This window comes from Scyliorhinus torazame, chromosome 3 (assembly GCF_047496885.1).
Source record: "Scyliorhinus torazame isolate Kashiwa2021f chromosome 3, sScyTor2.1, whole genome shotgun sequence".
Lineage (NCBI taxonomy): Eukaryota > Metazoa > Chordata > Chondrichthyes > Carcharhiniformes > Scyliorhinidae > Scyliorhinus > Scyliorhinus torazame.
The window spans coordinates 28,034,943-29,164,092 of NC_092709.1; the positions used below are offsets into that span (position 1 = coordinate 28,034,943).

The window sequence follows — 1,129,150 nt, forward strand, 5'->3', positions numbered from 1 at the left end:
GGTGCCGATTTTGGCATCGTAAAATGCCTGCAAATTCTCCATTTCAGCCGACACATAGCCACTGAAACGGAGAATCCAGCCCTGGATTTCACAATTTCTATTCATGTTTTGGAGTCATATTCTCCAATTCAGTTGTTTTACTGCAAAGAGTGGAAACCCAGTGGACGGGATTCTCCGCCGGCGGGATTCTCCGTTTTGCCAGCACCCGGGGGTTTCCTGACGGCGTGGGGCTGCCCACAATGGGAAACCCCATTGACCTGTTGACGTAATGGAGAATCCCGCCGGCGGGTCAAGACAGAAATGTGTCGCGGCGGAGCAGAGAATCCAGCCCAGTGGTTTCTCCTCTGGCCTATGACAACTGGTCCCAATGGGAGTGCAGGGGACACAAACCTGTGGGACACGAACCTGCAATTACATCCAACGAGTTGCAATACGTTCGGGGGAAAATGGACGAAGCACAAGTAGAATTTGTTTCATCATAGTTGATATAAATCCTTTTGAAGCGGATTTGAATTCTGATATTTCAAATTTTATTTCCTGTTGGACCTGGCAGCACATTTCACTAGAAAGTCTGGCTTTGGGCACTTTTTTGGTATTTTCTCCACCCTTTGGCAGTGTAGCTTGGGCAGTGAGCTACATGATAACACAAGGAATATAATCATGTCCCTTAAACATGCTGACATAAAGCTGAGATGATGTGGAGATGCCGGCGTTGGACTGGGGTGAGCACAGTACGAAGTCTTACGACGTGTCGTAAGACTTAATAAAGCTGAGAGAAAGGGAAAGGGGAACTTCTTCTCCTTTGGCACCACCACTCAAACTAGTTAAGGGCTTTGGTCCGTTCACACCTGTAAAATCAAGCAAGGCCTGTGCAGTGTAGGTGTGGCTCAGTAGTAGCCCACTTATCACAAAGTCAAAAAGCCATAGGTTTAAGCCTGAATCCAGAGTTTTGAGCACGTGATCTAGGTTGTCACAGCAGGACTAATGGAGCACTGCAGTGTTAGCAGCACCGTTTTTGGAATGAAAGGTTAAACCAAGGCCCTATCTGCCATCTCACAAGCATAAACAGATCCTGTGGTACTATTTCACAAAGTGCTTGGGAGTTCTTCCATATGCCTTGGTGAATATTTGTCCCTCAGCCAACTACTCTCAAAACAGGCTATCTGGTTATTATCACGTTACTGTTTGATCTTTTCGAGTGGAAGGGCGCCTTAATGTAGAGTGGAGGGATGGAAGCTCGGAATTTAAAAGCCTGGTCAAAATGAGGAAGAACCAGGAATCACTGCATATTCCGGCTTGCCCCAGTTACAAATGTGACAGATCTTTGTCAACCCAAGCACCTTCCATGTCATAAGCTGGACAATTCCTTGGAGCTGCTCCCACTCCGCTGGTGTTACCTTGCCAGGAATGTGGTGGAATCCCCACAGGCACGTTGAAATTGGATTTCTGCTGGACTTTCGGCAAAGTAATGCAAGTGGAACGGGAGCTGTTCTGACAAATTCCCTGGCTGTCGTGTTTTAATCGCAGACTTGCATCGTCTCCAGCAACAGGAACTGTTGTGTCATTGGGCTGTATTTCATGGCCCCGTCACGGAGTGTGTAGAGCTCGAAAATGCACCGAGCCATTCAAAAAGCCACCGAATTTGGCAGGAGCAGAAAATTGCACCGGTGGAAAATTCCACCCGTTGTGTTTCGAGTGTGCACAGCCAAGAGTTAGATCTTAGTTTTTTGTCGTGTAAATGTCTGGAATTTTTAATTTAGCTGTTCAGAGATTATCCTTGCTCTTGCTGTTTTGAGTGGCATCTTCTTGCAAGCCAATCTCGAAATTGCTCCAAACATCTCAGTGTGGAATGTCTCTGTTTACTTCAGAGAGTGTTACTGCACTGTTCGTTAGGGGTTGTGCCTTTTTAGATCCAAGCCTGGAACAGTTTGTTCTATTTCAAACAACTGTGACTAGAAATTCTGACTACTGTTCTGGAGATTATTGATTCATTTCTGAGTACGAGTTTATCCTCTTAGAACTGAAACATGGGGATAATTTTGGATTCCTGTACTGGTGACATTAGCTGCGATTTTCTGCACCTCCACGGCGGATTTTCTGATGCCAGATGTGGCCTGCCATTGTCCGACAGTGCGGTCGGCGAGCCATGGAAAACAGCATTGCCTTCAACATGACTGAAAGATCCCGGCAGCGGCCATTTTTGCTGACCCTGCCTTTTATTTTCATGTTTTGTGAACTGATTTCAAGTTATTGTTGAAAAGAGTGACATGTTGTCAAAGCGTTTCAATTTGGGCTCAGGACAAATGGAAAAATACCAAATTCCTGTGTGTTTGATCTGATGAGCACATGTTGAGAAGCTTCAATAACTGGTCTCTTCAGCAATATTCAAATTCTGTACAATGGTTTGAATTCAAATTCTCAAACTGCCATCCCCGGAACAATGTTTTTCAAACCTTGTTTGCTCGGGACCCATTTTTAGCAACTGGCCATTCTTTGGGACACACGCCGGCCGACCTTCACGACCCACACTGGCCGACCTTTGCAACTCATGCTGCTCAAACCTGAGATCCATCAATTTTGATTACCTTTAATGTGACAGGTGAACCTGCTTGGTCCTCACGATCTCACTTGCTTTGTCATTCAATGTTACATTTCTGCTAAGGACTTCAGTTGATGATTTAAGTTCTCACTGCATCCATTGAAAAACATCAAGAGGTTGCCAAGCTTAGTCTTCAAATGCCTTTGAGGTTTTGAGGGTTTCAATCTTTCATTTGCCAGTACTTCCCCACATACAACACACATGGGCTTTGCATCCGGATTTTCTCTGGCGCAATTAATAAACCCACACCTCAAGAAATTATCTTTATACTGCTTTGTTCCTGATTTTAGCTTCTTTTTAATCGTTTGTTCACCAGAGACCCTGGAGCTGATACCAGTACTGCTGGCTACTACACAATCGAGTAATCTCTCTCACGCCCAGAGCACATGACGTCAGTGTAAGGGGTGCTTGACCTGCTCTCTGCCGCCACATCTGGAGAGAAGACTCCATCGATTAAACAAAAAAGAATCTGCTCCTGGGTCAGCATGCTGACATCAGGGGGAGGCGGTCTGCCTCGCTGGGCTCCGGGCCAGCCCACTGCTGAGGGGGCATGCATGCGCGGGACGGCCTGCATCCTGAAAGCCGATTGCGGCCGGCATTTTTAAAAGGCCCGCGGCCCTCCCGACACCTGCCCGTAACCCATCCGTGGGGTGAAAATAACTGCTCTGGATGAGAAATCCGGGCCCCGAGAACAATAATTCAGTACGGTTTTTGCATTGCATCCTTCTATATAGTTTCTGATGCACATTGCCTGAGCATCCTTCAATGTACGTGGGAATCTTCCAACTATAACAAGTCAGAGAAATTAAGTTCCATCATGATGGCACAGTAATGATGCCTGACCTCATTCATGTCATACTTGTAAACTGTTAAGAGTAGGTGTAGAACTTCAAAAGGACATAGACAAGATGGTGGAATGGGCAGATAGGTGACAGATGAAGTTCAATGCGGAGAAGTGTGAGGTGATGCATTTTGGTAGGAAGAACATGGAGAGAAAACATAAAATAAGGGGTAAAATTCTTAAAGGAGTGCAGGAGCAGATGGACCAGTGCGCATAGATCCTTGATGGTGGCAAGACAGCTGGAGAGAGCAGTTAATATAACGTATCGTATTCTGGCCTTTATTAATAGCAATGTAGATAGATAAAAGAGCCGGGATGTTATGTTAAAGGCACTACTTAGACCTCAGCTGGAATATTGTGTACAGTCCTGGGTGCCACACTATAAATGAAAAAAAAAGAAATGAAAATCGCTTATTGTCACAAGTAGACTTCAAATGAAGTTACTGTGAAAAGCCCCTAGTTGCCACATTCCGGCGCCTGTTAGGGGAGGCTGTTACGGGAATTGAACCCGCGCTGCTTGGCCTGCTTTAAAAGCCAGCTATTTAGCCCTGTGCTAAACCCGCCCCTTATAGGAAGGATGTGAATACATTGGAGAAATTGCAGAAGAGGTTCACAAGATTGGTTTCAGGAATGAGAAACCTTGGTTATCAGGCTAGACTGGAGAGGTTGGGACTGTTCTTGAAGAAGGTCAAGAAGAGATTTGATAGAGATACTCAAAATCATGAGGGGGCTGGACAGAGTAGATAGGGAGAAACTGTTCCTGCTCGTAAAAGGATCAAAAACAAGAGGGCAAATAAATAATTAGTCACCATCAGCTGTTAGAAGGGAGGCGGTGGTTATTATTATTGTTGGGGATAGGTAATTTTGGTTGGGCTGGTGAATTATCAGAACGGCTGGGGTTTTATTTGTTGGTTTCTAAATATATATATATTATTACTGTAACGCTGTACTATGTCGGAGCTTTTTTCGGGGCTGTTTGATGTTGATGTTGTGCTTGTTATTGGTGAAAAATCTTTAATAAAAATGTTTTAAAAAAACGAGAGGCCACAGATTTGAAGTGATTTACCAAAGAAGAAAATGTGAGAAAATTCTTATTCACACAATGAATAGTTGGGGTCTGGAATGCACTGCCTGGAAGTGTGGTGAAGGTAGGTTCAATCGAGGCATTCAAGAGGGCATTAGATGGTTATTGAATGGAAACAAGGTGCAGGGGTACGTGGGAAAGGCAGGGGAATGGCACGGAGTCCCATTTGGAGTGCCAGTGCAAACATGATGGGTCAAATGGCCTCCTTCTGAACTTTAACAATTCTGTGATATATATGTAGGTCCCAGCCTGGCCTAGGAGGAGGATTATCAGAGAAAGTAGGCATTACAAGTTTGTTGTCAACCCAGAAACATCCTTGTGCTTTCAGAAAGGTCGATTAGAATTTGCAAAGGTGTATAAAGAGAAGTATAATGCTGCATGTATTACTACATATATCATGGGCGTGATTCTCTGGGAAAATTTCTAAGTGTGGTAGCGAGCGGGAATTGCTGCAAGCTTCCCGGCGCTCGGCGCCGCGAGGCCAGCAACGCAATTCAACGTTAATTGGTCCACTTAACAGGGCCTCACGGGCTTCTCGCCGCAAATAACAGCTCGCCAGCTGATTCGCTGGGACCGCGCTCGCCAGCCCCCCGTTAACAAGGTCGAGCAGCACTTAAACTGCACTTGCTCAGCCAACCCCTGCCAGCTCGCAACAATGGTGCCGAGGAGGCCAGTCCCAAGATTTGGAGTCACTGACCTTGTGAGGCTCCTGGACGCGGTGGAGACCAGGAAGGATGTCCTATTCCCCCGAGTGTCCCGGAGGGTGAGCCACAAGGCAGCCAGTGCTGCCTGTGGTGAGGTGGCGACAGCCGTAAGTTAATGCAGGAAGGTCAATGACCTACACTGGGCAGCACGAGTGAGTAGACACCAACGCCCCCCCTGTTTAGTGATTGCTAAACAGACTGACCCATCTTCCCACTGACCACATGTCCATTCTCCCATCGGTAGTGGTGTATTGTACAGCACATTAAACTCTTTTTTGCACAACCATTATGATGCCTCTATCACTTCCTTCCACAATGCGAGCTGACCCTTTGCCCATCTCTCCAGGTGCCCCTCCCCTCCCCGTGGCGCTCACCCACCCTCCGGCCATGGACATGTCCTCGGAGCTGTGTCCCTTCCCCTGAGTGTTTGAATGTTGCATGTGTGGTGTTGCCACCCACAGTGTTTAGGCACAGTGTTCATGCATCAAGGTGTGATTAGGATGCTAGATGCTACATGGCCCGCCCACCCACAGGAATCCACATGGCATGTGTCAAGTGCTCACTGCACCATGATTGCCAATTCCCTATCAGCGATAGCCTTCAGCCACGTAGCCAGAGTCCTCAGCAGTCAGTGGGGGTTATGGGTTGTCTGTGGGGTTGACGGGCAGGGTTGCCCCCGGAACGGGTGCACACGATCCAGGGGTTGGCATGGTGGTGTCGCGAGCGATTGTCCCCCTCCCCCGTGCCTCCCCCCCACCACCCCTTGGCGAACCACACCTGCGGAGGGTCCCCCACCCCCAGCTGAACTTCCCCCCCCTCCCTCGCCAAGCACTGGGGTGGCAATCCCAGCACGCCCGGGCTCTTTGCCCATGAGCAAAGGTGGTTACTGACCTCCTCGGTTCCCCACAGAAGCCCATCCGCCAGGTTTACGTTTTTATAAAGGAGTACTAATCGGTGCCAGTGTGAGCACTTGTTGGGGAGGCCACTGAATGATGGGAGGGCGTTGGATATGGGATCGCTCTCGTTGATTGTATGGAAATGGGGCTGAAGTGATGATAATTGGTTTCTCGCCACGCTACGGCGAGATCCCAATTTCGCCTACGGGAGAGGGCCGGTTGTAACACAAACGCTTCCGCTATTCACTGGCCTCGTTACGCTTGAACGAGAGCACAACGAGGCCGGAGAATTGTGACCATGTGTATTTCGCTCCGTGAATTCCTGCGCATAATTGTCAATCAGTGCATTCTGGTGTGTACTGGGTGTATATAATTGCTGTATTCCATGTACTGTGTGCATATCATTGTTTGCATTCCTGTGTGCATGGATATCATTAAATATATTCCTGTGATGTTGAAACCTGAAATAATCAACAAAGCATGGAAACAAAAGATATGAACACATGAACACATTTTATTCCAGTTCTCTATTTTTACTTCCAGAAAACAATGTACACTGGAGCACCATGAGGACATTGTGACAATAGAGAGATGGTGAAAAACAAGATATTGGATATAAATAAAATTAACAAAACATTTCAGAGATTTCCGTGGTGTGAGAACTGTAATAGTGTAGGAATAGCACGACACTTCTGAGTTATTGCGAATGGGCGTGTATTATTTGGATCATTGCTCTAGGCCCTCCAGTTCTAGGAGTAGCCACTAACCTAATTATTTTCTGAACCTTAATGTACTTTGCACACACTGTGCCGCTTTGGAGAATGTTGGGCTGCATGGTATGTGAGTATGGAGTGAGTATACATTGCACCCATATCCTTCCGCCCTCCACAACATTATTGGTTGTGATAAACCTTAAATTCCTCCTAGCACAGCTGGGGAAAGCTCAGTTCCCAAGAGCAAAGGGAAGAAGAGATCCATGCAGCCAGGTTTCTACCCCCTTTGCTTTGCTGGGGGATTTTCCAGGACTTTCCCGAGGGTGGGCCTGTAGCTCCCCCAGATGGAGTAAAACCATGTTAAAGCAGGAGGAAAAGGGCAATCCCAAGTCTCCTGCCACATTATCTTCATTGAACATGTGTAGACCATCGGTCCAATGCCCAATCCTCGTCAGGCTGGGTGATCACGGACAAGAAGGCGCCAAGAAAGCAAAATTCCTTTTTTTGGGGAGCTGAAGAAACATCTTCAAGCCTAGAGGCCTTCTGGCTTTCTGCTTTTGGATAGAAGCCAGAACACCATATTGCAACAGTGGCTAGATTGTCACCTTTCTTTCGCTTCCTGGTACTGAGTGTTGCCATATCCCTTCCAGTTGTAATTAATATAATCTTAACGTTGCAAGTGGACTGAGGTAGGACAAACATTTTCAATGTGAAGCACGAATACACAAACGTTCACAAATCTATTGTACTGGACAATTAAACGTTTCCATTCAGAGGACTGAAATGAAGCAGCTGGTTACAGCTTTACGAAAATGACCGTCTCTATGGCGATCCCAAAGGAGATCCAAGAATGGCTTCACTGCCCTTGCAACTCCAGATCACTGGCAAGGATTCTAATGTTTACTTTTAGATACAAATGGAACCATTGCAAGTTATCTCAATTATTGATGTATCCTTTCATTTGCTCAGAATATTCTACATCCATGTTGCAACTTATAACCGCTGGTTGGCCCCCTGCTGGCTCTTTATATTCTGACTATTTTACTTCATTCTCAGGATATTGCTGTCACTAATAATAATAATCTGTATTGTCACACTGCAATGAAGTTACTGTGAAAATCCCCTAGTCGCCACACTCCGGCGCCAGTTCTGGTACATGGAGTGGGATTTCAGAATGTTCAATTCACCTAACAAGCATGTCTTTCGGGACTTGTGGGAGGAAACCGGAGCACCCAGAAGAAACCCACGCAGACACGGGGAGAACGTGTAAACTCCTCACAGACAGTGACCCAAGCGGGTATCGAACCTGAGTCCCTAACGCTGTGAAGCAACACTGCTAACCACTGTGCTACTGTGCCGCCCAACTGGTAAGGCCAGCATTTATTGCTCATCCCTATTAGCGGTCGGGTCATTGAATTTACTCGAGCGTGAGTGAGAATATTTTCTGTAACATAAGGGAGTTAAAGGTTATGGGTGACTGGGTGGCGGGGGGCAGACAGGAAAGTGGCGTTGAGACCACAATCGGATCAGCCGTGATCTTATCAAACGGCGGAGCATACTCGAAGGGCCGATTGGCCAAGTTCTGTTCCTAAGTCCAGTGTTCCTAAACAACTTTACCCAGTAATGTTGGATGGTACAGTGGCACAGTGGCACTGCTGCCTCACAGCGTCGGGGACCCGGGTTTGATTCTAACCTTGGGTGACTTTGTGGAGTTTGCATGTTCTCCCCGTGTCTGCGTGGGTTTCCCCTTGGAGCTCCAGTTTCCTCCCAGTCCAAAGATGTGCGGGTTAGGTGGATTGGCCATGCTAAATTGTCAATTAGTGTCCAAACATTAGATAGGGTTACGGGGATAGCGCAGGGGAGTGGGCCTAGGTGGGGTGCTCTTTCGGAGTGTCGGTGCAGACTCGATGTTCTGAATGGCCTCCTTCTGCACTGTCGGGATTTCTATGAAATAACGTTGTCATATTGATTGGGAAGGTTCCAGTTTCCAATCCCAGCCTGGGCGATGTTCGTTCATTTCGGCTGGGGTATGTGGTACACAGTTCATCTAATTGACCTCCCTGACCCTGGGTTAGGAAACAAGTCAGGATAGCTAGAACCACAGAGTTTAAAGGGCCAGAATTATACTACTTGATCCATAGACGTCTGCAATGGTTGTTTTCCATAGCAATCCAAAACCATTCCTATGCATTATTGTCTTCCTGGACTTTGTATCTTACTCTGCAATCAAACATTCAACCAATTTCCCCTCAAAACCAGCAAAGTGGAGTATGCCTCAACTATTCACTGTCATCAAACATTCTGGGTTTAAAATGATTTCTGTGTAAAGAACCTTCTTTAATTCTCTCTCCTCTAAGTTCCAATTTTAATTTGATAATCCCTTGCCCTTCGCTCACCATCCAGAGGAGAGAGCCTTTCACTATTCGCTGTAGTAATTCACTGTATCAAGGCTGAATCAGACTGTTTGGAATCTTGGGGTCATCTTTCACGCTGAGATGGGCTTCTGGCCATATAGCTGCACCATCACAAAGGCTACCTATTTCCATCTCATCTCACTCTGCCTCAACTCATGTGCTGCTGAAACTGTCGTCCATGCTTTTACTATTTCTAAACTTAATTATTACAAAGCACATCTGGCTGGTCTCTCATGACTATCCTCCATAAACCTGGGTCACTCAAAGCACTGCTAGCCATACTACTAACTCGCACCAAATTCCATCCACCCCAACCCCCCCTCCTGTAACTGGGAGTGCCCTGCATAAATGTCTGACTTCTTTTACACTTGTTCTGTATGTCCATGTCTACTGCCTGAATAAGGACAGGGTTACGGGGAAAAAGCAGGATAATGGCACTGAGTCACCATGCTCATTTGGAGAGACGGTGCAGACATGATGGGCCGAATGGTCTCCATCTGCGGTGTAACAATTCTGTGATACCCTGGAGATAAAAACTGCGAGGAACGTAATGGAAAACCACCTTGGACACCCTTCCCCTCACGATTAGATCATTCATCTCATGTGTCAGAGTTGGGATTGTTCTGTCTTCTGACAGATCCCAGGCATAGGAAGCGAGTTCCCATTAGATTCTGTCAAAGAATTATCCTGGTTTTGAAATTTAGGGCAGGTCAGATGAACTTTAACATTTTTTTTCCAGTCCTAGCAGCAGAAGCACAAAACAATACAGTGCAGAAGAGGCCCTTCGGCCTTCGAGTCTGGCCATGAAAAAAACCTGACTTTCCGAACAAATTTGCCAGCCCTTGACCCATAGCCTTGAATGTTATGACGTGCCAAGTGCTCATCCAGGTATGTTTTAAAGGATGTGGGGCCACCCGCCTCTACCACCCTCCCAGGCATTGCATTCAAGACCGTCACCACCGTCTGGGTAAAATGTTTTTCCTCAATTCCCCCCTAAACCTCCCGCCCCTCACCTTGAACTTGAGTCCCCTTGTGACTGACCCTTCAATTGAGGGGAACAGCTGCTCACTATCCACCCTGTCCATACCACTCATAATCTTGCACACCTCGATCAGCTCCCTCATCAGTCTTCTCTGATTCAGCGAAAACACCCAACCCTAACCAACCTCTCTTCTTAACTTAAATGTTCCCTCCCAGGCAACATCCTGGTGAATCTTCTCTGCACCCCCTCCAGTGCAATCACATCCTTCCCTTAATGTGCAACCAGAATTGCACACAGTCCTCCAGCGGTGGCCTCACCAAAGTTCTATTCAATTCCATCATGACCTCCCTGCTTTTGTAATCTATGCCTCGATTGATAAAGGAAAGTGTCTCATATGCCTTTTTCACCACCCTAATAACCTGCCTTTCCGTGTTCAGAGATCTATGGATATACACGCAGAGATCCCTTTATTCCTCAGAACTTCCTAGTCTTGTGTCATTAATGAATATTTCCTTGTCAAATTACTCCTTCCAAAGTGGATCAGGGTTAATTTCCATCTGCCACTTATCTGCTCATTTGACCATCCCATCTATATCTTCCTGTAACCCAAGACACTCAACCTCACTATTAACCACCCGGCCAATCTTTGTGTCATTCTCAAACTTACTGATCCTATCCCCCACAGTCACCTATGTTATTTATATAAATGACAAATAATAGGGGACCCAGTACAGAAGCCACTGGACACTGGCTCTCAGTTACTAAAGCCGTCTGTCATCACCCTCTGTCTCCGACATCAAAGCCAATTTTGAATCCACCTTGTCAAATTACCCTGTACCACAGAATCACAAAATTGTTGCACTTCAGCAGGAGGCCATTCAGCCCATCACAATTGCGCCAACCCTCTGAAAGAGCAACTTAGGTAGTGCCACTCCTTTGACCTCCCTCCATAACCCTGCACATACTTCATTTTCAGAAAATAATCCAATTCCTTCTTGAATGCCTTGGCCGAACCTACCTCCACCACACTCTCTATGATAACGTATTCCAGGTCCAAACCGATCTTGGAAACAATGGCTTGATGATTGGTCATGGGGTTATGGTCCAGCACTGGTGAATCTGTCTTTTTAAATTCATTTACGGGATGTGGGCGAAGCTGGTGAGGCCAACATTTATTGGCCCTCCCAAACTGGCCTTGAGCAGTTGGTGGTGAGCTGCCGTCTTGAACCTCTGCAGTACTGAGGAACTCTTGCAGTGATGCCCCGGGACTGAGATCTAACAACCATCACCAACATCCTTTGTGCTAGATATGATTGCAACCATGAGAGTGTTCCCAAGATTCCCAATGACTCATTTGGTGAGAATACTCGTGATCAAGATTAAATGAATTTGGCATCAAATATTCGCAAATCAGTTATAATTCAGAGCAAATGCTGAGTAAACGTCCCTCAGCTTGTCCTAAACAACAGGTCCTAAACCTTACCTTGGAAGAGTTGACCTATTTGTCCCATTTCCACAGTCTTATCTGACTATGATTACTCAATGTGAGCAGAGTTCCTTTAGTTTGGTGCTTTTAGTTTAGTTTGTTTATCAACTCGGATGTAAATTAAGAATCCCTAAACTCATGTAATTCCTTTAAAGTCACCAGAGTGTGGAAACTTTAGTCCCATCTGTCTGGATTGAAACCCAAGTCTCAGAAGATAAATAGCAGTGTACTGACACACTCCTTAGTGTTATGATATAATGTTGAATTGGAAAAATGTATAGACCCTGCATAATAATTCTAAGAGATAGTAAGTATTGGCAAAGTTGCATCTGAAGGACAGCTTACTAAACGTCTCCAATTGTCATTTTCTCCGCACCAATGAGTAAGGCCTTTTCAGGTTCACTTCAGCTTCTGCGGCGCTTGTTCCCATTTTCCTTGTAAAGTTGCCCGTTTTCTCACAATCGAGGAATCTTCCCATTTCTTTGGGGTGCAAACCCAAGGCTGCCTTACCTATACATAACAACATGTTGATAGCATTATGAAGTTCACAACCAGGAATTCAAATGATTCTCAAATGAACACAGACCAGGAATGGAAACCAATGATGAGATTGAATTATCCCGAACCTGTGAGAAGGATTTTGTGTTGGTTCTGGTGCAGCCTTGCCCGTACACCCAAAGCTGTTAACTAACATTGAAACAAGCTGTTAGAACTCACAAAAAAGAAGAGACAAGATTCTCAGAGCAAACAGGACACCTGAACTACTGGCATTCCTGCTTCCAGCTACATTTATCTTCATATACTTGAGCACTGACAATTCAGCAGCATACAATCAGACATTTGGTTGTTGGGTGAATTTTTGATATTCAAAACTTTAACAAGCTTAATCTACCAAACCAAAGTAACAGAGGAGGAGAATTACAATTAAATATTATGATGGGAGAGGTAATGTACTGAAGGTTCTAGATTTAATTGGAAAGTTAATGTACTGGAAGGCAAATATTCATGCTGAGCTCCCAGTATTTATGAATACCTCTGCTTGAACGATCAGCATTTTGGGGGCAATGCAATCTGGCATGCTGCTGTAGTATTTAAATTAAGACCAGAAGACCTAGGAACAGAATTAGGCCATTCAGTCCATCAAGTCTGCCCTGCTATTGAATCATAGCTGATGTGTTTCTCAACCCCAAATGTTGTGGCAACTTAAAGAAAACACCAATATTAAACTAATACAGGCATCAGATTAAAAACAAATGGAGTAGAATTTGATGCCTTCCCCTGAGTATGGGAATGAGGGGGGTGGAGTGCTTTTAATCAGGCGGGAAGGTGCAGGCGGGGCACCCTGCCGCCTTCACCCCTCTGTCCCTCGGAGACCTCGGGCGAGCGCTGTACAGCATTGGTCCCCACGGGGACCAGACTGAACGTCACTCGTGGGGGTCTCCCACGGAGCTGAGGCCCCCAGGTGCATGCCCTTTGGGAAGTTGGTACCCCGGTACTGCTGGTGCCACATGGGCACCCTGGCAGTGCCACCTGGGGCCAGCCTGGCACTGCCAATGTGCACAGGTGGCAATGCTAGCTGGCATTTTTGTGTGTGCTGGTGATCAAGCCAGGGGTGCCTTGCGCGCGTATTGGAGGAATGCGGGGAGGGACAAGCGGGGACCCTCCCATGATGCGCTAGGGCTTGGGGGAGGAAATAAAAAGTGGGTGGCACAGTAGCACAGTGGTTAGAACAGTTGCTTCACAGCTCCAGGGGTCCCAGGATCGATTCCCAGCTTGGGTCACTGTCTATGCGGAGTCTGCACGTTCTCCCCGTGTCTGCGCGGGTTTCCTCCGGGTGCTCCGGTTTCCTCCCGAAGTCGAAAGATGTGCAGGTTAGGTGGATTGGCCATGCTAAATTGCCCTTACTGTCCAGAAATGTTAGGTTGGGTTACTGAGTTATGGGGATAGGGTGGAGGTGATGGCTTGGATGGGGTGCTCTTTCCAAGGGCCGGAGCAGACCCTTTGGGCCGAATGGCCTCCTTCTGCATTATAAATTCTATGTCCCATTTATGTCTGGGGCAGGAAGGCTCGTGGACAGTCTTTCTGCCGCACTGCCAACTGATGCCCTTAAATGGGCAACTAATACCCACGTAAGTGCTTCATCCTGCCCTGTGACGTGCATTTGTTAACCTGGCCCCATGGTACTCGTTACAGTTCCATAAAGTTTTGATGCAGTTAAACCATTGAGAAATGCAAGCACACAGTCTGATCACTGTACCTTATCAATTGCTTGGCCCATGCTCTCTAACCAGTATGATGTACAGGCCCCTGTAGAGCTGGCAACTGCTGGTCAAAGGCGGTTGTATTTTTACTAATTTATGGTTTGCTAATGTTTATTATGAATGTGAAGACATGCTAAATTAATCAAAGCTTCCATTTCTAGACGTTATTTTGTCCCTGGCTGTTTGTTACTGGTCAGTCTTGACACCATAACTGTGACAAACTCGAGTTTAAAAACAGTTTGTTAGCTATTCCCAAGACCCGTACATGTTGAGGGCACTGATTGTTGTTTTGTGTTGAAGTCTGTCTCTGGACTGACGAGCTGTATCTGCATATTCTGTCATTCACCTGGCTCTCAGACTGTTTCAAACAGGCAGCCTGACACTTACCCAGTAAGCCATCCACTAGCTCGGTGGATTCATGTGTTCCAGAGTGTCTTTGCCTGGTCACCTTGGAGGTTGCTGCATAAAAAGGGTGCACTGACATCAAGTCGACAGCATGAGAAAGACCATTCAGCCCAATAGATCCATGCTAGTGCTCATCCTCCAACCCCAGGTCATCTCTCCCTATTTCCTTCACTTGTTTATCCAGCTTTCCCTTAAATGTATCTATTCACCTCGACCGCTCCATCTGTTAGTGAGTTCCGGATTCTCACCACTAAAGTAGTTTCTCTCAAATTCCCAATTGGATTTGTAAATGACTATCTTGTATTGATGGCACAATCTTTCCAACATGAGTCACTGTATCCAGTTCACCCAACCATGTCCACCTTGTCACAACATTTAGATTTAAGTCAGGCCGATGCAAATCAGCTCGAACACTCTTCCGAATGACAGTCACAGCGTTGTACTCAGCAACATTGTTTTTTGCCAATGTCGCACAATGATGCCTTTGAAAAGGTTTTAACAAGAAAGCATTGCATCAGCACAATGGCAGTGAATGAGTATTTCCAGTGTATTAGATTCAAACTATAGTTATACTGATAGGACTGTTTTATCTGTTGTATAACATCATTGAAACATTGCTAATTTTTGCATATATGGCCAGTCATCCCATATGTTAATAGTATAGAAATGTGTTGTTTGTATACTTTAATTCTTACCTCTGCAGCTGAAGGTGGTCAGACTTAGACTGGAATTCTCTGTGCATTCGCTGGTGGTGGGATTCTCTGGTGCCGCTGGCAGTGCCCCTGGGGGTTTCTCGGCGGTGTGGGGTAGCATCAATGGGAATTCCCATTGACAGCAGCGGGAGCAGAGAATCCCACTGCCAGTGAACGTAGCGCCACCTCCCGCTGCCATGAAACATGCGGCTGGGAGGCCAGAGAACCTCGCCCGTAATTCTTTCAATCCTGTTCGTCTGAGAACAATACATCTCAAAAACTAATAGACAGGTTTCAATCGAACTTGGTGCACAAATAGGGAATGACCCAAATTTTTGGCAGAATCATCGATCTGGATTCTTATTCTGGAATTTTTAATGATCCATCCGTTAACATTGGGACATAGGGTGAATGGACATTTTTTGAGAATAATGTGCATTGTTTCAGTTAGGCTGTTGGTGCTTGATTTAGAATGTAGTGGTTTGTTTTAACTGCTGTTGTGCAACTTACCACAGCTGTCAAAACACGAGCAGACTTTTCAGAGCAGGTTTTTGGATGTGGAGTGGCCTGAAGCCTCCTCAGTGTGAAGGCAGCTCTTAAAAAGATTTCTCTTTTCAGCTTTGTAGTTACAGAGCATCAACCAGGCAGTGAAAACCTCAATGAAGTGCGACAAAATTGTAATGACATTGCGTCAACACAACTTGGTGGATGTGCCCATTCTAAAGAGTGCCCTCTTTACTTGTTTGTATTATTCCACACGGATGCCATCAGCTTCTAGAACTAAGATCACCATCAAGTGAAAATAGTTCTACCTTAATCCTAAATGGAATATTCAAGGTAGATTTCAGAGAATTTGCAAAGAATTCTTGGGGATTGCCCAAAATGGACGAAACTAAAAGCAACCTCCAACAACCCAGACTGCACACACAGGGTGGCATGTAATGCAGGAGGTCAGAAGTCTCTCCTGCCGGCTGCAGAGCCGATGAGAGCCCCACATCACCTACTTTCAGGAAATTAAGAGACAATCAGGCACTTAACTGGGCAGTGGCAGGCCTTACCAAGGTTAGAGGACCCCAAGAGCAGAGATCCCACCCCCTTAGAGCTGCTGGCCAATCACAGGCCAGCAACTGTCATTGCATCAGTGGGGATGCTGCCAGCAATGCATCAATTCAAGGTGCAGGATCACTGAGGGCCCAGTTCATGGATTAGTGCTGGTGGGATGGGTCTCCTGGGGAAGGGGGTCAGCAGCAAGGCTGGCTCCCAAAGGCCCCATCCCTTCCTGATTCTGGGTCCCTCAATCAGGCACCGAGTGCCTTTGGACAAGGGTCCACCCCCGCAACACCCTCACAAGAAGTCACAAGAAAACCTGACAGTGTTTGCTTCTAGGGCTTCCCGTGTGGGCCACTAAAGGGCCTCAATTAGCTGTGGGATGGTAAGGCATGAAAGCTGCCCATGAGTTTTCCTGCACTGTACTTAACTGGGCCAGTCAGGAAATGAAGTGGTTGCCAACACCACCCTGCCACACGATTAAATGCCATCCCCCGCTATCCAGCTCCAAACACCAAACCTGCCTTGGCAGTTTTGAGTTACTGGTTTCCAACATAAACTTACCAATCACATATTGATGAATGGTAACAGTATTGTGGAATAACAGACTATGTCCACAGTTATGGGAGAGCTCTGTCTACACATGCAATCAGGGACCAACACTGCTGCAGCCCGTTGTTTTCATTTTCTTTGGTAATGATGTATTCTAACTGGAGACATATTAAGTGGTTTGCTAATCATAACACTGCACTAACTACATATATTAAAGCAACATCACAATAGGGCAAGGCAATAAATTCTGCCTATAGGATCATGAATCTAGCATGGACTGATGGGCTAAAAGGCTTTTTCTGATGATATGACTTTCCAACATGCCATGATTTTTTATATAACTTAAGGCGGGAAGTACTTTTAGTTACTTTATGAGGATAACATTTGATTTTTTTCCCCCCCAACAGTGTTGTTGCAAACACCTGTTTTTTTAATTTCATTCTATCATCGGGTGTGGGTACTGCTAGGATTTATTGCCCATCCCTAATTGCCCTTGAGATTCATGTATGGGATGTTGGCATCGCTGGTTAGGCCAGCATTTATTCCAGGATTTGATCCACCGACAGTGAAGGAACAGCAATATATTTCCAAGTCCCTCCGTAACAGCACTGTGGATGTATCCACACTCCAGGGGCTGCAGCAGTTCAAGAAGGTAACTTACCACCACCTTCTGAAGGGCAACTAGGGATGGGCAATAAATGCTGGCCTAACCAGCGCACTCACATCCCCTAAATTAATTTTATTTAAAGTCAAGATGATAAGTGGCTTGGAGGGTAAGCTGAGAGGGTGGTATTCCCATCTATCTGCTACCCTTGCCTTCGAGATGGCAGAGTTTACGGGTTTGGATGATGCCGTCAAAAGAGCCTTGGTGAGTTGCTGCAGTGCATTTTGTAGATGGTACACACTGCTGCCACTATTTGTCAGTGGTGGAGCGATTGAATGTTTACGGTGTGCCAATTAAGGAGGTTGCTTTTTCCTGGTTGGCATTAGGCATCTTGAGTACATTGGAATGGCATTCATCCAGGCAAAGGGAGAGCATTCCATCACACTGCTGAGTTGTGCCTTGTAACTGGTGCACTGGCTTTGGGGAGTCAGGACGCACGATACTAGCTGCCCAGTCATTGACCTGCTCTTGTATTTATATGCTGGTGCAGTTCAGTTTCTGGTTAATGGTAACCTCCCAGGATGTTGATAGTGATGGATTCAGTGGTGGTAATGCCATTGAATGTCAAGGGGAGGTGGTTAGATTCTCTTATGTTTGAAATGGTCATTGGCTGGCACTTGTATAGTGCAAATGTTACTGGTCACTTATCAGCCAAAATGTTGTCCAGGTCTTGCTGCCACGGACATGGACTGCTTCAGTATCTGAGGAGTCCCAAGTGGTGCTGAACATTGCACAATCATCAATGAACACCCTCATTCTGACCTTATGGTGGAAGGAAGATCATTGATGAAGCATCTGAAGGTGATTCGGCCCAGGACACTACCGTGTGGAACGCCGCAGTGATATCCTGGGACTGAGATGACTGAACTCCAACTATCTTCCTTTGTGCCAAGTATGACTCCAAGCAGTGGAGACTTTTCTTCTTGATTCCCATGGATTCCAGTTTTGCTAGGGCTCCTTAATGACACACTCTCACCGAAGTGCAAACTGGAATATTACATAAAGAAGAATGGCAACTGAAGTTAAAAGAGAATATTATGGGGAAAATAATATAGGGAAAAGATAGATGAAATTCCAACTGGTCTCCAACTAAAAGATTAACCTCTCTTTTATTTTTCCAATGCTGATGTAGTCACAATTATTTTGTTTCTATCTTTCCTTTCTATTTTTCCTTCTGGTTAACATAAGCGTTTTACTGTAGTTCTTCAGACATGATGAGATGAATCAAATCACTGCCTGGTTAATGAACAGTTGTTTTTACCATCTCATCAAACGTTCCCACATTTCAGTCCCTGGTTTAAAATCTTCACATACCCTTTGTGTTTTCGCTTGAACATTCTCCTTCAACTCAAGTACTTTTGCTTCCATATTTCGCAGTGATTCACACCTTGACTGTTGAACTAACTGTTTGTTTTCCTCTTCCAAGAGCTTTAACTTCACCTGCTGGGTTTTAATCTTGTCAATGGTTTTCTGTTAACAAAACAAAACAGTTTGTATAAAAGCAAATTACTGCGGATGCTGGAATCTGAAACAAACGAGAAAATGCTGGAAAATCTCAGCAGGTCTGGCAGCATCTGTAGGGAGAGAAAAGAGCTAACGTTTCGAGTCCGATGACTCTTTGTCAAAGAAAAAAGACAAAGGGTCATCGGACTCGAAACGTAAGCTCTTTTCTCTCCCTACAGATGCTGCCAGACCTGCTGAGATTTTCCAGCATTTTCTCTTTTGTTTCACAATACAGTTTGTGCTACGTATCCATTTTCCCCAAGGCAATTTTGAAATGGGAACCCGCCATCAAGTCAGTACCATAATCATGCACATTTACTGCTTGTAAGAGACAGTCCATGTGCTAAACTGAAAGCTCTGAGACCTCAAACTAAAATCAATGCAGCAGTCAGCACGGTCAAAAAAAGCACCAACTTGATTGGATTGTCCGTATGGCATTTTCTTTCCTTCCCAACGTTCCAAGACTTGCCCGCAATTTTAAGGTGATCAAAGGCCTGGGGCCTTGCCTGCCAGTGAATTTCAATAAAATATATAAAACAACATAAGAGCTCTACAATTGAAAATGAATGAATGAAATGAAAATCGCTTATTGTCACAAGTAGGCTTCAAATGAAGTTACTGTGAAAAGCCCCTAGTCGCCACATTCCGGCGCCTGTTCGGGGAGGCTGGTACGGGAATTGAACCGTGCTGCCGGCCTGCCTTGGTCTGCTTTCAAAGCCAGCGATTTAGCCCTGTGCTAAATCAGAGTCGATCAGGCAGGACGTCTCGTGGCCGTTGATGAAGACCATCGTCGTTGCTGTTGAGAGTGTTCGATGTCGAGTTTAGTCCAGAGTCACCGAGGCCAGACGCAGTGAATTTTGATCGGGCAGTGTATAGTCGGCTGGGCTGAGGTCCCATCCAAGCTGGCGTCTCCCATGGGTCGCACATGGTGGAGGGAGATGGATAAAATGGCGGCGCCCATCCGTCCTGCGCGGTGTCGGGGGAATAAGATGGCGGCGCCCGTGGGCCGCACGTGGCCCGAGGATACGGGGGTGGCGGTGACTGCTGGCTGCCTGAGGCCCGAGGGGAAGTTCGCTGTGGCAGCCCGGAGTCGCCGCTGGAGAAAACGGCCACCGCTCGTGCCTGGCATACCCCCACAAAATGGCCCTTCTTGCCGCACACTTTGCAGGTGGATGTGCGGGCCGGGCAGCGCTGGCGGGGATGCTTTCTTGCCCGCAGAAGAAACAGCGGGGCCCATCGGAGTTGGCGGGCTGCCTTACAGCGCAGGCCTGCGGGGACAGGGGAAGGTCTGTGGGGCTGCCGCTGCAGGATTCCACGCTACCCAGGGGGCCGCCGCGCGGTCGGGCACGTAGGATTGTGCATTCCTGGAGGCAACGTCCATGGACCCTGCCAGGGCCCATGCCTCCATAAGTCCCAGGGTGTCTTTCTCTAAAAGACGCTGGCGGATCTCTGAGGAGCTCATACCTGCTATGAAGGCATCCCGGATTAGGAGTTCCGTGTGGTCGCTCGCTGAAGCTTGCGGGCAGCCACAGCTTCTGCCCAGCACCAGTAGCGCGTGGTAGAACTTCTCCAACGATTCCCCAGGGCTTTGTCGTCTCGTGGCAAGCAGGTGACATGCGTAGACCTGATTTACTGGGCGGATATAATGTCCTTTTAAAAGTTCTATTGCTGCATCAAAGTCTTCAGCCTCCTCGATGAGGGTGTACATCCCAGGACATCCTTGAGTGCAGGAGATGCAGTTTCTGCTCCCCCGTGGGTGTGCTTCCAGCCGTCTCAAGGTAGTCTTTTTTTTTCAAACAATTTTTATCAAAGGTTTTCATAAAATATCAATAACAAAATGAGAAAGAAAAAAGAACCCAATAGGGTTAAGTACAAAACACAATCTAAAAAAGCAACCCCCCAAACCCCTCCCCCACTGTACCTAAATAATAAATTAACATTAACACCCCGACTTAAGACAACAGGTGTATACACCCCCTCAGACCCTCCAGTGTAAATAACACAAACCAAAATAAAGTAAACCCCCCCCCCCCCGAGCTGCTGCTGCCATTGACCAATGTCTATCGTTCTGCCAGAAAATCTAAGAACGGTTGCCACCGCCTAAAGAACCCTTGTACCGACCCTCTCAAGGCGAATTTCACCCTCTCCAATTTAATGAACCCTACCATATCGCTGATCCAGGATTCCACGCTTGGGGGCCTCGCATCTTTCCACTGAAGGAGAATCCTTCGCCGGGCTACCAGGGACGCAAAGACCAGAATTCCGGCCTCTTTCGCCTCCTGCATTCCCGGCTCCTCTGCCACCCCAAATATTGCGAGCCCCCAGCCCGGTTTGACCCTGGATCCTACCACCCTCGACACCGTCCTCGTTACGCACTTCCAAAATTCCTCCAGCGCTGGGCATGCCCAGAGCATATGGGTGTGATTTGCTGGGCTCCCTGAGCACCTAACACACCTGTCCTCACCCCCAAAGAACCTGCTCATCCTTGTCCCAGTCATGTGTGCCCTGTGCAGCAGCACCTTAAACTGGATGAGGCTGAGCCTCGTGCATGAAGAGGAAGAGTTCACCCTCCCTAGGGCATCTGCCCACGTCCCCTCTTCGATCTCCTCTCCCAACTCCTCCTCCCACTTACCTTTCAACTCCACCACCGAGGCCTCCTCCTCCTCCTGCATCACCTGGTAAGTTTCCGAGATCTTCCCCATTCCCACCCACCCCCCCGAGAGCACCCTGTTCTGTACTGTGTGTGGCAGTAGCCGCGGGAATTCCACCACCTGCCGTCTGGCAAACGCCCTTACCTGTAAGTACCTGAAGGTGTTCCCCGGGGGGAGCCCGTAGTTCTCCTCCAGCTCACCCAAGCTCGCGAACTTCCCGTCCACAAACAGGTCCCCCAACTTTCGTAGCCTTGCCCTGTGCCACCCCGAAAACCCTCCCCCTGTTCTTCCTGGGGCGAACCGGTGGTTCCTCCGTAATGGGGTCCACGCCGAGGCCCTAACTTCCCCCCTATGCCGCCTCCACTGCCCCCAACTTTTGAGGGCCGCCACCACCACCGGGCTCGTGGTATATCTCCTTGGAGGGAGCGGCAGTAGTGCCATTGCCAGCGCCCCCAGACCTGTACCCACACAGGACGCCGTCTCCAGCCTCTTCCATGCAGCCCCCTCCCCCTCCATCGCCCACTTGCGCACCATTGTCGCATTGGCGGCCCAGTAGTACCCACAGAGGTTGGGCAGCGCCAGCCCCTCCCTATCTCTACTCCGCTCCAGGAACACCCTTCTCACCCTCGGAGTCCCTCGCGCCCACACAAACCCCATTATACTCCTGTTAACCCGCCTGAAAAAAGCCTTCGGGATAAACACAGGGAGGCACTGGAACAGTAACAAAAACCTTGGGAGCACCGTCATTTTGATTGACTGCACCCTACCCGCCAGGGACAGCGGCAACGCGTCCCACCTCTTGAACTCCTCCTCCATTTGCTCCACCAGCCTTGTAAAGTTAAGCCTATGCAGGGCCCCCCAGCTCCTGGCCACCTGGACCCCCAAATATCTGCAGCTCCTCTCCGCCCTTTTTAGTGGGAGCTCGCCAATCCCCCTCTCCTGGTCCCCTAGCTGAACTACGAACAGCTCGCTCTTCCCCATAGAGGTTGTACCCCGAAAAGTCCCTGAATTCCCTAAGGATCCTCATTACCTCTGGCATTCCTCCCACCGGGTCCGCCACATACAGCAGCAGGTCGTCCGCATAAAGCGACACCCTATGCTCCTCCCCACCCCGCACCAACCCCCTCCAGTTCCTCGACTCTCTCAGTGCCATAGCAGGGGTTCAATCGCCAGTGCGAAGAGCAGGGGGGACAGGGGGGGCCCCTGTCTCGTCCCTCGGTGCAACCGAAAGTAATCGGACCTCCTCCTATTTGTGGCCACACTCGCCATCGGGACCTCATACAACAGCCTAACCCACCTGACAAACCCCTCCCCAAACCCGAACCTCTTCAGCACCTCCCACAGGTACCCCCACTCTACCCTATCGAAGGCTTTCTCAGCGTCCATCGCCACCACTATCTCCGCCTCCCCCTCCCTCACCGGCATCATGATAACGTTCAAAAGCCTCCGCACATTCGCGTTCAACTGTCTCCCCTTCACAAACCCCGTCTGGTCTTCATGGATGATCTGCGGCATACAATCCGCATAGCCGCAACCGGAAGTATCGAGTGGGAATCCTTTTGGCAGTGTTCGCTTCACCAATCTGCCCCAAAATGTCTGTGGAAACTCCTGAAAACGGTCTAAGAGTCCGCTCCAGACGGGAGCTGCCGAATGAGCAACCTACTCCTCCATGGCCGCCACCGGAAGCCTCGTCCCCGCTTCTTCAGTGGCCTTGGTGAGATCTTTTCACAGTTGTTCCCTCTGCTGCTAGAATTCACCTTTGATAAAGGCCCTCAGGTCAGCTTGCAGCTTTAAGCTTGCCCTTCCCCCGCCTGCATGCTGGAAGAGGCCCTGTTTATCCTGCAGTTGCAGGCAAATCTTTTACTGTTTCTGCCGGGTCTGGTAACCAAATGACATCCCATTCCTGGGGGACACTGTCAGGGGAATGTTGCAGTCTTCTTCCCACACCGGGAAATGTCAAACAAATGTCGTGGGGGCCCTGTAAAAGAGCCCAAAAGTCCGTTCCAAGCGGGAGCTATCGAATATGCGAACTAGCTCTGCATAGCCGCACCCGGAAGTCGTCTCAAGGTAGTCTTTGAAACACGCCAGCCAGTGTTTGAAAATCGCCGCTGACTTCGCTGCGTGGGGACTGAGTTGCAGACACTCCGGCTTGATTGGGAGATCCATCTTCTCTGCTTAAGTGTAGTCTATTAAATTGATGCACGATCAATTACTGCAAAAACAAAGTTAAAGTATAACTGAAGGCTTTAATGGACTAGAACTGTTCCCCAGCAGCTCAGGTACAGAATGAGGGCTGCTGGGACGGCACCGACTCTTATACCCCGCCTATCTGGGCGGAGCTACATACTATACAGCCAATGGTAAACCCCCAGGTTTGACCAATGGAACTCCAGCCTCTCGGGTGCTGCAATACCTGATAATACCACAATGGTTAAAGTGGCTTAAAGACGAAAATGAAGTCAAGAGGCTGAGGTGTTGTGGGGATGGGAGGATTTTCTGAGCTTAGGGACCGAGCAATTGAAGGCATGGTCACCAATGGGGGAACGATTACAATCGGGTACACTCAAGTAGTTTGGTTTATTTAGTATAGAACAGTGCAGATTAGAGTTGACTTGATAGAGGTCAATACAATAATTAATGAGCTGAAGAGAGTCCCTCTTGATTGTTTCAGTTTAACAGACTGGGAAGAACCAGGGGAGGCGAGTTTAAACTATGTAAGAGTAAGAATATACTGGGTGGGAAGTGAATGCTCCTTTTCGGGTGAGCCGTGAGTCTCTGGAATATATTGCCAACTCTGTCGTCAAATTAATCTTCCTCGGCCTCTCCATGCCAGTGCGCCATTTCTTTCATTGCTGCAACCATCCCTGATTTGGGACACTGAAGAATTAAGGCCCTTGTGTTGCACACTGTTCATTTTGCTACATTCTCTTTCTCGACAGAGGCATTTAAGTGAAGAGGCTTACCCGATAACCATGCCGGAAATACCTGGAATTAAAAATCGAGGGTCTGAACCCAGATACCGGGTGGGTGGAGCTCTATGGTTAAGGATGGGCACTGTCTTCTCACACTTTCACGGCTAGCCCACGACTTTGGTATCTCCCACTTTTTAAGAGGTGGCTGCAGCCAGTCTCTCTTCCTGGAGCAATACGGTGTCTTACACACTCTGTGTGACTTCTTTTGTCACCAGGAGGCCTGAAGGTTCCTGCGAAGCTTTAATATGCCCGGATGGCATTACTTTGTGATTTTTACAGGGGCACCAACTTAATTTAACATTTCAATTAAAATAGTGGACTAAAGAATGTTGTAGGAATATGCTAAGTGTCCACACACTGATGCCACACTGTAATTTCTGAACTAATGTATTTCTGGATGAATTACTTCATCTTGCTGGCGGTACAAAAGTATTCAATTTCTGATAGATTTACGGAGAGATTTACTAACCTTAATTAACTGTAGCCTGTTTATCCAATCGGCTGCTAAGCTGCCTTCAGGACAGTCCACACTTTGGGAAAGTGCCTGATAGGCCTTCTTCAGCTGGTGCAGTTCAATGATCAGGACAGTGAGCTGTCAAAAAGTGCAGAGAATATCAAACTGAGCCATGCTCTACCCTTCAGTCCTGTCCTATTGTTATTGACAGAGCAGGCTCGATGGGCTGAATGGCCTACTCCTCTTCCCATGTTCCTATGTTTATTAAATCATTGAATTTAAATTCCTCCCAGCTGCTGTTGTGGGACTTGTTGTGAGACCCAGTGTGTTGGGGAGAAATCTTGACGGAAAGGCCTATGGGGGAGGGCCCCCGCAGAGATTGTCCAATGCGGAAAGGGCGCCCTTGAAGAAGGAGCCTCTCATCCCACCTTAATACCTCTGTGCCCCCCCGCCGCCCAAGTCCCAAGCAAATTGACCTGCCGGGCCTCCCCTACTCCGGTAGTCTGAAAGTTGAGGCCAGGCAGAAGGAGGGAGGCTAGGGTAGGGAAGGCTAGAAGGAATAGGAGTGGTCTCAGCCATTAACACCCCTGGCCCTCATCTTGATTTTTTGGGTGTATCTCCCATGTAAAGACAGTGGGAATGATTACAAGACCAATGGACAGGAGTGGGAAATGGGGCAGGAGCTGAACAGCACTGGAGAGCTTCGAGATCGGTCCTCAGCATGAGGTGTCGGGAGAGTTGCGGAGCCAATGCTGATTGAGAGGAGGGGGAGGCAGAATTGTGAGAGGGTTCCTCGCAATCATTTAAAAAAATTGAGTTACCTTGGCCTACTCGGGCCACATTGCAGTCTCACGCCAATTCTCCCTGGCAGCTTTAACACATAGAAAATGCCCGATCAAGCGGTTCCTATAATGGAACTATAATTTGTGGCACCAATTTTCTACCAGTCTCTGTCAGATTGAGCATTCAGCCTGCCCATTTAAGGTGAGGAGAGGCAGATGGTGGCATATGGGATAATTCAGCAAACTGGCATATAGGGGGAAGGGTTCTCTGTTTGACCGCTGGGTCACACTATCATTTATGGAAATATTCGGCAGCCAAAAGCCCTCTTTAGACCACAGGGGATTCGAGCGCCACCTTTAGACCACAGGGGATTCAAGCGCCACTTACTGGCCCTCAGTCACTGGCTGGTGACTCTGAACCTGAGGAGAACATTCAACATAAAGCCAGGGAAATACAACAGTTGTTTGCATTACATTTTGATGGGGCAGTGTTGGCCCAAACACCGACTAACAAATGTGTCTCAAACCTGGTTGACCTTTAACTGGTTGTCATGCCTGAGATGAATGTTCTTGCTCAGAAGGTGTAGAAGTAATTTTCTGTTGCATTCACTCGATACCTCAAGGTTCTAATCGCAATAAAGAAATAGCGATGAGAACAATCCTTGGAAAGTAGTTTTTTTGTTCCTGACACTTTGTAGATCGGGTAACCTAAGCACTTCCAAAACTGGAAGAGTGGGCTAAGTTGTGTAAGAATTAGTAAGCGAGCCCATACAATTCTTCCTCCATTCAGGACACACACTCTTAGCAGTTATAATTTTCAGGAAAATCTGCACTTTCATCCCCTGAATAAAATGATGGAAAAAGCACACACCAACTACAATGACAAGGGGCTCTATTCAACCAAATGGGAACAAAGTGCCGGGAAACACATGGCTATTCAACAGAACTCGTGCAGTATAAGGGGCCTCAACAACGTGCAGCCTAGGCCACACATAGCCCCATTTTAAACAGTGGGGAGCTTGGGACGCCAAAGCGATTCCTGCCCTCCACCCCAGCCCAAACACACTATGAGAGGGTCCCTGTCCCCCCAAGGCGCCCCACCCTGATCACACATGTGAAAAAAAATGCCAGCTTGGCAGTGCCAACCTAGCAACACCAAGTTGCCAGGCTGGCACAAGCCAGGGTGCCCAGGTGGCACCAGCAATGCGAGACCACCACCTTGCCCAAAGGGCATGCAGTTGGGGGCCTCCAATCCCCTGGGAGACCCCCAGAGGTGCCGTTCAATCTGTTTCCCTTTGTGGGGGACCAGTGCTGAACAGCATTGGCCCAAGGCCACTAAGGCAAAGGGGATGAATCCCAAACCCTCAGGTACCTCGGGAATCTGCACATTAAAGTGACACTAGCTGTCTTGCTCTAATATGCAGATTTGCCAAAAGTGATCCCGCCCATCGCAACGTCTTACGAGATCCAGCGTTACGAGCCGGGTAGATCCCGGGAGCAGGGTCTCCTGGCTTTTATTGGCCACGCTGCGCCGCGGCGAGCTGTTTTTCTGGTGTAGCGTGGCCATTGGATTGCGCCCCCATGTTTATTAAATAACAGGAAGAATGGATCCACCAATGAGACCTGTTTAATTCAGTAAGTGACCGAGCCTTACACACCTGGGTTTGATTCCCAGCCCACGCCATGTTCGTTGATTTGAATTGGGGTATCGCAACTTGGGGTAACGGAGGCAAAAACTAACCAGGGAGGCTAATCTTGAAACTGTCCAGCAATCCTTGCTGCAAGTGCGCCTGCGTAGGAAGCTCACAACCCTACCAATTTTCAAGCAGTTGATCTTAATGTCCGAAAAATGGGGATAAGTGCTAATTATATGAATTGATATGTCACAGAACGGTTAACCCGCAGAAGGAGGGCATTCAGGCCACCATGTCTGCCAACTGCCATGGTGCAAGTCCAGACACACGCTTCTGTTACACAAAGCTCTGCACCAGTGTTGCGCGATCGTCAGATTTTGCCCACGTGTGTTTGAAATTTAAAAGAATAGCAGCGAACTTGTAAAAAATAAAGTGAAAACCAAAACAGCTCCCATACCCTCATCCCAACCTCCAATGGACCCTCATAATTTCCATACCAACCAATGGCTCTTCATACCCTATATGTCAACATATGCCCTCGACCCACCCCATGGCCCCTCATACTTTCCATGTCAATCTATGTCCCTCTGTCCAACACCACGCTCCCTTGTACTCTCCATGCCAACCTCCTCCCTGACACACATCTTTATGGCCTCTATGCCAACTTAGTGCCAACTTATGTCAACTCATGACCCACACCGATACCCACCCATGCTTACTCACCCAGTATGGGCAGACCTCAGAAGCCATAATGGGATGAAATAAAATAAAGTTCGAAGTAACCAATACAGATTTCATTACATTAAATAATACTCTGATTGATACAAGTCCATTCAATTAAATCCCTTTAAATCACCTTTAAATATGGATTCCGCACGACAGCGTCATTTTGGCTAATGTGCAAAGCCCTTCCAACTTTATGAAAATTCAGGCCTGAAAGTCTCCAGCTGAATATATAAGGGCTTCTGTCCCAAGAACTTTACAAATACTTTCTCTAACTTAACAGCAAGACAGAATCCACGTCCCAAAAGTAAAATTCTGTAGATGCTGGAAATCTGACCTAAAAAAAAGTGATGGAAATACTCAGCAGCTCTGGCAGCATTCATGGAGGGAGAAACAAAGTTAACATTTCAGTTCGACGACCTATCACTAGAACAGCAAAGAAAGGAGATGGACCAGGTTCATAGAATTTACAGAGCAGAAGGAGGCCATTCAGCCCATCGAGTCTGCACCGGTTCTTGGAAAGAGCACCCTACCCAAGGTCAACACCGCCACCCTATCCCCATAACCCAGTAACCCCACGGGCAATTTTGGACACTAAGGGCAATTTATCATGGCCAATCCACCTAACCTAACGTGTTCTCAAACAAGTATAGAGGCAGGGAAAGGGGCAAGGGGCAATGAACAACAGTTACAGTCTGTGCTAGGGTGGAAAGCAGGAGAGATTAAAAGGCAAGCGGGATGATGGTGCGAGGCAAAAGGAGATGTTAATGGGAAAAGCCAGAAGAGGTGTGAATGGCGATTGCTGTCTAATGACATGGATGTGAAATTATTGAACTCCACGTTGAGTCTGACAAGCCTTTGAATCAAGGTGCCAAATTAGATTTGGATTTGGATTTATTGTCACGTGTACCGAGGTACAGTGAAAAGTATTGTTCTGTGTACAGTCCAGTCAGATCATACCACACATGAAATACATAAGACATATGATAAATACATAAAGAAAATACAGAAACACAGACATCGAGTGAAGCATACGGAGTGTAGTGCTACTCAGTAGAGAAGGTATGTGGAGAGATCAGTTCAGTCCATAAGAGGATCATTCAGGAGTCTCGTGACAGCAGGGCAGAAGCTGTTTTTGAATCTGTTAGTGCGTGTTCTCAGACTTTTGTATCTCTTGCCTGATGGAAGAGGTTGGAAAAGTGAATAACGCAGGTGGGAGGGGTCTTATAATAATAATAATCTTTATTAGTGTCACAAGTAGGCTTACATTAACACTGTAATGAAGTTACTGTGAAAAGCTCCTGGTCGGCACATTCCGGCGCCTGTTCGGGTTCACAGAGGTAGAATTCAGAATGTCCAAATTACCTAACAAGCACGTCTTTCGAGATTTGTGGGAGGAAACCGGACCACGCGGAGGAAGCCCACACAGACAAGGGGAGAATGGGCAGACTCCGTACAAGACAGTGACACAAGCCGGGAATCGAACCTGGGACCCTGGTGCTGTGAAGCAACAGTGCTAACCTGATTATGCTTCCCGCTTCCCAAGGTAACAGCCTCCCCGAACAGGCGCTGGAATGTGGCGACTAGGGGCTTTTCACAGTAACTTCATTGAAGCCTACTTGTGACAATAAGCGATTTTCATCTCATTTCAGGTAGACAGAGTCAATGGATGGAGAAATATGTGATTTCTCTTCCTTGAGCCTCCATTGAGCTTCATTGGAACAATGTACAAGGTCGAGGTCAGGAAGAACAGAGGGTGGGTAGGGACAGCAAATTAAAACAACACAATGTGTTTATTGCATTGTAGATGGCCAAAATACCAGACCTAATCTGTTAAAGGTTGAGTTGGTGTAGTGGAAGGTGAAGACAAGGAAAACACTACCTTAGCTCTGAGGGTGTCGGGGAAGGGGTGAGAGCAGCAGTGTGGAAAATGTGTTGGACATGGCCAAGGACCCTATCACCCAGAGGAAGGGAATCCTCAGCTGAGGAAAAATACATACCAGAATCACTGGTAAAAAGATGCTATCATCAAGACAGCGGTGATGGAGACTGAGATGTTGGGAGAAAAGAATAGATTGATCAGAGCAGGTGGAGTGGGAGCAAGTTTAGCTGTAGGAGTTGGTGGATTTATAGTGCACATTATTCAACAGCCTATCCCCAGAAATGGGGACAGCGAAGTCAAGGATTGGAAGAGTCAGAGTTGGAATCCATGTTATGTAGCAGCAGCTAGAATCTCTTATAGAGACAAATAAAATAGGAGCAGAAAGAGGCCATTCGTCCCTTTGAGCCTGCTTTGCTATTCATTCTGATCATGGCTGATCATCCAACTCAATAACCTAATCCCATTTTCCCCCTATATCCTTTGATCCCCTTCGTCCTAAGTGCTATTTCTAACTGCTTCTTGAAAACATGCAATGTTTTGGATTCAACTACTTCCTGTGGTAACAAATCCCACAGTCCGACCACTCTCTGGGTGAAGACATTTTCCCCCATCTCTGTCCTAAATGGTCGACCCCATATCCTCAGACTGCAGTCCCTGGTTCTGGACACATCCACCATCGGGAACATCCTTCCTGCATCTACCCTGTCTAGCCCTGTTAGAATTTTATAGGTTTCTATGAGAACCTCCCTCATTCTTCTGAACTCCAGCGAATATATTCTTGACTTTAGTTTTCACCTCCACCCTCTATCAACATCTGGCTTTGGTTGTATTTAACCAGCATCGACCTTGATGTCCAGTTTGTCTCTGAGCTCTCAGAGTGTCTACTTCCAGCATTGCGCCGTTCGTCATTTCCAACTCCGCCTCATCCTCACTGCTGCTGAAACTTGCTCATTTGCCTTTGGCATCTCCAATGCTCTCACGTTGGTCTCACATGCTCCATCCTACATAAAATTCAAACTTGCATTCTACTCAACATTATACCCTTCTCCTTGTTGGCCCCTCATTAAACTTCCCTACGCCAACACATTGGCTTTAAAACCCTCATCATTCTGTTTCACTCGCTTACCTGTTCTACCACTGCACCTTCCTCCAACAACATGTGTGTGCTTCCCACTCATGTCTCCGGCCTTCTTTCTGTCACCACTCTCGTGCTATATGAAACCAAGATACCACACTGTCTGTGCCTTTTCTTTTCAACTCACCACCCATCATATTCTCCTGTTCCTCTTAAGTTTCACTGACTTTCTAGCCCCGATTTTCTTTTTCAGTCTTCATTTCTGGAATCTGGGCGAGACAGGAAAGGACATACTTTCTGCCCATCCCAAGTGACCTTGAAACTGACTGATTTACTAGCCACTCCAGAGGTGAATGGAGCCATGTGGAGGCTCAACCAGGAAATGGTTCACAGAGTTTGAGAACCATTTTGTCTCGGCACCTTTCCAGCATTGAGGCATGGAAATGGGACAATGGGTAATTGGTTCCTCCCACATCATTTATCTAGGTGTCTGATACTTGTACCTGCTCCAACCTCCTTCTCGGAGAGCATTCTATAAATCCCAGGAGAAAACTCTGGAAATCCCAGGACAATGCTAAATGGGTGGAAAGACCGGGAGTTCTGAGTTTCTGCTATTTTGTTTGCTATATGCTCTGGAACTGATGAATTTTTCCCAGATGCAAAGCAAAGGAAAATCTCCCTCAGCCAAAGGCTTGGAGAAATTTCGAGTCATTTGATGTGAAAAGTTTATTCTTTTCAGTTCCGATGTGTAGCTCCGATTCTGTCTTTTGCCATTATCATACAAAGGACAGAGAAAGGTCCATACTTGCAAATTTAAGCCTGCATTTCCACTTCTTAGACTGTATCCAATTGTTTATTGAACTCATGAATAATATATTTTTAAAAAAATTTTTTAGAGTACCCAATTCATTTTTTCCAATTAAGGGGAAATTTAGCGTGGCCAATCCACCTATCCTGCACATCTTTGGGTTATGAGGGCGAAACCCATGCTAACACAGGGAGAATGTGCAAACTCCACACGGACAGTGACCCAGAGCCGGGATCGAACCTGGGACCTCGGCGCCGTGAGGCAGCAATGCTAACCACTGCGCCACCGTGCTGCCCTACTCATGAATAATATTTGCTTCTTTGGCCTTCTAAAGTAACTTACTTCATGTGCCTACTACCTTTATCACAGTGACTCGAACTTCCATTTCCATTGTGTATCGAGAGATGTCTCAGACACTTTTACAGGGCATTGGAAACTATGTGAATATTGAATGGGTTAGCAAAGATAGCAAGAGTTGGCAAACGCATAGTTAATGAACAGTCATTTTTTTGAAGGCAAGTTAAAGTTGCTGAAAGTTGGTGTTCCAGAGTTTGGGGGAAAACGTGGCTGAAGGTTTGCCCACTACCAATGGTCCCAGAGTTTTTTTATTTCCAGATTAAGTCAATATTCTCACCTTTATTTCCGTAGTCTGCATTTTCAAGTTGCATACTGCCTGATTTCTTTCATTCTTCAGCTTTAGATTTAGCTTCACAAAACCTAAAAATGTGAAATTCACTCAGGATTTGTTTTCAAATGACCAGAATGTTGACGGAGTGGAGCATCTCAAGCAATCATGACATGCCAAACGCACTCCAGTTATATAAATTACTGATCTTAGGTGTCAGGAATATGTTAGTATTTTGTTGGAGGCTGCGATTTGTAAGGCAAGTCTTTAACTGAAATAGTTTACAGCAGCTAGTTCCAATATTGCAAATAGGATCACTTAAAACCTCACCATTCGTTGAACAAATGAAAAAATATATCCATAGCTTAATGGATAGTACCACGCATCTCTTAAAATAACCCATAGAGTGGATTGATGCAATGGCAGGTACCCAAAGAACTGAAGTGTACTTCTTATTCATTAAAATAAACACTTAAAATGGAAAGAAAGAGCAAACTAAATTGTTTCTAATTATTATTGTACCTTCTATTTTCTCCAACAATTTTTCAAATTGCAGGTTTATGAGGTTCTGGGTTTTGCTCAGATCTTCACTTTGTTGTAACCTATTATTTTTTAGAAAAAAGTACAGTTCATTAATTTGACAAGAAAATATTTACTTTAAGAAAGCAAATCACTAGTTTGCAAACAGCAAACAAGTAAGGTAGGTGCAAGCCCAGACAATGTGCAATGAGATAATGTTGCATCAGGCTGACTGACTGTTCCATCTTCAAAGAGATTGTCCCTTATTTTGAGTGTTCTTCTTGCAGTCTAGACAGCCTGTGGGAGACTGAGCCTTTGCCTCTTTACTTTTTTGTGACCATGCGTGCTGCAATCATTGGCCACTAGGGTGGGAGATACTTATGGTCATCAGCACAGCCACACATTCACTCTTATAACCACATGCAACAGCCCATGGTCACCATCCAAGTGTCCCTTATTTTGTTTCATCTGGTTGATCACCCTAGTTACTGGATGGACTAACAGTCCTACATGGCCACACAGAGAAGCAAACACTGTCTAACCTTCATGGAAATATATCTTCAGTTTGTTATATTACTCTTTTGGTAATATATCTCGTTACTCTTTGCTTCTTATCCAGAATGGTCTGATGGTGTGATTCTGAAGAAACCACACGTCTTTAACTTAAAGCAAACCAGTTTATTGAGTAGCGATTGATTAATATTGAGTTTGCACAATCCACAGAACTATAACTAGTAATCAAGTAATTTATATTAAAGTATTAACTAATTCAGACTACACGTGGTAAACTATGCCGTGATCTATCTATCTTACACTCTACTGCCTAGTCACTCCTGGTTGGAAGAGAGAGAGTCCAAGATCCTCTAGGTGTTCTTATTTATAGTGGGATCCAGTTGTGCCCTCTAGTGGTTGTGTTACACTGAGATGTAATAATTAACCCTTTAATTATCTACATATATACATATCATTATACAGTTAATTTGCTGAGAGCAGGATTGCTGGAACACAGCAATCTGTGATATTCCCCTCCGACCAAACGATGCTCATGCCTGTAATGATTCCAGGGGGCGCAGAAAGAAAGGCCAAACTGGTTTATTTTAAAATTAAAATAAAGCCACTACTGCGGCTCACAAAACAAATGTTCCAGGTTCAGGACCATCAGGAACTCCTGGTCCAGGTCTGGGGGCTACATTTGAAGGTACCACCATCGAGCCCCATCAGGGCGGGCCTCTGCCTACTCACCATGGGAACTCGTATTCTACTAAGCTCGTGGGGAGATCAATCAGCGATCGCTGGTGGTCCTCATGAGAGTTATCACATCCCTCCTGATCGAGTCCGAATCATCCTCCTCACTCCAGTGGCGATGAGGCCTCTTTGGTCGCTTGGCACCAGGCCTCAAGTCATCAGTAGGTGGAGCTGGATCGGGCCGCGAAGCAGGCTGGGGATTGTTGCTTTTCTGTTGAGTGCCAGAGGACCACAGAAGGAGGCTCGTCTTCGATACTGACCTTTCCTCAGACTCCATTGCAGATTCCAAATCTTTATCGTCAAGAGGAACGACTCTCAGGTTTCTTATAGTCGGAGTCCCCTTGCTGGAAGTAGTCACAACAGGCATCAAGGACATTGTCTCTATGGCACATCAGTAGAAGATTGTGAGAGTTGATGCAGACATGCTGAATTTCTTTAGCTTCCGTAGGAAGTAGAGACGTTGTTGGGCTTTCTTGACTGTTGCATCAACGCGAGTGGACCAGGACAGACTGTTGGTGACGGTGACCCCCAGGAACTTTATCTATCGACCATCTCCACTTGGTAGCCATTGATGTAGAAGGTGGGGGGGGGGGGGGGGGGCGAGAGTGTCGTGCAACGCTTCTTGAAGTCGTTGATCAGTTCCTTGGTCTTTCCGACATTTAGAGAGAGGTTGTTTTTGGTACACCATGCAACCAAGTGATCTATCTCTCTTCTGCAGTGTGACAATAAATCAAATCATTAAATCATTATAATCATCATTAAATCATTAACCATTTTGATTGGGCGTTGACCATAATAAGGAACATCGATCTCAAGAACGAGCCGGCGAAGTCCACATGCACCCGTACCTATGGTCTTCCTGGCCATTCCCATGGTTGCAAAGAAGCCGAAGGGTGAGAGCTTCTGGTTCTCCTGGCACAACGAGCACTGCTTCACCAGGTTCTCAGTGTAGTTATCAAGTCCAGGCCAGAAGGCATAACTCCTTGGGGGCATTTTCATCTTGGATACCCCGGAGTGTCCATTGTGTAATTCCATCAGCATTGGGAGCTGAGCTGGGTGAGGATGACTACTTGCCCTCCCCACAGGATGCTGCCATCTTCTACATCTGCTCTTGTCTTTAGTGAGGAAGGGCTTCTTGTCATCCATGGGATGTCCTTGGATTCCAGATCATATGGCGCATTTTTGCCAGTGTGGGATCCTTCTGGGTGCATGGGTGAATCTGTTTAGCGGATACTGGCAAGGTATCTAGTACGTTAATGGTCTTGATGACTTCTTCCAATGTTGGCAGAGGGGCCAAGCTTGTGAGCAGCAGGAGGCGACTCAGGGCATCCGAGTTGGCAATGTGTATCCCAAGGCAGTGCTCGAGAGGGTTTCGTAGGCCACTAACAATACTGCCCAACAGTGGCTCAGGGTCAAGGTGATGGGGGGAATCACTTTATCCTCTTTGAAAAGGCCCACCAGGGGTTTATGGTCTGTTACGCCTGTGGAATGTCGGCCGTATGGGTGGAAGTTCTTCACCCCAAAAATAACAGCCAATCCTTCCTTTTCGTTCTGAGAATAACATCTTTCCGCGTCCGCCAAGGTTCTGGACGTGTATGCTACAGCTCTTTCTGTGACATCGTCCCATCAATGGGAAAGGACTGACCCTATTCCATATCGAGAGGCATCACATGTTAATGCCAGTTCCCTCTTGAGGCAGGATGTTTGATGATAGGAACTGCTGCTTCACCTTTGCGAAGGCTTCATCCTGTAGTGCCTGCCACAACCACTTCTGGTGTAACAGTGTGTGCAGGGGTGAAAATAAGGTGGCCAAGTTTGGGATAAATTTCACATAGAGGTTTACGATCCTAGGAAGAATTTTAATTCTGCCATATTCCACGGGTTGGTGCCTCTTTGATGGCCTTAACTTTATCCTCCACAGGGTGTAGGCCTTTTATGTCAACTTGGTACCCCAGGGAGATCACTTTGTCTGCCTGGAATACACATATTTCTCGTTTGAGACGGACACCTGTGTCAGAAAATTGTCTCAAAACCTCCTCCAGGTTTGCTGGGTGCTCTTTTTCCAATGTTTCTGTGATTAGTACGTCATCGAAGCATAGTGCCACCATAGGAGCGCTTGGAGAATGTTCTCAATCACACGTTGAAAAATGGCGCATGTCAACTCTTGAAGAGTGGGCATTTATATTTGAATAATCCCTTATGGGTGTTAATTGTCATGTTCTTCCTGGAGGACTTATCTAGTTCTAGCTGGAGGTAGACATGGCTTATACCTAGTTTGGTGAAGGTTTGAGCCCCTGCCAGTTTGGCGTATAGATCTTCTATGCGTGGAATGAGGTAATGATCTAAACTTGAGGCTTCATTAACCATTAGTTTATAGACCCTACAAAGGCGGGCCAACTTGTCGGGCTTGAGGACGGGGACTTCTGGTGCAGTCCACTCTGTGAACTGAACTGATCGTATTATCCCCAGGCTCTTGAATTTATTAGAGTTTTTTGCGGAAGTCTCAACCAGAGTGGATAGAGGGGAACCCGTGGATGTGTTGCATTTGGGCTTCCAGAGGCATTTCACAAGGTACCTCACAAAAGGTTAAAAGAGCCCATGATGTTGTAGGTAGCATACTGGCATCGATAGTTAATTAGCTAATGGGCAGGAAACAGCGAGTGGGGAAACGGGGTTCTTTTTCAGGTTGGTGAAATGTAACCAGTGAGGTTCCACCAGGGATCAGTGCTGGGTTCGCAACTGTTTACAATATAGACTAATGACTTGGCGGGTTGGGGGGAGCGAGGCGGTACCAGTCTCACTTGTTCTTTTCCACATTGGGTCTCCCCCTTTCCCTTAGCGTTTCCTTCAACACTCCTCCCAACCTCCACTTTCCTTCCCTCCAGGACTTCCATCTGCAAGATCCCAACACTTGCCTCCCGCCCGGCTCTGGGACTTAGAATCTGGGGGCTGTTTGTTGTCCTAGAAGTGGCCACTGCTTCCAGTGGCGCTATTGACACTGCAGAGTTGGCTCGAACTCTCATGTGAGGGGTAATCTCACCTCTAGCCAATCAATGTTCTTCAGTGTATTAAATGGCTCCAGGACAGCTGACATCTGCTGTAAAATCCTGCCCATGAACTTGTAACAGTGACAGATTTCCCGTTTTACTCTGTGACTATATTCCTTAATCACTTTATAAGAAAAAGGTGGTTTATTCCGATTACCCTTCAGCTGAATCCCTTGTCTCGTTCCACATTCTTGCATTTTCTTGTGTGTCTTGACTGATCGTTGGGATGATCTTCTACAGCAAGTATAGTAAGTGAAGGCAAACAATTAGTGCATTAAGTGGGCACAATAGGTTTCTCCAGCACTAGAATTCGACCCAAAGCACCAAATAGGCCCAGTAATTATCTGTTGAGAACAGGCATACTCTCTGATTTAAACCTTAACAAGGCTCCAACTGCACAGTTAATAGTGCTAATCAATCCCAGACAGAATGATTTTCATTAATTAGCTGCGCTGCATTTTTGGGATGAAAATTTAAAAGATATTTTCCGTCTGTTCTTTTTGACCTAATGTGGTTATTGTGCTTCCCAAACCCAGTCCATGGCTCACCAGTCTCATTTCTTTCTCTTGCGTCATTAAAGATATGGGATAACTATCGCCTGCAATATTGAATGACTTGTACTCGGGATTTGAGATCTGGGCTGCAATTAGCCACAGTGATGGGCAGAAGTCCTGCTTTGCCCACCTCTGCCACTCAAATGGGTATGTGTGAAATGTTTTAATTTCAGTTATCTGCCAAGATAGGAAGAAGGTCTTGGGTGCAGTGGACATCACTACCTCTGGGCCAGAAGCTCTGGGTTCAAGTCCCACTTCAGAATTTCATGGTCAGATCTCCCCAACAACATTTATCCCCCCCAGCAATGTGTTCACCCCCCTAACAGTATTCACCACCCCGTATCAAGGATCACCCCTGCAATAATATTCTTTGCCCCCCCCACCCCCAGCAATCTGCAGCCCCCAGCAATGTTCACAACATCTAGCAATGTTCACCTCCAGCAATGTTCACCCCCCCTCCACAACGATGTTCACCCACTACCCCAACCTCCTACCCCCCCCCCCCCCCCCCAGCAATGCACACCATCCCAACTTCCCAGCACTGTTCACCCCCCTCCCCACTCCACCCTGGCAGCACTGGGCACCCCCACCAGCAATGTTCACCCCCCCCCCCCCCCGGGGCAATGTTCACCCACTCCCCACACACAGCACTGGTCATCCTCACGCAGCATTGGTTACTCCCACCAGCAATGTCCACCCCCAACAATGTTCACCATTCCACCAGAAATGTTCGCCAGCTCCTCAGCAATGTTCACCCCCCCCCTCCCTCCCCCCTCACAGCAATGGTCACTTCCACCAACAATGTTCATCCCCCAACAGGGCGGCAGGGTAGCACAAGTGTCTAGCACTGTGGCTTCACAGCGCCAGGGTCCCAGGTTCGATTCCCTGCTGGGTCACTGTCTGTGCGGAGAACGCATGTTCTCCCCGTGTCTGCGTTCGTCTCCGGTGCTCCCGGGTTTCCTCCCACAGTCCCAAAGACATGGATTGGCCATGCTAAATTGCCCTTAGTGTCCAAAAAGGTTAGGAAGGGTTATTGAGTTACAGGGATAGGGTGGAAGTGAGGCTTAAGTGGGTCGGTGCAGACTCGATGGGCCGAATGGCCTCCTTCTGCACTGTATGTTCGATGTTCCATGTTCTATGTAATATACACCCCCAACAATGTTCACTATTATGGACGACATGGTAGCACAGTTGCTTCACAGCTCCAGGGTCCCAGGTTGATTCCTGGCTTGGGTCACTGTCTGTGTGGAGTCTGCACGTTCTCCCCGTGTGTGCCTGGGTTTACTCCGGGTGCTCCGGTTTCCTCCCGCACTCCAAAGATGTGCAGGTTAGGTGGATTGGCCATGCTAAATTGCCCTTAGTATCCAAAAAGGTTAGGTGGGTTACGGGGATAGGGTGGAGGTGTGGGCTTAAGTCGGGCACTCTTTCCAAGGCCGGTACAGACTCAATGGGCCGAGTGGCCTCCTTCTGCACTGTAAATTCTATGATTCCCCAGGCAATGTTCCTCAGCTCCTTCGCAATGTACCTCCCCCCCCACCTCCCACAGCATTGGTCACCTCCACCAGCAATGCTCACCCCCAACCGCCCAATAATATTTAACCCCAAACCCCCGCCCCCCCTCCAGCAATATTTATCCAATTCCCCCCAGCAAAGTTCACTGCTCCCCAAAAATGTCACCCTACCTGCGGTAAAGTTTACTCTCTCCACATGCCCCCACAACACCGCATGGTCCCCATTCTGCACACACACACAGCCAGGGATCTTCAATTCACTCCATGTTCCCCTGGACAGTGCTTGTCTACTCCTGTACCCTCTCTCCCGACTCACATTCCAGAATTCCTGGGAGTGAACACTGCCGAGTGAGGGGCTTTGGGAAATTCTAGGGATGTTGGGTTGTGTGAACATTGTCGGGGGTGAGGGGCATAATGGAGGGGATGGCCACTATCGGGTGAGGGAGTGGGGTGAACATTGTTGGTGCATACAAATTATTCAAAGATTCACAACCTCTTCTAAGTGAATGAATTTCTACTCATCTCACTCCTAAATGATCAGCCCCTTATCCTGAGACTGCGCCCCTGGGTTCAAGATTCCCCAGCCAGGGGAAAACAGACTCTCAGTGTAGGGTCTCAGGCTGTAGACAAGATAGCAGGTTTGAGAACTGAAGATACTCTTTAGTTTATGATTCAGTTTTGAGTTCTGATAAAGGGTTAAAGTTGCAATGATAACCTACATTTCTTTATCAGTGCAGTCTTTTTACCTCCAGAAAGAATTTTCCACTTACTTTGATTGCTGATCTGCTTCTATGCATGTCCTTGGTAGCTCCGTTCCTGAGGCCTTCCCAGAGGTGCTGTCAGCAGTCAGGTACTCCCTGTCACGTACCGCTTGCTCCTGGTAAACAACTAGCTCGTCCTCCTTGGCTGTCTCTAGCCCCTCTGGAAGATATTTACACTGTGCATATAGTTTCGAGGGACATTCCTGAAGATTTATTGATGGCATCCTACAGATTAAAATGCTAAATGTTATCACGAGAGGCACATTTAGAGGCTGAGCAAGGACTATGAGCAGGAAGCGTCACATGTCCCACATATTGGGAATTTCATGGCAGTTTCATCATGTGTGTGAGCAGTAGTCACTTCCTTCGGACAATAGTTATTTGGAACAAAGAACAAAGTAACAAAGAAAAGTACAGCACAGGAACAGGCCCTTCGGCCCTCCAAGCCCGTGCCGACCATGCTGCCCGACTAAACTACAATCTAGTTGGGGCAGCACGGTAGCATTGTGGATAGCACAATTGCTTCACAGCTCCAGGGTCCCAGGTTCGATTCCGGCTTGGGTCACTGTCTGTGTGGAGTCTGCACATCCTCCCCGTGTGTGCGTGGGTTTCCTCCGGGTGCTCCGGTTTCCTCCCACAGTCCAAAGATGTGCAGGTTAGGTGGATTGGCCATGATAAAATTGCCCTTAGTGTCCAAAATTGTCCTTAGTGTTGTGTGGGGTTACTGGGTTATGGGGATAGGGTGGAGGTGTTGACCTTGGGTAGGGTGCTTTTTCTCCAAGAGCCGGTGCAGACTTGATGGGCCGAATGGCCTCCTTCTGCACTGTAAATTCTATGATATCTATGAATCTTCTACACTTCCTGGGTCCGTATCCCTCTATTCCCATCCTATTCATGTATTTGTCAAGATGCCCCTCAAATGTCACTATCGTCCCTGCTTCCACCACCTCCTCCGGCAGCGGGTTCCAGGCACCCACTACCCTCTGTGTAAAAAAACTTGCCTCATACATCTACCCTAAACCTTGCCCCTCACACCTTAAACCTATGCCCCCTAGTAATTGACCCCTGGACTTCCGGTTGTGGCTATGCGGAGCTAAGTCGCACGTTCGGTAGCTCCCGCTTGGAATGGACTTTTGGGCTCTTTTCAGGGCACCCAATGGCATTTTTTTGACATTTCCCGGTGTGGGAAGAAGACTGCAGCATTCCCCCGACAGTGTATGGCTTGGACCAGGAGCGGGGCGACTAAATGAAAAATGATAATCGCTTATTGTCACAAGTAGGCTTCAAATGAAGTTACTGTGAAAAGCGGTGGTGGTGAAAAAAGTGGTGGTGAAGCAAAAGAAAGTGCGAGGGAAGAAGAGCAAGATGGCGGCGGGCGGGGACCAGGCAGCGTGGATGCAGTGGGCGCAGGAGCAGCAGCGGGTTATCCAGCAACTGCTTCAGGGAGCTCAAAGCGGACCTGCTGGAGCCGATGAAGGCTTCTATTGATAAGCTGCTGGAGACCAGACGGCCCAGGGGGTGGCGATCCCCAAGGTCCGACAAAAGATCTCAGATAAGGACTTCCGGGTGTGGCTATGCAGAGCTCGGTCGCATATTTGGTAGCTCCCGCTTGGAACGGACTTTTGGGCTCTTTTACAGGGCCCACACGGCATTTGTTTGACATTTCCCGGTGTGGGAAGAAGACTGCAACATTCCCCTGAAAGTGTCCCCCAGGAATGTTATGTCTTTTGGCTACCTGACCCGGCAGAAACAGTAAAAGATTTGTCTGCAAAAGGATAAACAGGGCCTCTTCCAGCATGCAGGCGGGGGAAGGGCAAGCTTAAAGCTGCAAACTGACCTGAGGGCCTTTATCAAAAGTGAATTCTAACAGCAGAGGGAACAACTGTGAAAAGATCTCACCAAGGCCACTGAAGAAGCGAGGACGAGGCTTCCGGTGGCGGCCATGGAGGAGTATGTCGCGCATTCGGCAGCTCTCGTCTGGAACGGACTCTTAGACCTTTTTCAGGAGTTTCCACAGACATTTTGGGCAGATTGGTGAAGCGAACACTGCCAAAAGGATTCCCTCTCGAGACTTCCGGTTGCGGCTATGCGGAGCTAAGTTGCACATTCGGCAGCTCCCGCAAAAATGGAATTTTGGGCTCATTTCAGGGCCCCCAAGGGCACTTTTTCGACGTTCCCCGGTGTGGGAAGGGAGTTAATAATAGCTCCCCGTCAGTATATGGCTTTAACTAGGAGCGGGGTGACAAAAAAGGTGGTGGTGGACCAGAAGAAGGGAGGGAAGAAGGACAAAATGGCGGCGGGCATAGACCAGGCAGCGTGGAGGCAGTGGGCGGAGGAGCAACAGGAGGGTATCCAGCGCTGGCCTCAGAGAGATTATAACGGACCTGCTAGAGCCAATGAAGGTTTCTATTGATAAGCTGCTGGAGACATAGAGGAGGGTGTGCCACACAATGGGAGGAGTCGAAGGGGAGGCGGGAGTGGCCGGGGTCAGCAGGAGTCAGCTGACTTGCGGAAGTGCAATGGGGGGGAGTAAACCAGCTAGGATGGGTCCTAGCCGGGGAGGGGGGGAGGGGGGGGGGGGGGGGGTGGCGGTGGAATCGAGTTTGCTGCTGCTAAGATCAAGGAGGAGCTGGAGCGAGTGGGGTGGGTCGAGACGGGGGAAACGGGCCGGGTGTCGGGTGCGGGCGAGTGGCTGCCCGAGGAGGGGACATGGCTAGTCGGCGGGGGGAGGGGGGCAGGTAGCCCCCTGATCCGGCTGATAACCTGAAATGTAAGGGGACTGAATGGGCTGGTTAAGCGGGCCCGCGTGTTCGCGCACCTGAAGGGGCTCAAGGCGGATGTGGTTATGCTCCAGGAGACACACCTGATGGTGGCAGGCCAGATAAGACTGAGGAAAGTGTGGGTAGGTCAGGTGTTTCACTCGGGGCTAGATGCCAAAAATCGAGGGGTGCCGATCTTGGTGGGAAAGAAGGTGTTATTCGAGGCGTCGAGCAATGTGGCAAATAATGGCGGTAGGTACATATGGTAAGTGGTAAGTTGCAGGGAGAGAGGGTGGTACTGGTCAATGTGTATGCTCCGAACTGGGACGATGCGGGTTTTATGCGGCGTATGTTGGGTCGGATCCCAGACTTGGAAGTTGGGGGCCTGATAATGGGGGGAGACTTTAACACGGTGTTGTATCCTGCACTGGATCGCTCCAGGTCTAGGACGGGTAGGAAGCTGATGGCGGCTAGAGTGTTGAGGGGATTTATGGACCAAATGGGAGGGGTGGACCCTTGGAGATTTGCAAGGCCGGGGGCTAGGGAATTTTCATTCTTCTCACATGTCCATAAGGCTTATTCTCGAATCGACTTTTTCGTTTTGAGTAGGGCGCTGATAGCGAGAGTAGAGGATACCGAGTATTCGGCAATAGCCATTTCGGACCACGCCCCGCATTGGGTGGACTTGGAGATGGGGGAGGAGAGGGACCAGCGCCCACTGTGGCGCTTGGAGGTGGGGCTGTTGGCGGACGAGGAGGTGAGCGATCGGGTCCGAGGAAGTATAGAGAGATACTTGGAGACCAACGACAACGGGGAGGTCCGAGTGGGGATGGTATGGGAGGCACTGAAGGCGGTGGTGAGGAGAGAGCTGATCTCCATCAGGGCCCACAAGGAGCGGAGGGAACGGGGGGGAGAGGGACAGGCTGGTGGGGGAGATGGTGAGGGTGGACAGGAGGTATGCGGAAGAACCTGAGGAAGGATTGTTGAGGAAGAGGCGCAGCCTCCAGGCCGAATTCGACCTGGTGACCACCAGGAAGGCGGAGGTGCAGTGGAGGAAGGCCCAGGGGGGCGGTCTACGAATATGGGGAAAAGGCAAGCCGGATGCTGGCGCATCAGCTTCGGAAGCGGGCCGCAGCTAGGGAGATCGGGGGAGTTAAGGACAGGGGAGGGAGTGTGGTGCGGAGTGGGGTTGGCATCAATGGGGTCTTCAGGGACTTCTACGAGGAATTGTACCGATCCGAGCCCCCACGGGAGGAGGGAGGGATGGGCCAAGGGGACAAGGATCCCCTGCAATGTGGGTCTTACAGATCGATTTCCTTGCTAAATGTAGATGCCAAGGTGCCGGCGAAGGTCTTAGCCACGAGGATTGAGGATTGTGTGCCGCAGATCATCCATGAAGACCAGACGGGGTTTGTGAAGGGGAGACAGTTGAACGCGAATGTGCGGAGGCTTTTGAACGTTATCATGATGCCGGCGAGGGAGGGGGAGGCGGAGATAGTGGTGGCGATGGACGCTGAGAAAGCCTTCGATAGGGTAGAGTGGGGGTACCTGTGGGTGGTGCTGAAGAGGTTCGGGTTTGGGGAGGGGTTTGTCAGGTGGGTTAGGCTGTTGTATGAGGTCCCGATGGCGAGTGTGGCCACAAATAGGAGGAGGTCCGATTACTTTCGGTTGTACCGAGGGACGAGACAGGGGTGTCCCCTGTCCCCACTGCTCTTCGCACTGGCGATTGAACCCCTGGCTATGGCACTGAGAGAGTCGAGGAACTGGTGGGGGTTGGTGCGGGTTGGGGAGGAGCATAGGGTGTCGCTTTATGCGGACGACCTGCTGCTGTATGTGGCGGACCCGGTGGGAGGAATGCCAGAGGTAATGAGGATCCTTAGGGAATTCGGGGACTTTTCGGGGTACAAGCTCAATATGGGGAAGAGCGAGCTGTTCGTAGTTCAGCTAGGGGTCCAGGAGAGGGGGATTGGCGAGCTCCCACTAAAAAGGGCGGAGAGGAGTTTCAGATATTTGGGTGTCCAGGTGGCCAGGAGCTGGGGGGCCCTGCATAGGCTTAACTTTACAAGGCTGGTGGAGCAAATGGAGGAGGAGTTCAAGCGGTGGGACGCATTGCCGCTGTCCCTGGCGGGTAGGGTGCAGTCAATCAAAATGACGGTGCTCCCAAGGTTTTTGTTCCTGTTCCAGTGCCTCCCCGTGTTTATCCCGAAGGCTTTTTTCAGGCGGGTTAACCGGAGTATAATGGGGTTTGTGTGGGCGCGAGGGACTCCGAGGGTGAGAAGGGTGTTCCTGGAGTGGAGTAGAGATAGGGGGGGGCTGGCGCTGCCCAACCTCTGTGGGTACTACTGGGTCGCCAATGCGACAATGGTGCGCAAGTGGGTGATGGAGGGGGCTGCATGGAAGAGGCTGGAGACGGCGTCCTGTGTGGGTACGAGTCTGGGGGCGCTGGCAACGGCGCCGCTGCCGCTCCCTCCAAGGAGGTATACCACGAGCCCGGTGGTGGTGGCGGCCCTCAAAATTTGGGGGCAGTGGAGGTGGCATAGGGGGGAAGTTAGGGCCTCGGCGTGGACCCCATTACGGGGGAACCACCGGTTTGCCCCAGGAAGAACAGGTGGAGGGTTTTTGGGGTGGCACAGGGTAGGGATACGAAAGTTGGGGGACCTGTTTGTGGACGGGAAGTTCGCGAGCTTGTGTGAGCTGGAGGAGAAGTACAGGCTCCCCCCGGGGAACACCTTCAGGTACTTACAGGTAAGGGCGTTTGCCAGACGGCAGGTGGTGGAATTCCCACGGCTGCTGTCACACACAGTACAGGACAGGGTGCTCTCGGGGGGGTGGGTGGGAGTGGGGAAGATCTCGGAAACTTACCAGGTGATGCAGGAGGAGGAGGAGGCCTCGGTGGAGGAGCTGAAAGGTAAGTGGGAGGAGGAGTTGGGGGAGGAGATCGAGGAGGGGACTTGGGCAGATGCCCTAGGGAGGGTGAACTCTTCCTCTTCGTGCACGAGGCTCAGCCTCATACAGTTTAAGGTGCTGCACAGGGCACACATGACCGGGACAAGGATGAGCCGGTTTTTTGGGGGTGAGGACAGGTGTGTTATGTGCTCAGGGAGCCCAGCAAACGACACCCATATGTTCTGGGTATGCCCAGCGCTGGAGGAATTTTGGAAGGGCGTAGCGAGGACGGTGTCGAGGGTGGTAGGATCCAGGGTCAAACCGGGCTGGGGGCTCGCAATATTTGGGGTGGCAGAGGAGCCGGGAATGCAGGAGACGAAAGAGGCCGGAATTCTGGCCTTTGCGTCCCTGGTAGCCCGGCGAAGGATTCTCCTTCAGTGGAAAGATACGAGGCCCCCAAGCGTGGAATCCTGGATCAGCGATATGGCAGGGTTCATTAAATTGGAGAGGGTGAAATTCGCCTTGAGAGGATCGGTACAAGGGTTCTTTAGGCGGTGGCAACTGATCTTAGACTTTCTGGCAGAACGATAGACATTGGTCAATGGCAGCTGCAGCTCGGGGGGGGGGGGGGGGGTGGGGGGGGGGGGGTGGAGGTGGGTTACTTTATTTTTGTTTATGTTATTTACACTGGAAGGGCCTGAGGGGGTGTATACACCTGTTGTCTTAAGTCGGGGTGTTAATGTTAATTTATTATTTAGGTACAGGGGGGGAGGGGTTTGGGGGGTTGCTTTTTTAGATTGTGTTTTGTATTTAACCCTGTTGGGTTCTTTTTTCTTTCTCATTTTGTTATTGATATTTTATGAAAACCTTTAATAAAAATTATTTTTTCAAAAAGATCTCAGATAACGAGGACGAGATCTTAGGCCTAGCGGTAAAGGTGGAGGCGTACGAGGCGCTCCACAAGAAATGGCAGGAACGGTTCGAGGAGATGGAGAATTGGTCGAGGTGGAAGAATCTATGGATCCTGGGCCTCCCGGAGGGGCTGGAGGGGTCGGACGTGGGGGCCTATGTGGTCACCATGTTAAACTCGCTGTTGGGAGCGGGGTCCTTCCAGGGGCCCCTGGAGCTGGAAGGGGCCCATAGAGTGCTGGCGAGGAGGCCCAAGGCTAATGAGCCGCCGCAGGTGGTGTTGGTGCGGTTTCATCGGTTCGCTGATCGGGAGTGCGTACTCAGGTGGGCCAAGAAAGAGAGGAGCAGCAGGTGGGAGAATGCGGAGGTTCGAGTATATCAGGACTGGAGCGCGGAGGTGGCGAAGAAGAGGGCCGGGTACAACCGGGCGAAGGCGGTGCTGCACAGGAAGGGGGTGAAGTTTGGCATGCTGCAGCCGACGCGTCTGTGGGTCAGCTACAGGGACCGGCACCATTATTTTGAGTCCCCGGAGGAGGCGTGTGTCTTTGTTCAGGTCGAGAAGCTGGGCACGAACTGAGGGTCGGGATGGGGGGTCGGGCGTGGGGATGGTCGGGGATTGCTGTTGTTGTGTTACATTTTGAGGGGGGGGGTTCTTTGTTCGTGTTCAGTTTTGGTTCGGTGTGGGTGGTTAGGGTGGGTTGGGCATTGTTTTGTTTGGGTCTGTCGGGTGGGCTCTTGGAGGGGGACAAGTAAACGGAGTTGTGGGTGGATGGCGGTATGGGGGGATGGGGCCCCGCGGGGGAGGGGGAGGCCCGAGTCAGGGGTGAGGGGACTGGGCCTGTAAAGGGAGCTGCGACAGAGGAGGAGGGGCCGGGTAGGTGGAAAGCGCGGGCTTTTTCCCGCGCTGAAGGCTGGAGGGGGCGGAGCCGGGGCGGGGAAGCGTGGGTTTTTTCCCACGCTTGGGATGGAAGGGGGAGGCGGAGAGCCTGCTGTTGGGTAATGAAGGGGGAGGGGAAGTCCCACAATGGGAGGAGTCGAAGGAGAGGCGGGAGCAGCCGGGGTCAGCAGGAGTCAGCTGACTTGTGGGAGTGCAATGGGGGGAGCAGCAGCTAGGAGGGGTCTGCCGCCGTGGGGAACGGGCCAGGTGTGGGGTGCGGGCGCATGGCTGGCCAAGGATGGGTTATGGCTAGTCGGTGGGGGAGGGGGGCGGGTAGCCCCCCGATCCGGCTCATAACCTGGAACGTAAGTCGGCTGAACGGGCCGGTTAAGCGGGCCTGGGTGTTCGCACACCTGAAGGGGCTGAAGGCGGATGTGGTCATGCTCCAGGAGACACACCTGAAGACCAGGTAAGATTGAGGAAGGGGTGGGTAGGTCAGGTGTTTCATTCGGGGCTGGATGCCAAAAATCGGGGGGTGGCGATCTTGGTGGGAAAGAGGGTGTCGTTCGAGGCGTCGAGCATTGTGACAGATAATGGCGGCAGGTACGTATTGGTAAGTGGTAAGCTGCAAGGGGAAAGGGTCAACGTGTACGCCCCGAACTGGGACGATGCGGGTTTTATGCGGCGCATGTTGGGTCGGATCCCGGACTTGGAAGTGGGGGGCCTGATAATGGGGGGGACTTTAACATGGTGTTGGATCCGGCACTGGATTGCTCCAGGTCTAGGACGTGCAGGAGGCCGGCGGCGGCTAGAGTACTGAGGGGGTTTATGGACCAGATGGGAGGGGTGGATCCTTGGAGATTTGCAAGGCCGGGGGCTAGAGAATTTTCATTCTTTTCGCACGTTCATAAGGCCTAATCCCGGATCGACTTTTTTGTTATGAGCAGGGCGCTGATAGCGAGAGTAGAGGATATCGAGTACTCGGCGATAGCCATTTCGGATCACGCCCCGCATTGGGTAGACCTAGAACTGGGGAAGGAGAGGGACCAGCGCCCATTGTGGCGCTTGGAGTTGGGGCTGTTGGTGGACGAGGAGCTGAGCGAGCGGGTCCGAAGAAGCATAGAGAGATACCTGGAGGCCAACGATAACGGGGCGGTCCGAGTGGGGATGGTCTGGGAGGCGCTGAAGGCGGTGGTTAGGGGAGAGCTGATCTCCATTAGGGCCCACAAGGAGAGCAGAGAGCAGAGGGAGAAGGAGAGGCTGGTGGGGGAGGTGGTGAGGGTAGACAGGAGGTATGTGGAGGTGCCGGAGGAGGGACTGTTGAGGGAGAGGCGTAGCCTCCAGGCCGAATTCAACCTGTTGACCACCAGGAAGGCGGAGGCGCAGTGGAGAAAGGCCCAGGGGGCGATTTATGAATATGGGGAAAAGGCAAGTCGGATGCTGGTGCATCAGCTTCGGAAGCGGGATGCAGCTCGGGAGATTGGGGGAATCAAGGATGGGTGGGGGTGGGTGGGGTGGGGGAGTGTGGTGTGGAGTGGGGTTGGCATCAATGCGGTCTTCAGTGACTTTTATGAGGAAATGTATCGGTCCGAGCCCCCACTGGAGGAGGGAGGGATTGGCCGCTTTCTGGACCAATTGAAGTTCCCGAAGGTGGAGGAGGGACTGGTGGCGGGATTAGGGGCCCCAATTGGGTTGGAGGAGCTGGCCAAAGGGATAGGGAGCATGAAGGCTGGGAAGGCACCGGGGCCGGACGGTTTCCTGGTCGAATTTTACAAAAAATATGTGGACCTGTTGGGCCCGTTGCTGGTTAGGATCTTCAGGCAGGGAGGTGGGGGGGGGGGGGGGGGGGGGGGGGGGGGGGGGGGGGGGGGGGGTGGGGGGGGGCATTGCCCCCGACGATGTCCCGGGCACTGATCTCCTTGATCCTGAAGCGGGACAAGGATCCCCTGCAGTGTGGGTCTTACAGGCCGATTTCATTGTTAAATGTAGATGCCAAGTTGCTGGCGAAGGTCTTAGCCACGTGAATGGAGGATTGTGTGCTGCAGGTCATCCACGAAGACCAGACAGGGTTTGTGAAGGGGAGGCAGTTGAACGCGAATGTGCAGAGGCTCCTGAACGTTATTATGATGCCAGCGAGGGAGGGGGAGGCGGAGATAGTGGCGGCGATGGACGCTGAGAAGGCCTTCGATAGAGTGGGGTACTTGTGGGAGGTGCTGAAGAGGTTCGGGTTTGGGGAGGGGTTTATCAGGTGGGTTCGGCTGTTGTACAAGGTCCCGATGGCGAGTGTGGCCACGAACAAGACGAGGTCTGAGTACTTTCGGTTGCATCGAGGGACGAGGCAGGGGTGTCCCTTGTCCCCCCTGCTCTTCGCGCTGGCAATTGAACCCCTGGCTATGGCACTGAGGGAGTCGAGGACCTGGAGGGGGCTGGTGCGGGGTGGGGAGGAGCATACGGTGTTGTTCTATGCAGACGACTTGCTGCTATATGTGGTGGACCCGGTTTGGGGAATGCCGGAGGTAATGAGGATCCTCAGGGAGTTCGGGGATTTCTCAGGGTACAAGCTCAACATGGGGAAGAGCGAGTTGTTTGTGGTTCACCCAGGGGACCAGGAGAGGGGGATTGGCGAGCTCCCACTAAAAAGGGCGAAGAGGAGCTTCAGGTATTTGGGGGTCCAGGTGGCTAAGAGCTGGGGGGCCCTGCATAGACTTAATTTCACGAGGCTGGTGGAGCAAATGGAGGAGAAGTTTAAGAGGTGGGACGCGTTGCTGGCGGGTAGGGTGCAGTAAGTCAAGGTGACGGTGCTCCCAAGGTTTTTGTTCCTGTTCCAGTGCCTCCCCATTCTTATCCCGAAGGCCTTCTTTAGGCGGGTCAACAGGAGCATAACGGGGTTTGTGTGGGGGCGAGGGACTCCCGAGGGTGAGAAGGGTGTTCCTGGAGCGGAATAGGGATGGGGATGGGGCTGGCGCTGCCCAACCTCTGTTGGTACTACTGGGCCGCCAATGCGGCGATGGTGCGCAAGTGGGTGATGGAGGGGGAGGAGGCGGCATGGAAGAGGCTGGAGACGGCGTCTTGTGAGGGTACGAGTCTGGAGGCGCTGGCAAAGGCGCCGCTGCCTCTCCCTCCAATGAGGTATGCCACGAGCCCGGTGGTGGCGGCTGCCCTCAAAATTTGGGGGTAATGGATGCGGCACAGGGGGGAAGTGGGGGCCTCGGTGTGGACCCCGATATGGGCAGCATACCAGGTGATGCAGGAGGAGGAGGAGGCCTCGGTGGAGGAGCTGAAAGGTAAGTGGGAAGAGGAGTTGGGGGAGGAGATCAAGGAGGGGACTTGGGCAGATGCCCTAGGGAGGGTGAACTCTTCCTCTTCGTGCACGAGGCTCAGCCTCATACAGTTTAAGGTGCTGCACAGGGCACACATGACCGGGACAAGGATGAGCCGGTTTTTTGGGGGTGAGGACAGGTGTGTTATGTGCTCAGGGAGCCCAGCAAACGACACCCATATGTTCTGGGTATGCCCAGCGCTGGAGGAATTTTGGAAGGGCGTAGCGAGGACGGTGTCGAGGGTGGTAGGATCCAGGGTCAAACCGGGCTGGGGGCTCGCAATATTTGGGGTGGCAGAGGAGCCGGGAGTGCAGGAGGCGAAAGAGGCCGGAATTCTGGCCTTTGCGTCCCTGGTAGCCCAGCGAAGGATTCTCCTTCAGTGGAAAGATACGAGGCCCCCAAGCGTGGAATCCTGGATCAGCGATATGGCAGGGTTCATTAAATTGGAGAGGGTGAAATTCGCCTTGAGAGGGTCGGTACAAGGGTTCTTTAGGCGGTGGCAACCGTTCTTAGACTTTCTGGCAGAACGACAGACATTGGTCAATGGCAGCAGCAACAACCCGGGGGGGAGTGAGGGTGTTCTATTTTATTTTTTGTTTGTCTATACTGGGGGATCTGATGGGGTGTATATATTTGCTATGTTTGCTATGTGTTTCGGCGGATGTTAATATATTATTTATGTATAGGGGGGAGGGGGCACTGGGTTGTTTTGTTTTGTTTGGTATTTAATTCTATTGGGTTCCTTTTACATTTTGTTGATATTTTGTGAAAACTTTAATAAAAATTATTTTTTTTAAAAAGTAATTGACCCCTCTACGCTGGGGAAAAGCCTCTGACTATCCACTCTGTCTGTGCCCCTCATAATTTTGTAGACTTATATCAGGTCGCCCCTCAACCTCCGTCGTTCCAGTGAGAACAAACCGAGTTTATTCAACTGCTCCTCATAGCTAATGCCCTCCATACCAGGCAACATTCTGGTAAATCTCTTATGCACCCTCTCTAAAGCCTCCACATCCTTCTGGTAGTGTGGCGACCAGAATTGAACACTATACTCCAAGTGTGGCCTAACTAAGGTTCTATACAGCTGCAACATGACTTGCCAATTCTTATACTCAATGCCCCGGCCAATGAAGGCAAGCATGCCGTATGCCTTCTTGACTCCCTTCTCCACCTGTGTTGCCCCTTTCAGTGACCTGTGGACCTGTACACCTAGATCTCTCTGACTTTCAATACTCTTGAGGGTTCTACCATTCACTGTATATTCCCTACCTGCATTAGACCTTCCAAAATGCATTACCTCACATTTGTCCGGATTAAACTCCATCTGCCATCTCTCCGCCCAAGTCTCCAAACAATCTAAATCCTGCTGTATCCTCTGACAGTCCTCATCGCTATCCGCAATTCCACCAACCTTTGTGTCGTTTGCAAACTTACTAATCAGACCAGTTACATTTTCCTCCAAATCATTTCTATATACTACAACGGTCCCAGCACTGATCCCTGCGGAACACCACTAGTCACAGCCCTCCAATTAGAAAAGCATCCTTCCATTGCTACTCTCTGCCTTCTATGACCTAGCCAGTTCTGTATCCACCTTGCCAGCTCACCCCTGATCCCGTGTGACGTCACCTTTTGTACTACTCTACCATGAGGGACCTTGTCAAAGGCCTTACTGAAGTCATATAGACAACATCCACTGCCCTACCTGCATCAATCATCTTTGTGACTTCTTCGAAAAACTCTATCAAGTTAGTGAGACATGACCTCCCCTTCACAAAACCATGCTGCCTCTCACTAATACGTCCATTTGCTTCCAAATGGAAGTAGATCCTGTCTCGAAGAATTCTCTCCAGTAATTTCCCTACCACTGACGGAAGGCTCACCTGGATTATCCTTGCTCCCCTTCTAAAACAGAGGAACAACATTGGCTATTCTCCAGTCCTCCGGGACATCACCTGAAGACAGTGAGGATCCAAAGATTTCTGTCAAGGCCTCAGCAATTTCCTCTTTAGCCTCCTTCAGTATTCTGGGGTAGATCCCATCAGGCCCTGGGACTTATCTACCTTAATATTTTTCAAGACTCCCAACACCTCGTCTTTTTGGATCTCAATGTGACCCAGGCTATCTACACACCCTTCTCCAGGCTCAACATCCACCAATTTCTTCTCTTTGGTGAATACTGATGCAAAGTATTCATTTAGTCCTCTCCCATTTCCTCTGGCTCCACACATAGATTCCCTTGCCTATCCTTCAGTGGGCCAACCCTTTCCCTGGCTACCCTCTTGCTTTTTATGTACGTGTAAAAAGCCTTGGGATTTTCCTTAACCCTATTTGCCAATGACTTTTCGTGACCCCTTCTAGCCCTCCTGACTCCTTGCTTAAGTTCCTTCCTACTTTCCTTATATTCCACACAGGCTTCGTCTGTTCCCAGCCTTTTAGCCCTGACAAATGCCTCCTTTTTCTTTTTGACGAGGCCTACAATATCTCTCGTTATCCAAGGTTCCCGAAAATTGCCGTATTTATCCTTCTTCCTCACAGGAACTTGCCGGTCCTGAATTCCTTTCAACTGACACTTGAAAGCCTCCCACGTGTCAGATGTTGATTTACCCTCAAAAGTTTGCCCTTTCGAGATTATTGCAAACAAAATGTGAAATATATGTTTTACATATTGCTCAAACAGAAGCGGATTATTGTCAATTGATAACAATCATTACACTGGCCCGGATGGGGTACCCGGACGGGCACTCAGGTCTTGCGCGGATCAGCTGGCGGGGGTATTCGCAGACATCTTCAACCTCTCTTTACAACAATCTGAGGTCCCTATCTGCTTCAAGAAGACGACCATCATCCCTGTACCAAAAAAAAGCCAAGCAGCGTGCCTTAATGACTATCGCCCAGTGGCTCTGACATCCATCATCATGAAGTGCTTCGAAAGGTTAGTCATGGCACGAATCAACTCCAGCCTCCCGGATTGCCTTGATCCACTACAGTTCGCGTACCGCTGCAACAGGTCCACAGCAGACGCCATCTCCATGGCCCTGCACTCTACCCTGGAACACCGAGATAACAAAGACACCTATGTCAGACTCCTATTTATCGACTATAGCTCAGCCTTCAACACCATCATTCCTACGAAACACATCTCCAAACTCCGTGGCCTTGGCCTTGGCTCCTCCCTCTGCGACGGGATCCTGAACTTTCTAACTCACAGGCCACAATCAGTAAGGATAGGCAACAACACCTCCTCCACGATCATCCTCAACACCGGTGCCCCACAAGGCTGTGTCCTCAGCTCCCTACTGTACTCCATGTACACCTATGACTGTGTGGCTAAATTCCCCTCCAACTCGATTTTCAAATTTGCTGATGATACCACCGTAGTGGGTCGGATCGCAAACAATGACGAGACAGAGTACAGGAATGAGATAGAGAATCTGGTGAACTGGTGCGACGACAATAATCTCTCCCTCAATGTCAACAAAACAAAGGAGATTGTCATCGACTTCAGGGAGCGTAGTGGAGAACATGCCCCTGTCTACATCAATGGGAACGAAGTAGAAAGGGTCGAGAGCTTCAAGTTCTTAGGTGTCCAGATCGCCAACAACCTGTCGTGGTCCCCCCACTTTAGTTAAGAAAGCCCACCAACGACTCTACTTTCTCAGAAGACTAAGGAAATTTGGCATGTCACCTACGACTCTCACCAACTTCTACAGATGCACCACAGAAAGCATTCTTTCTGGTTGTATCACAGCTTGGTATGGTTCCTGCTCTGCCCAAAACCGCAGGAAATTACAAAAAGTCGTGAATGTAGCCCAATCCATCATGCAAACCAGCCTCCCATCCATCGACACTGTCTACAATTCCCGCTGCCTCAGGAAGGCAGCCAGCATAATTAAGGACCCCACGCACCCCGGACATACTCTCTTCCACCTTCTTCCATCAGGAAAAAGATATCAAAGTTTGAGGTCACGCACCAACCGACTCAAGAACAGCTTCTTCCTTACTGCCATCAGACTTTTGAATGGACCTACCTCGTATTAAGTTGATCTTTTCTCTACACCTTGCTATAACTGTAACATTATATTCTGCAGTCTCTCCTTCCTTCCCTATGTACGGTATGCATTGTTTGTACAGCATGCAAGAAACAATACTTTTCACTGTATACTAATACATGTGACAATAATAAATCAAACCAAATAAATCAAATCAAATATATTGCTGAAAGGAAAGGCATGGGGCTGGATTCTCAGACCCTCCGCCGGGTCGGAGAATCGCCGGGGCGCAGCGTGAATCCCGCCCCCGCCAGCTCAATTCTCCGGCACCGGGGTTTTGGCGGGGGCGGGAATTGCTCCGCACTGGTATGCGGCCGCTGGCAGCGGCCCCCCCGGCGATTCTCCAGCCCACGATGGGCCGCGTGGCCACCCGTTTTTTGCCGGTCCCGCCGGCGTAAATTAGAATAGGTCCTTACTGGCGGGACCTGGCGACGCGGACGGCCTCCGGGGTTCTCGGGGGGGCAAGGGGGGATCTGGCCCCGGGAGGTGCCCCCACGGTGGCCTGGCCCACGATTGGGGCCCACCGAACCGCGGGTGGGCCTGTGCCGTGGGGCACTCTATTCTTCCGCACCGGCGGCTGTAGCGGTCAGCCATGGCTGGTGCGGTGACAAAGCCTTCTGCGCATGTGCTGGGATCACACCAGCACACGCTGTCGCTCCCGTGCATGCGCCAATTCCCGCCGGCCGGCAGAGGCCCTTCGGCACTGGTTATCATGCCGCCAAGCCCCTTCCCCCCTGGCCGGCGCGGCGCAGACCACTCCAGGGCCCGCCTAGCCCCTGAAGGTGCAGAGGATTCAGCACCTTTGGGGCGGCCCGACGCCGGAGTGGTTCATGCCACTCCTTCCTGCCGGAGTTGCCCGCCCCGCCGATTATGGCAGAATCCTGCCCATGTTGCCAAAGCTTTCATCTTGCTCTTATCAGGACACACACAAGAATGCCAAATTTCAAACAACCGCAACAATTTGTGTTTGAAGAAAAAAGGGTGCTGAGTGATTGGCGAAGGCGTTGCCATGGAAAAAGTAAGGGGGACCTCCCAGGTAGTTTAAAAGAGGTGCATGGCTTGAACATAGTGGGTCCCTGCATACGGAGCTGTGTCACTTGGAGCCACATTACGAGCTCAACTGATTATCTTAAATTGGTTGTTAGTGTAGCTATTAGTTCACTCAGGATTGTTCAGAAATTGCTGCCCAATCAGGGAATCATATCTGACAGTAGCTGTTTTGTTTTGGGTTTTGCAGGGGCTGGTTGAATATGGTGTGTGCACTGCCTATTATGGACAACTGAAGGAACCTGCTGTTTAATTTGATCAGTCAATCTCTGGGACATGTACCTGCATCACACTAGCACAGAAATTCAGACCTGATGTGGCTCACTTGTGTGGTAGTTTGAATATCTTTTTGGACTGGTGCAGCATCCTGTTTGTGGAAAATGCCACTCGCGTAGTGACTGCATTAGCACTAGTGTGAAATGGCATGCTTAATCTGTTTTTCAAATTTCTGAGATACCTTGGGCTCGATTCTCCGATTTTGCAGCTAAGTGCCGATGACAGCATGGAAACTATGGCGTTTTACGGCACCAAAATCGGCTCCGAACCCTCACCGATCCTGGGACTGGTGAGGGGCTGGCAGCAGCGACGGGTGAAACACCCAACTCCCACCCCAAAAATGGCCGGACAATGGCCGGGTCCGTGGCCACGCATGGTGACCGTACAACATGGCATGGCTGTGAGTGGACTCGAACTGCCAAATACTGCCTCCCTTGCCACCCCCCCCACCAGTCTCCCCAGCCCTCACAGACGCACCCCCGGCCAGCAACATGGCTCCCAGCCGACTGTGGCAGCATGGACACAGTCCCCGGCTGCCACGCCGGGTTCCCGACCGCTCAGACCACGCATCCCCGCTAGCCGGGAACTCGGCCCATTGGGGGTGGAGCATCGGGGAGGGCTTTCCAAAGACGCGCCAAAGCCGTTCCAAGGGCGTGCGACGCACAACGCGATGACACCATTTTGGAGGGAGCGGTGAATAGAAAACGGGTGTCAAAATGCCGCTGCCCCCAATTTGGAAGGGATTCTCCGCCTGATCGCCGATTATGATATTGGAGTTGAGCAACGGAGAATCCCACCCCTTGTCTCTCCAGGATAATTATAGAGGTTTAACTCAGCTGGCTGGACAGCTGGTTTGTGATGCTGAGCAAGGCCAACAGTGTAGGTTCAATTCCCGTACTGACTGACGTTATTCATGAAAGCCCCGCTTTCTCAAACTTGCCCCTCGCCTGAGGTGTGGTGATCCTCAGATTAAATCACCACCAGTCAGCTCTCATCCTCAAAGGGGAGAGAAGCCTATGATCATCTGGGACGACGGCAACTTTTATTTACAAGATCGCTGATAAAGCCAATCTTATGTCATGTGGAGCTATACGAATCCCAATGTGAATGTTGACCAATGAAGGTAGGTTTGTGGGAGACAATAGTGGAGAACCCATTAGCTGATGCCTGAAATAGTTCGTCAAGGAAATGTCACATGTTAGACTGCACCATCCCAAAAGTGAATTGGAGTGTGGTATGTAAGGAAATCTTTATACATAGATGCAGATTCAAAGATTGTGAGCATATCATCTACACTTCAGAGATACACATGGGGTAGGAGGTTAGAGTTCATTTCATCAAAACATGTTTCTCATGGTAACTCATAGAAATGTTAGTGAGCACTGAACAGAAGTCTGATGTCCCGCACATCCAGACATAGGAACAGCTTCTTCCCCACAGCTACTAGACTCCTCAACGACTCCCCCTCAGACTGATCTGTTCCCTGTAAGAACACTATTCATGATGCCCTATGCTGCTCTTGCTTCAGAAGCTTTGGGACGTCCCGAGGTCAATGCACGACATAATCACATATCTTTATTGCTTGTTTGGCCCTGTTCTGCACTGTAACCAATCACTATATGTTGATGTACCATTGTCAATGTTCTCTGTCGATTATTCTTTTGTCTACTATGTACGTACTGTGTACGCTCCCTTGGCCGCAGAAAAATACTTTTCACTGTACTTCGGTACATGTGATAATAAATATTAATCAATCAATCAAACCGAGAGGTGTATGCCCAAATTTCACTCGAGGTGAAATATTGAGGGCAGAGCAGCCCAAGAAGTCCTTAAAAGTGTATTTTCCTACTCCCTTATAGTAACTACTCCGCTCCTCAAGAAGGTGGATCCCCATCACCAGTTGAGCACTAGTAAGAAATGAGGCCTTGCCAGTGTCACCTACCCGACCCCCCCGACCCCCCCTCTCCCCCACCCCCCCCTCTCTCCCCCCCCCCCCCCTCTCCTCCCCCCCCACCCCATCACAAGAGCAAATAAACAGTCAGTGTTGGTCAATCAGAACCTTGGTTGAGAATCAGAACCTTGCACACAAGGGGGTTAAGATCAGCAGCCTGTGGACCTTTCCAATGAAGGGGATTATTGTCCAACGTTTAGAGATTGCTCCCAGCACACTCGTCGCCTCCTGATTTTGGATTTGTTCCTTATGTGACAGTGCAGCACGAAGCATAGTAAATTGTGCGACAAAAACACTGAGAACCGTGACCTTTAAATCCCTGTTTGCTTAAATGATGTGAGTTTTAATTTCAATTGCACCATCACTCAATCATTTTCAGGGTCGAAATCAGGAGGTCCAAAATATAAATAGGGGCTGGTTTAGCACAGGGCTAAATCGCTGGCTTTGAAAGCAGACCAAGGCAGGCCAGCAGCACAGTTCAATTCCCGTACCAGGTGCCGGAATGTGGTGACTAGGGGCTTTTCACAGTAACTTCATTTGAAGCCTACTTGTGACAATAAGTGGTTTTCATTTCATATTTATTTTTATCAGGAAAAATCAAATAAGTGTCTCATAGAAATGGCAGAACAGAAAGAGGCCATTTGCCTTATTGTACCTGCGCCAGTGTTACCTACTCAACTTCCATTTTCCTGTATCCTCATATATTCTTCCGCTTCAACCAATTACCTTCTTAGTGACGTTATAGACTGCATCAGTAGCCATTTGTGCTAAAATATTCCTTTTTCTAAATAGCCTTTGCGTGAAATCTTTTGGGATATTCCTAAATATTGCTGAAGAAAGACACTTTTTTCATCAAAGCTTTTCATCTTGCACTCATCAGGACAGTTCGCAAGAATGCCAATGTCAGGGGAAACAACAAATTCATACTGTGTGAGAAGAGATTGCTGATTGGTTGGCAAGTGAACTTCGATTGGTAGAGGCATTGCCATGGGGAATGCATGAGTTGATGGTGACTGTTAGTTAATTGCCAAGCATCGTTTGAAATTTAAACTAGGCAGCTTGAATCTGACTGGCCAAGGCATTGCCCTGAGGAATGAACCAGTGAATGGTTGTCACTTATTATGTTTAGCTGAATCAGGCACAATAGCCATTCGCTGGTTAATTCCTCAGGACAGTGCCTTGACCAGAGTCAAGCTGCCTGGTTTAAATTTCAAACAGTGCTTGGTCATTAACTGTCAGTCACCATCAACTGATGCACTCTCCATGGCAATGCATCTTCCATGGCAATGCCTCTACCAATCAGATTTTACTTGCTAACCAATCAGCACTCTCTTCTCATATAGTATAAAGTTATTGTTTCCCCTGAAATTGACACTCTTGTGAACTGTCATGATGAGGGCAAGATGAAAACCTTTGACAACCCCCCCCCCCTAATTTTTCAGGACTACTTCCACGTTCTGGACTATCAAACGACTAACTGCTGGAGTCTATGCCTCCTTGTTGCCCCCCTCCCGCTCAGAAATCAATGAAAGCAAAATTACCTGTCATCAGGATTCATTTGTAACAAAGAACCATCGTTTTTGCGACATTTCAGTCTTTTCAATGTTTTGAGCAAAAGTTCTTTCTGATTGAATATCTGCTGCCTTTCACATTCTAGGGTCTTCATTCGAGAGGTTAAAATTGTCTTTTCACTCTGCAGATTCAGGATTTGCTGTTCCGAAGCCTGCAAGCTTTGTTTCAGTCTGGTGATTTCCAACAAAAGGCTTTCATTTATCTGCCATGGAAAGAAATGCATGTTTGCGTCTGCTTTTTGGAAATGACATTAAATTAGCGGCAACTCCTTCTGATCACTGTTGGTGTGTAATGGAATTACCATGAAGAGATATGGTTTAGATAATGCTAAAATAAGGTAAGGTAAGCTAAAGTCACCATAGTCCCAGATGACCATAAGCTGCTTTCCCCTTTACGGGGAGAGCTGACTGCTGGTGATTTAACCTGAGGATCACCACACTTGAGGTGAGGGTCAAGGCTGAGAAGGTGGGGCCTTCATGAATAACCTAAAATACCAATTTGCTTTCCATCGGATGAGAGGTTTGAAATTTGACCGAACTTCAGTGTCACCACTGTATTGGACTTTGTTGCATTTCTCTCCAATTTAATGGATTCGAACATAAGAACGAGGAGCAGGAATAGGCCATCTGGCCCTTCGAGCCTGCGCTGACTTTCAGTGAGATCATGGCTGATTTTTTGTGGACTCAGATCCACTTTCCCGCCTGAGTACCATAACCCTTTATTCCTTTATTCTTCAAAAAACTAGCTATCTTTATCTTGAAAACATTCAATGAAGGAGCCTCAACTGCTTCACTGGGCAGGTAATTCCATAGATTCACAACCCTTTGGGTGAAGAAGTTCCTCCTAAACTCAGTCCTAAATCTACTTCCTCTTATTTTGAGGCTATGCCCCTTAAATCTGCTTTCACCCGCCAGTGGAATAACCTCCCCGCATCTATCCTATCTATTCCCTTCATAATTTTATATGTTTCTATAAGATCCTTCTAAATTCTAACGAGTACAGTCTTGGTCTACTCAACCTCTCCTTGTAATCCAACCCCCTCTACTCTGGGATTAACCTAGTGAGTCTCCTCTGCACACCCTCCAGCGCTAGTACGTCATTTCTCAGGTAAGGAGACCAAAACTGAACACAATACACCAGGTGTGGCCTTACTAAACACATTATACAATTGCAGTATAATCTCCCTAGTCTTAAGCTCCATCCCTCTAGCAATGAAGGACAAAACTCCATTTGCCTTCTTAATCACCTGTTGCACCTGTAAACCAACTTTCTGCGCTCAGGCATTAGAACACCCAGGTCCCTCTGCACAGCAGCATGTTTTAATATTTTATCATTTAAATAATAATCCCTTTTGCTGTTATTCCTACCAAAATGGATAACCTCACATTTATCAACATTGTATTCCATCTGCCAGACCCTAGCCCATTCACTTAAACTATCCAAATCCCTCTGCAGACTTCCAGTATCCTCTTCACCTTTTGCTTTACCACTCAATTTAGTGTCGGATTAGTAGGGAATAAGTCAATAGGGAATCAATTGGATAACCTACTCATTAAAACCTTCTCACTGGAGAGATGATGGCACAGTGATAATATCACTGGACTAGTAATCCAGAGGCCCAGAGTACTGCTATGGGAACATTGGGCCTGTTTAGCACAGGGCTAAATCGCTGGCTTTGAAAGCAGACCAAGGTAGGCCAGCAGCACGGTTCAATTCCCGTACCAGCCTCTTCGAACAGGCGCCGGAATGTGGTGACTAGGGGCTTTTCACAGTAACTTCATTTGAAGCCTACTTGTGGCAATAAGTGATTTTAATTTCATTTTCATATCCCACCATAGCAGCTGGTGAAATTTGAATTCAATAAAGTCTGGTGGGGGGGGGGGGCCTGGAAAATTCAGGCCTTTGTCTCTTCGGATCAGTCTGTTGCTTGGGCCATGGATGGGGCATGGGGAGTGTGGAGCTAGACTGGTTTTAACCGTATTCCCTGTGTTGAAATGCTAACGCAGATGACCTCTATATATTCTTACATTTCTATTGGCAGTGAGCTGCGATTCGGACTCGAGACATTGCCTTTTCAGTCCATAGGTCTCACACTTGGTTTGGAATAGTTCAGAATGGAGGTCTGATATCTGAGTCTCTACAGATGCTTTTCCTGCTTCATCACCGACAAGGCAAGATGCCATCTCTTCCTGCAATAATCAAAATAAAAGTGAGTTATAATGATGGATTGTTTTAAGTTCTGCTGAAGTCTTGTAAATTCTTCAGTTCTTCTTGGCCGAGTAAGCTGATAGTATTTGTCATGTCATGCACATTCACTACTGCCAAGCCTTATAAGAAAACAAGAATTTCACAAAAATACACAAAATATAACGAACGGTTAGGAGAAATTAATTACAAAATGTAATCTTCCCCTATTAAAACTCTATTGCATGCAAAGCTTTCCTCAGACCAAACCCGAGGAGTAAGTGGAACATATAAAATAATTCCATCTGAGCAGATGGGAAACTTAGCTGTTCCATATTTAAATCTACAATTTTAAAATATCATGGGCAGGATTCTCCATTCTCCGACACCAAACTCATGTTCGGCGTTCGGCCGGAGAATCCACGTTGGCGCCAAAATCGGGGGGGGGGGGGGGGCGGGGGCGATTCCGCTTTTGTGATGCTCCACCCCCTCAAAAACGGAGTACGCCGCACGCCGTGGGACGGCCTCAGGATGTTCCTGAGGCCCTGTCCCCGATGCTTCACCCCAATGGGCTGAGTTCCCGGCGGCATCGCTCGCCTCCTGCCTTTATTGTGGCCCTGCCCTAATTGTGGCCCTGCCCTAATTGTGGTCCTGTCCTAAATGTGGCCATGTCCTAACTGTGGCCAGTTCCTTACTGTGGACCTGTCCTAACTAATGGCCTGTCCTAACTGTGGGCCTGTCCTAACTGTGGGCCTGTCCTATCTGTGGGCCTGTCCTATCTGTGGCCCTGCCCTAACTGTGGGCCTATCCTAACGGTGGGCCTGTCCTAACTGTGGGCCTGTCCTAACTGTGGGCCTGTCCTATCTGTGGGCCTGTCCTATCTGTGGGCCTGTCCTATCTGTGGGCCTGTCCTAACGGTGGGCCTGTCCTAACTGAGGCCCTGCCCTAACTGTGGCCCTGTCCTAACTGTGGCCCTGACCTAACTGTGGCCTGTCCTAACTGTGGCCTGTCCTAACTGTGGCCCTGCTGTAACTATGGCCCTGCCCTAACTGTGGCCCTGTCTTAACTGTGGCCCTGCCCTAACTGTGGCCCTGCCCTAACTGTGGCCCTGCCCTAACTGTGGCCCTGCCCTAACTGTGGGCCTGTCCTAACTGTGGGCCTGTCCTAACTGTGGGCCTGTCCTAACTGTGGCCCTGCTGTAACTATGGTCCTGCCATAACTGTGCCCCTACCGCCACAGCACGGGCAGCACAGTAGCACAAGTGGCTAGCACTGTGGCTTCACAGCGCCAGGGTCCCATGTTCGATACCCCGCTGGGTCACTGTCTGTGCGGAGTCTGCATGCTCTCCCCATGTCTGCGTGGGTTTCCTCCGGGTGCTCCGGTTTCCTGCCACAATCCAAAGACATGCAGGTTAGGTAGATTGGCCATGATAAATTGCCCTTAGTGACCAAAAAGGTTAGGAGGGGTTACTGGATTACGGGGATAGGATGGAAGTGAGGGCTTAAGTGGGTCGGTGCAGATTTGATGGGCTGAATGGCCTCCTTCTGCAATGTATGTTCTATGTTCTATGTACCCTAACTGTGGCTCTGCCCTAACTGTGGCCCTGTCCTAACTGTGGCCCTGTCCTAACTGTGGTAATGCTGTAACTATGGGACTGTATTAAATGTGGCTGTGCTGTATCTGTGGCCCTGTTGTGGCCTTCAGGAATGAGAAACATCATACACAACGGAAGCTATGAAGATATCAGGGGCACTCCTGCACATATCCAGAGAAGTTGTCTTTTCTCTTAGAATAAAAATAGCCCGAAAGCACACGTACACCTTGGGGCTTATCTCTCTATCTAACCTGTTTGCCAGTGAGTTTGTTTGAAGATTATACTCCATTGTACTGAACAAAGGGTTCAATGAACAAGATTGTGCTTTAATACTTACATTGATGACATCGTCCAGGTCTCCTCCGCCACCGTCTTCCTCAAGATCCCAGCCTATCTCTTGACAGGGCTCCACTGAGCCATTTAGGGTGCGCAAAGAGTTTTGCAGCCGTTCTTCAGCCTAACATTCATGAAAAATATGTTACGACTGAAGGAAAATAGCGACTCTCGATTTCCTAGAGTGTAGAATTATGAGTTCTTGTTCCCAGTGCTGACAGACGTCTCCACATGCAGCACAGGTTGGGAATTCAAACACCAGGGGCGGGATTCTCCGAACCCGCGCCGGGTCGGAAAATTGCCGGGGTGGTGGCGTGAATCCCGCCCCCGCCGGCCGCCGAATTCTCCGGCACCGGAGATTCGGCGGGGGCGGGAATCGCGCCGCGCCGGCCACGGGCAACATAATCCACAGCCTGACAGGCCACATGCACGCAATTGAGCTCAGTGGAAACTTGGATTATGGGAGGGGCCAAAAATGTTGAGGAAACTGTGGGAACGTGGTTCAGTGGTGCACAAGTGACACAGAGAGCTTAAACCCATCAAACATTCACACACCATCCCAAAACTAATAACGTGCAGAACATGTGAGGGAACTTCACTCTCCAGACTGCCCCAAGTCTAGGAGCACATGCATTTCTTGAGTATCGCACAGATAAAGAGACAGTAATTTTCAGAAGAAGTAAAGTTGATAATTAACATGACATGAGGGAAAAAAGTAAGAAGCTTTATCATAGATCTGTCTGAAATATGTGCATTCTTTGTATTATCCACGAAATGCTGCTGCCGTTGTAGGGGCAATCTCTTGTTCCTAATTGGATAATCTAGACAACATATTATAGTCCTAAAGCCTGTTTGCATTCCAGGTGAGCAGGGTTTGCCTCAATTACTAACACCTCCCAGTCGCCCATCCCCTGAACTATCTTTCCACAGATTATAATTATCTGATCCACTTTGTTCAACATTAATACATCAAGTTCAAACTTGTTGCGATAACTGTTTGTCGAACAACACAACAGAGCATTCCATGGCCAACCGCATGTTGAGTTTTTCCTTTTGAAACAAACACTAATTGCATATCCACGAGATAAAGACATGCCACATCCTTGCATTGCAGAGTCCTTTTGTAGTCTTTCAGACGACATTGGGAATTTTGATGCAATCGTTCCAAACTGATTGGAGTGAGCGCAGTTCGTCAAGTACTTCACAAGGATTATTTATTTTAGTTACCGCACTGAAAACACAAATAATTGCCAAATGATTAAACTGCAAATGTTAGAAGTGTATGACACACAAATCAGCAGTGCCTCAGAGGGCAGGATTTACAAGTCCAGGCTTGCTATGTTTATATAGATCCTGTGTGATAAAGACCATTATATTACGGTGTTCTTCTCTGAACAAGATGGAGGTCATCTTCTCCCCTAACCACCCCCCCCCCCCCACACCCCTCCCATCCCCCTAAACCTCTCCCCTCCCCCATCCCCAACCTCTCTCCCCAGCAGTAACTATTGTCATAATATACACACAAGTATATGATGGTGCAGAGACAGACACTGACTGACACACTGAAAGACCAATCAACAGCAGCTAATCACCAGACAGGACACGGCCACTATATAGTCAGAGGGCACTAGTTTTCCCGCTCATTCGGGATGCAGCCTCTGAGACAGCCAGAGCCCGTGATCAGTAACACGAACATCTACCATGTGCTAGCAGTATATAGTCTGGTCAGGTTAAACTCAGGGCTCCAGTCAACCTCACATAGTGTCAACCCACAGTGCAAGTATGTTTAACAGCTCATAGCTAAATAAAATAGAGTTGTACTTCTACAAGTGTTGGTAGCCTGTCTCTCTCACTGCTCTGGTAAACGCAGTCCTCGCAGACACAGCATACCCAACACATCAACTATAACATTGGCAGAAAGAGGAAATGCTGGAAAACTCAACAGGTCTGGCAGCATCTGTGGGAGAAAAATCAGAGCGAATGTTTTGAGTCCGTTTGACACTTCTTCAGAGCTTCCACAGACACTGCCAGACCTGCGGAGGTTTCCCAGCATTTTCTGTCCTCGATTCAATTCCAGAATTTTGCTTTTATATTAATTATATGATTGGCTTTTGCCAAGCAGACAATGTCCATAGTGTGTGCAAGTCATTTATTTGCAAAGCCAAACATGGGTTGAAAATGGTGTTAAGCTAAGAGGGGAGCAAACGTAGCCACTAAGTAACGTGTTACTGGCTGAATCTAATTAATTCAGCTATTGGGGAAATTCCAAGTCGTTTGCAATATACTGCTCAGGGGTTATAAATAACACCCTGAGTAGATCTGAATCTGTGTCCATGAATAAAGCCAGTATGCAATTCAAGTAAAAATAAATCGTGCTAGGTAGCCAGATAACACTATTGTGATGCATGTGGAAGAATTTTGCGTTGAACTTGATTTAATGGGCACTGCTACATGTGGATCAAACACACTCCATGACACAGCGCATATTACTGAATTCACATTATTAGACATGGATAAAATTACACACTGCGTATATAAATACACACGCACACATGCGTACACACACACACACACAAAGTTCAGGAGGTCTTGTGACGTAGCGGATATTGTCCCCTACCTCTGCTCCGGATTCGAGACCCACCCCAGAACATGATTGCCAAAGAGGTTGGGTATTAACCCAAAATTCCTTTCAATGGCTGATGGTAAGAGCTGGAGAGACTTCTGGTCAGCCACGCTTGATGTAGAGTGGCACCCCTCAAGCTATAAGCCCCTGGTGATAGATTAGCGATCTGTCCTGGGAATTATTGGCCATGAAAATGGACAAAGTTCTGTCTTAGATAGATAGATAGAATTTACAGTGCAGAAGGAGGCCATTCAGCCCATCGAGACTGCACCGGCCCTTGGAAAGAGTACCCTACCTAAGCTCCACACCTCCATCCCATCTCCCTTTATCCCCGTAACCCAGTAACCCCACCTAACCTTTTTGGACACCAAGGACAATTTAGAATAGTCAATCCACCTAACCTGCACATCTTTGGACTGTGGGATGAAACCGGAGCACCCGGAGAAAACCCACGCAGACACGGGGAGAACCTGCAGACTCCACACAGACAGTGTCCCAAGCCAGGAATCGAACCTGGGACCCTGGAGCTGTGAAGCAACTGTGCTAACCACTAGGTTATCATGCTACCCATACCGTCTTACTGCACCACTAGGTGTGGGAAGAGAATTTGATCGGAATACAGAGGAAGTTATCCTTGCGATTAATCCATTAATATCCATAGAACACAGATGACAAGATGGTGCGACATGTGAATGAACATTTCAGAAACGGTCAAGGGTCACAATGAGGGCCTTGGGGACGTCAAATCTGCAAATTGGAACTGATAGGCCAGCAATAGAGGAGGGAGAAACACAAAGAGTGTGAAAATTAAACTCTGTAACTTGTCTCAACAACTGGAAAAATATGCAAGGAAATTAAGTGCCGATTTTTCCATTTCATTATTTTTGGCACAAACAGAGCTCTGATTGAAAATTTTTGGTTGTGGGATTGGGATGTGGAATTTAGTGATGTGCAATCCCAGCAGTTGGCAAGCACCCAAGCAGAAAATCCTATCCAAAGTGTTAATACAGTATTTATTTAAAAAAATAATAGGGCTGCATATTAAAATAAATCTACCTCTTTTACAATCTCAGGAAATAAGTGACCCATAATAATTCTGTGCATAGCTTGTGCAGTGATACCTTAACAGTTGCCCACACATTGGGCTGCTGGGGACATTCCATAAAAACTAGATCCTAACCCTGTGTCTCCTTAGAAAGGTATTTACATGGCTCAGTGAAACCCTCAATGGCATCCAAGAAAAAACTACTTGTAGCATTATAGAAATGTACAGCATGTGAAGAGTTAATGTCATGTTACAATTAGCCACTAGATGGAGCTTGGGGCAGTACTATAAAAGGCACTGACTCTTAGGCTTCTGGGAGTGAGTGGAGTAGAGTAGAGGAGACTGGAGTGAAGTGCATAGTAGAGCTAGAGAAGATAGAATATGGTTAGTTAGAGTCTAGAGATAGTGTCAGTGAGTGTATTTAATATAATCCGTTTGTTTACCATAGGAATAAGTGTTGAATGTTAATTTAAGTAGTGTAAATAAATTTAACATTGTTGATGAACATCACTTCAAATGTTTTTGTGAACACTACGCTTTCCAGCCTGAAGTCAACCTCACAAAGATCACCACACAACTCTTTTTGTTTTAGAATGTCAAGTACCTCAACTAAGAGTGTCCAATCCAAGTGCATATCATTATTTCGTCAGTCCCGGTCAGGGTGAACGAGCAGTCACACAGTGGCATGGATATCCCTGGTAACCTCTTTAAAGGTCCTGATTTTGGTAGTGCTGCGTGGGGGGAGAAGTGGACAAAGAACCAGCATCGGCCTTGTACCCATGTATCCTGGAGCCTGCAATGGAGTTCTTCCTGCAGCAGCGATCCACTGTCACTTGATATCAAATGTTCCATCGGTGTAGGTGATTCTAGCTTGCAAGTGGATTCTTTGCCCCCTGTTTTGATCATGGCCTTGTTGAGGAATGCAGCAGACCTACAAGGCCATCAACCCTTCAATGGATCCAAGAACTTGATGAAATTTGCAACATAGAACATACAGTGCAGAAGGAGGCCATTCAGCCCATCGAGTCAGCATCGACCCACTTAAGCCCTCACTCCCACCCGATCCACGTAACCCAATAACCCCTCCTAAACTTTTTTTTTGCCACTATGGGCAATTTAGCATGGCCAATCGACCTAACCTGCATGTCTTTGGACTGTGGAAGGAAACCAGGGCACCCGGAGGAAACCCACGTAGACACGGGGAGAACATGCAGACTCTGCACAGACAGTGACCCAGCGGGGAATCAAGCCTGGGACCCTGGCGCTGTGAAGCCACAGTGCTATCCACTTGTGCTACCGTGCTGCCCATCATGTGAGCTCATGAGCTCAAAATGGCAACTGACTGCAGCAGGCACGAAAATGTTTTAAGTAAACGTGTTTCACAATACCCATTAAACACCTGCCTCTATGACTAAAGAAAAGGCAGCAATATAACCAAGCCAAACCCTTCATGATGGGTTTTCTGAATATGACTTTGCTGGACTCGAAACATTAGCTCCCTTCTCTCTCCACAGATGCTGTGAGATCTGTTGAGATTGCCCAGCATTTTCTGTTTTTCTTTCAGATTCCAGCATCTGTAGTAATTTGCTTTTATTTCATTTGTTGTTTTTCTGGAAAGATAGGCATTCTTTCCTGTACGGGGGCGCTATTGATGGTAGCACAGTGGTTAGCACTGTTGCTTCACAGCGCCAGGGTGTCAGGTCGATTCCCGGCTTGGGTCACTGTCTGTGCGGAGTCTGCACGTTCTCCCTGTGTCTGCGTGAGTTTCCTCCGGGTGCTCCGGTTTCCTCCCACAAGTCCCAAAAGATGTGCTGTTAGGTAATTTGGACATTCTGAATTCTCCCTCTGTGTACCCAACAGGCGCTGGAATGTGGCGACTAGGGGCTTTTCACAGTAACTTCATTGCAATGTTAACGTAAGCCTACTTGTGACAATAAAGATTATAAAAATTAATAATTAATTATTATTGGGAAGTTACAACAGAAATTTTGCCCAATCGTGTATCCATCTTGCCAATGTCCATTTACACCCAAATTTCCATCATCATACATTTGCAATTGTACCATTTTACTCCTTTAACAAAGCGTTGTTAGTTTGCTCTACAGGTATGAAAATGCTTCACAATATATTTTTAATGCATGCCTCTGTGAATGAAGAATTGGCCTGATGGAACACCGTGAGATGTGCCTGCGAGACAAATTATTAGAAAGCCGATTTGGAGAGAATAGTTGAAATTTCAAATTTTAAAATTGCAGCAAAGTACTTCATGTGGCGTGTAATAGCATCAGAAAATTTATTTTATAAGAATGCCCGTTAAACTCGAGAATGGTTTCTAAATTCATGAGGGTAAATTAAAAAAATGCTAGGCGCTTGTTTCAATGTCTGGCCATTGGGAGTATGAATCACCGAATCAGTTCTGCAATGTAAAGGAATCCAACTAGAATCTGTCCTTCATTGAATGAGACTCACCCTCTGAGAGCTCTGAGCTCCCTCTGTTGTAGTGTCAGTCATTGCTCAGTGGGTGGCACTCTCGCCTCTGAGCCAGAAGGTTGTGGATCCGTGTCCGGTCCAGAGACTCAAAATCATAAACAAGGCCAACACTCCTCTGGGTATTGAAGGAGTCGTCGTCACTTTTTAGGTGAGCTATTAAACTGAGGCCCTGTCTGTCCTCTCAGGTGAAAATTAAAGGTGGCATTGCTTTGACGAAGAGCAGGGAAGAGCAGGGGAATTATCTTTGGTGCCCCGGCCATCCCTCTGCAAATATCTAATCCGGTTACCATCACACTGTGCAAATTGGCTGCTGTTTCTGCTACACTACATTGGTTACAAAGATATTTCATTAGCTCCAAGAACGTTAAGACATCCTGAGATTGTGAAAGGGGCTACAGAAATGCAAGCCTATCTTTCACTTCTTAAGCCTTGTAGTGGAATGAAATATTTTAATAGTTTATTCAAGTAGTTTAAAAACAGACGCCACCTGATTGCTTTCATCCCCCAGGTAACAGGGCGCTGTAGACAAAGGTTCTCTTCTCTTCAGAGCCATTTGTTCCAGTCTATGATTTGCATTTTCAATTTCCACTTCTAAGCACCAGATCCTGTCAATAATTAACATGTCAATTATTAATGCGTTACTCAATAACATTAGATAACATTTCTCAGTTTCAGTCGCAGAATTGAAGATGTAAGTCGCGAAGGGGTTATTGTTCAAGCACACACTCTTGGTGAGGAGTCAGGTGTGTTGGGGAGTTCAATGGAAATTCGGGTGCCCGTTGCCCTGGATTTTCTGACCAGATACCTGATGCACGTGTCTGTATTTAGCACAGACAATTTTCAGCTGGAAAGAGTCCCCTGTTCTCTGTGTGTCTGTGGCGGGGAGGGGGCTACATCACCTGATAAATACTATTTTAAGAGAAAGGTAAATGGGAAAAGAAGCAAAAGAAAACAAAACTCTGCGATGTGGGACTGACACGAGTGGGTAAACACCTCAGTACTCCAACTATTACTAGCTAACTTTGAATTTAAAATGAAATGGAGGCTGCCAGAATCTGGTTAAATTCCATTCCGGTGAAATCAATGAGTTAGGAATCAGGTGAATCCGAACAGGCCAGTGATTCCACTGCACTATTATAAATCGCCATGTGGGGGAAGATGAAAATTTACCCCCACCTCTCCTTTGACACAGTTGCTTGGAAATGCTCCCTGAAAAATGATTCAGGAAATGCTCCCATCTTCTCTCTCCCTCTCACCATTTAGCATCCATATTGTCCAAGGGTTGCTAATCAGGGCTCATGTCATGATATCACTGTGAGGGAAGGTAAGGAGGCAGGCCCCGAGTACTGGACAAGGCGATTGAACCCACATTGTTGACATTATTCAACACCCCCCCCCCCCCGCCCCCATCTAGGGAACTGAGCTAACCGACCCTCACTCCCACTTTGCTGGTACCAATTTCCACATTGATGACCCCCACTGAATCACATGGAAATTACAAGACGGAAACAGGCCACTTGGTCCAACCAGTCTGTGTTGGTATTTCCCCTCAAACCGAATACCATATGAACACTCAGTTTACCAGATACCTTTCTTTCCCTCTTTCCTTCCAACCTATTCCAGTCCTGATTTTAATTTGGAATGGCAGCTGTGTGGGCATAGGCTGGCCAGACGGTGGTGCAGTGGGTTAGCACTGCGGCCTCACGGCGCCGAGGTCCCAGGTTCGATGCCGGCTCTGGGTCACTGTCCGTGTGGAGTTTGCACATTCTCCCCATGTTTGCGTGGGTTTCGCAACCACAACCCAAAAGATTGCAGGCTAGGTGGATTGGCCACGCTAAATTGCCCCTTCATTGGAAAAACATTAATTGGGTACTCTAAATTAAACAAAAAATTCAGCCATGACATTCAGGCCCAGGAAGGAACATATGGCGGAACTATGGCAGCTTCTGAATGTGCAGGATTTATTAAATGTTTATTTTAAGACTGCACCTTGATTCCTTCTTCAACCATAAGAAAAAACTCCCAAAAAGGAGCTACAGTGCTGAGGCACAATTTTAAGCTGGCTTACCTATCCTGAAATTCTCTCTCTTTTTCAGCCTCATCCATTTTGATTCCCTGTAGGGTCACCTCCTCCTTGTGAAGCAGATTCATCTTAGTTTCCAGTAGCTGGTGATAAATGAGAGGAATATTCAACATTCTGTACAGAATCCCTCACCCATACCATTTCATCACATTTATTAAGCAGGATTTTCTTTAAGTCAATTGATATTTTTACCCTGCCACAAATACAAATTAAAGATAATACAGAATAACGTGAACATCAATAGCTACATGGTAAAACATCAATGCCTCTAACCAACCCCCAAAAGCAGTGTATATGCCAATATTGGAGAAGACGTTAATTGAGCCTGTAGGATGTCTTTTGGCCCTCCTTAGAATTCATCCAGACATATTATTGATCATTCTAAAGTAAGTCTTTTTTTTTTAATTTAGAGTACCCAATTCATTTTTTCCAATTAAGGGGCAATTTTAGCATGGCCAATCCACCTAGCCTGCACATCTTTGGGTTGTGGGAACGAAACCCACGCAAACACGGGGAGAATGTGCAAACTCCACACGGACAGTGACCCAGAGCCAGGATTGAACCTGGGACCACGGCGCCGTGAGACTGCAGTGCTACCACCGCGCCACCGTGCTGCCCTATTCTAAAGTAATTCTAACTAAAAACATCACCTGGAGCTTATCTGCTCAAATAAGGACATGCAGACAGCTGAGAGGTAGATCATAAGAACATAAGAAATGAGGGCAGAAGTAGTCTATTTGGCTCCTGGCAACAACTCCACCATTCATTAAGATCACGGCTGATTGTGGTCTCAAATCCACTTTTCTGCCTGATCCCCCGGTGACCCTTGACTTCCTTGTTTACCAGAAATCTGCCAACTCAGCGTTGAATACATGCAAGGCCCGGCCTCCACTGATGGCTGGCGTACACGATTTCAAAGATTAACAACCCTCTCAGAGAATAAATTCTTTCTCAACTCCCTTTTAAACGTAACACCCATTATTCCACAATCGTGCCCCCTAGTTCGAGATGCACTGAGGGGAAACATCCTCTTGTAAGATTCTGACAGGGGACATTCCAAGTTTTAATAATATCTCTGACCCTTCTGAACTCAATTGGATATAGGCCAAACCTACTCAATCTTTCCTCATAAGGCGACCCCTTCATCCCAAAAATCAACCTACTGAATCTCCTGTGAACTGTCTCCAAAACTGTGCATGGTACTCGAGGGCAACCTGTGAAGTTGGAACAAGACTTCCCTAATGTTATACTCTATCCCCTTTGCAATAAAGCTGGAAGTATGAGCAATCTCAGGGGCTATCTTCAAACTAATTATGCAATAGCATGAGACACTTAATTGTGTAATGCTCCTTTACCCCCTATTTTATAGGATGCGTGAGCCACTTTAAAATAAGTGGACAAAATTGTGTAATAAAATGGAACAAAGAGAAATGTCTCATGAAAATTCTGTCCTCCAACATTGCTCACAGTCTTTCCTGTGCTGCTGTCTTGACATTGAGAAATCGGAGAATAATTTCCTTCACTCCGGAAAACTGTGTTCTCTGCACGCTCAAGTTTCTTAACAGCACTCCTACCTGGCAAGACTTCATGTTGGAAAATGGACTGGGAACAGTTGTGATACAGAAAGAAACAAACGTTCTGTCCAAGGTGGGTATGACTGGCAGAATAACATTATCCAAAAGCAAAACCAGGGAAAACAAGATTAAGACTGCCACATTTTAAAACAAAAGAACTAAATGGGCGGACAGAAGGCTGTAAAGTGTCCGACTGGAAGGTGACTGTTCCTCAAATCTGCATTGAGCTTCATTGATCTTCACTGCAACAGGCCGAGGATGGAGCGTGAGACCAAGGTGGAGAATTAAAATTTCGATATACAGCCTTCTGGACTCCCCCATTGTGATTAACAATTTCAAGATGTAAACTTTTGACGACCCTTTTTGCATGTGAAGGAATATCCTTGACCTGAAACGTTGAACTCTGTTTCTCTCTCCACAGATGCTGCCAGACCTGCTGAGTTTTTCCAGCATTTTTTGTTTTTATTTCAGCTTTTACCTTCTGCCTTTTTGCCCCCCTGCTCACTCTATTCTACAAGTGCATTCTGTTCTCACAGCCGTTTGCTGGGACTGCCAACCTCCCTCCTTCCAAGAACTCTTCCTTCAGTGATGTCTCAGATGTCCTCTCCTGTATTGAATTCAATCCTATTTTGCGCAGTATGATTTTCTAAGATATTTACCTATGTAAGGAGTATTTTGGATTTTAGAATAAGCTCTGTCCGGCCCAACAAAGTCATTTATCAAACTTCGGGCTTCCCTGTGGAAAAGGTGCTTTCTTTCTTCACTTCGCAAGGGCCCAACTCTAATGTTGAGACTTTCCCCTTCATTCTGGATCTGCAACCACCTCACAAAACATTTTAAACATCTCAACTGGATTATCGTTCAACTTTAGAAAGTCAAGGCAGTACAAACACAAGTTTTGTGAGGTATCCTCATAACTTAATCTTTTAAGTCCTGGTATTATCCTGTTGAATCAGCGCTGTATCCGTCTAAGGCGATAAATTCTTCCTGCAAATGGTTACCAAAACCGAATGCTGTACTCGCAATGGGGAATTGATTACAGTTGCCAACCCTCCAGGATTGGCCTGGAGTCTCAAGAGTTGAAGAACAATCTCCAGGATAGTGCTGTGTGTATCCCTGGAGGAAAATCATCACGACATTAAACAAATTGCTTTTTTGTTACTTTCTTTGAACATTTTTCTTTACCACATTATATGTGCGGCACGGTAGCACAATGGGTAGCACTGTTGCTTCACAGCGCCAGGGTCCCTGGTTCGATTCCCGGCTTGGCTCACTGTCCGTGCGGAATCTGCACGTTCTCCCCGTGTCTGCGTAGGTTTCCTCCGGGTGCTTCGGTTCCCCCCCCCCCCACCCCAAGTCCCGAAAGACATGCTTGTTAGGTGAATTGGACATTCTGAATTCTCCCTCTGTGTACCTGAATAGGCGTCGGAGTGTGACGACAAGGGGATTTTCACAGTAACTTCATTGCAGTGTTAATGTAAGCCTACTTGTGACACTAACAAAGATTATTATAAAAAATATTGAAAATCAGCGGAAAAAAGCTGTTTGGCTGACAGTCAATAATCAGCCAGTTTGGCAATGTGTCGTTTTTCTTTCCAATTGGTGTAGAAAGGTAGTTTGTCACAAGGACAAACTGAGGGGAGCAACTAATAGCTGGAGCATGGGGGCAAGTCATTCGATGAAACCTCCAGGTTTCATCTCAGTTGGCAACTCAAGATCTGACCAAGGCTCTGTATAACTGAAGCATCACTTCCTGCCTCTTCAAATAACGGTCATTATTCCAACAGCTTTTTTGATATCTTTTTTGTATCTGTCCGCTGCCTTTTATTGTGAGGCCTTGTGGTGAGGTGGGTAATGTCCCTGCCTCTGAGTCAGAGGTTTTGGTTTCAAGTCCCATCCCAAGACTTGATGGCCAAGGAAGATGTCTTTGTAACGTGGCCAATGGGTTGAGTATCAACCTGCAAACTCCTGCCAACATGGCAGGCAGTAAGAGTGGTAGCCACGCTGGATGTAGAGTGGTGCCTCTCAAGCTACCAGCGACCTGTTCTGGGAAAAACATCCTCGTGGGAACAGATGAAAACATGCCTCGTGAACCACTAGGTGCGTGAAGAAAAGCAACAACAACTGCCTTTTTTTGATTTGTATACATGGACATCCAAATCCCACTGTCCTCCACATTTCTTTGTCCCTCACCTTCAATAAAAAAGAATCTCAAGTTGATGTGGCAATGTGACAGCTAACTTTATTTCACACCATCGCTCAAACATTCCTTTTGACTACAACAATCAATATGAAGGAGAGATCCAGGAGTGTAGTTGCTGAAGCATGCTTGCTTCCATCGTGCTGGCACCCTCTAATGTTCAATCATCAATCTGCAAGTGCGATACATTCAGACTGTCCCCTTGCACCCCTCAGAATTTCAACACGATAACAGCTGTCCCCCCCGCAGAATTTCAACACAATAACAGCCGACCCCCCCCTCAGAATTTCAACACAATAACAGCCGACCCCCCCCTCAGAATTTCAACACAATACCAGCGCCCCCTCCCCTCAGAATTTTGACACGATAACAGCTGTACCCCCGCAGACTTTCAACACAATACCAGCCGACCCCCCCCCCCCCTCAGAATTTCAACACAATACCAGCGCCCCCTCCCCTCAGAATTTCAACACAATACCAGCCGACCCCCCCCTCAGAATTTCAACACAATACCAGCCGACCCCCCCCCCTCAGAATTTCTACACAATACCAGCGCCCCCTCTCCTCAGAATTTCAAGACAGTAACAGCCGTCGTCTCCCTGCGGCCCTGGATACAGCAACGGCCTGAGGCCCTCCGAGAGTATGCTGCTTTTCAGGGGGCGGAGCATCGCAAAAGTGGCACTGGCCCCGATTTTGGCATCATCGGGGATTCTCCGCCCCCTCGCCGAACCTGATTACAGGGTCAGGGATCAGAGAATCCTGATTTGCAGTGGAACAATTAATAAACCCATACCTCAAGTAATCATCTATATGCTGCTTCGTGCCTGTTTTTAGCTTCTTCTTCATGGGTTGTTCACCAGGCACCCAGAGTTCTCATCAGCTCTGCTGACATCTGCAAAATGGAGGAAACTCTCTCGCATCCAGTACACATGACGTCAGCGTACGGGGCGCGTGACCTCCACTCTGCCGCCGCTTCCAGTGGGAGGACTCTGTCATTTTGATGAAAAAGGCTGGCCCTGGACAACGCGCTGACGTCAGCAGGAGGCCGTACACCCCGCTGGGCTCCAGGCCTGTGCACTGCGGGTACGGCACGCACGTGCGGGATAGCTGGCAATCTCAAAAGTCCGTCACTGCCGGCAATTTTTAAAGCCGGTCGCGGCCATTTGGTGTTCCTCCCACGATGGGGAACGCCGCAACCGAGCACCGCAACCAACCCGTGACCCGCAGCTTGCCCGCGGCCCACCCATGGGTGACGACCCTGAGTTTGAAAACCCCTGGCTAAGGATATGCAGGGAGAGTGCGAATGGGAAACGAGCAGGCAGGCAGAATTTAGGGAGCTCGGTCGCAAATTAGCAAACAGGACCTCAAAAGTAGCCATCTCTGGATTATTCCCAGTTGCCACGTGCATGCTAGTATAGAAATCGGAGGAAAGAGCAGAATGTGTGGCTGCACAAATAATGCAGGAAGGGAGGGCTTAACAGTTCTGGGACATTAGGATCAGTTCTGGAGGTGATGGAAAATGCATAGGTCAGACAGGCTGCACCTAAACAGAGCTGGAACCAATTTCCTTACGGAATGATTTGCTAATGCACTGTAGAAGGACAGCAAAATGCAACTAATATTAGGAAAGACAGTACCAGAGTGGGAAATAGTAAGGTGGGGGGTAAGGAGAAAGTTAAAAATCTAAATTAGGATTATATAATGGCCACCATTCAAATGCTGTCACCATTCAAAGATTCTATGTATTGTGTTTCCTCACGATTTACAGTTAGGCTGATCTAATAGCTGTTGGCATGCACAAACCTGTTGCTAAGTGAAAATCATCAAATGTGCATGCTAGCTAATCCCTTTCCTTTTATTCTTACATATGCCTTGCATGTAGTTCCTGGATCAAATAGTTTTGAAATTATATAAGATAACAATGCAAAATTCATGAAGCAAACACCCATCTTTGATTGACAATTCATGTTGTATCCAATGTATAAAATAGAAGTTCTAATGAGAGAATAGGTATTCTGCGGGATTCTCTGTTGGTGGGGATCCTCCGCCCCGCCAGCATGCCAGCACATATCCCGAGGGTGTGGGGTGGCCCACAACGGGAAACCCCATTGGCCGGCTGCGGGAACGGAGAGTCACGCTGCTGGTGGAGGCGTGCCGTGCCAGAAAACCGGGCTGGCGGGATGGAGAATCCCACCCGTTAACTTTTTATAATATTTTGGGGTAATATTGTGTTACTCTGGGAAGAAGGTTGCCTGTATCATTGAATTAAGTTAAGGAAAGGGTACTAGAGACAGGTTGCCTTGATGGTTTAAGACATGCAAGGATAGCGGTGTTAGGTTTGTCCATTTGTAATGAGATATTATAGTGGGTTTGAGATGCAAGTAAATATGTTGGATCCAACATTTGCACTTTTAGATAATTTGAGAGTTTGTTTGAACATCGAACGGAAGTTAGACGTGACAAGAAACATTTTTGCATCTTACAGGAGTTCCGTGGGTAAACAGGAGAGGTTTTATTACATTTTACTGATCCAAAAGCAGAGACAAAATATAAACGCGGAAGATTTTATATTTGCTCGGATTTGAGCTTCAAAGAGATGTGTGAACATGGAATGTGAGATGAAAGGGAAAAGGGGTATTTTAAAGTTGCTGTGCAAAGCTTAGGTGTTGGCTGCGTGAGGAAATTTCCCTGAAAACAGATCTGTGATGAGAGCAGGGAAGTTTGATTCAGCCATTCAGTCAAGTCAGAAAAGTCTTGGGCTGTGAAAAGGAGTCTTGCTCTTGTTTCTTGGGTTTCCACGGCAGAGTGGAAGGAGGTTTAAGGGGTTTTGTAGTATGGCTTTTTCAAAGAAAAAGCAGTTATGCCTTGGGTAATAATACTAGGTTTTTATAGTTAAAAAAAATATGAGGGAGTGTTACCTAGAAGGTGCTTACTTGTGGGTCTGACCAAGTACGAGGTCTTTTGGGGGGGGGGGAAATTTATTAAGAATAATGTTGTGACTTCCGGGTGCGGCGATGACCAGCTAAGTTGCACGTTTCGGCAGCTCGGTGGAACGGACTTTTGGGCTCTTGATAGGAGCCCCAACGGCAATTTTAACGGCTAAAAACACTGTGCGGTAAACCAGAAGGGAATCCCCCCTGGACACGGATGGAAAAAGGAGAGGAAAGTGGCCGGATTGCGGTGGATCCTCTAGAGCAGCGGCCAGGAAGGCAAGCACAAAGCAAGATGGCGTCGGAAGGTGGCAGTTTAATATGGGGCCCTGACCAACAAGAGTTCCTGCGGCGCTGCGTGGAAGAACTTAAAAAGGAGATGAAGAAGGAGCTGTTGGCCCCGATATTACAGGCAATTGAAGGGCTAAAGGAGGAGCAAAAGACCCAGGAGCAGGAGCTTCGGGTCGTGAAGGCAAAGGCTGCTGAGAATGAGGACGAAATACAGGGCCTGGTGGTGAAGACAGAGATGCACGAGGCACAACACAAAAGGTGTGTGGAAAGGCTGGAGGTGCTGGAGAATAATGCGAGGAGGAAGAATTTAAGGATTCTTGGTCTTCCCGAAGGTGCAGAAGGGGTGGACGCCAGGGCATATGTGAGCACGATGCTTCACTCGTTAATGGGATTGGAGGCCCCGACGGGCCCGTTGGAGGTGGAGGGAGCTTATCGAGTTATGGTGCGAAGACCGAGGGCTGGAGAAATTCCTCGAGCCATAGTGGTGAGATTTCTCCGCTATAAGGACAGAGAGTTGGTCCTCAGATGGGCAAAGAAAACCCGGAGCAGTAGGTGGGAGAACGCGGTGATCCGCGTATATCAAGATTGGAGTGCGGAGGTGGCGAGAAGGAGGGCAAGCTTTAATCGGGCCAAGGCGGTGCTGCACAAAAGGAAGGTTAAATTTGGAATGCTGCAGCCGGCAAGACTGTGGGTCACACACCAAGGGAAACACCACTATTTTGAAACGGCAGAAGAGGCATGGACATTTATTGTCGAGGAGAAACTGGAATAAGCGGGCTAGAAAAAGAACGTTTGGGACAAAGTGGTGGGGTGATTACGTGGGGTGAAGGGTGGGGAAATGGGGGAAGAGATGATTTCCCAAGTTGTTAATCCTGCGACCCTGTAACTTTTCTCTCTTCCCCATGTCGTGGGGGAGAGGGGGAGGGAGGATGAGGAGCTGGGGGCGCCGGCCATTGGGGGCGGGGCCAAATGGGAAGCACGGGCTTTGTTCCCGCGCTATGGTAATCATGGCGGGAACAGGGAAGCAGGAAGGAGGGGGCCTCGCACAGTGGGGGCCGAGGTCACGGGGGGAAGCCGAGGTCGGCCAGAGTTTGCTGACTTCTGGGAGCAACATGGGGGGTGCAATTACGCTAGAAAGGGATCTAACGGGGGGGGGGGGGGGGGGGGGGGGGGGGGTTAACTGGGTTGCTGCTGCTGGGGAGAAGGGGGAGCTGGTATGGGGTGAGGTGGTCGGGGCAGGAGGGCGCCGTTGGGGGGAGATACAGCTACGTGGGAACCGGGTGAGGAGCTGGAGTGAAAAAGGAGATGGCTAGTCGACAAGGGGGGGGGGGTAAAGAGCCCCCCAACCCGGCTGATCACGTGGAATGTGAGAGGGCTGAACGGGCTGATTAAGAGGGCACGGGTACACGCACACCTAAAAAAACTTAAGGCAGATGTGGTTATGCTGCAGGAGACGCATCTGAAGCTGATAGACCAGGTCAGACTTCGCAAAGGATGGGTGGGGCAGGTGTTTCATTCGGGGCTAGACGCAAAAAACAGGGGGTTGGCTATATTAGTGGGGAAGCGGGTAATGTTTGAGGCAAAGACCATAGTGGCGGATAGTGGGGGCAGATACGTGATGGTGAGTGGCAGATTGCAAGGGGAGGCGGTGGTTTTAGTGAACGTATATGCCCCGAACTGGGATGATGCCAATTTTATGAGGCGTATGTTGGGACGTATCCCGGACCTAGATGCGGGAAAGTTGGTAATGGGGGGAGATTTTAATACGGTGCTGGACCCAGGGCTGGACAGACAGAGGTCCAGGACCGGAAGGAGGCCGGCTGCAGCTAGGGTGCTCAAGGACTTTATGGAGCAGATGGGAGGAGTAGACCCCTGGAGATTTAGCAGACCTAGGAGTAAGGAGTTTTCGTTTTTCTCCTATGTCCACAAAGTCTATTCATGGATAGACTTTTTTGTTTTGGGAAGGGCACTGTTCCCGAAGGTGACGGGGACGGAGTACACGGCTATAGTTATTTCGGACCACGCTCCACATTGGGTGGACCTGGAGATAGGGGAGGAAAAAGAACAGCACCCACCCTGGAGAATGGACATGGGATTATTGGCAGATGAGGGGGTGTGTTTAAGGGTGAGGGGGTGTATTGAAAGGTACTTGGAACTCAATGACAATGGGGAGGTTCAGGTGGGAGTGGTCTGTGAGGCGTTGAAGACTGTGGTTAGAGGGGAGCTGATATCTATCAGGGCACATAAAATAAAGCAGGAGGGTAGGGAAAGGGAGTGGTTATTGAAAGAACTTTTGAGGGTGGACAGACAATATGCGGAGGCACCGGAGGAGGGACTGTACAGGGAAAGGCAAAGGCTACATGTAGAATTTGACTTGTTGACTACGGGTAATGCAGAGGCACAATGGAGGAAGGCACAGGGTGTACAGTACGAATATGGGGAGAAGGCGCGCAGGTTGCTGGCCCACCAACTGAGGAAAAGGGGAGCAGCGAGGGAGATAGGGGGGGGTGAGAGATGAGGAGGGAGAGATGGAGCGGGGAGCGGAGAGAGTGAATGGAGTGTTCAAGGCATTTTATGAAAGATTATATGAAGCTCAGCCCCCGGAAGGGAACGAGAGAATGATGTGCTTTCTGGATCAGCTGGAATTTCCTAAGGTAGAGGAGCAGGAGAGGGCGGGACTGGGAGCACAGATTGAGACGGAGAAAGTAGTGAAAGGGATTGGAAGCATGCAGGCGGGGAAGGCCCCGGGACCAGACGGATTCCCAGTTGAAATCTATAGGAAATATATGGACTTGCTGGCCCCGCTACTGATGAGAACGTTTAATGAGGCTAGGGAAAGGGGGTAGCTGCCCCCGACTATGTCAGAGGCAACGATATCGCTCCTCCTAAAGAAGGAAAAAAACCCGCTGCAATGTGGGTCCTATAGGCCCATTTCCCTCCTGAATGTGGATGCTAAGATTCTGGCCAAGGTAATGGCAACGAGGATAGAGGATTGTGTCCCGGGGTGGTTCATGAGGACCAAACTGGATTTGTGAAGGGGAGACAGCTGAACACAAATATACGGAGGCTGCTAGGGGTAATGATGATGCCCCCACCAGAGGGGGAAGCGGAGATAGTGGTGGCGATGGATGCCGAGAAAGCATTTGATAGAGTGGAGTGGGATTATTTGTGGGAGGTGCTGAGGAGATTTGGCTTTGGAGATGGGTATATCAGATGGGTACAGTTGCTGTATAGGGCCCCGATGGCGAGCTTGGTCACGAATGGACGGGGGTCTGATTATTTTCGGCTCCAATGAGGGACGAGGCAGGGATGTCCTCTGTCCCCGTTATTGTTTGCACTGGCGATTGAGCCCCTGACCATAGCATTGAGGGGTTCCAGGAAGTGGAGGGGAGTACTCAGGGGAGGAGAAGAACACCGGGTATTTCTGTATGCGGATGATTTGTTGTTGTATGTGGCGGACCCGGCGGAGGGGATGCCAGAGATAATGCGGATACTTGGGGAGTTTGGGGATTTTTCAGGGTACAAACTGAACATGGGGAAAAGTGAGGTGTTTGTGGTGCATCCAGGGGAGCAGAGCAGGGAAATAGAGGATTTACCGTTGAGGAAGGTAACAAGGGACTTCCGGTACTTGGGGATCCAGATAGCCAAGAATTGGGGTACATTACACAGGCTTAATTTAACGCGGTTGGTGGAACAGATGGAGGAGGACTTTAAGAGATGGGACATGGTGTCCCTGTCACTGGCAGGTAGGGTGCAGGTGGTTAAAATGGTGGTCCTCCCGAGATTCCTTTTTGTGTTTCAGTGCCTCCCGGTGGTGGTCACGAAGGCTTTTTTCAAGAGAATCGAGAAGAGTATTATGAGTTTTGTGTGGGCCGGGAAGACCCCGAGAGTGAGGAGGGGATTTTTGCAGCGTAGTAGGGACAGGGGGGGCTTGGCACTACCGAGCCTAAACGACTATTACTGGGCCGCCAATGTTTCAATGGTGTGTAAGTGGATGGGAGAAGAGGAGGGAGCGGATTGGAAGAGATTGGAGAGGGCGTCCTGTAGGGGGACTAGCCTACAAGCAATGGTGACGGCACCGTTGCCGTTCTCACCGAAGAAATACACCACAAGCCCGGTGGTGGTGGCTACATTGAAAATTTGGGGGCAGTGGAGACGACATAGGGGAAAGACGGGAGCCTCGGTGCGGTCCCCGATAAGAAATAACCATAGGTTTGTTCCGGGGAGAATGGATGGGGGATTTGGAGCATGGCAAAGAGCTGGGGTAGTACAATTGAGAGATCTGTTCGTAGATGGGACGTTTGCGAGTCTGGGTGCGCTGACGGAAAAATATGGGTTGCCCCAAGGGAATGCATTTCGGTATATGCAACTGAGGGCTTTTGCGAGGCAACAGGTGAGGGAATTCCCGCAGCTCCCGACGCAGGAGGTGCAGGATAGAGTGATCTCAGAGACATGGGTGGGGGATGGTAAGGTGTCGGACATATATAGGGAAATGAGGGACGAGGGGGAGATCATGGTAGATGAGCTGAAAGGGAAATGGGAAGAAGAGCTGGGGGAGGAGATTGAGGAGGGGCTGTGGGCTGACGCCCTACGTAGGGTAAACTCATCGTCCTCGTGTGCCAGGCTAAGCCTGATACAATTCAAGGTTCTACACAGGGCGCATATGACTGGAGCACGGCTCAGTAGATTTTTTGGGGTAGAGGATAGGTGTGGGAGGTGCTCGAGAGGCCCAGCGAATCACACCCACATGTTCTGGTCATGCCCGGCACTACAGGGGTTCTGGGCGGGGGTGGCAAAGGTGCTTTCGAAGGTGGTGGGGGTCCGGGTCGAACCAAGCTGGGGGTTGGCTGTATTCGGGGTTGCAGAAGAGTCGGGAGTGCAGGAGGCGAGAGAGGCTGATGTTTTGGCCTTTGCGTCCCTAGTAGCCCGGGGCAGGATATTGTTAATGTGGAAGGAAGCCAAACCCCCGGGTGTGGAGACCTGGATAAACGACATGGCAGTGTTTATAAAGTTAGAACGGATCAAGTTCGCATTAAGAGGTTCGGCTCAAGGGTTCACCAGGCGGTGACAACCGTTCGTCGACTACCTCACAGAAAGATACAGGGAATGGAAAAGAAGAAGACAACAGCAGCAACCCAGGGGGGAGGGGGGTGGGAGGAACCGGACGGACTCTCAGGCATGTCATTGTATATGTATAGACACTTGTTATAGGTCATGTATATTGGATTGTTGGATTGTATATTTGGAGAGTAACTATTTTTGACAAGGCAGTTGCCACTTAGTTTTGTTTTTGTATTTGTTTATATATTATTTATTTATTTGTTTAAAATTGGCCACGGTTATTTATATTGCTTTGTTGTTGTTCAAAAGAAAAACTATGTACTGTTATGTTTGGCCACAAAATTTTGAATAAAATATATATTTTTTTAAAAAGAATAATGTTGTATGGGCTGGTTTAGCTCAGTGGACTAAGACAGCTGGTTTGTAATGCAGAACAAGGCCAGCAGTGCAGGTTCAATTCCCGTACCAGCTTACCCGAATGTGGCGACTAGGAACTTTTCACAGTAACTTCATAATTGTGATAATAAAAGATTATTATTATTAATAATTGTGTAACTGTAATCTTATGTGCTTAAGTTTTCTTTTCTTCTTGTTAATAAACCTTTTTTACTTATATTTTTTTAATTCCAAAGATGTTACTGGACTTCTTTCTGTTAAGATAAGTATATTTTCTTTTAATTTTCAAAATACAAACACAAAGGGGGATAGTCTGTAAGATAGGTGCCCACTGGGATTTGGTTTGCTTGGCAATTAATATCTGCTGTGGTTTTAACATTAATTAAACTGCATTTTCTGGATGCAGGATTGTTGACTATCCATCAACCCACATTAGACCATCAACAGGGTTCCCTCTAGTGTTCAGTTAGCAATATGCAGTCTGATATATAGCAGCTAGAAGTCTTGTGCTGAATTTTTCTGGTCCAGTACTGGCAGCAGTGGAGGCAGAGGAGCCGGGTAAATGGGGAAGAGCCACAACAGCACAGCTCCCTGGTGCATTTCTGCTACCAGGGAATTTTCCCAGAGGTGAGCTGTGAATCTGATTGGCTGCCTGTTACAATAGGGGAACATTTATGGCCTCGCTGGTATCTTGCCGTTGCTTGTTGCCATGTGTAGAGATGGCCAGCCCAGTGGAGGTCAACTCTATGCAGCAGGATGAGGGGGAGGGGGTGTAGGAGATGGTCATCAGAGCCGGACGCTCCATGCCCCATTGGCAGGGTCACAAGCATTAAAGCCGCAATTTTGACTGAGCTCAATTCAGCAGAAGGGTTTCCCTCCATCCCTTTTTACTTGTTGATTTCTGCTCTCCTGGGCTGCCCAGTGAGGGTACTTCCGTGCAGGCCTGCTGATGCTCCAGAACTGCTGATTGGGCCTATGGCATCAGGAGTCCACCCACTGTCCTCAATAGGACAGAGAGCAAGGAGGTGGTTATCTTGGAGGCCATCTCCCTGGAGATTGTGCTGTTAATCTCACTACCAGCAAATGCTTGTTGATGACCCCTCCCCATTTGGTTTAGAGGCCTGCGGAACAATCCACCCCCTTGTTTCTGTTTACAGAGACACTAACATGGATAACAGAGCCGATATATACTTGGACAGATATATATCTACATTGGTGAATAGATAAACATTTACATGCAGAGGTCGACAATGCACATTGGTAGATACATACATTACAAGGCAGATCCAACAGACAGGCAGGCAGATAGAACTAGCTGCCTTCTCCAGTAATGAATATTTGAATATTGCTGAAAAAAGCAACATGGTTCCAAAGATTTTCATCTTACACTTATTCGGACAAATGTAAGAATGCCAAATTTCAAATAATCACAATGATCTTAGTCATGGAGAAAGCAACAGGGAGCTAATAGTCCAACAACCAATTTAAGATCAAAAAGAAAATGCTGGATAATTTCAGCAGGTCTAGCAGCAGCTGTAGGGAGAGAAAAGAGCTAACGTTTTGAGTCCAGATGACCCTTTGTCAAAGCTAAAAGACAGTGAAAGTGTCTTTTAGCTTTAACAAAGGGTCATCGGCACTCGAAATGTTCGCTCTTTTCTCTCCCTACAGATGCTGCCAGACCTGTTGAGATTTTCCAGCATTTTCTCTTTTGGTTTCAAATTCCAGCATTCGCAGTAATTTTCTTTTAACCAATTTAAGATAATTAGTTGACCCAGAGTTCCCTGCTGATTTCCTCATTGTGACGCCTCGGCATCCTTTTCTCCTGCAGTATAAATTATTGTGTCCTTTTGAAATTTGGTATTCTTGTGTTTGTCCTGTTGAGTGTAAGATGAAAAGCTTTGACAACATGTCTCACTTTTCAGCAATATTCAAGCTCTGTACTAAAAAACGACTGTGAATTAACATTTCAAATGACACTCAGCTTTATATCTTCCCCTCTTAGCTTCTTCCTGTATGCTGCCCAAAGGTCCGACGCAACAGATGAGCTCCTACATGACTGCTTGGAGTCAGTGGACTGGTCCATATTTAAGAACTCAGTGACCAACCTAAACGGGTATGCCACCACCGTCACAGACTTCATCAGCAAATGTGTAGAAGACTGAGTGCCAAAGAAAGTAATACGTACGTTCCCCAAACGGAAACCATGGCTTAATCGGGAGATTGATTCCCTACTGAAGGACAGGTCTGAGGCGTTTAAGTCAGGCGACCCTGACCTATACAACAAATCCAGGTACGACCTCCGCAAAGTCATCGGGGATGCCAAGAGACAATACCAGACCAAGCTAGAGTCACAGACTAGCGTTACAGACTCTTGTCGGTTGTGGTAAGGCTTAAACAGCATAACAGGCTACAAAGCAAAGCTGAGCAGAATCTCCAGCAGCAGCGCACATCTCCCCGATGAACTCATTGCATTCTATGCTCGGTTCAAGCAGGAAACCATCAAACCGCTGACGACTGCCCCAGCAGCCCCGGACACACCCATACCCGCCATCACTGCTTCAGAAATCAGATTGGCCTTCCTGAAAGTGAACTCTCGGAAGGCAACGGGTCCGAACGTGCACTCAGATTCTGCGTGGACCAGCTGGCAGATGTGTTCGCGGACATCTTCAACCTCTCCCTACTCTGTTCCAAGGTCCCCATCTGCTTCAAGAAGACCACCATCATCCCAGTGCCAAAGAAGAACCTCAATGATTACCATCCAGTGGTCTTGACATCGATCGTAATGAAGTGCTTCAAGAGGTTGGTCATGAGGCACATCAACTCCATACTCCCAGAATGCCTAGATCCACTGCAATTCGCATACCGCCGCAACCGGTCCACAGCAGATGCCATTTCCCTGGCCCTACACTCATCCCTGGAGCATGTCGACAACAAGGACTCCTACATCAGACTCCTATTTATTGACTACAGCTCTGCCTTCAACACCATAATTCCAGCCAAGCTCATATCAAAGCTCCAAAACCTGGGACTTGGCTCCTCACTCTGGATCCTTGACTTTCTGATCCATAGACCACAATCAGTAAGGATAAACAACAACACCTCCTCAACGATAGTCCTCAATACCAGGGCCCCGCAAGGCTGCGCACTTAGCCCCAACAATACTCCATATACGCACACGACTGTGTGGTAAAATTTGGCTCCAACTCCATCTACAAGTTTGCTGACGACACGACCGTAGTGGGTCGGATCTCGAATAACGATGAGTCAGAATACAGGAGGGAGATAGAGAACCTAGTGGTGTGGTGTAATGACAACAATCTCTCCCTCAATGTCAGCAAAACTAAAGAGCTGCTCATTGACTTCAGGAAGCAAAGTATTGTACACACCCTTGTCTGCATCAACGGGGCCGAGGTGGAAATTGTTGACAGCTTCAAATTCCTAGGTGTGCACAACACCAACAATCTGCCCTGGTCCATCCAAGTCATGTACGCAGAACAATACTTTTCACTGTACCTCAGTACACATGACAATAAACAAATCCAATCCAATCCAAAAAATTAATATATGTTTTGACAGTAAATAATTGAGTGCAGAGTTATGTGAATGTGATTTTACTGTACCTTTTGCTTTAAGATCATCTTGTCAATTATAGCACTGTGATTGACCACTTCCATATTCTTCTTGTTCATTCGTTCTCGCTGCTCTTTTAAGGCATAGCAAGCTGTTTTCAGACTGTCAGTCAGGGCCCATCTTCTGCTTTCAGACTCCAATAAATTTAACTGCACGTTCCTCTCAGACTGTCTTCCATATCGAGTTGTTGCACAGACATTCGCACCATTGGGAGATATCGGTTTGCCCATGTTGTAAATTTCAGAACCTGATCTACTACTGCAGGAACTGAAATAAGAAAGATATTTAACAACTTCCTTGTCAAACTATGTCAAGGACTGTATTATGTTCACAAGGAAAAATATAACCTACGACCTATCTGTAGATAGTAGTTAGAGTGCGAATTAGAACATGTTTTTTATACGACAGTAAAAACATACCAACTTTGGCTTATGCATCTTTCTTGTAACATAGAAACTGAGTTTCTCTGAGTATCAGCTTTTTCACCTGGAGAGGTTTCATGTAAAATGTGTTTCATTTTTATCATGGGTTTGTTTCAGATTGCACTCAACTTTGCCAGCTGGAAAGCAATCTTGGTCAATATTGAGAGCAGGTCATAAAATAGCATTTCATTGCGTAACTGTTGCCAAACTAAACAGGTCAGGTATTTTGACATATATGTTCACTACATACTAGTTGAGAAATACTTTCCACTTACTGTAACTCACTCTGCACCATAATGTCTCTGTAATGTGGGTATAGGATATATTAAATGGAAGGTAGGGTCTTCCAGAGAGCACGGCCATAATGGGAAAGATGCTACTTGTGATAATGGGGCTGGTTTAGCACAGGGCTAAATCGCTGGCTTTGAAAGCAGACCAAGGCAGACCAGCAGCACGGTTCAATTCCCATTCCAGCCTCCCCGAACAGGCGCCAGAATGTGGCTTTTCACAGTAACTTCATTTGAAGCCTACTTGTGACAATAAGAAATTTTCATTTTTTTTCTTCCAATTAGTGGATAATTAACGTATATTAAAAATACAACTTGTATTTTCCGTAAATAAAAGTAGGAGCCTACATTTGTCTTTTTGAGTATTTTCCGTCAGTAAGCAACTTTATCTGTGTGCATTGGCTGCTATTATTTCAGACTCTCTCTGGCATGTACAAGCACTGGGTAAGGTTTCTTGCCACCCATGTGAACTCAGAGCTGTTTCTATGGGAAAGAATTTGCATTTTACAGAACTGTTACATGCTTCAGAAGGAGGCTGTTTGGCCCATCGTGTCGACACCGGATCCCCAAAGGAGCATCATGACATAGTGCCATTCCTCTGACCCTTTCCACATACAGGAGGGCCCAGGGATCAGCAACCTCAGAGTCCCTGTGGCCTCACCGGAGTACAATCTCCCCAAATAAGAGGGGCAAGTCTACCCCCTTAAAACAGAGACTGCTGGGACATAAATACCCCGGTCCAAGTGTGGGCCAGGTGCTGGAGACCCATCGGGGAGTCGGAAGTGTAAATATATAAGGAAATAAATCTAACTTTTTCTTCAGTCGTTGCTTCCGAGTGGTCGCTTGCCTGAGACTTTACACTCTCCATACTGTTTCTATTTGAATAATCATTTAATGTCCTCTTGAATGGCCCGATTAAACCTGCCTCCACCACACGTGCAGGCAGTGCATTCCGTGTACCCGAACAGGTGCCGGAATGTGGCGACCAGGGGCTTTTCACAGTAACTTCATGGCAATGTTAATGTAAGCCTACTTGTGACAATAAAGATTATTATTATTTTTAGAACAGTCCCAACCTCTCCTCATAACTGAAGTTTCTCATCCCTGGAACCATTCTTTTAAACCTCTTCTGCACTCTCTCCAATGCCTCCACATCCTTCCGATAGTGTGATGCCCCAGAATTTTACACAATATTCCACCTGAGGTCTAACTAGTGTCTTGCACAAGTTCAGCATAACTTCCTTGCTCTTGTACTCTATCCACACCCCCACACCCCTATTAATAAAGGCCAGAATACTATATGCTTCATTAACTGCTCTCTCCACCTGTCCCGCCACCTTTAATGACTTATGCACATTTACAGCCAAGTCCCTCTGCTCCTGCATCCCTTTTAGAATTTTTATCCCTTATTTTCTATTGTCTCTCCATGTTCTTCCTACCAAAATGCATCACCTCACACCTCTCCACATTGAACTTCATCTGTCACCTATCTGCCCACTCTACAAACTGGTCTATATTCTTTTGAAGTTCTACACTGCCCTCGTCACAGTTTACAATAATTCAAAGTTTTGTATCATCTGCAAACTTTGAAACTGTCCCCTGCACACCAAGATATAGATCATTTATATAGATCAGGAAAAGCAAGGATCCCAATGCCGACCCCTAGAGAACACCACTGCAAACCTTCCTCCCGCCTGAAAAATATCCATTAACCATTTATCTCTGCTTCCTATTATTCAGCCAATTTTGTATCCACCTTTCTACTGTCCCTTTTATTCCATGAGCTCTAACTTTTCTCACAAGTGTGGCACTGTATCGAATGCTGCCTGAACGTCCCAGTACACCAGATCAACAGCATTACCCTGATCGATCCTCTCTGGTCCTTCCTCAAGAAGCTCCAGCAAGTTAGCTAAACATGATTATCCCTTAAGAAATCCATGCTGAGTTTTCCTAATCAACCCACATTTTCCATGTGACCACTAATTCTATCCCGAATAATTGTTACTGGAAGCTTGCCCACTGCTGATGTTGAACTGACTGGCCTGTAATTTCCGGGGTTATCCTTACAACCTTTCCTGAATAAGGGTGTAATATTTGCAATCCTCTGGCACCTCCCCTGAGTCTAGAGAAGACTGGAAGATTATGGTCAGTGCCCCTGCAATTTCCATTCTCACTTCCTTCAATATCCTTGGATGCATCTCAACCCGTTCACACTTCCTCCTGATCAATTTTGAACCCTTCTAGGGACAGAAGTTCCTTGACTGTCACCATGTCTTGGGTAGCATCTACCACCTTAGTAAAGACGGTAGCAAAGTATTAACTTAATACCTCTGCCATGCCCCCTGCCACCCTATTCGATCCGATGCCTCCTTTTATCACCCTTTTACTATTTATATGCCAAGAGAATACTTCAGGACTCTCCTTTATGTTGTCTACCAGGCTTTTCTCATAATCCCTCCTCGCTTCTCTAATGTGTTTTGCGCCTCCCTTCTGAACCTTTTGTTGTCAACTGTGTTTTCTACCTGACACCTGTCATAAGCAAATTCTTTCTTCCTTATCTTTAATTTCTATCTCCTTTTTCATCCAGGGAGCTTTGGAATGTTTACCCTACCGTACCCTTTTAAGGAAATACACCTTGACTGTGTCCGGATCCTTTCTGTTTTGAAGGAAGCCTATTGTTCAGCTACAGTTTTTCCCGTCAACCTTCCATTCCAGTCTAACTTTTCCCACTTAAATCACCTCTCCACTGGTTAGTTACTCTTACTCTGGTTTGCCTATTTTCCATTTCTATTATCATCCTAAATCTTTCAATGCAATGGTCCCTGTCTCTCAAATGTTTCCCCAACTGACACTTGATCTACTTGACCTACCTCATTTCCAAGAACACTGCATCCTTTCTCTTGGACTGTACACATTCTGCTGTGGAACATTTTTCTGAACACAATCTAAGAACTTCTCCCCCTCTCTGCCCTTTACACTACCACTGTCCCGGCCTACATTCAAGTAATTAAAGTCCTCCATCAAAACTACTCTATACTGTTTGCATTTCTCTGCAATTTCCCTGCAGGTTTTGTTCTACTCCATCCTTCTCACTAGTTGGTAGGCTATAGACTATATCGAGCAAATTAACTGCAAACTTTTTCTTCCTTAACTCTGGCCAAATTGATCATATCCTTGAATCCTCTGTGACGTCCTCTCTCCAGCACTGCAATTGCTCTCCCTAACTATACCCCCACCCCTCCTCCTTTTCTGCCTTTCCTATCTTTTCTCAACACCTAGTACCCAGGAATATTTAACACCCAGTCCTGCCCTTCCTTCAGACAGGTCTCTGCTATCACCACAACATCACATTTCCACAACACAATCTGCATTGGTAACATCCCATTTCATCAGCATCCACCACCTTGAACATCCACTGCAGCTACCATGGGTGCAAAGTGGCAGCAGTATGTACCAAGTAGAAAATACATCTCTCCAAGGCTCCTCAGACAACACCTTTTAACTTATAACCCCTATCACCAAGAAGAAGGGCAGCAGATATATGGGAACACCATCACCTGCAAATTCCTTTCCAAGCCATACACCATCTTGACTTGGAACTATATCACTGTTCCTTCACTTTCATTGGGTCAAAATCCAGGAACTCTATTCTTAACAGCACTGTGGGTGTACCAGTGCCACATGTACTACAGTGAACAAAGAACAAAGAAAGGTACAGCACAGGAACAGGCCCTTCGGCCCTCCAAGCCTGCGCCGACCATGCTGCCCGTCTAAACTAAAATCTTCTACACTTCCTGGGTCCATATCCCTCTATTCCCATCCTATTCATGTATTTGTCAAGATGCCCCTTAAATGTCACTATCGTCCCTGCTTCCACCACCTCGTCCGGCAGCGTGTTCCAGGCACCCACTACCCACTGTGTAAAAAACTTGCCTTGTACATCTCCTCTAAACCTTGCCCCTCACACCTTAAACCTATGCCCCTAGTAATTGACCCCTCTATCCACTCTGTCTATGCTCCTCATAATTTTGTAGACCTCTATCAGGTCGCCCCTCAACCTCCGTCATTCCAGTGAGAACAAACCGAGTTTATTCAACCGCTCCTCATAGCTAATGCCTTGCATACCAGGCAACATCCTGGTAAATCTCTTCTGCACCCTCTCTAAAGCCTCCACATCCTTCTGGTAGTGTGGCGACCAGAATAGAACACTATACTCTAAGTATGGTCCAACTAAGGTTCTGTACAGCTGCAAAATGACTTGCCAATTCTTATACTCAATGCCCCGGCCAATGAAGGCAAGCATGCCGTATGCCTTCTTGACTACCTTCTCCACCTGTGTTGCCCCTTGCGGTGACCTGTGGGCCTGTACACCTAGATCTCTCTGACTGTCAATACTCTTGAGGGTTCTACCATTCACTGTATATTCCCAACCTGCATTAGACCTTCCAAAATGCATTACCTCATATTTGTCCGGATTAAACTTCATCTGCCATCTCTCCGCCCAAGTCTCCAAACGATCTAAATCCTGCTGTATCTCTGACAGTCCTCATCGCTATCCGCAATTCCACTAACCTTTGTGTCGTCTGCAAACTTACTAATCAGACCAGTTACATTTTCCTCCAAATCATTTATATGTACTACGAACAGCAAAGGTCCCAGGACTGATCCCTGCGGAACACCACTGGTCACAGCCCTCCAATTAGAAAAGCACCCTTCCATTGCTACTCTCTGCCTTCTATGACCTAGCCAGTTCCGTATCCACCTTGCCAGCTCACGTCTGATCCCGTGTGACTTCACCTTTTGTACCAGTCTACCATGAGGGACCTTGTCAAAGGCCTTACTGAAGCCCATATAGACAACATCCACTGCCCTAACTGCATCAATCATCTTTGTGACCTCTTCAAAAAACACTATCAAGTTAGTGAGACACGAGCTCCCCTTCACAAAACCATGCTGCCTCGACTAATACATCCATTTGCTTCCAAATGGGAGTAGATCCTGTCTCGAAGAATTCTCTCCAGTAATTTCCCTACCACTGACATAAGGCTCACCAGCCTGATAGTTTCCTGGATTATCCTTGCTACCCTTCTTAAACAAAGGAACAACATTGGCTATTCTCCAGTCCTCCGGGACATCACCTGAAGACAGTGAGGATCCAAAGATTTCTGTCAAGGCCTCAGCAATTTCCTCTCTAGCCTCCTTCAGTATTCTGGGGTAGATCCCATCCGGCCCTGGGTGGTTGAGGATGGCGGCTCACTCGACCTTTTCAAGGACAATTAGGGATGGGCAATAAACACCCACTGATACCCACATCCCAGGAATGAGTAAATAAAAAGTTACCTTTACTTGGACATGTGGTAACCAATTTTACCCAGAACAAGGTCCAACATGCAATAAATGAGTTCTATAGAACATAAACAAAGAACAAAACAAAGTACAGCACAGGACTTGTTTGTGCTGTAAACAAGTCCCTTGTCGCTGGCAGGTTGCTGCCCTTCGGGCAGGCCCTTCGGTCCTCCAAGCCTGTGCCAACCATGCTGCCTGTCTAAACTAAAATCTTCTACACTTCCGGGGTCTGTATCCCTCTATTCCATCCTATTCATGTATTTGTCAAGATGCCCCTTAAATGTAACTATTGACCCTGCTTCCACCACCTCCTCCGGCAGCGAGTTCCAGGCACCAACTACCCTCTGTGTAAAAAATGTTCCTCGTCCATCTCTAAACCTTGCCCCTCACACCTTGAACCTATGCCCCCTAGTGATTGACCCATCTACCCTGGGAGAAAGCCTCTGACTATCCACTCTGTCTATGTCCCTCATAATTTTGTAGACCTCTATCAGGTCGCCCCTCAACCTCCGTCGTTGCAGTGAGAACAAACCGAGTTCATTCAACCTCTCCTCAGAGCTAATTCTGTTGTCAGTGATTTTGGTGGGGGAAACACTACTCAGGACACCAAGTAAATTCCCTGCTCTCCTTCAAATTCTTTCAAGGGATCTATTACACCAGCTGATTGCACATTAGTGGTTTCAACCGGGACTTGGAATCTCCTGTAATGGCAGAACTGGCAAGTTACTCGAAAAACTATGGTGAGTTTCTCTCAGAGAATTATGCCAAAATTTCCAGAGAAATTTATTAGTATTAGAGGAAAACAGTTGGCTTGATCTGGGCGAGATCCCCTACTGGGCAATATTAATAATGTCCCTGCTTAAGAGTCATTGCACTTAAACAGTTTATTCTGAAGGCAACGCATTGTGCTCTTCATCCTAATTTGTGGAGTGCTTGCAGCCGAGATGCTGTGAGTTGATAACTTCTTTGTTGGCAAATGTACCATGTGATCTGGGGTGGAGGTGTGGATGTGGTGATTATGTTAACCCTTTGCTAACTGTGTGAAGCAAAACAAAATGCAAGTTAAAGATTCTACACAGACAAAAAAGTACATGTTTTATCATTGTAGTGTTATGCCACATTTAAAACTATTTGCTTGCATCATAACTTCTCTTGATCTGAGTAACTTATATTTTACTTCAGTTAAAACAGTTTAATAATTAGTTAGTCCTACTGTATAGTACCTCAGAATCCCACTGTCTGTGTCCAGTGTTTTATTCAGCTGGGTTTGAGAATATCTTGGAGAACTGCAGGAAGTTGGGCTTGAGGTCTGTGAGGGTTTAAAAGAAATATTCATTTCAGTACAATTATAAAAACCAAATTCACTTCATAGTTAATACATTTTAAATGTATCAAGATGGTACCTATCTTAAATCTATCTAAACAGAATATAAATCGCAGATAAAACATAATGGTGCTGATGGCGTTGAAAACAAGCAGAGGAATTGCAATAAAAAGCAGAAAATGCTGGATAAACTCAGCAGATCTGGCAGCATTTGTGGAGAGAAAAACAGAGGTACTGTTTCGAGTCCATACAGCCCTTCTACAGAACTGAAGAGGGCTAGAAATGTAATGAATTATATATAGTTGGAGTGTGGGGTGGGGCAGAATGGAAGGTCAGGGATAGGTCAGAGCTAAGGATAGATTGACAATGATGTTGTGGACATAAAACAAAGGGGGTGTTAATGCTGGCATTAATGACTGAAGAAGTGCTAATAGTGGCATAAAGATAAGATAGCAGGATGCATTAACAGGAGACCAAAGGGTGGTGGCATGGTAGCACGAAAGAGAAAATGCTGGAAAATCTCAGCAGGTCTGGCAGCATCTGTAGGGAGAGAAAAGAGCTACCACTCGAGTCCAATGACTCTTTGTCAAAGTCATTGGACTCGAAACGTTAAGCTCTTTTTTCTTCCTGCAGATGCTGCCAGACCTGCTGAGATTTTCCAGCATTTTCTCTTTCGTTTCAGATTCCAGCTTCCGCAGTAATTTGCTTTTATATGTGGCAGGGTAGCACAGTGGTTAGCACCGTTGCTTCACAGCTCCAGGGTCCAAGGTTCAATTTCCGGCTTGGGTCACTGTCTGTGCGGAGTCTTCACGGTCTCCACGTGTCTGCGTGGGTTTCCTCCGGGTGCTCCAGTTTGCAATGCGTGATTAACCCACTGCCTGTAGTGCAAGCAGATTACAAACTTTATGCTGCCAGCTCATTTCAATGATTACAGCAACCTGCCAGCGATAAACATGCTCTTGGTTGACTGAGCACCTGAGCTGAAGCCCATTTTTTAATGGTATATCAATTGTGTTTAATTATTATTCAGCTGGAGGACATTAATTGGAGTTTTAAAGAGACACTCACTGAGACTGGGGTGAAGTTGAGTTTGTAGGTGTTTACATGTAATATTTTAATCTGTAAATAAATGCGAGATTGAGTAAAAATTGGCTGTGGTCCTCTCCTTTACCAATTGGATTCCTGGAGTACAATTCCAATATTGTAAATGGTTAGCACCACTTAAAGTTAGCCAGAACTGATTATAAGAATTTTTATTAATGTCACAAGTAGGCTTACATTAACACTGCAATGAAGTTACTGTGAAAATCCCCTAGTTGCCACACTGCGGTGCCTGTTCGGGTACACTGAGGGAGAATTCAGAATGTCCAATTCACCTAACAAGCATGTCTTTAGGGACTTGTGGAAGGAAACCGGAGCACCTGGAGGAAACCCACACAGACACGGGGAGAACGTGCAGACTCCGCACAGACAGTGACCCAAGCCGGGAATCGAACCTGGGCCCTGGCGCTGTGAAGCAACAGTGCTAACCACTGTGCTACCGTACCACCCCCTCAACCTAGTATGCGCCCCTTAAAGAGGAAATGCATCGTGATTCAAACAGTTCAGGTGTCATGTAGGTTGTGACTCTAGCCATGCAGGCAGGAGTGAAATGTTTGAGTAATGTCCTTTATCCATACGGGGGCATGAGCATTCTAGACACATGCGCAGAACTTCATGAGATCAGATAGCCATGGAAGTCAATAGCACGAGTTAAGCCCTGCGGATGCAGTGATACAAGAGTTAAGCCCTGCTGATGCAGTGGTATAAGAAGTTCAATGACTCCACATGAATTGTCAAGGTCAGTGAATGCATCTTCAAATGTCATCTTCTACACTGTACTAGACTCAGCAGGTGCACAAATCACAACACTCCCTTTACACACCTACCAATAATCTCTATCAATCAGGTCTTATTCCCCAACATTCATATGCTTCACCTCAGCCTTACACACTTAGCACTGCTGCAAGCCTCACACCCACATTCCACAGCTTGCAGACACTGACAGCTTTTCAACCATGACAGCAACATCAAACGGATTGGCGTACACTTCCGTCTCTTTTTCAAGATAAGGTGAAGCACAAGGGGGCTTCTGCTGGTGCAACTATGATTACTGTCCATTACTGCGATTTCCATTGCTGAGTCTATGGCCAGTGGCAGGGCTAAATTCATCAAATTCTTTGGTATCGTCCAACAGAGATCTCCACCTGCACCCTAATTCCCCCTCATCCCAAACTCTCTGATATACAAGGTGCAGTGGTATAAGACTTGCCCCACCCTGCCTCCACACAAAAAACCTTACCCATGTGCCTTTCTCCTTCAAGATACCCAAAAAATGGAACCTGGTTCAGCAATGGTGGAACTGCAAGAAAAAGGTCTTGAAGACACCTGTCTCTCGGTCGCTGTCACCAGCTCAGATGCTGATACTACATGTAATTTAAAGGATAGTACAGAGGCAGAATCTGCATGTGGTGAGGTACTAAGCAAGAGTGACCTGCAACTATTGTTGTGACAAGGAGAATTCAGGCTCACAGGAGGCGGTGGGGTTGCACATGGGTTCTGACTGCAGAAGATACAGATGAGCACTTCAGTGGGACAGCCTATAGAATAAGGCTGACAGGTATTCGAAAATAAACGTTGGCGCATTAAGAGACCTCTTGCAGCAGCCCAGAAAGCTGCCCTCCAGCAGATTACCAGGATTGCCGAGGTGCCTCCCCTTGTCAGTGACAATAGCCCCCTGTAGCTCAAACTCTCTGTCCTTTTGCAGTACGACCGCACTTGTTCTGCCACCTGTGCCACTATGCCAGTGCTCTCACCGTTGCCAGTCTGCCCAGATTGCTTTCCCTAAGCCAAGGTGGTACAGTCAGTGTGCAGGCCCTCCAGGCTCTAAGCTACTCTAATACCATCTGCAGTCTCCTCCACTGAAGGTCAGCAGCCTTCCACAAGCCCAGGGCTACAACCACTGAGATAAAGAGGAGCATTAGGTCAGGAAGAGATACTCTTAGGGCAAGCACTAAAGGATTGCACAATGTTGTTTACTTGTCTTTTATATACAATATGGCATGATTTAACTTGTAAATGTAGTTTTGAATGCTTATTTTGTGGTGGCTTTTAATTTTTAATAACAAGTATAGATTATCTCACTTACATGTGTTTTTGGTTTCTACATGTGCACCGTAGGGGCTGGCTTAGCACACTGGGCTAAATTGCTGGCTTTTAAAGCAGACCAAGGCAGGCCAGCAGCACGATTCAATTCCCGTACCAGGCGCCGGAATGTGGCGACTAGGGGCTTTTCACAGTAACTTCATTTGAACCTTACTTGTGACAATAAGTGATTTTCATTTCATAGAACTTTTGGGCCAAATATCAGGTATAAATACATGATGTAAATCATTTCTGCCAGCAAAATGCTTTGGCACAATTGTTCTGTAGTAGCTTCCATTTGTTTCAAATAAATTATGAAAGAATTGCTGAAAGCACTAATCAGTTTTACTTTATCGTTATGGTGTAACTAAAATTATAAGTGAAATACGTTAGCTCATCTCTAATGGTGCTGCTTACTCTGAATTATTGACTTCAGTTTTGCATGAATGTTAGCACTTTTTTGAATGGATAAAGTACTCCAATGCATCTCAACACTTACAAAATGCTGATTAATGTAAAGGCCAACTGACCTTCACAGGACAAAGTCTTATAATCGATCACTGCATCGAAACACATCTAATTTAGAAAACAGTACCTAACTATTGAAGCTAAAAGAACAGATTTTGTTCTGTACTGCAGGACTGATTTTTTTTCTTGGTTCCCCACTTGGGACTAGGGTTCTCCCATGATTCAAGGCCCTTCTGATGTGCCGTGAACTACACATTCCTAAAGAAGTGACCCGACTCCACAATTATTGTGATGGGGAGTTGGAAGGCGGGGCAGGGCAGCGGTGGACGGCCTGCCTACCCCTGCAATGGAGCCGGCAAAGACAGGAGTGCTGGGTGCGAGCGTGCTACCTACACCTTTATCCCACATTGGTAAAAATTGCCAGCGATGGGAATGGGGAATGGAATCCCTGAATCGGGTTCTCTCTTCCATTTTTAAAGGGCTCTTGTGTCACCCAACTCAATGAAAATCTGGCCTGTAGTATGGAACGTGGATGCATACCTACAAAACCTTAATGTTCCCAGAAAGTTCTTGATATTTTGAATATTTGATGCACCCATATTTTTGGTCCAGTCAACTTTGGTAAAATGCATTTACTCTACCTTTATTTATTACAGGAGACCCTTTTGATTTGCCTGTGTGAGAACGGGAGCAGAAAGGAAAGAGATGGTCAATAGCAGCAGTGCAAAACTCTCCATTGGGTCACAAAAAATGAAAATGCTGCCTGATATGATGTTTGAAGGTATTGCCTGGGCTTCACAGTCAGCAGTGACGCAACACCATTTGCCATTGACTTCTGAGGACACTGTCCACAAAGATCGAGCAACCTCTGGTGTGGACTTCCTCTTTTCCAATACCAATTTCCACCTGGAACCCAGTGAAGAGGATATGAGGCCACCCATCAACCATGCTAAGTAGCCAATCACACTGAAGTATTCTCATAGACAGCAAACTGGGAAGTAAAATGCACTAAATCTATAAACTTTTACAGAGAATGAAATAAATAATAATAATAATCTTTTATTGTCACAAGTATGAAGTTACTGTGAAAAGCCCACTAGTCGCCACATTCCAGTGCTTATTTGGGTAAGCGGTACAGGAATTGAACCCGCGCTGCTGGCCTTGTTCTGCATTACAAACCAGATGTCTAGCCCACTGAGCTAAACCGGCCCATTTCGATTGGGATACACAACTGGGATCAAGGTAGGAGCTGAAATATAATTAACAAATGTTAAGAATGCGATGTTTTAAAATCATAATGGAGCAAATTGACATTCTACAAATATGAAATAAATTTTTTCGGTCTGGTCAATTTGTTCAGCAGCAATTGTGACATTTGTTCAGCAGGATGTAACTTTTTACAACAGGGCCCACAGCATCGAATGACAAGTTCTCATCAGTTCAGTGATTTCTACTTTACTGCACTTGCGAGGTGGGTGGGTTGCTGACATTTCAACAGGGCACACTGCAGCAACGTGTAAAATTACTGACAGCAACGTCTGCATTTCCACATTTAACTATTCCTAGGCGGACTCCAGAAGTTGCTCTCAATTTCGAGGAATAAAGCGTGGTACATTGGCGAGACCATGCAGACGCTGCGACAACGAATGAAAGGACATTGTGCGACAATCACCAGGCAAGAATGTTCCCTTCCAGTCGAGGAACACTTCAGCAGTCAAGGGCATTCAGCCTCTGATCTACGGGTTAGCGTTCTCCAAGGCGGCCTTCAGGACGCGCAACAACGCAGAATCGCCGAGCAGAAGCTTATAGCCAAGTTCCGCACACATGAGTGCGGCCTCAACCGGGACCTGGGATTCATGTTGCATTACATTCATCCCCCACCATCTGGCCCGCAAAATCCTACCAACTGTCCTGGCTTGACACAATTCACACCTCTTTAACCTGGGGTTACCCCATCTCTGGATCTGTAAAGATTTAATCACCTGCTAATGCTCGTATTCCAAGCATTGTCTGGCATCTTTGAATCTGTCTATATATATGTTTCTGGAACAGACCTCTGCATTCACCTGAGGAAGGAGCAGCGCTCCGAAAGCTAGTGACATCGAAACAAACCTGTTGGACTTTAACCTGGTGTTGTAAGACTTCTTACTGTGCTCACCCCAGTCCAACGTGGGCATCTCCACATCAAGGAATAATGGTGGTGGCAGTTTCACCAACATTATTACCACAGAATCCAGGTCAACATTCCTCCTACTAAACGAGAGTTGACTGGTATGATCCAAAATTCTACTCTATGTGAACCAATTAAAATAGCTAAATGCTTTAAATATAGCCTTTACAAAGGTTACATATTGGCTATAATGCAAGCAGAGACAATCTAGTAATGCATTTTGCTCAGTAGAAAGGCTACATTCTTAATTGCAAAGCATGGAAGTTGATGTTAGAATAAGCAAAAGCCTTTTTTATCTCAGCAACAAATCCTGGTTTTCCCCTTTATAATATTGGGTCTGCTTTTTAGTGCCCAACCCGATATGATTCTCACAAAACATTGCACACTCTGGTATTGGAGCCTGATTTGGGAGTATATCATTGCCAATAGCAGCAGTGGCACAAGCCTGTGTATAAATCTAAACTTCCTTCCCACTCCTCAATCGCGGGATTCTTCTCAAATTATGTAACTTCCTCCAACTTCACTCTCCTTGTTCTAGCAGCTCCAGCCCTTTGGCTCTTGCTGTTATGGGAACGGTATAACAACAGTTCCAGTTCTGAGCCGTGTCCCCAGGCACTCAGTGCATTGGAAGGAACCGAAATCCCCAAAAGGGACCACACTCACCGGCCGATAATGTTCACTCCCCCTGAACAAACCTCGATCCAAAGCGTCTGGCTCCATGTTTTCTTTGGGTTAGGCGCATATGTTAATGGAGTTAGTTGCAAACAAACAGTATTTGCTGGCTAACGCTGCGATCCTCTCCTGCAGACTACAGGTGGTACTGTGGACTGAAACCCTGCCATTCCCGTCAGATGAGATATCTCAACTCCTCCCATTCTGAGATCTGTAAAAGCCCCCCCCCCCCCCCCCCCCCCCCCGCCACACACACACACACACACACACACCAAGCTGGCAGTCCCTAGGTATTAATGGGGCACGTCTGGTTCACAATCCAAAGGCATGTTACTATTGTGCTCGTTTCTAAAGCACCAACAGGGACGTCACAGACAATATAGGAAGAACTTCTTTCATATTTCACCTTTTATAACCTCTGTCGTCTTTACAGACTATGAAGTACTTTTGAAAGCAGAGAAAATATTGGAAATATTTCTCTCCCCAAAGATCTGCGGTGTCTTAAGAACTTCCTGCTTTTAGTCCAGATTTCCAGCATCGACAGCAGAATCATAGAATGATTGTCGCACAGGAGGCCATTCTGCCTACCGTGTCCGTGCTAGCCCTCTGCAAGAACAAATGACCTAATGCCACTCCCCTGCTCTTCCCACTAAGCGTTTGATTTCTTCCATTTCCTCTTCAAATAATGATTCATGTCCCTTTCGAATGCCATTATTGAATCTGCCTCTACTTCAGGTGTTCTTTATTGTGGTGTGGCCACAATAATGCCACCAAAACAAAAACATACAGCTTCATGCCCACAATAAGAACATCAATAGGAGCAGGGGTAAAGCATTAGATTGCTCTGCAGTTTAATATCACAGCTGATATTTGACCATCTCAACCTCGTATCTCTTCATTCCTGTAGAATCAAGTCTTTCAACCTCAGCCTTGAACAGGCTGAACATCTAGTCCTCAGAACTGGAGAATTCCAAGTATTCACAACAGTGCAGAGGTTTATAGTTTTAAGGAGAAATGGCTAACCATGCAGACATGATTAGGTGCTGACGTGTTTATAATGCCCCTTTCCTTCCAAGCTAAGATTCAGTGATCAGCAGTAACCAATGGTCCAGTAATGAGCTGTCCAACACCCTGCCCAGAGATGGTTTAAGACATTGGTATTGTCATCAAATTGCGTTTTAGATAGATCTGGATTGTCGAGGTTACCTTGTGAGACTTCCTGTCTCTCCCATCCATGGCAGAGATATCTTTGGGCTTAGGCCTGAATCACTGGATCGTAGGAGGGGAATCAAGGGTTGGAATCCAGTCAGGTTGGGGGTCAGGGGGTAATCAGGTCTGAGGGCAGACTGTGTCAGGGGTAGTTGGGGGAAAGGGGTAGTTGGCAGCATGAGTGATTGGGGGGGGGGGGGGAGGGGGGGGGGCAGTGTCAGTTGTATTATTATCCAGGAGTTAGACTTGGGTGTTTTCTAACATTTGCTGGGTAACTATCAGGTACGGCAGAGGTATCTGACTCCAAGACAGAACCTTTTGCAGAGGGTCCCGGTCGGTCCATTGCCCATTGGAAGTTCAAACTTCCCAGACAATTCCCAGTCAGACATTTGAAAGATTCCGTAGCACATCTTCTGGGCTCTGACTATCTGGAGATTGGACGATCTGGGCAAATTATAAACAAAAGGCGACCCCCGCCAGGTCAGAGAATCCCTGGGGGGGGGGGGGGGGGGGGGGGGGGAAGCGCGAATCCCGCCCCGTCGCCAGCTGCCCTATTCTCCAGTGGCGTTTTTTCGGGGGCCAGTGGGCCTCCCCCCCCCCCCCCCCCCCCCCGCGATTCTCCGGGTCCCGATGGGCCAAGTGGCCATCCAGTTTTGGCCTGTTACGCCGGCGTGAATTACTTACCTCACGCACGGCAGGACCTGACAGGTGTGGGGGTGGTCCGGGGGGGGGGGGGGGGGGAGATCCGACCCCAGGGCCTGGCCCGCGATCGGGGCTTACCGATTCTGCGAGCCAGGTGTTTCCATGGGGGCCTTCTTTCCTCCGCGCCGGGCCCCTGTAGGGCTCCGCCACATTGCCGGGGGCCAGCGCAAAGAGAACCCCCACGGTTGCGCGGAAATACGACGGACAGTCTGCGCATGCGCGAGCTCGCCAGACCTAGCCCCCGAAAGTTTGTTGAATTCCTCACTTTCAGAGGACGCTGACGCTGGTTGTCCCGCCGGCGTGGGGACCCAGAAGGTAGAATCCCTCCCAAGGTACTACAATAGGCTCTGAGATTCACCTCCCAGTTATTTCAGCTTTGATGCCAGGGACGCAAAAAAGGCACAATCCAATCACCTCAGTGGACATCAGAGGAACACATATTTTCATAGAATTTACAGTGCAGAAGGAGGCCAATCAGCCCATCGAGTCTACACTGGCTCTTGGAAAGAGCACCCCACCCAATCCCACACCTCCACCCTATCCCCAGTAACCCCACCCAACACCAAGGGCAATTTGTGGACACTAAGGGCCATTTAGCATAGCCAATCCACCTAACCTGCACATCTTTGGACTGTGGGAGGAAACCGGAGCACTCGGAGGAAACCCACGCTGAACACGGGGAGAATGGGCAGACTCCACACAGACAGTGACCCAAGCCAGGAATCAAACCTGGGACCGTGGAGCTGTGAAGCAATTGTGCTAACCACTATGCTACCGTACATATGCTGAGAAGGGGTGGAAACGTTGTCCAGGCATTGCCATAAACCCAAACCGGTGTGTTCTGGGCAATCCGAGACATTGCTAGACATTCTTGAAATCCACAAGCACATTCCTTGCTCCCTAACCAAATTGGGAAATACCGCAAAAGAGATGCCCCAGAATGAAATGAAATAGAGCTTGGGGCTTAAAAAAGGTTCAGCAGCCCTGTTCCGTGAGCATTTTAGCAACAATGACTGAGCGAGCTGATGAATCAGTTTTACAGGACAGAAAGAGGCTCTGTGTCTGCACCGGCCATCACGCTGCAGTCTATTCTAATCCCATTTTCGAGCACTTGGTCTGTAGCCTTGTTTGCTATGTGAGCTAACTGACAGACATTGATAAATGCTACAAGATTCTAACTGCTCAAAGTGTACCTGCAGCATGAAACTGGCAAATATGCAACCCTTCTAGTAATTTTAGTCATAGAATCATAGAGGTTTACAGCATGGAAACAGGCCCTTTGGCCGAGCTTGTCCCTGCCGCCCAGTTCCTATCACTTAGTTCCACTTGTCCGCATTTGGCCCATACCCCTCTATACCCACCCTGCCCATGTAACTGTCTAACTTTTTAAAAAGGAAACAATTGCACCCGCCTCTACCACTGCCTCTTGGCAGCTCATTCCAGATGCTCACCACTCTGAAAAAATTGCCCCTCTGGTCTCTTTTGTATCTGTCCCCTTTCACCTTAAACCTATGCCCTCTAGTTCTAGACTAAAGGTGTTGACTATCTACCTTATCTATGCCCCTCATTATTTTATAAATCTCTATAAGATCACCCCTAAGCCTCCTATGCTCCAGGGAAAAAAGTCCCAGCCTATCCAGCCTCTCCTTATAACTCAGACCATCAAGTCCTGGTAGCATCCTCAAATCTTTTCTGCACTCTTTCTAGTTTAACAATATCCTTCCGATAATAGGGTGATCGGGGCATATTGAAAACATTAGAGCATTAATCAATCATAATCTCATATTGCTAAACTAGAAAATGATTCTTTGAAAGAAGTGAATCATTTCTGAACTGTATTTTATTTCTGCAAAATTGACCACTGGCATTAACAAAAACAGACTAAGTTGAATTCAAAATTACCAATCTTCATTAAAAAAGAAACCTTTACTGGTTTCTGAATTTGAAAATAACTTTGGAAAAGTGTTTTAAAAATTATGGTAAGGCAGTAACTAAAACCTCACTGGTTAAAGCCCAAAGGGAGAGTTTCTTATTTGGTTTATTATGTTGTGGTCTCATCAGTTATTGCACAAATAGGACCATCCATTCAGCCACTCTATAGGAACAAGTTAGTCGCAACCATCAGATTTGTGTATTTGAAATATTTTGATAAGTTCAAGTTGGCATTACTTCAATATTTTTTTAAAATTCACAATTACATGAGAAATGTAACAGCCGATATGTTTATTTCTTTCAGAAAGTCCAGGCAAAGTGTTTGTTTTATAATCCAGACCATTTTTTGTGCAGCAATGCTCTCTTCAATGAGCAGGTTGGGACCATTTGTTCAACTTTCAAATGCTCTTGCTGAATCAGCAGTGTCTTGGATTCATGGCACATTTTCAGACAGTTTTTTGAAGACTACTTTCCTTTGCTCTGTGGTCATGTTCCCACAACTCTCCAACACATTAGCGACTAGCAAGGTATGCTTAATTGTTCTGGCCTTTACCCATATCCGTCCATTCATCCCGACCACTATCTCAAAAGGGTACAATTCTCCGAGATTCTTCATGACATCACAGTTTGGAGAAAGCAGCCTGAAAAACAGAATTAACAATTGAACCAGGACAATTGACTGGTAGTAAAGTGCCAGAATTTTGACAGATTAATAACTTACTTGCGTGCAGTACTCAGTGAAACTTTAAATAACAATCCATCCGGTCCGATCACTCCCATTCCATTGCACCGACCACAGCTATCAATGCAAACTAGTTCTGGTTCCATGTCTTTATTGGCCACAACAAACTGTGCAAAAACAAGATCTCCAACCTGTAATGAAACAAAGGAGAAAAAACTGATATTGAATTTGAAAATTGCATTGGAGTATGGCAGTCCATTAATTCCAGTCAACGCCTTAAATTATCATTCTAACACTGTTGGCAATTTCTTTGTTAATGCACGTAATTTCCAGAATTAAATGAACTCCCGATCCATATAAACAAAGTCAGCTTCTCCCAGCTTGGCTTTTCCACAGTCCATGCCAGCTTTTCATATTTCCAGTGCTCAGGCTGCTGGGTTCTTGGTATCAATTCTCAGGGAATTCCTTACAACTCAATATGTGTTGTCAAGTAACAATCATCGCTGGCTACCTCAGCCTTGCTTCTCATCCCCACCTTTATGAAGGAAAGGTATTAAATTTGCAAAATTGCACTTGACATTAACGATTCACAAGCTTTTACAAGTCCAGAATTCTTATCTTTGACTTATTAACCTTCTCTATTCTTAGACAGAACCCAAATTTGTTCTACTCGTGTCACTTAACTGCCCCCACTTCATTTCATGGGTCTGTAAGCAACATCCTTTCCTTGTTGGAATGAGAAACATACTGCCCTCGGAATATGTGCATTCTTGAACATTCTCACTGCGCCCTTCATTCCATTGTATTTTCCGATATTTGGAATCATGCCATATCATTTATTAAATTACTTAAAAGCAAACTATAAACCATTCTTCATATGCAATCCATTTTTTCTGACTAAATGCTAAAAGAAACCAGGAGATGGCATTAATTATTGGGTGCCACGGAGGTAAAATTAAACAGTTCACAAGTAAAAGCGATTCTTTCTATTTTAATGTGAAATCTGCCTCAAACAAAGCTACATGTTTGTTATCAAGTCTTCTGGCAAAAGCAAAGAAACTCTCAGGTAAAAGTAGCAAGCATAATTTATTTCAACTCAAAAGCTAGTAATGCACACTGGGAAATACTGCAAAACTGAAATACTCAGAAGGCACGGATATGGCCAACTGAAGCCTTCATTTTGGAAATGTTCTACGTATTAAAAGAAAGGAAAACAATTCAATGCCATTTAATTATTTTACTGTAACGTTTAATTTTTTTTTCAAATTTGGTTTAAAGTCTTATTTTCACATTGACATTTTACAGGGAATTGTGACTGGACCAACCCCTATTGCAGAGAAAAGTCTGGCGTGGATGAAACAGATGTGAATCAGCATTCAAACGCTAAAGATTTTAGCCATTCTGCTACTGGGCTATTTGACAAGATTACTGGAAATCTGAGAATTCCTTTTAGAACTGCATTGTTCACCCCAAATTAGCAATATCCAAGACTCTGGCCATCATGTTGCAGCCTGCCTAAGTAGTCGAGACTAAAATTATTGAGAGTGTTACCTTGCGTAAAACTCAACTACTTTTATATTCATGATTATGTCGAGAATACGGAGTTATCAGTACCTTAAAAATGATTGTCTTTATTTTATCCGATCTACCTTATTAAAACTGGGAAACAATTCTCACTTGGACATTTGGTCGGTTTCGCTTTGTAGCTCCTTCAAATGCTAAATATGACAATGAGGCCTGCTCACTTCCTCCAACATCAACCTTGAAGATATCACCAGACTTTGTAGTCACAATTCCGATCACATATTCTCCTTTAGCTGGTACATACTGAAAACAAAATACAAGGCAACAACTATTTTAGATTTTTTCCCAATGGTAAACTGTTCTACATTTCAGAAGCAAATTATAAATAAGTTAAAAATGACACACAGGATCAATCATTATACCTGCTTATTCTGGAATAGTGCAGTTGAATTCTAATGTGCTGTAGATAGCAAACTAGCAATAATGGAAATCTCTGTCAAGAACCACAGGCTTGCCCATGTGGTATTCTTGAAACATCAGGTACGGAATTCTGTTTGTGGCTTAACATTCCTATGTTGCTTCAGGGAGCTTGTGCTTTAGACCCATAGAGACATCACAAGCAAAATAATCTTGCTAAACACTGGCACTTCACAGTGTTCTTCGGTGCTGAAAACCTGGCTAAACTTTAGTAGCGTCCATACTTGGGGTCCCCAAGTGTGGAACATTGTGCTCTATTTTATGAATTTCTCAGTTTTTAATCCATAGAATCTCTACTGTGTAGGAGGCCATTCGGCCCATCATGTCCGCACCGGCCCTCCAAGAGTACCCCACCTAGGCCCACTCCCCGCCCTATCCCCTTAACCCCACCTAACCTGCACGTCTTTTGACCGTGGGAGGAAGCCGGAGCAATTGGAGGAAACCCACGTAGACACGGGAAAAATGTGCAAACTCCACACAGACGCTTGGACACTCTTATGTATCATGATGTGTTTTCATGCCCCAACTAACCAAAAGACAAAATTGGACAAGGAGGGGGGTTTGGGAGGAAAGGGAAGTTAAGATAGCAGAATCCAATCGTTTTTGCCTAATATTTGTGTAGTTGTACTTCCAGCAACACACAATGGATAGACAGCAGCTGATTTTCTCTTCCCATACATAGGAACACTGAAGCCAATTGTTATACCTTAAGCACAGTGATGTGCAATCAGTTTATCGAAGTGTCACAACTCATGAAGGAACAACTCAGACCCACTGATGTATTTATGATGTTGCACAAGTGCCATATTAATATAATGGGGTGAAGCTGGCGCCTGGTGAAAACCATGCTTGCAGCTTTGCAGAAAAAAAAGGGTGAAGAAACAGACTAATGTAAAATTAAGGCAGAATGGGCAAGTGTCTGGAATGGTGCAACTAGTCTGATTTGGCTTTCACAGGCAGAGGTGGGAAGGATGCTCAAGTGTTGGGTTCCTGTCAACGACTACACTCCCTGGAAGGAGGTTGTTGAATCATAGAGGATGCAAGTTGATATAAAATTAGTCTGACCTGTGCTTTGGATTAGTTCAAATATTCAGTGCGATTAAGTCCCTGAACCATCATCAACTATAGAATCATATAAGGGTTAGAGTGCAGGAAGCGGCCATTCAGCCCATCGTATTGGCACTGGCCAAAAAAGGGAGAAAAAAGACAAAACTAGCCTCTCATTTCAATTCCATTTACCAGCACCTGGTTCATAGCCTTGTAGGTTACGGCACTTCGGATTCACAGAATATCTACAGTACAGGAGGGCATTCGGCCCATCAAGTCTGCACTGACCTTCCAAAGGAGCACCCAACCAGGCCCACTCCCCACCCCAACCTAACCTAACCTCTGGACACTAAGAGGCAATTCATTGCGGCCAAGCCACCTAACCCACACAGAACTCAAAAAGATGGTGCCGGAGCGAGACAACTGCTTGCAAGCTGTGCCCAGCATACCCTCTAATTCTATCTTTTACTCTCATTCATAGAATTTACAGTGCAGAAGGAAGCCATTCAGCCCATCGAGTCTACACTGGCTCTTGGAAAGAGCACCCCACCCAAGCCCACACCTCCACCCTATCCCCAGTAACCCCACCCAACACTAAGGGCAATTCTGTACACTAAGGGCAATTTAACATGGCCAATCCACCTAACCTGCACATCTTTGGACTGGGAGGAAACCGGAGCACCTGGAGGAAACCCACGCACACACGGGGAGAATGAGCAGACTCCGCACAGTGACCCAAGCCAGGAATCGAACTTGGGACCCTGGAGCCGTGAAGCAATTGTGCTAACCACTACACTACCGTGCTGTCCTCGTTCTATGCTTCTAAAACATCATTCTAACTCTTTTAAACTCTCTAACAGCTTCTTCCCTACTGCCATCAGACATTTGAATGGACCTACCTCGTATTAAGTTGTTCTTTTCTCTGCAGCTTGCTATGACTGTAACATTGTGAAATGAAAATCGCTTATTGTCACGAGTAGGCTTCAATGAAGTTACTGTTAAAAGCCCCTAGTAGCCACATTCCGGCGCCTGTTCGGGGAGGCAGTCTCTCCTTCCTTCCCTCCCTATGTACAGTATGCATTGTTTGTACAGCATGCAAGAAACAATACTTTTCACTGTATACCAATACATGTGACAATAATAAATCAAATCAAAATCTTTGGACTGTGGGAAGAAACCCAGGCAGCTTCCACACACTCCCACCCGGCCTCCTCCTCCGCCGAGCCTCCAGGTGGCGCCATCTTACCCGCTTCTGTTGCGAATCCACCCAGTAGACGGAGGGCTCCTTGTGCCTGACCACCCCGGACTTGCAGACAGCCAGAGCCTGGCCGGAGAGCTGCCCGTGGCCCTGCCGCCGCAAGCCGGGCCCGCACAGCACTTTCTCCCCCGAGCTGGACGGGAAGGTCAGGATGTCGCCGGCCAGAACCACCTGAGTCACGGCCTGGGCCGCGGGCAGCGCCATTGCCGCAGTCACGTGAGAGCGCTCGTTCCGCGTCACAATGGCGGTGACGTCGCGGACCAGGCCCCGCCCTCCGTGACATCAGGCGGCAACAACGCGCCTGCATGAGTGTCTCTCTCTTGCGTCTGCGCGGGGCGGGCACATGGTTGATAACAAGAACAAGGTGCATTTATGTAGCCACAGGTGAAGAACAAATGGTGAGACTTTGCTGTCGGGGCCGAACCCTGGAGCTCACCGGTGAGGTCACATTTTAAGGAGTTTCTTAAAGAAGGAATGCAAGGTAATGAGGCAGAGGGATGTAGGGAGGAAATCCTAGAACTTAAGACCTAGGAAACTGAAATCATGAACACCAATGATGGAGCAATTAAAATTGGAGGTGCTCAAGATGCCAGAAGTAGAGAAGCATAGACATCTCGGAGGTTTGTGGGGCTGGAGGAGATCACAGATATGGAGGAGCCAAGCCATGGAGGGATTTTGAGACCAGGGTGGGGATTATATCAAATTACTGACCAGGAGCCGATGTAGGTCAGCAAGCACCAGGATGATAGGTGAACAGGACTTGGTACGTGGTAAGACAGGGGCAGCAGAAGTTTGGATGTCCTCAAGTGTACAGAATGTAGAATGTGGGAGGCCAACCAGGACTGCATTGGAATCACTGAGACTCAAGATAACAAAGACATGAATGAGGGTTTCAGCAGCAGGAGGCTGGGTTAAGTCAGAAATGGAAGTAGCTGGTCTTACTGCCGGTATAAGGTTGGAAGATCAACTTGGTGGTCTTTGCGGGGGGGGGGGGGGGGGGGGGCGTGGAATGAGGGCATAGTGGTCCAATGTGATTGGACTAGTAATCCAGAGGTTCAAGCTCATGTTCTGGGTACATGAGTCCAAATCCCACCACGCAAGCTGGTGGAATTTAACTTAAATTAATGAACCTGGAGTTGCGCTAGTCTCAATAATGGTGTCCATGAAACTAGCTCCAATTAATGTAAAAGCCCATCTGGCTCACAAATGTCCTTCAAGGGAGGAAATCTGCCATCCATACCTGGTCTTGCCTCCATGTCACATAGCTCCACAGTGACGTGGTTGACTCCTAACTACCCTCTGAAATGACCTGCAAGCTACTCTGTTCAAGGGCAATTAGAGACAGGCAACAAATGCTGACCTTGTCATCGACACCCACATCCCATCAAGGAATAAACAAATATGTGACATGATGGTTGTGAACAGAATGTCTTAATCTCACAGTGTTGCCAGGGAGAGGAATATGGTCTGTAGCACTTGAATAGAGGACGAGATCCAATAGCAATGCTGCACCCGAAAAGCATCTGCCGTGGTGCAGCATGGGCGATAAAAGCCGGGAGACCCCGCTCCCAGGATCTACTCGGATCGCAACTGCCCGCGAGGTCCAACACGATCTCGAGAGACATTCCGATGTAACTCCTTCCCATTGTGGGCAGGAATCACTTTTTGGCAAATCTGCATATTAGAGCGAGACATCTAGTCTCACTTTAATGTTCAGATTCCAGAGGAACCTGAGGCTTTGGCATTCATCCCTTTCTCCTTGGAGACCTCGGGCGAGCGCCATTCAACACCGGTCTCCACAAATAGCGACCAGACAGAACGGCACTCGTGGGGGTCTCCCAGAGGTTCAGAGGAGCCCAGATGAATGCCCTTTGGGAAGGGTGGTGCTGCTGGTGCCACCTGGGCACCGTTGCAGTGCCAACCTGGCCCCTTGGCAGTGGCACCTGGGTGCCAGCCTGGCACTGCCAAGGTGCCCAGGTGGCACTGCCAGCTGGCAGTGTGGCCTCGGCCGCGCGTTCCCCACTCTCTCTGGGCATGACAGAGTGAAATAAAGAGATTGGAATGACAGAGAGAAAGATCAGGGAACCGAGAGAAATTGAGCAAGGAGAATCGAGTGGGGAGATAGCAAGTTTCTGGAAATCAGATAGTTGAGGGAAAAGAGGAAAGAAGTTGAGCGTGGAAAAGAGCCAGTGAGAATGACAAAAACGCTAAGTTCTGCTGAATGATGAACTCACAGTGAACTACTTCATGGAAGCTCTACTGGTATATTATTAAAAACCTTGCATTTGATGTGCATTTCTGTGCAACATTTTTGAGTCCTGTTTTTTTAAGTCTAGAATTAACATCAAATTTTTTTATGTAAACTCATGAAATGTGAAAAAGCCCAAATGAGCAACATTCATAATGGAAAAATGCCTGGAATTAATATTTGTTTATTGATTAATTAATTCCCGCAGAATGTTTTTGAAAGGAAACATTTACCAATTTTTCTCAGTCACTGCGATTACAAATCCCCAAACTAAGCTTTTAAACAAAATTAAAAGTTCATATCTTACAATGGCGTTATTACGTTTATTTATCGAATCATCTTTTCTATCTTCTGGGACCTTCATTAAAATTTTTACTTCAAGCCCTCTGGCCCTTATTGAAGTTTAAGCTTCAACTTGATATTTTTTGCCCAGAGAGGTGGCGCTGTTAGCTATGTCCTGTCATCCGACCAAGAGCAAGTGTGCGCTATTCCTTAATTTATCAGCGTTTAGGACAGCTACAAGTAATAATAACTGAATTATTTTCCGTACTTAACAAAATTTATTTGGTTGATTTTCAAAATTTTTTTGAAGCATAGCCAACGGGCAAATTTCAAAACTTAATTTAGGCAACAAATTTTATTTGTGATTTTTTTTAAAAAGAGAAAGCTGGTTTTCAAAAGAACGACCAAGTTAAATAAATACATTACCAATCGCACATCTTTTACTCAGGTACAATTAAAAATATCCAACAAACTTCAGAAAGCATTTTAACTGAGAGAGTCGTGAGGAGGAAACGTGGTCCTTGTTGCCCTTGTCTTGACCCACTTTAGCTTTACATCTACTTTTTCCCTGATCCTCCTTCTAATTTCCTTTTTAGAACCTTCCCTTGGCAGCAGGTCGCTGCTTGTTCTTTGTCAACCAAGATTTGGGAGTCGTACCCTCGACTCTGAGTCAGGGGGCTGTAGGAGCTTCAAGTCCCACTCCAGAGACCTGAACATGTAATCTAGGCTGACACACCAGTGCACTACTGAGGGGGTGCTGCATTGTCGGAGGTGCCGTCTCTGTTGAAATCATAGAATCAGTGCAGAAGGAGGCCACCCGGCCCATCGAGTCTGCATCGAACCTTACAAAGAGAACCCCACTCAAACCCACGTATCCACCCCATCCCCGCAACCCAGCAACCCCCACTTAACCTTTTTGGACACTAAGGGCAATTTAGCATGGCCAATCCACCTGACCCGCACATCTTTGGACTGTGGGAGGAAACCTGAACACCCGGAGGAAATGCACACAGACACGGGGAGAACGTGAAGACTCCAATATTAAATGTTAAACAACTGACCCATCTGCTCGCTCAGGTAGGCATAAATGACCTAGTCACGCTATTTTGAAGAGGGACAGGATTCCTACTGGTGTCTGGGCCCATTTTTACCCCTGGTCGGGTGACAATTGTGGGATTTTGCTGTGTACATATTTGCTACCACATTTGCTACTTTACAGCATTGACTACACTGCAGTACTCATAGAATCATAGAATTTACAATGCAGAAGGAGGCCATTTGGCCCATCGAGTCTGCATCGGCCCTTGGAAAGAGCACCCTACTTAAGCTTAAACCCATGTCTCTACCCTGTCCCTGTAACCCAGTCACCCTACTTAACCTTTTGGACACTCGGGGGCAATTTATCATGGTCAATCCACCTAACCGGCACATCTTTGGACTGTGGGAGGAAACCGGAGCATCCGGCGGAAACCTACGCAGAGACGGGGAGAAAATGCAAACTCCACACACAGTCACCCGAGGCTGATTCTGTATACACCTCTCGCTGCCTCAGGAAGGCAGACAGCATTATCAGAGACCCCTCCCACCCAGGCATTGCCTTCTTTCAGACCCTTCCATCAGGCAGAAGGTACAGAAGTCTGAAGACCCGCACATCCAGACATAGGAACAGCTTCTTCCCCACAGCAACAACATTCTTCAGCGACTCCCCCTCAGACTGATCTGTTCCTTGTAAGAACACTATTCACAACGCCCTATGCTGCTATTGCTCATATATTTGCTTTGTTTGGCCCCTTGTTCCGCACTGTAACCAATCACTGTCGATGTACGATTTGTCAATGTTCTCTGTTGATTATTCTTTTGCCTACTATGTACGTGCTGTGTGTCACGATATGCAGACACACACACAATGATATACAGGCAGGCACAGACAAGCAGCTAATGGACACAGAGAACAGGACATGACCAATAAGCATGCAGGAACTCAGGGGTGGGATCTGACTATAAAAGACACAAGGCACTTGTGGTAGTACCAGGTATTGCGGTACCTGAGAGGCTGATGACCATTGGTTGGACCCAGGAGTCTACCATTGGCTGTATTACGTAGCTCCGCCCTGAAGGTGGGGTATAAGAGATGGTGCCGTCCCAGCAGCCTTCACTTTCTGTATCGAAGCTGCTGGGGAACAGGTTCTAGCAGATTAAAGCCTTCAGTTATGGAATCACTTTGTCTTGAGTGTAATTGATTGCGCATCAATTTAATCTGCTACAACTTAAGTTGGAAGGATGGATCTCCGAATCAAACCGGAGTGCCTCCAGCTCAGCCCCCACGCGGATAACTCTGCTGCTATTTTTAAACACTGGCTGGCGTGCTTCAAGGGCTACCTTGACACGGCCGTAGGCACCCCCACGGAAGGACAGAAGATGCATCTCCTGCGCTCCCGCGTCAGCCCTGGGATCTACCCCCTTATCGAGGAGGAGGAGAACTATGCTGCCGCTATCGAACTGCTAGAAGGACATTACATCCGCCCTGTAAACCAGGTCTACGCTCATCACCTGCTTGCGACTAGGCGGCAAAGCCCCGAGGAAACGCTGGAAGATTTCTACCGATCGCTACTGGTGCTGGGCCGAAACTGTAAGTTTCGGGGAGCGAGCACACGGAACTTTTAATCAGGGATTCTTTCATTGCAGGTATGAGCTCCCCCGATATCCGCCGAAGACTCCTGGAAAGGGACACTCTGGGACTTACAGAGGCACGGGCCCTGGCAGGGTCCATGGACATTGCCTACAAAAATGCGCCGTCTTTTGCACCCGATCACGCGGCGGCCCCTTGGGCTGCGTGGCACCCCGCAGCGGCAGCCCCTCAGACCTTCCCCCTGACCCCGCAAGCCTGCGCGGCGAGACGGCCCGCTAACTCCACCCGGCCCCGCTGTTTCTTCTGCGGGCAGGCGAACCATCCACGTCCGCGCTGCCTGGCCCGCACCGCCGCCTGCAAAGGGTGCGTCAAGAAGGGCCACTTTGTGGGGGTCTGCCAGGCCCGCGCCGTGGCCGTGGTCTCCAGCGACTATGGACCACCGCGGCAACCCCCCCTTCAGGCCCCGACCGGCCAGCGCTCACTGCCACCCCCCTATCCTAGCGCCACATGCGCCCCATGGGCGCGGCCATCTTGCCCCCCGGACTCCACGCTGGATGGGTGGGCGCCGACATTTTGTCCATCGCCGCCGCCATCTTCCTCATCCCCGGACTCCATGTGCGACCCATGGGTGACGCCATCTTGGATGGGGCCCCAGGCCCCCAGCACGGCCGGCTACACGCTGCCCGATCAGAACTCGCAATTGCTTCATCTGGCCTCAGTGACACTGGACCAAAGTCGACCCCGGGCACTCGCAACGGCTACAACGACGGTCCTCATCAACGACCATGAGACATCGTGCCTGATTGACTCTGGGAGCACGGAAAGCTTTGTTCACCCCGACACGGTAAGGCGCTGTTCACTTGTAACCCACCCTGTAAATCAAAGGATCTCCCTGGCCTCCGGGTCACACTCGGTGGAGATACAGAGGTTCTGCCTAGCGAACCTCACTGTCCAAGGCAGGAAATTCAACAATTTCCGCCTGCACGTCCTGCAGCACCTCTGCACGGCTACCCTCCTGGGGCTGGACTTCCAATGCCATTTGCAAAGCCTGGCTTTTAAATTCGGCGGCCCCGTATAGCCGACCTGGTAAACAGGATCGCACAATACAAGGTCTTCTCAGTCTGCCTACCACCAGCTACCCCTCCGTACTAATGACCGCAAGTACACTGCCTTTGAAGCAGATGGGCGGCTCTATCAATTTTTAAGAGTTCCCTTTGGTGTCACTAACGGGGTCACGGTCTCCCAGCGAGAGCTGGACCGAATGGTTGACTGGTACGGCTTACGCGCAACGTTCCCGTATCTGGATAACATCACCATCTGCGACCATGACCAGCAGGACCACGACACCAACCTCCGCAAATTCCTCCAGACCGCAAAAATCCTTAATCTGACATACAATAAGGATAAATGCGTGTTTAGCACCGACCGTCTAGCCATTCTAGACTACGTAGTGCGAAGTGGAGTCACCCTGAGCGCATGCGCCCCCTTATGGAGTTCCCCCTCCCTCACTGCCCCAAGGCCCTGAAGCGCTGCCTCGGGTTCTTCAGCTGTTATGCACAGTGGGTCCCCAATTACGCAGACAAAGCCCGACCCCTAATCCAGTCCTCAACCTTCCCCCTGTCGACGGAGGCCCGCCAGGCCTTCAGCCGCATCAAAGCAGACATTGCAAAGGCCACGACGAGTCCCTCCCCTTCCAGGTCGAGAGCGATGAGTCCGACGTAGCTCTGGCCGCCACCCTCAACCAAGCGGGCAGGCCCGTGGCCTTCTCCCGTACCCTCCATGGTTCCGAAATTCGCCACTCCTCAGTCGAAAAAGAAGCACAAGCCATAGTTGAAGCTGTGAGACATTGGAGGCATTACCTGGCCGGCAGGAGATTCACTCTCCTCATGGACCAATGGTCGGTTGCCTTCATGTTCGATAATGCACAGCAGGGCAAGATTAAAAACGACAAGATCTTGCGGTGGAGGATAGAATTCTCCACCTTCAACTACGACGAATACTTGGATATATCCCTACGACGGGATATATCCAAGGATTCTATGGGAAGCAAGAGATGAAATTGCAGAGCCGTTGGCAATGATCTTTTCGTCCTCACTGTCAACAGGGGTGGTACCAGGGGATTGGAGAGTGGCGAATGTCGTGCCCCTGTTCAAAAAAGGGACTTGGGATAACCCTGGGAATTACAGGCCAGTTAGTCTTACTTCGGTGGTAGGCAAAGTAATGGAAAGGGTACTTAAGGATAGGATTTCTGAGCATCTGGAAAGACACTGCTTGATTAGGGATAGTCAGCACGGATTTGTGAGGGGTAGGTCTTGCCTTACAAGTCTTATTGAATTCTTTGAGGAGGTGACCAAGCATGTGGATGAAGGTAAAGCAGTGGATGTAGTGTACATGGATTTTAGTAAGGCATTTGATAAGGTTCCCCATGGTAGGCTTATGCAGAAAGTAAGGAGGCATGGGATAGTGGGAAATTTGGCCAGTTGGATAACGAACTGGCTAACCGATAGAAGTCAGAGAGTGGTGGTGGATGGTAAATATTCAGCCTGGATCCCAGTTACCAGTGGCGTACCGCAGGGATCAGTTCTGGGTCCTCTGCTGTTTGTGATTTTCATTAATGACTTGGATGAGGGAGTTGAAGGGTGGGTCAGTAAATTTGCAGACGATACAAAGATTGGTGGAGTTGTGGATAGTGAGGAGGGCTGTTGTCGGCTGCAAAGAGACATAGATAGGATGCAGAGCTGGGCTGAGAAGTGGCAGATGGAGTTTAACCCTGAAAAGTGTGAGGTTGTCCATTTTGGAAGGACAAATATGAATGCGGAATACAGGGTTAACGGTAGAGTTCTTGGCAATGTGGAGGAGCAGAGAGATCTTGGGGTCTATGTTCATACATCTTTGAAAGTTGCCACTCAAGTTGATAGAGCTGTGAAGAAGGCCTATGGTGTGCTCGCGTTCATTAACAGAGGGATTGAATTTAAGAGCCGTGAGGTGATGATGCAGCTGTACAAAACTTTGGTAAGGCCACATTTGGAGTACTGTGTACAGTTCTGGTCGCCTCATTTTAGGAAGGATGTGGAAGCTTTGGAAAAGGTGCAAAGAAGATTTACCAGGATGTTGCCTGGAATGGAGAGTAGGTCTTACGAGGAAAGGTTGAGGGTGCTAGGCCTTTACTCATTAGAATGGAGAAGCATGAGGGGCGACTTGATAGAGGTTTATAAGATGATCAGGGGAATAGATAGAGTAGACAGTCAGAGACTTTTTCCCCGGGTGGAACACACCATTACAAGGGGACATAAATTTAAGGTGAAAGGTGGAAGATATAGGAGGGATATCAGAGGTAGGTTCTTTACCCAGAGAGTAGTGGGGGCATAGAATGCACTGCCTGTGGAAGTAGTTGAGTCGGAAACATTAGGGACCTTCAAGCAGCTATTGGATAGGTACATGGCTTACGGTAAAATGATATAGTGTAGATTTATTTGTTCTTAAGGGCAGCACGGTAGCATTGTGGATAGCACAATGCTTCACAGCTCCAGGGTCCCAGGTTCGATTCCGGCTTGGGTCACTGTCTGTGCGGAGTCTGCACGTCCTCCCCGTGTCTGCGTGGGTTTCCTCCGGGTGCTCTGGTTTCCTCCCACAGTCCAAAGATGTGCAGGTTAGGTGAATTGGCCAATGATAAATTGCCCTTAATGTCCAAAATTGCCCTTGGTTTTGGGTGGAGGTGTTGAGTTTGGGTAGGGTGCTCTTTCCAGGAGCCGGTGCAGACTCAAAGGGCCGAATGGCCTCCTTCTGCACTGTAAATTCAATGATAATCTATGATTAATCTAGGACAAAGGTTCGACACAACATCGTGGGCCGAAGGGCCTGTTCTGTGCTGTATTTTCTATGTTCTATGTTCTATGTACGAGATCTTGTACCGTCCGGGGAAGCTGAACGAGCCTCCTGATGCCCTGACCTGCGGCACTTGTGCCACCGCACAAGTGGACCGCCTCCGAGCCCTCCACGAGGACCTCTGCCACCCGGGGGTCACTCGTACTTTCCATTTCATCAAGACCCGCAACCTGCCCTACTCAATCAAGGAGGTCAGGACAGTCACCAGGAACTGCCAAATCTGCCCGGAGTGCAAACCGCACTTCTACCGGCCAGAGAGGGTGCAGCTGATAAAGGCTTCCCGTCCTTTTGAACGCCTCAGCATGGACTTCAAAGGCCCCCTCCCCTCCACCGACCGCAACACGTACTTCCTGAACGTGATTGACGAGTACTCCCGGTTCCCATTCGCCATCCCCTGCCCAGACATGACCACAACCACCGTCATCAAGGCCCTCCAGGGTATCTTTACACTGTTCGGTTTCCCCGCATACATTCACAGTGATAGGGGGTCCTCCTTTATGAGCGACGAACTGCGTCAATTCCTGCTCAGCAAGGGCGTTGCCTCAAGCAGGACGACCAGTTACAACCCCCGGGGTAACGGACAGGTAGAGAGGGAGAACGGAACGGTCTGGAAGACCGTCCTGCTGGCCCTACGGTCCAGGAATCTCCCAGTCTCCAGCTGGCAGGAAGTCCTCCCGATGGCCCTCCACGCCATCCGGTCACTGCTCTGTACAACCACAAATCAGACGCCTCATGAACGTCTCCTTGTTTTCCCCAGGAAGTCCTCCTCCGGGACCTCGCACCCAGCCTGGCTAGCGACACCCGGACCCATCCTGCTTCGGAAGCACGTGCGGGCGCACAAGTCGGACCCGTTGGTCGAGAGGGTCCACCTGCTGCACGCTAACCCCCAGTACGCCTACGTGGCGTTCCCTGACGGCCGGCAAGACACAGTCTCCCTTCGGGACCTGCTGCCCGCCGGAACCCCACGTGCACCCGAACCATTGCCCCCACCCCCACCTCCCCCACAGCACCTCACTGGAGGGTCAGGACTCCCGCCGCTTCTGCCTAGGCCCGACCACCCACCGACACCCCCTACAGGCGCCCCCCATCCCTGTCAATCTTTTGCCCCTACAGCGCCGCCTAGTGTGACGAAGCTGCCAGGGAGGACGACACCACGCTCCCGGAGTCGCAACCGCCGGGACCCTCGTCAGAATCATCGCCAAAGCCCAGACGCTCCAGAAGGATGACCAGGCCGCCCGATCGACTGATTGCTGCACTATGAACACTTTGTACATATCCTCGACATCACGGTACCTCCATACCTGGTCATACCATGCTAAAGGCGACTATTAACGCTGGCCACCACCCCCGCCGGGCTCTTTTTTAACAGGGGGTGAATGTGGTAGTACCAAGTATTGCGGTACCTGAGAGGCTGATGACCATTGGTTAGACCCAGGAGTCTACCATTGGCTGTATTACGTAGCTCCGCCCTGAAGGCGGGGTATAAGAGATGGTGCCGTCCCAGCAGCCTTCACTTTCTGTATCGAAGCTGCTGGGGAAAAGGTTCTAGCAGATTAAAGCCTTCAGTTATGGAATCACTTCGTCTTGAGTGTAATTGATTGCGTATCAGCACTCACACTCTGTCCCTTTCCACTGATGAACATCTAGAGAGTCAGTCAAGGGTGTTGTTACAATCTCACACCTCCACCACGTGGCTAAGAGCTAGTCTGGTTCAGTCAGACAGAGTAACCACACTTAAGTTAGCAGAGAGTCGAACTCACAGAGAACTGTGCTAACTGTGCTATTAGTTCATTAAACCTGATTGAACTAACTTCAAGGTCTGGACTATCTTTTTGATCTAAGCTGCATCCAGTTGCAGCCAAGTGTTATACCAGTGTACATAACACGACATGATACCAGGAGACTACTAATTTAAGGTGGCTTACCTCAGTCCGTTCCGTGACGACCAGCAAATATATCCCGGCACCATGGAGAAGATTCAGGCTCCTCACCAGCTCAGGACCTCTGGAAATCTCAGTGCCAACTGGCGGACATTCAAGCAAAAGTTTCTGCTGTACATCGCAGCCTCAGAACGCGAGGGTGCGTCTGATGCAAGAAAGATCGCGCTTCTCCTCTCAACAGCGGTGATCAAGCCATCGAACTCTTCAACTCGTTTAACTTCACTGAAGGCCAGGACAAGACAAAGTTTCAGACCATCCTGGACATCTTCAATAGTCACTGTGAAGTGGACACCAATGAAATCTTCGAGCGCTACATATTCAAACAACGTCTTCAAGGTAAAGATGAATCTTTCAATGCCTTCTTTACTAGTCTCCTACTGCTAGCGCTGTCCTGCAACTTTGGTGATATTGCTGTCTCCATGATCAGAGACCAAATCGTGTTTGGAGTTCACTCTGATCCTCTGAGAGAGCAGCTCTTAAAAATCAAGCATATGACCCTGCCAGTCGCGATTGAAACATGTACGATGCATGAGCATGCAAAAAAATCGGTATTTCCAATACAAATCGGCTGAAAATTAGAAACTTGCCTCCCACGAGGCAGAGAGTGTGCAGGCCATCTCTCGGATGCAGCGCCTCAGCATTTAAGATAGTGGCCATCTCGCGCACTTTTCCCGGAGCCCCACACATGGGCGATGCGAACGGGATAACGGAGCAGCCGACACCCACACTGCGCAGGTGCAGATATCTGCCGACCACTTTGTGTATGTGCGACGACGTACACCGCGTCACAACGCCAATGTCATGACGTGCCCGAACTGCGGCAACGCCCACTTAAAGGGACACTATGCAGCCTTGTGCAAGTCTGCACTACCAGTCAGAGGCCAGTGCTCCCAATTCCGATGACGGTGCGTCCAAAACGTGCAACGACGATTACAAGTTTCTGATCCTGGCAGTACAACGGGTCCAGAGGACGAGTGCCTGGCGTCCGTCAACCAAGTGGGCATCATAACCACACATGAACATGCCACACCTAACTCATCTCGCATTCAGTCCATCCTCACTGTGGATTCGGAGGACGAATGGCGTGCGGTGATGCAGGTCAACCGCTCCTTCATTCAGTTCAAGCTGGACACAGGTGTTTCTGCCAACCTCCTCTCACAGGCAGACTTCAAACGCATCAAGAAGCCCCCCCAAGGTCCTTCCAGCAGCCTGCCAGCTCCTGGACTATAACGGTAATGCCATCACAGCACTGGGGCCCTGCCATCTACTCGTCTCTAACTGGAGCACCCATGCACGGCTAAGGTTTGCAATTGCCAAGCCGGACAGGGCATTCCTACTGGGCGCGCATGCCTGCAAAAAGCTAAACCTGGTGCAGGAGGTTTATTCAACGACATCCTCCAACGTGGATCTTCACGCTGGCATTGATGACATCCTCGCTCAGTATCCAGATGTGTTTGGCGGGATGGGCACTTTGCCGTATCCCTACAAAATCCTATTGCGACCTGATGCCAAGCCAGTGGTCCATGCACCACGCCGGGTCCCGGCTCTGCTGAAGGAGCGCCTGAAGGAACAGCTCAAGGAGCTGTAGCAGCAGGGGATCATTTCCAGGGTAACCAAACCGACTGACTGGGTCAGCTCAATGGTGGTGGTTAAAAAACCCTCTGGAGACCTGCGCATCTGCATTGATCCCAAGGATCTCAACCAGAATATAATGCGTGAACACTACCCCATCCCGAAGCGGGAGGAACTCACCAGTGAGATGGCACATGCAAGATTTTCCACGAAGTTAGATGCGTCACATGGATCCTGGCAAATCCAGCTGGATGAGTCCAGCAGAAGGCTCTGCACCTTCAACACACCATTTGGCAGATACTGCTATAACCGTATGCCGTTCGGCATCGTCTCGGCTTCGGAGATATTTCATCGCATCTGGAGCAGATGATAGGGAGCATTGAAGGGGTTCGTGTGTACGTGGATGATGTCATCATATGGTCCACGACCCCTGAGGAGCATGTTTCCCGTCTCCAGCAGGTATTCCGCCGTGGTCCATGCCAATGGCCTGAAGCTGAACAGGGCCAAATGTTGCTTTGGCATGTCGACGCTGAAGTTCCGAGGAGACCAGATCTCTCAGCCATGAAGGTCCCGGAAGACAAGAAGGCGGTATTGCGCTTCCTGGGCATGGTCAATTTTCTGGGCAAGTTCATCCCAAACATGGCCTCACGCACCACGGCCCTATGAAACCTAGTGAAGAAGTCCACTGCCTTTGAGTGGAAGGCGGCCTATCAGGCAGAGTGGTTGCAGCTGAAAGCCAAGCTCACCACTGCACCCGTATTGGCATTTTCCGACCCAGACAGGGAAATAAAAATCTCGACAGGTGCGAGCCAGGATGGCATCGGTGCGGTCCTGCTGCAATGCGATGACACCTCATCCTGGGCATCAGTTGCCTACGCATCAAGGGCAATGATGCCCACCAAACAAAGGTATGCACAAATAGAGAAGGATTGCCTCGGCCTCCTCACTAGCATTCTCAAGATTCACGACTATGTCTACGGCCTGCCGACATTCACAGTCAAGACGGGTCACAGGCCCCTGGTCCACATTATCCACAAGGACCTTAATGACATGACGCCTCGGTTGCAGCGCATCCTCCTCAAACTCAGAAGGTATAACTTTAACCTGGTCTACACGCCTGGCAGGAACTCATCATTGCCGATGCACTGTCCCGCTCCATCACCGTGCCTAGTGAACCACTGAAAGTCATCCGGCAAATTGAGTCACAGTTTGAATCACAGGTGCAGCTGTGTGCTAGCACCCCCCCGGCATCTGATGCGAAGGTGATTCGTACCCGTGAGGAGACAGCCAAAGACCTCCTCTTGCAGCATGTTATGCAACACCTAGCCAATGGCTGACAAAAAGGGCAGTGCCCTCACATTTTCAATGTAAAGGACGACCTGACGGTGGTTGATGGTATCCTCCTCAAACTGGACCGGATTGTAATTCCACACTGTCTCCAGAGCTTGGTTCTCCTTTAAATCCATGAGGGCCACCTGGGTGTGGAAAAGTGCAGACGCAGAGCCAGGCAGGCTGTCTACTGGCCCGGGATTAGCCAGGACATCGCGAACATGGTCCTTAACTGTGCGACCTGTCAACGCTTCCAGCCAGCGCAGAGTAAGGAGACACTTCAGCAGCATGAAATTAAAACCTCTCCGTGGTCCAAGCTTGGCATCGACCTCTTTCATGCAAATGGTCGTGATTACGTGTTAATCAGTGATTATTTTTCCAATTACTCTGAAGCCGTGAAGATCTCAGACCTCACATCTCGGACCGTCATCAAGGCCTGTAAGGAGACGTTCTCCAGGCATGGTATTCCACTCACTGTCATGAGTGACAATGGCCCGTGCTTCAGCTGCCATGAATGGTCTCTGTTTGCCCAGTCGTATCAGTTCAAACACGTCACTTCCAGCCCACAATATCCGCAGTCATACGGAAAAGTTGAGAAAGGGGTGCACATAGTGAAGCGGCTCATCTGCAAGGCCGCGTATTCTGCTTCTGACATTCACTTTGTGCTGCTTGAATACAGGGCGACCCCACTGTCCACTGGCATGTTGCCGGCTCAACTCCTGATGAACAGGGACCTGCGAATGACACTTCCAGCCTACACTTGCCCAACCTGGATCACCTCCCGGTGCTGCAGAAGGTGCAGCAACTCCGAGACCGGCAAAAACAGGGCTGTGATGCTCATGCCACCGATTTGCCCGTGTTATCCCCGTCAGACACTGTTCGGGTCAAGATCCCTGATGGAGGCTGGTCAGCTCCAGCTGCCATTGTTCGACAGGCTGCCCCCACTCGTATGTTCTGCGTCTGGCTGATGGTTCTGTTGTGCGACGAAACAGACGGGCACTGCGCAAAGTTGCCTGCCCGCAACCACATTCTTCTCCATTTCCTTCTGTTGTTTTGCCACCTCCTGATACCTCGACTCACGTGGACACCAGTCAGGCTTCAATCTCGGCCATCAAGGCGCTGTCGTCCTTGCCACCACCTCTCCGGCGGTCAACCAGGATCAGACGCAAGCCACAGAGAATGGACTTATGAACATTTGTTCTGTTTGCTATGTTCTGTATTCTCACATTAGACAGCTGTTTTCACATGTACATATGTTCACATCCACTGCATGTATATATGTTAATATTGGCCTATTCTTGTAAATACATTCACATATGTCATCCAAACATAAAAAAAGGGGAGATGTCATGATATGGAGACACACACATAATGATATACAGGCAGGCACAGAAAAGCAGCTAATGGACACAGAGAACAGGACATGACCAATAAGCAGGCAGGACACTCAGGGGTGGGATCTGACTACAAAAGACACGAGGCACTCACATTCCGCCTCTTTCCACTGATGAACATCTAGAAAGTCAGACAAGGGTGTTGTTACAATCTCACACCTCCAGCACGTGGCTAAGAGCTAGTCTGGTTCAGTCAGACAAAGTAACCACACTTAAGTTAGCAGAGAGTCGAACTCACAGAGAACTGTGCTAACTGTGCTATTAGTTCAATAAACCTGATTGAACTAACTTCAAGGTCTGGAGTATCTTTTTGATCTAAGCTGCATCCAGTTGCAGCCAGTGTTATACCAGTGTACCTAACACAACGTTGTGTACTTTCCCTCGGCCACAGAAAAATACTTTTCACTGTACTTCGGTACGTGTAACAATAAATCAAATCAAAGCGAAAGGCCGGAATTGAACCCGGGAGCCTGGAGCAGTGAGGCAGCAGAGCTAACGGCTGTGCCACCGTGCCGCCCCTCAATTGGCTGTAGAAGTCTTTGGGATATCCTGACGTGGTGAAATTCACATTCTGCGTGCGTGTTTCTTTGTAGATAGCATGCTTCCAACCTCAATGTAATATTAAAGAAAACTTTCCCAATGTCTGTTGGGCCCCCCCGACCATTGCATTAACTGTTAAATTTTAATAGAAATTTGGCTCTGTGTTTTCCCCAAGCTGGCCTCAACTCCTCTTGGCTTCACTCCCACGGTAAATTTTAAATTAAAAAATCCCCTTGTCATGCAGGCCACACTGGTTACAGAGGCTCTGTTCCATTGTTCAATTTAAAAAGGCCCTACAGATCCTGTAGAATCCAGAGATAACAAAAGCATGGACTGGGATTGAGTGGTGTGTATGCGGGGTGGGGGGGGGGGTTTCTTCTATGGTGACAATGGGGTAAAAGCAGAGTTGGATGACCTTGAGGATTAAGCCGTCCTTGTGATGAAGTAAGTAATCTTGGTGACGGGCTATGTGTGGAGTTGAAGCCTAACAGAGCCTAGGCTGCACACCATGTGGTTCGACCTGAGCGAGCAAGTGAGGGATGGAGATGGAATCACAGTGAAGGTAGAGAGATTTTGGAAGGAGCCAAATAAGATGGCTTAATTTTTCTCAGTGCTGGTTTGGCGAAATGCTTGCCTCTTGGACAGTCTTGATACTGGACAAACAGCCTGATATCTGGTTGCGATTTTTTACCACACAACATCCTGCAACTGGCAGGGTTATGGATTATTTCCATGGATACCCTAAGCAAAAGCAAGGCTGGCCTTCAGGGGTGAGTGATCCATTAATCCTGGTGATGTTAACTGGGTTTAAAGGCAGGAAAGCCCATGTTAACTTTCAGCAGGATCCCAAATTTCACGAATGGCAGGCTGAGCAGGAATATATAGCTTCACTGCCCCCAAAGACAAATAGTCCAGGAGTGCACCTCTGTCATAGTTCAGTTTGTGACAGCTGCAAATTACTCAAAATCATGAAAATCCTTTGAATTCTGTGAGAATCGTGGGAAAAATGTGAAACTTAACATTGCCTCAATGTGATTCTGGTCTCTTGGTGGAATGCAAAGATTTCTGAGGCATTAAGATTTGAAAATATCTGATGTGACCAATGAATTTTACGATGTATATTCAGGAAGGAATTGTGAAGGCAATGTGTTGTTTATGTGAAAAGAAACTTGACAGGAATGATACAATAAGAGAAAATGCTGCAAATACATTAACAGGAGAGGTATGGTGGCATAGCGATTAGGTTACTGGGATAGTAATTCAAAAGCCCTGACTAATAATTTGGAGTAGCTGTAGAGTGTAAATTCAATGAACCAAAAAAACCTGTAATAGTTTTGGCAAGTGTTGGCAAGGCTGCCCTTGAAACGACTGGGTTTTGTGGTTTTCAACCACACAACATCCTGCAACTGTTATCTTTATTAATGTCATTTTTAGGAAGGAAATCTGTGACCCTTCCCCAATCAGGTCGATATGAGACTCCAGGGGCGGGATTCTCCGACCCCCCCGCCGGGTCGACGCCCGCTGCCAAATTCTCTGGCGCCGGTTTTCAGGTGGGGGGGGGGGTCCCGCCACGCTGGTCGGGGGCCATTGGCAGCGCCCCCCTCGGCAATTCTACGGGCCCCGATGGGCCGAGCGGCAGCCCATTTTCGACCAGTCCCGCCGGCATGAAATGGACATGGTCCATCACGGCGGGAGCTGGCTGGTAGGCCGTCTACCAGAGTCCTCGGAGGGGCGCGGATGGATCCGGCCCTGGGGGGGGGCGGGCACGGTGGCCTGGCCTGTGATCGGGGCCCACCGATCTGCAGGCGGGCCTGTGCCGTGGGGGGCACTCTTTCTGGGCCATCTGGCCAGTTGCGGGAGAATCCCGCCCCAGATCTGCTGCAGTGTTGTTGACTCCGAACTCAATTGTATTCACGAAGGGCGGCATGGTGCCACAGTGGTTAGAACTGCTGCCTAATTCCACTAGGGACCCTGGTTCGATTCTGGCATTGAGTGACTGTCTGTGCAGAGTTTGCACGTTCTCCCCGGTGTATGCGTCGATTTGCTCCGGGTGTTCCGGTTTCCTCCCACAGTCCCAAGAAGTGCACATTGCGTGGATTGGCCATGCTAAATTGCCCCTAGTGTCCAAAAATGTGCTGGTTAGGTTACGGGGATAGGGCGGGGGAGTGGGCATAGGTAGAGTTCTCTTTTGGAGAGCTGGTGCAGATGTGATGGGCTGAATGGCTTCCTTCTTCATTGTAGGGATTCTATGGATTCTAAGGTGGCACCTTCTCCAGGCAGTTCAAAATAAATATATGAGGAATGGACAATAAACACCAACCTTGCCAGCAGTACTCACATGCCAGGAATACATTTTTCAAAAAGGCCCATCAGCATTATTGAAGAGAGAACAGAGAAAATAGAAGCAGGAGGAGGCCATTCGTCCCTTTGAGCCTGTTCCGCCATTCATTATGATCATAGCTGATCATTAAGTTCAATACCCTGATCCGGCTTCCCCACATATGCCTTGCTCCCTTTAGCCCCGAGAGCTGTACCTAATTCCTTCTTCAAATTACACAATGCTTTGGCCTCAACTACTTTCTATGGTAGTAAATTCCACAAATTCACCACTCTCTGGGTGAAGAAATTTCTCCTCACCTCAGTCCTAAAGGGTTCACCCCTTATCCCCAAACTATGACCCCTAGTTTTGAATTCCCCCATCAACCGGAACATTCTTTCTGAATCTACCCTGTCTAATCCTGTTCGAATTTTTATGAGACCCCCTCTCACTCTTCTAAATTCCAATGAATATAATCCGAACCGACTTAGTCTATCCTCATATGACAGTCCCGCCATCCCAGGAATCAGCCTGGTAAATCTCTGCTGCACTCCCTCCATAGCAAGAACATCCTTCCTCGGATAATGACACCAAAACTGCACACAATACTCCAGGTGTGGCCTCACCAATGCCCTATCCAATTGCAGTAAAACACCTCTATTCCTGTACTCAAATCTTCTTGTTATGAATACCAACATATCATTTGCCTTCTTTACTGCCAGCTGTACCTGCGTGCTTACTTTCAGTGTTACTTCCCGTAAAAGCCTCCCCGAACAGGCGCCGGAATGTGGCGACTAGGGGCTTTTCACAGTAACTTCATTTGAAGCCTACTTGTGACAATAAGCGATTTTCATTTCATTTCATTTTTTCATTTCATTTCATTGATGCACGAGGACACCAAGGTCTCGCTGAGTATCCACCTCTCTCAATTTACACCCATTGAAATAATAATCTGCCTTCCTATTTTTGCTAACGAAGCTGATAACCTCACATTTATCCACATTACACTGCACCTGCCATGCATGTGCCCCCTCACTCAGCCTATCCATATCCTGCTGAAGCATCTCTGAATCGTCCTCACAGCTCACCTCCCACCCAACTTTGCATCTGCAAATTTGGGAACAATACATTTAGTTCTCTCGTCCAAATCATTAAGGTATATTGTGAATATTAGGGTCCTAGCACAGATCCCTGTGTAACCCCACTAGTCACTGCCTACCAATCAGAAAAATACCCATTTATTCCAATGTTTTGCTTCCTGACTACTAACCAGCTTTCTATCCAACTCAAAACACTACCCGCAATCCCATGCACTTTAACTTTACATATTAATCTGCTATGTGAGACCTTGTAGAAAGCCTTCTGAAAGTCTAAATAAACCACATCCACTGGTTCTCCCTGGTCACTCTACGAGTTACATCTTCAAATAATTCGAGCAGAATTGTCAAGCATGATTTTTTTCGTAAATCCATGCTGACATTGTCTGATTATACCACTGCTTTCCAAATGCTGTGCTAGGAAATCCTTGATAATGGACTCCAGCAACTTCTCTACCACTGATGTTAGGCTCACTGGTCTATTGTTCCCAATTTCTCTCTACCTCCCTTTTTGAATAGCAGGGTTACATTCGCTACCCTTCAATCTGTCGGAACCAATCCAGAGTCCAAAGAAATTTGGAAAATTGGAAACTATTTCTAGGACCTCTTCCTTAATTAATCTGGGATGAAGATTATCAGGCCCTAAGAGATTTGTCCACCTTCAATCTCATTAATTTTCCCAAAGCCATTTCTAATACCAATTTCCATCAGTTCCTCACTAAAACTTGTGTTTCTCAGAATTCCCGATAAATTACTCATGTCTTCCTTGTGAAGACAGGAGCAAAGTACAAATTTAGATCCTTAGTCATTTCTTAATTCCCTGTTATGAGATCCCATGTTTCTGACTGTACGGTGCCTACATTAGTTTTTATTAATCTTTTTCTCTTTACATATCTAAAGAAACTTTTACAGTCAGTTTTTATGTTCCCCACCAGCAGGGGATGGGCACAATGGAAATGTGGAGCTTGTTCAAGGAACAGCTACTACGTGTCCTTGATAAGTATGTACCTGCCAGGCAGAGAGGAAGTGGTCGAGCAAGGGAACCGTGGTTTACTAAAACAGTCGAAACACTTGTCAAGAGGAAGAAGGAGGCTTATGTAAAGATGAGACATGAAGGTTCAGTTAGGGCGCTCAAGAGTTACAAGTTAGCTAGGGACGACCTAAAGAGAGAGCTAGGAAGAGCCAGGAGGGGACATGAGAAGTCTTTGGCAGGTAGGATCAAGGATAACCCTAAAGTTTTCTATAGATATGTCAGGAATAAAAGAATGACTAGGGTAAGAGTAGGGCCAGTCAAGGACAGTAGTGGGAAGTTGTGCGTGGAGTCCGAGGAGATAGGAGAGGTGCTAAATGAATATTTTTCGTCTGTATTCACACAGGAAAAAGACAATGTTGTCGAGGAGAATACTGAGATTCAGGCTACTAGACTAGAAGGGCTTGAGGTTCATAAGGAGGAGGTGTTAGCAATTCTGGAAAGTGTGAAAATAGATAAGTCCCCTGGGCCGGATGGGATTTATCCTAGGATTCTCTGGGAAGCTAGGGAGGAGATTGCTGACCATTGGTTTTGATCTTTAAGTCATCTTTGTCTACAGGAATAGTGCCAGAAGACTGGAGGATAGCAAATGTTGTCCCCTTGTTCAAGAAGGGGAGTAGAGACAACCCCAGTAACTATAGACCAGTGAGCCTTACTTCTGTTGTGGGCAAAATCTTGGAAAGGTTTATAAGAGATAGTGTCGTGGGAAAAATCAACCACTTCAAGAGTCAGACTTGCTGTGTTCAAATCAGTGCAGTTTTATTGTTACATGAAGCTTCGGGAGAAAGCATACATACCCCGCGGTACAGTAGCCAGCCTTTCTCCCGGTTTGAATGGCAGTCATTCATTTTATACGTTGGGTTCACAATGAGCCCAGATACAAAACAATTATCACCTTGTTATCTTTGAACATTTTATAGATTGTACATCGCTATTTGTAAGCGTTTTTCCATTTACACATGGCCACAGTCAAAGAGGTTTTACAGGTTACAGGCAGCAGCAGGAAAGTAGTATCGATTGTCCCTTTGTTTTAGGAAATGGCCTAAGACATTCGTATTAGCATATCATTGTGTACACCTTGGCTGAAGTCAGCTCTATTCAAGTGGTGTCCCGCATTTATGTATTTCTTAATCTTCCTGTCTGGCTCCCTTTGTCCTGGATCTGTTCCTATCTGTCCCACTGGCACCCCGCTGGACTCCAGATATCAGTTATGTCTGCTTTATTCCCTGTGTCTCCATCTTGTGTGTCAGGCAGCCATCTTCTGTGCCAAGTGCCCTTCTGAACAATTTCCCACTTCAACAGGATGTATAATCATCTGGAAAGGAATAATTTTATTAGAGATCGTCAACACGGTTTTGTGCAGGGTAGGTCGTGCCTCACAAACCTAATTGAGTTCTTTGAGAAGGTGACCAAACAGGTGGATGAGGGTAAAGCAGTTGATGTGGTGTATATGGATTTCAGAAAAGCATTTTATAAAGTTCCCCACAGAACCTGCAGAAAATACGGAGGCATGGGATTCAGGGTGATTTAGCAGTTTGGATCAGAAATTGGCTAGCTGGAAGAAGACAAAGGTGGTGCTTGATGGGAAATGTTCAGACTGGAGTCCAGTTACTAGTGGTGTACCACAAGGATCTGTTTTGGGGCCACTGCTGTTTGTCATTTTTATAAATGACCTGGAGGAGGGGGTAGAAGGATGGGTGAGTAAATTTGCATATGACACTAAAGTCGGTGGAGTTGTGGACAGTGCGGAAGGATGTTACAAGTTACAGAGGGACATAGATAAGCTGCAGCGCTGGGCTGAGAGGTGGCAAATGGAGTTTAATGCAGAAATGTGTGAGGTGATTCATTTTGGAAGGAATAACAGGAAGACAGAATATTGGGCTAATGGTAAGATTCTTGGTAGTGTTGCCACCCAGGTTGAGAGAGTTGTTAAGAAGGTGTACGGTGTGTTAGCTTTTATTGGTAGAGGGATTGAGTTTCGGAGCCATGAGGTCATGTTGCAGCTGTACAAAACTCTGGTGCGGCCGCATTTGGAGTATTTTGTGCAATTCTGGTCGCTGCATTATAGGAAGGATGTGGAAGCATTGGAAAGGGTGCAGAGGAGATTTACCAGAATGTTGCCTGGTATGGAGGGAAGCTCTTATGAGGAAAGGGACTTGAGGCTGAGGGACTTGAGGCTGTTTTCGTCAGAGAGAAGAAGGTTAAGAGGTGACTTAATTGAGGCATACAAGATGATCAGTGGGTTGGATAGGGTGGACAATGAGAGCCTTTTTCCTCGGATGGTGATGTCTAGCACAAGGGGACATAGCTTTAAATTGAGGGGAGATAGATATAGGACAGATGTCAGAGGTAGGTTCTTTACTCAGAGAGTATTAAGGGCGTGGAATGCCCTGCCTGCAACAGTAGTGGACTTGCCAACACTAAGGGCATTCAAATGGTCATTGGATCGACATATGGACGATAAGGGAACAGTGTAGATGGGCTTGAGAGTGGTTTCACAGGTCGGCGCAACATCAAGGGCCGAAGGGCCTGTACTGCGCTGTAATGTTCTATGTTCTATGTTCTACTTTCAAATTGTATTTTCGTCTTCTTAATCAATCCCTTGGTCTGTCTTTGCTGAATTTTAAACTGTTCTCAATCTTCAGGTCTATTGCTTTTTCTTGCTAATTTGTATGCCTCTTCTTTGAATATAATATTATCTCTCATAGATTAAAGAGATAGATTGATGTTTCCAATTGGAAAATTGTTTTAGAAACACCAATCAGAGCACTTTGATGGCTTTTAGAAAATACCCAAGCATCTCAGATTTCAGTTTCAAAGAGGTTTACACCTGAAAACATGAACCTTTTTTTTCTCTCTTTACAGATATTGCCAGAGCTTCCACCATTTTCTGTTTTTGTTTCAGATTTTGTTTATTTTAATGTTTGTGCGCAAGGTGAGGGATGTTATTGCTGGCCCTGTCCCATCAGTGACCTGCACCCGGCCCTTGAAGTGCAAAGCCTCTACCTCACCACCAATCTCTGCCAAATGGTGGCTGCAATACCAGGTGCTAACAATGGGCTCTATGGCCCCTGTTCAGGTTCGCTGTGGGTGTCCTCATTGAGTGAGTCATGTGCCTTCCTGCCAGAACAGTAGCAGCTGGTTGTGGGTGGAGATTTTGATCTGTGCAGACATGCGGCTCTATGCTAAGAGACTGGTGTGTGGTCATGTCCTACAGATGGGGGCTGTGTGCCTTTGCTGGGAGCTTGGCTGCAGTGTGATGAGGAGCCTGTGTTTAACACAGAGGTTGTAACAGGGAGCTGTTCAGGTTACCTGGGTGGGTCCGGGATCCATATACTCGTACCATGTGACACCAATGGGCCGCGGTTGACCTGCAGGGCCTGGAAAACTCGCCTGATCTTTAGGAATGAGCTGGCTGATAGTCTCACTGGTGAGGCTGGTACTCTGAGAGGGGTTGTGTGAAAGTGAGGGTGCTGCTACTTCAAGACTTCAGGCACATTGTTCAGGCTTCAAAGTTTCATTGAAATGCAATGCAATAATCATTGTATGAGACATGGCACTTGTACCCACGAGAGGCCACTTGAGTAATATTTTATTGGCAAAAAACGGTCAACCGTAACAAAGATTAAAAAATGTAACATTCCACATGTCACACTAACCATTAAACAACAAGGAAACATTACCGTTCCATATTGGTACCAATACAAAGCTATATCAGCTCATTTTCACGCAAAGAAACAAACACACCGTATCACCCCTCGCAGGTTCTTCAACAGAAACGGAGGATAAGCCTGAGAATGTGTCATCATGTCCAGGACTTTGTCATAGAAATGATCTGTTCATCAATGTGTGACTGGTTCCACGTATCAGTGCCATTCCCCATCCATGAGCTGCAACTGTGCAGGCCCCTCCCACATGGCCCAATCTCACCAGGACCAAATCCTGGCATCCACTGATGTTCAAGGTGCAGTTGAACGTCCTTGACTTCCAGCGTCTTTAACCTGCGGGGACGTGCCAGTTACATGCAGCACTCACCACACCAGCAACAAAAGCATCAGCAATCTGCTTATTTGAATTAATGTCACATACCAGGTCCCAGAGCGTCTTCTTGCTTCCAACCTGAGTGCCTTCTGGACTCATACGTCCCCCTGAGCCCACTGGTCCAGGTTCCAGGTATCTTGGAAAAAATTGTCCTTCTTTCAAGTCACAGAAAAGAAGGAAACAGCTGCAGCAGCCTCCAGGCATTTGCAGCTGCAAGCAGGAGCAGGCAGCAAACACAACCTACAGCACCACTTCAGAGCTGTGAAGTTCTCTCACAACTGACAAGGCCAGATCCTCATTAGTAATATCTTTCAACTGTGAAGCTAGAGGCTGTTCACAGTGAAAGGGAGTTAAAGTGACATTCAGCAGAGAACCAAGAGCAGGGCTCTGGTCTGGAAGTGTGTGGCAGGACAGACAGGCAGCAGCTGTAGTTACCCCTGTTCTGGGTCGCCACAACATTTAAAGATGGCTTGAAGGCTTCACAGACCCCCAAGGGCCAACCGCAACCCCAGGCCCAGGAGTGACCCCGGATCTGGAACACTTCAGCCCCGACCAAGCCCAAACCCCCTCGCACGCTAACCACTGGGGCAGTAGCTCCAGTGTCCTTCAGTTAAATGCTGGAAAATGGAAATGGCTACTCACCTCCTCACGTCCCGTCAGAAGCCATCACGCTAGTTACGTGTTTTTAAAAAGGAGCACTAAATGGCACCCATGTGACTTCTTGCTGGGGAGCTGGTTACTTTGCTATTTAGATGGAAATGAATGTAAGTGTTAATGATATGCTTGCCATATTTGGGAGAGATCCAGAACTCACCATCAGAAGCAGGTTGGTTAGATTGCAAACTGATTCGCGTCCGGAAACAAATGGACGTATTAGCAAGAGGCAGCTAACAGAGGTTTTGTGAAGGGGCAGTCGTGTCTCACTAACTTGATCGAGTTTTTCAAGGAAGTGACGAAGATGATTGATGAAGGTAGGGCAGTTGATGTTGTCTACATGGATTTCAGTAAGGCCTTTGACAAGGCCCCTCATGGCAGACTTGTACAAAAGGCGTTCCAGATCCGGGGTCACTCCTGGGCCTGGGGTTGCGATCTGCACATCATTGGACTGTGGGAGGAAACCAGAGTACCCGGAGGAAAACCTCGCAGACGCGGGGACAACGTGCAGACTCCGCACAGACAGTGACCCAAGCCGGAATCGAACCTGGGACCCTGGAGCTGTGAAGCAACAGTGCTAAACACTGTGCTATCGTGCTGTCCTATAGATCAGTTAGAAACTTGGGCAGAGCGTTGGCAGATGGAGTTAATCCAGCCAAATGTGAGGTAATGCATTTTGGAAGGCCTAATACAGGTGGGAAATATACAGAACTCGCTACCGGAGGAGGTGGTGGAAGCAGGTACAATAGTGACGTTTAAGGGGTGTGTTGAAAATACATGAATAGGATGTGAATAGAGAGATACAGAACCCGGAAGTGTAGAAGGTTTAAGGTCAGACGGCCAGCATGGTCAGTACAGGCTTGGAGGGCCGAAGGGCCTGTTCCTGTGCTGTACTTTTCTTTTTTCTTTATCTTTGACGCTCCAGGTGCCGGGAAATACCCAGCTAAAGGCACTCGCTAAGGGACTCTGTTCCCTTCGGGTAGATCACGCTCAATATCGCCTTTTGTGGCTTGGTGGCGTTGTTTGTTTAAGATGCTCCTGCAAAGTGCCTTGTGGTGTTTTATTACATTCAGTATACTATTTCCAGAAATGATTGTTGTCTTTTTCCTCAGTGAATTGCTTTTCAATACCCCTATCTCAAACAAGACTGATCAAACTTCTTAAACCCCATCTATCCTGAATATAGCTAGTATAACAAATAACTGAGAGAGAGAGAGAGAATCAAAGGCGAGATTAGCTTATTCCAACCCTTGATTTTCTGTCTATTTGAAATGAAACTTCCTGACTCTTGAAGTTTTTCAGTCTGAAGCATCATAGCCTCTTAGTGACAGTAAGTGAAACCTGATTTTACCTTATCTCTTGATCGTTCTCAGCGGTAATAGGTTCTAAAACGCCACACTTAAAATGGGCATTGTGTATTTACTGAAAAGCAAGCATGTTGTCAGTGAGAGATGAAAGTACTTTGAAGAGAATGGATTTTCAATTTGTGAATATTTCTACTGCAGATCACGTTAAAAGTGAATGTAGCATTGAAAATGATGGCTGTAGTTCAATCAGAGAGACTACACATTTCCCAATCTGAAGAGGGTCAATTTGAGTTAAAGAACTAAGTGCTACGGGATGTGTGAAGCAGTCCAAACAGCGACAGGTATCATCATGCCTTTCTGCCTGTAGATTGTGAAGGCCATTGAAACTGTTCAATTACTTCTGTCCCACAGGCTGATCTCCAAAGACGGGCCCATTTATCAAAGGGCTTATGCATATAAAAATCCAGCACATTTTACGTATTAGTCTGCCCATTAAGCACATGGATGGAATGTGACTGTGTAAGCGTATGCAAAGACTGCCTTGTTTGTTCTCTGAGGAATAAGCCTGGTATTTCTTTCTGAAAATTACTTTATATCTCCAGGTTTGCAAGCACGTTTGTCTGCTTAACACTTTGCGATTTTGTTCCAGGTTGCTGTTTATTGTGGTGATTTTCTTACGTTTCCTTTACTTCAACTATTTATGAACAAACGTGTTCAATTGTTCAGCTGATTACGGGTTGATTTTATTTGTCTTCTGAAGTAACGCAGGATGCAGCGGAGTCCCCACGTGATAATCCAGAAACAATCTGAAGTTTTGACCTTTGCCTGGATACATATTGCCACATTCATTCATTCATAACGTCACTTTTTGGTTCATGGCACGTAAGGTTTGCCTACCGAAGGGCAGATTTTACTTTGGGAATAAGTGATCCAAAATAATAACTCCTTAATTGTCAGCTCTCCTGGCTTGCTCTGGCTATCCATCACAGGCTTGAAGGAATAAACATCCCTGTGATGTTTTATTTGTGTTATTTCTCATACTGCACGTAGAATGGGTTTCATTTGAAGAGGAACTACTGCTGAATACGAGTCAATTGTTTTAACTTAACTGTGAACATAGATATTCATGACATTTATATTTTCAACTCTCGAAATTGGCATCGGTTTTCTGCACTACATACCATTGTAGCAATTGTTTGCCAGATTTAAACAGTTTAGTTTTTTTTTATACTGGACCCCGGGGAATTCCCTTGAATCCAATAGTGCACTTATATATACATGGCCCCTGGGAAGATTGGCCTGTCAAAGGCCACCTTTAGAAATGTGAGAAGTATGGATTTAGGAATCGTGCCTTTTTTATATTTGCTCTCCTAAGCTCTCAATCCTCGTTTCGTTCTGGTTTAAGGAGAGAAAAGTGACAGAAATCAGTTACGAGTGGGCTTGTGGATATCTACCGGAGAGGTTGGGGATCATCATGCACTCTTGCTTGTGTTTAAAGATGGTGTGCTATACCACATAAGGGCTCAGGAGTCGACTCGGACTGTATTCCTTATTCGCTTCACAGACTGCCAAATCCTCTTCATAGGATTTGCAAATCTTGCTTAGTCTCTCTCGAAAAGACAGCGGGAGTCATTCCAGCAATCGCTGTGGTTGTAAAATCCCTGATTAAGGTTGCGAATCAGCGGATCCAAGTAAAGTTCGCCGAAATCGCATTTATAGCTCAACGTCGACGAACACCCAATACAACGTTGCCATTTTTCTGGCCTTGGGGAGATTCTCTCTGCCGAGGCTGTACTTCGAGGCATTTCTTGCTGGCGAGGTGATGCTCACCAACACGAACGACTCCTTGCAGATCAGGGCCCCATTTTGTACAGCAGCCCCGATCTGCCCCTCACATTCCTTTAACCACCAAAACTTGGGGAGGCCACCAGGAGCCTCCCCTCACCCCGGGAAGGGCCACCGCACCCCCGGGCCTGGCCCCCGGAAGTGCCAATCTGACACCTGGGCACCCTGGCACTCCAAGCCTTGCACCCTGGCATTGGATGTGCCACTGGGGCACCCTAACGGTACTGGGGCGGCAATGTCAAGGTGCCCAGGTGCCAGCAGGACTGCCAGGATGCCATCCTGCACTGTCCCTGACCACCTAGGGATCTCTAATGGCCTGGGCTCCCCCCCCCACCCACCCAACCTCCAGGTGCCGTTACAACTGGTCCATGTTTGTGTGGATCAGAATTAAACAGAGCCCAGGCGAGGTCTCCCAGGCGCGGCCAGTGAGTCCCAGGTGCTGGGTGCCATAAGGCTCATTTAAATATGCAAATCTGGATCTCTCCCAGCGAGGGTGAGATCCAGATCTCGCCAGGCGGAATGAGTCGTGTGACTCGCGCAAGGCTTCGCACCCAGCGCGTAGCCCGATTTGGGGTTCGCGCATGATTTATCCCATCCGCCCAGACCCGTGACGGGCCCAACAGGGTCGTTGAATCACGCCCTAAGACATTAGTTTTAATTAAGGCTTTCATTCAGCCCTCCTGGAGAGCAAATGAAAGCAACATAAACAAATCACAGGAAAAGTGCACACAGGGGAGATGTTCTATAGGCCGGCTGGCAAATACAGGACAACTTGTGCTATGGAACCATAAGCTACTAACCTTTCTGCCAGCTAAGATAAGACTGGAATAGTAGTTAATGCATTGAGTAGTATCTTCTTTGTTTTTAGCCATTAAACCTATAAACCTAATGACTAAATTTTATAGACAGAAGAGGTGAGGTGGAATGTAGAAAATCCTTAAATGTGACCATTTCTGCTTGTCCACTCCATCTTTCCTATAATGGAGGTCAGGGTAGTATCCCTGTTATTTATAACTTCTTCAGCCCATTATTTTTGATTTGAGTTCCTGACTATTTACAATATCTTACAGTAACAAACATTACAATATTTGCCAAAATATCCAGGCTTCTTTTGTGAAATAGAGGGTATTACTTCTTAATATTTATGGGTCTACTGTGGTCTTCTGTGAAGCAACCTTATGGGGACTGTGTGTGTGTGTGTGTGTGCCCATGTTTGTGACTAATTTGTTAAGCTGGGGACAGAGTGTCTAGAAAGTTGAGGACATCAAAGGGGCCACGTGTGAAAGGCAAGCACTTGAAGTGAATATGGCCAAGTTGGATGTTCTATAGGTATATAAGACATGGGTAGAAATTTGCATTAGGAGATAACAAAAGTTTGTCTTCTTCAGTTTTAAACTTCAAGGGGAAGTATAAAGATTTTGTACCCGAGGAAAAGGACATAAATTAGATGGGATTATTACATTTTTCCCAAAAGAGGTGGCCATAAGGAAGACATAATAGACGTTTAGACTCTGGGAAAGGTAAATTTCAAAGAAAGATAATGACAATGGGAAAAGTTGAAAGAGGGAAAAAAAATTATTTATAGAGAGGTTGAGAGCTGTTAAAGCCATGTGAGATCTCCTGGAGTGTGCTCTCTGCTGGGAGAGAGCTGCGAAAAGAAGCAAAATGAAGCAGCTTTTCAGACAGCCCAGAAGAGTATCCGTGTTTTTCAGAAAGCAGGGTTTTATGTTAAAGTTTCTTGGAATTTACACAGGCAAGTGGGAGAGAGAGAGAAGCTCTGTGATATATCTACAGCTGCAGTGGGGTTTATCTGTAAGGGACTGTAGCCTAAATACATGTTTATTTGTGAGTTTAACTAAGTAGGAGACTTTTTGGAGCAGAATGTTCTGGAAGATTAATTTTAAGTACGCAAATTAAATCTTGTGTGTTTAAGTTTTCTTTTATTTTGTTAATAAATGATTTAATTTAATATTTAAAATCTCCAAAAGTGCTGGAAAGGCCAGAATTTATTGCCCATCCCTAATTGCCTTTGAACCGAGTGGCTTGTTAGGCTATTTCAGAGGGCATTTAAGAGTCAACCACATTGCTGTGTATCCGGTGGTACATGGAGGTCAGACTGGGCAGAGGTGGTAGATTTCCTTCCCGAAAGGACCTTAGTGAGCTAGATGGGATTTTGTGACAATCAATGATAGTTTCATGGGCTGGGGTCTCCCCTGCAACCCCCTGCAGCATGCTTTCCAATGGCAGAGATGGCTTACCATTGACCGCTAAAGTCTACAGCAGTTTGTATGTCAATGGGGAACCCACCTCAGGGGGGTTGCCTTGGGTGGGACGGGAAGATCCCGCTGGCAAGAAGGGCCCGAAAATCCCGCCCATGGTCCACTGAAACATGTTTTCAATTCCAAAATTAGTAATGAATTGAATTTAAATTCCATCAGCTGCCATGGTGGGATTTTAACCCATGTTCCCCAGAGCATTAGCCTCAGCCTTTGCATTAGTAGTTAGTGACATTCCAACCATACCACCACCGCCCCACCAAATATAGGAATCTCTCCCTCTCTCTCTCAGAAAACATTACTTGTTCTGAAAGGAAAAAGGCAATACTCAACACCATGTGTTTGATGGACACGTTAGGCTTTGTATCTTGTGAAGAGGAACTCCACCCAAACTCAGGTATTTATTTTAAACCAGTTTATTTTCACGAAGTATAATATATATAGGGTGGGTTATTTTGAGTAAGGTAAAGTCGCCATAGTCCCGATAACCATAAGCTGCTTTCCCCTTTGAGGGGGAGAGAGCAGACTGGTGGCGATTTAACCTGAGGATCACCACACCTCAGACAAGGGGCAAGGTTGAGAAGTTGGGGCCTTCTACGGGAATTGCACCCACACTGCTGGCCTTGCTCTGCATCACGAACCATCTGTTTAGCTGAGTGAGGTAAACCAGCCCTGGGTTACTGAGTAGGCACATCTCCTGTAGGTGCTGTCTGTCTGCGATACAGATTCTCTAACACACCTGCTGATGCCACAGATACATCATTGTCTACGTTACTTATTAGCATACCTATTCTATCAGCTCATTACACTACACCATGGACAGAAAATACAATGAGATACACTCGTCTCTAATGGCTAAGTTAACCTAGTGGACAAACATTTGTGCATATTTGCTACATACGGTTTAGGGTTAGAGACATTCCTGGAAATTTGACACTTAATATTCTGAACATTTGAACTTGCCCTTGTGATGGCATTTCATGATCAGCCTTCTATAAATTTTATTAAATTTACCTCATAGAAGTTGGATCCATTACAGTTGAATGTTTTTTCTTGATGTTTCACACCAGCGCCTAGTATATGACAAGTTTAGAGAACTGGGAGACCACCTGGGAACAGGGGAAATCCAGGGCAGGATGAGCTAGGGAGGAGGGGAAACCAGAGGTGGAAGGAACTTTGATCCCAATGAATTACTGATAATAAAGTGATAGCACTCAGGTTCCCTTCATAACCAACAGCAATTCAAGGACTCACTATTTGTAATAAGAAGAAAAACAACGTATATGTATGTAGTGCCTTTAACATAATAAAATATTTGGGTAGGAACATTATTAAACAAAGTATGACACTGAGCCTCATAAGATGTTATTGGGCCAGGTGACCAAAACCTTGGTCAAAGGAGTAGGTTTTGCAGGGTATTTTAGAGAAGGAAAGCAAGGAAGAGAGGTGGAGAGGTGTAGAGAAGGAATTCCAGAGCCCGGGGCCTGGGCAAATGAAGGTGTGGTCAACAATTAAAGAGACTGCATATATGTCAGAGGACTGTGGGGCTAAGAATGTGGAAACATCATAAATAGGAGCAGGAGGAGGTAACTTGGCCCCTTGAGCCTGCTCTGCCTTTCAACTAGATCATGGCCGTTCTTCTACAACAACACAATTTTCCCACACCATCCCCATATCCCTTGGTATCTTTAATGTCTAGAAATCTATCCATCTCTGTCTTGAACATATTCAGTGACTGAACTTCCACAACCCTCTAGGGAAGGGAATTCCAAAGATCTAACACCCTCCGAGTGAAGAGATTTCTCCTCATTTCTGTCCTCTATGACCCACCCCTTATTGTGTCCCTTGGTTAAAGAGATCACAAACAGGGGAGATACCTTCCTGCATTTAACCTGTTGACCCCTGTGAAGAATGTTTCAATGAGATCACCTCTCATTCCTCTAAACTCTAAAGGATACAGGCCCTGTCTCCTCACAGGACAATTCCACCATCCCAGGAATCCGTCTGGTGAACCTTTGTTGCACTCCCTCTATGGCAAGTATATCCTTCCTTAGATAAGGAGCCCAAAGCTGTACATAATACTCCAGGTGTGATCTCACCAGGGCTCTATACAATTGCAGTAAGACCTCTTTACTCCGATACTCAACTCCTCCAACAATAAATACCATTTGCCTTCCCATTGCTTGCTGCATCTCCATGTTAGCTTTCTGTGGCTCGTGAACAAGGACACCGAGGTCTCTTTGGACACCAACACTTCCCAATCTCTCCCCATTTAAAAAATACTCTGCATTTCTGTTTTTCCGACCAAAGGAGATAATTTTGTAATTTTCCTCATGATATTCCATTTACCATGTGCCTGTCCACTCACTTAACCTGTCTAACTCCCCATGAAGCTCTTTGCATTCAACAAACCCCTTCACAACTCAAGTTCCACCTAGTTTTGGAACAGCAGCAAACTTATTGGGCGCGATCTAACCAAATGAAAAAACAGGAGCAGCATGGTGGCGCAGTGGTTAGCATTGCTGCCTCGTGGCGCCAAGGTCCCAAGTTCGATCCTGGCTCTGGGCCACTGTCTGTGTGGAGTTTGCACATTCTCCCCGTGACTGCGTGGGTTTCACCCCCAAAACCCAAAGATGTGTAGGGTAGGTGGATTGGCCACGCTAAATTGCCCCTTAATTGGAAAAAATGAATTGAGTACTCTAAATTTATTTTTAAAAAGAGTCCATTCTGGGTGGGATTAGAGGGTTATTCCCAGCATCCTAACTGCACTCTGGTTTTATTTGGGCCCCAGCGGGGAACGTCCCGCCGATGCTCCACTCAGCCGTATTTCCTGCACTGCGGAGTTCTGCTCGCCGGTACATGAAGAGACCAGGGCACCACTTTTAAGTGGCATCCCAATCTCTTTTTAAAATAAAATTTAGAGTACGGAATTCTTTTTTTCCAATTAAGGGCCAATTTAGCATGGTCAATTCACCTACCCTGCACATCTTTTTGGATTGTGAGGGTGAGACCACACAGACACAGACAGTGACCTAGGGCATGGATCAAATCTGCCGTGAGGCAGCAGTGCTGACCACGCGTCCCGATCTCTTAACCCCCCGATGCGACCCCCGGACACCACTACTGCCCCAACTCACCTGTTGGGGGGGGGGGGGTCCTTGAGCCCCTGTACCCCACCTGATATGGCGGGAGAACCATCGGGCCCGATTCCCAGCACAAGGAGTATGCCACCTGGGCACCTAGTAGTGCCAGTCTGGAACCCAGGCAGCACTGCCATGGTGCCCAGGTAGCACTGCCAGGGTGCAAAGCTGGCAGTACCATGGTGCCCAGGTGGTATCAGCAGTGCCAGGGTGAAACCCTGCCCAGATACCAACCATCCAGGGGTCTAAGAACACCTGGGAGATCCCCCCAAGTTCCTTTCCGCCTGGTCCCCGCTTTTGGGGACCAGTGCTAAACGACGCCCGACTGGGGTAACTCGGCGAGGCTGCTAGATCCCGGGAGCCAGTTAGATCTGGGTCCCACCCATTAGAACTCACAAGATGTCACGACTGTCGGGAATCCCTGTAGCAGCCTCTCGTTGATCTACCGGTCGCGTCACTTCCCGATTCGGGTGGGACACGGCCGGTAAATCGCACCCAATATATTTGGTCTCCACATCCACATCATTGATATAGATTGTGAATAACTGGGGCCCAAGGACTGATTCATGTGGCACCTGACTAGTCACAGCCTGCCAACTTGAGAATGAGGTGTTAAATTCCTACTCTCTCTTTTCTGCGGATTAACCAATTCTCAATCCATGCCAGTATATTACACCCAATCCCTAATTTTTTTAATTTGTTCTTAGGATGTGGGAGTCGCTGACTGGGCCAGCATTTGTTGCCCGTCCCTAATTTCCCTTGAACTGTGTGGCATGCTAGGCCATTTCAATGGGGGCAGTTAAGAGTCAACTGCATCACTGTGTGGGTCGGGAGTCACATGTAGGCCAAACCGGGTTAGGACAGCAGAATTCCTTCCACATTAGTGAACCAGATGGATTTTTACGACAATCGGCAATGGTTTCATGGTCATCATTAGAGTCATCATTTGTTTACTAACCTCTAGTGTGGGATCTAATAGACATAGAATATACAGTGCAGAAGGAGGCCACTCGGCCCATCGAGTCTGCACCGACCCACTTAAGCCCTCACTTCCACCCTATCCCCGTAACCCAATAATCCCTCCTAACCTTTTTGGTCACTAAGGACAATTTATTATGGTCAATCCACCTAACAGCACGTCTTTCGGGACTTGTGGGATGAAACCGAAGCACCCGGAGGAAACCCACGCAGACACGGGGAGAACGTGCAGACTCCGCACAGACAGTGACCCAGTGGGGAATCGAACCTGGGACATTGGCGCTGTGAAGCCACAGTGCTATGCACTTGTCCTACCGTGCTGCCCTTTTTATCAAAAGCCTTCTGAAAATCTAAATCCATCAGCTGCACTGGGGGGCACAGTAGCACAGTGGGCAGCACTGTTGCTTCACAGCTCCAGGGTCCCAGGTTCAATTCCCGGCTTGGGTCACTGTCTGTGCGGAGTCTGCACGTTCTCTCCGTGTCTGCGTGGGGTTCCTCCAGGTGCTCCGGTTTTCTCCCACAGTCCAAAGATGTGCAGGTTAGGTGGATTGGCCCTTGGTGTCCAAAAAAAGATAGATGGGGTTACTGGGTTACGGGGATAGGGGGGAGGTGTGGGTTTAGGTAGGGTGCTCTTTCCAGAGGCTGGTGCAGGCACGATGGGCCGAATGGCCTCATTCTGCACTGTAAATTCTATGGTTCTATGATTCTCCCTTATTCTGCTGTACTGGTATTAATTTATTCCAGTAACTATTCTGTTAGCTACTTTCTGGGGCTGAAAGATTACAGATGTGGGGAGGGGAAAGGACATGAAAGGATTTGAAAATAAGAATGAGAATTTTAAAATCAAGTCTTTGCTTGAGAGGAGCCAATGTAAGTCAGGGAGTCCAGGGGTAATGGGTGAATTGGTGCAAGTTAAGGCATTGGTTATGAGCGGAGTATTGGATGAGCTCAAGCTTACGAAGGTGGACTAGCTCAAATTTGAATAGTGAATTCTAATTGTGGAAGATAACAGGGTGACAGGTGTTAAGTAAATGCTTTGGATCTGTTTTTGTCAATGATGATAGAAGTGAGAATGTAGAACAATAGTTTTCAATTGTTGCAAGGCCTTCATTCCAGTGATAAAAGAGCAGAACCCAAGAAAGATGCTCCAGCCAGTCCCAACTGAATACTTCCAACGCTGTTGAAAGAAGGAGATAGCAGAGGTCCGAGTGCAATTTTTTCAGTTTTTCATGGATATATCAATTACAGCAGGACATTGCTTAAGGTCTTATGAACCAGCCTAACATTTTCAGGATGCGAGGGAGAGGACTAAATGTCGATTAACATGTCAGCCAAATGCCAATTGTGGGCAAATTCATCGCATCCTCTCCATTATTCAAGACCAAGCGAGTGAGCATTCATAAATGCATTGGTTAATCAAGGACATTCATCTTTGCAACTGAGGGCTTTTGCGAGGCAACAGGTGAGGGAATTCCCGCAGCTCCCGACACAAGAGGTGCAGGACAGAGTGATCTCAAAGACATGGGTGGGGGATGGTAAGGTGTCAGATATATATAGGGAAATGAGGGACGAAGGGGAGACTATGGTAGATGAACTAAAAGGGAAATGGGAAGAAGAGCTGGGGGAGGAGATCGAGGAGGGGCTGTGGGCAGATGCCCTAAGCAGGGTAAACTCGTCGTCCTCGTGTGCCAGGCTAAGCCTGATTCAGTTTAAGGTATTACACAGGGCGCATATGACTGGAGCACGGGTCAGTAAATTTTTTGGGGTGGAGGATAGGTGTGCGAGGTGCTCGAGAAGCCCAGCGAATCATACCCATATGTTTTGGTCATGCCCGGCACTACAGGGGTTTTGGATGGGGGTGACAAAGGTGCTTTCAAAAGTAGTGGGGGTCCGGGTCGAACGAAGCTGGGGGTTGGCTATATTTGGGGTTGCACAAGAGCCGGGAGTGCAGGAGGCGAGAGAGGCCGATGTTTTGGCCTTTGCGTCCCTAGTAGCCCGGCGTCGGATATTGCTAATGTGGAAAGAAGCCAAGCCCCCGGGGGTGGAGACCTGGATAAATGACATGGCAGGGTTTATAAAGCTAGAGCGGATTAAGTTCATCCTAAGGGGGTCGGCTCAAGGGTTCACCAGGCCGTGGCAACCGTTCGTCGAATACCTCGCAGAAAGATAGATGGAATGGAAAAAAGAAGGCAGCAGCAGCAGCCCAGGATCCGGGGGTGGGTGGGGGAGGGGGGGGGGGGGGGTGGGGGGGGTGGGGGGAGGAGGAACCAGAAGGACTCTCAGGGTTGTTAATATATACTGTATAATATGTATAGGTCGTTGCTACAGATAATTATATATTGGACTGTTAAATTATATTTTTGGAGAGTGTTACTTGTGATAAAGCAGTTGCCAATTAGGGTTAGTTTTCATTTTTGTTATTTATTATTTATTCATTTTCTGTTTATAAAATAGGTCATTGTTATTTGTGCTGTTATAATATTATGTAAAGGATGCACAATGTACTGTGTTGGTTGACCAAAAATTTTCAATAAAATATTTTTTTTAAAAAGGACATTCATCTTGGTTTTCTTAGAGCGGGGATATGTTTGACATTAAATACAGTCTTTTAAAGAAATAACTGGATAGATATGCACTTGCGATCCCAAGGCATGCAAAGCTATGGTGCTGGGAAATGGGATCAGAATAGTTTGGTGGTTGTTTGTGACCGGCGCAGATTCAATGGGCCGAAGGGTCTTTTCTGTGCTTTATGATATGAGAAATGTCACAAACATAATCAACGTAGAGTTCAGAAGGTGCTTAATAATATGTTTCCTAAGAGGATTGGTGGCACGGTAGCACAGTGGTTAGTACTGTTGCTTCACAGCGCCAGGGTCCCAGGTGCGATTCCCGGCTTAGGTCACTGTCTATGCTGAGTCTGCACGTTCTCCCCGTGTCTGAGTGGGTTTCTTCTGGGTGCTCCGGTTTCCTTCTACAAGTCCCGAAAGACGTGTTTTTAGGTGAATTGGATATTCTGAATTCTCCCTCTGTGTACCCGAACAGGCGCCGGAATGTGGCGACTAGGGGATTTTCACAGTTACTTCATTTCAGTGTTAATGTAAGCCTACTTGTGACAATAAAGATTATTAATTAAATAAGAATTTAGGAGTAGGATACAAGAGGAAGTGTAACAAGATAGATAGAAAGTTGATGGATGGGCAGGAAGCAAAGAGTTATTTGCTCAGATTTGTGAAGGGTTTTATGTAGCGTAGCCCAGAGTTCAGAGTATAGTCCACTTTCGTTTTCGGTAGATATAGATGACTTGGAACTGGGCACAATGAGCACAAGCTGGAATATAATGACTGTCCAAAAGTAGGTTTGACAAACAGCAAGGAGAAGGCCAAAAGTCTTAACAAAGGCTTAGACAGGTTAGTAGAATGTGCAGACAGGCAGCAGATGCAGTTTAATACAAATACATTTATAGAGATATCTAAGAATTAAATAATATAATCCTCTAAAAGTACAAGTGTCAATGTAACTAGTCATAGTTTTATAATTAGCAGCTCGAGCCACAGAATAAACAAAGTCAAGGCAAATTTATGCTAAACCAAGGAGAAAATGCTGGAAAATCTCAGCAGGTCTGGCCGCATCTGAAGGGAGAACTATAGGGAGATCCCCCTATAGATGCTGCCAGACCTGCTGAGATTTTGCATAATTTTCTCTTTGGTTTCAGATTCCAGCATCTGCAGTATTTTGCTTTTATTAAATTGATGCTAAAGATTGGTTAGGCCAGTTAGAGTTCTGACAGCCCATTTGGGTACCTCATTAAAGCCATAGAAGGTCACAGCATAAATTTAACTGAAGTATGTTAGGAATTATATAGTTATAAGATACTAGTATTACCATCATAGACCAGGCCTCAACAGTGGCTAGGATACTGTACAGAAAACCAAATTATTTAAATTTTGTTAGAACGTGAGGAATGAATATCTCGCTCCAGGTGTGATTTCACTCAAAATGGGAATATTGTATATTAAAACAAACTTTTATGCAGTATTAAAATCTCAATAGCATTACATAAGAAAATAGCTTACAACTACCCCTTAAACAACGCTAATCAATACAGTGACACAAAAACCCTTAACTGCTATCTTTATTTCCCACTCAAACAACAAAACCATCTCGGATCTCAGTCCACTTTCAAATACAGTTAGCGCTCAGGAATACTTGCTGTATAGAAATGTATTTTGAGACTGTTTGAAAAGATAGACCTGAACCCTGTCAGAACCATGCAGAATCTCTGGCTGTATTTCTTCAGAAACGTCCCAGCTCGCCTTGCGGCCACAAACTAAAACTGAACCTCAACACCCGACTGCTTCAACCCCTGGCTCCTCCCATTAACTACATCACCTTGCTACGCCAAATACATCTCTAATCAACTATTCCGCAGGGAACACTCTTAATAGGAACAAAAATCCATTTGCCCAAAGTTTTATGTTGCTTTAATTGCATCTCTGGCTCCAAGCTGTCTTGCAAACCAGGTGTTTTTAAAGACACTACTGCAGCAGTCATCCACACACTACTCCAGGCTTTTAACCCTTACTACAGCAAATAAACATAATCAAATATATCTAATTCCTACATTCATCACACTAGGACTATTTTCACTGGAGTAGCGAAGATTAAAAGAAGGATTAATAGATATGTTTGAAATCATGAAAGGTTTTGCAAAAGTGAATTGGAAATACAATTCTTTAGTGGGTGATTCAGTCTGTGATGAGAGTCATCAATTTAAAACCGTTAATAAGAGTGACAAATGTCAGAACATTTTTCTTTGCACTATTGATGGAGCATAGGATATTTTACCATATCTAAGGGTTGAGAGAGAGAGAGAGAGAGATCCCTATCTTTTAAGGGAAATTTGAATAAATAATTCTATCAAAAGCAGGTGCAAGGTGTGGTGAGAGTAGAAGTGTAGGATTAGTTTTGTTTATGAGCTGGCACAGACATGATGGATTGAATGGCCTCATTCAACGCTGAAACCCGGGGTGGTTCCATGTTATATTAAAAGCTCATTGGAACGGGATTGCAGACAATAAGAGCTTTGAGTGGTCGCATTTATTGAGGATGAGGTGAAGGGTCTGTTCACGCAAAGTGGCATGGGTAATAATGAAAAGGGGCGGGATTCTCCGACCCCCCGCTGGGTTGGAGAATCGCCGGGGGCTGGTGTGAATCCCGCCCCCGCCGGTTGCCGAATTCTCCGGCACCGGATATTCGGCAAGGGTGGGAATCGCGCCGCGCCGGTTGGCGCCCCCCCCCGACGATTCTCCAGCCCGCGATGGGCCGAAGTCCCGCTGCTGGAATGCCTGTCCCGCCGGCGAGAATCAAACCACCTCTCTTACCGGCGGGACAAGGCGGCGCGGGCGGGCTCCGGGGTCCAGGGGGGGCGCGGGGCGATCTGGTCCCGGGGGGTTCCCCCACGGTGGCCTGGCCCGTGATCGGGGCCCACCGATCCGCGGGCGGGCCTGTGCCGTGGGGGCACTCTTTTCCTTCCGCCTTCGCCATGGTCTCCACTATGGCGGAGGCGGAAGAGACCCCCTCATTTAATTTCATTTCATTTCACTGCGCATGCGCGGGGTTGCAGTGAGCGGCCGCTGACGCTCCCGCGCATGCGCCGCATGGCAAAGTCAGTTTCGCACCTGCTTGCGGGGCACCAAAGGCCTTTCCCGCCAGCTGGCGGGGCGGAAATCAGTCCGGCGCGGGCCTGGCCCATCAAGGTGAGGGCTCGGCCCCTCAAGATGCGGAGGATTCCGCACCTTTGGGGCGGCGCGATGCCAGACTGATTCACGCCGTTTTTCGCGCCAGTCGGCGGACATCGCGCCGATTGCGGAGAATCCCGCCCCTGGTCTCAATGGTAATGTGGTGAATGGCTACAACAGATGGAAAATGTGGTTCCAGAACTGGATCTTCAACCTTCTCTATCCCCGTGACACCATCGTCTTACTGATATCCATTGCCTTTTTCCTACAGGTGTTCCATGTTGATGCCATAATATACCACAAGGTATGCAATGGACCAGTGATGTGGGAGATTTTGGTGAGGAAGTTTTGTTTCTAAGCATTTGAATCGGTTTTAGCTTAGCAATATTGTGTTTTCATGATGAGTCTGTAAAACGCACAGCCCAATAATCTCTGTGTTGAGCAGAGGTATGTGGCAAGTTTCGAGCTATTATCAGCCACAGGGTGTCCTTGCTCTCTTAGTAGGCAGGCTTGTACCTTGAAATGGAGATGGTGCCATGGTGAATTAATTACCTTCAAATGAAGGCATTCTGACTGCTGTGAAGTAGCTACTCTCCTGCATGATTGCCCTACAGCTGATCACCAGGAGCTGCATGTAGATGCAGTGTAACTTGTAAATGTACAATTACTGTGAGTTGGATCATGAGGCACGACATGGGTTCCATTGACGGTACTCCAAATTTTAGGAATATGGCGCAGTGCCCTGACTTTATTTTCCATTGGCCACAGGTAGAGTGGTGCATTTTCTGGATGATACATAAAGCATAGATCTGTACGCTGCAGATTGACGGCAGCAGATTAATGAATTAAAGCTTCCAGACGCATTGCTCCTCAGCCAAATCCAGGTCTTTTGCTTATATATGTACTTAGGGGGGCAATGGTGAGTCAGCTGGTTCAGTCTGCCATGGCTAGCATCTCAACATTCCTCCTTTTCTTCTTCAAGTAGGATTAATTCGAATGATTTCAAATGGGGCAGCCATTTTTCTAATTAGCAGATTACTAAACAAAAAATAAATGGCCTAAAAGCACACACACAGTTTGAGGTGGTCAGAAGTAAAGAACAAGCGCATCAAAAAAAAACAAGTAAAAATTACACCCCAAACTGGGCAGTACCAACAGCTTCCTGTGCTATTTAAAATGGCTACAAAATACAATGTGCTCGACGACCAAAAATTATATTCAACTGCATTTCTCCACAACTGTTTCTATTGCATTCAGCTATGAGGCGCAGTAGAGTTTAAAATAAGGTGAGTTGCATCTCTATTTTCAAGCTTTGTTCTCAGGGAACATCCTTTGTACTCTTTGCCTAGCCCGAACAGGATCATTGATTGTCCCTGACTCATACAGAGGATGCAATCAACAGAGCACAACAGCCAGCAAAGGAATCTAAACCAGCATGAATACCAGAATCAAGGCCAACCTTAATATCGGAAATTTGCCACCAGCACAGTTGAACATGCAACAGTGTGAATGCAGTTTGCTGTCAGCACCACCACAAACAAAAGTTAGAAGTGCCAGATGATTATGGCATTGTGCAGATGAGAATTTGCTTCCTTAATTCAAAGGGATTGGAGGCCATAATAATAGAATTCTGACCCTGCCAAACCCAGGCAAATGTGCTGCAAGCACGGGTGTGAAAGTAGACCATAATGTTCGATGCAGAATTACACATAGCAGCTATATTCTTCCTTGTACAATGACATGCTCAGTATGCATGAAATAGTGTAGACAGGCAGGCAAAGTCTTGATAAGTTCCTTTACTGGATTGCATGGTCTAGTCAAGTCCAACTTGAGAGAAATGTAGGTACCAGAAAGCCTGATTCAACAATTTAATGGCTCTTTGTTTAACTGGCCTAGATACCAAATTACAATCTGCTCAGCTTCTTGGTATAAAGCACATTGAGCTCTGTGTTGGTTTAAACTGACAAGGGCGAGATTGTCGTTTATGGTTCTAGAAGGATTAATGGAAACGTTTGGGATATCATTCACTGTGCCATTGGATTGGCAACAGGATTAGCTACAGGATTAAGGAAATCAGTTGTTCCTTTTAGTCAATGCTCCAGAATAGGAGGCCTACAGACACACAGCACAACGCACTGTCTATTAAATGTAATGTTTCTGCTCCGACTGTCGTGTACCATTCAAGAGTCGGTCACTTCTTGTGTGAAAATGATCCAGCATTTGTCCTAATTTTCTTTTTGCCAGTTTGATGTGGTCCTTTGTTCTAGAATCCCTGTTACAATGCTCTGGATTAACTTTATCTATACTGCTTGATATAGGGCGCAATTTACAGTCCACATCCAATCCCGATTCCAGTGGGAAGTGGCTGGTAGATCCCGCAAGAGGCCTTTTCTGGGATTCCCAATGGTCGTTATGCCGCACAGGATCTAACGGGATCTCGTGATCTGGATCCCGGCCGCAACAGCTCACCCAACTATGCCGACATTGGATCTAACCGGCACCCGGGAATCTACAAATGGGGACCAGGGGAACAGCACTCCCAGATAATCAAAGACCCCCAGGTGTTTGGCCTCTGGGGAGAGTGACACCCTGGCACTGCTGATGCCATCTGGGCACCATGGCATTGTCAGCCTGGCTCCCTGATAGTGCCAACCTGGCACTTCCAGGGCACCTACATGGCACTGCCAGGCTGGAAGGGGCATCGCCATGCTGGCAGGGGCACTGCCAGTGTGCCAAGCTGGCAGTGCCAATGTACCCATGTGGCATTTTGCCCACGCCAGGGATAGGGTCCGGAGTGCCTGCCCATATGAGGTGGGGTGTTGGTGAGGCACGAGGACCAACAGGTGCGTTGGGGCATTGGGTTGATCCGGGGGTCACGTCGGGGGGGTCAAGAGATTGGGATGCCATTCAAAAATGGCACCCCGATCTCTTTCTCCGCTAAGGAGTAGAGCTCCTCAATGCAGGAAATGTGACTGAGTGAGGCCTCGACGGGCCGCTCCCCGCTGAGATCCAAAAGAAAAACAGAGTGCCGTTTGATAGTGGGATCACTCCCACAGCTACATGTGCTGGAACGACCCTACTAATCCCACCCAGAACGGGACTCTGTTATTTCTTTCATTAGACCGGGCCCATAAATATTTATAAGGACCCACTCTATGGCGATTGTCCCTTTAAAGGCAACACAGCAGAGTAAAGGTGAGCTGGCGTGGGTGACCAATAGGGAATCAGAATGGGGAATCACCCCAGGGGGAGGAGTTCTCCTAGGCAGAGATGTTTTAGAGTTAGCTACAAACATGCTGTTGCTCTTGAAGATCACTAAATAAATCCCTTTTCATTCGCTAATGAAGTCTCTGAAAGTTCATCATTACACCCTCCTATATCTTCTTTCAAAGTTAAAGAGGCTCTTTTTCTTTTCTGGCTGTTGCCCTTTTGTCTTGGTGACCAAAACTGAATATAGTGCAGTCCCGTCATGACAAACCTACTTAACTTGGTGTCATTACATTTTTATTCATTTCCCTAAAATAAAAATTTGAATTTTGTTCATATTTTTGTTTCTCCACAGTGAATTCATATTTTGGGGTAGAATGTCTGGTCCCGCCCACCACAGGTATCGTCACACATGGGACAGAAGATTTGATGGACCATTTAAAGGTTCACTGACCTCGGGCGGGAATTTCCGGCCTCTGGTCGGGCGCAACTGGAAATCAACTTTCAATTTCGCCTTTAGCTCTCTCTACAACGTCCAATGTATACTTATGGCACTCGTTCTTTTTTTTCCACGTATAGTATCTTGCATTTCTATATTTTATCGTGAGGTGCTTTGCAAAGTCCTCCAGAATGAGTTAGGCCTCATATTTATACTTGGAGAAGACCTTTATAACCTGAATTGCAATCAAATGTGGGGAACTTTCCGTTGCCGCATTTTTTCCATTTGTTTTGATCAGTTGAGAATCTGGTCGAGCACAACTGCACCACAAAATTTTGAGTCCAGTTCATTTGACTGAGAAATATACTTATTGCTTATTGCTCAGTATGACAGACCCACATCTAATTACCTAAGATCAGAATGCTTTGAAGCAGGTTGGAAAAGCCAAGGCTTGAGAACCTGACAGCATGTGCAAGAGTGATACCGGGGATGTAACCAGTTTACCAGTTCTGAGAACTGGGCTAAAATTGACTACAAAGAGTCAAGAAAGGGCACATATTCCCTGCTACTGCTTCAGCGATCCTATTCCAGGCACTGAATAAGAGGGGGGGCATCTCTTTCCTGTTTTCCATGCCCATCTGTTGGGCAGCTAGCTCTCCAGGTAGCTTATGCACTGCCAGTGAGAAGAGATTGCAGAAGTGATCACCGGCAGGAATTTCACTCCCAGGACATGACTGCAATGCTGGAGGAAAGGCAGTGAGTTCCACTGTGTCCTTTCCCTGGCTCCCTTCACTCTCCTATAGCTACTGTCATATATACTTCACTACATCTTCATCTCCTCATCCTCTCCGACACTGCAAACCTCACTTACACACACCTCGTATCTTATACATTGCCCAACAACGATACTACCATGACATGCAAGTTCACTAAGTGTTCTCACAGGATGACCACTAGCTTGAGATGGTCAGCGCAAACTGTGCCAAGAGGTTGCCAAACGTCTACAGATGTGCGATAGAGAGCATCCTAACCGGCTGCATCACAGCTTGGTATGGCAACTGCTCGGTCCAAGATTGCAAGAAACTGTAGACTGTGGTGAACTCAGCCCAACGCATCACACAAGCTTGCCACCCCCACATTGATTCTGTATACACCTCTCGCTGCCTCAGGAAGTCATACAGCATTATCAGAGACCCCTCCCATCCAGGCATTGCCTTCTTCCAGACCCTTCCATCAGGCAGAAGGTACAGACGTCTGAAGACCCGCACATCCAGACATAGGAACAGCTTCTTCCTCACAGCTACAAGACTCCTCAACGACTCCCCCTCAGACTGATCTGTTCACTGTAAGAACATTATTCACGAAGCCTTTTGCTGCTCTTGCTCATGTATTTGCTTTGTTTGGCCCCTTGTTCCGCACTGTAACCAATCACTGTTTTGTTGATGTACCATTTGTCAATGTACTCTGATGATTATTCTTGTGTCTACTATGTACGTACTGTGTACGTTCCTCAGCCGCAGAAAAATACTTTTCACTGTACTTCGGTACATGTGACAATAAATCAAATCAAATCAAATCAAATGAAGGGAGCCAATACCGCCTGCACACACCTTCCCTTTGTGGGGTAAAATGTGATGGCCATCATGGGAATTGGCAAATTATGGCCATGGTGAATAATAAAACTGGCAGAGAGAGTGAAATACTTCTGACTCGTATTATTACTCACCTGCACCTCTGCCTCAGCTCATGAGACAGAAACCCTCGTCCATGCCGAGACGCAAATATTCCAATGTGCTCCTGGTCAGCATAACCCTGATGCACACGAAGGAAACTTGAGCACATCCAAAGCTCTGCTGCTCATAGCCTAATTCACACTAAGTTCCCTTCACCTTTTTTAAAAAAAAATATATTTTATTGAAATTTTTTTCCCTGAGCAACATTTATCCCGCTTACAAAACAAGCGAAACGATAACAGTAACAAAACAGAAATTTTTAAACTTTTTAACAATAATAATAATAATATACAAGTAACAAAACCTCGTACTCTATTGACCTATACTCAACTGAGCCTCCCCCCCCCCCCCCCCCCTCCCCCCTGGGTTGCTGCTGCTGGTCATCCGTCTTCCCTCTAACGTTCCCCTAGGTAGTTGAGAAATGGCTGCCACCGCCTGGTGAACCCTTGAGCCGATCCTCTCAGGGCAAACTTTATCTGCTCCAGTTTAATAAACCCCGCCATATCGTTTACCCAGGCCTCCAGTCCGGGGGTTTCACCTCCTTCCACATGAGTAGGATCCTGCGCCGGGCTACGAGGGACGCAAAGGCCACGACATCGGCCTCTTTCGCCTCCTGCACTCCCGGCTCTTCCGCAACTCCAAATAGAGCTAACCCCCAGCCTGGTTTGACCCGGGCCTTCACCACCTGCGAAATCACTCCCGTCACTCCCTTCCAATACCCTTCCAGTGCCGGGCACGCCCAAAACATATGTGCGTGGTTTGCCGGGCTCCCGCCACACCTCCCACATTTGTCCTCCACTCCAAAGAACCTGCTCAATCTTGCCCCCGTTATGTGTGCTCTATGTAGCACCTTAAATTGAATCAGGCTAAGCCTGGCGCATGAGGAAGAGGAATTTACCCTGCTTAGGGCATCAGCCCACATACCCTCCTCTATCTCCTCCCCTAATTCTTCTTCCCACTTTCTTTTTAGTTCGCCCACCGACTCCTCCCCCTCTTCCCTCATCTCACTATAAATCTCTGACACCTTGCCCTCTCCGACCCACACACCTGAAAGCACCCTGTCCTGTATCCCCTGTGTCAGGAGCCGCGGAAATTCCCTCACCTGTTGTCTAGTAAACGCCCTCACCTGCATATATCTCAAGAAATTCCCCCGGGGTAACTTATACTTTTCCTCCAGTGCTCCCAAGCTCGCAAAAGTCCCATCTATGAATAAATCTCCCAGCTTCCTAATTCCCAACTGGTACCAGCTTTGAAATCCTCCATCCATTCTTCCTGGGGCGAACCTATGGTTGTTCCTGATAGGGGACCCCACCAGGGCTCCCCGCACCCCTCTCTGTCGCCTCCACTGTCCCCATATGTTCAGTGTTGCCGCCACCACCGTGTTCGTGGTGTACTTTTTCGGTGAGAATGGTAGCGGCTCCGTCACCAGCGCCTCTAGACTCGTCCCTTTACAGGACCTTCTCTCCAGCCTTTTCCACGCCGCTCCCTCACCCTCCATCATCCATCTACGTATCATTGACACATTGGCGGCCCAATAATAATCTCCCAAGTTCGGTAGTGCCAGTCCTCCTCTGTCCCTACTGCGCTGAAGGAACCCCCTCCTTACTCTCGGAACTTTCCCTGCCCACACAAAGCTCGTAATGCTCCTATCTATTTTATTAAAAAAGGTCCTGGTGATTAAAATAGGGAGACATTGAAATACAAATAAGAACCTCGGGAGGACCATCATCTTAATTGCTTGCACCCTGCCCGCCAGCGATAAAGGCTGCATGTCCCACCTCTTAAAGTCCTCCTCCATTTGTTCTACCAGCCGCGTCAGATTAAGTCTGTGCAAGGTTCCCCAGCTCCTAGCGATCTGAATCTCCAAGTATCGGAAGTTTCTTTCCACTTTCCTTAGCGGTAAGCCTTCTATCTCTCTACTCTGGTCCCCTGGATGTATCACATATAATTCACTCTTCCCCATGTTTAACCTATACCCCGAAAATTCCCCGAACCTCCTCAAGATTTGCATAACCTCTATCATCCCCCCCGCTGGGTCCGACACGTATAGCAATAGGTCATCCGCATATAACGAGACTCGGTGTTCTTCTCCCCCTCTAGTCACCCCTCTCCATTTCCTGGAGTCTCTCAGCGCCATGGCCAGAGGTTCAATTGCCAGCGCAAACAACAATGGAGACAGCGGGCATCCCTGTCTTGTTCCCCTATATAATCGGAAATACTCCGATCTATGTCGACCTGTAACTACGCTTTCCGTCGGTGCCCCATAAAGTAGTCTAACCCAGCGAATAAATCCGTTCCCAAACCCAAACCTCCTTAACACTTCCCATAAATACTCCCACTCCACCCTATCAAATGCCTTCTCTGCGTCCATTGCCGCCACTATCTCTGCCTCCCCCTCCACTGAGGGCATCATTATCACCCCTAATAGCCGTCGCACGTTAACATTCAATTGTCTCCCTTTTACGAACCCTGTCTGGTCTTCGTGCACCACCCCTGGGACACAGTCCTCTATCCTCGATGCCAGCACCTTTGCTAGCAGTTTGGCGTCCACGTTCAATAGTGAAATAGGTCTATAGGACCCACACTGCATCGGATCTTTGTCCCTCTTCAAAATTAGCGATATCGTCGCCTCCGACATTGTCGGGGGTAGTGTCCCCCCTTCCCTGGCCTCATTGAACGTCCTCGCCAACAACGGGGCCAACAAGTCCACATATTTTCTGTAAAATTCCACCGGGAACCCGTCCGGCCCCGGGGCCTTCCCTGCTTGCATGCTTCCCAGTCCCTTAATAACCTCGTCCACCTCAATCGGCGCCCCCAGGCCTGCCACCGCCTGCTCCTCCACTTTCGGGAACCTCAACTGGTCCAGGAACTGCCGCATCCCCTCTTCTCCCTCTGGGGGCTGAGACCTATACAGTTCTTCATAAAAGGTCTTAAACACCTCATTTATCTTCCCTGCCCTTCGCACAGTGTCTCCCCTTTCATCCCTAATTCCTCCTATCTCCCTCGCTGCTGCCCTCTTTCGCAGTTGGTGCGCCAACAGGCGACTAGCCTTTTCCCCATATTCATACCTCCTCCCCTGTGCCTTCCTCCACAGTACCTCCGCCTTTCTGGTGGTCAGAAGGTCAAACTCGGTCTGGAGTCGTCTCCTCTCCCTGTACAGCTCCTCCTCCGGGGTCTCTGCAAATTCCCTGTCCACCCTTAAAATCTCCCCCAGTAATCTATCCCTTTCCTTGGCCTCTGTTTTCCTTTTGTGGGCCCCAATAGAAATCAGCTCTCCTCTGACCACCGCTTTTAGTGCTTCCCAGACCACTCCCACAGGGACCTCGCCGTCGTCATTGACCTCCAGGTATCTCTCGATACACCCCCTCACTCTTGCACACACTCCCTCATCCGCCATCAGTCCCACATCTAATCGCCAGAGTGTTCTTTGCTCCCTGTCCTCTCCTACTTCCAGGTCCACCCAATGTGGGGCATGATCCGAAACCGCTATGGCTGAGTATTCAGCTTCTTCCACCCTAGAGATCAACGACCTACCTAAAACAAAAAAATCTATCCGGGAGTACACTTTATGGACGTGGGAGAAGAAGGAATACTCCCTAGCCCTGGGTCTAAGAAATCGCCATGGATCCACTCCCCCCATTTGGTCCATAAACCCCTTAAGTACCTTGGCCGCTGCCGGCCTTCTTCCAGTCCTTGAGCTGGATCTATCTAGCCCCGGGTCCAGCACCGTATTGAAGTCCCCTCCTAAAATCAAATTTCCTGCCTCCAGGTCCGGAATACGCCCCAGCATCCGTCTCATGAACCCCGCATCGTCCCAATTTGGGGCATACACATTAACCAGCATGACCTCCATTCCCTCCAGCCTACCACTCACCATTACATATCTACCTCCACTATCTGCTACGATGTTCTTTGCTTCAAATGCTACCCGTTTCCCCACCAAAATGGCCACCCCTCTGTTCTTTGCGTCCAGTCCTGAGTGGAACAACTGTCCCACCCATCCTTTCCTTAGCCTAACTTGGTCCGCCACCTTTAGGTGCGTCTCTTGGAGGATAACCACGTCTGCCCTTAGTCCTTTCAAATGCGCGAGCGCTCGGGCCCTTTTTATCGGTCCATTCAGGCCTCTCACGTTCCACGTGATCAGCCTCACTGGAGGGCTACCTGCCCCCCTCCCGTGTCGACTAGCCATTACCTTCTCTAGGCCAGTCCCATATCCCGCCTCCGCGCTCCCGCTCGCTCCCCCAGCGTCGCATTCCGCCCCCGACCACCCTCTCTTTAGCCATTTCCTTTTGGATTTCCACAGCAGCAACCCAGTTGTCGTCCCCCCCCCCCCCCCCCCCCCCCCCCCCCCAGCTAGATCCCTATCTAGCTTGATTGCTCCCCCCATATCACTTCCGTAAGTCAGCTGACTTCAACTGACCCCGGCCACTCCTGCTCGCTCCTCGGCCCCCCCGGTGTGAGGGAACTCCCATCCGCCTTGCGCCTGTTTTCCCGCCTTATTCTTTCTGGCGCGGGAACATCCCTTTACCTGACCCGCCTCTTATGGCGCAGCTCCCTTTCCCCTCCCCCTCTCCTTCCCCATTCTCCGACTATGTCCCGCCTCTCCCCCCTCACCGGCGCCCACATTTCCCCAGTGTCCCCCCCCCTTCCCTGTTTCCTTCTTGATTAACTTTCACCATCCCATTATCAAAAACAATAATAACAACAATAACAGTTCCCTGCAGCATCAGTCCCTCAGTTCCGGTCCAGTTTCTCTTCATTGATGAAGGACCATGCTTCCTCCGCCGTCTCGAAATAATAGTGTCTCTCCTGATGCGTGACCCATAGTCTTGCCGGCTGCAGCATCCCAAACTTCACCTTCCTTTTGTGCAAAACCTCTTTGGCTCGGTTGAAGCTCGCCCTCCTTCTCGCCACCTCCGCACTCCAATCCTGGTAGATCCTTACCACCGCATTCTCCCATCTGCTACTCCGCACCTTTTTAGCCCATCTCAGGACCTCTTCTCTGTCCTTAAGGCGGTAGAATCGCACGATTATCGCCCTCGGTGGTTCTCCCGCTTTTGGTCTTCTCGCCGGGATCCGATTTGCCCACTCCACCTCCATGGGGCCCGCAGGGGCCTCAGCACCCATCAGTGAGCTCAGCATCTTACTTGCGTATGCTCCACAGTCCACTCCTTCCACACCCTCTGGGAGACCTAGTATCCTAAGGTTCTTCCTTCGCGCTCCATTTTCAAGGGCCTCAATCCTATCAGCACACTTTTTATGAAGTGCCTCGTGCGTCTGAGTCTTGACCGCCAGGCCCAGGACCTCGTCCTCAATACCTGATACCTTCTGCTCCACCACGCGAAGTTCAGTCTCCTGGGTCTTTAAAGTCTTCTTAAGCCCCTCAGTTGCCTGTAACAACGGGGTCATTACCTCCTTCTTCAGCAGGTCCATGCACCGTCTCACCACCTCGTCCTGCTCAGGCCCCCATGTCACCTGTGGTTTCTCCGCCGCCATTTTGTTCCACTCCCTCTGACCTTCTGGCTGCAGATTCTTCGGGCTGCAGCCTCCGCCGCCGGTTTTTCCCTCCGTCGTTCGGGGGGGACTCCCTTCCCTCGCGCCTCGCACCGGGTTTTACGGCCGTCCAAGTCCCCGTTGGGGCTCTTAAAAGAGCCCGAAGTTCCGTCGGAGCTGGAGCCGCCGAAACGTGCGGCTAGCTCATCCCTGCCGCAACCGGAAGCCAGTTTCACCTTTCACCTCTGTGCTTGCTAACCGATATTGGATCTCAGTCTGGCAATGGGGAATGCTTCAGAAGTAAAATTCACATTTTTGTTTTCAAGTTACTCCAAGGCCTTGCCCCTCCTCATCTCTTTAATCTCCTCCAGCACTAAAATCCTCTGAGATCTCTGCCTCTGCCTCCGATTCTGACCACTTGTGCATCCCAAATTTTCTCATCTTTCCACCATTTGTGGCCGTGCCATCAGCTGCCCAGGTCCCGAGCATGGGAATTCTCTCCTGAAACTTCGGTAACTCTCTGCCTCCCTCTCCTCTTTAAACGATGCTCATTAAAAAAAATCTACCTCTTTGACCAAATCTTTGGTCACCTGTCCTAATATCTATGGCACTGGCAAAATGCATCTAAATAGGCTTGAAGCACAGTGAAGACTTTTACTACATTAATGGCCCTATGTGAATTGTTGTTGTTGAGTGGTTTGTGGTTTGGTTTCTACTTCGAATACTATTGGATCTCTCTTCAGGTAACTTCTGGCCTGTTCTGATTTGGAAGGTTGTCCATGACTTCTGAGTGACTTAGGTCTAACTCTGGTATGTTTCTTCAAAAATTCCTTTATTTACACTGCTGTACATTCTAAGCTTCTAGGTGTAAGTCCATCTCTCTCCCCTGTACAGACCATCCCAAATTCACTTCTCAGTCCCTTGCACACGACCTCTGATGGTGCATCATGGTATGCATCACCATATCATTACCATAACTATTAACCCATTACTCTACATTGAGCACAATCTCCATCTGTCTTCGCATGGTGAATCACGAGGCATAAGTACACAGGATGTATATGTTGAGATTGAACAGTTCACACCAATGTGCTTTGAGTAAGCATGAGACACTGATGGAGTATATAAGAATAGATATTGTTGGTGCCTGGTTTGTGTGGTGAACTTCTAGTCCTATATCCCGAGCCCTCTGATAGACTATTGAAAACCCTACTCCATTATACATCTTACATCAAAGATACAAATCAAATATCATGACAAATCCTTTGAAGACCCTCTATTTATATAAATAGTTGTAGTTTTCTCCAAAGCTACTTTCCTCAAAAAGGACTTCCTAATTAGCTGTTCTAAAACTCTTTGAAGAACGGGCTTTATTAACCACTATCTTTCCATACTATAACTAATGGATCCCTCTACCTATATTTATGACCCTATCCCCTAAAGATGAGACTACAATCATTCATGGCTGACTTAATTACTGTCACTTATTCCCTTGCGGAGCATTTCTCATATATAATATTGGACAGCAAGAGTTTAATACAGGCCAATCTTTCCTTTCATAACACTTCAAAGGCATCCTGTTTATATTGGAAAGTCTAGTTCTCTAAAACACAAAGACATTTGATTATTAACCCTTGACTCCCTAACATGCCCAATATGTAACTCTCCAGAATGTTAACTTATCCAGTCAAATCCCAGACTTTTACAGCAGTCTTTGTTTATAAAGTAAAATCATTAAAAGAAAAACACTAAGATTCATATAACAACACATGGGCCTGAAATTTGTTGAGGCAGTGGGAGTGTGAAACAGGATGGACGGGATTGCTTCCTGGATGCTGCCCATCCTAAACTGGAAGCAACTTGACAGTAGCCACATGTAGGGCCTTGGGGTGGAAGTTCACCCTTGCCTCAATAAGGCCCATAAGTGGCCACTCAATGGCCAATTGAGGGCCTTTTCCACCCAAGGTAATAGAAACAAATTAAAAACCGACATCTCAGGAGGGCAGGTGCCCTCCTGTGAAGGCCTAGAGACCTCTGGACCTTTCCCACCAACCTCCCACCCCCACCCTCAGCCTATCCCGGTGATCCCAATTGCCTCCCTGGCAACCCCCAGGTGTCTACTCCCCTCCCCTCACCGGGACCGCTTCCACTTATCTAGCCTCCATGACCCAATCCACTTAGCTCCTGGCATGTTTTCATAGAATTTACAGTGCAGAAAGAGGCCATTCGGCCCATCGAGGCTGCACCGGCTCTTCGAAAGAGCACCCTACCCAAGCCCACACCTATCCCCAAAAGCCCAGTAACCCCACCCAACACTAAGGGCAATTTTGGACACTAAGGGCAATTTAGCATGACCAATCCACCTAACCTGCACACCTTTGGACTGTGGGAGAAAACCGGAGCACCCGGAGGAAACCCACGCACACACGGGGAGAACGTGCAGACTCCGCACAGACAGTGACCCAAGCCGGGAATCGAACCTGAGACCCTGGAGCTGTGAAGCAATTGTGCTAACCACTATGCTACCGTGCTGCCTATGTTGTAGCAGTGCCTCTTCTGGGAAGTGCGGGGCTGTGTCTGGAGGTCCTGGAGATCTCCTGGCCAATCTGACTGGTTAGCAGTTCTCCAAGGCAGTCTTCCCCCCCATGTCACCAGCAGTCCCACCTGCTGCCAATCAACACTTGTTAGAGGGTATGGGTTGGCGGGGATGTGTTCCCGGCCAAGTCTCCTCCCACCATCTGAGAAATTCAGGGCATGAACTCAACCACACTACTGTGAAATTGTATTTTTAACATTTTATCTTTCATGAACTTCTGTTTTTGATCCTGAAACATTTTAATTCGTGAGAAAAATGGTGCATGAAAATAAGTTGGTGCTTTTTCCCGAAGCTGTGCTGAAGTTATCTGATTTTGGATTATGTACAATTCCTCAGCAAACACGTTAGCTATAGTGCTGTCGGAACAGTAGCACAGTGGTTAGCACTGTTGTTTCACAGCTCCAAGGACCCAGGTTCAATTCCCGCTTGGGTCACTGTCTGTGAGGAGTCTGCATGTTCTCCCCGTGTCTGTGTGGGTTTCCTCCAGGTGCTCCGGTTTCCTCCCACAAGTCCCGAAAGACGTGCTTGTTAGGTGAATTGGACATTCTGAAATCTCCTCCTGTGTACCCGAACAGGCGCTGGAATGTGGCGACTAGGGGCTTTTCACAGTAACTTCATTGCAGTGTTAATGTAAGCCTACTTGTGACAATACTAAAGATTATTAAAAGACGAGAAGAACAGAGCAGTGCAGAAGAGAGAGGAACAAAAAAGGGATTGTTCAGAAAAAAGGAGAGAGATACATGCACACACAACTAGTGAACGATGGTAAGAAAATAATGATGAAGAGCATATAAGAGGGAAACCTCTAACTCATTGTGTTCAGTGTAACAAGAGATCAATTAGTATATTAAGTAAATAAATACATACAGATGTTAGTCACAGCTGAAATACTAAAGACCAGATACAGGTGACCTGAGCAAAATCATGACAGAGAACCAGGAAATCATGGTTATGAAATTATTTTCTTGCAGTCACTTTGCATGAATGAAGAATGGACAGTTTCCAGATCTCGATAATTATTGGACCAATAATGCATAACATATGTAGAGGTCAGCAAAGTAAGTGTTATGAAGATATTGAGAGAACTATGGGACTTATTTTTGGATGTGGAAACAGAAAATAGGAGCAGGCGGAGGCCATTCGGCCCACTGATCCTGTTCCACCATTTATTATGATCATGGCTGATCATCCAACTCACTAACCTGTTCCCATTTTTCCCCATATCCTTTGATCCCTTTAGCCCCATATGCTATATCTAATGCCTCCTTGAAAATATTGAGGGCGTGATTCTCTACTTCTGTGGCTAAGTGTTGACGCCGACGCAGAATTTGGGGACTTTCACGACAGCAAAACTGGCGCCGAACCTGGATTTATTCAGCGACTGTGGAGGGACTAGCACTGACGCCACGTGGAGCACAATTGATTCCAATAAAAAACCGTGTGGGATTCGCCGAATCCATAATTGACACTCAGGAGGCCGACAAGCTGCAGCCGCCCATACACATTACAATCCCCACACACACTCATCCCAGCCAACATGATGGCACTGGTCGTGTTGGAGTATGCCCATCCTGCTGATGGGTCGGCTGGCGTCAGAGGGAACCTAGGGAGGTGGTCTGGGAGAACACCTCTATATGACCTGTGGCCCTAAGTTCACAGATGCGCGTGCAGCTGCATGGCTGCCTTGCAGGCTGTGGCAATGGTGTTCAATGCCCCTCAACCCCGACACCACAGCCCACCTCCTGGCCACGCCCCCCCCCCCCCCCCCCACCCCCAGCTACTCCCCCGGCCCTGGCAGAAGCCCCCCAGCCAGCCGGGCAACTGTCAGCAAACCATGGCGACGTGATCACTTTCTGTTATCCCTCTCTCTCCCTCATCAGCCACGATGCCGGTTTCACGATTTTTTAAAATCACAAGTGAACCGCACCATCGGGAACTCAGCCCATCGGGGGCGGAGAATCAGGGAGGTCGTGGAAAATACTGGAGTGGGCCCGTTAATGACATGCAAACGGCGTTTACTGTTCGTGCGTTCCGGACCGCATTGACGCCGTTGTCGAAGTGACAGAGAATTGTGATTTGGCGACAGATTGGCGCCCGCTGCGATTTTAACATCGTAATCTATTCTCCGCCTAATCGAGTTTCACGATTTTGGCGTCAGCCAATGCAGAATCCCGCCACAATATTTTGGTCTCAACTATTTTCTGTGGTAGAAAATTTCACAGGGTCACCCCTCTCTGGGTGAAGAATAGCTACTGAGGGGAAGTGAGGAGGTGAGTAGCCATTTCCATTTACCGGCATGCAGCTCAAGGGCACCGCCGCTATGCCCTGGTGACCCAGGTGACCCCTCAGGGGAGTTAGGCTTGGTCAGGGGCTGCGGCATTCCGGGTCGGGTGTCACCCCTTGACCGGGGGGGTGGGGGGGGGGGGGGATTGGGGGGGGGGGGTTGCAAAGGTCTTTGCATCTGTAAGTCCTTCAAGCTATCTTTAAATACTATAACCTATAACAGGGGCAAACACAGCTGCAGCCTGTCTGTCCGACCAAACCTTTCCAGGACAGAGCCAAGCTGCGACTTCTCTCCTGAAATTCAATTTCACTCCCTCTGACGGTGAGCAGCCTCCAGCTTCACAGCTGAAGACTCTTTGAAATGAGGAATTGGCCTTGCTAGTTGTGAGAGCGCCACATGCTCCTCAGCTCTCGTGCCTCCTCTAGAGCACACATGCCATACCTCAAGAGTGAGAGGAGATCTCATGGAAATTTACAAAATTCTAACAGGATTAGACTGGGTAGATTAAGAAAGAGTGTTTCCAATGGTGGGGGATTTGTTATGGGCCAGGGCTTAGAAACTGCAATGTGTATTATGAAGTTCACCTGACCTATAACTTTTATGTAGGCCAGGATGAGCACAAGAGCCTTCACTTCAGGTGTGATTCATCAGCACTTTTATTAAACAAAGTTTATTATAAGAATGTAGTTAACATATATAAAAGGTTTAGCAAGAATTTGATATCAATTACAAAGAACACACCAAAAAGAAAATACTGGCAAATCTCAGCAGGTCTGGCAGCATCTGTAGGGAGATAAAAGAGCTAACGTTTCGAGTCCAGATGACCCTTTGTCAAAGCTATTCCCTAATCAGCAATACAACTCCCCCACCTCTTTTGTTTCCCCTTCTGTCCCGTCTAAAACAATATCCCGGAATGTTAAGCTGCCAGTCCTGTTCGTCCTTTAGTCATATCTCAGTAATTGCAATGACATCATAGTTCCATGCAGTAATCCAGGCTCTCAGTTCATCTGTTTTACCTGTTATACTTCTTGCATTGAAGCAAACGTACTGCAGACCTACAGTCCCGCTGAGCCCTGCTGCTTCCCTCTGCCTACTCTTACTCTGCGCTATGTTTATCTCAGTCTCACTTTTATCACCAGCCTCTACACTTACTGGCCTGCTGTTCCGGTCCACCCCCCCCCCCCCCCCCCTAGTTTAAACCCTCCCGAACAGCACTAGCAAACCTCCTGCCCAGGATATTGGTGCCCCTCCATTTCAGGTGCAACCCATCCTTCTCCAGAAGACATCCCAGTGATCCAAATATCTAATGCCCTCCTTCCTACGCCATCTCTTTAGCCATGTATTCAACTGTGCTATCTCCCTAGAGGTCCTGCTCCTTGACATCTGTTCTTCGGCTACCCACAGTACAGTCGAGGTGACTGAGATTACTTCTCCCAGAATCCTCTTCTGCCACTCCTGCTGGATGATCGTATTGAATGGCGGAGCACGCCTGATGGGCTGAATGACCCCCTCTTGCTCCTATGTTCCTATACAACCCCTGCTTGCTTCTGCATGTGTAAAAGGTCACCATTTGAAGCCAAAACCTCACACAGAAAGCCAATTTTAGTACTTATCATCTAACATGAACAGGAGGCTGATGACTGTCATATTTATTCCCGATGAAGCAAGCATTCACTGCTCAATTCTGCAATCTTCCTTGCATCCTGCGCAGTTATCTTTTAACCACTAATTATCCAATGTTTTTTTAAAGCCCTGTTGCTAATTGAAATTCCGCAACCTTACAAGTTGGCGCTCGCGCTGAAGAACCTTGCTCGATGACAAGGGGTTTGATTGTAAGTCGCCTGCCGAGATTATAGTGAGCGAACAGCAGCTGTTCATATTTTCCAGTTATTAATCTTACTGAGTGAAAAATTGGGAAAGACAGGAGTGAGATTAGCTGAGCTCCATGGCAAATTGCCTGACCTGATCTCCTGTCGAGCAAGGCTTTGCAATGGAAGCATAAAGTCATAAGATGTAGGGCGGAATTCTCCTATTTTGAGACTAAGGGCACAATTCAGTGGCCTCATTGCGCTCGAGCGAGAGCGCGACGAGGCCGGTCAATAGCGGGACAGGCCAAAAACGAGAACCCCGCCGGGCGCCAAACATGCGGGGAAACCTAAGTCCCTGCCTGTCTGCCCACACTTAAACCCCCTGACTGTGGTAGTCACCACTAGTTGTATTACATGTATTACGGCACTGCCCGTATAGTAGAGGTACATGGGTAAATCCCTGCCTGCTGGCTCCGCCCAGTAGGCGGGGTATAAATGTGTGTGCTCGCCGGTGCTGCAGCCATTCTGGTTCCAGCTACAGGAGGCACCACATCTTTGCTCAATAAAACCTTGATTATTCCACTACTCTCGTCTTTGTGGTAATTGATAGTGCTTCACTGACCGCGGAGGCCTCTGGTGGTGCGGCTGAAGGCTATTGTGAATAGGGAATTGGCAATCGGAGTTAAGTGAGCACCTCACACAACCCAAGTGGATCCCCCTGGGTGGGCGTGCCATATAGCATGTGGGAGTTGTTGCCTAGCATCCCAATCAGACTGTGATGCCTGGTCACTCTGCCTGAACATTGTGGGAAGCAACACCATGGATGCAGCAGCCAAAATCCAAACACCCAGGGGATTGGCACCAGCCCCGGGACACGTACACGGCTGGAGGGTGGGTGAGTGCGACGGGGAGGAGACCAGCGCGGTCCAGGTAATGTTATATGTGGGTGTCAGGTGTACGAGGTCTGGGGTCCGGTCAGCGGGGGCCCCCGGCAGGTGTGTGTGAGCAGGGCATTCCGGGTGTTGTGGGGGGGGGTCGATTGGAGGCTGGAGTATCACAGGGTGGAAGACGCCCATGTTTCTCAGTCTCTCACCGTCTCCAATTGCTTAGCGATATTGAACGGTATGGACGGTAATTTGGCTCCCACTGAACTTGCCCTCATGGTGCTGCTGGCAGGCGGGACGTCCAGGCGTCCGAGACGGTAGCAGCAGCAGCATCGACAGAGACTCGAGGCGGCGGCCCATATGCCCGACCACGCCTCAGACAGGTGTGACACCTGTGCCATGTCTTTGTGGCCTTGGCAGCACATGGAGGAGGTGGACAACCGCTCTCCATTGTGAAGGTGGACACCCGCTGACCTGCAGGTCACTGCAGCCCTGAACTTTAATGCCTCGGGATCATTCTGGGGCATAAACGGGGACCTGTGTGTTATCTCTTCAGGCTACAGCTGCCAGGCGCACCTGACAGGTCACGGATGCGGGTCACTGTCGAGGTCAGGGGACTGATGAGCACTGATGTTCCTCGATCTATGCCATAGTCTGACCCCTGCCTGCCTGTTAAGTGCCCGCTCACACCCATCACCTGCAGGTGGTGTGCCGGGGATGGGGGGGGGGCGGGTGCAGTGGTGGAGGCAGCCTACTGCTTAGCATGGCCTTCGATCCTCCTGGCAGGTATCCTATGGGGACTCTGGGGCCGGAGAGGCCCGGCGCACTTGACAGCGAAACATGCACAGCCGTGCATGGCTGCAAGACGCAGTGTCATCAGAGGGGTAGAACGCGTGGGAGCTGGTGCCCACAAATGCAACTCCATGGGACGGGTCTGAGTTGGCACCCAGCACCCCCCTCCTCCCAGTCGGTGCCACTGGGCTCTGGGGTTCATCTCGGCATGGCGGGGCAGCGGGACCGAGCCCTGTCTGCCCCAGCGTTATCTGGCCCTGCCAGCTCTGGCAATGTCTGCACCATTGGCGATGCTGCTCAGTCATTGGGACATGCTCTGCAGCGCCTCATGCGGGACATGTCCGGCAGCGCCGCATCACGGCCCACCTGGTACTGGGTCATGTTCCTCAGCGACTCGGACATTCTGCCGAGACCCTCAGCCATGGCCGTCACTGACTGAGCCACGCCTTGGACACCTCCATTCATGCTGCTAACATTGTGCACCTGGCTCTCCACTCCGGTCGCCACCCTAGCAGTGTTGGCCTTGGTGCCACGCATTGCTGACATCTTCTCCTGCACCAGTAACCTCTAGGACTCCTCCAATTGGCTATGCACCTACTGGAGGCTCGCTGACATCCTCCTCTGAATATCACAGTAGCACAGTGGTTAGCACTGCTGCCTCACAGCTCCAGGGACCCAGGTTCAATTCCGGCCTTGGGTCACTGTCTGTGCGGAGTCTGCACTTTCTCCCCGAGTCTGCGTGGGTTTCCTCCGGGTGCTTCGGTTTCTTCCCACAGTCCAAAAATGTGCAGGTTAGGTGGATTGGCCATGCTAAAAATCCCCTCGTGTCCAAAAAGATTAGGTGGGGTTACTGCGTTACGGGATAGGGTGGAGGTGTCAGCTTAAGTAGGATGCTCTTGGGCAGCACGGTGGTGCAGTGGTTAACACTGCTGCCCCACAGCACCGAGGTCCCAGGTTTGATCCCAGCTCTGGGTCACTGTCCGTCTGGTTTTTGTACATTACACGCTAAATTGCCTCTTAATTGGAAAAAATTATTTGGGTACGCTAAAAAAAATTTTTAATAAGTAGGAAGCTCTTTCTAAGGGTCGGTGCAGACTCGATGGGCAGAATGGCCTCCTTCTGCACTGTAAGTTCTATGATTCTATGATCATGGCCGAACCCTAACATCTGCATCAGCTCTGGGTAAATATGTTCCAGAGGCTCAGCATCTGACTGGGACCCAGCTGGGATCCAGCAGCCCTCGCTGTCTCGCTTGGGCGTTCCTGCCTCCACCTGATGTGCATCAGCAACTGTGTGGGGCTCGCCAGAATGTGCCCCAGAAGCCTGTCCACTACCGTTGCCCAGCGAGGTGTGTGTCTCTGCCCTGGTGGAGGGTGAGGTAGACAGCTGTGACGTATTGATGGTGGCATCCTCAGAGCTCTCCTCCGACGTGTACTCCTGGGAGGTGGGGGAAGGGCAACACCAGATAGGCCAGACATGTGGTCAGTGGGAGGGGTGGGTCATTCTGTAAGGCATTAACAACTCACATATGACAGTCCATTTAGGTGGGGCCCGGTGGATCCTCACCTCTGCGGCGTGCGCCGACCTCCACGTTGGTGTCCACTCTGTCCTAGGCCACCCCCCCCCCCAAACTCTAGGGCCTGTTCCTCGAAGGTAGTGAGCATTCTTTTTTAAAAAATATTTTTATTAAAGTTTTTTACCAACACAATTTTTTCCCCTTACAAACAATAACCCCCCCACCGTAACAAAATAACACAAAATCGCACTGAGCAAGATATATACATGGCAAAATGGTATATTTAGATAGCTTTATACACTGGCTCTCTTCCGCACGTGCCAGTTTCCCCCACCCTTCATGTTATCTACTGCTCATCCATCCCCCCAAGCAGTCCCCCGTTCCCCCCCTCCCTCCCCACCCCCCTTCCCAAGACGTCCCCCCCCAGGGTTGCTGCTGCTGCTGACCGACCTTCCTCTAACGCTCCGCGAGATAGTCTAGGGACGGTTGCCACCGCCTGTAGAACCCCTGCGCAGACCCTCTCAAGGCAAACTTAATCCTCTCCAGCTTTATGAACCCAGCCATGTCGTTTATCCAGGCCTCCACGCTGAGGGGCTTCGCCTCCTTCCACATCAGCAAGATCCTTCGCCGGGCTACTAGGGACGCAAAGGCCAGAATGCCGGCCTCTTTTGCCTCCTGCACTTCTTGGCCCATTTTAGGACCCTCTCTCTGTCCGTAAACCGGTGAAATCTCACCACCATCGCCCTTGGCGGCTCATTTGCCTTGGGCTTCCTCGCCAGCACCTGGTGCGCCCCGTCCAGCTCCAGCGACCTCGAAGGGGCCTCCGCGCCCATCATCGCCCCGATCATCGTGCCCGCGTATGCCGCGGCATCGGCCCCCTCCACTCCTTCTGGGAGACCCAGGATCCTCAGATTATTTCTCCTCGACCTGTTCTCCAGGTCTTCGAGTCTTCCCGCCCACTTCTTGTGTAGCGCCTCGTGCTGCTCCACTCTCACCGCCAGGCCCAAGAGCTCGTCCTCATTCTCACTCACTCTTTTCTGGACCTCCTGGATCTTCACCTCGTGGGCCTTCTGGGTTATCCCTAGTCCTTCAATTACCACCAGCATAGGCGCCAGCATCTCCTTCCGCAGCTCCTCGAAGCAGCGCTTGATCAATTCCTGCATCTCCTCTTTGTCCCCGGCCGCCGCCATTTTGCTTTTTTCCCCTCGCTACTCCCGCTGCTCCAATGCCGCTTTTATGGCCGTTGCACTTCGGGTCGGGTCCATAAATGTTGGTAGGGGACCTCTCTCTTCTTTTCCCCACGGGTTGTCGGTGAAAGAAATTCCGTTGGGGCTCCTGTAGCAAGCCCGAACGTCCGTGATCGCTGGAGCTGCCGAATCGTGCGGCTTAGCTCCGCATAGCCGCAACCGGAAGTCCCCGGTAGTGAGCATTCTGATGTCCGGCACCACGCTGCCAGCCTGGGCCCTCTCCCGAAGGTTGTGTGGCAATTTCTCCTGTGGGGACACTGCGAGGGCATCCTTAGCAACACGCGTGGTTCGGCGTGAGGTGGGGGGGGGGGGAGTATTCTGTGGGGGCATGATTGGGGAGGGGGCTTGGGATGGGGGAGAAATCTTCGGGGGGAGAGGTTTGGGGAGGGAGCAGGCCATGGCACGGCACAATGCTGGGCAGGGGCAGTGGCAGGTGCAGGGTTATGGTGCGGGTGGGGTGGGGTCCGGTGCTAACTCACCCGTGTGGCCCGGTGTAGGTCGTTGACCTTCTTGCAGCACTGGGTGCTAGTTCTCCTGGTCACACTGCCCGAGCTGACGGCCATTGCCACTTCATCCCAGGTGGCACTGGCTGCCCTATGGTTCACTCTCTGTGACCCTTGGGGAAATGGGACATCTCCCTGGCCTCGACCGCCTCTATGAACCTCCCAGTTCTGCATCCGTGAATTGTGGAGCCGGCCATCTTAGCGCCATGGCTGCCAGCTGAGTGGGGTTGGCTGTGCAAAAGCGCATTAAGTGCTGCTCTACCGTGGTAGCTGGGGGTTGGCAAGCGCGGTCCCGGCGAATCGGCTGGCGAGCCTTCATTTGGGGCGTGAAGTCCGTGGGACCTCCTTAAGTGGATCAATTAATGTTGTATTGCGTTGCCGGCTCGTCGGGCCGATTGCCGGGAAGCTCGCGGCAGTTCCCGCTCGCCACTACATTTAGAAACTTCTTGGAAGGATCGAGCCCTAACTGTGGTGGGGGGCAGCTCCGGTGTCTCCTGGCCCGCCGACCAGAATATCGGGATCCTGTGCCAGGTTCTGCACTTCGAAGCTCATTAATGATGCACAAGCAAGTCCCCTCTCAGTCACCCGGGGGGCGGGGCGGCAGCTGATTCACCCACCCGCCCTCAACTGACAGGTCCAAAGACTCCAGTGCCATATTTAAATACCAGTCCAGCAAACTCATGTCACTCTTTCCACCTCACCTGTCTTCAGCAGTCTGTGCAGGATGTCAGCAGCCCAGAGGAAAAAGGTGAGCAACCTAAAGAAGAAGTCTGTTCCCCGACCCAACTACCTTCCCCCCCCCCCCCCCCTCGAGGTCATAATCTGTGAGGCACCCATGACCCACTTGTACCTCTACCCACCGTACCTGGAATTTTCCTACATCCCCTTCGTGAATTATGTGACATCCCTTTCTCCCCCTTGTTTGTGATCTTTTCCTGCAGCCTTTTTGGGATCCAGGATGGAAGGTGTAGTGATCACAAAGATACACAAAGCTCTTTTGAAGAGCTAAACTAATTTTATTAACACTACTAAATTTGAGTTTGACACTTATTCTGAATAGCAAACATACATGTAAGAATTAAACTACACTCACTAACACTATCTCTATCTACTAATTATAACTATTATATCTTAACTAACTCTGCAATACACTATGAATCTTATCGTTGACAGCTCCAGTCTAATCTCCTCCACTTAGCTTAAGAGCCAGTGCAATTTATAGTACTGTTCCTTAGCTCCCTCTAGTGGCTAGGCTTAACATGACATTAACTCTTCACATGCTGTACATTTGCGTAATGTCACACATTGTTCATCTTCTTCATTCACCTCCTTGCCGCTCTGCATGCAATCGTGTGCCCTCGCCCTTCCCTCCTCTTGCACAACCCTCCTTACACTTTGCCCCTTGTCTTCATTCCGCCACATTCCCATCACCCCCGGATCTCACCTCACACTCCATCCCCTGCTCGAACTTCAGCCCTTTTGTTGCGTTGGCTACATAAGTCCCACAGCACAGTGCCGTCCAGATAAACACTGCTGTGGAGCACCAAGGACAAGGAGACCCCTGTACTCCCCAACCCCAGGCACAGTACTGCTCTAACTCTGTGACACAGGAGGGTCCATGGGTCCAGCAGCACGGTGCTGTACATGGCAACCAGATCAGAGATGGAGGGCATGAATTGTTCTGCCCCGGCAGAGGAGTGAACAGCGCATCTGGAGTAGCGTAGCAACAAGGTAGAAAGTGGTTGCACTCACCCCGAAGTCTCTGGTCAACTGAGGACCATATTATGCACATCATTCATTGGTAATCGGACTTGACGCCCACATGAGACAGGAAGGCCTGACAGCGTGCCAGCGGGCAGCTGTTTTAATAAGTATTCATGAAATGCCAGTGAATGCAAATGGCATTTACATCACCTGCCAACGGGAAGAGCGACGCGACATTAACCCGCCAATGGGAGAATTCCAGCAGGATTATATGCCAGCAGGCTTCCAACTTTTTGGCTCCCACCAGATTCACTGTGCCTGCCAGTCACCAACCCCCGCGTACTCTGCCTATGGTCTTAGGTAAATTCCTGTTTTCTTCAGGAAACAGTGGCACGGCGGCACAGTGGTTAGCACTGCTGCCTCACACAGCCAGGGATCCGGGTTCAATTCGGTCTGTGCGGAGTTTGCACTTTCTCCCCGTGTCTGTGTGGGTTTTATCCGGGTGTTCCGGTTTCCTCCCACAGTCCAAAAATATGCAGGCTGGGTGGATTGGCCAAGCCAATTTGCCCCTTGGTGTCCAAAAAGGTTAGGTGGGATTACTAGGTTACGGGGATAGGGTGGGGGCATGGGTCTAGGTTGGGTGCAGCTTTGGTGCAAACGCAATGGGCGAAATGGCCTCTCTCTGCATAGTAGTGATTCTATATGAGTAAGAAGCTGGTTTCCGAGTTCATACTGCTAATAGGGAGTATCACCCGTGAAGGTGCGCATCAGGAAACCAAGGAAAGCATACCTGTAAATTTCCAATCTTTTTGGACAACAAATGAGACGCTGTAACTTGGAAAATTGATGCCAAAATCTTGTCTTAACCTCAAATAAACAGGAACACAAATTAAGAGTGAGGAGACAGGAGGCAGGCAAGGGGGGAGGATTCTCAATTTATTCATGGTGGAAGTAATACTTTGCATTCATTTTTACTGAAGAGAAGGGTAATTACTGGGCAACTGAATGCCGAAATGGTTGAGATAAGATATGCAATATTGTGTTTGATAAAATATAATGTTAGATGTTGGGTTAAAGGAAGTCAAAGCACCAGAGGCCAACAAGGTACATCCTGGGATCCTATAAGGGAGGCGATTGTTGAGGTCCTGTAAGTTATGACCTAGGAGTTTCAAGAATGCAAAATAGGTGCGCAAACATCCAATATGTGGGTGGTGAATGCATGGTCATTATGTATAAAATATACATATTGGTGATGGCTGAAAAAGAAGTGTCCAAGTCACATGCCTGAACAGTCAAATACAACATTTCATGATGTTCTGTGTGAATGTCGCTGCCCAGGCCAGCATTTATTGACCAGCCCGAAACTGCCCATGAGCTGCCTTCTTGAATTGCTGCAGTTCATGTGGAGTAGGTACGCCTACAGTGCTGTTAGAGAGGCAGTTCTAGGATTTTGACCCAGTGACACTGGGGGAACGGCAATATAGTTCCAGTGTGTGATCTAGAGGGAAACTAACAGATGCTTGTTTTCCTATCCATCTGCTGCCTTTGCCCTTCTAGGTGGTAGACGTTATGGGTTAGGAAGATGATGTTGAACGAACATTGGCGAGTTGCTGGGGTGCATCTTGAGATGGTACACACTGCTGTCACTGTCCATCTGTGGTGGAAGAAGCGAATGTGTAAGGTGGTAGATGGAATGCTGATCAAGTGGGCTGTTTTGTCTTGGATGTTGTCTAACTTCCTGAGTACTGATGAAGATCACTCATCCAGGCAAGTGGGACATATTCCATCACACTCCCAAGTTGTGCCTTGTAGATGGTGAACAATCTTTGGGGTGCCAGGAGATATATTAGTCACTACAGAATTCGCAGCCTTTGACCTGCTCATTGCCGTAGTGTTTATATGGCTGGTCCAGTTCATTCCATATTTGGATGAAGGGGAACAGAAATACAGGAGAGAGCACAGGTTTTAAAAGGACTAGGCAGGTCTGGCAACACCTGTGTAGAGAGAAACTGAGTTAATACTTTAAGATGAATCATTCAACTTGAAATATAGCTCTGTTTCTCTCTTCACAGATGCAACCCGACCTACTGAGTAGTTCTAGGACTTCTGCTTTTATATCCACATTTCCAGTATCTGCGGTGATTTACATTCATTTCAAAAGCTATTGTAACATTTGACAAGCCTCATAGAATTCTTTTGTGACAACAGCTAGATAGATGGAGCCGACATGTATTATGTTATGTTATTTGAGTAACATAGGTTGCTACTAACTGTAAACAATGTTGATGAATACTCCAGTTCTCGAAGTAAGTTGAAAGTATTTATTTAATAATGACAGAACTAATAAATGAGTTCGCCACTCTGCTGATCTGACTCTAGCAACACAGTAAACTTGACTAGCTTACAAACTGTATCTAAGCCACATGTGGTGGCTTGACTGAAATCTCTGCTGCACTGGTATTCTTCCTCCAGTCTCTGCTGGGAGTGAGGGGGAGAGCTTATGTGAGCTGTAGTTTTATAGTGGCCGTGTAATGCCCTCTAGTGGTTATGCCACAGCTGGGTGTTCTGATTAACCCCTTAGTTACATGTCTGTCTACATATCATTACAACATCCTTTGACAAGGTGCCTCAAAAGATGTTATTAAATTAAAGGGTCAGCCAGAAAACTAGATTGAAAATTGATCAGGAGGCAGAAAATAAGGATTTAAAGGCATTTTTGTCAGTTTTTAAAAAGTGGCTAGTGTTTCTTAGAGTTCAGATTGTGGTCACTTGTTCAATATATTCCTGTTATTTGGATAGGAGCTTCGTGCTGTGTTGTTTTCAATTGTTAGAAGCAACAGGTGATCATAAAGGATATTTGCAAATTCTCCTGGGAACAATATGGGATGGATACAGGTTATATGTTGACCCTGAGTATGCTGAACTATAAAGGTGCAAGAAGCACAGTGGTTAGCACTGTTGCTTCACAGCACCAGGGTCCCAGCTTTGATTGCGGCTTGGGTTATTGACTGTGCGGAGTCTGCCCGTTCTTCCTGTGTCTGCGTGGGTTTCCTCCAGATGCTCCGGTTTCCTCCCACAAGTCCTGAAAGATATGCTTGTTCAGTGATTTGGACATTCTGAATTCTCCCTCAGTCTACCCGAACAGGCGCCATAGTGTGGAGACGAGGGGATTTTCACAGTAACTTCATTGCAGTTTTAATGTAAGCCTACTTGTGACAATAAGAAAGATTATTATTATTATTAATAATGTTCACAAGAGGCTTGACCTGCAAACTGGCTTCTAGCCATGAGGACCAGTTTTGTGAAAAACGATAAGCCTTATTGGATGAGAACAATGAAAATGGATGATATGAATCATTTCTAAACAAGATAAAAGTCAGAATTAAATGTTCCATCCCCAATCTGGCATTGGGAGGTGAGACTGGGTGGGGCTGTTTAATCAGCCTGGAAGGTGCAGGGTTTTGTCACCTTCCTGACCACCAACAAATCAGGAGCAGGGAAAGCCAAGGTCGGCCTTCCTGTCCCTAGGCCAATTAAGGCCCTTAAGTGAACATTTGAGGGCCACAGGTCCTCATCCCATCACCACAAGTAGAATACCAGCAACGGGGAAGGGAGCCACACCACATGCATTGGCCATTAGGTATGCCCTGGCAGCCGAGCTATGGCTTTGGAGTGGCTTCCTCCTGATTGGGCACCATCTGTTCCACAAGCTGCCAGTGTCAGGAGCAGCTCCGATTTAAACACCTGCCTGCCCCCCCTCCAAGCTCCCCCCTCCCCCACCTCCCAGCCCAACCCCCCAACGACCAGACCTGCATTCCACATTGATCCCCCTCGCCCACCCACCCTTGCCTGCCTGGTTGGCCTTGCAGAGGGCGCCCCACTTACCGCTCCTCTGGGCCAGCATATGGCGAGGGCTCCTTGTACTGGACCTAATGCAATACCAGCAGTGACCACCAGTCCAAAGGCCCACAAACCCCAAGAGAAGCCAGGCATGTATTTGGTTGGGATTTAATCTAGTTGGGGCTCCTGTTCGTGGCCACGGTGAAGTTGCCACGGCCATCGGTTCTCTGACCAATGGATGGGGCCACCGCCACAGCGATTAAACTCAGCACAAGAGATTTGCTAGGCCCATCAGTTTTCTCTTGCTCCTAAAGGCGTATATTTTGTTAGGAAACGCTAAATGCTCTGTGAAATGCTAGATCTTCATAAATATGTGCCACATTGTTCTTTGTTGTGGTTTGATACCAGCATCAAGCTACAAAGCTCCAGTTAATGAGCAGGCACGTTGTTGCTTTAACCACTAAAAACTCTAATGTTGCAAGTTCACATCTTTTGTGTGCCATTCAGGATGTGTATTGTCAGTGTACTGAACAAAGGTCTCACTCAAGCCCAGCACACCATAAATGAACTGAAATGACAGATGCACATCAGTGAAGAATGGACTTTATATAGAAAAATGAATCAACTTCTGTTGTAGTGCAGAAAGGGATATGTCACGTTAAACAACCTGCCTATTATGGCAGGATTTGAAAGACTACAATCTGCAGCATAGAGCTCATTTTACCTGTAAATTATACTGCCAATGAATAGCTAATAGCAGATTAAACTGGGTTGTCATTATAAAGAAAGTTAATTGAGTCCAAATTTATCATTCAATTATGAAAATTATTTCTATTGAAAATATGAGAGAGATGGTCGGAGAGATTCCACGCTCAGATCTGCTGAGATGGATATTTCCCAGCTCCGCAAACCAACCTAGGAAAAACAGGCACAGACAGTTGGATTTTTGCCCTGGATTGTGTAGGGGGACTGCTGGAATGAGTGCAGAGGTGGGCTGGGAGGAACACCTGCCTCTGTGCTCTCGCACTTTGTTGAAGTTATTGAAAAGCTGATTAAAACAAAAGAAAGAACCATCCAACCCTTCCCGCCTCACCTTCCCTCTCAAGCCACTCATGTTCCCCATGGCCCCTCATAGCCCATGCATTTGTATGCCTCTCTCCCAACTCCTTATTGTCCTTCTTGCCTCTTATGCCCTACGAGCCACCCCATGAGCCACCCTCATACTGCCTATGCCAACACATGCCTCCCCCACTTAGCCCCATGGCCCTTTACTGCCCCTCTGAAAACTTAGTACCAACTGATACCAACACATGCCCCCACCACCATGCCGTTCCCATACCCCGCCAATGTCAACTCACCTAGTATCTACTGTAGGAGCCCTGTTGATATCAAATGAATATATTTGTCTTTTGATTATGTCACTATTTAAAAAGAAACCCTCATTGATAAAATAAACCATTTTGTACATTGAAATTCCTTCAACCAATCTCTTATGACAGCAGACATTTCTACTCTATAGCCATTTGGAGCTGTCAATCAAACTGTGCACTTAACAGACACCCTACTGTCATAATGTTAGGTTGCAAAATCAGTCATGCAGCATAAACCCTTTACTGATAACCCTCTGGCTTATGTTAACAAACAGAGTGAAATATCAAGCACTGATATGTTTTAAACTTCACATGTGTTTTTGTTTAATTTAAAGCCCAGCAGAGTTAAATCCCTTGATGGCTTCAACAGTTCCAATGAGTTTTGACAGTTCTTTGACAGCTTGAGAGTACTTTGAAATCTTTGATAGCTTGACAGTTCTTTGACTGCTTTTAGAGTTCTTTGACAGTTTGTCAATTCTTTGACAGTTTGGACAGTTCCAATTAGTTTACGCACTTTTTATGCTGCATGAAAATTGTCTGCCACGGTTGCTACCTTACAATAATGATTACTCTTCTGCTGTGCAGCCGTTTGGAATATCCATAGGATGCCAGAGAATCTGTAAGCTCTTAATTGCGGGTAGCGTCTTTCCATTATACATTCCATGTGACTGAAGCACAATGCCTGGGATGCAGGCTGATAAAATGACCTCACCGCAAAGCAACCCTTCCCCATTAATCGACACTCACAGAATACCTAGTAGGTAGGTGGGTAATTACCCATAATGCACAAGGAGGTGTAGACATCTCTCTCTATTACAGAGAGACAATTTGTTATATATAGTTTGAGGGGCTCCACTCCACATCAAGGATGGGGCATGGGGCTGGGTGAGGAGGCAGGTTCCACATTAACCTCAGCCAGAACAGGAACTGAACCCACACTGTTGGTGTACTTATAAGCCAACTGAGTGTCTTTAAATAAAGGACCCCCACCCTGGGAGCCCGCATGTAATCTTACATGGGTTTGCTTGCCATGCACTGGCCCTGATAAGCCCCCTGCCCACTGTTGGGTTAATAACCATTGTCATTGTGATGAGGCCCTTAAGTGGCATAATTGCTCACTTAAAGACCTCAGTTGGAAATGGGGTGGGTAGCCCATCCTCCTTCTGCCATTGTTCACTCAGGCCTGGAATCTAGCGATGGCCCGAGGCTTGGACGGCGGTCTTGCAGCCATTGCCGCCCTGTGGTGATGTGTTTCAATAGAGCTGCTAGCCTATGACTGGCCACCAGCTCTCGGTGGGTGGGACTTCTGCCACTGGGGCCCTTTGTCCCAGGTGAGGAGGCAAGTTCCACGTTCACCTCGGCCAGAACAGGAACTGAACCCACACTGTTAGTGTACACTGGCCTGTCAAGTGCCTAAGTGGAACTAGATGTGGTGGGCCTCCCCTAACAGAAACACTGTGGGGATTTTGCCAGCTCTCCAGGTGGTGGCTGTGATTCCCTCCACAATATTCCACTCTGTGAATGTCCCTCTGTTTTGTCAAGTAGCTGCTGGAGTTAACTTGTGCAAAAACCTGCCTTCTACATCAGGGTTTTTCAAAGTGCAGGTTGTGACCCGCAAAATCCCATGACACTATCAGTATTCTGGTGAAGTACCTCCTAGGAGAATCCAGTACTGAGTAAAACAAGCATTTTGTTGCCAATGCCCTTCACGACGACCTACATGTGCGAGGTTGGATTTTCCGTTCTCACAAAGACAAAGATGGCACAAAAAAGATGCACCTGATATGAGCATTGCCCTCTCCTCCTGTGAACATGATTGGAGTGAGTCGTGAGGACCAAGCAGGCTTCCCTTTCGAATGAAAGGTAAGGGACCATGACGTGTGTCGCGAAGGTCGGCCGGCGTGGGTCGCGATGGTCGGCTGACATAGCTCCCAAAGATCATCCGGTTGGCAAAAGTTGTTCTGGGGTGAAAAAAATGCTCTGCATTAGCTAGTGCACCTTTCTCAACAGCTGGGATCTTGTCAGGTGAACAAGTAAGTTATCCTGCATCAATGTGAATTAGTTGATGCTCCTGCACACAATAATCAAAAGCATTTGGGCAAAAGGAACATTGACCTGGAAAGTCCATTATGTGCAATGGCTAACAGCTGAGAGCTGTGCAAAGAATAATGCCATTGTTCGGGGTCACTAACGTGCGAGCTGTGCTATCATCTGTGGAATTTGTTTTGCAAAATAAATTCTGACAGTCCTTGCACAAAGCAGAAATGCTGAAAGATAATGTGTAAAACTAGGACACGAAAGTGAACACAGCGATTGTGATAACTGTCCAATAAGCAAAGAGGGTAGTGTTTATTTCATTTTCTGCCACATAGTTTTGTGACGACAAAATGTTTTGTGAATCATTATGTGAATAAAAGGATTAATGGAGCTCGGAGTCCATATGCTGAGTGACACGATGAGTGATTTCAGTAATAGGGGAACTGAGATGTCTATCATTATAATGATTACTTATTTTGTCCTTAAATGTTTTTACGTTTTTTTCAATTAAATGCGCTGGTCACCATGATCCAAACAAGAGAGAAAAAAAATAAGTAAACTATTGAGGAAATCACAAACTTAGATCAGTAAGTAATCAAAGAGAAATGAAATTCAATATTGACCTTTTTCAGAAACAGAAGCACCTACCAAATGGATTTGTGTTTATACAATGATAATGGAAACAAAACACACTTTCTTATCAAGAGCTGCTTTCAATGACAGGAAGTGCTTGCTCAGACAGCACTGAATAAGCATTCTATTCAGAATCCAGGGGATAAGGTTCCATGTATGTTCTCTCACTGATACTGAAGATAACATTTCCTTTAATCAGTTTTGTGCTACTGTTAATATATGATATACCACAGAATTAAGTTCTATGTGAATTGGTCAAGCTTCCTTTTATGTAAACCTGCTGCACTGTAGGGATTCTATGATTTAATTAGAATTACCATTAATTAAATCATAGAATCCCTACAGAGCAGAAGGAGGCCTTTCAGCCCATCGAGTCTGCACTGACACTCTGAAAGAGCACCCTGCCTAAGCCCACTCCCCTGCTAATCCCTAATCCCACCTAACCTTGGACACGAAGGGGGCCACTCCACCTAACTCATGCATCTTTTGACTGTGGGAGGAAACCAGAGCACCTGGAGGAAACCCACGCAGACACGCGGAGAATGTGCAAACTCCACTTAATAATAATAATAATAATAATAATAATAATATTTATTTGTGCCACAAGTAGGCTTACATTAACACTGCAATGAAGTTACTGTGAAAAGCTCCTAGTCGCCACACTCGGGCGCTTGTTCGGATACACTGAAGGAGAATTCAGAATGTCCAATTCACCTAACAAGCATGTCCTTCAGGACTTGTGGGAGGAAACCACAGCACCTGGAGGAAACCCGTGCAGACACGGGGAGAAAATGCAGACCCCGCACAGACAGCGTCCCAAGCCGGGAACCGAACCTGGGTCCACGGCGCCGCAAAGCAATACCGCCAACCACCGTGCCACCGTACCGCCCATCCTGGAGTCAGGGGCCAAGTAGCAACACAAATAGGAAACCAGTATTGAGAGGAGAGGGGTTAAAGGTAGTTACTCAAAATGTCACTCAAGGTCCGAATCAAACCTGGGTTCTTGGCACAGCGAGGCAGCAGTGCTAACCACTGTGCCACTGTGGACAAGTGAAATCTCAGCTTTCAGAAAATAACTATTTTCGACTTTTAAAAGTGACCAGTGTTTCTCTACAAAACAAAACAGGTTGGAATTTGACGATTAATGAATGGTCATTGCAGCTTTTCATTTCCAAAATTATTAAACTGAATTCAAATTTTTAGGCTGCAATTTGAACTCAGGTTTGCTGGAATTTACCTCCCAAACATAGAATTACTCGCCTAGGCTTACGGAGATTAGTCCAGTGAATACCATAGGTATGATTCAATATGGCTGGAAGAATTGCAGGTTCCTGCTACACTCCCTCTATGCTGGCATTAGTAAAAATGACCACAAAACTGCTGGATTGTCATAAAAGTCCCACTGGTTATCTAATACCTTTAGAGGTAGAAACCTGTCATCCTTTCCCTATTATGATCGCAAACCTGCCTATATTTAAAATCACCTACATTATTCACCTGTTCTTATTACTGTACACTATTTGCATATATCCTCCTCCATCTCTTCTCCATTGCTTGATGTAATGCCGTTTCTCTATCCACTTATTAATTCTTTTTTTCATAAATTTAGAGTACTCAATTATTTTTTTTTCCAATTAAGGGGCAATTTAGCGTGGCCAATCCACCTACCCTGCACATCTTTGGGTTGTGGGGTGAGACCTATGCAGACACGCGGAGAATGTGCAAACTTCTCACGGACAATGACCCGGGTCCGCGATCGAACCCAGATCCCCGGCGTCGTGAGGCAGCAATGCTAACCACTGCACCACCGTGCTGCCCCCAATTATTAATTCTATCTGTAGGGATTTTGTCTTAATGCAACCTCAGGACATTTCAACATTCCAGTACTGTGACAAAATCCTTTATCAACGCTAGTTTAGTCATCTTCTAGAGTATATCCACTAGATTGGCGAGGCGTGACCTATTGCTTCCAACCCCCTCTTGCATCCCCTCTGCTCCCTCGTAAGACTGACAAATAATTTTCACACTGCAAAAATTGCATTAGCAGGTTTATGATTCCTGGGTTGACACCTCACCCCCATGTCAGATATTGGAATATATGTTTATTATATGTAGCCCTCGGTTGCATCTATGTTGTGGATGGAACTCCGGATAATCTGACTTACAGTCTCAGCTCTTTGGAATCTTTCTCTTGAGAATGAGAATGTGGTACCAGCTGGCCCCGTTTCCTTGCAGACTCTGAAAGACATGAAGCTGTGTTTGTCCTGTGCAGGATCTTGCCTTTCAAAACATTCCTGGTTATTTTGAAAGTAAGTTATGTCTGTTCAGTCAACTTGTGACAGTGCTTGATTCTTCTGACGTCGCTGTCCCCCTTTTCCTACAGGCCTCTGTTGCTGATTTGCTGTCACCTTTAATTTGGAATATTGATTCCATAAACCCTTGTTGCTCCACGCAGCTAATTCAATGACTAAAGTGGTGCATTTAAAAAAAAAGTTTTTATTAATGTTTTCGATTTTGAAAAATCTTACAAGACACATACATTTTTATAAAACACTTGAAACATCAAACAAGAAAAATAATACAAAAGAGAACACATTCCTACACCCCCCCCCCTCCTCCCCCCCTCCCACCCCCTCCATTAGCAACTGACGGAGATTAGTTCCTTGAATTCAGTAATTTAAGGCCGCCACATCTGGTAGAACCCTTCGACCAATCCCCTCACAGTGTATTTAACTTTCTCTTGATATCAAAATGCCAATTAGATCCCCTAACCATGCCGGGCATTTGGTGGGGCTGGAGACTTCCACCCCAGCAGGCCCCACCTCCGGGCAATCAATGAGGCGAAGGCAAGGACATCTGCCTCCGCCCCCGTCTGCAACCGTAGGCGAGACCGACACCCAAAATATGGCAAGCAAAGTTCAGGACTCCAGTTTGATTAAAGTGGTGCATTTTAATCATCTCAGCAAATCCAACAAATTTAAGTTACAAAACCAACTATTTGCGTTCATGTTGCATCTTTAACTTGGTAAAACCTCCCAAGACAGTTCAAAGGAGCATGTTTGAGCAACAAAAATCACTGTCAACAATGGTGGAAGAAGGAAATTGGGGTGCAGAAGGGGCCAGAACTGGAGGAACATGAAGTTCTCAAAGAGTTGTCAGGGTGAATGGGGAGCTGGGGGTTATACAGTCCATGGCTGGGCAAAAAAGGCAAATAAGTCGAGTTCTGTCCCCCTGCCCTTTAGTGGGGGGGCAAATTTTAGACAGGAAAAGTTGTATTTCTGCCTGCCCGATGGAAGTATTGGATATAATTGCCATTGTATTGCAGAAAGTAATATAAATATTCAGTGAAGAGTCACCTGTGACTGATGGTTTATTTCTCCGACTGTTTGCAGTCCAGAACAAGGATATCTGACTCCAGAATATTCCCTTACCAAATTGTGTTTTTCCACTGTTGATGTCTATATTTGCTCATGTGTAACAGTCTAGTCTTGCTCTGGGTTGTCTGCCGAACGAAAGACATTTATAGGTGAGCAGGCCGTTAGAATGATTCATAATCCCCAAGAGGGAATGCCTCTCATCTTGTTCCTATCTTTCAACCAGTCTGCACTTGTGTCGTCCATCCAGGAGTTGTGCTCCAGCTTGGCTCTTGGAATCATTGGAACATGCATACCATCCCAGTCTGTCAACTTGAACTCTGTAGAGAAGAAAAGAGAAAATAGAAGGATAAAATAACAATGACTTTAACCCGTGTGTGCATGGGTTTCCTCCGGGTGCTCCGGTTTCCTCCCACAGTCCAAAGATGTGCAGGTTAGGTGGATTGGCCACGCTAAATTGCCCCTGAGTGTCCAACAGTTTAGATGGGGTTACTGGGTTACGGGGATAGGGTGGAGCTGTGGGTTTAAGTGGGTTGCTCTCTCCAAGGGCAGGTGCAGACTTGATGGGCCGAATGGCCTCCTTCTGCACTGTAGGGCTTCTATGGATTCTATGCGGTTGATTACATAGTGGAACAAATCGGTTTTAATGCATCAGATGAACTGTGTCCTGCTCCATACTTAATCCTCAAGCAACATCCTTAAAATTAGATTATCTGGTGATTATCACAGTTCTATTTATGGGGCCATGGCTGCCATATTTCCCACATTAAGACAATGACTACTTCATTGACTATGCAGCATTTTGGGAAATCCAGAAGGTGCAATATAAATGCCAGATCTCGCCTTTAATTTTAACATATTTTCTTTTTCACCGTGATGCGTATACTATGATACGTTTCATGGCAACCAATTGTTCGGCTATAAGAGTTTGTTCTCAATACATTGGGAGAGAAGTTTCAAAAGGTCTGGAAGACACTCTTTTCTGAGAGCAGTGCCCTTTTAACGACAATTTTTTCCATTTTTCTGGAATTGAGTTAATATAAAACACATAATGAAAGCTATAGCCAAGTGTTAAGAAAAACCTGGAATGAGAAAAGGGCATTTAACGCACGAAAACCTAAAACTGCTGGGCCTGCCTTCTATTACAATCAAACAAACCAATAAACTGTGGTCTAGCTGTAAGTGTAGTCAGGGTTACAGCATTTAAAAAAAAAATTTAAGCCTGTAAAACAAAGCATTGTTATTTAGTCTCCACGTTCCTATGGATTTAAAGAAACATGAGAATATTTGGTGTTTTGCACCAAATACTGATTATTTAAGTGCATTGATTTTCACAAGTGCAATGATTGAGTACAGATGCTTTCGTTGCAATGGAAAGCTAATTAAAATTAACCACAGTGAGTCTGTGTCCAGTTCCGTGGTACTGTACTTCTTTACCAAGCAGATTGAGTCACTCATCAGTGTTCGTTAGTGCAGGGAATTGCACCTATTAAGGTGAGCATGGGCTATGCCCAATGAACAATATCAAATGATCATTAAAAAAGATTATATGCAGAACGTTAACAGGCTCATCTTTAACTGCAATGAGTGAATCAGAAAAATGCCGGGTGTTTACCAGGTCCTTGGAGCTAGGGTGAGGAAAATTAGAAAAAGTAATTGTTGGTAGGAAGCGATGTTTCTGAGCACTGCTGGCAATCCGCCCAGTGGTGGCGGAAAGCCAATTAATGCTGTTAATGAAGCAATTAGCAGCCATTTTCCAAGGGTTAATGGAATTTTACCGGCGGCGTACAGTAACCCTGCAGTGTCTGTAGCTCATCAGTCCACAGGAACCAAGTGAACAGTGGGGGGGTCGGAGCACCATGAAAATAATGTACAGTCTGTTCGCTAAATTGGCAGATCTGGCATGGTCCACAGGCAGGGGCTTGCCATTCAATGATTATCTCCCAGAGACTGATGTCGCAGTTATTGTTATGGCTTCTGATTTTCACAGGTTAGAAATAATCGCACTGTAGTCTCAAAATGCTGGAGCTTCATTGTCCATGGCCGCGCATGCTCACGGCGACGACCCTGCAGCAATCACGCCGTACAACATGGCACCTGCCATGTACGGACCCGACCTGCCAGATAGTGCTCCCCTGGGCCCCCCTCGCCATCCCTCACCAGCCCCCCCCCCCTCCAGTCCTCACCGAAGACCCGCGACCAACCCCCCCCCCCAACTTGTGGCGGCGCTGGACACATTCCGCAGCCACCACGCGAGGTTGACGAAAGCTCAGAGCACAAGTGGTCCGCGCCGCCGTGAATTCGGCCCATGGGGGGTGGAGCATTGGGGGAGGGCCTTCAGATGTCGTCCTCACGCCATCCCAACGGCGTGCAGCGTATTCCCCGATGATGCCGTTTTGGAAGGGGCGGAGCATCTGAAAACAGGCTCCACCCCCGATTTAGGCGTATAAAGGGATTCTCCGCCCAATCGCCGATTATGATACCGGCATCAGGCAACGGAGAACCCCACCCCATATTTTCAATGTCTTTGTTGATACCTATCCTGTACACATCTGATCTGACTCTGAGTTTACACTTCTCCATTCCCATGTGCCATTCACGTATCTTGTGGAGAAGTTATTTCTGCATCGTTTTGGGTATGATTATTCTGGATCCGGCAGAACACTATCTGCCAGTAAGATGATATCTCTGATCAATAAATATTGCTGTATTACGGGCTGTGTTTGCTGAATCTTATCGCGCCATCCCCAGGTTGATTACTAAGAGAACATCTGTAAATCTTCGTCTTTGCTGCTCTTCACTAATTTGATGAGTTTTGGTGATGGATCCTTATACTAGATCTTTTATTTGATGTTGCTCTTGTGTTGACGTTCCTCTTCCTGGCTCGTATTTCAGAGTGAAATTGTGATGCTGACGCCTCAAGTGTAATCTCTGCAGTCTAGCTGTTGCTTGACACAGATTTATTTTTTAAAAATTTAGAATACCCAATTCATTTTTTTCCAATTAAGGGGCAATTTAGAGTGGATAGTCAGGTGTTCTTTCCTAGGGGAGGAGAGTCAAGTACTCGGGGACATAGGTTTAAAGAGCGTGGGGAAAAGTTTAGAACAGATGTGCGAGGCAAGTGTTTTTACACAAATGGTGGTAAATATATGGAACGTGCTGCCTGGGGAGGTGGTGGGAGCAGGTACGATAGTGGCATTTAAGGGACATCTGGACAAATATACGAATAGATCATAGATCATAGAATTTACAATGCAGAAGGAGGCCCCACGGCCCATCGAGTCTGCACCGGCCCTTACAAAGAGCACCCTTCTCAAGCCCACGTACTCTACCCAATTCCCATAACCCCTACTTAACCTTTATGGATACTAAGGGCAATTTAGCATGGCCAATCCACCTAACCCACACATCTTTGGACTGTGGGAGGAAACCGGAGCACCCAGAGGAAACCCACGCAGATACAGGGAGAACGTGCAGACTCCGCACAGACAGTGACCCAGCAAGGAATCGAACCTGGGGCCCCGGAGCTGTGAAGCAACTGTGCTAACCACTGTGCCACTGTGCTGCCCTAACTAGGGTGGGAATGGAAGGATACGGACTCCGTAAGTGCAGGCGGTTTTAGTTTAGGCAGGTACCATGGTCGGCGCAGGGTTGGAGGGCTTGTTTAAAAGGTTCTGAAAGGTGAAGAAAGAAAAGAAGGCAGATGTTAATATCTTGTCAATTACTTTGTTAAAGGTCTGTTAATGTCATGTCAATTACATTGTTAAGGTTAAGAGAAACATATGAGTGTTAGTTTGAACACATATAAATAGGGGATAGCTGGGACATTGGATAGGGTGGGAGAGAGCTGTGAGATGGAACAAGTCAATAAATTAGCAGTAAACATCTTTGTACCAGACGGTAAGGTGGTTATCAACTCCTTTGTCAAGAGATTTTCATGGATTGATCGATATATTGCGGAAGATGGGAGATCCACATCTTCTGATTCAGCCATGACAATGGTATCACTCAGTTAAATGATTACATAGGTTTTTACCACTGATGTAGTGAATTGTTAATCTTAAATTGTGCTATTTTCATGTTCGTAGTCCCTTCAGTTTAATATACATCTGAATAGTTTCAAAGGCAAGCAGTGCCATGAATATAATACAAACGCTCCATGACAATTATTTGCTGAAGCAATTTTTGATTAAGTAATATCTAATTTACGAAAGCAAAGCAAGAGTTTTGTCATGGAGGGGATCAAATCTACATATCCATGTTTTAAACCAGTATCTGGTTTGGCTGCAGGAAAATCGTTATTGCATCCTACAGTTCTTATAGATCTGGGGCGGGATTCTACAACCCCCTACCGGGTCGGAGAATCGCAGGGGGCGGCGTGAATCCCGCCCCCGCCGGCCGTCAAATTCTCCGGCACTGAAAATTCGGTGGGGGCGGGAATCACTCCGTGCCGGTCGGCGGGCCCCCCACCGACGATTCTCTGGCCCGCGATGGGCCGAATTCCCGCTGCTGTCATGCCAGTCCCGCCGGTGTGAATCAAACCACCTACCTTACCAGCGGGACTGGCGGCGCGGGCGGGCTCCGGTGTCCTGGGGGGGGGGCTCGGGGCGATCTGGCCCCGGGGTGGGCCCCCACGGTGGCCTGGCCCGCGATCAGGGCCCACCGATCCGCGGGTGGGCCTGTGCCGTGGGGGCACTCTTTTCCTTCCGCCTCGGCCATAGCCTCCGTGATGGCCGATGCGGAAGTGACCCCCCTGCGCATGCGCGGGGATGATGTCAGCAGCCGCTGACGCTCCCGCGCATGTGCGGACTTCGGCCCCGGCTGGCGTTAAAAACTAGTTGCCAGTGACCAGCCAATCCCTTACCTGCAGGACGTGACGTCACGGTTCAACTTCTTTCTACTTCTACCTGCCCTCGAGCCTTCCTCTTGATCGTTACAGCGGTTGGTTGTTTTTTTGGTTAGAGGAGGGGGTAGGGAGGGAAACACTGAAGAAATGTTTCAGGTTTAAGTGTCACTTGACAACAGCTCCTCCACAAACCACCTTCAAGTTAGGGTGAGCAAAACGGCGTATGCAAATTTCCCCCACAACAGCCAATCAGCAGCTCCGCTCTTCTGCCCTCTGCTGGATGCGTGTCTTCACTTCAAAGCTAGGGTCTCTTGCTCAGGTACACTTTCAAGTGAGGGTGGGCACAATGGCGTATGCAAATTTCCCCCGCAACAGCCAATCAGATGCTCTGCTCTACTGCCCTCTGCTGGATAGGGGGAAGCTTTAGGTACCTAGGCATTCGGGTGGCGCGGGACTGGGACCGGCTGCATAAATTAATTCTGGCCCGGCTAGTAGACCAAATGAAGGGTGATTTTTGGATATGGGACGCACTCCCGTTGTCATTAGCTGGGAGGGTACGGACGGTGAAGATGACGGTCTTCCCAAGATTCCTGTTCATGTTTCAATGTCTCCCCATCTTTACTCCGCGGTCCTTTTTTAAACGGGTCAACAAAGTGATCTCTGGCTTTGTTTGGACGGGCAGGACCCCATGGGTAAGGAAGGTAATGCTTGAGCAGAGTCGGGGAGAGGGCGGAAATTCGCTGCCGAATTTTAGTAACTATTACTGGGCGGCGAATATAGCCATGATCAGGAAGTGGGTGATGGGGGAGGGGTCGGCATGGGAGCGTATGGCTTCATGCAAGGGCACCAGTCTGGGGGCGTTGGTAACTGCGCCTCTGCCAGCATGGTACTCCACCAGCCCCGTGGTGGTGGCGGCCCTGGGAGTCTGGGGGCAATGGAGGAGACATGTGGGAGCAGAGGGAGCATCGGTCTGGTCCCCAATCTGTAATAATCACCGGTTTGCCCCGGGAAGTATGGATGAGGGGTTCCGGATATGGCGGAGGGCAGGGATTGAGAGAATGGGGGATATGTTTATAGAAGGGAGCTTTCCGAGTATGATGGTGCTGGAGGAGAAGTTTGGGTTGGCATGGGGCAACAAATTCAGGTATCTGCAGGTGCAGGACTTCTTATGTAAACCTTCCCGCTCCTACCGCTAAGGGAAATTCAGGACAGGGTAGTTTCCAGAGGGTGGGTAGGAGAAGCGAGCGTCTCGCACATTTACAAGGAACTTATGGGGTCAGTGGAGACGCAAACCGAGGAGCTGAAGCGCAAGTGGGAGGAGGAGCTGGGAGGAGCGATAGAGGATGGTCTATGGGCAGACGAGTTGAGTAGAGTCAACACGTCCGCAACATGTGCCAGGCTCAGCCTGATACAATTTAAGGTCGTTCACTGGGCTCACATGACAGTGGCTTGGATGAGCAGATTCTTTGGGGTGGAAGACAGGTGTGCAAAATGTGCGAGAGGACCAGCGAACCATGTCCACATGTCCGAAGCTTAGGGGATTTTGGCAGGGGTTTGCAGATGTCATGTCCACGGTGTTAAAAACAAGGGTGGCGCTGAGTCCAGAGGTGGCGATTTCGGGGTGTCGGAAGACCCGGGAATCCAGGAGGAGAAAGAGGCAGACGTTCTGGCCTTTGCTTCCCTGGTAGCCCGGAGACCGATACTATTAACTTGGAGGGACTCAAAGCCCCCAAAGTCGGAGACTTGGCTATCGGACATGGCTAGCTTTCTCTGTTTGGAGGAAATCAAGTTCGCCTTGAGAGGGTCACTGTTAGGGTTCGCCCGGAGGTGGCAACCGTTCGTCGACTTCTTCGTGGAAAAGTAATCGTCAGCAGAAGGGGGGGAGGGGGAATATGTTTAGCTTAGAGTAGCGGGTTAATAATAGATGGGACCTGTAAGGGAGGGAGATGGATTTTGCACTATGTTTATAGTTTCATGTACATCGTTTACTGTGTTGTTGTTATCATACCCAAAAAATACCTCTATAAAATGTTTATTAAAAAAAAAGGTTACTCACCCATGACCTCTTCCACCAAATCAGTAAAATGTCCCTGGCCTGGTGCTGTTGATGACCATTCTAAACGTGCCGTGGAGAGTATTGTTTGAGATGAGGCTTATCTGGCTGTTCCCGGCATTGTGGTATATCTGTAACAAGGAGTAAATGATCAGATTTAAGTACATGCAGCAAGCCAGGCATGTTGCAACACAGACAAGTGCCCAGGACATTTCATGATACATTAGTCCTTGTCTATCCAGATGTCAGTTCTCTCTCCAGCTTATGGATCATCAATGCTGTGTTTGCCTCCCAGCCAATAATCTTTTATTATTGTCTCTTTGAAGAACTGAAGGTTTATGCTGATAGTGTCATAGAGGTTTACAGCATGAAAACAGGCCCTTCGGCCCAACCTGTCCACGCCGCCCAGTTTTTACCACTGATGAGCCCATCCATCAGGTTACTGCCTCTTACAGTCCAGTGCTTCCCAACCACTGTGCCATGGACTGTGAAAAAAGATTCAAAATTCGGGCAGCACGGTCGCACAAGCGGATAACACTGTGGCTTCACAGCGCCAGAGTCCCAGGTTCGATTCCCCGCTGGGTCACTGTCTGTGCAGAGTCTGCACATTCTCCCCGTGTCTGCGTGGGTTTCCTCCGGGTGCCCCGGTTTCCTTCCACAGCCCAAAGACATGCAGGTTAGGTGGATTGGCCATGCTAAATTGCCCTTAGTGTCCATAAAGGTTAGGAGGGGTTATTGGGTTACGGGATAGGGTGGAAGTGAGGGCTTAAGTGGTTCGGTGCAAACTCGATGGGCCGAATGGCCTCCTTCTGCACTGTGTGTTCTATGTTAAAAAGATTCACAATTCATGTAATTAAACTAAAATTATCCTTTATCTTCAGCTCAGTGATGCCATCGCCGAGACCCAATGAATCTTGGACCTCCCGTGTATGCGCCGAATGGGAAACAGCCACACATGCGTGGCTTTGAATTATGTTGGTCAGCCCCATGTGCATGAGCAACGTGACTTGGCGCTGAAGACAAAAAGTCCCACCCGCCTGCACAAAAAGCGAAACCTCAAAAAGGTTGGGAGAAGCGAGAGACAGGGAGAGGTAAAAAGAAAATCAGGAGAAATGACAGTGAGCAATTAGAAACAAAGTTCCCAATAAGGGAATAAGGCAGAGAAAATAGGAGGCGTGTCTCAAAATTATTTTCTCGTTTAAGTCACTGTAGCCCCAGAGACCATAGGTTGCTTTTCCTTGTGAGGGGAAGAGTTGACCGGCAATGATTTAAGAGGGTCACTCCACCTCCGGTGAAGCGAACCGTTGAGAAGACAGGGCCTTCATGAATAACCTCAGGCAATCTGGGAATTGAGCCCACACTGTTGGCTTCACTGAGTGTCACAAATTGCTGCCTAGCCAACTGAGCTAAACCAGCTTTTATAGTATGGAGGTGTGCCATGGCATATGAAAGGTTGAGAACCACTGCAATAGTCAGCTAGTTTTCTCAGAGAGTTGGAAATCAAATAATGGGAACAGGCTTTGAAGAGAGTTAATTCATCCTTGTCTTGTGCCAGACTTAGCCTGATCCGGTTCAAGGTGGTTCATAGGGCCCACATGACGGTAGCCCGGATGAGCAGGTTTTTTTGAGGAAGTGGAGGATAGATGCGGTTGCTGTGGGGGAAGCCCGGCGAATCATGTACATATGTTCTGGGCGTGTCCGAAGTTGAGGGGATTCTGGCAGGGATTTGCGGACGTTATGTCAGAGGTCCCGGAAGGGAGGGTGACTCTCAGTCCAGAATTGGCAATATTTGGGGTATCGGAAGATCCGGGGGCCAAGCGGGGGGGGGGGGGGGGGGGAGGCCCGATGTTCTAGCCTTCTCCTCCCTGGTGCCCCGGAGACAGATTTTGCTGGGATGGAGAGACTCGGAACCCCCAAAGTCAGGAGTGTGGGTCAGCGACATGGCGGGGTTTCTCAGGCTGGAAAAGATTAAGTTTGCCTCGAGAGGATCAATTCAGGGGTTCGCCCGGAGATGGCAGCCGTTCATCGTCTTCTTCGAGGAAAATTGAACGTCAGCAGTAAAGGGGGAGTGGAAAAGTGGGGGGAGGAAAATGGGAGGCATTGTAGCGTAAGACAAGGACAGGGAACTTCGTACACGGGTAATTAGGAAATAGGGCGGGGGTAGTAGGGGACGTTGTTTTTCTTTTTTTTTGCGTGTGTCGGCCCACGCGGTTGTTTAAGAAATGTTAAAGTGTTAAACTGTAAACTGCGAAAATTACAAATGCTTCAGTAAAATATTTTCCAAAAAAAAAGAGTGACCTTCAGGTTGCCAAGGGCTGGAAGGGGCAGTCCTAACACAGGACCCCCCATCCCGGGGAGGATTTTGGGGACAGCCCCTTACCCACAGCCTACGCCCACTCAACCCCCTCCTCTCTCTGACAGTGGCAGAGGGGCAAATGAGTAATGGGCTAACCCCCTTGACTCTCCTCTGGAACTATCGCGCCAGGATAACACTTGTCAAAACTTGCACCAAAGCCTGGCAGGTGGAGATCCCGCTATGTTGTTGGAGCATAATGAAGGGGTGGGGGGGGGGGGGGGGGGGGGGGGGGGGGATATTCTGGCTTCCGCCGTTAATCACACTCTAATGAATGCATATCAGCTGTTTGCATGTTCCTGCCTGCATGGAGCAGGAAGCCCGCTATGATTGGAGAGTGGAGACGCCACCCGGCGGCAATCTTGTTTTTGGACCGATGCGTGATTTTCCGCTTGATCGGGATTCGCAATCTTAGTGGCCTGGAGCAGTCAATCCCGACCATAGTCTCCTGAAAGAAACAATAATTTTTCCATCTTCACTGAACCGGAAGACTGGGCTGGATTCTCCCGGACCCCCGGCGAGTGTTTCTCGGTGGCGCGCCGTTCACTGGCAGCGGGATCCTCTACTCTTGTCGCTTGTCAATGGGGTTTCCACCCCACTGCGCCGGAAAACCCACGGGCGGAGGTGTGCCATCAGCGGGAACAGAGAATCCCGACGGTTGGAGAATTCCTGCCAAAGCGTGGCCATCTTAACCAGGTTATGTTAATTATTTGCTGGATTTAGCGCATCAAGTTACTTTAAATTCGATGTTGTTTGGAAAAAGGGGCGTTTCAGAGTTCAGGTAAAAATTGGTAATTGGTGACCAAAGGATGCAGATTTCTGAGTGTATAGTCATCAATATACTTCTTTTAAAAAATATATATATTTCTTAAGAATTTTAACACAGTTTTTCACCCTTACAAACAAACTCCCCCGCCCCCCCCACCCCCCCCCCCACCTGCCCTGCCGACTTGCCATCCCCTTTTCTAGGCCAGTCCCGTGCCCGCGCCGCCCTCACCCTCCAGTCCCCCAGACGGGGGACCCCCGCCCCGACCACCTCTTCTGTGTCCAATTCCCCCTCGGCCAGTGCAGCAGCAACCCTATTTCCCTCCCCTCCCACCCCCCCCACCCCGCCCGCTAGACCCATGTCTAGCTCTTTTGCTCCCCCCATATCACTCCCGTAAGTCAGCTGACTCCTGCTGTCCCCGGCTTCCCCCGCCATCCCATTGACCCCCCCGTGTGGGAATCTCCCAATCAGTGTGCGCTTCTCCATCCACCCCCCCCACCCCGTCCTTCCCTAGCGCGTGAAAAAACCCGCGCTTTCCTAAGGCTGCCCCTCCCCCTCTGGCGCGGCCTTGTGTCATTTCCCCCATCCCCGAGCCTCCCCTCCCTCCAGCACCGGCGCCCACCGTCTCGTACGGTCTTCTCACCCGGTCCCTTTCCCCATCCCCATCCCTCCCCCAGCCCGTGGAACATTTTCTGCGAGTGATTAACACCCTGTGTACAACAAACATCAAACATCCCCCCCCACCCTCACAAACCCTCAGTTTGAGTCCAACTTTTCAGTTTGAATAAAGGTCCAAGCCTCCTCAGGCGTTTCAAAATCGTGATGTTGATCCTTGAATGTGGCCCACAATTGCGCTGGCTGCAGCATTCCGAATCTCACTCCCTTCCGATGCAACACCGCCTTGGCCCGGTTGAAACCCGCTCTCCTCTTTGCAACCTCCGTGCTCCAGTCCGGGTAGATTCGGATCTCCGCATTCTCCCAGCTGCTGCTCCACTCTTTCTTGGCCCATTTCAAGACCTTCTCTCTGTCCGTGAAACGGTGAAACCTCACCACAATCGCCCTTGGCGGCTCATTAGCCTTGGGCCTCCTCGCCAGCACACGATGTACCCCATCCAGCTCCAGAGTCCTCCGCACCCATCAGCGACTCGAGCATCGTGCTCGCATATGCCCCGGCATCGGCCCCCTCCACTCCTTCAGGGAGACCCAGGATCCGAAGATTCTTTCTCCTCGACCTGTTCTCCAGGTCTTCGAATCTTTCCGCCCACTTTTGTGCAGCGCCTCCTGCGCCTCCACCTTCATGCCAGGCCCAAGATCTCATCCTCATTCTCATTAACTTTTTTCTGCACCTCCTGGATCTTTACCTCGGGGGCCTTCTGGGTCATCCCTAATGCTTCAATCGCCTACAGCATAGGCGCCAGCATCTCTTTCCGCAGCTCCTCAAAACAGCGCTTAATGAACTCTTGCAGCTTCGGCCTGGCTTCCACTTTATCTCAGGCCGCCGCCATCTTGTTTTTCTTCCCTCGCTTCTCTCTCTGCTCCAACGCCGCTTTTTTTGCCGTTTCGCTTCTTGTCCGTTCCAGATACAGTGAAGGGGGACCTCACTCTCACCTTCCCACACGGAACGTCTTCAAAAAATTCCCGTTGTGGCTCCTCTGGAGAGCCCGAAAGTCCGTGATCGCAGGAGCTGCCAAATCGTGCGGCTTAGCTCCGCATCGCCGCAACCGGAAGTGACTCCGGGTTTTCTGACACGTGTTTTGCGCCGTCTTTCTGGCAGAGCAGAGCATGATAGAGCAGGCAAGCCCAACTGTACAGAGACCAGGGTGGCCTTTTTAAAGGCTGCCCCGATCGCAAACCCGAAGTAAAGCTCCCCCACCGCCACGGAAATCGGGGACCCTCAGCAGACAAGGGGAACACTCCCGTAGGCATCAGGATGACCCAACAATCACCCTCTAATCATCGCTGGCATTGGGCATCTCCCCCCACCCCCACTCCCCGACCCCATCAACACCAGCATCAGGGCTTCATTCTAAACCCCACCCCCACCATCACTGCTGCCCCGCCCCCCCCACACATAATGGGAACCCCCCCCCCCCCCCCCACCCCCCGTCAAAAAGGAGGTCCTTAGAGCCCATATTCATGGCACTTCCATCCGCACTGTTCCCTGGTACTACCAGATTGGCACCGCCAGGGTAACAGGGGCTGTGGCGGGCACTGCCTGGCCATGAACCTCACCACCTCGGGGGTACACTCACCTCCGAGCTTCCGGCATGGTCAACATGACGGGTTTCCGTTTTTGGAAACCAGTATTATGTCATACCAGCGGGTGAGGAGCACCTGATGACCCCAGAAGCAACGTCGTTAAGCCATTTAAGACATTTAAATTTAGTCAAATTCATGATAATCAGGTTCAAGCCATCACAGTGGGGACGGGGAAGATTTCAAATTGAGATCACACCACTGCAAATCCCGTGACGGCCCTCTCACGAGGGACCAACAAGGGAACAGGCTATCTTAGACTGGGTGTTGTGCAATGAGAAAGGATTAGTTGGTAATCTAGTTGTGAGAGAGCCCTTAGGGATGAGTGACCATAGTATGATAAAAATTCTTTATCATGGTGGGTAGTGAGGTCGTTTATTCTGAAACTAGGGTCCTGAATCTCAATAACGTTAACTATGATGTGTGAGGCATGAGTTGGCTATGCTGGACTGGGAAACATTACTGAAAGGAAGGACAGTGGGTAGGAAATGACAGGCATACAAGGACAACAAGGTGAGCAGCAAAGTTGTTTCTTCCTATTTGGCACAAGAGTAGTGATGTTCCTTCAATCCACAGAGAGGCAGCGAGAGCGAGTGAACATAAGGCTTTATTAGTCATGAACTTGCCTAGCCAGAGTCAGTAGTACAGGTGAATGCCGCCCACAAGAGGCCGGCCTATATATGCCCTGGTGTGAGCGGAGCCATACCGGGGTTGCAGTACAGTACCTGGAAGCAGTTCATATCACCACTTCCAGGTCATAGGTCACAGGTTATGGTATCATGTGTGCATTATGGTGAATACATTCACCACAAGTAGAAAGGGAACCATGGTCAAATCATGGCTTACAAGGAAAATTAGAGGTAATATTAGATTCAAAGAATACGCATCGAAATTAGCAAGAAAAATAAATCGATCTGAGGATTGGAAACAGTTTAAAATTCAGCAAAAGGTGGACCAAGGGATTGGTTAACAAAGAACAAGGAAAAGTACAGCTCAGGAACAGGCCCTTCGGCCGTCAAAGCCTACGCCGGCCATGCTGCCCGTCTAACCTAAAGCCTTCTACAATTCCCATTCCATATCGCTCTATTCCCATCCTATTCATGTATTTGTCAAGATGCCTCTGAAACATCACTATCGGACCTGCTTCCACCTCCTCCTCCAGCAACGAGTTCCAGGCACCCACTACCCTCTGTGTATAAAAAGCTTCCCTCGCACATCTCCTTTAAACTTTGCCCCTCGCACCTTAAACTTCTGCCCCCTAGTAATTGACTCCTCCACTCTGGGAAAAAGCTTCTGACTATCCACTCTGTCCATGCCCCTCATAAGTTTACAGACTTCTATCAGGATGCCCCTCACCCTCAGCTTGAAGGGCCGTATGGCCACCTCGTGCTTTTATTTTCGATGTATGTTTCTATGTATAATGGCATTTGCTCATGGGCCCAGAAACTCACGGCCGATGTGTCTAGAGGAGGTGTGAATGGCAAGATGGCTGCCGTTCAAATGCAAAGCGAAGGAAATAATTGAGAAATGAGAGAGAGAAAAACCCAGTAAAGAAGCAGAAAACAAACTTGCTGATGTACATTGATCAGTGGGGAACATGCAATACACCTGTCTGCGGTTTTACAAACATTCCCTCTGGACTGATGAACAATAAATCTAACAATGTTGTTTGACTGTAAGAGCTGGTTCCAAGCAGTCACCAGGAAATTGTCAAAGCTACCTTTACATTGGCTTCACTGATCGATTGTATACTGCAGCTGGTAGTGGGTGTGGTAGTCGATATTAGGGGTATTACGGTACCCTGAATAATGCTGTAAGACCATTGGTGTGGGAGGTACCTGAGACAGCAATATCATTGGTGAAGCCTGCCTGCTGGTTCCGCCCAGTAAGGCGGAGTATAAGAGCCTGTGTCTCCCCAGCAGCTGCATTCTGTACCTGCGCTGCTGGGGGAAACATCTAGTACAATAAAGCCTTCAATTGTCTCCAATCTCGTCTCAGGAGTTATTGATCGAGCATCAGTGGGTTGAAGTGGTGCAAAGCAATATCTTTGCTGAGCAAAGTTTGATGAACCGTCAGTTCAGTCACTTAACCTTCTAGTCACCCGAGGAATTCCTGTTAGGGATGAGTGGTTTATTCTTACCTTCATTTTAGTCAAAGGTTTGGACTGAGTCCTGTAATTACCTCTACCTGTCTGCATGCATTTGTAAACTTTATCTGGTTCAGAAGAAATGTTCAAATCCTGCTCCCCTGCATAGTAATTGCTCATGTCACTTACATTTACCCTGGGTTCCAGTTTACCCTGAATCCCAACAGTTTGAAGTTGAACTAATTGCCTTTCTGTGAAACTTTGTGAAAAGCCTTCTGGAAAAACTGGGTACAAAACATCACCAAGCTTTCAAAAGGCCACTTGGGTGGTTATTCCCTCAATGAATTTGAGGGGCTTAGTTAGTCAGCATCATCTTCTTTTAAATCCATGCCCACAGCTGTTTACCAAGTTATTATTCGACAGACGGTTTCTACTATTAATTGATTCCATCATTTTACACAGAATTGAACACAATTGAATGTGGTTGCCGTCGGTGTTTATTTTCTCACCCTTTTTTGGCCACAACCTATTGGATTCTTCAGTTTATACAGTGTGAAGTGTTTAATATGTAATGCTCTGCATATTTGTATGCACAAAACAATGTGGGAACTAGGGGACTTTCACAGTAACTTCATTGCAGTGTTAATGTAAGCCTATTTGTGACAATAATAAAGATTAAGATTATTATTATTAAAATGGCAAAAACTACTGTTTTAAACTCACAAAAGCAGCATCAAAATGCAGAGTCATTTTTGTAAGACAAATAACTCCCCCGTCCCAGAGCATCAATTCTTAAAATTATCATTCACTGACAAGAATGTTAAATTTACCTGTGCACTGTGAGCTAATGTAACAGTGGAGTGTGCAATGTCATATAGAAATGGAGTTACAAGCAAAATGTGCCAGTTTAGAGATTTGCAGTTCTGACTGTTGATGTTCCAGCAACAACCAGAGGGCTAATTAGATCTCCAAAGTATCAGCCTGGCCTCGGGATGTGGGGAGGAGAGCTCCAAGAATGTTTTTGATGTGACGGATCACGGTAAGCAATTAGGGTGACCCCAATCAGCTTTAGTTTTCAGATTGTTACGAACTACGTGGATGTTAAATACGAGAATATCCCAAATCCTAGAAGGGGATGAACACTGGTTCATAGTGGAGTATATATTTTTCTGATGTACTGTGAGGAACGGTGTACAACCCAGTGAGGACCACCCCTGTCATTGTGCGAACAATTGATAAAGAATATTTGTTAATTAACTTAGAAGAAAGACAAAACATACACATGACAAGGGTAAGAATACACTATCACACTGAAGTATATCGATGGACCACTTCCGGTTGCGGCGATGCAGAGCTAAGCCGCACGATTCGGCAGCTCCCGCTATTACGGACTTTCGGGCTCTGCAGAGGAGCCCCAACAGGAAATTTTTGAAGACGTTCTGTGTGGGAAGGTGAGAGTGAGGTCCCCCTTCACTGTATATGGAACGGACAAGAAGTGAAACGGCTAAAAAAGCGGCGTTGGAGCAGCGAGGGAAGCGAGGGAAGAAAAACAAGATGGCGGCGGCCGGAGATAAAGTGGAATGCGGGCCGGAGCTGCAAGAGTTCATTAAGCGCTATTTTGAGGAATGCGAGGGGCCTGAATGGGCCGGTAAAGAGGGCCCGAGTGTTCGCGCACTTAAAGGGACTGAAGGCAGACGTGGTCATGCTCCAGGAGACACATTTGAAGGTGGCGCATCAGGTCAGGTTAAGAAAGGGATGGGTAGGACAGGTATTCCATTCGGGGCTGGATGCGAAGAACAGAGGGGTGGCAATATTGGTGGGGAAGCGGGTGTCGTTTGAGGCCAAGAATATTGTAGTGGACAATGGAGGTCGATACGTGATGGTGAGCGGTAAGTTGCAGGGGACGTGGGTGGTATTGGTAAATGTATACGCCCCGAACTGGGATGATGCTGGATTCATGAAGCGTATGTTAGGGCGCATTCCGGACCTGGAGGTAGGAAGCTTGATAATGGGTGGGGATTTTAATACGGTGTTGGACCCAGCACTGGATTGCTCCAGATCTAGGACTGGAAAGAGGCCGGCTGCAGCCAAGGTGCTTAGGGGGTTTATGGACCAAATGGGGGGAGTGGATCCGTGGAGGTTTGCCAGGCCGCAGGCCAGGGAATTTTCTTTTTTCTCCCACGTGCACAAAGCCTACTCCCAGATAGATTTTTTTGTTCTGGGCAGGGCGCTGATCCCGAAAGTGGAGGGAACGGAGTATTCGGCCATAGCCATTTTAGATCACGCCCCGCACTGGGTGGAACTGGAGTTGGGAGAGGAGAGGGACCAACGCCCGTTGTGGCGGTTGGATGTGGGACTGCTGACAGATGATGCGGTGTGTGGAAGGGTGAGGGGGTGCATTGAAAGGTACTTGGAGGCCAACGACAATGGGGAGTTGCAGGTGGGGGTGGTATGGGAGGAGCTGAAGGCGGTGATCAGGGGAGAGCTAATCTCCATCAGGGCTCATAGGGAGAAGATAGAGGGCATGGAAAGGGAGAGGTTAGTGGGGGAGATTTTAAGAGTGGACAGGAGATACGCAGAGGCCCCTGAAGAGGGACTACTTAGGGAAAGGCGACATCTCCAGACGGAGTTCGACCTGTTGACCACAGGGAAGGCAGAGGCACAGTGGAGGAAAGCGCAGGGGGCGACGTATGAGTATAGGGAGAAGGCGAGCCGGATGCTGGCACACCAGCTCCGTAAGAGGATGGCAGCGAGGGAGATAGGTGGAGTCAAGGCTGGAAGGGGAGCTACAGTGCAGAGTGCGATGAAAATAAATGAGGCATTCAAGGCCTTCTATGAGGAGCTGTACAGATCCCAGTCCCCAGCGGGGGAAGAGGAGATGCGACGATTCTTGGACCAACTGAGGTTCCCGAGGGTGGAGGAACAGGAGGTGGCTGGTGTGGGGGCACCGATTGGGTTGGAGGAGCTGACCAAAGGTCTGGGGAGTATGCAGGCAGGGAAGGCCCCGGGACCTGACGGGTTCCCGGTCGAGTTTAATAGGAAGTACGTAGACCTGTTAGCCCCGTTGCTAGTGAGGACTTTTAATGAGGCAAGGGAGGGAGGGACCCTGCCCCCGACAATGTCTGAGGCGACGATCTCTTTGATCCTGAAGCGGGACAAGGACCCACTGCAATGTGGATCATACAGGCCGATCTCACTCCTCAACATGGATGCTAAGTTGCTGGCAAAAGTTCTGGCTACGAGGATCGAGGACTGTGTACCGGGGGTGATCCACGAGGATCAGACGTGATTTGTAAAGGGCAGGCAGCTAAACACCAATGTGCGGCGGCTCCTAAACGTGATAATGGTGCCATCGGTGGAGGGAGAGGCGGAGATAGTGGCGGCTATGGTCGCGGAGAAGGCCTTTGACCGAGTAGAGTGGGAGTACCTCTGGGAAGTGCTGCATAGGTTTGGGTTCGGGGGAGGGTTTATTAGTTGGGTTAACTCCTATACAGAGCCCCAGTGGCGAGTGTGGTCACGAATCGGCGGAGGTCGGAGTATTTTCGGCTGTATCGTGGGATGAGGCAGGGGTGCCCCCTGTCCCCCCTGTTGTTTGCATTAGCAATTGAACCCTTGGCCATGTCATTAAGGGAGTCTAGGAAATGGAGGGGAGTGGTCCGAGGGGGAGAGGAGCATTGAGTGTCGCTTTATGCAGACGACCTGTTGCTGTATGTGGCGGATCGAGTGGAGGGGATGGTGGAGGTCATGCAGACTCTCAGGGAGTTTGGGGATTTTTCGGGCTATAAGCTTAATGTAGGGAAGAGTGAGCTTTTTGTAGTACAGTCAGGAGACCAGGAAAGGGGGATAGACGATCTACCGCTGAGGAGGGCGGAAAGGAGCTTTCGGTACTTGGGGATCCAAATAGCTAGGAGTTGGGGGGCCCTACATAAACTTAATCTGACGAGGCTGGTGGAGCAGATGGAGGAGGACTTCAAACGATGGGACATGTTGCCGCTCTCGCTAGCGGGTAGAGTGCAGTCGGTCAAAATGGTGGTCCTCCCGAGGTTTCTTTTTGTGTTCCAGTGCCTTCCAATTATAATCACCAAGGCCTTTTTTAAGAGGGTAGGCAGGAGTATTATGGGTTTTGTGTGGGCGAATAAGACCCCGAGGGTAAGGAGAGGGTTTCTGGAGTGCAGTAGGGACAGAGGAGGGTTGGCGTTGCCGAATCTGGGTGGCTACTACTGGGGAGCAAATGTGGCGATGATCCGTAAGTGGGTGATGGAGGGAGAAGGGGCAGCATGGAAGAGGTTGGAGATGGCGTCCTGCAAGGAAACGAGCCTGGGGGCGCTGGTGACGACACCGCTGCCGCTCTCGCCGACAAGGTACACCACCAGTCCGGTGGTGGCGGCACGCTAAAGATCTGGGGCCAGTGAGACGGCATAGGGGTGCAATGGGAGCCTCGGTGTGGTCCCCGATCAGAGATAACCATCGGTTTGTCCCAGGGAGGATGGATGGGGGGTTTCAGAGCTGGCATCGAGCAGGGATTAGAAGAATGGGGGACCTGTTCATCGATGGGATGTTTGCAATCCTAGGGGCACTGGAGGAGAAGTTTGGGCTACCCCCGGGAAATGCTTTCAGATACATGCAGGTGAGGGCGTTTGTGAGGCGACAGGTGAGGGAATTCCCGTTGCTCCCGGCACAGCAGATTCAAGGCAGGGTGGTCTCGGGCGTATGGGTCGGAGAGGGCAAGGTGTCCGCGATATACCAGGAGATGAAAGAAGAGGGGGAGGTGCTGGTAGAGGAGCTGCAGGGTAAATGGGAGGAGGAGCTGGGGGAGGAGATTGAGGAGGGGCTATGGGCTGATGCTCTAAGTAGGGTTGATTCCTCTTCTTCGTGTGCCAGGCTTAGCCTGATACAATTTAAGGTGGTTCACAGAGCGCACATGACGGGGGCGAGGCTGAGTAGGTTCTTTGGGGTAGAGGACAGGCTGAGTAGGTTCTTTGGGGTAGAGGACAGATGTGGGAGGTGCTCAGGAAGTCCGGCGAACCATGTCCATATGTTTTGGTCATGCCCGGCACTGGAGGGGTTCTGGAGAGGAGTGGCGGGAGCAATATCTCAGGTGGTGAAAGTCCGGGTCAAGCCAAGCTGGGGGCTAGCACTATTTGGAGGAGTGGACGAGCCGGGAGTGCAGGAGGCGAAAGAGGCCGGCATTCTGGCCTTTGCGTCCCTAGTAGCCCGGCGAAGGATCTTGTTAATGTGGAAAGAGGAGAAGCCCCCCAGCGTGGAGGCCTGGATAATTGATATGGCAGGGTTTATCAAATTGGAGCGGATAAAGTTTGCCTTGAGAGGGTCTGCGCAGGGGTTCTACAGGCGGTGGCAACCGTTCCGAGACTATCTCGTGGAGCGTTAGATGAAGGTCGGTCAGCAGCAGCAACTCGGGGGGGGGGGGGGGGGGGGATGTCTTGCGTGGGGGAGGGGGAGGAGGGAGGGAGGGGGAAGGGGGGCTTGTTTGGGGGGTATTCGAGCAAGAAAATACATGAAGGATCTGGAAAACTGACATGTACGGGAGGAATCCATTGTACAAAGCTCTGTATCATATCGATTTACCATGTTCATGTCTTGCTATGTGCGCTTTCTTTCTTTTTGTTACGGGGGAGGGGGGTTTTGTTTGTAAGGGTGAAAAACGGTGTTGAAATTCTTAATAAATATATTTTTAAAAAAAAGAAAACCCGGAGTTAAAACCTGGCTGTATTTCTGGGGAGAAACACATGGGTTTTCAGACAGAACCTGACACTTTACCATTTTATAGGAAAATTCTGCCTATCTTTTGTTTCTGTGTTAGCTCCATTATCAACCCCTTTGGTCTCCCACCATGAAACCTTTTGTGATTTAATCTCTCCGGCCCTCCACCACATCACAGTCTTTCCTTTCTGATCCTCTTCCCACCCCCCTTTCCTGCCCTTTCCCTTTGTTCAAAACATTTCTAACTTCCCTGAGCTCTGATGAAGGGCTACCATCCTGAAACGTTGGCTGGGATTTAGTTCCTGCAATGCACACAGCCCCCAGCCCCCGCCCCCACTCCCGACCCCCACACTGCCCCACCTGTTGGAAAACCAGTGGGAGTCCTGCGTTGCTTCTGTGTGAGAGGTCCAGCTTGATTTCAATGGGCTCAGGCCCGTTACTGGCCAGTGATCTTTGTTATAATTGGGTGGCCATTCACTGCAAGTAAAGGATGAATCTGGAGTCAGCCTTTCCTTAGCATACTTTTATTCACAAATCCCAGTGACTCTCTTTTCCTTCCTCCTCACAAGTGAGTGGCAGATAATGAGGGCACACTCGCACCACCCCCACCCCCTACAACAAGGTTGCTGGCAGACTCTTAAGGCTTGCCAGGTGGCTTCTGGAGCCACAGGAGACTCGGGGAAGCCAAGATGGATGCTGATGCGACCATCAATTCACTCGAAGACACGTGGAGAAGTAAACCGTGGTTTTAATCAGCTGAGAACTGTGCCTGCCTGCGACCGGTACAATACTGAAGGCGGCCCCGCAGGTCAGCTGCTGTGATACTTCCTCTCCAGGGGTGGTGCCATGGGCAGAGCCCGTACATGCCCCAACATATCCCCCTGTGGGTAAAGCCACACAATGGCCCATAGGTGGAGCCCACAGGGTTAATAACAGAACACAACATAATACAGTGCACTGGTGAATTATCAGTAATTATACATTCACCACAGATGCCAAAGCCAACACTGAATTCTGCTGTGCTCCGATATAATTGGTGTCAAGTGGCTCACTAATTGACATTCCTCTGCCAGGGGGCAGGATACCCACTTCGGGCCCTTCTTGCCTCCAACTTAGTTGGGACAGTTTTTCCAATGCCAGGATCAGAAGTGGACACTCCAGTCCAATTCTCACACACCCCTTGCCCCTCTGGCGGACTCAATTAAATTCTGCCTGTCAACTCCGCTGCTCTCTCACAGCTGCTGCCAGGTCTGTTGACAACTTGCAGCAATTTCTGGTTTTATTTCAGAAGATTTCCAGTAGTTTGCCAATTTGCGACTTTAGGCTGCTTCTGGCACACTCATGTGACTTCTTGCAGTGGAATGGTTCTGAAGGGACAAGACAAGTCCTCTGCCTGCAATTCTAGAGTAAGAACATAAGATTATGGAGCAGAGAAGTGGCTATGACTTTCCCAAAGTTCCCTAGATTCTGGAATGATGCCAGCACATTCTGTAAACTGGCTTTTCAAGAAAGGAGAAAATGGGAAAACAGGGAACTACAGGCCAGTTAGCTGACTATCAGTCATCGGGAAAGTGACAGAAACTATTAGCAAAGAAGACTTCTTAATTAACTTAGAAACCCTTAGTATGATGAGACAAAGTCACATGGTTTTACGAAAGGGAAATTGTGTTTGACAAATTTATTCGAGCCTTTTGAGGATGTCACTGGACAGCTAGATAAAGGGAAACCAGTAGCTGTAGTGTATCTGGATTTCCAAAAGGCATTTGATAAGGTGCCACAAAAAAGGTTAATGGACAAATTAAAAGCATGGATGGAAGATTGGTTAAGGAACACAAAAAAAAAAAGAATGGGGATAAACAGTGCATTTTCAACTTGGTAGACTGCGACTAATGGAGTGCTGTAAGGATCAGTGCTGGACCCTCACCTGCTTACAATTTATATTAATCCTAGGATTCTCTCAGAAGCTAGGGAGGAGATTGCTGAGCCTTTGGCTTTGATCTTTAAGTCATCTTTGTCTACAGGAATAGTGCCAGAAGACTGGAGGATAGCAAATGTTGTCCCCTTGTTCAAGAAGGGGAGTAGAGACAACCCCGGTAACGAGTGTGGCAAGAAGGGGCACTACACTAAGGTATGCCGAGCTAAGCCTAAAAATCAAAATCAAAAACCAAAGGCCTGGCAAGCCCAGTCTGAGACTCACAGACCCCACAGCGTGACATCGTGCCTGCCTGGAGCGCCCTCTGCTGACGTGTCACTCGCCGTGTGCGATCCATGGGGGCCGCCATTTTGTCCGACACCGTCGACGCCGCCATTTTGCGACCAGCACGACACTCATCGCCATCAACTCAGCTCCATTCAACTTGACCAGTCCCGGCCTTGCCATCTTCAAAGCTCGATGATGGCCATCAGCCTCAACGGGCAGGAGACGTCCTGCCTCTTCTCCTCCGGGAGCATGGATAGCTTCGTCCACCCGGACATGGTAAGGCGCTGTTTCCTCCAGGTCCTCCCCGTCTCACAAGTCATATCCCTAGCTTCCGGATCACACTCCGTGCAGATCCAGGGGTATTGCACGGCCAACCTGTAATACAGGGCGTCGAATACGCCAATTTCAAACTCTACGTCCTCCCCCATGTCTGCGCCCCTCTCCTACTGGGTTTAGACTTTCAGTGCAATCTCCGTAGTCTAACCCTGAAGTTCAGGGGACCCCTGCCCCCTCTCACCGTCTGTAGCCTCGCGACCCTGAAGGCCAATCCTCCCTCGCTCTTCGCGAAACTCACCCCAGACTGTAAACCCATTGCCACCCGGAGCAGACGGTACAGTGCTCATGACAAGGCCTTCATCAGGTCAGAGGTCCAGCGACTCCTGAGGGAAAGGATCATTGAGGCCAATAATAGCCCCTGAAGAGCACAAGTGTTGGTCGTCAGGACCGGGGAGAAACACCGGATGGTCATCGACTACAGTCAGATGATCAACCGGTGCATGCAGCTCGATGCGTACCCCCTCCCGCACATATCTGACATGGTCAATCAGATTGCGCAGTATTGAGTCTTCTCTTGAAGTCCGCGTACCACAAGCTCCCTATCCGGTGGGAGGACCGCCAATACACTGCCTTTGACGCAGATGGCCGTCTCTTCCATTTGCTCAGGGTCCCCTTCGGCGCCACCAACGGGGTTTCGATCTTCCAACGAACGATGGACCGAATGGTCGACCAGTACGGGCTGCGGGCCACGTTCCCGTACTTGGATAATGTTACCATCTGCAGCCATGACCTGCCGGATCACGACGCCAACCTTCAAGAATTCCTCCGCACCACCCGGCTCCTTAATTTGACATATAATAAGGAGAAATGCGTTTTCCGCATAACCCAGCTAGCCATCCTCGGCTATGTCGTGGAAAACAGAGTCCTAGGGTCTGACCCCGAACGCATGTGCCCCTTCCTGCAACTCCCCCTCCCCCACTGCCCCAAGGCCCTGAATAAGTGCTTGAGGTTCTACTCCTACAATGCCCAGTGGGTTCCCAACTACGTGGACAAAGCCTACCCACCCATTAAGTCCACCACTTTTCCCCTGACGGCTGAGGCCCAGCTGGCCTTAAACCGCATCAGATCCGAAATTGCCAAGGCCACGATGCACGCCGTGGACGTATTCATCCCGTTCCAGGTGGAAAGCGATGCGTCTGACTTTGCCCTGGCAGCCACTCTTAACCAGGCAGGGAGGCCTACCGCCTTTTTTTCCCGTACCCTCCATGCCTCTGAAATTCGACACACTTCTGTTGAAAAGGAGGCGCAAGCCATTGTGGAAGCTGTGCGGCTCTGGAGGCATTACCTGGCCTGCTGGAGATTCACTCTCCTCACAGACCAACGGTCGGTTGCCTTCATGTTCAACAACATGCAGCGGGGCAAAATTAAGAACGATAAGATTTTGCAGTGGAGGATCGAGCTCTCCACCTATAACTACGGCATCTTGTATCGTCCTGGGAAGCTCAATGAGCCCCCAGATGCCCTGTCCCGTGGAACCTGCGCCAACGCACAGGCTGACCGGTTATGGGCTATCCACACCGACCTCTGTCACCCGGGGGTAACCTGGCTTCTCCACTTTGTCAAGGCCCGCAACCTGTCCTACTCCACAGAGGAGATCAAGGCCATGACCAGGGACTGCCAAGTCTGTGCGGAGTGCAAGCCGCACTTCTATCGGCCAGACAAGGCCCACCTGGTGAAGGCCTCCCGCCCTTTTGAACGCCTCAGTATGGATTTCAAAGGGCCACTCCCCTCCACTGATCGTAACGTGTACATTCTCAACGTTGTTGATGAGAACTCACGTTTTCCTTTCGCCATCCCATGCCCTGACATGACCTCTGTCACAGTCACAAGGCCCTGCGCAGCATCTTCACCCTGTTCGGTTTCCCCACTTATATTCACAGCGATCGGGGATCCTCATTCATGAGCGATGAGCTGCGTCAGTACCTGCTCAGTAAGGGCATCACCTCAAGCAGCTACAACCCCAGGGGAAATGGGCAGGTGGAGAGGGAGAATGCTATGGTCTGGAAGGCAGTACTTCTGGCCCTACGGTCTAGAAGTCTTCCAGTTGCCCGCTGGCAGGAGGCCCTCCCTGACGCGCTCCACTCCATCCGGTCACTGTTGTGTACTGAAACTAACGAGACCCCTCACGACCGTCTATTTGTCTTTCCCAGGACGTCGATCTCTGGGGTCTCGCTTCTTACCTGGCTCACGACGCCTGGGCCGGTACTCCTCCGGAAGCATATCAGGAGCCATAAGGCCGACCCCTTGGTCGAGAGGGTTCACTTCCTCCATGCAAACCCTCAGTACGCATACGTGACACACCGCGACGGGCGGCAGGACACAGTCTCCCTCAGGGACCTGGCCCCCGCGGGTATCCCTGCACCCACCATCACCTCACCGCTTCCTTCTACCTCCCCATCTACCCCATCAACTCAACCGGGGTCCATTAGCACTGCCCCTGCGCCGTCACCCTGTCCGGGACCCTGTTGTGAGGATGACGTGCTCCCGGAGTCGAAGGTCTCAACGCCAGCGCCTACACTGCGATGTTCACACCGGACAATGCACCCTCCTGTGAGACTGAACCTGTGAGTCCACTTCACCCCCGCCGGACTTTTTTTTAACAGGGGGTGAATGTGATGAGCCACGTATGGCTGTTGTATATATTATTGTATTTATTCACTGTTACTGTTGTTGTGTTGATCTTGTTGTTGGCTCTGATGTGTTAAGTAAATTGGTTCAACGTTGACTGCAATGATGCAGTGAAACTAGAAACAGGCTTCTGACACAGGAGATGGTCCAACACTGTTTTATTGAACTTCCTGATTGCTGTACATAGTCTGCTGTGAGTTGACACTCTATCAATCTAACTGACAACCTCCTACTGGCTTGAACAGACTAAGTCTCTACCTCATGGTGATAGTGCTCACTGGCGTGTGCACTCTTACTATCTCAGTAGCTGTGTCCTGTTGAGAGAGGGAGAGTCTTAATGCCCTGTGTGCTTTATAGTGGTGGTGTCCTGTCTGGTGATTGGTTGTTATGCGTCGTGTGTGTTCATTGGTTATCCTGTGTGTCAATCACTGCCTGTGTGCATCTCATTATATACATGAGTGGATATTCTGACAAGCTCCGCCTCTGGCTCCCCCCCTCTGAGAAAGTATATAACCCATCGATCCAGGACAGCCTCTCAGTGTGGGAGGAGCTACTGGTGGGCACATTCTAGCTGATTAAAACAACAGTTCTTGTTAACTACCGTTTCGACTGGATTGATTGGTATCACCGACCTGACTACCGACCCAAAGTGACTACTCCCCCAACCTGACTGCCCTGCCAAAAACGTATTTCCAAGCACAGGAATGTTTTAAAGATTAAATGGAACAACAAGTTAATGATGAATCAGTTTCAACAAAACTTTTTTTCTAACTAGCGGGCAAAAAACATTACTTACAAGGTGAACAGTTTGAGGACATTAAGTAGGAAATATTAGCACTAGTGCAGTTACTAAAACATAGATTTAAAAGCAATTCATCAGGCTTCATAACTACAATTTGTCCACCTTAAAGCACAAATCCTGCAAAGCCACACATTGAAAGAATCTGGACACAAATCCTTTCAATTATTTACATGTGACAACCAGAGCGATTTGTTTTTGCTGAATAGGTTACAGCTGTTAAAATCAGTATGCCCTGTCAGGTAAACAATTCCTCTGAGGTTTTGAATGCTAAGTGTATCCACGCCTAATTACATTTGCAACTGCCTCCTGTGACACATGTAGGTGATGTTGTAAGTGAACTGAATGCATCTCTGCCACATATCCCTGTCACTAAATCTCCATCAATAAATCCCAGGGCGTGGTTCAATGGCCATGCTGCGCTACCTGGCAAGCAATGCTTCGTGAGACCTAACGTGATCTCACGAGACGTTGTGATGTAAATCCTGCCCATTGTGGGAGGGATCACGTTTTAGCAAATCGGCATATTACAGCCGTATCATTTTAATGTGCAGTTTCCTCAGTGACCCGAGGCATGGGATCTATCTCCTTCACCTTTGGGACCTCGGGCGAGTGCAGTTCAGTGCTGGTCTGCACAAAAGGGAACCAGATGGAACGGCACTCGTGGGGGTCTCCCAGGGGATCGGAAGCCCCTAGGTGCATGCCCTTTGGGCAGCATGGTACCCTGGCATTGTTGGATCCACCTGGGCATCCTGGCACTGCCAGCTTGGCACTGCCAATGTGCCCAGATGGTGTTGCCAGCTGGCAGGGGCACTGCCAGGGTTCCAGGTTGGCACTAGCAGGAGCACTTCCAGGTTGATATTACCAAGCTGCCATTGTTTGTGTTCTGCTGATTTGGCTGGGGGAGCCCCACGTGGGACTTGGGGGACCCTCTGCAGGGACCCTCCTATAGTGCCTTGGTGCTTGGGGGGGGGGCGGTTGGGGTCGCGGCAGGGGGCCTCGGAGATTGGGACACCATTTAAAAAGTGCGTACCTGATCTCTCTGGCGAGCAGAGCTCCTCAGTGTACGAAATGGGGCTATGTGCGACCACGGCCGTGCATTCCCCGCTCAGGCCCCTTATTTAACATGAGTGATGTTTTATAGCCATGTGTTTCTTGGCGCTGCGAGCATCAGGAAACACATGGCTAAACGCGCTCACTATGGGACTTTGTTCCCATTTAGTTGAATCAATTCTCCCATTAAAACATTTGAATCTGTATGTAATTTCAGGGTCTGGCCACCAGAGGTCAATGTGGAGCAGTTACACTAACCTTGATATGAAAATTATTTTGTTAAATGCATCCAGCCGTTTTTATTCTTTCAATGTCTTTATTAAGGTTGTTACGTGAAGCCCTCAGCTTCTCCCAAATGCTTGGGCTTAGAATTGATGGCTGAGAAAACCTGTGGGTACACAATCCCAAAGGGTGTGTCCGTCACTGGCCCAGTAATCCAGAGGACCAGGCTAATGTTCTGGAAACATGGGTCCAAATCCCACTATGCCAGCTGGTAGAGTTTGAATTTAATGAATAAGCCTGGAATATCAAGCTAGTCTCAGTTGTGGTGACTATGACAGCTATCATTGATTGTTGTAGAATAAAAATCATCTGAAAGGAAGAAAATCTGCCGTCCTGACCTGGCCTGACCGACATGGAACTCCAGACCCACAGCAATGTGGTTGGCTCTTAACTACACTCTAAAATGGCCGAACTCAGTTCAAGGGCAATTAGGTATGGGCAACAAATGATGGCCTTGCCAGCGACACCCACATCCCAAATAAAAAGAGGTGTTGCTGTTATGTTGCAATTGCGCTCAGCACAAAACGCTACAGCTGACACTTGATTATCATGGGGTAGTCTGAAGGGCTCTCCAATTGCCAGCACATCTGCAGGACTCTCCTGATGAAGATGCTGAGATGAGAGCAGCGGACGGTCAGATTTCTTCAATTCTCCCCTCCAAACAATCTGGCTGCCTCAGCGACCCCTTGCAAAAAAGGACTACTTTGAAACAGGAAAAGGAAATGCCTCTTCTGACCTTCAGGGTGAATGCTGGATCTCGGCTTCTGACCCTGCACTTGACCCTCAACTGGTTTCCAATCTTGTTGGTTTTGGTTAGATCACATAATGGGACCAAGCGTCCAAGTGCTATCGAATGCTAGGTCTTGACTGAGGCCAGAGCTGTAGAAACTGCTGAAATAGAAAGTACACCACACTATGCCCTGTCTATTCTTACATCGATGTCCATGGATGGATGGCTGGATGGATGGATGGCTGGATGGATGGCTGGATGACTGGATGGATGGATGGCTGGATGACTGGATGGATGGATGGCTGGATGACTGGATGGATGGATGGATAGATGGACGGACAGACGGTCACTCTGTCTGCTCAAGGCCATACAGGAAACCTGGCCTGATGGTGGGGATCCATTGAATCCGGGTCCTGGCCAATTTTTCCATTGTCAGAGGAAAATCAACAAAATAGCTGAGCAATGTATAGGCTGATATTTTCTCCCCGTATTAGAATGCTGGGACCTGAATTTAGATTGTGAGATCTGAGCGCATAGAATCCCTACAGAGCAGAAGGAGGCCATTAGCCATCGAGTCTGCACCGACCCTCCGAAAGTGCACCCTACCTTGGCCATGCCCCCCGCCCTATCCCCGTAACCCCACCTAAACGGGAAATCTTTAGCATGGCCAGTCCACCTAACCTGCACATCTTTGGACAGTGGGAGGAAACCGGAGCACCCGGAGGAAACCCATGCAGACATGGGGTGAACATGCAAACTCCTACACAGTCACCCAAGGTTGGAATTGAACTCGGGTCCCTGGCGCTGTGAGGCAGCAGTGCCGCCATGTTGTTTCCTTAGCTTCCCGCGATGCATCTGCATGGTTAAACCTGCTGTATTGATTGAATAGTCATCCTTAGCTTCGAGAATTCCTGTTCAGTCATTTTTCAAAGTTACCTGGAGAAATGCTGGAGGTTAAAATCTTTGTAGAGGTAACATTTATATTAAATATTTAGATTACAAAGGAGCTGAGATACGTTTGATGATTTGCTGTTTGTGAGACCAAGGGAGGGGGAATGTGTATAAGCTTTTGTTTAAATTAACATTTTAAAGCCTGTATATTTTCAGACAGTCCCGAACTGAAGTGGGGTGGTGGGTAACTTTGAATTCCTAGCTGCGATATCAGACTTCTGGGAAATCAAATTGTGTCCTCACATTGCTAAGGAAATGGCAGCTGATTGGGGAAAAATCCACAGAGCTCTGAGATCAGATGTCAGCAGAAGGCCGTGTGGAGCTGTGTGAAATAAAGTTATTGCTGCTACTTCTGTTATTTTATCAGCGATGGCCATGCTGCGTCCCGGAGCGTTATTGAGTGGTCGGATTAAGGTGGGAAATCTACCCAGTCAGGATTGTTTTTGGCCACACTGATGCACGATCAATGACCACTAAAGCGAGATTGTAGTCCAACTGAAGGCTTTAATAAGCTAGATGTTTCCCCCAGCAGCTCAGGTACAGAAAGAAGGCTGCTGGGGCGGCATGGGCTCTTATACCCTGCCTAGCAGGGTGGAGCTACCATACAGCTTGACCAATAGGAAGAATACAATTTCTACCAATGATGTTCCAGCATTACCAGGCACCGTAATACCTCTACTACCACATTCACCCCCTGTTAAAAAAGAATCCGGCGGGGTGGTGGCCTGATACTACAAACATGGCAACGTGGTAGAATTAGTTATGGAGGTACCGTAATACCTCCGTACAGTGTTTTGTAACTATTTACAATTCTGGCAACTATTTACAATTTATGATTTAAATTTACAATTTAAAATGAAGCAATCAGTCGATCGGGGGCCCTGGTCGTCCTCTGTGATCGTCGGAGCTTTGGTGGTGACTCCACTGGAGGCTCGGGCGTCTGTGACCCCCGGGTGGCAGAGGTCCTCGTGGAAGGCTCGGAGGCGGTCCACTTGTGCGGTGGCACATGTGCCGCGGGACAGGGTGTCAGGAGGCTCGTTTAGCTTCCCGGAACGATACAAGATCTCGTAGTTGTAGGTGGAGAGTTTGATCCTCCACCGCAAGATCATATCGTTTTTTATCTTGCCCCGCTGTGCATTATCGAACATGAAAGCAACCGACCGTTGGTCAGTGAGGAGAGTGAATCTCCTGCCGGCCAGGTAATGTCTCCAATGTCACACAGCTTCTACTATGGCCTGGGCCTCCTTTTCGACTGAGGAGTGGCGGATTTCGGAAGCATGGAGGGTACTTGAGAAGAAGGCCACGGGCCTGCCCGCTTGGTTGAGGGTGGCTGCCAGAGCTACATCAGACGCGTCGCTCTCAACCTGGAAGGGGAGGGACTCGCGATGGCGCGCATCGTGGCCTTTGCAATGTCCGTTTTGATGCGGCTGAAGGCCTGGCGGGCTTTATCGACAGGGGAAAAACTGTGGATTGGATCAGGGGACGGACCCACTGGGCGTAGTAGCAGCTGAAAAACCCTCGGCAGCGCTTTAGGGCCTTAGAGCAGTGAGGGAGGGAGAACTCCATAAGGGGGCGCATGAGTTCAGGGTTGGGGCCTATAACTCCATTTCGCACTACGTAGCCGAGGATGGCTAGGCGGTCGGTGCTAAACACGCATTTATCCCTGTTGCATGTAAGGTTAAGGATCTTTGCGGTCTGGAGGAATTTTCGGAGGTTGGTGTCGTGGTCCTGCTGGTCGTGGCCGCAGATGGTGACATTATCGAGATACGGGAATGTTGCCCGTAAACCGCACCAGTCAACCATTCGGTCCATCTCGCACTGGAAGACCGAGACCCCGTTGGTGACACCGAAGGGAACCCTTAAGAAGTGATAGAGCCACCCATCTGCCTCGAAGGCAGTGTGTTTGCGGTCACTAGTGCGGATGGGGAGCTGGTGGTAGGCGGACTTGAGATCCACCGTGGAGAAGACCTTGTAATGCGCGATCCTGTTTACCAGGTCGGATATGCGGGGGAGAGGGTACGCGCCCAGCTGCGTAAACCTGTTGATGGTCTGACTATAGTCGATGACCATCCTATGCTTCTCCCCGGTCTTTACCACCACTACTTGAGCTCTCCAGGGACTGCTGCTAGCTTCAATGACTCCTTCCCTCAGTAGCCTTCGGACCTCTGACCTGATGAAGGTCCGGTCCTGGGCACTGTAGCGTCTGCTCCTGGTGGCGACGGGTTTGCAATCCAGGGTGAGATTCGCAAACAGGGAAGGCGGATCGGTCTTGAGGGTCGTGAGGCTGCAGACAGTGAGGGGGGGTCTAAGGCCGCCGAATTTGAACATTAGACTTTGGAGATTACACTGGAGGTCTAAACCTAGGAGTGTGGCTGCGCAGAGGTGGGGAAGGATCAAGAGCTGGTCATTTTTAAACTCCCTTCCCTGGACTGTGAGGCGTTTCTGGAGGCCACATCCAGGGAGCCTGCAAGGGCCCGTGCCTCCTTGAGGCCTAGGGTGTCTTTTTCCAGCAATCGCTGGCGGATTTGGGAGGACAGCATACCTGCCACAAAAGCGTCCCGGACCAGGAGTGCACGGTAGAATTCTTCCAGCGATCCCCCAGGGATTTGTTGCCTCGTCGCTAGCAGATGTCGGGCGTAGACCTGTTTTACCGGGCGAATATAATGTCCTTTATCTCTACTGAGTGGGAACCGGAGGCCAGGGAGATTTTTTGATTAACGGGGTGGACGAGGAGAGAACACGCCTTACCGTATCGGGGTGTATGAAGCTCTCCGTGCTCTCAGAGTTGATTAGGCAGGACGTCTCGTGCCCGTTGATAAATACAGTCGTTGTAGCAGTGGAGAGTGTTCGAGGCCGGGACTGATCCAGAGTCACCGAGGCTAATCGCAGCCATTGAGTGTTCTCTTCGGGCAGTGTGTGGTCAACCGAGCTGGGGTCCTGGGGGACCATCCAAGATGGCGGCTCCTATTTGTCGCACATGTCTGGGGGTGCACAAAATGGCGGCATCCATCCATCTAACGTGGCGTCCGCGGGACAAGATGGCGGCGCCCGGGGGCCGCACGTGGCCCTGGAGTAGGAAGATGGTGGTGCCCGCTGGCTGCTCGGGGACCGTGGAGAGGCTTGTGGTGGCGGTCCGCATTCGCCGCCGGAGACCGCGGCGACCGCACGGGCCTAGCATACCACCACGAAATGGCCCTTTTTACCGCATCCCTTGGCGGTGGATGCTCGGGCAGGGCAGCGCTGGCGGGGTGCTTTGCCTGCCCACAAAAGTAGCAGCGGGGCCCCCCGGTGTTGCCAGGCCGCCTTGCAGCGCAAGCTTGTGGGGGAATGGGGGATGTCTCGGGGTTGGCTGTGGAGGGTTCCACGCTGCCCAGGGGGCTGCCGCGCGGTCGGGAACATAAGCGCGGGCGTTTCTGGAGGCCACATCCAGGGAGCCTGCAAGGGCCCGTGCCTCCTTGAGGCCTAGGGTGTCTTTTTCCAGCAATCGCTGGCGGATTTGGGAGGACAGCATACCTGCCACGAAAGAGTCCCGGACCAAGAGTTCAGTGTGTTCGCTTGCCGAAACTTGCGGGCAGCTGCTGTTTCTCCCCAACACCAGGGGCGTCATTCTCCGACCCCCCGCCGGGTCGGAGAATGGCCGTAGGCCGCCGTGAATCCCGCCCCCGCCGAAGTCTCCGGTACCGGAGATTGGGCGGGGGCGGGAATCGGGCCGCGCCGGTTGGCGGGACCCCCCGCTGGATTCTCCGGCCCGGACGGGCCGGACTCCCGCCCAGAAATTGCCTGTCCCGCCGGCGTAAATCAAACCTGGTATTTACCGGCGGGACCAGGTGGCGTGGGCGGGCTCCGGGGTCCTGGGGGGGGCGGGGGCGATCTGACCCCGGGGGTTGCCCCCACGGTGGCCTGGCCCGCGATCGGGGCCCACCGATCCGCGGGCGGGCCTGTGCCGTGGGGGCACTCTTTCCCTTCCGCCTCCGCTACGGCCTCCACCATGGCGGAGGCGGAAGAGACTCTCCCCACTGCGCATGTGCGGGAAACTGACAGCGGCCGCTGACGCTCCCGCGCATGCGCCGCATTTCCGCGCCAGCTGACGGGGCAACAAACGCCATTTCCGCCAGCTGGCGCACCTTTGGGCCGGCGCGATGCCCGTCTGATTGGCGCCGTGTTTGGCGCCAGTCGGCGGACATCGCGCCGTTGGGGGAGAATTTCGCCCCAGGAGTGCATGGTAGAATTCTTCCAGCGATTCCCCAGGGATTTGTCACCTCGTCGCTAGCAGATGTCGGCATTGACCTGTTTTACCGGGCGAATATAATGTCCTTTTAGCAGCTCTATTGCTGCATCAAAGTCTTCCGCTTCCTCGATGAGGGTGTAAATCTCCGGGCTCACCCTCGAGTACAGGACTTGCATTTTCTGTTCTCCCGTGGGTGTGTTTTCGGCCGTCCCGAGATACCCTTTAAAACATGCCAGCCAGTGCTTGAAGATTGCCGCTGAGTTCGCCGCATGGGGGCTGAGTTGCAGACACTCCGGCTTGATTCGGAGCTCCATCTTTTTAAATCTAGCTTATTAAACATCTAGCTTATTAAAGCCTTCAGTTGGACTACAACTTTGCTTTAGTGGTCATTGATCGTGCATCAATTTAATAAGCTAGATGTTTCCCCCAGCAGCTCAGGTACAGAATGAAGGCTGCTGGGGCGACACGGGCTCTTATACCCCGCCTAGCAGGGCGGAGCTACCACACAGGCTGACAAATAGGAAGCATACAATTTCTACCAATGGTGTTCCAGCATTGCCAGGTACCGTAATACCTCTACTACCACACACACAAAGGAGGTCCTGTAGAAGTGGGCACTTTTGAATGATGACCATATCTGTGGAACTTCGATGAAGTGAAGCTGCTGCTCAGAGGAAACTCAACGATCAATTTCTGTGTGAAGAAACGGACCTGTGCTCAACCTGAAGAAGAAGGAGTTATGAAGGACTTTGGGCTCCATTTAGTGATCACATTTACTAAGGGGACAATGAGATCTATCTTTGTTTTATTGGCTATGTAATGTGTAATTTATAGTTTCTATTCATTAATGTTTAATTAATGTTGATTTGGGTGAAATCTTGTCTGTCAATTTCTTCTTTTTATTCGTTTAAGGGACATGGGCGTCAAGTCTGTGCCGGTATTTATTGTCCTTGAGTTCGGAATCAACCACGTTGCTGTGGGTCTGGAGTCACATGTAGGCCAGACCAGGTAAGGACAGCAGATTTCCTTCCCTAAAGGACATTAGTGAACATTTATGACAATTGGCAATGGTTTCATGGTCATTATTAGATTTTTAATTCCAGATATTTTATTGAGTTTAAATTCCATCACCTGGCATGGTGGGATTCGAACCGGGTCCCCAGATCATTATCATGGATTTCTGGACTACTAGTCCAGCGACAATACCACTATGCCACTGCCTCCCCACGAGGAGTCATAGAATCGTAGAATTTACAATGCAGACGGAGGCCATTCGGCCCATTGACTCTGCACCGGCCCTTGGAAAGAGCACCCTACATAAGCCCACACCTCCAACATATCCCAGTAACCCCACCTAACCTTTTGGACACTAAGGGGCAATTTAGCATGGTCAATCCACCTAAGCTGCACATCTATGGAGTCATTCTGTTCGGTGTCATTCGGTAAGTTCAGTTCTTTTAGGTCATTGGGCTCCACGGAGACCATAACAGAGCAACAAAAGAAACAGTGCACTAAACTACAAATGCCCTGTTGTAGGATTTTGCTCTGTAGAAACTTCAAAAATGTAGGTTAGGGGGGAAGTGAGGACAAGAGAAACAGAATGAGAATGAAAGAGCCGGCAGCTTCTTATCGCCCAGCTTTGAGAGTGGGTGGGGGGGCAAAGGGTCGGGGTTGGGGAACGCAGGGAGTTGAGGATACATGCAGGACATGAGAAAGAAGGGAAAGATCAGAGGGGAAGTGGGAGAGATGGGAAGGACTTCTAGCGACTGTTGTAATGTAGGAAATGCAGCAGCCAGTTTGCGCACAAACCATATTGTAATAATGCTCAGATAAGTGTTTTTAGTGAAGCTCGGATGGGATTCAGGAGGTGGTTGAAAGGGGAGTAGATAATGTGAAGGTAATGGAGGTGGGGATGCAGTGAGGACAAGAGCTTAAAGTGAAGCATAAGTAATAGGAACAGAAATAGGAAGAGACCCACTAGGAGTCACTCAAACTCTAGCCTGGGACAGTCTGCAGCCATTGGTGGCTCCTTCCCTGACAGCCTACGCCTTACCAGGCTAATGTCTCCCACCCAAAAGAAATGAAGGCGAAAGCAGAGAGAGAGGAACAAAAAGAGGCCTTGGCAGGGGAGAGAGGCCAAAGCAGCACGGGAGATGTCGAGGACGGAAGAGCAAGATACAACGAGGAGAAAGGTGAGAGATTAGTCATACTGTTTGAATGATTGGCCTGGATTTTTGCACCCTCTAGGGATGGACTGGGAGGCGGAGGGGGCAGCACAAGGTGGCAAGGGGAGGCGTGCCCGTCATCTTCCCAATGCCAGGCCATTTAGCCAGCGACAGAGAGGGTGGAGGACAGTCCTACCACACAAAGGCCAATTGCGATATCTAAGTGGCCAACTCTCCATGCAGCCTCCCTGGGGGTCAGAGGGGCCCCACTTATTCAGGTGCTGTGAATCACAGACTGTCCCCATGGCTGCAATGATGCTACCAACCATCATCACCGCTCCCCACCCTGCTAGGGGCTGAATGACTGGTCTGTGCCCCCCAGAGCCCACTTACCCTGATTCGGAGCGCACTTGCATAGCATCCTCTTCCACCAGGTGCAGTCCCAGCAGCAGCCATCACTCCAAGTGGAGCTGCTGAGACTACTGCGCTGCTGGTCCTCCGATTGTTCAGCAGCTCCTGACGGTGGGCTCCTGTCTTTTTGAAGGGACTGGAACCTTAGTGGCAACTAATTGGTTGCTGGATGGCTAAAGAATGTCATGGGATGAGGTGGAGCACAAATGTCTGAGGCAGGGTTGCTGTTGAATTTGAGGCTTGATGTTGGTGCCCCCATCTCACTGATAAAAATCTGGCATTGTGGGTAATTAAGTAAATGTCATGGGACAAATCCAGTAAAGATAGACATGTCACTATGTTTCTGCTGGCTTTGACTCGCATCCAAAATGATTTTCAATATAAAAGATTAAAAGCATGAAAATTATAGTGCCCTGTGACAGATTTATTATCTGTTGTGATCAGGATTTATGTCAGGAGCAAACATTGTTCCGTTCCTACATTTACCGCCGGTGACTGCTTTTCTGTCACAGTGGACAGAATTCCTCCTGAGTGTGAATTCATTTCAAGTGAGGTAGCACTCCAGTTGCCACATTCTTCTTCTCTCACGAGCAACCCATTTTATTCCATTGCTCTTACCTCCAGCAGACTGTGCTTTAGATTGTTTCCCTTTTTATTTGGATAGGCCGTCCGCCCAACACTACAATTTCCCAGCAGGGGAATCGACTGGATGAGATGGGGGTCGACACTCCACTCCCATCGGACACGAATCCCCACCTGGATGTCGAGCCGGGACTGAGAGAGTGAAACTTTGTCTGCACTCGTCAGGACCATCTGAATGATCAGAGGCATGGACACCACTACTGAGTCAGGGCTCACTAGTCACGTAGCCTGACAGGGTGCAATGTAATGAGATGAAGCAGCTGAGGAAGTGTCCAACACATTCAGTGCACATGCATCACATAGTCAATTAGATCCAAATGCCAGCCAGCACCAAGTCACTGAGCTTTCAAAAATAGAATTCCTTTTTGCAAGCTGCATTTTAATTTGCATTCTTTGACCTGTCATATTTGCTTCCTAGATTCTAACAGTTTATTTTTCTTATTATTCAAGTCGAGGCAGAACAAAATTGGTGACGTTCAGTTCTATTTGATTTCACTCACTCAGAACGTGCCCCCCTTCCAACCTCCCCCCCACCCACCCCACTTCCCCCATGCTCCGAATGATTTGTGTGGCACTAACTTTGATTTAGTTCTGGCCGCTGTGTTTGATTATTAAAAGTTACTCGGACGCAGCTGGGAATGAAATGTGGCACAAAGAGGTTGGGGGGATGAGGAGATGGTGGGCCAAGTGAAATGAGGAGAGACTGGGGAAAAAAATAAGGAAGCCCTTTAGGATCTGGACAAGAGAACATGAAGAATGGGATGAAAATTAGGAAGTGTGTATAAAGGCTGGGTGATCTGCTCTGCCAGATTACCACCGAGGGAGCGAAGTTGAAAATTATGATGTGTGTGTGGAAGGTTTTGGTGCTATGAAGAACATTCAAGAGAGGTGGTCAAATTTGGATCTTGAACCGCAAATGTTACTTGAACTGCTTTTCGTGCCAGGTGCCATGTTGGTACTGGAGTTGAAGTTCACACCATGAATAATGCCCGGGTGTTTGTTAGAGGTCTCATGGACAATTACATTGTCTGCTGGTGTTCATTAAAGGAATAGAATGGTATTTTAATGAGCCGCTTAGCTCAGTTGGCTAGTTGACTAATATGCGGTTCAGAAAGATACCAAGAGCATGCGTTCAATTCCTGTTCCAGCTGACAGAGCGGCTGGTTTAGCACATGGCTAAATCGCTGGCTTTTAAAGCAGACCAAGACAGGCCAGCAGCACGGTTCAATTCCCGTACCAGCCTCCCCGAACAGGAGCCGGAATGTGGCGACTAGGGGCTTTTCACAGTAACTTCATTTGAAGCCTACTTGTGACAATAAACGATTTTCATTTCATTTCATTTCACGTAGACTTGGGATCTATCTCCTCATCTACCCCATGCTTGATTTGGATTGGTACCCGTCAAACTACATAACCAATATTCTCTCTCTATGGAGAGAGATGCCAACGATCCTTCAGTGGACTATGGCTAATGACCTACTTGCCCGCCAAAATTAATAATCTCTCCAGTCTGCTGACCAGGAGTTAAAGAAGTCATTTCTGAAGATTTGAGCTGACACATATAGCTATACTCAGCTTTCGCTGTGCAGTTGCTGTCAGAGGGGCCATTTCAGACACATGAAGGGACTTTCTGGAACACTTTGTCAAAGTTTGCTTCCTGAAAGTTTTCCGAGACTTCAACTAAATAGAATGACCACTGTGTTTATTACCAAAGAGAAAATGCTGGAAAATCTCAGAAGGTCTGGCAGCATCTGTAGGGAGAGAAAAGAGCTAACGTTTCGAGTCCAGATGACCCTTTGTCACAGCTGTGTTTATTACGCTGTGTAACTTATTGGAGAACTTATAAGAGTCACCAGGAGAAAGGGAATGTTTTTTCATCGGATTGTTTGATCTTGCTTTAATACGGATCAACATACTACTGAATATGCAAATAGTTTAATATACATCATCACAGAGAGTGATGCACGTTAACAAGTGATACATTAGTTGGAGTAGTGTTAGTCAGCCAATAGTACATGTAGAGAAGAGCTCTCCTGATTCTTGTTATTCTTCAATAAGGAGCTCATCTCTTTGTTTGCCAATCGCTGTGTCGGCACTTGGTATGTTTGTGTTACGAGTCATAACAGGGATGAAGGAACTGCTTGATCTTGAGGAGGAATGGGAGAAGGACATGATGCCAGTGCTAGGCTGAGCATTACCAGGTGGAGGACTGAGGGACAGGAGGGCGAGGTGGGTGTCTTTACCCCCGCCCCCCCCCCCCCCCTTACTGATACAGGACATCCTTCCAGTAGGACCTCCAGAGCTGCGACGGAGAAACTATATGCCCTCTCCCTCAGCCCTCTGAGTTGTCTATATTTCAGCTAACTACCGGGTGGCAGAGTGGCACAGTGGTTAGCATTGTTGCTTCACAGCGCCAGGGTCCTGAGTTCAATTCCCAGCTTGGATCATTGTCTGTGCGGAGTTTGCATGTTCTCTCCGTGTCTGCGTGGGTTTCCTCTGAGTGCTCCGGTTTCCTCCCACAATGTCCCGGAAGACCTGCTTGTTAGGTGAATTGGACATTCCGAATTCTCCCTCTGTGCACCCGAACAGGTGCCGGAATTTGGCGACTAGGGGCTTTTCACAGTAATTTCATTGCAGTGTTAATGTAAGCCTACTTGTGACAATAATAAAGATTATTAATATTATATACGCCCAATACTCCACCCCTTCAATGCCTGGAAACTACATATATCGCTCCAGGAAAATTACTTCTAATCAGCACTTGAATACCAAATGCGCAAGTGCTCTTTTAGCACCTCCAGACACAGTTAAATCATGGGAATTTTTAGCCCTGGCTTAACTAATTGAGAGGGTAGAGTGTTGGCCAGACCAGTGTGACCCAGGTGAAATCCAATTCCGGGGCTTAAACTGTACAGGGTAAGTCAGTTCCCCCCCGCCCCCCACCAGCCCACCCCAAGCCACCCCCGACACCCCACCCAAAAATTGAACAGGAAATAGCAGGTGGAGTCACAGGAGGCATCCGCTGGTTCAAAAGGAAAGGAACTGTCTCTAAAACTCATGATGTGACGATGCCGTCGTTGGACTGGGGTGAGCATAGTAAGAAGTTGTACAACACCAGGTTAAAGTCCAACAGGTTTGTTTTGGTGTCACTAGCTTTCGGAGCGCTGCTCCTTCCTCAGGTGAATGAAGAGGTATGTTCCAGAAACATATATATAGACAGATTTAAAGATGCCAGACAATGCTTTGAATACGAGCATTAGCAAGTGATTAAATCTTTACAGATCCAGAGATGGGGTAACCCCAGGTTAAAGAGGTGTGAATTGTGTCAAGCCAGGACAGTTGGTAGGATTTCGCAGGCCTGATGGTGGGGGATGAATGTAATGCGACAAGAATCCCAGGTCCCGGTTGAGGCCGCACTCATGTGTGCGGAACTTGGCTATAAGTTTCTGCTCGGCGATTCTGCGTTGTTGCGCGTCCTGAAGGCCGCCTTGGAGAACGCTTACCCGGAGATCAGAGGCTGAATGCCCTTGACTGCTGAAGTGTTCCCCGACTGGAAGGGAACATTCCTGCCTGGTGATTGTCGCGCGATGTCCGTTCATTCGTTGTCGCAGCATCTGCATGGTCTCGCCAATGTACCACGCTTCGGGACATCCTTTCCTGCAGCGTATGAGGTAGACAACGTTGGCCGAGTCGCATGAGTATGTACCGCGTACCTGGTGGGTAGTGTTCTCACGTGTAATGGTGGTATCCATGTCGATGATCTGGCACGTCTTGCAGAGATTGCCATGGCAGGGTTGTGTGGTGAGCGTTCTCCAAGGCGGCCTTCAGGACGCGCGACAACGCAGAATCGCCTAGCAGAAACTTATAGCCAAGTTCCGCACACGTGAGTGCGGCCTCAACCGGGACCTGGGATTCATGTCGCATTACATTCATCCCCCACCATCTGGCCTGCAAAATCCTACCAACTGTCCTGGCTTGACACAATTCATACCTCTTTAACCTGGGGTCACTCCACCTCTGGATCTGTAAAGATTTAATCACCTGCTAATGCTCGTATTCCAAGCATTGTCTGGCATCTTTGAATCTGTCTATATATATGTTTCTGGAACATACCTCTTCATTCACCTGAGGAAGGAGCTGCGCTCCGAAAGCTAGTGACATCGAAACAAACCTGTTGGACTTTAACCTGGTGTTCTAAAACTCATGTGAGTGGGCTCAGGCGGTGCACTGAATCGAGGAAGCCCAAACAGGGAAGGACCTTAACTTGCCCTTTCGGGCTTTGAGGAGCTGACCTGCTGCTTTGGCCGTGACAAGGAAGTTCAAAAGAATTGAAAGAATTAACCTTTACAGGCCTCTTCTGACCTTGATGTGTCTCTGCAGAAAAGCCGCAACAGTTTCCTTGTCTAGGAGTCTGGTTAAGATAGCAGTCAGGTCACGAAGACACCATCAGAGCTCAAACCGCATATTTAAAGAAAAGATTCTGCTTGTTTTTGATGGATATACTGTATCTCCACCATCTGCTCTGGTTAAAGGGTGAACAGGTGGTGAATCATAGGCGGGCGGGTTCTACAGGTGATTGGAGCTGCAGTGCCACCTGCTTTACATTGAATGGGCGAGGGTTAAAATTGCCCTTTCAGAATGTTAGGATTTCCTGGGACTGAAATGCTGACTGGTGCTGAATTTTGGGGTTGCGCTGGAGTGTCACAATTAGAATCTAGTTGTGTCAGATGATGGCCATCCCTGCTCATCTTAATGCCAGTTGGCCAGAGACAAAGTCATCAGATATGTGATCCAAGAGGCATTTTCTAGCCAGAGGCTCGCCCTGGCAGGCCTCCATCAAACCTCACAACGACAAACTAGACTAAGATCTGGAATCACTGGGGTTGAAACTCAATGGCAAAGACATGCGGACGGTTTGTGAAACAAGATACTCTTTTGCCGCCGCCCATTTTGCATTCCGGCCAAGGTGAATTGAACTGCCCAGCCCCTCCCCCTCTGACCACGATTGGGCGAAGTAAGCAGTCTTTCTAAATCTCTCAGAGAAGAAACATTTTTGCTTTACTCTTTCTGGGGGGTAAACAATTACAGCATCAAAGCGTACTCCAGTTTATGTGTAATGGGCCAAAGTTTTATTTAGAAGAATTTTATTATAATCACAGAGACTTGCAGTAAATGCTTGAACATAAGAACTAGGAACAGAGTCAGCCATCTGGCCCCTCGAGCCTGCTCCGCCATTTAATGAGATCATGGCTGATCTTGGTGGACTCAGCTCCACTCTCCGGCCCGTACACCATATCCCCGAATCCCTTTATTCTTTAGGAAGGCATCTATCTTTTTCTTAAAAATGTTTAAAGAAGGAGCCTCAACTGCTTCACCGGGCAAGGAATTCCAGAGATTCACAACCCTTTGGGTGAAGAAGTTCCTGCTACACTCCATCCTAAATCTACCTCCCCTTATTTTGAGGCTATGCCCCCTAGTTCTGCTTTCCCCGACCAGTGGAAACAACCTGCCCGCATCTATCCTATCTATTCCCTTCATAATTTTATATGTCTCAATAAGATCCCCCCGCATCCTTCTAAACTCCAATGAGTACAGTCCCAGTCTACTCAACCTCTCGTCATAATCTAATCCCCTCAACTCTGGGATCAACCTAGTGAATCTCCTCTGCACTCCCTCCAGTGCCAATATGTCCTTTCTCAGGTAAGGAGACCAAAGCTGAACACAATACTCCAGATGCAGCCTCACCAACACCCTATACAATTGCAGCATAACCCCACTAGTCTTGAACTCCATCCCTCTAGCAATGAAAGACAAAACTCGATTAGCCTTCTTAATCACCTGTTGCACCTGCACACCAACTTTTTGCGACTCGTGCACCAGCACACCCAGGTCCTTCTGCACAGCAGCATGTTTTAACATCTTACCGTTTAAATAATAATCCATTCTGCTGTTATTCCTCCCAAAATGGATAGCCTCACACTTGGCAACATTGAATTCCATCTGCCAAACCCTAGCCCATTCACCTAACCTATCCAAATCCTTCTGCAGACTTCCGGTATCCTCTGCACTTTTTGCTTTACCACTCATCTTAGTGTCGTCTGCAAACTTTGACACATTGCACTTGGTCCCCAACTCTAAATCGTCTATGTAAATTGTGAACAACTGCGGGCCCAACACTGATCCTTGAGGGACCCCACTAGTTACAGGTTGCCAACCAGAGAAACACCCATTTATCCCCACTCTCTGCTTTCTGTTAGTTAACCAATCCTCTACCCATGCTACCACTTTACCCTCAATGCCATGCATCTTTAGTTTATGCAGCAACCTTTTGTGTGGCACCTTGTCAAAAGCTTTCTGGAAATCCAGATATACCACATCTATTGGCTCCCCGTTATCTACTGCACTGGTAACGTCCTCAAAAAATTCTACCAAATTAGTCAGACACGACCTACCCTTTGTGAACCCATGCTGCGTCTGCCCAATGGGACAATTTCCCTCCAGGTGCCCCGCTATTTCCTCCTTAATGATAGATTCAAATTGCACTTTGTGCTGATCCATTAAACTGGTTTACAACAGCTCTTTACTAACTGGCTTAGTTAACATTAACAGGTCACCGCAGGTGTCCGTGTTGCATTTTGCATTTAATTTGTTCTTTACAAATTAAGCCACATTGTTCCTCCCCTTAATGTGGAGATGACGGCGTTGGACTGGGTTGGGCACAGTAAGAAGTCTTACAACACCAGGTTAAAGTCCAACAGGTTTGTTTCGAATCACTAGCTTTCGGAGCACTGCTCCGGATTCCCCAGGGGAAAGAGCTGCGCTCCGAAAGCTAGTGATTCGAAACAAACCTGTTGGACTTTAACCTGATGTTGTAAGACTTCTTACTGTTCCTCCCCTTAGATCATCCTTGGTATCTCATACAGTATCTCAAAGCTCTCAGTATCCCCCTTGGGCCGATGCCATATCTGTGCAGTGACATCCATGATGTGTGCCGGTGCGCACACCAGTTCAATGAAGTATCGGAAACTAGGTGCGCAGTCTTTGGGCCACACTGCTCCGGAAAAGCAACTCCCCACGGTGCAGCATGGGCAGTGAAAGCCGGGAGACCCCGGGATCCACTCGGTTTGCAACGCCTCACGAGATTCAATGCAACCTTGCGAGACGTTGCAAGGAGAATCCCGTCCACAATGGGCGGGATCACTTTTTAGCAAATCTGCATATTAGAGCGAGGCAGTAAACCATACTCTAATGTGCAGATTCCCGAGGTACCTGAGGCTTTGGGATTAAATCCCTTTTCCTTGGGGACCTCGGGAGAGTGCCTTGTGGTACTGATCCCTACAAACGGGGAACAGACAGAATCCCACTTGTGGGGGTCTCCAAGGGGATTGGAGACCCCCAGCTGCATGCCCTTTGGGCAGGGTGGTATCCTGGCACTGCTGTTGTACCCTGGCACTGCCAAGGTTCCCAGATGGCTCTGCCAGCTGACAGGGGCACTGCCATGGTGCAGGTTGGCACTGCCAAGGTGCCAAGCTGTGATCTTTTTGCGTGCGCGCGATTGGGCTTGAGTTGCCCACTGGATGTGTGGTGGGGGGAGGGCCCTCCCCCCTCCCATGTTGTGATTGGGCTGGAGGGAGGTTCGGGATTTTGCGGGGGATTTTTTAAAATTTGAAATGGCGTCCCAGTCTCTCGCTACAATGGGAAGTTCCGGCGAGGCTAATGTGCGGCCTTGGCCACGCGTTCCCCATTTCGGCCCCTTATTCAACGTGGGTAGCGTTGATTAGCCACGTGTTTCTCAGCAGTGCCTAGTGCTGGGAAACACGTGGATAAACACCCTCGCTCGGGGAGTTGGTTCCCTTTTGGGAAGGTCGCACTCTATGGCCTGAACTTTACGTTGCTCGGCTCATCCAACCCGGACGCGTGTAAAATTGTGCAAGATAGCATCAGGTGCGTGTCCCAATGTCAGCGCGCCCACCTGAGCTGTTTTGCTTGGCAGGCATGGGCGCGGTGCTGAAGCCTGCCCACCGACATTCAAGAACCTAATTTAAACGACTTAAACAGCAATTCCCTGGGATTTTACATTGCATTTGCGGTTGGTGGACAGGCCAATTGGCATGGCGACCGTTACCTTCTAGCTGAACCCTCAACCCAGGGCAGGAGGAAAGTCAGAGCACAAATAAAAATTAACAAATGTTTCTGTGGACTGATTTGACATCATTTGAACCCTCCATTTATGGTTCATCTGTAACCTCTGATTTATGTCCGAGCATCTAAACATTTCTCTTTAAATGATTCAGACAATATTTTGAAACTTCACCTTAGCCAAGGCATAGGGCAGTATCTTCTGGTCCTGTCAATGATGGGCATCGTCACGGGCAGCATGGGAACATTTGGAGAGCAACCAAAGTCAACAGAAAATTGTGCATGATTGTGCTCACCTTAGCCAAGGCAGAGGGCAGGATTTTCTGGCCCTGTCAATGATGGGCATCGTCACGGGCAGCATGGGAACATTTGGAGAGCGACCAAAAGAAGTGAACAGAAAATTGTGCATGATTGTGCTGCCCAGACACTTGCGGCACTCTTTTTTCACTGATATTTAGTTTTTTACAGGTCAGCAGCTCCCCCAGACAGCTTTGCAGCAACGGCCACCCTGAGGGAGCACATAGTGAGCACCTGCCCACAGCTTCCCTTTTCACAGTGCCCGCCCTCTCCGCCCCCCACCTCGTCATCGCTCAACCTTTCACAGAGCGCATTTCGCGCTGGATGGCTGTTAATTGACCAGCCAGCGTAATGTCGTGTTAACTAACAACGCAATCTCTGGCGGGGACGGGTTTCACATCCGCTCCCGCCCCCGACAACTTCAGGCACGGCTGGGGTTTTCCGGGCCCTCTGGGGTTCTTTCCATCTCCTGTCAGTGAAATTTGTAGGGTGGGATTTCCGGCCCTTTCCACTTATGGGGTCGTCTGGTCCCGCCAAAGGTGATTTATGCCCCGCCTTATATCTATTTTGGGTTGTACGCTCTGACAAGTGCATTGCAAAACCATTGTGTAGCCTCTTTTGGACGGAACTACTGAAGGGGTTCCTCTGTCTCCCACTGTAACCATGGTGGACAATCAGTGAAGGGGTCTTGGAGAAGGGTAAATGGTTAAACCTGGAGATAAAAGCAAATTAATGCGGTTGCTGGAATCTGAAGGTTAAAACTGAACTCCCTCAGAAATTCCAGCCATTACATGCTGCTATTCTGATTATACCTCCCTGTATTTGCACTGGTTGACTAATTGGTAACAAATGGCAAAGACTCAGAACTAATATTTGGAAAATAAAAGCGAAAGATAGGACATGTTTTTCACGCATTTAGAGAAAAGGCACATTCATGTGATTAGAATAGAATGCACTTGTTGAATGCACTAGTACGGGATAAATTTTGGACATTTCTCCTGTTATATTATTCATTGAACAAACTTTCTGAAGTGCATTGTCTGGACATTGACATTTTAAGGAAACTCCATTCAATGTTCAATACATCCATAATCCAAGTATTCTCCTAATAACTCAGTACTCAGTATGTTGTTTAGGAAAGTTTTGTGTTCTTGCCTTTTCCCCATTTCTTTGTTTTGGCCCATGGTAGCCTTTCCATTGTCCCTTGGGGTCTGCCTTCATTTAAGTATGAGTGTAGTGTGCTCTGTGGATTGTAGAAATGTATTCTAGCAACCACAGAGTTTCAAATTGTGTTGTGTACAGTCCAGTATTGTGCCAAAATGCTGCAGTACATAATTCAAATTAGTTCAGGTATATTGTTATCCAAGTCCAAATTTCTGATATGCGTTTAGGATGCATGAAGCTCAGCGCTAATGTTAATTCATGAAATTTAATCAGCATTCTTCTCCTTCAGCAGTATTAACAAGGTTTACACCATTTTCTCACCCTCCACATCGTCTGAATGTGACAGGTGCTGAAGTATGGTTCCGTGGGTAACATGTCATGGTCGACTACCTCCCAATACTGATTCTACTTCATCCTAGATTGTGACAGAACATTCCAAATGGTTGATCAGGGCTGGATTTTGCACTGAGCATGTTGTTAGACTCAAACCTACCCACAGGCATTCTTTGGGGTTTTGTAATTATTCATCAACAGTGTAGAGAGCCTGACTCAGAATTTTCAATTAGAATAGTGAATCTAATGCCAAAGACATGTGCAGAAATCAAAATAAAGAGAGGGGGAAAAAGATAGATATGAGAGAGATAAAATGGATGTGAGGGAACGGTAACAAAAGCTTGTCATTTAAAATTATTTTGAATTTTTAACAATTAACGAAAAGTGGAGGAATGAGACTCCCAGGTTTGTAAATTTAATTTTCAGTGCCAGAGAGGCTGTGTGACAGTAGGTAAAAATTACCATGCTGGTGAAAGGGCACTTAGAGTGAAATTGTCAAACCCTAATTATTTTTGGCAATTTTAGTCTGCACTTAAGTATGGAGGACTGGAATACTGCTCAGGACATTTAAATGGTGAGTCAAACAATGAGATGACATTCTCGGGAAGCTTATGGAGGAGGGTGCATCATAGGCAGCAACCTCTGGATTTCTGCATTTAGCTGCATATGAGTGGTCACTGGCGATTGTGCGTGAGTGCTGTTAGGATCACCATGTATGCACCTGTAATCTTATGTTGTCAGATGTGAGTGACATTGGGCGATACAAATATAGAGAGGGATCTCATTTAAACCCAATTTTGCCGTCAGCCCCAATCCACGATTGTCTACTATGTCCCTAACCTAGGGGCATTGGGGACAATTGTGAAGTTTACTACCCCCAACTGAGAACAATGAGTTCCCCACAGATCCTCCTGGTCTTTAATGGCTCAGATTTACTAAAAGTTGAACAAGAACGGGAGGGTCCTGATTGAAAATTAGAACATGAGGATAAAATTATCAACAAAAATAAAATGAGCCCAATCATACTCATCCCTCTATCATCATTTCATTTTGCTCATCCCTAATTTTAACAACTCCTTGGAAGCCTCAAAACAATTCACAAACACGCATTTGTTCACCTGGATCCCTTACAACAATCATATGGTGTAAACACATAAGGGAAACTTCTCATCCATTATTGGGTAAGTGGTGTCAGACCACAAGGCTTGAATCATACAAGTGCAGATGCGATATCCTGGGCGGGGGGTGGTAGGGTGCTCTTTCAGAGGGTTGGTACAGACTGGGTGGGCTGAATGACCTCCTTCTGCACTGCAGCAATTCTATGCTTCTAGGTGCCGTACTGCAGTGGCTGGAAGGGGCAACGCACGGAGCTCCCTAGCACTAAATCCTGGGAACCGGAGAATCCTGGCAGGATTCCCAATGCGGGGAGGGTAGGAAATGCTTGAAGGAATCACAAGGGGGTGATCGGGATCCTGGGGGAGAGGCTGGGGCGGGGGGGGGGGGGGGGGGGCGGCGGAGTCGGAGGTCCGGATATCACTGGGCCTTAAGGGGAGTGTGCCCCCAGCCTAAATTGTGCTTCTGATGGTGGTGATCCCTCCTCTCCACTCCCAAGATCCAACTATTTTTATTTACATCTTTCCCTCTCCAAACTGTCATCCACCCGGAAGCCTAAAAATTGAGGTGATGTGGGAAATTTAGTGGTCACGAAAGGGCCTTAGCTGGGGCAAGGTTGCAAGGATGGACCTCCCACCTGAGTCCCTGCCTACCCTGGCAAGGTCGGGCGATCAGGAATCCGGACGTAATCCCATCCATGCAATTTCACATTTCCCCCTCCTGCCTCGGAATCCACCGGGGGAGTGTAACACTCTTGCCCTGATATCTGCTCGAGTGGGAATGAATGGGCATTGGTTTACTAGAGTTCCTATAGCTCTTCACAATTTCCTAATCTTCACTTGGGCAGCAGTGTGACATACACAGGAATATAAAAACATCAAAGCAGCATCATGCCATTGAGATGCTGGAACCTGTTCTGCCATTAAATTAGATCATAGTTGATCTGGATCTCAATCTCATCAATTTATCATTGTTCCATGTCACTCAGTACTGTTATCCAAAAGAGTATAAGACATAGAATCGAAGTTAGGCCACTCGGCCCATCGGCTCTGCTCCGCCATTCAATCATGGCTGATATTTTTCTCATCCCCATTCCCCTGCTTTCGCCCCATAACTCTGATCCACTTATTAATCAAGAACCTATCTATTTCTGTCTTAAGACACTCAGTGATTTGGCCTCCACAGCTTTCTGCGGCAAAGAGTTCCACAGATCACCACCCTCTGGCTGAATTGTTCCTCGTCTCTGTTTTAAAGTATCGTCTCTTTAGTCTGAAGTTATAGAATTTACAGTGCAGAAGGAGGCCATTCGGCCCATCGAGTCTGCACCGGCTCTTGGAAAGAGCACCCTACCCAAGGTCCATACTTCCACCATATCCCCATAACCCAGTAACCCCACCCAACACTAAGGGCAATTTTGGACACTAAGGGCAATTTTAGCTTGGCCAATCCACCTAACCTGCACGTCTTTGGACTGTGGGAGGAAACTGGAGCACCCGGGGGAAACCCACGCACACACGGGGAGAACGTGCAGACTCCGCACAGACAGTGACCCAAGCCGGGAATCGAACCTGGGACCCTGGAGCTGTGAAGCAATTGTGCTAACCACAATGCTACCGTGCTGCCCTCTGCTTCTAGTTTTTCCTATAAGTGGAAACATCCTATCCACATCCACTCTATCCAGGCCATGCAGTATCCTGTAATTTTCAATAAGATCCCCCCTCATCCTTCCAAACTCCAATGAGTACAGACCCAGAGTCCTCAAGCGTTCCTCATACGACAAGCCGATATATGATTTCAGCCACGTAATTTTAAATTAGCCCAATTTTAATTTGGGTAGATATTTCAAGATTTCCACTACTGTTGCTATGAAATAAATGTCTCCTGATTTCAGGCCTAAATAGGCTTATTTCAAATTATTCTGGATTCCCCCATTGGGAGTAAAGGTTTCCCTGTATCTATCCCATCAAATCCTTCTAAACACCTCAATTAGATCACCCCTCACAACCTCTTGAATTTAAGGGAATACAATGCAAGTCCTTGCAACCTGCCATCAGAGTTGAAACCTTTAAACTCTTGTCTAATTTCCACTGAATCAGCAGGGTAGCTCCCCAAGGCTGGGATATATTTCCTGAGGTTTGGAGCCCAGAATTCTGCTTTGTACTCTAGATGGGGTCTGAGTTTCAACTCTCTTGAGGAAAGACCATCATGTAATTAGTCTCTTTCGACTGCTTTTTCTGTCTGTCCGCTGGTGACTAGTGGAGGAGATGACCTCTGGACTCACAATCCAGAGGCATGGCTAATGCTCTGAGGACATGGGTTCAAATCCCATCAAGGCAAGCTGGTAGAATTTAACTACAATTATTAAATGTGGAGTATGAAGCTAGTATCAGTGATGCTGACTATGACAGCTATTGCTGGGTAAATAACTTGGTTCACTGGTGTCCATGAGGGAAGGAAATCTGCCACCCTTACCCAGTCTGGCCGATATTTGACTCTAGACCCGCAGCAATAGTGGTTGACTCTTAACTGACCTCTGAAATAGGATAGCACAATAGGATAGCACAACCTCTGGATAGCACAATTGCTTCACAGCTCCAGGGTCCCAGGTTCGATTCCGGCTTAGGTCACTGTCTGGTCTTATGGTATTATGTGCGGAGTCTGCACATCCTCCACGTGTGTGCGTGGGTTTCCTCCGGGTGCTCCAGTTTCCTCTCACAGTCCAAAGATGTGCAGGTTAGGTGGATTGGCCATGATAGATTGCCCTTAGTGTCCAAAATTGCCCTTAATGTTGGGTGGGGTTACTGGGTTATGGAGATAGGGTGGAGGTGTTGACCTTGAGTAGGGTGCTCTTCCCAAGAGCTGGCACAGACTTGATGGGCCGAATGGCCTCCTTCTGCACTGTAAATTCTATGATAGAAATGGCAGAGCAAGTCACTCAGTTTATCCGCAATTAGGCATGGGCAACAAATGCTGGCCTTGCCAGGAATTCCGACATTCCATGAAATAATAAAGGAAAGGAAAAGTTGGATGGCAATGGAAGAATTTTTAGGCTGATTAGGAATGTGACAGGTTATGACGACAGTGCCCCTTCCATGGCTGTAACCATCTTTATACCAGCCGAGAATGCGGACAACAGCAAGGGTTTACAGGCTTCCATAACTCATACCAAGAGAGTGAGAGCCACCTACATGCACCATAAGCAACTATCCAGCTGGGTGCCAGCCTGGAGCTCAGAGCTGTGATCTGCACTCAGCTGGGACTGGCTGGAATGGAGTTCAAACCCAACGCTCTCCATCTCAGAGGCAGATGTTGTCACTGAGCCCAAGGCTCTCTCATACTCCAGTAGTATTTTAGGGAAATACAGTACATCACATTCTATGTGATTTATACAGTCTCATGTTTCAGTAGAGAGTATCAGACTTAGTTTTGCATTCAATTGCTGAATTTAAATCATCCTTTCTGTGGGTTTGCAATGAATAGACTGTACAGGGAACTATTGAGTGCATCTTCACACATTAGTGTATTTATGCTGCATATTGAGAATTCCAAAAGTTTGGGATGTAGAAATCTGGCTACAAGGATGTTCAGAAGGCAATATTACAGATCAGCAACTGTGCATACATCAAAGATCGTTTCATTCTGAATATAAAGGGATTAGTATCACCAGCTCACTCTGGCTGCAGTAAGTCACAATATGACATTATAAGAACGTAAAACGTAGGTTGCAGACCATTCAGCAGCAGCCCCCTCCCCCTTCACACGTCTACTCCACCAGTCAATATAGATCATGAGACCCCTCCCCCGTAGCGTGTTTTGTGCCGGCGGAATTGGCCCACCATTGGATGACGGCGGAAGGTTCCAGTCCTGCTGCTGTCAATGGGTTTTCCCTTTGTTCCCTTCACATCCTCAGGGAACCCGTGATGGGAAGCCACCATCGATGGAACGGGAAGATCCCACTGGTGGAAATGGACGGACGATTTCAGGCCAGAGCTGATTGGATGTCGCCTTCACTTCACTTTCCTGCCTGTCCCGCGTAACCCTTGACTCCTTTGTCAATCAACAATATGTCTAACTCAGCCCTGGATATACTCAATGGCCCAGCCTCGACGGTTCTGTGAGAAAGGAAATTCCAAAGTTTCCTGACCCTCTTGGAAAAGAAATTCGTCCTCATCCCAATCGAAATGAGAAACCCCTTGGGCAGGATTCTCCATTGGTTGACGCCGAAATTAGGAAAGACAACTGGGCGGAGAATTGGTTTTGACGCCCAAATTGCGACAGGTGCCAATTTGACACCAAATCGCAATTCTCCATCACCTCGCCAGCGCCCTCAATGCATTCCGGAACACATGTACAGCAGACACCGTTTGCATATCATTAGCGGGCCTGACCCGGTATTCTCCGGGGCCTCCGCGATTCTCCGCCTCCGATAGGCCGAGTTCCCGATGGCGCGGTTCACTTGTGCTTTTAGAAATCATGAAACCGGCGTGGCGGCTGCCGAGGGAGGGAGAGGGGGTATGGAAAGTGTCCAACATCGCCATAGTTTGCTGACAGTTGTGCCGCTGGCCCGGAGGCTTCTGCCAGGCCTTGCGGGAATGGTGGGGGGTGGCCAGGAGGTGGGCTGTGGGGTCGGGCTGGACGGACATGGAACACCATTGCCGCAGCAACAAGGCAGCCATGCAGCTGCACACACCGCTAACAGCCCACTTTGAACGTATACCCCTACACGGGTCGTATAGGTCCCCCCCCCGGGCAGCCCCCTGGGTGCCCTCTGGCCCCAGTCGACCCATCAGCTATGTGGGCGCGCTCCAGCACAACCAGTGCCATCTTGTTGGCTGGGGTGAGTGTGCGTGGGGAATGTAATGTGTATGTGCGGCTGCAGCTTGTCAGCCTCCCGAGTGTCAATCATGGACCCGGCAAATCTCACACCGTTTTTCATTGGAATCGATTGTGTTCCATGTGGCATCGGTGCTAGCCCCTCAATAGTAGCGGAATCGATCCAGCTGCGGCGCCAGTTTTTCTGTTGTGAAAGTCCACAGATTCTGTGTTGGCATCAACACTTAGACTCAGAAATGGAGATTCCCGCCCCTGATTTTTTACAGTGTCCCCTACCACATTCTCCAAAAGGGGGAACATCCTCCCAGCATCCACTAAGTGAAACCTCCTCAGGATCTTTTATGTTTCAATTAGGTCATGTTGCAGCTGTACAAAACTCTAGTGCGGCCGCATTTGGAGTATTGCGTGCACTTCTGGTCGCCGCATTATAGGAAGGATGTGGAGGCATTGGAAAGGGTGCAGAGGAGATTTACCAGAATGTTGCCTGGTATGGAGGGAAGATCTTATGAGGGAAGGCTGAGGGACTTGAGGCTGTTTTCGTTAGAGAGAAGAAGGTTAAGAGGTGACTTAATTGAGGCATACAAGATGATCAGAGGAATAGATAGGGTGGACAGTGAGAGCCTTTTTCCTCGGATGGTGATGTCTAGCACGAGGGGACATAGCTTTAAATTGAGGGGAGATAGATATAAGACAGATGTCAGAGGTAGGTTCTTTACTCAGAGAGTAGTAAGGGCGTAGAATGCCCTGCCTGCAACAGTAGTGGACTCGCCAACACTAAGGGCATTCAAATGATCATTGGATAGACATATGGACGATAAGGGAATAGTGTAGATGGGCTTTAGAGTGGTTTCACAGGTCAGCGCAATATCGAGAGCTGAAGGGCCTGTACTGCGCTGTAATGTTCTATGTTCTAACTCTCATTCGTCTAAACTACAATGAGTATAGGCCCAACCTATCCTCATAAAACAACCCCATCATCCCATGCATCAGCCTAATGAATCTTCCCCGAACTGCCTCAATTATAAAGGAGGACCTGAGGATTCTGCAAAGGAAAGTCAGGCATCATTTAAGGAGGATTCAGCTCACCAAATATTGAACTTCCTCATTGAATATACAGATATCGGGCAAAATCGAAACAGAATTTGGCAAAGTATCAGGCATAGACTGAAAACTGGCTTGCAGCTTTCCAGTTGCACAGGCCAGTTTTCTCTCTAGCTTTTAAGCCTCTTTAAAGAAAGAAAATGAGAGGGCATGGTTTACGGCATCACTCTGGGGTGGGGGGTGGGGTGGTGGAGGGAGGGGGGGCTGACTGAGCCGGCAGCCAGCTCCATAGATATCAGGATGGCATCTTTAAAGGCCTCCCCAATCTGCTCTGAAAGGTAACGGCCTCCAGCCCCCACCACAGGAGGGACCGGGGCTCTCCCCCAACAACAATCATCATGGCATTCCCCTCCCCCCACGACAATCATTGTTGGTATTCCCCTCCCCTCCTCGACCGTCATTGCCAGAATTTCCCTGCCCCTCCAATCTCCACCACCTGTGCCAGGGGACTAGCCCAGGGCACTATCCGGGCATGTCTCTCTCCCCTCCCCCCTCATCACCCCCTGTAGTGATCTCTGCATATGTTAATACATGATTAGCTAATGTGCAGTCAGTACAGTCAGATGATCACTAGATGGCAACACCAACAGGAACTATATAAGGAGTTTCCCGCTTTTTCTTAGTGTTTGTGTGTGTGTATTGCAGCTAGAGGATAGACGTGACCAGCTCAGAGTGTAGTGTATTATATTTATTGTTAATTTAATCTAATCTTAGTTAATTCTCTTACTAGTCAAAGTATTAAAGTAAAAGAACACATAAGTATACTGGGGGGGGATTCTGCGATATGGAGGCCAAGTGTTCGCGCCGTTGTTAACGCCGTCGTGTTTCACGACGCGCGAACAGGGTCCGGGCACGACCTATTCTGGCCCCCACAGGGAGCCAGCATGGCACTGGAGCGATTCACGCCACTCCACCGTCCGCGCCGCGCCTACCCGCGCATGCGCAGTCGCGGCAGCCCAATCCTGCGCATGCGCAGTTGGGTCGCGCCATCCTGCACATGCGCGAGGAATGTCTTACGTACGCCGGCCCCTCACCAACATGGTGGCGGTGTTCTGGGGCCGCGCACGGAAGGAGGTAGGCCCAGGGGGGGGAGATGCCGGCCCACCGATCGGTGGGCCCTGATCGCGGACCAGACCCCATCAGAGGCCACCCCGGTGAAGGAGCCCCCCTCCCTCACCCACAGGCCACCCCCCCCAACGTTCCCGCAGAGTTCCCGCCCGCAGCGACCAGGGGTGGATGGCGCCGTCGGAAACCTGGGGCGAAATTCTCCGGAAACGGCGCGATGTCCGCCGACTGGCGCCCAAAATGGCGCCAATCAGACGGGCATCGCGCCGTCCCAAAGGTGCGGAATGCTCCGCATCTTTGGGGGTCGAGCCCCAACATTGAGGGGCTAGGTCAGCGCCGGAGGAATTTCCGCCCCGCCAGCTGGCGGAAACGGCCTTTGTTGCCCAGCCAGCTGGCGCAGAAATGACATCTACGGGCGGCGCATGCGCGGGAGCGTCAGCGGCCGCTGACAGTTTCCCACTCATGCGCAGTGGAGAGAGTCTCTTCCACCTCCGCCATGGTGGAGACCGTGGCGGAGGCGGAAGGGAAAGAGTGCCCCCACGGCACAGGCCCGCCTGTGGATCGGTGTGCCCCGATCGCAGGCCAGGCCACCGTGGGGGCACCCCCCGGGGTCAGATCGCCCCGCGCCCCCCCCAGGACCCCGGAGCCCGCCCACGCCGCCTTGTCCCGCCGGTAAGGTAGGTGATTTCATTTACGCCGGCGGGACAGGCAATTTATTGGCGGGACTTCGGCTCATCCGGGCCGGAGAATCGAGCGGGGGGGGCCCGCCAACCGGCGCGGCGCGATTCCCGCCCCCGCCGAATATCCGGTGCCGGAGACTTCGGCAACCGGTGGGGGCGGGATTCACGCCAGCCCCCGCCAATTCTCCGACCCGGCGGGGGGTCGGAGAATGTCGCCCCTGTTGTGTCATAGCGGCCGCTCGGCCCATCCGGGCCGGAGAATCGCCACTCGCCGGTTCTCCGAGCGGCCCGGTGCGAATCGCGCGCCGCTGGTTTCCGAGGGATGGGAGAATCGCGTGCGGGGGTCGGGGTGGCGTGGCACGATTCGTGCGGTGCCCCAGCGATTCTCCCCCCCGGCGTGGAGGGGGAGAATAGCGCCCATAATTTTGATACTCAATAAATAATTTGCCATCAACTGGAAGACTTTGACTGTTTATCATCAAGTTCAATACAACTCAGCAAGACAAATGAGTAATATATATATTACATCTCTGTAATATAACACCCCCACCCGGGGGGGCTATAATTACCTATGCACCCTCGAGGTGATCTCGCGCGACTGTTTCTCATTTTGCCAAACCCGTTGTAAACCTCGCCGATGTGGCATCATAATGGCGAGGTCAGAATATTTAGTGGGGGGATTATGTGGCAGGGAGCCTGTAAGTGATGTTTAAATGCATTAAAATCTACTCAATTGAGCCTTTAGGGGCGTGAACCTTGTGATGTCACCGGCGAGGGATGGGGAAAATCGGGAAATGCGATTTCTCTGGAAGGTCACCTTTCCTGATTTTCTCCGGGGTTTTCGCACACATCGCCGATCCTGTGCATGGCTAGTGCGGCCTCCAAATCGCCCGCATCATAATTATAATAATAAACTTCATTGTCACATGTAGGTTTACATTAACACCACAATGAAGTTACTGTAAAAATCCCCGCGACGCCACATTCCGGCGCCTGTTCGGGCACACTGGGGGAGAATTCAGAATGCCCAAATTACCTAACGGCACGTCTTTCAGAACTTGTGGGAGGAAACCGGAGCATCCGGAGGAAACCCACGCAGACACAGGGAGAACGTGCAGACTCCGCACAGACAGTGACCCAAGTCAGGAATCAAACCTTGGACCCTGGCGCTGTGAAGCAACAGTGCTAACCACTGTGCAGCGCAAACTGGGAAGAAGATGTAGACAAAGGGAAACTAAAGAGAGGGAATGGGATTACGGACACTGGATGACCAGTGCGGGAGAAATGGATGAAGGAAGCTCAGTCAGAAATTACTACTGTAAGGAGAGAGAGAACAAAAGCAAGAGAGAGGAGAAAGAAAGCAGTTTATAGAGACTCTGCGGAAGAGGGCGATATGGAGGAGGGAACCTCAGTCTGAACGGACCAGGCCCAGTCATTTTTGAAAGAACTCCCCAAACTATCCAGCCTCCAATTCCATTTAATAACCAGTACAGTAATCTAGAAAGGATTGCTTAATTTGGGAACAGTCAATCAACTACCTAGCACAATAAATAAATGTGACAAAAATGAAGCATCATTAAAATGTGATGTGAGTTATAGAAAATACTTCAGTATTAAACCAACGAATTTAAAGGCAGCTTTAACTAATGGGGTTAACTCTCTATATTAATTCATTCTATCATACGGCGGGGGTGGGGGGGGGGCTTACTCCTGGTCTAAATTTTATTAAAAAAATATAAAAGACTGTGAGATTTAATTGTTCTTTTTTCTCCTCATACAATCATGTAGTTCATCATTCAAGAACAGCTGTGTACTTTAGAGAATTCAGCTAGTGTTGAAATGAAGGGAGGATTATCGGATTTCCAGTGTTTGAAGATGGATTTTTGGCTGGAATTAATATAAAAAGGACTAGTCCTGGGACAATTTCCAGAGGGGTCAAATCTCCCAATAAATTGAGTTCAGGGATTTGTGTTAACAGTTAACCAGCATCTAGTTGCTCTGGAAACTGTGATTTAGAGACCCAGCTTTCATTAGTGGTGTGTCCCCGATCTATGTATACGTAACACCACTGGTGCCCAGCTCCAGTGCTGTTACCTTCATGCTGATGTAGTGTCATGTTTCAGTCTTTCTCTGTTAATGGCTAAAGAAGGAAGAGGGACAGGTAAATCGCTGCTTTCTGCAACTTAATCGGGAACACTTTCATCTGCCACGTGGCCGTTTGCTGATCTCACATAGTTTGTACACCATTCGCCATTGACAATTTGTGAAGCTCATCGTTTGTTTCCATTTATGAATTTTTGTGCTCATCGAGATGAGGGCTCTTGATGTTAGAAATGGGTTATGTTCCTTTTTCCTGCATCTTTAGCGCCAACATCAGGCACCCCTGGGCCAGGTATTATTGCCAGCTCCTTCTATTCTGCTTCAGTGATGTATCCCAACCAATACAATGTTAAAAATGATCAATTTTAGAAGGGAGGAAAATGGGAATTCCGCCTGCCCGTTGCAAAAATGGTGAACCTTGGTTATACCGCTTAGCTCGAAGGGTGAATCACTGAAAATACAGTGCGGAAGAGGCCCTTCTGCCCATCGAGTCTGCATGAAAAACACCTAACCTACCTACCTAATCCCATTTGTCAGCACTTGACACAAAGCCTTGAATGTTGTGACGTGCCAAGTGCTCGTCCAGGTACTTTTTAAAGGATGGGAGACTTTACTAAAATTTTACTTGGGACACCCTGGGAACGGGTGGAGCAGCAGCTTTTTTGGAAAATCCCAGTTTGGGGTTTTCCACCTGTAGACAAGTGGAAGGACAAATAAATACTTTCTTGCATTGGCAGTCAAAAGCTGCCTTGCATCTAAGGAAAGAATTTGCATTTAAACTCCGAGCATGCAAAAATACTTTGCAATCGATGATTCACTTTGAAATACAGTCTTGTTGTAATGTCGGCAAATGTGGCAGCCGGTGTGTCCATGGAGGAAACGGGTTGTGCATGGAGCATGTGCCCAACCGGGAGGCCTGGGAGCTTCATTATAATTTCTTGGGCAAGCTACTGGCACCCATACTTTGACCATTTTTTAAAGATCAATGTGGTCACTTGCCACATAAGACCTCAGCGGGAGTATTACGTCCAGTTCTGGATACCGCACTTTAGGAAAGATGTAAAGTATTGGAGAGAGTGCGGAGAAGATTCACGACAATGGTTTTCCTTGGGGGAAAAGAAGGCCGAGAGAAGATTCGATAGAGGTATTCCAAATCATGAGGGGTCTGGGCAGAGTAGATAGGGAAATACGGTTCCAACTCATGAAAGGATGGAGGTCAAGAGGGCACAGATTTCAAGTAATTTGCAAAAGAAGCAAAAGCGACACGAGAAAAAGCTTTTTCACACAGCGAGTGGGTAAGGTCTGGAATGCGCGTCCTGAGATTATGGTGGAGGCCGGTTCAATCCGAAGCATTCAAAGAAGATTTAGACTGTTATCTGAGAAAGAGGAATGTGCAAGTTTATAGGTCGAAGGTGGGGGAATGGCACGAGGTGAATTGTTTATTTGGAGATCTGGTACAGTTACCACAGGCTAAATGGCCTCCATTTGGTCTATAACAATTCTGTGATTCTGTAATAAAATTACCTTGTTGGTGGCAGCCACTTGCTATAGGCTGCATCCACTCTTGGGAAATCCTGAGTAGAGCAACCCTGGACATTTAAAAATGACCCATCCCAACATTGGGTCAGTTGTCTTTCAGGGCTCCCTGGGCTGTGGGACTGTCGGTCCCTGAGGTTGGTTCTCTCTACTCCCTCAACTATCTCCTCAAAGTCAACATCACTGACAACGTATCTCTGTTCTGCACTGAAGGGCTGGAAACAGCCTGAGGTTCACTGACCCTATGGACTAACCTATGGAAATCAAGTACCAGCAAGTGTGACAAAATGTGGCCAGACAGGAGTCACCCGGGAGAAAAATGTTCCCTTCATAAAAGGGCATCCACTGAGCTTCCCGAGTCCTTCTCATCGTGCTTGAGCCTTGCATCTTTCCGTTTGTGAGAATACTTTGCATGATATGGTTTCCAGTAGAAGAAAGGCTCGGGTAATGTGGAAAATTTATATGACTTGTACAAATCTAAGACACTTCTTCAAATTCTTGCCAGAATTTTCCACAATACCCATCAAACGTTAAACATGCTCAGAAGGATTGCTCTTAGCTGGTTTCCTCTGTGCCTAATGTATGTAAATCTGGAAATATGGAGAAAATGAATTTTCAGTCAGTGCCAATAACAAAGTGTTTGGGTATTAAGTAGGCTGACAAGGGCATTTATTACCTCTGAATGGAGAAATTAAAATGCACTCACCGCGATGTGATAGATTTCCAATAATATCATACAGTGCACAAGTAGAAAAGGCGAATCTTTGTCAGGATACATTCCAAATCATTAGTTAATGGAAACACTTGGTACTGGCTTCCCTTGAAAAGAGAAAAGACTCGGTCGGATCTCAATCAAAAAATCACAGAATGGTTACAGCACAGAATGAGGCCATTCGGCCTGACGAGTCCATGCTGGCCCTCAGCCAGAGTAATTCAGCTGGTCCCATACTCCAAACGTTCCCCAGAAATTTGCAAAAAATGTGTCTTCAGGTGACTACCCAATTTCAGTGTGAAAGTACCAACTGAATCTGCCTCCTCTACCCTCGAAGGCAGTGCATTCCAGATCGTAACCACTCACTCGCCGAAACTTTACGGACCAGACACAATACGTTATCCCGTGGCGAGCCATTCAAATCCCGGTTAACTTTGGCGAGACTGGGGGATCCTGCCAGTAGGAGGCGCTGTAAAATCCCACCCACTGTGTACAAGAATGGTTTGTCATGTCGCTTTTGGTTGTTTTCCTAATTAAATCTGTACGCTCTGATTTCTGACCCATTCACCAATGGGAACAGTTTCTCCCTCTCTACTCTATTCAGACCTCTCGTGATTTTGAACATCTCTTTCAAATCTCCTCTCCACCTTCTATTCTTTAAGGAGAATAACCCCCAACTTCCCCAATCGATTTTCATAACTGAAGTTCTTCACCCCCGAAACTATTCTCATGAATCTTTTTTCTGCCCTTTCCAGTGCCTTCACAACTTTCCTAAAATACCCAGAATTAGACACTCCAGTTGATGCTGAACCTGGTGTTTTCCAAAGCTTTACCATGGACCATAACCTCCTTGCTTTTGTCGTCTATGGGTTGGATTTTAGCAGCTCTCTGAAGGTGAGTGGGGGAGATGGAAAAATGGCGACAGAAGGTGGGGTGCCCAACATCTTCCCACTGCCAGGGGATATTCTCAATGACAGGAATGGCAGCAGGCAGCTGCCCGTCGATTGGAGGCAGTTGCCAATTAAACCAATTCATTGGCTAGATCTTGCCCCCATCGGTATTTTACCTGTGCTGGGGACATGCCCCAGCTGCATGGGGAAAACCATGATGGCCTCAAAACAGGTTGGGGTGGGGTCACTCTTAATGAGTCCTCCATGGCACACACCCTCGCCCAGTGAAAATAGCTACCCTGGATGGTTCGCTCCACTCATCGCCAAGGCCTACCTGCCTGCCCACGCATGAATAAAAATGCCTTCCTGGCTGTTGAGGACAGTGAAACATGGAGGCTCTCTCTTTTTCCTCCTGCAGCTTCAGCAACAGCCACGTGTAGTGATGGTGCTGCCCAAGGCTGCTGTTGCCAGCCTTCTGATTGGCCAACAGCTCTGCCATCCTTAATTGGACAGCAGTACCGGCAACTACCTTTTAATTGACCACCACCGGTAATATCCCTCCTGTGGTCCTGTCATTCATCCAGCCAGGCTCAAAACCTGCTTTTGTGCCTCAGGCAGGGTAACCTAGGATTTGGAAAAATACAGCTGTACGTATCTGCTCAGGGTCCCATTTGCATTGTGGGGAGGTGGTGGCATAGTGGTATTGTCACTGGACTTGTAATCCAGAGACACAGGGTCATGATTTGGGGACCCGGGTTTCTTGAATGGGGGGCTTTGGTTTTACATGGGTTTTGGTTTTTCCTTTTTCCTTTTGGGTGCGGTTCTGTATTGTTCCTTGGTTTAAGGGAGGTGGGCTTTTGGGCATGTTGGGCCGGGTTACAGAGGAGGCGGCAAGGAGGAGTGGGGGCTCTGGCAGGGGTCATCGCAGTAGCAAATTAAGGTTGGCTAGTGAATGGGAGTGTGGTGGGGGGAGGGGCCGCGGTCTTGGAGCCTGGTCAAGCAGGTTTCGATGGACCTTGGTGGGGGAGAGGGGGTGGGGGGCAGCTGGGATCGATATTGGGGGGGGGGGGGGGGGGGGTTGCCACCTGCTCCCCCAAATCCTTAAAATGAGACACCGCATTTTCGGGAGGTGGTTACCATTGACTGTTGGGGGGTCGTGGGCGTTTGGGTGGGCTGGAGGGTTTTGTGGGGTTTATTTGTTTGTGAAACTGTTGAAAATTTGTTGAATAAAAATACTTTAAAAACCTATCTTTGTGACTCAGGTTTTTGGCCATCTACCCAAGAAATCCTTACGCGTCCTCATTTTCCAGTCTCGCTCCTTGGGACATTAGTACAAGGAAAGGTGCAACGATTACAAGTTGATGTTGTTATTATTGATTGAGAATTAAAAAAGAACCTCGACAAGAGAGGAAAGACGTTGTTAATGCCATGTGCAGTAAGAGTAAGAAATGCAAGTGTTGCTGGCTTTGCATCAGTTGAAACAGCTTTCCATCCGTTTGTGTCATGTTCAACATCAGGCATCGGGAATGAGTAACTGGCTTGTTTACACTGGCAGGCACTTGTGGAAAAGCTCATTGGGGAGAAAAGGAAGCGAAAGAAGTGGAGTGCAAACAAAAAGGAAAGGATGAACAGATTGAGTGGTAAGAGGTAGAGGGGCCAAGGAAAACAGACCTAAAGAGAGTGACTGAAAGTGACGGCACAGTTGAGAGGTTGAAAGTGTTATGGGACAGGAATAGGGGCAGAAAAATGAAATGAGTTCATTGAAGGAACGTAGGACCTTCCCGCCTGTGGGTGATTTTGACCATTTTTTAAATACCCTCTCACGTTGTTAATATCTCTCCTCTTACTTGACCTGTTTTCACGTCGATCACAATTGCTTATACCTTACATCACCCGTAACCACATGAACACAGAAATCCACAAATCTGAAGTCACAGAAATGGAGACCAGCTCCAAAAGATAAAGATACTGAGCAAGAGACCAGACATGGATGAGGAATAGTGGGACAAAACTGAGCAAGGTGGTGTAGTCCAATTCTAGGGTAGGTCTGGTTCAATTTGGCCAGAGCTTTAATCTGTTGGCTTTCACTCGCACCCCCATTGAGAAAAACAAAGAAAGAATCAGGCCTTGGGGAAGAGATAGCTGCTGCTTCCATGTCTCCTCCCACGTTACATTACTCCAGTAACTTGAGGGATTACTGAGGGTCATAGTAGGCTTCCCTGGAAATTCTCTTGGACCCTTGAGTCTCATGTGCGCTGAGGTTAGGTGTAGGTTCCATTCTTGGGCTTAACCTGTAGCTCGAATCTGCAAACCAGCAATCAATTCCTGCAATATCCCCAAAGGGTTAGTTACCATTGCCACAGGGTAATCCAGTGCCCTTCACATTTAAATGTCTATTAATCACCCGCTTGTCTTCAACCCCATATGGGTCTTAGGCTTCCCATCTTTGAATGGGTGGCTCCACAAATTTCAGAAAGGGCCAACAGGGGGTCAAAGTGATGGAGCGAAATTCCACCTTTCTAAAAGAAGAACAGGTCCCAAATTTAAGTATTCTGAACTTTAAATGCCACCAACGTACTTTCCTGGTGCGAGTGTATCTACTTTAACCGATATGGCAGTTAGTGCACATCCAGACCCCAGGCACGTTCCCAGGCACTGACAACACAACTGAATTTCTAGGATAATTGAATGCAATTCTGGCCTATATATTGTTCATAGAGGCAAGTGAAAAGTGGTTTGCAATCATGGTTTCTGTTTTGAGAAATGTCCTTAAACCTTTTCCTCATGGTGTCCTGTATGTTTTTGCTGTGAGGCACATTAGTGGCTTGGGTGACTTGCATCCCCGGCGGACCCTGTGATGGCAGAATTTCCCCAAACACAAGGAAAGGAACGGTGCTTCAATAAAGCTCATCTTCTCAGGCAGTCCCTGAGGATGCCTCACTTCCACTCCGGTTCGATGGGTTCTCAGATAGCTGGTACGCCCAATGTGCGATCTGCAGACTTTGCCACATGTGGGGCAGATGGTGCTTGGAGAGTTGGGTGGATGAGTTACTTGGAGCTAGGTTTATAGGCTTGCTCCGCCATCTTGACTTTGCCCCTGCGTGTTCTCGACAAGGTGCACCTTCCCCATTATGGCCGGCCACAAACCAGAGTTTGCCCTCTTCAGGGATTCTTTGAGGACATCCCTAAAGTGTTCCGACTATCCTCCTGGGAGTCTAAATAAACCTCAATGCAAGTTCGAGGACTAGCACCTTACCTTTCGAATGGCCACCTTCTGGATTGAACATTGAGCCCAACATTTCCTGACCATGATCTCTTCCCATTATTTTTTTGGACAACAGCTGTTGGTGAAGGTTCTGCTTTTCACATATATAACTCCTCTAGATACGTCTTTTGTTTCTTAATGAGCCCCGTTACCACCCATTTTGCCTTAGATTATCATTCCGTTTGTCGTTTAGTATGTCCTGCCTTCCATTAAATCACATAGCTTCCCATTTGATGTTTCCTCTCCGGGCCCCATTCCCTGCCTTGTTTATGAACTATTACACATCTAAGTACTCTCAGTTTTGACAAAGTGCCGCCTGAAATGTTAAACCTGAGCTTAATTTTTGCACAGTTGGCTGAGACCCGAGGGTGGGACCAGCCCTGCTTTGGTGGGAGGCTGGGGCAGCATATCGCCAGTGGCAACCAATTAAGTGGCTACTATGGGAGTTGTCATCCGTGTGCCAACTCCCAAGATCACCCCGCCCAATCATAGGGCCCGAAGTTCAGCAGCTCCAGCAGTGCCATTAGAGGGCAGCGGACTCTGCTGGGGCTGCACTTGGGGGCAGAGGAGAGTTCATTGAAAGCCACCCACCTACACAGCCTCATAGTCAGGTACGTCGGATCGGTAAGTGGTGGGGCTAGCCAGGCCAGCCTGGGTGGGGAGGCGGGAAGGGGGGGGGGGGGGGAGAGGAGAGGGGATGTGGGGGAAGGGGGGGGAGGGAAAAAAGGGGGGTGGATGGGGAAGGGGGGAGGGTACGCCGTTGAGGGTAAGTGTTGTCATTACCGGGCGACACCTCTGTGGGCCAAAAAAATGCTCAGAAAGGAGGCACCATCCCCAACTCCCACCCCACCCCCACCTCACGACTCAAAACCCACCCCGGAACCTGTTGGGAGGTTTCCAGGTTTCACTTGTGGAGGGCACTCCACTCCACCCCCCCCCCCCCCCCCCCCCCCCCCCCCCACCTCACCCCCACCCCGCCTTCCTACAGCAAATCGTAATATAGTCACTGGAGGTCAGAAAAGGACCTTAATTAGTGACTGAAACGGCTTAATTGGGCTCTAGGCAAGGAGGGTTATCTGCCACCTTCCTTCCCTGTTGTTGGCAAGGTATCAATGGTGGCAAGAAGATGGGTACTCCACACCCCGACCTACCTGTTGCGACATTTTACTGAACCCCCTGCTTCTCAGCCAGCCTTTTCCCAGAGAACTGGTAAAAATCTGGCCCTCCCGTTTCTCTCTCCACAGACGCTGTTGAAACGTCTGGCTCTTCCAACATTTTCTCTTTTCACTATATGCGAAAGGTGTTTTTTTGTTATTTTTCCTCTGGCACGTTCCTTTACGACCGACATGGCATCATAGCCAAAGATGGTTTATTAAAGTCGAACCCCTCCAAATTTCTCACTCTGTGGCAGTATTAGCTATCAGATTTTCAAACCTATAAATGCCAAGTATGGCAGTTACAGAGTGCAAAAGCAGATTTACTGCAGCTGTGATTACATGGCACGTTGCGTTCTGGATTAATACAAACCCACAGCATTAAAATTACTTCATGGAATAAAGTTGTACAATTGGGATGGTGGGCAATAAAATGGAATTGAAATGAACTCTCATTTAATATGCTCTCATGAGCTTTAAGTAAATTAGATTTGGTATGGTTGGCAAATAAATGTAGCGATGACAATAAAAAGCTTTGAGATTGAAGTATTTCAGAGTAAAACCTGTTTAATATTATTTTGATCCCGAGGAGTGAAACCTGAGCTTAATTGAAAACCCTGGTTGGGTGAATTGCTATTTCTTCATAAAATACACGCACGGCCCAGTTCTTTCCTGCCGATCTTGGCATTCTTGAGGGGTGCAAACTTCCCTAGTCGCTCCAAATGCTCCAGAACTGCAATCCGGCACTATGGGTCATCTGGTCTGTGCGACGGACCCCTGACGGGCTCCCCGTTTGGAGAGAGAGCCCGTCATTAGACGACCGTGAAAATTCAGACAATGTTGGTTTAGCACAATCATCCCAATGGTGAGAAGACCAGCTGCAACATAGGACTTGGAAAAGCCTGAGGCCTACACAAGATGGTGGTGGTGGGGAGGAGAGTGTTGGGGGCGGGGGGGGGGGAATGCTGTGGAGACGGAACACAAGATGAGATGGACAGTACACTGTCCTCACCCTTTCCTGGAGAATGTAGACTTCTCTGTGACTGCACTAGTAATCAATTCGGCTGCACTTATGAGAGGGAATGTGAGCTCAAATCCGGCCAAGTTCTTTGAGGATTTGAGTTCAATTTGAACCATCTGGAAGTAAAAAGCTGGCACCAGTGAAAGTGACCAGGAAGCTAATGTCCTTTTAAGAGGGAAATATGGTCCATTTTGGCGGCTTTGTAGACCAAAGTGTGTGAAGATTCAGATCAAAGTGAAATGGGCTGGCTCCTTGACATGTTCCCGCCTCAGTGTGCACGGTCCCCATCATAGCTGGTAGCCAATTCAGGTACCTTGAAAGGTATTTTGCCCTTACTTTTGTATTTCAATTAAATTTGAGGAACAGTGTACAAGCAACCCATGGGAAGAAAACTCAGCCTTGCCCGCATCCTGTGAATGAGAAAAGGGAATACTTGGGAGTTCCAGTAATTGAGGTGGATGGAGAGAAATTCTTCTTGGAACCTAGGCTTTGTGCTGCCTCCACTCATGAAGAAGACATCCCTTGAGCTGTCACTAGTGGTCGCAACAAGGATCAAGGTGGGCAGGCGAAGAAAATTCTAATCTTGGCAACAGTAGTCATCCCCAACAAAATCTTCCATCATTTTTCACTCACTACCTCAAAAGACAATCTTGGCCATTTGGTCTACTTCAAATCATTTTGTGATCAGCAGAGTCCTGTCACCAAGAGGGAGCCTATCATTGGCCAACTGTGAAAACTCAAACGGTGCTGGTTTAGCAGAAGTGCCCCAAAGGTAAGCGACACGGTGGCACAGTGGTAAGCCCTGCAGCCTCACAGGACTAGGGACCGGTGGTGGAGGTTCAATTCTGGCCTTGTGTGACTGTCTGTGTGGAGTATGCACATTCGCCCTGTTGGGTCTGATGGGTTTCTTCCGGGTGCTCCGGTTTGCTCCCACAGTCCAAAGATGTGCAGGTTAGATGGATTGACCATACTAAAATTGCCCCTTAGTGTTCAAAGATCTGCAGGTTAGGTGGGGTTATGCGGGTAGGGCGGTGAGTGAACCTAGGTCGGGTGCTCTTTCAGAGAGTCGGTGCAGATTTGATGGGCAGAATGTCCTCCTTCTGCACTGTAGGGATTTTATGGATCAGCTACAAGTTTGAACTTGGCAGAGCCTGAGTCCTACATGAGAAAAGATGGGAGCTAGGACAGAGATAGGGGAGACTACAAGGGCCTCACACTTCCCTGGAGAATGTAGGACCTTCACCACTTCTTCCTAGGTCATGGAGTCATTCATGCATGCAACCCTTGAGAGGATATTTGCTTGCATTGTTGCTGAGAGTGTATAATCAGCTGAAAATGTCAAAACTGAGATTGGTCGATTTTCATTTGGCAAGCATATTAAGGGTCACGGAAACATGGCATTTACATATAACATAGAATGTAGAACATACAGTGCAAAAGTAGGCCATTCGGCCCATCGAGTCTGCACCGACCCACTTAGGCCCTCACTTCCACCCTATCCCCTTAACCCAATAACCCCTTTGGTCACGAAGGGCAATTTAGCATGGCCAATCCGCCTAACCTGCACATCTTTGGACTGTGGGAGGAAACCGGAGCACCCGGAGGAAACCCATGCACACACGGGGAGAACGTGCCGACTCCGCACAGACAGTGACCCAGCGGGGAATCGAACCTGGGAGCAACGCCTTACCATATTGGGATGGATGAAGCTTTCGGTGCTCCCAGAGTCCAGCAGACAGGATATCTCGTGCTCATCAATCTTCACGCTTGTCGAGGCGGTGGCTAGATTGTGCGGGTGAGACTGGTCAATCGTGACCGAGACGAGCCGCGGCTGGTCGTCACTGGTGTCGGATGATGGGGTGCCCGGGGGGCACGGGTCCTGGTATGATGGTGGCACCCATGTGCCGTGGGGGAGACACGATGACGGCGCCTGAGGATCCTGAGGTGTACAAGATAGCGGGCCCACGGGCCGCACGTGGCGGTGGTTGAAAAAGATGGCGGCGCCCATAGGCCGCACTTGGTCCGAGGAGGGGAAGATGGCGGCGCCCACTGTCCGTACGTGGAGGGGGGGGTCGGGACGATCGCGGCAACTGAGCAGGCCTGGCACACCGCGGCGAAGTGCCCCTTCTTGCCGCAGGCCTTGCAAAGGGTGCTGCGGGCCGGGCAGCGTTGGCGGTGGTGTTTTTGCTGCCCACAGAAGTAACATCTGGGGCCCCCGGGGTTGGCTGGCACAGGCGTAGGATTGGCTGAGTGGGGTCCCTGGTGGGGCGGCCGTCTGTGGAGTCCACGATGAGTAGGACGAGTGGGCCGCACGGCCGGGGGTGTAGGCCTGAATATTGCGCGAGGCGATTGTCATCGATAGCGCCAGCTTTTTGGTTTCCGCGAGGTCGAGCGTGGCCCCCTCTAAAAGTCATTGGCAGATGTGGTCTGACCCTATCCCCATGACGAAAGCGTCCCGCATGAGGAGGTTCGAATGTTCTGTGGCTGTGACGGCCTGCCAGTCACAGTCTCTGACCAGGGGAATTAAAGCACGCCAGAAATCTTCTCCGGACTCACCAGGGAGCTGACTACGAGTAGAGAGTATGTGTCTGGCGAAGAGCGTGTTCGTCCGCTGGGTGTAGTTCTCTTTCAGTAGCGCCATGGCTTCATCATAGGTCGCGCGTCCTGGATAAGCGGAAAAACGTTGGAGCTCAGCCGCGAGTACAGGATCTGGATCTTCTGAGCTTCCAGAATTCCGGAATTGGGTCTGGTGCAGACCTGAAGTAAGCTTCGAAACAAGCTAGCCAATGTTCAAAGACCTTTTTGGCGTTGCTTGATTGCGGATCCTGCTGCGGATCCTCTGAAAACTTTAGTGTAATAAATTGATGCACGATCAATTGCACAAAGACGAGAGTTCAATACAACTGAGGCTTTATTACCCTAAGATATGTGGCCTCCTACAGCAGCTGGCGAAATGGCTGCTGTATGGGGAGCACACATATTTATACTCTGCCTACTGGGCGGAGCCAGCAGGCAGGGTCTACCCCCGTACCTGTAGTACAGGGCCTTACCACACATCTCCTAATATATACAACAGTGGTGATTACCACACACCTTCATGTCAACTATCATTTTGGGGATTTGGGGGGTGGTTTTACATCCAGATGCCCTTCCCGCTGCTAACCTTGCCCATTTATCTGGGCATGAGACCGGCACTGATACACACTGGCCTGTCTGCACCAATGGCTGGGCTGGACCTTTTTAATAATATTAAAATGAAATGAATGGATCTCCGTTGATGAAAACTCATGGAATCCTCACCATAGCAGGGGCTGGTTTAGCACACTGGGCTAAATCGCTGGCTTTTAAAGCAGACCAAGGCAGGCCAGCAGCACAGTTCAGTTCCTGTACCAGCCTCCCCGAACAAGCACCGGAATGTGGTGACTAGGGGCTTTCCACAGTAACTTTATTTGAAGCGTGCTTCTGACAATAAGCGATTTTCATTTCATTTCATTTCATATTTGTTCTGTGCAGTAATTTTGCTTGTACAGTTTAAAGTGAGCACATCAGAGGGATTCTGTTCAACAGCAACAGGATGATACGTTTTGGATGGTGACAGGAATTTCAATGGTTGTAAACTGAAACCACGGTTTAAGTGGCGTGTTGTGGAACAGGGCATTTTCACTGTTATTTTTTTTGTCAGATTAGCGTTGCAGGTTTGGGTCAACAGTTTTGACTGAGATTATTTTTGTTGCATCACATGGACATGAAGCGGTATTTTTGTGTTATTTGGGGGACATGTTCTCAATTGTTGAGATCATACCTGAGATGTGTTGCCCACATCTGTATTGTAGTTACCAATGTAACTATATCAACAGATAGAAACATACCCACCTTATGATGTAGGAGGAACCTTTCCAGGCTGCACTTCATGCCTGAAACTGTGACAGAGTTCTGCCATCTTTTGGAAAAACCTAATGCTCTACGACCAAGCAAACGTATGCTTTGGTTAGAGATGTTGCACTTCAGATATGTTAAACCAGCGGTGGCAATTTTGATAACAGGAAGTGTCATTTTAAAAAATATATTGAAAAATACAATGCTGTTAATCAAATACCAATAATCATGAAAACCAAGACTGAGGCACATTTCAACAACATTTTACAAAAAGTTGTTAATTGAATGATACTTTCTCACAAGTACAATGCTAATAAAAGTTTTAAAAACTCCATCTAATTACCATTGAAATGGGCTTGACTGATCAAGTTCAGGAGTCACTCATGAGTCCATATTTTTAAAAAGTGTATCTTCACACACACACAAACACGGCGTTTCAATGGGTTAGCACTGCTGCCTCACAGCACCAGGGACCCAGGTTCAATTCCAATCTTGGGTGACTGTCTTTATGGAGTCTGTACATTCTCTCCATGGGTCTATGTGGGTTTCCTCCGGGTGTGCCGGTTTCCTCCCACAGTCTCCACAGATGTGCATGTAAGGTGGATTGGCCATGTTAACTTGCCCAAAGGTTTGGTGGGGTTATAGGGATAGGGTGGGGGAGTGGGCCTAGGTAGGGTGGTCTTTCAGAGGGTTGGTATAGACTCGATGGGCCAAATGGCCTCCTTCTGCACTGTAGACATCTATGATTCCCTCCCTTTGGGGAGGCATAAGGAAAGAGTACTCCTTCTGTGGTCAACAAGTTCCAGTGCTGGACTTGAACTTCTGGTCCAGAGGTCACCACAAGGCCTTATTGAGCTGCATGCGACTCCAGAGTTGCAAGTTGCAGACCCTTTTGTTAAATAGAAGCTGCACCTGCCTGTTCGCATGGGTGAAAATGGTCCCGTGCCCAAAGATGTGCAGGTAGGTGGATTGGTTATGCTAAATTGCCCTTAGTGTCCGAAAAAGGTTAGGAGGGGTTATGGGGATAGGGTGGAAGTGTGGGGATAGGTGGAGGTATGGGCTTAGGTAGGGTGCTCTTTCCAAGGGCTAGTGCAGACTCAATGGGCCGAATGGTCTTCTGCTGCACTATAGATTCTATGATTCTGTGATTAGCTGCGAAGAACTTTGCATCATTCTGGGGATGAATGCTTTTATCCAAATCTTTATTTCAATGAGAAATTGTGCTGGCATAAATCTGGCATCAATGTCCAAAGATAAACAAACTGCCCCCCCAAAAAAAACAAATCCTGAAAAATGTGGCTCTGATGAACTCAAGGATAAAGTCCACTTTGCAAAACATTCTAAATAAAAATAGCCAATGTGAAACAGTCTCCTGACTTTCGATCCCCATTAACATGGGTGCGCACATTCCCAGTGACCAGACAGGGACACGTTAACACTGTACCCAGACATACTGACAGATAACTCTTAAATCTTATGTATGTGCACTTCAGGCCAATGTGGAGGACTGGGTGGAAGATGCGGACATCCAACAAGAGCGATTTTGTCTGATCACTCAGGTTGTTAATAATACTTGTGTGCTGTAGTGACTGAAAGGTTTGCCCATCAGCATAGAGTCCTTCAGGAGAAGAGGTAAGGTACCAGTAATATTTCATTTCCATATTGGCAACACTCGCTGTTGGCTGATGTTACTAAGAGCATCATTAGGGAATTCAGGAATAAAGACACAGAATGCTGAAAGTATTCAGCAGCACCTGTGGACAGAAAGGGAGGTAACAGGTCGATGATGATAGGAATGAGCTTCCTCTGCTGTGGTCCAGTGGTGGTAGGGGGATCTGGTGCAATAGGAACTTGCCTGTTGCTATGTTTGCCTCCCGTATGGTGGAACTGGTCCATGTTGGATACTAATGATTTTGCTATTTAACAACACGTGTAAGTGTCCAAGTTTGCGGCTAGGACGGGGGGGGGGGGGGGGGGGTGCGGGGGGTGTTTGGGGAGAACCGAGGTACAGTTAGGCAGCTGGCCAGGTACAGGAAGTGGACTGTTGCTGATACGGTGAATGAGAATCGCTTTGATTCAGGGAGTGGGTTACTTTTCCGGCGTGGTGCTGCTCAGGTACAGAGCTACAGACCTCGCGTGTGTGTGTGTGTCGGTTCAGTTGTTTCTGCAGCTGGATGTGGGCTCCCTGCGGTGCGGGAAGTTGTCTATCTGCAGCCGTGAGGACAAGATAGATCTACTGGAGGAGCCCTTTCTCTCGTTTGACCGAGAGCCCCACTAGAAGGTTGGGCAGTGTGAGCACTCCTTCGGACCAGCAACAGCAAGCCAGCCGCTTGAATTGGCCATGATCAGGTAAACCTGCAGTTTGGCGTTTTATGCGAGGGGAGGGGGGAATGATAAACAGACGATTTTAAAAAGAAAGCGGATTAGTTTACCGAGAAGTTAATGCTGTTTCTTTTTTCAGTCTGTAAAAATTATTCTGAGCAAATACTTCTTTCTGGCGCTCCCACACATTGTAGAGTTAATTTGGTGCAGTGTGTGTCACTTGGGGGCTGCCATCTACTGGCTGCTGGATGGTGGGGAAAGGCAGTGAAGCAGAATGGAATTTTGTAGCTGTCTTTGGGGTGAATGAGTGCGTGAGGTCCAAACCGAATTCAGATTTTTTTTGCAGGGATGAGAAAGTGAATGAGGTAATTTCTAAATTGGCATGTTCAGCAGATTTGTGCTATTTCAAAATAGATCCGGGGTTATTTATTACTGTGGCGGGCATGTGCAAATGTCCACACTTTATTACACATTAAGTAGGTACTGCCTGAAGCTGAGCACTGTATCTACCAATCTGCAGAGTTTTGTTTTCTGACTTAACAACAAAAAAGCTCTGACTTATCACAGGCTGTGTGTTATACTTCGAGCAATGGGACATGTGGCCTTAAAGGGACAGGCCATCTAAAATGCCACCCAAGCCAGCTATAAATGCTTCAGTCTTGTAAAAAGGCACATCATCTGATTTACCGAGAGTACCATTTTTACATGAATCGCCTATGAACAGCCCAGTTGACTTTGCAGGCAACAGCTTGACCTATAAAGGATTCTTGGAAAAGTAAGATAGATTTAGATTTATTGTCACGTGTACCGAGGTACAGTGAAAAGTATTGTTCTGCATACAGTCCAGGCAGATCGCACATACATGAAAAACATAGGACATACGATAAATATATAATGTAAATACATAGACATCGGGTGAAACATACGGAGTGTAGTGCTAACAACAGTAGAGAAGATGCATGAAGAGATCAGCAGTTCATAAGAGGGCCATTCAGGAGTCTGGTAACAGCAAGGAAAAAACTGATTTTGAACCTGTTAGTGCGTGTTCTCAGACTTTTGTATCTTCTGCCCGATGGAAGAAGTTGGAAGAGAGAATAACCTGGGTGGGAGGGGTCTTTGATTATGTTGCCTGTTTTCCCGAGATGTATCTTTCTGGCAAGAGATATAGACAGAGTCAATGGATGGGAGACGGTTTCACGTGATGGACTGGGCTATAGTGGACCTTGCATTTGTGTAATGCTTTACACGCTTTCTGAGGTGTCCCAACACACCTCACTGCTAATTAAACATTTTTACTGTTGTGATGTAAGGAATTTGAGAATGAACCCCTCTTGTTCATGGACTTTTTAAGAACTCTTCATCATTATGGTTTCTTCTTGGGAAATACCATGCAGAAATTTAGCATTCAGGAACAGTCCCTATTGGAATTGGCATCGTCTAGTATTACAAATGGTTCTAAGTTTTCATAAATTCAAAGTTTCGTTTCGAGTGTATTTTAAGTGTCCCTGGACACATGTGAATACTTGGTGAGTTTTGGGTGTTTATCAAGAATGTTATTTGAAAATGTTTTCATTAAAGATGTTTATTTGCTTTGGAGAGTTTTACAGAGGGATGGGGGAAGTATACCCAGAAACGAGGAGGGAAATATTTGGAATGCTGATGCCTTTTTGAAGCATCCATCATCTTGCCATTGGTTAATGGAGCAGATGAGTGCAGTGTGAGTTTAAGTGTCAGGTAACCTACTGTAGTCAAACTATGAGAGGTTTCTTGGACGTATTGTTTGCGTGAAAACCGCATAAGGTAGATAGTTTCATTTGTTTTAAGGCGACAGTTAAAGGAACAAGAGGCAAGTAACTAGTACAGTTAATGAAGAACATAAAATGAGTAACTAGACAAAACAACAGAGAAAGGAATCAATCTTCTTCACTTCAAACTTGTCCACGCCGAAAAACTGTTTTGGATTCTTGGTCAGCCAGCTGTAAAATACGGAGACAGATTTGAAAAGAAGAGTTGATCCTGTTTCCTGGGTGAACCTAACTGTGCAGGATTTCAAGATGGCAAGCAATTGCTTGGGATCAGTGGAATGTCAAATTTTAAAAAAAAACTGGAACTACTCAGCAACTCTGTCAGCATCTGTAGGGAGATGCTCCACTGACCTGTGAATCAGTGGAATGTATCTGCTTCTCACTTGGTGACAAGTTGGGCATTCAGGGTTTATCCCTAGGCAGCTATTCAGTCAGGCTGAGTATAAAAATGTTATTCACTGAAACTTTATTTTCTATAACTCCCTTATTATCTTACAAATCTACAAGAAGTCTCTCTGATAAGCAAAATATAAATTTTTATTACAATTACTATACGTTAAATAGTGCTTAAAGGAACCTGACATCAACCTACCTAAAACACAAAGTCACTGATGTTTTTAGCCACTTGTCACTTGTATTCTTTAATAAGAGGGTAATCTGAGCTTTTAACTCGCGAGTCTGTGAGGCTATTCAGATATGCTCAGAATATTCGTTTTTTACAAGTTCACCACCTTGTTTGAGGAAGCAAATCAGCTCAAAAGATCTTGGGCTGGATTCTCCGTTGCCCGACGGCGATATCGTAATCGGCGTTCAGGCGGAGGATCGACGCCGACTCCCAAATCGGGGCCGGCGCCGGTTTGACCCCAGTCAGCCATGCTCCACCCCCTCGGAAATGGTGGAATCGCGTTGCGCGCCGTTGCAACGGCGTTGGCGCGTCGCAGCAGGCCCGCCCGCGATGCTCTGCCCCCGATGGGCCGAGTTCCGATGGCACGGGACACGTGTGGTCTCAGCGGTCGGGAACTCGGCATGGTAGCGGACTATGTCCAGCGCCGCCACACTCGACTGGGATCTGTGCTGTTGGCCAGGGGCTTCCACGAGGGCTGGGGGGACTGGTGGCGGGTGGCCAGGGGTGGGCTGTGGGGTCACGGATGGCGTGTGAGTCCGTGCATAGCGGCCGTCATGTTGTTCCCGGCCATTCTCCGCCCATTTCCGGCGCGGGAGCCGTGAGTTTCACCTGTCCCCCCTGCTAGCCCCTCACCGGTACCGGAATCGGTAAGGGTTTCACGCAGAATGTTTGGTCGTAAAAGACCACATATCCTCCTTTGATGTCAACACTTAGATTCAGAAATGGAGAATCCAGCCCCTTATGTGAAAGAGATTGCAATATGAATGTGATAACGCACTGCTGTATTGTAACATTATTTTGAAAATTCTGTTTTACAAGTGTATTTTGTACTGAGTAAAGAGGCTGAGCATGCGTTCTTTATCAAAAAATGTTAACTATTTTAGGAAAGACTGTTAAAGCTTGGAATATTACCAACTGGTGCATTCACATTCCAGTCAGGGAAAATTGTCTTCTGAGTCAGGGATTCAGACAACACGAGCATGATTGTTGCTTGGTTATTGTTTGCAACACAATTTAATATTCTCTTGCTGTGTGCTGCAAGATGGCCTTCTCGAGCAGCTGTCATCAGTTGGTTTTGACCCAAGGTTCCTTTGTTTAATTGGTTCTGAAACCTTAAGCTCTATTTCCCTTGTCCAAGAATCACAGCCCTGTTGAAATGTACAGATAGCTTTTCATATCTGTCAGGTGCTAAGCCATGTGTTGTGTTGTATGTTTTCCTACCTAGGGTCAGTTTGTTGATGGTTTAAGTCATCAGGGTAGAGTCGGTTCAAAGCGGGGATTAATTTTCCTTCAGTGAAAGTGCTGAAATTATTCGAAACGCTGGCTGAGGTTCAATCAGTTCATGTGCGCAGTTCTTTAGAATGGGGAGTTAATGACACAGGATCATCAATTTAAACATGTCACTATGAGCGAGGAGAGAGGTCAAGTGAAATCTCTGTTCACAGAGTTCTGTTGAAACATGGAATGCTTTGCCACAGGGAGTGGTTGAGACAGAGCACTTTGCATTGTTTTTAAAAGGGAAAATTGGACAAGTATTTGAAACAGGGAAAGACGCAGGGCTTGGGGGAGAAAGAAGAGTGAGTTTAATTTAGAATTGCTCTGGCACGAGTACATAGGGTGAATAGCCTTTTCCAGTTCCATAAACCGCCAGTGCTCCAAGTGTTCTTGACCCATTTATTGCCCAGAAAAGCAAGCGGCCAGATAAGGTGGAATTGATTGTGAGAGTTAGGGATAGAGATAGTGGTTATTAAAATGGTGCTGTCTACCACTTACAAGCTACTGTTGTGGCCAGATTTATTGGTTTCTAAGTGGCATATCAGTTATAGAGATATATCGTCTTCCTTTATGTCTAAAGAAAACAGGAGATATGTCTGTTTTCATAATTAATGAATCATTGGTGACACTGTGACAGAAAATGGTTGTAAAGCTGAATCTTTTCTAAGCTTTCCCCATCATTCATTTATTTGACACTTGGTACCTGCTGGCTCTTTTCGATATCCTTTCAAATGGAGATTAAAATGTAGATTTTAATCTTTAAAATTTTAGCTCTTTACTGCTGAAACAGCATAGAAGGCGGAATCATTTCGGGTGACACACGGTACTTCCCAGAGTTAAAGCCTTGAGCTCAGGCACCAGTGAGAGCTCGTTGGGGCTCATAAGCAATGCAGATGGTTAGGAGAGCACAGTCTAATGGACTAATTGGGTTAAATGTCTGTATATTTCACACTGTATGGCAAGCAACAGATTCTGTGATGAGTATCTGAGGCACTCGCTTTTCAGTCAGTAGAGATGTCATGTTAAAGTTAGTGGGACCAGCAGAGAAGCTGGATCAGCCTGGGATTGCAGCATGCTTCACAGTGTAAGAATTGAGCTTCTGTATAATGTAGGAAGGGCAGCCAGTTAGTTCAATTAACTAGCCGACTAGTGCGTGGACCCAAATAATGCCGACAGCATAGAGTTCAACCCCTGTTCTGGCTGAGATAGACTTGGGCCTGCCTCCTCGCCCTACCTGTGTCAAAGTGTGGTTTGACGAATAACCACCAAGTACTGTTTTTGGGCAGAGGATTTGGTGAAGAATCCAGTGGAAAGTGAATTGTGTATTTAATCATAGAATCATAGAATTTACAGTGCAGAAGGAGGCCATTCGGCCCATCGAGTCTGCACCGGCTCTTGGAAAGAGCACCCTACCCAAGGTCCACACCTCCACCCTATCCCCATAACCCAGTAACCCCACCCAACACTAAGGGCAATTTTGACACTAAGGGCAATTTATCATGGCCAATCCACCTAACCTGCACATCTTTGAACTGTGGGAGGAAACCGGAGCACCCGGAGGAAACCCACGCACACACGGGGAGAATGTGCAGACTCCGCACAGCCAGTGAACCAAGCCGGGAATCGAACCTGGGACCCTGGAGCTGTGAAGCAATTGTGCTAACCACAATGCTACCGTGCTGCTCTTAATATCTTGAGAATAATAGTGAAATGAATGATTCACTGCTTTCTACTTTAAATTGCGCATCGACATGCTGAATTGAATTGAATCATTCATTGGCTAAGAGCCTGAGTCTTGTTTTGACAGAACATATATCAAATTCACTTTCAGGAAGAGCAAGGTCATGTGGTGCCACGCGAGGTATTCCAGCTGCGGCTGTATACGGTAAAGTTTATCGGTTATGATCCGTGAGTCTCACTATCATTTACCTAGTGGAAAAAGCTAGATTATTGGAAGTGAAAGTCTGTTTACTGGAGTGGTCAAGTGACATGGGTCTCAAGTGAATACCTAACATGATATCCCAAAAGTCTGGGGAGGTGATGGAATAGTGGTATTCCGGAGAATGCTAGGGTTTGAATCTCACCATGGCAGATGGTGAAATTTGAATCCAATTTAAAAAAAAATCTGGAATGAAAAGTCTAATCGCGACCATGGAACCATTGTCGATTGTCATTAAAAATCCATCTGGTTCATCAATGTCCTTTAGGGAGGGAGATCTGACACCCTTACCTGGTCTGGTCTATATGTGATTCCAGACCCACATCAATGTGGTTGACTCTTAAATGCCGAGCAAGCTATTTAGTTCAAGGGCAATTAGGGATGGGTAAATAATGCAGGCCCAGCCAACGACGCCCACAATCCCGTGAATGAAGAAAAAACAGTGTGACGATGCGCATCGCTGTTTGTTGCATGATGAATGTAGAAATCTCAGACATTGTCTTCTATGTATTTGGTACAGTAAGGGTAAAGCCTGCGTTAGTGTGTGTATGACTGCTGCAGTCATATGTTTTGAAAAATCCTGGTTTGGAAGGTAGCTAGATTTTTTGTAGACAGAGGTGCAATTAAAGCATTGTAATTCATTCCAGCCAGCGTTATTGTTTGCTGAAGTTGGGCTCGTGAAACTTTGTTGATATTAAGAGGATTCCCTGGGGAGTAGATAATTAGAGACATTGGGCGGGATTCTCTGAGCCCCCGCCGGTTCGGACAATCGCCGGGGGGGGCACACAAATCCCGCCACGCTGCTTTGAAGCCGGGCTGCCGATTCTCCGGCCGCCACGGTGATTCTCCGCGCTCGATGGTTCTAGTGCCTGCCGAGTTCCGCCGAGTCCCGCCAGTGTAGTTCACATGTGGTCCTACCCAGCGGGACCTCTGCATTCTGGCTGCGGGGGCCGTCCTGGTGGGGGGGGCAGGAGGAGCCGACTCCGGGGGGCGGGGGGGGGGGGGGCTCCACGGTGGCCAGGCCCGCGATCAGGGGCAACCGATCGGCGGGCGCGCACATTCCGGGGGGGGGCCTATGTTCCTCCGCGCCGGGCCCCTGTAGGGCTCCACCATGTTGCCCGGGGGCTGGCGCAGAGACGGCCGTGGCGCGCATGCGCGGATCCACGACGGCCGTGGTGTGCACCCGCGCCCGCCGTGTAGGGCCGGCTTTCGCCGCTGAAGAAGCGCACAGCAGTCCGGCTCTGTGCTAGCCCCTGAGGAAGGGGAGAATGATTGGGCCTGGAGGCCCGTTGACGCTGGCGTCGCTCGTGCCAGTTTTGACGACAGCGTCAGTCAACACTTGGCTGGGATTTCGGAGAATCCCAGTCATTGTGTTCAGCTTAGTAAGGTGGATTTAGTTAATGGGAGGAGCCAGGGGTTGAAACAGTTTCTAGGGTTTCAGTTCAATTTGGATCTGGCTGTGAACAGACTAGCTCCTTCTCAAAGCAGTTCAGTTAGATATTTGACTGGGGACAGGCAAGGGCCAATCTCTTAGGCTGGCAGTTTAAACAATAATTTAAGGCAGGCAAGCACCTGCAAGCTGGGTCCTGAAGGATATTGTTTTCTCAAAGTGGGGTATCTAAGGTATTAAGCAAGTATGCCTGGGTCTGATAACTGTATTCAAAAGTGGATTTTGACCTGAGATGGGTTTTGCTTGAGTGGAGATAAAAGATAGTTGTTAAGGGTTATTGTTTAGTTGTATTGTTAATCATTGTTTAATGGGTAATTGTAAGCTATTTTTCTTTGTGATGCTAAAATTAGTAATACTGAGAAAGTAATAAAATTTGTTTTGATATACCATGTCCTCATTTGTGCGTGGAATCACTCCTGGAGTGAAGTATCCTTTCCTCACAGCCTTACAAATTAAATTAAATATTGTCCAGTATCCTAGTCACTATTGGGGTCTGGTCATGGAGTGCAATAGCTGATATGGTGACCAAGCTGAACTTAGTGCCGGAGTGAGATCAGCATTGGAAAACTTCACCATAGCCTCACTAGACACCTCCCCACTCTACGTAACCCAAGCATTCTATTAGCTTATTATTTAATGATGGAATGCAAGTATTGATTAGCAAATCACCAATTTATTGATGATAAATGAAATAGACAACAAATAATGTTGAACAATGCAATGGCATTCAGAAGATCCTCTAAGTCTTAAGTTGCAAATACATTTTAGTAAATTATTTTGTAAAATAATTCATGCACGGCAAGAAGCCTAAAGAGGGAACATGTACTAAGTGAAAAGATTGAACAAAAGGTGAACAACTGAGCAACATAGTGTTATAGAGTATTTATTACTTGGAATATTAGGACAGGGTACTTATCAGTAAACAGGGGCGAAATTCTCCAGAAACGGCGCGATGTCCGCCGACTGGGCCCCAAAACGGCGCAAATCAGTCGGGCATCGCTCCGCCCCAAAGGCGCGGAATGCTCTGCATCTTGGGGGGCCGAGCCCCAACCTTAAGGGGCTAGGCCCGCGCCGGACGAATTTCCGCCCCGCTAGCTGGCGGAAAAGGACTTTGGTGCCCCGCCAGCTGGCGCGGAAATGACATCTCCGGGCGGCGCATGCGCGGGAGCGTCAGTGGCCGCTGACTGCATTCCCGTGCATGCGCAGTAGAGGGAGTCTCTTCCGCCTCCGCCATGGTGGAGACCGTGGCGAAGGCGGAAGGGAAAGAGTGCCCCCACGGCACAGGCCCGCCCGCGGATCGGTGGGCCCTGATCGTGGGCCAGGCCACCGTGGGGGCACGCCCCCCGGCCAGATCGCCCCGCACCCCCCCCCCCCCCCCCAGGACCCCGGAGCCCGCCCGCGCCGCCTTGTCCCGCCGGTAAGGTAGGTGGTTTAATCTACGCCGGCGAGACAGGCATTTTAGCAGCGGGACTTCAGCCCATCCGGGCCGGAGAATCGCGCGGAAAGGCCCGCCAACCGGCGCGCCGCGATTCCCGCCCCCGCCGAATATCCAGTGGTGGAGAATTCGGCAACCGGCGGGGGCGGGATTCACGCCAGCCCCCGGCGATTCTCCGACCCCGCGGGGGGTCGGAGAATCTCGCCCCAGGTCTAAGATAAGAATGTGTGTCAAATGAAAGAGTGACAGCAGTGTGTTTATCAGCAGAGAAATCGAAAGATCATAGAACGACCTTCTGTGTAACTAGTACATTTGACTTGAATAAGCAATAACATTGAGAAAATGTAAAGGAGGTAAAGCGATGATGAACTAACACCTTAACAGCCACTGCAGCACTGGCAATGATGTCCCAAGCACTGATCATGACACTTTTAGTGGCTCTCAGGGCAAAGCACCTCCAGTGGACACCATCGGAGTTGCTGCAATGCATTTCACTTCTCTTTTCCATTTCTGGCACATCTTTGGAGTTCTCCTGGTACCTGACCTGTAACTGTTTCTTCCACCAAAGAAATTGAGACAAACAGTTACTTGGGTAATAACGGGCGGCATATTAGCACAGTGATTAGCACTGTTGCTTCACAGCACCAGGGTGCCGGGTTCGATTCCCGCTTGGGTCCTGTGTGGAGTCTGCACGGTCTCCCCATGTCTGTGTGGGTTTCCTCCGGGTGATCCGGTTTCCTCCTACAGGTCCCGAAAGACGTGCTTGTTAGGTGAATTGGACATTGTTAATTCTCCCTCAGTGTACCCGAACAGGCGCCAGAGTGTGGCGCCTAGGGGATTGTCACAGTAACTTCATTGTAGTGTCAGCCTACTTGTGACAATAATAAAGATTATTATTACCATTATTATTCCTGTAATTCAGACAATCTACAATGCCAGTCTTATATTTGTATGGCACCTACGAACATGTGACATTTTCATGGACATCAGGGGCACGATTCTCCGCTCCCGCGACTAAGTGCCCACGCCGTCGTGAGCACCGTCGAGGTTCACGATGGCGCAAAACGGACCCGATCTCAACCGATTCAGGGCCCGAAAATGGGCTAAGATCGGGGCCGCGAGAAACTCAGGGGGCGTGTCGCGAAAGCAGCGTCATCAGGGCGCACCGGGCATTGGCGCCGCATAAATGACGCGGCTGACGCCGCTTAACTGACTGGCACCAACCCGCGCATGCGCGGTTGCCGTCCTCCCCGAGGCCACCCCGCAAGAAGATGTCGGATGGACTGTGCAGGGCACGGAGGAAAGGAGGTCCTCCTTCAGAGAGTCCGGCCCGCCGATCGGTGGGCACCGATCGCGGGCCAGACCCCATTTGAGTCCTAACCTGGTGAAAGAACACCCCTCGCCCCCCCACAGGCCGCCCCCCGAGCGTTCCCGCGCTGTTCCCACCGGCAGCAACCAGGTGTGGATGGCGCTGGCGGGAAACCGTCATTTTGGGCAGGCCGCTCTGCCCACCGGGCCGGAGAATAGCGGGTGTAGCGGAGAATCACCATTTTGGGTGTTCCAGGCGATTCTCCGGCCTGCGCCACGCAGAACTCGACGGGGCCATTCTCGCCGCTTAGGTGAATCGCGGGAGGGCGTCGGACCGGTGTCGCGGGGAAAAATGGCGTTCCAGGGGATTCTCCCAACCGGCGCGGGAGCGGAGAATCGCGCCCCAGATTGTTGTTGAGTAAAGAACTTAACGGTAATATTAGTTAGAAAATGCAGATAGTTTAACAAAATAATTTCACAATTTTGAGATCAGACTTGGGGCGAAATGTAAAGTGTTAATGATTATGTTAATTAGACATTGATATAAATTATGATCATGTAAGCATTACATCAAGATCAGGGGCGTCATTCTCCGCCGGCGGGAGTCTCCATTTTGCCGGCGCCCGGGGGTTTCCCGACGGCGTGGGGCTGCCCCACAATGGGAAACCCCATTGACCGGCCGGCGTAACGGAGCATCCCGCCGGCGGGTCGGGGCAGAAATGTGGTGTGGCGGGATGGAGAATTTCGCTCCAGATGACCAAGAGACCCCAAGGGAGCAAGACACAGAATAGTCCGTGTCCATAGAATAATGAACTTACCAAGATGTCTTGGATGTAAATAGCTATAAATAAATAGTTTCAGGAAAGCCTTAACACTGACTATCTCCAAGTCACTCAGAGTAATTGAAACCTCATCAAGCCAGAAGACAACGCAAGTAAAAGGCAACAAGCTAACATGGTTGCAGTGCTGGAGGGCGCAGTTTAAGAAAACTGAGGCCACAGATTGGTAACCACAGCTGCATTCCTAGGAACAGTTCAAATTCGCAAAGAACAACAAAAATAATTCATACCTTGACAGGAACAGCAAGCAAACCACTTTCAAGATCCACAGCCAATGAACAGACACAGCCCTTACTACACATCAAGGGTCCACAGAAATGGGGACTCTGGAGTTGATAGTTTAAAAGATACTGAACAGCTTCAGGCTTACAAGCGAAGGCACAAACACACCAGGTCAGTAATCTTTTCTGTCGGCAATTGGGAGCTTAGCTGTCTTGGTGGGTAGGTGTTGAGGAGATCTTCACATTCTACCTTGCTGGCCTTCGATAATTACTTCAGCCCTAAAAAACAACTGATCATTGAACGGGAGAGATTCAACCAAAGGAACTAAAGGTTGAATTAATCCCTCAATTCATTTATTAACGATTTGTATAGACTGACCATTGAGTTAATTCGCAACCACATTGTAGTCTGCATGTTCGATGAGGCGCTATTGGACGTCTTGCAAAGCGAGGAGAATTTAACGCGGGAGAACGCCAAACAGTTTGCAATGCAGGTGAAGCCACCAAAGCAGAATCATGGTGCACTTCAGGGAGATGCCATGGCTCGGGGGAGGCGGATCCAATAGGTAGGCCCAAAGTCTGGAGCCCTGCCCACCAACAAGCCTGCCAAAAAAGCACGCCAAAACAACCAAAGGAGTGGGAATAACCCTTCCAACTATTTTCCCATGTTCCAGTTGAGGCATCAAAATAACAGCATTGCCGCAAAACATTCCCAGTAGGGCAAGCCAGGTGATTTTTCTGTGGCCAGACCAGGCATTTTAAACAATTCCGCCGATCTAAAAGACATTTGAAAGGAAGAAAGTTGGAATAAGCTTCCAAGCATTGTACAGTACAGGAAATTTGGAATAAAGACACGAAAGCTGAAGATTTTCTGGGAGAAATAAATTATCCCAATAAGCAGTCTGGTCTGTAGAGCTGGATGTCAAACGGTACAGAATAGAATTTAAACTGGATACTGGAGCTGGAGTCAAAGTCTTTTCAGACAAATTGGACTGGCTTAATGATGCCGAGATCTAGCCAACAAAAATAAAGCTACAGAGTACAAGATGCACAGACCTCAAAGTGAGGGATCTGGGGCGAAATTCTCCTACCCGCCCCGCCACATTTCTGCGCTGACCGGCCGGCGGGAGTCTCCGTAACACCGGCCGGTCAATGGGGTTTCCCATTGTGGGGCAGCCCCACGCCGTCGGGAAACCCCCCGGTGCCGGCAAAACGGAGACTCCTGCCGGCGGAGAATGACGCCCCATCACGACAACCAGTAGACATAGAGATAAAGGAATTAATGAAACTCTTTCGATCATTCAGAAGCAGCAAAGTCTCTGCTCAGCGGGACAGCGTGCTCAGGACTTGGTCTTCTATATAGGGTCGGTGAGGTAACACAGGATGACAGTGGAGCCATATTTAGGAAATAATTTTGGATGTTGTCCTGGAGGCTGGGAAAGCTCAAAAGGGAGTATCTCATCATTCTGTTCTCACTTGCTCCGAGAAGGGGATCACGCCCACTGATCTGAAATGTCACAGAGCAAATTGACAGGCAGCACGGTAGCATTGTGGATAGCACAATTGCTTCACAGCTCCAGGGTCCCAGGTTCGATTCCGGCTTGGGCCACTGTCTGTGCGGAGTCTGCACATCCTCCCCGTGTGTTCGTGGGTTTCCTCCGGGTGCTCCGGTTTCCTCCCACAGTCCAAAGTTGTGCAGGTTAGGTGGATTGGCCATGATAAATTGCCCTTAGTGTCCAAAATTGCCCTTAGTGTTGGGTGGGGTTACTGGGTTAGGGGGATAGGGTGGAGGTGTTGACCTTGGGTAGGGTGCTCTTTCCAAGAGCTAGTGCAGACTCGATGGGCCAAATGGCCTCCTTCTGCACTGTAAATTCTATGACAGGATGCTGCAGCAAGGAGTGATGATTCCTGTTACAGTGCCTACAAAATGGTTCTCAAGGCTAGTGACAATCCCTAAACCTAATGGCGATACCAGTTAAATGAAGCTGTTCAAAGAGAGATACAGCCGATATCTTCTGTTGATGACAGTCTAGAAAAGTTGTCCAAAAGTGATCCAACGGGGGTTTTGGACAAATCCCCCTTGACCAAGAATCAAGGTTGTCGATGATGTTAATCACTCCCTTTGGACACTTTTGTTTCAAACAACTTCCCTTTGGCATATCTTCTGTGCCGTAAATCAATCTATCCACGCACTATGTCCAATATATTTGAAGGGAGAGAAGGAATTATTTGCCGCACGGATGACCTGCTCATGCACGGTGCTAACAAAGAAGAGCATCAGTGTGGGAGGTTTTAGAAGTGCTTGAGCCAGCAGGTTTCACTCTGAATAAAAAGTGCAAGTTTGGCAAAACCACTATCATTCGGTCGTGTTATAGACCAAATAGGGATAAGGGTAGAACATCCCCCCCCCCCCCCTCCCCCCCCCCCCCCCCCCCCGCCCCCCCGCCACCCAAAAAAAAGACCATGGTGATTAAAGAATTTCTACAGCCCAAGTGTGTTGCTGACATACAAATATTTTTAGGCATGACCAACCAAGTGGGGAAATTCATCCCAAATCTGACCGCCATCAACCCGAGAAAAGGTCAACAGTGGTATTGGGGAGTGGACCAGAAGAATGCTGTCGACAAGATCAAAGAGCTTGCTTTTCTCTTTGCTTTTGCACTATAACCCCAAACTCTCGACAATAGTGACAGCTGATGCATCATTTGACAGGGCTTGGAGACTTTCTTCCACAGATTCTTCGACAGGAAGGTGACAGGAACAAAAAGCAGTTTATTATGCGTCTAGATCATTAGTAGAGGCTGAAACACGTTATGCAATGACTGAAAAGGAAGCACTAGCAGTGACATGGGACTGCGAAAAAATTTCAGATATCTTAATAGGCTTACAATTCCGGATTGAGACAGATCATAAACCTCTGGTCACCCTCTTGGACTTCCAAGGAAATTGTAAAGTGTGGTAGTATGTATTGGGGGTCATGTGGGACTGGAAGCCCTAATGTCATTGGCTGACAGATCCCGGGTCCTGGTTGGCTGTTGACCTCTAGCTCTGCCCTGAAGGCGGAGTATAAGAAGCCGGAGTCTTCCCCCGCAGGCCAGTTTACTATCGAGCTGCGGGGGAACAGACACGCTTAATAAAGCCTCATCGACTTCACTCTATTCGTCTCACGGAGTCTTTGTGCGCTACATAAAGATGCCACCAGGTATACAGCATCCCTAGTTCAGATTCATGTGGTATTACTGCACAACACAGTACGTGCTGGGGAAAAGGTGGCACGGTGGCACAGTGGTTAACACTGCTGCTTCATAGCCAGGGACCCAAGATCAATTCTGGCCTTGGGTGACTGTCTGTGTGGAGTTTGCATGTTCTCTCCGTGTCTGCGTGGGTTTCTTCCGGGTGCTCCGGTTTCCTCCCATTGTCCAAAGGTGTGCAGGTTAGGTGGACTGGCCATGCTAAATTGACCTTTAGTGTCCAAAGATGTGCAGGTTAGGTGGATTGGCCTTGCTAAATTGCCCCTTAGTGTCCAAAGATGTGCAGGTTAGGCAGTGTCACAAGGATAGGGTGGGGGAGTGGGCCTAAGTAAAGTGCTTTCTCGGAGGGTCGGTGCAGACTCAATGGGGTGAATGGCCTCCTTTTGCACTGTAGGGGTTCTACGGAACTGCCAACACACTGACGAGGGCTATGGTCAACCAGGCTACAGAACATCATTTGACACTCATCTCTGAGGTGGAAGCATATTCTTCATCAATAACTAGTGCAGTACACTACCAGCCTCTACAAACAAACTCCGAGAGAGTAGAGAAGCCCAGTTGAAGGACACAGAATGTAGTCAGGTCAGAACATATTGCCTCGACGGTTTGTCAGAATATGCCCCAAGCAATCAGGTGTTAAGACCAATACCACAAACAACAAAAATATCTGTTGATTGTTGTTGACAGGCTTGTAGTCCTGAGAGCATTGGGAAAAGATATTCCCCCAAAACTCCATGGTGGTCATTTGGGAAGACCATTGGACAAAACGTATGATGGCTGCTCATTTCAAAAGCCATGAAAGAACTTGGGCTGGATTCTCCGTTCTGGAGACTAAGTCCCCACGCCGGCGTGAAAGTGGTGGCGTTTCACAACGGAAAAATCATCGTGAAAGAGCCATCAATTCCCCGTTTTGCTGGGGGCCAGCAGCCAGGCAGCGTAGAGCACCTGGCTCCAGCTGCTGATATGGCCTGGAGAATTGCCGGGTCCGTGGCCGTGCATGGCGGTGGCAGCCTGCAGCGGCCGCGCCGTGCTTCATGGCGGATGCTGCTCGCGGACCCGGCCCGCGAAATAGTCCCCCCCCTTCGACCGGCTCGTGGGCCCCGGACCGTGCCACCACAGAGCCCCCAGCCCGAATATGTCCACCCTTGCCCGTGAATTGGAACTCCCCCCGACTGTGACAGCGCTGGACTGAGTCCGCAGCCGCCACGCTGAGTTCCCGACGGGTGAGACCACATGTGTCCCGCGCCATCGGGAACTCGGTTGGTTGGGGGCGGAGCATCGGGGGCGGGCCTTAGGCAATGGCCTGAGGCCGTGGCTACGTGGCGCGGCGTACCCCGAGAGTACGCAGCTCTGGAGGGGGCGGAGCATTGCGGAAGCGGAGCCGCCCCCGATTCTGTCAGGAATTTGGATTCTCCGGCCCGTCGTCGAACGCGATTTCGGCGTCGGCAACCGGAGAAACCAGCCCCTTACTTTGGCACGCCATACATGTACCATCAACAATAAAGAACCAACAGAACCATTACTGCCATCAACTTTTCCGACCAGACCTTGACAAAGATGAGGATCGGATCTGTTTGACCTCAGAGAAAAAATCTACTTCATTGCCATTGACTATTACTCTCACCGGTTGGAAATCAGCCGACTCCATACCACAACCACAGAAGCTGTGGCAAAAGCTGTCAAAAGCACACTTACTCCATACATGGTATTTCAGACGTGGTAGTCTCGGACAACGATCCACAGTTTATTACTGAACATTTTTGACAATTGGTGGTAGAATATGGAATTCACCATGTGATCAGTTTGCTATACAATCCCAGAATAATGGAGAAGCAGAGAGAGGTGCAAAAACGATCAAAATGTTGATGAAAAAGAACAATGACCTTGAGTTAGTCTTACTCAATTACAAGGCGATGCCATGAAGTACTGGCTTTTAGGCGGCAGAACTACTGATGGGGAGAAGGCGAAAGACCCAAATTCCTTCATGGCAACATAAACTCAAAGCCAACATCACTTTACAAGACCATGACCAAGTAAGGTATCATAACCAAAGCCTGTCAACAACAAAGAGAAACAGTTAGTATAATTGCCAACATAGAGCGAACACACTATCCAGATTAGTACATGGGTGAAAGGTGTGGGCAAGAGACCATCAGGCAGAAGATACGGTCAAAAACAAACTCAACAGCTGCGATTATATCTTCTACAAACACCACTTGAGGTTCCCCGAAGAAACAAAGGTGCTGATACTCTGTCTCCTTGCATCTTCTAAATCATTCCAGTTTTACCGTGATGGAGATGCCGAGCCAGAATCTACAGCAAGAACCTTAAAAAGTGAGTCCAGGAACCCAGCACAGGCTAGCATGCTCAGCCAAGAGCAGCACGGTAGCATGGTAGCATAGGGCAGCACGGTAGCATGATGGTTAGCACAATTGCTTCACAGCTCCAGGGTCCCAGGTTCGATTCCTGGCTTGGATCACTGTCTGTGCGGAGTCTGCACGTTCTCCCCGTGTCTGCGTGGCTTTCCTCCGGGTGCTTCGGTTTCCTCCCACAGTCCAAAGATGTGCAGGTTAGGTGGATTGGCCATGCTAAAACTGCCCCTTTGTGTCCAAAGATGTGTAGATTAGGTGGATTGGCCATGATAAATTGCCCTTAGTGTTCAAAATTGCCCTTCGTGTTGGGTGGGGTCACTGGGTTATGGGAATAGGGTGGAGATGTGGGCTTGGGTAGGGTGCTCTTTCAAAGAGCTGGCGCAGACTTGATGGGCCGAATGGCCTCCTTCAGCACTGTAAATTCTATGAAGTCTATGAAGAATACTCGGGATGAGATCAGGGAGAGTCGGAAAACTATCAGACAGGTTCAACCTGCGATGTGAAGACTTTGGGTTAGGTGGTGGGAATGTATATAATTTAACAAAATAATTTTATAGTTTTGATATTCTACTTGTGGTGAGATGTAGATTAAATGGTTAATTATTATGTTAATTTGATAATGATGCTCATGACGATGTAATCATGACATCAGGGTCTAATTTAATAATAATTTTTAAAAAAAAATCTTTATGTCACAAGTAGGCTGACATTAACTCCGCAATGAAGTTACTGTGAAAAGCCGCTCGTCGCCATGTTCCGGCGCCTGTTCGGATACACAGAGAATTCAGAATGTCCAATTCACCTAACAAGCACGTCTTTCAGGACTTGTGGGAGGCAACCGGAGCACCCGGAGGAAACCCACGCAGACACGGGGAGAACGTGTAGACTCTGCACAGACAGCGACCCAAGCTGGGAATCGAATCTGGGACCCCAGTGCTGTGAGGCAACAGTGCTAACCGCTGTGCTGATGACCAAGAGACTCTTAAGAGAGCAAGACACAGAACACTCTGTCCAGATAATAATGTACTCAGCGTGAGGTCTTGGGTGTAAATAGCTCTAAATAAATAGTTTCAAGTCACTCATGGAGAAAATGAAACCTCATCAAGCCAGAAGACAACAAAAGGGCAACAAGCCAAAGCAGCTGGCATGAGGCATTGATGTCTGCTCCTCCCTCGCACTGTTTGTCCTCAAGTTGCCTCTGGTGGTAATGAATGAAGAACCGCGATTGTGGAAAAACAAACTAAAAAACCTGAAACCCATTGTAATAAAAAGGAGTTCAATTTATTTAGTTGCCTTAGAGATGTGGCCTCTGGCAGTGCTGTTTTTCAGTTGTGTACTGGCTTTGGGTTGTCAGCTTCCTGGGAGCAGCGTCAGTGCTTATGAAGTTTTTAATCAGCCAGGATGAATTTGTGGTTGTACCTCATATATTCTCTGAGGGACAGTGGCACCAATCACTCTTGTAACATTCTGAGCATTTTAAATTTAAGGATGTTCCCACACTGTCCAATATCTAACTACGCAACAACATAACTTTGAAGCGTAACAGCAGAAAACAACTTATAAAAATCTTGCTACTGTGGGGACTTCCGGTGGCGGCCATAGAGTAAGCAGTCGCACATTTGGTGGCTCCCGCTAAAGGTGGTATTTTTCAGCCCTTTCCCTATCTGAAGGGCGAAGGTGTTGGATGGAAAGAGGTGTAGGAATACCTGGAGAAGGTGTAATTCCTCTGGTACAGCTGGTGGATGGATCCATAAACTAGGAGTGGGGTGAGAAGAAGGGAGCTGTTGAGCAGGAGTCTTCGTGGTGCGCCAAAGGCTAAGATGACTTTGTTCGCATTTAGTTAAATTGTGCCCTTAGTCACTTTTTCTGGCACTGGGGTGTTTCTCCCCGGGCTAGCCCACACTTAGACTTATTTCCATTACTGGGGGAGCTGAACTCGCTGGCCAGACCGGCACCTCCTTAATCGGGCCACCATTTTGAGAGGGTGCCCCAACCTCTCAGTGAGCTTGAAGAACTCCCACGCCCCACCCATGGGCAATGTCATCCCCAATACACATGGGAACTATCCACCCCCCCTCCAAATGAGGACACTCCTCAATGGGTTGCTGAGGGTCCCCCCTTTTCAGGCCTTCCCATACCCCCTTTTGGGCACCCCTTTTTCAGGAACCCCACTTTCACTCCCCCCAACCTTCCAAAGACTACTTCATACCTGCCCTTCATATATCCCCCCTCATCCCTCCTTTCATGGGCATGGCCCTCTCAGGTCCTGATCATTGGCAGTGGCACCCTGGTACCCCGGCAATGTTCCTGCCAGCCTAGCACTGCCGCCCTGGAACCATGGCAGTGCCTATGTGGCAGTGCTAAGATGCCAACCTAGCAGTGTCAAGGTCCCCGGGTGCCAGGGGTGTAGTGATCTCTGTATGTGCATGCACATACGTGATTATGAAGAGATAACAAATAGGTTAGACCAAGGAGAGCCAATGGATGTTATCTATCTTGACTTCCAAAAGGCCTTTGATAAGGTGCCTCACGGGAGACTGCTGAGTAAAATAAGGGCCCATGGTATTCGAGGCAAGGTACTAACATGGATTGATGATTGGCTGTCAGGAAGAAGGTAGAGAGTTGGGATAAAAGGTTCTTTTTCGGAATGGCAACCGGTGACGAGTGGTGTCCCGCAGGGTTCAGTGTTGGGGCCACAGCTGTTCTCTTTATATATTAATGATCTAGATGACGGGACTGGGGGCATTCTGGCTAAGTTTGCCGATGATACAAAGATAGGTGGAGGGGCAGGTAGTATGGAGGAGGTGGGGAGGCTGCAGAAAGATTTACAGTTTAGGAGAGTGGTCCAAGAAATGGCTGATGAAATTCAACGTGGGCAAGTGCGAGGTCTTGCACTTTGGAAAAAAGAATAGAGGCATGGACTATTTTCTAAACGGTGACAAAATTCATAATGCTGAAGTGCAAAGGGACTTGGGAGTCCTAGTCCAGGATTCTCTAAAGGTAAACTTGCAGGTTGAGTCCGTAATTAAGAAAGCAAATGCAGTGTTGTCATTTATCTCAAGAGGCTTGGAATATACAAGCAGGGATGTACTTCTGAAGCTTTATAAAGCATTAGTTAGGCCCCATTTAGAATACTGTGAGCAATTTTGGGCCCCACACCTCAGGAAGGACATACTGGCACTGGAGCGGGTCCAGCGGAGATTCACACGGATGATCCCAGGAATGGTAGGCCTAACATACGATGAATGTCTGAGGATCCTGGGATTATATTCATTGGAGTTTAGGAGGTTGAGGGGAGATCTAATAGAAACTTACAAGATAATGAATGGCTTAGATAGGGTGGACGCAGGGAAGTTGTTTCCATTAGCAGGGGAGACTAGGACCCGGGGGCACAGCCTTAGAATAAAAGGGAGTCACTTTAGAACAGAGATGAGGAGAAATTTCTTCAGCCAGAGAGTGGTGGGTCTGTGGAATTCATTGCCACAGAGGGCGGTGGAGGCCGGAACGTTGAGTGTCTTTAAGACAGAAGTTGATAAATTCTTGATTTCTCGAGGAATTAAGGGCTATGGAGAGAGAACGGGTAAATGGAGTTGAAATCAGCCATGATTGAATGGTGGAGTGGACTCGATGGGCCGAATGGCCTTACTTCCGCTCCTGTGTCTTATGGTCTTATTAATGTGTCATCAGTAGTACCAGATGATCACTAGAGGGCCGGACCAACAGGGGTATAAAAGCAACCACATTGTGCCTCTCTCGCTCTCTTTTGGATGTATTGTGACCAGGACAGGAGTATCAGATTAGCTCAGATGGTTAGTGTAGTTACGCATAGTTACTGTAGTTAGATCTTGTTAACCTTATCACTAGTATCAATGTTAAAGTAAAGAACTCACGCAATTATTATTATAGTTACTCAATAAACCTTTTGTTACTACTGGACAGGTTTGAGTCTTCTTCATCGAGATTCAGAAAACCTCATCAGCAACGAAGGTAACACAAATTGCACTCCGTAGTATATCAAAACACACAAAGAAGTGTCATAAAAGATGATACAGGAATGTAATAAAAGAAGGGGGAGAGCCAGGGGGCCACTTACCCTTTTCCTGACCACCCAGGGGCCTCCAATAGCCTGGGAGACCCCAAATCTGGTTAGATCGCACGAAGAGCTACGGCTTTCGCTTGGAGGAGGCCTCTCCTGGCATCTACCGGACACGTCATGCCCCCATTCGAGTGCAATGTGGCTGGTAGATCACGCCCTTTTGTTCGGACATCTACAGTCTCCTCTCCTACTTCCTTTAACACTCTCGGATGGAAACCATCAGGTCCAGCTCTTATAAACTGCTTTATGACTCTTTGCAGGTCTTTGTATCGATTCAGTTCACCTGGATCTGCTACGTTTTGCATTTTCCTAAGCCTTTTCTTTTCGTTTTATGCTGTCCCTAACCTCTTTAGTTGTCCATGACCTGAAGAGGCAACATTCGGAATACTATGGGAACAAACCCGGGAGAGTGGGACTAGCTATAGTGTTTTGCAAAGAGCTGGCATTGAGGCTGAATAACCTCCACCTATACTATAACCAGTCTGTGATTCGAGTAGAGGAGACTTCATTTTGAACTGAGCATGACCTCCAAACCTGTGGAACATCAGATGCCCAGAGTGTAAAGTACCAATCCAGGTACTGGCATCCTTTGCCTCAATGATTCTCTGATTTTTCTCTACATTTCTCTTTGTCGTTCAAAAGAAATTTCCGTTTCGTCGACTTCTTTGGGGAAAATTAACCTTCAGCAGAAAGGGAGGGGCGGGGTGGCTTAGAAAAGGTGAGACCTGCGAGGGAGGAAGACGGCTTTTGCACTATGTTCATATTTGCATGTACATTGTTTCTTCTGTTGTTATAAAACCATAAATACCTCAATAAAATGTTTATAAAAAAAAAGAAATTTCCGTGAGGAATTTCTGTTTCCTAGAAATTTTAATTCAAACGTTTTGTGTCGCACAAGTTGTTACCAATGTGAGGAGTGTGGTTATAAACGTTATTGATTGGAGAATAGTTACTGTATTTAGCCGCAAGGCTAGTTCCATCATTGTCCTTTTAGAAGCTTTCTGAAGGGCATGTTTTTAATGTGTAATGGGTCTTGTGGTTCTTTTTGGAAAAGTGAAGAGATAAAAGAGCATAAGGAGGTTTGACAATGTAGATTTCAGTGCATTTTCCAATCTCTGCCATTTCCCAGGAGATCCAATAAATGAGTTACAGCCTCTGTTGCTTGGTAAACAATTCCAATCCATTTAGACACTTTGTGTGGTGAGGCCTGTGCTCTCAAAGGTAATGTGTTTTCCACAGAAGCATTTTGGTACACTCACCAACCTCATCCTCTACTCCAAACTGGTAATTTGCTCTACCTATTTCCCATTTCAGAGTCTCAAATCTTGGCACTTTAATCTGGATGTTAAGTCCTGGCAGGAGTCATGTGGGCAGTGGCCTCAAGGGGTTGGGGGACCATCTGTCTCTCCCCACTAAAACCTGCGTGATCTTAACTCTGTAAGGCACCCTGTCAGTCTCCTGTCCACAGCTGATGGGTAGCATGTGCTGGCAGGCTGGCTGACAAGAGCAGATGATATGAGGCTGCCACTCACCAAATGGTCCCTGATAGTCAGGCATGTGGTTCGGAGGGAATCGAGAGGACACCATGATTGGGGAAGGAAGGGCAGCCTGTTTCCTATGGGACTCCTCCCAGTTCTATAGGAAACCAAATTTCTTTAAAAAAATATTTATCTGTCTAGGCCTCTTACAGATGGGGGGTGGTTTCCCACCAGCCTCTGCAGCGGGAAACACTCCATGATGTGTTTGCCCACCGGGTTGTTGAGGAACAGAAGCCACGACGAGTTCCTTGTGCTGACCAGGGGTTAGAATTGCCTGATGGGCCTGAATAACATCATTGTTGCTTAGTTTGCATACCTAAATCAAGACCCTTATGGCTATCCCACAGGACAACCGAGAAATTTGAGAGGGTAAGCTATGGTCACAATATTAACTGTCCGCCCCTCTGTTTCACCCTGAACAGGCAGGATTAAAGACCAGTGTTTTTGCCCTGTCGAGCAATTTTTCACTTGACCTTCCTTCATTCTAAATAAATGCAACATTATTTTGCGGCACTATGCTCCCAGGGATGTTCTGGAAGCTGCTTCAATGATTTAAACAAGAGAATACATTTTGCCAGGGCCCACATCCCAAAACAGACTTTCCTGGTCAGAAACCCAGGACAGATTGGGCCTTTGGGTATTCACAAACCATTGTAAAATAGCTTGGAGGAGAGCACTGGTTATTAATGTAGATTGAGAGCAATGCGGTCGCTGTGCATCCGGAAGAAATGAATGGCCTCCTTGAACTGCCGAACTAATTAACCAGGCGTTCTAAAGAATAGCAGATGGATTTTAGAGATAAATGATGGTAATGCAAATGGTAAACAGGTGTACATGGTAAAAAGGCCCTGATCTGAGAGGCAGAGGGGGCAAATTATTTAAATGTAATTATTGATCATCACTGAAAGTTATCAGCCAAAGTAAAGCTATCAGAATTAATTAGAGGCTGCGATTCATCGTTAGAGTCTTGCATTAATGCAGGTCGCTGGTGAGGCCACAATCAGAGTAATTTGGGGACCCTGCTTTTAAAATTACACCACTGCAGAGGAGCTCTCCAAAATGGCAGAGATGATTGGGCATCTGATGAGAGGCAGGCAGAACTGAGTCTGATTTCATTTGAAATAAAGATTGTGAGCCAGATCTTTAAAGGTTGAGAACCAGTGATGTTATCGTGCAGACGTGAGCAAGCCTGTCTTGGACTGAGAGTACAGAATTGGGGGTCGCAGACGTAACTCTTACACCACCACGTTCCTATCCTGTCGCTTTTGTTTTCATCCCGTAAGACGTGATGTGTATACTAATATTCCAACAGCAAAATCATTCCACGAATGGGGAGCGTTAGCACTACATTGAAGGGGCTGGTTTAGCACAGGAGGCTAAATCGCTGGCTTTTAAAGCAGACCAAGGCAGGCCAGCAGCACGGTTCAATTCCCGTACCAGCCTCCCCGAACAGGCGCCGGAATGTGGCGACTCGGGGCTTTTCACAGTAACTTCATTGAAGCCTACTCGTGACAACAAGTGATTTTCATTCATTCATTTTTCAAAAGTAGGGCAGAATTCTCTGACAGCTCCGCCAGTGGTTTCATGGGTGGGGGAAAATCTGGTAGGAGTCAAAATTTTGGCTTTATGCCGGTGTGAATTTCCCGCAGGAACTTCCGCTGTTGCCTGCCATGCCGAATTGGCAAACATGCTGGATGCTGGTGCGAACATCCACATCCTATTTGCATCCCATTAATAGGATGTGGATGAAGGTCTGACCGGAATCTTCCACCACACCCAATTCTGCACAACGGCAGCAGGAAAACACACCGGTCCGGGACACGTCTGGAATAACGCGACATCCAGAACTTGGGAATCACCTGATCAATGCTTGAGGGCTGCCTCCAGAGTTTGCGGTGGAGGCTGCCAGCAACCCTAGACCTCGGAACGCCACAGCAGCGAGTATGGGGAGCATCTATCAGGTGGATCTTTCATCATGCTCGCCCCGCCATGGACTATGGCGAACAAACCCACTAGGTGCATAAATAATGAGGATAATGCGTGGTTTCACGCTGAGCTCTGCGGCGGGAAACCACACCCTGTTCTCACCCTCACCTCAGGACTTAGTCCGAGATGGGAGAATTTTGCCCACAGTCTTTTCACTCGGTGAAACACTCGAGGCTAACATTTCTCATGTTCACGGTTTGGCAACATTTGTTTCAAAAGGTTTAGATGCGGGGGGCATGTGAATTTGATGTTTTAGATGCACACGTCTCAAAATTACATTACCTCAGAGTAAAACAAAGCTTGTTATTTTTCTAGGAAAAGAATTGAGGATTTATTTTGTCTGTCATGTTCCTAAGCTGTTACTTTAATCAAGGGGAAAAATAGTTTGGTTTTTTATCCATATTGCCCAGACTGAATTTTGGTCATTTTATATTATTTCAGTAACATTAAGACGTTCTGGCTCAGTAACATACAAGAATGAAAGCATGACTTTCTTTGGAATATTAAGCAAAGGGAATTGGGAGCATGGTAGCTATCTGAGATGGCATCTATTGTTTCTTTAGAGGTACTAAACACCAAACAGCCTTTTTCAGTGGTGCAATTCCATGTAAAGGGAAAAATGTTGTGTACATTCTCAAGCATTTTGGACCATATCATTAAATGGTACCTTGATAACACCAAATGGCAAAATATTGGCTTATCTCATTCAGTAGTCTGACTGATGTGCTGAATATCTAGTTTGTGGTTCATGTTTATATTTTGGAGGTAATGTTTTGTTCTGAGAAGATTATTGCTGTGAAAGTAATCTAACTAAAATTCTGGGCTTTAGAGACTTCTAGGACAGCTAAAAGAAAATTGCAGCTCAGAAGGTTACCCGCGTTTGTTTAATAGAATCAGAATAGAAGAGATGGAGCCATAAAGCAGTAGCTGGGATTACTTAGCAGAAGATGTAGTCCACTAGGAGAAGTGCAGTCCAGAAAAATGTTTTGTTTTAGGCCTTAGAGCTAAATTAGTTGAATCCTGAACAGCTACCATCTTGGAGATCTGTGGAATTTAAGAACGTTATCTATTTTCAATTCATCTGTCTGTTTGCTTGGGGGAGGGGGGAAGGGGGAGGAAAGGGTTTGGCTGTAATTTGTACTTCGTATGGTATGTACCTTGGAGTTGTTCTATACATTTAGGGCTCAGTGAAGCCCTGAGAGCCACTTCTAGCTCAGTGCAGCATGCAGACTGGAGTTTGAAGAAACCCTGAGGCAATGCCAGTGTAGTGAAGCTGGCAGTCTGCTGAAACCAAAAGAGAAAATGCTGGAAAATCTCAGCAGGTCTGGCAGCTCTGTAATGATATCTACAATGTCAGTATGGTAAAGGGATAATATCTGAATCTATGTGTAAATCAAACACTAGATGGGGCCACTAATTCACTGTATATAAGACAGCATCTCGAGGAATTCTGGGAGAAGCTGAAGAGAACATAATGAGAGCAGAGTGCGAATTGAATGAGAAATATAGCACGAGGTCAAGCCATAGTGTAGTTTAATAGTTAGATAGAATATTGAATATGGTACTATAGATTCAGTATCGTTAGTTTATTATCTGTAACTCAATAGAGTGTGCGAACTTCATTTAATTTAGTAGTGTAAAATACATTTGTTTTGATTCAATCTTCTTATTTGTACATTCTTTGTCAACACTACATACCTGGCTATCTTGGAGGAAAAGGCCAGGAATATAACAGTTTCGAGTCCAGATGACCCTTTGTCAGGAATGTAGGGTCATTCTGGGCTGGGAGAAAAGCCAGCGGAAGAACTTGGTCAGAGTTGACAAGTGCTGGGTGTGTCAGCATGTGACACAGGATGAGAGACAGCAGCATCAGCGGACCCCCGTGAGTCTTGCAGGTAACTCTCCCTGATTGCTGAAGCAAGTCACGTCAACAAAGCCACGACTGAAAAGGAAATAGAGCAGCTGCTCAGCTAAACTGCAGAATACCGGAAACTGACTATTCAACTGCTGAAGTCGGCGCAACTGGAATCACAAAATGCAGCGACCACAACGTTCCACTGTCTACTCTTGACGGACAGTTCAAAGCCTGATTGATATTCTTTTTGGACTCCATTCTCATTTCTCACCTGCGTAAATGGATATTTATGTGCTTCATCAGTTTTATCGCAGGACGTGGCTAATAGATTCAATCTTTCCTTAACTCAGTAAAGCCTGGTAAAATTGACACCATTTAAAACATAAGTATTGGGCTGGGAAAAGGTAACCACAAGGGAAGGGATTCTTTCTAAATTACTCTTGTTGCGACTAACTGAGGAGGTTGAATAAAGAAAGGGAGCCAGTTCATCCCTCCTTACCCGGGGTAACAAATTTAGGGAGCCTCACCTGGGGACCAGGCGTAGCAATCATCATGAAGCATCTGCAGGATTGTGATACAATTTCTTGGATGTCCAAACCTCTGGAGCACAATCCACAGAGCCTCACTATTTATTGAGCCAGGTCGATGAATGCAATGAAGAGTTTCTGGTGTCATTCTCAACATTTTGATTGGATTTGTTTGGCACAATCGACCATGCCGTGGGTTCCTCTGTTTAATGACTCAAGAGGAGGCTGGCGGTAAATGAACATAGATATATTTGCACTATTTACAAAGGTCTGCATAGCGCAGCATATCGCTCCCATTACAATCCTAGTTGGGAGGACTAATCTGTTTTGGGTCTGCTTTATTGTTAGCTCATAACGAGCCCCACGTGGTTGACCTCCGCCCCCTACCTGGGAAGCTGATACTCCACGTGTCCCTCGGGCAGATCAATGATGCTTTCCCACTGGTCCTTGTGGGGGTTACGACACTCTGGAAGGTCTCTATGTCTCTGGAAGGATTTCCTCAGTCACAGGAAGTAGGCGATTCAGGAGAATCTATGTCAAGATCTTTCCTGCGATGGACAAGAGGGAAACACCTTAATAGTCTCCCATTTAAACTGTCAGAGGGGTCCAAATGCAGGGTAATTGCCTATCGGAAGTTTAAACTTCCTGTGAAATTCCCATGCAGTCCTTGTATGGGGATTTCTGGAGGAGCCCCCTAGCGCAGTGTTCTTCAAACTTTTTTTTCCGGGGACCCATTTTTACCAACCGGCCAACCTTCGGGACCCAACCTGGTCGACCTTCGCGACCCACGCCGACCGACCTTCGCGACCCACGCTGGCCGACCTGCGCAACCCACCATTTTCTCTTACCTTGTTTGCTGCTGACAAAAATGGAGGAAGTGGTTTTGGGTCCCTTTGGCCCTCGTACACGCTCCTCCAATGGAACCTGTTGGATGAAGGTGAAACCTTCCAGTGTCGGAAAGTATAGAGTCTCCATCTGTCCAAAGTTCTGCATTTTTTTCCTGCAAAATGTTATCAAATAAAACCTCTCCGAAATTGTAAAAAATAAAATAAAATGAATGAAATAAGTGAATAAAACCGCCCCGAACTTGTAAAACAAAAAGCTGCGGCCGTTGAAAAAAAAGCGGCCGCACTGCGCATGCGCGCCGATGATCGGGCACGCATGCGAAGTGCGGCCACATTTTTTTTACATGTTCGCGGCCATTTTGAAGGCCCCATTGCAGCCGGCGTTATTAACAGCCGGCTGCTGCACGCAGATTTGCGCGATCGGGAGCGCCGCGGCGGACAGCTCCACGACCCTCCCGACACCCGCCCACGACCCATCCACGGGTCGCGCCCCCGGGTTTGACAATGACTGCCCTAGCGCATCTTGTGTATCCCATCCCGCTCCCCAGGTACGACCTTCCTCACCCTGCTCCCGGAGAAAGGAGTTTCTGGGTCATAAAGCTATAAGGAAGCCAATGGGTCTGCTGTGAAGCTCATTGATGTGACTGCATTATGTATTTATAGACACTGCTTAGGCTATCAAAAACTTGGTGCTGTAATGTATTCAGTTGCTGCTTGCGTTTGAAGCATTTTTCTTTTCTTACACTGCAGTTATGTGTTTCAGTTGTGACCAGTGACTGGTGAGTTAAACAACTGTTTGCATGCGGGGTGGGGTATGAAGAAATCATTAATGATTCCAATTGAATCAAACAACTTGCAATGAAATTCAGATGGGAAGGAAGTGTAATAAATCAAACAGTCAGAGTCTTTGGTGCTCTAATGAGTGGAGTCTCCTACTCTTTGTGGGATTTTGCGTTTAACAGCTAATTACACTGCAGCCAGATAGATCCTGCCTTTGTAAAGCTCTGCACTTTTACATCACTCTAAATGTTCTCCAGAATGTACTCTTTGTCAATCCCACCAAATCCCTGCTTGTCAGGAGCTACTTCAGTTTAAGCGTACAGTGCCTGCTGCTATTGCGGCAAAAAATTTCCTACAAAGTGATTGGGTGTGATATCCTGCACCAATTTAGCTGCATGTGATAAAAGTGGCAGTCTATGTATTTAATCAGCGTTTCAGCTGTGTTAGCAATGGTCCATAAATTCTGACAGTTTTATTGAGGTGACAAATTAGTTCTGCTGGTAGACCAAAAATAATGTTAAGCCAGTTACTGGGGAGAGTGAGATAAAAGGGAGGGTTGGGATTTAAGACGGGAAATTTGGACAAAATGTGTACTGTACTTGAGCTGAGTGCATCATCTGACAAGTATAGCATTGGTCAGAAGTGACTTCACTCTGCACTGATGCTGCAGTTACTGTGTAGATGGAACCCATGTAGAGCTGAATTTTTTGGACTCCTGGGGTGGGATAGCAGACAGGTGAGATGATGGGGAAGGGGGGGGGCGGGGGCAAGGGAGACATAGCAGTGGCATGGTGCCTGTTGTCTGCTTGTCCCCACTCCCCCTGCGGTGGGAGAGGCATCAGGTAGCTCACACACCTGTGGGCCAATGAGGCACTTCAGTGGCCAATTAAGGGGCAATGTCATTGGAACTATTCGTGTTGTGAGTGGCCAAAGGCAAAAGTCCAGACTGTCCAGCAAATGGTGGCCAGCTGGCAGCCGGGCAAGGTGTTGCCTCCTCTTTGGGCATCCCACAGTCCATTGGAAGCCTTCTCCAAGATTCCCTCACCCTCACATTTCTCCCCAATGCCCCCTTCATTTCCACCCTGTGGCCCCCACTCCCATTCCTTGGGGTCTGTCAGTCTGGTCCAGGCAAAACCACAGATCATCTTGTTCTGGACTCCTGGCTCCTGGTGTTCAGGGGATTCGTTGTAGTCCCAGTGGTGGCCACTGGCTCCCAGTGGTGCTGCTGAGACAAGAGATCTGGCAGTCATTTGGCTGCCAGCTCGCGAAGGCAGGATTTCCTCTCAGATGGCGGCAGATGTGCCACCTCAAGCCAGTTAAAGGCTGGATGGTCGTTAAGAGGCTGCAGGGTGAGGTAGCCAAGCGCAGGCAGACCGAAAGGAGGGGACCCTCCCTCCGTGTAAAATTCAGCCCATAGAGCGTTGTCAGCAGAATGAAGTGGATTGAGATTTCCTGGAGCGGAAAATCTTGCTTTAATTTTGGAGTAGGGACGAACATTCTTTTGTGATGTCCATTATGAACATTTAGGGTGAATTGAGAGCAGAAAATGCTGTCAACGCATTGATAAACGTGTACAGTAAATGCACCCTACTCTTAATCTGACCAAATGTTCTGTCAGCAGAATAGAGCCATAGGCATGCCAGGCTCTGCTGTTGGACCTACCCTCACTTTCCAACACTGGCACCAATACCGACATATCTTTACCCACCTGCCCCATGGCAGGTTGGATGGGTGCCGACTGACCATAACCACCCCATCCCCCCTCGTTAAGGGTGCCAACGCTGGGCTGGTTGGATGGATCCCCGAACGTTGCATGGGATGGTGTAAAGTCATTAACGACTGAGTTATTGCGAAACACATTCCACTGTGGAACAGAGGGGTGTGGTGTTCTTTGTGTTGCTAAATTCAGGATGGTTGGCATAGTGTTCACAAAGACCACAAATAGCTTTTAAATTGAACAAAGCTATAAATTTATTAACACTACTTAATTGGATTCAACACTTACTCCTATATAATGCATAGTTGATAATAAACATATAATCTACTACTAATCTCTACACTATTACATTAACCAGAATCTGCTCTCACTCACACTATCTTTCCTTCAGTCTATCCTCTAGCTTTCTCCTCAACCTCTCACCCACAAGGCTTAGCATCGATGCCTTATATAGTTGTACATCTAGCTCCCGCTAGTGGTTGATTTAGACATTACATCAACGCTTGCAGTCCTTTACATTTCTGATAATGTCATAAGGGGGGAAAAAAAATCAGCCAGTTTTCTTCGACTGTGAGGGATTTAGAGAGGCTGCAAAGGGAAAGTTCTGTATTTCCTATGATCGTTCTCTCCAGTCTCTTGCAGTGCTGTCCAGGAGATTCACTTTTAATTCCTGCAGACTTTAGGACAATCCTGGAGGCTTGACAGCCTGACCCCCTCCTCCAGCCTTGTCACTGCTTGCATCAGCAGTGGGAAACTGACTTTTTTATACCTTAAGCTACAGGTATACTCAACATTCCATCACTGTGGTGGCATGAAAAAACCTATACAGAAGCTCAGATTTCAGCAGTTATCTTTGAAGGGGAAATGTGAGCCAAGGTCACACAATTCAATTTCTAGACAGTTTTGTCTACTGCTATACCTTCACCCTGTAAATTTTAATTTTTTACACTTTATTACATTTTTAGACATGCTGGAGCCTAATGCCCGTTTGCCTTTCAAACCCGAACTAATTTTGCCCTGGACGGGTGACAGATCTTTTAAAATAAAAGTATTTGCTGCCACTTTAACTGTGCACGGTGCAGTTCTTGACATTTGGCAATCTAACCCCCAGACACAGCATGTTAATTTGCGAACTGGAACTTTTTACACAGAACTTGCCTTTAACATTCCGAGTGGACGACACGTTATCCATTTACAAGGCAAAGCTGGCTCACAGTGATGGACAGCCCTGCTCAGGACCCCATGGCAGCCCAGAGGCTGCTGGATATTACCTGCATTGAAGCTGAGCTTGGTTAACTACCTTAAACGGCTCTAACTTCAGAGTAGCTTCAGGAAAGATAAAAAGCAAACCTTTGAACAAGAGTACTGACGAAGGATCACAAACCATCCATTTACCTGTCACTTCCTAATCGACTTTCCATGCATTTCAAATGTTTTATTCAAAAACCTTAAAGACCCCCAAGAGCAAAATTATTGTTGATGATGATAGGGGACAGGCACTTCAGTATGACACTCTGTCTTTGAATTTAATAGATGTTTGAACTCATGAATATTAATGTGGTAGAATATTGTATGGATGTGAGAAATGCTTGCACACTATAATCTCATGCAGTAACTCCGAATTTATTTATTATACTTCTTGAAGAGCATGGAAACTCGAGTTAGGTCTTTCCATCATTTACAAGGCAGAAGTCAGGAGTGCGATGGAATGCACGCCACTTCCCTGCATAAGTGTAGCTGATAATACTGTGAAATACATAATTTATATTTGTATACTGCTGTTAACATTTCACAACATACTTCAGAAGAGCACAATCACACAAAAATGACACCATGTCAAAGGCTGATGGTCAAAATGGTCGACTTTAAGAAGTGTCTTAAAGGGTGAGAGGGACAGAGAAATTGAAGGAATTAATTCCAGATAGTCGGAGGCACGGCGGACAATGGTGGGTGAAAGAAGTGAGGATGCACAAGAAGTCAGATTGGAGGAATGCAAAGTGGGGCAGTAGGTCTGGGGGAAGTTATAGACATGGGGACATGTGTGCCATGAAGTGATTTGAACACCAGGATGAAATTATTAAAATCAAGATCTTGCCTGGACCAGAGCCAATGTCAATTCATGACCAAAGAGCTGACAGCTAAATGGGATATAATGTGAGTCGGGATAAGAAGAGCAGAGTTTTGAAAGAATGTGAAACTATGGAAAATGGAAGATGGGAGGCTAACCATACAGCATTGGAATAATCTGCCGGTTGCGACCAGTTTCAACCTAAAATAGCCATCAGGTTCTATTTACATCATTGGAATCTGGTTTCCATATTAAAGGGTTTATTGCTTGAAATGTCCACAAGCCTGAGGCCACTATTAATGGCAGATGAAGGCAGTTAAAATCAACCCCACTGAAATAATTAACTAACACAAAGAGGGAGTAATATCATTAAGGTTATGAACAAACTTTTTCCAAATTAAAAACTATTTTAAGTGCAATGAGCAGATTTTAAGTTCTAAAATTTCATTTGGAAGCCAATGAATTATCTCACCTGTGTTTCGTTAATTATTAGAAAAGTTTAATGCTCTTTCTTAATGATGAAAGCTATGAGACAAATTCTAGTTGCTATCATCCAAGGGTTTAGTGGAAACAAGCAGGCAGATCAAAATGTCCATCTTCATTCTAGTTTGAATTTTCTTATTTTTCCCTCAAAAATTGAATTTTGAAAGAAATTATCCCTCACTCAGTGAGCCATATAGGAATGAGAGGGGTTCAGCGAGATTAGGAATACAGAGTGTATGTGAGGGGGCCCCTGGCCATTTGGTACCTGCCAAAGAAGGGAAGTGAGTGGATAAATGGTTAAAAGTGAGGGGAATGACAGCAGGACAAGAGGGAGAAGAGGATTCAATTGTTGAATGGAGTTTACAAGTGGGAAATGATGCGATAGGGAGGCTAAAGGCAAAGGAAGGTTCCAGAAGTGAGAGCTGGGTGGAAGCACAAGTGATGGGGAGAAAGCTCATCCCACAACTCCCACAAATGCAGCTTACCACAGCTAATGGCACCTTTACCCCTTGCTTTGTGACCTACCATTTCCCAACAGGGATGGAGAGAAAAAGAGAGAGGCACAAAGATAATTGGGGAGGGAGAAGGGAGGACAAGATGGGACAGGCAGTGGAAAAAGTGAGACTATTGAGGCAGGTAGAAGACAGGCTATATTCTCTGACTTACTGGATGGAACACCACGGGAGGTAGACAAGTAATAAGAAGAACAAGAAGTGTGTATTGGTCAGCTGAAGGCATCACTTTCACCATTTGGAATGTTAGCAAAACCACTGAAGGGAATAACTAGTTTCGAAGGGCCCATGAGCTGTCTCTACCCCTTCAAGTACCCGAACCATAACGTAAGCTGTTGAAAGAGTTACTGGGCTCTGAATGTAAGCGTTTGAGTACTGGGAGCTCTGTAACTCATCAGTACCGTGGTGGAGTGGAGGTATGTCGGATTATTGTAAGACGTTACTATTTCCTGACCCGTGCCCTCTGCTTGTTTTTCTAATTCAGCTAACACAATATCCTGGTTTTTCAGGTTTGTTATCCACTTGACTGCTATAATAGCATTCCTCAAAAGACAGGATTTCAGCACCTCATATCTGTGTGTCATTTGAGTAATGGCTTGGCAAGCTCACTCTTTTTTTTCAACAATCTGTAGTATTTTTATGGAATACACTGAACCAGGTTTTAGCAGCAGGGAGGTTCTTCAATATTCTGCCTTGTCCCGGCCTAATTCTGTAAATGCGCAAAGGTGGATTTGTGGCATAAAGCTGTGCTTCTTGGAAGTCTGCCGCTCAGGTTAGGAACAGCGCCCTGGTGAGATTCTCTCCTTTTCCATGCAAATTCATGCATGGAGGGGAGCTTGCGGGATTCTGTCGAAATCCTCGGTATCGGACCCCCATTTTGACCGGGCGACCCAACATGGAGATCTAGCCTCTGGCCCCCTCTCCCCAATAACGCAAATCCTGCGCCCTCCCCACCGCTGACAAGTAGGGGCATCCTCCCCCACCCCCCCCTCCCATTACCACCATGGGAATAACGGGTCACCACACCCCCCATCCACCCCACAGCACGCATGCATGAGTGTGACCAGGCCCCCATCAGTTCCCCTCCCCACCCCCCATCAGCTCCCTAGAGACCCCCATCAGAGACCCCTGCCTGATACCTCAATATCACTCCAGGCAGTAGGGTGTAATATCTCTGCATTTCCCTTTACCCTTCCCTAACACCTGCTGCCTCAGACAAAAGTGTTTAAAGCAGGAACTGTTCTAAGTATCTGAGGCTTCCTGGAAAGCCAAGAACACTTCAAAGGGGTTCAAAACCCTTAACAGCCTTTGAAATGCAAGTCTGCCATTCAATTTCATGCAGCAATAAATTGCATTACCCAGTGATTGGCAGTTTTATAACTCCAGAAGCAGCTGCTTGGTGGATTGTTGATCTATCTTTCCTTCAAGCTTGAATGCATCTCCCTTACCCTGCTTTGATGCTAAGCACCATGTTTATAAATACTCTTGCTATAATTGACAGCTCCTCACCATATCAAAAGCAGCTAAGTGCTTTGACTTTCTGCCTGGCAGGAGGTGGCAGAGGTGGTCAGTGCCATGGGCCTCACCAGGCGGATTGGCATGCAGTGCCGAAAAATAGGTGAACAACCTCCTTAGGTCAGCTTGGATGAGTCATCACCTCTGTTGCCTTGGCATCACGCCTGTCCCTCACACCTCATCCCATCGCCCCCCGCCCCCCCCCCCCACCCCTGCCGGATGTCCCTAGAGGCCAATCAAAAGCCATCTGCTTGCATGCCCCTTACATCCCACCCTACACCAAATCCCAACGTCTGTATTGTCCCCTTGGCCAGGTGCCTTCCACACACAGGCTATCAGCTGCAGACCCCCTATGTGATTCAGCTCCAAGTGTCTCTCCATGTTCCCTATCTGTCCCCTGGAAAAAGATGGCCCATAATCGCCGGAAGTGGGAGACGACCGGAGGCGGACTGTCGGACCTAAGGGTTCTCACCGCCCACCGAGCAGGGTGAGGTGGAAGAGAGGGCTATCTCCTAGGTAGTGGTCGGCATGGGAAAACCAAGTAAGCCCCTAGTGCATAGTGATGTCCCATAACAAGTGAGACACCCCTCTCCCCAGACGACTCCTCCCGAGATCTCACCATGTATCTTGTCTTTAGTCTTGCAGGCAGAATCACCAGCAGACAAAACTCCCGCGCCTACAGGTGATGTTGGTGGAGTGCAACTGCATTCGGGTGCAGGAGATGGTGCTGACAATGCGTAGTCTGGGCCAAAATGGAGTGTCCAAGGCTTGGGCACTCTGTGCAGTCAATGACTGAGGCTCAGGACAGGGGAGCCCAGTCACAGGCAGCCATGTACCAGGCCCACATGGACATTGCTGCGACACTCCAAGGCTTGGCCCAGTCACAAAGGGTCATGGCTGAGGGCATCGAAAGCACTGGCCGGGCGCTGTCTGACTTGGGCCAGGCACAGAGGGACCTGGCACAGTCCCAGAGGGCATTGCAGAGTGCCAGAGGGATGTAATGTGCGGAGGGACATGTTTCACTCGCTGAGGGACGTGGCCAAGTATCTGTGCTCTATGGTTTAGGGCATCAAGACCCTGGCTGAGGCAAGACCATGGGCGGGATTCTCCGACCCCCCCCACCTGGTCGGAGAATCGCCGGGGGTTGGCGTGAATCCCGCCCCTGCCGGTTGCCGAATTCTCCAGCACCGAATACTCGGCGGGGGTGGGAATCGCGCCGCGCCAGTTGGCGGGCCACCCCCCCGGCAATTCTCCGGCCCGGAAGGGCCGAAGTCCCGCTGCTGGAATGCCTGTCCCGCCGGCGTGGATTAAACCACCTCTCTTACCGGCGGGACAAGGCGTCGCGGGCGGGCTCCGGGGTCCTGGGGGGGGGGGCGCGGGGCGATCTGGCCCCGGGAGGGGGGGGGGCCGCGGTGGCCTGGCCCGCAATCGGGGCCCACCGATCCGCGGGCGGGCCTGTGCCGTGGGGGCACTCTTTTCCTTCCGCCTTCGCCACGGTCTCCACCATGGCGGAGGCGGAAGAGACCCCCTCCACTGCGCATGCACGGGGTTGCCGTGAGCGGCCGCTGACGCTCCCGCGCATGCGCCACCCGGCAAAGTCATTTCCGCGGCAGCTGGTGGGGCACCAAAGGCCTTTCCCGTCAGCTGGCGGGGCGGAAATCAGTACAGCGCGGGCCTAGCCCCTCAAGGTTAGGGCTCGGCCGCTCAAGATGCGGAGGATTCCGCACCTTTGAGGCGGCGCGATGCTGGACTGATTCGCGCCATTTTTGGCGCCGGTCGGCGGACATCGCGCCGATTGCGGAGAATTCCACCCCATATGTGGGCCCATGAGATGGAACGGCCATCATACATGCAGTTGTGACAGCGGAATGTGATCCGAAAGGCAGGAGTCAGACTTTGTCAAACAATGAGGAGCACCAGAGCTCATCTCACAGCGGGTTGTCATCATCCTCCATCCCGCGGACAAGGCCCGCTGATACTGCCTACCCAGGGCCAACACCCAGTGGTGATGCAGGCAGGTCTTTCGGAGGGGGAGCTGGGAGGGGTAGGATGGAGTGAAGGAAGGAGGAACAGGGGAGAATGTGAGTGGCTTTGGCAAGGGGGCACCACTTGGAAATCGGTGGGGTGGGGAGAGCATGGAGAGGTAGGACAGGGTGCGGAACAGCCGGTGGCCAGACCTCTTAGCTGGAAAATCGGGAGGTGATGAGGTGGTCACTTGTACGGTGGCCCTGGAGCACACGTTGGGCGGCCGGCCGTGCCAGCCAGGGCCCCACGCCCTGTCCTGGCCATCCTCCTCGCCAGATGAGGCCTGGCATTCTTTCTCCTCTTCTAGAATATCACCCCTCTGCTGTGTGATGTCACCAAGGATGCCGCAGGACACCACAATGTGTGAGACCCACCTAAGGCTATATTGGCGAGCCCCACCAGAGCGGTCCAGGCATCGGAAGAGCATCGTTAGCACGCCGGGGCACCGCTCAATAACTCTCCAGGTTGCTGCATGGGTGTCATTATAACGGTTCTCTGCGTCACTCTGGGGTCTCCAGACAGGCATCATTAGCCAAGACCTCAGCGGATAACCCTTTTAGCCCAAGAGACAACCCCTTACCCAAGGGAGTGTCTCAAATGTGCCAGGAACGAACGAGTGCACCAGGATGCACTCCTTCTGGCTTTAGGATCAATGCGCACTGCCAGGGTATCGGGCGCACTGTAGCTGGAGGGTGGAGTGGGGGTGGGGGGTGGGGGGGGGGGGGGTGAGAGAGAGTGAGAGAGTGAGTGAGAGAGAGTGAGAGAGTGAGTGAGAGAGAGTGAGAGTGAGAGAGTGAGTGAGAGAGAGAGAGAGAGAGAGAGTGAGAGAGAGTGAGAGTGAGAGAGTGAGTGAGAGAGAGAGAGTGAGTGAGTGAGAGTGAGTGAGAGTGAGTGAGTGAGAGAGAGTGAGAGAGTGAGTGAGAGTGAGAGAATGAGAGTGAGAGAGAGTGAGAGAGAGAGAGAGTGAGAGAGTGAGAGAGAGAGAGAGTGAGAGAGTGAGAGAGAGTGAGTGAGAGAGAGAGAAAGTGAGAGAGTGAGAGAGTGAGAGTGAGAGAGTGAGAGAGAGAGATATTCCTTTGACCATCCAGATCCATCAAACTACACAGTGACCCTGAGTTGCACTTTAACCGCACCCTCCAATTGTTCCCTCTGCTGTTCTCCCTGAATGTTGTCAACCACCCCATCAGTGAGTGGCACCGGTGAGCATCTATCCTCACCCCTCTTTCTTGTCCACAGGGGTACCAGTGCCGGGGAGGAGGATGGGGGGGTCCGTGCCGGGGAGGGGGGGTCCGTGCCGGAGAGGGGGGATGGGGGGGTCCGTGCTGGGGAGGGGGGATGGGGGGGGTCCGTGCCGGGGAGGAGGATAAGGGGGGTCCGTGCCGGGGAGGAGGATGGGGGGGTCCGTGCCGGGGAGGGGGAATGAGGGGGTCCGTGCCGGGGAGGGGGGATGGGGAGGGGGGGGGTCCGTGCCGGGGAGGGGGGGTGCGAGGGCAAGTGAGTTGGTCCACCTGGCCAGGTGCCAGCCTCCAACAGTTGGACCCATGCGGTCCATGCCACCTGGCTGGGGGGAGGAGGGGGTATGGGCAATGATGACATGTCGTCGTTACCCCCCCCCCCCCAACCAGGCCGTCATGTTTTCCGATCATCCAGCGATGTTGGCCGCCATTGCGGCAGCCGCTAATATCGAGGTTGCCCTGGATGAGGAGGAGGAGGAACGTGAAAGGGAGGCGCGCAGGCTGCCGCAGAGGGGCTGGCGGCATCCGCCCAGGCTGGAGGGACACCTGACCGACAGGACGAGGAGGGGGAGGAGGACGTCGCGGCCCCACGGCAACGGAGGCACCCGAGGGCGCCCCGTGTGTACCGGCCCCGGCAGTCATACCAGGACCTCACAGACCGGGAATGCAGGAGGAGACTCCGGATAAGGCGGGAAACCGTGGCACACATCTGCCACCTGCTGGCACACCTGTCACCGCGTGGCACTGGCGGGGGGCGCCCTCTCCCCGTGTCCGTCAAGGTTACGGTGGCCCTGAACTTTTATGCAACGGGGTCATTCCAGGCACCGAGTGGGGACCTGTCCGGCATATCGCAGACATCGGTGCACCGGTGCATCCGGGCAGTGACAGATGCCCTATATGCCATGGCGCACCGCTACATCCGCTTCCCTGTGAACCGGGCCAGCCAAGATGCCCGGGCCGTGGGCTTCTCTGCCGTGGCCGGGTTCCCCATGGCCCAGGGCGCGATTGATGGGATGCACGTCGCCGTGCGGCCACCTGCAGATAACAGGGCCATGTTCACCAATAGGAAGGGGACCTATTCGATGAACGTACAGGTGGTCTGCGACCACCGCATGATGATCCTGCACGTCTGCGCCCGGTACCCGGGCAGTGTACACGACTCATACGTGTTGTCACGGTCATGCATCCCCGGCATGTACGAGGGACGCCATCCCCGGCTGAGGGGCTGGTTGCTGGGCGACAGGGGCTACCCATTGCGATCGTGGCTGATGACGCCTATACGGAGGCCACGCAATGAGGCGGAGAACCGCTACAATGATGCCCATATAGCGACAAGGGGAGTGATAGAGAGGTGCTTTGGCGTGCTGAAGATGCGTTTCAGGTGCCTGGACCTCTCTGGGGGCGCCCTCCAGTATCGGTCAGATAGGGTCGGCCGCATCATTGTGGTGTGCTGCGTCCTGCACAATATAGCCCAGCAGAGGGGCGATGTGCCGCAGGCAGAGGTGGGTGGAGTGGAGGAGCAGCAGGAAGAGGCGCAGTCCTCCCCAGATGAGGGGGATGGGGGCAATGGTCAGGGCAGACGGGGTAGACACAGGCGGGTGGCGGTCCACCGTTACCGGCTGGGCCAGCGGGCACGGGACAGGCTGATAGCCGCCCGCTTCACTGACTAGATGGGCGTGGGAATCGGGTAGTATGGCCGCAGACTGCACACCATGGCAACAGCCGACCACCCACACCCCCCCACCCATCCACCCACCCAGCACCCTCACCCCCCTCCCCAACCCAACCCACCCCACCCGCATGCACACCACCCCCCCCCTTGCCGATCCACCTGCGGCACAACGGACGGGCTCACACAGTTGCCGGTGGACGCGTGTCTATTGCAGGCCATGGAGGATGATGACAACCCGCCCTGCGATGTGCTCCTGGCTCCACATCGTTGGACTATGTCTGACCCATGGCCACAGTACCACCATCCACCCGGACAATCCCTGCATGCGGCTGTGACACTGCAGCGCACGGTCCCGTCATCTGCCCGGGGGGATGTTGATGGCGGCCCAGGGGGAAGGGGGCAGACTCACCTGGGGCTGAGGTAAGACCACCCCTCACACTTGCGCTCAACGTACATGACACCCCCGCACGCTTTGGACAGAGCACAAAGGCAGCTTCTGTAGGTGTAACATTGACTTTAATAACGAAAGGAGTTCATGCACGTGCCATAGCCCCCTAAAACTCATCTGTGCCCTGCACCCGTGCCAACTTACTCAGTGTCTAATTGTTTGGCCTTACAGACCCTATGACTACATCTAGGTGGTTCCCCAGACGGTACAGCAGAACTGGAGGTGGACTCCTGTGATTCCTGCCCTCTGACACGGGATCCCTTTGGCGGCCGTTTCCTGGGGCGTCCTGGCCTAGATGGGCCAGGCTGCGGCCCGGGCGACTGGGATGGCGAGCTGCCAGCATGTCCTGCCTGTTGCCCACCCGATGCACCTGGGACCTCCCCTACAATGGGACCCGGAACAGGCCCCAGCACCTCCTCCTCCATCGGGGTGCCCGATGGCCCCCAGGCCTCTACATGGGTGGGGGATGTGAACGGACAGGCCATCCGACGCCCCCCCGACATCTGGCGCTGCCAGTCCTGGAGGCCCGTGCTGGTATCGACAAGGATCTGCAGATTTGCAGCCATGGAGCTCAGGGAGTTGGCAATCCCTGTCTGTGACTGTGCGACGCCGGCTAGCACATGGGCAATGGCACCGATGCCCTCAGCGATGGCCTGCTGAGACTGGGCCATGGCCTGCAGGGGTTGGGTCATTGCCTGCTGAGACTGGGCCATGGCCTGCTGAGACTGGGCCATGGCGTTGAGCGCCTCTGCCATCTGCCGCTGGCGCTGGCTCATGGCCTCATGTGAGAGGGCAGCCATGTCCTGGGCCACAGACGCCGCCTGCACGGAAAGCCCCAGGCCTCGCAAACCGCTCCCCATGTCTGACACCGTCGCACCCATTGCCTCCACCGCGGACGCCACCCGTGCGGTGTCGGCCTGGGTGGCACGCATGACCGGCACCACTGCCAGCTCCTGGACGCGGGTGGACTCCTCTGCCTGCGACTGCAGCTGCCGCAAGCTGGCCGTCACCCTCTTCGCTCGTCTCAGGTTCGGTGGTTGCATCGGACCTATGGGTGGGTGTGGTAACTCCAGGAACCCGGGATCCATCTGGGCGGCAGATGTTCGCTTGTGCTGGGCTGCCCTCCGACCGCCCGGCCCCTCTGCTGCTCCTATCTCCACCTGCTGTACCGGGACGGCTGTGTTGTGCGCACCAGTGAGTGTACCAAACGCCTCATCACTAAAGTGCCCAACCGAGGTGAGTGTTTCTGCAATGGTGGAGGTTGTTCGTGACAACAGTGGCGTTGTGTCGTGCTCTTCGTCCCACTCTGAGTCCATGGCACTTTGGGGTGGGGGTTCGTCTCCACCCATCCACTCTGTGTCACTGTCCGGTATTTTGTTTTCCTGGGTAGTGCTGTCCCGGGTAGGGGTGTCCTGGGTAGTGGTGTCCTGGGTAGTGGTGTCCTGGGTAGTGGTGTCCTGGGGAGTGGTGTCCTGGCTCGGCTGTGACGGGGGCCTGTGGCTGCCCCTCTCGTTGCTGGGTGGCACACGCCTGCGTCGTCGCACCCGCACGAGACGGGGGCGTCGTCTCTCTGTTGCTCCAGGTCTCTCCGTCTCCAGTGGTCTCCAAGGGACATCCTGCGGGCGTCGCATGCCGGAGGCTCCTGGTCTCTCCGTCTCCCGTGGTGTGCGAGGGGCATCCTGCGGGCGTCGCATGCCGGAGGGACCGGATCTCTCCGTCTCCCGTGGCCTCCGAGGGGCATCATGCGGGCGGTCTGCATCTGCGGGGATGGGTGCCTCGACGTTTGCTCCTGCGATACACAATGAAGCATGCATGGTTAGACACGCAGGCAGTGATCAGGTGATATGGGGGAGGGGGATAGAGGGGAGGGGGATATGGGGACGGGCTGTCGGTGGCTCACTTGCTAGTACGCCCCCGACCTCTGCATCAGCAACCTCCCGGTCCTCAGGTCCGCCAGCCAGTTCCAGGGCCCTTTCCTCGTGTACGGTCAGTGGCCTCTCATCAGCGGGCCCTCCTCCAGTCCTCACATGCTCCCTATTGTTGTGTGCGTGTTTCTCCTGTGGGGGGGTGGGGGGCGGGGTGATGGCAGGGGTAAAAGGCAACAGTGTTAGACAGGTATATGAATGCATGCCATCGGTTTCGCGTGTATTGCAGAGGTTAAGGTTAGGGCTGGATTCACTTGGCGAAATGGGGGAAGGGGGATTTGGGGGAGGGGTGATCTGGGGAGGGGGGATATGGGGGATATGGGGGAGGGGGGATATGGGGGAGGGGGGATATGGGGGATATGGGGGATGGAGGAATATGGGGGAGGGGGATATGGGGGAGGGGGATATGGGGAGGGGGGATATGGGGGAGGGGAGGATATGGGGGATATGGGGGAGGGGGATATGGGGGAGGGGGGATATGGGGGAGGGGATATGGGGGGGTTACGGGGGATATGGGGAGGGGGAATATGGGGGAGGGGGTATATGGGGGATATGGGGGAGGGGGGATATGGGGGATATGGATAACGGTCAGGGGGGAGGCTCACCCTGGCTGCGCTGACGAGGTCATTCACCTTCTTGTGGCACTGGGTGCCTGTCCGTGGTGTCAGGGCCACAGCGGTGACGGCCTCTGCCACCTCCCTCCACAGACGCCGGCTGTGGCGTGGGGCAACTCTGCGGCCATGTCCGGGATACAGGGCCTCCCTCCTCTGCTCCACTGCGTGCAGGAGCGCCTCCACACCCCGTGACTGGAACCTCGGGGCTGAGCGGCGGGCAGCCATCCGGTCGGGTGTTCCGGTCGGGTGTTCCGGTCGGGTGGGGGGAGCAGCGCGTCCTGATGAACCGCACGGCGTGAACCACGTGAGCAAGCGTGGATCCCGTCACGTCGCTGCTAGCCCATTCCGGGCCGGAGACTTTGCGACGTTTGGGGCGGCGTGATGAAGGTCGGATTTGTGCCGTTTGTGGCGCCGATCGGCGGACTTTGCGCCGATAATGGAGAATTTTGCCCCATGTTTCCGGCATCGTGGGGCAGAGAATCACGTCCATCATCTCCCAAATGGAGAATCTCGTACAGCAGATTTCCTTCCCTAAATGAAATGAGTGAACCTTGTTATTACTGAGACTAGTTTTCAATTTCAGATTCTTTTATTGATTGAATTTAAATGCCACCAGCTGGCGTGGTGGGTTTTAAACTCACTCCCCCAGAACATTAGGCTGGGCTGCTGGATTGCGAGCCCAGTGATATTATTACTGTGCCATCATCACCCTGCATACCTCCTGACAGCAGTCCTAAATTTACCTTTAACTGGTTTTAAATTCTTGTATAAAATCACTCCTTGGACATTGTCTTTTAAATATGAAAGTGCTTTTACTCCAGTTGTTTCTCATTAGTGTCCGCCATGGTTCGCACCAACACGTGTTTTGCACCAGTTGTGGAATCAAGCTCCACTCTAAAGATGTGACCACAGAATCTAGGCTGAAACTTTACTGTCTGAGTTATTGGGGTAAAATTGCAGCTCCCAAGGTTTTGGAGACCGAACTGGGCTTTGCAAAGTCCAGTTAAGCAACAGGATCGGAAGTCTACCAGGGTGCACATGACACGGTATTGGTCAAGGTGCTCAATAGGTGTACACTGCAGATTCCCGAAATAATGATTTAGGGGTCCATGTACATCTTAAACATCAGTACATTAACTAGCCCAGCAAACCACAGTCCAACAACTGATAAGTTGCCATGGCAAACGTTACATCCTCGCTTCATCAAGGTAAATCTATATTAATCCTTTTAGCCTAGGGTGTTTTTTGGATCAGGTGTTTGGATGATTTAGCAAGTGCTTCTCTGTTTAATAATTATGTAGAGTGAGTGAGCTTGTGGAGGGCAAGACTGTTTCATAGGATTTGCTGGTTCTCAACTATTGAACGTGGGCCTGCGGGGCCTGCCCACTGTGTGACATTATAGAAAATGTACAGATAACAAAGGGTTGATGTGATGATGTAGATAACCACTAGCTGGAGCTAGTTACAGAACTATATAAAGCAGTGACTCACAGATCTCTGGGAGAGAGCGGGAGAGGAGAGCTATAGAGAGCAGGGTTAGATAGAGTGTTGAGACTCCTGTAGTTGAGTGTAGATTGTAGATTAGATTATTGTTTACTCTAGGAGTAAGTGGTCGAGCTTCATTTAAGTAGTGTAAATAAATGTTAGTTTTGTTTATGAACATAGCTATTGGGGTCTTTGTGAACACTACAGCATCCATCCTGATAACAAGAATCACCACACAGCTCTCAAATCAGGAGGAGGGACAGCTGGGAAGACAACAAAAACTCATACACTTGATAAGGAGACGGTGAAGGAGCCAAGAATGCAGGAGACATTGGAGCATGCTGGTATTCAGAAAATGAACATCATGGTTGAACCACAAAAGCAGTGTGTCGAGGCAGTCACAGTCAGGTTGTTATCATGTCTTTTGTTCACAAGTCTTCAGTTCCATTTTCATGTTAATGTAAATCAACTTCATGATCCGATTAGGTTCAGAGTGAGAATGGTGTTGCCCTGTGGTTTCAATATTTGTGCGCCCATTTTTGTGTGATTTGAAGCCCAACCCCACAGTGTGCACTGCCCTGCATGGGACAGTGAGGATCGCCATTCTGTAATTATTGATTGCTCTGGCTCCTTCCAACCCATTTCAGATGACATTAGCAATATCAGTCAGTTTTCTGTTCTTGGCAGGTCACTGTTTACAAAAGTGCGAATAGTTCATTAACTTTCCCCATAGAGGCTGACATGCAAAAGAAAAAAACCTGACATTCCCTACTGCTGGATTGCTGAAGGGGTAAGCTACGATACATTATCTGCACATTATAGCCCCGTGTGGTCCCCGTCACGAGCCCGATTTGTTTATCGGCATAATCATTGAAACTCTCTTCCTTAAAAGGATTCTGATTCAGCAAACCCTTGATGTCCTGAAACACACCTGCCTGGACAGCCCGAGGGCTCGGGTCAGGCCCCAGAATGAGTGTGGAGAATTGTGGCTGCTGCTGCATGATTCACGCTTTTGCTAACAAGCCCTTGAAAAAATTGTGGAGGTTCCTGGAGGAATGTGACCCTGGTGTCCGATAGGATGAATTTCATCTACTTTCTCTCTGATGTCTAACTGTAAGCATGCATTCCTGCTTCATCGGGAAATATTTTGTTTGCAAAAGGTAGAGGGCGGGATTCTCCACTCCCACGCCGAAGTGGCCGCGCCGTCGTGAACGCCGTCAAGGTTCACGACGGTGCGGAACGGCCCCGGTAACGACCGATTCAGGCCTTGACAATGGGCCAGGATCGGGGCCGCGTCATCTACACGCGCCAGGCCTTGTCGCCCGCGTAAAAGCGGTGCCGCATAGATGACGGGGCCGGCGCCGCATAACGGGCGCCATCCGCGCATGCGCGGGTTGGCCGGCGCCAACCCGCGCATGCGTGGTTGTCGTCCTCTCTAAATCCGCCCCGCAAGAAGATGGGGGACGGATCTTGCGGGGCCGCGGAAGAAGGAGGTCCCCCTTCAGAGAGGACGGCCCGACGATCGGTGGGCACCGATCGCGGGACACCCCACATTCCAGGTGAAGCCCGGTGCTGGATCCCCCCTCGCCCCCCCCACCCCCCCCCACAGGCCGCCCCCTCAGCGTTCACGCACCGCCCACGACTGCAGCGACCAGGTGTGGACGGCGCCGGGGGGAACCCGCCGTTTTGGCCTGGCCGCTCGGCCCATCCGGGCCTCAGAATAGCAGGGGTGCCGGAGAATCGCCATTTTGGGTGTCTCCGGCGATTCTCCGGCCTGCGGCCCGCGAAACTCGACCGGGCCGTTCCCGCTGCTTGGGAGAATCGTGGGAGGGCGTCGGACCGGCGGCCCCGGAAATTTTGACGGCCCAGGCGATTCTCCAAACCGGCGTGGGAGTGGAGAATCGCGCTCAGAGTCTCTGTGATCTGTCGTCACCTGTGGCATAGTTTGGAACTTTACATCGGGAGGCTGAACAGAAATTGCGTGCAGCCATGCAAGCTGTTCAGTCTGGCCTGACACCCCTGCACCCATGTCAAGTTTGAACTATATTGGGAACCCTCTCACCTATAAATTTACAAACTAGAGGTCTTGGGAATGTTGATGAATGTGGCCTAGGAAGTGTGAGTTTGGTGTTATCTTCTCATGGCGCTGTTGTTTGCTTTGTTTGTTGGAGACTCCTAATTGAGCAGAAGTGCTGGAAATATCCCATCCTGCCGATTATCCTGAACCGAAAAATAAAAGTGCAAATAAAAAGGTGTAAAATCTGAACAAACATCGGGGCAAGTGGTCCAAGTTAGCGCTGTGCCTGAATTTTGCATTGAACTGTTTCAGTACAGCGCATGATTTCAAGCAGAGTGAGAAAAAAAAATTGGTCGGGAGTTTGAAAGCTTCCAGCGCGCATGCCCAGACGCCCGCACTTCCGGGACGTCACACTGCACAGGTGCGGCGGGCCAGCGACTGAAGTTGCTAACCTGAGAGGAAGTTACGGACCATTATGTACCTCATAGATTTTGTTTGTCCCTTTATACTGCACAATCGCTATACCAGAAGAAGCATTTTTACCACCAACCCACTCCCTTTTTAATTTGACAAACTATTACACATGTTCACAAAAACTCTAGTGTCTGTCGTATGTTTTTCTTTTACTAACTGATTCTATAAGGTGTTTCCCAGTAACTACAGCTTTGGAGCTAGTTGGCTGCTGATCTGATCCTCCGTTAAATGGACTTGAAATGATCACAGTGGGTGACCTCAACGAACTCTAGCCTTTGTCAACTCGACTACAGATGACTGGGCTTGGCTTTGGCCGAGCTAGTCTTGCTCAGTCGCACCGTTGAGGGCACTGGTTGAGAGGCAGGCAGGAGAGCATCCTGAAAAGAGTGCATCAGCTGCCACTCCCATGGAGCTCATGTCACTGGTAGTAGCTGAGCCTCATTTTTTTCCTACTCTGTGCATGAGCAGAGAGCAGGCCTGAAGACCAGGTGGTTGTCAAGTTGGATTGGAAATGTGCCTGCATCTCCTGAAAACAAGTTTTTTTTAAAAAACCTCCCAGGCTTTAGTTAAAAGTGAAAGTCTAAATACAACACGTCATTGGGTTTTCCACAGATCCCTAAAGTTGTCATTTCCTCAATGAACTCAAGGAAATTAAAAAAAAGTCAACTTTACTTCAAAAATTGCAAATATAGTTTTTTGCTAGCTGCCAGGACACACAAACACTGTGAACCTTTAAGTGTAATCCCAGCTGGATATGAGTAAGCAAAGGCCCGGTGCAACATATTTGAACACTCAGAACATGAAATTTAAATACAACAAGCAAAAAAAAACTGTTTTAACCCAGTCTTGTATGACCTTGGATGCATATTGAGGGGGACTGAATCCTAATGCCTTAGTTCTCCAGTTTCTCAGGCAGTCGATTCTGAAGATTGTGCGGGCGTGAGTAACCTTTTGCTCCTGGGATGTTTTGCTTTTGTAAAATTGGTGGGGGCAGACAGTAGGGGAATGACATGAAAGTTTGCCGAATGCACCAAATTAGGGGGGAATAAATACTGTGGAAGACTGCGAAAGGTTGAAGGATAACGTTTACAATGGGAAAGGATATAGGTCAATGTAGAGAAGCTTAATCAGCCCGGCGGGGAAGTGATAGGATCACATTGCCCCGATTTACAACGTATCTGATTTTACTTTCCACAGACATCAATGGGCAGGCTGTAAAACTAGACTAATTCCATCCTCCAGCTCACTCCTCTTACCATTTATGTTTTTGTTTGATGCAGCTGTGTAATTCCCACTGAAAAGAATTTATGGATGCTGCTTAACCGAAGCTTGTGGTGGAGAATTGCACATCTCCTCCTTTTACTTTTACTTGATATTTAAGCACTTTCTGTCATGCAGATAACTGAATAATTCACGGGCCCACTCTGGAGGAGGAAGGATGTTCCACTGCACTGAACAGGCTTTATTTATTTATTTTTTTTGACCAGGAATTTCCTTGGAGCCACATTCACTCTGCTGTCAGAACTTTGCCAGATGTGCTGTGAAATCCCACTTGCACACGCAAATGGTATTTCTGTTACACGTACAGCAGAAGCTCCAAGGAAATTCCTGGACAGATGCGATCTATATCCCTCTTGCCTTTGTGTGAGATGATCATCCTGTCATGTTGATACCCCTTTCCAGAGATTCTTACTCTGTCGACCACCTTCTGCACTTTGCCTACAACCAATCGAATTCAACCTGCGAATAAATATTGGTTGCGCGACCAGGCTTGTTAATGTAACTTTGACATGCATGTAGCCATTATCCTGTTGTCTGAACAGTTGCTCCCGATAAATATAATTCGATCTCTAGGCACAAAGTCCCTAAAGTTTTAATCTAGTTCCAGTTGGCAACCTATATTGGTTTTATGAACTGTTTTTAGAAGATTTGTTGCATAGTGGGAGGTACAAGCAATGGTACAGTCTGACTTTGAGACTTCGAAACAGATTCAGTAAGTAAGTCCAAAAACAACAGTGAATGATATAATTGCTGATCAGTGTGATTGTTTTTACTAGTCTTGGAATCCTTGGAGTAAGAAGAGATGATGCAGCTGCCAGGATATGGACAACTGGTCACTTATCACTGGGTGACTATTAAATAAGACCTTAAGTGCATTACTTAAAATTGCATCAGTATTTTTACTTAGGGTATTCGGAACTGTGGATTTGCTACTTCATAGCACGTGGGTTGAGTGATAAAAAAGATGACTTAAATAAAGACTTAACGTGTGTGATCGAAACAGGAAGGGGAAATAGTTTTTAATGTCAGTTATCTTGTTGGTTCATCAGAATTAACTGCTGTGAATTTCCACGATTGTTGTTTCAGTCTCCTGTTAGGAGATGGATGTAACGCCCAGAGAATTGCTGTGAAGAAGTATTTCTCCGTTGGGGTCTGCTGATCTGTCAATGTTGCAGCAGGTGATCAGGACAACCCTGGTGGAAATTCAGAGCCAACCTTTAATGGCTTTTACAGGTATGCTTTCCTTTATTCCCCGTGCGCTCACAAATAGACATGTAGTATGTTTTAATTGTCTTACAGGGTTTGCGATAGGCTGCTGGGAAGGTGACGGTGTACAGGCAGGGACGCCAACCGGACAATGTTACACACACCGCAATGGTTGATCAGGTGAGTGGTTACGTTCGTTAGTGTGATCCTAAATTGCCGTTGGGTCCACCTCCTGTTTTCTTTTTTGTTCTGACCTTGGCAGGAGATTCTCTGAAGCCCGAGAGGAATAGAAGCCCGAGAGGAATAGTTTTTGTGGCCGGTTACAGCCATTTATGTATTTTCTTCACTTTCCACCTTAATCACCCAGGAGAGCCCTGCAGAAAGCAAAGGAGTATGTGTCAAAGTGCTTCTTTTATCTATAATTTCTATCTTCACAACAGGCACTCACATAGCCACAGGAACCATGGAAACTGTCTTGGCAAACTCCAAAAATGACTCATTAATTCAAATCCAATATTCCACACCCACCACCTCTTCCCCACCCAGTTCTACCAAACCCCACATTACTGCCACAATACAGGATATATACAATAAATATTGCTAAAGTAGACCAACTCCAAAAATTTCCACTAAACCCTAAGACTGCAATCTCGCGATTGCTAAACCATGAAATTCCTGTGTGTCTTACTCTTTGAAAAGGTGAAAAATAAATAAGAATTAAAAATTAAATATATAGGTGAAGGAACATATAATAGTAAAGGTTGATTTTTTTATAGGCTTCACAGAAAAACAGAGACACATGTTGAATGTAATCCGCAAAACATCTGTTAAGATCCCTGAATAACATGCAGTAAATTTGACTTATTCAGCACTCCGAATTCTCCACCGTAGCGAGATGTAGATGCCCGGTTGCTGAGGAGATTCGAGTCAGAGTTTGACAGATCATTGGATACTAGAGGAGTAATTAATATGGGGATGGTGTGAAACGTAGAGCTGAGGTAAAAGATCAGTCACGGGGCTGAATAATACGTGCCGCATGGCACGTGAACCGTGGGCCTGGAAATGGCCAGCATTCAGGCTTCCGAACCCGTTAACCAAAGATGCCAAATAAATCATCAAGAGGGTCAATGAAGAGTGATTGGTGGATTCCGGCTGCAGACTGAGAGTATCCCACCCAATCGGAGAGGTAGGGCGGCATATCTGGCATCGGCTGTGACTGGGATCGAGGTGACCTGGATCTGGCCTCTTTTGCAACACAATGTAGAAATGGACCGCCTTGCTTGTGGTCCCAGGTTCTTAGATCATGAATTTAAGTCAGTATACATTTACTGCTTCCATGAAGCAATTCCAGCGACCAAACAACACTGAAGAGCCAAGATTTAACTCGGCCCTCAGAGAACCCACCTTTGCAGCCTGCTCGATGGGAAGACGGGAAATACAGCTGACGTAAATCCCACTCTGAAAGCATTTTATTCCATTCTGCACATATTATAGCAGTCAATTGTCTTTTTAATGAGCACAATAGCCTATTAACTTCAATTTGCATAGGCCGTGTGGGTTCCATAGCTGCCCGCTAGACCCCCATGACGACGCCAGAAATACGATCAGTTATCTTTGCGCCCGATAATACGTTGACACGTGTATATTTTGCTCCCTTGTTCGGAGCATATTATTCAGGTCTTGATTTTACTGAATGGTGACAGAATAGGCTCAGGGGGCCAAATGGCCTTCTTATGCTCCTGTTGCTCACGTTCTTAATCTCTCCAGTCTTCCCTTCTAGCTCCATCTTTTAGCACCAACAATAAGGTTTGGTGGCTTTTCACTGCACCACCTCCATCTTTCCATAGTCTCCTGGTGGGTAACATTGGAACAGGGGCTGGTTTAGCACAGGGCTAAATCGCTGGCTTTGAAAGCAAACCAAGGCATGCCAGCAGCATGGTTCAATTCCCGTGCCAGCCTCCTCGAACAGGCGCCAGAATGTGGCGACTAGGGACTTTTCACAGTAACTTCATTTGAAGCCTACTTGTGACAATAAGCGATTTTCATTTTCATTTCATTTTCGAACAGCAGGGCGACACAATTACTAACTTACAATTATTATTTCTTTTGAAGGTTGGTTCTAACTGGTACCGTTTTCAGCTTACAGATGGAAGCTGGGTTGGTTACTGTAAATGCAGGCGGATCGGTGAGTTTCTCCAAAGTGCTTTATTTGTGATAGATCGTAGAGTAACAACAATGTTTATACAGCATCCTACTTACAATGGACCATTTGAAGATACTTAAGACACTAAACAAGGAAGGTGGTGGACACAGAGCTGAAAGCTAAGGGGGGGGCGGGTGGCGGCAGTTATTGGAAGCACAGTCGCGAAGCTACATTCTGAGCAAGATTTGAAGGTGGGAGGTTGTAGGACTTGAAATTTGGGGAGAAAAGTCCAGAGTGCCAGAGTGTGATAGCTGAAGACTATGATAACACTTTGGAGAGCAGTATAGGCCTATCAGATTAACTAGGACAAAGTTGGAGGAACAATGCAGTGCTCGCATGGAGCAAGAGCCACCTTTTAAAAATACGGAGTTGCTCATTCAAGGCTGAGATGAGGAGAATATTTTTCTCTGAGGGTTGGGAGTCATTGATACTCTCTTCCTTAAAAGGAAGTATAGTTTTAAGGCTGAGCTAGACAGATTCTAGTTTAACATGGGGGTGAAAGGCTATCGGGGGCAATATGAGGTTGACATTACAAGCAGCTCAACCATGATCTTGTTGCATAGCGGAGCATGCTTGAGGGATCAAGTGGCCTGTTCTGACTCTTAATTCATATGCCTGTCTGTACATTTGTCACAGGGAGAGTTTAAAGTTGGTGGAATGAAGGATGAGGAGTTTGAGGTCTGTGAGGACAGGATGGGTGATTGAATGTGATTCAATGTGGGAGCGAACACAGGGATGAGTAGGAGTTTGAGTAAAATAAAGGTCGGGAGGCTAACAACGAAAATGTTGGGCTGCATGGGGCGGCACGGTGGCACAGTGGTTAGCATTGCTGCCTCACAGCTCCAGGGACTCAGATTCAATTCCGACCTCAGGGACTGTCTGTGTGGAGTTTGCACTTTCTCCCGATGTCTGTGTGGGTTTCCTTCGGGAGCTCCTCCCACAATCCAAAGATGTGCTGTTTAGGCAGTTTGGCCATGAAACATTGCCCCTCAGTGTCCAAAAGGTTTGGTGGGGTTCCAGGGATAGGGTGGAGGTGTGGACTTAAGTACAGCGCTCTTTCGGCACTGTAAATTCGATAATTCTGTGATATTCTCTTCATTGTGGTAGATGCTGGCCGCATATTTTGTGACTCTGTTGAGTAAATCAGGCCCAACCATTAATTTCTATTTCTTCTCAGCGAAATGTTCAAGATGGAACGAGTCCAGTGATATTGACTGATTTCTTTGAACAGATTACAAACATCTGCACAGCCCATAAACTATGGTTAGGTGGATTCCCAACCTGCTGGCGAATTTTGTTAGCTGGGTGTCGTGCCGGCCATGTGTAATCCATGCTCGGTAGTCGTTGAAGGAGTTGATTAGGTTTGCCTGACTATGTAGAAACCTAAATCTAAGAAAATCTATTGCTGTTTCAAAGGTGATTAAATGAATAAATGAACAGGGATCTAGGGTGTGCATGATTTAAACTCATGGCGCATCTCCAACAGTAGTTGAATGGTACAGTCTCGCGAGCTGAGGCAGATGGAGGTGGCTATATTTGGAGAATAGTCTAGTTCATAGTTATTTATAAAGGAAGATTTAATCTGTTGTTCATTAATTCAGCCCCATCACCAAATGCTCTCAGGTTTGGAAGCTATTACATATTAAACTCGGAGAAAGAGGGAGAAGGGAAGGGGAAATGGGAGGATGGTGGAAGAGAAAGAGGAAAGGGAGGAACGGTTTGTCGAAAAAGGGGAGGTGGGGGAAAGAGGGGAGGAAATCCGCAAGGGTGGGACGAAAAGGAGGGAAGAATTGAGGAGGAAGGGGAAGGAGAGGAGGTGAAAAGATGGATAAGGAGGGGGTCCATTAAAAAGGGGAAGGAGGGTATCTCGGGGGAAAGTGGTTACAGAGAAAGGTGAGAGGGAGAGAGGTGCAGGTGAGGGTTATGAGTGGGGGAAGGGGGGGGATAGGACAATAGGCGGAGGGAGACTAATTCTGGCTGGACATATTTGTGTGTATGTGCATTCAGAAATTCATCCCAAACTCCAAACAAATGTTTCATTGAAGATTTTACAGCCTTAAAGCAGCAAGTATACCATTTAAATGTACTGGTGCACTCTGTAAAAAGGTTGTCAACATGAGAGAAAATTAAACTGACATTGTGGAGGGATTAAGCAGCTGTGGTAGTCACCACTGATGTATTATACTGTATATATATGGGGTTTACGGTAAGGCCCCTGTACTACAGGTATGGGGGTAGATCCCTGCCTGCTGGCTCTGCCCAGTAGGCGGAGTATAAATATAAGTGCTCTCCGAACAGCAGCCATCTCGTCTCTTCGTAATTGATAGTGCATCGGCAGCCATAAACCTTAGGCAACTGTTGTGAAATCTCTTCGCAAGCCAGGAACAGGATAGTGATTGGGACCAGGTGGTAGAGGAGGCAGGAGGTGTTTGGAGGAAATGAAGGCTTAAATGGGTGGGATTAAGTCTTGATGGTGATAACCCCAAGCAAAGTATGAAAACATGCTGAAGTAGATAAAAGAAAAATTCCATGGCTATCCTCCGAGGTATAACCTCAAACCTCAGGAGATGATAATCATAGGGTCAGAAATGGGAGAGGCCTAACATGGGGCAAAGAAAAACAGGCCACAGGACATCAAGCTGGAGACCCATGGGTCAAAATATTTACTTTGCATATTAAAGCTTTGTACTTCTTTTTGATAAGAATGTTTCTTTCCTGTGGTCATATATATAATGATATGTATAATACCAGTATAGTAAAGGGTTAATATCTGAATCTATGTGTAAATCAAACACTAGAGGGTGTCGCTAATTCACTGCATATAAGACAGCATCTCAAGGAATTCTGGGAGAAGCTGAAGAGAACATGAAGAGAACAGAGTGAAACTTGAATAGAGAAATATAGCACGAGGTCAAGTCATTGTGTAGTTTAATAGTTAAATAGAATGGACTTCCGGTTGAGGCTATGCCGAGGTAGGTCGCACGTTCGGCAGTTCCCGCCAGGAACGGACTTTTGGGCTCTTCAGAGGGGCCCCATCGGCAATTGTTCGACGGCTCCCAGTGTGGGAAGGTGACAGCAAGGTTCCCCGGCACTATATGGATTGGACCAGGATTGGAGCGGTGAAAAAAGTGATTCTGGTGCAGCGGAAAGTGCGAGGGAGGAAAGGCAAGATGGCGGCGGGTGGAGACCAAGCAGCATGGGCGCAGTGGTCGCAGGAGCAGCAGGAGTTCCTTAAACGCTGCTTTGCGGAGCTGAAGACAGAAATGCTGGCGCCAATGAAGGCGGCGATTGAGAAGCTTGTGGAGACCCAGAAGGCCCAAGGGGCGGCGATCCGGGAGATGCGGCAAAAAGCCTCGGAGAACGAGGACGAGATCTTGGGCCTGGCGGTGAAGGTGGAGGCACACGAGGCGCTGCACAAGAGGTGGCAGGAAAAATCTGAGGACCTGGAGAATAGGTCGAGGAGGAAGAATCTTCGGATTCTGGGTCTCCCTGAAGGAGTGGAGGGGCCCGATGCCGGGGCATATATGAGCACGATGCTCAATTCGCTGATGGGCGCGGGAGCTTCCTCGAGGCCCCCGGAGCTGGATGGGGCTCATCGGGTCCTGGCAAGGAGACCCAAAGCCAACGAGCCGCCAAGGGTAGTAGTGGTGAGGTTCCACCGCTTTATGGACAGAAAGTGTGTCCTGAGATGGGCCAAAAAAGAACGGAGCAGCAGGTGGGAGAACACGGAGATCCGAATCTACCAGGACTGGAGTGCGGAGGTGGCTAAGAAGAGGGCTGGTTTTAACCGGGCTAAGGCGGTTCTCCATCGGAAGGGGGTGAAATGTGGGATGCTGCAGCCAGCGCGATTGTGGGTCACGTTCCAAGATCGGCACCACTATTTTGAAACGCCTGATGAGTCATGGAACTTCATCCAGTCTGAAAAGTTGGACTCAAACTGAGGGTTTGTCATGGGGGGATGTTTACTGTGTTTACTGCGTTTGGGGAATGTTCTTTTTGTTTTGGTGCTGGGTGGGGATTGGTGAATGGATTTGATGTGGGGGCTGTGGGAGAGTGTGGGCCCCGCGGAGGAAGAGGGGGGATGGAGGCCCAGGGATGGGGAGTTGGGGTAAGGCCGCAAAAAGGAGCTGCGCCAGAGGGGGCGGGGCCAGCTCAGACGGAAAGCGCGGGCTTTTTCCCGCGTTAGGGAAGGATGGGGGAGGGGCTGGGGTGGAGCGGCAGTGCTGGAGAGGAGCGCACACTGACTGCCAAGGGGTGAGGGGATTTTCACACTGGGGGGTCGATTGAATGGTGGGAGAGGGCGGGGTCAGCAGGAGTCAGCTGACTTACGGGAGTGTCATGGGGGGAGCAAAATGGCTAGATGAGGATCTAGCGGGGGGGAGTGGGGGGAGGGAACTGGGTTGCTGCTGCATTGGCCAAAGGGGAGCTGGAAGTAGGAGAGGTAGTCGGGGCGGGGGTCCGCTGCCTGGGGGACTGGAGGGTGCGGGAGGTGCAGGCACGTGGCTGGCCTAGAAAAGGAGATGGCTAGTCCGGATGATAACTTGGAATGTGAGAGGCCTGAACGGGCCGGTCAAGAGGGCCCGGGTGTTAGCGCTCTTTAAGGGACTGAAGGCAGACATGGTTATGCTCCAGGAGACACATCTGAAGGTGGCAGATCAGGTTAGGCTGAGAAAGGGATGGATAGGGCAGGTCTTTCATTCAGGGCTGGATGCGAAGAACAGAGGGGTTGTAATACTGATGGGGAAGCGGGTGTCATTCGAGACACTGAATATTGTAGCGGATAATGGAGGTCGATATGTGATGGTGAGTGGTAGGTTGCAGGGGGTGCGGGTGGTACTGGTGAACGTATATGCCCCGAATTGGGATGATGAGGGGCTGTTTAGCACAGGGCTAAATCGCTGGCTTTGAAAGTAGACCAAGGCAGGCCAGCAGCACGGTTCAATTCCCGTAACAGCCTCCCCGAACAGGCGCCGGAATGTGGCGACTAGGGGCTTTTCACAGTAACTTCATTTGAAGCCTACTTGTGACAATAAGCGATTTTCATTTCATTTCATTTTCATGCTGGATTTATGAAATGCATGCTGGGTCGGATTCTGGATCTGGAGGTAGGAAGCTTGATAATGCTTCAACACGGTGCTGGACCCAGCACTGGACCGTTCTAGGTCCAGGACGGTAAGAGGCCGGCTGCGGCCAAGGTGCTCAGGGGGTTTATGGACCAGATGGGGGGAGTGGATCCATGGAGGTTTGCCAGGCCGCAGGCCAGGGAATTTTCCTTTTTTTCCCACGTCCATAGAGCCTACTCCCGGATAGATTTTTTCATCTTGAGTAGTGCGCTAATCCTGAAAGTGGACGAAACGGAATATTCGGCCATAGCCATCTCGGACCACGCCCCTCATTGGGTGGAGCTGGAGTTGGGGGAGGAGAGGGACCAGCGCCCACTGTGGTGCCTCGATGTGGGACTGTTGGCGGATGAGGGGGTGTGCGGGCGGGTGCGGGGGTGTATTGAAAGATACTTGGAGGCCAACGACAACGGGGAGGTGCAGGTGGGGGTTGTCTGGGAGGCGTTGAAGGCGGTGGTCAGGGGAGAGCTAATCTCCATTAGGGCCCACAGGGAGAAGAGAGGGAGGAGGGAGAGTGAGAGGTTGGTGGGGGAGATTCTAAGGGTAGAAATAAGGTATGCAGAGGCCGCCCGAGGAGGGGCTAATTAGGGAGCGACGGAACCTCCAGACGGAATTCGACCTGATGACCACGGGGAAAGCAGAGGCACAGTGGAGGAAAGCGCAAGGGGTGGCGTCTGAGTATGGGGAGTAGGCGAGTCGGATGCTGGCACATCAGCTTCGTAAGAGGGAGGCAGCGAGGGAGATTGGTGGAGTTAGGGATAAAGGGGGGAATACGGTACGGAGTGCGGTGAGAATAAACAAGGTATTTAGGGACTTCTATGGGGATCTGTACAGGTCTGAGCCCCCAGTGGGGGAGGAGGGGATGCGACGATTCCTAGATCAGCTGAGGTTCCCGAGAGAGGAGGAGCAGGTGGCTGGTTTGGGGGCGCCGATTGGGCTGGAGGAGCTGGTTAAAAGATTGGGAAACATGCAGGCAGTGAAGGCCCTGGGGCCGGATGGGTTCCCGGTTGAATTTTACAGGAAATACGTGGACCTGCTGGGCCTGTTGCTAGTGAGGACTTTTAATAAGGCGAGGGAGGAGGGGATCTTGCCCCTGACAATGTCCAGGGCATTGATTTCTTTGATTTTGAAGCGGGACAAGGATCCATTGCAATGTGGGTCGTATAGACCGATCACGCTCCTCAATGTTGACGTTAAGTTACTGGCGAAGGTGCTGGCTACGGGAATTGAGGACTGTGTCCCGGGGGTGATCCATGATGACCAGACGGGATTAGTGCAGGGTAGGCAGCTAAATACTAATGTGCGGAGGTTCCTCAATGTGATTATGATGCCCTCGTTGGAGGGGGAAGAGGAGGTAGTGGCAGCTATGGACGCGGAAAAGGCCTTTGATCGGGTGGAGTGGGAGTATCTTTGGGAAGTGTTGCGGAGGTTTGGGTTCGGGGAGGGGTTCATCAGTTGGGTCAGGCTGCTATATGGAGCCCCTGTGGCAAGTGTGGCTACAAACCGGCGGGGGTCGGAGTACTTTCGGCTGTACCGGGGGACGAGGCAGGGTTGTCCCTTATCCCCCTTGTTGTTTGCACTGGCAATTGAGCCGCTGGCCATGGCCCTGAGGGAGTCCAGGAAATGGAAGCGATTGGTTCGGGGGGAGAGGAACACCGGGTGTCGTTGTATGCCGGTGACCTGTTGTTGTATGTTGCGGATCCAGAGGAGGGGATGGCGGAGGTCATGCGGATCCTTAAAGAGTTTGTGGACTTTTTGGGGTATAAACTCAACGTAGGGAAGAGTGAGCTCTTTGTGGTGCATTCAGGGGACCAGGGAAGGGGGCTAGATGATCTACCGCTGAAGAGGGCGGAAAGGAGCTTTCGGTACCTGGGGATCCAAGTAGCTAGGAGTTGGGGGGCCCTGCACAAGCTCAATTTGACACGGTTGGTGGAGCAGATGGAGGAGGATTTTAAAAGATGGGATATGCTGCCACTCTCACTAGCGGGTAGGGTGCAGTCGATTAAAATGACGGTCCTTCCGAGGTTTCTCTTTGTGTTCCAGTGCCTTCCCATTTTGATCCCCAAGGCCTTTTTCAAACGGGTAAGCAGGAGCATCATGGGATTTGTGTGGGCGAATAAGACCCCGAGGGTGAAGAGGGTGTTTCTGGAGCGTAGCAGGGACAGGGGGGGTTGCTGGCGCTGCTGAACCTATGTGGCTATTATTGGGCAGCCAATGTGGCGATGATCCGTAAGTGGGTAATGGAGGGAGAGGGGGCGGCATGGAAGAGGCTAGAGATGGCGGCCTGTGTGGGCACGAGCCTGAGGGCGCTGGTGACGGCACCGCTGCCGCTCTCGCCGACAAGGTACACCACGAGTCCGGTGGTGGCGGCGACGCTACAGATCTGGGGGCAGTGGAGGCGACACAGGGGCGAGGTGGGAGCCTTGGTTTGGTCCCCGATTTGGGAGAATCATCAGTTCGTCCCGGTAAGGATGGATGGGGGTTTTTCGGAGCTGGCATCGGGCAGGGATTAGAAGAATGGGGGACCTGTTTATCGATGGGTCATTTGCGAGCCTAGGGGCGCTGGAGGAGAAGTTTGGGCTACCCCCGGGAAACGCTTTCAGGTACATGCAAGTGAGGGCGTTTGTGAGGTGGCAGGTGAGGGAATTCCCGCTGCTTCCAGCACGTAGGATTCAGGACAGGGTGATTACGGGTGTATGGATTGGAGAAGGCAAGGTTTCGGCGATTTACCAGGACTGCTGGAAGAGGAGGAGGCCTCGGTGGAGGAGTTAAAGGGCAAGTGGGAGGAGGAGCTTGGGGAGGAGATAGATGAGGGTCTGTGGGCTGATGTCCTGAGTAGGGTTAATTCTTCCTCCTCTTGCGCCAGGCTCAGCCTAATACAGTTTAAAGTTACTCACAGAGCGCATATGACAGGGGCGAGGTTGAGTAGGTTCTTTGGGGTGGAGGACAGATGTGGGAGGTACTCGGGGAGCCCAGAAAATCACGTCAATATGTTCTGGTCGTGCCCGGTGCTGGATGGGTTTTGCGAGGACTATGTCCAAGGTGGTGAACGCCCGGGTCAAGCCGAGCTGGGGATTAACAGTATTTGGCGTATCGGACGAGCCGGGAGTGCTGGAGTCGAAAGAGGCCGGTATTCTGGCCTTTGCGTCCCTGGTAGCCCGGCGGATGATTTTGTTACTGTGGAAAGATGCGAAACCCCCTATTGTGGAAGCTTGGATCAATGACATGGCAGGGTTCATCAAGCTGGAGAGGATAAAGTTTGCCTTGCGAGGGTCTGTGCAAGGGCTTTTCAGGCGGTGGTAACCGCTCCTAGATTATCTAGCGGAGTGTTAGGAGGAGGTCAGCAGCAGCAGCAGCCAAGGGGCGGGGGGGGGGAAGGGAGGGGAGGTTTCTTTTGGGGTGGCGTTTGGGTTAAGGTGGGAGGTCGCCCTATTTGTGTTTTTTACTGTTATATGGGGGGTTATTGTATATGGGGGAAATCCAATGTATAATTTCTGCTTGTTGTGTTCTTGTTTCTTTTTTCTTGTTGGGGGGAGGGGGTTGTTGAAAATTTGTTGAAAAATTTGAATAAATATATTTTCAAAAAAAAGAATAGTTAAATAGAATATTGAGTACTGTACTACAGATTCAGTATCATTAGTTTATTATCTGTAACTCAGTAGAGTGTGCAAACTTCATTTTAGTTTAGTAGTTTAAAATAAATTAGTTTGGATTCAATCTTCTTATTTGTATATTATTTGTCAACACTGCATATCTGTCTACCTTGGAGAAAAAGGCAAGGAATATAATGATACACTTTCTACATAAATTCCTCGATCCACACTCACAACTATTACGACACTCTGGGCTAGTGTGCAATCAGTTCCACCCCCTCGTGACCCTGAGTCGCAACACAATTGAAATTAACTATTCATTTAAAAAATAAATCCACAAGTCTTTGGTCTTTGGCTACCCAATAACTATAGTCACCAGGTTAGACACAAACAATTTTTATTAGTAGCAATAGCTATAATTAAATAGGAAGTAAATGCAACTGGTTAACTTATTTAATCCCTAACTAACCCTCCCCCCGCTTCTTTAATGCATCCCACCCGCTACAGACACACGCACACACAAGACAGACAAACACAGAGGGGTGTAAAAAAGAATAATATGAAAAGTAAAATGATAAAAGTTTTTGTTTCCGATGGACATCTTTCAGTTAGATCCATTTTTTAGTCTAGGCCTTCAGTTGGAGGTTTTTGTTTTCAGTTTGTAATGGGTTTTCTCTGTAGTTTCATCAGGATTACAAATCCCCTCTGCAGTCTCAGAAATAGCAGGCAGGAAACCTTTTATGGAGAAAGTGAGAGAGAGAGAGAGCAATTCACAGTTTCTCCTCTCAGTATCTAGGACCTGCTGAAAATCCCCACGTGGCTGAACCCAATCACTATCTGTTGTCAGGCAGGACATTGTCCTTAGCCAATCCATTGGCTACCAGCCAACCAATCGAACCGAATCCCTCCGATTTCTCAGGTGCCAGAAAGTCTGAGTTCATTTGTTCAAAATCTACATTTTTATAGCACAGTGTACTATTTTGCAAATTTTGATTTCCTCACTGCCTCTGCTCGACTTAAAGGAACATGTCCATTTAATATCCATAGATCAAAATGATAATGACAAAGTAAAAGAATGGGAAATAAGGGAATCTACAGGAAGGGCCCTTACACAAATTAAATGATACATGGGTAATTTTGCCCCTCACCATATGCTCAGATTAGGTGGTGTTTTCTGAGCACGTGCAGTGTACCCAAATTCCCAGGATGCAGCAGTCTCATTCGGTCAGCTGCTGAAGGAATATTTTTCTTTAGTTTCAGGCAAAATTCTGCTCAGTTATTACTCAGTATTTTTTTTAGCAAAAGCTTATGGGACAAAATTCCAAATCTCGAATGAGAAAGCTTATGTTAAATGGTTTTAATATTGAGAGGCAATTGGCAAGTGACAAACCAGGCATCTGGCAGGTCCTGCCCGCAAATCATGACCTGTGACTTCTGATGCCAGCCTTGCCCCCACCCTCAGAGCTTCTAACCCACTCCATCCTGGCTGAACCCGTAGTGGGGTCTTATACGAGCTGAATCCTTTCCAAATAAATAGTATCACCTCTGTTCAGTGGCTTATTTGCAAAGTACCCGCCTCTTTCTTTACTTTCGTGATTTGCAAGAGGTTTAAATTTATTTCCAACTTGTCTTTCCTGCAGGGGGCAGATTGATTTTTTTATGCAGGATCATTTATGTTGTCATGGGGATAGCCGAACATTAAGAGTAATTCCATGAGAGATCTGCCAGTGAAATATTAAAGGTTTTGCATTTGCTTCACACATCTGTCCAAAGATGTGCAGGTTAGGTGGATTGGCTATTCTAAAATTGGCCCTTAGTGTCCAAAGGTTGGGTGGGGAAATGGGGATAAGGCGGAGGATTGGGCCTGTAGGGTGCTCTTCTGAATGGTCGGTGCAGACTTGATGGGCCGAATGGCCTCCTTCTGCACTGTCGGGATTCTGTAATACTATGATCTGTAGTTACTTCCTTCAGTGCTTTGACCATCGTGCTTTCCCTGTCACACTTCATTGGTGATAATCCTATTGCTACAAACCAACTAGGGAGGGCGATTTTGAGCCCGTTTGCCGTTAACGTAAACAGCTATGTGGGCCCAAAATATTGCAAGGAATTCTAGATGGCAAAATCTTGTTTTCCGATTTCCCTAGCCCGTCGCTGGTGACGTAACGGAAGGGGACCTCATTTAAGTACATTTTAATATAATTAATGGGGGAGGTTGCCTCAGTGTTTGTGGGGGATTGCCCCGGCGCTCGTTGGAGGGAGTATTGTTTTAATGCTGATCGTGCCACACAACTGCTGTGAAAAGTCGGCTGTGCAGCTGGTGAGCTTCTCACCAGATTTCTCTACCCAGCCAGTACACTCTGTACAGAACACAAGTTTTTTGCCCAATGTCTTCGGGATTAACCTGGACAATGCAAAGGTAATTTTCATAAGATGTCTGACCTGATTAATGGTGAAGGTCTGTTTATCTAAAGTGTTAACCTGTAATGGGCGTGATTCTCTTGTCGCATTGCGCTCAAGCGAGACGATGACGTGGCCGGAGAATCCCGGGAGAGGCCTCCAAGCGGATCTCCCGACAGCTTGCGCGCCTTGCAAATCCTACCAGTTATCGGAGATAGAACTCTGCCCAAAAGGGGTGGGACCAAATGGCGCTCGCGGAAGTAGGTCATAAACCCACTTACGACCTACCTACCTGGTACACACCGGCCTCCCTCGATTCTCCGGCCTCCCCAGGAAGGCTGCAATGTGTGACGTGGCATGCTGGGTAGATCCCAGAAGTGGGATCTCCCGGCATCTACCAGTCGCCTTGTGGTGTGCTTACTTTACGGGCGCAATCCGACCAGTAGATCCCGCCCTATACCTTTGATGATTTTATTCAACGTGTGGTGAAAATACTGCGCGGCAAACTGCAAATTCGGAGTGGAAACCATGATTAACTTGTTGGGGGCCTTCATAATCATTCGACCAGCCCTATCCAAAACTGAATTTCATAAAAATCCAATTGCAGATTGAACTGTAGATCCAGGGATCATGGTAGTTTATCTGGAACTTGTTTTGCTGTTGCCATCATTGACCAACACACTGATCTAACCAATTAATGTGTTAAAAAGGAGAGAGTCAGGTAAATTCCTTTCCCTGTGAGTATATTAGTTCTTATAAAAAGCATTTTTTGAAAATTCCTCACGCTACGAACAGGTTCTTCTCTAATCCCTACCAGCAAATAGGATCTGCAGATCAAGGTATTTACAGTTCTCAAAACCAGCTTCAGCCAAATGACTAAATCAGTGATCCTAAATGGCCCATAAATCCTTTTACTGACTGAACAATTCTTAATAATTTACTTCCAGCTCACGGCCCTTCTAACTCACTGCTTTCCTCCCCAAGCCTCCTGCTCGTAGCTTCCCTCCAACTTGCCACAATGCCCTCCCTGACCCTCCAGCTCCTCCCTTCCCTCGTACTCGCCACCTCTTCCGCTCACTGCCTGCCCCCAGTTCACTGCTTTCCTCCCTGGTCCTCGTACTCACAACCCCCCTCACTTGCTTCCTCCCTCACTGTCCCAAGCCCTCGCCCATAGGGAGGAGGGGTGAAACGGTGAGCAGGAAGCTTGAGAAGACAAGCGGCGAGAGGGAGGGAAGCAGTGAGTGGAAGGGTCAGCAAACAGGCCACAGGAAAGCCAAATGCTGACATAGCTTCAGATTACACGAACTGACGCAAGTGTGTTTCAGCTGTTAACATTAGTCAGGCTTGTCTCTCATCTGTTGATCTTGTGTCATGGGAGAGTTAAACTAGAATGGCATTAAACCTCATGTGACCACCAGGATGTGCGTGGCTGTAATAATTATGTACACAGCATTTGATGGACTGTTGTGAGGCCATGCAGCTTAGAGTGAACATTAGAGGAATCTAGGTGCGGAATTCTCCAGCCTCGTTGTGCTCTCGGGAGACAACACCACACACATAGCAACTAACATCCAAACTTCCAGGGGATGGGACACAGCTCCAGGGACCTGTCCATGGCCGGAGGCTGGGTGAGCACCATGGGGAGTGGGGGGTGATGATGGCTGGAGACATGGGCAGAGTCCGGGGGTCAGCCCTAATTGTGGAAGAAAGTGACAAAGACAAATGGTTGTTGTGCAAAACGTTGTTCAATGTGCTGTACAATACCCCACTCCCGATGGTTCCACCCCTCCCCTATCTACCCTGTGCCCCCGCACCCCATCCCCCCTACCCCGGTGCCCTCAGTGATGCTCAATGTGTCTGGCTCTCCTAGCTCTACCACTATGTCTTGGTGTTTCCCCAGGATGCACATCAGAGGTGGAGGCAGCCTGCTGCTTACCTCGTCCCGTGACCCTCGATGTCCCTGACGGGCGTCCTTTGGGGCTCAGGGGCCGGAGGGCCCCGGTCACTTGTCGGCAGTACATGCACAGCCGTGCCGCCCTGTCCCATGTGAGACGCGGCCTCATCAGAGAGGTGGAACTCGGGGGAACTGGTGGCCACCATCACCACTCCATGGGATAGGTCATGGCTGGCACAGAGGATCCCCTCTTCCTGATTGGTGCCCATAGGGCCCTGGGTTCACCTTGGGATGGAGGGGCCAGCTGGTTTGAGTACCGGCTGCCCATGCATCGTCTGGCTCTGCCAGCCTTGGCGGTTCCCCATGGTCCGCACCATTGTGTCAACGCAGTCAGTGATGCTCCTCAGTGACTGGGACATGCTCTGCAGCACCTCAGCAATGTACTTGACTGGGACAAGCTCCGAAGCTCCTCGGCCATGCCCATATGAGTGCGGGACATGTCCTGCAGAATTTCATCAAGGTTGTCCTGGTGCTGGGTGACATCCTCCAGTGAGTCGGACCTTCTGCCGAGACCCTTAGCCATGGCCATCACCGACTGTGCGTCGCCTTGGACACCTTCACTCATGGTGCCGGCGTTGTGTACCAGGCACTCCACTGTGGTCGCCACCCTCTGTAATTACAGAGACCGGCGTGATGGTGTCCCATTGTTTACCTGCCATCACCTTGCCTTATTTTATGTCAGCAGCGGACCAAGGAGGGGCAAGGTGGATCTGTTTTTTTTTCTGGGCGATGCGGGGGCTGGCTACTTTGTTTGGGAGGGGGGGGGATGGGCTGGCTACCTAGTTGGAACAAAGAACAAAGAACAATACAGCACAGGAACAGGCCTTTCGGCCCTCCAAGCCTGTACCGGTCATGGTACCATCCATGGCCAAAGCCCTCCGCCCCTCCTTGTGCCGTATCCCTCTATACCCACCCTATCTATTGCAGGGGGTGGGGGCTGGTGGCTACTTGATTTGTTGTAATTTCGACAATGAGACTTTATTATTAATTGCATTTAACCAGGAATAAAGCAGTGAGCAACTTAATTATTCCAGAATATAAGCAATTATGTTGATTTACATGGAAAGTATAAAGCTGCGTGTTATTGTTGAAATGAGACAAAATCATCGGGGATCCTAGGTTTATAACTAGGGACTCAAGAATGACAAATAAAAGAATAATGTTAGCAACACTTTTAATTTCTGTCGGACCTTTACTGCAGTAAGACATCCCAAGGCACCTCTTGGGGGCTCTGCCGGATGGAATTTGACATTGAGCCACAAGAGGAGATATTCAGCCAGGTATCCAAAAGCCTGATAAACGAGAGAAGCTTTAAGGAGTGTCTGAAAGACGGAGAGATGTGGCGAGGTTAAAGAAAAGAATTGCAGAGCTTAGGGCTGAAATAGCTGGCAGCCGAGGACATGGTGAAGGAATTGGACCCAGATTGAAGGGGTGGAGAATTTCTGGAGGGTTGTAGGTTTGGAGGACGTTACAGAGTTAGAGAGGAATCATTTGAACAGATGGATGAAAATTTAAACATTGAGGTTAGGAATTAACAGGACTTGGTGCGAGTTAAGCTGATACAAATCATTGGTGACGTGTTGAATATTGTGACCAAGTGACCAAGTTTCATTACCCCCATATCAAGGCCATTGAGATGTTTCGGGAAAGGTTTACTAAGGTTATGCTGCGGATGAGGGTCTTAAATTGTGACACAACTTTGGAGAAACTGGAACTGTTTTATTTGAATAAAGGTTAAGTTCTGATCAAAGTTTCAAAGTTATGATAAGGTACATATTTTAAAAACTGTATGCGTAGGTCAGTGACCCATTAGCTCGACGACCTCCATTTAAGATTATCAAAAGATTGAAGGGAAAGGTTAGCAGAATTTGATTTATACAGAAGGATTGTTAAGATATCGAATAACCTGCCAGAAACACTGACAGAAGTACAATGGCAAACAACTTTTCAAAGGAAATTTAATCAATAATTGAAAAAGGAAAGTGTAAAGGACGTGGGAAAGGGATATTGAACAGGAGTCGATGATTAGGTGTTTCAGGGGCTAGCAGAGGCAAGAAAGGACAGGTGTCCCCCCTTTGCTCTCAAGGTTTCTACCTCAGCACCCACATTTTAACGCATCAAATGTGATACCAAATGTTAAAATAACATGAGGGTACATGAAGATAATTTGTTTCTTTTTTGTTGTTGTCCAAGGTGCACAACCGGGTGAAGCGTCAGGATGTAGATGCCTCCACAGAAGAACAGGCTAAAGGTTCGTGGGGAAAATGGGGCCCATGGTCTGCTTGCACCAGGACTTGTGGTGGTGGGGTCATGCAACAGACACGGCCCTGTCTTCCTCAGATAAAGCAGAGAATCCAGCCGACATTCCAGTTTGCAACAGGAGATCCGTCCCTGCGGGCATTTCACATTCCCCACGGGCGAGTACTGTCCACGGTCCGACACACTTTTCCGCTACACCGGAGTTCACCCAACAACCTATCGGGAACCAGAATTAACCAGATTTATCAGATTCCCAACAGGTAAAACTCCATGAAATCTTCTGTTTACATCTCTTTACCCATTATCTCCTTTACCTGTACTTCAAAGACTTTGAAATCTGCAGTCAGGAGGCAATCTCTGTCTGGTGGGTCTTTAGCAAGCTGAACAAAAGTGATAGCCAGTGGCTAGGCAAAGATAAATATATTTCATCAAGATTCCCGTGTGTTATGAACTTCCACCCCCATTTTATTTAAAAAGCCAAGGACATATGAAGCTAAATTGTATCCAACTTTGGATTTGAGAAATGAAAGGTGGCTGAATCTGTGAGATGAATAATTAATTTCTGAACTCTTAGTGCTTGGTTTAATAACAAATTTCCCGATGAAACTTTGACATCAAGTCCAAGATTTTCCAGAAGCAGCTGCCTGTCATAGCAGGGTTTTTTTGATTCAGTGATGTATGAATATTTTTGTCAGTATTTTTTAATTATAATGCCATTTATTCTTTCAAGAATATATTTTTAACCTCAGATCAGTAAAATAACTTTCTCATAATCAAGCAGAGTCAGCATGGCTTCATGAAGAGGAAATCATGCCTGACACATTTATTAGAATCTTTGAGGTGGTAAAGAGCAGGATAGATAAAGGGAAACCAGCTGATGTACTATACTTGCTTTTCCAAAAAGTGTTTAAGTTACCGCACAAAAAGCTTCTTAATAAGTTCAGTAACTCAGAGGAAGCTGGTGGTAAATTAACATAGTTTTATTGAATTATTTACAAAGTTCTGCTCAAGGCAGCATATCACTCCCAGTACAGGCCTAGCTGGGACAACTAACCATCCCAGACCTTGCTTTGAGGCGGTTTTTATCTCAGTTCATAACGAGCCCCAGGTGGGTGGCCTACACCCCCTATCTGGGAAGCTCGTACTCCATGGGCTGGATTCTCCCAAAATGGGAGCATGTCCCCAAGCCGGCATAAAAATGATGGCGTTTCACTCCCGAGTTTCTGATAAAAAAGATTATCCCATTCATTCAGCTGCAGGGGGCTAGCAGGGACCCAGGGTGTTTCATGCAGCTTTAGCTGCGCATTCGGCCCCCTGCACGTCCTGTTTCGAATCCACGCATGCGCACGGCACCCTCCAGCGGCAGCGCCAAGCGCCATGGCGGTCTCGGACCGCGGAGGCAGCTGCAAAATGTAGGCCCCCCCCCGGTCGGCCGCGCTCCCAAAGATCTGACCGGCCCAATCTGTCCCCCGGCCGCCCATAATGACCCCTCTCCCCCACCCCGGTGCCCGATTCCCCCAACCCCCACCAGGGCAGCCGCGGACTGAGTACTCCGCGAACATGCCGATTCTCGGGTCCCGGAGAACCGCTGGACCGGCGCCAGGCCTGATTTCAGCGTGAAATTGGATTCTCCGCCCCCGCGCCAAATGCAATTTCAGTGTGGGGCTGCGGAGAATCCAGCCCCATGAGTCCCACGGTAAGATCAGCGATGGTTTCCCCCTGGTCCTTGTGGGGGTTATGACAAGAAGATAAGAACCCATGCTGTTGAGAGCAGTCTTTTAGCATGGGTAAAAAATTGGCTAACTGATAGAAGACAGAGAGTTGGGATAAGAGGGGCGTTTTCAGAATGGCATCATATAACTAGTGGAGTGCCACAGGGATCAGTGTTGGGACCACAATTATTTACAATATATATTAATGACTTGGATGAGGGAAGTGAATGTACTATTGCCAACTTTGCAGATGATACAAAAATAGGTGAGAAGTCAAGTGATGAGGAGACACAAAGAGTCTACAGAGGGCTATAGACAGGTTAGGTGAGTGGGCAAAAACTTGGCAGATGGAATATAATGTCGGGAAATGTGAAGTTATGCACTTTGTAGGAAGAATAAAGGAGCTGAATATTATTTAAATGGAGAAAGACTGCAAACAGCTGCAGCACAGAGGGGTTTTAGAGTCTTCGTACATAAATCACAAAAAGATAGCGTGCAAATTCAAGAAGGAAAGGAGGGATGAACCAGGAAATTACAGGCCAGTGACTAACTTCAGTGGTAGGGAAACTACTGGAAAAAACTCTTGAGGGACAGATTAATCTCCACTTGGAGAGGCAAAGATTAATCAAGGATAATCCGGGTGCATTTGTTTCCTTCCACAGTCCAAAGATGTGCACGTTAGGTGGATTGACGTGCTAAATTGCCCCTTAGTGTCCAGAAGGGTAGGTAAGGTTACTAGATTATGGGGATACAATGGAGAAATGGGCTTAAGCAGGGTGCTCTTTCCCAGGGACGGTGCAGACTCGATGGGTTGAACAGCCTCCTTCTATACTGTAGGGATTCTATGATAGTCAGTATGGTTTTGTCAAAAAGTAAGATCTGTCTTACAAATTTGATTAAATATTTTGAGAGGTGACTAGGTGTGTAGATGAGGATAGTGCGGTTGATGTAGTTTACATGGACTTTCATAAGGCTTTTGACAAGGTCCCACATGTGAGGCTGATGAAGAAGGTAAGAGCCCATGGGATCCAGGGTAATTTGGCAAACTAGATCCAAAACTGGATTAGTGGTAGGAGGCGGGAGGGTGACTGGAAGCCTGTGTCCAGTGGTGTTCCACAGGGACCAATGTTGTGTCCCCTGTTGTTTGTAGTGTATATTAATGATCTGGATGTGAACGTGGAGCGTATGATCAGTAAGTTCTCAGATATCACAAAAATTGATGGCGTGGTAAATAGTGAGGAGCAAAGCCTTAGATTACAGAACGATATAGATGGGCTGGTTAGATGGGCAGAAGAGAGGCAAATGGAATTTAACCGTGAAAAGTGTGAGGTAATGCATTTTGGGAGGACTTACAAGGGAACATACAATAAATGGAAGTACGAGGATCAAAGGGACATTGGCGTGCAGGTTCACTGATCTCTGAAGACAGCAGGACAGGTCGATAGGGTGGTTAAGAAAGCCTACGGGATCCTTGTCGTTATTAATCAAGGCATTGGGAGGTTATGCTGGAGCTGTATAAAACCTGGTTAGGCCCCAGCTTGAGTACCGTGTACAGTTCTGGTCACCACACTATAGAAAGGAAGTGATTGCACTGGAGAGGGTGTAGGGAAAATTCACCAGGATGTTGCCCGGGCTGGAACGCTTCAGCTATCAAGAGAGACTGGGTAGGCTGGGTTTGTTTTTTCTGGAGCAGAGAAGGCTGAGGGGGGACCTGATTGAGGTCCATATAGATGACATAGAAAGGGTGGATAGGAAGGTACTTTTACCCATAGTGGAGGCATCAATAACCAGGGAGCATAGATTTAAGGTAATGGGCAGGAGGTTTCGAGGAGATATGAGGAAAAGCTTTTTCACCCAGAGGATGGTGGAAATCTGGAACTCGCTGCCTGAAAGGGTGGTAGAGGCGGGAAACCTCACAACTTTTAAGAAGTATTTAGAGGAGCACTTGAATTGCCATTGCATACAGGACTACGACCAAGTGCTGGAAAATGGGATTAGAATAGTTAGGTGTGGATGTGCTGGGCCGAAGGGCCTCTTTCCATGATGTAAAACTCTATGACACTTGGACTTTCTGACTCCAACAGGTAATAGGGGAGGCAAATGGAATGTTGGCCTTTATTTCAAAGGGAATGGGGTATAACATAGGGAAGTCCTGTAAAACTATACAAGGCACTAGTTGGACCACACCGTTAGAACAGTTTTAATGCCCTTATCTAAGAAAAGATATAGTGGCATTGGAGGCAGTCCAGAGAAGGTTCATTAGGTTGATCCTGGGTAGGGGTGGGGTGGGAGGGTCTAGGACCAGAGGGCATTATCTCAGAGTAAGGGGTCGCTGGCCCTTTAAGGTAGATTGGATTGGATTGGATTGGATTTGTTTATTGTCACGTGTACCGAGGTACAGTGAAAAGTATTTTTCTGCGAGCAGCTCAACAGATCATTAAGTACATGAGAAGAAAAGGGAATAAAAGAAAATACATAATAGGGCAACACAACATATACAATGTAACTACAAAAGCACTGGCATCGGATGAAGCATACAGGGTGTAGTGTTAATGAGGTCAGTCCATAAGAGGGTAATTTAGGAGTCTGGTGACAGTGGGATGAGTGAGATGAGAGGAATGTCTTTTCTCAGAGGGTAGTGAATCTGTGAAATTCTTTAACACCGAGTGCGATAGAGGCTGGATCATTAAGTATGTTCAAGGCTGAGATAGATAGATTATTAATCAGTACGGTAATCAAGGGTTATGGGAATATAGTGGGAAAGTGGAGTTGAGGATTATCAGGTCAGTCATGGTCTCTTTAAATGGTGGAGCAAACCCGATCGGCTGAATGGCTTACTTCTGCTCCTATGTCTTACGGTCTTACAGAAGGTGGCCGTGACCTACAGTGTATTTTCTGATGATTACTTGAAGGAGATGTTCTCACCACACTAGTGAGAGACATCTCTCTCCAGTCAGGCAGCCCCTCAGAATCAAGGATGGGACCTGTTTCACCCTGTTTCGATGTGTTTTGAGATGTCTGGTAAGTCCAATATTATGATCTGTAGACACTAGCAGGTGGTGCTTGAAGAGTAGGTGGGTGGTTTGGAAGTTTGCATGCTCCCTCTGTGCATTCACGACGAAAGTCTCTCTATGTTCGGTGCCTTCCCAAATGTGCCTTCTCCATTTTGGTCGGTCACAAGCCAGGGTCTCCCGTGAGTCAATGGATAGGTTTGACTTTTTCAGGGATGCTTTGAGGTCATCCTGAAAGTGTTTCCACTGTCCTCCTGGGAGTCACCTGCTGCAAGTAGAGCAGGTGCTTCGGGGGTTTGGCGTCAGTCATTTGAATGATACGTCCCGCCTAACAGAGCTGGTTTTGAACGATTAGCACTTCAAGGCTTGACACGTTGACCTGGGAGAGGACCATCTTTCTTGCCACTGGACTTGGAGGATCTTATGAGGGCACCGCTGGTGGTACTTATCCAGTGCTTTGAGGTGCCTGCTGTAGGTTGTCCCTGTCTTTGAAGCATATAGGAATGCAGGGATCACTGATGTCCAGCAAGCAGGACCTTAGTCTCGGGTCTGAGATCCTGGTCTTCAAATACTCTTTTCCTCAATTAAGCTGAGCTGGAAAATTGGAGGCGATGATGATTTTCATTGTCTGTTTACGTCAAGAGAAGGCTCCGAAGAAACAGAAAATAGTCCACAGAGCAGTAATCATGCTCCTCACTATTCCAGCATATGGATAATTAAGAGCTCCTTCACGTTTTTGAAGCTCATAAGAACATAAGAACTAGGAACAGGAGTAGGCCATCTGGCCCCTCGAGCCTGCTCCGCCATTTAATGAGATCATGGCTGATCTTTGTGGACTCAGCGCCACTCTCCGGCCCGTACACCATATCCCCGAATCCCTTTATTCTTTAGAAAGGCATGTATCTTTTTCTTAAAAACGTTTAAAGAAGGAGCCTCAACTGCTTCACTGGGCAAGGAATTCCAGAGATTCACAACCCTTTGGGTGAAGAAGTTTTCTCCTACACTCCGTCCGAAATCTACCTCCCTTATTTTGAGGCTATGCCCCCTAGTTCTGCTTTCCCCGACCAGTGGAAACAACTTGCCCGCATCTATCCTATCTATTCCCTTCATAATTTTATATGTCTCAATAAGATCCCCCCGCATCCTTCTAAACTCCAATGAGTATAGTCCCAGTCTACTCAACCTCTCATCATAATCTAATCCCCTCAACTCTGGGATCAACCTAGTGAACCTCCTCTGCACTCCCTCCAGTGCCAATATGTCCTTTCTCAGGTAAGGACATATCTTTGAAGGGTGTGAGGCAACATCCTAGATTTTGCTGCATCATCACCCCCGAAAGTGGTCGAAAGTGGTCTTTGAACTATTGGCACACCCTAGGTTTAGCAGCCAGAATTTGTTCATGGATGACACTGCTCATGGGTTGTCTTGTACCTAAGTGTTTTTTGCTGTTTACCACCATCTCACTGCAGCCTGAAGATGACAGTGGTTCATCTATTATGATAATAAATAAAATTGTCTGAAGTAATACATCCTTTGACCGATGCAACCTAAAAATAAACTCACCTGATGAATAAAAAAAGATACAAGCCATACAGATATATCTATAAATCACAGAATTTACAGTGCAGAAGGAGGCCATTTGGCCCATTGAGTCCGCAATGGCCCTTGGAAAGAGCACCCTACTTAAGCCCACGCCTCAACCCTATCCCCGTAACCCCACCTAACCTTTTTGGACACCAAGGCCAATTTAGCATAGCCAATCCACCTAACCTGCACTTGGACTGTGGGAGGAAACTAGAGCACCTGAAGGAAACCCACGCAGACACGGGAAGAATGTGCAGACTCCGCACAGACAGTGACCCTGAGCGGCGAAGCAACTGTGCTAACCACTGAGATTACTATATAAATGAAGGAGTTTGATAGTCTGGATTTCAGTATCAATCTGCAGATAACATAAAATGGTGTGATGGGGCAGATTTAGACTAGAGAGGCTCAATAATACAGTGTGAGGGTTTAATACAGGTTTTAAATCCTGCTCCATCCCGCTCCAGGCTGAACCATGAGAGGAGGTTGCTTCCTTCTAACGATCTTTGTGGTGTGGATTTTGCCGTCCAAGACATTAGTTTGAATCTGGTGGCAAGCCAAGGGGATCCCAAGAGGCCCAGTAATAGTGATGACTAAGCAACCAATCATACTGAAGAATCCTTACAGACAGCAAACCAGGAAATAAAATACACTGGTTATCTTTCATTTCTGCTGGATTTTATCAGGAGCAAAATAAATGAGTGGAAGATAAAATATGATAAACTTAAAATAATAATATTATAAAATGGAATTTTTATAAGAATCAAAAATATTTGACATTACACAAAAATGCAATTATTTTTCCAGGGCCATTTAGAAACCTAGATATACCTCATTATCAAGGCATAACCTTTTGGGATTAAAATAAAATGATATTAGAGTGTAAAAGAGAAAGCTTCTGTCAGTTAAATGATTTCTAAAGACCTGCCATTAACAGGGACTTCAACATTGCACTATGTGGAGGCAAAAGGAATCCCTGATAGCCTCTTTTGGATTTCCACATTAGTGGGAGGTGGTGGTGTAGTGGTATTGTCACTGGACTAGTAATCCAGAGACCAGGGTATTCCCCGGAGGATAGTGGAATTTAAACTCAATAAAACATCTAAAATTAAAAATCTAATGATGAACATGGGACCATTGTTGATTGTCGTAGAAAACCCAGGTGATTCACTAATGTTCTTTAGGGAAGGAAATCTGCAGTCCTCACCTGGTCTGGCCAAGAGGTGACTCAAGACAGATAATGTGATTGACTCTTAAATACCCTCCAAAAATGGCTGAGCAAGTCACTCAGTTGTAGTCAACCGCTACGAAGAAAACTCGGATCGACCTAGGCACCGGAAATGACAAACTCAATGCTGTCGATCCTGCCAGGTCCTCCTTATTAATATCTGAAGGCTAGTGCCAAAATTGGGAGAGCTGTCCCACAGACAAGTTGAGCAATAGCCTGACATAGTCATACTCACAGAATCCTATCTTACAGATATTCCTCACTGTCTCACCGGCAGGACAGACACAGCTGAGGTGGCAACACAGTGGTATACAGTTGGGAGGGAGTTGCCCTGGAAATCCTCAACATTGACTCTGGACTCTATGAAATCTCAGGTCAAACACGGGCAAGGAAACCTCCTGCTGATTACCATCCCCCCCCAGCTGATGAGTCAGTACTCCTCCATGTTGAACATGTTGCTCTCTTTGGTGTGTTGTCTCTTAATTTGGCTCTGTTTAATTACGTCTGCTCAAGAGTCGCCAGGTATCTTTCGACACCGCCACAAGGTTCAGAACGAATACTGATCACAGACTCGATACACCAGTTAGTAAGTTCAAAAGCAATGCTCATTTATTTACACAGAGTCAAATCTACTCATGCATAAACTCTACAAACTAAACTATCACTATCACTAAAGCCTATACGTAGCTTCGGGTGCCCACTCAGTCAGAGGAACAATGGCCGTTGCTCGGTTCTGAGGCTGCTGGGTTGAGCGGTTTACAGGATAGCAACTAGGAGCATCTATCTTGTAGCGTGCGTTGACTTGGAACTTACTTGGTCTGGCGTAGCTGCTCGGCTGGTCTCTCTCTTCGCTGAGAGCCAAGGCCAAAGAAGAAAGATTCTCTCTTGGGGAATACCTTTTATACCTAAAAGGACTCGGCGTGCTTTTGGGCAGGCCTTGAACTTGGCCTCAATTAATTGGGCCTTTCCCAATCATTCGTATCGATCTTCTTCCAATAGAGGGGTGGGTTCCCTGGTTGCTGGGCGTGTCCTAGGTGGCTGTTGGTTTGCTTTGTTTGAGTCTCCTCTGGCGCCAAGGTGTCTGCCTTAACATTGTTTATCTAAATGTTTCCCTTTTGTCCCCGGAGATGGCTCATTAGTATGTAGATGGCTTAGCAGTTTCTGTCCTGTCTGAGAGTTAAGGTTCTAATCAACAGACAGACCTTGCACCGGCTTGTTTCTCAGTATTGTCCAATTTTCCCTACATTCTTTGCAAGTGTCCATTTTGTAATCGGGACGTGGCCATCCCAGGTGGCTACGCTCCCTCCTTGTGATCTTCAAACGCGAAGCGTGAAGGATCACATTACTGCGTCGTCTTCATCCTCTGACCAAACGGGGCACCCATACTTAGGCTCTACACTGTCCTATCCTACGCAACACAATTTTACCTAAACCATTTTAAATACATTCATTATCATAAAACTCTACGGGGCGCTATGACATTAATACATGCACAGTAAGAAGTCTTACAACACCAGGCTAAAGTCCAAAAGGTTTGTTTCGATATCACTAGCTTTCGGAGCGCTGCTCCTTCCTCACCTGGGCTACCTAAACCTGTATATAGGGGTGCGAGAGCGATATGCTCTCTTTCGCCATTTCCTAACTCTAAATGTTTGCACGACACTGCAAAGTATCGCCAGCACTAAGAGTGCTTCGACTACATATGAGAGTGAGTACCAGGTGATAAACTTATCACACCAGGTTGGGGTATTGCTAGCTGTCGCGGGGCTAGTTATCTCGGCGTTCCGTGTATTGCCGGGGTGGGAATCATTCACGGCTTGTGTGGTAGGGGTCAGGGGGTAGCGTCCGCACACAACTGAAGAGATCCCGCTAAGATCCATGTGAACACAAAGGCTGTCTTCATATTTGTCGGTCTTCTCTGTCTTCCTCTGGGGTTCCTGAGGTTCCGGAGTTCTGTGAACACAAGCATAATATCTGTTATTATCTTGCTTAAGATCTCGTATGTCTGTCTGTCTGTCCTTTGTTGCCAATTTCCCTTTATAATTGGTCACCATCTGTGACTCCCTCATTTAAAAATAAAACCCAAATATTTGGGACAAGACATCCGAGAAAATTACTGACATAGTGCGAGCTGTTTCACAGCCTGTGTGATTTCCCATCCCAGTGTTTGAGGATGTAAATAGCATACGGAAGCAACCTAAGGGTTGCCAAAACCAAATAAAAGAATTTTGAACGTAACGAGCCAAAATGGGGTGCGTATGGGCCGTGGCGGGTAAGAAATGGGTGGAATCCCCGGGTAGGACGGTGATCAATGCCGTATGTGCTCTACCCGAGCGTAGTTGACCAGAGGGGGGTCCTCAGGCAGGGCGGGGACCAATGTCGTTTCTCCACTGCCTGAGCAACCGGCAAGAACGGGTAAGAATGTCGTCGTCGTGCTTCCTCTCGAATCAGGGGAGAAGCTATGAATCGTGTTCTGTTGACTACTGACTTCCTCTGAACTACTGTCTGGGGACAAACTTGTTCCTCTAACAGGCATTGGGCGTCAAAGGAGTGGTGACGTGGGGCCATGAAAACTTTCGAGTTTACGAACAACACTTAACGTTAACACTATCGAACATACAACGAAAATGGTGCAGTTTCCATCAGAAAGGACACTGTATCTCTCCAGCGGTTCCTTTTTTTCTCCATCATCTGGACACCTCACTGCTCAATAGCGAACAGGGTCGCAAAGGGATTTGTTTGGTGGGAGTCAGACTCTAATTGATCATCTTCTCCCGGCTGCCAAACTCTTGACTGTAGTAACCGTGCTAATGCTGCATGGGGCAAATTGGGGTCCATCCCATCATTCCAGATGAGCCTGAACGAATTGTCTCGGTGCCAGAATCGTGTGTCGATGTTGGAGCTACTATGCTTCAATCCGTAATCGTCGGGCAGTGGGTCTGGGTCAGGGGCTTTGATTTCTGTAATCTCAAAGGGGTCACTGGAATCATGCTCGGATTCGCTAGGAGTGGGGCCTGGTGCAGGGGTATAGTCGTAACGTGGTGTGCTGTGGCTATTGTCATCGTGATCGCTATCACTGTCGCTGCTGGTTGAGGGAAGGGAGAGGCGGAGTCGTGCCTCTGGGGGCGGAGTTGAAGTCGCGTCTGAAGGCGGGCTGGACTGGTTGGGGGAGGGTAGGAATACGTCATCTGTGGGCGGGGCGCGATCGCCTGCTGCTGCGAGCAGGATGTGGTGTGTGTGGTTATTCTGCGAGCCATAAGCCTTGAGCTGGTTTATATGAAACCACGCAGACTTACCATTGGGATAGGTTATTTTGTATACTGAGGGGCTGACTTTGTCCGAAATGGAGTACGGTCCGGAAAATTTTGGGGAAAGGAATTAACTGGGGTTGTAAAGGGAAAGCATAACTTGTTGCCCTACTGCAAACTCAGTGGCGTGTACTGTTTTGTCGAAACAAGCCTTGCTCTGTTTCTTCCTGGTTCCAAGTCTCACAGCTGCTGTGAGTTGGGCTGCCTTTATGTTCTGTATCAGTTGTTGAACCGCATTTTCATGCGTGAGGGCTGTGACTGCGGGGCTGGCCAAATCCAGTCCTAATAAATACTCGGTGCCTTTCATGGGGCGTTCGGTCATGAGAGTGTGGGGGGTGCATCCTGTGGACGCGGATACCGTGTTTCTTATAAACATCAAAGCAAATGGGAGAACTGAATCCCAGGTGCTGTTATTCTGCTGTACCATCTTCCTGAGGGTGGCTTTTAATGTCCTATTCATCCGCTCTACAATGCCACTTGACTGGGGGTGGTATGCAATGTGAAACTTTTGTCGAATGCTGAAAATTTTGAGAACGATTTTCATTACACGTCCTGTGAAATGGGAGCCTTGATCGGACTCTATACTGCGAGGGAGGCCCCATCTTTTAAAGATGTGCTGTGTTAATATTTTAGCCGTTGTCTTGGCCGTATTAGTTTGCGATGGAAATGCTTCCACCCATTTTGTGAAGGTGTCTATGACCACCAACACATACTTATAACCATTTCTGCACGGGGATAGTGGTCCTATTTAATCTATCTGGAGATTTGTCCAGGGTCTGTGCCGCCAGGGGCGGTATGACTAAGTTGAGCCTTTTTCGCATATCTGTCCGGATTGTTCTGGGCACAAATTAAGCAATTCTCAATGTAGTGTGTTACATCGGTTTTTAAATCAGGCCACGAGCAGAGCGCTCTGAGGTGGGCTAGGGTGGGTTCAATTCCTTGGTGTCCATGATTGTCATGGAACTGACAAATGATTTGGTTCCTGTCCTGGCTGGGAACTATATAAATGCTATCCTTTAAAATCACACCGTCATATGTGGTTATTGCGTTCTTATATTTATCATATGGGGCTGGGAAGCTACCCTTTAAAACTTCCCTTATTTTCTTGTCCTCTTTCTGTGACTTCGCTAAATCCTGAATGTTGGTCTGTGAGACCTGAACTGCGTGTACTGGGGTGCTTTCAGGGGGTGTTCCAAAAATAACCATGCCTGGAGCCTTCACCAGGGCGTCTGCTTTAACGTTACCAGGGGGAGGAAGAACGGTGATGACGGCGAACCTTAATTATTCCGTATTTCCTATCCTTGCTGTCTCTAAGATATGGCGGAGTAATGGGGCTAAGGGTAGGGGTTTACCATCCGCGGAAACAAATCCTCTTGTTTCCCAGAGTGGTAGGAACTCTTGTCAAACTATTACAGACGTACAAGCTGTCCGAATAGATGTCTGCTGGGGTCAGGAACGAGTCGGGGTGGTCTACAATGTATGCAATCACTGCCAGTTCTGCTGCCTGCGAGCCTAAGTGTCCTGGCAACTTTAATGAAATTTCACCTAGGGCGCATCCCTGCGCGTTCTCTACATATATACCGCAACCGGTAATTCTCTTTCCATTTAACACTGTGGAGGAGCCACCCACATAAATCTTCAGGGGTGCGCACATGTCTGTGGGCTGGAGTCTCTGGGTGTACTACCTGTTTTCCTGGGAGGTGTTTTGGGAATAAATGGGCCTGTGTTCTGTTTCGTGGTGATGATCTCACATTCATGAGGGGTGCCTGCATACTGCAAATTATCGGCAAGGAAGGTGTGGGTCTTGGTTCTTTTTACTGTGATGTCCCGTCCCTGTAAAAGAAGGGTCCAACGGGCTGCGCGGACTTGGCTGACTGTGCCATCCTTAAGTCCCCGTCTAACAATATTTGTGTCGGGGTATGTTCTGTGAGGATGGTGATGAGGTTGAGTCCTGTAATGTATGCAAAGTATTGCACTGCCCCAAAAACTGCGAGCAGGTGCCTTTCACAGGCAGAAAATCCTTGCTCTACGGGGTCTAACACGCGTGAGGCGTATGCTACGGGGCGTAATTGGTCATGGTGCTCCTGGAGCACGGCCGAAAGGATTCGGTCGGTGCTTGCAGCTTCGATTGCGTATGGGGAAAGTAGATCTGGGACCTGTAGTGCGGGGGCTGTGCTGAGTGCTCTTTTTATAGCGTCCAAGGCATCAGTATGCTGTGGAAGCCATTCCCAGGGTGCCTGCTTCTTGAGAAGTTCGGAAAGGGACTCTGCTTTAGTGGCGAAACCGTCAATATGGTTTCGGCAGTAGCCAACCAGTCCTTAAAATGACCGGGGGGGGCTGAGACATTGTGGGGAAGGGGTAATTTGATGATCGAGTCAATTCTCTTTTGCTCGATCTCGCATTTACCATGTGTGATCACTGTTCCCAAATAAATCACTTTTTCTTTCAAAATCTGGGTCTTCTTGGGGTTGACTTTACAACCAATTTCTTTCAGGAGTCCTAGGACTTCGGCGAGGAGCGAAATGTGCTCTCCCTTTGTGTCTGTCTGCAGTAACAAGTCTACATACTGGACCAGACAATCGGGGTGGGAAAATTTTGCTAATCCATTTGCCAGCTGTCGGTGGAAAATGGAGGGGGAGTTGTGGAAGGCACGTCCACGTATACTGTTGCCCTTGGAATGTAAAGGCAAATTTGTACTGGCACGCTTTAGCCAATGGAATGGACCAAAAGCCTTTACTAATGTCCAAAACCGAAAAGCTTTTTGACTGGAGTCCCTGTTTGAGCATGGTCTCGGGACTCGTGGCTACGATGGGGGCTGCTGCTGGGGTTACTTTGTTCAGTTCCTGGTAATCAATGGTCAGTCGCCATGATCCATCCGGTTTCCTGACGGGCCAAATTGGTGCGTTGTTTGTGGAGGCGACTGATCTGAGTATGCCTTGATCCAACAAACTCTCTATTACTTTGGAGATTTCTCCCTCTGCTTCCTGGGGAAATCCGTACTGCTTCTGGGGTTCAGGGTCGGGACCTGTAATGTTCACAAAGCCAGCCAATTTGCCACAGTCGTGCTTGTGCTGTGCAAATGCTGCTTTATGTTCCTGCGGGACTGCCCTAACTTGTTTGTCTGCACTAATGGTTCGAGGGTCGAACCAGAAGTCTCCTACTGAGCTAATCTTGTTTACGTACTCTCCTACTGTGAGCGTGGCGGGGGCACGTGCTGCCTTCGCCATTTTCCAAACACACTTGTTAACTGGGTCAAAAGAAAGGTTATGGGAGCTCATGAAATCAATCCCAAGGATATGTTCTGCTGTCTGGGACAGATCAACCAAAACTACGGGGTGCTTTGTTGTGACGTTCCCTATTTGTATTGCTACAGGGGATGTGATGTGTCCCTGTTGTAAATGGCCTGTAAAACCGCTGAGTGTGATGGTGTCTGTTGTGGGCCATGTGTCTCGCTGGAACATCGTAGAGGAATTGAGTGTGGTGCGGGACCTTCCTGTGTCCCAAAGGAATTCTATGGGGTGTCCCCGAACTTTGCCTGCCACTACCGGTCTACCGGACTTGTCCCAAAGGTGTCGCAGACCCAAGTTGGGGAGCCCGAACACCGTCAGTCGGTGCCATTCATGTCTGCATTCTCTGAACGGGCGCTAACACTGGATCGGCTTTGCCCTATTCCTGTTTAGGTTTCTCTCCTGCTTTTGGGGGGCGTTGCACTCTCGTGCAAAGTGTCCTAGCTGGCTACAGTTGTAACATTCCTGAGCTTTGGGCTGGGGTGGGCTGTTCCTGCCCTCATTTACCCATGTGGGGTTCTGGTGCGCTTTAATGGGGTTAATCTCTGCCTGCTCTTCATCGGGTGTTATAAATGCGGTTTTGCCTGCAATTGGTTGCTCCCAAGCCGGGACAATCTCTTCAAAACCCATTTTTCATTGTGGGCCTCATCTGAGGGGTCATAAACTGCGCAAGCTTTTCGGCCTGCGTCTGTGGCGTGGGAGACTAGAATTCGGGTCCATTTGGCCATATTATCTGGGGACAAATGGGCACGGGCTAACTCTCCAAAAACTGCTGTGAAGTGTATCTACAAGCATCCAGCAAATGCTGTGGGATGCTCTGTCTTCTTTTGCCTACACTTATTTAGGCCTTCTACGTGGTCTCCTCTGTTATAGCCGATCGCATCAAGGATCGCTGTGTACATCTCTTGGAGTGTGCCTCCTCCTACATTCTGTGGGTCGGGAAGGGCTGCCACGACTGAAGGGTCAAGGCTTAAAACTGTGAGCTTCACTTGCTCCTTCTCGTCCAGGCCGTACATGGTTGCCTGCTGTTTGACTTTCGCGAAAAATTGGTGGGGGTCTGATGTGGGAAGGAACTGTGTAATTTTTCCACACACGTCCCGTAATTGGGTCATGGTTAACAGGGTTGTGTAAAGGAAATCTGCTTCTTCTTCTCCTGCGGTGTGTGGTTACAGGGTTCATGGAGGTGTGTTCTGCCTGTTCGGTTAGGGGTTGGGGCGCTTTCCTTTTTGGGGTTTTTTCCTGCGTACATGTCCTATGTATGTATCTATGGGCAGTCCGTTCAATTCCTGCCTGTCGGGGCCGTTCTCTTGATCTAATTGTGGTCCAAATGTGCTTTGAAATCCATTTTGAATGGAAAGCAGAGATTGCAATTCTGCAATTTGATTCCGGCACTTAGCATGGTCTACGGAGCTCTGCCTTTGTTCCGTCGTGGAAGTATGGAGTGCTCGTAGGGCTGCTTTCAGATCATTGCACTGTTTCTGCAATTTCTCCACTTGCTATTCTGTCTCATTGCAACCGTACGTTGCATGGCTTGGTAGGCCTTATCATATTGCGTCTGAAAACTGTTTAAATGCGTGAGACAAGACTGATGTGCCCGCTTGGCATCATCCACCTCTCTGTCCCTTGCTGCTAACTGCTCTTTTAAATCTCTATTCTCCTTCTCTACCTCACTCACATCTATCTCACTACTTCTGTCTCTCTCCTCTATCTCTCTACGGAGCGTCCTAACGACCTCCTCTGTGCCTCGCAATTGTGCCAAACAGGACACGATTGCCAGTGGCTTGCAAGCTTTCCCTAAGCTCTTCTTGTGTATCACTGACAGGTTCTCCCTGTATGTCCTATACTCCCGGGACCTGTTTCCTCATTATCGCAGAATTCACTCCAAAGGGGCCATCCTTTCCCTTTGAGATATTTTGTGATCTCTTCTTCCCAAATGGGACACTGTCCTACTCTACTGGTCACTGCGACCTCGAATTCCTGGGGGTTCATAAGGTGATCCATTACCTTCATTGCAATTTTCTCTATCTAAGTTCTCTACTGAATTTGGAACAGGGGGTGATAAAGTGGTGATGTAAACATAGGTACGGCTTACGTTATTTTCCGACCTACAAAACTCCCGACAGTTTTACGCAACAGAATCTCTCAGGTTTACCTTATATCCCTGTTAGTACGCATGCATTAACACACTTCTGAATCTCAGAGGCTTGATCAGTACTGTTCTTACGCTTGTGGTTTTTCTGTTTCCAATTGGACTCTCAATTCAAATTTGGGTTCTCTCGGAGTGGTTCGGCCATTTTTAAGTCGAGTCCCGGCGGAGTCGCCAGTAAATGTTGCTCTCTTTGGTGTGTTGTCTCTTAATTTGGCTCTGTTTAATTATGTTTGCTCAAGAGTCGCCAGGTATCTTTCGACACCGCCACAAGGTCAGAACCGAATACTGATCACAGACTCGATACACCAGTTAGTAAGTTCAAAAGCAATGCTCATTTATTTACACACAGTCAAATCTACTCATGCATAAACTCTACAAACTAAACTATCACTATCACTAAAGCCTATACGTAGCTTCGGGTGCCCACTCAGTCAGAGGAACAATGGCCGTTGCTCGGTTCTGAGGCTGCTGGGTTGAGCTGTTTACAGGATAACAACTAGGAGCGTCTATCACGTTGCGTGTGTTGACTTGGAACTTACTTGGTCTGGCGTAGCTACTCGGCTGGTCTCTCTCTTTGCTGAGAGCCAAGGCCAAAGAAGAAAGATTCTCTCTTGGGGAATACCTTTTATACCTAAAAGGGCTCTGCGTGCTTTTCGGCAGGCCTTGAACTTGGCCTCAATTAATTGGGCCTTTCCCAATCATTCGTATCGATCTTCCTCCAATAGAGGGGTGGGTTCCCTGGTTGCTGGGCGTGTCCGAGGTGGCTGTTGGTTTGCTTTGTTTGAGTCTCCTCTGGCGCCGGGGTGTCTGCCTTAACATTGTTTATCTAAATGTTTCCCTTTTGTCCCTGGAGATGGCTCATTAGTATGTAGACCGTAGTATGTAGTATGTAGTATGCAGACCGGATGGTCTGCACCTGGGCAGGACTGGAACCGATGTCCTAGGGGGGGTGTTTGCTAGAGCTGTTGGGGAGAGTTTAAACTAATGTGGCACGGGGATGGGAACCGATGCAGGAAGTTGGAAAGTAGTAAAACAGGGACAGAAATAAAAGGCAGTAAGAGGAAAAGTGTAAGGCAGAGAAGCCAGAGTCAAAAATCAAAAAGGGCGACAGTACAAGGTACAGTGACTGAGGGGAGCTCAGTGAATAGGACCAGGAATACTAAAAGAAATAAAACGGGAATTGAAAACATTAATGGTAAGCGACGCGGCAGGTTGTGACATGAAGATATGGGTTCGACGACAAGGAAAATTAGGAGAAAGGTTAAGAGGAAATATAACTTAGGAGAGGTTACTGATCGAGGTGTTAAGATTCAGAACGGAGGTAAAAAAGCCAACATAAGTGTACTTTACCTGAATGCTCGTAGTATTCGGAATAAGGTAAATGAGTTGATGGCGCAAATCATTGTGAATGACTATGATTTAGTGGCCATTACTGAAACATGGTTAAAGGATGGTCACGACTGGGAGTTAAAAATCCGAGGGTATCAAACTTTTCGGAAGGACAGAGTGGATGGTAAGGGAGGTGGTGTAGCTCTGTTATTTAAGGATGACATCCGGGCAACAGTAAGGGATGACATCGGTGCTATGGAGGATAAGGTTGAATCCATTTGGGTGGAAATCAGGAATAGTAAGGCGAGAAAGTCACTGATAGGAGTAATCTAGGCCCCCAAATAGTAACATTATGGTGGGGCAGGCAATAAACAAAGAAATAACAGATGCATGTAGAAATGGTACAGCAGTTATCATGGGGATTTTAATCTACATGTTGATTGGTTTAACCAGGTCGGTCAAGGCAGCCTTGAGGAGGGGTTTATAGAATGTATCCGCAAAAGTTTCCTGGAACAGTATGTAATGGAACCTACGAGGGAACAAGCGGTCCTAGATCTGGTCCTGTGTAATGAGACAGGATTGATTCAGGATCTCATAGTTAGGGATCCTCTCGGAAGGAGCGATCACAATATGGTGGAATTTAAAATACAGGTGGAGGGGGAGAAGGTAAAATCAAGCACTAGTGTTTTGTGCTTAAACAAAGGAGATTACAATGGGATGAGAGAAGAACTAGCTAAGGTAGACTGGGAGCAAAGACTTTATAGTGAAACAGTTGAGGAACAGTGGAGAACCTTCCAAGTGATTTTTCACAGTGCTCAGCAAATGTTTATACCAACAAAAAGGAAGGACGGTCAAAAGAGGGAAAACCGACCGTGGATATCTAAGGAAATAAGGGAGAGTATCAAATTGAAGGAAAAAACATACAAAGTAGCAAAGATCAGTGGGAGACTAGAGGACTGGGAAATCTTTAGGGGGCAACAGAAAGCTACTAAAAAAGCTATAAAGAAGAGTAAGATAGATTATGAGAGTAAACTTGCTCAGAATATAAAAACAGATAGTAAAAGTTTCTACAAATACATAAAACAAAAAAGAGTGGCTAAGGTAAATATTGGTCCTTTAGAGGATGAGAAGGGAGATTTAATAATGGGAGATGAGGAAATGGCTGAGGAACTGAACAGGTTTTTTGGGTCGGTCTTCACAGTGGAAGACACAAATAACATGCCAGTGACTGATGGAAATGATGCTATGACAGGTGAGGACCTTGAGAGGATTGTTATCACCAAGGAGGTAGTGATGGGCAAGCTAATGGGGCTAAAGGTAGACAAGTCTCCTGGACCTGATGGAATGCATCCCAGAGTGCTAAAAGAGATGGCTAGGGAAATTGCAAATGCACTAGTGATAATTTACCAAAATTCACTAGACTCTGGGGTGGTCCCGGCGGATTGGAAATTAGCAAACGTGACACCACTGTTTAAAAAAGGAGGTAGGCAGAAAGCGGGTAATTATAGGCCAGTGAGCTTAACTTCGGTAGTAGGGAAGATGCTGGAATCTATCATCAAGGAAGAAATAGCGAGGCATCTGGATGGAAATTGTCCCATTGGGCAGACGCAGCATGGGTTCATAAAGGGCAGGTCGTGCCTAACTAATTTAGTGGAATTTTTTGAGGACATTAACAGTGCGGTAGATAACGGGGAGCCAATGGATGTGGTATGTCTGGATTTCCAGAAAGCCTTTGACAAGGTGCCACACAAAAGGTTGTTGCATAAGATAAAGATGCATGGCATTAAGGGGAAAGTAGTAGCATGGATAGAGGATTGGTTAATGAATAGAAAGCAAAGAGTGGGGATTAATGGGTGTTTCTCTGGTTGGCAATCAGTAGCTAGTGGTGTCCCTCAGGGATCAGTGTTGGGCCCACAACTGTTCACAATTTACATAGATGATTTGGAGTTGGGGACCAAGGGCAATGTGTCCAAGTTTGCAGATGACACTAAGATAAGTGGTAAAGCAAAAAGTGCAGAGGATACTGGAAGTCTGCAGAGGGATTTGGATAGGCTAAGTGAATGGGCTAGGGTCTGGCAGATGGAATACAATGTTGACAAATGTGAGGTTATCCATTTTGGTAGGAATAACAGCAAAAGGGATTATTATTTAAATGATAAAATATTAAAACATGCTGCTGTGCAGAGAGACCTGGGTGTGCTAGTGCATGAGTCGCAAAAAGTTGGTTTACAGGTGCAACAGGTGATTAAGAAGGCAAATGGAATTTTGTCCTTCATTGCTAGAGGGATGGAGTTTAAGACTAGGGAGGTTCTGCTGCAATTGTACAAGGTGTTAGTGAGGCCACACCTGGAGTATTGTGTTCAGTTTTGGTCTCCTTACTTGAGAAAGGACGTACTGGCACTGGAGGGTGTGCAGAGGAGATTCACTAGGTTAATCCCAGAGCTGAAGGGGTTGGATTACGAGGAGAGGTTGAGTAGACTGGGACTGTACTCGTTGGAATTTAGAAGGATGAGGGGGGATCTTATAGAAACATATAAGATTATGAAGGGAATAGATAGGATAGATGCGGGCAGGTTGTTTCCACTGGCGGGTGAAAGCAGAACTAGGGGGCATAGCCTCAAAATAAGGGGAAGTAGATTTAGGACTGAGTTTAGGAGGAACTTCTTCACCCAAAGGTTGTGAATCTATGGAATTCCTTGCCCAGTGAAGCAGTAGAGGCTCCTTCATTAAATGTTTTAAAGATAAAGATAGATAGTTTTTTTGAAGAATAAAGGGATTAAGGGTTATGGTGTTCGGGCCGGAAAGTGGAGCTGAGTCCACAAAAGATCAGCCATGATCTCATTGAATGGTGGAGCAGGCTCGAGGGGCCAGATGGCCTACTCCTGCTTCTAGTTCTTATGTAGATGGCTTAGCAGTTTCTGTCCTGTCTGAGAGCTAAGGCTCTAAATCAACAGGCAGAACTTGCACCTGCTTGTTTCTCAGTATTGTCAAATTTTCCCTGCATCCTTTGCAAGTGTCCATTTGTAATCGGGACGTGGCCATCCCAGATGGCTACAAACACCACTTGGAGGAAGCACTGAGGGTGACTACTGCACAGTCCTTGTGGAGACAAAGTCCCCACCGTGTTGTGTGGCACTACTACCGTGCTAAATGGGACAGACTTCGAACAGATCAATAAATCAATGCATGTGTGACATCAGCAGCAACAGAATTGTACTCAGCCACATTCTATAACTTCATGGCCTGGCATATCCCCCACTCCACCATTACCACCAAGCCAGGGGACCAACTTGGTTCAATGTAAAGTGCAGGAGGGTGTACCAGGAACAATATTAGGCGTTCCTAAAAATTAGGTTTAAACCGGTGACACTATAACATTCAAGGACTACTTGAATGCCAAACAGCATAAGCAGCAAATGATGACTGAGCTAAGTGATTCCAGAACCAACGGATCAGATCTAAGCTCTGCAGTCCTGCCCCATCCAGCCGTGACTGCTGCTGGAGGAGGAGGCTCCACACATATCCCTATCCTCAATAATGGAGGAGCCCAGCACATCTGTGGCTGAAGCATTCGCAACAATCTTCAGCCAGAAGTGCAGAGTGGATGATCCTTCTTGGCCTCCTCCGGAGGTCCTAAGCATCACAGATGTCAATTTTCAATCAATTTGATTCACTCCATGTGGCTGAAGGCACTGGATACTGCTAAGGCTATGGATCCTGACAATATTCCGGCAATAGTCCTGAAGACTTGTGCTCCAGTGCTTGCTGTGCCCCTAGCCAAGCTGTTCCAGTCCAGCTACAACACTGGCATCTCTCCGGCAATGTGGAAATTTGCTCAGGTATGTCCTGTACACAAGAGACAGGACAAATCCAACGCGGCCAGTACCGCCCCATCAGTCTACTTTCAATAATCAGCAAAGTAATAGAATGGGTTGGCAACAGTGCAAACAAGTGGCACTTACTCAGCAATAACCTGCTCACAGACACTCAGGTGGGTCCTGCCAGGGTCACTCAGCTCCTGACCTCAGTACAGCCTGGGTTCAAACATGGACAAAAGAGCTGAACTCCAGAGGTGAGGTGAGAGTGACTGCCCTTGACTCCAAGGCAGCATTTGATTGAGTATGGCATCAAGGAGCCCTAGAAAAACTGGAGTCAATGCGAATCAGGGGAAACGTTCGTCACTGGTTGGAGTCATATCTGGCACAAAGGAAGTGATTGGAGGTCAATCATCTCAGCTCCAGGACATCACTGCAAAAGGTCTTCAGGGTGAAGTTCGAGGCCCAACCATGTTCAGCTGCTCCATCAATGACCTTCCTCCCATCATAAGCCCGGAGGTGGGGAAGTTCGTATATGACTGCACAATGTTCAGCATCATTCGCAGCTTCTCAGATAATGAAGCAGTCCATGTTCAAATGCAGCAAGACTTGGACCATATCCAGACTTGTGCTGATAAGCGGCAAGGAAGATCAGCACAACCCAAATGCCAGGCAATGCCCATCTCCTACAAGAGAAGGATCTATCCTTCATCCCTTGATATTCAATGGCATTACCCTCACAATCATCATCCTGAGGATTACAATTGATCAGAAACTGAACTGGACTAGCCAGATTGATTCTGTAGTAAGCAGAGCAAGTCAAAGGCTAGGAATCATGCGGTGAGTAACTCATCTCATTCCCCAAATACTGTCCACCATTTATAAGACACAAGTCAGGAGTGTAATGGAATGCTCGCCACTTGCCTGGATGAGTGCAGCTCCAACAACACTCAAAAAACTCAACACCATCCAGGACAAAGCAGCCCGCTTGATTGCCACCCCTCCCACAAACATTCAAACCCTCCACCACCAACGAACAGAGGCAGCCGTGTGTACCATCTACAAGATGCAGTGCAGGCGCTCGCCTAGGCTCCTTAGGCAGCACCTTCCAAAAAAGCAGCAATGACCTGGGAAAATGACCACCTGGAGGTTCCCCTCCAAGCCACCCACCATCCTGACTTGGAAATGTATCGCCTTTCCTTCACTGTCACTGGGTCAAAATCCTGGAACTCCCTCCCTTACAGCACAGTGGGTGTACCTACAACACAGGGACTGCAGCGGTTCAAGAAGGCAGCTCACCACCAGCTTCTCAAGGGTAATTAAGGATGGGCAATAAAGGGGCAGCCACATCCTGTAAATGAATAACAAAAATTAAACTGACCAAAAGGCCACATCATACTTCGTACCTTTCTTGAAGCATTAAATTATCTCCGGCAAGTCAGGAATGAGTGAAGCTTTTAGGTGAAGCAAAGTTAGAGAACAGGAAATAAATTAAGCAAGCTGCATCAAATTGATTCTGTCCCCATTATTATAGTTGTATATTCTCAACTCAGTTTTATATAATATTTAGATTTTGTATGAGCCTCAAATTTGCAGTGAGCAGCCAGGGAAATCTCCTCTCCCTTCACCTCACACACAGTTGACCACAGACTTTCATGGGCTTGTCAGCAATGACTTCAGTCATTTAACATCTGTTTGAATGTGGCACCCTCTAGGGGATCACTGGCATCTATTAGCAAGGATGCAGCAGTGATGCCTTTCAACGAATGAGTTTGAAGATTCCTCACTAAGACATGCAGACAGTAAAAAAAAAAAAATATTTAAATTATTGTACAGTAATTAAAATAACAATTGGGACATACACACTGGGAATAAAGGAAAAGCATAAAGGAAAACATTAATAAAGCTAGTAAGGTATAGTTTTTGAAAAATCTGCAACATTAATCGAGGGAATGAGAGCCTACACTTGTAAAATTATATTTTAGGATGTTTTCCTTTCTTTTTCTTTTTACATTTTCTTATTAAGGGACAATTTAGTATGGCCAATCCACCTACCCTGCACATCTTTGGGTTTTGGGGGTGAGACCCAGACATGAAGAGAATATGCAAACTCCACATGAACAGTGACATGGGGTTGGGATTGAACCCGTGTACTCGGTGCCCTGAGGCAGCACCATGCTGCTCTAGTGGTGTTGTTACTTATTGCACCGTAAAAGTTTTGTTGTTCCTACTTATATAAGGCTTAACATTGGCGGCATGGTAGCACAGTGGTTAACACTGCTGCTTCACAGTTCCAGGGACCCGGGTTCGATTCCCGGCATGGGCCACTGTCTGTCCGGAGTCTGCACGTTCTCCCCATGTCTGTGTGTGTTTCTTCTGGGTGCTCCGGTTTCCTCCCACAAGTCCCGAAAGACGTGCTGTTAGGTGAATTCTGAATTCTCCCTCCGTGTACCCGAACAGGCGTCGGAGTGTGACAACTAGGTGATCTTCACAGTAACTTCATTGCAGTGTAAATGTAAGCCTACTTGTGACACTAATAAAGATTATTATTATTATTCATCTGTGGAGAGAGAAGGGAGCTAACGTTTCGAGTCTGGATGACTCTTTGTCAAAGCTGAGCTTGATGGGTTATTTTTACAACAATCTACAGTAGTTTCATGGTCATCATTGATTTTCAATTCCAGATTTTTGCTGAATTCAAATTCCACAATCTGCGGTGGTGGCATTTGAACCCAGGTCATTATCCTGGATCTCCAGTGACAATACCACTATGCTATTGCCTCCCCTTAATGTAATATTACAGCATTAGTAATCCAGAGACCCGGCCGCCATTGTCGGGGGCGAGCCGATCGGAGCACAGTGGGGTCTCATACGGGACTGGCTCTTTATTGTGCGGGCAGTCCGGGTCGGGAGTGCGGCTGATCGGGAGCACTATTTCCACGGTCCAGGACCGTGGTCTGAGTCCACCATGGAGCACGGCGTGGCCGCTGGAGGCCGCCGCCATGTGTATGCGCGGCCTCCGACCCGGAAGTGTGGGAGCCGTATCTGCAGCTGGAGCTGCAAGCTCCATGACAGCTGACTGCTAGCCCCCTGCAGGGCTGTGAACCTGTGGCCTTTTGACGCCGTTTTTTCTGGCATAAAAGACCACAGTTTTCACGACGGCGTGGGGACATAGTCCCTGAAACGGAGAATCTAGCCCTGATTTGTGCCTTGGTGGCCGGACTTTACTGAGTCAGGAGGTGACTTACACACCAAGGAATCCTAGCCTCTGACCTGTTGTTGTAGCCACAGTATTTATATGGCTAGTCCAGTTGAGTTTCTGGTCAATGATAATCCCCAGATTGTTGCTAGTGGAGGATTCTGCGAAGGTAATGCGATTGAATGTCAAGGGGAGATGGTTAGATTCTTGTTGGAGATGGTAGTTACCTGGCACCTGCGTAGCATGAATGTTACTTGCCACTGACCATGATAATTGTCAGCCCAAGCCTGGACATTGTCCAGGTCTTGCTGCATTTGGACATAGATTGCTTCAGCATCTGAGGAGTCACAAATGATGCATATCATTGTGCAATCCTCAGCAAATATCTCCACTTCTGACCTTATGATAGAAGGAAGGTCATCGATGAAGCAGCTGAAGAAGGTTGGGCCTAGGACACTATCCTGAGGAACTCTCATGGAACTGAGATGATTTATCTTCAACCACCACACCTTTGTGCCATCACCAGTTTTTAACAATTATTTTGTGGGATGTGAGCATCACTGTAGAGGACAGCATTTCTTTCCCATCCCGAATGGCCCTCGTGAAGGTGGTGGTGGTGATTGGTCTTCTTAAACCGCTGCTGTGCATGTGCAGTGCTGTGAGGGAGGAAATTCCAGGATTTTGACCCAGCGACCATGATGGGATGATAATGTAGGTCAATAGTTGCTGGTATTATCTAATACTCACATCCCAGGAATGAGTAAAAAAAGACTGCCTATCTTCACACCTTCACAATGAGTCCTGTTGGATTTAATCATTAGAAGCAGCAATAGCACACCCTGTGGAGGAGCTTGGTATCACAGACACCAACTTCCGAATTTCTGTATTAAACTACTTGTGTGGGTTGCCAGACGTTGCTGTCAGTTTTACCCTGTAGCAATGCTGAATGCTGACAGCCTTCACCATTATTGCTGCAGCAAAATCTGGGTAACATTTTAGAAACTGAGAATTAGAATTGACTGAAACACTGAAGTGTTTCAAAGTTGAGCTGCAGCAAAGTTACTAGTGGCAGGAGCATGTGATCAGCTATCAGTAGTTTCCATAGATGTGGCCGTAAGAATTTAGAATGAAAAAAACAATTGTGCTAAATTATAATCAAAATGTGACGTTTTTAATTTTTAATACACTACTGATAGAGATTTAGGTTAAGATCTTTACTATATGTTTCGTTCTCATTTACAATCATGGATTATGTCGGGCCAATACAGGATGGCACAGTGGTTAGCACTGCTGCCTCACAGCTCCAGGATCCTGGGTTCAATTCCGGCCTTGTGTGACTGTCTGTGGAGGTTGCACTTTCTCCCCGTGTCTGCGTGGGTTTCCTCCGGGTGCTCCGGTTTCCTCCCACAGTCCAAAGATGTGCACGTTAGGTGGATTGGCTATGCTAAATTGCCCCTTAAGTGTCCAAAAGGTTAGATGGGGTTGCTGGGTTACGGGGATAGGGTGGAGGTGTGGCCTTAAGTAGGCTGCTCTTTCCAAGGCCCGGTGCAGACTCGATGGGCCAAATGGCCTCCGTCTGCATTGTTAATTCTATGACTCTATCTCTTTTGATTCAACAACAAGATTGCCAATTACAAGAGTGAGTTGCCATTTCTGAAAGAGGCACCACTGATACCTTGCAACAAAAAAAAAAAATCTTTAAAAGGAAATTAAGCAAATCAGATTTTAGTGACAGTTTCAAGTGTAGCCATGATGTGGAGATGCCGGTGTTGGACTGGAGTGAGCACAGTAAGAAGTCTTACAACACCAGGTTAAAGTCCAACAGGTTTGTTTCGAATCACTAGCTTTCAGAGCGCAGCTCCTTCATCAGGTGCAACAAATCTGTTGGACTTTAACCTGGTGTTGTAAGACTTCTTACGGAGTTTCAAGTGTGATGATGCACTGCACTCTGCCTGCTCCCAACTGGTCTTGGAAGGCCTGCAGTGTACGAGTGAACACCGTGGTTTCTTCTCCAGGGACAGCCAGCGCGCATGTAGCAGTGGAAGAAAAACAGGCAATCAGACTGAAAACGTCCCTCAACCCCCTGCTACCTGCACCTATTGATATCTGGGCCCTGGGGCAGTCACACAAGGAGGTCCTCCATGTTAGATCCACAACTTGCAACAAGGGGGAAAAAGAGCCTGAAGCCAGCCTGTACCTCAAGGCAGGTTTAGTCTCAAGACGGTAAAGCTACAGTGTGTCAGCTGTCCCCATTTATACTCATTTGGAGGGTAAAACAAATTAACAAATGAAGGGGACAAATTAACAAAAGGTCAAATTAACAAATTAAAGGGGCAGACCCTTATTGGAAAACAGTAACCAAAGAGCAAAAATGCAAAGGAAACGTCCAAACATCAAATTGAAATGTGATTATCGGTGCCAATACTATCCCCATTTATAGGTGTACAAATACCACCACCTGTTTACCAATGTAATTTCCATTAAACTTTGAGAATGTAATCGCCTTATCAATGTAATTTCCTTTGAACCGTAACCATGCAATTAATAAGACATTGACACTCCAATCAGGTGGCGGTTTATTCAGGCAAGGGATGATGATATACGTGTGTGGAGCTAAATCCCCTGAAATTGACATTGGGTCAGGGTCCTGACATTATTCTACCCTCTGTGGATTCGTGCAGGATGGGATTAGGGAACCTCTTTGGACCTGTCAGGTATGTAATTATGTTAGTTCACAAGCCAGTTCAGAGCTGTATTATCCCCCAATGCTGGATGTCCCAGCCAGGGCACCTGTTCCTCGATCTGTCAGCAACTTTCCAGGGTCACTGAGGTAAGTAGACAGTGGGAAGCTTTCTTCATTAAAACTGATAAGGTGGGCTGGCTTGATCAGTAAAACTGAAGGGCTCCAATCATGGCCAGGTGAGAGGTTGCTGTTCAAAACAAACGCCTCTCAGACTGTTTGACAGGTGACTGCTGACTTCTAGGAAGACACTTTATCTGTTTAGCACTTGATTCATCATCAACCGCATTTTCCTGCTGCAAGCCCTCATCACATCACAGGAGCACCTTTTGCAATTCCACCTTTGAGAGGGACAAGCGCAGCTGCCTCCTCCTCATCCACATGACTCTCCACAGGTTTTTGGGAAGGGACTTCGAGATCCAACTCGAAGGAGACAAGATTCCCAATATGGGGTCTATAGACAGAGGATCAGCTCTCTCTGAGCATTGGTGCCTGAGGTGGCTCCAGCTTTCACAGTAGGCCACGGTTGACATCCGCGGCCCCCTGAAACAAGACCCAATGGAGCAGGTGTATCGCCTGTGACCAATAAAATGCCTGACATTGGAGGGCCATCGCATCCACCCAACATCCCCTGCTGCCCCCCCCCCCCCCCCCCCCCCCCCGTGCCTCTTGCCAAGTTGTGTGCCCTCTTCTCCTCCAAGGAGACTGGATTAGCCATTCCAAGGTCACTGGGTTTGTAATCCAGAGGACCAGGCTAATGTTCTGGGGACATGGGTTCAAATCCCACCAAGGCAGATGGTGGAATTTGAATTTAATTAATAAAATCTGGAATTGAAAACCAGTCTCAGTAATGGTGACCATGAAACTGTTGTAGGTTTTCATAAAACCCCACCTGGTTCTACACGTAACTTCAGATCCACAATAAACCACAGCAATGTGGTTGACTCTGAACTGCCCTCTGAAATGGCTAAGCAAGCCACTCCGTTCAAGGTCAATTAGGGATGGGCAAAAAATGTTGGCCCAGCCAGCGACACCACATCCCATAAAGGAATAGATAAAATAGAAAATTATGCCTGACCATGAAAATGGCTGGCGCCATCTGTCAGGCATGACAGATCTCCTGTCCATCACCCACCCCCAATTCCCATTGGAATGACAATCATTGCCATGGAGATTTGGGCCGGTGTAGTCTTGCGCAGTATCTGAATTACTTCAGATTCAATAGGATGGTCCCACTAGTTCAACAATGATGGCAAAGTCTTGTCCACTTGTTTACATTGAACAGATTCCTGCTCTAAACAGCTGTTTTTTAATGATCTTTTTTCCTCCACCTAAAGTTACTGTGAGTGTTTTACCATGCCACGCCACTGTCACAGCTATTCTGTAACAAGATACCATTGACACACTCGTGAACTTTCAATGACTGCACGTCAGTCTCTACTAACAGATTTTCAATCTCCAGCATGTGGAGATTACAGTACTGGCAATGCATTTCAATTTCACGTACAGATTGAAACAAATGTGGCGACACACTCTCAGATTCCTTTTTTAAAATAAATTTAGAGTACGCAATTCATTTTTTCCAATTAAGGGGCAATTTAGCATGGCCAATCCACCTACACTACACATCTTTGGGTTGTGGGGGCGAAACCCACGCAAACACGGGAGAATGTGCAAACTCCACGCGGTCAGTGACCCAGAGCCGGGATCGAACCTGGGACCTCGGCGCCGTGAGGCTGCAGTGCTAACCACTGCGCCACCGTGCTGCTCCTGCTGTCTGATTCCTCACAGAGAATCTGCACTCGTGATCTGCATATGAAACCCCAAGTTCGAAAAAAAGACGTACGCACCAATAGAAACTACGCATTGCAGTTGACGAAGATTTCCAACGTGGGAGATTAATGGACGTCCTGGATAAATGGCATGAACTCAAAATGGCTGCTTCTCCTGTGTTTCTGTTGATCTTCTGCCAAAGGTCTGGCAGGAGCCTTGGAGAACTCTGTGGAAGTTCTGTCCCCTCCCCAATAAGTGCAACTTTTCCAAACATCACAAGAGACTAGTCGAAAACGGGGTTAATTCTGACTGCCCCATTGGAGCATTTTAGCTGCCTATCAGCAGCCAAGTTCTCTCAGCCTCCATTTACCCAGAGGTGACCAGGAATGAACCCCTCAAAAGTCACAACTTCATCAACTCTGAAGACACTGGGAGAGCAGCACCTAGGAGCAGTTGAGTAGGTCACCCTTAAATAGGGTTCCACTATAGGGCGGCACAGTGGTTAGCACTGCTGCCTCACAGCACCAGGGACCCGGGTTCAATTCCCGCCTTGGGTCACTGTCGGTTTGTAGTTTGCACGTTCTCCCTGTGTCTGCATGGGTTCCTCCCACAGTCGAAAGATGTGCAGGTTCGGTGGATTGGGCATGATCAAATTGTCCCTTAGTGTTCTAAAGGTTAGTTGGAGTTATTGAGTTACGGGGATAGGGTGGGTTGTGCACCCAGGTAGGGTTTCTTTGAGCGGGTTGGTGCTGACTTGATGGTCCGAATGCCTCCTTCTGCACTGTAATGATTCTATGATTCTACATACTGTATTTTGCATTAAATCAATCATCTTTGATCAGATTTGGCACTGTGATCATGAATGCCTTTTCCTATAAAGCTACTGAGGCAATGTCGGGAAAGTTTCAATGCTGCCTGCCCTGTGGAAACTATAGATGGGGGTGCAGTTAAAAATGCCCATGGGACTATCAACGCCGATCCTACTGACCTCTCAAGGGTGATGACCTGCTTTCATGTTTGAGCAGGGAACAAGGACGTATGCATGCACTTAAATAAGCAGATTGGGTTACAACTGGGGACCTGACTGCAAGTTTAGCACTGAGGCCTGGGAGGGAAATCCTTTGTGGTTTCCCCATCAGTTCAACTGAGCGAGAAGAGCACCTGGGACCAGAACGATCCTAAAAACGGAATCAATTTTCTTTTTCGTGCTCTCCTTTTGTGACCAGGAGATGCAGAAGTGATCCTCCAAGCCCCACAAGGAAAATTTAGGCTTCCATATTCCTTTGTCGAAAAGAGTTCTCTCTGGAATCCGACATGAAGCACCCCACAATGATGCAGGCTCCCCTTTCTGGGGCGTATTGCATGGATTTGCCCAGACCTTTTCCAGGCACCTGGCCCATTACTTCACGTGCACAGTAGTTCAACGAGAGGCGAGGCCGTATTGGATTTGGTACTGGGTAATGAACCAGGACAGGTGTTAGATTTGGAGGTAGGTGAGCACTTTGGTGATAGTGACCACAATTCGATTACGTTTACTTTAGTGATGGAAAGGGATAGGTATATACCGCAGGGCAAGAGTTATATCTGGGGGTAAGGCAATTATGATGCGATGAGGCAAGACTTAGGATGCATCAGATGGAGAGGAAAACTGCAGGGGATGGGCACAATGGAAATGTGGAGCTTGTTCAAGGAACAGCTACTGCATGTCCTTGATAAGTATGTACCTGTCAGGCTGGGAGGAAGTGGTCGAGCAAGGGAACCGTGGTTTACTAAGGCAGTCGAAACACTTGTCAAGAGGAAGAAGGAGGCTTATGTAAAGATGAGACATGAAGGTTCAGTAAGGATACTCAAGAGTTACAAGTTAGCTAGGAAGGACCGAAAGAGAGAGCTAAGAAGAGTCAGGAGGGGACATGAGAAGTCTTTGGCAGGTAGGATCAAGGATAACCCTAAAGCTTTCTATAGATATGTCAGGAATAAAAGAATGACTAGGGTAAGAGTAGGGCCAGTCAAGGACAGTAGTGGGAAGTTGTGCTTGGAGTCCGAGGAGATGGGAGAGGTGATAAATGAATATTTTTCGTCAGTATTCACACAGGAAAAAGACAATGTTGTCGAGGAGAATACTGAGATTCAGGCTACTAGACTAGAAGGGCTTGAGGTTCATAAGGAGGAGGTGTTAACAATTCTGGAAAGGGTGAAAATAGATAAGTTCCCTGGGCCGGATGGGATTTATCCTAGGATTCTCTGGGAAGCTAGGGAGGAGATTGCTGAGCCTTTGGCTTTGATCTTTAAGTCATCTTTGTCAACAGGAATAGTGGCAGAAGACTGGAGGATAGCAAATGTTGTCCCCTTGTTCAAGAAGGGGAGTAGAGACAACCCCGGTAACTATAGACCAGTGAGCCTTACTTCTGTTGAGGGCAAAATCTTGGAAAGGTTTATAAGAGATAGGGTGTATGATCATCTGGAAAGGAATAATTTGATTAGACATAGTCAACATGGTTTCGTGAAGGGTAGGTCGTGCCTCACAAACCTTATTGAGTTCTTTGAGAAGGTGACCAAACAGGTGGATGAGGGTAAAGCAGTTGATGTGGTGTATATGGATTCAGTAAAGCGTTTGATAAGGTTCCCCACGGTAGGCTACTGCAGAAAATACGGAAGCATGGGATTCAGGGTGATTTAGCAGTTTGGATCAGAAATTGGCTAGCTGGAAGAAGACAAAGGGTGGTGGTTGATGGGAAGTGTTCAGACTGGAGTCCAGTTACTAGTGGTGTACCACAAGGATCTGTTTTGGGACAAAACATCGAGGGCCGAAAGGCCTGTACTGCGCTGTAATGTTCTATGTTCACTCGTTGATATTTCTGGTGATCCCGTGGCCATGGCAGGACCAGAGCAGTTCAGGTGGGGTAGAGTTGCAGGGGAATGCGATCTGCCAAAGAATATATTGCCTGTCAGCGGTGTATTGTTTGGCCTTGGCAATTGTGGAAAGGAGCCTGAGGTAAAAATCTTGAAGGTGGTGGTGATTTTCACAGCCACTGGAACTCGATCACTTTTCCCAGCAGGAAGCCGGCCTTGTTGCCGAAGGCTGTCGAGCCTATTGGAGTAGTGCAGCCTCCGCATGCATTGCTCCTCAGTCATCTACAAGAAGCTGATTCTTGGCCTGTGGGTCCTGCGGATTGGGTAAAGCCTTCTACGAGCAGCTGTCCCACCGGCTGTCTTCTAACAAGCCAACCAGCCATTTTGTCCGATTGTTCAGCCCTTTCCCCATCCCAAACAATGAAGAAAGAATGACACTGAGGCGCTGTCAGTGTTTATTCAGGATAAATACAATTAAAAACGTGAAATCAGAACCAACCTGCCTCCAAGCTCAAATATCTCCTGGAAGTTCAAAAGAGGCAATGGGATGGATTCTCCGCTGCCCGACGCAGGTAGTGAGAATTGGGATCAGGCAGAAAATGGCGTGTGGAGCAAAAGTTGTGATTGGCCCCCGGCACCAATTGCGAAGCGATGCTCTGGTCCGCTGCTGGCGGCAGCAGTGAAGTTCACGCCTCGCACCAGCGAGGTCCGTCACTTGCATGGATTTGACTGCAAGATACGCCTACTCTGGATGAAGCCACAATAAAGGTAAGTGATGAGAAGGAATGGAGCAAAGGTTAGCAAAGATTCATGTGCTGTGAGTCCTGCCTGGCAGGTCTGAGGTTGGAGAGTGCGCCGTATGGTGGATGGGATGGTGATGTCAGAAGCTCCATTACTTTATCAGTGTCGATACATCCCCCACTAATGATTGTGTGAGATCTCTGAAGAGAATAACCTTTTGAGTACATGATGCCATGAGGGGAATTTGATACCAGAGGGAGCTGAAAGATGACTTACCCGAGCAGAGCGGATTAGATCATTCATCTTCTTCCTGCATGGGATCTCGTTCTGGGCACAGCTGGCAGCCATACTGACTTCCTTGGCGATGGCCTGACTTCCTTGGCGATGGCCTTCCAGGCCAGAGACGTGAAGCTGGAGTGCTTTCTGGAACAATCCCTGTGAGAGAGCACATTCCTCAGTGCCCTCTGATCAAGGCCTGGAGGGTGTTGAGGCGGAAGCGGGGAACCTTCTTCTTGTGTGTGGAGGACAGCTGTAACGGTCTCCGAGAGCCAGGTGGGCTAAAGAGAATGAGATATGAGTGTTAGGAAGGTGTTTAAACATGGTGCTCGGATCTTTGAACCTGTCAGCTGACAGCGGGGTGACCAAATCAGCTCCCAGCCGTCAGGTGATTAAGCCCGACACTTGTCTGTGCAGAATTAATGAGCTTCCAAGCACAGAGTTGGGCGCGAGTGCCCACCGTTCCGAGCAGCGGGATGGGCATCGCTGAAACCACCTGCCACCGCACTTCAGTTCCCAAATGTATGATTCTCCCAAATGCTTTCCTTGTGTTCTTTCAATTCTGCTGGCTTATCCATGAACCACATGTTCGTATTTACGAAACATTCATGACTTTTATACATTATCAAATGGTGCAGAAAAACAAACATTAATACAAGAAAGCATTAATTTAAGTTTTATCGACTGTCCCATGTATAATTCTGTACATGTTGATGCAATCTTCTATGGTGTTCATATTGCCCCCCACTACCTGTGATTAAATCTAATGACATGCATTCCAGAGTGTTCAGTTACTGTGCACCAAGACCATAGGTTATAATGTTCCTGGCTGTACAGTTCCTTCACAAATATAATAGATTAAGACTAATGACATTTCTGCTTTATTTTCCTTTCCTCCCCTTGCCATTTTTATGACCTTTTTCACAGAGCCAACCATCCATAACAATTCGTCACAAAGCTGACAGATTCCTAGTCAATTGGCAGAAGCAGTTCTGAATCCCAGTTCCTGTACAATCGAACAGCTCAATACATTTGTGCTTTTCCAAGGCCGTCAATTTTCAAGTAGCGACTTTCCAAAATTTAAAATAACTATTTGAGTTCCCGTCTTGCATTTTCTTTTTCTAGTTCTTGATCATCTTCTCCTCTTACCCCCTTGCCTCTCCTCAAATGGTCGGCTCTTTGCTGGAGTATGCTTCCTCACCTCGTGCTCATTCCCAAGTGGCCTTTGTTCGCCTGTGAGACTTGATGGAGATTGTCACCAGGCCCTGGGTTAAGAGAAAAGAATATTTATTGTATACCAGACAACAAATTCCTGGAGTTAAACTATATCCACGGTCCTTACACTGGATAGACATGCCATCACACCAATAAGAGGAAAATCTGTAGACTTCAAAATGCTTATCCTTATTAGAGAAAATGGTCCCTATTCCCACAAAATAATGTTGCACAGATCCTCAGGATCAGCTCAGGCTTTCAGGTTTGTTGAAGTCTCGATGAAAACAGGCTGTTTTCTCACCCATTTGTTTGTCTCGGGATCAGGGTGGCCATGCAGGAAGAAGCACCAAGGAGGAAGCATTGCAGGGTTAAGGGAAAAGAGAATTTGAAAAATGCGGAGCAGACTCCATGGACCAAATGGCCTCTTTCTGTGCTCCACTAGTCTATGCTTATTGTTTCTTTAATGTTGTTGACTGGAACTACTTCTCAGGGGCATTTGCTTACCAACAATAGGCTCCGTCAAATGCTCAGGAATTGTTTGACATTTACTTCATCCATTATTTTTGCTGTGGTTCAGTTACAGGTTTTCAGGATGGTCAGCTATTCATTTATATTAACCTTGTGTGGCTCAGCAAATGTTTTCTTTTAACTCCTGCCTGCTTGCCTGAAAACAGTTATCTCTCTTTTACACACAACATCCTATTCTTCGTTATTATGTTGACTTCAACCCTGCAGATCCAAGCCTCATTTCTTCATCCTGTCAGCTTTATATGAGTTATGCTCCCATCCTCAGTCATGCCTTGAATTAAAGGACCTCCAAAATTAATAATCGGAGCTTAACCTATTTACTCAACATTTCTAGGCTATGGTGTTGTGAGGGTCTTTCCTTTTTATTTACTTTGTTCACATTCATTTTATTTTATTTTTATTATTTTGGTCCATGGACCCAATATCTGGGTGTGCCTTTAAGCAGAAGTCTCAAAGTTGAAACAGACTGCTTGTGAGGACACGGTGGGCGCGATTCTCTCAGCCCACGCCGGGTCGGAAAATCGCCGGGCCGGGCGCGATCCGCGCGACGCCGCCCCGGTGCTGGTCCGTCGATTCTCCAGTGACCGCCGTCGGTCGGTGCGGCGCCAGAGCGCCCCCCCCCCCCCCCCGCCGATTCTCCACCCGGGATGGGCCGAGTGGCCGCGCAAAAAGTTTGGGTCCCGCCGGCGGCGTTCGCATCTGGCCTTACCCAGCGGGACCTCGGCGTCCATCCTGTCGGGGGCGGCCTGGTGGGGGGGGGGGGGGAGGGGTGATCCGAACCCCGGGGGGGGGGCCTCCACTTTGGCCTGGCCTGCGATCAGGGCCTACCGATTGGCGGGCCAGCCTCTCCTGGTGGGAGCCTCTTTTGCTCTGCGCCAGCCCCTGCAGCCCTACGCCATGTTGCGTCGGGGCCGGCGCGGAGAAGGAGGCTACCATGCATGCGCACATTCGCGCTGGTCGCAGTGCACATGCGCGCATTCACGATGGTCAAAGCGGCATGCGCAGACCCACAACGCCAATTTGATGCCGGTATTGGCAGCTGGAGTGGCGTGGGTCGCTCCAGTGCCGTGCTGGCCTTCTATAGGGCAGAGGATCGCTACACTTAGCGGTCCGATGACCCCGTCGTTTAACTGTCCAGTTTTTACAATGGCATCAACACTCTGCGTTCTGGTGGGAGAATCCCGCCCACCGGTGTTCCCAAATTTTTTAATTTTGGAACGGAGTAGCCAGACTCATTGGCACCAAGTGGATCTTAGGAACCAGCTTTGGGGGGAGTCGGTTCGATTGGTTAACTGGCAACTGGTGAGTTGACCAGGGATAGTGTTCTGCCTGACAATGGTTAGTCATTGGTTCCTGTGTGATGCTTTCTGAGAGACCTGGACAGAAGTTTTTAGACCTTGGAAATGAAAGGAATGCTCTCTCTCTTCTCTCTCCTCTCTCTCTTCTCTCTTTATCCATCACTCTTTCATCCCTGCTTGCTGAAGTGAAAGAATTGCTCAATTGTTTTGAGAGCAGTGAGTGCCCAGCACATGCTTTGCTGTGAACCTAAAATGATGCTGAGTCTGCTGAGAAAGTTGCCAGAGAAAACCATCTCAAACGTAGAAGGAAGAAGTACCAAATCAGAAGTCTGAATTGCAGAAAGACATTGACTGGAAGTTATCCCAGTGCATCAGAGATCCTTAACCTTTTATTTTTATTAATATATTCTTTCTCTTTCCACCACCCTTTCCCCTCTGTGTTGTTTGTCTGCGTGTGTGTGTGTAAGTGTGGCTAGAGAGTGGGGCGAGTTAGGAAGGGGGTTTTTGGAAAGGGGTATTAGATAGTCAGTTACAGTTTCTGTCTGTTTAATTATAATACGGCAGATAATAAGAGCTTCCTTGTGTTTTACAGTTACAAATCTGGTAACTGTGGCTAATTGAGCTCAGCCAAGGATCTTGGGTATTTTAAATAAAATCTAATTTCACCTCTGTTGTGACTCCGGGTCAAGTGGGGATGGTGGAATTAACCGTTCACTCGCCGAGGGTGTTGTGTCAATATCCTATCTATGATTTTGTTAGAGTTAGTAAGGAGAGGTTATTCTTATTAGCAGAAGCATCAGCAAATGGCAGATTTAGATTCACGGTAATTGGCAAAAAAATTCCAAGAGCTATCAGCAAGTTGTTAGGGTCTGGAATGCATTACCTGAAAAGTTGGTGGAAACCGATTCAGTCGTAGCTTTCAAAAATTAATTTGATCCATACTTGAAAAGGAGATATTTGCAGAGATAGGGAAACGGAACTAATTAGTCAGCTTTAGAACCAACAGAGACATGATAATCTGACTTGCCTCCTTTTGCGCTGATATAATTCTGCATCTCGTTGTGTTTAGTCCTGCAATGCTTTGAGTTCTTCCAGACCATATGCCTTGCTGACTTCTACATAGGTCACACATTCCTAACACAGTTTGACTTGGTTTGGAATTGGCTTATGGTATTCTTTCAGTAAAACTAAAGTCTCATTCTGAATGTTTACTGATTTCCCCCATGATATTTCTACCCAGATTGTCCCTGATAGAATTTTGCTCTGTATACCTTTTCGCTTGTTCAACCAACTTACCTTTTGTCTTCTGACTTGTAAAGACCATGGTAGCGTTACTCAATTGATTTTAAATCACTTGCAGTTCACATTCCTTCAATATATTGTTAAAATTCCAAGTCTTTGCTATTGTTGAGTTCATTATTCAGCTGTGCTCTCCTTAGTTCAGCCACATGTTTTGTTTCTGTGAGTCTTAAACTTTGTCGTAGAGCATTTAATTTTGTTTTATTTTACATCACCTCTTCATCCTACTATTATTGTTAGGATCCCGGACGAGAACCGAACAATTTGCAATTTGTAGAAACTGTGAGGAAAGGATACTTCGCCACAGGAGTGAGAACACCGACCAATAGGCATCTTTTGTGTTAAAACAAACTTTAATTTAAACACAAAATCAATCATGTTAGCAACAAAGTTAACAGTTAAAAGAGTTCTTAAATAAAAGGAAAAACTTTGACTTATTCCCTACAACTGCAATATTCCAATTAAGCACACCAATATAGGCCACTTATGAGTAAAATAATGTTAAAAATCAGACTTACTTGCTTTTCTCTGAGCAAAGGCCTTCGAGAGAACCTTTCAGGAGTCAGCTGAAAACCACTTCTTGTCAGACCAAAATCCATTGCCAAACTACAGACCTTAATTATATCATAAGGCATTTTTCGGTCTCCTCCCACTAGGATGTTTATCAAGGACAAAGCACCATCCTTAATAAATTATCTACACCCCAAGAATCCTCCAAAATCAAAACAATGTTCCATTAGCCATCTATCTGTAAACAAGCACATGGTTGAAATCAATGATCACCTCACTTTTACGATCCCTTTGAACACAGTGTTAGCAGTCATGCTGCCTGTATATCTTTTAAGCCAGGGTTTTTAATCTTACAACACCAGGTTAAAGTCCAACAGGTTTGTTTCGAATCACTAGCTTTCGGAGCGCAGTTACTTCCTCAGCCGCATCTCCTTCTTCACCTGAAGAAGGAGCTGTGCTCCGAAAGCTAGTGATTCGAAACAAACCTGTTGGACTTTAACCTGGTGTTGAAAGACTTCTTACTGTGCCCAACCCAGTCCAACGCTGGCATCTCCATATCAGGGTTTTTAATAACATTACAGCGACAAATGTGAAAGATAATATATAGCAATTCTGACATTCATCACATTATATCTTCTCCAGAACTGTGCATGTCCAAACTGTGCTTTCCTGAGGAATTGCATCTCTGTTGAGTTAGTTTGGGGTTTAGTCAATTCCAGTGCCAAGTTGAACTGTGCAGTTACCATTCAGAACAATGTCCCCTCTAAATTTTCTTCATTTGCTGCATGGCCTGTTCATTTGAGTATGTGGTACCTTTAATTTTCCTTGCATGGATGCATCTATCTGTTCCTTTAAAAGGGACAAGATGCGAGCTACCTGGGTAATTGTTGAGTGGCTGCAGCTTAAAGGTTACATTGACTAGGATCAGCCACGTAACTCAATGCTCATTTCTGTTTTTTACCCTAAGTGAGCCTAGTTTAACTCAGAGAGTGAAACCGAGGATGTTCTGATTGTGGTATTGATATCCACCATGTTGTCCAGGTGAGAAGTGTTATATATGCGGGTTATTGTAGTTGTGTGCAATGTCTCTTAAGAGCTGAGTCATGTGACATGCATGATGTCATCAGCCACGTGGCGGGGTTTAGCCCTGAGTCTTTTGTGCAGTGAAAACCTATTAAAAAACCCCTGTTAATGTTGCATTCCATAGAATCCCAACAGTGCAGAAGGAGGCCATTTTGCCCATCGAGTCTGCACCGACCCTCCGAAAGAACACCCTGCCTAGGCCCACTCCCCCGCCCTAATCTCGTAACCCCACCTAACGTTTGAACACTAAGGGGAAATTTAGCAGCGCTGTTGCCAACGCCCTCAATCCCGCCCCCCTGCATAGACTCTCCTCCATTCTAACCCACTGGGTGCCCCCCCCCCCTCTCACCCAGCCCCACACCTTCTTAGCATTCAATATTCTTTATTTTCAAGGGGAATTTTTACCCAAGCAAGTTGACACATTTCATGAGAAAATAACCGTTTGATCCCTGACTGTTCCTTCCCTTCTCACAGTTTGTTTCATTTTAATGTGAACGGTTGCCCCCTAAAATAGCTTCTAAAATTAAAAAGTGAAGAAACTTGAAACCTGTAAGAAATGCGGAAATTGCTGGAAATGCACAGGCAGTACCATGGAGAGAGAGCGTGGGTCGACAGTTTGTGTTGGGCCCTTCATCAGAACTAAAAACTGGAAGGGTGGGAAGCATTCTATTGCAGATAAACTGAAGGGAAGGGGTTGCCCAGGGCAGGAATTGAGCTAATGTGTGGAAAGGCTTAAAAGGTGTGGAATCTGCTAAAAAGAAAAAGCACACAATTGTAGGTTGAAAAATTGTAATTTCTATCAGGCAGAGAAGTGTTATGGAAACGAATGTACGCGCGCATTACTAAAACACTGAGAGACTCACCAAACAACACAGCGTCTGATGCTTCTAAGAGGCACAGAAAGCTTGTTTGAAGCTTTGAAATACTGGATTAACACCAGCCCTGAAATGAGACACACACAGGTTATGATTCTGAGTGCAGATGGAAAGGTCTTCATCCCAGATGTCAACCTGCTGCTGCTCAACCCTGCTGTTAACAAATCTCACCAACATTCCCCTGTTGTAAAGAAAATAGAGGAATGTAACTGATACCTGAAATGCCAGCATTTAGAAGGAGCTGAATATTTTGGGGGTTTTCCCCTGTCTGCTACCGTCTGTGCGGAGTCTGCACGTTCTCCCCATGTCTGCGTGGCTTCCCTCCGGGTGCTCCGACTTCCTCCCACGATCCAAAGATGGGCAGGTTAAGGCGGATTAGCCATGATCAGTGAGCAGGGCTACCGGGGAAAGGGCAGGGGAGTGGGACCAGGTAGGGTGCTCTCTCAGAGGATCGACTGTCTGAATGGCCTCTTTCTGCAATGTAGGGATTCTATGAATTTGGGCTGAAGCGAAGGAGGCTGGAGGGATATCACCATTCAGATAGCCTCTTCCCGAGGCTTGCATTGAGCTTCCCCAAAGCAGTATAGCAGGCTACCGTGAGAGTTCCGAGTGAGAAATGGGACAATTATGGTGCATCACAGAGGGTTCAGAGTAACACTTGCAGATCGAGATAACAACAACGTTTGGATTTATCAATTACGTTTGTTTTAAGTGTCAACCTGAGTGGCAAAAGCAGAGGGCATTGCCCAGGCATGGCATCAACCCCCCCCCTTTCAGGTGGGGCTGTACTCACCTGTGTACCTCTGACAGATTCTAATCGGCAAGTGCGCAAGGTAGGGGGGGACCTGTTGTTATTGGATAATTTAATGGGGATGGGGTGGGGGATGGGGGGAAACTATCAGTCATATTATCCTGATATACATAGTTAATGTAGATAGGAATGAGGATCCTGACTTTTAAAGTCAGGATTCCCGTTAAGTCATAGGAATTGGCAGTGGGTGGGAACAACCGAGCAGGAAAATTCTGTCAGCGTTAAAGGCCGTTTTGGCACTCCCACTTGATTCTTCATTCCCTTCACCATTCTTGACCCCCTGAAAACAGGGGTGGAAAATCCCCCCCCAACTTGTATTTATTTATGTAGTGCCCTGAACATAATAAAACATCACAAGGCCATCTCAAAACATCTCAAAACAACATATTGCAACAAAAAAAGATAAAACAAAAGAGGTTCAGCAAATTGGTCACATTGAGGTTTTTGGACGGAATTTGTCTTCCATTTGAGTTATCTGCCGAAACAAAGAAGGCAGAAACAAAAAAGCTTATCCCTGTTTTGTAATGGAAATGGAGAGGGAAATAGAACCCCACTCGATTTTAACTCCAGTTTCACCCGCGGAGGATGTTCGAATTCCCTCTCGCGCAGTGTCTGGAACTTGGACAACCTCGGCTGCTTTGTCCCAGATGGTGTCAAATATGAACAGTCTTTCTGCCTCTTACGGTCATACGGGCAGTTGGACTCTAAGAACAGCCTTTAGGCATGAAGAGGTAAACCTGTGTTTCATTGGTGTACGTGTGGAAGGTATTGTAAACGGGGATGGGGAGCTACATGTAGACGTGATATGTGTTTGACCACAACAGAAGGCAATGTACTGTCTTCATGGCAACAGTTCTGTATTTGTGGCTGAGTACTGGATGGTCCCAGCTAAGCTGAATCAAACTTAATGTCATCAATAACCTTCCTTCTGTGATAAGGTCAGAAGTGATAATGTTGGCTGATCATTGCACAGTGTTCAGTTCCATTTGCAACTCCTCAGATACCTTTTTCATTCATTCATAGGATGTGGGTGTCCTGGCTAGGCGAGCATTTATTTCCCATCCCTAATTGCCCTTGAGAAGGTGGTGGTGAGCTGCCTTCTCGAACCGCTGCCGTCCATGTGGTGTAGGTGCACCCACAGTGCTGTTAGGGAGTGAGTTTCAGGATTTTGACCAAGCAACAGTGAAGGAACGGCGATTATATTTCCAGGTCAGGGTGATGATTGGTTTGGAGGGGAACTTCCAGGTGGTGGTGTTCCCATGGTGTCTGCTGCTCTTGTCCTTCTAAATGGTCGTGGATTTGGAAGGTGTTGTCTGAAGAGACTTGTGGAGTTCCTGCACTGCATTTTGTAGATGGTACACACGGCGTCCACTGGAGGTGGTGAAGGGTTTGAATGTTTGTGGAAGAGGTTCCAATCAAGTTGGCTGCTTTGTCCTGGATGGCGTCAAGCTTCCTAACTATTGGTGAGCTGCACTCATGCAGGCAAGTGGAGTTGAGCTGCGCTCATCCAGGCAAGTGGAGAGTCTCCCATCAAACCCCTGACTTGTGCCTTGTAGATGGTGGACAAACTTTGGGGAGTCAGGAGCCACAGGATTCTGACCTGCTCTTGAAGCCACGGTATTTATATGGATAGTCCAGATCAGGGGCGAAATTCTCCGTAATCGACGCGATGTCCGCCGACCGGCGCCAAAAACGGCGCAAATCAGTCCGGCATCGCGCCGCCCCAAAGGTGCGGAATCCTCCGCACCTTGACCGGCTGAGCCCTAACCGTGAGGGGCTAGGCCCGCGCTGGACTGATTTCCGCCCCGCCAGCTGGCGGGAAAGGCCTTTGGTGCCCCGCCAGCTGGCGCGGAAGTGACATTGCCGGGCGGCGCATGCGCGGGAGTGTCAGCGGCCGCTCACGGCATTCCCGCGCATGCGCAGTGGAAAGAGTCTCTTCCGCCTCCGCCATGGTGGAGACCGTGGCGAAAGCGGAAGGAAAAGAGTGCCTCCATGGCACAGGCACGCCCGCGGATCGGTGGGCCCCGATCGGGGGCCAGGCCACCGTGGGGGCACCCCCCGGGGCCAGATCGCCCCATGCCCCCTCCAGGACCCCGGAGCCCGCCTGCGACGCCTTGTCCCGCCGGTAAGAGAGGTGCTTTAATCCACGCCGGCGGGACAGGCATTCTAGCAGCGGGACTTCGGCCCATTCGGGCCGGAGAATCGCCGGGGGGGGGGCCGCCAACCGGCGCGGCGCGATTCCCGCCCCCGCCGAATCTCCGGTGCCGGAGAATTCGGCAACCGGTGGGGGCGGGGTTCACGCCAGCCCCCGGCGATTCTCCGGCTCTCAAAACTACATTAACCCTTGCAATGCTGATTGTCATGATAATATCACAGGTTACCATTGACTGAAAACAGAACGCATCTAGTCGCATAAATACTGTTGCCACAGGAGCAAAGGTTGGGTTATTCTGTGGTGGGTAACTCAGCTCCTGACTCCCTAAAGTCTTTCCACCACAAGACATAAGTCAAGACTGTGAACGAATACTCTGCACGTGTCTGGGTGAATTCAGTTTCAACAACACTCGACTGGAGTGGCGCCATCCAAAACAAAGCAGCCCGCCTGATTTCCATCCCATCAACTACCTTAAGAATTCACTCCCAACACCACCAGTGGACTCTGGCTACAAGAGGCATTGCAGAAACTCACCAAGATAGCATCCCGAAACCTGCAATCTGTGCTGTCTCAAAGGGCAACAGCAGCTGGCTCATGGGAACACAACCACCTCCAAGTTCACTTCTGAATCTCACACCATCCTGACTTGAAAATATATTGCCGTTCCTTCACTGTCACTGCCTCAATACCTTGTGCACATCACAAAGACTGCAGTGGTTTGAGGAGGCAGCTCACTGTCACCTTCTCAAGGTCATGATGTGGAGATGCTGGTGTTGGACTGGGGTGAGCACAGTAAAGAGCCTTACAACACCAGGTTAAAAATCCAACAGGTTTGTTTCGAATCATTAGCTTTCGGAACACTGCTCCTTCCTCAGATGAATGAAGAGATGGGTTCCAGCACATATATAGACAAAGTCAAAGATGCAATACGATACTTTGAATGCAAGTCTTTGCAGGTAATTAAGTCTACAGGTCCAGACGGAGCAACTGGAGAGAGGGATCATCACAGGTTAAAGAGGTTTGAATTGTCTCAAGCCAGGACAGTTGGTAGGATTTCGCAAGCCCAGGCCAGATGGTGGGGGGTGAATGTAATGCAACATGAATCCAAGGTCCCGGTTGAGGCCATACTCATGTGTGCGGAGCTTGCTATAAGTTTCTGCTTGCCGATTCTGCGTTGTCGCGCGTCCTGACGGCCGCTTGGAGAACGCTTACCCGAAGATCAGAGGCTGAATGCCCTTGTGTGCTGAAGTGTTTCCCGACTGGAAGGGAACATTCCTGCTAGGCAATTGTCGCGCGATGTCCGTTCATCCGTTGTCGCAGCGTCTGCATGGTCTCGCCAATGTACCACGCTTCGGGACATCCTTTCTTGCAGCATATGAGGTAGACAATGTTGGCCGAGTTGCACGAGTATGTACCTGGTGGGTGCTGTTCTCACGTGTAATGGTGGTACCCATGTCGATGATCTGGCATGTCTTGCAGAGATTGCCATGGCAGGGATGTGTGGTGGCATGGTCGCTGTTCTGAAGTCTGGGTAGTTTGCTGCAAACATTGGTTTGTTTGAGGTTGCACGGTTGTTTGAAGGCAAGTAGTGGGGGTGTGGGGATGACCTTGGCAAGACCTTCTCAAGGGCAATTAGGGATGGGCAATAAATGCTCGTCGTGCCATCGATGTTCCCTATTGCTGTGCCTGACCAATGATTTTCGGTGCATGTTATCTTTAAGACATTTTTGGCATGGCTGCGCACAGATCAAAGGCTGAGCAATATGCTCCAGGCTGATGCACAGCCGCACATACATGCAGCTGAGAGGAAATATTGCTTGCCGGGGACACTCGCATCCTGTGAATGATTAAAAAAAGAATGGGATTGGTACAAAGTCTTGAAGTTGAGATCACTGTGGATGTGAATTGGGAATTATTGTATCAATTCAATCTGTATTCTAATAGCCTGCAATGTTGAACTGTGTTGTTCTGGATTCTCATTCTATGAGTCTTATTTTTTCATAATTCCAGGTGGCTTTTAACTGTAAGCAGCATGGAACAAAGTTCAACAAATGCCTAGATTCTAACATGATTTAATGCCTATTGTTAAGTTTAAAGATCGCAAAACGATATTAACTCTCAGAATTGAATTAATGTACGTCAGCCTGCCCCGGGCTATATCTAGAGGGATTAAGTTCATTTACCCAATTAACTATTTAATATCCTTCTTAGTTTAAAACTCCTCTCCATATATTTGCAGGGGCTCATTGAATACTTTGAGATCAAGAAGGTTACGAGCAGGTGGTTCTTTTCGGAGCCATTCCTCACATCATCGCACAGACGCAGACCAAAGAAAGATGGATGATTCGTCAGACCATTTGCAAGTATATCAGAAGCGGACAAATAACCCGGCGGTGGGGTCAGATCTGTGGGGTCAGCTTCCACAGCATCAAACTGAGGAGTCAATGCTGGAGAAGGTGGATGTGTCACAACCCTTGCGGACACCAGTGGAAGCCAGAGTTCAAGTACATGAACATACTCCATCAGAACAAGTCCTTGGATTGCAAAAGCGACAGCTCCCCAGACTCACGAGGAGTCCTATTGCTCAGAGTTTCAATTGTCTTGGAGTTTTCAGACAGTACAAGTCATGTAACTCTCAGGTACGAACTGAATTCACCACACTGTGCGGCGTCATACTGCTGGAAGTTTATTTGTCTTATGTTGGATATAATGGGTCAGGTGTAATGGAGCATTAGTGAGGGAGTGTGGTGGAAGGTAAATGTGAGGGATTCTGATAGAGGGAAAACTGGGGGATGTAGTAGAGGGTAAATCAAAGGCTGTCATGAAAGGAAAATGCAGGGAGTGGTGAAGGAAGGATTAAAGTGCAAGTAATGGGGTTGGGTGTTGTTTTGCTATGTTGTACCCTGTGTAATCCAAATATTTTTATTTTGGAAGCTAAGGGCCAGGATTCTCCGACCCTCCGCCGGGTCAGAGAATCCCTGGGGGGAGACGCTGGCTGCCCTATTCTCCGGCGCCATTTTTCGGGGGCCGGCAGGATTCCTGCCATGAGGAACGTGGGCCATTGACAGCAGCCCCCGCCCCCGGCGATTCTCCGGGCCCCGATAGGCCGAGTGGCCGTCAAGTTTTGGCCAGTCCCGCCGCCGTGAATTACTCACCTCACGCATGGCGGGACCTGGCAGGTAAGTGTGCGGGGGCGGTCCTGGGGCGGGGGCGGGGGGGGGGGGGGGGGTGCGTGGGGAGATCCAACTCCGGAGGAGGCCCTCATGTTGGCCTGGCCCGCGATCGGGGCCTACCGACCTGCGGATGGGCTGGTTCCGTGGGGGCCTTCTTTCCTCTGCGCCGGGCCCCTGTAGGGCTCCACAATATTACCCGGGGGCCGGAGCGGAGAAGGGAACCCCCGCACATGTGTGGAAATATGCCGGCCATTTCACGCATGCGCGAAATCACACCGGCCGTTCTGTGCATGCGCGAATTCCGCGCCGGCCCTTCGGCGCTGGCTGGAGCAGCGGGGACGACTCCGGCGGCAACCTAGCCCCCTAGAAAGCTGAGAATTCCTCACTTTGGGGGGCCGTTGACGCCGGAGTCGTTGGCGCCGGTTTTCCCGCCAGCGTAGGGACATAGCCCTATTTTCAGAGAATCCCGCCCAAGTTCCTTTGGAGCATTAAACATAATTAATAGGATGGGCAATAAATGCTGGCCTAGCCAGCGATGCCCACATCCCTTAAGTGAATTTTTAAACATCCATAATCCCACATTCTCATTGAGCAATTTTCCAACCCAAATTCCCTTTATGTGTATGGGAACTGAACACTTGGGTAGATTATATTGGGTGTGACCGAAAGGCCTAATTGCGCAAATCATTCCAAATGAATAGGGATCCGTTCGGTCACAAGGTAGTAAAATTCCCCATGAAGGCACCAGCCATTATTCCCCGCCGCTTTAAAACTATGGATTAGTGAATTTACTCTTCTCTACATCCTTTCTTCATACCGAATCCTCATTTTTGCACACTCAATGGGCGTGATTTAACACCCAAAAAAGAGAGTTGCGTTTTGGGCATGTATAGCGGGGTCTTTCTCTGCACCTGCAGAGCTGAGAATGACCTCGTTATCAAATAGGACTCTTTTTTTTCTGGCCTTGGTCGAAAATATCCGCCGAGGCCGCACTTACCTCATTTCCTACATTAACGAGCTCGGTGAGGGCGAGATCCAGATTGCGTCGCCAATCTTGCGAGGATTTCTGAACGTCGCAAATCTCACGAGATTTAACGACCTCGTCGCGTCACCAGACCGGGCGCAACGAGGCCTTTCGATCGCGCCCAACATAATCTACCCTGGTATTCAGTTCCCATACACATGTACTGTTTTTGATTTAGATTGTTAAATACTCCATATTGTCGTGCCTCTGAATTTACTCTCTCTCCCATTCATCAATTAATTGGTCACAAATCCTATCCTGCTCTGAAATGGACTAGCAGCCCATTGGCTTATTCACACTGAGCTGTGGTTTTAATTTTGGTCCTGGGTTATATTATCAGCCCTCCTTTTAAACGCTTTTCTTTGTATTTGGGTTTTGATTGCTGCGGCCAAAATGACCATCATATTTATTGCTCGTCTCGGCCTGAGACTGAGGGTGAATAAAACCTCCACAAATATTACTCCCCTGAAATTCACTCTTCCTTTTCCACTGCTTTGTACCAGGATAATAGCTGTGAAAATCGGAAAACTTTCCAGAATTGCTTGCCTGAGGAAAAGGCCCGGCTCCATTACTCGCCATTGGCAGTATGTCTGCAATTGTCATTTGCTGCTGATCTGTATTTGCACACACAGGTGCTGCTGCCTGGGACTATCTGAAGAGAACTAGCAGCATGGCACTGATATAGTTCTGTCATTTATTGTGCCCTGACTCGCCCACAACCTTAACCACAGGAATTGCAGTCACGCTTGCTGCTCAACATCCCTGGTTTCATTCCGATTGCCACAGCTGCCAATCTTAGCCACTGATACTTTGTTCATCTGTCCAAGTACCAGCTCCCCAGAGAAAAGCATCAGAATCTGTCAATTTCATAGAATTTACAGTGCAGAATCGTAGAATAGCATCAGAATCGCAGAATCGTAGAATAGCATCAGGAGGCCATTTGGCCCATCGGGACTGCACCCGGGTCTACTGCCCCACCCAATCCCCGGAACCCCACCCAACCTTTTGAACACTAAGGGGCAATTAATCATGGCCAAACCACCTAACCTGCACATCTTTGGACTGTGGGAGGAAACCGGAGCACCCAAAGGAAACCCACACAGACACAGGGAGAACGTACAGACTCCACACAGACAGTCACCCGAGGCTGGAATTGAACCCGGGTCCCTGGAGCTGTGAGGCAGCAGTGCTAACCACCGTGCCACCCCTCACTTTGCCCATCACTTTGTTCCTTTGCAGTGTTCTATCTGCCCGATTGTACAGACATTAAAAAAAGCCCTTTTTTAAAAAAAGAAGAGGGAATTCTTCAGGTCGCCTGGGCAATATTTCTCCCTCCATTTACATGATTACCTGGTTATTCATATCATTGATACTCGTGGGTCCTTTTTGCGCAAATTGGGCAGCATGGTAGCACAGTGGTTAGCACAATTGCTTCACCGCTCCAGGGTCCCAGGTTCGATTCCCGGCTTGGGTCACTGTCTGTGCGAAGTCTGCACGTTCTCCCCGTGTGTGCGTGGGTTTTCTCCGGGTGCTCCGGTTTCCTCCCACAGTCCAAAGATGTGCAGGTTATGTGGATTGGCCATGCTAAATTGCCCTTAGTGTCCAAAATTGCCCTTAGTGTTGGGTGGGGTTACTGGGTTATGGGGATAGGGTGGAGGTGTGGGCTTGGGTAGGGTGCTCTTTCCAAGAGCCGGTGCAGACTCGATGGGCCGAATGGCCTCCTTCTGCACTGTCAATTCTATGATTCTATGAAATTGGCTGTGACAGTTTTCTATATAACAACAGTGACTGCCCTTCAAAGGGATTTATTTAATCTGATGTGCTTTGGGCCACCCTGAAGGTTTGAAAGATATTGGGCTGGATTGCTTGGTCCCCCAGTGCACCGTTCACTGCCGGCGGGATTCTCCGTTCCCACTGCTTGTCAATGGGATTTCTCCTTAAGGACATCCAAGGCCACCAGGAAACCAGCGGGCGGGGATGCATTGCCGACGGGAACAAAGAATCACAACGGCTGGAGAATTCCGGCCATTATATAAAAACAAGTTGATTTCAAACAAATTGGTCCATGTTGTCTTTCTATTTTCCTTACATCATTAGAAAATGCCTGGGTAACATGGTGGTTTTCAATCCGTTTTTTGCAACAATGCAATATTGTTTGCACCATAATGTAGTGACCGTGCACAAAGCCTTATTCACTGAGTGTGGCTGAGGGAATCAGTGGTACAGAGTTGTTGCCCTACCTCTAATGCTCTTCTTAAATAGTTGGCAGCTGAGAGGGTGGGCCGATTTTCCCAAGTTAGCAGCTGGGGAATAACATGGTGCATTTGCAAGGTTCAAGGCTATTTCTTTAGCAAAACTACCATTGCCACCCTTCGAGCTTTTTAATTGGGTCCAGAACAAAATAAGCCTTGTGGTCCATGCTAAAAATAAAAATTACGTTTCATCACTCAACACAGAAGAGTAGGCCTGGTTATGTTTTTTTTGCCCTCTGTATGTAAAACCCTCTGTTGTTTAATGTTTACGTTATCACTTATTATTTTGTGTGTACTTTCAAAGAAAAGTCCAATCATGCAGTTTGTAGCACAACGATAAGTCTAATAGCATCGACTAAATAAACCGCCTGTACGCAAGCTCTATAAACGTTAACTCTGAATTTTATTTTCTTGCCTGTGACAGCCCTGCCCACGTGGGAGCCGAGACTTTCGGGAGGTTCAGTGTTCGGCCTATAATAACAGAGCTTTTACGGGAAAGCATTACGAATGGGAACCTTTTACTGATGGTGAGTACATCTCCAGTTATCACTTCAAGAACCAAAAATTGTCTTTGAGTGGATAGTATGACTTCAACAGAACTCAAATAACATTTACATATATTGCATGGAAGATCAACGCAGTTCTTGTTCCGATTCTATGTTGCCATGATTGTTGAGCAATACCTTTGTGAACATTTCTTCTAGCATTTTTAATAGGAATTCCCTGATTACCTCTCTCGACACTGGACTGTCATGATTCAGGCCTTCGTCCAGTACGTACCATTGTGTTGGATCCTCAACCCATCTCCCAGTAGCCTAGACTTTAACACTGATACCTGGCACCCCCTCTGTCCTATCATAGCTTCTCCTTTGGAATGATAGAATTGTCCACTTTAGGGAAAATGTAGTGAACTTTTTGTGACTTATTTTTAATATTTTTTAATAGGTTTTTCCCTTAGACCACACAGGCACTCTGTTCCATGGTTTAGTATTGTATGATGAAGTGGTTGGATGTGGGGATATGTGCGTGATTCTTCAGACTGTGAATTACCTTAGATAAGCTCTGTGTTCTGGAATGCCAAGTGCTGGCCAGGCTAGTGGGTGAAATTCTCCATTTGGGAGACTTTATTTAGGGGGTCTCCTGATTTAGGGGGTCTCTGGGGTGTCTCTTTTATTTTTTATTTAGAGGGCCTCTGTGGGGTGGGACGACGACGAGGGGGGACCCAGAACATCCAGGGGTGGGGAACGGAATTGCGCTATGGGTTGGGTGCGGGGGGTGGGGGAGGTGCCGGTGGTGCTGAATTGTGATGTGTGTGCTGGGGGGGGGGGGGGGGGGGGGGAGTAGTGGGGGTATTGTCCTCGCTATTGGGCTGCCCGCTCAAAATGGCGGCCTGAAAGCAGGACTCCCTTGCAATCCTTGCCATGGATAAATTTGCATGGCGAAGGATTGGGAATCGCTTCCTTATTTTGGGGGTCCCTGGGGTGTCTCTTTATTTAGGGGGTCTTTGGGGGGGGTCCTTATTTAGGGGTCTCTGTTGGAGGGGTTCAGTTGTGGATGGGGGGGCTGGTCTTGCATTGTGGGGGAGGGCGGGTGGCCCTCGGACGGATTTGGAGGCTACTCAGTTAAAGAGTTACCCCCTTTGCCTACCGCGAGGGCCACTGTGCCAGGACCATGCTTGTCAAGACGAGTAGTGATTCTCGCCCATGTGATCCCCGGCCCTGAGGACCGGAGAATCACGCAGGCCCGGAGAATATGGTGCCAGGCCCGCTAAGTGGATGCAAGTGAATATAAATGACCCATTTGCATCCTCCCGCTGGCACGGGGGGGGGGGGGGGGAGGAGGAGGGGCGGGGTGGGGTTACAGATACGGCTCAACGCTTCCTCCTGGACTGGAGACAGGCACACCTGAAGGATGAGAATTTATATCGGACGTTTTCTATCCACACAGTAATTACTTTGGTTTAAAACAGTTCTGAAGATTGAACAGGAAAACATCAGTTTTATTAATGCGGCGAAGACCCCATGGACCACTTGTGCCATGGTCCCATTGGAATCAGGTGCAACAAGTTTACGGTTCACCAGATTTTGGCAAGCTCTCTTCCTCACTATCAATTCAATCCAAGAAACATATACTCACAACTTGGCTCTGGCCTCCCCAACTACAGTACTTCAGGATATTGAAAAATCACTTGTTGGAGATATATGTTCTCTGGAAGCCTACTTCAGAATATTGAGATTTTGACTAAACACTGCCAAGATGATCATTTTAGCTTCCAGCCCTGCACCCCCACCCCGAACAACTGTAAGGCCAAGGAAGAACTTCATTGGTGCGATTCAGTGGACTCCAGTTAAAGTCCACCGATCGTTTAGCGGGATCTTACTGGGTGGGTGCAGCTGAGGCCACAGTTGCAAGGATTTTCTGCTGGCGAGCTGATTAGGGTGCCATTTTTCCCAGCAGCACCGATCTCTCTCCCCCACTCTCCAACTTTCAGGCTCCTCACGCTCCTTTGACACATCCCTCACCCCCCCCAAACTTGGGGAGGCCCCCGGGAGCCCCTCATCCCTGGCAGTGCCAACCTGGGCACCATGGCACTGCCATAAAGGCACCCTGGCAGTGCCGCATGGGAAACCTGGCAGTGCCCAGGTGCCAGAGGGAGTGCCGGGGTGCCACCTTCCCTGTTCCTGACCTTCTGGGGGCCTGTAATGATCTGGGAGGGCCCCCCAGGTGCTGTTACAACTGGCCCACGTTTGTGTGGACCATAACTAAACGCACCCTGGTGAGGTCTCCCAGGCACGGCCCGGTGTCCGGGTATTTAAATGAGTCGTAAGGGGAATTTGCATGTTCAGTTCTGGATCTCGCACAGCGAGGGCGAGACCCGGACGGAGCGAGTTGGGTGACTCGTGCGAGGTTTCTCGCCCGGTGCGGAGCTCAATTTGGGGCTCGTGCGCCATTCACCAATTGCGGTCGGATTCGTGCCCCATGTCCAGTTCTGTGGGTGACCACTCCCCCACAACCCACGTCAATTTTGACTAATCTTTGACCTACCGGGAACCTCTCCACAAGAGTGGAGCCAAGGTCAAGATGAGAGTGAATCATTGAATCTCATCTCATTAGGGCCGGTTTAGCTCAGCGGGCTAGACAGCTGGTTTTTAATACAGAAGAAGGCCAGCAGCGTGGGTTCAATTCCCGCACCGGCTTACCCGAACAGGCGGCGGAATGTGACGACTTGGGGCTTTTCACAGTAACTTCATACTCGTGACAATAAAAGATTATTATTATTATCTGGAAACTGGCGGGTGTCACCTGGGGCAGCAGAGCCAACCTGCTGCACACTGCGGCACTCACCCTCATCCCTGGCAGTGCCAACCTGGGCACCAACGGCTGCTCAACCTAACTCAGGAGTCGCCAGATAAACGGGATTGATGTTTGCCTCCGGGAACAATCTTGAGGTATTTCTAGGGTGTTGAGACCAACACAGCTCGAGTGTGTTCCTGTGCCAGCACACATTGAATTTCCTGATGTTCGCAGTGAGCAACATCTTCCTCGAAGTACTGCACCGGCTGACATCTAACAGAGCACTCTCATTGACACAGGGCCTCCAAACTCCCCACACACTTGTCTGGAATCCTCAAACATAACCTGACCCAAGACCTGGGAAAGGGCCCACGTGATGAAGTTCCAGCTTTCAACCTTCCATGGACAACTCTCAACCTGTAGCAGAAGGCTTATCTGATGAGGAAAACTTGCACAGCATGGGCCTGTACACATTGGAGTTTAGAAGAATGAGAGGTGATTCTGTTGCAAATATAAGATCGTGAGGGGATTTGTTCAGATAGATAGAGGATGTTTCCACTTGTGGGAGAGACTAGAGGTCGGGGCATGGTTTAAGAATAAGAGGTCTACCGCTGAAGCCAGAAATGGGGAGAAGCAGACAGGCTTTGTTAAGGGCCGACAATTATCAGCTAATATTCTGAGGCTGTTGAATGTTGTTCTCTCCCCGGCTGGGCCAGAGCTGGAGGTGATTGTGTCTTTAGATGCCGAGAAGGCATTTGATTGGATGGAGGTACCTTTGTAAAGTTCTGGAGAGGTTCAGTCCAGGGCAAATTGATTTTGTAGGTACGGTTATTGTATACAGCCCTCCCGGCTAGTGCTCGTACCAGCACCTTGCGCCCGGGGTACTTCCAATTGAATAGGGGGACAGGACAGGGGTGCCCGATGTCCCCTCTCATTTTTGTATTAGCAATTGAACCCTTAGCTATTGCCCTGAGGACTTCGGGTATCATAGAATTTACAACGCAGGGGAGGCCATTTGGCCCATCAAGTCTGCACCAGCCCTTGGAAAGAGCACGCTACTTAAGCCACACAAGTCCACCCTGTCCCCGTAACCCAGTAACCCCTCCTAACCTTTTGGACGCTAAGCTAAAGGGCCATTTAGCATAGCCAGTCCACCTAGCCTGCACGTCTTTGAACTGTGGGAGGAAACCGGAGCACCCGGAGGAAACCCACGCAGACACAGGGAGAAAGTGCAAACTGCACATAGACAGTCACCCGAGGCCGGAATTGAACCGGGACCCCTGGAGCTGTGAGGCAGCAGTGCTAACCACTGTGTCGCCGTGCTTCCCAAGTGGAAGGGGATAAAGAGGGGAGGGAGGGGTGGAACATAGGGTTATCCCTACATGCTGATGATTTGGTGCTTTATGTTACGGACCTGGTGCCCACTATGGTGAAAAGATGAAGCTGCTGAGGAACTTTGGTTCTTTTTTGGGATACAAGTTGAATCTGGAAAAGAGCGAGTACTTTCCGATTAACTCCCTGGGGAGGGGAACCAACTTTTCACCTGACCAGCTCTCTGGGTGTCCGCGTGACCCGCGATTGAGCCCGGCTCCATAACTTGAACTGCTCAAGTCTGGTGAGTAAGGTTAAGTTCGATTTGTAAAAGTGGGAAGCCTTCCCCTATCCTTGGCGGGTAGAGACCAGTCTATTAAAATGAATATTCTCTCAAGGGATTTTGTTTCTTCTTTAATGTCTTCCTGTTTTTCTCCTGAAATCTTTTTTTTTGAGGGTTACCAGGTTGATCTCATCCTTTATATGGGCGGGCAAGACCCCGAGGATCTGCAGGGCAGTTCTTCAAATGGACTGTAAAATCCAGTCCAATGTGCATTTGAAACGCACAGGAGTTTGTTAGCCTCAGGAATGATTCAGGTGGCAAATTTCCAAATGCTGTTGCCAAACTCTGCATTTGTTTGTGGTGTTTATTTTTGAATCTGAAATTTAGAATGCATACAAGATATCACGCAAGATTTAACTTCCTAAATGATGAATAAAACTCTTGCATAAAAGCTGAGTATTTTAAGGTTCCGCCTGATTTGACACTGAAACGATCGCACCGTGAAGGCCCAAGACTTTTGCAAAGTGAAGTAACCTTAATGGGGCCAATGTTCCCCTGAGGGGGCCAGAGGAAGCAGCAGGGTCAGCAATGCTGCCTGGGAGGCAGTGGCAGTGGCATAACAATGAGGACTACCCGTCCAATGTCAGAAGACCAGTGACCTCCACCGAGCTTCAAGGGTAGGTTACCAGCTCTCTCCTGGCATCGGTTCTGCCTGCCACCCCTCAAATTCCCAAACCCACCCTCCGATCCACTTGCTGACACCTCGCACACACCCCACATCTTCCACCTTGTTGCGCAGCACCTTGGCACCCACCAGCACATCTCCTTCATGTCCAGTTACAGTCCCTACACGTGCCACCTGCTATAAAACTCCCCTGACCCATCAAGCATGCGACTCATATTGCCCTCTCTTTGTCCCCGCAGGAGAGATAGCCCATAATAAATGGAAAGGGCCAAGATGGGGGGAGGGCATGCAGTATCCCAGAGATTGAAGAACAGGCCCTGGAAATCGCAGGGTTGCGCGAGGAGAGAACAGTCACCAACAGCGAGGTTGACCTGCACCAGAGAGGTGAGGATCCAGTGCCCCTTCACCCAGATGACCAGTCTCAAGTGAGTTATTCATGTCAGACAAAATGACCCTTCCCCCTCACTAACCTCAGGTCCATTGTCTTGCAGGATCACCATCTGATAAAGCTGGGCCATCTAGATTCATACCCCTCCTGCCACCCAAGAGAACACCTCAGAGGAGAGCTCCGAGGAGACCACCGGTGAGGCGTCACAGTTATAACCTCCACCTTCTAGAGACACACACCTCAGTGGGCAACATTAGTGGACAGGTTTCTGGGGCACAATCTGCCGAGCACCACACAGTTGCTGATGTACATCAGGTGGAGGCAGGAACATCCAAGGGAGACGGCAGTTGGAGGTCTGCTGGATCCCAAGACACAGCTGGGTCCCAGCCAGATGTGGAGCCTCTGGACAAGGTTCTCCCAGAGCTGATGCAGATAATAGGACACAGTCGTGAGATTCAGGAGGGACTGTCAGCGACTCCCAGCAACTGCGAGACCGATTGGAGGAGTTCCAAAGGCTGCAGGTGCAGGAGATGGTGTCAATAATGCGTGGCATCGAGGCCAACGCTGCTTAGGTGGTGACTGCAGTGGAAAACGTGGAGCACGATGTTCGTATCTTGAGTGGTGGTACCCATGGCATTGCTCAGTCTGTGACAACCATGGCTGAGGGCCTCGATATCATGTCCCAGTCACTGAGGGACAAGTCCCTGATGCAGGTTGACATTGTCGAGGCACTCTAGAGCATGGTCCAGTCACTGAGGAGCATTGCTGAGGGCGTCAACACCATGGGTGCAGACAATGGGAAGTGCCAGATGACTCCAAGGTCCCTGCCGCTCACTCCAGCTGCCTCTCCATCCCATGAAGTCCCCCAGGGCCCTACGCGCACTGTCAGCGAGGAGGAAACACTGGAGGCCAACCCGGGGCCTGCCACCAAGGACATTACGACGGTCTCCAATTCTTTAGAATCCCTCCTCTGGCACCAGCACATCTAAAGGGTAGCGGGCAGACACTGGCCCAGCAATGCCAGTGACACTGGTAAGCTGGCCGGGGCCCTCTGGCTCCAGGCCCTCCAGAGGACATCGCCAAGGGCATCAAAGGCCACAGGGTGTGTAAAGCAGCAGGCTGCCTCCACCTCTGATGTACATCCTGGGGACATACCTAGACATGGCATTAGACTACAAAAGATCAAGAAGCACTGAGTGGCACTGGTGAGGTCACTATCTGTACATTGAAAGCTGGGGGAAATGGAAATCTGTCACAGTAAAATGTTCACTATTAAAACATGCCGCACCTTTATACATGTGAAGCCTCCGTCATGTTAATCTTCACAGCGAGCCTGCCCTCAACCCATCCCTTGTTACCCTCAGTTCCCCTCGCCCCAAGGGCACAGTTGTCCAAGATCAAAAGCCTCCGATGCGGACCCCGTTCAGAGAATGGGTGTGAGCGTGCTGTCAGCAGAAAGACAGGACTCAGACCTGAGCAGAATTTGTGGAGCGCCAGAGCTTTCCTCACAGTGAGTGATCATCACGCTCCTGCCTTGTTTGGTGACCCGCCAACAGTACCAATACAGGCCCATCACACTGGAGTGATGTTACACATATCTTTAGAACAGGGTGGTCGAGGAGGGGGGCCGTGCTAAGGCGGTGTTAAAGGTTGGGGGGGCGGGGGGGGGGAGGAAATGGAGGTATGGGCGTGTTGAGCTGATGGACACAATCTTGTCCTAGACGAATCTGGAGATGATGAAGACCTTCCTGGACCTCCATGCACGTTGGACGCTTGCCGCAGCACGTCCTCCATCCTCTGGTTCCTCCACAGGCTTGTCCTTCAGCCCCTCCTGGTCCTCATTCTCCTGCTTATCCTCCTCCTCTTCCTTCTCAGATGAGGCCACATGTCCATCCGCACCGTCCTCCTGCAGCATGTCGCCCCGCTGCTGTGCCAGATTGTGGACGGCACAGCCGACAACTATCAAAGCGGGAGACCCTCTGGGAGGGGGGGGGTACGACAAGGCTCCGCCAGAGCGGAAACCGCATTTTCAGCAGCCCGATGCACTGCTCACCAATAGCACGGGTGGCAATGTGGGCCTCATTGTATCAGGTGTCTGCCTTGATCTCAGGCCTTGCACCGGCGTCATCAGCCATGACCTCAGTGGGTACCCATAAGCCAATCTGTTATCCTGGAGTGGTCTTCGAAGATCTCTGAGTGCCCCAGGATGTTGCTCTCATGCGTGCTCCCAGGTTAGCGGGCACACACGTGCGTAATTCTGAGGTGGTCACACACAATCTGAACATTCAGGGTGTGGAACCCCTTCCTGTTAATATAGGGCACTTCCTGATGCCCTGGTCTCAGGGCAATATGCCCACCATCGATGGCCCCCTGGACAGGGGCATCCTGGCAATGGTGGAAAATCCTGCAGCCTGGGCATCTTGGTGGGCCTGGTCCAGGTCGAAGTTGGTAGAGTCTTATGCCTGGGCATACAGAGCATCCGGCAACTCCTGGATGCACTTGTGGGTGGAAGATTGGGATATTCCACACAGGTCCCTGCTCGAGCCCTGGGATGATGCAGTGGCATAGACGTTGAGGGCTGTGTGACCTTCACGGCCACCGGGAGTGGGTGTCCTCCTCCTCCACTGGGTGCCATGTCTGCGAGGACTTGGCACAGATGCTGTAATGTCTCTCTGCTGAGACGGAGTCTTTTGTCAGCTCATGAAATGACCAACAACGCCTGTACACGCTGAATTCTGGGGAAGGCCAACAGTGCCTAATTATGTGCTTAATTTCCACCTCCATAATATCGCCCGACTTCACCCCCGCATCAGCTTATCTCTGCAGAAGTCCTCATTCATGCTTTCATGACCTTTAAACTTTTTTTGAAAAAATATTTTTATTCAGATTTGTATCAAAAACAACATTTTTTACATAACCATTAACAACATTTAAAAAAACAAGGTGAACGTTAACATTATATAAAGAAAGAAAACAAGAATACGCACCCCACCCCCCCCCCCCCCCCCCAACCCCCCCCCCCCCCCCCCCCCAACCGGGATGCTGCTGCTGCTGACAATTACTGCTCTCCTAGAAAGTCAGAAAGTCGAGGAATGGCTGCCACCTCCGAGAGAACCCCGTCATGGACCCTCTCAAGGCAAACTTTATTTTCTCCAGACTGAGAAACCCAGCCATGTCTCCACTCCAGGTCTCCACACTCGAGGGTTTTGAGCCCCTCCACATTAAAAAGATCCGTCTCCGGGCTACCAGGGAGGCAAAGGCCAAAACCTCGGCCTCTTTCGCTTCCTGAACTCCCGGATCGTCTGACACACCAAAGATCGCTGTCTCTGGACTCGGCACCACCCGCGTGTTTAGGGTCTTGGACATTGCCTCAGCGAATCCCTGCCAGAATCCTTTGAGAGCCGGACATGCGCAGAACATGGTTCGCTGGGCTTCCCGCACATCTCGCACATCTATCCTCAACCCCAAAGAACTTGCTCATTCTCGCCGCCATCATGTGTGTCCGGTGGACCACCTTAAACTGGATTAAGCTAAGCCTGGCACATGATGAAGAGGAGTTAACCCTGTTTCGGGCATCCGTCCACAGGTCCGCATCCAGCTCCCCGCCTAGCTCCTTCCACCTGCCCATAAGTTCCACCACTGGGGCTTCCTCCGCCTCCTGTAGTTCCTGGTAGATGTCCGAAACCTTCCCCTCCCCTGCCCAGGTGCTGGAGACCACCCTGTCCTGTATCCTGCGTGGGGGTAGCAACGGAAGTGTCACCACCTGTTTTTCTAGAAAGGCGCGTACCTGAAGGTATCTGAAGACATTTCCAGGGGGCAGATTAAATTTCTCCTCCAGCGCTTTCAAGCTGGGAAAAGTCCCGTCTATGAACAGGTCCCCCATCCTTTTAATATCTGCCCTATGCCAGCTTTGAAACCCTCCGTGTATCTTGCCCCGGACAAATCTGTGATTGTTGCGTATCGGGGTCCAAAGTGAGGCTCCCTCCACCTCTCTGTGTCTTCTCCACTGACCCCAGATCCTTAGTGCCACCGCCACCACCGGACTTGAGGAGTAGCGCTCCGGCAAGAACAGCAGAGGTGCCATTACGAGTGCCCCTAAGCTGGTGCCCTTGCATGAGGCCGCCTCTAACTGCTCCCACGTCGACCCCTCCCCCATACCCATTTCCTAATCATGGCTATATTAGCTGCCCAGTAGTAGCTGCAAAGATTCGGCAGCGCCAGCCCCCCCTCCGGACTGCGCTCTAGATATCGTCTCTTTACTCGCGAGGTCTTATTTGACCATACAAATCCCGAAATGATCTTGTTCACCCACTTAAAGAAGGATTTAGGGATGAAGATGGGAAGCCACTGGAAGACAAACAAAAATCTGGGGAGGACCGTCATCTTAACGGTCTGCACCCTCCCCGCTAGAGAAATCGGGAGCATGTCCCATCTTTCAAAGTCCCCCTCCATCTGCTCTACCAATCGGGATAAGTTAAGCTTGTGTAGGGCATGCCAGTTTCGAGCCACCTGTATGCCGAGGTACCGAAAGCTCTTCTCTACCATCTTAAGCGGAAGCTCTCCCAGTCTCTTCTCCTGCCCTTTAGCTTGGATCACGAACATCTCGCTTTTCTTCTCGTTTAATTTGTACCCCGACAAATTACCGAAGTCCCTCAGAATCTGCATGACCTCCCCAATCCCCTCTAGTGGGTCCGAAATATACAAGAGCAGATCATCCGCATAAAGCGAGACCCAATGCTCCTCCCGCCACCCCCCCTCCACCGAACCAACCCCTGCCAGTTCTTTGAAGCCCACAGCGCTATGGCCAACGGCTCTATTGCAAGGGCGAATAATAACAGGGAGAGGGGGCACCCCTGCCTCGTCCCTTGGTGGAGCCTAAAATACTCCGACCTCACCCTGTTCATGCATACACTTGCTACGGGTGCCTGATATAGTAGTTGGACCCACCCTATGAATCCCTCACCGAATCCAAACCTTCTTAGCGTTTCCCACAGGTACTCCCATTCCACTCGGTCAAAGGCTTTCTCTGCATCCATCGCAGCCACTACTTCTGCCTCCTTCTGAGGGCATCATAATAATGATTAGGAGCCTCCGTACATTGGAGTTCAGTTGCTTGCCCTTAACGAAGCCTGTCTGATCCTCCCCTATCACCCCTGGGACACAGTCATCTATTCTAGCGGCCAAAATCTTGGCTAGCAATTTGGCATCTATGTTCAAGAGCGATATCGGTCTGTAGGACCCACATTGTAGCGGATCTTTCGCCCGTTTGAGAATAAGAGAGATCGAGGCTTGTGACATTGTTGGGGGGAGGGTCCCTCTCTCTTTAGCCTCGTTAAAGGTCCTTAGCAGGAGTGGACTCAACAGTTCCGAAAATTTCTTGTAGAATTCTACAGGATAGCCGTCCGGCCCCGGGGCCTTGCCCGACTGCATACTCCCTAGGCCCTTAACAAACTCCTCCAACTCTATCGGGGCCCCCAGTCCCTCCACCAGATCCTCTTCCACCTTTGGAAACCTCAATTGGTCCATGAATTGCCTCATCCCTTTCCCTCCCGCCAGGGGTTCTGACTCGTACAGTTTACCATAAAACTCCTTAAAGACTTTGTTCACCTCCTCTGGGTCCAAGACCGTGTTACCTTCCTTATCCCTAACTCCCCCAATTTCCCTGGCCGCCTCTGTCCTACGAAGTTGGAGCGCCAGCATTCTACTCGCTTTCTCCCCATACTCATAGACTGCTCCTTTTACCTTCCTCAGCTGTGCTACTGCTTTCCCTGTGGTCAGCAGATCAAACTCAGCCTGCAGTCTCCGGCGCTCCTTCAGTAGCCCCCTTCTCGGGGGTCTCCGCGTAGCTCCTGTCTACTCTGAATATCTCCTCAACTAGCCTTTCTGTCTCCGCTCTTTCCTTCTTCTCCCCATGGGATCTAATAGTGATTAACTCACCTCCAATAACTGCCTTCAGAGCCTCCCAAACCGTAGTCGCCGTTACCTCCCCCGTACCATTTGTTTCCAAGTAGTTTTGGATGCTCCTATTTATCCGCCCACAAACCTCGTCATCCGCTAGCAGTCCCACATCCAGCCTCCAGAGTGGGCGCTGCCCTCTCTCTTCACCAAGTCGCAAGTCCACCCAGTGCGGAGCATGGTCAGGGACTGCAATGGCCGAGTATTCCGTCCCCTCCACCCTTGGGATTAACGCCCTGCTCACAACAAAAAAATCTATACGAGAATAAACTTTGTGGACGTGGGAGAAAAAAGAGAACTCCTTCACCCTCGGCCGAGCGAACCTCCATGGGTCTACGTCCCCCACCTGTTCCATGAAACCCCTCAGTTCCTTAGCCACTGCTGGTCGCTTTCCTGACCTGACTTTGACCAGTCCAATACAGGGTCAATGACTGTGTTGACGTCACCCCCCATGATCAAATTATGTGAGTCTAAGTCCGGGATTTTACCCAGCATGCGTCTCATGAATTCCACATCATCCCAGTTCGGGGACGTTCACTAACACCACCCTGGTCCCCTGCAGCTTTCCACTCACCATTATGTATCTGCCCCCTTTATCAGCCACAATACTCCCTGCCTCAAATGCCACCCGTTTACTGACCAGAATTGCTACCCCTCTGGTCTTTGAATCCAGCCCCGAATGGAACACCTGGCCCACCCACCCCTTTCTCAATCTTGTTTGATCTGCGAGTTTTAGGTGCGTCTCCTGTACCATGGCTATGTCTGCCTTTAACTCCTTTAGGTGCGAGAACACGCGAGCCCTCTTGACCGACCCATTCAGACCCCTCACATTCCATGTGATCAGCCTGGATGGGGGGTTAACCACCCCCCCCCCCCCCTCCCCTGCTGATTAGCCATCCACCTTTTTCGGCCAGCCACAAGTCCGCGTCCCCCGCTTACTCGAGCCCTCCCACTGGAGCCCACCCCCGACTCTCCATCTGTTCCCCAAAGTTGGCTTCTCTTCTGTCAGCAAAGCAGCATTCTCCCTCCCCCGCCCCCCCCCCCCCCCTCCCAGCGGCTCCACGATCCCAATCCTCCAAGTCAAGCGCCAGCTTAACACTAACTCTCCCCCCATTATGCTTCCGTGAGTCAGCTGACCCATGCTGACCCCGGACGCTCCCGCCTCTGACTCCGATCATCCTGTTGCCTCGTTATTCGGGCCCCTCACTGATTTGTTATGTTGTAGGTGTAACATAAGCGGCTTCCTTGTGGTGCACCTGGCAAAGGAAGGTTCAGACGTGGAGATAACTTCAACACGTTTATTAAACTATTTACACTTCTATTACTCGGGTTCGACACTACTGCTAATCCTACTATAGCTACCCAGACTGACTAACCAGCTGCTGCAATCCACGTGGTGGGTGTAATATTGAATCAACCCTGTGTCTATCCTCACTGACTGTCTCCACTGGAAAGAGGCAGAACATGTGTGTGGTGTCCTTTATATATGGGTTGGTGTAATGCCCCCCTGTGGTTGTGTCACCTCCTTGTGTATCGTGAATGTCCATTGGTCGTATCCTATCTAACTGATCTATTGGTTGAGTGTGTGTGTGTGATGTCTTTGGTGCTCCCTCTAGTGTCTAGCTAGCCTACATGCATTTACATTGATGTACATCACCACATCCCCCCTTTTTTATATGTTCATATTTTCTGTACACTTAAAGAAAATTGAACAAAGAACAGGTTGATAAGGTAAGGTATATACAAGTCATGGGAACAGTGATTAAACAATAAGTCCAAATCATTTGTGTGAGTCCATAAACCATCAATCACCATGGTCAAATGTCTCTCTTGGTTATGAACGCCATCAACGGCCCTGTGCCACAGGAACCAAGAAGTGGTCAAATCACTTAGCTGTCTGATTTGGAGTCCCTGTCTTTTTTCGATGTTTGTGATGGTGCTGTCGGATGGCATCTTGTAGATGATAAGGTGTTGACGTTGAAGAGGTACCATCAACAGTATCATTCGAGGTCATGGATGTGCCATATGGTGACGTTGGATAAGACTGTACATACTGGTTCTGGCCACGTGCTGTGCTGGAAGGGTGATCCTGCTGAGAACCGTTGAAGCTTGTCGAATTGGAAACAGAATTGCCGCTCACATAAATACCTGGTGATGGTGTGAAATAGAACCTTGCATCTGATAGGAATATGCCGTCTGGCCAGGCTGGGGTGCAGCAAATCCTGGGCTGTAACTAAGGCATCCAGTTTGTAGTGCAGATTGCGCTTGCGGTAGTTCTCCTTCCGTCTTGATTCCATTAGTGGGCAATCTGTAGTGCTGGCCTGTTTGAGAATGTGCTGCATAGACTGCTGGCTGCAGCATGCCTGAATACTGGGTTTGTCCAGCATGAGCTGTCATTGGCTGCACTGCTGGTGTGGAAAAAATGTGTGGATATAGCTGTGGTGAATATTGGTGTATTCCTCTTGGACTGTAGCCGCTGCTTGTTATTACTGACCCAGTATAACTGTTAAGTGATCCATCTCCTGTCGTTGTGGCATCTGCTGTCACCGTGAGCGTGCCATCACTGAGGTTGCGGCACTCCCTGCCTGGTGTAAAGTCCTGCTTACATGAATCAGAGTCGGGGTTTGGTTGCTCCCCATCTGGAGTCTGGTCTGTTTTAACTGAGTCAGTGTTGGTTTGTTGATGCTCCCCGTCCGGAGTCTTAGCAGGTTCACTGGAGTCAGCTGAGATTTCTTGAAGCTGCACGTCTGGAGTCGGAACATGCAGGAATGCATTGACTTGTGGAGAGGTTCGAGCAAATGAATGTGGAAATATCATGGTGTCACCGGAGTCACCAGTGGTCTCACAGTGATCGTTGAGTGCCTCTGTACACACTAGCTGAGGTCTGTCATTTTGCACATCTTGCCTGGGAAGTGGGATGCTGTTGTCACTTGTCTCACATACCGTGGGTAGATCCTCAGTAGCTGCTTGTTGTTCACTTGGGTTGGGTAAATCATCAGAGTCTTCATCTGGTGGCGCAAACAATGTGGGTGGACTGTTATTTTCTTGCTGTTGTCCTTCATTTGGGCTTGGATTGACATCGTCGCTTTGTTCTTCACTGTAGCATGATAGACCGTCATGGTCGTCCTGCTGTGCAGTGGAGCGTGGTAGACTGTCATAGTCTTCTTGCTGTTTGCTTGAGCATGGCAGACTTGCATCATCTGCCGCTAGTTGGTCAGAGGAGGTTGCTAGACCCTCATGGTCTTGTTCCTGCAAGGACTGCGCGTCGGAGTCTTGCGTTGCTTCTATCGTGGAGGCTGTCCACGAGCTCGCTGCGGAGGCTTGTGACACTGGAGTCACGTCTTGTCTGTGCAAGGACTGCGGTGTGGGGTCTTGCATGTCTTCTTTCGTAGAGTCGGGAACCCTGAGCGGTGCGTGGACCACACTCTGTGTGGCAGCAGGCCGCTCTCTGTGGGCGTGTACCGCTCTCTGTCGCTTGGTTTCAGCCTGCAGCATCCTCCTGAACTCACAAGTTGGGATGTCATATTTGCTGGGCTGAAGATCCTCAAATCCGAAGAATGAATCCGCGTCTACGTCAGATTCGATACGGGGGTCGCCAATGTGCAACACGTCTAGTTGCGGTTCGGATTTGGTACTGGGATAGCCTCCCAAGGTGAAAGGTTCGTCCGAGTCGTAGTCTTCTAGGACCATATCATCACTGTTTGCGTCGGAGCTGGCATTGGGCTCGCGAGGTCCAGAGAAAATGTAAAGGTCGGTATCGAAGTATTCAAGGTCAGAATCATCAGTTTGGGCGTAGGTAACTGCTTGCTGCAGGATTCTTCAGAGGTTAATTTCATTTCCTGGTTCAATTTGAGGCATTGTGCTGTCATTCCAGGTAAGGAAGGTTGTTTTACGGCTTTAAAAGATTTTTTCTTTGATTTGGGCCATTTCCCTTTAAATGGGCGTGGTCCGGGGCCTCTGACATCATGACGCATGTGACGTAGCGCGTAGGAAACGATTGCACATGCGCAGATCGCTGCTCCTTTACCGATGGCCGTTTTCGAGATTGCGCATGCGCGGCGCCTTGCGCATGCGCAAACGGACCTTCCTGTTCTGCGCGCTTCTCGCACAACTGCGCAAGTGCAGTCCCTGTAGAAAGATGGCCACCGACCTCTTACCTTTCTGCGCACTTCTCTTATCTTTTCTTGCTGGTTAGAGTGTGTTTTCCTCACAGTATATGCCGAATTTGTCCAGGACTGCCTGGAAGTCGCTCCTATTTTGCCCCTTGGAGAACTTGAATTTTAAAAAGATTTCTTCTGCTCTGGCACCAGCGATGGTGAGGAGAAGCTCTGTTTTTTCAGGATCGGCCACTTCTTCTTGTTCGGCTGCCACCAGGAAGATTTCAAACTTTTGCCGGAATGCCCGCCAGTTTTCACGGAGATCGCCGTGGCACTGGAGCTGCTGCAGAACCAGGATCTCGAACATCTTGCCTGGGTATCGTTGCTGGTTGTCACTGTACGCTGAGGCATTGCTATGTGGATTGAAACAGTTCACTTCTGGTACCATGATTTGTTATGTTGTAGGTGTAACATAAGCAGCTTCCTTGTGGTGCACTTGACAAAAGAAGGTTCAGACGTGGAGATAACTTCAACACGTTTATTGAACTATTTACACTTCTATTACTCGGGTTCGACACTACTGCTAATCCTACTATAGCTACCCAGACTGACTAACCAGTTGCTGCAATCCACGTGGTGGGTGTAATATTGAATTAATCCTGTGTCTGTCCTCACTGACTGTCTCCACTGGAAAGAGGCAGATCATGTGTGTGGTGTCCTTTATATATGGGTTGGTGTAATGCCCCCCTGTGGTCGTGTCACCTCCTTGTGTATCGTGAATGTCCATTGGTCGTATCCTATCTAGCTGATCTATTGGTTGAGTGTGTGTGTGGGATGTCTTTGGTGCTCCCTCCAGTGTCTAGCTAGCCTACATGCATTTACATTGATGCACATCACCACACTCACTTCCTATGGAAAGCCCAATTTAACCGCCTTTACAGCCCCCAAAGAATATTCCCCCCCCCCCCCAGTGAAACAAGAAACAAACCCTGGGCGCTAACCCGGCCCCACAAAATAAACGGCTCCAGATGCCTGAAGAGCAGCCCTAAGTATAGGGCCCCTCTCCCCCCTCTGCGGCTGAACTCCGCAAAAGCAGAGGGCATGGCCAGAGAAACAGGGAACAAAAAAGGGAAACAACATAACATAGCTCCCTCCAGCCACCTCCCCAGCCCCCTCAAACAATTAACATTACTCCCAATCTTATGTTAGGACAGCATCATGTTACACATCCCCACCATAGCGTATCATCAAAGTGTTGCTGTCCTTTAGCTCGAGTCCAACTTTTCCAGTTTGATAAATGTCCACGCCTCGAGCGGTGTATCAAAGTAATGATGCTGGTCTTGGTACGTGACCCAAAGCATCGCTGGATGCAGTAGTTCGAACTTCACCCCTTTGTTGTGGAGGGCCGTCTTAACACGGTTGAATGCAGCGCGCCTCTTGGCCCGTTCTGCTCCCAGGTCCTGGTATATGCGAATTACGCTGTTCTCCCACTTGCTGCTCCGCTCCTTTTTGGCCCATCGCAAGACAAATTCCTTGTCTGAGAAGTGGAGAAACCATAGCAACATAGCCCTCGGCGGTTCGTTAGTTTTGGGCTTCCTTGCGAGGACTCCGTGCGCCCCATCCAGTTCCAGGGGCCGAGGAAATGCTCCATCCCCATCAGAGGCCCCAGTAACGTGGTCACAAATGCGCTGACATCCGACCCGTCTGCACCCTCAGGGAGGCTCAGAATTTGCAGGTTTTGTCTCCTGGACCTGTTTTCAAGGTCTTTCAATCTCTCCTGCCAACTCTTATGCAAGGCATCGTGCGCCTCCACCCTGATGGCCAGACCAAGTATTTCATCTTCGTTATCCAAGACCTTTTTCTCGATCTCCTTGATCGCCTTCTCCTGCATCTTCTGGCTCTCAACCATCTTCTCCATTGAGGCCTTCATCGGGGCCAGCATCTCCGTTTTTAGGTCTGCAAAACAGCTTCTGAGGAACTCCTGCTGTTCCCGCGACCACTGGGCCCACGCTGCCTGATCCGAGCCGGCCGCCATTTTGTGTTCCCGCGCCCGTTCCACCCGCTTCTCAGCACTCGCTTGCTTTGCAGCTCTGCACCTGGTCCCTTCCATAAACCGATGCAGGGAACCTTGCCAGCGTTGCTTGCCCCACCGAATTTCACCGAGGAGGAGACGCTGAAACTAATAAAAAGGGCCCGTATGTCCGTTCGCGGCGGGAGCTGCTGAATTCGCGACCTACCCTCGCATGGCTGCCACCGGAAGTCCCATGGCTTTTAAACTTGATTATTCCAATAGAATCGTGATTGGTTTCCCACATTCTACCCTCTGTAAACTGGAGGTCACCCAGAAATCATCTGCCAAGCCTTAACCCGTACCAACTCCCTGTGCTCACTGACCTACACTGGCATCATCTTAAAATTCTCATCCTTGCTTTCAAATCCTTCCGTGGCTTTGCATCCCTGCGATCTCCTCCAGCCTATCACCTTCCGATATATCGGTGCTCCTCTAATTCTAGCCACTTGAGCATCCCCAATGTTAATCATTCGACCATTGTGGCTTTCAGTTGACTAGGCCAAAGGTCTATGACACCCTCCCCACTATTCTACCCCACTTTCTTCATTTAAGATACTTCTTAAAACCTAATTTTTACCTGATATCCGCTTGTGAGTCTTAGCCATACCTTGTTTTATCGCGCTCCTGTGAAGTGTCTTTGCAATGCTTTATTTCAAGGAAGGAACCGCGGGCGGCATGGTAGCACAGTGTTTAGCAGTGTTGCTTCACAGCTCCAGGGTACCAGGTTCGATTCCCGGCTTCCTCCCACCAGCTCCGAAAGACGTGCTTGCTCCGTGAATTGGACATTCTGAATTCTCCCTCAGCGTACCCGAACAGGCGCCGGAATGCGGCGGAAATCGGAGATTTTCACAGTAACTTCATTGCAGTGTTCGAATCTGGGACCCTTGGCGCTGTGAAGCAACAGTGCTAACCACTGTGCTATCGTGCCGCATGTGATGAAGCCTCTGTACCCCAGCGCATCGGTATTTCACAGATCAGTGTTTCCCAATCGCCAGACAACAGCTCAAATGAACAATTTGTTAAAAAATGGCAAACAGTAGATGGTACCAGCAAGATGGAAATGGATTAAAGACAAAATAAAAAGATAATAAAGGAAAAAAAACACAAAATAGTAGATAAATTACTGAGCATGCCACAACAATTTACTAACATTCTCTTTCTCTCTGTCTCAGATCGATAGTAATCTAGCAAAGGGCTTTTTCTGCTTTTTATGGAACATAATTCATTTTCTTTTCATGGATCTCAATGACATATCAGATTACTGCCAAAACAAACAAGATGAAAATCTACTGTTCCCTATTTGCCGCCGTCCTTGTCTTTCTTTTGCTCTCATTCTTTCTCCCTCTTTTCTCTGTTTAACTCACTCTGCTGCTTCATATTGTTATATCTGTGCAGATGCGAGTGCACCCCTGTCTCTCTCTCTCTCTCTCTCCCTGTCTCTGTGTCCTTACTGATCAGGAAGCCAGTGGTAGGAAGCACAAAGGATTTATTTAATGTAACATAAAGTCTGCCCACGGCAGTAACTATCTACAATCGCAGTCCCCATTGGGACACCCAACATGCTGGTCCCTGCTCGGCCAGTTTCTATGCTCGATTTTCCGAGCCCCAGTTGAGTGGGCCTCCGCCCACTACCTGGGAAGCTTGTATTCCATGAGACCTTGGGGAGATCAATTACGGTTTCCCCGTTGGCCTCATGCGGATTATTCCCATCTCTCTCTCTCTTTGGGCATGACCTACCTGAATGGGAACAGAGTCCCATAGTGCGTGATCAGCCGGGTGTTTTCTGGCACTCAGAGCGCCGAGACAGACCATGCTATTGAATGGCCAATCGGGTAGATCAGCGTCCTCAGCAGGGAACGTGCGCCTAGGCCGCACTTAGTCCATTTTCTGCACTGAGGAGCTCTACTCACTGGAACCTTCGGGACGCTATTTTTAAGAGTCGTCCCAATCTCTTGATCCCCCCCCCCTCGCAACGTGACCCCCGAGCCCCAACTCACCTAGAAGGGTGCCCTCAGGCCTGATCCACATCACGTGAAAAATGCCAACTTAGCAATGCCAGCCTGGCACTCTGACAGTGCCCCTGCCAACTGGCAGTGCTACCTGGGAACCTTGGCAGTGCTAGGCTGTGGGGGAGGTAAGGGGTGGGGATAATGTGGTGTGCCTCTGGCGGCGGTGGGGGGGGGGGGGGGGGGTTGGTGTGTGTGCGGGGTGTCCAGAGCGAGGCTGGATCTGTTTTTTAAAAAAATAGTTACTCTGGATTCAGAAGGGATTTTTTTCAATGAAGCAATAAATCTGGAATTGAAGGCTGATCTCAGAAATCGTCATCATTAAACTATCATTGGTTGTCATAAAAACACACCTGGCTCACTGATGTCCTTCAGGGAATAAAATCTACACTTCCTGCCTGATCTGACTCCAGACCCACATCGACGAGGTTGACCCTTAACTGTCCTTCGAGGTGGCCTAGCTGAGCAAGTAACTCAGTTGAAGGGCAATCAGGAATGGACATATAACACTGGCCCTGTCAGTGACACACAGATCCTGTGAAAGAAAAGAAAGATGGTAGTATGAGTTGAAGGGTGTAACAAAACCATAAATAAAAAGCTATAACGATTATCAATGGATTGAAGGGCGGGGCATTCTTCCCCTCAACCAAGCGCTGTGTTTTGTGGCGGAAGGGATGGCCCGTCATCGGCCGGCAATGGGATCTTCCGATCGCGCCGCTGTCAATGGGTATTTCCATTGTTCGAAGCCTACATCACCGGGGAACCCATGGCAGGGGGGTGGGGGTGGTGGTGCGGTCACCATCAGCAGGACTGGAAGATCCCGTCGATGGGAACAGCCAGAAAGCTTCGGCCACTGTTTCTGTACTTTAGTTGTTCCAGTCATTGCTTAATTTGTTATTTAGGAGCGAAAAAGTCTCCTCTTGTTTTAAGTCGTTGAAGATCTCACAGCGTCTTTGTTTGAATGTTCACTGCACATGAGTTCATCACATTTCATGACCTGTGCAAAGGTGGGACTTTCCCTGCTTTCAGGAAGCGAGCCTTGTTGAGAAAACCATTCAGCACAGGTTAGATGGAGTATTTCAGAAAATGGTTCGCAAATTGTTTAACAAATGCCTTATTGACAGATATATTTATTTGAAAACCGGTTAAAAATACATTAAGTAGGACAATGAGACTGGGCTTTGGTGATCATCGTAAGCTTTGAAGGAAAGTACAAACAGCTGTCACTCTGTTTATTGTCAAGCCATGGCTGTCACAGCTAATTACCCATTAAACTGAATATTCTAACCTGATACTTTACATTCCATTGACTTGAACAAATTTTATAGGAATCAGTGATTTACTTTGTTCTCTCTCTCTCTCGGGCTTTTCTATTGAAAGCTCGTTCCAGTCTGTAGTTTTCTTATATCTCCAGGAAAGGATGATAGGTCAGCATGAAAGGTTCCGTAAATCCTATTTACATTTCTCTTTTAAATGTTTCATATTGTTCTCAGGAATCCTTTCAATGCTCCCATAAAGATAACCCGTTCAATTGTACACAACTTACCTTTTTGTCACCATGGTGAATTATTGACTGTCTGGATGTTAGCGCGTTCCCAGTTACGTCTGGTATGTAGAGGGCACTAACAGGCCGTTCCAAGCATTTCTTTCCAGTGCCTTTCCTATTAATGTCATACGCACACATGGTTACAATCATAATACTACCCCTCGCCCATGTGCTGATACCGAAATATTGCAAACTTATCCTTGTGGATGTTTAGTACATACTGCTGTAATGTTGGTAAATGGGTGGCACTGTAGCATAGTGGCTAGCATTGTTGCTTCACAGTGCCAGGGACCCAGGTTCGATTCCCGGCTTGGATTGCTGTTTGTGTGGAGTCTGCATGTTCTCCCTGTGTCTGCGTGGGTTTCCTCTGGGTGCTCCAGTTTCCTCCCACAAGTCCCGAAAAACATGCTTGTTAGGTGAATTGGGCATTCTGAATTCTCCCTCTGTGTACCCGAATAGGCGCCAGAGTGTGGCGACTAGGGGCTATTCACAGTAACTTCATTGCAGTGTTAATGTAAGCCTGCTTGTGACAATAAAGATTATTATAACTGGTTGCAGTGTAAATGGATAGTTGGTCTCAGTCAGATCGAGCTCCCAGGCCACACTCAATGTATAGAGCTTGTTCTTTGCTACGTTTTTCTCTGGAATTCGTACCATTTCATGATGGTAAAACCACCGTTTTGGGAACACCCATTTCATGCACAGAAGCTGTGCTGAAAGATGAGCAGGAAAGAAGATAGGAAAGACTTTCATGGTTCATGACCACTATGCATCTGAAAGAACTTTGCAGCCGGTGAAGTATTTTTTCAAGCGTAGTCACTGTTGTAATTTAAGAAACGCAGCGGTTAACCTGGACTCCGCAAACTCATAGAAAATGTGATTCTGATCAGAATGAACTGTTTTTGTAATTGTGACTGAGCGATACGTATTGGCCAAATAACTAGGGGTAGTTCTTCTTCAAAATAATACGATGGGAGTTTTTACATCCACATGGGCAGGCAGCTTGGGCTTTGATTTACCGCCTTGTCTGCATCGACCTTGATTTTTACCACCCAGTTTATGTCGAGGAGCAAGTGATACCTGAGTTGGATTGCTAAATGGTCCTTACATTAACCAGCTCGGTTTTAATTTTGAAACTTTGATTGAGAGACAGTCTCTACCTTGATTCATTGATTCTACCTCTGCAAATGTCCATGCTCTTCGGTGTCCAGTGGGCACCACAGGGGCAGGGGCGCTTTATTGACCATTTTAATCACTGTCTAATTTGATGTGTTTAAGTTTCAGTTGATCTTTATTTTTTTGGGGCTCTGCCCCTTTAAGGAGCGGCCTCTTTTGAATTGCCCCTTAATTTTTTAACTTTAGTTTAACTGGTTGAACTTCAAAAGAGTTCACATGGCCGCGCTTAGCATGAACAGCTGCCAATATTGGGCAAATGAAACTGTGCGAACACCATTAATCAATTCAAAAAGGTGTCGCTTAAAATGTATTAACTGAGCCAATTATTTTTGGCAGTTCAATTATTTCTTATCCTGTTCTTCTGGCAGTTTTCCATCTCGTAAGACAATAGCTTGCACCTTGGTGGCCAACTCTGTGTTAAACATGGCATGGTGTTATTCAGGACTCCCACTCTGCCATACCAGGCTCTGACACATGGTGGCAGTGTCAGGACTCCTACTCTGCCATACCAGGCTCTGACACATGGTGGCAGTGTCAGGACTCTCACTCTGACATACCAGGCTCTGACACATGGTGGCAGTGGACTGAGAAGGTGCAAGATTCAGTGGTTTACGTTTCCTCTGGCCTCTCTTTTTGGTCAGCTGAACTTTCTGTTTCTCCTTGCCTCTCTCTTCGTTCGTCCGAACAGTCAACCTCCAGATGTCATGGCCATTGGCGATCATCTCAGAGCTGTCTTTTAAAAAATTTATTTGCAGGATGTGGGCGTCGCTGGCTAGGCCAGCATTTATTGCCCATCCCTAGTTGCCCTTCAGACGGTGGTGGTGAGCTGCCTTCTTGAACCGCTGCAGCCCCTGAGGTGTAGGTGCACCCACTGTGCTGTTAGGGAAGATGTTGCCCCAGTGACAGTGAAGGTGTGGCGATATATTTCCAAGTCAGGGTGGTGATTGGCTTGAAGGGGAACCTCCAGGTGGTGGGGTTCCCAGGTATCTGCTGCTCTTGTCCTTCTCGATAGTAGTGTTCGTGGATTTGGAACGTGCTGCCTAAGGAACCTTGGCGAGTTACTGCAGTGAATCTTGTAGATGGGACACACGGCTGCGACTGTTCTTCGGTGGCGGAGGGATTTAATGTTTGTGGAGGGGGAGAAATCAAGCGGGCTGCTTTGTCCTGGATGGTGTTGAGCTTCTTGAGTGTTGTTGGAGCTGCACTCATCCAGGCAAATGGAGAGTATTCCATTACACTCCTGACTTGTGCCTTGAAGTTGGTGGACAGGCTTTGGGGGTGGGGGGTGGGGGGTGGGGGGGGGGGGCGGGCGGTCAGCAGGTGAGTTACTCACTTTAGAATTCCTAGCCGTTGACCTGTCCTGGTAGCCACAGTATTAATATGGCTAGTCCAGTTCCGTTTCTGATCAATGATAATCCCCAGGATGTTGATTGTGGAGAATTCAGTGATGGTAATGCCATTGAATGCCAAGTGGCGGTAGTTAGATCCTCTCTTGTAGGAGATGGTCATTGCCTGGCACGTGTGTGGCGTGAATGTAACTTGCCACATGTCAGCCCAAGCCTGGATATTGGCCAGGTCTTGCTGCATTTGGACATGGACTGCTTCAGTGTCTGAGGAGTCGCGACTGGTGCTGAACATTGCGCAGTCATCCGCAAACATCCCCCTTCTGAACTTATGTGTCAATGTCCACCATCCTCGTATCTCACTTACTGGTCTCTTTGTTTGGCCATCCAGCAGGTTGTGACACAATGGCAGGTTCACCATATAAAAGGTTCTTGGGTATACAGCCTTCATCCATCTGCTGAATTTGGCCAAACTATCAGCGGCATTGTTGCCGGAGTAATGAGTGTGCCATGCTGGAATTAGCCTGCTTCAGGGTGGTGACCTGTTCCCGCCAAGAGGTGCCGAGAATACATCGGAGTTCATGCAGATTGAACATGTTCTTTCCTGCCAACCTTACCCTGTCCTTACCATTTAAAACTCTCAGATTTCAACCAAAGTTGGGTCTTTAAGAATTTTCAATCAGGTGTTAGCACTGCACTTAAGTGTGATTGTGGTACTGATGATAAAACATAAAAGGAGATTGTTGTATTTGTTGGATCTCTGTTTCAGGACATCACTGCAGGAGTTTCTCTGCTAGTGTTGTTATGGGCCAGGATTTAGAGAACCCCAAAGTGTATCATGGAGTTCACCTGACCCACAACCGTTAATAGATTGTGGTATGGGGAGCACACGGCCCACTCTACAGGTGTGGTACAGCAGAAATGGAAAAGTTTTTTTTAAAGCAAAACAATATTTATTCTATGAACTCAAGTTAACCTTTTTAAAACAAACTGAACATCTAAACAACCATTAATTCAAATACAACCCCCAAAGAATACGACACTCAGTAATCTGTAAGCTGTCCTTTTAACATCCAGAAGACTTTTAAAAAAAACCTTTAAACAGAAGCACATCAGGTTAAAGTCACTACTGAGAGCAGTTATTAGTTTTAAATCACCAAAGGATCGATTAACAGTCTTTATATTACAGAGAGAGAGACTAATACCCTTTCTGGCTGTGACTGCAGCTATCCAGCTCTGAAAACGAAACTAAAACACCCCCTGCAGCAAACAGCCTAAAACGAAAGTAAAAAGCTGACAGACAGCCCAGCTCCACCCACACTCTGACATCACTGAGAAACACTCATTTCTTAAAGGTACTCTCACATGACAGTGTCTTAGACACAACCATCTTCAGTTGCTTCATTAATGAGCTTCCTTCGATCAGAAGGAGTGGGGGTATTCGCTGATGATTGCACAATGTTCAGCACATTTTTCAACTCCTCACATACTGAAGCTGTCTGTGTCCAAATGCTGAAAGATTTGGACAATGTTCATCTTGGGGCTGACAATGGCAAGTAACATTTTAAAAAACATTTTAGAGTACCCAATTATTTTTTTCCAATTAAGGGGCAATTTAGCGTGGCCAATCCACCTACTCTGCACATCTTTGGGTTGTGGGGGTGAGAGCCATGGAGTCACAGGGAGAATGTGCACACCCCACATGGACAGTGACCCGGGGCCGGAATCGAACCCGGGTCCTCAGCGCCATGAAGATGTAGTGCTAACCACTGTGTCACCGTGCCGCCCAGCAATAACATTCTTGCCACACTGGTGCCAGGCAATGACCATCTCCAACAAGAGACAATCTAACCATCTCCGCTTGACATTCAATGGCATTACCATCACTGAATCCCCCACTATTAATGTCCTGGGGCTTACCATTGACAAGAAACTTTTTTTAAAAAATGTTTTTATTCTCCATTTTCACATTTTCCTTCAAAATTTACACCCCACCAACAGGCAACAAACGGTAACAAATACAAAGTCAATACCCTTAACATCAACAATGATCCCATCCTCCCACCACCCCACCCAACTGTCAATATATGCCTCAAATAAAACAAACCCTCCCACGGTGGGAGAAAAAAAACAAAAGCGAAAAAGAAAAAGGAGTCTGGAATCGCCCATGGCCACCATTAACCGATAGAGTCCTCCCCCCCCACCCCCACAACAACACTCAATACCATCCAACCTCCAAAAGAGTACCGTAAATGACACCCAAGAGTTGTAAACCCCCCCCCCTCCCCAACTCCTCACCCTCCACTTCGTCTTGTAAAACTCCTCCCCCCAACATCTGTTCCTTCCCCCCTACTTCCACCCCGGCTAGACCACTCGGACCCTGGCAGACCACTCGGACCCTGGCCGCAGCCCCTCCCCCCACCTCACTCCCGTTCACTGGCCGGCTTAAACCGGCCAGCGTGGAGGCCCCCGTCCGGGTCCCTTTCCCCCTTGCCCGGCCCCAGGAAAAACCCAGAAGTCCCATCCCCGCATATCCACCTATACCCCAAAGAGCCCTCATTCCGACTGAAAGTCCCATTTCTTCCCTTGTCCAAATATATACAACGTTGGCTCCGATAGCCCATACACCAGCCGCAGTGAAACAAAAAAGAAAAAAATACAGTCATGAGGCTACATTGGTACATGACCATTTCTCAATTCTGCCACAGTCCTTCTGCCTTCGCAAACTCCTCCGCTGCTTCCGCCGTCCCAAAATAAAAGTCCTTGAACTTGTAGGTCACCCACAGCTTCGCTGGATATACACTGCCGCACTGCACCCTGCTAACGTACAGTGCCCTCTTCACCCGGTTAAAGGCAGCCCGCCTCCTCGCCAGCTCCACCGTAAAGTCCTGGTATACGCATATACCAGCTCCAGCGCACTGCACCACCCGCTTCTGCTTAGCCCAGGACAGGACCTTCTCCTTCACACTGTACCTACGGAAGCACAGAGTCACTACTCTTGGCGGCTCACTCGCCTTTGGTACAGGCCTCCACGACCGATGAGCCCGATCCAGCTCATATCGAGATGGATCCTCCCCCTCCCCCAATAGTTTCGCCAACATCACAGCAAAATACTCAGTCGGCCTCGGTCCTTCAACTCCTTCAGGCAGCCCCACAATCCTCAAATTCTGTCGCCTGGATCTGTTTTCCAGGTCTTCCATTTTGCCTCGCAGATCCTTGTTGATCTCCATCACTTTCCGCATCTCCTTCCCCATCGAGGTAAGTTGACCACTGTGCTGCAGTACTGTCTCTTCCACTTACTTCAGCGCCCCCCCTTGCTCCCGCACCTCCGCCACTGCGCTCGCCACCGCCGTCCTCACCGGCGTAATCGCCTCCTCCACCAGCACTTTCAAAATCGACCCCATCTCCTTCCTCATTGCCTCCATATGTTTTGTAAACTGCCTTTCGAATTCCACGGCCGTCACCTTAGTTATTTTTTCAGCCGTAAGCAATGCGGCCTCCCCTAGCGCTCCAGCCTCCATTTTCTTTACTGACCCCGCGGCGACCTTTTCAGTCCCCGACTGACTTTCAGCTGCTTTTTTCACGCCGTTTTTTTGCCGGTCTTCGACATTTCCCTTCTTCGTACTGTCTCCCGACTTTCACTGCCTTCGCTGGCCCTAAGACCGGGCGTTAACCCCCGACAATGTCGTTCCCGAACTGGAGCCCTCCAATGCACAGCTGCCTCCCGCCCGCCGTCACCGGAAGTCCCACAGAGAGGGTATCTTTTTGGCAGTGTTCTGCCCCCCAAAATGTGTGGAAACTCCTGAAAAAGGTCTGAGAGTCCGTTCCAGATGGGAGCTGCCGAATGCGCGACCTACTCCTCCATGGCCGCCACCGGAAGCCTCGTCCCCGCTTCTTCAATGGCCTTGGTGAGATCTTTTCACAGTTGTTCCCTCTGCTGCTGGAATTCAGCTTTAATAAAGGCCCTCAAGTCAGCTTGCCGCCTTTAAGCTTGCCCTTCCCCCGCCTGCATGCTGGAAGAGGCTTTTGTCTTTCCTGCAGCTCCAGCTAAATCTTTTACTGTTTCTGCCAGGTCTGGTAACCAAGAGACATACCGTTCCTGGGGGAAAGTACCCCTCCAACATTCACCTACGTCTTTTCATCAAAATTCCACCCCGTATTGATTAAAAAATAGCTCTTTTCTGTAACCTTGGGCAGGAGCTGCCTTGTGTGTGACCACTTACTCCATGGTCCACACCGGAAGTCCATTGACAAGAAACTTAACTGGAGTAACCATTTAAATACTGTGGCTACAAGAGCAGGTCAAAGGTGAGGAATCCTGCCGTGAATCGCTCACCTCCTGACTCCCCAAAGCCTGATCACCACCTACAAGTCAAGAGTGCGATGGAATACTCCCCGCTTGCCTGGATGAGCGCTGCTCCAACAACACTCAAGAAGCTTGACACCATCCAGAACAAAGCAGCTGCTTAATTGTCACTCCATCCACAAACATTCACTCCCTCCTCCACCAACAAGCAGTAGCAGCAGTGTGTACCATCTACAAGATGCACTGCATGAACTCACCAAGGCTCCTTAGACAGCACCTTCCAAACCCTCAACCGGCACCAGCTAGAAGGACAAGGACACCAACATATAGGAACATCACGACTTGTAAGTTCCCATCCAAACTACTCACCATCCTGTCCTGGAAATATATCGCCGTTCCTTCACTGTCACTGAATCAAAATCCTGGACCTCCCTTCCTAACAGCACAGTGGGTGTATCTACACCACATGGACAGCAGCGGTTCAAGATGGCAGCTCACCACCACCTTCTCGAAAACAATTGGGGTAGGGCAATAAATGCTGGTCTAGCCAGCGACTACCTAGGCAGGAGTGGGCGGGAAGGTAGGAGGATGAGCACCCACCCTACTTTACGCCTCCTCCCATGGGAAATATGCCCATCGGGGGTACATAAGATTCAGTCCGACCCAGCCTGCACAGTTTCACCGACTGCTGACCCACAATTCAGGCAGGTTTTGGCCTTCATGTTTTTACATCAAAGAACAAACTTGCAAGCAGTCTGGAGGGTGGGCAAGCACAGGGGGACATCAGTCCAGTTTTAATAGCCCAGATTTTTTTGTGCTAACGTCAACAAAACTGCCACCATTTGCTGGCATTACTCTGCTGAGACTGACATCAATCGTTGGAGTTTGCATTGAGTTACATCAGGATGCAGAAGCTGCTGCCAGGTAGTGTACGCTCCTCCGTCGAAGGCTCTGTAGACGCTGCATAAAGTGCAACCTCTCTTGGATTCTCGATTTGGTGAGAACGTCCATGTTGTAAAAATCTCTGAAAATAAACTGCACATTGTTGAATGAGGTGTGACTGGGTTCTGAACAATCTCCTAACTTCATTATTCCTGCTGAACGTCCTCATTGAAGCTAATTTTATATCGGTGGGCTCTCAAATTTCTCCACAACCATAAGCACACTGTTTAGCACACTGGGCTAAATAGCTGGCTTTTAAAGCAGACCAAGGCAGGTCAGCAGCATGGTTCAATTCTCGTACCAGCCTCCCTGAACAGGCGCCGGAATGTGGTGACTAGGGGCTTTTCACAGTGACTTCATTGAAGCCTACTTGTGACAATAAGCGATTTTCATTTCAAGCAGAAGTGTACATTTTCATGAACATTAAGTTTTTTTTAAGTGTCTATTAGCCTAACTTCAGATCTTAGTTACGTTGCACGTTTATTTTCTTATCTGAAAAGTTAAGTTAAAGGATTTTTAGGTGTTATGGAGATGTTCTGGTTTGCGGTGAGTGAATATTGACTGCTAACCTGCCTGCGATTATGACGGCTGCTGCTAGCCAAGGAACCAAGGAACCTCCCCTTCTGGGTGGCTACCTTTGAGGTCAGCAGCAAGAACCCTTGGCCCTTTAGGCCATTGTCAAGCCAGGAGGGGCAAAGTGTAAGATCGTGCAGTTACTTTTATGGTGACAGCCTCCAACAATTCCCTTAAAGCCCCGCTGCTTTGGTTACTGTGTGACTGAGCAAACTGACGTTAGTCCACGGGCTACCTTTACCTCAGACCGGTGAGCTGCAGGCATCTACTGAATAATCGTGTTTGCTCTGGGTCAGTACCTGGGGAGAAAAAAAAGACAAAATTATAATTGGGAATTGTTACGGACAGGAGGAGGGGGAGTTAATTTGAACAACACTGATTTCGCCTCTCACAACCCATCCATAAACCGAAGGGTGGCTTGATTTGCTGCCCCCATTATAAGTGGCCATATTTCCAACCCCTCGGTGACTGGGCAATCCAATTTCTATTAATACCCCACAACTAACTCGAGATGAGCTCAAAGGGTTAGTTCATTTGCACACACTGAACTGCAAGAGGAGGGTTGCAACATAGCCCCCTGTGCATTCATTCAGTAAAAGGGGGATAGATAATCCATAGAATCCCTACATTGCAGAAGGAGACCATTCGGCCCATCATGTCTGCACCGACCCTCCAAAAGAGCACCCTACAGAGGCCCACTTCACCATTCTATCCTTGTAACCCCGTAACCCCACCTAACCTGCATATCTTTGGATACTAAGGGGCAATCCAGCATGGCCAATCCATCTATCCTGCACATCTTTGAACTGTGGGAGGGAACCGGAGCTCCCAGAGGAAACTCACGCAAACAGGAGGAGAAAGTGTAAACTCCACACAGGCAATCACACAAGGCAGGCATTGAACCCAGGTCTCTGGTGCTGTGAGGCAGAAATGGCAACTTCGTGACACCGTGCTGCACTCAAAGTAAGATTTACAGGGCAAAGACCAGAGAGAAATTAATTATTGTTTAACATGGGTCCTGAGTCCAGAATTAAAGTCCAATGAAGTATTCCGTCAGTGAGGTCAGCAGGTTGAAAACTGATGCTGTATAATTAACTTTTCCAGTAGAGTTGACTTCCACAATGAGATGGGCACACCAAAATTAATCAGTCTTATGGGCGATGGTAAAGAAGTCCCAGTAGAAACAGTGTGGATGGGGGCCAGGTATTCAAAGCCGGACAGAGCCCCTTTTCTGTGCTGCCGCTTGTAGATGGCAAAACGGGAAATTGAGGTTTGCAGCTCCACAAGGCAATGTTACTGATTCCACCAGCTAGAGATTCATGTCACATAACTCCCATCTCTCTACATCGCCTTTGACAAAGGAAGTGCATATTTCATTTGGGTCCCTGAGATGGTTAAATATCCCAGCCATTAAGAATAGAAAGGAAGGTTGCAAGGTGCTTTGTCCTAGCAGACTAATAGACTCTAGTCGATCAGCCTGGGTTCTGAAATGGCCTTTGTGTAGTTTTCTTTTAATTTGGTCTCTGAAGCCAAAAGATGGACCGTTAGGGACCGGGATTCTCCCATGCCGCGCCGTATGGGAGAATCGCCGTTCGCGCCATTTTTTCCCGCGGCGTCGGTCCGATGCTGGCAGGCGATTCTCCGAGGAGCGGAGAATCGGCGCCATTTGCGCCGGCGCATTTTGCGCGGCGCCGGTCGTGGGCGGCTGTCCGCGGCCGGGCCGCCGATTCTCCGGCCTTGATGGGCCGAGCGGCCGCGCGTAACCGGCAGAGTCCCGCCGGCGCCGTTCACACCTGCTCGCAGCCAGCGGGAACTCTGCATGTAGGGTCGGGGGGGCGGCCTGATTGGGGTTTGGGGGGGAGAGGCGCTCCTTCACCAGGGGGGCCTCCGATGGGGTCTGGCCCAAGGTCGGGGCCCACCGATCGGCGGGTCGGCCTCTCCAGCCCCGGCCCTATTTTATTACGCGGCCGGCCCCTGAACCCCCACGCCATGTTGCGCCGGGGCCGGCACATTGAAAAAGTCCCCCGCGCATTCACGGGTTGGCGTGGCCCAATTGCGCATGAGCAGGTTGGCGCCGCCCCCAGTGTGCACCAGGAAATGAGGCTGGAGTGGCGTGAACCGCTCGAGCGCCGTGCTGGCACCCTGTAGGGGCCAGAATCGGTACTCCCAGCGGCCCGTTCACACCGTCTTGAAACCGCGATGACATTTCCGACGGCGTGGACATTCTGCCGCCGAATGAGAGAATCTCGTCCAGGGTCTCTACAGAGATAACGAGGTGTTAGCCAAATAGCTCCTTTTGTTCAGGGTTTCAGATGTGACTTCAGCCATTTCAGAAGGGTCTTTGTCCAGGTTTCAAAATTTTAGGAATACCTATTATGTAAAAATATACAGTGTGAGGTCTTAGTTCCGTTAATAATATAAGGATAGATTTTGTGCATTTGCACTCCCTATGTTTCCCACTGTTAGGGAATTTGGGTCAGAGGTCATTGAGCTCCCACCTGCATTAGAGCAGGTGACTCTTCATCAAGAAAGCACATTCATAAATTTATCCTTATATTCAAGGATGCACATGTTTGAGCAAAGCAGCCAATGCAGATAGAATCTGATCCCTGTTTAATATTAATAGATGTCTTTGTTATTTTTATGTTTGATGTGGATATACTTTGGATTAAATGCAAATCGTATCCCTTCTAACAAATGCATTTTCTCCTATGTTATATTTTGTATAGTGTGCTTGATTGATCTTTTTGTAAACGCCTATGAGCTTTGATTTTGATGTTCTTGGTACGTCCACAGGCTGTGAATAAACAATGGCTTCGAATAATTGGCCCACACAAAATATCCAAATCCAATTGCTATGAAATGTCACATCTCAATATTTTCTTTCTTCCCACTCTTCAGTAACAGATAACCAAAAATGTGAGCTGAACTGCAGAGCCATTGGGTACAAGTTCTACGTGCAGCATGCCACTCAAGTCATAGATGGGACACCTTGTGAACCTGGCTCGTTGAATATTTGTGTCAATGGACAGTGCAAGGTAAGCCTGCAAAGTCTCTGCTGGAGTTGGACATTGTCACAACCTCTTGTGTTTCATGGTGACAAAGCACAGTGCTGGATGTCTTTCGGCAACCAAATTTGTGCTTTGAAGAGAGATCTTGAATTTTCTGTTGTCACGCTGCCACTGTAACTCCAGCGGAGTTTGGTGGAAACCCTGAGTAGTGAATGTAAACAGGTGCCGTGATTTTGCGCCCGCGTTCGCTGAGGGAGCATCGGCAATGTGGGTGTAAAATATTGCGAGTCTTGGAAAGGAAGGTCGGGAACCTAAATTCATTACAGTTAAATACAATGGGCACGTTCTACCGTCTGAGTGCAACGCTGCCAGTGAATCCTGGGAGAGGCCCCCCGCTGGCTTTCCGGGATTTGCTCATGTCCCAGGAGGTATCAAAATCAGAATTCCGACCCAAACGGCCAAATGGAGTGCGCAAACCTACTTAGGCAAGCTTACCCGGCAGCCGGGTGGCATTCAGTACTGGTCCAGACAAATGTGGACTCGGCGGAATGGTACCCAGGTAGGGGTGGGGGGGGGGGGTTCCCAGACAATCAGAGGCCCCTGGGTGACCAGGGATAGTGCAGAGTGCCTCGCTGGCCCTCCCTCTGAAACTCGGGTACCTTGGCACTGCCCAGCTGATACTTGGCACTGCCACCCTGGCACTACCATGTTGTCTGGATGGCACTGCCAAGCTGGCAGGAGCACTGCCTGGGTGGTAGCGCAGGGGTGGCTGGGTAGCACTGCCAAGGCACAGGACCCAGGGGGGGCCATGTCCATGAAAAGAGGGTGGGGGAGGGTTTGAAGGTGGGGGGGGGGTGCAGGGCAGGTAAGTAGGAGCCTTTGGAAGGCTAGGGGTGTGATGGGTGGGGTTCCTTGGGGGGGGGGCCTGTAAGAGGGCTTGGGAACCTGATAGCAGGGTGTCCTCACTTGGGGTGAGGGGGAGTAATGCCTATATGTGTGTTCCCCTCCCCAATCTCCAGATTCTCAGCTGCCGGCTTTTCCCGGCCCCACCTTGCCAACATGATGGGGCGTGGGCAATGTCTCCCCATTCTTTCTGCCTAGAGTGCTGGATTACCTGAGGAGCAAAGACAGCTGTGTAGCCTGCGAGCTCCAGGCTGGCTTTCCCACCTCAGCCAGCACTCTGTACAGAGAATGGAAAATACCACCCAGGATGTCCATCGCATTCCCTCATAGCTACAGTGACAGAGAGGGAACAAACATGTAAGCAATCAATATTCTCATTGTACGGGGTATCAAAAGCTCCCACTGTAGAAGGAGTCAGCTGATACGAAATACCGCTGAGTAATGGGTGTCTAGGCAATGGAAGACTGTTGCGAAAAACCTGCTTAAAAAATTCTTCTCAAGTGAATTTGTTGAATGTTCTGAAGTTTATCACATTTGACGGTGGATTCACAGTTTGGTTGCCGAGGGAAGCAGTCTTGTTAATTGACTCCAGTAAGCCCAGGTGCTACCTCAGAATGGAGGAACTATTTACTTTCAGTGATTTTAGTAAACTTTTACCCCTATCTGATAGCTGCCCAGCCATTCAATTAAGTTGTGGCGGTTCAGTCAGTACTAGAATGACTGGCAAATGAATGCAAAAGGTTTGAAACATATCATATATACATATAAAATTATTAATTTTAATCTTAGTGCACTAAGTGTTCATTTGTAATGTACATGTGTATAATGTACTGTAAGTTTTTGATTTTAATGCTGTGGACTTTATGTTTTGAGAAAACAGTTTTGTTTGCATGTACAATATACATCCTCTCTCCAGGTCTCGATAAGCAATGAAAATCTATTTTGCTGTGGAAATTAGAGGCTAAGATCAATGGCACTTTGGTCCCTGAATACATTTAGTTACATGTGCGCAAAATGAATTACAAAATTCTGAGGTCTGAAAGTAGGGAAGTGAATAGATTTGCAGAAATACTGTCACCATCTGCTGTGTTAATCTCAGACACCTCAGTAAGAATTGGGTTTCTGTGGGGTGAAAAAAATGGTGCTTCAGGGCAACAGGCCATTCACCGTTACTACTCACCCGCACAAGGAACTGACCAAATGTCAAATTAGTGTTCGCTGCCTGCAAGGTGAGTGTCTGGCTTCTGTAATGCTGGCATAGTTCTTTAAATCACTTAAATAAGCAGGTAGATCCAGATGTAACGAGCGGATGTGGTTTTCTTTGACGGCTATATGTTTTCTCATTATCTGGAATTTACAGTTGGAAACAGCTGGTTAGTTGCTGACCATAATGCTGAGCAGACAGTGTAACACACCGCATTAATCTTCCAATACTGGTTCCTTTTTCAGTTGTTTAGTGCATTTGGACTGATCCTGCGATCTCAAGCTCGTCGGAGAGAGGCACTCACTGGAAATGTGTTTCAGGAAATTGTGGACTGCGTGCTTGCATCATATTCCCACAAGGTGCTCCCTGTGTGCACCTCTCCCCACTGAGTGGTGGATCGTGGAAGCTGTCCCCCCACCCCCACCCCCCCCCCCTGTCGTTCATGAGCAGAAAGCAACCTCCAGAGAATACTTTCCCCATTGCCCACACTCTTGTGCCTCACAGTGTCATCTATCGTAAATTGAAGAAAGAATCCGTGAACATTTTCAGGCTGGTTGCGTCTTCCCTGAATAAATCAAAACAAACAAAAATGTTATCATTTATTTTAATCTGAAAATAGCACTGCAGTCCTCGAGGCTTACTGCATGGTCAGGTACTGTACTTCCTTGTACCAGAGGTTAGTCATTCCCAGTCACAGGTTCTGTGTCATCTGGATGAGTATAGCTTTGAAGAGTCTAACGCGGTTCCATTTAGTTCATATTTGCTCAAATCATTGGTTTTCCTTTCCTGTTTTGACAGTAGTCCTAAGAATGGAACACTTATCGAAAAACAAATTGCCTGAGAATTCCGACAAACTTCCATTTGTTTAGCAGTGATTAAGTTGCAGTTATCATGCCATACATTGCCCGGATACAAAACTGATTTGAAATAGGCAAAACTGGGGTAGCTAGGGTCCAAACCAGATAGAGATGGATAAAAGTGAATGTAGTACAAGATAGAAAGGAAGGATGTTTGGGGGGAGGGGGGTGGGGGAGGGGAGAGAGAGAACAGACAAAACCGCTCTCAATACAAGTTGATCCCAGAAGGATCGATTACCATTTCCAAGGGACCCTATATTCCTGAGGGAAAATCGAAGAAAGATTTTATATTTTTGCTTTAAACCTGATTAGGATCTTGGGCTCCCCACCTAGGAGTCCTGTCTGTAGGATTTAGGAGGGGGCGAGATACCCATGCTGGGCATAGTTACAGGATTATTGCAAAAAGAACAAAGGGGAAACTATGAGACTATTTTTCACATGGAGGATATTTTGAACAGAGACTGAGACATTGGATTGAACAGGATAAATATTTGGAAAGGTTATGATGAAAGGGTCGGGCAGTTTGACACAGTATCCTGTTCAATAGTATTTTGCACAGTTCAAAATGTATTGTGTTCAGTCCAGTAATTGGTCTGCCATTTTTTGGCATGGGCACAGTTTTGGCAGAATAATATTTGGCACCGTAAAATAATTGCTATTTTTGGCACTGTGCAATATTTGGCACTATCCACTTTTTATGACACTATATTTGACAAGGGGAGTTATTTCACAGCTTGAATATTTCAGACTTGAACCGGAAGTTCATTTTATTTTTCTAAACCGCCAAGGAGCTGGGCCTCGTGTTTAGTTTTTATTCCAATGTAAATGGTCTCTTTATTTTTACAGCGGAATTTGTTTCTGTCTGAAGTGGATAATATGAGTCAGTGTCTCAGTAGTTTAATGATAATTTTTGTCTATCTGCTGTATTCAGAAATGCAGTCTAATAAATAGAGCAACAAGTGTGTGTATGTGCCCCCACAATGTGGCAGGTAATCCAGTGGTCAGAACCTGCGTGTGAACTCATCAATGCTCCAAAAGGGAGGGCACCACTGATAATGCAATTGGAGCATATGGTTAGTGTTCCAAAAGGACGTCCCACCTTAATCTTTTAAAATTTCAACCTAAGGTTGAAATCTCTTGCTTCTTGGGGCATCCTTTCTACTTTGTTCATGCCCTCTGGCTGTCATTGGTTTTATATTGAAGACCCATTACATTTGGTACCTGATGCTCGATCAATAACTCCAGAAGCAAAATTGGATGACAATTGAAGGCTTTATTGGACTAGATGTTTCCCCCAGCAGCGCAGGTACAGAATGCAGCTGCTAGGGAGACACAGGCTCTTATACTCCGCCTTACTGGGCGGAACCAGCAGGCAGGCTTCACCAATGATATTGCTGTCTCAGGTACCTCCCACACCAATGGTCTTACAGCATCAACCTGGGTACCGTAATACCCCTAATACCGACTACCACAGTACGCAAGAAAATGCCAGGCTTCACAGAAAGGCAGCAGCCCTCTCCTGGCTGTTGGTACCTAACATTCTGCCCACCTGATGCCTTATTGCTCACACTAAACACCAGAAATATTCAACTGAGCTCTCCTTGTATCATAATACAGTGTCAGCTCATTCGGGTACAGACATGCTCGGAACCTAATGACTTACTGTTTCACCTGAGGAAGGAGCAGTGCTCCAAAAGCTAGTGTTTGAAACAAACATGTTGGACTTTAACCTGGTGTTGTAAGACTGCTTACTGTGCTCACCCCAGTCCAACGCCGGCATCTCCACATCATGTTTCACCACTGTGATGGGACCACTGTGTCTTACATTTCAGTAGCAGCTGTAAAAATCAAGAATCTATTTTTGATCTGTAAAGTGCAGCCTATTCCGATGCTGAAAATTTCCCATCAAGTGTCACATCGAGTCATATTTAGCATGCTTTAACATGTTAAGATTGAGTGCCTTTTTACTCTCCTGACCACAATGGGGCAAAGGTCTTCTTTGCCGGTATCACGCAGGAAGTCTTTGTTATTCCGCCAATATTAATCCCATGTATCGCCAAGAATTGCTGAGCTATCTTGAAGTCGCTGAAGAGTTTACAAGGCCTTATTGGTGCTTCAGTTATAATTAGGTGCTAACTTTCCTAATCCCTCGCTGCCAATTGGAAAGCCATATCTAAAGGGATCGTGGGATGGAAACAGGATTACAAGATTGTGGACCCAATTCTTTGGATTTTGTTTCTTTAAAGGATAGCATTTGGTAGGGATTATGGAATCAGGGAATATATCCTTTTATCCTTCTGTATATTAAAAATAAAGCCAATGGTATGTCGCAGAAATGTAACAAGTCATTGACTTACAGAGTAGTTATTTAAAAGATTAGGCGAAACAGAAATTAAAAGCTCCCTTCTTTTGAACAGTGTGATTTATAATGCTGAAGTAAATGATGCTATCTCAACGATCTGGCTAAAATGTTCCAGTTACTTATTACTTTACAGCACGTAGCATAATGCCATCTAGTAGATATCTGGATAAGAATGTCTAATGTTTACATCAGTGAATGAACCTCAAGGTAGATGCAAAGTACCTCACAATAAATATGTACAAAGGAAGCCATTTAGTTCATCATAATTCATATGTCTAGCAAATCCTCCTGCCTCCTCAGTGTAACTTGCCAGTCTGTCCTAAGTAAATTCAGAGATTTTAACTGCAACTCTGTTCCACACATTAATCATTCTGTATGAAGAAAAAGTTCCCAATAACATGTCTAAAGTTTCCTTTCACTCATTTGTATGTCTCCTCTTGTCCTAGTTCTGAAATTTAAAGTAGTATCCTGGATTTACCTTTTCGACTTCCTGGTGTAATTACATCGTCATCCTTCACAACGTGGACCCTTGATTCAAGGAATCGACACCATCGATCTTCTTTGCACTGCTTCCAGTGCACTGAATGTTTCTCTTGTCCCTCAATGACCAGAGCTGGGCATAGTATTTAAAGAATGGTCCGACTGGAGCACAGTAGTTGGATTACAACTCCCTTCGACCTACATTGAATATATTGTACAGTACATGAGAATGGGTGAGAGCAGCAAGTTCACAAAATCTGGGAGGAGATTGATGGTGGTTGTGGTCTTGACACATGTAGCTGCAGTGTAGAGGCGCAAGAGATAAGGACGGATCTTTTTTCTTTGTTTCTAAATGTATGTTGAAGACTTTCCAGACTTCAATTTCTTTCTGACTTTCCGTGACGCCTTTGGTTTGCTAAGACAGCTATCCAACATTCTTCACAATTGCCTTAACTGCAGCACAGTTTGCAGAAGAGAAGGACACCAAGTGGCGAAGGCAAAACAGTTCTATGTGCCTCACATGCTTCCCAAATCTCAGCATGTTGGAGATGTTCCACTTTGCAATGATGATGGGTGGGTGATGTAGCTTACTGCTGGTACCAAGTTTGAAAATCCAGACGTTAACATGTCACCCAGCCACTTTGGCAGTTTAGCCCCTGCTGTGCGGATGTGGGAAGGAAGGGTGACAATAAATGAAGAATACTTTGGCTGCGGTCCAAATGTAAAGTGAAATGAAAATGATGTGATAGCATCATGTCTCCAAACTGGCCCACACCAATTCCTTTTACAAATTCAGTCTAAAATAAACCCAACGCAGATTCCAGACAGCACTGCATGTCCTGACCACCTCCTTCCCAATGACAGACATTCTCACAGTAGCTGAATACTGCTTCACCTGCTGATAGTTTTGGTACAGGTTGTAGCGCACAATGACTTACAAGAGAGACGAATAGAGATGAAGTCGATGAGGCTTTATTAAGCGTGACTTGTTCCCCGCAGTTCAGCAACAGACTGGAGCGGCGGGGAGAAGCCCGGGTTCTCATACTCCGCCTTCAGGGCGGAGCTAGGGGTCAACAGCCAACCAGGAGCCGGGATCTGTCAGCCAATAGCATCACGGCTTCACAGTCCCACATGACCCCTAATGCGTACTACCACACAGGTGATCCGTGAAGTGCAATGATACTGTTGTCCTGCGCTGTAAATGTGAATTGAGGGACAAGGCAAAAAGAGATTGTTTGTAATAAAAACAGGAAATGCTGGAAATAGCCGGTCAGAAAGAGAGAGAAACTGTCATGGGAGAAATAGAGATAATGCGTGCAATTCTCACAAAAATGTGTGGTCTCCGTGTGAAAACGCAGAGCAATTCCCGTCGGGTGGAATGGCACAATCCAGATCGCAACCCTCACACTTACACATTTTGTTTGCCGATTGGGGTGATTTACGCTGTGAATTATGTGTGCAGGACCTGAACACGCCGGTAAGTCTGGCTCCTCAGGGATCAGAGCCCCTTTTTAGAGGGTGTCCTGGTCTTAAAACAACCCTACAGAAAGCATCTTCCCCGCAATCGCCTGAAAACCACCCCCCCACATCACTGTAATCAACCACCCCCACCCCCCACCTACTCCCTAGGTGAGTGACATCTCGCTGTGGGAAGGCCAAATGCATTCCCCCTTCAGGGTCCCCCTCAGGCTGCCCACCTCCCCTTCAGGCACCGCTTCAGGTCCCCTACCCCCAGACCCTGGCAGGGTGGCAGAGGGCTGACAGGGCAGTTTCCAGCCATATCCCTGACCACCCGGGGATTTCAATGGCTTTTGAGCCCGCCGATGTGGTCATCATGTCTGGTCTCCATTTTTGGAGACCAGTAATGATTCCCACCGGCATCAGGCTGCGCCAGAGGGTGAGAGGATTGAAGGGGCCCAGAAAATTTGACTTAAAGCTGAACCTGAAGACGTTAATGGGGATTTAAATATGCTAATCTGGTTCACACCCGGCGAGGTGGCTAGGAGCGCCTATCTCGTAGCGTGCGTTGAAATAAGACTCACTGGATATCAGCGGTGGCTGGACCGGTCACTGTCAAGGGTTGGTTCGCGTTGCTGAGTGACCCGGTCCAGAAGAGAAGCAGAGGGCGATTTGAACTTGGGCTTGATTCTTATAGTCCCTAGGGGCTTCCCACCTTTCGGGGCGGACGCTGTACCTGGTCCCAAGTGATTGGACTTTGTCCCAATCGCTTGGTTCGATTTTCTCCAATGCTGGAGCGGTTCCCTGATCGATGGGCGGTCTTGAGGTGGTCGTTCATCTCCCATTGTGTAGGATTCTGCTGGCGCCATGGAGTCTGGTTTGGCTTTATGTGTCTAAATGTTGCTCATTGTTCCCGGGGATTGCTCATTAATATGCAGATAGCTGGTGTTTTGTTATGCTGATGGTTGCCGGTATCGATCTTGTCTGGCCTTTCCAGAGGTAAATACACACTCAACCTGCAGCTGCTCGTTTGTGTCCTGTTGGCTGACTTTCCCATCAGCCTTTGCCGTTCGCCATTTTAAATCGGGAGTTAGCCATTTTAACTGGCTACAAGGGGGAATCTCAAAATGAGTCCTCCCCGGTGCAAATCGCGTCATGGCACTCCCGCGAGAGTCCCCTGTTATAAAGCAATGTGCGCCTGAGCGAGCGGGGCCGGAGAATCGCCCTCTATGTTTCAGGTTTGCAACCTTTCATCAGGACTCGGAGAAGTTAAAAATAGAAAAGGTTTTGACCAAGTGAAAAGGGGGAAGATGGTAAAAAGAATAAAAGGGAAGGTCAGTGATAGGGTGCGGGGGGAGGGCAGGAGGGATTAAATATGAAGAGGCTCCTTGGTGCAAGGCCATGCCAAAGATGTGTGTGGAGGAGATGTGAATGGCTGCGGTCCCAATGTAAAGTGAAGCAAACAAGAGAGAAATGAGAGAGAAAGAGAAACACAAACTGGCAGCAGAAGTTATGGTCTAAATTATTGAACTCAATGTTGAGTTCAGAAAGGTGTCAAGTGCCCGCTCGAAAGACGAGGCTCCCCGAGCTTTCATTGTGCTTCATTGGAACACTTTAGAAGGTGACAAATTCTTCGCTAAAACTAACTCTACAGCCATTGTCGCCTGGTAAGCAGCCAGCAGCTTGAGAGAGCATTGCACTTTTATTGTACGTCACCGATTTCCTCAATGCCGTCACTACTTTCAGATGAAGCGCCTCTGTTCGGAGTGACACATTTCACAGAATTGTTACGCCGCAGAAGGAAGCCATTCGGCCCATTGTGGCTGCACCGGCTTTCCAAATAATTATTATAACCTTGTACCATTCTGATGCCTAATCTCCATGCCTCTGCACATTGTTTCTATTCACCTAATGCCCTCTAGAATTCCTCGACTGAACCTATCTCCACCACATATCCGGGCAGTGCATTCCTGACCCGAAACACTCGCTGTGTGGAAAAGTTTTTTTTCACATCATGGGCACGATCCGGCGGCCACGCCACACCAGAGGAAGGAGGTGGAAACATTGGGGGCAGTGCAGAAAGGGGCCACAAGAATGTTTCCATGGATGAGAAATTTCAGTTGTCAGGGTAGATGGGAGAGATTGGGGCTGTTCTCCTTCGAGAGAAGAAGGCTAAGAGGAGGTTTGATAGAGATGTTCAAAATTATGAGTGGACTGGGCAAGGTACATCGGGAGAAACTGTTCCCGCTTGTAAAAGGATCAAGAAAGAGAGGGCACATAGAAATAGAACATTACAGCGCAGTACAGGCCCTTCGGCCCTCGATGTTGCGCCGACCCGTGAAACCACTCTAAAGCCCATCTACACTATTCCCTTATCGTCCATATGTCTATCCAATGACCATTTGAATGTCCTTAGTGTTGGCGAGTCCACTACTGTTGCAGGCAGGGCATTCCACGCCATTAATACTCTCTGAGTAAAGAAACTACCTCTGACATCTGTCTTATATCTATCTCCCCTCAATTTAAAGCTATGTCCCCTCGTGCTAGACATCACCATCCGAGGAAAAAGGCTCTCACTGTCCACCCTATCCAATCCTCTGATCATCTTGTATGCCTCAATTAAGTCACCTCTTAACCTTCTTCTCTCTAACGAAAACAGCCTCAAGTCCTTCAGCCTTTCCTCATAAGATCTTCCCTCCATACCAGGTAACAATCTGGTAAACCTCCTCTGCACCCTTTCCAATGCTTTCACATCCTTCCTATAATGCGGCAACCAGAATTGCACGCAATACTCCAAATGCGGCCGCACCAGAGTTTTGTACAGCTGCAACATGACCTCATGGCTCCCTCTACCAATAAAAGCTAACACACCGTACGCCTTCTTAACAACCCTCTTAACCTGGGTGGCAACTTTCAGGGATCTATGTACATGGACACCGAGATCTCTCTGCTCATCCACACTGCCAAGAATCTTACCATTAGCCCAATACTCTGTCTTCCTGTTATTCCTTCCAAAATGAATCACCTCACACTTTTCTGCATTAAACTCCATTTGCCACCTCTCAGCCCAGCGCTGCAGCTTATCTATGTCCCTCTGTAACTTGTAACATCCTTCCGCACTGTCCACAACTCCACCGACTTTAGTGTCATTTGCAAATTTACTCACCCATCCTTCTACGCCCTCCTTCAGGTCATTTATAAAAATGACAAACAGCAGTGGCCTTAAAACAGATCCTTGTGGTACACCACTAGTAACTGTACTCCAGTCTGAACATTTCCCATTAACCACCACCCTTTGTCTTCTTCCAGCTAGCCAATTTCTGATCCAAACTGCTAAATCACCCTGAACCCCATGCCTCCGTATTTTCTGCAGTAGCCTACCATGGGGAACCTTATCAAACGCTTTACTGAAATCCATATACTGAAATCCATCAACTGCTTTACCCTCATCCACCTGTTTGGTCACCTTCTCAAAGGACTCAATAAGGTTTGTGAGGCACGACCTACCCTTCACAAAACCGTGTTGACTATCTCTAATCAAATTATTCCTTTCCAGATGATTATACATCCTATCTCTTATAAACCTTTCCAAGATTTTGCCCACAACAGAAGTTAGGCTCACTGGTCTATAGTTACCGGGGTTGTCTCTACTCCCCTTCTTGAACAAGGGGACAACGTTTGCTATCCTCCAGTCTTCTGGCACTGTTCCTGTAGACAAAGATGACTTTAAGATCAAAGTCAAAGGCTCAGCAATCTCCTCCCTAGCTTCCCAGAGAATCCTAGGATAAATCCCATCCGGCCCAGGGGACTTATCTATTTTCACACTTTCCAGAATTGCTAACACCTCCTCCTTATGAACCTCAAGCCCTTCTAGTCTAGTAGCCTGAATCTCAGTATTCTCTTCGACAACATTGTCTTTTTCCTGTGTGAATACTGACGAAAAATATTCATTTAGCACCTCTCCTATCTCCTCGGACTCCAAGCACAACTTCCCACTACTGTCCTTGACTGGCCCTACTCTTACCCTAATCATTTGTTTATTCCTGACATATCTATAGAAAGCTTCAGGGTTATCCTTGATCCTACCTGCCAAAGACTTCTCATGTCCCCTCCTGGCTCTTCTTAGCTCTCTCTTTAGGTCCTTCCTAGCTAACTTGTAACTCTCGAGCGCCCTAACTGAACCTTCATGTCTCATCTTTACATAAGCCTCCTTCTTCCTCTTGACAAGTGTTTCGACTGCTTTAGTAAACCACGGTTCCCTTGCTCGACCACTTCCTCCCTGCCTGACAGGTAAATACTTATCAAGGACACGCAGTAGCTGTTCCTTGAACACGCTCCACATTTCCATTGTGCCCATCCCCTGCAGTTTTCCTCTCCATCCGATGCATCCTAAGTCTTGCCTCATCGCATTATAATTGCCTTTCCCCCAGATATAACTCTTGCCCTGCGGCATATACCTATCCCTTTCCATCACTAAAGTAAACATAATGGAAATGTGGTCACTATCACCAAAGTGCTCACCTACCTCCAAATCTAACACCTGTCCTGGTCCATTACCCAATACCAAATTCAATATGGCCTCACCTCTCGTTGGCCTATCTACATACTGTGTCAGGAAACCCTCCTGCACACATTGGACAAAAACAGACCCATCTAAAGTACTCGAACTATAGCATTTCCAGTCAATATTTGGAAAGTTAAAGTCCCCCATAACAACTACCCTGTTGCTTTCGCTCCTATCCAGAATCATCTTTGCAATCCTTTCCTCTACATCTCTGGAACTTTTCGGAGGCCTATAGAAAACCCCTAACAGGGTGACCTCTCCTTTCCTGTTTCTAACCTCAGCCCATACTACCTCAGTAGACGAGTCCTCATCAAACGTCCTTTCTGCCACCGTAATACTGTCCTTGACTAACAATGCCACCCCTCCCCCTCTTTTACCACCTTCCCTGAGCTTACTGAAATATCTAAACCCCAGCACCTGCAACAATCATTCCTGTATCCTGCTCTATCCATGTCTCCGAAATGGCACAGATTTAAAGTGATTCGCAGAAGAAGCAAATTTGGGCGCGATCTTCCCAAAAGGGAACAAATTCCTCGAGCGAGCATGTTTAGCCGCGTGGTTCCCGGCACCTCCGCCAAGGCCGCGCATAGCCCCTTTTTTTACAATGGGATGCTACACTCATCGGAACTCCCCGTTGTAGCAAGAGACTGAACAGGCACCGAATGTGGCGACTAGAGGCTTTTCACAGTAACTTCATACTTGCGACAATAAAAGGTTATTATTTTTAGATCGGGAATCCATTTGTAAATGCCAACCCGATCTCCGAGACCCAGAAAGAATCCCCAACCTTCTCCCCCCCGCCCCCCCCCCCCCATCCCAAACACAACATGGGAGGGTCCCCTGGCTCCTTCCACACCTACCAACACCCATGGTGGGCAGCCCTGGCATGATCGCACATGCATAGAAAATGCCAGTGCCCCTGCAAACTGGCAAAGCCACCTGGGCACCTTGGCAGTGCCAGGCTGGCACCCAGGTGGCACTGCTTATCAACTCTGGACCCTTCTAGTGACATTTTTCCCCTGTCATCATAGTCTGGGTCACATCTACCTCCTTGGTAAAGACACGTGTAAAGTATTCATTCAAGACTGAAAGATTGTTGCGATCAATATTCCTTTGCTGTACTGCCAGGTTATTCCTGACCTGATCCTGGAGTGGGTTATCAACAGATTATCTCCCACCAGCCTTACCATCAAGGTTGCTATGGCTGTGGGTGCTTGAGATTCAGCCATAGCCTGCATTTCAATGAGGTCGCTTCCCACTGACCTCATAGCCACCAGGTTTGTCACTGGCACAGGTTGCCAGCAGATGTAATATCAATATCATTAGCAATATCAAATCCTGGGGAATCTAAGCGTTCAGTATATTTTTTTTGGTGAAAGATTGGACCTGTTTTCGGCAGCTGCCAGGAATGTCCGGAAAATGAAATTGTTTGACCCAATTTGCAGATGTATTTCAGATAACTTCAGGATGCAAGAGAGAGCACCAGGAAACCTCTTTCGGACCTTGAACTGCATGCACTTTAACCGCTATTTGGCTTTACCTGGAGTGCTGTGTACTTCTGATCTGGTATTAGAAAACAATCCATGGATTGGAAAGGATCTTGCATTCGACAAATAAATTGAAAGCTTGGACTGGTTACTTATATTTTCTTTCTTAAAATTTAGAGTACGCAATTCATTTTTTCCAATTAAGGGGCAATTTAGCGTGGCCAATCCACCTACCCTTGCACATCTTTGGGTTGTGGGGGTGAAAGCAACTCAAACACGGGGAGAATGTGCAAACTCTACACAGACAGTGACCCAGAGGCAGGATTGAACCTGGGACCTCGGCGCCATGAGGCAGAGTGCTAACCACTGCGCCACTGTGCTGCCCTCTGGTTACTTATTTTAAAGGGAGGATGCAGTAACCAAAATCAACAGTTGAGAAGCGGCAATTTGCATCTTCACAGAATTCTTCAAGAGCCAAAAGCATAAACACCAATATACAGAAATATGTCACACATTCTACAAAATTATATAGCCTGCCGAGAGTGTGGTGATGGGGCGAAGTATAAATAGAAATGACTCAGGAGATGATGGGGTGTTATTATATCAGCATTTTCAAGATATAACTAGACAAGGAAAATTTATAAAGGTATTGTGTGATATTTCCCAGACCTCGAGACTGGCAAAATGGACTATCTTTGTGGTCAATTGCATTCTTACATCCTGAAATACCTGTAGGACCTTCAGTGCCATGGGTGAGTAGTAAGAGTTGGGTTGATGGGCAAAACCTTGTGGAATTGAATTTTGTGCCATCACCTCGTAATTTGTAATGTTGGGAAAGCTGACCCTGCCAGTTTGCTTCATAAAAGCTCTTGGAATTGTCACCCCCGTATGTGACAACATAAAGGTTGCAAAATGAGCAATGGGCCTTGAGCTGCCACCGGCCCACTGGAAATCTTCCCCCACACATAAAACAAGCTCACTGTGATGAGGCCAATTTGTGTAGGGGGCATATACAAATAATAGAAAAGAACTGACCTTACAGCGGTCAGGAGGGCTGGCAAATTGTGGTGCATGCACACCAATCTGATACTGCTGGTGTTGAACCAGGAGTGGATAATTGATTTGTTGTCTATACTTGTCATCGCCCAAACTATTTGATCCAGACAATTTATCTTTGGATGTAGTGCATTATTTCAGTAAATCACAAGTTTAGCTACTAAATAACCTGATAACTTGTAGATTTCAGTCTCCACCTTTGCACCTTTTTAACTTCAGCATCCTAGGTAGCTACACATTTGTTACTTGAGGTGGATACATTTAAATAATATCAATCAACTCTACTCCGGGCATCTAAAGTTCGTGTTGACAGCAAGTTAAGATGTTTATGATCTGCCTGGACAACAATGCTGCCTGGTCAGTAAGTGAATGCATTTATCATTTAACTGCGGTTCAACTCTTGAAAAGTCTCTCCGTGCACAATGGTTCAAAACTTGCCCCTGGTTATCAAACTTTTCCCTCCTCCGTGGGTCCTGTCACTTTGAAGTGTGTAGAAAGCAGCTGGAAACTTCGGAAGATGCTTTAATTTAAAACAGGCTGTGACATATCTTGAAAAATAGTTAAGAGTATGGAAGTATTCTTTAGAAATCAAGCATTGCCTGAGGGGATAGAAAAGAAGATGGATGATACCTTTTTTTGAAGACAAAAGACTGTTCAACAAAGTTTAACAGAAACTTGGCGCCTACCAGTGATCAGTACAACCTGTCCTTTAATAAATCACCTTGTGGTTTAATTCTAATCCATGGAAATTATATTACCTCATTTGATTTTTAAGGCAAACAAAGCTTAACATTGTACGGTAGACTGTAATGAATCTTTGTGCTCCATGGACACAGAAAAAAAAACCATTTCTTCTGGTCAACTTTGCTGAATGCTGTAATACAACTACAAATTCTATTTTATAACCGCAAGTTAAATCACCCTGCTAAACAGAACATGACATGTTCGGCTTTGATCCACAACTGTGTCTATTTGTAGAAATAAATAAATAGGTTGTGCTCAGTCAGTGGTAAGTATCCCGATAAAAGGTGCTTCCTTTGTTGTAACCTGTGATGGGAAAAAAATGTCTCATTTTGATCACAGGTATAGATTTTGTAGTAATGATTAGTTACTGTCAGTCAAGAAACAACTAAAGCTCATAAATTTTCAGAACACTGGCCTCCAGAATGATTGTGGGAAAAAAAAACCTTCGACGTGAACGAATGGCATTCAATAGAAAAGGGGCACACTACAATCTAAAATTAACATTTTTAAAAATCCATTCATGGAATGTGTCCATCCCTAATTTCCCTTTAAATAAGTGGCTAGCTTAGCCATATTAAGAGAGCATTTAAGAATCTTATCACATTGCTCTGGACCTGGAGTCACATGTAGGTCAGACCGGGTAAGGATGGCAGATTTCCTTCCCTATAGGCATAAGTGAACCAAATGGGTTTTTACAACAATGGTCATTATTAGACGTTTAATTGAAATAAATATTTTTAAAATCAATTTAGAGTACCCAATTATTTTTTTTTCCAATTAAGGGGCAATTTAGCGTGGCCAATCCATCTACCTTGCACATCTTTGGGTTGTGGGGGTGAAACCCACGCAGACATGGGGAGAATGTGCAAACTCCACACTGACAGTGACCCAGGGCAGGGATTCGAACCCGGGTCCTCAGTGTCGCAGTCCCGGTGCTAACCACTGCGCCACATGCCGCCCCATTGAAATAAATTTTAACAGACCTGAATTCAATTTCCATCATCTGCCATGGTGGGATTAGAATCCTGGGTCTCTGGATTACTAATCTAGTGACAATACCACTCTGCTATTGCCTCTCCTTAATTTCATGGTAAAGGATCTGCAAGTTCCTTAAGGAAAAGTGGTATAAAACTCACTAGTTAAGGTTATCTATTTAACCTTGCGAGCTGAAGCACTTATTCTTATCCTCCCAGGGCAAACATGCCCATTTTCCACAGCAGCTCAGGGCGATCAGATTCTCAATAGCATTTCATTATATTTTTGTTGAATTTTGGCATAATTGGTTAAAATGCTCTGAACATCTTGATGTCCAATGTCTTGTTTATCATTTCTTGGCATCCTGCATTGCATGCACTTGATACCCTAGTCCTATTAGATATGTTCCTACCTCTTTCTCCTTCATGTAAATTCCTACCTCTGGTTTTCAAGTATATCCCTATCTTTACCCTATCATGTATGTTTCTACCCTCCTGTTCCGTCAGATTTGATCCTATCCCATCAGGTATATTGCTACCTTGGTGCCCTCTCCTGTGTATTCATAATGCAGGGCTCTTGTTTCCTACAACTACTGCTAACTTATCGCTTAGATTTCAGTGTAACATAAATAAGGACTATCACACTGATTGACCAATGGGAACGACACTGGATAGCCACATTGTCTGCAAGTCTAAATTCTGATAATATTTCTTGCAGTCTGCGTTCACAGTCATTAGTTGGTGTAATGTGGGGCAGTAAAGTAGAAAGGTTATTTAAAAATATATGACATGCAATAATGTAGCAATGAAAAAAACGGAGGCAAATTTTACAAATGTAAGTTCTTGGTACAGATTCTAGGGGTTCGATTTTTGTTGCCATGATGGAATCAATATGGAAGCAGACAATGACTCTCAAAGCCAACTATCAAGTTGTAAAGCCTTTCAGAAATCCTGCCCTTTAAATCTTTCAAAAGAAAATGTCTGAAATATTAAAAACATCATTCCTTGCGATTTCACTCTGTTGAGATGAGCCTGAGGGCTCTGTTTACTGGATTAATGCTGCATGATTGATTTCACAACCTTTCATTATCACAGTAGGGTGCCTGCATTTTCAATTTAATTGATAGTTCCAAGTGGCTATATATTCGTTGAAGTGAAATTACGAATTCCAATGCTTGTTTTCATCAGGAATCATGCACTTGAATGAAATGTTTATTCTTAAAAAGGAGTATGTAGCTGATGGAAATCAATATAATCAATTGATTTTCATGATTGCATTTCTTTTTATATAATGTCTGAAATAGAGACGTAGAAATTTATATTATTTAACCCATGGTGGATACTGGGTGAGTAGGCATGGTGGCTGGAAGGGGAAAGAGTAGTGGCTGAGGAACATAGGTTGGCATGAGTTGGCACTAATTTAGCAAAGAGGCATTTAAGGGCCATGGGGTTGGGCAGAGGGGCATGAAGTGACAAGGTGAGTATGAGGGGCCCTGGGGGGAAGGTGAACATAGGAAGGAGTGAATGAGGGTCCATGAGGTTTGTGAAGATGGGGCATAGGTTGTCATGGAGAGTTATGAGAGGCCATGGTGTAGTGTGCAGAAGTGTATGAGGTGGCATGAAGGGAGTGAGGGGCTGTGGGATGGGTGGCAATAAGTTTGCATTGAGGATATGAGGGGCCATGTAAGGAGGTGGCATAGGTTGGCATGGAGGGTAAAGGGAGCCATGGGGATGTGGGAGCATAGGTTGGCTTGGAGTTTATGATGGGCCATGTGTGTGTATATGGGTTGACATGAATGGAGCATGGGTAGTATTTTGGGGGGAGGGGGATGGTGAGGGGGTGTGGGGGGGTGAGGGCTATTTTATGTTGGACTGTTTTTGTGATGCGGGCACAGGAATAGTAACTTTTCCGCGGGCTCTGGCGCTCCTCATTTTGTAATGCTTCTTTAATTCTGTTTGCGCGACACAAGCTTGCCTAATCCAGAAGTTAATACTCCCTAGTATGTCCCTAGAAGATGTTTGGAGGAGTGTTGGAGAAAAAATGGTGAGGAATCCTGAGCAATCAGACAATAAAAGGAAGCAGTCAGACGCATGGAGGTAGAGCCGCCTTCTCAACATGGCAGCCTGATCCTCGCACGGGCTCGCGTCCCGGCGCTTGCTAAGATGCTGCAGATAACGACTGTGAACATTATCGGAGTACCAATACGAATAAAAGGTTTGTTGAAAGGAACCTGAACATCAAAAATGTTGCTTCCAAGGTGGAAGCTTGCATTCAATCCTTCAAAAAACAGCGAGGTGGTATGTCAGAAATCCTGGAAGATTGGAGAAGAGGTCAAAGGAAGAGTGTCTGGTTGTCGGTCTGCCAGAAGGAGTGGAGGGAAAGATCTCTGTTACGTTTTTTTGAAAGCTGGCCACCATGTTTCCTTAAGCTGGATGTGAAGGCTGGGCAATCCAAATAATAATAATAATAATCTTTATTAGTGTCACAAGTAGGGCTTACATTAACACTGCAATGAAGTTGCTGTGAAAATACCCTTGTCGCCACACTCCGGCGCCTGTTCGGGTACACTGAGGGAGAATTCAGAATGTCCAATTCACCTAACAGCACACCTTTCGGGACTTGTGGGAGGAAACAAGTTGCCCATGACAACATTTTTGGATGCCTTGTAGAGCAAGAGAGAAGAGAGGAGCTGGGGTTCCTGTTGAGCCCAGAGGAGATCACGAAATGCATGGGCTTAATGCAGTCGGGTAAGGCTCTGGGCCCTGACGGGATCCTGATTAAATTTTACAAGAAATTTGTGGGTCAGCTGATCCCATTGCTGTTAGAAATGTTTAATGATTCCTTGTCACAGGGGCGTATTAGCGGTTACCTTGGCGCAGGCATCAATCTCTTTGAACTTGAAGAAGGATAAGGAAAGACCTCAATGCAGGTGGGGCGACTGTCCACATGCCTTTTCTGCCTTTCAGCTCATTGTCTTCTTGAGCAATTGTCCGCTCGGGCTGATGCAGTAACACCAGCCGAGACATTTGCTGCAATGTCTGCACTGTCTTTTCCTTCACGGCGCTATGGCATACCATGGTGGTTAGCACAATTACTTCACAGCTCCAGGGTCCCAGGTTGGAATCCCGGCTTGGATCACTGTCTGTGCGGAGTCTTCACATTCTCCCCGTGTGTGCGTGGGTTTCCTCCGGGTGCTCCGGTTTTCTCCCACAGTCAAAAGATGTGCAGGTTAGGTGGATTGGCCACGGTAAATTGCTCTTAGTGTCCAGAATTTCCCTTAGTGTTGGGTGAGGTTACTGGGTTATGGGGATAGGGTGGAGGTGTGGACTTGGGTAGAGTGTTCTTTCCAAGAGCTGGTGCAGACTCGATGGGCCGAATGGCCTCCTCCTGCACTGTAAATTCTATGATTCTATGAAACGACAGAATGTGGGTTGTATCACCCTATTTCATTATTGAATGCAGACGCTAAGCTATTGGCGGGGTATAAGTTGAATCTGGACAAAAGCGAATACTTTCCCGTGAACTCCCCAGGGCGGGGTGCTAATTTTGGGGGTGTTGCTTTATCAGTTGACCTGATCTAGCTTTCGTTATCCGGGTGACCAACGGTTGGGCCTTGCTTCATAGATGCAATTTTACTGGCCTGCTGAATGGGGTTACGTTTGACTTGAAGGAGTGGAGAAAACTCCATCTGTCCTTGGCGGCCAGGGTCCGGTCGGTAAAGATGAATGCTGTTCCAAGATTTATATTTTTGTTTCAATGTCTTCCAGTTTTCCTCCCCAAATCTTTCTCTGTGAAGGTGAATAAATTGATTTCTTCCTTTATTTGGCGGGGGCAAGACCCCACGGATTCGTAGGACATTTTTGCAGAGGGAGAGACAGTCGGGGGGCCGAGCGCTACTTCATTTGTTATTCTCCTATTGGGCTGCGAACATTGAGAAACTACGGGGGTTGCTCAAGGATCCTGATTCCATATGGGGGCGGATGGAGGCGAGCGCTTGTAAGGGTTCTAGTTGGAGGGCCTTGGTCACGGCTCTGCTTCCATTTTCCCCTGAGGGTTTACGGGCCCGATCTAACCAAATGGAAACAGAGTCCCATAGTGAGCGCATTTAGCTCTGTGTTTCCTGTCGCTCGCAGTGCCGAGTAACAGCCTGCTATCTAACACCTATCAGGTTAGATACGGGGTCTCAGCGGGGAACACGTTCCCGAGGCCACACTCAGCCCTTTTTCTGCACTGAGGATCTCCACTCGCTGGAACCCCTCAGTGCAGCGAGAGATCAGGACACCATTTTTAAATGAGGAGTGGGCCCACCATTTTTAAATGGGCCCCTCCACCCTCTACCCACAAATTGCACCCTCCGCGGCCCGATCATCGTCGTGTGAGAAATGCCAGCTTGGCACTGCCAGCCTGGCATGTTGGCAGTGCCCCTTCCAGCTGTAAGTGCCACTCAGGCACCATGGCAGTGCCAGGCTGGCACCCAGGTGGTGATGCCAGGCTGTCAGTGCCAGGGTGTCAAGGTGGAACCAGCAGTGTCAGGATGCCACCCTGGCCAGAGGTCTCACAAGATTGTGTTAGATCTTGCGAGGCATAGCGGGCCGGGTAGATCCCGGGAGCGGGTCTCCTGGCTGTTACGAGCCACGTTGCGCCGCGGCAGCACCGCTTTTTGTTCTCAGCGTGGCTGGTAGGACACGCACTACGTCACATCTGGTCTGGTGACCACTCTGAGGATATGGAAACAGTTCAGGCAACATTTTAAGCTGGGTGCAATATCAATGTTGGTCTCAATTTGCTGAAATCATCACTTTGTTCCCACGGTTTTGGACTCGTTGTTTGAGGCATGGGGGAGGAAGAGGTTAGAGTGGTTTGGGGAAGTGTTTATAGAGGGGAGGTTCGTCGGTTTTGGGGATTGGTTGGGTTAATTCCAACTTCCGAAGTCTGATCTATTTTGGTTTTCTCAAGTGCGTGATTCATTCCGTCCCCTTGGCACCCTCGCCCTCTCTGTTGGACAGGGTCCTTTTGCTGACTGATTTGGGGGAGGGGAAGATCTCGGATATTTATGGTAGGATTCTGTGAGTGGAGCAAGCTCCGTTTGATGAGGTAAAAAGGAAGTAGGAGAGGGACTTGGTCTGGTTTTCGTTGGGGTGGGGGTGTGTGGAATGTAGCTCTCCACAGGGTCAACTCCACCTCCTCCTGTGCTAGGCTCGGCTTGATTGAAGGTGGTGCACAGGGCACATCTGACCAGGGCGCGGATGAGTGTTTTTTGGGGGGGGGGAGTGGAGGGTAAGTGCGAGTGTTGTTCTTGGGACCGGCGAATCGTACACACACGTTCTGGTCATGCCCTAAACTTGTAAGCTTTTGGATCGCCTTCTTCAACACCATGTCAGGGATTCTTGGGATTGATCTGGAGCCTTGCCCGCTGGCGGCCATTTCTGGGGTCCTAGACTTGCAGACGGTGGGGGAGTGTGGGAGATGAAGGCGGATGCTCTTGCCTTTGCCTCGTTAATAGCCTGGAGGTGAGCTCTGCTTGGGTGGAAGACTCCGGTTCCGCCAAGTACTTCGACTTTTTTGTACTTGGATAAGGTCAAGGAATTCATGAGAGGGTTCGCAGAAGGGTTCATTTCCTATTTCAGGGAGTTGGTCACCACCAGATGTTAGGGAAAGGGGTGGGGGGGCGGATTTCTGGTTACTATTTGTTTTCTTTTTGAGAGGTGGGGGGGGGGATAAGTCTGGGATTGTGGTTTGTTTTTTGTCGTTTGGTTTTACTGAGTTGTATTATATTTTTTAAAGATGTCAACATGGGGGGGGGAGCACAGAGACAGGCCTCCTGCTCCGCCCGCCTCCACACCTGGCAGACTCTGCGCCCGGCCTGATTCCCAGAGAAACCCACAAGATTCCAATCTCTACGGCACTTTCCCCTGTGTCAGCTTTGCAATGCCGGGAAACGTTCCGCCTCTGTACTTTCGACACGGGAACAGAAATCTCGGCCTAGGTTTCTCTGAATGATGATTTCTGATAAACAGCCAGTTGCTTCCAGGGAGGGATCATGTGGTCAAGCTGCCTAGATAGGAGAAGAAAAAGGGCCAACCAGAATTTAATTATTAGGGTGAGTAAATTCCTGGGTATGGCTCTGATCTCAAGCAGGGTTTTCGTTTTTTAGATTAGAACAAGGTTGGTGCAGGGAACATCTATTTCACTCAAGATTCAGTTGAAATTTTGTGTGTCGGCTAAAAGAGTTTAAAACTCTTGTTAACTGAAAGATGATTCACAGTGAGTTGGACTTAGCGACAGCCCAGCTGAGAAGAGAGAGAGCGATTTTTAGATGCCCTCAATGGACGTGATCCAAATTTGCATATTGAAGTGAGTAGTTAGTCTCACTTGAATATGTCTGTGCCAGAGTTACCCAAGGCGCAGGATCGAATGGCCTTGCCTGGGAGACCCTGCCATGGCACCGTTTAGCAGTGGTTTCCACAAACATGGATCAGGCGCTACAGTACTTGGGGAGTTCTATGCAATTGGGGGCCCCCGGGATTTGGGCTCTGGGCAGGGTGGTACCCTGGCATTCCTGATGCCACCTGGGCACTGTGGCCCTGGCACCCTGGCAGTGGTACCCAGGTGCCACCCTGGCAATGTTAGGGTGCCCAAGTGCCATTTTGCCATGCCAGGGATTGGGCCCATAGCTGCCCTGCCCTTATGAGGTGAGTACAGGGGGGCTTGAGGACTCCCTAATTAGTAAGTTGGGGCATTGAGGGGGTCGAGAGGTGGCGGTCGAGATGGCGCCCCGAGCTCTTCCTGCACTGGCAAGCTCATTGGTGCAGGAAATGAGTCTATGTGCGGCCTTGGCGGGAGCATTCCTCTTGACTTGGAAAGAAGTAGAGTCCCGTTTAATACACCCTTCCTAAAAGCGCCCAAAATGGGACTCTGTTGTTTTTCCATTAAATCACACCCATGCTGTAGCTTTCAGTATTCACGGCCCTGAACTTTTAAGATGACGAACATTCTGTGCTGCACAGTGGCCCAGTGGTTAACACTGCTGCCTACGCTGCTGAGGAAACGGGTTCGAATCCCGGACCCGGGACACTGCTTGTGTGGAGTTTGCACATTCTTCCTGTGTCTGCATGAGTTCCACCCCCACAGCCCAAAGATGTGCAGGTTAGGTGGATTGGCCACGCTAAATTGCCCCTTAATTGGAAAAAAAAACAATTGGATACTCTAAATTTTTTAAAAAAGGATGGTGAATGCTCAGCCCCCACCATCCTGAGAGTCGGCACGTTACCCATCACTGCCAACCCCTTAAGGCCCGCCATTTTACACTCTACTCAAAGCTAATTGGCAGCCCTGGGGCAGCCACTCTAGGCACAGTGCTGCAGTGGCCAGAAGAGGTACTGCAGCGCTGTGCCTAAGTCCCGAGACAGCACTTCAGGTCAGTACCAGAGGTCCTGGGGGCGGGATAGTAGTGAATGCTCAGGGGGAATCGAGAGGTGGGGGGGGTGGGAGATGTGATGTAGGTGGTGGGAGGGAGAGTCGGAGCTCCCGGGTCCTGGAGGAGAGGGCACTCTAAATCTATGTGGGCCTTCAGACTTTAGCATCACCACACCCCTTTCCCACTGAAGATGGAGATTTGCAGTTTGGCACCCTGCTCCGACCGGTACCCACCAGCCCAAAAATTGAGGCTGGGCAGGATTGAACCCTTAATTATCACTTCAGGGCCATAGTAGGGGCATGGGCGGGCTTCCATTTTGAGACCTTGCCCGCGCCATTGTGAAATTGCGTCTGGGCAGGGTGTGCCGTCAACAAATCTGAAGTATTTTCCACTCAAAGAATCAAATACAGAACATGTCTTTAGCAGTGATCTATTCCAAGCTTCTGCATTTGGTGTGGAATCTCCCCACCACAAACAGATTTGGGACCACAGATGGGTAGCACTGTAGCACAGTAGCAGCACTGTGGCTTCACAGCGCTAGGGTTCCAGGTTTGATTCCCCGTTGGGTCACTGTCTGTGCGGAGTCTCCACGTTCTCCCCGTGTCTGCGTGGGTTTCCTCCGGGTGCTCCGGTTTCCAAAGACATGCAGGTTAGGTGGATTGGCCATGCTAAATTGCCCTTAGTGTCCAAAAGGGTTAGGAGGGGTTATTGGGTTACGGGGATAGGGTGGAAGTGAGGGCTTAAGTGGGTCGGTGCAGGCTCGATGGGCCGAATGGCCTCCTTCTGCACTATGTTCTATGTTAAGGTCCCAAGGTGAGCTTACGACCTCCTGTTCATGCCATCACAAATTTAGCAGGCCCACGTCACCGTGAGATTGCGTCTGGGCAGGATGGTACCATCACAAAGAACATCTTTTTCCACCGCCATAACTTAAGCCCCATTCGGCTCTCGTCTCACCTCATTTGCTGTCGAAACCTTTATTCGTGCCTTTGTTATCTGAAGACACAACTATTCCGAAGCACTCCTGGCTGGTCTCCCATTTTCTACCTTCCGTGAATTTGAGATTATCCAAACCTCTGCTGCCCGTGTCTTAACTGACAGCCAATTCCATTCCCCTATCACCCCTGTGTTTGTTGACTTTCATTGAATTCCGGTCAAGTCCCATGATAGAAAAAAACCTTGACTTTAAAATGCTCATCCTTCTTGTCAAATCCCTCCATGGTCTTGAAACCTCACCCAGTCCTACGACCCTCCAAGGTATCTGCACCCCGCTAACTCTGACCTCTTGTGCGTTCCCAATTATAGTTGCTCCACCATTGGTGGCTGAGTCTAGGCCCCAAGCTCTGGATTTTCCCTCTTTGTTTTAGAATGCTCCTGTGAATTGTCTTGAGATATTTCAATATGTTAAAGGTGCAATATAAATCTAAGCTGTTGTTGTTGAAAAAGCACACAGGCCAGAGCCTGGCTCAATAATATATTGTAGCTTCTTAAAATGTGGACCTACCAGTGCTCCTTTTGCTAGCTGTCTTTAGTGAAATAGTTTAGGCAATGGGAGCACCCCCCCACATCTCAGTGTGAGTGGTAATATCAGACTATCAGAATTAGTCAGATAAAGACTGTGAAGTTGTGCACACTGCGGCCTCAGCATTTCAGTTGCTGGCCCTGACTGTGCCCAAAGAGTAAATATTTATTTTGTTTTTAACCATTTGAAGCAGATGGGAGTTCTATTGATATATAATTGATTAAATAAGGGACTTCCGGTGGTGACACGGTAGGTGGAGGTCGCACATTGGGCAGCTCCTGCTAGAGCGTTCGTTTTTTGGGGATCTTTTCACCCAGATTTGGGGGGGGGGGGGGGAATTTTATACAATCAGTCTTCAGAAAAGTTGTGGTAATTCGAGGATGTTGAAAACCCAGCGGAAGCATACGGGACAAAAGGATACGAGCGTCAGTCCGCCTGAGAGCTCCAGTTCGGTGCAGAGTTCTGTGGGAGGAAAGATGGCGGGAACAAGCTCGCTGGGTGGGGCTGCACCCATTCTGATGGACGCGCTGGCCATGGGGGTGGCGGTGGAGGTCGAGCGGCAGTATGCTAAGCATTTTGAGCGGCATGGGAAGAAGATGATGGGAACGCTCAAACAGTTTGTGGATGATATGTTGTCCCTGATAAAGTAGACTCTTGGGCAGACATTGAAGGCAGTGCGGGAGCAAGGAGAGGAGCTGAAGGGGGTGGAGGAGACGTTTTTATGGCACAGCGACCAGCTCCCCTTGATGGGAGAGGAGCTGCAGAAGGTGGAGGAGAGTAATAAAGGGCTGAGGGCCAAAATGAAGGACCTGGAGAACAGAGGACGTCTGCGGAATCTGTTGGCCATGGGTCTGCCCAAGGGGCAGGAAGGCCGGAGGCCGATGGCGTACTTTTCGGAGATGTTCACCAAGTTGTTGGGGGAGGAGGAGAGCACGTCTCTCTTTGAGCTGGACAGGGCTCATCGGTCACTCCGTGTGGTAATACCAGGTATTGCAGTACCTGAGAGGTGGATGTCCATTACATAGAACATAGAACATAGAACAATACAGCGCAGTACAGGCCCTTCGGCCCACGATGTTGCACCGAAACAAAAGCCATCTAACCTACACTATGCCATTATCATCCATTGGCATAATTGGCTAGAACTAGGTGTCTACCATTGGCTAATGTACATAGCTCCGCCCTGAGAGGCGGGGTATAAGAACCAATGCCATCCCAGCAGCCTTCACTTTCTGTATTGAAGCTGCTGGGTATAGTTCTAGCTGATTAGTTATGACTCACCTTGTCTTGAGAGTAATTTATTGTGCATCAATTTAATCAGCTATTACTTCTGTAAGGATGGATCTCTGCATCAAGCCGGAGTGCCTTCAGCTCAGCCCCCACGCAGACAACTCCGCTGCTATCTTCAAGCACTGGCTGGCGTGTTTTAAGAGCTTCATCGACACGGCCGCCGCCACCCCACGGAAAGGCAGAACATGTACCTTCTACGCTCCCGGGTCAGCCCTGCCATCTACCCTCTGATCGAGGAGGCGGAGAATTATGCTGCAGCTATCGAGCTGCTAGAAGGACACTATATCCGACCTGTGAACCAGGTCTATGCCCGTCACCTGCTAGCAACTAGAAGGCAAAGCCCTGAAGAAACACTGGAAGACTTCTATCGGGCACTGCTAGTGCTGGGCCGGAACTGTGGATGCCCGCCAGTTTCGGGCAACGAGCACACGGAACTTTTGATTAGGGATGCTTTTGTGGCAGGTATGACTTCTCCCGATATCCGCCGGAGGCTCCTAGAAATGGACACACTGGCACTTACTGAGGCATGGGCCCTGGCGGGGTCTATGGATGTTGCGTATAAAAACGCGCTGGCTTTTGCTCCCGGATGCGCGGCTCCCCCCTGGGCTGCGTGGCACCCTGTAACGGCAGCCCCCCAGACCTATCCCCTAACCCCGCAAACCTGCGCGACGAGACGGCCCACTATCGCTACCGGCCAACGCTGCTTTTTCTGCGGGCAGGCGAATCACCCCGCCCGCGCTGCCCGGCCCGCACCGCCACCTGCAAAGGGTGCGGCAAGAAGGGCCACTATGACGGGGTCTGCCAGGCCCGCGCCGTGGCTGCAGTCTCCAGCGACTATCGGCAGCCTTTAGTTCAGGTCCCAGCCGTCCAAAGCCCACCGCCGCCCTCCTATCCCCTGGCCATGTGCGATCCATGGGCGTGGCCATTTTGCTCCCCGGCCACCACGTTGGATGGGTGGGCGCCGCCATTTTGTCCCTCGCCGCTGCCATCTTCAGCATCCCCGGACTCCATGTGCGACCCGTGGCTGACACCATCTTGGATGGGGCCTCAAGCCCCCATCACAGCCGACTCCACACTGCCTGACCAGAACTTCCCCTTGCTGCAGCTGGCCTCCGTTATCCTGGACAGGCCTCAAGCCCCCAGCACAGCCGACTCCATGCTGCCTGACCAGAACTTCCCCTTGCTGCAGCTGGCCTCCGTTACCCTGGACCAGAGTCGGCCCCGGACCCTAGCGAAAGCCACCACAACGATCGCCATCAACGGCCACGTGACGTCGTGCCTGATCGACTCCAGGAGCACGGAAAGCTTTGTCCACCCCGACACGGTAAGGCGCTGTTCTTTTGTCACCCATCCCGTAAACCAACGGATCTCCCTGGCCTCCGGGTCACACGCAGTGGAGATAAAGGGGTTCTGCCTAGCGAACCTCACTGTCCAAGGCAGGGAATTCCGCAATTTCCGCCTGTACGTTCTGCTGCACCGCTGCGCAGCCACCCTTCTTGGGCTGGATTTCCAGTGCCACCTACAAAGCCTGACCTTTAAATTTGGCGGCCCTATACCCCCCCTTACTGCCTGCGGTCTCGCGACTCTTAAGGTCGACCCGCCTTCCCCGTTTGCGAACCTCACCCAGGATTGCAAACCCGTCGCCACCAGGAGCAGATGGTATAGTGCCCAGGACCGGACCTTCATCAGGTCCGAGATCCAAAGGCTGCTGAAGGAAGGGGTCATCGAAGCAAGCAACAGCCCCTGGAGGGCTCAAGTAGTGGTGGTAAAGACCGGGGAGAAACATAGGATGGTCATCGACTATAGCCAGACCATCAACAGGTTTACGCAATTGGACGCGTACCCTCTCCCCTGTATAGCCGACCTGGTAAACAGGATTGCGCAATACAAGGTTTTCTCCACGGTGGATCTCAAGTCTGCCTACCACCAGCTGCCCCTCCGTCATGGTGACCGCCAGTACACTGCCTTCGAAGCAGATGAGCGGCTCTATCACTTTTTAAGGGTTCCCTTCAGTGTCACGAACAGGGTCTCGGTCTTCAAACGTGAGATGGACCGAATGGTTGACCGGTACGGCTTACGCACAACGTTCCCGTATCTTGATAACGTCACCATCTGCGGCCATGACCAGCAGGACCACTACACCAACCTCCGAAAATTTCTCCAGACAGCGAACATCCTTAATCTGACCTACAATAAGGATAAATTAATGTTTAGCACCGACCGTCTAGCCATCCTAGGCTACGTAGTGCGAAATGGAGTCATCGGCCCCGACCCTGAACGCATGCGCCCCCTCATGGAGCTCCCCCTCCCACACTGCCCCAAGGCCCTAAAGCACTGCCTCGGCTTCTTTAACTATTATGCACAATGGGTCCCTAACTACACAGACAAGGCTCGACCACTGATCCAGTCCACTACCTTCCCCCTGTCGACAGAGGCCCGCCAGGCCTTCTGCTGCATCAAAGCGGACATCGCAAAAGCCACAATGCGCGCCATCGATGAGTCCCTCCCCTTCCAGGTCGAGAGCGACGCGTCCGACGTAGCTCTGGCGGCCACCCTCAACCAGGCGGGCAGACCCGTGGCTTTCTTCTCCCGTACTCTCCATGCTTCCGAAATTCACCACTCCTCGGTCGAAAAGGAAGCCCAGGCCATAGTAGAAGCTGTGCGACACTGGACGCATTACCTGGCCGGCAGGAGATTCACTCTCCTCACGGACCAACGGTCGGTGGCCTTCATGTTCGATAATGCACAGCGGGGCAAGATTAAAAACGACAAGATCTTACGGTGGAGGATAGAACTCTCCACCTACAATTACGAGATCTTGTACCATCCTGGGAAGCTGAACGAGCCTCCTGATGCCCTGTCCCACGGCACTTGTGCCACCGCACAAGTGGACCGCCTCCGAGCCCTCCACGAGGACCTCTGCCACCCGGGGGTCACTCGTTTCTTTCATTTCATTAAGACCCGCAACCTGCCCTACTCCATCGAGGAGGTCAGGACAGTCACCAGGGACTGCCGAATCTGCACGGAGTGCAAACCGCACTTCTACCGGCCAGAGAGAGCGCATCTGATAAAGGCTTCCCGTCCCTTTGAACGCCTCAGCATGGATTTCAAGGGCCCCCTCCCCTCCACCGACGTCAGCACGTACTTTCTGAACGTGATTGATGAATACGCCCGGTTCCCATTCGCCATCCCCTGCCAGGACATGACCACGACCACCGTCATCAAGGCCCTCCAGGGTATCTTTACACTGTTCGGTTTCCCCGCATACATTCACAGTGATAGGGGGTCCTCCTTTATGAGCGACAAACTGCGTCAATTCCTGCTCAGCAAAGGCATCGCCTCCAGCAGGACAACCAGTTACAACCCCCGGGGAAACGGGCAGGTAGAAAGGGAGAACGAAACAGTCTGGAAGACAGTCCTGCTGGCTCTTCGATCCAGGAATCTCCCAGTCTCCCGCAGGCAAGAAGCCCTCCCAGTGGCCCTTCACTCCATTCGGTCACTGCTCTGTACTACCACAAACCAGACACCTCACGAACATCTCCTTGTTTTCCCCAGGAAGTCCTCCTCCGGGACCTCGCTCCCAACCTGGCTAGCGACACCCGGACCCGTCGTGCTGCGGAAACATGTGAGGGTGCACAAGTCGGACCCATTGGTCGAGAGGCTCCACCTGCTGCATGCTAACCCCCAGTACTCCTGCGTAGCGTTCCCGGACGGCCGCCATGACACGGTCTCCCTTCTGGACCTGGCGCCTGCCGGAGCCCCACGCGCACCCGCACCATTGCCCCCACCCCCACCCTCCCCGCATCACCTGACCGGAGGGTCAGTAGAGCCGCCGCCCCTACCTAGCGCCGAACAGGCACCGATGCCCCCTACAGGCGCCCCTCCCCCTGCCCACTTTTCGCCCCAACAGCGCCGCCTTGGGGTGACGAAGCTGCCTGGGAGGAAGACACCACGTTCCCGGAGCCACAACCGCCGGGACCCCCACCAGGATCATCGCCGAAGCCCAGACGCTCCAGAAGGATGACCAGGCCACCTGATCGTCTGATTGCTGCACCATAAAACAAAAAAACCTTTTTCTGTTACCCTCGACATCACGGTACCTCCATACCTGGTCCTACCATGCAAAAGGCGACACTAACACTGGCCATCACCCCGCTGGGTTCTTTTTTAACAGGGTGAATGTGGTAATACCAGGTATTGCAGTACCTGAGAGGTGGATGACCATTGGCTAGACCTAGAAGTCTACCATTGGCTAACGTACATAGCTCCGCCCAGAGAGGTGGGGTATAAGAACCAATGCCGTCCCAGCAGCCTTCACTTTCTGTATCGAAGCTGCTGGGTACAGTTCTAGCTGATTAAAGCCGATTAGTTATGACTCACCTTGTCTCGAGAGTAATTGATTGTGCAGCACTCCGGCTGAAGCCAAAGGCGAATGATCCACCCAGAGCTGTGATAGTCTGTTTCCACAGTTATCAGAAGAAGGAGAGGTGCTGAGATGGGCCAAGCTGATTCAAGAGGTGAAGTGGGAAAGCACGAGTATTTGAACATACCAAGACGTCACAGTGGAGCTGGCAAGATGGTAGGAGGCCTTTAATAGGGTAAAGGCAGCGCTTCACAAGAGTAATCTACCCGGCGAACAAGCACATCATTCGGAACTGCTGGGAGGAAACCGGAGCACCCGGAGGAAACCTACGCAGACATGGGGAGAGCGTGCTGACTCCACACAGACAGTGGCCCAGGCTGGGAATCGAACCCGGGTCCCTGGCACCGTGAAGCAACAGTGCTAACCACTGTGCTATCATGCTGCCCATTAGAAAGGGCGCACTGAGCGTTACAAGGTCGAAAGAGCACATTGTATCAAGTCTTTGAGCCCTAGTCATCACACTACGATGCCTGTGCAACATTACGCGTCCTGTTCGGGTACACTGAGGGAGAATTCAGAATGTTCAATTCACCTAACAAGCACTGTGGTGAATGGAACTACTGTTAATTCACCAGTGCACTGTGATATCATGTTACTGCTGTATCGTGTTACGTTATGTGTTTCACCCTGTGGGCTCCACCTATGGACCATTGTACGGCTTCACCCACAGGGGGATATGTCGGGGCATGTACGGGCTCGCCCATGGCTCCACCCCCTTTACAGGAAGTATAAAGGCAGCTGACCTGCGGGGCTGCATTCATTGTTGTACCGGTCACAGGCAGGCTCAGTTCTAAAGCTGATTAAAACCACGGTTTACTTCTCAACGTGTATATCAGTGAATTGATGGTCGCATCAATTTAATCAGCTTTAAATACTACTATGGAATCAGCCCTCAAACCTGATAGACTGGAACTCGATCCACAGGCTGCGGAGGCGAAATTTTTCACATTGTCTTCGCTGCTTCAAAGCCTATCTCGCCGCGTCATCTACGCCATCCGTCACGGACGAACAGAAACTGAGTCTTCTCCACGCACGGGTGAGCCATCGTATTTCTGTCCAGCTCGACGGCGCCGCGTCCTATACAGAGGCCCTCACACTACTCAAACGCATATATGTACGGACCGTGAACGAGGTATACACGCAACACGTCTTCACCACTCGCCGCCAGCACCCTGGGGAGTCGCTAGATGACTACCTACGCGACCTCAAAGCCCTCGCGCACAACTACCAGGCCGTTACGGCCCCTCAGCATATGGAGCTCACTATCCGAGACGTTTATGTGGCGGGGGTCCAATCGAACTATGAAAGACAGTGCCTGCTCGAAAAAGGGGCCCAGTACCTGGAGGACACGGTAACACTAGCTACCTCTCGGGAGGTCACGTTTCAGAGCCTTACTGCGTTCCCCGCCGACCACGCGACCCCTCGTGGGCCCCCGACCAGAGACTACCCCAGGCCTGTGCCGCGCGGCTGCCCGCCCATCATGTGGGGCTGCCCTGCTATTTTTGCGGCCAGTCCCAACACCCCCGACAGCACTACCCGGCCCGCAACGCGAACTGTAGTAACTGCGGGCGAAAAGGACACTTCGCCAAGGTCTGCCTGGCCAGGTCTAAAAACTCGAACTCACAGACCCGATCCACAGACCCACGGGCCTGCAGACCCCGCAAAGTGGCAGCGTGTCTGCCGACTCCGCCTCCGCACAACACGTGCGACTCATGGGGTCGCCATTTTGGCCATCCTCCCCCACGCGGCCGGCCATGTGCGATCCATGGGGGCCGCCAACTGCCCGCCACGCTCGACCAACGATGGCCGCCATCTTGCCCGCCATCTGGTACACCACCCGAGATGTATGAACGACATGGACAGCAGCCATCGCGGGGCCGCCCCAGCACCTCCGATCACGCCGCCGGCTACCCCCAGCTCAGCGCGGTCACCCTGGACCAGTCACAACCGAAGCACCTCCGGAGCTCCATGTTGGCCGTCCGGGTAAACGGGTACGAGACACCTTGCCTTTTTGACTCCGGGAGCACAGAGAGCTTCATTCACCCGGACATGGTAAGACGTTGTTCGTTCCCAATATTCCCAACGCGACAAACTATCTCCCTCGCCTCTGGGTCACACTCGGTGCAAATCCAAGGGTGACCTACTGCAACCCTAGCGATCCAGGGCACTGAGTACGCTAATTTTAAACTATATGTGCTCCCAGATCTCTGCGCTCCTTTCCTCTTAGGGCTCGATTTTCAGTGCAATCTCAGGAGCCTAACTCTTAAATTCGGGGGGCCCCTGTCCCCGCTCACCATATGCAGCCTCGCGACCTTAAAAATCGACCCTCCCTCCCTCTTTGCGAACCTCACCGCCGATTGTAAGCCAATAGCCACCAGAAGCAGGCGGTATAGCATGCAGGACAGGACGTTCATTAGGTCCGAGGTCCAGCGTCTCTAGCGGGAAGGGGTCATAGAGGCCAGCAATAGCCCCTGGAGAGCTCAGGTGGTGGTCGTCAAGACCGGGGAAACGTTCCGGATGGTGGTTGATTACAGCCAGACCATTAACCGCTTTATGCAACTCGATGCGTACCCACTTCCCCGGATTGCAGACATGGTAAATCAGATCGCGCACTACCGCGTGTTCTCTACGGTAGATCTGAAGTCTGCATATCACCAGCTCCCAATCCACCCGGAGGACCGCCACTACACGGCGTTTGAGGCAGACGGCCGCCTTTTCCATTTCCTCCGGGTCCCCTTTGGCGTCACAAACGGGGTTTTGGTGTTCCAACGAGCAATGGACCGAATGGTGGACCAGTACGGGCTGAGGGCCACATTTCCGTACTTGGACAATGTCACCATCTGCGGCCATGACCAGCAGGACCACGACGCCAACCTCCACCGATTTCTCCAAACCGCCCAAAAGCCCAACCTCACCTACAACAGGGAGAAATGCGTTTTCCGCACAACAAGGCTAGCCATCCTCGGCTACGTCGTGGAAAACGGGGTCCGAGGGCCCGACCCTGACCGTATGCACCCCCTCCTCCGATTTCCCTCTCCCTCACTGTCCCAAGGCCCTGAAGAGGTGCCTTGTATTTTTCTCCTATTACGCCCAGTGGGTCCCCCAGTATGCGGACAAAGCCCGCCACTATTTAAGGCCACCATTTGAAAAATGAAAATGAAATGATTTTTCCACTGGCAGACGAGGCTCGCCAGGCCTTCAACTGCACCAAGGCGGACATCGCCAAAGCTGCAATGCGCGCGGTGGACGAGTCGGCCCCTTTCCAGGTGGAGAGCGATGCCTCAGAGGTCGCTCTCGCGCCACCCACAACCAAGCAGGCAGACCGGTGGCGTTTTTTTCCCGCACCATCCCCACCTCCGAGATTCGACACTCCTCAGTCGAAAAAGAAGCCCAAGCCATCGTGGAAGCTGTACGGCACTGGAGGCACTACCTCGCTGGTGGGAGGTTTACCCTAGTCACCGACCAACGATCGGTTGCCTTCATGTTTGACAATACGCAGCGGGGCAAGATCAAGAATGACAATATCTTGAGGTGGAGAATCGAACTCTCCACCTATAACTACGATATAGTGTATCGTCCTGGGAAGCTCAACGAGCCCCCAGATGCCATGTCCCACGCACCAGCGCGCAAGATGACCGATTACGTGCTATCCACAATGACCTCTGCCACCCGGGGGTCACCCGGCTCGCCCATTACATCAAGGCCCTCAACCTGCCCTACTCCATCGAGGAGGTCAAAGCTGTAACCAGAGACTGGCAAATCTGTGCGGAGTGTAAACCGTACTTCTATCGACCGGATTAGGTCCACCTGGTAAAGGCATCCCGGCCCTTTGAATGCCTTAGTATCGATTTCAAAGGGTCCCTCCCCTCCGATAATTGCAACACGTACTTCCTGAACATCATAGATGAGTTCTCCCGTTTTCCGTTCGCCATTCCCTGCCCCGATATGACCACTCCCACGGTCATCAAAGCCCTGCATAGTGTCTTCACCCTGTTCGGTTTCCCCAGCTATGTCCAAAGCGACAGGGGCTCGTCATTCATGAACGACGAACTGCGTCAGTACCTGCTCAGTAAGGGCATCGCCTCGAGCAGTACTACCAGCTATAACCCCAGGGGAAACGGGCAGGTGGAGAGGGAGAACGCAACGGTCTAGAAGACCGTCCTACTGACCCTACGGTCCAGGAATCTCCCGGTTTCTCACTGGCAGGAGGTTCTCCCCGATGCGCTCCACTCTATTAAGTCCCTCCTTTGCACGGCCACAAACCAGACCCCTCATGACTGCTTGTTTGTTTTCCCTAGGGGAGCTACCTCAGGGGCCTCGCTTCCGCCCTGGCTGATGACACCGGGTCCAGTCCTCCTCCGAAAATATGTTCGGAGCCATAAAGTCCGAAACCCTGGTAGAGAGGGTCCAGCTCATGCACTCCAACCCACACTATGCGAATATCAGACACCCCGATGGCCGGCAGGATACCGTCTCCCTCCGGGACCTGGTGCCCGCAGGCTCCGACACCACGACCACTACTGCATCCCCCACACTAGGTCCCCTACCCCTATCCAACCTCCCATGTTCAGTGCCCCTACCCTGATATGGTTCTCGCGCTCCCTCCCACCCACCGCATCGGTCCACAGGAATGAAACTCTGGAGGAGCCGCTTCAGGGGTCCACGCCTGTGCCTGCTCCGGGCCCAGCTCCACAGCCACCTGAAACGGCTGCAACACCAGTGCTTCGGCGATCACAACGTACGACCCCGGCACCAGATCGACTGAATCTGTAAACCCGTCACCCCCGCCGGACTTCATTTTTTAAACAGGGGGTGAATGTAGTGAATGGAACTACTGTTAATTCACCAGTGCACTGTGATATCATGTCACTGCTGTATCGTGTTACGTTATGTGTTTAACCCTGTGGGCTCCACCTATGGGCCATAGTACGGCTTCACCCACAGGGGGATATGTCAGGGCATGTACGGGCTCGCTCATGGCTCCACTCCTTACAGGAAGTATCAAGGCAGCTGACCTGCGGGTCCGCATTCATTGTTGTACCGGTCACAGGCAGGCTCAGTTCTTAAGCTGATTAAAACCACGGTTTACTTCTCAACGTGTATATCAGTGAATTGATGGTCACATCAAGCACGTCTTTCAGAATTTGTGGGAGGAAACCGGAGCACCCGGAAGTAACCCACGCAGACATGGGGAGAACATGCAGACTCTGCACAGACAATGACCCAAGCTGATCCTGTGTTGTCGCTGCACCGGATGGTTGACACCTCATTTTTAGGAATGCATGGGTGCAGCTGTGCACATAACTCTGTCAGGCCGTTGCTTGACTAGCCTGTGAGACAACTCTCCTAATTCTGGCCCAAGCCACCAGATTTTAAAAGAAATAAATTTAGAGTACCCAATTATTTTTCTCCAATTAAGGGGCCAATCCTCCGACCCAGCGCATCTTTTTGTATTGTGGGGGAGAGACGCACGCATACACGGGGAGACTGTGTAAACTACACATGGACAGTGACCCGGATCCGGGATCGAACCTGGATCCTTGGCGCCATGAGGCAAGCAGTGCTAGCCATTGCACCGTGTCGCCACTTGCTTCAGATGTTAGTGAGGAGGATTTTGCAAGGTCAACGGGGCTGACCTTGTGATGCACGATTAATTGCACAAAGACTAAAGTTGGGTACAACTGTGGCTTTATTACAGTCAGATGCGTGGCCTCCTGCTGGAGCTGGCGAAATGGCAGGGCACTGGAGGTCATGCATATTTATCCAGTTCTCCATGGGCGGAGCCAGCCGGCAGGAGCTACTGGCGAACCTGTAGTGCAGGTTCTACCTTACATCTCCTATTACAGTGGTTCACCACATTCACCCCCTGTTAAAAATGAGTCCGGCGGGGGTGACGTGAAACTATATACAATTAGTGCAATTATGTACAGTGGTAGGGAAAGAAAAGTCCATGTTGACGGTCCGGAGTCCGTCAAAGGTTCAGCCGGACCGGTGCTTTGGTGCTTCGTTGGGAGCGGCGTAACGGTGGCGGCGAAGTCGGTGCTGGCGGTGGTGGAGGTGGCACCGATGGCGGTGGTGGCGGTGCTGATGCTGGCCAGTCATCGGGGAACTCCGGGAGCGTGCCAAAGCCCTCTTCGTCCTCTTGTACGGAAAAGGGGAAGGGGGGGTGGTCTGGTGGGGTCAATATTGGCGGCGCGGTGGGAGATGGGGGGCGGGCGCATTGTTGGGGGGAGTGTGTGTTGGGGTGGAACTTGACAGTGCGAGGTCCCTGAGTGAGACAGTATCTTGGCGGCCGTCAGGGAATTCAACGTAGGCATATTGAGGGTTGGCGTGGAGCAGGTGAACGCTGTCCACCAAGGGGTCCGCCTTGTGGAGTCGGACGTGCCTACTGAGAAGGACCGGACCTGGAGCAGCGAGCCAAGTCGGGAGTGACACCCCGGATGTGGACTTCCTGGGGAAGGTAAAAATACGTTCCTGGGGTGTGTTCTTAGTGGCGGTGCACAATAGTGACCAGATGGAGTGTAGAGCGTCAGGGAGGACCTCATGCCAGCGAGAGGCTGGGAGGTTCCTGGACCATAGGGCCAGCTGGACGGACCTTCAAACCGTCCCATTCTCCCGTTCTACTTGCCCATTTTCCCGGTGGTTGTAGCTGGTCGTCCTGCTGGAGGCTATACCCCTGCTGAGCAGGAACTGACGCAGCTCATCGCTCATGAATGAGGATCCCCTGTCACTGTGGATGTAGGCAGGGAAACCAAACAGAGCGAAGATGGTGCTGAGGGCCTTGATGACGGTAGCGGACATCATATCGGGGCATGGGATGGCAAAGGGGAATCTGGAGTACTCATCGACCACACTGAGAATATACGTGTTATGGTCGGTGGAGGGGAGGAGCCCTTTGAAATCCACCATGAGGCGTTCAAAGGGGCGGGAAGCCTTCACCAGGCGTGCACGGTCTGGCCGGTAGAAGTGCGGCTTGCACTCCGCACAGACCTGGCAGTCCCTGGTGACTGTCCTTACTTCCTCAACGGAGTAGGGCAGATTGCGAGCTTTGACCAGATGGTACAATCGAGTGACCCCTGGGTGACAAAGGCTGTCGTGCAGGGCCCGGAGTTGGTCCACTTGTGCGCTGGCACATGTACCTCAGGAGAGGGCGTCTGGGGGCTCTTTGAGTTTACCGGGGCGATACAAGATCTCGTAATTATGGGTGGAGAGCTTGATTGTGGGCGGAGCCAGCCGGCAGCAGCTACCGGCGAACTTGTAGTGCCGGTCCTACCTTGCATCTCCTATTACAGTGATTCACCACACCTTACTGTTGTCATTTCCGGTGCCTGGGTTGATGCCGGATGGTCCGTCCAATTTGATTCCTTTGATACTTGTAATGGTTTCATATAACTGAGTGGCTTGCTAGGCCATTTCAGAAGCATTTAAGAGTCAACCACATTGCTTTACCCTATTGACAGCATTGTATCAATATTCACTCTACTTTCTCTTTTCTCTGTATGTTACAATGCACAGTCCCTATAAAATGGCCGCATGTCTATACATGCATTCACCTTAAAGTGAACGTTGGTTCTGTGCAACCTGATTGATCCCTGCAAGCTAAGTCCCAGATTTCTGCAGAAATTCAATTGGCCGCTCTTTTATTTCCTCGAAATGATAAGAATGAGGAAAACATAGACCATCTGCTTCCTTGGGCAGAACTTACTGATACTGATGGCTTTAGTGCCTTACCCTGGTAACTAGTTCCGTAACTTCTATTATCCTGTGAATGAGAAAGTGTCCTCTGACTTACTTCCATATTCTTAACAGGTACCAGGATGAACAAGTCACCATAGATTTCTGGACAATAATTCATATGATATTATTTGTAAAGGTTTTGCATGAGGCACATTGCTGTAGATGGATGCAGTTCACAGGATTGGCTTAGGTTCTAATGTTCTAGGTCTATAATGCACCCAGGTTCCCATCAAACCCCATGGAGTTTCATCAATGTTCCTTTCCTGAATATTTCAAGCAACTTACTTATAAATCCAGTAGAGGGAGACAGGCACTCAAAGTAATGAAACAGACACAGACAATTTGTTGGGATTATGGGGGTCAGTTTTTCTACTTTAAACAATCCAAAGCCAAAGGGATTCATCCGATAATTAATGGCATATTCAACATGTTTGTGTTAATTTTCTCTGTGATGATGTATATTATGAGGTTACAGTGTTGTACTTGGTCATAATCCCCTTTCAAGAAAGCAACATCAATTTGTGATCCTACGGCACATTTAATGGCCCAAGTTGTGTCAGAATGTGACAGTCAGACTCCAGCAGGAATGGTGTCAGGGAGGTTGGCCAAAGTCATAAAAAGTGTAAAAGCAAATTACTGCGGATGCTGGAATCTGAAACAAAAAAGTGTAGACTTCATAAAAGGCGTGGACGTTTTAAGATGAGCGGAATTGAAACCAAAGTTTAAAGAGAGAGGTTCAGAATCCTGAGCGGGTGGATGGGTCTGCCACTGATGGTCATGCAGGTTGGGCGTGTAGGTTAGCACATACATCGCACTTTTCATGACCACCGGATGCCTCAAAAGTGCTTTCAATTCAATGAAGTATTTTTGAAGTGTAGTCATTCTTGTTAAATAGGAAATGTGGTAGTCAATAAGCACACAGCAAGCCCCCACTTGCAGTAAGATGACAATGTGTTTATGTTGTGATGTTGATTGAGGGATAACTATCAATCAGGACACCAGGGATAACTCCCCTGCTCTTCTTCAAAATAATTCCATGTAACTCCCTTCCATCCACCGAAGCAGGCAGACGGGGCCTCAGCATCTCCTCCGCAAGGCAGCATCCCAACCGAGCAGCACTCCCTCACGACTGGAGTGTTAGCCCTTGATTGTTGTGCTGAAGCCCTGGAGTGGGTCTTGAACCCCCAGAACCTTATGACACAGAGGCCAAAGTACTGCCTACTCAACCACAGCTGGCAGGCACACTTAGAGTTTTAACAACAAGACCACAAACAGGGGCAGGGGGAGGATGAGGCAGCACGGTAAGTGAGATTTGTAAATGGCGTTGGATTTTAAAATCAGTGGCGATAAGGAGTCGAGAAGGTTGATGAGGGCAGAGGTAACTGATGGGTCTAACTCTGTGATGGGCAGGATGAGGGTAGTGGAGTTCTGGGTCAATCCGTTTGTGTGGGATGCAGCTAGGAGGCTGGAAGGAGATTCTGTTGGTGTTGGTGTTGGACTGCAGGCAGAGTCAAGTTCAAGAAGCCACTGACGATGCCTGAGGATTCAGCCTAAGGAAGAAGTCGGGGAGAAGGTTGGAGCAGGCATAAAAGATGCAACATTTGTGGCAAGAGACGGGATAGCTTCCCTCTTGTTGGGACATAGGCTGGGATTTAATGTGGACCCCACCCACCAGCTGGGAAATTAATTGCGGGCCTCTCCTCCAATAGTCCTGAAAGCCACAGTCGGATTTCACAATCCTCAAGCAATTAGTTGTAGTAGGCCCGGTACCAAAAGCAGCTCAGGGGGCCGAGAGTAAAGGTAAGTGGGGAGGTTCACCAGGGCCAGTTAGGAAGGTGGAGGAGAATTATTTTTCTTTATTCCCTCTTGGAATGTGGGTGAAACTGGCAAGGCCAACATTTGTTGCCCATTCCTAATTGTCCTTGAATTAAATGGCTTATTTGGCCATTTCAGAGGCCAGTTTAGAGTCAGCCACATGTCTCTGGGGAGTCGCATGTAGGCCAGACCAGGTAAGGATGGCAGATTTCCTTCTCGAAAGGACACTAGCAAACCAGATGGTGTTATGATCCCAGTTGATGTTATGACTGCAATTTGAGATGCCAAAATGTAACCCTGGCTCAAAGGACTATAACTTCCACATATTTTAAAATAAAACGTGGACAAACTTAAAAACATCTCTACTTACAAGGTCCTAGTTGCTAAGCAACCACTGCTGGTTTATTTATTCTTCATAGAACATAGAACATTACAGCGCAGTACAGGCCCTTCGGCCCTCGATGTTGCGCCGACCTGTGAAACCACTCTAAAGCCCATCTACACTATTCCCTTATCGTCCATATGTCTATCCAATGACCATTTGAATGCCCTTAGTGTTGGCGAGTCCACTACTGTTGCAGGCAGGGCATTCCACGCCCTTATTACTCTCTGAGTAAAGAACCTACCTCTGACATCTGTCCTATATCTATCTCCCCTCAATTTAAAGCTATGTCCCCTCGTGCTAGACATCACCATCCGAGGAAAAGGCTCTCATGTCCACCCTATCCAATCCTCTGATCATCTTGTATGCCTCAATTAAGTCACCTCTTAACCTTATTCTCTCTAACGAAAACAGCCTCAAGTCCCTCAGCCTTTCCTCATAAGATCTTCCCTCCATTTCAGGCAACATTCTGGTAAATCTCCTCTGCACCCTTTCCAATGCTTCCACATCCTTCCTATAATGCGGCGACCAGAATTGCACACAATACTCCAAATGCAGCCGCACCAGAGTTTTGTACAGCTGCAACATGACCTCATGACTCCGAAACTCAATCCCTCTACCAATAAAAGCTAACACACCGTACGCCTTCTTAACAACTCTATCAACCTGGGTGGCAACTTTCAGGGATCTATGTATATGGACACCCAGATCTCTCTGCTCATCTACACTGCCAAGAATCTTACCATTAGCCCAGTACTCTGTCTTCCTGTTATTCCTTCCAAAATGAATCACCTCACACTTTTCTGCATTAAACTCCATTTGCCACCTCTCAGCCCAGCGCTGCAGCCTATCTATGTCCCTCTGTAACTTGTAACATCCTTCCGCACTGTCCACAACTCCACCGACTTTAGTGTCATCTGCAAATTTACTCACCCATCCTTCTATGCCCTCCTCCAGGTCATTTATAAAAATGACAAACAGCAGTGGCCCCAAAACAGATCCTTGTGGTACACCACTAGTAACTGGACTCCAGTCTGAACATTTCCCATCAACCACCACCCTTTGTCTTCTTCCAGCTAGCCAATTTCTGATCCAAACTGCTAAATCACCCTGAATCCCATGCCTCCGTATTTTCTGCAGTAGCCTACCATGGGGAACCTTATCAAACGCTTTACTGAAATCCATATACACCACATCAACTGCTTTATCCTCATCCACCTGTTTGGTCACCTTCTCAAAGAACTCAATAAGGTTTGTGAGGCACGACCTACCCTTCACAAAACCGTGTTCACTATCTCTAATCAAATTATTCCTTTCCAGATGATTATACATCCTATCTCTTATAAACCTTTCCAAGATTTTGCCCACAACAGAAGTAAGGCTCACTGGTCTATAGTTACCGGGGTTGTCTCTACTCCCCTTCTTGAACAAGGGGACAACATTTGCTATCCTCCAGTCTTCTGGCACTATTCCTGTATTATTGCCTTCTCTAAGCAGAATAGATGCATAATTGGAGCTTAACCAACCCTCACACATACAAACACCTTTGTCCAGCATGAATCTAATTATAAGTTTCACCCTTCCAGGCACCGAAACATTAAATTAAACCCACTTAAAACTATACCTTATTTCTAATGTTTACCAATACAAATATAAATCCCTTTTTTTTACAATAATTGACGATAGTGTCGTGGTCACGTTACTGAGACTAGCTTTATATACCAGATTTATTCCGTGGTAAGATATGAATCCATTTTACTGAGACTAGCTTTATATACCAGATTTATTCCGTAGTGAGATATGAATCCATTTCTCCAGAGCATTCTTCAGTCGTAAGGAATTTGATGGAATCTATAGTTCGGGACAAAATCAATAGTCACTTAGACAAGTGCAGGATAATTAAGGAGTGCCAACATGAATTTATTTAGGCAAAATCATGCTTATCTAACCTGTTTTAAAGAGGTAACAGAGTAGGTTAACAAGGGCAATATTGTTGATTTGGTGTTTTTGGATTTTCAAAAGTTCTTTGACACAGAGCCACACAACAGACTTGCATTGGCGACACTGTAACACAGTGGTTAGCACAGTTGCTTCACAGCACTAGGGACCGGGTGCAATTCCCAGCTTGGGTCACTGTCTGTGCGGAGTCTGCACGTTCTCCCTGTGTCTGCGTGGGTTTCCTCCAGGTGCTCTGGTTTCCTCCCACAAGTCCCGATAGACGTGCTGTTAGGTGAATTGGACATTCTGAATTCTCCCTCTGTGCACCCAAACAGGTGCCGGAGTGTGGCAACTAGGGGATTCTCACAGAAACTTCATTGCAGTGTTAATGTAAGGCTACTTGTGATACTAATAAAGATTATTATTATTATTATTATTAATAAGTAAAATTCTAGCTCATGCAACAAGAGGGAAAATGAGAACTTGGATAAGAAACTGGCTGAGTGTCAGGAAACAGAGGGTAATGATAAATGGTTATTTTTAAGATTGGAGGAAGGTGTTATGGGCCAGAATTTAGAGAACCCCGAAGTGTATCATGAAGTTCACCTGACCCACAACTTTTAATAGATTGTGGTATGGGGAGCACACGGCCCACTCTACAGGTGTGGTTCAGCAGAAATGGAAAAGTATTTTTAAAGCAAAACAATGTTTATTCTATGAACTCAAGTTGACCTTTTTAAAACATACAGTGAACATCTTAGCAACCATCAATTCAAATACAACCACCAAAGAAGTACATTAGGTTTACATTCACTACTGAGAACACTTATAATTCTGAATTCGCCAAATGATCAAGAAATAGTCTTTTCATGGCAGAGAGATCAACAATACACCTGCTCTGTCTTCAGCTCCAATCCTGAAAACGAAACCTGCAGCAAACAGCCTAAAACAAAAGTAAAAAGCTGACAGACAGCCCAGCTCCACCCACTCTCTGACATCACTGCAGTAGTACACACCCATTTCTTAAAGGTACTCTCACTGCAGATATTTATATCCACACCCATTTATAAATAACCATTTCTTAAAGGAACTCTCACATGACAAAGGTTTGTAATGGAGTTCCCCAGGGGTCAGTGTCAAGACCATTTCTCTTCCTGATATATACTAACGATTTAGTTCAGGATATGATTTCAAAATTTGCCGATGATACGAAGATTGGAAATGTTGTCAGCTGTGACGAGGATAGTGTTGGACATCAAAATGACAGAGGTGATGGATTGGACAGACAAGTTGAAGATGAAGTTCAATGCAGAGAAGTGTGAGGTGATTAATTTTGGCTGTGATGTACCATCAATTACCACCAGACGAGAATGGTGAAACAATTGAGGCTTTATTGCACAAGATGTGCCTCCTGCAGCTGGAACCAGAATGGGAGCAGCGCAGGAGAGCATAGACTTTTATACACCGCCTGCTGGGAGGAACCAGCAGGCTGGGATTTACTGTGGTACCTGTAATACAGTGGCAGTACCGTAATACATGCAATGTGTTACCAGTGGTGTTTACCACATTCACCCCTTGTTTAAAAAAGAGTCTGGCAGGGGTGAAGAAAACATTACAGATTGAGTCTGTCGGGTGCTCTGACCCTCCGCTGTGATCGCCTCAGTCCTGGTGGTGGTGTGGGCGCCGATGTGGTCACCTGTGACTCCGAAAGCGTGTTGTCCTCTCCTTCGTCACCCCTTCGAGGATCAAGTGAGGGGACGGATCCTGCTGGGGTGGCAGCTGCGGTGAGGTTCGCTGGTGGGAGGATGGGTGGCGCATGGGTGAACAGCCTCCCCGAACAGGTGCTGGAATGTGGCGACTAGTGGCTTTTCACAGTAACTTCATTTGATGCCTACTTGTGACAATAAGCGATTTTCATTTCATTTATTTTCATTCAAGGCAACCGGGGGGGGGGGGGGGGGGGCGCGGTGGAGCAGTATCAGGTCGGGGCTTGTGGGTGTGGACCCAGCGGGTGCCAGGTCCCGAACGGAGACTGTGTCCTGTCGCCCGTCGGAGTGTGCCACATAGGCATGCTGTGGGTTTGCATGTAGGAGGTGGACTTTCTCAACCAAGGGATCCGAGTTATGGCTCCGCTCATGCTTCCGGAGGAGGACGGGTCCAGAAACTGTCAACCATGTTGGGAGCGAGAACCCGGAGGTGGACGTCCTAGGGAAGGCAAACACATGCTCGGGAGGGGTCTCATTAGTAGCGGTGCACAGGAGCGACCGGATGGAGTGGAGCACGTCGGGGAGGACCTCCTGCAGCGGGAGACCGGGAGATTTCTAGACCGAAGGGCCAGCAGGACGGCTTTCCAGACCGTCCTGTTCTCCCTCTCCACCTGCCCATTTCCCCGGGGGTTGTAGCTGGTCGTCCTGCTCGAGGCAATGCCCTTGCTGAGTAGGAACTGACGCAGCTCATCGCTCATGAAGGAGGATCCCCGATTGCTGTGGATGTAGGTGGGGAAACTGAACAGGGTGAAGATGCTGTGCAGGGCCTTGATGACAGTGGCAGAAGTCATGTCGGGGCATGGGATGGCGAAAGGGAACTGGGAGTACTCATCAATTATGTTGAGGAAGTACACGTTGCAGTTGGTGGAGGAGAGGGGCCCTTTGAAGTCCATGCTGAGGCACTCAAAGGGGCGGGAGGCCTTCACCAGGTGTGCTCTATCTGGCCGGTAGAAGTGCGGCTTGCACTCTGCGCAGACTTGGCAGTCTCTGGTTACGGTCCTGACCTCCTCAATGGAGTAGGGCAGGTTGCGGGCCTTGACAAAATGGAAGAACCGGATGTCCCCCGGGTGGCAGAGGTCATTGTGGAGAGCCCGGAGTCGGTCCACTTGTGCGCTGGCACATGTACCGCGGGACAGGGCATCTGGGGGCTCATTGAGCTTCCCCGGGCGATACAAGATCTCATAGTTATAGGTGGAGAGCTCGTTCCTCCACCTCAAGATCTTGTCGATTTGAGCTTGCCCCGCTGCGTTTTGTTAAACATGAAGGCAACCGACCGTTGGTCAGTGAGGAGAGTGAATCTCCTGCCGGCCAGGTAATGCCTCCAATGTCGCACAGCTTCCACAATGGCTTGGGCCTCCTTTTCGACAGAGGCGTGCCAAATTTCAGAGGCATGGAGGGTGCTGGAAAAGAAAGCACGGGTCTGCCCGCCTGGTTGAGGGTGGCGGCCAGAGCTACATCTGATGCATCGCTCTCCATCTGAAAGGGGAGGGTCTCGTCGACTGCGTGCATCGTAGCCTTGGCAATGTCCGCCTTGATGTGGTTGAAGACCTGGCGGGCCTCAGCCGTCAGGGGAAAAACTGTGGGCTTGATGAGTGGGTGGGCCTTGTCCGCAAAATTAGGGACCCACTGGGCGTAATATGAGAAGAGCCCCAGGCATCGTTTCAGGGCCTTGGGGCAGTGCGGGAGGGGGAGTCAGCGGTCAGACAGTGAGGTGGGGCAGGGGTCCGGCGAATTTCAAAGTAAGGCTTTGGAGGTGGCATTGAAAATCAAGACCTAGTAACAGGGCAGCGCAGAGATGGAGGAGGACGTAGAGCCTGAAGTTGCTGTACTCTATGCCCTGAACGGTGAAGGTCGTGACACAGTGCCCCCGGATTTGCACGGAATGGGATCCGGAGGCCAGGGAGATTTTCTGGGTGACGGGGAGTACCGGGAGGGAGCAGCGCCTTACTGTAGCAGGGTGGATGAAACTCTCTGTGCTCCCGGAGTCAAAGAGGCAGGTCGTCTCGTGCCTGTTTATCTTTACCGTCGTCATAGCGGTCGCGGGGTTGTGGGGCCGAGACTGATGAAGGGCGATGGAGGCAAGCTGCGGAAAATGTTGGGAGGTCCCGGGCTGATCAGCGGTGGTGGAGGTATCAGCGGGCAGCGAACGGCCAGACGAGCAGGGGTCCTAAGGCGCGGTTCAAAATGGCGCCGAAGATGGCGGCCCCCACGGGGAGCACATGGCAGGCAGCATCAAAGATGGCGGTGCCCACGGGCCGCATGTTATTTGTGATGGAGACGATGGCGGCTCTCCTGGATCACACGTGGGGGGTGTAGCAATGCCGGGCCTGGAAACAGCGGCGACCGACCGGGCCTGACAAACGGTAATAAAGTGGCCCTTCTTCCTGCACCCGCTGCAAGTCGCACTCTGCGCCGGGCAGCGCTGCCTGAGATGTTTGCTCTGGCCACAAAAATAACACTTGGGCCCCCCGGAGTTGGCTGGCTGCCACGCGGTGCAGGCTTGCGGTGTACTCGAGTCAGCAGCTGTTGGGGCCCATGATGCCCACGAGGGTGCCACGCGGTCGGAGGTGTAGGCTTCCAGATTACTTGAGGCCATTTCTAGGGAATTAGCAAGCTGCCTAGTCTCTGCAAGATCGAGCGTTCCCCCCTTCCAATAGTCACTGGCGAACGTACGTAGACTTCATGCCCGTGACATAAGCATCTCTGGTTAGTAGTTTGGTGTGTTGGACTGCCGAAACTGCCTGGCAGTCACAGTTCCTACCAAGAATCTGTAGAGCCCACAAGAAATCGTCCAGAGTCTCCCCCGGGAGTTGCCGTCTCGTGGCCAGGAGGTACCTGGCGTGCGTACACTTGATTCACCGACTTAATGTACCGACTTAGCGTCATCGCTTCTGTGTAGGTGGGCGCATCCTGGATGAGGGGAAAAACTTGAGGGCTCACCCGTGAGTAGAGGACTTGGAGCTTCTGTGGATCCGAGAGTTCTTCATTGGCTGCTCTGAGGTAACCTTCAAAGCAGGCTAGCCAGTGGTCGAAGGTGGACGTGGCGTTGGCTGCGTGAGGGCTCAGCTCCAGGCAATCAGGCTTGATTAAGATGTTCATCTTTTAAAATCTTGTGCAATAAATTGATGTACGTCAATTACCACGAGACGAGAATGGTGAAACAATGGAGGCTTTGTTGCACAAGATGTTGTGCCTCCTGCAGCTGGAACCAGAATGGGAGCAGCGCAGGAGAGCATAGACTTTCATATGTCGCCTGCTGGGAGGAGCCAGGAGGCTGGGATTTACTATGGTACCTGTAATACAGTGGCAGTACCGGAATACATGCAATGTGTTACCAGTGGTGTTTACCACAGGCTGTAAGAATGTGGAGAGACAGTATAAAATGTAGGGTGAAACACTAAAGGAGTTAAAGAGAGACCTCAGTGTATATGTACATAAGTCTTTGAAGATGGCAGGGCAAGTTGGGAGTGCAGTTACTGAAGCATATAGTATGTGAGTATTGTATCTGTAAAACCTCAGATACTTTCGACCAGTTGCTTACTCAAAAGTTTGACCTAGGGTGTCTTTAATAACAAGGAAAATAAATCACAAACACAAGTTCAAATTCAGCAATATTTATTTAACACAATAAACCCTTATATTACCCACAAAATACAAGAGGTAGCCAAGATTAGTGTATACTACCCGCAAAGATGGCTTTTTGGACTATGGATCTGATCACTGGCGTTCCTCTGGTTCGTCTTCACGAAGGTGGTTCTCGCTGGCAGTCTCTTCTTTCCTTCCTTCCTTCTAGTTTGGTCTGGTCTTCACTTCTCTGGTTTAGTCAAGGTCACCTCCCACGCCGACTCTTTGCTGCCGAGGGGTCCAGAGTGCCTACTTTTATCCCCCTTTTGCTTCGCGCCCTTTTCCCACTTCCTGTGGCCTTTTGCCAATGGGGTATCGTGAGGGGCTTTTTAGTGTCCAATGATCCGATTGGTGCCCAATTGACAGGTCACCTGGGCCTGTCCCATGTGTCCATCTCCAGTGGCCTTTTTCTCACATACACCTTTGCCAAATAAGGTGACGGCGGGAACTCTAGGCGCCCAAGAGTCTGGCCCGGCCTGGGCCTGCAACAATAGATTGTTGCATATCAATCGGATCGATTACCTCTTGATGACCGATTGACAGGACAGGTCCGGACATGTCTTAGCAGCCTGTCTGACCTCTAGTATATTCAAAATTGGCCAGTCCGAATTCCCATGAGGCTGTGCTCAATTCTTTCATTTAAAATGGCCAATTTTAAACGGGTTTAAGTGCTAGCCCCTGGTAGGTCATCACATTAGGCTTTATTAATAATTGAATTGAATAAGGAGGCCATGTTGAACTTCAGTAAGGTACCAGTTAGATCTCATCTGGACTATTGTATCCAGTTCTGGGTACTTCACTTGAGGAAGGATGTGAAGGCATTGAATACAGTACTGGTGCGATTCACAAGAATTATTCCAGAGATAAAGACCTGTAGCTACGAGGATAGATTGAAGAGGTTGGGGCTGTTTTCTTTGGAGAACAGAAGACTGAGATAACACTTGTTGGTATTTAAGATCCTGACAGATGTAGACAGTGTAAATAGTGAGAAATTATTCCCACTCAAGAGCATCTGGGGCTGGTTTAGCACAGGGCTAAATTGCTGGCTTTTAAAGCAGACCAAGGCAGGCCAGCAGCACGGTTCAATTCCCGTTCCAGCCTTCACGAACAGGCGCCGGAATGTGGCGACGAGGGGCTTTTCACAGTAACTTCATTTGAAGCCTACCTGTGACAATAAGCAATTTTCATTTCATTTCATCAAGAACTAGAGGGCACACACTCAAAGTAATGGACAAAAGGAGTAAAAGCAATGAGGAAAGAAATTTCACCCAGTGGGTGATTGGAGTCTGGAAGAAACTTCCTGTGAAGGTGGTGGAGGCAGGTTCGATCCAGGTATTCAAAAGGGTGGCTACCTGAAAAGAGAGAATGTGTAAGGTAACGGGGATAAGGCAGGAGAGTGGGATTAGGTAGAATGCTCTTTCAGAGCCCATACAGACCTGATGGGCTGAATGGCCTTCTTCTGCACTGCAAAGATTCTGTGATTCCGTGAAAGATATCCTTCTCTTCTTTCCTCCTCATGTGTTTCTCTTTTGATGGCCCTAGGCCCAAATGCTGTTTGGGATAGCGAGTTCCACATTCTAACCAGAGACATTTGAAATGTGAGCCAGCAGCAGGCTGCCCAGTAAAAGCAGGGAGAAAGGTGTTTATGTGCCTCTTCACTATTGCGCACTGCTATCTTCCTTTCCATGTACTAACAGTCATAGATCATAGATCATAGAACATAGAATTTACAGTGCAGAAGGAGGCCATTCGGCCCATTGAGTCTGCACCGACTCTTGGAAAGAGCACCCTACCCAAGGTTCACCCCTCCACCCTATCCCCATAACCCAGTAACCCCACCCAACACTAAGGGCAATTTTGGACACTATGGGCAATTTAGTATGGCCAATCTACCTAACCTGCACATGTTTGGACTGTGGGAGGAAACCGGAGCACCCAGAGGAAACCCACGCACATACGGGGAGGATGTGCAGACTCCGCACAGACAGTGACCCAAGTCAGGAATCGAACCTGGGACCCTGGAGCTGTGAAGCAGTTGTGCTATCCACAATGCTACCGTGCTGCCCAGTGTGGTCAAAACCACACTGTTTACATCTTTGTTTAGAGTCAGATTCTGGATCAAAGCAGTTCTTTGATCACCTGTATTTACTCTTATGTGAGATAAGTGGAGTTGCTGCGTCATTGTGCCCGAATCCATAGAACCATAGAGTTCCTAGGAGGCCATTCGCCCCATCGAGTATGCATCGACCCTACCTAGGCCCACTCTCCTGCCCAATCTACGTATCCCCATAACCCCACCTAGCCTGCGCATTTTCTGGACACTATGGGGCAATTTAGCATGACCAATCCACCTAACCTGCACATCTTTAGACTGCGGGAGAAAACCGGAGCACTGGAGGAAACCCACGCAGACACGGGGAGAACGTGCAAACTCCGAACAGGCAGTCGCCTGGGGCCGGAATTGAACCCGAGTCCCTGGCGCTGTGAGGCACCAGTGCTCACCACTGAGCCACGCCATTGAACTTTCGGCCTTCCCATTTTTAACATGATTGCCTTGACAGATTCAAGGTTTGATAACCCTGAGCTTCCATTAATTATTCCTCATGAAGTGTTAACTGTGCACGTGTATAAATTCCTTTGTTACCTGTTGTATCTTGGCAACTTCATGTTGCTTGGAGGGGTGGAGGGTTTCCATGCTGCTCATGCTGACAGTCAAAGACAGCACAGAATACTCATGTTAAAACCTCTTGCACATTATTATTTCATTATGCTGCATTTACAACAAAGATCAGCCTGATTTTTATTTTATGTCATAACTTAAATTCTTGCCTATGTTTGTGGAGGTGTGGAGGGGGTGCGGGTGTATGCGTGGTGGTGGGGGGTGGAAGCTGAGGTTGATAGATGAGTTGTGCCTACAGTACTGGCTTGGTTACACTAGATGGGGCCATTTCTTTAGGGTATGAGGAACACACAGGCGCACACACACACACGCACACGCACACAGACAGACACATACGTGCATACTGACACACACACACATGCACATACTGACACACACACATTGACACATGCATGCACTGACACAGGCACACGCACACACATGCACAATGCACACACACACTGACATGTGTACACATACATACAGACACACATGGACACACTGTGACATACACAGACACACAAACAGACATACATGCACATTCACATAGACACGCACCCATACAGCGACAGACACACACACGCAACAGTTTTATTTCACAGAATTAATCCAAAATGTTTTGGATTAATTGGGGATTTCTTTGGGGTCTCTGCCAATTCATTGCAGTAACTTTGGTAGAAGATTAGCAGAGACAGGTTCATGTATGCATCATGGGCTTCTGCCAAATTTACAGTGAGCGATTGAGAAAACCCTTGAGAAAATTCAGCCCCAAATGTTAGATCCGAAAGGTCTTTTAAGCAAAAAGTAATAGAATTCCTTTTTTTACTGCACTTAATAATCGCCAATAAAAGCACACAGTTTGAAGCGTGAGATTAGGAAGAATGGAGGAATGTCACCAGCTTGCTAATTGTTGGATGAGTAATTTCTTCAAAGTCAATATTCTGAGCCCATTTCTAGTCATCATAGGAAACCTGACCACAGATCATCCATTCAGCTGTCTGCGTTATTTTTCTTCAATTTCTTAATCCACCAAGACAAGCTTTCCCTGAAGTTCCCCCACCCCCTTCCTCGAACTAGCCCTGAACTCTTTCTCTAGTTTCTCTTCCATTAATTTCCTCTGAGACCCACCTCCAGTTCGCTTGACATTATTTCCACCCCATTAAACTGCTAACCATCTAACTTTCCCTCCTAGCCCCTGTGCTGGCCGATGTTGTCAATGGTTTCCTTTTAAGTATTAAATCCCCACCACCTTCAAATCTGGCATCATCGCCCTCTCCTCAAAAAAACAACAACCCTTGATCCTGCCATCCTTCCTTTCTTCACAGCGCCAGGGCCCAGGTTCGATTCCCGGCTTCGGCCACTGTCTGTGCGGAGTCTGCACGTTCTCCCCGTGTCTGCGTGGGTTTCCTCTGGGTGCTCCGATTTCCTCCCACAAGTCCCAAAAGACATGCTTGTTAGGTGAATTGCACATTCTGAATTCTCCCTCTGTGTACCCGAACAGGAGGCAGAATGTGGTGACTAGGGGATTTTCACAGTAACTTCATTGCAGTGTTAATGTAAACCTACTTGTGACACTAAGAAAGATTATTATTAAAATTACCACCCCATCTGCAATGTCCTTTTCCTCTCCACAGTTCTTGAGACTGCTCGAGAGACATGTTTTGTTTTGTGTTTGTTTCTTTGGACCAACAGGGGTATAAAAGGCAACCACATTGAGTCTCTCTCTCTCTCTTTTGGGTGCATTGTGACCAGGGCAATAGCAGATTAGTTCAGATGGCGAGTGGAGTTACGTATAGTTACTGTAGTTAGATCTTGTTAACCTTATCACTAGTATCAAAGTTAAAGGAAAGAACTCATGCAATTATTGTTGTAGTTACTCAATAAACTTTTTGTTATGACTGGACGAGTTTGAATCTTCTTCATCGAGATTCTGAATACCTCATCATTAGCCAAGGATTGAGTAGCACATGTTACCTATCACACAGGTAACAAAACAATTACCACTCTCTGTAGCCCTTATTTCTTACGTCATTTCACCACTCTTCCACCCAATCACAGACCTTCCTATTTGTCCTTTTTACCACCTTTCCTTTGCTCTAAACATTAAACATTTCTGTAGCTGTGCTGAAGGTTCATCGGACCCAAGAGGTTATCTCTGTGACCCTCTCTCCACAGATGCATCCGAGTATGTCCAACATTTTCAGTCTTTATTCCAGATTTCCAGCATCCACAATATTTTGCTCAGTTGTCCCTGAACTTGTTGTGTCCCAAATGTATGTTTATCTTTCCTGCAACTTCATGGTGTGATCTCTAATCGTGGTTCTGACCCGCCAACACATTGAAGCAGTCCAGAAATCACAAATCACATCCAGCATGAGTGTGGCTGTGGTAAGCTATCTCTCCTGATCCTTCTCCATCTGATTGCATTTTTGTGACACAGTTGATGGCTCCATCCTCTTCCAATGCCTCTCCTCTGGCATCCAACAGAGTGCGCCTGTTTTCATCAAGTCCCATCCTTCCATCTCCCCAGTTTTAGTAAAGAGTCATCTGGAGTGGTTTCTCTTTCCAAGGTCACTTTAAACTCTTGTCTCTGGAGTACCCCAGAAACTCTCTTCAGCCCGCTCCTATTTCTCATCTTCCCCAAGGCAAGATCACCCGAAGACATATTGGGGGATTCTCCATTTCAGAGGGCTGGATTCTCCGGTTGCCGACTCGAAAATCGCATTTGACAATTGGCCAGAGAATCCGTTTTGACTCCAAAATCAGGGGCGCGGCGTTTTTCGGATGCTCCGTCCCCTCAAAAACAGCATCATCGCTGAGTACACCACACGCCATTGGGATGGCCTCAGGACGTCACCTGAGGCCCTCCCCTGATGCTCCGCCCCCGATGGGCCGACTTCTTGATGGCGTGGGGCGTGTGTGCTCACAGTTTCCGCGGACCTCGCATGGTGGCTGCAGACTGTGTCAAGGGGGGTTACAGGGGGATACTATCTGACAGGCCGGGGCTGCGCGCGACTGCTGTAGGTCGCGGCTGTGCTCATGTGCATGTGCGGCAATGGACCCAGTAATTCTCCGACTGTATCTGCAGGTAAAGCCGGGGGCTTTATGTGGCGCGGCTACTAGCCACCCACCGGGGGGTGGGGGTGCATCGGTGAGGGAGCGGCGCCGACTTTTTGGTCGTAAGACTAGACACATGCTCCGGACATAGCCTCAAAATCGGAAAATCCAGCCCTAAGTCCTCCCGCCGGTGGAGCATTGGTCCTCATCTCCACTGTGTATGTGAAGCTCCCAAGTGCTGGTCACCATTCTTGGTGACGCAAATTTATGTATGGTGGAGACCCTGTTGAATTCCATTCATATTCCAGTATCGGGCCGTCATTTAGAGTGGACGGCCCTATCCCAGTGTCCCGCAGCAGGCCCCCCTATCCCCACAATGCAATTCTTGACACCCCCCCCCCCTGCTGACAAGGAGGGCACCGCCATCCCCTCATGAAGGAGGGGCATCCTCACCCCATCACGGGAATAATGGGTCACCCCCCTCACAGCACACACGCATGAGAGTGATCCAACTCCTAAGCTGCCTCTTCAGCTACCCCTTCAGTCGCCAGCCCCTGGCATTGCCAGTGGTGCATTGCCACCATGGCACCTACACCCTTCAGGAATACCCATGCCTGGCATGGTGGACCCCAAAGGGGTCAGTCCATCGTTAATGTGCCCTTTGCTGCTGCCAGGCTAGGCCTCCCAAGGGTCCTCAGAGTTGGGTGGGCTCGTACCACGGGAACAAACATTGTGGTTAGCATCAAAACAGAGTACTTGAGAAGCATTCAAGCGTGAAGGGAAAGATTAATAAACAAACCTCCTAGCAGATGTGTGTGAACCATTAAGTTGTCATTCACAGGCAAATGAAAGGTATTGCTCTGTGAAATTGAATGGATGCTGAGCATTTCAAAGGACCTTGGGGGGTTTGAAGTATTTTCAAGTGTTTAGGACTTTCTAGGAAGCCTTCAATACTTGTAAAAGCTGCTTTTTAAAGGCCTTTATCTAAGGGAGAAGATGTTAGTGAAAGGAAAATGATTTGTCACACTGCTTGTCTAGCATTCAGATAAGCAACTGAGCTGAAAATCTTCTGAGCTAAATATTGGAAAGACCAAAGCCATTGGCCGGATTTTCCGGCCGTTCGCTGGCAGTGGGATTCTCTGGTCCCACCCTTGGGTTTCCCAGTGGGAATTCCCATTGACAGTGGAGGGTGCAGAGAAATCTGTCAATGCCACACTGATGATGCCTCAGTGTAGACTACCACAATCCTACTTGCCTTAGTATTGCTGAGGGAATTTCAGAAGAGGTGTTATGGGCTTCGTACTGGTGTAAGGTCAGTGCAAGTTCGTCATTATCCCTGTCTGGCCACGGAACTTTGAAAATTGAAAGGTGCTTGTGAAATACTTAGCAATTTAAGCTTGTGTTGTAATTGTAGCAAAGTGTGATCTCCTGCTGCGATGTCTAAGAGTGCTAATGTACCAACGCCAGTGGACGCTGGCTTGCTTTTCTGAGCAGAAATCAAGCTGCCCAAACAATTTGAAGGCACTGTGTTGTTGCATCATCTCAGGCCTGAGTTTGAGTCTGTTCAAAACAGACATCTTCTCAAGTGTAGATTGACCCTTCGCAGTCTGCCTCCTCCCATGCTGCAGCCAATGGGGAGAGCCTCTATGTAGAAGCAACTGTCGCAGGTAGAAGAGTTCAGTGGGAGGGCTGGAATTTTCCAGTCCTACACGCCAGCGGGATCTCCCTGTCCTGTCGATGTGATCGGAGATTTCGCGGGGAGGGGTGCGGTGCTGGGAAATTCCAGCTGAAGGGTTCGAATTGAGGCGACAAAGAAATGGGTTGACCTTTCTGAATGCCAGTAAACCCATAATGCTATTTTCAGACTTTATCTGCGGGCAGTGTTGTTTTTGTTCTGGCAATTGGCTTCGGACCTTGCAGTGTGGCACACAACCGACTTTCTATTCGTGCTGCAAGTTCCCACTCAGACAGTGGGGCGGGATTCTCCGATTGGCGATGCTGAAATCGCATTCGATGATCGACCGGAGACTCTCCCGGGGGCGGCGTCGTTTTTGCGATGTTCCGCCCCTTCAGAAACGGCGTACTCGGGGAATACGCCGCATGCCGTATGGACGGCCTCAGGATGTCACCTGAAGCCCGCCCCCGATGCTCCGCCCCTGATGGGCCGCATCCCTGACTGCATCACACGCGTGTGCTCACACCGCCCGGGGACCTCGCGTGGCGGCTGCGGACTGAGTCCAGTGCCGCCACAGTCAGGGGGAGGGGCCGTTCCGCTGGCAGTGGGGTCTTCAGCGGGGGCTGAGGGGACTGGTGCGTGGTGGTCTGGAGGTGGCGAGGCTGGCCACAGGGGGGCAGTTTCTGGCAGGCCAGGTCCGCGTGCAGCAGCCGCCGTGCGCATGCACACCACGGACCCGGCCATTCTACAGCCGTATCCTCAGGTAATGTTTTACGTTGTGCGGCTGCTAGCCCCCCACCGGGTGGAGGATCGGTGCAGGGGCGGCGCCGACTTTCTGGTCGTAAGACCAGCCGCATCCTGTGGACATATCCGCAGTATCGGATAATCCAGCCCCATCTGTCATTAGTTTGTATAACCCTCCTGTGAGTCATCTTATCGAACACCTCGTGAAGGGAGGATCCAGCAGAAATGGGAACAGTTGTTGGATCTCGCAGCAATGGGGAAGATACAGCACCTACCTCCCACCCCCCAGGGTGTCGGAGAATTGCAAATATTGTTGTTGGATTTTGACAGCACTGATGAGAGGGACTGGGCCAGGAATGACTCTCCTGTCCTCCCTTGTAGTGCACCATCCAAAAGGTCCTGCTGTTTTCCTCACCTCTAGCCTTTTTGTGCCTTCCCAGTGCTGATTCCTGTGCCAGATAGTCTTCAACGGGTTGATTCCTTGAATGGATGCCCTCACTGAGTCGAGGCACGTGCAGGAAATTCTGAGCAGGAAATGGATTTTCCGCCTGGCAGTTCGGAGTAAGCCAGACAATCTGAGCCTCGGGCTCCACAGATGTTAGATCTCAGTGGACAAAATTGAACAGGTATTTTTCCACCGGGGATTTCGGAACTGCTAGTGGCATATTTAATTTTTGGCTTCTCAGATGTTTCTTTTTCTTTCAATCTCGGGCTGTGAGGATCACTGGCAAGACAGACATTAGCCATCTCCACTTTCCCTGAGGAAAGTGATGATGAGACTTTACCTTGAATCGTTGTAGAGTTGATAATCCAATTCCAATTCTATTTGCGCACCTAGTGGTGCTCTAAGGCAGACTTTTGTCTGTTTTCATAGCTGGCAAATCCTGGAACAGGTTGCTAGCCTGTTGTCAGAGGCTTATAGCTTGAGGGGGCGCCATTTCACAGCAAGCGTGCCTGACCAGGAGTCTCTCCCACTCATACCGCCAGCTATTGGCGTGTTTGGAAGGACTTGCAGGTTGACACACTCAATCTGTTTGACCGCCAAATGAATGCACCTTCCTTGGTCATCAAGTCCTGGGGTGGCACTCGAGCCTGGAGTTTCTGTCGTAGAGGCAAGGCCGCAACCCACTTCACCACCAGATCTCTTAAGAGTTTATAGGAGAGGAACTGGGTCATCCCATTGGGCAATTGAGAGTCAACAAAATCACGATGGAGTCACCTGTCAGTTAGACCTCGGTGGGGATGGCTGGTTTTATTCCTTAAAATATTATAAATGAGCCCATTGCACTTTTACAAAAATTCAGCCACTTTAATATGACTTTCATTGATGCCAGCTTTTTAATTCCAGATTCTTTTTGCAACCAAATTCAGATTTTCCATTTGAACTTGCGTTCTCTGAGTTGTTAATACAGTAATAATCATTTCACTAGCGTACCCCTAACTTGTGTTATGTATAATATGAATGGTTTTTTTTCACCTTTTGTGAAGTTGAGTGAATGAGGAGATTTTAAAAACAGCAAAGAAAAGTTATATTGACACAATTAACCTTGCCTAGATTGAGAAACGTATCTCTCCCAAGAAGCCTTTCTCTGGCTCGGCTCATGGGCGAATTTATGGAATTTTGCTCTCGTTGGGAAGCCTTGCTTGTTGGGAGAGCGTATGGGAATTTGCGAATGCTAGCCATGGCATTTTGCAGATGAAAAGGTCATGGGGGGGAGACAAGCGTGCCCGAATCTTACAGGATTCCAAATGAGATCTTTCATCCACTTCGCAGAATTGCAGACAGCACAGGAAATATTTCAGGAGAATTATTCGGATTTTAAGCATGGTTGCACAGCTAAGGGGGAAAAAAAAGACAAAGTGATCTTCGCAAATGTTAACTTGCTATGCACTACAAAAGCACATTGAAATGTCATCTTATTTTTTCCTATACGTTCTTATTTGTGGAGTGATTCCGAACTATCCCAAAGATAACATTGCCTGTTGTGAGAAATGGCACTTATCACTGAAATGAGTTAGTTTCCGTACATTGACTGTGGTGGCTTTTAACCAATACCAACAAAGCCAAACCAGACCGTTCATTTCATTCCTGAATATGGTCAGTAAATCCAGAGCTTTTGTGGTGTTGGATTAAAAGAGACATGACCCGTATTCTCTTTCCATGTTCAAGCATATTTGACAAAGTCTGGAGGAAAACTAACTCAGCACATTTCTGTGGCCAGAATTCTCCATTTTAGATGTTAACTCGCTCCGTGTTTTTTCACCATTATGTATTTCAAACAACGTGAAGCTGACCTGCACATTTTTTTTTTGCCAGCTTCTGGTAAAATCACTAGTTTCAATCACTTTGTGAAAAGATCCTTCGTTTTGTGTGATTCGGGGGCAAATTTAGATTCTAATTCCAGAACGATGTTAAACATCAGCAAGCGTGCAGGCCAAGATGGTGACATAGTGGCAATGTCACTGGACTATTAATCCAGAGGCCCAGCATAATACTCTGACAATTTGGGTTTAAATCCCACCACAGCGGAATTTGAATTCCATTAATTAAAAAATCTGGAATAAAAAGTGATATTACCATGGAACTATCATTGATTGACGTTTAAAAATAAAATTCATCTGGTTTTCTACTCTCCCTAGAGGGGAGTAAATCTGCCATCCTTACTTGGTCTGACCTACATACTCCGGACCTACTGCAGACCACAGACCTAATTGCTCTCTGAAATGACCGAGCAAGCTACGCAGTTCAAGAGCAATTAGGGATGGGTAATAAATGTTGGCCTTGCCGACTCATGAAAGAGTAATTTATTTTCAAAATGTGGAAGCAACATGATTGCAGAGACCAGAGATTGAATTCTCCGGTCCCCCAGCTGCGTGTTTCTTGGTGGCGCGCCGTTCGCTGACGGCGAGATTCTCTCTTCCCGCCACTTGTCAATGGGATTTCCAATTGAAGCCCCCCCTCATCCACGTTGCCAGGAAACCCGGGGGTGGGGATTTGCTGCCAGAGGAGAAAGAGAATCCAAACATACGACTCGACTCTTGACACTGAATGCACACTTGGCACAAGTTGGAGAGAAGAGTGCTTAGGTCACAAAGAGCATAAAGGAAGCAGAGCCTCGGATCTCTGCAATGGGAAACACTGTTATACCTTTAAAAGCATTTAATGTCGAAGTTACACGTGGGTTTCCTGGCTATTAAAAATACTTGCCTGACTGTGGGGCCCAGAGGAAAAGAATTGCTCCTCCATTTCGCAATGTTCAAGCCTATTGCTAGCTCTTCGCATGGCTAGTCCCTCCTCCCCACCTTCATTCCTGAAAGCTTCTCCATCCTCATCCTCCCCCCACCCCCCCCCCACCCCCCCAATCACTTTTGGTGGGCTCCCAAATCCACTCACCTCCCTCTCTAGTTGCTTCCCTCCTCTTGCAGAGATTAGCATGCTTTCCTGTGAAGCAATACTTTGACACTGGTACATCTTTGCGCCAGAGTGACATGACAGCTCACTGATATAGTTGAAAGAGCTAACATCGAGAAAAGAAGCAGAATGTCAGCACAAATTCATGCTGTTACAAGCACTCCTGCTTTTCCCACCTCTGACACCTTTGCCTCCCAGCTCCCCAAGGTGTGGGTACCTTTTCCCCATGGGCCACGATTGGGGATTGGGGTGGGGGAGGTCTGGGAGGGTGTGGCATGGGGGGGGGGGGGGGCGGGGGTGGTGCTGCAAGCTGTTAGAAGATTTTGTATTGGCACCTAAAATAAAAACATTACAGGCATTTCAAAATGGACATTACAAAAGGTGCAATGGCATTTAAGTTGTCTACATGGATCAAGTTGGAATCTGAGGTGCTTCAATACAATTGTGATGCATGTAATGTTCACCGTATACATTCAACATCTGGTTACATTGGCACATTAGTGATGTGGAAGAGTCAGCACATTGACACCACTCAACTAATGCTGATTGGACGATTGTTCAGAGTACTTACTTCAGCTGGATGGTACAATGGCACAGTGGATAGCACTACTGCCTCACAGGGTTAGGGACCCAAGTTTAATTCCGGCCTTGTGTGACAGTGTGTCGAGTTTAGACTTTCTCCCGTGTCTGCGTGGGTTTCCTCTGAGTGATATGGTTTCCTCCCACAGTCCAAAGATGTGCAGGTTAGACGGATTGGCCATGCTAAGATTGCCCCTCAGTGTTCAGGGTTGTGCAGGTTAGGTAGGGTTGTCATGATAGGGCGGGGGAGTGGGCCTAGATAGGGTGCTCTTTCAGAGGATCATGCAGACTCGATGGGCCGAATGGCCTCCTTCTGCACTGTAGGGATTCTATGGTTCTAGCCAGTGTGGGTTCACTGCTTTATGATTTATTTACTTACTTACTTACTTATTTAAATAAATTTAGAGTATCCAATTCTTTTTTTCCCAATTAAGGGGCAATTTAGCATAGCCAATTCACCTACCCTGCACATCTTTTTGGGTTGTGAGGGTGAGACCCATGCAGACAGGGAAGAATGCGCAAACTCCACACAGACAGTGACTCGGGGCCAGGATTGAACCTGGGTCCTCAACGGCGTGAGACAGCACTGCTAACCACTGCGCCACCGTGCCGCCTACATTGCCTTAAGTTTTAAGAACATTAAAAACTAGGAGCAGTAAGACATGCGACCCCTTGAGCCTGCCCGACCATTCAATAACCCCATGGCTGATCTTGTACCACAACGTCACTTCACAACCACTTCACCATATTCCTCGATTCCCTCAGTATCCAAAAATCTATTGATTTCCATCTTCAATATACTCAATGACTGAGTATCCACAGCATCCTAGGATAGAGAATTCCAAAGACTCACAACCCTCGGAGTGAAAAGATTTCTCCTCACCGACCTCTTTTCCTAAGACTTTTGAGTCCTGTCACACCAAAGCGTAAAACCCCACTATCGCGCTGTTGGCACATGTTGGGCACTCTCATCAGGAAATCGTACACGGCCAGATCATCATTTCCACAGTTCATATCAGGAGTGAATGCGGTGGAATTTTAACTTGAGTATATGGTAATCAGTTTGGCCTAATCTTCCTGACTTGTATGGAAATATGAGTCTCGACATTTTGGTTTCTTCTTCGTTTCATCCGCAGAATAATTGGTTACACCCTCTTCAATTACTCTTCTATCCCAAAGGAGCTGGCAATACTTTCTAAGATATACAGCATGCTACAAATATTAGGCATATTTTCCACATGGAATGATAAAGCCATCTGAAATACATTTTAAAAGTGCTAGAGGTCTCCTCAGTCACAGACTAAGCAAAACATTACACCTCGTCATTTTTTTTTCTGAGCTGCAATATGAAATCAGAATTAAACCCAGATTTTTCCAACCAATACCGCCCATCGACTTCAGGGCACCTGCATATTCCTCCCCCATTATTTCCAGCGGCTGGAGATTAGTGTAAGCTGTAAAATGGTGGTGTGTTGAAATAGCGCGGTTCCATTTGCAGTTAGCACTGCCTCATTTACACTCAACAGCAATCAGGCCTACACAAAAAAAAAGTGGGGAGAAGGATCAAGCTGCCAAAGACGGGCCAGTCAGCTTAACCTTGTCAATGGTGCGGATGCTTTTAGAACCAAGAACTTGGAAGGAAATTAACAGCTACCCGAGAGAGCCAGCATTGATTTATTAAATGCAAATTACATTCGACTAACCTAATTGAGTTTCTTGATGAGGTTAACAGCAGGGGGGGGGGGGGGGGCGGAATGAGGACGATGCAGTTGATTTTGTGTGTAAGAACTTTCAAAAGTTCATTTTAATAGGCTTGTCAGCAAAGGTCAAGCCTGGGCTAAGTGGCACTGTGGCAGCATAGACACAAATTGGACAGAGATAAAAAAAAACAGAGAGTTGTGGTGAATGTCTACTTTCAGGACGGGAGGGCAATATATTGTGGTGGTCTCCAGATTCAGTTCTGTTGACCACGGCTGTTTTTGATCCACATTAATGACTCGGAGTTGAGAGTACAGGGCACAATTTCAAAATTTGCAGCTGACGCAAAAGTTGGAAGCAAAATAAACATTAAGGAAAAGAATATAAAAGGCTTCAAGAGGATGTAGACAGGCTGATGAAATGGGTGGACGTGTGGCAGATGAACGTCAAGCAGAAAAATATGAGGTGCTAGATTTTGTTGGACGAATGACACAAGCAAATTGTATGGTATAATCTTTTGGGAAAATATTTTTATTGAAGTTTTCATTTTATAAATCACAAAATAAACACATCCACACAAAAGATATACCATTTACAAATCCCTTGAAGAAAAAAAACGCCAAACCATAACCCCCCCCCCCCAACCCCCTTGCCGGGAGCTGGTAAATGGCAGGAGATGACACCAGAGTTTGTATTGATCACCCATCCAAAAGACTCCCAACTATTGCCGCGCCAAGATTGAATCACACCCTCTCTCTACCACAACTAAAGTGTCATCTTTTAGCCCCTTAACATACCTGTGGGTCTGCAGTCCCGTGAGTCTGGTTCCACTGCACACCCTCATGAAATGGTAGACTTGTGCAGCTTTGGCAAACGGTGATGAGTTTGGAGACCTTGAGTAGATTGCAAATCCTGCCATGTGTGGCCCTAATAACAGAAGGGTCACATCCTCTCTCTCGTGCACTCTCTCTCCCTCCACGCCAACCTCCCACTCGTTTCTCTAGGGACTTGTAAACGGTGGCAAAGGCCTCTTTGTATTTTTTTGCTGTTGTGTGGGGATTTCTAGCTCAGCATGGGACTTGAATTAGGTAAATCTTCCAACTAAACAAGGTTTTTAATTATAAGCAAATGGCATGACATCTTTCCGGATCTCAAAAGTTGCACCGTGGAAAATCGGCCACCCACTGAATAAGGCGTGGTAGTTCTAGAGCTAAGCTATTGGGTTTGCATCCACCATTAGCGAGGTTGCACAGTGCTGGCATACCCTTAGAATATCAGGGCTGAAATATGCTGTGTAAACGGGATAATAATATACATCGCCCTCCAAGCCTTTGGCCCTTTTTTGAGAATAATTAATGGTAACAATCACACCAATAATTCAGCTGGTAACTACACATATGACACGAAGTTAAGGTTTTGGCTCTACGCCTCTTTTTTGGTTACAAAATGTAAAATTGCTCCTTATTAAACAAACAGAAAAATGATTATTCTGTTGGCAATTGTGGTTGTTGGGGAGGCTTTGCTGGGAACTCTAGTCTGCCTCAATTCAGTTCCCAAAAAAACAAAATGCCTTTCTGTTAACAGCATAGCCACTGCCAATAACTTTCAGGCTGCATGCCATTAGACAGGAATATACAGTACCCCTGGAGACCGCCTGCTCTATGGCAGAAATATACAGTAACCCTGGAGACTGTCTGTGAAAAGGCAGAGATATACATTAACCCTTGATACTGCATGCTATAAGACAGGGATTCACTGAAATGCTGAGTACATTCTTTACCTTCTCCTTTTCAAAGGCTTGGTTTTTGCTTTATAATTTACCCTGCTTCTGGGTTTATCCTAGGCTCATGTGAGCTTGAACCAACTCATAAAGAGGATTTGAACAAGATACTCAAAAATCATAAAGAATTTGAAGAAAGTAATTGAGGGGAAATTATTCCGGTGGCAGAAGTGTTGGCAACCAAGGCACAGCAATTGGCAAAAGGACCAGAGGCAACATAGATGTTTACACCATGGAAACAGGCCCTTTGGCCCACCTTGTTGATATGGGCCAGGGTTTAGAGAACCCCAAAGTGTATCATGGAGTTCACCTGACCCACAACTTTTAATAGATTGTGGTATGGGGAGCACACGGCCCACTCTACAGGTGTGGTGCAGCAGAAATGGAAAAGTATTTTTTAAAGCAAAACAATGTTTATTCTATGAACTCAAGTTAACCTTTTTAAAACATACAGTGAACATCTTAGCAACCATCAATTCAAATACAACCCCCAAAGAATACAACACTAGCAACCCTTAATAACTTCCCAAACAACATCCAGAAGACAAAAGAAACACCTTTTAACAGAAGCACATCAGGTTTACATTCACTACTGAGAACATTTATAATTCTGAATTCACCAGATGATCAAGAGATAGTCTTTTCATGGCAGAGAGAACAGCAGTACACCTGCTTTGTCTGGCTTCAGCTCCAACACTGAAAACGAAGCCAAAAAACACAGACACACCCAAGCTTTTCTCAAAGCGAAACTAAAAAACAGAGTCAGAGCTCAGCTCAACCCACACTCTGACATCACTGCAGTAATATGAGCAGCCAAACATTTCTTAAAGTGACATTCTCATGACATTACCACTATGCTAGTCCCAATTGCCCGCATTTGGTCCATATCCCTATATACCCATCTTACCCATATAACTGTCTAAATGCTTTTGAAAAGACAAAATTGTACCTGTCTCTACTACTGCCTCTGGCAGCTCGTTCCAGACCTCACCATCCTCTGTGTGAAAAATACCCCCTCTAGGCCCTTTTGTATCTCTCCCCTCTCACTTTCAACCTATGCCCTCTAGTTTTAGACTCCCCTACCTTTGGGAAAATATGCTGACTATCTACCTTATCTATGCCCCTCATTATTTTATAGACCTCTATATGTTCACCCCTAAGTCTCCTACGCTCCGGGGAAAAAGGTCCCAGTCTTTCCAGCCTCTATTTATAGCTCAAACGATCAAGTCCCAGTACCATCCTAGTAAACCTTTTCTGCACTCTTTCTAATTTAGTAATATCCTTTCTACAATAGGGTGACCAGAACTGAACAAAGTATTCCAAGTGCGGCCTTACTAATATCTTGTAGAACTTCAACAAGACATCCCAACTCCTGTATTCAATGTTCTAACCAATGAAACCAAGCATGCCTAATGTCTTCTTCACCACCCTGTTCGCCTGTGACTCCACTTTCAAGAAGCTATGAATCTGTGCTGCTTGATCTCTTTGTTCTGTAACTCTCCCCAACTCCCTACCATTAACTGAGTAGGTCCTGCATTCGATCTATCAAAATGCATCACCTCACATTTATCTAAATTAAACACCAGCTGCCATTCATCGACCCACTGTCGCAATTGATCAAGATCCCATTGCAATCCTTCTTCACTGTCCACTATGCCAGCAATCTTGGTGTCATCTGTAAATTCACTAACCATGCTTCCTAAATTCTCATCTAAATCATTGATATAAATAACAAGTAACAGTGGACCCAGCACTGATTCATAAGGCATACTGCTGGTCACAGGCCTCCAGTTTGAAAAACAATCCTCTACAACCACCCTTTGTCTTCTGTCATCAAGCCAATTTTGTATCCAATTGGCTACCTCACCCTGGATCCCGTGAGATTTCACCTTATGCAACAACCTACCATGCGGTACCTTGTCAAAGGCCTTGCTAAAGTCCATGTAGACAACGCCGACTGCACTGCCCTCATCTATCTTCTTGGTTACCCCTTCAAAAAACTCAAATCAAATTTATGAGACATGATTTTCCCCTCACAAAGCCATGCTGACTGTCCCTAGTCCGTCCTTGCCTCTCTAAATGCAAGGAGGACACAAATTTGTAAGTCTGTAGAGAAAGAGCAGGGCAGTGGGAGTAATTAGATAGTGTTTCCAAAGGCCCGACACAGAAACCAGGGATCAGGTGCTGAATCATTCTACGATCCCAGCGTTCTCGAGTATACAATTGTAAATCAGAACAAATTGGTAGAAACAAAGTTGTGGAGGAGGAAAGGCAGGGTGGTGGATTCTGGAGAAAGCTTTGACTTAAAATATTCATCTGCCTTTTGCCTTGACAGTTGTGACTGAGCTGCTGCGGATTTAAAGCAAATCTATTCACTTTTTCTGTTAACGCTGGGTGCATGGTGGGAACATAAATCTTGCCTTGGGAAAAGGTCATTTGAACCCACGGCCCTTATTCAACAATATCAACTGTGGACTCATCGGAAGGTTTTTATAACATGCAACTAACTTCATTCAAATCAGATAGGGGACTGAAAAAGCCCTGTGTGCTCTGCCACCTCTTCTCTCTGCCATTGGATTTTTTTGTTTTGAACTTGAGCTGGCTTTGCACATTCTATGAAAAAATATAAAGAGAAAACGGATTGCATTATCTGCCCGCGGTTCTGTTACTTCTATTGGGCTGTTGTAAATTCCCTGTCAACCTGCGTTGATAGGTTCGCTGAGACACGTGAATAACAGTGATACAGATGTCAGAATTATCAAAGAACAAAGGGGGAAGTTTGAAAGGGAAATTACAGACCAGTTATCTTAACATCTGTTGTAGGGGAAATGTCAGAAGCTATTATTAAACCTATTGGAGCAGGGCACTTGGAAGAAATCAAAGCAATCAGGCAGAGTCAACATGGCTTTGTGAAAGGGAAATCATGCTGAACCAGTTTGCTCGAGTTCATTGAAGAAATAACATATGCTGCGGATAAAGGGGAACCAGTGTATTTACTGTATTTAGACTTCCAGAAGGCATTTTATAAAGGAACACATCAAAGTTCATTGTGAACAATAAATGCTCATGCGTGGGGGGTAATATGTTGGCATGGATAGAAGATCAGCTAACTAACAGGAAACGGGGGCAGTCATAGATGGGTCTTTTATCTGGTTGGCAAGATGTAACGAGTGGTGTGCCACAGGGATCAGTGTTGGCACCTCAACCTTTTTATAAATGAATTGGATGAATTGATGGAAGGTATGGTTGCTGCATTTGCTGATGACGCAAAGATAACTGGTCAGCAAGATGTCCAGGGAGGCTACAAAGGGACATAGGTCCATTTAGGCAGGAAAAATGCTGAGATGCAGAGGGATCTGGATGTCCTAGTGCATGAATCACAAAAGACTAGTATGCATAGACAGCAAGTAATTAGGAAAGCTAATAGAATGTTATCATTTATTGAGAGGGGAATTGAGTACAAAAGTAGTGAGGTTATGCTTCAATTATACAGGGACTGGTTGAGACCACATCTGGAGTACTGTGACTTGGTGTCAGGGCAAGGCCCCTGAATCTCACGAAAGGCCTCTCGCGATATTTGCGATGTTCAAAATGTCTCACGAGATTCAACGGAATCTCGAGAGATGTTGCGATCTGGATCTCACTCTCACTGGGGGAGATCCAGATATGCATATTTAAATGAGCCATGCGGCAATGGCGAGATACACATGGCTTTTCATAGCGACTCGCTTTGAATAAGGGGCCTGATGGGGAACATGAGGCCGAGGCCGCGCATAGCCCCATTTTTTTACAATGGGGAGCTCGGTTCACCGGAACTCCCCATTTGTAGCGCAGGATTGGTGTCCCAATCTCCAAGGCCCCAAAAGTAATCCCTGACTTCCTCCCCACCCCCAGCCCAAACGCAACATGGGAGGGTATCCCGCACCCTCCCCCCAGCACTCACACAGGGCAACCCCAGCCCGAAAGCGTGCACACAAAAAATGCCAGCTTGGCATCTTGGCAGTGCCACCTGGGCGCCTTGGCTGTGCCAGGCTGGCAACCAGGTGCCATGCCTGGGTGCCCAGGTTGCACCAGCAGTGCCAGGGCACCACCCAGCCCAAAGGGCATGCAGCTGGGGCCACCGATCCCCTTGGAGACCCCCATGAGTGCTGTTCCGTCTGGTCCCCGTTTGTGGGGACCACTACCAAACGGAGCTCGCCGTGAGTCCCCGAAGTGAAGGGATTGAATCCGCATACCTCGGGTACGTCGCCTCGCTCTAATATGCAGATTTGTTCAAAAGTGATCCCACCTATTATGGGTTTGTGGGATTGCGGTTAATCTCGCGAGGCGTTGCACGCGAGCTGGGTCCCAGGAGCAGGATCTCCCAGCTTTCACCGGCCACGATGCACCACGGCGAAATGCTTTTCTGCTGCAGCAAGACCAGAGGATCTCGCCCATGGCATTAGAGGCCAATGTTAATAAATAAATTGTTACCCATTTAGACAGAGATAATGATTTTCTCTCATGAGGTTGTGATTATTTGGAACTCTCTTCCTCAAAACGCGGTGGAAGCAGAGTCTTTAAATGTTTTGAATGTGGATGTAAATAGATTCTTGGTAAGCAAGGGAGTGAAAGGATATTAGGGTTCAGGCGGGAATGTGGAATCATAGAATCATAGAATTTACAGTGCAGAAGGAGGCCATTCGGCCCATCGAATCTGCACCGGCTCTTGGAAAGAGCACCCAACCCAAGCCCACACCTCCACCCTATCCCCATAACGCAGTAACCTCACCCAACACTAAGGGCAATTTTGGACACGAAGGGCAATTTAGCATGGCTAATCCACCTAACCTGCACATGTTTGGACTGTGGGAGGAAACCGGAGCACCCTGAGGAAACCCACGCACACACAGGGAGAACGTGCAGACTCCGCACAGACAGTGACCCAAGCCGGGAATCGAACCCTCGAGCTATGAAGCAACAGGGCGAACCACTATGCTACTGTGCCGCCCAGTGGAGTGGAGGTTACAATCAGATCAGCCATGATCTCATTGAATGGTAGAGCAGGATTAAAAGGCCGAGTGGCCGACTTCTGCTTCTAATTCAGGGCGGCACTGTAGCACAGTGGTTAGCACTGTTGCTTCACAGCGCCAGGGTCCCGGGTTCGAATTCCGGCTTGGGTCACTGTCTGTGCGGAGGCTGCACTTTCTCCCCGTGTCTGCGTGGGTTTCCTCTGGGTGCTCCGGTTTCCTCCTACAAGTCCCGAAAGATGTGCAGGTGAGAAATGGCCCTTACGTGGCACTTAAGTACCTTAATTGGGACAACCCCAGTGTAAGATCGCTATCAGATCAGGATCGGCAGGAAATTGTAGGGAATCACGTCCATGCAATTTCACGCACCCCCTCCTCATGCCTCCGAACCAGCCGGGGGAGTGCAAAATTCTGCCCATTGTCACACAGAGGGTTCTTAGAATACAGGAGATGTGAAATTTTGGAACGCACATTGTTTGACCATTAGGGATGCTGTTTGGAAGTGAGACCACAGCACGCTTGCGCATTTTTGGCATGAATCACGGCAGCCACTATTTTGGGGAGGGCGTTATCTGGGGAGCCATGAAAGATGGCCAGAACTGTGCTGAGAAAGCCGATAAAAGAAAATGTTCTTAAATTCACTGAGTATAATAGACTGACCCAAATGGCGATATTTGCAACACCTTCGCAGTTGGTGTTCCACTGTTGCATGAGGGAGGTCCCCAACACTTTCCATTCATTTAGGAGCTAAAAGGCTACATTAGGAGAACAGGTGGGCAGTTGAACACATAAATCTGCGCTTCCAATTTCTAGCCATCTTAATTTGTAAAATGCATCCTTTAATTGCATAAAACGCCTGCGCTTTCTGTTTGAGAGCCACACACATGTCGTTTTCTCTTGCCAGAATGAAGCAGCTGGACCAAGCTTCACTAACATTGCCGTCATCCCCATGGCGCACTGTGACATTGAGTGGGTGCACATTGCTTTGCAAGAGCCACATATCAATTCTGTCCTCTTCCAGAAACAAAAGAGATTCCACTCCCTCAACACCCAGCCAATGTGTGGCTTTATGCACAGAATCATGCAGGACAATGAATGCCGGGTAACTTGGTGTTGTGACGTTTGGAAGATGTTAGGAAAAGTGGATTATAAATGTTGTGGGCAATTTAAGGGCTGAAAGCCTGTGGTTAAATGGGTTTGTTTAAAACGAATTCTGCTCTGCAGGTGGTTTCAGCAGCCAGCAGGTGGAATTGATTACGGAGTGTGTTTTTCAGTCCAGGCTTATGCAGAGTGGTCTGGGGAAGTCCTTGGGGAGTTCATGTGCTTTTCAGCCTCCAGAGATAAGGGGCTGGGTTCTCTGTTCCTGAGACTTAGTGTTGATGCCGGTGCAGGATTCGTGGAGTTCCACAACAGCAAAACTGGCGCCGCGTCTGGACTGATTCAGTGAAAAGTGAGGGGCTAGCACCAGCGCCACGTGGAACACAAACGATTCCAATGAGGAACAATGCCGGATTCACCGGATTCGCAATTGACACTCAGGAGGCTGCCAAGCTGCAGCCGCATATGCACCAATCCCCACACACACCATCCCAGCCAACAAGATGGCACTGGCTGCACTGGATTGTGCCCATTCTGCTGATGGGTCAACTGGAGCCAGAGGGCACCTAGGGGGGGACACTTAAGCGGGGCATCCATACGACCTTTGGCCCTAAGTTCACAGAGGGTTGTCAGCTGTGTACGCAGCTGCATGGCTGCCTTGCAAGCCGCAACAATAGTGCTCCGTGCCCATTCACCCCAACCCCACAGCCCACTGCCTGGTTACCCTACGCTACTCCCTCCTGGCCCTGGGGTAAGCCCCCTGGCAAGCGTCACAACTGTCAGAAAACTATGGCGTTGTTGGACACTTTCCGTATCCCATCTGTGTCCCTCACCAGCCACGGCACCGGTTTCAGATTTTTAAAAGCACACGTGAACTGCGCCATCGGAAATTCGGCCCATTGGAGACGGAGAATCGTGGATGCCCCAAAGAACACCAGGTTGGGCCCACTAATGATATGCGAATGGTGTTCACTTACGTACATTCCGTACGGCATTGAAACCACTGTCAAGGTGACGGTGAATTGTGATTTGGCATCAAATTGGTGCCTACCGGGAGTTTGGTGTCGGAACTAATTCTCCACCCAATCGCATTTCCCCATTTCAGCGTCAGCCAACGGAGAATCCAGCCCAAGTCGTTTTTCAGCTTGGAGAGGTGAGGTCATTGCTGGGTGGAGCCAAGAAAGGCCGAGAGACATTTTGAAAGCATTAGAGAGGCAGTTAGTGGCGAAATAGGAGTTGAATCCTGATCTGCCTGATGCTGAGTCCACAATTCTCCCACAGTAAGATAGATTGAGAGCCTAATGTTTCTTTTCTCATTGTTTAATGGGAAATTGAGTAGTGGTGTTTAAGGTGTAAATTGTAAGCTGTTCTTTTTTGGGTGTGAAGTTAAAAAGTTTAATATTGTAGTTTTGTTTTAAAAATCCAAAGCTCTAATCCTTCGCGCAATCACTCCGAGAGCGAATCATTCTTTCCGCAAAGGCTTTCAAACAAACTAAAATATTGGGGTTTTGGTCCTGTATCCTAGCCACTGTTGGGGTCTGGGGTGGTAATGGTAGCAGTTACGAAGCCTTCATTCTGTGGGTGTCCACTGTGCTCGCTGCATTGGAGTCATCAAGGTAAACCGACTGGTGGCTGCTGCGCTCCGCTGATGACGTGGGAGACACCGGCGCGCAGTCCACGCCCATGTGCACGGCATGCCTACAATGAAAACCAAGCTACAAAATCTAATAGAACCAATTATTCGCATGCTGAAACATACTTCTACTGCCTGCACTGTTGTTGAGGAGCCCTGCAGTACCCGGCAGAGAGAGTCTCATCTTTTACTCGTAACGGTCACTCATTAAGGAATTCCTTAACACATTTTTTTTCTCACTGCAATGTTGAGATTTTTGGGTTGGTGCAGAGGGAGCATAAAATGAGAGCGCCCATGGTTTTAATGGCTTTCTGTGCTTTTCCTGTCGCGTCTCTAACTTTTTCCGGTTCATTGACCTGAAATGTTGGCCTTGCTTCCACCTTGGCTGACCTACAGTGGCTGCGCATTTTCTGTTTTTATTTCTGCTTTCCAGCATTTCAGTATTTCGCTTTTATTTTACTTGTTTCGTGCACGTATGTATGTGCCTGTGTGTGTGTGCGTGAGTGTGCATATGAGTCCATATGTGTGCATGTACATGCGTGTGCATGAGTGTGTGTTTGTGTGCATGAGCTTCGTGGAGACTCTAGATTTAATAGAACAATATTTCATGTCCTGGGCACAAATCAGCATGTGGTCTTCCATCTTTGTGCATCTATTTGGAAAGTGTGCAAGCGGAGCTCCATAAGGGGATTAGCTCTTTCGAAGTTTTTCTTGTAATTTTTGCACTGCTCTTTAAGTATGATGTTTTCTCTGAACATTTTTTCCTGTATTCTGATATTTTGATTGGCACTAGCTGGGCAGGGGAACAGTACAGCCTCAGTGAGCTCATTATTTTTGTTGTGCAACCAGGTATGTTGAGATCAGTTAACTGGTGGCTCTTTTCCACATTTCCGATACGTTTTATTCACTTCCTCGAAAAAAATTGCTGCTGATTTTAATTCAACAGGAGCTCTTTACATGCTTGCAATCTTTGTAAAATTCTAACCTGTTGAAGTGAGATTTACTTCATAAAATAACATGGTAATCACAGTGAGGAATTGTGGTCACCTGCACAGATCCTATTGGGTCAGGACAATTGGTCACCCCATGGATGGCGGGGAATGTGAGCTCCCCTGATAAGGGGAGCGGGGCAATCGTTAGCCTTTTCTGTTGTATAGATAGAGCTGGCCAGTTCGGTACCGGCTGGAGAGAAGCCCACTAGCGAACTATTGGTCCTTTGTAAATATTAGTGTAAATAAAGTTAGGTTTCGTTTCACTCACAAACTCGTGTTGGATTCTTTGCCTCCTTCACAAAAGGAATGTTGGATGTTGTTGAAGTCGTCTAAGGAAGAGGTTCAGAGACATCGGCTGAGACTTTCCAGCCCCGTCATGGTGGGGCCCACCGTGGGATTTTTGGCGGTTCAGCAGGAAGTCCTTTAACTTTTGGTGGGACTGGGCAATCCCAGTGTGAGCAAGGCTGGAAAATTCCACCCTAGAGTCTGAACGGTAATTATTTATTACAGATCAAAACCATATACAGGTAGAGAGTATCGGCTTTTTCAGTCCAACACATGAGATGACTCCCGGATTACTACCGTCATGTGATTCCCTTGACATCATTCTGTGGGTGGTACTGTTTTCCAGACCGACATTAACCCTTTAGGCCCTAACATTCTAATACCACACCTCCCCCTTACTCTTTATCAATATGTTTTTACATTTATATTTTCGTACTACCCCTTCTCCCCCACCCAGGCCATTGGAGACCCTGGGTGGTCGGGGACAGGGCAGGGTGGCCCCAAGGCTCTCCCCTTGGCACCCTGGCAACTTGGCACTACCAGCCTTACCCAAATACAGGACCAGGGCTTTGATTTAACTAAATGGGAACAAAGTCCCATAGTAAGCGCCTTTAGTGGCACAGGGAGTAATCCCGAGATTACAACCCTCGAGGTCCTGTCTTTTAACTTTCTGCCTAGCTCCCTGAACTCCTGCTGCAGGACCTCATGCCCCTTCCTGCCTATGTCGTTAGTACCAATATGTACAACGACCTCTGCCTGTTTGCCCTCCCCCTTCAGGATGCCCTCTACCCGTTCGGAGACATCCTGGACCCTGGCACCAGGGAGGCAACATACCATCCTGGAGTCTCTTTCACGTCCACAGAAGCGCCTATCTGTGCCCCTGACTATAGAGTCCCCTATTACTATTACTCTTCTGCGCTTTGACCCTCCCTTCTGAACATCAGAGCCAGCCGTGGTGCCACTGCTCTGGCTGCTGCTGTTTTCCCCTGAGAGGCTATCCCCCACGACAGTATCCAAAGGGGTATATCTGTTCGAGAGGGGGACAACCACAGGGGATTCCTGCACTGACTGCCTGCCCTTTCTGGTGGTCACCCATTTCTCTGCCTGCACCTTGGGTGTGACCACATTTACATAACTGCGATCTATGACGCTTTCCGCCACCTGCATGCTCCTAAGTGCATCCAATTGCTGCTCCAACCGAACCATGCGGTCTGTGAGGAGCTCCAGTTGGGTGCACTTTCTGCAGATGAAGCCATCCGGGACGCTGGAAGCCTCCCGGACCTGCCACATCTCACAGTCAGATCACAGCACCCCTCTAACTGACATTGCGTCAATTAATTAAAATTAAAATTTGTCTTTTTTAAAAATAATTTTTTTAAAATTTCAAAGTTACTGTCAACTATCTGTTTCCTAGCACTAGATTTCTAATAGAAATGCGATAGCTAACTATAGTACTCTCCGATCTCTGGCTTAGATATCCCTCTAAATTATAATTAAGTTATTATGTTTAATTAGTTACCAAATACTAGCCACTCTGGCCACAGCTTTTCTGTGATGTCACTTCAGTTTCCCCCCGACACACACAATTTGAAAAAAGGTATAAAAGTAAAAATAAGTAAAAATCACTTACTTACCTTCTTACCTTCTGAGTGTCTTAGATGTTCTCAGGTTCTCTCGCTGACAGAGACTGCTCCTCCACCTCCGAACCTTGATCTGCACAATGCTAATAATATAATAATAATATAATATGGCACTTATCTCACACCAATGGGTCTTATTATTAGGTTAGAGGAGGAGGGCGGGTGGGAGACACTACACGTGTAGTGTCTCGGGTTTCCTCTCCACCAGAATTTATTGGTTGGGGGGGGGGGGACTTCCCAGAGGTCCGCGGGTCGAACTTCCGGTTCCCGCCTTATATAAAAACAAATAAAACAGAAAAGAAGAACAGACACGGGACCAGGTAAGGGTTTTTAAATTCACTACTCACCTCCCAGAAGGCCCCTGCGCACCGCTGCCGCCGAAATCCGAAGGGCTGCTCCAGTAAAGGTAAGGCTTTTAAAGTAAGTACTCACCTCCCAGAAGGCCCCTGCGAACCGCTGCCGCCAAAATCCAAAGGGCTGCTCCTGTAAAGGTAAGAGTTTTTAAATTCACTACTCACCTCCCAGAAGGCCCCTGCGCACCGCTCCCGCCGAAATCCGAAGGGCTGCTCCTGTAAAGGTAAGGCTTTTAAAGTAAGTACTCACCTCCCAGAAGGCCCCTGCGCACCGCTGCCGCCAAAATCTAAAGGGCTGCTCCTGTAAAGGTAAGAGCTTTTAAATTCACTACTCACCTCCCAGAAGGCCCCTGCGCACCGCTGCCGCCAAAATCCAAAGGGCTGCTCCTGTAAAGGTAAGAGTTTTTAAATTCACTACTCACCTCCCAGAAGGCCCCTGCGCACCGCTGCCGCCGAAATCCGAAGGGCTGCTCCAGTAAAGGTAAGGCTTTTAAAGTAAGTACTCACATCCCAGAAGGCCCCTGCGAACCGCTGCCGCCAAAATCCAAAGGGCTGCTCCTGTAAAGGTAAGAGTTTTTAAATTCACTACTCACCTCCCAGAAGGCCCCTGCGCACCGCTCCCGCCGAAATCCGAAGGGCTGCTCCTGTAAAGGTAAGGCTTTTAAAGTAAGTACTCACCTCCCAGAAGGCCCCTGCGCACCGCTGCCGCCAAAATCTAAAGGGCTGCTCCTGTAAAGGTAAGAGCTTTTAAATTCACTACTCACCTCCCAGAAGGCCCCTGCGCACCGCTGCCGCCAAAATCCAAAGGGCTGCTCCTGTAAAGGTAAGAGTTTTTAAATTCACTACTCACCTCCCAGAAGGCCCCTGCGCACCGCTGCCGCCGAATCCAGTGGAATATTATAAAAAATTCAAGGATAAGCTGGCACCCCTGATGGTGGGGATGTTTGAAGAGGCGATAGGGAAGGGGGTGTTGCTAAAAAAAGATAAGGATCTGACGGAGTGTGGGTCGTATAGGCCCATATCACTTCTGAATGTTGACGCAAAAATATTGGCGAAGGTACTGGCGGGTAGGCTGGAGGAGTGCCTCCCGAAGGTGATAGGTAAAGATCAGGTGGGGTTCGTGAGAGGGAGGCAGCTCTTTTCAAACGTTAGAAGGGTATTGAATGTCGTTATGGCACCGGCAGAGGGGAAGGAAACAGAGGTGGTTGTGGCATTGGACGCTGAGAAGGTGTTTGACCGGGTAGAATGGGGATACTTGATGGCAGTTCTGGAGCGGTTTGGGATTGGACCAAGATTGGTGAACTGGGTAAAGCTACTATATAAGGAGCCGAGGTCGAGTGTCCACACAAACAACATCAGCTCGAGATACTTTTCTCTCCACCGTGGGACTAGGCAGGGATGTCCTATGTCCCCCTGCTGTTTGCACTCGCAATTGAGCCAATGGCCATCGCATTAAGAAGTTTGGGTGTATGGAAAGGAATAGTGCGGGAGGGGATAGAGCATAGGGTGTCCTTATATGCCGAAGACTTGCTGTTATACGTGTCGGAACCGAGTTTGTCAATAGGGGGAATATTGGAGCTGCTTCGAGTGTTTGGGTCTTTCTCGGGGAACAAGCTGAATCTAGACAAGAGTGAGTATTTTGTGGTGTCTCGGCCGGGGGTGGGGGCAGGGGTGGGGTGGGGCTGCCATTCTGTAGGGGAGGGACTCACTTTAGGGGTGCAGGTTGCCCGGGAGTGGGGGGGGCTCCGCAGGTACAACATTTCTAGTTTGGTGAGGAGAGTGAAAGCTGATCTCACAAGGTGGGATGGTCTCCCTCTGTCACTGGCGGGTCGGGTACAGGCAGTTAAAATGAACGTGTTGCCGCGATTTCTGTTTATTTTTCAATGCCTGCCGATTTTCCTGCCAAAGGCTTTTTTCAGAGAGATTTAGGGAAGGATTACTTCGTTCATATGTGGAGGGAAGTTGGCCAGAGTTAGAAAGGTGCTGCTGCAGAGGGGAAGGTAGGCAGGGGGTTTGGGTCTTCCGAACCTGGTGTATTACTACTGGGCGGCGAATGTGGAGAAGGTGCGGAGCTGGGTCAGTGGGTCAGAATGGAGAAGAGTTTGTGCAGGGGGTCGGGATTGAAAGCACTAGCAACAGCGCCGCTCTCGATAGCCCCGGGGAGGTACTCAGGGAGTCCGGTAATAATAGCTTCATATCTGGAGGCAGTTTTGCCAACACTTCGGGTTGGGGGCAGGGTCAAGGGAAATGCCGATTCTGGGGAACCACAGATTTGAGCCAGGGAGGTGGGATGGAAATTTTCAGAAATGGGAGGAGAAGGGGATTAAGACACTGAAGGATTTGTTTCTTAGGGGTCGGTTTGCAGGATTGAAGGAGCTGGAAGCGAAGTATGGGCTGGAGCTGGGGAAAATGTTCAGATACATGCAGGTTCGAGATTTTGCCAGAAAGGAGATGCAGAGCTTCCCGGTGGAGCCGGCTTCTACATTGCTGGAGGAGGTGCTGATTACAGGGGGACTGGAGAAGGGGGTAGTAACAGCGGTTTACAGAGCTATTTTGGAAGAGGAGAAGGCACCACTGGGGATCAAAGCAAAGTGGGAGGAAGAGTTGGGGAGGATATGGAGGAGGGATTCTGGTTGAGGTGCTCTGGAGAGTGAATGCCTCCACCTCGTGCGCGAGGTTGGGGCTGATACAGCTGAAGGTGGTATACAGCGCACACCTCATGAGGACGAGGATGAGCCAATTCTTTGAAGAAGTAGAAGATGTGTGTGAGCGTTGCGGGGGGAGCGGGGGGGGGGGGCCGCTAATCACGTTCATATGTTTTGGTCCTGTCCAAAGCTAGAGAATTACTGGAAGGAGGTTTTTAGGGTAATTTCTAAAGTGGTGCACGTGAAACTGGACCCGGGCCCCCGGGAGGCCATATTCGGGGTGTCGGACCAGCCAGGGTTAGAAACGGGTGCGGAGGCAGATGTTGTGGCCTTCGCCTCGTTGATCGCCCAAAGGCGATCCTATCAGGCTGCATCACAGCCTGGTATGGCAACTGCTCGGCCCAGGACCGCAAGAAACTTCAGAGAGTCGTGAACACCGCCCAGTCCATCACACGAACCTGCCTCCCATCCATTGACTCCATCTACACCTCCCGCTGCCTGGGGAAAGCGGGCAGTATAATCAAAGATCCCTCCCACCCGGCTTACTCACTCTTCCAACTTCTTCCATCGGGCAGGAGATACAGAAGTCTGAGAACACGCACGAACAGACTCAAAAACAGCTTCTTCCCCACTGTCACCAGACTCCTAAATGATCCTCTTATGGACTGACTTCATTAACACTACACCCTGTATGCTTCATCCGATGCCAGTGCTTATGTAGTTACATTGTATATGTTGTGTTGCCCTATTCTGTATTTTCTTTTATTCCCTTTTCTTCCCATGTACTTAATGATCTGTTGAGCTGTTTGCAGAAAAATACTTTTCACTGTACCTCGGTACACGTGACAATAAACAAATCCAATCCAATCCAAAGGCGGATCCTGATAGGTTGGAGAGCAACCTCTCCACCCTGTGCCCTGGTGTGGCGGGGAGACCTGTTGGAATTCTTGACTCTTGAGAAGGTTAAGTTTGAACTGAGGGGAAGGATGGAGGGGTTCTACAATTCATGGACATTATTCATTCTGCACTTTCAAGAACTGGATGACATTGAACATTAGTTGGGGCGTGTGGGTGGGAGGCTGTAACCCATAGTTATTGGCGACTATGGGTGATCCCTAATTCCTTTTTGTCATTTGTGTGAACATGCGGGCTAATGTTTGGGGTTTGGTGGGAGGATGGGATCGTTGTTATTGATATGGGGATTGACATATTTGTTACTGATTATTGTTTATTGTTGGTAGGTGTAAATTTGGGAGAAAATGTGAAAAAGGAGGAGAATAAAAAATATTTAAAATATATCATTAATTGCTCCCAGCTGCATCTGTATCTGAATCCAAGATGTCACCTCCCAGTAACTCTGTAGTAATGGACAACCTAGGCTAGTGAGTGTGCTCCATGAGTGACCCTCCTTCATCTCAGTGGCTCACAAGATAGTAATTGGGCTTGTTCACTAACCATGACCCCATGAATAAGATCAAATACATTTAATACACATCGAATATTTCATAACGAGTAATAGAAAATTCTTAATCACTTATATATTAATAGAACTAGCATCAACTTCAAATGGTAAAAATAGAAGAAACATTTACACTTTGGACACTGAGGGAGCGCACGGCTCTCACAGTCAATGTTGTGAGCACTCAGCATGCATCTCACTTCACCTTTCCTTGCTTTACATGCAAATCACTTCAGTCATACCGGTCGGGAAAAAAAACTACTCGAACAGAAATCAGCAGAATGTGGCAACCCTTCGTGTGGGCAATGGTCAACAAAATGTCTGGCGGGCCACACTCAGAACCCAGATGGACCGCATATGACCCACTGGGTCGCAGGTTGCTGACCATTGCTGTAGACACTGGATGTACATTTGTCACACACTAATTATTGTTCATAGCTTTACAGGGACACTTTGTAAAGTGAATATTACAAATAGCTTGGTGGAGAGCATTGTAGCTGCCAACAAAAAGTAATTGCTAATTGAATTATGATAGTGTAATTGATTCTTCTCTCATGTTATTGTAGTGTGTGTGTGTGCATGTGAAACGGCTATTTGAGCCTGTCATAAAATCCCGATGTTTTCCTGATGTGCGGAGGCTTCAATTACTGCTTCTTGGATTTTGGAAATGCCATTGTTTGTTCTTTGTTCTGTCTCAGATTGTGAGGAATTCCTATTATTTGGAATATCTGGTATAGCGAGAGTGGAATGCACAAAGCAGATGTTGGTTTAGACATGTTTTGCGTTATGACAAACATTTATGCAGCGTTTGAATCAGATGTACAATACACAGTTTGAAAGGAAGATTTACAATGGCAGGAGAGCAGAGAATGTACTTAGCTAGTCGGGCCGGGTCCTGTCCTATTTATTGCTGTGAATGGTAACAAACGAACAAACGCCACTTCACAGAGACACGGTTAGTGCCAGGAATCTCAAAAAGCTTTAGGGGTCTGGCATTTAATGTGACTGATCACCATCTACATCGAGTGGCTATGCAGTCTGTTAGCATTTTCATGGAAATGTAGAGGAAGGCAGTTTGTCAAGCACATCTGGACACGTTGAGTTGGGTTTATTGTGAGCACTGATTATAAAATATCCACAGTTCGAGGTTAATCAAAGAAGGACTGAAGGAAAGCACAAAGAAACTGGTTGGTAATGAAAACTCAGCATTGATATAAAGTTACTTGGATGACCTTCAACACATTGTGAAGCAGCACTGAAGCAGCGACCAGCACTGTTTAAAATCATTCCACGATTCGATAGTTTAATTGTTGTTTCCAAAAAGAGTCCCAGAGCACCCAAACTTGCATAATCTTTCAGTGAAGTCCACACAAAATTCACATGGCATCTCCACATCATAATTCAGTATAACATGCAACAACAAAAAAAACAGACAGGATCTTTGGGACCACTGTATGTTACTTTGAAGAACTGAAACCATACACCACAAAAACTTTGGCCTTGCCCTTTGAATGTTCAGCACTTCGTTAAAGTGGAAATGTCTTTTCTTTTTGGCAAGTTAGTACTCTTCAGAAGAACGTGGAAATCCAGTAGAATTAGATGAGTTAGACATAATTGCTCTGCATTGCAGATGCTTGGAACTAAATCACAAACAGATGACATGTCTGTCAGCAAGTGTGGAAAGAACAGGCAGGTTATCAACTGGGGTATGGAGCCTGCAACGGAAGTGAAATGTAAGAGGTGGACAGGAATATTAATGCAATCAGGAAAAGGGGAGTGAAGAATGCTTAACATCAGACAAACACAGAGAAGAATCATAAAGTCAGTGATATAAAGATCATTTCAGTCAATGGAGACATTAAGGTATGAAGGAAACTAAGGGTAGGTAAATTCCACAGGGAGACCTTTGGAAAAGTGAGAAAATGGGAAAGGTGTAAAATCTGGGGACCGGGGTACGGAATTAAAACAAGTTTAAAAAATGAGGATATAACAAATGGCTAAAAGTTACTGAAATCAGTGCTTCTGGATGCCTCTGAGAAAGACAGGGTATTGTTCTTGAAGGTTGCGCGGAACCGTGCCTGGATGAAGCCAGTGCCAAGAACAGACAGGAGAGTTAAACTGGCTAGCCGCAGGTAGCTCAAGGTCACATCAATAGTTGTAAACGTCCCCATTGATCTCTGTTCCTGTAAAACGATGCGGCTGTTGAAAAACACAGTGTCTTCACAAATATACACTGCGAGTTGATGATTCTCGGAAAGCATCATTGATTTCCACTGGAAGTGTTTCAATAAAAACACATTTGCAAAGAAAAAAACAATGGCTTTGTTTGAACTCAGTTCCAGTGTAAGCAAATACAATTAGGTCTTAAATGAGCAGCAGCTGCTTCAAAAGCTGATGGGCAGAGTGGCCTGTTTCTGTGGTTGCAACATTCCATAGCTTTAGTCACAGTATCGTTTTAAAGATTTGTATTGTTCACATTTCTGGGAAGGGCATGTTAAATGAGGCAGTAATCTGAATCTTCATAATAGGCCCACTTTACCTGATTGATGCGAGAAATCTGCCCACACCGCTTGCCACATGCACTTGCTCATTGCTTTGCCCCATGCAGAATTACTCTCTCCACCACCACCCGCACCCCCTCAATCTTTGGTTGCATTAATTGCTCCGTTCTCGCTTGCCAATAGCACAGTGTTGAACTTCCACTTTTAACTTATCAGTGTTTAGAAGGCAAGAATTAGAGTTTGTCTCATTGCAGCTACTTACATGTCTACCTGTGGCAGGCACCTGTCATATACATTTGTATCTTGGTTTATTATACCAGATTTAATCAATTCCGACATTGTTTCAATATTTCCACTTTCTGTTCATTCTGTCCATTGAACTATTTTGCTTTTTCTTCCGTTGCCTGGACACAAGGCTTTTCAGGGAAGGGGCGTTTGTGGTACAACTGACCATCTCATATTTCTATCCATCCTCTCACTCCCTCTTCAAAGCAACACTGTCAGGATTTGGTCAGTGAATTTGGTTTCCTCCTATCTCCATTGCAGTGGAATATAACTAGGGGGATAAAGAACAAAGAAAATTACAGCACAGGAACAGGCCCTTCGGCCCTCCAAGCCTGCACCGATCATGCTGCCCGTCTGAACTAAAAACCCTTACCCTTCTGGGATCCCTCCTATTCATGTATTTATCAAGACGCCAGTTAAAAGTCACTATCGTATCTGCTCCCCCGACAGCGTGTTCCAGGCTCCCACCACCCTCTGTGTATAAGACTTGCCTTGTACACCTCCTTTAAGCCTTGCCCCTCGCACCTTAAACCTTTTCCCCCTATTAATTGACTCTTCCACTCTGGGAAACAGCTTCTGGCTATCCACTCTGTCCATGCCCCTCATAATCATGTAGACTTCTATCAGGTCGCCCCTCAACCCCCGTTGTTCCAGTGAGAACACACTAAGTTTCTCCAACCTCTCCTCATAATTAATGCCCTCCACACCAGGGAATATCCTGGTAAATCTTTTCTATACCCTCTCCAAAACGTCCACATCCTTCTGGTCGTGTGGCGACCAGAATTGAACACTATCAGCGGGATTCTCCGCAATCGGCGCGATGGCCTGACGCCGGCGTCAGAAACGGCGGGAACAACTCCGGCGTCGGGCCGACCGGATGTAGCAGAATTCTCTGCACTTCTGGAGCTAGGTAGACGCGGGAAGGGTTGGCACCGTGCCAGCTGGCGGCGAAGGGACTGCGTGGGTCCGCACATGAGCCAAAGGGCCGGCGTGATCCTGTGCACGTGTGCAACCGCCGGCATTGGCGCATGCGCAGGTGGGTGTCTGGAGAATTACCGGAGGGTCCGCTGCCAACGGCCCCCGACGAGCGTGGCGTGAATCCCGCCCCCGCCCGAAAACCGGCGCCAGAGACTACGGCATCTGACGTCAGTGCGGCGGGGTGGGATTAGCGCCGCCCCCCGGGGATTCTCCGACCCGGCGGGGGGGCAGAAAATCCTGCCTTTTATTCCAAGTGTGCCCTAACTAAGGTTCTTTAAAGCTGCAACATGACTGGTCAATTTTTAAGCTCAATGCCCTGGCCAATGAAGGCAAGCATGCTGCATGCCTCCTTGACTACCTTCTCCACCTGCGTTGCACTTTCAGTGACCTGTGTACCTATACACCCAGATCCCTCTGCCTACCAATACTCTTAAGAGTTCTACCATTTACTATATATTTCCCATCTGTATTAGACCTTCCAAAATGCATTATCTCCCATTTGTCTGGATTGAACACCATCTACCATTTCTCCGCCCAAGTCTCCAACCAATCTATATCCTGCTGTATCCTCTGACAGTCCTCATCACTATCCGCAATTCCACCAACCTTTGTGTCATCCGCAAACTTACTAATCAAACCAGTTACATTTTCCTCCAAATCATTTATATATATTACATACAGCAAAGGTCCCAGCACTGATCCCTGAGGAACGCCACTAGTCACAGCCCTCCATTCAGAAATGCACCCTTCCACTGCTACTTTCTGTCTTCCAAGACTGAGCCAGTTCTGAATCCATCTTGCCAGCTCACCTCTGATTCTGTGCCACTTCACCTTCTGTACCAGTCTGCCATGAGGGAGCATGTCAAAGGCCTTACTGAAGTCCATGTAGACAACATCCATTGCCCTACCCTCATCAATTATCTTCGGCACTTCCTTGGAAAACTCAATCAAGTTAGTGAGACACGACCTCCCTTTCACAAAACCATGTTGCTTCTCGCTAACACGTCCAAGTAATATTTCCAAGTGAGAGTAAATTCTATCTCAAAGAATCCTCTCCAATAATTTCCCTACTACTGATGTAAGGCCTGTAAATACCTGGATAATCCTTGCTACCTTCTTAAACAAAGGAACAACATTGGCTATTCTCCAATCCTCTTGGACCTCCCATGTAGCCAGAGAGGATACAAAGATTTCTCTCAGGGCCCCAGAAATTTCCTCCCTTGCCTCTCTCAGTATTCTGGGGTATATCCTGTTTTGTTATGCTCTTGACGTAGCATAAGCTGCTTCCTTGATGTGAACTCTGACAAAGGAAGGTTCAGACTTGGAGATAGCTTTATAGATAGATTCCTTCACACATAGATTCCTTCCCCTGTCCTCTTCCTGGCTACCCTCTTGCTCTTTATATATGTATAAAAAGCCTTTAACACGTTTATTAAACTATTAACAATTCTCCTACTTGGATTCAACGCTACAGTTAATCCTGCGATAGCTACTCAGACTGACGAACCAGTCTGTTACAATCCACGTGCTGGGAGTGATGTTCAATCAACCCTGTGTCTGTACTCACTGAGAGTCTCCACTGGAATGAGATTGAGCATGTGTGATGTGACCTTTTATATGGGTTGATGTATTGCCCCCTGTGGTAGTGTCACCTCTGTGTGTATCGTGAATGCCTATTGGTCGTGTCCTATCTTACTGACCTGTTGGTTGACTGTCTGTGTGTCATGTCTCTGGTGTTCCCTCTAGTGTCTAGCTTGGTGTAGTGTATGTACATTAACCCTTTGTGTACTTACAGAGAGATATATCACCACATATCCCATCAGGCCCTGGGGACGTGTCTACCTTAATGTTTTTCAAGACCCCCGATACCTCCTCCTTTTTCATCTCAACATGACCCAAACTATCTACACACCCGTCCCCAGACTCATCATCCACCAAGTCCTTCTCTTTGCTGAATACTGATGCAAAGTAGTCATTTAATACCTTGCCCGTTTCCTCTGGGTCCACACATAGATTCCTTCCCCTGTCCTCTTCCTGGCTACCCTCTTGCTCTTTATATATGTATAAAAAGCCTTGGTATTTTCCTTAATCCTGCTGGCCAATGTCTTTTCGTGACCCCTTTTAGCCCTCCTGACTCCTTGCTTTAGGGTCTTTCCACTTTCCTTGTATTCCACACTTGCTTCATGTGTTCCAAGCCTCCTAGCTTTGACAAATGCTTCCTTTTTCTTTTTGAGCAGGAAACGGCATCATTAGTTTTTATAAATTCATTCAAGGAATGTGGGCATTGCTGGCTCGGCCAGCATCACAGTAACTTCACTGAAGCCTACTTGTGACAATAAGTGATTATTATTATTATTATTTGTTGCCGATCCCTAATTACCCATGAAATGGTGGTGCTACAGTCCATGTGGTCCAGGTACAGCCACTGTGCTGTTAGGGAGGGAGTTCCAGGATTTTGACCCAGCGACAGTGAAGGAATGGAGATAATTTCATAGTCAGGGTGGTGTGTGGTTTGGAGGGGAACTTCCAGGTGGTGGTGCTCGCATGCATCTGCTGCCCTTCTCCTTCTAGTTGGTAGTGGCCATGGGTTTGAAATGTGCTGTGTCTAAGAAACATTGATGAGTTACTTCAGTGCATCTTGTAGATGGTACACACTGATGCTACTTTGCGTCAGTGGTGGATGGAGTGGATGTTTGTGCAACGGTTGTCCATCAAGCGGGCTGCTTTGTCCTGGATGGTGTCGAGCTTCTTGAATTTTGTTGGAGTTGCACCCATTCAAGCAAGTGGAAAGTATTCCATCAGACTCCTGAATGTGCCTTGTAGATTGTGAACAGACTTTGGGGACTCAGGAGGTGAGTTACTTACCACAGGATTCCTCGCCTCTGACCTGCTCTTGTAGCCACAGTATTTTCATGGCTAATCCAGCTCAGTTTCTGGTCAATGCTAACCCGCAAAATGTTGATAATAGGGGATTCAGCTAAGGTAATGCTATCAAATGTCATGGTTAGATTCTTTTTTGTTGGAGATGGTCGTTGCCTGACACTTGTGTGGCGCAAATGTTACTTGCCACTTGTCAATCCAATCTTGAATATTGTCCAGGTCTTGCTGCATTTGGACGTGGATTGCTTCAGTATCTGAGGAGTCGCGAATGGTGCCGAACATTGTGCAATCATCAACGAACATCCCCACTTCTGACCCTATGATGGAAGGAAGGTAATTGATGAAGCAGCTGAACTTGGTTGGGTCTAGGACACTACCCTGAGGGACTCCTGCACTGATGTCTTGGCGATGTGATGAATGGCCTCCAACAATCACAACCATCTTCGTTTGTTCTAGGTATGACTATTTACATGGGAAGGTGTCTGGTGCAGAAAACAGTGTGTCACAAGAATAACAAGATGAACACTATATAAAAACCACTTGAACGATTAAACGGAAGAACAGAACAAATCAGAAAGTCCATAAGTCCACAAAGTTCACAAATTAAGTCTCTGAGGTGGGCGACGAATTCTGGTTGACCGCCTCAAGGGTGGGTCGGGAGCCGCTGGCTGAGGAGCGGGCTGGACTGCGTCAGAGTGAGGAGGATGCAGAGTGACCGGAATCTCTGCATAGTCCAGGTCAGGGTCAACAGGAGGGCGTGGCAATGGTGGAGGATCACGTAGCGAGCGCGGAACGAGATGAAGGGCACGTCGATTGCGGCGCAGAATGGAGCCATCCGGTAGACAAACCAGGAACGAGCGGGGAGCCACAGGCTGAAGAACCACAGCGGTTGCAGACCAGCCACCATCCGGAAGATGGATGCGGACGTTGTCATCTGGAGCCAGAGCAGGGAGATCAGTTGCACAGGAGTCATGAGCCACCTTATGCTGTGCACGGGACAGTTGCATTCGTTGAAGGACCGGAACATGATCGAGGTCTGGGACATGAATGGATGGCACCGTATTCCTCAGGGTGCGACCCATGAGCAGCTGGGCTGGTGACAGGCCAGTGGACAGTGGGGTCGAGCGATAGGCCAGCAGGGTGAGGTAGAAATCGGACCCAGCATCAGCAGCCTTGCAGAGGAGCCATTTGACTATGTGGACGCCCTCCTCCGCTTTGCCGTTGGATTGGGGGTACAGGGGACTGGATGTCACATGCACAAAGTTGTACCTCCTGGCAAAGTTGGACCATTCCTGGCTTGCGAAGCAGGGGCCATTGTCCGACATCACAGTGAGTGGGATGCCGTGTCGTGAAAAGGTGTCCTTACAGGCACAGATGACTGCAGACGATGTGATGTCGTGTAAACGTACCATCTCCGGGTAGTGTGAAAAATAGTCTACAATCAGGACATAGTCCCTGCCCAGCACGTGGAACAGGTCGATGCCGACCTTGGACCAAGGGGACGTGACCAACTCATGGGGCTGTAGGATCTCATGTGGTTGGGCCGACTGGAAGCGCTGACAAGTGGGGCAGTTGAGCACTGTGTTGGCGATGTCATAATTGATGCCGGGCCAGTACACTGCCTCTCGGGCTCGTCGGCAGCACTTCTCCACACCAAGATGGCCCTCGTGTAGCTGTTCCAAGATGAGCTGGCGCATGCTGTGCGGGATGACAATGCGGTCCAGTTTCAGGAGAACACCATCGACTACCGCCAGATCATCTCTGATGTTGTAGAACTGCGGGCATTGGCCCTTGAGCCACCCATCTGTTAGGTGGTGCATGATACGCTGTAACAAAGGGTCAGCCGCTGTCTCGCGGCGAATTTGGACTAGGCGTTCATCCGTGGCAGGTAGATTGGAGGCAACGAAGGCCACATGGGCGTCAACCTGGCAGACGAATCCCGCTGGGTCACACGGGGTGTTGACTGCCCTGGAGAGAGCGTCGGCGATGATTAGGTCTTTGTCCGGGGTGTATACCAGTTGGGAGTCGTATCGCTGGAGCTTGAGCAGAATACACTGGAGGCGAGGCGTCATGTTGTTCAAGTCTGTCTGTATTATATTGACTTGCGGGCGATGGTCGGTCTCGACGGTGAATTGGGGAAGGCCGTACACATAATCATGAAACTTGATGACACCAGACAAAAGGCCCAGGCACTTCTTTTCTATCTGCGTGTAGCGCTGTTCCGTGGGGGTCATGGCACGTGACGCATATGCAATGGGGGCCCATGATGAGGCCTCATCGCATTGCAGCAGCACTGCCCCAATGCCAGATTGGCTGGCATCGGTCGAACTTTTTGTCCCTTTCGGCGCTGGATCAAAAAAAGCTAAGACCGGGGCCGTGGTGAGTTTGGTTTTGAGTTCTCTCCATTCACGCTCGTGGGCAGGAAGCCATTGGAAGTCTGTAGTCTTCCTGACCAGGTTCCTGAGAGCTGTGGTATGAGAGGCGAGGTTAGGGATGAACTTCCCTAGGAAGTTGACCATGCCCAGAAATCGCAGGACCGCCTTCTTGTCCTCTGGCGTTTTCATGGCTGTGATAGCAGCCACCTTGTCCACATCGAGCCGCACACCCAACTGGGAGATGTGGTCTGCTAGGAACTTGAGTTCCGTCTGACCAAAGGAGCATTAGGCTCTGTTGAGGCGTAGGCCCTGCTCCCGTATGCGTTTGAACACGCGCTGGAGGCGACTGACATGCTTCTGTGGGGTGATGGACCAAATGATTGTGTCGTCAACATAAACGCGAACACCTTCAATGCCTTCCATCATTTGTTCCATGATCCAGTGGAACACTTCTGAAGCCGATATGATCCCAAACGGCATCCTGTTGTAACAATATCTGCCATAGGGGGTGTTAAAGGTGCACAGTTTCCTGCTGGATTTGTCGAGCTGTATTTGCCAGAATCCTTTCGAGGCGTCAAGTTTGGTGAAGAGCTTGGCGCGAGCCATCTTGGATGTGATCTCTTCACGCTTGGGAATTGAATAATGCTCCGTCATGATATTGCGATTCAGATCCTTAGGATCAATGCAAATTCTCAGCTCGCCGGAAGGCTTTTTTACGCACACCATGGAACTAACCCAGTCGGTTAGTTCCGTAACTCTGGAGGTCACTTCTTGGTCATGAAGGTCCTGTAGCTGCTGCTTGAGGCGGTCCTTGAGGGGTGCTGGGACTCTGCGAGGTGCATGCACCACAGGCGTGGCATCCTGTTTGAGTAGGATCTTGTAAGTATATGGGAGCGTGCCCATGCCTTCGAAGACGTCACGGTGCTGGTCGACGATGGCGTAGAGTTGCGCCCTGAAGTCAGCGTCCTGGAAGGCGGGCGTGTCATCAGGAGAGAGAGAGTGAGTGAACTCTTTGAACGAGGTTCAACAGCTTGCACGCCTGTGCGCCAAGCAGGGAGTCCTTCGAGGAGCCCACGATCTCGAAAGGAAGGATGGCTTTCCGTGACTTGCGCTTCACTTCAAGTTGGCACGAGCCGGTAGCAGCAATGATGTTGCCATTGTAGTCCAATAGCTGGCAGGCCAATGGAAGGATGGCTGGTTTGACACAAAGACTTTGGAAAGCAGACCACGCCATGTGATTGGCGGAGGCACCAGTGTCCAGGCGGAATCGTATTTGGGACCGGTTGACCATCAGGGTGGCACACCACTCATTGTCTGGATCGATGCTGTATACCGACAGCGGCTGGTGTCTTTGCTTCAGGGACAGCCTGTTTTTCGTTACGGCACCGACTCGAAAAGGCGCCTTCGGGTCCTCGGTGTCACTGCTGTGTGGGAAGTCCGCATCAGACCCGGTGACCGTGGGTTGAATTGCCCGAACATTCCTGCGAGACTGGCTGAAGTGATATGAGTTGGCAGGCTGAGCTTCTCGACAGCAGGCAGCATAGTGGCCAAGTCTTCCACATCGTAGACATTGTCGAGATTTTGCGGGGCATTGCCGCTTTAAATGGGCGGAGCTACAGTTGCTGCATGTCGTGATATCAGCACGTTCGCTGCGCCACCGTGCATGCGTGGTGCTGTTGTGCATGGTGCGCGCCTGCGCATTACGTTCCTCAACGTCGCTGACCCCTCGTTTGGTGCGTACAAGCGTGTGAGTCCGCAAAAAGCGCGCGAAATGGCCGCCCCCATCCAGGCTGAGGCCCTGGAGGTGCTCAATCACTTGGACCCGTTCCGCCACGTGGGGACCTTGCCGCGTCGTTTCAGCCGCTTGCATATGGGAATACCGACTCGTGGCATTTTCATGTAAGACACAGGTCTCGATGGCGGTCGCGAGGGTGAGTTGCTTTACTTTGAGGAGCTGCTGACGTAGGGGGTCCGACTGAACACCGAAAATGATCTGGTCGTGTATCATGGAATCGGAGGTGGGCCCGTAGCTGCAAGATTGCGCAAGGATGCGGAGGTGCATTACAAATAATTGAAAAGGTTCGTCCTTACCCTGCAAACGCTGCTGGAACACGTAGCGTTCGAAACTTTCATTCGCCTCTACGCTGCAGTGAGTGTCAAACTTGAGGAGGACCGTCTTGAACTTCGTCTTATCTTCATCATCTGCAAAGGTGAGAGAGTTGAAAATGTGGATGGCATGGTCCCCGGCCGTGGAGAGGAGAAGAGCAATCTTTCTGGTGTCCGAGGTGCCCTCCCTGTCCGTGGCTTTGAGGAAGAGCTGGAAGCGCTGTTTGAAAATCTTCCAGTTGGCCCCGAGGTTGCCGGCGATGCGGAGAATTATCCATGTCGCAGGATGACGGAATGCTGGCGGAAGGCAGATCACTTGCAGGTAGGTCTAAGAAGTGCTAGTATCCCACCACTCCTGGTATCATGGTGTGTTGGATGTTCTGGATCACATACAGGTCACCAACACTTGAAATAGTGCAACACTATTTAACTGAATCATTAACTGTTTAAACTTACTTAGACTGTGGGTTAATACGATACTAGCTTTAACTAAAGACCTTTGCCTTGTCCTACCCAGTCGATGCACTCAGCACATGGTGAATGTCTGTGTTGCAGGCTGTGAGCTCTGTCCTCCTAGCTAGCTGCAACTCAAATGAGCGGGAACTCTGATGCCCCCTGTCTTTATAGTGCATGTGCTCTCACTGGTGATTGGCTGTGGTGTTGTGTGTGTTGATTGGCCCCACTGTGTGTCCATCAGTGTGTGTCTGCATCATGATATACTGGTGTATATTATGACAGTCATGAGCTGAGTGGCCCTAGCGGAACCCAAACTGAGGGTCAGTGAGCAGGTTACTCCTGAGTAAATGCTGTTGATAGCACTGTTGATGACTCCTTCCATCACTTTACTGATGATTGAGAGTAGACTGATTGGGTGGTAATTGGCTGGATTGGATTTGTCTTACTTTTTGTACAGAGGGCGTATCTGGGCAATTTCCCACATTTCTGCAGATTGTTAAGAATCTCGCTGATGTTACCTAATGAGAGTGTCTCAAAACCCTGAAGGATAACTTGTATAACGCTGGTGTATATTTGTTTGGAATAATGTGAGGAACAATGTACAACACAGTGAGGAACCAGACCAGTCATTGTGTAAAAATTAAGAAAGAATATTTATTAAAGCAAAAGAAAAAAACATACAACGAAAGACTAATATACATTATGACCCTTCAGTATATGAATAACTAAGCACACCGTTTTATCTGAAGTTACACCTTGTTCCCAAAATATACCCATGTTCCCTGAATTCACTGAGACACCCCTTTACCCAAGCAACATCCAATTTTAGTAACTGTATAGGTCAAATCCAGCTAATAGTTACCACATTATACTGCTCAGGGGATCAAGTCTGGGAAAATGTCTCTTCCTAGTTCAGCGAACACATAAAGCTGCGTCATTTAGAGGAGAATATTTGCAATCTGCCGTGGCTCTAAATGCTAGTAGGAATGGGCCTCCGTGACTTGGATCAGAGATGGAACTGGCCTGTTGGGCTGTTAGATGGAGAGCTATCCTCCTCTCCCAATGAGGGTGCTAGCATTTATATCGTTCAGTCTCTTTCATCTTCCCCTCTGTGGATTTTGCTCTCTACCTCTATCAAATTCCTTGCCTTCAGAAGTTATCATTTGTATAACCCCATTGATCTCTGGTAAACAATGTTCCTGACATGGCCCTTTGCACCTCAATGTCTCTGGACTCCTGCTAATCTTGTTACTGGGCAAATCGCATCTCATTATTCCTCTAGATGCCTACTAGTCTTGTTACATGTCTGTTATTTAATTTTCACCTCAAATACATTATTATTCTCATTGACTTCCCACATTCGTAAAATGATGGCAATGATGATATTACTGGACCAGTAGAGTCCATGATAACTGGGGGAATTTAAAATTAATTAAATCTGGAATAAAATGCCAGCCACATTAATAATGATCATAAAATATCAGATCATCACTAAGAAAAACTCTGCTTCACTAATGCTTACTCCAGGGAATGAAACCTGTCATCCTTGGCTCGTCTAGTCTATGTGTAACTCCAGATCCACAGTCATCAGGTTGACTCTTAGCTACACTCTGAAATGGCCCTGCAAGCCACTCCGTTGTCCTCAAACTGCTACACAGGAAAGGACGCTGGGTGTACCCACACTACATAGATTTCAGTGGTTCAACAAGGTGGCTCATGCGTTACCATTGAGGATGGCCAATAAATGCTGGCCTTGCCAGCGACACTCACACCTCAAGAACAAATAGAGAAAATAACTGCTCCCCTACACTAAAAGATCAGCTGGTCAGATACTGATCAATATTATTCATTTTACATATTCTATCGATTGGCCTGGTGACGTGATGTTATGGTCAATATTGCTGCTCCAGAAAGCAGAACAATGAAGCTTAAGGAGTACACTTAATAATAACTAAGAATTTAAACTCCCATTAATTCTTAGTGATTTCAAATAAATAAAACTTGGGAACGTGGGTGTGTACTTTATCTGAACATTCACATCCATTCTAGGTAGAAAAATGCTCAGGAGTGCCAAATGGACCCCCTCAGCATTTCAAAGTTGCATTTGATCCTGACTCCATGTGATGCCGAGTGGCTTGAGTATGGGCGCGATTGTACGGCCACACTGCGCCAGAAAAGCAGCTCACCGCGGCGCAGCGTGGCCAATAGAAGCCGGGAGACCCTGCTCCCAGGATCTACCCGACTTGCAACGCCTCGCGTGATCTCCCGCCCATTGTGGTTGGGATCACTTTTTGGCAAATTTGCATATTACAGCGAGATAGCTAGTCTCACTTAATGCTGTTTTCCGAGGTACGTACCTGAGGCGTTGAGATCGATCCCCATTCACCTTGGCGACGTCAGGCAAGCGCCATTCAGTACTGGTCTCTACAAACGGGGATCAGATGGAACTCGCTGGCGGGTTCAATGTCAGGCAGGGGGACAGAATTTGGCGGGAGGCCCAAATTTCCTGTCAGAACATCTGCTGGTGGCTACCATGCCGGATTCGGAAAACCGCTGAGGGCTGGCATGAAACTGATTGACGTCTTGCTAATGACATGCAGATGAAGACCTGACTGGAAATTTCCTTCCCCACACCTGATTCTCCACGACATCAACGGGAAAACACGCCAGTCTGAACGAAGCACTGTGCAGAAGTTAGAACTTGCCTGACACGTGCCTGGGGCTACTTCCCGAGTTTGGGGATTGAGTCTACCAGCGATCTTGGATCTTGGGACACCAGAGCAGTGGGAAGGGGGAGCAGATGGATCTTTCAGCTTCCTTGTTATCGAGGAGGTCCATCTTTCAACCTCATGGTGTTCCTGGAGATCCATTTTCTTTCTTCAATGGTGGGTCAGTGATGTTGGGCACCTTTTAAATATGGTGACCGGATATGATGGCGGGACACACGCCATCAAACCTGCCCCACCATTGTATATGACGCTAAACGTGATCTAGGCTGGAAGATATGGCGTGCTTTCCTGTCGGTCTCCACAGTGGGAAACACTCCCGGTCCTCGCCCCACCACGGGACTTATTCCCAGATGGGAGAATTACGCCTATTGCTACTGGACCTGCTGATAGTATCGTTCTAATGCATCTCTAACACTGGAGTAGGACAATGTGATTGTGAACACAAGGAGTAGAGTCTATTTGGTTTGAATTTAAGGACATAAGAACTACATTCGCCTGTATCTAGTGCAGGGATGTCAAGGTCATTTTCTATGGTGGACTTGAACTAACATTGTAGCACTTACTGTGGGCCATTTTCACCAGAGGTTTTTGAGGCAGATACTGTGACTCAGGGAAGCCTCAGAACTCCCGAAACAGACCAGAGAGATTGGCTGTCTTTTCATTGTTCCTTTCTTGCTCGCTTTAGAGCAATGCAAAATAGATATATATTTTTATTATCTTACGCCTTTCCCAGCTCTCAGGCTGCTCCTAATTGAGTACCTGGATGCCCATAGAAGAATCATAAAATGATTACAGCACGAAGAAGGCCATTGGCCCATTGTGTCTGTGCTGGCTGTCTGAAGGAGCAATTTAGTTAGAATCGCTGTGCCTCCTTCTCCCCACTGCCCTGCTCAGGCAATTAGCCAATTCCCTCTTGAATGCTTCGATTGGACCTGCCTCCACCACACTCGCAGGCGGTTCATTCCAGATCCTAACCACTCACCAAGTAACAATGTTTTTCCTCATGTTGCCCATTGCTCCAGTGACCAATTACTTTAAACCTGTGACCTCCTCTTCTCAATCCTTCCACCAATTAGAACAATTTCTTCTCATGTACTCTGTCCAGACCCCTCATGATTTTGAATACCTCTGTCAAATTTCCTCTCAACTTTCCTTTCTCCAAGAAACACAGTCCCAACTTCTCCAATCTATCTGCAGAATTTAAGTTCCTCATCCCTGAATCATTTCTGCGCCCTCTCTAAAGCCTTCACATTTTTCCGAGAGTATGGTGCCCAGAACTGGACAGATACTCCGGTTGAGGACAAGCCAGTGTCACACCAACTACCATCTGCTCGGAGTGTAGGAACTTCTGTTATGTCTGTCTAGGTGCAGGCTGTCTATCCTGAATACACAAATGACCTCTTTCCAAAATGTGGGATGGAATCAATGGGTAAAAGGGAATCCCATTCTCCTGCAGATCTACCAGTGGAACAGGGACCCCAGAATCTCAGGGTACAATATTTAATGTGTCCATAATCCATGACATTTGCAAGGAAGAGAGGAATTATCTACTGGCATCTTTCATTCTGCTACAAATGAAACCTGTAACTTGTCTGGATGAGTGCAGCTCCAACAACATTCAAGAAGCTCGACACCATCCAGGGCAAAGCAGCCCACTTGATTGCTATCCCTTCCACAAACATTCAACTCCTCTGTTGTATTCTCTATTCTGTTTTACCTGGATGGCTCAGATGTGTAGTGTTGAATAAAGAAGATAAAGCTTTGTTAACAAACAAAACTAAAAAATGATTTACACTACTAACTAAGATTCGTTCTCTTTCCTAAAGTAGAAGGTTATTATATAAAACTATGCTATCTCTAATTTACAGAACTCTCAAGTATACAACTGCTCTCTCACACCTCCCTATCTAATCTTCTTGCTCTCTAATCTTCTTATCATCTTCTAATTCTAATCCCAGAATCCCCAAGTCCATGATATAGATATGGCTGTTCTGTGGTTCCCTCTAGTGGAGATATAGACTATTTTCCAAATGGGGGGATGCTTAGGAAATCAGAAGCACAAAGGGACTTGGGAGTCTTTGTTCACAATTCTCTTAAGGTTAACGTGCAGGTTCAGTCGGCAGTTAGGAAGGCAAATGCAATGTTAGCATTCATGTCGAGAGGGACAGAATAAAAGACCAGGGATGTACTTCTGAGGCTATATAAAGCTCTGGTCAGACCCCAATTGGAGTATTGTGAGCAGGTTTGGGCCCCATATCTAAGGAAGGATGTGCTGGCCTTGGAAAGGGTCAAGGGGTGGTTCACAGGAATGATCCCTGGAATGAAGAGCTTGTCGTATGAGAAACGATTGAGAACGCTGGGGCTGTAATGTAAGTCTACTTGTGACAATGAAAAGATTATTATTATATTACTCATTGGAGTTTAGAAGGATGAGGGGGGGATCTTATTGAAACTTACAGGATACTGCAAGGCCTGGATAGAGTGGACGTGGAGAGGATGTTTTCACTTGAAGGAAAAACTAGAAGCAGAGGACACAATCTCAGACTAAAGGGACGATCCTTTAAAACAGAGATGAGGAGGAATTTCTTCAGCCACAGGGTGGTGAATCTGTGGAACTCTTTGTTCCAGAAGGCTGTGGCGGCCAAATCACTGAGTGTCTTTAAGACAGAGATAGGCTTTTGATCAGTAAGGGGATCAGGGGTTATGGGAAGAAGGCAGGAGAATGGGGATGAGAAAAATGTCAGCCATGGTTGAATGGCGGAGCAAACTCGATGGGCCGAGTGGCCTAATTCTGCTCCCATGTCTTATGGTCTTATGAATCATTATCATTAACTTGTTAACTCTACATTTGTTATGGGCCAGGGTTTAGAGAACTCCAAAGTATATCATGGAGATCACCTGACCCACAACTTTTACTAGATTGTGGTATGGGGAGCACACAGCCCACTCTACAGGCATGGTGCACCAGAACTCTAAAAGTATTTTTTAAAGCACAACAATGTTTATTCTATCAACTCAGTTAACCTTTTAAAAACATACACTGAACATCTTAGCAACCATCAATTCAAATACAACCCCCAAAGAATACACACTCGAAGTAATCCTTAAACTATCCTTTTAACATCCATAAAACAAAAAAAAGCTTTTTAAAAGAAGCACATCAGGTTTAAATTCTCTACTGAGAGCAGTTATCACTCTGAATTCACCAAATTATCTAGAGATAGTCTTTATGTTGCAGAGAGATCAACATTACACCTTCTTTGGCTGGCTGTAGCTCCAACACTAAAACAAAACTAAAAAACACAGACACACCCAAGCTTTTCCTCAAAGCGAAACTAAAAAGCTGAGCCAGAGCTCAGCTCCACCTACACTCTGACATCACTGCAGCCACTTGAGCAGATAAACCTTTCTTAAATCGACTTTCCCGTGACACATCCCAGTCAATATACATATCATGACATCCTCCACCACTGACTAATAGTGGCAGCTGTGTGTACCATGTAGAAGATACACTGCACTAATGCGCCAACGTTCCTTCGACAATGGGCTACAAACCCATGATCTCTACCATCTAGAAGGACGAGAGCAACAAATAGCTGGGAACCCCACCACCTGGAGGTTTCTCTCCAAGTCACTCACCAAATCCTGTAACTCCCTCCCTAACAGCACAGTGGGTGTACCTACATCTCAGGGACTGCAGTGGTTCAAGAAGGCAACTCACCACCACCACATTCTGAAGGGTAACTAGGGAAGGGCAATAAATGCTGGCCTAACCAGCGACGGCCACATCCCATCAATGAATTTTTTAAAAGTCAGTGTGTTGCTCCGTGCTGCATCAATTCCCTGAACATGTGGTCGGTTTTGTCACCAGTGGTTGATCATTGATGTCACTTCCTTGACCATTCATGTGATGCATTCATTTTTCTGCGAATATACAAGCGTCATCTCCTCAGTGGAAACAGCTTCTGTTCTGTCAATGTGGGTCATGTCTCTACTGAGGACCTTTATTCCAGAAGCAGAGACTATGTCAAAGCAAGCCACACTTTATTCAGCGTTATACAGCAGGCTTGTCAGATCCTGAATCCGTATTTCCACAGGATGTCAGCAGTAGCTTCAGAATATGCCCCAAACAGGTCAGCGAGCTTGTGGTAGCCAGCTGCACACTGCAGGAGAGACCCCCTCTCCCGCTATCCCCATAACCTCACCCAACCTTTGGAAACCAAGGGATAATTTATCATGGCCAATCCACCTAACCTCCACATCTGTGGACTGTGGGAGGAACCGGAGCACGCAGAGGAAACCCACACAGACATGGGGAGAATGTGCAAACTCCACTCAGACACTCACCCAAAATCAGAATCAAACCCGGGTCCTTGGGGCTATGAGGTAGCAGTGCTAAGTGTGCCACCCTGCTGCCCAGATTCAGAGTTAGCACTCATGGTGTGAAGTCACACTCGATAGGAGGGTCAGATGAACAATTGAACTTTTCAGATCTACGCTCCTGACTGGCCGCCTTACTAATTTTGCTGTTACTAATTTTAACACCCTTAAAATTGGAAGGCCGCACACAAGGTACGGTGACGGCTGGCACCTGATAATCCAGGCTGCCCTCCTACCCAGCAAGGCTCTACACTGAGCACATCAGTTTCTCATAGTGCATCCTTGTATTCTTGCGTTAAGCTCCTGAACTCAACAATACATGCTCACTATTTGTCACAGCCTCCCCAATGCACCCGTACTTACCATAGTTGTCGAATAGGATGAGAAGTTGGTAGAGATCCAATGTAAAGAATCACCAACCAACTTTCCAATTACTAATATCCACTTTACATCCAAAATTCACGTATTGCTAGTCAGAAATATGGTCAGTTTGTCCTTGGGCCTATTTTTATCATTTGTTTCAATGGCTTTCCCCGGTAACCTATCCATTTGTTTATTAGCTTAATATGAGTGAGAATTCTCCTTGGCGCAGAAATGTGAGAGAGCATGCAAAGCGGGGTCAGGGGTCAGTGGGATTAGGTGTCCTTCCACGGAGGTTAGTTACTTACTTCCTTTGTGTGAGTGCAGCTGGCGATGGCTATCTCTGGCCAAACCAATCTCGGAGGTGGCACTCAGGCTGGCGTGAGACCCTTTATTTGCCAATACATTTCATGGGCACTTGATGTTCTCATTACCCAAGACGGTGGGCGGAAGACGGATTTTGGGCATAGCTTTGGGTGTGCTACCTATCCTCCATTTTGTTGTATGTTCAGCGCCCAGAACTGACAAGAAAAAGTGCTGCGCAATTTCTAGGTCCTGCCTTCCCCATTTCGGAAATAATCGTCCCAGCTCTTTGAACTGACATCCAGGGGCTGTTTAGCACAGGGCTAAATCGCTGGCTTTGAAAGCAGACCAAGGCAGGCCAGCAGCACGGTTCAATTCCCGTAACAGCCTCCCCGAACAGTCGCCAGAATGTGGCGACTAGGGGCTTTTCACAGTAACTTCATTGAAGCCTACTTGTAACAATAAGCAATTTTCATTTCATTTCATTTCATTAGGAAGAGTCAAATAATGTATTTCCGAGAACTGATTTCCCATGAAAGAATTTGTGTCTCATTGGATGACTCGTCAGTGCTGACAGCATTGCTACCCTCATAAAGGGCGAAACTGATTCATTAAGAAAGCACCAGTGTCTGCCTGGCACAAAATCCAGACCATAACTTTTAAGCGTTTCATAAAACAATTTATTGGAACGCCATCAAAAGTTTGAAAAATGTAACTGCAAAATGACATCAAAGATCAGGACAATTATAAAACTAGGAATAGAAAAAAAACAACAGGTGGAGGGATAGCTGAATTTAAACAATCAAGGAGCACAAGGCAATTTTGGCTTAATGTGAGTGGAGTGATTTTTCAGCTTTCTCCCATGAAGTGAGTGTGCAATGAGGTTACACGAGTCTTTCCAATTCATCAAGACAATAAAAACAATTTGCATTGTAATCAATCCCTCGCTAAAGTGGCTTCAGTTAAACTCAGTAAGTGTTCTTCGATTCACCCAAACTCAATAAGTCAGTTTGCATTTTACAGATTTAATTGAAGCATTGACAGAGTCCCATAAATTAGAGATACATTCAGGCTAAACATGACGACTTTATGATAAACAATCTTAGATATGCAGCAGCAACTCCTGGCCTGTAACATTAGTTCATAGAACATCTGTTTAAATGCACAGCTTCCAAAATCTTTCCATAAATGTTTATAAAGAAGGGAACACTTGCAATTTAAGGTTGAAATTTTCACGCCAGTAGCTTGCATTGCGCCTATAAACACTAAGTGGTTACAGACATCACATCGTAACAAGTGGACTCACTTTTCAGGAATGTTTATATATTGGTGACTATTCAGGTTCCTCAGGCATTGATGTGTCAGGCTGTGTCAGGCAAGACAATGGCCAGTATTTAATCCAGACAGGTCTCGCCCACCAGATAGCGAGCTGGCGAGTAGCCTCCACCCCTGTCAGTCACCTCTTGTGGAGAAGGCCCGCTGTATTAAGTGCCAATCACACACTTAAACGGTGGCGGGCCTTTCCCGGGATCAAGGAATTCAGGGACGGAAATACCTGCACCCCAAGAGTTCCCGGCCATTCAGAGGCTGGCAGCGGCCTGCTGCAAGCAGCAGCTCCGGGGAGCAATGACAGTTGCCAGCACTTCACCCATAGGACGCCCAGGTGAGTGAGGGTGGGGTAGGAATCACTGGAGGAGAGGGTGGGGGGGGGGGGGGGGGGGGGGCAGCAGCAAAAGTGTAGGGGGTGTATCTTAGTAGGCCTCCCCCTGCCCAATATCGGGTCCCTCGGTCAAGCACTGAGAGCCTTTGGATAAGAGAGACCTCCCCACCAGGAGCCTGCAAGAAAACATGCAAGAGTTTGGTTTTCGGCTTTCTCACGTGATGACTGCCCCAGTAAAACACCAGTGAGGCCCTTAAGCAGGCATTAATTGTGCTCTTACAGGACCTCAATTGGTTGTGTAGTGGTAAGGCCCAAACCTGTCTTGGGGAGGGGTGGGCACTAAATGCCACCCAGTAGGATCATGTCTCTGGAGTATAAGGTGTGAACTGAAGATCTTCTGACTCAAGCTCCGCTGTGTTTGTTGTTCACTAGAGGGAGAGGAGGATTACTAAAGGACGAAGATGGCAATCTCGATGTTCAGGATGAAAGCATGATGGTGATAAATAAATACATGATGATTAAATGAGTAAATAAACATTTTGCATCAGTTTTTGCAAATGGTGACAGAAGCTTGCAGAGAAGGATGAGAACAATCCTTATCGAGATAACTATAGAACAGGAACAGGCTTTGATAAGTCTCAACATTGAGAGGTCATCAGGCTCCTGATGGAAGGCATCCTGGCCGCAGAAGCATCTTAGAGAGGAAACAGGTGAAACTGCGAAAGGAATGCCAATGTGGACCTCAGCTTCGGAAGGCAAGCAGAGAAAAGTCGTGAAAGCATAGAAAAGCGACTCGGAACAAGACCATTCGTGTCCAGCCTAATTTCATCTTCTTACATAGGTCACTGACCTTCAAATAGACATCTAAGTACCTTTTAAATGTGACGAGAGTTCCTGCCGCTACCAGCCTTTCAGGCAGTGAGTTCCAGGTCCCTGTCACCCTCCAGGTGAAAAATGTTTCCTCACCTCCCCTCTAATCCTCTCTATAGATCATCTCCCCTCTATCGGCCAGTTGGTCGCAAAAATAAGTAACGCATTTGGGGTCAAATTGAATCAGCTGAGTTTTTCAAAAAATTCTCTTAACTGTTTTCAAATGACTTCACTGTATCTCTGTAACCCTGCACGATATCTGTGTTCTCCCAATTCTTGCTTCTCCAATTTGTGCATCTCCAATTTTTATTGCTCTACCATTGGTGGCTGTGTCTTCAGCCGCCTCGGTCCTACATTCTCAATATTCCCTCCCTAAACCTCCCTCCCCACCTATCCCTCACTCTCCTTCTTTAAGATGCTCCATAAACCGACCAATTTGACCCCCGTCTGTACTATTAGCTCCTTCGGTGGTTCTGTGTCAAAATTGTTTCAGTAATGTTCCTGTGTAGTGCCATGGGAATGATCTGTTAAAGGTGATTTGTGAATGTAAGTTGTTATTATTGATGAGTTAGAGAATGTTCGAGTCAGGTTCAGAAAATTGGCCCGTGGGGCAGCATGGTGGCACAGTGGTTAGCACTGCTGCCTCACGGCGCCAAGGACCCGGGTTCGATCCCGGCTCTGGGTCACTGTCCGTGTGGGGATTGCACATTCTCCCCGTGTCTGCGTGGCTCTCACCCCACAACCCAAAAAGATGGGCAGGGTAGGTGGATTGGCCATGCTAAATTTTCCCTCAATTGAAAAAAAAGAATTGGGTACTCTAAATTTAAAAATAACAAGAAAATTGGACCCTTGCTTTTTTCAATAGGGTGCCACCATTTGGGGGAAAACCGGCATGCTGGCCGGGTGATGGGAAATGGCAAATTTGTCCGCCTCAGCTTCCACCTTCTCCAAAGGTCAAAAGTCTGCCCGTGGTCTTAGAGATGTGGTTCATGGTGATATGTGCCTCACAAACCTTATAGAGTTCTTTGAGAAGATGACCAAACAGGTGGATGAGGGTAAAGCAGTTGATGTGGTGTATATGGATTTCAGTAAAGCGTTTGATAAGGTTTCCCATGGTAGGCTACTGCAGAAAATACGGAGGCATGGGATTCAGGGAGATTTAGCAGTTTGGATCAGAAATTGGCTAGCTGGAAGAAGACAAAGGGTGGTGGTTGATGGGAAATGTTCAGACTGGAGTCCAGTTACTAGTGGTATACCACAAGGATCTGTTTTATGGCCACTGCTGTTTGTCATTTTTATAAATGACATGGAGGAGGGCGTAGAAGGATGGGTGAGTAAATTTGCAGATGACACTAAAGTCGGTGGAGTTGTGGACAGTGCGGAAGGATGTTACAAGTTACAGAGGGACATAGATAAGCTGCAGCGCTGGGCTGAGAAGTGGCAAATGGAGTTTAATGCAGAAAAGTGTGAGGTGATTTATTTTGGAAGGAATAACAGGAAGACAGAGTACTGGGCTAATGGTAAGATTCTTGGCAGTGTGGATGAGCAGAGAGATCTCGGTGTCCATGTACATAGATCCCTGAAAGTTGCCACCCAGGTTGAGAGGGTTGTTAAGAAGGCGTACGTTGTGTTAGCTTTCATTGAGTTTAGGAGCCATGAGGTCATGTTGCAACTGTACAACACTCTGGTGCGGCCGCATTTGGAGTATTGCGTGCAATTCTGGTCGCCGCATTATAGGAAGGATGTGGAAGCACTGGAAAGGGTGCAGAGGAGATTTACCAGAATGTTGCCTGGTATGGAGGGAAGATCTTATGAGGAAAGGCTGAGGGACTTGAGGCTGTTTTCGTTAGAGAGAAGAAGGTTAAGAGGTGACTTAATTGAGGCATACAAGATGATCAGAGGATTGCATAGGGTGGACAGTGAGAGCCTTTTTCCTCGGATGGTGGTGTCTAGCACAAGAGGACATAGCTTTAAATTGAGGGGAGATAGATATAAGACAGATGTCAGAGGTAGGTTCTTTACTCAGAGAGTAGTAAGGGCGTGGAATGCCCTGCCTGCAACAGTAGTGGACTCACCAACACTAAGGACATTCAAATGGTCATTGGTTAGACATATGGACAATAAGGGAATAGTGTAGATGGGCTTTAGAGTGGTTTCACAGGTCGGCGCAACATCGAGGGCCGAAGGGCCTGTACTGCGCTGTAATGTTCAATGTTTTATGTTCGATGTTCTGTGTTGTCAGCAGATCATCTCGGTGTCAAACATGACTCCAGGGTTGCAACCAATCTGGTTCAGCCTCAGTTAGTTACCAGGATGAAAGATGGAACCTCTGGCGGCATGAAAATGAATGTGTTGTTCTGCGATAAACTGATAAATAGAATGCAGAGTATAGGACAGGACCTTTCAGTCCCACCCACCATGGGATTCATCATGGCCGGGGCAAAACATTTGACAACCCAGCGAAATGTCCGTTGACCTAGGACGGGAATTTCCTGTGTCGCGGTGAGCGGGGTGGATGATCCCGCCCAAAAGCCATGACTTAGCAGCCGCATGAGCCACCGGCGCAATTCCTGTCGTGTTCGCTGGATCTTGCAGGAGGCCACAAAATGGGATTTGCGTCGGCGATATTTCCGGATGCAATCTTCCCAGTCCCCTTCCGATGATGCGATCAGGTTCACACCCAGAAAGGGAGCCAACCCGATTGGCATATTTTATAATCAATGTTAATCACACTATTGGGCTTAACGCTGCTACTTTTGCCCTCAGCGTATCATCTCACCCAGCGGCGTGATCTCACCCAGGCCATGTGATGTCACCGAGCCGATGTGATCTCACCCAGCCGGCGTGATGCCACCCAGGCGGCGTAATCTCACCCAGCCGGCGTGATCTCACCCAGCCGACGTGATCTCAACCAGCCGGCGTGATCTCACCCAGCCGGCGTGATCTCACCCAGCCGACGTGATCTCACCCAGCCGGCGTGATCTCACCCAGCCGGCGTGATCTCACCCAGCCGGCGTGATCTCACCCAGCCGACGTGATCTCACCCAGCCGGCGTGATCTCACCCAGCCGGCGTAATCTCACCCAGCCGACGTGATCTCAACCAGCCGACGTGATCTCACCCAGCCGACGTGATCTCACCCAGCCGGCGTGATCTCACCCAGCCGGCGTGATCTCACCCAGCGGCGTGATCTCACCGAGCCGACGTGATCTCACCCAGCCGGCGTGATGCCACCCAGCCGGCGTGATCTCACCCAGCCGACGTGATCTCACCCAGCCAGCGTGATCTCACCCAGCCCACGTGATGTCACCGAGCCGACGTGATCTCACCCAGCCAGCGTGATCTCATCCAGCCGACGTGATCTCACCCAGCCGGCGTGATCTCACCCAGCCGGCGTGATCTCACCCAGCCGGCGTGATCTCAAGCAGCCGGCGTGATCTCATCCAGCCCACGTGATCTCATCCAGCCGGCATTGTGTCACCCAGCCGGCAGGATCTCACCCAGCTGGCGCGATCGCACCGAGCCGACGTGATCTCACCCAGCCGGCGTGATCTTACCCAGCCGGCATGATGCCACCCAGCCGGGATGATCTTACCCAGCCGGCGTTATGTCACCCAGCCGGCATGATCTCACCCAGCCGGCGTGATCTCACCCAGCCGGCATGATGTCGCGCTGGCAAGAATCACCATTGGCTTTCAAAAACAAAAAACAACCCTGATGACCACACCAGGAGCGCCCCCGGGTGGTGAAGGATATGGCTTGGAACCAGTGCCAACTGGGCCAGTGCCAATTGGGCAGTTCCAACTTGACACTGTGACCCTGGCAGTGACAGGGTACTGCCAAGTTGGCATTGCCACAGTGGGCCCTCTGGGGAGCCCCATTCAGGGGGTGTGTTGCCCTTATTGTGGTGGGCGGATACGCCCCATTGCCTCTGAGGGGTGAGGAGGGTAAGGCCTGTAAGAGAGTCCAAAGCCTGTGAGGGAACGGGGAAGAGATAAAGCCTGTGAAGGAGAGGTGGAGATGCCTGTGATGGGGTGTGTGCCCCAAAGCCTGTGAAGGGCGTGTGGGTGCGGGGGGGGGGGGGGGCCGGGGGGGGGGGGGGGGGCGGGGGGGGGGGGGGGGTCCCAAAGCTTATGGGGAGGGGGAGGGGTCTTTAGGTTCAGCGCAGATTGTGGCATCGTATAAAAATGTTGAGCGTTCTGTGGGCAGCTCCATCAGGCCCCTGCCCGCCACAGTGATGACACAAACCATGCCTCCAGATTCTCTCTGCGCTGATTGCCAGAACATTGGTATGAAAACTGAGCTATGCAGCTGGAGAGATAGATGCCGGTTTTCAGTCTGAACCTGACGCTCTTGACAAATTTTGGGAATATTCCCCGCAGTGTGCGCAATATTATGAATGTCGAAAGATTGCCAAATGTGACTTTGATATCCCCTGCTCCCTCACTCCTCTCAGTCTGTCTCTTTATTGAATTTGTAGTGAAATTGGAGCCTGAGCTTGGTGAAAAAGATTTAACAGCGAGATAGGTTAAAAGACAATCAAACATAATATAGGAAGAGGAAACGTGGTGCTTCAGGCAACCATGCAGCAAATTAAAGATCTGTCTCTCAACACAACATTGGTCTCTAAGTTCACAAAACTGGCCATCGACTCATTGGGCATTGTGACAGCTTTTGAAATCCGTGTCCACAGAGTTGGTTTTGACAAAAAGGCTCACAATCCATAAAGTAGATCATTGATTATTAATGACCGTATCGCAGACATTTTAGCTGTTATCCTTCTGTAACTAATCAAAATTTTCAGCTTGTGCCTGTTACTATCAGAGGATAATAACTAACATGATTTGGCATTTGAGCATTTTGTAATAGAAAAGATGAGTTGTAATTTTATACAGTTTAAGAAATGCACTGAGCTCAGTGTTTTCAATCATCTGGCTTTTCCCAGCCAAAAGAAAATACTGCCAAACGATCTAATTTCACCTTTTTTTTTTTACACACTGCTTGTCGCCGAACAACTTAAACAGCTTGATGGTTATGTTAGAACCGAGATATGTTCAGCCCCTGAGATAATGCTCGGTCAATTGCATTCTCACAGCCCAGTTTTCCTTTGCCTACAGGCAGGTAATTTAAGCTCAGCAGGAACCGAAAGAGTGACCTGCCAGCTAAAGCCTATTGCTATGGAAGAAATGTCTCGACAGACTGAGGGAAGCCATTTCAACTCCGTGGAGCATGCTACATGTCACTGCCTACTTCATGGGTTGGCTTCATTCTGCACTCAGCATGGTATCAAGCCTTCAGACAGTTTTCCCATATCGCTAAACTGCCTGCACACTGTTTCCTGATGTTATAAATCATGTTCCTCATTGTAACGTCTAGTAAAAATGGAAAATGAGGCAAGCACCCAATGGGGGTTTTTATATTTGTCCCATGTTTCGACCCAACAGCATAATAAATGTTTCTAAAGCTTGTGAAAGGTTTTGAGAGGGTGAGTAACGACTGGATGGGGGAATAAATTGGATAGCCCCCACATGCAGGCTTGATGCGCGATTAACCCCCTACTCCTTGATTGCAATGTAGGCAGCATGCCAATTTTGTCTTGCCGGCTCCTTCAACTGATGTCTACATCACTCACTGAGTGCCAACTGCACGGTCTATTGGCTGGAGGCAGCAGCAGGGGGTCAATTTCATGAATGGCTAGCACCACTTAAAGTGAGCCGCTGTGGTGAAGCACTGTATTAGGAGATGTAAGGTAGGACCTGCACTACAGGTTCGCCAGTAGCTCCTGCCGGCTGGCTCCGCCCACGGAGAACTGTATAAATATGCATGACCTCCAGTGCCCTGCCATTTCGCCAGCTGCAGCAGGAGGCCACGCATCTGACTGTAATAAAGCCACAGTTGTACCCAACTTTAGTCTTTGTGCAATTGATCGTGCATCAATTTATTACAGTCAGATTTTCCACAGAATGCATATCAGAATTAAGCCCGACGCCAGGAAAGACTTTACTCACTGTCTAGCATGTTTTGAGGCTTACATCAACACTGCGGACCCCGCGCCAACGGAGGCTCAGAAGATAAACGTCCTGTACTCCAGACTGAGCTCCAGCGTGTTCCCGTTGATCCAAGATGCCACGAAAGCAATGGAACTCCTTAAGGAACACTACGCGCAGAAGGCGAACACGCTCTTCACCAGGCATGTACTCACCACCCGCTTGCAACTACCTGGTGAGTCCATCGAAGACTAATGGCGGGCCCTAATTCCACTCGTCCGGCACTGTGACTGTCAGGCCGTAACGGCCGCTGAACATGCTAACCTCTTCATGCGCGATGCTTTCGTGACGGGGATTGCGTCGGACCGCATCCGAGAACGATTACTGGAAGGGGCCACGCTCGAACTGGCGGAGACAAAAACCTTGGCGCTCTCCATGACGGTCGCATCCCGTAACGTGCAATCGTACCCCTCCCGCCGTGCTGCCCACCCTTCGACTTCTTCCTACCCCTCCTGGACCCCGCCGCCGACCTCCTCAGCCAGGGCCCTGCTTTCCCAATACGCCTACGCCGCAAGCCGATCCGCGCACCCCGGGGGTCCCCGCTGATACTTCTGCGGTCAGCAGAAGCACCCCCGCCAAAACTGCCCGGCCCGCACTGCCGTTTGTAAAGCCTGCCGTAAAGAGGGCCACTTCGAGGCTGTGTGCCAGGCCCGCGCATTCGCTGCGATCGCGCCCACTATCGCCCCTCCCCCGCGCCAGATGCAAAATGGGAGCCGCCATCTTCTCCTCCCGTGTCCATGTGCGACAAATGGGCGCCACCATCTTGCCCCCCTTCGGCCACGTCATCTTGTCCCGACCCCGCAATGTGCGCACCATGGGCGCCACCATCTTGTCCCGACCCCGCAATGTGTGCACCATGGGCACCGCCATCTTGTCCCCTACAGGGTCTCCGGACATCCCGACATCGGAACCGCACACGCTCGCCACCTAAAGCATCCGACGGCTACCCGCAGCTCGCATCGAAGACGCTGGACCAATCTCGCCCGCACAACCTGGCCACCGCGTCGACGACGGTGAAAATCAACGGCCACGCGACCTCGTGCCTGCTGGACTCTGGGAGCACCAAAAGCTTTGTTCACCCAGATACGGTAAGGCGCTGCTCCCTCGCGGTCCACCCTGCCAATCAAAGAATTTCCCTAGCCTCCAGATCCCACTCCGTCCCGATCCGAGGCTTTTGTACAGTCACCCTCACGGTCCAGGGCGTAGAATTTAGTAACTTCCGCCTCTATGTCCTTACTAATCTCTGCGCTGCACTCCTGTTGGGCCTGGACTTCCAGTGCAACCTCCAGAGCCTCACCCTCAAATTCAGCGGGCCCTTACCCCCCCCCCCTTGCCGTTTGCGGCCTCGCGACCCTCAAGGTCGATCCCCCCTCCCTTTTTGCCAATCTAACTGCGGATTGCAAGCCCGTTGCCACTAGGAGCAGACGGTACAGCACCCAGGACAAGACTTTCATCAGGTCCAAAGTCCAGCGGCTGCTTAAGGAGGGTATTATCGAGGCCAGCAACAGCCCCTGGAGAGCCCAAGTGATAGTGGTTAAAACTAGGGAGAAACACAGGATGGTCGTGGACTACAGCCAGACCATCAATCGGTACACGCAGCTCGATGCGTACCCCCTCCCACGCATATCTGATGTGGTCAATCAGATTGCGCAGTACCGGGTCTTCTCAACAATTGACCTGAAATCCGCCTACCACCAGCTCCCCATCCGGAAGTCGGACTGGCCATACACGGCTTTCGAGGCGGACGGTTGCCTCTACCACTTCCTTAGGGTCCCTTTCGGCGTCACAAATGGGGTCTCGGTCTTCCAAAGAGAGATGGATCGAATGGTCGACCAGTACGGTTTGCGGGCCACCTTTCCGTATTTAGGTAATGACACCATCTGCGGCCATGACCAGCAGGACCACAATGCCAACCTCGATAAATTCCTCCGCACTGCCACTCTTCTCAACCTGACCTATAACAAAGAGAAGTGTGTGTTCAGCACGACCCGGTTAGCCATTCTCGGTTATAAAGTCCAAAACAAACTTCTCGGGCCCGTCCCCGACCGCATGCGCCACCTCATGGAACTTCCCCTCCCCCACTGCCCCAAGGCCCTCAAACGCTGCCTGGGGTTCTTTTCCTACTACGCCCAGTGGGTCCCAAACTATGCGGACAAGGCCCGCCCACTCATTCAGTCCACCCAATTCCCCCTCGCGGCCGAGGCACAACACGCTTTCACCCGCATCAGAGCAGACATCGCCAAGGCCGGGATGCGCGCAGTGGACGAGTCACTGCCTTTCCAAGTAGAAAGCGACGCCCTTGCCGCCACTCTAAACCAGGCAGGCAGACCCGTCGCATTCTTTTCTCACACCCTTCATGTCTCTGAAATTCGACACTCATCCGTCGAAAAGGAGGCCCAAGCTATCGTTGAAGCTGTGCGGCATTGGAGGCATTACCTGGCTGGTAAGAGATTCACTCTCCTTACGGACTAACGGTCGGTAACCTTCATGTTCAATAACACACAGCGGGGCAAGATCAAAAATGATAAAATCTTGCTGTGGAGAATCGAGCTCTCCACCTATAATTACGAGATATTGTATCGGCCCGGTAAACTCACCCTCACCGAACCCCCAGACGCCCTCTCCCGAGGTACATGTGCCAACTCCGGGCCCTACACGACAGCCGTTGTTACCCGGGGGTCACTCGATTGTACCATCTGGTCAAAGCTCGCAATCTGCCTTACTCCATCAAGGAAGTAAGGACAGTCACCAGGGACTGCCAGGCCTGTGCGGAGTGCAAGCCGCAGTTCTACTGGCCAGACCGTGCCTCTCGCTGGCAGGAGGTCCTCCCTGACGCTCTACACTCCATCCGGTCACTATTGTGCACCACCACTAATAGCACACCCCATGAACTTGTTTTTACCTTCCCCAGGAAGTCCACATCTGGGGTGTCGCTCCCGACTTGGCTCGCAGCTCCAGGACCGGTCCTTCTCCGTAGGCACGTCCGACTCCACAAGCAGACCCCTTGGTGGACAGGGTTCACCTGCTCCACGCCAACCCTCAATATGCCTACGCTGAGTTCCCCGACGGCCGCCAAGATACAAGATCAGCCATGCTGTTTTAAGGTAACCTCCACCTCATAAAGAGGAGGCGCTTTGTGGCTGGGACAGATTCCGGGAGATACGGTTGAAGAGAATTTGATCTAGGAGAGAGTGAGGAATGGCACACCAAGGGAGTGGCAGATTTCTAGGCACCAACCTGAAGACGCCTTGCTGGAGCTACAACACCTGCATATTAAACAGTGAAAGTAGCATGCAATTGACAGAGCGAAACAATGTCACAACCAATAATCTGCTCAGAGCTCCGCAGTTCTACCACATCCAGTCGTGAATAGTGGTGAAGAATGAAGAAGTACCAAAATCCTTAGTGATACGCGGCAACTAACATTAGTGCCACCCAAGTACCAGGCAATGAACATCTCTGTCAAAATAATCTAACCATCTCCCCATGACATTCAATGGCATTGCCATTGCTGAATTCCCCCACCATCAGCATCCTGGAGGTTACCACTGACCAGAAGCTGAACTGAACCAGTCACATAAATACTGTGGCTACAAGAGTTGGTCGAAAGCTGAGTATTCTGCAGTATCTCTCCTCCTGACTCCCCAGAGCCCATCCACTGTCTACAAGGCACTGTTTAGGAATGTGGTGCAATACATACCCCAACTCACCAAGGCTTCTTCAACAGCACCCTCCAAACCTACGGCCTCCATCTTTGAAAAGCAGATTAGGGCAGCACGGTAGCACAGAGATTAGCATAGTTGCTTCAGCGCTCCAGGGTCCCAGGTTCGATTCCCAGCTTGGGTCACTGTCTGTGCGGAGTCTGCACATTCTCCCCGTGTGTGCGTGGGTTTCCTCCAGGTGCTCCGGCTTCCTCCCACAGTCCAAAGATGTGCAGGTTAGGTGAATTGGCCATGATAAATTGCCCTTCGTGTCCAAAAAGGTTGGGTGGGATTACTGGGTTATGGGGATAGGATGGAGGTGTGGGCTTAAGTAGGATGCTCTTTCCAAGAGCCGGTGCAGGCTCGATGGACCAAGTGGCCTCCTCTGCACTGTAAATTCCATGAAAGCGCATGGGATCACCATCACCTACAAGCTCCCCTCCAAGTCACTTCCCAGCCTATTCCTTCCATGTTGCTGGGTCAAAATCCTGGAATCTCCTCCCTAACACTCGGTCACGCTCTCAAGGACAATTACGGATGGGCAATAAATGTTGGCCTTGCCAGTGATACCCATATGCCATAAACTAACTCTTAAAAAGGTCATGATGTGGCGATGCCGGCGTTGGACTGGGGTGAGCACAGTAAGAAGTCTTACAACACCAGGTTAAAGTCCAACAGGTTTGTTTCGATGTCACGAGCTTTCGGAGCAGTGCTCCTTCCTCAGGTGAATGAAGAGGTATGTTCCAGAAACATATATATAGACAGATTCAAATATGCCAGACAATGCTTGGAATGCGAGCATTAGCAGGTGATTAAATCTTTACAGATCCAGAGATGGGGTAACCCCAGGTTAAAGAGGTGTGAATTGTCTCAAGCCAGGACAGTTGGTAGGATTTTGCAGGCCAGATGGTGGGGGATGAATGTAATGCGACATGAATCCCAGGTCCCGGTTGAGGCCGCACTCATGTGTGCAGAACTTGGCTATAAGCCTCTGCTCGGCGATTCTGCGTTGTCGTGCGTCCTGAAGGCCGCCTTGGAGAACGCTTACCCGGAGATCAGAGGCTGAATGCCCTTGACTGCTGAAGTGTTCCCCGACTGGAAGGAAGCATTCCTGCCTGGTGATTGTCACGCAATGTCCTTTTGACAAATCCCAAATTTCTTTACCCGTCAGTCTGGCCTCAATAAAAGTCGAGATGGATGTGCAGGTACAGCATTAGTTATTTTATTTAGCTTGCAAGCTTGATTCATTTCACAGAAGCATAGGTCACATCCAGTCTCCTACATCCCGGAAAGCGAATGAACAAAGAGACAAAGGGATCTCTGCAAATCAATTCAAATGGTATCAAGTTTCACATACACGATTCCCATAGGTCAGCCTATACCCCTCCTGACCTAGTCAGACATTCTGATTGGCTCACTTCCAATCCCTTCCTCTGGCCCCTATTACCCAGCATCCTTTTCTCCTCCTATGGTGGACACACCTCCTCCTTGCTTTGCCATGCGGTCTGAAATCCTTTGTCTGTGAACTCACCAGAATGAGACTGGCCTATCTCTACATTACAGTAACTAATATCTCTAAAGTAACTATTTTATATCACATTCGTCACGTTCATTCGTTGTCGCAGCGTCTGCATGGTCTCGCCACGCTTCGGGACATCCTTTCCTGCAGCGAATGAGGTAGACAACGTTGGCCGAGTCGCACGAGTATGTACCGCGTACCTGGTGAGTGGTGTTCTCACGTGTAATGGTGGTATCCATGTCGATGATCTGGCATGTCTTGCAGAGATTGCCATGGCAGGGTTGTGTGGTGTCGTGGTCACTGTTCTGAAGGCTGGGTAGTTTGCTGCAAACAATGGTTTGTTTGAGGTTGCGCGGTTGTTTGAACGCAAGTAGTGGGGGTGTGGGGATGACCTTGGCAAGATGTTTATCTTTATCGATGACGTGTTGAAGGCTGTGAAGAAGATGTCGTAGTTTCTCCGCGCTGAGAAAGTACTGGATGACGAAGGGTATTCTGTCGGTTGTGTCCCATGTTTGTCTTCTGAGGAGGTCAGTGCGTTTTTTTTGCTGTGGCGTGTTGGAACTGTCGATCGATGAGTCGAGCACCATATCCCGTTCGTACGAGGGCATCTTTCAATGTCTGTAGATGTCTGTTACGCTCCTTGTCGTCTGAGCAGATCCTGTGTATACGGAGAGCTTGTCCATAGGGGATGGCTTCTCTAATGTGTTTAGGGTGGAAGCTGGAGAAGTGGAGCATCGTGAGGTTATCCGTGGGTTTGCGGTAAAGCGAAGTGCTGAGGTGACCGTCCTTGATGGAGACGAGTGTGTCCAAGAATGCAACTGATTTTGGAGAGTGGTCCATGGTCCAAAGGAGGAAATATGTCTGGTAGCTGCTGGAGGAAATGAGGCAGTCAAGACAGACCGTCTAATAGAATTGGAAGCAGATAGCTGAGGAGGTCAATGCCAGGGGTCTTGACCCAAGGATCAAGATGCAGTGTGGCAAGACGTTTATTGATCTTGCACGACTGGTCAAGGTCAGTGAACACATCTTCAAATGCCATATCCTACCAACTCCACCAGTAGCCTCAGCTACTACACAAATTCACACACCCCGTCACTCTACCAACAATCTCTATCAATCAAATTTCATACTTAACATTCATGTGCTTCACCGCAGCCTTACACATTTAGCACAACTGCAAGTCTCACATCCACATCTCACAGCCTGCAAACATTGGCAGCTATTCAACCAAGACAGCCAAATCCAGCCATGGAGCATGGGCAGTTGTGGGAGAGTTAGTGAATGGGGTATTAGGATTGCTGTTACTAGGATTGCATGTTTTTTATGGTCTGCCCTTGAAAAGGAACTGTCTGAGTTCCCTTTTGTTCTTGCTTCTGTTTCTGAGTTCTCACCATGTAACTGGTGGCAAGGGCTGTGCCCTCATGATGGTGAGGTTGTGCAAAGTATAGCAGACCAAGACATATATTGACACCTACTTTGCCAGAGTGGCTTAGACAACTGAAGTCTTCTTTCAGCATGGCAATAGTCCACTCTGTCGCATTTTGTGTGGCAGTATGCTTTTCGTTCTATGCATATTTTAGTACGTCTGAGCACATTTGCGACCAGGCCGTATCAGCCACGTCGTAGCTCTTTTTGCCCATTCAGCATCCTTTGGTGACTCAAATACAAATGGCGCAGTGGACCGCTGCTGCATGAGGGCTTCGTGACTGCTGCTAGGACACCAGGCATTGGCCTGCATGACTCACTGGCTATAATCACACACCAACTGGGGGTTGAGTGATTGTGGCACAGAGGAAAGTTGGCAAGTGACACCAAAGCAATATACGTGCAGTCAATGTCAACCAACACTATGGGAACGACTGCAATTCTAGCAAATTGTCGCGTGATTACTGTGCTTGCTGCCCTCTGGTCAGTGAGAATGAAATGTAGTTAGCTCTCAATAAATAAAGTGCCTCAGTGATCTCTCTCACACAACCTAGGTGACAAACTGTAAGATGTCACAAGTACTCTAGCTCCAGCCAAGAAAGTGATGGATGAATAAGGTTCCATCTCCTTCCCAGCTACTGGAAATGTGGTCCTTCCTCCACTATTGAGGATGTGTTGGGTTTGAGCTTACAGAAGAACTATAAATTTGAAGATAGAAATTATAGAGGAAAAGAGACCGTTCTGCTTCCAGTGCTTCAAAGGAATTAATTGTGAAGCATTCAATACCCTTATTCAATATTCCTGTTCAATACCTATATTCAATCATCTTATATCTCTAGCCATACCCCTATGCAATATCACGATTCAATATCTCTCCCCAATATCCTTATTCATTATCACTATCCAATATCCCAATCCAATACCCCCATTCAATATCCCTATCGAATACCGCTATTCAATATCCCTATCCAATATTCCTATCCAATATCCCTATTTAATATTCATATTCAATATTACTATCTAATATCCCTATTCAGCAGCCCTATCCAATACCTGGATTCAATATCCTCACTGACACCCCTATTCAATATCCATATTCAATAGCCCTATTCAATATCCCTATCCAACAGCTCTATTCAATATTCTTTTCCAATACCTCTATTCAATATCTCTATCCATTATCCCTATTTGATATCCCTATCCAATAGCCCTTATCAATATCACTATCTAATGCCTTTTCAATATCCCTATTCAATATCCCTATCCAATAGCCCTTATCAATATCACTATCTAATACCTTTTCAATATCCCTATTCAATATCCATATCCAATACCTCTATTCAATACCTCTATCCATTATCCCTATTCATATCCCTATCCAATAGCCCTTTTCAGTATCCCTATCTAATGCCTCTTCAATATCCTGATTCAATATCCCTATCTAATACCTCTATCCAATATCACTATTCAATATCCTTTACAAGAGTCCTTCCTGTTTATTTCCTTTGTTCCCATTTCTTTTATGTTATTTAATTATTTTGATCCATAGACCCATATTCAGAATGTGCCATTAAGCAGAAGACTCGAGGTTGAAGCAACCTGCTTGTCTATTCCCAGGTTGTGTTTTTAGCCAGACTGCTCAACACCGAGAGCATCGTAGGAACCAGATTTGGAGGGAGTCAAATCAATTGGTTGGCTGGCAACCGCTGGGTCGCCCAGGGACAGTGTTCTGCCTGACAACTGTCAGTGATTGGTTCCTGCGTGATGTTTTCTGAGCGAGCTTAGCAAAAGCATTTGGACATTGAAGCAAAAGGAACTCTCTCTCTCTCTATCCTGCTTTTTGAAGTGAGAGAACTGCTTTATTGGTCTGAAAGCAGTGAGCACCCGACCCATCTTTTGCTGTGAACTTGAAATGATGTTGAGTCTGCAGAGAAGGTGGACAACCTTGCCAGAGAAAACTATCTCAAGCCTAGAAGGACGAATCATCAAAATGAAAGCTGAACTTCAGAAAGACACGAATGAGAAGTCATCCCAGTGCATCCAAGACCCTACTCCTTTTATTTTTATTGATATTTTCTTTCCCTTTTCAATCCTCTGTGTTTTTTGTCTGTGTGTATAGAGAGTGGAGGTGGTTAGGAAGGAGTGGGTGTTTGGAAAGGGATATTAAATAATCAGTTACATTTTCTGTACATTTAATAATACTGTTCATAATAAAAAGTTACTTGTGTTAAAGTTCCAAACCTAGTGACTGCAGTTTATTGGGCTAAACCAAGGACCTTGAGTATTTTAAATAAAATTTTATTTCACCTATGTTGCGATTCCGGGTCAAGTGGGGCTGGAATTGACTGTGCACTAGCCCAGGGTGTTGTGATACCCGAGACAACACTCCTATTCAATATCCCAAAACAATGGGTGGGATTCTCCATCCATTCCCAGCAGCCGGATTGTCCAGTCCCACTGCAGTAAATGGGAGATATGGCTGAGTCCCAAATTCCCTGTCCTCGCTATCAGGGGTAGCGGGGTGGACTCACAACAAATAATCCAGGTCAATACCTCCATTCAATACACCTATCCAATATCCTTATCCAATATTCCTAACCAATACCCCCAGTCAATATTCCGACCCAATATCCTTATCCAATATTCTTAACCAATACCCCCAGTCAATATCCATATCCAATATCCTTATCCAATAGCCCTATCCAATGCCTCTATTCAATATCCCTATCCAATATCCCTATCCAATATCCCTATCCAATACCTCTATTCAATATCCCTATCCAATATCCTTTCCAATATCCCTATCCAATACCTCTATTCAATATCCCAATCCAATATCATCCAATATCCCTAACCAATATCTCTATTCAATATCCCTATCAAATATCCTTATCAAATATCCCTAACCAATATCACTATTCAATATCTCTATCCAATATCCTTATCCAATATCCCTATCCAATACCTCTATTCAATATCCCTATCCAATATCCTAATCTAATATCCCTAACCAATATCTTTATTCAATATCCATATCCAATTTCATTATCCAATATCCCTATCCAATACCTCTATTCAATATCCTATCCAATATCCCTAACCAATACTTCTATTCCAATATCCTATCCAATATCCTTATTCAATATCCCAAACCAATATATCTATTCAATATCCCTATCCAATATCCTTATCCAATATCCCTATCCAATACCTCTATTCAATATCCCTAGCAAATGTCCTTATCCAATATCCCTATCCAATACCTCTATTCAATATCCATATCCAATTTCATTATCCAATATCCCTATCCAATACCTCTATTCAATATCCATATCCAATATCTCTAACCAATACCTCTATTCCAATATCCTATCCAATATCCTTATCCAATATCCCAAACCAATATCTCTATTCAATATCCCTATCCAATATCTCTAACCAATACCTCTATTCAATATCCCTATCCAATATCATTATCCAATATCCCTAACCAATACCTCTATTCAATATCCCTATCCAATTTCATTATCCAGTATCCCTAACCAATACCTCTATTCAATATCCCTATCCAATATCCTTATCGAATATCCCTAACCAATACTTATATGCAATATCCCTATCCAATATCCTTATCCAAATCCCTAACCAATACTTATATGCAATATCCCTATCCAATATCCTTATCCAGCATCTCTAACTAATACCTCTACTCAATATCGTTATCAAATATCCCTCACCAGTAAATCTATGCAATATCCCTATCCAATAACTCTATTCAATATCCTTACCCAATACCCCTATTCAAAAATATTAATTTCCCCCTTGCTCTTGTTAAGAATCTATCTTCTTGTTCCTCATTTGGTCATTAGTCAAAACTGTCATGATTTACCCATAATAAATTTCCTGTTTTTCATTCACCCCTTTGCCTCCTACCCCTATCAGTCACACTCCCACTCACCATGTTACTTTTGCTACTCCCACTAGCTCTGCAGTTTCTCTAATATTTCCTAAAACCTCTCATGCGCTTCTTTCATATGAATTAATTTCCTCATGTTCCCTTCATGGCCCCGAATCCTTCCTAATGTGATTCTTAAGGGCCCTAAACAATGATTTGGTTAGCTTTAGTTTTGTATTATGAACCTTTATTTATATCTAAAGGTACACCTAAGCAACATCTAAGTATTGCATTTTGTTACATCTATTTTCATTTCCCTGTGGTTTCGCACATCAAAATGCTAAGTATCTCTGCACCTATTTCAAACTTTATTCATGCACACGCTGATGATTGGAATCCGTGTGAGGTTCTTAATGCCAATTGGTGAGGAATGTACCACTTCTAAAGTGAATCGCACCTACCACTTCTAAAGTGAATCACCACACATAACTCAACAATAAACTTCATCTGACATCAATCCACCCAATCTGTTAACATTCCTGTGACTTTCTGAAGTAGTTGGTTTGCTCTTCATATTTAACTACTTTGCCATTTTCTTGGCATCTGCAAATCTGACAATCCAGGCATTAGTCAACAGGATCTCTGGGGACAACCATGAAACCGTATGTCCCGTTAACACTGAAAGGCTGGAAATTGATAGCTTATTTCTGAATATTCCATCCCTTGGCTGGCTTCGATACACCCGGTCCAATTTGAACTACCAGAATATGCAATCTAATGTCCTGTGCTGCTTGTCTGCACCCTTTGTGCAGTTTTCAGTTCAAATGGATGAAACATTATTGGAACTACGTTAATTGGTACTTGACCTTGAGGCGCTCAACCAATGGTCCTTAAATGGACTGGTAGAGGCACCTAACAAAATAGTAACTAAATGTCATCTGCGTATCTTTCTGAGGACCTGGAACACTCTGGCCTGCGCCTGGCCACCCAGTGGTCACTACCCCCACTTTTCAACTTTTCTCCATGCAGTTCACCTCGGCTCCGGAGCTGCTAGATGGCCTCCCTCTTTTGGTGTCAATCTCTTCCAATAGGTACATAAAAGTTCTGGAAGATATCAAAGTTAATGAGCCATGGATACTTAGGCCAAGTTCCAATTTTACTCCCTAACTTTTAATAATTTTCCTTTTCCATTAAGTCCCCCGCTGGACCAGATAAGGTTTGGCATATTTATGTCACACGAACAAGCTACTCCTCAGCTGAGCTAGCATCTTGTCACCAGTGAGGAATGTTCATTTAAATACACATCCCCAGGATTTTCATTAGTTTTCTTTTACACGCCATTTCACTCCATTTAATTTTACCTTGACTCCATATTATACGGTATTTTACGGAGGCTGCTTTTTGAGAACACAATTCAATTAATTTACTGAGTGTTTTCCACCACTCCCTGCAGACTATTAGCAACACCTACAGTTCCAAAGTTCTCCGACTCTGGTTCATAGAATCTTTCACTTTCCCATTCAATCAAATCGCATTCACTGCCAACCAAATTTGATTTTATCGCCATATATCCCCAAAATCAATAAGTCACTGGTCCTCTTTGAAATTTTGACTTCCTAATATTTTAAAATATGCCAGACCCTACTCATTGTTTTATATAGAGGCATTATGAGCACGTAGCACTTTTACCGAGGAAAATTAGAAGAGTGTGGCTTCCCTGAACCATAGAATTAATAGTGCAGAAGGTGGCCATTTGGCCCATCGAGTTTGCACCGGCCCTTGGAAAGAGCACGCTACTTAAGCCCATACCTCCACCCTAACCCTGTAATCCAGTAACCCATCTAACCGTTTTGGACTCTAAGGGCAATTTAGAATGGCCAATCCACCTAACCTGCACATCTTTAGACTGTGGGAGGAAATCGGAGCAGCCGGAGGAAACCCACGCAGGCACGGGGAGAATGTGCAGACTCAGCACAGACAGTGACCCAAGCTGGGAATCGAACCTGGGACCCTGGAGCTGTGAAGCTGCAGTGCTAACCACTGTGCTACCGTGCCGTTCATCTTATAAATATGGATTGTAATCTTAAAAGCTGGCTTCCAGCTCATGTGTGACACACACTGGGCAGCCATCCATAGAGCTCGATTCCTGCCAGACTTCCTGAGACCCGCCACCCATTCTATTGTAATCCCAATGGACACCATGACAGGAAACCTGGTCCTGCCGTGCCTTGTGCTCTGAATGAACCATTGTGTGACAATAGTGAAGCAAAAGGCCTATAAAACTATGGTTTCAAATCTATGTTCGCTCCACAGCAACTCCACAGCATTTCGGGAAATCGACAGAAAAGGAGGGATGAATGTAACTCAATGCAGGATAATAACTCTTGGCAGATACCAGAAGCACACATTCTGAACTGTGGGCCCGTGTTTTTTTTTAAGTGAGAAAATCACAGGCTGGGGCTGTACGACTCTGACGTGTAGGTGCGGCGCAGGAGAGCAGTAACACACCAATACTGCAGGTGGTGGGATTAACACTGAGAGCTATTTCCCGACTGTTCATCCGAGGTCAGGTTATACCATGTTTAGTGAAAATTATACCTGCTCCAGAAAAATTCAACTTCTGTGGCAGTTGATCAAACAAACATCATGTAGACTTCCTGAGCGCATCAAGCAGCTGATAAATGCCTTTTCAGCTCCCAGGCCTGTATTTTATAATCCAACTCCAGCATATACCATGACCCAAGGTATGTGCAATGTGATCGCAAACATCAGCTCGTACCTGTAAGAATTGGACAATGACCAGAAATGTGCCAGTCGTATGAGGGAACATAGAGTCATCGCCATGTCATTAACATCTGCTCCATATTTTCCATTAGACCTTGAATGCATCTTACAATGGAGCACCTCAGTGTGTTCTGTGCCTTTGTGCATGCAACCTCAGAGAAATCTTGGAATACATTGATGCCAATTTGATTAGGAAGCATTCTAAAATGACACAACACGTTTTGCCAGTTCATTCATCTTAATAACCCCAAGTTTTTTTAAAAATCAAGTGGAAATGACCGTCTGTATTCTAGATTAAGAATGATCGCTTGGAACAAGAGAGGTTAGTTCTTCCAGAGCTTGCACAAAGAGAACAAAATCATCCTGAAAACGTGGCCGCATCTCTCAGTCACGTTACCTGTGTTTTGAGAGGTAAATGCAGATTTGCCCATTTTCGCCCCGCGGCTGGATCACAGGAAGGTCAGTAATGAGCACCATACAGCAGAACATCATCCACAGGCAAGTGAGATGATGATTAGCCGTGCTAAAGAAAAAACAAAATAGCTGCCATTTACTGTGCTGTTCTTAATCAAAGCCACTGGTGGTTGAATTCGAATTGCTAACAGGACCGAGACCATGGATATCCTTGTCCTGGGACTCTGTGAATTCATAAGAAGAGTTTGATCCTATCTTTACACTGGTCTTTTGTCTCTCCAAACCCCTTGGCCCACCATTGACATCAGAGCCTTGATCCCACTCTCTGTAACTTCCTCAGTCAGGCTCCATGACGTCAGATCACCAACTTTAAAAAACCTTTTGCAAAACAAACAACACCATTTTGCTGAATCTTTCAATCATGTTCCGTAATTCTTGCACTGTATGCCCTGAGTCAGATCTCCACCTGCTTATCTTTAATTTTCCCTCCGGAATGTTCCTTGAGATGCTTTCCGCATTAAAAGCGCGATAGAAATATAAGTTGTTGTTGTAAAAATGTGACCATGCGATGTTCAGACAAATGCTGCATTCAGTGCATTTAATTAATTCAGGACGAATTTTACCGTGAGATTAATTGCGCCAAGAATTCTTTACTGGATTTACGCCAAGCAATATATTTATTTGTTTCAGCCCATGATTTATTTATTGGTCAGGAATTTATTTATTTCATTCAGTCGGTAATTTTCATACATTTATTTAAAGCTAATATCTGTCCCGCTAAAGCCACAAGATTCTTTATTTAATTACCTCATCACAGAAGTTATGCTCATTTGAAACCCAGTCAATGTTTGTTTAATACATTCACTCAGCGGTGTGTTTATTTATTACTCTAACTTCAGGGAGCAATTCTGTGTGAGGTTGACAAAGTATTTCATGATCTTTACTCATGGAGGCAATTTCCTGAAATAAAACTCAGAATAATAAGCAACAGTTGACCTAAAGCATTAGGCACAACAGGCATATGTATTGAGCAAACCAAAGTGGACACAAGTGAGTTATGGCAGAGGAACATTTGTTTGTTAGGGATTGAAATCAGTTCTGTGCATGAGCCAACATTAACTTGTGTGATTGCAGAAGATAATTAGAATTTAAGGCTTACTGCTGTTAAAAGCCCATTCTTCTGTAATTCAGTCAAAACTGGAGGATAGGAAGAGTTTGATCCATTTAAATATACATTTGGGTTCCCGCCCATTATGCACAATATCATCTATTGGGCTTGGCAGGGTCAACAGCTGTCAGGTAATCCATGGTGTAGGCGATTTAAGTCCCAATAGTGTAACCCTTCATATTTCAGTCACCCTGTGGGCTGTCTGTAATCTTTTTTTCTTGTTATTTTCTTTTCTGCAGAGGTTCTCATGAATCTTGGAGCTGAATCATAGTTTTGAATTATTGCCACTGAATTGTTTAGCATTGGGATGGGACTTATTCCTACTCCTGTGGCTCCATCACCAACCTTTGATGACCTTTCCTCCTGGGCTGTGAATTAAAAATACAGGATGGATTAGGGGCAGTTTACGGCACTCTCCTGATGACGAGAGGGAGGAGAACACAACGTCAGTGCAGCCTTTTAAAGGCTACAGCCGCTTAAAAGAAGGCGTCACTTACTCAGCAGCAGGAAATACACCTGGTAGAATGGCTGAAGGAGCAGTAGAGGTGGGGTGGCAGTCAACAGTAGGACAAGTTTTCTGGGAGAGTCAGAGGTGCATTCATGTAGGCGTTGCTGGTTGGAGTCAAAGGCAGAAAGAGATTGTCTCTTGGGTACTGAGGGCAGGCAGTCACATTAAAGGCTGGTTCAGGAGTAAAGAGGGAGATGGTAGAGGCATTCATTGCAACTTTCACCAGTCCAGGAGCTAATAGCAAGTGAGGGTGGTCAAGGTAAATCCAGTCACTGGAGTCAGTCGGCAGGCTTTGTCCACTTGCTTACCTCTCGTATTATTTTTCCGTGACTATCCGAGTGTCAACAAAACTCAACTCATTTTTTTCAATATTCTGTCATGGGATGTGGGTGTCGGTGGCTGGGCCAGTGTTTATTGTCCACAGCTAAATGTCTTGAACTGAGTGGCTTGTTAGGCCACTTCAGAGGGCATTTTTAAGAGTCCGCAATGTTTGTGTGGGTCTGGAGTCACATATAGGTCAGACCAGGTAAGAATGACAGATTTCCTTCCTTAAAGGATACTCACAAAGCAGGCGGATGTTTATCACAACTGACAATGCTTTCATGGTCATCATGATTTTTAATCCCAGACTTTACTGAATAATTGCACCATCTGCCATGGTGGGATTTGAACCCAGATTTGCAGAGCATTACCCTGGGTCACTAATATGGGGTGGGATTTTCTGACCCCCCGCCGGGTCGGAGAATTGCCGGGGGCTGGCGTGAATCCCGCCCCCGCCGGTTGCCGAATTCTCCGGCACCGGAGATTCGGCGGGGGCGGGAATTGCGCCGCGCCGGTTGGCGGGCCCCCCCGGCGATTCTCCGGCCCGTATGGGCCAAAGTCCCGCAGTTGGAATGCCTGTCCCGCTGGCGTGGATTAAACCACCTCTCTTACCGGCGGGGCAAGGCGTCGCGGGTGGGCTCCGGGGTCCTGGGGGGGGCGCGGGGCGATCTGGCCCCGGGGGTGCCCCACGGTGGCCTGGCCCGCGATCGGGGCCCACCGATCCGCGGGCCGGCCTGTGCCGTGGGGGCACTCTTTTCCTTCCACCTTCGGCATGGTCTCCACCATGGCGGAGGCGGAAGAGACCCCCTCCACTGCGCATGCGCGGGGATGCCGTGAGCGGCCGCTGACGCTCCCGCGCATGCGCCGCCCGGCAATGTCATTTCCGCACCAGCTGGCGGGGCACCAAAGGCCTTTCCCGCCAGCTGGCGGGGCGGAAATCAGTCCGGCGCGGGCCTGGCCCCTCACGGTTAGGGCTCGGCCGCTCAAGATGCGGAGGATTCCGCACCTTTGGGGCGGCGCGATGCCGGACTGAATTGCGCCGTTTTTGGCGGCGGTCGGCGGACATCACGCCGATTACGGAGAATTTCGTCCTCTGATGTGTTGGGTGCTCTGCTACACAGACGAACCAACACGGTTGCGAATGGTACAACTCAGTTTTATTACTAACATATATTTACAGTGGTAAACTGGTTACTAACACTATCTTGGAGTGACACTCAGCACATGGTGGATGTCTGTGTCGCTTGCTGTGAGCTCTGTGCCCTGAGCTGTCTCCTGCTGGAATGAACGGGAAGTGCCGTGTTCCCTGTTTTGTAGTGTGTATGATCTTGCCTGTGATTCGCTGTGGTGTTGTGTGTGTGTTGATTGGTCCATTGATCTGTCCATCAGTATGTATGTCTGTTTGCACCATGATGTTTACCTGAATATCATGACATCCCCCCTTTTCTGCAAGAACATGTGCCTATATGGTTATAAATAGAGATGTGTACTGAGTGCAGCTAAATGTGTGTGTGTGCAATATCTGCAGCATGTACATGGGGCTAAACTATATACAAGGGGCGATGTCGGGTGCGACATAACAACGAGGTTGTACCATAAAAAAAGGACGGGAAAATGTTGAACGACAAAACAAACTCCTGTAATGACAAGGAAGAACAGAAACATATTAACACAGTGGCATTAAGAGTTCAATGTACAAACAGGCTCATAAGTCCAGTCTAGTAGGTGGGCGACGAATTTGGGTTGACCGCCTCAAGGGTGGGTCAGGATCCACCGGCTGAGGAATGGGGCTGGCCACGGGCGACGATGGAAGGGGCATGGTGGCAGGAAGCTCCAGGAAGTCGACATCAGGAACAACAGGAGGGCGTGGTACCGGTGTAAGTTCCCGTAGCGAGCATGGAAGTAGGCGAAGAGCCCGGCGATTGCGCCTGCGAACGGATCCATCAGGCATGCGAACCAGGAACGAGCAGGGAGCCACACGTCGGAGAACTTCGGCGGTGCTGACCAGCCACCTTCTGGTAGGTGGATGCGGACATCGTCTCCAGGCGCCAGGGCTGGAAGATCAGTTGCCCGTGTGTCATATGCCATCTTCTGGTGAACGCGCTGCTGTTGCATTCTGTGTAGTACCGGAGCATGGTTGGTTGTGGGCGCCAGAATGGATGGCACAGCGGTCCTGAGGGCGCGACCCATCAACAGCTGGTGAGAGGCCAGTGGCTAATGGGGCCGAGCGATAGGCCAGCAGGGCTAGGCAGAAATCTGATCTGGCAGCAGCAGCCTTGCAGAGGAGCCACTTGACGATGTGAATGCCCTTCTCCGTCTTTCCATTGGACTGGGGGTGCAGAGGGCTGGACGTCACGTGTGTGAAGCCATACGAAGCATCAAAGGATGACCATGCCTGGCTGGCAAAACAAGGCCCATTGTCCGACATGACAGTAATCGGAATGCCGTGGCGAGCGAAGGTGTCTTTGCAGGCCCTTATGACAGTGGACGATGTCAAATCGTGCTGGCGTATGACCTCTGGATAGTTTGAAAGGTATTCAATGACGATTACATAGTCCCTGCCGAGCGCGTGAAAAAGGTCCACACCCACCTTCGCCCAGGGGAACGTCACCAGCTCATGGGGCTGAAGCATCTCAGGAGGTTGGGCCAGTTGAAACCATTGGCAGGTGGGGCAGTTGAGCACCATATTGGCAATGTCATCACTGATGCCCGGCCAGTATACCGCCTCTCGGGCCCTCCGACTGCACTTCTCGACCCCCAGATGGCCTTCGTGTAGTTGGTCGAGGACCAGCTTGTGCATGCTGTGCGGAATCACAATCCGGTCCAGCTTTAGGAGGACACCATCAATGACGGCCAAGTCGTCTCAGACATTGTAGAACTGCGGGCACTGTCCTTTGAGCCACCCTCCCGTCATGTGGCGCATCACCCGTCGTAGAAGGGGGTCAGCCGCAGCCTCCCTGCGAATACGGGCCAGACTGGAGTCGTCAGCTGGCAGATTTGCCGATGTGAAGGCCACCTGCACTTCGACCTGACAGACGAACCCCTCCGAATCGGGCAGTGTGCTCACTGCTCTAGATAGGGCATCCGCAATGATAAGGTCCTTTCCCGGGGTGTAGACCAGTTGGAAGTTGTTTCTCCTGAGTTTAAGTAGGATGCGCTGGAGGCGAGGGGTCATCTCGTTCAGGTCCTTATGTATGATGCTGACCAGGGGGCGATGGTCAGTCTCAACGGTAAACTGGGGGAGACCATACACGTAGTCATGGAACTTGTCTATTCCGGTCAGCAAACCCAGGCACTCCTTTTCGATCTGCGCGTAGCGCTGTTCTGTGGAGGTCATGGCCCGCGAGGCATAGGCGACCGGGGCCCATGACGCAGTGTCATCCCGTTGCAGGAGTACCGCCCCAATGCCGGACTGGCTGGCATCAGTCGAAAATTTAGTGTCACGAGATGTGTTGAAAAACGCCAATACCGGGGCTGTGGTGAGCTTAATTTTGAGCTCCTCCCATTCCTTCTGGCGTGTAGGCAGCCACTGGAACTCCGTGGACTTCTTGACTAGGTGGAGCAGAGCCGTTGTGTGGGAGGCAAGGTTGGGAATGAACTTGCCCAGGAAGTTGACCATGCCTAGGAAGCGTAGCAGTGCTTGCTTGTCTGCCGGCTGCAGCATGACTGTAATGGCGCTCACTTTGTCTGCATCTGGACGCACTCCTGACCGGGATATGTGGTCCCTCAGAAACTTCAGCTCGGTTTGGCCGAGCCTGCCGAAAGGGGTGTTGAAGGTGCACAGCTTTCGGCTGGACTGATCCAGTTGGATATGCCAAAAACCCTTCGAGGCATCCAGTTTTGTGAAGATTTTAGCCCAGGCCATTTCGCTCGTGATCTCTTCCCGTTTGGGTATGGGGTAGTGTTCCCTCATGATGTTGTTGTTCAGGTCTTTTGGATCAATGCAGATCCGGATCGCGCCGGAGGGCTTCTTAACAGACACCATGGAGCTGACCTATGGCGTGGGCTCCGTGACCCGGGATAGCACCCCTTGGTCCTGGAGATCCTGCAGCTGCTGCTTGAGGCGGTCTTTGAGTGGCGCTGGGACCCTGCGAGGTGCGTGAATGACCGGGGTGGCGTCCGGTTTGAGCCGTATTCTGTAGGTGTAGGGCAGTGTTCCCATGCCCTCAAATGCCTCCTGGGTGTGGGCGAGGAGCGATTGGAGCTGTGCCCTGAATTCTGCATCCGGGAAGTCAGATGTGCCTTCTGGAGACAGAGCGTGGACCCGTTGCACGAGGTGGAGAACCTTGCATGCCTGTGCGCCTAGCAGGGAGTCCTTTGATGATCCGACTATTTTGAATGAGAGTGTGGCCGTGTGTGTGTTGTGTGTCACCTGGAGCTGGCAGGAGCCCATAGCCGGGATAACGTTTCCATTGTAGTCGACCATCTTGCAACGGGATGGCCGAATTGGTGGTCTGACCTTCATCGCATAGAAGGCTGACCATGCTATGAGGTTGGTGGAGGCGCCAGTGTCCAGACGGAATGTTATCGGTGATCGGTTGACCGTTAGGGTGGCACACCATTCATCACCCGGATTGACAGTGTTCACTTGCAACGGCTGGTGGGTCCTGGCTGGAGACATCCGGTTCCCATCAATGACCGCAACACGGAAGGCGTCCCGGTCGTCTGTGTCACTGGTCTGGATATCGTCTGGGCACGACGCGTAGTAAGAGGGCTGAATGGCACGCACGTTCCTGCGAGGTTGTCGGAATTGGGGAACATTGGCAGGTTGAGCTGCTCAACAGCAGGCAGCGTAGTGGCCCATTTTGCCACAGTGGAGGCATTGTCGGTTTCTTGCCGGACATTGCCGCTTTAAATGTGCGACTCCGCAGTTGCCGCACGTTGTGACGTCATGGCGTTCGTTGCGCCACCACGCAGTTCGGTCTTGTGTCGAGCGCGCCTGCGCATCACGTCCCACTGTGTCGACGTCCTTTTTGGCGCGCACAAACGCGGGAGGCCTCGGAAAGCGCGCGAAATGGGCGCCCTCAGTCCGGGCCGCGGGCCAGGAGGAACTCGATCGCCTGGACCCGTTCGGCCTCGTAGGACGCCTGCCTCACCGATCCGGGCGCGTAGGACCCCTGCCACGCCGATTCGGCCGCTTGAAATTGGGTGTAGCGGTTAGTCGTGTTTTCATGCAGGACACAGGCTTCGATGGCGGAGACTAGAGTGAGGTCTTTTATTTTTAGGAGCTGCTGGCGTAGGGTGCCCAAGGTGACCCCCAAAACAATCTGGTCCCGAATCATTGAATCGGAGGTGGTGTCGTAACCGCAGGACTGCGCGAGGATACGGAGGTGCATAAGGAAGGATTGAAAGGGCTCATCCTTACCCTGCAGGCGCTGCTGGAAGAGAAACCTCTTGAAACTCTCATTGACCTCGACGTTGAAGTGTTGGTCGAGTTTGAGAAGGACCGTCTTGTACTTGGTCTTGTCCTCACCTCCCGCGAACACCAGGGAGTTGTAGACATGGATGGCGTGTTGACCTGCCGTGGAGAGGAGGATGGCAATCTTTCTGGTATCCGAAGCGCTCTCCTTTTCATTGGCTTCCAGGAAGAGCTGGAAGCGCTGTTTGAACAGCTTCCAATTAACGCCAAGGTTTCCAGCGACTTGTAGCGGCTGCGGCGTGCTGACGGTGTCCGTGGCGCAGGATGGCAGATTCCTGAGGATTCGTAGGTAGGCCCCACACCGGCAGGCGATTCTCCGAGGAGCGGAGAATCGGCGCCATTTGCGCCGGCGCGTTTGGCGCGGCGCCGGTCTCGGGCTGCTGTCCGCGGCCGGGCAGCCGATTCTACGGCCTTGATGGGCCGAGCGGCCGTGGGGATACGGCAGAGTCCCGCCGGCGCCATTCACACCTGCTCGCAGCCAGCGAGAACTCTGTGCGTAGGGGCGGGGGTGGCCTGTGGGGCGGGAAAAAGCACTCCTTCACCGGGGGGGGTGCCTCCGATGGGGTCTGGCCCGCGATCGGGCCCCACCAATCAGCGGGCCGGCCTCTCCAGCACCGGTGCTATTTTATTATGCGGCCGGCCCCTGAACCCCCAAGCCATGTTGGGTTGGGGCCAGCGCGCTGAGGAAGTCCCCCCCCCCCCCCCCCACGCATTTGCGAGTTGGCGCGGTCCAATTGCGCAAGCGCGGGTTGGCACGGCCCAACTACGCATGGCGGGAAGGGAGGCTGGAGTGGCGTGAACCACTCCTGCGCTGTGCTGGCCCCCTATGGGGGCCAGAATCTATACTGCCTGCGCCCGTTTCACGCCGTCGTGGAAACGGAGAATCCCGCTGCTGAGGAACACGCGGCTCGGGAATTGGAGAATCCCGCCCCAATGGGTCTTCGCTGTAGAAGAGTGTTAATGCTCCCTCAGCAGAATGACAATTCACAATTGAGAAGTTCGGAGACCGGAAAGAGCAATGATAAAACAGCATTGTATTACATGGAAGTATTTTAAAGATATAAAAAGTGAGAAGTGATTCCAGGCACCTGTAACACATTGAAAGAAATTTCCCAAGAAACACAGACAACCCTGTAGTTAGTGACAGCCTAGGAGGATTACGCAGCAACAAAGCACCAATCAGGAAGAGGTTCTAAGGTGATGGTTTGTGGAATGGGAGCTACCATCTTTTCAAAAGTGCTTTGTACAAAACATTTTCATCAGGATTCCAAGACGTAATTGGGACGATTCAGTCTGTGGTGACACCAATCAGTAGTTTCTCCGTGAACTTGTGGGCTGTGTGCAATGGCCCCTCCAAGATGCTGTTGCTCTGAAGATTGACAATGCGCCAATGTTCTGAAGAACCCTGACAATGCCTGTCCATGAGAGGTAGGTCTGTCATCTCTTGATTGAAACAGACAGGCTGCCACAAGTCAGTCGTTCTGGGACAACTGCATTCCTGAGATAAGACCTTACGAATCCAGTGGACTCTTCCCAACCTTTCACTGACAAACTTCACCTCACTAAGTCAATGCTTTGTAGAAATAATACATTAGGAGCTTGAGCAATTAATTTATCTTACAGCACAATAGTGACTACATTTCCATGGTATTTTGAAAAGGGGCTATATAAATACAAATAAGAAAGGGCTGTAGCTAGTGTGGAGTGATTTTCTAGTGTTTTTGCATGAATCCTATTGTGTAAACGAAACATGGCTGGGAGACAGATTTCTCAGTTTATTTCTATATATGCTTGCAACGTTTGGAAGTTAAATAATTGGAATGGGCATGTAGACTTACATCCGTTTAAGAGAATTGGCAGTGTATTTGAGAGGAAGGGTGCAAGTGGGAAAGAAGGCAGGTTACAAATAAAATGCCTTTATTTGGTGTGGCAACTTATTCCCTGAAAGCGCAAGGCTGTAATTTCTGTCCGTCCTCTGGCTGTTCGTGCACCTATTCTACACTCACTCCATCGTGTGCAGCCCCCTCATGTGGCTGAGAGATAGGTGCTTCCTCTCCAACCACACCTTCATCATCATCCCTTCCAACCGTCGTCATCATCCCTTTCAACTTCCAAAAGTGGCGAATCTATTTTCATTGCACCCTGCGATGTGTGAATGCACAATGATACTTGGAGATCCTTAGTGGATTGTACTCCAGGACTCCACCAGAGGTACCGAGGTGCCGAAAGTGAGATTTAAAATATCTATAGCGTGCTGATCCATTTTGTGAAGTGTGTTGTCTCCTTTACAGATTCATCAGCGATTACCTCAGAGGATAGAGTTGATCACCATTAACCTTCCTGATCAATGGCACTGAGTCATAAGAACATAATAATAGATTGTTGCAAGGTTGAAAGTGTTACAAGTTTCCTGGGAATCAATCATTTACATACAAAATCATGTGATTAGCATCCCACACTAGCTTCCTGTTAATTGAGACAATTGTTTTGCATGTTGCATTGTGAAGGATACGAATTCCACTGCCTTCGTGGGGTATCAGTCACCTGTAGTGTCATGATTTTCAGATAAACATCATGGTGCAAACATACATACACACTGATGGACAGATCAACGGACCAATCAATACACACACAACATCACAGCCAATCACAGGCAAGAGCATACACACTATAAAATGGGGATCACGACACTTCCCATTCATTTCAGCAGGAGACAGCTCAGGGCACAGAGCTCACAGCAAGCGACTCAGACATTCACCATGTGCTGAGTGCTTCTCCAAGATAGTGTTAGGGCTAGGTCCACAGGTTAGAGGGAAATGAACGAACCACAGTAACCAGTTTATCATTGTAAATATTGTTAGTAATAAAACTGAGTTGCACCATCCGCAACCATAGATTACATAGATTACATAGAACATACAGTGCAGAAGGAGGCCATTCGGCCCATCGAGTCTGCACCGACCCACATTAATCCCTCACTTCCACCTTATCCCCGCAACCCAATAACCCCTCCCAACCCTTATGGACACTACGGGTAATTTAGCATGGCCAATCCACCTAACCTGCACGTCTTTGGACTGTGGGAGGAAACCGGAGCACCCGGAGGAAACCCACGCACACACGGGGAGAACGTGCAAACTCCGCACAGACAGTGACCCAGCGGGGAATCGAACCTGGGACCCTGGCGCTGTGAAGCCACAGTGCTAATCACTTGTGCTACCGTGTTGGTTCGTCTATGTAGCAGAGCACCCAACACGACATAGTACCAGGGTTGGAACCCAGTAACTGTGAGACCTACCTACACATCTTAAGGAATCCGCTATCCTGCGCCATGGACACCGTCAGCCCGCCGCAGCCGCTCCAAATCGCTGGAAACCTCGGCGTCAACTGGAAGCTGTTTAAACAGCGCTTCCAGTTCTTCCTACCACAGAAAGGGAGAATGCTTCGGACACCAGGAAAATCACCCTCCTCCTCTCCACAGCAGGGCAACACGCCATCCACATCTAAAACTCCCTGGTGTTCGCGGAAAGTGAGGACAAAACAAAGTACAAGACGGTCCTTCTCACACTTCAGCGTCGGGGTAAATGAGAGTTTCAAGAGGTACCTCTTCCAGCAGCACCTGCAGGGTAAAGATGAGCCTTTTCAATCTTATTTGACACATCTCCGTATCCTCGCGCAGTCCTGCGGTTACGAGGCCACCTCCGATTCCATGATTCAGGACCAGATTGTTTTTGGGGTCACCTCGGGCACCCTACGCCAGCAGCGCCTCAAAATTAAAGGCCTCATTGCCATCGAAGCCTGCGTCCACCATGAAAACAGGACCAGCCACTACTCCCAATTCCAGGTGGCCGAATCGGCACGGCAGGGGTCCTACGCGGCCGAATCGGCAAGGCAGGGGTCCTACGAGGCCGAGCGGGTCCATGCAATCGAGTTCCTCCCCGCCCGCGGCCCGGACGAGGGCGGCCATTTCGCGCACTTTCCGCGGCCTCCCGCGCTTGTACGCGCCAAAAGAGACGTCGACGCAGAGGGACGTGACGCGCAGGCGCACTCTACGCAGGACCGAACTGCGCATGCGCGATGGCGCAACGAACGCCATGACGTCACGACGTGCAGCAACTGTGGCTCCGCACATTTAAAGCGGCAATGTCCGGCAAAGAACTGACAATGCCTCCGCTGTGGCAAGATGGGCCACTACGCTGCCTGCTGTCGAGCAGCTCAACCTGCCAACGCTCCCCAATTCCGACAGCCTCGCAGGGACGTGCAGACCATTCAGCCTCCGTACTCCGAGTCATACCCGGACGATATACAAACCGGTGATAGAGACGACTGGGAAGCCTTCTGTTAGAGGGAAATGAACGAACCACAGTAACCAGTTTACAGATATTATTATTGTTAGTAATAAAACTGAGTTGTATCATCCGCAACTGTGTTGGTTCGTCTATGTAGCAGAGCACCCAACACGACATGTAGCAGTGATCTTGTGTCTGACTAATCTGGCAAAGCTGCCCTGAAAGTGGCCTGTTGCAATAAAGACAATGTATAACCGTAGTCATGTTGGCTGGTACAGGCAATGCTGCTCTTCGAGTTTAAATGGGTTTCGGGTCTTTAGCCAACATTTGAAATGAGCCTCCAGGGGATTGCAGCTTGCTGAGGCACTCGCATTAATAAAAGCTTGATTTGTGAACTCTGCTGGATGAGTGTCTGGACTTGAAGAACAATTATTTTCTGTGTCATCTCATGCTAAGTGCCTTCAATCTAGCCTCTTCCATCCAATCGCATATTGTGGTATTATCAGGTATTGCAGTACCCGAGAGGCTGAAGTTCCATTGGTTAAACCTGGGGGTTTACCATTGGCTGTATAGTATGTAGCTCCGCCCTGATAGGTGGGGTATAAGAGTCAGTGCTGTCCCAGCAGCCCTCATTCTGTACCTGAGCTGCTGGGGAACAGTTCTAGTCTATTAAAGCCTTCAGTTGTGCTACAACCTCGTTTTAGTAGTTATTGATCGTGCATCACATATCTTAGTAATATAGGGAGCCCAACTTGCAAACCTACACCGCTAGTGAAAAAATGCTCACTCTGTCGACTGAACGGGGCAGTCAAAATCCTAACAGGACTTCTCAAACACCGAGCAATTTAAATGTATGTGCTGGCGGATTAAAAGCTAATTTCAGCTGCAGCAATCAAAAAGACCACCTCGCCTTTAATTGTTTCGCAGCGCCAGGGACCCAGGTTCAATTCCTGACTTGGGTCACTGTCTGTGGGGAATCTGCACGTTCTCCCCGTGTCTGTGGGTTTACTCTGGGTGCTCAGTTTTCCTCCCATAAATCCCACAAAGATGTGCATATTAGGTGAATTGGACATTCTGAATTCTCCCTCTGTGTACCCGAACAGGCGCCGGAGAGTGGCGACTAGAGGCTTTGCACAGTAACTTCATTGCAGTGTTAATATAAGCCTATTTGTGACAATAATGACGATTATTATTAAATTTGTTGTTAAATATTGTTTTGGAAAGGTTTGCTCCTGTGGGAAAGCGCATTTATGATGGGAAAATAGTTTCACAAAAATGACAGCGATGATATCAAGTCGTACAGAGGGAAGGTGTTGAATGAGGTGGGATTTTTCATGAGACCTGCAAAGATGTTTATACATCCAGGCAGCAAGAACAGTGAAGTTAATTAAGTTCAACTGCTCATAGTTGTAGTCCTGAAACTGGAATGATGTAAGGTAGGAGAAAAAGTATTCCAAAATTGTTCTCGTAACTGTGAGTAGGAAGCCTGTTCCCTGTAGTAATTTGTTCAGTCTTTGGCTAGGGGCTCATTTTTGCTCTAGTCCGTGTTCTGACTCTCACTTCTCATTAAAAGTTTTGATTTATGTCATGTCTTGGCTTCAATATTCGCGTCAGCTGCAGGAAGCGTCTCCTGTGAGTTTGGTCCTGGAGAGAGCACCTCTGCAGTCTGATCAGATTAGTCCCGCAAAAGTCTCAAGAAAATGTTGCCGCCGAGCACAGCAAGGACTTCATTCCATTCCTCAAGAAATAATTGCTGTGCAAATATACATTTTCTTCTAATGACCAAGCGCAGGATGTAATAAATATTTGTATTCTATTGATGTCTCAGTCCTTGCCTGCAGATAGACCGCTGCACTGCTGATAGGAATATGGAATCCATTTATTTCATTTAACATTATAATGTTAAACACAATTTAAAGTGTTTAGAAAATGGAAGAAACCTCCATGTGGTACCCTCAATAACGACGCTTAGAGTGTAAACTGTAAAGAAGGCTTTAATAAACTAAGAACTAGACTAGTGCCGAGACGTGTGCTAACAGCTGCACTGCCCACAAGGGGTCCCTTATATACGGCTCCCAGATGGGCAGAGCCGGAGGCGGAGTTCCCCCAGGGTTCCAAGCCCGGTCTTAAAGGGGACATCACCGTACATGATGACAAGGGTACAGTGTTACAGTAACCGTTCATCACATTCACCCCCTGTTTAAAAAAAAGAGTCCGGGGGGGGGGGTGGGTGATGTGCCATCATAAGTCCATCCGTCTCGGTGGCCGGATCGTCCTCATCGACCTCCGTAGTTCGGGCGGTGGTGCGGCGGCCGGTGGTGCGGCGGACACGGACGTCCTGGTTGAGGGTACGTCCGGGAGCATGGCGGTCGGAGTTTTGGTCCGGGTCGGGGCAGGGGAACAGGGTGCAGGGAGAATAGGCAAGGCTGGGGGTAGCGGTGCCGGCGCCGTCGGGGTGTGTAAAGGGGGGGCACTAGGGGTGGTGCGCGGTAGGTGCTCACCAATGGGGGGTGGGGCCGGGAGGGGGTGTGTTGTAGGGGGCGCCGGGTCCTGCAGGGGAGCGGCATGGGAAGGGGTGTCTGTAGTGGGGGATCCAGCGGGTGCCAGATTCCGGAGGGAAACCGTATCTTGCCTGGCGTCTGGGTAGTCGACGTAGGCGTAACTGGGGTTGGCGTGGAGTAATCGGACCTTTTCGACCAGTTTTATGGCTCCTCGTGTGCCTCCGGAGAAGAACAGGTCCCGGAACCGTCAGCCAAGGTGGAAGCGAGACCCCGGAGGTAGACTTCCTGGGGAAGACAAACAATCGGTTGTGAGGGATCTCATTCATGGCCGTGCAGAGGAGCGACCTAATGGAGTGTAGGGTGTCGGGCAGGACCTTCTGCCAGCGGGTAGTTGGGAGACTTGTCGACCCAGAAGGACAGACTTCCACACTGTCGCGTTCTCCCTCTCCACTTGCCCGTTTCCCCGCGGGTTGTAACTGGTCGTTCTGCTCGAGGCTATGGCTTTGCTGAGCAGATACTGACGCAGTTCATCGCTCATGAATGATGTACCCCGGTCGCTGTGGATATAAGCGGGGAAACCGAACAGGGTGAAGATGCTGTGCAGTGCCTTAATCACCGTGGCTGAGGTCATGTTGGGGCTGGGAATGATGAATGGGAAACGGGAGAACTCATCGATAACGGTGAGGAAATAGGCATTACGATTGGTGGACGGGAGAGGCCCCTTGAAGTCCACGCTCAGTCGCTCAAAGGGCCCCGGGGCCTTCACAAGCCGAACCTTGTCTGGCCGATAGAAGTGCGGTTTGCACTCCGCACAGACCTGGCAGGCCCTGACCATGGCCTTGACCTCCTTGGTTGATTAAGGTAGTTTGCGGGACTTGATAAAATGGACGAGCCGGGTAACCCCCGTGTGGCAGAGGTCATTGTGGATGGCTTGCAGGCGGTCGTCCTGCGCATTGGCGCATGTGCCGCGGGACAGGGCATCTGGGGGCTCGTTGAGCTCCCCTGTACGATACTTGATATCGTACGTGTAGGTGGAGTGTTCGATCCTCCACCTCAAAATTGTATCGTCTTTTATTTCGCCCCGTTGCCTGTTATCGAACATATAGGCGACTGACCGTTGGTCGGTGACGAGGGTGAACCTCCTTCCGGCTAGGTAGTGCCTCCAGCGCCGCACAGCCTCCACAATGGCTTGTGCCTCCTTCTCGACTGCAGAGTGTTGAACCTCGGAGGCGGTGAGGGTCCGGGAGAAGAACGCTACTGGTCTGCCTGTTGCCTGATTAAGGGTAACAGCCAGGGCGATGTCTGATGCATCGCTCTCTACCTGGAAGGGGATGGTTTCGTCCACCGTGCGCATAGCGGCCTTGACGATATCGGCCTTGATGCGGTTGAAGGCCAATTGAGCCTCAGCCGAGAGGGGAAAAGTGGTGGTCTTCATGAGTGGGCGGGCTTTGTCCGCATACTTGGGGACCCACTGGGCGTAGTAGGAGAAGAGCCCCAAGCACCGTTTGAGGGCCTTGAGGCTGCGGGGAAGGGGAGTTCCTTTAGGGGGCGCATGCGGTCGGGGTCGGGACCTAGGACCCCGTTTTCCACGACACAGCCGAGGATGGCTAGCCGGGTTGTGTGGAAAACGCATTTTTCCTCATTATCGGTCTGATTAAGGATTCGGGCGGTCTGAAGGAACGTTTTGAGGTTAGCGTCATGGTCCTGCTGGTCACGGCCGCAGATGGTGACATTGTCCAAGAACAGGTATGTAGCCCGCAAACCGTACTGGTCCACCATTTGATCCATCGCCCTTTGAAAGACGCAGATCCCATTTGTGAGGAAGTGGAAGAGCTGGCCGGCTGCTTCGAAGGCAGTATAGGGGCGGTCTTTTGGTCGGATGGGGAGCTGGTGGTAGGCGGGGTTGAGGTCGACCGTGGAAAATACTCGGTATTGGGCGATCCGATTTACCATTTCCGCGATTCGAGGAAGGGGGTACGCATCAAGCTGCATGAATTGGTTTATGGTCTGGCTATAATCCACGACCATCCGTTTCTTATCCCCGGACTGGACTACCACCACTTGTGCTCTCCAAGGGCTGTTGTTAGCCTCGATGACCCTCTCTCCCAGTAAACGCTGGACCTCTGACTTGATAAAAGTCATATCTTGGGCACTGTAGCGCCGGCTCCTGGTGGCGACGGGCTTACAGTCGGGAGTGAGGTTCGCGAATAGCGAGGTGGATGTGACTTTCAGTGTCGCAAGGCAGCACACCGTGAGGGGGGGCAAGGGTCCGCCGAACTTCAGTGTCAGGCTTCGGTGGCTGCACTGGAAATCCAGTCCGAGCAGCAGGGGGGCACAGAGGTGGGGAAGGATATAAAATTTGAAACGGGTGTACTTGGCACCCTGGATCGAGAGATCCGCGATACAGTACCCCTTGATTTGTACCGAGTGGGACCCGGATGCGAGGGCTATGGTTTGGGATGCGGGATGGGTGCGCAGGGAGCAGCACCTGACCGTATCATGATGGATAAAGCTCTCCGTGCTCCTGGAGTCGAAGAGGCATGCAGTGTCGCGCCCGTTGACCTGGACCTGCATCATAGAGTTCTGCGGGTGTTTTGGCCGAGTTTGGCCGAGGGTGATCGCTCCCACTCGCGGGTAGTCGGAGTCCTCAGCCGAGTCGGACTCATAAAATGGCCGCCGCCGCCGGTTGCGCGTGTCGGGTCGAGAAGATGGCCACCGACAAGATGGCTGCTCCCATGATTCGCACGAGGCTGATGACGCGTCAGAAGGGGGCATGTCGGGTCGGTGCGCAGCCGCATTGCGAGGCCTGCGGGCCTGAGAGCCTGATTTTCGGGCCGACTGTTCTTTGTTCTTCTGGCCCCTGGGTCTGGCCAGGCAGACCCTCGCAAAATGCCCCTTCTTCCCACAGTCGCTGCAGATCGCAGAGCAGGCTGGGCAGCGTGGGTGTGGGTGCTGGCCTTGCCCGCAGAAGTAACAAGGTGTGCCCCCAAGATGAGTGGGTCGCCGCGTGGCGCAGGCCTGTAATATGGCTGAGTCTGAGGAAGTCCGGGGGGGCTCGCAGAGTCCGCGGGGTATGTACCCAAGTTATGTCGGGCCACCTCCAGCGAGGAGGTGAGCATTAGCGTGTCCTGGAGGTCTTTTGCCCCATTTTCGAGCAGCCGCTGCCGGATGTAGGTCGAGCGGATGCCGGACATGAAAGCGTCTCTGATGTGCAGGTTCATATGGACCTCCCCTGTCATATCCTGGTGGTCACAGTCACTGGCAAGCGCGGTGAGTTTCTCGACGAATTCGTGTAGCGATTTTTCCGAGCGCTGCCGGCAGGTAGAGAGCAGATGCCTGGCATGCATCTCGTTGATAGGCTTGACGAACCGCTTGCGGAGTAGCTCGACTGCCTCTTCATAAGTCGTCGCCTTTTCGAGCGTGGTGGAGATTCTGGAGTAGGCGCAGTTTGCGTGGCCCCAGGATGGGAGTCTCTGAGGAGTCCAGGTCGGCCTCGAAGCATCGGAGCCAGTATTCAAAAATTTCCTTTGCCTCCGGTGTCCGTGCTTCCAGGCTGAGCTTCTCTGCTTTTAGGCCTGCGTCAATCCTGACGTAGTTTAGTTTATTTAAATTGTGGTACCCTCAATAACGACGCTTAGAGTGTAAACTGTAAAGAAGGCTTTAATAAACTAAGAACTAGACTAGTGCCGAGACGTGTGCTAACAGCTGCACTGCCCACAAGGCGGCCCCTTATGTACGGCTCCCAGATGGGCGGAGCCGGAGGCGGAGTTCCCCCGGGTTCCAAGCCCGGTCTTAAAGGGGACATCACCTTACATGATGACAAGGGTACAGTGTTACAGTAACCGTTCATCACACTCCACTTTGGCATTTTTGAAGTCACAACATCAGTTCGAGAAAACTTTGCATATCCAAAGTTCTCATATGGTTTATTAACTTGGCCCCAAGGTGGCATTTTAGACGTTGAAGGTGTGCACCACTTTAAATGTGGCTTTTGGGGAAATGATAATCGAGAGGCGTGCAACACAGACTAGCACGTGATCCATTTTACATTATCGTACAAACTCAAAGTTATCCTACTGATCCAACTTAGGTTGCTGTTAAACGCAAATAGCTCAGGCAATTGGCTGTGTTTTACGGATAGGGGATATTTTTAAAATCAGTTTTTAAAATTTAACTTGAAGGCACTTACCATCAGGATATCTCTCAAGTGACTTTCTTTGGGCTGGAATTGACTCTGGATTAGTGCTGCAAAGACAAAGGTCTAAGTCCAACATAATGCCGAGTTTCAGCATACAAGATTGAGAAATCTGCACTCCCGAGACTTCTGACTGTTTTTATGTTTTGCCTGCCTGATTTCTGATGATCTGTTGCACCAATTCAGCAAACCCTCTGCCAAGACTCTCTGCCGCACATTAACGTGTCTCTGACCTCCAAATGCAAAAGACCAGAGGTCACAAACTTCCTGCATTTACATCAGTTCTGAATGGATTGTAAATGTATATTTTTGAACGTTCGGCGCACCAGGATCTAAAGTCATAGGCCACGATTCTCCGGCCTCGTTGCGCTCTCGCTCAAGCGAAATGAGGCCGGTGAATAGCGGGAGAGGCCAAAAACGAGAACCGCGCCAGGCGCCAAACAGTTTGCGATGAAACCGGCCCGCTCCCCCAGGCAAAATTGGGATCTCGCCGTAGCATGGTGAGAAACCAATTATCACCACTTAAGCCCTATTTCCATACAATCAACGGGAGTGACCCCATATCCAACGGCCTCCTGTGATTCAACGGCCTCCCCAGCAAGTGCTCACGCTGGCGCCGATTAGTACTCCTTTTGAAAAACGTGAACCTGGCGGAAGGACTTCTGTGGGGAGCTGAGGAGGTGAGTCGCCATCTTTGCTCACAGACAAAGAGCCCGGGGGCGCTCTGTTTGCCACCCCAGTGCTCGGTGTGGGTGTGGCGGACCTTTGGCTGGGGTTGGGCCGCCATGGGAGGGTGGGGGAGGCAATCATGTGCAGCACCACCATGCCACTTCCTGGATCATGTGAACCCGTTCTGGTGGCAAACCTTGTCCCTGCCTGTCTGCTGACTGACCATCCATAATGCCCAGCAATTGCTGAGGCCTCTGGCTGTGCAGCTGAAGGCTATTGCTTATTGTAATGCAGAACAAGGCCAGCAGCGTGGGTTCAATTCCCGTACCGGCTCATTACCTGAACAGGCGCTGGAATGTGGCGACTAGGGGCTTTTCACAGTAACTTCATTGCAGTGTTAATGTAAGCCTACTTGTGACAATAAAAGATTATTATTATTAAGTGGATTCCCGTGGGTGGGCAGGCAGTCTAGCATGTGGGAGTCATTGCCGAGCATCTCAATCACACCCTGATGCTTGGACACTGTGCTTCAACACTGCGGGAGGCAACGCCACACACTCAGCAGCCAACATCCAAACACCCAGGGGACGGAACACAGTTCCGCGGACATATCCACGGCCGGAGGGTGGGTGAGTGCCATGTGGAGGGGAAGATGTCTGGAGAGATGGGTCAAGGGGTCGGAGGTCGGTCTGCATTTAGGAAGAGAGTGACAGAGGCATCATACTGGTTGTGCACAAGGGTGTTTATTGTGTGTAACAATTCCCCACTCTCCCAATGGTACTGCCCCCTCCACCATATCCCCCCTTACCCACTATCTACCCCCCCCCCAACCCCGTCCCCCTATACTGGTGCCCTCAATGATCATCGAAGTGCTTGGGCCTCCTAGCTCTACCACTACATCTAGGTGTGCCCCCAGCATGCACCTGAGGCAGTCAGCTGCTTACCAGTCTCGTGGCCTTTGGTGCTCCTGGCGGGCATCATCTGGGGGCTCTGGGACCGGAGGGCCCTGGCACACTTGTTGGTGGCAGATTCACAGCCGTACCGCCCTGTCCTGTGTGCTGGCTGCGCATTGCGGCCTCATCAGAGGGGTGGAACTCAGGGGAGCTGGTGGCCACCATTGCTACTTCATGGGACGGATCTGGGTTGGGACCCAGCACCCCCTCCTCCCGCTTGTGCCCATAGGGCCCGGGGTTCAGCTTGGGACAGAGGGCTAGTTGGTTTGAGCCCCAGCTGCCCTTACAACATCTGGCTCTGCAGTTCCCCGATGCCTGCACCATCGTGTCGACGCCTTGTGCGATGCTCCTCAGTGACTGGGACATGCTCTGCAGTGCCTCGGCAATGCCCACCTGCGACTGGGACAAGCTCCGCATCACCTCAGCCATGCTCACCTGAGAGCAGCCCATGTCCCGCAGAACCTCATCAAGGTCAGCCTGGTACTGGGTCACATCCCCCAGTGAATCAGACAGTCTGTCAAGCCCCTCAGCCATGGCTGTCACTGACTGCGCGATACCTTGGACACATTGCCGACATCGTACACCAGGCTCTCCACTCCAGTCACCACCCGAGCAGTGTTGGCCTCAGTGCCACCCATTGCCGGTGGCATCTCCTGCACCTGTAGCCTCTGGGACTCCTCCAAGCAACAATGGGCGTGCTGGAGTGTCGCTGACATCTCCCTCTGAATGTCCCAGCCGCTCCCTAACATCGCCATCAGCTCTGGGATAGCCTCTTCCACAGGCTCAGCATCAGGCTGGGACCCAGCTGGGTCCTGGGATCCAGCAGACCTCCAACTGCTGTCTTGCCTGGGGGTTCCTGCCTCCACCTGATATACATCAACAACTGTGTGGTGCTCACCAGATCTTGTCCCAGAAGCCTGACCACTAACGTTTCCCACTGAGGTGTGTGTCTCTGCATTGGTGAAGGGTGGGGATGACAGCTGTGACGCCTCGTTCGTGTCTTCCTCGGAGTTCCCCTCCGAGGTGGTCTCCTGGGAGGATAGAGAGGGGGCCCACCGTCGGCTGGATGACCTCCGGGAGAATGGACATGTGGTCAGTGGGAGGGATGGGCCAGTCAGTAAGATAATAAAAACTCACATTTTACTGGTCCTCCGGGTGAGGCCCAGTGGCTACTCACCTCTGCTGCTTCCGCCAACCTCCGCATTGGTGACTGCTCTGTCCTCGGCCCCCCAGTCGTCTCCAGTGCCCGCTCCTCGAAGACGGTAAGGACTCATATGTCCTGCACACCACCGCCAGTCTGGGCCCTCTCCCGACGGTTGTGGGAGAGCTTTTCCTGAGGAGACACTGAGGGGGCATCATTAGCCACATGCATGGTTCATAGTGGTGGGGAGGGAGGGGGTGGTGAAAGAAGAGTTTGGAGAGTTGAAGGGAGAGGGGGGTGAGGGATGGTTGGTGTCATAATATACACCAGTATATCATGGTGCAAACACACACTGATGGACACACAGTGGGACCAATCAACATACACAACACACAGCCAATCACCAGTGAGAGCACACGCACTATAAAGACAGGGGACATCAGAGTTCCCGCTCATTCAAGTAGCAGCTAGCTAGGAGCAGAGAGCTCACAGCCTGCAACACAGATATTCACCATGTGCTGAGTGCATCAACTGGTTAGGACAAGGCAAAGGTCTTTAGTTAAAGCTAGTATCGTATTTACCCACAGTTCAAGTATGTTTAAATATTTAACCTTCTAATAAAATAGTGTTGCACGACTTCCAAGTGTTGGTGACCTGTATGTGATCCAGAACACCCAACACATCAGTTGGGGGTTGCATGGAGAGTTGGGGGGTGGATGCTCGCGTGCGGGCGGAAAGGCGTCGGTGGAGGGGGTGGGGGATGGTTGGTGTCTACCCTCTCGTGCTACCCGGTGTAGGTCGTTGACCTTCGATCACTGAGGCCAGTCCTCCTGGTCACACTCCCGACGCTCACAGTCGCCGCCTCTTCCCCGACAGCACTGGCTGCCCTGTTGCTGACACTCTGGCCCCTCCGGGGAACAGGACATCCCTCCTGGCCCCCAGTGCGTCCAGGAGCCTCCCCAGATCTGCATCCCCGAATCTTGGGACCGGTCTCCTGGACACCATTGTTGCGAGCTTGCTGGGGTTGACTGAGCAAGTTCAGTTTAAGTGCTGCTCGACCTTGTTAGCGGGCGGCTGACGAGTGTGGTCCCGATGAATCAGCTGGCGAGCCTTCATTTGCGGCGAGAATTCCCTGGGGCCTCGTTAAGTGGACCAATTAACGTTAAATTGCGTTGCCAGCCGTGCTGGGCCAAGCTCCGGGAAATCACGGAAGTTCCTGCTTGCTACCACACTTCGAAATCTTCCTGGAAAATCACAGCCATAGTTTTGGTGTTTTGTCAGAATATTTTTTTAACTCTCCTCAGGGGGACCTATCTTATCTGTCGAATACTTGAATACATGTGCATAGAAACAGAATGATCAGTATTACAAATTGAACAGCTAAATAAATTAATTAACTAGTTAAATTATTATTTTTTTAAGCATGCTGTATGATTGGCGGACAAGCGTAAAGAGGTCTTGCTGCCATTATACAGAGCATTGGTGAGAATACAACTGGGGTACTGTGGTAGGCTATATTAGGGGTATCGCGGTACCTAGGTGGGATGTACCTTATACTGTAGTATGAGTGGTAGAACCTGCCTGCTGGTTCCGCCCAGCAGGCGGAGCATAAGAGTCTGTGTTTCACCCACAGCAGTCATTCTGTACCGGAGCTGCTGGGGTAACTACTTGTTCATTAAAGCCTTCAATTGGATTACAATCTTGCTTCAGTAGTGATTGATCGTGCATCAGGTACCATGTAGAGTTTTAGACTTTATCCCTAAGAAAAGATCCACTTGACATAAGGGGGGGTACAAACAAGCCTCACTCGATTAACCCCTGGTATAAGGGGGCTGTTTTGTGAGGATAGGTAGCGTAGAATGGGCCTTTCGAGCTGGATTTCATGAGCCCTTCCTGAACATCACACCCACCACGTGGATTGTAGCAGACTGGTTAGTCAGTCTGAGTAGGTATAGCAGGATTAACAATAGTGTCAAATCCAAGTCGGAGAATTGTTAATAGTTTAATAAACGTGTTAAAGCTATCTCCAAGTCTGAACCTTCCTTTGTCAGAGTTCACATCAAGGAAGCAGCTTATGCTACGTCAAGAGCATAACAAAAGACACGGGAGGTTCTTTTTTTCTTTTTCTTTTTTAGGCCGTGGTTGCTGGCGGAGTGGGCCACCTTGACGTCATGGGACCAACTTCCATGATTTCCTTTGACTATCTGTAGTGAGCGGGCTACACCCCTCTTTTCCTGCTGGAGTTGACACTGTCAGAAAAAGAGAATACTCGGCCCATTATCTCAGGACGAGGGGACAGGCATTTCAGATTGAGATGAAGAGAAATTTGTTCACTCCGAGGGTTGGGCATCATTGGAATTCTCCCCAGAGGCCTGCGAATGCTCAGTTGTGGAGTATGTTTAAGGCTGAGGTCGATAATTCTTTGAACGCTTGAAGGAATCGAGGAGTATGGAGATCAGGCAGGAGAGTGGAGTTAAAGTGAAGGGTCACCAACGATCTTATTAAAATAGTGGAAGGGCCATATGGCCTACTCTTGCCCCTTTTTCTCATGCTCCTATGCCTTGCCCAATATACATAAGTGCCGATTAGCTGGCTTCATTCAGACTTAATTTTTGTACATAAAGGAGATTCACAGAAGTAATATGGCATAAATTCCATGCTTACCTCTGACCCAGATTGCTAACACGGATTTTGACTTCCTTACATGTTTTTCTAGCATATGCTGATGAGATTAGCAGTAAATGTTGTTGTAAGTAACGGCCGGCAAGATCAGCATAAAGTTGGCCTGTCTTTCAGGAAATTCCGGGTCGCTAATTCTTCTTTGGGGATTTTTGCTAAAGTGAACGGGAAGGTTGCGAAATGCTTTGCCCATGTGGATTCCATCTTGAGCACTGATCATTTTTGGAGCAGCAGGAGAGAGTGGAAGAGCAGATAACCTGGGAAGCCAGGCTTGTAAAGGAGCGCTGCAGATACCGAAGACTACGATGTGCAGCCCAGAAGGCAAATCCTCAATCGACCCATCGAATTATGCATTAGGAGGACTCCTTTTTTTCCTGCGGGATATTTGCTGAAGCTCCTGCGTCTCCCATTGGCCATGCGTTGAAGAGAAGCGGTTATCTAGTGCTATATGTGATGGCATTACATTATGCCGCCACCCCTGCCATCTGCCACACATCATACGGCTCCAATGCGCCGCAAGTGCTTATCTGTTCATGTCGGGACCCTGCAATCATTGTTATTTTCTAAGTTTCCACTTGAGTACATCATGCACCATCCACAATAGCATAACCCCTGGCTACCTCTGACATGCGAATGTCAATTTCTCATCTTCAGATATCTATATCACTCCGATCTACCCAATAGCATTGATAAAAGTTCATAACGAAATGGGCCAATGTTTCTGTGGCGCTATGAAGAATGGGGAATAAAATGAACTTCCTCACATCCATTTTTTCCTTCCTTTCGCCTCCTACAAGAATCTCTCGGAGAATGAGCGTCAAAAAGAAAAGTACATTTCTTTTGACCATTGTCATGTAGCGCAAACCATCTTGAGTCGTCGATCCTCCAACGACTGCACCCTACGCCCCAGGTTGAATGAATTCCCAGCTTAGACTCTATCACCTCCTGCTGTGCATCATCCTGTAAACCTGTCCGGAGTAATTGTCTGTAATCTTTCCCTGCATGTTATTATCAGTCACGGACTGTTTAGTTTTACAACTACGCATAAAACATCCACACTTAAAATGGGCAGTCACTCATACTGGCCATCAAAGGATAACCGTTACACATTTCCATTCATACCAATTTCAAATTTTCTGGTTGTAGCGTCTTGAGTGTTCCCTTTATTTCAGGCCAAAATAGGTGTGATTCGCAAGATTTCGTTGCCCCTTTTCTTCTGCAATTTAAAATGCAAACGTAGTATCACAGAAAAATGTTGCAAAGCTACATCCACAACACAGGAGCAAGGAGGTTGGAGAAGGTGAATTACAATTCAGCAACTTCACTAAGCGGGGGGTTTTCAGCCATGGTGTGGATTGTCACTTTGTTCGTATCTGAACCCTCATATTACGTTCTTGCCACTAACCCTTTGCTACTCAGCCTGGACTGTGTCTTGTAGGAAATTTACTTACTGTTCCGCCAAAGAGACAAGTTCAAATCCTCCTGGAAATATCCACGATCAAAGCACTGGCGCATGGTCAACTTTATCATCATCCAAACCCGAAATCAAAAGGATGCCCTTATCGCCAAAGCGATGACCAATGCAGACGACGGCTGGATAGACCACTGGCTCATCCGCTCCTTTATGTCCATAAAACTTCACCGGAAGCAGTGGAAGATGAAGCAATAGCTCACAATAATGATCAACTTTGAGCAGCTTCAACAGCCAAGCATGCTAGTGAGCTTCCAACAATGCCTGCTACAACATTTACAAAGTGTCCATTCTAATGGAGTGGAGGAAAATTGGAAATAGCTGAAGGCAGCTGTCATCTCAAGCTGTGAAGAAACCCTCTGCTACAAGACCGGGAAACACCAAGACTGGTTCGATTAGAATGACCACACTATCCAAGACATAATCAACAAAACTCTCCATGCCTGGCATAACGCTATAACCATCAAGGCAAAGAGGAGAGCCCATCAGTCAGCCAAGGCGGAGGAACAAAGAAGAAATGGGGAAATCAAGAACCAATGGTGGACTGGGAAAGCTAAGGAGCCACAACTCCTCGCTGACGAGCACAACGTGTGGAGTTTAGTCAGTGTCACCGGGGCAATATATGGATCCAACACTCTCGTCCTCAAACCGGTGCAGAGTAAGGAAGGAACCATCTTGAGAGATGGAGACAACATCAGCCTCCAATGAAGAGAACACTTCAAAGAACCCCTAAACCGTGATACAATCATAGATGAGGACATGTTTGAGGCAATCCCCCAACTCTCCATCAAAGATTATGTGGACGATGTTGAAGCTGCCATTGAACACGTGAAGATTGGAAAAGCCACAGGAGTGGATGAGATTCCAGCAGACATTTTTAAACTTGGAGGAGAAGAGGTCACCCGTCATCTCCGTCAGCTGTTCCTGAAAACCTGGGACAGAGAAGAAATTTCTGCCAACCTCAGGGATGCCGCCATCACCACCATCTTCAAGAAAGGAGACAAAGCAGAACGACCGAAAAATCTCCCTCCTCTCCATCACCGGGAAGATTATCGCCCGAATCCTCGGCAGCCGCCTTCTCCCAATTCCTGGAGAAACCCTTCTGGAAAGCCAGTGTAGCTTCCAACCAAATTGAAACAATCAACATGTTTTTTACTGCTTGACAATTTCAAGACACATGCCAGGAGCAACATCAACTAGCCTTCATCAATTTGACCAAGGCTTTTGACTCAGTCAATCAGAAGACCCTGTCAAAGGCTGGCTGTCCATAGAAATTTATCAATATCCTCCAACAAGATGTTGGTGATAGTCCGCACTAACGGAAAAGAGACAGAAACTTTTGATATCAAGACAGGAGTCAAACAGGGATGTATCATCACCTTCACCCTTTTTTCTATCTTCATCGCCACCATCCTTTGCCTTGTCAAAAATAAGCTTCCCAGTGGAGTGGACATCGTCTACAGGTTGGATGGAAAACCTTTCAACCTTAACCAGTTGAAATCCAAGAAGAAAATAACACTGACATCTCTCGTAGAACTTCAGTATGCGGATGACAATGCCGTCTCCACTCTCTCAGAAGAGTATTTGCCACCTTCGTGGAAGCATACCAAACCTCAATAAGACTCAAGTCTTTTACCATCCACCACAGGGCAAGGTCCGGTCTCTCCCTTCATCAAGATCAGTGGGTAAACCCTACCAATCGTGGAACATTTCTCTTACAATTGGTCGCCACCTCTCATCTAAGGCTGACATTGATGTGGAGATCCAACATCATATCTAATCTACGAGTTCCTCTTTCAGGCGCTTAAGAACAAGTGTCTTTGGTGACCATGATATTCGTGCTGATACAAAGATTCTCATGTACAAGGCAGGCATCTTCCCAACTCTTCCATACAGCTCAGAAACTTAGACAATGTGCATGCACCACCTCAAGACCCTAGAGAGGTACCATTAACACTGTTTGAAACAAACTCTCTGGGAGGACAGGTATACTACTACTACTAATAATAATAAACTTTATTATTGTCACAAGTAGGTTTACATTAACACTGCAATAAAGTTACTGTGAAATCCCCTGGTCACCACACTATGGCGCCTGTCGGGTACACAGAGGGAGAATTCAGAATGTCCAATGCACCTAACAAGCACGTCTTTTGGTACTTGTGGGAGGAAACCCACACAGACACGGAGAATGTGCAGACTCTGCACAGACAGGGACCCAAGCGGGAATCGAACCTGGGACCCTGCTGTCGTGAAGCAACAGTGCTAACCACTGTTCTGATGCGGCACGGTATCAGGAGTACTAAATCAGGGTCTTTGAAGCAGCCAAGAGCCATGATAATCTGAACCCAACTCTGCTGGGCCAGCCATGTGCTTAGGTTGTCAGCGTCACGACTGTTGATTCTTCAATCAGCTCAAGGAAGGCTCCTGAACAAGAAGAGGACATAGGAAGTGCTTCAAAGACACCCTGAAGGCTTATCTCAAGAAATGCAACATAGATGTCAATTCCTGGGAGACCTTTGCTCAGAAAATACCTACTTGGAAGAACCTTCTGATTGAAGGGACACAGTTGTTTGAGAACACCAACAACGAGAGGAGGCCCCAAAACGGAGCCTGAGAAAGGAATACCAACGGTCCAGAGTCCAAGGAATAATCCTACCTCCCAGAAACACCTGCAAACTGTGCAGTCAAAGATGTGGCTCTAGGATCAGACTCATCAGCCAAGCAAATTCTACCAAAAATCTGTCCTGGTCCACCCAGGCCGACATTACGACCAAGAAAGCACAACAGCGCCTATACTTCCTCAGGAAATTAAGGATATTCGGCATGTCAACACTGACTCTTGTCATGATATTCAGGTAAACATCATGGTGCAAACATACATACATACTGATGGACAGATCAACGGACCAATCAACACACACAACACCACAGCCAATCACAGGCAAGAGCATACACACTACAAAACAGGGAACACGACACTTCCCGCGCATTCCAGCAGGAGACAGCTCAGGGCACAGAGCTCACAGCAAGCCACTCAGACATCCAACATGTGCTGAGTGCCACTCCAAGATAGTTTTAGGAATAGGTCCACAGATTCAAGGGTTATGATTGAACCTCAGTAAACAGTTTACCACTGTAAATAAATGTTAGTAATAAAACTGAGTTGTACCATTCGCAACCGTGTTGGTTCATCTGTATAACAGAGCACCCAGGATTGGAACCCGGTAACTGTGGGACCTACCTACGGATCCTCCGGAATCTGCCATCCTGCGCCATGGACACCGTCAGCACAGCCCGCCGCAGCCGCTACAAGTCGCTGGAAACCTCGGCATCAATTGGAAGCTGTTCAAACAGCGCTTCCAGCTCTTCCTGGAAACCAACGAAAAGGAGAGAGCTTCGGACACCAGAAAAATCGCCCTCCTCCTCTCCATGGCAGGTCAAGACGCCATCCATGTCTACAACTCCCTGGTGTTCGCGGAAGGCGAGGACAAGACCAAGTACAAGACGGTCCTTCTCAAACTCGACCAGCACTTCAGCGTCGAGGTAAACGAGAGTTTCGAGAGGTATCTCTTCCAGCAGCGCCTGCAGGGTAAGGATGAGCCCTTTCAATCTTTTCTTCCACACCTCCATATCCTCGCGCAGTCCTGCGGTGACAACATTACCTCCGATTCAATGATTCGGGACCAGATTGCTTTTGGGGTCACCTCACGCACACTACGCCAGCAGCTCCTCAAGATTAAAGGCCTCACCCTAGCCTCCACAATCGAAGCCTGCGTCCTGCATGAAAACGCGACCAGTCGCTACTCCCAATTTCAAGCGGCCGAATCAGCGCGGCAGGGGTCCTACGCGGCCGGATCGGCGAGGCAGGCGTCCTACAATGGCAAACGGGTCCAGGCGATCAAGTTCCTCCCGGCCCGCGGCCCGGACGAGGGCGGCCATTTTGCGCGCTTTTCGAGGCCTCCCGCGTTTGTGCACCCCAAAATAGACGCCGACACAGAGGGACGTGATGCGCAGGCGTGCACGATGCAAGACCGAACTGCGCATGCGCGGTGGTGCAACGAACGCCATGACGTCACGACGTGCGGCAACTGCGGAGCCGCACATTTAAAGCAGCAATGTCCCGCAAGAAACCGACAATGCCTCCGCTGTGGCAAGATGGGCCACTACGCTGCCTGCTGTCGAGCAGCTCAACCTGCCAATGTTCCCCAATTACAACAACCTCGCAGGGACGTGCGGGCCATTCAGCCTCCTTACTACGAGTCGTGCCCAGACGATATCCAGACCAGTGACACAGACGACCGGGCCGCCTTCCGTGTTGCGGTCATTGATGGAAACCGGATGTCTCCAGCCAGGACCCACCAGCCATTGCAAGTGAACGCTGTCAATCCGAGTGATGAATGGTGTGCCACCCTAACAGTCAACCCGAATTCGTCGCCCACCTACTAGACTGGACTTATGAGCCTGTTTGTACATTGAACTCATAATACCACTGTGTTAATATGTTTCTGTTCTTCCTTGTCATTACAGGAGTTTGTTTTGACGTTCAACATTTCCCCGTCCTTTGTTTATGGTACAACCTCGTTGCTATGTCGCACCCGACATCGCCCCTTGTATATAGTTTAGCCTCATGTACATGCTGTAGATATTGCACACACACACATTCCACTGCACTCAGTACACATCTCTATTTATAACCACATAGGCACACGTTCTTGTAAAAAAAGGGGGATGTCATGATATTCAGGTAAACATCATGGTGCAAACATACATACACACTGATGGACAGATCAACGGACCAATCACAAGCAAGAGCATACACACTACAAAACAGGGAACAGGACACTTCCCACGCATTCCAGCAGGAGACAGCTCAGGGCACAGAGCTCACAGCAAGCCACTCAGACATTCACCATGTGCTGAGTGCCACTCCAAGATAGTGTTAGGAATAGGTCCACAGATTCATGGGTTATGATCGAACCTCAGTAACCAGTTTACCACTGTAAATATATGTTAGTAATAAAACTGAGTTGTACCATTCGCAACTGTGTTGGTTCGTCTGTGTAGCAGAGCACCCAACACATCAACTCTTACCAACTTTTAGAGATGCAACATAGAAAGCATCCTATCAGGCTGCATCACAGCCTAGTATGGCAACTGCTCGGCCCAATACCGCAAGAAACTTCAGAGAGTCGTGAACACAGCCCAGTCCATCACACAAACCTGCCTCCCATCCATTGACTCTGTCTACACCTCCCGCTGCCTGGGGAAAGCAGAGAGCATAATCAAAGACCCCTCCAACACAGCTTACTCACTCTTCCAACTTCTTCCATCGGGCAGGAGACACAGAAGTCTGAGAACACACATAAACAGATTCAAAAACAGCTTCTTCCCTGCTGTTACCAGACTCCTAAACGACCCTCTTATGGACTGACCTGATTAATACCACACTCCTGTATGCTTCACCCGATGCCGATGGTACTTACGTTGTGTACCTTGTGTTGCCCTGTTATGTATTTAATTTTAATTTTATTTTCTTTCATGTACTAAATGATCTGTTTGAGCTGCTCGCAGAAAAATATTTTCACTGTACCTCTTTACACTTGACAATAAACAAATCCAAATCCAAGGACCCACGGAAGTCATGACCAATGACATTGAGTGCCCATAGGTGGGCAATCATACTCGTTAGTGAGTGATCGCTGAAGATTAGGTAATTGCCACTAACTCTTTGTTATTCAACCTGGGACTGAGTTTTGCCGGAAATTTACTTGGGATCTCAGCTGAAGCTGTTCATTTATTTTGGGCGCAATTGAATGGCGTCGTCACGCTCCACTCGGTGGCACGACGGGGCCATTAAATCTCGCGAGAGGCCTCTCGAAAGATTTTCGATGCTCGAAACGCCTCGTGAGATCTAATGAGATCCCATCTCGCTGGGCGGGATCCAGATTAGCATATTTAAGTGAGTCATCAGGTTCATTTAAATATGTCTGCGCCGATTCTCCCGAGGCCCAGGAATGAACGCCCATGCCTGGACCTCTTTGCCATTGCACTGTTTAGTACTGATCCACACAAACATGGACCAGGTGTAACAATGCCTGGGGGGGGGGGGTCCCACAGGGCATCAGAGCCCCTGGGTAGTCGGTCTCTGGACAGGGTGGTACTCTGGCACTCCTGCTGGCACCCGGACACCTTGGCCAGGGTGCCCGGTTCTCACTGCCAGGCTGGCAGTGCCAAGGTGCCTGGGTGCCAGGTTGCCCGTGCCAGGGATCAGGCCCAGGCGTGCCCTGCCCTTAAGAGGTGGAGTGCGGGAGGGGCTTGAGGACTCTCTAAGTGGTATGTTGGGGCAGTGGGTGGGGGCGGGGGCGGGGGGAGGGGAGGTCCAGAGTCCGCGTTGCGATGTTCGAGGGGGCACGAAAGACCAAGGAGGCATTTAAAAATGGCCCCCCGATCTCTTCCTGCACTGACCAGCTGAACATGTCAGTGCAGGAAATGCAGTACGTGCTGCCTCGGTGGGGCATTCCCAACCCAGGCCAAAAAAACCAACAGGGTCTTGTTTGATAGCGGGGTCATTTTTCAGAGCTGCAGGCACCGAAAAAGATCCCGCTATACGTGCCCAAAACAGGACTCTGTTTTGCGCATTAAATCGCACCTGGTGTTTCTCAATAACCCTGAGTAAATTCACTCAAGATTTGACAGAAACTGTTGGTGAATTAAAATACAGCCAAGGTTAGAGGTTTTTGTTTTCATATGTGAATTAAAACAAATCTCCTCATTTCCACATACACATTCTGCTCAGCAGCCACTGAAGAACAACTAGATTATTTTTTATTTCATTGCTGCTCCGTGTTATATGTGTATATGTGAGCATTTTCCATTTGAGCAAATGTGCTCACCTTAAGCAGTGGGGACTGACTGCATTTCAGAAATCTCATTATCTTTCCTTATGAAATGCCATCTGAATTAGTGAGGTTTCAACAGGTGTGCACGAATTTCAGAATTCTGCATCCATTTCATTCAAGTGTTCCAAGTGCAGGTGACACCACAGATAATTTAGTTCCAAGAAATACATTTTGCAAATGTACTTTTGCAGTAAATATTGGCTGACTTTTGAATGGTACAAAACATAAGCTGATGGCTGTCGTGTTGGGTGTTCTGGTCGACAAACAGGTCAACACAGCTGGAGATGGTGTAACTTTATTTTATTAACAACTCAACTGTAATAACATACTGTAAGTTTGGGTACGTGCATTACCAGCTTATCTGTGGACCCTGTCTTATTACTATCTAGGCGAGGCACTCAGCACATGGTGAATGTCTGTGTTGCAGGCTGTGAGCTCTGTGCTTTGAGCTGGCTGCTGCTAGAAAGAGCGGGAACTCTGGTGTCCCCTGTCTTTATAGTGCGTGTGCTCTCACTGTTGATTGGCTGCGATGTTGTGTATGCTGGTTGGTCCTACTGTATGTCCATCAGTGTGTCAGTGTGTGTGTGATTGCACCATGATATGCTGATGTATATCATGACAATGGCAGCATGAATTCACTGCACTTGCCTTTGATAATCGTGTGAAGTTATTAAACGTTATCCTGCATTAGAGAGATGTTCTTGGCATTAAGGGGGTGCCACTCCCTTCTACATCATCCCGGCTGGTGTATTACCAGGTTAATAACCCACCTTCCTGCTCACCTGAGTGTGATATTCAGTGAAAATCATTCTTTAATCATTCTCTGAACAGCTTGATGCCGCCGTCTCCTGTGTTCATTTTTGAACCAAGGTTTGAAATTACAGCGGCGTGTACTGCTTTAAGAGCTACCTCTCCCACTCCAGGGATATGTTGGCAGCACCTGTGCTGTTGGTCCACTGGGCAATATTTAAATTTCTGACCCAGGAATCTAGGACAGGATCATCAAGCTGGAGCATGCTGGAGGACCTGCCGTGGGGATATTACTTCTCACACGGATGAGACACAATATTTAGCACACCATGGAAAATACCATCAAGTTATTGGATACAGTCGGCTTGGGTAGTTCAAAGTTTGAGTGTTACTGAAGACAACCATTTGGTCATTTGGTTTGTTATAGCATTCCATAAACATTGGGCTGCACGGTAGCACAGTGGCTAGCACAGTTGCTTCACAGCTCCAGGGTCCCAGGTTCGATTCCCGGCTTGAGTCGCTGTCTGTGCGGAGTCTGCATGTTCTCCCTGTGTCTTCGTGGGTTTCATCCGGGTGCTCCGGTTTCCTCCCACAGTCCAAAGATGTGCAGGTTGGGTGGATTGGCCATGATAAATTGCCCTTAGTGTCCAAAATGTTTGGGTGTGGTTGCTGGGTTACGGGGATGGGGTTGAGGTGAGGGCTTAAGTGGGTGTTCTTTCTATCTGCACTGTAAATTCTCTGATTCTCTGATTCTATTACTTAGGTGTGGGAAAGCATTGGAAGGTACAGCAGAGAAAGCAAGGGTGACAACTGTAATTGCACACAATTGCAAATCTTTTAACCCATTATGTAACTAGTTATGCTTGTATTTTTGTATTGTCTGGTTTCCTTGCTTTTTGCTCTTTGCGGGAGCATAAAATTATATTGAACCTTTTGTACGTTTTTGAAACCCTGTGGAGCAGCTGGGACTGTGAGTTTGTGTCCCTGTCTTTTGTGTCGCTTAAACCGAGTTTAACAAGTGGCATGACTTTCGAATCCAGCATTTTTTGCTGGGTTTTTGAGGTTTTCACTGACCGTGAAGCACTGAGTTACTCTCTGCTTAGCTCCTTGTTTGGTAGAATTGTACAAATTCAGGCTCGGTTTCTGAAACACAAAATGCAAGTCACCAACAGGGAGTTCTGCCTGCCAGGTGGCTGGCACAGCTATTCAGAGGTTCCCAGCGCACAGCCCAATTTTCTTTGTCTTTGAGGAAGGAGCAGAGGAACAGGAACAGGTCATTCAGTCCCCCGAGCCTGTTCCGCTAAACCATTAGGTCATGCACACGACCTACATCTTACCCTTGGCTCTATAACTTTCAGAAGCGTTGCCTTGCAAAAAGCTATCATTCTCCATTTTGAATTTTTTAATTGACTGCAAAACATGTTTGGGGACGGGGGGGGGGGGGGGGAATAATTTCCAATTTACACTAACCTTTACGTGAAGAAATGCTTCCTAATATGATCATTGAACTCCCTCGCTCCAATTTTAAAATATATGTTACTCATTCTGGACTGTCCCATCGGAGAAAATTGGTTTCTCTTTGTTTTATTCATTTACGGGTTGTGGGTGTCGCTGGTTAGGACAGCATTTATTGCCCTTCAACTGAGTGGCCTGAGATGGCAATTTCAGAGGACATTTAAGAGTCAACCACTTTGCTGTGGATCAGAAGTCACATGTAGGCCAGTCCAGGTGAGGAGAGCAGATTTCCTTCCCTGAACGATCAGATAGGTTTTTACGACAATGGTTGTCATTAGACTTTTAATTCCAGATTTTTAATGAATTCAATAATTGTGGGATTTGAACCCGGGTCCCAGAGTATTATCCTGGATTATTAATGAAGTGCCAATACCATTATGCGACCATCTCCATCGTCTCCATCAAATCCTTTAATCATCTTAAGCACCTCAATCAGCTCATCTCTTATTCTATATTGAAGTGAATACAGGTCTAGTCTATGTAACAAGTACCTGCAATTTCACAGAATTTACAATGCAGAAGGGGGCCATTAGGCCCATCGAGTCTGCACCGGCCCTTGGAAAGAGCACCCCACTTAAGCCCACGCATCCACCCTAGCCCAGTAACCCAGCTAACCTTTTTGGACACTAAGGGCAATTTATCATGGCCAATCCACCTAACCTACACATCTTTGGACTTGGGAGGAAACTGGAGCACCTGGAGGAAACCCACGCAGCCACGGGGAGTATGTGCAGATTCCGCACAGGCAGTGACCCAAGCCAGGAATTGAACCTGGGACCCTGGAGCTGTGAAGCTGCTGTGCTAATCACTGTGCTACCGTGCTGCCCAATTTAACTCCATTTGCTCCTGCTTTCCTTCCTGATTTGCACAGATGGCGAGTGTGGCTTGTTGCTGGCAGCAACCCGTGTACAAAATTGCCCCTGCGTGCTTCAGGGCCTTGAAACTATGACTCCATTTCTGGTAAAGAGTCCCGCTCAGCGGGAGGCCAGGCCTGATTGCAGAGGTCAGTACCATGAGCTGTGTATATGTCCAACCTATTGTGTTGCAGCTTCTCCATTCTGCAGCGTCATTGAACGCAAATTCATGTCTGGATCAGGGTCAATTAGTATCGTCACAGTTACAGAATTACATGAAAGCTACAAAATAATGGTGCTGGCACCACAAAGATTGCAGCAAACTTCACTGAAAAGGGAAAGAACCCTCACTATTTTGAGAGGAAGGCACAAATGCCCAGGCTATTAATGGGACGACAGGAGGAGGGAAAAGTGTCTCATCATTTAATTACAGTCTCTGGTTCCTGGCCCCTTGGAAGATGCAAAAGGACAAAGTAATGTTTGTGGTTGCCTGTCTGAAGGGGGTCCGAGCTGTTCTTTTTCATATGCCTCATTCTAATGGTAAAGGATTCTTTCAGATCAGGAGCGATGTAGAAAGATTGTGGAAAACCATCGACAAATGTTACCAATTAAATAGATATTACCGCACACAAATTAAAGATGTGGACAGGACATACATAGAGTGAGCACTATGGTTCATGCACTGGGAAAGAGACCATAGCATCATTTAAAGTACAATTGGGTCAATGATTAAAAAGGAAGACCATCGAAGGATATGGGGTTAGGCCGCTCATGTTGAAGAGCATGTATCAGCGTGTGGAGGGACAAGCTTCTCTCTGTGATTCACCACGTAATAAGTAATATACGGGTTTTTTAAAAATCTTCATTGTTTGGGAGAGGGACTCGGCTACCCATTGCAAAACTCATCCAATTTCCATTCCATTAAAATCAAATGGTGATTGGCTGAAAAAAGGACCAACCGGCTGGCATTTGCTGTAACCTTCAGTCAAGAACATATTGGCCAGGGTTCTCCGAGCCTCCGCGCCGCAATCGCACTTGGTGCGGGGGCGGAGAATGGGCGTCAGACCTGCGATCGGGTCCGACGCCACACCCACGATTCTCCGGGGACTGGAGAATCACCGGCAATCGCGCACGTGCGCGGTCGTCAAGGTGCCGGTTAGGGGCCATTGCAAGAGGCCCCCGCGGCGATTGTCCGCCGGCAACTAGCCGAGCTTGGTTCACTCATGGTTCCACCCGGCAGGCACTTGGAGTGAGTCTGCAACCACCCTAGTGGGGCGGCGGGGGGATCTGTCGGCGGGCGTGGGGGGGGCTCCAGGACGGCCAGGCTCGCGATCAGGGGCCACCAATCAGCGGGCACAGCACGATCTTGGGGGGGCCTATATTCTCAGGGCTGGTCCGCTGTATGGGTCCGCCATGTCGCACGCGGCTGCCGCCACGCGCATGCGCGGATCTCCAGCCGGAAGTGCAGGGCCCTGTATTGGCATCCGGAGCTGCGTGGAGCACACGGAGCCCTGCTAGCCCCCTGCAAAACGGAGAATCACTGGACTCTCTCCAAGTAAGTCCCGAGTGATTCCCCCCATTTTCACGTGGCCGTGGGGACATAGCCCCATTATCAGAGAGTTCCGCAGGACTAAGCAGACGTGTCCTGTACTCAGGATCGAGTACAATATGCTGAACCAGGTTTGCAGAGTTACACTGATATTAATACAGCTCCCTCCTGAAATAAAAACTTTGAAATAAGAAGAGCAAAAGCGATGTTATTCAATGGAGCATTGGTTCCGTCCGATATTTACAGTTCAACCAACAAATTTACATTGGCAAGGCTGCCCCACCATTCACTGATGGTACAGTTATTCATAATGTTGATGGGAATTTTACAGTCACTAATGTTTGTTATAATCTTATTGAATGGTGTAGCAGACTCAAAGGGACGTATGGCCTATTTCTGCTCCTAATTTGTATTTTTGTATGCTACTCACCAGCAGTATGGTGTCACATTGTTGCTTCTAAGACATAGCTTCACTCTGACATGATTTGTGCTTCAGAAGTCAACTTGCTGTAGGGAGCAGTATCTTTGTTTAGTATGACAGTCTTTAAGCTGGTGAGCTGTCCAGTATCTCACCAGATTGTGGCAATACAAAAAAGAACAAAGTACAGGCCTATGTTCGGTTCATGTGGTTTTTTTTCTGGGAGGACGTGTATTTTGGTAACTTTAACAGCGCTCTCCGTCTTGTCATTTGATGCCTTGCTGAGCTGATGATATGTCTGAACTCATATTGTTGCTGGATTGCTTCACAAGTACAATGCTGCTCCATTGATATCACCTGGAATACCAGAAGGTGCAAGGTGAGCTTTCATCTTGAAAATGACCTTTCCTTTTTGTGAGTGAAACAATCTGCCTGTTTAATAGAAATCAGAGTAATACGGCGGAATCTTACCCTATTTTTTCAAAGCGTCAGTTCCGGTGAGAAAACCGGGGAGAATCCCATCGCCGCTGACAACGGGGAATCTCACCGAATCTTGAGCCTCTTTAGAAAATTTCCTTCCCCACGTGAATCACGCGACGCTCATGACTGCCTGCCTCAGGTTCACTCATCCTGGGGGGACCTTGGGCGGGATTCTCCGACCCCCTGCCGGGCTGGAGAAACGCCAGGGGCGGCGTGAATCCCGCCCCAACGCCGGCTGCCGGATTCTCCGGCACCGGAAATAGTGCGCCCGATTGGCCCAGCCCACCTAATTGTGATAATTTTAATAATCTCAATTCTAATTCTCTCCCAGTACAGTGACTTATACCACGAGGCCACAGGAAAGGTGCATGAGTATTCTGTCACTGAATCAAGGGTTAAAAATTGGATGCCAAAGAGTGACACACTAAAGCATTGCAATGCTGACTTAATTTGTACAATTAACTAATCAAGGACGGGTCAGGGAGTTGATCAGGCAACTGGTTTCCCCTTGTGGCAGGCAAGACACATCTGATTCATTTGAAGACTGTAATGGGCATGACAACGTCATCCTTCATTCTCCAGCTCACATGGACTGGAATTAAACAAGTCTTACAACTGGAACAGCCAGAAACTAACCTCTGACAACCTAGCCTCCATAGCCAGTGGCCTTGAATTCCCAGGTAACTCTTGCCCTCTGGCTTCACAGAGCTGCCTGAGTGTGGGGGTTCATTCTCACTGCAGTCGACATCTCCGCTGTGTGAGGGTCTTCAGGCCCCATGTTGCTGGAAAATCACCCCTTCTCAGAGTCCCCCACTCTGCCCAATCAGCCTGCTCTCTCATGGGACTCCACCAGGAACGTCACAGTCGCCCCCAGTATTGGCCCTATAGATTCAACTGCTCCCACCCACTTTCCAGCTGCCACTCTGGAAGGGCAACCCCCCTCAGCGGTGATGTTGCCACAAGCCAGTAAGGAGGACACAGGATTGTGCTGCCTTCATACCAGTCATCAGACCACTTTAAACCTAGAGGCTCACAGACATGAAGGGCCTCTAAGGCCTTTGAGCGATCCCACTCCCCGAGATGCTGAGGCTTGCCCATGATACAGAACGCGGGCCTGGAAAATCGGAAATTGCGATCTCGCCGGAGACCTCGCATCTTTAGATTTGCGCCAGATTTTCCACCGCATTGCCGTTCTCACTGACAGCAGACAGGGGCTCAAAATCTCCCTCATCGACAGAATGTATGTTCCAACTGCTTCAAGCAAGCAACATTTCATTTACTCCAAAGCCTTTCTGGGTGTTCATTTTAAATGGTGAATTAGCTGATTCTTCTGCTGTTTGGTTTGAAAATGCTGGCACAGACGTATCTTTATTGCATGTCTCTGCATCCTTCTTCATCATGGGCATTTCCCCAGCTCTCCTTGAATTCCAATGTGGCTTCAGTAAGTGGGCTTCCTCCCTTCTCACATTCAGGATGCTCTTTCTGCTCAATGCCCCTTGACTTAGTCCATCAAACCTGACTGTGGAGCACCCGTTTTCTCAGAGTTACAAGTCCGTTTTGCCTCCAAATCGATGTCCACCATGCATGCACACTCCTCTGGTGCTATAGCTGTGCCAGATGCAACTTTTGGTAAGGCAGTCAGTGATACACACAAGGAGTTTCAGCCAGAAGTCTGCAGAGTAGGCACATGGTGGTGTCAATCAGCAACATTGACCACTCATGTGGGGCCATTGAATCTCATGCAGCACTGGTCTTCAGAGCTAGATTTCTACAGTTGATCGCCACAGTTTTCTGCATGGCCCCTTTGCAAAGTATGCCTGGAGGACCTGCTGTCCCCTTCTGGATAGGTACAGGGCCGGATTATCCGGTCCCCCAGCTGCTTGTTTCTCGGTGGCGCGCCATTCGTTGGCAACAGGATTCTCTACTTCCCCCGCTTGTCAATGGGATTTCCCATTAAAGCTCCCCCACACCGTCGGGAAATCCGTGGGCGGGGTTGCATTGCTGTCAGGAAAAACGAATCCAAACGGACGGACAATTCCGACCACGACCTCTCCTCCCGATCAACTCTAGAAGTCAAGCATTGAAGACCAGCGCTGCAAATAGTTCAAAGGCTTAATGTGATCCCTCCATCCAGAACTAGGCAATCGCATCCTTCAGGTTAGACTGTTGGACAGTCCGATGCATGATCGCTGCATCTGCATTACGTCACAATTGGCCTTGATCTGCCTCAAACTGGAAACAGTGGAACACTCTCCGTGCCTCTTTCCCCAGACACCCAACTCGTCAGAGAAGAAGCAAAATACTACGGACGTTGGTTTCAGCTCTGAAGAGAAGTCCTTGACCTGAAAAAAATGAACTCTGCTTCTCTCTCCCCGGTTGCTGCCAGACCTTCTGAGTATTTCCAGCGTTTTCAGTTTTCCTAACTGGTTACAGCAGTTATGACACTTTTGACTTTTTAATGGACCATCCTGTTCATTTGAAGCTTTTCCAACTGCTGCCATCTCTGTTTTTTCTGGCAAATGCACATTTTAAAATAATAGGTTCACAAACCGAAACAACACCTAAACGTCCAACGCTTATCATAAGGCCATAAGACATAGGAGCACAATTAGGCCATTCGGCCCATTGAGTCTGCTTCGCCTTTCAACCATGGTTGATATGTTTCTGATCCCCATTCTCCTGCCTTCTTCCTATAACCCTTGATTCACTTATTAATCCTATTTTCCATTTAGCTTTCTATTATAAAATAGCTTATCAGCTGATTCAGGCACGCAGATCTGAGTAGAGTTAAAGAACCACAGACTGGGATCTGGATTCCATCAGTTGAGAATGAATTGAGATGCTTCGCTGGAGCTGTAGGAAGTCTAACTTCGCATATTCTGTGTCTTTCATCTGTTTCTTCCACTGAAACTTTATGGTAGATTCAGAGCTACTTCCAATTCTCACACAATGTGGTGTTTGTTATTAAGTTCAGTTACTGACAAGCTTGCAAAGACCGCACAGCCTCAAAACATGCAGAGTGTAAAATCTCACCAGCGGCAATTTGCCAAAGAGGAATTCCTGGTCTCCCAGGCCAAGGCAAGACACCACCTTCTGCCCCAAACTGTGGGCCTTTTGGGGCCTTTTGCACCGTCGGGAGTGTTCACCATTACTTGTAAAGGCCTTTCCTCAGGCAGCGATGAATGCTTGCCAGTTGACTCCAGTTTTTCTGGGTTAGAAAGGCCCAGGAATCACTCAAACACATTCTCCTGATTTTGGGAACAAGTGGAAGATTAACGCTGCAATAAAGTTACTGTGAAAATCCCCTTGTCACCACACTCCGGCGCCTATTTGGGTACACTGAGGGAGAATTCAGAATGTCCAATTCACCGAACAATCAGGTCTTTCGGGACTTGTGGGAGGAAACCGGAAACCCACGCAAACACGGGGAGAACATACAGACTCCGCACAGACTGTGACCCAAGCCGGGAATCGAACCCAGGTCTCTGGCGCTGTGAAGCAACAGTGCCAACCACTGTGCTACCGTGCCGCCCATACCAGAATGCCAGAAGATAGGACCTAACTGGTGGCTGCTGAATCCAACGTTTGAACTGGGCAAAGTGAGGGAAAAGTCAAGGGGCCGCGTTTGAATATTGTGGTGCCTGTTATTATGTCTGGTTGGTAACAGGTTCGGAATATAAACTGCATCGGGGTGCAGCCAATTTCAGGTACAGAGCCACGGTTGGGCCCTCTCTTCACTGCTCACCAGACCAGTTCACCAGGTTCGTCCAGGTGGCCAGGAAGGGAATTCCTTCCGTGTCATGGGCCATGTTTAGAGAACAGAGGGTCTGCTGCAAGCAAAAACCACCTGGCCTGAGATCTAGAGTACTCGGGAGTGTCTGTATATTTATCATAAATTAACTCATTGGTTGGCCCTTGCCAAAAGTGAGCTATTTGGCCTGCGAATAATCGGACCTGTCTATTTTAAGACTGAAGTTTTTGCTTTGCTTTTGGTATATTCAGACACATATAAAATGAAAGCCACTTTGTTCTATGTTGTATGTTCTATTTTTATGGGTCAATTCATCAGGGTTGTGAAATCTGGACACACCGTATTGGGAAAATCTGGACTGAGCTAAATTCACTGTAGCATTACATTCTAAAAACAACCTGACATTTGAACTAGTCTAAAGTGATCCTAAACCTAGGGTAATACGGGGTTATATTCTTCACCAAACCTGTGTTGGAGGATTCATCCCCTGTTCTCGCATTCCCTGTTTCCAGAATGCAATGGTGAAAAACTGTAACTTTCTGTGGCTGACGCACATTTCTGCTCAACACATTATCAGAGGCAGGATCAATGATTTTATTCTGCGGGGACAATGACTCAGACATACCAACATTAAACTATTTTACACTAAACATTTGCAGGGCTTGTGATGAAGCGATAAGATTGTTATGTGTGGAAACCCTCCTTAAGTCAGCTTAAAGCAATTGTCAGAGAGCAAGGAAAAATGGAACTATCTTGGAAACAGGAAAATTGCTTGCGCCGAAGGGGGAACGCAGAATATGGGAGTATAAATTGTAAAACTGGAGCTCGGCCAGTTCAGAATGAAATCAGAAAGTATTTGCGAATCTGGAACTTTTGGCCGTAATTCTCCGGCTGTTAGGATTCTCTGTTCCCACCAGCAGTGCGACCCCACCCGTGGGTTCCCTGGCATCGTGGGGTGGCTTCAATGGGAAATCCAATTGACAAATGGAAGAGAAAATCCCGCCGCCTGTGAATAGCGTGGCGCCAAGTATCCAAAGATTGATTGCTAGATATTTTGTCAGACAAGTGTTTGGAAGAATATGGAACAAAAGTAGCTGGGGGTGATAGCCATGATCTAAATAAATGGTGGAGCAAGCAGCTGAATGGATGACTCCCATGTTCTTATGTTCTCTATCACAATTAACCAGCTCATCTTCACCTAATTACTATTTTTGTTAAAGTGCTGAGCAATACAATGGCAAATAATGCACTTCAACCATAATTCCAATAATTCCACCACCGCCACACCTCCGCTCATACCCCCCCCCCCCCCCCCGCCCACCACCACCACCACCGCCACACCTCCGCTCATACCACCCACCCGCCCCCACCACCACCGACGCATGTTTTGCGGTGGTGGAAGCGACCTGCCATTGGCCAGCGGCCAGTGCCGTTGACCTCGTTGCTGCCAATGGGATTTCCCGTCGTATGCACTCCCTCCACCGCAGCGAGACGAGAAAATCCCGCCGGCGGGAATGGCCAGAAAATTCTGTCCTCCAACTTTGGTCTGGGTAAAGATGGAAGAGGCGATCTTTGGAAGTAGTAGGAGCAAGACTGCGTAGACACCATCAAAGTCAATATCCCACCCAGTGAATGGTAGAGCCAAAGGCCTTCCCCCAACTCCTCACCTCCTCAGGTGCAATCAATCTTTGGATACCTGGCGCCGCGCTATTCACAGGCGGCGGGATTTTCTCTTCCATTTGTCAATTGGATTTACCATTGAAGTCACCCCACAATGCCAAGGAACCCATGGGTGGGGTTGCACTGCTGGTGGGAACAGAAACATAGAAGAAAATGGGAGGAGGAGGCCATTTGGCCCTTCAAGCCTGCTCAGCCATTCATTATGATCATGGCTGATCATCCAACTCAATAGCCTAATCTCACTTTACCCCTCATACCCTTTGATCCCCTTCACCCCAAGTTCTATATCTAACAGCTGCTTGAAACCATACAATGTTTTGGACTCAATTACATCCTATGGTAACAAATTTCACAGGCTTACCACTCTCTGGGTGAATAAATCTCTCCTCATCTCTGTCCGAAATGCTCTACCCCGTATCCTCAAACTGTGACCCCTGGTTCTGGACACACCCACCATTGGGAACATCCTTCCTGCATCAACCCTGTCGAGTCTTGTTAGAATTTTATAGGTTTCTGTGAGTTGTCTCCTCATTCTTCTGAACACCCATGAATACATTCCTAACCAATTCAATCTCTCCTCGTACGTCCTTCCTGCCATCCCGGGAATCAGTCTGGTAAATCTTCTCTGCACTCCCTCCATAGCAAGAACATCCTTCCTCAGATAAGGAGATCAAAACTGCGCACAATACTCCAGGGCCCACCAAGGCCCTGTGTAACTGCAGCAAGGCATCCCTGCTCCTGAACATGATGACAACCAGCTAAGAGCCCGAAAGCACGTGAAAACAAAGGGAATCATTTCAGATTTGTGCGAAAATAGAGACCTGTAGGAATGGTAGCTTCTGCCAGGTCCAAAGTCCTTCTTCTCTTTCTCTCGTTCTCAAAGCAGAGCCGGGGCGCTGAAAACGAGAAACCTTCAATATGACTCTTCCCCAGCTCTCTATAAGAAAGGGACTTTTTAATGCCTATGATCGGTAAATGGCGTACATTCAGTGAGGAAGACTTCATCCTGAGTGAGACACAGACCAAATAAGCATATTTGAGAATTTGGCTCCAAGCGGGAACTCAGTGGATAGAGGAAGAGGTGCTCTTTGTTTTCTACCTCCCTCAGCCTTCAGAGAGTGAACTTGCCCTGCTGCAGGAGGAGAGGCTCGTTATTTGGTGAGTATTTCAGCTGCTGGTCGGCAGTGGTGGGGGAAAAAACAACCGTTGATGCCACACAAAACGAGTGCGTTGATTCGCCGGTAAGTGTTCAGTGTAAGGGGCAGTGTGTGAAAAACTAAGGTCTTGAACAAGGGAAAGCTAGTGCCGATGTACTAAGGCCATACACGGAATCTAAAATTGAATAGAGTTAATGGAGGAGTAGTCAAGTTGAAACGTGGCAGGGCAACTCAGGTGAATGGAAAAAGTGCAAAGTCATGGACGCTACTCCTGGGGTCCCACTCAGAAATCGGTTTTCCATTTTGTAAGGGTGAGGGTATTGGTTCCTGAGAGGATTGCAGTCAGAGCCAGGTTTGTGGCACCACAAGTGGCTTGGCTGTACTGGAGGGGAGGAAGAAGAAGGGAAGAGCAAAAGGCAGAGAGAATTCATTATTTAAGGGAACAGACAGGCATTTCTGTGACTGTAGACCTGATTCCAAATGGTCTGTTGGCTACCCGGTGCCAGAGTCAAGGTTATCAAAGAGTGGCTGCTGGACATTCTTCTGGGGGAGGGCGAAAAGCCAGAGGTCGTAGTCCCATTGATGCCAAAGACTTAGGTAGGAAGGGGGATGGGGGTCCTGCAGTCAGAATTCAGGGAGCGAGGAAGAAAATTAGTAAGCAGGACCGTGAATGTAATCTTTGGGTTACTCCCAGGGCCACGTGCAAGTGAGTACAGAAATAGGAGGTTAAAGCAGATGAATGCGTGACTGGAATAATGGTGCAGGAGGGAGGGCTTTAGTTTCCTGGGGACTTGATCTGGGGGAGATGGCACCTGCACAAGCTGGGCGGGATGCACCGGAGCAGAGCTGGGACTGAATTCCTTTGTGTTTTGCTAATACTGTCAGGAAGGTTGAAACTAACTCGGCAGGAGTGTGGGAACCACCAGGAAATATTGGAGAGGAATACCAGGATGCACAAAATACTGTGAGGGACAGTAAACACTAGTGTAAAGAATAGTAAATTAATAGTGAAGTCGGCGTAAAGGAGGATGTAATAATGTCTAAATCAGGGTTACTGTGCATGAATGTGAATGCACAAAGTATAGTAAATAAGATTGGGGGGTTACAGGTGCGGGTTGCATTGTGGAAATGTGATATTGTGGCGTTAACAGAGACCTGGTCCAAGGAAGGGCAAGACAGGGGCCCGATCGAATGGCCTCTTGCGGGACTTGCAACACTCGGGACGCCTCACAAGATGTATCAAAATCTCATGAGACTACATAATTTGGATCTCGCCCTCACCGGAAGTGCCCTGCCTTGTTGAGGGGGGCTTGAGGACCCCCTAACAGGTACATTGGGGCATTGGGTGGGGGGGGGGGGGTCTGGAAGCTGTGGTGGGGGGTCCAGAGTCCAGGGAGATCGGGGCGGCATTTAAAAATGAAGGAAATGAAGCAAAGTGTGTCCTCGGCCACGGCCAAAAAAAAGAGGACCGTTTGATAGCGAGATCATTCTCGGCGCTGCTGGCACCGAGAAACACCCGGCTAAACGCACCCAAAACGCGACTTTTTTTCCCATCAAATCATGCCCAAGGTGGTAAATATTCCTGAGTACATTGTGTTCAGAAAAGATAGGAAAGAAAGACAAAGACCCGACTGTATGTGGTTCATATAGACCCATCTCGCTACTGAACGTAGGTGCCAAAATATTGGCGAAGATCCTAGCCAAAAGATTGCCAGAGGTGGTCGCAGAGGATCAGGCAGGCTTTGTCAAAGGTAGACAGCTGACATCGAACATCAGGCGCCTGCTGAACGTGATCATGACCCCATCCGGGGACAGTGTACCTGAGGTGATCATCTCCCTGGACGCAGAAAAGGCCTTCGACAGAGTTGAGTGGAAATACCTTATAGAGGTGCTGGAGTGGTTTGGGCTCAGAAAAGGATTCACCTCATGGGTGAAACTCCTGTACAACGTACCATGGCAAGCGTATGGACAAACAACACCAGCCCCCAGTACTTCCAGCTGCACAGGGGCACCAGGCAGGGATACCCGTTGTCCCCACTGCTGGTCGTCCAAACGATCGAACCAATAGCAATCACTCTCAGAACAGCAAAAAACTGGAGGGGGATCCAAAGAGGAGGCAGAGAGCACAGAGTCTCACTTTATGTGGATGACCTGCTCCTCTACATTTCGGACCCACAAAGCAGCATGGAAGGAATCATCTCGCTCCTGAAAGAGATTGGTGCCTTCTCGGGCTACAAACTCAACATGAGCAAAAGTGAGATTTTCCCGGTGAACCCGCAAGGGGAGGGGCAGCACTAGTGGGACTGCCGTTTAAACAAGCCCAACACAAATTCCGCTACCTGGGGATCCAAATCACTCATGACTGGACAGAGATCCACAAATAGAACCTGACCAGCCTGACAGAGGAAGTCAAAAAGGACCTGCAGAGGTGGAACACACTCCCACTCTCCCTGGCAGGGAGAGTAGAGACAGTCAAAATGAACGTACTGCCCAGATACCTCTTCCTACTAAGATCCATCCCGATCAAATCCCCAAGGCCTTTTTCAAAGCACTGGACAAATTAATCATGGCGTTTGTATGGGGGGGAGGGAAGAATGCTAGGATCACAAAGAAGATCCTACAGAAAACAAAATCCAGGGGAGGGCTAGCCCTCCCAAACCTACAATTTTACCACTGGGCAGAGACAGCAGAAAGAGTGATGGGATGGATAAAGGAGCCAGAGGCCGAATAGGTGCGCGTGGAGGAGGCCTCCTGCAAGGAGCCTCTCTCCGGGCCCTCGCCCGGCAGCACTCTCAACCCCGCCCAAGAAACACTCCAGCAGCCCAGTGGTGATAGCCACCCTCCAGACGTGAAACCAACAACGGCAGCAATTCAGACTGAACGAAATGTCCGACAAAGCCCCCATCTGCAACAACTACAGAGTCACACCAGCACTCACCGATGCCACCTTCAAAAGGTGGAAACAGGACAGGGGGACATGGACAGTCAGGGACCTCTGCACTGACGGTAGGGTCACAACACTGGAAGAACTGACGCAGAGATTCCAACTAGCTAAACACAACAAACTCAGATACCTACAGCTTAAAAACTTCCTACAGAAGGAGACAAGGACATACCCGCGACCACCACGACAGATACTATTAGAAGAGCTACTGGACGCAAACATCCGAGGGAGAGGCCTGTACGAACGACTGCTAGAGAGGACCAACAATGAACTGGCCACGACAAGGGGGAAATGTGAGGAAGACTTGGGGTTCGAAATAGGGTGGGACTCAGGAGCAAGGCTCAAACTAACGCAGATAAAAGTGGTACATAGAGCCCACTTGACCAGAACCCGAATGAGCAGGTTCTTCCCAGAGGTGGATGATAGATGTGAACGGTGCCAAGGAGGCCCGGCCAACCACGCCCACATGTTCTGGTCTTGACTCAGGCTTGCTGGGTCCTGAACAGCCTTCTTCAAAGCAAGGTCCAAAGTGGTGGGGATGTGGGTGGAGCCATGCCCGAAAGTGGCGGTCTTCGGGGTATCAGACCAGCCAGATCTCTTCATGGGGTGGAGGGCGGATGCCCTTGCCTTTGTCTCCCTGATCGCCCACAGTAGAATCCTGCTCGGTTGGCGATCAGCATCACCGCCTAAAGCTGCAGACTGGCTGTCCGGCCTATCAGAATTTCCCCAAATGGAGAAAATCAAATTCACCATCCGTGGGTGGGAAGAGGGCTTCCACAAAACATGGGAGCCATTCACCCAACTGTTCCAAGACCTGTTTGTGGCCAACAATAAATAAATAAGTAGCCAGGGGAAATAGCCAGAACAAGATAGAAAGAGGAAAGCGAGGGAGGACCGTGGTGGATGGGGGAGTTGAGCCAGGTGAGGTAGCAAAACCCAGTGGAAAAAATGGAGAGCAGCAGTAAAAAAGGGGGAAAGAGAGGGAGGTCAAGGAGAGAGGCGTAGGCCGGGGGGGATAGGAAGGATCGTTTGCTGAGCCAGACGGCGACAGACTGTAAATAGGGAAACCTAAGAAGGAACCTTTGTGACTGTACATTAAATGAAAACAAACAGCAATATATATAATTTTGAAAATGCCAATAAAAAGATTTTTTAAAATAGAAAAGATGTGGGGTGGGGGGGGTGGGGGGGGGGGGGTGAGGGAGAGCATTGCAGTGCTGCAGAGAAGATGTCCCAGAGAATTCAAGGAGAGAATCAATTTGGCCAGAGCTAAGGAAGAAAAAGTTTGCAATTAAGTTGCTCTGTATAGTCTGTAGCCTGCCGAGTCGTGAGAAAATCTTCAGGGAAATTACAGAGAGTTGCAAACATTATAGAGTAGTTTGAATCGGGAACTTTAATTACCTGAATGTAGACTGGGACAGTGATAGTGTAAAGGGCAGAGCGGGGCAAAAGTTCCGAGATTGTGTTCAGGACAATTTTCGACAGCAGTTTATGTCCAGTCCAATGAGAAAAGCTGCACTGGTGGACGTGGTTCTTGGAAATGAAATGGACCAAATAGATCAGGGGAGGGATTCTTCGACCCCCCGCCGGGTCGGAGAATCGCCAGGGGCAGGAGTGAATCCCGCCCCCGCCGTTTGCCGAATTTTCCCGCACCGGATATTCGGCGGGTTCGGGAATCGCGCCGCGCTGGTCGGTGAGCCCCCTCCGGCGATTCTCCGGCCCGCGATGGGCCGAAGTTCCGCTGCTGGAATGCCAGTCCCACCGGCGAGGATCAAATCACCTCTCTGACCGGCAGGACCAGGCGGCGTGGGCGGGCTCCGGGGTCCTGGGGGGGGCGATCTGGCCCCGGGGGATGCCCCCACGGTGGCCTGGCCCGCGATCTGGGCCCACCGATCCACGGGCGGGCTTGTGCCGTGGGGGCACTCTTTTCCCTCCGCCTCGGCCACAGCCTTCACCATGGCTGACGCGGAAGAGACCCCCCCCCCCGCGCATGCGCGGGGATGACGTCAGCAGCCGCTGACGCTCCCGCGCATGCGCGGACTTCGGCCGGCCAGCAAAGTCCTTTCAGCCCCGGCTGGCGTGGCGCCAAAGGCCTTTCCCGCCGGCCGGCGGCGCGCAAACCACTCTGGCGCGGTCCTAGCCCCTCAAGGTGAGGGCTTGGCCCCTAAAGGTGCGGAGAAATCCACACCTTTGGGGTGGCCCGACGCCGGAGTGGTTCCCGCCACTCCATCCCGCCGGGATCCCCCACCCCGCCGGGTAGGGGAGAATCCCGGCCCAGATGTAAGTGGGGGAATATTTAGGAGACAATGATCGTTGTATCGTAAAGTCTAGGATGATGATGGAAAAGGAAAATTCACAATCCAGAGTAAGAAAATTTAACTGGCTGAGAGGTGACTTCATTGGGACAAGCACGGAGCTGGGCCGGATAGACTGGAATGAAAGGTTGGAGGGCAAATCTGTAGCTGAACAATTGGCTACCTTCAAAACAGAAATGGTCCTGACAGCCAAAGTATATTTCTTTAAAAGGAAAAGGTATGGCAAACAAATTCAGAGCCCCCGGATGAAAAAGGAGATAGAAATTAAGATAAGGAAGAAAATGTTTGCTTCAGACAGGTGTCAAGTAGGAAATACAGTTGAGAACCAAAAGGAATACAGAAGGTTCAGAGGGGAGGTTGTTGTTTGCACATCTTCACACCCATACGCTGTTTTCTTTACTCTTTGGGGAATAGTAGTGGAAGGATTTCAGAGCTGATTATCAACCCATTGAACCACGCTGAATGCTCCTTCCATGGCCAACGGGTCCTTGAACCTGAACCCGAAGGTGAGAAAGCACATGAGAGAAGCGAAGAGGGATTATGAGAAAAGACGGGTAGCCAACATAAAGAAGAATCCCAAAGTTTTCTATAGGCACATGAATAGTAAAAGGGTGGTAAAAGGAGTAATGCTTGGCGACACGGTAGCACAGTAGTTAGCACTGTTGCTTCACAGTGCCAGGGTCCCATGTTCGATTCCCGGTTTGGGTCACTGTCTGTGCGGAGTCTGCATGTTCTCCCCGTGTCTGCGTGGGTTTCCTCCACCTGCTCTGACTTCCTCCCCCAAGTCCCGAAAGACGAGCTTGTTAAGTGAATTGGACATTCTGAATTCTCCGTCAGTGTACCCGAACAGGCGCCAGAGTGTGGCGACGAGGGGCTTTTCACAGTAAATTAAATCTGCCTTAGTGCACCATTATGTGTGGGAAGAGAATTGGAATGGAAAAGAAGCAGTAGGGCTGATTAGGGACCTAAACGGGAATGTACACATTGAGGCAGGGGACATGGCTGAGGTATTCAATGAATATGTTGCATCTACCTTTAACAAGGAGGTGGATGCTAACCAGGATATGGTGACAATGAGGAAACTCTGTCTCTAGAAGGGTTCAAAATTGATTAGGAGATAGTGTTGAATAGACTGTCAGTACTTAACATCGAGATCCATCCAAGGATGTGAGATTGGATATTGCAGGGGTGCTGGCCATAATCTTCCAGTCTTCTCTGGACTCAGGGAAGCTGCTAGAGGCCTCGAGAATTCCAAATGTTACACCCGTGTTCAGAGAAGGTTGTAAGGATAACCCCAGCATTACAGGTCAGTCAGTTTAACATCAGTAGTGGGCAAGATTCTAGAAACAATTATTCAGGATAGAATTGGTGGTCACATGCAAAAATGTGGGTTGATTAAAAAGAGCCAGCATGGATTTCCAAAGGGAAATCATGTTTAACTAACTTGCTGGAGGTTTTTGAGGAGGTAACAGAAAGGGTGGATGAGAGTAATGCTGTTGATGTGGTGTTCATGAACTTTTAGAAGGCATTCGATACAGTGCCACACAACAGTCTTGTGAGAAAAGTTACAGCTCATGGAATGAAAGGGGCAGTAAGAACATGGACACAAAATTGTCGAATAATAGGAAGCAGAGAGTAACAGTCGACAGATATTTTTCAGGCTAGAGAAAGATTTGCAGTGTTGTTCTCCAGGGGGCAATATTGGGCCCTTTGCTTTTCATGATATATATTAATGGTCTGTATTTTGGTGTACAGGGGACAACTACAAAGTTTGCAGATGATACAAAACTTGGAAGTATTGTAAACTCTGGAGAGGACAGTGCAGAACTTCAAAAGGATATAGACAAGTTGGTGGAGTGGACAGATAGGTGGCAGATGAAATTCATTGCAGAGAAGTGTGAGGTGCTACATTTTGGTAGGAAGAGCATGGAGAGACAATATGAAATAAAATGTAAAATCTTAAGAGGGTGAGGGAGCAGAGGGACCTGGGTGTCTATGTGCATAGATCATTAAAGGTGACAGGACAGGTGGTGAGAGCAGGTTAATACAGTATGTAATATTCTGGTCTTTATTAATAGGGGCATAGAGTACACAGGTAAGGATGTTATGCCGAACTTATACAAGACACTACTTAGACGTCAGCTGGAAAATTATGTGCAGTTCTGGGCGCCACACTATAGGAAGGATGTGAACGTGTTGGAGAGATTGCAGAAGAGGTTTACGAGAATGGTTCCAGGGTGAGAAACTTCAGTTATGAGCGTAAATTGGAGAGGTTGGGACTGTTCTCCTTGGAGAGAAGAAGGCTAAGATGAGATTTAATAGAGATGTTCCAAAACATGACGCTTGACAGAATAGATAGGGAGAAACTGATCCCGCTTGTGAAAGGATCGAGAACGAGAGGGCACAGATTTAAAGTGATTCGCAAAAGAAGCAAACGTGATGCGGGAAAAAAAACCTTTGCACACAGCGAGTGGTTGAGGTCCGAGTTCACTACCTGCAAGTGTGGCGGAAGCAGGTTCAATCGAAGCATTCAAAAGATAATCAGATAATTACTTGAATAATAACAAGGGTACGGGGAAAAGGCAGGGGATTGGTACTAAGTCATGATGCCCATTTGGAGAGCCGGTGCAGACACGATGGGCTAAATGGCCTCCTTCTGAACCGTAACAATTCTCTGATTTCAAAATCTTACGAGAAGGCTCATGGCAACTCTGCTGTAGACTCACTTCAGCTTCTGCTCAAAGAAGCTGATGGTGCGCTGGTTGAGAAAGAAAGATATTCAGCAGGAACAAAGATACACCTCACAAGGATTGGTGTATGTTAGACCTGTAACTCTGCCTCGCTACTGCAGATTTTGGGTACCATGTCCACTCTTTAACCCAGGCCCTTCCTGGGACACATGTTAATGATGGAATATAGGGCACGAGTCAGCGACCCCATTATGCCCGGCACGGATCCAGGCGCAGGCCCGTGGTGAGTCCCGCGAGAGCCCCGAATCAGGCTCCGTGCCGGGCACCGGGCCGATTGCTTCTCATCCGACTCACTCCACCCGGTGCAATGTGGATCTCACTCTCGCAGGGCGAGGTCCAGATCTGAATATTTAAATGAGTCTAATGACGCCCGGTGATCACCAGCTGTGCCTGGGAGACCGTGCCAGGGTGCCATTTAATACTAGTCCACACAAACCTGGATCATAGAACATAGAACATTACAGCGCAGTACAGGCCCTTCTGCCCTCGATGTTGCGCTGACCTGTGAAACCACTCTAAAGCCCATCTGCTTATTCCCTTATCATCCATATGTTTATCCAATGACCAATTAAATGCCCTTAATGTTGGCGAGTCCACTGCTGTTGCAGGCGGGGCATTTCACGCCCTTACTACTCTCTGAGTAAAGAACCCACCTCTGACATCTGTCCTATATCTATCTCCCCTCAATTTAAAGCTATGTCCCCCCCCGTGCTAGACATCACCATCCGAGGAAAAAGGCTCTCAACGTCCACCCTATCTAATCCTCTGATCATCAATTAAGTCACCTCTGAACCTTCTCTCTAACGAAAACAGCCTCAAGTCCCTCAGCCTTTCCTCATAAGATCTTCCCTCCATACCAGGTAACATCCTGGTAAATCTCCTCTGCACCCTTTCCAATGCTTCCACATCCTTCCTATAATGCGGCAACCAGAATTGCACCAATACTCCAAATGTGGCCGCACTAGAGTTTTGTACAGCTGCAACATGACCTCATGGCTCCGAAACTCAATCCCTCTACCAATAAAAGCTAACACACCGCATGCCTTCTTAACAATGCTCTCAACCTCGGTGGCAACTTTCAGGGATCTATGTACATGGACACCGAGATCTCTCTGCTCATCCACACTACCAAGAATCTTACCATTAGCCCAGTACGCTGTCTTCCTGTTATTCCTTCCAAAATGAATCACCTCACACTTTTCTGCATTAAACTCCATTTGCCACCTCTCAGCCCAGCTCTGCAGCTTATCTGTGTCCCTCTGTAACTTGTAACATCCTTCCGCACTGTCCGCAACTCCACCGACTTTAGTGTCATCTACAAATTTACTCACCCTTCCTTCTACGCCCTCCTCCAGGTCATTTATAAAAATGACAAACAGCAGTGGCCCCTAAACAGATCCTTGTGGTACACCACTAGTAACTGGACTCCAGGCTGAACATTTCCCATCAACCACCACCCTTTGTCTTCTTCCAGCTAGCCAATTTCTGATCCAAACTGCTAAATCACCCTGAATCGCATGCCTCTGTATTTTCTGCAATAGCCTACCGTGGGGAACCTTATCAAATGCTTTACTGAAATCCATATACGCCACATCAACTGCTTTACCCTCGTCCATCTGTTTGGTCACCTTCTCAAAGAACTCAATAAGGTTTGTGAGGCACGACCTACCCTTCACAAAACCATGTTGACTATCTCTAACCAAACTATTCCTTTCCAGATGATTATACATCCTATCTCTTATAAACCTTTCCAAGACGTTGCCCACAACAGAAGTAAGGCTCACTGGTCTATAGTTACCGGGGTTGGCTCCACTCTCCTTCTTGAACAAGGGGACACCATTTGCTATCCTCCAGTCTTCTGGAGATCAAAGCCAAAAGCTCAGCAATCTCCTCACTAGCTTCCCAGAGAATCCTAGGATAAATCCCATCTGGCCCAGGGGACTTATCTATTTTCACACTTTCCCGAATTGCTAACACCTCCTCCTTATGAACCTCCAGCCCTTCTAGTCTAGTAGCCTGTATCTCTGTATTCTCCTCGACAACATTGTCTTTTTCCTACTGGCGAAAAATATGCATTTAGCACCTCTCCTATCTCCTCGGACTCCACGCACAACTTCCCACTCCTGGCCTTGACTGGCCCTACTCTTACCCTAGTCATTCTTTTATTCCTGACATATCTATAGAAAGCTTTAGGGTTATCCTTGATCCTACCTGCCAAAGACTTCTCATGTCCCCTCGTGACCAGGTGTAACAGCACCTCTAGAGGGCTTTCAGGCCATTGGAGACCCCTTGATGGTCGGGGACAGGGCAGGGTGGTATAGTGGCACTCTCCCGGCAACTGAGCACCTTGGCACTGCCAGCCTTGCATCCAGGAAGTACTAGGATGTCTGGGTGGCACTGTCAGGATTCCATGGGCAGGCTGGCAGTGTAAGGATGCCTGGTGCCAGGTTGGCACAGCCAGAAGTCAGCCACAGGGGGGCCTTGCCACTTGGAGGGGGGGGGTGGGGGAGGTAAGTTGGTATTCCCAGGGACCTCCCCATGGTTGGGAGGGTGAGGGGGGTCAATATAGTGGGCAGGGGCCTGAAAGAAGGGGGTAATATATCAGGGCAGCCATTCAAAATGGCGCCCCTTTCCTGCTGGCGACATCAGCAAGAAATCCCTCTTAATTGCGGCATCGGCGAAGAGAAACTCCCCGAAGCCAAAAACAACGGCAAAGTGCAATGGTTGAGTCCAGCGAGAGCCCCAAATCAGGCTCCGCACTGCAGCCACCGAGAAACAACCCACTAAACCCACCCCACAACAGTCTTAGCTTGAGGTTCGCTGAATCGCACCCATAGTTTCAGTGCTAATTCATTCCACCAATTCTTACAGCATCTTCATCCAAAAGACTGGATACCCCCCAAGCACAAGGAGTATTGTCTATACCCTGATCATTTAACCCTCAGGTACACTGGGGATGGTATTTAATGGAGAAGACATGAGTCTCGCCCACCATCTGGAGAGCCGGTGAGAGCTCAGCCTCTTGTGTTCGGAAGGGGTGCTGCATTAAGTATAAATCAACTCTTAACTGGCAAACAGCAGGTCTTCCCTAGGGTCTTTTAGAGCAGGAATTCTAACCCCTGAGAGGTGCCAGCTGCTTATTGGAGGCACAAACAGCAGGAGCAGTGGCTGTTCCTGGTAAGACACCCAACTGAGGCCGAGATCGCTGAGGGACTCAGGCAGTAGGTGAGTGAATGGAGGACGGTGTCACAAGGTGGGGGGGGCATCAGCAGCAAGGGCAGGGGGGTGGCTTTAAGTAGGCTCTCCCATACCAATGCCAGGCCCCTTGATCAGGCATCGAGTGCCTGACAATGAGGGGCCCTCCCTGAAAACGCAAACAACCCTGACAGAGTTTGCTTTTTGGGTATCCTGCCTGGTGTGACTCCTGCCACTGCTGGTTGAATTACCAGCAGATGCGACATGAGACGCTTTTCGTGGGCATTAATTGCCCAGTTATGGGCCTCAATTAGCATGATGTGGAGATGCCGGCATTGGACTGGGGTGAGCACAGTAAGAAGTCTTCCAACACCAGGTTTAAAGTCCAACAGGTTTGTTTCGAATCACTAGCTTTCGGAGCACTGCTCCTTCCTCTGGATTCACCTAAGGAAGGAGCAGTGCTCCGAAAGCTGGTGATTCAAAACAAACCTGTTGGACCTCAATTAGCATGGGGGCAGGAGAACTGTCCATGAGCCTTCCCGCCTCGGACTTAATAGGGGCTAAAATACGACAGCAGCGGGGGACCCCATCCACCACCCTCCCACCTGTTCAAATGTCCCCTACCACCAAAGTAGCCTCAGGAAGGGCATTCAATTCCACCCTTGGTTGCCATCCAAAAAGCTGCTCTCTCTATTCTTCTAGCATTGGTAAACTTGGCCAGTTTATAGCTGGTTTCAGTATCCAGGTCATTAATGTAAAGCGGAAACAGGACATCTTCAAGCACTGAGCACTGTGGCACTTGTCCTAGCCTGGCATTGCGCCTCTCACAAATAATTTAGATACCCTGATGTGTTCAGTTCGCAAACTGACCACTATTCGAATTTCTGATCCGGGCTCTTGGGAGTGCAGTTCTGCATTGGAACAGTAGCATTACTGAGGAAACCCTTATTTCGGAGCCCCTCACACCACCCGCCCCCTCACACCAACACCATCGTCAAGCAGCATGCCTAACTGAGGGGGGGGTCAGGTGCGTGGTATGTGGAGACCAGATACCTTTTCCCTCCTGTTGCCAGGAATACTCTATACCCTCTATAAAAGGACGGTGCAGTTTCTCACGACCTAGTTGTGTTACAGGCTCATCGAGGAGGATGAATTACTCTGGGAACCATTTACAACATGGTTCTTCATTCACCGAGTAAAACATTTGTCTTTTTCACTCCTGTTGCAGAGTTCCAAGGCTGCGAGCCCATATTAAGAATTCAGGTGTGTGTCAGCTTGCAGGCCCAGCATATTAAACACTGTGCTGGGAGCGCTGAAGAGAAAACCTACTCCATAGGAAGCATTTCCTCCCTGATGCAGACATCAGCTGCTCTGTGTCCATCCTGTAACATGCTCCAGATCCAAGGCACTTTATCACCCAGTTATTTCTTTTACTTGCTATTGAGTGGCGTGGCGAACAGTATATTCTTAGCCAAATTCATAATGTCAAGGTTAACTGATACAGATGTAAAAAGCTGATTTTGGTTCCTTTGTATCTATTCAGTTATAAACTTTGGAACTAATTGCACACAGGCAGAAAATAACTTCCAGATTTTTGGAGAGTACCTCAACTGAGTAAATCTTTGAAGAAGTACAGGAGTACAGACAGCAGGTCCATGTGGAAAATATATACATTTTCACGTACATCAGCTGTGCAAACAAATGAAATTTGCTGGGAAGGAGTAATGTTTGGGATACCCCATAGACTGCAATTGCAACGAGCAAATAGGTTTTCCATCATTGCAATCAGCAGTGAGTTAATAAACTGGAAAGCTATCGGACTGAAAGAATGGGCACGATTTTTCCACCCTGTTGCGCCTGGCAACAATCTCGTTGCGCCAGGTGCGTTGCAGGAGAGGCCCAAATTGGGCTTTGTGCCAAGCGCAAACAGCACGCGCGGGCCACCCAACCCGAAGCATCTAGCGTTATCTGAATTACTCCCTCGCTGGGCATTATCCATATAATCATATTTAAGCTCATTTAAATATACGCAGCCTATTTGAGGCCGCATTCTCCTGACGCCCGCAGTCACCAGCCGCTTCGGTGAGGCCTCAACCAGGTGCCGATTAGTACTGATCTTCACAAGCAGAAATCTGATGTGATGGCCACTCCAGGGGTCCTGGAATCTATTGGTGCTCACTGGGTGGCCGGGGATAAGGCGGGGCAGTACCCTATCACTCCCCCTGGCACCCAGACAGTATCAAGATGCCAGGTTGACACTGCCAGGGTATCAGCAGCACTGCCAGAGTGCCATGATGGCACGGCCAAGATTTGAGCCTGAGGGGGGCCATGCCCATGTAAAGGGCGCGGGTGAAGGTTTGGAAGGGCTGGGAGGGAAAAGGGGCAGCCTAGAGGGTCTTCAAAAAGATTGGAGAAGTGAAGCGGGATGGTCCTGAAAGGGGGGTTCCTGAAATGGGGGAGGGGGCCTTCAGCGACCCCATAGTGGGGACTGCTCACTTGGGGGAGGGGCTGGAATCTATCATCAAGGAAGAAATAGCGAGGCATCTGGATGGAAATTGTCCCATTGGGCAGACGCAGCATGGGTTCATAAAGGGCAGGTCGTGCCTAAATAATTTAGTGGAATTTGTTGAGGACATTAACAGTGCGGTAGATAACGGGGAGCCAATCGATGTGGTATATCTGGATTTCCAGAAAGCCTTTGACAAGGTGCCACACAAAAGGTTGTTGCATAAGATAAAGATGCATGGCATTAAGGGGAAAGTAGTAGCATGGATAGAGGATTGGTTAATGAATAGAAAGCAAAGAGTGGGGATTAATGGGTGTTTCTCTGGTTGGCAATCAGTAGCTAGTGGTGTCCCTCAGGGATCAGTGTTGGGCCCACAACTGTTCACAATTTACATAGATGATTTGGAGTTGGGGACCAAGGGCAATGTGTCCAAGTTTGCAGATGACACTAAGATAAGTGATAAAGCAAAAAGTGCAGAGGATACTGGAAGTCTGCAGAGGGATTTGGATAGGCTAAGTGAATGGGCTAGGGTCTGGCAGATGGAATACAATGTTGACAAATGTGAGGTTATCCATTTTGGTAGGAATAACAGCAAAAGGGATTATTATTTAAATGATAAAATATTAAAACATGTTGCTGTGCAGAGAGACCTGGGTGTGCTAGTGCATGAGTCGCAAAAAGTTGGTTTTCAGGTGCAACAGGTGATTAAGAAGGCAAATGGAATTTTGTCCTTCATTGCTAGAAGGATGGCGTTTAAGACTAGGGAGGTTCTGCTGCAATTGTATAAGGTGTTAGTGAGGCCACACCTGGAGTATTATGTTCAGTTTTGGTCTCCTTACTTGAGAAAGGACGTACTGGCACTGGAGGGTGTGCAGAGGAGATTCACTAGGTTAATCCCAGAGCTGAAGGGGTTGGATTACGAGGAGAGGTTGAGTAGACTGGGACTGTACTCGTTGGAATTTAGAAGGATGAGGGGGGATCTTATAGAAACATATAAGATTATGAAGGGAATAGATAGGATAGATGCGGGCAGGTTGTTTCCACTGGCGGGTGAAAGCAGAACTAGGGGGCATAGCCTCAAAATAAGGGGAAGTAGATTTAGGACTGAGTTTAGGAGGAACTTCTTCACCCAAAGGGTTGTGAATCTATGGAATTCCTTGCCCAGTGAAGCAGTAGAGGCTCCTTCATTAAATGTTTTTAAGATAAAGATAGATAGTTTTTTGAAGAATAAAGGGATTAAGGGTTATGATGTTCGGGCCGGAAAGTGGAGCTGAGTCCACAAAAGATCAGCCATGATCTCATTGAATGGTGGAGCAGGCTCGAGGGCCAGATGGCCTGCTCCTGCTCCTAGTTCTTATGTTCTTAAGGCAAACTTTATCCTCTCCAACTTGATAAACCCTGCCATGTCATTTTTCCAGGCTTCCACACTGGGGGGCTTTGCATCTTTCCACACTAACAAGATCCTCCGCCGGGCTACCAGGGACGCAAAGGCCAGAATGCCGGCCTCTTTCGCCTCCTGCACTCCCGGCTCGTCCGCTACTCCAAGTAATGCAAGCCCCCAACTTGGCTTGACCTGGACTTTCACCACCTTAGATATAGTTCTCGCAACTCCCCTCCAGAACTCATCCAGTGCCGGGCACGACCAGAACATATGGGCATGGTTCGCCGGGCTTCCTGAGCACCTCCCACATCTGTCCTCCACACCAAAGAACCTGCTCAGCCTCGCCCCCATCATATGCGCTCTGTGAACAACCTTAAATTGTATCAGGCTAAGCCTGGTACACGAGGAAGAGGAATTAACCCTACTTAGAGCATCAGCCCACAGACCCTCCTCAATTTCCTCCCCCAGTTCCTCCTCCCATTTACCCTTCAGCTCCTCTACCAAAGCCTCCTCCTCTTCTTTTATCTCCTGGTATATCGCCGACACCTTGCCCTCTCCGGCCCATATGCCCAAAATCACCCTGTCTTGAATCCCCTGTGCCGGGAGCAGCGGGAATTCCCTCACCTGCCGCCTCACAAACACCCTCACTTGCATGTACCTGAAAGCATTTCCCGGGGGTAGTCCAAACTTCTCCTCCAGCGCCCCTAAGCTCGCAAACGTCCCATCGATGAACAGGTCCCCCATTCTTCTAATCCCTGCCCGATGCCAGCTCTGAAACCCCCCGTCCATCCTTCCTGGGACAAACCGATGGTTATCTCTGATCGGGGACCACACCGAGGCTCCCATCGCACCCCTGTGACATCTCCACTGCCCCCAGATCTTTAGCGTTGCCGCCACCACCGGGCTCGTGGTGTACCTTGTCGGCGAGAGCCCTCAGGCTCGTTCCTTTGCAGGACGCCATCTCAAACCTCTTCCATGCCGCCCCCTCTCCCTCCATCACCCACTTACGGATCATCGCCACGTTGGCTGCCCAGTAGTAGCCACCCAGATTCGGCAACGCCAGCCCTCCTCTATCTCGACTACGCTCCAGGAACCCCCGCCTTACCCTCGGGGTCTTACTCGCCCACACAAAACCCATAATGGTCCTGCCTACCCTCTTAAAAAAGTCCTTTGTGATCACAATTGGAAGGTATTGGAATACAAAAAGAAACCTCGGGAGGACCACCATTTTAATCGACTGTACCCTGCCCGCTAGCGAGAGTGGCAACATGTCCCACCGTTTAAAGTCCTTCTCCATCTGCTCCACCAGCCGCGTCAAATTAAGTTTGTGCAGGGTCCCCCAGCTCCTAGCTACCTGGATCCCCAAGTATTGAAAGCTCCTTTCCGCCCTCCTCAACGGTAGGTCGTCTATCCCTCTTCCCTGATCCCCCGGATGCACCACAAAGAGCTCACTCTTCCCTACATTGCCTTCGCCTCGTTGATCGCCCGAAGGCATATCCTGTTAGGGTGGAGATCAACCTCTCCACCCTGTGCCCTAGTGTGGCGGGGGGACCTGCTGGAATTCTTAACGCTTCAAAAGGTCAAATTTGAACTGAGGGGAAGGATGGAGGGGTTCTACAATTCATGGGCGTTATTCATTATGCACTTTCGAGAATTGGATCACATCGAACATTAATGGGGGTTGGGGGCTGGGAGGGTTGGGGGGAGGGGGACTGGATGTGTTAATGCTGATTATGGGGGATTCCTGATTCCTTTTTGTCATGGTGGGAGGATGGGATCGTTGTTATTGATATGGGGATTGACACTACATTCGTAACTGATTATTGTTTATTGTTGGGTGTAAATTTGGGGAAAAATGTGAAAAAGGAGGAGAATAAAAAAATACTTTTTAAAAAAGTCCCGATAGCATCCTTCTTTAAAAAGGCCGCTCTGATACAAAAAAGTAAAACTAGTCCATGACATCCCCCACCTCCCAAAGCAGTACTCCCCCTGGCAGGAAATGCCAGGGTACCGCCCAGGCACCACCCTCCCCCCTGAGCGATGCACGCACCTGAGCTCCTCTGGTCTGTCTGTCCGCCAGGTGTATACGGTGGGAGACCAGTCGTAATTCACGTCTGTGTACCCTCACACCGACGTGAATGGTAATCCAATGGGGAGGTTATCAGGCGTAGAGGCCTCATGATTAGATGAAAATTTATTCTGATTGGGCTCTAGTAGTTAAACGGTGTAAATCCCGTTGCACCACTGGCGGGTGCGGAGACAATCATGATGGGATTTTCCATCGATGTATAACGCAATTTGGACCTCCGGTGGGATTTTGCACTGCAATCACCATTCAGACCTGAGGCGAAGGGGAGCACAAAATCCTGGCCTAAATCTGTGTTCCAGGAACAGGAAAATAAAACTGAGCGAAGGACTCATCAAACCAGAAATGCACCAAGCTGATGAAACAGCGGTAGAAGCAGCACTCTCAAGGAGGCTGTGCAAAGGAAGAAGGTGGCAAAGCCTCATGTTGTTGTAGCCAATGGCAATAATTAAGGGGCCAGATAGCATCCTTTGTAAACAGGGGCTTTTGCTCACTTGGTTTCAGGGTGAGGGTGGTCTTGAACTGATTTGGAAGGCCATTGAAGGGGAAAGGGGTCAACCCAGTCATTGTGATCCATGTTGGGATGAACAATATCGGAAAAGGGCCCAGGAATCGGATTAAGACAAAGGACAGGAACACAAGGTTATCAGCTCCGGATGATTACCCAAGCCACATGCAAATTGACACAGAGCAGCAAACAGACTAGGAAGGTGAGCAGATTGCTGAAGGAGTGATGTGGGAAAGGGGAGCTCCATTTTCAGGAGCTCCATTTTTAGGAGTACTGCCAACCGGGACAGACTGCTCCTGAACCAGTTGGAGGTACCAGAGGATGGGTTAAACAGGGTGATCACACGGACGTATCTTAGTACGGGGGAGATAGTGTGCTCGAGTGGATAATAGTTCAAAAACAGACAAAAGGGAAAAGAGTATAACACTTTTCAGTGGTTATTTTCAGAGGCGGCTAGACGGAAGTTTAACATGCTGATCATAATCTCCTTCGTGCCATGTTTGGCTGGGTAGTTTGGAAGATTGTAGTTCAGTTGGCTGGACAACTGGTTCGTGATGCAGAGCGAGGCCGGTAAGGCAGGTTCAATTCCAGGATGGTGATGTGTTGAGTAGGCTGGGTCGATGTGGACTGCACTTGATGCAGTGTAGCGAGAGACAGACCTCCAACACTTGATAAGATGCAACACAATTTTATTTAACATCTAAACTATTATACATGTTCAACTGTGGGTTGACACTATGCTGACTTGACTGGAGACCTGATACTAGCCTAACCAGACTTACTAGCTACCACATGGTGTTTGCACTGGCCAGCTCACTAACTCTGACTGTCTCAGAGGCTGGGTCCCGAGAGAACGGGAAAACCGGTGCCCTCTGGCTTTATAGTGATGGTGTCCTGTCTGGTGATTGGCTGCTCTGTTCTGTATGCTTACTGGTCATCCTGTGTGTCAATCACTGCCTGTCTTCACTCCATTATATACATAGATGTATATTATGACGGATGTTATTCATGAAGGCCCCGCCTCCTCAACCTTGCCCCTCACCTGAGGTCTGGTGATCCTCCGGTTAAATCACCACCAGTCAGCTCTCCCCCTCAAAGGGGAAAGCTTTAGGAAGATTGTCTATGATCTCTGCCAGGCTGTGATAGGGACGGGTTTTTCGAGACCGTCCACGAGACTTTAGAAAAACAGCCCGACACACCAATGAAGGCATTCTGACTTTTGAAAAGTGAATGCTGCATGAACGAGCGTTAACGGGCTTTGGAAAATAGGAGGCTGCAGAGAGGGTGGATGTACCTGGCAGGTGAACAGGATGTGAAAGTATTACACTGCTTGCATTAAGGAAAGAACCATGTATTCTCTATGTTGAATCATGCAAACATAAGTTGTGCTTATTGTTCTAAGCAATTCTGATCATTTCATTTCACCTTATTGTGGCGTATCGCATTTTTCAATTTAGATCAAACTTCACATCTGCTAATGTTTAAATGCAAAAGACACAAATTTCTGGCCCAGTGAGAGTTGCTATTACATCCCTGAGTTACGATATTTTACACAAACGTTCAATCCCTCTATCACTGGCGCCCAGTAGCAGTAGTATGTATTATCTCCGAGATGCATTGCAGGAACACACCAATATTATGATCCCCAACAGTTTCTAGGATATTGGACTGAATCCATAATATTGTACTTAATTTGTAAGCGGAAAGGATGCTTGACTCCAGGAGTGATTCCGTGCACAAATTGGGGTTTTAAAACAAATTTTGTTACTAACACAGGATTAAAATAAATTTAACGTCATACAAGAAAATAGCTTACAATTACCCATTATCAATGCTTAACAATGAAAACGAAACACTAACTCCTGGCTGCTATCTTTTATCTCCACTCAAGCAAAATCCATCTCAGGTCAAAATCCACTTTGAAATACAATTACCAAACATAGGGTTACCTGCTGTACACTTGAATAGAGTTCCTTTTAAAAGACTGGTTGGAGAGAGAGAGAAAAATCCAGTCAGGAAACAACCTGCAGCTTCTTGTCTGTCTCAGACTGTTTAACCTGCCAGCCTTTGAGAAACTGCTGATCTGTTCACAGGCAAAATGTAAACTCACTGTTTTGAGAGAAGCTGCTGGTATGTTCACACCCCAATCTTTAACTGAACTCAACACCTGACTGCTTCAGCCCCTGGCTCCTCCCATTAACGACATCATTTTGCCCCCGGCTTTACCTGCGGATACGGCCGGAGAATGCCGGGTCCGTGGCTGCGCATGCACACGGCGGCGGCCATACGCGGACCCATCCTGCCAATTACTGGCCCCCTGAGAACAGCCTCACCACCCCCAGACCACCCCCCCACCAGTTCCCCCAGCCCCGCCAAAGCACCCCCTGCCAGCGGAACAGCTTCCCCCCAACCCCCCGATTGTGACAGCGCTGGACTCAGTCCGCAGGCGCCATGCGAGGTCCCCGAACGGTGTGAGCACACGCGAGCGACGTCGTTGGGGACTCGGCCCATCGAGGGGTGGAGCATCGGGGGGGGGCGGGCCTCAGGTGATGTCCTGAGGCCGTCCATATGGCGTGCGGCGTACTCCCCAAATCTGCCGTTTTGAGGGGGCGGAGCATCACAAAAACGGTACAGCCCCTGATTCCGGTATAAATGGGGATTCTCCGACCGATCACCGAACGCATTTTCTGCGTCGCCGATCGGAGAATCCAGCCCATAGCCTCTAATTATCTTCTCCACAGGACACCTTCTTTATATATACAAAATTCCATAAGCCCTTACTTTTAGGGTACTTTAATTGAACCTCTGTAGCCAAAAAACCTGGCTGTCTTTCAAACCAGGATTGTTAAAAACATTACTGCAGCAGTCACATACTTACCCTAACCCAGGCTTATTGCACCAACTACATATAATACAATATATCTAAAATTCCTACATTCATCACAACCAAGGCTCCTTAGGTAGCACCTTTCGAACCTACGAACAGGAGAAGCAGGTACATGGGAACAAGACCATAGAATCATAGAATCCCTACAGTGCAGAAGGAGGCCATTTGGCCCATCACGTCTGCACCAATCCTCCAAAAGAGCACCCTACCTAGGCCCAAACCCCCAAACTAACCCTGTAACCACACCTTTGGATGTGCCACCACCTTGACGTTCCCCTCCAAGTCATTCACCGTCCTGACTTGGAAATGTATCACCATTCCTTCGCTGTTGCTGGGTCAAAATCCTGGAACTCCCTCCCTCACAGCATTGCAGGTGTACCTACATGGACTGCAGAAGTTCAAGAAGACAGCTCACCACCACCTTCTCAAGGGCAATTAGGGATGGGCAACAAATGCTGCCCTATCCAGTGACGTCCACATCCTGTAAAAAAAAATTTTTTAAGGGGTGAATGTAGGATAGTGCATCATCCTCCACTAAAATTAAGGAAACAGTTGATGTCAGTGACCAGGAAAGTATCAATGGCAGATCTAAATTCACAACACAGGACCTACACCAGCAGCTTCTTGCTCTGCCGCTCCTACTAGTCTATGCATCTGCTCAGTCAGTCTCTGTGAGGCACTCAATTCTCCTTCCTTAAGATGCCTGTCTAAGCCCAACATTAATGGATACACTTAGCCTGGTGCTTGTAACAGATGCAACAAATGGCATTGATCACTTTGAGCCTGGAAATGTTGTCAGCTCACTGGACAATCTCTTTGGGAAGGCTCCATCATATACAGAAGCTCACAGTGAATGGCCCGACATGACTGGCCATACACAGTACATGGAAGTTCAAAGCTTGCTCCATAATGTTTATGTAAAACAGGCTGCACCCTCAGAATTATCTGAAGGAAGTCCACATGCCCTCATTGACTTTACCGCTTTTCGCAGATCTGCCAGGATCTATAAGTAATCTGTACTGGCGGTTATGCAGATGCATGTGTAAGTATCTGCGTCTCTGGGCTGTTGTCTAATGCTGCAGTGGTACCGAGACTGTCTTCTAATATGACTATCGTCCAGATGATTCAGAAGAGACAGAGGTTAATCCCTTAGTACACCATGAAGCTCCAAAGTATTATTTGTGCATGTGCAGTAAACTACAGAACAGTTGATATCAATGAACAGTCCCTTCTTTTCTTACAGACTTCTTATTTGGCTTAGCACTTGGGGAAGCAACAATGCGGGATGGAAGCCATTGACAGTAGTTACTGCCAGACCCACCATTTCTGCTCTGTTACAGTCATCCTGACGCTTCCTGTCGCTGAAGTTCAGATTTTGCTCCCACTACATGGAATCTTAATAGCCCACTGATTGGAACTTAACCTCTGCTTGCCAGTGGGTGGGGGATGGGGAGGCGGCTTCTTGACATCATTCCATCTCCTGAAGGTCAGAGCATTAGCCCAGCTGGCAATTTCCTCCCAAGTTAACTTTCTTGCAAAGGACTAGGGTGTAGGAATTGTGAAAGAACAATATTTTCCCTTCAGGCCAGTATCTCTCGCAGAGCCCAGTTCACCTCTGGTGTGGTGAAATGTCTCAATTTAAAATGTTTCTGATGTGGAGATGCTGGCGTTGGACTGGGGTGAGCACAGTAAGAAGTCTTACAACACCAGGTTAAAGTCCAACAGGTTTGTTTCGAATCACTAGCTTTCGGAGCGCTGCTCCTTCCTCAGGTGAATCAACATTTTTCTCTCCTGGCTCTAAAGATTCAAATGGACACATTGGTCCTGGCAGAAGTGTTTGTTTCAATGGAAATGAAGAAGATTGTTTCTGACTGTTAAAAGTGTTATCCAATGAGATTGGATGCTCACTGTTGTGACTGGCTATACTAAAGTTGGAAGGACAGGGAAACTCCTGATTACGGAGCTCTCACAGTTGTTAAAAAAATTATCAATGTGAGAGAATGTGTTGTATATTTTATATTTCAGTTCTATGCAGAGTTGACACCAGTTCCTATGTGTGGAACAGATTTTATTCACAGTGGTTTAAAATGTCTACTCCATGCTTCAGCTTTAGCTTCCAACTCTTTCTACAAAGAACAAAGAAAAGTACAGCAAAGGAACAGGCCCTTCGGCCCTCCAGGCCTGTGCCAATCATGATGCCCTTACTCGGTCCGTATCCCTCTATTTCCTCTCTATTCATGAAATGAAAATTGAAACCGCTTATTGTCACAAGTAGGGTTCAATGAAGTTACTGTGAAAAGCCCCTAGTCGCCACATTCCAGCGCCTGTTCGAGGAGGCTGGTACGGGAATTGAACCATGCTTCTGGCCTGACTTGGTCTGCTTTAAAAGCCAGCGATTTAGCCCAGTGTGCTAAACCAGCCCCAAAATGAAAATCGCTTATTGTCACAAGTAGGCTTCAATGAAGTTACTGTGAAAAGCCCCTAGTCACCACATTCCGGCACCTGTTCGGGGAGGCTGGTACAGGAATTGAACCGTGTTGCTGGCCTGCCTTGGTCTGCTTTAAAAGCCAGCGATTTAGCCCAGTGTGCTAAACCAGCCCCGTCCATCCAGATGCCGCTTAAATGTTGCTAATGTGCCTGCTTCTACCACATCCTCTGGCAGCGCATTCCAGGCACCCACCACTCTCTGCATGAAAAACGTACCCCGCACATCTCCCTTAAACTTTCCCCCTCTCACCTTGAACCTGCGCCCCCTTGTGATTGACACTCCCACCCTTGGAAAAAGCCTCTGGCTATCCACCCTGTCTAAGCCACTCATAATTTTGTAAACCTCGATCAGGTCTCCCTTCAGCCTCCATCTTTCCAGTGAAAACAATCCTAGTTTGTTCAACCACTCCTCATAGCCAATACCCTCGAGACCAGGCAACACCCTGGTGAAGGTTCTTTGCACTCTCCCCAAAGCTTCTACGTCCTTCTGATAATGTAGTGACCAAAACTGCACGCAATAGTCCAAATGCAGCCTAACCGAGGTTTTATACAGCTGCAATATGATTTCCCAATTCCTGTACTCAATTCCCAGGCTGATGAATGCAAGCATGCCATATTCCTTCTTCATCACCTTGGCCACCTGTGTTGCCCCTTCTAGGGAACTGTGGATCTGCACGCCCAGATCACTCTGTACATTAATGTTCCCAAGAGCTCTGCCACTTACAGTATAATTCCTACCTAGATTTGATCCTCCAAAGTACATCACCTAGCATTTTTCCAGATTAAACTCCACCTGCCATTTCTGTGCCCAAGTCTCTAATCTATATATGTCCTACAGCTTTGTTCACTTTTCTCTTAATCAATTTAACCAATCAAATACATGGAGCATAGATCAGTTACCAGACTCACAGAATCAAATACAGAACAACACTACACTGAGGAACACAAAATCGTTAATTTCACACATCGGGTCTCAGCATCAAGCCCTTGCACATCAGGTATAGTGCAACCCAAATGCAGACTAAAGATCTCCCTATCATGTCCTTGGGATCTTCCTGATCGCAGGGGTTTGTGGGCGACCCCAAAGGCTGGATCGAGAAAACAACATGAAAGAGGATGTTGGGTCATTTGGCCAACACTTTCCTGCCATTGGCCGATATTGCCAGAGGTGCAGTGGAAGAGGTAATGGCTACCTGCCTACCAGTAAATATATTGGAAACGTATCGCCGTTTTTTCACTGTCACTGGGGCAACATCCTGGAACACTCTACCTAACAGAACAGTGGGTGTACCTACCACTCAAGGACTGCAGCGTTTCTAGAAGGCAACTCGCCCCCACCTTCTGAAGGGCAACTAGGGATAGGCAATAAATGCTGGCCTGACCAGCGACACCCACATCCTGTAAATGAATAAAAAAATGTAGTGGGCAGTCATTTTGTATGTTCAGCCTCCCTCCTCCAGTGGCTGCACCCATCTCCGCTGGCCACAGAAACGCACTTAATGTCCTTAATTGGACAGCGTCCCCTGAGGTGGCCTCTCAATGGCTGCCTTCTGGACGATCTCCAAGGCAGATGTGCCGACACCAGATGCGGGGTGAGGACCTGGAAATGGATCCCACCCTCAATTATTTGTAAAGGGTACAAGATCCTGTCCACAACGTGCTTCACTATGTGGAGGTTGCTGTGGTTTAGTCAGAAGCACAGTATGACCCAAGATAGTGTTTGAAAGACAGAGGATTCTGAATTGACTCCAGTGGACAGTAATAACATCTGGGCAGTTCAATTAGTTAATATTAACCTGTGTCACTTATGTGTAGGGAGGCAGTGGCTCTAGACTAGTAATTACCCTGAGAGACCCGGGTAATGCTTTGGGGACCTAGGTTCGAATCGGCAGATGATGAAACTTGAATGCAATAGAAATCTGCAATTAAAAGTCTAACCATGACCATGAAACTATTGTCAATTGGTGTAAAAATCCGCCTGGCTCACTAATTCTCTTTAGGGAGCAAATCTGCCATCCTTACCCTGGTCTGGCCTACATGTAACTCCAGATCCCCAGCAATGTGGTTGCCTCTTAAAATGCCCTCTGAAATGGCCCAGCAAGCCATCCAGTTCAAGGGCAATTAGTGTTGGGCAATAAATGCTGGCCCGGCCATCGGTGCCCCCATCCCATGAATTAATTTAAATATTGTGACAGTTGTGAGGCGGGGGGGTGCTCAGGTAGAGTCGAGTCGGGGGATATTGATATTCACGTGCGTGAGCAGAGCCGTGGTTTGCAGTATGTTTCATGTGTAATTTGTGTCTTGACTTTTTTTGTTTGTACTGTACAATGTCAGTTTTTCTATATGCCTAAAATACCTCAATAAAATTGTTTGTTAAAAAATATATATTGAGCGTTTTTCAGATCACAAACATTTAAACTTAGGGCTCGTAATATAAATATTTTTGCTTCAGACTTTTTTTTGGTAAATATTAAAATCATTCCCACATGTTACCCGGCCAAATTATTACGAATTGGCGGGTGGATTTTTCTCGCTAATATAATATTGAGGGAGGGCATTCAGTGGGAAATGAATGTGGTTTTTCTTCCCTCTCAGAATTCAGACTATTGACAAAAAGAAAGGCTTCTATTTTCCAAGGGCTGATAATGGCTTACTGGTGTTAATGAGTTAACAGAATCCATGTTCCAGGAGGTTCTCTGCTTGTGGTATGAGAATCTATTCTTTTTTTAAGATTGTAATCGCTGCAGAAAATTTGCATTCTTGTCAGAAGTGGAATCCTCTGTCACAAACTTATTTTGATCCAGTTGTGCGTGTGGTATGTTCTCCAGCCAAACGGCATTCCTTGATAATTAAGTGCAGAGCTTTTGTATATCAGACAGCAAGGCCAGCAGTATGAGCTGGTTTTATAAGAGGTGACAGCAACATTTTTACGTGATTTACATATTCATGATATTTGAAGTTTGTCTGGGGATTTATGTAAAGCATATCCTAATTTACTTGAAATTTAAACAGTGGCACATTTGGAGTTAGATACACAAGATGATGTGCTTCCCCTCTTTGGCTTCCATGTGCCACCTTGAATCATTTGTCGCGGGTAAATATGGGGCTGGCGTCTCCATTTCTGAGACTAAAGTGTTGATGCCGGTGTAGGGTTCGTGTAGTTCCATGACAACAAAACTGGCGCCCCACCTGAACCGATTGTCCTACTGTTGAGGGGCTAACACCGGCGCCACGTGGAACACAATCGATTCCAATGAGAAAGGTTGCAGGATTCACCGGTTTCACGATTGACACTCAGGAGGCTGACAAGCTGCAGCCACATATATCAGCTAACAAGATGGCAGCAAGGAGAGCAACACTACGCTTCACCGACGCCGAGCTGGAGACCCTCCTGGACGCCGTGGAGGAGAAGCGGGCGACCCTGTACCCCAGCCCGCGAAGGAGGCTGCCAACTGCCGCCATCCGCCATGCCTGGGTGCAGGTGGCAGAGACGGTCAGCGCCACCTGTAACACTGTCCGGACCAGCCAGCAGAGTCGGTAAAAACTGCTCAGGGCGGCCAGTGTGAGCAGACAGCACTATGCCCCGGCACTAACCCACGTCCCACACACCCCTAATCCGACCCCCCCCGCCCAACCCAGGAAGGCGGCAGTATCCCCACCCTGCACCACATGCTGGACCCATACCCGCTGCCATGGCAGGGTGCCTTGGCCACTGAAGCCACCAGCTCCCCACCCCCTGGGCTGCATGCATCGGCGGACAGGCTAACACTGTTCTTTTCTGTTTGCCATCCCACGCCCAAGGAGTAGGCCGCCCATAACCGCTGGGAGTGGGAAGAGACTAGAAGGGGCCCGCCGGACATGTGGCCCCTCACCATGACAGAGCAGGGGGTTGGTGGCCCGGAGGAAAGGGAGGTCGCTGGGGTGGATTTCGGCTGTGGATGAGGAAGCGAGAACCTGCTGAGTTGCAGTTCTCCATGACACGTGTGTCACCCCTCACCCCAATGCCACCCCCACACCACCCTCGTTCCACAACACCCTCACCATCCCTCCCATCATCACCCCTACACTACCCTCATCCTCACCCCCACCCTCACCATCCCCTCACCCCCACCCGCACCCTCACCCCCACACAACCCTTACCATCATCCCACTCTCACCCCAACTGCACCTTCACTCCCACCCTCACCCGCACCGTCACTCCCACAGTGCCCTCACCCATACACCACCCTCACACTACCCTCATCATTACCCCCACACTCACCCCTACACCACCAACACCCTCATGCCCACTCTCACCATCCCCTCAGGCCCCCCCTCACCACCCCCTGACCCCCCACGGTCTAATCATGCGCCTTGTCTTGTCTCCTGCAGGAACTTCTGGAGATGGGGGCAGGTCCACCTGGCATCCCTTCTCCCAGCCAGTGCCACAGCCGGAGCACCCCCCCCCCCCCCCCCCCCTCCCCACGTGAGCTGAGCACTGACGAGCAGAGCAGCTCGGACACCAGCACTCGACCCGAGACGCAAACACCCCGGAGCTCGAGTCTGAGAATGACACTGACTTTCCGTCACAGCTGTCTCCAACACCCTTCACCATCGCAGAGACACTCACCTCTGTTGGGTACTTTAGTGAAAAGGCTCCTGGGACATTATCTGGTGTGCACCACACAGCTGATCTGGTACATCTAGTGGAGGTAGAACTCCCGAGGGGACGGACGGTCAGAGGGCGGGCCGACCCCAGGGATTAGATACTGTCCAGATGGGTTTTAGGCTTCTGGAACAGACAGTCCCATCGATTGTGGAGATGCAGTCACAGAGCCAGTGACTACATGAGGGGTTGTCGACGAGCATCCAGCATCTGCAGTTGGAAAAGTCCAACCGTGTGCAGGAGTAGGAGGTGGTGCTGACCATGCATGCCACCCAGGCGAACACCACACGGGTGGCTTCCATGGTGGAGGTATGGGGCCGACGGTTTTGGCTATGGATCAGCGTGTCCAAGGCCTGGGGCATTCTGTACAGGTGCAGGCCGAGGCCCAGGACAGGGTTGCCCCCTCACAGACAGCTATATGCCAGGAAATCGCAGGTGTGCTTTTGAGCACAGCCAGTCGCAGCAGGCCATGGCTGGGGAAATTGGTGGCATTACCCAGGCACTGGCTGATGTGGGACAGACACAGAGAGAGGTGGCCCAGTCCCAGAGGGAGATGGCGCAGTCACTGACTGATGTGACACAGACCCAGAAGGTGGTGGCACAGTCAATGGGTGACGGGGCAAAGTCCTAGACGGAGATGGTCCTCTCCCTGTGCTCCATGGCTGTGAGCATGCAGACCCTGGTCGAGACCAGAACACTCGCAGCGTCAGGTCGTGGGTGCCCCGGGGACAGCTCCGCTTGCACCCCCGTCCCATAGAGTAGCCCGAGGGCCATCGGGCACACCAAGGGAGGAGGACGTGGTGGGGCCCATGCCTGCAGGGCAGGTGCCGGAACACGGCAGCACCTCGGACACCCCGCTCCCCCGTCCCCACCGCATCTGATGGGCAGAGGGCAGAACAGGGCGGCATCACTCTATCTAGGACACCCAAGCAGCAGCCGGGTCCAGGCAGGGCGGGCATCACAGCAGGCCGTCTCCACTCCTGATGTACCGTCTGGGGATCCAAGACATAGCTTTCGGGCCTGTAAGGCCAGAAGGTTAGACACCAGTTAAGCTGGCACGGGTGCAGGGCACAGTTTAGTTATAGGCGCTAGGGCACAAAGCAGTATATACATTGTCACATTAAACACCTGTTCACATTGTTACAACCTGCCTTGGTGCTCTGACAGATGGGTGTGATGGGTGGGCTGGTCTGGGCTGGCCTGAGAGGGAGTGCGGTGGGGGGGAGATGGACTGGGTGGATGTCGTGGGTGACCTCGGCTCCCCCCACCATCCACCATTCACCCATTCCACCTCCGACTGTCCCCACTGCCGTCAGCCCAGGGATCCGATGGCATTGTGTGATGGAATGGCCAGCTCGCATGCACAGATCACCCAGGCGGACGGTGGAAATTGCGACCATGGGCAGGAGTCAGACGTTTGTCATACAGTGCGGAGCAGCAGAGCTCATCACAGAGAGGATTGTCATCATCCTCCATCCCATGGACCAGTCCCGCTGTTATTGCAACCCAGGACCCGTCATACCCTGTTGTGCACCCGGAAGGTGCAGACGGGGGGTTGCCAGGAAGAGGGGGGGAGGGGGGGGGCGGGGGGAGATGCGGTGTCCGTGCCCCTGGCTCAGTGTCCACCCCCCCCTCCCCAATCGGTGAACGTGGAGGCGATCAGAGCGTCCCGTGCGTGTTGGCCCAGACGCACATGTCGTGCGGCCTCCCATGCCTGCCTGGGCCGCATGTCCTGCCCACTCTCACCCTCCCCAGCATTCCGCATCGTAGGATGAGGCCTAGTGTTCAGCCTACTCGCTCAGCACATTGCTCCTCTGCTGGGTGATGGTGTGGAGTCACGATGCAGGCGACCCTCTCAACATCAGGCATCTGAACCGCATCTTCAGGAGGTCGAATCACCGCTCGATCTTGGATCTGGTCACTGTAGGGGCGTTGTTGTAGTGGGCCTCCGCATCGGTCTGTGGCCTTTGGAAAGGCATCATCAGCCACGACCACAGTGGATGACCCCTGTCACCCAGGATCCAACCCCTAGGCAGGGTGGGGGCGTCTCGACCATGTCAGGAATCATCGAGTGTGCCATGATAAATGCGCCATGCACACTGCCTGGGTATCAGGCACAGACGTGCATGATGCGCAGCTGATGGTCACATAACAGCTGCACATTTATCGAGTGGAACCCCTTTAAGTTTGTGTAGAGCGGCCTGTCATCTGCAGGTGCGCATAGGGAGACATGCAACCCATTGATTATGCCCTGGACCTGGGGCATGTTGGTGATGGCAGCATACCCCGCTGCCCAGGTATCCTAGTGGGCTTGGTCCATATTGAAATGGATGTGTTGAGCCATCTTGGCATCTAGGGCCTCCGTGACTGCGCGGATGCACCTCTGCACCGAGGCCTCTGAGACTGATGCTCTGCCAACGGGTGGCAGCCGGGATGGATGGGGTTATGGTGGATGGTGGGGTGGGGGCACCCATAAGGCCGATGTCACTCTGCAGAACCAGGGGTCAAGGTGGGTGGTCAGTGAAGTGCGCAGCAAGATGGCTGCCTTGCAGGCCGCGGCAATGTCGGTCCGTGACTGGTCAACGCCCCAGTCCAATGGGGGGGTCACCCCGGCCACACGGCTCTTCCCACTGCCCCTCCCCTCAACCCCCCACCCCGGCCCCCACAGGGTAACCTCCACCCCAGCGAGCCCTGCCAGTGTCCCGCCCGGCACCCCACAGTCGCTCCTCTCTGTGTCCTTCCTCCTCTCTCTCCCTCATCAGCCATGACGCTGATTTCATGATTTTTAAAAGCACGAGCAAACCGCACCATCGGGAACAAGGCCCATCAGAGACGGAGAATCACGGAGGCCCCAGAAAATACCAAGTTGGATCCGCTAATGATATGCAAACGGTGTTTGCTGTATGATGCGCAATCAATTACACTCAAGACGAAATGATTCCATAACTGAAGGCTTTAATCTGCTAGAACTCTTCCCCAGCAGCTTCGATACAGAAAGTGAAGGCTGCTGGGATGGCACCGGTTCTTATACTCCGCCACTCAGGGCGGAGCTATGTACAACAGTCAATGGTAGACTCCTGGGTCTAACCAATGGTCATCCACCTCTTAGGTACCGCAATACCTGGTACTACCACATTCACTCCCTGTTAAAAAAGAGCCCGGCGGGGGTGGTGGCCAGCGTTAATAGTTGCCTTTCGCATGGTATGACCAGGTATGGAGGTACCGTGATGTCGAGGGTATTTACAAAGTGTTCATAGTGCAGCAATCAGTCGATCGGGTGGCCTGGTCGTCCTTCTGGAGCGTCTGGGCCTCACCGGTGATTCTAATGGGGGCCCGGCGGTTGCGACTCCGGGAGCGTGATGTCGTCCTCCCTGGCAGCTTCGTCACCCTAGGTGGCGCTGTTGGGGCAAAAGGTTGACAGGGGGGGAAAGCGCCTGTAGGGGGCATCGGTGTGTGGTCGGGCCAAGGCAGGAGCGGCGAGAGTACTGACCCTCCCGTTAGGTGCTGTGGGGAGGGTGGGGGTGGGGGGCAATGGTTCGGGTGCGCATGGGGCTCTGGCGGCCGCCAGGTCAGGGAACGCTACATAGGCGTACTGGGGGTTGGCGTGCAGCAGGTGGACCCTCTCGACCAACGGGTCCGACTTGTGCGCCCTCACATGTTTCCAAAGCAGGATGGGTCCGGGTGTCGCTAGCCAGGTTGGGAGCGAGGTCCCGGAGGTGGACTTCCTGGGGAAAACAAGGAGACGTTCGTGAGGTGTCTGATTTGTGGTTGTACAGAGCAACGACCGGATGGCGTGGAGGGCCACTGGGAGGACTTCCTGCCAGCGGGAGACAGGGAGATTCCTGGACCGTAGGGCCAGCAGGACGGTCTTCCAGACAGTTCCGTTCTCCCTCTCTACCTGCCCGTTTCCCCTGGGGTTGTAACTTGTCGTCCTGCTCGAGGCGATGCCCTTGCTGAGCAGGAATTGACGCAGTTCGTCGCTCATAAAGGAGGACCCCCTATCACTGTGTATATACGCGGGGAACCCGAACAGTGTAAAGATACCCTGGAGGGCCTTGATGATGGTGGTTGTGGTCATGTCTGGGCAGGGGATGGCAAATGGGAACCGGGAGTATTCGTCAATCATGTTAAGGAAGTACGTGTTGCGGTCGGTGGAGGGGAGGGGGCCTTTGAAGTCCATGCTGAGGCGTTCAAAGGGACGGGAAGCCTTTATCAGGTGCGCCCTGTCTGGGACGGTAGAAGTGCGGCTTTCACTCCGCGCATATTTGGCAGTTCCTGGTGACTGTCCTGACCTCCTCGAAGGAGTAGGGCAGGTTGCGGGCCTTGATAAAATGGAAAAAGCGAGTGACCCCTGGGTGGCAGAGGTCCTCATGGAGGGATCGGAGGCGGTCCACTTGTGCGGTGGCACATGTGCCGTGGGACAGGGCATCAGGAGGCTCGTTTAGCTTCCTCGGACGGTACAAGATCTTGTAATTGAAGGTGGAGAGTTCTATCCTCCACTGCAAGATCTTGTCGTTCTTAATCTTGCCCCGCTGTGCATTATCGAACATGAAGGCAACCGACCGTTGGTCCATGAGGAGAGTGAATCTCCTGCCGGCCAGGTAATGCCTCCAGTGTCGCACAGCTTCAACTATGGCCTGTGCCTCCTTTTCGACCGGGGAGTGGCGAATTTCGGAGGCATGGAGGGTACGGGAGAAGAAAGCCACGGGTCTGCCCGCCTGGTTGAGGGTGGCCGCCAGAGCTACGTCGGACGCATCGCTCTCGACCTGGAAGGGGAGGGACTCGTCGATGGCGCGCATCGTGGCCTTAGCAATGTCTGCTTTGATGCGGCTGAAGGCCTGTCAGGCCTCCGTCGACAGGGGGAAGGTTGTGGACTGGATCAGGGGTCGGGCTTTGTCTGCGTAATTGGGGACCCACTGGGCGTAGTAACTGAAAAACCCTAGGCAGCGCTTCAGGGCCTTGGGACAGTGAGGGAGGGGGAACTCCATGAGGGGGCGCATGCGCTCAGGGTCAGGGCCTATGACTCCACTTCGCACTACGTAGCCTAGAATGGCTAGGCGGTCGGTGCTAAACACGCATTTATCCTTATTGTATGTCAGATTAAGGATTTTCGCGGTCTGGAGAAATTTGCGGAGGTTGGTGTCGTGGTCCTGCTGGTCATGGCCGCAGATGGTGACGTTATCAAGATACGGGAACGTTGCGCGTAAGCCGTACCGGTCAACCATTCAGTCCAGCTCTCGCTGGAAGACCGAGGCCCCATTAGTGACACCAAAGGGAACTCTTAAAAATTGATAGAGCCGCCCATCTGCTTCGAAGGCAGTGTACTTGCGGTCACTAGTGCGGAGGGGTAGCTGGTGGTAGGCGGACTTGAGGTCCACCGTTGAGAAGACCTTGTATTGTGCGATCCTGTTTACCAGGTCGGCTACCCGGGGGAGAGGGTACGCATCCAGCTGCGTAAACCTGTTGATGGTCTGGCTGTAGTCGATGACCATCCTCTGCTTCTCCCCGGTCTTTACCACCACTACTTGAGCTCTCCAGGGACTGTTGCTCGCTTCGATGACCCCTTCCCCAGCAGCCTTTGGACCTCGAACCTGATGAGGACCGTCGTTGTAAGCCGTAGACTTTGGTCCAGTGTTACCGAGGCCAGATGAAGCAGCTGCGAGTTCTTATCGGGCAGCGTGTAGTCGACCGAGCAGGGGGCCTGGGGCCCCATCCAAGATGGCATCACCCATGGGTCGCACATGGTGTCCGGGGATGAAGAAGATGGCGTCGGTGATGGACAAAATGGCGGCGCCCACCCGTCCAGCGTGGAGTCCGGGGGGCAAGATGGCCACGCCCGTGGGTCGCACGTGGTGTTAGGATAGGGGGGGGCAGTGAGCGCTGGCCGGTCGGGGCCTGAAGGGAGGGTTGCCGCGGTGGTCCATAGTCGCTGGAGACCGTGGCCACTGCGCGGGCCTGGCAGACCCCCACATAGTGGCCCTTCTTGCCGCACCCTTTGCAGGTGGCGGTGCGGGCCGGGCAGGAATGATTCGCCTGCCCGCAGAAGAAACAGCGGGGTTCGGCAGCGTTAGCGGGCCGTCTTGCCGTGCAGGCTTGCGGGGTCGGGGGAAGGTCTGAGGGGCTGCCGCTGCGGGGTGCCACGCAGCCCAGGGGGCCGCCACGCGATCGGTGCAAAGGACAGCGCGTTTTTATAGGCAACGTCCATGGACCCTGCCAGGGCCCGTGCCTCTGTAAGTCCCAAAGTGTCCCTTTCTAGGAGCCTTCGGCGGATATCAGGGGGGTCATACCTGCCACGAAAGCATCCCTGATTAAAAGTTCCATGTGCTCGCTCCCCGAAACTCGCGGGCAGCCACAGTTTCGGCCCAGCACCAGTAACGCCCGGTAGAAATCTTCCAACCTTTCCTCGGGGCGTTGCCGCCTAGTCGCAAGCAGGTGACGAGCATAGACCTGGTTTACCGGGCGGATGTAATGTCCTTCCAGCTGTTCGATAGCGGCAGCATAGTTCTCCGCCTCCTCGATAAGGGGGTAGATCCCAGGGCTGACCCGGGAGCGCAGGAGATGCATCTTCTGTCCTTCCGTGGGGGTGCCTACAGCCGTGTCGAGGTAGACCTTAAACCACGCCAGCCAATGTTTAAAATTGCAGCAGAGTTATCCGCGTGGGGGCTGAGCTGGAGGCATTCCAGTTTGATGCGGAGATCCATCCTTCCAACTGAAGTTGTAGCAGATTAAATTGATGCGCAATCAATTACACTCAAGACGAAGTGGTTCCATAACTGAAGGCTTTGATCTGCTAAAACTCTTCCCCAGCAGCTTCGATACAGAAAGTGAAGGCTGCTGGGATGGCACCGGTTCTTATACACCGCCTCTCAGGGCGGAGCTATGTATAACAGCCAATGGTAGACTCCTGGATCTAACCAATGGTCATCCACCTCTTAGGTACCGCAATACCTGGTACTACCACACTGTACATGCGTTTCAGAACGCATTGACGCCGCTGTCGAGATGAGGGGGAATTGCGATTTGGCGTCAAATCGCAGCCCACCATGATTTTGCCATTGGAACCTATTCTCAGCCCAATCGCGTTTCTGGATTTTGGTGTCAGCCAACGGAGAATTCGGTTGTTCCTTTCCAGGGCATTAAATTAGTTTTATCGTTGTAGATGGAATGACAGGGTGGAGGTGATTCTAGTGAACGGCTGAGGCTGTATGTGGTCAGTCGGCAACACTCTGGCCTCTGAGTCGCATGTTTCTGGGTTAAAATCCCACTTAAGTACAACAATCAAGACTGACACTCTGGTGCAGTGCAGAGGGTGTACTGCATTGTTGGAGGTGCCACTCTTCGGATGTGATGCGAAACACGTCTGATGCCTGTTGGGGTGGATGTAAAAGATCCCCAGGCACTATTTTCAAAAAAGAGCAGGCAATCGATATTATCTGGTCATCACCACATTGCTGTGATTGCCATGTGTGAATTGCCATTTCCTACATTGCAACAATCATTTCTAGAGTGCTTCAGTGACTGTAAAGTGCTTCAAGCCATCCTGTGCTCATGAGAAGCGCAACATAAATACAAGCCTTTCTTTTCAGATGGAGCTGCTGCCTCACTTCTCTACAGTAAGTGTTTCCTGCAGAGTAACACTTAAAGCATGCACGAGAGGTTATGGTCGTCACCAAAAGGTGGTCCTTTTGTAGGAACACCACACACAGCTTTGAATTAAGTGTGGTTTACTGTAAGGAACTTTAAATTTAGGGGTAAATTAGAGGGCTAGGAGAGAATTAGAGGGACAGTTTGCTTGCAGCAATATGGCAAAACTATTAAGGTTGAATTTAACCCTGCCCAGCGAGTGGAATCCGATTAGGGCGTGCAGTTAAACTGCCCTGAGGGACCATTCGGAAGACCACCCTACCCAGGCCCAATCCTCTGCTCTATTCCTGCAAATCCACCGTAAGAGGCAAATTAGCATGGCCAATCCACCGAACCTGCACATCTTTGGACTGTGGGAGGAAACTGGAGCACCCGGAGGAAACCCTCGCAGGCATGGGAGAACGTGCAAACTCCACACAGTCACTCAAGGTCTGAATCGAACCCGGGACCTTGGCGTTGTGAGGCAGCAGTGATAACCACTGTGCCACCATGCGCCCCACTTATCTACAATGAAGCTGCTGCAATTCTGCTATTGGTGGTTTTAACCTGCAGGTGGCAATGACCCTTACCCAAAGCCAGAAACGTAAAATCTTGATGACCTTAACTTTTTATCTGCCTTGTGTAGTTGTCGATGGCATTTGGGCCACGGAATTTTCCACTGCCTCCCATCAGCTTCCCTACCCTTCCTAATACAGGCGATAAATGGTCTATTGGCAGCATGCTAATGAACCCCTGGTGTTAAAATAGCCTGGGCCTCATTTATGTGCAGTGGTTGTGTTTCCAATTTATCATGACACTGCACTGGGGTCAATACGTGAAGAGACCAGGGGTTAGTGACTCAAGGCTTGCATGTGTGCTGATTGAGGTGTACAAGTCACTTGGCTGATTCTAATTCTGATTCTAAGAGATTTCCTTACCCTAACAGCAGCGCAATGAATTTTTATCATACAAATAGATGAGGGGCCATAGAATGAATATTGGCCGGACTTCTCCAGCCGTTGGGATTAATTTTTCCCACCGGCAGCGCATCCCAGTCCACGGGTTTCCTGACAGCGTGGTGTGAATTCAATGGGACATTCCATTGACAAGCATCGGAAAGATAGAATCCCACCATCAGCAAATGGCACACCGCCAAGAAACACGGGGCTAGGAAACCGGAGAATCCAGCCCATTGTTACCCCTGTGCCTAATACCTCTCTCTCAATTCTCCATTGACTGCTGAAACTTGCTAGTTTTCTTGGTTTTTCCACTCTGGCGTAGGAATTTCTACTCAGCATAGCTGCACTAGGGCATAGGGACTGAATTTGATTTTGGGAAAGACAGAGAGCAATGAAGGAAGAGTCTTGGTGTGAAGTACTCCGGTGTCTTTGTGGTGAGGACAAGTTGATTATTGGGGATGGGTTTAAATTTACAAAGCAGGAGAAGAGATAGGTTGCTGAGCAGGTCTCCCAAGAGGCAGACGAAGAGGGGAATGAAGATAACACACAGCAAATGACAAAAAGAAAATGGGTTTCAGTGATAAAAAAGAACAGAAGTAAAGACTACCAAGAGCAAGATGGAAAAACGTACTTGTACCGATTCGAGAAGCGGAGGAACGAGAAAAATGTGAGATACCTACATCAGCTGAAACCTTCATCCAGGGAATTATGGGAACTAAACTCTGTGGGCCAAAGGGAAAGGACAGAATATTACTTATTGAGGTCAAGGTTACAGCATTAGAAAGACAACATAGTTCCAGCAATGATTCATAGACTGAAGCTCCAATGTCCCTGAGCTCAGGATGGATCTGTGCAGTGTAAACCCAATAGGCCAACTGGATTTTGGAGCAAGACACAATTGCGAAGGTCTCTGTGCTTGTTTCCTTGGCCAGAATTTTTTGGATGGCAGGGCCTCCCTTCCACCATCTGAAGGGTGGGCGTGGAACACAGCCACGCTGACACCCAAGAGCCCCTCAGCCACCTTACACTCAAATGGGCATCAACTGACGGCAAGCAAAACCTCCACCCCTCATCCAGGGTAAGTGCCGCCTTACAGAGCTGTTGGCCGGCAGCTCTCCAATGCCTGCAGCGACAAGAGCTGCAGTGGACGGAAGAACAACTTCAGGAAGAATCCTGAGCCTAAGTCCCAGCGGACAAGGTACGTTTGCTGGGCAGGGCAATCAGGGTGTGTGTCGGGGAGAAGCAGGGGTGGGGGAGGGAGGGTGGCTGGACCTTAAGAGAGGGGGGTTCCTGCAATCAGAAGGGTCCTTCTAATGGCGGCACCACCCCCCCTCACCCCACCAACTTACCGCTCAAGATCTAAGCCCATTGTTTTTGGGTTTCCACCATGGTTTAGCACACTGGGTTAAATCGCTGGCTTTTAAAGCAGACTAAGGCAGGCCAGCAACACGGCTCAATTCCCGTACCAGCCTTCCCGAACAGGCGCCGGAATGTGGCGACTAGGGTCTTTTCACAGTAACTTCATTGAAGTCTACTTGTGACAATAAGCGATTTTCATTTCATTTCATGCAGAATGTACTGGGTTGCAATAATGGGTGACCAGGGACTAACAACAAGAGAGATTTATTGATAATAGCGAGCATCTCTAATATGCTGTGTGTCTGCTCGCACCCAGGGAGAGAACTCCCATGATCCGAACACATGACCCCTTTTGTACCTGCGTCATCCCAACATCCACATGACCACCTCACGCAGATAAATCCTCCCACCAATCTAAACATTGAGGCTGGGCGGGACCTCAAGTGGGGCAAGGGCAAGCTGGGGAGCCCTGTCTGAGGTCTTGCCCACCCAGCGTGAAATCACCACGAGGTTCGGGTGAGTGGGGTTCCTATTCCTTAAATATCCTGCGTCCCCCACCCCTCCCCCCACCTACAAAGCAGGGAGCATGAAATTCAGGCCCTTTTAAATTTCCAGTGAAAATTAGGTCAACACTTGCAACCAATCCCCTGTCATCCAGTGAGGAAATAAATGCTTTTATTAATATTGTGTTTTTCATGACCACCACATGTGTTGAAGCGCTTGGCAGCCAATGGAGCTCATAATTACTGTTGTAGAGTCACAGCATCCAATTTTCATCCAGCATACTGCCACAAACACAGAACAGTGATAATGACCCAATGATCTGATTTTATTTTGTGATGTCGACTGAGGGTTAAATGTTGGCCAGGTATAGTGGGGACGCCTCCGCTCTTCTGTAACACAGTGCCGTGGCATATTTCACATCCACTCGAGTTGGCAGATGTGGCACCGATTTGAAGTCTCATCCTGAACTCGGCACCTCCCGCAGAATTGCATTCCCTCGCACAAGAGCACTGAAGGGTCAGCTTTGATTATTTTTCTTTTGTGCCCAAATCCTGGAGCGGGATTTGAACCTGAAGCCTTGCAATTCAGAGGCAAGCGTGTCAGCAACAAAACCACAGCTGACGCCCTCCGTAACATCATCTGACTTCACTCCTGTCTCAGCTGATCAGCTGCTGTAACCCTCATTCATACCTTTGTTGCTGTTGGACCTGACTATTCGGCAGATTCCTGGCTGCTCTTCCACATTCTTCTCTCTGTAAACTTGAGGCCATCCAAAACTCTGCTCCCCATGTTTTAACTTGCTGAAACTAAGGCATATCACATCGAAAAGGCCAGTGGGAAGCTGGAAGATTGGGAAACTTTTAAAGATCAACAAAGGGTTACTGGAAAAGCAATTAAAGCCGCAAAAGTAAATTATGAAAGAAAATTAGCGCAAATTATAAAAAAGGATAGCAAAAGCTTCTATCAGGGAAGAGAGTAGCTAAAGTGAATGTTGGTCCCTTGGAGGGTGAGGCCAGGGAGTTAAAAGTGGGGAACACAGAAATGGCAGCGATGCTAAATCAAAATTTTGCCTCAGTTTTAATGGTGGAGGACACTAGTATCATCCAAGTAGTAACAGGTAATGCAGAGGTAATAGAAACTGAGGAACCTAGAACAACCATCATCAATGGGGAAAAAGTACGAGACAAACTATTGGGATTGAAGGCCCCAGGGCCTGATGTCCTACATCCTAGGGTCTTAAAGAAAGTGGAAGTGGGGATAGTGGATCTACGCCATTGGGAACTCAGTAGGTCGGGAGCGGCGGATCGCTGGGCTGGCCTCTGTCAATGGGCCCCCAGCCGCGCGGCATACTCCGTGATCACGCCAATTCCCGGGTCCCGGAGAATTGCCGGACTGGCGCCGGGCCCGATTTCGGCGTGAAAGGTGATTCTCCGCCCCCCGCGCCGAACGCAATTTCAGCGCAGGGCTGCAGAGAATCGAGTCTCTTGTTCCTGGAGGGTTTTTTAAGGAGTTTCATGAAAGAGGAAGTGATCGAGATGTGTAAGGAGGAATTCCAGGGCTTCGGGCCCAGTCACCTGAGGCACAGCAACCAATAGTAGAGCAATTAAAATTGAGGATGCGCAAGAGGCCAGAATGAGATAACTCAGAGAGTTGTGGGCTGGAGCTTTCAGGGCTGGAGAGGAGTGCGGCCAAGGAGCGATTCGAAAACAAGGATGAGAACTTTAAAATCAAAACATTGGTAGTTCATGTTGATGGGGTATGTAATATAGGAGATGAGCCAGAAACCCATTTGAGTTGTCAAGCCCAGAGGTAACAATGGCATGAATGAGGGTTTCAGCAGCAGATCAACTGAGACTGGGCAAAGCCAGGCGAGATCTCAGAGGTGGAAATAGCGACGTCACGAATACGAGGCCGACAGCTGTTCTCAGGATCAAATGTTCAAGTTTGTAGACAGGCCGGCTTAATGTCCCCGACTCTTGCGAGGGCAAGGGATGGAGTCAGTGACTCGGGAGTGGAGTTCGGCACAGAGACTGAGAGCAATTGCTTCAGATTTCCAAACATTAAACTGGAGGAAGTCCCTGCTCATCAGCACTGAAACTCAGATAAGTATCTGTTAATTTATCAGCAGTGGAGGAATCGAGGGAGGCGGTGATGAGGTTGAGCTGGGCGTCATCAGCATACATGTCAAAAAATTACCTTTTGGATTATGTCGCTGACGGGCACCATATGGATGCAGCATAGGAAGAAGATGGATCCTTCGGGAACACCAGAGGGTAATGGTGTGGGAGCGTGAAGAGAAGCCACGGATGTGGGAAGGGAAGTAGGATTGAAGTCGGCAAACCTGTTCTGTAGAAGGGTTATTTAGACTTGAAACGTTAACTCTGTTACCCAACAGAGATGCTGCCAGACCTGCTGAGTTTACCTGGCATTTTCTGTTTTTATTTCAGATTTGCAGCGCGTGCCGTATTTTCACTTTTATTGAGGCATATCTGAGGCGCAGCACTGTTACAGGTGCAGTGAATTAAACCGTTTCCATCTGTGCTTTTAGTTCTATTTCAACAAAATGTCGACCTCTCCTTGAAGTAACAGGTTTGGGCAACTGTTTGAATTGGTTGTAGCAACGCTTTGAACAGACCTGAGAATGGTAAAGGTGAAAACATCCTTTTCACATAAGCTGTTGAATCATTGGGTCTTCATTGTGCTCCCAGGAAGGAAGAAATAACAAATAAGTTTCAAATTAGTTCAACCCGAAAGAAAAAGTATCTTCTGAAAAGCACGGCATTGATAAATGTGCAGAAAATGTGAGGAGCCACAGAACAGTATAAAACTTAATTAAAGCTCAGCAGTTAAAGTATATGAATCTGACAAACTGATAGACTTAACAAGGAAGGACAGAATAATCTCTGGAATATCAGACAATTCTCTGAGAGTGATTGGAGAACAGAGTAATATGTAAGACAGCTGAAGCCATAAAACAGCAGGCCAACATGTGGAATGGAAAAATGTTTTTTTTTAAATCAAGTAATATTCAACAAAGAAGGCGACAAGCGATCAAATAGATTTATGAAATGTACTCAGTCAAAACCAAAACAGATAAATGGAAAATGCTGCCGATAGTGTGGAAAACATCATAAACTCAGCTGCTGCTTATAGCCTTTAGGGAAGCATATAGGAAAACAACTAGAGTGCAAGATGTTGTAAATTATATAAGAAGGAAAAGTCCATTGCATGCTTTGGAAAAAAAGTGACAAAGAATTTTTGGTGAATGTGCTCGCAGCGATTCTAGCAGTTGAGAAATTAGATGTTATCATGTGTCACGAACGAGGGCCATATAATTCAAATTGGATACAGGTACACAGCAGGTCCATGGAAGGGGAAACTTAACAAATGTTATCATAATAATCTTTATTGTCAGAAGTAGGCTTACATTCACACTGCAATGAAGTTACTGTGAAAAGCCCCGAGCCGCCACATTCCGGCGCCTGTTTGGATACACAGAGGGAGAATTCAGAAAGTCCAATTCACCTAACAGCACGTCTTTCGGGATTTGGATGGGAGGAAACCGGAGCACCCGGAGGAAACCCACGCAGACACGGGGAGAACATGCAGACTCCGCACAAACAGTGCCCCAAGCCGGGAATCGAACCTGGGACCCTGGAGCTGTGAAGCAACAGTGCTAACCACTGTGCTGCCATGCCACGCATGAGGATGAAAAGGATTTTGCTGATAGGGCCAGGCATAGGAGGATGGAAGAAGGCTTATGTGAAGCATAAATGCATGAACTATAGTAGCACAGTGCAGAAGGAGACCATTCGGCCCATCGGGACTGCACCGACCCTCTGAAAGAGCACCCTACTTAGGCCCACTCCCCACCCGTAATCCCATAACCCCAACTAACCTGTACATCTTTGGACACTAAGGGGCAATTCAGCATGGCCAATTCTTCTAACCTGTACATCTTTGAACTATGGGAGGAAACCAGAGGACCTCGAGGAAACCCAGGCATACACGGGGAGAAATTGCAAACTCCGCACAGTCACCCAAGGCCAGAATTGAACCCGGGTCCCTGGCGCTGTGAGGCAGCAGTGCTAACCACTGTGCCGCCCCTTGGTTCATTTTGGATCGATGGCCTGTTTCTGTGCTATATGCTCTATGTAAAAAGTGATTGATATCTGAAGAACTTTTACAAGTGACTTCAATGTTCATTTCATTTTTAGGAGCCTCAGAGAAACTGGGAAGCCCTTGACACAACAGTGAAAGTAAAGTATGTTACTATCTGTATGTAGAAAGTGCGTATGAATAAACATACTATAAAGTATGTTACTAAATAACGACACCTCCCCCAAGATAGTCCTCAACACTGGGACACAGCAAGACTGTATACTTCACCCCCTACTATACTCCCTATACACACATGGCTGTGTGGCAACATTCGGCTCCAACTCCATCTGCAAGTTTGCTGATGAAACAACCAAAGTGAGTCGGATCTCAAACAACGATGAAACTTAGTGGCATGGTGCAACGACAACAATCTCTCCCTCAATGTCAGCAAAATAAAGGAACTGATGATTGACTTCAGGAAGCCAAGTGTCATCCACGGCCCTTTCTGTATTAATGGTGCTGAGATGAAGATGGTTCCTAGGTGTGCACATCACCAATAACCTGTCCTGATCCACCCACGTTGGCACTAGGACCAAGACAGCACAACAGCGCCTACACTTCCTCAGGAAATCAAGGAAATTTGGCATGCCCACAATGACTCTGACCAATTTCTATAGATGTACCATAGAAAGCATCCTATCTGGCTGCATCACAGCTTGGTATGGCAATGGTAGCACAGTGATTAGCACTGATGCTTCACAGCGCCAAGGTCGCGGGTTCGATTCCTGGCATTGGTCATTGTCTGTGCAGAGTCTACTTTCTCCCCGTGTCTGCGTGGGTTTTATCCGGGTGCTCTGGTTTCCTCCCACAAGTCCCAAAAGATGTGCTTGTTAGGTGAATTGGACATTCTGAATTCTCCCTCAGTGTACCCGGACAGGCGCCGGACTGTGTCGACTAGGGGATTTTCACAATAACTTCATTGCAGTGTTAATGTAAGCCTACTTGTGACACTAATAAAGATAAATGTTATTATAATTACTCGGCCCAAGACCACAAGAAACTACAGAGTCGTGAACACAGCCCAGTCCATCACGTGAACCCACCTCCCATCCATTGACTCTGTCTGCACCTCCCGCTGCCTTGGGAAAGCGGGCAGCATAATCAAAGACACCTCCCACCAGGGTTATTCTCTCTTCCAAACTCTTCCATTGAGCAGAAGATACAAAAGTTTGAGAACACGCACCAATAGATTCAAAAACAGCTTCTTCCATGGTGTTACCAGACTCATTAATGGCCCTCCTGGGGTCTGAACTGATCTTATGGACTGAATTGATCTTCCTACGCATCTTCTCTACAGTTGTAGCACTACCATATACTTCATCCGCAGTCTGTGTTTATTTATTTTCATTATGTATCCTCGTGTATTTATCATATGTTCTACGTTTTCATGTATGGAATGATCCGCCTGGACTGTACGCAGAACAATACTTTTCACTGTACCTCAGTACATGTGACAATAAATCTAAATCTAATCTAATCTGTGTATAAACAAAACTAAATACCAATGTTCATTTGTTGAGGTGCTAAAAGATGCACAGGCAATGTTTAGTATTGAATACTTTTGAAAAGCATGATCTGATGAAAGGATTCTCTTATGCAAGTCCTGGAATAGTTATGTATGCAAGAATACTGGAATTTGGTTTAATGATTAGGAAGAACCTTATCACGACCGAGTGACAGATTCCCAATAATCTATCCATACACAAAGATATCTTGCAAATCAAGAAAAATGAAGTGGTGCTTGAGAGTAAGAAGAACATAGGGGCTATAAATTAATGAATCAATGGAATGCAAGATTCCTAATTGTTGAAGGAAAGAATGAAGTTGCTTGCATTCCAGCTATGTAAATGGGTCCACAAGCCTTCAACTCATGAAAAAATTCTGTCATGTTGCCAAAGTATAATATTCTAACAAGTGCCTGTCTAACAGCAGCCTGTCTGTCCTACCAAACTTTTCCAGGACAGAGCCCTGCTGCGGCTTCTCTCCTGAAATTCAATTTCACTCCCTCTGACTGTGAGCAGCCTCTAGCCTCACAGCTGGAGACTATTTCAAATGAGGAATTATCCTTGTTAGTTGTGAGAGCACCTCGTTCTCCTCAATTCTCAAGTGCCTCCTCGAAGGCACAGGTGCCATGTCTCAGAGGATGTCTCTTTCATAGAATTCATAGAAATTACAGTGCAGAAGGAGGCCATTTGGCCCATCGAGTCTGCACCGGCCCTTGGAAAGAGCACCCTACCCAACCCACACCTCCACCCCATCCCTACAACCCCACCTAACCTTTTTTGGACACTAAGGGCAATTTATCATGGCCAATCCACCTAACCTGCACATCTTTGGACTGTGGGAGGAAACCGGAGCACCCGGCGGAAACCCACGCAAACACGGGGAGAACGTGCAGACTCCGCACAGACAGTAACCCAAGCCGGGAATCGAACCTGGGACCCTGGAGCTGTGAAGCAACAGTGCTACCAACTGTGCTACCGTGCCGCCCAATTCTTCTCCAATTCCTTCTCCAATTCTTTCCAGTTTGCTGAAGTTGATCCTGCGGAGGCTGTCCTCGCATTGCCTGTAGCAGCCGAGGCTGACAGATGTCGTAGAAGGCAGCAGCAACAATATATGCTGGAGAAGGCATCCCATGTGCACGGGCCACGTACATGTGAAAACTAAGATTGTGCTTTCAGATGACGGGTGTAATTAAACCCTGAAGACCCGGCCGCCCAGCAGACTGAGGAGGAACCCAGAAGGGGAGGCCAGCAAATTCCTAAGGTACCGTTGGTCGTTCAATGAGCTGACAGACACCATGTGCCACAGAAGACTGCATCTCAGCAAAGAGACAGTGAGGCATCTGTGCCACATCTTCACGGGCATGGCACCCTGCGGAGGAGGAGGACACCCACACCAGGAGGCCATGACATGAAGGTCAATGCAACTCTAATCCTTTCCACTACCGGATCATTCCAGAGCTTGAGCGGGGTCCTTTGTGGCATATCCCAATATTACGCCCACAAGTGCATCCGGGATGTGGCAGATGCGCTGTATGCCCGGGAATCAGATGATACCAGGCCCGCCAAGATGCCCGGGCTGCAGGATTCACTGCCATCATCAGGATGCCCCAGGTCCAGGGGCGGTTGATGGCATAAATGCCACCCTGCGAGCACCAGGGCATCAGGGAGTGCCCAATATCAACAGGAAGGTGGTCCACTCCTCGAATGTTCAGATCATGTGTGACCACCACCTCAGAATCATGCACGTGTGAGCCCTCTACTGTGGGACTGTGCATAAATGCTACATCATGGGGCACTCGGAGATCCTTGGTGCCTTTGAGGACCACACCAGGTGACAGGTTGGCTCGTGGAGGACAATGGATACCCACTCAGGTCATGGCAGATGATGCTGGTGCAGAGGCCTGAGACCGAGATGGAGATCGGTTATAATGAGGCCCACGTTGCCACCCGTGCTGTCGTTGAGTGGTGCATCGGGCTGTTCAGAATGCGGTTCTGATGTCTTGACCGTTCTGGCGGTTCCCTGACGTACTCTCCCCAGAGGGTCTCCAGCTCTGTGGTGGCCTGCTGTACACTCCACCATCTTGCATTGCAGTGGGGCGACATGCTGGAGGAGCAGGAGGAGGCGGAGGGACATGTGGCCTTGTCTAAGGAGGACAAGGTGGTCCAGGAGGGGCTAGAGGAAAATCCCGAGGAGGAGCCGAAGGAAGGAGGACAGGTGGTGGCAAGGTACTGACATGCCAGGGGGACCAGGGAGTCCCTTGCCATCTCCAGATATTCCTAGGAAGAGTCGGTCAACTCCCCCCATTTGCCTCCTCCCGCAATTCCCTTCCCTCCTCCACCATTATCCGCCCTTCCCACCCATTATCCGCCCTTCCCAAATCCCTTCCCCCCCAAACCCCGCCCCTTCCCCCAATTCCAGCGTGCCCCATCACACCGACCACCCTGTTCCCCCCTCCAAGGATCTGTGTAACATCACTCCAGGGTGATGGGTCTGTGTTGGCACTGTCAGGTCTAGTGTTCCTCAGTTTCTGCCCAAGTCTGACTCCTGTCTTACAGCTGACAGCACACTCACACCCATCCTCGGAATGGGGTCTGGGCCACTGTGCCCGGGTAGTGGGGTTAGGGGGAACAGAGGGAAACAGTGTACGGGGGTGCATGCAGGCCCGCTGTGAAGATTAACTTGACAGAGGCTTCACTTGTATGAGGTGTGACATGTTTTAATAGTGACCATCTTACTGTGAAAGACTTCCATTCCCCCTAGCTACAGATAGTGACCCCCCGACCACACCCCCGCCGGCCAGTGCCCACTCAGTGCACCTCACTCTTCTTGATCTTCCGTGGTCTAGTTCTCCATATAGGTGTGTCTCCATGATGCACATCAGAGGTGAAGGCAACCTGAAGCTTTCTATGCCCTGTGGCTTTCGATGCCCTTGGCGGACATCCTCTGGAGGGCCCGGAGCCGGGAGAACCACGGCTGACATACCGTGCCACCCTGTTCTGCCTGCTGCCCTTGTGATGTGCCGGTGTCAGGAGGGGGAGATTCAGATGAACTGAAGACTGCCATCATTTCCATGGTGACAGACCCCAGCTCTTCATCCCCCCTGAGTGTGCCCGTGGGACCCTGGGGACTCCAAGGGACGGGCGGACAGCTGGCGCTGCCAGTTCTGGAGGCACCCCATTGACTACACCATGGCGTTGACGCCCTTGGTGATGGTCCTCAGTGACTGGGCCATAGAAATTAGGAGCAGGAGGAGGTTATTCGGTCCTTCAAGCCTGCTCCGCTATTCATTATGATCAAGGCTGACCAGCAAACTCAATAGCCTAATCCCACTTTCCCACATTTCCTTTGATCCACTTTGCACGAAGTGCTCCATCTAACTGCTTCTTGAAAACATACAATGTTTTGGCCTCAACCACTCCCTGTGGTAACGAATTCCACATGTCGACCACTCTCTGGGTGAAGAAATTTCTCCTCATCTCTGTCCTAAATGCTCTAGCCCATATCTTCAGAATGTGACCCCTGGTTCTGGATGCCCCCTCCCCACTATCAAAACATCCTTCTTTCATCTACCCTGTCAATCCTGTTAGAATTGTATAGGTTTCTATAAGGTTCCTCTCATTCTTCTGAACTCCAGCGAATACAATCCTAACCGACTCAATACTCTGCAGTGTCTCGGCAATGTCCACCTCCATCTGGGACAAGTCCACCGCGGTCGCCACTCTAACAGTGTTGGCCTCATTGCCACGCATTGTCGGCACCATCTCCTCCACCTGCAGCCTTTCAGACTCCTCCAATCGGCCTTGCAGTCATTGAAATGTCACTGACATCGCCTGTATCCTATCATCTGCATCACCTCTGGGAGAACCTTGTCCAGAGGCTCGGCATCTGGCTGGTACCCAGCTGTATCCTGGGATCCAGCAGACTTCCGACTGCCATCTCCCTTGGATGTTCCTGCCTCTTCCTGATGTGCATCAGCATCTCTGTTGTGCTCACCAGGTTGTGCCCCCAAAGCCCGTCCACTCATGTTCTCCACCCAGGTGTGTGTCTCTGTGCTGGTGGAAGGTAAGGGTGCCGCACCGCCTGTGGCCTCCATGGAGCTCACCTCTGAGGTGTTCTCTTGGGTGGGGAACTACTCCAGATGGCCCGGCCTCATTGGATGGTGATCCTGCCAGACAATGGACATATGGTCAGTGAGAGGGGAAGGATCATTTTGTCTGACACTTGAGACAGGTCAACTGGGTGAAGGGGCAGTGGATCCTTACCTCTCTAGCGCAGGCCAACCTCGCTGTCAGTAACTGCTCTCTCCCCGGCCAACCCTGCGATCTCCAGGACCCGTTCCTCATAGGGGGTGAGGACTTTCTGGGATCGCCCCCCCCCCCCCCCCCAACCCCCCAGGCCTTGGCACTTTCCCATTTATTATGGGCTATTTTCTCCTGCGGGGACAAAGACTGGCATTGTGAGCTGCACGTTTGATGGATCTGGAGGGTGTATAGTGGGTGGCATGTGTGGGCACTGCACCTGGACATGAAGGGGCTGTGCTGGTGGATGCCAGGGGATTCTGAGGAACAAGCACGAAGATCGGATGTGGGAAGGGTGAAAGGTGTCAGCCAGTGGTTTGGGGGTGGAGTGGGAGTTTGGGAATTTATGGGGTGACAGGTGGAACTGATGCCAGGAAAGAGGTGGTAACTTACCCTTGCAGCTCGTTGGAGGTCATTTATCTTCTTCCGACATTGTACGGCGCTCCTCCTGGTCATGCTACCCGCACTGACACCCACTGCCACTGCCTCCCAGGTGGCATTGCTGACCCTGCTGCTGATCCACCAACCCCCTCCAGGGAACAGGATATCCCTGCTTCTCATCCACAGCATCGAGCAGCCTGGCCAGGTTGGTATCCCCAAAGCGAGGAGCAGGTCTGTGCGCTGCCATATTAGTGTGTTGACTGGGAGTGAGTGGTGCGGGAGCGTTTAAAAGCAGCTCACTCTAGTTAGCGGTGAGCTGCTGTGGTGCGAGTCGGGCGAATCAGATGGCGAGGGAGCCAGTTACGTCAAGAAACTCATGGGGCACATTTTTGCCACTTCGTGCTGTTGAATACGCGCTGCGATCTCGACAATGCGACCGTCACGAAACTCCTGCCAAATGTGCCCAAAACTTGAGTCTGCTGAATCGCGGCCAATGTTGCTGAGAGTCAGTGTGTAGCTGAAAAATAGGAGGGGCGCAAGGATTATGGAGACATTTGACATTACACAAATATAAAATTGGCCTTTCAAGGCCTGTTTTGCAGTAAATTATGAAGTTAGTACACCACTAAAAATGCAGTTGCACTATATGTGACAAGGTGTAGATTTGTCAAGGACTTTTACTGTGAAACTGATAGTGTTATTGTGAAAGTGCTCACCAATCATGATTGCAAGGGAGATTGCACTCTGTGGGAACCTCTGCACAGGCACTCTATACCCTACACCCACTGACAGCAGCTTCTAGATTTCTGTATTATTCTGTCTATGTCTAAAGTCCAGAGGTTGTTGTCAGTTTCATCAAAGTAATGATGTCAAACGTTGACAGTTCTGCCACATTACCATGGCAAAATCCAGGCCCTTTTATTCTACATGAGACACTAAACTGAGGATATGCCTTGTCAGCGTAAAAAAAAAAATCATTTGTCATTATTTGAAAAATTCATTCTTTCAGTTACCCACAGCTGTCTCTGGGAGCTTGTTGTGCACAAGTGGGCTGCAGTCTTTGCCTACCCAATAAATGTGACTACACTTTCAAATATACATTGGGTATGATGTGCTGAGGTTGTGATTAGACAATCTAGAAACACAAGAACAATGGGCGGGATTCTCCTGCAATTGGCGCGATGGCCCGACGCCAAGAACGGCGCGAACCACTCTGGCGTCGGGCCACCCGGAAGTTGTGGAATCGTCCGCACTTCTGGGGGCTAGGCCGCCGCCGGAGGGGTTGGCGCCGCGCCAACCGGTGCCAAAGGGCCGCCGTGGTCCCGCGCATGCGCAGGGGGTTTCTTCTCTGCGCCGGCCATGGCGGAGCCTTAAGAGGCCGGCGCGGAATGAAGGAGTGCCCCCACGGCGCAGGCCCGCCTGCAGATCGGTGGGCTCCGATCGCGGGCCAGGCCACCATGGGGGGCCCCCCTCCCGGGTCCGGATCCCAACCCCACCCCCCCAGGACTCCACTAGACGGCCTTCCAGCCAGGTCCCGCCGTGTGGGACCATGTCCATTTCACGCCGGTGGGACTGACCAAAAACGGACGACCACTCGGCCCATCCGAGCCCGTAGAATTGCCGGGGCCAACGGCCAGCTGCCAACGGCCCCCGACCGGCGTGGCATAAAACCCGCCCCTGCCTGAAAACCGGCGCTGGAGAATACAGCAGCTGGCATCGGAGCGGCAGGGCGGGATTCACACCGGCCCCCGGGGATTCTCCAAGGATGGTCGAAGAATCCCGCCCAATATTTCTGATTACTTGTTTTAAATGCAGGCGCTAAATGGTCTGAACTTCTAATGGAATATAACTGGGGGCTTTGCACTAAGCAGGTTTCCTAGAGGAACCTGAGGTTTCCCAAGCAAGTGGCCTTTTCATCACTTGTGCAGAATTTATTCAGAATTCACCAGTGACTGCATTACATTTGTTGAACAGCCCTACGCACTGACAAGAGTGGAATGGTATTCCACAGTTACCGCATGCCCCTTGCTGCCATTTGAGACAATCCTAAATTATGAACATGTGCCTCATGATTTATAGAGCAAATCATATGCTGACAGTAGCTAAAACAGCTATAAATCCGAGGAGTAAATAAAGTATGTCTTACGTGGGGAAACCTATGCGATTTTATCAAAGAACTGTGTCAGAAGGTTTCTGCGGTTTACAGAGCTAGTCCTAAACAAAAATGATATACTCGAGGGTAGTTTAACAGTGAGCATGTGGTGAATGGTAAATGTAGCAGAAAGAAGCCTCTAATTACCGGCATGTCCAGATGTTAGCAATATGGCACAAACAGAAAATTACAATAGTTTGTACATAAGTACAGTTCTGCCTTTGAAATGCCAGGCAGCAATTCCAAGAATGTGCACTGCACAGCCGATATAAGTCATTTTCAGCAGAAATATAAATCTTCATTAGAGGTGTCATTTACATGTCTTCACCCTGCTTACAATGCTCTTCAGTGACAAGGCACTCGCTTAGGCTGGAAGTGTGATGATGGCACTCCCATCAGTGGCTCCATTTTACTTAGTATTTAATTATCTAGTAGCTTTCTTATTATGCTCAGTAATGTTTGCTGCCTGCATTTCACAAAGCTTTACACATTCATTAGCCCAAATTAAACTAAAAGATGGCAGTCAGCTGCTTGTTTCATCCTGCATCGCCCTTCCTTTCCCCTTTGGGGTATATATTGCACAATTGAGCTGGCAGAATAAAAAGCTCAGGTTCAGACTTTTCTATTTGCCTTGTTTCAAGTTTCTTTTTAAAACTGCAGTATCCTATAACAATAATACGTCATGTGGCAAAGTAACACCATTGAAGAATTTGGGATTCATATTTTACATTGTATTATTTCGGGGATTGAAGCTGAACAGTACATTTTTTGACAGTCCCTGGAGTTCATGTGCTGATCATCTGTAAAATGTGCCATGAGGGCATTAAGCACAGCTTGACGTTACAGTGATTGGCAAGCCCTTGTACTTGCAGCCCATGTAACGTATATTACTTTGATTGCAAAATATAACACTACTGAAGAAGTGCCAATCAGCCCTTTCACTTGCACTGACCATTGAAGGGGAAGCAGTTTAAGAGCAAGGACTTGTTCCTTTGTTATGTGTCTAACTTTTAACATGGCACAAAGTACCCCTTCAGTCTCAGAAAGGCTGGAGGGAAATGGTGGAGAATGTCATATAGTGCTGTAGGAGGCTATCTTGTGAAGCTGGGAATGTGCAGTCATTTGGAACCAGAGTGGAAAGTTGCATTTTTAAAATGTAATTATAATAATCTTTATTATTGTCAAAAGTAGGCTTACATTCACACTGCAATGAAGTTACTGTGAAAAGCCCCGAGTCGCCACACACCAGCGCCTGTTCGGGTACACTGAGGGAGAATTCAGAATGTCCAATTCACCTAACAAGCACGTCTTTTGGGACTTGTGGAAGGAAACCGGAGCAACCGGAGGAAACCCATGCAGACATGGGGAGAACGTGCAGACTCCACACAGACAATGACCCAAGCTGGAATTGAACCTGGGACCCTGGTGCTGTGAAGCAACCACTGTGCTACCACCCTATATCACCTGCGTTGTACCTAATAAATGAATATGTGAGTTAGTGGGTGTTGTAGGATGTTGGTTATCATTCAGTCGGTCTTAATGAAGACTTTGTAGTCTTAAGTAGGTTAACTGTATTCTTAAGTATTTAACGATAAGGACTATATACATATTCAAACTAAGCTGCCTCCATGCTTGCTTGTGGACGCAACTTTGTCCAACACTGAGATGACCCATAGGTGTAGGTTATGTGCTCTCTTACATCACTGTGTGGGTGGTACTGTACACAGTCCCAAGTTAACCCTATATGTGCTAGATCCTTATACTACACCTCCCCAAGTCTTTATCCAATGTGTTTCAGGTTAGTCCAGTTTGCCCCATCTATTTACATTATTATTTATACCCCATCTCCCCCCTTTAAATCTGAGTTTGTAAGTTCAGGCGGTCTGGGGGCCTAATACTCCTTCCATATCTTGTGCACATTACTGTCGGTGAAGCGGTGGACTCTGTCGTTGCAGGTGAATTCTGTTGACTTGGAGCTTGTTCTGGAATCTGGGTATCTATTTATCCTCTTTTTTTTTCGTTCCTTAAGATTGAACCACTCTTTATCGATTTGGCAGTTGTGGTGATTGGTGGTTGTTCGATCCCGTATCGTGCAGTGTGGACGCACATTGTGTTTGTCTCCATGTCCTCTTCTTCCTCCATTGTGTGAGTTATCACAATGTCCTCTGTGAGTGAAGATGGCCATTCCTGTTATGAGGATATGTTTTCGTTTAGTAAGCTCACTTTTGCGTTGGGGTATGCGACGTGCTGTCGGCAATGGATGGCTGCTCCTTGGTTCGAGCATCCTCTGTGTTACTGCCACACTGACTCGGAGTTGCAGCATTTGCTCTGAGGTGACCGTTTTGACCCCATTAACAGTCGTCGGAGCCAGAGGTTGAGTCACTTCTGGTTGTTGGTCGCTCTCCTGTGTATCCTCTGCTGGAGGCGTCATGGTAACCATCTGAATGGCTGGCTGGCCTGACCAGTGAGGGATTTCCAGCGCCTGTACTGGAACAAAAGTGGACAAACCTACTCTGCAAAGAGAGAAGACTGTTCAGAGCTGAAGTCCCAGTCTGGATTCCCTTTCTTGTTGTAGCTCTCTGGAACTTTCAGTTCTGTGTAATTTACACAGTGGTTGCATTGACATCTGCCGCCATTTTGAGGAAATTAATCTCGGGCGTCTCGGCTGAAAAGAGAGAAGGACTGGTTACAGATGACGTCCATGAGCTCAAAGATTTGTTTGCCGCCATACCTTAATGGGGCAGCACAGTAGCATTGTGGATAGCACAATTGCTTCACAGCTCCAGGGTCCCAGGTTCGATTCCGGCTTGGGTCACTGTCTGTGCGGAGTCTGCACATCCTCCCCGTGTGTGCGTGGGTTTCCTCCGGGTGCTCCGGTTTCCTCCCACAGTCCAAAGATGTGCAGGTTAGGTGGATTGGCCATGATAAATTGCCCTTAGTGTCCAAAATTGCCCTTAGTATTGGGTGGGGTTACTGGGTTATGGGGATAGGGTGGAGGTCTTAACCTTGGGTGGGCTGCTCTTTCCAAGAGCTGGTGCAGACTCGATGGGCCGAATGGCCTCCTTCTGCACTGTAAATTCTATGAATGATTCCAGAAGCATGCCGATGATTGGAAGTCAGATTCCTCCAGGCCCATAAAGTGGCGTACCTGGGGAGAAATTCTCCGGAAATGGCGCAATGTCCGCCGACTGGCGCCCAAAACAGCCCAAATCAGTCGGGCATTGCGCCGCTCCAAAGGTGCGGAATGCTCCGCATTTTTGGGGGCCGAGCCCCAACTTTAAGAGGCTAGGCCGGCGCCGGACGAATTTCTGCCCCGCCCAGCTGGCGGAAAAGGCCTTTGGCGCCCCGCCAGCTGGCGCGGAAATGACATCTCCGGGCGGCGCATGCGCGGGAGCGTCAGCGGCCGCTGACGGCATTCCTGCGCATGCGCAGTGGAGGGAGTCTCTTCCGCCTCCGCCATGGTGGAGACCGTGGCGAAGGCGGAAGGGAAAGAGTGCCCCCACGGCACAGGCCCGCCCGCGCATCGTGGGCCCCGATCGCGGGCCAGGGCACCGTGGGGGCACCCCCAGGGCCAGATCGCCCCGCTCCCCCCCCAGGACCCCGGAGCCCGCCCGCGCTGCCTTGTCCCACCGGTAAGGTAGGTGGTTTCATCTACGCCGGCGGGACAGGCATTTTAGCGGCGGGACTTCGGCCCATCCGGGCCGGAGAATCGCGGGGGCGGGGCCGCCAACCGGCACGGCGCGATTCCCGCCCCCGCCGAATATCCGGTGGTGGAGAATTCGACAACCGGCGGGGGCGGGATTCACGCCAGCCCCCGGCGATTCTCCGACCTGGCGGGGGGGGTCGGAGAATCCCGCCCCCTGTTTCTGTGCTGTTTAACTAACTCGACAATGGGATTTCCTTTAAACCACAGTTTACTTTCTTCTATTAAAGTGTTGCACACGGAGTTCAGACTGCCTAAAAAATGGGATAGCTTTCTCGAGGGTTAGACCATCCATCCCTTGAAACATGGCGGAGAGTGGGTCATCCTCTATTCCTGCAACTATTCTATCCCTGATAAGTTCAGATTTTAGGTCACTGTATTTGCAGCCTTCAGCCATTCTATACAGATCATTAAAGATTGAGTCAGCAAGTGCTCCTGGCTGGACACACTTTTTAAGTTTAGCCCGTTCAATGATTTTGTTACTTCTTAAGTTAAAATAAACATCAAATGATTTTAGTACCTCGTCAAACCTAGCAGATCTGCTAAATTATTGTCCAGCAGTAATGTCATCAGCTATTGGACCGACTAAATATAGCAGTGTGCTAACGCTTTGAGCTTCTGTCTTTTTATCCAGGCCTGAAGTAATCATGTATCTCAAACATATTCTCCAATGTCCCCAATTATGTGACTGATCCGGGCCTTGGATAAGTCCGAATTGATCAGGAACAGTGGATTTCTGACCCATGGTTAAAAATGTTTGATGTGAAGGTTCAGCTTTAAGAAGTTGCAGAAGTTCAAAATTGCATCACGATTCGTTTGAGACCAAGGGTTTCTCCATGCGTTCCCACTTTGATACTCAGCCTTGAAAAGCTTTTAAACAATAAGTGCTTGGATTGACTGGCTGCGACATTCCCTTTTCAATGTTGTGCTTTACGGTCATGACAGCATCAAATCAGGGATTTTAATGGTATTTAAAGCTGATTCCTCAGTCACAATTTTTCCAAACTAACAAATTTTCTTTTCTCTTTTCGGAATGAGCTTGGACGCCACATGTTCAAATGCCAAGCGGTAATCTGTTTTTTCCAACACAGTTTTTAAAAGGAAATTTATGACCACTGGACTATTTAAAACTTTCTCAGGACTTCGCTTTATCGTGGAATTAAAAAAATGTTTTTTAGCTCAGTCCTGCTTGGACTGCTGACTCAGAATTGAAGCTGATTTCCTGCTGCAGTGAAAAATGTAAAAATTCTGCCTTCAGCTTCCAAGCCTTTCTTTGGAGCTTTTTTGCTGTTGGTTTTTCTCTGCACGTCTGCTGCTTGAGCTTTTCTTCCAGTCAGAATGCTGCCTTGAATTTTTCCTTAGTCTTGCAGGATTTTAGTTTTTCTCTGCATTTTATACGAGGTTTTGAGTTTTTCCATTAGCTGTCACCATGTTGCAGGGTGTTCATTATCATTCAGTAGATCCAAATGAAGTCTTCGTAGTCTTAAATTAACTTTGTAGATTAACTATATGTATTTATGAACTACATGTATATATATATATATATATAAAGGGTTCAAGCTAACAGTTGTTTCCATCCCTGCTTGTGGACACGGTTCTGTCTAATAGATTCATAGAGGTTTACAGCATGAAAACAGGCTCTTCGGCCCAACTTGTCCATACCCAGCTTTTACCACTAAGCTAGTCCCAATTGCCCGCATTTGGCCCATATCCCTCTATACCCATCTTTCCCATATAACTGTCTTTCGAGCTAATCTTAATAGAGTATAGTCTATAGAGTATAATGCTAAACTGCAGGTCATGTGTTCTCATACATCACTATGTGGGTGGCACTGTGCTCAGTTATATGTGCCGGACCCTTATACTATAGTGGGGGGCAGTTGCATTTGTATAGGTCCAATAGTATAGTGCATCTTCAGCTCTCATGCAGCTCTCAGCTCCCGACTGTGTCAAGTATGAATAACAATCCAGCCATTGTCCGAGGCTCTGGCCCATCAACTATCCTCCCATCTGCATATAAAATCCCGAAAGGGACCTAAGGGGTGGGAATGCTTGTTTTCCCCATGTTCCTTGCAGAGGATGAGTTCCTCCGCTAGGGGCGGGGAATCTCGTTAATCACTGTTCAAAAGGTCGGGCAGTAAGGAGAACCCGATAATGATCTACCGGGTACTGTGTGTGGTGATATGCATCACTGTAAATACACAAGGGGTTAATGTAAATACACTACAACTAAGTAAACACTAGAGGGAGCACCGGAGATGTCATGACATGCAGACAAAGAGCTAATGAGCACATAGACTAGGACATGACCAATGGGCAGTCAAGACACCCAGGGGTGACACTACCACAAGGGGGCATTACAAAACCCACATATAAAAGGACAGGGCACACATGCTCTTTCTCTTTCCACAGGCGACACTTAGAGAGAAGGACAGGGGCAGATCAGAAGCATCACACCCACCACGTGGCTTAAGAGCAGACTGGTTAGTTAGACTGAGTTACTATAGCAAGATTAGCAGGAGAGTCGAACTCAAGTAGGAGAATTGTTAACTGTTCAATAAATGTGTTAAACCTATCTCCAAGTCTGAACCTTCCTTTGTCAGAGCATGCATCAAGGAAGCAGCTTAGGCTACATGAAGAAGCATAACACAACACTGTGCACATCATTCTTGCAAATAAACCTTGTTTCTTACTTTACCCAGTGTGGACACCCCGTGTCCTTATTAAACTGCAGGCATGGTCTCACAGGGCATGCCTGCTTCCAGTGTTATCCCAGGTCCTCTTCTGCAGTTACACCATAACTGCATATCTCTACATAAAGAATTCACTTTACCCTGATGCACCATTTGCAGTGTAGATGCACATTAAGTTTGATGATTTGTTACATCACGGCCGGGATATTCCACCCCCGGCACTGTAGGTCCACCGAGATGGATGCGGAATGCCAGCCAAAGGTCCATTGACTTTGGCGAGACTTGAAGATCCCGCTTTCGCACGGGGCCAGAATATCCCAATATCTGTATTGCAAGCAAGGCTGCACCGTTTATTGTCCAAAGATTTCCTTGGCACAGTCGGCTAGTCACATAATAAGCTTTGCTGTAAATAAAGTGCATTAGTTCACTATCTTCTGCAGTTCTTACTTTCACCTGATGGATTCCGGAACAATCATTTGCCTGTAACCTTGCTGTAGTCGCTTAATATTATGGATTTTTACAAGTAACTGATATGATTTTGGATCATAGGCTGAATGCCCCATTTTATTGGTATTTTCATTCCTGCAGGTCACTATCTGAATCTCACTCAGTGGTCCACTTTTATGAGTTTACATTTCCAGTTCTTCCCTTTTTAGTTGATTTAAATTATTAATCCTTTTGGAACTTCTGTTACATTCCACTGAAATAAGTGGAATGTTGGTTTAATTTAAAACTAAAACTAAAACTGCTGGAAGCACTCAGCAGAGTCTTTCACCATCTGGAAAGGGAGAACATACCGGGTATAACCTTTCGACAGAACGGGATAGGTTCGAATGAAGGTTTTTAACTAAGCCGTGTTGGTTCTGAGCTTTTCACCCTTCTTCACCTCACAATATCACCTTTGTGGTGAAAAAGCAATGCTCTAAATTCTCAGTTGCAGCAGGCAGCATCAAAACTGCGGGATAATCAAATCACCTTTTTTTTTAAATCTGTTCCCTTACTTACTTACTAAACAAATGCTTGTTTAGTGCGAATGAAGCTCAATAATGTGGCAAAAAAAAAAAGAGGTTTGGATAAAATCTCCCTTTTCGTCACATCTGTAATTCAGTTGTGCCCTGTGAAGAATGCCCAGGTTAAATCCAGCGAGGTTCCATTCAGTGCTGACGCACATTGTGACTCTCACCATCTTGCTCGCATTGTTGCCACTTTCTATTTTACATTTCTTGCAGAGCAAATGAAATATGACCCAAGGAAGTCAGCCGCTTCATACTGAGTAGTTTTTAAGGGAATTAACTACCCATTGTTTCTCCTTATCCCCTCCTGCTCTGATTTGAGTGGTGGGCTAGGTGTTTCTATTGGGACAGTTACAATCAGTGGGAGGTGTCTGTTTGGAAGGGGGTGGGAAGGTTACCTTGCAGTTTTTAGGAGCTGATATACTGTTCCTCCCACTGCTGGAGAGTGTTAGAAGCCCACAGGCATCTAAAATTGGCATCATTTATATTGCACAGGCTCTCTGCTGCAGTTCCCCCTCAGCTTTCCCTAGCAAACAGAGGGCCTGCTTCCTTGATGGTTGCTACTGCCAATGCAAATCAGCAAGATAAAGTGAAGTGTATTATGACTGTGAAAATGAAGGCTACTGCTGGAATTTCCCTTGCTGTGCTGTTGGAAACTTTTCTAATTTGTTGTAAACCTTGTCTGTCACTACCTCCAAATTTCAGTTTTATGAGAGAGGTAAGTGGTGAGATAGACTATAACATTGCTTACTGATATGAGTCCGTATAACTATTGTGTTATCTGTAACAAGGCACAATGAGAACAGTAAGGAGCTACACTCTCAGAAGGGACCAGTGTTCTCAGTTAGTATATACCTAACTATTCAAAACTGCAACTATAAGTGTTTTGTTACTTGAGAGCAATAAGGATTCACCAATGTTTATTTGTGGCTGGATGTTTAAATTTGATCAGCTGCAAGTGTTTCATGTGTCAGGTAAAGAGTAAGCTAACATCCTAAGTGTGACTTATACAGGACTGAATAGCGGCTAATGTTAATGAATGCTGAGAACGTGAACTAATTGAGCTATTGAGAAGTGAAGAGCTTTTTTTAGCTTTTCAGAAACGAGTGGAATTTCAAGTAATTTTTGTTTTGCAACTTTGTGCTCAAAATAAAGTGATGTTAATTGAGCACACTGAGAATGAGAGAGGGAGCAAACAACAGTAGTGGAGAACTTTTTAAATTGGACATACTGTAGTTTGACCTCTTTTGTACTCCTTGTGCTCCTCTCTGAACAATACTGCGTTTACGGTACATTATGAGTCTTACAGGACTACTGAGCTGCTGGAAGCTATTGCGTAGGAGTACCCAAATGTTCAGCCTTGTTTGCAAGCCTTTTGATTTCTTAGCTTACCAGTTCTGTTAAATCGTGTTCACTTGGCAGAGACTTCTGTTACTTTCAGCATATTGGCTACAGATTGAAAATTATACTGTCTGGACCACTTTGAATGTTGCACTGTACACATGCAGTCTTACCTTGTTTACTCGGACCTTGTGGTAAACCTCTTTTCATCAAGTTTGTTTTACGGAGATGCAGCTCCTCTTCCAACTACTATCTTTTATTTGTGTACATTTGACTGACTGTGAAGGTGGTCAGGGTTGAATCAAGGAGATTTTGATTGTAGTAAACACTTCCCCGAATGACAATTGAGTTTTACCAGAACTTACACTCATTCCACATGGTACTGGACGAACCTATTGATTTTAGAAGCAACTCTGTATTATCATTTGTCGAACTACATAGGGTTTAATGGAACTTTATCAGGCCCATGAGAAAGATTTATGTGGAAGCTTCTGAATTGGAATATCTCCTTTGTATTAAAAAGTGTAATATGTACAGGGAATGCATCTGTGCCTGAGGAACCAACATTTTCATTAACTAGCATCTACTGGAATGAGGGGTTTGTGATAACGTGTGGTTCAACTGTACTTTTTAATTTTCAGCAACAGAATTTCAGGATGCAAGCTGGGGAGGTACTTTTCAAATGTCACCCATAATTAGCCTTCACACATCTGTCCACAACAATGATGTTCATTCTAGTTTTCTGTGATGTGTAATTTATGCATCATCTCAGTAATGACTGGATTTAGCTATTTAAAGCAATGGTAAAATATGATGTAACATGATCAGTGATGATGGGTTAATCTAAAGCTGTGATTAGAATAATGGGTGCATGGTAAATCTAATAATGTAAACTGGTAATAGTCCCCCTGCCATATGATACTTTGCAATCTGGATTCACAGGAGTAGACTCAGTGTGTGTCTGTTTGTGTGCGCACGGGTCTGAGTGTGTGTGTGTGTGTATGTGAGAGAGAAAGGGTATGTGTATTTTGTTAATTGATAAAGATGGGCAGTAATTGCTATCCACCCGCCACCTACTGCACCAAAGCAATGAGAGCAATTAAAAGTGGCACTTAACAGCGCTACAGTACTTGCGTTAAATGGCTGGAATCTTGTCACAGACTTTATTCTTGGCTCAATTTTATTTCTCCCCCAGCACCCTGCTGTACTTACTGGCTGAATACAGCCAGCAGAAAAATAAAATATACACACTGACCCTTTCGTGCCAAAAGGAGAAAAAGGCTGCCAGAGATTTACTGGCAGCAACCAATGTCAGGTGCAAATACAAAAATCCTTTTCAACAAGTCTTCTATTAAACCTGTATTACTAAACGTTGAAACCTTAGCAAGTTGTGCTTTAGCAAAAAGCCTGCACCCGAGTTAAAATGCCTATCGGTCATTTCAACCATTTCACAGAAGGAATAATTCAAATGAAATTACAGAAGTTGGAAATGTGAAAGCGAAACAGAAGTTGTGAAAATTGCGCGGCAGGTTCTGCCAGCCTGTTGGAAGAGAAAACGAGGCAAGGTGTACACCTTCAATCAGAACCGAGGAGCTTTGCAACTGCTGGCCGAGCAGTTGTGCATTTCCAGTTTTGTATGAGGAATATATCAGAAAGAGTTAAATGTGCTGTCTATTTGTGATGGCATGCAAACAAAAAGATCACTTTCAAGAGACTTCTAATGTCCAACTATATTTCATTGTCATCTGATCCAATTGAGCTAGATGGGACTATACGAAAACAAATGAAGACATTTTCTATAGTGCAGAATGATGCCTGAAAAAGCGCAAAGTAATTTTACAAGACATCAACATGAATCAAGCAACTTCACCCTAGCAATTAACATTCTTATCTGCAGTAATTATAATTCCTGAATGCCATGAAGTTTTCTTTTTTAATATTTGAAATTCATGAAACAAATTGCATGTTAAAAAGTTGTTTTTCCAGTAACAGCATTCATGAAAAACAAAAGTAAAGGACAGATCTGCACCTCTGTTTTTTTTCTATATTAATGGACTTTATGCTCACTGTATTCAGCTAGTAAGTTAGGGTACATGTTCAATACTGCTCCCCTGGATCTGCCATACATGTGCATTTCTTAAATAAACACAGAAATCAAGCTGTGTGGGACTTCATAATGCACAAGGGCCCTATTCACTGACATTCAGTGGCTCGCAGCTAACATATCTCTACAAATGTGATTTGCACTGTGGAAATGTTAATTAAAGCTGAAGCTCTTTTCACAAGACATTTGTGAAAAATTCTGCTGAGCTGCAAATGTTCAGACCATATGTAATAATAAGGCTGATTTAAATTGTTTGTTACTGGAGGGGCTCCAGAATTCAGTTTCTAAAAAAAAAGGTTGCTGTGTGCTGGGGTAGCAAACAGGCTGTCTTCACAATTTCATTTTGGGAATTCTCTTGTCTGGCCACACAGTGGCACATGGCACTCCCAACACATTGTGCTACAGAGTTATGCAGGTTCGCTCCCGCCATCGTCCTCTCCGAGCACTAGCGACAGACCAAAGTAACTTCAAAAATCAGACGTGAGCAATTCACCAATAAAAACAATGAGGCAAATAACGACTCTGGTGAAAGACTTGCGTTTACATAGCACTTTTATAATCTTGGGATGCTGCAAAGTGCTTTACAGCCAATGATGTACTTTTTGAAACTTAGACACTGCTGTCCTGTAAGAAGTATGGCTGCCAATTTGGCCCACAAGTGGCAATATGATAACAGATAATTGTGTATTATTGAGGTCGGTTGAGGTGATAATATTGGCCAGGATCCAGAGGCCGCCTCCTCAGCTCTCCTTCAAAGTAGCACCCTGCGACATATTACGCTCACCTTTCGAGGTTCACATAAAAGTACTGGCCACTTGAGAGAGGTTACAGAGTGTCCCCAGCGCACTTGCAACTGTAAGGCAAGAAGTCAAAATCTGGGAGGAGGAGGAAAGGGAGGGAGAGGGTGGAGGGGAGGGAAAGGGAAGAGAGGAGGGGGGAAGTGGTAGGAGGGAAAAGTAAAGGAAGGAAGAAGACGGGAAAGAGCGAGAAAGGGATAACTGAGGGGAAAGAAGAGGAAGCCGAGCAGGGAAAGGAGTGATAAAAGGAAACGAGAAGCAATAAAAGACAAGTGCATGGGAAGGGAGAGGGGCAAGGGATTGAGAGAGTAGCAAAGGAATATAGCAGAGGGGGAACTTGGCATGATGACAGGGACATGAGGTGGGAGGAAAGGGAGAAAATAAAAGTAGAACAATAATAATAATAGTAACCTTTATTGTCACAAGTAGGCTTACATTCACACTGCAATGAAGTTACTGTGAAAAGCCCCGAGTCGCCATACACCGGCGCCTGTTCGGGTGCACCGAGGGAGAATTCAGAATGTCCAATTCACCTAACAAGCACGTCTTTTGGGACTTGTGGGAGAAAACTGGGGCACCCGGAGGAAACCCACGCAGACACGGGGAGAACGTGCAGACTCCACACAGACAGTGACCCAAGGCAGGAATCAAACCTGGATCAAAGCTAACGACTTTGCTACCATGCCGCCCAATGCTACTGATTTCTGAAAACGCACTGCCAGTAGGAATTCTTGAGAAACTGAGAAATAATATGTACCCTGTTGCACTTTTCCGTTCCTTTCAGGTAAGTTTCCTCTGTCGCAGTCTCGTATTTGTTACATATCATGTATATAAAAAGATTATTATTATTTATTATTATTAGGAGGTGGATGAAAAGCCACTTATTGCTAGCTTTTATTTCACTGCTCCAGATGTGAAAGCTGCAAGATAGCCTGTACAAATGCGAGCAAAGGAGAGATTACACATGCAGCGTAACAGAATGAAGGGAGAAAAGGCTCTGATGTTGATTCACTTGCACCAAACCCCCATCCCCCTTCCAAAAGCCTGTGGTGTTCCGCCCAGAGGAGCAGTACCTCGGCATGGTGGCAGCTAATGACCCATTTTGAGCAGCCGTTTTGGCCTCTCAAAACTATCAACACTGTTCTCATTCCAGAAAGTTGGACAGAGTCCAGTCCCTTGTAAAAAAAAACCTCAGAGTTAGTCCTTACAGCGTTGCCTGAAAACAGCCATCAGGTGTTTGTGAACAGCTCAGACTCGTTGTTGAGGCAGAAACAAAAAGTGCCTCTGTACACCCAGCCTCACATCTTCCCCTTCAACTCCACTTCTCCCTGGAACATTCCCACCATCCTCCGGGAGGGGGGCAAAGAGCCAGTGAGCTTTGATGGAACGGAGTCAGGGGCAAACCCTGCTTTTCCCGAAAAGTTGTGTGACGAAATGTGACATTTCTGATTTCCAAATTTCCAATTTGTAAACTGATTTTGTCTTTTCAACTGTTAGCCTTCCCGTATATAGTCAAAATAAAAATCTTCTGCCAGAGATGTTGGTGATATTCGCATCGTATTTTAATTTCAATAAATGGATTTAGTATCGTAATTAGTCAGCTGTTTCAGCCAATTCCTGCTTAAATAGGACATAAACTGTGATGGAAATTTGCAGATAATACCAAAATAGTAATGAAGAGACTCACGACAAAGAGAGCAGAGTGGATTAAAAGATGGTTACAGAATGGAAAGCAGGGGTTGAGAGTTGAAAAAAGTGTCTTAGTCTGGCAGGAAGCCCAAAGTAAAAAGGATCTGTGTCACAAGAAAGGCTTGCATCTCTTTCTCTGTGGACTGAGAAAATCAGGGCGGGAGAATAATAGTTTTCACCCACGTGACAGACTTACACATGGTGCACTGTAAAAGAGATTGCGTACACAGTGCCTTGCATGCTCCCTGTCACTAGAATCATAGAATCACGGCAGTGCAGAAGGAGGCCATTCGGCCCATCAAGTCTGCACCGACCCTCTAAAAGAGCACCCTACCTAGGCCCACGCCCCCACCCTATCTCTGTAACCCAGTAAGCTGTTCTAACCTTTTGGACACTAAGGGGTAATTTAGTATGGCCAATCCACCCAACCTGCACATGTTTAGACTAGCTTGACATCTTTATTCATAGAAAGCAATTCTACTCTCTCAACGTACAGGTGGCTTGTGACCACAGGGTAAAAATCATGCAGGTACATGCCCATTATCCTAGCACTGGTTATGATCTTTTCATCCTGCACTAACCACACTCTGCTGAAGAGCAGGTCAGTAATCTGAGTCAAGATATCACAAGTTAAACGATCAGTGAGTTTGAGCAATGCTCGTGGTACCTGACCTGTTCAAGAGCAGGAAACCAAGAATTCGGAAGGGGGTCCAAAAACTGATTTCACGCCAGTGTGAAATTACATTACGATCTTCCGATTCTGCCCGCCATGGTGAATCGGGAATGCCACTGGAGGCTGGTGTGAAACCAATTTACATCCTGTTTATGGGATACAGACCGGAATCTTCACCCACGGCTGATTTTCCACGACGCCAGCGGAAATTCACCTGGGTCCAGAGCACATCTGGACCAATGTGACATGCAAAATCCGGGAATCTCCTGAAGAAGGTCTGGGTCTGCCTCTGGAGTTTGGGATCGAAGTTGCCAGAGACCCTGGACCCTGGAACATCACAGCGGTGGATGGGGGGGTGCAGCTATCAGGTGGATTTTCCAGCTTCAGTGTCTTTGAGGAGGTCCACCTTCTAACCTCAGAGTCTTCCTGGAAATCCAGCTTCTTTCTTCAACGGTGGGTCAGTGAGTCCGGCATCTTTTAAGTATGGCGTCCAGTAATGACGGCAGGATCCATGCCATGAAGCCCAACACCGCCACGGAAGACGGCGTAAAAATCTGCGGTTGGATAATTTATTACGTCAGGGCAAGAAGATATGGCGTGGTTTCCCAGCGGCCTCCACCGCAGGGAACACTCTCCTTCCCCAGCAATGCCACGGAACATAGTCCCAGGTGGGATAATTCCCCAGAGTGTTACACCACTCACACCTGCTCAGTTTAGGAGGTTGCCCTCCTCTTCCTGTGCCTGAGGGAGCTCGTAGCTCTGAAGCCCCTCAGGTCTCTCCGTTAAACCTTTGGGGAAAAGCTAGAGAGCTGTCATCATCTGTCCCATTGGTACAGGGGCCTGAAAGACCCCAGTGCTGGTGAGCTACACTGTTACATGCCATGGTCGCTTTAAACTAAATCCTTCCTTTGGCAAAAAAGCCACGTCATCCTGCGCAGCCTAGCTAGATGGTCAAGGAGCCTTGAGACAGGCTCTTAATTGGCATGCTCTGCCAAAGAACGACCAGAAATCCTTCAAATCCTATTAATCTGAAGACCAGGCTCAGGATCTGAAAAAGGTTCTGCCATTTCATCAGATAATAATGCAGTACGATTCTGTCCGCAGAGTCTAAAGTGGGATGTATAAATTAGAATATTTAAGTCAATATGAAATCATGTACTGAAAATGAAATAAATTGAGCAAAAAAAAGGGGGATTAAGAGAAAGAGAGAAATTAGAGGTACAGAAAGGAAAAGATAAAGAAAAAAGTAAGCTTTTCATTATCCAACAGTTATTCAAAACTGAAGGAATGAGATTCCACATTTGTAAAATTACATTTTCAAGACCAGTGAGATTGCTTGCAATAATGACTTATCACACTGTTAACATCTCACCTACACTTACTCGGACAAGCCCTAACTTTATGTTGAATGCTTTGTGGTTACCTGATGGGGTCATTATTAAGTAGCCCAATTTCCACCATTTATTTATTTCAAAGCAGATCCTCTGGGCAGGTTACCCATGTATCAAAGCCTGGACAGTTCACGGCAATTGACTATTTTAGACCCTTACTATTTTAGTGTCCCAAACATTCAGTGGTCAGTTACTTAAAATGTTATAGATCAGTGGCTGTGTGCCCTAGAGATCAGTTTTCTTTTAATTTTTAGAAGTCTGTGTGGGAACGAAGTAGAAAGGGTCGGGAACTTCAAGTTTTTAGGTGTCCAGATCACCAACAACCTGTCCTGGTCCCCCCATGCCGACACCATAGTTAAGAAAGCCCACCAACGACTGTACTTTCTCAGAAGACGAAGGAAATTTGGCATGTCACCTACGACTCTCACCAACTTCTACAGATGCACCATAGAAAGCATTCTTTCTGGTTGTATCACAGCTTGGTATGGATCCTGCTCTGCCCAAGACCCCAGGAAATTACAAAAAGTCGTGAATGTAGCCCAATCCATCACGCAAACCAGCCTCCCATCCATCAACTCTGTCTACAATTCCCGCTGCCTCGAAAAGGCAGCCAGCATAATTAAGGACCTCACGCACCCCAGGCATACTCTCTTCTACCTTCTTCCTTCAGGAAAAAGATACCAAAGTTTGAGGTCACGTACCAACCGACTCAAGAACAGCTTCTTCCCTACTGCCATCAGACTTTTGAATGGACCTACCTCATATTAAGTTGATCTTTTCTCTACACCTTGCTATAACTGTAACATTATATTCTGCAGTCTCTCCTTCCTTCCCTATGTATGGTATGCATTGTTTGTACAGCATGCAAGAAACAATACTTTTCACTGTATATTAATACATGTGATAATAATAAATCAAATCAAAAAAATATAGTCAATGTTATGTATTTTTAGTGGTCAGTAGCTCAATGATTTAGAAGTCAGTGGGTTAACTAACAAGACAAGAAAGCCAGGACTCATTGCGCACACATCCTGTTCTCGGTGGGAACTCCAGGACTCTTTATGCACTCTGGACAACCACATGTACCTGAAGTTCCGCCAGTGCTCAGGCTCAAACATGCAATCACTGCAGTGAAGTCTGAGACTTTCCTCAAACACATGGTCACCCCACATCTCCAGATGGTGCAGGGGGGGTGAGTGACTGGTTGGCAGGGTAGGAGAATGAGACACGAGGATTCCCCCAAGCCAGTGGGACTCGCAAACTGGTTTTCAGTTTTGAATACTGGGAGGCTGATTCCTAGTTGGAGGAATGTCGTCTGAATCAAAACTCTGACACGACAGGAGATCTGACTGAAAACAAAGAGAACAGAAAAATTAGAAATGCATTCTTCATTTGGGAGAGACAGGCATTTCTGTAAGTACATATCATAGAATTTACAGTGCAGAAGGAGGCCATTCGGCCCATCGAGTCTGCACCAGCTCTTGGAAAGAGCACCCCACCCAAGGTCAACACCCCCACCCCATCCCCACAACCCAGCAACCCCACCCAACACCAAGGGCAATTTTGGACACTAAGGGCAATTTATCATGGCCAATCCACCTAATCTGCATATCTTTGGACTGTGGGAGGAAACCGGAGCACCCGGAGGAAACCTATGCACACACGGGGAGGATGTGCAGACACCACACAGACAGTGACCCAAGCCGGAATCGAACATGGGACCCTGGAGCTGTGAAGCAATTGTGCTGTCCACAATGCTACCGTGCTGCCCCGATATGTGACTCTCGAATGGTATATTATCCCTTGGTTAGGTTAAAGGACATAACCCAGTGAATATTTTGCAAGAAGAAAGGGAACAACCAGAGATGTGGCGCATTCTCGAACCGGTGAAGTTGGGTGAAAAATTACTGGGTCCTTATGGCAGATTCTAGAAGCTAGGAAAAGGATTAAGAGCAGAAGCTGGAATTCTCCGGCCGTTCGCTGGCGGCGGGATTCTCTGGTCCCACCTGCAGCGCACCCCCCCCGCCCGTGGGTTTCCCGGCAGCGTGAGGTGGCTTCAGTGGCAATTCCCATTGACAGCGGCCAGATCAGAGAATGCCGTCGCAAGTGAATGGCATGTTGCCAGGGAACCAGAGACTCCAGCCCAGTATGGAAAAGATAATAAACTCAATAATACTCTGTGCACCATGTGTTAGTGAGTAGAGTACGATACTGCATGTAATTGTGCAGAGGGCAAAGTGGTGCAGGGAGAAAGGTTTCACATCTTTGCAGCATTGGGATTTGGGGAAGGAGAAAATGGACGGGATGGAAGGGATGCACCTGAACAAAGCTGGGACCAATGGTCTTGCTGAGGGGTTAGCTAATGCTGTTGGGGAGGTTAAACTAATTTGATGGGGGAAAGGGACCAGAAAAAGTAGAGAGAAGCAGAAATGGGATCAGACGACAGAGGGATTTAAAGAGCAATAAATTAGAAATACCACAAAACAATGAGGAGCTAATATTCACAGAATCGCAGAATAATACAGCACAGAAGAGACCCTTCAGCCCATCGAGTCTGGACTGATGCATGAAAAACACCTGACCTGCCTGCCTAATCCCATTTGCGAGCACTTGGTCCATAACTTTGAATATTGAAGAAAGTAGCAAAAGTGAGAAAAGAAACATTAAATTAGTCACATTTAAACTTCTGTCGTGTAAGATTGGTGAACTTCAGGCATGAATTGTTGGATGGGATTATGATATGGTGCATTAACAGACACATGGCGAAACCAAGGCCAGGGATAAGTTCTTCATCTTACTGGGTCAATCATTCTGGTATGATAGAAAAGGAAAAAGAGGAGAGGGCCTGGCTGGATTGATTAAGGATGATATTATAATTCTAAATAGAAAAGAGTTACCAGCTGGCTCTCGGGCCGAATCTATTTGGTTTGAGGTGAGGAACAGAGAGGGATCTGTTAGAAGCTATTTTTTATGTACGTTGCAGACTGTGAGAAGGAAATGAATGAACAAATTTGTCAGCAAATTTCACAGGCGTATAACAATAACAGTGTAGTGATTTTAGGAGTTTGGTTACCTGAGTATAGACTGGGGAAAACATAGTGCGAAGGGTAAAGAAGAAGAATTTTGGATATGTGCACTGGAGAGGTTTTTATCAAATTTGTCTCCAGATTATAAGGAAGAAAGTGGAATTCGATCTGGTTCTAGGAAGGGCAATGGGGCAAGTTATCATTGGAGATCATCTATCCAGTAGTGAGCATAACATCATTTAGTTTAAAGTGATGATGGAAAGACTCCAGAAGATATCAAAGGTAAAAATACTTAACTGGGAAGAGCTGATTTAAGGGTACCTCGCACAGATTGGAAAAGGTAATCTCAAGGCAAAACGGTAATAGTGCAATGGAAGAGACAGTTCAGGTACAAACTAAGCATAATTCTTTGAAGTGAACAAGGAGAGCATCCAAAGCTAACAGGTCCGGGATGACAAGGAAATAGACACTAAAATAAAAATATGAGAGCAAGATTCAGTTAATAACTAGGAAGATTAGGGAATGTATGAGAGGAAATTGAAAAAGTTAATAGGAGAAGAAAAGAGAGGTTAAGAGAGAAGATTAGCAGGCAATATTAAATTGAATCCTAAAATTTTTATCAACATATAACGGACAAACGGTTCTCTGTAGAAAAAGTTTGGGCCTAAGTATCAAAAGGGAAATTTTCTTGCAAACTCAGAGGACATAGCAAAAGTATTAAATGAGTACCTTGTACTGAGAGGTTGTTGCTCCTGACTGGGGTGCCGAGAACAGGACAACCTCAGGGTCAAGAGGTTGTCCTGGGTCATTTAGGACTGAGATGAGGCAAAAGAAAATTTCACTCAAAGGGTTGTGAATCTTTGTAATTCCCTACCCCAGAGGATGTGGATTCTCCTTCGTTGACTAAATACAAGGTTCGGGTGGACAGATATTCGGTCTTCCAGGGTACCAATGGATATGGGGAGCAGGCGAAGAAGTGGAGTTGAGGTGGAAAGTCATGCATGACAATATTGAACATAGAACATAGAACATCCAGTGCAGAAGGAGACCATTCGGCCCATCGGGTCTGCACCGACCCACTTAAGCCCTCACTTCCACCCTATCCCTGTAACCCAATAACCCTTCCGAACCTTTTTTGGTCACTACGGGCAATTTATCATGGCCAATCCACCTAACCTGCATGTCTTTGGACTGTGGGAAGAAACCCACGCAGACAACGTGCAGACTCCAGCGGGGAATCAAACCTGGGACCCTGGCGCTGTGAAGCCCCAGTGCTATCCACTTGTGCTACCGTGCTGCCCGAAAGATTGAGAGATGGAACAGGCCCAAGAGCCATGTGGTCTATTTCTATTCCCTATCTTCATGTTGTTTTCACAAAGGAAGCGGATGATATTAAGGTTACCATTAAGAGGGGAGGAAAGTTATGGAGAGGATAAAATTAGTGAAGGCATATTAAGAAGACTGGCATTGCTGAATATTGTTAATTCATCTGTTTCAGACTGAATGCATCCCAGATTACTTAAAGAAGCAAAAGGTGGCACTGTCACAACCTTCCAAACATGATTGGATACAGGGTCACTAATGCTGTGGCACCATTCAAGAATTAGGAAAAGAAATAAACAAATGAACTACAGAAATAAACAAATGAACTACAGAAATAAACAAATGAACTACAGAAATAAACAAATGAACTACAATCCAGTGTAGTCGATGTTACTCATATGGACCTTTAGTGGGCATTCTCCACATGGGAGGCTTTCCTTTCAGAAGATGGAAGAGGAGAACATGCCAAGGTCATATTCGAACCTGGGTCCCTGGCTCTCTGAGGCAGCAGTGCTAACCACTGTGCTATGATGAAATTCAATGTGGAGAAGTATGAAGTGATATACTTTGAGAGGGTCAATACGGAAAGACAATGTACTATAAATGACACAATTTTGATAAAGTGTAGGTGAGCCAAGAGACTTTATGGTTGGTGTGTAAAAATTCTTAAAGATGCCATTGCAAGTGGATAAGTTGGTTGAGAAATCATAGGGGTTTCTTTGTTTTAGATATAGGGAAATAGAATATATAAAAAAAGAGATCATGCTAAAAATTACAGCTCATGGTTAGGTCTCAACCGGAAGCATTTCTGGGATCTCACGTCGGGAAAACTGTAAAGGCCTTAAAAAGGATATGGAGGAGATTTACCAGGATGTTTCCAGGGATGAGGAACATCTGTTAGAGAAGCGATTGGGAAAATGGAATGTTCTCCTTGGAATGGAAAGGGGCTGGTTTTGCACAGGGCTAAAGAGCTGACTTTTAAAGCAGACCAAGGCAGGCCAGCAGCACGGTTCAATTCCCGTACCAACCTCCCCGAACAGGCGCCGGAATGTGGCGACTAGGGGCTTTTCACAGTAACTTCATTTGAAGCCTACTTGTGACAATAAGCGATTTTTTTTTCATTTCAAGTTATCGGAATCTGGAATGTTCTATCTGAAAAGGTGTTGGGAGCTGATTCCACAGCTCCTTTCAAAAGGGTGTTGGACAGAAATGAGAGGACGAGTTTAGCAGGTTACATGCAAAATGTGGGATTAAGAAAGAGAGCACTTTCCAAAGCCCGTACAGACATGAAAGACAGAATAGTCTTTTTCCACACTGTTAGTTTCCATGATTTTATGAGAGAATGAAATCTGAGAGGAACTTGCAGATCTCTTTCCAAAAGAGAAAATGCTGGAAAATCTCAGCAGGTCTGGCAGCATCTGGAGGGAGAGATAAGAGCAAGCGTTTTGAGTCCAGGTGACGCTTTGTCAAAGCTCAGCTGGACTCAAAACGTTAGCTCTTTTATCTCCCGACTGATGCTGCCAGACCTGCTGAGATTTTGCAGCATTTTCTCTTTTGGTTTCAGATTCCAGCATCCGCAGTAATTTGCTTTTATTGCAGATCTCTTTGTTTAAATGCGCATATGAGACTCCAGACGTGGCTGTCCAACCAACTCCATAATAATGGTGACCAGCCTCACCATTATCCCCATCGCAAAATCCAGGCAATTGCTTCTTTTGACGTTTCGGAATGGATTACATCTCATATTTGTGTTCCATTCTGCCTTCATTGTAAGTTGCTTCCTTCTTTCAGTAAATCATGTACTCTTAAATGTTGAAAGCATAAGCATTATGCAGCTACAAATGAGATCCCCAGTCTGCTATAAGTGTGAGAATTAATTGATTACAGTGGCTGTCCCACCAAGCTCATGATATTGGAGGCATTCTCAGTGAATCAGAAGCATATGCCTGCCATTTGACCCGACATTAAATATTAATAGCCCGCGACAACCAAGTGGGACCTCAACATTTTAGACTGAAACGCTTTCTGAGATTCGCTCAGTGATTGTTTTATTCTTTTGACAAGCTGTTCAATGATTTGTTACATGCAGCAGAATAAGCGGATTGTTTTTGAATCAATAAACCTGACTGCATTCACACTGACTGGATAGGAGCGGAACTGAGACCAGGGGCCATAACTTCAAAATGAAAGCTCTTAAAACTGTTGGGGATTTTTCTGGAGAATTCTTATGAAAAAGATGTTGTTACATATGGAGGGAATCTAGAGATCCTGTAATCCCAACAGGGAAACCACTTGCGAAGGTCGTGAAGATTAAGCCAATCATCTCAAACCCAGGGCAGTTTCCGAGGCCCGATTATGCCTTTTATTAGTGGCAATCCACACATCGCAATGTCAACTAGCAGTGTAAAGTTCAAGGCGAGCGATCACGTGGAAGCAATGACTATTGGAAAGCTCAAATTTATTTTATAATAATAATAATCTTTATTATTGTCACAAGTGGGCTTACATTAACACTGCAATTGAGTTACTGTGAAAATCCCCTAGTCACCACCCTCAGGCGCCTGTTCGGGTACACAGGGGGAGAGTTCAGAATGTACAATTCTCCTAACAAGGCTTGTGGGAGGAAATTGGAGCATCCGGGGGAAAACCACGCAGACACGGGGAGAACGTGCAGACTCCACACAGACAGTGACCCAAGCCGGGAATCGAACCTGGGAACCTGGTGCTGTGAAGCAGCAGTGCTAACCACAGTGCTGCTGTGCCGCCCTAGATGCAACCTATTGGATACTTAACCTTCTTCCCGAAGTGTCTCCCGCACCCAGCACACACTGGCGGGGTACTTATGTCCAAGGAACCCTTGCTTAAGAGTGTAGCTCCCCCCTCCGCCCCCCCATCTTGGGATATCATATTCAGGTGAGGCCATGGGAACACTGATGTTGCAGATCCCGCGGCCTCCAGTCGGGTTATACCACTAAGGCTCTCCCTTGTCTCTCCATCACTCTTTCCTCCTTTAAGATGTTCTTTAAAATATGCCGATTAGGCCAAGCATATGATCATCCAGCCTACTTTCTCCTTGTGTAGTAGCATGTCAAATCCTTTCGCATAATGCTCCTGCAAAGTGCTTTGAGCCATTTTATCACAGAACAGGGACTATATAAGTACAGGTTGTTGCTCTTTGTGAAGTATTTCCCTCAATTCACAATTCCTCAGACAATTAAATAGTCCATGCTCTCACACAATGCAACATCCAAACTTGGCCAGATAAGTGGCAGGAAACATATAGCCACCTCCAACTGGAAAGAACATATAGCCACCTCCTTTAGTCATTCATTAGCATAGCCCAGTGGCAAAGAATCAGTTCCCCACCAACAGTGTCCTGGTTGTGCCAGCATTGACAAAAATACCTCCCATGTTAATGCTGAGGCTGCCAGACCAGGTTGGGCATTCTGCAACAAGGGGCTCAGCAGTACTACAAAGCCCTCTACCATTCACAAGGGATGAGTCAGGAGTGCAATGGTCTATTATCCACTTGTCTGGATTGATGCTGTTACAAGTAGCTCAGCTCCATTCTGATCAGCAGAGTTTGCTTCATTGGCATCTCCAAACTAACCTAAGCATCCAGACCCTCCACCATTGGTACCACAACGTGTACCAAGTCTTCGTCAACAGAACCTTTCGCGCTCAGGACCGCCAGAATCTAGATGGACAGTTTTGCCTCCAATTCGCAAATTATCCGAACTTGGGCACATATATTTTTAATTCATTCATGGGGTGTTCACTGGCTAGGCCAGCATTTGTTGTCCACCCCTCATTGATCTTGTGGAGGTAGTAAGGAGCAGCCTTCTTGAACCCCAGCATCCATGTGATGATGTAGAAACACCAACAGTGCAGGTAGGGCGTGAGTTCCAGGACTTTAATGCAGCGACAGTGAAGGAACGATGATGAACAAATCTCGATGGTGACTGACACCAAAGGTGCAGGAAGATAGATGAGTGATCGCTAGAAGGAGCAGGCAGTCAGAGCAGGAATCCCCTGTGACTGTCCCCCTCTCTAACAAATATACCGTTTTGGATACTGTTGGGAGTGATGGCCCATCAGGGGAAAACAGCAGCAGCAGCCAGAGCAGTGGCACCACAGCTGTCTCTGTTGTTAAGCAGAGAGGGACAAAGCGCAGAAGAGCAACAGTTATAGGGGACTCTATATTCAGGGCACAGAGAAGTGCTACTGTGGACGGAAAAGAGACTCTAGGATGGTAAGTTGCCTCCCCAGTACCAAGGTATAGGATGTCTCTGAATGGGCAGGTGGCATTAAGAAGGGGGAGGGTGTACAGCCAGAGGTCGTATATATTGGTACTAATGACGTAGATAGGAAGAATGATGAGGTCCTGGAGCAAAGGTTCAGGGAGTTAGGTAGAAAGTTAAAAAGCAGGACCTCTAGCCTTGTAATCTTGGGATTACTTTCTGTGCCAAATGCCAGTAAGGCTAGAAATAGGAAGATAGCACAGCTAAATACGTGGCTAAACAGCTGGTGTAGGAGGGAGGGTTTCAATTACCTGGACCATTGGGAGCTCTTCCAGGCAGGTAGGACCTGTACAAGAAGGATGGGTTGCATCCAAACTGGAGGGGCATAAACATCCTAGCCGCGAGGTTTGCTGCTGTCACACGGGAGGGTTTATACTCGTGTGGCGGGGAGGTGGGAACCAGAGCAATAGGTCAGAAGGTGAAATAACTGAGGGGGAACTAGAGAAGAGGGCCAGTAAGACTCAGAGGAAGAGCAGCCAGAGAGATGTTGCTGAACACAGCGGGACTAGTGATCTGGAGTGCATTTGGTTTAATGTGAGATGTATAACAGGTAAGGCAGATGAATTAAGGGCTTAGATTAGTACTTGGAACTATGAGACGTGGTAGAGGGAGGGACAGATTGGCAGCTAAACATTCCAGGATTTAGATGTTTCAGGCGGGATAGGGGGGGGGGGGGTGTAAAAGGGGCCGGGGTGCTGCACTACTGGTTAAGGAGAATATCACAACTGTACTGCGGGAGGGCACTTCAGAGGGCTCATTCAGCGATGCAATATGTGTAGAGCTCAGGAATAGGAAGGATGCAGTCACAATGTTTGGGATTTACTACTGGCCTCCCAACAGCCATGGGGAGATAGAGGAGCAGATATGTAGGCAGATGTTGGAAAGGTGTAAAAGCAACAGGGTTGTTGCGGTGGGTGATTTTAACTTCCTTATATTGACCGGGACTCACTTAGTGTTAGGGGCTTAGATATGGCAGAGTTTGGAAGGAGCATCCAGGAGGGCTTCTTGAAACAATATGTGGATAGTTCAACTGAAGAAGGGGCCGTAGTGGACCTGGTATTGGGGAATGAGCCCAGCCAGGTGGTCGAAGTTTCAGTAAGGGAGCATTTCGGGAACAGTGACTATAATTCAGTAAGTTATAAGGTACTGTTGGATAAAGATAGGAGCAGTCCTCGGGTGACGGTGCTAAATTGGGGGAAGGCTAATTGGGGGAACTGAAGAACCTAGATTAGGGGTGGATGTTTGAGAGTAAATCAACATCTGGAGTGTGGGAGGCTTTCAAATGTCGGTTGATAGGAATTGAGGACCGGCATGTCCCTGTGAGGAAGAAGGGTAAGTATGGCAAGTTTCAGAAACCTTAGATATTGAGGGATATTGTGGCCTAGTCCAAAATAGAAAAGAAGCATTTGTAAGGGATGGAAGGCTGGGAACAGGCAAAGTCTGTGAGGAATATAAGGAAAGTAGGAAGGAACTTAAACAAGGAGTCAGGAGGGCTAAAAGGGGTCACAAAAAGCCATTGACAAACAGGATTAAAGAAAATCCCAAGTCTTTTTATACGTATATATACAGCAAGTGGGCAGCCAGGGAAAGTGTTTGCCCCCTCAAGGGGGCAAGTAAGTGGACATATTAGCAAGAGGCAGCATGGTTTTGTGAAGGGGAGGTCATGTCTCACTAGCTTGATCCAGTTTTTTGAGGAAGTGACGCAGGTGATTGATGAAGGTAGGGCAGTGGATGTTGTCTACATGGACTTCAGTAAGGCCTTTGACAAGGTCCCTCATGGCACACTGGTACAGAACGTGAAGTCACATGGGATCAGAGATGAGCTGACAAGGTGGAAACAGAACTGGCTCGGTCATAGAGTGTAGCAATGGAAGGGTGCCTTTCTGAATGGAGGGCTGTGACTAGTGGTGTTCTGCAGGGATCAATGCTGGAACCTTTTCTGTTTGTAGTATATATAATTGATTTGGAGGAAAATGTAACTGGTCTGGTTAGTAAGTTTGGGGACGTCACAAAGGTTGGTGGAATAGCGGACAGTCTTGATGACTGTCAGAGGATACAGCAGGATTTAGATTGTTTGGAGACTTGGGTGGAGAGATGGCAAATGGAGTTTAATCCGGACAAATGTGAGGTAATTCATTTTGGAAGGTCTAATACAGGTGGGAAATATACAGTAAATGGCAGAACCCTTAAGGGTAGTGACAGGCAGAGGGATCTGGGTGTACAGGTCCACAGGTCACTGAAAGTGACAACACAGGTTCAAAAGGTAGTCAAGAAGGCATACGGCATGTTTGCCTTCATTGGACAGGGCATTGAGTATAAAAATTCACAAGTCATACTGCAGCTGTGTGGAATCTGAGTCAGACCGCAGTTGGAATATAGTGTTCAATTCTGGTCGACATGCTACCCCAACGCTGTGCAGGCTTTGGAGAGGGGGCAGAAAAGATTTACCAGGGTGGTGCCTGGTGTGGATGGCATTAGCTATGAGGAGAGGATGAATAAACTCAGTTTGTTCTCACTGGAATGATGGAGGTTGAGAGGCGACCTGATATAAGTCTACAAGATTATGAGGGGCATGGACAGAGTGAATAGTCAGTGTGGTGATATGCATCACTGTATATACACAAGGGGTTAATGTAAATACACTACAACTAAGTAACCACTAGAGGAAGCGCCAGAGATGTATTTATACATAGACAAACAGGAAGTACTCTCTCTTCACAAGAACGGCAGCTGGTGAGCAGGATACAGACAGGCAGCTGAGATGTAACATAGTATAAGCGCTGGAGAGAGAATGGAATCAGAAATAAAGCATCTACTTCAACTGGAAGACTACGAGCTTTATTCAGACACAAGGAATAATACATGGTACCAGGTGACTTCAGAACGCTTACTAGAAAAGTTACACAAGATGCAGACAAAGCACGATCGAAAGCAGAAGAAAAACCCGGACGTGGGGAGACTTCGCTGAGTCGATGCAACTCGTTAGAACTCCACCGCAACTGAAAACAACCGGTAATTTAAGTAATAGATGGAAAATCTTTAAACAAACTTTCAAACTGTATATCGTAGCTAATGGGTTGAGCGCGGCCTCAGAAGAAATTAAAATAGCACTTCTCCTAGCAGGACATGAAGCTAGAGAAATCTATAACTGCTTTAATTACTTGAAAGGTGAAGACATCACCGAATTAGAAGTAATACTTAAAAAATTTGAAGATTACTGTAACACCAGTAACAATGCTGCTTTAAGACATTCAATGCTCAGAGACCAAATTGCACAGGGAATGAGTGTTGTGAAACTCAAACAATCATCAGAACAGAAAGGTTTATTGCTGGAAATCGCGATTAACAAGTGCAGATCGCAAGAAAAAAAATAACTTCAAGTTTTTAACAAGAGAAAACGGCAAAAAGGTTCTTTTCCACGGGTCTGAAGAAGTTAAAATGGCGTCTGAGCACATTTTAAACTTCCCGGGGAACAAAAGATGCAAATCTAGGTCTGCGCAAGCGCAGTTGAACAGAAAGAGCGCACAGTTCGAAGATGGATCTGCGCATGCGCAGTTTACGAAAAAGCGCACAGTAAAGGAAAATCAATTTGCGCATGCGCAATCGATTCCTACACTTTACGTAACGACTTCATGGCGTCAGAGGCCCCGGACCACGCCCACTTAAAGGGGAAATGTCCGAAAATTGAAAAAAAGAGCTTTAAAGCTATAAAACACAATCTTTTCACCTCGAAAGACAGAACAATGCCTGAATTTCTACCAGCAGTTGAAAATAACCTCCGCAGCACCCTGGAACAAGCAGTTTGCACCACCCAAAGCGAAGAGCACAATGACAAATCCGAAACCAAAGAAGGTGATTTGTTCATTGAACATGAAGAGAACAATGACAAATCCGAAACAAAAGAAGATGATTTGTTTATCGAAGAATACTACTCAGACATGGCTGAGTTATTCGGATATGATGATCATAAAAGCATCAGCGCCACGGTTGAAAAGCTCAATACGACTCTACTCATGGTAAATGAATCCAATACAATGATGCAATGGCAGATCGTCGATACATTGGATGACAGCAACCTGTCAAATACCCAAGAAGAAAACGATGCCACACAGCGAGAACTGAACGACTCCGTTGAGAGAGCACAGATCGACTCCACAGAGAGACCACTGCACAACTCCATACAGAGAGCGATGAAAGACTCCACAGAGAGACTGATGCAAGCCTCCACAGAGAGCTCGTTGACAGACTCCAAAATGGAAGCAACTCAAGACTCCATAGCGAAGTCCATGCATGAACAAGACCATGAAGGTCTATCAACCTTATCTGAGCAACCAGCAGCAGACTATGAAAGTCTATCAAGCTCACATGAACAACAAAAAGACTATAAAAGTCTACCCAGCTTATTTGAGCCACCTGAAGAAGACTGTGAAAGCCTACCCAGCTTATTTAACCAACAAGAAGACACTGAATGTCGACCCACTGTATGTGAGACAAGTGACGAAGAAATCACAATTCCCATACAAGATTGCAAGATCACAGCGAGACTGACAGATCTCAGCTCATATATACAGAAGCACTCAACAATCAAAGTGAAACTACTCTTTGAGTCCAGTGAGACCACATCAATTGAAACCTCATCGACTCTTAACTACCCACAAGAAAATGAAATCTTGAAGATTTTGACTCCAGAAGAGGACACCAAGAAACCAAAGATGTTCAAATGAACCTGAAATGACCCCAAAAGAGGAGCACCAAGAAATCAATGAAGATTCAAGTGAACCTGAAATGACTCCAAAAGAGGAGCACCAAGACATCAATGAAGATTCAATTGAACCTGAAATGACCCCAAAAGAGGAGCACCAAGAAATCAATGATGATTCAAGGGAACCAGAAATGACTCCAGAAGAGGAGCACCAAGGAATCAAAGAGGAATCACATCAACCACAAATGACTGATGTCACCAAGATCAATGCATCATCAGATCATTCTCACAATCCTCAAGAAGAAACGCTCAATGAAACATCAGATACCACAAAGGACACTGACACAAATAACTTTGAGACTGACTCATATTATTCACATGGAACAGTCATTGAGCACAACAAGAACAACAAAAACCACAAGAAGCACAACAGAAACAAGAACAACAACAGCAACAACAAAAACAACAAGAAGCATAAGGACAACAACAAAAACTACAAGCTCAACAACAAAAACTACAAGCACGACAACAAAAACGACAAGAACAACAACAAAAACAACAAGAGGCACAACAAAGGCAACAGAAGCAACAACAAGCACGACAAAAACAACAAGAACAACAACGGAAACAACAAAGACACAAACGACAAAAACATCAACAATGAAACAAAGACCTGTACAACATGGCACAACTCTGCACATGAAGGACAATGTAACAGCACAGCTCAAAACAATGGCAAGAGTACAAACATACCATGGCATGACAACAAATCCCACAAATTCACATTTGCTCCACTACAAACAAGCAAACCAGCTTTCAAGGCAGATGACATACAGAATCAATACCGCAAACACAGAAAAAAGCCCAGGTCAGACAACAAAGATGACATCCAGAATCAATACTGCAAGCACAGGAAAAAGTCCAGGTCAGACAACAAAGATGCCATACAGATTCGCTACCACAGTCATAGAAAAAAAAAGTCTAAATCAGACAACAAAGTGATTCGACCATTCGAACACCTCATGATGACTTCTTGGTTACATAAACACAAGAACACTGACGACGTTCACAAAGAAATGACAACATCAACATCACCACGTCAACAACAGAAGAAGAAAGCAACTCAGCCGAACAAATTCATAAAGTTTGGACTCATAAATTTTTTAAATTAAGATTGGACTCATCAATATTATCACAACTTATACATATCATCATTTATCTACCTGTTTTGTAGAATTTTCTTTGACAAAGTACAGAAAATATGTAAAAACAAAAAGGGGGGATGCAGTGATATGCATCACCGTATATACACAAGGGGTTAAGATAAATACACTGCAACTAAGTAACCACTAGAGGGAGCACCAGAGATGTATTTATACATAGACAAACAGGAAGTACTCTCTCTTCACAAGAACGGCAGCTGGTGAGCAGGATACAGACAGGCAGCTGAGATGTAACATAGTATAAGCGCTGGAGAGAGAATGAAATCAGAAATAAAGCATCTACTTCAACTGGAAGACTACAAGCTTTATTCAGACACAAGGAATAATACAGTCAGAAGCTTTTTCCCAGGGTGGAAGAGTCAATTACTTGGAGACATAGGTTTACAGTGTGAGGGGCAAAGTTTAGAGGAGGTGTGCGAATGAAGATTTTTACACAGGGGGTATTGGGAGCCTGGATCTCGCTGTCGGAGAAGGTGGTGGAAGCAGTGACGTCTAAGGGGCATCTTGACAAATACATGAATAGGATGGGAACAGAGGGATACGGGCCTCGGAAGTGTAAAAGGTTTTAGATTAGACGGGCAGCATGGTCATTGCAGGCTTGAAGGGCCAAGGGCCAGTTCCTGTGCTGAATCTTTCTTTGTTCTTTGACATAGAGGGGAACTTCCAGGTGGTGGCGATCCCATCCATCTGCTGGCCTTGACCTAGACGCTAATGGTTGCTACCGAAGGAACCTTGGTGAGTTCCGGCAGTACATATTTGCATCTTATAGATGGTACACACTGCTGCAACTGAGTGTCAGTGGTAGAAGGAGTGAATGTTTGTGGGTGATGCCCTAATCAAGCTGGTTCCTTTCTCCTAGATGGTGTCAAGCTTCTTGAGTGTTGTTGGAGTTGCACTCAGCCAGGCACGAGAAAGTATTCCATCACACTCCTGACTCATGCCTTGTAGATTGTGGGCAAGCTTTGGGGAGACAGGAGATAAGTTAATCGCCACAGGATTCCTAGCCTCTGACCTACTCTAGTAACCACAGTACTTATATGACTAGTCAAGTTCAGTTTCTGGTCAATGGTAACGCCCAGGATGTTGATGGTGGGGGATTCAGTGATGGTAGTGCCATTGACTGTCAAGGGGCAATGGTTAGATTCTCATTGCCTTGCACTTGTGTGTGGCTCGAATGTTACTTGCCACTTGTCAGCCCAAGTATATTTCTATTCCTTCATCATTGCTGGGGCAACATCCTGGAAAACCCAATTCAGCAGGACAGTGGGAATACTGCAGGCCCACAAAAAAGCTCAACAGAATCTTCTGAAGAGAAACTAGGAATGGCAAGTAAATGTTGATGTTGCCAACAATGCCCATTTGCCCAGAATGAATAAGGGATTCCAATGTTGTAGCAGTGACCTTTCTGTGTATTCTCTCCATGTAGATCTTCCCTACCATCTGAAAATGTTGAGAAGTAAATTTGACCTTTAACATGCTTGAGCACTTTATGCTATTCAAACAGAAGAGCGTTGGGCTGTTAAGTAGGGTGTTATTGATGTGGTGTACATGGGCTTACAGAAACCATTTGCTTGCCTATCAAACATCCACACTGCTTTTTTCTCTTGGGGAAGTGGGTGGTGGAAGGATTCCCAAGGTTATTGGCAGCTCGCTGAACCGTCCTGGTGTTGGACCCGAACACATAACAACCGGTGCAGTGGTAAGGGCGCTACCACTGCACCACAGGACCTCAAACAATGGCACCCAACATGGAGTTCGAACACATGACCCTGAGATTAGTAGTTTCATGTTCTACTGATTGAGCAAGCCGGGCACTTGCTCAGATAGTGAAGGAAGCCAGCATGTGGCTGGGTGCCGAAACCCAGCACTGGACCAGGAACCTTTAGATCTTCAGCCTACTTCTCTCCCAACTGAGCTATTTCAGCTGAGGATAAAGTTATTGAAACTGTCCGTATCAGGCCTATGATTCTCTCAGTCAGGTTAGCACTTTCAAATCGTTGCCGCATCATCGTTATACAGTCATTGCAAGCAATTAATTATCATAAATGGGGTCTCTAACCTGACATAACCATTTCTTTCAGTAAGATTGTTAGTCTAATCCCAATTTGTATTGAATTGGAGGCAGGTGGATACTATAGACTCTGAACCAGAGTTGAATCTGACAATCTGAACTGGACTTAAATCCTAGCCTCAAAGGCTTATTACAATTAATTGGCCCAAACATGGCTTTTTAGATATTCCCTGCAGCTGGTGTTTAGTGGTTTAGTGCCCTTTAATATGCAAAATCTGGCTTTGAACCAGGTCTGGAGCAATGGAATAAACGTTATCTAAGCTGTGCAATTTCTTACTAGGTAGTTCAAGCTATGTTTACAATAGGTAAAGTACTTAGTAAAGGCATGTCATATTTATAACTTTTAAAATGGACTCTGTATTCACATAGACGTTTCTGGAACTGCCTTGTTATTTAAAATGGGCACTGATGAACTATTAAGATAGCTGTCAAGGGTCAGGAGACCGTTGCAACTTCAACATAAGCAATCGGAAGATTCCAGCAAATTTCTAATTGCACTTTCCTGGATGGGATCCTCACCCTGGAATGGACATATCAAGACAAAGACTACCTATGGAATTCACACATGCTGTTGTTCGGGGATTTACTTAAAACCCAAGTACAGACTCCATTGACTGGATTTTTGGGAAGTTGGGAAGGCTCCGTAGAGATATAAAAATGATGGCTAGGTCCCAATTTGGAGATTCCTAATTCCATTCCCGGGGTTTCCAATTTTCTCTTCTCTTCTCCCATTTAAGGGTGAGGGCAAGTTCAGTTTGCGAGCTCACACCCTGTGGATATAGACATGTCCTCACCCTCTGCAATTACCATGCAGTTGGGCCAGCTTTTTAAGGACCCGTGGTTAACACAACGTCAGAGATGTCATAAGGCATAGTCTGAATGCGGAGACATTTTGAAAGGCAAGTTCAGCTCAGTAGGTTCAATGAAGAATACGTGATGAGCTTATGCTGAGAGCCGAGACATTCACTGCAGTGCTGAAACAGCCATGGCCCAGGGAAAAGGTTCCCTGATTGACCTGGTTCTCTGGTCTATTCTGTCAATTGCACAATGTTTATTCACACAAATTAAAGACGATTTAAATATTTGACATTTCTGCTACGATACTTTAAAGGATCTGGATGATTGACACTTTAGTTGGGCTGCAACGAATGCAATTTTTTGAATGAACTACTTTAAAGTTTTTCTAACATACCCTATTGACACCATGGGGTTCATTAGTTCTCTAGAGTGTATAGTGGGTGAATGGGCATGTAAGTGCCTTGGTTTGGTATGGAGGGCATGAGGGGCCATGTTGAGTGAATGGAGGGCATGAGCTGCCATGGATGGACCGTGGGGAGTGTGTGTGGGTGAGGCCTATATACAACTTTTATTGTAACTGCAACAAAGTTCCAGATCACTGAGATAGATTTTGTAAACAACCCACCACGGCACACACCAGGCCCTGTGACTGCCTCCAAACCTTTCTGGAGGGGCGAGAGGCCCCACTCCTGTTAGCATCAGCCCTAGGAATGAAAATGTTGTCTTTATAGGCATTTTCTCTTGAGGTGGGTGTGCCGCGCTAGGAATTTCCCAACCCCCGCTCACTGCTTCGAAGTTTAAGATCCAGCTCCATGTCTCCAAGTTGGAACCCTCACAGGAAGACCTGGGCAGAAACCAATTCACCCTGAGTAAGTGTGAATAATTCATCCATTATCTCCATTGTATAGCAGTGGTTTTCAGTTAAGCCATTCCAAGTGGAAAATAGCAGTATTGGTCATGTGACCGAAACCAGCACAAAATAATGAGTTTTATTATGAAGATACAGAAAGATCTGGACCGTCTGCTGAAAACACTGAAAGAGACAACAGCTGCAGCAAAACACTGCGTCATCATTACCATTAAGAACCTCAAAGCAATAGATTTAAAGAGCCTCCCAACCTGATTCAAAACTCAAAGCTCATCTGTAAATAAATTTGACCTCCTGATATGACAAAAGGTCTAGTTTGTGACCTGCTGAATATTCATCTTTGAAGGAATCCTGAGTAGTACAGATATCTTACTTCAGCTACTTGAACTAATCTGAACTACAGTTCAAGAATGGAAGAAATATTCCTTTCTTTATTGGGCTCTTTGTTTTTCTGCTACAAACGTGAACTATTATCTTGCTTTACAAATTGTAAAAATAAACTGCTTTTCTTTAACGGTACCATTCTTGTGTGGGAGGGAGTGATTGAGCATCTAGATTTCAGGTTGAAAAGATAATAAAAAACTGCCTTCATTTAAACCCACAAAAGCTTGCTGCTGTTCTTTCTAATTTGACTGAACACACACTTCAAGAATTAAAAACTGCACTTAATCTCCAAAACCATACTGATTATCGGCAGTATAGGGAAGGGAATTGGGGCTTTCAAATCATCGCTCCTCCTCTCTCCGTAACAGCAGACACAGGATTCAAAATGCAACACTCTCCCAAGGCTAGTTAAGTTGGCAATAGATCCACAAACTCACTCGGATGATCAACGGGGAAAGGTGAACTAAGGGATGTTCTTGCTCCATTTGGGATTAATCCATTTTGTTGGAGCAGAGCTATGAACATTTTACCTTTCTTCTAAGTTTTACTCGATATACAGGATGTCCTGTAGGCCCAATCCAACCAGTGCATGTCTCCTTGAGATGTTACTGCCTCACATCATAAGACCATAAGACATCAGAGCAGAATTAGGCCACTCGGCCCATTGAGTCAGCTCCGCCATTCAATCATGGCTGATATTTTTCTCATCCCCAGTCTCTTGCCTTCGCCCCATAACCCCTGATCCCCTTATTAATCAAGAACCTATCTACCCCTGTCTTAAAGACACTCGGTGATTTGGCCTCCACAGCCTTCTGCGGCAAAGAGTTCCACAAATTCACCACCCTCTGGCTGAAGAAATTTCTCCTCATCTCTGTTTTAAAGGATCGTCCCTTTAGTCTGATATTGTGTCCTCTGGTTCTCGTGTTTCCTACAAGTGGAAACACCCTCTCCATATCCACTCTGATCCAGGCCTCGCAGTATTCTGTAAGTTTCAATAAGATCCCCCCTCATCCTTCTAAACTCCAACAAGTACAGACCCAGAGTCCTCAACCGTTCCTCATCAAGGGTGGGAGACCACATTGTGCATTGTTGGCTTTGCCCTGAAGATTTTGCTGCACATAATTTAATATTGATGATGGTGAATGATGCATCACGTGTAGGACCAGTAATATGGGGCACCATGAGGCAGAGGGTAAAGCAGATTTTCCTTTGTACAATGGAAGTGTTTAATCATAGAGAAAAGGCCCTTCAGCCTATCACATCTGTGCCAGTAAAAAACGACTACCTAACTATTCAAATCCTTTTTTCCAGCCCATAGCCTTGTATGCCTTGGCATCGCAAGTGCACATCTAAATACGTCTTAACTGTTATGAGGGTCTGTGCCTCCACCATCCTTTAAGGCAGCGGGTTCCAGACTCCCACCACCCTCTGGGTGAAACCATTTTTCCTCATATCCCCTCTAAACCTCCTGGCCCTTACCTTAAACCTATGCCCCTGGTAATTGATCCCTCCACCAAATGGAAAATGTTGTTCCTGCCTACACTATCCATGCCCCACATAATTTTATACATCTCAATCATACCCCCTCCGTCTTCTCTCCTCCAAGGAAAACAACCCCAGTCTATCCAATCTCTCTTCACAATTAAAACTCTGCAGCCCAGGCAACATCCTGGTAAATCTCCTCTGCATTCTTTCCGGTGCTATCATGTCCCTTCTATAATGTGGATCCCAGAAGTGCACACAATACTCGAACTGTGGCCTAACCAATATTTTATACTGCTCCAGCATAACCTCCCTGTTCTTAAACTCTATGCCTCGGCTAATAAAGGCACGTATGCCATCTAATAATAATAATAATCGCTTATTGTCACACGTCGGCTTCAATGAAGTTACTGTGAAAAGCCCCTTGTCGCCACATTCCGGCACCTGTTCGAGGAGGCCAGCACGGGAATTGAACCCATGCTGCTGGCCTTGTTTTGCATTACAAGCCAGCTATTTAGCCCACTCTGCTAAACCAGCCCCTAATCTATCTTCTTAACCACTTTTTCCACCAGTCCTGCTCACTAAAGGGACCGGTGTACATGCACACCAAGGTCCCTCAGATGCCCGGTGCCTCCCAGGGTTCTGCCAACATCATATATTCTCTTGTCTTGTTTGTCCTGCCCAAGTGCATCACCCTATACTTATCCAGATTGAATTCCATTTGCCATTGATCAGTCCATCTAACCATCCCGTCTATATCTTCCTGTAATTGAAGGCTATCCTCCTCACTATTTACCATCCCGCCAATTTCATATCATCTGCAAACTTACTGATCAACCCTTCTACATTTAAGTCTACATCATTTATATAAACCACAAACAGCAAGGGTCCCAACACTGATTCCTGCGGGACCCCACTGAACACAGGCTTCTAGTGTGAAAAATGCCCCTCGATCATCACCCTCTGCTTCCTGCCACTCAGCCAATTCTGGATTCAATTTACCAAATATCCTTGGATCCTATGAGCTCTTACCTTAGCTATCAGTCTCCCATGTGGGACTTCATCAAAAGCCTTGCTGAAGTCCAAGTAGACTAGGTCAAATGCATTGCCCTCATCTACACATCGGGTCACCTTTTTGTAAAATTCAGTTAACTTTGTCAGGCATAACCACCCCTTAACAAAACCATGCTGACTGTTCTTGTTTAATCCCTGCCTCCCCAAATGCAAATTAATTCTGACTCTCGGAATTGCTTCCAATAGTTTCCCCATCACTGAGGTTAGACTGACTGGCCTTTAGTTTCCTGGTTTATCAGTTCCTCTCGTCTTGAATAATGGTAGCACATTGACCATCCTCCAGTCCTCCGGCACCTCTCCTGTGGCCAGAGAGGAATTGGAGATTATTGCCAGCTCCCCTGCTATTTCCTCCCTTGCCTCACTCAGCAGCCTGGGATACAATTCATCTGGTCCTGGATATTTATCGACTTTTAAGTCTGCCAGACTATTCAGAACCCTCTCTGTCTATGTTAATGTCTTTAATTTTTATCACAGTCCTTCTCCCTGATTTCTATGCCCACATTGTCCCTCCCACGAGTGAATACTGACACAAAGTATTAATTTAGAATGTCCTCCGGCTCCACACACGAACTACCACAGTGGTCCTGAATGGGCTCTACTCTTTCCCTAGTTATCCTTTTACCCTTAATGTACTTGCAAAAGAAATGGCCATAAAATGCTCAATGTAACGGCCATAAAATGCTCAATATTTAGTTACAATGTACACTCAACCTGAGAACTTTGTCAGCTATCTCAACAAATCAGTGTTTTTAGAAAAACAAACTCGTCAGATAAATGGTTGAGAGAAACATGTGCACAATGTCGTGAACCAAGAAAACTCAAAGAACCTGGGGCAGATTCCTGTGGTTCACAGTTGTCGTGGCTCTCCGTGATTGAAAGCTCTTGGACAAAAGAGGCCGCTGCTGCATATTAAAGGGAGAAAATCTGTCAAGCAGTAACGAGAGATCAACTGGGAATAGAATTGGCCGCACAGATAAATAATTGAAGTAGAAAATGCCAGGATTCTGGTGGAGAGCAGGCCAGTAGGACTGAGTTTTTATTGGCTCAACCAAAGAATCCACCACTTATATGATTGGCCACATGGCTTCTCTCTGTGCTGTTAGCTTTTATGCTTTTTAAAGAAGATCAGAGAGCTTTCAGGGGCAAAAAAATTAATACTGAACGAAAGAGGAAGGAATCAAAAACTGATAAATCAGAAAGAGAGATTAGCAAGTGACTAGTTGTAGAGAGAAACAAGAAAGGGAACAAGGTTATTCGGAAGGATCAGGGAGGGAAAACAATTATTAACTGAAAGATTAACACACAATATGGACAAAACTTCTTAATATATTGCAAGACTGCACACCCCCTCTCCCCCCCCCCCCCCCCCCCCCTCCACCTCCACACCCACAAACTCTATTAGGGCTCGCAAAATGCACCTCAAACCCAACATCTGTGTAAAAAAGCAAAACTCCCAGGAAATGTCGCACATGGGTCAGGTGTGCATTTCGGAAGGCATAAATGTGTGCAGGTCAGTTTTTCCCGATGAACTGGAAAATCCAGCCCCAAAATTGCATGCAGTATACCAAGTATGATTTCGCCAAAGCCCTGTGTAATCATAGAACCCATAGAATCCCTACAGTGCAAAAGGAGGCCATTCGGCCCATCCACAGGACCACTCTACCTAGGCCCACTCCCCCGCCCTAACCCTGCGCATTGATCATGGCTAATTCACCTCATGCACATCCTTGCCCTCTTGGTTCAGGACAGGCCAGGGCCCCTGTGCAGCCAAACATCTCCTGCTGGGGACTCAGTAAAAACTCCTTTTCCACTCATGGAGAGACGGAAATAATGCTGCACGTTACCGAGGAATGTCCCAGCTACAGATGAAGTGACAGACGAATCACTTTAAACTCAGCAAACGAGGAGACTATCGCTTGGTTTTAGAGATTTGCATTCGTGAAATAAATTTATTCTTGCGTTCTAATCGCCTTGCAATAAAGGCTTACATGCTATTGGCTCTCCTAATTGCTTGCAGTACCTGCTTGCTAACTTACAATGTTCTTTGTGAGAGCATACCCAAATCTCCCTGAACATGACAAGTTTTCACAATATTCTGCTTCACTATTTTCGTGATCGTGTGAAACTTCGCACTTCACCACATTATACTCCACCTGATATCTTACTGCCCTCTCACATAAATCTGTCAATAACTCTTTTCAGCCTTTCAGTGTCCACCTTATGGTTGACATTTCGACCTGACTTTGTATTATCAATGGAGTACTTCTTTGAAATGCAGTTATTGTGGTAAGGTAAGGAAATGCAGCTGTTAATTTTCACTCGGCAGAGTCCTGTAAAGCACAGTGAGGTAAATAGCCAGATCATCTGATTCTGAAAGGGGTATTGACTGTGCAATAAATATTGGTCAGGACATTGGGAGAACTCCTCTGCTGTTATTCAGAATAGTTAGTGGCATAGGATTTATGCACCTGATGCACCTGAGAGGACAGACTGCACCGAGTTTCAGCCTTTGCCGCGTTCCCAAGTCCCTGGAGTACGGCTTGAACCCTTAATATTCTGCCTCATAGGCAAGGGAGCAACCAACTGAGACAAGGCTGACTCCTGAATCATGCAATAATACCAATTGCTCACAACCTGAGCCAAAAGGTTGCCTTCAGTTCTGCTTGTAAAAACAACAATGAGAAAACAATATGTCACTGGACATGCTTATATTGAATTCTGCAAATGGACCGCAGATGGGAAATCTAGGGGAAAAAAACAGCCCTCTGTAACAATTTCCATTTCACAGACATTATTGGCAGCAATTCACTGAGATTGTGGCTGCATATATGTGGATCTGGCTACACTTTAAAATGGCTTTGTTGTCAACTTATTTTGCCAAATAATCTTACTATCCCAGGGTAAGCAGCTGACGGACTAAATATAGCTTCTCAATCCTGATGTCCATGGTGGACTTGGTTTCTACACATATTTAGATCTACTCACAATTGTCATTTAGTCTGAGAAGGAACTGTAACAATGAATAATATCAGTGTGCTAAAAGCCTACCTCCTCATCTTTGGGGAGTTGCTGAAAGTCAGGGCAGCAAGGTAGACAGTCTATTGATTTTTAATTTTGTTTAAGTTCATAACAGCATACTTTCTCCAATTAATCACAAAGAAAAATGAGAAAATGCTTTCACTGCTAATCAACTCGGAGAAAGGCAGCAACGATCAGATTTATTATTAAAAAATCTTCTTAGGATGTGAGTGTTGCTGGGGTCAGCATTTATTGCACATCTCTCATAGCCCTCGAAACAGTGGTGGTGAGTTGCCTTCTTGAAATGTTGCTGTCCTTGCAGTGTAGGCACACGCACAGTGCTTTTCGGGAGAAGGTTCCAGTTGTTTGACCCAGCAACAGTGAGGGACTGGTGACAAAATTTTAAGTCTGTCTTGCGATGAATGCAGGAAATTGTTATATATTTTATTTTATATTTTGTTGTAGTAATGTTATTTTAAAAACTTTGGTTCAAATACATACAGGCAGTGTTTCCTCTAAAGCTGTAATTAAGGGGTAGTAAAGGGGAGGTAATCATTGATTTTAACCATTTACTTGTTTACAGAGAGATGGCTAATGAAACATTGTTTTGATTGCTGGAGTTTCCCTGGGGTGTAGATAATTTGAGGGATTGTGTTTAGTCCTAGCCACGCAGGTCATGGGACATCTTAGTGGGATACAGATGATGTAACTGATGAGAGGCGCCAGGTCTATCTGTAGTTTTGGCAGTTTGCTATAAGACTTGAGTCTGACAAGACATAAGGATTTTCGGATTGTTCCCGAAAGGGTCTTTCTCCAAAGGTCGGCACAGAGCACAGCAAGTAATCCTGATTGCTAACTTAATTTATGAGTGGATTTTGCATTGTATTGGGTTGTTTAGTTGGAAAATATATATTGGCAGGTTTATCTAGTGAGTTAACATTTTTTCTTTTTATTTAAGAACTGTTCAACTTTAAATTGTAAAGATATTTCTTTGATGTTAATGTGGTTAATTCTGTGTTTAAATTAAAGCATGGTTTGACATAAAGGATACTTATTGGTCACAGCCATCACTCCTGGGGTGAAGTGCCCTTTGCTCACAGTTTTACAGATAGCAAATTGTTCAGAATTTCTTGTCCGGTATCCGAACAAAAACTAAGCTCTGGTCCGGTATTCTAGCAATCTGGTATGTGGCTTGGAGAGGAACCTGCAGGTGGTGATATTCCCATGTATCTGATGCCCTTGTTCCTCCAGTTGGTAGAGGTTGCAAATTTGAAAAGTACTGTCAAAGGAGTCTTGGCAAGTTGCTGCATGTATCTTGGAGATGATATGCACTACTTCCACTGGTGAAAGAAGTGGACCTTTAAAATTGGAGACTCTCAGCGGGAGCTAAGAGTCAGAGTGGAGGTTAAAAAGAGTGGAAGCTGAAAGTCAGAGCCAACCCCGGACTCTGGCACTGTGAAGCAAGTAAATAGAGATGCAGGGCAAATGTTTTACCTGTATGATGTGGGAGCTGGTGGACTCCATTGTGGTTCCCAGTGAACACATCTGTAGCAAGTGTTGGGTGCTTGCGACCTTCAGCCCTGATTTGATGAGCTGGAGTCTGATCTTTGGTCGCTGCAACCCATCAGGGAGGGGGAGAGTTACCTGGACGCTGTGTTTCAAGAGGCAGTCACACCCCTTAGATCAGTGTTTTTTAAACTTTTTTGCTCGGGACCCATTTTTACCAACCAGCCATCCTTCAGCATCCATGCCGGCCGACCAACACGACCCACCATTTTTCCTTATCTTTAATGCGACAGGTGAGCCTGCTTGGTCCTCACAATCTCGTTTGCTTTGTCATTCAATGTTACATTTGTGCTGAAGACTTCAGCTGGTGATTTAAGATCTCACTGCATCCGTTGAATAAAAATAAAGAGGTTTGTCCTTGAACTCGCCACGTTTAGTCTTGAAATACCTTTGAAGCTTTGAGGGTTTTAATCTTTTATTTGCTAGTGCTTACCTGCATATAACACACACGAACGTTGAATCCTGATTTGCAGTGGCACAACTAATAAACCCACGACTCAAGAAATCATCTTTGTGCTGCTTTGTTCCTGTTTTCAGCTTCTTCTTCATGGGTTGTCCATCAGAGGCCCTGGAGTTCTCACCAGCACTGCTGGCAGCTGCAAAATGGAGGAACCTCTCTCGGGCCCAGAGAAGGTGACGTCAGCGTATGGGGCGTGTTACCTGCTCTCTGCTGCCGCTTCTGGAGAGGAGACTCCATCACATTTTAAAAAGAATCTGCTCCTGGGCCAGCAAACAGATGTCAGGAGGAGGTGGTCTGTCTTGCTGGGCTCCCGGCCTGCGCACTGCTGAGGGGGCACGCATGGGCGGGATGGCCAGCATTCTGAAATCCGGGCGCGGGCGTCATTCTTAAAATCCGTCGTGGCTGTTGGGCACTTCTTCCAGTGATTGGGAAAGCCGTGACCGATGGCCACACGACCCTCCCAACACCTGCCCACGACCCAGCCGCAGATCGCGACCCTGACTTTCAAAATGACTGCCTTAGATTAACTACCTCGAATTCGGCCAGTAGTCAGAGACTTTGTGGCTTTGAGTGAGGTAGGTAGAGGGATCCAGGAGGTAGGGTTGCAGGAAACACAGCCCTTGTCCTTTTCCAGCAGGTTTGAGATTCTTGCGCATCCTGTGTAGATGAGAGCAGGGACTGCAGGGAGGATGAGCAAACTGACCACAGCACCGTGGTACAGGGAGCCATTTAAGTGGGAGGAGATGTGCGGAGTAAGGTTTTCACGCAGAGAGTGGTGGGTGCCTGGAACGCGCTGCCAGAGGATGTGGTGGAAGCAGGCACATTAGCAACTTTTAAGAGGCATCTGGATGGGTACATGAATAGGGAGGAAATAGGGTGATACGGACCAAGTAAGGGCAGAAGGTTTTTTTTTTTTAGTTGGGGAGCATGATCGGCACAGGCTTGGAGGGCCGAAGGGCCTGTTCCTGTGCTGTACTTTTCTTTGTTCTTTGAATCGCATAACTAGAGCTGTAGATATTGTCATAATATACACCAGTATATCATGGTGCAGATACACACACACTGATGGACACACAGCGGGACCAATCAACACACACAACACCGCAACCAATCACCAGTTAGAGCACACTCACTATAAAGACAGGGGGCATCAGAGTTCCCGCTCATTCGGGATGCAGCCTCCTAGAAGGACAGAGCTTACAGCTTACAGCACAGATCTTCACCATGTGCTGAGTGCATAGACTGGTTAGGACAGGGATAGGTCTTTAGTTTAATCTAACATCGTGTTAACCCACAATGAAAGTATGTTCAACAGTTTCTAACTTAATAAAATAGTGTACTATTTTAAGTGTTGGTGGCCTGTATGTGTTCCACGGATCCAGAGCACCCAACACATCAGATATGGCTTTAAGTTAAGTAGTGTGCGGAGGGTTCAATTGTATAGAAATTAGAAAATCCAAATGAAAGGAGAAGGTAGGAGCGCAGTTTAATGCCGAGGACTTTAAACTAGTTAAAGGAGGTTAGTAAAGTATCCAGAATAAGTAATAGAACAGAGTATGGAAAGTGGCAGGAGTCTAGCTTCAGGCACAGAAGATAAGGGGACAACTATGAGAAGGGTACGGTTAATGCAGGACCGAGGGTGTTGTACCTAAATGCACGCAGTAAATGAAACAAGATAAATGAGTTAGTTGCGCACATTAAGTTGGCGGTAGTGATGTTGTGGACATCACAGAGACGTGGCTGCAGGGTCTGCGCAGGGGTTCTACAGGCGGTGGCAACCGTTCCTAGACTATCTCGCGGAGCGTTAGAGGAAGGTCGGTCAGCAGCAGCAGCAACCTTGGGGGGGGGGGGGGGTGGAGGGGACGTCCTGGGAGGGGGGGGGCGAGGGGGGGGGAAGGGGGGACTGCCTGGGAGGGTGGATGAGCAAGAGATAACATGAAGGGTTGGAGAAACTGGCACGTACGGGTAAGGGCCAGTGTTCAAAGCTGTGTAAATATATCATTTTGCCATGTATATTTCTTGCTCTGCACGATTTCTCTTTTTTTTTTTGTTACGGGGGTGGGGGCGGGTGGGGGGGGGGTTATTGTTTGTAAGGGAGAAAAATTGTGTTAAATAACTTTAATAAATATATTTTTTTTAAAAACAAGAGACGTGGCTGCAAGGGGATCAGAGCTGGGATCTAAATATCCAAGAATGTGTGGCCTATCGAAAGGATGGGCATTGGGGACAAGGTTGTCTTGTTAATAAGAAATGAAATTAAATCAAAAGCAAGAAGGGGCGGCACAGTGGTTAGCACTGCTGCCTCACAGCTCCAGGGACCCAGGTTCAATTCCGGCCTCGGGGGACTGTCTCTGTGGATTTTGCACGTTTTCCCCGTGTCTGCGTGGGTTTCCTCTGGGTGCTCCTATTTCCTCCCATAGTCCAAAAATGTGCAGGTAAGGTGGATTGGCCATGCTAAATTGCCCCTTAGTGTCCAAACATTTAGGCAGGGTTATGGGGTTAGCGTAGATTAGGCAGGGTTATGGGCTTAGGTAGGGAGCTCTTTCCAGGGGCTGGTGCAGACTCAATGGGCTGAATGGCCTCCTACTGCACTGTAAATTCTATGACACTATACATACATTTTATTGAGCCAGGAAAGCCCACGTTGAACACCTCATCAGTTTGCATCCTAATCCTGCTATTTCGATAAAGGAGGAAAGGAAGAGCTTGCCTTCCTGTTGCACCTTTTGTGACCTCGAGATGTTCACAGCCAATGAATTATTTGTGCAATGCCCTCACTGTTGTAGTGGAGGGGAATGCGGCAGCCAATTTGCATAGAGCAAAGTCTCAGAAACGGTAATGAGATAGATGGCCAATTTAAATGTTTTGCTGGTGTTGTTGGATAAATATTGGACAAGGGACTGGGAAAAATACCCTCCTCTTTTTACAATAATCCCATCAAATCTTTTAGGTCTAACTGAGAGGGCAGATGGGGCGCCAGCTTAATGGCTCATTTGCAGAATGGCACCTCTGCCAGTGCAGCATTACCTCACCATAGCGCTGCAGTGCCAATCATAGAATTTACAGTGCAGAAGGAGGCCATTCGGCCCATCGAGTCTGCTCTTGGAAAGAGCACCCTACCCAAGGTCAACACCTCCACCCTATCCCCATACCCCATACCCCAGTAACCCCACCCAACACTAAGGGCAATTTATCATGGCCAATCCACCTAACCGGCACATCTTTGGACTGTGGGAGGAAACCGGAGCACCCGGAGGAAACCCACGCAGACACGGGGAGGATGTGCAGACGCCGCACAGACAGTGACCCAAGCCGGAATCGAACCTGGGACCCTGGAGCTGTGAAGCATTGTGCTATCCACAATGCTACCGTGCTGCCCATAATCTAGCTAATGTGCGCAGGTCCCTGGATTGGGGATTGAAGCGAAGCAGACTTCTGTAATTACCGAGGCATATAATGAATTAGAACTAATTTATACTTAGCAGCCTGCTGTGGATTACCCGATGGAGCAGGATGTCACACATTTTCTGATTTGAATGTTAGAATGTCAGTATCGTTATTATTTTTGAATGTGCTATTTTATAATATGATAATGTTCAGGATTGAAATACAATTTCATCCAGTACATTGGTGCCAGCATTGGTTGTAGTTCCATCCAGTAATGTTGGTGCCGAGTACTAGATGTTTAACCCAGAAATTTGCCTGAAATTGGCTGAACCAGGGTAAGTAAAGAGGAATTTCAAATGCAAGTCACATCCAGCACAGATTAAGCTTCTATCATCTCTTGTGCTCATTTCAGAAACGTTGTGCGAGAAGGTGGTGCCTCCACCTCTGAAAGCTAGGGCACTTGAGCGCAATAGACACCCAGATTGCCAATTACACCCAAAGTCTGGGGATGGTTTAGCACACTGGGCTAAATCGCTGGCTTTTAAAGACGACCCAGGCAGGCCAGCAACACGGTTCAATTCCCGTACCAGCCTCCCCAAACAGGCACCGGAATGTGGCGACGAGGGCCTTTTCACAGTAACTTCATTGAAGCCTACTTGTGACAATAAGCGATTTTCATTTTTCATTTCAGTAGAACCAGCGACGACGGAACCACAAAACCCGATTGCGCCAAAAATCGAGGCTGATGTCAGGTGCCCAATGGAATGCCTTGCTCCGGTGCCTCAACAGTGGTGTGAATGTAATCTATGCCACATGCCGAGTGGACATGCAAATAATCCAGTAATGTTGGCATAACCTCCGGGACCGGGTAGTCCAGGCAAGGACCGCCATTGCTACAGCCTGCAAGGCAGCCATATTGCTGCACACCTACCCCGGGCAACACCCTGTGGCAGGGCATCCCTAGCCCACCCAAGCGGGACATCCACAGTAGATCTGACGGGAGGGCACCAGACATGGGCCGCAGAACATATCGCTCGCATGGGTAGTGCCAGCCACTGGTACCCCTGCCAGCAGGGACGGGTGCCAGGGCCAGAGGTCCTTGCGGTGCCAGGCACCGATGGGACCAGGGGTATGGTGTGGAGGGAAGAGTGCCAGGGGAACAGCCGGGGCGGGGTGTTGATGGGAGAGGAGGGAGGGCGGGGAGGAGACGGGACTGCAGTGCAGGCCGGGACTACTGTAGAGTCCGGTGGACCCGGTTGGGCGTGTGGGTATGCACCATGCTAACATGCTTGCTTTCACCTCCTGGAGACAATGGATTTTGGAATCCAACTAGGAATGGTTGGCATCTGCCTTGCCGCCGCAGCCTTGGTGGCTGCACGGCTCTGCCGCAGTGGAGCCTGTTCCAGAGGAGCAGGAGCCAGCCGGTGAGGATGGAGAGCTGGCCACCCAACTGGCGGAGAAGGAGGTGGAAAGGAGGGGCTGCATCAGGCCCCATGTGTACCGGCAGCACCTGTCAACCAAGGACTGCCAGACCAGGTGTGTCATCGAAGTCTCCAGCTGAGCAGGGAGACAGTACGAGATATCTGCTGCATCGTGGCACACCTGGAACTGCGGGGTATGAGGGAGGACACCCTCTCCCTGTGGCCGTCAAGGTGATGGCCTCCCTGAATGTTTTCGCCATGGGGTCCTTCCAGGTTCCGAGTGGGGTCCAGTCTGGGATTTCGCAGACCTAGGCGCATAGGTGCATCTGTGGCTTCACGGAGGCCCGATATGCCCGGTCGGCATAATATATCAGGGTAATTATGGACCGAGCCCGCCAGGTTGCCTGGACAGTGGGATACACGGCATCACTGGGATGCCCCAGGTCCTGGGGGGTGATTAACTGGATGTATGTCCCCCTACAAACACTGGCGCATGAGGAAGTGGCCTTCACAAATCGAAAGGGGCGCCACTCCATGAATGTGCAGCTGGTGTGTGACCATGCGATGCACATCGTGCACTTCTGTGCCCGATATCCAGGCAGCAGGTGCGACACCTTCATCCTGGTACACTCGACGGTTCCCGACGCGTCAAGGCGCACCCTAGTTGAGGGGTTAATTCTTGGGCAATAGGGGTTCTCCGCTGCAGTCGTGGCTGATGACGCCTTTCTGGAGGCCTGAACCGACACGGAGACCCGCTACAACAATATCTTGGCCGCGACCGACCAGGGTTGCGATTGAGTGGCGCCTTGACATCTCAGTAATTAGTCTCTAAAACGAAGAATCCCGGCCCTTGGCCTTTTGCTCTTACATATACACTGGGGAGTGGCGAGGCGGCAGGAAGACTTCTCAATGAAGGTGGTAACTTTGATGATAGCACCAGTCAAAGGGACAAGTCAAAGGTCAGCCTTTGCCCCCCGAGAGAGGTCATTAGAGTTTGAAGTAACAGTCACCTTTGACAGTAGCACAAAGTGGGTGATGACAGATTGACAGCCTGTGTTACACCCCACCTCATTCTCTTTACAATTAGTGTCAGTTGGAAGGTTGTAACTTTGGCTAAGATCAAGCGTCAGACCAGGTGAGGTGCAATGTCTTTTCGTGTCAGCTTGGATCTTGTATGTCTCTCTTGTGGGGACCATGAATTGAATTCAATTTGAATTTGAACTGGTTTTTGGGGATAGGCAATGAGATGGATTGAGGGCTTGTCCTGTCCACTCTGCCTATTAACTTTGTAACTTTAAACATTTAAAAGCCATCTGCCACCTTGTTATCATCTGTTTTGCATCACTTCCCAAGCCCAACTTCTCTCCCCTTTAGTTTGAAACAGCCAGAATGAGACAGAGATCCCTCTTTCTATGATCAGTTCCCGGCAGTGCGATGACTCTAACTCGGGAGTGAGTGTAGCCTGTGACAGGCAGCAGTGTGCATCTTAATATTTTGTTGTTATGAGGAGCGTTAGGAAACGGATAAATTTCACTAAAATACCATGTTAAATAATCTGGTTTATTGGTCTTGTCTCACCAGAATGCTTTTCGATCTGCCTTGCAGGAATATCAGAGATTAAGGTGCGATTGAACCAAAACATTTCAAAGTGTCATTTTGAGCAGGTTCGGTGGCTTTATAGGTGAAATCCACACTGCTATTCCACCACATGTATTCATTTTTTTGGCCTTGGGGAGTTTCTCCCTGGTCTAGACCTAATTTAGAATTTTTTTTAACACTGGGGCGTTGAATCCGCTGGTGAGACCGGCTCCTCAGAGATTGGGCCACCATTTTGAAATCTCTAAGTGAGTTTGAGGGTCCCACACATGCCCCACCCCAGGGCAATATCACGCCCTGTACACATGGGCATTACCCTACACTCCCCCAACCCCAAGTGAAGATATGCCGCTCTTGGGTGACTGATGGCCTCGCTTTTCATGCCTCTCTTTCCCTCCTTTTTGGGCCCCCCCCCTTTCCGGATCTACACCCTTGAGCCCCCCCAACCTTAATGAGGCCCGTTCATACACCCCCTTCACTCTCCCCACCCTTCATACCCTACCTCATCCCCCCTTTCGAAGGCATGGCCCCCTCAGATCCAGACCCGTGGTACTGCCACCCGGGCACCGTTGCATTGTCACCTGGACACACCAGTCTGGCAGTACCACACAAGCACCTTGGCAATGCCAGGCTGGCAGCGAGATAAAGATGCAGATCGCGACATCTCGCACAGTTCGGATGAATCTCACGAGACGCCGTGTGCATCATAAATCCCGCGAGAGGCCTCTCACGAGATTCCACGGCCTTGTTGCGTAACCAAGTTATGCAACGTGGCCATTGAATCACATCCTAAATATTGCACGAGATTACAATATTCAGATCACAAAATGAGGGCTGTTAAGATTCCCGAGTCATGCTATCATCTAAATAGAGAGATTAGTCTTCTAGGGTTCAAATATTGGAGTGAAATAAAGTTCAGTGGAAAATCTGCAGAATTTGTATCATGGATCAGAAAGGAAATTGTGCACAAGTAGCATGTTTCAATTATCTTCCAACACTTGTAGGCTTTATTTTACCCCTTCTGTCAATGGAGGTTAAACATATGATTGAGGATTTACCAACTATGGACCGGACGTCAGGAACATGAGCTAGCAGAGGCCAGAGTGGGAATAAGATCGAGCTGGACTAAGTATGGTGGCAATCTACAAACAGAAAAAACATCACAAGTTCCACCAGCCCTTCCCTATAAAGTTATGCAGTCCATTCCATTGTAGCCCCCTACTGTTGCATATAGGGAAACAAAATTAAACCCAGGCCCACATGTTGGTGGATGTAATAAGTAGCTTTTAATCAAAAACAGTGATTTATTTCATACCTGTTTTGGTTTTGTTCACCCATTTGTTATTAGTTTCAGTTGAAAATCCTATCGCATTAAAATTCCTCATAGCTACAGGTTTGATGTTGGATTCATAAAATCATATGGTGGAATAATACGGGGAGGGGGGGGGCAACTGGGATGTCTGCCCCGTCATTGGGGTGGAGGCCCCGCCCTCCAGGGCTGCTGGTCAATCGGATTGGCCGGCAAATCCAGCAGTCCCAGCAAGGTGGCAGTAGCTGCTGCCAAAACTGCAGGAGGGAAAGATCAAGGCTGCTGGGTTCCCGGAGCAGGTACATTCAGGGCATTCAGCTGGGATGCCTTGGGGAGCATAGGTATCGAGTTGGGGGAGGTTGAGGTGCGGTGGGGGGGGGGTTCAGGGAGGGAGCGAGTAGGAAGGAAGTGGGCGTTTGACTTTAGTGAGGCTACCCCCCCCAACCCCCCCACCTCCATGATCGACCAAGGGCAGCCCTCCTACTCTCCCATAAACATCAATGTTTTCAAATCTGGCTTCCCACTCCTTGCCCTACATTTGATGAACATTTTATGTAAACAAGCCTAATTGATCCTTAATTATTCATTTAAATATGACAGGTGTGCTGCTGAATTCCTACCCGCTCCCTACCTAATGGGTGAGAGCTTAGGGGTGTGTGTGAAGGTGTGCGTCCAGCCCATTTTACATCCCCTGCCCCCATACGTCCTCTGAGGCACATAAAGTTCAGGCCACAGAGTGGTGCATCAGAGGGGGAAGCCATTCTACCCATGCAGTCCGCATCAGCTCTTTTGAAGAGTAATCTAGTTAGTCCCACTCATTCCCTAAATCCCTGCAATTTCTTCTCATTTATCCAGTTCCCTATGAGGACTATATTGTTGAATCTGTATCCATCACCCTATTAGGTAGTGCACTGAAAATCTCAACCAGTCATTAAGTATGTCATAATACCCTGAGCTAGTGTGTGGTCAATTCTAGCCCCACATGACCTGGAGACGTAACACAGGAGAAAGAAGATTTCAGTTAATATACCCGAGGTCCTTGGTCGAGCCCAATAAAGTACAGTCACCAGGTTTGTAATTTTAAAACACCAGTAACCTTTTATTATGTACAGTATGATAATTAAACGGACAGAAAATATAACTGACTACAACCCTTTCCCAAACCCCACTTTCCAACTATCCCCACTCTCTACACACACACACACACACAGAGACAAACAACACAGAAGGGAAAGCGTGGTGAAAAGAGAAAGAAAATATGAATAAAAATCAAAATGTTAAGGCTTTTTGATGCAATGGGATGACTTCCTGTCAATGTATTTCTGAAGTTCAGGTTTTTGTTTTGATGCTTCTTCCTTCTAGGCTTGAGATGGTTTTCTCTGGCAAGGTTGCCTACCTTCTCTGCAGACTCAGCATCATTTCAGGTTCCCAGCACAGGATGTGCCAGGCACTCACTGCTTTCAGAACAATAGAGCAGTTTTTCACTTCAGCAAGCAGGAGAGAGAGAAGGGGAAGTTCCTTCCACTTCCAAGGTCTAAACACTTCTGCTGAGCTCTCTCAGAAAGCACCACCAATCACTGACCATTATCAGGTAGAACCCTGGCCAACCCACCAGTTGCCAGTTAACCAATCGAACTGACTCCCTCCAAACCTGGTTCCTAAGATCCACTCGGTGCCGAGGAGTCTGGATTCTCCTTTCCAAGAACAATACGTGGAAACACAATGTCCTGACAAGCAAGCTTTCAACCTTGCATCTTCTGCTTAAAGGCGCATCCTAAATATGGGTCCACAAACCAAAATATTAAACATAAAATAAATGAGAACAAAGGAAATAAACAGGACACCTCCCCCTTTAGAGGGATGAAACGGCATTGCAAGGATGTTTCATCAGATGGTATGTGACAGAAACCACAAAACATACATCCATTCATCCTTTCTTTCCCACTACATAAGTTCCCCCGATCTTACATCTGCTCCTTATCAGCACTTAAACTTGTGACAATGTATCCAAAATATTGTTATCCTTTACAGAATTATGCACAATTTTAACTTTGGAAGACTGCATCAATAAACTCCAAACAGAACAATCTTGCATTCCGAGATTTACATTTTTCCACAAACGCAAGCAGATTATGGTCAGTATAGACTAGGCTTTCTTTATTATCAGGCCGGACATAAACTTTAAAATGCTGAAGTGTTAGTAGCAATGCTAAGACTTCCTTCTTGATGGTGGGGTCCTTTCTTTTCACAGACTTAGTTTCTTTGAAAAGTATCCCAACGGCCTCTCTATTTCTGACTCGTCATCCTGTAGTAACATTGCCCCCAATCTCAGGTCGCTGGCATCCGTGGCCATTCTAACGGTTTTGGAAAAGTCAAGGGTGGGCAACACTGGTTCGTTTACCAATATGGCCCTCAATTTCTCAAAAGCTCTCTGGCATTCTGTGGACCATACGATTCTTGTTTGTTTCTGCAATACATCAATCAAAGATATCGCTATGGTACTAAAGTTAAGTACAAGTTGTCTATAGAACCCACACATGCCTAGGGACCTCATAATTTCCCATTTTGTTTTCGGGAACAAGGATGTCTAGATTCGCCCTTCGTTATCCTAAGTATTCTGGGTACCACTCATCTCTGTCCCACAACGTGCCCTAGGTAGGTCACTTTTGTTTTGGCAAACTCGCTTTTGGCCAAATTAGTGACTAAATCGGACAACTGCAGTTGTTTAAATAACGCCTCCAATTGTCCTACATGCTCCTTTCATGTGTCAGTGTAAATGACCATGTCGTCCAAATAGGCCACGCAGTTAGGCACCCTAGCTACTGCTTGATGTATGAGTCATTGAAATGTAGCTGGTGCTTCTTAAAATTCGAACAACATCACTTTACACTGATACAATCCCCTTGGAGTAACACTGGCAGATAGCTCTTTACCCCTGGCATGAAAGGCACTTGCCAATACCCCTTTAACCAATCAATTTCCGAAGGCATGAGGCAATGCCTAGCCTATCGATACAGTCGTCCAACCTGGGAATCCGTTTTGTTGATGGCATTGATCTTCCGGTAGTCTAAACAGAATGGGTTGTCCCACCTCGCTTAGGTACGAACATGACCAGTGACACCAGCTACTCTTACATGGCTGAATTAAATGGTTCTTCCACATGTATTGAATTTCTGCTTCTATCTGAGTTAGTTTCTGTGGGTTTGCTCGATACACAAGCTGTTTTATCGGGTTGGAGTTACCTATGTCTACAGCATGTTCAGTCAGTGTGGTGCACCCTGGTGTGTCCCGACAAATCATCTTATGCTTTGCAGCCTTACGAGATCTCTTTGTTGCTCTTCTTCGAAGGAGGCAATCTCAGTATCTAACTGTTCTCGTATTTCTTGCTCTAAAACCTACCACACAAATTCAGAAAGATAAAACAATTTTCAATATTTTGTGTTCAGTGCAATGCCATGGCAACCTGGGTGGACTCAGTGAGTGAATGCAGTGGAACAGGTGGCTAACAGCTATTTAGAGATCAAAATTAAAGAAATAGATTTTAGTTTGAGAATGAGAAAGCTGTTAACATTGGTAGTGTTGCAATTTGGTGGGGGCGGGGAGCAACCTATAGTTCAAAATAGCCTTTTCCACAAATGATTATTAATATTTGTAAATTTCCACATTTAAAAGTCCTAACGGGGAATATTTGCATCCAGCACCTTCACCCCCACCCCCGAGCTGTCCGTCATAACACGGTAGTTGGGCAGGCTTGTAATTGGCAGCTCGCCCGTCAATTTTAACTGAATAATTATGGATCAGTTGAACTTATTAACAAGCTAATTGAGCAGATAATGTGAGAAGTCAGGTGGGAGTGGGCAGGCTCTTTTGTAATAAATATTTTGTTATGGGCGTACACAATATTTCAGGAGTTCCCCATTGGGGCAGCCCCGCTAAGAGGTGACCCTCATTTTGTTCATTCCTGCCTGGCATCTGAAACATGCTCTCCCCCCTCCAATCCCTCCCTAAGCTGCCCAGTCCCTCCCCATCGGAGACTCCCGACTTGTCTGGGTCTAGATGTCAGGGCTGCCGTCTTTTTGGGTCTTCTTGCAGCACAGGAAGTGTCCACAACACAGTTCTGGATCTGCTGGGGCTGCTCGAGCTGTCGGTGAATCTAATTGGCCGGCAGCTCTCGATGGCAGGACCTCCTCCCTCTGAAGGGCGGATGTCCAACTCTCGGCCTGTTCCGCCCATCAGAAGCGCGATATGGGTGCAGTGCAGACTTCTTTTCCTGCCAGCCAACACTTTCAGTCAGGGGCGAGCAATATAGCCCCCACCCTCTTTAAAATCCAGACCAAATATGTTAGTCTATTCACATTTCAAGCTGTTAAATAAACAGTGATGCACGTAGAATCCCTACAGTACAGAAGGAGGCCATTCGGTCCATTGTGTTTGCACCAACCCTTGGAAAGGGCACCCCACCTCGGGGTCAGGCCCCCACCCTATCCCTGTAACCCAGTAACCCCACCTAACCTTTTGGACACTTAGGGACAACTGTTCATGCCCAATCCACCTAACCTGCAGATCTTTGAACTGTGGGAGGAAACCAGGGCACCTGGAGGAAACCCACGTAGGCACAGGGAGAACGTGCAAACCCCACACAGTCACCCGAGGCTGAAATTGAACCTGGGACCCTGGCGCTGTGAGGCAGCAGTGCTAACCACTGTGCCGCCTTGCCGCCCCGCTTGTGTGATAACGAATGTAGAAATTGTATTGTACATGATTGCGAGGGTAATTTTCGATGTGACATGTCAATGATGATAATCTGAATCCTTGTAATTGGCAGAGTTAAACAGTGAGTTATTGCCAGGGTGGCTGTCTGTCTAGTTGTCTTTTACCTAATTGTTTTCATTTGTCTAGGCACTGATTTTTTCAAACTTTTTTCTCTATCTATTCCACTACTTATAGAAATATATGTCTACTTATCATTTTGCTACTTTGTCTATACTTGGGGGATCAGTTATGTAAACATCCATTTCCAACATATTAATTGTGACAACCTAGCTGCAGATTATTTTAATATATTAGGAAAAAAATGTTAACATGTTTTTAAATTATTCCATTACTCACAAAAGCTTTTACTATTTGTTAAGATGTGGTTTTCCACTTGTGTCTGCAAATTTTCCCAAAAAATGAGGACTTTTGACTTATTGCAGATGTGTGATATTCACAGCTTGATGTTTTATTGAAAAACCTCTCTGCTACAAAACAATATTTTGCCGTGCACTGCTTTTAATACTTGGCTCCCCCTTTTTGCTTGGCTACTGTGCGAATGAGCTGTCCAAGACTCTTATTGGGCTGTTGTTTGTTTCTTTGTTCGCTGGCTTGACTTGGACATTGACTTCTAAATATCAGGCTCTCCAAATACACTGGAAACCATCAAGTACACGCATGTGGCTCCCACCACGCCAAAGACCTATTTCTACAGTGGAAGTGTTGAAATGAGTAGACAGGTAAATTGTTCTATTTATAAATATGTCACCCACAAATTTGCATTAAAGTAATGTGCTCCTTGTCCCTGGTGTATCTTTTTTGTTGCGTATGCCTCAGAGACAATCATTCACATTTTCCTGTGTATTCAAAGCAATATCACATAAAGAGAAAAGTTAGGAAATTCAATCATTCTGGAATGGAAATTATGCCCAGGATTAGGAAAATCTGTGGTATAACTGTCAAGGTTGAGCTTGGAGGTGTGGTGAGGGCGGGGGGCGGGGGGATGCGGGTGTTGGGAATTGGTGGGGAACTTGTGTGGTGAATGTAGAAATTGTTATATATTTTATTTTATTTTTAAAAGCCAGGGTTACGACATATATTTGTTGCAGTAAAATTATTAAAGAACCTAGGTTAAGGTACCTCGACTCCGAAATCGCGGCGGGCGCCGATTTGACGCCAAATCGCAATTCTCTGATGCCTCGACAGCAGCGCCAATGCATTCCGGAACACACGTACAGTATTCTCCAGGGCCTCCATGATTCTCTGTCTCTGATGGGCTGAATTTCCGACGGCGCGCTTCGCTTGTGTTTGTAAAAATCGTGAAACCGGCATCGTGACTGATGAGGGAGAGGGGGGAAGGAAAGTGTCCAACATCGGCATAGTTTGCTGACAGCTGTGCCGCTGGCCAGGGGTGGGGGGGGTGGGGGGCCTTCTGCCAGGACTGGGGGAAGTAGCGGAGGGTGGCCAGGAGGTGGACTGCGGGTTTCGGGGTGGACGGACACGGGACACCATTGCCGCGGCCTGCAAGGTTTGGATTGTATTGTATTGGATTTTGTTTATTGTCACGTGTACCAAGGTACAGTGAAAAGTATTTTTCTGCGAGCAGCTCAACAGATCAATAAGTACATGAAAAGAAAAGGAAATAAAAGAAATTACATCATAGGGCAGCACAAGGTCCACAATGTAACTACATAACACCAGCATCGGGTGAAGCATACAGGGGTGTAGTGTTAATGAGGTCAGTCCATAAGAGGGTCATTTAGGAGTCTGGTAACAGCGGGTAAGAAGCTGCTTTTGAGTCTATTTGTGCATGTTCTCAGACTTCTGTATCTCCTGCTGAATGGAAGAAGTTGGAAGAGTGAGTAAGCTGGGTGGGAGAGGTCTTTGATTATGCTGCCCGCTTTCCCCAGACAGCAGGAGGTGCAGATGGAGTCAATGGATGGGAGGCAGGTTTGTGTGATGGACTGGGCTGTAGCTGCGCATGGTTAGCACTGTTGCTTCACAGTGCCAGAGTCCCAGGTTTGATTCCCGGCTTGGGTCACTGTCTTCTGAATTCTTCTTCAGTGTGCCCAAACAGGTGCCGGAGTGTGGCGTCTAGGGGATTTTCACAGTGACTTTATTGCAGTGTTAATGTAAGACTACTTGTGACAATAATACAAATTATTATTACAGTCCACTATGAACTTAGGGCCACAGGTCATATGGTTGTCCCCCCAAGGCACCCCCCCCCCCCCGAGGTGCCCTCTGGCCCCAGCCAGCCCCTCAGCCGGATGGGCAGACTGCAGCGCAACCAGTGCCATCTTGTTGGCTGGGATGAGTGTGTGGGGATTGTAATGTGTATATGTGGCAGCAGTTTGTCAGCCTCCAGAGTGTCAATCCCAGACCCAGTGAACCCAGAACCATTTTTCATTGGAATAAATTGTGTTCCATATGGCCCGGTGCTGGCCCTTAACAGTGACTGAATCGTTCCAGGTACGGCGCTTGTTTTGCTGTCGTGGAACTCCATGAATCCTGCTCCGGCGTCAAAACTTAGTGTCAGGAAAGGAAAATCCAGCCCTGTGTGTCTGCTAAAGCATTAATTAAGAAGTTGTAAAAGGTGGGGCCATGATTGATTCTAACCATCTACTTGTTTCCATATAGAGGTCTAATGATATAGAATAGATAATTTATGATGGTTGTATTTAGTCCCAGCTAATCAGGTCTTGTGACATCTTAGTGAGATACAGATGATGTAATTAATGTGAGGAGCCACGTCTGCCTGTAGTTTTGGAGTTTACCATAGGATTTGAGTCTGACAAGGCAGAATGATTTGAAGTTTAGTAGTAGTTTTGCCAATGCTGCCAGGTTGAGCAGAAGTGTACTGGTTGTGCTCCTGGATGGGTCTCTCTCTTCAAATGTCTCTACACAACTAAGCAAGTGATCTGTTTGTTAACTTTATTTATAAGTGTCATTTGAAATAAATTGGGTTGCTTAATTGGAGTTAGTAGCAGGTATAGGTAGTAAATTTAGATTTTTTTCTTGTGTTTTAGAACTGTATAACTGATCATTGTTAAGCTATTTTTTTGATTTTAATGTGGTTAACTCTGTGTTAAATTAACATTTGTTTTAAGACAAAAGATAACTATTGGTCAGAGTCGTCACTCCTGGGGTGAAGTATCCTTTTCTATCAGTTTGACGAATTTTAAAAAAATGTTTGGGCTTCTTGTTCAATTTCCAAACAAATTTTGGGGTCTGGTCTGGGATCGTAACACTTGGTTTAGCATGAATTCCGCATCATGGAGAGGAGACAGGGAAATTCTGATGCAAAGGATGAAGGACTCAGATATTACACCACCCCACCCATTCACCCCCACGCCCCATCTTGAGGTTGAGAGGTGTGTCTGGAGGAATTTCCAAACTTCACTAGTTCTTCCCAGTACTCTGCTTTAACGGTCCAATGGAACCGGTTATGATACTGTATGCATGCTGATGCGGACAATGGCGTGTACCTTTAAGAAGCCGCTTGGTAACATCACAATAGCATCACCATCTTTAAGGTATGAGGATTAAAAAGTACAGCCTCCATGTTAAACGTTCATTATTGCCTGTGATTCCTATACCCCACTGCAGATGTTCACCACTGTCTGTGATTCAGTATCAGTATGGCTTCATGATTCCCTTATGAGTCAGGTGTATAGTTAAATAATCAACCTATGTAACTGTTAGGACCCAAGCTAGACCAAAGTCTGTGCAGAGCTGTATATAATTGTTGATAGTAATAAACTTCATATAATTGTGTTGAAGCAGAACCCTTGTCATTTTCAATATCTTGCTTAGCACAAATAGCATAGAAACAGATTGCTTGAGGTCTGCATCAATACATATGGCGGCAGCAGACCATAGGAGACCATGACAGAACACATGTTATATGAAGAGTTTGTAAATGTTTCAAAATTCCTGTCAAATAGATAAATAATTTAGGGTGGAGGGGGGGGGGGTGTTCAGTGACCTTACAAGGATATCAATTGCCCTATTTCTATGACCCTCCCCCCTTTAGAATCATTTACCGCTTTTGTGTCTGACATTGCCGTCATTTTCTTTAGTTTTCTTGTCAACAGTTTGAATTTCGGTTTTCTTTTGTTTTGTTTTTTCTCTCTCATGTCCTTTCTTTTCCCAATGGGTGGACCATCTGTGAACATTGCTGCCACAAAATGGCCATTCAGACCCTCAAGAAGGTTTGAAAGCACTTTGCAAAGTTCAACAACTTTTGTGACGTTGGCAAGTTACTGTTCACAACATGAACCTGTGCAGTTAACTACTTTGTTGTTTAATTGGCATATAGACAGGGGTTTGGGGCATTGTCTCTTCTCCAAAAGTGTGCCACTCGAGTCTGTAGCTTCTCAAAACCATGACCTTTTATTTACATATTTGGGCCTCTACACAAGCTTGGAACACTTCTTCCAGATCTCGCTTAACTTCTCATTCATGTGGTCTGCCATTATTCTTACATCAGCATCATGTATGCTGCTGATGTTAACCCTTTGCTCTGCATTCACCTGCAGAAGAGCTTCATGATCAACAGCAAGATAATTCACAGAGCATGACATGGCTTGCTACTTGTGAGCCCCAATTCCTACAATGGACATTTACTGAGGATGAAAAATACCAATGGCTGTATTTTTGCAGTCAGGAAAGCTCTTATGGATCGTTAAAATTGGCGGATGGGGGGACGCGAGTGAGATATGAATCATACAAGCTTAGCACCTAGCTGAACAGGGCCATTTGAACTAAGTGTTGAGTTCAAAAAGAGCATATTTTGGCAATTGAAAGTGTGGGAATCAGGAATTGATGGGAGTAGACACAAATGCTCTTGAAGGGTGGATACAGTCTATTTAAGTGTCATGATCTGATTTTCTTTGAATTCACCACTCTTTAAGCATTAATGAAACAAGCTCGAACTGTCAGGGAGAGTTTAAAGAAAGCCCTCTGCTGAATTGCTTTGATTGACAGGCCATCTGATGTAGGTTGGAAAACATTAGCACTAGTCGTGCAGTTTCAGTGGAGTTCTTTCTTGACATTTCCCCAAGGTTATTGTTATATCATTATGAATACTTGGCTGATTTTCAAAAATGACAGAGTCAACATGAAGATGGCATGGGGCAATGAGGAGCCATGGGGACTGGGTAACAGGGTGAGGCAGTGTGAGGAGTGAGGCTCTGGGGCCTCACAGCTCCAAAAACAACTGGGGATAAAGTCCTAGAGAACCATGGTGGCCATTCTAATCAGCCCAACTTGGCACTCACCAACGCCTGTCATTTTGCTTCTGGGACTGGCTCAGCATTCTCCTCATTTAAAATACTTCTTAAAACTACCTCTATATGCCTTAATATTGCGTTATTGTGCCACTTGTTAAATTGTGTTTGCTAACACACCTGTGAGGTGCTTTGGGATATTTTACTGTTTAAAGGTGCTATAAGTACAACTTGTTGGTTGTCCTGCTTTATATATGCTTCATTTCCACAAGAAAATGCCCAGACCTGATTGCTCTTTTCAAGTTGCAAAATGGCTTTTAGACGACCTTACAGGGCTTCCTCATGTTTGAATTAGATTTGACATGGTCTGTACCATGCTGGAGTGCTTGATCCAAAAATGTCATCGTTACCCTCTGCCTAATTTCCCTAATTTCTTCTGGGATGTTTTTCAAATTCGCTGTACATCCCTTAGTCGGTCAAATGCAATGTCCATCATTGATGATTGGTAGCAGTCCAGTTACCTGAAAATTCTAAATGCAACATTATGACAGTTACAGAATGATTTTTGGGGCCTGCACAAAAATCACCCACAGCAAAAACACTTTCAACACCAGCTCGATTTGCATTTCATAAATTCTACAAATTACGGGCAATATTTCAAAAGAGGAAAATATGCTTGTATGAATCAAAGGTTCATCCAAGACATGAATATTCCGATCATGTCTGTGAAGCTTTTTTCACATCTCCTGCTGTCTAATAAGAAACCTCTCTTTTAATCATGTCTCTGTATATTTTATTAGTTCCGCATTAGTGTCAGCTATGGTTCATTGAGTAGCGCCCTCACCTCTGAGTCACAAGGTTCCAGGTTCAAGTTCCACTCCACACTTGAGCACAAAAAACAAGGCTGATACACCAGTGCAGTTCTGGTGGCACTACATGGAAGAAGAGCAGGGACGTTATCCCCAATGTCCTGGCTAACATTTATCCGTAAGTCATCATCATATAAAAAGATTATCTGATCATTATCACATTGCTGTGTGTTGGAGTTTGCAGTGTGAAAATTGTTTGCTATGTTTCCCACATTATAATAGTGATGACATGCCAAAACTATTGCTGAAAAGAGAGACATTTTTTGTCAAAGCTTTTTTTTGCACTCATCAGGACAATTCGCAAGAATACCAAATGTAAAGGGAACAACCATTTTCTACTGCATGAGAAGAGAGTGCTGATTGGTTGACATGGGTACTCTGATTGGTGAGGTGTTGCCATGGAGATTGCACCAGTTGATGGTGACTGACAGTTAACTGTCAAGCGTTGTTTGAGCTTCAAGAAAAATGTCTCTTTTTTCAGCAATACTCAAATTCTGTCCCACCAGACTGCTTCAAAAGTACTTAACAGCTGTAAAGTGGTGGTCATGAAAAGCAATGCATGTCTTCCTTTTTGTTCACTGTTAGAAAATGGTGATAAAATGAAAATTGAGAAATCCAATAATTGGGTTCTGCTGGTAGTATGTGTAAAGAAAAACAAACGAGTATAAATTGGGAAATGTAGAAAGGCAAGATAGCTGAGTTGATGGAATTAGGGTTTTGATATGCTAATTAACCTAGCAACACTATAGTCAAAAGTTTACCTGAGGCAACTATGTAACAATAGAGAATAGAGTGCCAAAAGTTAAAGTAAAGAAGTCAAAAGTTCAAAAGAGAAGTTGTGAGTGAATTTTGCACGTACGTTCTAAAAGATCACCTCACATAACAAAAATAATTAAAATTGACTTCTGAGAAGATTAGCTCAGATAATGGAAGATCAAAAGGAAAAGCAGGATATCAGAAGCAAGTTCACCTTATCCAAGCGAGCTGTTTTGAGACTGTAGCCCACAGCAGCAAGTTGTGTCCACACCCAACAAGCTGTGCCTGGAGAAAGCCTGTTTGAGAAGCCAGATGCCTCTATTCTAAATCGGAAGCAACGCCAAAAGATACAGGTGCCTGGTGTGGTAACTATTGCTGGATTGTCCTTATAGTTTTAAAACCTATGGGATATTGTTTGGGGAGATTTCACTCTGAGATTGGAAAATAGAGGGATTTGAAACTGCAAAAATGTAAAGATACTGTGTATAGTCATTAATATATTTGAGTTGATTTTCTTGTCATGTGTTTTACTGTTTAATAAACATTTATTTTGATTAAAATCATCACAAAAACATCTGGGACATACTTCACTAGTCTTCACTTATTTCCTCACATTATACCAAATTTCAAAATACAGTTGAGAGAATGCATTCTAAGTTTCCCTTCTGGGATTTGGATTACCCTGGCATTTAACATCAAATGTGCTCTTAAGATTCACATTGATCAGTAGTCCTTTGAACTGTGATCCCTTGTTCTTCCAGGGTGCAAATGCATCACTCACCACACCTCATCCTGGTAAAACTAATGCTGAGCACACACTGCATTTCTCAACCTCTGCACCTCCCCCCGTCTTCCCTTCTTTTACAAACTTTGAGCTTTCAAAGCCCAAGTTTGGTGCCAGCTAATCATTACGCTTTGAGTTACCTAATTTATTTTATTCTATTCGATCATCACCGTATCTTGTACTGTGATTTCCTATCATTTTTCTCAGTACAAAAAAAAGTTAAAAGTGACAAATATTTGTGGTGGGGGTGGAATTAAAACCCCTGATCTGATTTCCCTCTATATTCCCTCTGGCATTTGCTTTAACAGTAATCCAGAAATAAATAAAGTTTAAGGAATGCCACATTTTACTTTATACCATTTGAACCTGCTAATTTGCTGCCAGATCAAGAGTACTCATTCAATGATAAATCATAATTTGTATCATTGTTGCTTTTTCTAATGGTATAATGATTCTAATGTCACATCGTTTTGAGCATTCTCTTTCTTTAGGGTTTGATACATATTACTGCCAAATAATCCACTAATCTGAACCGTATGACTTCCAAATGCCATGATCCAGTTTAAATTAGTCCTAAATTTAAAGTTTTAATTTAAATCTTCCTATTATTTGTAAAAGGTTTAATTTTGCATCTGTTAGGACAACAGTGTTATACAGATTGAAAGGAGGCATGGTACATTGGATTAGAGGGGAATAAAGAGGTTGCAAAGGAACTGAGATAGGTTAAGCGAGTGGGCAAAAACTATGGCAACTGCAGTTCAATGTAGGGAAGTGTGGAGACAAAATAGTTCAATTCGGAATATGTCCTTAATGGCAAGGGTTTAAGAGTTGTGGAGAGTAAAGAGTTTCAGTGCTCATGTACAGACCATGAAAAGCTACGGCACAGGTGCAACAAGAATGTTGGCCTTTATCTCAAGGCTTTTGGAATGCGAAGGGGTAGAAGTTCCACTTCAGTTGTACAGAAGCTTCATCAAACCCCACTTGGCACTCTGTGTTCAGTTTTGGGCACTTTCCGCTCAGGAAGGATACTTAGAAATCTGACCACATAGCCGCCTTTAGGACACTGACCAGTCCATTGGGCCCTCAATATCACAGGCAGGAAATGTGTGCACGTTTTCAGCTGCCATAGTGCAAAAGGAATTCACACTGGTGCCAGCAGAGTATACCGGCAGAATTAAAAGCGAAGAATAATTTAGGTAAATTAGAATCATGCACATCTTAACGAACCCATTGCAGATTATTAATTGCCGAGCACATCACTCGCCACGTGTTCAGTTTGCATGATATAACATGGCGCTAACCAGCAAAAAGGACCCCTCACCAGCACCATGTGATGGGATCATATAGTACTTAACATTCCTTATAATCACAATCGCCTCTCTTCATTCCAGACTTATGAGCTTTGGCCTTACTTCATGACAAAGATAAATGCCAAATACATAGCAAAACCAAACTGGTGGAACAAATATTCTCAAGTCATGTCAGAATTAACAAAATAACTAATCGCCCTTGTACAAGTCCTTTGTCTCTGACTTGTGTGTTTGCTTTCCTATGCTTGTATTCCCACAAAGTTTTTTTACAGTGGCTATACCTTTGGGGAGGTGGCAAGCTGCTGAGCTTCCATTTTGGATGCTTCAGATGGTCTGGGACGATGTCCTCAAGCACCTCTCGGCCCAGAGGACCAGGCTGCAATATTTCAGTCTGTGCTAGCTTTCTGACTGGGACCCACAATTGTATTGGTGGGGATTCTGGCAGGAGAGCAGCCACACTATTATCCTGAGATGACAGATAGCACTCCCATTGAATCAAGGCCGGTCTTCTAATTGACACATTCTTAGGCTCTGCTGGAGAAGACAGGGGGCATTGTTGTAAAGCCCTGGACGTTCCTGACAACTGTTGTCCCTAAAGCCACAATGACAGCCTTCTATCATGAGGACCCTTAGGGAAGGGTGTGGTAGGGGGCGGTGGTGGGGTCCTCTTTATCAATAATGGATCGGATGACTCACCGTGTTGAACAGAATGATTGCCATGTACAAACCTTTGAGCCTCTGGAGCTGAACTCCTCCATGGTATTATGTGCACTCTCTCTCTGGTAGAGGGCCCACTGCACTGAACATATCCTGGTTGAGATTCATCAGCCTTCTGAGGAAACATGAGGCATTGAGGTCTGAATTTGTGTTTTCTATAACCAAATTAGTAGGCCACCTAGCCTCCTGGCAAGCTGCCATCTGTGGTGTTCTATACATTTGCTCTAGTGTATATCCACTCCTGCCCAGTGAGTCATCATGTACCTCCTCTAATCTAGCCTGTAAAGTTCAATATCTGAGCTGCTGTGTAGAAGAGTCAAATTGAGTAACTAGACATTTTCTCGCATGGTGGGCCCCATTTTCCTCCAATAACTGTGCTGCGCAATGTTCTCAGCAGCTGAATTTCTTTTGTTAAATTGTTCACGGGATGTGAGTGTTGCTGGTTAGGCCAGTATTTATTGCCCACCCCTAATTGCCCTTGAGAAGGTGGTGGTGAGCCACCTTTTTGAGCGGCTGCAGTCCGTGTGATGTAGGTACATCCACAGTGCTGTTTGAGAAGGAGTTCCTTGGTTTTTTGGCCCAGCAGCAGTGAAGGAACGGTGATAAATTTCCAAGTCAGGATGGTGTGTAGCTCGGAGAGGAGCTTGCAGGTATTTCCATAGATATCCAGCCACTTCCTCCCTGGGTGTTAAAGGTTGTGAGTTTGGAAGGTGCTGTTGAAGAAGGATTGGCAAGATGCTGGAGTGCATCTTGAGGTACACACTGCTACTAATGTGCGTCAGTGGTGGAGGGAGCGATTAACTAAGATGATGGCAGGGGTGCCGATCACATGTGCTGCTCTCTCCTGGATGGTGTTGAACATCTTGGATGTTCCATCACACTCCTAACTTGTGCCTTGGCGACAGGCATTTGGGAGTCAGAGAGTTAAGTTACACAAGATCGTTGAATTTACAGTGCAGAAGGAGGCCATTCGGCCCATCGAGTCTGCACCGGCTCTTGGAAAGAGCACCCTACCCAAGGTCAACACCGCCACCCTATCCCCATAACTCAGTAACCCCACCCAACACTAAGGGCAATTTTGGACACTAAGGGCAATTTATCATGGGCAATCCACCTAACCTGCACATCTTTGGACTGTGGGAGGAAACCGGAGCACCCGGAGGAAACCCACGCACACACGGGGAGGATGTGCAGACTCCGCACAGACAGTGACCCAAGCTGGAATCGAACCTGGGACCCTGGAGCTGTGAAGCAATTGTGCTAACCACAAGGCTACCGTGCTGCAATGTTGGTAGAAAGGGTTAGCTTGTGGTGTGACAGAGGCCAGGAAGAAAGATCTGGAGCTTGTTGTGCAGTGTTGCTGTGTATGAAGGATGAGGGAGTAATCAGAAAATGCAAAGAGGATGATACTAGAAGAAGCCCTATGTGACGTCTCCCCCAACATTGCCAGGCATCACACTCTCCTCTGCCCCTGCATTTGATTACCAGCTCATCGTCTTAAGAGAAGATGCTTGGAAGATTTCCTGCCCACTGTGTGGAACAGGGTGTCCTTTATCCTCACTAATTCCAACACCAAGACCTTCTTGCAGAACCAAAGGATGTCAAGTGCTGTCCCACTCCCTCCTGCAGCTATTTGTTCATCAACATCTTTCTGAGTGTCTCTTTATGAGGGGCTGTCTGCCTTTAAACGGTGTCATAAATGCCCGATATCCAATGCTCCCCCCCGCACAATCACACACACAAGCCCCGTTCCACAAACATTCAAACCCTCCATCAGCGACGAACAGTGGTAGCCATGTGTACCACCTACAAGTTGCACTTCAGTAACTTGTCAAGGCTCCTTAGCTCCTTAGACAGCACCTTCCAAACCCACGACCACTACTATCTAGAAGGACAAGAGCAGCAGATACCTGGGAAACCCGTCACCTGGAGGTTCCCCTCCAAGTCACTCACCACCCCGACTTGGAAATATATTGACGTTCCTTCACTGTCGCTGGGACGACATCCTGGAACTCCCTCCCTAACAGCACTGTGGGTGTACCTACACCCCAAGGACTGCAGCAGTTCAAGAAGGCAACTTACCACCACCTTCTGAAGGGCAACTAGGGATGGGCAATAAATGCTGGCCTAGCCAGCGACGCCCACATCCCGTAAATGAATAAATTTTAAAATCCCCAGTAGGTGGGTAGCGCTAACTGCTCTCCGGGATCATTAAACTCAGCAGGCAGCACAAATATTGGGTGCTGCCTGGATGAATGATAACTGGCGCCGATAGCATGTGCCACATATGCCCGTACATACCAGGCCTGCAGCATGTGTCATTCATACCTGTACCAACATGCCTTCAGCGTGTGCCACCCATGCCTACACTCAGTTTGTATTCCCTGAATTCCAGCCCTTCCCGCTAGTGGAATCTTCTGAACCCCCCGCCCTCTCCTGTGCAAGGCTGAATGTCTCTATGAAAGTGGCCCTTCAGAATGCACTGGTACCACGTCCATTCCAGTCAATACAATTAAACCGTCAACGCAACAGCAGTTCAGTCCATGTACAATTACATGCATGTAATGCACAATATATGTTCTACATCTATTAAAGGGAGAAAACCTAGGATCGCGCTAATACTTAGTTTAAAAATGCCTTTCCATTAGCGTCAGTGTCTGCGATATGCATGGCTGGTAGGGTTCAGCTACACACATTTTTCAGAAACTACTGGAAAGAGAACATTTATTGCAGTCCCTTTATTCATTCATCTAAATGAAGCAGTATGTCGAGTGCGTGCGTTTGGCTGTGATTCACATCTAGGCCATCATATTTGGGGTATTACCTTCCTTGCAATTCATTGGCTCAAATTTCAAGAAGCCTAAGATTTGAATTCTGACTGGGCCATTCAGGTAGTCAGATCCTCTCGAAGTTAACAAGTTGCAGCTTATCGCATGCATCTGATTTTCAGAGTATTTAATGATTTATGGCAAGACTGTCCATTCACAAAGCATGCTGTGACTTGCTCCTTCCAAGCTCCACTACCTACATGGACAAATACAGCGGATGAAAACCAACACGATTTTTAATTTGGTTATAAAAATAGTCAGGCTAGTGGACATAATTTGCAAGATTGGTCATTGCTCTATTTAGTGTCTTTTTCAGTCTTTTACCATCGTGGCAGGAACAGGTTTTCCATAATAACTTGCATTAAGTAGCTGAAGAAGAATGAACTTTGATATCTAGATTGTCAATATGGCGAGCATACCTCAAACTACTCTGCAAAGGTTCTTCCATTGCTAATGGTGGCAGATCCATTGCATAGCTGGTTTGAAAACTCGGAGGAGGGTCACCCAGTGCAAATCGTACGGCTTTCGTTCGGAAACTAATGTTTAGGGATTTGGTGTTTGAGTGATTTGAAACATGACGTGTGGTAAGTGTTGCATGATCAGGAGGCACAGATGTCTTTGGGCCGAGAGTTCATAAAACATTCCCCCGCTAAGTGTTTCCTAATGTCTGGATCTGCTGTGGATTCATTGTCAGAGATCGATTGCTATGATTAGTCAACAATTCCATGACTTTTCCTCGAATCATAGAATTTACAGTGCAGAAGGAGGCCATTCGGCCCATCGAGTCTGCACCGGCCCTTACAAAGAGCACCCTATTCAAGCTCAGGTATCTACCCTATCCCCGTAACCCAGTAACCCCCACTTAATCTTTTTTGGACACTAACGGCAATTTAGCATGGCCAGTCCACCTAACCCGCACATCTTTGTACTGTGGGAGGAAACCGGAGCACCCGGAGGAAACCCACGCAGACACGGGGAGAACGTGCAGACTCCGCACAGACAGTGACCCAGCCGGGAGTCGAACTTGGGACCCTGGAGTTGTGAAGCAACTGTGCTAACCACTGTCCTACTGTGCTGCCCACGTGATAACAGGGATGGTAGATGGTCATTGTTATGTTCAATGGAAGCAAAGAACAAAGAACAAAGAAATGTACAGCACAGGAACAGGCCCTTCGGCCCTCCAAGCCCGTGCCGACCATGCTGCCCGACTAAACTACAATCTTCTACACTTCCTGGGTCCGTATCCTTCTATTCCCATCCTATTCATATATTTGTCAAGATGCCCCTTAAATGTCCCTATCGTCCCTGCTTCCACTACCTCCTCCGGTAACGAGTTCCAGGCACCCACTACCCTCTGCGTAAAAAACTTGCCTCGTACATCTACTCTAAACCTTGCCCCTCTCACCTTAAACCTATGCCCCCTAGTAAAAGAACAAGAAGCAGTGCAGTAGTGTAGCCAACGGCTATTTCACTTTTCCCATATATGGCCACTGCTTTGCTCAATGATGGGCCAAGAATACTTGTACATTTCACACGACTGCCCTGCAATTTATTCATTAACTTGTGGTGTGATTGCCACAGGAAGATTCATCAGGATTTTGCTGGACTGGAGCGTTTCAGCTATGAAGAGAGGCTGGTTAGGTTAAGATTGTTTTCCTTAGCGCAGTAAAGGCAGAGGGGGAGACATGATCGAGATGTACAAAAGTATGAGAGACACAGATAGTGTAGATAGTGCAGTTGGCAGGGCAGCTGCTTCATGATGCAGAGCCAACAGTGCAAGTTTAATCCCAGTACTGGCTAAGGTTATTCATCTCAACCTTGCCCCCTCGCCTGAGGTGTATTAATCCTCAGGTTAAATCACCACCAGTCAGCTCTCCCCCTCAAAGGGGAAAGCAGCCTATAGTCATCTGGGACAGTGGTGACTTTACTTACTTTAGATAGGGAAAAGCTTTTCCCCATAATAGAGGGGTCCATAACCAGGGGACATAGATTTAATGTAAGGGGAGGGGACTTGGGGAAAACCTTTTTCACCCAGAGGATTGGGAATCTGGAACTCACTGGATTGGTTTGGATTGGATTTGTTTATTGTCACGTGTACCGAGGTACAGTGAAAAGTATTGTTCTGAGTGCAGCTCAGATAGATCATTCCGTACATGAAAAGAAAATACATAACAGGGCAAGCATAAAATACACAAGGGTGATAGAGGCAGAACCCACATTTGGGTTCATTTGGATAAGCACTTGAAATGCCACAGCACTTGGCTGTGGACTAAGTGCTGGAAAATGGGATTAGAATAGATAGGCGCTTGATGGCCAGTGCAGGCGCAATGGGCCGACGGCCTTCTTCTGTGTTGTAAACCACAATGAGTAACTTCTCAAGGACCAGTAAATCAATTGCCAAACAAAGCTGGCCATAAGAACATAAGAACTAGGAGCAGGATTAGGCCATCTGGCCCCTCGAGCCTGCTCCACCATTCAATGAGATCATGGCTGATCTTTTGTGGACTCAGCTCCACTTTCCGGCCCGAACACCATAACCCTTAATCCCTTTATTCTTCAAAAAACTATCTATCTTTATCTTAAAAACATTTAATGAAGGAGCCTCTACTGCTTCACTGGGCAAGGAATTCCATCGATTCACAACCCTTTGGGTGAAGAGGTTCCGTCTAAACTCAGTCCTAAATCTACGTCCCCTTATTTTGAGGCTATGCCCCCTAGTTCTGCTTTCACCCGCCAGTGGAAACAACCTGCCCGCATCTATCCTATCTATCCCCTTCATAATCTTAAATGTTTCTATAAGATCCCCCCTCATCCTTCTAAATTCCAACGAGTACAGTCCCAGTCTACTCAACCTCTCCTCGTAATCCAACCCCTTCAGCTCTGGGATTAACCTAGTGAATCTCCTCTGCACACCCCCCAGTGCCAGTACGTCCTTTCTCAAGTAAGGAGACCAAAACTGAACACAATACTCCAGGTGTGGCCTCACTAACACCTTATACAATTGCAGCAGAACCTCCCTAGTCTTAAACTCCATCCCTCTAGCAATGAAGGACAAAATTCCATTTGCCTTCTTAATCACCTGTTGCACCTGTAAACCAACTTTTTGCGACTCATGCACTAGCACACCCAGGTCTCTCTGCACAGCAGCATGTTTTAATATTTTATCATTTAAATAATAATCCCTTTTGCTGTTATTCCTACCAAAATGGATAACCTCACATTTGTCAACATTGTATTCCATCTGCCAGACCCTAGCCCATTCACTTAGCCTATCCAAATCCCTCTGCAGACTTCCAGTATCCTCTGCACTTTTTGCTTTACCACTTATCTTAGTGTCATCTGCAAACTTGGACACATTGCCCTTGGTCCCCAACTCCAAATCATCTATGTAAATTGTGAACAGTTGTGGGCCCAACACTGATCCCTGAGGGACACCACTAGCTACTGATTGCCAACCAGAGAAACACCCATTAATCCCCACTCTTTGCTTTCTATTCATTAACCAATCCTCTATCCATGCTACTACTTTCCCCTTAATGCCATGCATCTTTATCTTATGCAACAACCTTTTGTGTGGCACCTTGTCAAAGGCTTTCTGGAAATCCAGATATACCACATCCATTGGCTCCCTGTTATCTACCGCACTGTTAATGTCCTCAACAAATTCCACTAAATTAGTTAGGCACGACCTGCTCTTTATGAACCCATGCTGCGTCTGCCCAATGGGACAATTTCCATCCAGATGCCTCGCTATTTCTTCCTTGATGATAGATTCCAGCATCTTCCCTACTACCGAAGTTAAGCTCACTGGCCTATAATTACCCGCTTTCTGCCTACCTCCTTTTTTAAACAGTGGTGTCACGTTTGCTAATTTCCAATCTGCCGGGACCACCCCAGAGTCTAGTGAATTTTGGTAAATTATCACTCGTGCATTTGCAATTTCCCTAGCCATCTCTTCTAGCACTCTGGGATGCATTCCATCAGGTCCAGGAGACTTGTCTACCTTTAGCCCCATTAGCTTGCCCATCACTACCTCCTTGGTGATAACAATCCTCTCAAGGTCCTCACCTGTCATAGCCTCATTTCCATCAGTCACTGGCATGTGACCCAAAAAACCTGTTCAGTTCCTCAGCCATTTCCTCATCTCCCATTATTAAATCTCCCTTCGCATCCTCTAAAGGACCAATATTTACCCTAGCCACTCCTTTTTGTTTTATGTATTTGTAGAAACTTTTACTATCTGTTTTTATATTCTGAGCAAGTTTACTCTCATAATCTATCTTACTCTTCTTTATAGCTTTTTTAGTAGCTTTCTGTTGCCCCCTAAAGATTTCCCAGTCCTCTAGTCTCCCACTGATCTTTGCTACTTTGTATGTTTTTTCCTTCAATTTGATACTCTCCCTTATTTCCTTAGATATCCACGGTCGATTTTCCCTCTTTTTACCGTCCTTCCTTTTTGTTGGTATGCACCTTTGCTGAGCACTGTGAAAAATCACTTGGAAGGTTCTCCACTGTTCCTCAACTGTTTCACTATAAAGTATTTTCTCCCAGTCTACCTTAGCTAGTTCTTCTCTCATCCCATTGTAATCTCCTTTGTTTAAGCACAAAACACTAGTGCTTGATTTTACCTTCTCACCCTCCATCTGTATTTTAAATTCCACCATATTGTGATCGCTCCTTCCGAGAGGATCCCTAACTATGAGATCCTGAATCAATCCTGTCTCATTACACAGGACCAGATCTAGGACTGCTTGTTCCCTCGTAGGTTCCATTACATACTGTTCTAGGAAACTATCGCGGATACATTCGATAAACTCCTCCTCAAGGCTGCCTTGACCGACCTGGTTAAACCAATCAACATGTAGATTAAAATCCCCCATGATAACCGCTGTACCATTTCTACATGCATCTGTTATTTCTTTGTTTATTGCCTGCCCCACCATAATGTTACTATTTGGTGGCCTATAGATTACTCCTATCAGTGACTTTTTCACCTTACTATTCCTGATTTCCACCCAAATGGATTCAACCTTATCCTCCATAGCACCGATGTCATCCCTTACTGTTGCCCGGATGTCATCCTTAAATAACAGAGCTACACCACCTCCCTTACCATCCACTCTGTCCTTCTGAAAAGTTTGATACCCTCGGATATTTAACTCCCAGCTGTGACCATCCTTTAACCATGTTTCAGTAATGGCCACTAAACCATAGTCATTCACGATGATTTGCGCCATCAACTCATTTACCTTATTCTGAATACTACGAGCATTCAGTTAAAGTACACTTATGTTGGCTTTTTTACCTCTGTTCTGCATCTTAACACCTCGATCAGTAACCTCTCCTAAGTTATATTTCCTCTTAACCTTTCTCCTAATTTTCCTTGTCGTTGAACCCATATCTTCATGTAACAATCTGCCGCGTCGCTTACCATTCATGTATTCACTTGCCGTTTTATTTCTTTTAGTATTCTTGGTCCTATTCACTGAGCTCCCCTCAGTCACTGTACCTTGTACTGTCGCCCTTTTTGATTTTTGACTATGGCTTCTCTGCCTTACACTTTCCCCCTTTCTGCCTTTTATTTCTGTCCCTGTTTTACTACCCTCCAACTTCCTGCATCGGTTCCCATCCCCCTGTCACATTAGTTTAAACTCTCCCCAACAGCTCTAGCAAACACCCCCACTAGGACATCGGTTCCAGTCCTGCCCAGGTGCAGACCGTCCGGTTTGTACTGGTCCCACCTCCCCCAGAACCGGTTCCAATGTCCCAGGAATTTGAATCCCTCCCTCTTGCACCATCTCTCGAGCCACGCATTCATCCTCTCTATCCTGACATTCCTACTCTGACTAGCTCGTGGCACTGGTAGCAATCTCATCTTATTCTGCTAGCTCTTTCAAATAAATAAAGTCTTACTGTTTCTTTCGATTATTTTTTTGTCTGTCTCGCTCTCTCCCTTAACCCACCCTCTACCTTTCTTTTTTACACTTTCATAAAATTCATAGAATTTACAGCACAGAAGGAGGCCATTCGGCCCATCTAGTCCCATTTAAGGGGCATCTTGACAAATAGAACATAGAACATAGAACAATACAGCGCAGTACAGGCCCTTCGGCCCACGATGTTGCACCGAAACAAAAGCCATCTAACCTACACTATGCCATTATCATCCATATGTTTATCCAATAAACTTTTAAATGCCTTCAATGTTGGCGAGTTCACTACTGTAGCAGGTAGGGCATTCCACGGCCTCACTACTCTTTGCGTAAAGAACCTACCTCTGACCTCTGTCCTATATCTATTACCCCTCAGTTTAAAGTTATGTCCCCTCGTGCCAGCCATTTCCATCCGCGGGAGAAGGCTCTCACTGTCCACCCTATCCAACCCCCTGATCATTTTGTATGCCTCGATTAAGTCTCCTCTTAACCTTCTTCTCTCCAACGAAAACAACCTCAAGTCCATCAGCCTTTCCTCATAAGATTTTCCCTCCATACCAGGCAACATCCTGGTAAATCTCCTCTGCACCCGCTCCAAAGCCAACACGTCCTTCCTATAATGCGGTGACCAGAACTGTACGCAATACTCCAAATGCGGCCGTACCAGAGTTCTGTACAGCTGCAACATGACCTCCCGACTCCGGAACTCAATCCCTCTACCAATAAAGGCCAACACTCCATAGGCCTTCTTCACAACCCTATCAACCTGGGTGGCAACTTTCAGGGATCTATGTACATGGATACCTAGATCCCTCTGCTCATCCACACTTTCAAGAACTTTACCATTAGCCAAATATTCCGCATTCCTGTTATTCCTTCCAAAGTGAATCACCTCACACTTCTCTACATTAAACTCCATTTGCCACCTCTCAGCCCAGCTCTGCAGCTTATCTATATCCCTCTGTAACCTGCTACATCCTTCCACACTATCGACAACACCACCGACTTTAGTATCGTCTGCAAATTTACTCACCCACCCTTCTGCGCCTTCCTCTAGGTCATTGATAAAAATGACAAACAGCAACGGCCCCAGAACAGATCCTTGTGGTACTCCACTTGTGACTGTACTCCATTCTGAACATTTCCCATCAACCACCACCCTCTGTCTTCTTTCAGCTAGCCAATTTCTGATTCACATCTCTAAATCACCCTCAATCCCCAGCCTCCGTATTTTCTGCAATAGCCTACCGTGGGGAACCTTATCAAACGCTTTGCTGAAATCCATATACACCACATCAACTACTCTGCCCTCATCTACCTGTTCAGTCACCTTCTCAAAGAACTCAATAAGGTTTGTGAGGCATGACCTACCCTTCACAAAGCCATGCTGACTATCCCTGATCATATTATTCCTATCTAGATGATTATAAATCTTGTCTCTTATAATCCCCTCCAAGACTTTACCCACTACAGACGTGAGGCTCACCGGTCTATAGTTGCCGGGGTTGTCTCTGCTCCCCTTTTTGAACAAAGGGACCACATTTGCTATCCTCCAGTCCTCTGGCACTATTCCTGTAGCCAATGATGACATAAAAATCAAAGCCAAAGGTCCAGCAATCTCTTCCCTGGCCTCCCAGAGAATCCTAGGATAAATCCCATCAGGTCCCGGGGACTTATCTATTTTAAGCCTGTCCAGAATTGCCAACACCTCTTCCCTACGTACCTCAATGCCATCTATTCTATTAGCCTGGGGCTCAGCATTCTCCTCCACAACATTATCTTTTTCCTGAGTGAATACTGACGAAAAATATTAATTTAGTATCTTCAGACTCCACACACAATTTCCCATCCCTGTCCTTGACTGGTCCTACTCTTTCCCTAGTCATTCGCTTAGAACATGAATAGGATGGGAATAGAGGGATACGGACCCAGGAAGTGTAGAAGATTGTAGTTTAGTCGGGCAGCATGGTCGGCACGGGCTTGGAGGGCCGAAGGGCCTGTTCCTGTGCTGTACATTTCTTTGTTCTTTGTTGTTCTAGTCTGCACCAGCCCTTACAAAGAGCACCCTACTGAAGCCCACGTAGCTACCCTATCCCCGTAACTCAGTAACCCCCACTTAACATTTGTTTTGACACGAAGGGCAATTTAGCATGGCCAATCCACCTAACCCGCACGTCTTTGGACTGTGGGAGGAAACCGGAGCACCCGAAGGAAACCCACGCAGACACGGGGAGAACGTGCAGACTCCGCACAGACAGTGACCCAGCCGGGAATTGAACCTGGGACCCTAGAGCTGTGAAGCAACTATGCTGACCCCTATGCTACTGTGCTGCCTCCGTTCTATCTCTAATTTGACCCTAATACTTCCCTATTGTTCACTATGTTTCTCTTTTCTTCGATTGGTAATGGAGGATAAGCCATTCGTCAAGATGTTCAGATGTGGCACTGCCTTCACTGCTGCATTATTGGATTAATGTTTCAGCACTTGTAAGCACAAATATAGCGAGACATCAGAACTGAACATAAAATCCAGCTAACATCATTCACCACAGAACCCTTCATTGCAGCAATCTCTGACCTAGGCTACATTTAGATTTACATACCAATAAATCATATGAGGTTACTTTCTCCATTAATACTGATTTCTTTTGCTTCAGTCATATTTGTACAAATCTAGCAGAGCCGATGTCTACATCATGAAGTAGCTGTCTTGCCAACTGCACTATCTACACTATCTAGGTCCCTCATAATTTTGTACAGCTCGATCAGAGTCTATGCCTGTTTTTGTGGGATTGACGCCCTGCAGATAAGTAGAGGGAGGGAAAACCATGCATGCCCCATATGTATGGGTAGCATGGTAGCACAGTGATTAGCACTGTCGCTTCACAGCGCCAGGGTTCCAGGTTCGATTCCCGACTTGGGCCACTGATTGTGCGGAGTTTGCACGTTCTCCCCGTGTCTGCGTGGGTTTCCTCCGGGTGCTCCAGTTACCTCCCACAAGTCCCGAAAAACGAGCTGTTAGGTAAATTGGACATTCTGAATTCTCCCTCTGTGTAGCCGAACAAGCGCTGGAGTGTGGTGATGAGGGGCTTTTCACAGTAACTTCATTGCAATGTTAATGTAAGCCTACTTGTGACAATAAAGATTATTATATTATATTATATCATATTATATTATATTATATATAGGTTGCCCAGGAACTATTCTTTCTCAGCCCAACTCAGTATTCACTGAAATATTTTCTCCAATGACTTTAATTAACGGGAATTAACTGAGAACAGACTGGGGGGGGGGTACAACAGGAGGACCCAGCTGCTGCTATTACCTCCACTGCTGCTGTGTGGTGCCAAGCCAGTGTCAGGCTTTAAAAAGACAATAATAATGAGTCAGGCTGTGGTCGACCACAAAGCACAACACAGACACACGGTCGGGATTCACTACACAGTGAGCTTCTGATTCTTGATGTGTCATCATGAAGGAGGTACCCAGCGGAGAGGATACATGTGCTCCTTCTTACGCATTTCCACACAGCCAGTTAAATAACAATACTGAAAGAAGGCATCTTATACCAAGATTTCGCTGCTCAGTGCGCACTCATTGCACTGTGTGCTTAGGTCCCAACAGTCCACCCATTTGACTGGAAAATGCAAAGGTCACCTGTCCCACCACTTCCCCACTGTTATCCCCCCACCCCGTACAAAGCAGTCCTGCAAACAACCAAACAGCTCTTTCCCTGTTGCCCCTTTGTTCAGCATCAGTCCATTGAAGAGGCCCGTTGCCTGGCAAGAAACCAAAGATGAGAAATATGGGGAAGTGGTGGGAACAAAGAATATTTATATGGCTCAAAAATAATCAGAAACATACTCATGTGAATTCCCTTGTGCAACAACAAACATTTACTCTTCCCATTCTTAGCACTTCGACGGGGTACCTTGGGGCTTCAGCAGAGATGAGGCAGGCTGCTCAGATCCCTGCCCTGAACGTTAAGCCAATGTCCGCTGGATTTTTGAGTCTGTCATTGCCCCAGCAAAGACTGATACCTACACTTGTGTAGGGGCTGACTCAGCCATTAGGATACTAGACAATATGAAGGGAACTGACTGCGATAGTATAATGGATGAGAAACAGAAGCATTTGAGCCCCTTGCACCATCATGGCCCACTCGCACTCCCCTGTGGGCAATGAGCTGGAGAGCACTCTGCTGCAGATTAGTGAAACTCTGAATGGTCAGTGCTGGGGCATCATGGATCCTATTCATAATGGGCAAGCCATTGGTGCGGGTGTGTCTGCACTCATTTAATCATCGCATTTGATGCTCCATGCAGGTCTCCATTCTTTATTCACAAAGGCCTGTGACATGCCACTCATGCTTGAGACGGACTTGTCCAATCTCTCTGCAAGCATGCACTGTGTGGCATGAAAGCCTGCAAGAAATTGTCTTTCCTTTGCTGCTACTTTAGAAACGTCCTCTTCATTGACAGCTCCCAAGGTTCAGTACCTGGCTGCTGAGCTGACAAAATCCTGGAGCTACCTGCACCCTTGAGTATAGACTTTCCACTGCTGTACCCGTCTCCACCATCTGCTTCTGATCACATATGATATGTGAAACAGCAGGTGAAAACCCAACTATCTCCCTTACCAGTTCCACCAAAGTAAATATCTAAGCGTGTGCATGGTCTGTGTGAGTCCAGGGACCGTGCATCCTTAGAGTGAGTGACTTACTCTGAGGAGTCGCCATTGTCCTGCTGAACCACATCTTGATGACCCAGCAAGAGGTAAAAGATCTGAATTAGAACTGTCAAAATAAGAATGTTTTAAATGATCATTATGCAAGTGATCGTTAACTCTCCGCTGGCATCAAGTCAATACTAATGCCGAATGTATTCAATATGGCTGCCTGATATTTAATTCTGATCAGGGAGTTTGGAGGTCCCCATCTCAGACGGTCAAACACACCGAGATTCCACTGATGGCCACCGTTTCCTCCTCTGCAACTGTCGGTTGCAAAATAGTTGGAGAAACCCTGGTTCCCAGCCCCTCCTTCAGATTCTGAGCTCTTTCTCTCTGTCTCTCTCTCATGTAAGGAGAGCAAAAATGAACTTTTGAGTGAGAGTCAGGGCATGTGTTAGTTAGATGGCTGTAGAGCATTTGTTGAGGATAAATACAAGGGAGAGGCAAGGCATAGTATAAAGATTTTTTTTCCTTTTTTATAAATCTAGAGTACCCAATTAATTTTTTCCAATTAAGGGGCAATTTAGTGTGACCAATCCACCTATCCTGCACATCTTTAGGTTGTGGGGGCGAAATCCACACAAACACGTGGAGAATGTGCAAACTCCACACGGACAGTGACCCAGAGCCGGGATCGGACCTGGGGCCTTGGCTCCATGAGGCAGCAATGCTAACCCTTGCGCCACCGTGCTGCCCCACATAGCATAAAGATAAGGGTGAGTGCCGGTGCTGGGTGCACAGACAGAAAGGAGTGGGTATAACTGCAAGGTGAGTGGATGTGAGGAGTGATGTGCTAGAGTCCAGCTACAGAAGATGGAGTGAGGGAGTTGAGATGTTATCCATATTAGGATGTCATTCAATGTGCCACAGTACTTATTTTCTGATCTGCTTAAGTCATTAAGACATTGAGTTTGGCGCCATGGTCCTGCTGCTGTCCTCCCATAACAATGTCGTTCTTCATCCCATCAATTCGGAACAGTATCCCATTGCAGACTCTAATGGCCTTAAACATCACTCTCAGGGCAGTGTAACTAAAACGATGCACAGCTTTGGACAACTGGACTCCATCTGTCAATACATTTTTTTACTCCCACCTCCAGAATCCAGCAAATTTCCTGTTTCCAATATCCCTTTAAATACTGCAGTTGAAATTGGCTCAGGCGGGTTGTCAACACACCAACTCAAGCTAATTGGTTAAGACTCCCCGAGGCCTGCCCTTGTCTATGAGGTGCAAGTCAGGAGTGCGCTGGAATACTCTCCACTTGCCTGGGTGAGTGCAACTCCAACAACACTCAAGAAGCCCCACACCATCTGGGACAAAGTAGCACCCATTTAATCCACACGCCTCAGACATTCAATCCCTCACCATCAATGCACAGTGACAGCAGGCACACCATATACAAGATGCTCTGCAGCAACTCACCAAGGCTCCTTCAGCAGCACCTTCCAAACCCATGACCTCTACCATCTAGAAGGGCAAAGCAGCCAACATGTGAGAAAAGAACCACCTGCACACCATCCTAACTTGGAAATATAACATCCTTCCTTCACTGCCATTGGGTCAAACATCTGGTGCTCCCTCCCTAACAGCACCATTAATGTACACTTGATGGGCTGCAGAAGTTCAAGAAGAGGACTCACCACCACTTCGACATGGGCAAAGCCAGTATTTATTGCCCATCCTAATTACCCTTGAACGAAGTGGCTTACAAGGTAATTTCAAAGGCCAATTAAGAGTCAACCAAATCGCTGAAGGAGCCTTAGTGAGTTGCTGCATTGCATCTCATATATGGTGTGCACCACGATCACCATGCCTTGGTGGTGTCTCAGGAAATCTGCCGTCCTTACTTGATCTGGAGTCACATGTAGGCCAGACTAGGTAAGGACGGCAGATTTCCTGCCCTAAGGGGCATTAGTAAATGAGGTGGGTTTTAACCACAGTCAATGGTAGTTTCATGGTCACTATTACTGAGACTAGCTTTCAATTCCAGGTTTTTATTGCAATAATGTAAATTCCACCAGTTGCCAAGGTGGGATTTGAACCAATATCACTGGAGCATGAACCTAGGTCTCTGAATTACTAGTCCAGTGACATTACCACAACTCCAGCCTACAGACACACCTGCTCCCTACATATTGTAAACTTAAAACCATGGTGTCAATTTCTAAATGCATACTGACTGTACCCAATATTACCGCTACACCATCCTCTTGACTCCTCCATTGCCTTAATGTATGATAAGGAAGTAACTTTGTAAATGTATGTGATATGTGATGGTGCAGTAACTGTTTTAGTGTGTCTGGTCTGCAGGATGATGGAGTAGTTATACTAAAGTAGCCATTTTTTGCATATCTCTAATTAACCTTGAGAAAGTGGTAATATACCTGTCTTTTGAGCCACTACTGCAACACTACTACAGGTGGCAAGGTGGCACAGTGGTTAGCACTGCTGCCTCACAACTCCAGGGACCCGGGTTCAGTTACAGCCTCAAATAACTGTCTGTGCGAAGTTTTCACTTTCTCCCCGTGTCTGCTTGGATTTCTCTTGGTGCTCCAGTTTCCTCCCTGTGGTAGGCTATATTAGGGGTATCGCTGTACCTCGGTGGGATGTACCTTATACTGTAGGATGAGTGGTAGAACCTGCCTGTTGGTTCCGCCCAGCAGGCGGAGCAGGATGAAGTGCCTAACTAGCAGAATGCTTTGTCCTGGACGATAGAAGTTTCTTGAGTTTTATTGCAGCTGCATCCATCCAGGCAAATGGGGCATAGGATAGAAACGAGGAGAATTATTTTCTCTCAGAGGATTGTGTGACTTTAGATCTCCGCCTCAGAAGGCAGTGGAGGCGGGGTCATTGAATTTCTTTCAAGTGGAGGTAGATAGATTCTTGTTACGCAAGGGAATCATCGGGGTTAGGTGGGAATGTGGAATTCAAGACACACACACAAACGGATCATCCATGATCCTATTTGATGGCGGAGCAGACTCAAGAGGCCAAATGGCCTATTCCTGCTTTGATTGTATATTTCTATGTTCATCGTACTCCTGACTTGCCCCTTGCAGATGCAGGAAAGACTTTGGGCATGCAGGAGGGAGTTACTCACTGCAGAATAGCCAACCCTTGACCTGCTCTTTTACCTGATCTGGATGATGGTGGAGTAGCTGTGTTAATGTCTATGACCTTTCCCCTAAATGTACCTTGTTTCCTGAATCAGTGAGATGCAGTGGATGTCGTTTGGGTGGGAAACTCAAAGGTTCCATCTCAGTGGGACCTAAACCTGAAATTGGCTCTGTGCTCTTAGCTCAAACCTCTCAGTAAGTCTAAAATTCCACTTCCACTGGATCCCTCAGTAAACACTCGATGTTTCTCAAAGACTTTAATCGTGCCTCTACGCCATTAAATTTCGCTGCCTCTTGTTTTTGTAATTGAGTTCCAAAGGGAGCTTGTTATTTGTGAACTTATACAGCCTAATATATAAATCAGTACAGTTGCTGTATGAAATCCATAATAAAGCAAGTGCATGAATGGTAATTGTTTACCACTACACAGAGTCACAGCTCCATCCTGGACATCATATTCCAAGGCAGTCGACAGTGTAAGTGGGAAATAAGAGGGCTTCGAGCAGGACAAATATTTTAGATGCCTTTTAATTCCAAAATAGATGCAATGTTGGTACAGTACAAAAGCAAATGATTTCAATATTTAACAATGATCATAAGCCAAACTTTCTAAGTAATCCCCTAACTTTTCTGCCGCTGGATGTCTGGACAGCTAAACAGCAGTTCACCACTCCAGACAAAATCATGCAGTATTTGAATTAGTGGTAAAGATAACCAGAATTTAATCACAGTGAGTACGACTCTGATCATTTCCTGCTGTTTGATTTCAGCAAGAAAAAATGTATCTGCTTCCCTCTGTCAATAATGTAACCCACACAGATCGACACCCTATCCAGGGTTTTAAACATTCACTCGCCCTCTCACTACATGTAGTGGCATCTACAAGTTGCAATGCAGCCATTCGCCAACCATCCTTTGACAGCATTTTCCAAACCCGCTACAATGGGAACACCATGGGCGGGATTCTCCATCGGCAGGACCCTCCGCTTCACCGGCAGCCCACTCACGCCCGCGGATTTCCCGACAGCGTGGGTGTTGCCACAATGGCAAGCCCCATTGGCCGGCTGCCGGGACGGAGGATGCCGTTGCCTGCGGGGTCTGGCGGTACGGAGAATCCCGCCCCATCACTTTTAAGTTCCCTTCAAAGTAACACAACATGGTGACTTGGAACTATATGGTCTTTGCTCCACTGTCACTGGGTCAAAAAACTTTTCCCTCCCACGGAATAGCATTGTGGGTGTACATACACCAGATGGACTGCAGTGGTTCAAAGCAGTGCCACACCATCTGATGGGCAATTAGGGATGGGCAACAAATGCTGGCCTTGCCAGCGACGCCCACATCCCAGGAATTTAAAATATACCACTGTTAATAATGTAACACTATGAAAAATGTAACATGCACAGCTGTCAGCAACGCAATTGACTGACAATAATGATTCCTTCCTCACAAGAGGTGGGGCAGGTTAGCACAGTTACTCCACGATCACACATTTCACTAATGTTGCTATTGTCACATTCAAATGATTTTTCTGCTATGAATTATGCTGCTGTTTTCCTTTTGTAAAAAATGCAATTTCAGAAGTTTCGTGATCTCTGTATACTGTTCATGTTCCAGTTTCTGTGTTGCACCGATACTCTCTGTCAGCTCGACTTGCTTATGTTACCTGTTTAGGCTCAGGCTCAAGGGCAGCACGGTAGCATTGTGGATAGCACAATTGCTTCACAGCTCCAGCGTCCCAGGTTCGATTCCGGCTTGGGTCACTGTCTGTGCGGAGTCTGCACATCCTCCCCGTGTGTTCGTGGGTTTCCTCCGGGTGCTCCGGTTTCCTCCCACAGTCCAAAGATGTGCAGGTTAGGTGGATTGGCTATGATAAATTGCCCTTAGTGTCCAAAAGTGCACTTAGTGTTGGGTGGGGTTACTGGGTTATGGGGATAGGGTGGAGGTGTTGACCTTGGGTAGGGTGCTCTTTCCAAGAGCCGGTGCAGACTCGATGGGCCGAATGGCCTCCTTCTGCACTGCAAATTCTATGAAATTCTATGAAACAAGGAAAGTCATGTTCAGGTTTCTAATATTTTTTTGTGTGGCAAGTTACTGAAAGTCCAGGATTATAATGTCAATGTGAAGGGAACAAGATGAGGGGATCTTAATGAACAGGGTATGCAGCTGTAATTGGCCTTAACAAATTAGATTGAAGAATTGTTAAGCTACCAACGCAAGTGCTGCGAAGGAAGTGTGAATTACACTGGGTGAATTCAGTGCCACTTCAGCTACTCAAAGAGATGGAAGGAAAGATTGGACTGTCAAGCGAGGATATGTGTTTCTCTCAGTTAGTCCTCATACCGAATCCACCTTCCCACATCTCACCAACCCATCCCACACTCTGCTCTGATTTACAAGTCCCTGGTGGTGGGAGGGTGCACTTCATACATTTACGCTTCAACGTTACGCTTGCGCATTTCTATTTTCAGATACCTGACCCGGGTGGTGCAAGAACAGCTGCAGCCTGGCACAAGCCAGACTGGTAAAGGTGCATCGCCATCCTGGCAGCCACTGGCATCATGGCTGCAGCACGTGGCAGATTTCAATGAGAGCCACCTTATGGAAGTGCAGACATTTCACTGTTCTTGGCTAAGGTTCTAATATGAGGATTACTCCCTGAACACCCTGGGTGAATATGGCTTGTTGCTGAGTGCCCTGCTCCCTGCCTGGCAGCTTGCCCTATCCTTCATATCCTCTGTTCATCATTTAAGTCACGCTCTATTCCCAGGAGAATACCTACTAGTACGGCCATATTCAGGAGCAACTGGTTTGTGCAGAAGCCGGAAGTCGACAAAGAACTCTTTTAGCAGCTTCCACAAAACTCCCTGTACGCTTCCGCAACTTGGAACATAGAAAGCACCAAACACTTGTAGAATTTTGGCAACAGCCAGAAGAAATCACACCGCAACTAATCTGTAAGTAGTTGGCGATCTATTTAAATAGTGCTGGTGAGAAGGCCTCCCTGCTGATGAATGCGTGTTCAGCCATGTGTGAGGCAAAGTTAGCTGAAGTGTTGAGCTCCAGCAGAACTGGCACCAAATCACTGTTGTACACTGATTGACACCTTAATCCGTCCATTCTGCAAACCTCTGGTGGGAGTACACTGCAAGTGCATTGATTCCTCATCATGACTCATCCCAAAAGGTGTGTTTGTGTGTGTGGGGTGTGGGTGTTTGCACCCTAGCTGCCACTTTGGACCTCAAACAACATCTGTAACATTAAAATCAGTCAGGGTTGACCCAAATGTCACTCTATACCTGTAGCAAATCCCAACTGTGACTCTGTATGATGCTTTGCTATCAGGTTCCAATACCATATACCAGTGCAGCCTGTCTCTTCCTTATTGTCTTTACAAGGCCCGGCACTGTTTTGGCACCTCATGACTGGAGTGGAGGTGATGATAACAACTGGCTCCTCTTGTTGTACACCCTTAGCCAGCTCCTATTTAACTCCCACTACAGACGCTTCAGTGGGCAAGCCCTCAGGTGAAATGGACCAAGTTTGTTTCGAACTTGTGAATATCTAACCTGTGCCAAGATTATGATGTTTCAGTAAATGCGAAGCATGGCCGAGGAAGAAGGGTACCTGAATAAACCATAAACATTTTAAGTACATGGGAGTAGCCAATTCTTCCTCACATGTCTGCAGGATGTCAGTCTCACTATAATGGACATAGTTAGGCTCCCTATTGAGTGACGTACATACAACGAAAATGAAAAACTTTGTCAGGTGGGGAAAGCAACTGCACGTGATTTCAGGGGCGGGATTCTCCGCAATCGGCGCGATGTCCGCCAACCGGCGCCAAAAACGGCACAAATCAGTCCGGCATCGCGCCGCCCCAAAGGTGCGGAATTCTCCGCATCTTGCAGGCCCGAGCCCTCGCCTTGAGGGGCTAGGCCCGCGCCGGACTGATTTCCGCCCCGCCAGCTGGCGGGAAAGGCCTTTGGTGCCCCGCCAGCTGGCGCGGAAATGACTTTGGCATGCGGCGCGGCATCCCCGCACATGCGCAGTGGAGGGGGTCCCTTCTGCCTCCGCCATAGTGGAGACCATGGCAAAGGCGGAAGGAAAAGAGTGCCATCACGGCACAAGCCCGCCGCGGATCGGTGAGCCCCGATCGCGGGCCAGGCCACCGTGGGGGCACCCCCCGCGACCCAGATCGCCCCGCGCCCCCCCCAGGACCCCGGAGCCCTCCCGCGCCGCCTTGTCCCGCCGTTCAAAAGGTGGTTTAATCCACACCGGCGGGACAGGCATTCCAGCAGCGGGACTTCGGCCCATCGTGGGCCGGAGAATTGCCGGGGGGGTGGGGCCCGCCAACCGGCGCGCTGCAATTCCCACCCCCGCCGGGTTCCCCGGGGAAGGGAACTCCACACACCAATGACCCTTTGGGAGAAAATGTTTCTCCTCATCTCTGTCTTAAAAAGGAGACCTCTTATTTTTAAACCATGTTCCCTCATTTCAGTCTCCCCCACAAGAGGAAACATCTTCCAGGTGTCCCTCTGTCAAGTCCCCTCAGGATCATATCTCTCACTTTTCTAAACTCCAATGTATGGGCCTGACCTGTCCAACAATTTTTAATAAGCCAGCCCTTTCGTCCCAGGAATGAGACCAGTGAAACTTCTCTGAACTGCTCCCCATGCAAGTATATATATATTGTTTTAATTAAGGGGACCAAAACTGAACACAGTACTCCAGATGTGGGGCTGGGTTGTCTCTGTTCCGGAGATTAACTGCCGCCGCCGGTGTTGAATCGCAGGAACTGCACGTTCTCCCGAGGAAATCGACCAGGAAAAAGTCAGGTCATGCAAATGGACCAGCCGCTGCCCACATGTAGCCCGAGCAATTCCCGGCCCCGCTAACATCTGGGATCAGGATTCGCGTTAATAGCCTGGTGAACTGGAGCAGCATTTAAGCCCTCCACTCACCACGGACTGTCATTCCAACCAAGAAGATGGCTGCACGAAGCTCTGCTCCAAGGTTCTGGGAGTCGGAGATCGACAGAATGCCGGATGCCATTGAGGAGAGGAGGGACCCCCCCCCCCTTCTCCAGGGTGGGGCGGAGGCCCATGCCCGCCATTCTCAACAACATCTGGAATGAGGTGGCAGAGGTTGTCAGGGCTGCCAGCACATCAGGAGGACTGGCACACAATTCGGGAAGAAGATGAACAACTTCCTTAGGGCAGCTCAGGAGAGTCACCAACTCTGTGCCACAGCATTACTCCCGTCCCTCACCCCTCACATCAGCCTCCAATCCCCTAGAGACCAACAACACCCTACCCACCTGCATGTCCCTTACAAGCCACCCTCCATGAAACCCCAACACAAGTACTGTCCTCTTTGGCCAGGAACCTTGCACACACATGCCACCAGCAGCAAACCCCCCCAAAAACCCATCCCAGCATTCCACTAAGGTTGTCCCATAATAACTGGGAGCGCAAGAAGATGGGTGGGGGCATCACAAATATTCAGGATCAACATTCCCCCAGAGGAAAGGGCCTTGCAACTCGCGGGAGAGGCTGAGGAGAGAGCAATGGCTGCAATAGAGTTTGGCATGTGCCAATCAAGTGAGAGTCCAATGTTATGCAGATGTCCCTCTAGCAAGTGAGTCACTCCTCTCCCACAGACCAGTCCTTCCCAAGATCTTTTGTCTTGCAAGATCACCATCAGACAAGGCCGGGCCGTCCGGGGTCGCAGCCCCCTACCCGGACTCTCAGCACACCCCGGAGCAACACTTCAGGGAAGGCACTGACATCTCACCTCTGCTTCCACCTACACCATCCACCATCGCAGAGACTATCACATCAAGGGGTAATGTTAGCGATCAGGCTCCTGGGTCGGCCTCTGGTGAGCACCACACATGCTCACTCCGGCCTCCCCTCTGTCCCGTGGAGTAGCCCGGGGCCAGCGAGCACCCGAAGGGAGGAGGAAGGGATGGGGCCCATGCTGGAGATGCTGTAACACCTCAGCACTTCTGAATCCTTCCCCCACCTGTCACTGCACATCTCATGGCCAGCAAAACAGGCTGACACATCATCACCAGTGACTTCAAAAGTTGGCCGGGCTCATCCAGTCCCAAACCCTCAAGAGGACAACCGCCAAGGGCATGAAGGGTAGAGGACGAGACAAGCGACAGGCCACCTCTGTTTCTGATGTGCCATCTGGGGTGGCACCTAGAAGAAATGGTAGACCACAGAAGAGTGGGAAGGTGGATGACACTTAAGTTGCCATGGATAGAGTACATAGTAGATTGGGGCAGGTGCGGGCCGGGTTGCCTATGACACATGAATGTGCCACGTGGTTACACTCTCACGGAGAAGTGGCAGGGCATGGGGGCAGTGTGAGTATTTTTAAAAATAAATTTAGAGTACCCAATTCACCAATTAAGGGTCAATTTATGGGCAGCACGGTAGCATTGTGGATAGCACAATTGCTTCACAGCTCCAGGGTCCCAGGTTCGATTCCGGCTTGGGTCACTGTCTGTGCGGAGTCTGCACATCCTCCCCGTGTGTGCGTGGGTTTCCTCCGGGTGCTCCGGTTTCCTCCCACAGTCCAAAGATGTGCAGGTTAGGTGGATTGGCCATGATAAATTGCCCTCAGTGTCCAAAATTGCCCTTAGTGTTGGGTGGGGTTACTGGGTTATGGGGATGGGGTGGAGATATTGACCTTGGGTAAGGTGCTCTTTCCAAGAGCCGGTGCAGACTCGATGGGCCGAATGGCCTCCTTCTGCACTGTAAATTCTATGATAATTTAGTGTGGCCAATCCACCTAGCCTGCACATCTATGAGTTGTGGGGGCGAAACCCACGCAAACACAGGGAGAATGTGCAAACTCCACACGGACAGTGACCTAGAGCCGGAGTGAACCTGGGACCTCGGCGCCGTGAGACAACAGGGCTAACCCACTGCGCCACCGTGCTGCCCTCAGTGTGAGTATGACAGTATCCCCTGTGAGGTGGGGCAGGGTGGCGGAGCTACCGATAGTCTGGCCTTCTAGTTGGTAAATTGAGTGATGATGAGGTTGTCCCATGAACGGGGGCCCTGGATCACACTTTGGGCGGTCTGCCATGCCAGCTCAGGCTTCACGCCCAGATCCTCCTGGACTTCATCCTCGTCCTCCTCATCAGATGAGGCCAGCCATTCTTCCTCTTCCTCCAGCATGTCACCCCTCTGCTGCGCGATGGTGTGAAGGACGTAGCAGGCCACCACGATGCTCAAGACTATATTGGAGCGCTCCACTTGTGTGGTCCAGGCATCAGACGCGCACGCTGAGCAAGTCGGTGCACCAGGCAATGACACTTCAGGTTGCTGCATCATTACAATGTTTCTTCGTCTCGATCTGCGGCCTCTGCACAGGCGTCATTAGCCATCAGCTCAGCGGGTAACCCTTGTCGCCTACTAGCCAACACCTCATGAGTACACTAGGTTTACGCATCGTGAACACTGCCTGGGTATCGGGCACAGACATGGCATGATGTGCAGCTGGTGGTCGCACACCAACTGCACATTCATGGAGTAGAAGCCCTTCCTTTTTTTTATATAAAGTTAGAATATCCAATTCATTTTTTCCAATTAAAGGGGAATTTAGCGTGGCCAATCCACCTACCCTGCACATCTTTGGGTTGTGGGGGCGAAACCCACGCAAACACGGGGAGAATGTGCAAACTCCACACGGACAGTGACCCAGAGCCGGGATCGAACAGTGACCCAGAGCCGGGATCGAACCTGGGACCTCGGCACCGTGAGGCAGCAGTGCCACCGTGCTACCCGGATGCCCTTCCTATTCATGAAGGACACCCCATGTCGTACTGGTGCTCGGAGGGAGACATGCGTGCCATCGATCGCTCTCTGGACCTAGGACATGCCAGCCAATGGTGGAAAATCCTGCTGCCTGGGCAACATTTTGGGCCTGATCCAGGTTGAACGTAGTGTAGTCTGATGTCTGGGCACATAGGGCATCCGTGACAGCACGGATTCAGTACAACATTAAGCGAATCCGTAAAGAGGATCTTCCCTGGTCTGGTATAATATTAACCAAGAGCAAAAGCCTAGGAGAGTAGTTCACTTTCAGTGCCCTCCTAATGTATAGAAGAAAATAACTTGAGCAGAACATTTTTGGATGTTTTAGTAAAAGTATCAAGTTTCTAAGCCAAATAGGGGCCTCTCTGCTGGACCATATAGGTGGGGTCCAATCCAGGAAACCACAATGTAGTCTAAGAAACTTGTATTTTCTCCATCTAAATCCCACATGCTAAAATATAAAACCATCAGCATGGGACGTGTGGTCAGTGTCATATGTTTATAATTCACGCTTTCTGGTAATTGTAACCCATGCTCTGTACTGCAACCGCAGAACCTAATTTTAAATGTAATGTAGATGAATGATAATGGCCAAGATTTCATGGTCAGTGGTGACAAACAGCACCAGCCATTCATTACGCTTATACTTGGCCCCACAGTCTTTCTGTCATGATTTACACTGGAAGCTGCGGTTATTAGATATCGACCACCGTGTGGTGCCCTCTCGAGGAGATTATGGGACCTGCGTGAATAGGGCAAGTGAAAGTGTGCCCCCATCTCTTGTGTGAGAAAATGGTGAGGTTACTCACATTCACCATTGTAAATGAATGGATCGGACAGCAACCTACATGCACAGTTTAAAGCAGCATGTTGAAATGTGCTCTCAGAGTTACTCTGGTCCTCGGCAGTGTGCACAATGACACAACTTCACCAATAGATTCGCCACTGAAGTCAGGATAGTGTGAAGTCGGGATACCTCTCATTAGTTCCTCGCTAAATATGCCAGAAAATAAAGGCCTGTTACGTTCAGGTACACCTGAGTTTTTAATAGCCTGTTAAGTTATAATTACTGCCAAACAACCTCTCTGGTCCTGAACATTTTATTTTAGAATTGTGGAATTTCATTGCTACAGCAATTAATTAGTGTTGGATATTCTTCTTAAAAAGTGTCTTTATTAAAAAAAAATTCTGTCTGCCTCTGTTATCCTTCTCTCAAAATCTTAATTCCTCAAGTTGCTTCTAGTATCCAAATTGCATTGTGGCAACGTAACTGACCGCACGCAGAATTACTTTGCACAACCGCAAAGGCCCTTCCTCCACTTTAATACCCTCAATCTCTGCCATCATTTTTATTCCTCCTATGCCACTTAGGACACATTCTTTACCCTCATTTACTTATCTCTTTGCAGGTAAAATTGGAGGACAATGTCTGCGGAGGGAAACAACTGAAGGAGGTTCACATCCCAACCCTTTTTGCATTCCTCATAAGGCAATGCAATTTGGCGGGGAGGGGGGTGTGATTGCCTCTTACCATAGGGTCTTACCTGGATTGGTGCAGTTCCAACAACGCTCAAAACATCCACAACAAAGCAGCCCACTTCATTCACGCCTCACACACCATCTGAAATATTTCCTCCCTTCACCACTACTGCACAGCGTAAGCTGAAGCAACTTGCCAAGGCTCCTTCAACAGCACGTTCCAAACCCACAACTTCTACCATCTAGGAAGACAAGGGCAGCAGATGCAATGAGAAAAGCACCAACTGCACAATCCCCATCGAAGCCACACAGCACCGTGATTTGGATCTATTGTCACTGTTCCTTCACTGTCGCTGTGTCAAAACCCTGGGACTCCCTTCCGAACAGCACTCTGGCTGAACCCACATCGTATGCAGTGCCCTGTAACAGTGCGAGAAGATCACTCACCACTACCTACTTGGGGATGGGCAATAAATGCTGGTCTTGCCAGCGATGCTCGCATTCCATGAATGAATACACAAAAAAATGCTGAGATCAGGGACATCTTACCAGTGCCACAACTGAGTGAGCATTTCCGTTGATAACACACAGCAACAATTTCTGCTCCCCTCTGACCCCTTGATCTCAAGAGAGTGAGGATCACCCACATTCTATCCTCCCACCTGCTGATGCACCACAGCACATGGTGACACAGGAGGAGGAAGATGATGGTGAAGAGGACGATGATGACCATTTCCACTCATTAGTTACAACTGCGTGCCACTGTCATCCCCCGGGGCAACAACACACGCCAGGCCTCCAGCCCTCAGGGCACCATGTCAGCGTGTAGTGAGACTAAGAGCACTTTCCAGAGACACAGCCATCAGCTTGCTCCATGCGAGTGGCCAACTACTATGGGATGAGGACCATCTTAGTCCCAAGGCCCACTGTTAATGAAATCTTGGCCAACAAGTAGCCCCCTATAAGGAGCATGAGAAAAAAATGCCCGTAGGAAATGCCTTAACTGCTCCTGAGTGCCACTGGTGACGTGGTGGGAAACCAAAGATTGCCAGCATTTAAACCCTTTAGGAGCTGTCAGAAGCCAGTACAGGTGGCTGCCGGCAGAATGCAAAGAAAGATGCTAAAAAATATAATCCCCACTTGCAGAAATAGGAAGCTCTTCAGCCGGTTTTCAGTCAGCAATTCCCCAGTTTCACCTGAAACAACCCCTGGTTCTGACAGCCGGTGCAAGCTATTGAACTGAATGAAAACTGACCGGGGTACAAGACCTGCATACAGCTCGGACACTCAAAGGTCTTTTGCCACTGACTGGCAGGTTTCCATACGCAATAATTCAACAGTTGCATTGCAGAATGGCTCTAGGACCGTCAGGAAGCCCAGAGGAAGCCCCTTAAAGATTCACCGGGCAAATATTGATTGCCACGCAAGTGCCAGATACAGCAAGGAACTTTTTCATAGAATTCACAAAATTTACAGTACAGAAGGAGGCCATTCGGCCCATCGTCTGCACCGGCCATTACAAAGAGCATCCTACTCAAGCCCATGTATCTCCCCTATCCCCGTAACCCAGTAACCCCCACTTAACCTTTTTTGGACACTAAAGCCAATTTAGCATGGCCAATCCACCTAACCTGCACATCTTTGGACTGTGGGAGGAAACCGGAGAACCTGGAGGAAACCCACACAGACACGTGGAGAACGTGCAGACTCCGCACAGACAGTGACCCAGCTGGGAATCGAACCTGGGATCCTGGAGCTGTGAAGCAGCTGTGCTAACCACTATGCTACCGTGCTGCCCTTTGTCCTCCAAATTACTGTATTTTTCTTTCAGGGAAATGTTAACCTGGGTAGTTCTAGACAGAGAAGATGTTACAAAAGTTACAGCTCTTAAATAGTCTACTCATTCCAATTATTTTATGCAAAGAGTTTTTTTTAAACTGCAAAATTCAACACTCCTGAGTTAAACAGTCAGACCTGCAATTAAAGTTCTCAACTGCAGATTGAAGCAGATTCAAAACAGGCTATTCAGAGTTTATTGGTTAATGTCAAAAAGATCATCCCGTTAACTATAATGGGAACACCCAACTTTAATTAGTTACTTATACCTACAACAACTTGGTTAATGTTCACCATCTCTTTTTAATATGACACATGTATAACATACAAGTTTCACATAGGCTTGTGAATGTCAAAGTACCAGTATCTAAATTCTACATAAACATTCGGAGTGAAATAGCATGAAAATATTGACTTTGGCTCAGATTATTCTGGGAGCTATTGTGTTCAGAAAATATGTCCCATTTTATGAGGCAAAGATAATACTAGATTAACTTGGAACCAGTTCACGTTTGCACTGTCAGGTTGTATGCAAAATGCATGCACAAGTCGATTACAAAAATTCTTGTAAAATACCTGGAACTTTTAATAATGCATCGTAGAATTTTACAGTACAGAGAGACCATTTGGCCAACTCCATCTCTGCCAACTCTGTGAAAGAGCTCTTCTATTTTCCAGTGACGAATGCTATATTTCTCAGTGTGTTTTCTGAGCAATCCGTCCCTGGCCTAGTGTTTTTAGAAAAGACTCATCTCTACCTCTAGATTCTACTAGGGGCTGGTTTAGCACAGTGGGCTAAACAGCTGGCTTGTAATGGAGAATAAGGCCAGCAGTGCGGGTTCAATTCCTGTACCAGCCTCCCCGAACAGGCGCCGGAATGTGGCAACTAGGGGCTTTTCACAGTAACTTCACAGAAGCCTACTCGTGACAATAAGTGAGTAATATTATTATTACTTTCCTCCTGCCCTTCCTGAATTGATGCAATGATATTAATTCTGCCGCAGCCAGTTGCTTTTTGAGGGAAGCTCAATTTACCAAATCATTAATACAATCAAGCTCAGAATAACAACAAAGTTAGGATTAAAAACGGAAACCGCTGGAAAATACTCAGCAGGCCAGGCAGCATCCGTGGAGAGAATAGCAGAGTTAATTCAGGTCTGTGAATTTTCATCAGAATTAGAGTCAGCATTATTTTTTCCACTCAAATATTTATCCAATTCAAGCAGTTGGCCACTAAATGAAAAGCCAGATTTTAATCAGTACGTTTAAGTGAGCCCCTTCATCGCACACAGCCATCACCCAAGACGATTTGCATCATTATCCCCACTTGATAAGGTTCCTGCCGGGGTAGTGACATCTAGCCATGAATTATTTCTATACAGTAACTAGTTGGCCTATGAAGGCAATGGGGGAAAGCCATGTGGAAAAATGGATTGGAGGCAAGATTAGTTTAGGCCATAATACATAGCGACCCGCACAATACTGAAAGGAATTCGAAAATAACTGAACAAAATGATTAGCATCCACATATTGATACTTAATGCCATTTATTATGGAAAAGGTTTTAGAATGTCTGAAAATAACACAGTTCTTACATCAAGGTTTCGCACTTTGCTTTGCTTCCCTTACATACTTGTATACCAGTTGAGATGAAGAGGGAAGAAAAGGATTAAACTAAAAGATGTGCCAATTAACACTATCACATCAATAGAACTGAAGGATGCCTGAGGTCAGGGGTTCTCAACTGACACAATGATTTTAAAGGGCCTATCAGTGAACAGATGATTTAAAGTTAATTTAATTGTAAATCCCCAAACCCTTCCTTACCCAAGTTACCGATCAACAGAAGAACAGTATCACTTTAGTCCCCAGCCTTAGCGCCACACAGGACAGAAGAAACCAAAAAATATCCCTTCGTCCCAGAGGCTCATGGCTATCAGTCCAGAGAGATGTTATCAAGAAGGCAGCTTCCAATCTCTGGAGGCTTGTCCCACTTAACACAATAATAACAGATAAGAGGAGAAGCTGGTACGGCCATCAACATTATCAGCCTCAGCAAGTTTTATCAGTCTCAGTGACAGTCTTCTAACCTCACAATGACAATTAACAACTACACTGTGACAGTCTGACAATCACACCTGACAGCCTAACAACCACAGAGTGACAGCCTAACAACCACACAATGACAGACTAACAACCACGCAGTGACAGTTTAACGACCTCACGGTGACAGTCTAACAACCACACAGTGACAGGCTAACAACCACAGAGTGACAGCCTAACAACCACACAATGACAGCCTAACAACCACGCAGTGACAGTTTAACGACTGCACGGTGACAGTCTAACAACCACACAGTGACAGTCTAACAACCACACAATGACAGCCTAACAACCACGCAGTGACAGTTTAACGACCGCACGGTGACAGCCTAACAACCACACAGTGACAGCCTAACAACCACACAGTGACAGTCTAACAACCACACAGTGACAGTCTAACAACCACACAGTGACAGTCTAACAACCACACAGTGACAGCCTAACAGCCACACAATGACAGTCTAACAACCACAGAGTGACAGCCTAGCAACCACAGAATGACAGCCTAACAACCACACAGTGACAGTCTAACAACCACACAGTGACAGTATAACAACCACACAATGACAAGCTAACAACCACACAGTGACAGCCTAACAACCACACAATGACAGTCTAACAACCACAGAGTGACAGCCTAGCAACCACAGAGTGACAGCGTAACAACCATACAGTGACAGTCTAACAACCACGCAGTGACAGTCTAACAACCACACAGTGACAGTCTAACAACCACACAATGACAGTGTAACAACCACACAGTGACAGTGTAACAACCACACAGTGACGGCCTAACAACCACACAGTGACAGTCTAACAACCACAGAGTGACAGCCTAGCAACCACAGAGTGACAGCCTAACAACCACACAGTGACAGTCTAACAACCACACAGTGACAGTCTAACAACCACAGAGTGATAGCTTAGCAACCACTCCGTGACAGCCTAACAACTACAGTGACAGTCTAAGAACCACACAGCGCCAGTCTAACAACTACACTGCAACAGTCTAATGACCAAACTGCAACAGTTGGCCAACCACACAATGAATATCTACCACCCTTGCAGCAATAGTCCACCAGTCACACAGTGACAGTCTAACAACCACACAGTAACAGTCGGTCAACTACACAGTGACAGTCTAACAACCTCGCAGGAATAGTCGATCAACCTTTTGCAACAGTCTACTCACCTAAGCATAATTGGACCAGGATAAACATTGAGCATGATGTGTGTTGCTTGGTGAATTATTGTTCAGCTTCAGCATGAGTTTTCACATTAAGTGAAACAACTAATACACATATGTTCAATGATGTAACTCACCTTTGTTGCTCTTTCTAGCTTTAGTCTATTTGCTCTGTTTAGGTCACCTTTGCTCATGAGTCTCCAGGTATCTTTATGATACCGCCACGTGGTTCAAGTTTAGGTTATGATTAATAACACAGCACACCGCTTAATAAGGATTAAAACAACGGTCATTTATGATATACAACAAGCAATATTAATACCCTAATACTACTTTCTGTACAATAAACCTATCACTACTGGCCAATACTTAACTTAGGAAGAGCCCACCAGGTCAGGGAAACGAATGGCTTGTCTAATCAAATCTGGCCCGCGGTATTCAAAAGGCTGCTACAGGTCGGTGGCTAGGTGTCTCTACCGGATAGCGATCGTTGGATTCACGCTTACAGTGGCCGGTGGCTGGTCTTGCGAAGGTCTCGAGCAGGCGAAGATGAGAGAGAGAGAGATCTGAACTTGGACCTTTACTTTTATAGGGCCCGGGGCTTCCCGCCTCCCGGGGCGGCCCTTGACCCTGAGTCCCAAGTGATTGGATTCTGTCCCCAGTCTCTGGGGTCGATGTGTCCAATGGTGAGGCGATTCCTCTATCGGGGAGTGGTCGCTCACCTGTCTTTGTTTCGGCCACTGCAGGCGCCGACAGGTCTGGCCCGGTATTCAATTGCTAATATGTTGCAATTGTTCCCGGGGATAGCCGATTTAACTGTGGATGTCTGAGTAGATTAGGTGTAAACAGTCCTGAATGAAACTGTGGATACCTGGGTTGATGGGCTGTTGATAGCCCTGAGTATCGATCTGGGCTACGTTCCCAGAGCTGAAGCTGCAAACCTGTCTGCAGCTGCCTGCTTGTGTCTTCTTGGCTGCTTTTCCCAGCAGTCTTTCGGGTTAGCCATTTTAAACTGGGTTTTGGCCAGATTAATCGGAACGCAGCCATTTTATGTGGCTACACCTTTACACAATAATAATAATAATGGCCAATCCACCTAACCTTCACTTCTATGGACTGTGGGAGGAAACAGGAGCACCCGGAGGAAACCCACACAAACACGAGGAGAAAGTGAAAACTCCACGCAGTCACCCAAGGCCGGTATTGAACCCGGGTCACTGGTGCTGTGAGGCAGCATTACTAATCACTATGCTGCCCATTTCATGCTTTTTGTTTCTTCTGTATTTTCTCATTACTTCCTTGAAATCGACAACTTGAATCGATGTTTGATTGTATGAAGAGGTGCTTGTACTTTGTATTGTATACCTACCCAGAATTTGTTGTAGTGGGACATTCTGTGGCTGTTCCCATCTGTTAAACCTCTTCCCTAACCCTTCGGCATTAAATTGCTTCTGCTGCAAATTACTGGTAGCATGAGCTGCTGCTTTTATGCTGAGGTCAGCGGGGTATCTGGGATCTCACTGTACAATAGGACCAAAAATCTAGCTCCCTACCAAATAAAACTTAAGGAGTGAGAAAGAAACATAAGAATGATGAAGATGGAAATAGGGTGAACTGGGGGGAGCAGATCCGGCACAGAAGGAGAGGATGAGAAATATTGGGAGAGAAGGAAAAAAAAGAAAAACAATCGTAAGGAAAAAATATTCAAATTTGAAAAACCTCTAAAAATAATTCCTTTATTCTTTCGTGGGATGTATGTGTGACTGGTGGGGTCAGTATTTATTTCCCATCCCTATTTGCCTTTGACGTGAGTAGTTTGCAAGGCCATTTCAGAGGACAGTTAAGAGTCAACCACGTCACTGTGGACCTGGAGGTACATGTGGGCCAGACCAGGTCAGGACGGCAGATTTCCTCCCCTGAAGGGCATTAGTGAACCAGGTGGGTTTTTATGATCATCAACAGTAGTTTCATGGTCAGCATTACTGAGACCAGCTTTATAATTCTAGATTTATTAATTGAATTTAAGTTTCTGCCGTGATGGGATTTGAACCTGTGTCCCCAGAGCATTAACTTGGATCTCTCGTGCAGTGATGTTACCCCTACACCACCGCCTCCCCTAACCTGCAGACTCCACTAATTTAACTGTTCACTTTCTGGGCCAGAGAGGCTGAATGAAACGGCTGGACCCTTACTCTCATCATTGAACGGGTCCTTATGCTGTTAAGTACCAGCACTAAGGTTCTGCAGTGAGTTTAAAGGTTAAGCCCAAATGCAGATCTTAAAACTTGCGGTGAGGTTGTTTGTGAGCCACTGTTTCTGTGAGGCTAATAGGTAGCGGATAGTGGCAAATTGCAACGCACAGGGGCTTTCATCCCCAACGCGATTGACTGGCCAATTTGTGCATTAATAAAAGCACGCACCATTAAACTCACCATTACTTTGCCAGCAAAACTTTGGCCTCGTATGTTTATCTCAAAGAATTCAGCCAGTTAAATAAGCTAATATTTAAAAGCAGCAGGGGAGAAATGTTGGGAATGAGAAAGTTTTGTGCATTTTTCATAGATTGAATCTTTATGGATTGGATTCAGTCTGAGTTGGTTTTGAGTAAATTAAAACGTAAAATCTGCACACTTAAATAGGAAAAAAGTACAACTTTATAAAAACCTAAAAGCACTTATGCATATTCATAAAAGAGAAACAGAAAGGTTTGACTCAGTAACTGCTGCATCAAATCTCCAAAGTATGCGTTGAGTAAAGCTGCAATGAATGTGTACTTACTGATTGTTAATTTCTTATCCTTGCTTTGAATCCATGAATTAAAACATCTAAAATTACTCAGGCTTAATTGAGAAATTGGTATCGTTTGTGTAAGAGAAGTGCACATTGAAATATTAATGCGGCACTGTACTTCCTGGCAAATATTATTTTATCACTCAAGAAAAATAGGCATCTAAGTGTGTTCACAATGATTTTCTAGTAGTTGGGATTTTGGGGAAGATGAAAGGTTTACAGACATTTCCTTCATTTAAACAGTATGTCAATAAATTGCCATTCGATCCAATCTAACCTCTCAGCAGCCACTGATTGTTACACTTGGGCCAGTTCCCAGATCTTGTGTTCTGGGTTTCACTGTCCTGTTTATGCTGTGCAGCAAACAGTTCTCAAGTAGCTGTGGCTGCATCTAATCTAAAGCACTGTAAATGATATAGGCCTGGGAGCTTCTGCTAGAATTCAGTGTAACGGCATTACATAGCATTTACGGCATATTCTGTCAATTGATCTATATGAGTCTCCTCCCAGCCTTCTTCATCTAACTCCATCAACATATCCTTATACTGTACTTCTTTCTACTTCATGTGTTTACCCAACCTCCCCTTAAATCTGGATGGTTTATAAGTTACAATCGACAAAGTAGATTGGAACCTATCCACCACTTTAACTATTCACACCCTCCACAACTGAGGCACAGTGGCAGCAGTGTGTACCGTCTACAAGACACACCTTCCAATTCCATGACCTCCGCCATCTAGAGGGACATGGGCAGCAGATGCATGGGAACACCACCATCTGCAAGCTCCCCTCCAATTCACACACCATCCTGACTTGGATTTGGATTTGGATTTGTTTATTGTCACGTTTACCGAGGTACAGTGAAAAGTATTTTTCTGCGTGCAGCTCAAACAGATCATTTAGTACAAGAAAAGAACTGCGTAAAAGGGCAACACAAGGTACGCAATGTAAATACATAGACACTGGCATCGGGTGAAGTATACAGGAGTGTAATTAACCAGATCAGTCCATAAGAGGGTCATTTAGGAGTTTGGTAACAGCGGGGAAGAAACTTTTTGAATCTGTTTATGTGTGTTCTCAGACTTTTGTGTCTCCTGCCCGATGGAAGAAGTTGGAAGAGTGAGTAAGCTGGGTGGTTGGGGTGTTTGATTATGCTGCCCTCTTTCCCAAGGCAGCGGGAGGTGTCGATAGAGTTAATGGATGGGAAGTGGGTTTGTGTGTTGGACTGTGTGGTGTTCACGGCTCTCTGAAGTTTCTTACGATCTTGGGCCGAGCAGTTGCCATACCAGGCTATGATGCAGCCAGATAGGATGCTTTCTATGGTGCACCTGTAAAAGTTGGTAAGAGTCAATGTGGACATACTTGGAACTATAACGCCGTTCCTTCACTGTCACTGGGTCAAATGCTGGAACTCCCTTCCTAACAGCACTCTGAGTGTTCCTACACCACTGAAGCGGTTCAAGAAGGTGGCTCACCACCACTTTCTCTGGGACAATTAGGGGTGGAAAATAAATTCTAATTGAGCCAGAAATGCCCACATCCCTTGACAGAATAAAGGAGAAGCCAGGGAAACTGGCAAGGAAAGCAATGGAGACATCCCGTCTCAAAGTGGCAAGTTACACAGTTAGGATATTGGGGTGGGGCAAGGGCGAAAGGTAGGAAGTGTTTTGGATGCACAATTCCATTATCTCAGTGGCCAATGAATACATTTAAGAACAAACTAGACAAAGTCAATTTTGTTCTTTCCAGACCCATCCTGAAACATTGATTGCACATCTGTAACTGTTTAAATACATCTTTTAACCTCTCCTGAGGTTTTGGTCTCTTTCCCATTTTTGATTTCACTTACCTATTAAAGTTAATTAGATGCCACAACTGTATGAGATTTGTGGATTTTTGTACAAGAGTTTTCATTTTATCCTTGAATGAAGTTAAGCCCAAGTAAGCTGGCTCACTTATTTTTTCTGTTTACTTTGGAAAACAATCAATATTGTAAAACATTTGGTGCAGCTGCATGGTTTCAGAGGTACAACATGTTGTTTCCAAAATAGACTTGATTCCTTATAAAGGTGAATTATGTAAGTGCACCCATGTATGGTCGCAAATCTGCATTCACTTCTGTGATTATATGATCATTGACATGAGTGTTACCACAATGATGAAGCCCCCACTATCAACATCTTGTGAGGGGTGACACATAGCAGGGGGTAAAAGTGACCTACACCAACAGTGAAGCAGGCTTGTAACCATCGGGAGCCAATATTTCACTGTCCTCAATCTTTACCACCTCTTTTTGGAGACTTGGATCCTGATCTCACATGTTTTGAAATTAAAGCTCTTGGTCATATTTTCCAAGTTAATGGAAGTCAAAAACTGGTGCAGTGAAACATCAGCTGTCGATTCATTATGAACCTGTTACTGCTGTGGACTAATTTCACCCCCAATAGCTTTACTTACAACCTAATGTCAGTATTATCTGTGGAATGATGGAACTGCTATATTAACGTTTAAATATTAACATAACTTGCAAACGCCTGGCTTTATGGAAACTCGCAAAGCCGAACATTACATTCTGCTGAAGGAGAGTTGCCGTGCCAAGGAACCTGATATTAATCATCCAAACCCCATCACATTTATTGAAAAGATTGCTGCCTATAGTTACTAAGGAATCCAGGGGATATGCCTTTACTCAGAGAGGGTGTCAGACCAGATTGAAATGTTGTTCTTATCCCAAGTTTTCTTTTATTTGTTCATAAGATGTGTGGCGTTGCTGGCTAGGCCGGCATTTATTGCCCATCCCTAATTGCCCTTGAGAAGGTGGTGGCCAGCAGCCGTCTTGAACCTCTGCTGTCCATGTGGTGTAGGCACACCCACAGTGTTGTAAGATAGAGAATTCCAGGATTTTGACCCAACGGCAATGCAGGAAGAGTGATATGGTTCCAAGTTGGGATGGTGGGTGACTTGGAGGGGAACTTGCAAGTGGTGGTATTCCCATGTGTCTATTGCCCTTGCCGTTCTAGGTGGTAAAGGTCACAGGTTTGGAAGGTGCTGCTGAAGGAGCCTTGCTAAGTTGCTGCGGTGCATCTTGTACATGGTGCACACTGGTGTCGCTGTGCATCAGTGGTGGAGGGAGCAACTGTTGAAGGCGATGGAAGGGATGCCAATCAAGGGGCTTTGCCCTGGATGGTATCGAGCTTCTGGAATGTTATTGGAGCTGCACTCATCCAGGAATATTCCATCACACTCCTGACTTGTGCCTTGTAGACGGTGGACAGGGAGTCAGGAGGTGAGTTACTCACCACAGAATTCCGAGCCTCTGACCTGCTCTTGTAACCACAGTATTTATATGACTAGTCCAATTCAATGTTTGGTCAATGGTACCCCACAAGATGTTGATAGTGGGTGATTCATCATTGTGTAACAGTCGTGAAAATGATCATGTAATAACAGAAGTGAACGCAGATTTGTGATCATATATGGGTGCACTATTATAATTCACCTTTATAAAGAATCATTGGGCGGGATTCTCTGATCCTGAGGCTAAATGTTGACGCCGTCAGAAACGCCGTCGCGTTTGTCTTTGTTCTTTGGCGTCAACACAGCCCCAGGATCAGCAATTCTGGCCCCTACAAGGGGGCCACAGGGCGCAGGAGCAGTTCATGCTCCAGCTGCTGATCCGGCCGTGGAATGGGCTCCGGGGGATGCGTGCATGCGTAGTGTTCCGGAACGAACCCGCGCATGCGCAGTCTAACCGGCGCGATTTCCGCACATGCGCAGTGTCTCCCTTGTCCGTGCCGGCCCTGAGCCAACATGGCGCAGGAGTACAGGCACAGACGCGGAAGAAAGGAGGCCGGGAGACAGAGAGGCCGGCCCGCCGATCGGTAGGTCCCAATCATGGGCCAGGCCACATCGGAGGCCCCCCCGGGGTGGGGCCCCAGCTCCCTCACCCCACAGGCCACCTCCGGGCCCTTCAACACCGACGTCCCGCCGGCTCAGAGCATGTTAGAACGGCGCCGGCAGGGCTCGGGTTTTTTGGTACGGCCGCGCGGCCCATCCGGGCCAGAGAATCGCGGGGGGGGGGGGGGGCCGCGTAGAGCAGGCCCCGACCAGCGGCGCACTGACCACGCTGGCCCCAATGGCGCCGATTCTCTGCTCTGCGGAGAATCGCGTGTCGGGGTGGCGTGGCGCGACTCGCGCGGCCCCCCGGCGATTCTCCGACACGGCGCGGCATCGGAGAATGCCGCCCATTATATCTATTTTGGAAACATGCGTATGTGCCTCTGATATCATGCAACTGTACTCACCAGCACATGGGGTTGCATTTTACATGCCCCCACTTGGCAGAAGGACATTAAAATAGAGTCTGTGCCCACCCACCACCTTTGCACCCACCCGTAAGGTCACCCACATAACACAGGGGGCTGGGTGGGCACTGATATCAGCAGCCCATCCGCCATATTTAAATTGATAATCAAGGGTCGGTTAGGCTAGTTACCAACCAACCGATCCTGATGATACATTGTCCATGCAATAAAACATTTGGTGGCAGCGGGGGGGAGGAGGGGCGTGCTCTGGAGTCGGCGGCCTGATTTTAAAAAATAATCTTTTCAAATGGTGGCTAAAAAGGGGCTTCTACCTTTGGGGGCTACTCTTTGCTGATCATGGTGGAGGGGGTGGTGTGCGGAAGCGGACTTCCTCCCCAAGATAAGCAGCCCGTCACTCTTGTCGCTGCACAGACTAATGGAGCTGCTGGGCTTCCTCCCCAGTGAGGAGCGAATGTCCAACTCGGCCCTTGTTCAGCCCATCCGCAGCACGCTATGGCTGCAGGGTAGGCTGGTGTGGATGATGCACGATCAACTGAACAAAGACTAGAGTTGGATACAACTGAGGCTTTATTGCTCTAAGATGTGTGGCCTCCCACAGCAGCTGGCGAAATGGATGCTGAATGGAGGACACGCATATTTATACTCTGCCTACTGGGCGGAGCCAGCAGGCAGGGACTACCGGCAAACCTGTAGTACAGGTCCTACCTTACATCACCTAATAAAGGTGTAACAGTGGTTTACCACAGTTCCTTGCCTGCCTCGCTTCGGGGAATGGAGGGAGTGAGGGGCTGCACTGAGCCATCCACCAGCTCACCACCCCCCCCCCCCCCCCTGCCCCCTATAATATTCTTCACACGGTGTGCTTGATGCGAATGGCATAGAGACATTTAAGGAGAAGCTAGGTAAGTGCTTGAAGGGGAAAGTAATAAAAGGGTATGCTTATAGGTTGAGATGAAATAAATTGGCAGGAGGCTTGTGTGTGGCATAAACATCAGCTTGTCGGCCTGAATGTGATGTTCCTGTGCTGTGAATACTGTGTAATACAAAGTGGCTGGTGTAGCTCAGTTGGTCAGGTGGCTAGCACGTGGTTCAAGAATCAGAAACACTACAGGTTTGATTCCCATTCCAGCTGCTGCCTCACCCTGCCTCTGAGAGTGGAAGTCAGTGATAAACCACCACTAATAAAACCTGCCAAGAAAACATGTTCCCAGGATGAAGCATCAACAGCCAATGAGCCAGGGACCTACTTTTGGGCCGAGCACACCTGAATGAATAAATAAACTAGGATCTAAAAGTTAAATTGGAAAACGAGCTTTAATATTTCACTTTTTCACCTTTTACATTCTTTACTCTTCATTTTAAAAATGATTCACTAAATTATGTGATTTTCTTTTCAGTTCACACCACTCCATGGGGAGCGTTTTGTGTTGTAAATGTTGACTGTCTTCATTCTTTGTTGGCCATTACCTTTTTAATGTCAACGATTGAAAGTAATGCGATACATTCTAGAACTGCATAGATACCTGAGAGTGTTGTGCAAGTAACTCCTAGCCTTATACAAGTGCTTTCCAGGACTATTCTTAGACCTTCTAATATGTACACAGCAGTGCTGGACAATAATGTGTAAGTGCATTCTCGCACTACATGCTTTTTCTATCCTGTAAAACCCAGAATCTAACCTGTCTCACTCATGGGAACAGCGCAGGTTTGCATCAGATGTCCATTTTATATCCTGCACAATTGACTATCACGGAACATAAAATAGGGTGAAATGTGAAACAGTCAGCAGCTCCAAAATCTGTTCCCAGCAAGTGAGTATGGTTAACGTGGAGCCTTCAAAATTACCTATTAATACTGATAGACATCAATTCAGACGAGACGCTGAGAAGCAGCGAAACGATGCTTTAATAAACTAAATATGTGCCGACCTGTAGCTCCTTCCGCACTGCAAGACTGCCCCAGATCAACATGCTATATACCTCCACCGCTGGGCGGAGCCACAGGCAGAGCCAACAGCAGCGCCAATAATAACTTTCCAACAGTACAACAGCAACAACCAATAACAGAACAGCAATAACAATAAGTATATACAACAGTGGAGATAACGATACTAATAGAACAATAGTACAATAGTGAACATATATACAACAGCCTTACGTAGCCATACGTGGCTCACCAGAAATACAACAAAAGTGCATCCGACACTAGGCAAATATCTTTGGGTGCAGATAGTGAAGCTGTGAATGTTTTGAGGGCTAATGAATCTAAAAATGGAATCATCGAATACGCCAGTGCGGAAGAAGATCATTAGACCCAACGTGTCTGCACCAACCCTCTGAAAGAGCACTCCCCCCCCCCCCAGCCCACACTAACCTAACCTATACTAAGGGGCAATTTATCATGGCCAATCCACCTAACCTGCACATCTTTGGACTGTAGGAGGAAACCGGAGCACCCAGTGGAAACCCACGCAGACACGGGAAAAACGTGCAAACTCCGCACAGACAGTGACCCAAGGCCGGAATTGAACCCAGGACCTGGTGCTGTGAGATAACAGTGCTAACCACTGTACCACCGTGCAGCCCAGGTCGGTTGATGGAGCTGTAAAAAGAGCCAGTGCAACCCCCGTTTTTTAAAGAGGGGGTTTAAAAATAAAGTAAGGCTATCTGATCCATCATTTGTTAGCTTCTTTGCTCTGGAGAATCTTCACTCTGATATGTTAAGTAAGTTGGTTCAACGTTGACTGCAACTGGATGCAGTGAAACTAGAAACAGGTTTCCGACACAGGAGATGGTCCAACACTGTTTTATTGAACTTCCTGATTGCTGTACATAGTCTGCTGTGAGTTGACACTCTATCAATCTAACTGATAACCTCCTACTGGCTTGTCCAGACTAACTCTCTACCTCATGGTGATAGTGCTCACTGGCTTGTGCACTCTTACTATCTCAGTCGCTGTGTCCTGTAGAGAGAGGGACAGTCTTAATGCCCTGTGTGCTTTATAGTGGTGGTGTCCTGTCTGGTGATTGGTTGTTATGTGTCATGTGTGTTCATTGGTTATCCTGTGTGTCAATCACTGCCTGGCTGCATCTCATTATATACATGAGTGGATATTATGACACACTCCTGGGGTAAAATGGCCAATTCCATTCATGCTAAATGTAGAAATGTAAATGGGCAGATCAAACAACCGGGAGATGATTGATCAGGTGAGCCTATGTGCTCCCTAACTAAACTACCTCCTCTTACCTCATCTTCTCAAGCTTGATTCCAGGCCACACATGTCCTCAGGAGGAGCCGCATGTGTCAAAGCAAATGAAAGAGAACCTTTGGTACTGGCAATGATGCTGACTCTTGCCGTTATTTTTTTTTTGTCCGAGTGAAGAGATGCTGCATATGACTTGCAGAGAATTTGTTAACAAAACTTTGAAAGTTTCTGTTGGCTTCCTCAGCTCCTGCGGGAGGCAAAAACATTCTGAAAGAGTGACGTCAACTTCTAAGGAGAGGGGGGAAAATATTTTCTTTTACAGTGGCCTATGTGACCTGACAGGAATAACAACGGGCCAATAACAAGTATGAGAAAATGTGAAGCATGTTTGGTTTTTTATCATTCATTGCTGCTAAACAACAATCCGTTCCTTAATATGAAGGTATTATCGAGGAGAGCGGGGTGCAATTTGAGCACTGTAATATAATGGACCTGCTGATTGGCCATCTTCATGGGTAACGTGCAAACTGAAGTTCACAGGCGGTTTCCCAGTTTGACATTCCCAGGTATGTGCTGGGAGTTTACATTGGACCGCCCCAGGAACAGCACAGTGGCTAGCACAGTTGCTTCACAGCTCCAAGGTCCCGCGTTTGATTCTCGGCTTGGATCACTATCTGTGCAGAGTCTGCACGCTCTCCCTGTGTCTGCATGGGTTTCCTCCGGGTGCTCCGGTTTCCTCCCACAGTCCAAAGATGTGCAGGTTAGTTGGATTGGCCATGCTAAATTGCCCGAAGTATCCAAAAGGGTAGGTGGGGTTACTGGGTTACGGGGATAGGGTGGCGGTATGGGCTTGGGTAGGATGCTCTTTGCAAGTGCCAGTGCAGACTCGATGGATTGAATGGCCTCCTTCTGCACTGTAAATTCTATGATTCTATAAAACCCCAGCCCAGGATTTCCCATCAAATTATTTTAGTGAGTGGAAAGTCATAATCTGGGGGGACTCAATTTCCAGATATGTGCTCTTGGGGTGCACTACAGTGCTGTAGACTGACGGAAATGCACACAGCTGCTCTGATGCAATGCTGGTCAGGGTGTTATCATCAGATTTGTGTGAAGAGATGAAATTTACATGAAACAAAATGAGAAAATAAACGGAAAGCAAGTTTCCATTGATGGTGATCAAAGTCTGCCTGCATCGAGTTCAGAAATAATCAGGTCTATTACTGTATGGTGAGTACATTATACTCTACAAAATAATGGGAGTAAAATAGAGGATTCAATTTGCAGGAAATCTGGAGAGGTTTGATTCAGTACAATTCGTAACAATGGTGGTGAGGATGGGGAGGGGCTAGCTTTAACCATCCTAAAGCGAACTGCAATATGTTTGTGGTAAAAAATAGTTGAAAGCTCCGAAATGCATCCAGGCTGTTTCTTTAATCAGCATGTGGATTTTACTGTGTGGAAGGATTCAGTGCTGGATCCAGTTACGGGTAATTAAGCAGGGTACCAAATGCCAGTAGATATTGTAGAACATTCTAAAACTGTTCATTTAACAATAGAAAACGAAAAAAACCCAATGAATGAATAAAAGGAGTTTCGAAGGAGATAGCCGAGATACTGACTATAGTTTCTCAGGAGTTGTTAGAACCAGGAGTTGGATCGAATGGTTGGAGGTAAATGTTTAAATCCTGTTAAATAATTAGAAGAAAAAAGAGGAAATTTCCAGGCAATTAAGCTTACTTTGTTTGCATGAGAGCCTCCAGAGTTAGAGGGTAGATTTATATGGTCAGCCTAGAGGGAAGGCAGTGATATAGTGGTATTGTCACAGGATTAGTGATCCAGAGACCCAGGGGACCCGGCTTTGAATCCTACCCCAGCAGATGGCTCAATTTGAATTCCATACAAAATCTGGAATTAAACGTCTAACGATGGGTAGCACAGCTGCCTCACAGTGCCAGGGACCCAGGTTCAAATCCGACCTCGGGTGACTATGTGGAGTTTGTACTTCCTCCCCATGTCTGCGTGGGTTTCCTCCAGGTGCTCCGGTTTCCTTCCACAGTCCAAAGATGTGCATGTTGGGTGGATTGGCCATGATCAATTGCCCCTTAGGGTCCAAAAGGTTAGAGGATTGGGTGTGGGTGTGGGCCTAAGTAGGGCGCTCTTTCAAAGTGTCTTGTGCAGACACAATGGGCCAAATGGGCTCCTTCTGCACTGTTTGGATTCTATGATTCTATGATGGCCATGAAACCGATATCGTAGAAACCCATCTGGTTCACTAACGTCCTTTAGGGAAGGAAATCTGCCATCCTTAATAATAATTTTAATAATAATCTTTCATTGTCACAAGTAGGCTTACATAACACTGCAATGAGGTTACTGTGAAAAGCCCTTAGTCGCCACATTCTGGCACCTGTTTGGGTACTGTTATATGTATTACGGTACCTGAGAGGCTAAAGTACCATTGGTAGAACCTGTATGCTTGCTATTGGCTAGAGTGTATAATAGCTCCGCCCTGATAGGTGGGGTATAAGAACCCGTGCCGCCCCAGCAGCCCTCATTCTGTACCTGAGCTGCTGGGGGAAAAATCTAGCTTATTAAAGCCTTCAGTTGGACTACAAACTCGCTTTAGTGGTCATTGATCGGGCATCAATTTAATAAGCTAGATTTTTAAGAAGAAAGGATGGAGCTCCGAATAAAGCCAGAGTGTCTGCAACTTAGCCCCCACGCGGCGAACTTAGCGGCAATCTTTAAGCACTGGCTTGCATGCTTTAAAGGGTATCTCGAGACGGCCGAAAAGGCACCCACGGGAGAGCAGAAACTGCACGTCCTGCACCCAAGAGTGAGCCCGGAGATTTACATCCTCATCAAGGAAGCGGAAGACTTCGATGCAGCAATCGAGCTGCTAAAAGGACACTATATTCGCCCGGTAAACGGGGTCTACGCCCTGCACCTGCTTGCAACAAGGCAACAAACCCCTGGGGAATCATTGGAGGAATTCTACCGCTCACTCCTGGTGCTGGGAAGAAGCTGCGGCTGCCCGCAAGTTTCGGCGAGCAAACACACGGAACTCTTAGTCCGGGGCGCTTTCGTGGCAGGTATGCTTTTGTCACAAATCTGCCAGCGCCTGTTAGAGAAGGACACCCTGGGTCTCAGGGAGGCATGGGCCCTTGCAGGCTCCCTGGACGTGGCCTCCAGGAATGCCCGCGCTTACGTTCCCGACCGCGCGGTAGCCCCCTGGGCAGCGTGGAACCCCGCAGCGGCCGACCCCGAGACTTCCCCCGTTCTCCCACAGGCCTGCGCTACAAGGCGGTCTGGCAACCCCGAGGGGCCCCGCTGCTACTTTTGCGGGAAGGCCAAGCACCCCCGCCAGCGCTGCCCGGCTCGCACATCCACCTGCAAGGGATGGGGCAAAAAGGGCCATTTCGTGGGGGTATGTCAGGCCCGAGCGGTGGCCGCGGTCTCCAGTGGTGAATCCGGACCGCCACCACAAACTTCTCTACGGGCCCCATGCGGCCAGCGGTCGCCGCCACCCCCATATCCCAGGGCCACGTGCAGACCCCGGGCGCCGCCATCTTGTTCCGCGGACGCCACGCTTGAGGGATGGGCACCGCCATTTTGTGCACCCCCGAACATGTGCGACCTATGGGAGACGCCATCTTGGATGAACCCCCAGGACCCCAGCTCGGCCGACCACAAACTGCCTGAACAGAATTCCCAACTACTGCAATTGGCCTCAGTGACTCTGGATCAGTCTCGACCTCGAACACTCTGAACCGCTGCGATGACCGTTTTCATCAACGGGCACGAGACGTCCTGCCTAATTGACTCTGGGAGCACGGAGATCTTCATACACCCCGACACGGTAAGGCGCTGTTCCCTCCTCATCCACCCTGTTAATCAAAAAATCTCACTGGCCTCCGGTTCCCACTCAGTGGAGATAAAGGGGTTTTGTGTCCAGGGAAGGGAGTTCAAAATTTTCCGACTCTACGTCCTTCCCCACTTCTGCGCGGCTACACTCCCGGGTTTAGACTTCCAGTGTAACCTTCAAAGTCTGACCTTCCAATTCGGCGGCTCTATACCCCCCCCCCTTACTGTCTGCGGCCTCGCGACCCTTAAGGTCGACCCGCCTTCCCTATTTGCGAACCTCACCCCGGATTGCAAACCCGTCGCCACCAGGAGCAGACGCTACAGTGCCCAGGACCGGATCTTTATTAGGTCAGAGGTCCAAAGGCTACTGAGGGAAGGGGTCATTGAAGCCAATGACAACCCCTGGAGAGTTCAAGTAGTGGTGGTAAAGACCGGGGAGAAGCATAGGATGGTCATCGACTACAGTCAGACCATCAACAGGTTTACGCAGCTGGACGCATACCCTCTCCCCCGCATATCCGACCTGGTAAACAGCATCGCGCATTATAAGGTCTTCTCCACGGTGGATCTCAAGTCCGCCTACCACCAGCTCCCCATCCGCACTAGTGACCGCAAATACACTGCCTTCGAGGCAGACGGGCGGCTCTGTCACTTCTTAAGGGTTCCCTTTGGTGTCACTAACGGGGTCTCGGTCTTCCAGCGCGAGATGGACCGAATGGTTGACCAGTACGGTTTACGGGCAACATTCCCGTATCTCGATAATGTCACCATCTGCAGCCACGACCAGCAGGACCACGACACCAACCTCCGAAAATTTCTCCAGACTGCTAAAATCCTTAACCGAACATACAATAAGGATAAATGCGTGTTTAGCACCGACCGTCTAGCCATTCTCGGCTACGTAGTGCGAAATGGAGTTATAGGCCCCGACCCTGAACGCATGCGCCCCCTTATGGAGTTCCCCCTCCCTCACTGCTCTAAGGCCCTGAAACGCTGCCTAGGATTTTTTAGCTATTACGCCCAGTGGGTCCCCAACTATGCGGACAAGGCCCGTTCCCTGATCCAATCCACAGTTTTTCCCCTGTCGTCATAGGCCCGCCAGGCCTTCAGCCGCATCAAAGCAGACATTGCAAAGGCCACGATGCACACCATCGACAAGTCCCTCCCCTTCCAGGTCGAGAGCGATGCGTCCGACGTAGCTCTGGCGGCCACGCTCAACCAAGCGGGCAGGCCTGTGGCTTTCTTCTCCCGTACCCTCCATGCCTCCGAAATTCGCCACTCCTCGGTCGAAAAGGAGGCCGAGGCCATAGTAGAAGCTGTGCGACACTGGAGGCATTACCTGGCCAGCAGGAGATTCACTCTCCTCACTGACCAACGGTCGGTGGCTTTCATGTTTGATAATGCACAGCGGGGCAAGATAAAAAACGACAAGATCTTGTGGTGGAGGATCGAACTCTTCAGCTTCAACTACGAGATCTTGTATCATCCCGGGAAGCTAAACGAGCCTCCTGACGCCCTGTCCCGCGGCACATGTGCCACCGCACAAGTGGACCGCCTCCGAGCCCTCCACGAGGACCTCTGCCACCCGGGGGTCACTCGCTTTTTCCATTTCGTCAAGACCCGCAACCTGCCCTACTCCATCGAGGAGGTCAGGACTGCCACCAGGGACTGCCAAATCTGCGCGGAGTGCAAACCGCACTTCTACCGGCCAGAGAGAGCGCACCTGATAAAGGCTTCCCGTCCCTTTGAACGCCTCAGCATGGACTTCAAAGGCCCCCTCCCCTCCACCGACCGCAACACGTACCTCCTGAACGTGATTGACGAGTACTCCCGGTTGCCATTCACCATCCCCTGCCCCGACATGACCGCCACCACCGTCATCAAGGCCCTCCATAGCATCTTTGCACTGTTCGGGTTCCCGCTTACATACACAGTGATAGGGGGTCCTCCTTTATGAGCGACGAACTGCGTCAATTCCTGCTCAGCAAGGGCATCGCCTCGAACAGGACGACCAGTTACAACCCCCGGGGTAACGGACAGGTAGAGAGGGAGAACGGGACAGTCTGGAAGACCGGCCTACTGGCCCTACGGTCCAGGAACCTCCCAGTCTCCCGCTGGCAAGAAGTCCTCCCGGAAGCCGATTTCGGCGGGAGAACAGCTGGTGAGTCAGTTTCAGCGGGAGCAGTGCGGAAGTGGCTGCTGGGAGGTAAGTCAGTCCTTTAAAAGCACTTGTCTTTGCAGGGGCAGGCCAGTCGATTTCGGCGGGAGTGGAGCTGGCTGGTTAGTCAATTTCAGCAGGAGCTGAGAATTTTTTTTTTTTAATTAGTGTTTTAGGCGGGAACAGGAAGTCGACCCGCGGACGTCTGGGAAGACCCTCACCAATAAATTCTGGTGGAGAGGAAACCCGAGACACTACACGTGTAGTGTCTCCCACCTGCCCTCCTCCTCTAACCTAATAATAAAACCCATTGGTCTGAGGTTAGTACCATATTTTATTATATTATTATTATTTTTTATAAAAAATTTAATTTAGTTGTTAGCCAGATCTTGGTAGAAAGTTAGAGGAATGGCAGGGAAGGGAGTGCAATGTTCCTCCTGCAGGATGTTTGAGGTGAGGGATGCAGTTAGTGTCCCTGCTGATTTTACCAGCAGGAAGTGCTGCCATCTCCAGCTCCTCCAAGACCGAGTTAGGGAACTGGATCTGGAGTTGGAAGAACTTCGGATCATTCGGGAGGCAGAAGGGGTCATAGATAGCAGCTTCAGGGAATTAGTTACACCAAAGATTGGAGATAGGTGGGTAACTGTAAGAGGGACTGGGAAAAAGCAGTCAGTGCAGGGATCCCCTGCGGTCGTTCCCCTGAGAAACAAGTATACCGCTTTGGATACTTGTGGGGGGGGGGGACTTACCAGGGGTAAGCCATGGGGTACGGGCCTCTGGCACGGAGTCTGTCCCTGTTGCTCAGAAGGGAAGGGGGGAGAGGAGCAGAGCATTAGTAATTGGGGACTCTATAGTCAGGGGCACAGATAGGAGATTTTGTGGGAGCGTGAGAGACTCACGTTTGGTATGTTGCCTCCCAGGTGCAAGGGTACGTGATGTCTCGGATCGTGTTTTCCGGGTCCTTAGGGGGGAGGGGGAGCAGCCCCAAGTTGTGGTCCACATTGGCACTAACGACATAGGTAGGAAAGGGGACAAGGATGTCAGGCAGGCTTTCAGGGAGCTAGGATGGAAGCTCAGAACTAGAACAAGCAGAGTTGTTATCTCTGGGTTGTTGCCCGTGCCACGTGATAGTGAGATGAGGAATAGGGAGAGAGAGCATTTAAACACGTGGCTACAGGGATGGTGCAGGCGGGAGGGATTCAGATTTCTGGATAACTGGGGCTCTTTCTGGGGAAGGTGGGACCTCTACAGACAGGATGGTCTACATCTGAACCTGAGGGGCACAAATATCCTGGGGGGGAGATTTGTTAGTGCTCTTTGGGGGGGTTTAAACTAATGCAGCAGGGGCATGGGAACCTGGATTGTAGTTTTAGGGTAAGGGAGAATGAGAGTATAGAGGTCAGGAGCACAGATTTGACGTCACAGGAGGGGGCCAGTGTTCAGGTAGGTGGTTTGAAGTGTGTCTACTTCAATGCCAGGAGTATACGAAACAAGGTAGGGGAACTGGCAGCATGGGTTGGTACCTGGGACTTCGATGTTGTGGCCATTTCGGAGACATGGATAGAGCAGGGACAGGAATGGATGTTGCAGGTTCCGGGGTTTAGGTGTTTTAGTAAGCTCAGAGAAGGAGGCAAAAGAGGGGGAGGTGTGGCGCTGCTAGTCAAGAGCAGTATTACGGTGGCGGAGAGGATGCTAGATGGGGACTCTTCTTCCGAGGTAGTATGGGCTGAAGTTAGAAACAGGAAAGGAGAGGTCACCCTGTTGGGAGTTTTTTATAGGCCTCCTAATAGTTCTAGGGATGTAGAGGAAAGGATGGCGAAGATGATTCTGGATAAGAGCGAAAGTAACAGGGTAGTTATTATGGGAGACTTTAACTTTCCAAATATTGACTGGAAAAGATATAGTTCGAGTACAATAGATGGGTCGTTTTTTGTACAGTGTGTGCAGGAGGGTTTCCTGAAACAATATGTTGACAGGCCAACAAGAGGCGAGGCCACGTTGGATTTGGTTTTGGGTAATGAACCAGGCCAGGTGTTGGATTTGGAGGTAGGAGAGCACTTTGGGGACAGAGACCACAATTCGGTGACGTTTACGTTAATGATGGAAAGGGATAAGTATACACCGCAGGGCAAGAGTTATAGCTGGGGGAAGGGCAATTATGATGCCATTAGACATGACTTGGGGGGGATAAGGTGGAGAAGTAGGCTGCAAGTGTTGGGCACACTGGATAAGTGGGGCTTGTTCAAGGATCAGCTACTGCGTGGTCTTGATAAGTATGTACCGGTCAGGCAGGGAGGAAGGCGTCGAGCGAGGGAACCGTGGTTTACCAAGGAAGTGGAATCTCTTGTTATGAGGAAGAAGGAGGCCTATGTGAAGATGAGGTGTGAAGTTTCGGTTGGGGCGATGGATAGTTACAAGGTAGCGAGGAAGGATCTAAAGAGAGAGCTAAGACGAGCAAGGAGGGGACATGAGAAGTATTTGGCAGGAAGGATCAAGGAAAACCCAAAAGCTTTCTATAGGTATGTCAGGAATAAGCGAATGACTAGGGAAAGAGTAGGACCAGTCAAGGACAGGGATGGGAAATTGTGTGTGGAGTCTGAAGAGATAGGCGAGATACTAAATGAATATTTTTCGTCAGTATTCACTCAGGAAAAAGATAATGTTGTGGAGGAGAATGCTGAGCCCCAGGCTAATAGAATAGATGGCATTGAGGTACGTAGGGAAGAGGTGTTGGCAATTCTGGACAGGCTGAAAATAGATAAGTCCCCGGGACCTGATGGGATTTATCCTAGGATTCTCTGGGAGGCCAGGGAAGAGATTGCTGGACCTTTGGCTTTGATTTTTATGTCATCGTTGGCTACAGGAATAGTGCCAGAGGACTGGAGGATAGCAAATGTGGTCCCTTTGTTCAAAAAGGGGAGCATAGACAACCCCTGCAACTATAGACCGGTGAGCCTCACGTCTGTAGTGGGTAAAGTCTTGGAGGGGATTATAAGAGACAAGATTTATAATCATCTAGATAGGAATAATATGATCAGGGATAGTCAGCATGGCTTTGTGAAGGGTAGGTCATGCCTCACAAACCTTATTGAGTTCTTTGAGAAGGTGACTGAACAGGTAGATGAGGGTAGAGCAGTTGATGTGGTGTATATGGATTTCAGCAAAGCGTTTGATAAGGTTCCCCATGGTAGGCTATTGCAGAAAATATGGAGGCTGGGGATTGAGGGTGATTTAGAGATGTGGATCGGGTGGTGGTTGATGGGAAATGTTCAGAATGGAGTACAGTCACAAGTGGAGTACCACAAGGATCTGTTCTGGGGCCGTTGCTGTTTGTCATTTTTATCAATGACCTAGAGGAAGGCGCAGAAGGGTGGGTGAGTAAATTTGCAGACGATACTAAAGTCGGTGGTGTTGTCGATAGTGTGGAAGGATGTAGCAGGTTACAGAGGGATATAGATAAGCTGCAGAGCTGGGCTGAGAGGTGGCAAATGGAGTTTAATGTAGAGAAGTGTGAGGTGATTCACTTTGGAAGGAATAACAGGAATGCGGAATATTTGGCTAATGGTAAAGTTCTTGAAAGTGTGGATGAGCAGAGGGATCTAGGTGTCCATGTACATAGATCCCTGAAAGTTGCCACCCAGGTTGATAGGGTTGTGAAGAAGGCCTATGGAGTGTTGGCCTTTATTGGTAGAGGGATTGAGTTCCGGAGTCGGGAGGTCATGTTGCAGCTGTACAGAACTCTGGTACGGCCGCATTTGGAGTATTGCGTACAGTTCTGGTCACCGCATTATAGGAAGGACGTGGAGGCTTTGGAGCGGGTGCAGAGGAGATTTACCAGGATGTTGCCTGGTATGGAGGGAAAATCTTATGAGGAAAGGCTGATGGACTTGAGGTTGTTTTCGTTGGAGAGAAGAAGGTTAAGAGGAGACTTAATAGAGGCATACAAAATGATCAGGGGGTTGGATAGGGTGGACAGTGAGAGCCTTCTCCCGCGGATGGAAATGGCTGGCACGAGGGGACATAACTTTAAACTGAAGGGTAATAGATATAGGACAGAGGTCAGAGGTAGGTTCTTTACGCAAAGAGTAGTGAGGCCGTGGAATGCCCTACCTGCTACAGTAGTGAACTCGCCAACATTGAGGGCATTTAAAAGTTTATTGGATAAACGTATGGATGATAATGGCATAGTGTAGGTTAGATGGCTTTTGTTTCGGTGCAACATCGTGGGCCGAAGGGCCTGTACTGCGCTGTATTGTTCTATGTTCTATGTTCTAAGCCCTCCACTCCATCCGGTCACTACTTTGTACAACCACCAATCAGACACCTCACGAACGTCTCCTTGTCTTCCCTAGGAGGTCCTCCTCTGGGACCTCGCTCCCGACGTGGCTGGCAGCACCCGGACCCATCCTGCTCTGAAAACATGTGCGGGCGCACAAGTTGGACCCGTTGGTCGAGAGGTTACATCTGCTCCATGCTAACCCCCAGTACGCCTACGTGGCGTACCCCGACGGCCGACAACATACGGTCTCCCTACGGGACCTGGCGCCCGCCGGAACTCCACGCACATTCCAGCCACCAGTCCCACCCTCCCCTCCACCGCAGCACCTTACAGGAGGATCGGTCCTTCTGCCGCCCCCATCTAGGCCCCCTCACCCACTGACGCCCCCCGCAGGCGCTCCCTTCCCAGGTCAGCCGTTTTCCCCACCAGCGCCGTCTAGGGGTGACGAAGCTGCAATGGAGATCAAAGCCACGCTCCCGGAGTCACAGACGCCCGAGCCTCCACCGGAGTCACCACCGAGGCTCCGACGATCACAGAGGACGACCAGGGCCCCCGATCGACTGATTGCTTCATTTTAACTGTAATCTGTAAATATAAACCACCAAATGTACATAGCTGCCAGACTTGTAAATAGTTACTAAACACTGTACAGAGGTATTACGGTACCTCCATAACTAATTATACCATGTTGTTATGTTTTGTAGTTTCTGGCAACCACCCCCGACGGACTTTTTTTTACAGGGGGTGAATGTGGTATTATAGGTATTACGGTACCTGAGAGGCTAAAGTACCATTGGTAGAACCTGTATGCTTGCAATTGGCTAGAGTGTATAATAGCTCCGCCCTGATAGGCGGGGTATAAGAACCCGTGCCACCCCAGCAGCCCTCATTCTGTACCTGAGTTGCTGGGGGAAACATCTAGCTTATTAAAGCCTTCAGTTGGACTACAACCTCGCTTTAGTGGTCATTGATCGTGCATCAGGTATACAGAGGGAGAATTCAGAATATCCAATTCACCTAACAGCAGGTCTTTCAGGACTTGTGGGAGAGCACCCGGAGTAAACACTCGCTGGCACAGCGGGAATATGCAGACTCCGCAGAGACAGTGACCCAAGCTGGGAATCGAACCTGGGACCCTGGAGCTGTGAAGCAATAATGCCAACCGCTGTCCTACCGTGCTGCCCTTATGTGTGACTCCAGGTCCAGAGCAATTAGGGGTGGGCAATAAATGGCCCAACCAGACAATGCTGACGTCACATGAATAAATCATCATTTATATTTTTTGTAAAGGCTCCAAACTGGATTTCTACCTCCAGAGAGGAGGCTGCTGGGGGTGGGTCTGGAAAATGACCCACCTGGTTTATCCCTGGACATGTAGCTTGCCCAATTTAAAAAAAATTTTTTTTAGAGTACCCAATTATTTTTTTCCAATTAAGGGACAATTTAGCATGGCCAATTCACCTACCCTGCACATCTTTGGGTTGTGGGGGTGAGACCCACGGTGAGACAAGGGGAGAATGTGCAAACTCCACACGGACAGTGACTCGGGGCCGGGATCGAACCGGGTCCTCGGCATCGGGGCGCAATGGTTAGCACTGCATCACGGTGCCGCATGAGGCTTGGCCAATTTTAACTCGCCACCTCCTTGCTTGCCCGAAATGGCGGGAAGGGATCCGAGTAGAAAACTGGCAGCAAAGGAATGCTCACCAGCAGCAGGGCACGTGACATGGAGAGAGGTCCGGGAGGGGAAGATAGCGGGGGAGAGGATTAAACTTCTTTTGTGGAATCCAAAAGGAGCACTTCTGGGCCTGCGAGCAAAATGTTAAAAAGTGTAAAAATCTCATACTGTTCTGGTCCCGATCCTTTTCCTAATGCCTTCACTTGCCAGCATATCCATTGAGGCTTTTCCATTCAGACCACCAGTGGAAGTTGCAGCTGCATTGTTGGAACTTGATCTACATTTTTGAAGGAGGACCTCACCAGCTCAAAGCTGCTGCTGCTCAGAAGAGAAAGTTAACATCAAGGACTAACACGCTGGAAAACACTCAGCAGGTCAGGCCACATCTGTGCAGAGAGAAACAGAGTTGACGGGTTTGAGTTTCAATCCAGGATATGAGGCATGTCGCCTGGATAATTTCCGGGTCCGGATCCCGAGGTCCGTCTGCGCCACTCCCCTGACACAATCTTCAAATTTAGATGCCCTGATAGATCTGGCGCCCGGCTCAACGCCCAATTAGTGGTGATGAGCTCTGCCAGGAGGTGGGAGCTGCCCACAGAGCATGATGGTCAGAGACCGACGACAGCCATGACAGGGGCCTGCTGCTGCTACTGCCTGGCAGAGGAGAGGGCATTGGAGGGCCAGCAGACCCACCACACAGAGAGAAATGGTAAAATAGCCAACTGAAAAGTGACGCACCTGATCTCACATAAAAAACCCTTGTGACAAACACTTTTCCTCACAAAAATGGACTTGATTGCCCCCTGCATTGAAGCCTACAGCTGTGCAATAACTGCTCAAGTTTGGTGATTTGCGAATTGAAAATCACTTTTTAGCACTCTCCACACCATGAACAAGCTTGAATGTCACCATAGCCCCAGAGGACCATAGGAGGCTCTCTCCTGAGAGAGAGAGAGAGAGCGGGAGCTGACTGGTGGTGATTTAACCTTGAGGGTCACCACACCTCAGGCAAGGGGCAAGCTTGAGAAGGCGGGGCCTTCATGAATAACCCCAGCTGGTACGGTACGGAATGGGCAGCACGGTTGCACAGTGGTTGGCACTTTTGCTTCACAGCTCCAGGGTCCCAAGTTCGATTCCCGGCTTGTCTCACTCTCTGTGTGGAGTCTGCACGTTCTCCCCGTGTCTGCGTGGGTTTCCTCTGGGTGCTCCGGTTTTCTCCCACAAATCCCGAAAGGTCGTGCTGTTAGGTAATTTGGACATTCTGAATTCTCTCTCTGTGTACCCGAACAGACGACTCGGGGATTTTCACAATAACCTAATTGCAGTGTAAATGTAAGCCTACTTGTGACAATAAAGATTATTATTATAATTGAACCCATGCCGTTGGCCTAGCCCAGCATCACAAACCAGCCGTCCTGCTAACTCAGCTAACCGACTGCCCGTCAAGGAGCTTAACAGGTTGTTAATTGGAGGCAAGTGAGTTCCCAGCTGCCGTCCCCCCTCCCCTTGCCCCCATTTTGAAAGTAGCAGTGCATCCTGGAAGCACAGGACATTGACTTGCCATCCCGGAGCGCGATTTATAAAGCCCGCCCATTCCCATTCTCGTCCCCACGGTAGATTGAAAATGCTGACCATTAGCTCTGCTTCTGTCTCCACGGATGTTGCCTGACCTGCTGAATGTTTCCAGCATTTTCTGTTCTCCTTTCCGAATTCCAGCATCCGCAGTTATTCGCTTTTGCTAAAAGACTGCAAGACATCAGAGTGGAAGCCACCCAGTCAGTTTTCATGCCCACACGCACACTGGCAGGCGGGTAGAGTCAAAGCATTTGCATCATTTACTTCTTTAAATATCCCACTTGTTGCTGTACTAAAAGTGAATTTTGATTCTGTGTGGCAAGCTTATTATGAGAAAGGACAGAGCTAAGCTGGAGCCAAGTGTGCAGATGGCTAAGTGTTTTTCTCTGCTGATTTAATTCTTCTGCCCCCCCCACCCCCCCCCCCCCCCCCCCACCCCCAGCTCTTACTATCTGTCCCTATCTCTGATCACTGCTCAGCAAGTTTACTTGCTGAAAGTTGATTGGCATTTCAGCTTACAGCCTAGGATTTCATCCTCACACGCAAGGGAATTTTACCAGACATATTCAGTAAAGTAAAGGCTTCGGACACTGGACATTGGAGACTGGCGTGCAGTTACTGAGTGTTCTCTGCATAACCAGAAGCAATTCATTGGGTGTGAAGCACTTTGAGAAGTCCTGATAAGTCACTATGTTAATGCAATTTCTTTCTTCTGAAGATTGTCATAGGGATACAGTACAGAGGTCGTAAAGGTGGCTGAAAACAGAACCTAATTGTCTAAGTAGCTGAATCGATGCTTGTGTCTCAAGTCTGGAATTGTTTAATAGGCAGCATGTGGTTACAGTTTAATCAAGGTTGGAATCGGTCAACAATGGATTATTTCAGTAATTTCACATTCTTCTTCATTTTAAATTACCTCAACTTCCACAATTGGTATTTAGCAGCTATAAAGTCACAGTATGGTCCTTGCCGACTGTACATGTGCAGATAGAATCAGATTATTCCTTTATTTTGTATGTTGCTGTCACCTTGGCTTACACATCGAGAGGGCGGCACAGTGGTTAGCACTGCTGCCTCACAGCGCCGAGGACCCGGGTTCTCCCCGGATCATTGTCCATTTGGAGTTTGCACATTCTCTCCATGTCTGCGTGGGTTTCACCCCTACAGCCCAAAAAGATGTGCAAGGTAAGTCGATTGGCCACGCTAAATTGCCCCTTGATTGGAAAAGAAATGAATTGGGTACTCGAAATCTAAAAAAAAGACTTACACTTACACAAGGATAGTGTACCAACTTGTGTTATTCTGACGGTATACTTGTGCGATATTTAAGCAATGGTTTGTGACAGGGATGCTGGCCAATTGGCTGCCAATGGCTGCATTATTTCTTTAATATGGGATTCATAAGTTTAAGGGCGTAATTCAATGTTTTTGAAACCTAAAATGGGTTTGTAAAACCAATCTTAGAAATCACCAGAAAGAAACCAAGATTTCTTTCCAGCTTGGCAGTGGAGATGAATTGTAACTTCAATATTCTTTGGCCAACTCTTGATCCCTGAGCAACTGAGGAATGCAGATAGATTATTTTGATAGATTTCGCTCAATTCCAAATACATCCAGAGCTATGTTAGAGTCCAGAGGTTTGGGAGTTTTAGACTGCACAATACAGTTACCTCCTACCATTGCAGAAGGATGAGTGACCTCAAGTAAACCATTTATTAGACATTAACCCGAAAATGTAAAACTCCAGCTAATAAATAATAAAGCACAAATGTTTTCAGACATGCCTGAAAAATACTTTCTGCAGACCTTAGGGCAGGGTTCTTAGGCCGCGTCTGCCCGTCGGCCGGAGAATCCCACCCGAGGTCAATGGACTTCTCCATTGTTTGCCTCTCGCCCATAGCGTTCTTGCAGCGGGCGGGGCGGAAGAATCCAGCCCACAGCGTCAAAACTTTTCATCTTGCCCTCATCAGGGCCAAACAAAATGGCAGCCTTCAAACAATCACCGCAATTTATACTACAAGAGAAAAGGATACTCATTGTTGGCAAGTCATCTCTGATTGACCACGGCATTCCCATGGAGAAAGGAATGGAAGCCCTCTTTGCCTTTCTATCTTCTCTACTAAGGCCTCCTGTGCAGTAATGGAAATCCTTGGAGCCATGCTCTCCCACATTGCGCTATCCCTCACCCTTTTTTCCAGGTCAAATTCATTTCCTGCACGACTCCCAGAGCCTGCTCCAGTCACACTGCACCTCCCCTTTAAGAGGTGCAGGCTACCTTTAAGCAATGCTGGGAATTTCTGATTTTGGGCTCCCTGCTGGTGCAGCCAGGGAACAGTGCAATTAGCACTGGCATGCTGCCTGCGTATCAAACGGTGGGACAGAGGAACCGCACTCATTTTGGTGGCCGATCCATCTTTTAGGAACACTGGGCTGGATTCTCCGCCCCACTGTGCCACATTTCTGCCCCGACCCGCCGGCGGGATTCTCGCTACGCAAGCCGGTCAGTGGGGTTTCCCACTGTGGGGCAGCGCCACGCCGTCGGGAAACTCCCAGGCGCCAGCAAAACGGAGAATCCCGCTGGCGGAGAATCCAGCCCACTGTTTGCCATTCCATATAAATGATAATGGCAATTTCAGTGCAATTCTAATTCAAGGCCTTGTTACTGTATCAAAAGGCTGCAGAAGCAACAGGTTATGCTGGGATTCTTTGAGCTAAATTTATCCGCAAAGAATTTCTAACAGATATAATTGGTCTGGAATTCTCGAAGTCACTTGTCAGAGTTCCACACTTGAGATCCTAAAGCTAGTCATAATTTCATAATTGTTGGATTGAAACCTGATTTGGCAACTGATAATAATAAACAGAAAATTCTCACATTTTCTGATGATTGCGGATTACAGGATAGAGATACACAAACTGCATGGGTGGGCTAATGGCAGCTATCCTTTGTTACAAAAGGAATTGAACGTGAATGTAAGGATGTTATGTTTCAGTTAGACAAGGCATTGGCGAGACCACATCTTGAATACAGTGTGCAGTTTTGGTTTCCTTATTTAAGGATGTTAATGCGTTGGAGGTGATTCAGAGGAGGATCACTCGATTAGTACCTGGAATGAATAGGTTGGCTTTTGAGGATGGGTTCGACAGGCTGGGCTTGTTTCCTCTGGAGTTTAGAAGACCAGGAGCACGATTTAACGGCCTCACCGTCACCGCCTTGGTGTCATGATGAGGCCTATGAATCTCGTGAGAGATTTGGCCAAGGGTGGTATCATGACCGGTACAGGCTTGGAGGGCTGAAGGACCTGTTCCTGTGCTGTACTGTTCTTTCATTCTTTGACTTGACTCTCTCTTGTGAGATTCGCGCCGCTCGAGACGTATCACGAGATTCAACCTGCTGCTTGTGAGACCTCGTGATCTGGATCTCGCCCTCATTGCGTCTAGCCCTCACTGGGCGAGATTGAGATCAGCATATTCAAATGAACCATTTAGCTCAGCGCACTAACAGACTCGCCTGGGAGACCTCACCAGGGTGCTGTCTAGCACTGGTCCACTCAAACGTGGACCAGTCGTAACAGCACCTGGGTGGGTCTCACAGTCAATTTGAGGACTCCGGGTGGTCGGAGCTAGGGCAGGGTGGCACCCTGGCACTCCCACTGGTACCTTGGCATTGGCAGGATGGCACATTGGCACTGCTGCCCAGGCACCCTAGCAGTGCCATGGTGCCAGGGTGGCACTGGCAGGCTGATGGGGTACTGTCATGTACCAGGCTGGCAGTGCCAAGGTGCCATGGTGGCACTGGCAGGCTGGCAGGGGTACTGCCATGTACCAGGCTGGCAGTGCCAAGGTGCCCAGGTGCCAAGTTGCCAGACCAGGGGTCGGATCCACGGGTGCCTTATCCATGAGAGGTGCGGTGAAGAAGTACTCGAGGACCCCAGAAGAAGTAAGTTGGGTGAAGTGAGAGGGGGTCTGGAGGCTGCGGTGCTGTCGCTGAGGGGGCGTCTAAAGATGAGGACTGCCTGTAATAATGGTTCCATGAGTAGTCTTCCTGCACTAGCGAGCTCAGCTTGTCAGTGCAGAAAATTACTGAAGTGCGGCCTCAATGGGTCATTCCTTGCCGTGGCCATGAAAAACGGCAAAGTGCTCTTGATCTGAAAGGTTTACCAGTCCATTTTCAGAGGGCGGGAGCCCATGATCAGATTTTATTGACATCAGGCAGCCCGAGGTTGTGGCTTCCGCCCCCTTGTGGGAGGATGTCCCACCTCAAATTGCTGCTGACCAATTAATTGGCTGACAGTTCTCCATTCCAAGCATTGCCACTGGGACTAGTGGACACTGCTGAAACTGCAGTCAGTCCCCAATGGAGAACAGTGCTGGAAGCCAGATAAACAGGTGAGTCTGCTGTCCTTGCCACGTTTAGTCAGGCCAGTGGAGAAAGGAAGACACAATGAGTTCAGTAACTCCCCCACCCCACCCCCACCTCCTCAAGTTTACACTACCCCCTGCCCCCAACAACATACCAGCCCACTCCCCGGTGGAGAAATGCATAAAATTCTGACTTTCCTGGCCTCAGTAAGATACTCGTTATTGGACATTGCTTCATCTTCCTTCTACTTCCAATATGCTTCTCCCTCATTCACACACAACTACAACAAAGAAAGAACTTGACTTTATTTAGTAGCTTTAATGACTTTGGGACTTCCCAAAATGATTTACAGCCAATGGACCTTTTGAAAAAAAGAAGATAGACTTACGTTTATATAGCACCTTATATTTATATAGCGCGTTTCATGGCTCAAAGCACTTTACAGCCGATGAAGTACTTTTGAAAGGTAGTCACTGTTGTAGTTGGGGGATTTTCTGTATCCACCCCCCCCAACCCCATGTCGTGTTTCTCAGTGGCGGGAGGAGGCCTGCCATTGGCCAGCAATGGGATCTTCTGGTCCTGTCGCTGTCAATGAGATTTGCCATTGAATCCACCCCCTGCCGCTGGAAAAGCCCTGCTGGTGGTTCACCATCGGTGGGGCAGGAAGATCCCGCTGGCAAGAATGGCCGGAAAATCCCCAATGTTTAATGTAGGAGATTGCTTGCAACATCCACATACGTCCCTGTGATAATGCCCCAGGAAATCTTGTTTTAATGATCTCGAGGTAACTACAGTCACTTGATCTGCCTCTGCAACTACACAACATATACCTCCATTTTCAGAAGAGGTGGACATCCGTGATAGATAAACCATCCTCTAGGATAGCTCATGTGTCAATGTCTCCAACTATTCAGATTGAGGGACAGCAATGCTGCCTACACTTCTCCCTCTTAACCAGCGAACAATTGGGACATTTTTGTACACTTAGGTGCTGAGTAAAAGCAAATTGCTGTAGATATTGTTTTCTGCCACCACAAACAACTTTTCCTTTGTTCACAAGTTGCATCCTTTTAAAAGCTGCTGCCTTCATATATTGTACCAAGTGCTCTTAGAGGTCAAGCACGATAGGAATTCTGTGCATGTGCAATAATCTATCCAAATTAGATGGGGATAGCCTCGTCATAAAATTTGTTGTGGCCTGCTCTATGAACTGCCAGTCCTTGCCCGCTCAACCCTATTTCTACCATGCTCAGAAAATCAGGCTTTCAAATATTTTCCCTAGTTGAGGGCTGCAAAGTAGACCTTTGCACAATGTAATAAAATGTGAGCCCATAAGTGATGGCTGCCCACGTTACCTCATGAAAGTTTAACACGCCGGAATGAGAACTGCTGCCTTTGGTGCCTGAGTGGGGGTGTTACAACTTTCTAAGGAGGCTTATAGTTCATAAGTGGTCCTTTTCCATTGGCACTTTTAAATAACTCTGATCGATGCTAGAATTGCAATTTCAGTCGGCGGAGAGAGTTCTGGAAAAACAGATGGACTTCTGGTTCATTTCAGTCGACATGTCTCGGTCTTTCCTTTCCGAGCCGGTGCTAAGGTGCATCCAGACTCTGCACGAATTCTGCAAACACTCACATTCCAAACAGTGGCGGGCTGGACACAGACCCAAACAGGTGTGAGTCGTTTACACATTGGTCTAGACTGGTGCAATCATTTCTTTTTTTGAAAGTCGCACATCAGGGAGAGGAGGTGGCTGCCTTGCAATGGAAGGAAAACCCTGCTGGTCTTGTGAGAGGGGGGGGCGGAAAAAAATCTCCTAATCAAAAACATATTGCAGCTGCATAAATTCTGAGCACAATAATGTCAGATTTTCGCATGTGACACAGAAAATCAGAAGCCAGTTCAGCAACCTTAGCAAAATGTGGAAGCTGAATGCCTCAATAAGAACACAAGAAATAGGGGCAGGAGTAGGGTTATTCGGCCCCATGAACCTGCTCGGCCATTCAATAAGATCACGGTCAACCTGATTGTGACCTTAACTTCATTTTCTTACCCGCTTCCCCGCCATAACCCTTGACTCCCCTGTGGATCAAAAATCGAGTCACGATCCTTCGTTCAGCTAAAGAAGGGGCCGGACCTCGTTGGGATCGATGACATTTTCTTTTATTTCTTCACATTTATTTCCCATCCCCAATTGTCCTTTGAGAATTTGGTGGTCAGCGACCTTCTTGAATACAACTGAGTGGCTTTCTGGACCATTTCAGAAGGTGGTTAAGAATCACCATTTTGCTGTGGGTCTGGAGTCACTCATATGCTAGACTGGGTACGATGGGCAGATTTCCTTTCCTGAAGGAAAATAGTTGGATTTTTATGGAAATCTGCAGTGGAATTGTCTCAAAAAATGGCCAAGTGTCAGGTTCAGTCAGAAAACCGGCATGTTTCTCCCAGAGAAACGAATGCTTTCCCGACGAGATCTTCCGACTCTTTGCCATTTTTCAGAAGGGGTGTGTGTTTTGCGCCGTCATTATGAGGGGTGGGCTGAAATACTCCCGCAAGCCTGGCTTCACAATGATCAGAAAGTGTGCCGTGAACTCAAAGTGAGATTAAAGAACCCCCCCACCCCCACCACGGACATGGCATGTTCCCCTCCCCTGAACATAAATCATTGGCATGACAGCCCCCCCCCCCGCCTCCTCCCCCACCCCCAACCCCAATATACAGCACCAGCATCAAGGCCTTCCCAATGGATCACTCAAAATGTGTCGGCCCTTCAGGTTGGCACTGCCGGGTTGCCAATACCATGCCCCTTGACCACCTGGGGGCCACAATGGTCTCCGGACCCCACAGCGTGGTCAACACGCCTGGATTCCATTTGTGGAGACCAGTAGTTATTCCCGCCGTCTCCACATCACGCCAGCAGGTGAGAATGCAGTACGTTCCCGGAAGATTCGGCATTAAGCCAATTTTGAATAGTAAAGTATATTCAAATGAATGGTAATCAGGTTCATGCTCGCGCTGGTGCAGATCCCGTTTAAGGCTTCTCCTGGAATTTTCCTGACATAGCAGGATTTGCAAAGCGTTCGGAAAATCATACCCCAGGTCACCATTTCCACCTTTTTAATCCAACTAGGATTTGAACACCGGTGACAAATTGTCGGGACCTTCCTGTGCCGCAGTGTAATGGACACTTAAACTACGGGGACTATCTAAATGTAGAGAGTTCCCAGTAGTAACATTAGACATGGCTCCCATAGGTAGCCTCAGTTCCCTAGCGCTGGCCCTCACAGACCTTCAATGGTAGAGAAAGTAAGTGTCTTCATCTTCTGCTCGTTAGCACACCTCCTGGGATGAAGCTGATTGGACAACTGATACCTGAGGCACAAATTCAGCAACCTTTGTTTTTTCTGTGTAAATTTCCCTTTCCCCTCCAAATGCATCATCGTCTTTGCAAGGTCCAATGCATGCTGAACGCTAAGGATTCTGGTAGCGGAATGACTGCTATGGGAAAAGGTGTCTGCAAAGAAGTCATGCTATGTGAACAGGATAGAAAACAGAACTCTAAACACGAAAGTAACTGTCAATTACATTTTTAGGAATAAGCCCATTAGGGACCAGAGCAGGAAGCCCCAGTGAGGCGTTTTTTAAATGGACAAGCTGATATTGAGAGACCGAACAGGTGAAAAACGTGATGGACATGGGCAAGGGACCAATTCAAGCATGGCCGACTAAATTTAAGGCCCTCAATTTCCTCAGACTGCAAGGCAGAGAGGAAGCAGAGATAAAGAGGAAAGGTGGGATCTAAGCAGTGGAATAATGCGCTTGTAAACTTTGTGCAAAGTCTCCACGTTTTGGGGAAATCTTGCTGAAGCTTGCAAAATTCAGCATTCTACCAATCTCCTTGCCTGATTCAGCTCCGAGCTGGTGGGGGGAAATCTCTGAGCCTGTGAAGACACCACTGCTGGATGTATGAGCAAAATGTCCATCAACATAATATCAAGGTTGAGTATCAATGCGAGGAAATAAGGATCTATGTTGAAAGCTTTTATTTGAACGTTAGACACAGTTAAGTACATTTGATCCAACGTGAATGTTGGTGGGAAATGCTGATCATGAGAAGGATTTAATTTTTATTCCGTTCGTAAAGTTACAAAGCCAACACGCAGAGTGGACAGGATAAGCCTTAATCCTTCTCATTGCTTACTCCAAAAAACAATACAAATTCAAATTGAAGCCAATTCATGGTCTCCGCAAGAGAGAAATACAAGATCCGGCATCGCACCTCACCTTGGGCTTGATCTGACGCTTGATCTTAGCCAAAAGGCCGAGAAAATCAGCCTTGACGATCTGGTTTATTAAAGATGCTAATCACTTTAGTGTGTGGCCCTACAGGTGTGAAGCTTAAAGTTCCAGGATGTCTGGGAAATGGAACTTTAAAAAAAAGTAGTTTCAGCTCAAACTCCCTTTGAGTTTTGGTTGGGTTTCCAGTTCCTCAGAACAGTGATTAACACTTGACAACACACATAAATTCTGCACCTGGTTTCACATCCTACTTTCATTTAAACTGTCTGACCTTCCTAATCCCTGTGAAAAAAAACCCTGTCATGTGACAGTTTACAAATCTCACATGTGGCCTTCAAATTGTTGTGCAGCATTATTTTGACAAGCACAGGAAATTTCTATGGGAATATATCCTCTTCTGAAATGTCCCTTTACATTGAGATTCATCTGGTACTGTAAGAACATTGGATTAAGAAGGTATGACCACACTTGGAAAACACTCCAGTAAGCAGATTTCCATTCACAAAATCAACAAATTCTAAACCACCTCAAGCGTTGCCCATCATAAAATTAGTCACAGGTGCATGAGGTCCTACCAAAGTAACACATCTAAAATGAGCAGTGTCACTCGCCGTTTTTGTTTTGGTATTTGTTTTTCCTTTCCATGGACGATTAGTTAGTGGCTGAATTTTCCCTTTTTGCCCCAAGATCAGGTGGAAAATTTCAGGAAAATTAGGTGGGGCTAAACAGGATCACATCCCTGAACCCCAGTATCCTCATGTGACCCAACAAGGGGACCACTGCTTTGCCTTACTTGAGCGGAGGCCATCCATTTCCATTGCTTACCACTGGGGAGGCCAGATCCAGGGAGCAGCAGCAGTGGATAACAATATGACCAGGGATAGTGATGCAGATCTCCTAATTTGCTAATTGAAATGTTTAACTGTAGTCTCTTATTGCTGCAGTAAGGCCATAAATACTCATCCCTTGAATGCCTTGCCTCTCTCTAAGGTCTTCAGTGAATAATAATCTTTATTTGTGTCACAAGTAGGCTTACATTAACACTGCAATGACGTTACTGTGACAATCCCTTAGTCGCCACACGACGGATCCATTTTGGGTACTCTGAGAGAGAATTCAGAATGTCCAATTTACCTAACAAGCACGTCTTTCAGGACTTGTGGGAGGAAACCGGAGCACCCGGAGGAAGCCCACGCAGACACGAAGAGAACTTGCAGACTCCGCACAGACAGTGACCCAAGCGGGAATCGAACCCAGGACCCTGGCGCTGTGAAGCAACAGTGCTAACCACTGTGCTACCAGCGTGTGCTAACACGCTGTGCCCTCTTTGGAGTGCTTCTTCCTCATTTAGATGGCCGTGCTCCTCACCTGGTGCTGCAATGAGTGAAATCTGAAGCATTCACTCACTCAGGGTATAGATAAGGGGTGAACGGCAGAGTGAAGTCCTCAAAGGGAGATGGAGATAGGTTACTGAGAGTCTGGAGTCCTCACTCCCTTCAGCAGAGTAGATGGATGAGTGCTAGAGTTTGGGATCTTCACTCACAAGGTGGGATAGGTGATGATTAAGTGATAGTAGTTTGATATAAAACTGTATGTACATGCTGTGAAAATATCAATATAAACAAACATCAATGCCCTTGAGCCTCAAATAATATGATACTTAATCATTCAGAAGACGTCGAGTCTGGTTCCTGTTCTACACTAAAGTCAGCCATACAGGACTTATCCAACTAAGGAAATTCAGACATGATTCATACTCCATTGTGATCCAAATATCTTTACCGGAAAGAACATGAATGTGTGTGTGTGTGGTCAAATTCACTCTCTCTCGCTCTCTCAATATATATATTTGTGTATCTACATGTCTATGGGTGTTAGGGTGTGACTGTCTGTATTCATCTCTGTACATTAGTGTTGTGTTTGTCAATGTTGCCTGAGTGTGTAAATGTATCCATGTGTCCCAATTGTACAGTTTTACAGCAAAGACAGTGGCCATTCAGTCCATCAAGTCTATGCCAGCTCTTTGTTGGAGCAATCCAAATCATCCCTTTGTGATACTCTTTCCCCACAGCCTGGTGATTTCCTTGCCTTCAAATATTTGCACAATTTATTTTGCAAAAGATGCAATAGTCACTACCTAAACCACTCCCGGGACCATGCCATATTTCAACAGCTGAATGCAGAAAGAAATGTATCCTATTATCTATTCACTCCCATGGTGACAACTTTAAATTGATGACTCCCTCCTGACTGACCATCCATCCAGCTGGTCCTGTCCTGGGCACTCTAACAAATCATTGCAGAACGTCAAAAAGTTTAATTGGGATTAATTTTGCCTTAGGATTCTCTGCTCCAGTGCAAATAGTCTACTGATGTACTTAACTGGAAAGTAATAAGCACATGAGGGAGGAAGGAATAGAAGGATATGCTGATGGGGTTAGATGAAGAAGGGTACGGAGAGGCTCTTGTGAAGCATAAATACTGGGCCGGGATTCGCCCCTACCCGGCGGGGCGGGGGGTCCCGGCGGGAAGGAGTGGCGGGAACCACTCCGGCGTTGGGCTGCCCCAAAGGTGCGGATTTCGCCGCACCTTTAGGAGCCAAGCCCTCACCTTGAGGGGCTAGGCCCACAGCGGAGTGGTTGCCACGCCACCGGCCGGCGGGAAAGGCCTTTGGCGCCACGTCAGCCGGGCCTGAAGGGACTCCGCCGGCCGAGGGAAGTCCGCGCATGCGCGGGGGGGGGGGCATTTCCGCGTCGGCCATCGCGGAGGCTATGGCCGATGCGGAAGGAAAAGAGTGCCCCCAGGGCACAGGCCCGCCCGCGGATCGGTCGGCCCCGATCGCGGGCCAGGCCACCGTGGGGGCACCCCCCGGGGCCAGATCGCCCTGCGCCTCCCCCAGGACCCCGGAGCCCGCCCGCGCCGCCAGTCCCACCGGGAAGGGAGGTGGTTTGATTCACTCCGGCAGGACCGGCATTACAGCAGCGGGACTTCGGCCCATCGCGGGCTGGAGAATCACCCGGGAGAGGGGGGGGGGGGGTCTGCCGACCGGCGCGGCGCGATTCCCGCCCTCGCCAAATTTTCGGTGCCGGAAAATTCGGCGGCCGGCGGGTCGGGATTCACGCCGCCCCTCGCCGATTCTCCGACCTGGCGGGGGGTCGGAGAATCCCGCCCCTGGTGTTATATTACAGCAAGCCAATTGCTGATCGATAGAACTGGAACCAACCTTTACACATTTATATTTATTTGAATAATTACATATGAGAAATAGGTACCTCCTCCCAACAACCATAGTTTTAGTCTGAGTCTATTTACAAGAGCTCAAGTGAATCCCTTGTTGATGTCCACCTTTTCCATACAATTAGCATTCAATTAATGACTCGCATGGACCTTTAGGCCAAATGGCCTGTTTCTGTGCTGTAACTACTCTGTAATCGTGATAAGTTTGCTGAAGGTTTCCATTACAACACGAAAAACACCTCAACATGACAACACCGCATTCATACATACGCAAAATACTGCGGATGCTGGAAATCTGAAAAAAAAAACAGAAATTGCTGGAAGTTCTCAGCAGATCAGGCAGTATCTGTGGAGAGAGGACCAGAGTTAACTTTTCAAGTTGATCACCTTTCATCAGAACATATCAAAGTTAGAAATGAAGGGCGGGATTTACCAGCTGTTCTCGCCGGCAGGAAATTCCGGTCCCCCGCCACATGGGATTTACAGCAACGAGGGGTGCAGTCAATGAAAAATTGACAACAGCGGACGAGTAGATCTCGCTGGTCGGCTGCCTCCGCCGCCGAAAACCACGCGAAAGGGTGGTCGGTAAATCCCTCCCGAAATGTTTTATGCAAGTGGAAGAGGGGAGGGTGGGAAAAAAGAACAAAAGGGAACGTTTGGGATAGGGTGTGTAATGACCTCCAATTGGCATTATTGGTTGGCCAATTGGAGTATGAGCTCCCTCAATGATAGCTCATTTAGGGGCCCCATATAAGCACCTGTGCAGGCTTTGTGAGGCAGTCTTAAGTTGACTGGAATGCCAGCAGCACTGTTTGGAGCTGCTCTTGTATATAAGTTATTGCAAATAAATACTGGTGTTGTGATGGAATCCCTGCCTCCTGTGGATTATTACAGTGGCACAAGGATGGGATGCGAACCCACGTGTGAATAGCACAGCATCGACAATTGAAAAGCTCAGGGCCTCGTTTGCAACACATGGGCTACCGGAGGTATTGGTGTCGGACAATGGAACGGCATTCGCAAGTGGGGAATTTGGAAAATTCCTAAAGGGAAACTGAGTCCGCCACATCAAAACGGCCCTTTACCATCCAGCGTCCAACGGCCTGGCAGAGCGAGCGGTCCAGACACTAAAAGCGGGACGCAAGAAGCAGCCGGCAACGTCAATGGACACAAAGCTCTCCCGCTGGCTGTTTGATTACAGGACCACACCGCATTCCACAACGGGCATACCGCCAGCTGAACTCTTAATGGGAAGGCGGCTGCGAACGAGGCTGAGACTCCTTTTCCCAAATTTAACGGGGACAGTGGAGAAACAACAGGAGGTCCAACGCAGGGGGCATGATAATAGTCGGCAGCAGAGACATTTCCAGGTGGGGGCACCGGTTTGGGTCACGAATTATGGGAATGGACCAACGTGGGTCAAAGGTACGGTAGAGTCCCAAACAGGGCCCATATCATAAAAAGTTTCAATCGGAGGTAAGGTGCTGAAGAAACACCTAGACCAAATAAGGGCAGCGGAACCATACCTGGAGGCAGTCGAAGCAGGACCACCTCAAGCTGGGATAGCTCAGATGGGAAAGATACCCACACCCCAGCCCCGAGCAATTTCTCCAGACCCCGTCATCCAGTCGTCAGAGTCGGAGATGGACACGTTCGATGAGGCCGCCGCGAGGAGGAGGAAGTACAACTTCCAAGGAGGTCGTCAAGGAAAAGACGGGCACCTATAAGGTACACCCCACCCACGTCGGAGAATGACCCGGCGGACGACACAGAGGTGACAGACCCGGACAGGAGGAGGAGGAAGAAGCTCAGAGGAATGCCAGCTGGCAGGAATTCCTCGGACCTTGGGGGGGAGGAGTGTAATGACCTCCAATTGGCATTATTGGTTGGCCAATTGGAGTATGAGCTCCCTCAATGATAGCTCATTTAGGGGCCCCACATAAGCACCTGTGCAGGCTATGTGAGGCAGTCTTAAGTTGACTGGAATGCTAGCAGCACTGTTTGGAGCTGCTCTTGTATATAAGTTATTGCAAATAAATACTGGTGTTGTGATGGAACCCCTGCCTCCTGTGGATTATTACAGGGTGGAAGTCAGGAGAGATTAAATACCAAAAGTGTTCGTGGTTGTGGTGTCGTAACCCTTTTAAGGGGCGGTTCACTGAAAGGATCATGTGACCCACTGGCCCATTGGGGAGTTGAAGTCTTCCCTGGACGTACTCCAGCAGTCAGAGTTTCAGGCCTGGGAGTTAAGGGCCGGGATTCTCTGACCCGGCACCGTCGAGAATCCCTGGGGCGCCCCGCTGCCCGACGCCGGCTTCCCCATTCTCCGGCACTGCTTTTCAGGCGCCCACGGGATCGCCGCCACGCTGGTCGGGGGCCGTTGACAGCGGCCTCCCCAGCGATTCTCCTGGCCCCAATGGGCCGAGTGACCGACGAGTTTGCCCGAATCCCGCCGGCGTGGATTCTCAGTTCCCACACGGCGGTCCAGGAAGGTGAGTGCGCGGGGGCCGTCCTGGAGAAGGGGGCAGGGGATCCGACCCCGGTGGGGCCCCCACGGTGGCCTGGCCCATGATCGGGCCCTACCAATCGTCGGGCGGGCCTACTTTACTCCGTGCCGGGCCCCTGTAGGGCTCCGCCATATTGCCCGGGGGCCAGCTCGGAGAAGGGAACCCCCGCGCATGTGCGGAAATATGCCGGCCGTTCCGCGCATGCGCGGAAATACGCCTGCCGTTCCGTGCATGCGTAAACTCGCGCGGGCCGTTCTGTGCCGGCTGGAGCTGCGGGGATCACTCCGGCACCAACCAAGCCCCCTAGGATGGGGAGAATTCCTCACTTTCAGGGGCCATTGACACCGGAGTTGTTGGCGCCGGTTTTCACACCAGCGTGTTTATTGGAGAATCCCGACCGAGACCTTTATTTCCTTACTCTGTCATTTCCATAGTTTTTCTGTTAATAAACCTTTGTTAATTCACCGACCCTTACCTTGGTACACTACACTGTATAAAATATTGGTTAGATCACATGTGCAGTTCTGGAATCAACATTATGGAAGGGATGTGATAGCACGTCAAAGGGTGCAGAAGAGATTTACCAGGATGTTGCCTGGGCTGGAGAGTTTTAGCTTTAAAGAGAGATTGTATGGACTGGGGTTGTTTTCCTTGGAACAGAGGAGACTGAGGGGGGCGGGGGGGGTGGAGAGGGTGGTTAGGTGGTTGTTTTTGACCGGCGCAGAAGGGCCTTTTCTGTGCTGCACATCTCTATTACCGACGAGAATAAATTGGAAGACTCTGTTGCCAGTTGAAATTCAGGCAAGTCTTCAACTCGCTCCCCATTGGACCAGTGGCTCACGTGACCCTTTCAATGAAACACCCCTTAAAGGGGTTACGATACCACAACCACCAACCCTTTTGGTATGTAAGCTGTCCTGTCTTCCATCCTATCCCAGATCTTCCTTTCCCTTCCCTATTGGATTTAGGTTAACAACAGCAAAACGTGAGTTAAGCATGCCTTTGATCGGGAAGCCCAAAACTTTTGATTCGAACGTGGAGCACTGGGGTCAAAACATCGAGCGCCTTCAATTATTCTTTACAGTCAATGGAATAGAGGAGAAGAAGAAACAGTGGAGTATCCTGTTGTCAGTATGCAGAGCCTGAATGTACAACTTGATCCAGAGCTTAACTTCTGGAGGCCCCGATACAAAACCTTTTGAGCAGCTGATGGTGTTAGTAAAGGAGCACCCTCATCCCAAACCGTCTGTAATCGTGCAATGGTATAAATTTAATTTATACCATTTAATAAATTTAGCAGGAACCTGGGAGAGTCTATCAGAGTGCGTGTGGCCAGATTAGATAGATGGCTGAACAGTGCAATTTTGGAACCATGCTCCAAGATATGCTCCGAGACAGACTAGTCTGTGGAGTGAACAATTTAACCGTACAGAAAAAGTTGCTGGCTGAAACGGATGTTACATTGGCCAAAGCCATGGAGATTGCACAGGCTATGGACAGTGCTGAGAAGGGTGCTGTGGATTACAGAGCGTGCAGCATTGCAAAATTTAAGAGCATTGTGTATTTCGAATGCAACCAGAAAGGCCACATGCGCATTTGTTGCAGAAGAAGAACTGATAGGGGGCGAACAGAAAGAAGACAATGCCGACTCAAGTGTGCAATATGAAGAGCAACTCCAAAGACAGGCGGTGTTAGAGTTAAATAATGCAATTGTGTGTAAATCAGCCCCCACCGTAATTGAGTTGTTGGTCAAAGGACTTGTACTCCGCATGGAAGTAGACATTGGAGTTTCTGCCACTGTTATGGGAGAACATACGTATCAATATTGGAAGGACGGTTCCCAATAAATGAAATTGAAAGACACCATCGCGAGGTTAGCTACACATATGGGAGAATCCTTAAAAATATTGAGAACTACATCCGTGCCCTTGATGTACCGGCATCAATCAGCTCAATTATTTATCATCATTGTGAAGGGCTGGGGGGGCCCAGCCTATTGGGACGAGATTGGTTTAGCCAGATTAAACTAAATTATCCGGAGATCTTCAGCATAACTGACAATAGTTTACAAGAGGTTTTAAGGAAATACCAAGAGGTCTTTCGTAACAAAATGGGTATAATACGGGCATCAGAACCAAGATCTATGTTAATTCAGATTCCACTCCCAAAGTATTTTGGGCGCGACCAGTGCCCTACACTTTGCATGGATGAGTCGAGATGGAGCTGAAGCAGTTAGAAGTGTTGGGAATAATAAGGCCATATAATTTTCAGAGTGGGCAGCCCCATTGATCCCCTGGTGAAGCAAGACAGAACAGTTCACATTGATTGATTTAATTGATTTGATTTCATAAATCAGAAGGAGGCCATTCAGCCCATCGAGCCTACACAGGCTCTTGAAAAGAGCTCCCTACTCAAGCCCACCTATCTACCCTATCCCCGTAACTCAGTAACCCCCACTTAATCTTTTTTTTTTTTGGACACTAAGGGCAATTTAGCATGACAAATCCACCCAACCCACACATCTTTGGATTTATTGTCAAGTACCTAAGTACAGTGAAAATATTTTTCTGCGGCCAAGGGAACGTACACAGTACATGCATAGTAGACAAAGAAAAATAATCGACAGAGAACATTGACAAATGGTACATCGACAAACAGTGATTGGTTACAGTGCAGAACAAGGGGCCAAACAAAGCAAATACATGAGCAAGAGCAGCATAGGGCGTCATGAATAGTGTTCTTACAGATCAGTCCCGGGGGGGGGGGGGGGGGGGGGGGGGGGAGTTGTTGAGGAGTCTAGTAGTTGTGGGGAAGAAGCTGTTCCTGTGTCTGGATGTGCAGGTCTTCACACTTCTGTACCTTCTGCCTGATGGAAGGGTCTGGGAGACGGCAAAGCCTGGGTGGGAGGAGTCTCTGATAATGCTGTCTGCCTTCCTGAGGCAGTGGGCGGTGTAGACAGAATCAATGTGCGGGTGGCAAATTTATGTGATGCGTTGAGCTGAGTTCACCCCACTCTGCAGTTTCTTGCGATCTTGGGCCGAGCAGTTGCCATACCATACACAACTTTGGAGACTACAAATTAACCATGAACCAAGTGGCCAAGCCTGATGGTTATCTAATCCCAAAGATCGAGAACCTACACGCAAAGTTAACAGGAGGACAAAGATTTACCAACTCAACATGAACCACGAGTACCAGCAGTTGGAACTGGATGAGAACTCAAGGAAGTACATGAAGTAAATACTCACAAGAGTCTGTACCAGTACACCTGGTTATCCTTTGGCATTTCATTGGCCTGCACCATTTTCCAACGAACCATGGAGAGTTTGCTGCAGGGTATACCCAAATTATTGGGGTACCTGGACTATGTGCTGGTTACAGGGGTGCCCCTGGCGAACATTTGGCGAACCTCAAGGAGATACTGAAGAGATTTAAAGATGCAGGAGTAAGGCTCAAACGAGGGAAGTGTGACTTTCTGGCCTCCGCGGTCACATATCTGAGTTTCAAATTTGATGCTCAAGGATTGCGACCATTAGCGGAGAAGGTCAAAGCTATCAAAAAGGCACCAGCGCCTCGCAGCCTATCCAAGCTGAAGTCTTTCTTTGGCATGGTAAATTATTATGGGAACTTCATCCAGAACCTGTTAGGTCTATTAGCAACTCTACATCGGTTGTGAAAAAATACCAATGATGGTATTGGAACGGGCCAAGAGAGAGGCCTTTGGAAGAGTCAAAATCATCCTGCAATCTTCAGCACCTTATCATCCGGCGATCAATGGGTTGGCAGAGAAAGCAGTCCAGACCTTTAAGGCATTGTGGTATTGGATAGCTTCCTGAATGACCCCTCACGCACCACGGGAGTGTCCCCGCTGAATTGCTGATGCGTCTGGATCTTATATTTCCAGATTTGTCAGGGAGGGTGGAGATAAAGCAAGGTGCCCAGAAGCTGTGTCACGATTCAAGCAAACCGGAGAGAGCTTTCAAGGTGGGCGACCTACTTTCCGCAGGGAGAGGGCCAGGGTGGGTCCTGTGGAAAGTTGTAGAAAAGATTGGGCCAGTGTGATACATCATCAACATTCAAGGAAATAGAGTGCGGAAGTATGTGGATCATGTAAGATGTAGACAAGCAAGCATTACTTCGGAAGGGTGATCACGTAGGGTTGTACCGGTAATGCTGGCAACATCCCGAATCGCGCGATGCCGCCCTGACACCGCTCTCCGGAAAATCGGCACCATTGGCATTGGCACGGTTGTCGTGGCGCTGGTAGAGTGCCCCACCCCCCCCCCCCCCCCCCCCCCCCCCCCCCGGCGATTCTCCGCCCGGGATGGGCCGAGCGGCCATACAAAAAAAAACCGAATCCCGCTGGCGCCGTTCTAACCTGGTCTTACCCGGCGGGACCTCAGCGTGGTGCATCCGGGGGCGGCCTGGTGGGGGGGTGGGGGGGCGGTCCGACCCCGGGGGGGGGGGGGAAGCCTCCACCATGGCCTGGCCTGCAATCGGCACCTACCGATCGGCGGGCCGGCCTCTCGGGCTGGGGGCCTCTTTTGTTCCGTGCCGGCCCCTGTAGCCCTATGCCATGTTGCATCGGGGCCAGCGCGGAGATGGGTCCCACTGCGCATGCGCAGACCCGCGGCACCCATCTGACGCTGAGATCGGCAGCTGGAGCGGTATGGGTCGCTCCAGTGCCGTGTTGGCCCCCTGTAGGGGTCAGAATTGCTACTCCTGAGGCCATGTCGACGCCGTCGAGAAACGTGACGCCGTCACTTACCCTCAGGATCAGAGAATCCCACCCGTTGTCTCTAAATGACATGATAAGTGCAGTCCAGCAAATGTCTAACATGTTCATCTGAATGAAATTCCTGATGGGCGTTTCAGAATGAGGTGTTAACCTGTTTAACATAAATGAGTTAACACCCAGTAAAACAGCAGAGATGAATTCCAGACCAGTGTGCTTATCACATTTCCTTATCCTTAATTCCACTTTTCTCCGCTTTGCTTTATTCCCGGCTTTGGTGAAGTGAGAGTTTTAAAAATCACTCCCAATAAAGAGGAGGCGGTTTCAGCCAGAGCCTGTACATGTGGAGTTAGCATTATAGCAGCTGCTTTCCTGTCTCTTCACTAGTGCACAATAACAAGCTGTTGCAGCGCACCACTCTCGACCCAACAGCTGTTCCAGCTGCACTGTCATTTCCTATCAATCCAAGCGGTCGGATCTGGAGCCAGCAAGCAAAGCTCCACTCACCGCCCCTCTTGTCTGTGCAACTCTGTCCCTTGTACCTAGACACTGAGCGCAGATTGGTGCCAATTTTAACCCGCCAGTATCGATGCTAAAGAGGAGGTAGCACAGTGGAAGCTTTGTCTCTGTGAGCTGCATAGTTGAGTACCACAGAGCCTCAGTGCCAAACATAAAGTTTAAATCAATGATCCCATTCATTTGCATACTTGACAAAAATTGCGAACAAAGAAAGTAAGGACTTCTAAATGGCGCTATATAAACACAACCTCAGGGCGTCCCAAAGCACTTTCATAGTTGATGAAGTACTTTCTAAGTGTAAGTGACTGTTGGAATGCAGGGAAATGTGCGATTAATTTGCACATAGCATGATCCTACCGACTGAAATAGTTAATGATTGGTTACTCCCTTTTCAATTATCTTGGTTGAAGGATAATTGCACAGCACTGTACATCTTTGGGTAAGGCCATGGGATCTCCCATGTCCACCTAAGAGATTTCGAAGGGCCTCCTTTTAATGTCTTAGCGGGAAGCCAGCACTTCTGACAGTGCAGCACCCCCTCAGTACTACAGTCCCATAACCTTTTGACTAGAGATTGAACACTCCTTCTGTAAGTTCATACAAAATATGTCAAGGCACCAGTTAACTGAACATACCCTGCAAGAGGACTTCTAAACCTTGCAAAAATATAATTTTCAACAATAAAGCCTAGTTTAGGAACTGAATTATGCAATAGCAGTGGGGCTGTGATCCATTGAATAAATGATCAGTTTGGACCATACCTCAGGTTTAATGACATGTCTTGTATGTAGTTACCTTACCAGATTCAGGCTGGGAATGCAAAATGGCCTTAGTAATCGTGGTTCTGTGAGATAATTAGCTTTCATCATGGATGTCCGTCGAGTGTATTAAGTTGCAGACGTGGTGAACAATTATCTTGATTATCATTGAAAGAATGCAGATCCAACTGTTTGGCATAAATTTAAATGAGGTTTATTTAGCAGAAAATTACAAGAACTGAATTATAGACAAATCCCTGTTCCGTTTGCTCAATATATTGCCCTTCCCGAAACTGCAGAAGAACAAGAATAAGTGAATGTAGGGATGGTGAAAATACTTATTTTCCTGGACGTAGCACTCCAGGGGAATTAAATAATTCAGCAGCAAGCTTTTGTAAATTTAAAAGTAAGGAAGGTTTTTTGTTCTCATACGCCTACCCGAATTAATACATTTCACTCACTCATCTCACACAAGGTGCAGACTAAGGTAATATACTGTTGCAGCTTAGAATTAACTCAGTTTCTTTTGTGGCAGGCCTGCAGTTTCTTAGCCACAGATTCTTTAGTTGAAGTGAAAGTCTTATAAAGCAAACGTTTCTCAGCCGACTGTGAGGTTTCCTGTAATTGTATTTATAAGAGACTGATTACAAGGTAAACTTTAACAGGAGCAGATAGGGGAATCTTACTCTTGGGTGGGATCTCCCACTTTCAAGGCACTGATGTTTATTACCTTGGCTGCTTGGCTGGCTTGCAGCTAGTTCAATGACGTTCGGTAGAACTTTCCTGCAGGCAGATTCCTGCTGGTTTCAAAAGCAAATAACAAAATGGTTTCCACATCATGGGACTTATACATATTCAAAGTCCTTTTTCTAAACACAGGGTGGTGTGTATGTTGGTTTCAATCGTGTTGTTGTTTGACATTGTGAGAGTTTGAGAGAGCCACTGTCTTTGTGGTTGTTCACCCATTCAATCCATAATACCCTCTTGGATTAGTTTCAGGAAAATTGATTCAACGTCAGTCTGGAATTATCCTTTTGTTCCCTCTTGAGACAGGGGAGTGGTTTCACTCTACAACATAAGTCAGGTGATCTTCAGGTGGCCATCTTTTGCAGTCTTTTATGGTCAGTTTTGAAATGTAAAAATTGATTTGAAGTTCACAATAGACTGGGCCATGACACTTCTATGCCTCTATGCCAAGATGATCTGAGGGAGACAGTGCCCCCAACAGGATTTGCAAAAAGTAAGAGTCATTGGGCTTGATTCAGCAATCCTGTTGCACCCGGCACAGATCTTGGCACAATGGGTTGATCGCGCAAGAGCCCCAACTCAGGCTCCGTGCCGGGCCCCAGTCCAATCGTGAGTCACTCAACTTGCTCCAACCAGCATAATCTAGATTTTGCCCTTGCTAGGTGATATCCAGATCTGCATACTTAAATGAACCATTAACCGAGACGCCGGATTCACCAAGCACCCGGGACACAATGGCCCTGCCTGTGAGACCTCGGCAGGGCACCGTTTAATACTGGTCCACGTGTACTTGTCCACACAAACGTGGACCAGGCGTAATGACACTTGGGGCTCTCGCATGCCCTTGGAGACCGCTGGGTGGTCAGGGACAGAGCAGGGTGGTTCCCTGGCAGTCCCACCATGGAACCCTGGCACCATGGCACATGCAAGGTTGCTCGGGTGGCAATGCCAAGAGATGCCAGCAGCACTACGAGGCCACTAGGCTGGCAGTGCCAGGGTGCCTGGGTGCCAGGTTGACACTGTCATGGTTGGGCCCTGGGAGCCTTGCCAATTGAAAGGGGAGAGTGGGGGTTCCCAGGTGCCTCAGGACGGTTGGGGCGGTTGAGGATTGGGGTCCAGAAAGTGGAGAGGGGAGGGGGTAAAAACAGCAGTGAATGATCGGGACTGTCGATCAAAATGGCACCCGAATCTTTGAATGGCCCATCCTGCTGGCGAGAGCGGCTTGCCGGCAGGAAATCTAAGTGCAGACTCGGCGGGGAGAAACTCCTCAAGGCCAAAGAATATGGCAAAGTTCCATTGAATACCAGGGTGCTTCTCAGCACTGCAGCCACCGAGAATCACCCCGCCAAACGCATCCAAAAGCGGAGTTAGTTTCAAGTCTGGTGAATCGCGTCCATTATTTCCATGGTGAATTGAGTGACCCACCTCTATAAGCCAGTCCACGGAGGTGGGAATGTTGATGAAATCCAATAGTGTTTTGTTTTTTTAAATATTTTTATTCTGAAATCCAATAGTGTTAACAGTCCTGGTGTTACAGAGAGAACTAAGAACAAGGTTATTATTGACCCTAGAATTTCAACCTAGTCCAATATTGTCTGTATGGTTTTGAATCAACGAAGCCTGTCCCCACACATACGGGGTGTGAGATTTTAATAATACTTTCATGGGATATGGACATCACTGGCTTGTTCCACACTTCTTGCCCATTCCTAATTGCCTTTTAGAAGGTGTTGGTGCGGCACCTTCTTGAACAGCTGTAGTCCATGGGAGTATTAGGAAGGGTGTTCCAGGATTTTGATCCTGCGACAGTGAAGGAACGGCGATATAGTTCAGGAGGGTGTGTGGCTTGGAATGGAACTTGCAGATGTGACGTTTCCATGTACCTGCTGCCCTTTTCATTTGAAGTGGTAGAGGTCACAGGTTTGGAAGGTGCTGTTGAAGAGGCCTTGATGAGTTGCTGCAGTGTATTCAGTAGCTCTTGTGGAAACTCTTAGACATTCCAGCCGAGGCCTGTGGCTGTCCACCATAACATGAAGTGAATCACCTTTTGAAAGCAGGGCCCGGCAGAGCTGGGTCCAGTGCCCATTGAAATGACTTTAGGAACCACTCTCCCTTTTCCACATTCTCAGAATGCCAGAGGGGGGTTCCTCTGAGGAATGCCAGAGGAGGCCCTCAAGGCGGTTGGGGAGGGGGGTGAGGATTGGGGTCCAGAATTTGGCTAAAAGCAGGGGTGAATGATCGGGGCTGACAATCAAAATGGCGCCCCAACCTGATTGCAAAGAAATCGCAGTGATCTCCCTGTATGCTGTATGTAGGGTATATATGGGGTAGGAAGGAAAGTAGCGTTGAGGCCACAGTCAGATCAGCCATAGTCTTATTGGCTGGCAGTGGAGGCTCGAGGTGCTGAATGGCCTACTCCTAATAATAATAATAATCTTTATTGTCACAAGTAGGCTTACATTAACACTGCAATGAAGTTACTGTGAAAAGCCATTAGTCGCCACATTCTGGCGCCTGTTCGGTAACACAGCAGGAGAATTCAGAATTCCCAAATTACCTAATAGCGCCTCTTTCGGGACTTGTGGGAGGAAACCAGAGCACCCGGAGGTAACCCACGCAGACACAGGGAGAACATGCAGACTCCACACAGACAGTGACCCAAGCCGGGAATCGAACCTGGCACCCTGGCGCTGTGAAGCCATGGTGCTAACCATAACACCATAAGACCATAAGACATAGGAGTGGAAGTAAGGCCATTCGGCCCATCGAGTCCACTCCACAATTCAATCATGGCTGATTTCAACTCCATTTACCCGCTCTCTCTCCGTAGCCCTTAATTCCTCGAGAAATCAAGAATTTATCAACTTCTGTCTTAAAGACACTCAACGTCCCGGCCTCCACCGCCCTCTGTGGCAATGAATTCCACAGACCCACCACTCTCTGGCTGAAGAAATTTCTCCTCATCTCTGTTCTAAAGTGACTCCCTTTTATTCTAAGGCTGTGCCCCTGGGTCCTAGTCTCCCCTGCTAATGGAAACAACTTCCCTACGTCCACCCTATCTAAGCCATTCATTATCTTGTAAGTTTCTATTAGATCTCCCCTCAACCTCCTAAACTCCAATGAATATAATCCCAGGATCCTCAGACGTTCATCGTATGTTAGGCCTACCATTCCTGGGATCATCCGTGTGAATCTCTGCTGGACCCGCTCCAGTGCCAGTATGTCCTTCCTGAGGTGTGGGGCCCAAAATTGTTCACAGTATTCTAAATGGGGCCTAACTAATGCTTTATAAAGCTTCAGAAGTACATCCCTGCTTTTATATTCCAAGCCTCTTGAGATGAATGACAACATTGCATTTGCTTTCTTAATTACGGACTCAACCTGCAAGTTTACCTTTAGAGAATCCTGGACTAGGACTCCCAAGTCCCTTTGCACTTCAGCATTATGAATTTTGTCACCGTTTAGAAAATCGTCCATGCCTCTATTCTTTTTTCCAAAGTGCAAGACCTCGCACTTGCCCACGTTGAATTTCATCAGCCATTTCTTGGACCACTCTCCTAAACTGTCTAAATCTTTCTGCAGCCTCCCCACCTCCTCCATACTACCTGCCCCTCCACCTATCTTTGTATCATTGGCAAACTTAGCCAGAATGCCCCCAGTCCCGTCATCTAGATCGTTAATATATAAAAAGAACAGCTGTGGCCCCAACACTGAACCCTGTGGGACACCACTCGTCACCGGTTGCCATTCCGAAAAAGAACCTTTTATCCCAACTCTCTGCCTTCTGCCTGACAGCCAATCGTCAATCCATGTTAGTACCTTGCCTCGAATACCATGGGCCCTTATTTTACTCAGCAGTCTCCCGTGAGGCACCTTATCAAATGCCTTTTGGAAGTCAAGATAGATAACATCCATTGGCTCTCCTTGGTCTAACCTATTTGTTATCTCTTCAAAGAACTCTAACAGGTTTGTCAGGCACAACCTCCCCTTACTAAATCCATGCTGACTTGTCCTAATCCGACCCTGCACTTCCAAGAATTTAGAAATCTCATCCTTAATAATGGATTCTAGAATCTTGCCAACAACCGAGGTTAGGCTAATTGGCCTACCATATTCAACTCTGCCCACTGACTCTCCTGAATTGTTGGGATATTACTCATGTCTTCTACTGTGAAGACTGACGCAAAGTACTTATTCAGTTCCTCAGCTATTTCCTTGTCTCCCATCACAAAATTACCAGCGTCATTTTGGAACGCCCCAATGTCAACTTTTGCCTCCCGTTTGTTTTTAATGTATTTAAAGAAACTTTTACTATCATTCCTAATGTTACTGGCTAGCCTACCTTCATATTTGATCCTCTCTTTCCTTATTTCTCTCTTTGTTATCCTCTGTTTGTTTTTGTAGCCTTCACAATCTTCTGACTTCCCACTACTCTTTGCCACATTATAGGCTTTCTCTTTTGCTTTGATGCATTCCCTAACTTCCTTTGTCAGCCATGGCTGCCTAATCCCCCCTCTGATAACCTTTCTTTTCTTTGGGATGAACCTCTGTACTGTGTCCTCAATTACTCCCAGAAACTCCTGCCATTGCTGTTCTACTGTCTTTCCCACTAGGCTCTGCTCCCAGTCGCTTTTCGTCAGTTCCTCCCTCATGCCCCTGTAGTTACCTTTATTCAACTGTAACACCTTTACATCTGATTCTACCTTCTTTCTTTCAAATTGGAGATTGAATTCGACCATATTATGATCACTGCCTCCTAAGTGCTCCCTTACTTTAAGATCTTTAATCAAGTCTGGCTCATTACATAACACTAAGTCCAGAATGGCCTGTTCCTTCGTGGGCTCCATCACAAGCTGTTCCAAAAAGCCCTCCTGTAAACATTTAATGAATTCCCTTTCCTTGGGTCCACTGGCAGCATTATTTACCCAGTCCACCTGCATATTGAAGTCCCCCATGATCACTGTGACCTTGCCTTTCTGACATGCACTAAGATAAAGATAGATAGTTTTTTGAAGAATAAAGGGATTAAGGGTTATGGTGTTCGGGCCGGAAAGTGGAGCTGAGTCCACAAAAGATCAGCCATGATCTCATTGAATGGTGGAGCAGGCTCGAGGGGCCAGATGGCCTACTCCTGCTCCTAGTTCTTATGTTCTTATATTTAGTTCTATTTCGTGGTGCATTTTGTGCCCCCGGTCCTGACCACTGTTAGGAGGCCTGTACATAACTCCCATTATGGTTTTTTTGCCTTTGTGGTTCCTCAACTCTACCCACACAGACTCCACATCATCTGACCCTATGTCGTTTAGTGCTATTGATTTAATTTCGTTCCTAATTAACAAGGCAACCCCGCCCCCTCTGCCCACCTCTCTGTCTTTTCGATAGGTTGTGAATCCCTGGATGTTTAAATGCCAGTCCTGAACCCCCTGCAACCATGTCTCTGTGATGCCTACCACATCATACCTGCCAGTCACAATCTGGGCCACAAGCTCATCTACCTTGTTCCGTACACTGCGTGCATTTAAATATAGCACCTTTAATTCTCTATTGACCGTCCTTTTTTGTTTTCTTAGTGTGGTGGACCTTGGTTTACTGAGCCTTTCCATACGCTGTGTCATATTTTGTGGGATGGGGACAATCATAACCACTCTTGAGTTTTGTCTGTTCGTGTTTTTTTGTATTCCTAAGCAGCCACACTCCCCGCTGATTACTTCACCTCTTGGTTCCCTGACTTTCCCTTCCCCCCAATCTTTAGTTTAAAGTCCTATTGACCACCCTATTTACTCTTTTCGCCAGAACACTGGTCCCAGCTCGGTTCAGGTGGAGACCATCCCAACGGTATAGGTCCCCCCCTGTCCCAAAACTGATGCCAGTGTCCCATGAAAAGGAACCCCTCATTCCCACACCACTCTTTCAGCCACGTGTTAACTTCCCTTATTCTTGCCTCCCTATGCCAATTTGCACGTGGCTCGGACAGTAATCCGGAAATTATGACCCTTGAGGACCTGTTTTTTAATTTGAAACCACTATGCTACCGTGCTGCCCTACTCCTAATTCATGTGCTCATATACATTTATGTAGTACCTTTCACGCGTTCAGGATGTCCCAAAGCACTTCACAGCCAATAACGTACTTTTGAAATATTGCAATGTAAGGCAGCACGCAGCAGCCACTTTGCACACTGTCGGTTGGCAAATGTTGGTCAGGGAGCCAGGAAAACATACTGTTATTCTTCTAAATAATACCACGCAATCTTTCACATCCACTGGAGAAGCCTCACTTTTAACACCTCCTCTGATAAGTGGCAGCTCCGAAATTTCAGCTCCTGATTTGTGTTTCCACTTGTTTCAGGAGAGGGGCCAGGAATACCTGGAAAGACACTTGTAGCACCCACTAACACAGGTGCAGATTAAGGCAGAGGATGTCCTCTCAAAACGTACATAACCATACTTCAGCACAATATTTACTTTTTAACACCAGGGCACGAGGAATAACTATAAGTGAGGACCTCAAGTGAAACCTCAACTATAAATACAAAGGGACAAAGATAGAAGCTCGTAAATGGTATGTTTGGGACTGATGTTAGGAAGCACTTTATACAAAGAATGGTCTCTGGCTTGGCAGAGTGGAGACTAAATCTCTGGATTTGTTCAAAGGTTAGTTAAATACTGTGATGGAGAATTGAAACATCCAATTGAGGAAAGAACTAAACAGGCCAAATGTTATATGATAATGAACGCAGTTAATGTTGTCACTTCATTTCTGTCTTTGCAGAAGGTTGGTTGTGATGAGATACTGGGCTCCAACAAAGTGATGGACAAATGTGGTGTTTGTGGAGGTAACAACACCACGTGTAAAGTCATAACTGGAATCTTCAAGCAAACCATCATGTCAGTCGGGTATCACAAGATTCTCGAAATTCCCGAAGGAGCTTCACGAATTAACGTCACCGAGATGATGAAAAGCAGAAATTACCTGGGTAAGTACTAACCTCTCTATAAATTTACTCACTTGTAGACAGAAACATGTGGCGTTTTGAAAAAGACAAAGGAGCCTGAAAATTCAGCAAGGATTCTCCCAGTCTCCTGCTGCTGGGGACCATGAGCGGAGCAGGTGTTTGCATTACTTCTCCAGCGGCCTCACAGATTTCCTGCCAAAGCTATGGTAGCAAATCAAGAGTAGCTCTGCAAAAATTGACCACCAGGGCATCTCTTCCTTCCTTCAAAGCTCTAACTTTGTCCCAGTTTTCTAAAGTAAAGAGTCTGGGCTGGTTCACTTACAGACATGGCCACAGTCCATGTTGCTAGGGTGCTTGCTTGGATGCCAAGTATTTCAGCCTGAGAGCAGTTGAAAAGGTAGAGAAGAATGAAATCCATGAAATCCAAGTTTGAATGCGAATTAGCAACATGCATTCTTTGTCTCAACTCAGGGATACCCGTACTCGACTGACTGCACTGGGCACTTAGTACCATCTTTTTTTTACTGAAGTGGGTGTTAATAAATAATTGTCACGGCAGCTAGAGGCCTACCAAGGCCATTTTTGAAAGCATTTTACAACAGGAAGAGATAGTTTTTCTATATGTATATATATATGTAACCTGATGCCCAATGTCAACTTTTAGTTCACTGTCTTTGAAATGAATTAATTTTCTAATCCAATCGGGCAGCTATCTCTCTATTTATTCTCTGCTCCCACACATATAATTGGAACGGGGAGACTATTTTCTGATGCTCATGCAATCAACATGGGAATTTGCCAGTTAGCTGTCCACATTGGGGTTTCACAAGCACTCTGCCAATAATTTTCAAGGGCTGAACTTTCGTGCCCCCAGCGGGTGAGTTTCCCTTGGGAGGAGCTTGGAAAATAGGGTGGGCGACAACCTCACCAGCTTCTCGCCCAGCCCCATCATGGGGGTGGGGTGGGGGTGCGGGTGCCGAAATCAGCAGCTCACCCACCATATTTAAATGAATAATCAAGGAACCAATAGGCTTGTTACAAAGCCAATTGATCCTGATGATATGCTGCCCACGCCATAAAACATTTGGCACGGGAAGCTGGGCAGCAGTAAGAAGCCTGATTTTTTTACTGAAATGCTTGAAGGGCAGGAAGGAAGGTGGGCGAAGGGGGTGCGGGTGCTCTTCAGAAGCTTTCCTTTGCTGATCATGAGGCGTTCCCCTCCTACTAAGGTCAAACCATCCCCTTCTTACCCGCCCCTTCCCATAAACCATCTCCCTCCCCACCACACCTCTCCTATCCTACCGAAACCCTCCTGGCCCATCACCCTGGACCTATCTGCTCCAGGGATCCATGGGCCTTGGTCTTCTTCTTCTACAGTCACTGCAGAAGTCATTGGACGCCTTCCTGGCACTGTGGACACTGATGGAGCTGTCAGCCAATTGGATTGGCCAGCAGCTCCAGTGGGTGGGACGTCTTCGCCAATGAGTGCAGAAGTCCCGCCCAGCCCTCATTAACCCATCCCACTGTGCAATGTGGCTGCGGGGCAGGTTGGCATGGAGGATGATGGCTCCACGTCAACCTTGTTTCTGTCCCTCCACCGATTATTGTGCCCTAATGCAAAGTCACCCCTCACAGGTGAGAAATCCACTGAAGTCGGAAGAAGGAACAACATGATTCTAATGTGCAGAGTGGATCACAACAATAAGAAAATAAATAAACTTTAATTGAAAGCAAAATATAACAGAAAACAATAAAAGTGACAAGATGATTGTAAGAGGAAAAGGAGATCAAGCCAAGCATACCCAAAGGGGGTGAGACTGGTCTACTACAGGAGGGGGAAATAAGCTCACAATGAATCGTGATGTACAATGCAACCAATTTCCTGATCAATGGGTTTTAAACAGGCACTGTGTAAATTGGGCATTGTGTAAAATGGGTGTTGTGTAATACAGGCATTGTGTAAAAAGGGAGTGTGAGAAAAATAACCAAATTGTCCCAAGAAGCATCGCCCAGTCTCACCATGTGCCATTTTCTGTACCCTCCCTCTGGCCTAAACTGCCACCTCCTCCATTGATGTGAGATCATGGGTTGATGGTGGTCCTTCTCTGGGTCATGTGGAACTCTCCCTTGCTACGTGCAGGCCTACTGTGAAAGAAGAATTGGGGGGTGTGATAGCATTGATCTGGCGAAGGCATGTGAAGATGCCCCCGGCATCTCAGTCTGGTGCCTGCAGGGAGAGGGAGAAGCAGCAGATGTTGGGCAGGGTGGGCATCAACTGTGAGAGCAGGAGCAGGTGCAGATAGTGCAAGTGAAAGTGGGAGATGCATTGCAAATGCTGCTCTGATTGGAGGGGAGAGATGGGAAGTCAGGTGGCAAGGTCAGCACAGTAGAGTGGCGAGGGGCGGGGCGGGGGGGGTGGCTGTACATATTGTGGAGGGGTGCAGATTGTAAGAAAGCTATATATGAAATTCTAGTAGCTGTGATCATTGAATTTCACCCCACTACTGACAGCTCTGCGTGTGTCAGGCTTTTGGCATGCACATAAATCCATTTGATACATATGATGTTCTTGGGTCAAATGTCTGCATCCTGATATCAATTCTTTGCATTTGTAAAGATCAACCTTTAAAGATTTTACAGTACGGGAGAACAATCAACATTACATGGCATGCTTCAACGTGACAAACTGAGTATTTCCGTACAACCTTCTCAGTCTGTGCATAGCTTTCCCTGTGTCTTTCACCAAAAATGATGGATCTGCAAAAGGATTGGCATTTATAATGTTGGTTGAATACACCCAGGAGAATCGGCATGTTTTCTTCTTGAAGTGTGATCATGGTGTGTGGTCAATAGCTAAGATGGCAATCCCGCCATCTGAATACCTTGACGAGCAATCAGGTCACCAACAACGCACCTCACACTTGGTTCAAATATACGCAAGTCCTTGAGTTCCAAAACGACTCTTGCAATAACCTAAATTACTTTTGAAAGTCAGTCATCATGTTCCTTTTTGGGTGGGTGCCACTCTTACTATGTCATCCCTTGATAAATCACCTTTCGTGTATATATAATGTGAATGGTTTTGTGATACACTTTCTGAGTTGAAGTAAAATCAAGGGGAAGCTGAAAGCATCTGCACCTCCCAAAAGGAGTATTGAACATGCATACCTTGGAACTTAAGTCATCCAGCTTCACTTGCCAGGAACCATAGGAGGTACCTAACTTGCTAAAATATCCCAGTTACATGCCATAAATTTCTAATGTGCTGGAAAATTATAATCTACTATTTTAATAGCCTTATTACATTGCTGGGATCCAAGTACGTTTGCAATTTATCATCTTTTTTGCCACAATTGCTAACATGTTTGCTTATTCATTTATTTTCTTCATGGCGTGTAAGCGCTTGATGCTGTCAAGCTCCATTTTGCTTCTACACGGAATGTGATTTTCTGCACGGATGGATTAGTGGCCAACATGTTGAGTAGTTGAGGTCCAGCGTTTACCTGGCAAACAATCCAATCCTTCAAACAGAACCTTGTATCGTGTAGATCTTCTGAACCCTTGACTTAATTTTAACATGGGCCCAATTTTGAGGAGGCGAATGTTGATGTCAGTTCAAAACTGACCCATTACAGCAAACCAAAGAAGAGGCATGTGGTATTTTGCTTTGCAGGCTCTTTAAATGCTGTGGGCAGATTTGCCACCCATTCTGGGTGGGGAGTCTAAGGAAAGTGGGGCAGAATGGTGAAGTCTGGAGGCTGGCAGGCAGGTGTGCACGATGAGCAGGTGGGCCATTCTATCAGGGTTCCAGTTATTGGAGACGGGAGTGAGAGGCAGGTTCTATCGGGGGGGTGACTTCAAATTTCTTCTTGACCCCACCAGAAGAGAGAAAAATATGTTTTGTTTTGGGATTGTCCTGAACTCAATCTATTTGCATGCTGATTGGCCTGACAAGAAACTCATTGTCATTTCCTCTTTAGGCCCCTTGTCAAAATTTCAGTCAGGCCCATCAGCATCATCAGGACCTGAAGTACATTTAATTTTTTTTAAAGTCCCTTGCCTGCACTGTGTGATGTCTCCGCTACCTGCTGAAGGCAATTCGTTAAAATATGAACCTGTCAAATCCTGGCGGTTTCATGGCAGCGTAAGAACTGCGGTACTTTTAATTAACCGGCCCCCTAGATTCTGCTGGGTGGGTCAGATTATAAACATTTTGAGACTTTTAATATCGGTCCACATTTCAGAAAGCGGAGTTGCTCACAAGCACTCCGCCCTCACGTGGATTGAAACATCTTTGGGCATCACAACAAACGGCTAGTTATTTTGGTTGTTATATTTGACATTGTCACCACGCTTTACATTCGCGAGTATATTTCGCACAGTGACTCATCACTTTTACGTTAGCCTGTTGTATTGGAATCATTTTTTTCAGCACTACATTTTCGTTTTAAATATGGGAAGACATTGCATTATCTGGAGACTTGGAAGTTGACCTGGATTGCTTTTTAAAATGGTCATAAATTCACCTTTGACTGGCCATTGGCATGCCTTTTCTAGGAAACCACATGATTTCAACAAACCTATCAGCATGGTACTTAATGGGGGAGAGCCGTTTGCTTGTTTGCACTTCAATTCTTTTAATTGCTGAAAGAAAACTGGTTTAAAGGCAAAGGCTAGTGATTAACTGGAAATCACAGGGCAGAAATGAGCATAAGTTTTGAACTTTTCTTTTTGAATTTGGTTGGGGCTGGGCTGAGAAAGTGAAAAGCTGGCTGAGCTTGAATTCTTCTTGCCTCGCCGGAAGTAGAGTGGTTATCAGGATTCAGCTAGGAATCCTCATCTCAGTGGAACTTGTCTGCCTTCAGAAATCCGAGAGGCTGAGCTGAGAAGAATTGATCTGGCTCTATTTTCCTCCACGCTGAAGCTCCATTGGTGAGGACCTGCAGGCCGCTGCTGGGACTAGCAACCTGTCTTCGCAGGAGAGAACTCCAGATTGACAGTGTCAAAACACTGCGAACTTTATCCTTTTTTTAATAAAGCCTACTCTTCAACCGCCCATCTCTGCAGAGACTCCTATCTGTTTGTCCTTTGTGTGAGTGTGTACACCCATGTGCTAGGGAATTTTAAAAGAGGTAAATGGTTATACTTCCAGATTAGTTGTTTGTTAACCAGTTCATAGATTATCAGAGAATTTACAGTGCAGAAGGAGGCCATTCGGCCCATCGAGTCTGCACCGGCTCTTGGAAAGAGCACCCTACCCAAGGTCAACACCTCTACCCTATCCCCATAACCCAGTAACCCCACCCAACACTAAGGGCAATTTTGGACACTAAGGGCAATTTATCAGGATTTTTTGGGCTACCCTAGAATCATAGAATTTACAGAAGGAGGTCCTTCGGCCCATCGAGTCTGCACTGGCCCTTGGAAAGAGCACCCTAATTAAGCCCACGCCTCCACCCTATCCCTGTAACCCACCTAACCTTTTTGGACACTAAGGGCAATTTAACATGGTCAATCCACCTAACCTGCACATCTTTGACTGTGGGAGGAAACCAGAGAACCCGGAGAAAACTCACGCACACACGGGGAGAACGTGCAGACTCTGCACAGGTAGTGACCCAAGCTGGGAATCGAACCTGGGACCCTGGAGCTGTGAAGCAATTGTGCTATCCACAATGCTACCATGCTGCCCCAAGTTCTTGCAACTTGTTTTGAAAAAGAAATGTTGCGTTATAATAAATCAATCATTCTGTGTTTATTGAAAGAAGCCTGGTTAAAGTTTCTTTTATCTGGGTTTAACAGTAGTGAAGGTAGATAATTGGCTTTTTTGGTGAGTGAATTAAACTTTTCAGCTAATGATGTGACCTGTGGTGTAGTGGGACTACTGCATTCTTCCCATCCTGGTCATAACAGGTACGATTTAACAGTAAGTTTTCCATTAATTTGTTTGTGGCAGATCTGCACATTTTGTTGGAGTAGTGGATAAGTTAAAGGGAGACTTGTTGCAAAGCATGTTGCATTTCTTTAACAGGCTACACTGAGGCTATTCAAATCCATCTGAAGCTCAGTGGCCTCATTTGGGGTTTGAAAAGGAAGTAAATGAGGGTGAATCAGCTCTCCCACATTTTCCAGAGCTTGCTTCCGAAAGTCAACTTCAGTATAAAATGAGTGCAACTCCAAACTCGCTGCCTCCCCTTCAGAACAGAAAAAGTGAGAGATTTTTGTCCCTCAGTTCTGACTGAGAGTGAACTTCTATTTTTTGGTCTTTTGTTTTGCTTTTATTGCTTAATGTAGATGCACGTTTTGCATTTTAAGGTTTAATTTTGCGTGTAACATTTTATTTTCCACTAATGTGCATTCATGGTGATTTTACTGTGATTTAAAACACTGATATTGTAGCTCTCTTTTCTGTTTAACTGCAGAAGGCTCTATATTAAATTTGGTGATTTTTTAAAAAGTTCTGTCCGTCTTTTCGCATGTACCAATTCTAACAGAGTAAAGTTGCATTTAGGGGTGTTTTTGGATTATTTGAAGTGAATTAAAAAGTGACATTGGGCTGGATTTTTTGGGCTACCCTAGAATCATAGAATTTACAGAAGGAGGTCCTTCGGCCCATCGAGTCTGCACTGGCCCTTGGAAAGAGCACCCTAATTAAGCCCACGCCTCCACCCTATCCCTGTAACCCACCTAACCTTTTGGACACTAAGGGCAATTTAACATGGTCAATCCACCTAACCTGCACATCTTTGACTGTGGGAGGAAACCAGAGAACCCGGAGAAAACTCACGCACACACGGGGAGAATGTGCAGACTCTGCACAGGTAGTGACCCAAGCTGGGAATCGAACCTGGGACCCTGGAGCTGTGCTAACCACTGTGCTACCGTGCTACCCATGGATAAAAAGCAGGTAGGTGGACACCTAAGATAGGGCACCATGCCATCTGTGGTATGCCTGCCCCAGCCCACCCACTCCCTCCATGGGGAATGACAGGGGAGGCTTTGGGTGAGCTGCCCACCCATGGTCCACTTGAGGTCCTTAAGTTGGAAATTAATGACCCCTTAAGGGCCACATTCTGCCTCCATTCAGATTTAACAGGTGGGGAGAGAGGCCTGTGCCCAATGTGCAGTGCAAGGGTTTTGTTCCTGCAGCCTGTTGGCCAGTGAAAGGTGAGAGGGTGGGGGGGGCCACCATTCTGAGACCCCAGTGCCAATCGCTGGCCCACCCCAGATAGCTTTGGTCCAAGTGTCCACCCTCCAGTCCAACATGCATCCCCACCACCATAATCCCCATGCCAGGCCTGTCAGCCTGGTCCCAGCTAGATCCTAGACTTACCTGCGGGCCCAGGCCCCTCACTGAGTGCCTTCTCTTTGGCCTAACTAGTACCGGAAGTAGCCATCACACCCAGAGATGCTGCCGGTACAGTAGCACTGCCAGCCTCCAATTGGCTGGTAGCCCTATGAGGCGAGACTTGCCCCTGAATAGGGATGGAAGTCTTGTCTCGTAATAATTAAAAGTACGTCAGCCAAAACGTTAAAGCGGGGAGCCAGCCAAGTGGAGACAGACCTGCCCACAATATTTACACTGGGGTGTGAAGGAGCCAATCTCAGCAATAATCCAACCCATTATTAGAGACAAATAAATCTTGTCTTCATATAGTGCCTTTCATGACTTCAGAACTATCCAAAATGCTTTATTGCCAATGAAGTACTTTGAAAAGTAGTCTCTGTTGTAAAACAAGAAATGTAGCACCGAATTCGCCCACATCCAGGTGAAAAATTTATGAGATAAATGGCCAGTAAATCTGTTTTTTGATGATGTTGCCTGAAGGATAAATATTGGCCAGAAAATCACGAGAACTCCTCTATTGTTCTTCAACTAGTGTCATTGGATTTTTTATAATCACCTGACAGTGCAGATGAGGCCTACGCTTGACGACACATCTGAAAGATGGTGTTGTGTTTTTATAATGATATCAAGGCACCAATTACTCAGAATGCATTGTATAAACACATTGTGAGTTTGTGTATTATGACTAGGCACATTGGCATATTTATACCAAAGGTAGAATGCTTGACCACATCAGCAGCAGAGCTGTGCGTGCTGAGTTCGCTCACAGGCAAAAGTGAAACTGAGACTGGATCACATGACACACTTCCCTTCCAGAGATGGCGTGCTGCTATCCTTTCAAGGCATATTATGACAGATGACACCTGGAGCAGTGCAGCATTCCCTCAGTACTGCGCAAACATGTCAGCCTGGATCATTTGCTCAAGTCCTGGTATGGGACTTGAACAAATAACCTTCTGCCTCAGTGGCTAGATAGCTGCCACTAAGCCAAGGCTACCATCCTACTATGGTTTTAATATATTGTTTACTTCGGCACCTGCAAACAAGCTCCACCTTTGGCCTTCTGCTTGAATGGCCTAGATTACACTCGTTGGATAATTCGATTATTCTCACAAATGCCTTTAAAATGGATCTTCAAAATTGACTTGAAACATTGATAATTAGTGAAGTTAGAATACATCTATGTGGCAAATTGCAAATCTAGCATTAAAACATTACAGATCTGAGGCTGATTGAGGAATGAAAACCCAATACATTCTAGAGAATGTTAGCACTACCATATTTAGCCTTTAATAAGGTTTGAATTTCCTAACGATGCTGGACTAATCTCCTGGAGGTAGTTGAAATTGTCCAACAGTTGGTAGACTCTGGTTCCTCTAAATTGTATTTTGTGCATAAGTACTTGAGACCTATACTTAACTCGGGCATGAGTGCTACTGGAAGGTGAGGTGGTGGGACAAGCGTACAAGAAACGTGCACGTTCACCTCAGCAATAGGCCAAGGCCACTTTCACTTCTGCTCCTCATCAGCATATTCCAAGACGACCTCCTTCCCCCATCCCCAATGCGAGCAGGAATGAGAGGAAGTCAGATAGCAGCAAACGTTTGAGCCAGGAGGCACCACTGTGGATCCAATGATGTGGTTTCATTTTCTCAGATAAGTCATCAAGGAGTGGGGTGAGGTTGACAGGCAGTGCTCACGGCCAAGGGAGCAAAGGAGAAGTCTTGGTCAGAGTGGGCCCGAGGTTTACTCATAGGGCCTGCTACTTTGAGTCCACGAAGGAACTATTCAAAGTTTAAAATAAATCTTACCTTTCTGACTCTCTCCTAGCCCTGTCTTTCTTTGGTCAGAACTCTCTCCCACAAAGCCAGCACCGCGACATGCGTGTCCCAGAGTTGAAAGCATGACCGTTTCCAAATGATGTCAACAGCCCCGACGTTTGAAGCCTACATGCCTCCCAAAGCCCAAAAGTTAAAATAGTGCCTGGAAAGAGTGTGGCACAAAAGGGAGGTAAATATTCATCCCTAATTTTAACCCATCCTTGCCAGCTGCAGAGAGTTAAAATCTGAGGCTATAGTCTTTGGTTGAATCGGTGTCAATCCAAGTTATTCATTCCATACTAACTGGGAAAATATCCCCAAAATGTATGTTACACGCAACAATCTGATGGTTCCTTATTATTTTTTCTGAGATCCCGTCCTCACTATATCCTCCATGACAACAGAAAAAACTGAAATAATGGAACAAATGCAAAACATTCTTGAGATATAAAAGAGGTCCATCTTTTGCAGTGACCATCTAAATTGTATAGTTCTACTAAACTGTCACTTCTCTTTTTTCTTGCTGATAGGGTGTTTCTTCTCCAGTCCTCTACCCAAAGGTAGCTCTGATCCAGAGAACCACAAACTTCACCACAGGTAGAGCAAGGAGGCAGGTCGCAAATGCACCCCAGACAGAGTCGGATTTGAACCCTGTATCATTGGCACCAATCTAATCCACATAGGCTGCCCAACCAATTTTAGGGCACGATAGCACAAGTGACTAGCACTGTGGCTTCACAGTGCCAGGGTCCCAGGTTCGATTCCCCGCTGGGTCACTGTCTGTGTGGGGTCTGCACGTTCTCCACGTGTCTGCGTGGGTTTCCACCGGGTGCTCCGGTTTCCTCCCATTGTCCAAAGACGTGCAGGTTAGATGGATTGGCCATGCTAAATTGCCCTTAGTGTCCAAAAGGTGAGGAGGGGTTATTGGGTTACGGGGATAGGGTGAAAGTGAGAGCTTAAGTGGGTCGGTGCAGATTCAATGGGCCGAATGGCCTCCTTCTGCACTGTCTATGTAACCAACTGAGCCAACCAGACCGCCAAAACAGCTGAATTTCTGTTTTGTGGGAAGCTCGTTGTAAAGAATGAATCTGATTTTTTTTGAAATCTGAGTACTCATCAATTGTTTATTTAACCAGGGAGGTAAAGAAAAGATCATTCCAATGGTGAACCTGAGAATCTTTCCCTTTCTGCCATTTAAAAATACTTTATTGAAACAAACAGAAACCTGATTAAGTGCTGGGAGTGAGAGGGTAGCACAGACTCTGTCACCCCATAACAGTCACATTGAGGATCATTCAACTGGCACTGCGAGACCTCAGCCTTCAGTATAGAATCATAGAATAGAATCATAGAATTCCTACAGTGCAGAAGGAGATAGTTCGGCCCATCAGATCTCCACCAAACCTCCGAAAGAGCATCCCACCCAGTCGCAATCCCCACCCTATCCCTGTAACCCCACCTAATCTTTGGAAACAAAGGGGAAATTTAGCATGGCCAATCCACCTAATCTGCGCATCTTTGGACCGTGGGAGGAAACCAGAGCACCCGGAGGAAACCCACACAGTCACGGGGAGAAAGTGCAAACTCCACATAGACAGTCACCCGAGGTCGGAATTGAACCCGGGACCCTGGCACTGAGGCAGCAGTGCGAACCACTGTGCCACCCCATTCCTGTACAGAACATGACTACCAAACTTTAACTTTAAACATAGCTTTTTAAAAAAAAATTCCAATTAAGGAGCAATTTAGCATGGCCAATTCACCTATGCTGCACATCTTTGGGTTGTGGGGGTGAGACCCACGCAGACACGGGGATAAGGTGCAAACTCCACACTGACAATGATCCGGGATCGAACCCGGGTCCTCAGCGCCGTGAGGCAGCAGTGCTAACCACTGTGCCACTGTGCCGCCCCATGACTTTGACTCAGCAAAATGTTTTTTCCAGGAATAAAATCCCTTGTGAAAATTCAACTCACTAGTTACCAGGTCATTTCCCTTCTGCTGAAAGTACGTTGTGTTCCACTATTCCTCTCGTGCATTCTCCCTGCATTTAGAATTGCATCTGGGCTTCATTCGGTGCTGGGCGAGGGGAAGTGAAAGTTGCACCATTATCCTCCACTCCTACCTGCCACAGTCCTGATGGGTTCAGAAATATATTTCGAATGCAGGGAAAATCACAAAACAAAGGTGTTTTCTTGGGTCACAAGATCTAAAGTGAGATATTTATTTTATGTTTATCGTCAAAAACTAATTCCCATGTATCACAAAGAGAATGTCATGACGGGGCGTGTAGTCTAATGGAAAAGCCATATGAAGATCTGCTCCCCTCTTGGAGTCTGTGCCAGTCTGAGCACCGGTTAAGGTGTCAAACCCTGCCTTGGATCCATGCCCCCAACCTCCGCAATGCCACTCCAGCAGTGGTCCACACAATGTTTACCAAGTTCTCTTCATCACCCCTATGGGACCTCATCATTTGGCATTTTACCTGGTCAACTTTGCTCATGAGATGTCAGAGATCAAAGCGATGCACGCTTTTGTGTTTATTCTGTGTAAGTTTGCACTTTTTCAGCTTTATCAGAACAAAATAATTTAATAATATTTGAAGATATCATCCCAAAAGCAATTTGGTCTTGCATTTCATGTAGCTTCATAAAGCAGACTGGCTGATTGCTGCAGTGGGAATTGTCACTCTGCAGATGATGTATCCCTTGGAAGTGGTGAGTAAATAGAGATGGAAGAAACTGTTAGACAGAATGTAAGAAGCTGTTTGATTTAGCACTGGTTAATATTTGCCCAAAGGAAAAAATCTTAGGCAGTGCCACATATGAATCTTTCAATGTAGTGTCCCGATACAAAATGAACAAAGGTATCCTTTCTTAGTCTCTGACACCCCATTTGTCATTTAAACTCTAACACATTTTTCTTCCTCCAGTTTTCTTTCTGACTTTCCCCTTACCCTGTGTCCTGCAGATGTGAAGTCAGCTATACTTGCATGTGCACTTGTATTCACTGATATTTAATGCATTTTGTTAGACTTTTAACAGTGTGAGCGTCACTGGCGAGGCCAACATTTATTGCCCATCGCTAATTCCCTTTGAGAAGATGGTGGTGAGCCTCTGTCTTGAAGCGTTGCAGGCCATGTGGTGTAGAATTCCAGCATTTTGGCCCAGTGTCAGTGGGAACAGTGATATAGTTCCAAGTCATAATGGTGTGTGGTTTGGAGAGGAACATAAAGGTGGTGTTGTTCCCATGCATCTGCTGCCCTTATTCTTCAGGGTGGTAGAGGTCACAAGTTTGGCAGGTGCTGTCAAAAGAGCCTTGGTGAGTTCCTGTTGTGCAGCTTGCAGATGGTGCACACGGCAGCCACTGTACATCGGAGGGAGTAATTGTCAAAAGTGGTGGATGGGGGTACCAATCAAGCAGGCTGCTTTGTCCTTGAATGGTGTCAAGCTTCTTAAGTGTTGTTGGTGCTGAACACATCAGGACAAGTGGGAGTATTCCATCACACTCGAGCCTTTGGGGAGTCAGGAGGTGAGTTATTCACAACAGAATTCCTAACATCTGACGTGCGTGGTGATATTTGTGAGGTTGACTTCAGGATCGAAAGCGTAGTGTTCACAAACACACTTGAGGCTATGTTCTTCAACAAAGCTAAATTTACTTACACTACTTAAATTAAAGTTCAACACTTATTCCGATAGTAAACAAATAGATTCTATTTAACAATATTTATTGTAGATGGCAGATTTATCCGCCTAAAGAACAATTCTGAACAGGATCAATTTATGGATGGCTGGGAGCTGACCAGAAAAATTGGTGATGCAACTGTTGTGTTATGCTGCTTCGGATAACACAGGCTGCTACTTGATGCAGTCTGAACTAAAGGATGCTCCAGACTCTGAAATGAGTTCAACGTGTTTATTGAGCAATTAAGACAGTTCTCAAATGAGTTCGACTCTGCTAATCTAACTGCAGTAACTCAGTCTAACTGTACCAGCTTGCTCTAAGCCACTTGCTGGGGTGTGATGCTGCTGATCAACCCTGTCAGGAGCTGTGCACTAATGTGATTGTCTTGCAAGACAACTTTTCTTCAAAAACTCATCACTGCCTACGTTCAACTTAATATCTAGAAATTCAAATTATTTTTGTATTTCAGTAATTTGTATTTTAGATATTTTGTTAATTTCTTTTTGTACATATGACATTGGTTCAGGGCTTTTTTATACTGTTACTGAGAATTTTTAAAGAACATTACAAGGTGAAGACTTAAAACAAAAGTGTGTAATTCTGAAACCAGTAGCAAAGTGGTTATCACAGTTGCTTCACAGCTCCAGGGTCCCAGGTTCTATTCCCGGCTTGGGTCACTGTCTGTGCAGAGTCTGCATGTTCTCCCCGTGTCTGCGTAGGTTTCCTCCGGGTGCTCTGGTTTCCCCCCACAGTCCAAAGATGTGCAGGATCGGTGGATTGGCCATGCTAAATTGCCCTTAGTGTCCAAAAAGGTTAAGTGGGGTTGCGGGGATAGGGTGGAGGTATGGGCTTGGGTAGGGTGCTCTTTCCAGGGGCCAGTGCAGACTCGAAGGGCCGAAAGGCCTCCTTCCGCACTGTAAATTCTATGAGGTGTAATCCAAGTACACTCACTAACAGTATCTCTATACACTAACTATAACTATATTCTATTCTCTCTAGCTCTACAATGCACTTCACTCCAGATTCCCCTCCACTATTCCACTCTCTCCCAGAAGCCTAAGAGTCAGTGCCTTTTACAGTACTGTCCCTAGCTCCATTTAGTGGCTAATTGTAACATGACATTAACTCTTCACATGCTGTATGTTTCGATAATGTCACAACTTACTCTTGTTGCCATATATATTTATATGGCTAGTTGAGGTCAGTTTCTGGTCACTGATAACGCCCAGGATGTTGATAGACGGCTTTGAGTTATGTTAATGCCATTGAATGCCAAGAGAATATAGTTAGATTCTCTCTTGCAACACAGAAATAGCTCTTTTGGCCCAGCTGGTCTGTGTCAGTATATAGACCCTGAGTTTGACGCTCATTTATCCCTTTATTCCATCTCCGTCATCTGCTGCCTTTCCATACATAAACTTGTAAGTTGACATTGTTTCTGCCTTAATAACTAACCCAGAAAGTGAACTCCAAAGTCTCATTTCTATGACTCTTTGCTCTAAACCCCCAAACTATTAGAAACAGTCTCCTTCTGTCTAGCTTGTCACGTACTTGTAACATTTTAAACACTTTTCTCTTCTATGTAATTTGCTCTTGCAAAGAAGTCTCTATTTTTTAAGTCCATCTTTGTTTTTGTATTTCCTCATAGCAGACAGCATTTGTGATTTTCCCTCTCCAAAAACTTCAAAATCATTCTTCAAGTGTTTTTTTAAAAAATATATATTTATTAAAGTTTTTTAACACAATTTTTCTCCCTTACAAACAATAACCCACCCCCCCTCGTAACAAAACAAAACGAGAAATCGCACAGAGCAAGATATATACATGGCAAAATGATATATTTACACAGCTTTGTACACTGGCCCTCACCCGTACTTGCCAGTTTCCCCAACCCTTCATGTTATCTCTTGCTCATCCACCCTCCCAGGCAGTCCCCCCTTTCCCCCCCGCTCCCAGGACGACCCCTCCACCCCCCCCCCCCCCAAGGTTGCTGCTGCTGACCGACCTTCCTCTAACGCTCCGCGAGATAGTCTAGGAACGGTTGCCACCGCCTGTAGAACCCCTGCGCAGACCCTCTCAAGGCGAACTTAATCCTCTCCAACTTTATGAACCCAGCCATGTCATTTATCCAGGCCTCCAGGCTGGGGGGCTTCGCCTCCTTCCACATCAGCAAGATCCTTCGCCGGGCTACTAGGGACGCAAAGGCCAGAATGCCAGCCTCTTTCGCCTCCTACACTCCCGGTTCGTCCACTACTCCAAATATTGCTAGCCCCCAGCTTGGCTTGACCCGGACTTTCACCACCTGAGATATTGCTCCCGCCACTCCTCTCCAGAACCCCTCCAGTGCCGGGCATGATCAAAACATATGGACATGGCTCCCTAAGCACCTTCCACATCTGTCCTCTACCCCAAAGAACCTACTCAACCTCGCCCCCGTCAAGTGCGCTCTGTGGACCACCTTAAATTGTATCAGGCTGAGCCTGGCACACGAGGAGGAGGAATTAACCCTACCTAGGGCATCAACCCACAGACCTTCCTCGATCTCCTCCCCCAGCTCCTCCTCCCATTTACCCTTCAACTCTTCTACCAGTGCTTCCCCCTCTTCTTTCAACTCCTGGTGTATTTCCGACACCTTGCCCTCCCCGACTCATACACCCGAGATCACCCTATCTTGAACTTCTTGTGCCGGGAGCAACGGGAATTCCCTCACCTGTCACCTCACAAAAGCCCTCACCTGAATATATCTAAAGGCATTTCCCGGGGGTAACTCAAACTTCTCCTCCAGTGCCCCTAGACTCGCAAACGTCCCGTCGATGAACAGGTCCCCCATTCTTCCAATCCCCGCCCGATGCCAGCTCTGGAACCCCCCGTCCATCTTCCCCGGGACAAACCGGTGGTTACCCCTGATCGGGGACCACACCGAGGCTCCCATTGCACCCCGGTGCCGTCTCCACTGGCCCCAGATCCTTAGCGTTGCCGCAACCACCAGGCTCGTGGTATACTTTGTCGGCGAGAGCAGCAGCGGTGTCGTCACCAACGCCCCCAGGCTCGTTCCTTTACAGGACGCCATCTCCATCCTCTTCCATGCCGCCCCCTCTCCCTCCATAACCCACTTGCGGATCATCGCCACATTTGCTGCCCAGTAGTAGCTCCCCAGGTTTGGCAGCGCCAACCCTCCTCGGTCCCTACTGCGTTCCAGGAACCCTCTCCTTACTCTCGGGGTCTTATTCGCCCACACAAACCCCATAATACTTCTGCCTACTCTCTTAAAAAAGGCCTTAGTGATCACGATGGGAAGGCACTGAAACACAAACAGAAACCTCGGAAGGACCACCATTTTGACCGACTGCACTCTACCCGCCAGCGAGAGCGGTAGCATGTCCCATCTTTTGAAATCCTCCTCCATTTGCTCCACCAACCTCGTCAGATTCAGTGTATGTAGGGCCCCCCAACTCCTGGCTATCTCCGAAAGCTCCCCTCCCCTCAGCGGTAGGTCCCCTATCCCTCTTTCTTGGTCCCCAACCTGTAATACAAAGAGCTCACTCTTCCCTACATTGAGCTTATAGCCCGAAAACTCCCCAAACTCCCTTAGAGTCTGCATGACCTCCACCATCCCCTCCATTGGATCCGCCACGTAAAGCAAGAGGTCATCCGCATATAGCGACACCCGATGCTCCTTCAAGTGTTAAGCCCAATAGGACACATAGTACTCTTTTTAGATCTTATTAAAGGTTTATCTCGGGTCATCATTGCTTCTTATCTTTTATATTTTGTACATCTGCTGATAAGACCTAACAGTTTGTTTTATGGCCTCATAAACCTGAGACGCTGGATGGAATTTTCCCAAAATTGCAAAAGAGTGTTGAATCAAGTGAGAAAAGCTATGTGAAACCCGTTGACTTCACAGCTACCTTTCCTGGCCAGATCAAACTGCACTCTGTGAAGTTTCAAAGTGCTGGCGGGGTTTGCACAGCAAATCCTATAATGGCCCTCTCGCAAGATTTAGCGGCCATGAAGGGATTTGCGCCCCTGCCGAACGGGCCCTGATAATCGTGCCTTCTGCCATTGAGTCCTGTGAACCTATTCCCCCAGATTCCTTTGCTCTTCCACAGCTTCTTCCATTGAATATTTTCCTTTCAAACAAAATATTAACCTCACAACTACTGAATTTAAATTTGATCTGCCACCTTTTTCTCCTCTTCCCTCGCCTGATGACTATCCCTTGCACTTTTGTGTGGTCTTTCAAAGAATTAACTGTCCTTTCTATTTTGGTGTCAACGGTGAGTTTCAACACCTCTCCTTCTGGTCCCACGTTCCAAATCGCTTTGTGATCAGAGGTGGTCTCACAACAGAACTCTGTGGACACCACCATCCACTTCCAACTGCTCTGAAAAACTGCTCATAGTTTGGGATTCTTCCTTTGAATCCATTTTTAATTTGGTTTGCTTGCAGTCTTCCATGGGGTACGCCTTCAAATTCTTTCCCCGTGTCTATACATAAACTACATCCAGTAGATTTTACCCATCTATCATGCTTTATACCCCCTCAAATAATTCTGACAAAATTTATCAAGAACAATCATCTCCTTTGAAACCCACAATAGCTTCTTCTATTTGATATGCAGTAGACTTTGTGTTATCTGGCACTCCATCAACTAGAATTCTCTAGTAACTAGAATTTCCAGCAACTTGATTTCTTTTTAAAACCAATCACTTTCAGTTTTCAGATAATGCATTCTTTTTTGTAAATCTATTAATAATAAATTACAAATCTGCAGATGTACTTCTTACGTTTTACATTGAAATTATTAAATTATTGAGTCAGTTTTCGTTATTATGGCTGAACAAAAATGGACCACACTTTGTCCTATGAATGGAGCAATGTAGCTCCCCATTAACCGGCATTTTGGTTTAACCGGCACCACCCATTCCCCGAACATGCCGGATAACCAACATTTATTTTTTTAATCCTCCCCCCGCCCCCCCCCCCCCGCCCCCCCAACCCGCCGTCAGACGATAACAAACATTTTACAGTGCGTTCAAATCAGGATGGTGTGTGAGGGGGAGAAATTTGGAGGTGAAGGTGTTCACATGCCTTTTGTCTTTCCAGCTGTTGGAGGACATCGGTTTGGCAGGTGCTGACAAAGTAGCCTTGGCAACGTGCTGCAATTTCTTTTATTAAAAGTCCACACTGTAGCCAGTGTACTGGTGATGCGGAGGAACATTTGAGCTGGTGGACACAACAGGTCCCTCAGTCGCAGTACAGACAGAAATTTCAACGTGTCACTTCACAAAGTAATAAGCAGTTTCTTGGATTTTAAGGGTTTCTATTTCTTCAGCTCCTATTCACCCAGGTGTTGGGACAAATTGAATACTGGACTCTTGAGGAAAAAAATTGGATTTTCTGAAAAAGAAAGCTCTGCGTGCTGTGAAAGATCTGTTATTGTGGTGTAATAAGCTTCCTGGACTCGGTATGGCCCTCAATCACACCTTCTGTTCTCTGATTTTAACCATTTGATTCTGCTTTGCAGGGTTGGGGCAGAGTTCCATGGGTCAGGGATTTTGTTGAGGGATTCCTAACAACAAAGCATTTCAAAATTTGTACTATCCGATGTTCATTTCTGCTGTTTTCCTGCTCACCTATTTTGTTCCTGAATAAATTCATGTGCACCCTAAACACAATTTTTAATTTGGCCTGAAATGTGGATGGTCTGTTAATATCCGGCTGAAGCAATCAGAGGATCGATGTGACGTCCGGTACTTGTTTGCAGCGAGTAATGAGAAAAGATTCTTTACTAATCCTGTGGCGCAATGACCTGTTCAATTCAGGCATGAGGTATATGGGTGTGGGCCTGTTTTCCGAAGCTGACAAAGACAGAACAAAGAACAAACAAAGAACAAAGAAAATTACAGCACAGGAACAGGCCCTTCGGCCCTCCCAGCCTGCGCCGATCCAGATCCTTTATCTAAACCTGTCGCCTATTTTCCAAGGATCTACTTCCCTCTGTTCCCCGCCCGTTCATATATCTGTCTAGATGCATCTTAAATGATGCTATCGTGCCCGCCTCTACCACCTCCGCTGGCAAAGCTTTTGAGGCACCCACCACACTCTGCGTAAAAAACTTTCCACGCACATCTCCCTTAAACCTTCCCCCTCTCACCTTGAAATCATGACCCCTTTTAATTGTCACCCCCACTCTTCGAAAAAGCTTGTTGCTATCCACCCTGTCCACACCTCTCATAATTCTGTAGACCACAATCAGGTCCCCCCTCAACCTCCATCTTTCCAATGAAAACAATCCCAATCTACTCAACCTTTCTTCATAGCTAGCACCCTCCATACCAGGCAACATCCTGGTGAACCTCCTCTGCACCCTCTCTAAAGCATCCACATCCTTCTGGCAATGTGGCGACCAGAACTGCATGCAGTATTCCAAATGTGGCCTAACCAAAGTCCTATACAACTGTAACAGACCTGCCGACTCTTGTACTCAATACCCCGTCCGATGAAGGCAAGCATGTTGTATGCCTTCTTGACCATTCTATCGACCTGCGTTGCCACCTTCAGGGTACAATGGACCTGAACTCCCAGATCTCTCTGTACATCAATTTTCCCCAGGACTCTTCCATTGACCGTATAGTCCGCTCTTTTATTTTATAGCTCCTACCTGAAATAGATCTTTCAAAATGCATCACCTCGCATTTGCCCGGATTGAACTCCATCTGCCATTTCTCTGCCCAACTCTCCAATCTATCTATATTTTGCTGTATTCTCTGACAGTCCTCCTCGCTATCTGCAACTCCACCAATCTTAGTATCATCTGCAACTTGCTAATCAGACCACCTATATCTTCGCCCAGATCATTTATGTACATCACAAACAACAGTGGTCTGAGCACGGATCCCTGTGGAACACCACTAGTCACCTTTCTCGATTTTGAGATGCTCCCTTCCACCACTACTCTCTGTCTCCTGTTGCCCAGCCAGTTCTTTATCCATCTAGCTACTACACACTGAACCCCATACAACTTCACTTTTTCCATCAACCTGCAATGGGAAATTTTATCAAACGCCTTACTGAAGTCCATGTATATGACATCTACAGCCCTTCCCTCATCAATTAACTTTGTCACTTCCTCAAAGAATTCTATTAGGTTTGTAAGACATGACCTTCCCTGCACAAAACCATGCTGCCTATCAATAATAAGTCTATTTTCTTCCAAATGTGAATAGATCCTATCCCTCAGTATCTTCTCCAACAGTTTGCCTACCACTGATGTCAAGCTCACAGGTCTATAATTCCCTGGATTATCCCTGCTACCCTTCTTAAACAAAGGGACAACATTAGCAATTCTCCAATCCTCCGGGACCTCACCCGTGCTCAAGGATGCTGCAAAGATATTTGTTAAGACCCCAGCTATTTCATCCCTCTCTTCCCTCAGTAACCTGGGATAGATCCCATCCAAACCTGGGGACTTGACCACCTTAATGCCTTTTGGAATACCCAAAAGTTCCCCCTTCCTTATGCCGACTTGACCTCGAGTATTTAAACATCCATCCCTAGCCTCAACATCCGTCATGTCCCTCTCCTTGGTGAATACCAATGCAAAGTACTCATTAAGAATCTCACCCATTTCCTCTGACTCCATGCATAAATTCCCTCTTTTGTCTTTGAGTGGGCCAATCATTTCTCTAGTTGCCCTCTTGCTCCTTAGATATGAATAAAAGGCTCTGGGATTTTCCTTAACCCTGTTAGCCAAAGATATTTCATGACCCCTTTTAGCCCTCTTTATTGCGCGTTTGAGATTTGTCCTACTTTGCCGCTATTCCTCCAAAGCTTCATCAGTTTTAAGTCGCCTAGATCTTATGTATACTTCCTTTTTCATCTTAGCTAGTCTCACAATTCCACCCATGGTTCCCTAACCTTGCCATTTCCATCCCTTATTTTCACATGAGGGATAGAAATGACTGTCCTGCACTCTAATCAACCTTTCCTTAAAAGACTCCCACATTTCAAATGTGGATTTACCCTTAAGGAGCTGCTCCCAATCCACATTCCCTAGCTCCTACCGAATTTTGTTATACTTGGCCTTTCCCCAATTTAGCACTCTTCCTTTAGGACCACTCTCGTCTTTGTCCATGAGTATTCTAAAACTTACGGAATTGTGATCGCTATTCCCAAAGTAAGCACCGACTGAAACTTCAACCACCTGGCTCGGATCATTCCCCAATACCAGGTCCAGTATGGCCCTTCCTGAGTTGGACTATTTACATACTGCTCTAAAAAACTCTCCTGGATGCTCCTCACAAATTCTGCTCCACCTACGCCTCCAACACTACATGAGTCCCATTCAATATTGGGGAAGTTAAAATCTCCCATCACAACCACCCTATTGCTCCTACATTTTTCTATAATCTGTCTACATATTTGTACCTCTACTTCACGCTCGCTTTTGGGAGGCCTGTAGTAAAGTCCCAACAATGTTACTGCACCCGTCCTATTTCTTAGCTCTTCCCATATTGCCTCAGTGCTCGAGTCCTCCATCATGCCCTCCTTAATCACAGCTATGATATCATCTCTGACCAGTAATGCAACTCCTCCACCCCTTTTACCTCCCTCTCTATCCCTCCTGAAGCATCTATACCCTGGGATATTTAGTTGCCAGTCTTGCCCTTCCCTCAACCAAGTCTCAGGAATACCAATAACATCATATTCCCACGTACTAATCCAAGCCCTAAGTTCATCTGCCTTACCTGCTACACTTCTCGCATTGAAACAAATGCACCTCAGACCACCTGTCCCTTTGCGTTCATCATCTCTTCCCTGTCTACTCGTCCCCTTAGTCACATTGAGTTTATTATCTAGTACCTTACTGGCTTTAGCTGCTGCCTCTTTACCGACCTCTAACTTCCTAATCTGGTTCCCATCCCCCTGCCACATTAGTTTAAAACCTCCCCAACAGTGTTAGCAAAAGCACCCCCTAGGACATTGGTTCCAGTCCTGCCCAGGTGCATCCGACCATCCGATTTGTAATTCGCCCCCAGAACCGGTTCCAATGTCCCAAATATCTGAACCTCGCCCTCCTGCACCATCTCTCAAGCCACGTATTCATTTTGACTATACTTGAATTTCTACTCTGACTGTCTCGTGGCACTGGTAGCAATCCTGAGATTACTACCTTTGAGGTCCTACTTTTTAACTTATCTCCTAACTCCCTAAATTCTGTTGTAGGAACTCATCCCATTTTTTACCTATATCGTTGGTGCCTATGTGCACCATGACAACTGGCTGTTCACCCTCCCCCTTCAGTATGTCCTGCAGCCGATCTACAACATCCCTGACCTGTGCACCCGGGAGGCAACATACCTTTCGGGAGTCTCGTTTTCGACCACAGAAACGCCTGTCTATTCCCCTTACGATTGAATCCCCTATAAATATAGCCATGCCAGTCTTTTTCCCGCCCTTCTGTGCAGCAGAGCCAGCCACGGTTTAGCACTGGCTATGGGCCTGAGCAGCCATGAGCCTGGCTACTACTGCCTTCTCCTGGTGAGTCATCTCCCCCAACAGTATCCAAAACGGTATACCTGTTTTGGAGGGAGGTGACCGCAGGAGACACCTGCACTGCCTTCCTGCTCTTTCTCTGCCTTTTGGTCACCCATTCCCTGTCTCCCTCACCAATCCTAATCTGCGGTGTGACCAACTCATTGAACGTGCTATCCACGACCTCCTCAGCATCGCGGATCTTCCAAAGTGAGTCCATCCGCAGCACCAGCGCCGTCATGCGGTCTAACAGGAGCTGCAGCTGGACACACTTCCCACACATGAAGGAGTCAGGGGCATCGGTCACGTCCCTGAACTCCCACATTGAGCACGAGGAGCATAACACGGGTCTGGGATCTCCAGCCATTTTTACACTTTACCTTAACTGATTACAAATATAATGTCAACTAATGAATAAGTGAAAGGAATAAAGATTTTACTTACCAATCACAATACTTACCAACACACGAAGAGTTAAATTTCTCCCAGCTAGTGCTAATTGGAGCACTTTCCTTGCCAGCCAATCAGGTCACTGCTTTGCTGTGATGTCACTCTTCAAGGTAAGTTTTTAAAGCTTTTAAAGAGGAAAACTTACCTTCCCGACAGTCCCCTGGCCACTGCTCCCGCTGAAAATTTGAAGGCCGCTTCTCCGGCAGCTGTGTCCCCGCCGCTCTCCTCGTGCTCTTTTATCCTGTGTCCCCGCCGCTCTCCTCGCGCTCTTTTATCCTGTGTCCCCGCAGCTCTCCTCGCGCTCTTTTATCCTGTGTCCCCGCCGCTCTCCTCATGCTATTTCACTGTGTCCCCACCGCTCTCCTCGCGCTCTTTCATCCTGTGTCCCCGTCGCTCTCCTCGCGCTCTTTCATCCTGTGTCCCCGTCGCTCTCCTCGCGCTCTTTTATCCTGTGTCCCCGCCGCTCTCCTCGCGCTCGTTTATCCTGTGGGTATCTAAATTCACTTTATTTGTGGGCTGCATGTCTGTGCATCATGGAGTCACATATGTACTCTATAAATGAGAGACCCATAGCTCGTAAGGCATGTTCCCTAGCAGAGTCAGCAAGGTTTTGTGAAAGGGAATCATGTTTAACCAATGTATTGGAGCTCTTTGAGGAAGTATCATGGGCTATGATAAAGGGGAACCAGTGAGTGTAGTGTACTTAGATTTCCAGAAGGCATTTAATAAAGTTCCACATCAAAAGTTATTGCAAAAAATAAAAGCTCATGATTTGGGGGTAATATATTGGCATGCATAGAAGATTAGCTAGCCAACAGGAAATAGACAGTAGGCATAAATGGGTCTTTTTCAGGTTGGCAAGATTTAATGGATGGTGTGATACAGGGATCAGTGCCGGGACCTCAACCATTTTATGTAAATCATTTGGTTAAAGGGATTGTCAAATTTGCTAATGGCTCAAAGATAGGGAGGAAAGTAAGTTGTGATGAAGATATAAGGAGGCTACAAAATGAGGGGCTCAATTCTCTCATCGGGAGACTAAGTCCCGACGCCGCAGTGAAAACCGGAGTGTTTCACTCCAGCGTCGGAGGCCGCTCCCAGCCCCCTATTCTCCCGCTCCCGGGGGGCTCGGAGCGGCGCCGCGTCATTTACGGGCGCCGGGCCTTGGCGCCGTGTAAAAGCAGCGCCGCGTAAATGTCGTGTTGGGCAGGCCGCTCGGCCCACCCGGGCCTGAGAATCGCCGCTCGCCCGTTACAAACGGCAAGCGGCGATTCTCCCAGCGGCCAGCCGTGATTCTCGCCGCGCCGGTTTGGGGGGGTGGGAGAATCGCGTGCGGTGCCGGGGCAGCGTGGCGGGACTCACGTGGCGCCCGGGCGATTCTCCCGCCCGGCGTTGTGGGGGGGGAGAATTCCGCCCGAGATATATAGGTTCAGGGAGTGGTCAAAGATCTGGCAAATAGAGTATAATGTGAGAAAATGTGAAATTGTCCACTTTGGGAGGAAGAGAAACAAGAGGCATATTATCTAAATGGTGAGAGATTGTAGAGCTCTGTCGTGCAGAGTAATCTGGGTGTCCTAGTGCATGAATCACAAAAGGCCAGTGTGAAGATATAGCAAGTAATTAGCAAAGCAATAAATTGTGATATTGTTATGGGTCTGGGTTTAGAGAACCCCAAACTGTATCATGGAGTTCACCTGACCCACAACCTTTAATAGATTGTGGTATGGGGAGCACAAGCCCACTGTACAGGTGTTGTACAGCAGAAATGGAAAAGTATTTTTTAAAGCAAAACAATGTTTATTCTATGAACCCAAGGTAACCTTTTTAAAACATACAGTGAACATCTTAGCAACCATCAATTCAAATACAACCCCTCAAAGAATACAACACTAAGGAATCCTTAATCTGTCCTTTTAACATCCATAAGACTTAAAAAATAACTTTTAACAGAAGCACATCAGGTTAAAGTCACTACTGAGAGCAGTTATTAGTTTTAATTCAGCAAAGGATCGATTTACAGTTTTTAGATTACACAGAGAGAGACTAATACCCCTTCTGGCTGTGACTGCAGCTATCCAGCTCTGAAAACGAAACTAAAACACACCCTGCAGCAAACAGCCTAAAACAAAAGTAAAAAGCTGACAGACAGCCCAGCTCCACCCACTCTCTGACATCACTGTAGTAATAAACACCCATTTCTTAAAGGTACTCTCACTACAGATATTTATATACACACCCATTTATAAACACCCATCTCTTAAAGGTACTCTTACATGATAATATACTATATTTTATATTTGTTGCAGTAATGTTATTAAAAACCCTAGTTTAAAATATATACAGGCAGCATGTCTGCTAAAGCTGTGACTAAGTGCCCATAACATTGAGATAATCATTGATTTAAAACATTTACTTGTTTACAGATACATTGCTAATGGAATATTGATTTGATTTTGGAGGATCCTTTGGGTGTAGATAATTTATGAGGGATTATGCTTAGTCCTGGATAATAGGTGGGACGAGATCAAGTAATGCCTTATGATGTAATTAAGGGGTTGAGCCAGGTCTGTCTGTAGTTTGCAGTTTACCATAAGATTTTAGTCTGACAAGGTAGGTATTCCTGAAAGGTTCTGTCCAAGATCTTTGCACAGGGAAAAGTAAATAAACCTGATTGTTAACTTTATTTCAAAATGGTCTTTGAACTATATTGGTTTGCTTAACAGGCATATATGTATAGTTGCAGGTGTAGGGAGTAAGTTACATTTTTTCTTTTTATTTAAGAACTGTTTTAACTGTTAACTGTAAAACTATTATTTTGTTGCTAATGTGATTGATTCTATGTTTAAATTAAAGTTTGTTTTGACATGGAAAATACCCGTTGGTCAGTTTTCGCACTCCTGTGGTGAAATATCCTTCCTCACAATTTTCCAAATTGTGAATTGCTGGGTTCTTGTCCAGGATCCTCCCTCCCTAACCAGGGGAATTGAATACAGAAATAGGGAGGATATGCTTCAATTGTACAGCGTACTGGTGAGCCCACATTTAGGGTACTGTGATTGGTCACCTTATTTAAGGAGAAGGTTTACCAGACTAATACCTGTAATGGGTGACTTGTCTTATGAGGAAAGGTGGGACAGGCTAGGCTTTTGTCTGCTGGAGCTCAGAAGATTAAGAGATGGCTTGATTGAAACATATAAGGTCCTGAGGACTCCTGACAGGGTGGGTGCAGAATGGATGTTTCCTGTTGTGGGTGAATCTAGAACTTGGGGCCACTGGTTAAAAATAAGGGGTCATCCATTTAAAATGGAGAAGAGGCATTTTTTTTCTCTCAGAGGTTCATGAGTCTTTAGAACTCTCTTCCTGAAAAGGTGGTGGAAGCAAAGTCTTTGAATATTTTGAAGGCAGAGATGGGTAGATTCTTGGTAAGCAAGGGATTGGGCATGATGCAGATTTGAGGCTACTAACAGGTCAGCCAAATGGTGCAGCAGGCTTAAAGGACTGAATGATCTACTCCTGAGGCGGGATTCTCCCCTACCCGGCGGGGCGGGACGGTCCCGGTGGGATGGAGTGGAGTGAACCACTCCGGCGTTGGGCCGCCCCAAAGGTGTGGATTTCTCCGCACCTTTAGGGGCCAAGCACTCACCTTGAGGGGCTAGCCCCGCGCCGGAGTGGTTGGCGCACCGCCAGCTGGCGGGAAAGGCCTTTGGTGCCACGCCAGTCGGGGCCAAAAGGACTTCGCCGGTCGACAGAGTCCGCGCATGCGCGGGAGCGTCTGCGGCTGCTGACGTCATCCCCGCGCATGCGCGGGGGGGGTGTCTCTTACGCGTCGGCCATCGCAGAGGCTGTGGCCGAGGCGGAGGGAAAAGAGTGCCCCACGGCACATGCCCGCCCATGGATCGGTGGGCCCCGATTGCGGTCCAGGCCACCATGGGGGCACCCCCCCGGGGCCAGATCGCCCCGCGCCCCCCTCAGGACCCCGGAGCCCGCCCGCGCCGCCAGTAAGGTAGGTGGTTTGATTCACGCTGGCAGGACTAGCATGACAGCAGCGGGACTTCGGCCCATCGCGGGCCGGGGAATCGCCAGGGGACCCGCCGACCAGCGCAGCGCGATTCCCACCCCCGACGAATCTCCGGTGCTGGAGAATTTGGCAACCGGCCGGGGCGGGATTCACGCCAGCCCCTGGCGATTCTCCAACCCGGCGGGGGGTCGAAGAACCCGCCCCTGGTCCTCTAGTACGTTCATTAATGTCCACAGATCTTGGGATGGATTCTCCTGTACCCGGCGTGGCAGGGGGTCCTGGTGGGATGGAGTGGCGTAAACACTCTGGCGTCGGGCCGCCCCAAAGTTGCGAAATCCTCCGCACCTTCAGGGGTTAGGCCCGCCCCAGAGAGATTGGCGCCCCGCGGGCCGGCGGGATAGGGGCTTGGCACCATGCCAACCGGTGCCAAAGGGCCTCCGCCGGCCGCCGGGAGTCGGCACATGCGTGGGAGAGCCAGCGCGTGCTGGCATCATCCCTGCGCATGCGCACTGGGATTCACCTCCGCACCGGGAATGGCAGATGATCACGGCCTCTGGTGCGGAAGGAATAGAGTGCCCCCACGGCACAGGCGGGCCAGGTCACCGTGGCGGCACCTCCCGGGGCCAGATCCCCCCGTGACCCCCCAAGAACCCCGGAGCCTGCCTGCGCCGCCAGGTCCCACCGGTAAGGGACCAACTCTAATTTACGTCGGCGGGACCGGCATAGAATGGGCGGGACTTTGGCCCATCGCGGGCCGGAGAATCGGGACAGCCCCGGGCCCATTGAGCTGCGCCGGACCCCACCATTCTCCGAGGCAGGCGGCGCGACTCAGGCTGGGCCGGTTTTTGGGGAACAAGAGAATTGGGAGGACGGCGGGGGCGGGATTCACGCCGTCCCCCGGCAATTCTCCCACCCGGCGAGGGGTCGGAGAATCCTGTCCCTTATGTTGCTGAGAACAATGGGTTTTGGTATTCCGACTCAGGCAGCAATATTGAAATTAATCCTTTCCACACCTCCAGGCTTGTAAAACTGGGAATATAAGTGAACATAGAACTGAGTTACCTGGGCTTTGAGGGCCAAATTATCTGGGCCTTGTGAGCATATATGTCCACAGGACCTCTCTTTGGACATCCCAAGCTTCTTACGGTTCTCGTTGAAGGAAAGTTTTCTTTAATTCACTTTTAAGGGATGTGAGCTTTGCTGATTAGATCAGTATTTGTTGCCCATCCCTAATTACCCTTGAGAAGGTGGTGGTGAGCTGCCTTCATGGACAGCTGCAGTCCATGTGGTGTAGGTACACCGACAGTGCAGCACCCACAGTGCTGTTAGGGAGGGAGTTCCAGCATTTTGCACTTTGACCCAGCAACCGTGAAAGAATGGCAATATATTTCCAAGCCGGTGAGTGACTTAGAAGGGGAATTTCCAGGTGGTGGTGTTCTCATGTATCTGCTGCCCTTGTTCTTCTAGTTGGTAGTGGTCATGGGTTTGGAAGGTGCTGCCTAAGGAGCCTTGGTGAGTTCCTGCAGTGCATCTTGTAGATGGTGCACACTGTTGCTACTGTGTGTCGGCGATGGAGAGAGTGAATGTTTGTGGAGCCAATCAAGCAGGCTGCTTTGTCTAAATGGTGTTGAGCCTCTTGAGTGTTGTTGGAGCTGCACTCATCCAGGCAGGTGGAGAGTATTCCACTCCTGACTTGTGCCTTGTAGGTGGTGGACAGGCTTTGGGGAGTCAGGAGTTGAGTTACTCAACACAGGATTCTCAGTTTGTGGTCAATAGTGGGGGATTCAGTGATGGTAATGCTATTGAATGTCAAGGGGTAATGGTTTGATTCTCTATTCTTGGTGTTGGTCATTGCCTGGCATTTGTGTGGTGTGAATGTTACTTGCCACTTGTCAGCCCAAGCCCATTGACCACGTCTTTGCACGTGGACTGCTTCAGTGTCAGGAGTCGCAACTGGTGCAGAACGTACATCCCTACCTAATTTTGTTCATCTCCTCACTTGGTCTCAACATGCTAGTTACACTTTCTGTTCTAAAACTGCACTGGACAGATCTCAGGCAGGGCTGTAGTGGAAAATATATGTACTTGTTATTCCAGAATGCTTATCATCGCATGATCTTGCTTCTATTAGCTGATGTTCACTGCCTTGTATCTGTTTTTATCTGCAGCTTTGAGAAGTCACTTTGGCCACCCTATCATTAATGGAAACTGGGCCATAGATAGGCCAGGCACCTATGAAGCAGCAGGAACCCTGTTCAGGTACAAGAGGCCAAATGAGATTAGTACAACAGCAGGGGAATCCTTCATTGCTGAGGGTCCAACCAGTGAAATCCTGGATGTCTACGTAAGTTTAAACTTTGGATATAAGCTGGGCAATTCCTTCGAAACGCCAACAAAGTTTCACTCTGCTTCTGTCCATAACTCAAAGATTGTAGCCGCCTGCGATTTAAATTGGAAATCTCCAGAAAAAGAAAGCTTCAAGAACCCAGTATTCCATTAACAATAACCATAGGGAGCAGTGGTAGAACCTCCGAATAAGATGGGGCCTGTATAATGTGACCGACGGGACAGAAATTGAACCTAATGTGTTAATATAAATGGAGAGATTGTTCACATGTCAGTGGTTGCAAATAATGTTCAAAAAATGTTGCTGATTGGAGCAAATGGATCGGGCAGCACGGTAGCACAGTGGTTAGCACTGTTGCTTCGCAGCTTCAGGGACCCAGGTTCGATTCCCGGCTTGGGTCACTGTCTGTGCACAGTCTGCACGTTCTCCCCGTGTCTGTGTGGGTTTCCTCCGGGTGCTCCGGTTTCCTCCCACAAGTCCCGAAAGATGTGCTGTTAGTTGAATTGGACATTCTGAATTCTCCCTCAGTGTACCCGAACAGGCGAGTGTGGCCACTAGGGACTTTTCACAGTAATTTCTTTGCAGTGTTAATGTAAGCCTATTTTGACAATAATAAAGATTATTATTAAATGATTTGGCAGAAATGTTGATAGAAGGATTCTGATCATCAGTAATGGCAGAGTGACATAAGAAAAACCAATTCATTCCCGAATGTCCTTCAGGGGAAGCACCAATCGGCCTTCTTGTGAACCCAGTCCGATGCGGATGACTGAAATTCCCACAGGAAAACTAAAAAATAGGCAGTAAATAGGGCCTTGCCAGCACCGTCTGCATGTGGAGAACAAATAGAAAATCCCAGTAAATGGGAAGGGAATGTTAATATAACTTTACTGGCTGGAGAGATTCTTTAGATATGTTGGTAATTGGAGAGAAAACTTGCTGTAATTGGTCAATAAATGATCCCCACTGTTAGTTAGACTTTCCCTCACTCATTTAAAAACCAATGCATTTTGTGTGGAAGTTGCAATAAGTGGGAGATGCAAACATCACAGAACCTTCTGCTGGGTATGTAGGATCTGAGTGAGCAGGGCAAGCAACTGTGTATCTCCTTGGGCGGGATTCTCCGCAATCGGCGCGATGTCTGCCGACCGGCGCCAAAAACGGCGCAAATCAGTCTGGCATCGCGCTGCCCCAAAGGTGCGGAAGTCTCCGCATCTTGAGGGGCCGAGCACTCACCTTGAGGGGCTAGGCCCGCGCCGGACTGATTTCCACCCCGCCAGCTGGTGGGAAAGGCCTTTGGTGCCCCGCCAGCTGGCGCGAAACTGACTTTGCCGGGCGGCGCATGCACGGGAGCGTCACCGGCCGCTCATGGCATCCCCGCGCATTCACAGTGGAGGGGGTCTCTGCCGCCTCCGCCATGGTGGAGACCATGGCGAAGGCGGAAGGAAAAGAGTGCCCCCACGGCACAGGCCCGCCCGCGGATCGGTGGGCCCCAATCGTGGGCCAGGCCACAGTGGGGGCACCCTCCGGGGCCAGATCGCCCCGGATCCTGCCCGCGCCGCCTTGTCCCGCCGGTAAGAGAGGTGGTTTGATGTTTGATTCTCACCGGCGGGACAGGCATTCCAGCAGCGGGACTTCGGCCCATCGCGGGCCGGAGAATCGCCGGGGGGCGGGGCCGCCAACCGGCGCGGCGCGATTCCCGCCCCCGCCGAATATCCGGTGCCGGAGAAGTCGGCAACCGGCGGGGGCGGGATTCATGCCAGGCCCCGGCGATTCTCCGACCCGGCGGGGGGGGGTCGGAGAATCCCGCCCCATTCGGAACAGTACAACGTCTGAGAAGAGCGTGTAAATTAGAATGTAATTCAGCAGCAAATCAACCACAAGTTGGTCCGAGTTTTAGTGGTAAGAATGAGGGTGACACTTCAGCACACATCATTGTTAAACACTGTTATTGTGGAGTAAATCGGATAGCAACTTCCAATGTCCACTCATGCACACTGTAATGCGGAACTGGTACCTCAATGATAGACTTGGCTTAAAATTCATGAAAGAATTAGAAGTTGCGGTATTTAACTATGAATTACTCTGCAATCATTTTCAAAACAGGTTGGGGTTTGTCCATTCAAGTGCAAGTGATATTTATTTTCTTTGTTCCTGAGCTGTCAACATCACCAGCCAGGTCAGCATTCAATACCCATCCCTTATTACCTTTGAGAAACTGTCATGCTTATAAACTGGTACAGTACAGCACCAGTGTGGACAACATGGTAGCACAGTGGTTAGCACTGTTGCTTCACAGCTCTAGGGTCCCAGGTTCGATTCCCGGCTTGGATCACTTGGTGTGAGGAGTCTGCATGTTCTCCCCGTGTCTGCGTGGGATTCCTCCTGGTGCTCCAGTTTCTTCCCACAAGTCCCGAAAGACATGCTTGCTAGGTGAATTAGACATTCCGAATTCTCCCTGTGTGAACCCGAACAGGCGCTGGAATGTGGCGACTGGGGGCTTTTCACAGTAACTTCATTGCAGTGTTAATGTAAGCCGACTTGTGACAATAAAGATTTTTATTATACATATGGGGTAGGTACACCCACACTGCTGGATATGGGTGGGTCAGGGGCACAGAATGGTGTCCAGCCGGGGCGGAGCCAGGCACATTCTCTTGAGGTGGGGAGGGGGGGGGGGGTTGAGGATCAGGTGCAAACTCTCCTGAGCGGCCCAGTGGCGGCAATTGACCTCCTTGCGACATTGAGAGCCGGTCCTCCTGGTCACGCTCCCCTGAATTAGCACTGCTGCCTCACAGCACCAGGGACCTGTGTTCGATTCCTGCTTGGCTCGATGTCTGTGCAGAATCTGCACGTTCTCCCTGTGGTTGCGTGGGTTTCCTCCGGGTGCTCCTGTTTCCTCCCACATGTCCCGAAAGACGTGCTTCTTAGGTGAATTGGACATTCTGAATTTTCCCTCAGTGTACCCGAACAGGCGCCGGAGTATAATGACTGGGGGCTTTTCACAGTAACTTCATCGCAGTGTTAATGTAAGCCTACTTGTGACACTAATAAAGATTATTATTATTACTTCCTCCCAGGCGGCACTGGCTGCCCTCTGGCCAACCCTCTGAGACCCTCAGGGAAACATGGCATCCCGTCTGGCCTTTACTGCTTTGAGTAGTCTGCTCAGGCCAGCATCCCCGAATCGTGGGGCTGGTCATCTCGGCAGCATGGCTGCAAGCTGAGTGAGTTGGCTGTGCAGGAGCGGTTTAAGTGCTGCTCTCCCCTGTTAGCAGGGGGCTGGCGAACACAGTCCTGGCGAATTGGCCGGCGGGGTCATGAGTTGTGGCAAGAAGCCCGTGGGGCCTCGTTAAGTGGACCAATAAACGCGGTGACGGCCTTGCCGGGACGGGCATGAGGAAGCTCTCAGCAGTTCCCGCTTGTTACTACACTAAGAATCGTTTTGGTTAAATCGCGCCCAAAGTCTATGGGCCGCTGAAATCGTATTGGACAGAAAGTTTCATTCATTTGCCACTGACTGCAAAATCTGGGTCAAAGAGAAATAAGAGAGGAACAAAGATTGGATTAAGAGAGATAGAAAGACAGATATAGAAAGAAAAACATTTTTTAAATGCAATTTTAATTGATTGACTTAAAACGAAGGAAGATCGAAGGAAGCTTGTGCGGAACAAAATATCAACATGGACGTTGCAACAATATTTGACTCAGCAGCAGTAAGGAAATTATGTAATTTCTTTAAAACCTCTGTGGAATCTGTCATTTGTTTTAAGGATCTTTTAAAGGCACTTTTAAAAGTTTGCATCAATTGTAAAGGTATCACTTATAATTTTCTTGGATAATAAGAAATACTGGTTCATGTGACCTGGCAACCCTTGACCTGGAAGCAATATCAAGAAGGAAGTTAAGATACGGACGCCATGCGGCACAAGACACAGAAGCTACAGCAAGGGAAGAACAGAGAAGGCACTTTTACGAGACATGGTATACGTAATACAATTGGAGATAGGGTTGGAGCAGAGATTGCAATGTTTACGGAGGTGCTTCAGTGTTTCCAGAGGCAACTAGACCATTTAATGAGGTTCATCAAAGGATTCAGATAAAGGAGTCTTGGAAATTTGTGTCATCAAGACTGTTGTGAGCCTAGCTAAGAAGGGTTTGCAGGCATGTGTCATTCTGGCGATGATTGTCTCCAGGGTTCTCAGGTGGAATATGGCTGCCATGAGTATGATTTGAGGGCTGAATTGATTGAGTAGGAAAGTGAGAGATCCTGGCCGGGATTCTCCGGTATCTGGCAGGCATACCGTACCGGCGCCAAAGAGTGGCATGAACCACTCCAGCGTCGGAATGCCTGGAAGGTGCAGAATCCTCCGCACCATCAGGGGCTAGGCCGGTGCTGGAGTGGTTGGCGCCGCGCCAACCACTGCCAAAGGGCCTCAGCCGGCCGGCACGAGTTGCCGTATGTGCAGGAGGACCAACGTGTTCCCAGAACTGCTGGCGTGATTCCTGCGCATGCGCAGGGGGTTTCTTCTCCGCGCCGGCCATGGCGGAGCTTTACACAGGGCGACGCGGAGGGAAAGAGTGCCCCCACGGCACAGGCCCGCCCGCAGATCGCTGGGCCCCGATCGCGGGCCAGGCCACCGAGGGGGCCCACGCTGGGGCCGGATCCGCCGCCCCCCCCCCCCCCCCGCCCCCCGAGGACTCCGCAGGCTGCCCTCAGAGTTAGGTCCCACCGGTACGGACCTGGTCTAATCCACGCCGGCGGGACTGGCCGAAAACGGGCGGCCGCTCAGCCCATCGGGGACCGGAGAATGACCTGGGGGCGGGGGGGGCCACTGCCAACAGCCCCCGACCAGCGCGGCACGACCCCCACCCCCGCAAAAAAAACGGCACCGGAGAATTTGGCAGCCGGCGTCGGAGCGGCGGGGCGGAATTCACGCCCCCCCCCCCCCCCGGCGATTCTCCGACCCAATGGGGGATCGGAGAATCCCACCCCCTATATTCCAGAGGCTGAGTTGGAGAACTTTGAAACTTCAAGTGGCGCCACATGTCAGTGGGGAGTGATGGGGTTGTCTAAGATTTATCTTTGTTGTATTGACAATTTAAAGTGAAATTTACCTTTTATTTGAAGGATCATTTTCCAATTAATTTATGCTTAATTTGTATTGTTTCTGATTCATATAAAAGTTACAAAAAGTAAAATTTTGTTGGTAATTTCTTCATTTTAGGGTTGTTTGGTACATTTAATTATTTTGGTTTACAGTTTCCCCATGGGGATCAGAACAACAAGGTCAGCTAAATGGCTAGTTTTTGTGCTATAAATACTGTCAAAAGAAAATTTGTTTTAAATCTCCAACAACAATTAAAACCTGAAGGAATGAGATTCCACATTTATGATAATTAATTTTCCATTAACCTCCCCGTTATGTTCACAGCCAAATCTTGGCTTTTATGATGACAATGGTTGGAAAGAATGCTAATATGATGCCAGTGATTTCAGCACCCTGAATGCTCAGCCAGAATTGATCCTCCAAATATTTTATGGGTTAATTTTGATGCTGAATCACATTTGTGGTGTATCAAAGGTTTTTTTTCTATTTAGATTTACAGTTTAATTTTTCTTAACTTTTTTTTCCAGGTGATATATCAACAGGCAAACCCCAAGGTGCAGTATGAATATGTTTTACCGACTGACAATGTTGTCAGCAGCCATTCACTATCACATACAGCAGGTCAACATTTAGGTACGTTCTTGTTCTTCCGTCCTTCCAAGACAATGTTACTGTTAGAATATTTCTTCAATGTGAAACTGGTGCAAAAATACAAGGCTGAGGATCCTATAATACGGCAGTACATAAAAATATATATCTGTTTTTAGTAGAAAATTATGGGCATTGGCCACAGTCAAAGTGATCAAGATGACCTATCATTTCATCATATACATCATTCTACGCCACTCTATCTCATATTCCATACCCCACTCTACCCCACATTCCATACCCCACTCTACCCCACATTCCATACGCCACTCTACTTCACATTCCATATACCACTCTACCCACATAGTGTCATAGAACCATAGAATCCCTACAGTGTAGAAGGCAGCCATCCGGTCCATCATGTCTGCACCGACCCCGTGAAAGTCCACCCTACCTGGACCCATGCCCCCTCCCTATCCTCGTAACCCCATAACCCCAACTAACCTTTTTGGATAGTGAGGGACAATTTAACATGGCCAATCCACCTAACCTGCACATCTTTGGACTGTGGGAGGGAACCTGAGCACCCGGAGGAAACCCACGCAGACACGGGGAGAATGTGTGAACTCCACGCAATAACCCAAGGCTGGAATTGAACCCAAGTCCCTCGCACTGTGAGGCAGCAGTGATAACCACTATGCGACTGTGCCACCCTTATATGCCACTCTACCCCACATTCCATATGCCACTCTATCCCACATACCATAAGTCATTCTACCTGGCACACCAAATATGGATTTTTAAAATATATCCTTTGAGCTTCTTCTCAACAACATCTAAAGAAAAGTGGCATGTCACACAGAATTTGGTCCTTGGAAATCAGTGAGCGTGTGCACATATCCTAACATGCATTTTAGGATGTGCCCGCCTGGGACCTCCCTTACCAATCCTGATAAGTGCACAGTGACTGTTTTATATTCCTGCAAAGGATGTGGATCATACTGGCAAGGCCAGCATTTGTTGTCATTCCCTAATTACCCTTGAACTGAGTGGTTTACGAGGGCATTTCGGAGGACAGTTAAGAATCAACCACATTGGAGGGCTCCTGCTTTGAAATGGAAGGGTAAGTGCCCACACACTAAGAATACATCTAAGGTACCTGGCATTTTTGAGGCCCCAGAAAATGACAAAAGTGTACCAAGCCAAAGTGGGCAGTGGTTCCCCATGAAGGAGCTTATAAAGGTCCTGCAGCAACATTTCTCCACACAATGCAGAATTTGTGGCATCTGCAGTTAAATTTGTAGTAACACAGGTCACAGTCATCACCTCTCGTAATTACTCCCATTGTTGCCTTGGAGATTACCAGGTTCTGGGTCGACAAAATGGTCATGGGTTTCTGCAAATCGCTTCAACATTGATTGGAGGAGACCACATGGGAAGGTGCTCATAAACACATCTTGAATAAACACCCCCCATTAGTGCCATGAGTAGAGTAGCACAAGGTCAGTTCGTTGGCACTCATTTCTGCTGCAGTTTTATGCCATCACCTCAGCCAGCGCAGCTTCTGAATTTACTCGCTGCTCCTCAATAACTAGACACAGGCTGTATGTTACTTTATAATTTTGTAGTTAGCTTTCAAATATGCAGTGTTGTTTCCATGATGTTTTTCTGAACTATGGCTGGGTAATTCTTCAGAGCTGCCCCTATCTGCCAGCTTAACTTCACTAAATGCGCAGAGGAAAGTTTCACTTTCTCTCAGAGTTACGCTTTCAGTGACTTTAATTGTCAGCTTTGCCACTAGTAAAGCCATCAATCTATCCCCTTTCCTATCTGAGATATGTGGGACAGTCACCAAGGAATTTTATAACATTTAACATCCATGGAGTTTGGATTTGCTTTGATCTTCTCCTGTCATAACTTCACCAATTAGTGCAGCTGAAGTCCAATTCCTCGGCACGCTTACATCAACCTTGTGCTGGCAAAGCAGGGGCAATTCTGAAGATTACTCGGCGGATCCTCCTGGATCTAATGACCCTCCTGCTGAACTGCATCAGTTTTAATTTTGATTGCTACTTCCGATGTAAAATTTGAAACCTCTCCGTCCGTTCCAGGAGAGGCTTTCAATGGTCAGTTGTCGTACAGAGTTGAGGGCGACGTTTATGATCTCCATGAGAGAGAGGTGGAAAACTTTGTGAGCGGAGTACACGCAAATCAGCTGCAGTCCAGAGATTACCAAACGGGTCCTGAAAAAGTGCCTCACTCCTGGGGAGAGGGGCTGAGGAAAAAGAGGGATTTCAATTGGAAACAAATTGGAAGCAGTGAATGCACCGTCTCGTGTGGAACAGGTAAGATGTCCCAAATTTAGCCTAACCCCAGTGAGATGAGGTCATTCTGCTGCAGGGCAGCAGGATTTTGGTCCAACAAGATTGGCTATTTCCTGCCCAGAGATAAATGAAGCCATCAGTTGCTGGCTACCCTTCTGACCACTCTGTATGATCTCTGGCCCCGTATGATCAGTGGCGCTAGGGGCGACATTGAGGTGGAAATCTAAGACCTTTGCTATGCAAAATGATACGTAGCGGTGAACAAGCTGGTTTCTCAGCACTTACTGGTATCGGGCCGCCATTTCGAACTGGCCACTTCAAAGCAGCGAAGTGCTTTCCTCTTTTCTAACCGCAAACAGCGCTTAGTGTTGTTAAAGATGCCATCAGCTGCCAATCTGAACAAGAATGTTAATAAACAATGCCCCTTTAGGATCAATCGAAGGCACTTCAGATGCATTTAAGCATGAAGGGAAAGATAAATAAACAAATCCCTGGCCGCTGTGTTTAAACCTTTAAACTGTCAATCAAAGGCTAGTTAAAGGTACTGCCCTGTGAAATTGAATGAATGCTAGGCATTTCAAAGCTTTACAAGTGTTGTGGGCTTTCCAGGAAGGCTGTGACACGTCAAAATGCAGCAGTTTGATAAGCATAGGGCTGAGGGAGCAAGTGTGACAAAAGGGAACATCTTCCTGGCTTGAATCTTCAATGAACTGTCTGATCTACCCATCAGCTGTCAGGCAGAGCATATCAGAGTGAGAAGGCCACTTCAGAGTTTAAACAGGTCAGACCAGGATGAAGATCTTGAACAGAGGGCTGCCTGAGGTCACCATGTCAAGAGTGAACTTTGTGTTTCCTAGGGGTGGAAGGGGCAGTCCAGATATAGGTCAACTCCTTACCCGCAGCCCAAGCCCACACAATGCCCAAGAACCTTGGGGGAACCTCCTCCCCCCACTGCAGCCTGGCAGCAGCAGACGTGCTCGAGAACAATAGGCTAACCTCCTTAATCCCTCTCGGAGTCCAGTGCACTAGGACTGTGCTTGTAAACATGCATACCAAATCCCACCAGGTGGAGTTTCTGCTGTGCGGGTCAGAGCGTAGCGGAGGTGTGGGGTGGAGATTTGGGCTCCCAGCCCATTAACCACATTCTCATGAATGCCTACCAGCTGTTTGCATGTTCCCGGCAGTGCGGGATGTGAAGTCCGCTAAAGCAGGCGGGGTAGGACCAGAGACTGGGGACAAGTCTACAGCCTGGCGCCGATCGCATTTTTGGGCCAATGTGGGATTCTCCACCTGATCAGGATTCCCGATTTTCGTGGCGGGGAGTGGAGGCTCCCGACCTCTGCCTAACATTTTAGCATTGAATGATATTTTCACAGGTTGGAGGTGTGTACATTGCAATGCGTAAGTAGTTGTGTGGAGCAGGGCGGAAGCATCAGAACGTCATTTCCCATCCATCATTTTTCATCTTTTAGTGTGTTCATATCTGGTTGGGATTTTATACAACTCCTGAAATAATTAAATGCTTTTTACGCAAGAAAGCATTTGCCACCCACCTTTCGGGTTACATATTGAATTTTGTGTCAATCCAACTTTGAAACATGCATCCTCTTCCCCTTCAAGTACCATGCATTGGTGACCATGGACTTCCATTGAATTGTCCCCATGATTATGCTCGGCAAAGTACTGCATGGTTTGCCATTGCCTTCCACGGTACGGCTAACCAGGAATCTCTCCCAGTTTTTCCACCCACCATTAGGCATATTGGAAGGATTTACAGAATGATAATCAGCTTTTTTGGCCACATAATGAACAAACCTTCCTTGGTGATTGAGTCCTGAAGGGGGCTTGACCCCAGAGTTTCTGGCCTCGCGGTCGGAACACTACCACTACGCCACAAGACTTCTGAGATATGCATGAGGTAATAAGTTTATAAAGATTTCTGCAAGTTTAAATTTTACCCAAATTCAAGAAAAAATTACATCTCATAACAAGTAACGTCATATTAAAATTGGGTATCTATATAATTATTAACTTTAAATGCTCAAAGCATTTAAAATTGCTGGAAATTCCATCAATATAGTTCTCCCAAGCTCACTCAGATAGCAATTTTGGATTATCAGAGTTATCTTGAACCTTCAAAATGTTCTAAATCCACAGCTACGAAAAACTTTTGTGTGCATCTTAAAAATCTTTACAGTTTATGGATGGCACGGCAGCACAGTGGTTAGCACTGTTGCTTCACAGCGCCAGGGTCCCAGGTTCGATTCCCGGCTTGGGTTACTGTCTGTGCGGAGTCTGCATGTTCTCCCTGTGTCTGTGTGTGTTTCCTCCGGGTGCTCCAGTTTCCTCCCACAAGTCCCCAAAGACGCACTTGTTAGATAATTTGGACATTCTGACTTCTCCCTCCGTGTACCCGAACAGGAACCGGAATGTGGCGACTAGGGACGAAATGCTGATAGTTTTCTTACTACTGATTCCATGCAGGGGAGTTTACTTTTTAAATCTTGTCCCAGTTTCACGAACCATTAACTTAAAAATTGAGGGGAACTGAAGCTAGGGAACAAGAAAATGCTGGGTAGTTGTTCCAAACCTGTTAACCAGGAGTAAAGCTGGCAGAGTCCTGGAGCGATGAGGCTGTCTGAATGGTATCATAGTAAGTATAGATGTAAGCATTTGCAAACTCTTGACTTTCTGAAATAGTAAACGTGTGCATTTACAGATGTGACTGCAAGATGGATAGCTTTGCAATTGGAAAATTGTATTCAAGCATCAAGTACTTAGGGGCACAACAAATGGTCTTGCTAAAATTAGGAGCGTGTGGCCCTTAACTCATTCCATGTGCCATAGACCAGGCTGTCCATGGAGATTTCTTCAAACAGAGCCTGGAGCTTGTCACTTATGACTGCTCCTCTAGTTCTGGCTTGCTCCCTTGAATTCTAGGTCATGTAGTCGTGCAAGCAAAGGAGTTGTTGTAATTTGAAGAAAGAGAAAGAAAGCTTGCATTTATGTAGCGCCCTTCACAACTATAGGATGTTCCAAAATGCTTTACAGCCAATGAAATACTTCTGATATGTATTCACTGTTATAATATAGGAAACACAGCAATAAATTTGTGCATAGCAAGCTCCCACAAATAACAGTGTGACAACAACCAAATAATCCCGTTTTGTGATGTTGATTAAGGGATCAGTATTGACCGGAACATTGGAGATAACCTCCCTTCTTTGAAATAACTCTATGGGATCATTTAACATTCACTTGGGAGGGCAAACGGGGCCTTGGTTTAGCATCTAATCCAAAAGAAGGTATCTCCAGCAGTGCAGCACCCCTTCAGTGCTGCACTGGGATGTCAGCCTTTGCTTTTGTGCTCGGGTGAATTGAAGAAACTGAATTAACATTTGCACAGATCTGAGGCTAATCTCAGAAATTGGCCAGAATGTAGGATACGCTAGCACGTGGAGTGATGGAGACGAATAGCATAGATGCCATTAAAGGGGAAGCTAGATAAGCATATGAGGGGGAAGGATAGGTTGGGAGGGTGAGGTGAAGTAAACTAGGTAGGGGCTTGTGTGGAGCGTAAACACCAGTATAGACCAGCTGGACTGAATGGCCTGTTCTTATGGAGTATATAAAATCTGTAACACATTCCAGGTGTTAGGATTTCAGTTACATATTGCAGCAAGAATTCATCCTTCATGGAGTATAGTTATGAATAAGAATTACTGAATGCAAAAGCTCAGCAAGGTTATGTGGTACACGTGAGCGAGCTTGATGGGCATTATTTTGTGGCATGCAACTGTGGTCTTTTTACCTGATATTGGGACTTATCTTTTTCAATGTGGCATCCTTTCTTGCACTTGTTCCCACCACAAGGAGCATACACCGGTACACTGACGTTCTTTTGGAAGGGTGAAATTAGGCACCATAAAAATACAACTTCCTTCCTATCTATCCTTTCATGCATCCAATGCAACATCGCCTCGAATTGTCTCCCCATCATATTGAGGCTCTTTATTTTACTGGGGGAGGCAGTGGCGTAGTTGTATTGTCACTGGAACAGAGACCCAGAGTACTCTAGGGTCCCAGGTTCAATTCCCCCCACAGCAGATGGTAAAATTTGAATTTGGGGCAGCACGGTAGCACAGTGGTTAGCACAGTTGCTTCACAGCTCCAGGGTCCCAGATTCGATTCCCGGCTTGGGTCACTGTCTGTGCAGAGTCTGCACGTTCTCCCCGTGTCTGCGTGAGTTTCCTCCGGGTGCTCCGGTTTCCTCCCACAGTCTAAAGATGTGCAGGTTAATAATAATAGCAATTCTATTTGCAAACGGACTGTTTCACACAGGACATACTGCATGCACTCACCATTTCTAGATGAGCTTTTGTGATCCTCACAGGGAGAAGAAGATACTTATTTAAATAAGTGAATTTTGTAAATAAATTGGGTGCCTGCTTTCATAACTGGGTGGTGGCAGCCTTACAGAAGATCATTGTTATCTACAGTATCTCATTACTATTTGTGGGGCCTTGCTCTGCACAATTTGGCCTTTTTTCCCCAGTTTTATAACTGTGATTGGACCTCAATTTACTCTGGATCTCAATTGACTCTGAAGCACTTTGGAGCATTCTGATATTAGGGATGGCGCTATGCAAATGCAATTTCCTTCTTCTCCATCGATTTCTCAATTATTTAGATTTTGTCAAATGTTGTGCTCAGGAGTTTACATTACAAATTTAACTTAATATTTTAAAGCTTAGAAGTTTTGCTGATGAGTTCTGTAGTTACATTGGCCTGTTTTCAGTTATTAATATTTTTGAGGTAAATCCTACTTCACAATTAGGTTTTTGGATGGTCCCTCACCTGAGGTAATGTAATAAACAACATTAATGTAAATTTTTCTTTGTTTTTGAAATGTTAGCATGTGGTCAATAATTGTACCCAAATTGTCTTCCTGTTGGCAATTGCTAAAAAAAACAAATTTGAATGCCTTCTGTGTGCATATTTTCCATATTTACTCCATCATTGTATATTTTATCTCCACTGAATCCTTCCTATAGCCCTCGACCCATCCACTAAATTGGTCCAGATTTCTTTCTCTGTCAGTCTCCCTTCCATACGTCACCCACACACATAACTGATTGTCATCAGCAAATTTTAAATTTAAGGACCTCTGCTTTTTTCTATATGAATACTATGAGCAGCACAGTCCCCCTGAGAATTTAGCTCGCCGCTCTTTTTGAACAATTTTTCCATCCTCACTTCCTACTTTCTATAACCCAAAACAGTTTTTCATCCAGCTAGCTAATTTGCCATTAATTCTCTTGCTTTATTTTCTTGGAAAGCTTCACAAGTGCGATTTTATCAGATAACTTCTGAAAATCAACAGGAACTTATTTCTATTGTATTTCGCCTGAGCTGGTGGTAGAGGGAACCTCAGGGTATCAGTGATTGAAATCTTCTACATTTCAAAACATTTTCAGGTATCGAGGACATTTACGGGTCCTGGCCCTTCTTGTGAGGGATGTACACCGTACGGCACAATCTTATGGAGGGGGGGCGTGGTATTTATCGGTGCTATGACACGACTGATGGTAAATGCCGCGCTACCCCAAATCCCAGCAGGGAAACGTGAAGCAGCTGCCGAAACACTTTTTAGTACGAAAAGAGGTTCTGCAATCCAGAACTGATGCCCCCGACTACTAGTGATGATTTTATAGTCAAGTAAATGTTCATTAAGAAATTTAAAAAAACAGAATTACACTTAAACACAAAAATGGCTTCACACAGTAAATGTACTTTCAAAACCGTTCCAAAGGATCTTAGTTTAACTCTCCTCAGAGCTAACCTTCCCCTTTTCTGTTGAGCAACTCTTTATAGATTTTTAGAATCTAGTAATTTTACCACACAGTGCCATTTTTCTTGCACTTGGGGTGTCCTCTGAGGTTAGCAACAGCTGGTTCTTCAGGTTTGACTTTGTTCACACTGCTTTCTGGGCCTTCTCATCAGCTATTCCTGCTGTCCTAAACAACAGGTATCTCCTTAAATACATTCTTTCCCTTTGATCTCTCCGTTGTCTCACCCAATCTCTTTTAGAAATGCTCGCAAGCACAATTTCTTTACTTTAGCTCTGAGGATTTAAAAGACATGTAAATTCACCCTATCTTTCCTTTTCTTTACTTCCTCGCACCTTTTCTTGTAACCTTTAGATATTCTCCTCTGAATCAAAACAACGCATTTAAATCTACTCTTATGTAAACATCTATTTGAAGTCCCTCTAGTTCATCACCACATCAACCAATTCTCATTGTTTAGGCTCTCACAGTCACCCTGTCTCTTACTCCAATTACCATACTCACAAACCCCCAATAGCATGTCTTCCAGCACATAAGAAATACAACAATGATATTACCAACAGAAAAAATATTACAATTTCTTTGTTGGCTTGACATCAGCCAATTACAAAAGAGCAGGCAGAACGTTGTTACAAGTGGCACAATGAGAGAGCCCCCAGGAGTAGCTGGCTGCCAATCCACTAAGAAGGATAAACAGTTGAGAACAATGATCAACATTTGTTTATACATTGGCCCTGCAGTTACACCGGTGCGGGGAGGGGGGGGGGGGGGGGGGGGGGATTTCACGTCGCTATTTCAACTGTGGTATTTGCCCATTTGTTTTAAGGCAGTTTAAAAAGACAAAGAAGCAAATGAATGCATTCAGGATGCAAAAGCTAATATGCTATTTGAGAGACAATGGGAGTCATTTTTACCCTCGCTGTCTGGGAGTAAGATGGATCACCCACCCATTGAAGGACCCACCAATGTTTCACCCAATGGATGAGCAATCTGCGCTTCCAGGTTGCCACAAGGTAGTAAAGGTGAAAATTACCCTTGATGTCTTTCTACTCTACTCGAATGTAGAGGTACCCTAGGGTGGGGCTATTGCTATCTATTGTCGAGCAAGTACTACCTTGAGTGTGCAGAAGCAAAAACTAGCTCTGGTATCTCCAGCCAGCCAGGTCAGAGAGAATGTAGTGAAAGGCAGCTCTGAGCACTTATTAAAAATAGCTTTGGTATGCAGGGAGCAAGGTCAGAAGTTTATGAACGAAGTAGCCAAACTAATCAAATAACATTGCAGGAAAGATTCCCTGTAATGAAGGACAGGTTGAGTGCATCGTTTTTATAAATAGGATCAATAGGCAGCCTATAATGAGAGATATAATTTTACATTTTCAGGTGGCTGCCTTTCAGTCTGTGCATCCTTCACATTCTCTGGAACAATGTACCTGGTCAGACGATGCCAGAAAAGCAGCCAGTGGTTTTTAATAACTGGAAATTTCTCTACGCGCCCTGTATTCTAATAAAACATTCCAAAATGCCTGACAGATAGGTGACCCAAAAAAGAATAATAGGACTGCTTGTACTTGATCCAGGGTGCTTTACACATTGTGTGTTACAATTTTCTGAATTGCAAAAGGAACACTTAAAGGGTAGACACCGTGTTGTGCAGAATCGGTTAACTAACGACTGTTAAAAACAGTGATTTTATCAGAACCAACATGTTAACAGCAGCAGATAGAAAGTGTCGTTCCTAATATGAAACACACACATATAATGGCTCACGGGTGAAACATTAATCAACAGCCCCTCTTCCCTCTCAGGTGGGCAAAAGATCATATGGTGCTTTTCGAAAAAGCATAGCGGTGTTCTCCAGGTGCCTTGCCCAAAATGTATCGCTCAATTAATGCTATCAAAGAAGATTTATCTCATTTAACTCAACACTGTTTGTGGGACCTTACTGTGCCCAATTTGTCAGCTTTGCTTTGCTACATTACTCCAAAGTACAACATCAGCTGTAAAGGGATTTGGGTCATCCTGAGATCATGAAAGATGCTAGTGCATGCAGGAGCATACCGGAGAGCTGACCTAAGCTGATAACATCAGATGGTTTCACATCATGATTTATTTGCCATTGCTGGAGTACAGCAAGGGGTCAAGGACTGGAAGTTTGTGCTCCAATAGTTAGTGAAGAACCATTGGTTCTCATGAGAGGGGGGGGGGGTGCAGATGTTTTCTTGGGGGTGCAAAGGAGAAGCAGAGGGATGTAACACTGCAGAGGGCAGAGGATGGGGATTGGGAATTTTAAAGGGCAAACAAGTCAAAAATCTTTAATTCTGAAATCAGGTCTCCCTTAATTATCTATTCCATATAGTCACATTATGGGAAACCTTCTTGTTTAAAGTATCATTAAAGGTCTCACTAAACCATACACGCAGGCTCCTCGTGTCCTGTCATCACATGACATTGTTACAGTTGTTTAAATCTGTCTGTGCAAAGGCAGAGGGGTAAGGATAGATTTATTTAACATCTGTTTAAATGGCGGAGACTGAGACAGCTGGATTGTCTTCACATTGCAGAACCTGACCAAGTACGTTTCAGATTGCTTCCAATTGACAAACTCGCACCTTACCTCAACAGAAGAACAAAAATATTTCATACTCTAGGCTTTTCAAGGACTTGATCTCATTGACAGCTTCAAGTTCCTCTCGTACTTACAGGTTTTTAAAAGGAAAACCTCCCATGTTCAGCCTCTGTTATTGAGCCATGTGATAACTATCCAGGGCACCCTCATAAATCTATACACACCCTCTGCCATGCTATCAGCAGTGAGCTCCGTTGGCAGTGCTTTTGAGTCAGAAGGTGATGGTTTCCAGTTCCAGTCCCACTCCAGGACTTCAGCAGAAACACTCTAGTGCTGTACTGAGGGAGGTGCATCTTTCAAATGAGGCGTTAAACTGAGGGCACCTCCCAGATAAACATAAACGGTCCTGTGGCACCATTTAGAAGTAAAGGAGTGGAATTATCCTCAGTGTCCTGACCAATATTTATCCCTCAATCAACATGACAAAAAGCAAATTATCTGGTCATTATCGCATTGCTCTGGGAGCTTGCTGTGCAAATTGGCTGTGCATTTCCTATATTATAACTGTGACAGTTTTAAACAAACTTCATTAGTTGTACAGCACTTTGGGATGTCCTGTGGGTTTGAAAGGTGCTGTTTAGTTGCAAGCCTTTTTTTCCATACCTATCAAAAAATAGTTTTGAATGCATAACTGAATTTGAATACATGTGTGACCAAATATAGAAGGAACGTGGCAGTCCTGATAGATAATCATGTTGACTGTTTACATTTTCAACTGGAAAACAACTTGTACAGGACAGCATCTATAATTGGCCAGGCTGTGAATAACTTGGACATTCTGACGATTTGCAAGAACTTCTCTGACCATGAAGGTGAATTGCACGTTGAAAGCAAGGTCACTCTATTCAACCTGATGCAATATTTCACATTAACTTTACCTGAAACTAAAACCAGATGAATATTCTGGGGAACAATTAGCAAGGCAGCGGATCCGACATTTCACCAATGGATGCCAATACCAATGACCACTGTCCCTAGTAAAATTGAGGTCTTGCCTTTATTCCTGTCCATGCGAGTCACCAAGTTTGGGAATAGGGAAGCCACTGCTGCATTTAAAGAGACCTGAAAATTGCGTGTGTAGATGATAGTGAACACACTAAGCGTGGTTAGTTCTGCAACCATAAAAACTGACCTTCAGAAAATAGGAGAAAATGCACTTGAATTCCCATTACCATGTCCTCACAATGGCAGGGGTTCATTAAACACTCCTAGGAACAGGAGCAGCACATTTCAATAGAGCAGGGCTGATTTGTATCTTAGTTCCATGTACCTGCCTAGGCATCTCGTCAGCCTTGACACCATTGCCTCACCGAAGATACCCCTCTAAAATGTGACCTTTTTTTTGTTTGAGATCCCATCACAGCACTGGTACATTGTCCCCAAAGCAATACATTTTGCTGAATAATTAATCAGCGCAATTGTATTCATCATTAAGCTGGCTTGTGTGAGGCGAGGCATTCTCCTGTGAATAACAAATGCCCTCTCTTGACTTTTAGGGAGCCGTGCTCTCATTTTTCGATGTGTTAACAGGAATACGCACGAAGAAGTATCTGAAAACCTGTGCGAAATGGCAATGCGGCCAACTCCGGAGGAAGAAGCCTGCAATATAAATCCATGTCCAGCCTAGTACGTCCACTTTGATCAGCTTTTTTTTCCTCACAGAAGTGACCCTGCCCAATGGGAATGCCGGTCCTACATTTATCTGGCATTTTCCTGAAAGGGCGGAGTGAAGCTGAGCGTGTGAATGGAACGTCTGGTAAACCTGAAGCAGTCAGGATGCAGGTTGGATACAATCCAGCCAGGGGCCCAAGAGAAACAGAAATTAATCAAAGCCCCATGAAGCTATGAAATTGCACCGCAATAACAAGTAACCACTGGAGATTGAGCAGATTTGTTTTTTTGTTTAAATAGAAACCTCCAGCAGCAATGTTTTCTGGTTGAGAATGTTACCAATGTTCTCCGCCGGAGGTATTATTGAATGACAACAGGCGTGAAGTCTACCATTTTGTTTTCTTTTGATTTATTTTGATGGTGGGGGAAATCTGTTTCTGCTCACCAAAGTGAATATTGGCAGAGTGGGGTTGTGTGTGTATTTGGGGGGGAAGGGGATATTTGTCCACATTTATCACTGCCCGTTAGGCGCTGGCTAGGGACAGAATTAATGACCCCCCTCCCTCGCTCATATGGTCCCAGTGAATCCCTCAGCCACCGACTTGTTGCTGATAAAGTTTCCATTTCCCATTCCAGCCGTGATGTGAAATTTTTATATTTTGGAGGCACATTTCCTCCTGCAGTTTTGTTTTTGTTACTTTGAATGAAAATCAAGAATTAAAAATCTCCGCCAATCTAAAATCCCGTTAGCATTTTCCTTTTAAAAATCGTTCTAAATGGCCTGCTTGTCGATTCCAGTCCTGTGCATTGTCTGCATCACTCAGCTCTCACTGGAAAAGGTACCAGGAATTGTAGGGGGGGGGGGGGAATGATGGTTCCTCCACTTTGAAAGTTACACATTGTCCGAGTGTTTAATTCTGGGGTGGATTTCCAGTGGCTTTTTCCCATCGTCTGTAGCAGAAAACCCGGGTTGGGGGGGCGGGCGGGCGGGGGGCAAAAGAACAAAGGACAAAGAACAAAGAAAAGTACAGCACAGGAACAGGCCCTTCGGCCCTCCAAGCCTGCGCCGTCCATGCTGCCCGTCTAACTAAAATCCTCTACACTTCCGGGTTCCGTAAACCTCTATTCCCATCCAATTCAAGTATTTTTCAAGATGCCCCTTAAACATCACTTTTGACCCTGCTTCCACCACCTCCTCCGGCAGCAAGTTCCAGGCACCCACTAACATCTGTGTAAAAAACTTACCTCGTACATCTCCTCTAAACCTTGCCCCTCGCACCTTAAACCTATGCCCCCTAGTAATTGACCCCTCTACCCTGGGAAAAAGTCTCTGACTATCCACTCTGTCTATGCCCCTCATAATTGTGTAGACCTCTATCAGGTCGCACCTCAATCTCCGTTGTTCCAGTAAGAGCAAACCGAGTTTATTCAATAATGGCTGAGTGGAAGAATCCCAATGAATAAAGCCCTAAACGAGAGTGGATAAAAGTAGTAAAGTGCTTGAGCTGAATGGGTTCATCCGGAGTGACTTTTTTTTAACTCAAGGCCCGTCAGTTTTAAATGTAATGGGGGCGATTCTCCGAGCCCTGCGCCGGGCCGGAGAATCGCCGCAACTGCGCCATGGCGCCCCGACGCCGGCACGCGATTCTCCGAGTTGCGGAGAATCGCCGCCATTTGCGCTGGTGCGTTTTGACGCGGCGCCGGCCGCGGGCCGCTGGAATCGGTGGGGCCGCCGATTCTCCGGCTTGGATAGGCTGAGCGGCCGTGCGGATACGACAGAGCCCCGCCGGCGCCGTTCACCCCTGGTCGCTGCTGGCGGGAACTCTGTGCGTAGCGTCGGGGGGCGGCCTGTGAGGCGGGGAAACGCGATCCTTCACCGGGGGAGGGCCTCCGATGGGGTCTGGCCCACGATCGGGGCCCACAGATCGGCGAGCCGGCCTCTCCTCCCCCCGGGCCTACTTTCCTGCGTGGCCAGCCCCTGAACACCGATGCCATGTTGAGTCGGGGCCGGCGCGCGTAAGAGGTCCCCCGCGCATGCGCAGGTTGGTGCGGCCCAACTGCGCATGCGCGGGTTGGCGCGGTGCCCATTTGGCGCTCGGAAGGGAGGCTGGAGCGGCGTGAACCACTCCAGCGCCGTGCTGGCCCCCTGTGGGGGACAGAATCGGTCGTCCCCATGCCCGTTTCGCGCCGTCGTGAAATGCGACAGCGTTCACAACGGCGCGAACACTTGGGCTCCATTTGGGAGAATCGCCCCTACAGTTTTTAGATTATTTCAGCGGCTTTCTCTTCCACTGGGTATAAAATGTGGTGGAATGTCTTGAGGTGGTGAACAGCGCTAGTTAAATGCCAGTCTGTCTTCCTGCCTATCTATCTTCCCTTTCTGTCCTTTTGTTTTGTGTTCATTCCTTCCCTCGCCCTTTGGTCCTAGATATTTACTTGGGAACCATAATTTGCAAATGTCACTGACAAATGTGTGCTGGGTGGGAGGGGGAGTTACTATCATACATTCATTCACATAAAGGTGTGAATTTGGGCTAGGATAAGCTCCTTTGTCTCTGCCTCTCTGAACTCTCGTTAAAACGTGGGAAGCGTATTTCTTTGACCATTTGTGAGAGATCTCTGACATGACATTTATTTATCGCTTTGACCAACAGCTGGGATCTGGGTGAATGGTCAGAATGCAGTAAAACATGTGGGCCTGGGATACAACACCGGCAGGTTCTTTGCAGGCAGATCTATGCTAATCGGACAACCACTGTTCAGCCTGAACGATGCAGGCACCTGGAGAAACCAGAAACAACAACAACCTGTCAGCTGAAAATCTGCAGCCAGTGGAATATCAGGACTGAATGGAGTGAGGTAAACACAACTCGTGGAAAGCATGACTGAATCAGCTGGAATGAACAGTGGGCACACCAGCTTTAGCATCAGGCACCATGGGGGCTAACGAGGGAACCAGTTCAGATTTGTCTTAGTATCAGTGTTGGTTATTAGTCAGTCCCAGCCCAGACTTGTCAGCAGTTCAAGAAAAAAAATATTCATCACCATTTGCAGAATTACTTGGGAGGAAATAACTAAAACGTCTCGCATGAATTCAAATAAAACAGGCACTTCCCAGGACCCCCACTGTGGTATTTTTAAAGGAAGGTACAAAAAAACAAGAGCTTTATTGGAAAGTTGTTTTCTCACCGGTTGCTAGACTAGACTGAATGTTAGCCCGCCCAAGCTGCCAATGATATCCAACATTACATCACGTGATCGAGCTCTGAAAGTGACCTTGTTTCATTTAGGAACAAACATGAATGCGCAACACTTCCCTTTCCCTTTGCATCGGAGCTACCTGCAATTAAACACAATATAACTTGAACAATCAAAATTTACAATTTAAACAATTAACAAACAGGCGGCGCGGTGGTGCAGTGATTAGCACTGCTGCCTCGCAGTGCTGAGGACCCGGGATCAATCCCGGTCCTGGGTCACTGTCCATGTGGAATTTGCACATTCTCCCTGTGTCTGCGTGGGTCTCACCCCCACAATCCAAAAGATGTGCTGGGGAGGTGGATTGGCCATGCTAAATTGCCCCTTAATTTAAAAAAAAATAGCAATTGACAAACACAACAGTCAATAAGTTAGACATTTCAGAGGCAGTCGATTTCTTTTGTGGTGATGGGCAAACCTCAGGCTCCTGCTTTTTCACGTTGACTAGACATACTCCTGATTGAAGGGAGACAATTATTCCAGGACACCTGACGGCAAGAGAAGGCCTGGAAAAGGAGCCTGAGAAAGGAATGCCAGTCCAAGGATCGATCCCACCTATCAAGTGTGTGGTCAAAGATGTGGCTCTAGGATCGGGCTCATTACCCATGCACGGGCCCATAGAACCCATGACCAGTACCCGAGGTCATTTCAACACCGAGGTTGACTTGGTGTTGAAATGTCCTCAACTGAGGTACTATCTTCCACCGTTGTTTCAGGTATTGTCAGGTTCTCAGGTATGTACAGGTCTTCACTTGACAGTTTGTTGCGGACTCTCTGGTAACCTAGCTGCTAAAAGTGGTCAGCGTGTCTTCTCCACACAACATCATGACGTGAATTCTGGGCGTTATCAGTGGGGCAGCAATGATAGGAGAGAAACAGTTTTACCCAACAGGGGTCCACCTCCCACAGAGGGACTGGGCCAATCTGGGGGTGGGCTGAGGAGGAGTGGATGAAGTTCCATCGTGTAGAGGCTAAGTGGCTTCTTCAGGTGCCTGAGGCCTGAATTATTTATTTTGCCTTCAATCCCATTGGACCTCCGATTTGCGCGGCTGGATTGAGGTGGGTGCTACTGATGTGACTTTGCAAGTATCAGCAGCCCTCCACAGCCATTAGAGCCACCCCCTCATAGAATCATAGAATTTACAGTGCAGAAGGAGGCCATTCGGCCCATCAAGTCTGCACCGGCCTTTACAAAGAGCACCCTACTCGAGCCCACATCTGTATCCTATCCCAGTAACCCCCACTTAACCTTTTTGGACACTAAAGGCAATTTAGCATGGCCAATCCACCTAACCCGCACACCTTTGGACCCTCCCTGGGATTGCGATGGCATCTCTCGCTGGGTCACCAATTGGCCACACTTATATCGGTGAAGCAGCCCCAGAAATTTAGAGTCTTACTTTGTAACTAAGACAACCGTGAGATTAATAACTACCAGTCAGAATTGGTTGATTCATTAAGAATTGAATTTCTGTTTGGTTTACATTAACTCCATTAACTCCATTATATTTGTTTAGTTGCCTCTATTTTTCACCCTATTCTCAGTGCTCAGTACCGTGCGGAGTTGGACAAAGGATCCGGGATGTAAAATGCATTGACAACCTTGGGGACATTGTTAATGATGAAGAGTGCAACATGCAACTGAAACCTGTTGATACAGAAAATTGTGACATGGGCCCTTGTGCAAAGAGTTGGTTCCACACAGACTGGAGTGTGAGGGTAAAGAATATTATTCTCTAATCCGACCGCTTCACACCATTATCGCTGCAGTATCATTTCCTATACTTTGCCAGCAGAATTTATTAGACAGGATGTAACAGAATAAAGGCCACCTTGCGTCATTCAATTTAGTTATAAATAATGAGCCAGTGATAATGATCTAATAGGAAGGGAGCATCTTGGAAATAGATTCCAGAAAATAATCATAGAATCATAGAATCTCTACAGTGCATGAGGGAGCCATTCGGCCCATCGAGTCTGCACCGACCCTTGGAAAATGTACCCTACCTAGGCCCACTTCCCGACCCTATGCCACTTACCCCAATTAACATTTTGGACACTAAGGGGCAATTTAGCATGGCCAATCCACCTAACCTGCACATCTTTGGTCTGTGGGAGGAAACTGGAGCACCCGGAGGAAAGCCACACAGACACGGGGAGAACTTGCAAACTCCACACAGACAGTCACCCGAAGCCGGAATTGAACCCGGGTCCCTGGAGCTGTGAGGCAGCAGTGCTAACCACTGTGCCACCGTGCATCGAGTATCAGGTTATTAAGGCTGAACATAGGAGCACAAGCCATTTAAAGAGTTATCAAATTACAAATTATCAAAAAAAAACTATACAGCAAGCATGCTGCATCCAGGTCGACGGCAACCTAATCACTGGTTATTGACGGGATTTTTGCAGACTGCTGGCGAAGAAGTAATTTTTCAGACTTTTACTTACTCTGATTTGGGACCAAGAAGAACAGAGGTACTTCTCATCATTCTATACCAATACTGGGGGCTATTTATGAGTGGTGTTCACACCCTCCCATTCAATATCCCCTGCCTCCTGCCCCACCACTAGCCACTGAGATGTACCTCAGGCCAAATGGGCATCCAGAGTCAGTATTTGAAAGAGTCAGGCCACCTCTAGACTCCCAATTGTCATCAACACTTCACCCACCGGTATTATGAAGTTGAGGTTTGAGGCTCAATTTTGAGCTAACCCCAAGCCAGAATCCTCACCCACTTTCTCAGGAGCTGAATTTATCCATGTTTTACTAACATATGTTGTTTTGCAGCACCTAGCAAAAGCAAAGGGGGGAATTGAAGCAATCAACATCTTCCATTAGAGTCAGATGAGGAACGACAGCAGTTCAATGAAAATTTGTCCTTCTTTATCTCTCAGAGGTTTTATTTCAGAAAGGATTAATCACTGGGAGGTTTTAGTTCTGGGAAGTTTTCCATCTGACAGAACTTGAGTTTGGGAAGGGGTTAATCTCTGGGGGCGAGGGGGGTTGATGTGAACTCTGGGAGGTGGGTTTGTATCTGGGAGGTTTTACATCCAAGGGTGACCAGTATATAACAGAGCTCTTCCTATGTTGTTTTCTGTGGTGCAGTTTGTTTTAATTGTTTAGTTACCCAGCGTTTGGTTTGTGTCTTACTGCAGTGTTCTGCAGAGTGTGGACCCGGCATCCAGACGAGATCAGTTGTGTGTTTGATGAATCACATCAGCAGCTTACCTTTGGAAGGCTGTGGAGTTGAGAAGCCTGAGGATGTCAGGCCTTGCAACTTTGGTCCTTGCAATGAGGATGTCAGGTGGTTCACTGGACCATGGAGCCAGGTACGTTGGTAATCACTTTAATTTGCACAGTACAGCAGCTGAAGGCTCTGGGCCCCGACGGATTCCCAGCGGAATTTTATAAAAAGTTTGTGGTGGAGCTGCGGCCTCATCGAATGCAAATGTTCAATGACTCGGTAGCCTGAGGGGAGCTTCTGACCACATTGGAACAAGATTTAATTTTGCCAATTTTGAAAAAGGACAAGGGTCCAGAAGAGTGTGGGTCTTAGCGGCCTATATCATTGCTAAATGTCAATGCTGGCTAACACACTTGGAGGATTGTTTGCCGGGAGGTGATAAACAAAGAACAAAGAACAAAGAAAATTACAGCACAGGAACAGGCCCTTCGGCCCTCCCAGCCTGCGCCAATCCAGATCCTTTATCTAAACCTGTCTTCTATTTTCCAAGGATCTACTTCCCTCTGTTCCCCGCCCGTTCATATATCTGTCTAGATGCATCTTAAATGATGCTATCGTGCCCGCCTCTACCACCTCCGCTGGCAAAGCGTTCCAGGCACCCACCACCCTCTACGTAAAAAACTTTCCACGCACATCTCCCTTAAACTTTCCCCCTCTCACATTGAAATCGTGACCACTTGTATTTGACACCCCCAATCTTGGAAAAAGCTTGTTGCTATCCACCCTGTCCATACCTCTCATAATTTTGTAGACCTCAATCAGGTCCCCCCTCAACCTCCGTCTTTCCAACGAAAACAATCCTAATCTACTCAACCTTTCTTCATAGCTAGCACCCTCCATACCAGGCAATATCCTGGTGAACCTCCTCTGCACCCTCTCTAAAGCATCCACATCCTTCTGGCAATGTGGCGACCAGAACTGCATGCAGTATTCCAAATGTGGCCTAACCAAAGTCCTATACAACTGTAACATGACCTGCCGACTCTTGTACTCAATACCCCGTCCGATGAAGGCAAGCACGCTGTATGCCTTCTTGACCACTCTATCGACCTGCGTTGCCACCTTCAGGGTACAATGGACCTGAACTCCCAGATCTCTCTGTACATCAATTTTCCCCAGGACTCTTCCATTGACCATATGGTCCGCTCTTGAATTAGGTCTTCCAAAATGCATCACCTCGCATTTGCCTGGATTGAACTCCATCTGCCATTTCTCTGCCCAACTCTCCAATCTATCTATATTTTGCTGTATTCTCTGACAGTCCTCCTCGCTATCTGCAACTCCACCAATCTTTATATCATCTGCAAACTTGCTAATCAGACCACCTATACCTTCGTCCAGATCATTTATGTACATCACAAACAACAGTGGTCCGAGCACGGATCCCTGTGGAACACCACTAGTCACCTTTCTCCATTTTGAGACACTCCCTTCCACCACTACTCTCTGTCTCCTATTGCCCAGCCAGTTCTTTATCCATCTAGCTACTACACACTGAACCCCATACGACTTCACTTTTTCCATCAACCTGCCATGGGAAACTTTATCAAACGCCTTACTGAAGTCCATGTATATGACATCCACAGCCCTTCCCTCATCAATTAACTTTGTCACTTCCTCAAAGAATTCTATTAGGTTTGTAAGACATGACCTTCCCTGCACAAAACCATGCTGCCTATCACTGATAAGTCTATTTTCTTCCAAATGTGAAAAGATCCTATCCCTCAGTATCTTCTCCAATAGTTTGCCTACCACTGACGTCAAGCTCACAGGTCTATAATTCCCTGGATTATCCCTGCTACCCTTCTTAAACAATGGGACAACATTAGCAATTCTCCAATCCTCCGGGACCTCACCCGTGCTCAAGGCTGCTGCAAAGATATCAGTTAAGGCCCCTGCTATTTCGTCCCTCACTTCCCTCAGTAACCTGGGATAGATCCCATCCGGACCTGGGGACTTGTCCACCTTAATGCCTTTTAGAATACCCAAAACTTCCCCTTCCTTATGCTGACTTGACCTAGAGTATTTAAACATCCATCCCTAGCCTCAACATCCATCATGTCCCTCTCTTTGGTGAATACCGATGCAAAGTACACATTAAGAATCTCACCCATTTCCTCTGACTCCACGCATAAATTCCCTCTTTTGTCTTTGAGTGGGCCAATCATTTCTCTAGTTACCCTCTTGCTCCTTATATATGAATAAAAGGCTTTGTGATTTTCCTTAACCCTGTCAGCCAAAGATATTTTGTGACCCCTGTTAGCCCTCTTTATTGCGAGTTTGAGATTTGTCCTGGATGCTCCTTACAAATTCTGCTCCATCTACACCTCCAACACTACATGAGTCCCATTCAATGTTGGGGAAGTTAAAATTTCCCATCACGACCACCCTAATGCTCCTACATTTTTCTATAATCTGCCTACATATTTGTACCTCTACTTCACGCTCGCTTTTGGGAGGCCTGTAGTAAAGTCCCAACAATGTTACTGCACCCTTCCTATTTCTTAGCTCTACCCATATTGCCTCAGTGCTCGAATCCTCCATCGTGCCCTCCTTAATCACAGCTGTGATATCATCTCTGACCAGTAATGCAACTCCTCCACCCCTTTTACCTCCCTCTCTATCCCTCCTGAAGCATCTATACCCTGGGATATTTAGTTGCCAGTCTTGCCCTTCCCTCAACCAAGTCTCAGTAATACCAATAACATCATATTCCCACGTACTAATCCAAGCCCTAAGTTCATCTACCTTACCTGCTACACTTCTCGCATTGAAACAAATGCACCTCAGACCACCTGTCCCTTTGTGTTCATCATCTCTTCCCTGTCTACTCTTCCCCTTAGTCACATTGAGCTTATTATCTAGTACCTTACTGGCTTTAGTTGCTGCCTCTTTACTGACCTCTAACTTCCTAATCTGGTTCCCATCCCCCTGCCACATTAGTTAAAACCTCCCCAACAGTGTTAGCAAAAGCACCCCCTAGGACATTTGTTCCAGTCCTGCCCAGGTGCAGACCATCCGATTTTGCCCCCAGACATGGTTCCAATGTACCAAAAATCTGAACCCCTCCCTCCTGCACCATCTCTCAAGCCACATATTCATTCTGACTATTCTTGAATTTCTACTCTGACTGTCTCATGGAACTGGTAGCAATCCTGAGATTACTACCTTTGAAGTCCTACTTTTTAACTTATCTCCTAACTCCCTAAATTCTGATTGTAGGACCTCATCCCGTTTTTTACCTATATCGTTGGTGCCTATGTGCACCACGACAACTGGCTGTTCACCCTCCCCCTTCAGTATGTCCTGCAGCCAATCTGAGACATCCCTGACCCGTGCACCCAGGAGGCAACATACCATTCGGGAGTCTCGTTTTCGAACACAGAAACGCCTGGTCTACTCCCTTACAATTGAATCCCCCATGACTATAGCCCTGCCAGTCGTTTTCCCACCCTTCTGTGCAGCAGAGCCAGCCACGGTGCCATGAGCCTGGCTACTACTGCCTTCTCCTGGTGAGTCATCTCCCCCAACAGTATCCAAAACGGTATACCTGTTTTGGAGGGAGATGACCGCAGGGGACACTTGCACTGCCTTCCTGCTCTTTCTCTGCCTTTTGGTCACCCATTCCCTGTCTCCCTCACCAATCCTGATCTGCGGTGTGACCAACTCACTGAACATGCTATCCACGACCTCCTCAGCATGGCGGATGCTCCAAAGTGAGTCCATCTGCAGCTCCAGAGCCGTCATGCGATCTAACAGGAGCTGCAGCTGGACACACTTCCCGCATATTAAGGAGTCAGGGGCATCGGCCGCGTCCCTGAACTCCCACATTGAGCACGAGGAGCATAACACGGGTCTGGGATCTCCTGCCATTTATACACTTTACCTTAACTGATCACAAATATAATATCAACTAATGAAGAAGTGAAAGGAATAAAGATTTTACTTGCCAATCACAATACTTACCAACACACGAAGAGTTAAATTTCTCCCAGCTCGTGCTAATTGGAGCACTTTCCTTACCAGCCAATCAGGTCACTGCTTTGCTGTGATGTCACTCTTCAAGGTAAGTTTTTAAAGCTTTTAAAGAGGAAAACTTACCTTCCCGACAGTCCCCTGGCCGCTGCTCCCGTCGAAAACCTGAAGGCCGCTTCTCCGGCAGCTGTGTCCCCGCCACGCGCTCTTTTATCCTGTGTCCCCGCCCCTCTCCTCGCGCTCTTTTATTCTGTGTCTCCGCCGTTCTCCTCACGCTCTTTCACTATGTCCCCGCCGCTGTCCTCGCGCTCTTTTATTCTGTGTCCCCGCCGCTCTCCTCACGCTAAGTGATAGCTTAGGAACATATGAAGTTTGTGAAGGGTTGACAATTGTCAACCAAAAAATGAGGTGATTGAATGTAGTGAAGCGCCCCCTACTGGTCCGGAACCAAAGGTAATAATTTCCATGGACGTGGAGAAAGTCCATCTGCAGCTCCAGAGCCATCATGCGGTCTAACAGGAGCTGCCCCCGGGCAGCACGGTAGCATTGTGGATAGCACAATTGCTTCACAGCTCCACGGTCCCAGGTTCGATTCCCGGCTTGGGTCACTGTCTGTGCGGAAGTCTGCACATTCTCCCCATGTGTGCGTGGGTTTCCTCCGGGTGCTCCGGTTTCCTCCCACAGTCCAAAGTTGTACAGGTTAGGTGGATTGGCCATGATAAATTGCCCTTAGTGTCCAAAATTACCTTTAGTGTTGCGTGGGGTTACTGGGTTATGAGGATAAGGTGGAGGTGTGGACCTTGGGTGGGGTGCTCTTTCCAAGAGCCGGTGCAGACTCAATGGGTCTAATGGCCTCCTTCTGCACTGTAAATTCTATGAACTCTATAAAACGTTTGACCGGGTTGTGAATGGGTGTATCTTTTTGAGGTATTGGGGCAGTTTGGGTTTGGACCTGGGTTCATTGCCTGGATTAGGCTGTTGTACAAAAAAGGTAAAGTCGCCATTGTCCCAGATGACTATAGGCTGCTTTCCCCTTTGAGGGGGAGAGCTGACTGGTGGTGATTTAACCTGAGAACCACCACACCTCAGGTGAGGGGCAAGGTTGATAAGGAAGGGGCTTCATGAATAACCTGTTGCATAGGGCCCCCACGGCTCGTGTTCGCATTAACGCAATAAGTTTGGGGTATCTTTGTTTGTCAGGGGTACAAGGCAGAGATGTCCACTCTCCCTGTTACTATTTGAGTTGGCAATTGAGCCGCTGGTGATCGCGCTAAGGTCATCAACAGAGTGGAGGAGTATAGAGCGGGGCAGGTGTGGAGCACCAAGTGTCCCTATAGGCGGATGACTTGTTATATGGGATGGACCCAATCTCCAGTATGAGTAGGATTGTGCAGATGTTGAGTAAGTTTGGCTCTTTTCCGGGGTACAGACTAAACGTGGGGAAGCATGAGGTGTTCCCAGTGAGCTCCCAAGGCCAAGGAAGGGTCATGGAAAAGTTGCTGTTTTGGCTGGTCAGGTCAGGTTTCGGTATCTGGGAATACAGGTGGCCCATAGCTGGGCTCTGCTGCCCAAGTTAAATGTGGCCAACCTGGTAGATGGAGTGAAGGAGGATTTGAAGAGGTGAGATTATCTCCCATTACCACTGGCAGGGCGGGTTCAAACCATGAAATGTCCATCTTTCTGAAGTTTTGATTTTCTTTCCCAGAATCTACTGATTTTCCTACCTAAATCATTTTTTGGGAGGGTTAACAGAATGATTTCGGTCTTTGTGTGGGCAATCAAGGTACCTCGGATCCAGAGGGCCTTTTTACATAGGGGCAGGTGCTCGGGGGGTTGGTGTTGCTGAATATGATGAACTATTATTGGGCAGAAATGTCAAGAAGGGTCGGAAATGGGTCGTGGAGGATGGGTCAATTTGGGGGCGGATGGAGGAAGCTTTGTGCATTGGGTCAAGTCTGAGGGCACTGGTGATGGCTACGCTTCCGCTCTCACCGGCCAAGTACTTTACGGATCCGGTAGTTGTCGCCTCATTAAGAGTTTGGAATCGGTTTAGGCCAGTGTTCTTCAAACGTTTTGTCCAGGGTCCCATTTTTACCAACCGGCCAACCTTCGGGACCCAACCCGGCCGACTTTCGGGACCCAACCCGCCCGGCCTTTGCGACCCACACCGGCTGACCTTCGCGACCCTCGCCGGCCGATCTGAACGAACCACCATTTTCTCTTACCTTGTTTGCTGCTGATAAAAATGGAGGAAATGGCTTTGGGTCCCTTTGGCCCTCGTACACGCTCCTCCAATGGAACCTGTTGGATGAAGGTGAAGCCTTCCGGTATCGGAAAGTCTGGTGTCTCCATCTGTCCAAAGTTCTGCATTTTTTTCCTGTAAAACTTTATCAAATAAAAACCCCCGAACTTGTAAAAAAAAAAAAAATTTTTTAATGAGTAAAATAAATTTCAAAAATGAATAAACCCCCCCCCCCCACCGAACTTGTAAAAAAAATAAAATGAATAAAATAATTTTTTTTTTAATTAAATGAATAAAATGAAATGAATAAAGTAAAACAAAAAGCTGCGACTGTTTAAAAAAATAGCGGCTGCACTGCAAATGCGCGCCCAATCATCGGCACGCATGCGCAATGCGGCCAAATTTTTTTACATGTTCGCGGCCATTTTAAAGGCCACTTGCAGCCGGCGTTATTAAAATCCGGCTGCTGCGTGGGGATTTGCGCAATCAGGAGCGCTGCGAAGGACGGCTCCGCGACCCTCCCGACACCCGCCCACGACCCACCCGCGGGTCGCGCCCCCGAGTTTGAAGAACACTGTTTTAGGCAACATTTTAAGCCAGAGGAATCGTCGCTGTGGGCACGGATTTGTGGAAATGATAGGTTTATTCCAGCAGGATTGGATTTGACATACAGGGTTTGGGAATGAGAGGGGTTAGAAAGGTTTCGAGATTTGGCTGTGGAGGGTAGATTTGTAGAGCTAGAGGAACTGGTAGAAAGGTTTCAACTTCCGAGGAGGAACTGGTTCCGATACTTACAGGTTAGGAACTTTGTGAGGAAGGAGCTGGCCACGTTTCCGTGGTTACCACCCCCTTTGTTGCTGTTAATGATCGTTTCTGAGGATGAGATAGGAGAGGGTGAGATCTCCGATGTTGATGGAGAGGGAGAAGGCCTCGTTGGAGGAGATAAAGAGAAAGAGGAAGGAGGAGCTGGGTGGTGCATTTGAAGGAGGCCTTATGTAGCATAAACACGACCTCCTCATTTGCAAGATTGAGCTTAATTCAATTTAAGTAGTGCACAGAGGACAAAAACACGCATGAGTGGTTTCTTACCGGAGGTGGAGGACAGATGCAGGCGCCGTTTGAGGGGGCGGCGAACCACGCACACATGTTCTGATCTTGTCCATAATTGGGTGGATTTTGAGAGTCCTTTTCGGGGACAATGTCAGAGATTTTAGGGATAAAGGTGGCCCCGAGCCTGTTTGTGGCGATATTTGGGGTATCGGATGACCCGGGAGTGCAGGAGGGGAGAGAGGCTGATGTGTTAGCCTTTGCCTCCCTGATAGCCCCAAGTGAGATTTTGTTAGGTTGACAGGACCTGGAGCCGCCAGGGGCAACGGTGTGGGTGGGTGGCCTGCCAGAATTCGGAGAAGATTACGTTTGCCATTATGTGGTCGGAGGAGGAGTTCTACACAAGGTGAAGGCTTTAAGAGTTGGTAATCATCAGCGGGAGGGGGCATAGAGATTGGTGTGGATGTATTGTAAATATACAACGGGGCATATATAGGGCAGCATGGTGGGTCGGTTGTTTATAATGAGAACTGCATAATGTTTAATGAGTGTTGTGTTTTGTTTATAAAATGGAAAATGTTCTGAATATAAATATTTTTTTAAAAAAGAATTGGCTGATGGTACATGGGCTAGGGAACACAAATTTAATCTTTGGGCGAGATAGGTGAGGGAAAATAAATTGCAGAAATACGGGGATAAAATGGAGGAATGGAACTGATTGGATTACTTTACGGAGGGCTGACGTAGACTCGATGGGCTGAAGGGCTTTCTTCTGTGCTGTAATGGCTTTATAATTCTATGATAAGTCTATGACCTGGAATCCTGGGACTATCAATGAGCGTATTTCCCTTTTTTGGGCGTAGGTCATAGACTGCAGTGTGACCGACGTCAGTAAGAATGGTTAACTTAGCCTTGAATATGGTGTGTGTGTGTCTAGCCCCTCTGCCGCGTTCAACTGCCGGCCCTCTCCTGGTAACTCTGTCCTCTCGCAGGCCCTCTTTTACCTGTTCTCATCTTTGCTGGTATTCTCTATTGTCATCTCACTCCTTCCAACGGGATTCTCACCACCACCAGAGCTACTGCCAAATCTCACCTTGGCTGATCCTGTCCTCTGAAAAGTCACTCCTCTGCTGCCACCCTCGCCTGCCATCATATGTTACACACCGAGGAACAACTGGATGCTAACCACAGCCTACTCCAAACAGCAATAAGTATCACATCATTGGATATTATCTTCAGCTTTTGCAGACATAGCCAATACTGAATATTATATCCAGAGTCTGAAATCAAAGCAACCATCACATTGCTCCAGCAGCTCAGGCATTTGTCAGAACCACAGAATACCTGCAGTGCGGAACAAAGCCATTCAGCCCATCAAGTCTGCACCTACCCTCTGAAAGAGCACCCTAATGAGGCCCACAGTCCCACCCTAACCCCATGACTGCACAACCGCACCTAACCTGCACATCCCTGGACACTAAGGGGCAATTTAGCATGGCTAATCCATCTAACCTGCACATCTTTGGACTGGGAGGAAACTGGAGCTTGCAGAGGAAACCGACGCAGACACAGGGAGAACGAGCAAACTCCATACTGACAGTCACCCAAGGCAAGAATTGAACCTGGGCTCCTGGGGCTGTGAGACAGCAGTGCTAACCACTGCACCCCCATGCCACCCAGACACAATATCCTTCACAATCATTATCATTTAAAAATATTCTTGGAGATATGTGAGTGACACCAACAAGACAACATTAAAAGCCCATTCTCTCAAAATTCTCCATAACCTAAAAAACCCTTACTGGGCGGCACGGTAGCACAGCTCCAGGGTCCCAGGTTCGATTCCCGGCTTGGGTCACTGTCTGTGCAGAGTCCGCATGTTATCCCCGTGTATGCGTGGGTTTCCTCCGGGTGCTCCGGTTTCCTCCCACAGTCCAAAGATGTGCAGCTTAGGTGGACTGGCCATGCTAAATTGCCATTACTGTCCAAAAAGGTTAGATGGGGTTACTGGAGTACGGGATGGAGGTGTGGACTTAGATACGGTGATCCTTCCATGGGCCTGTGCAGTCTCAATGGACCGAATGGCCTCCTTCTGCACTGTAAATTCTACGAAATCTATGAAATTTAAAAATCCTCCGAGCATTTTCCACTCCAATGCAATCGAGCCAACATCTCAATTCTCTCATAACTATTGGGGTAATATTTGCAACCCCACCCACCATGATAATCGTCGCAGGCGGGATGCACTCCCGGGTGCATTGATCTCGGGTGGGAGATTCCGGCCATAATTTCTCAACCCTGGCATCGTGGTGAATCTATGTGGGAGGTTTCTTCAGTATTAATGTCTTATTGATATTGTGGCACCTGAAACAGTACACAGTTTGAAACTGTAATCTAACCACTGCTTAATTATAGAATTGGGTAAGCAGCTATTTATAAAACCCTAGATTGCACTAGACTTTTTTTAATGGATTTACACATCTAAACCTGGGGTGGGATATTCCAGCCCTTCCCACTGGTGGGATGTTCCAGTCCCACCAAAGGTGACTCCCTATGGCGGTTACCCGTAGGCATCAGAAGACTCGCGTCCACCTCCAGAAAACACGCCATTGGGGTGGTGCCCAAACGTTCCCACCCTTGCACTCTCAGAGAATTATGGGCGGGATTCCCTCAGCCCGAGGCCGGGCCAGAGAAACCCCGTGACCGGCGCAAATCGCGCCACACCGCCCCGACGCCGGCACTCGATTCTCCGCAGAGCGCCGCCGGTCGCGGGCCGCTCTACGCGGCCGGCCCGCCGATTCTCGGGCCGGGGTGGGCCGAGCAGCCGTCGCGGAAATGCTGAGTCCCGCTGCCGCCGTCCACACCTGCTCTCAGCCGGTGAGAACTCAGCGTTGAAGGGTCGTGTGGCGGCCTGTGGGGGTAGGGGGAGTCCGACCCTGGGCGAGGGGGTGGGGGGCCTCCGATGTGGCCTGGCCCACGATCGGGACCCACCGATCGGCGGGCCGGCCTCTCTGTCTCCCGGCCTCCTTTCTTCCGCGCCGGCGCCTGTACTCCTGCGCCTTTCCAAGAGCCGGTGCAGACTCAAGGGGCCGAATGGCCTCCTTCTGCACTGTAAATTCAATGATAATCTATGATTAATCTAGGACAAAGGTTCGGCACAACATCATGGGCCGAAGGGCCTGTTCTGTGCTGTATTTTCCATGTTCTATGTTGGGTCAGGGCCGGCGCGGACAAGGGAGACACCGCGCATGCGCGGAAATCGCACCGGTGGGACTGCGCATGTGCGGGTTCGCGCTAGACCCACTGCGCATGTGCACATCCCCCAGCGCTCATTCCACTGCCGGATCAGCAGCTGGAGCGGCGTGAACTGCTCCAGCGCCCTGCTGGCCCCCTGTAGGGGTCAGAATTGCTGATCCTGGAGACGGCGTCAACACTTAGCCTCAGGGTCAGAGAATCCCACCTTGTATGTTTGAGCCCTTGATTTCTCTGTTCACCAACATCCTTCAGTCTATCTATTAAGTTAAACGACCATTTCTTCTTCCAAAATGTATTTGCCACATTAAATTGTATCTGCCACCTGTCTGCCCATCCTGATATCGTTTACACAGTGCTCTTTTGCAGTTCGCGTATCTTATATTTAATGTCGTTATCGAATGTTCAGGAAAGCATAGCCAGCATTGACACTTGAGGCACCCACTTCCATTCCTTCTCTACAAAGCGAAATTACCATCCCATTGAGCATTTCCAGGTTAGGCAAAGCACCGTGAAGCTTCTTCTACATTTTCCCAACTTTGAAGCTCAGCCCTAACCCCTGCCATTATTAAAATCCCTGCCACAGCATCCCGTGGTGCCCTCCCCGGGGTCGGATCTCCCCGCGCCCCCCCCCCCCCCCCCGAGGACCGGCCCTGCCGACTTACCTGCCAGGCCCCGCCGGTACGTGAGTTGAGTGATTCATGCCAGTGGGACTGGCCAAAAATGGATTGCCACTCGGCCCATTGGGCCCGGAGAATCACCGGTGGGCCACTGCCAATGGCCCTCGACCGGCGTGGCGGGAATCCCGCCCACGCCCGAAAAACAGTGCCGGACAATACGGCAGCCGGCGTCGGGGGCGGCAGGGCGGGATTTGCGCCGCCCCCCTGGGGTTCTCCGACCCAGCGGGGGGTCGGAGAAGTCTCCCACCAGAGCACTTGATTTGCGCTCCCAGGCAATGATCCCAGATTGCGAGGAAGACCCAACGAAATCCCAATATTGGGCTGCCATTTTGAGCGGGTGTCCCAAAAGCAAGTCCCACGACTGCCCAGTCCCAACATCGTAATTCAGTCCCCACCCCACTGTATGGGGATGAGCCGCCTGCCCCCCCCCCCCACATGCACAGACACAGACCCCCTAAATACGAAGACCCCCAGAATAGGGAGACCCCTACAGAATCCCCAGAATATTGGCACCCCAACCCCACAGACCTCCCAGAAGAGACCCCTGTCAGGCGGTCCCACAGAAATGAAACCCCTGTGTGGAAGCAAGAGAGCAGTCCTGGCAGAGGCAGCAAAACAAATCACTGCTTTAACCATAGATTCACTTCAGTACAGAAGGAGGCCATTCAGCCCATCGAGTCTGCACCGACCGTCTGAAAGGATATCCTACCTAGGTTCAGGCCCCAACCCTATCCCTTAATGCAGTAACACCACCGAACCTAACCTTTTGGACTCTAAGAGGCAATTGTTCATGGCCAATCCACCTAACATGCATACCTTAGGACTGTGAGTGAAAACTGGAACACAAGAGGAAATCCACGTAGACACGGGGAGAAAGTGCAAACTCCACACAGTCACTCAAAGGTGGAATTGAAAATAGGTCCCTGGCGCCGTGAGGCAGCAGTGCTTACCGCTGTGCTACTGTGACACTCCACTCACCTGAGCAAAAACAACTGGAGTGAGAAAACCAGTCAGCTGTATTTAAATCCCCTCAGATCTCTGATCTGCAAGGTATTCATTAATTTCTCTTTGATATTAATTTTACTAGGCTTAGATTGACAGCTTCCATACACCACAGCTGACAGCATTTTTCCATTCATCTTACTTCATGGTTGAGTAAATCTAAAGTGCTCTCACCGCAATGTTCATAAACATCAAGCTTTGGTTGACAGCTCCTGGACCACTTCAAACAGAATTTCCAATCACCTCCCTTTGCGGTTGAGTGATTTTGAAGTGGTCAGCTAGAAATTGACAGAGGGGTCTCTGGTGGGGATGAGGTGGGCAGATGTTGCATTGCTGGGGTAGGATGGAACTCGGATGGACTTTAAGGGCAACTCCCTTAAAAAGTTACCCTCTCGGTCCACCGCGAGGCCCACCGCGCCAGGTTAACGTCTGTCAGGACCACTAGTCATTCTTACCCACGTGATTCCCAGCCCAGAGGACCGGGAAATCATGCGGGCCCAAAGAATATGGTGCCTGGCGCACAGGGCGAACCTCAATCCTGACGGCAGTGGGGGGCAGGAGCATCGTAAACAGGTCAGCGCCGATCCCATTTTCTTCACTACTGCTGGACTCTCCGCCTCATCAGTAACTCCGCTACCGGTAGCACAAGGCGGAGAATTTAGCCCTTTATGTCAGCACATATCAAGGGCCAAGAATTGGCTCAAAATCTTCTCAAAGGTGGAGGAAAGGGGAGGAATTCCATCTGCCCACTTTTGCTTGCCTTGACCCCATTAAGTTGCATTTCATTCATTTTTCTGAAGCCCAAGGAAGTCATTTTCATGTGGATTTTCCCGATAATCCATTGTAACTTCAGCGGAATGAGCGCTGGAAACTCAAGTCAGTGCCATTTGTGCATTTATCACAGGGGTTTCATGACTCTTCCAAAGGGTTTGGTGAGCTCTGGCTAAAATATATCCCCTGAATCTATTTGATTGTGATCACAGGAGTAGGCCATTCAGCCCCTTGAGCCTATTCTGGCACTTGTCAATTTCATCATGGCTGACCCTGTACCTAACTCCTTATATCCGCCTTGGCTCTGCAGGCCTCAATAAAAATAATTTGTTCCCGTTTCTTTCACAGTGCTCAGTAGAGTGTAGTAACGGAACCCAACTCCGCAGTGTGGTCTGCCTGAAGAAAACAGATGACAAACTTACAGTGACAGAAGCACATGAATGCTCCCACCTGGAGAGACCCGCATCAGAACAGAGCTGTCACCTGAGGAAATGTGATGTCAAATGGTACACAACAGAGTGGAGTGCAGTAAGTATTACAGTGCAAGAACTATCAATGGGAGTGCAGTAACTCCACAGAGAATTATCAGTGGGGAGCATGGAAATTATCAGCCGTGTACCAGAGCGGTTTGCAATAATTATCACAGTATCAGCAGTACCAGTAAGTACCAAAGGTAAAGAATTCTGTCAGTGAGAAATACAGCAATCCACAGTTAAAACATGTACCAGAGCAAAGTGCTAGAAAGTGTGTAATCGTATTTCGCTTATGCTCAAAAAAGACAGGGAGCCCGAAGACTGTGACTCATATCGGCATATCTCTCTTTTAAACGCAGATGTAAAGCTGTTAGCTGAGGTATTGGTGTGCCGCTAGGGGTATTAGTAAGTTTTTCTCCAACACTTGCACATTCTCCCCGTGTTTGCGTGGGCTTCGCCCCCACAACCCAAAGATGTGCAGGCTAGGTGGATTGGCCATGCTAAATTGCCTCTTAATTGGAAAAAATTAATTGGGTATTCTAAAATTTAAAACAAAAGAAAAAAAAAAGTTTTTCTCCAACACAAGCAACAAATGTGACAGGTGCTCACTCCCCTCTGCAGACCACACCGACATGTTCCGGTCGTGTCCGAAGCTGGAAGGGTTTTGGACATCCTTCTTTGACACACTTTCCAAAGTTCTCGATATTGACCTAGAGACCTGTCCAGACAGGGGCAGTGAGAAGCATTATAGCTGGAATACCTACCTTGCAACTCCAAGCGCCCATTCCTGCCAGGGGAACAGCTGTGCCTGCCTCTGTTTCCCACAGATCCACTGTCTGCAATCCATTCATGGCTTTTTTAAAATAATTGTTTTTTATTGGGTTTTTGAACAAAGTATATTTACCGTTATGTACACAAAATAGAATACATATATATACAGATACATAGAAGGGAAGGGAACATGCACAAAAAACAAAACAAACAACAACAAAGAAAAAAAGTTAGAATAAAATAACTGGTAGGGTATTATGTGCTAGCTCAACAACAGCAGCTCTGTACAATTGGCAATATTGTTTTTAGCACATAACTAGGCATCTGTTTGTGGAGGGGGGGGAAACTGGTGGGGTACATACACATTTGGGCGCCGGGGGAACAATTACAGAACAATTACAGAGGGCAATACATGAATGGGTCTGGTGTTGGAGTTGTCGCTTGTTCCTCCTGGACGGTTTTCGCTGCCGTTGTCGTCTCGCGATCACCTCGGCTTCAGCCGTTCGTCCCGTCTTTCGCCCGGATTTTCCTTGTTCTCTGCTCCTGGAGATGCCAAGTTTGTTATTGTATCCCGTGCCCTCCTTCCGGCTGTCATTCCCTTGCCTCACCCCCACCTCTCTGGTTCCCCTCTATTGTTCCCTGTCTCCTCCCTCTTCCACCCCTCCCCCACTTCTGGCCCCTCCCCCCCCTCCTGTGGTTCGCCTTTCTTTCCTCTTAGGTTTAGCTGTCGCCTCCCCTCTCCCGGTCTATCTCTCCCTCTCATGCCTCGGCTACTTCCCCCTGATTCTTGGCTACCTGGCTATTCTTCTGCTTGGTCGTTGGCCACAAACAGAACAATTGGGTAAATGGCTCCCACGTTCTGTGGAAGCCGTCGTCTGACCCTCTGATGGCAAATTTGATTTTCTCCATTTGGAGAGATTCTGAGAGGTGGGACAGCCAGTCTGCAGCTTTGGGTGGTGCTGCTGACCGCCAGCCGAACAGGATTCTCCGGCGGGCGATCAGGGAGGCAAAGACAAGGGCGTCCGCCCTCCTCCCCAGGAATAGATCTGGCTGGTCTGAAACCCTGAAGACACTTTCGGGCATGGCTCCACCCTCACCCCCAACACTTTGGACATTGCCTTGAAGAAGGCAGTCCAGTACCCCGCAAGTCTGGGGCAAGACCAGAACAAGTGGGCATGGTTGGCCGGGCCTCCTTGGCACCGTTCATATCTATCCTCCACCTCAGGGAAGAACCTACTCATACGAGTTCTTGTTAAGTGGGCTCTATGTACTACTTTTAGTTGCGTCAGGCTGAGCCTTGCGCACATGGAGGTGGAGTTGACCCTATGCAATGCTTCGCTCCAGAGTCCCCTCCCTATTTCAATCCCCAGGTCTTCCTCCCATTTCTTTCTTGTTGCGACCAGTATGGTGTCGGCCCTTTCTACCAGTCGGTCATACATGTCGCTACAGTTCCCTTTATCTCGGATGCTTGCGTCCAGTAGCTCTTCCAGTAATGTCTGTCGTGGCGGTTGTGGGTACGTCCTTGTCTCCTTTTGTAGGAAGTTTTTGAGTTGCAGGTACCTTAGCTCGTTCGCCTAGGCTAGCTGGAATTTCTCTGTCAGTTTGGCCAGTGTTGCGATCCTGCCGTCCGCGTATAGGTCCCTGACTGTCAGTGTCCCTCCGTCCTGCCCCCACCTTTTAAAGGTGGCGTCAGTCAGCGCTGGTGTGAACCTATGGTCGTTGAAGATGTGAGCATTTCTGACATTTTTGTCAGGCCAAATTGCTGCCGTAGCTGGTTCCAGGACTGGAGGGTGGCTATCACCACCGGGCTGCTGGAGTGTTTTTTGGGTGGGGATGGGAGTGCCGCCGTGGTGAGGGCCCAGAGGGAGGTCCCCTTGCAGGAGGCCTCTTCCGCGCGCACCCACTCGGCTTCTGGCTCCTTGATCCCATCCCCATATTCGCTCGGCTGTGCCCCTCGCTAGCGAGTCTGTGAACATCGCCTGCAGGTGCGGGGCCAGTGCTGTCGCAAATTTTTTGTAGAGTCTGCCGGGAACCCAAGTGGTCCCGGCGCCTTCCCCACCTGCATGGAGCTTATGCTGTCCATGATCTCTCCCAGTGCTAGTGGTGCTTCCAGGCCTCGTTTTCTGCCCTCCCCCATGACTGGTATGTCCAGTCCATCAAGGAACCGTTTCATCCCAGACTCCCCCATTGGGGGTTCTGAGGTGTACAGCCCTTGGTAGAAGGTCTTAAAGGTTTTGTTGATCTTTTCTGGTTCTGTTTCTAATGTGCCTCTGGTATCCCTGATTTGTGCAATTTCTCTGGTGGCTGCCTGCTTTCTCAGCTGGTGTGCCAACAGGCGGCTGGCTTTGTCTCCATGTTCGTATAGGGTCCCACGTGCCTGGCGGAGTTGGTGCACTTCTTTCCTGGTGGAGAGCAGGTCAAAGTTCCTTTGTAGCTCTTTCCTCTCCGCCAGGATCTCTATGGTCGGGGTCTTGGAGTATTTACGGTCTACCTCCAGTATGGCGTCGACCAGCTGATGCCCAGCCTCCCTATCTCTTCGAGCTTTGAAAGCGATAATTTCCCCTCTTACTAAGGCCTTTAGCGCTTCCCAGAACGTGGAGGGTGAGACCTCCCCGTTTTGGTTGTTCTCCGTGTACTGTGCTAAGGCCTGTGATATCTTTTCGTTGAAGGTCTTGTCTACTAGTAGGGCAATGTCCAACCTCCATGTGGGGCGTTGGGCCCTGCCCGTCTCCAGCCTCATGTCCATGTAGTGTGGAGCGTAGTCGGATATCACAATTGCGGAGTATTCCACTTTGTCTATCCCCGGAAGCACCGTTTTCCCCACCACAAAGAAGTCAATTCTGGTGTATACGTGGTGCACTGGGGAGAAGAAGGAGAACTCCTTCTCCCCTGTGCGTACACATTAACTAGTACTATCAGTGCCCCATCCAGGGCCCCACTGACCATGACGTACCATCCCCCTGGGTCCGTAACCACCCTAAACATCATCTTCTTGCTGATCAATACTGCCACCCCCCTGGCCCTCGTCCCATAGCTGGAATGGTGGGTCTGCCTCACCCATCCCTTTCTTATCCACAGTCGGTCCTGCTCTCTCAGGTGTGTCTCTTGGAGGAAGACTTTGTCGGCCCTCATATTTCTTAGGTGAGTGAGGACTCTGGATCTCTTCACTGGGCCGTTGAGTCCCCTTACATTCCAGGTGACTATCCTGGTGGGGGGGGCTTCTGTCCCCTCGCTCCTGTGGGATTAATCATACTTACCTGGTGGACGTCCCCTTGCCCTCCGGGGTTCCCCTTTGTGAGGGGAGCGTCCAGGATGGCCGCTGTCACTGCTCTCTCCATGCGGTCGGGTCCCTGCGCTCCGGGGCTTCCCTTTGTCCAGGGGGCACCTGACATGGCCGCCCACTGTGCCACGCAGGTAGTCCCCTGCACTCTGGAGTCTCCCTTCACCCAGAGACCGTACTGGGAGGATGCTTGCAGCGATTCCTTGTTCCGAGCCCTTGATTATGGCACTTTGTAACTCTATTGTTATTCTCTTTCTAGCCTTGTCTGTCCCTCCTTCCCATGTCGCACCCCCCCCCCAGTCCCTCCCTTTCCCCCCCCCCTTTTCTCCCCTCTCCCGTAAATCTCTATTTTGTCCCTCTTTCCCCTGCTCCCATCCCCGTTTTCTCTCCCGTCTCTGTTGAGTGCCCCCCCCTCATTGGTGCTGTCCCCTCTGTTGGGGGTGTGCTGCGGCCCTGCTTTGTTGCATGCCTCCGGCGCGCGCTTTCCTGCTCATACGGTGGCCCCCCTCTCGGAGGTTACTGTCTCGCTTCTCCCTCGCCCGACCTCTACGGTTTTCTACTCGCTCTTCATTCCTCCTACCCTGCACTCCTCTCGCCTGCTCTCCCTTCTCCGCTACTCTCGTTCCCTCATGCTGAGGCCTGGTCTCCCACCTGAAGCGATCCCTCGGGTAGTGGTTTGCTTTTTGTTCAGGGTGCGCTTGCAGTGAGGGGGGCCTGGCATTACCTCACCCCCCCCCTTTGGCATGCTGTTGCCCCTTGCCCATTGGCCCATTATTTCTACCTTGCTGTTGGCTTTCCAGCCCGTGTTCCTCGACAAACTTGTTTGCTTCGGCGGGGGCTGTGAAGAAGTATTCTCTTTCTTGTTATGTGACCCAGAGCTTCGCTGGGTACAGCATACCAAAACGCACTTCGTTGTTGTGAAGAGCTGCTTTCGTTCTATTGAATTTGGCCCGTCTCCTGGCTAGATCTGCCCCAATGTCCTCGTAAACTCTAATGAAGTGTGCTTCCCATTTGCAGGTTCTGTTTTGCCTGACCCAGCGCAGGATTGTTTCCCTATCTTGGTACCGGTACAGTTTAGCTATAACTGCTCTCGGGTAGTCTTGGGCTTGGGCGCAGCGACCGGTGTGCTCTGTCCATTTCTGGTGGGTTGGAGAAAGTTTTCCTCCCCACTAAGTTACCCAGCATCTCAGCCACGTATGCCGTGGGGATTCCACCCTCGATCCCCTCTGGTAGGCCTACTATCCTTACATTTTGCCTTCTTGAGCGGTTTTCCTGATGTCTAACTCGTCACATCCCCCTGCGATGTGACAGGTCTCGCCACCTCCTTCTCCAGGGCCGTGATCCGGTCGCTCTCGTCAGTCGCGGCTTTTTCCAGCTCTTTAATGGTCACCTCTTGGGCTTCCAGTTTCTCCTCTTGGGCTTCCAGTCTCTCCTCTGTTTGCCCAGGGCGAGCTGCACCTGCGCCAGGTCCTTGGCCATTGCTGCCTGAACTGCGGCCTCTATGTCTGCCCTAGCCTCTGCCTTGTTTTCCTGCTGATGTTCCCTCAGCGCCTCGGCAAAGGCTGCCTTCCAGTTCCAGTTCTCCCCTGGCCTAAGGGTAAAAAGCTCCTGTCTGCCCAGTTCTTTTTGTTGCGCCGGGCCTTCCGTTCCGCCGCTTCATATGCCAGTTAGCTCATCTGAGTGGGCTCGCCCCATCTGCTTCTGGTGCCCTTTCTCCCTCTGCTTTGGCTACCTTCTGGCATTTTATTTTTTCCCTTTATTTTTTCTCCCGCCCCTTTCCCATTTCTTTTCTCCCCCTTTTCTTTTCCCCTTCCATTCTCTCCTTTAACACTTCCCCCCCCCCCGCTCTTAAACCCCCTTTTCAAAAAATGTTCCCAAAAGATTTTCCAAAAAGGGGAAAGAAAAAAATTTTCATTCTCTTTCCAAGTTTCTTCTTCAAAAAGTTATTGGGAAAGTTCTTTTTTTTCTCTCACTCACCCACATGCCGGGTCAGGAGGGTCGAGAGAGAGGCTTCTGGCTGGTCCAGGTGTCCTCCTTTGTTTCGCCGCCTGCCTCGTGGTCGGTCCTCGCTCGGTCCCTGCATTTTCTCCTGCCACTCCTGCAGTGCGGGAGAGGGGTCGATCCCTGCCGCTGGCTCGATCCCCGTCGCTGGCTCGGCCCTTGCTCGGTCCCCACGTTTTCACCTACCGTGCGGTGGGGGGGGGGGGGGGCAGTCCGGCCAGTTTGCGCCTTTTGTTTTTTTGTCTCTCCCCCGGGAACGGGATGCGACTGACGGAGCTCCATTGCCCGCGACCACTCTCCTACTCCGCCGGAAGTCCTATCCATTCATGGCTTTCCAGTAGTAGTTTCTGATTGACAGCTGGCAAAAACTATCTGCAGCTTTGATCCATTCATATCCCTTCACTTGTCAGTGGCCTAAGTGGTGAAACCCCAATGTGTGTAGAAATTGACCACGCTTGATTGATTAGAATGCACTTAGTGCACTTTCATCTCATTGATGTGGGCAATGTTTACAAACATTGGGGTTTCACCACTTAGGCCACTGAAGCAGGGGATATTAATGGATCAAAGCTGCAGATAGTTTTTAACAGCTGTCAATCACAAACCACTACTGGAAAGTCATGAATGGATTGCAGACAGTGGATCAGATGCAGGCACAGCTATTCTCCTTAGAGGAATGGGGGCTTGGAGCTGCAAGGTAGGTATTACAGCTATAATGCTTCCCACTGCCCCTGTCTGGACTGCTCTCAAGGTACCAGACAGGATTCCCTTTTCTGGCTGTGTGTGCGGAGGGAATCTGTGGAGGGGGTTCCTTGAGGCAGGGGATCCGGTGGGGGGGTCCCCCTATTACAGCGGTCCCGGGGGGGGGGGGGGGTCGGGTCACCCCCGTACTTGGGGTTGGTGGCTGCTGTGCAGCACAGGGTGGGGGGTGGTTTGGGGCTGATATGCAATGCGGGGATGGAGAGAAACGGGTGTGCATGGTCTCTACCATCGTGAAACTGGCATGGTAGGCCAAGGGGGCAACGGTTTCCCTCTCGGCCCACTGCGAGGTCCACCACATCAGGTTCACAATTGTTGAGACCACAAGTGAACCTCACCCAGGTGAATTCCGGCTGCGGGGACTGGAGAATCACGGAATGGCGGATCACAGGGCGCCTGGCCCGCTAAATAGATGCAAATGAGTCATTACGACCTGCTCGCGTTTATTTCCATGCTCCCACTGGCATGCAGCGTGGAACTCCCGATTGTCCGTCCCATCAGAGAACACATTCTGTGTGTCCTGGGGACGGAGAATCCCGCCCAATGTCTTTTCTATATTGCGGGAAGATTAATTATGCCATAAGAGGATCCACTGAGAGTTTCTTGGGGGATGTCAGCCATTTTACTCTTTCTTTAAAGAGTTAATTACTATTGAATGTTAATTTTACTGGGTTTTTTTGTTTGTTTATTGGGGGGGGGGAGTTGCATTATAGTACTGTATTGTACTTTGTTTACTAACTCCTTTCCTCTTTTTGAAAATCAATTTAAAAAATTTACAGCAAAAAAAATTGAGGTGGTTGTCCCTTTATGGGCAACACAGCAGAGGAAGGGTCACCTGGCCTAGGTGACCAATCAGGATGCAGAGTGGGGATCACTCCAGAGGGAGGAGTTCTCTTAGCAGAGGAATTCCAGAACTAGCTGCAGGCATGTTGCTGCTCTTGTAGATCCGTGTAAATAAAACCTTTGTTGTTCACGAATGAAGTCTCTGAAAGTGCATCATTACAGTAACGCTTCTGTCGAATGGCAACTTCTTTAAGCCTTTTTATGGTCAGGGCGAGCTAGTGATGCAGATGGTTTTCAAATTCATGTTACTTCAAACCAATGCGAGTAACTCAGGTCAAAATATAATGATGCTTCCCTGCAAAAACATTGTATGAGCAGGGAGTATCCTGCTTGAATCCTATACCTTCAAAATATAAATTGTTAAAAAATCTCGGGCGGCATTCTCCGACCCCCCGCCAGGTCGGAGAATCGGCGGGGTGCGGCGTGAATCCTGCCCCTGCCGGCTGCCGAATTCTCCGATGCCGGGGTTTTGGCGGGGGCGGGAATCGCGGCGGTCATCGACCGCTAGCAGCGGCCCCCCCAGCGATTCTCCGGCCCGCGAAGGGCCGAGTGGCCGCCCGTTTTCGGCGGCTCCCGCTGGTGTATGTTACGACAGGTACTTACTGGCGGGACCTGGTTCCGCGGACAGCCTCTGGCGTCCTCGGGAGGGCGCGGGGGGTGCCCCCATGGTGGCCTGGCCCACGATGGGAGCCCACCGATCCGCGGGCGGGCCTATGCCGCGGGGGCACTCTATTGCTCCGCGCCGGCCGGCACGGAGATGGACCCCCTCCCTGCGCATGCGCTGTGATGACGCCAGCTCCCTAAGTATCCTTATCAAATGTTGAATGATATTATTAATTGTAATTTGCCCATCCCACATTTCCATCTTACTCCAGCCAGGCTTTCTCTTACAGTGTTCGAAATCCTGTGAAGGTGGTTACCGAGTTCGTGAGGTCAGGTGCCTTGCAGATGACATGATGCAAAACGACAGTTGCGATTCCTTCCTAAGGCCAGCTGATAAAGAAATCTGCAACACTGACCCATGCATACCAGAAATAGGTACAGTATGAATGCACTGACTACATGTATGTTGGAAAGCAAGGCGGTTAGACTTGCAGTAATGCGGTGTCTTTCATGACCTCCCAAAGCACTTTACAGCCAATGATGTACTTCTTAACTCGAGGCACTGTTGTAATGCGGGAAGCATGGCAGCCAATTGGTTACACAGTAAACTCCCACAAACAGCGATGTGATAATGTTCAGATCATTAACTTCTTTGTTACTGTGATTCATGGATAAATATCTCCCAGACCACTGAGGATAACTCAACTGCTCGACCTTTCTGGATAGCTGCTCGACCTTTCTCCCCCATAGAGACATATGGGATCTTTTTTGTCCACACAAGAGTACAAACAGGACCTCAATTTAACCTCTGAAAAAGCCAGAATCTTTGACAATGCCGTGTTCCCTGGTAGTACTCTGGAGTGTTAGCCTAGTTTTTCTTTGGAGTGGAGCTTCAATGCACAACCTCGGGACTTGCGGGCTAAAGTGTTATCACCCGAACCACCGCTGACACGGGGTAATCGCGCTTAGTTTCTCTCGCGTTCCTTTTCTAATTTATCTTCATGAGTTTTGTCTTCTTCAAGGTAAGAAATGTTCGCATGGAATCTAGAATAGTTGTTATCTCTGTGCTGGCACGCCTAGATCAGGTATAGCAATAAGACACAGATGGAAAAACTCCCTGTCCTATGCTTCAACAACATAGCTCAGCTCCTGTCTCAGAAGAGCCAATCTATTCCCCCAATGTGATATTTTACACTCCCAATAATCAATCATTCTGTGACGAAACAGCTTAAAACAACCAAAGATCTTGTACCAAACAGTTTGAGGAGTGGTACATATTTATGTAATTATTCTGTGAAATGGTGGTGCCAGTACAGGAAAGTTAAACATTTTGAAGATTCTAACAGAATCATCAGTGCCAACAGTGCTATCCGATGTTCTAAAGATGAAACCTACTCGTTTAAGCACTCATCCTGCATTGCATGGGTTCATCTTTGCTCCCTGTCTTTTTTTTAACCATACTTCAGGAATTCATGACGTTTTCTGCATCCTTCTTGGTGGTCGAGTACATGTTAGGCCCGAGGGTCTTGGCAGCTTGACCACCACGATCGTGTTCAACGCCCTTGTTGCTTGGTCGAGAACATGTTAGGGAAAATTGGGGAGCCAACACAAATGAACCTGTGATAATGTGGGTGAATCACCAAACACACTTGAAAAATCAGCTCACCATTTTGAGTCTCCCTTAGCTGTGGAGTGACACATGCAGTTTCTCAGAGAGGGCGTGACGTACCCGCAGATCAGTGTGAACAATGTGAGTGAACAGAGAAATGGCTATTCAACCTGTTGTGTCTGTGTCTTGCAAGAGCAACTTAGTTTAGTCCCAGTACCCCATCCTTTCCATGTAGCCCTGCAAATTTGGAATAACGATCTTCTATACATGCTATGTATTGCCCAACACACTTGGAAATTGTGAAATTTGAAAAAAAAAGTCCTCGGGTGGGCAGTAATGTTCATGTGTGCTCTCCCCCCTTGGCTTTGTCTGCTGATACTTCATGCTAAGCCTCTTCCATAGTGCTGGATAGGGCAAGGAGGCAGATCCGAAAACTACCTCAGCCAGCACGGAAATTGAAACTGTGCTGTTCGTGTTATTCCAAACCTTGTGCCAGCCATCAATTGCTTAACACTGCTATTTTGTTTTTATTCTTGCATGGGATGTGGGCACCGCTGGCTGGGCCAGCATTTATTACCCATCCCTGAGGGCATTTAAGAGTCAACCACATTGCTGTGGGTCTGGAGTCACGTGTGGACCAGATCAGGTAAGGACGACAGATTTCCTTACCCATTAGTGAACCAGATGGACTTTTACGACAATCGTATCATTAGACTTTAAATTCCAGATCTTTATTAATTTCAAATGCCACCATCCGGATTTGAACCCGGATCCCCGGATCATTACCCTGTGTCTCTGGAATGCTAGTCTAGTGATGATACCACTATGCCACCGCCTATATGGGTACAAATGCCTATTGATGGAGTTTGACCTGTTTACCTAAATCGTATCACTTGACTTGTAGTTTCTTCCACCAAGTTGGGCAGCTAACTTGTCTGCAGATTTCCACGGTGCATCATGCTGCATCAATAGTCTCTGCAGGAGAGATCTCAGGCATGCAGTTGGCAAGGTCTCTGAGAAACACTGCCATTAAAAATATCAAGGCATTGAGGTTAACAACGAACATATGAAAAGGGCTGACTTCCAAATATTTAGGATGATTCAGGAGAGAGGTGGTTGCAGTCAAGATTTGACTTAGAATACAGTGGGTGTGTAGAAGCACCGACAGGTATAGAATCATAGACTCCCTACAGTGTAGAAGAAGGCTATTTGGCCCATCAAGTCTCTGAAATAGCACCCTACCTAGACCCACTCCCCCGCCCTATCCCCCTAACCCGTAACGCCACCTGACCTGCACATCTTTGGACTGTGGGAGGAAACCGGAGCACCCGGGGAAAATCCATGCAGACATGGGGAGAATGTGCAAACTCCACACAGTCAGCCAAGGCTGTAATTAAACCCGGGTCCCTGGCACTGTGAGGAAGCAGTGCCAACCGCTGTGCTACCAAGTCAGACTCTGCTACAGACTCTGATGTTGCCAGGTCCTTACCAGCACTTACCAGCTCCACTTTCCGGCCCGAACACCATAACCCTTAATCCCTTTATTCTTCAAAAAACTATCTATCTTTTTCTTTAAAACATTTAATGAAGGAGCCTCAACTGCTTCACTGGGCAAGGAATTCCATAGATTCGCAACCCTTTGGGTGAAGACGTTCCTCCTAAACTCAGCCCTAAATCTACTTCCCCTTATTTTGAGGCTATGCCCCCTAGTTCTGCTTTCACCCGCCAGTGGAAACAACCTGCCCGCATCTATCCTATCCATTTCCTTCATAATGTTATATGTTTCTATAAGATCCACCCCGCATTCTTCTAAATTCCAACGAGTACAGTCCCAGTCTACTCAACCTATCCTCGTAATCCAACCCCTTCAGCTCTGGGATTAACCGAGTGAATCTCCTCTGCACACCCTCCAGCGCCAGTATGTCCTTTCTCAGGTAAGGAGACCAGAACTGATCACAATACTCCAGATGTGGCCTCACTAACACCTTACACAATTGCAGCATAACCTCCCTAGTCTTAAACTCCATCCCTCTAGCAATGAAGGACAAAACTCCATTTGCCTTCTTAATCACCTGTTGCACCTGTAAACCAACTTTTTGCGACTCATGCACTAGCACACCCAGGTCTCTCTGCACAGCGGCATGTTTTAATATTTTATCATTTAAATAATAATCCGTTTTGCTATTATTCGTACCAAAATGGATAATCTCACATTTTCATCTGGCAAGCTCCATTATCTCACCATCTGTGTGACACCTCCCCCCCCCCCCACCCCACCCCTCCCACCCCATAATTGTGACAGCTGACACACTTTAATACCTGTCAGCATTTGAAAGTTCAATGGGACCATTCTGTCTGCCCCTCCAAATGGACTATTCTTAAAATTTTAAAAAACAAAGTGGCAACTTCATAATTCACATTCCTTTAGTCCGTGAAGGACGGACCTCTCTCTATTTTTAATTTAAACCACTGTTTTTACATGGTTAATGTTTGCTTCGGAACCTGGAGTTGCACGAGTGAAATGAACACCAAACCTCTGGTTTGTGTTGTTCTTTATTCTTTAATATGTGAAAATAATTGCATTTTTTTTCATCTGCCTGGCTGATCTGGCTGGTTTCAATCACCCTGATGAATGTTAACATTTAATAGTTAACAGTTTGCATGGAAATGTCTCCACAAAACCACCATGACCAGAACAAGCCACACTTGCTTCTGGTGCCCTGCAGTGTCGTTGAATCTCTTAGGTGCCACTCAAGTGTGACTTTATCTTACCAGCGTCCATCGAAGTCACAGGCACTTTGACCAGCCCAGCAGAGGATCAATGTGGAAAGATAGGAACTTGTCAAAATGCCAGTATTTCAAAAGCAAAGTTATAAAAAAAAATCAAAGTAAAATCAAAGATTTCTAGTGGAACCATTAGCTGCACAGACCGTTTCTCTCCTGTTTCTGAAGATACGTTTTTCATCTGGCTCTACTTCTTTTCACTTGCTCAGGATCTGTACCAGTGGCAGATCGATTTTGGTGTGTTTGAGCAGCTATATGCAAGGTCACTTCTGAAATTTCACATGCAATCGCCTGTATAAATATCAATTAAAGGTTTAGTACTTACACCACCACTGCAGCGGGTGCCGACACGACAGCCCAGGCGAAGGTCGGTGAGGGCAGCAGACATTTTATTAGCCTGTCCATGGACCCTAGAAAAGGGAGTTTTATAAAGATGCAATTTCCAAGCCTCCCAAATAACATGCCGTTCATGCCACAAAGCACATCGACTCATGAACCAATGACTCTGCTGCAGTGTGGGCAATCCTGACTGACGTTAATAGTCAAGGCATTAAAGCAGTGTTCTTCAAACTTTTTTTCCGTGGAGACATTTTTACCAACCGGCCAACCTTCGGGACTCAACCCGGCCGACCTTCGCGACCCACGCCGGCCGACCTTCGCGACCCACGCCGGCCAACCTGCGCGACCCACCATTTTCTCTTACCTTTTTTGCTGCTGACAAAAATGGAGGAAATGGTTTTGGGTCCCTTTGGCCCTCGTACATGCTCCTCCAATGGAACCTGTTGGATGATGGTGAAGCCTTCCAGTGTCGGAAAGTCTGGAGTCTCCTTCTGTCCAAAGTTCTGCATTTTTTTCCGGTAAAATTTTATCAAATAACCACCCCCCCCCCCCCCCCCCCGAACTTGTAAAAAAAAAAAATTTTTTAATGAAAAAATAAAAATTAAATAAATAAAATAAATGAATAAAATGAATTTAAAAACCCCGAACATGTAAAACAAAAAGCTGCGACCGTTTTAAAAAAAAAGCGGCCGCACTGCGCATGCGGGCCCAATCATCGGCGCGCACGTGCGCATAATCTTGCGCATGCGCGCCGATGATCTGGCACGCATGCGCAGTGCGGCCGGGTTTTTTTCCACGTTCGTGGCCATTTTGAAGGCCGCTTGCAGCCGCTATTTGCGGCTGTTGCGCACAAGTTTGCGCGATCGGGAGCGCCGTGACGGATGGCTCCGCGACCCTCCCGACACTGCCCATGACCCACCCGCGGGTCACACCCCCGGGTTTGACAATGCCTGCATTAAAGGGTATACTTCGTCCCCCGTATCCCCTACCCTAACAGCTACTCTTTCAATGCCAGTTCCATTTAATAGTGCAATGCCTTTTACTGAGCCCACGTGAAAGAATCATGTGTAGCTGCCAATGTTTTTCATAGAATTTACAGTGCAGAAGGAGGCCATTCAGCCCATTTTCTTCCGTGATGGTTCAGGACCACCTGGATGTTGACTAGATCCAGTCCTTTGCAATTTGGTTGCCATCGGGGACCCGCTGAGTGGCATCAATAAGTCCTGTTATTTGGGGAACCCAACTGCGAAGTAAAAGTGCTGCACCTTTTCCCATTATCGTTTCCTTTCCATGGCATACACAGCTGCAATGGTTTGCTCAGTGCATGATGTATAGGAGCGAAGCAGTCCGTGACTCAAGAAGTGGACAATATTCAGGCTTGGGCTGATAAGTAGCAAGTATTATTTGCGCCACACAAGTGCCAGGCAATGACCATGTCCGTCAAGACAGAATCTAACCATTGCTCCTTGGCATTCAATGACATTACCATCACTGAATCCCCTATTATCAACATCCTGGGGGTTACCATTAATTAGAGACTGAACTGTGCCAGCCACTTCAATACTGTGGCTACAAGAGCAGGTTGGGAATTCTGCGGTAAGTAACTCACCTCCTGACCTCCCCCCCCCCCCTCTCCCCCGCGCCCCCTCCCCCCAAAAGCCTGTCTATCATCTGCAAGACACAAGTCAGCACTGTGATGGGATACTCTCCACTTGCCTGGATGAGTGCAGCTCCAACAACACTTAAGCTCACATTATCCAGGGAAAAGCAGCCTGCTCGATTGGCAACCCATCCACCACCTTCACATTCACTCCCTCCACCGACGCACAGTGACACCAGTGTGCACCATTTACCAGATGCCCTATAGCAACTCACTCAGGCTTCTTTGACAGCACCTGCCAAACCTGCAACCTTCACCACCTAGAAGGACAAGGGCAGAAGATGCATGGGAACACCACCACTTTCAGGTTCCCCTCCAAACCACACACCATTCTGACTTGGAACTATATCCTTGTTCACTTCCACTGTCCTGGAACTCCCTTCCTAAAAGCACTATGGGTGTTCCTACACCACATGGACTGCAACAGTTGAGGAAGGTGGCTGACCACCACCTTCTCGAGGGCAGTTATGGATGGGCAATGAATGCTGGTCCAGCCGGCGACACCCACATCCCATAAAAGAGATTTTTTTTTAAAGCCTGACTGGTCTGACAAAAAAGAAATCAGCTGGTAGCAGAACTATTTAACATGGTAGTGAATCTGGTCACAAATGCAAGGTGTCTTGGCTGGTTGTTGCATGTAGGTCAATCTCCAGTAGATGGCATAACTTGGGACTGTGTCTCTACTGAATCGTGGATGGTAGAGCTAGGTAGGCTTCTTCAGACATGCCCAGGGCACGGTGACTAGCCTAAATAATGGAATTTCCCGACTACCTGCAGGTCCGATTGAATCTTACACTGAGACCTACCCTTCCCCATTCCATTGGACCAGCTGCGCTGGGTTTATTACTCAAGCACGCCATGGTGGAAGCGTCTTTTGCTGCATGAATCTCATACTTAACATGGTGGTCCATGACGGCAAGCTCCGAGTGCTCTCGGCTGCATTATCCTCACCATGGAATGAATCATAGAATGTCTGTGACACAGGAGAAAGGCAGTGAACCCATGCAGGTCCCGTAAGAGCAATCTAGCCAATCGCACGCCACTCGCTCTCTTTCCGTCCCCCTGCACATTCTTTCCCTTCAGGTGCTCAGCTCTCCTCTGATGGCTACGATTGGATTTGCCTCCAGCAGCCGTTCAGGGTGAACTCTACACAATTCATTTGGCAGATTTCTCTGGTGACATCTGACTTTTATGTACTTGTTTTCAATTAATTTTGGCATTGCTGCCAGTGAAGTCCTGAGGAACTAAACTCTGTGCCAGCGAGACGATTCAGTGACGTTCAAATGTGGTTTCAATGCCCTTAGGTAGATATCTCTGGACCATTTCACCAACTGACAGGAGTGATTGGTCGGTACTGCGCAGAACTAAGTTTGCTGGGTGCACAGATCAAGGAATCGGACCCAGATTGCCAGACTGATGGACACATGTTAATGAGGTGGGAGGTTCCTGGTCTTGCACCTTTTTGAGGACCCCAAAAGCACAGGTGCCCCAGGAAACACTGACGTTGCAGCCTTGCCCTTAAATGAAGTTTCTACAGGGATCCTGTGAACAGTCCAAAGATATATGCCTTTATTTCGCACATCAACCTTCCTCCAACTCCAAGAGGCTTAAACAATACCAGCAGTGTCCACCTCCCAAGAATGGATTTAAAAAATGATTACCTGACTCCCAACGTCCACTAGCTGACTGAAGATCCCACTCACTCTTCAGTTTCCTGCTCCTGTCACTCGTGCTAGGACCGGCCTGGGGGTGGCGCTTTTCCAGACCATGCTCAACATAGGAAATAGGCATGGACAGGACTTGTTCCCAAGGCTAGATGAGTGCTCCTGTCTCGCAGCAGGCAGCATGGGCCCTGAAAATTGACCCACCCCTTTTTCTGTTTAGACATTATGTCAAGGTTTTTCCAAGTGCAGGTCACGACCTGCGAGTGGGTTGCAGGCGGTTGTCGGGAGGGTCATGGAACAATTGCTCGCGCCATTCCCACGGTGGTCCTGATCGCGGCAGAAGCACCCAATGGCCACGATAGGCTTTTATGTTCAGAATGGCAGCCGCTGCTGTCTTTTAATTGAAAAGAAATTAGGCTGTGTGCATTCTTCCGGCCAGAGGTGGGAACAGAGAGCAATTGTTGCGCCCTGCAACATACCCTTGACATCAAGCACCCTCCATTACATGCTTTTGGTACCACGGAGCAGAGCTGCTTCAATTTTCCAGCTACAAGAGAATTGTGAAGATGGATCATTTTCCTAAAGCTAAGAGACATCAGAGACTCAAATTGGGAGTATACCTACAGGACAGGATCCCACAACAGAATCTGATGTAGAGAACTGCTCAGGAGAGTCCAAGGCAGGACAGAGCAGTGCTGGTGTTAGCTCTGTACAGGGGCAGGATTCTCCGATCCCCCGCCAGTCGTAGAATCGCTGGCGGCGGCGTGAATCCCGCCCCGCAGCTCCGACGCAGGCTGCCGAATTCTCTGCCGCTGGTTTTTTGGCGGGGGCGGGATTGCACCCCGCCAGTCGGGGGCCGTGGGCAGTGTACCCCGCTGGCGATTCTCCGGCCCCGATGGGCCGAGCGGCAGCCCGTTTACGCCCAGTGCCGCCGGCATGAATTACTCAAGGTCTGTACCGGCGGGACCTGGCTCTGAGGATGGCCTGCGGAGTCCTCGGGGGGGGGGGGGATTCACATTGGGGCACGAGGGGGGATCCGGCCCCGGGGGGGGGGAGCCCACGGTGGCCTGGCCCCCGATCGGGCCTCACCGATCAGCGGGCGGGCCTGTGCCGTGGGGGCACTCTCCCTCCACGCCGGCCTGTGTAAAGCTATGCCATGGCCGGCACGGAGAAGAAACCCCTGCGCATGCATAGGGATCACACCGGCGGTTCTGGAAACACGCTAGCGCTCCTGCGCATGCGGCAACTCGTGCTGGCCGGCAGAGGCCCTTCGATGCCAGTTGGCACGGCGCCAATCACTCCGCCCGGAAGGATTCCGCACCTTCCGGGCGGCCCGACGCCAGAGTGGTTCACGCCACTCTTTGGTGCCGGTACGGCCAGCCCGCCAGATAATCCCGCCCCAGATCTCTGGTTAACAGTCTACAAAGATGAAACTTAACTCGGGGACAAAGTATAAAGTTGATTTCTTGAGGTATGGTTTTGTCAATTGTGCCAATGCAAATAAGGATGCAAAGCCCATGTATGTTATATGCAGTGATGTACTGATAAATAAGAGGAGATGTTTCAGATTTTGATAGCGAAGTGGTGGATGAATTATTTTGTTTGAGGTTGAGACCCCAAAGTCAGTTATTAACTTATAGCTGACTCCAATTTAAAAGACTATGCTGCTGTGGCTGACCTGTGATACCACATTAACAACACACCAAAAGCCCACGAGGCTGTCAGCATTCTGGAGTAGCATCTCCCAGGAGTATCCAGTGCTGAGTAAAACAAGTATTTTATTGCTATTGTGCTTCACACGACCTATATGTCACAAGTAGTCTTCAAATGAAGTTACTGTGAAAAGCGATGGGTGCATGCCCATCCTATGTTGCTAATGAGACATTGGCGGGATTTTGGGTGGGACTGGAAATTGCCACCAAAGGCAACAGACCTTTGGCTGGTCTGCCCAATTTTCCAATGTTCCCGCCATGTGCGGAAGTAGAAAATTCCAGCCACCTTCTTTTAAAAATGTTCCCGTCATTTGGCATCCATTATTTTGTACTGTGCTGATACTATGGAACTGCTGTATGCCAAGTGTCCTTGAGATAAGTGTAATCTAATCATGTTTTAACACTCCTGTGTAACACCTTGGGATGTTTTATGACACTCAAAACACTAGCTAAATTGAAGTTGTTGTAAATTGCAAGGGAACTTGCTGCCATTTCACATTGGTGCGATGTGGCAGTCGTGGTTCAGTCGATCGCACTCTCACCTCTGAATTGCAAGGTTCTCAGTTCAATCCCCACTCAGCCTGCCAACCAAAATCACGGCCGTCCCTCCAGTGTGATATTGTGAGAGTGCTGCACTATCACTGCCTTCTGGTTGAGATGTTAAATTGAGGACACCTTTCAAGGTGAACACTATTTTGAAGAAAAACAGTGGAGTTATCCCCAGTGTTTGATCACTGTTTACCCCTGAAACAACATCACAAAACACAAATGATCTGGTCAGTATGACAATGCTCTTTCGGGGAGATGGTTGTGTGCAAATTGTGAAGTGATGAATTTTGGGAGGATTAACAGGGCAAGGGAATACGCAATGAATGGTAGGATGCTACGGAGTACAGAGGACCAGGGTGACCTTGGGATGCATGTCCATAGATCCTGAAGGCAGCAGGACAGTTAGACAAGTTGGTTAAGAAGGCATTTGGGATACTTTCCTTTATTAGCTGAGGTAGAGAAAAAAGAGCAGGGAGGTTATGATGGAGCTATATAAAATGCTGGTTAGGCCACAGTTGGGGTACTGTTTGCAGTTCCGGACACCACACTTCAGTAAGGATGTGATTGCACCAGAAAGTGTGCAGAGGAGATTCACCAGCATGTTGCCTTGGGCTGGACCTGATCAAGATGTACAAAATTATGAGGGACATAAATAGGGTAGATAGGAAGGAACCTTTCCCCTCTGTAGAGGGGTCAATAAGTATGGGGCATAGATTTAAGGTAAGGGGCAGGATATTTAGAGGGGATATGAGGGGAAACCTTTTCACCCAGAGGATAATGGGAACCTGGATCTCACTGCCTGAAAGGGTGGTAGCAGCAGGAACCTTCACAAAATTTAAGAAGCATTTAGATGAGGCACGAGTTGGCTATGGTAGATTGGTAAAGGTTATTTAAAGGGATGACAGTGGATAGGCAATGGCAACCATTCAAAGGGTGCATAGGTGGGTGAACTGCAACAATTGTTCATTCCTGTCTAATGGGACAATAAAACAAAAAGGTGGCCAAACCATAGCTTAGAAGGGAAATTAGAGATAATATTAGATCACATGAAGAAGCATGTAAATTGCTCAAGAAAAACAACAGGTCTGAGAATTGGGAGCTATTTCGAAATCAGAAAAGAAGGACAAAGGGATTGATGAAGAAGGGGGAAAAGAGTACGAAAGTCAGCTTGCAGGGAACATATCGGGCAATATGGCGGAGCCCCACAGGGGCCCGGTGCGGAGGAACATAGGCCCCCCACGGAACTAGCCCGCCCACCGATCGGTAGGCCCCGTTCGCGGGCCAGGCCACCGTGGAGCCCCCCCCGGAGTCAGATGCCCCCACCCTTCAGCAGGACGGCCCCGCAGTCAGAACTCCTGAGGTCCCCCAGGTGAGACCAAACGTAACCCACGCCGGCGGGACTCGGCCAAACACGGCGGGCACTCGGGCCGGAGAATCGCCGGGGGGGGGGGCCGCTTTAAACAGCCCCCGACTGGCACGCTGGCGATCCCGCGGGCACCGGAGAATCAACGCCGGAGAATCGGCTGGCCGGTGTCGGTGTGGCGTGACGCGATTCTCGCGCCCCCCCCCCCCCCCTGACTATTGTTGGGGACATTCATGGTATTGAAGGACGATAAATCTCCAGGGCCTGATAATCTACTTCCCAGAGTAATGAAGTGGCCCCAGAAATAGTGGATGCATTGATGGTCACCTTCCAAAATTCTATAGACTCTGGAACAGTTTCAACAGATTGGAGGGTAGTTAATGTAACCGCACTATTTAAAAAGGGAGGAAAAGAGAAAACAGGAAATTATAGACCAGTCAGCCTGACGTCAGCAGTGAGGAAAATGCTGGAATACATTAAAAAAGATTCACAAGCAGAGCACTTGGAAAACAGTGAAAGGGTCAGACAGAGCCAGCATGGATTTATAAAAGGGAAATCATGCTTGGAAAATCTACTGTAATTAGACCATAAGACATAGGAGCGGAAGTAAGGCCATTCGGCCCATCGAGTCCACTCCACCATTCAATCATGGCAGGTTTCAACTCCATTTACCCGCTCTCTCTCCATCGCCCTTAATTCCTCGAGAAATCAAGAATTTATCAACTTCTGTCTTAAAGACACTCAACGTCCCGGCCTCCACCGCCCTCTGTGGCAATGAATTCCACAGACCCACCACTCTCTGGCTGAAGAAATTTCTCCTCATCGCTGTTCTAAAGTCACTCCCTTTTATTCTAAGGCTGTTCCCCCGGGTCCTAGTCTCCCCTGCTAATAGAAACAACTTCCCTACGTCCACCCTATCTAAGCCATTCATTATCTTGTAAGTTTCTATTAGATCTCCCCTCAACCTCCTAAACTCCAATGAATATAATCCCAGGATCCTCAGACGTTAATCGTATGTTAGGCCTACCATTCCTGGGATCATCCGTGTGAATCTCCGCTGGACCCGCTCCAGTGCCAGTATGTCCTTCCTGAGGTTTGGGGCCCAAAATTGCTCACAGTATTCTAAATGGGGCCTAACTAATGCTTTATACAGCTTCAGAAGTACATCCCTGCTTTTATATTCCAAGCCTCTTGAGATGAATGACAACATTGCATTTGCTTTCTTAATTACGGACTCAACCTGCAAGTTTACCTTTGGAGAATCCTGGACTAGGACTCCCAAGTCCCTTTGCACTTCAGCATTATGAATTTTGTCACCGTTTAGAAAATAGTCCATGCCTCTATTGCAAGACCTCGCACTTGCCCACGTTGAATTTCATCAGCCATTTCTTGGACCACTCTCCTAAACTGTCTAAATCTTTCTGCAGCCTCCCCACCTCCTCCATACTACCTGCCCCTCCACCTATCTTTGTATCATCGGCAAACCTAGCCAGAATGCCCCCAGTCCCGTCATCTAGATCGTTAATATATAAAGAGAACAGCTGTGGCCCCAACACTGAACCCTGCGGGACACCACTCGTCACTGGTCGCCATTCCGAAAAATAACCTTTTATCCCAACTCTCTGCCTTCTGCCTGACAGCCAATCGTCAATCCATGTTAGTACCTTGCCTCGAATACCATGGGCACTTATTTTACTCAGCAGTCTCCCGTGAGGCACCTTATCAAAGGCATTTTGGAAGTCAAGATAGATAACATCCATTGGCTCTCCTTGGTCTAGCCTATTTGTTATCTCTTCAAAGAACTCTAACAGGTTTGTCAGGCACAACCTCCCCTTACTAAATCCATGCTGACTTGTCCTAATCCGACCCTGCACTTCCAAGAATTTAGAAATCTCATTCTTAACAATGGATTTTAGAATCTTGCCAACAACCGAGGTTAGGCTAATTGGCCTATAATTTTCCATCTTTTTCCTTGTTCCCTTCTTGAACAGGGGGGTTACAACAGCGATTTTCCAATCCTCTGGGACTTTCCCTGACTCCAGTGACTTTTGAAAGATCATAACTAACGCCTCCACTATTTCTTCAGCTATCTCCTTTAGAACTCTAGGATGTAGCCCATTTGGGCCCGGAGATTTATCAATATTTAGACCTCTTAGTTTCTCTAGCACTTTCCCCTTTGTGATGGCTACCATATTCAACTCTGCCCCCTGACTCTCCTGAATTGTTGGGATATTACTCATGTCTTCTACTGTGAAGACTGACGCAAAGTACTTATTTAGTTCCTCAGCTATTTCCTTGTCTTCCATCACTAGATTACCAGCGTCATTTTGGAGCGGCCCAATGTCTACTTTTGCCTCCCGTTTGTTTTTGTTTTTTTAAAATATATTTTATTGAAAATTTTTGGCCAACCATCACAGTACATTATGTATCCTTTACACAGTAATATAACAGTATAAATAACAATGGCCTGTTTTATACACAAAAAATAAATAATATCTAACAAAAAACAAAAACTAACTCTAAATGGCAACTGCCTTGTCTCAGATAAACACTCTCCAAAAATATGATTTGACAGTCCAATATACAATTAACTATAGCAACAACCTATACATATTATACATATATATTAATGGACCTGAGAGTCCTTCTGGTTCCTCCCCCCCCCCCCCCCCCCCCCCCGGGCTGCTGCTGCTGCCTTCTTCTTTTCCATTCCCTCTATCTTTCTGTGAGGTATTCGACGAACGGTTGCCACCGCCTGGTGAACCCTTGAGCCGATCCCCTTAGGACGAACTTAATCCGTTCCAGCTTTATAAACCCTGCCATGTCATTTATCCAGGTCTCCACCCCCGGGGGCTTGGCTTCCTTCCACATCAACAGTATCCTGCGCCGGGCTACTAGGGACGCAAAGGCCAAAACATCAGCCTCTCTCGCCTCCTGCACTCCCGGCTCTTCTGCAACCCCAAATATAGCCAACCCCCAGCTTGGTTCGACCCGGACCCCCACTACTTTCGAAAGCACCTTTGTCACCCCCACCCAAAACCCCTGTAGTGTCGGACATGACCAGAACATGTGGGTGTGATTTGCTGGGCTTCTCGAGCATCTCGCACACCTATCTTCCACCCCAAAAAATTTACTGAGCCGTGCTCCAGTCATATGCGCCCTGTGTAACACCTTAAATTGTATCAGGCTTAGCCTGGCACACGAGGACGATGAGTTTACCCTACTTAGGGCATCCGCCCACAGCCCCTCCTCAATCTCCTCCCCCAGCTCTTCTTCCCATTTCCCTTTCAGCTCATCTACCATAATCTCCCCCTCGTCCCTCATTTCCCTATATATATCTGACACCTTACCGTCCCCCACCCATGTCTTTGAGATCACTCTGTCCTGCACCTCCTGCGTCGGGAGCTGCGGGAATTCCCTCACCTGTTGCCTCGCAAAAGCCCTTAGTTGCATATACCAGAATGCATTCCCTTGGGGCAACCCATATTTCTCGGTCAGCGCTCCCAGACTTGCAAACTTCTCATCCACAAACAGATCTTTCAATTGTGTTACTCCTGCTCTTTGCCATTTTCCAAATCCCCCATCCATTCTCCCCGGGGCAAACCTATGATTATTTCTTATCGGGGACCCCACCAAGGCTCCCGTCTTTCCCCTATGCCGTCTCCACTGTCCCCAAATTTTCAAAGTAGCCACCACCACCGGGCTTGTGGTGTATTTCTTCGGTGAGAACGGCAATGGGGCCGTCACCATAGCTTGTAGGCTAGTCCCCCTACAGGACGCCCTCTCCAGTCTCTTCCACGCCGCACCCTCCTCTTCTCCCATCCACTTACTCACCATTGAGATATTGGCGGCCCAGTAGTACTCACTTAGGCTCGGTAGTGCCAGCCCCCCCCTATCCCTACTACGCTGTAAAAATCCCTTCCTCACTCTCGGGGTCTTGCCGGCCCACACAAAACTCATGATACTCTTTTCAATCCTTTTGCAAAAAGCCTTCGTGATCACCACCAGGAGGCACTGAAACACAAAGAGGAATCTCGGGAGGACTACCATTTTAACCGCCTGCACCCTCCCTGCCAATGACAGGGACACCATGTCCCATCTCTTGAAGTCCTCCTCCATTTGTTCCACCAACCGCGTTAAATTTAACCTATGCAATGTACCCCAATTCTTGGCTATCTGGATCCCCAAGTAACGAAAGTCCCTCGTTACCTTCCTCAACGGTAAATCCTCTATTTCTCTGCTCTGCTCCCCTGGATGCACCACAAACAACTCACTTTTCCCCATGTTCAGTTTATACCCTGAAAATTCTCCAAACTCGCGAAGTGTCCGCATTATCTCTGGCATCCCCTCCGCCGGGTCCGCTACATATAACAACAAATCATCCGCATACAGAGATATCCGGTGTTCTTCTCCTCCTCTGAATACTCCCTCCACTTCCTGGAACCCCTCAATGCTATTGCCAGGGGCTCAATCGCCAGTGCAAACAATAATGGGGACAGAGGGCATCCCTGCCTTGTCCCTCTATGGAGCCGAAAGTATGCAGATCCCCATCCATTCGTGACCACACTCGCCATCGGGGCCCTATACAACAGCTGTACCCATCTAACATACTCATCTCCAAAACCAAATCTCCTCAGCACCTCCCACAAATAATCCCACTCCACTCTATCAAATGCTTTCTCGGCATCCATCGCCACCACTATCTCCGCTTCCCCCTCTGGTGGGGGCATCATCATTACCCCTAGCAGCCTCCGTATATTCGTATTCAGCTGTCTCCCCTTCACAAACCCAGTTTGGTCCTCGTGGACCACCCCCGGGACACAGTCCTCTATCCTCATTGCCATTACCTTGGCCAGAATCTTAGCGTCTACATTTAGGAGGGAAATAGGTCTATAGGACCCGCATTGCAGCGGGTCCTTTTCCTTCTTTAGGAGAAGCGATATCGTTGCCTCAGACATAGTCGGGGGCAGCTGTCCCCTTTCCTTTGCCTCATTAAAGGTCCTCATCAGGGGCGAGCAAGTCCACATATTTCCTATAAAATTCAACTGGAAATCCATCCGGTCCCGGAGCCTTCCCTGCCTGCATGCTCCTAATTCCTTTCACTACTTCCTCTATTTCGATCTGTGCACCCAGTCCCACCCTCTCCTGCTCCTCCACCTTAGGAAATTCCAGCTGGTCCAGAAAGCCCATCATTCTCTCCCTCCCATCCGGGGGTTGAGCTTCGTATAATCTTTTATAAAATGCCTTGAACACTCCATTCACTCTCTCCGCTCCCCGCTCCATCTCTCCTTCCTCATCCCTCACTCCCCCTATTTCCCTCGCTGCTCCCCTTTTCCTCAATTGGTGGGCCAGTAACCTGCTCGCCTTCTCCCCATATTCGTACTGTACACCCTGTGCCTTCCTCCACTGTGCCTCTGCAGTACCCATTGTCAGCAAGTCAAATTCTACGTGTAGCCTTTGCCTCTCCCTGTACAGTCCCTCCTCCGGTGCCTCCGCATATTGCCTGTCCACCCTCAGAGGTTCTTGCAGCAACCGCTCCCGTTCCCTACTCTCCTGCTTTCCTTTATGTGCCCTTATTGATATCAGTTCCCCTCTAACTACTGCCTTCAGCGCCTCCCAGACCACTCCCACCTGGACCTCCCCATTATCATTGAGTTCCAAGTACTTTTCAATGCATCCCCTCACCCTTAGACACACCCCCTCATCTGCCATTAGTCCCATGTCCATTCTCCAGGGTGGGCGCCCTTCTGTTTCCTCCCCTATCTCCAAGTCCACCCAGTGTGGAGTGTGATCCGAAATGGCTATAGCCGTATACTCCGTTCCCCTCACCTTCGGGATCAACGCCCTTCCCAAAACGAAAAAGTCTATTCGCGAATAGACTTTGTGGACATAGGAGAAAAACAAAAACTCCTTACTCCTAGGTCTGCTAAATCTCCACGGGTCTACTCCTCCCATCTGCTCCATAAAATCTTTAAGCACCTTGGCTGCTGCCGGCCTCCTTCCAGTCCTGGACCTCGACCTGTCCAGCCCTGGTTCCAACACCGTATTGAAATCTCCCCCCATTACCAACTTTCCCACCTCTAGGTCCGGGATGCGTCCTAGCATACGCCTCATAAAATTGGCATCATCCCAGTTCGGGGCATATACGTTTACCAAAACCACCGTCTTCCCCTGTAATTTGCCACTCACCATCATGTATCTGCCCCCGCTATCTGCCACTATAGTCTTTGCCTCAAACATTACCCGCTTCCCCACTAATATAGCCACCCCCCTGTTTTTCGCATCTAGCCCCGAATGAAACACCTGCCCCACCCATCCTTTGCGTAGTCTAACCTCGTCTATCAGTTTCAAGTGCGTCTCCTGTAACATAACCACGTCTGCCTTAAGTTTCTTTAGGTGTGCGAGTACCCTTGCCCTTTTTATCGGCCCGTTCAGCCCTCTCACATTCCACGTGATCAGCCGGGTTGGGGGGCTTTTTACCCCCCCATGTCGATTAGCCATCCCCTTTTTCCAGCTCCTCCCCCGGTTCCCACGCAGCTGTGTCCCCCCCAGGCGGTGCCCCCCCCCCCCCCCCGCCCACCCCATACCAGCTCCCCCCTCTCCCCAGCAGCAGCAACCCAATAATTCCCCCCTCCCCCCCCCCCACTAGATCCCCCACTAGCGTAGTTACACCCCCCATGTTGCTCCCAGAAGTCAGCAAACTCTGGCCGACCTCGGCTTCCCCCCGTGACCTCGGCTCGCACCATGCGACGCCCCCTCCTTCCTGCTTCCCTATTCCTGCCATGATTATCATAGCGCGGGAACCAAGCCCGCACTTCCCCCTTGGCCCCGCCCCCAATGGTCAACGCCCCATCTCCTCCACCTCCTTTCCTCCCCCCACCACCACCTGTGGAAGAGAGAAAAGATACCACATCGCAGGATTAATAACATAAAACTCCTCTTTCCCCCCTTTTTACCCCCCTCTTCGCCCCCCATACTCGCCCCACCACTTTGTTTCAAACGTTCTTTTTAATAATCCGATCATTCCAATTTTTCTTCCACGATAAAAGTCCACGCCTCATCCGCCGTCTCAAAGTAGTGGTGCCTCCCTTGGTATGTGACCCACAGTCTTGCCGGTTGCAGCATCCCGAATTTTATCTTCTTTTTGTGAAGCACCGCCTTGGCCCGATTAAAGCTCGCCCTCCTTCTCGCCACCTCCGCACTCCAGTCTTGGTATACGCGGATCACCGCGTTCTCCCACTTACTGCTCCGAGTTTTTTTTGCCCATCTAAGGACCATCTCTCTATCCTTAAAACGGAGGAATCTCACCACTATGGCTCTAGGAATTTCTCCTGCTCTCGGTCCTCGCGCCATCACTCGGTATGCTCCCTCCACCTCCAGCGGGCCCGCCGGGGCCTCCGCTCCCATTAACGAGTGCAGCATCGTGCTCACATATGCCCCGACGTCCACTCCCTCCGCACCTTCAGGAAGACCAAGAATCCTTAAGTTATTCCTCCTCGCGTTGTTCTCCAGCACCTCCAGTCTTTCCACACATCGTTTATGGTGTGCCTCGTGCATCTCCGTCTTCACCACCAGGCCCTGTATGTCGTCCTCATTCTCGGCAGCCTTTGCCTTCACGACCCGAAGCTCCCGCTCCTGGGTCTTTTGCTCCTCCTTTAGCCCTTCGATCGCCTGTAATATCGGGGCCAACAGCTCTTTCTTCATTTCCTTTTTGAGTTCTTCCACACAGCATTTCAAGAACTCTTGTTGTTCAGGGTCCCATGTTAAACTGCCACCTTCCGACGCCATCTTGGTTTTTGCTTGCCTTCCTTGCCGCTGTTCTAAGGGATCCACTGCAATCCGGCCACTTTCCCCTCCTTTTTCCATCCGTATCCAGGGGGAATTCCCTTCTGGTTTACCGCACAGCGTTTTTAGCCGTTAAAATTGCCGTTGGGGCTCCTATTAAGAGCCCAAAAGTCCGTTCCACCGGGAGCCGCCGAAACGTGCGACTTAGCTGGTCATCGCCGCACCCGGAAGTCCTCCCGTTTGTTTTTAATGTATTTAAAGAAACTTTTACTATCATTCCTAATATTACTGGCTAGCCTATCTTCACAATTGATCCTCTCTTTCCTTATTTCTCTCTTTGTTATCCTCTGTTTGTTTTTGTAGCCTTCCCAATCTTCTGACTTCCCACTACTCTTTGCCACAAAGAGTAATTCTTCAAGGATGTAATTCGTAGAGGGGGAGCCAGTGGATGTAGCACATTTGGATTTTCAGAAGGCTTTCAACAAGGTTCTACATAAGAGACCTGCAGATAAAATTAAAGCATGGGATTGGGGATAGTGTATTGTGACGGATAAGAAAGTGGTTGACAGACAGGGACCAAAGAGTAGGAATAAACGGGTCTTTTTCCAAGTGGCAGGCAGTGACTATTGGCTACCACAGGGATCAGTGCTAGGAGCCCAGCTATTCATTATGTATATTAATGATGTAGATGAGGGAACTAAATACAATAGATGGCACAAAGCTGGATGGGAGGGTGAGCTGTGAGGAGGATGCTGAGATGCTTCAGTGTGATTTGCACAAATTGAATGAGTGGGCAAATGTATGGCAGGTGCAGTATAATGTGGATAAATATGAGATTATCCACTTTGGTAGCAAAAACAGGAGGGAAGGCTATTATCTGAATGGCTATAGATTGGGACGGGGGAATGTGCAGCGAGACCTGGCAGTCCCTGTAGACCAATTGCAGAAAGTAAGCGTGCAGGTGCAGCAGGCAGTGAAGAAGGCAACTGATATGTTGGCCTTCATAGCAAGAGGATTTGGGTACAGGAGCAGGAATGTTTTGCTGCAATTATACAGGCCTTGGCGAGACCACCTCTAGAGTAGTGTGTGCAGTTTTGGTCTCTTTATCTGAGGAAGGATGTTCTTTCCATAGAGAGAGTACAGGGAAGCTTTACCAAATTGATTGCTGGGATGGCGGGACTGATGTATGAAGAGACATTGAGACAGGATTATATTCACTGGAGTTTAGCAGAATGAAGGGGGATCTCAGAAATCTATAAAATTCAAACAGGTCGAGGCAGATTTGGATGCACAAAGGATGTTCCCGATGGCAGGGGAATCCAGAACCAGGAGTCAAAGTTTCAGGGTTTGGGTAAACCATTTAGGATAGATGAGGAGAAATTTCTTCTCTCAGAGAGTGTTGAGCCTGTGGAATTCTCTGTCACTGAAAGCAGTTGAGGCCAAAACAGATATGTGCAGTTAGGTGGATTGGCCATGCTAAAATTTCCTCTTAGTCCAAAGATGTACAGGTTAGGTGGGGCTATGAGGGTACTGGGATGGAGTAGGGGAGTGGGCCGAGGTAGGGTACTCTTTCAGAAGGTCTGTGCAGACTCGATGGGCCAAATGGCCTCCTTCTGCACTGTAGGGATTATATGGATTTTATGGTTTCAAGAAAGAGTTAGATACAGCTCTTGTGGATAAAGAGGTCAAAGGATATGGAGGGAAAGCGGTAACAGGTTATTGAGCTGGATGATCAGCCATGATCATAATGAGTGGTGAAGCAGGCTCAAAGGGCCAAATGGCCTATTCTATATGTTTGGATACAAGGCTGCGGATCAAGTGCTGGAAGATGGGATTAGAATAGATAGGTGCTTGATGGCCGCGCAGACACAATGGGCCGAAGGGTCTCTTTTTGAGTTGCAAAACTTTCTTACACTATGGCTGCTGCATTTCCGATATTATCTTAATACTAACCTTAAAAAGCGCTTCATTGGCGGTAAAACACTTTGAGATATCCAATGGTCATGAAAGGCATTGCATAAATTCTAGTCTTAAAGTTGCTATTTCACATTATTCCTCAGATTGGCAACCAGTGGCATTTTTGCAATTTACAGGACTAATCGCTTCTCTGTTTTACGTTTGCAGATGAAAACTGCAGAGACATGTACTTCAACTGTAATGTTGTAGTACAAGCCAGGCTCTGTGTCTATACGTACTACAAAACGGCTTGCTGCGCCTCCTGTGCCAAGGCCAGAAGACGGGCCGATCAGCTCAGAAGCAGATAACTGCTTTCCTTCAAAGCCCAAACTTCCTCCCAGATTGTGACGCAGTAATATTACCATCGGAGAACTTGCAGATTCTACTGTTTTGACAATATTCATAATTGCAAAGAAAAAGGGTTCAATTTAGTATGTACGCAGCTAGTTTACAAAGAGATAAATATACTGTATAGTGTTAATATAATCTTATATCATTACCATGCTGGTCTTTGATCAAAGTGCTGAATTTCTAGTTAATTCACAGTATTTGAGTTTCAGACCTATGACATGCATTCTAACAAATGGATGAAACATATTCAGTAATAGGTTTCGGGGATCTCCCTTTGCAGAAGAAAGACTTCCGTTCTGATGAAAGGTCATTAACCTGAGACGGTAACTCTATTTCTCGCTCCGCATATTCTCCCTGACCTGCTGAGCATTTCCATCATTTTCTGTTTATATTTTATGATTCAGAAGGCTGGTTGGGGAAAGAAAAACATGCATTGACTTTCACTGCACTCTTTCTTCGCTCTCTGAATATCATGTTCAATTTAAGGTTTATCTGTGGATTTGTTTTTACAACTGAGAAACAATTTGTTGATATTATGGTACCTTTACCCGTTATAGAATTGTGGCACTAAGGCAACTCCTCTATCTCTGTTTAATTATACAGCGAGACCTGCTTTCGTCTCAAACACATCCTCCTTTCTCGACTCATATGTTCCATCCAACCGCTTTTGATTCATCTGTCAGCATTTTGCAACTGAAATCTGTCAATATGAACCAATTTAATCAGTTGGAAGGTGGGCCTGACAGCTGTTAGGATCACTCCTCCCACTATTGACTGCGCACAAAACAAAGGCATATAAGGTTTAAGATGAGCTGATGGTTTCTGTGTAAAGCAGTTGCTGATGTTTCCCAGTTTTGGGGGATTATCAGGTAGAAGTGGCAATGACTTTGTAATATTTTTTAAAAAACAACACCAAGAGTATCATATTCAGGATAAGTCAGGGTTGCAAAACTGTCATTTGTTCCACCCCGCCAGCACTCTTCCATTAGATGCTATCCCTCTGGTTTATTAACTTCACGTCACTCCCTCAATATAAGTGCAAACTTTTTGAAACTTAACCCACCCAACAAACTGCCTGGTACAGCCTGTGTCCGATATTCCAGAAAGTCTGTTGGCAAAGTTTAGAGCCAGATCCAATCTTTGCTGAGTCTAACATTTATTTACAGAGAGAAATATTGCAAGCATACACCTCCTAACTTAATTATCACCCCAGTTTCAGTCAGTGTCTCTTTATAGCTGCTCAAGGGAAAACTCAAGTAATGTCCTCATCTGCATTTAACTGAACATAATTGATATGCAATTGTCCTCCTGTACATGCATTCTCCCATCAAAGCCCATCTGTCTGATCCAATACTTTTTATTCTTTGATAGGATTTGGCTGTCACTGGAAAAAACAACTTTTAGTGCCCATCTCTCATTGCCCTTGAGAAGGTAATGGAGTTGCTGCAGTGTTGTCGATAGTACACACTGCTGCCACAGTGCACTGGTGGTGAAGGGAGTGAATTTTTAAAACATTTTTCATGGGATGTGGGTGTTGCTGGCTAGGCCAGCATTTATTGCCCATCCCAAATTGCTCTTTAGAAGGTTGTGGTGAAATACCTTCTTGAAAACTCACAGTGCTGTTATGGAGGGAGTTTCAGGTTTCTGACAGTGAATGAATGGGCAATATAGTTCCGAGTTAGGGCGGTGTGTGGCTTGCAGGGGAATTTGCAAGTGGTGGTGTTCCCTTAGGTATGCGGCCCTTATCCTTCGAGGTGGGAGAGATTGCGAGTTTGGAAGGTGCTGCTTTGTCTTATACATTGTGGATATCATTTGGAGAGTCAGGAGGTGAGGTGAGCAGCAGCCTCTGACCTGCTCTTGCAGCCATAATGTTTATATGGCTGGCCCAGTTCAGTTTCTGGTTAGTGGTAACCGCCAAGCTGTTGTTAGTTTTGGATTTGGTGATCATATTCCATTGAGTATCAAGGGCAGATGATTGGATTCCCTCTTGTAGGGTATGATCATTATCTGACACTTGTGTGGGGCAAATGTTATTTGCCACTTATCAGCCCAAGTCTGGATATTGTCCAGGTCATGCCACCTATGGGCACGGGCTGCTTCAATAACTGAGGAGTCGGGAATGGTGCTGAACATTGTGCAGCCCCACTTCTGACTTCATGCTGTAGGGAAGGTCATCGATGAAGCAACTGAAGATGGTTGGACCTAGCACACTACCCTGCTGAACTCCTACAGCGATGTCCTGGGACCAAAATGATTGACCTCCGACAACCACAACCATCTTATTTTGTGCAAGGTATGACTCCAACTAACAGAGAATCTTCCCCAGGATTCACATTGACTCCAGTTTTGCTTGGGTTCCTTAATACCACACTCCGTCAAATGCTGCCTTGATATCAAGGGCAATCACTCTCGCCTCACCTCTTGAGTTTAGCTCTTTTGTCCATATTCAAACTAAGGCTGTAATGAGGTCAGGAGCTGAGTGGCTCTGGCAAAATCCAAACTGAGCATCAGTGGCCAGGTTATTACCGAGTAAGTGGGCAGCACGGTAGCATTGTGGATAGCACAATTGCTTCACAGCTCCAGGGTCCCAGGTTCGATTCCGGCTTGGGTCACTGTCTGTGAGGAGTCTGCACATCCTCCCAGTGTGTGCGTGGGTTTCCTCCGGGTGCTCCGGTTTCCTCCCACAGTCCAAAGATGTGCAGGTTAGGTGGATTGGCCATGATAAATTGCCCTTAGTGTCCAAAATTGCCCTTAGTGTTGGGTGGGGTTACTGGGTTATGGGGATAGGGTGGAGGTGTTGGGTAGGGTGCTCTTTCCAAGAGCCGGTACAGACTCGATGGGCCGAATGGCCTCCTTCTGCACTGTAAATTCTATGATAAGTGCCACATGACAGCATTGTTGACCAGCCCTTCCATCACTTTGCTGATGTTGAGGGTAGATTGAATATACATTAATTGGCCAGGTTGGATTTGCCCTGTTTTTTGTGGACAAGACATACCTGGGCAGTTGTCCACATTGCCGGGTAGATGCCAATGTTGTACCGATACTGGAACATCTTGGCTAAGGCCACACCTTCAGTCAGTCTTGGCCAAGTCTTCAGTACTATTTTTGGAATGTTGTCAGGGCCCATAGCCTTTGCAGTATCCAGTGCCTTCAACAGTTTCTGGATATCACATGGGGTGGATCAAATTGGCTTAAGACTGGCATCCGTGATGTTGGGGACCTCCGGAGGAGGCCAAGAGGGATTTCTAATGGATTTCAACATTTCTGGTTGAATATTGTTGCAAATGCATCAGCCTTGTCTTTTGTACTGATGTGACGGGCTCCCCCATCATTGAGGATGGTGGTATTTGTGGAGCATCCTGCTCCAGTTAGTTGTTTAATTGTCCATCACCATTCCCAACTGGACATAAGTGGACTGCAGAGCTTTGTTCTGATCCGTTGGTTCTGTGATCGCTTAGCTCAGTCCATTGCTTGCCACTTTCACTGTTTGGCATGTCGGTAGTCCGGTATAGTAGCTTCACCAGGTCACATTCTCCTCTCACGCCATTAAATTATATTTTGACCAATCCCACTGTTTCGGATTCTATTTACTTTGCCTGGTATAGATATCTTTTTTACCAAGTCACAGTCAGTCAAACAAGAACCGCATCCAATCTGAAATATTCATCCACTTTGAATGTAACAAATTAAACAAGGGCCCATATGGAACAAGATAAGAACCCAATTTATTTTCAGTAATGCTGCTGCTACACACACTATGTTGTTTCTACACAAATGGCAAAATGATTTTTAATCTTTAATTACATCTACAGACGTTGGTCGATTATGTCTGAAGTTGAACAGGTGGAGCTTATTGTTTCAGTGCTCTTTCCGTTGTCACAGGAGGTAGTAGTCTGGGATGGAAATTGGGAACCATGTTGAGATAGGGCAGTTGCAATACATCTTCATCTCTCAGTGTGTCTCAAGAAAAGATGGAGGTAACATTGGAACAGGATTGAGAGAGAATAAAGGGTGATCTTAGACATCTTTGTTGTACATACATATCACTGATCAATGGATTGAAAGCGGGAGTCCAATAAACAGGAAAAGTATGAGAGACAAGAGATAGCAGGAGGGGTATTGCAGAAGATACTGCAATCTGGGATAATGGAGGTCAGTGGCTCTTTTGTAACTTGATATTACTGTTAGAAATTTAGTAATGTCAAGATTGTGTGCAGTTGGATATAATGCTTCACTTCTTTCTTACGATACCATTCTTAATGGGTTTAAACCGGGTGTTTGTATTGCTTTTCGGAATGGGAGTCCACTCTCTGCTTCCTTCACATGTTGTTGCACCTGATTTATCGAAGACTTTAATCAATTTTACCCCATAGTCACGTGTAGAATGTCTTCATGAAGACGCAACTTGGATAACTTATTAACTTATTCATCACTGCCATGTTACCATTCACTTTCCTTAGTAAAAGCGGTAAAGAGACTAGTGATTCCATGTTGCAAAGCTTGAGATCAGATGCCCGCCTGGTTATTTATATTGATGTAAACATTTATTATACTTCATTGGTGTAGGTGTGATTTTATATATTCAGAAACTGCAGCAGATCCAGAATGCTGTAGTTTGAAGCTTCTCCCAAAGCCCTGGTCCCACTGGTTCTATGTGCATCAGGAGGCTGATTTGAAGATTCTCATCCTCATCTTCAAATTCCTCCTTTGGCTTTGTTCCAACCCATTAGAATAGTCCTCCTCAGCCTTGCATCTCCGCCTATGGTTTCCTGTGCCACTTTCCACTGTGTTTCTGCCTCATTCACACTGACTCCAGTGCACTGTCGAACCACCACAGATGACTCCTTCAGCCACATGCCTCTGCCCTTCAAAAAACACTTTCCTCTCTAACTTTCATCCCGCCTTCAAATGGATCTTTCATTTCCGCCGTGCCTTCTATTACCACTTTCTTCCCCTCGTTTCCTCCTTGATGTCCATCCATTACGTTTTATAAAGTGCTCCGAGGCAACTTTCTGTGCAAGGAATTTCTATCAATGTAAGCTACTGTTCCAAGTATTTTGTCAATCTGCGATTTCGGGTCTTGATTATAAAAAAAAATGAGGAAGGTAAATTAATTATGGGAACACAGATGGATGAAGTGAGCTGCTGTAGTGTTTTTTGTTAGAAGTACAATTTGGGAATAGGATGCCGCGAGCCACCGGGATACAACTGAGAATATCAGGAACTGGAAAAAGTGAGTTCTGGTTGAACAGGTTTGGCCGCAGCTTCATATTGTTGAACATTTTAATTTCTAACACAGTGCTTTTTGTTCGCCCATAATCTCCACATCCTGCCAGCACTGCAGAAATTAGTCTCTGGTATGGAAAAAAAACATTTACTGACAGCAAGCAAAGTGTTTCCAACACACAATATACAAAAGGGGTTCTTACAACTGGCCATGGCACGCTGATCAGTTCCAGATTAAGATCAGTTTAAACTTAGGGTGCATTTAGTCTGGCCAGATGCAGGGAGAGAGCGAAATTCCATGGCTCATTGCAACACAGCAGCACTGTCCCCCATCCTAGGCTGACAAGAGTGACAGTCGGGGTCGACCTACGCTCGATTGCTTTTTTTTGTATGTCACGAGGGCCCTTTTTCGTGGCCAGGAGGTAACGTAAAGGTGTCGACTTGTGCGTGGTCTAGGCAGAAGCTTTCGGGTTCCTGCGTGGCTGTGCAGCTTAGAGAGGACGTTGATCAAGATAAGCAGGCAAGACCAGGAATTGGGAGGCAAGCAGAAAGAATCTGGGGGAAACACAGTGATGTTGACATTGGGAGGGAGAGGTGAGGCTGGGTAGGTGTGACCCTAGGACCCATTGCGGACGTGGGGAGGGGTGGTAAGGTAATAAGTCCCTCTTGCAAAAATTGATTAGTTCAATCTAAACACTCTCAGTAGTCTTTTACGGCCCTTGCGCTCTGGCTGCTACCAGCATCTGCCAGGTTAGATCCCCGGGAGCCAGACTAACCTTCTGGTTAAAATGGCTTTGCAGTTGAGACGATGCCAGCTAGGTGTGACTTTTCAATATAAAGTAGGCCCCCAACCTTATCTTTCCCAAAGTGATCAAAATAATAATCTTTATTGTCACAAGTAGGCTTACATTAACACTGCAATGAAGTTACTGTGAAAAGCCCCCAGTCGCCACATTCCGGCGCCTGTTTGGGTTCACAGAGGGAGAATTCTGAATGTCCAAATTATCTAACAAGCAAGTCTTTCGGGTCTTGTGGGAGGAAACCGGAGCACCCGGAGTAAACCCATGCAGAGACGGGGAGAAGGTGCAGACTCTGCACAGTGAGCCAAGCCGGGAATCGAACCTGGGACCCTGGCTCTGTGAAGCAACACTGCTAACCACTGTGCTACCGTGCCGCCCATATGGGAGTCGGAGAAAATAGGAGCACATTGGATCTGCATCTCTGTACGTCACTGCCCTCTTAATCCCGTAACAACCTCCCCGAACAGGCGCCGGAATGTGGCGACTAGGGGCTTTTCACAGTAACTTCATTTGAAGACTACTTGTGACAATAAGCGATTTTCTTTTTTTTTTCATTTCATCCACTGCCCACAACGTTCTCACCAAGCAGGCAAGGTTAAAATCAACCCTATCAAGGATTTCCCTTGTGAATTGGTCAGGATATGGAGGAGCCATTTTGAAGCACACTGTACATTATGCTGAGTACCTTATATACAAAAATAGACCCCTACTGCATTACCCACCAATCACCAGTTGGTTCTTTGAAAACATTCATGCTGAACCGGACTGTTCGCTGGTCACATATTCAGACATGCAACGATCAGGAACAATCTGCGACTGTGAAAATGAACTGAACCAAACAAGTCCGCAACATGCATTTGATTTTAACATAATCACTGAGCTGACACCAATTATTCACTGGCACCCTGCTTCTATACTAAAGCAGGCAGTTTGAGCAAACAATCTAAATGAATTCCAGACGTTGCTGTGTGAAATATGTTATGATTTTATGCAGTTGCTTTAAACCAGCTGATGCCAGTATGTGTTTCTTGAATAATTTACTGAACACAGATACATGTGCAAGCTTATTGAAAAAGCTAGGATTACATTTGGAAACACTTACAGTAAAACGGTCCCGTAATCAATGTTGTTTTTGTGCTTGAATTGAAAAATACTATTTAAGGAGTTTGAAGCTTGTTCAATTCTTAGTCACTTAAAATCTGTATTTAACTAGTAGTGGGGCTAGATACCATCTCATAATAGTCATACTAATGTGCACCCAAATATGAGCCTGCCATTTTTCTAATCTGTGTTACTGAAAGTTTCCTGCTTTGTGTATGACTCGATTTCCTGGATTTTGTTACTTGTTATCTTAGCGCACACCACAAATTTATCCCATGACTGTCTTGGTCCATTTTATTCTTTGTTTCCTGGTCTCTGTTACTCAGTTTTCCCTAGTTGCTGTTACTCAGTATTTCCTGGTAGTTGTGGTCTGTGTTACTTGCTATTCCCTGGCCTGTTTCGCAAAGCTGAATTTTATGGGCCAGCCGTGGGCGGGAAAGCAGGTGGTGGGCTGTGTAAATGAGGGCAGTGTTCTGTTCTCGGAATTCCCGCCACCACCTGCCGGCCCTGCCACGATTTTACAGGCGGTGGGGGAGGTATCAGGTGGGCTCCCACCGGTTTTACTTTCCCAAATAATTTTGGCATTGGACAACCTCTCGCTGCCCTGATTGGTTGGCCTTTCATTGCCTTGATTGGTCATTCAGTCAGAACTCTCTGATTGGATGATCAGGAATTCCAGGGACTCACTTAGGTTCAAGTCCCCAACAAACAAAGTCTCTGATTAAAACAACGGAAACGATAAATGGGCAGCACAGTGGCTGGCACTGTCACCTCACAGCACCAGGGACCCGGCTTTGATTCCGACCTTGAGTGACTGTCTGTGTGGGATTTGCACTTTCTCCCTGTGTCTGCGTGGGTTTCCTCCCCAGCCAAAGATGTGCAGTTTAGGTGGATTGGCCAGGTTAAATTGCCCCTTAATGTCCAAAGGTTAGGTGGGATTGGGCCTACATAGAATGTTCTGTCAAGGGGGTCAGTGCAGACTCGATGGGCCGAATGGCCTCCTTCTGTACTGTAGCAATTCAGTGATTCTATGAAAAGACCAGGCATAACTTTCATACCACTGCAGAGTGGCTACAAGCATGTCCCTGAGAATCAAATAGTGGAAAATCTTTTGATAGGAAGTGACCAAATCAATCAGCTTGAAGCTGCAGGGCTGCCTTGCAATGGGTCGGTTTTTCAAAGGACACGTAACCATACACAAATGTTTCCACTCTATCAGATTCAGTTAGCTAAAATGCCCTTTTAAATGAACTCTGTCCACATTTGATGTTTAATGCAATATAAGAAATGTTGCTAATTAAACCTTGGTCCAATTCTGTCTGGCTTACTGCAATGTTAAAGTGGACTCCCAGAGCCAGCAGCTGCCTCCTTTCCCAGGGACCACACAGTGAGTTCATGTGGCATTTTCTGTGCAAATGAGGAAAACGCAATCTTTCACTTGTGATGAGTTATCCGATCTTAGCTGGTGTAGTGGGTTCCTTTCTTTACATTTGGGCAACATTATTTTGTTCCTGTCCTTGGCGCAGCGTAAGTTTCACTCAGTTAAAATGCCTTTACTTAAAATCCCTGCAATATTTGCTTTATTTTTGCAACCTAATCATTAAAACCAATTGTGTTACATGTGTAGAAATCATTCAGCAATTTCTTCCCTGAAAGGGAACGCATAAATGATCGTTCTACAACTCACTTATAGATGTCATGAAATCATTTTGTCGGCTGAGGCGATTGGGGCGATTTTTCCATTTTTCTGACATTTAAACTGGCGGTTGTGTTCATCAAAGGCATTGTTTTAACGAGACTTCTTTTGCTGCTACTTGAACCTAAGTGAGTCCCAGCTGGAATCACTGATTATCAAATCAGAGAGTTCTGACCGAATGGCCAATCAGGGAACTGATCAGCGGACCAATCTAGGCAGTGAAGAACTGTCCAGCCAAAGTATTTTGGGAAGGGAAAAATTGTGCGTGGCCTACCCTATGCCCATGGCAATTAATTAATGCCCAATTAAGGGCCTCATCCTGCCTCGGTCCATTATAATAGATGGCAAGAGCCCAGTGCCAAGTTTTGCTTCCCAGCGTCCATCTTCCCCCACTCAAACTCACTGCCAACCCAGCCCTGGTGAGATCCCAGGCTTATCTGGGTTTGGGACATCTGTCATTCCTCTTCCTCCCGGGCCTCTTGCAATACTGGTAGTGGCCACCAATCCTGGTATATTGCAGAGCCTTTGGCCTTTGATTGGCTGGCATCTCCATTTGGAAAGCCTCCCCCTGGAGATGGGCGGACTTTCTGCCACATACTAATTAAACGGGTGTCCCCCAAAAAATTAACATGGAACAAGCCGGTCAGATGGAGGCAGCTAGGTGTGCCCCCAAACTTCACACTGGGTTGGGTGGAACACGCCCTCAACATTGTCAAATGCATTCAGTGAACCATTCAGGAACTTGGTCATGTTTTCTTAAATGTGACTTGCCCATTTGTTCCCTTCCCGTGCTGCTGGTGCTGTGGTACAGTTGTACAGCTGATCCTGCAGTAAGCTTCCCATGTGCCCATTGTTCATTTGAGCTCAGACAGTGGGTGCTAACAGACCATTGTACCTTTAAGAAAAATCACAGAACAAACTCAGTTCCGACTTCATCCAATGTCCAAATACATACATGCATGAATATATACACACTTGTACACATACATATACACACATTATAACTGCTACCTTGGGATAATAATAAGGCCAGACTGATTTCCCTCTCCCTAATTAGGAGTATTAAGGGCAATTACTGCTCCTTGCTTGCTACTTTGACTGAGATGAGTTAAGTCAATATTGATTACCTTCCTGCTCCATATAGTTCAAATGCTGGCTGGATTAACCCTTTGGTCTAGATTATCCTGCAGTAATGTGATCAGTAAACTACACATTAATGGTCTGACATGGTCATCTCACCGTCACTATGATTCCCCATTTTCCAACGTTTGCAACAGGGCATTGGTGAGACCACATCTAGCTGTGTTCAGTATTGGTCATCTTAATTAAAGAAGAATGTAAATGCAGTTCAGAGAAGGTTTACCACATTAATGCCTGGAGTGGGAGGGTTGTCTTGTGAAGAAAGGTTAGACAGGCTTGTAGCCCCTTGAGTTTAGAAGGCAACTCGAATGAAACATATCAGATCCTGAGGAGTCTTGACAGTGCGCATGTGGGAGACGCCAGAATGAGTGGTCACTGTTTAAAAATAAGCGATCGCCCATTTAAGACAGAGATTAGAGTAACTTTTTTCTCTCAGAGGGCAGTGGGTCTTTGGAACCCTCGTCCTCAAAAGGCAGTGGAAGCACAGTCTTTGAATATTTTTAAGGAAGAGGTGGACAGATTCTTGATAAGCAAGGGGGTTATAGGTTATCTGGGGTAGACGAGAACATAGAACATACAGTGCAGGAGGCCATTCAGCCCATCGAGTCTGCAACGACCCACTTAAGCCCTCACTTCCACCCTATCCCCGTAACCCAATAACCCCTCCTAACCTTTTTGGTCACTAAGGGGCAATTTATCATGGCCAATCCACCTAACCTGCACGTCTTTGGACTGTGGGAGGAAACCGGAGCACCCGGAGAAAACCCACGCAGACACGGGGAGAATGTGCAGACTCTGCACAGTGACCCAGCGGGGAAACGAACCTGGGACCCTGGCGCTGTGAAGCCACAGTGCTGACCACTTGTGCTACCGCGCTGCCCTATGTGGAGAATGTGGAGTTGAGGTGACAATCAGATCAGCTGTTAAATGGTGGAGCAGGCTCAAGAGGCTGAGTGGCCTATTCCTGCTCCTAATTTGTATGTTCGTAAACCAGGGTGTTAACAAAAATCCTTAAATATACCCTTTAAATCAATTCAAAAAATGGCTCATATCAAAAAGATTATTCCCACCTGGGATGATCCCTTGGTAGAATCAATCGACCACACTGTTGAAGTGTCATAAATTTGAATGCGGTTGTTACAGGGGGTGTGCCACACTGCCCATTGTGGCAAATTCTGATTTGCAACATTGGAAAATGGAGAAATTCAGTGACAATGAGATCACCACGCAAGATCATTAAACTATTGCGTTCATCACTGATCCCATTGCAGCAGGCCAACCTGGGCCAAAGGGTTAATCCACCCACCAGTTTATAGAATCATAGAATCGTAGAATTTACAGTGCCGAAGGAGGCAATTCGGCCCATCGAGTCTGCACCGGCCCTTGGAAAGGGCACCCTACCCAAGCCCACACATCCACCCTATCCCCATAACCCCACCCAACCTTTTTGGACATGAAGGGTAATGTAGCAAGTCCAATCCACCTAACCTGCACATCTTTGGACTGTCAAACCATATGAAGCAAGAAAGGTTCTCAGTCAGTGTTGAGTTCAGGGGCCTCAGAGGCCCTTAGTTGTGTGAGCAATCTTTTATTAAAACAAAACAGTCCATCAATTGTAAATCACATCGCCATTGTTTTTAAATATTAAGTGGCAGCAGTACAGGGATCCAGTGAGAGGGGCATTGATTTCAGTGATAGGACAGTTATGAACATGTGATTCCAACGTTCTGGTGAAGGACAGCTGTGGGATGGGACAAAAGACCAAGGATGATAGAGAGCACTTAAAGTCTCTTACTCCATAATTTCCTCTTGGGCACTGTTCAAGTCCCAACCAAACCACACGTCCCATTATAAAAGAAAACATTCCCAGGAATGTCTGAACCACTTGATTTTCAGGGTAAACTATCGAGTTTACAATTTTTTCAGTGCTTGAACCCAATCATTTTGACTGTTGGACAATGATGCCCCGCCATTCCATTGCAGCATTTTAATACAATGCACCAATCCAAGAAACGGCAAATACGTTGCAGCAGCCACGATACAATGCCTTAATTCTTCATAGAATGGTCACAGCACAGGAGGAGGCCATTCTGCCCATCGTGTCTATGCGAGCCCTCTGCAACTAGTCCCAGTTGCCCCACCTTTTCCAGATATTCAGATAACTATCCAATTCCCCTTTGAAAGTCACAATGGAGTCTGTCTCCAATGGAACCCCCAGAGAGTGCATTGCAACTCCTAACCACTCGCTGCGTAAACAATCATTTCTCCTCATGTGGCTACTTGCCATACACCTTCTGGTTTTGTCCTCGGGTTCTCGACCCTTCCGCCAACGGGAACAGTTGACCCTGTCCACACTCTGCACACCCGTCGTGATTTTGAACGCCTCAATTAAATCCCTGAACCTTTCCTCCGAGCCTCTCCGATCGGTCTATGTAATTGAATTGTACCAGTTGCCCCCCACCCACTCACCCCAGGGCACTTACAACAGTTTCAGGGATGAGCAGCGAACTGCAAGAAAATATAATGCAGGTACATTACTATATAGGCACTCCTGCACAGGTCCAGGAACAGCAAGAACATTTGTGAAATAGCTTTAAAGCAATAGGTTCCGCGATTGAAACGGCATTACGGAAGAGCAATGACGAATGAACACTGTGAAAACGCTGTGATTGCAGTTTGATGTGTAAAAAAAATGTATTTGTAATCTAATCTCAGATTAAAGGATCCCTTTTTTGGGGAGATTGTAAAAATGCGTGGGCTGTTTTTGTTTGGAATAATTTATTTTGTACGCGGTGAAAGCTCCCAATTATTCTCTAGGTTATGTATAGGACAAACCCTTGTGTAAGATGTTGCCTAATTGCTCGTCTGCTGTTACTTTTTAAATTTTCCTTTGTAGCTACCTTCATTGCGTAGATGTAAAACCAAATTTGAGCACTCTCGTATATCTGCTAATTTCCATTACCTGCCCCGGCAGATAAACAGAGGTTCTATTGTAATTAGAACTGAAATATTTGGATTTTCCTTTCTGTACTGATAAGTGGCTGTTAAGGTTTATTCCTTTTACACTGTCAAATAAAAAAAAAGATATTTACTATTAACTGTATAAGATTTTTATTTTGGCTAGAAATGTGAAATAAAGGGTTAAAGTGCATTGGCAAACCATCTCTTCACCTGTGGGAGCTGGCCTGGATTCTATCCAGAGTGAGGGTCTCCCATCACCTCCTTGTTGCCATAAAGGTTCTACATGAAAGGTTCTTTAGCATCTCCAGTGGGGATGCGCGTGCAAACTGGGCAGAAACAGATACCAAGATGCCAACCCTCTTCAGCAACAAATAATAATATAATCTTTATTATTGTAACAAGTAGGCTTACATTAACACTGCAATGAAGTTACTGTGAAAAGCCCCTAGTCGCCACATTCCGGCGCCTGTTCGGGTACACTGGGGAGAATTCAGAATGTCCCGTTCACCTAACAAGCACGTCATTTGGGACTTGTGGGAGGAAACCAGAGCACCCGAAGGTTACCCACGCAGACACGGGGAGAACGTGCAGACTCCGCACAGTCACCCAAGTCGGTAGGAAAATCCAAACTGATGCAATCTAAGGATAAATTTGGAATTAGTTTTGGACAGGCCACAGGTCAGCCACAGGTTTTAAAAAATCACTTCCTTTTGCTTTGTCTGAATTCAGGTGAACTATATTTTGTGTAAATTGGATCATTCTCCATTACTCTAGAGCAAGTGTTATTAGGGTTCATGTGACTTGATTTGGTGTTTTGTTAAAATGATTTATTTACAATATTTACAGGGAATCATAAGCACAATATTCAACAGATCGACTGTTCTGCTCTTAGCTCTCTTGGAGCCTGACAGTTTTTTAAAATATTTTATTGTATGTGGGCATTACTGGCTGGGCCAGTGTTTATTGCCCGTCTCCTGATTGCTCTCGAGAACGTGGCGGTGAGCTTCCTTCTTCAATCGCTGCAGCCATCTGATTACTGATGTCACGGTTACATCACTAATGTCGTCACGCTACATTTCCCCCCTCCAACCCCGCTCCCCAAATGTAATCTGGAATCTAGCAAATTCTTTTTGTTGAGCTATTTATATTCCCACCTTCTCCTCCACAAAAAATCATGGGATGACCATTAAGCCTGTCAGTTGCCTTGACAACGCTCCCTGATCTTGCCTTGAGTATCCTCGGTTGGGGTTGCTGAAGTACCGCCCCGTTCCGGGACCCGCAGAATGTTATCGGGCGCCCTGTCGGTAGAGAGCTGCATCGTCAGTGACATCAAGATAAAATGGAAGGATTGGTTCATAGCGGTATCCAGAGGAATCAAGGCCTTCCCACACCACCTTAAAATTCTGAGTGGTGGGTTGACAATGTTTGACCATGGTTGCTGGATTTAGTGTATGACCATAACTTGCATCTGGCAATCCCAGATCCAGATCTTCTGTCCTCGTTCTGGAGTGGGCAGTGTGACAACCCAATGTCAGCGGTTATAACAATTGGACTGTCTTTGAGCATTTGTTCATGGCTTCTTATTCGAACATGCTCTCGGAATGTAACATTCGGTCTGCGTTGGTGCTGAAACGAAAAAAGTTGTGATCTCAGCCTTATGCCCATCAATAGTTCAGCTGGCAACAAGCTGGCGTAGCTCTGTAGTTGAGCAAAGCGAGCTCCATGTCCTTGGTCTTCTTGTTTGATGATGAGAAGGCAGACCTTGATGTCAAAATCAAAGAGACCCATACCAAGCCTTTGCTTGGGCCTGCAGGGAACTGATAAAGGTAACAATGGCTCAGTTGGTTGTTGGCTATTAATGCTGGCACGTGAATATAAATGATTCAATAGATTCCGATATTCCCGGCCGCCATACCAATCGTTGTGCCCAAGCTCTACACTTAGCAATCCCCAAGTGACCAGTGTAACGATTTTTTTGAGAGTTAGCCTCCCTGCAGGACGACAAGCCTTTTATTAAAGATGAGGAAGTTGTCGACAATTGGAAGATGTCTTTGTTGTTTGTCCTATTTACTCAACACCTGGTTGCTAGAGGCTTTCTCAGGCCAACCTTTACAGTGAGACATTCGGATTTGTGTCCTTCAACTTTAGTATTGGGTGTTCAGGACTGTAAGGGATAATCATAGATTATCATAGATTATCATAGAATTTACAGTGCAGAAGGAGGCCATTCGGCCCATCGAGTCTGTACCGGCTCTTGGAAAGAGCACCCTACTCAAGGTCAACACCTCCACCCTATCCCTATAACCCAATAACCCCACCCAACACTAAGGGCAATTTTGGACACTAAGGGCAATTTATCATGGCCAATCCACCTAACCTGCACATCTTTGAACTGTGGGAGGAAACCGGAGCACCCGGAGGAAACCCACGCACACACGGGGAGTATGTGCAGACTCCGCACAGACAGTGACTCAAGCCGGACTCGAACCTGGGACCCTGGAGCTGTGAAGCAATTGTGCTATCCACAATGCTACTTTGCTGCCCTTTTTTTTTACCGGCATAATGTGGGACAAGGGAACAATGCCACCCCATTGCGAAGTAAAGATTCACACAGGAGTTGTAGAATGTAGTAGTGAATCTGGTACAAGTATTATGGGCCCGGTTTAGGAAACTCCAAAGTATACCATGGAGTTCACCTGACCTGCAACTGTTCATCAATTTTAGTTACGATGAGCACAAGGGCCTGGCTTTCAGGTGTTATTCAACAGAGGCCTTAAGCACTTTGAATTAAAAACAAGCTTTATTCTACAAATTTAGTTAACATTTTTATAAACACAGTAAGTATTTTTATCAACTACAAACATAAATACCCACATAGCTACAGTAATCTATGTAAAAGCCTTAATAAATTCCCCCCTTTAACTGTTCCAATTTAATAGCAAGATACCAGTACCTCCTTTTCAAAGAAGTGGCCCAGCACAGAGCACTCAAGACCTGGTATGGATGCTCTTGTTTCCTTTCCAAAACAGCAGGCTTGAATTCCTTCCAAAAGGCAATCATTTCTTTGAAGTTATCAAGTAATCTGGAAACAGGTTTTAAATGCAGATGGAGAGACACTTCAAGATACTTGTCGGTCTGAGTACAGCAGCCAAATGTGAAAACGAAAGCAAAAAAAGCACCAAGAAAGAAAAGAAAGCCACCAAAACAGCCCCAAACCAAAGCGAAAGTCAAACCAACTCCTAGAGCCACAGCCCAGCTCCACTCACACAATGACATCACTGAAGCCATGTGATAAGACCAAAACATTTCTTAAAGGGACACTCCCATGACACAAGTCAGCAATGAAGATAGCACTTAGGACTGTATCCTGTCTGTATATAGTTTCGTGTTATTAATAAACAATTACTGTTCCACCATATAAGCCTCTAGACCTCCTCTTGAGACAGCATACAACCTGACATCATTGTGGGCAATCAAGTGGGCATTGCTGATTTAACAGAGTGCACTTCCAGAGGCTTGGAGAATGTCGTTGGTGGGGGGAGCACGGAGCTGGCAGTGGCCACCTATGGCCTGGGCTGGGTGAGGGTTCCTCCACGGGTCTGCCATGGCAACCTCTGGACTGTGTAATCCCATTTCGGGGCGACACCAACCCCTGCCCGCTAGCCCACTGATCAGTCCTAGTCCCACTGCCCACAAGGCATGTGACTGCACGGCTGGAAGGCTATTGTCAATTGGTAATTGGCAATCACAGTTAAATGAGCACTTCACACATCCTAAGTGGATCCCCGTAGGTGGGCGTGCCATGATTTAAAAAGCGCGGGAGCTGAGAGTCGGAGCAGAGATTTAAAAAGAGCCGGAACTGCGAGTCGGAGCGGAGATTTTAAAAGCACGGGAGCTGAGAGTCGCGGAGATTTAAAAAGCGCGGGAGCTGCGAGTCGGAGCGGAGATTTGAAAAGCGCGGGAGCTGCGAGTCGGAGCGGAGATTTGAAAAGAGCGGGAGCTGAGAGGGACACCTCTGGACAGCAGGCTGAAATTAAAAAACAATTCAGGAGTGATATCACAGCAAAACAATAAGTTCATTGGCTGGTGTTATTGTGCGGGGCGCAAAGGTTGCTGAGTGAGTGCTTGCTGAGAAGGGGAGTGAATAACAGGTAAGCTCTTTCTTTCTTTTTCTTTTTTATATCTAGAGGGGATGGCAGGGAAGGTAGTGCAATGTTCTTCCTGCAGAATGTTTGAGGTGGGGGACGCCGGCAGTGTCCCTGCTGATTTCATCTGTGGCAAGTGCACCCATCTCCAGCTCCTCAGAAACCGCGTTAGGGAACTGGAGCTGGAGCTGGATGAACTTAGGATCATTCGGGAGGCAGAGGTGGTCATAGATAGAAGCTTCAGGGATGTAGTTACTCCGAAAAATAAAGATAGATGGGTGACGGTGAGAGGGGCTGGGAGGAAGCAGTCAGTACAAGGATCCCCTGTGGTCATTCCCCTTAGTAACAAGTATACCGCTTTGGATACTGTTGGGGGGGGGGGGGGGGACTTACCAGGGGTAAGCCATGGGGTACAGGTCTCTGGCACGGAGTCTGTCCCTCTTGCTCAGAAGAGAAGGGGGGGAAAGGAGTAGAGCATTAGTCATTGGAGACTCCATAGTTAGGGGGATAGATAGGAGATTCTGTGGGAACAAGAGAGACTCGCGGTTGGTGTGTTGCCTCCCAGGTGCCAGTGTGCGTGATGTCTCGGATCGTGTTTTCGGAATCCTTAAGGGGGAGGGGGAGCAGCCCCAAGTCCCAAGTGGTCCACATAGGTACCAATGACATAGGTAGGAAAAGGGATAGGGATGTAAGGCAGGAATTCAGGGAGTTAGGGTGGAAACTTAGATCTAGGACAAACAGAGTTATTATCTCTGGGTTGTTACCCGTTTCACGTGATAGCGAGACAAGGAATAGGGAGAGAGAGGAGTTGAACACGTGGCTACAGGGGTGGTGCAGGAGGGAGGGTTTCAGATTTCTGGATAATTGGGGCTCATTCTGGGGTCGGTGGGACCTCTACAAACAGGATAGTCTACACCGGGACCAGAGGGGTACCAATATCCTGGGGGGGACATTTGCTAATGCTCTTCGGGAGGGTTTAAACTAGTTCACCAGGCTGGGAACCTGAATTGTAGCTCCAGTATACAGGAGGTTGAGAGTAGTGAGGTCGGTGGGACTTCCGGGTGCGGCTATGCAGAGCTAGGTCGCATATTCGGCAGCTCCTGCTTGGAACGGACTTTTGGGCTCTTTTACAGGGCCCCCACGGCATTTGTTTGACATTTCCCGGTGTGGGAAGAAGGCTGCAATATTCCCCCGGCAGTGTCCCCAGGAAGGGTATGTCTCTGGGTTGCCAGACACGGCAGAAACAGTAAAAGGTTTGGCTGCAACTGCAGGATAAACAGGGCCTCTTCCAGCATGCAGGCGGGGGAAGGGCAAGCTTAAAGCTGCAAGCTGACCTGAGGGCCTGGATCAAAGGTGAATTCTAGCAGCAGAGGGAACAACTGTGAAAAGACCTCATCAAGGCCACTGAAGGGACTTCCGGTTGAGGTGATGCCTAGCTAGCCGCACGCTTCGGCGGCTCCAGCTCCGATGGACCTTCGGGCTCTTTTAAGAGCCCCAACAGGGAATTTTTCGACGACGCAACCCGGTGTGGGGTGTGTGAGAAGGGAGTCCCCCCCAAACGAAGGAGGAAAAAACCGGCGGCGGCGGCTGCAGCGCGAGGAATCGTCGACCAAAGGGTCAGAAAGAGAGAAGTACAAGATGGCGGCGGAGAAAGCGCAGGCGACATGGGGGCCTGAGCAGGATGAAATTGTGAGACGGTGCGTGGAGCTGCTGAAGAGGGAGGTGCTGACCCCGTTGCTACAGGCAATTGAGGGGCTCAAGGAGACATTAAAGACCCAGGAGACAGAGCTCCGCGTGGTGGAGCAGAAGGTGACAGATATTGAGGACGAGATCCTGGGCCTGGCGGTTAAGACACAGACGCACGAGGCACTTCATAAAAGGTGTACTGAAAGGATCGAAGCCCTAGAAAATGGAGCGCGAAGGAAGAACCTTCGGATACTGGGTCTCCCTGAGGGTGTGGAAGGAGTGGACTGTGGAGCGTACGCAAGTACGATGCTGAGCTCACTGATGGGTGCTGAGGCCCCTACGGGCCCCTTGGAGGTGGAGTGGGCAAATCGGATTCCGGCGAGAAGACCAAAAGCGGGAGAACCACCCAGGGCGATAATCGTGCGATTTTACCGCCTTAAGGATAGAGGAGAGGTCCTGAGATGGGCTAAAAAGGTGCGGAGTAGCAGATGGGAGAATGCAGTGGTACGGGTATACCAGGATTGGAGTACGGAGGTGGCGAGAAAGAGGGCGAGCTTCAACCGAGCCAAAGAGGTGTTGCATAAAAGGAACGTGAAGTTCGGGATGCTGCAGCCGGCAAGACTATGGGTCACGTATCAGGAGAGACACCATTATTTCGAGACGGCGGAGGAAGCATGGACCTTCATCAAAGAAGAGAAATTGGATCGGAACTGAGGGACTGATGCTGCAGGAAATGTTATTGTTAATGTTATAGTTGAAGTTAATTGAGAAGTAAATTGGGAAGGGGAGGGGGAGGGGAAAGGGAGCTGCGCCATAAGAGGCGGGTCAGGTAAAGGGATGTTCCCGCGCCAGAAAGAATAAGGCGGGAAGACAGGTGCAAGGCGGATGGGAGTTCCCCACACGGGGGGGTCGAGGAGTGAGCAGGAGTAGCCGGGGTCAGTTGAAGTCAGCTGACTTACGGAAGTAATATGGGGGGAGCAATCATGCTAGAAAGAGATCTAGCGGGGAGGGGGGGAGGGAGGGGGAGGGGGGGGGACAACTGGGTTGCTGCTGCGGAAATCCAAAAGGAAATGGCTAAAGAGTGGGTGGGCGGGGATGGTGTGTGACGCTGGGGAGCGAGCGGGAGCGCGGAGGCGGGATATGGGACTGGCCTAGAGAAGGTAATGGCTAGTCGACACGGGAGGGGGGCAGGTAGCCCCCTAGTGAGGCTGATCACGTGGAACGTGAGAGGCCTGAACGGACCGATAAAAAGGGCCCGAGTGCTCGCGCATTTGAAAGGACTAAGGGCAGACGTGGTTATGCTCCAAGAGACGCACCTAAAGGTGGCGGACCAAGTTAGGCTAAGGAAAGGATGGGTGGGACAGGTGTTCCACTCAGGACTGGACGCAAAGAATAGAGGGGTGGCCATTTTGGTGGGGAAACGGGTAGCATTTGAAGCAAAGAACATCGTAGCAGATGGCGGAGGTAGATATGTAATGGTGAGTGGCAGGCTGGAGGGAATGGAGGTCGTGTTGGTTAATGTGTATGCCCCAAACTGGGACGATGCGGGATTTATGAGACGGATGCTGGGGCGTATACCGGACCTGGAGGTAGGAAACCTGATTTTAGGAGGGGACTTTAATACGGTGCTGGACCCGGGGCTAGATAGATCCAGCTCAAGGACCGGAAGAAGGCCGGCAGCGGCCAAGGTACTTAAGGGGTTTATGGACCAAATGGGGGGAGTGGATCCATGGCGATTTCTTAGACCTAGGGCTAGGGAGTTTTCCTTCTTCTCCCATGTCCATAAAGTGTACTCCCGGATAGATTTTTTTGTTTTGGGAAGGTCGTTGATCTCTAGGGTGGAAGAAGCTGAGTACTCAGCCATAGCTGTTTCGGATCATGCCCCACATTGGGTGGACCTGGAATTAGGAGAGGAAAGGGAGCAGAGAACACTCTGGCGATTAGATGTGGGACTGATGGCAGATGAGGGAGTGTGTGCAAGAGTGCGGGGGTGTATTGAGAGATACCTGGAGGTCAATGACGACGGCGAGGTCCCTGTGGGAGTGGTATGGGAAGCACTAAAAGCGGTGGTCAGAGGAGAGCTGATCTCCATTGGGGCCCACAAAAGGAAAACAGAGGCCAAGGAAAGGGAAAGATTACTGGGGGAGATTTTAAGGGTGGATAGGGAATTTGCAGAGACCCCGGAGGAGGAATTGTACAGGGAGAGGAGACGACTCCAGACGGAGTTTGACCTTCTGACCACCAGAAAGGCGGAGGTACTGTGGAGGGAGGCACAGGGGAGGAGGTATGAATATGGGGAAAAGGCTAGTCGCCTGTTGGCTCATCAATTGCGAAAGAGGGCAGCAGCGAGGGAGATAGGAGGAATTAGAGACGAAAGGGGAGACACGGTGCGAAGGGCAGGAAAGATAAATGAGGTGTTCAAGACCTTCTATGAGGAACTGTATAGGTCTCAACCCCCAGAGGGAGAGGAGGGGATGCGGCAGTTCCTGGACCAATTGAGGTTCCCGAAAGTGGAGGAGCGGGGGGTGGTAGGCCTGGGGGCACCGATTGGGGTGGACGAGGTTATTAAGGGACTGGGAAGCATGCAAGCAGGGAAGGCCCCAGGACCAGACGGGTTCCCGGTGGAGTATTACAGAAAATATGTGGACTTGTTGGCCCCGTTGATGGTGAGGACGTTCAATGAGGCCAGGAAAGGGGGGACTCTACCCCCGACGATGTCGGAGGCGACGATATCGTTAATTTTGAAGAGGGATAAAGATCCGTTGCAGTGCGGGTCCTATAGACCCATTTCATTATTGAACGTGGACGCCAAATTGTTGGCAAAGGTACTGACATCGAGGATAGAGGACTGTGTCCCGGGGGTGGTGCACGAAGACCAGACAGGGTTCGTAAAAGGGAGACAACTGAATGTTAACGTGCGACGACTATTAGGGGTGATAATGATGCCCCCAGTGGAAGGGGAGGCAGAGATAGTGGAGGCAATGGACGCTGAGAAGGCATTTGATAGGGTGGAGTGGGAGTATTTATGGGAAGTGTTAAGGAGGTTTGGGTTTGGGAACGGGTTTATTAGCTGGGTTAGACTTCTTTATGGGGCTCCAACGGCAAGCGTAGTTACAGGTCGACATAGATCGGAGTATTTCCGACTATATAGGGGAACAAGACATGGATGCCCGCTGTCTCCATTGTTGTTCGCGTTGGCAATTGAACCTCTGGCCATGGCGTTGAGAGACTCCAGGAAATGGAGAGGGGTGATTAGAGGGGGAGAAGAACACCGAGTCTCGTTATACGCGGATGACCTATTGTTATACATGTCGGACCCAGCGGGGGGGATGATAGAGGTTATGCGAATTTTGAGGGGGTTCGGGGAAGAGTGAATTATTTGTGATACATCCAGGGGACCAGAGCAGAGAGATAGAAGGCTTGCCTCTAAGGAAAGTGGAAAGAAACTTCCGATACCTGGGGATTCAGATCGCTAGGAGCTGGGGAACCTTGCACAGACTTAATCTGACACGGTTGGTAGAACAAATGGAGGAGGACTTCAAGAGGTGGGACATGCAGCCTCTATCGCTGGCGGGCAGGGTGCAAGCAATTAAGATGATGGTCCTCCCGAGGTTCTTATTTGTATTTCAATGTCTCCCTATACTAATCACCAAGACCTTTTTTAATAAAATAGACAGGAGCATCACGAGCTTCGTGTGGGCAGGGAAAGTTCCGAGAGTAAGGAGGGGGTTCCTTCAGCGTAGTCGGGACAGAGGAGGATTGGCACTACCGAACTTGGGCGATTACTATTGGGCCGCCAATGTGGCAATGATACGTAAATGGATGATGGAGGGTGAGGGAGCGGCGTGGAAAAGACTGGAGAGAAAGTCCTGTAAAGGGACGAGTTTAGAGGCGCTGGTGACGGCGCCGCTACCGATCTCACCTAAAACGTTTACCACGAACCCGGTGGTGGCGGCAACATTGAATATCTGAGGACAGTGGAGGCGACAGAGAGGGGTGCGGGGAGCCCTCGTGGGGTCCCCAATCAGGAACAACCATAGGTTCGCCCCAGGAAGAATGGATGGAGGATTTCAGAGCTGGTACCAGTTGGGAATTAAGAGGGTGGGAGATTTATTTATAGATGGGACTTTTACGAGCTTGGGAGCATTGGAGGAAAAGTATAAGTTGCCCCGGGGAAATTTCTTGAGATATATGCAGGTGAGGGCGTTTACTAGACAACAGGTGAGGGAATTTCCGTTGCTCCCGACACAGGGGATACAGGACAGGATGCTTTCAGGGGTGTGGGTCGGAGAGGGCAAGGTGTCAGAGATTTATCGAGAGATGAGGGAAGAGGGGGAGGAGTCGGTGGGCGAACTAAAAGGAAAGTGGGAAGAAGAACTAGGGGAGGAGATAGAGGAGGGTATGTGGGCTGATGCCCTAAGCAGGGTAAATTCCTCTTCCTCATGCGCCAGTCTTAGCCTGATTCAATTTAAGGTGCTACATAGGGCACACATAACGGGGGCAAGATTGAGCAGGTTCTTTGGAGTGGAGGACAAATGTGGGAGGTGTGGCGGGAGCCCGGCAAACCACGCACATATGTTTTGGGCGTGCCCGGCACTGGAAGGGTATTGGAAGGGAGTGACGGGAGTGATTTCGCGGGTGGTGAAGGCCCGGGTCAAACCAGGCTGGGGGTTAGCTTTATTTGGAGTTGCGGAAGAGCCGGGAGTGCAGGAGGCGAAAGAGGCCGACGTTGTGGCCTTTGCGTCCCTAGTAGCCCAGCGCAGGATCCTACTCATATGGAAGGAGGCGAAACCCCCCGGACTGGAGGCCTGGGTAAATGATATGGCAGGGTTCATTAAACTGGAGCAGATAAAGTTTGCCCTGAGAGGATCGGCTCAAGGGTTCACCGGGCGGTGGCACCATTTCTCGACTACCTAGGGGAACGTTAGAGGGAAGACAGATGACCAGCAGCAGCAACCCAGGGGGAAGGGGGGGGGGGGAGGGGGGGGGGGGGTTAGTTTAGTTTAGGTCAAAGATAAAGGGGTTTTGTTACTTGTGTATTGTTAAAAATTTCTGTATTGTTATTGTTGCGTTTGCTTTGTAAGAGGGGAAAAATTGTTGTTTGGGAAAAAAATTTCAATAAAACATATTTTTTTAAAAAGAGAGTAGTGAGGTCATGAGTAAGGTTTCAAAGTTGCAGGAGTGTACCGGCAGGCAGGAAGGTGGTTTAAAGTGTGTCTTCTTCAATGCCAGGAGCATCCGGAATAAGGTGGGTGAACTTGCGGCATGGGTTGGGACTTCAATGTTGTGGCCATTTTGGAGACATGGATAGAGCAGGGACAGGAATGGTTGCTGCAGGTGCCAGGGTTTAGATATTTCAGTAAGCTCAGGGAAGGTGGTAAAAGAGAGGGAGGGGTGGCATTGTTAGTCAAGGGCAGTATTACGGTGGCAGAAAGGACCACCTTTTGATGAGGACTCGTCTACTGAGGTAGTATGGGCTGAGGTTAGAAACAGGAAAGGAGAGATCACCCTGTTAGGTGTTTTCTATAGGCCTCCGAAAAGTTCCAGAGTTGTAGAGGAAAGGATTGCAAAGATGATTCTGGGTAGGAGCAAAAGCAACAGGGTAGTTGTTATGGGGGACTTTAACTTTCCAAATATTGACTGGAAACGCTATAGTTCGAGTACTTTAGATGGGTCTGTTTTTGTCCAATGTGTGCAGGAGGGTTTCCTGACACAGTATGTAGATAGGCCAACGAGAGGCGAGGCCATATTGGATTTGGTACTGGGTAATGAACCAGGACAGGTGTTAGATTTGGAGGTAGGTGAGCACTTTGATGATAGTGACCACAATTCCATTGCGTTTACTTTAGTGATGGAAAGGGATAGGTATATACCGCAGGACAAGAGTTATATCTGGGGAAAAGGCAATTATGATGCGATGAGGCAAGACTTAGGATGCATCGGATGGAGAGGAAAACTGCAGGGGATGGGCACAATGGAAATGTGGAGCTTGTTCAAGGAACAGCTACTGCGTGTCCTTGATAAGTATGTACCTGTCTGGCAGGGAGGAAGTGGTCGAGCAAAGGAACCGTGGTTTACTAAAGCAGTCGAAACACTTGTCAAGTGAAGAAGGAGGCTTATGTAAAGATGAGACATGAAGGTTAAGTTAGGGCGCTCGCGAGTTACAAGTTAGCTAGGAAGGACCTAAAGAGAGAGCTAAGAAGAGCGAGGAGGGGACATGAGAAGTCTTTGGCAGGTAGGATCAAGGATAACCCTAAAACTTTCTATAGATATGTCAGGAATAAAAGAATGACTAGGGTAAGAGTAGGGCCAGTCAAGGACAGTAGCGGGAAGTTGTGCTTAGAATCTGAGGAGATAGGAGAGGTGCTAAATGAAAATTTTTCATCAGTATTCACACAGGAAAAAGACAATGTTGGCGAGGAAAATACTGAGATTCAGGCTACTAGACTAGAAGGGCTTGAGGTTCATAAGGAAGAGGTGTTAGCAATTCTGGAAAGGGTGAAAATAGATAAGTCCGCTGGGCCGGATGGGATTTATCCTAGGATTCTCTGGAAAGCTAGGGAGGAGATTGCTGAGCCATTGGCTTTGATCTTTAAGTCATCTTTGTCGACAAGAATAGTGCCAGAAGACTGGAGGATAGCAAATGTTGTCCCCTTGTTCAAGAAGGGGAGTAGAGACAACCCCGGTAACTATAGACCAGTGAGCCTTACTTCTGGTGTGGGCAAAATCTTGGAAAGGTTTATAAGAGATAGGATGTATATTCATCTGGAAAGGAATAATTTGATTAGAGATAGTCAACACGGTTTTTTGAAGAGTAGGTCGTGCCTCACAAACCTTATTGAGTTCTTTGAGAAGGTGGCCAAACAGGTGGATGAAGGTAAAGCAGTTGATGTGCTGTATATGGATTTCAGTAAAGTGTTTGATAAGGTTCCCCACGGTAGGCTACTGCAGAAAATACGGAGGCATGGGATTCAGGGTCATTTAGAAGTTTGGATCAGAAATTGGCTAGCTGGAAGAAGACAAAGGGTGGTGGTTGATGGGAAATGTTCAGACTGGAGTCCAGTTACTAGTGGTGTACCACAAGGATCTGTTTTGGGGCCACTGCTGTTTGTCATTTTTATAAATGACCTGGAAGAGGGCGTAGAAGGATGGGTGAGTAAATTTGCAGATGACACTAAAATCGGTGCAGTTGTGGACAGTGCAGAAGGTTGTTACAAGTGACAGACGGACATAGATAAGCTGCAGAGCTGGGCTGAGAGGTGGCAAATGGAGTTTAATGCAGAAAAGTGTGAGGTGATTCATTTTGGAAGGAATAACAGGAAGACAGAGTACTGGGCTAATGGTAAGATTCTTGGCAGTGTGGATGAGCAGAGAGATCTCGGTGTCCATGTACATAGATCCCTGAAAGTTGCCACCCAGGGTGAGAGGTTTATTAAGAAGGCGTACGGTGTGTTAGCTTTTATTGGTAGAGGGATTGAGTTTCGGAGCCATGAGGTCATGTTGCAGCTGTACAAAACTCTGGTACGGTCGCATTTGGAGTATTGCGTGCAATTCTGGCCGCCGCATTATAGGAAGGATGTGGAAGCATTGGAAAGGGTGCAGAGGAGATTTACCAGAATGTTGCCTGGTATGGAGGGAAGATCTTATGAGGAAAGGCTGAGGGACTTGAGGCTGTTTTCGTTCGAGAGAAGGTTAAGAGGTGACTTAATTGAGGCATACAAGATGATCAGAGGATTGGATAGGGTGGACAGTGAGAGCCTTTTCCTCGGATGGTGATGTCTAGCACGAGGGGAGATAGATACAAGACAGATGTCAGAGGTAGGTTCTTTACTCAGAGAGCAGTAAGGGTGTGGAATGCCCTGCCTGCAACAGTAGTGGACTCGCCAACACTAAGGGCATTCAAATGGTCATTGGATAGATATATGGACGATGAGGGAATAGTGTAGATGGGCTTTAGAGTGCTTTCACAGGTCGGCGCAACATCGAGGGCCGAAGGGCCTGTACTGCGCTGTAATGTTCTATGTTCTATGTAGCATGTGGTATTCCCTAGCATCCCAATCAGACCATTATGCCTGAATACTGCAGGAGGCAACAGCAAGGATGCAACAGCCAACATCCGAACACCCAGGGGCCGAACACCCAACATTTCCAAGACCAGAGGGTGTGTGCACCAGGAAGGGGTCCAGCCCCTGGTCCAGGTAACATTACATGCAGGTCTCTGGGGTACAGGGGTGGGGTCCAGTGAGCAGGGGGCCCGCTGCGGCCGTGGGTGCATGGGCAAGGCGTGCCAGGGTTGGGGGGGGGCGGGGGGGGTGGGGGGGGGGGGAGAGTAATGGGGGGACTGGAGGGCCTGTGGTGGAAGACATATTTGGTTGCACCCTCTCCCAATTCCTTACAGATATTACACGATATGGATGATATCTTGGACCCCTAGGAAGCTGCCCGAGTGGTGCAGGCCAGGCACCGGAGGCGGTGACAGCAGCAGCATCAACAGAGGCTCGAGGCGGTGGCGCATGTGCAGGACCCCACCCCACACCCTGAGGACCAAGTCGACCATCAGGCCAGGGAAGGACACAAAGGGGGAAGCCTGCGACAGTCCAAGGTGTACAGGCGTCGCTGGTCTTTCAAACAGCTGACAGACAGCGTGCGACGCAGGAGGCTCTATGTCAACAAGGGGACATTGCGGCATCTGTGCCATGTCCTTGCGGAATTGGCACCACGTGGAGTAGGAGGATATACGCTCCCGGTGGCCGTCAAGGTCACCGTAGCCCTGAACTTCTACACCTCAGGATCATTCTAGGGTTCGAGCAGGGACGTGTGTGGCATCTCCCAGGTTACAGCCCACAAGTGAATCCGTGAAGTCACAGATGCCCTGTTTGCCAGGGCGACTTGCTGGAGATGGGGGGGGGGAGGAACATGTGTCCAGCTCCTTGGATGGGGACAAGGACGAGAAGGCGCCGCACTAGGAGGGGCTGGATGACGGGCCCGGGGAGGACCCGCAGGACCAGCCAGAGAATGGAGGACAGGCGGCGGCGAGGGTCCAGCATGCCCTGAGGGCCAGGGAGGCCCTCATCCTCACCCACTTCACAGAGGACATGACTTAGTCCGTCATTCCTGCTCCCTGTGGGGGAAGGAAGAGGCATCCAGGACCTCCATGTCCGGGGAGATGGGGCATGGGATTGGAGCTCGGCCCGCTTGCAAGTGCAAAGGCGTCATATTGGTCGAGGTCAACCATTTCTATTGATTAATACATGTGCCGCTCCCCCCTTTCCCCACCCCTCCCAGACCCTAACCCCACCGCACTCTAACCCCACCGCTCCCCCCAACAAAATGCAGTCAACCCCCCCCTTCCCCCTCCTCACCTCCCCCCCCCCACTCCCCCCAGTGCCCTCTCAGTGATCCACAACCTGCTTAGCCTACCATCCTCTAACGCTGCTTCTAGGTTTGTCCCCAGGATGCACATCAGAGGTGAAGGCAGCCTGCTGCCTACCATGTCCTGTGGCCTTCGATGCCCCTGGTGGGCATACTCTAGGGGCCCTGGCGCCAGAGCGGCCTGGTGCACTTGCCGGTGGCACATGTCCTGTCGTGGCATCCGGGTCCAGGTACTGACTCCGAGACGTGTCGTTGACAGTTCATGAGTCTCGTGGGAGAGGGGGGCTGCCGTCGCCACTCCATAGGGTGACTCCGGGTTGGCACCCAGTGCCCCCACCTCCCAGTTGGTACCTATAGAGCCGTGGGGTTCACCTCGGGACTGAGGGGCAGCTGGGTTGAGCCCCCGGCTGCCCCTGCGCCATCTGGCTCTGCCAGCTCTGGTGGCTCCTCAGTGTCTGTAGCACAATGTTGTGCCTTCAGCAATGCTCCTCGGTGACTGGGACATGCCCTGCAGCGCCTCGACTATGCCCACCTGAGACTGGAATACATCCCGGAGTGCCTCGGCTATACATAGATACATAGACAAGAGGAGCAGGAGGAGGCCTTTTGGCCCTTCGAGCCTGCTCCGCCATTCATCACGATCATGGCTGATCATCCAACTCAATAGCCTAATCCTGCTTTCTCCCCATAGTCTTTGATCCCATTCTCCCCAAGTGCTATATCCAGCCGCCTCTTGAATATATTCAATGTTTTAGCATCAACTACTTTCTGTGGTAATGAATTCCACAGGTTCACCACTCTTTGGATGAAGAAATGTCTCCTTATCTCTGTCCGAAATGGTTTACCCTGAATCCTCAGACTGTGACCCCTGGTTCTGGACACAACCACCATCAGGAACATCTTCCCTGCATCTACCCTGTCTAATCCTGTTAAAATTTTATAAGTCTCTATGAGATCCCCCCTCATTCTTCTGAACTCCAGTGAGAATAATCCCAACCTAGTCAATCTCTCCTCATATGACAGTCCCGTCATCCCTGGAATCAGTCTGGTAAACCTTCGCTGCACTCTCTCGAGAGCAAGAACATCCTTCCTGTTCAAAACTGCACACAATATTCCAGGTGTGGCCTCACCAAGGCCCTGTATAATTGCAACAACACATCCCTGCTCCTGTACTCGAAACCTCTCGCAATGAAGGCCAACATACCATTAGCCTTCTTTACCGCCTGCTGTACCTGCATGCTTACCTTCAGCGACTGGTGCACAAGGACACCCAGGTCCCGCTGCACACGCCCCTCTCCCAATTTCCAACCATTCAGGTTATAATCTGCCTTGCTGTATTTGCTTCCAAAGTGAATAACCTCACACTTATCCAAATGATATTGCATCTATCATTGATTTGCCCACTCACCCAACCTGTCCAGATCATGCTGTAAGATCCCTGCATCCTTGTCACAATTCACCCTCCCACCTAACTTGATATCATCTGCAAATTTTGAGATGTTACATTTTGTTCCCTCATCCAAATCATTAATATATGTTGTGAAAGCAGTGGCAGGATCAGTCAGTCAGCATGGACTTATGAAGGGGAAATTATGCTTGACAAATCTGTTGGAATTCTTTGAAGATGTAACTAATACAGTTGACAAGGGGGAGCCAGTCGATGTGGTATATATTGTGAAAAGTTGGCGTCCCACCACCGATCCCTGTGGCACCCACTGGTTACTGCCTGCCAATTTGAAAAGGACTCATTAATTCCTACTCTTGTTTCCTCTCTGCCAAACAATTTTCAATCCACCACAATACACTTCCCCCAATCCCATGCGCTTTAATATTGCACAATAATCTCTTATGCGGGACTTTGTCAAACGCCTTCTGAAAATCCAAATATACCACATCGACTGGCTCCCCTTATCAACTGTATTCGTTACATCTTCAAAGAATTCCAACAGATTTGTCAAAGCATGATTTCCCCTTCATAAATCCATGCTGACTCCGACTGCCTGCTACTACTTTCTAAATGTTCCGCTATAAAGTACTTGATAATGGATTCAAGAATTTTCCCCTCTACCGATGTTAGGCTTACTCGACTATAATTCCCTGTTTTCTCTCTACCTCCCTTTTTGAATATTGGAGTGATGTGAGCTACCCTCCAATCTGCAGGGACAGCTCCAGAGTCTATAGAATCCCGGAAGATGACCACCAATGCATCCACTATTTCCAGAGCCACCTCCTTAAGCACTCTGGGATGCAGTTTCTCAGGCCCTGGGGATTTATCCACCTTCAATCCCATCAATTTTCCCAATACGACCACATGGGATTGGGATGTGCTCTGGAGGGCCCTAGAAATGCCCAGCTGAACCTAGGAGATGCCCCGTAGCATCTCATTAAGGTCCTCCAGGTACTGGGACACGTCCCCCAGCAACTGGGATACGTTGTCGAGGTGCTCAGCCTGAACCACACGTTGGACGCCTCCACTCATGCTGCCGATGTGGTGCACAAGACCTCGGTGCCACACATTGCCAGCGCCATCTCCTGCGCCCATAGCCTCTGAGACTCTTCTAATCAGCTATGGACCTGCTGGAGTGTCACTGACATCCCCCTCTGAATCTCACGGTTGCACCCTAGCACCTGCTGCAGCTCCAAGTAAACCTGGTCCAGAGACTCAGCATCTGACTGGGGCCCAGCTGGGTCCTGCGATCCACCAGACCTCCGACTGCTGTCTCGCCTGGGCATTCCTGCCTCCAACTGATGTGCATCAGCAACTGCGTGGTACTCACCAGAATCTATCGCAGAAGCTTCTCCACAACCGTTGCCCACCAATGTGTGTGTCTCTGTACTGGTGGAGGGTGGGGATGAAAGCTGTGATGTTTTGACAGTGGCATCCTCGGAGCTCTCTTCTGAGGTGTTCTCATGGGAGGCGGGGGTGGGTGGGGGGGGGGGGGGGGGTGCACCCCGGATAGGCCGGCGCCATTCGATGGAGATTCTGCGGGAGCAAGGACATGTGATCAGTGGGGGGGATGGGTGTGTATGGCATTAGCAACTCACGTGTGACAGGTCATCTGGATGGGGGCCAGTGGATCCTCACCTCCGCTGTACGCCAACCTCTAGGTTGGTTACAGATCTGTCCTCAGCCACCCCCTTGACCTCCAAGGCCCTTTCCTCGTAGAGAATGAGAACTCTGATGTCCGGCACCCTGCCATCCGTCTGGGCCCTCTCCCGTCTGTTGTGGGCCAGCTTCTCCTGTGCTCTAAAATTCTATAATACAATGTAAAGCCAAAGATGATGAAAACATTTTTAAGGTTGAGCCCAATATTGAGACCAGCATTCCTAACCATTATTATGCATGAGATCCTCGGAACTAAATCACGAGATTCCAGTTGCCGTTAAAGTTGAACTTTTTGCTACATCTTTGCTTCCCTTTAAAGAGTCAGAAACAATTCAGGCATGCAAACCCCAATCCATTGACTGTGACCTGAAATTTTCTGAAGCCCAGGTGAAGACATCCCAAAGAACCCCAAGAGTTACATAGAACCTGGATTAATCAAGCAGACGATACACTTGGGATGCAAAGATCATTTGCGATTGAATCTTCCTGCAAAGCAAGCACACCGCCACCTTTTGGTTGGAGCTTCCCAATTTCAGGTTGGACCCAAGTAAGGGTAAGGAGGAAAATTAGTGGAGGTGGCAGAAGACAAAGTTGAGGGGCAGCACAGTGGTGCAGTGGTTAGCACTGCTGCCTCGCGGCACCGAGGTCCCGGGTTCGATCCCGGCCCGGGGTCACTGTCTGTGCGGAGTTTGCACATTCTCGCCGTGTCTGCGTGGGTCACATCCCCACAACCCAAAGATGTGCAGGGTAGGCGGATTGGCCACATTAAATTGTCCCTTAATTGGAATAAAATAATTACATTTTTTTTTTTTTAAAGTGAAGGTTGAAAAGGTAGGTATTAGAGACAGGAGCGAGCTATGGAAAGTCATGTGAGGGTGAGATGAATGATCAGTGAACTGTGACATTAGGTCAAAGGTGCCAGAGAGTGGATCAAAGGTCACAACTCACAATAACCAATGATGGAGAGCATTCGACAAATTAAACCCGTAATTAGAACAAAGTCCAACAGTGGCTACATTTCAAAAGTATTTCATTAGCTGTAAAGCACATTGGGATAGCTGGTTGTCATGAAAGGTGCTATATAAATGCAAGTCTTTCTTTCTTATTTCTATATTAATTACTTGAACAGCAAACATCTTTTAAAGGCACATGGTTAAGTGAACAGAAGAAATACAGCAGGGGGCTATTTTCCACTTTAAAAGTTGGGATTCCTGTTTACATACATTTAAACATGCATATCAGGACTTTACGCCTGATAGTCCCCTCACGTTAAAATGTCCATTCACGCCGAAGTGAATCACAACAGCTCCACCAAGACATGCACATGGCGATAAGGATCCGGCGGAGATGCACAGATGAGTACAGCCTGCAGGGCAGAAGAGTTGTGTGCCTGGGCATGCCTCCTGGCACTGCCAGGGTGTTCTGTGTTACTGGGGAGGGTGGGTGGAATCGCGTGGGGGAGGTGCTAGTGGAGTTTCATTGGTGGGGGAGCGGTGCTCCGTGTTGGGGTGGGGCTAGTTCCATGGAGGGGCTGATGTTGCAATCTTTATTTTGTTTTAACTATGTTTCTGGCGGGGCGGGCCTAGTTAGAGTAGCATGATGTCATGGGACAAGCCTCTTTCTTTTTTTTGCCAAAGTGTTTAAAAACACGGCGCGGATATCCAAAATGCAGTCGGCAGGTTACCCTCTGCTTTTCCCGCCCGAGAAGATACTTTGTCAAACAATGGCAGAACTAAATGCTCAGTTTGCCTTTCATCATGCATTAATCATATGACATTGCAGCTGACTTGATAAAACGAACTATAAATATTTTATTCAAAGTACAGAGAGAGAAAATGGTGTCAGTATATGCAGACATGCACATAATGAGATACAGACAGGCAGCTAATGAACACAGAGAACAGGACATAACCAATCAACAGGCAGAACACTTGGGGGTGGTTTCCCACTATAAAAGGCACGAGGCACTCACACTCCGTCTCTTTCCACGGGTGACATCTACAGTGTGAGTCAGGGTGTATATATCACATAACACCTCCAGCACGTGGCTAAGAGCTAGTCTGGTTCAGTCAGACAGAGTAATCTCACTTAGGTTAGCAGAGAGTCAAAATCACAGAAAACTGTGCTAACTGTGTGACAGGTTCACTAAATCAGATTGAACTAACATCAAGGCCTGGAGTGTCTTTCAGTTAAAGCTGCATCCAGTTGCAGCCCGTGTTATCTCAGTGTGCTTAATACGACATGATACCAGGAGACTGCTATCCCTAGGTGATTTACCTCAATCTGTTCCGTGACGGCCATCCCGGCACCATGGAGAAAATCCAGGCTCCTCAACAGCTGTGGACCTCTGACAACCTCAGTGCCAACTGGAGGACTTTCAAGCAAAGGTTTCTGCTGTACATTGAAGCTTCAGACCTCGTGGGTGCGCCTGATGCCAGGAAGATCGCGCTTCTCCTCTCAACTGCGGGGGATCAAGCCATCGAACTCTTCAACTCATTTAACTTCACCGAAGGCCAGGCCAAGACAAAGTTTCAGACCATCCTGGACAAGTTTGATAGTCATTATGAAGTGGACACCAATGAAATCTTCGAGTGCGATATATTCAAACAACGCCTACAAGGCAAAGTTGAATCTTTCAACTCCTTCTTAACTAATCTCCGTCTACTAGCGCTGTCCTGCAACTTTGGTGGTATTGTTGCCTCCATGATCAGAGACCAAATCGTTTTTGGAGTGCACTCTGATCCTCTGAGAGAGCAGCTTTTAAAAATTAAGCATATGACCCTGCCAGTCGCGATTGAAACGTGTACAGTGCATGAGCACGCCAAAAATCGGTATTCCCAATACAAATCGGCTGAAAATGAGAAACTTGCCTCCCACGAGGCAGAGAGTGTGCAGGCCATCGCCCGGTTGCAGCGCCTCAGCATTGGTGAAAGCGGCCATTTTGCGCGCTCTTCCCGGAGCCCCACGTATGCGCGATGCGAATGGGATAACGAAGCAGCCGATCACCACACTGCGCAGGTGCGACGACGCACGGAGCGTAACGACGTCATGACGTGCCCGAACTGCGGCACCGCCCACTTAAAGAAACACTGCCCTGCAAGAGGCACGCGATGTTTAAATTGCGGAAAGCCTGGACACTATGCAGCCGTGTGCAGGTCTGCACCACCAGTCAATGGCCAGCGTCCCATTTCCAACGCAGGCGTGCTCAGAGTGTAGAACAAGGTTTACAGGATTCTGATCCTGGCAGTAAAACGGATCCAGAGGACGATTGCCTGGAGTCCCCCTGCCGTGTGGGCATCATTACAACACGTGAACATGCCTCACCAACATCATCCCGGTAGCATAGTGGGTAGCACGATTGCTTCACAGCTCCAGGGTCACAGGTTCGATTCCCGGCTTGGGTCACTGTCTGTGCGGAGTCTGCACGTTCTCCCCGTGTGTGCGTGGGTTTCCTCCGGGTGCTCCGGTTTCCTCCCACAGTCCAAAGATGTGCAGGTTAGGTGGATTGGCCATGCTAAATTGCCCTTAGTGTTGGGTTGGGCTATTGGGTTATGTGGTTATGGGGATAGGGTGGAGGTGTGGGCTTGGGTAGCGTGCTCTTTCCAAGAGCCGGTGCAGACTCGATGGGCCGAATGGCCTCCTTCTGCACTGTAACTTCTATGAAATCTATCTCGAAGCCTGTCCATCCTTACTGTGGATTCTGCAGACGAATGGTGTGCGGTGATGCAAGTAAATCAATGCTCTATCCAGTTCAAGCTGGACATAGGTGCTTCTGCCAATCTCCTTTCATAGGCAGATTTCAACTGCATCAAGAAGCCACCCAAGCTCCTTCCAGCAGCCTGCCAGCTCCTGAACTATAACGGCAATGCCATCACAGCACTGGGATCCTGCCATCTATTCGTCTCCAACAGGAGCATTCACACAAGGCTAAGGTTTAAATCGTCAAACCATAAAGGGCCTCCCTGCTCGGCGCACATGCATGCAAGCTGCTAAACCTTGTGCAGCGGGTCGACACAATGACCTTCCCCGACGTGGATCTTCAAGCCGGCATTGAAGACATCCTCGCTCAGTATCCGGATGTGTTTGACGGGATTGGCACTCTGCCATATCGGTACAAGATCCTGCTACGGCCTGATGCCACGCCTGTGGTCCACGCACCACGCTGGATCCCGGCTCCAATGAAGGAGCACCTGAAGGCACAGCTCAAGGATCTTCAGGATCAGGGTATCATTTCCAAAGTTACAGAACCGACTGACTGGGTCAGCTCGATGGTATGTATAAAAAATCCTTCGGGGGAGCTGTGCACCTGCATTGATCCCAAGGATCTCAACCAGAATATAATGCGTGAACACTACCCCACCCGAAGCAGGAGGAACTCACAAGTGAGATGACACACGCCCAGTTTTTCACAAAGTTAGATGCGTCACAGGGATTCTGGCAAATTCAGATGGATGAGTCCAGCAGAAGGCTCTACAACTTCAACACACCTTTTGGCAGGTACTGCTATAATCGTATGCCGTTCAGCATTGTCTCGGCCTCGGAGATCTTCCATAGAATCATGGAGCAGATGATGGAGGGCATTGAAGGGGTTCGTGTGCATGTGAACGACGTTATCATATGGTCCACGACCCCCGAAGAGCACATCGCTCGTCTCCAGCAGGTATTCCGCCGTGTCCATGCCAATGGCCTCAAGCTGATCAGGGCCAAGTGTTGCTTTGACAATTCGACATTTAAGTTCTGAGGTGACCAGATATCTCAGCAGTGTGTGCGCCGGACACAGACAAGGTCAAGGCCATCGAAGCCATGAAGACCCCTGAAGACAAGAAGGCTGTGCTGCGCTGTCCAGGCATGGTAAACTTTTTGGGCAAGTTTATCCCAAACCTGGCCTCACACACCACGGCCCTCAGAAACCTGGTGAAAAAATCTACTGCCTTTGAGTGGCAGGCAGCTCATCAAGCAGAGTGGTTGGAGTTGAAAGCACTGGCATTTATTGACCCTGACAGGGAAACGAAAATCTCGACAGATGCGAGCCAGGACGGCATCGGCGTGGTGTTGCTCCCGCGCAATGGCACCTCATCCTGGGTACCGGTTGTCTACGCATCACGGGCAATGACACCCACCGAACAGCGGTAGGCCCAAATTGAAAAGGAATGCCTGGGCCTTCTCACTGGAATTGTCAAGTTCCACGATTATGTCTACGGCCTGCGGATGTTCACCGTCGTGACAAACCACAGGCCTCTGGTCCACATTATCCACAAGGACCTGAACGGCATGATGCCCCGGCTGCAGCGCATCCTCCTCAGACTCAGAAGGTACAACTTTGAACTAGTGTACACGCCTGGCAAGGAGCTCATTATTGCGGATGCCTTGTCCCGCTCCATTACCTTGCCAGCTGACCCGCCGGCATTCATCCTTCAGATCGAATCACAGGTGCAGCTGTGGGCCAGCAACCTCCCGGCGTCGGATAAAAAGGTGATTCGCATTCACGCCGAGACAACCAAAGACCCTCTTCTGCAGCGTGTCATGCGCACCTCGCCAATGACTGGCAAAAAGGGCAGTGCCCTCAATTCTTCAATGTGAAGGACGACCTGACGGGTGGTTGATGGTATCCTCCTCAAGCTGGACCGCATTGTCATTCCACTCTGTCTCCACAGCTTGATGCTCCGGCAAATCCACGAGGGACATCTGGGTGTCGAGAAGTGCAGGCGCAGAGCCAGGCAAGCTGCCTACTCGCCTGGGATTAGTCAGGACATCTCAAATATGGTCCTCAACTGTCCAACCTGTCAACGCTTCCAGCCAGCGCAGAGCAAGGAGACGCTTCAGCAGCACGAAATCGTGACCTCCCCGTGGTCCAAGGTGGGCATCGACCTCTTTCACACCAATGGTCGTGATTACATGTTAATCATTGATTATTTTATCCAACTACCCAGTAGCCGTGAAGCTCTCGGACCTCACATCCAAGACCGTCATCAAGGCCTGCAAGGGGACGTTCTCCAGGCATGGTATTCCACTCACTGTTATGAGTGACAATGGTCCTTGCTTCAGCAGCCAAGAGTGGTCACGCACTATAAAGACAGGGGACAGGAGAGTTCCCGCTCATTCTAGTAGCAGTCAGCTCGGAGCACAGAGCTCACAGCCTGCAACACAGACATTCACCATGTGCTGAGTGCATCACCTGGTTAGGACTAGGCAAGGGTCAACAGTTAAAGCTGGTATTGCATTTACCCACAGTTCAAGTATGTTAATATAGTTAACCTTATAATAAAATAGAGTTGCACCACTTCCAGTGTTGGTGACCTGTTTGTGATCCAGAACACCCAACACATCATGGTACAAGGAGTGGTTGCATACTAGCAATTCTGAGACCCACCTGCAACTAATCAACATTCCGGCATCCTGTAGTATGGAGAACATCAACCCGCCGCCGCCGCTCCGCATCGCCGGCAATCTCGGGGTCAATTGGAAGATTTTTAAACAGCGCTTCCAGCTCTTCCTCGAAGCCATGGACAGGGAGAACGCCTCGGACACCAGGAAGATTGCTCTGCTCCTTTCCACGGCCGGGCAACACGCCATCCACATCTTCAACTCCCTCACATTCGCAGACAACGAGGACAAGACAAAGTACAAGACGGTTCTCCTCAAATTCGATACCCACTTCAGCATAGAGGTCAATGAAAGCTTTGAAAGATACCTGTTCCAGCAGCACTTGCAGGGTAAGGACGAGCCTTTCCAATCCTTTTTAACACACCTCCGCATCCTTGCGCAGTCCTGTGGCTACGGGCCCACCTCCGACTCCATGATACGTGACCAGATCGTATTTGGTATTCTGTCGGACCCCATGCTTCAGCAGCTCCTCAAAATTAAGCACCTCACCCTAGCGACAGCCATCGAGACCTGTGTCCTGCATGAAAATGCCACCAGCCGGTACTCTCACATACAGTCGGCTGAAATGGCACTGCAAGGTCCCCACAAGGCGGAATGGGTCCAAACAATTGAACACCTCCAAGGCTACAGCCTGGATGAGGGCGGCCATTTTGTGCGCTTTTCGCGGCCTCCCGCGCTTGTACGCGGCAAACGAGGGGACAGTGACGTGGAGGAACGTGATGCGCAGGCGCACACCACGCAGGACCGCACCACGCGTGCACGGTGGCGCAACGAGTGTACTGACATCACGACGTGCGGCAACTGTGGCTCCGCCCATTTAAAGCGGCATTGTCCTGCAAAATCGCGTCAATGCCTACGATGTGGCAGACTTGGCCACTATGCTGCCTGCTGTCAAGCAGCTCAGCCTGCCAATTCGCATCGCTTCAGCCAGCCTCGCAGGAACGTTCGGGCAATTCAACCCACGTTCACCGAGTCCGATTCCGACGTCCCGCAGATCAGTGACACCGAAGACCCGAGGGAGCCTTTTCGAGTCGCTGTTATAACAAAGAACAGGCTGTCCCCGAATCAAAACCACCAGCCGCTGTCGGTGCACAGCATTGATCCAGACGACGAGTGGTGTGCCACCCTGATGGTCAACCGATCCCAGATACGATTCCGCCTGGACACTGGTGCTTCCGCTAATCTCCTAGCGTGGTCAGACTTTCAGACCCTTGGTATTAAACCAGCCATTCTTCCATCGACCTGCCAACTAGTGGACTACAATGGTAACGTCATTCCTGCTACCGGTTCATGCCAACTCGAAGTGACGCACAACTCGCAAAAAGCCATCCTTCCCTTTGAGATCATGGGCTCCTCGAAGGACTCTGTGCTAGGCGCACAGGCGTGCAAACTCCTAAACCTCGTTCAACGAGTACACTCTCTCTCTCCAGAGGACACGTTTGCCTTGCAGGATGCGGACTTCAGGGCGCAACTCAATGCCATCATCGACCAGCACCGCGACGTTTTCGAAGGCATGGGCACGCTTCCATACACTTACAAAATCCTGCTCAAACAAGACGCCACGCCTGTGGTTCATGCACCTCGCAGAGTCCCAGCACCCCTCAAGGACCACCTCATGCAGCAGCTGCGGGACCTCCAGGACCAAGGAGTGCTCGCCAGAGTGACGGAACCAACCGACTGGGTCAGTTCCATGGTGTGCGTAAAGAAGCCTTCCGGCGAGCTCCGGATCTGCATTGACCCAAAGTATCTGAATCGCAACATAATGAGGGAGCATTACCCTATCCCCAAGCACGAGGAGATCATGTGCGAGATGGCTCGGGCCAACATCTTCACCAAACTTGACGCCTCGAAAGGATTCTGGCAAATTCAACTAGATAGGTCCAGCAGAAAGCTGTGTACCTTTAATACCCCGTTTGGCAGATACTGCTACAACAGGATGCCGTTTGGGATTATATCGGCATCAGAAGTATTCCACCGGATCATGGAGCAAATGATGGAGGGCATTGAGGGTGTGCGCATCTATGTTGGCGACATCATCATTTGGTCCACCACCCCGCTGGAACATTTCAGTCGACTCCAGCGCGTTTTCAAACGAATACGGGACCAAGGCCTTCGCCTCAACAGAGCCAAATGTTCCTTCGGCCAGGCGGAACTGAAGTTCCTAGGGGACCACATCTCCCGGTTGGGTGTGCGGCCGGATGCGGACAAGGTGGCAACCATCGCGGCCATGCAGAAGCCAGCGGATAAGAAGGCGGTCCTCCGATATTTGGGCATGGTCAACTTTCTGGGGAAGTTCATCCCCAACCTCGCCTCCCATACCACAGCTCTCCGGAACCTGGTCAGGAAGACGACAGACTTCCAATGGCTTCCCGCCCACGAGCGCGAATGGGAGGAGCTTAAGACCAAGCTTACCACGACCCCGGTATTGGCATTTTTGATCCCACGAAGGAAACAAAAATTTCAACGGATGCCAGCCAATCCGGCATTGGGGCGGTGCTCCTGCAACGCGATGAGGCCTCATCAGCGGCCCCCGTTGCATATGCGCCACGTGCCATGACCCCCATGGAACAGCGCTACGCGCAGATCGAAAAGGAGTGCCTGGGCCTGTTGACTGGAGTCAACAAATTTCATGATTACGTGTACGGACTCCCCCAATTCACTGTCGAGACCGACCATCGCCCGCTGGTCAACATTATACAAAAAGACCTGAATGATACGACCCCTCGCCTCCATGGCATTCTGCTTAAACTCCGGCGGTACGATTTCCAGCTTCTATACACCCCGGGCAAGGACTTGGTCATAGCCGACGCTCTGTCCAGGGCAGTCAACACCCCTTGTGACCCAGCGGGGTTCGTCTACCAGGTTGACACCCATGTGGCCTTCACGGTCTCCAACCTGCCAGCCACGGATGAACGCCTTATCCACATTCGCCTACTACAGCGTATCATGTGCCACATGACGGACGGGTGGCTCAAGGGCCAATGCCCGCAGTTCTACAATATCAGTGATGATTTGGCAGTAGTCGATGGTGTCCTCCTGAAGCTGGACCACATCATGATCCCGCACAGCATGCGCCAAGTCATTTTGGAACAGCTACACGAGGGCCATCTTGGCGTGGAGAAGTGCCGACGGAGGGCCCGAGAGGCTGTGTACTGGCCCGGCATCAATGAGGACATCGCCAACACAATGCTCAACTGCCCCACCTGTCAGCGGTTCCAGCCGGCCCAACCATGTGAGACCCTACAGCCCCATGAGTTGGTCACGTCCCCTAGGTCTAAGGTAGGCGTTGACCTGTTCCATGCGCTCGGCAGGGACTAGGTTCTGATTGTAGACTATTTTTCAAACTACCCGGAGATCGTACGCCTGCACGACATCACATCATCGGCGGTCAACCGTGCCTGCAAGGAGACCTTTGCTCTTCACGGCATCCCACTCACTGTGATGTCGGACAATGACCCCTGCTTCGCGAGCCAGGAATGGTCCAACTTTGCCATCAGGTACAAATTTGTGCATGTGACATCCAGTCCCCTGCACCCCCAATCCAATGGCAAAGCGGAAAAGAGCGTCCACATCGTCAAACGGCTCCTCTGCAAGGCTGCCGATGCAGGATCCGACTTCTACCTCGCCTTGCTGGCCTTGTCGTGTTGGGTGCTCTGCTACACAGACGAACCAACACGGTTGCGGATGGTACAACTCAGTTTTATTACTAACAATAACAACATCTGTAAACTGGTTACTGTGGTTCGTTCATTACCCTCTAACCTGTGGACCTAGCCCTAACACTATCTTGGAGAAGCACTCAGCACATGGTGAATGTCTGAGTGGCTTGCTGTGAGCTCTGTGCCCTGAGCTGTCTCCTGCTGGAATCCCCGGAAAGTGTTGTGTTCCCCGTTTTATAGTGTGTATGCTCTTGCGTGTGATTGGCTGTGATGTTGTGTGTGTATTGATTGGTCCGTTGATCTGTCCATCAGTGTGTATGTATGTTTGCACCATGATGTTTATCTGAATATCATGACATCCCCCTTTTTTACAAGAATATGTGCCTATGTGGTAATAAATATAGATGTGTATTGAGTGCAGCTGAATGTGTGTGTGCAATATCTACAACATGTACATGAGGCTAAACTATATACATAGGAAGGTGTCAGGTGCAACATAGCAACGAGGTTGTACCATAAACAAAACACGTGTAAACATTAAGCATCAAAACGAACTCATGTAACGACAAAAAGAGAAACATATTAACATTGTGGCATAATACGTCAGTGAGTTCAATGTTCAAACAGGCTCATAAGTCCAGCCTAGTAGTTGGGCGACGAATTCGGGTTGACCGCCTCAAGGGTGGGTCAGGATCCACCGGCTGAGGAATGGGCCTGACCACAGGCGACAGAGGAATGGGCATGGTGGCAGGAAGCTCCACGAAGTCGACATCAGGAACAACAGGAGGACATGACACCGGTGTATGATCACGTAGCGAGCGCGGAAGCAGGCGAAGAGCCCAGCGATTGCGCCGGCGAATGGAGCCATCAGGCATGCGAACCAGGAACGAGCGGGGAGCCACGCGTCGGAGAACTTCAGCAGTTGCCGACCAGCCACCCTCTGGTAGGTGGATGCGGACATTGTCTCCAGGCGCCAGGGCAGGAAGATCAGTTGCCCGAGTGTCACGTGCCGCCTTCTGCTGAGCACACTGCTGTCGCATCCTTTGCAGTCCTGGAGCATAGTTGGGCGTAGGGACCAGAATGGATGGCACAGTGGTCCTGAGGGCGCGACCCATCAACAGCTGGGCTGGTGAGAGGCCAGTGGCTAGTGGGGCCGAGTGATAGGCCAGCAGGGCTAAGCAGAAATCCGATCCGGCATCAGCAGCCTTGCAGAGGAGCCGCTTGACAACGCCCTTTTCTGCCTTGCCATTTTACTGGGGATGCAGAGGGCTGGACGTCACATAAGAACATAAGAACTAGGAACAGGAGTAGGCCATCTAGCCCCTCGAGCCTGCTCCGCCATTTAATGAGATCATGGCTGATCGTTGTGGGCTCAGCTCCACTCTCCGGCCCGTACACCATATCCCCGAATCCCTGTATTCTTTAGAAAGGCATCTATCTTTTTCTTAAAAACGTTTAAAGAAGGAGCCTCAACTGCTTCACTGGGCAAGGAATTCCAGAGATTCACAACCCTTTGGGTGAAGAAGTTCCTCCTACACTCCGTCCTAAATCTACCTCCCCTTATTTTGAGGCTATGCCCCCTAGTTCTGCTTTCCCCGACCAGTGGAAACAACCTGCCCGCATCTATCCTATCTATTCCCTTCATAATTTTATATGTCTCAATAAGATCCCCCCGCATCCTTCTAAACTCCAATGAGTACAGTCCCAGTCTACTCAATCTTTCATCATAATCTAATCCCCTCAACTCTGGGATCAACCTAGTGAATCTCCTCTGCACTCCCTCCAATGCCAATATGTCCTTTCTCAGGTAAGGAGACCAAAACCGAACACAATACTCCAGATGCGGCCTCACCAACACCCTATACAATTGCAGCATAACCTCACTAGTCTTGAACTCCATCCCTCTAGCAATGAAAGACAAAACTCGATTAGCCTTCTTAATCACCTGTTGCACCTGCACACCAACTTTTTGCGACTCGTGCACCAGCACACCCAGGTCCCTCTGCACAGCAGCATGTTTTAACATCTTACCGTTTAAATAATAATCCATTCTGCTGTTATTCCTCCCAAAATGGATAGCCTCACACTTGGCAACATTGAATTCCATCTGCTAGACCCTAGCCCATTCACCTAACCTATCCAAATCCTTCTGCAGACTTCCAGTATCCTCTGCCCTTTTTGCTTTACCACTCACCTTAGTGTCGTCTGCAAACTTTGACACATTGCACTTGGTCCCCAACTCCAAATCGTCCATGTAAATGTCACGTGTGTGAAGCCATATGAAACAGCAAAAGAAAACCATTCTTAACTTGCAAAACAGGGCCCATTGTCCGACATGACAGTAAGCGGAATGCCATGGCGAGCGAAGTGTCTTTGCATGCCCTGATGACAGCGGACAATGTCAAATCGTGTAGGCGTATGGCCTCTGGATAATTCGAAAAGTAATCTATGATGATGATGTAGTCCCTGCCGAGCGCATGAAAAAGGTCCACACCCACCTTTGCCCAGGGGGACGTCACCATCTCATGGGGCTGAAGCGTCTCAGGGGGTTGCGCCGGCTGAAACCTTTGGCAGGTGGGGCAGTTGAGCATCATGTTGGCGATGTCATCGCTGATGCCCGGCCAGTATACAGCTTCTCGGGCCCTCCGTCTGCACTTCTCAACCCCCAGCTGGCCTTCGTGTAGTTGGTCGAGGACCAGCTTGTGCATGCTGTGTGGAATCACAATCCGGTCCAGCTTTAGGAGGACACCGTCAATGACGGCCAAGTCATCCCGGACATTGTAGAATTGTGGGCACTGTCCTTTGAGCCACCCTCCCGTCATGTGGCGCATCACACATTGTAGAAGGGGGTCAGCCGCAGTCTCCCGGCGAATACGGGCCAGACTTGAATCATCAGCTGGCAGATTGGCCAATGTGAAGGCCACCTGCGCTTCGACCTGACAGACGAACCCCTCCGAGTCGGGTGGTATGCTCACTGCTCTGTATAGGGCATCCGCAATGATGAGGTATTTTCCCGGGGTGTAGACCAGTTGGAAGTCGTACCTCCGGAGCTTGAGTAGGATACGCTGGAGGCGAGGGGTCATCTCGTTCAGGTGCTTATGTATGATGCTGACCAGGGGGCGATGGTCGGTTTCCACGGTGAACTGGGGGAGACCATACACGTAGTCATGGAACTTGTCTATGCCGGTGAACAAACCCAGGCACTCCTTCTCGATCTGCGCATAGCGTTATTCTGTGGGGGTCATGGCCCACGAGGCATAGGTGACCGGGGCCCATGATGCAGTGTCATCCCGTTGCAGGAGTACCGCCCCAATGCCGGACTGGCTGGCATCAGTAGAGATCTTCGTATCACGAGAGGTGTCGAAGAACACCAATACCGGGGCTGTGGTGAGCTTAATTCTGAGCCTCCCATTCCTTCTGGTGTGCGGGCAGCCACTGGAACTCGGTGGACTTCTTTACTAGGTGGCGAAGAGCCGTTGTGTGGGAGGCAAGGTTGGGAATGAACTTCCCCAGGAAGTTGACCATGCCTAGAAAGCGTAGCACTGCTTTCTTGTCTGCCGGCTGTGGCATGGCTGTAATGGCGCTCACCTTGTCTGCATCCGGACGGACCCCTGACCGGGATATGTTGTCCCCCAGAAACTTTAGCTCAGTTTGGCCAAAAGAACACTTGGCTCGGTTGAGGTGCAGGGCGTGTTCCCGTATCCACGCAAAGACACGTTGGCGACGACTGATGTGCTCCTGTGGTGTGGTGGACCAGATAATGACGTCGTCAACATAGACGCGCACCCCATCAATGCCCTCCATCATCTGTTCCATGATTCTGTGAAATACCTCGGATGCCGAGATGATGCCAAACGGCATTCTGTTATAGCAGAACCTGCCGAAAGGAGTGTTGAAGGTGCACAGCTTCCTGCTGGACTGATCCAGTTGGATCTGCCAAAAACCCTTCGAGGCATCAAGCTTTGTGAAAGTTTTAGCCCGGGCCATTTCGCTCGTGACCTCTTCCCGTTTGGGTATGGGGTAGTGTTCCCTCATGATGTTGTTGTTCAGGTCTTTTGGGTCGATGCAGATCCGGAGTTCGTCAGAGGGCTTCTTAACACACACCATGGAGCTGACCCATGGCGTGGGCTCCGTGACCCGGGAAAGCACCCCTTGGTCCTGGAGATCCTGCAGCTGCTGCTTGAGGCGGTCTTTGAGTGGTGCTGGGACCCTGCGAGGTGCGTGAATGACCGGGGTGGCATCCGGTTTGAGCCGTATTTTGTAGGTATAGGGCAGTGTACCCATGCCCTCGAAAGCCTCCTGGTTGTAGGCGAGAGGCAAGTGGACCTGTGCCCTAAATTCTGCATCCGGGAAGTCGGACGTGCCTTCTGGAGACAGAGTGTGTACCCGCTGAACGAGGTGGAGAACCTGGCATGCCTGTGCGCCTAGCAGGGAGTCCTTCGATGATCCAACTATCTCGAAGGACAGTGTGGCCGTGTATGTATTGTGTGTCACCTGGAGCTGGCAGGATCCCATGGCCGGGATAACGTTTCCGTTGTAGTCGACCATCTTACAACGGGATGGCCAAATTGGTGGTCTGACCTTCAAGGCGTAGAATGCTGACCATGCTATTAGGTTGGCGGAGGCACCAGTGTCCAAACGGAATGTTATTGGTGATCGGTTGACCGTTAGGGTGGCACACCATTCATCACCCGGATTGACACTGTTCACTGGCATCGGCTGGTGGGTCTTGCTTGGAGACATCCGGTTCCTGTCAATGACCGCAACACGGAAGGCTTCCCGGCCCTCTGTATCACCGGTTTGTATATCGTCCGGGTATGACTCGGAGTACGGAGGCTGAACGGTCCGCACGTCCCTGCGAGGCTGGCGGAATTGAGGAGCGTTGGCAGGTTGAGCTGCTCGGCAGCAGGCAGCGTAGTGGCCCATCTTGCCACCGCGGAGGCATTGTCGGTTCTTTGCCGGACATTGCCGCTTCAAATGTGTGAATCCACAGTTGCTGCACGTCGTGACGTCATGGCGTTCGTTGCGCCATCGCGCATGCGCAGTTCGGTCCTGCGTAGAGCGCGCCTGCGCGTCACGTCCCTCTGCGTCGACGTCTCTTTTGGCGCGTACAAGCGTGGGAGGCCGCGGAAAGTGCTCGAAATGGCCGCCCTTGTCCGGGCCGCGGGCCGGGAGGAACTCAATCGCCTGGACTCGCTCGGCCTCGTAGGACCCCTGCCGTGCCGATTCGGCCACCTGGAATTGGGAGTAGCGTCTGGTCGCATTTTCATGGAGGACGCAGGCTTCGATGGCAGTGGCTAGGGTGAGGCTTTTAATTTTGAGGAGCTGCTGGCGTAGGGTGCCCGAGGTGACCCCAAAAACTATCTGGTCCCGAATCATGGAATCGGAGGTGGCCTCGTAACCGCAGGACTGCGCAAGGATACAGAGGTGTGTAAGGGAAGATTGAAAAGGCTCATCCTTACCCTGCAGGTGCTGCTGGAAGAGGTACCCCTCGAAACTCTCATTTACCTCGACGCTGAAGTGTTGCTCGAGTTTGAGAAGGACCGTCTTGTACTTCGTCTTGTCCTCACCTTCCGCGAAATCCAGGGAGTTGTAGATGTGGATGGCGTGTTGCCCTGCCGTGGAGAGGAGGAGGGCGATTTTCCTGGTGTCCGAAGCGTTCTCCCTTTCTGTGGCTTCTAGGAAGAGCTGGAACCGCTGTTTAAACAGCTTCCAGTTGACGCTGAGGTTTCCAGCGATTTGGAGCGGCTGCGGCGGGCTGATGGTGTCCATGGCGCAGGATGGCGGATTCCTTGAGATGTGTAGGTAGGCCTCACAGTTACTGGGTTCCAATGCTGGTACTATGTCGTGTTCGGTGCTCTGCTACATAGACGAACAAACACGGTTGCGGATGGTAAAACTCAGTTTTATTACTAACAATAACAACATCTGTAAACTGGTTACTGTGGTCCGTTCATTACCCTCTCTATCACCGGTTTGTATATCGCCCGGGTATGACTCGGAGTACGGAGGCTGAATGGTCCGCACGTCCCTGCGAGGCTGTCAGAATTGAGGCAGCACGGTAGCCTTGTGGATAGCACAATTGCTTCACAGCTCCAGGGTCCCAGGTTCGATTCCAGCTTGGGTCACTGTCTGTGCGGAGTCTGCACATCCTCCCCGTGTGTGCGTGGGTTTTCTCCGGGTGCTCCGGTTTCCTCCCACAGTCCAAAGATGTGCAGGTTAGGTGGATTGGCCATGATAAATTGCCCTTAGTGTCCAAAATTGCCCTTAGTGTTGGGTGGGGTTACTGGGTTATGGGGATAAGGTGGCGGTGTTGACCTTGGGTAGGGTGCTCTTTCCAAGAGCCGGTGCAGACTCGATGGGCCGAATGGCCTCCTTCTGCACTGTAAATTCTATGATTCTATGATTCTATGATAACCTGTGGACCTAGCCCTAACACTATCTTGGAGAAGCACTCAGCACATGGTGAATGTCTGAGTGGCTTGCTGTGAGCTCTGTGCCCTGAGCTGTCTCCTGCTGGAATCCCCGGGAAGTGTCGTGTTCCCCGTTTTATAGTGTGTATGCTCTTGCCTGTGATGTTGTGTGTGTATTAATTGGTCTGTTGATCTGTCCATCAGTGTGTATGTATGTTTGCACCATGATGTTTATCTGAATATCATGACAGGCCTATCGTTCGGCCCCACTCTCCACGGGCCTGTCGCCAGCCCAGCTGCTCAAGGGTCGCACCCTCAGGACCACGGTACCATCCATTCACGTCTCAGACCTCCTCCATGTTCCGGTCCTTCAGCGGATGCAACAGTCTTGTGCACAACACAAGGCGGCGCATGATGCTCGGGCGACTGATCTCCCTGCTCTGGCGCCGGATGACAACGTCCGCATCCATCTTCCGGAGGGTGGCTGGTCTGCAACTGCTGTGGTTCTTCAGCAGGTGTTTCCCCGCTCGTTCCTGGTTCGTCTGCCAGATGGTTCCAATCGCCGCCGCAATCGGCGTGCCCTTCGTCTCGTTCCACGCTCGCTACGTGATCCTCCACCGGTGCCACGCCCTCCTGTTGTCCCCAACCTGGACTATGTGGAGATTCCGAATACTCTGCATCCTCCTCACTCTGCCGTGGCCCAGCCCGTTCCTCAGCCGGTGTCTCTTGACCCACCCTTGAGGCGGTCAACCAGAATTCGTCGCCCACCTCAGAGACTTGACTTATGAGTTTTACGATGTTGGACTCTTTGATCTGTTCTGTTATCCTGTTACATCGTTGCAGTAGTTTGTATATAATGTTCATTTCGTTGTTGGTGTGACACCTATTTCTTGGCACCAGGCACCTTCCCGTGTAAATAGATTAGCCTCATGTACATAGTCATGTAAATAACACGCACACACATAGTCAGGTACATTCACTACACAATATTTATTGTCATGCAGGCACATGTTCTTTATATAAAAGGAGGGATGTCATAATATACACCAGTATATTATGGTGCAGACACACACACACACTGATGGACACGCAGTGGGACCAATCAGCATACACAACACCGCAGGCAATCACCAGTGAGAGCACACGCACCATAAAGACAGGGGACAGGAGAGTTCCCGCTCATTCTAGTAGCAGCCAGCTTGGAGCACAGAGCTCACAGCCTGCAACACAGACATTCACCATGTGCTGAGCGCATCACCTGGTTAGGACTAGGCAAGGGTCAACAGTTAAAGCTGGTATTGCATTTACCTACAGTTCAAGTATGTTAATATAGTTAACCTTAGAATAAAATAGAGTTGCACCACTTCCAGTGTTGGTGACCTGTTTGTGATCCAGAACACCCAACACATCATATGGACCTGCGGACGACTCTTCCAGCCATACACTTGCCTGACCTAGATCACCTCCTGGTGCTGCAGAAAGTGCAGAAACTCAGGGACCGCCAAAAACAGGGCTATGACGGTATTGCCACCGATTTGCCTGCGCTATCCTCATTGGATGCTGTTCGGATCAAGCTACCTGATGGAGGCTGGTCAGCTCCAGCTGTTGTTGTTCGACAGGCTGCTCCTCGATCGTATGTTGTGCGTATGGCTGATGGCTCTGTTGTGCGACGAAACAGACGGGCACTGAGCACTGTTGCCTGCCTGCAACCACATTCTTCGTTGTTTCCATCTGTTATTGTGCCACCTCCTGATACCTCGAACCACGAGGCCACCAGTCAGGCTTCAATCCTGCCAATCAGTGCGCTGTCGTCCCCACCACCACCTCTCCGGCGGTCGACCAGGATCAGACGCAAGCCCCAGAGAATGGACTTATGAACATTTGTTTTGTCTGCTATGTTCTGTTTTCGCACATTAGACACCTGTTTTCACATGTACATATGTTCCCATCTGCCATAGCATGTAAATAAGTTAGTTTTTCGGCAATCACATATGCTGCAGAAAAACATTTCAAAAGGTGAGATGTCACGAAATGTCATGATATGCAGACATGCAGATAATGAGATACAGACAGGCAGCTAATGAACACAGAGAACAGGACATAACCAATCAGCAGGCAGAACACTTGGGGGTGGTTTCCCACTATAAAAGGCACGAGGCACTCACACTCCATCTCTTTCCACTGGGGATATCTACAGAGTGAGTCAGGGTGTATATATCACATGACACCTCCAGCACGTGGCTAAGAACTAGTCTGGTTCAGTCAGACAGAGTAATCTCACTTAGGTTAGCAGAGAGTCGAAATCACAGAGAACTGTGCTAACTGTGTGACAGGTTCAATAAATCAGATTGAACTAACTTCAAGGTCTGGAGTAACTTTCAGTTAAAGCTGCATCCAGTTGCAGCCCATGTTATCTCAGTGTGCTTAACACGACAAATGGGTTTGCTTTCCTCACACTTTCTCAGACAACCAGAGAGAGTAACACAAAGCTGATTGTGGGAAGTCTCACTCTGAAGCTAAAATATAGTCAACAATACATTTGACAGGAATTAAATAAATAACTAGAATTCTTACAGTGTACGGTGAGAAAAAGAAAACTTTTACTTTTATTGAAAGGCAGAAGATACAAGTAGCATTTACCAATTACCCAGAAAATTACCAGTCAAGGTATGATCAACTGTATTCCAAAACTTTAGAATATTTTTACAGCGGTAGCCTTCTGTCTTGTTAGTGATGGTTTACACACGGTGGTCACCAAGGACAGGATTCTCCACCATCTACCGCCAGTTAGCGGAGTTCCAGATGCGGCGGAGAATCCAGCGTCGGCTAAAAACGAGATCAGCAACCGTTCTGCTGCCCCGGTGCCCCGCTGGCAGTGCTGCCGGGGTTCGAGCCCAGTGCCAGTGGCCGATGAAAATGAAATGCAATTGTGTATCCCTTGCCATGCAAATTTATGCTTGACGAGGAAAACAAGGGATTCCCAAGGGAATCCGGTTGTCGGGCCGTCATTGTGAGCAGGCCACCACCCCCCACCCATCAGCATCGCAAAGCAGCCCCCACCCCTGGATTAGTGGGTGCCCCCCTTTCGCCTGCCCGCAGCCCCCAGGGATTTCCGAACTAGGGTGACCCCCTGAGGGACCCCTTTAATAGGTAGACCCACCCAGAAACCCTTAATAGAGAGTCCCCACCGAGACCCCATGAATAGGGAGACCATCCCTCAGCAAACGCTATCTGTTGGAACCCCCCCCCCCCCCCCCCCACAGAGACTCCCTAACTAGAGAGACCCCCACAGGGACCCCCTAACTAAAGGAACACCACACCCCCCTCCCCCACCGGCACAGTCCAGCTAGATATTTGAGGAAGCTAGACAACAGTCCAGACAGGGACAGTGAAGCAAATTACATTGAGCAGATTCAGCAGGCAGCCAATGTTCTCTAGCATTTTAAATAGACTGCCCCTGTTCACATGGTCGAATGCCTTGTGAGATCAATGAAGCCAATATACGTTGGTCTCCTTTGCTCACGGCATTTCTCTTGCAGCTGCTGGACTGAGAAAATCACGCCAATTGTCAATCTTCCAGTTCTGAAACCGCACTGGGATTCGGGGTAGATGCACTCAGCCAGGTTCTTACAAGAGCAACATGAAGATATACATTTCCTATCATTCTCAGCAGGGAGGTGTCTCGATAGTTGTTGCAATTGCTGCAGTCGCCTTTGTTCTTTTACAGAGTCACATCCTGGGGCCCTGCCCCCTCCCTCTAGCAGAGAGAGAGAAGTTGGTGCGGATGTTGCCAGCATGGTTTCCAGCTCTGCTTGACAGGCAGGCTTTCTCTAGAGGTTCATTGGTGACCATGTTCTTCCTAGAAAACAACTCAAGCTAGTATTCCCCCACCCCTCCAGCAGTTTATTGCAGTTGGTGATGACCCCACCCAATCACTTTGTTTATCAATGGAACCGTTTCCTTTGCTGATGAATATTGCCTTTTGATCCCAATATACATGTCTATAGCATTTCCTGTGTTGAGGGACATCTGGATATTCTGGCAAAGATGTAACCAGAAGTCATTGGCGCACCGCCGGGAAGTCTGTTGGGCTTTACTTTGAGCGGATATGAGTGCATTCAAAGTTTTCTCGCTTAGATCTCTCTCTTGTAATTAGTGAGAGCAAACGGTTTGGCTTCAATGACAATTTACAACATCTGATCCAGGGGGCATTTGAGGACATAGCATTGGTTATATCTGTGCACGGGTTGCAATGTTGGCACTGCACAGTAGCAACATGGATTGTGGTTTTGCTGATTTAATTCTATCTTTTCTATTTTGATGGTGCATGAGAAATTGTACTCACAATTAATTTCCGTTGATTGATTCGTGAGATAAAACTCATGGTAGAAGCAAAGCTCAAGCAGTCTTTGACTGTTCTTATTTATCTTTCTCAGGCCTTTCTCAGGTCTTTTTTTAAAATAATTTTTATTGGTGTTTTCACAAAATATCAACAACAGAATGAAAAAGGAACCCAATAGAATTAAATACAAAACAAAGTAAAACAACCCCCTGCCGCACTCCCCCCGATACATAAATAATAAATTAACACCCCGAATTAACACAAAGCAAACATAGCAAATATATACAGCAACCGTTAGGTGGATTGGCCATGATAAATTGCCCTTAGTGTCCAATATTGCCCTTAGTGTTGGGTGGGGTTACTGGGTTATGGGGATAGGGTGGAGGTGTTGACCTTGGGTAGGGTGCTCTTTCCAAGAGCCAGTGCTGACTCGATGGGCCGAATGGCCTCCTTCTGCACTGTAAATTCTATGATAATCTATGATACACCCCCTCAGATCCCCCAGGGTAAATAGACAAAAATAACATAGAACCCCGCCCCCCCACCTGGGTTGCTGCTGCTGACCATTGTCTACCATTCTGCCAGGAAGTCCAAGAACGGTTGCCACCGCCTAAAGAATCCTTGTACCGATCCACTTAACGCGAATTTCACCCTCTCCAATTTAATAAACCCCGCCATATCGTTCATCCAGGATTCCACGCTTGGGGGCCTCGCATCCCTCCACTGAAGAAGAATCCTTCGCCGGGCTACCAGAGACGCAAAGGCCAGAATTCCGGCCTCTTTCGACCTCCTGCACTCCCGGCTCCCCTGCAACCCCAAATATTGCGAGCCCCCAGCCCGGCTTGAACCTGGATCCTACCACCCCCCACACCGTCCTCGCTACGCCCTTCCAAAATTCCTCCAGCGCTGGGCTTGCCCAGAACATATGGGTGTGATTTGTTGGGTTCCCTGAGCACCTAACACACCTGTCCTCTCCCCAAAAGAACCGGCTCATCCTTGTCCCGGTCATGTGTGCCCTGTGCAGCACCTTAAACTGTATGAGGCTGAGCCTCGCGCACGAAGAGGAAGAGTTCACCCTCCCCAGGGCATCTGCCCACATCCCCTCTATGATCTCCTCTCCCAACTCCTCCTCCCACTTACCCTTCAACTCCACCACCGAGGCCTCCTCCCCCTCCTGCATCATCTGGTAAGTTTCCGAGATCTTCCCCACTCCAACCCCCCCCCCACCCCCCCACCCCACCCCCACCCCCCCCCACCCCCCACCCCGAGAGCACCCTGTCCTGTACTGTGCGTGGCAGCAGCCGCGGGAATTCCTGTCTGGCAAACGCCCTAACCTGTAAATATCTAAAGGTGTTACCCGGGGGAAGCCCATATATAGGCTCGCGAACGTCCCGTCCACAAACATGTCCCCCAACCTTCTTATCCCTGCCCTGTGCCACCCCGAAAACCCTCCGTCTATTCTCCCTGGGACAAACCGGCGGTTCCCCCGTATTGGGGCCCACACCAAGGCCCCAACTTCCCCCCTGTGCCGCCTCCACTGCCTCCAGATTTTGAGGGTAGCCGCCACTACCGGGCTCGTGGTATACCTCATTGGAGGGAGCGGCAGCGGCCTCCAGACTCGTACCCCCACAAGACGCCGTCTCCAGCCTCTTCCATGCAGCCCCCTCCCCCTCCATCACCCACTTGTGCGCCATCGCCGCATTGGTGGCCCAGTAGTTGGGCAGAGGTTGGGCAGTGCCAGCCCCCCCCCCCCCCATCCCTACTCCGCTCCAGGAACATCCTTCTCGCCCTTGGAGTCCCTCGCGCCCACACAAACCCCGTTATGCTCCTGTTGACCCGCCTAAAGAAGGTCTTCGGGATAAAAATGGGGAGGCACTGGAACAGGAACAAAAACCTTGGGAGCACCGTCACCTTAACTGACTGCACCCTACCTGCCAGGGACAGCGGCAACGCTGCTCCTCCATTTGCTCCACCAACCACGTGAAATTAAGTCTATGCAGGGCCCCCCAGCTCCTGGCCACCTGGACCCCCAAATACCTGAAGCTCCTCTCCGCTCTTTTTAGTGAGAGCTCGCCAATCCCCCTCTCCTGGTCCCCTGGGTGAACCACGGACAACTCGCTCTTCACCATGTTGAGCTTGTACCCTGAGAAATCCCCGAACGCCCTGAGGATCCTCATTACCTCCGGCATTTCCCCCACCGGGTCCGCCACATATAGCAGCAAGTCGTCCACATAGAGCGACACCCTATGCTCCTCCCCACCCCGCACCAACCCCCTCCAGTTCCTCGGCTCTCTCAGTGCCATAGCCAGGGGTTCAATCGCCAGTGCAAAGAGCAGGGGGGACAGGGGACACCCCTGCCCCGTCCCTCGATGCAACCGAAAGTACCCAGACTTCCTCTTGTTCGTGGCCACACTCGCCATCGGGACCTCGTACAACAGCCTAACCCACCTGATAAACCCCTCCCCAAACCTGAACCTCTTCAGCACCTCCCACAAGTATCCGCACTCTACCCTATCGAAGGCCTTCTCAGCGTCCATCGCCACCACTATCTCTGCCTCCCCCTCCCTCGGAGGCATCATAATAACGTTCAGGAACCTCCGCACATTCGTGTTCAACTGCCTCCCCTTCACGAACCCCATCTGGTCTTCGTGGATCACCTGCAGCACACAATCCTCAATACTCATGGCTTAGACCTTCGCCAGCACCTTGGCATCTACATTTAACAACAAAATTGGCATGTAGGACCCACACTGCAGGGGATCCTTTTCTCGCTTCAGGATCAAGGAGAACAGTGCCAGGGACATCGTCGGGGGCAAAGCCCCCCCTTCCCTTGCCTCATTGAAGGTCCTAATTAGCAACGGGCCCAACAGGTCCACATATCTCTTGTAGAATTCGACTGGGAAACCATCCGGCCCCGGTGCCTTCCCCGCCTGCATGCCAGCCCCTCCAGCCCAATCGGGGCCCCCAATCCTGCCACCAGTCCCTCCTCCACCTTCGGAAACCTCAATTGGTCCAGAAAGCGGCCCATCCTTCCCTCCTCCAGTAGGGGCTCGGACCGATACAATTCCTCATAAAAGTCCCTGAAGACCCCATTGATGCCAACCCCACTCCACACCACACTCCCTCCCCTATCCTTAACTCCCCCGATCTCCCTAGCTGCGTCCCGCTTCCGAAGCTGATGCGCCAGCATCTGACTTGCCTTTTCCCCATACTCATAAATCGCCCCTGGGCCTTCCTCCACTGCACCTCCGCCTTCATGGTGGTCAACAGGTCGAATTCTGCCTGGAGGCTACGCCTCTTCCGCAACAGTCCCTCCTCAGGCACCTCCGCATACCTCCTGTCTACCCTCACCATCTCCCCCACCAGCCTCTCCATCTCCCTCTGCTCTCTCCTCTCCTTGTGGGCCCTAATGGAGATCAGCTCTCCCCTAACCACCGCCTTCAGCGCCTCCCATACCATCCCCACTCGGACCTATCCGTTATCGTTGGCCTCCAGGTATCTCTCTATGCTTCCTCGGACCCGCCCACTCACCTCCTCGTCCGCCAACAGCCCCACCTCCAAGCGCCACAATGGACGCTGGTCCCTCTCCTCCCCCAGCTCTAGGTCTACCCAATGCGGGGCGTGATCTGAAATGGCTATCGCCGAGTACTCGGTATCCTCTACTCTTGCTATCAGCGCCCTACTCATAATAAAAAAGTCGATCCGGGAATAAGCCTTATGAACATACGAGAAGAATGAAAATTCCCTAGCCCCCGGCCTTGCAAATCTCCAAGGGTCCACCCCTCCCATCTGATCCATAAACCCCCTCAGCACCTTAGCCGCCGCCGGCTTCCTACCCGTACTAGACCTGGAGCGATCCAGTGCCGGATCCAACACCGTGTTAAAGTCCCCACCCCCATTATCAGGCTCCCCACTTCCAAGTCCGGGATCCGACCCAACATGCGCCGCATAAAACCCGCATCGTCCCAGTTCGGGGCGTACACGTTGACCAGCACCACCCTCTCCCCTTGCAACTTACCACTTACCATTACGTACCTGCCGCCATTGTCTGTCACAATGCTCGACGCCTCGAACGACACCCTCTTTCCCACCAAGATCGCCACCCCCCGATTTTTGGCATCCAGCCCCGAATGAAACACCTGACCTACCCACCCCTTCCTCAATCTTACCTGGTCTGCCACCTTCAGGTGTGTCTCCTGGAGCATGACCACATCCGCCTTGAGCCCTTTCAGGTGCCGAACACCCGGGCCCGCTTGACCGGCCCGTTCAGTCCCCTTACATTCCAGGTTATCTGCCGGATCAGGGGGGCTACCCGCCCCCTCCCCCGCCGACTAGCCATAACCCATCCTTGGCCAGCCATGCGCCCGCACCCCACACCCGGCCCGTTCTCCACGGCGGCAGACCCCCCGTCCCAACACCCTCTACTCGCTCCAGCTCCCCTTTGACAATAGCAGCAGCAACCCGGTCCCCCCCTCCCCCTCCCCCCCCCCCCCCCCCCGAGCTAGGACCTCTCCTAGCTGCTTTACTCCCCACATTGCACGCCTGCAAGTCAGCTGACTCCTGCTGACCCCGGCTACTCCCACCTCTCTTTCGACTCCTCCCATTGTGGGACATACCCTCCTCCTCCATTACCTATCCACAAGCTCCCCGCCTCCCCCTTCCGCCCCAAGCGCGGGAAACAACCCTCGCTTCCCGGCCCCGCCCCCTCCAGCCTTCAGCGCGGGAAAAAGCCCGCACTTTCCACCTGCCTGATCCCACCACCTCTGACACAGGCCCAGTCCCCTCACATCCGACTCGGGCCTCCCCCTCCCCCGCGGGGCCCCAGACGCCTACTGGCCATCCACCCCTACTCCATTTACTTACCCCCCTCCAAGAGCCCACCCGACAGACCCAACCAGATCAGTGCCGAACCCACCCTAACCACCCTCACCGAACCAAAAAGAAATAAGAGCAAAGAACCCCCCCTCAAAATGTAACACCCCAACAGCAATCCCCGACCACCCATCCCGACCCTCAGTTTGTGTCCAGCTTCTCGGCCTGGACAAAGGCCCACGCCTCCTCCGGAGATTCAAAATAATGGTGCCGATCCTTGTAAGTGACCCACAGTCGCGCCGGCTGCAACATGCCAAACTTCACCCCCTTCCTGTGCAGCACCGCCTTCGCCCGATTGTACCCGGCCCTCTTCTTCGCCACCTCCGCACTCCAGTCCTGGTATATTCAAACCTCCGCCTTCCCCCACCTGCTGCTCCTCTCTTTCTTGGCCCACCTGAGTACGCACTCCCAATCAGCGAACCGATGAAACCGCACCAGCACCACCCGCGGCGGCTCGTTAGCCTTGGGCCTCCTCGCCAGCACTCTATGGGCCCCTTCCAGCTCCAGGGCCCCTGGAAGGACCCCGCTCCCATCAGCGAGTTTAACATGGTGACCACATAGGCCCCCACGTCCGACACCTCGAGCCCCTCCGGGAGGCCCAGAATCCGCAAATTCTTCCACCTTGACCGATTCTCCATCTCCTCGAACCGTTCCTGCTATTTCTTGTGGAGCGCCTCGTGCGCCTCCACCTTTACCGCAAGGCTTAAGATCTCGTCCTCGTTGTCAGAGATCTTTCGTCGGACCTCGCAGATCGCCACCCCCTGTGCTGTCTGGGTCTCCAGCAGCTTGTCGATACAAGCCTTCATCTGCTCCAGCAGGTCCGCTTTGATCTCCCTGAAGCAGCGCTGGATAACCTCCTGCTGCTCCTGCGCCCACTGCATCCACGCTGCCTGGTCCGCGCCCGCTGCCATTTTGCTCTTCTTTCCTCGCACCTTCTTTGGGTTCACCACCACTTTTTTAGTCGCCCCGCTCCTGGTCCAAGCCATACACCGTCGGGGAACTTTTGCAATCTCCTTCCACACCGGGAAACGTCGAAAAAATTCCGTTGGGGGCCCTGAAAAGAGCCCAAAAGTCAGTTTTTAGCGGGAGCTGCCGAACGTGCGACTTAGCCCCGCATAGCCGCAACCGGAAGTCTCAGGCCTTGATGTCTGAGACACAGACACTCTTGCATTGAAAGCCCCCAGTGGGCAAAGATACTCTGTCTTAGGGATTCTGATGATAACAGTGTCAAGCTCCTCATACAATTGGCCCTGTGCCTCTGGCACGTTATGTTGGGGCATAGATACTCAGGAGGTTAACCCGCCCCGTTTGAGCTGAGAGGCAGATGGAGATAACATGTTCCGAATCATTCGTGGAAGATTGCATCATCAAGAGTAGCAAGTTCTATGCAAGATTCACACCTTGCTCACACATTTCCTCTGAGCTCTTCTCTTGCTCGGTGAACTGTGATGCTTTTCTCTCAGTGATCCACTCTCTCCTGGGCCTGGTCTCTTGTAGGGAAGCCATGTCCATGTTCAGCCTATCAAGTTCCATGTTGATTGTGGCTGAAGTTTCTGCGTTATTGACCAGCTGAAAGTCACCTCTCAGTCCCATGGCCCTAACATTCCAGCTTGCTGATCGAAGAGTTGACAACTTCTCTCTTTTAGATTGTTCTTTCTTGTTTGTCTGGTGTGATGGATTCCATCCATTTGTTGAGCAGAGACTCTAAGTTACGAGCACCCATTGAAGCAGGTGGACTGCGTCGGGATATCATCTTGCTGGTCAGGCGCCGCCCCTCTTGAGGTGGGCAGCGGCTGAACAGTGGGATATGATGGTGCCTCTCACCATCAGGGACTGTCACACCTGTTCTCTACGCCAGTCGAGTTGGGATTTTAACTCGTAACCATTGCCTCCCATGTCGTGTTATGCTCTTCAGTGAAACTGGGATGTCCTCTCCAGGTCACAGATCTGGGTAAAATTTATGGAGACGCTGGGCTGCCCAAACATCAGTAACCCTCTTCCCACCCACCACCACCACCGCCGCCGCTCTCTCCACCTTCCCAGTTGAGTCCAAAGGAATAGAAAGCACTATGTTTGGAAGCAGGATTTGCGAGAAGTTGACACCACTCCAGATTCCAGATTTTTAGTCATGGTTTACTCCATTAGCCTTCAACTCCCCCAAGGTATCCAGAAGGCAGTGGAGCTATTTGCCCATAACTGTGAGTTTGGTGAATGAGTGGGAAGGACCAAGTTTCCATTATTGTCACAAGGATTTGGAGATGCCGGCGCTGGACTGGGGTGGGCACAGTAAGAAGTCTCACAACACCAGGTTAAAGTCCAACAGGTTTGTTCTAAATCGCAAGCTTCCAGGTGAAGTGGAGGTGGGTTCACAATCAATTGTGTCTCTTCTTTACATGCCGTGATTGTGACCTGCCTCCACTTCACCTGAGGAAGGAGCAGCGCTCCGAAAGATTGTGGTTTAAAATAAACCTGTTGGACTTTAATCTGGTGTAGTGAGATTTATTCTTGTCACAAGGAGGCACAGCTGAGGAGTTGCCAGTGGCAAGGCTGTGCACTGACAGGAAGAGATTCACACATTTGGCTCTCTTTTTCACATAGCTTTTTTTTAATAAATGTTTCTTATTGGGTTTTTGAACAAAGTATATTTACAGTTATGTACACAGAATAAAATGTATATACGTAGAAGAGAATGTCATGTGAGAGTACCTTTAAGAAATGGATGTTCAAGCAATGTACCTTTAAGAAATGGAGCTGATCATATTACTGAAGTGATGTCAGAGGGTGGGTGGAGCTGAGCTCACTTCTGCTTTTTTGAGTTTCAGTTTGAGAAGGCAGCTGGGAGTGCCTGTGTGTTTTGCTGGGAGCTGCGGGAAGAAACACAGAGCTGGTCTGTTGATGTCTGCAAACCCAAAGACTATAAATATATTGAATGTAACCTGATGTGTTCTTATTTTTGAAGGTTTGAAGTCTTTTGGATGTTTACAGGAACAGTTTGAAGGATTATTTGGTGTTGTAGTCTTTTGGGGTTATCTTTGAAGTAATGGGTGTTAAGATATTCAATGTTTGTTTTTAAAAGGTTAACTTGAGTTCATAGAATAAACACTGTTTTGTTTTAAAAACCACTTGTCCATTTCTGCTCTATCACACCTGGAGAGTACGCCGTGTGCTTCCCACACCACAATCTATTAAACGTTGTGGGTCGGTTGAACTCCATGAAACACTTTGGGGTTCTGTAAACCCGGACCCATAACAATAAGAAAACAAAACTAAAGAAAAAAAACTGGTACGATATTGTGCACTAGCTCAACAACAGCAAATCTGTACAGTTAGCAATATTATTTTTAACACATAAGTAGGCACCTGTTTGTGGGGGGTGAGGGGGGGGGACTGGGGAGGTACATATACATTTGGGTGCCGGAGAAACAATTACATTGGTTATGTCCAATACAGAAAGGGCAATACGAGAATGGATATAGCTGATAGTCGGCACTGTAGGTTAAAAATGAGAAGCAAACTAGCAGACAAGAGCGGAAAGCTTGCTAACTGGCTTCATGCACCAGACACATCTCAATGACCTGTTGGTCACGCTTTAGAATACTCAACAGCATAAATGCAGCAATCACCCTCAATCGTCAGTTCAATTTGCCAAGCCATAAAATGTTTTGGCATTATGTTCTTTCAAACAATTGCTGGACATTCTCAGTCAGCCAAAGCTATGCGATGCTGGCCTCCTATTTCAAAAGACAGCCAATAAATGGACAATTGGAAAGAACCCCAACTATGAATCTTTGTAAATCATGCCAATTGAGAACTGAACACAAGCAATTTTAATTTTAAGTGTTTTCTCAACCACCAATGGTTTAAAGGGTAGTTCAAGCTTTATTGTCCCAACAGTTAATTCCCAACAAAACCTCCCCTAGCTCTTCAGATCTCTCTGCAGCTGTGTGAAATCTATATAACATTTACACTTTTTTTTACTTTCCTTTTCACGCCATTGCTGCCAGATTTCTCAATAAAAGTGATTGATTTCAGCTCAGTACCCTAGGCGATGTTAGAAATGGGACACTTGGCCACACTGAAGTCATCAGACAAGTATTTCTTTTGTTTGTAATATTCACCCATTGAGGAGTTGCAAACAAAAGTTGGCTACTCAAAAGGAGACGGGTTTCTTGGCTGTTAATGTTACAAGCGGGACTTCTGAAGGATCAGTTCAGAATGCACAGAAATGCCAGGCTGGTTACATTGGTACTAGCATGTCACCTGTGAATCAGAAGGTCTTTTGTTCATGTCCCATTTCTGGAACATCAGCATGTTGCCCAAACTAATACCCCCAGAGCCGTACGGAGAGAATGCTGCATTGTTAAACCCAGTCTGCCTGCACACTCAAATGGACCTAAGACCTCCATTGCACTGGAGAAGAGCAGGGAGTTCCCTTGGTGTCCTGGCCAACATTCTTCCTTCAAACAACACCGCTAAAAATAAACAGATTAACAAACTGTTAACAGCCTGTGCGTTGCTCGTGGGATCCTTCTGTGTAAATTAGCTGCCGACATAAAGCCAGTAATAAAACTCACAGCAATTCTTTGACTTTAATCCATCGGCGTAACATACAAGTCCTCTCTTTAACAGAATTTTACATAAACTGTAAAAGTGTTAACAAGACTTTCCACATCGAGTTAGATAAATGATCCGGAGCGGTGGGGGGGATGGGTTTAGTCACCATGCATGATATTGGAAGGCTTGGTTTAGTACTATGGAAACAAAACTGATATCAAAGGTAAACCCAATTGGTCTGAGAATAATTCATTTTTGATTTAACTTTGGTCAATTTTAGTATGTCTCACTATTAAAAAACCTCTCCAGTGTGTTCACATAGACCGAGTCAATCCCTATGATTCAGTCCTGGCCCTGCCCTATATGTTGGCATTTCATTTCTAATGAGATTCTATTGAGTCAAATGCAATGGATTATGTCAACCTAGCCAAGGGTAATACATATTCTGATGTGACTAGGCTTTGTATTTGATCTCATAAAAACCCCCTCAGAGGTCTTCCTCCAGTTTCAATCAATGCAATGATCCTGGCAACACAGTAGTCTGGACATTAGTTGCTGTCTTTGCAGAAATTGGCCCTGACTTTAAACCTCCCCCCTCCCCGCGCACCTGCTGCACACTGAGCAGAGGTCAGGCCAATTAAAGTGAGGAGAGACCTTTGTCCCTTCAATCGTGCTGCCTTCCTGTGGGTCTGAATATTAACCTGTTCATTTGAGCAAGGCACATGGGGTGGAATCGTCCCAAACTTTTCCGTGTGTCAGTTTCAGACTGGAAACCGCATGTATCTCTCCAGCTGCACAGCTGAAGTTTCACTCCAGATCTTTTTGGTACTCAGTGCGCAGAAAGTCTCGGGCCGTGGTTGGCGGCATCACAGGTCGGGCAGAGCCTGATCGAGCTGGCAAGGCAGGCTCCACAGATATCGTGGCGCCAGCTTTAAAGGGTGCCCCAATCTGCACCAAAAATAAACGATCCCCCCCCCCACCCAATGCCCCACCCCCTTGTGGACACAGAGGATCCCCCCATAAACATCAGGACAAACAACCCCCCCAAGCATCTGAGTCACACCACCTGACAAGCACAGGGGCAAACCACCCCCCCCTCCCCTGCCAGCATGGGGGCACTCTCCTCCATCGGGCAAACCCCCCACAAAGGCATCGGGCACCCCCCCTCACACATGCATCAGGCACTTCCCCCCCCCCCCTCCCAAAGGCACTCGCGCACTCCCTCCCAACTCCCACACAAATATTGCGCACTCTCCACACACCCCCGCCCAACACAAGCATCAGGACACTACCCCCTGCCCCCGCAGGCATTAGAGTAGTTCCTCACACCCAAAGGCACTCACCCACGCTATCAGGGCACTCTCATGCTCCCACAAGCATTGGAGTGCGCCCCACCAACACACATAAGGGAACCCCTCCCCCATTGGGCTCCACTGAGGGCTCACGCCAGCACTGCCACCTTGGCAATGCTGGGTTGGTAATAATGCTGGAAGTCATGTCCCTCACCACCCTAGGGGCTATACTTACCTGCATGCCACCGAAGTAGCCATCGTAACTGATCCTCAATTTTGAAAACCAGTAATGTTTCGCGCCAGCGTGTCAACACGCCAGCTGGGTGGGAAGACACGTTGAGGGCAGATGCAGATTGATGCCTGATGGGGACACCAGTCAGTTGGACATTGGAATGAGGAGCAATGGTAGCTTTCACGTCCAGCTGGGCCAAGCCTGGCAGGAGGTGGATCATGACGCAGCAGCTAAGATTTTTATTAGATTTTAGATTTCCTTATGGTCGGGAAGAGGAGCAGTGCCTTCCCCTCCCTCTCCGATTACCTCCACTGACAAACACACCCACCACCACTTCCTATTCATCTGACTGCCGGGAACGAATTCCATGGCTCCTGGTTCTTGCCTGTGATCAGGCCAACTGGCCAGATAATGCACCCAGCGGGGACCATGCTGGACTCTGATGAAAATTATGGTAAGATCCACCAGACTCTCACATCCCTGGACTTCTTTGGTCATTTTGGACCTCATGTGCACACTACACCCAGGCTCTCCCCCTTAAAACCAGGGCCTTAATCATCACTAGACTAGGCCTGCAAGTGGGACACAAGGACAGCATTGGTCACATGGCAACCCAAGATTACTCTTTATCAGATACACCAGTCAAACAGCCAGCTTCAAGTTGTAGTATCATTTCACTCTCACAACCTGCTTCCAGTAACCATATCACTGGGTCCTGTGTCGTCCTATTCAATGATGTGGAGATGCCGGCGTTGGACTGGGGTGAGCACAGTAAGAAGTCTTACAACACCAGGTTAAAGTCCAACAGGTTTGTTTCAATGTCACTAGCTTTCGGAGCGCTGCTTCTTCCTCAGATACCTCTTCATTCACCTGAGGAAGGAGCAGCGCTCCGAAAGCTAGTGACATCGAAACAAACCTGTTGGACTTTAACCTGGTGTTGTAAGACTTCTTACTGTCCTATTCAATGTTTTCTCTGACTTTTGATGCATGTTAAGGATGCATTTTCAGATGAAAGAGCACACTACATATTGTGACAGAAGTCTATTCTTTATTTTAATAAATTTAGAGTACCCAATTCATTTTTTTTCCAATTAAGGGGCAATTTAGCATGGCCAATCCACCTACCCTGCACAGCTTTGAGTTGTGGGGGCGAAACCCACGCAGACACGGGGAGAATGTGCAAACTCCACACGGACAGTGACCCAGAGCCAGGATCGAACCTGGGACCTCGGTGCCGTGAGGCAGCAGGGCGAACTCACTGCGCCACCGTGCAGCCCTTACAGAAGTCTATTCTTACGAGACTTGGTGCAATAACTCTGCCAAGGCCAGGCTTCATGCAAAACTTATTGTTTATTCGAACATAATAAAGAACCGCTACCGCGGTGTTCAATGCTTGTGTCCCAGCCCGGGGGACCATCGGGAACGCCGGTCCGGATCTGGGCTGCGGGGTCCGCTGAATGGTTCCGCCGAATGGCTCCTATTGGACCAGCCTCCGCCTGCTCAATAGGGAAACTCGTATTTCACAAACTCACGGGGGGAATCAATCGCCAATCCCCCGTGTCCTTCGTGGTCAGGATAACACTTTGTAATGCTGGAATGTCGGTCAATAGATTATCCCATTCCTCGTATTTATATTGCTATTTTGCTCAGCAGTGTTAACATTGCAGTTTCCTCACATATTTATATTGATTGCATAGTGTTGTTTTAATAATTAAAACGCAGAAAGATAGATGGGTGGGGGAGGACGGGGGATGGTGGCAGAGAGAAGGCCAATACTTCAATTTAATGTACAAATGAATAAATAGTTAATAAAATCACAGATGAGAGTGACATGAGTAGCTGCTTAATTAATTTTACTTCCTTCTCTCTCAGCATGAACTCAATTTACCAAATGGCCTCCTTCTGTGCCCCAATGACTCCATGGCCTGTATTATGCACCCATTTGGTGCACGCACTTGGAGAGTCCAGAGGCAGACGCAAACTGTGCTTCCGGCCGGAACGTGATTCACTGCTGGCCAGTTAACGGGCGGCCAGCGTGAAACGTGCCACCGATGGGGTGCAGGAAGAGGCCGAGCGCCAGGAATGGGGAGGGTCCGGGCTGGCGCTTCCAGTTGGCTCCCTCATGGTGGACAGCAGCTGCGGAGCTGTCTCAGGGAGCCACGGATTGAGGTTGCAACTAAAACCTGACGGCCGCCTGGCCAATCGGCCCACCCGTCACTGGTAAAAGTGGACAAGCCACAAAACATCACTTTCAATTGATTTCTTAATCGGCCGAAATGCCCTCTTCATTGTCGGCAAGCGCACTTTCAACCCTTGCGGATGTCTGCCGACTGAAATATCGCGCAATGGCGTTGGGAGGCGCGTCCGACACCTTCACATACAGTTTCACACATGTTTCGGGCCGGGCACGTAAAATGCTGGATGTGCTGCCCCCTGCTGGACTATGAGTCTTGAAGCAGCAACAGCCCCACAAATGTCAATTCCCCACCCAATTCCAGCCCAATGAGGAGTCCACCAGCTGGAAGGCAGCCTGCAGCAGCTGCCGGGAGAAAGGGTTTTATTAAAGGAGGGGGTGCGGGGATGGCTGCTGATTGTGGGTAGGGAAGGCAGCCTCCCGTGGTCCCAGCAATTTCCCCCAGAGGCGTTTCCCTTCCAGCTCTCGGCCTCTCAATTTTATTCAAGGTACTTTGTGCCAATCTTCCCCCTGCCTCCTCCAGCAATGGCCACTGACCCTGGTGGTGCTGCTGGAATGCCAACCCTCTGACTGAACCTGCAGCCCTCAAGGCTGGATGGCCATATTGAATAGGATGACAACCCTGACGGCAACCACTTAATTGGCTGCCTTCCATAAAATTTAGGGGGTAGTCTCACCGGCTGCCCATGCAGACCAGCAAGATACACTTCCCCCCCATGGGAAAGGTTCCACTGGATTGGAAAAATGCTAACATAACGCCTTTATTCAAAAAGGGAGGGAGGCAGAATGTGGGAAATTACGGACCAGGTAGTTTAACATCTGTTGTTGGAAAATTGTTAGAATTAATTATCAAGGATGTATTGGCAGGACATTTGGAAAGCCAAAGTGCTATCCAGTGTCAGCATGGTTTTCTGAAGAGCAAATCTTGCTTGACTAATTTGTTTGCGTTCTTCAAAGATGTAACAAGCAAAATAGATAATGGGGATCCTGTAGATGAAGTCTATCAGGACTTCCGGAAGGCATTTGATAAGGTGCCGCACAGAAGGTTGATTCACAAGATGAGATCACATGGGATTAGGGGTAACTTATTAGCTTGGATAGAAGACTGGCTGACGGACAGGAGACAGAGAGTCGGGTTAAATGGGTCTTTTTCTGGATGGCAAGATTTAACTAGTGGGGTGCCACAGGGTTCGGTCCTTGGGCCCCAGCTATTTACAATCAATATTGACGACTTGGATACAGGAATAGAAGGTCCTGTAACCAAATTCGCAGATGACACGAAAATAGGTGGGACAGTAAGTTGCAATGAGGAAATAAGAACCTTACAAATGGATATTGGTAGATTAGGAAAGTGGGTCAAAATGTGGCAGATGGGGTTTAACGTGGATAAATGTGAGGTCAAGCATTTTGTCCAAAAATAGCAAGGCAACTTATTATCTAAATAGGGAAAGACTACAGGGTGCTCCGTGCAGAGGAATCTGGGTGTCCTTGTGCATGAGTCACAGAAAACGAGCATGCAGGTACAGCAGATAATAAGGAAATCAAATGGAATGTTGACATTTATAGCAAAAGGAATTGAGTATAAAGGTAAGGAAGTGTTGTTGCAATTATAGAAGGCATTGGTAAGACATCACTTGGAGCATTGTGCACAGTTTTAGTCCCCTTATTTGAGGAAAGATGTAGTGGCATTGGAGGCAGTTCAGAGGAGGAGGCAGTTCAGAGGAGGTTCACTAGATTAATTCTAGAGATGAGGGGCTTGTCGTATGAGGAGAGGTTGAACAGTTTAGACCTATACTCTCGAGTTTAGAAGAATGAGGGGAGATCAAATCAAGGTACACAAGATGCTGAAAGTTATTGATAAAGTAGACGTGGAGCTGATGCTTCCTCTTGTGTGGCATTCGAAAATGAGAGGTCATAATCTTAGAATAATAGGTAGCAAATTTAAACATATTTGAGGAGAAACTACTTCTCCCAAAGGGTTGTGAATCTGTGGAATTCGCTGCACCAGAGTGCGATGGATGCAGAGGCAGTGAGTAAATTTAAGGAGGAGTTAGACAGATTTTTAATTTGTAATGGGTTGAAGGGTTATGGAGAACGGGCAAGACGGTGGAGTTGAGACCAGGATAGGATCAGTCGTGATCACATTGAGGGTGTTAGGCTCGGAAGGCTAAATTGCCTACTCCTGCTCTGAGGTCATGTGTTCTAGGGAGGAGATGCTCTGGCTGATTTCGCAATCCAGCTCTTGGTCTGAAGCATTGTAGGTAACAGGTGAGGAACATATCAGCAATGATAGAATGGGGGAGCAGACCCGATGGCCGAACGGTCTAATTCTGCTCCTATATCTTATCAACTTATGTTAGGCTGTAAAATTGAGTCCTATCATCCAGTTTGATTCTTCATTCTATCATCTTGGTAATCGCGTATTCCACTAATAACAGAGATTTTGACCATGATTGACCAATCATGGTAATAAATCTCTACCAATTAGTCTACAATATATCCAGATGTGAGTTCATAGAATCAGAATCCCTACAGTGAAGAAGGAGGCCATTCAGCCCATCATCGCTGCACCAACCCTCCGAAAGAGGACCCCACGCAGGCATGCTCCCCTGCCCTAACTAACCTGCACATTTTTGGACACAAAGGGGCAATTTAGCATGGCCGATCTACCTAACCCCCCTGTCATCGGACTGTGGGAAGAAACTGGAGCACCTGGAAGAAATCCACGCAGACACGGGGAGAACGTGCAAACTCCAGACAGTCACCAAAGACCAAAATTCAACCCAGGTTCTTGGTGAAGAAAAAATCCCAGTGGTGAAACCATAGGTTCAAAGTCACCTGTTCCTCTCGAGCATGCTACCTTGTGTCGGGTTTCAAATTACTCATAGCCTGCAACCCAAATTATTATTTTCTGAAATAAATCTATCTGCTTTGCAACATAATCTTCTTTCATTGTCCTCCTAAAGGGCTTGTTCCGCAGATTCACCGCCTTCATTAGCTTTGTATCATCTGCAGATTTAGCCATTCTACTTCTGGCTGCTCATCTATAAAGATATTAAACTAAAGGGGTCCCATGATAAAATGACCGCTGACTGTTGACAATCTCTGCACCAGTACCCCTTGGGTTTTATCAGCCAAAGAGTTATTGAATACGCTGCAACATATTCCCACCCATTCCTATTTTATTTATTATCAGTCTCATCCTTTAAAGAGGAATTGTGTCAATGGCTTTATTGAAAGTCAAGTACACCACATATCCTGCCTTACCCCACCAAGCGCCTTAGTCACACTCTCAAGGAGAAACAATAAATTGGATGTTTTTTTTCATTCCTTCCTGGGATGTGGGCCTCGCTAACAAGGCCAACATTTGTTGTCCATTCCTAATTGCCTTTGATTTGTGTGGCGTGTTCAGCCATTTCAGTGGGTGATTAAGAGTCAACCACATTGCTGTGGGTCTGGAGTCACATGTAGGCCAGACCGGGTAAGGACGGCAGATTTCCTTCCCGAAAGGACATTAGTGAACCAGATGGGTTTTTTAATATTAATTTATGGAATGTTGGTGTCGCTGGCAAGGTCATCATTTGTTGCCCATCCCTAATTAACCGTGAACTGTGTGGCGTGCTGGGCCATTTCAAAGGGCAGTTAGAGTCAATCACATTGCTGTGGGTCTGGAGTCACATGTAGGTCGGACCTTGTAAGGATGGCAGATTTCCTTCCCTGTGACAATCAGTGATAATTTAATGGGCATATTACTGAGACCAGGGGCGGGATCCTCCCTTACCCGGCGGGGCGGGCGATCCCGGCGCCGAGGAGTGGCGCGAACCACTCTGGCGTCAGGCCACCCGAAAGGTGCGGAATCCACCGCACCTTCAGGGGCTAGGCTGGCACCGGCGGACTTGGCGTAGCGCGAAATGGCATGGAAGGGGCTTGGCACCACGCCAACCGGCGGCGAAAGGCCTCCGCTGGCCGGCACGTGTTGGCACATGCGCAGGAGCGCCAGCGTGTGCTGACGTCATCCCAGCGCATGCGCAGGGGGGTTCGTCTCCGCACCGGCCATGGCGGAGGTCCACAGCAGCCGGTGCGGAGGGAAAGAGTGCCCCCACGGCACAGATCCGCGGGCGGATCTGTGGGCCCTGTTCGCGGGCCAGGCCCCCGTGGGGGCACCCCTGGGGCCAGATCCCCCCGCACCCCCCAGAAGACCCCGGAGGCTGCCCGCAGTGCCAGGTCCCACCGGTAAGTACCAGGTCTAATTTACACCGGCGGGATCGGCCTAAAACGGGCGGCCGGAGAATCGCCGGGGAGGCCGCTGGTAGCGGCCGCCGACCGTTGCGGCACCATTCCCGCCCCCGCCAAAACCACGGCGCCGGAGAATTTGGCATCTGGTGGGGTCGGAATTCATGCCGCCCCCCCGGCGGGCCGGAGAATCCCGCCCCAGCTTTATATTCCAGATTTATTAATTGAATTTAAATTCCACCAGCTGCCTAGATGGGATTTGAACCAATGTCCATAGAGCATTAGCCTAGGCATCTGGATTACTGGCCCACTACACCACTGTCTCCCTCAAGAAGGAATATTCCTTCATGAACTCACCCTGACTATATTTTATTTTCATCTAAATAACCATTGATCGCAAACTTAATCGGCGGGATTCTCCATTACAGAGACGAAGGGCTGGATTCCCAGGTGTTTTACCGGGTCCGTGGAGGGGCTAGCAGCGGCTTGGGTGAAACTCCCGGCTCCCACGCCAAAAGCAACCAGAGAATGGCCAGGTCTGCGGCCGCGCATACGCAGGGCGACGACCTGCAGCGGTGGCGCCGTATAACATGGCGCCAGCTGTGGGCAGACCCGACCCGCCAAATACGGTCCCACACGCCACCCCCTGGCCAACCCCCACGAGACCTCTCAGTCTTAGCGGAAGCCCCCTCAGCCAGCGGCAGGGCTCCCGGCCGAGTGTGGCAGCACTGGATACAGTCCGCGGCCGCCATATCGGGTTGCTGACCTCTCAGACCACACGTCAACTACGCGGTCGGGAACTTGGCCCATCGGAGGAGCAGCACCGCGCGCGGAGGTCATTCCGATGACCCGCCAACGCCGTCTTATCAGCGCATGGTGCGCAACACGATGACGTCATTTTGGAGGGGGCACAGATTCAGAAACTAGCATCAAACCGCCACCGCCCCCGAATTCTCCGCTTGATCGCCAATATACGATATCGGGGGTCGGGCAACGGAGAATCACGCCCTAAGTGTTGATGCCAGTGGTTTTCTATGACAGGAAAATTGACGCCGTTCCTGAACAAATTTTATTTTTATTCATTCATGGGATGTGGGTGTCGCTGGCTGGGCCAGTATGGGCCATCTCTAATTGCTCGGCCATTTCAGAGGGCATTTAAGAGTCGACCACATTGCTATGGACCTGCCGTCACATGTAGGCCAGATCAGGTAAGGACAGCAGATTTCCTTTCCTAATGGTCGTTAGTGAACCAGATGGGTTTTTACAATAATCGACAATGGTTTCATGGTCATCACGGGACGTTTAATTCCAGATTTTTATTGAATTCAAATTTTACCATCTGCCATGGTGAGATTCGAATCCGGATCCCCAGAGAATTACCCTGGGCATCTGGATTAATAGTCCAGTGACAATACCACTACGCCACTGCCTCCTCATTATCAGCCATTAATAGGCTAGTACCGGCGCCACGTGGGACACGACCGTAAGAAACTGCACGACCTCCTCCGGGTAACCAGTGTGAGTAGGCAGCACTGTGCCCCTGGCACCAACACCCGCCCCACACACCCATTACCCCACCCCCACCCGGAGGGTGTCCAAACCCCAAGCCTGCACCACCGGCCAGCACTCATACCGGTCGCCATGGCCGGGTGCCCTAAGGCCACCAGGTTCCCAACCCCTGTGCTGCCTGCGTCTGCCCGCCCTCCCCCCACCCCCCTCCCAGGAGAAGTTGACCCACAACCGCTGAGTGAAAAGACTAGAGGAGAACCTGCAAACCTGCAGCCCCTCACCTCAGCAGAGCAGTGGTAACTGGGTCTAATCGGTGGGTTGGGGAGCGGGAGTCACTGAGTCAGAGGTCAGCACGGGCGAGCAAGTGAGTTGCAGTTGCCCATAGCACGTATGTCACCAACCCCTTCACCACCCCCACCGACCCTACATTACCCCACCCACTACACCGCCCCCTCCACCACACCACCACCACCCACACACACCCCTCCACCAGGGCCCGACCCAGGGACTAGCTGCTGTCCGGACAGGTTTCGGGCTTCTGGAAAGGGCGATCCCATGTTTAGTGGAGATGCAGTCTCAGAGCCAGGGGCTACATGAGGGTCTATCGGCGAGCATCCAGCGCCTGCAGGCACAGATGGGTGAGGGTGTCTTTCGCGGTGGAGGTCTTGGTGGTGAAGGTTTAGGCCATGGATTAGGAAGTCCAAGGCCTGGGGCTCTCTGTGCAGGTGCCGTGCATCCCCCAGGGAAGCGGCGACTAGTACGAAGGCCACCATTCCTCAAGCCTACTGACAATTACCCCTGGCATTCTGCTGCGGTCGGTTCCTAGCACCATGGGGGCCTCTGGCCCTGACACCAATTCCTGCTCCCAAGGGTACTATTGGCTGCCACTACCCATGCCAGCGGTATGCTTCGCGGCCACCGTCTGGCACCCTCCTGCAGGGACTACTGTGGAAGCTGCCATTGGGTGGGCTGCGTGATGCCCCACCAGTGGGTTGCGGCCGGTTGGGGCGGGGGGAGAGTTGGTGGGGTGGAGGGTGAGGGATAGGGTGGTGGGTGGGTGGTGGGATGGTGAGGTGAAGAATTGGGACACCCATACGGCCGGTGTCACTCTGCGCAACCAGGTGATGGTGGGCAGTCAGTGGGGTGTGCAGCAGGATGGCTGCCTTGCAGGCCACAGCAATGGCGGTCCTTGCCTTGGTGCCCTACTCCCATGGGGGGGGGCTCCCCGAACTCACGGCCCATCTCCTGATCACCCACAGCTCCCCCCTCCCCCCTGGGCTTGGCAGACATTCCCCACCCCCCCAAACAGCCCTGCCAGCAGCCCACCGTCGCGCCTCTGCATGTCCTACCTCCTCTCTCTCCCGCATCAACTACGGCGCCTGTTTCCCGATTTTTAAAACGACAATTGAAACTCGCCATCAGTAATTCCCCTGGCAGAGAGGATCGCGGAGGCCTGGGGAGCACCGGGTCAGGCCCGCTATTGAATTGCGAACGGCGATCACTGTACGTGCGGAGTAGAACACATTGATGCTGCTGTCAAGGCGCCAGAGCATTGAAATTTGCCAAGCGCCCGCTGCAATTTCAGCTTCACAACCAATTCTCCGCCAAATCGCGATTCCGGCATCGGCCGACAGAGAATCCTGCCCAATGTAGTGGATGTCAAACTTCCAGCTCCGAAGTTTCCTGGGTCACTTTTGACATATTTCTTTTTTAAGATGGGAATAACAGCTGCTTTCCTCCATTTGGGAATAAAGATGGGCTTTCCTGCAACTTTTATTCTGGAATAAAAACAGAACAGTTCATGAAGGAATTATGGACAGGATACACTTAAAGAACCATATGCGGAAAAGAGTTAATCGGACAAAACCACAATTACACCTCGGAACAAAGTCAGACATTTCCTGATGACGACGCTGAAACCTCAACACGTTAGCAAACTTAGCCAATGCCGTGCCTGACTGAGGTGGCCATCCACAGGTCCATGTTTGATCCAGCCTTGGAGGGCGCTCACTCTGGCTGCCATGCCCCCCTTCCCTGGTTTGTTCTGTACCCAGCTGGCCTGAGATGGTATTTGTCAGTAGGCTTGAGGCCTTTCAGAATCAGTGAGCACCACAGGGAATGGAGAACGTGCTGGACTTGGGCAGAAACGTTATTTCTTTGAACTGTTATGCCACCTTTGTATTTTTTCATGACTTAGGATTTATTAGGTTTTTCCTTTTCAAAAAGGGTTCACTGTTGTCAAATAATTTTATTGACACTGGGGGATACAGTGTCGCTGTTTCAATATAATTAAAAGCGTATATGATGGATTCAACAGTACTGCACGACCTAAATTAGACAAAACTTGTACCATGATTAGCTGCACAGGTGACCTGTTTGTTAAATGTTATAAGCTAGGGCAGCACGGTGGCGCAGTGGGTTAGCACTGCTGCCTCGCGGCACCGAGGTCCCAGGTTCGATCCCGGCTCTGGGAAACTGTCTGTGTGGAGTTTGCACATTCTCCCCGTGTTTGCATGGGTTTCGCCCCCACAACCCAAAGATGTGCAAGGTAGGTGGATTGAACACACTAAATTGCCCCTTAATTGGAAAATAATGAATTGGGTACACTAAATTTTTTATTTTTTTTTAATGTTATAAGTGAGGAGGACAAAGTAGAAGGAGGTTGTAGACTGTTAGGTACCGTCAAGAGTTGCATGATGTGGATGTGCAGTTGCTTGTGATGCTTGAAGAGGTTATTTTACCCGCAAGTGTCGAGACCAAGTGCTTTTGCGTACTTCGTCATGAAGTGAATGCTCTCCAACGATAAACAATCAAGGCAGTCAATTATCAGACACATTACTGTCTCTGACATCCACAAATCTGTTATTTAGAGTTCTAGGAAAGAAATGACCCAACACGCAAATCCCCAGCCACCTTTCCAGTATTGACTGATTTCTGCAACATATCTGCCAGAGTTGTTGCAATTTCCTCCCTTATTTCCTTAAGGATCGTAAGATGCATCCAATCTGACACTGGAGATTTACTTACCTTAAGTTTGCACAGCTGTTCATGAACCGTCAAATCCTGGATAGAATCATGAACCAATTCTCTTTTTATATTTCTTTGCAGGTTTATTTTTATATTCCATTTTCTCCTTCTTTATCACATTTCCTGGCCATCCTTTGCCGATTTTTAAACCCCTCCCAATGCTCGGGCTTAATACCCTTTTTTGTCAATAGTGTAAGTATCTTTTAATCCAGTACCATCCACAATCTCTCGTTAGCCACATTTGTAGAATTTTGCTCTGTCTCAAGGGAAGGTTGCCTGATATTTCTGTTCAACCAGGTAGGGGTGCCTTTTAAGCTGGATAACCTTGACTCTGTTAGAATGCGCGTTGGATGTATTCTGCTCAGAACCACCTCCTTGTGGAATCTCCATTATCCTTGCATTCCCCTGGCACGGTTCAAACCTTGCAGTCTCCGACAAGATATTTCAAGTGAATAAATATGGCCTTCTAGAAATTTGGCAATTTTCTTTGGGATCTTATAAAATCTTAAACCCTTGTAAATGTGACCACATTCTGATCACTTAATGCCTCATCTACTTTGGTTGTTAAAGATTTGATTGCTTTTTTTTTACCCAATCAAGTCCAAGAAGATTTCTCTTCCTGTTGGCTCTTTAATGAACTGTGTCAATAAGGACACAATCTATCCCAATGGGAACAAATTCCCATAGTACAAGCGATTAGCTGGATGTTTCCCGGTTCTCGGAGCACCACAAAACACTGCGCTACTATCGTACAGCCATTCGGGTAGACCGGGGGCCATCAGCCGAGGCCGCACTTAGTCCTGTTTTCTGCACCATTTTAAATGGTATCCCAATCTCTCGACTCCCTTGCACAGCCCCCAAACCTCTCCCAAGCCTCAATTTACCTGTAAGGCGGTCCTCCGCACCCTCCGCCCACCTGTGCAGGGCACCCTTGGGTCCAATGCCCATCATGCAAAAAATGCCCGCTTGGCAGTGATGGCCTGGCACCCTGGCAGTGCCCCTGCCAACACCACCTGGGCACCCTGGCAGTGCTAGGGTCCCCAGGTGGCACCAGCAGTGTCAAGTGCCACCCTGCCCAGAGGGCAAGCACCTAAGGGCCTCCGATCCCCTGGGAGACCCCCACGAGTGCCGTTCCATTTGTGGAAGTCAGCACTCGCTCGCTCAAAGTCTCCATGGCGAAGGGATTAGGTCCCGTCCCTTGGGTAGATCTCAGGAATGCAGATTAGAGTGAGAGTAGCTGTCTCACTCTAATATGCAGATTTGCCAGAAAGTGATCCCATTAAATCTCGCAAGACGTGGTGAGCCGGGTAGATCCCGGAAGATGAGTCTCCTGGCGTCTACGCCCACGCCGCGCATCTTTCCGGGCACAAACCAGTCGGTATATCTTGCCTCCCATTAGCTGTAGAAAATCCTTTCATGGAGACATAGAAGATAGGAGCAGGAGGAGGCCTTTTGGCCCTTCGAACCTGCTCCGCCATTTATCACGATCATGGCTGATCATCCAACTCAATAGCCTAATCCTGTTTTCTCCCCATAGCCTTTGATCCCATTCGCCCCAAGTGCTATTCCTACCAACCTCTTGAATATATTCAATGTTTTAGCATCAACTACTTCCTGTGGTAATGAATTCCACAGGCTCACCACACTTTGGTCGAAGAAATTTCTCCTTATCTCTGTCCGAAATGGTTTACCCTGAATCCTCAGACTGTGACCCCTGGTTCTGGACACACCCACCATTGGGAACATCTCCCCTGCATCTTCCCTGTCTAATCCTGTTAGAATTTTATAAGTCTCTATGAGATCTCCCCTCATTCTTCTGAACTCCAGCGAGAACAATCCTAATCTAGTCAATCTCTCCTCATATGACAGTCTCGCCATCACTGGAATCAGTCTTGTAAACCTTCGCTGCACTCCCTCGAGAGCAAGAACATTCATCCTCAAAAAAAGAGACCAAAACTGCACACAATATTCAAGGTGTGGCCTCACCAAGGCCCTGTATAATTGCAGCACAACTTCCCTGCTTTTGTACTCGAAACCTCTCGCAATGAAGACCAACATACCATTAGCCTTCTTTACCGCCTGCTGCACCTGCATGCTTATCTTCAGCGACTGGTGTCCTACAAGGACACCCAGGTCCCGCTGCACACTCCCCCCTCCCAATTTAGAACCATCCAGATAGTAATCTGCCTTCCTGTTTTTGCTTCCAAAGTGAATAACCTCACACTTATCCAAATTATACTGCATCTGCCATTGATTTGCCCACTCGCCCAACCTGTCCAGATCATGCTGTAGGATCTCTGCATCCTCATCACAGTTCACCCTCCCACCTAACTTGGTATCATCTGCAAACTTTGAGATGTTGCATTTTGTTCCCTCATCCAAATCATTAATATATATTATGAATAGCTGGGGTCCCAGCACCGATCCCGGTGGCACCCTACTAGTTACTGCCTGCCAATTTGAAAAGGACCCATTAATTCCTACTCTTTGTTTCTTCTCTGCCAACCAGTTTTCTATCCACCTCAATACATTTCCCCCAATCCCATGCGCTTTAATTTTGCACAATAATTTCTTATGCGGGACTTTGTCAAACGGGCCTTCTGAAAGTCCAAGTATATCACATCGACTGGCTCCCACTTGTCAACTGTACTGGTTACATCTTCAAAGAATTCCAACAGATTTGTCTAGCATGATTTCCCCTTCATAAATCCATGCTGACTCTGACTGATCCTGCCACTGCTTTCTAAATGTTCTGCTATAAAGTCCTTGATAATAGATTCAAAAATTTTCCCCACTACTTTCCTATCTTACCAGCAAAGACAGTAATGTCCCAGTCAGAGTATAATGGAAATCAAGGCAGGCAAATTAAATTTGCATATATATTAGCCATGACCTAATTGAATACCAGAATAAGCTTGAGGGACTGATTGGCTTACATGTGGTTTGGTGTTCCTCTGTATAATGCCTCACTGCCTCCTTTACTCCCAAATTTCTTCCAAACAAATTATATCCTTCCCAATACAAATCCCATTATTGAAGTCACTTCTCTTTTCCTCCCTAATCTGATACAAAAGTAGAAAGGCTTGCCTTTTAGATCCTGCCTTACATGACCTTCGCACATTCCAAAACAATTTGCAGCCCATTAAGTATTTTTGAAGTGTGGTCACTGTTATAATGTAAGAACATCTGGGACTCTGGGATCAATGAGCCCTCTTTCCCACAATTTACTAGTGGCACTTGCTGTAATCTGTTAACCCAACAGAGGTCTGGGATTGATCCACGGGCCTTGTGTTCAGCATTACCTCATTCAACCATCTGATTAACTGACAATTGGTCCGTTTTGCATTACTCTGCCTTTAATTCCATAGAGCAATCATTAAGTGACCTAGACCTTTCTCATTGAGGTTAGTATTGATTTTCTTTTTCATAAACAACACGGTTTTTAGCAATGTTTCAAGTTTCTTTCTAAAATCGAAGTCATATTAGTGTTACCACCTGAAAGGAATATTTCTGACACCAACGGGACAGGGATCATTAACCAGGAATTGATGCTATTTGATGCTGTTTTCGGTCACCTTCTCAAAATCCCTCCCTCCCTCTGCTCAGACCCCTGACCCACCTCCTCCCCGCCAAAATAATTTGGGGTCTATTACCCTGGAAAAGCACAAGTGCAATAGGAAAAGGTAAGTGACCCTCTTCCACCTGAATATAGTTAACCAAACAAATACAATTTCAATGTTATCTTAACACATTTGGAATGATTATCAGGTAATTTGAGAGCAGCAGTGACACCTAATGGTGCTCAGAAAAATGTTGACCTGTTTCGCAAGAAATTGTAGAAATTGCGCCACCTCTTGATCGAGGATCAGTCTTTCTGGTCAACAGACTTTTGCCCCCAAATTGTCTGCTGAGTTTGGTCTACTGGCATTTAGTTTTATGTTAACTTTGTTCCTAGGGCAGCGCGGTGGTGCAGTGGTCAGCACTGCGGCCTCACGGCACCGAGGTCCCAGGTTCGATCCCAGCTCTGGGTCACTGTCTGTCTGGAGGTTGCACATTCTTCCCGTGTTTGCGTGGGTTTCGCTCCCACAACTCAAAACATGTGCAGGGAAGGTGGATTGGCCAAGCTAAATTGCCCCTTAATTGGAAAAAAATGAATTGGATATTCTAAATGTTTTTTTAAATGTTAACTTTGTTCACCAGAAAGAATTTAGTGTAGGAGTAAGATTTATTGCAATGTTAGTACCACAATCGTATTGAAGAGGTCAGGGGCTGGTTTAGCACAGGGCTAAAGAGCTGGCTTTTAAAGCAGACCAAGGCAGGCCAACAGCACGGTTCAATTCTCATACCAACCTCCCCGAACAGGCGCTGGAATGTGGCGACTAGGGGCTTTTCACAGTAACTTCATTTGAAGCCTACTTGTGACAATAAGCGATTTTCTTTTTTTTTATTTCAAGACAACGACGCAGATTAACGGGCACTAAGTGGGTGAAAGTAGACTGGTGAGTGGGATGGAGGAAAGAAGAAAGCAAGTTTATGTAGCATGATTCGTGTGGGTTTAAACTAATTTGGCAAGGGGGTGGGAATCAGAACAGTAAGCCAGCAAGTGTAGAGACTGGGGATGAGCATGGTACCAGGGCCAGGCTGGCTCAGAGGAAGGGCAGGCTGGGGGAAGTCAAACTCAGTGGGCCTGGAGGTCTGGAGTGTACCTGTTTCAATGCATGGAGTATAACGAGTAAGGCAGATGAACTTAAAGCCTTGATTCATGTGCGGAACTTGGATGTGGTTGCTGTAACGGAGACTTGGTTAAAAAAGGGACAGGACTGGCAGCTAAATATTCCAGGAATAGGTGTTTTCGGTGAGACAGGAAGGAAGGTAAAAGAGGTGGAGGAGTTGCAATGCTAGTTCGAGAACAGCTGTATAGAGGGAGGACACCATGGAAGAATCAAGTAATGAGGCATTGTGGGTAGAACTCAGAAACAGGAAGGGGGCAGTCACTATGATGGAGTGTACTACAGGCCTCCCAATAGCCCAGGGGAAGTTGAAGAACAGGTATATAAGCAATTCTGGATATATGTAGAAATAATAGGGTTGTTGTAGTGGGAGACTTTAATTTTCCCCATATTGACTGGAAATCCCTTAGGGTTAGGGGTTTAGCCCAAAATTATGTGTAGAACCAAAGGAAGTAGATGAGATCCTTAATGAGTATTTTGCATCGGTATTCACAAAGGAGAAGGACACATTGATTGGTGGTGTCTCAGAGGGATGTGTAAACACTTTAGAACAGGTCTCATTATTACGAGAGAGGAAGTGTTAGGTGTTTTAAAAAGCATTCAGGTAGTCAAATCCCCAGGGCCAGATGGCATCTATCCCAGATTTCTGAGGGAGACAAGAGATTAAATCGCTGGGCTTCGAACAGAAATCTTTGTGTCCTTGTTGACCACAGGTGAGATCCCAGAGGATTGGAGGATAGCCAATGTTGTACCGTTATTTAAGAAGGGTTGCAAGGATAACTCGGGTAATTATAGGCCAGTGAGCTTGACGTCAGTGGTAGTAAAATTAGAATATAGAACATACAGTGCAAAAGGAGGCCATTCTGCCCATCGGGTCTGCACCGACCCACTTAAGCCCTCACTTCCACCCTATCCCCGTAATGCAATAACCCCTCATAAACATTTTGGACACTAAGGGCAATTCAGCATGACCAATCCACCTAACCTGCACATCTTTGGACTGTGGGAGGAAAGCGGAGCACCCGGAGGAAACCCACGCAGACACGGGAAGAACGTGCAGACTCCACACAGACAGTGACCCAGCGGGGAATCGAACCTGGGACCCTGGCACTGTGAAGCAACAGTACTATCCACTTGTGCTACAGTGCTGCCCACAAATTGTTGGAAAAGATTCTCAGAGATAGAGGGCTGGATTCTCCGCAGCCCCGCGCCAAATTCGCAGCGGGTGCGGAGAATCCACTTGCACGCCGTAATCGGGCCCGGCGCCGGCTCGGCGATACTCCGGGACCGTGACCGTGGAGTACGCTGCGCTGCTGGTGGCCTATTGACAGAGGCCCGCCCAGCGAACCTCCGCTCCCGACCGGTCGAGTTCCCAACGGCGTGGAACTACCCATCTGTTGCTGGTCGGGATGCTGGCGTGGCGGCTGCGGATTCGGTCCACGGCTGCTCTGGTCGGGGGCGGGGGGGATCGGACACCGGGGGGGGTTCCTTATAGATGGCCGGTGGTTAGATCTGCATGGTTTGATGCTCGGGACATAGTCCCATTTTGGGAGAATCCAGCCCAGGATTTATGCACATTTGGAAGTGAATGGTCCTATTAGCGACAGACAGCTTGGTGTTGTACAAGGGAGGTCATGTCTCACGAATTTAATTGAGTTTTTTGAGGAGGTGATAAAAATGATTGACAAGGGAAGGGCTGTGGATGATGTCTACATGGACTTTAGAAAATAATTTGATAACGTCCCTCATAGCAAGCTGGGGCAAAATATTAAATCACATGGGGTCAGGGGTGAACTAGCTGGATGGATTCAGAACTGTCTTGGCCATAAAAGACAGAGGGTAGCAGTGGAAGGGTGTTTTTCCGAATGGAGGTCTGTAACTGGTGGTGTTCCGCAGGGATCAATACTGGGACCTCTACTCTTTGTAATATATATAAATGACTTGGAAGAAAACATAGTGGGTCTGATTCGCAAATTTGCAGATGATACTAAGATTGCAGGAGTTGCGAATCATGATGAAGATTGTCAGAGAATACAGCAGGATATAGATAGGCTGCAAAATTGGGCAGAGAAATGGCAGATGGAGTTTAACCAGGACAAATGCGAGGTGATGCATTTTGGTAGAACTAATTCAGGTAGGAGCTATAAAATAAATGGCAGAACCATCAGGAGCATAGAGACACAGAGAGATCTGGGCGTGCAGGTCCACAGATCCTTAAAAGTGGCAGCACAGGTGGAAATGGTGGTAAAGAAAGCATATGGCATGCTTGCCTTCATAGGACTGGTATCGAGTATAAAAGCTCGAAAATTATGTTACAGTTATATAGAACGTTGGTTAGGCAACATTTGGAAAACTGGGGACGATTCTCCGAGCCCCGTGCCGGGTCAGAGAATCGGAGCAAGCGCGCCACGACACTCCGCCAGCGGTGCGCAATTCCCCGAGGTGTAGAGAATCGGCGCTATTTTCGCCGGCGCGATTGGCACAGCGGCGGCCACGGGCCGCTGGAATCGGCGGGGCCGCCGATTCTCCGGCCCGGATGGGCCGAGCGGCCGCTCCGACCCGACAGAGTCCCGCCAGCGCCGTTCACCCTTGGTCGCTGCCGGCAGGAACACTGCAGGAACGATCAGGAGGCGGCCTGTGGGGAGGGGAGGGGGGATCCTTCACCGGGAGGGGCCTCCATGAGGTCTGGCCCGCGATCGAGGCCCACCAATCGGTGGGCCGGCCTCTCCCCCCCGGGACTACTTTCCGGCGCGGCCGGCCCCTGAACACCGACCCCATGTTGGGTCGGGGCCGGCGCGCGTAAGAAGTTCCCCGCGCATGCGCAGGATGGCGCGGCCCAACTGCGCATGCGCAGGATTGAGCTGGCCCAACTGCGCATGCGCAGGACCCAAGGCGCCGCGTCTTTTACGCGACGCCGGTTCTCCGACGCCGCGCTGAGGCCCCGCCCCTGCAAATCACACCACGCCCCTGCCAGCCCCACGGAGGCCCAGAATAGGGGTCTGGGAACGGGCGCCAACATCGGAGTAAAACACTCCGGTTTTTACTCCGGCGTCGGCACTTAGACTCCCGTTGGGAGAACCCCGCCCACCGTGTCCAATTCTGGTTACCACACTACCAAAAGGACATGAAGGCTTTGGAGAGAGTACAGAAAAGGTTTACCAGGATTGTGGTGTTGGGCGTTCTGACACACAGATGAGCCAACACAGTTGTATTTGGTACAACGCTGTTTTATTCAAACTTACTATCTACAGTTTTGTCTTGATACTCTGCACGTGGGGACTCCCTGTCTGTGATGTTAAAACAGGTCTTGTCCTTGTCCTTGTCCCCAGATCTACTGGCCACCAGGTGTCGTGTTTGTCCTTTTATACTGTCCCTGTCCTTGTCTGTGATTGGTTGTGGTGTTGTGTGTTCTGATTTGTCTGTTGGTGTGTCTATCATGATGATGTGTGGGTTTGAATGTCATGACAAGGATGTTGCCTGGTATGGAGGGTATTAGCTATGAGGAGAGATTGAATAAACTGGAATTGTTCTCCCTAGAGAGACGGAGGCTGAGGGCGACCTGATGGAAGTTTATAAAATTATTAGGGGTACAGATAGGGTGAACAGTTGGAGGCTTTTTCCCAGAATGGAATTTAAAGTTACAAGGGGGCACAAGTTCAAGGGGAGGCGGGATAGGTTCAGTGGGGATGTGGGAAGAAAGTCTTTTTACACAGAGGGCGGTGGTGGCCTGGAATGCTCTACCGCATGAGGTGGTTGAGGCAGATACGTTAGTGGCCTTTAAGACTTATCTGGATAGGCACATGAACAGACGAGGTATTGAAGGATATAGGCGGTTGGTCTAGATAGAACACGTGATCGGTGCAGGCTTGGAGGGCCGAAGGGCCTGTTCCTGTGCTGTATTGTTCTTTGTATTTCTGCTGAATGGATAAGTAATTAGCATAAGAATCCTCCATGTAACTTACCAGTCAGGTGGAGACAGGGCTGTAGTGATAATAATAATCTTTATTATTGTCACAAGTAGGCTTACATTAACACTGCAATGAAGTTACTGTGAAAATCCCCTATTCGCCGCACTCCGGCGCCTGTTTGGGTACACAGAGGGAGAATTCAGAATGTCCAATTCACCTAACAAGCACGTCTTTCAGGACTGTGGGAGGGAACTGGAGCACCCGGAGGAAACCCACGCAGACACGGGGAGAATGTGCAGACTCTGCACGAGAATCGAGAATCGAATCTTGGGCCCTGGCGCTGTGAAGCAACAGTGCTAACCACTGTGCCACCGTGCCGCTCTTATTACTTGCTGAGAATTGTGTACAGTTCTGGGTGCCACACTATAGGAAGGATGTGAACGCATTGGTGAGATTGCAGAAGAGGTTCACAAGAATGGTTCGAGGGATGAGAAACTTTAGTTATGAGGATAGATTGGAGAGGTTGGGGCTGTTCTCCTTGGAGAGAAGAAGGCTAAGAGGAGATTTGATGGATATGTTCAAAATCATGAGGGGGCTGACCTGGGTGGATAGAAAGAATCTGTACTCGGATCAAGAACGAGAGTGCACAAATCTAAAGCGATTGCATAAGAAGCAAATGTGATGTGAGAAAAAACTTTTTCACACAACGAGTGGTTCGGGTCTGGAACGCACTGCCTGGAAGTGTGGCAGAGGCAGGTTCAATCGAGGTATTTAGAGGGGATTGGGTGATTACTCAAATAGAAACAGTGTGCAGGGATACGGGGAAAAAGGCAGTAAAATGCCACTAAGTCATGATGCACGTTTTGAGAGCAGGTACAGGCACAGTGGGCAAAATGGCCTCCTTCAGCGCTGTAACAATTCTGCAGTAATCATGTGGCCTTGGCTAATGCTCTGGGAATGTGAGTTCAAATCCCACCACAGCTGGTGGAATACATATTCAATTTTTTTTTAAATCTGGAATGGAAAGGTAGTCCCAGGCAATTTTTTTTAATGGTTCCATCCCTTTGGGAAGGAAATCTTCCATCCTTAATTGGCCTGTCCTACACAGAAGGCTGTATCCATAGATTTTAACTGCCCTCTGAAATGGAAATGTCCCAGCAAGCCACTCAGTCAAGGATAATTAGGGATATGTAACAAATCCTGGCCTTGTCCCACCTGCCATCAAAGAATTCATATTGCTGCCAATTTATACCAACAACTAAAGAGGTGGCTGTGGTAAGATCTTTCTTTAATGAAATGGATTTAGCAGTTTTAATTTTGATCTGAATGGTGAAGTCGCTGCCAATTTCCCACTATTTTCCTGTGAAGATTTTTTTCCCCATTTGTCTGAGCAGGAAAGGCAGGCATATCTCCAGGCAACAGGTCTTTGATGTCCTGGACTACACCTCCCTCCCCCCCCCCCCCCCCCCCCCGCCCACCCTTCCTGCACCACACCATTCTTTCACCGTGCAACACCCCAAAAATCCCTCTTCTTACAAATACTTAAGCACTGATGGAGCCAGCCCCTCAACATCTGACTTCCACCAACTCCGCAGCCGCTTCCTGCACATTTCTGATGAACAACTGTTGCACATGAAGGAAGGGAAAGAATGGTGGTCATAACAAACCTGTAACTGACACATGTTCTCCCAGGCTTCCCTGGCTGGAGGGTTTACAATGAGGAATTGCGGACTCAAGATAAAGGGACAGCCATTTTAGGACTGAGATGAGGAGAAATTGCTTCACCCAAATATGAACCTTTGAAACTCTCTATCTGACAGAGTTGTGAATACTCAGTTATTGAATGCATTCAATGACTGAGATCAATAGATTTTTGGACACTGATGGGGATTGTGGGTTTGGAGAATGAGCAGAAAGGTGGAGCCAAAGTAGAAGATCTGAATGATATAATTGAATGTCGCAGCAGGTTCGAGGACTGTATGGACTACTGCTGCCGCTATTTCTTATATTATTTGTTTTTATAGTCCTTGTCTCCATCACTCTAACCCATGGAGAAATGCTCCTGTCTCCAAAGCAGTGGAGCTGGTCGTGTAGTGGTATTATCACTGGATTACTAACCAGAGACCCAGGGTGGTGCTCTGCGAACTGGGTTTGAATCATACATAAATAGACTATAGAAACAGGAATAGGCGATTCGGGCCGTCGAGCCTGCACCGCCATTCATTATGATCATGGCTGATCATCAAGTTCAATACCCTGATTCTGCCTTCCCTCCATATCCCTTTAGCCCCAAGAACTATGGGCGGGATTCTCCACTCCCATGCCGAAGTGGCCGCGCCGTTGTGAACGCCGTCGAGGTTCACGACGGCGCGGAACGCCCCCGGTCCTGACCGATTCAGGCCCTGACAATGGGCCAGGATCGGGGCCGCGTCATCTACACGCGCCAGACCTTGCCGCCCGCGTAAAAGCGTCGCCGCATAGATGACGCGGCCGGCGCCGCATAACGGGCATCATCTGCGCATGCGTGGTTGCCGTCCTCTCTAAATCCGCCCCGCAAGAAGATGGGGGACGGATCTTGCGGGGCCGCGGAAGGAAGGAGGTCCTCCTTCAGAGAGGACGGCCCGACGATCGGTGGGCACCGATCGCGGGCCACCCCACATTCCAGGTGAAGCCCGGTGCAGGATCCCCCCTCGCCCCCCCACAGGCCGCCCCCCCCCCCCCCCCCATCGTTCACGCACCGCCCACAACTGCAGCGACCAGGTGTGGACGGCGCCGGGGGGAACCCGCCGTTTTGGCCTGGCCGCTCGGCCCATCCGGGCCTCAGAATAGCGGGGTTGCCGGAGAATCGCCATTTTGGGTGTCTCCGGCAAAATGGCGATTCTCTGGCCTGCGGCCCGCGAAACCCGACCGGGCCGTTCCCGCCGCTTGGGAGAATTGCGGGAGGGCGTCGGACCCGTGTCCCCGGAAATTTTGGCGGCCCAGGCGATTCTCCCAACCGGCGTGGGAGTGGAGAATCGCGCCCTATATCTAATTTCTTCTTGAAATCACACGTTTCGGCCTCATCTACTTTCTGTGGTAGCGAATTCCAAAGATTCACACGCTAAGGGTGAAGACATTTTTGCCTCACCTGAAAGGTTTACCCCTTATCCTCAAAGTATGACCCCAATTCTGGACTCCCACACAATCGGGAGCATTCTTTCTGAATCTACCCCGTCTAATCCTGTTAGATTTTTATACGTTTCTATGAGATCCTCCCCACTCACTCTTCTAAAGCTCCAATTAATATAATCTTAACCGACTTAGTCTCTCATGGAACCATAGAATAGAATAGTCTCTCATAGAATCATAGAATACCTACAGTTCAGAAGAAGGCCATTCGACCCTTCAAGTCTGCACTGACCCTCTGAAAGAGCACCGTACCCAGGCTCACTCCCCACCCTATCTCCGTAACCCCACATAACCTTTTGAAACTAAGGGGCAATTTAGCATGGCCAATCCATGTACATATTTAGACTGTGGGAGGAAACCGGAGCATCCGGAGGAAACCCACGCAGACAAGGGGAGAGCATGCAAACTCCACACAGAGAGTCACCCAAGGTCAGAATTGAACCCAGGTCCCTGACCTATTAAGCAGCAGTGCTAAGCAGTCTCCTCAAATGACAGTCTCGTCATCCTAGGAATTAGCCTGGTAAACCTTCGCTACACTCCCTCCATAGCAAGAGCATCCTTCCTCAGATAAGGACACCAAAACTGCCCACAATACTGAGTTGTTGCCTCACCAATGCCCTATACAATTGCTCTAAGGCATCCCTATTCCTACACTCAAAACCTCTCACCATGAAGGCCAACATATCATTTGCCTTCTTTACTGCCTGCTGTACCTGCACACTTACTCTCAGTGACTGATGCTGAGGACACCAAGGTCTCGCTGAGTATCCACCTGTCTCAATTTACACCCATTCAAATAATAATCTGCCTTCCTATTTTTGCTACCAATGTGGATAATCTCCCAACTGTCCACATTATACTACATCTGCCATGCATATGCCCATTCACTCAGCCTGTCCAGATCAAGTTGGAACATCTCTACACCCTCCTCACAGCTCACCCTCCCACCCAACTTTGTATCATCTGTAAATTTGGACATAATACATTTAGTTCCCTCATCCAAATCAGTAATGTATATTGTGAACAGTTGGGGTCTTAGCACTGCTGGCCCATTCATTCATCCCATGAATGAATAAAAACAATAACCTGTAAGTATAAAGCTCGTCCACATCCCTCCACTTACTTAAGATGGTGGGCATGCAAATCAGATGGGGATGGGGTAGTTTCATATGGTGCATTTTTACTGATGTCTGCAGTACATTGTTCTGAAAGGAACACGGAAACAAAGCAAACGAGGCTCAGAGGTGAGGAGACCAAAAGAGGAAAATAGTTTGGAAAGCAGGAAATTTTGGAAGAAAAGTCCAGCATTTCTATAAGTATATCCACAACAAGCAGGTGAAGCAACTGAAACTGAAAGGTCACAAGAGTGACATCAAATCAAGCAATCAAGGGCTTACAGAGGCACTGAACAAATTTTTTATTTCTATGTTCATGAGGGAGAATTTTTGGTGCAAGCATGCTAGAATATGACTTTTAAAAGTTTTAAATTTCAGATTATGTGGTCACTCATAGGCCAATACTTCAGGTTATTGGTCTGATGCCCCATTGGACAATTAGTCCAAACAAAGAACAAACAAAGAAAAGTATAGCAGGAGAACAGGCCCTTCGGCCCTCCACGCCTGCGCCGACCATGCTGCCCATCAAACTTAAAACCTTCTGCACTTCTGGGATCCGTATCCCTCAATTCCCATCCTATTCATGTATTTGTCAAGTCGCCCCTTAAACGTTACTACCGTATCTGCTTCCACCACCTCCTCCGGCAGCGAGTTCCAGGCACCCACTACTCTCTGTGTAAAAAATACTCTCCTCTAAACTTTGCCCCTTGCACCTTAAACCTATGTCCCCTGGTAATTGACTCTTCCAAAATACATTACCTCACATTTGCCCAGATTAAACCCCATCTGTCATCCCTCCGCCCATGTCTCCAACCGATCTATATCCTGCTGTATCCTCTGACAGTCCTCATCACTATCCACAATTCCACCAACCTTTGTGTCATCCACGGACTTACTAATCAGACCAGTTACATTTTCCTCCAAGTCATTTATATATACTACAAACAGCAAAGGTCCCAGCATTGATCTCTGCGGAACACCACTAGTCACAGCCCTCCATTCAGAAACACACCCTTCCACTTCTACCCTCTGTCTTCTATGACCGAGCCAGTTCTGTATCCACCTTGCCAGCTCACCTCTGATCCTGTGTGACTTCACCTTCTGCACCAGTCTGCCATGAGGGACCTTGCCAAAGGCCTTACTGAAGTCCATGTAGAAACATCCACTGCCCTACCTGCATCAATCATCTGCGTCACTTCCTCAAAAGAATCGATCAATTCAGTGAGACATGACCTCCCCTTCACAAAACTAAGCCGCCTCGCGCTAATACATCCACTTGCTTCCAACTGGAAATAAATCCTGTCTCAAAGAATCCTCTCCAATAATTTCCCTATCAACAGACATTTGAAAGCGTCCCACTTGCCAGATGTTGATTTACCCTCAAACATCTAGATGCTTCAGTTCCTGCCTAATATTGTTATAATTACCCTTCTCCCACCCCCACCCCCAATTTAGCACCTTCACTGAGGACAACTTTTAGCTTTATCCAACTGTACCTTAAAACTTACTGAATTATGGTCACTGTTCCCAAAATGCTCCCCCACTGAAACTCTGACCACCTGGCCGGGCTCATTCCTCAATTCCAAGTTTAGTACGACCCCTTCCCTAGTTGGACTACCTACATATTGTTTCAAGAAGCCCTCCTGGATGCTCCTTACAAACTCTGCCACATCCAAGCCCCTTGCATTAAGTGAGCCTCAGTCAATATAGGGGAATTTAAAATCACTCACCACAACAACCATGTTGCTTTTACATCTTTCCAACGTCTGCCTACATATCTGCTTCTCTATCTCCCACTGGCTGTTGGGAGGCCTGTAGTAAACCCCCAACATTGTGAATGCACCCTTCCTGAGCTCTACCCACATTGCCTTGTTGCATGAGCCCCCTGAGGTGTCCTCCTGCAGTACATCTGTGATATTCTCCTTAACCAGTAGTGCAATGCCCCCACCCCTTTTACATCCCCCTTTATCCCACCTGAAACGTCTAAAGCCTGAAACGTTTAGCTGCCAATCCTGTCCCTCCGTCAACCAAGTCTCTGTAATGGCAACATCATCATAGCTCTAGGTACTAATCCAAGCTCTAAGTTCATCTGCCTTACCTGTTATACTTCTCGCATTGAAACAAATGCACTTCAGACCACCAGTCCCGCTGTGTTCAGCAACATCGCCCTGCTTGCTCTTCCTCTGAGTCTCACTGACCCTTTTCTCGAGTTCCCCCTCAGTTATTTCACCTTCTGACCTATTGCTCCGGTTCCCACCCCCCTGCCACACTAGTTTAAACCCTCCCATGTGACACTAGCAAACCTCGCGGACAGGATATTTATGCCCCTCCAGGTTAGATGCAACCCGTCCTCCATGTACAGGTTCCTCCTGCCCTGGAAGAGAAATGGTGGTAAAATCCAGTTTAAAGAGAGCTTAATGTTGTCTTTTTTTTTCAACATGTGCAGTAATCACCAAGCCAGGCAATTGAGTCCACAGCGGATAAATGGAGCTCTCTGAGCCCACCGCCGAGTTTTGTCAGCGGGCAGTCTTCAGTGATGTGATTGGGGTGTACCCCAGCTGCAGTCCAGGTTCCCTTCAAGGCTCCACTTGTGTCCATTTACTGAGCAAAGACCCCTGCGGGTGTGGAAATGGTTGAGGATTGCCCAAAGTTTTTGCACGTTGAAGCCTGGCGAGCTGTGGGATCTGTGATGAGGAAGTGGTTGTTCATGGTGCCTTGTTTCATTTCCTGCTGCCACAGGGCATCGACTGTTGTTCTTTGGCACGGGGGTCTTCGCCATACAGGCTGGCATGCTGGGAGGCAAGCAGCTGATGGATCGATAAGGTCCTTGTGTAACGCCAGGCTTGGTTTATCGGAATCTGAGTTACAAAATGAACCGTTTATCACAGCAGCTTAAATGTTGTGGTTAGACATTGGCAACCAGAAACTCCAAATTGAACAATCAAAACTCTCTGGTTAGGAGTTTACTTATGATTGTTAATTACACTGAGAATCTCAAAATTGTAATAATGATCAACTCAATATACATGCAGCCCCCACTAGGTGTCACCATAGGTCACATAAACTAATGGAGCTGCAGGGTTGAGGGATTATGGGCTGGAAGGAATTAGTGCAAGGGAGGAAGATGGAAAGTGGATAGAGATCGTGGTTTATGATCATTTAGTCGTCAGTAGCAAAGGTGACTGGAAAAATTGCAATGCAGGTCGAGACTGAGAGAAAAAGTCGGGGAAAAGAATTTGTAAGAGATGGGATAAAATTAGTTCAGGCACAAATAGAAGCTATCAATGATGTGGGGCCATTCAGTGAAAAGGCAGAGAGAGAATTAAAGTGAAAACGGTTGTAGGTAGAGGCGCTGATGGCCATTTTCCAAAGATGCCAGCAATGATGATGTCCTGATATTTATAGAAATTTTCAGCACACAGGAGTTTTATTATTCGGTGTTATAATCACTTAAATTCCTTAAATTAACATTGGGGTTATAAACTGGATAGTTGCAGAAAATGGTCACAGGGGCCTCAGTGTGGAATTTAGCCAGATATCCATGTTACTTGGTGTTACTTGTATCTCTGTGGCAGCATGCTTGCCTTTTGGGTTCCCACTCCAGGGACTTAACCACAATATCTAGGCTTTATCAAAATATTGACTGAGTGCCTCAGTGTCAGAAGTGCCACCTTTTGGATGAGGCTCTAAACCTAGGCCCCATCTGCCCTGTCAGGCAGAGGTAAAGATCTGATGGCTCTACTTTGAAGAGGAGAAGCATCTTTGCCAATATTTATCCCTCAATCAACATCATTAAAACAGATAATCTAGGCTTAATTTTTTTATTAACAAAAAAAATCTTTTTATTGGCATTTCTCATATTTATAAACAGTTGTATATATACACATCACATTTTTCTCGCCCGCGCTAATTTCCTTTATTATACAGAGGTTTAGTTTGTCCTTCGTTTAACTGACCCTACGTGCCCTTCATTGTCCTCTGGATCGGTCTATGGTTCCTCCTCCTTCCCCGTTCCTCCCGGCCCGTGGCCCGGACGAGGGCGGCCATTTCACGCGCTTTCCGAGGCCTCCCGCGCTTGTACTCGCCAAAAGAGGGGACGTTGACGCAGAGGGATGTGACGCGCAGGCGCGCTCTACGCAGGACCGAACTGCGCATGCGCGGTGGCGCAACGAACGCCATGACGTCAAGACGTGCGGCAACTGTGGATCCGTACACTTAATGTGGCAATGTCCAGCCAAAACTCGACAATGCCTCCGCTGTGGCAAGATGGGCCACTACGCTGCCTGCTGTCGAGCAGCTCAACCTGCCAACGCTCCGCAATTCCGCCAGCCTCGCAGGGACGTGCGGGCCATTCAGCCTCCATACACCGAGTCAAATCCTGACGACGTACAGACTGGTGATACCGATGACCAGGAACCCTTCCGCGTTGCGGTAATAGACAGAAATCGGATGTCCCCAAGTAGGACCCACCAGCCGGTGCCAGTGCACAGCATTAATCCGGGCGATGAATGGTGTGCCACCCTAACGGTCAACCGATCACCAATCACATTCCGCTTAGACACTGGTGCCTCCGCCAATCTCATTGCATGGTCAGCCTTCCACACCTTGAAGGTCAAACCACCGATTCGGCCATCCCACTGTCAGTTGGTCGATTACAACGGTAATGTTATCCCGGCCATGCGGTCTTGCCAGCTCAAGGTGGCACACAATTCATACACAGCCACACTGTCTTTTGAGATAGTTGGATCCTCAAAGGACTCTCTGCTAGGCGCACAGGCGTGCAAGATCCTCCACCTCGTTCAGCGGGTACGCACTTTGTCTCCAGAAGGCACGTCCGATTTCCCGGATGCAGACTTTAGGGCACAGCTCCACTCGCTCCTCGCCCACAACCAGGAGGTTTTCGAGGGCATGGACACACTGCCCTACACTTACAGAATACGGCTCAAACCAGACGCCACCCCGGTCATTCACGCACCTCGTAGAGTCCCAGCACCACTCAAGGACCGCTTCAAGCAGCAGCTGCGGGATCTGCAGGACCAAGGAGTGCTATCCCGGGTCAAGGAGCCCACGCCATGGGTCAGCTCCATGGTGTGCGTAAAAAAGCCCTCTGGCGAGCTCCAGATCTGCATCGACCCAAAAGACCTGAACAATAACATCATGAGGGAACACTACCCCATACCCAAACAGGAAGAAATCACGAGCGAAATGGCCCGGGCTAAAATTTTAACCAAGCTTGATGCCTCAAAGGGTTTTTGGCAGATTCAGCTGGATCAGTCCAGCAGGAAGCTGTGCACTTTCAACAATCCCTTTGGCAGATACTGCTACACTAGGATGCCGTTTGGCATCATCTCGGCATCCGAGGTGTTTCATCGAATTATGGAACAGATGATGGAGGGCATCGAAGGGGTGTGCGTCTATGTTGACGACGTCATCATCTGGTCCACCACACCACAGGAGCACATTAGTCGTCTCCAGCTGGTCTTTGCTCGGATACGAGAACACGGCCTGCACCTCAACCGAGCCAAGTGTTCTTTTGGCCAAACTGAGCTAAAGTTTCTGGGGGACCACATATCCCGGTCAGGGGTGCATCCGGATGTCGACAAAGTGACAGCCATTGCAGCCATGCCACAGCCGGCAGACAAGAAGGCAGTGCTACGTTTTCTCGGGATGGTCAACTTCCTGGGGAAGTTTATTCCCAACCTTGCCTCGCACACAACGGCTCTTCACCACCTGGTGAAGAAGACTACGGAGTTCCAGTGGCTGCCCGCACACCAGAAGGAATTGGAGGAGCTCAAGATCAAGCTCACCACCGCCCCGGTATTGGCGTTCTTCGACACTACTCAAGACACAAAGATCTCGACTGATGCCAGCCAGTCCGGCATTGGGGCGGTACTCCTGCAACGGGATGACACTGCATCATGGGCCCCGGTCGCCTATGCCTCGCGGGCCATGACCCCCACAGAACAGCGCTATGCGCAGATTGAGAAGGAGTGCCTGGGTTTGTTAACCGGCATAGATAAATTCCACGACTATGTGTATGGTCTTCCGCAGTTCTCCGGGGAGACCGACCATCGCCCCCTGGTCGGCATCATACAAAAGGACCTCAATGAGATGACGCCTCGCCTCCAGCGCATTCTGCTCAAGCTCCGGAGGTACGACTTCCAACTTGTCTACACCCCAGGAAAGGACCTCATCATCGCGGATGCCCTGTCCAGAGCAGTGAGCACATCGCCCAAATCGGGGGGGTTCGTCTGTCAGGTCGACGCACATGTAGCCTTCACATCGGCCAATCTGCCAGCTACTGATGCAAGTCTGGCCCACATTCGCCGTGAGACTGCGGATGACCCCCTTCTGCAACGTGTGATGCGCCACATGACGGCAGAGTGGCTCAAGGGGCAGTGCCCACAATTCCACAATGTCCGGGACGACTTGGCCGTCATTGATGGTGTCCTCCTAAAGTTGGACCGGATTGTGATCCCACACAGCATGCACAAGCTGGTCCTCGACCAACTACACGAAGGCCATCTCGGGGTTGAAAAGTGCAGGCAGAGCGCCCGAGAAGCTGTATACTGGCCGGGCATCAGCGACGACATCGCCAACATGGTGCTCAACTGCCCCACCTGCCAAATGTTTCAGCCGGCGCAACCCCCCGAGACATTTCAGCCGCATGAGTTGGTAACGTCCCCCTGGGCAAAGGTGGGTGTGGACCTTTTTCATGCGCTCGGCAGGGACTACGTCATCATAATTGACTATTTTTCCAATTATCCGGAGGTCATACGCCTGCGCGACTTGACATCATCAGCTGTAATCAGAGCATGTAAAGAAACCTTCGCTCACCATGGCATTCCACTTACCGTCATGTCGGACAATGGGCCCTGTTTTGCGAGCCAAGAATGGTCTTCTTTTGCCGCTTCACATGGCTTCACACATGTGACGTCCAGCCCTTTGCATCCCCAGTCGAATGGCAAGGCGGAAAAGGGCGTCCATATCGTGAAGCGGCTCCTCTGCAAGGCTGCTGATGCCGGATCTGACTTCTGTTTAGCCCTGTTGGCCTATCGCTCGGCCCCACTGTCCACAGGCCTCTCAACAGCCCAGCTGTTGATGGGTCGCGCCCTCAGGACCACTGTGCCGTCCATTCATGTTCCTAAACCCGACCATGCTCCAGTACTGCAAAGGATGCGACAGCAGCGTGCTCAGCAGAAGGTGGCACATGACACTCGGGCAACTGATCTTCCTGCCCTGGCGCCTGGAGACAACGTCCGCATCCACCTACCAGAGGGTGGCTGGTCGGCAACTGCCGAGGTTCTCCGCCGCGTGGCTCCCCGCTCGTTCCTGGTTCGGGTGCCTGATGGCTCCATTTGCCGGCATAATCGGCGGGCCCTTCGGCTGCTTCCACGCTCGCTATGTGATCATGCACCGGTGCCACGCCCTCCTGTTGTCCCTGATGTCGACTTCGTGGAGCTTCTTGCCACTCTGCCTATTCCTCTATCGCCCGTGGCCCGGCCCATTCCTCAGCCGGTGGATCCTAACCCACCCTTGAGGCACTTGTTTTGTTTGTGGTACAACCTCGTTGCTATGTTGCACCTGACACCTTCCTATGTATATAGTTTAGCCTCATGTACATGTTGTAAATATTGCACACACATACTCAGCCACACTCAGTACACACCAATATTTATTACCATGTGGGCACATATTCATATGATATCCATATTAACATATCATGGTGCAATCACACACACACACTGATGGACAGGTAGACGGACCAATCAGCACACACGCAACATCACAGCCAATCACCAGTGAGAGCACACGCACTATAAAACAGGGAACACCACAGTTCCCACTCATTCTACCAGGAGATAGCTCAGAGCACAGAGCTCACAGCGTGTCACTCAGACATACACCATGTGCTGAGTGCCTCACTAAGATAGTGCTAGGGCTGGGTCCACAGGTTAGCTGGTGAAGTACGAACCACAGCCAGAAGTTAACAGTTGTTATTGTACAGAATAATAAAACAGAGTTGTACCATCTACAACCGTGTTGGTTCGTTTGTATATCGGAACACCCAACACGACAGTTACTCCTCATTGTTGGCCTCGAACAGGTTTTGGAACAGACCAACAAACTGCCCCCAAGTATCCAGGAAGCCTTCTTTTGACCCTCGGGTGGCGTACTTAATCTTCTCCAGGTGGAGAAATTCCGAGAGGTCAGCGAGCCAGTCTGCAGCTGTGGGTGGTGCTGCCGATCGCCAGCCGAGCAGGATTCTCCGGCGTGTGATTAGGGAAGCGAAAGCAAGGGCGTTGGCCCCCTTTCCCATGTGTAACTCTGGCTGCTCCGATACCCCGAAGATTGCCACTATCGGGCATGGCTTCACCCTCACCCCCACAACCTTGGACATTGCCTCGGAGAAGGCAGTCCAGAACCCAGCAAGCTTGGAGCAAGCCCAAAACATGTGGGTGTGGTTGGCTGGGCCCCTCTGGCATCGTTCACATTTGTCCTCCACCTCCGGGAAGAACCTGCTCATTCGGGTTCTGGTCAGGTGCGCTCTGTGCATCACTTTAAGCTGCATTAGGCTTAGCCTTGCGCAGGAGGAGGTGGAGTTCACCCTGCTCAGTGCTTCGCTCCAGAGACCCATCCTACCTCTGTCCCCAGTTCGTCCTCCCATTTTTGTCTCATCTCAACCAGTGGAATTCGGGCTCTGTCCAGTAGCTGTCCGTATATTTTCCCGCATAGCCCCCCTTCCCGTTGCTTGTGCCTATCAGGTCCTCTAGTAGTGTGGTTTCTGGGGCCCCAGGGTACCCCACTGTCTCTTTGCGGAGGAAGTGTTTTATTTGGAGGTGTCTCATTTCCTGTCCTTTTGCTAGTTTCCACTTCCTCGTCAGTTCGTCTAGTGTCGCCAGTCTGGGCCCTACGTAGAAGTCCCCGACCGCCAATGTGCCCCATCCCGCCTCCATCTTTTGAAGGTGGTATCTAGCATGGCTGGGGGGAATCTGTAATTGCCGCAGATGGGGGCCATGGGGGACGTTTTAGTTATACCGAAGTGTTGTCTGAGCTGGGTCCACGTTCTCAGCATGGCCGCTACCACTGGGCTTGTTGTGTACCTTGTTGAGGGGGATGGGAGTGGTGCTGTAGCCAGGGCCCGGAGGATCGTTCCTTTACAGGATGCCTCCTCCATTTGTACCCAATCTGTGTCAGGTTCTTGTACCCATCCCCTCACTCTTTCTGCCGTTGCTGCCCAGTGGTAGTACTGTAGGTTTGGTAAAGCCAAACACCCTTTGATTTTCCTTCTTTGCAGTGTCTGTTATGGGATTCTCGGGTTCTTACCCCCCCCCCACACACACACACACACACACACAAACGCCATGATTAGACTGTCTACGTTTTGGAAAAAGGCCTTGGGGATGAAGATCGGAATGGATCTAAACAGGAAGAGTAACCTTGGCAGTACATTCATCTTGATCGTCTGCACTCTCCCTCCAGGGAGAGTGGGAGTGAGCCCCACCTTTGAAGGTCTCTTCTTACTTCCTCCACCAGGCTGGTCAGGTTCCACTTGTGGATCTGTGTCCAGTCTCTGGCTATCTGGATCCCCAGGTAGCGGAATCTGTTCCGGGCTGTTTTGAACGGGAGCCCCTCCAGCTCTCTCCCTCCCCCATTTGGGTTCACTGGGAATGTCTCGCTTTTGCCCAGGTTAAGTTTGTAGCCCGAGAAGGTTCCAAACTCTTTCAGCATTTGCAGTATTGCCTTCAGTGCCTCCTGTGGCTTCGAGACATAGAGGAGCAGGTCATCTGCATAGAGTGAGACTCTGTGCTCTCTGTCTCCTCTCCGGATTCCCTTCCAGCTTTTCGCGTCCCGCAGGGCTATCACCAGGGGTTCGATGGCTAGCATGAACAAGAGTGGAGACAGGGGGCAGCCCTGTCTTGTTCCTCTCTGCAGCTGGAAGTATTTGGAGCTGGTGGTGTTAGTTCGGACGCTCGCTTTGGGAGCGTTGTACAGGAGCCTCACCCAGGCGGTGAATCCCGCTCCTAGCCCAAACCATTCCAGTACCTCGAGGAGGTAATTCCATTCGACTCTGTCGAAGGCCTTTTCTGCGTCCAGGGAGACGATCACCTCTGGTATTCTCTCCCCAGAGGGGGTCATTATTATGTTCAGCAGCCGCCTGATGTTCGCTGTGAGCTGCCTACCCTTGACAAACCCAGTTTGGTCCTCTGCGACCACCTCTGGCCCACAGCCTTTTGGCCAGGACCTTTGCGGGTATTTTCACATCCACGTTCAGCAGTGAAATGGGTCAGTATGATTCGCATTCCGTCAGGTCTTTATCTTTTTTGGGTATCAGTGAAATTGTGGACTGTGCCCCTTGCAAGTGAGTCCGCGAACATGTCCCTTAGGTGTGGGGCCAGGACTGGTGCAAATCTTTTGTAGAAGTCCGCCGGGAACCCATCGGGTCCCAGTGCCTTCCCCGCCTCCATGGAGTTGATGCTCTCCATGATTTCTCCCAGGTCTATTGGTGCTTCCAGCTCCGCTTGTCTGTCTTCCCCCACAACTGGTAGTTCCAGTCCGTCTAGGAACTGTTTCATCCCCACGTCCCCGTTGGGGGGCTCGGAGGCGTACAGTCCCCGGTAGAAGGTCTCAAATGCCCGATTGACCTCCTTTGGTTCTGTTACCAGTCTGCCTCTGCTATCCTTTACCTGCGCTATTTCCCTTCTGGCTGCCTGCTTTCTCAGCTGGTGAGCCAATAGGCGGCCAGCCTTGTCTCTTTGTTCGTAGAATGTTTCCCGTGTCTGACGGAGTTGGTACACTGCTTTCCTAGTGGATAGCAGGTTAAAGTCCATTTGCAGCTTTTTCCTCTCCGCCAGCAGCCCTACGGTCGGGGCCTCGGAGTATTTTCTGTCAACTTCCAGGATGGAGTCCACCAGTTGTTGCCTGGCCACCCTCTCTTCCCTATCTCTGCTTGCTTTGTAGGCTATGCTCTCTCCTCTAATCATGGCCTTCAGTGCCTCCCAGAACGTGGAGGGTGAGACCTCCCCGTTTTGGTTGTTACTCACGTAGTCGCCTGTGGCCCGCGATATTTTCTGACAGAAGGCCTTGTCGGCCAGGAGGTCCGTGTCCAGCCTCCATGTGAGGCGCTGGGCACGGCCTGTCTCCAGCCTCACATCCATATGGTGTGGAGCGTGGTCAGAGATAACGATCGCGGAGTACTCCGTTCCCGTGATCACTGGAAGCACCGATTTCCCCACTGCAAAGAAGTCAATACGGGTGTATACCTTGTGTACTTGTGAGAAGTATGAAAATTCCTTCTCTCCCGGGTGCAGGAACCTCCATGGGTCCACCACCCCCATCTGCTCCATAAATGCTCCTAGTTCCCTAGCCATGCCAGTCTTTTTCCCTGCTCTGGGGTTTGATCGGTCGGTCAGTGGGTCCTGTACACAGTTGAAGTCGCCCCCATGATCAGTCGGTGTGTTTCAAGGTCGGGGTTTTCTGCCATGGTGTTCTTTATGAATTCTGTGTCGTCCCAGTTGGGAGCGTACACATTTATCAGTACAACCGGTACCTCTTCCAGGACACCGCTGACCATGACGTACCATCCTCCTAAGTCCGTAACTGTCTTGGTTTCCGTAAACCTCGTCCTCTTACTAATTAACATTGCTACTCCCCTAGCCCTCGTCCCGTAGCATGAGTGGTATGTTTGTCCCACCCAGCCCTTCACCAGCCGTCGATCCTTCTCCTTCAGGTGCGTCTCTTGTAGGTAGATTACGTCTGCTTTCAGGCTTCTTAGGTGGGTGAAGACTCTGGATCTTTTGACCGTGCCGTTGAGTCCCCTTACGTTCCAGGTAACAATCCTGGTGGGTTTTTTTTGACCCCCCCCCACCCCGGTCCTGCGGAGTCACCCATACTTACCTGGTGGATGCGCCCCTGCCCTCCGGGAGGGTTCCCCTTCGTTGGGGGCCATACAAAACGGCCGCGGTCACCGCTCTCACCATGAGGTCGGGCCCCAGGGCTCCGGGGTTTCCTTTTGTCCAGGGGGCACCCACCATGGCCGCCAGCTGTGTGTACGCCACGTGACTGCGCCCCTGCGCTCCAGGGTCTCCCTTTGTCCTGAAGCCCTCCCGAGATGCTGTTTGTGGCACCGTCTTGGTTCCTTGCCCTGCTCCATGCCCAAGGGTTGTTTGTTTTTCCTTTTAAAAACTATTTTTTTATATAAAAAGGGATTTTGTTTTTGAAAGTTTTTTTTTCCCTTTAAAAAAGTTTTTCTTTTTTTTTAAATTGCAGGAGAGGAACAAGGAAGGTTGAATTTAAAAATTCTTATTATGTTATTGTGATCCTCTCCGTGCTCCAACTTTCAGGCCGTTTCTGAGCGATCCCCACTCCTCCTCCATGTGCAGCTCACGGGGACCAGTCTCTCCTTTTTTTTTCCTCTCCCTCTCCAGCTCGGTGGATCGGAGATTTTTTTCTCTCCCTCTCCAGCTCGGTGGATCGGAGATTTGGCGCCTGGGCAGGGCTGAATTTGCGGGGCCTAAAGAATTTTTTATTTTTTTTTAATTCCCGGGAAAACCCCCCCAAAAAAGCCGTGATTTTGTGGCTGTGCGGGAGCGTCTTTGCTGCGGCCGCTCCGTTCGCGATCGCCACGGGAAGTCCTTAAATCTAGGCTTAATTAATCTGTTTGTGGGGTCTTGCTGTGCACAAATTGGTTCCCATATTTACTACATTACAACAGTGCCCACACTTTCCTGAAGTTATGATAGGTGCCATATAAACCCAACTCTTTTCTTCTCTCTCCACACATGCTGCCAGACCTGCTGAGGTTGTCCAATGTTTTCTGTTTTTTCTGGGTTTGTTTCCGATTCCAACATCCGCAGTGATTTGCTTTTACCTTTCAGTCCCACCCCTTGTTTCAACTCACCCAGCTTGTGGCCGCTGCTGCACCTACACTAATCACAAAGCATTCCAGTGGGAGTGGGAGCTTTGGGCAGGGCATATTCTGTACCCGTCTCACACTCTGAGCTGTAGTGGGCAAGCATTGAAGGCTTGAAGTGTTATCTGAGGCATACACCTCCCTGGAAATTTACAATAAAATAGTACAATAATAATAATATTTATTGTTACCACAAATGGGCTTACATTAACACGGCAATGAAGTTACTGTGAAAATCCGTAATCGACACATTCAAGCGCCTGTTCGGGTACACGGAGGGAGAATTCAGAATGTCCAACTCACCTAACAGCACGTCGTTCGGGACTTGTGGAAGGAAACCGGAGCACCCGGAGGAGACCCACGCAGATGCGGGGAGAACGTGCAGACTCCGCACAGACAGTGACCCAAGCTGGGAGTCGAACCTGGGACCCTGCCCCCTGTCTGGCACATTTATTTACTATTTTTTTAGTTTTATTGTATAACGTAGAGTCTCAATCATATTCAGAAATGTCAAGTAGATGGGACACATATTATGATGCCATCCTGGACCCCAACCGTGGCTAGGAGACTGGACCGAAACCCGAATATTTTAGTTTATTTTGTACAACTGTGCGGAAAGAATGATTCGTTCCAGGAGTGATTGGACAAAGAAATAGGGACTTGGTATTTTAAAACAAAACTTTATTATTGACACAATATTAAACTCTTTAATTACGCACCCAACAATAGCTTACAATTAACCTTTAATTACTATCTCTATTCCCAATTAAACAACAGACAGAAAAAAAAAACACACAGCTCTCGATCCATCCTACATCCCACTGGCACACAGTAATACTTGCTTTCCAGAACAGATTTGGCTCCTGTTACAACCCCTGCAGACCATGGCTGGATGTCTTCAAAAATATGTTTCAACGGAGTTGTTTCAGCTTCCCCTTTGTCCTCAGACAAGTCTGCACTGTTTTGAATACTATTAATCTTTTTTTTTAACTATCCTACTGTGAGAGCCAAAGAGTTTACTTGCGGTCTAAAGCATAGCCAGATCAGAACTCAACTCAAAGTCTTTTTCAAAATGTCTGAATACCTTAGCTCCACCCAGCAAGTACATAATCTTCCCGAAGTTAAAAATAAATTAACTCCCCAGGATGAAAGCACATTGACTCCCCCTAGACAAAAAAAAACAGTGTATTAGCCCAGGCTTTTACAATGGTCAATTTTACCTCAGGCTCCTAAAAGCTTTCTGGTCCTGCAAAACATGATATCTTATAAAAACATGACCACTGCAATCAAACACACTCTGACCCAGGCTTTTAACCCTTAAATTTCCAATTGTTCGTAACCCAATATATCTAAAATGCTGCATTCGCCACACTAGGATTAAATCCTGTTTTATAGGAACAATGGAAATATCTCTTGGTGTCCCTGTTACTCTCCAGCTTTCAATTTCTCCCATTCCCTTACTCTCTCCCTGAGTCTTGCTTACTCGCTCTTTTTTCCTATTTCTTTGTCAATATCTGCTCTGCTGCAGTCTCCCACATGCGCAGTCCCCCTCTCTCCCCATGTGTAACCACCCTCTCTCCCCATGTGCAACCACCCTCTCTCACCATGTGTAACCACCCTCTCTCCCCATGTGCAACAACCCTCTCTCCCCATGTGCAACCACCCTCCCTTCCCATGTGCAACCTCCCTCTCTCCCCATGTGCAACCTCCCTCTCTCCCCATGTGCAACCTCCCTCTCTCCCCATATGCAACCTCCCTCTCTCCCCATGTTCAACCTTCCTATCTCCATTTGTTCAACCCCCCCCTCCCGCATGTGAAACCCCCCTCTCTCCCCATGTGCAACCACCCTCTCTCCCCATGTGCAACCACCCTCTCTCCCTATGTGCAACCACCCTCTCTCTCCATGTGCACCCTCCCTCTCTCCCCATGCGCAGTCCTCCTCTCTCTCCATGTGTAACCTCCCTCTCTCCCCGTGTGTAACCTCCCTCTCTCCCCATGTGCAACCTCCCTCTCTCCCCATGTGTAACCTCCCTCTCTCCCCATGTGCAACCTCCCTCTCTCCCCATGTGCAACCACCCTCTCTCCCCATGTGCACCCTCCCTCTCTCCCCATGCGCAGTCCCCTCTCTCTCCATGTGTAACCTCCCTCTCTCCCCATGTGTAACCTCCCTCTCTCCCCATGTGCAACCTCCCTCTCTCCCCATGTGTAACCTCCCTCTCTCCCCATGTGTAACCTCCCTCTCTCCCCATGTGCAACCTCCCTCTCTCCCCATATGCAACCTCCCTCTCTCCCCATGTGTAACCTCCCTCTCTCCCCATGTGCAACCTCCCTCTCTCCCCATATGCAACCTCCCTCTCTCCCCATGTTCAACCTTCCTCTCTCCATTTGTTCAACCCCCCCCCTCTCTCCCCATGTAAAAAAAACCTCTCTCCCCATGTGCAACCACCCTCTCTCCCCATGTGCAACCACCCTCTCTCCCCATGTGCACCCTAACTCTCTCCCCATGTGTAACCACCCTCTCTCCCCATGTGCAACCACCCTCTCTCCCCATGTGCAACCACCCTCTCTTCCCATGTGCAACCTCCCTCTCTCCCCATGTGCAACCTCCCTCTCTCCCCATGTGTAACCTCCCTCTCTCCCCATGTGCAACCTCCCTCTCTCCACATATGCAACCTCCCTCTCTCCCCATGTTCAACCTTCCTATCTCCATTTGTTCAACCTCCCCTCTCCCGCATGTAAAACCCCCCTCTCTCCCCATGTGCAACCACCCTCTCTCCCCATGTGCAACCACCCTCTCTCCCCATGTGCACCCTCCCTCTCTCCCCATGCGCAGTCCCCCTCTCTCTCCATGTGTAACCTCCCTCTCTCCCCATGTGTAACCTTCCTATCTCCATTTGTTCAACCTCCCCTCTCCCGCATGTAAAACCCCCCTCTCTCCCCATGTGCAACCACCCTCTCTCCCCATGTGCAACCACCCTCTCTCCCCATGTGCACCCTCCCTCTCTCCCCATGCGCAGTCCCCCTCTCTCTCCATGTGTAACCTCCCTCTCTCCCCATGTGTAACCTCCCTCTCTCCCCATGTGCAACCTCCCTCTCTCCCCATGTGTAACCTCCCTCTCTCCCCATGTGTAACCTCCCTCTCTCCCCATGTGCAACCTCCCTCTCTACCCATATGCAACCTCCCTCTCTCCCCATGTTCAACCTTCCTCTCTCCATTTGTTCAACCCCCCCCTCTCTCCCCATGTAAAACCCCCCTCTCTCCCCATGTGCAACGACCCTCTCTCCCCATGTGCAACCACCCTCTCTCCCCATGTGCACCCTCCCTCTCTCCCCATGCGCAGTCCCCCTCTCTCTCCATATACATCCACCCTCTCTCCCCATGTAAAACCCCCCTCTCTCCCCATGTGCAACCACCCTCTCTCCCCATGTGCTACCTCCCTCTCTCCCCATGTGCAACCTCCCTCTCTCCCCATGTGTAACCTCCCTCTCTCCCCATGTGCAACCTCCCTCTCTCCCCATATGCAACCTCCCTCTCTCCCCATGTTCAACCTTCCTCTCTCCCCATGTGCAACCTCCCTCTCTCCCCATATGCAACCTCCCTCTCTCCCCATGTTCAACCTTCCTCTCTCCATTTGTTCAACCCCCCCCTCTCTACCCATGTAAAAAAAAAACTCTCTCCCCATATGCAACCTCCCTCTCTCCCCATGTACCCCATCTATCCTCCTTTGCAGTTTCCTCACTCACTGCCCCTCTTTGCAGGGTATTCCCTCTGACAGTCTCACCTTTTCCCCCGGCGTCACCAGCCTTGCTTCCCACCCGGGCTTGCCCAATGGCACCCCCTTCCCCTGGCCAAAGTTGTCTTCCCCCACCCCACATCTGACCTCACCTCCCCAACCCGACCCTTGGCCTTGCCTTCCCCCACCTTCCTGGCCTCGCCCGCCCCCAAACACATCTCCCTTTATATTTTGAACACTGTTCTATTCCACTGGCAAGCAGACAGCAGCAAGAGAAAATTCAGAACTTCTATCAACTGGTGGCTTTCCTGAGAGTTTAAATACTTGTGGGTATCGAAGCTCTTTATTGAAATCCAAATGTTCACATTAATTGGAAGGTGTAGGTTGTGTCAGGCCACAAAAATGTTGCCCTGCATGTTAAAGCTCGCTGTGTGGTGCACACCCGGAAAGCTCATCATGCGGTATTTTACACTCCCTGAATTCATGTGATAAGAGGCCAGGAAAGCTCTTGTGCAACCTGGTCAATTTCCATGGTTCATAACAGCCATAAAAACCCTTCTAATAGCACCAGAGAGAAGATACAATGAACTCAAGTGAAAAGTTACAGTGGAGTTACATGGGTTGTTGAAACCAATCCAATTAGTATAGGTTTCCAAATAAAAATGATCTCTTGGCCCAAGTGAACAGCAAAGGCCATTCAAACCATCCAATTTTGCCTACATATTCTAACAGTTAACCTTTCAGAGGCACTTATTGCATGGCTGAGACCAGCACATGACTGAACACATAAAACTGACTTTAAATCCCAGACAGACCAGTCAGCTGAATTGAAATATATTCTAACAAAAATAAATTTAGGTCTGCAATGACCCATTTAAAATGAGACTGTCACAAGACTTTACCTAATTAACCAGCTATGTTAGAAATGTTCTTGGGCGACAAAGAGGCACAGTGGTTAGCACTGCTGCCTACATCACTGAGGACCCGTGTTCGAATCTCGGTCACCTGGGTCACAGACCATGTGGAGTTTGCACATTCTCCCTGTGTCTGCGGGGGTTTCACCCCCACAACCCAAAGATCTGCAGGGTAGGTGGATTGGCCATGCTAAATTGCCCCTTAATTGGAAAAAATTTATTGGGTACTCTAAAAAAAATTTTAAAGAAAAAAAAGAGAAAGTTTCTTATGATATGAAACAGGATATATTTCTGATTTATCAGATTTGATTTGGGTCGCAACAGGTGTTCTCCGTTCATGCCAATACAATCAAATCTCTCTCCCAATAAGAGGGTGGCCTGTAGTTTGAAAGGAGCGAAGCCTCTTGTTGTTACTTCATAAATTACAGGAGTTCCACTCTTTATTACATATCTTCAGACAAAAAACGGTGATCAGAATAAAACTGCAAACAAGTGAAGCAACAGTCAGACTGAAAGAATCATGCATAAAAAATTAGGAGCAGCGATAGGCCATTGGGCCCCTCGAACTGTCTTCACCACCCAATAAGATAATGGCTGATTTGATGGTGGCCTCAACTCCACTTCATTGTCTGCACCCACCCCCCCCCCCCCCCCCTCCCACTCACCACCACCCGAAACCTACCACCACAACCCCAAAATCTCGGCTCCTTTGAAGATCAAAATCTAACTCAGCCTTGAATATATTCAATGACCCAGCTTCCATTGGTCTCTGGGGAAGAGAATTCCACAGGCTAAACACTCTCTGAGAGAAAACCTTTCTCCTCATCTCTGTCTTGAAGGCCCTTTATTTTTAAACTGTGTCCCCAAGTTCCACGCTCTTACACAAGCGGAAACATCCTCTCACTATCCACCGTGCCAAGTCCCATCAGGATCTTATACATTAGGGGAGGTGGTATTGTCACTGAACTAGTGATCCAGAGACCCAGTGTAATACTCTGGGAACTCCGCACAGCAAAAGGTTTGAATCCTGCCAAGGCAGATGGTGGAAATTGCATCCTATAATTATTTGGGATTAAAAGTCGAATGGTGACGGGCAGCATGGTGGCACAGTGGTTAGCACTGGGACTGCGGCGCTGAGGACCCGGGATCGAATCCCGGCCCCGGGTCACTGTCCGTGTGGAGTTTGCACATTCTCCTCATGTTTGCGTGGGTTTCACCCCCACAACACAAAGATGTGCTGGTTAGATGGACTGGCCATACTGAACTGCCCTTTAATTAGAAAAAAAATAAGTGGATACTCTAAATTTATTTAAAATAGTCTAATGGTGACCATGAAACCATTCTTGATTGTCGTAAAAAAACAAAACTGTTGGCTCATTATTGTCCTTTAGGGAAGGAAATCTGAAGGCCTCACCTGATCTGGCCTCCATGTGACTCCAGATCCACAGCAATATGGTTGAACCTTAAATTCCGTCTGAAATGCCCCAGCAAACCACTCAGTTGCACCAAACCGCTACAAAGTCAATAAAAAGGAAAGAAACGGGACAGACCACCTGGCGTCGACTGGACACTGGAAACGACAACGGCAAATCCAGCCCACTTGACCATGCAAAAAGATCTGCAAAGTCCTGCTTACCAACATCTGGGATCTTGTGTCAAAATCGGGAGAGTTATCGAGCAGACAAGTAACAGCCTGACTACTGACAGACACATGCCTTACAGATAACGTCCCAGACACCACTATCACCGGGCGGGATTCTCCGACCCCCCACCGGGTCGGAGAATCGCCGGGGGTCGGCGTGAATCCCGCCCCCGCCGTCCTCCGAATTCTCCGGCCCACCAGAAATCTCCCCGGCGTGAATCGCACTGCCCGCCTCGAAGAATGGCGGGGACCGGCACGACTCAATGGGCCCCGGGGCCGCCCGATTTCTCTGGCCCGCGATGGGCCAAAGTCCCGTCCGTTTAACGAGGGTCCCGCCGGCGTACATCAAGGTTGGTCCCTACCGGCGGGACCCAGCTCCGTGGGCGGCCTCCGGGGACCTCGGGGAGCAAGGGCCGATCTGGCCCCGGGGGGTGCCCCCACAGTGGCCTGGCCCGCGATCAGGGCCCACCGATCCGTGGGCGGGCCTGTGCCGTGGGGGCACTCTATTCCTCCGCGTCAGCCTTGTACCAATCCGCGATGGCCGACACGGAAATGAACCCCCCCCGCGCATGCGCGGGGATGACGCCAGCAGACACTGGCGTCCCGCGCATGTGCCAACTCGCGCAGGCCGGCGGAGGCCCTTCGGCGCCAGTTGGCGTGGCGCCAAGCTCCTTCCCGCCGGCCGGATAGACCCAGCAGAGGTGGCAGCATAATGGTATACAGTCGGGCAGCACAGTGGTATACTGTTGGGAGGGAGTTGCCCTGGGACTTCTCTCTTTTAAAAAAATTTAGAGTACCTAATTCATTTTTTCCAATTAAGGGGCAATTTAGCGTAGCCAATCCACCTACCCTGCTCATCTTTAGGTTGTGGGGGCGAAACCCACGCAAACACGGTGAGAATGTGCAAATTCCACACAGACATTGACCTTGAGCCGGGATCAAACCTGGGACCTCGGTGCCGTGAAGCAACAGTGCTAACCCACTGCGCCACCGTGCTGCCCCTCCTGGGACTTCTCAACATCAACTCCGGACCCCATGAAGTTCCATGGCTTCAGATTGAACATGGGCAAGGAAACCTCCTGCTGATTACCATATACTGTCCCCCCCTCACTGACGAATCAGTACTCCTCCATGTTGAACACCATTTCGAGGAAGCACTGAGGGTGGCAAGGACACAAAATGTACTCTGGATGGGTGAACTCAATGTCCAGCACCAAGATAGCTCAGTAGTATTACTACAGACCGAGCTGGCCAGGTCCTAAAGGATGTACTTGCTAGACTGAGACTGCAGCAGGTGGTGAGAGAACCAACAAGAGGGAAAAACATACCAGACCTCATCACCACTAACCTGCCTGTCGCAGATGCACCTGTCCATGACAGTATTGGTAGGAGTGACCACAGCACAGTCCTTGTGGAGATGAAATGCTGCGTTCACATATACGATGTTCACCATCCTGCTGTGTGGCAGTACCACCGTCCTAAATGGGATAGATTTTGAACAGTAAAGTAAAAGTTAAATACTGCGAGTGCAGAAAATCTGATCTAACAATAGAAAATGCTCACAAAACTCAGCAGGCCTGGCAGCATCAGTGGAGAGATCAACAGAGTTGATGTTTCAAGTCCGTATGACTCTTCTCAGCGCCAGGGTCCCATTCTCCACTGGGTCACTGTCTGTGCGGAGTCTGCACATTCTCCCCGTGTCTGCGGTGGGTTTCCTCCGGGTGCTCCTGTTTCCTCCCACAGTCCAAAGACGTGCTGGTTAGGTGGATTGGCCATGCTAAATTGCCTTTAGTGTCCAAAAAGGTTAGGAGGGGTTATTGGTGTTGCTAACGTTTGGTTGGTTCTTAATTTGGCTCTATTTAATCACGTTTGCTCAAGAGTCGCCAGGTATCTTTCGACACCGCCACAAGGTTCAGAACCAAATACTGATCAATGACTCGATACACCAGTTAGTAAGTTCAAAAGCAATGCTCATTGATTTACACACAGTCAAATCTACTCATGCATAAACTCTACAAACTAAACTACCACTATTACTAAAGCCTATACTTAGCTTTGGGCGCTCACTCAGTCAGAGGAACAATGGTTCTGAGGCTGCTGGGTTGAGCTGTTTACAGGGTAGCAACTAGGAGCGTCTATCTCGTAGCGTGCGTTGACTTGGAACTTACTTGGTCTGCTGTAGCTGCTCGGCTGGTCTCTCTCTTCGCTGAGAGCCAAAGCCAAAGAAGAAAGATTCTCCCTTGGGTGATACCTCTTATACTGTAAAGGGCTTTGCGTTCTTTTGGGCGGGCCTTGAACTTGACCTCAACTAATTGGGTCTTTCCCAATCATCGGTATCGATTTTCCTCCAATAGAGGGGTGGTTCCCTGATTGCTGGGCGTGTCCTGGTGACTGTCAGTCTGCTTTGTCTTAGCTTCTTCTGGCACCGGGGAGTCTGTCCTAACATTGTGTATTTAAATGTTTCCCTTTTGTCCCCGGAGATGGCTCATTAGTATGTAAATCGTTTGGTAGTTTCTGTCCTGTCTGAGGTTCTAATCAACAGACAGAGCTTGCACCTGCTTGTTTCTTAGCATTGTCCAATTTTCCCTGCAGTCTTTGCAAGTGTCCATTTTGTAATCGGGACGTGGCCATCCCAGGTGGCTACACGCCCTCCTTGTGATCCTCAACGCGAAGCGTGAAGGATCACATTACCATGGCGTCTTCATACTCTGATCCCCGGGGCACCCATGCTTAGGCTCTACACTGTCCTATCCTATGCAACACAATTTTACCTAAACCATTTTAAATACATTCATTAACAAAAAGATTCTATGGGGCGCTATGACATTAATACGTGCATTACAGAAAAATAAAAAACTGGAACCTCTAACTATTCTCAATAAACAATCCTCATTTAAACAATCCAAAAATACAAACAATCCAAAAATAATCTATACATCTTAAACTGTACAAAATAGCAGCACACAAATTTCTCTGGCCTGGCTGTCAGACACAGAAGTTTGCATCTCTTTATTCCATAGAATACATCAAACAAAATGGATGCTCTTTAATCTGTCCCAATGGGTTCGGGGGTCTGTCAAAATCCGAAAATGGGGGACCTAAATCTGTATACCGGGCTGCGAGAGCGATATGCTCTGTTTCGCCATTTCCTGACTCTAAACATTTGCACGACACTGCAAAGTATTGCCAGCACTAAGAGTGCTTCGACTACATATGAGAGCAAGTGCCAGGTGATAAACTTATCACACCAGGTCGGGGTATTGCTAGCTGTCGCTGGGCTAGTTATCTCGGGGTTCCATGTATTACAGGGGTGAGAGTCATTTACGGTTTGTGTGGTAGGGGTCAGGGGGGTAGCGTCCGCGTGCAACTGAAGGGATCCCGCTCATATCTATGTGAACACGAAGGCTGTCTTCATCTTTGTCGGACTTCTTTGTCTTCCTTTGTGGTTCCTGGGTTTCTGGAGTTCTGTGAACACAAGCATATCTGTTATTATCTTGCTTAAGATCTCGTATGTCTGTCTGTCTGTCCTTTACTGCCAATTTCCCTTTATAATTGGTCACCATCTGTGACTCCCTCATTTTTTTTTTAAACCGAATATTTGGACAAGACATCTAAGAAAATATTGCCGTACTACGAGCAGTCTCGCAGCCTGTGTGATTTACCATCCCACTGTTTGAGGATGTAAATAGCATAGGGAAGCAACCTAAGGGTTGCCAAAACCAAACAAAAGAATTTTGAACGTAACAAACCAAAATGGGGTGCGTATGGGCCGCGGGTAAGACATGGGTGGAATCCCCAGGTAGGACGGTGATCAATGCCGTATGTGCTCTACCCGAGCGTAGCTGACCAGAGGGGGGTCCTCAGGCCGGGCGGGGACCAATGCCGTTTCTCCACTGCCTGAGCAACCGGCAAGAACGGGTAAGAATGTGGTCATCGTGGGGGGCTGCCTCTCGAATTAGGAGAGCAACTATGAGTCGTGTTCTGTCGACAGACTAGTTCCTCTGAACTATTTTCTGGGACAAACGTGTACCTTTAACAAGCTTATGTCGACAAACTAGTTCCTCTGAACTATTGTCTGGGACAAACTTGGTCCATTAACAAGTTTCTGGGGACAAACTAGATCCTCTAACAGCCATTGGCCGTCAAAGGGGGTGGTGATGTGGGGCCGTGAAAAACTTTCCGAGTTTACACACAACACTTAACGATAACACTAACGAACAAACATTCAAAAAACAGGGTGCAGGTTCCATCAGAAAGGACACCGTATCTCTCCATCGGTTCCTTTTTTCTCCATCATCTGGATACCTCACTGCTCAATAGTGAACAGGGTCGCAAAGGGATTGGTTTGGTGGGAGTCAGACTCTAAGTCATCATCTTCTCCCGGCTGCCAAATTCCTGTCTGTCGTAACCGTGCTAAAGCTGCTTGGGGCGAATTGGGGTCATCTCATCATTCCGGATGAGCCTGAGCGAATTGTCTCGGTGCCAGAATCGTGTGTCGAGGTTGGAGATACTGTGCTTCAATCCGTAATTGTCGGGCGGTGGGTCTGGGTCAGGGGCTTTGATATAAGTGATCTCAAATGGGTCAGTAGAATCATGCTCAGATTCACTGGGAGTGGGGCCTGGTGCAGGGGTGTAGTCGTAACGTTGTGTACTGTGGCTGTCGTCATCGTGATCACTATCACTCTCGCTGTCGCTGCTGGTTGGGGGAAGGGAGAAGCGGAGTCGTGCCTCTGGTGGCGGAGTTGAAGTTGTGTCTGAGGGCGGGCTGGAGTTGTTGGGGGAGGGTAGGAATACGTCATCTGTGGGCGGGGCGTGATCATCTGCTGCTGCGAGCAGGATGTGGTGTGTGTGGTTATTCTGTGAGCCGTAAGCCTTGAGCTGGTTTATATGAAACCACGCAGACTTACCATTGGGATAGGTTATTTTGTATACTGAGGGGCTGACTTTGTCCGAAATGGAGTACGGTCCAGAAAATTTGGGGGAGAGGAATGAACTGGGGTTGTAAAGGGAAAGCATAACTTGTTGCCCTACTGTAAACTCAGTGGCATGTACTGTTTTGTCGAAACAGGCCTTGCTCTGTTTCTTCCTGGTTCCAAGTCTCACTGCTGCGGCGAGTTGGGCTGCCTTTATGTTCTGTACTAATTGTGTGACCGCGTTATCATGTGTGAGGGCTGTAACTGCGGGGCTGGTCAAATCCAGTCCTAATAAGTACTCAGTGCTTTTCATGGGGCGGCCGGTCATGAGGGTGTGGGGGGTGTATCCTGTGGATGTAGATACTGTGTTTCTTAAAAACATCAAAGCAAATGGGAGTACTGAATCCCAGGTGCTATTATTTTGCTGAACCATTTTCCTGAGGGTGGCTTTCAATGTCCTATTCATTCGTTCTACAATACCACTTGACTGGGAGTGGTATGCGATATGGAACTTTTGTGTAATTCCGAAAATCGTGAGGACGTTTTTCATTACACGTCCGGTGAAATGGGAGACTTGATCGGACTCTCTACTGCGTGGGAGGCCCATCTTGTAAAGATGTGGTGTGTTAATATTTTAGCCGTTGTCTTGGCCATATTAGTTTGTGATGGAAATGCTTCCACCCATTTTGTGAAGGTGTCTATGACCACCAACACACACTTGTAACCATTTCTGCACAGGGGTAGGGGTCCTATATAATCTATCTGGAGATTTATCCAGGGTCCATTAACGGGGCGGGTATGGCTAAGTTGAGCCTTTTTAGCATATCTGTCCGGATTGTTCTGGGCACAGATTAAACAATTCTCTACGTAGTGTGTGACATCGATTTTTAAATCAGGCCACCAGCAAAGCGGTCTGAGGTGGGCTAGGGTGGGCTCAATTCCTTGGTGTCCACGATTGTCATGGAATTGACAAATGATTTGGTTCCTGTCCTGGCTGGGAACTACATAGATGCCATCCTTTAAAATCGCACCGTCGTGTGTGGTGATTGCATTTCTAAACTTGTCGTGCGGGGCTGGGAAACTTCCTTTAAAACTTCCCTGAGTTTCTCGTCCTCTTTCTGGGCCTTCGCTAAATCCTGAATGTTGGTCTGTGAGACCTTAACTGCGTGTACTGGGGAGCTTTCGGCGGGGGGGGTTCCAGAAATAACCATGCCTGGAGCCTGCCTTCGCTAGGGCGTCTGCTTTAACGTTACCAGGGGGGGGAAGAACGGTGATGACTGCGAACCTTAATTATGCCGTATTTCCTATCCTTCGCTGTCTCTAAGATATGGCGGAGTAATGGGGCTAAGGGTAGGGGTTTACCGTCCGCGGAAACAAATCCTCTTGTTTCCCAGAGTGGTAGGAACTCTGTCAAACTATTGCAGACATACAAGCTGTCTGAGTAGATGTCTGCTGGGGTCGAGAACGAGTCTGGGTGGTCTCCAATATATGCAATCGCTGCCAGCTCTGCTGCCTGTGAGCCTAAGTGTCCTGGCAACTTCAAGGAAATTTCATCTAGGGCACGTCCCTGCGTGTTCTCCACATATATACCGCAACCGGTAATTCTCTCTCCATTTAACACTGTGGATGAGCCATCCACATAAATCCTTAGGGGTGCGCACGTGCCTGTGGGCTGGGGTCTCTGGGGTGTACTACCTGTTTTCCTGCGGGGTGTTTTGGGGATAAATGGGCCTGTGTTGTGTTTAGTGGTGATGATCTCACATTCGTGAGGGGTGCCTGCATACTGCAGATTATCGGCAAGGAATGTGTGGGTTTTGGTTCTCTTTACCGTGATGTCCCCTCCCTGTAAAAGAAGGGTCCAACGGGCTGCGCGGATTTGGCTGACTGTGCCATCTTTAAGTCGGCCGTCTAACAATAGCTGTGTCGGGGTATGTTCTGTGAGGATGGTGATGGGGTTGAGTCCTGTAATGTATGCGAAGTATTGCACTGCGCAAAAAACTGCGAGCAGGTGCCTTTCACAGGCAGAAAATCCTTGCTCTACGGGGTCTAACATGCGTGAGGCGTATGCTACGGGGCGTAACTGGTCGTGGCGTTCCTGGAGGAGCACGGCCGAAAGGGCAAAAGAGTTCGGTCGGTGCTTGTTACCTCTATAGCGTACGGAGAATGTGGATCTGGGACCTGTAGTGCGGGGGATGCGCTGAGTGCTCTTTTTAAAGCGTCCACGCCATCCGTATGCTGTGGAAGCCATTCCCCAAGGTGCCTGCTTCTTGAGAACTTCGGAAAGGGGCGCTGCTTTAGTGGCGAAACCGTCAATATGGTTTCGGCAGTAACCAACTAGTCCTAAAAATGACCGGAGGGCTGAGATATTGTGGGGAAGGGGCAATTTGACGATCGAGTCAATTCTCTTGTGCTTGATCTTGCGTTTACCATGTGTGATCACTGTTCCCAAGTAAATCACTTTTTCTTTCAGAATCTGAGCCTTCTTGGGGTTGACTTTACAACCAATTTCTTTTAGGAGTGCTAGGAGTTCGGCGCGAAGGGAAATGTGCTCTCCCTTTGTGTCTGTCTGTAGTAACAAGTCGTCTACATACTGGACCAGACAATCGGGGCGGGAAAAGTTTGCTAATCCATTTGCCAGCTGTCGGTGGAAAATGGAGTGGGAGTTGTGGAAGCCTTGTGGAAGGCACGTCCACGTGTATTGTTGCCCTTGGAATGTAAAGGCAAATTTGTACTGGCACGCTTTAGCCAATGGAATGGACCAGGAACCATTACTAATGTCCAAAACAGAAAAAACTTTGACTGGAGTCCCTGTATGACATGGTCTCAGGACTCGTGGTTACGGTGGGGGCTGCTGCTGGGGTTACTTTGTTCAGTTCCTGGTAATCAATGGTCAGTCGCCATGATTCATCCGGTTTTCTGACGGGCCAAATCGGTGCATTGTTTGTAGAGGCTACTGATCTGAGTACGCCTTGATCCAACAAACTCTCTATTGCTTTGGAGATTTCTCCCTCTGCTTCCTGGGGAAATCCGTACTGCTTCTGGGGTTTAGGGTCGGGACCTGTAATGTTCACAAAGCCAGCCAATTTGCCACAGTCGTGCTTGTGCTGTGCAAATGTGCTTTATGTTCCTGCAGGACTGCCCTAACCTGTTTGTCTGAACTAATGGTTCGAGGGCCGAACCAGAAGTCTCCTACTGAGCTAATCCTATTTACGTACTCTCCTACTGAGAGCGTGGCGGGGGCTCGTGCTGCCTTTGACATTTTCCATACACACTTGTTAACTGGATCAAAAGAAAGGTTATGGGAGCTCATGAAATCGATCCCAAGGATATGTTCTGCTGTCTGGGGCAGATCAACTAAAACTACGGGGTGCTTGGTTGCGATGTTCCCTATTTGTATTGCTGTTCCCTATTTGTATTGCTACAGGGGCTGTGATGTGTCCCTGTTGTAAATGACCTGTAAAACCGCTGAGTGTAATGGTGTCTGTTGTGGGCCACGTGTCTCGCTGGAACATCGTGGAGGAATTGAGTGTGGTGCGGGACCCTCCTGTGTCCCAAAAAAATTCCACGGGTTGTCCCCGAACTTTGCCTGCTACTACCGGTCTACCGGACTTGTCCCAAAGGGTGTCGCAGACCCAAGTTGGAGAGCCCGAACACCGTCAGTCGGTGCCGTTCATGTCTGTACTCTCTGAACGGGCGCTAACGCTATGGATTGGCTTTGCCCTATTCCTGTTTCGGGTGCCTGTCTGTTGGTTTCTCTGCTGGTTCTGGGGTGCGTTGCACTCTTGTGCAAAGTGTCCAAGCTGGCCACAATTATATCATTCCTGAGCTTTGGGCTGGGGTTGGCTGTTCCTGCCCTCATTTACCCATGCGGGGTTCTGGTGTGCCTTAACTGGGTTCATTTCTACCTGCTCTTTATCGGGTGTTATAAATGCGGTTTTGCAATTGATTGCTCCCAAGCGCGGGACAATCTCTTCAAAACACATTTTTCATTGTGGGCCTCATCTGAGGGGTCATAATTTGCGCAAGCTTTTTGTCCTGCTTCTGTAGTGTGGGAGACTAGAATTCGGATCCATTTGGCCATATTATCTGGGGACAAATGGGCGCGGGCTAACTCTCCGAAAACTGCGGTAAAGTGAATACACAAACATCCAGCAAACGCTGTGGGGTGCTCGGTCTTCTTTTGCCTACACTTATTTAGGCCTTCTACGGGGTCGCCTCTGTTAAAGCCGATCGCATCAAGGATCGTTGTGTGCATCTCTTGGAGTGTGCCTCCTCCTACATTCTGTGGGTCGGGAAGGGCTGCTACGACTGAAGGGTCGAGGCTTAAAACTGTGAGCTTCACTTGTTCCTTTTCGTCCAGGCCGTACATGGTTGCCTGTTGTCTGACTTTCGCGAAAAATTGGTGGGCGTGTGAAGTGGGAAGGAACGGTGTAATTTTTCCACACGCGTCCCGTAATTGGGTCACGGTTAACGGGGTTGTGTAAAAGAAGTCTGCTTCTCCTTCTCCTGCGGCCCTGCGGTGTGTGGTCACAGGATTCATGGAGGTGTGTTCTGCCTGTTCGGTTGGGGGTTGGGGCGCTTTCCTTTTCTGGGGTTTTTCCTGCGTACATGTCCCATGTACGTATCTATGGGCAGTCTCGTTCAATTCCTGCCAATCGGGTCCGTTTTCTTGATCTAATTGGGGTCCGAATGTACTCTGAAATCCGTTTTGGATGGAAAGCAGAGATTGCAATTCTGCAATTTGCTTGCAGCACTTTGCGTGGTCTACGGAGCTCTGCCTTTGTTCCGTCGTGGAAGTATGGAGTGCTCGTAGGGCTGCTTTTAAATCATTGCACTGCTTCTGAAATTTCTCAACTTGCTGTTCTGTTTCTTGTCTTACCAAGACCGCACGTGTCCTGGTAGGCCTTATCGTATTGTGTCTGAAAGCTGTTCAAATGCGCGAGACAAGACTCATGTGCCCACTTGGCATCATCCACCTCTCTGTCCCTTGCTGCTAACTGCTCTTTCAGATCTCAATTCTCTTTCTCTACCTCACTCACGTCTACCTCACTGGTTCTGTCTCTCTCCTCTGTCTCTCTACGGAGCATCCTAATGACCTCCTCTGTGCCTCGCAATTGTGCCAAACAGGACACGATTGCCATCGGCTTGCGAGCTTTCCCTGAGCTCTTCTTGTGGATCTCTGACAGGTTCTCCCACCAAGTATGTCCTATACTCCCGGGTCCTGTTTCCTCATTATCACAGAATTCACTCCAAAAGGTCCATCCTTTCCCTTTGAGATATTTCCTGATCTCTTCTTCCCAAACGGGGCACTGTCCTACTCTACTGGTCGCTGCCACCTCAAATTCCTGGGGGTTCATAAGGCGTTCCATTGCCTTCATTGCCATTCTCTCTACTAGGATCTCTAACGAATTTGGAACAGGGGGTGATAAAGCGGTGATGTAAACACTGGTACGGCTTACGCTAATTTCCGGCCTACAAAACTCCCGACAATTTTTCGCAACAAAATCTCTCAGGTTTACCTTATATCCCTGTTAGTACGCATGCATTAACACACTTCCGAATCACAGAGGCTTGATCAGTACTGTTTTGTCGCTTGTGGTTTTTCTTTCTGTTCCCAATTGGATTCTCAGTTCAAATTCTGGGTTCTCTCGGAGTGGTTAGGCCACTTCTAAATCGAGTCCCGGTGGAGTCGCCAGTAAATGTTGCTAACTTTTGGTTGGTTCTTAATTTGGCTCTATTTAATCACGTTTGCTCAAGAGTCGCCAGATATCTTTCGACACCGCCACAAGGTTCAGAACCGAATACTGATCAATGACTCGATACACCAGTTAGTAAGTTCAAAAGCAATGCTCATTTATTTACACACAGTCAAATCTACTCATGCATAAACTCTACGAACTAAACTACCGCTATTACTAAAGCCTATACTTAGCTTTGGGCACCCACTCAGTCAGAGGAACAATGGCCGTTGCTTGGTTCTGAGGCTGCTGAGTTGAGCTGTTTACAGGGTAGCAACCAGGAGCGTCTATCGCGTAGCGTGCGTTGACTTGGGACTAATTTGGTCTGATGCAGCTGCTAGGCTGGTCTCTCTCTTCGCTGAGAGCCAAAGCCAAAGGAGAGGGATTCTCCCTTGGGTGATACCTCTTATACTGCAAAGGGCTTTGTGCTCTTTTGGGCAGGCCTTGAACTTGGCCTCAACTAATTGGGTCTTTCCCAATCATCGGTATCGATTTTCCTCTAATAGGGGGATGGTTCCCTGATCACTGGGCGTGTCCTGGTGACTGTCAGTCAGCTTTGTCTTAGCTTCTTCTGGTGCCAGGAGTCTGTCCTAACATTGTGTATCTAAATGTTTCCCTTTTGTCCCCGGAGATGGCTCATTAGTATGTAAATCGTTTGGTAGTTTCTGTCCTGTCTGAGCGTTTAAGGTTCTAATCAACAGACAGAGCTTGCACCTGCTTGTTTCTTAGCATTGTCCAATTTTCCCTGCAGTCTTTGCAAGTGTCCATTTTGTAATCAGGACATGGCCATCCCAGATGGCTACATTGGGTTATGGGGATAGGGTGGAAGTGAGGGCTTAAGTGGGTCGGTGCGGACTCGATGGGCCGAATGGCCTCCTTCTGCACTGTATGTTCTCTGTTCTATGTTCTTCGGAGATAAAGAGAGGGAGAAATGTGATAGGGTTGAAGGTCAGGTGGGAGTGCAGGAGAGATTTGATGAAGATGTTCTGGGTCCAAGAAAAAGGGAATATTCATGGTAGATTTTGAACACAGACCTGGCAACTCAAATCTGGGCATCCATGAGGAGCTTGGGCCATTAGCAGCAGAATGATATTCCCCCACTCTACCATTACCACCAAGCCAAGGGATTAACCCTGTTTCAACGAAGAGTGCAGAAGGGCATTCTAGGAGCAGCACTTGGCATACATTAAAATGAGGTGTCAACCTGGTGACGCTACAACACAGAACTACTTGCATGCCAAACAACATAAGCATCATGTGATAGACAGAGCTAAGCGATCCCACAACTGACGGATCAGATCAAAGCTCTGCAGTCCTGCCACATCCAGTCGTCGATTGTGGTGGACAATTGATCATCTCACTGGCGGAGGAGACTCCACAAATATCCCCATCCTCAATGATGGAGGAGCTCAGCGCATCTGTGCAAAAATACAGACTTGAACCATTTGCTACAACCTTCAGCCAGAAGTGGCGAATGGATGATCCATCTCTGCTTCCTCCTGTGGTCCCCAGCATCACACATGTCACTCTTCAGTCAAATCGATTCACTCCACGTGATATCAAGAAACAATTGAAGGCACTGGATACTGCAAAGACTATGGGCCCTGACAATATTCTGACACTTGTACTGAAGACCTCTGTTCCAGGAATAACTGCTACTTTAGCCAAGCTGTTCCAGTACAGCTACAACACTGGCATCAACGGCAATGTAGACAATTACCCAGATATATCCTGTGCACAAAGGGGACAAATTCAACCCGGCCAATTACTTCTCCATTGGTCTACTCTCAATCATCAGCAAAGTGATGGAAGGAGTCATCAACAGTGCTATCAAGTAGCACTTACTCAGCAATAACCTGCTCACTGACCCTCAGTTTGGGTTCAGCCAGGGTCACTCAGCTCCTGACCTCATTACAGCCTTGGTTCAAAAGGGGTGGGGTGAGACTGACTGCCCTTGAAACCAAGGCAGCAGTTGACCGAGTGTGACATCATAACCCGATCAAAACTGGAGTCAATGGAAATCAGGGGGAATCTCTCTCCTGTTTGGAGGCATACTGAGCACAAGGGAAGATGGTCGGGGTGGTTGGAGGTCAAACATCTCAGACCCAGGACATCACTGCAGGAGTTCCTCGGGGAAGTGTCCGAGGCCCAGCTGCTTCATCAATGACATTCCCTCCATTATAAGGTCAGAAGTGGGGATGATTGCAGAATGTTCAGCTCCATTAGTGACACCTCAGATACTGAAGTAGTCCATGTCCAAATGCAGCAACACCTTGGACAACATTCAGGCTTGGGCTGATAGGTGGCAAGTAATATTCGTGGCACAAATCATAGATTCCCTGCAGTTCAGAAGGAGGCCATTGAGTCGACACCAACCCTCTGAGAGAGCATACTAAATAGGCCCACTCCCCCTCCCTATCCCTGTAACCCCAGAGCCCCACCTAACTTTTGGACACAATTTAGCATGGCCAATCCACCTAATCTGCACATTTTTGGACTGTGGGAAGAAACCAGAGCACCCGGAGGAAGCCCACGCAGACACGGAGTGTGCAAACTCGGCAGTCACCCAAGGTTGGAATTGAACCCGGGTCCTTGGCCCTGTGAGGCAGCAGTTTAATATTGTGCCCCCATGCCACCCCAAATGTCCCAAGCTATGACCATGTCCAACAAGAAATAATTCAGCCATCTCACCTTGACATTCAATGGCATTACCATCGCTGATTCCCCCACTATCAACATCCTGGGGTCTGCCATTCGACCAGAAGCTGAACTGGACCAGCCACATGAATGCGGCTACAATAGAAGTTCAGGTGCTGGGATTCTGAGGCGAGTAACTCACCTCCTGACGCCCCCCCCCGCCCCCCCCAAAGCCTGTTCACCACCTTCAAGGCAGGTTAGGAGTGTGATGGAATATTCCCCACTTGCCTGAATGAGTGCAGCTCCACAATACTCAAGAAGCTCAACGCCATTCAGGACAAGCAACCTGCTTGAATAGCACCCCATCCACCACCTTCAACATCCAATCCCTCCACCACCAATGCTCAAAGGCAGCAGTCTGTACCACCTACAAGATGAACTGCAGCAAGTCACCAAGGCTCCTTCGGCAGCACCTTCCAAACCCATTACCTCTACCATCTTGAAGAACAAGGGCAGCAGATGCATGGGCACACCACCACTTAGAAGTTCCCCTCCAAGCCACTCACCATCCTGACTTGGAAATATATTGCCATTCCTTCACATTCGCTGGGTCAAAATCCTAGAACTCCCTCCCTAACGGCACTGTGGGTGTACCTACACCACATGGATTGCAGCGGTATAAGAAGGAAGCTCACCACCACCTTCTCAAGAACAACTAGGGATGGGCAACAAAAGTAGCAGCCTAGCCAGTGACACCGACATCTTGCAAAATCATTTTAAAAATTAAGTAATTAGAAAATAAAAAACTTTAAGCTAAATCAATTAAGCACACAGATATTAATGAATTAATGTTATATAGGGATGACAGATAAGGGGACTAGATACAATGCTAGAGGATCCCCAGCTTTGGTCTTTATCCAATAGATGTAAGGTTCCCACTGCTATGTGTGGTTAGACAAGGTCTGCAGGGTGGATGAGGAAGATGACCACAGCACCATGGTACAAGAAGCCATTCAAAGAGGGCATGAAAAGATACCTTAGGTTTAGTGTATAAGTTGAACCGACATATAAGTTGACCCCATTTGTTCGGCCCCAGAAATCATGACTATGTATTTACTTGGCATGTATGTCATCCCCCATATTTTGAGGGAGTTTGGGGGACTTCAAAGGCCAACTTATAAACCGACATCTACAGTAATGTGGTCATGGTAGGGTATAGTCCGAGGGATAAATACTGTTCTTTGCAGGGGCCACTGAGTGTTTTGAAGCTAATGTTGCCTTCCCAGTGTCAGGGTTACGGACACATCCTCGTGGATCAAGAATAACTTGGTAGTGGGAGCACAAGGATCCAGCTGTTTTGATTAATGGGACAGTAGCCCCAAACACAGGAGAGAAAGGGAGCTGTTCAGTTGGGACGGTCTTCACTTAACCCAGGTCAGGATCAGTGTTCCAGTGAATCAAATAACAAGGGTTTTAGATAGAAGTTTAAGCTAAAGAGGAGTGAAAAAGAATTTCCCCCCAAAATCAGGGGAAATTTATAACTCGACAGAGGAATGTTAAAGTTTCCAGGGCAGCATGGTGGTTAGCACTGCTGCCTCACAGCTCTGAAGATCCAGGTTCAATCCCGGCCCCGGGTCACTGTCCGTGTGGAGTTTGCACATTCTCCCCGTGTTTGCGTGGGTCTCACCCCCACACCACAAAAGGATGTGCAGGGTAGGTGGATTGGCCACGTTAAATTGCCCCTTAATTGGAAAAAAAAATTGGTATTCTAAATTTACTTTAAAAATAAAATAAATAAATAATGACACTTTCTCATCCTTGGCACCATTCTTGTAAGCCTCTTCTGCACTCTCTCCAATGAGTTCTCATCCTTCCTATAGCGTGGCACCCAGAACTGTACACAATATTCCAGCTGAGGTCTAACTCGTGTTTTGTCTGGCACATTTGATCAAGTAGACATTCCAGAGATGTGGCTGCGTGGTGACTAAGTTGGAAACCAAATATTCCAGGGCACTTGATGATGCAAAACGACAGGCTAATTAAATAAGCTGTGTGAGGCTAAGTGATAATAAAGGGCGTTATAAGGGTATTCGTGAGGGCAAATCTTGGCTCAGAAAAGCAGGAAGCAGAATCAGTATGAGCGGAGATCAGAAACAATAAAGGCCAAAAATTAGTTCATTGTCCCCTAGCAGTAGGTGTAATGTGGGCAGGGTATTGATCCAGAAATAAGATCTGGATATATAACAGAGGCAGTGCATTAATTGTGGGGTCCTTCAATCTTCATACAGATCAGGCAAATATACTGAGCAAAAGTAGTTTGGAGGACAAGTCCTCTAATCAATCCAAAGATGTGCAGGTTAGGTGGATTGGCCACGTTGAATTGTACTTTAGTGTCCAATGGTTGGATTAATTTACGGGGGTAGGGCGGGGGCGTGGTCCTAAGTGGGGTGCTCTTTTGGAAGGTGGTGCAGACTTGATGGGCCGAATGGCCTCCTCCTGCACTATAGGGATTCTATGAATCAGAGGGCTGGCAGCTCTGAAGCCTCGGCAGCCTCACCAAGAAAAATGCATGTCCATCTGGGCTGAATAATTCCATAATTCAATTAGAGCTTCTTATAGCAATTTTGGCGTAATTGGTATTTATACACTTCTCAGGGGCAGCCTGGCAAATTTGATCCTCCAAAGATGATGCTAGATATTTGCAGGATTTATATATCCATTCACAGCTGGAGGCATGTTCATCCCCTTACCCCATGGCCAGACAAAATTGAACTGCTGGCGCACAAAACACTTTTAAAACCAGACGCCGATTGAAGGTCACTGTATGAAATAGAGATAAACTTTATCAACAACCTTCACAAACGAGAAGCAAAAAAAGCTGTTCATTGTCTGTGTTTGGACTGTTTCACATGCCGAATTGGCAGCAGATTCAAAAGCATCTTTAAAGCAGTCAGCCCACTGTATTCGGCACAAGAGTAGCTTCTTTGATTCAAATGCAATTAATGGAAGTGAAAATTAAATTTGGACATAATGCAAAATGGGTTACCGATTGGTTACAATTCAAGATCAATTTCACCCACCAACCCATGTACACACACTTCACAATCCCTGTGGCACGTCACTTTTAATAATTTTATAACCAGAATGTTAGCCTACATGAAGGCTACATTTTCCACAGAGATGGATTCACCACTGAAATAGAAAATAGTTTTCCACCTATCAATGAGAATCTGCCGAGTAGCAGCCAAATTTTCTTCAGTGGCACCTTCATGGTGGATTCCAGGTGCTTTTAGTCTGTTGCATTGACAATCTCTGGTTAAGGGAAGAAAATCAGGACCGTTGAAGAAAGATGAAAGAGCTGGAAAATAGGCCGGGTCCCAGTCTCTTAGCCCAACTCCCTGCCTGACCTTCTCAAAGGCAGAGTGTTTGATCAAAAACCAAAGTGACTCTCTTAACCAAAGACCATGAAACCCCTGGGTGAGCCACATGCAGATTCAGAGCACATTTAAGACTCCTGTTGCTAGCAGTATCTTGTCAAAGGAGGTCATTAACACCTTGAAGTGTCAGATGCCTTGGTAGATAATGGATACCTTACGGGTACCAAAGCTTTATTAAGCAGCTCAACTGTTTGTCTAACTACCGTAATATTATTTTTTTGAGCAGCCTCACCCACTCATTAATGAGTCTATCCATTCATGCCTCTTTTTTTTTAATTTAGAGTACCCACTTCTTTTTTTTCCAATCAAGGGGCAATTTAGGGTGGCCCAACTACCTACGCTGCGCATCGTTTTTTGGATTGTGGGGTGAGACCCAGGTAGACATGGGGAGAACGTGTAAACTCTACACGGACAGTGACCCAGGACCCGGATCGAATCCGGGTCCTCAGCGGCGTGAGGCAGCAGTGCTAACCACTGCACCACCATGCTGCCCTCATTCATGCCTCTATTAAAGAAAACCTTTGCCATTTTGTTTTATGTTGGCTATTTTAACACTGTCCCCATGCTATCTTCACCTTCCTTAATTCTGTTTGTAAATTATGATATTTCTCATAACTCCATGTGATGAGCTTGAAACCAGCCATTTACTTTTATTTTATCCCTTTGATTTGAACTTAATCTGACTGCTCAGCCATAGAATTATGACCCTAGGAGAAAGGCGATCGAAATCACTGGGAAGAATACAGGAACATTGAAACAGTGTCATGAAAAGGCAATCAAGAACAAACTTAATAAATCCTTGTAATATTGTCTTTGAAAGAGGGCTAACAAAGAAGAATTGAAAATTCCATGGGAAAAAACAAGTCTGGGACTATATCCAGGAAATGCACACTTCCAACACACAGCAAATAATACCTGGAATGATCTCTGGGTAATGATACCTCATCCACTTGGTGCATGTTTAATGAAACTGGAGCTGCTTAAGAAGAGAATTCTTTTTTAAAATAATTTAGAGAACCCAAATCTGTTTTGCCAATTAAGGGGCAATTTAGCATGGCCAATTCACCTACCCGGCACATCTTTTTGGGTTGAGGGGGTGAGACCCACGCAAACATGGGTTTTGTGAGGGCCATGAAGAATCCAGCACGAGTTTTAAGGATACAAAGTAATATCATTTATTTACAATAACATATATATATAACAGCAGCAACTTCCCTTGCTGCACACTCCTTCCTGCTGTTTCCAAACTGGCCAGCTTTATTTATACATGGAGTTTACTAATGGTTTCCCCGCCCCCCTCATTGGGGAAGCTCATACTCCCACAGGATTGTGGGATTGTCATTAGTCCCCAGCCAATGGTAAGCAGGCAGGTTATAACATCCCTCCCCCCCAAAGTCCAAGGAATCCACCGAAGACCCTGGAGGGCGAAGAAGGAGGGCGTCGGACTCGTTTTGCCGCAGGCCGGACACCATTTGCACGCGGCGCTGGATCAGGCGGTGTGTAACGAGACGGAGACCGGCGCTTCCGTGATGAACGCTGCAACGGTTGAACATCCACGGCCCGTGGACCCGAGGATTCCCCCTCTGATGCATCCTGTGTCTCCATCTCGGAGTCAGAGTCTGCTGCCTCCATCATGTCAGCGTCTCTATCTCCATTCGGTTCTGTAACGACCTGCGCAGGCTTCGAGTGAGGCACCAGTGGAAGAATGTGAGGACTACCTTCCCTTGCCTCTGGTCTCTGCAGCTGTAGACATGAGCTCCGGGGGCGGGGAATCTTTTGAGGGGATAGTCTTCTGGACCGAACGTGGTCTACATGTTTGCGCAGGAGACGACCCTGGGCTTGCACCTGGTAAGATATGGGGCCCGTTTGGTGAAAGATTACACCAGGAACCCACTGGGCACCACCAGCAAAATTCCGAACGAACACTGGGTCACCGGGCGCAAACTGCCGAATCGGCCGATGCCGAGAAAATCCCTGTCCCTGCCGTTCTTGTGCGCGGCGTACTTTTGCGCCAATGTCCGGGAAAACCATACTAAGGCGGGTGCGAAGTCTCCGGCCCATTAGGAGTTCTGCGGGAGCTACCCCAGTCACCGCATGGTGGGTGGTCCTATACGTAAACAAAAAGCGAGACAGTCTCGTGTCCATTGATCCGGAAGACTGCTTCTTTAGGCCTCTTTTGAATGTCTGCACTGCGCGCTCTGCCAACCCATTTGAAGCCAGGTGGTAAGGGGCAGTGCGGATATAGCGTATGCCGTTCATCTTCGTGAACCTCGCAAACTCCTCACTCGTGAATGGAGTGCCGTTATCCGTGACCAGCGCCTCGGGGAGGCCATGTGTACTAAACGACAAACGCATCTTTTCAATTGTTGCGCAGGACGTTGTCCCCTGCATCTTATGCACCTCTAGCCATGTGGACTGGGCGTCAATTAATAGAAGGAACATGGATCCTTGAAAAGGGCCTGCGAAATCTGCATGCAAGCGTGCCCAAGGCAGCCCTGGCCATTCCCAGTGATGTAGGGGCGCAGCCGGCGGAAGCTTCTGATGCTCCTGGCAAATGGGGCAGTTTTGGGCCACCTTCTCAATGTCGGTGTCGAGGCCTGGCCACCAGACATAACTCCGGGCCAACATTTTCATTTTGGTCACACCTGGGTGCCCATTGTGCAAGTCTGTTAGTATCAGCTCCTGGCCTTTTTCCGGGACAATCACACGCGTCCCCCACAAGAGGATGCCGTCTTCCACGCTGAATTCTGACAGCTTGGAGGAAAATGCCCGCAACTCGCCTGGGAGCTGTCTATGCTGCCCACCATACAGGACTATGTGCCGAACCTTTGACAGGACTGGCTCCGTCTGGGTCCACTCACGGATCTGTGATGCCGTGACAGGCAAGGTGTCCATAGAATTTAGGGTTCCAACCACCTCACCGGTCGTGGGGGTCGACATGGGGCCGGTCGATAAAGGCAATCGGCTCAGTGCGTCGGCATTTGCTATCTGCGTACCTGGTTTGTGCTCCAGAGAATACTCGTATGCAGCAAGCAACAAAGCCCAGCGCTGGATCTGTGCAGAAGCAATGGGCGGTATTGGCTTATCCTCTCTGAAAAGTCCCAGCAGAGGCTTATGATCAGTCACGATAGTGAAATGGCGGCCGTACACGTACTGGTGGAAGCGCTTCACCGCAAAAACCACTGCCAGGCCCTCCTTCTCGATCTGCGCGTACTTTTTCTCCGCTGCAGTCAATGTGCGGGAGGCGAAAGCTATCGGTCGCTCGGCCCCGTTCTCCATCTTGTGGGGCAGGACGGCCCCAATACCATACGGGGATGCATCACATGTGACGAGCAAAGGCTTTCCAGGATCATAGTGGGTTAGTAACCCAGACGACGACAATTGTTGCTTTACCCGCCGGAAAGCGGTTTCTTGCGGCTGACCCCAAACCCAGGTGTGATTTTTCTTTAGCAGCAGGTGCAAGGGGGCCAGCGTAGTTGCCAGATTGGGGAAGAGCTTCCCGTAATAGTTTACGAGACCGAGAAAAGAACAAAGATGCGCAGTGTCAGTCGGGGCGGGGGCCTGTTGAATTGCACGACGGGGTGAAAACCTTCGCGGTCCACCCGATAACCTAGGTAGACTACTTCCTTTGCCTGAAATACGCACTTTGTGCAACGTAAATGGACTCCAGCCTCCGAAAGGCGTCTAAGGACAGCCTCCAGATTTTCCAAATGTTCCTGCTCCGACGTCCCTGTAATCAAAACGTCATCTAAGTAGACAGCGACACGTGGTAAACCTCTCAAAATGCCCTCCATAACACGGTGAAAAATTGCGCAGGCAGAGGATACTCCAAAGGGCAACCGTGTATATTCATACAGGCCCCGGTGTGTATCAATCGTTACATATGGTCGTGAGGCAGGGTCCAGCTCCAACTGCAGGTAGGCGTGACTCATATCTAATTTTGTGAACCAGAGTCCACCTGCAAGCTTCGCGTAGAGATCCTCTATGCAAGGCATTGGATATCGGTCTAGTCGGGAAGCCGTATTCACTGTAAGTTTATAGTCATCACACAAGCGAACTGTGGCATCTGGCTTCATTACAGGTACAATTGGTGCTGCCCAGTCAGCAGAACGGACGGGCCTGATAATACCCAAACTCTCCAAACAAGTGAGCTCCCCTTCTACCTTCTCGAGCAAGGCGTAAGGCACCGGGCGTGCCCGGAAATAGCGCGGCGTGGCTCCTGGTTCGACTTGGATACGAGCTACGGCCCCTTTTATTTTCCCCAAACCAGGCTGGAATACATCTGGGTATCGTCCTAGCACCTCAGTCAACCCTTCAGAAACTGTTTGAAGGATGTGCTGCCATTGCAACCACAAATGGCGCAACCAGTCCCGACCCAACAGGCTGGGCCCATGGCCGTGCACCACGATAAGTGGGAAACGCCCCTCCTGGCGTCCATAAACAACAGGGGTCATTGTAGTTCCTGCAATGTCCAGTGGTTCCCCCGTGTAGGTGGCCAACCTGGCCTGTGAGTCGGTTAATGTAAGGGTCTGTATACCCTGCTTGATGCGGTCGAATGTCCTCTGGGCGATCAGGGAGACCGCTGCGCCAGTGTCCAACTCCATCTCAAGCGGGTGGCCATTGACCCGTACTGTCACCTTAATGGGGGCCACACGGGGAGCTGCCACACAATGCAGCTGCAGGCAGTCGTCCTCCGTCTCCACGTCCTCAGGAGTAGCCGCCGCAGGTTCATCCACATGGAAGGTACGGCCCCTGGGCTGGTCCCAGTTATGGCCCCTGGGCTGGTCCCAGTTTTGGTCGGAACGACGGCGCCTCTGGCGCCCCCAGGACCGCCGTCCACGATGGGGTCGGCGCCTACATGTCTGACACGGACATGGCTCCTCATCCATTGGTTCTGGAGAAGGCTCCCTTCGGGGAGGAATGTCCGACGGCCACTGGGGTCAGTCCGGACGTTGCCTCGCCCAAGGTACCGCAGGAGTGCGGGGGGACGTTTTTGGACGGAAGGGGTTGCACCACAAGGCATGCACTTCCATTCCCTGTAGCTCCTGCACTCCTCGTTCTGCGCTCTCTCGGGACAATACTATTTGAATGGCCTGTTGAAAAGTCAATGTTGGCTCAGCTAACAACTTTCTCTGGGTGGCCGCATTGTTAATACCGCAAACCAAACAGTCGCGTAACATTTCTGACAAGGTCTCACCATAGTCACAGTACTCCGCAATCCTGCGTAGCCTGGATAGAAAATCGGCAAGGGGTTCTCCAGGGGTCCTTTCAGCAGTATTAAACTGGTAACGCTGGACTATCGTGGACGGGGTTGGGTTAAAATGTTGCCCCACTATATTCACAAGTTCATCAAACGTTTTGGTGTCCGGCGCAGCTGGGTACGTAAGGCTCCTAATCACCCCAAACGTATGCGGGCCGCAGGCGTTGAGCAATATGACCACCTGCCGCTCGTTTTCAGTGATATTGTTTGCCCGGAAATAGTAACGCATCCGTTGTGTGTACTGGTTCCAGCTTTCCAGCGCAGCATCAAAAACATCCAAACGTCCGTACAGAGGCATGGTATAATAGAAAACAACTTCCAACCTGTATCCAACAAAAATCCAGGGAGGTGGCTTCAGCAGTGTAGACAGCTATTCACTTTAACCTTCGTCGCCAGTTTTGTGAGGGCCATGAAGAATCCAGCACGAGTTTTAAGGATACAAAGTAATAACATTTATTTACAATAACATATATATATAACAGCAGCAACTTCCCTTGCTGCACACTCCTTCCTGCTGTTTCCAAACTGGCCAGCTTTATTTATACATGGAGTTTACTAATGGTTTCTCCGCCCCCCTCATTGGGGAAGCTCACACTCCCACAGGATTGTGGGATTGTCATTAGTCCCCAGCCAATGGTAAGTAGGCAGGTTATAACAATGGGGAGAATGTGCAAGCTCCACACGGGCAGCGAGCCGGGGTCGGGATCGTACCCGGGACCTCGGCACCTTGAGGCAGCAGTGCTAACCACTGCGCCACGGTGCTGCTCTCCAAGAAGAGACTTCTTGACCATTGTGGGATAATACTCATTGGATTCCCTTTGTTATCGAAGGTGACCTTTTCCTTGCCCATGTAGAGTCACCTGTTGTCCATTCTAACATGGCTACAGAGCCCAATTGCAGACAAAGAACAAAGAGCAAAGAAAAGTACAGCACAGGAACAGGCCCTTCGGCCCTCCGTGCTGCCCATCTGAACTAAAATCTTCTACACTTCCGAGGCCCGTATCACTCTATTCCCATCCTACCTGCATTGCTTTCTGATGTGCAGACAAAGATAAATTGCCTGATTTTATTGGGGGTGCTTGGTCCTTCAAGCTGCCTTTTGCCCTTGGCTGCCTGAATTCTTTGCTGTTCTAAGGAAAAAATGCCACTACCTGAAATCACTCCCCAGGTAGTTCTTTCCAGTGCATTTCTGTCCCAATCCGTGGTGGACATGCCACATTTCCTGAGATTCATCTTCAAGGAGTCCATGAACCTAAATCTTGGCCTACTTCACAGGAGTTGTTGAAGTTTAAGTTGTGTACACTTGATTGCGTTACAGATTTTACCATTAGTCATATGTACTACATGTCCACTCCATCTGAGCTGGGCTCTGATGATGAATGCTTCAATTCCAGACACGTCTGCTCTTTGAAATACATCAGTGTTGGCCTTTCATTTTAGACCCATGATGTTCATAATGAATTCCGAAATGGTGGCAAACATTCTCATAAGTACAGGCCAGAAAATCAAACATGTACTCTCTGAAAGAAGAATAACGGGGCCCCACGTCTGTAGACACATGTGAATTGTTTCAACTAGATGGACTGCCATTTGGTCATTTCTGTTGAAGGTACAGCAGGTGACCAGATAAATCCCCCTGAATAATTAGGCCTTTACAGAGCATGAAGTAAAATGATCAGAACAGGCAGGAGGAGAAAGGCGACAGTAGGAAATGGTTTAAGTCTGTGAGACAAAAGCTCCCTTGGTGAAAACTGAGGTGTCAGTCATGGCTCAGTTGGTAGCACTCTCCCTGGATTTAACATCATTCAGAGTCTTCTACGAATAATCGAGGGTGACATCTGTTACAATCCCCATGGAGACCAATAACTTTTGAAAAAGAAAGAAACCCTCTTGACGCCAATGGAAAGAAACCCAAAGAACAAGTATTCACTTTTTAAAACCTTTACCGTAACAAGCCAACTAAAATTAACATCATTTGTCACAAAGATGGAATTTACATGTCATCAACTAGTTTCACATATTAAACTTTTTTAAAAAGGACGTTTCACTGGAACGCCAAGACGCTGACTTAAAATGGTTGTCAATTTCCATCTGTGTAACACATTCCATTTCATGGAGGCAATGGGGTTTGAATTCTCCGTCCGTTCATGCAAGCGGGATTTTCGGGTCTCAGAGCATTGAATGGGATATTTGATTGAGCGCCAAATTCTCCGTCCTCGCTAGCAGCGATAGTGGAGGTTCTCAGCCAGGGCCTCTGCAGGCCCCGACAGATCTTGACTGCCCTAGAGGTGAAAAAGCTTTCTTCCTATATCATCCAAATAAAAGAATGAACCATTCAGGATTTAATTGCTGGACATTAAAAATTAATCACTCCAGCTATCAGAGTTTTTTTTAAATTTAGAGTACCCAATTATTTTCTTCCCAATTAAGGGGCAATTTAGCGTGGCCAATCCACCTAACCTGCACATCTTTGGGTTGTGGGGCTAAACCCACGCAGACAAAGGGAGAATGTGCAAACTCCACATGGAAGGCCGGGATTTGAACCCGGGTGCTCATCGCCATAGTGACAGTGCTACCACTGTGCCATGTGCCGCCCAAGCTATCAGAATTGTTAAGAGAAACTGTGCCGGACATGAGCTGATCAACCTCCTTTTAGAATATACAGCTGAGGCACTGCTACCTCCCGATCCCAGCTCCGGGTCACTGTCCGTGCGGAGTTTGCACATCTCAACCCCACAACTCAAAGATGTGCAGGGTAGATGGATTGTCCACGCTAAAAGCCTCTTAATTGGAAAAAAAATTGAAATTAAAAATAAATAAATTTAAAATAGTTTTTGAAAAGAATACAGAGCTGACATGGAGCGAGGACATGGAAGTTTGAATTTGGCAGAACTACTCTAGATGCTGGAGAGAACGGCTGCCTTTCACTCTATCTCTCTCGCTCTACATTATTCCAGCTAAGCTTTGAACCCTGCTTTGTTGAGTTAACAGTGTGTCTATATTACTGCAGCAGACAGAATCTCTCCACTAAAAGCCATTGGATTTCTGCAGCAGTGTTTCCAGGAGAAAAGGGACAAGGTGATGATTATGAAAAGCAACCGCCTCGGCTGCAGAACCAACACCTCCAGGTACAAAATCAGTGAATCTTCATTGACTTCCTTTTTTAATCTGAACTTTTAACTTGCCAAAGTTAACATCTGATACTCTGCAAAGTTATATTCTTTTCAGCATGCTTGGGGTTTGAGTGCGTGTTTGCGTGTGTTAGTGGGAAGTATATTTGCACATTTTTTACTTGAGTGAGTTAGGCACAATAAAACTAACCCCATAATGCCCACTTAATCATTTCAGCCCTTGGGTCACATTCACCAGCAGCTGTATTCATCCAAATTCCTCGGACACAGTTACCACTGAGAAGGCACACTTCCATGAACCCACTCTCACTTGGCCAGGACTATCCTGTTGGTGCAGAATCCCCAAAGGTTCTCTTATCTGAACCCTTTTTTTTAAATTTTAGTGTACCCAATTATTTTATTCCAATTAAGGGGCAATTTAACTTAGCCAATCTACCTACTCTGCACATCTTTAGGTTTGTGGAAGAGAGACCCTCACAGTGACCCAGGGTAGGGATCGAACCGGGGTCCTCAACACTGTGATGCAGCAGTGCTAACCACTATGCCACCGTGCAGGGTGGCACAGTGGTTAGCACTGCTGCCTCACAGCGGCAAGAAATCGGGTTCAATTCCGGCCTGTCAGTGTGGAGCTTGCAGGTTCTTCCCGTGTCTGCATGGGGGCGCTGCGGTTTCCTTCCACAGTCCAAAGATGTGCAGGTTAGGTGGATTGGCCAAACTAAAACTGCCCCTTAGTGTCCAAAGATGTGCAGGTTAGGTGGGGTTACGGGGATAGGGCTGGAGAGTGGGTCGAGGTAGGATGCTCTTTCCGAGTGTCGGTGCAAACTCGATTGGCCGAATGGCCTCCTTCTGCACGCTAGGAATTCTGTGGATTCTTTCCAATCATGCTGTCAGACCTGCTGAGTGTTTCTAGCATTTTCTGTTTTTAATCCATGGCATTGTTTGAGGATTGGGCAAGCGAGTTCTGGTCGATCAATATCCATCCCTTAGCATCACCCATTAAAGAAGTGGATAGTCTGGTAATGTATTACTGTTTGCATGAGTTTCCTGTGCATAATTCGGCTGTCCGTTTTCACATTGCAAAAGCGACGACACTTCAGAAGTTACTCGATTGGATGAGGGTGTCGGCTGATGCAGCATTTCCCTGTTTATATTTCGGCTCTCTTGGGCTGCTGAGTACAACGCGCGAGTTCTGCCTTTCATGTTGTGCAAAAATGGACCATTAATAACTGACTGAAAGTTAGCAGCGACAAGGTGGGAACGGAAGGCGCTCTGATTTCAGTGGGCTTATTGAAGACTGTCAGCTGGAGTTTTGCCGAGGGCGTATGTGTAGTCGGTGTCCCACACATTACACACGCACACATACGCAAACATACATAAACACACATACTCAAACACACTAACAGGCACATGCACAAACTTACACAAGCACATACATACACAAACATACATACATATACAAACACACATACATAAACACACACATACATACACACACATACATAAACACACATACACAGACACAAACACACATATACAGACATACACATACATAAACACACACACAAACTCAGACACATACACCGACATATATACACACATAAACAAACACATACACAAAGACATACATACACACATACACAAACACACACAAACATACATGCACACAAACATACACAAAAACACACACACATACAGAAACACAAACATACAGATACACACACATACAGAAACACAAACATACATATACAGAAACACAAACATACAGAAACACGCACACATACAGAAACACAAACATACAGACACACATACAGAAACACAAACATACAGATACAGAAACACAAACATACAGAAACACACACACATACAGAAACACAAACATACAGATACAGAAACACAAACATACAGAAACACACACACACATGTACAGAAACATACAGAAACACACATACAGAAACATAAACATACAGAAACACACACACATACATATACAGAAACATACAGAAACACACGCAGACTGAAACACAAACATACAGAAACATACACATACAGAAACACAAACATACACAAACATATACAGAAACATACAGAAACACACAAGACAGAAACACAAACATACAGAAACATACACGCACATACAGAAATACAAACATATACAGAAACACACAAACACATGCACAATGCTGCTGCAGGTGGATTTGGGATGAGTAGGGGCGGCGCTGGGGAGGGTTAGTTTGTGAATTGGTGAATCACAGGCTGGGAATGAGCGGGGAGGGTTTATTTGGGATCTGTGATCCTGGTCCAATGTGCGCTGGTGGATGCACATGAATAATGAATGATGGGGGCAGAGCTGTGTATTGAAGCTGGGGGAGGGAGGGGGGTCAGTCACACAGGAGGCAGCGAGCTGGCAACATGAAGATTGGGCTGTCGCTGCTGCTGCTGGGGGGCATCATGTTGGGGAGGGCAGGGGTGCGGGCTGACTGCGGCCCCTGCCAGCCCAGCTCCTGCCCGGCTGTCCAGTGCAAAGTTCCCGAGCTGCGGGGCAAGGACGAGTGCGGCTGCTGCGGCCGCTGCCTGGGGGTGCAGGGCGAGCTGTGCGGGGGACAGGGGCTGAGGCACGGCCGCTGTGCCCCGGGTTATGTGTGTCTCACCTCGGCGGGCGCGGAGCGGCAGCCGGAGCAGGAGGAGGGCACCGGCTCCTGTATCTGCAAACACGATTACTCAGTGTGCGGCTCGGATGGCAGCACCTACCCCACCATCTGTGCCCTGCACCTGGCCAGCTGGCTGTCCGTGCACCAACTGCACAGCAAGATCCACAAAGTACACGACGGGGAGTGCAAGTACGGTAAGAGAAGGGGGGGAGAGAGGGGGAGGGTCATGGGGCCACGAGGGAGGGGGTCATGGGGAATGAGGGAGGAGGAATGGGGGAATGAGGGAGGGGGTCATGGGGGAATGAGGGAGGGGGTCATGGGGAATAAGGGAGAGGGTCATGGGGGAATGAGGGTGGGGGAATGAGGGAGGGGGTCATGGGAGAATGAGGGAGAGGGCCATGGGGGAACGAGGGAGGGGGAATGGGGGAATGAGGGAGAGGGTCATGGGGGAATGAGGGAGGGGGAATGGGGGAATGAGGGTGGGGGAATGAGGGAGGGAGTCATGGGGGAATGAGGGAGAGGGCCATGGGGGAATGAGGGAGGGGGAATGGGGGAATGAGGGAGGGGGTCATGGGGGAATGAGGGAGAGGGTCATGGGGGTATGAGGGAGGGGGAATGAGGGGGAGGGCCATGGGGGTATGAGGGAGGGGGAATGGGGGAATGAGGGAGGGGGAATGGGGGAATGAGGGAGGGGGTCATGGGGAATAAGGGAGAGGGTCATGGGGGAATGAGGGAGGGGATCATGGGGAATAAGGGAGAGGGTCATGGGGGAATGAGGGAGAGAGTCATGGGGAAATAAGGGAAGGGGTCATGGGGGAATGGAGGGGAGGGAGAGGGTCATGGGGGAATGAGGGAGAGGGTCATGGGGGAATGAGGGAGAGGGTCATGGGGGAATGAGGGAGGAGGAATGGGGGAATGAGGGAGGGGGTCATGGGGAATGAGGGAGGAGGTCATGGGGGAATGAGGGAGGGGGTCATGGGGAATGAGGGAGAGGGTCATGGGGGAATGAGGGAGAGAGTCATGGGGAAATAAGGGAAGGAGTCATGGGGGAATGGAGGAGAGGGAGAGGGTCATGGGGGAATGAGGGGAGGGGGAGGGCCATGGGGAATGAGGGGGAGGGTCATGGGGGAATGAGGGAGGGGGTCATGGGGGAATGGAGGGGAGGGTCATGGGGAATGAGGGGTGGGAGAGGGTCATGGGGAATTGAGGGAGAGGGTCATGGGGGAATGAGGGGAGGGAGAGGATCATGGAGGAATGGCGGAGTCCTGGGGGAAGAGGAAACAAGGAGGGAGAGGGCGAAGAAATAAGAGTGAAGGTGGAAGAGGAGCAGTGGATGGGAAGAGATGGAATGTAGAGGGGAGGGCAAGGCATGAGGGGTTAAATTGGGAAAGAGGGATCCGGGAGAGAGAGAAGGGAGGACAGGGGAGATGGAGGAGGGGGAAGCGACAGAGACCAGGAGGGAGGGAAAAGAGGCCAGAATACGAAAGGGAAGGAGAAAGGGGAAAAAGACATAGAAAGGGGAATGTGGAGAGTGGGAGAGGAGAACTGGGGGAGTTGACCTTGGAGTGGAATGAATCATAGAATTTACAGTACAGAAGGAGGCCATTCGGTTCTTGGAAAGAGCACCCTACCCAGGCCCACCACTCCACCCTAACCCCATAACCCAGTAACCCCACCCAACACTAAGGGCAATTTTGGGCACTAAGGGCAATTTAGCATGGCCAATCCACCTAACCTGCACATCTTTGGACTGTGGCAGGAAACCGGAGCACCCGGAGGAAACCCACGCACACACGGGGAGGATGTGCAGACTCCGCACAGACAGCCACCCAAGCTGGGAATCGAACCTGGGACCCTGGAGTTGTGAAGCAATTGTGCTAACCACTATGCTACCGTATGGCAGTGGGAGAGGGGTAGAGGGGAGAGGTGGGGGGGAGAGGGGGAGAGGTGGGGGGGAGAGGGGGAGAGAGGTGGGAGGGGGAGAGGTGGGAGGGGGAGAGGTGAGGGGGGAGAGAGGGGGAGGTGAGGGGGAGAGGTGTGGGGGAGAGGGGGAGAGGGAGAGGTGCGGGGGGGAGAGAGGTGAGAGGGGGAGGTGCGGGGGGAAAGGGGAGAGGTGAGAGGGAGAGGAGAGGGAGAGGTGAGGGGGAGAGAGGGGGAGGTGCGGGGGGGAGGGAGAGGTGTGGGGGGTGAGGGGGAGGTGCAGGGGGAGAGGTGCGGGGGGAGAATTGGGAGAGGGAGAGGTGCGGGGAGAGGGGGAGAGGTGCAGGGGGAGAGGGAGAGGTGCAGGGGAAGAGAGGGGGAGGTGCAGGGGGAGAGGGGGAGAGGTGCGCGGGAGAGAGGGGGAGGTGCGGGGGGGAGAGGTGAGGGGGGAGAGGGGGAGGTGCGGGGGGGGAGAGGGAGAGATGCAGGGGGAGTGGTGAGGGGGAGAGAGGGGGAGGTGCGGGGGCAGAAGGGGAGAGGTGCGGGGGGAGAATTGGGAGAGGGAGAGGTGCGGGGGAGAGGGGGAGAGGTGCGGGGGGAGAGGGGGAGAGGTGCGGGGGGAGAGGGGGAGAGGTGCGGGGGGAGAATTGGGAGAGGGAGAGGGGGGGAGGTGAGGGGGAGAGGTGAGGGGAGGTTGAGGGAGAGATGAGAGGCCATGGGGACGAAGCGCCCTGATTGTTGCGAACCTGTTCTCACATTAACTCCGGTCATTCCTCACTGTCTTTATCCTTCTGCCTCCGACCGCCACCTCTCTCTCTCTCTCTGCTACGATCTCCGGCTCTCTCTTCCTTTCTCACTTCACCTTTATCTTCTTTGCCACTTCTTTTTAACTTTCAGCCTCTCCTGAGTGAGAGACCGGGACAGAGAGAGTGAGGTGGAGACAAAGGGAAGGAGGGGCAGATAGAGAAAGGGACAGAGTGAAAGGCAGAGAGAGCGAAGGGAAAAGGGACATAAAGACACACACTGAGCCAAGCATGGGAAAGAGATAGAGACACAGAGAGACAAGCTCCCTCTCTGCCTCACTATTGGACATCCTCAATACCTTCCTCGTTTCGATGCTGTGTACCAGCGTGAAATGTGGCAGGGGGTGAGATTTGACAAACATCTTGGATTGTGGGAGGGTTACACAGAACAGTATCAGTTTGGAAGGGACAGCACGGAGCCAGCCTGTGGCTGGCCGTTCTCCAGCTTGCCAAGCTCTGGATGCCTGTCCCTGTGGATCACAGCTTTCACTCCCCCAGTGTTGGTGCATTTAGCAATCGCGGTGTCTGGTAGGTTTCCAGCCGGGCTAAATGTGTCAATTGTGAATTGTTACAAAGCTCTGCTGACAACCACGCTTCGTAAATAAAGGCACGAGGTTAGTCTAAACCTGGTCCCCGTGGGAAGAGCCACTTGTCTGAACCCAGAACAAGTGCCCCGGATAAAGCAGCTGCTGCCTCATTTAATGGGCATTTGTACCATTGTGTTGGCCGCGGTCCGTGCCAGACTTCTTCCTTGGTAATTGGATATTTAAGCAATTAGAGAGGGAGAAAAAATGAATCATCTATTGAGGGTATTAAATTGTGATTTAAAATGGTTTTAGGATTTAGGCAGGTGTTCCTGAAAGGGTTTAAAATGACCTATCTTGGCCTCAAGTAACGGCAAAATGTTACTCTCCACTTGTATGTCTAACTTGCAATCGTATTTGCTTCGTGTCTGAGGAGGCGGGAGATATACACAGAGCAGGTCGAAATTTACACAGATCAAGAGGAAATATATACACGGCAGGACGAAATATACACACAGCGGGAGGAGATATACACACAACAAGAGGAGATATACACACAGCGGGAGGAGATATACACACAAGAGGAGATATACACACAAAAAGAGGAGATATACACACAGCAAGAGGAGATATACACACAGCAGGAGGAGATATACACACAGCAAGAGAAGATATACACACAGCAGGAGGAGATATGTACAAAACAGGTGAAAGATATATACACAGCAGGCTGAGGTATACACCCAGCAAGAGGAGATATACACACAGTAAGAGGAGATATACACACAGCAAGAGGAAATATACACACAGCAGGAGGAGATATACACACAGCAGGAGGAGATATACACACAGCAGGAGGAGATATATACACAACAGGTGGGAGATATACACACATCAGGAGGAGATATACACAGAGCAGGAAGAGATATACACACAGCAGGAGGAGATATACACACAACAGGTGGAAGATATACACACATCAGGAGGAGATATACACACATCAGGAGGAGATATTCACAGAGCAGGAGGAGATATACACACAGCAGGAGGAGATATACACACAACAGGTGGAAGATATACACACAGCAGTAGGAGATATACACCCAGCAAGAGGAGATATACATCCAGCAAGAGGAGATATACACACATGTACCGATCCTCTGAAAGAGCATCCTACCTCAGCCCACTCTGCCGCCCCATCTCCGTAACTCCTCCCAACCGTTGAACACTAACAGGCAATTTAACATGGGAATGCACCTAACCTGCACATCATTGGACTATGGGAGGAAACCAGAGTACCCGAAGGAAATCCACACAGACAAGGGGAGAACATACAAACTCCACACAGTCACCCAAGGTCAGAATCGAACCTGAGCCCCTGGCGTTGTGAGAGACAGGAGGAGGGAAATATGCACACATCAGGAGGGAGATATGTAGAGCTGGAGGGAGATACACATAATAGGAGAGAGATATACAGCAGGAGGGAGATCTACACAGCAGGAAGGAGATATGCACAGCAGAAGGGAGATATACACAGCAGGAGGAAGATATACACAGCAGAAGGGAGATATACACAGCAGGAAGGAGATATACACAGCAGGAGGGAGATATACACAGCAAGAAGGAGATATACACAGCAGGAGGGAGATATACACAGCATGAAGGAGATACACACACTAGGAGTGGGATACATGCATTTGGGGGAAGATACATATGGCAGATGGAGATATACACAGTATGAGGAGACACACACCCAAAGCAAACTGGACAATCTCAGCACAGAAGGTTCCGCCTGATCATTTGGGTGGGAATTCCTGAATGGGATTTAACTCGGCTCCGGAGACCTGCTGTATAAAGTCTCCCCATATCCCCTATTCATTCTGTTTGCAAATTAATTTTGTATCTTATGACAAACAGGGAACCATCCATGAAACATCTCCATTATTTGTGTCCTGTTCTGTGTCCCTTTTTAAAAAAGAATTCCAGCCCTGTTGATTTGTGGGTTTTGTTCTCTCCAGAAATACATACATACAAACTTACAAACTTATAAAAATATGAATTAGGGGCAGGTCTGCTGTGCTATTTGATAACATCATGGCTGATCTGTTGTGGCCTCTACCTTCTTGTCTACTCCCTATTACTTCCTTGTCAGTCAAGATAGGGTGGGATCAGATACTGGAAAGATGTCTAAATGAGTGCAAGAATTCAGTAAACAATTCATTGGAGGATGGGTAAGGTAAATATTGATATCGATGGCCATATAGATTAGGAGTGGAAGACACTGCAAGACGTTAGCTGTCACTTTACATGTAAGAGCAATGCCATGCAGCTGAAGAGTGGAAATCATTACAATTACAATTTATAAGATTATTATATTTTTGGACTGTAAATGAAGGGGGTCAGGTGATCTGTTCTGAAATCTGCCTGAAAGTAATTTGGGTGGTCTGATTGTTAGCGATCAAAAGAAGGCTTAGATTGTTTTATTGGAAAGAAGGTGTAAGCGATTTACGCTTGGAGACAGTGACAGCAGTCTCTGAGTTTGCAATGAAGAGTAGATTCTAGGGGCAGAACTTTATGTATAAAGTACGGGTGTGAGCCCAGCCAGCAAGTGTGTAAAATCACGTGAGAAGATGTTGGATGCGCGCCCTACGTCATCACGCCCTCCTGCAATATTTTCGTTGGCGGGTGTACACGCAAGTCAGAAGATGCCCGCTGACAATCAAGAAGTCAATTCGGTAGCACAGTGGTTAGCACTGTTACTTCACAGCTCCAAGGTCCCAGGTTCGATTCCCGGCTTGGGTCACTGTCTGTGTGGAGTCTGCACATTCTCCCTGTGTCTGCGTGAGTTCCCTCAGGGTGCTCCGGTTTCCTCCCACAGTCCAAAGATGTGCAGGTTAGGTGGTTTGACCATTCTAAATTGCCCTTAGTGTCCAAAATAAAGGTTAGCTGGGGTTACTGGGTTACGGGGATAGGGTGGAGGTGTGAGCTTAAGTAGGGTATACTTTCCAAGGGCCGGTGTAGACTTGATGGGTCGAATGGCCTCCATCTGCACTGTAAATTCTACTCTACTCTTCCTTAAATGAATTAAACACCAATAGTCATGGATTTTAAGTTGCCCCTCTGCCTTTATGGTTGGCAGATGGGCTGAATGGCAAGGCGGCCTTTAGGTTTAAGCTGCGACCTCAATCCAGGGTGGGATGAATGTCAGAGCTCAAATGAAATTAACAAATGTGTCTGGGGACCGAGGTCTGTGTATGATTGTGCTGCCGAGATGCTTGTGGTACAGTTTTAACATTGATATTTATTTTTCACACATCAGCAGCTCCCTGAGACAGCTCCATAGTTGCTATCCCCCTGAGGGGACATGTTAGAAATTCCAACCCGCACCCTCCCTTTTCTTGGCGGCCATCACCTTCCCGCCCTCCCGGGCAGCGTTCAACCTTCCACAGCACGCGTGGCCTACCAGCGTGAAATTGTGTATTGGAGCCAACCACAGCTGGGAAAGCATTTTGCAGCCGCTTCGGAGCCTACCGAGTCTGCGCGCATGATTGGCTAGAAATTCAGGCCCAAGTCTTGCAAAGTCCCAGAAAGGTGTTGTAGCTATTGAGATGTAAACAGCTGTGTTGTAAATTATCCATTTACTCCTCAGATGAAAGAAAATTGTGAGATCAAATATAGCTAATTACCATTTCTACCTCGATACAAGAATAATGCATTTCATGTTGCCATTGGAAAGAAGGTAGAGGGGGCCATTTTGAGATCAGATTACAGGCTTCTATACAAATCAATTACAATTACAGACAGGCAGCAGAGGTTATGTGTAGCCAGCAGAGAAAAAAGGATGCCTGACTTTGTGAACCACCACAACTCGATGTAGAAGGGAAACAGTCTCCATTTGAAGAGATACATCCTGCAGCCATCTAAGGAATCCAGAACATTCATCCTGACATGGGCAGGATAAGTATCATTGTACCAAGTTTTAGTGGTGGTGGGTGGTGATGGATTTAAGAAACTCTCCAAATAATGAGGAAAACACCTGAAGGTGGTTGCTCAGGGTTACTGTTTGGTGAAAGGGGGATACAAGAAGCCATTGGAAGCTGGCTGCAACTGAGAACGGTTTGCTGAGGATTGTAATTCCATGGAGAGTGCAATGTGTGATCAGTGTAAAAGGGGAATGTCCCTCTCAGTTGGTTAAAATATAAATTGTTTCCAAAAAGAAGTGTTGCGTCCTGGTGCTTTTAGTCATTAATTACAGCAAATGTCTTAAAACATGATTTTTTTTTTAATGTGTAATTTTTTCAACTATTAACTGAAAGTCCTAATTTCTTTTTAAACATTATCAGTCTCTTGAGAGGTCCTAACAATTTATGGAGAACAAGAAGAGATAATGTGCTACAGTTAATGCCACAGATGTTGATGATGACTTTGGCGACTTGAGTTCAATGAAGAGAACAGAAACTAAACTGAGAGGTTTTAAAGAGGGGGAGCAGAGCTCAAAAGCTGCATTCAAGGATTTTATAGGAGAGAGGTAGTGGTAGAATGGGTCAGAGATCAGCTTTTGATCAGATAAGTCAATTTGGCAATTATCTTTGCATTACAACCCAGTTTGAAACAAGGACAAATAACTATGCCTGACTGGTTGAGAACACTATTCTCCAGCATTGTGGGATACGAGCAAACATTTTCTCCCTCTGCATTGTGGAATGCTGGAGCTATTGCAAAGCACTCTTGCTGAAATGAGAGATATGTGGTTGAGGCTTTAGTTCCTGGGATGTAAGTGTCACTAGCAAGGCCACCATTTTTACCCGTCCAATCAAGTGGCTTGCTAGGCCATTTTCAGAGGGCAGCCAAGAGTCAACCACATTGCTGTGGGTCTGGAGTCACCTTTAGGCCAGATCAGGTAAGGAAGGCAGATTTCATCCCCTAAAGGACATTAGTGAACTGGATGGATTTGAATAACAATTCAATAGTTTCATGATTATCCTTACTGAGACTACCATTTTAATTTCATGTATATTGAATGGAAATTAAACTCTCCCAGTTGCCATGGTGAGATTTGGAATTCATGGCCAGATTTTTCCAGCCATTCTTGCCTGGGGGAACTTCTGGTCTCGCCAACAACAGCAAACCCCATCAGGGAATGGAAAACCCCTTTGGCAGCGGCAGGACGAGAATATCCCAGTGCTGGACAATGGCTATTTCTGCCACCACGAAACACGCAGAGGACGCGGAAAATCCCACCCACCATGTCTCTGTTGCATTAGTCCATTCGACTTGATTACAAATCCAGTAACATTTACCACTAAGCTACTGCCCCATGTGATGCTGGTTTATGTTAGAATTGCTATTTTAGTTCCTGCCAAGTTGTGGACTTGGTGTCACTGATGTTTTCAACTGTCCTATTTAGTTTATGCATAAACTATTCTGATTGATTTAAATTTATTTCTAAAAAGCATGCAAATAGAAAGATTCCCATTTTAAGGAAATGGCATGTTTCAAAACTATTTACGTTTCATGCACAAGCAAGTTTAAGTGGTATCTGGCCTCCTGCATTGATGACCCTTCTTCCAGGTGTATTATACAAGCGGGTTTCAAATTGCTCGTTGTCCGTAAACTTTTGCAAATGTTTTGCATAAACGATAAACATCCTTTTATCACCGAGGTCTGTGACTATGTTTGCTGGTGCCTGCTGAAATTCAGGCCCCAGGCAAATGTTGGCAAGGTGTGGCGGTGGTGAGAAGGAGAAGGGTTAGAGTGGGTTAGGATGGAGGAGGAATCTTGTAAGGGGTCAAGTTTGAGGGCTATGGTGACGGCAGCATTGCCAATGGCTCCGAGTAGGTATTCAGGGAGCTCAGTGGTGCAGTCCACGGGGAAGATATGGAATCAGCTAAGGAGACATTTTAGGGTGGAAGGGATGTCGGTGCTAACGCCGCTGTGCGAGAGTCATGGGTTTGAGCCGGGGGGGGGGGGGGGGGGGGGGGGGGGGGGTGGGGATAGTGTATACAGGAGGTGGAGGGAAGTGGGGCTGGTCAAGGTGAGGGATTTGCATTTGGAGGAAGGGTTCGCCAGTCTGGAGGAGCTAAGGGAGAGGGTAGAGCTGCCAAGGGGTAGTGAGTTCAGGTATCTACAGGTTAGGGACTTTGCACAAAAGGTCTGGAAGGGGTTCCCTAGATTGCCGGGATACACCCTGCTGGAGCGACTGCTGTTTCCGGGTGTGGAAGGGGAGGGAAGAATTGGGGGTATATATAAGTGGCTGGGGGAGCAGGGAGGCGAGCGGGTGGTGAACATAGAACATAGAACATAAAACGATACAGCGCAGTACAGGCCCTTCGGCCCACGATGTTGCACCAAAACAAAAGCCATCTAACCTACACTATGCCATTATCATCCATATGTTTATCCAATAAACCTTTAAATGCCCTCAATGTTGGCGAGTTCACTACTGTAGCAGGTAGGGCATTCCATGGCCTCACTACTCTTTACGTAAAGAACCTACCTCTGACCTCTGTCCTATATCTATTACCCCTCAGTTTAAAGCTATGTCCCCTTATGCCAGCCATTTCCATCCGCGGAAGAAGGCTCTCACTGTCCACCCTATCCAACCCCCTGATCATTTTGTATGCCTCTATTAAGTCTCCTCTTAACCTTCTTCTCTCCAACGAAAACAACCTCAAGTCCATCAGCCTTTCCTCATAAGATTTTCCCTCCATACCAGGCAACATCCTGGTAAATCTCCTCTGCATCCGCTCCAAAGCCTCCACGTCCTTCCTATAATGCGGTGACCAGAACTGCACGCAATACTCCAAATGCGGCCGTACCAGAGTTCTGTACAGCTGCAACATGACCTCCTGACTCCAGAACTCAATCCCTCTACCAATAAAGGCCAACACTCCATAGGCCTTCTTCACAACCCTATCAACCTGGGTGGCAACTTTCAGGGATCTATGTACATGGACACCTAGATCCCTCTGCTCATCCACACTTCCAAGAACTTTACCATTAGCCAAATATTCCGCATTCCTGTTATTCCTTCCAAAGTGACTCACCTCACACTTCTCTACATTAAACTCCATTTGCCACCTCTCAGCCCAGCTCTGCAGCTTATCTATATCCCTCTGTAACCTGCTACATCCTTCCGCACTGTCGACAACACCACCGACTTTAGTATCGTCTGCAAATTTACTCACCCACCCTTCTGCGCCTTCCTCTAGGTCATTGATAAAAATGACAAACAGCAACGGCCCCAGAACAGATCCTTGTGGTACTCCACTTGTAACTGAATTCTATTCTGAACATTTCCCATCAACCACCACCCTCTGTCTTCATTCAGCTAGCCAATTTCTGATCCACATCTCTAAATCACCCTCAATCCCCAGCCTCCGTATTTTCTGCAATAGCCTACCGTGGGGAACCTTATCAATCGCTTTGCTGAAATCCATATACACCACATCAACTGCTCTACCCTCGTCTACCTGTTCAGTCACCTTCTCAAAGAACTCGATAAGGTTTGTGAGGCATGACCTACCCTTCACAAAGCCATGCTGACTATCCCCGATCATATTATTCCTATCTAGATGATTATAAATCTTGTCTCTTATAATCCCCTCCAAGACTTTGCCCACTACAGACGTGAGGCTCACCGGTCTATAGTTGCCAGGGTTGTCTCTGCTCCCCTTTTTGAACAAAGGGACCACATTTGCTATCCTCCAGTCCTCTGGCACTATTCCTGTAGCCAATGATGACATAAAAATCAAAGCCAAAGGTCCAGCAATCTCTTCCCTGGCCTCCCAGAGAATCCGAGGATAAATCCCATCAGGACCCGGGGACTTATCTATTTTCAGCCTGTCCAGAATTACCAACACCCCTTCCCTACGTACCTCAATGCCATCTATTCTATTAGCCTGGGTCTCAGCATTCTCCTCCACACATTATCTTTTTCCTGAGTGAATACTGGCGAAAAATATTCATTTAGTATCTCGCCTATCTCTTCAGACTCCACACACAACTTCCCATCCCTGTCCTTGACTGGTCCTACTCTTTCCCTCGTCATTCGCTTATTCCTGACATACCTATAGAAAGCTTTTGGGTTTTCCTTGATCCTACCTGCCAAATACATCTCATGTCCCCTCCTTGCTCGTCTTAGCTCTCTCTTTAGATCCTTCCTCGCTACCTTGTAACTATCCATCGCCCCAACTGAAACTTCACACCTCATCTTCACATAGGCCTCCTTCTTCCTCTTAACAAGAGATTCCACTTCTTTGGTAAACCACGGTTCCCTCGCTCGACGCCTTCCTCCCTGCCTGACCGGTACATACTTATCAAGAACACGCAGTAGCTGATCCTTGAACAAGCTCCACTTATCCAGTGTGCCCAACACTTGCAGCCTACTTCTCCACCTTATCCCCCCAAGTCACGTCTAATGGCATCATAATTGCCCTTCCCCTAGCTATAACTCTTGCCCTGCGGTGTATACTTATCCCTTTCCATCATTAACGTAAACGTCACCGAATTGTGGTCACTGTCCCCAAAGTGCTCTCCTACCTCCAAATCCAACACCTGCCCTGGTTCATTACCCAAAACCAAATCCAACGTGGCCTCGCCTCTTGTTGGCCTGTCAACATATTGTGTCAGGAAACCCTCCTGCACACACTGTACAAAAAACGACCCATCTAATGTACTCGAACTATATCTTTTCCAGTCAATATTTGGAAAGTTAAAGTCTCCCATAATAACTACCCTGTTACTTTCGCTCTTATCCAGGATCATCCTCGCCATCCTTTCCTCTACATCCCTAGAACTATTTGGAGGCCTATAGAAGACTCCAAATCGTGTGACCTCTCCTTTCATGTTTCTAACCTCAGCCCATACTACCTCGGAAGATGAGTCCCCATCTAGCATCCTCTCCACCACCGTAATACTGCTCTTGACTAGCAGCGCCACACCTCCCCCTCTTTTGCCTCCTTCTCTGAGCTTACTAAAACACCTAAACCCCGGAACCTGCAACATCCATTTCTGTCCCTGCTCTATCCATGTCTCCGAAATGGCCACAACATCGAAGTCCCAGGTACCAACCCATGCTGCCAGTTCCCCTACCTTATTTCGTATACTCCTGGCATTGAAGTAGACACACTTCAAACCACCTACCTGAACACTGGCCCCCTCCTGCGACGTCAAATCTGTGCTCCTGACCTCTATACTCTCATTCTCCCTTACCCTAAAACTACAATCCAGGTTCCCATGCCCTTACTGCATTAGTTTAAACCCCCCCCCAAAGAGCACTAACAAATCTCCCCCCCCAGGATATTTGTGCCCCTCAGGTTCAGATGTAGACCATCCTGTCTGTAGAGGTCCCACCTTCCCCAGAAAGAGCCCCAGTTATCCAGAAATCTGAATCCCTCCCGCCTGCACCATCCCTGTAGCCACGTGTTTAATTGCTCTCTCTCCCTATTCCTCATCTCACTATCACGTGGCACGGGCAACAACCCAGAGATAACAACTCTGTTTGTTCTAGTTCTGAGCTTCCATCCTAGCTCCCTGAAAGCCTGCCTGACATCCTTGTCCCCTTTCCTACCTATGTCGTTAGTGCCAATGTGGACCACGACTTGGGGCTGCTCCCCCTCCCCCTTAAGGACCCGGAAAACACGATCCGAGACATCATGTACCCTTGCACCTGGGAGGCAACATACCAAACGTGAGTCTCTCACGCTCCCACAAAATCTCCTATCTGTGCCCCTGACTATCGAGTCCCCAATTACTAATGCTCTGCTCCTCTCCCCCCTTCCCTTCTGAGCAACAGGGACAGACTCCGTGCCAGAGGCCCGTACCCCATGGCTTACCCCTGGTAAGTCGTCCCCCCCACAAGTATCCAAAGCGGTATACTTGTTTCTCAGAGGAACGACCGCAGGGGATCCCTGCACTGACTGCTTTTTCCCAGTCCCTCTTACAGTTACCCATCTATCTCCAATCTTTGGTGTGACTAATTCCCTGAAGCTGCTATCTATGACCCCCTCTGCCTCCCGAATGATCCGAAGTTCTTCCAACTCCAGCTCCAGTTCCCTAACTCGGTCTTGGAGGAGCTGGAGATGGCAGCACTTCCTGCAGGTAAAATCAGCAGGGACACTAACGGCATCCCTCACCTCAAACATCCTGCAGGAGGAACATTGCACTCCCTTCCCTGCCATCCCTCTAACTTTCCACCAAGATCTGGCTAACAACTAAATTAAATTTTTTTTTTAAAATAATAATAAAATATGGTACTTACCACACACCAATGGGTTTTATTATTAGGTTAGAGGAGGAGGGCGGGTGGGAGACACTACACGTGTAGTGTCTCGGGTTTCCTCTCCACCAGAATTTATTGGTGAGGGTCGTCCTAGAAGCTCCGCTCCTGCAAAGACAAGTGTTTTTAAAGGAGAGACTTACCTCCCAGAAATCACTTCCGCACTGCTCCCGCTGAAATTGACTAGCCTGCTCCGCTCCCGCTGAAATCGACTGGCCTGCTCCTGCAAAGACAAGTGTTTTTAAAGGAGAGACTTACCTCCCAGAAATCACTTCCGCACTGCTCCCGCTGAAATTGACTAACCTGCTCCGCTCCCGCTGAAATCGACTGGCCTGGAGAAATGGGAAGCGGAGTTGGGAATGAAGATCAATTGGGGTGTATGGAGTGAGGCACTGCGAAGGATAAATGGGACCTCCTCTTGTGCAAGGAAGAGCCTGATACAGTTTAAGGTGGTGCACAGGGTGCATATGACTTGGGCGAGAATGGGTGGATTCTTTCAGGGGGTAGCAGATGAGTGGAGAGGTGTGGGCGGGGACCAGCGAATCATGCGCACATGTTTTGGGGTTGTGAAAAATTGGGAAGATTCTGGGCGGGAGTGTTCGTGGCCTTAGCCAGGATAGTGGAGGAGGGAGTGGACCCGGACCCTTTGGTGGTGATATTTGGGGTTTCAGAAAAGCCGGAGCTCATGGAGAGGAGGAAGGCCGATGTCTTGGCCTTCGCCTCTCTGATTGCACGACTGCGAATTTTGCTGGAGTGGCGGTCGGCATCGCCACCAGGGTTAGCAGCATGGTTGGGTGGCCTGTATGACTTCCTGCGGTTAGAGAAGATAAAGTATGAGTTAAGGGGCTCAGCAGGGGAGTTTGAGAAAAGGTGGGGGATGTTTGTGACCGTGTTTGAGGAGCTGTTCGTCACAGGGGGGTGGGGGGGGTAGGTGATGGGGAGGGGGTGAAAAAGGAGAGAAATCTGTACAAACTGTATAGTTGATGGTTGGGAAGAATGTTTCCCGGAGTGTTTATTTGCTGTAACCTACTTTGATACAAGTTTGAATAAAATGCGTTTAAAAAAACAAGAAATTCAGGCCCCGGTTTTAAAGTGTCAGGGAAATTAGTTGGCACAGTGGGAGTCCGGGGGTGTGGAGGCCCAAAACCTCAGTGTGAAAGCAGCAGTGGACATACACCTAAAATAACATTTTTAAAATGTGCATTCCTGCGGATCTTTAACCCACTATCCACCTGGTGTGGAAACCAGCATTCTTCCCGTTATAAAGCTTCTAACTAAAATAACAGACCACGTCCCAATTTGAAGGAGTTTGATTACTTTAAAACAATCAAACATTTACTTTTAACAGGGCTGACTTGTCATGTTCATGAGGAATTATACTCTGAAAGATGATCCCAGCCCTCCCTCCTGCCTCATCATTGGCCGCTGGCGGAATCTTCCGGTCCCGCTGATGTCTAGTCCGTTTTTCTGCCTGTTCTGCCGCCGGGAACCCGCGCACCTTCGGAGGGACAGGAAGATCCCGCCGGCGGAAGGGCCGGAAAATTCCCGTTCCTAGGATGTTCAAAAATGTTTTTTGATCGTGTTGAGATTTCAAAAGGGTTTGGCTGCAACTTGGGTCAATTTCTTTTGTGTGATACATAAGTGCATAGCAACAGGACCCTGCCGCCAGCTTGTGGCGGACGTGCTGCTTTATGCTTCGAAGGGGTTAGTTAACATTGGGACACAGTGGAAAGGCAGCGGGGTAAGACTGGGAGCATCACTGACCTATTTTATTAACTTACCCAGTTTCCACCGAGCAGTGATTTGTTATTAAAACTGGAATATTGATGAATAAACAAAGCAAACTTGCAATTACTGTTTACTGCACATGCTATAAAACAACTGGTATTTGCACAGCTCCTTCAAGGTGATAAAACATCTTAAGTGCTACGATTTTGAGTAATGAAAAATATGTTTAATGGATATTCACAGATTATTAATAATAATAATAATCATTTATTGTCACAAGTAGGCTTTAATGAAGTTACTGTGAAAAGCCCCTAGTCGCCACATTCTGGCGCCTGTTCGGGGAGGCCGGTATGGGAATTGAACCCGTACTGCTGCCTTGTTCTGCATTACAAGCCAGCTGTTTAACCCACTGTGCTAAACCAGCCCGTATGCATCTGTAATTTTCATGGGGAATATACTTCAAAATGGGACGATAACGGCAGAACAGGACGTACATAATGTATATCATACCATGCTGGTATTTCCAACGGCTGTGGTATGACTGTGGTTAAAGAAAACAGCGCAGGTATAATAATAGTAATAATCACTTATTGTCACAAGTAGGCTTCAATGAAGTTACTGTGAAAAGCCCCTAGTCGCCACATTCCGGCGCCTGTTCGGGGAGCTGCTGGCTGTGTTCTGCATTACCAGCCAGCTCTTTAGCCCACTGTGCTAAATATTTATATTTGACGTATTTCAACAGTTATTTCGTTGCTGTGTATTTCAAAGAATACTCCACTTCAAAGAATGTGTTATGGCACTGCTGAATGAGTTGGGATTTTTTGGTGAGAATTGTGCTGATCCATCGCAGTACTGACCATCATCTGTACAATTCAAAGGGTTACAGCTGCCAGTTACTTTTTCTCTTGCTGAGCTTAGCGTCTGTGAATGGACTTGAAGCTGGATGTCTGGGTGCTGAATCAGTCTGCATTTCTGAATAGGGAAGATTGCATAATTTAACTACAATAGTCTTCTGTGACAAATCTCTGGGAATACTGGCGCGCTTTGCATCCAAATGAATTCCTAGTCAAAGTAATCCCGGGCATTTTGTTTGTCAATTATCTTTTCACCAAAATGCAAGAAGTTCTTTAATACACCTCAGCATCAAGAACTTCAAAAGGATAGTCCTGGAGGCAGTAACGGGCAGCTTGTTGTGTTGAGAGTGCGGGGGAAATTAATCAAGTTGCGGGGGTTATCACCTTGGCGAACAAGTGCTCAATATGCCCTGTTAATGGTTGCATTTATTTTTTGCAATTTGACAAATCAGAGAGAGATGGTGTTACTATACGACTGGGAAACATCACAACCAGAAACTGCACTAAATAAAACCTTCCTCCTTTCTTCATTCATTCCACTCAACCGAGAAAATTAAAGGGACACCGTCTTTAAAGTGATTTCCCAGCCACTAATCTCATGGATTCAGCTTGTTCCGTCTGCAAGGTCACCCTTCCTGATTGCATTTTTGCATCCCCCCCACCTCCCCCTCCCTCGCCTACTGTCAAACAGGAGCAAAGGCCAGAGAGAGACTGTCAACATTCTTTTGTGTTTTCAAAGCACCATTGTTCCCCCCCCCCTTTGAAGTTTTGCAGATGTTTTATTTTTTTTGTGGGGGGGGGGGCGTGTTCCTTTTTTGGCAAATGGCAGCTGGCCAATTGCGGTCGGTCTCTGTGCAGAGCCTCCTGTCGTCTTCCATGGATCATCATCCCTCATTCTGTAAATTGAGGGGTAGCACAGTGGTTAGCACTGCTGCTTCACAGCACCAGGGTCCCAGGTTCGATTCCGGCTTGGGTCACTGTCAGTGCGTTGCCTGCACATTCTCCCCGTGTCTGCGTGGGTTTCCTCCGGGTGCTCCGGTTTCCTCCCACAAGTCCCAAAAGACGTGCTTGTTAGGTAATTTGGACATTCTGAATTCTCCCTCTGTGTACCCAAACAGGTGCTGGAGTGTGGCGACTAGGGGATTTCCACAGGAACTTCATTGCAGTGTTAATGTAAGCCTACCTGTGACAATAAAGATTATTATAAAAAATTATTATAATAAATTGAACCATGCATTTTTCAAATAGGTCATATTTGTCATTGGAGCAACAATAGCCAATTAAATCAGGGGAGCAAGAAGCAGTGAAATTTAAAGAGCTTAATACGGGTTCCTGGGCAGCATATACCTATTCACAGGGGACGAGATGTGAAAGTGGCATCAGCATGGGGTTGAATTTCCAAATCCACCTCAGGGCAAGGAAAACAGCTAATGTATTATGCAAAGCAAAAATCATGAATGCATTGCGTATTGTGTACTTCAAAGCAGCGCCGCAGCTGATGTTTAGTGCTGCTACCTGAGGGGCAGGCCAGAGGCAATCACACCAAAGCGGCGATGTGTGAATGTGTGCTAATTCTCAACTGCAACCGGTGTCAATCAAGAACTGAGCAACAGTCCTGGGGTCTGTCCGAGGGAATGAATGGTTTATAGAAAGTTGTGGAGCAGGAGTCAGGGATGCAATGAAAGAAAGAGCCCACATTTATCCAACCACCCTTGCGGACCCAGGATGTCCTAGAGTGCTTTGCTTGAAGTAGTTTTTGGAAATAGCCATTGTAATGTTGGAGAATGCTGAAGACAGCAAGCTCCCACAGACAGCTGTGAAATAAATGACCAGGTAATCTGTTTTAGTCATGTTGGATGCCGGTGAAATGTTAACCAGAACTCCAAGGACCCCCTTACACCCCTTTGCAAAGTGCTATGGGATTTCTTACTTCATGGGGTGGCATGGTGGCACAGTGGTTAGCGCTGCAGCCTCACAGCACGAGGGACCTCGGTTCAATTCCAGCCTTGGGCAACTGTCTGTGTGGAGTTTGCACTTTCTCCCCGTGTCTGCGTGGGTTTCCTCCAGGTGCTCTGGTTTCTTCCCACAGTAAAAGGTGTGCAGGTTAGGTGGATTGGCCATGTTACAATTGCCCCTTAGTGTCCAAAGATGTGTAGGTTAGGTGAAATGAAAATGAAATGAAAATCGCTTATTGTCACAAGTAGGCTTCAATGAAGTTACTGTGAAAAGCCCCTAGTCGCCACATTCCGGCGCCTGTTCGGGGAGCCTGGTACGGGAATCGAACCGTGCTGCTGGCCTGCCTTGGTCTCCTTTCAAAGCCCAGTGTGCTAAACCAGCCCCTGTGTAGGGGTTATTGGGTTAGGGTGGAGGAGTGGGCTTGGGCGGGGTGCTCTTTCAGAGGGTTGGTGCATGTTTGATGGGCTGAATGACACTGTAGGAACATATGAATTAGGAACAGAAGTAGGCAATTCAGCACTTTGAGCCTGCTCCGCCATTCAATCAGATCATGGCTGACCTCAAAGCCACCTCCCTACCTGTTCCCCGTGTCCCTTGAACCCATTTGTTGAATCAGAAATATATCTATCTCCATCTTGAAACCATTTAATGATTCAGACTACACTGCAATATGGGGCAGCAAGTTCCACAAATTCACCACCGTCTGCGAGAAGTATTGCCTCCTCATCTCAGTTCTAAATCTACCGCCTCGGTATATCTGTGATTTTATAGGGATTCCTTAATTCTTCCTGAGAGGGCAGGCAGGCCTTCTGTCTTAAAGCCAACACCTCCAACAAAGCAGCTCATCATCAGTATTGAAGTGTCAGCCTGGGTTACATGTTGAAGTCTATGGTAAACGATTTGAACACTGAAAATGTTTCCAGTTTCCAGACATGGTTAAAAGGGTGGCCACTCTGGCGTAACATAAAGAGCTATTAGATTTAATGAATTTTCCTTTCTTTCCCCAATTTGCATTGGTCCAACGGACTGGACCTAAAGTTAATAAGCCACCTATTGTAGTTTGGATTTAAAAATATTGTTTATGTTCCAATGGTTGTACCCATAATAGATCACAACCCCTGTGACCAGATGAGATATCTTGGATATGCTGCCCAGAAATAACAATGACCTACTTAGCAGTAGCAATGTGCCATGTATTTCCCACAATATCTCTCTCCACCTCTTGTCAAAATAGAAAATGGAAATTCCAAAACCAGGCCCATTTCATACAATCTATGATAAATCAAAATGTACCTTAATTTATAGAGGCAGAGGATTTATCAAATATTCCAAAGTACAATAACGTAACTTTAAAAATCTGAACCATGGATGAATTTATCCCAGCAATGACACAAAAGCAAAATACTGTGGATGCTGGAATACGGAAATAAAAATAAAATACTGGAAATACTCAGCAGGTCGGACAGCACCTGTGGAGAGAGAAAGAGAGTGAGCATTTCAGGTTTCGATGAAAAGTCCTCAACTTGGAAGGTTTGGCTGAATTTAATGGTGGCGACAGTGGCCCCATCCACCAGCTGGAGAGCCAGTGGCATCTCTGTCGCAGTCTTTGCAGGGATTAATGGGATTCAATCCCAATCAGAGTCTTACCTCCCTGCTGTCAGGGTTCCCAGGGCCTTCACGATGTGGACCTTGCCTCCAAGAGCTGTGGGTCAATCAGGGACTGGCAGCTCTTCGGGTCCAGCAGCACCACTGGGAATAGTGGCCACTGCTGGGAATGCAGGAGGCCCAGACTAAGAGCAGCCACGGAGGTGCTGGCATGTAGTTAAATGGGGCAGCCTCGTCTAGCAGGGGATCCTCAGGTAGAAGTGAACAGGAAAGTTATTCACCTGGACCACAGCCAGCGGCCAACGCTTCATATGGTGTGGGCATCTACCCCACCCATTGGTGGCAGGATAAGGCCATTAAGTGCCCACTGACCTTCAGCCTCACGATGCCAAATCTCTTCAGCAGAATTTCTTCACTCAGATTTCCTTCCGCACCCATTTGACTTCCACCACCAAAGAACTCTGAAGTCAGATATTTATCAGAAAGTGGAAAATTAACCACTTAATCTTGAGTGAGGTTTCAAAGATTTGTATAAGAGTTGAGATTTCTTTGGCTCTCTGCATAGTTCCAGCAAGTTTGTCCCTCCAAGATTTTTCCAGCACTCCCTTGGCTGCAGGCTCCCAGTTCAGCACAGGTGTTGCTGACGATGCTCACTATAAACCCTGTCAATTCCTTTCAAATTCCTAAAATGTTCAATCAAATCACCCCATCGCCTTCAACATTGCTGGGAACACAAGCCTAGTTATGTAATCAGTCCTCATAATCTAACACTTAGCTACCTGATAGAATTCCGCTGTACTCCTTTCAAAGTCAGTATCTACTTCCTAATATACGATGCCCAGAACAGTACAAGTGTACTTTACCTGAATGCTCGTAGTATACAAAATAAGGTAAATGAGTTGATGGTGCAAATCATCGTGAATGACTATGATTTAGTGGCCATTACTGAAACATGGTTAAAAGATGGTCATGACTGGGAGTTAAATATCCAAGGGTATCAGACTATACGAAAGGATAGAATGGACGGTAAGGGCGCGATTTTGCGCCCGCGTTCGCCATGAGCGCAAATGGCAACGTGGACGCAAAATCTCACGAGACGCGGAAAACGCAAACCTCTCCCCCACCGGTGACGTAATGAGGTTCCCACTGAGGAGGGACGGAAACCTCATTTCAATAAATTTAAATGTAATTAGCAGGCTTCCCCGCCGTATGGCTCCCCCTCGCACCGCCCCCCCCCCCTCCAATATTTAGAATCCCCCCCTTCGCCGACATGACATTATGTCGACAAAGTTTACACCTGCTTTTCAAAAATGAGAACCGGGTAAAGGGAACCCACTGGGGCACACAGCTAAGTGTAGCCCCCAGGGGAGAGGGACATGCTCGGTCAGTGCCAGGGGACAGTGCTGTGGGGGCCCCTCTGGAGAGCTCCATTGTGGGGAGGTTCCCCTTGTCGCTTGGGGGGGGGGGGGGGGGGGATTCTCCTTGTGCATGTGAGGGGGTTGGCTCCCCATATCTGTGGGGGTGTTCCCCATGTCTGTGGGGAAGGGATCCCGTGTCCATTGGAGGGTGGGAAATTATATTTTTTTATACTGGAGTTGGGGTGCCGCAATCCCAGGATTTCCTGCTGCAAGCGTTTTCCGGCCCCGCCCTACCAGTGTTATGGAGTAGGCCCCAGGCCTCCAGATTTGTTTTACACAGGGTGCTGGATTATGTGGAGGGAAACCCGCCTGCACAGCCTGCACCCTGCACACCGGCTTCCTCACCTGTGTGCAGAGTGGAAAATTCTGCACCAGCTTTTCACTCAGATCCCATGTTCTCTCTTAATTTTCCTTCTCCATGTGTGGAGCATTTGTTTCACTGCATTGCCCCTTTAAGATTACCATATGGTACCGTACATACACATCTTAAAGTGACCACTCCTAGTATGTGGCCAGTTTCTATCCTGCGCGGCACATTCCTGATTGTTATACGACTGCGTAACTGTGCAACTTAGAGGAAACATTACTCAGATCTATACTTTACAGGTCAAAAATGGATGACCTCACACATACTGAGGTGCCACAATATCACCCACTCATTTAACCGACCAATATGTCTTTATAATTGTATGTGCCTGTCTACATGACTTACTATGCCACTAATCTTTGTGTCAATGGTATATTTAGATCTAGGATTCCTTACTGTGTTATCTAAGGCATTAATAAATATAGTGAAGTGTGTTATCCAAGTCATTAATAAATATCATTAACAGTTAAGGCTGCAGCACAGATCCCAGTTGAATACCATTAAATAAGAGGAGACGGTCAATCAATCTTGATTACATGTACAATACCATGAAACCACACCAAATTCACATGCATGAATGGCATCAGTCCATTACCAAATTTCCAGTAAACAAACAGAAGGCACAATAAATTGTCAGCAGTGGCAGTATACAAAACACTTTCCTGTTGATGTCTTCTTCAGGATAGGGGTCTCTAATCTCCCTTGAGCCTTGATCTGAAAACTCAGAATAGGTTCCATCTTGTGGAATAAAAATGGAAAGTTCTGGAAAAACATAGCAGGTCTGGCAGCTGGCATCTGTGGGGAGAGAAAAACTGAGTTAACGTTTTGAGTCATTCAGATTTCAAAGAGGAGTCATTCAACTCAAAACATTAACTCTATTGTTCTCTCTCCGCAGCTGCTGCCAGACCTGCTTGGTTTTTCCAAGATTTTCTGTTTTGATTTCAGTTTTCCAGTATCTGCAATATTTTTCTTTGATCCATTGTGTGCATCGTCTCTTGATAACTTGTACTAACCAGATTTAGCTGCAATTTACTCGTGTTTGGATCCTTGGCTAATTACTAGACAAAAAAGTAATCTTCCGGTAAAGTCTTTAACCTTAATTCTGTTGCTTAACTTCCATTGAAGGATTTCCAATTGATGTTGGTTTGTTGTGAGACTCCACATGGGAGGCTGGAATAATGATATGGAGGCCCGAGGAATTACTATTAAAAATTATTTCTAAAAGTAGCTCCTTACAAAAGGATCTGAAAGGTCCTTACATTTTCCTTCCATCTTCAGCACCCAATGACTGCCTTTAAATGGGGTCACCTCACCTCACATTGCTCCAGCAATGGCAGCTATTCCTTTAGGTGTCTGGACCCTAAGGTCTGAAAATCCTTCTCTAAACATCTGCGGTCCTCCCTCTCTCTCCCCTCCTTTACATCATTCTTTAAAAGCTACCTTCTTGACCAAGGTTTCAGTTGCCTGTCTGAATATCTCCTTATGTAGCTCAGTCTTAAATATTATCTGATACCATTTCTGTAAAGCACTTTGGGACATGTCTATTATGTTAGACACACTACAGATATGCAAGGTGGTGTTTATCAACTGCTAGAAATAATTAGTGTGTATCTCTAGGATATTTAACCGTAGCATATTTTTCTAAAGTGTGCAGTCAGATTCACTTCATTGACTCGTGAGGTATAAGTTGCAACTAGTAACTTTTGATGCTGCATTTTGAAGTGGCTTCATCTCTCATCAATTATAAATCACTTAGTGTTACATATCAAAACTCTGGGTATTAATAGACAGTCCATAAATACTATATCCTTGCAAAAGGTTAAGTGTCAGTAAATGGAGATTAGGACCTATATAAACAGAAGCAGAACACGTCACCCACTGGGTTTCATTTCCTAAACCACAAATGCTAGCTCTAATGTCGCTAAGTGGTAAACCAGAACCCTAGTTCCAGTTACTGCTCTTATATTACCCTGCGAGATACAGAAACATGAGCTCGCGCTTGTTCATGATAGGGATGTAGGGAATTATTCCATTATTGTCTGAGGCTGGACAGTTCACAAAGTCAATGTCCTCCTTGACCACTGAGCTGAAAGTCCAAATCCATATCATTAAACTACCCACTGACATTGTCCGAGCTTGAACCGGGCTGTTTGCAACCTCAGTGTCCTACTTGACACTGAGCTGAGCTTCCAACCTCATAACACGTCCATCAACAAACCCACCTACGTGATGCTGTCCATCTCCAGTCTTTTTCTGAAACCCTCACCCATGCATTTGTTGCCTCCACAGTTGCCTGTTCTGTGCTCTCTTGGATTGCCTCCCACCTGTCACATTTTGTAAAATTCAGCACATCCAAGACTGCTGTCCATATGCTAACCCGCACCAAGTGCCGATCACTAATCACCCTGTGCTCGATGATCAACATTGGTTCCAGGTCCGGCAATGCCTTGATTTTAAAATTCTCATTCTTGAGTACTAATTCCTCCATGGTTTCACCTTTGCCCTTCCCTGACTCTGTATTTTATCTCTAGGCCTACAACCCTCCAAGAAATCTACACTCCTCAAATTCTGGCTTCTAACACAAACCCCACTTTCGTTGCAGCACCATTGGCAGTTATTCCTTCAGATGCCTCGGTCTTAAGGTCTGGAATTCCGCCCCCCCCCCCCCCCCTAATCCTCTTGCTCTTCCCTTCTCTTAAATCACTCCTTACAAACTACCTCCTTGACCCAGCTTTCAGTCACTTGCCAAAATATCTCTTTGTGTGGTTCATACCATTCCTGCAAGGCATCTTTGGACATGCCAGTTATATTAAGTGCAGTACATAAATGCATGGCTGTGCTGTTATTGTTTTAACCCATTCAGTTTTAATGGCTAACATTAAAGTAACTGTCGTGTTAGGTACACTGGTATAACACTGGCTGCAACTGGATGCAGCTTAGATCAGAAGGATACTCCAGACCTTGAAGTTAGTTCAATCAGGTTTATTGAACCAGTATCACAGTTAGCACAGTTCTCTGTGAGTTCGACTCTCTGCTAACTTAAGTGTGGTTACTCTGTCTGACTGAACCAGACTAGCTCTTAGCCACGTGGTAGAGGTGTGAGATTGTAACAACACCTTTGACTGACTCTCTAGATGTTCATCAGTGGAAAGAGGCGGAGTGTGAGTGCCTCGTGTCTTTTATAGTCAGATCCCACCCCTGAGTGTCCTGCCTGCTTATTGGTCATGTCCTGTTCTCTGTGTCCATTAGCTGCTTGTCTGTGCCTGCCTGTATATCATTATGTGTGTGTCTGCATATCATGACATCTCCCCTTTGTTTTATGTTTGGGTGACATATGTGAACGTATTTACAAGAATAGGCCAATATTAACATATATACATGCAGTGGATGTGAACATATGTACATGTGAAAACAGCTGTCTAATGTGAGAACACAGAACATAGCAAACAGAACAAATGTTCAGAAGTCCAGTCTCTGTGGCTTGCGTCTGATCCTGGGCGACCGCCGGAGAGGTGGTGGTGGGGACGACAGCGCCTTGATGGGCAAGATTGAAGCCTGACTGGTGGCCTCGTGAGTCGAGGTATCAGGAGGTGGCAAAACAACAGAAGGAAACGGAGAAGAATGTGGTTGAGGGCAGGCAATTCTGCGCAGTGCCCGTCTGTTTCGTCGCACAACAGAACCATCAGCCAGACGCAGAACATACGAGTGGAGGGCAGCCTGTCGAACAACGACAGCTGGAGCTGACCAGCCTCCATCAGGGATCTTTTTTTTTCCTTTAAAAAAAATGTAGAGTACCCAATTCATTTTTTCAATTAAGGGGCAATTTAGCGTGGCCAATCCACCTAGCCTGCACATCTTTGGGTTGTGGGGGCGAAACCCACGCAAACACGGGGAGAATGTGCAAACTCCACACAGACAGTGACCCAGAGGCAGGATCGAACCTGGGACCTCGGCGCCGTGAGGCTGCAGGGCTAACCCACTGTGCCACCGTGCTGCCCTCCTTCAGGGATCTTGACCCGAACAGTGTCTGACGGGGATAACACGGGCAAATCGGTGGCATGAGCATAATAGCCCTGTTTTTGCCGGTCTCGGAGTTGCTGCACTTTCTGCAGCACCAGGAGTTGATCCAGGTTGGGCAAATGTAGGCTGGAAGTGTCATTCGCAGGTCCCTGTTCATCAGGAATTGAGCCGGCGACATGCCAGTGGACAGTGGGGTCGCCCTGTACGCAAGCAGCGCAAGATGAACGTCAGACGCAGAATCCACGGCCTTGCAGATGAGCCGCTTCACTATGTGCACTCCTTTCTCAACTTTTCCGTATGACTGCGGATATTGTGGGCTGGAAGTGACGTGTTTGAACTGATACGACGGGGCAAACAGAGACCATTCATGGCAGCTGAAGCACGGGCCATTGTCACTCATGACAGTGAGTGGAATACCATGCCTGGAGAACATCTCCTTACAGGCCTTGATGACGGTCCGAGATGTGAGGTCTGAGAGCTTCCTGACTTCAGGGTAATTGGAAAAATAATCAATGATTAACACGTAATCACGACCATTTGCATGAAAGAGGTCGATGCCAACCTTGGACCACGGAGAGGTTTTGATTTCATGCTGCTGAAGTTCTCCTTACTCTGCGCTGGCTGGAAGCGTTGACAGGTCGCACAGTTAAGGACCATGTTCGTGATGTCCTGGCTGATCCCAGGCCAGTAGACAGCCAGCCTGGCTCTGCGTCTGCACATTTCCATACCCACGTGGCCCTCATGGATTTGACGGAGCACCAAGCTCTGGAGACTGTGTGGAATTACAATCCGGTCCAGTTTGAGGAGGATACCATCAACCACCGTCAGGTTGTCCTTTACATTGAAAAATTGAGGGCACTGCCCTTTCTGCCAGCCATAACACGCTGCCTCCTCACGGATACGAATAACCTTCTCATCAGATGCCGGGAGGGTGCTAGCACACAGCTGCACCTGTGACTCAACCTGTGACTCAATGATGATGATGTTCAGTGGTTCACTAGGCACGGTGATGGAGCGAGACAGTGTATCGGCAATGATGAGCTCCTTGCCAGGTGTGTAGACCAGGTCAAAGTCGTACCTTCTGAGTTTGAGGAGGATGCGCTGCAACCGAGGCGTCATGTCATTAAGGTCCTTGTGGATAATGTGGACCAGGGGCCTGTGACCCGTCTCGACTGTGAATGTCGACAGGCCGTAGACATAGTCGTGAAACTTGAGAATGCTAGTGAGGAGGCCGAGGCATTCCTTCTCTATTTGTGCATACCTTTGTTCGGTGGGCGTCATTGCCTTTGATGCATAGGCAACCGATGCCCAGGATGAGGTGTCATCACGTTGCAGCAGGACCGCACCGATGCCATCCTGGCTCGCATCTGTCGAGATTTCCATTTCCCTGTCTGGGTCGAGAAATGCCAATACGGGTGCAGTGATGAGCTTGGCTTTCAGCTCCAGCCACTCTGCCTGATAGGCCACCTTCCACTCAAAGGCAGTGGACTTCTTCACTAGGTTTCGTAGGGCCGTGGTGCGTGAGGCCATGTTTGGGATGAACTTGCCCAGAAAATTGACCATGCCCAGGAAGCGCAATACCGCCTTCTTGTCTTCCGGGACCTTTATGGCTGCGATGGCCTTGACCTTGTCTGTGTCGGGGCACACGCCCTGCTGATAGATCTGGTCTCCTAGGAACTTGAGTGTCGACATGCCAAAGCAACATTTGGCCCTGATCAGCTTCAGGCCATTGGCGTGGACACGGCGGAATACCTACTGGAGTTCCTCAGGGGCCGTGGACCATATGATGACATCGTCCACGTACACACAAACCCCTTCGATGCACTCCATCATCTGCTCCATGATGCGATGAAATATCTCCAATGCCGAGACAATGCCGAACGTCATACGGTTATAGCAGTATCTGCCAAACGGTGTGTTGAAGGTGCAGAGCCTTCTGCTGGACTCATCCAGCTAGATTTGCCAAAATCCATGTGACGTATCTAACTTCGTGAAAAACGTTGCATGTGCCATCTCACTGGTGAGTTCCTCCCGCTTCGGGATGGGGTAGTGTTCACGCATTATATTCTGATTGAGATCCTTGGGATCAATGCAGATGCGCAGGTCTCCAGAGGGTTTTTTAACCACCACCATCGAGCTGACCCAGTCAGTCGGTTCGGTTACCCTGGAAATGATTCCCTGCTGCTGCAGCTCCTTGAGCTGTTCCTTCAGGCGCTCCTTCAGCAGAGCCGGGACCCGACGTGGTGCATGGACCACTGGCTTGGCATCAGGTCGCAGTAGGATCTTGTACCGATATGGCAAAGTGCCCATCCCATCAAACACATCTGGATATCGAACGAGGATGTCGTCAATGCCAGCTTGAAGATCCATGTTGGAGGATGTTGTTGAATAAACCCGCTGCACCAGGTTTAGCTTTTTGCAGGCATGCGCGCCCAGTAGGGATGCCCCGTCCAGCTTGACAATTTCAAACCTGAGCCATGCTCCGGTTGGAGATGAGTAGGTGGCAGGACCCCAGTGCCGTGATGGCATTACCGTGTAGTCCAGGAGCTGGCAAGCTGCCGGAAGGACCTTGGGGGGCTTCTTGATGCGTTTGAAGTCTGCCTGTGAGAGGAGGTTGGCAGAAACACCTGTGTCCAGCTTGAACTGAATGGAGGAGCGGTTGACCTGCATCACCGCACGCCATTCGTCCTCCGAATCCACAGCGAGGATGGACTGAATGCAAGATGAATTAGGTGTGGCATGTACACATGTGGTAATGATGCCCACTTGATAGGCGGACTTCAGGCACTCGTCCTCTGGATCCGTTGTACTGCCAGGATCAGAATCCTATACGCGCCGTTGCACATTCTGGACGCGCCGTCGTCAGAATTGGGAGCGCTGGCCTCTGATTGGTGGTGCATAGTGTCCAGGCTTCCCGCAGTTTCAACAACGCCTGCCTCTTGCAGGGCAGTGTCCCTTTAAGTGGGCGTTGCCGCAGTTCGGGCACGTCATGACGTCGGTGTCGTGATGCGGTGTACGTCATCGCATATGCGCAGTGCGGTCGGCAGACTGCGCAGTGTGGGTATCGGCCACTTCGTTATCCCGTTCGCATCGTGCATGCGTGGGGCTCCGGGAAAAGCGCGCGAGATGGCCGCTGTCTTCAATGCTGAGGCGCTGCAACCAGGAGATGGCCTGCACACTGTCTGCCTCGTGGGAGGCAAGTTTCTCATTTTCAGCCGATTTGTATTGGGAATACCGATTTTTTGCGTGCTCATGCACTGTACATGTTTCAATCGCGACTGGCAGGGTCATATGCTTGATTTTTAAGAGCTGCTCTTTCAGAAGATCAGAGAGAACTCCAAACACGATTTGGTCTCTGATCATGGAGTCAGCAATATCACCAAAGTTGCAGGACAGCGCTAGCAGGCGGAGGTTAGTTAAGAAGGCATTGAAAGGTTCATCTTTACCTTGAAGACGTTGTTTGAATATGTAGCGCTTGAAGATTTTATTGGTGTCCACTTCACAGTGACTATCGAACTTGTTGAGGATGGTCTGAAACTTTGTCTTGTCCTGGCCTTCGGTGAAGTTAAACGAGTTGAAGAGTTTGATGGCTTGATCACCCGTTGTTGAGAGGAGAAACGCAATCTTCCTTGCATCAGATGCACCCTTGAGGTCTGAGGCTGCGATGCACAGCAGAAACTTTTGTTTGAATGTCCGCCAGTTGGCACTGAGATCGCTGGAGGTCCTAAGCTGGTGAGGAGCCTGAATCTTCTCCATGGTGCCGGGATACATTTGCTGGTCATTACGGAACGGACTGAGGTAAGCCACCTTAAATTAGTAGTCTCTTGGTATCATGTCATGTTAGGTATACTGGTATAACACTGACTGCAACTGGATGCAGCTTAGGTCAGAAAGATACTCCAGACCTTGAAGTTAGTTCAATCAGATTTACTGAACTAATAGCACAGTTAGCACAGTTCTCTGTGAGTTTGACTCTCTGCTAACTTAAGTGTGGTTACCCTGTCTGACTGAACCAGACTGAACTCTTAGCCATGTGGTGGAGGTGTGAGATTGTAACAACAACCCTTGACTGACACTCTAGATGTTCATCAGTGGAAAGAGGTGGAGTGTGAGTGCCTCATGTCTTTTACAGTCAGATCCCACTCCTGAGTGTCCTGCCTGCTTATTGGTCATGTCCTGTTCTCTGTCTCCATTAGCTGCTTGTCTGTGCCTGCCTGTATATCATTGTGTGTGTGTCTGCATAACTACATTATATAAAACACTATTCGAGTGAGAAGCACAAGGGTTTGTTGCAAGTGATTTATTTTTAACCACAAAAGATGTGACTATTCATTAATGAGTTAATTTGAATCGTATTCTATTTTATTAAGGTTGCAGAGCTGAGCAATTAATGACTCCCCTTCAGGTTGTGGAACTGCTCCTTAGACGAGTAGTTTTGGAAACTGGATGGATAAACAGTAAACCCGCTGAACTATAGTTTAACATGGTCTACAGCGTAGCCACCCATCCATTTTACAGCCAATTTTAGCAGGGAGAAGGTTTTGTTTAAGAAATGGAAACTGGGCCAAGGTTCACAAAGAAAGCAAAATACTGCAGATGCTTGAAATGGGGAATAACATTTAAGATTTTACACTTCTCAGTATTAAATGTCATCATCATTCTTCCATTTACTTATGGATAAGGAATTAATGAAGAGCAGAAAACCTTCATCGAAGATTTACACCAGACTGGAGCAAGTACTGAGTGGGATGCCCAAGTGTTCGGTTTTGGGTTACTGCTATTTCTAATTTAAATAAAGGATTTAGACTCAGAAACTCAATACAAATTGATCAAATTGATTCTAAATCAGTCAGAGCATTGGAATCAAAAGATTTAGGTCAGGTAAGAGATGGATAAATATGAAAATGAGCAGAACAATGCTGGATGATACTTAATACAGAGAAATGTAAAATGCTGAAAATGGGTAGAAAGGATGGTTCCACTTGTAAAAGGTGAAGCTGAAGGAGTCAGAGGAGATTTAGCAGACTAATGCTCAAGATGTTCACCAGTGTTCAGGGTAGAGCAGCAATCAACAAATCTAACATAATGCGACCAACAGTGATCGAATCAGACAATACTTGCTACAGAGCCACAATAGGAGCCAGCTGATAAAAGGCCGAGTCAAAGAGCTACATTGTAAAGCGGATCTTAAAGGGTGGGTGAGGTGGAGAGCTGGAAACACTTACAATTGAGATTCAAAGGGCGGCAGTTAGCACTGCTGCCTACAGCGCCGAGGACCCGGGTTCGATCCCGGCCCCAGGTCACTGTCTGTGTGGAGTTTGCACATTCTCCCCATGTGTGCGTGGGTCTCACCCCCACAACACAAATATTTGCAGGATAGGTGGATTGGCCACATTAAATTGCCCCTTAATTGGAAAAAAAACGAAAATATTTTAAATAGGAGATACAAGAGCTTAGGTCCTAATGGCTACAATTGGTGGGACAAAGGGAGTGGAAGATGCACAAACGTTCAGAGGGGATAAATGCAGACGTTTGGGGAGTTACAGGGCTGGAGGATGTTACAAAGATAGAGAGGTGTGAAGCCATGGATTGACTTAAACATAAATGTAAGAATTTTAAAATCAAAGCTTTGAGATACCAGGAGCCCATCTAGGTCAATGAGTACAGGGATGAAAGGTGAATGGGATTCGGTGTGGATTGGAATGATTTGGGACATGGTTCAAGCAGCAGAACTTTGGGTGAGCTTAAACTTATGGATGTGGAAGATGATAGGCCGGCCAGGGATGCATTACAATCGCCAAGTCTGGAGGTGACCAAAGTATGGGTGATGGCTTCCGCAGCACATAAGCTGAGGTAGGGGTGGAGACAGACAATGTTGCAGAGGAAGACATCAGTGATCTTTGTAATGGAGATCATCTGGACTCAGAGGCTCAGCTGTGGGTGAAATAGGACACACAGAGGTTGTGAACCTGGTTCAACTGGAGATAGCGACCAGGGAAAGCGATGGAATTGGTGACAAAGGAGTGGCGTTTATCGATATTGTTCTTCCCAATATTTAATTGGAGGAATTTGCAGCTCATCCAGATATCAGACAAGAATCGGACAAGACAGCACAAAGTTAGCGGAGGAATCAAGTTACCTGCTAATGAGGTCGAGCATGGCATGGTTTCGGACAGCGTTGGTGAGGATTGGCTTGTAAATGAGGAATGTAACAGGGACCAAGGATAGATTCTCGAGAGGCAATTGTTCCAGGGTAGGGAAGGAGCCATTTGCTGGAGGTTCTCTGGCCATGATTGGATAAGTGAGAATAAAACAAGACGGCGGCAGTCCCACTTAGCTGGACATAAAAATAGAGGTGATGTAGCAGATGATATGATCCACCTTCTATTCCTATATTGATATTTTACAGAGGACAGCCACAACTGAAACATTGCACCAATCTGAGGGCTGTGAGAGTGAAGCTGTGACATGATCTCACTCCATTTTTTAAATCTACTTTAAAGTAAACTTTACTCGGGTTGCAGTTTCCCTTTTGAATATCACACTGATGTGAGTGCCAATGTGAGTGGAGTCTGCCCTCCTCCTGACTCTCTGATCTGCTTTTTCACCCAACACCAAGACGCCACCATAAATGGTATGCCATGAGGTTATTTATAAAAGCGACCTTGATGCCCAGAGGAGAGCTTCTTTATCTGTCTCTGATGACCAGCGTCCATAGATCCACTTCGTTCATGTACAGTCTCCCTTCTCCTTGCTAATTTCTGTGTTTCCCACCGCCACCAGTGGGCAGCACGGTAGCACAGTGGTTAGCACAGTTGCTTCACAGCGCCAGGGTCCCAGGTTCGATTGCCGGCTTGGGTCACTGTCTATGAGGAGTCTGCACGTTCTCCCCGTGTCTGCGTGGGTTTCCTCCGGGTGCTCTGGTTTCCTCCCACAATCCAAAGATGTGCAGGTTAGGTGGATTGGCTATGCTAAATTGCCCGTAGTGTCCAAAAAGGTTGGGTGGGGTTTCTCGGTTATGGGGATAGGTTGCAGGTGTGGGCTTGAGTGGGGTGCTGTTTTCAAGGGCCAGTGCAGACTCGATGGGCTGAATGGCCTCCTTCTGCACTGTAAATTTTATGATAACAACTCTCATTTATGCAGTGCCCTTAGCCAAGTAAAACACCCCAAAGTCCTTTCCATGAGCTTTTGTGGCCAAAATTTGGCACCAAGTCAAATAGGGAGATATTAGGATAAGAGGCTAACAGCTTGGAAATAGAGGTAGGTGTTAAGGTGTAAGATTTAGGTGGAAGGTTTAAGCAGCATCTCGAAGCAGGGGAGAGAGTTGGAGAGACGAGAGGTTCAAGGCGGGAGTCCAGAGCTTAAGGCCTAGAAAGTTGAAGGCGCAGCTGCCGATGGTGGAGCAAATAAATTGGGGATATACAAGGGGCAGAATTGGTGGAATACAGAGGGTGAGATTTTCTGACACTTCCCGTTGGCAGGACCTTCCCATCCCGCCGACGGCCACCCCCCGCGGCAGGACAGGCAAGCCATGCCAAATGCCATAGATATCGGCAGGACTGGAAGGTCCCAGCTCCGGCCAATTGTAAGCCACCGGAAGACACACTGCGGGGAGGGGCCGGAAAATCCTGCTCAGCATGTTTTCATTTTATAGATGAGGAAATGCGTGTGTTAATTACCATATCTCTTACATTACATCCCAATTTTGTACTTTGGAATGCGACATATTCCTCATGATGTCAAGGGATCTATTGCATTTCCAGACTACATGGGCCAGCCGTGCGTTAAAAGCTTTTTCACTCTAGATCACCAAACAAACCATTGGTCCACAGTTGCTAAGTGTAGTTTCATCCACCTACCAAATAATTTTATTTTGTTATCATAATTGCTGGAAATAAGGACTGAAAGCAACTGTAAATAAGGGGCAGAATTCTCCGTTCCAGCGGCTTTGTGCCGGCGCCAACGGAGAATCCGAGGGTGGTTCACGACGGGAAAATCGGCATAGACCCCTCATGGATTCTGGTACCAGTGAAGGGCTAACACCAGTGCCTCGTAGACCACCCACGAATCGCGCGGAAAACAGACGAAAAATCACTGGGTCCCGGGCCACTCATGGGCAGGGCTGACGGCCTGCACCGTTCGCGCCGGTAAACATGGTGCCGGCCAGGCTGTCACCCTAAACTGCCCACCCCGATCCCACAGCCCACCCCATGTCCACCCCCCACCGCTCCCCCCCGTTCCAGTAGAAGCCCCCCGGCCAGCGGCACGGGTCCCGGACGAATGTGGCTGCGCTGGACATTCCAGGTTGGCACGCCAAGTTCCCGATCGCTGGGACCACTCATGGCCCGCGCCGTTGGGAACTCGGCCTATCGGTGGCGGAGCATCGCGGGTGGGCCGGCCGATGACGCGCTAACAGCGTTGTGACTGCGTACAGCTCACGCGGCCCGTTGACGCCGACGTGGAGGGGGCAGAGCATCACGAACCAGCGTCAAACCGCCACCTGCCCCGAATCCGGCGTCGGAAGCCATTCTCTGCCTGATTGGTGATCCCAATTTTGTCGTCGGGCTACGGAGAATTGTGCCCAAGATGTTTAAACATTCTCATCCACCCTCTGTTGCTATTGTTTCATCATTTTGTTGTTATGTTCAGCTTTATTCCTTCTAAATGTTAAACTACTGTGACATTTCCAAAGAAAAATCTTGTGCTCTGCCTATGCTGTCTCTGGATGGGGGTAGAAAGCAATCAAAATCCATTGACTTTGGCGAGAACAGAAGATCCAACCAGTGGGAGGGGCCATAAAAGTCTGCACTCTGTCTCTTACCTCCTACCCTGGAGCACATATCCACACAAAACCAGGCCCATCATAGGCTGTAAAATCAGCTTCCAAATTGCAGTACCTATTAATACACTGTGTGAGGAAAATATATATTTAAAATATGACTGAGGTACTGTGGTATTCTGTAAAGCAGGATTATGGGGGTTGTGTGTGTGTGTGTCTAATTTATTTCAGCTGCGGGCTTATTGTCTATGAATTTGTGACCATCATGTGTGAAAAGTAGGCATTCAAAGCGAGCAGGTTCAAGTTGGATCTTCTGCAAGTAAACACAACAAGGGTAGACATTTGCATTAGGAGATACGTGAGGATTTACATTTTTTACTATTGAATTTCAAAGGGGGAAAGATAGAGTTTACAACATAGAAAAGGTCAGAGATAAATAAGGCAATTTTACTTTACCCAAAAGTAACGACCATAAGGAGAACATTAAAAGAAATTATATTCTGGGAAAGGTAAATTTCAAAGAATGACATGGACAATTGGGAAAAGATGAAAGAGGGAAAAACTATATTCAAAGATAGGTTGCACGCTATGCTCACTGTGGCCATCTAAAATCTCGGGATGAGAGTACAGCATTGGCACATAACTGTGAAGAGGGAAGTGAACAGCTTTCAACTGACCCAGAGAAATGTCTGTTTGTTTCAGAAAGCAGGGTTTTGTTCTAATGCTTTTGAAATTCTCCACATTAGAGTGTGAGAGAGAGAGTAGCCCGGTGACATATCTTCCCTATAGCACCTTATAGTAATTTTATTGACATTTTAATAGGTTAAATATCTGTAGTTACTGTTGCCTAAAGGAGTGTATGTTTTGTGTCGAACCAAGTCAGATCTTTATGGGGAAATGTTTGGTAAGACTAATTTTAACTGTGTAAATGTAATCTTTCATGTTTGAGTTTGCTTCTCCTTTGTTAATAAATGTTTTTATTTACTATTTAAAACCTCCAAAAGTGGGTTTTGTGATTCATAACGTCAGCACATCTTCTCATAGTAAAATACAAGATGAAAATAGTTGTGCTAGTTTGCCAAGTTTCCCTTTGGGATTTGGTTAGCTTGCCAATTACCACCTGCCAGATCACAGTAACTAAAAATGAGTCTCCATTCTTGGGAGTTTCAATAAACAGATAGGGGCGAATCACTGAAAAATGACATGCAAATAGCACTCCAAGACAGTATTTCAAGGGTGATGGCATTTGCCCCCAAAATATTGACTACATGAAGAGTAGTCCCCAAGCACAAACTTTAGTTTTGCCAACAGGATAATTGAACATCAAGAATAACTAATTTTATGAAGCACTTTGAGATGTTTATGATGTAATAATGCACTGTATAAATGTATGTACCTCACCTTATTTACAAAGAAAGAAAGACTTGCATTTATATAGTGACTTTCACAACCTTTGGAAGAACCAAAGTCCTTTTATCCAACTAAGTACCTGAAATGTGTATTGTTGTAATTTAGGAGGCGCAGCAGATATTTTGCTCACAGCAAGATTCCACAAATAGAGTGTAGTGCATGACTAGATAATCTGTTATAGTGATGTTTGTAAAGAGGCAAATATTGGCAAGGTCCCGAGGGAGAACGTCTCTGACCTCCTTTAAAATAATATTGTGAGTTCTTTTACATCCAACTGAGAGGGTGGTCGGGGTGGTTTTAATATCTCATCCGAAAGCCGGTACCTCTGACATTGGAGGAAGCTTTGGGGGGGGGCTTGTCTTATAGTCATTTGTCAGTGCAGGCTCTTTTATATCTGCAACGTTCGCTGTCCAGTTGCAGTCGAGAATGAGGCTTCACTAAAATGTTTACATTTGCCAATAATAAACAAAGTCAGTATTTAGAAATATTTTTAAACAGACTGACAGATGATTGCAAATGAGTTTATTAACAAATAAAATACTAATTTTCCTGAGGTGAGGGGGTGAGTGTTGTTGGTGAGGAATTTGATGCAAATAATTGGGGAGGCTCTTAAAGTGTAGACAAGCACAGGAGCAAGGTCACACACAAGCAATAATTTGATGAATAATTACTTAATCGACTTCTGTCAGGTTGGCTGAAAGAAGTTACATCAGGATAACTTCCTGCTGTCCTTTGAATAACGCCATAAGAACAAAGAGTCATCCAGACGCGAAACGTTAGCTCCATTCTCTCTCCACAGATGCTGTCAGACCTGCTGAGATTTTCCAGCCTTTTCTGTTTTTGTTTCAGATTCCAGCATCCGCAGTAATTTGTTTTTATCACCATGAGAATTTGTAGATCACCTGAACAGGCAGACAGGGCCTCAGTTTAACGCCTTATCGCAAACACATTGCAGCCCTCCCATCAGTCCAGCGCGAAAGGAAAGCCTACAGATTACATCCTCCAATCCAGGAGCAGGGAATTGAATCCACAACCTTCTAACTCAGAGGCTAGCATGCCATCGCCCTGAAAGGTTGACCCAGAGGCAACAACAACAACTTGCATTTACATAGCGTTTTTCGTCTGGGAAATATCCCAAAATCTTTCACAGCTTTGAACAAGAAAGGGAGCGAGAGAAAAAGGAAATCAGTTCCCCTCACATCCTGGGCGGGATTCTCCCCTACCCAGCGGGGCGGGGGGTTCCAGCGTAATGGAGTGGCGGGAACCACTCCGGCGTCGGGCCGCCCCAAAGGTGCGGTCCACACCTTTAGGGGCTAAACCCTCACCTTGAGGGGCTAGGCCCGTGCCGGATTGTTTTCTGCTCCGCCGGCTGGTGGAAAAGGCCTTTGGCGCCATGCCAGCCGGCGCCAAAAGATCTTCGCCGGGTGACGCATGCGCGGGAGCCAGCGGCTGCTGACGTCATCCCCGCGAATGCACAGGGGAGGGGTTCTCTTCCGCCTCCGCCATAGTGAAGACCATGGCGAAGGCGGAAGAAAAAGAGTGCCATCACGGCACAGGCCCGCCCGCGTATCGGTGGGCCCCGATCGCGGGCCAGGCCACCGTGGGGGCACCCCACGAGTCCAGATCGCCTCGCACCCCTCCCAGGACCCCGGAGTCCGCCCGCACCGCCTTGTCCCGCCGTTCAAAAGGTGGTTTAATCCACGCCGGAGTGAGAGGGTTGACAGCGGCGGGACTTCGGGCCATCGCGGGCCGGATAATCGCCGGGGTGGGCCCGCCGACCGGCACAGTGCAATTCCAGCCCCCGTCGACCGGCACGGCCCGATTCCCGCTCCCGCCGAATCTCTGGTGGCGGAGAATTCGGGACACGGCGGGCGCGGGTTTCACGCCAGCCCCCGGCGATTCTCCGGCCCGGTGGGGGTCAGAGAATCGCGCCCCTCATCCTCCCCACATTCAGTACCCTGTCTCGAAGACTTAAAAGAAAATCTGTTCCTTAGGTCGCTTTATCTCCATATTTCATGGTTCTATAGTCACTGATTCCACATTTCACTGATCCATTCCAAGGTATTTCTTAGTTCACTGCTCCATATGTCATTAATCTATACATCAGTGCTTAATCATCACCATTTCATATACTGCTGTTTCACAGGTTGATGTTCAGGAGATTACTGTTTCATACCTCAGTGCTGCTTATGTCAGTGTTTCATATCTCCCTGTTACATATGTGACTGTTCCATGTGTCACTGCTCCATACATCACTATTTCATCCCGTTACAATCTCAGTTTGTGACCTGCAACATTTTTTTTTAAAATCTTAAATCTCCATTTTATACTTCAAGAGTTAAGCCACAAGATTCTATGGTTTAAAACAGAATAATTTTTACTGTGCAAGAGTCAAACTAAATAAACACAAAATACTACCTCAGGTATGTCACAATAATGAACAAAAATCCTTGAATTACGCCTCTGAAAAATTGAGCTTCAAATATGACCTGAGAGCTTTGAAACAAAATGGACACACAAGTCCAAAAGATGGCTCAGGATGTAAAATCAGTCACTGACTGAATTGCGGGGCGGGGGTTTGGGGGGGGGGGGGGGTGGGGGATTGGTGATACTCCGAGAGACAATCAAATCACCTTGTCTCCAAACAAGGTATTTCTAAAGCATCCAGAAACTAATTGCCATCTCCGGTGGAGACAATGGAACAGGAGCTGAGTATTATCTCATCAAGTGATATCCTCTGCGTATCCACACACATTTGTTGATTTTGCTTTTCAGGAAAGTACAAAGACTGGGATAAATGACAGCGGAAAAGCTGCCCCAAATGTGTGTGTGTCACCTGTGCTGGGGTGTCAGAACATGTGTGACACAGGAGAAAAAGCCAGCCAGCCAGCGGCAGCGTGCAAGCAAAAGCAGCACGGTAGCACAGTGGGTAGCACTGTTGCTTCACAACTCCAGCATCCCAGGTTCGATTCCCGGCTTGGGTCACTGTCTGTGTGGAGTCTGCACGTTCTCCCCGTGTCTGTGTTGGTTTCCTCCGGGTGCTCCAGTTTCCTCCCACAAGTCCCGAAAGATGTGCTGTTAGGTGAACTGGACATTCTGAATTCTCCCTCGGTGTATCCAAACAGGTGCCAGAGTGTGGCGACTGGGGGCTTTTTACGGTAACTTAATTGCAGTGTTAATATAAGCCCACTTGTGACAATAAATTATTATTATAATGCCTTTTGCCGGTATATGTCCATCTCTTTCTCTGATTGTTGAAGTAAGCAAAGTCAGCAAAGACCACAACTGAAACAGAAACAGGGAAGCTCCTCCACTAAACTGCAGAGTACCAAAATCTCAAAACTGCTGATTCGTCTGCTGAAGTCAGCCCTACCGGAACCACAAAACCAACTATTTACCTGCTGACGTTAGTGTTACTGGAATCTCAAATCGTAATGGCTGCAAGGCTCAATCATCTACTCCTCACCAGTCAAGTTCTGTTTCATATACCTTTTTGTTAACTTACTTTGGACTCAATTACCACTTCTAATCTATATGAATCTTGCCTTAATTAGTGAATTAACTCATTCGACACAAGAAAGCCTGGTTAAATGGTCTCTTTCTAAAGCGCAAAAATTGGGGCTGGGAAAAGGTATCCACGAAGGAAGTTTTTTTTTACACTAATCTTGTTGCAATCAACAGAGGGGTTTGATTGAAGAAAGGAAGCCATCCTCATCTGGAGCATACCAATTTGGGGGTCACCCAGCAGGATTGTAAGAAATGGAGGGATCTCCCCAGGGTCAACAGATTTGGGGAACGTCATCCGGTGGGGGGGGGGGGGGGGGGTGGGGGGGGGGGGGGGGGATGGATGGTTTGCTGGTTGTAACAATAACCACCTATAGCCTAAAGTCCATAAGTTAAACCTGAATTACAGGCAAATTGTGGTTGATTATAAACTATAAATTAAATGTTAAATGGCAGATACAACTGGGAATTTTTTCAGCAGTCCTCTCAGCAAATAGCTCATTAATCTCCGTCATAAAGTTCTTTAAAAATCTGTCTTCCTCACAAAGAATTTCAGCTCCTCTTCATCTAGGGTTTAGGTAGATCCCCAGCTGACAACAGCGCACACCCAACCTGAGTTCCAGTCACAACCAACCAGTCTTCATCAAAAATGGCATATGCCTGCACAACACCCTCGACTCTGCTTACAATGGTTTGCGTAGAGTGAATCCACAAATTACCTTCAAGTAACATAAGCAGTTGCTGCAACTGTATCATTGCTTATCTCAGCTTCTGGATCTAACCTCTGTCTCCTTCAGCCTGCCTGTACTGCACCATTGGAATCATCATAATTTACTGAGCACAAATAGCTCTGTGTCCTCTTAAATGTTTCAATCTTCCCTGAAGTTCAGGTTTCCATTCTCAATTTCAATCTTATTTTGCCTAGAAACTGGGAGGGATCTGTTTCCTTTCTCAGCTTCCATTGTTGGTTTCCCTTTTCAGTTCGGGTGCATCTCAAAAATACTTGCGTGAAACTCTGGATTCCACCACAATCCACCAATTCACAAACAGAGCTAGATAGATGGAATGTGTCATTGCAGACTGCTCAGTTGTTTAAAATTACAGACTTGGTGGAGGGAGCAGGAGTCATTCAACATCGCATATATTTTAATTAACCTATTTTGCTGAATTATTATGGAATCCATGCAGAAGGAGGCTTTTCGGCCCATCAAGTCTACACCAACCCTCCAAGAGAGGACCCCCACCTAGACCAATGTCCCTGCCCCATCCCCACAGCCTCACCTAGCCTTTGAACACTAAGGGGCAATTTAGCATGGCCAATCCACCTAACCTGCACACCTTTGGACTGTGGGAGGAAACTGGAGCACCCGGAGGAAACCCACGCAGACACAGCGAGAATGTGCAAACTCTACCCAGACAGTCGCCAAGGTTGGAATTGAACCCGGGTCCCTGGCGCTGTGAGGCAGCAGTGCTAATCACTGTGCCACCATGGCGACCTATGTTTGCCGAGAGTAGTCTTGTCCCAAGGAATAAAAGATATGCCATTTTGGGAAACTTTCATCATCATCAAGCAGTCCAAAATCAGGTACAGCGCTGGTTAGATACAGAATAAAGGCTTTGGAGGGGTTAGAAGGGACTTACGAGAATGGTCCGTGTGATGCGGGCTTACAGCTACATGGATATACTGGAGAAGGTGGGGGGCTGTTCTCCTGAAAGCAGAGAAGGCTAACTGGGGAAATTTGATAGAGATATTAAAATTCATGAAGGGCAGCACGGTAGCCTTGTGGATAGCACAATTGCTTCACAGCTCCAGGGTTCCAGGTTCGATTCTGGCTTGGGTCACTGTCTGTGCGGAGTCTGCACATCCTCCCCGTGTGTGCGTGGGTTTCCTCCGGGTGCTCCGGTTTCCTCCCACAGTCCAAAGATGTGCGGGTTAGGTGGATTGGCCATGATAAATTGCCCTTAGTGTCCAAAATTGCCCTTAGTGTTGGGTGGGGTTACTGGGTTGTGGGGATGGGGTGGCGGTGTTTACCTTGGGTAGGGTGTTCTTTCCAAGAGCCGGTGCAGACTCGATGGGCTGAATGGCCTCCTTCTGCCCTGTAAATTCTATGATAATCTATGACTATTTGGTGAAAACAAAGAGCATCTGTTTCCGTTGACCAATAACCAGAGGCGACAAATTTCAGGTGATTGGCAAAAGATCCTCAGGCAACGTGAGGACATTAAAAAATATATAATGAATCTTTAGGATTTGGTATACACTGCCTGATGCAATGGTGCAGAGAGATTCAGTCGTAGCTTTTGAAATGGAATGAAGTAAAATAAATTGCAGGATTATGGAGGAAAAGCAAAAGAGTGGGACTAACTGGGTTTCTCTTCAAAAGAGCCATTGTAGGCTCGATGGCCCAAATGGCTTCCTCCTGTTCTGTATTATTTTATGATTCTATGACTATATTGCCCACATCCCTAGTTTCCCTTGAACAGATGGTGATGGGCCTTCTTAAACTACTGCAGTTTATACTCCCTCTATGATGTTGGGTCGGGTGTTCCAGGATTTTGACCCAGCAATGATGGAGTGACGGTATACGTCCAAGCTGGGAGGTTGTGTGACTTGAAGGGGAACTTGGCGGTGATGATGTTCCCATATCCCTGCTGCCCCTGTCCTTCTATGGGGTGGATGTCATGGATTTGAGAGGTGCTGTCGATGAAACCGTGGTGACTCGATACAAGCAGGACATTATTAAGATATTGGTAGACTTAACACAGCAAGTGCATTCATTTAAGAAAATAAATTAATTTATTAAAACACTTTAACTTGAATGGGCTAACTTAATGGAACAATTTCAATGAACTGAGAAGTGTAATGAAACAAGTACGATGAGGTACAAAGCGAATTCAATAAAATTAATAGGTTCAATTTATAAAATAGGTTGGATATTTAATAAATTATCTAACTTAATAAGGCAAGTGGGAAATTTTAATAAAGCCAGCAGATTATTACATCAAGCAAAGTAAATCAATTTAATAAACAAACATGTTAACTTAATAAAAAAGATGTTAGGCGGGATCCACCGATCGGGTTGCGCCCAAAAAGCAGCACGGCGCAATGCAACACGAGCGATAGATGCCGGGAGATCCACCTGGCTCGTCACGCCTCGCGAGAGCTAACGCGATCTCGCGAAACGTTGCAATGTAAATCCCGTCCATTATGGGCGGGATCATTTTCTGGTAAATCTGCATATTAGAGTGAGACAGCTTGTCTCACTCTAATATACATTCCCCGAATCTAATCAAGACGTTGGGATCTTATCCCTTTGCCTTGGAGACCTCGGGTAGCGCCGTTCAGGGCTGCTCTCCACAAATGGGGACCAGACGGAACGGCACTCGTGGGGGTCTCCCAGGGGAGTGGAGGCCTCCAGGTGCATGACCTCTGGGCAGGGTGGCACCCTGGTGCTGCTGGTGCCATGTAGGCACCTTGGCAATGCTGCCTGGGTGCCAGCCTGGTACTGCCAAGGTTCCAAGGTGGCACTGCCTGCTGGGAGGGCATTGTCAGGCACTGCCAAGATGCCAAGCTGGCATTTTTTGCGTGGCAGTGATTAGGCCGGGGCACCCTGCGCAGGTGTGGGGCGGTGTGTGGGGGCGGGGAACTGCCTTATCGTGAGTTTGGGCTTGGCAGGGGTCATGTTGGCCTGTGTGTCCATTTTTAAAACATGGCGTCCCAATCTCTCGCTGCACTGAGGTGTTCCAGTGAGCGGAGTTCCTCAGTGCAGAAAAGAAGGGTAAGTGCGGCCCATCGGGGAGTTCCCCGCTGAGACCCCCAATCTACCAGGATGGGTGTTAGAGAGGGAGGTGTTTCTCGACGCTCTGAGCGCTGGGCTACACCCGGCTAATCTCGCGCTACGGGACTCTGTCTCCATTCAGGTAGATCGCCCCTGTCATACATTGAACATATAGATTATTTAAGGAAACTAATAGGTTAATTTAAAAGGCTAGCAACTCTATCAAAATTAAGAGAGGAGGTTGATGTGGGCACACCGACCATTCTTAAGTTAACCTCCCTGACGGAGGTTTGCAGAGCATAGTGACTGGTAATCTATAATCTTTTTTTGTTCTGAATATTCATGTCTATGTTCTTAATATTTTTTGTGCTGGTTGGAAATGATGGTTTAATCAGTTGATGTCATTCAGGTAATATTGCACTTAATAGAAACACGGAGGCATAGAATAATTACTAGAATACTACTTTGCCTCAATATAAATGTGTATAAATATTGCACACACTGCATATTCCATCAGCATACAGTCAAAGTTTAAGTTAAGCCGTCTCTTTCTAATTTCTCTGCCGTTTGCTCCCCATTCTGCCTCCAAGCTAAATGTGTCAGCTGGACCTGAATCATGCTTACTGAACCCCATAGCCGCTAAACTGGTGACTACCCAACTTCCCTTCCTGGTCCCTCCTCTAGCCAACATCACAAATGGCTCCTTCTTTTCAGGCATCACTCCCCCTTACCCCCGCAACATTGTGGTATTCACTCCAGATTGGCAGCCAATCTTCTATTTCTTTGATTTTCTTGGTCAATTCCTCCCCTTTGTTGAACATATAAAAGTGTGCCAGTGAGCATTAAATTGCTTCCCTTGTGTTTGAGTCTCACAGTCAACTTTGGGCCTGCAACGTTTAAAGGATATTTTTTCTCGCTGCATTATTTTCCCCCATATGGAGTGCAATCACTGGATCCACTGGCCCTTTCAAAAGACCTTCCAAACTTCCCTTACTATATCCTAATATTGTTCCATGCAGATTACTCATTATGTGGAGGTTATTGTTGATCCAGTTCAGTATATGTAAATCTTTTTTATATGTATATACTATTTGCTGACATGGCCTATTCAAATGTTGTGGGTCTGAAGGTTTGGAATGTCTGCTCATAGCACCATTAACCTAATCACGAATAATCCCTAAATCTTAATACAAGGTCTGTTAAAAAAATACAAGTACTCGCATGTAGCTTCTACAAGGTTTCTGGGGTGGTATCTATGCAGGATGTAACATGCTACTGATGTTGGTTTCAAAGCTTTCTTTAAAACGTCTGTTGCTGTGCATATGATTCATACACCAACCCCACTGAACAAAATGTGCACAGGCACAACTTTCAGTCATTAATATTGCGATTTTCCCTGCCCTGCGGTTATAATAATACTGCAAGAGACAGTTTTGCACTTGTGTGGTGCTTTTCACAACCTCCAGACTTCTCAAAGCACTCTACAGACAATGAAGGATGTTTCATCAAGTGTTGTAATGTAGGAAATTCTGCAGCCAAGTTGTTGACTGCAAGCTCCCACAAGTACCAATATGGAAGTGTCGAAGAGATAAATGTTTTGACCAGGACACCAGGGATAACTCCCCTGTTCTCCTTTGAATGCTGCTCTGGGATCTTTGATGTCTACCTGAGAGAGCAAACAAGATTTTGGTTTAACATCTCAGCCAAAAGACAGCACCTCCAACTGTGGAGCATTCCCATAGTCCTGCACTGGAGCATCAACATAGATCACTGTGCACAAGCCCTAAAGTGGGTCTTAAACTTGGAACCTTAACAATTCAGAGGCAAGGGTGCGACTAACGGAGCCACAGCTTAGATGTTATAAAGACACTGAGTTAGGAGTGTTTATTTAATTGAAATGAAATGAAAATCAAATGAATATCGCTTATTAGGCTTCAAATGAAGTTACTGTGAAAAGCCCCTAGTCACCACATTCCAGTGCCTGTTCGGGGAGGCTGGTACGGGAATTGAACCGTGCTGCTGGCCTGCCTCAGTCTGCTTTCAAAGCCAGCGATTTAGCCCTGTGCTAAACCAGCCCCTTGATAATGGGGTTAAGCTAAGCTGAGCATTTGTGCATCAAATTTAGTTTGCGTGACATTTGTCCTTGAATGTGATCACAAAAAATGCACATTTAGCAATGGTTGGATGGTTTGCCAGCTGGAGTGAGACAATTGAATGAAAGATTTATTCCGGATGAGATACAAGTGCACATTGCTTGTGAAATCATGTATAAAAGCTGGTCAGCACTTCCTGTGTTAGCAATGGCTCAGTGGTGGTACTCTCACCCCTGAGTCACATTGTCCATTCAAATCCCTCTCCCGGAGACTTTAGGCAGAATGTTCCGTTCTGGAATCGAGGTTCGGTGGTGAGAGTGAAAGTCAGAGGGCGGGATTTTCCACCTCTGCCCCCCTCCCCCGGCACAGTATGGTTTGTGGCAGCAGAGGTAGTCTGCCATTGGATGGCAGTAGGATCTTCCGCTCCCGCCGCTGTCACGGATGTTCCCGTTGTTCAACGGGAACCCGCGGCGGGGTTTTGCCGTCGGCAGGACTGGCTAGAAAATTTCAGCCAATGTTTTCTGTTCAGGTCCGGACAGTTGACCACACGCAATCTTGTGTTGGTCAGCTTATGACTTACACATCCATGTGGAAAACAACCAATCATGTGCTGGTGTGAGCAGGAAGTCACCCTGCCTGCCGTTACCTCATGGGGCCGAAGGTATGGACAACATATTTAAAGGGGACCTAGATTTCCTCCCTGCCTCTTCTTTTATTTAGTGCAAATATATACTTTATTCATAAACCATCTAAAATATTTTAATATGCTCATTACAGAAAGTGCAATGATATTTAAATTATCAAATTATATAGATCAGTTTGCAATCTGCAGTGCTTCAATTGTGATACATGTAGTAATATTTACAGTATATGTTCAATGTAAGTCAGACAGCCCGAGGGGGCTCTACACAAATTCCAGTCTCTTGGTTGGCTGTGGTCGAAGGTCTTGGACAACGACGTTTCCCATTGCGTCTCTGCGGCGACTGCCCAAGCTTTAGTGCATTCCTCAGCACATAGTCCTGGGCTTTGCAATGTGCCAGTCTGCAACACCCGGCCCAAGACAACTCTTTGCACTGGAAAACCAGCAGGTTTCAGGCAGACCAACGCGTGTCTTTCGCTGATTGGATGATCCGCCACCTGCAGCTGATGTTTATCTCGGTGTGCATCCCTGGGAACAGCTCGGAGGGCACAGAGTCCTGCCTCACGGAGCTGCGCGGGATGAACCTCAACAAAAGCAGTGTATCCCTCTCCAGACCTCCTTTGCAAAGGTACATTCCATGAGGAGGTGGACAACAGTCTCTTCCCCACCACAGTCACCTTGAGGGCAACATGAAGAAGGATCTGATAGGGAGGGTCTTTCTCACCACCAGCCAAGCTACAACGTGGTGCTTGATGATGAGGCATTCTGCCAAATGACTCTGACAGTCTGCTTAGGGAACCATCCAACAGGATCCACCACCTTTGTTTCCTCTAGGGCTTCTAGGACGTTACGTGCAGACAATTGCCTGATAGACTTGTGGTCAAATGTGTTTCTCTGCATAAACTTTCCCACAAGAGATAAGTGGTATGGCACAGTCCAACAAGCGTTCAGCAGCCTCCCTCTCTTCCAATCTTCACCTGCTTCCCATGTCCAGCCTTCGCAGCTTGTGATACCAGTAACCAATATGAGTCAAGTTGCACGCAATTCCCAAGAAGGCATGGAAGAAGCCAAGGTCGCCAGGTACACACCACTTGTGTGCAGTCGTAAAACTGCACGTTGTAAATTCCACTAAGGGAGAAACTTAACTTGGCGTCGGAATTTAATTCCAGTGAGGTGGCCTTTAAGTGAGTATGCATGAAACGCTAATGCATGCAAAAGACTTTCCAGCAAGGCTTGTCGGGAAGCTCAACCTGCCTTTAAGCCGTCTTTAAAGGCTGAGGACAGAATTCCTACATTTCATCCCAATGTCAGGATGCTGATTTTCGGCTGCATGCCAAATTAATTTCCCCCATCCTCCACACTTCCCACTGCTGATGAGACTGGAAGATTCCGTCCTTTAACGCAAAATACAAATTGACAGGCCAGTGTAATACTGAGAGAGTGTCTCAGTGGAGGTACTGTCTTGCAAAGAGCTCAGGAGTTCTCCCGCTGTCTCGGCCAATATTCATCACTCCACTAACATCACTAAAGCATTATCGCATTAGTATTTTGTGGAATGGCTATGAAATGCTTTGGGACCTCCTGGAAACCATGAAATGTGTTCTATAAATGCAAACGTTCTTCTTGTTCGCCAATAGAAAAGGGGATTGTGGTAAACCACTGTTGCACCTATATTAGGTGATGTACGGTAGGACCTGTGCTACAGGTACGGCGGTAGTCCCTGCCTGCTGGCTCCGCCCTATAGGCGGAGTATAAATATGTGTGTCCTCCGTGCAGCAGCCATTTCGCCAGCTGCTGTGGGAGGCCACACATCTTAGAGCAATAAAGCCTCAGTTGTATTCAACTCTTGTCTTTGTCCAATTGATCGAGCAACAGGGGTTACACTGGGTGCTCCTCAAAATGGACAATCAGAGAGCGGCACGGTGGCGCAATGGTTAGAACTGCTGGCTCACAGCGCTGAGGACCCGGGTTTGATCCTGACCCCGGGATGGGGCCATGGAGGGAATTGAAAATAAGGATGCGTATTTTAAAGTTGAGGCATTGTTTAACAGGGAAACAATGTATCTCAGCGAGCTCATGAGTGAAGGATAAATGGGACTTGGTGCAAGTTAGGACATGGTCAGCAGAAATTTGGATGACTTCATGTTTATGGAGAGTAGGATGTGGATGAGCAGCCAGGAGTAAAACAGCAGATGTGCTGAGGCAGTGGTGAAGTGAGATGTTAACAGAGGGGGTCATATTCATGGGAGTTTCATGATATAACCATTAATTTCTGGAGACTCACCAGCAGTCTTGGAAGTTTGACCGCCCCACGTTGAATGGAAAGAGTCTAATCCTCAAATCACTACTTATTGCCCCCCCCCCCCCCCCCCCATCCACTCAGCACATTCATTGCATTGCTTAAATTAGTTGCTGCCTACCTGCGTTGTTAAGCCAGAGTTAGCAGTGGGCACTGAGGCTTTAAGAGGTTGTGGTATTTTAAAAAAGAAACTTGCAGACCACATAGGCACAAACAAACAAGAGCTTTATTGGAAAGGTGTTTACTCACAGGCTGCTCATGTCAACTGACCACCGATGACAGCGTCAGTATGTCGCGCGATCGAACTCTTAAAGTGATCCCGTTCCCACCAGAAATAAACATGGATACACAAGCCTTTTAGTGATCATTGGTTTTGTAGATTGTGTATGCTAGGAGTTGATGTTGCTAGATTACGTATTTCTGTTGACTGTTAACTGCCATTAGAATATTTTGACCCTTTCATTTCTATTGTATTACTGGGCTGGTTTCTCCGGTCATCAAGCCGTCTGTTTCTCGGCAGCGGGAAGCGCCGCGCTGTTCGCTGGCAGCGGGATTCTCTCACTGAAGACGCCCCACGTAGCCGAGAAACATGTGGACAGGGGTGCAATGCCGACGGGATCAGAGAATCCAGCCGCCAGGGAACGGCTGGAGAATTCCGGCCACTATTGTCAAAACAAGATAATCTAAAGGCAAGAAGTTAATTTCTTCTTTCCTTGTACACTAATTTGCGTGATGGCCTAGTGTCTAAACACAATGGACCCCAATAATGTTATTTGCAATTCCCTGTGTACATAATTTAACAAATGTACTAAATGTTTCCTCCCTTCTCACCTGACACAGATATTTAGAAAATGATTCCACTTAACGTCTCTTTTTTTTTTACAATATATACATTCTTCAGCTGGTTGCAAGGAGGTAATGTCACACAAGGTGAATGTAGTGATTTGTGTACGTGAACACATAAATCTCTTCACTCCTTCACACTTTTTAATCTCTTACTATGAAGGAAATTGTCCAATTTGTCTCTCTTGATCTCTCTGTCTTTCCTGTGGCTGATGTAGATAAAGAGCAACAATTATAACTTTACATTTCTGTGATTAAGCTAGATAATCTGTGTCAGAAGTATTGGAGTGTATCATTGTGATGGCTCCTTAGACACCGAGTTGTACGTGTTCCATGGCTAGTTGTGGGTGACGAGTCACAGACGGGAGGATGTATCAAGAATCATACCTGCCAAGATTTGTGCAGCATCGGTTGAAGTTTGCCCATGAACTTCACAGAAGATCCTTTACGTCAGGTCTTTAATGAAGTATTTGTGACCACTTGTGAACTCCATTCAGCTTTACAAACTTGATCAGGGCACAGGTCGAATTGTCAACAGTTAAACGTGTGGATCCAAAAGGACTTGTTTGCCTTCGGGTGCTGCTGAAGGGCATTGTTGAGATCCTGGTGGATGGGGAGCCATTTGTTTCCTTGACTTCCTGGAGGATTGTGAAATTTCAATGAATGGTGGGAGAATGAACACGGACAGCCAGGACGTTGGGGTCAACTTGCATATTCAGTGATACACTGCACTGCGTTGCTTAATTGTGGTGCTCAGTATCCAGTCACATAGTGCACAGGATCGATCACTGATGTTGTGAGCACTCATCCTGATGCACCCCAGCTAGTTTCTGGGCGAGGTTAACACTTTGTTTTGGAGGTTACCTTCCTTCAGCTGGTTACGCAAGGTCGACATACAGCCTAGCTTCACCCCAAGACACGTTGGAGTGGGGTCATGTCACACACTATTGCCACAGAAGGTGACTTTCAAGATGCACTTAACATTCCTGTTACCTAGGCGGAAAGCTTGATCAGAATTCCCCATACTGAATTCCATTTGCCATGGTTTTGCTCTTGCTTAATCTATGTCTCTTTTTAACTTCCTGCTCCCATCCACATATATTCTTAGCCTTAATATTTTTTGTTACATTCACGGGATGTGGGTACTGCTGGCCACGCCAGCCTTTATTGCCCATCCCCGATTGCCCTTGAGAAAGTGGTGGTGGGCTGCCATTTTGAACCACGGCAGTCCATGTGGTGCAGGTACATCCACGGTGCTATTTGGGAGGGATTCCAGGACTTTGACCCAGCAAGAGTGAAGGAATACAGTTCCAAGTCAGGATGGTGAGTGACTTGGTAGGGAACTTGCAGGTGGTAGAGTTCTCATGTGTCTCCTGCCCTTGTCCTTCTTGGTGGTAGAGATTGTGAGTTTGGAAGATGTTGACAAAGGGTGTTCACTGAAACAGATGCACTAGTTGCTCACTGGACTGTGCTACATCGTTACTAATTTGGATGCTTTCCAGAGAACCATATCTGTGAATTCTGGGGCTGGATCAGCTCTCCACTAGCTGGAAGAGGGCAACATATTAATCATGCCAAGTGGCACAGTAGTACCCATGACCTTTACGACCTAGAAGGACATGGGCAGCAGTTGCATGGGAACAAGTTCCCCTCCAAGCTCCGCACCATTCTTATTTGGAACCCTTCATTGCAGCTGGATCAAAATCCTAGAACTTCCTAACAGCTCTGTGGGTGTACCTACACCAGGTGCACTGTAGTAGTAGTTCAAGAAGGTAGCTCACACCAACTTCTCAAGGGCAATTAGCGATGGGCTACAATGCTGGTTCCCTTTCCAATCTGACATTCTTGCCTCTACCCTGATGAGTGTTAAACAAAGATTTTCAGCTGCCTGTCTATTTTTTCAGCAATACTGAAAATTCAGTAATAATAATCTTTATAAGTGTCACAAGTAGGTTTACATTAACACTGCAATGAAGTTACTGTGAAAAAAACCCTAGTCGCCACATTCCGGCCCCTGTTCGGGTACACTGAGGGAGAATTCAGAATGTCCAAATTACCTAGCAGCACGTCTTTTGGGACTTGTGGGAGGAAACCGGAGCACCCAGAGGAAACCCACGCAGATACTGGGAGAACGTGCAGACTCCACACTGACAGTGACCCAAGCCGGGAATCGAACCTGGGACCCTGGCGCAGTGAAGCAACAGTGCTAACCACTGTGCTACCAACCCACCCTTTTTACGAATATTGCGAAGCAAAAGTTGTTTTTTTAATTCTAAGCAGCTGATACCTCATTTATATTAGCTTTTCAGAGTTAAATTGTCCAAAACAGGTAGCTTGGCTACCCCTTGTTACAATGGGCAGTTCACACGGAATAAATGCAGGCTTTCTGCCAACACAAGGCAGCAGGCTCCAAGTACTAAATTAGTGATGGTGAAAGCATGTGGCAGCTGTCTTTGCCTGGAGCCAATGTCCTTGCCTCCCTGCTCACTGGCCCTAGTGTATAATTTTACGCTGGCCTACTCTATTCAAAATCAGGGTGAAAATAGGGGGAAATTACATATGTTCTGGCTTTTGTGGGGGGGACAGAAGGGGAGAAATCCTATTTGCCTTATTATGGGGCCCTAAAGTAGAGTGGGTAGTGTGGATACTCATTGCATTGTAAATGTCATATTCTTCACATTCCCACTTGGCAATTTACAATTTGATAACAGGAAACATAGGACTTAACAGCAGGAGACCCTTCGGGCTTACACTGTCATTCAATAAGATCATGGCTGATCTGATTGTGGACTCAACTCCACTTTCACTTCTGCCCCCCCCCCCTCCCCCCCCCCCCTCCACCACCCCCACCAGCTGCACCACCTCAACCCACCCCCCATAACCCTTGACTCCCTTGTTGATCAAAACTCTGTCTATCACTGCCTTGAATAAATTCAATGGACCAGCCTCTACTGTTTTCTGAGGCGGCTGGAGGATCGGAGGCTAACCAGGAGACCGTTGGATTAGTTGAGTCTGGAAATAACAGAATTTTGACTGAGGATTTCAGCAGGAGAAGGGTTGAGACCAGGGTGGCGATGGTCAGTGATAGAGTGGTGGAAGACGTTGTAATGGAGAAGATACCAGGTTGAGCGCTCAGCTCAGGGGACCAAAGAGAGGGAGGAAATAATTTGCATGGGATCAGCTTTTGTGATGGGAACTGCAATCAATGATTGGTTTTAGTTGGTCAGATACTGAACTCTAATCTAGCCGATTCTGTATCATCACTAAGCTAAGCACAGGCAAACTGCATCTGGCCCTCCATACAAACTGATGATTCCCTATTGCAATATCTCTTGGATGATTCCAGAGTTATTGCCTCCATTACCTACCCAGACCACATTAATCCCAGTGGTTCAAGATGTGCTTCCTGGCATCTGTCTTGAACTTGGCCTGAATCCTCTTATGACATATTGTGGGAATGACAAACTGCACAGGGTAAATTTTTGCCTTCCCATCACACAAAAAAACTGCACCCTCATGCCCCTCTGCGAAAATTAGCTGTTTCTGCAGTGGCTCTTCCGATACGCACATTCTTCGCATATAAATGGAATTAGGGTTGGGGGTGGGAGCTGAGCAGAAGAGAGTGAGCCATACCTATCCTGCTGCACCTCAATGCTCACCATTTCTCCAAATATCCATCCCAAATAATTGCCACACCTACATTTGTGGTAATCAGAGTTGCAGCCAGCTGCCCATCAATGAGGTGGAGAGTTCAATAGGAGGCCGGGCCATTTCTTTTCCTGCATGCTGCACCTTGTTAGTATTTTTGGGAGGCTGCGTTTTGCCGCTCATTTTGGTCAACTCGTCTCAATGTTTTGCCTTACACTATGAGCAAAAGATCTCTCAATTGGAATAGGAGCTTTGAGGAGCGAGTGAAAATGCTCATAAGCAAGCAATCGGTTAATGAGCATCCCAGGCAGATGTCTGTGATCATTGGCGAACATCCAATGGCTGATGTTTACCTTTAAGACAAAATGGTTATTGAAATAATCTCCGGCTCCTTAGGAATTCAATCGCTTTTTATGCATCTGTATTCCTGTTGCTAATCAAAGGCTGTTTCAGGAAATTGTTTTTGATACAAAGAGCAGTTTCAGTCCTTGCGCACTCCCTCATAGGGCATTGTCTCAGATTTTGCCCTATTCATAATTTTACTGATGGAATATTCCCGAGCAGATGGGCCTTCATTGATCACTGTGAAACATAACAGATGTCTGAACAAAATCTATGTGTCGTCCATGGAGGCCCAGGTTCCCTCCAGGCACCCGAGGTTCTCTCATAATGAGAGGGTATTTGGCAAATGTGCAACTGCCTCCTTTAACAGCACTCTGCCACTTCATTAATGAAGAAGATTGATTTACTGGGGACTTCGCAATAGGCTCCAACAGTGTCGTTATCGGAGCATCTTTCGTAAAGACCTCATTAGGCACTGCTTTATGAGATGGTTAACTCTACCACCTACATTTCAGCCCAGCTTCATGCTGAGCAAGAATTTTCTTTGGATTTCGAATCAAAAAGCCTTTTCAGTTGGTTCTAACTGCCAATTTGCAGCAGTAACTGCCTTGATTACCTTTGCCCGGCAGGATTTCAGTGCTGTTTCTGCAGTCTCTTTGTGATGAGCGTACTTTAAGAATGCTGTAAGCAGGCAGTATTGAGGTAACGGGTTTGAGCCACACCACTGTTCAAGCTGCATTTTTAAACATTGACTTTTAAGGGACCAGCACACTTCCTTCTTGGGGACGATGACACAGCAACTCCAAGCATAGGGAGGCCCTACTCCAGGCCATATGCGCTCTGATGTGGAAGTCCTCGTGAACAGATACCTTGGGGTGGATTCTCCCTTTGGGAAACTATGGGCTGGATTCAACATTTTTGAGACTGTGCGGAGAATCTGTGGCATTTTGTGTCCAAAGAATCGGCGTCGACCCCTCACCGATCCTGCGACCGGTGAGGGGCCGACAGTCGCACCACGTAAAACCCCCCGACTCCCACAATAAAAACGGCTGGAGAATGGCCGGGTCCGTGGCCACGCATGTACACGGCGACGACCTGCAGCGGTCATGCCATAAAACATGGCGCCGACCGTGCGCGGAAGTGACCTGCCAGATAGGCCCCCCTGACCACCCCCCACCAGGCCCCCCAGACCTTGCGGAAGCCCCCCCCCCCCCCCCCAGCCAGCAGCACGACTCCCGGGGGGGGCAGAGGATACAAAACCTGCATCAAACAGACGCAGTGCCCGATTTCGGCGTCAGAATTCGGCGTCGGGGATCGGCGAATCCCGCACTATGTTCTCCTGCAGGAGCTGAATTGCACCAATAAAGCGGAATGCAATTCAGTGTTCCACGTCATGCAAATTTATGCAGATGCACTCAGGCAATCCGGGGATTGGGAGTTGCTGTGCTGTGCTGTGTGGTGTGGTGCGGGGGGGGGGGGCGATGGCCAGGGGTGGGAATCTGTACCAATGTGTGGTGCAGGGGCGTTTGGGCCTCGTTGGTTGTGGCTCTGGCATGGTGGACCTCTCCGTGGGCCAAGGGGGAAACCGTTGGTCCACCATGCGGTCCACCACATCCGGGCCACAGTTATAGAGACCACAAGGGAACCATGCCCACGTGATTCCCAACCACGGGAACCGGAGAATCATGGGTGGGTGCAGCATAACGTGCCGGGCTTGCCAAATAGATGCAAATGGGTCATTACGACCCACTTGTATTTATTTACATGCTCCCGCTGGCGTGCAGCATGGACCTTGCTCATGCTGCCAGTGGGAGATTGGAGCATCGCTTTTGGGTCGGTGCCCGATGCCAATCCTGACTTTGCCACACGCCCGATTCTCCATCCATCGGGAGCGTATTCCGGATTTCCCGGGATGGAGAACCCAGCCCCCTGTCATTTCCCTCTTCCCTCTTATAGGATATCCTGTTTTTCAGCCTTCTGCTGCAGAGTTAGAAAGGGCTATGAAATTATGGGACTTAATCCGATGCTTAAGTGTACTTGGAAGCAGCTGCAAGCCGACCTTGTCCTGATTCCAATATTGCTTGTGATTTGATGCGGTCTTGTGTCTGAGAAACAAACTCCTGATTAACTGGATAGTTATTAGGGAATGCTTTATTGTGTCTTGTCAGATGCTCAGCTAATGATCAACAATATTACTACAATCTTGCCTTTTATAACCCAAAGGTATGTTTTCTCCCAGATAAATGCATAGGTTGTACAGTCACAATCAAAACTTTGGTATGGGTAGCAATTTCAATTCTAGTTTCCTGAAATGCATAGTGATGTGACCATCAATTCACACGAGACAGAGAATTGAAGTGAACAGTGGCTTTAATCGACTAGAACAGTGCCTGCCTGCGACGGCTCTGCTAGTGAGAGCCGCCTACAAGGCAGCTGCTCTTTATACCTCCCCTCAAGGGGGTGGAGCCAGGGGCGGAGCCCACAAGGGCACCAACATGATACATTCCATGTAGTACAGTACAATGGTCCATAGGTGGAGCCCACATGAGCAACAGCATGATACAATGTAATACGGTGGTGAATGGTTAGTACAATACGTTCACCACATTCACCCCCTGTTAAAAAAAATTAAGTCTGGCAGGGGTGAAGGGCTCACAGGTTCAGTCCGACCGGCGCCTTGATCGTGCACTACGATCGCCGGAGCTCTGGTTTTGCAGCGGGCACGGGTGTCAAACCCGTCGGTGCGGGCATGGGTGGTGAATCCGTCGGTGCGGGCACAGGCGTGGACTCCGGGAGCGTGTCTTCAGGAGCGTCATTCCTGTGGGTCGGCGAGGGGGGAAGGGAGTATAGGAGGGGGTGTAGAGGCCATGTAGGGGCGGGGGCGCTGTTCGGTGTGGGGTTGGGGTGATGGTAGGGGAACCTGCAGGTGCCAGGTCCCGGAGGGACACCGTATCCTGGCGGCCGTCGGGGTGTTCTACATATGCATACTGGGGGTTGGTGTGAAGGAGCTGGACACTCTCGACCAGGGGGTCAGACTTATGGCTCCTTACGTGTTTGCGGAGTAGGATGGGCCCCGGGCCCTGTCTTCAGCCAGGACGGAAGCAAGACCCCAGAGGTGGATTTTCTAGGGAAGACAAACAGGCAGTCGTTAGGGGTCTCGTTCGTGGCTGTGCAAAGGAGTGAAGCGCGTCGAGGAGGACCTCCTGCCAGTGGGAAACTGGGAGATTCCTAGATCGTAGGGCCAGGAGGACGGCCTTCCATACCGTCGCGTTCTCCCTCTCCACCTGTCCGTTTCCCCGGGGGTTGTAATTGGTAGTCATGCTCGAGGCGATGCCCTTACCGAGCAGGTACTGACGCAGTTCGTCGCTCATAACCGAGGAGCCCCGGTCACTGCGGACGTAAGTGGGGAAACCGAACAAGGTAAAGGTACTATGTAGGGCCTTAATGACGGTGACCATGGTCATGTCGGGGCAGGGATTGCAAAGGGGAAGCGGGATAACTCATCAACAACGTTGAGGAAATACGTGTTGCGGTTGGTAGAGGGGAGGGGCCCTTTGAAGTCGATACTGAGGTGCTCAAAGGGCCGGGATGCCTTCACCAGGTGGGCCTTATCCGGTCGATAGAAGTGTGGCTTACACTCCGCGCTGATTTGGCTGTCCCTGGTCATGGCCCTGACCTCCTCGTTGGAGTAGGGCAGATTGCAGGCCTTGTTGTAGTGGAGAAGCTGGGTGACCCCCAAGGTGGCAGAGGTCACCCTGAATGGCCCGGAGTCACTTCCGGTGATGGCGGGCGGGAGGCGGCCGCACAATGGAGGGCTCCCGCTCGGGAACAGCATTTTCGGGGCTTTAAGCCCGGTCCCAGGGTCCACGGAGGCGGCAGAAGCAGGGAGAAGGCACAGAGGAGGCACTGTGAAGACACAGGAGAGAAAAAAACCCAAAGAAAAATGTCGAGGGTGAGCAACAAAACGGCCGAATAAAAACCAGCTGCCAGCTGGAGGTCCGTCGGGGAGTGGAAAGGTCACCGCGGGGTCACCAGGAAAAATGGAGGCTGGAGCACCAGGGAAGGCCGCACTGCTTACGGCTGAAGAAATAACCAAGGTGATGGCTGCGGAATTTGAAAAGCAGTTGGCGCAGATTGCGAAATGCATGGAGACGGTGAGGAAGGAGATGAGGGAGGTTTTGAGTGTGCTGGTGGAGGAGGCGGTTTCCCCGGTGAGGACGGAGGTGCGAGAGCAAGGGGAGGCGCTGAAGGAAGTGAAGGAGACATTATTGCAGCACGGTGATCAACTTGCCTCGATGGGGAAAGAGATGCGGAAGGTGATGAATACTAACAAGGATCTGCGAGGAAAAATGGAAGACCTGGAAAATAGATCCAGGCGACAGAACTTGAGGATTGTGGGGCTGCCCGAAGGAGTTGAAGGACCGAAGCCGACTGAGTATTTTGCCGCGATGCTGGCAAAACTATTGGGGGAGAGGGAGGATCCCTCCCGATATGAACTGGATCGGGCTCATCGGTCGTGGAGCCCTGTACCAAAGGCGAGTGAGCCGCCAAGGGCAGTGACTCTGTGCTTCCGTAGGTACAGGGTGAAGGAGAAGGTCCTGAGCTGGGCCAAGCAGAAGCGGGTGGTGCAGTGGGCTGGAGCTGGTATACGTGTATACCAGGACTTTACGGTGGAGCTGGCAAGGAGGCGGGCTGCCTTCAACCGGGTGAAGAGGGCACTGTACATTAGCAAGGTGCAGTGCGGCATTGTATATCTAGCGAAGCTGAGGGTGACTTACAAGCTCAGGGACTTTTATTTTGGAACGGTGGAAGCAGCGGAGGAGTTTGCGAAAGCAGAAGGACTGTGGCAGAACTGACAAATTGAGGAATGGCCATGTACCGATTTAACCTCATGACTGTATTTTCTTCTTTTTTGTATCACTGCGCGCGGGTGTAGAGATTAAGGCCAAGGTGGTATATATTTGGACAAGAGAAGGGATGGGACTTTCACTCGAAATGAGAGTTCTTTGGGGTGCAGGTGGATAGGCGGGGTTTGTGTGCTGAAAGGGGATCTTTGGGCTTTCCTGGGGCCGGGCAAGTGGCAAAGGGACCCAGGCGGGGGCCTCCACGTTGGCCGGCTTGTGCCGGCCAGTGAATGGGAGTGAGGTGGGGGGAGGGGCTGCGGCCAGCGGAGCCTGGCAGAACAGGGTCCGAGTGGTCTAGCTGGCGGTGGTGGTGGGGGGTGCTGTGTAAGATTAAGGGTGACTACGGGTAATCCCTGATTCCTTTTTGTCATTTGTTTATGTAAACATGCGGGTTGAGGTTTGGGGGTTGGTGGGTAGATGGGATCGTTGTTATTATGGGGACTGACATATCTTGCTGATTATTGTTTATTGTTGATGGATGTAAATGTGGGAGAAAATGTGAAAATGGAGGAGAATAAAAAAAAAAAGGGCATCTGGGGGCTCGTTGAGCTTCCCAGAACGATACACTATATCGTAATTATAGGGGGAGAGTTCGATCCTCCACCTCAAGATCTTATCGTTCTTGATCTTGCCACGCTGTGTATTATCGAACATGAAGGCTACCGACTGATTGGATGCGATGGCCTCCAAGGCCATACAGCTTCCACGATGGCTTGGGCTTCTATTTCGACTGAGGAGTGTCGTATTTCGGAGGCGTTGAGGGTACGGGAGAAGAATGCTACTGGCCTGCCCGCCTGATTGAGGGTGGCGGCGAGGGCGACATCTGACCCATCGCTCTCCACCTGGAAGGGGACGGACCCGTCCACCGCGCGCATCACGGCTTTGGCAATATCTGCCTTGATGCGGCTGAAGGCCTGGCGGGCCTCAGCCGCCAGTGGGAAGATGGTAGCTTTGATCAGTGGGCTGGCTTTGTCCGCGTAGTTGGGGACCCACTGGGCGTAATAGGAAAAGAACCTGAGGCACCTTTTCAGGGCCTTGGGGCAGTGGGGAAGGGGGAGTTTCAGGAGGGGGCGCATACGATCACGGTCGGGTCCTAGAACTCCGTTTTCCACGACGTAGCCGAGGATGGCTAGTCTGGTTATGCGGAAAATGTATTTCTCCTTGTTATAAGTGAGGTTGATGATGGCTTGTGCGGTTTGGAGAAATTTCTGGAGGTTGGAGTCGTGGTCCTGCTGGTCGTGGCCGCAGATGGTGACATTGTCCAAGTACGGAAATGTGGCCCGCAGCCAGTACTGGTCCACCATTCGGTCCATCGTTCTTTGGAAGACCGAGACCCCGTTTGTGACGCCGAAGGGGACCCGGAGGAAGTGGAAGAGGCGGCCGTCTGCCTCAAAGGCCGTGTTGTGGCGGTCCTCCGGGCGGATTGGGAGCTGGTGGTATGCAGACTTCAGATCCACCGTGGAGAAGACTCGGTAGTGTGCGATCTGATTAACCATGTCCTCTATCCGGAGGAGGGGGTATGCATCGAGGTGCATGTACCGATTTATGGTTTGAGTGCGATCTGGAAGCGAGGGAGATTGTTTGAAGTGCGGGGAAGATTTGGAGCAAACAGCGCCTTACCGTGTCTGAGTGAATGAAGCTCTCCATGCTCCCAGAGTCAAACAAGCAAGGCGTTTCGTGTCCACTGACCCGGACGGTCATCATGGAGTTCCGGAGATGTTTTGGTCGTGCCTGGTCGAGGGTGACCGCGCCGAGTTGCGGGTAGCCGGCGTGGTCGGAGGTGATTGGGTGGTTCCAATATGGCTGCCCCCGTCGGTCGCACGTGTCGGGCAGCGTTGCAGGTGGCGGCCAAGATGGCGGCCCCCGTCGGTCGCACATGTCGGGCTGCGAGAAAGATGGCGTCCAAGATGGCGGCCCCCATGAGTCGCACGTGGCGGGCCGCGTGGGAGACGGCAGCCAAGATGATGGCGGCCCCAATGAGTCGCACGTGGCGGGCCGCGTGGGAGACGGTGGCCAAGATGGCAGCCCCCGTGAGTCACACAGGTTGTGCGGGGTTGAAGATGGCTGCCCCCATGGACAACACGAGGCCGATGACGTGTTCGGAGGGGGCGGAGCCGGCAGGCACGCAGCCACACTGCGGGGTCTGCGGGCCTGTGAGTCTGAGAGTCGGGCCTGCGACTTGGAGGATTTGGACCTGGCCAGGCAAAGGTTGGCGAAGTGTCCCTTTTTGCCGCAGTCGCTGCAGTTCGCGTTCCGAGCCGGGCAGCACTGCCTGGGGTGCTGGTGCTGGCCGCAGAAATAGCAGGGTAGCCCCCCGGGTTGGGCAGGAAGCTGCGCGGCACAGGCCTGGGGTACTCTCTGGTCGGGGGTCCACGAGGGGGTCGCATGATCAGAAGGGAACGTGTTGAGGCTTTGGAACCATACTTCTAGGGAGGTGGCTAGTTTTACCGTCTGTTTTAGGTCGAGGGCGCCTTTCTCGAGCAGGCGCTGTCTGACGTAGTTGGACCTGACTCCAGCCATGTAGGCGTCCGGGACGGCGAGTTCCATATGTTGCGAGGCCGTGACGGCCTGGTAGTTGCAGCTTCGCGCGAGGACTTTGTGGTCGCGTCGATACTCCTCCAGCAATTCCCCGGGATGTTGGCGGCGAGTGGTGAGGAGTTGCCACACATACACCTCGTTCACCGGCCTTACATATAGGCGCTTCAGCATCGCGAGGGCGTCCGCGTATGTGCAGGCTTCCTCGAGTTGTACAGAGATTCGATGGCTCACCCGGGCGTGGAGGAGGCTCAACTTCTGATCGTCGGTGACGGAAGGCGAGGAGGTGGCGGCGAGGTAGGCCTCAAAACATCAGAGCCAGTGTAAAAAAATCACTTTGGCTTCCACGGCCTGTGGGTCGAGTTCCAGTCGGTCAGGTTTGAGGGCTGCTTCCATTGCTGTAATGTAGTTGATTAAATTGATGCGACCATCAATTCACGCGAGACAAAGAGTTGAAGTGAACAGTGGCTTTAATCAACTAGAACAGTGCCTGCCTGTGACTGCTCAGCTAGTGAGAGCCGCCTGCAGGGCAGCTGCTCTTTATGAAATGAAATGAAAATCGCTTATTGTCACAAGTAGGTTTCAAATGAAGTTACTGTGAAAAGCCCCTAGTCACCACATTCCGGCGCCTGTTCGGGGACGCTGTTACGGGAATTGAACCGTGCTGCTAGCCTGCCTTGGTCTACTTTCAAAGCCAGCGATTTAGCCCTGTGCTTTATACCTCATCTCAAGAGGGTGGATCCAGGGGCGAAGCCCACAAGGGCACCAACATGCTACATTCCGTGTAGTACTGTACAGTGGTCCATAGGTGGAGCCCACATGGGCAACAGCATGATACAATGTAATACGGTGATGAATGGTTATGTGGTGAATGTATTCACCATAGTATAAGCTGTCTGTGTAGCACTGTGGTCCAATTGTAATGTGATCTCCTTCCAGGTATGGTACTGGAACCTGGTGGGCTCCGCCTCTGGCTCCACCCCCCTCAGACGGTATATAGACTGGCCGCCTGGGGGCGGCGCTCGTTTGTACAGCAGACACAGGCAGGCAAGTTCTTGGTTAATAAAGCCGATGTTCACTCACTCTCATCGTCTTGCAGTGAATTAACCAAAGACATCACTATGGAAGCCGCTCTAATGCCCGATAAACTGGAACTCGACGCATGAGCAGCAGAAGCTAAGGAAATCTTCTCCCATTGGCTCCGCTGTTTTGAGGCCTACCTGGACTCCTTCAAAGTGCCTCTCTCCAATGCCCTCAAGCTGCACATCCTCCACGGCCGGGTGAGCCACCGAATATCGGGTATGATTCAGGACGCGGCCACGTACGAAGCGACGGTCGCGATCCTAAAGAGACAGTTCGTGAAGCCCGTGGACGAAGTGTTCGCGCGGCACCTCCTCACTACCCACCGTCAATGTGCCATGGAATCGCTGGACGAGTACCTAGAGAACCTGACGCTACTCGCCCGCGACTGCAAGGACGTGACGGCCGATGAGCACATGAAACTGATGATCTGGGACACCTACGTGGCTGGGCTCCCGTCTAACTACATCCTGCAGCGACTGCTGGAAAATGGGGCCACTGACCTACAGGACACGGTAAAACTAGCCACCTCGTTGGAGGCGGCCTATCAGAGCCTCAGCACGTTCCCGGCAGACACAGCAAACCCCTCGTGGGCACCACAGACATGGCCGTCACCAGACCCGACTATGTCTCAGGCCTGTGCCGCGCGGCTGCCCGTGCAGCCCGGGGGACCGTCGTGCTACTTCTGTGGGCAGGGCCAATACCCCAAGGCAACGTTGCCCAGCCTGCACCGCGACATGCAGCGACTGCGGCAAAAAGGAACATTTTGCCAGAGTCTTTCTGGCCTGTTCCAAAGCCCCGAAGTCGAAAGCTCACCAGGCCCGTTTCACGGACTCACAGGCCCACAGACCCCACAAGGTGGCTGCGTGCCTGCGGTACCGCCCCCTTTGACGTGTCACCCGCCTCGTGCAGCTCGTGGGGGGCGCCATCTTTAACTCAGCCCGACACGTGCGACCCGTGGGGGCGGCCATATTGGCCGCCATCTCCAACACCAGCCGACACGTGCGACCGATGGGGGCGGCCATCTTGGTCGCCATCTTCGACTCAGCCCGACACGTGCGGTCCGTGGGGGCCGCCATCTTGTGACCTCGATACCTCAGACCACACAGACTACCCGCAGCTCGGCGCAGTAAACCTCGACCAGTCACGGCCAAAGCATCTGAGGAATTCAATGATGGCCGACCGGGTCAATGGGCACGAGATCCCCTGTCTTTTCGCTTCCAGGAGCACAGAGAGATTCGTCCGCCGCAACACGGTAAGGCGCTGCTCCCTCCACATCTACCCCGCATCCCAGACAATCTCCCTCACCTCCGGATCCCATTGGTACAGATCCGGGGGTACATTGTCGCGAACCTCGCGATACAGGGCGCTGAGTACACCCAATTTAAACTGTATGACCTCCCTCACCTCTGCGCACCCCTACTGCTTGGACTCGACTTCCAATGCAGTCACCGAAGCCTGACGCTAAAGTTCGGCGGACCCCTACCCCCCCCTCACTGTATGCAGCCTCGCGACACTTAAGGTCGCCCCCCCTTCGCTCTTTGCAAACCTCACCCCCAACTGTAAGCCCGTCACCACCAGGAACAGGCGGTACAGTTCACAAGACATGATTTTTATCAAGTCGGAGGTCCAGCGACTCTTGAGGGAGGTGTCTTCGAGGCCAGTAACAGCCCCTGGAGAGCACAAGTGGTGGTCGTCAGAACCGGGGAAAAGAATCGGATGGTTTGGGACTACAGCCAGACCATTAACCAGTTCACGCAACCTGATGCGTACCCCTGACCCCGCATAGCGGAGATGGCCAACCAGATCGCACAGTACTAGGTGTTCTCCACGGTCGATCTGAACTCTGCCTACCATCAGCTCCCGATCCACCCGGAAGAGCGCCACTACACAGCTTTTGAAGCAGCCGGCCGACTCTTCCACTTCCTCAGGGTCCCTTCAGCGTCACTAACGGGGTCTTGGTTTTTCAGAGAACGATGGACCGAATGGTGGACCAGTACGGGTTGCGGGCTACATACCCGTACTTGGACAATGTTACTCTGCGGCCATGATCAGCAGGACCACAACGCCAACCTCCAGAGGTTCCTCCAGGCTGCCCAAGCCCTCAACCTCACATAGAACAAAGAGAAGTGCGTTTTCCACACTACCCGGCTAGCCATCCTCAGCAATGCCGTCAAACACGGGGTTCTGGGGCCTGACCCCAACCGCATGCGCCCCCACATCAACTTCCATTTCCCCACAGCCCCAAGGCCCTCACACGCTGCCTGGGGCTATTCTCCTATTACGCCCAGTGGGTCCCCAACTATACGGACAAAGTCCGCCCACTCATCCAAAGCCACGGTATTCCCCCTGCCGGCTGAGGCCCGCTCGGCATTCATCCGCATCAAGGCAGATATTGCCAAAGCCGCAATGCACGCAGTGGACGAGTCCATCCCTTTTCAGGGAGAGAGCGATGCTTCAGACGTCGCCCTGGCTACCACCCTCAACCAGGCGGGCAGGCCAGTAGCCTTCTTTTCTAGAACCCTCCATGCCTCCGAGATTCGACACTCCGCTGTCGAGAAGGAAGCACAAGCCATTGTGGAAGCTGTGCGGCACTGGAGGAACTACCTAGCCAGTAGGAGGTTCACCCTCGTCACCGACCAATGGTCGGCAGCCTTCATCTTTGACAATGCACAACGGGGCAAAATAAAAAACGACAAAATCTTGAGGTGGCGGATCGAGCTCTCCACCTATACTTACGATATCAAGTATGGCCCTGCGGAGCTCAACGAGCCCTCAGATGCCCTGGCCCGCGGCACGTGCGCCAGTGTGCAAGATGACCGACTTCGGGCCATCCACAATGACCTTTGTCACCCGGGGGTCACCCGTCTCATCCACTTTATTAAGGCCCGCAACCTGCCTTACTCCACCAGAGGAGGTCAGGGCCATGACCAGGGACTGCAAAGTCTGCGCAGAGTGCAAACCGCACTTTTACCGGCCAAACAAGGCCCACCTGGTAAAGGCCTCCCGGCCCTTTGAGCGCCTCAGTATCGACTTCAAAGAGCCCCTCCCTTCCACCAACCGTAACGTATACTTCCTGACCGTCATTGACGAGTACTGCCGCTTCCCCTTCGCTATCCCATGTCCCGAAATGACCTCGGCCACCGTTATAAAGGTACTGCATAGTACCTTCACCATGTTCAGTTTCCCTGCGTACGTCCACAGTGACCGGGGCACCTCTTTCATGAGCGATGAGCTGCGTCAGTACCTGCCCAGTCAGGGCATCACCTCGAGCAGGACTACGAGCTACAACCCGCAGGGAAACGGGCAAGTGGAGAGGGAGAACGCGACGGTATGGAAGGCCGTCCTTCTTGCCCTTCGGTTGAGAAGTCTCCAGATTCACGGCTGGCAGGAGGTCCTCCCCAACGCACTCCACTCCATTAGATCGCTCCTCTGCACAGCCACGAACGAGACACCTCACAACCATTTGTTTGTCTTCCCTCGGAAGTCCATCTCCAGGGTCTCGCTTCCATCCTGGCTGACGACTCTGGGACCTGTCCTTCTCTGGAAGTATAAGAGGAGCCATAAGACCGACCCCTGGTCGAGAAGGTCCAGCTGCTGCACGCCAACCCCCAATATGCCTACATCGCTCACCAAGACGGACGGCAAGACACGGTCTCCCTCCGGGACCTGGCGCCCGCTGGTTCCCAGGCTAAAGCGCCCCCCCCCACCCCCACCCCCACCACCACCACATATCGCCACCCCCGAATCCCTTACGCCCCCCCGGGGCTCCTGTACTGTACCGAGCCTACACTGCCGCCATCCACCACCCCCCTGCCTACCCCCACCCCTCAACTGTCGGCGACACACCGGACCGAAGCTCCAGACTATACGCTCTCGGAGGCAACAACTGCAACACCCGTACCCGCCGCACCGCCAGAGCTGAAGAGGTCCAAAAGAACAATCCGGCCTCCAGACAGACTGAACGTATGATGATCCCACTTCACCCCCGTTGGACTTCATTTTTTTAACAGGGGGTGAATGTGGTGAATGTATTCACCATAGTATAAGCTGTCTGTGTAGCACTGTGGCCCAATGGTAATGTGATCTCCTTCCAGGTATTGTACTGGAACCTGGTGGGCTCCGCCCCCCTCGGATGGTATATAGACCGGCTGCCTGGGGGCGGTGCTCATTTGTACAGCAGACACAGGCAGGCACGTTCTTGGTTAATAAAGCCTATGTTCACTCACTCTCATCGTCTTGCAGTGAATTAATGGTACATCAGGTTAGTACAATACGTTCACCACACACAGGAAGAATTTTAACCCTGCCTTAGTAGGAGGCTGTTAAAATTGGCCGGTGTGGCACATATCGATTCCACTGCCTATCTGTGGTTTGCCATTGGAAATTGCTCTTTTGAGCAAGCAAGAAGGACACCCATCAGGGAACTGTGGGTCCTTCTTGAATGTGTGGATCAAGTCTGATGATGTCACTGGGAGCTGACAGCAATTTTAACCAGAGGCATGTATAGGGAAGCCTTTGTGACAAGAGGAACTAGGACAGGAGACGCCTGCACCTTCATCAGGAAGTCTATGACCTCCCTCCCCACAACTGTATGTCCTTGATACCCCTTCTCATCAAATATCCAAGTAGCGGAACCTGTTCCTCTGGGCTCCTGGCAGTGACCTACTGCCACCCAAATTGCCACTCCCACCATCTATACGCTGGTGCTTCCATCGGGTTTGGGCACAGGACTGACATCCCAGGCCTCTCATTGTGAGGGGCCAGACAGATTGCCACCACCTCCATCTTGGAGTTCAAATCAATCCTTAGAATTAAAGAGAGAAAGGAAGCTGAATTTATATAGTGTCATTCACATCCTCAGGACATTTGCTTCTCAGCCAATGAATTGTTTAGGATGTGTACTCAAAAGTTACCTCAGCAGAACTTCCAGTCCTTCTAATTGTCTCTCACAAGCACTTCATATAGAATCATAAAATTTACAGTACAGGAGGCTGTTCGGCCCATCGAGTCTACATCGACCCTTGGAAAGAGCACTCTACTTAAGCCCACGCCTCCACCCCATCCCTGTAGCCCAACCTAACCTTTTGGACACTAAGGGACAATTTAGTGTGGCCAATCCACCTAACCTGCACATATTTGGACTGTGGATGGAAACCGGAGCTCCCGGAGGAAATCCTCGCAAGCATGGGGAGGAAGTGCAAACTCCATATGGACAGTCGCCCAAGGCCGGAATTGAACCCGGGTCCCTGGAGCTGTGAGGTAGCAGTGCTAACCACTGTGCCACCGTGCCGAATGCAGAACTGAAACCCAACCCTGAATGAATAAGGCTCAACAAGGGCCAGGGCTGAGCTATTGTGCTTAACACATTCTGGATCAACTCTGCAGCTTAATAATCAATGTTATTAATAGTGTTCAAAAACTCAGGATCGGAAACTTCTTGGGTGCTAATTTTTAAGAGTCGCAATGATGCACTGCACTTTCTTTGTGGATTTCTGTTACATTCCCTCCAATTGTAAGGTAATTGGGGGGACAAAGTGTCAAAACCAGAACTCAAACATATTTGTTCAAATCGGAGAAACAAACAATTGATTCTGAATTCAGAGTGTTCAATCAATACTAATGTCATCTAATATTAGAATGTTAAGTGCAGCCTATTCTGACAGCATTCTGAATACACTCAGAAATTGATTGACATTGATCTTGCTCACATAAAAAAGTGAGTACAGGGGCCCACCTTTGCAATTAAGGCTCCACCTTACTGCATGAACATTCCAGGTGATTCTGTCAAACTCTAGAAACTTGACACAATCCCAGGCAAAGCAGCAGGATCCCCACCTTAAATATTCACTACATCCACCACTAATGCACAGTGGCAGCATTGTGTCCCATCGACAAGATGCACTGCAGGGACCCAACAAAGTTCCTTCGACAGCACCTGCCAAATTGATGACCACTGCCACCTAGAAGGATGGGTGCGGCAGCTGGATGGGAACCTGAAAGTTGCTCTCCAAGCAACGCACCGTCCTAACTTGGAAATATATTGTCGTTCCTTCACTGTTGCTGGAACTCCCTCCCTAACAGCACAGTGGGTGTATCTACACAGCAGGGACTCAGGAAGGCAGCTCACCACCACCTTCTTAAGGGAAATTGAAGGTGGGTAATAAATTCTGGCTTAACCAGTAACACCAAGATCCTTTTCTCACTGAACACAGAAGTTGGGCAGCTGTGTGTTTTTTATTATGTTAAATGTTAGCACATGGAAATAATCAGCTGTGGTGGGGGTAGACTGCATGCCCACTGGAAGAACACCAAAAGGGAATGTAGGAGCAGCAGGGGTCATTCAGCTCCCACAAGCCTATAGCTGCATTCAACCAGTGGTTGAAAATATCTCAACCCTATTTCACACATCTTTGACCCGGGTGCCTTGGCACTCTTGCCTAACAAAAATCTATCAATCTCAAGTCTTGATAATTTCAATTGGCCCAACATCCCACAGCCTTCTGGGCAGCACGGTAGCACAAGTGGCTAGCACTGTGGCTTCACAGCACCAGGGTCCCAGGTTCGATTCCCTGCTGGGTCACTGTCTGTGCGGAGTCTGCACGTTCTCCCCGTGTCTGCGTGGGTTTCCTCCGGGTGCTCCGGGTTCCTCCCACAGTCCAAAGACGTGCAGGTTAGGTGGATTGGCCATGATAAATTGCCCTTAGTGACCAAAAAGGTTAGGAGGGATTATTGGGTTACGGGGATAGGGTGGAAGTGAGGGCTTAATGTGGGTTGGTGCAGACTCGGTGGGCCGAATGGCCTCCTTCTGCACTGTATGTTCTATGTTCTTCTGGAGGGGATCATTCTAATTTCTCACAAACCTTTGAGTAAAGAAGAGTTGCACCCACAAAGAAAATGTAAATCATCCAGCAGAGGGAGCAAACCATTGTTTTATTTTACTCAGGAAAACGCTCTCAAAAAGGATCTTAAGAACAAGTTACTAAAATACAGAATTGAATTTCAGGCCACTGCAAGCGTATGGGTAACGCCAGTGTAAAATCATTCCTTTTTATGAAATGCGAATATTTCAATGATTTACTCTTTCACAGCTCCAGTAATCGTACTCACGCCAATGTCAGTCCAGAATGTGACTGGTGCTCAAGTCTATCTGGCCTGTGAGGTGAAAGCTGTTCCGACTCCCATTGTCACATGGAGGAAGGTAGGATACGATTCAGTTAACACTTTGCCTAATATCTGACTCTTTATTTAGTGCATCCATTCACATGGAAGAGGCAAATCACAGTAGACTAAAACAATAATCTGATTTGCAGAACTTTTATTTCACTGAAAACAACTGTCTTTTGTAGATTTAAAGAACAAAGAACAATACAGCATAGGAACAGGCCCTAGGCCCTCCAAGCCTGTACCGGTCATGATACCACCCCTGGCCAAAACCCTCAGCACTTCCTAGTGCCATATCCCTCTATACCCATCCTATCCATGTATTTGTCGAGATGCCTTTTGAACGCCATTAATGTATCTGCTTCCACAACCTTCCCTGGCAACACGTTCCAGGCGCTCATTACCCTCTGTGTAAAACAACTGCCTCACACATCTCCTCTAAACCTTGCCCCACGGACCTTAATCCTATGTCCCCTGGTGACTGACCCCTCCACCGTGAGAACAAGTGCCTACCCATCCACTCTATCCATGCCCCTCATAATCTCATAGACCTCTATCAGGTCACCCCTCAATCTCCGTCTTTCTAATGAAAACAGTCGGAGTCTATTCAGCCTCTCTGCATTGCTAACACCCTCCAGACCAGGCAACATCCTGGTAAACCTCCTCTGCACCCTCTCCAAAGCCTCCACATCCTTCTGGTAGTGTGGAAACCAGCATTGTGCGCCATATTCCAAGTGCGTCCTTATCAAGGTTCTATATAACTGTGGAATAACTTGCCAGTTTTTAGACTCGAATGCCCCGTTCAATGAAGGCAAGCATTCTGAATGTTTTCTTGACTACTTTGTCCACTTGTGTTACCACTTTAAAAGATCTGTGGACCTGCACGCCCAGATCGCTAACTTTCTATGTTCCTAAGAGTTTTGCCATTTACGGTATATTTCCCCTCTATGTTAGACCTACCAACATGCATTGCCTTACATTGTCCGGATTAAACTCCATTTGCCATTTCCCTGCCCAAGTCTCCAACCTATATATGTCCTGCTGTATCCTCTGACAATCGTCAACACTATCTACCACTCCACCAACCTTGGCGTCATCCACAAATTTACAAATCTAATCTAATTTAGACCCAAAAGTTAATGTATTTATTTTTTCCAGCATATAATGCTCTTAACTTGTGAAATTGTCACCGCTTACTTCTTTAGCATCGCCAAGAATCGAGTCTTGGGGCTGGGTTTCCGCCGAGTTGGGTTGGCTTAGGAGCCCTTACAAAATGGAGAGTGGGTCCTGATTCTGGAATTCCAAACCCCCATTCCCAGGTTTCTCATTTTTGAGAGTGCCTTTTAAGAATGTAGGCTGGTTCAAGCCGCAAGCACTCCTAACCTGGCCGGCTCCATTGTGGAGTTACGCATGTCCAACTCCTCTTCAATTTCACGGATTCAGACCAGGTTTTCAAAGCGCCATGGATCGCGCCACCTCAGAGGTGTCATGACCCATAGTTTATATGAGGGGATGTTTAAAGGGTCAGTGCAAATGATCCTCCTCATGCCTCCCATGCCAAGGTATGCCCCACAACGACACCCTGTGGCACCCCTCATGCCATCCATGACAACGTCCAGCTCCCCCAAACAATCCCCATGGCTCCCCATACCCCCCATGCTAAGCTGTGGCATTTCCATGCCCATTCACCCACTGTATGGAACTGATTAAACCTGTGGTGACAGCATAAGTAAAAAAAAAACACTTTACAAACACATTTGTTGATTGATAACTTGCAACTTCCTCAAAAGTAACAAATTTTTACTACAGCTCAATAAAAGTAGAAATAATCCAAAGTGTTTGAAGCATCAATAGATGAAACTGTAAGCACTTGAAACCTCTTCATCTTGTGTGAATAAACATTGTGAAATTGACGGCTTAGATCAGAGAGCCAGAGCTGTCAATCAAGTAATGTTCTCCCTGGGGTCAATGGATTTCTGGGGCAAGAGGCAAATGGATTTATGGGCTCTCAAAGAAGCCTCATTAAGCATACGTGGCTGACTCCAACTTGGGAGTGTCAGCCTAGGGTTTTGAGCCTAGGCCCTGGAGTCAAACTATAAACCTATAACCTTCTGCTTCAGAGGCAAGAGTGCGACCAACTGAGCCACTGTTGACACCAGACATGACTGGAAATGCGAGCAATGATTTTGCCACTTCCTGTTTATCCTTAACATTCAGCATTCAAACTGCTGATGAGAGACCAGCACAAGTGTACCTTAGAGAATTCTACGACATAATATTTTATCATAGAATTTACAGTGCCGAAGGAGGCCATTCGGCCCGTCGAGTCTGCACCGGCTTTTGGAAAGAGCACCCTACCCAAGGTCCACACCTCCATCCTATCCCCATAACACAGTAACCCCACCCAACACTAAGGGCAATTTTGGACACTAAGGGCAATTTATCATGGCCAATCCACCTAACCTGCACACCTTTGGACTGTGGGAGGAAACCAGAGCACCCGGAAGAAACCCACGCACACACAGGGAGGATGTGCAGACTCCGCACAGACAGTGACCCAAGCCGGACTCGAGCCTGGGACCCTGGAGCTGTGAAACAATTGTGCTATCCACAATGCTACCGTGCTGCCCTAAATTTATTTATTATTTATAAGACTAATTTATTATTAGTTGTAAGTTATATCATTTTGTACATTGTAAATTTGTAAGATTTCTGAGCTGGGTGCTGAGTAGCATTGTCTGTTGTGAAACATTGACCAATATTTTGGATCATATACAACTCTTTGTCCATACATTGTTGCAAATGTCACTGCGTTGCGCTGTACGGTATTAGTTCATTATTCATACACTGGTCTTGTTTATCATTTTTATTTATTGTTTATTTATTTGCTGAGAGCAGGTCACTGAGTCCCCCAAGGGAATAAAGCTCCTGGAGGAGTTGCCTGGAGACCGAGTGAATGTCGCGGTTCAGGTTCGCGGTGGACCATCCAAGCATGAAAGCACAGGATGGGTTTTGGTAAGAAATAAGTTTTACAACATGTGAGATTAGGTGACTTAGCACTGGAAAGAGACAGAGAGAACTGAAACAACATCACACTGGACCTGGTGGAACTTGGCAAAGTTATACCGAAGTATCAATGCACAACAGAATTCCCAGTGAGATACATCCTCCCATCCATCCTGGAAAGTGCCTTACAGTAAATCCCAATCCCCAAGCAAGACAGAATTAGTAGGAGCATGGATCAGAGCTCCCAAAGATAAGTGCTCTCTGCTAGGAGTCCAGGAGCATAGTATTAACCTCTATCTATGAGAGAAAGTCTACCAGGCAGGAGATGTTACATCAAAAGATGCACTCCAGGTATTTTGTACAGAATGTTAGGATGCAATGAATTTAGAGTCCTCGATTAAAGACATAGGAGAAATATTTTTCTTCAAAGTACATCCCATTTTTTATATAAGAAGAAAGTAGCTTAAATTAATTTGAGCTATTCTTGGAATCTTCAGCCTTCGTGCCTGCTTGGGAATATTGTCTGGGGTCCTTCATGCTCCCTCCACCCCACTTAGTTAGACTATAACATCCTACAAATAGGACTTTTGTGCACGACTGATGTTGCAAGCAATGACAAATAGCACCGAACATTCTGGAAGATTCTCACTCAACACACACAAACTCGCATGCACACATTGCAGTTCTTACGCAATTATTCACTTACAATGCATACAGTATAAGTTTGCTGCTTTCTCTGAAACAGTGGAATTTTTTGCCTAGGAAACTGGACAGACAACAAAAGCATGCACAGAATCACAGGCAGAGATGACCAGTTGAACAATTAAGACCCCACAGTCTGAAATGATCACTATTTTAGGGTTTCAAGTTCAATGTTCTCCAAATCCAGCATTTGCTCCCCGTGATAGCACCTGGCTATAACTGCCCCAATCTGAAACCTCTTCATGCAGCTTTCTCTAAACATGGGCTAGAATTCTCCGGCCGTTGGGATTTTCTTTTCCCACTGGCAGTGCAACCCCGCCCGTGGGTTCACGGCGACATGGGATGGCTTCAATGGGATATCCCATTGGCAAGGGAAGACAGAATCCCATTGCCAGCAAATGACCCGGCGCCGGGAAACACGCGGCTGGGGTACCGGAGAATCCAGCCTCTCCTTTTAACATCATACTAGGAAAGGACGAGGGTACTTCACTCATTGGATAAACTTCTCATTTAGGATACAGTAGGATGCTACAATGAGAGGACTTCAAGGTGGATGAAGATGAGCTTAGATGTATTTTACTTACCAGAAATAATCTTATGATGGAAAAAAATATCCAATGTGCCCACTGGTCATTGCCAATACTCTGGCTGTTGAACCTTGGGTTTATATTAGATGATAGTTTTCAGATTACTTGTATTGAACCTTCTCCTTGCGGAAATCTACACACGTTTACCCTAACTCCATTTTTGTTTCTGCACGTAAATATATTCCAAAACATATTCTTCAAACTTCTTCCAGATTAATCCACTGACAAAGGAGGATGGAGGAGTCTATCAATGTCATGCCAGCAATATCCTTGGAGAGGTTCAGACTGAAGGTACAATCAAGGTCACAGAAAAAGCCCCTCGAGCTAAAGGTACGATTAACAACTGGGAACCAGCATAAATGAGCGGTAATCTCCTAGGTCGTAGTATTTCACTCCTCTGACCACAGGAAATCTACTGGGATCTGGCAGGGAAGTAATGGGGCACTACGTCACTGAGTGTACCTCTGGGATTTCATCAGAGGACAAAATTACAGATTTGCATTTAAAGAAGGGAATTACTTCCAGCCAACAGGCATTGCTCAATTTAATTTTTAAGTATCCTTCATTAAATTCTCAACTACATACTGCCAGGAATCTGTGAGGCACACCGTGGACTGCATCAATGTGCCTGGATTGTGGATTCTGCAGAAGCAATATGAGCAGGGAATCAGAAAGGACTTTCATGTTGCCTTCCACATGTGTGCTTAAAGGAAACACAAGTCTTCTACCCCAAAGGATCCTCCGCCTATAAACAACCATTGTCCCTCGAGGTTCTAGCATTTGTGCCATCAGCACTAAATATTCCTCGGTTCCGCCACTGGAAATGGATTCTGACTCAGAGTTATGGGGCGTCATTCTCCGACCCCCCGCCGGGTGGGAGAATGGCCGTTGACCGCCGTGAATCCCGCCCCCGCCCCCGCCGAAGTCTCCGAAGGGAGAAAAGTCGGCGGGGCGTTAATGGCGCCGCTGCCGCGGAGAATGTCACGGGTCTGCGCAAGGCAGCCGATTTTCGGCCTGCCGATATTCTCCCTTCCGGATGGGCCGAAGTCCCGTCGACGTGATGACCGTTCACGTCGACGTGAATCAAACCTCCTTTTCATCGACGTGACCCGGTGCTCCAGGCTCACGCCGACCAGCGAGGAGGTGAGTGACGGCCTGGGGGGTTGGCTCTGGGCAGGAAATGGCGTGGCCGCAGACTGATTGCGTGAGGAGAGGTGTGTCTCAGCTTGTGTGTGTGTGTGTGCGGCGGGGGGGGGGGGGGGGGGGGGGGGTTAGAGTAGGCTGGGCTCCGGGGGAGTGCCGGGAGGGGGTCCGTGCTGGGGTGGAGGTTGGGGGGGGGGTCCGTGCCGGGGTGGAGGTTGGGGAGGGGGTCCGTGCCGGGGTGGAGGTTGGGGGGGGGGGGGTCCGTGCTGGGGCGGAGGTTGGGGGTTGGGGAGGGGGTCCGTGCTGGGGTGGAGGTTGGGGAGGGGGTCCGTGCTGGGGTGGAGGTTGGGGGTTGGGTAGGGGGTCCGTGCCGGGGTGGAGGTTGGGGGGGGGTCCGTGCCGGGGTGCAGGTTGGGGGGGGGGGTCCGTGCTGGGGTGGAGGTTGGGGGGGGGTCCGTGCTGGGGTGGAGGTTGGGAGTTGGGGAGGGGGTCCGTGCTGGGGTGGAGGTTGGGGGGGGGGTCCGTGCTGGGGTGGAGGTTGGGGGTTGGGGAGGGGGTCCGTGCCGGGGTGGAGGTTGGGGGGGGTCCGTGCTGGGGTGGAGGTTGGGGGTTGGGGGGGTCCGTGCTGGGGTGGAGGTTGAGGAGGGGGTCCGTGCTGGGGTGGAGGTTGGGGGTTGGGGAGGGGGTCCGTGCCGGGGTGGAGGTTGGGGGGAGGGGGGTCCGTGCTGGGGTGGAGGTTGGGGGTTGGGGAGGGGGTCCGTGCCGGGGTGGAGGTTTGGGGGGGGTCCGTGCTGGGGTGGAGGTTGGGGAGGGGGTCCGTGCTGGGGTGGAGGTTGGGGGGGGTCCGTGCCCGGGTGGAGGTTGGGGGTTGGGGGGGGGTCCGTGCCGGGGTGGAGGTTGGGGGTTGGGGAGGGGGTCCGTGCCGGGGTGGAGGTTGGGGGGGGGGTCCGTGCTGGGGTGGAGGTTGGGGGTTGGGGAGGGGGTCCGTGCCGGGGTGGAGGTTGGGGGGGGGTCCGTGCTGGGGTGGAGGTTGGGGGTTGGGGAGGGGGTCCGTGCCGGGGTGGAGGTTGGGGGGGGGGTCCGTGCTGGGGTGGGGGTTGGGGAGGGGGTCCGTGCCGGGGTGGAGGTTGGGGGGGTCGTCCGTGCTGGGGTGGAGGTTGGGGGTTGGGGAGGGGGTCCGTGCCGGGGTGGAGGTTGGGGGGGGGGTCCGTGCTGGGGTGGAGGTTGGGGGTTGGGGAGGGGGTCCGTGCTGGGGTGGAGGTTGGGGAGGGGGTCCGTGCTGGGGTGGAGGTTGGGGGGGGGTCCGTGCTGGGGTGGAGGTTGGGGGTTGGGGAGGGGGTCCGTGCCGGGGTGGAGGTTGGGGGGGATCCGTGCTGGGGTGGAGGTTGGGGGTTGGGGGGGTCCGTGCTGGGGTGGAGGCTGGGAGGGGGTCCGTGCTGGGGTGGAGGTTGGGGGTTGGGGAGGGGGTCCGTGCCGGGGTGGAGGTTGGGGGGGGTCCGTGCTGGGGTGCAGGTTGGGGGTTGGGGGGGGTCCGTGCTGGGGTGGAGGTTGGGGAGGGGGTCCGTGCTGGGGTGGAGGTTGGGGGTTGGGGAGGGGTTCCGTGCCGGGGTGGAGGCTGGGGGGGGGGGGTCCGTGCTGGGGTGGAGGTTGGGGGTTGGGGAGGGGGTCCGTGCCGGGGTGGAGGTTGGGGAGGGGGTCCGTGCCGGGGTGGAGGTTGGGGGGGGGTCCGTGCTGGGGTGGAGGTTGGGGGTTGGGTAGGGGGTCCGTGCCGGGGTGGAGGTTGGGGGGGGGTCCGTGCCGGGGTGGAGGTTGGGGAGGGGGTCCGTGCCGGGGTGGAGGTTGGGGGGGGGGGTCCGTGCTGGGGCGGAGGTTGGGGGTTGGGGAGGGGGTCCGTGCTGGGGTGGAGGTTGGGGAGGGGGTCCGTGCTGGGGTGGAGGTTGGGGGGGGGTCCGTGCTGGGGTGGAGGTTGGGGGTTGGGTAGGGGGTCCGTGCCGGGGTGGAGGTTGGGGGGGGGTCCGTGCCGGGGTGGAGGTTGGGGGGGGGGGTCCGTGCTGGGGTGGAGGTTGGGGGGGGGTCCGTGCTGGGGTGGAGGTTGGGAGTTGGGGAGGGGGTCCGTGCTGGGGTGGAGGTTGGGGGGGGGGTCCGTGCTGGGGTGGAGGTTGGGGGTTGGGGAAGGGGTCCGTGCCGGGGTGGAGGTTGGGGGGGGTCCGTGCTGGGGTGGAGGTTGGGGGTTGGGGGGGTCCGTGCTGGGGTGGAGGTTGAGGAGGGGGTCCGTGCTGGGGTGGAGGTTGGGGGTTGGGGAGGGGGTCCGTGCCGGGGTGGAGGTTGGGGGGAGGGGGGTCCGTGCTGGGGTGGAGGTTGGGGGTTGGGGAGGGGGTCCGTGCCGGGGTGGAGGTTTGGGGGGGGTCCGTGCTGGGGTGGAGGTTGGGGAGGGGGTCCGTGCTGGGGTGGAGGTTGGGGGGGGTCCGTGCCCGGGTGGAGGTTGGGGGTTGGGGGGGGTCCGTGCCGGGGTGGAGGTTGGGGGTTGGGGAGGGGGTCCGTGCCGGGGTGGAGGTTGGGGGGGGGTCCGTGCTGGGGTGGAGGTTGGGGGTTGGGGAGGGGGTCCGTGCCGGGGTGGAGGTTGGGGGGGGGTCCGTGCTGGGGTGGAGGTTGGGGGTTGGGGAGGGGGTCCGTGCCGGGGTGGAGGTTGGGGGGGGGTCCGTGCTGGGGTGGGGGTTGGGGAGGGGGTCCGTGCCGGGGTGGAGGTTGGGGGGGTCGTCCGTGCTGGGGTGGAGGTTGGGGGTTGGGGAGGGGGTCCGTGCCGGGGTGGAGGTTGGGGGGGGGGTCCGTGCTGGGGTGGAGGTTGGGGGTTGGGGAGGGGGTCCGTGCTGGGGTGGAGGTTGGGGAGGGGGTCCGTGCTGGGGTGGAGGTTGGGGGGGGGTCCGTGCTGGGGTGGAGGTTGGGGGTTGGGGAGGGGGTCCGTGCCGGGGTGGAGGTTGGGGGGGATCCGTGCTGGGGTGGAGGTTGGGGGTTGGGGGGGTCCGTGCTGGGGTGGAGGCTGGGAGGGGGTCCGTGCTGGGGTGGAGGTTGGGGGTTGGGGAGGGGGTCCGTGCCGGGGTGGAGGTTGGGGGGGGTCCGTGCTGGGGTGGAGGTTGGGGGTTGGGGGGGGTCCGTGCTGGGGTGGAGGTTGGGGAGGGGGTCCGTGCTGGGGTGGAGGTTGGGGGTTGGGGAGGGGTTCCGTGCCGGGGTGGAGGCTGGGGGGGGGGGGGTCCGTGCTGGGGTGGAGGTTGGGGGTTGGGGGGGGCTCCGTGCTGGGGTGGAGGTTGGGGGTTGGGGAGGGGGTCCGTGCCGGGGTGGAGGTTGGGGGGGGTCCTTGCCGGGGTGGAGGTTGGGGGTTGGGGGGGGGTCCGTGCTGGGGTGGAGGTTGGGGAGGGGCTCCGTGCCGGGGTGGGTGATGGGAGGGCAAATAAGTTGGTCCACCTGGCCAGGTGCCAGCCTCCAACAGTTAGACCCATGCGGTCCATGCCACTTGGCTGGGGGGAGGAGGGGATATGGGGAGGGGGGTATGGGGGAGGGGGGGATATGGGGGAGGGGGGGATATGGGGGAGGGGGGATATGGGGGATGGGGGGATATGCGGGATATGGGGGAGGGGGGGATATGGGGGAGGGGGGATATGGGGGATATGGGGAGGGGGGATATGGGGGAGGGGGGATATGGGAGAGGGGGATATGGGGGAGGGGGGATATGGGGAGGGGGATATGGGGGATATGGGGGAGGGGGGTATGGGGGAGGGGGGTATGGGGGAGGGGGGATATGTGGAGGGGGGATATGGGGGAGGGGGAGATATGGGGGAGGGGGATATGGGGAGGGGGGATATGGGGAGGGGGGATATGGGGAGGGGGGATATGGGGGAGGGGGGATATGGGGGAGGGGGGATATGGGGGATATGGGGGAGGGGGATATGGGGGAGGGGGCGTATGGGGAGGGGGGATATGGGGGAGGGGGCGTATGGGGAGGGGGGATATGGGGGAGGGGGGATATGGGGAGGGGGGATATGGGGGATATGGGGGAGGGGGGATATGGGGGAGGGGGGATATGGGGAGGGTGGATATGGGGAGGCGGGATATGGAGGAGGGGGGTATGGGGGAGGGGGGATATGGGGGAGGGGGGATATGGGGGATATGGGGGAGGGGGGTATAGGGGAGGGGGATATGGGGGATGGGGAGGGGGGATATGGGGGAGGGGGGATATGGGGGAGGGGGGATATGGGGGCGGGGGGATATGGGGGAAGGGGAGATATGGGGGAGGGGGGATATGGGGGATATGGGGAGGGGGGATATGGGGGATATGGGGAGGGGGGATATGGGGAGGGGGGGATATGGGGGAGGGGGGATATGGGGGAGGGGGGATATGGGGGAGGGGGGATATGGGGGAGGGGGGTATGGGGGGGGATATGGGGGAGGGGGGGATATGGGGGAGGGGCGATATGGGGGAGGGGGGGATATGGGGGAGGGGGGGATATGGGGGAGGGGGGATATGGGGAGGGGGAGATATGGGGGAGGGGGGATATGGGGGAGGGGGGATATGGGGAGGGGGGGATATGGGAGGCTCACCCTGCCTGCTCTGACGAAGTCGTTCACCTTCTTGTGGCACTGGGTCCCTGTCCGTGGTGTTAGGGCCACAGCGGTGACGGCCTCTGCCACTTCCCTCCACAGACGCCGGCTGTGGCGTGGGGCAACTCTGCGGCCGTGCCCGGGATACAGGGCGTCCCTGCTCTGCTCCACCGCGTCCAGGAGCGCCTCCACATCGCGTGACTCGAACCTCGGGGCTGAGCGACGGCTAGCCATCCAGTCGGGTGTTGCGGTCGGGTGGGGGGGGAGCTGCGCGGCCTTTTGAGCCGTCACGCCGTGCAGCGCGTATGACGCTGCACGGCGTGAACCATTGCGCAAGCGCGGATCCCGTCACGTCGCTGCTAGCCCATTTCGGGCCGGAGACTATCGGCCCATTTTTATGACGTGACGCAAGTGGGATTAGCGCCGTTTTTTGCGCCGATCGGCGGAAAGAACGGAGAATTTCGCCCCTGATTCTTACAGGGACCTGGGACGACCCACAAAAGGATAGGGACAACCACTGAGGCCTCAAGTGACCCCGCTACCCTCTTTATGGGCAGACAATAATATACATACCATTTTAACACAGACCCAAACCAACAGAAGAAATTACATGTTTACGGGTGTAGGTTTGTCGGTGTCATGTACCATTATAAATCCAGGCAGCACGGTGGTGCAGTGGGTTAGCCCTGCTGTCCCATGGCGCTGAGGTCCCAGGTTCGATCCCGGCTCTGGGTCACCGTGTGGTGTTTGCACATTCTCCCCGTGTTTGCGTGGGTTTCGTCCCCACAATCCAAAAGATGTGCAGGCTAGGTGGATTGGTCACGCTAAATTACCCCTTAATTGTAAAAAATTAATTGGGTACTCTAAATTTTTTTTTTAAAATAAATCCAAAGGCCTGCATAAATAAATCAGTGACTTAAAGTGCTAATTATTTTGGGATGTCCAGGAAAATTCACATTCCTTACTTTCTTCCGTCTTTTTCCTTCACTCCCCTTTCTTTTTTGCCTTCCGTGTCACTTTCTCCTCCTTCGCTTCTAAATCTGATTTGAGTAAAACTGGACCTCACCCCTGGACATGGTGACCTTTCTCCTTTAGTGAAGATGGAAGAATGTCTATCTCAGTCTGTAATTGGACAAGAGCACAACTTTGAAATCTGTGATGTGTGAGAAAATTATTTTATTGGCAACTCAACGTTAAAAGAGAAACATTTTAACACTTTTTTGCTAAAAGAGGATTTTGTGTTGTCGACACGTGTGTGCATTCCATCAGCACCATGAGTACAACTAAATTAAGGCAGGACTGATTGGATGAAAAATCCCATAATACTATGATTCAAATTTACCATTCAAACTTATCACTTCTATATTTAGTGGGGTGATTTGCTTATGAAGCTAAATTTAGTGTCCCTTAAGGCGTCCTGCATTTTTCAAACAAAATGTATTAAGAAACTATCCTTACATCTTGAGTGAAGTGTTGCATCAGATCGAAACCATTTGAGAGATAGTCCGTCAAGGTATAACCACTAAGTTACATCTTTAACATTGTCTGCGAATTTCATTTGAGCTGCTTGTCTCTTCACAATGCTGTTTTATTGGTTGGCTGTCATTTTTTTGTTCAGGTAGGAAGAAAGATGGTCCTCAAAAGGAAGAAAACTAATCCCTGACTGACTCCAAACGCTATCACCCATCAAATCCGCACCGATAAATCCTTGCGCTGAACTTTTAGGGTTAGGTAAAGGTACAGCAAAACTAACTGAATTGCAAATGATGGATTTTGTACCATTTTCTTCGACTTTTGTAAATTTTATAAGGTAACATTGGTAGGCTACAGTATAAAATTGTCATGTGCAGTATCTCCAGGGTTTGATAATCAAAACGTCTTTGATTTGTGGAGCGCAGGGTGTGGGATTGTGAGTGTTTAAATTACATGAAACATGGAGACAGGGTGTAATATGGTAGCACCATAGCAAGGAAAATTAACTATAGTAAATTATTTCATGCTACATGAACTAATTTTAATCTTTCAGCATCCCGGGTACAATACTTAACCCTTAAGCTACACAATAGGCTTGTTGCCTTCGGTGCTGCCAATAGTCTTTATATAGATTTCTTTGGAAACTGTACTTTTATATTTTTAAGGAACTTTACCTTCTATTTTACTGAAAGAACAAGGTGGAACTTTTCAACTACTGAGTTCTCATCCATGGTTTTAACAGAAATTATTACTTGTGAGTTAATGGGCATGGCCCTGTTACCTGTTGTAATTAATCTGGCATTTCAACAAGGATTCATGAAGCTATGTGAAACATAACTGCTATATGCATATCAATTCAGCCATCTTTGTTCTGTATTTGTTATGAAATGTTTCAATAAACATCTTGGTTCCACTTCAGAAGCTTCTGCCTTTTCTTTTAAACATATTTTTTGAGTTCTTATTTAATTTCCATTTTTCCTCTTTGGAGTGACTCTTATCACTACCAGCGCAAGGTGCAAACACAATTAATGCCTCAGCTCTTTGTTAATTTGGTTAATGCCGTTTTAATTTATTTAGGCTAATTTTATGCTCCATCCCGAGAAAAGGGCTGCCTTTCTTTGAGGAAACAAGGCCGCAAGAACCTACGAAACCACAGTTGGACATCAGCAATGTGCATTAGATTTCCAATCACCAGCTACCATGGTCAGATTTGAACCCATGTCCCCAGAGCATTAGCCTAGGCCTCTGGATTGCTAGTCTAGTGACACCATCACTAAGTCACCATCTCGCCAAATCTCACTGATACCACCTGATTAATCTTGATTTTCCAGCCAGATTGACCACAGTGGCCCCTTAAGCTCCAGTAAATTTATTTCGAGCTGTCAGAGAAAACATTTTTTTGTCCATGAAAGCTAGAATAGTGTATCGTGCTTTTATCGACCTTAGGCTCAACTAAATGGGCTACAATGGTCTCATGTGGTTCTTCTCTATTCTCATGCTCCAATATCTTCTCTTTCGTCTTTCCAAATAAAGCCTAGAATTGAAAGCTAGTTTCAGTAATAGTGACATGAAACTATCATTGATTGTTACAAAAACCCATCAGGTTCACTAATGTCCATAGGGAAGGAAATCTGCCACCCTTACCCGGGCTTTTTCTGCTCTTTCGCTGGGGGGGGGTTTTCTGCCCTTTCTCTGATGGCACATTCAGAGATGAAACGCGTGGCTGTTGCATCCCATCTATGATCTAGAACTCAACGTCTTCCTTCTTGTCATTGCATTGAGTTGTCAGACTAATTCATCCTCTGGGTATGAGTCTTGTGCCGTCACATAGTCTCAAGTTACTTTCCAGGGCTTCATTTTCAGGTGACCATACTGAGCCACTTCACACATAAGGGGCAAAATTCTCCCCCAACGGCGCGATGTCCGCCGACTGGCGCCCAAATCGGCGCCAATCAGACGGGCATCGTGCCGCCCCAAAGGTGCGGAATGCTCTGCATCTTTGGGGGCCGAGCCCCAACATTGAGGGGCTAGGCCGACGCCGGAGGGATTTCCGCCCCGCCAGCTGGCGGAAATGGTGTTTGTTGCCCCGCCAGCTGGCGCGGAAATGTGGCGCATGCGCGGGAGCGTCAGCGGCGGCTGACAGTTTCTCGCGCATGCGCAGTGGGGAGAGTCACTTCCGCCTCCGCCATGGTGGAGACCGTGGCAGAGGCAGAAGGGAAAGAGTGCCCCCACGGCACAGGCCCGCCCACGGATCGGTGGGCCCCGATCGCGGGCCAGGCCACCGTGGGGGCACCCCCCCGGGGTCAGATTGCCCCGCATCCCCCCCAGGATCCCGGAGCCCGCCCACGCCGCCTGGTCCCGCCGGTAAATACCAGGTTTAATTTACGCTGGCAGGACAGGCAATTTCTGGGCGGGACTTCGGCCCATCCGGGCCGGAGAATTGAGCGGGGGGTCCCGCCAACCGGCGCGGCCCGATTCCCGCCCCCGCCCAATCTCCGGTACCGGAGACTTCGGCGGGGGCGGGATTCACGGCGGCCAACGGCCATTCTCCGACCCGGCGGGGGGTCGGAGAATGACGCCCAAGGTGTGTGAAGGTCATGAAATGAAATGAAATGAAAATCGCTTATTGTTACGAGTAGGCTTCAATGAAGTTACTGTGAAAAGCCCCTAGTCACCACATTCCGGCGCCTGTTCGGGGAGGCTGGTACGGGAATTGAACCGTGCTTTGGTCATCATTGTAACAGTCACGAATCATTTGTCGCCTATAGATTTGACTGAACCAACCTGTTGTATCATGTACAGTTCTTCACCAGATTCATCTGCTGATATCTCTCCAGTGACCATCTGTATAGGCTTATACTGCTTTTTTCTGGTCAAATTCTTGTGTGCAAAATGATTTTGATCCGTGCGGTTAAAATATTACTTCCCCATGCCGGAAAATTCTTCTTTTCCTGTGCTACGCAGTATTTGCATCCTGCCCTTTGTCAGTAATTGCTCGGCTTTTTCAGCTTGGACTGGCTCTCAGCATAATGTATCACCCGGTCTGCTCGGACATACATATGCTCCAGCTGAGGTTTCAAAACATCTGTATTTCGACACCGCTTTCTTTAGCATCAGTTTTACATCTTTCTGTAGGCTTGCTCTCACCAAGGTATCTCTTACACCTAAGACCAATCTATCTTTAATCAGAGCACCTTTTATCTATCCAAATTCATATGAATCCTCCAGTTCAATTAGTGACATGACAAACCATTTAAGGTCTTGTTTTCACTCTGAACTCTAGTGTTGAATACATCTCAATTATATGTAACATTCACTTGGGACTCAAAATGTGCATTCAAGGCTTTCAAAATCACTGTGTTTTTTTTTTCATTTGCTCATCTGTGATATTTAGGGTGGTGTGCACTTTGTAGCAGTCCCTCCCCAGCAGTATTAGATGTGTAGCTATTTTTATTGGTTCAGGCCTGTGGCTAAGTTTGTTGCAATCTCACAGTTTTGCCATTGTAAGGGGGAAAAACTGCCCTTTTTGCCATGCATAATTTTTCAATTAGTCTGGAGATGGGATTGGAAAATTTACTGCTGCTATTCTTTACTTACTCAGTAATTTACTTGCGGTGTCTTGTGTTTCCTTTGTCTTTTTTCTCTGCAGCTAGTAATTTCACTTGCAGCATGTGTGTGCTTTTTGTTTTTTCTTTCCTTTTTTTGCACATTTTTTCTTCTTTGCTCCTTTTCCAGGGTTCGGAAATCTATTTTATCCACTTCTGTGCACTAAGTATCAAGTACAAGGACAGCAGTTTTCTTCAGTGTCTGCTTCTGTGAGAGGTCTTTATTGAACTGACCATAAGATGTCTTCCTTGAGAGGCAACCTTATAGCACAGTCACATATAGAAAACCAGACTGGTTACATTTTAAACCACAAGCAATCAGCCCCTTATTCATACTTATTTCTTTTTTCCAAGAATTTCTGTCATTTGCCACGCCTTTATGGGAAATATTTGTTTCATGATCTGTCTAAAAGTCTGAGCAATTAATTTTTATGTTGTACTAATCCAACCTTCTCCTGTGATGACTTTTATCCTTTCCAAAACTAGTTATTCTGTCAGAATATACCTTTAAATAAATCCCCTTTCAATCTGTTTCTTTGATTACTTCTTACATTCATTTCTTATCTCCACCTGGTACGGTAGGCAGTGCTTAGCTCTCAGATAACTTTGCTGTATGTCTCATCAATCTTTTTCTCCTTATTTTTCAAGCATCCCGATAATAGGAACCTTTGAAACAAGCAGTCAAAGAGGCAGCTGAGAAAAACACCCAGAATGTTACAGGAAAACCTCCAGAACAACTTGGTCAAAGTATAGCTGGGCACACATCTGTATCAGGAAACCTGCCAGGAATATGGCTTGTGTCACCAAATGGGCAGACTAGTGCCACAGGCAGTTCAATGAATGGGGAAGGCATAAAACAATAATGTCTTTTTTCTTCTTAGACATGAACGGAAAATGCTGGAAATACTCAGACATCAGGCAGCATCTGTGAAGAGTTAAACAGAGTTAGCATTTCTGTTCTGTACCCGTTTATTAAAATAATAATCTTTATTAGTGTCACAAATAGGCTTACATTAACACTCCAATGAAGTTACTGTGAAAATCCCCGAGTCGCCACATTCCGGCGCCTGTTCGGGTACACTGAGGGAGAATTCAGAATATCCAATTCCCCTAACAAACAGGTCTTTCGGGACTTGTGGGAGGAAACCGGAGCACCCAGAGGAAACCCACACAGACACAGGGAGACCGTGCAGACTCCACACAGACAGTGACCCAAGCCGGGAATCGAACCCAGGTCACTGGCGCTGTGAAGCAACAGTGCTGACCACTGTGCTACCGTATGCCAGTGCTTAAAAGTAAGTGTTTCAGGTTTTAGACAACAATGGGGGCAAGGAAAGGGGGAGAAGGGGAAGAAAGAATAAAAAGGGAAGGTCTGTGATAGGCTGGAAGGCAGGAGTGATTAGAGGTCTGATTGAACGCCCTCATCGCGGCTTACTTGGTTACGCGACAAGCCGTTGAATCTCGCGAGATATGTGATGCTCGGAATGCCTCGCGAGACGTCATGATCGGGGCGAGATCCAGATTTACATATTCAAGTGAGCCGCTAGGCTCAGTTAATGTGGACCAGATGTAACAGCACGTGGGGGAGTCTTCCAGGCCGCCTGGTGGCCGGGCTCTGGACAAGGGGGTACTCTGACACTCCTGCTAGCACCTGGGCACTGCCATGGTGCCCAGGTGGCACTTCCAGGCTAGCAGGGTGCCAGGCTGGGAGTGCCAAGGTGCCCAGGTGTCAGGTTGCCCATGCCAGGGATCAGGCCCAGGTGTGCCCTGTCCTTATGAGGTGGGGTGTGGGGGCGGGGGCTTGAGGACCCCCTAAGAAGTACGTTGGGGCGGGTCCGGAGGCACGTTGAAGAGTCCGAGGGGGGTCAAGAGATCGGGGCAGCATTTAAAATTTTTAAAACCTGAATCATCCTTTTAGTGAAAAAGTTCTTCCTAACATCTCTCCTGAACGGTCTAGCCTTAATTTTTATACTTTGCCCCTGAGTTTTAGAATCTCCAACCAGTGGAAATATCTTTATCTACCCTGTCTTACCATGTTACTCTCTTGAATACTTTGATCAGGTCACCCTTAATCCTTTAAATTCTAGCATTTCATAGAATTTACAGAGCAGAAGGAGGCCACTCGGCCCATCAAGTCTGCACCGGCTCTTGGAAAGAGCACCCTACCAAGGTCCTCACCTCCACCCTATCCCCATAACCCAGTAACTCCACCCAACACTAAGGGCAATTTTGGACACTAAGGGCAATTTATCATGGCCAATCCACCTAACCTGCACATCTTTGGGCTGTGGGAGGAAACCGGAGCACCCGGAGGAAACCCACGCACACACGGGGAGAACGTGCAGACTCCGCACAGACAGTGACCCAAGCCGGAATCGAACCTGGGACCCTGGAGCTGTGAAGCAATTGTGCTATCCACAATGCTACCGTGCTGCCCATAAACAGGTCTAATTCGTGTAATCTCTCCTTGTAAGTTAATCCCTGTAGTCCAGGTATAATTTTTATAAACCTACGTTGCATTCTCTCCGAAGCCAAAATATCCTTTCGAAGGTGCAGATTCCAGAACTGCTCTCTGTACTCCAAGTGGTGTCTAACTAGGGTTTTGTATAGCTGCAGCACAACTTCTGTGTCTTTATACTCCAATCCTCCAGATATAAATCTAGAATTCCATAACCTTTTGGATTATTTTCTGCACTTGTTCGTAACATTTTAACGATCTATGCACCTGAACCCCCAGTGGACATTCACTATACCTAACCTTTTTCCATTTAGAAAGTACCCTGTTCTATTCTTTTTTGGCCCAAAATGGATAACCTCACACTTGCTTACATTGAATTCCATCTGCCGCAATTTTGCCCATTCACCTAGTCTGTCAATATCTACTTGCAATTTTATGCTATCATCTAGTCTGTCTACAATGCCACCTAACTTTGTATCATCAGCAAATTTGGATGTATGACTTTCTGTGCCATCATCCAAGTCATTAATGAATAATGTGAATAATTGAGGCCCCAACACAGATCCCTGTGGTACACCGCTAGTCACCTCCTGCCAATTAAAGCAATTACCCATTATCCCCACTCTCTTGTCGCCTGAGACTCAACCAATTTCCAAACCATGTTGATAATTTGCCCTCAACAAACACAATCCTAAAAGAAAAATCAGCTCTCCCACACCACCTGGCACACATTCCCTAACTGCAAACCTTCCCCTCATTTACTCAATCTTTAGTAACAAAGGACAAAGAACAGTACAGCACAGGAACAGTACCGATCATGATGCCTATCCAAACTAAAATCTTCTGCACTTCTGGGATCCGTATCCCTCTATTCACATCCTATTCATGTATTTACCAAGGTGCCGCTTAAACACCTCTTGTCGTATCTGCTTCCACCACCTCCCCAAGCAGCGCTTTCCAGGCATTCACCACCATCTATGTGAAAGATTTGCTTTGCACATCTCCTCTAAACTTTGCCCCTTGCACCTTAAACCAATGTCCCTATTAATTTACTTTTCCACCCTGAGGAAAAGAGGTCTGACTGTCCACTCTGTCAGTGCCATTCGGAATTTTGTAAACCTCTATCAGGCCCCTCAACCTCCATCGTTCCAGTGAAAATAATCCGAGTTTATCCAACCTCTCCTCATAGCTAATAGCCTCCAGACCAGACAACATCCTGGTAAATCTCTTCTGTATCCTCTCCAAGCCTCCACATCCTTCTGGTAGTGTGGCAACCGGAATTGTGCGCAATATTCCAAGTGTGGCCTAAGGTTCTGTGCAGCTGCAGCATGACCTGCCAATTTTTGTACTCAATGCCCCGACCGATGAAGGCAAGCATGCCGTATGCCTTCTTGACTACCTTATCCATCTGCGTTGCCAATTTCAGTGATCTGTGGACCTGTACGCCCAGATCTCTCTGCCTGTCAATACTCCTAAGGATCCTGCCATTTACTGTATAATTCCCACCTGTATTAGACCTTCCAGACCTATAGGGTGACATTCCAGAACTTTTAGACCTTAGACCTTTAGAGAAATTACTGTAATGTGTCTATGAGAGAACTGATCACTGAAGAGAACAATCACACATTGAACCAACTCATACCTTATGAGAAGAAGGGCATGCAGGCAATGGTGAGTGAGATCAACAATGTAATGCTGATGCATTGCTAATAACTCACGCCATGTTAATGGCTGAACTGCTATCCTGGAATTCACTGTGAAAGTCCAGGGTACCACCCCCTGATCTGCTTCATTAATCTCCAGCAAGTAATGCTCGCTTATTCTCAGCTTGTATCCTCCCTTCCTGCCAATTTATCACAGCAGAGCCAACTTTCCCTGCTGCAACTCTCCCTTGTGTCTGCGACTCTCCCTTCTATCTGCCAGTTACATAGCTTATGTATGTTATGCCTTCCAGCTGGAATTGCTTCCAGGTCAAGTGTCACATGGACCAGGATTTCTTATTATTGAGAAAGTTACAAATCGATCCCTTTACAATTGATGCAAACCCTTAAAAGTACGTTTCATACATTCTTAAAAATAATTACAGATTTCTACAGACATTTTAAAGAAATTACAGATTGTCCTTACTGTATTGCTCACGGGTCAAAGCATAAGAGGCACTTGATGACGTGGAACCCAGAACCCAGACTGGATGGAAGGAAGTTCGAGGTAGACATCCAAAGATGTGCAGGTTAGGTGGATTGGCCATACTGCATAGTGTCCAAAAGGTTAGGTGGGGTTACTGGGAAATGGTGGAGGCATGGGTTTAAGAAGGGTGTTCTTTCCAAGGGCTGGTGCAGACTCGATGGGCCGAATGGCCTCATTCTGCACTGTAAATTCTATGATAACTATGTATAAAAGTCAATGTCTGAAGTTGTTCACCAACTATTGGTTGAGAACCTCAGGTTTACAGCACTCATTTGCAGCAACAGATTAAGGGAAATGTTTCCTTGGTTTCAGGCGTCCATGCACCATGTGGCTGCTGCACTAGAATTTGCAGTAGATCTGCACCGAAGAACTGGCCATGGGCAGTCAATGCCTCCTCCTCCGTCATGGAAACACAGATAGTGCTCTGTTAGAAGATCTGTTAGAAGCTGGGGAGAGAATAGACAGAAAACTTGTGAGTTAGTGAGATATTAAAGTGGCATTTTACCAACAGAACAAGCCTGTTTTCTATTGTAGATGTCTAACCTGTCAGGATCTTATGACACTACTTTGATGAAGAGAAAGGATCTCCTTGATGCCCGAGGCAGTAGTTCTCCCTCAGCCAACACCTGAAAACATTATCTAGTCATCACTTCATTCCTGTTTGTGGGACCGTGCCATGTGTACATAGGGTTGCCAACTGTGATTAAATGCATTACTGGAGGTTTAAGTCACACGACTTGCTCCCACGCTCCAGCCATTAGCTAGCCAACATATCCGTCCTTGTGAAGCACTGCCTTCCTCTGCCGAAGAGAATTTATCCAGTCATTGATGATAATTATGCTCAACTATCAGTCAAACAGCCTCTTTTTACCATTTTCAATATTTTGATATCTGGTGAAGAGAAATGTTCAATTTTTTTAATGTCCTTTTTAATTCCGCAATGATTTTTCTCCAGCATTGCACACAGCTGTGTCCTGAAGATTGATCTTCAATTCTTCGAGACTCCACGGCTGTCCTGGAGACTCCAGAGCAATCCTGGAGGGTTGGCAACTCTTGTGTGCAAACTGGCGGCCATATTTCTTGTATTAGAGAAGTGACTATACTTCAAAAGTACCGAATTTGCTTCCATGCTTTGAGATATCCTGAAGAAATGAAAGGTACTATATAAATGCAAGTCTTTCTTTCATTAAGGGGCTGGTTTAGCACAGGGCTAAATCACTGGCTTTGAAAGCAGACCAAGGCAGGCCAGCAGCACAGTTCAATTCCCGAACAGGCGCCGGAATGTGGCGACTAGGGGATTTTCACTGTAACTTCATTTGAAGCCTACTTGTGACAATAAGCAATTTTCATTTCATTTCATTATAAAAATCATTGAACTTTTGAGTTGAAGCTTAGCCTAATAGCACAGAAAGGTGACAACCGTTGGAGGGTGGCTTTGTTAATTAATGACAGTATTAGCACATTAGAACTTGTGTGTAGATGCAGAGGCTGTGGGAAAGGTTTTAAATGAATCTTTTGTCTCCGTGTTCACAAAGGAAATGGATGATGCAGATATAGTTGTCCAGGAGGAACACTGAGATATTGGATGAGATAATCATTTTTTTTAAAAAAAAGTTTATTATTGGGTTTTTGAACAAAGTATATTTGCCGTTATGTACACAGGATATGATATATATATATATATAGAAGAGAAGGACACACACAAACATATCACAAAAAAATGTAATAATAAGACAGAAATAAAAAATCAAATAAAGTGGTAAGGTATAATGCACCAGCTCAACAGCAACACCTCTGTACACTTGGCAAAATTATTTACAACACATAAGTAGACATCTGTTTGTGTGTGTGAGGGGGGGAACACACGACACTGGGGCGGGGGGGGGTGGGGGCGGGGGGGGGGGGGCGGGGGGGGAGACACGCGTCTCCCCTATGTACACATGGCACGGTCCCACAAACAGGAATGAAGTGATGACTAGATAATGTTTTCAGGTGTTGGCTGAGGGAGAACTACTGCCTCGGGCATCAAGGAGATCCTTTCTCTTCATCAAAGTAGTGTCATAAGATCCTGACAGGTTAGACATCTACAATAGAAAACGGCACATTTGGTGCCACAGAAACAATTACAGAGGGCAATACTCATATGGGTCTGGTGTTGTCACTTGCTTCTCCTGGACGGATTCCGCTGCCGTTGTCGTCTCGCGCTCACCTCCGCTTCAGCCGTTCATCCCGTCTTCCGCCTGTATTTTTCTTTTTTTTCTCTGTTCCTGTGGATGCCAAGTTTGTTATTGTTCCCTGCCCCCCCCCCCCGCCCCCCCCCCCCCCCCCCCCGCCATGTGGTTTGCCTTTATTTTCTCTTAGATTTAGCTGTCTCCCCTCATCCCCCTCTCCTGGTCTATCTCTCCCTCTCATGCTTTGGCTACTTTCCCGTGCGGCCGGCTGCAGATAACAGGGCCGTGTTCACCAATAGGAAGGGGACCTATTCCATGAACATCCAGGTGGTCTGCGATCACCGCATGATTATCCTGCACGTTTGCGCCCAGTTCCCAGGAAGTGTACATGACTCATACATGTTGTCGTGGTCTTACATCCTCGGCATGTATGAGCGTCGCCTCCCCGGCTGAGGGGCTGGTTGTTGGGCGACAGGGGTTACCCGTTGCGGCTGTGGCTGATATGGAGGCCACAGAATGACGCAGAGAACAGCTACAATGATGCCCATGCAGCGACAAGGGGTGTGATAGAGAGGTGCTTTGGCTTGCTCAAAATGAGTTTCAGGTGCCTGGACCTCCAGTATCCGTCGGATAGGGTCGGCCGCATCATTGTGGTGTGCTGCGTCCTGCACAACATAGCCCAGCAGAGGGGCGATGTTCTGCAGGCAGAGGAGGCGGAGTGGAGGAGCAGCAGGAAGAGGCGCAGTCCTCCCCAGATGAGTGGGATGGGGGCAATGGTCAGGGCAGACGGACTAGACATGGGCTGGTGGCTGTCCACCATTACCGGCTGGGCCAGCGGGCACGGGACAGGTTGATAGCCGCCCGCTTCATTGACTAGGGGGCGTGGGAATCGGCGAGTATGGCCACATACCGCACACCATGGCAACACCCGAACACCCTCACCCCCCCCACCCATTCACCCACCCAGCACCCTCACCCCCCCACCACCACCACCACACCCACCCCACCCGCATGCACACCACTCCTCCATTGCAGATCCACCGGCGGCACAACGGGCCGGGCTCACACAGTTGCGGGTGGACGCGTGTCTATTGCAGGCCATGGAGGATGATGATAACCCGCTCTGCGGTGAGCTCCTGGCTCCACATCGTTGGACTATGTCTGACCCATGGCCACAGTACCACCATCCACCCGGACCATCCCTGCATGCGGCTGTGACACTGCAGCGCACGGTCCCGTCCTCTGCCTGGGGGGATGTTGATGGCGGCCCAGGGGGAAGGGGGCAGACTCACCTGGGGCTGAGGTAAGACCACCCCTCACACACACACACTGGCGCTCAACGTACATGACACCCCCGCACGCTACGGACAGAGCACAAAGGCAGCTTCTGTAGGTGTTAAAGTGATTTTAATAACAAACAGTGCATACACGTGCCCTAGCCCCTAAAATTTGTTTGTGCCCTGAACCCGTGCCACCTTTCTCAGTGTCTAATTGTTTGGCCTTACGGGCCCTTTGACTACGCCGAGGTGTTTCCCCAGATGGTACAGCAGAACTGGAGGTGGACTCCTGTGATTCCTGCCCTCTGACTAGGGATCCCTTTGGCGGCCGTTTCCTTGGGCGTCCTGGCCTAGATGGGCCAGGCTGCGGCCCGAGCGACTGGGATGGCGAGCTGCCAGCCTGTCCTGCCCATTGCCCACCCGGTGCACCTGGGATGGTAGGGGGGTGTCAGAGGTGCTGCAGTGTTCCTGGACCTCCCCTACAGGGGGACCAAGGTCGGGCACCAGCAACTCATCCTCCCTCGGGGTGCCCAATGGCCCCCAGGCCCCTACATGGGTCGGGAGTGCGAACGGACCGGCCATCCGATGTCCCTCCGACACCTGGCGCTGCACGTCCTGGAGGCCCGTGCTGGTATCGACAAGTGTCTGCGGGTTTGCAGCCATGGAACTCAGGGAGTTGGCCATCCCTGTCTGTGACTGTGCGATGCCGGCTAGCACATGGGCAATGGCGCTGATGCCCTCAGCGATGGCCTGCTGAGACTGGGCCATGGCCTGCTGAGACAGGGCCACTGCATTGAGCGCCTCTGCCATCTGCCGCTGGCGCTGGCTCATGGCCTCCTGTGAGAGGGCAGCCATCTCCTGGGCCACAGACGCCGCCTGCACGGAAAGCCCCAGGCCTCGCATACTTCTCCCCATGTCTGACACCGTCGCACCCATTGCCTCCACCGCAGACGCCACCGGTGCGGTGACGGCCTCGGTGGAACGCATGACCGGCACCACTCCCAGCTCCTGGACGCAGGTGCACGCCTCCACCTACGCTGTAGCCGCTGCAAGCCGACCGTCACCCTCTTTGCTCGTCCCAGGTTCAGTGGTTGCGTCGGGGCTATGGGTGGGTGTGGTAACTCCAGGAACCCGGGATCCATCTGGGCGGCAGATGTTTGCTTGGGCTGGGCTGCCCTCCGACCGCCCGGCCCCTCTGCTGCTCCTACCTCCACCTGCTGTACCGGGACGGCTGTGTTGTGCGCACCAGTGAGTGTACCAGACGCCTCATCACTAAAGTGCCCAACCGAGGTGAGCGTCTCTGCGATGGTGGAGGGTGTTGGTGACAGCAGTGGCGTTGTGTCGTGCGCATCGTCCGACTCTGAGTCCATGGCACTTTGGGGTGGCGGTTCGTTGCCACCCATCCACTCTGTGACACTGTCCTGTATTTCGGTTTCCTGGGTAGGGGTGTCCTGGGTAGGGGTCTCCTGGGTAGGGGTGTCGTGGGTAGGGATGTCCTGGGTAGGGGTGTCCTGGGTAGGGGTCTCCTGGGTAGGGGTGTCATGGGTAGGGCTGTCCTGGGTAGGGGTCTCCTGGGTAGGAGTGTCATGGGTAGGGATGTCCTGGGTAGGGGTGTCCTGGGTAGGGGTGTCCTGGGTAGGGGTTGTCCTGGGTAGTGGTGTCGTGGGTAGGGCTGTCCTGGGTAGGGCTGTCCTGGGTAGTGGTTTCGTGGCTCGGCTGCGACGGGGCCTGTGGCTGCCCCTCTCGTCGCTGGGTGGCACACGCCTGCGTCGCCGCACCCGCACAAGCGGGGGCGTCGTCTCCCTATTGCTCCAGGTCTCTCCGTCTCCCGTGGTCTTCGTGGGGCATCCTGCGGACGTCGCGTGGCAGAGGGTCCGGGTCTCTCCGTATCCCGTGGTCGCCCTGGGGCATCCTGCAGGCGTCACGTGGCAGAGGGTCCGGGTCTCGCCGTATCCCGTGGTCGCCCTGGGGCATCCTGTGGGCGGTTGGCATCTGCGGGGATGGGTGCCTCGACGTTTGCTCCTGCAATACACAATGAAGCATGCATGGTTAGACACGCAGGCGGTGATCAGGTGATATGGGGGAGGGGGGATATGGGGAGGGGGATATGGGGGTAATGGGGAGGGGGGATATGGGCGTATGGGGGAGGGGGGATATGGGGACGGGCTATCGGTGGCTCACTTGCTGGTGGGCCCCCGACCTCTGCATCGGCAACCTCCCGGTCCTCAGGTCCACCAGCCAGTTCCAAGCCCTTTACTCATGTACGGTGAGTGGCCTCTCATCAGCTGGGCCCCCTCCTGTCCTCTCATGCGCCCTATTGTTGTGTGCGCGCTTCTCCTGTGGGGGGCCGGTGGGTGGCAGGGGTAAAGGGCAACAGTGTTAGACAGGTATATGAATGCATGCCATCGGTTGCGCGTATAGTGCAGAGGTTAGGGTTAGGGTTGATTTCACCTGGGGGTGTGCCGCACATCGGGCAGAGAGGGGGGAGACTCACCCTGGCTGCCCTGACGAGGTCGTTCACCTTCTTGTGGCACTGGGTGCCTGTCCGTGGTGTCAGAGCCACAGAGCTGACGGCCTCTGCGACCTCCCTCCACAGACGCCGGCTGAGGCGTGGGGCGACCCTGCGGCCGTGTCCGGGGTACAGGGACTCCTTCCTCTCCTCCACTACGTCCAGGATCCCCTCGATGTCACGGTTCTGGAACCTCGGGGCTGCGCGGTGGGCGGCCATCTTGTCGGGTCTTCCGGGGTGGCGGGGGCGCGTCTTTTGAGCCGTCACCACGGCGTCACCATCCACGTCGGGTGACGCCATCGCGAATGGCATCACGCCGCTGCTAGCCCATTCGGGGCCGGAGAATTTGCGTTGTTTGTGGGAGCCCGATGCCGGAGTGATCCGCCCCATTTTTGGCGCTGGGTCCCGGACATTGCGCCAGTTTCAGAGAATCCAGGTTCTTGCCCAGAAATGGCGAGAAATAGTGTAGTGGGGCTGGATTTAAACTTGTAAGGCAGGGGGGTGGATTGACTAATGGACCTAGTTTTAGAATTACCAGTGAGGGCAAAAGAGAGAAGATGGGGAATAGGGAAAAGGAAGTGAGAGAAGGCTGGAGTGTTGACAGTGAACAAATAAATGGTCGCCTCCCAAAGAGCGAGAAAGAGGTAAGGGCAGGGTTAAATTGTAAGTATGTAAAAGCACAGAGTATAGTGAACAAAACTGGGGAACTGGAAGCAGAAATTGCTCGAGGGGCATGTGGTAAAGTAGCATTGACAGGGCAGCACGGTGGCGCAGTGGGTTAGCCCTGCAGTCTCACGGCGCCGAGATCCCAGGTTCGATCCCGGCTCTGGGTCACTGTCCGTGTGGAGTTTGCACATTCTCCCCGTGTCTGCGTGAGTTTCGACCCCACAACCCAAAGATGTGCAGGCTAGGTGGATTGAACATGCTAAATTGCCCCTTAATTAGAGAAAAAATGAATTGGGTACTCTAAATTTAAAAAAAAGTAGTATTGACAGAAACATGTCTTAAGCCAAAACAGGACTGGATACATAACACAGTAGCACAAGCACAAGTGGAGAGCACTGTGGGTTCACAGCACCAGGGTCCCAGGTTCGATTCCCCGCTGGGTCACTGTCTGTGCGGAGTCTGCACGTTCTCCCTGTGTCTGCGTGGGTTTCCTCCGGGTGCTCCGGTTCCCTCCCACACTCCAAAGACGAGCAGGTTAGGTGGATTGGCCATGATAAATTGCCCTTAGTGACCAACAAAGTTAGGGGTGGTTATTGAATTATTGGGTTACGGGGATAGGGTGGAAGTGAGGGCTTAAGTTGGTCGGTGCAGACTCGATGGGCCAAATGGCCTCCTCCTGCACTGTATGTTCTATGTTCGATCCCAGGTTAAAAGATTTTTAGTAGGAACAGGGTTGGTAAAAGGGAGGAGGTGCAGCAGTCTTCATCAAAGATAATATCATAGCTCTTGTACAAGATGTAATTCCTGTATTAGAAATTATATGACTGGAGGTGAGATACAGGAAGGGAGCGGTTACCTTGTTGGGTATTTATTTTAGACCTCCAAATAATGGGCGAGAAAGTGGAAGAGAGCATTTGTAGGCAGATTATAGAAACCTGCAGGGCAAGTAGGGTTGTGATAGTTGGGGATTTCAATTACCCCAAGTTAGACTGAGAAAGGTGTCGAATGTCGGGCATGGAAGGGGAGAAATTCCTGCAGTGTGTTCAGTAGAACTTCCTGGAACAGTACATTTCCAGTCCTACCAGGGAGCAAGCTGTACTGGATCTGGACCTAGGAAATGAGGCAGGGCAGGTGGGGAACACCAGAGTGGGGGAGCTGTTGGGAAGTAGCGATCAGAACGTAATACGATTCAATATTAAAATGGAAAAGGATAAAAGTCAGTCACGGATTAAGATCCCAGACTGGAAATGGGCCACAATATAACCATAGAAAGATCAAAGTCTCGCCAGAAAACTCTTGTATCCCTGCCATTATTGTGTGGAGATGCCGGCGTTGGACTGGGGTGAGCACAGTAAGAAGTCTTACAACACCAGGTTAAAGTCCAACAGGTTTGTTTCGATGTCACTAGCTTTCGGAGCGCTACTCCTTCCTCAGGTGAATGAAGAGGTATGTTCCAGAAACATATATATAGACAGATTCAAAGATACCAGACAATGCTTGGAATGCGAGCATTAGCAGGTGATTAAATCTTTACAGATCCAGAGATGGGGTAACCCCAGGTTAAAGAGGTGTGAATTGTGTCAAGCCAGGACAGTTGGTAGGATTTTGCAGGCCAGATGGTGAGGGATGAATGTAATGCGACATGAATCCCAGGTCCCGGTTGAGGCCGCACTCATGTGTGCGGAACTTGGCTAAAAGCTTCTGCTCGGCGATTCTGCGTTGTCGCGCGTCCTGAAGGCCGCCTTGGAGAACACTTACCCGGAGATCAGAGGCTGAATGCCCTTGACTGCTGAAGTGTTCCCCGACTGGAAGGGAACATTCCTGCCTGGCGATTGTCACGCGATGTCCGTTCATTCGTTGTCGCAGCGTCTGCATGGTCTCGCCAATGTACCACGCTTCGGGACACCCTTTCCTGCAGCATATGAGGTAGACAACATTGGCCGAGTCACACGCGTATGTACCGCGTACCTGGTGGGTGGTGTTCTCACGTGTAATAGTGGTATCCATGTCGATGATCTGACACGTCTTGCAGAGATTGACATGGCAGGGTTGTGTGGTGTCGTGGTCACTGTTCTGAAGGCTGGGTAGTTTGCTGCAAACAATGGTTTGTTTGAGGTTGCGCGGTTATTTGAAGGCAAGTAGTGGGGGTGTGGGGATGACCTTGGCGAAGAATCACTGAAACGACTACACGATGACATCAATAAATACCATCCAACCATCAGACTCACCATGGACTACTCTCCAAAATCAGTTCCATTCTTGGACGCACTCGTCTCCATCAAGGACGGTCACCTCAGCACTTCGCTTTACCGCAAACTCACGGATAACCTCACAATGCTCCACTTCTCCAGCTTCCACACTAAACACATTAAAGAAGCCATCCCCTATGGACAAGCTCTCCGTATACACAGGATCTGCTCAGACGAGGAGGAGTGTAACAGACATCTACAGACGTTGAAAGATGCCCTCGTACAAACGGGATATGGCGTTCGACTCATCGATCGACAGTTCCAACGCGCCACAGCAAAAAAACGCACTGACCTCCTCAGAAGACAAACATGGGACACAACCGACAGAATACCCTTCGTCGTCCAGTACTTTCCCGGAGCGGAGAAACTACGACATCTTCTTCACAGCCTTCAACACGTCATCGATGAAGATGAACATCTTGCCAAGGCCATCCCCACACCCCCACTACTTGCCTTCAAACAACCGCGCAACCTCAAACAAACCATTGTTTGCAGCAAACTACCCAGCCTTCAGAACAGTGACCACACAACCCTGCCATGGCAATCTCTGCAAGACGTGTCAGATCATCGACATGGATACCACCATTACACGTGAGAACACCACCCACCAGGTACGCGGTACATACTCGTGCGACTCGGCCAATGTTGTCTACCTCATACGCTGCAGGAAAGGGTGTCCCGAAGCGTGGTACATTGGCGAGACCATGCAGACGCTGCGACAACGAATGAACGGACATCGCGCGACAATCACCAGGCAGGAATGTTCCCTTCCAGTCGGGGAACACTTCAGCAGTCAAGGGCATTCAGCCTCTGATCTCTGGGTAAGTGTTCTCCAAGGCGGCCTTCAGGCCGCGCAACAACGCAGAATCGCCGAGCAGAAACTTATAGCCAACTTCCGCATACTTGAGTGCGGCCTCAACCGGGACCTGGGATTCATGTCGCATTACATTCATCCCCCACCAACTGGCCTGCGAAATCCTACCAACTGTCCTGGCTTGACACAATTCACACCTCTTTAACCTGGGGTTACCCCATCTCTGGATCTGTAAAGATTTAATCACCTGCTAATGCTCGCATTCCAAGCATTGTCTGGCATCTTTGAATCTGCCTATATATGTTTCTAGAACATACCGCTTCATTCACCTGAGGAAGGAACAGCGCTCCGAAAGCTAGTGACATCGAAACAAAACTGTTGGACTTTAACCTGGTGTTGTAAGACTTCTTACTGTGCCATTATTGAATCAGCCTGCTGTCAGTGCCCGCAAATTGAACAAGACCCTGCTCCCATGCCCACATGTCTGTCCTTGGCCTGCTGCAATGTTCCAGTGAAGTACAACGCAAACTGGAGGAACAACATCTCATCTTCCAGTTAGGCACGCTACAGCCTTCCGGTCTCAATATCGAATTCAACAACTTCAGATGATCAGCTCTACCCCACCTCGACCCATTTGTTTTCATCCCATTTCATTTTAACTGTCTTTTATCATTTCTTTCTTTCTTGTCTTTCTTAATATATATTTAAACCCCCTATCTTATCCACCTTTCCTTACCCTTTCTCCTCTTTGCTTCCCCCTTCCCCTCCCCCCCACATCTATAGTTCACCCTCTGATGTTAGTTTCTCTGCTGTTTGGCCTTTCACATCTTTTGTCCTCTCTGAGGACTGCTTCAGTGGCTTGTGTGGCCAATAGCCCCCGGTTACCAGGGTTTCTGTGGCTATGACTCATCTTTCATTCTCACTCCACAGTATAAATATTTCCCACTCTCTCTGTCTGTTAGCTTTGACAATGAGTCATCGGACTTGAAACGTTAGCTCTTTTCTCCCCCTACAGATGCTGCCAGACCTGCTGAGATTTTCCAGCATTTTCTCTTTGGTTTCAGATTCCAGCATCCGCAGTAATTTGCTTTTATTTAGAAGTGGGTGTTGAGGGCAAAATCTCTCAATTTGCAGATGATACTAAGCTAGGGAGAATAGTGAATTGAGAGGATGACATTGAGCGACTTCAGAGGGACATTGACAAGTGGGCCAAATGGGTAGATATCTGGAGATGAACTTCAATGCAGAGAAATGCATTTTGGTAGACGAAACATGGGGAGACAATATAGGCTCAATGGTCCAACCTTGAGGGGAGTACAGGAACAGAGTGACCTCGGGGTTTCGGTGCATAATTCTCTGAACGTAGCCAGGCAAGTTGTAACAGTTGTGAAGAAGGCTCATAGCATCCTTGGGTTTATGCATAGAGGCATAGAGTATAAAAGCAAGGAAATGATGTTACACCTCTACAAATCATTGGTCAGACCACATTTGGAGTATTGTGTTCAGTTCTAGGAACATTATTTAAGGAAAGATTTAAAAGCCTTGGAAAGAGTGCAGAGGAGATTTACTAGAATGATACCAGGAGTAAGGAATTTTAGATTAGGAAAGATTGGAGAAATTGGGCTTGTTCTCCTTGGAGCAGAAAAGATTAAGAGGCGACCTTATTGGGGTGTTCAAAATTCTGAACAAATTTGACAGGATAAAGAAAGATATTGTGTTTCCAGTAGTTGATATGTCAGCGACTAGGGGTCACAATTTCAAGATGATCAGCAAGAGAGCTAGGAGTGAGATGAGGAGAAAGTTCTTTACTCAAAGAGATGTTGGTGTTTGGAATGTGCTGCCTGGGAGAGAGGTGGAGGTGAATTCCATCGGAGGTTTCAAAAGAGAACTGGATACATATTGGAAAGGGATGAATTTAGAGGGCAACAGAGATAGGGCTGGGAAACGGGATGAGCGAGGTTGCTCTTTTGAGAGCCGCTGCAGGCATGATGGGCCGAATGGCCTCCTCCTGTTACTTGATCGTACTGAGTGACAGAGCAGGTGTTAGTGGCTGAGTGGCCTATTCCTGCTCCTAATTCATATGCTTGCCTGTTCGTATGACAGTTTAATTGTCCTTCAGTATTATCAATCTTCTGATAAACTTTCAAGGATTTCAGATTCAAAATGCTTTGACAGAATGTGGCTGCTCCCATTCTGTGAATTCTCCCAGCTTCAGAGCGATAGGGGAGATGCAAGATATCTGTATGATGGCTGGTGGCCATCGTAGGTTGCTGGAGTAACAACATTAACATTCTCTGCACAGAAGGAATGTTGTGGATGCATGTAAACACAGCCTCGCTGTTTAATTAGTTTCATAGTTCCGTTTAGTTCCTGAAGTAAAACATTTGATCACGGGAATAGAAGTTAATGCGGAACTGTTAGTTGCAAAACAAACCTACAAGGTTATATACACAAAAGGTATACTTTGAAAAAGAGGACAACAATCCTCCAATTAAATAGATCATTGTCAATCCGTTAATTTTACTCTATAAATGTATTTGTAAAACTCATCTGATTTGAGGCAATTGGCAGTTATGGCAATGTTGAGGTAGGGACAGGGGATTTGAGGAAAACATTATGGGAATATGGAACTCACGGCTAATCCAGATGACTGGTCAGACCTCAACAAAAGCTAAGACACTGAACAAGACACATAACGTTTTTTAAGGTTTAAGACTCTGCAGAAAGATAGATTCATCCCGGGAGTGATAATATAAGAAACTGAGGTTTGTTAGTTTATAAACAAAACTTTATTAAAAGAAAATAAAACAATATTTAAACTTTCAAAATGCACAGGTCCAACACTAACAGATTATTTGCAGTTTAGGTAATCAGACTTTGTTAAAGGGATAATGGCTGGCCCTGTAGGAATGTCCTGAAAGATAACGGGCGGAATTCTCCATCCAGCGGTTACGCAATTGTGAAACGCAATTGGGCGGAGAATCGCGCGCGCGAAAATCGTGGCCAGCGCCAGGCGCCCGAAGAAATGCTTCAGTGCCTCGAAATGGCTGACTCGGGGGCTCTGAAAGGGCCGGAGAGGGGAGAGTAGCGGGGGTTACAGCGGGTGACCAGTGCTCAGGGTGTCCAGGCATGGACTACCACTGCCGCTGCAATGGAAGGCAGCCATCTTGGAGAATTTGGCAGGAATCCAAAAATTGGTTTAATGCTGGCGTGAATTTTCTGCAGGATCTTCTACTGGTGTCCACGATGGCGGATCGGGAATCCTGCTGGATGCCAGCATGAAACTAATTGACATCTCGCTAACTGGATGCAGATGAAGGCCCTGACCGGAATCTTCCACCCACACCCAATTTTCGGTGACACCTGTGGGCGAACAGAACACATCTGGAACAATGTGGCAAGCAAAAGTCAGGACTTGACTGAACAATGCCTGGGGCTGCCTCTGGATTTCGGGATGGAGGCTTCCAGAAATCCGGGACCTTGGAACACCACAGCAGTTGGTAGAAGGAGCATCCACAGGTAGATCGTCCAGATTAAGTGTCATCAAGGAGGTCCATCTTCCAGCCTTAGAGTGTTCCTGGATGTTCGTCTTTTTCAGCAGGTCCATTTTCTTTCTTCAATGATGAGTCAGTGATCTTGGGCACTCAGATGGCACCCAGATGTGATATGACCACGGAATATGACGCTGAACCCCCGGTGCATAATTAATGAGTTTGGTCGGAAGATATGGCGAGGTTTCCCTCCGGCCTCCACAGCGGGTATCACTCCCCATCCCTCGCACAGGACTTAATCCCCAGGTGGGAGAATTCTGCCCAATGGCTCAAGTTTTCTGTTAAGTGAATAATACTTTTTTAGAATATCTCACACAATGAATCTAGTGTCATTATTTTAGTATCTGAATCATCACTGTGCATTCTACGCTTCAAAGATAAATATCATCTCAAGGGAATTCATGTGAGTGGAATTTTTCATGTAGGTCTTGAACCGAAACACAGGTTTACCTGTGGATCAATAATCTAACATGCTACACCTTGGTTTCCAATCCATGAGAACAACATGCGAATTGTGGTCTCCCAAGTCATTCTGATAGTTGTCATTCAACCAGCCATCCCATGTCAACAGGGTACAGATCCAGGGCCCAATGGAATAGCAAAAGCTGGTGCCTATCTCTGTGGAGCCCATCTCTATGATACTGTTACTCAGGGCAACATTACCTACAAGGACTTGCGTTCAGGAGCCAATTGATTAGCACTCACGTGGCTAGTCAGAGTCATCATCCAGCAATGTTGTGGGTTTGTAAATTAAAAGGGTTTTCACGCAAGCCATTATTACATTGAGGTCTTGTTTGTCCTGTTCAGCTGGATTGTAACAGACCACAGCATTATCCAAAGGAGCTCAGCTGGTGTCAACACCTATGTTCCTATCAAGGTCACGTAAGAGATTATCTGATCAGGCACAAGACCATGCTGCAGTTGCAGAAGATCTTAACCTCAAAACAGAAAATACTAGAAACGTTCAGTAGCTCAGACAACAACCTTTGAGCTTTGACCTGCCCACAGGAGTGCAAGATGTTGCAGATGAAGAGCATCTGATAAGGAATAGAACAAAGATATAAGGGAGTGGGAAACGAAATCACTGCAACAATGACCGTAAAATCCCCTAGATGGAGAGCAGAGAATAGTTAAATGAGAGAGATCATCTGCAGGAGACAAAAGAAGGTGCAATAAGATAAATCCAATAAATGAATGATATGTGAGACACCGAGAAGGTGTGAGCAGCTAATGGAGCACAGCTAAGTGAGGGAGTATGTAGATTGGAGGGGAAGCATGAAAAATTGGCAAAGTGGAGAAGTCTGTCGTGGACCTGGGGCCCAGTGGATGAAGAAAGATATATTGGCACCTAAGATAGAGATTACTGTTCCAGCAGTATCCTGATGGGTGTGTCCCCACACCCAGCTGGGACATCAACCTGCCCCTTACTCATTATGTTCCCTCTCTGCCCATTCCACGATCTCCTCTCTGGCTGCTTGTAAAAGCCCAAGGTACTTTCTCACATACGGTTCTGCTAAATGTTTAAGATCCGATTCTTGAACTACATTTATTTGTTGGGAAGGAGGAGACAGAAACTGGGCGTAAAGACTAGGCCTCTGATTGGCAGGGATGTGGCAATTAATGTTCCCCAGGGGTCTTTAATGACATGGATGAAGTAATTGAAAGTTGTATATTCAGGTTGGCACTAAGTTGGTGGGCACAGTCAGTAGTGAAGGGGAGCAGCATGTTACAGAGGAACATCGATGAAATAAGTGGGCAAAAAAAACCTGTTGCAAATGGAGTTTAATGAGGGTTATGAAGACACAACCAAGTATTATCTAGATAGTGAAAAACTAGGAACTATGGAGCAGCAAAGGACTTTTGGTATCAGAGTTCCAATGATGTTCCATCTTGAACCTAGTGCATGTGACCCGTTTTTTCCTTCATGTGAGCCAGTGTGTCAGAGAGGTTTATGGCTCACAAAGCAGCCATTTGTCTCATGTATCCATGCCGGCACTCGCCAGTGCAATCCGGTCAGTCCAAGTCACCTTTACACTGCAAAACTGTGAGGTGCGCATCTTTGACTTCTGCAGCAGGGTTAGGATGTGAGCCGGCCTTCCAGACAGCTCCCTCACTGCCAATGGCGACGGCACATGTGTGCTTCGCGCCTTATCCCTTTCAGTTCACTGTCTCGGCTCACGGGGAACCTATTCCTGTGCCAGTACTGGGCAGGGTAAGAGCAAGGCCGGTATGGACACGATGGGCTGAACGACCTCCTTCTGTGCTGGGACCATTTTGTGATTCTATGGTTCTGAGCCTTGATCATATTTCACCCCATCACTCTACTGGTTCTCACTTGTGAACTATCTATCTGATTCAGAGAGAAAATGGTTGTTTCTTGTATTGGCACACGCCAGATCATTTTCAGCACTAGGTCAAATAAAGGTTTGCGTGTTCATGAACTGAAGAGCCAAAGCATCACCTTATGTCTGAGGCATGAAGACAAGAGACTCAAATGGTATTTGCGAACCATGATGTGTGACCAAGCCTCCAGCTTTCACCTTGTCAACAGAAACGCCAACGGTTGAGAGAAGGAATGCATGTAGAATTTGGTCGGCCCTTCCCCCCAACTGGGCAACTTGTCTCCCTCTTTTTATGGACAACTGTTTCTGCATAAATGAACAGAAGCGCCTATATAAGGAACTTTGAGTTTTCACCATGTAATACCCTTCATGATGGCAGGAAGATTCCAATTAAAATTCTACCCTTCCTGTTTCAGATCCACCCACGATTTCAGCGCCTCTGATATATTCAACATTCCTCGAACTGCTGTTGTCCTCGCATCTCGAGCTCCACCCTCAGTGCCAGGAGACATTTCTTCACCCAAAGAGTGGTGAGCCTGTGGAATTCTTACCACAGGAAGTAGTTGATGCTAAATCGTTGAATATATTCAAGAGGTGGCTGGACATAGCACTTGGGGAGAATGGGATCAAAGGCTATGGGGGGAAAGCAGGATTAGGCTATTGAGTTGGATGATCAGCCATGATCGTGATGAATGGCGGAGCAGGCTCGAAGGGCCAAAAGGCCTCCTCCTGCTCCTATCTTCTATGTATCTATGTATCTATGCTGTCACATGCACACCCATCCACCTCTCTCTTTAGCAGCACCAACTCACTCCATCGGAAAGTTGACCTGCTCCACAATTTCATTTCACCCGTCATCTCATCCAGCATTTTAACAAAAAAACATTTTCTCTTCCTTTCCGGTGTTACGGACTGCAAGCTCCAACAACTCATGGGTATCAACCTCCTCTTCTGATCTTTCTCTCCCTTCACTCCTCTCTGACCCCATCCCTTCTTTTTTTTAAAGTATTTTTATTGAAAGATTTTAATTTTATGACAAACAGATTTGTCACATATATACTCCAACTATATAATTGTATCTGCTAAGAAAAAATAACAGCAAGCATAATATATATATTTTTTTAAACAGAAAACAGAAAAAAAAAGGTAATCAAACTAAGTATTATACATCTTTGACCTCATTCTAGATACTATGCGGTTAAACTATAAACTTGTACTATACATTGTGCTAGTGTGGTCTATATTAGCGGATTGTGACCGGTATGGTAACGTTATGCCTTAAAGTAAAAAGGGGAAGAAACCCTGATGTCACCTATGGGGGGCAGATAGTCCCAGCGGCAATACCTGAGGGCAAGGCCCACCGAGAGTGGTGAGGCCTCGTCTGGACAATTTGTCCATCTTTTGGGGCATATATCTGTAGTGCCACTCGTGGGCCCCCACGCCCCTGTTATAGTGTATACCTTTTGCTTTCCCTGTATTCTGGGCACTACCTCCTCCCGTCTCTTTCCCTCCCAACCCTGTAGTTTGCTCCCCCTTCCTGCCTAGTTGTTGAACCAGGTGCTTGAAGAGGCTGGTGAATTGCCACCATGTGTAGCGGATGCATTCCTCCAACCCCTGATGGCAAATTCCAGTTTCAGAAATTCCGCTAGGTCAGATAGCCAATCCACGGCCTTGGGTGGCACTGCCAATCTCCATCCAAGCAGGAGTCTCTGCCAGGCAATCAGGGAGGCGAAGGCCAAGTGGGCGATGGGGGAGGGGGTGGCGTAGGAGCAGCTGGAGGCGGCATCATGTAAAGGTACTAGTCTGGGAGCTTTGATAATGGCTCCTTTGCCGTTCTCGCCGACCTGTTACTCCACAAGTCCGGTGGTGGTGGCGACACTGCGGAACTGGGGACAGTGGAGGAGGTACAAGAAGGTGGAGGGAGCGTCGGTCTGGACCCCGATATGCAACATCCACAGGTTTGTCCTGAGTAGGATGGATGGTGGGTTCCAGAGCTGGCAGAGGGCAGGCATCAGAAGCACGGGAGATCTGTTCATAGACGGAAGCTTTCCCAGTTTGTGGGCGCTGAAGGACAAATTTAATCTGCCGCCAGGAAACACCTTTAAATATCTGCAAGTACGAGCCTTCTTGAAAAAACAGGTAGTGGCCTTTCCGACGCTGCCGCCACTGAGGATACAGGACAGGGTGGTCTCCGGCACCTGGGTGGGGGAGGGGAAGGTGTAGGATATCTACCAGGAACTACAGGAGGCAGAGGAAACCCTGATGGAGGAGCTCAAGGGCAAGTGGGAGGAGGAGCTAGGTGAGGAGTTGGAAGCGGGTCTGTGGGCAGAGGTCCTGGGCAGAGTTAATTCCTCCTCATCATGTGCCAGGCTCAGTCTAATTCAATTTAAGGTGGTCCACTGGGCACACATGACGGCAGTGAGAATGAGCAAGTTTTTTGGGGTAGAAGACAGTTGGAGGGCCAAGGGCAGCCCTGCAAACCGTGTCCACATGTTTTGGGCATGCCCGGAGCTTAGAGAGTTCTGGCAAGGGTTCGCGAGGGCAGTGTCCAAGGAGCTGAACACACGGGTGGTGCCGAGTCCAGAGACAGCGATCTTTGGCGTGTCAGAAGACCTGGGAGTTCAGGGGGCGAAAGAGGCTGAAGTCTTGGCCTTTGCCTCCCTAGTAGCCCGGAGACGGATTTTATTAATGTGGAGGGACTCGAAGCCCCCGAGTGTAGAGACTTGGGTTAACGACATGGCTGGGTCTCTCAGCCTCGAGAAAATAAAGTTTGCCTGAAGAGGGTCTACGCTAGGGTTCTCTCGGACATGGCAGCCGTTCGTCGACTTTCTCGGGGAAAATTAAGATGTCAGCAGCAATCCGTGCCGGGGGGGGGGGGTGCTTCATTGGGATGGTGTGGAAAGACTGGGGAGTCTATGTCTATTTAATTGTTATTGTATATTCTCTTTTTACACTATGTTAATGTTCACTCTAGTTTGTTTTGTTATTATTGTTACTACTGTTTTCTTCTGAAAAATTCTGCAAAACCTTAATCTAAATACTTTTTTTTTAAAAGGGAGGCGAAGGCCAGGGCGCCGGACCCTCTCCCCGTGAGGAGCTCTAGCTGCGCTGACACCACAAAGACCACCATTAAAGGGCATAGTTCCACCCTTACCCCCCGTGACCTTGGACATGGCCTTGAAAAAGGTGGCCCAGAACCCGATAAGCTTGGGGCAGGTCCAGAGCATGTGGGAATGGTTGGCCGGACCTCCCTGGCACTGCTCGTATTTATCCTCCACTTCTGGGAAGAACCCGCTCAGGTGTGTCCTGGTCAGGTGCGCTGTATGCACCACCTTTAGCTGAATTAGGCTCAGAGCCGTGCACGAGGAGGTGGAGTTCACCCCATGCAGTGCTTCGATCCAGAGTCCTCCCCCTATCTCCATGCCCAGTTCTTCCTCCCATCTTTCTCGTATCTTGTCCAGTGGCGCCCTTACCTCTTACAGTCGGCCATATATGTCAGCACATTTACCATTCCCTAACCCATCCGTCGTTAACAGTCTGTCCAGTAGGGTGTGTCCGGGTAGCTGGGGAAGTATTGTTGTCTCCTTGTGTAGGAAGTCCCACAGTTGTAAATAACAGAGTTTGTTCCTTTTCAGAATCTGGAGCTTCTCTGTTCGTTCCCCCAGGGTTGCTATTCTACCGAGTGCATACATGACCCTTACTGTCAGCATCCCCTCGCCCTAACTCCACGTTTTGTAGGTGGCGTCTATTTTCGGCAAGATAAATCTACGATTTCTGCAGGTGAGGGTCGCAGCAGACAAGTCATCAAGTTTAAAGAGGTGCCTGACCTGCTACCACCATTGGGCTCCTCGAGTATTTGGTTGGGGGGAATGGGAATGGGATGGCGGCCAGTGCTCAGAGGGGTGCCCCAGTACAGGAGGTCACCTCCATCTGCACCCATTCCACCTCCGGTTCCCTCAGCCAGCCCTGCACACTTTCTACATTTGTTGCCCATGGTAGAATAGGAGGTTCGGCAGAGCCAAGCCCCCTATGCGCCACCCTCTTTGTGAGACGTTTTTGCGGATCCTGGGGTTCCAGGTATTTGAATTTGGTTTGGGTCAGTTTGAACGGCAGCATTTCCAACTCTGCTCCTCTCCTCTGGGAATTCCCTGGAAAGATTTCCCTCTAGCTCAGGATAAATTAGTATCCCGAGATATTAGTGATGGCACGGAGGGCAGCATGGTAGCACAGTGGTTAACACTGTTGCTTCACAGCGCCAGGGTCTCAGGTTCGATTCCCAGCTTGGGCCACTGTCTGTGCGGAGTCTGCATGTTCTCCCCGTGTCTGCATGGGTTCCTCCGGATGCTCCGGTTTCCTCCCAGAAGTCCCGAAAGACGTGCTGTTAGGTAATTTGAACGTTCTGAATTCTCCCTCTGTGTACCCGAACAGGCGCCAGAGTGTGGCGACTAGGGGATTTTCACAGTAACTTAATGTAAGCCTACATGTGACAATAATAAAGATTATTATTATTATAGAAGGCTCCGAAGTCCCTCAGGAGTTCCAGTATCTTTCCCACGCTGGCTACGGGGTTTGAGACATAGAGGATCATCCACATAGAGTGGGACTCTGTGCTCCCTGTCTCCTCTCTGGATGCTTCTCCAACCCTTCGCTGATCTGAGAGTATTAGCCAGTGGCTCAATTGCCAGGGCAAACCGCAGCGGGGACAATGGGCATCCCTGCATTTTGCCTCTGTGCAACTGGAAGTGTTCAGAGCTGGTGGCTGGTTTGTCCATATTCTCACCATGGGAACACTGTACAGCAGTTTCACCCATGCAGTGAATACTGACCCAAACCCAAACCTCATTGAGATACCTCCATTCAACGCTGTTGAAGGCCTTCTCTGCATCCAAGAAGGTGGTCACTTCTGCTGACTCCTCCCCGGGTGGGGGCATGATCACGTTCATCAGGCATCTGATGTTCGCCATTAGCTGTCTGTTTGACAAACCCGATTTGATCTTCCACAATTACTCTGGCAAGCAACTCTCCAATCACCTCGCCAGAGCTTTTGCCAGGACTTTGGCATCAGTGTTCATCCATCCCTTCTTCTAATCCCACTCTTATTTCTCTCTGCATAGATGCTGCCTGACCTGGTGAGTATCTCCAGCATTTTCTGCTTTATCTAAGGAATCAAGACGCCCTTTTAACCTCCTGTTTCCATTTAAGCAAATACAGCAGCCTTTGATTCCCCACCTGTAATGGCTAAACCAGCCTATCACAAGCACATTTCATGCTTAAAGCTCACCTACCGGAGACAGATGAAGTGGAAGATGGAAAATCAATTGAGCCTCACATTACCTTCTCTGAGCAACTAGGAACCTTCCTTCAATTATCATTTCATAATCAATGAAAAGCAATGTACAAGAAAATATTGGTGCACAAAACCAAAGAGATTATGATACATTTGTACGAGGGTTGCTTAGGCCACAGTTAATGTGAAGGTTTGGGTGCTCAGTTATACAGAGGAAATTAAAGTTTTAGGAAGTGTACAGTGCAGATTCATCAGGAATATTGTTATAAGGAGAAACTTGAGATATTGGAACTAATAATAATGGAACAGAGAAGTTCAAACACGGATTTAACAAATTTCGCAAAATTATTTGAACAGATTCAGTGGGCTCCTTAAGGAAATACTATTCCCTCTGATTGGGAAGTTTAGTGATTGCCTTTAAGAGAGTGAGGAGTCATGTTCATGAGACATTTCTTGAGGCAGAGGGCTTTTTGGAAAATGGAAAACGGATTAACATTTGAAGAAGAGTAAGATACAGGGCAATGGGGAGAAAGCAGTTGGTACAGAGCAGTAGCAAAGAGCTAGCAAAGAGTGGGCTGAATGATCTCCTTCTGCACTGTAAACGTCCATGGTAATGCAACATGTGAAAACGTGTATTTCATGGGCTCTGTAACTTAAGCTGTCAATGTACTTAACATTCCTTCATGCATTTTGAAAGAATAAAATCATGAAAGCCCAAAGGGGAAATGTAAATGTTGAAAGCAAAAAATTGCTGGTGTGTTTCTAGGACAAAGTTTAGAATTTGTTTTTATAAATAAGTATCCATATTGGTTAATAATAAATGAAGGGGAAGAAGGTGACAGAGTGCCAATCTCACTGAATTAGTATTCCAGAGGTCCAGGGTAACATTCTGTGGACGTGGATTCCAAACCCACCATTGCAGTTGGTGGAATTTAAATTAATGAAATATAACTTCAGTAATCATAGAATCCCTACCGTGCAGAAGGAGGCCATTCAACCCATCCAGCCTGTGCCAACCCTCCAAAAGAACATCCCAGCTGGATCCACGCCTCCGCCCTATCTCTGCAACTCATAACCTAACCTGCACATCTTTGGACTGTGGGAGGAAACTGGAGCACCTGGAGGAAACCCACGCACACACGGGGAGAATGTGCAAAGTAACGGAGAGCATGATGTTGTCATTGCTTGCTGCAAAAACCTATCTCGTTCACTGAAGGAAATCTTTCATCCTTCCCCGGTCTCACCTACATGTAAATCCAGACACACAACAATATGGGTTGGCTCTTAATAGCCCCATGAAATGGCCCAGCAGGATACCCAGTTCAAGGGCAATTAGGAACAGGAATTAGGCATGCTGGCCTTGTCAATGAATCTCGCACCCGATGAAAGAATAACATTTTTTAAATTATCTTGCAATTGAAAGCTTTTCATTCTTAAACTTAGTAAATAAAAAACGTAATTTTCCCAGACAAAGCCTCCTTGTCTCCATTGGTGAGTCACTTGTATACACTGTAAAGATCAATGGCCCAGCCTGTGCTATTCCTGCTAGTCACCTTTGCAATATTGATGCAGTTCCCGAACCCGACCCTTTTACTTTCTCTGGTTAGGCAATATTCATTCATTTCAGAAAACTGCCTTCAGTCTCACGCTATCGTGCCTCATGGACGACCCGCTTGATAGGCAGGTTCATGAAACCTACCCCTCATTCATGATGACTGCAGGATCATATTTCCTTTCTTCTCGCATCCACGTTAAAAAAAAGCAAGAAAAACCTGGATGCAATAAGAGAAAATATACTGTAAAATATTCTGTAAAATGCCTCTCCGACAGGTGACTGATATCATTCCAGGAGATCTGATTGACTATATTATTCGTAAAGCCACTTACCGTCTTTAAGATGCAACCTCTGTGCTAATAACTGACCCGCTTGATGGTAGAAAAACGATTGATTTTTTTATTCTATCATGGCATCACACCATTCCCAATTTCCTGTGGGATTGTGGTGGTGAGCTATCTTTTTGAAATGCTAGTGTTAGTACATTCGCAGTGCTGTTAGATTGGAAGTTCCAGGATTTTACTTAGAAACAGAGAAAATAGGAGCTGGAGGAGGCCATTTCACCCATCGAGCCAGTTCCGCCATTCATTATAATCATGGCTGACCATCCAACTCAATAGCCTAATCCTACTTTCCCCTCATATCCTTTGATCTCCTTCGCCCCAAGTGCTATATCTAACTGCTTCTTGAAAATATACAATATTTTGGCCTCAACTACTTCCTGAGGTAATGAATTCCACAGGCCCACCACTCTCTGGGTGAAGAAATATTTCCTCATCTCTGTCCTAAATGGTCTAACCCGTATCCTCAGACTGTGACCCCCTGGTTCTTGGCACACACACACCATCGTGGACATTCTTCTTGCGTCTACCATATCTAGTCCTGTGAGACGGTTATAGGTTTCTGTGAGAAGGTTATAGGTTTCTATGAGAGCCCCCTTCACTGTTCTGAGCTTCAGCGAATACAATCCTAACCGACTAAATTTCTCCTCGAATGTCAGTCCCACCATCCCAGAAATCAGTCTGGTAAACCTTCGCTGCACTCTCTCTAGAGCAAGAACATCCTTCCTCAGATAAGGAGACCAAAACTGCGCACAATACTCCAGGTGTGACCTCACCAAGGCCCTGTATAATTGCAGCAACAGTGAAGGGGTGACAATATGGTTCTAAGTCAAGATGGTTTGTGGCTTGGAGGGGAACTTACAGATAGTGGTGTTCCTATCTGCCTGCTGCCCTTTACCTTCTAGGTGGGGGAGGTTACAAGTTTGGAAGGTGTTGCCAGAGGAGGCTTGGTGAGTTGCTGCAGTGCATCTTGTAGATGGTACACACTGCTGCCACTACGCATCAGTGGTGAGGGGGAGTAAATATCAAAGATGGTTAAAAGGATGCTGATCAAGCTGGCTGCTTTTTCCTGGATGGTGCCAAGCTTCCTGGGTGCTTGATGTACCATCAATGACGACAGACAAGATTCGGAAGAGTAAACTGTGGCTTTAATCAGCTGAAAGACACCTGCTGGCACCCGGTCCCAGATTGAGGGCAGGGCTGGAGGTTAGCTACCTTTATACTTGAGCCCGAGGGGCGGAGCCAGCAGGGACAAACCCAAACATGTAACAAACAGTAAGAACAGTAAGTACCATAAGTAAGAACAGTATGTACAAGATAATACAGTGGTTCACCACATTCACTCCCTGTTAAAAAAGCGTCCGGCGGGGGTGAAGTGGTCGGGTTGAATTAGAGATCGAGTCTGTCGGGGGCTTTGACCTTCCGCTGTGATCACCTCAGTCCCGGCTGTGGTGAGGACACTAGTGTCAGAGGAAGTGTTGAGGCCTGCGTATCCAGGAGCGTGTCGTCTTCCAAATAAGTAGCAACGGAGGGAGACGGTGTAGAGTCGTGAGTAGCAACGGAGGGAGACGGTGTAGAGGCGGCGCTTGAAATTTTTGTACTCGACGCCCCATACTGTAAGGGTTGCAACGTAGTACCCATGGACTTCCACAGAATGTGATTCAGAAGCCAGGGAGATTTTCTGGGTCGCGAGTAAAATTGGGAGGGAGCAGCGCTGTACCGTATCTGGGTGAATGAAACTCTCCGTGCTCCCGCAGTCGAAGAGGCCGTTGATCCGGATGGCCATTATGGATTTAGTGAGGTGATGAGGTTGAGATTGGTCGAGGGTGAAGGAGGCGAGCTTCGGAAGGTGGGTGGGCTGATCGAGGGTAGCGGAGGCCAGCATACGATCTGGTGAGCAGGGGTTCCGGGAGGTGGCGGGGTGATTCCAAGATGGCGGCCCCCACGGGTCGCAGTGGCTGGTGGCGTTGAAGATGGCGGCCTCCACGGGTCGCACGTGGTGGGTGGCGTCGAAGATGGAGGCCAGATGGCAGCCCGCACGGGTCGCACGTGGCGGGTGGCGTCGAAGGTGGCGGCCCCCACGGGTCACACGTGGCGGATGACGTGGAAGATGGGGACGGTCCCCACGGGCTACACGCAGCGCTGCTGGGTTTAGAAACATGTTGGGCCTGGCAGACTTTAGAGAAGTGGCCCTTCTTTCCACACCCGTTGCAGATCGCGCTCCTCGCTGGACAGCTTTGTCTTGGGTGCTTACCCTGGCCACAGAAGTAACATTTCGGGCCTCTAGAGTTGGCGGGTCGCTGCTCGGCACAGGCTTGCGGCGCCCCTGGGTTGGGTGATGGCGGCGCCACGCCGTCCACGAGGGTGCCGCGTGGTCGGAGGTGTAGGCATCCATGTTATGGAAGGCCACTTCCAACGAGTCCGAGAGTTGTACTGTGTCTTGGAAGTCGAGTGTACCCCCTTCTAGTAGGCGCTGGCGGATGTAATTAGATTTTATGCCTGCGACATAGGCGTCCCAGATCAGCAATTCGGTGTGCTTGACAGCCATACCGCCTTACAGCTGCAGTTCCGGCCGAATACCCGCAAGGCGCGCAGAAATTCAGCTTGCGAGTCTCCGGGGCACTGTCGCCTCGTGGCAAGGAGATGCCTAGCGTACACCTCGTTGACTTCCTTAACATACTGCCCCTCCAACAGCGTTATCGCATCCTCGATCGAGGTAGCGTCTCTGATAAGAAGGAAAACTTGTGAGGACTCGCAGCTTGTGGGTCTCAGCGACGGCGGCGGCGGAGGAATCAATGTAAGATTCGAAGCAGCTTAGCCAGTGCTCAAACGTGGCAGTGGCGTCGGCTGCTTGGGGGTCCAGCTCCAGGCGGTCAGGCTTGAGTGATGGATCCATCTTAAAATTTTAGCTGATTAAATTGATGTACCATCAATGACGACAGATGAGAGTCAGAAGAGTAAACTGTGGCTTTAATCAGCTAAAAGACACCTGCTGGCACCCGGTCCCAGAATGAGGGCAGGGCTGGAGGTTAGCTACCTTTATACTTGAGCCTGAGGGGCGGAGCCAGCAGGGACAAACCCAGACATGTAACAAACAGTAAGAACAGTAAGTACCATAAGTAAGAACAGTATGTACAATATAATACAGTGGTTCACCACAGTGCTGTTGGAACCACACTCATCCAGGCAAGTGGAAAGTATTCCATCGCGATCCTGACTTGTAGATGATGGATAGATTGAGGAGTCTGGAGGTGAGTGACTGACTGCAGAATTCTGACCTGCTCTTGTAGCCACAGTATTTATGTTAAATTTCAGGTCAATGGTACCCACTAAATATGACACGTCTGCAGAATTATTATCTGCAGCAAATTCCAGCACTTGAGTCCTGTAAATTTGAGAGGCAAACCATAAATTCATGTTAACTCCCTCTTATCATACCATCCCACAATATTAAAATTGGCAAGAAAGCACTGAAAGAGCAAGATTAATGATGATTCCAGTAAGCAACTTTAGCAGATCAGAGACTGTTGTTTAGATTAGGTACAGGTTGAGTACTCTTTATCTGAAACCATCGGGGCCAATAGCATTTTGGATCTCAGGTCATTTCGGTTTTCGGATACTGCATGTAAAATTACATTACAATAGCCTCAGCCGAGGCTCACTATAGTCCAAAGTAAATAAAAAGGCTGGAAAAATAAGATGCATCACTGAATAATAAATGCAGGGTGCCTTTTTAAAAATAAATTTAGAGGACCCAATTATTCTTTTCCATTTAAGGGCCAATTTAGCGTGACCAGTCACATCTTTGGGTTGTGAGAGTGAGACCCACGCAGACACAGGGAGAATGTGCAAATTCCACACAGATAGTGACCCGGGGCCGGGATCGAACCCGGGTTCTCGGTACTGTGAGGCAGCAGTGCTAACCACTGCACAAGCAAGCCACCCCTTAAATGAAGGGTGTCTGAAATACTTTTCTTTTGATATGCTCACCAGAAAATCCGCAGGGTAAATAGCGCAGACAAAGGTTTCCCATGCTGAAGGTCAATGAGGTTCAAAAAAAGTGCCGTTTTTTGGATGTGTTCCGTTTTCAGATTGACGGATAAAAGATACTCGACCTGTATTTAGATGTCAGGTGAAATTACAGTAAATGTTAAAACTTTAACTGGATTAGGGGCGGCATGCAACGCAGTGGTTAGCACTGGGACTGCGGCGCTGAGGACCCGAGCTCGAATCCCGGCCCTGGGTCACTGTCCGTGTGGAGTTTGCACATTCTCCCCATGTCTGCGTGGGTTTCACCCCCACAACCCAAAGATGTGCTGGTTAGGTGGATTGGCCACACTAAATTGTCCCTCGATTGGGAAAAAAAAACTTTAACTGGATGAGAGGAGCAGGAAGACTTTCAGGCTCAAATACAAACTTTTCTAAATGTGCAAGAACAGTGAAGTTATAAATGTAAATGTATGGGATCCAGGGTCTCACAATAGGAGTGCTGAGTGAATAGCAAAGATTCTTACATCAGGGATATTGAATACAAAGTAAAGGCTTTTACTATTTACATAAATCATTAGTTAGAATATTGGTCCGTCATCCCCAGTGTTTGACAAGATGCACATTGGAGGTGTCAGATCAAAAAGTGCCAGAATTTTGCTATTAATATGGTTCAGTAACATCCTCAGCACAGGCCAACCATCTAATAGAGCTTGCGCCAAGAATTGGATTTGGAATAAAGAGTCCAATTCAGTTGCCAGCATTGGAAAACAATAGCCAGGAATGTGATGGAATACTCCCCATTTGCCTGGATGAGTGCAGTTCCAACAGCACTCAAGAAGCTCAACACCATCCAGGACAAAAACGTTGGTTCCCAAGGACCAGAAATGATCATGCCTTTCAATTAAGTGTTGGCCGCTTAGCTGCTTGGCCCTCAATGTCTTGCGGCTGACCCTTGAGAAGCCACAAACTGGGGGGTGTAGGATGGGATGATGTTGGGAATGGTGCTGAAGACACAAAGATCACCGCCAGTTTTGTGAGCTATCATGGCGAGGCTCAAGGAGATTAAATTGAGGTGAGTTTGAAATATTTCTTTTTTTTTTAACAAACAATTTTTATTGAGGTATTTTTTTGGCGTTGTAAACAGTTACAGATTACAGAAATGTGCAAACATCAACAGAAAACCAACACTTCAACCGAACCATAGTGCACATAACCGATCCTCTCCCATAAACACTACCCGCCTATTTATCCCTCCTACTCTATTCTAATCTCCCCCGCCCCCCCCCCTGCTGATGTTTAATCTCCTGTGAAGAAGTCGATGAACGGTTGCCACCTTCGGGCGAATCCCAATACAGATCCCCTCAAGGCGAACTTGATTTTTTTCCAGACCCAGAAAACTCGACATGTCCGAAAGCTATAGTTCGGTCTTCGGGGGTTTTGAGTCCCTCCATGCCAGCAGTATTCGTCGCTGGGCTATCAGGGAAGCAAAGGCCAGAACGTCGGCCTCTTTCTCCTCCTGGACTCCCGGGACTTCCGAAACCCCGAAAATTGCCACCTCTGGGCTCATCACCACCCTTGTTTTCAGTACCCGGGACATGACACCCGCAAATCCCTCCTAGTACCCCCTAAGCTTAGGGCATGCCCAAAACATGGGAATGTGGTTTGCTGGTCCTCCCGCGCATCTAGCCCAAAGAATTTGCTCATCCGAGCCACCGTCATGTGGGCCCGGTGAACGACCTTAAACTGAATCAGGCTAAGCCTGGCACATGTGAGTTTGAAATATTTCTTTCAGTCTCATTTATTTTGCCTATTGCAAGCTCTGATCTTCCCACTTGCTCCTCCCATTGTGAGGAAGCCTCTGAAATCCCAGGGAGATGATAGAAACCCAATGACTCCTCCCTCTTTCCTTCTCCCCAGCAACTGGGAAAATGTTTACCCCCAGGCTCTAGGGATAACAACATCAGGGTCATTTGTACTTGGGATTGTTGCTTTAGGAAGGTTGCCAAGGCCAAAAAGAAAATACAGAAAAGATTTTCCAAAAGGATCCCAGAAATGAGAAACTATAGTTATGTGGAGAAGTGAGGGAAATAGCCTTTGACACTGATATGAGCCTGGGATAATTGAAAGATTAATCTCTCCCTCTTAATAAAACTCCAAGGACGATGATAAAAGAGGCAGAATCCTGGTTTTACCACAACCTCCTACCCCCTCCCTGGAAAAAAGCCTGCTTTTCCCACCCTCATCCCTATCCATGGATTTCTATACCACGTTGTCCTTGACTCTAAATATTTAATTAGCCCTTCTTTCAGAATGTATTCCGGACACAGTTTTCACTGTAGTTGTACAAGTCTGATGTATTTTAGTCCAACAACCTCTCTCCAATTGCGTGCAGCACACAACGTTGATTGTTTGCCAAATCCGAGCTTTGCTGAAGAGATGATGGGAAGGTCACCAGCGTGCTCTGTGGGAATAAATCACAAAGTTAGAGTCTGTTTGTTCATTCTTGCCTTCTCAGTTAATAATCTTTCTTCCCTCGCTTTGTTCCGTGCCAAGAGGTCGGACATTCCATCATCGTTCTGTCTGCTTGTCTGAACATCTAATAGATCGGTACAAAAATGCACATATTATTTCTGTAGTTGTCTTCCAGTTCAACAGCAGAGATTCCACATCTAATAGCTCTAATCAACTTCCTGTCAATTTGCAGACAACTTGTTGTCGGTTGTTCCATTTGAATTTCTTAGCAACTTCATCAAACGGACACCAAAATAGTGGAGGTACTGCGAGATTCTCAAGCAGCTAGATTCTGAAGGGGCTCGATAGGGTAGATTGAGAGGTTGTTTCCCCTGGCTGGGGCCTCTGGAAAACGAGGGCACGTTCTAAGCATATGATTTAGGACTGAGGTGAGGAGAAATTACTTCATTCAATCGGCTGTGAGTCTTTGGGATTCTCCACGCCAGAGGGTTTGTGGATGCTCCATCGTTGGATATACACAAGGCTGGGATGGACAGATAATAATAATAATCATTATTGTCACAAATAGGCTTACATTAACACTGCAATGAAGTTACTGTGAAAAGCCCCTAGTTGCCGCATTCCGGCGCCTGTTCAGGTACACAGAGGGAGAATTCAGAATGTCCAAATTACCTGACAGCACGTCTTTCAGGACGTGTGGGAGGGAACCCACGCAGACACGGGGAGAACGTGCAGACTCCGCACAGACAGTGACCCAAGCCGGGAATCGAACCTGGGACCCTGGAGCTGCGAAGCAACAGTGCTACCTAACATGCTACCGTGCCGCCCAGATGGCTGGTCTCCCAGGGAATCAAGGTTCATGGGATGCAATCAGGATTTTTCTGTTGTTGCAAATATCTACTATATTTGTCAAATATCTGAAAGAACATTACAAACATTTCAAAATGGCCGTCACACAAAGCTCAATGACATTCAAGTTTTCTAAAGAGATCATGTCGCACTCTGGGCTAAGGCAGAATGGAGGAGTTGAAGCCCAAGATCAGCAACGATTGTACTGAATGGCAGAGCAGGCTCGAGGGGCCATATAATCTACTCTTGATCTTCTTTCTAATGTTCTTACTGCGAGCACAAATTTACCATTTTCACTGGGGAGACTTTTGATTTGAGAACTGAACAGTTGTCATTTTGGTGGTGCGCCCTGGTACCCATACGATGCAACAGTCAAGGCACCCAAACCACTTACCGGTTCAGGCCTTATTAAGATTATTTTATTGGGCTGAAAATGTATATATCGGGGAGGAGGTGGCGTAGTGGTATTGTCAACTGGACTAATAAACCAGAAACCCAGGGTACTGCTCTGGAGACCTGGGTTCGAATCCGGCCACTGCAGATGGTGAAATTTGAATTCAATAAAAATCAGGAATTTAAAAAGTCTAATACTGACCATGAAACCATTGCCGATTGTCATAATAACCCATCTGGTTCACTAATGTCCTTCAGGGAAGGAAATCTGCCGTCTTTACCTGGTCTGACCTACATGTGACTCCAGACACACAGTAATGTGGTTGACTCTTACCTGCCCCCTCAAGGGCAATTAGGGATGGGCAATCATGCGACGCCCACATGTCCCATGAATGAATCAAAAAACAAATGGGTGGTCACTCCAATGAAGCTAACCAGTTTCTTCAGCAGCAAGATTGACCAACTGGGTGAGGCACAATCAAGGTTTGTGGAGGTTGGTAGTGGAGACAAGGGGTGAGGGGGCGTGGGAGAGTGAGAACAGGGTGTTAAGCAGGGCAGAATGGTACTCTGGAGGTCAGAGCAGATCAGCATTTCAGTTCCTCCGCCCTCAAATTTCTTTTCACAAAAAGTCCTTAGGGAAAAGCTCCGCGTGGTGCCTAAAAGACCATCAGTTAGGCCTCAAGGCACCGAAGAACGTAGGGTTAGCATGTACTGTGCATGCTTTCTTCTTGAAAATTATAATCAGGATCCTATTTAAACAGCCATCGCATTTGTTTTGGAGGGGAGTGCTGGGAGTCTACTCAAGAGCTGCATGAATGTTAATTCAGGCCGACAACTGGCTGTGCAAGACCCCCACCTGGTTTGTAACAGCTTGTCCCCCATTTTAAATATGAGAAAAAAAAGGCTGGTAGTCGAAGGTCTCCCCAAGTTACTATCTTAATATTGCCTTATTGGAAGAAAGAAATAGTTTACCAGCACAGGGAGACTCACTTCAATTTCCTCCCCGTGTCTGTGTGGGTTTCCTCCGGGTGCTCTGGTTTCTTCCCACAGTCCAAAGATGGGCAGGTTAGGTGAATTGGCCATGATAAATTTCCCCTTAGTGTCAGAGGTTAATTGGGGTTGCAAGGTTACGGGGACAGGGCGGGGAAATGGACCTGTGTCGGGTGCTTTTTCGGAGGATTGGTGCAGACTCGATGGGCTGACTGGCCTCCTTCTGTCCTGTAGCTCTTCTATGTTCCATGATTCTAAGGCAGCAGCAATTTGCATTTATGAAGCACCTTTCAAATTCTGGGGCATTCTGAAGTATTTCACAGTCAATAAGTTGCATTATGGAATTATAAGGGCCTGAATTTTCATCTTGGGGGAAGGAAACAGGGACCAGCACCAGTATTTCCCAGTCCTGTCTGCCTCTGCTCATATGGCCCTGAAGGTTCTGCCCATAACCTCTGTCTAGTCTCTGTTGCTTTCGAGTCTGAGCAGTGCACACTTACCTGAATGTTGCCAGTCTGTGCCCCCACTGTTCACTGCACGTTGGAGAAATAGTTCCAGCTGTTTGACCTCCGTATCATGCACTAAGTTTAACTGGACATAAATCCCTGATCAATGCTATTTTCAGTTTCTCAAAGCGGCTGGAAAGGCAACTATTTATATACCTATGATGGGGCTAGCATTTAGGTTACTATCACGCTGACCTCTGGAATGATCTGATAAAGTTTTTGGAAATTGTCACTCAGATTATGGTAATAACAAATATTCTAAAATCAGTGCAATTTTCGCTACAATTTCTGGCTACATTGGATTAATTCATTCATGATAAATATTTATCACAACGTTGAATCCTCATAGTTGTAGCTCACTGTCAGAGCTCCCATTATAATCACAAGGTATCAACACTTTTGAAATTATAAATCACAAGGGCCTACTTGGGCTGGATTAGAGCACAGATTAACATCACTAATAGGATTGTCTTCCAACCTACCAAACTCCAGACCGCACAAATCTACCAATTATCACGTTGTCTGACTCTCAATTAGCACATGTCTCTGGATCTAAGTGAAAATATCCTTTTTTTTCACTAGCCCATAATTTGTTATAGCAGGGCATCAATGGCATCTGCTGTTAGTTAGACTGCTGATTCGTGTTTAGGGTCTTTTTTTTACGTGCCAAATTGCAGAGAGTGTCATTTTTTTAAACTAATTTAAGGGATGTGGGCTTCTCTGGCTAGGCCAGCATCTATTGCCCATCCCTTGTTGCCTTTGGGAAAGTGATGGTGAGCTGCCTTCTTGAACCCCTGCTGTCCCTGAAGTGTAGGTGCACCCACGGTGCTGTTAGGGAATTCCAGGATTTTGACCCAGTGACAGTGAAGGGACGGCAATGAATTTCCAAGTTGGGGTGGTGAGTGGCTGATAACGTCAGAGAAACGGGGCATCTGGGACCTCAGCAAACAACTGTGTAACTCCTTAACCAACCAGATGGAAGGATTGTAAAAAAAAAATGTTTTTAAATTTAGAGTACCCAATTAATTTTTTCCAATTAAGGGGCAATTTAACCTGTTCAATCCACCTACCTTGCACATCTTTGGGTTGTGGTGGCGAAACCCACACAAACATGGGGAGAATGTGCAAACTCCACACGGACAATGACCCAGAGCCGGGATCGGACCTGGGACCTCGGCGCTGTGAGATTGCAGTGCTACCACTGCGCCACCGTGCTGCCCAAAGGATTGTAAAATTAACAGTACAAGGACAAAGGACGAAATGTAAGTTAGACTGGGAGGATTCAATGTCAAATCAGCTACAGAAAGAGAACTAAAGAGATGGTAAGAAAGATTGGATTGAAAAACATAAGGGAACCAGAAAGGAAAAGTAATGAAAAATGTAAATGTTACATTTGTAAAATCTCCAACAGCAACAAAAAAACCTGAATGATACTCTACACTTGTAATAGTTAATTTACAATACCAGAGTGACAGCAATTAATTGAGCAATTAGATGAGCACTCTGTCGCAGCTGAGACTGTTTCGCTTGAGCTCAATTGACATGCTTGGAGTCAGGCGGGTCATGCAATTGTGCCCACTCAAGCAGCACTAATGTCTGAAAGTGCCAATGATTGCTGCTTTAACCCCTAGCGCACAGACTTCCAAATTCAATGAGTGCTATGGTTTGGCAGGACCATTGGGCAGCTGGGCAAGCTTGAATATCCCCTCAGAAAGGTGGCCATGGATCACTGCCTGAGGATGCACCAAGGCATAGTGACAGGGTAAGAAAGGTCAAGAAGGTGTAGTTGAATAGCATGGGCATCGGCGTTAATAACTTGTACATAATGTTCACTCGCATAAACAAACTCCTACTAATTTCACCCTGTCTTTGCCTTTGTTGTGATGAGCAGTGTTCCTGTCAGTCTGTAGTGAAAACTTGGTTCCTGCACAAGATAAGGCAGAGTTCTCAGTTCAGTCCATAGAGCCGTTGACCTTGGTGTATTGGCCTGTCGGGGCTATCACCTCAGTTTGAAGGCGGACGAACTCCAGCATTGAGCCTCGCAATTTGGGGAATGCACTAGACATCCCTTCCTGACTTTCCCGAGCTTGTCTTTGGAGCCGCAGCAACTGGGGCATGACCAAATTCAGAGTCTCCTCATCCAACTGGGAATCAGCAGATTCCTGGCCTCCAGCAATCCTCTTGAGTGCCGGCACCCTGGGGGTATCTGCCTCCACCTGCTATGGATCATATTCTCACCAGATTGTGACCTCAAGGCTACTCTGCAATTAGGTCCCATCACGATGTGTGTCTCTGCAGTGGGGGAGGGTGTGGGTCAGCCCTCTGATGGGTCTTCAATGTCCATGTCTGCCGATTCCTCTTCCAGGGTGCTCTCATGGCTGGAGTCAAGGACTTGGCTCATGGACCCCCATGGCTCTTTCCAAATGTGCCTGCAAAAGGAAGGAGAAATCATTAGTGCACGGCTGGGGCCTGAGATAGGAGACATCACTCACAGCATGGTTGTCTGATGGATGTTGCAGTGCTGAATCCTCACTTGGTTGAGTGCTGCCGATCTCATCATTAGCTCAGGAACAGTTCACATTCTTTCCTGCCACCTCATCTGGGACCAGTCATAACAAAAGCCTTTCTACAATTGTATAAAGCTTTAGAAATACCACACTTGTGTGCAGTTTTGGTCTCCGTATTTAAGGAAATATATATAGGTTGAGTATTCCTTATCCAAAATGCTTGGGACCGAGAGTATATCAGATTTTGGAATTTTTCAGATTTTGGAATATAATATGCATCTGCAGCACATAGGGAGCTGCGCATGTGCAGCGCGCGTTGGGAACTGGGTGTGTGCAGCGCGCATTGGGAACTGCATGTGTGTGGCACGCATTGGGAACTGCATGTGTGTGGCACGCATTGGGAACTGCATGTGTGTGGCATGCATTGGGAACTGCATGTGTGTGGCACACGTTGGGAACTGCACGTGTGCGGCACGTGTTGGGAAATGCACGTGTGCGCCGCGCTTTGGGAACTGTGCATGTGCAACGTGTTGGGAACTGCGCATGTGCGACATGTTGGGAACTGTGCATACGCGAAGCTTTGGGAACTGCGCATGTGCGATGTATTGGGAACTGCGCATGTGCGACAGGTTGGGAATTGTGCATGTGCGATGCATTGGGAACTGCGCGTATGCAATGTGTTGGCAAATGCGCATGTGTGACTCATTGGGAACTGCGCATGTGCAACATGTTGGCAAATCGCATGTGCGACGCATTGGGAACTGTGCATCGCCCAGGGACTGATGACATCACTTCAGTGCTCAAAAAAAGTGTGGATTTTGGAATTTTTCACTTTTTGGAATTCCGGATAAAGGATGCTCATCCTGTATTTGCATTGGAGGTGATAGAATGAAGACGATTCACTAGATTGGTTCCCGGATGAGTTGAGGAGAAATGTCTTCACTCAGAGTTGTGAATGTTGGAAACTTTCTCCCCCAGAGGATTCTGAATGCTCCACCACTGCCTCCCCTGGAGAGTATTCTATCACACTCCTAACTTGTGTCTTAAAGATGGTGGACAGGCTTTTGGGAGCCAGGAGAGGAATAATTTGCTGCAGAATTCGCAGCCTCTGACCTGCCCTTATAGCCACAGTATTTAAATAGCTGATGCAGTTTTCAGGATATTGATGATGGGGGTTTCAGTGATGTTAATTCTGTGAATATCAACGACAGGTTATATTCTCTCTTACATAATTTAAAAAGTAAAATTGCTGGAAATACCTGGCAGGTCAGGCAACATCTGTGGAGAGAGAAATTGAATTAATGGTCTGAATGTTTAGGATGGTGTAGGCTCTGATGAGCATTGATTGGCATCAGGCAGATTTTCATAGAATCATAGAATCACTGCAGTGCAGAAGGAGGCCATTCAGCCTATCGAGCCAGCACCCACCCTCTGAAAGAGTACCCCAGTTAGGCCCACTCCCCAGCCCAATCCACATAACCCCATAGCCCCACCTAACCTGCACATCCCCAGGCACTAAGGGGCAATTTAGAATGGCCAATCCACCTAACCTGCACATTTTTGGATTGTGGGAGTAAACTGGAGCACCCGGAGGAAACCGATGCAGACACAGGAAGAAACTGCAAACACCACACAGACAGTCACTGGGGAGGAAATCCTGCCTTGGAGAGTCGCCGGTCAATTTAACAGGCCAGCAACTCTCCAATCCCTCCAGCCCCACATTGCGATGGATGGAAGGAGCACTGAGGGATCTGCCTGCAACTAAATCCTGGGACCCAGAGGACAAGTGGCAGGGATCCCAGGGCAAGAAGAGTAGGGAATGTCTAAGAGGGTCACAAGGGGAGCGACCGGGGTCTCAGGGGATAGGTGGAAGTGATGGGGGTGGAGGTCTAGAGGTCACCGGGCCCTTAGGGGAGGGTGCCCCCAGTCAGCAGAGGCCTTCTGATGGAGGCATGTCACCCACAATCCCACCCCCCACCCCATCCAAGATCCCGAGGTCACGAAAGGGCCTGAATTGGTACAAAGGTGCGTTTAGTGTCCAAGGTCCTGCACACCCCACTGTAAAATCACAACCAGGTCAGGCCAGGCAGGAATCCAGAGGGAGTTTCACATCCATGCACCCGCCACCCCCCTCCCCCACCCTGCCACCTCAGAACCGTCCAGGGTGAGGTGGGGGGAGGATGTAAAATTGTGGCCAAAGTTTCAGGTTGATGATTATTACTTCAGAATAGTTGTGATTTACACCAGTTTGAAATCAGTTCAGTATTAGTAAGAAGGTCTGAAAAATTGTATTGGATTTAAATTATTTTACTCATAGCCGGATATTAATCAGTAGTGAGGTCATGCAGGTTTGATAGCCATGCATAAGTCTCAGATCAGTATGAGCTCAGTCTGACTTTAGCCGGGCACTCGTCCCATGGAGGGATTGTCTTATGAGAGAGATTGCGGAAACGGGGCCTATGCTATCTAGAGCTTGGAAGGGTGAGAGGTGACCCCATTGAAACTTACAGAATTCTTACAAGGTAGATATGGATAGGATGTTTCCCCTGGCTGGCGAGTCTGGAACCAAGGGGCACGGTCTCAAAATAAGGCGCAGGCCATTTGAGACCGAGATGAGGACGAATTTCTTCACTCGGAAGGTAGTAGATTTTTGGAATTCTCAGCCACAAAGGGCTGTAGAGGCTCAGTCACTGAACATGTTTAATACAGAGATCGATCAGTTTCTGGATTCTAATGATATCAAGGGGTATGGGGATAGTGCATGAAAGTGACATTGAGGTAGATGCCCAGCCAGGTCTGATTGAATGACAGAGCAGGTTGAATGGCTTGCTCCTGTTCCTGTATCCCTGGTATATTGATGGTGTTTTTAGTCAGATGATTTAACACCGGTCAGATATTATATGGAACGTTTATTTGAATTGGCGTATGTGGGAGATTAGTTTGTGTGAACTGGAGTTTAGTCTGCCTGAATGGGAATTTAGTTAGGTTCAGATTGTGTGGGAGATACAAGCTTAGTTTAGCTTGTATCAGTGGGAGGTTAGTTTAGTTCGTACGAAGGAGAGTTTAATTTAGTCTGTGTGAATGGGGATTAGTTTAGCTTGTATCAGTGGGAGTTTAGTTTAGTCTGTGTGAATGGGGTTTAGTTTAGTCTGTGTGAATGGGGTTTAGTTTAGTCTGTGTGAATGGGAGTTTAGTTTAGTCTATGCAAATTGGGTTCAGTTTAGTCTGTGTGAATGGGGTTTAGTTTAGCTTGTATCAGTGGGAGTTTAGTTTAGTCTGTGTGAATGGGGTTTCGTTTAGTCTGTGTGAATGGGGTTTAGTTTAGTCTGTGTGAATGGGGTTTAGTTTAGTCTGTGTGAATGGGAGTTTAGTTTAGTCTGTGTGAATGGGGTTTAGTTTAGTCTGTGTGAATGGGAGTTTAGTTTAGTCTATGCAAATTGGGTTCAGTTTAGTCTGTGTGAATGGGGTTTAGTTTAGCTTGTATCAGTGGGAGTTTAGTTTAGTCTGTGTGAATGGGGTTTAGTTTAGTCTGTGTGAATGGGGTTTAGTTTAGTCTGTGTGAATGGGGTTTAGTTTAGTCTGTGTGAATGGGGTTTAGTTTAGTCTGTGTGAATGGGAGTTTAGTTTAGTCTGTGTGAATGGGGTTTAGTTTAGTCTGTGTGAATGGGAGTTTAGTCTGTGTGAATGGGGTTTAGTTTAGTCTGTGTGAATGGGAGTTTAGTTTAGTCTGTGTGAATGGGAGTTTAGTTTAGTCTGTGTGAATGGGGTTTAGTCTAGTCTGTGTGAATGGGAGTTTAGTTTAGTCTGTGTGAATGGGAGTTTAGTTTAGTCTGTGTGAATGGGAGTATAGTTTAGTCTGTGTGAATGGGAGTTTAGTTTAGTCTGTGTGAATGGGAGTTTAGTTTAGTCTGTGTGAATGGGGTTTAGTTTAGTCTGTGTGAATGGGAGTTTAGTCTGTGTGAATGGGGTTTAGTTTAGTCTGTGTGAATGGGAGTTTAGTTTAGTCTGTGTGAATGGGAGTTTAGTTTAGTCTGTGTGAATGGGGTTTAGTTTAGTCTGTGTGAATGGGAGTTTAGTCTGTGTGAATGGGGTTTAGTTTGGTCTGTGTGAATGGGGTTTAGTTTAGTCTGTGTGAATGGAGTTTAGTTTAGTCTGTGTGAATGGGAGTTTAGTTTAGTCTGTGTGAATGGGGTTTAGTTTAGTCTGTGTGAATGGGGTTTAGTTTAGTCTGTGTGAATGGGGTTTAGTTTAGTCTGTGTGAATGGGGTTCAGTTTAGTCTGTGTGAATGGGAGTATAGTTTAGTCTGTGTGAATGGGAGTTTAGTTTAGTCTGTGTGAATGGGAGTTTAGTTTAGTCTGTGTGAATGGGGTTTAGTTTAGTCTGTGTGAATGGGAGTTTAGTTTAGTCTGTGTGAATGGGGTTTAGTTTAGTCTGTGTGAATGGGGTTTAGTTAAGTCTGTGCGAATGGGGTTCAGTTTAGTCTGTGTGAATGGGAGTTTAGTTTAGTCTGTGTGAATGGGGTTTAGTTTAGTCTGTGTGAATGGGAGTTTAGTTTAGTCTGTGTGAATGGGGTTTAGTTAAGTCTGTGCGAATGGGGTTCAGTTTAGTCTGTGTGAATGGGAGTTTAGTTTAGTCTGTGTGAATGGGGTTTAGTTTAGTCTGTGTGAATGGGAGTTTAGTTTAGTCTGTGTGAATGGGGTTTAGTTTAGTCTGTGTGAATGGGGTTTAGTTTAGTCTGTGTGAATGGGGTTTAGTTTAGTCTGTGTGAATGGGAGTTTAGTTTAGTCTGTGTGAATGGGGGTTAGTTTAGTCTGTGTGAATGGGGTTTAGTTAAGTCTGTGCGAATGGGGTTCAGTTTAGTCTGTGTGAATGGGAGTTTAGTTTAGTCTGTGTGAATGGGGTTTAGTTTAGTCTGTGTGAATGGGGTTTAGTTTAGTCTGTGTGAATGGAGTTTAGTTTAGTCTGTGTGAATGGGAGTTTAGTTTAGTCTGTGTGAATGGGGTTTAGTTTAGTCTGTGTGAATGGGAGTTTAGTTTAGTCTGTGTGAATGGGGTTTAGTTTAGTCTGTGTGAATGGGAGTTTAGTCTGTGTGAATGGGAGTTTAGTTTAGTCTGTGTGAATGGGGTTTAGTTTAGTCTGTGTGAATGGGGTTTAGTTTAGTCTGTGTGAATGGGAGTTTAGTTTAGTCTGTGTGAATGGGGTTTAGTTTAGTCTGTGTGAATGGGGTTTAGTTTAGTCTGTGTGAATGGGGTTTAGTTTAGTCTGTGTGAATGGGGTTTAGTTTAGTCTGTGTGAATGGGAGTTTAGTTTAGTCTGTGTGAATGGGAGTTTAGTTTAGTCTGTGTGAATGGAGTTTAGTTTAGTCTGTGTGAATTGGGTTCAGTTTAGTCTGTGTGAATGGGGTTTAGTTTAGTCTGTGTGAATGGGGTTTAGTCTGTGTGAATTGGGTTCAGTTTAGTCTGTGTGAATGGGGTTTAGTTTAGTCTGTGTGAATGGGGTTTAGTTTAGTCTGTGTGAATGGGGTTTAGTTTAGTCTGTGTGAATGGGGTTTAGTCTGTGTGAATTGGGTTCAGTTTAGTCTGTGTGAATGGGGTTCAGTTTAGTCTGTGTGAATGGGGTTTAGTTTAGTCTGTGTGAATGGGAGTTTAGTTTAGTCTGTGTGAATGGAGTTTAGTTTAGTCTGTGTGAATTGGGTTCAGTTTAGTCTGTGTGAATGGGGTTTAGTTTAGTCTGTGTGAATGGGGTTTAGTCTGTGTGAATTGGGTTCAGTTTAG

General features: G+C 48.4%; 5 protein-coding genes and 1 long non-coding RNA gene across 9 annotated transcripts; 2 read left to right on the forward strand and 4 right to left on the reverse strand.

The window, feature by feature from the left end:
• Nucleotides 1–6,618: 6,618 nt before the first annotated feature.
• On the reverse strand, nucleotides 6,619–37,488 carry LOC140408369 (uncharacterized). The gene is made up of 7 exons (XM_072495477.1): nucleotides 37,418–37,488; nucleotides 32,972–33,051; nucleotides 32,459–32,541; nucleotides 26,230–26,328; nucleotides 24,936–25,058; nucleotides 18,655–18,810; nucleotides 6,619–12,229 (listed from the first exon to the last, which is right to left on the reverse strand). Exons 1-7 carry the CDS (start codon nucleotides 37,447–37,449, stop codon nucleotides 12,119–12,121), a joined length of 684 nt encoding a protein of 227 aa, XP_072351578.1. The 5' UTR covers nucleotides 37,450–37,488; the 3' UTR covers nucleotides 6,619–12,118.
• A 2,603-nt stretch (nucleotides 37,489–40,091) lies between these two features.
• Nucleotides 40,092–102,230, reverse strand: LOC140408231 (uncharacterized). The gene is made up of 9 exons (XM_072495163.1): nucleotides 102,033–102,230; nucleotides 95,448–95,533; nucleotides 88,160–88,436; nucleotides 72,073–72,170; nucleotides 70,492–70,609; nucleotides 63,851–63,970; nucleotides 61,763–61,924; nucleotides 59,705–59,937; nucleotides 40,092–40,311 (listed from the first exon to the last, which is right to left on the reverse strand). The coding sequence occupies exons 1-9, from the start codon at nucleotides 102,087–102,089 to the stop codon at nucleotides 40,092–40,094; spliced, it is 1,371 nt and encodes a 456-aa protein (XP_072351264.1). The 5' UTR covers nucleotides 102,090–102,230.
• A 3,728-nt stretch (nucleotides 102,231–105,958) lies between these two features.
• LOC140408370 (exosome complex component RRP40-like) lies at nucleotides 105,959–111,114 on the reverse strand. Its single transcript, XM_072495478.1, has 4 exons — nucleotides 110,861–111,114; nucleotides 108,244–108,393; nucleotides 106,606–106,757; nucleotides 105,959–106,525 (listed from the first exon to the last, which is right to left on the reverse strand). Exons 1-4 carry the CDS (start codon nucleotides 111,074–111,076, stop codon nucleotides 106,318–106,320), a joined length of 726 nt encoding a protein of 241 aa, XP_072351579.1. The 5' UTR covers nucleotides 111,077–111,114; the 3' UTR covers nucleotides 105,959–106,317.
• A 74,741-nt stretch (nucleotides 111,115–185,855) lies between these two features.
• On the reverse strand, nucleotides 185,856–212,139 carry LOC140409477 (uncharacterized). Its single transcript, XR_011940346.1, has 3 exons — nucleotides 211,851–212,139; nucleotides 193,477–193,604; nucleotides 185,856–186,894 (listed from the first exon to the last, which is right to left on the reverse strand). It is a non-coding gene; the product is annotated as an uncharacterized lncRNA (long non-coding RNA).
• Nucleotides 212,140–258,233: 46,094 nt separating this feature from the next.
• Nucleotides 258,234–879,887, forward strand: adamtsl7 (ADAMTS-like 7). 4 transcript variants are annotated; one of them, XM_072495480.1, is made up of 19 exons: nucleotides 258,423–258,708; nucleotides 307,386–307,477; nucleotides 307,599–307,685; nucleotides 309,618–309,690; nucleotides 324,966–325,291; nucleotides 370,047–370,446; nucleotides 374,681–374,783; nucleotides 407,134–407,270; nucleotides 769,347–769,551; nucleotides 798,562–798,737; nucleotides 804,379–804,484; nucleotides 806,551–806,784; nucleotides 816,735–816,864; nucleotides 819,504–819,708; nucleotides 821,653–821,826; nucleotides 823,264–823,437; nucleotides 836,670–836,849; nucleotides 845,342–845,486; nucleotides 866,641–879,887. In XM_072495480.1, the coding sequence occupies exons 3-19, from the start codon at nucleotides 307,657–307,659 to the stop codon at nucleotides 866,778–866,780; spliced, it is 2,937 nt and encodes a 978-aa protein (XP_072351581.1). In that variant the 5' UTR covers nucleotides 258,423–258,708; nucleotides 307,386–307,477; nucleotides 307,599–307,656; the 3' UTR covers nucleotides 866,781–879,887. The 4 variants fall into 4 exon arrangements, with proteins under 4 accessions (XP_072351582.1, XP_072351581.1, XP_072351583.1 ...); XM_072495481.1 differs by lacking the exons at nucleotides 258,423–258,708; nucleotides 307,386–307,477 and adding an exon at nucleotides 258,234–258,291; XM_072495482.1 differs by lacking the exon at nucleotides 307,599–307,685 and having other exon boundaries at nucleotides 307,386–307,532.
• A 120,494-nt stretch (nucleotides 879,888–1,000,381) lies between these two features.
• On the forward strand, nucleotides 1,000,382–1,081,577 carry LOC140408373 (insulin-like growth factor-binding protein-like 1). The gene is made up of 5 exons (XM_072495484.1): nucleotides 1,000,382–1,000,852; nucleotides 1,069,080–1,069,189; nucleotides 1,072,051–1,072,167; nucleotides 1,073,660–1,073,777; nucleotides 1,080,802–1,081,577. The coding sequence occupies exons 1-5, from the start codon at nucleotides 1,000,420–1,000,422 to the stop codon at nucleotides 1,080,837–1,080,839; spliced, it is 816 nt and encodes a 271-aa protein (XP_072351585.1). The 5' UTR covers nucleotides 1,000,382–1,000,419; the 3' UTR covers nucleotides 1,080,840–1,081,577.
• The last annotated feature ends 47,573 nt before the right edge of the window (nucleotides 1,081,578–1,129,150 follow it).

Coding starts and splice junctions, on each gene's coding strand:
- LOC140408231 (XM_072495163.1), bottom strand. CDS start 102,089: ATGGAGCCAGACGCTTTGGATCGAGGTTTGTTCAGGGGGAGTGAACAT. Junction 61,925..63,850: donor ACCTGGACGATGTCATCAAT/GTAAGTATTAAA, acceptor TGATTATTGCAG/GAAGAGATGGCATCTTGCCT. Junction 40,312..59,704: donor CAAATGAATCCTGATGACAG/GTAATTTTGCTT, acceptor TTTAATCTGTAG/GATGCCATCAATAAATCTTC.
- LOC140408370 (XM_072495478.1), bottom strand. CDS start 111,076: ATGGCGCTGCCCGCGGCCCAGGCCGTGACTCAGGTGGTTCTGGCCGGC. Junction 108,394..110,860: donor TGGATTCGCAACAGAAGCGG/GTAAGATGGCGC, acceptor TTTTGTTTTCAG/TATGTACCAGCTAAAGGAGA. Junction 106,526..106,605: donor TCACTGAGTACTGCACGCAA/GTAAGTTATTAA, acceptor TCTGTTTTTCAG/GCTGCTTTCTCCAAACTGTG.
- adamtsl7 (XM_072495481.1), top strand. CDS start 307,657: ATGTTACACACACCGCAATGGTTGATCAG. Junction 374,784..407,133: donor ATGGGAACCTTTTACTGATG/GTGAGTACATCT, acceptor CCCACTCTTCAG/TAACAGATAACCAAAAATGT. Junction 836,850..845,341: donor ACACAACAGAGTGGAGTGCA/GTAAGTATTACA, acceptor TTTCTCTTACAG/TGTTCGAAATCCTGTGAAGG.
- LOC140408373 (XM_072495484.1), top strand. CDS start 1,000,420: ATGAAGATTGGGCTGTCGCTGCTGCTGCTGGGGGGCATCATGTTGGGG. Junction 1,000,853..1,069,079: donor CGACGGGGAGTGCAAGTACG/GTAAGAGAAGGG, acceptor ACTCTTTCACAG/CTCCAGTAATCGTACTCACG. Junction 1,069,190..1,072,050: donor CCATTGTCACATGGAGGAAG/GTAGGATACGAT, acceptor TGCTGAGAGCAG/GTCACTGAGTCCCCCAAGGG.
- LOC140408369 (XM_072495477.1), bottom strand. CDS start 37,449: ATGTGGAACGAGACAAGGGATTCAGCTGAAGG. Junction 26,329..32,458: donor TGCAGACTACGGAAATAAAG/GTGAGAATATTG, acceptor TATTGCGATTAG/AACCTTGAGGTATCGAGTGA. Junction 18,811..24,935: donor ACAGGCTACAGTTAATTAAG/GTTAGTAAATCT, acceptor TTTTGTTAACAG/AAAACCATTGACAAGATTAA.